Source organism: Netta rufina (genome assembly GCF_964035555.1).
Source record: "Netta rufina genome assembly, chromosome: 10".
In the NCBI taxonomy this organism is placed as follows: domain Eukaryota; kingdom Metazoa; phylum Chordata; class Aves; order Anseriformes; family Anatidae; genus Netta; species Netta rufina.
In genome coordinates, this window is record NC_140133.1 from 14081068 (window position 1) to 15127165 (window position 1046098).

The window sequence follows — 1046098 nt, forward strand, 5'->3', positions numbered from 1 at the left end:
AAAAGAGCAAAAAATACAACCAGTTTAGTTTGTTTCTTCAGAAGTGTCCGCATTAAACAGAGCAGTGACAGTTAATGTAGTAGATACACAAATGTAATATATACACAAATGTATATAAGTGTATAAACACCAACACAATATAAACTATATACCACATAGAAAACATAGTGCAAAAAAATATATATCTTCCCTCAATATTCTTATTATCTGTGCCTTCTGGATACATCATGTCTATTCAGGAACGCGTTCTAGGGTGTAGAGCATTAGACCTGAAACACAGGAATTTGTTTAGGAGGAAACAACATACGAAGACATCTCAGGATCTCATCCTGACCATATCCACACTGGTGTATTTTACATTCTACTGGGATTGTTGGAGTCCAATGCTCCCTTGGTGCCCGGACAGTGCCACCTCTGCGTTGGTTGTGTTGTGATGAACAAGTGTGTGAGGGAGGTTCGTCCAGGCATGAAGAGCTCTGTTTGAGTGCGCCGTGGGTTTTAATCCAACTAAAACATCACTTCTGAAGCCTTGTCACAGGGGGGCTCAAGCATGGGGCGATGCATTGTATATGGAGCTTGGGTCCGGCGCATGGGCTGCCCTGCCCTCCCCGTGTCAGGGCTCTCCGTTGACTCCACAGCTGGAAGGATCTCTTTTGGTGCTGTTAGCTTATTCTCAGCTAGGACAGTATGATTTGGCCCTCCCTTTCACTTCTGGACAACCAACTCCCTCTCAGCAGTGCCAGACTGCAAAGGTATGCGGCCCCTCTCCATGCTTGGTGAACACTGAGTTAAAGGAAGACACCTTGAGTTTTTCAGAAAATATCCTTGTATTCAAGAAGACCATGGCAAAATAATTCCAACCTACTCTGAGCACTCAGTTTGTCCAGGCTTCCCAACCAAGGACTTGCATAAGTGCCCCTGTTGCAGACGGGATGAGCCGATAGCACTGTTTTTGCCGGTGCATATGGAGTGACAGATTGTCTCTTCTGGAGCGCATTTCCATCAGTGGCAAAATTACAAATTAATTTGCTTAATTTTTTGGAGCTCTTTGATCAAGGTTACTTGATCTGTGCCATAACCTCTCACAAAACAACAACTCAGTTTGTTATTTAAACTGATGTTATGGATGGAATATTGTAAAGCATTTTCTACAGCTGTGTACAAGCATCCTAAGCAACACAATTTTATCTGTGAGAAATCTGGCTTTTTTCCCCCCCTGAAAAAATGCTCAATGCTGCTTCTCCCTCACTGTTTTTATCATAGACTATGTGAAAAACTTTACAGTGGGAAAAGACAAAACAAATCCTTTCAGATCTTGTTTGACCCATAGGAACCATATGCACTGGATTTCTGAAGTAAAAACCTGTTTAGAATAAGCATGTTGAGCGAGGGCCCGTGCTGTGAGGTGGGGCTCTTGAGGGCTGGAACTGGGTTAAGGGTTTTTTTATAATGCAAGGCTGTCCAGAAGTCTTGTATCTGTATCGCTTCTCTTGACGCATGATGTGGCTCAGATGTTTTACTCAAGTTGCCAGGTTGAGCAACAATCCTCTGAAATGAAACGCCCTGCTGGACCAGAGAGACTAGGGAATGGATTAGTAACTTCTTATTAAACACCCCCTCTCCTTATTAAACACCCCCTCTCCTTAATAAACACCCCCTCTCCTTAATTTACGTATGGATCCACTGCAGATGTGGATGGTAGATAGTGTTAATCAGGTATCACCTTCCCAGCTGACTACAGCCATTGACTCTTGCCATTCAAGAACCAGTGTTGGAAGGCAGTCGGTGAGTTATGGTGTTCAGGCTTTGTAGCAGGGCTGTGTGAGAACCAAGAAGCTGAGATCTACCTGAAGGAGCAATTGTAGCTCTATATGTGGACACCTCAGGGCACAGGTGCCCCATAAATGTGGTAGCCTCTGTCCATACGTGGTGCAAAGGCACCATCTACTTCAGCTTTGCTCTACCAGCAGCAAGAAGATTTTTAGCCTTGCAGTATGAGGCAGCACTGACCTCTGGAAGAAGGGATAAGAAGCACTGACAAGTGGCTTTGCAGCAGCATCTTTGTGCAGAGAAGCGAGAAGCAGTTTGTCGCTGCTGGCTCTGCTGCCTGGTCACCTCATGCTTCCACTGACACCCATGCTGAAAGCTCCCGGCTTGTACTTTGTGCATGAAGCATTTTCCTCTCACTCAGGCATTTCATGGGATAGCCCAATATATCTTCTGCCTGAGCACAGAACTGTATAAATAGCTAAATAGCTGTTCACAAGCAGGTTTGAAATGCAGCTTAAAGGTGCTCATGAAAACAGTCGAACCTCGCTGGCCGTTGCTGAGCTGGTGTGGGCACACAGGGGTTGATTTTTTTCATTGTTTAATGGCAGAGCCATGCTGCTGGGACACACAGCCTCAGCAAGGCTGGACTCATGTAGTGGCATGATGCCAGTAACTCGTGGGAAAGCCCTTACAATCACCTGGGCTGTTCTCAGTGACGCACAGATTGTCCCTTGCGCTAACACACAGGGTTCCCGGAGTTGCAGCTGCCCTCCTAATGTCCCCAGCTTGGTGAGCCCACCTCTGGGGAGATGTGGGGTCCCCCAAACCTGTGGGAATGCCCATCCCTCCTTGCATGGTCACTGTGCCTCAAGGGTTAACCAAGAGTTAGCTGAAAGTTAGTGTGCACCCACAGTCTGGGAGGAAAGGGGCATTGCTTCTCTCTGCATCTCCTTGCCTGAGTACTTCTTCAGTGCATGCTGCACCTTTTCCACCATAAGACCTTCCTGGGATGAGAAAACCTTTTTGTGCCTTCTACTGGAGCAAGTGTTAATAACTGTAAGTAGCCCCAAAGATGCGGCTTTGAATGTCCACCATGTACAGAGATGTCAGCCTTGGTAGGATCTCCAGTGAGTTTTGGCAGAAGCTATGCTGCTTTCTCTTCTCCAGTCACTGTTGATGTTCTTCTCAGGTTTTCTTTTACTTTAATGAATTCTGGTGCATGGTCTTCCTCCTTCTCCTGCTCTTTCTCCAGCTGTAATAAAGAGGAGTCACTGTTATCTGTGTCTGCTACAGGACAGAAGTGCATTAGCTACATTAAAAGTCTGAGTTCATTATTGCTGGGTGTCCAGATATTATTGCCCAGAATTGAATAACTGTGTAAGTGCACATGTCAGTGCTCTCTTTTTCCAAACCATTAAGAGCCACATTCACCCATAGCTTCTTTTTCTGGCCCACTGGAGCATCTATTTTTCCCTCCAGGGAGGAACCTCTCCAGCACGTAAGCAGGGATTGCCTCTCTGTAGAGCTGTCATGGCAGAGGGAGGAAGAGGTTTCAGTCCCTCCGGGTACAGGAGGCCTGTGAGCCTGGGGAACGTTCTCAGCTTTAGGTATCATCTAAAGGGGAGTAACTCATTGTGCTGCCTCACTTCGATGTGCAAAGCCTTTATGGCTCTGCCCCTAAACTGCCTTGTTTCGTATTCCTGATTCTTCTCTGAGAGGGTCAGGCTTTGATTTTCTGGTGGTCTTGGCTTGGCTGATATGATTAAAAGGGAGCTGTTGTGCCATTAATTAAATAAACCATTGACATCCATCTTTAGTGCAAATACTGACAAGTAGGACAGGAAATGAATTTATTTTCAGAGGCAGCAAGCTGACTGGCTGCTTGCAGCTATTTCAGTGGTGGACAAGCACAGAGAGCAACAGAGGACACCCCATGGGATCTGGAGGAGACGCAGGGCCAGGGACACATGGAGGTGACATGAGCTAGGCGGGTCTGATTGTGAGGACGAGGCAGTGCAGCTGCACAGGATGACAGAAGGGATGCACCCTGGCTTTTGTTTTATGGAGGAGTGTCAGCACTATTCCTTGAATTGAGCCGTAGCCAAGCCATCTCACGGGGTGGTTAGGATAACCTGGGGATGACTGACAACTTGGTTCTACCTGATCCAGCCTCTGGTGCCTCTTTAGCAGCTCCTTTTCAAAGGGTGATTGCAATTTCTTTGCCTCTTCCTCTTCCTTCTTCTGTCTGAAGAGCTGGTTTCGCCGTCGGTGCTCGAGCACCCGCTGCAGCTCTGGCTTGCTTTCCACACCTAAGCCTCTGTGGATCAAAAACAGATAAATCAGGGCTGGAGCTGCTGCACTGAGTGTGACCCTGCCCTCCTGGCAGCCCCAAACCCTTCTCGCTCCTGACACCAAGGTGCCACAGCTTTCCGTGCAGGAATGGAAATTGCTGTTCCTTTGGCTTGTGCTGGTTTTAGCATTATTTATGTCGGTGACGGCTTCAGCCGCACTGAAAGAATTTTAAATAATGAAGATTTTTTTTTCCACCAGCAGGGGTAGTCATTGAACTGCAGTAATTGTCCTGGCAGCTCGCATCACAGGTTTGCTTCAGAGCTGAGGATTGAGCTGATTGCTGAGCGATCCCTGTTCACGTGGAGAGCTTGGGCTGAGAGGCCAGAAGGAGAAGTCCTCTCCTGAGGTGGGTACCTGGCTCCCCTTCATCACCCAACACATCCCAAGCAAAGCTGCGTTGGTGGTGGGATCACTGGAAATGAGCTATGGCAAGGACACAGGCAAGGCTTAAATACCTGGCAAAGAGCTGAAAGGAGAGCTCCGAACAAATTTCAGAAACTTAACTCTTTGAATGTTGCCATGCCTGAATTTAAGCACTAAGGTTTGTCTCCTACATCTCATCCTGACCAATTTCCTACTAGCTTCTGCCCCCTAAAAGCAGCATGGATGTGGCCATGCAGGTAGTCAAAGCTTTGCTGGCTTCTGGGCAGACTCCATTGCAACTGCATGTTTTTTGTGTTGCAGAACAGATTATTAAGAGATCAAGGTTGCTTTTAAACAGGTTATCTTCCGCAATGGCAAGTGCAACATAAGTAATTTTGCAAGAAAATACAGAAGTAGATGTAGTTGGCTGAAGTAATGTTTTAAAGAGGAGTTAAAGACATTGTAGCTGTTGCGTGGGGAAGGACCAGACCCTGACCACTTTCCTGGTCTGGGTTTAACACTCGTTAAAATCAGGAGGCTGAGAATATTTCAGGTCCTAAAAAAAAAGTCACAGGAGAGGTGTTGTAACATGGGGATGCCTGGGGTTCCTGCGGCAGAGGTGGCTTTTTCAAGGCTGGAGGCCTGCCTTGGGTTGCTGGAGGCACAGAGTTTGCAATGTTGTCTTTGGATTTATTACTGCTCTTTGGTTTAATCAGCCTGTGTTGTTAGTACCCAGAGGTGTTGACTAAGGTAAGGGTTTTGTTGCAGAAGCCACTGCTGTGGGTTGCTTCCTGTTTCTGCCTAAGGGGAAAAAGCAAAGCAGAAATGGGAGCAAGCACTGATCCTTCTCTCTCCTCTCCTGCCCTCCACAGGACCATGCAGCAGAGAGCAAAGCTGTTGGATTTGCTGGTGACTTAAGGACATTTATCGATGCTACTCTTCCATCCCTCTGGCAGACCAGTGCCAGCTCTCTGGCTGCTGTGAACCTGCACCAGTGCTGCCAGCATCAATCGTCCTGGGAGCCGGACTCACCAAGAGAGACTTTAAACTGATCTGGCTCTGACCAGGCTCTAAGCTGGATGAGTAAAGGCTTGATCTCTTCCTGCTTTTAAACAAAAAATAAAATAAAAATCTTTGGTTAAACATATTTTATTAAAAATCCCAACAAGAAGAAACCAGCCCAGATGGATTGTTGTTTGCTGTGGGATTTGCTCCACACATTCGCTGAAAATCATTTGGGAGGCCAGAGCTGTAGCAGGCTTGAACTGCTGCCTCAGGCAGCGCCTGTCCCTGAGCCATGCAGCACCAAAGGACAGGGGCCGGGGACACAGGTTGGCCGTGGTGGGGCTCCTGCCAGCTCCTGATGGCACGTGTGGGTACGCTATGGTGACAGGCACAGGGCTTAAGGCCAAAATGCTGATGCCACTTGGCATTTGCCAGTTTGAGGTTTAGCCCGGTGCCCCACATCTGCTGCTGTTCATTTCTGCTGCCCTCACTGCAGGAACATCTTGGTGCTTTGTTCCGTGGGGGTTAAACTGGAATAATGTTCTGGGAGATCCAGGCTAAGGATGCTGGGTGAACCTTTAACTGGGCAGCATCACTAGGTGGGATATGGTCACTGTCAAGACAGGGTTTTAAAAATACCTGGCTGGTTTAGTTGGCTCTGCCTTGATGCTGGAGAATGGCCTGGGCACGGTCCCTGTAATTTTTCTGCTTCTGTGAAAGTCAAATCCAAGCTGAGCCCAGGCAGTGCCAGAACTGGGTAATGCACCCTACTGGCAGGCGTGATTGTTTGCCCAATTAACGCATGTGTCTGGTTCTCGTGATGAGAGCAGTCATTTCGAACAGAGGCTCTGCTCCTTTTAATTAGGGAGTCAAAGTGTGATCATGTCAGAATATTTCATGGTGTTCAGATCATTTTAATATAAAGCCAGCAGATTTCTTGCTGTGCTAGACAGGCTCTGAACTGAGCATGCTTTTGTTGCACTTGTGTTCAGACGCTTTCCACAAGGGGCTGATGTGGAGGTAGGTTCTCAGACCCTGGTGTCATTATCCTGATGTTGTATCCGTACCCCCAAAGACTTAAACTGGGGTGATGGGGTGGGGAATAAGGGATGTGAATACTAGCTGTATCTCTGCCCTAGGCGCCTCTTGATTTATAGGGAAGCAGTGATTAGCCTTTTCCATGTACAAATAATCTCACAGCAATGCCCTCACACAGCTCCAGTAGCTGCATCCAGCCCGCACCTCTCACTGCCTCTGGGTTGAATGTAGAGGAGGGCTGCACATTGGGGTGGGCTTGGCAAGAGCTTTGGAAAGATGGAGATGACAGAGCAAGGGCCTTTAGCTCTGTTTTTGTTTAAAAATAAGCTGCCACATCAGCAAAAAGGGTTACGTCAGGTTTTACACCATGTTCACATGCAGGTTTATCCTGACCTTCCTGCATGCAGGCCATCGCTGGCACTTGTGCCAGGGCTCAGCACCGCAGGCTGTGACCTCCTCTTACCTCTTGTGGTTCATCAGCAGCTCTCTGTGCAGCTCCTGGTGACTCTTTGAAGCTTTGACGGGGTTGAGGAGCTTTTTAGGTTTGATCAGGTCCGGGTTTCCATCTATGTAGTCTGGGTGAGTCAGGATATTCCTGCTGTCGGGATGCTCCCGCTGGATTTCTGTGTACATTGAGGCTGGAAGACAAGAAAGAGAGGTGGCAGGAGAGGTGGCATCCGAGGGGTGTGGGAGCCCTCCGGTGCTCTCCTCCCTGGGCAGGTGGCTGTGCTAGGGCATTTTGCAAAGGTTTAAAAAATATTCCCTTTGCTGGGAATATATATATATAAGTATAATATTCCCTTTGCGTTGTTGGAGAGACACGTATTAATTAGATCACTTCTAAATGACTTGCCAGCCACTCGCTTCGGTGGCTGCAGCATTGAGTGCCAAGGACTAATTAACACAAGATCAGCCCAACTGAGGCTGGGAGCAGACATACAGTGGGCTGTGCTGGGCTCTGCTCCTGCAGGGGGGGAAGCTGCAGAATTTGGGGGGTCCAAGGAAGCACCAACATCAAATTTTGGTGACACCCTGCTGACCTAGAAGCCAGGACCCAGCCCAATGCCAAGGAAAGCATAGCTCACACGTGCAGTAACAATTTGTGTGTTCTGGATGTGAGAACAAGGGCCTGCAATTTTCTAAGTAGTGGCAGCTTGGATTTCAGGCAACCCACAGGGTATTCTCACTGCTGGTATTTTCCAAGTTCTCTACACTTCTCCTTTACAAAAAAAAAGAACCCACACAACTATACAAAGGGAGCGCAAAGCACATTGTAAGATGGGATACATGCAGCGGGCTGTGCTTTAAGTGCAGAGCTGACTGCAATTATTCCAGTGCATGGTCTAATCAGGGGCCCAGGAAAAGCAATTAATTCCTGACTATTCACTTGAGCAATTTGAAAGTTTACCAGTAAGAACAAAAAGTCCCAGAAAAAGGGTGTAGGCAGCTCCACAGCTCCAAGTGTTTCATTATTACAGTATTTTGGGGTACCTAGTGAGAGGCTATATGGATTGATGGAGCAGCAAGGAAAACAGCTTTTGTTCAGTAATATGGTCTCTCTCTCTTATCACAGTCTCATGTACAAAATGAATAAAACCCTTTTAAAAAAGAAATCAATAATAAAAAAAAAAGCACGAGAAAGCAGGCTATGCCATTCTTTCACAGTCAGTAAGTACTCAGCAAATGTAAAGTGGATTGCAATCAAACAGAATTGTGTAAGAAATAATACTGCTGAAGAAACGATTCAATATCAAACAACTTTTCATTGAATGTTAATGTGGCCAGTGCCCTGCTGCTTTGGGAACAAAGGAAAACAGATCAGAGCCCATTACATGAGTGTAATTGGGGTGAATAGTTCGGTATGTATTCAAAGGGTGCTTGGAAGCTGGGACCAGTGATTTCTTGTACCGGGTTATGTTCCCATAGGATCACACGCGGCTGCTGGCAGCAGGGAAGGAGCAGAGTTTTGCTGACTGATGGAAGCACCAGGCTGGATCTCACCCTGCTGCGGCTGGTGCGCGGGCTGGAGAGATGCAGAGCTGCAGAGCAGCCAGAGGTTAAGGCAGCACCATCTGATGGCTGACTTTTGTTACATGAAAGATGGTTTTTGAACAGTGGAAAGCACACGGGGTTTTTAACCAGGGTAAAATTGCTGCGGTTTGTTCTCCTAATTCTTCCCTTTTGGGGGGTCTTCTTTTCCATAGGAAAGGAGGTGGACAAAGGAAAAGAAAGGAAGGTACAAAAGCAAAGGTTTGTTTTGGTGTGAATGAAAAAGATGAGCTTCCATTTCCAGTGACAAAGTGGTGGCTTTATTCTTCTAACAAAACAAGTAAATTTCAAAGAATACCAAGGGTTTTTTATAGGAGCACCACTGTTGGTCAGCTGTCTGCACAACAGGGTTTTAATCTGGAATTGCCCCCAGGATCATCAGGGACCCCCCTGCCATGGGGCCTGCCTGGTTTTGCAGAATTTTGGGGCAGTGCCATGGTGAGCCTGGAGGTCTTGAATTGGAGAACGTGGCTATTTACATGTGCTGCATGGCTGAGGTTTGTGAAAGGCAGCAGTGAAAAAAAAAATCAACCTATTTACCAGAGGTAGATGGAGGGATTTTCTCTGAAACTGGTGCAACTGGAGATGTTGGGAAGGAAGGAGTGGGAGGCACTGAGGTAGGCTGGAAGTGTTTCTGCCCAGGTGGCTGATAAATGAGCATGCAGAAGTCCTTGCAAGGAGTGTAATTTGCCTGAGCAGAACAATGCTGCGGGGGCCAGGACACCGCAGGAAGCTTTTAGGTTGGTTGTCGCTGTGCTGGATGTGCCCAGGGGCATGTAGGCGCCCACACAATGATTTGTCTCATGCTGCTGTGTGCTGAGGTTGCTGGAAGGAGCCATGAACCTCCCTCCAGGAACTGCACTTTAAGTCACCATAAGACCTTAGTGTGGAAAAATTTAAGGAATGTCTGTGTTTGCATTGACCATTAAAACATAAAAACAAAAACAAACCAAAACATTGCAACCTGAAGCACAGCTTGGGGTTATGCTGGGAGTAAGGACAGGACATCCTTTCTGCAAGCAAAAAGGGATCCTGGGCAGAATGCTCCTCCTGCAGTAGATCTATCATTGAGACCTGATGTAATTCATACCCGTGTATGGGGAGACAGACTGCTATCAGACTGTGTTTTGTCATTATTTATAGTGCTGGAGGTGTAAATCAAACCAGGTCTCTGCGGTGGATTTACAGCAGGATGTCTGTTTTTGCATGATTCGGCCGTAGATCAATGAACAAGCCTCAGCTCTGGCACCTCCTGGGCCACCACCATAAATCGGCGATAGGTGTTAGACATTTTTATATTGTTCTTGGCAAGATATAAACAACAACAACAAAAAAGCATGTGCATTTTTGACACCCTCTGCTGTACTCGGAAAGACAGTGTGACCTTTCAAATAGATCTGCTTTGGACTGTGGCTTTTAAAAAGTAGCTGTGTTTGCTTCAATGAATTTAGTGTTTTGCTTGCTTTTAAATATTTTCCCCTTCCTCATTTCTAGAAGCCCGAGGCTTTCTAGGAAAGCTGCATTTCCAAGTGACTTTCTGTATGTACAAAGCAGGTTTTTGGATGATGAGGCCGGGGCTGCTGCCACATCTCTGGACTTCAGGCATGGTGCGGCTCCTCTCCTAGCCGTGGCTATGAAATGAGCTCCCAGCCTTCATCTGCCTCCTGGGAGACCCCACAGGAGACGCTCAGCATCTCAGAGGTGCTGAAAACCCAGCACCCCCTTCCCTGGCCTGTCCCTGGTTGTGGGACTGCCTGGAGGAAAATTATTTTATAATAGCTTGGTCTGCTCTGACATAAAGCAAAGCTCAGGTTCCTGGAAATCCTTATAAATCCCCCAGTTCCTGGGAGACTTTTGATAAAATTGCGAGTCTGCAATTCTGGCCCAAATTCTTTCCACTTCTGATTATGCTTGGCCTCAATCTTTTGGGAAACAGCATAACAGTTTTGGAGAGACATTAAATGCCTTTGAAAACCTGAATGTCGCAAATAACACCTTAAATATACCCTCAAGGGGTGTAAAGTGTGGTGTGTTGCTTGGGGCACTGGGAGGACAAAGCTCTGAGCCTGCTCCTGCAGAGGACAGGGATGCTCGTGCCCAGGGGCTGGTAAAGCTGCTGGGGCTGAGCTGTGCTTCCCTTGCTGCTGTATTTGGTATCAGGGCTTGGAGATGTCCTCCACAGAGCATTTATTTAGGATTTAATGACTTGTCTCTGTGAGGCTGCCCCTCTGTGTTGCGGCTACACAGTCTGTGCTGCTCCCAGCCGCCGGGATGAAAATAATCCCCAGGAATGTTGTAAGGGGATTATCAACCCCGGGCAGGGCTGGCAACCAGGGTGCTGCTCTGGCTGCCCAGCTCCAGCTGCCCTTCCCAGGCGGAAAATACAGAAGGGATTGGAGAGAAAATTGAGTGTTTCCAGTCAATGAGTCTCCACCGTCTGAAGTGTTTGCAGACTTATTTCTGCTGAGAACTGATTTCCCAACAAGAGCGTCTAGGGAGAGCTTTTCCAATAGTGGCAGAAAATGGCCAAACTGCTCTTGTTAAAAATATTTTATGGGAACACCTTTCTGGGCAGAGAGTGAGCCTCCGTGAAATGTCATCCACGTAAAAATAGGCAGAAGGCATTATTCAGGGAATGGGAGCCAGGGCCAGATGTGGTTATTGCTTGTAATTCCGTGAAACCCTGGTAATTGGTGGAAGAGATGAAATGGGGGAAAAATGTGGATTTAAGCTCACAGCCCCAGGTCTGGGTTTGCAGAACCACTGACCTGAGGTTTCCTGGGCAGAAATGGTCACTTAAAATTGTAGCCTCTGGTTTTCTAAGTGCCTGGCATTTGTTCATGATTTTTTTTTTTTTTAAGAACTCGCAGATTAATGACGGGCTGCTGAAAGAAGCTGGTCACACACATCCTGCAAGGAATGGGGCTGCAAACCATCATGCTTAATACAGATCGGTAAAGCTACATGTAGTTTCAAGCTATTTGCATGAATAATAGGAACTGCAAAATAATTTGAGTTCATGACACATCTGCCTGCAACAGTGGGAAATCTTCTCTATTCTGGAGATTTTTTGCCATTCCCAAGAACTTGGTGTTTCTGTTCTGAACTGCCACAGAGTGGTGTCTGCCAGAGAGCAAGCACAAGATGCAGCAGCTCCCTGCGGTGCCGCCAGCTGCCCCAGCACCCAGCTCATCTCCTTTAAAAGCCTCCTCTCACAGAAATGTAGCATTTTCTAAAAAACAAAACTCCAAACAAAAGTTTCTTCATGTTACTGGGATCTTGTTAGGTACATCAGTGCAGAATAGTTTGTGATATGATTGATCTGGGAGAAACTTTTCAAAATGGGGAAGAATTCAATAAATAAATAAATAAATATTTATAATATACATTAAAAAATACATATTTTTTTTTTTTGTGGATGAGCCCACAGTGGGAAGAAATGGAGCATGGGGAAGATTTCTGAGCTGGATTCAGGGGTACAAAGATCTTGAGGTCTGCACGTATTTTTTATTTTTACAGGATCTAAGCCCCTTTTCATGGCCATGGCTGCCCTGGTGTTTCCACACCACGGGCTCATCCTGTTTGCTCTCTGGGGAGCCCTCCTCTCCTGAGGATAAGGTTTCCAACCCTTCCTCCCCTCAGGCAGCCCTTGGGAGCTCCTAATCCACTTCTTGCTTTAAGGATTATAAACACAGTTATAAACAATGACTGTTCGTGGTCAGGACATTTCCATGTTTAAGGTGGAGTTGGAGTTGGCCCTGTGGCCTCTCCCACTGCAGTGTCACAGCAGAAGAGGTCATGTATGTTCAGTCCTACAAAGAACTACGATGGAAGCTGGTCTTTCATATCGGATTCTTGAATTCTTGGCAGTGCCAACTTGCATGACTTTCCTGATGTTAATAAATAGTGCTTTATGAAGTCAGAATAGCTGGGACTGGGGGGACTCTAGAGCTGCCCTCATCCATGTGGGCTTCAAGCAGCTTGTCCTGGCCTTACAAGCTGAGAGATGAATTCTTGCTGGGGTGGACCTCAGCAACACACTGGCAGCGCGAGACACAGGCTGCCGTGTGTCTCAGCATCCGTACATGTGGTGCAGACACCGGATCAAACAGAGCAGTTGGGAGCAGGGACTTTGACAAGCGGTGGTGTATCGGAAAACAAGAGTTGCTTGGGCTCCCCTTCCAAACTCACAGGCGGCCTGGTGACGTGCTGTCTGCTCTAACAGCACCCCAGGGAGGAATGCTCTCGGGATACCCTGGTGTTTCTGCTGGCTCAGCATTTCCCTTGCACATTTACAAGTAAAAAACACGGTGGGGTTGTGCCTGCCTCTCAAATATGAGAAGCACAAACACCCAACCCGTCTTGCTGTTATGCCCCGAGCAAAACACCAGTCCTGCCATCACATTAATGACTGCCATGGCTTCCGGCCCTGGTGATGGAGAATAATAATAATAATAACACGGCAAGCCCAAAGCTTGGCAGATGCTGCTTGTTATCCTCCCCATCCTCATTGTGGTTTTCCTCTCCCCTGGTTCCTGTGGGGTTGGCAGCTCGGGAGCCTCTCATCCCAGGGGCCTGGCACACTCCCCTTGCCTGTCACTGGGCGACTGCGTCTCCGATGAATGATACGCGTGCTCCAGAAAGGAGGCAAAGAGCCTTTGTCTGCTTTTAATCTATGCTTTTAAATAATTAAGCCAGCCTAATTCTGGTATTTATAATGCAATGAGGCAAATGTAACTTGATGTGGCTGCTCTGGGAAATGGGTCCCAGCTATGGGGTTGCTCCTCAGGGCAGAAGGTGCCCACCACAGGGCAGCTCAGCACTGAAATTCAGAAATTAACCCCACAGGGTTGCAGGGTGAGAAAGGGAAAGACCACCCTAATGGAGGTGTAAGAGCAGCACTTAGTGATGAGCGGCTTTGTAGGGAAAGCAGCAATGTGCCAGCATTTCTGGCCCTTCCTCCTGCGAGAGGAGCGAGGGGTTGGGCCCTGCTGTGTCTGTGCTCGCTCTGTCCCTGCTTCCTGCCACCGGTCTCTGCAGATTTTATCATTCTGAGGATGCCAACAGGGACAACAAGGCCCTATGTGTCCTGGCCCTGCTTCCCCACAGCACCATCCTGCCTCTGCCCCTGCCCTTGCCCACGCAGGGGATGGGGCTGCCACCAGTAAACCCAGTGCCACCACCAATACAGCCACTGCTCCTCCCAGTCCAACCAGTGCCCCCAGTCCCACACACTCCTCCTGAGCACCTGTCACCAGCTACAACCACTCCACAGATGCCCCATAGGAAAGGACCCCGAGAGAGGGATCCTGGCTAGCTGGGGTGAGCCGAGCCCTTTGGTGCTTGGAAGTTTCTGCACGGGCTTGGGCTGGCTGAGGGTGGAAATGCTCGTAGTGTTTAGGCAGCAGCAGCCTCCTCTCTTGCTGGAGACAGGCGGGACTGGGCATGTTGGTTAATAATTTCATTTAATTACCTTGGACTGTGATAAGCAAGGGTGCTGAGGCAGGGATCCCACTCTGTTAACAATTACCAAGGAAAGCCTGCCTGTGCCTTTTGCAAGCAGCATGTGGAACGGCTCGATTAGTTTTGTTAAGCAGTGACAGATGCTCAGCAGTCCTTGATAATGTCGCAAACTTGCTTTTAATATATCATCAAATATTTGCTCTGTGCATTTGCCAACCTATGTAGAGACACGCATCAATCATTAATGAATATTTTAAGGTAGCTCAAAGGTATTTTGTGGAATGCAGAGAAAATTGTTTCACTTTGAACCGTAGGGATTACACTAGCAAGTACCCCCTTCCCAGCCTAATTCCTCCCCAGGAACATCGAACTTCAGCATGGGTTCTCCTGGGGAATTCCCTGAGGGATATGGGTTTGTTTTGGAAGGGAAGCTTCTGAAGTGCCACTGCAGAACTACAGAAACATGATATCCCAAACCAAACTTAAAGCAGGGTCCAAAGTCACCTGTGCACAGACAGGCACGCGGTGCAGAACATCCCCATGGGAGCTCAGCAGCCCATGCCCAGCAAGTGCGGGTAGGGGACACGGGGATGTGGGGAACCCCGGGACAGCTTGGGGGCCCTGGGCTTACCTGATTTCTGCAGCGTGGCCCTGGGGAGCCCGGTGGCCCCGTACTGCCCCGTGTCCCACGACATGGGGCTGCTGCTTCTGCCCGCCTGCACTCCCGCTGATGAACTTTTAGGTCGGGTCCCACAAAGCTCCTGCCTCGTCTCTCTGGTGGGGGTGAGGACAGAGGCTCCTGTGGAGGCTGCCTCCCTGCCACCCTGCAGGGACCCCACGGACCCCCAAAACTTGCTCCTTTTGCTTTTCGTTGCCGGATGATGTTTTCCCAGGCGTGAGGAACAAGCTAGTTGATTTCCCCCCCCCCCTGCAAAGAAAACAGCTCCCCGCCTGCCCAGGCGCCTGAGCGCACCGAGAGGTTGCGTCCCTGCTCCACGGAGGGTGATTTCTCCTGAGTGTGCCTTAACCACGCTCCCAAAGAAATCAGATCGGCCCAGAGGAAGCCGCACGCCCACTCTCTTTAGCAAGCACTGCAACAGCAAAGCCCGGCACCAGGGCAACCGCTCGTGTTATCGTGATCATTCCTAGTGCGTTGCAACACCCGCTGCGCACCAGCACTGTGCTGTCCCAGGGGCAAGGGCACGGGAGGGGGGGAGGCGCAGGGGCTGAGCAGCCTGGTTCTGCTGCCCAGGGCTTGTCCTGGCCTGGGGAGCCTGAGGCTGTGGAGATGGTGGGGGGAGAAGGAGCTGAAGTGCCCCAGTGGTTCCTTTAGGCTCTCAGCTGGGTGCTGCCCATCGCCCCATGTCCACTGTCAGTCTGGGCTTGCAGAAGCTCACCCAGTGTTTCTGTCCAGCACTGTTGGTGGTGCTGGCTGTGTGCAGGGCCCCCCAGATCATTTTGCCAACCCCCCCCCCCCCGTGCAGCAGCGTGCACTACAGGAGCTCCAACACTCACCCGAGCCACCACTCACGGGCTTCCCACTGCCACCGGCACACCTGGGCTGGAGGGAATATTCCTTCTGGAAGAAAAGAGAGAGAAGGAAATGGAGAAGGACTGTCTGGGTATTGCCCTGTAACAGAGGGTGAAATGTAGGAAGAGCTAATGGAGACTTTAAAAATCTCTGTATTTTTAACCTCCTTTCATTTCATTGACACAGAGACTCAAAGCAGGAGCAGAGCATCCTGCTGCCCATGTTCCCCTCTGTGTGTGTATGCGCAGATGAGAACTTGCATGCATCCCCACCACCTGTGGGCTGGACAAGGGCTGAATTTCAGAGGTCACTGAGAGCCTTTGCCTCCAGATGTGGGTTGCGGCAGTGAGGGGGTCACAGAGCAGAGGCTGTGCTGGTTGCACAAGCTGCCTAAGCTGCAGCCTGCCATGCAGCCCACGCACTGCCCGTGACTTTCAGGGCTGAGCTGATTCCCCAACACCAACCCTAGCCCTGGAGCCTGACTCCTTGCTTGCATGCTTCAAAATACCATGGCTTGATTTCTAGTCAAAGAAGAGCTGGCTGCACATCTGTCCTGCTTTTGTGTCACTGCTCAACAGGAAAAGGGCAGGTGCTGAGCTTTGGGTCCACGAGTTTGCTGGAGATGTGGCAAAGGGGAAAAAAAGCATCATGTTAAGCTTGCTTTCAGCTCCCAGATGAGAGCGGTTGTGGCTGGTGGATGTGGGGAAGGAAGGACCAGCATTCAACTGAGTAAATCAACCTGAAGAAAGACAAGCTAAGTTTTCTGCTACCTCCCAGTGCTGACCAGCTGCCACGCTTGGGCTCTGCTTTGCTGGCAGTGGGTCTCGGGGGTTCAGGACCTGCCATGCTGAACCTGAAGCAGTCTGATGGCAAAGCTGTTTTCCCAGGCATTCCTTGCACAATGACTCTCTCTGCTATCTAAATTAGTCGGCAATTTTAACCTCTGCTGCTGAGTCTCTGGGATTCACAAGAAGGCTTTGTATTCCTCTGTAGCTCCCTGAAGGCTATTGTGTCAAGGCAGCTGACTGCAGGGTGATATTAATCTGGCTCCTCCAGACACCCAGCTGCCTCGATTGAGGCCTCATTTCTTATGAAATGGCTTCATGTCCCAGCATGGGGTGACAAAGAGAGCTCGTCCGTGCACCACTCTTTCTGGGAGGTGTCACCACACAACCTGCTTGCGTGGACACGTCCCCTGGGCCTGCTCTTATTAAAAAAATCCCAGATATGCCAAGTGAGTACCTAGCACTGGCTCCTCTGTGCCTGGGCCCCGCAGACAGTCCGAGGGGAGCTCAGTGCCAGGGCTGTGTCGTTATCAAATCTCCACTCCCAGCTTGTGATTGGGAACGTGGGTGGCAGGGAGCGCTGCTGCTGGTTGTAATTGGGCTCCCTGCCCACGGACAGATTTCTGGACCCACTGAAGTCACCCAGGTCTGGGTCAACCGCTTCACCCTCCTGCTGCAGGATGGACACCTCCCACTTCAGGTGGAGTTAGCCCAGCTGTAAGTGGGGCTAAATGCAATAAAGCAATGTAAATAATAAGTATCATCGTACTGTGTTTTATTGTTTTATTGTACACCCAAACTTCCTGTGTATCACCCTGACCCCAGTGCATGGCAAAGCTCTCCTAAAGCAATGGAATGCCTACAGGTGGCATTTCCTCAGGTGCAGGCTGCTTTGAACCACTGGCTCTGAGCAGGAATCCTCCTCCCTGGCTCCTGCTGACGGATGTGATGCTCTCCTGCAGCTTGAGGCCAGCCTCCCTGAATGAACTTGTTCTACACGTGGATGCTCTGATATCTACTCGCACCAAAGGTGATAGCTGGTAATTTTGGGTCATGTTTGTGATTTGTTGAAAGCAGTCAGAGAAAATTGCCCTCATCCTAGAAAGGGAGAGGAGGATGGCTTCAGGCAGGTTCAGATTGATACAGGTGCCATTAAGGTGCAGCATCACAGCATCTATGTTGCACAGTGGCCAAAGTCTGAGCTAATGAATTAGGCAAGAAATTGCTGCAATCAGATCATGGCAAATAAGATGTATTAACGCGGGCGAAATGCCACCCAGGCTGAGAAGTGATCTGCATCTGCCGGAGACCTGGTTCTGGGAGGAAGCAGCAGGGCTGGAAGTTGCCCAAGCTGCTGGTGAGTCGGTGAGCTCGGAGAGAGGTGCTCTGTCTGTATGCTGTAAGAGCAGCTGCTGACACCGGTTCAATGAATGAACACATCTGTTGATTCACTGGTCTCATTGCTTAGCCCAGAGGCTTTGAAGGAAGTTGTGATGACCTGAAACAACGCATTGTGAGCTGGCAGATCAAAGCCAGCATTTCTGTCTCTGATGAAGCCACAAAACATGAGATGCAGAGATAGGCTGAATTACACCCTATCACTGCTTTCTATCAGCCCCAAATGCATCTGCTTGCTGCTCCCAGTGCTTCTTATGAAAATGTCTCCAACATGCTCCTGGACACTGGGAGGTTGTGTAAGCTGTTGCCCATATCTCTTAGATTACTGCTGAATTCTGCTCTATCTGTGTTCATTTGCAGCAGCTGGGACTGATCCAGACCTTGGTGAAATCATCCACTGGAAGAAACTTCTGAGGATTAGTAAGATTTTTTCCCATCTGTGATGTAAATGCACAAAAATCTGTCAGGCTGATTGTTTTGCTGCAAAGTCCTGCCATGTGAGGTGCAGAGGCTGATTGCATCCAGCAAGCTGTTGCACATGCTTGCTGAGACAATTTTTTTTTTTTTTTTTTTTAAGGAGAAACAAAAGGAAAAAGGGCAGCATGTCCTGGAAAGGGCAATGTGTCCTAACACCTAGCATCATAGCTAGCTTCCCACTGGCCCTGCCCTGAGGAAGTGCTGGAGTTCGAGCTCCTCTGCCTCACAGGGGCAGAGCGATGCTTGGTGGGGAGCTTGGCTCTGCCCATCCTCTGCTCCAGCCCACTGTGGCACAACGCTCTTTTGGCAGGGTTTGCAATGGGGGCTGGCAGGCACCCAGGTGTCAGTGTCCGGGTGCATCCCAGCTCTCCCAAGCCAGCAGCTGAGAGCCACTGAACTGCCCATGTCATGGCAGGGCTCTGTGCTAAGCGTGGGGAGCTCAGAGACTGGATGAAAAACCTGCCTGCACTGGCTGCGGCCCTTCTGAGCTCCCACAGTACTGAGGGCTTGCTCCAACCCAGCTCCCTGCTGCCCACGAAGCTCATGACATCGTGCAGAGAGATGAAGCCACCCTGCAAGGTCCCCATGCCATCAGCTTGATGTCCCTTCTTGACGACCCAGAGCTGTTGGAGAGTGATGTGGGATGTGGGAGTGAAGTGGGACAGCCCAAACCCCGGTGGTCCTGGGCTGCCCTGCACCCTGCTGCCCTTGTCCTGGTCAGCACATGCCTGCCTGCCCATGGGTGATCAGGTTTGCCAAGCCAGGCTGTGAGCTTGCGTTACTCCTGGTCCCTGGCCATGGCCATGCCTGTTCTCACTATCATGTTGCAAAGGGCTTTAAGAAAGATCAAGTTATTGGTGTTACATTTCATTCCTGGGCTTTTGACCTGTGCAAATCTGCAGCATTTCTTGGGTTGGATTAGAGCTGGGAGTGGACACACGCAGACACTCTCAGGAGGGCGACCAGCAGCCTCGGGGCTGCGGGACACCCGCGGTTTGTGACTTGGGTTTATGGGAAGCAGCCGGATCCAACCCTGCTGTGCCCATGCTGCTCATGGGGCGTGCCGGCCAGGTGGCCACTCTGCTGCCGAGTCAAGTGGAAAATTTCAAATGCCTCGAATAGCGCTTCGTGTTATTTTATTCATAAAGACAACACAATTTGACACAGACGAGTGCTGCGCTGACCTTTGTGTGCCTGTCACAAACACCGCTGGCTGGGCCGGTCCCAGAAGGCAGGCCCAGCCCTCCCACAGCCGGGGAAGTGGTGAAACAAGGCTGGTTTCAGGGGCTGCCCACAAACAGGGCACGAGGAGCTAATGTGGGCCAGCAGCAGCCTGGGAGCAAGGCCCTGCTCCTGCCCAGACCTCGGCCGAGCATTTCCTGCAGGTTAATGAGCACGAGTGGTGGCCAGGCTAAGGCCACTGAAGGGCACAGGGAGGCTCCTGGCATCTCCCCAGCACAAATGGGAGCCGTGTGGCCATCCACCCATCGGCATGGTGTCCCCAGACCTGACACCTTGCCTTGGCCCTGAGGCACACGTCCCCTGAAGCTCTGAGCTCTTTGCTCTTGGGTCTTGCCATGCACAGAGCCTGGTTCCAACCCATCTGAGTGCTGTTAGCAGCACTTCTGCTGTAACAAACCATTATTTTAACCTGTCTCAAGAGCTTATTTTTGCCCCTTGCAGTAGGTTTGGTTCCACTGATGATGTGGAGCACCAGGCTGCTATTTCTGGGGATGCTACTGACTGCACGGGGAGAGCATCAGTCACTGGCACAAAGGGGCTCCAACAGTTTCGGAACGAATTGCTGTCATGCTGCAGAGAGACCATTAAGAAACGATAAAAAGCCTTGAAGAATGGTTTTTTTCAGAGAGTGAGGCTTATGCCACATGAGTGACAGGGACAACATTTACTTGTGGTGCCGTGCCAGCTGCAGTGGCATTGTTGCTCTGTGTCACACCCAGGCACTGCAGGTTAGGGGCCAAGGACAGTGCTGTGACCCCTTAGCTTGGGAAAACGGGGTTTGTAAGGAACAGGGGCAGGAGGGAAGGGGCCACAAGGGAGGAGGTTTGGCTGCTACCTGCAGCAAGGGCAGATGCCACCCGCTGGGCTGCGAACGGAGGAGGCAGCGGGTAAAGAGGCGAAATGTCCCTGTTATCGCAGGCGTTATGAGAAAGCAGCAGGTGCTGCTCGAGCGAACCCCCTGGAGCATAGGGAAGCAGCAAAGTAGCAAAGCCTTTAATTGCTTTAATCCATTTCTATTTGAGGACCACTGAGCCATCCCGAACCTGGCAGCTGCTGCATTTCCACACAGAGATCTTCCCGGTCTCCTCCCTCCACGCTGCATCGTGTGCCCCAAATCATGCTGAGCTCCTCTGTGGCTCAAGCTGGTGCTGGAGATGGCAAGCACCACCGTGCCAGCCACCACCACTGCCAGACAAGCCTTTCTGTGTTTTTTTTTTTTTTTGTTTTTTGGCTCAAGTTGGTGAAAACTTCCCAGTGGTGCGGCTCAGACCCTCCTTGCAGAGCACAGCCAGCTCTGCAGGTCAGAGCCACCTCACGGGGATGCCCACGCAGTGAGGACAAGGACAAGGACAGGGTGTGGGGTGCAGACACCTGTTCCCATGCCCTTTGCACCCCAGGAGGGTTGCTGTCACATTATTTTTTTTCTCCTCTCCTTTACCAAAGCCCAGAGCAGTGTCTGTGCTTATTAAGAGCCCTCAGCTGTCACCACCTGTGAGGCCTTAAAGGGCAGAAGAAGATGATGGGGCAGGTTAAAACTATCCTAAAGGGGTGTTGTGGAGGTTTCAGGACCAGCCCCAGTTCCCCTGCTCTGGCCTGTGCTGTGTCACACAGAAGATGAAGCTTGAAGGTGTTTGAAGCATCTGATGAGCTTCAACTGTTATTTTCGGGGAATGTGTTAATTTTGCCTAGAAATGGGCTTTTCATCAATATCTTCCTCCTGTCATTAGGCACTTAGGAAATTTTCTGGTGTACCAAGTTATCGTCTCTCGCTCCCGTCCCTCTGAACCAATGCTAACTGCAGGCAGCACGTGGCAAATCCTTTCCCTGAGCAGTGTGATGCTGCAGGACACCGAGGTATCACAGATCCAAACTACCATCTGATTTTTGGATTTGCTCCTGGGGCCAGTGCCACAAAACAACTGGCCTTGGGGCTGCCTGCTTTGGCCTCGTGTGATTGGTGTCACCATGCCAGGATGGGCACTGTGCTGGTCCCCTCTGTGGCCATTTGCTCCCCGTGCTCTGCTGCACTGGCATGGAGCAACCCTTTTCCTTCTCATTATAAACCTCTCCTCTGCCAGCCACAGACACAGCTCCTCTTGTTTGCCTAACTTGATTCTGCATTTTCCAAACTAAGGGCCCAGGATTTTTGTAGTTGGGATAAGGGTTTCCAAGCTCTTGAATGGCAAGAACCAGATTTTTCATCCATTCAGAGCTTTCATCTTTTTTTTTTTTTTTTTTTTTTTTTTTTTTTTTTTTTTTTTTTTTTTGTAGCCTTCACCTCTAGTATCGTGTGAATGGCGTGTTATTGCTGGTGAGAAAACTCCATCAAGTGCAGCTACGTGTGCACTTCTTACGCAGGGTGGGTGATGGCAGAAGGCCAGGCTGGGGGAGCACCTGCAGCCCCCAGGGGTGCTGTCCCGTACCCCTGCAGTGCACACGGAGGGGTTTAGGGGTTGGTTTCCCAGCCCTGGCTTCCAGCGTGGGCAGCCAGGTGCTGCCGTGCCAAACAGGGCTCTCCCTGGTGCTGGCATGCTGCCTCTTGTTGTTTTAAACCAGCAGCAGAGTAAAGCTCTCCTAATCTCGGCTCATCTGACATTAGTGTAAACTGACACTCTTGGGAATTTGGGGACAGAAAAACTTTCCCTGGGGAAATGGCTGATGTGCAAACCCTGGCTGCCCTGGGAGCTGTTTTGGGAGAGGCTGCGCTTGCAGGGTTATTCGAAGGTGGGTTTGGTTGGGGTCAGAGGAGAGGCTGGTGCTGTGCAGAGCAGTGAGGGTCCTGCGGGCAGGGAACCAGCACCATGAGCTGCCCCAGCTTCTTGAAGCACCCAGGCAGGGCACCATGATGTGGTGGTGATGCCAGAACAGGTTTTTGGGAGCAGCTGCAGCCTTTGAAAGGAGGAATGTCCTTGGAGCCCCGCTGGCAACCTTTCCGGTCCCTTTTGTTGTGGAGCAGGGGATTGCCTTGTGCTCCACATCCCCTGCTGCCAGCCCCTTGGACAGCCACTGTGCTCGGAGCTTGAAAGGGGCTCTGCCCAGACTGCTAATGGGGCAGCACTGGCCCTGGTCCCGCTCCCCGGTCCCCCGTGGTCCCCTCTGTGCACCTTCTGCGAGGGCTCTAGGGGAAGTGGAGCCGTCCTGCCCATCCCTGGAAGCTGCTCAGGGCTGCCAGCAAGGAGAGAGCCCTGGGGAAGGTTTTGAAGCCTGTTCACTACCAGGCAAAAGACATCAGGAGGATGGCACAGATCACCGTGAGTGCAGTGGGGCTGGGCTGGGAGCGCTGAGCAGGTGGCTCCGAGCCAAGCCTGACCTAACCAGCTTATTTCCCTGGCTGCAGCAATGCCCTGCAAGCACGCCAAGGCCCGGAGGTCACGGCCACGTGAGCAGAGGGCTGGGGATGAGCTGCAGGCAGAGCTCAGCCCCTGCTGGGGGGGCTGCCCTAATCCGGAGTCCCGGGGGTGCCGCAGAGCTGGGCTGAAGCATCTGCATCTCTGATGGGCAGCGGGGAAATGGGGGGGCTGTGAGTGACACCCCCTGTAGCTGGCAATTGTTTGAGGGACAGCAAAATAGACTGATGTTTGTTGGTCCCTCACCAGCCCTGGTTCTCCTTCTGGGTTTTGGGAGCGCTGGCCAGGACAGTGTGAGACAAGGTCCTCAGGGATGGGCTTGGTGTTTGCTAGAGCCACAAAGCTGCTCCTGACCCTCTTGAATTATTGCTCAGGGGGAAGATCAGAGCCCACCCCCAAAGCCCTCTCCCGGGGAAGCCACAGCTCTGGGGCAGGAGCTGGGGATGCTGAGGGCTGTAGGGGAGGACCAGGACTGTTGTGGCAAAGGCCAGGTTCGCCGTGGCTGGGGAGCATCACCCCGAAGTGTCTGCCCCTCACTGACTGTGTCTGCCTTGAGCATCAACGAGGAAGCCGAGCTGGGAGGATTTTTTCTCTCACTGGTTCGCAAGCTCTCACTAAATCAGGCACTGGAGCAGTTTCCCACGGCACGCAGGCTAACTCCTCAAAGCTTTTCTGCAAGTTTATTACTGCCTTGGCTCCGCAGAAGTGTGAGAGGGGCCAAGATCACTCCGGCTTTGTTTTATTCCTATCTTACATTCAGGTGTTTACAAGCCCTGAGGGATTTGCTGTCCTTGCTGGGCTGTGTGATGTCAAATGCTGAGCATTGCTTAAAATCAAAGGTACAACTAAGTCTTCTACTCCAGTTACTGTAGCTGCTGGAGATTATTTCCCTAGGATAGTGGGAATGCAATTTCATGGACTTTCAAGCTAGGGGATCGGTTCATTTTCTATCAATTGGGAGGGAATCTGGGTTAAGACGGATGAAGAGCTGGCGACAGTTTTGGGCCACTGGATGCTGCTTGTCTCTAATCGGGGTCCTAGCCTAACTCTCATTCTTTGAGGGATTTTCATTTACATTTCACTTGAAATTTCTGATAGAGGGTGAAGGGAGAGAACAGAAGTTTCAATTTCTTGAAGCCTTTAGGACATCATAAGTCTGATGGCTGCTGCTGGAGTCTGGACAAGGTGAAAGCACGAACGTCTTCCTGGTATTGCTCTTGACAACTTGAATACACATTCTTAAAACAGTGTCTTGTAGTCTGAGTAAGACTGGGTAAGAAACTCAGACAGAAAGACCTGCCAGTTTTTCCTGACCTAGTGTGGTGTACGAGGGCATTTCTGGGACGGAGCTGGGAGAGAAGCTGCAGAGGAGCCAGACACTAAAGCAGAGTGGCCCAAGCACATGGTGGCGACACCTGGAGATGTGGTGACACATCTCCAGGCACAGACGTCATCAGATGTAAAAGCAAAGTGACACCTAATGACATTTATGGCATGGCTGTCTCCAGCCACCTCCGTATGGCTTTGACCCTTACAGCCCTGCTTCCTTTTGCAGCTCTGTGGCCTCTCTCCTGGGGCATCTGGAGGAGAGCAGATGCATGTGGTGCTGTTGCAACCTGCCCAGCTCACCCCTGCCTTGGGAAGAAGCTGGCAGCTGTTCACAGCCCAAAAAATACTCAGGGGTGTCACAGGGCATGTGCGTAGGGTGTCTCCAGGGGCCACAGGGGTGATGGGTACAGCCCTGACCTCCAGGGAGTTTCTCACCAGGGATAGCAGGAGTGCAGCCTGTGCCAGCAGATGAGCATCCTGTGCTGCAGGGGAGTTTGCTCACCCCTGGTTTGGGTCAGTTAGGAGCAGGAGCACAGAGGTGGGGAGTTGGGGCCAAGGTTGGGCTGTGGGTGTATCATAGGGGCTTCCTCTGTGCTGCATCTGCAGCACGCAGCCTGCAGGCTGACGGGTGCAATCAGACATTTCTCCCCAGAAACCCAAACTTTGTCCTACTGCCATGCTCTGATCCCCTCCTCGCTGTCCTGAAAGCCCTGGCAGGGCCCCAGCGCTGAGCCCATCAGGTGGAATTACTTAAGAGCAGGTCCCTTCCCCCTAATCCCCAGCTTCTGTCATCGCCTTAGCACGCGCGGGGCAAAACAAGCCACACGTGAACAGACGGTGCCTTCTCCCTAAACCCGCCACCGCTTCAGCCCGCGACGAAACCTCCCCATTACCTTTTTCCCGTGGGTTGCTCCCATGGTCCGGCACGTCTGCAGCGCCCTGTGGGCACCGGCCCTGCTACGCCCAGGGGGACAGGAGACCACCACGCAGCTCCTTCTGCCCCGGCTGCCACCGTGGGGAGCCGAGCTCCAGCCCATCTGCAGCGGGGCCGGGCGGGAAGGCTTGCTTTTCCTCCCTTCTCCCAGCACGTGGAGAACTCATTTTCTTCGTGCACCTCACGGCTGGCGCTCACCCAGGCTCTGCCCGGGCACAAAGGCAGCTTTCATGCTGCGGATGCCCGGTTTCTAAGCCAGGATCCGTATTTTGAGAGGCTGTGGAAGATTACAGTAATTGCACTTGACAGGGCAAGATGTCACAGGACGCGGATTCGCCCGGCCGCGGGGCCCCGGCACCCGTCAGTCCTCGCCCATGGCATCCTTCCCAGCTGGTTCTTTGGTGTTTTGCTGAAATAAATCAGTACACTAAAAATAAGGCAGGACAGCCCCTGCACTGCCCACCTGCGTCCCAGCTCTTGGCTCCTGAGGCATTGCTTATCTTGCAGACCTACTCCTGCAGATGCCCCCGGTGAGCCTGGGTTAGCCCAGGCTCAGGGCTGCTGATGTCTGGGGGATGCAAAAACTGGGGTAGGGGGGCACAGTGGTTGTCCAGGTGGGCACCGAGCCCAACTCTGCAGACTTGCAGCTTTCCAAATGCTGGGGCACTGAGAAAACAACTCCTCTGGGAGTTGCTGTCCCTGCATCCACCACCCTTTTGAAATCTTTTTTAAAAAGTGTGCAAATTAAATTTGCTAAATAATTATCTCACTTAAAGTCATATTTATAACGGGTCCTTTCTTCCAGTAACCTTTGGGGCTTTTGAAAAGCTCTGATTTATTTACCAGGGTGCACTAACTTCGGCAGGAATGGTTCTTCAGAGCCCTGGCTGCTGCTGAAGGTCACACAGGAGCTGCACTTTATCTCTCCCTATTTATCCAAAATTGTGGTGTACCTTAGTAACTGCTCAGCAATGGACTTAGAGCTACTTACAACTGTCTGTAGGATGCTGAAACATAGATTTCCTTTAGAAAGGTTTCTGGTTTAAAGCCAAAATAGCGTGCATTGCAAAGGGCCAGGAAGAGTTTCCTGAAGCTGAAAGGGGCTGCTTGTTTTCTTTGCTGTAGCTGATGCGGGGTGCTGCTTTACCCTCTGCAGCAGCCTTTATGGGTTTTAGGCTGCTTTCAGCTTGGCTTACAAGCAAATCTAGATCCTTTGAGGGGGCTTAAAATAGTTGGCATATTTATGCTGGCAGTGCAGTGGGGCTGTGTGATGTGAGGGCTGTTGTGTCTGCTACGTTGTGTTATTTCTCGCTGCTGCTGCGGGTATGGATGATTCAGCGCCTGGGATTAACCACTGCTGCTGCAGCAGATTTAGGGATCGATTTATGGTGGAGGCTTCCCGCAGCATGGTCAGGTGCACGTTAAACACGCGGGAGGATAAGCTTGGATAAAATACTACAGCTATTGGGGAATTCCTCTGTGATGTTTGTTCAGGGGTTTTGTTTTATTTTTGCTCGGGATTTTTCTTTATTTAGGGAAAACCTGTTGCCTTGCTGATTGGTGGTGTAGGGTTTTGGGTCCAAGGTTTCATCCTTACAGCATCCCTTGTCCTGTCTGTGCTCCCCATTTCTGCCTGCTCCCCCTGGGGTGACCCATGGGCTCAGGTAACTGCTGCGAGCTGCAGGTTAGGAGCTGTGCTGGGGCAAGCCCTGCAGTCTGAGGGCTGAGGAGGCTGTTCCTGATAGCCCTGTGTCACACTGCACAGCTGCAGCAGAAACGTTCCCCCCTTGCTGTCTGCAAAACCACTGGCTTGCTTTAAAGAGAACGGGCAAAAAAAATATAAATGGATAAAACCAAAGGAAATTTTATGTCTTTTTATGATGCAAAAGTATCCATGATGATGGATAACCCAGGCTGCTGGGAACAGCTGCTTCCCCAGCAGCTCCTGGCTGGAACTGCACTGGACTGTGGCCTGCGGGGCTCTGCCTGGCTTGGTTGGGAAATATTTTGGTCTGCAAATATGGACCTGCATTGCAGAAAGCCATCCCTGAGGCTGCCTGGCCTTATCGTGGCTGCAGGGGACAGAAATGGGCTGGCAGTGGAAACCACCTGGGCCAGAGCTTCCCTGTGCCATGTGGTAGAGGGCCTGGCACTGCCATGCCTGTGGGAAAAAGCTGGATTATGCTTGAAAATAGAAGCAAGAATATAATGTTTCATAATTATATACATATTATTTAAGAAACAGATAGAAAACCTCTCACAAAGTTTTTGGTTTGAAGACAGAAAAATAAAATACCCCAAACGGTCCTGTGGCCATGGGCTAGGGCAGCTTGGCTGGAGCCTGGCCAGGAGTTTGCTCGCTTGCATGCTTCAGCTGCTTGCACAGCGCTGCTCCAAGCAGTGCGTGTCCCTGCGCTGAAACGCTGGTCTCTGGGAGCAGGCAGCCACTGCTGGGCTGTGTGGCTGGGCTGGGGGTCTGCAGAGAGTCCAGGGAGCTGGTGTCCCCATGGGACCCTGCTGGAGTCCATGCAGGCGTGCCACCGGTGCGTCCCTGCTAATCCTGCTTCCTGGGGGCGCAGCCCTCCATCTCCAGCAGCTCAGGCCAGCCATCGTATTTATTTGTTTTCTGGTCGTTTTTGATATGCTGCAGGAGAAAATGAGAGAGAAAATAAATGAGGAGGTTGGTGGCATGGGGCAAGTTTGCAGCATGGCAAGCTTGCAGATAACATCGCTGGCCAACATCTTCTGCAGATAGGTGGGTGAGACGTGCTACAAAGAGGGTGAGAGCTGGTAGCAGACGGGGCCACGTACCTCTTCAAAGGGGCTCTTGCCTTGCAGCCCTTTTGCCCCTAAGAAGACCCAGTTGTCCCGAAATCCCAGGTGTTTTACGTAGCTACTGCCCAGTTCCGAAAAAAGTTTCCGTGTTTTGCCATTCATCCTAAGAGAGGGGAAGAAGTCATCAGAGTGGTGCTGGGTGGCTTTTCCTTCCTGCCCCCGTGCTGCTGCTGGCAACATGTGGCTGCAAGAGAGGAGCAGGCAGCAGCACCCCCAGCTCCAGCCTGGCTGCTGGTTTTGGGGCAGCCAGGCATTGATGCTAGGGACAAACTCACTTTGTGGCAGCGTCATCATAGGTGGCCACCAGTATGACAGTGCCATCCTTGATCTCTTGAAGGAAGGTCTCCAGTTGTTGGACGTCTGGGAGAGGGAAGCATTAGGAAAAGGAAAAGGGATTTAGCAGGGATGTGCATGGTCAGTGGTAAATACCCTGATAGTGCTGGGGATAGTCAAGGTTTGGGGTCGGGGGCAAAGTGAGGAATGGTTTGTTAGATGTGGCATCCCTGTCTTGTGCTCCACTGGCCAGAGCTGGGCTCTCCTGAGCAGTGGGTGCTTTCCTGCTGCCACATAACCACAGGAGGAATTTGCTACTAAATGTTGCTCACTAGCTGGGAAACTTCATTAATATGAATTTGCTTCCCAACACCAGGAGCGAGCCTGGGTTTCGTGCAGGCAGGGCTGCAGAGTTGCCTGCTTCGTTGTAGCAGCTTTGGCTGTATTGCAGGAATTATTCCTCATCCTGCATCTGCAGTGCGGGATGCTCGAGTCCAATGCCCCATCTAGTGGCACAGGAGCCGATTGCTGCCTCCTGCTCGCAGCAGGATCTCACTCACAGTCTGCTGAAAATCTCATGGTGCTGGTGTTTCTTCTCAAAACCCCAGGGTTACTAAGTATGGGTTTCACAACCAAAAAGCACAGTGACAGGTCCCTGGAAAGTCTCAAAAGGCAAGTGGTAAATCAAAAGCACCTTGTTGGTTTTCTTAAGTATGAGATTTTGAGGGGTCCTGCCATAACTTCGGGGTTTGGTAATAGCCAGGACAGTGGGATTATCAGCCAGGCTGTGAGTGAGTGCTGCCCTGCTCAGGGCATTTTTTGCTCGTAGGAAAAGTGATTGAAGCCGGCGGGGCAGGGATGTGGGCTTTACTCTGCTCCCCATGCCCGACCTTACTGGGGTTGGGGCCTGCATTGTGCCTGCCCCGCAATGGTCACTGCCCCCTGGGCAAGGCAGGGAACAGGCAGCTGCTTACCCACCACCAGCACTCCGAAAGGGTGGTGAAAGCCACAACATGTCAGGATCAGTGTAACTGAATTCAAAAAGCAGCCTCTCTCAGGCCTCTATTGCCCCAGCTTATTCAGTTTAGCGGAGTTTTGTTTTTCAGGCTTTTACGTTTGTGGAAAAGGAGCGAGAAGCCCAGCTCAGATGTAGGTGCATTACAAGGTGTCCAGGCCCAAGGACCTCAGGGAAACCATGCTTATACTGTCCACCAGAGCTGGCTGGTCAAAGTCCATTGGACTTTATCACTAAATACACAACAGAGCAGCTGAAGTGCTGGTGGCTGCAGTGCCTGTGTGAGCTCTGGCTGTGAGCCGCCAGGCACCAAAACCACCGTGCTTACCTCCGGAGTACATGTCAAAGGAGGCTGTTTTCAGGGGCTTCCCGCTTGTTCCTGAATGTTTGAAATTCAAAACAGAGCACAGTGAGGCTGAGTCTCCTGGAGAAGCTCACTTGGGTCCCAGCCCTGCACGAACATGTTGGTGGATGACACCCTAAACCTGGCTGTCCAGAAACCCTGACACTCTGCCTGGCCACCAGCCCCGGTGCCCTGTTCCCTCCCGGGCTGTGAACAGACCCTGGCCGTGCTTCCAGCCCAACTCACCGTTCACCAGGGCAATGTTCAGGCCCCTGCCGATGTTGTTTTTCACGTTGCTCATGAGGCTGGGAAGGAAAGCAGAGACCACCAGTGAGTGCAGGGACACCCTGGAGGTGCTGGTAAAGCAGTGTGATGGGGATGTGGCAGACTGAAACATCCCCAGGCTCAGTAGCAAAGAAAACCATATTTTGTTTGACTACAAACGTCACTCTGCTCAGCAGAGGCTGAACTCGCTCTTTTTAAGCTGTGGCTGCTCTGTGTCTCACCTCCCCCCCCCCCAAGCTGCTTACACCTCATCGTTGAAGCAGATGGAGGGTCCCACCACATTCGCGGCGCCGCTGATGATCTTGAAGGCAAAATGTTTGGTGGGGCAGCTCCGCTGGTTCCCGCACTTGTTCTGGGGCAGCTGCTGGCCTGCAAGGGAGGAGGGAGCTGTGGGCAGGGGGACACCAGCTCCTGGGGCTGGGGCCATCTGTGTATATGAGGTTTACAGTGATGGGGCTTGGGGTGGGATAGGATGAGCCATTGTCAGGCATTGCTCTGTTTGTGAACAGAGGGTGCGTGAGGCAGATGGCACAGGGCACCAGGGCACCCATTCATGGCTTTTCCCTTGTGGGTTTCCTGCCCCGAGTTTCCCTATTCTCAACTGGGGTGGGGCCTGGGGCCTTGCTGCCCACATGGGGCCCTCACTTACTTCCTACAGCACGTGGCTCAGGGGTGTTTCTGCCTGCCAAAGGCATCGCTGCTATGTGCAGTAATATCAATTTCTCCCTATTGGAGGTTGGGAAATTCTCCTTGGGAGAGGAACCCTCAAGAGCAGCTATCATGCCTCCACAATCACCCTTACCCCTGGGGCTGTGTTGTGCAATGAAGACAAAGACAAGAGCGGTACTCACTGCTCCTGGGCTTGCCGGTGGCACCTGTGGACACCAAAGGAGTGGTCAGACACCCCAAAACCTGCCAGCTCTCCAAACCCTCTCCCCACGGTTGCAAGCATCCCCAGAGCTGGCTCTCCAGAGCTGCTTCCCACCGCTCTGTCCCCTCCATGCCTGGATAACCAGAGCTGGGGGACACAGCCCCAAACCCAGGACCACCCGCACGCTCCCAGCCTCACCCAGCCAGCTCCGCAGGCTGATGGACCTTCCACTGCTCTCAAAGTATGTCTGCGCGATGAACCAGCAGCCCAGCAGCGTGGCGAACAGCGCCAGGAAGCGGATGATGCCTGCCAGGTGGGAGAGGAGGTGGTGAGAGCAGGTCAGGGCTGGAATATCCCCAGGGGCTGGTGGGGACTCGGTCCGTGTGTCCCCAGGTTGCCCATGCACGGGGTGACCTGTGTGGCATGGGAAGGCAGCTAACACTCCTTTTTTCATCCTCTGTAAAGACTCTGATCTCTTAATTAATGTCTCCAGAGTGAGTGGTGATACTCTGATATGCATTACCCTTCTACTGGGAGGCACTGTTAATGCTCCTCTCTGCGTTGAAGTAAATCTGATAATTAGTTAGAAAGCTATGTAAATCCAAATATTTCCTATGTTCCCAGCGCTGGGAGAGCTGCTGTCCCCCAATTAGTCACTAGATACAGCTGAGCAGCTGCTAATACAAATGTGATTGGCATTTGGCTTTAAAGCAACACTCATCGGAGCAAAACGTTCCAGTCCTGCATGGAAACAGGGTAGAAAAATACACTTATATTGCAACTGAATGGCTCTTATGGAAGCAGGAACCTCTCAATAGCCATCTTGTCTCAGCCTCAGAGGGTTTCACCGGGAAAAATACAACAGGCTGAAATCTACACATTTTTTTAAAAAAACTGATGCTTATACAAAGGCCTTTTTTTTGTTTGGTGACACTGGAAGGGAAGGTCAGAGTAGCTGGGCTTGAAAGGAGCCATGCAAATGAGAAATCAGCATAAAGAGCTGTAGAAGATGGGACTGAGAAAAGTAAATGTCTGTCCTCATCCTTACCTGCCACCCTCATGGTGGGGGAGCGCAGCAAGGGGGCTGTCACAGGTCACACTTTACCCTGAGCAAGGAGAAATACCATGAAGGATGGCTGTAATCCATGAAAACCAGACCAATATTAGGTGAAAAATTAATTGCTCTGTCAGGCATATTTAGCATGTATAAGCAGTATTAGCAGTAACTAAGATCAGTAACTAAGCAAACCACAGATGCAGGAATTCCTGTCAGGAACGTGCTTGGTCCCACCCTGATGTTGCAAAGTCACATTAGAGATAGTGGTGTCAATAAACTGGCTTGGTTTTGCATACTCTGGGTTATTCCCTGCTATTCAGTGTTACTGCCGCTACAGTGAACTGCAATTTCCTCCCTAACTCACTCTTTCATATTCTGCTGAAAAGCAAGAGCCCAAGCAGTGTATGTGCAGTCACAATCCTGCTGCATTTCCTTCTGGGATGATGCATGGTAAGTTTCAAACACTAGTGACTGACTGCAAAATGCCACTGACAGCCTGAGGTTTGGGCTGTGTGGTCAGAGACACCTGCAGGAGCAAAATCTTCTTTTAATCTGAAAGTGAAGGGGAAAACAAAACAAAACAAAACAAAACAAAATGACAACAATACACACACTGTACCAAGGGCTGGTTTTGTGCCTACATCTCTTCCCTGGGATGAGCTGACACGTCCCCCAAATTTATAAAATCAGTGCTGGGGCAACTGTGATGCAGCTGTGGGCATTTGTAATGAGAAACATATCTTGGGAGCAATACTCAAACTGAGCAGAAATGGTTCGCTTTGTCCAGAAGGTGCAGCGTCCTCACCCACATGAATTGGGAGCAGTTGCAGTGGGAGCACAAACCATTTCCTATCCAAGCCCACCCACCTCTCTGCTGCTGCCGCATCCCCCATGGAGGGGACAGCACTGTCACCTGTGGGGACCCGTTCCTACCTTCGAAATTTGGGGTCACGGTGTGGTGCAGGTCTCTCCTGGAAACCGTCCCAGTGCTCTAAGGCAAAGTCTCTCCTTCTGGCGAGCACTTAGCACCTGTGTGCTCAGAGCTAAGAGGCTGGTGCCAGCCTCTTGGTATAGCACATCTGTAAAAGAGCTACACTCAGAGTTGCTTTTCCTGTTTGAAGGGCAAATAAAAAGCAATGGATTGTAGCAGGGCTGGGCTGAAAGTTGCTTTCAGGCTCCTGCGTCATGAGGAAGGAAAGAAGAGTTTTGTCTCCTGCCCAGCCCCACTCTGGGTCTCCTCCCAGTGCCTGTGTTCAGGGAAAATGCCTGTGGTCACACAATTCACCCCCACAGTGCCTTGTCCCTTTGTGTCCCCCTGGGTGGGATGGATGCAGCATCCCAGGCAGGATGCTCCCCCTTCACCTCCCCAGCACCCTGGGGTAGGTGGCAGTAACACCATAGGTGGCTGGGGGCAGCCTCTGAAACAAGGACAAAAGGGATCTGTGTAGCAGGAAGGAAGCTTCAACCGCAGCCCTTCCCCATGCCACTTTGTCCTCTCCCTTCCCAGCCCCATGGCTCCGTGTGCCTGAAATCCCCCTCTGCGAGTCACAAGTCCTCAAAGTTGCATTGGGTTGCACTCTGAGCTGGCTGAGCTCCCCAAAAATGCAGCGGGTAAAGCCCAGAGATGGTGACCATTTCAGACCTGGGCCATGATTTGGATATACAGAGTGGGGCAAAACTCCACTGGCTTTGCAAAATGTCCCTGTTGTGTCCCAGCCTGTGCAGGGGAACATGGCTGGGTGCACAGCGCTTTGCCAAACTCGTAGTTTGCTATGCACGTATTGATTTCAATGTAGAGGGAGAGAAATGGAAAAATAAACCGATAAACACTACCACTTTAGGGAAGTCATTTATTTATTTGGGCTATTTATTTTCACCTTAATCCCAGATAAAATTTATTGGGTGAAGTCCCTTGGTGGTGAAATTGATGGAACCTGATTGCATTACAAGAGGGCAGCCCTCTCCTGGGATTCCTATTATGTTCTCTTTTAATTGTTTGGATTGATTTTGATTTTGATTTTTTTCTTCTTCTTCTTGTGCTGGAAAAAACACCGTGTTCTGCTGTCTGCCCAAGCCAACGGCAGGAGAGGAAGAAAGGGAAGGAGCCGCGGAGGAAGGTGGGTGATAACCAGAGTTATTTGTCTAATAAACCTGAAGCCTATTTACTTAAAAACCATTCTGGGAACAAAAAGGTTCTCCTGCAAATATTGCTAAAGAGCTCTGTGACATTTTGAGGCCTGGGCTCCACCCAAAGCCTGATCAAGACTGCGGTGCCGCCTGCCTCCTGCCAGCCCCCGCCTGTCAGCCTCCTGACATGTCCCTGACCATGAAGGAGCCTGTATTTTGGCACAGGGTGGAGAGGAGGGATAGGGCTGTGGTTCACAAGAGGGAAGGTTCTAAGGCTCTAAGATGTCACTCATGCCTGCACCCCGGGCGTCACTGCTCCAAAAACCAGGGTTTTCCTGTGAAACTTCATGCGGACCATATCATGAGGGCTGGTGCGGAAGGATGGGGGATGCCTTGATGCCATTTTTACCCTCAGAAAGAGTCTACCTGACTGCGCTTTGCTGAGTTACTCACCAGGAGAGGGCTGGTTGCCATGAATTCCTCAGCTTATAAAAATGCTTGGCTGCATCTGCCAAGCCGCTCGAGAGCTGCCTTATGGCCGAATCCCTCCCGTGCCAGTCGGCAGCTGGGCAGGGGAAAGCCCTGATCTGGCTGCGGGAGCCAAGAAGGATGTGGGGCTGTGGGGCCAAGCCATGCCCAGGAGCGGGACCGCAGCCAAAGTCCCGTGCTGGCCACTCTGTGCAACAGCAGGACCCAGTCCCTCTGTAAGCCTGAAGCAGAGCAGATCAAACCCCAGCCCCCCCCCCCCACCTCGCAGCACCCCCTGGTCCTTATCTCTCTGCTGGGACCCCCCCGGCAATGCCCCCTCTGCCCTGGGGTGTGCCTGCAGGAACCCCGCCAGCCCCAGCTCTGCTTGGCTGCTGCTCCTGTGCCAGAGGCTGGAGGCTCCCTTCTCAAATCAGCATTTATTTATCCAGAAACAGTCCTGAACTCTGATGGAGTCCCAAGTTAACAGTAGGTATGGATTTAGTTTTTTTTCTTTTTAATCATTTATTGTTATTTTTATGTTTCTGAAGGAAGCAATCACTCCCTGGAGACTCTGGCACTGCAGTTAACACTGGAGGACGAATTCATTTTCCAAAGCTGAACCATATTTACCTGGCAGCTGAAAACAAAAGCATTCCCATTTCCTTCTTCCTTCTCTTTGCTGTTCCCTTCACTCAGAAGAAGCCAGCGGCTTCTGGTGGAGCTGTGAAAGCCACGCTCAGCACTGTCCCACAGCAGCAGCAGCACTGCTGACGGGATGTGCAGTGCGTCTGACACTGCTGTGGCTTTGCCGGGGTGGGAAGGGTTCGATGTCTGTAAAAGTGGTGAAAGGGGATGTTCGCATTGGGGTCACTGTTGTCCTCGGAAGGAAGCATTAGCTGCAGTGAGTCTGGGCTTAAGCAGTGCGTTCTGAACCAGAAGCCTCCCCCCTTTCCAGGGAAATATTTTTCCTATTGATTTGTTCAGCTGCTGGCACTGCTGGCTCAGCTCTGTACCCAAGTGCCCTGAATCCTGGTGCACAGCAGCATGTGGCCCCACTCCGTCCCGCTGCTTCACAATGAAGAAACCTGTTTCATCAGCTGGTCCCAAGATGTTCCCCTGAAAAGCAAGGACAAATGTGAGAAGCTGCGTGCTTTCCTGGAGGGAATGGCTCTGGCGCTGGGAGCCCTTGCAGGCTGGGTCCTTTCCCGCGTCCCTGATTTTGCCCCCACACTGCGGCACACAGCAGAAGGGGCACTGAAAGCCAGTAATGCTGGGGAATGCATCGAGCTCCAAGAGCATGGCATTAGCCTGGGTTCGACTCAGCAAAAAATCAACTCGTGCGGTGCAATGAAATTACATCAGTCTCATCTGCAGGCTCTCCACTGGGAGGCTTTGGCATAAAATGAAGAAAGAGAAATTAAGAAGGAAAAAAAAAGATAATAAAAAAAAAAGGTGTGATATCAAAAAGCCACCAGGCTGAGGAAGGAATAGTCTGGGATGCGAGCTCACAGTGAGTGCCATGGGGGCATCGCCCTCAGCGAGCAGGTGGGTGAGGAGCTGCTCACATCCTCCTCTTCCTCCTCTTCTTCCTCCTCCCCATGGAAGCCCCCAGTGAGTGGCTGGGAATGGTGGGGCCTGGTGGGGCCTGGAGAAATCCCCAAGAACATCACTATACACATCAGCCGTTACATACAGCACCTGGAAAGGAAGCATCTGGCTACTTCTCTGGTCAAACACCAGCCTGTGTTTTCCTGCGTGCAAGGGATGCATTATTCACCTGCAATAAACATCAGGGTGTGATGACATTCACCTCTCCCTTGCTTTTGCGCACATGGACAAGGTTTGTAGCCAGCAGTGTCTCATTACCTGGAGAATGAGTCATGTCAGCAAACTGATAACGCATCCTGTGGCTTTCATCGGAATCCTGGTGATCCTCTGGGTGAAATGCTGACAGGACACAAAGCTGGAGAGGAGGCCTGTTGCCAGTGTTGGGCACAAAAGTGGAAATCTGGCTCGCCAGAAGAATTGGGTGGGCGCTCAGTGCCGGCGTGTCTCGCGGCATGGCAATTGGTGGTGCTGTTGTGCAGCGCATCGGCCGCCCGCTGCAGCCCCAGCGCAGCCCCTGACGCTTGGAGAGGGGAATAAATAAAGGAAATCATAACTGCTTTTACCATTAAAAGAGAAATTAGCTCGTGCAGTGCTAAGCCCACAGTTTGCAGTCCTAGCGCAGCCAATCCGTTTTTATTGTTTTGCAGGACTCCTCTGCAACTGAACGATGACAAATACCAGGAATTAGGGTGGTGTAATTACTCTGTATTAGCTGAATTCACAGTATAGACACAGATCATAAACATCCATTGATTATTCCTAATTTCACATTTTTAGCATTCTGAATTGCAGCAATTATGCCTGTCCGAGGAAATTAGCTTCTCTTCCACCTGCCCAGACCCTCAGCCCCTGCCCTTCCTTTAACACAACTTTGTTCCCGTTGAGCACAAATCCCTCCCCATCTCCACACCACCTTCCCTGCAGTCCCCAAATCCCTCCAGCTCTGCAGCCCAGGGCTTGCTCCTTTCGCTGTCAGCAGCCTCAAAACACAGATGGATATTTGTCACCATGGGGCCACAGCTGTACTTCACCTGGTTTTGCTGCCACAGTGATGCCCCAGTGCTTGCTGTTCCTGCTGCTGATCAGTGCCATGTTTTAAACATCATCATTTTTTTTCAAAACATGGTTACAGGCTAGATCTCCAAACACTAATTTGCACTCACAGTGAAATCATGATGGGGGCCTCTGATTCCAGCCCCATAATGCCGGCACCTTCCCGGGCAGCTTGGCAAGAGGGGCTGAAGGAGCTCAGTATTTTCTCATTACAGAGCACAAGTGGTATTAAAAAATGATTGTAGGTATAAATTATGAATGTTTGCATGGGAAATTTCTAACCCTATTAGTATCATATCATTAAATTTGTTTCTCACTCGCAGGCAGTGATTTCATTACGAAGTGTAGTGGAGCATAATGCCAGCTCTGCAGCGCTGACTTGGGCAATTAATGATGAGAGGGGGGAAAATCACGTCCTTTGCCGACGGCCGAGCCTCTGGGCCTTGCCATTTTGCTTTGCCTGTAGTAAGTACGGAGGGGTGGTGGGCGAAACACCACTGGCCAAGTGGTGCACTTCATGCTGCCAGATGTGCACTGGGGCATGAAGCTGGGGGAGAGGATGATAATGATGATAAGAAAGAAGAGGAAGAGGAGGAAGAAGAGGAAGGGGAGGAGGAGAGGAGGAACAAGCTAGTTCCCAGCCACAGGCCATGCTCTCCTGAGTTATTGCAGACCCTTCCATGAAACCCACGAAGCAGTTCTGGTGCTTTTCTCTATTTTGACATGATTTGCCCAGCCTGGGCTGGGGCGTTGCAGAGGGATGAGGGTCTGAGCCTCCCCTGCCCCAACGCACTTGGTGTGGCACAGCGTTATTTATGCCAGGCTGCAGCCACCAAACCGCAGCAGCAGCAGGAGTTTTTTATTGTGCTGTTCCTAGGACTCTGAAGAAGGATTATGCATGCTTCCACCACACCAGCTTTTTATTAGATTGCAGGCAGGGGTTAAACTGATCCTTGTCAGCACAAATATAATGCCCAGGGTGATGGGAGCAGCATAAATCGAGGACAAGAGGTGGCCGCTTTTACCACTGCTCTCAAGCAAGCTCTGCTGTTTCACTGCATCAGCCGCTTTTTAATTGGGACATTTCCCTCTGGCTGGGGGTGTCATTCCCCTTTTGCCAGCGAGGTGCAATAAATAAACTGGGGAAGAGGCAGAAGCCGAGGGTAGGTACAGGGCAGAGTGCAGGTTGGTGGCTGCACCAAAACCCTTCCAAGCCCCAGGCAGGCCACGATGGCTCCAATTTAGGGGGCACTGGAGCCTGGAAGAAGGGCACCAGGATGCTGCAGGGCTCCTAGGCAAGGAGCTCCAGATAGCCCAGGGCTGGTTTTAATCTCCCAATTATTTATTGTAAGACCTAAGGTGCAGACAGGTTGTTCAATGAAGAGGTTGTGGTGCAGATGTGACACTGGTGGATGTTGTCACATGCAGAGAAATGGCCCTGGAGGGACACCTGGGTGTCACCGAGCCACAGCCAAACTGGCCCCACATTAGCCAGAGGCAGCTATTCTTGGCCCTCGTTCAGTGGAATGAGTTTATTTGCGGCTGGTTCTAGTATTTCTGTCATTGAAAAGCAATATTCAAGTGAGCATATGGTCATCCTGCATGCTGGGCTGGCCAGATTTGCTTATCAGTTATGGCAGAGCAGGGCTTTGGGGATGAACCATCTGAATGCTCCAAAATTTCTGCTATTTAGTGCAATTAGGCAGAGCGAGACACTATGGAGCTGTGTCAGGGAGGGGACAGTGGTGGGAAGTGCGGTGACACCTGGATCCTCAGATGCAGGAGCCTGTGTGGGAATGAGGTTCGGGGGAAGCTCCTTGTGCTTACAGCAGAGGAAATCGTGCCTCTGTGCTAACAGCGAACCCCACTGATCCAGTAAAGCATCACAGTGCAGACAGACTGTCTCTTTAAAAAGTGCAATGGAAATTAAAAGTCCCTACTGAGAACAAAGCCAGCGGGGCTTTTTGCATCCATTGTTTTTATTGTATCCTGTAATATTTGTAAAGTAGATCACTTTTATCAAGGGAGCCAAGCTTTTCTCCCAAGCTGTAATTCTTAGACTTCTTAGAGAAGATTTCTGCTCACAAAGGAAATAAAAGACAGAAATATGACGCTCCCTGACATTTGAACATGCTACTGAGAATGGGAAGGAAAAGGAACAAACTCAGAAAGTCTCGTTTGTATGGCAATCAACTTTAAAAAGTCACCATCTGCTAAGAGTTACCACCTGGTGTAACTGCATCTTCATTGCGTGGCAGAGAGCAGCAGTAGCTCTGGTTGCTCTCTGCACCCGCTGGGCTGGTTCTGGTGCTGTGCACGTGCCGGGTGCCTGCAGCAGCTCCTTGCTCCAGCTCCCCATGGGACACACATCTGAATGTAGGTGCCAGTAGGAGGGACGGTTTGGGGTTGTTTATGTTATGCTATAGTGTCAGCTTTTTGAAAAGTATAAAGGGCAGAAGAAATGACCAGAGCTGGAACAAGGGACTTGGCTTGGGTTTAATTATAGAAACCTGAGTTGTCTTGCTTGCTGTTAGCCTCCCTGATGCCCTCCCCTCACAGCCCCAATGACATTTCTTGGCATCTTAGACCTCTTCTCTCTCTCTCTTTTTTTTTTTTTTTTTTTTCCTTGTTGATTCTATCTTAACTGATCATAATATTATGAAATTCTTTGCCCTATGTAACTTGAGTAGCACCCACCTTGCAGGATTTTTTCTTGCCTCCTTTTGGTCTTCTAATGCTTGTGGTCTCCTGGAAAGATTGCTAACTTTTAATACAAAAGTTCCCCATCAAATTTCATGTCCTCTACCAAGCCCCCTCTGGGCTCAGGTGGTGCTGAGCATGTCTGAACCCTCTCTGCTGCTACTGCCCCTTGTCACGCTCTCTCATCAGCAATGATGGTTTCACTCCCACCTCTCCATGCACAAAAGACCCCGGTATGGCAATGCAATTTGCACACACCATGTCAAGTCTTTGCTTTCTTTGCTGAATTGGGACCTGAGCTATATTCTCAAGGTATATCAGTAGAAAAGCATGGAAGCACTTGTGCAAGCTATTTCTGCACCGTCTTCCTTGAGCTTCATACAACAGCACCGGAGGCTGGGAAGGGCTTGTCTGTGCTGTGTTCCCATCACCATGCAACCTTTAGCATATTGTAAGGGTCCGCTTGGGTCAGAAGTAAGGCTGGGCCTGAGATGCACATACATGTATATAAACTCTGTAGGAGGCACAAACTGATGCACAGAGGTTGGGAATGAGTAAGGGAGAACACCCGTACGCTGGCAGTGAGCAGCAGTGAGGTTTCCCTGTGCCTGTCCCACAGGGAAATTTCCATTCCCATGGCTGTCCGTGTGGCTGTGGGTTTGGAGCTGGTGAACCCATACAGCTTTGGGAGCAACAGAAAGCCTTTGGGGCCATGGTGCCTTGTGCTTTGTGGGGAAGAGCCTCCTTTGTCCCGCTGGGCTTGTGGCAGGGCAGCAGCAAGTGCAGACACCATGGGGGTGCCATGCTGAGCCCCTGGGACCTGGTGGCTGGCACCATGGGATGTGAACCTTTCTGTGCCCGCTGCTGGCGTTCTGTCATCATCCCTCAAATCGCCTCATTTATCACAAAATGAGGCAACTCTTTAAAAGCTGAATAAGGACCCGGTGCAAAACACATAACCAGCCCACAGAGCAGCAATTACCAAGCGTGGAAGTGGTCGATTGAAGGTAAGGTTTATGTTTTTAAGCTTCTTTTAAGTAGATGATAAACCTCAAGAAGTTTCAGAAAGCAAAGGGGCTTTGGCAGGGTGACACTGCCTTGAAGGACACCAAATAACATCTCTATTTTTCCCTGTAAATCAGCTGCCTTGGGAAGCCACATTACCATTTCGTTGGTGACCTGCTTTGGATTTATCGTCAGGAAAAATCGACATGCACTGAATTGTCTGTAATCCTTTCTCAGATGGAGGGGGATGAATGAGCTGGGATTTTGTTTCTTTGTTGAGATGAAATGTAATTACTTTATGGGGTTTGCATGGTGTGTTAAACTCTGCCAGTATTAAAGTGTGATACAAGTTATAGAGCTGTGCCGGTTGCTGGAGATTTATGGAATAAAAGGTATAATTTCACACTTCACTGCATTTTATTTTGAAGTTGAATGTTGACGTGCTTTTCAGTTGTTTAGATGTGTTTGTTTAGCCTTTACTCTGGGCTAAGACAAGTACGCTGAGGGATTTGATGAGTGAGGCCAGTGCTGCTTTTCTTTCTGATGGAGGAGCCAAACAGCCCCAGCCCCAGCCTTACAGAGAAAATACACCAAAATTTCAAGCATTATGGTCTTAGAGGGTGGAAAGTTTTCCTGCTGCCTGCTCTTTTTCCACAGTTTGTGTTTTGCCAAGAGTTTTGCTGCACACCTGAAAGGAGGTCGCAGCGAGGAGGGTATTTGTCTGGGGACATGGTTTAGTGATGAGACTCAGTAGGTCAGGTTGATAGTTTGACTTATCCTGAAGGTCTTTTCCAACTGAGATGATTCTCTATAGAAGGACAAGGGCTTAGGACGCAGCCTTATGAAAGCCCTGGACATGCCCCCGTATGGCAGAGCCAGCACTGAGCTTTAAAGCCAAGGAAGGTGCTGCTCCAAAATCGGCATGGTGCCTGCTGGTGAGTGCTGTGCCTAAGTACCCCTTCATTAGAGTGGCTGATGCCTCGGTATAGGCAATGAACAAATGGTATTAATATAATTTTCATGTTTTCTCCCACTAATTCCCTGAAGTCATCAGCCGTTTTCTGGCAATTATATTTCTCCCTTGTGCTATGTTTCAATTGATTTATTATCACTTCATGGGGTTTACCATCTCCTAGGTCTTCTTAAACTCGAAAGGCGTTGTAATGCACCAGAAGAATGAAGGGTGCAGCTTGAAATACTCAATAGAGTGCAAACACCACAAAGTCCACTCAGAGGCCAAGATGGGAGGAAGGAAAAAATACATTTTTCAATATGTGTAAATGCAAGGAACAGAGAGAGAAATATTCCATTAATCCAGGCACCTACCTGCAATCAGGCTACACCTGCAGTTTCTGTACAAGGGGGCTCAGATCAGTTTTGAGCTGCAATTCACGTTTCACAGCCTGCACACTGCTTGTGCCAGCTCCTGGCCAGGCAGGATCTGGCAGCCCTGGTGGACAGACAGACGGCAGTGGTGTCACTGCCTCAACATCAGGGCTGGCCGGAGCTGTGTGCTGCTGCCACCAGGATCCTGCCCAGCTGCCCCATGCTGCTGCTGCACGTCACAGCAGCATCTCCAGCTCAACCGTTTAATAAAGGCTCAGCAACTGTTTTTTCAGGCACTTGGTGTCTATAATTATTTTCTTCACAAAGTAATTTTGGTTTCATAGGTAAACACCAATCTCAGCAATTTCCACTTTTAATACACAATCTGATTTAGAACTAGGCATCTGCCTGCTAAGTAGTTATCTGTTACAGCCAAGCCTGCCTGACAGCCTTCCTCATCACTCTTTGTTTTCAACTATATGTAATAAGCATCAGCTGGGCAATGGGGGAGTTACACCACACACCCAAGGGGGTCCCGAGCACTTTAACAAAGTTTAATTACAGCATTAGCAACGTGGGTGAGGCATCCAAGCAAACAGGTCATAAATCAGCCCAGGAAAGGAGCAGAACCCCCTGCCTCCTACACTGACTGTGGTGAATAAATGGTGCCCTGGGTGGTTACTTTGGGACACCCAGGGGGTTTGCAGGTATAGTTACAGCCACAGGTGTCCCCATGTGTCACCTCCACGTCCCCAAGCTGTGCACAGAGTGCCAGAGCCCCTCTGCCCTGTGGTTCTGCCTGGAATGAGCCAGCCCTGCCTGCTGCCTATGAAGCATTTCTCAACTTTCTGCAGACCCTGTGACCGCCCCGCTTGGTTTTCCTACAGATGCGGTGAAGGACTGCAGCACGCACATTGGTTTTTCAAGGGGAACTTTGGGAATTTCCATGGAGACATGGTAGCAGGTGGTGTTGTGCCCATGGGAGGGAGGGTGGCACCAGATGCTCATCCAGAACCACTGTGGTCAATAAACCGTGAATTAAGAAGGATTTACATGATAGTCCGTGAGAGCCGTTTAAGAGTTGTTAGAGTGTGTTCAGTAATCCAGTTACAAAAAAATGCCAATATATGTGCTTGATGAAAGACTGTAACTGCTTTAAAATATGGTTATGGGCTATTGCACGAAGGAGAAACTAACTTAAATATTCACAGGCTTTGAATGCACTTGGCTTTATCATGTGTTACAGTGATTTATGCGAGACATAAAAAACAATTGTCAAAAATATGGAAGAAAAATTTCAAGCCAAAAGCAAAGCCATTCATTCTGAATAGCAACGTGTTAACACAGGGGAAAGGAAACAGCAGCACTGCAAATGGAAAGGGAACGTTCAGCAAACGAAACTCTTCATTGGAAAAACATCTCTGCAGAATGATAATTATCCATTAGCTTTGAAATAACCTCCAAATTAATAGCTATTTTCCTAGCATCCAAATGTCGCACATTTTCCCAAAGAAAACAAATCTATCACTAAGTGTGATTGTATCTCTTACGCTTTTTATGTTCACGATTGAGTCAAAATAAAGCCTTGTTGCAGAGAGAGAAAAAGATGTCTTGGAAGTGTAAAAGGCTGTAATTCAGTCAAGGTTTTCTAGTGGCATTGCACAGCCACTGCAATGGAAAGGGAGCCCCGATCCTGAATTAGTGCCCGAAGATTTTCTGTGAAATCCTTCATTGTTAAGGGGCCTTGTCAGTTCACATCAGTGTGGTCCAGAAGGTGTCACACTGCTGTACATTTTAATCCCAGGGCACTGAGTTTGCAGCTGAGAGAGACTGCAGAGCTGGAGGCACCAGCAGGGGAAAGCAAATTCATAAACTGGCACCACCATCCTTATTTCCTTGGAAAATTTCCTTGGGAATTTCAAGGGAGATGTGGATGGGGCCAGGCCAGGCCTGCCAGCCCTGCATCCTTGTGGCACTGGGACTTCCACAGTGGTGCTCGGAGCAGCCTCACACTACTTCCTATGGCTCAGTTCGACGACTCTGGCTATAAACTTGCCTGTGGAAGTCTCTTTCCCATTTTAACAATGCATCGTTAACTTCTAACAGTGCCAAAGTGTTCCCACTCTCACATTCAGCAAGCTCAGCACACAAGCAATAGCCAGCCCCGAGCAGGTACCAGTGCCTCTGTCAGTGCATGTGTGGCTCGCAGGGGACCCCGGAGGCGAGCAGTGGGGTGATGTGAGCCAACATAGTCCTCTTGTGAGCACCCGGCTCCTGCTGCCTTGGCACACAGTCTGGAAGTTGACAGAAGATGTCAGTAAAAGACAAGTCCTCTGAACACCTCTCGGGCTGATCAGACATTTCCCTCTATTGACACGTGAGGATTTATAGCTCATGCTATATATTGTGCAGGCAGCGTGAGTGGTTGGGATGACCCTCAATGGTGGGTGACCCTAATTGGGTGACCCCCAGTGCAAACATTCAGCCCACATAATTACAGACTCTTAAGTAGCAATAGCTGTCTGGACCCCTGCTGTTAAACAGTGTTGGACTCCTGTGGTGTAGCGTGGAGAGGCCCCAGGGTGCATCGTAAGGCCTAGCCTTGTGTCCTGTCCCTGCTCACAGGGATTCACACCTGAAAGCAGGAGAACAGGGCTGGAAGCTTGGTTCTGGGGTGAACACCTGCCAGACCCACTAGCCCAAATCTATTTATCCAGGGCTGGGATAACAAAACTCAGAGCCACCGTGTGTCCAGCACAATAAACCCATTGACACTTCGGGATTCCTCCTCGCAGACCCCTCTCAGGCTCCCATAAGAGATCAGCAGCCAAACTCCTGCATGGGATGCTTCCTGAACTGTATGAATTTATTAGAAAATTACTCAGCACAATAATAAATGCACCCAGAGCTGCTTTTTTTTTTTTTTTTTTTTCACATCAGGTGGTAAAACAGTAGCTCTGAATAGATTGCCTGCACGAAGGCTTTCGCCTTTAGCACGGCAGCAGCAGATGGCCTAATAAATATGCAGTGCTCTAAGACTACACTTGTAATTTCTGTGACCTAAGCTTTTTTGGTCTCCCATACAGATAAAATGCACAATCACCCATAACAAACTTTATAATAGATAAAAACCTAAGCAGTGTAATGTAAGCGCTGTTAGAAGTCCACTGGCATTACCCGTGCAGTAGCAGTTGTACGAGGAGCCTGGCTGGTTTGATTTATGGGAACATATAACTGCGGCTGCCCCTGGTTGGAGCAGAAGCCCCGCTATCAGCACACCAGGATCTTTCCTCTGGCAGGGGAGGATGTCTGCGAGGAGTGGGACGAAGGCATTGACTGTCCCCAGGAGCACTCCAGCCACACTGCGGAAGTGAGGGCTTTCAGTTAACAACAGCTCAATAGGATTTTTCCTCTGTTTTTTCTTTTTTTTTTTTTTTTTTTTTTTTCATCCACATGCCTTTCAAACCTGTGTGCTCTTCAGAACTCCTGGAAAAGAGCATTATAACAGGGAGAAGAACATGATAACAAAGATAAGGAGCCTGAGATCTGCTGGAGAAGCCACAGCTGCAGTGATGGATCACCAGTTGCTCAGCCTTCAGCAAACTGGTCAGCGCCTCTGCAGCCACCGAGACTGGTGGACTGGAGGTGCCAGCACAGGGTCTGCACAGGCAGAGGGACCTATCTGGGCCACATTTGAACAAAACTAGGAAAACAACCTTAACACAGATAATTTTTCCACTTGAAAGCTGTCAAGCTTGGAAACAGAACTACCTTTAGAGTGGTACGATGAGAGCAAAATCCTGCACAGGCCTTCACACGGCAGGCTGCAGCCTGTGACCCCACGGCAGCTCAGGGCTGTTTCTGGGGTCTCACCCAGGGTGTTAGCATTTTCGCTGGTTATAATGCCTGCAGCAGGATCCGGGAACATCACAGCGAGACCTGCCTGTACAGCTGCTAACAAGCAAGTTAAACACCAAATAAGAACAAATGACAAGTATTGTTGTTACACTTACACACTCCCATGGGTATCATGAAGCCAAGCTTTCAGTGTATCAGGGAACTGAATTTAAATAGTTTTTTTTTTCAAAGTGCCAAAAAAGGTGGCAGCTAAGGATGCCAAGTTACTATAGTAACCATGAGAAAAGTGGTGATTATCAGCAATACCACACAGAAAAGAGAGACTGGATTGTCTTTTCATTTTACCCATAGTCCATTGCTTAAAAATAAGCTCTTTTCTAATATAAAGAAATACCATGGAAAAAATTTGAATGTGAAATGTGAATATTATGCAAAATGATTTTCATGGAGTTTTCAGCCTGTGCAATCTTGCCATTTGACCCAAAGTTTAGAGGATGCGCTCCTAAATGGGGTGTTTGATAGCTGAAGGATATGTGAATAATAAAGAATTACTTCTCATGTCTTCTTACCTAGTAACCACAGCAGCAGAGGGGAAAAAATCAAGGCTGGTGTCCTACTGCGAGCTCCTTAGGACAGAGTGTGTTCTCTGTTCGGCATAATGAGGCCAATGTGTACACTCAGCACCCAGGTTCAACAGAGGACAGTTCTGCAAGACTGGAGATTACAAGGTGCTAGCAGCTGCTCGGAGGAGAACGTGCCAGATCTCACAGGGCCCATGCTGTCTGTTCCCCATGCCTCATTGCCACTGTAGCCCACGGCGACCTAAGGGCTGAAACCAGGATATTTGGGCAGGCTTTGGAGAAATCCTTGAAAGCATAGATGGGCCTAAGGCAAAAAGAATGAAAGGAAAAGGGGCAATTGTTCAGAGGGACAGAACACATAGCTTTGGGATGTGACTGGAAAGTGCTTTAAAGGTTTCTTTGTTTTCCTGAACTTTCTGAAAGCTGATTGACTGGAAGGAGGTTTGTTTGCAGCAGCTGGAAATGAAGCAGAGCTGTCTGCCTCACCTGCTACGAGTGGGGAACAACGAGGCCTGAGGGATGATTGCTTCACCTGCGACCCTCTGGGTCCAGCAGGTTCAGCAATCTATTTTCAATTCCTCTTTCAATGCTCATCTAGGAAACATTAATGAAGCCTTATTAAAATTTATTGCATTTCAAAATTTCTGCTCTCAACAATCATAACTGTGCTTGGTCTGTAGACACAAATGCCTGCAGTTTTTTTAACCTGGAACTGTTCACCCAGACACGTTTTTTTACCTGTTTGAAAGCACACCCTAGTGGGAACAATGTGGGTCTCTTGGACTAACACCACTACACACGACCACTAGGAGCAAATATATGTGCTCTTTGTAACTTGCCATAAATGCTGGCCTTGAGAAATTGGCTGAAGAAAAGCATATGTGTGTACCAGCAGCACTTTAGTTCTAGGTTCCCAGGATGATGATTACGAAAAACATTGGGAGCCAAACTTGCAGCCCTTGTAGCTAAGCCTTCCATGCTGCTCTACTCACAGATGTTGCTCACAGCGTCAGGGCAATCAGTCCCCATGGATGTTGAAGACATAAAGCTGCTACCTAGAATGCAAAGGGCAAGGATCCCAAACTGCTGATTTTGAAAAACAGGACTTACCTGTAAAATGCTACCTTGCTAATGACAGGAAAACACAGCGTATTTGGACTTGCTGTGAACCTGCCTGGAAAAACAGGCTTGCCCCAAACTTAGTTTTGCTACCTGCCTGCCTCCTTATCCCACTAAAGGTAGGGGTGAGAGTGTGAAGTTGCCAAGGGCTCTCTTCTGTCCGAGCTCTGGATGTCCGTTTACAGACTGCTACATGTGACACATCAGTGACTGCCTGCTGTGAAGCCAGGACAAGCATGTCTACCCCAAGTCACTGGCAGACCATCCATTGGCCCTTTGCAGACTTCTGACTCTTACATAGCACACACCAGCTTGCAGACACTCTGAAAGACTTATTTATTTGCAAAGTGAGCTGTTATCTCAGAAGCATCAGTGACCCAGTCTGGATTCACAGTGGTGCTGTAGCACATCCAATCATTCCTGCGAGACATGGGGCTGTGAAAGGAAAATTAACAATACATTTTAAATAGCCCTTGCCTCAAATACAGAGAACACGGTCCTGATCACTACATGATGGTAAACAGAAAGCAGTTAGATGTGTACAAGCACGCACAAGCTAGGATCTGATTTTTGAAGGGCAAAATTATGATTTCATTGAACTTTTAAACTGATTATGGCATTAGCAAGAACAGATACAAATCTTTCTGGGAGAAGCAGGCTAAGGCAGGGTAAGTAAATTATCTCCACACAGTATCTGTCTTCCTGTGGATTTCAGTGCTACTCGAATCAATTTGTGATGATATGTTTGTACCTGCCACGGAAGCCAAATACACAATCTGATCTTATGCCAAGCCACTATTAACAACTGCATTTCCAATTGATTCTAGGATATTCATTAACTGGCATCCATAATTACAAATAATTTACAGACATAACATTTTAAATCACTTGCCAGTGAGCTTACTAAGCTCACTTTATGACATTCGAATACATTATTCTTAAAAATTCACTGCGTAATCAACTTGCAAATGATTACTGTGGAACAGCACTGGATATAATCAAGTAGAAACTTCGAGCAATGTCTATAGATCATTTGGGCCATGTGATGTTGACATATCCTTTAACTGTCTCTATGAAACTGTGATGTACTGAGCTGGTGGACTCCAAAGCTGCTCGACTAGCTCAACTCCATTACAGCTTTGTTTAGATTTATTTACCCCTTGAGCAAGTGTCTCGTTGGTTGGGGGTCATTGGTGGTGAGTTCCTTTGCTCAGCGTTGCAGAATCTCCCCTGCTTTGGGGCTGGGCACTGCTTGGAGCCAAATAACAACCATGGCACTGCAGAAGCATCAGCATCAGGTTAACTGTTTTCTTGAGCAGACAAAGCTTGACACATCTGCATGCACAGTTTTTTATTCAGTTTCAGGTGCTAATTTGACTTGCAATGGCTACGTATGGTCTGATTTATCTCTATAATCTTTCCTTATGCTCAACAGGAATATTATATGTACAACAGAAAACAATCACACCGTGACGGAGGCAATTTAAATCTCTATGTTGGAACTTTGGGCCTTGAAGTTTGGGGCCTTCACTGAAAACTGCACTGAAAGCCAATACAGACAGGATAAATAAATTATCTTCTTTTATTGCAAGATATAACAGAAAAAAACCACACCTGTACACTGAGCACAGCTTCACACATGAATCATATACACATCTTCTTACTTTACATGGAACAAGGCTCCAATTTGTGAGTGTTGAAACAATCACTCATTGCTCTTCTTCAGGGCTATGTTAAATTACAGCAGTAAAGTAGACAGTAGCTGGTAATCTCAGGGCCTGCTGTATTTACCCTGTTGTGGTCTAGATTTACAAACTGCCTGTGTACACACCTTACAGTGCACTGTACTGTACACATTGTAACACCCTACAGCTTTGACATCATCTCGTTACTGTAATACACAATAGTAGGGAATTTCTCGAAGATGAGGGAAATACTGCTTTTTTTTCAATGACTAAAGGGAGGGAGGGAACTTATGAAATAGATGCCTTTGAACAATGCATTGTGTATTTTAACAGTACAAAGGGTAAGATAGCTTGGAATCAATTAAAATTTTCCAGTAAGCAAGTAATGAAAAAAAAATATTTTATTTGAGTAAAACCATAATTTACAGATGAACATCACAAAAGCTCTTGATTCAATTTCATTTGTTCCCATGTAGAACCTTTGAGTATTGGAAATAAATCAGACTAACAAATAAATGTCTTAGCCACAAGGAACTTTTATGTAATATGATTTTCCACTGCATTACAACTTAATGTGAAACTATAAAAATAAGACACTATTTACATAATATATTCATTTGTTTGCAAAACTATTTGTTAATTCATGTTTTAAGTAACATGATAAATTATACAGCTCAGTCACACTTTACAAACAGTTAAAAGATAAACCCATTCTGACTATAAAATAATGTATCTCATGATCTGACTATGCCAATTCATAGTACTTCCCAGAATTTGGGTCAAAGTAACAGTTCAGACATGGATCATACAAAAGAGTCAAGACTTCCTCGTCTTCTTCAGCATTGAGGTCATCTTTACCTGTGTGAAATGTAAAAAGTAAGAATAAATTACTTTCATTCACTTTGAAAAACAACATGGAAATACCTTTCTATCAGATGTGACAGAATTTCTCTTTAAATTGTATAATCTTTTGACTTTTGAATTGTTACCTTCAAGATAACTGCAATTCACTTTTTTTTTTTTTTTTTTTTTTAACATACATTTCTGAAGACTTGGCTTTAGTTGAGGTGAAATGATGTCATTCAGAGTTTGCTTAACAACTGGACCATACAAAGTCCAAGAGAGCTGTTCATCAAAAGTACCTTTACTGATAGTGTGTCAAGGTATTCTTAAGTGATATTTTTCTCTATGTTCACTTCGGAACAAGAAAGACAGTCAATCTATACTTAAGGCCTGTAAGAATCAAACTGTGTATTAGAACATTCTATATGGAAACCCAGAAAATTAAGCAGCACAGGAATCTTCATCTGAAATATTCTTGTTTAACATGTTGGTCTCACAGTGACTGCGTTGAAAAGTGTTTAGCATACTGTGTAGCATTTACAGGGTATTTATTATTGCTTGTTTTACATGTTACATTTAGGTAGTTAAGTATATTTCATTAATTGTTCTTAAACAGGTTGAGGAAGAAATCGTGTGACAAATAAGTCTAACAAACTTACAGCAAAGTCAATATTGTTGCAATAAACGTGCTCATATTGACTTTTCTTTGACAATGAACTCTTTCATTGCAGGAAGCATAATAAAAGAAAAAGGAAGACTAAAAGAAGATACACAGTGTTATCCTGAGATAGCACATTTAACCATGCATGTAAAGGCATATACTCCAATTCGTATTTTCAGATGAGGCTTGCTAGTAATAAATAAAGATGTCTTAAAATTAAAATAAAGAAAAACTCTCTATGTAGAGCAAGGTAGTATAGCATCCTACCTGCTCATAACAAACCAACTGTAGAACTAAAAAGTGCAGTTGAAAACTACCTTCTATAGAACCTGCAAGTATTGTAGTTCCTAGGGTGTTTTTATCATATTGCTTAACGACATTAGAATGTCATAAAATCTTTTTCATTGGAGAAAGATGATAACCAGGGTGAGTCTCTGGAAATTAAGATCAGAATGTGAAAATAAATTTTCAGTTCAGGAAAATGACTGAACATTGCTTTCAGTTACACTAAGTTAATACACACCAAGTGCATTCTTTTTTAAGATGATGAAAGTTTCCCCATTGATTTCACTCAGTTGGTTTTTACCCACTGAGAAACAGTACAGAATTCTATGTATGAAAATTTAGCAGTAATTCATATCAGTAAAAGGAAATACTGCCTTTTAAGCATCAATGAACAGTAGAAAGCAGTCTTACTACAGGCAAAAATATGAACTCCCTATTTGACTATATTACAACCTGATATTTCAGCATTCCATTATTTTGAAAACAGTGACAAAATTTTTGCAACTTACAAGTCTCCTGTTAATTATTTTTAACATAGGGGAATAGGTAAGAATTGGGTCTTCCTCTGCTTTACCTGCTCACTACAGTGACAAAACAAAGTTCTGGTATCTCAGATAACACAGTCCTGAAACTTTCAGAAAATGTATTCATGTGTTTCTTAGTTTGTAAATTAACTCTTAACATATGGGATTTTAATGTGTAATTTCTGATATAAAAAATCTGTACAAAAAAGCCTGCAATATTGGAGAGAAAATAAGATTTTTCAGACAATAAAAAATTTGCCTGAATAAAAAACTGTCTAAAGCTGTGTAGAATCCAAGAATGTTTTTAGGTTATAAAAGGTTTAGGTAGAAATGAATTGTTAGCCTAAAATACACTGATCAAGCCAGACAGATTTTTATTATAGATGCTTTATATACGACAGGAAATCATAGCTGAACGCAATCTGTATCTGGAATTCCATCATAAATGTTCATCTCGTTCTCAGACTGCTAATACAAACTGAATGCTTTGTATGCTCTAACACTTCATAATAAGTAATGGCCTGTTATGCTAACGGCGGCAGTTTCACAACACGCAAAATCTATTTACAGGCAGGATCACACAACGATATATGGGTTAGTTACATTATCTAGAGACCAGAAAGTAGGTTGGTGCATTTAATGCATACAGAAGAAGTATGTGCTTTATTGTTTGGGAAGAGATCTCATTATTGTTTCCTCAATAGCACGAACAAATGCAGTCAGAAAGAAACTGGCTCTCGCTGTAACCAGAAGTAAAAAGGTAAAGCTCATTTGTTGCCCTCCTTGCTGTTGGTCCATCACCAGGCCTGGCAAGCTAAAAAAGGTTAACTGAGATACTTTGATTGATGTTGCTCTTGGGAAAAATGATTCAGTGCAGACAGTTTGGGGGAACCAAACATCTTTTCCTACATTTCACATGATGGTAAACAAGCAAATGGTGTTCATGCATCGTTCCCTCACAGAGCTTTACATTTTCACCTGAAACCATTTTGTTATTGCCACTGAATTCATACATTTATTATTTTGCGTTTCCTTGTCTATGCTTCTCCTCAAAACCAAGGGCCAAACTAACCGACAAACAAGTGCATTTCAAAGAACATTTCCCTAGCTTCTGATGCTCTGCCACCATCCATTCTTTTGGGGCTGAAGCGGCTCAGGATTGCATGAAAAAACCTCTTGGCAGTTTAATTTGAATATCATAGTGAAAGCAAAGTGGAAGCTTTTGTTCTTAAATCACTGTAAAACTAAACAGTATTTTCTGCAGCTGTTAAGGCTAGAAAATAACTTGATTTTAAATGAAAACTTGCCAAAGTCTATGATATACATTATAAAGGGATGAGTATTTTTTTCTTCACTTGAGCTGAAATAAGACTGAAGACTGTACCTCTGAAAACCTGTCTAAAAATGATATGCTGCCCCACTGAAATCATGGAGCTATTGTTTTTATAGAGAAAGGATTTTTCTCTACCTGTATAAACCTGGATATCAAGGAATTGAGGCAGGCAGCAGCTTTTTCTGAGCATTGGAACACACATACAGATAAATGTGTTGTTATTTGGACTATGTTAACACAAAGTGTTTACACAGTCACCAGTCTGAAGAACTAAAATAAATAGCTGCCTGTTTCACAGAAATACATTTTTTTTCCTGTATTCTAGCTTTTAATATTAGGAAATGGTTGGTAGGAAATCTCACTCTAAGATATGGGAATCATAATCACACCCTGGTGTAGGTCAGTTGCTCAGAATCATCTGTCAGGAAAAGGGATGCTGAAGAGAACAGTGCTAATATTTTCTCTGATATGATCCCTGACCATTGAACTACAGTGCTCAAATCTATACTGTAATTATGTACTGCCGGGTTACCATATGAATATTGTCAACAGCTGTAGTCCCAGAAAGAAGTCTGTTAAGTGCTGTGGTTCCTGCAGCACTATCTTTAGACAAATAACAAGATACAATGAGGTAAGTTTCAGAGAATTTATGACTCTGCCTTTGTCACTTACTGTGGAAACTTTCTTGTGTGACTTGTTATCTAAAGGTAAATGACATTTTCTATGAGTTGGGAACATCCATGTCCAACAAAGGAAAAATCTATTAAAATTTATCATATTTATCAGTTTAGATTTTGCTCTTGATTATTTTGTGAAACATGTCAAACACAAGACTACTTCCCATTACATCTTCCCATTTAACTATGTATTATGGATGGTGTTACTATTAAGAAAGGAACTCAATAAATTTTTTTCAGAAATTAATTACCTTTTCCCCAAAATTTTGCCTCAAACTAAAGATTTTTTTTTTTTTTTTCCAAAATACAAGAATTAAAGAATTTTTGGAAATACACAATACTTTTCCTTGAGGATAATTTTAAAATGGGCATCTCAGGTACACTATGCCTTAGTGCAGTTTTTCAGTACTCATAAATATACTTGTGTTACACTGTGATACTTGGTACACTGGAAAACTGCACACACACACAAAATCTTGTGACACTAAAGTCACTTGCCAACATGAGAAGTAACTTATTTTTCAATGTGATATTAAAAATACATATAATTAGGGTATCAGAATTTCCTGGAATGAATTTGAGCATTCAGTTTGTTAATCTGGTACTCAAGTGTAAGTAATAAAGCAGTTCTTTTGTCACACAAATACTTAACCTCAAGTGAAGTGATTAAGAAAACCCCCCACATTTTTTCTGAAGTGTTAGAGACGTATAACAAGATAAGACCTTTTTTAGCATCTCTTTCAAAAATAATACTGCAAAACATCTAGTTACCATGGTCCATCAAGTCTTTTTTTAAACCAAGAGATCTAGGAAAATTCACAGCCTAATCTAATCTGATATGTGTGTATTACATGGCACCATGTTTTCACATAGCACCATATTACATCCAAAGGTTTGTGTTAAACTTGACTGTATCTTTTATGTGAAAAAATGTATGCCAATTTGCTGTCAATACAGCAGAAGGACAACATTTTTAAAGGACTATAAACAATCCAAAAAGTTTCTTGAAGATGCTGTATATTGTATGGGTAAACCCCTTAATTTGTCAGTCGTACCTCCCCCTCCCACAGGTGCTAAGACCATTTATGGATCTTCTCTGTTACTTCAATAGGGAAGGGTTTCTACTAGCTCAGAAAAAAATCCAAACTGTTCTGTGCGGGGAGGAAAGGTAAGGGAATTACTTTATTGTTCTCTCTTATTTCCTCCAACTTCTTGGGGAAATGAAGCTTGATCATTTCAACCATGACAGCAGGTATTTTGAATATTTGAAAATAGAAAAAAAATCTCCGTGAAGTTATAAAAACTACAAATATCATATGTATACATGAGCCAAAATTTAATTAGATTCAATGAAGGTGCAAAAATAAAAAGCCAAAATAAAAAGCTATGGTATATAGAGATTTTCAGTTCTCTAAACGTGCCATAGCAGACATATCATTTTAAATATTTCAGTATAAAGAAAAACGAGTTTAGGAACAATTTACAAAACAATTTGGAATTCCTCATGTGAATTAATAGGACGAATCCAACATCTTCCCAGGGGTATCTATACATATATATATATATATATACTAGCTTTCTAGAGATAATCACCCTATTTTTAAAATTTACAGGGATTCAAGCTTTACTGCAGCACGTCTAGGATTTCATAATACTAACATCAAAACATTCTCAGAGACCTTTCACAAATTTATATCTGACACACCTTTAACTCAAGGATTACTGTCCAATTCTCTTTGGCTTACTTAGGACCCTTAACAAAACATATTATTTGATTCTTCAAAGCAAGGTTCCTTCCTGACAGCAAAATTCTGTTTTGCTGTCATAAACAATTACAAACACACATCTACAAAAAGATTCCCGATTTGAGGGCCATGATCTATTTCAGGCAGTAAATCACTAAGACATCTTCATCCTTAAGCAGTCAAAATACACAGGTCAGATTTATGAGATTTCACATTGAATTCCCTGGACGTGAAAAAAAAAGTAGGTATCTAACACAACAAAGAAGAAAAAAGGGTGTTTGAAAAAAACACATCACAACAGGATATATGTTTTATTCTATTGCTGTTGACTTTCCAATTTCAGCAAAGTTCTTCACTATTCTCTAAGCAACTGCCATTATAAATGAAATCTATAACACCTGAGGTAGTGACTCAGCAATCTTTACTTAAGAAACCATGCTTGAGATTTCATTTAAAGATAAATTTGTATTTTTTCTTCGTAATGGAAATATTATATACAGAACCCAAGTTGTTCTTCTGAATATGAATTTTATTTTTTGCATTCTTTCTTTCATAGGTTTGCCATCCACACTATCATCAATTCCTTATTTTAAACAAATAAGATGCATTTTTAATGAAGTTAATCTATATCTAACCAGAATGTTAGGAAACAGTGACTGCATGAGTTATTCGCTCATCAGAGGCAAATAATACTGCATGGAAAACTCTGCTAGCTTGCACTGAGAATAATAACTCTGAACCCAAAATGTAGCAGTATAAAAAAAAACTACTGGAAAACAGAACCAGTGCTACAGAAACAGCATTTATAAATGTTGTCCTATCCAGGTCCTTTTCATTGTCTTCATAAACCTACCTGGAATACTCTGATTTGCTGAAGATTTAGCATGCTCATCCAGTTTTTGGCTTACAGGAGTGAGAGGGGGACTGAACACGTTCAACCAGTCTCTGAAAAACACAAATCAAAACATCACTCCTAAAAGCACAGATTGTGATCCCATTTGTTGGAATAATTTGATTTTTAGAAAACTTTCAGAGGAAACCACAAGTTGTCAAGTGTGATGAAACAAAACAAAGCTGGATTTTATTATTATAAAAATTTAGTTTATAGCTAATACAATTTAAAAAGTTAAGGCTTTCTTCTTTAGCGTTTTCACCTTTTCACACCGAAAACCTGTGTTCCAAGGCAGGCTTGCTTTGCAGATTTCAGCTGCTATTGCTTTGCCAGCCAATGCTGTACATGAGGTGTGATCCACAGAGCTGTGCCCTGCAAGCCTATGGGACTCAGGGGAGTCCTTGTCTGAGGAACAGACTTGGGAGAAGCCACCTGTGTTTGATGAGAGACTGTAGGGGTCCATGTGATTGAAAATCCTTACCATCCCTAGAGAAAAAGCTTTAGTGGCAAAAGTAAGAGCTGTGTTTGTCCACTGTTTGGAGCTGCCTGATATACGGTGAGCAAGTGCTATATAACTTTCTGAGTCTGGGTGGTCCATGAGCGAGAGCTGAGCATAGAGATGAGATGCATGCCATGAACAGTGTGATGCCAACTCAGTGCTCGTGAACTGTGGGAAAGCTGATTTGTATAAAATAATGTACTCTTTGCAGTTCATTTTCACTTTTAAATTTTTCAATAAAGGGATGGAATTAATGATCAAAGCTAAGAATAACATTCTAACAGCTTCCCAGTGTTTTCTAAGAAGGAAATACTGGATTGAATCAGAATATTATTAAAAACAGTTGTTGATATCAAAAAAACAACCTCTGTAAACACATTATAAATATTTGTTTAAAACAATTTATTATTTTTATAAAATTTGTTTTATGCTGTAAATAAAAAAATTGTTATCGAGCACAACATGGTTTTATTTGCTGACCAGAAGACAGGACTCATCTCATCACAGCTATCACAGGTCTGTTTTACTTCTGTGAAGAAAAAGGTTTTGGTGGAATCTTTATCACAGAGAAGGGAGTATGGAACTTCTTCACCTATTTAATTTAATAGGCAATTTATGCCTCTGCTGAACACTACTTTGTGATAGCTTTTAAAAATGATTTTCCCATTATCATACATTGATGTAAAGTTCAATGTTCATTTCACATACGCCACTTTATGATACACTGTCTTTGATTGCTACGGCTCAAAGAAAGGAAAACAGAGCAGTCCTTTTTATTGTTATTTTGTTATTGCTTTTTTATTGCGAACTGAACTGCTGACTTTTTCACTAAAAAATGGGATAGGAAACACATGTATGAGATTTCATTCATTTTATACTACCAATGAGAGAAACAGCCCTGGAAGGACACATCCAAGTCACAAAGTTCAGGCAATCCTTGTGTAGTTGACCACGTCTCACAATTCTTGTCATAGAAGAAACTGATCTCTGTACACTGCTTTGCTGATGTTTCACTATGTTCCCATCTCTCTTGTTTGACAGTTAAATGTTTTTAACACATTAAAGCCTCCATAGAACTAACTGTGGAACTGAATGATTGAGATTTAATATTTTGAACAGATTTCGAAGAACTTCAGTAAAACATCTTATATCAATAGAAGCAGATCCATCCTTTTTGACCAACCTTTTTCATTGCAAGGGAAGGGATGTAGATTGGAAAAGGAGTCTTCAAATGCTCCTATGTTTGCTTCATGCTGGTGGGAACAGTGCAGCTCTACAGAGTAAATTAGTTTGGGATTGATTTAATTTATGTCTGGCCATGGTTGTTCCAACAGCTGGCACAAGAACACTTTACATGCAAACTTGTACTAGAAGCTGGGAAGATTTGCTAGGGCTACGAAAGTAACTTCACCATCAGCAGATTCCTCTAGAAAGGCTGAATTTTCCCAAAGCTTGACAGATTTCTTTACATTGCCAGACTGTATCAATTGTCCAACACCAAGTAAACAGGTAATGTACATCTACTTTCTGAAAAGCCTTGATGATCTCATGTAAGACGTGTTTCTGACAGAGAAATCTGGCAAGGCTCAGTCATGTGCTGTAATTGCTAAAATATGCCTTTTTTTGTTTGTTTGTTTATTGTTAGATTTTCTCTTACTTCTGGACTTGTTATTGATTCCACATCATCTCCTGCTGGCATGTACACATAATCTGGGGTGAATCAGGGGACAACCACCTATCTGTTTGCAGTCAAAATGGAAAAAACTAATTTTCTGCCTCAGGAAACAGAACTGCTGGTGTAGAAATCCAGCAAGTAGTATAGCAGATTTAAAGGAAGAGATATTGATTTTTCCATCATTTCAATATGTAAAAAACATAGTTCAATCTTTTTTTTATACCATCATTCTATTTCCACATATATGGCCAACTTCACAACCTATCCTTCCCTGCTGTTCAGCCAATGCCAGTGAGAACTGGTACAACTAATCCACACAGCAATATCCTTGCCTAGACACCTCATTATTATCTCTCTCTGTCATTGCTTGCCATTTTTGCATTCCCTGAATTCACCCAAAGACTATTCATTTGCAGCAAAGTTTCAAAAGCTTCCAGGAATAACAGTTAAGTACATGCATATGATATTCAGTTGCATGGTAGTATTTATTCATTTCTGCCACTTGCACGTGTGTTTTTTGCTGCCTCGTACTCTGCCAACATGAAGCTAAACACTAATATCTGAACATGCTCACAGCAAGCAGTGAGAGAGCACTAAGCTTTAACACTTACCCAATTCTCTACAATTGTACTGAAGCATAAAGTCAGTAAAGGCAACCTCTTTGAGAAACTGCAACAATTTTAGGTAAGGCAAGGCAGAACTATTAGTGCTAATCTACATCTCCGCTTCCCAAGCTACCCTTTTTTCCCAGTTCATTACAACTTAAAGACGGTGATGTTTGAGACACAGAGAAGGACTAGCGTATTTCTGCTGGGAAGACTGCTGAAGCTACGGTTGTGCAAGAACAGAGGAAAGATGGTGATTGCTGGTAAAGAGAATTAACTCAGTCAGACTAACAAATGTTAGAAAAGTAAAGAAGCTTTAGAGCATACATGAAGTTCTACAAGTCTGGCACAAAACAGAAGAGTTTACAGATCCATGTTTTTCATAAAAAATACGTATCAGATCATTTCTAAAAAAAGAAAAAATAAAAAGGAATTTGTACCTGGAGAGCAGAGGATGAGGAGAGAGGAGAGGATGTTAGTATGAAGGAAAAAAAGACAATAAGGGAACTATTTCCAAGGGAAAATAAAGATAACTCATTTATAGAACATGGAGGGAGTTTGGTAATCATGTGCCATCAAACCAGTATCTCTCTTAAATTTATGGTTCTTATTACTCAGGAAATTTACAAATTTCAGTTTAAAGTCTCATCTCTGCAAAGTCTTCCTGAAAGATATGTCTGAGTAATCAAAGATGGGTGATTATTTGTATGATTTTGTCCCTTATTTTTTTTATTCAATTATTTGAGTTAATTCTGCTGTATGGAAGTTGTTCATTTTCACCTTTATATTTATTATGAGGCACCTGGCTCAGTTGAAGAACTATTATTTTTTCTAGCAGGTGTGAGTATAAGAGCTAAGGATTTCAATGGTTCTAAAGGGAGGTAGAAGTGTATGTACTTATGACTGAGGCAAAGGAGGTGCATGGTAAGCTTATTATTTCCTATTAAAATAGTCTGGAATCAGTTTATGTTTTCTTTTTTCCTCCCACTGTCCAAGAGAAATGAATAGCTTTAACCACCAAGAAAAGTACATAAACCAGTGCAATATTAAGGATCCATTATTGACATAATATTACTTCTAAGGTTTTACACAATATATATTAAAAACTGGCTTATCACTTCCACATGTCAGTTAGCAATGTCTAAGACAATACTTCATAAAATTTAAAATTTAAAAAAAGAAAGCTTATGTGTGCTGAAATCTTCTTGGTCAAGCTGCAGCAGAGAGTAAATATTTATAGTTGTTTGATAAACCTCTGAAACATGAGCTTACACTGTAATTCTGATAGATGCTGTAGTCTTGCAGTCAATACAGACTTTTTCACAATGAAATCTGCAGATACTTTTAAGGAAGCAACTAAAGCATATTGGTGTGTGGGACAGAGTGTATATGGTAATTTGAAAAAAAAAAAAACAACACCAAAATTCTGAGAAAATTTGTTGACCTTGCCTAAAAGTAAAGAGCCCATCATGGAGAAAATCAGCAATTAACACTTTAGAAATGCAGACTGTGGCCTGTGTTCCCATTTATTGTGTTTTTATTTTGATTGAATAAAGAATATTTCTGGGGTGAACTTCAAGAAGCTAGTTTATCTCCTTAAAACATAAAAGCGAATCAAGCACTCTGACTAATTAATGACACTCTCTTTATGCTACCAATGCCTCAAGCTATAATCAATGCAATCAACATGCAATAAACTATCTAGAGCTTTTCTGATAACAATGCTGAATGCTAAGTAAGTCTTTTGACATTGTGACTTTTTTTGTATGAAGGCCTGGAACAGAAAGATTCCAAGCATCTTTAATGCTGGCACTGAGGTTCTTAATTATTCTGGATGCAATTCTACATATCAAAATGTAATAAAACATATTTCATGCCATGGGCTTTTCTAAAAAAATAAAAAAACTTTCAGAAAGTAAGTGTCATATATTGAAACATCACATGATAACTGAGCTGTGATGAAAAACAGAATAAATCTTTGGGATTTATGAACACAATTTTTAGTTTCATAACAGAATAGTAAATTTTTCAGAAAATGGCATCCATCAGTAAAATCTGTTGAGAAAATTAGTGGCAATACCAATGGCAATACCATATCAGAACTATTGCCATAGCAATAATACCATCAACAGAAAAATGAAGAATCAGGGCTTTGATTTAAATCTTGCTGAACACCTTTGATACTCCTATTTTTTAAAAGTTGCTTTTTAAGCTATCCTAACAGATGGAATGAGAAAATGTCAAATTTCTTAAGTATAAAGACTTTTAACATTTCTGTGAATTGAGATAGCATACTTTACCACTTTTCTTTTGGATCTTATTTAATTTGTATTATTTAAATCAATTAGATCATTTAATCCATATTATTAACACAATTAAAATGCTTCAAAGTTTCAGTACAACAGCTTTGTCTAATAGTTTGTATAGGAATTGAAAGGAATACTCATATGATTAGGTCAGCCTAATAATAGCAGTATACTTAAAAAATGCAAGGCAAGTGCTACATTACATCAAACCAGAATGAAAAAGTAACATCAGTTTTGTATTATTAAGAACACATCAAATTGAGAGATTATTAAGCATCTGAAGAGTACAATCAATAAAGAACACAAAAGATGGTATTTAGCTGCATGAACTACTTAGTAAATTTTTATGAATACTAGAGGAGAACTGGCTCATGTCTGAGTGATAATAAGAGAAGCACATTTGCCTCAAAATTATTTTTTACAATGAATAATTTGATTAACTCCGTTGAGGGCCAGAGAATGCTAATGTATAAATCAAGAGTACAAAAATATTTTAAGGAAAAAAGGACCAATTCTTGACATCTTGTGCTCCAAGTAAGTAATACCTCACTATGATCCACTGAAAGCAAAGTATGAGCTCATATCTAAAGTGTGGTTCATATAAATTAAATATTAAATTCAGGTAGGATGAAGACCTATTTTTTCCCACTTTGTTTGAATTTTTAATTGTATCTATTTAAAAGAGGTAGCGAGAGACCAAATTAAATAAATCAACACAAAGTCACCTAACTTTGTGACCTAACCCCTCACCCATTCCTTGCTACATTGGTTGTGGAGCTTCCATTACTTTTTAAGCTGCTAAACTTTAGTAGATCTGAATTTTCTTTTTTTTACATTTCTGCTGACCTTCATGGGTATGTGTAACTTCATTAATCTAAATCAATTACTTAATAAACAGTTATTTGGATTCTGCTTTGTAATATATTACGTATGCATGTGTAATGAGATTTTTTTAAAATAGAAACATTTCCATAGAAATAAAGTCTTCAATATTAGTTTCAGAAGTAAAGCAAAGACTTCTGAAAGCTATTAACAATAAGATTTACTTGTGTTATACGCAATCTTATGCTTTTTATTTTTTTTTTTTAAAAAAAGGAAATCAAATCTCAGGTCATATGACCACATGTCTGTAATAATTGTGAAATCATCTTAACCTTAAATTGTCCATTATTGCAAATAAAATGCTTTAAACAATTTCAGTTGTGAATATTCTTATAAGTCCTTAAACAAATATGTCATAAACCAAGCAGCATTCAATATTAATTTATAAATCACTTTTCAGTGTCACTTAGCTCCAGATGAGTAGAACAGTATCTCTACAATGCAAAACTCATTGAGTACAGAAGAACAAGATATACTACCAAAGGAATACAGAGCATATTATACATACATATCAAAGATTTTTGAGTTCAGATTTTAATAAAAATTTGAAAAAACACATAAATATACGTCTGTATGACTTTACATGAGCTGAAAGCTATATTTTAAGAAGAAATATCAGAAGGATTTAAGGTCAATCCAGCAATACATTGATGATTAAAAAATGCAAGATGTGCTACATTGTATTATTCTCCTGGAGTGTTATTGTAGTTTCAAAATATCATTAAATCAGCACAAACCAACACTTATCATTTCCTGCACATTTTTCACAGTGAGCTACATTTTGACTATGAGTAATCTGTTAATCTGTTCTTTGCCTCACAATCCGTCAAAGTGACAGATTCATTCCATCCCTAATACATAATATCTTCATTTACTGTATGCCTTACTGGAACTTGTTTTTTTGCTACCACTAAGTTTTAGAAAATCGTGAGTGTATTTACAGAATGACTTTTCCCTGTCCCCAAACCACTTCAGCAAATCCAGCCTGCCAAACACCATACTTCCAATAGAGACAAAGAGACTCTAAAAAAACAGAAACCACAATCTAAATTGTTAGCTGTAATTTACTTAAAGGCTAAGCCTCTAGTTCATCACCATGTTTACTTGCTGGCTAGATTATAGTCTTGATGTTCAATAGCAATATAAATGACACTAATAGAGAAAAAACAATGTTTTATCATCTAATTTAAATAAAATACTGGCCCATTCTTCTTAGCTTTTTGATTCAGTTATCAGAAGACCAGCTGTATAAATTGGAACTAATGAATTTGTGAAGGTGTGTTAAAATTCCTGTATACGAAGCTAATCTTAAACAAGTGAATTCTAATTAAGTACATCAGATATTCATTGATCAGTGAATCAACTGGATTTCCACATTTAATGAAGCATCTGTTAGGAAGGATTTGCTTCTTCTTCCACATATTTTTAACAATTAAATAAACCATGCATTTTAAACATTATGTTTTAATGTTTCGTTATTCAGGAAACACCTGAACTTAGAACCCAACGAGTCTTGTCGCAATTAAAGTAATTCCTTTCCTCCACAGCCAGCCACTAATGGCACTTTACTATTCTGTGCATCCTGGATGTAGACTGCATCCCATTTAACTTTTAATGGATGACATGGAGCCAGAGGGCTTTTAAAAATCAATGGAGAGAACATGACTCAAGAGAACACTAACTTTATTATTATCAAACTTGTTAAAGGTGATACAGTTGAATGTTCCTAGTCTGTGAAAATTATCTTTCTTTTTCAAGAAAGTGAAAAAAAAGCTAGGAAATGCTGACCTTCTAGTATATTAATACCTTGAATGGTAAAGCATTAAGCTAGAAATTTGATCATTACCAAAAGTGAGAGGTATGGTACCTTTGTCTAATTCTTCAAAAACAACAGCAAATTTTGCTAACAACAGCAAAATCACATAAAGGAATCAAAACCAACACTCTGCATGATGGATCAAAGCAAATGCACAAATGATACCGAGATGGCAGGGTAGGGAGGTGTGGGCATTTGTGCCCTTGAAAACACAGACAGTTTTGCTTTTTAAGAAAAAAAAGAAAGATCTCTTTCAGACATCCTGCCAGGAACAAGGGATGGCTAGTCAGTACACGAACAGTCAGCGTGTGTTACATCCTGGGAAAGGCTAAAACAGTTGGCTCCTTTGATATGAGAAGTTTATCAATACACTCCTCCAAGCAGTAGTGTCACATGAACACAGGCTTCTACAGATATGAACCAGCTGATTTGTTGTCTATGGGCAGCAATAAATATAAAATCTCTTGTCTCACCTTATGTAGGCATTGACACTTCATTCAGGGAAGACTGACTGAAATTTGCCTACCAAAGCTATGGGGCCATATACCATTCTCTTAATATCTTTATTCATCCAAGTGTCATGAAGATGCAAAGGACAGCATTGTAAGCATATACATTTGGTATAAAGTGCCATTTGCAGTACCCTGCTATTCTGTACTGACATTTATACTGCAGGCAGAGGTTTCTGGACAAATCTGCATGTCAATGTTATTGAACAGTTTAGAGTACTCCTCACCTTTGAGTATTCAGTAACCACTCTCTTTCAAGAATGTGAATACAGCCAGGTCCTTTGCTTTTTTTAACGATGTACAGGGGACATTGAAGGCCCTATAATACATCTGTTCAATGTTATTTTTGCTGCTGCAACACATCATGCCCATTAACATGGGTGATGACCACACGAGACATGAACCAAGGCTAACCTGATGTATGCAGCCCCAGATTTTCCTGTATTTTTTTCTACAGTACTAGTCTTGAGGCAGATATACAAGCATATTCCTCCCACTGTGCAGGTAACCATTTGCTGGAAAAATACCTGTGGTCTGCAGATGGCCAATTCTCAACAGAATGAAAATAGCACAGTGTTCGTTTGTTATTACTTTGGTTTTACTTGAGAAGTTAGGAACAATAGTAGGGAATAGTTGACTTTTTTTGGTGTTTGCTTCATCTATGCATATAAGCATAGTTAGAACACTCACTTTCAATGGCTTAGGAATATTCAGAAAAAGTGTGGAACAATAAAAACATTCTCCATAACTCCTGAATCTACAAGTACAACAGACAAACTACTTTATATTAACATAGACTCAACAACATAGTTAGGAGGATTTGCCATGTCCAGTCCCTTAGTGTATATGCTGCCACTTTTTATATTTTCAGATTCCCATACAAGAGAAAGCAATTTTTGGATTATTTTAACATGTTTTTATGTGTTAGCCACCTGGTTCTCAATAATCTTTCTGAAGCTAAGCTTTTTACCACCATGATTAAAAAATTTAATCTTTTCAATTAGATGTTTCCTGTGCCATTTGCTTCTATTGTCATGTTCTTTTTCATGCATATTATAACCTGACAAATGCAGCAGCACTTTGTTAATTCAGATTAACGACTGGGAGACCTATTGTAAATTACTCTATTTTGTGTATGAGTAAAGTAAGTGAACAAGTACAATGACAAAGCAAAGTACCTTTTGTGATACATTGTTTTTGTTCACTTATTTTGACAACTGTTATGTAATTCTGTAATACTTCATAATGTAATATTGTCTGTTTTGCAGAAGTAATGGAGTTGTATGACTTTGATCTTCTAATGAATCATAAAAATAAATATGCTTCTTTGTTTGCAAAACTCATTTTTAAAATTTCCTTCTCAACTTTAAGGTATTCTCCTATTTAAGCCCTTGTCTGGAAGTACGGGAGACAAAGATGTTTTGCATTTGAATTTTACAGCATGCATGCTAGAGAAATTCTGGCTTAGTGCAAATAAATGTTATAACTACAATCTTTCTCCTACTGTGCCATTTTATAGGTGAGTTTAATCTTACTGAATCTCTGAGAGGTGCAATGACATGCATCAACTACTGGCATGTATAGTTTCCATCTGGGATGGATGAAAACACTTGAATGGTATCCTCAGAACTGAACATACCTTTAATATTTGTACTTAAGTGTTTGCAAGGTTTGTGGATTTGTGCTGACATCATCAATACTTTATGTAAATGTCAGGTGCCATTATCATGGCAATATTTATGGCAACAATAGATTATGAAAAAGACTGGTACCAGAAAATTTTAAATAAAGTGTAGAGTAATTTAATTCCTAAAATTAATAGAGTGGTCAAAGAGTTACGCATATAAAGAACTGACGGTTATGTTTAACTAATTTACTTGCTAATTTTACCAGCTATCAAGTTTGAAAAGAAGTTAAAAATGTATTTAGCTAAAGAAACATGTTTATCCATTTCATGATTCATTATCATGAAATTGTCATTCATTATGACTTGTATACTGTGCACACATGTCATTACAAAAATAAGGACATCACATTGTTTCGTAAAGTAGTAACTAAGAATATGATTTTTTTTTTTCCTTATGGCAACATCTACAACTTTTTTGAGAAACTTAAAGTTACTGTCCTCTTCAAACATGTTTATCTGCAAGTCAATGAAACATTTATTTTATTATGATCAATTTCAAATCTATAACATTTATTGTAATGTTATAGAATAGAATGCAATTACAAAAGGCATCCATTTTTTGTTCATTTTTTGTTATATGAACTATTTCCATTGGAGACATACCTTTACCAAAAAAGGGAAGAAAACTTCTTTAGTTGTTTTTTCCCTTTTCTTTCAGATTGTAGACAAAGGAAGAATGATAACATCCCAATCAGTCTAACATAACATACGTAGGTTACAGTAACAAGACAGCTTGCTTAAGTTAGCTTGTACCAAACCAATGTGAGGTGAGGCGACTATTAATCATTTGTCAATGACTGCAGGCCCTTATCAGCCTCTTATAGATACAATGAACTTTATATCACATCCACCAGTGGCAAAGCTACGAGGGATTTAAACCACAGTAGCGTGACACATTTTATAGATAAAACATAAATCTAGACAAAAAGTGAGCCTGACTTGCATCATCTATTTCCATTTAGCAATTTTAGTAAACACTTTATAATACTGTTTTTCCTTAAAATTTTAGGGACCTAGTGTGTTCCTTAGCTTTAAGGGGTTTCTTTTTTATTTGTAACAAAACCACTGATGGAAACTAATTTAAACACAAAAATTTCACGGAAGAAGCAACTGACTTGCATGTACGGGGAAGATAAATCAAGCTTATTTTATGAGTCAGCTACTGGACTGGCTTGAGAACGGTACTGAATCCTACCACTGCAGAGCAACTGTAATGTTTACTTCTCATAGTGAAACTTATGGAGATAATAATATGCAAAACAGGTCAGGGAATCATGGAGAAGAATAAGACACTGGAAAGGGTAAATGGGAACTGGCAAATAACATCACATAGCTTCTTAAATTTCTTGCTGGGATTTCAGGGCTGACAATCTACATCATCAGCTGCAGATGCACTCTCAGTGTTAACAGGGAATCATGATCACCCACAGCAGGTCCTACAGCAAGGCCAGCTCCAACATATAGGGCTGAATGGGTGGGTACACTATATTTGGATGCATACACATACTTTCACATACCAGCCAGGCAAGTGTGAGCTTCCAGCAGTCCAGCTCTGGGCTGGAGCTGGTAAGGGGCTACAGTCCTATTTACTCCTGGTAATTCTGTGCAGGCAGCCCTGACCAAGCCCACAGCAGAGGTACAGACTGTAGTTCAAAATATCACTTTTCATTGACTGATATACTGATTAACTTTTGCAGATTCCAGCCACCTTTGGAAAACCCATCAGCTCCAGGTATATAGAGCTGTTGATTTTAGAGCCGTTAACATATGAAACCCACCAGCCAATAATATGAACAACAAATTAAACTTCAGATTATCAAAAAAAACCAAAACACATTTATAAATGAAACATATCTTGATCACTCATTCTTTGGTTTGAGACCACTGACAAATAGACTTTCTCGTAAAATGAAGCCTGTGGTGTACGTGCTATTCTTACATTTTTGGACATAGTCCAAATTAGCTAGATATTTACTATCATCAAATCTTTGTGCCCACAATTCACTATGGGAATAGATTTTTTTAACAAGTAAAATTAAATGTCTGGGTGAAACCTAACTGAAAATTTGCCTATGTACATTTTATATGAAATTACTGAAGTAATATATAATTCCTGTGAAAGGATACCCAATGAAGTTCTGAAATATTTATGACCTACCGTAGTGTGGTTTCTGGGGAACAGCTGTTTGAACTTCAGAGGAACAAATTTAATTTGGTAGAGTGGGAAGAGTTGAGTAGGATGCCAGCTGAGGAGCTGGTGAGGCAATGCTTATAAAGAAGATTTCATCTTTAAAAAAATATCTCTTTCTCAAAGATGGAAAATCAGCTTTTATCAGAAATAAATTTTCTGAAGAGCATCTGTAGTTCAGAAAATGTATTCATAAAATTAGGCTCAAGTGATCTTTTTTATAGAATAGTTCCACATTTTGCAGTTCAGTATGACTGAAATTCCTTTTCAATATTATTTTTCTTTCAGCATTTCCTTTAATGAAACTTCCAAACTTTCTATAACACACAAATATTTTGAAGGACAACGCTGCTTAAATGCTTACTAAGTAGATGCAGAGTACATAGCAGCTTCCAGCCCCTGCACCAGAGGAAGAAGTAACAAAGATAATTAGACTCCTATTTGGAGGGAAAAGAGCAGTTCTGAAGTTCAGCTAGGACCATACAGCAAGTCAGCCTGTGGGAACTGCATAGCTAAGGCTTGAAACACTGTGCATCTTCTTGCTCATCTGGCTCTGTAGCCTCTGCAGTCAGCCTGTCTCCTTTCATTAACTGGTTCTGTGCCTTGCAAAGCAGCGTGATGCAGGGGTGATTTGTACTGCAGTAGCAATATTCTTGGCAGACTTATGACCTTTACCCAGTGGAACCAATGGAAAATGAGTCTAGCTGGGTCTTTTATTGACTGCATTTCCATTATCTTCACAGGTGCTTTCTTTCTTGGCTTGTTCTTTTATCTTATTATGGACAGAAGCTACATTTACTGGACAATAGCTGCCACATTGCTCTCTTTTCATTTCCCAGAAAATATCACTAATACACTTTTTAAAGTTATGTCAGGCCTGTTGAATTCTTTATCACTTTTAAAAACAAACTCTTTGTTGTTTCAGTAAGTGCATCATTTAAATGTCTTCATACCATGGTATTTCTACCCATATTCTACATAGAATATACCAATTTTTCAAATATTGTCCTGTGTGTTCCTCTACGTAGCTACAGTAATTTCACAAAGATTTAGATATTTTTTACTTGCCTGTACATTACCTATTAAAATTGGCTTTTAAAAAAAGCTCAGGAACTAAGTTTCAGAATTGCCATTTATTTCATCTCTGTCTCATTTAGGTACACACCCTATATGGAAAACATTACTCAGTTTTCCATTATAAATGAAAGGTAATGATCTGAATGATGGTATTCCAGTCATATCTTCTCAGGTTTTAATATCATGATGCAAACTGACCTCGTAATTTTGTCATCTTCTGTATTTACAGCCCAATAATACTTTTCTGGCAGTTCACAAGGGCTACTGAATTTATGAAGCATTTGCAAGTATTCAGGTATTTTACGAATACTTTGCCCACATTTCTCGAAAATGACTTGAAATTTTAGTCTAGTGTGTGTATTGGATTAAAATAGCATAAGAACTAAATTGTAATTTATATTATTTTGTTTTAGATTTTGTTATATGAAAATGGAAGTTTTCATTGTAGACCATATTAACTTAATATGCTGAAATGCTTTATTTTTACAGATAATGGTGTTTATTCTCTTTTTCAGTATATAAAATGTACTGAGTATAAAATTGCTTTAACACATGCATAAAAGTAATAAAACCCGACTCAACCAACCTATGGGTAAAAAGCAGAAAAACAACACAGCTTGTACTAAAATACAGGCTATTCTAGTATCATCATAATTATGGAATCACTTCTGGAATATAGTTCTCGACAAATTGTCAGTCACAAATTACCTGATATCTTAATCTGTGGACTGTAGTCAAGTGTCTCCATCCACTTCATCCACTTTAACATTAATAGATAGAGACAGATCCTCTGATAAGTAGCACCCAAGTTAGAGAGGTTTTCTAGATTGACATCAGCACACAGATTTACATATGAAATGGAACAGGAATCCAGGATTGCACTTTAACTCCAGTAATATACTATGTGCACCAAGAAACATATGCTGCAATAACTGACACATCTGGGTGAACTTGCGCAGCAAGTTTCATATTGTTCACTCCATAAAATCTAACAAGAAGATAATAAAAATGTGGATGGAAGTGAAACAAGTGACTGAAAACATCTATGTGAGGAGAAATACATATTATGCTGCACAACTGACTTGCAGTGCATGATCATAAAATTTCACACTGTTGATATCCTGAAAAAAAATAGAGCAAACTCTTTCATGGTTGTATCTGAAATGTCCTCTCCTCATATTCCTCCCAACATCCATGCATTGTCCAGCTAAAATCTGGACATGTAAAATCCATGTTAATTTCACCAACTGAAAGCGAAACAGGACAACTTTTTGAAACAAGTACACTTCCTGTTCAGGCTGTTAAAAAATTGGCAAAGTGATGCTGGGGTTTCACAGGTACAAGGCAGTTCTAAAACAGAACAATTAATTTTGGTCGTCTCAACTTTCATCATTTCCCTTTAGCCACCCTCACCTCTTGTCTTCAAATCCCTATCTTACCTTACGATAAAGTCACAGGGATTTTGTTGCTGTCTCCAAACAAAACAGATAAGACAAAGAACTTGACAGCCAAAATACATTGTAGGCAGAATTTGTCTGAACTATTTCACAATGTTACAACATAGCACCCTCTCCTGAGTGTGTTATCTATTGAAAAGTCCTGTTTAATTAAGGAACATTAATTTTTTTTTGTAACAAATAGATTCCCTGACATCTAGAGTCACATGCAGAATTTTACTTCAGAGCCTTCAAAAGAGCGAGACAGAGAGAGGGTGAAAGAAACAGGTGAGGGAGTATATATGTCAGTTGAAGATTTGCTGAACCACACATCAAAGCAGGTTTAGAAGCCAGGCCTGTGCCGGCTACTTTAAATACACAGAGGTACATCCAAACCATGCAGAATCCAGCTCTGCATTCTGGGACAATGTAGACATACTGCAACTTGTAGTCAATGTCTAAAAAGAGCAATAGTAAAGCCCTCTGAGAGGAGGCTGCAATTGAAAAGAAATTAAATCAAAGAAAGTCACATTTAGCATTCAGAACACTCCACCTTAATTCTTACTGCCTGGGCTATACATGGAGTCTTACCGTGGGTTGGAATGAGAAAGCGGGCTCATTTCTTTCTGATAGTGATGCTCCTGACTGACGGGCTATTGAAAACAACAACAAAAAAATAACAATGAGAAAATAACTTTGCAAATATACTTTCAGAATGTTCAAAAGTATGTAAGAGATCCTTTATGAGGATAAACATTTGAAGCTTCTGATACTGGAATTTTACAGTCTTTCATCTAATCTGTGAAATTTAAAAGGGATATTTTAACTAACTTTGTAGTTAACAGATGATTCTTGTCTAGGTGGAAATACATATGAATTAAGGAGTCGACCACACAGTCATTTCTCTACTGTCTGTGAGAGTGTGAGGACAGAGTTGGGAAACAGAGAAAGAAGGGTGGAAAAGTCTTGTCTGTTAGGCAAGTCTGGGTTGTATGTATATAGGAAGCATGGTGCAGGGACACTTCATTGTACCTGTGCACACCCAACAATTCTTAAGGCCAAACACTCCTGAGTGAGAGCTGATAGGGCTGGCAGGCATGGCTCTTACCTTCTCAGAAGCACTAGGGAATGTTAGTGGTCCCACATGAAGGCTGCTGAAGCACACATGCTTCTTAATAGAACTGCTGATTTGAAACCTGGATTAAGCTATTCATGGATTACTAACAGTGGACTGTATGAATATTCATAAAAAAGAATGATTATTTAAAAAATAATCTTCAAATCTTACTTACTTATTGTAAGAATGTGCATCTAAAAGTTTGAAATTGCATTATTTGGTGTTTATGGCACTAAAACAGCTATTTGCCATAAAAACCAATATTCATAAAATCATAAAAATTCAAAAATTCTAAAATTCAGAAATATATTTTGTCTCAATGTATATGTTTCCAGAGAGGACCCCCTTACATTATCCCACACATCAAAACCAGCTCTAAACAAACCAGTGAAGCAATTGCAGAAATAAGTGAAAACACAAGCACAATTTAAAAATACTTGTACGAATTAGTACATGCAATGGCTAAAAATAAATATGAAGTATTATGAAAGGAACTGTATTTTTACAGAAATCAATAAAAAAATCAGTACATTCACATGGTTTCAGGAAGTCAGGAGGGATGTTGTAAAATATATGCTCAGGATGAATGACATCCTAATTACTGCCAAATATGAGTCACTGCCTGGTCGTGGATAGTGCAATTCCCACATGATGGCTAGTAGAAGACTGAGCATGAGACAGAAAGTGAATTAGTCAGTCTATGAACCAGAATATCTGTCTAAATAATTTTTAGTCTCATTTCATAGTAAGGAATAGTCTGCCTTAGTTTTGCAATTTGACTTGATGTGAATAGATCCCTCCAGGGGTTGTCAAACTGAGCTCTCAGCTGGAATAATTCTGGGTTTAAATATCACTCCTCTTGTCTGTCAGACTTCACTTCTGCCAGAACATTTTTGTTTTAAGTGGCTTTCTTTTTTGAATCATCACAATGGAGGTCAGAAGACCTTCCCCAAATTAGGCATGAACTTGGAAATCTCAAAGGTTTTTCAGATCAAACCTGATTAGGTTGAATTTATATTTAGGAAGTTGCTTGGAGAACAAGTAATCTTACTGCTCTGTGAGTACTCCTTCCTTGAAAGACAGGTCTTAGTGGTGAGCACATTTTGGAGTCTGATAATAGAGCATTATACCACTGCAATCTCTAGGATTCATCAGTGAACAATCCAAAAGAATCTTCATTCTCCTTTGCATTTCTGACTGAGAATCAGGGAGCATATGCAAGAAGATACCCTGAATTCTCTTATATGTGATATTGGTCCAAAATTATTGTGTTATATTTAAGTGATGTCTGACGTTGTCTGGAAACAGCTTGCCAAGAAGCTGAATGTGCCATTTCCCTGACAGGGCAGGAAGATCTTACTGGATCTTTAGAACACAGCAAGACATTAAAGTAGAATTATTTTCCAAGCTTTGCAACGTTCCTTGGATAATAAGCATATGTGTAGATATAAACTAACATTATACTTTGCTATATAGAGAACTGCCTTTTATATCGTTGTAAAGATAGTGTTTAACTTCACAGACCTTGAAAATTAAGAAAATATTCAGGTAAGACTCTGTAAAATAGTGTATTTTAAAAATATTTAGTCCTACAAATACATATTATGAATTTGGAACTTTGCCCTGTGCCCCACACACTTTTTGCAACGATTTGCAGCTCTCCCATGAAGTAATTTATTTTATTTTATATTTTTTTAAAGAAGCTGTTTATATTTATAGCTGGGTAATGTATAATATTCAAAGCTATTTTATTCCTTTATGTCTGTCATAGTTTACAGCAGCTGCTAAACAACTTGCATTTCAACAATTTCTCCTAACAGCATATACTCAGTTTTTGGTAAACTATCATAGGTTGTAAAATACAGTTTTAGTATATCCGTTTTATAGTTTTTAAGGACATCTGTTCATTTGTTCTAACTGCAGCTTAACAGTATGATTGATCTATGTGCCTTTACTTCAGAAGAGTTTCTGAGATTCATTAGTCAGTAATAAGTGCAAAATTTTCAATGAATCTGGAAATCACACTGACAAGTGATAGAAAAAATAAACTTACTAAAATGTGTTTTATATATAAAGTATTACTTTTATATGTACATTCACTGTCTAACATGACTATATCCTGCACTGCCTTACAAAACATTATATGTATTTCAAAATGAAAGATACACAAAAATCTGCCGTCTGGTGGTGCTGTTGCCATAGATTCCAACAAGGGACAAAAAGGTTATATAAAATGAATGAAAATTTAGAATTAAAAAACCCTCCGTATTTATCTTCTTATCTTTGAAGTCCATAAGATAAAGCAGAGTAGATATTACTGATTTAAATAATCAAAAAGATACTATCTTGAAACACATGTAAGCATGAAAGGTTAATCATGACAAGATTTCAAACTGTCCTTAATTTCTTAAACTACTACATAAAGATTACTTTTTTTTTTTTTCTTTTTTTTTTTTTTTTTCCGTACAGCCAAAATCATTTGCAAAAGCAAGATTGCTACAGACACATACAAACCTTTCTCCAGTTTGCACATGTCATTTTGGAATTGGTCATTGGCAAATTCTCTCGAGTCAACTTGTATGATGGTAATAGTAAAAATCAGTGGACATAAAAACAAATTTGCTTTTCTTGTACATATAAATATCTTAACATATATAAGAAACACCTCTGAGTAAAAACCGGAAGCTGAAGAAATGATGACTTTACTTTTTTTTTAGATCTTACATCAGGATCCTGCATGGTAGAAGACAAATACAGGAGCAACAACCTTTGAACATGCTCTAATCACACTGGATAGGCTGTATTTTGATCTCTCAGTTATGTAGACTACCTATACGTATGTATACAATAACACATTTACTGCCCATGTGAATGCTAAGTGTGGAGATTCTCTGAAAATAACTATATGAAATTACCTGACAGATTTATAGATTTGTAAGCCAACAAAAAAACACAGCTATATAAAATTACAATTTAAATGACTAAAATATTTTATCTAAACACTTTTTTAAACTAATGTTATTAGTCTGAAACATGCAGAATCTGATCAGGGCAGTGACATTAAAGAACTGTTGTTGCAGCCACATTGGGCTTCACTAAATACTGGAGCAGTACATTTAATTTTAAAAGATCATTTTGTTTCAGTCATGTAATTTGTATTAGCCAAAACTGACTTGCCTAAATATTCTTATCAACTTTCTTATAATTAAGCTAGTCCAAAGTTAATAAGACTGCTATTCTCTTTACTTAATTGAGTTCCATTTGTCTAGTCTTGCAGACATATACCGTTTGATTCTACATAGTGAGTACTAAGTAAATGCATCAGAAGTATGACAATATCAACTAAATGCAAAATGTTGACGTATCTCAGATAGTTAAAGCCAACTATTAATTTTCTGATGGCCTGCAAAATATTACTCTGTAAACCAAATTCTTCTTAGTATAATTACACACTTATCAATATAACTCTTCTCATCTTAATCCTTCATTTATCAGTGCACCACAAAGTTCCAATGCTACATTGGTCATTCATTATGAAAGATTGCTACTACAGGCCTCTATTGGGCCCTATAGGTCCCTGGAGATAATTTGCAGCTGACATTTCAGAGCATTTCAGAGCATTTACCCTACAATAATTTATATTGAGGCAACACAGCAGTAGTTACTCTTCTCACATGGGACCTGCCTCTGAGAGTTATGTGCTTTACTTAAACCATATTCATTGCTTATTATTGTTTCACCTATAATAAAATAAGAACTATGTTGCTGTGATATAAATGGAGTATGAGGTTATCTAGTTTTACAGCAGTGCCTGAAAATTCCTTCATATAGTTGCTGAAATGCTATTCTATGATTTCATATGATCAATACTCTCAGTAGTTTACAACAAATACACCCCTGCTTCATATAACAGTGCTCTGTCACATAGTGGAGGTGTGTGATTTTGCACCATTTTGTGCCAGGAGAAGTAATGATACAAGGTGTAAAATACAGAAGGATCACACTAAGTGTTCAGAACTACTGCAGCTTCTTTCCACTATTCTCCTGCTTCAGTCCCTTAAACAGTTAGCTGTTCGGTAATGAGCCTTTATCATTCTAAGAAGCAATTATTTTCCATTACTCATACTACAATGCAATTTCTGACTGGTATATATGGGTTTCATTCATTTTGAAACTATATTTAAGTACTATATCACACACACCTGCAGGTTGTCAGATGCTATTGTGACAAGCTGTAACGCCTACATGATTATTCAGGATTGTAGGAAAGAATATATTTAACAGATTTGCTCCTTTTCCATGGTGGTCCTATAGAAGCTGCAGAAAGTGAACATTTTGTTTGTGTGTTTTACTTGTCGATTTCTAAAAAATGCTTGGTAATGATAACTTAAATTGCAAAGCTACTCCAAGAAATATTATATTCGGGACCCCTCAACCTCAGAATTGATAGGAACTGTGTAAACACTCAGAGAATTTTACAAAAAATATTGCAGGATTAGACTTACTGGTGGGAAACAAGAATTCCAGGTTGCTGTATCATCACTGCTTGTACTTATGCTAACATTGCAGTTGTCTATCTGTGATGCGCTTAGCCCATGAGAGATCTCTGTATCCCTTAATTCTTCATTGTGTTGCCTCTTCATGCTAGCCAGCATCTGTAGTTCAGATACACTCAGTCTACTTGTCTGGTAGTTTTTCCAGTCATACTCCTATGAAATAAAATGAAAAAGTCAACAATATAGACCGGATGATGGAATAGAATACATGAATGAAAATGGATACCTTGGGAGATCTTTTGGGGAATCTTCATGAAGCTACAATACTTAAAGAGAATCAAATTTTTTACTAGAAAATGTTAGTTAATAGATTTCTGTTCAGCTATGAAGATGAAGCATATTTACATATCATTACAGGAAGGAAAAAGAGTACAAACATTATTATGTACTGCAGTTTGGATCCAGAATAGTTGGTAAGTTGCTGTTCTGTTGTAATTAAAAAAATTGACTATTAATGGTAGTATTAGTATTAATAATAATATAAAAGCAGAATCCCAAAAGTTTGAAAATCCAGCAGTTAAAATAGCTTAAACATTAAATGCAAATCTTGAAATAAGCCCAATAACACGGTTATAGTATCATAAAAACCATCAACATAATATTTAGTTATTTCTCAAGTACAGATTAAAATTTCTTTGGAATGCTACAAGACAGCACTAAATTTTAAAAGTTATTTTGGTAACTTGCTAGTGCGTACATTTGAAATTAAATGCCTCTATTTTCATTTTTCTTTATGCTCAATGGTTGAATTGTTAATGTAACTCTAATTGTCATATCTAATAATGCAAAATGCTCACTTTCACTAGACAGATTATGAAATAACACTGTTCAAACAGGAGGTTATTTTCAGTGACACAGTAGTTTTTTTCTGTTTTAGGGAGTTCCACATACCTTAATGAAAATGTATTTTTTGGTAATCAGGAAAGCATTATTGTCTCTCTGATCCTTTTTCCTGTAAGTTTTTTTTTTTTTTTTTTTTTTGCATGTCTTCAGTATCAGACCAAAAACAGATAATGAAGGATTAGAAAGATACTGCATTACTTATTTACTTATTTCCCCATCGGAAGTTTAACTGGGGATATGGCCATAGATTCATTCACAGTACTGAATTGCAAGGATGTGTAATACCAAGCACAATGGAAATGAATTTTGAATCAAGGACAGATTCAGAAACCTTTCTCTTTTAGTAATACATGTAATCACATCATGCAATGAAAAGAACCTTGATTTCAGCTCAAGCTCTAGAATACTTTACTAAGTATTTGCAAAAATAGTTTTAGAATGAAAGCACATAGTATAATTTTATTTATTCATGGCTACCATAAAAGAAATCAACAATTATTATCTCAATAGCATGTAAAATAATACTTGCTATTTTAATTCTAGGTAAGAATTCAGCAAATGTTACCACCGAGGACTAAGTCTGTGGGAGTAGCACTTATGTCATACATTTTTGACATTTTAAGTATCTCATTCTGACTACTATGATACCGGAATCACAGAGTCACAGAATATTGCAAATGAGGAGGGACCCAAAAGGACCTTTGAGTCCAACTCTTGCCTCAACACAGGATTACCCAAAAATATGTCTATCAGATTTCTCTCAAAGCCATCTATTGCAAATAAGGGTCAGAAAGAAAATTAGCACTGAAATAACAAAGTAAACAACATTTGAAAGCAAGTATGCCTGCAAGATGACAATCAGCAGGTAAATATATCACATAAAGCTGGATTTATGATTGAAGGGTGCTCAAGTTGAAACAGTTGTGCAAGTACACAAATCTTTGTGAAAAGGATAATTAATTAAAAGGCCTACTGTAAACATTTTACATTTTTTATGATGTATCTTAAATTCTTAGTTAGATGTCTTTGTAAAGGTCATTTACAGATTTTTCTACAGAGTCATCTAAAGCACTTGGAGATTACTTTTTCACACAGATAAATACAGTCTGCCATTTTGTCTGCGCAGTGCATGAGCTACCGTGATTAGCACAGCTGCCACCCCTTTTACCCCTGCCCTTTGAGCTCAAAGCTTTATCCCTGAATCATTTGATTATTACTACCATTTTTAATCCCACAGTAATAAATGACATTTTCTGTAGACCTTACTAAACGTAAGTTAATAGTTCAGCTACTATTAGTTTTTTGTTCTCTACACATCTCTACACAAGCTTGCTATGTTTTATCTGGAAAGTCTGATTTGCTTTGATGCATTAGTATTCTACCAGACCTACAGCTGTTAAGATTTTCATTGATCTTTCTGAAGCTGTTGATTTCCTGTTAATTTTCCTATACAGAAACCTTCTGTATTTAGTTTATTTGATCACTTTAAGAGAAGCTCCTGCTTATCTTTTTTACCTCATATAGGAACCTATTGGTATGCAGTCATTAAAATGACAGAATGAACTAGCACTGTGCAGAATAAAAACACTAGGAATTGAAAGAACATTTTTCTCATCCTTCTTTTTAATAAAGGCAAAATATTTCCCAAACCTGAGAGTCTTTTCTTTAAAATTTATGAAGAAAGACGTATAGATTTGAGGAATTTTTACAAAAGAAGTTAAAAGATTTGATTGTCTTTTTCAAACTGTTATTCTGTTTTCTTTTCTGGTAATGGTCTTATTCTAGAAATACTATATACAGAAAGGAGAAGGAAATGACAGTTTTCCATCTTTTACATCCTTTACAATAAATTCCTTGTTTTAAAAGAGAAACAGTTTGGACTATGTATACTTTAGCTTCAGATGATGACTACAAAAAAGCCTCTTCAGACTTTTTACATAGTCTTAGCTGATTTTCAAAGACAATTTGAAAATTGAATTGAAGATTAAGTTCACTTTGTAATTCAGGAGAAACTTTTGATGTAAGAAGTAAATTTGCAGTACTTATAAATTTGTCTAAAATGAATATTTCATTTAGTAATTAAAAGCTTATCTCGTCTTTTTGCATATTCTCCCCTTATGATAAAAAAAGCATTTTTATTAAACACTGAAAACTTTTGCTAGATTGACAAAACCTGTTGTTTAAATGATTTTTTTTTTCCCCACATATAATGACATTTGCATTCTTCTAGGTTCAAATGATTTATTCAGAATTGTTTGAATGTAGTTATATGTGTGGAAAAGTTTAATTACCAGCTATCTACATGGTTGCGATATTACCCAGAGGGCTGTACTTCTTTCTTAATTAAAAATATTTGAACTTAATAATAGAGAACTCTATTAAAACATGAATAAAACATTGCAAGCAACCAGGTCCTTAAAGTGTATTAAGCAGTTAGCAAATCGATTGCAGTAAGAGCTGGTTAAGCATTTTTTTTTTCTTTACCAGTCCTCTGCACAAGCAGATTAGAAGACTACTTCTGTGTAAACTCTCACTCTAATACTCTTCCAAAACTATCCTATCATACATAATTCTTAAAACAATGAACGGTGTTTCATATGGAAATAAAATAATTACATGCTCACAACCAACAAAAATCTCCAATGCTGCTTCACTGTAGTTAACAATATTATATGTTACCACTTCTTTTTCTGAAACTTGTAGGAACCTAGAATACTAGCTTCTTCCACCAAAACTGCTCCAGTAGATAAGGAAAAAAAAAAACAAAACAAAAAACGAAGCCTTATATGGGTATGTGATCAGAAGAAGATCATACTCAAATAGCTTATTAAATTAACTTTTAAAGTATTGGAAATATTTTAATAAAAATTAAAAATAGTATGTGGTATTCAGTAAGTGCTAGTTGGACACACTTTCTAATGATATAAACAACTGTTGCTTGAAGGGCAGTCAGTAGTACTCAAATTTGGCTTCAAATCTGGAGGATGACCTAGTATAAAGAGAAGTATGAAAGAACTCCAAAAAAAGGTTTCTGGAATGGAAAACATATTACTTGATCTAATCAAGTATGAGAGTTACATGTAAATCCACCAGATACTTTCATCTTATATTTTTTAACAATAAAGCAAAGTCTGTCACACCTAGATTCTATACATTGACGATAGGCTTTGTTCTTGCAAAAAAAAACTTACAAGCAACAAATGACATGCAACAGATTTAAAGCTACGAGTCAGTGTAATATAGTAATAGCTCTGCTGTCTAATTTAATAGCTATTTATTGAGTAGAGAAAAATGACAGCTCTCTTCCTTCGTGCTTTAAAACAAAACCTCACAGAAAAGTTGTAAAACATAATGAACAATTTAAAAACTAAAGAAAATCTGTCTGGCAGAAAAGTTTTTATTTTTTTTTTTTTTATTTTTAAACTTTACAATTCATTTTATAGAATCATAGAATGGTTTGGGTTGTAAGGGAGCCCAAATATCATCTAATTCTAACCCCCCAGCCATGGCCAGGGAAACCTTCTGCTAGACGAGGTTGCTCAAATCCCCATCCAACCTGGCCTTGAACACTTCCAGAGATGGGACATCCACACCTCTGTGTATTTGTCTCAAAGGTACCCAAGGTCACACATAACTTTCTCTTATTTTGACATTATTTGGCATCAATAGGGAAATGAGCAAGAAAGATCTAAAACAGATCTCCTTACCAGTTTTCTGCTCCTATTATAACCATTTTACTTTTCAGGTCAGCACATTGGCCAGTACCTTGTACTTCATGCTCTAAAAGGATCATGCATATCGTCTATCAAGTTTTACGTTTTTTTGTTTCACTATAGCCAATTTAGAGGTGCTGAGGATCATGCAGTTATAAAAAAAAAAAAAAAGATGAATTGTCCAGGTATTCCCCTCCTTTCTTTTCCATTTTTTTCTTTTCTTTCCCTTTTCCCTTCCCTTTTGTGGGAAGAGATTTCTAGAACCTTCGTCCTAGTCAGATGTCCCAAATTCTATATTCACAGTTAGCTGCTGTGTGGTCCTCAGTAGCTATAGCAGCCAGAAATAGGTGTCAAAATCATTCTGCAAGATGTCCCTGTCACAGCAGTAGCAGTCTTGTCCCATGGAAGTAGTCACTCATGCTTCCCCTTTCATGGATGCCATCAAATCTGATAACTAAAATTAATTGCGTCAACAAGTAATAGAATCACCATGGACTAAAATTCCAGCAGCAGAATGATAGCAAATCCCCCTGACTGGAATGAGGACTGTCATATCCTACAGGAGATCAGACAAGCAGCAAGGACACAAAACACAATAATGATGGAAGACGTCCATTTCCATCATGCTAATGAGGTAAATGTCATGTTTCAAGATGTGACTGTAGTTATTTTTTTCCCAAAGCATACATAACTGTTTCATTGATCCACAAAAAAGAGAAGCATCTATCCATTTGGTCTGCAGTTGTTGAAGATATTATGACCCCAAATAACTTACATTAATGATCATGCATCAGCTGGATTCAACATCCTTGGGAAAAAAAAAAAAGGCAAAAATTCATAAAGAAGCAAGCCTGGGGCTAAATACTATAGAACTCCTTGACCTGCAAAAGAGATAGTTGCAGGGGATTATGATCCATACAATAGGAAGTGGCATGGGTAAGAAGAATGAAAAAATGATTATTCATTATTTCTTATAACAAACAGAAGAATGAGAAAGCACCAAGAATGCAATGGTGCATTAAAAACAAATAAAAGAAGATAGCTATTTTACCCCACTAATAGAAGTTAAATTCTGAATTCATTGTCCCAAGACAAAGGCCACATGGACATAGAATGAAACTATACAAGTGTGTGGAAAAAAAATTTCCACCCCCAGTTATTTATCACAAATACAACACCTTCAGCTCAAGAAATTGCTAAGCTATGAAGGCTAGCAGGAAGTCTGCACAGCATGCTGGTGAGGTATTGCTGGATGCTTCATCTGTCCTTACACTTTTCCCTAGGTATCTATGATTGACCACTGCCGGACAGAAGTTGTTAGCTGTATAAGTCTTTAGTCTCATGAAGTATTAGGTGATATCTGAAAAAAAATTGATCTCTGAAGTCAGAAGAACAAACATGGCCTGTTCCATTCTCAGGTGCCCAGGAATAAATCTAATCAAGTCATAACACATCTAGAAAATGTTAAAAGATATAGGACTGCAGTAATTCTAAGCCTAAAAGAATTCTGTCCAAAAATGGAGTGGTGACGTATTTGTTCATTTGCAATTTACAGAATATACTTGATTCTTAAGCTCCAATTCCTCATTCAAAGTACAGTTCAAAGCATGTCATTTAATATAAGCTGAGAAGACAAGAATTAACTATTAGGAAGTATGTAAGAACATAATTAGCTTCAGACAAATTTGTTCTTAAAATACTGTAAGTTTCTGTAAGGAGAATCCAGGACAAAAATCTGGGGATAAAACAACACTTTTGTGAATGTAACAGTTCCTTTAGTAGTGTCACAATTTAGCCTATGACACAGCCTCACTGCTAGCCCTCAATCACATAATTCATCTTTTCTCAGGACTGTTGCAGAGCGACTATTAAGTATCTAGAGTAATACTCTTTCTATGGTCATTAATTAATATAAAAATTGAAAGTCTGTCAATTTTCCTTTGTAGTTTTTCTGACCAAAACTACTCATGTATTTCTAACTTGCATATTTCCAAAATGCGAGTTGCTCAGTTACACCTATTTCTATCATGAACCTGTGTGATTTCTGTTTTATTTGGAGTACAATTTTATGCACTGCAAAAAAAATACAAAATCAACTTTCAACAGATTGAGCTTGGTAAACACTGTTATGAAAAACCCAGAATATATCCAGATTAAAGATACACTATTTTGCACTTCATACAAATGGGTACATCTCCTACAGCTTCTGTATACAATGCAACAACTTAATTTCAAAGTAAAAACTACTTACACAAGTCTGTGTTGTCAGACATGAATTTTCTCTTGAGATTTTCTTGAGGGACTTTTTACCAATTGATGGTTTTATCTGACCAGAAACTCCTTCAGGTCTTTCAGTTTTTTCAGATGCATTTGGAGTGATGTTAAAGAATTCAGATTTAGTTCCAGTTGGAGAAAGAGAAAGGGTAGGCTTTAAGCTTCTCTGAGAGATAACAGAATCTGTTTTTCTCACAGTGGAACTCTGTGGTTTTGACAAGATGGTTTCCTCGAGGTTTTGTTTGCTGCATTCCTTATTCTTCCAGTATTCATTTCTCCATGGCATGCTCTTGAATGCGCTCTCTTCAAAAATTGCTGAATCAGATGTTCCTTGCCTGCTGACACTGATCTCTAGATTCTCAGTACCCTGGATAAATTTATTGTTGTCATCCTAAATTCAGGAAACAAACATGGATTTCCTCTCATCATCACACAACACTGTTTTCCATAAAACATTTGGCCTTAAATTTTCAAAATGGCTCCTTAGTTTCTACTGCTTAATTTTAAATTTGCAGATTCTGAGGACTGTCTGCTCTTCTGAACTGCTATTCTGAGTATCCCATAAACATATTTTTACATCTTAACTAGTGAACCAAAGCAGGGGAAGATAGAGACACAATTACACTTCTCAAAACATCAGCCCAGATTTAGAATGCTGGTAACCATATATATATAGCCATATAAATGTAGGTTCTAGAATATTTTGATAAATATTAAATCATGAAATTGTGCCAAAAACGTCAAAAAAGTTCGCTTGATTAACTATAGCACAGCATATGTGTAGTGAAGGTGAGAATGATTTCACTGAGGAACTAGCACTTCTGCTGATGAACTACATGTATATTCCTAGAAAGAACATACAGATGGGCAGTTGGGCAATAATTTCTGGATACATAAAATTGATTGCTCTTGCTGGGGTGTAATTTTAAGAAAATAATTCTAATGACTTGAGGGCTGCTATGAGGAGCAGATGAGATATAGTTTCTTTGTACACTGGGCTTTAATACTGAGGTATCAGAGTGAAATTACCTATCAGACTTTGTAAGAGTATGTTATCTTATTTGATCTTACTCCTTTACTCTTTGAATTACCTAAGGATAGAAAGTTTCTTCACTGAAGGCTTCACTTTCGGCTTCACAGTCAAAACAGCATATTTGATTGCATTCTGACGTGTGGACACACCAGCCACAGTCACACGACTCCTGTGGCCAGAATGAGTTCTTGCTTTTGCTCTGGGTTTGGCAGAATCAACAAGTGCTAACATGGCAAGTTTCACTACAAAAAGTCCCTGACAGGAATTTGGGCTGAAAGCATGGACATTTATTTAATTACAAAATAAGCCACTTGATGGTGAATTATTCCACAGAAAGAAGCAAGTTTTATCCTTTATTGACTATTTGACTCTTATAATTGAATAACAACAATTAACTATTTCAGTGACTAATTGGTAAATGCTAAAGGGACTTTACAAATACTTGTGGTTTTCAGTTTGCAGGGTGAAACATTAAAAATATTAAAAAAATACTTCCTTTCTTTCACTAATCTTATTGGTGAAAGATTTCCACATTACAAAAGAATTAAACCTGGCAATGCTCACACAGCTCGAATAGGATATAAAGAAGAAATACCAATCATCAAGTGACTTTAAACATATGAAATTTCTTAATTTACTTTTGACAATGTTGGTGAGCAAAACAGCCCCTGCTTACAGTTCTAAAGGGCACAGTGAAGCCTTATTTACTGCACACTCATTCAACCATAACAGACATATATCTTGCTGAAATCTACAATGCAGGCTTTCCTAAAATCTTTTCTGTTGTAAGGATGCTCAAAGCATACTTACATGTATCTACTGACATAGGGGTTGACAGAGAGTTAGGTTTCTTTTGTCCACTTGTTACAGAGGGAATACCTTCATTTTCACCCCTGTACTCAGTTAGACACAGCAACCTGACAGAGACAAATCTACTGGTAGGTATATAGGGAAATGATGATTAATCCTTCCTGTCTACCTTGAAGACAGAATCTCATCCTAGGAGTTTTAGGATGAAGACTACTTTATCAAGAATTACATGTGCAAAGTGGCTTACCTCTTCACTGCTGTCAGTTCCTTGAAAGTTATCTGCAATCTGGATTTCCCCATGGACTTGGTTACTGTCTTGCTTCAAATCCAAAGGGAAAATGCAATGTTCTGGTGACCTATTTGGAGATTTCCCATGAGGAGCTGACCGAGGTCTTGATGAAAATGTGAAAATCTCTTTATGATTCGCATGGTGATCACCTGTTTCATTGCTCTGATGTTCAGCAGATGCATTCTGTGGCGAGGTTAAATTATGGCAGGCTGAATCTTGAGTAGCTACGAACTGTCCACTCTTATCCAACTGAACACTCTCTGTAAAACTTTCTGGAAATACCCACTCATCTGAAATGTAAATTTCAGATTTGCTGTAATGTACAGATTTACTGTAATGTAAAACATATAAAGTGCATTTCTATACTGATCACATTTTTTTTTCCTCTGGAAGCTGTACAGAAAATATTTTTTTTAACACAAATATTCTGATGTATCAAATTCATACATTTGGAAGAGTGATGAAGATGCAGTGAAAGAGATCATGTTGCTTTCTAAGAGAGGCAAGGTCAATCAAAATGTTTCCTGATCATATATTAAAAAATCTGCAGGCTAAAATATATGACATGCAAACCTGCAATTTCCAAATCTGAAACTATCTAACTGTGAAGACTTGAAACTGTACAATTGAGTTGCATTCTCCCAAAAATCACAAACACTTGGTGTAAAGTTCACAATATTACAGTCTGCTGCTACTTTATTGTTGAAGTTCTACACTTTCTTTTATTTCTAGTACCTATGGTTTAAATCTCAATTTCAAACTATAGTTCTGATGAAAAATAGCATGACATGAAAAACGTATGAAGATATCTATTTCACCAAGTTTCCCTGAATGCAGGCTGTACTAATCTACCAATTTTAGAACAAACAATAAACTACAGAAATGGATTTAAAGATTGAATGCACCAGATAAACATGAAAAGACCATTTTTATATTCTCATTGTTAAATTATATTTTACTGTTTGGAATGATAGTATAGAAAAAAATGTCAATTTGATTGATTAAAACCAATCTCAAATAGCATCTGAGAAAAGGGGAATTGCTCAAGTATGCAATACTCCCCTATCTTCATTAAAGGTAGTGTGGTGTGGATTATTCACTAATCTGGAAACTTTCTGGCTCCATAAAACAAGGTTACCACCAACCATATTAAAAAAGCGTCACTAAAAAATACTAAAAATGTAATAATAAAGTAGCACAGCAATAATAAAATGCTTGCTGTCACAGAATGGAGTAAATTTACTATGGCATTCAATTCTTTCTTAGTTTTGTCAGAAATATTTACCACTCTGGGCACATGAAGCAGCTTTGAGAAAAAAAAAAAAAAAAAAAAAATCTGAACTACCATAAATGAAAGCAAAAGGAAGAGAAGAATGAGAATGCCAGCAGAAAACAGCTGTCTTATTGTGTTGCTCTGATTCTCCCGCTTCACTGAAAGTAGCTAGTGAAACTACTGAACAGTAGTTCGTAGTAGGAACTAGGTGGAAAGGAGGGACTTATATCTTGTACATTCATGGCTTGCACCTACTTGTTCCAGAGGACGCTATTTTTCAGTGACTAAAGGAAGACAATCTTTAGTCAGAAGCCTCAAGGCTCTTAACGTAATCTTTTTATATTAGATAGTCCTGCTAGTTTAAAGTAATCTAGTATACCATTGCCAATTATATGTAGAAAGGTGTATTTTGTAAATATACAGACATCTCATCTTATTTTTAAGCTGTAAGAGGCTGAAAGAGGCTGTAAGAATTGCAAGATGAACATGTAAGTAATGCAATTTATTTCACAAATATTTTGGACTTTTGTTTTTTTTTTTTTAAATGTCAAGAAATGAGTGACACTATTCAAACCTTTTAAGAACTACCCTTTGTTTGTGTAAGCCCAACGACCTTTTGTTTTGATCAATAACTACAAGTTTTTCAAAGGAGCATACTACAGCAGCATTCTCCTCTCTTTGATCACTCAAGATTGTGTCACTCATCTGACATTATCCGGGTAATTGCAATTACATCTAAGAGGTCATATGCAAATAAAACCGAAACAATAAGAGAAAACATTAAGTCTGCAAGTCTGTCAAATGACGTTTTACACTAGCTTTGGAGTTCAGCAACTTCTGTAACCTGTAATCAGTGTACCATTTTGTTAATAGTCTACAAGTGAAAGATATGGAGTGTTTTGGACCAAACCAAATCCTATTATCTCTCAGCCACAAACTATACTGGAATTTCTTTTTAACTCAGCATTTCCATGTCAATTGTAATGAACAATTTAGAGTATCTTCTTAGCAAAATATGTAAATTACTATGTAATCACAACATTGCAGCAAACAAGATAAATGCAAGAATGATCACCTAAACATCTCATTAGTTCTTCTACACAGTCAGACTTATGGTAAAGCTTCCAATTGCAGCCTAACATTTTAATGAAGGTTTAAACATTGCATAAATAAGATTGGCAAACTATAAACAATACTCCCTCATTTTAGTTTTTCCCTTGCTTAAAAATAATTTACCTTTCTAAAGGTGCTGTGCTGTGCACCTGCTACAGAAGTTATGTTGATTTCAGCTCAGTGATAAATCCAGAAGGTATTATGAATAGCAGTGAACAACCTCTAAAGTAATAAGAAAAGCACTTATGAAAGCTCCCCTTCTCCCATGAAACTTAAGTTAATATTTGCTCGAGCTAATGGCACAACAATTACAGTGCTGTCCCAAGATGATGATGGCTGCACAGGGCTCAAGAATACTAAATTCCTGCTTATAAGAAAAGAATGTTGTATGACAGATTCTTGTTGATACAACTAGTTTCAACTACAATATAAAAGGGGAGACAGAAAATATTTAAGTTTTGCACTTGCTTAGGAAAGTGGTTTTGTGCCAACAACTTGCCATAGGTGTGTACATTAATACATTGTCAGAAATGTCAGGATGATGCTTTTAGCAGAGTCACTGCCACCAAACCAAGCCTGTGGGACAAGATCAAGTTTTTGGAGTTTCCAGACTAGAAAGAACATCAGTCCTGAGGTTTATGTCTTACAGTTCTGACAATGTGCATAAACAGATGCTATGAGAGAAGTCGTCACAGAAAATACTTTTTCTTTGCTTTTATTAGAAAGGTACTTAAAATGTGAATTCAAATGTTAAATGGTTGGTAAGAAGGAGTAGGAGTTCTCTCATCTGATAATGTCAGTATATTTTATGCATATGTTGCATGGTGTAATTTTATTTAAAATTATTATGTTCCTCATTTTTTGTTTGATTTTTCTGCTTTTGAATTTCCCCCCCTTCCCTGTGAACTTTTCCACAAATTATGCTTATCATTCTTTGAGATTAAGTTTTTCCACTGCCATCCTTGGAGGAAGTTCATAACTGAGCATAGCAGACTTTCCTTGATGAACAGGTTGCCTATGGGAAATTCTTCAAAACATATTAATCCAGAAATAATAAGAAAAAAATAAAGAAAATTCACCACTGATCTTCAAAAACAAAACAAAAAAACACCCTGATATTACATGGATATCATAATAGATATCCATGCCTGAATACTTGCCTCTTCTCATACATTCGATGTTTGGAATCTTTAGTGTTAAATTTAATAATGATTTAAAGAATAAATTATTTTTAGTTCTTTCCCTTTAATCATGAGAGCATGGAGTTTTTTCTTTTTTATTCATTCACTGCTCTGGTACTTTGCTTAATCCTACAAATCTTTATCAATGCTCAAAAGAAATTCTGTTGCAGGGTGTTTGATTTCCATAATCCCTGCAGCACATACATTTATATTTTATATGAACTGCTTTTGAGTCCTTTGAAATTTACAACAAATAGTCCCCTACCCCACACAGAACTGAGATGTAAAATAACATAAAATTAGCACCACACCACTGGTTATTTCCCATGTGTTTTGGGCTGCATTTTTTATACATAATCTTCCATGATTGTTCTTGTCTGGTGATAGATCTTGTGGTAAGGGGAGCTGAAAATCTGCTCTTCCATTCTCAGCATTCTCAGACATCTTCTGAGTCTGAATTGCAGAGTCTGAAATGTAATCCAGACACATTAAATACCTGTGAACACTCATACTGTATGTTTTTCTCACAAGAGGCATGGAAGAACAGCATACAGAGAATTGTTCTGGTATACAAACATCTTCCAGAAAGAATGGGAATCTTGTGGGGCAGCAGGAATAATGACAGATACAAGAAAGTCAAAATTTAACACTGACTATGTACACAAGGTAGACATACTATAGAAATTATTTTAAAAAAAAAAAAAAAAAAAAAGGCTTGCAAAACCTACAAAGTAATCAAAACAAAATATATACATATCATGAGGGTAAGAGGAATATGTTTATACCCTGTAGCTACTGCAAGCAGGTGGTGGTCCCTGGCTCAAATACTTAAAATACTTAAATACAGAGAGAATGAGCATTTTTTTCATGCTCATGCAGGAGAACAAGCCGTTATTTAACATAAATTCTTCAGTAAATAACAAGGTAGATAAAGGATGAGAAAAACTGAGAATAACATTTTACATTCAAATTCAGAATTGTGCAATAATTTTGGCAGTTTGTGAACTCTATATATGCTTCACTTTACACTCTTACCATTCTGATGTACATCTTTAGCTGTTCGGTGAGTATTTCTCTTGCCTCCTTGATCTAAAGAATCATTACATGGTGAGAACGACAGCTCCAATCTCTCGGTGTCTTGTAGGGATTCAGTTCCTTTTCCTGAACTTTGAAGTTGGCATGATCTAGTACTTTTGCTACCCACAGTCTTTGTTACCTTGAAAGATAATACTTTTCTTAATGAAAGATAAAGATACAACTCTTTCAAACTACTCAAAGCTAAACACAGATTTTGAACTAAGTTTATTTTGGAATAAATGTTCCTTTAAAAAAAAAAATAATCATCATATTTTAAGGAAACTTTATGGTAGGTACAGTTTTGTGTGGTATCTTCAATCTTTACAGTCTACTAACAGGCAGATTTTTTTTTCCACTGAATGAAAGGAAAACAAAGCAAAGCAAAGTAAGGAAAAAAAAAATCTAAATTTACTATCTGGATAAAAAGACAGTGAGACTTCTGGATGTTCTAGACCTCGGAAGAAGCCCTTTCTTCTTTGGAGAAAGGAATTTTGCTTTCCACCTTAGAATTTCAGTTGAATTGGTTGAGAACAACTAGTGAAAACTAGACTCTCCCTTAGCTTGCTCTTCTGCAGGCTGCACAAACCCAGCTCCTTCAGCTTCTCTTCCCATGCCACGTGCTGTAGCCACTTAAGCATTTTTTTTTGCCCTCCACTGGATGTTACAGTGCCTCTCTTGTATTCAAGGCTCACAACTGAACACAGTACTCTAGATGCAGCTTCTTACCAGTTCTGAAATAAACTTTTAGTATGACTCTCCTGTTTGTTTGCCAATCTCTTCCTTTATAGAAAAGGCAGTGGTTTCATTGTAATTTAAGCCTTCTTACCTCTCCAGATACCCTTGTACTGACTCTTCTGTTTGAAGATGGAGGTGGTCCAAGGATCTTTGATCCAAATGCAATATGTGATACGTCTTGAGTTTTATTGCTGCGTATATTGCTTTTTCCCCTATTAATCAAGCGTCCTAAGTAAAGAAAAATAGTAGTTTCAAAAATATATTACAGTACTTATAAAGAATAAATATTAATACCTTTAAAAATCGACTGAAATGAAAGAATTATGAACACTACACATACACAAAAATTATGTTCCTTTATAGCACAATCCCTAGAAATATGTAGTCAAAGTTCACTATCTTTTTACTCAAAGCAAACACACATTTTATAAAAGTGTGTCAATATACAGGCAAGAAAATGTTGGTCTATTATATAGACATATTTCTAATCTCCTTGCTTTAAAGATTTATTTAAAAAGGGGCTATTAATAAACCTTTTTCTTTTTTTTTTTTGGCATGATTTCTGCAGAACTTCAATGAAAACCTTACTTGTGAGAGGAAGAAAAAACAGCTCTAATTAATAAATAACTAAACAAAAAAAATAATAAATAAGAAATAGAACGGAGGCAATACTCTCAATGTATCACACACAGCTCACCTAGTACACAAGAAGTATTTCCATGGAGTTTTGTTTTTGAAATTAATGAATCTATTGCATTACCAGGGCCGAACCCTAATACTGAAAAGGTGCACTAGTCCTGTTAAAATGTTCTAGCACTTTCATTGCATTTTTTACTGTTTAAAATCTAGATATACTTCTAAATATACTTTTGTAATTATTTTCAAACACAGAAAATGCCAAATGGTCTGCCACAAAAACAAAAGGTAGTCATGAAATGCAGGTGAATGTTTAGAGTAAAATTTAAAAGGTATGGACAGTAAAATAGTTATGTATGAAGATAATTTTATCACCAGGGTGCCAGAACTGCATGTAATAATCTTTTTTTTTTTTCCTTTTCTTCTTGATTCTTCATGATTGTCAGTGAATTCTCCTTATCAGAGCTAATAAAAAATAAGGGTACCTTCACATTAATTTATAATTAAAATTTATAGCGTATGCATTTTTTTTTTCTTGCTGTAACTTGAGTGTTAAATTGCTATCACTTTTGAGAAGTGGATAGAAAAAAAAGTAGAAACAACATTTTGTACATTGTCTTAAGCATTTTTCATAGAATTGTTTAGTCTTCATTTAAGATAAGCTTTATTTCCATTGTCATCAACGAAATGAAAAAAAGATCATGCGTTAGCAACCAAACATTGTATAATTTACTGTACTCATAAGCACAAAAGAAGGCACTTTCTTCCATTAGCTTTTTCCTTTGTTCCTGATGTGACATTTGGTTCCTCCTAACAGCTGCCATTTCACAAGATTAGATGACCCAACATCAATTTCTTTAATTTGCTGACTACCTTGGGATGTTGTTAGCTCCAATTATAAAAGCTGATTTGCATGAAAATCTCTGTTTATGAACACATTAATTGACTGCAATTAATTACCTACATCAACACATAACAGTGTGTTGATGGCATAATGAAATAATATGTGTAATTAAAAGTGGATGAGACTAAAAATAATTTGGGCTTTTGATTATCAAATAAATGAGAAGTTTAGTGGCTAAAAAGAACATTTTCCAATTGAAATGTATTTAAACATACCAAAGCTTCCATTATCAAGGAGGCCTGACTTCGGAACTTTGAAATGCATGTCTGGTAGAACATACGTTATGTACATAACATGAAATTAAAAATAAAGATTAAACTTTAAGCTGAAAACATTTCATTTTCATGCAGGCCAGGGATGTTATGGTTAATTACGTTACCATATTTCTATATAAGCTATATGTATCTTCGTAGTTTGGATGACAAAACTTGAGGTTTAACTAGGAGACTTGTTTCAAACAAACATTTTTTTTTGTTTAAATATATCACTCACACTATTGTACTTATTTAAGTTTTACAGTCCCTCTTGTTTTGACAACCTAACCAAAAATGTATGATTTTTGAGTGCTGTCACCAAGTGGCTGAATTCCAGTTTCTTTTGCTATTTAAAAAGCAAACTTGTAATTGAACTTCACAACACAATTTTGGCATGACTACTTGTAGGGCAATAACACTTTAAAATATTATTTGCCCTTTAGTATCACAATAATGGTACTTGCATATAAAAAAAAGCTGAATCTAATTTAAATAAGTAAATACATCAATGGTCTTATTCGAGGCAAAAATCTAAAACCCTTCCTATTCATTTCAGAATAGCGGAGAATATTCTTGGTCATATTCTTATATGAGTTTTGTTACTGTAAACAAACACGTATAAACGTACTTTTCAAAGAAGTGTAAAAACTGAACAGCCTCACTTTAATGTACATTTGAAAGACATACCTCATAATTATTGTTATTATAAATCCCACGCTTGAGTAAGAACTGTTCAGGTTGCACACACATCTCTGAAACTATAGAATAAACATGTGTCTGTGTGCTCATGCTATTACAGCTGTACAAGGGTTGTGATGTATTTTAAGACACTGGAAAATTTTAACATGCACTTTTGCAAAAAAAACAACAGTTATTTGTATGTTATTTGTATTTGATCATATTCACAGCATTTTAGTACATTAGAATACCTGTTTCTTGCATTGTTACTGGATAACTCTTGCATTTTATTTCTGGCTTGTGAATTTTAGTCAAGTTCAGCAATTGTGTAACTTGCGGCACATCTGTATTTAGCTGGCAGGTTCGAGGAATAACATTTATGGTCTCATATGGTGTAAATGGAACAAAGCACATACCTAGAATCAAAAAACATGGGCTTTACTTCATCCACAGATCACTCAATGAAATTAAATTGGATTTACACTATTAGTTTATTAGATTACAAATATCATAACAATTTAGTAGATGACAGTAATTTGAAAACTTTACTATAATTGTTAATTTTGAGACAATACATGTTATTTTTTAAGATTTTTTGTTTGTTTGTTTTTAGGCCAAAAATTCTGAATAAATTTAAACTAAAAAATTCCATATTAATGTATGGAATAGTCAAAGTAAAACCAGTTGTTTGATTTGGCAAGTGAACAAGTGAAACATAAGGATAAAATACATTTTGCTAATATTTGATTACAATTACACTTTAATTCTAATACTGCTATACTGATTTCAAGACAAAGTGATCATCTGAAAATGGCACTGGTATCAGTGGGATGGAAGTGGTAAATAGCAAAGTGCCATATATGCAAATAAAGATTTTGACAAGTTTTAATTCCAAACTTTGGATACCATTACACTTCTTTTACACTAAACCAAAAAGCTGTTGACCTATTTGTTCTCCTGACAGCAGGCACTAGTAGAACATGATCTGATTGACTCTGCTTTCCCTTTGATAACCAATATAAACTGAGTTTATGGAAGTTATTTTCTATGAAGAAATGATTCCAGAGTCAGAACCCTTCCTGAAGTTCTGAGGTAAATTCTTACCAATTTTTAGAAAACTAGACTACAGTGAGCTAATGAATGTTAGTCTATTTTCCTCTGATAAGAAGAGGAATATATAAACCCAAAGCTAAACATGAATAATGGATCAAGAATTAGGAACCTAACAAAAATTCAGTTGTCTCATGCCATATTTCAGCAGTGGACACATTTATTTAAACAAGATAAATGCTAGCTACTTGTTTTTCACCAAGCCTGTATACTATTTATTTACCACACTAAGACAATACTTTGTTAGAAAAAACAACACATAATGTAACTTTAGGATTATATGGAAACTGGAATCTATGTATATAGCAGGTGTATGCACCTCAATATCACAGGGCAAAGGTGATATTTTCTTTCCTGTTCCATCTCAATGATCTCATTTAGAAATAATTTCCTAGTATACGTGGTTTTTCTTTTCCATTTGCAATCATTTTAAGAATACAAAACACAGTGTATATAAGCTACTACAGAAGAATAACACGTTACACTTTGAAATCACTACTCCCACCACTGAGGAGGTTTAAGCAAAGAACTTGACCCTCATTAAAAGTTACGATGTCACTGCACTAAATGGAGCTGAACTGATCAAGTCCCAGTCATCTGAGAGGAAAAAAGGTTTATCAAATCATGATTGTTAACTGAAAATTAATTAATAACAAAAAATGTCTATTGTTTTTCTGTAATTGGGTATGAAGTATACAGCTATTTTAATGCAGCCAAAACCTTGAGCTGTAACCTAATTTTAAAACTTGCCTAGATAAGGAAATTCATAATCATACAGAAAATACTAATGCCCACCAGCTGTGTAATAATCATAGAATTGATAATCCAGTAATTAAAAGTGCAGTTTTTTACCATGCCTACAGTTCATTAAATCTGTCTACTCATTATGTTAACTACATTTTTGAATTTTGGAACTCATTTAGACCATTTATGTGCATTTCAAAAACTGTTTAGAATGGAAGAGAGAAAATAATGCATTGATGGAATTGAATTAAATTAAAGCCAGTGATGTCTCTAACTGCACATTCCATTGAGAATTTACTGGATTCTCTCTGTAGTCACTTAGTGAATTAATATTTTTTTTCCAAGCTCACCAGAAGAATCACAATGATTGCTCTCCCATATTGGTTTAGGTTTTCCAAATGGAAGATAAATTTTGTTACACTTACAATACTGCTACCCATCTGCTAAACATCCCTCCTTCAGAAAACAGAACCCTTTCTTTCTGGTGTGTCCTCTGAAAGCCAAAAAATGAAAATCTGAATGATAATGAAGCTGAATTTGATCTAGGCTTCTTCTAAATAAGAAAGTGTCAGTTGTGCTTTTTCAGTTCCTCCTCTATTACTGTAAATACCAGTGAGGAATGAAGTTCTCTCCCTTAGAAAATAATGATTCAGGATTTTGATCCTGGTTTGGTGATGGGTAGGCTTTGACCAATATCCTGCTCTATTATAATCTCTAATTTTCAATCCACCACCAAAATTACTTTCCCCATAAAAAAGGACACCATAGGATAAATGGACTAGAGATCACAGAGAGGTATTTATGATAGCTTCATACAATACTGTTTTGTTAAAGTTTTGTTTAGAATTATTTAAAAAGAAATCCTCCATCTGCTCCTAAACTCCAAAACAAAGAAAATAAGTACCAGTCAAATGCTCTCTCTTTTCAGATACCCTCTTCTTGGCCAAAGCCTTCTATCAGTGTAAGAAACCATAATTAAAACAAGTTGTCTACTTGATAAAACTTACCAGAATTTCTTCAATAAAATACTTTTAATGTATTCAATGCTTAAGCAGATGAGTACACATTTATTTGTCACCTGAAATCCAACAGATTTAATATGCTGCACTGTCACTTTAATTTTCACAATATCGTGTAATCTTTCAAACTGCAATTCTGATGACCAAGAAGCTTTTGATTTTATAATATGAACAGTTATGATTAAGTCTACAAAGTAATTATAACACACCATCTTCCTCGGCTGTATCTTGAGGCTTGGATTTTAAAGTGAAGATCTTTCTCAGCTTACAGTTAGCTGAAATAATAATTCCATCCAAAGACTGGAAGACAGCTCCTCTGAATATTTCACTGGTGAATGCTACCAAGTCAATACACATATTGCACCACTAGAAAAAGAAAACGATATTCTTTAATAAAACCCAAACACTAATCATTGCAGAAGAGTAATAGTGTATAGTTATCAATAAATGAAGCCTCTGCAGAGTATTAGATTTCACAGGCTGTGATCCATAATGCATAATATTTTGATATTAAAAAAGGTATTTCTGTATTTGCTTTTAGGACTATTTTTTATACGAACAAATCACTACATATGACCTACTGACTGCCAGTCCAAGTGAACTCAGTTCCCTAGCATATCCATAATATATTTTGCAGCTATTTCAAAGTAAGCAACTTGTAAGAAAATGTATTTATTGAAGGTATTCTGGAAAAAAATAGTCAACATTACTTTGTAAGTTACTTATGCTCTTAAGTGCTTAAATGCTCCAAAGGTTATACTTGTACGTGGAGATTTTTTTTTTATTTTTTTGGGGGGGATTTGTAAGAAATGACCTCTCCCAAGCTTGTGTCCATTATACACTCAGGCAAATTTCCAGTATGGACAAGACCCCAGTGTACTATAAGATCTTAAAATTACTTCTCATTTATAATAAATGTTACCCACTCCTTTAAGACATTTCAGGAAAACAAATTAAATAATGACAACTAACTCAGTTGCTGACAATCTCACTTAAATATGTATTTTAATTCGCATCAGATAATTGTTCTGTTTGTTTGAGGAAACACTGTTAGAACACTAACATCAGCGTCTTACACTCTTCTGCACTATTCCAGTAGTTCTTAAAATTCTCTTTTTTTTTTTTTTTTTTTTTTCCATTTGAACATTGCATATTGCTTTTTTATAATTATTTTTATAATACAGATAAAGATTTATAATACAGATTTATAAATATTTTTATAATACAGAATGAATAGCTAATCAGCTAAGGTATAAAATAAGTTAAACTATAATAGCCTTGTAAAAGACCTACTTAGTCACTGAAAGTAATATACCCCTTTCTTTAAGTAAAAGCTGCAAACTAGAAAGGGAGATAACCACTTAAAAAAGAAAGATTCTTTTGTATCCATATACTCCAAGAAATACAAACCTACTCTTTAAGAGTTAGGGCATTTTAAGGGTAAAGGGTTAAGTTTATTAAAATATTTTGTCATTATAATTGAACAGAGCATTTAGGTCTCTGATGAATCTTTGATTATTTAAATTAAAATACATAACTGAAGTTCATATTCTGATTGAATTTAATTTAATATACATTAATGCATACTTTAATCTTGAAACATTTCTGCTAGCCTGAGACCAAGAGCAACTAACTGAAATCATACTGAAGAAAAATAATTTTATTTCAGTGGATGCTGAAATAATGGCAACTTCATGGGTATGGTCTGATGCATATTATTATTATTATTTTTTTTTTTTAAATCAGATCTTTCCAGAAAGTAGAAAACTCCTGAAATCTAAAATTACCATGGCAGCCTTCAGCTAAACTACCTTAAAATAAGTCGTAACTTCAGAGGCTTCTGTAAAATATTATCTCCCATGTCTAGCCTCAAATCCACAACCCTTTAATGCAGTAATTGTTATCTAGTTGAAATCTAACTATTCACATCTTCAAAGTATTTTCTAAAGCAGTATTTGAGATTTGAGTCTTTAGAAGGTTATATGGTAACCTCTCAAGTTTTCCGTCTTGACAGGTATTATCATATGCTGGGGCTGGGTATGGGATAGAAGAACATAGGGGAGAAGGTGACGGCCATTGCTTTATCTTCTTCAGTTTGAAATATACAGTGTTTTATATATTCTGGAATCTGGAGAATCCTGAAGTACGTGAAAGTAGCCATCAGCTACAGTTGAAAGCTGCAGCTCCAGCAAATGTAAAAGGTCACCACAGGAGAAGGTACATGTGAACAGGAACACTAAAAAGAAGAATTAGAGACACAGAGAACTTGTACACAGGCTGAATAGACAGTTAAAGTGACAGATAAACACATCACAATCAGTATTAATCTTGGAAAATGGGAACGAACTCTTCCTGGTAGAAGGGTGGAAGAGTAGAAGTATGAAGTGGTTCTGATACCATCCAGTAGATGGGGCATAGACTTACTGTGAATTGACAGGAACTGCATTCTAAAACAAACAGTAATTTCAGCAGAGCTGTAGAATTAAATGAAATCCTTCTGCTAAAAAAGTCTGCTCAACCACAGTTCAAGGAATGTTCCTGAAGTACCTACTATTTTGCGCTTGATCACGTGTAGAGGAATTTTTGCATGCAGAGGGGTTACAGACAACTCCTTGTGGACCGTTGATAAATACAATCTTCTTTTAATATTTCCTAAATCAGTTATCCTGCAAAACAAAAGCAGGAGAGAACAGAATGGATCTTTGTCAATTCAATAATCTAGTATCTTTGGCAATCACAAAAAAACCCTGTTATTCATATGCAGAACCTTTATGTCAGTGATAGCAATAGAGAATTTAAGAATTACTTCTTTTACAAGATGAGTAATGAGATTTCCTTCTCAAATTCAACCTTGGTGGCTATATTCCTGCATATATCAAATCACTTTACATGCTAATTTTATTTCAACAGTCTACACTCTTTCCTAGATTTCCATAGCCCTTCAGACTATGAAAGAATTCAATTTGTTTGAAGTGCGAACCCAGTAGCCTTTAATAATCACACTTGTTTCTGCCCCTTAAGCTTGTGTTATCTTGGGACACACTGTCACCTGCTAACTAGAAAAACATTATTTGCTTTCTTTTCCTAAAAATGCCTCTGTCATTTTATATAGACTCTTTGTTGGCTTAAAAATAAGACATTGTCTGATCGTTTCACTTTCTGAGCACATACCTTCAAATGGGAAACATAATACAGAAGTTTATTGCTCACTATTCAGGTCATCTCACAGTGACACCAAGGACACAGAATTCGAACATTTCTAATAGATTTAGACCACAGCCGTGATCACAAAGATTAGGTTTGCTTTAAACTGATAAAGAGACTGCTTATGCTCTGCTTTCTTCAAGTTTTGTGAGCAGCAAAATGTTGATATTGCCCAGCAATACCACCCTGTGAAACTGGAGAACAGACTTTAAAAGTTGCAATCTCTGTGGGGAAATGATGATTAATTTACCTATTATTTTTGAACAAGCCCATTTTTAACAGATGGGTATTTCTCTATAATTAGCAGTCCCTCTGACAAGAGGACAAATAATTACAATAAACAACTGTCAGTTTTCATTTCTTATAAAAAGTAATTACTCATAAATAATTATGATTTAAATGCTGAGTTCTACTTTAAAATTGTGAGACTGCCTTGTAGGCTACACATTTTTTAAATTAAAACACTTTTTAATTAGCAAGGACTACCTGTAGCTGAACTAATGAAATGCTGTCACCCAAAATTTGCTGATAAACATCCTGAAACGTTCTTGGGATTCCTTGGGTCAACTTAGAAAGGCATTAACTCTGGAGCAAGTTACACATTTCATCTATTTTTGTGAATTCAATATTTCAACCCACGACAGCATTCAGTTCAAAAATCACTGAAAGTATGTGAATATTAAAGGGCTCTACTAGTACGGCTGATAAAAACAGGTTGTTTCCCCAAGTTGTTATGAGCATCAGGCAAAGCAAAAAAAGTTCACAGGCCTTACAGGTCTTGCTGCTTCTTTGTTCTCCCTTGCTGAACTTTGCCGCCTGATCTTTAATCTATCCGTCCTCATAACATCAGTGGGTAAATCAAAATGGAGTGGAAGAGCCTACTAGCAGTTTCTTTAGAGAGACTAGTAGTTCCTCAAATAAATTGCATGCACCTCAAGGCAGGAATTTCACTTCTGTGCCAGGGTAAAGCATTGCATCCTCAGCACTGCTATTGAGAGTAGAATTCAGTATCAGCTGCACATATATTTATGAGTGGATGAATAATACCATCAACCCCCTGAAAAGTGCTTTCACCATAGGACCTTAAAGCGTCTTACAATGATAGCATTCTGGGCTTGATTTTGCTTTTGAAGAAATTGGGGTAAAATGTGAAATAATTCACTTAATATCATGAGCAAGTTGGCCACATAGCTAAACCTGTGCTCCAGGTCCAGGCTCAGTTCCATCCATCATATTTCATATGATATATGAAATTCTCATATACCCATTGATGAAAAACCCATGGCTGCATTTTTTCAGAAATTCTCTACTCTGCTCTAAATCCTGCTGTTCAGAAGTGCTATGAAACTAAGGCACCAAAGAATTTTAAAGAACTGAAGTAGTGGTTGTTTGAAACTGCCCTATGTGCCCTGGTTATGTGTATAGCTGAGGAACCTGGTAGTTGCAGTAAACTGTGTGCTGAAAAACAAATAAAAATACTATTCCTGATGAAACTCAGTGTTATTCTCAATGGAGAATGTTGCTTTAAATAATGACATGACAAAACAGTAGGACCCTGAACTTAAGCCATGCATATCTCCAAATAACTGGCTATAAAATCTTAATTTCACTTTATAACATTAGTTCAAGAAATATGTTGAAATGACATAGTTTATTTTTGTATGAATATTTTTATCTTTCTCTCTTCTGAAAAATATTCACTGTAATAAAAAGAACATTACTAAATGTAAAGCTCATTTGCATTCTGAACTGCAATACAAAACAGTCATTTAGATAAAAATATACACATTTATATCAGAAATATATGTCTAAAATAAAATGCTTTTTTGTGATGGCATGTATGCTATAAAGAAGAAGCAAACCCTAGATATATAGTTATAATCACACCTAAAGAAGTTTAAAACTTATTTCAGCAGATAAATTTAGAACAATAAAAATATTTATATTCTACAGTAGAAATGAGGTAAACATTTGAAGAAGGGGCAAAATTGGAGAAAGAAGATGGTCTTAAAATTCTATAAAATAATTTATGTTTTTGTAGAAGAAACAGAATTATTCAGGAATTGGTGAAACTTTGACTCAGTTACATTGCTCCTTGGGAAATAAAATGAAACAAATGTCTGATGAAACACTTATCTGAAATAATTCAGACAATGGGAGTTAGAACTTTAGAACTCTCACTTGTAAAATGATTCAAGAGTACTTGTATTGAAACTCAACCTTTTTTCTCTTATCAAACAGCATCACCTATGTTAAACCTAAAAAGAAGAAACATCTGTACTACATTTCTTGATTTTCAAAGATGTATTTAAAAAAATCTATATTAAGAGTTAATGTATTTTTATTACATCTGTGTTTGAGTATTTATATCTAAGGGTCAGACATGTGATAGAAAAGTAATGAGACCATGTTGAGAAAAATGAGGTAGTCAACAGGAAAATCAACCTCATTTATAATAATATTCCTGTGATCAGCAGGTGCATAACTCTCCCAGCTATGGCCATTAACTGCATTCATTTCACACTTAACATCTACATTTGCAAAACATTTGAAAGTAAAATTACCTTCCAATTCAATTTTCAATTTTATTTTATATAGTCTACTTTGATTGACTATTCTCCTCACAATGGTAACTATAGTGAGATTGCAAGTAAATAGTAGCAACTACCCAAGAGTATAGATAAACTCATCTTCTCAGATTACCTATTCACTTTGCTATGCTGTATGTATAATAATTTATAACCATTTGTTAATGTTCAATTCAAGGCTTAAAATGAACTTAAAAAAATGACATTGGACTGTTGAAGGGATGCTTCATTTATTAGGCTCACTTGTTCTTAAAATGAAAGTGTTTTTCTCCTTATAAATGACTTAACCTGGAAGTTTACCAAACATGAAAGCAGATATTTCATTAATGTTGCTATGCAAAGAGCAACTGTCATGCAATTTATTATTCATGGAAATTTCTATATATCCTGGTTGAAATCCAGGCAGAATCCTCTGGTAAAGTTTAACTATTAGTATGTTAGCATATTAGGTCTTAGTTATCATAGGGCCTTTTTCTCCATAAATGCTACATGATTCACAAATGTTGGATAGTACCATCATCAGAGCCACTTTAAAGACAGAAAAACAGAGGAATAATAATGGTTAAGTGATTCACCATGGTCACAGATTCTTAAATTTGCTTTTTTTTAGGAATGATCTGTATTTCATTCATGTTTTATTTTACTCGCTACTTGTAAATTGGTCTTGTAGGAGATATTATCTTATTGAACTGCCTGTCTGATCTTCTGAAATCCAGAGCACTGTATTCTGCCCTCATTAAAACAGACTTAGTTATGTGATAATCAATCAAATCTCTACAAAACAAAAGACTGAGAAGATTTATATGTCACATAGGCCTAGGGAACAAGATGCAAAGAACCATCTTTCTTTTTATATACTGGAATTTTCTATGTTGATAACCTTTTTCTGGAGACAAGGAAAAAAAAAAGAAAACAACAACAACAAACCAAAACAACAACAAAAACCCACACAAGTCCCCTTAAACAGTATCCATAAAAAGGCAGTACCACAGGTGGCTGGTTCAGAAAGAGAATCATGAAATCTGACAGCTAGAATATAAAAGCTTTCCAAATGCTAGCAATTATGAAGAAATGGTGATTCCTGAGCTCTCTCTGCAAGATATTGACATACTTGCAATCAATTCTCCAACGGAATGATCTGATATTTTCAATGATGAAGAATAATTTGTTGTAAAAGCTTCATTACACATAGAACTTCACAAACTTCCCCAACCTCCCCCTGCAAAAAAACACTGTGGAAATGGTCACTGATATTTTCATACATGTTCTGGAATCTTCTATAAATATTTTAACATCTTGGTTTTGATACCTGCTCATTCATGTGGCTCTTTCTCTCATTTTCAAGTATTTAGTAAATTCTTTTTAACAGCATGGTGGTATGTTCCTGTGAAGCACAGCCAGCTGTGGCAAATCATTTAGAAAACTGTAATTCTAGAAAATAGGTTTTGATTTGTTCAGTATAGACAAAGTACTCTAATGAGTATTAATATGTGGAAAGTTTAGTGCATATATCTTTTCCAGAATCAAATTATCCTTATAATGCAGTTATTTATGCCTGTAACTAATTCTGTTGTGTCTTTTCTTTAGTTTATTGACTGTTATTCTTTTCAGTTTATTTTTTGTTCCACGAATTTATCTACTCAAGAGAGACAATCAGTCTTTTCATGTTTACAAAGAAAAGGTTATGTTCATACCTGCTATATGTAATGCATCTTTTAAGTACAGACATATTTCTCACATTTAAACCTTTTATTCTAATTACTGAATTATGTGAATTGCTAAGAATTCCGCCTTTAAAAAGACAAAACTAAGTTTTCTTGCTAACACTGGTTCCTACATTTATCTTACTTGACATATGAACATCCAGAACAACAAACCCTACCAACCAAACATACACGATTCAATTTACTGCATGTTATTTAAAGTGATGCACCAGCCAAAATACACATAATAAATATTTTTCTTCACTTTATAAAGTCGTAGAGCACAGCTATTTATTCTGTAATATCACCAGGACATCAGCCATTCAGAACCTTAGAATTTATGTATTAGTCAGAATCAGATATCATGCTAGTCTTGTCTGCTTTAATTGTGCCAGGATTTGATCACTTTTTTATTTTTTTGTTAATTCTCATAAGTTACTATAAAAAGATTATCATCAAAATAACTGATAACACTCCACTTTTTAGCCAACTGTGCCTCCAGGTGTGAGTAATTTCATCAGTGTTTCAGGATGTGTATTCAGCACCACCATCCTCATTTCTTTCTTTCTAGCCTTGGAAAACATGTACATTTACAACAAATTTTGAACCTACAGTTTTTAATATATATATATATATTTGTTATAAAAACATGAAAAACTGATTCTGAATTCTCGCCTTCAATAACTGAAGAAACAAGAAATTACTCACTTGGGAATATTCTTGTTCTGCAGCTGCAAAATACCTGACAATACTCTAGAAAAAGGCTCAAAACCTTCAACAATGAAAAAAGTCTTTCTCCGTGCCTCATGTTTTATACTGATTATTTGAATGAACAATGGAACTACTGATATAAGAAGACTTAGAATAGGTTTACAGCTGCAGAAGCAGTCAAAGTCATCAAATGTGAGAAATTAGACATATCTGCAGAATAAAGCTTTATCCTGAATAAAGATTTATCCTGACCAGGGGGAAGAAAAATACCTATCTTTTTCAGAACAAATGCCAATATAACTAGTGACTTATTTTTAAACCAGGCCTGTGAATTTTGTTTTCAATTCTATACTAATTGCATGAATCCTTTTTTATATCTGACAAGGAGGACAAATTTATAACCACTCCAATTTTCAGTGTTTTGGATGTTTAAAAGTATCATGCAACAATGAGGTAGTTAACTCTCTGTAATGTACTTTCAAAATAACTTGAGAAATATTATTCCCATAACTTGTATGAAAGAACTTGGGGGGAAGAAAAAAGGCAGACCAAATTCCAAGGATATATTCAAGGCCACACGGCATTTCAGTACATAACCAGAAACAGAACTCTAACTCTTGTTCGTGCCCCAGATATCTCTATACTTTTCTCTGTTGGGAGGGGAGAAATCTATAGTACAATTTAAAGGTCTGTTTTCTCACATCAACAACTCTACCTGTTTGCTGTAAAACTTATTATATGACTTACTAATTTCCCATGATACCTAACATCTAATAAAAACACATCAGGAATAAAGTATGACAAATGACTGGCATTATAGTATTTTAAGAATGAATGTATGTGTGCTTGACAAGATGCCAAGCAGAAATGCTAGCACCTGCACATGTCCATATATTGGGAACTAAACCAAGAATGCCAACACAAGCCAGATGCTGTTTTCTTTTATGCACAAATATTTTCCAAACATTGAGCTACTTTTGCTTTTTCAGAAAGGTAGCAAAATCCATAATTCTGAGGATTTAACAACCAGCTACTACATTTACAACAGATGGTTATATCCAGTATTACTAACAGCTTTGCTATTATTTGCTTCAAAAAGGCTGCATAAATTACATGCTCTCTACCTTATTTCAGATTTTATTATGCTTCACCAAATTCTTCATCCACAATTTATTTTACACATTTCTTAGGCAGATCAATACATTGATTGTTAATGTGGTGATACTCATCTATTCATGCCCTCTAACAAAGTACCTACATTTCTACTTAATTTTTTTTTCCAAAGAAAAGGCAAGACAGATAATTTAAACAGTTTTTTGCACATTCAGTATTTATGACAGGAATCTTGCATGACTGGTTGAAAGGAGCAAGTTAGAAGGTTTAGCTCAGCTGACGCCAGCAGTGATGAATGGCCTTGAGGAAATTCTTGTTTGCTGATCAGATAAGTCACTGAATAAAATGCAGAAGTGAGGATGAAACTCAAACTATATTCATACTATTTCTACTTACGCAGAATGGGAGGGGAAGAAATGTACCATAAAGCATCGTTTGCTGCTGTTATAGAACTTGCCAAAGTGTTTTTTACTTAAAAATAAATTTGCATGTATGATGGCTTGGTATGGTATGAATTTTCACATGAAGCTACTCAAGGATTCAGTAGTAAGACTAAACTATAAGTACGTAGCCAGACTACGTAAAAAACTGTCTTGGACCATTGAACTCCAGGAAGCACCAGCACAATCAATATTCTGTCCACAAACAAGCAACAGATTCCTTTCAAAACATTTGAAATAAAAAGAACTGAATGGCAGTCACTTATTACTAGTATGTATAAGCAACAAGAAGGAAGAAGGACTTGCCTTTATTAGTTGCTGGATTATCAGGAGTCTGCTAAAATAAAATACAGTGTCTATTTTGCAAGTATTTGCACAGAGTTTATTGGTACATCAATAAATTACAGCTGATTTCTAATACAAAACATTACTTTTTTGAAATAAGTTTCTATCATCTTCTACATATACACCTTTTGGTAGCTTTGGTTACTTTGAATGCATAAGCACAATTTTATTACAACGTAATTAAGTAGTGAAACACTTACACTGAATTAAACATTTATTCTTTCATAAAAATTCAGTGGAAATGTATTAAGACAGATTACTTCATCAACATAGGCACTGAAACCACTGCATGTAAGAGGAGAGAGAATTACGATTTCTACCAGGCTGTCTGATAATACTGATTTAGAATCTGGAATGTTAACAGAAAAAATAAAAGAAGTAAAAAATAAAAGTTACAACTATTTAAATGTATTAAATTTATATAGTAAATATAGTCAAATATTGTCAACGTAGTGAATGTTTATATATGCTATATATAGCAAATACAAATGCAATGGGAGGTAACAAGAAAAGCAATGAGAAAACGTAAAGCCTTGATATAAGCTCAAAAGAGAAACTGCAAAGAACAAGGGAAGAGGCAGCAGAAAAGTAGAGTTCTCATGGTTATTAAAAAAAAAAAAAAAAAGAAGAAATAAAAGCAAGTGATAAAAAAGGGAAAATTAAAGAGGAAGAATTGCAGAGAAGTTCTTGATAAGAGGTATAGATGAACGGCCAGAAGAACCAAACCCAGTACAAAACCATAGGCAATTTGAAGATATGTTCCTGAACCTGGCACTAAGCCTCTGCCATCTGTCTACAGAATGCCTATGAGAAGCAAATCTGTGTACTTGGTTTCTGCTTACTGCATGACTTGTCTTGTTTATTTAGTCCCTTTTGCTAAACACTTTTAGAAGTAATACAGCAATTAAAACCATAGGAGCAGAAAGTGTAAGCAGAACTACACTCAGGAAATTCATCAAAGAACAGAGAAGTTACAGAAAGACAAACAAAAATAAAATTCAGCACTGAGTTTACCCAGTTTAATTACATATCATTTAACTCATCTATTCTTGCAGGGCTTCTAATGACATAATATTTATTTTGTTAATCTAATTATTAGAATATTTCTTTTTCCCCTAAAGCAATGGACCCTGGAATAGTGATTGATAAATTTCTTATCAATTTTTGGGAGATCCTTGTGAGCCAATATTTTGTTTGATAAATTCAAGTCCCATTTCTTCAGTCTTACCATCTTCATTCACGATTTTAAGAATCTTTTTAATCTTCAGAGGAATGTCAGTAGTTAAAATATCCAAGAAATAATGATCTCATTAGCTTAATTACTTCTTATTGACTTGGTAAGTCATTGTGCTTTAATGGAAAATCTGCCATTACAATTAATGGTTGCAATCAGGCATCCACTTTACATTAAGCATTCAAGGAAATTTTATGCATCTTACAGTAACTCAGTGGAGAAGTCTTGTCCCAATGGCACAAAAATCTGAAGTGTCAGAAACTGCTGGATCAGTCCCACTAGAAACAGAAAAAAAAATAATTATGCTGTGTGCGTACAAATACACCTTTCACCATCAAGCATTTCAATGCTGTACTATACAGTTTTGCTCTTGCAATACTATTTTCCAAGGTTCACTAAACACATGAACATGAAAAAAAAAAATCAAACTGCAGTGAAAGTGTTATTTTAGAAGTTTCATCTGTGTCGTTACGAGGAGTTACGACAGGAGTATATGAAAATAAAAGGAACCGATTTTTTATGTACACTTACATTGTGTTCCAAGAGTATGTGAACCAAACATCCTGTAACAATTATAAAATAAAGTAATACATTCATATCAAGATTATCTTAAAATTAGATGAAGCTTCCTTTTACATTTGTGACAATGTAAACCTTACTAATAACTTTAAAAAAATCTTGAGTAAAAATGCAATCCAGATTACTGCAACAATGCTGAGTGGCGTATTCTGATTTTTACAACAATCATTCTTAACTGAGGCAATGAACACAAGAAAACTTTAGGGATCCAGGGAATCCTGGAATTTGGCGAAAAACAGATAGTACAAAGCTGTGTGAATTGAACGTTCTATGTTTTTGTTAGCTATTCCACCTGTGAGGATATGGGCCAGTCTTCATTGACTTAGCAAGACTCGACAGCAACATTATTTCTTCTTCTGAAAAATGCCAATTCAAAACTTTTTTCTTTTGTGGGTCAAATAGCATTTTAAGATTTCAAATTATATTTGTGTACATAATGTCTTTTATTCTGGAAAAGCATTCCAAATTTACAGTACAACTGGGAGATTGTATATTTGACAGAAATGAAATACCTAAGGCACACACCTGAAAACAGAATGAGACAGGGAGATAGAATGATAAGAGATGGGAATTTGGCTACAGTATTGCAGCACTAGCTACAGTTGATTTAAAACCAAACTATTTTTAGCAGTGATAATGCACAGCAGTAATTCTCAAGCCTCTTTTTAGGCTGTAATAGTTTATTTTAGGATTGACAATAAACAAATTAAGGTTGGATTTCTCAGAAAGATACATTAGTCTAATATTTAGAATACTGAATATAATACTGAACTTTTTTATAAAAATCAGATTATTTTTCAAGGCCTTAGTGCATAACCAGTCTAAATAACTTCTCATTTATTATTTTTTTTCTGTATGTTTGAGAAAAAGTGTATTAATTGGTAATTAAATACCATGCATGAGAAGTATATTAGACAATTCCTACTTTAATCAATTAAAATCACCAACTCAATTTTTCTTCAAAAGCATGTGGTTAAACCTAAAACAGCTTGGTTCATTACTACAAGCCCTATAATATACAACACCCTGCAGTGGAATTTAAGGCATGAATTAAGATGATTGCTGTATGTCCTCTGCAACACAAACTGCTTTGATTTTGGGGCTTTGTTTTGGTGCAAATGATGTGGCTTAATTCATTCCAATAAATGTTATGATTTTGATTTAAACAAGTGGAAGATCTAGCTCTTACACAACATACTTGACTACAATAATGTGTGTTAAGATCTCAGACTCAATAGCAAAAACATACTTGAATAAGAAATGTAAAAATATAGCATTATTCATACCACTTTTGGGGATTTTTTTGAGGGAAAAGTCATCACACCAAAGTGATTTCAGTTAATACAAAATTCATGTATAGTGATAATATCTTTTATTAGACAAATTGATGAAGTAGAAATAAGAAAAGACAAGTGCTCTAACACACGTCCCGAAAGCTTATCTATTTTTTCCAACTGCACCAGTTATTTTGATAGAATCAGACGGTGTTTGACAGACATCAGTCTGTAGCAGGATCAGACACAGAAGCAAACCAGCAGAATTAGGACAATATACAGCAACCAAGGATCTTCCCTTAAGAACTTTAACTCAGCATTTCTATACCTTTTACTTATTTGTGCTGACCTACTAAAAAATTAGTGAAAAAACACTTTGCTAATGCTGAACTAAGCTCAAATTAAGGGAGAATAATACAAGTTTGACATTCCGATATAAGACTGCTTTAATAATCAGAACAGCATCACGGACATTTAGTTCTTTGGCACTTACGAGCTTGTTTAGTTTCCTTTGGTAGCTGCATTCTGTTGATTTGACTGCTTCCTTCAAGTACAAAAACAAAGCCCTTTATTTCTTTATCATATTCCTACAAAAACAAACAAACAAACATAAGCATCCTAATATAATTCTTCATCTTAAAATAAAGTTTCATTCACATTTTTCTAAGTTTTCTACTCTAGGTTTAATAAGTTTCTTAAAAACTTACTTTCCATATAGCTGAAGGATTGCCAAAAATCTTCCATTTTGCTCCTGGGTTCTTGCCTTGGGCACTGAATATTTCAACAAATGGACCACCCTATGATAAAATGGTTTAAGGATGCATCAACCAACCAAATATTCAGTACAGAATCATCACTGGTCAAGAGTACCAGTGATGTACCAAATACAATCCCACCCCACACCAGTCAGTATTACTGATCAGTCAGACAATAGCGTATTAACAGCCTCTAGACTACTACAATATAGCAATGCATATAGTCAATATTTATCTTTATTAGAAGATCAGAACATAAATTTGAAGCAATATCATGAAATATATATATATATTTCATTCTCAATATATATATATATTTCGTTCTCTGAAAAGTAAAATTATTGTAAAAAATCTAAAAATATGCTGGAGATACCAATTTATACTTAGATATGCCTTATTTCTATGACTCACCAAATAAAGTGAGATTTAAAACATACTGCTAAATGATCAAAAAAATTGTTGCATGTTTGATGTTTTGTCTAACATCCTAAGGAAATTACGTTTACAGAGTCACGCTGGTTCTGTTTACATGTGTGAGTATGTCAAAGAGATTTTCCTGTAACTTTTCTACTAGTTACCAAATTCCAGCCTGATTTGACAGAACAGTTCATGAAACATATAAAGACATCAAAGAATTTAACCATTAGCATTTAGGGAAGCAGGCTTTATCAGCTCTTCTTATGGAATTATCTGCTTCAGTGTTTTTCACAATTGATGTCACAGAAAATGTCTTCTGATGTACTCAGGCTATGGTTTGATCAGCATTTTTTCAGCATTATGGTCAACCTAATCAATCACTACAACTTTGTCTTTCCCTTCTCACTTCTAGTTGTATGCACTTCCCAATACTCTTTATGCTCAGCTGCCCAAACAATTGTACAGAAGTCAGTATGAGCAAGAGGGGCAAGCAGTCGTGCCAGAAAAATAAATGCTTCAAATTATGCTTTCAGAGAACATGAACTCTGTACCATATATAAATTATTTCTCCCCCATGCCTGACAGATAACCCCAGTGACTACACTTACTAAGTTCTAAGGAGATTAAAAACGGCATTCCATAAACAGCATCCATAAAATACATTTTTAATTCATAATGGATGAAAAAGAATTTAAAAAATACGATGTACTATCGATTTAAAAAGTTATCAGCCATATTTAAGGGCTATAGGACCAAGCTGTCAGAAAGTTGTTACTGCCAATGTGTGTATGTTTGTAACAAATCTTTCCAAACAACTGGAATTTTCTCCAAAATATAAACAGGTACATTTTGTTAACGCTGCAGCCCGTGAGTATGCCCTGTCTTGATGTTAAAATAACTGAACAGGACATGGAAAACTACTACTGGACACAACATGAGAAAATGCTGAATATAACAAGCACCGGTATGAGAAGCTGACAGAAGTTACTGACAGTGCCGTGATGGATGGCTGGATCTCGTGGGCGGTTGAGGAGGAGTTATACAAGAAACTGTCAAACTCCATGAGCGACGGAGTTGGAGGGCAGTATGAGGCATCTTTTGGGGACTGCACTCCTACAAGGCGAACAGCACCTAAGTGCCCATATCATTAATACCATATAAAGCTGCGATAGCCTAGGTAACAGCACCAGAAATATGTTTCACGTACAGATGTAGAACATCTGGGACTATTGTGAAAAACTAATTGGGGTGGGTTGCTTTCTTGGGAGGGGACTGGTGTAGAGAAAGGGAAGTAGAGTAATGAAAAGGAAGACCAAGAAACAGAAAATGTGATACTAAAGTTTGTGAACAATGTGACTCTGCTGGCCGGTGGTACCTGACAGGTAACCTGTGCTGGACCAGGAAGAGAAAACAACTGTCCCGTTCTGACTATACCTTAAGAGCTGGGCCTGCTTCCATGACTGGGTGGGAACAGATGGGGCACCTTCTCTATCCCACAGGGGACCAGGCAGAAAAATAGTCACTGATATCACCTTGTCGATATCCATTCCAAACCTCACAGCATCTGTAGCCACCCACTGTTTCATAACATTTTAATAAAAATACTGAATAATACACTTTCTAAAACATTTATGTATCTGGACTTTTTGTTCCCCCGAATAAGCCATTTTAATTGAGTTCTCTCAAAGGTGAAATGGAAGAGGCTAAAAATTAAAAGTATTTCTGTTTTACCTGATACTGATTTTTGAACATTTTCCAGCTTTCACAGCAAAAAAAATATTTCAGATTTTCAGTCAGTAAAGACACTTATACACTACCCTGCAAATAAAAAGCAACAAAGTTTATATAGAATTTGACATGAAAAAAATCCTATATTGAAACTCAAACAATATTTTAAAAGATACAAATACTATTCTTAAATAGCCTTCATAATATGTGTATTAACTGCATCAGATGGCTACCACAAGAGAATCAAGTTCCAAAAACTTAATATTGATGCTATTTTGGAAAATGTTTTTTTATGCATCAAGTGCTCAATGATGCCTTTCCTCGCATTCCAAGTTAAAATTGTAATTTTATCATCACTCCTGATTTTTAACAATGAAGGATTCCTCATGGTTTAAAAATGAGTGAAAACCATCTTTAACACAAATTTTTTTTTATTATTCTTTTTTATCAAGTGCTCACTGGAAAACACCAGAATTCCTTTAAAGAGAGGCTTAACATTTAATATAAAAGAAGAGAATCATATGGAACGGCTGCAATAGAAACCACTCCATCTAGAGATATTCGGCAGAGACTTCTTAGACAAATTATCTTCTTTCATATTCAGCAGTGTCCTTTGAGAATGATTACCCTAAGACTCAAACCAAACACTTAAGTTATTTTGAGGGCTGCTAAAGTCAATGTGAGTTAAGGGATTTCTGCAGTTGAAGAATCAGAACAGTAGAAAGTGAAGGGATTGATACGGAAGCCTCCCACTTCTCTTTTTGATCATGCAGAATATTTGCAATTTCATCTGAAGTCAGCATAATGTGAAGGGCCGCTGAACGTAAAAAGCAGTTTTCAGTCTTAAATAGCAGGTAGAACCAGTCACAAGAGACAACATGCACCTTCACTGTGGAAACTGAAAGTGCTCATCAACTCAGATAAAACATATCAAAAGACTGTGCTTCTAATTCATTTGTTATATCTTGCTTATGTACATTGCTTCAGCTCAGTAAAGAGTACTTGCAAGATTAAATTAGTTTTAATTTCTGGAATTTTTTGGAGCCTGAAATAGTTTTTTTAAACAGATCAGAAGAATATGCTGACCAGGTGAATATAAGTATAGCTTCACATGAAGAAAAGTTTAGATGTAATACTGGTCTCTCACAACCAGAGAGCAACAGAAAGTTTAAAATATTATAAGATGATAAACAACTGCAAATGAGCTAGGAATTCAGTGACAAATTGCATGACTTCATAAACAATTTACACAGCTGAAAGATTAGAACATCATTCTATTTTAAAAAATATATCACCATTCATTTAGGAAAATGTGATGAAACCAGTTGATGTTAAACAGCATTCTATTTTAACAAGGAACAATTATTGTAAACCTCCAAGTTGACTGTAAATGAAATACAAATGGAAAAATATAAACACACAGAAATCAGAAACATATAGCATACTGTTGTCAGAAACATTAGTTCATTTTCATCCTTTTGATTAGAAAGAAAATGAAATTTAGAAACCATATCATTTGTAACAAGCTTATCAGGCTAAAGCTACTTAGCAAGGTGGACAGCTACAGTATCTGCAAACACCACTGTAGTTAGAATTACACAGAAGACATAGAAAGTAATACTTCATTTTCTTCACTGTTTTCTCATAAAGTGTACCTGGCTTTCATAGACCCAGTCCACTAACAAGTATATCATGCAGGGCTTTGAAAGAAGACGCAAATAGCTCTGTGTGAGTGCAAAGCGAATGGAAGCCATGTTGATATATTAACTTGGGTTCAATATTGTGCTAATACACTTTGCTTTTCAGCAGTGCTTATTAGCTTTGGCTCGACATCACATTAATTTATCTCCGCATTGTATTGTATAGCTCTCACTTGGTTGGTGCTGAGCATGGAAAAAACATATGTGTGCTGGTAAAAAAACACGTAGACACATATTTCACAGAAAAAACCTTCTGGTAATAATTAATCCTTAAATTGAAGTGGAGGAAGCATGGTGTAAACTGAAAAGTTCTAATTCAAATGATATGTTTAAGAAAAAGTTGAAAGCATGATCAAATAATTAAAGACTTTCAATGGATCACAAAAAGGGTAGAAATATATGCAAACTGGTAACATCTAGCAAGTGCATGGTAGTAAAAAGAAAAAAACACCCTCTGAGGTTAAGAACTCTTATTGAAGGACTAGACATCTCATACGATCACTAGAAATCTTTAATTTTCAAATCATCAAATACACGGCTTAAAATGTGGCTTAGTATTTGTCACCAATGCAGTTGTTTTTGAAACTGACAAACATACAGGCTATGTCAATTACTAATTTGCAGAATGTACTTTATATGGATTCAGAAAACTGAAGAGATTCCTAACTGTCAAATTCATAACAAGACAGGTCTTTCTAACTTTAGCTAAAAGTGAACTAGATTTAAAGTTTGTTACCATTTGCGTTGGGACAATTCATACTACGAAGCTGATTACTGTAAATGGATCACGGTAACACATGAAAAAGACTGAAAAATTGATAATTGCAATATTTTTCCATTTTCATCTCTCCTATTCCTATCCTCTCCGTAAAATCTAAAAATCTAAAAAGGGATTAAAATCCAGAGGAATTACCTTTAAAAAAAGAGGGGCTATTTTAGAAAAAAATCAACAGCATCTTGAAATGTAAGCCCTCCACTTTTTGCATATTTTTTCTTAAAAATTACATCTTAATAGAATGCTGTAAAGTAGCAGTTCTCTCATTTTTCTTTCACAGATCAAGTGTTTTTTTTTTTTTCTTTTTTCTTTTTTTTTCCCGCTGAACTGTGTACTTTAGTACATCTGCCCAACTAGAAATACAGGCTTAAAGTGTCAGTCAATGACAAACCATGAAGAATAGAAAAATATAGTTTATAAAGTTAAGTGACAATGAAAGATATTTATGTTTGGAAGAACACATTCCTTTCAGAATTTACCTTGAGATGTCTTGAATTGTATACTGACTGATCATTAGTTTTATAATGCTTCCCACACCAAAAATAAAGTAGCAGCAGTCCAAAGGGCCCTTTAACCCTCTTTCTCACAAACCACTCAGGACCCTGCAAAATTACCCCCATCCTATGACATCTTCTTATGTATATTTTGTTCTTCCAACTAGAATGTTTCATGCTGTGATATAGCACATTTCAGTAGTATTTTGTGTACATGTAGCCCCGTGATTGTAAGAACTGTGCCCTTGTAAGTTACAAGCAAGAAAGTATTTCACAAACAGTAAACATAAACATACCTTCAGGCTTCTTTAAATGACCTAACACTAAGTACTAATGTACCCCATGGGAGAAAGGGAGAGACAGACTCATGCACTCCTTAACTCCTCTGCAGTCATGGCTAGTCCCTTGACTTAAAAGGGACTATTTCCACAAGTATATGAGTATATTTTTCTGATCAATGTCCAAGTGTTGAGAAAGCCGTGTTTATTTATTTTTCTATTCCAGAGACAAAAGTATGAAGCAAAGTAAAGTGAATGCACACCTAGTACTAATTTGCATTGAAAAATGACACAAACACACTATTTTTGGCAGGGAACCTAGGCTTAGACCCAAGACTTTTAATACATATAACTCACCATCACGGGCCCAAAGCCAGTGCTGATTTATGGTAGGCTGGGACACACCAGGGAAAGCAGTTCATCACTGATGAAGGGTTTTAGCATTTTCTAGACAAATGAATTCCACATATTGAATATTTAAAGCTGGGTTTGTAACACTGCTATATATTTTCTCAAAACACAAGTTAATATAATAAATGGGCAAAAAGATCGTTCATAAACTATACTAAGACTGCCAGCGTTCCTATGCCCAAAGTGGCGGAGGCAGCCTTTACACGCAACTTACAGAATTACGAAGTTAAAAAAAAAATAGAATCAAACTTTTCATTTTTGGAAAGATGTGCCGTTTTGACACGGGGTGATTCAAGCCCCGGCATCCCCGCAGATCAGTTTCCCTGCGCCACAAAGGCCGCGTCCCTCCAGCGCACAGCCGGGCTCCCCCGTCCCTCCGCCGCCGGGGCCGGCCTGGACACCGGCATGCACGGCCCTCCCGCTCCGGCACGGCCCCACCGCTGGCCGCGGAGGACCGGGGTCGCTCTGCCCGGGGACCTCAGCCCCCGCCGGGTCTCACCTGGCCGAGGGTGGCTGGGGACGAGGCCGCACCTACAGCGGGGGCGGGCCCAGGGCTCGGCGACAGGCGGGGGTGAGCGGGGAGGGAGCCGTTGGAAATGGCGGCGCGGGTGAAGCGGCCCCGTCGCTGGGTGATGGCGGCCGGGCGTTGGGTACCTTCGGCCTCGAGCTCCCGTGGAGGGACTGGGGGTCTCCCGGCGATGGCCGGGCTGTCCGCAGGCCTCACACCGAGGGGATAAAAGCTGGGCATGCCTGAGGGCTGCTGGCCCTCGGAGAAGGCTGTGCTGGTCCCCATGCAGGGTGCCAGAGTCCTTTATTTATTTATTTATTTATTTTTCCCCCTCTTTGAGAAGGAAACTGGAAAGTGTGTAAAAGCCCTTGGTCTTTATGGAATTAGTTAGGCTTGTGGATCATGCATTTTTCTCTTAGGAGATGAGCACAGCACCATTAGTTTAGCGTTGTCAGGAATAAGTGAATGCCTCTCGAAGGCTTCAAAAGCCTCTGGGAAGAGGTCACAGGGAATCAATTTGATCCAGGGTTTTGGAATAGCACTCACAGAAGATCACTCCTTGAAATCACTGCTCTTTGCATCATGGCATTTCCTTATAAAACTTCATAGCCTTTTTACACACACGCAAATAAATAATTGAATACCCCTTTCTCTCTCAAAGTGTGCCTTAACATTTCTAAGAATTAAGGACCCTGTAACCCGTCACACCGTGATGAAATCCATGAACTGAAGGTGCTGAGCCAGCAATGGGTCTGGTAGTGTTTCAGCCCATCTTCACCTTGTTCATCATCTTCATTTCCTTTGCTCCTGAAAGGTACTCTCCTGGTCTTGTCGAGGAGAATGAGTTAAATCAATTATCAGATTTATTTAGCTTTCTCATTTTACTGTAGGATTTTCAAAGAAATCACATTCAGTGTAGTTTTATCATATGTGGATTATTAGAGTTCTTGGGTATTAGAGATAAAGAAAACAGTAATACTAAAACTGAACAATGGTTTTAGTAGCTCAGTAAAAATTAAATAAAAACAGTTGATAGAACAAGGGCAAAAGAGAGATGGTGATATAAGAAGACAGGTTAAAAAACTGTTGGGGAGTTCAGTAGACAAAATAAACTACATTGTTAATAATATATGGTTTAAGCAGAAGTCATCTTGAAATTAATTGTCACAAGTCTGTATTTAAAAAGGACAAAAGCTTTGTGATAGGCCTATGGCCTGAAGAGCTAAGAAATTCTGGTTAAATATCAAGTTTCAGACTGAAGAGCCTGAAGTAATAAAGGTGTATAAGGCAGCAAGCTGTGAGCAGAAGATGTGGAAGTAGCTGCCTGCCTGTGCACGGCAGCTTTGGGCTGCACAAGGCCCTTTTGCCAGTGGCTGGAGAAAACAGGTTTCAGAGGTAGTGTGAAGGGAAATTTTTTTCATAGAATTTTGCAGTTTTACAATAGAAACCATATAATTTTTGTAGATCCTATCTCTCAGAAACGGCAGGTAGTGTAAAACTAGCAAGGAACCATGTGTCATTAAACTTGGCCCGTCTTTGACCTGGTCCCTGCATACTCCAAGGTCCGATTTGGAAGTATGGTAATGTGGGAATATTGTGAAAATAATGATTAGAAAATCAAGATGTTTGTTACACTGGCTTCTCTATGGTTGTATCTTCAGGTCAGCTGCTGTTGCTACCTTAGCTGCTGGGTTAGGTATTTTTCTTTGACTGTATGTTTTAGGCCTCTGTGCAGAGCACATCTAAAGAGTCCTGGAACGGTGTGATGAATGTTATGCATGTGCTTGGGTAATAATTTGGGGGAAACTGTGAGAATTCATACACATTTATCTTCAAATACAACCCTTACACATTCTGAACTGAAACCCACATACATTACAACATATTTCAGTGAATGAATTTTTACTGTGTCTTGGAGCAGGAAATTGGAACATACAGACATCTCTTCCTCATGTAAATGCTAAAAGCACAAGGTGTGGTTAGATCTCTGTCTTAAATTAAAATTCCGAGGTGTTAGCAGTGTCATGCTGGGAACAGAATTGATTTAATTTATGATAGTGTTCAACAGGCACTAGATATTTGACGTATAATATTAAACCCAGCCATTTTTAAAGGACCCCCACTGGCATAGGTTGTCTTTGTATTGATAGGAATAGTACTATAATTTCCTTCATCCATTCCTGACTTTTCCTTATTGCATACCATTGCTCACAGTTGGAGCAGCCTGCCAGCTGATACATGCCAGGTGGCCTCCCTTCCCTCCTGTGTAAAGCTCCATTTCAGCTCTAATGACCATTTGCCAGTCTGCTCTGTATTCTATTGTTCTGAATTGTTTTGTTTTATGCCTTTGTAGACTGTCAGTTCATGTAGTCTGGAAGTCCCTTGTCTTTCTAGTTCATACTGTATTCTGTGAAATGCCTTGTTATGTTTTGGAAGGTATATAACATACATAAAAGTTAAGCGGAGAAAGAAGACACCTGGGCATTCTTTGAATTTTTCTGTAAACCCTTCCTGCCTTTCTTGACTTACAGTGAAGGGAGACACGATATGCTTTGCTGCCTGCTTAGCCTTCACTTGGTAACAGCTGCCATGGAGCTGAGGCATGTTTGCCCCAATGCCAGGCCTATCTTTATTTCCCTTGAGCATTGCTCCTCAGCTAGTGACCTTCCTCATATATGTTTGCCAAGATTATGCCATACAGTAAATTATGTAAATTACTAAGTAAAACTACATAGTCACCATTGTATCCACACTGTTTATTGGTCTTGGAAAATTTTCCAGCAGAATGTACACGTACTCTTTAATTGTGTTTCAGTTTTGTTTGTGCCTTGGTCTTCTGATACAAATACTGTTAAAAAAAAGAAAAAAGAAAAAAAAAAAAAAGAAAAGGTGGAATTCATTAGTTATCCTGGCTGTCTGAATTTGAGCTTCTATAACAGAATATTTTTTCTGAAACAGTTGCATATATATGTAGGGCTTTTCTTTCAGAAGTACGGAGTAATGCCTTCAATTCAGAAAACACAGCAATTTGAAGAAGACAGTTGTTGGGTATGTTACAAATTGACAGCTGGTTCACAAGGTTTTTTCCTAAGCCCTACAAATAGTTCATCAACAGAGGTTCTGTAGAATCCCTATTTGAGGACTGGGAAATAGTTATGAAAAGACTTGTCTGGCCTAATTTTTGGTGTGTACTTCCAAGATTAGACTTCTGTCACCACTCTTCTATATTGGTGCTTAGGCTTGGAGGGGTATTCCAGGGAGGGCCACAATGAAGGGGCCTGTTGGGGGGCCAGATGCTGCTGCAGTAGAGGTTGAAAGCCGTGGAGGCATTCCATCTGCATGTCTTTTCTTTACACCAGAGTGGATAGTGCTGAGAGCGAAGACTTCAGTATCCCACTATCACCAGATTAATTCTGTTCATGAAGCGTATAAAAATCATATTCTTTCTGTGAAATAAATGCACTGCACCACTCCAGAAAGCATTGAGTGCTCAGACAAAAATACTTGAAGCTGGAAAATAGGCTACTTATGTCTTGTCAGGCTTTATTGGAATCCACCCATGTGATCAGTTGGCCAAATTTCAGTTCAAAGCAGACATTTAAACCCTGAAAATCATGGAGACATATTTAATGAGAATGCCTAACTAGGTAGCTAGTATTTTTGGACGTAGAAAGACCATCATAGACCTGAAAAGAATATTGATTTGTTCCTCTTTTTTGCTTTGTTGGGTTTTATAAGGGACAACTGATAACTGTTTATAGATAAAAAAAAAGTGATCACATCTGAAAAAAGGCAGTATAATTCTTTAACTGAAAGATCCATCAGCTTTGTGCAGTATGTGTGCTAATGACCTCCATTCCTTCAGAGCAATTTGTTAGTTATGTAGCAGCAATGAAAGCACAGAGGAAACTGACGACTTGCCATGGTTTGCTATAATATTTAAGCAATCTGTGTTTAAGTTTGGCAGTTACATTAAAGTGAAAGAAGTTCTCTTTGCACTTGCTAAGGTGTTTTATAGTAGTTACAGTCTTTAAACACTCCAAACTATGCTGATCTATTGGTTGTTTTGTTTCAGCTTTACAGTGTGGAAGGAGATTTTGTCTAATATCTTGTACATTTTGTTCATGCTTCAATTCAGAGAGTTCTTCAAACAGCCTTTGGATGACCGGTGGGAACTTCAGATAGCATAGCCACTTTTCTCTGTTCAGTAAAGCCATTAAATGATAAACTATTGATTTTCATAATACAATTAAGTTGCCAATGTTTTCTTGAGAAATCATTTTACATTTTCTGTATTATGCACTCAGCACATTGTCTGTTGTAAGTCAGATTAGGTAGTGTTCTCAGTCTGAAATAAAACTGTATTCATGCTATTCTCAGAATGAAACCATCTCCACTCTAGTCTCAGCACTGCAGAGGATTTTGCTCTAAATTGAACTGATAACCTTTATCTGTTTGATCACGATGTGTATATATACAATAAAAAAAAATTAAGCACTGTAATTTGCTGTTACTGGGACATTCTTAACACAGATAGTTTATCAAAAAGTGTTAGTGACTTGTGTAGACTAGAAGAAAAATTGCAATTTCACAAAATGCCTCATGATCCAGGGTTAAAATGGACAGCCATCTAGACTCACAGAGGATTTTCTTCATCTCTCCATCACACAGATTGTACAATGAGGGAGAATACCACAGAGTATTTATTCTGAAGTACCATGAAGTATTAGAAGGCAAGATATTAGTTGTGATGGGTCAAAATGGTCTATTCTATTTTGACATTTCCTGTGTTCTTTTGTGCTGAGACAGGATAAACACAGCCTTTATTTGTTCTGATTACTATATATATATATATATATTTTGCCTTCTTTCCAATTTTTATTTTTTCTGGCAAGATGGAAAAAGAAGTCAATATGTACTTTGACATTTCTCATCCAACTTGTCAGATTTTTGTTTAACGTTTTGATACCATGTTTTCATTTATTTATTGTTCACATTGTTAGGGTTTAAGGTTTCTCACAGTATGCACCAATATGAATGTCTCTGCTGTGATATCTCTTAAATTAATCCTTTTGAGTTAATGTAGCATTTTGCAGAAATACAAGTACTTTTAAATAAAACTTTCTGCACATTTGGAATACAGATAAACACACAAACTCAGGGATTTTGAGAATTGAAGGGCATCTGCAATATTCGCAGGCTTCCTTTGGGCTGAGGCACTGGATATGATACAACGTTCTCCATTTTGCCTTTATGAAATTGTTCTGTGAACAAAAGACTTCACAAAGACAGGTTTCCTGCTGATTTGTCCCCTAAGTTCCTCTCGTCTAATAACCTCAACTTCTGCTGCCTCTTGTGACTCTCTTAAAACAACAACCCCACTTTTCTTTTTCTCCTATAATATTTTCACATTCGTACATCTCCTGTCACTTATCCTCTGCCTTGGCCATTTTCTGTTTTCCTAAATCTCTTCTTGCCCTGATGCAGAACTCCCAGATATCCTGAGTCCCCTTGGCTTCTGCTTGGCAGCCAGACAAGAAAGTTTCTGGTGTGATTTGTCCAACGTAGTCGATGTGCTGAGTGGACAGCCAGTGTCTGTTAGTCTGGCCACTGCCAAAGAAAATGAATAGTGGCTTAATTCTTCCTGCCTTTCATTAATGGTAGAATTATTAAAATCTCAGCTGTTGATTCTCAGGAAATTTGAAATAAGGGTAAAAAATGTCACAGATTTTGAAAGAAAGATTTTGATTACTTGCACAGTGTACTTGACTTGATGTCTTACATTTCTATGCAATGTGGTATATTCTGGGAGTTGACTGACTGGTCTTTTGTTTATATATTTGACCCGAAATATAAATCAATATTTACTGTGTTATGACTGAGCAGTTGGCTATCCAAAGCGCCAAGATGTGTTAAGATTAAAGTTTGTGTTCCTCTTTCAGATACAGTTAGCTCTATGGAAGCTGAGTGGAAAGAACAGTGGAAGTTGTACATAACTTCTTAAAATATTTGTTCAACAAGTGTTCAAACAAATGTTTCTATACATTTATAAGAGGGATTTGACTTTTTTTTTTTTTTTCTTTTGTCATGAGGAAAACATGAAGAAAACAAAATCCAGCCAAATCCAGTGATATGACTGTGATCTGCCTTTTATAAGTGCTAGCTTACAGAGACTTCTTTGTAGTAGGCAGGTTGACAGAAATACATTGCTCGCTTCCAAACTATGAATTCTATATGACTTTAACTGATTCCTCTCATAGGTAAAAGCAGTGCAATGCGAATTACTCTAAGGTTCATTTCAAATTAATGAAGTAAGTGCCGTGGGCTACTACAGGAGCAACTATACTCATACAAGATAGTGCACGAAGAGGTACATTTATTCTTACCAGTGTGCATCTCTAAGGTGAAAGTACACAATGCTTTTGTGTGCACTAATGATCTGAACTTTCCCAGAGTTTTCACAGAACTCTGCCGATATTGTTTGTATGCTTTCATCATTAGGTGTTAGGAATAAAGCCAAAAGCATGGTAACTGCAGACAAATAGTCTCTAGGGAATTTCTAAAATAGGAAAGGTTTTCTAGTCTGTTCAACTTCTGTTGTGCTTCTCCTGGCTAGTGCAGAAACTTGGGATACAGAACAGAGTGATTTGAGAGACGGAACAACTTCTAGACTCGGGGGCTGTGCCACCGAGTAAAGTTTGAAATGTCAATCACTGTATAAATTAATGCTGCATTTCAGCGTTACCTCCTTACTCAATATTTCCTATTCTAAATATCTGAAAGAAGCAACTGTTCTTAGGAGAAATCAGATTGGCATGATTCAGGAGATAACAGTGCCCAAAGGGACCCATGCACCAGAGACATCATGGTGATGTGGAACTGTTTATGGGCTCGATTCTTCAGCAGTGTCATGAAACTGCGAGAAGAGATCACTTCTTTGTTATGTCCCTTCTCTGACTGAACTTTTTGTTCTTTTTGGATCTCACTGCTAAATATCTAATTTTCTGACTAAGACAGAATATGCTGCACCTTGAATCTAGGGAAGATGGGAGACTCTCTGCCGCTGGTGGCTGCTGAGATAAATAGGGTTACTCAGGTCCAAGTGATGATGGAATTTGTTTTACCTCAGCAGTGGCAGACATTGGCACTGATGTCAAATTTGCCACTAATAGAGATTTGGATTGGCAGCCATGAAGGTGAACTAGGCTGGATAAAAAATATGGCACCTGGCATTTTTGCTTTCAGCAACTTGTCTTTTTGGCCACTGCTCAGCACTGATTTAATGGAATACATTTAGGAGAAATCTACAGGGACAGCTTTGATAAGATAACTCATTTTGTGTATAACAAAATGCAATTGAACGCCTCTAGTTGGACTGTAGTAGTGTATGTGATTTGGCATCTCTTACAGAAATTAAAGATAATGCTCATCAAAAAGAAAGTTGCAAAGTGAGCAAAGAAGGTTATAAAGGTCTTAGAACTACAGAAAACAATAGAAAGTTTTAGTTGAAGGGGGGATACAATTTTTAAGAGCTGGTCTTGTGACTAATTTATTTAGTATGTTGGTTAGTATCATTGTCTTAAAAAAGAGAAGTATATACATAAAATACACGGATGGCGTAACTCTGAATAGGAGCACCTTGTCAAATAGGAAGAACTATATGAAATGGAGGCCTGGAACAGTTAAAATCAGATGAAATTCACTGGTATGCAGTGCAAGGTCATGCATTTGGAGACTAACAAGTTTCAAGCTCATGTATCGGAAATGACTGAAGAAGAAAAAGAAGTGCTGAAGCTAAAGAGCAATGTTGGCAAAAGGACAAATGAGTATAAAGCAATCATGAATACAATTAAATTTGGAAACTAGAAGGACATTTTTAATTGTCAATGAAGTAAAATTCTGGAACAGCTTTCCACTGAGAGATATGGCGGCAAAAATAACTAATTATTTTTAAGACAGAGCTATGTAAAGGGGTTGTTAAGACATGATGGCTTGAATGAGCAGCAGACCAGACTCCAGGAGGTCCTCTCACCTTTTTTCTTAGGAGTAAAGCCATATATCAATTCAATGTCTTGCATATTTGTCTCTTCCTTTCTTGGAGACAGGACCCTAAGACCTGATCTTGGATAAGTATTAAAAAGGGGGAAGCATTAAACCATATATAAATTTCTTTATTAAAGATTAAAGATGACTGAAAAGAAATTATTTTTACCAAAAGATGCCAAGGTCTGCTTATCCCTCAAACCTTACATGTAGCTTCTACTGCTCGTTCTTTATATACTGTAACTGAAAGCAACTAAACAACTTTCATTATGAAGACATCCTGCCGCATGCAGTGACAAGTTTGCGGGACATCTGTTTGCTCTGAGGAGGAGTTGGGATATTGGAGAGTAACTGATTAATACATTCACAGTGTTTCTTGTAGCGTGTGCCACCACTGCAAAATGAGAGTGAAGGAACAAAAACCACTTTGCATCTGTCAAGGCCAGCATGCCAATGTGCAGAGATCACAGTGGGGAGAAAAGGACAGACCAGTACTAAATGCTTTTTTGCTCTTGTATCCTTTAAAATGTTCTTTTTATGCTTCATTTCCATGTAAAGAGTCAGATCCTCATTTGCGGCTGCATGTGAAGGTGGCATAAAGGCTGCCTTTTATGCCAAAAGTACCCTGAAGCCGTTCACCTTCTGCTGCAATTCCTGGAGAAATCTCACCTCCTCTGGTTTGTCCGCCCATGCCCATGGAGGCTGTTCTGATAGCTCGGGACTGCAGAGCATTCAGGGTGCACTGGAAATGTCCTGTTTCCTGGGGTAATGTAAAATCTGCAAGGAAGGCTGCTTGCCAGTGACTGACTAACAGGCTTTAGGGCTGCTTGAAGCCATTAGAATAGTGGATAGCAGCTGGCATACAAAGCGGGATTGGGATCAGGCTCAATGGGCATGAGAAGGGTTTTTCTGGATATTGCCTTAGGTGATTGAGAGGAGAATGAGGCCTCTCTGTCTTCCGTGGCTTCAGTGTGAGATGCTGCAACTCATGTCAGCATTTTCCTCTAAGGATGAGTAGGGACGTTTTGGGGGATTACTCTGAGGGTCAGTCAACAAAGTCAATTGCCTTTCAGGCCGTATTTTGAACGGTTATACCCAGCCATTGGCACTGAGCTGAAACATGAAAGAGGTTTCTGTAAAGAGCTAAAAAAACAAGAGGTGTTTTGCACTGGCTTTCCCTGCCTTTCCCGCTGTGATCTCTGTCCGCTGGCACTCCAGCCATGGCTGATACGAGGCGTTTTTGTCCCCTTACTTTCAGTATGTGGCTGTGATATCCGTTACATCAGACACTAAACACCTATTACACACTCTCTCAGATCCACTCAGTTCCTTCTCCAAGTAAATATGTAGCATGGATTCTGGCTTGTTTGGGATTTTTTTTTTTTTTTTTTTAGAAAACTATATTCAGGATATCTAGTTTTGCATTTGTTTTTGTTACTGACAATTAAGCTAGTCCACAGATTTATATGTTATTTTGCTTTTCTTGTGCATATCAGATCTTCCTTGGATTCAGCCACTCTCACATCAAGATTGTGCTCAGATTACTGAGTAACCTTAATCAACAAGTGGAATTTTCCAGGGATCTTAGTTTTTTGACACTTTCTAAACCAGTAGCATTCTTTAGCATCAGCAGCCACTAGGGTGTATAGTACAAGATTCTTTTCTGTTTATTTTTTTTTAACCTACTAATATTCATGTTGCATAGTTTAGTATTCCTGGTACAGAACAATAATTAGAATAATGGATAATTGGATGAAAATTCAGGTGTTCTTACAATGACATATGGTAAATGCACAGGGGTGATTCACATGCGTATGTTTGGAGTGTGGTAGCAATCTTACTCAAATTTCTATCTGGCAGGTGCCCACAGCACTGTAATCCTCATCCTCTGTGTCACTAAAGAAGCATCCTTCAGCAGTTTGAGAAAGAAACTGAGGATATAAGGCAGCAAGGCTAAAGTGCTCCCCACCTCTTCACCTTGAAATTGTCAGTGTAGGTGAAATCTAAAGAACTTGAGAGGAAAAAAGCACAATGCTGATATTGCTGCTCTTGCTGTGGTGTTGGGTCTGTCCAGCTGATCACTCCCCTGCCACACCTGCAACCTGCCCTTGGAGGCCCATCTACAATCCATCACCTCCCTGTTGTGCAGGGCGAGGATCCTTCACCCTTTGCCACAACAAAAGAGGATTCAAAGAAAATGGGTATTTGGGAAGGTCTGCCTAGGTGGTGTTTTACTAGCACCTGATTTGTTCAACGTAGATTTCCCAAATTGCGCTCTCAGCAACATTTACAACCTATGTCACTGTTTCGAAGCATGCCCCTATGTTTCTGGAAGAGATGGTATCATAATTCTATTAATGATGTTTGTTTTCTAGAGTTTGTAACAATTCATTTATTTCTATTCACACATGAAAATAATTTTGTTGGCTGTTCTCAAAAAATGTACAGCTTATTTTCTAAGTATTATCTCAATTTTTAAATCTTACATGTACATTGCAAAGGTAAGCAGGTAGATGCAGAGAAAAGTTTTTACGTTTTTAAATCCACGTTCCACTCTTATTGGCATTGTTGACATCGCTTGTTTTCCAGATGTATGCTGATGATTTGCAGATGCCTTGGTTGTCATGGCTGCTACATCTGACTGGTATCAGTTCATGAATTATACATTTTATGTAGTGGTGATGTATTAATTTCACACTAGAGTCTGTAAAGATATTATATTTACAGATAAAGCATAATTTTTCACACTTCCAGAAATGAACATTAATTCTTTTCACCTCAGATGGAATCTGAAAGGACTTGTTGCATTTCATAGGAAGAAATATAAATCTGATGCCTATTTGGAAGATGAAGTCCATTAATATACCAGTAAAGTTTTACAATTTTTTTCATGATTCTATATTAGTGTAGGAATCTGAAATGTGAGTAATTCTCCACAGAAATATGGGGTGCCTTTACTTAAAGAAATCCTGACCTTGAGCCCTCCACTACTCCATACAATCCCTTTAGAGTCAGTTTTTCCAGGTGAAAATGATTGTACAACTGCAAAGCATTCTGATATTTTATCATTTGTCTCAAGTTGAGAATGAACTGTAATTCATCTTGTTTTGATGAGAAGGATGCATTCACATAACTCTACTTCTACGACTTTACTACATCACGCTGTTTTTTTCTTTTCTTAAACAATGAGCTGTGAGGTAACAAAAGTGATGTACATATTAAATAGCACATGATGATAGCATATGACACATTTCTGGCATTTGCAATGTTCCTTATATGCCACCAGTCATATAATCTGACTGTATAAATGAATGCTGGCTAAATGGCTTCCCCAGTGTAATGCATCTTTAAATCCTAGAGATTTTGAATGCCACTTTTAGGCAGCTCTGCTCCCCAGGGTAATAAGTAGCACTGAGTTGCAACTAGCTAGTATGGCTAATCAAATATTAACAGGATTGATTTGAGGTTATTTTGGTAAGAATAAGCATTGAGTTTGATTTGTATTAAATCTGGGGACATAAAATTCCCAATGTGTGCACTCTGAACAGCTCCCAGAAGTCTATGAATCCCCACACTAATTGCAAATCTCGAAACATAATTAATTTCAGTACAAATTGAAAGTATTCAAATGTTCTGAATGGACATGTTTGATATTTATCACTTTCTAGTTATAATATTCTGGTTATTAGCAAGAGCAATGTCTTGTGATGTAAGCGATCAGCAACCCACTGTGAATATCCAGTACAGGAGTCCTAAAGTAGAAAAATTGCACTGATCTAGATAAAAGATTGATAAGATTTTTTTTTTTTTTTTTTTAATTATCATTATTATTTTATTTATTTTTTTATTTATTTTTGTGACTGGAGAGTATGGGTTTGGTAATCAGTACTGCTTTGTCATGGAGAAGAGTTCATTCTCTTGGTAAAAATTATTTGTAACAACCTCACTTACAAACAGGTAAATTCATCTCTGTCCTTGCTGGTTGTGATACTCTTTTGTAGTAAGCATCCATCATATCTTTGCTGCAACTGGAAATGTATGCTCTTTTGAACGGTAGACTAAGCCCATTAGACCTTTATACCTTTTCTCTGGCTAATTTAACCAGCAAATTTCATTATCAAATATACCTTGCAGTAATACCTCTCAGAAACCCTTACCTCTTCGTCTCTTGTTGACACATTTATAAGTACATAAAGACCTTTCAGTAAGTCTGAATCTTTTCAGGGAAATGGAATTTACTTAATGTGACCATTATAGAAGCATAGAGATAGAGAGCTTTATGTTTTAATCAGTGCATTGCTGCTGTTGCTTCAAAATAATTAATCTGACAGATGAATGCTTTCTAAATGTAATCAAATGCTCCCTCTTTTGCTGAGAGGTATCGGTCCCTAATATGATAAAAAGCTAAAGTTTTGGACAGTAATTGACAAGGAAAATCCTCTTTCTTATCACATATATACTTTATATCACTTATTAGATATTTGCACTTACCTTTTGGTTTAAAGAGATCATACTTCCCAGTCTTCCTTTCTCTCAGCAGGAGTTTTAAGATAAAGGGCTGTTCTAGCTCTTCCTTTTACAAAGATGCTGCACTTTATGTAGAAACCTATTTCAAGTATGCAACAGTTTTCTTGGTCCTGTTAATTTCAGTGTAATAGTGTAAATAGTGTAATAGTGTAATAAATGTTTTTCAGTGTAATATGTGTAAAAAAAGTTTTTCAGTGTAAAATTTCAGTGTAATACTGTAATAAATGTTTTTCTACACAAGTAAATGTGTCCATACAAATTTCTGGAAGCACTAGTTGTGAATTTATAGTTTGGGTCCACACTGTGAGTTCAGTTGGAGAATTCAACCCTTATTTTATCTTTAAAATGCAATAAATCTTTGAGTGTGATAATTTATCTCAAAATACATTAAAGGGTTAATATCACACTGATAAATTGTCAGTGTGATAATTTATCCTAAACCCATTTTAGGAGTTAATGCAAAATGAAAATAGATTTTAAGTAAAATTTATTTGCCAGTTTTAGACTTTTTGACATAACTCTTTGAAATTCTCAAGCCACATAACCTTAGTGAATATTACTTCTTGGATACATTTGGTTTTTTATTTAGAATAAATGCATTTTCCCACATTGTTCTTGTGCTTGCTGAAGCTGAAAGTGTCTGAGGTTGTTATTTTGTGCTATAAAGAAGCTTTATCTTTCCTTATGGCTGCTGCCAGTTACTACTCTTAGTAGCACTGATGTAAGAAGTGGCCATCAGCTGGCCTTTGGAGAAGGATGGATCTACATGTATATGATGAGAGGTAATTTGAAGGTCAGCTGAAGAAGGCATGATTGTCTCGAAATGAGGAAAAAATGAAAATTTTGGATAAGAATAGTTGTTTTTTTTGTAGGCTTGTGATAATGGAGGCACTGGAAAAGTGACATGCAGCTTCTGAAGAGAAGATGGGTAGAGCTGAAAATGAACTCTATCCGTGAATTGAGTAGGTATTAAATACAGGATACAGCAGAAACTTCTTACCACACTTTGATGTTTATAATGACACAGAGGTACAGTGATCCCTGAAGGTCTATGTCTCAGTAGAAAAGAGTATACCAGTTTCTAGCAGAAAAGGTAGTGACTAAATGGAGACATACGGATATATAAGTAGGTTAAGTCATTAAGATGCTTAAGAAAATGAATTCCTTTGTGATGCACAGGTAAAGTACTGAACAGTTTTGAGGGGCATAGGGTACTGGAAATCTCTCTGAAGGTCCAAGATATTTACAGAAGATAAGCTCTGTAAAAGTACGATGCTTGAGATGGTGGGTAAAGTGTTCGTGCTTTAGGTTGATGAATTACATGTCCATGAACCCAATTCCCCCAGCTCAGGAATGCTATTACGCAGAGGGCACATGCAGCTGCCTATGGACCTTTCATTTCTGCGTACTTGAAACACCATCCCTTTGGGTGGTTCTTGCCTCAATACATCTTGACTTTGATTCATGACAGCTCTTTTATGTAGCTAAAAATCTAGTTCCAGAGATCTTTTATTCAAGTGGCTTGGCTCATCTGGCTGTTTTTAATTCCGGAGTATTTAATAATTTTTTTTTTTTTTTTTTTTGGGTGTTTGGGGAATGGGTCAGAGTATGAAATAACTGGCAGTTTTGCTGGCTGGGTATTATAGTAATGTTAATCTTGTGAGTTTGCCAGTCTTCCCTGGCATCTGTGCTTTTTGGTCACTACAAGCATGTGGTTGTTTGTTGGCACATAGCCAAACAGATGAACTTTGCACAATTGCTAAAATGAAGAATGCAAATATTCTGTATAGTTCAGGATCCGATTTTGCTTCTATGACTGTCAATAGGAAATTTGCTGCTGAAAGGAGTCTAGATGATTGTATAGAAAACTTCTCCTCTGCTCTGGAACTGTCTGAGCTTTAATGGGAAGTATTTTTGGAAATCCTATTATTATTTTTTTTTTGTATTAATTTGGTCTTGTGCCAAACACATTTTTGCTACGCTTAGTCCAAATAAGTATGAGCATGTGAGAAATCTTCCAAAACACACTTTCCACTACTTGCATTTACCACTACCAGAACTTTGTAATGGGTTATATTTTGTCATTTTTACTCAGTGTGTGTTTACCTATGCTTTTAAAAATCTGAATATGTAAAGTGTTTTGATCCAGCAATCTGTTCATGTGCAGCTGCTAAGTTCAGTGAAAGCTCTGTGGCAAAAGGAATCAAATCTGCAGCAGGCAGTCTTACATTAGGCATCAACAATTCAATAATGTTTTACTGTCTTAAATTGTTCTCCTAGCAGGGTGTGTTCTCCATTCTTATTCTTTCTGGCTGACTCCAAAGCATGCACATCTATGCTCCTGTATTTGAGGACTGTGGTTGCCAGTTCCATGATCCAGTGTGGTGAGTGGGAGGGGAAGATCAGTAACAGTTTGATATTTGTTCACCATTACTTCTACAGGGGGAAATGATTTACTTACAAGTCACAAGTTGGAATTCTGCATCCACAGATAATTTACTGATGTCTTTAGAGATGGAAAATAGAACCAGACTACATGTCCTCTTTGCTTCACTAGAACCCGATGAAATTATTGTAGGCTGAGAGCATAATTGTGGTTGAATGGCAAAGAATTCAGATGTTGTTTTCAGGCCCCAGAGTTTATATTAATTCATTTGCGTTGCATATATTTTGTTGATTTTCAGGAGTTCTGACACTGCTAAGGATTTAAATATTTTTTTTTTTTACTCATTAATACTGTATTTTTAACATTCTTTTATTAATTAAATTGCTAAATGCAATGGTATTAATACCTTATGACAGCTGTTCTGCTAAAACTGAGATTAAAGTTAACATCAGAAAAGCATTAGTGGGTTTAATTGTTATTAAAGTGCCAGCCATAGAAACAGAGATGGGGGAGTGAGTAATTGGAGGGTGTGGAGCCAAAACTGAAGGACAGTAACACAAGATGACATTCTTAGCTGATGTGGTGAAGCAGATGGTTCTGGCCGAATTCCAGAAGAGCATGAAGTTGTTCCTTTAGCAGCCCTGGCCAGCACACAGGGAGCTCATGTGCTGCAGGGAGACCAAGGGACTCTTTCAACATGCAGTTGTTCCCAAGTGGGTGCGAAAATTCAACTGCACAGGCACCTTTCCTCTTTTCTTCTAGTCATGTTTTATTGTTACAATATGGAGAAGCAAACCTGCATTTTCTCTAATTTAGTAGCTGGGGGGGCCTTCTAGGGAACTTCCCTTGCCTTTGGTAGCAATCATCAGGAGATATTGGGGCAAGGATAGGCTGCACCCAACTCTCAGCTCTACTGCCACTTTTTTCATAATAATAATTTTCTTGATTATTAATGACAATGAATTTATAGTAATGCAACTGCTTGTTAATATTGCATTACTTAACACCTGGTATCCCTTGAATGCAAATTGTTCTACAGTAGAGACTGAGCATTTTCTTTCACATTTTACGAGTGGGCAAAAGGTTAAAAACGTGGATTGTAAAGCTAATTTGCTTATAGAGAGTTTTCAAAACAGTTCACCTGGTTTGGTTATAAGCACTTAGGACAACTGGATATCTTCTGTGAGTAGGGGGTCTTAAAAAGCAAGTGTATACTTAATTCAGCAGGCCTCACCTGCCTCAGCAGTTCATTTGCCAGTCCTCTTGACTCACTGTGAGCTGCACCTGTATGCAGCAATGGAATAAGCACCTCTCTAGCTGCAATAAAAGTAACAGCTTGTTTCATAGCATAAATAAGAATTGTACGGTTTCATTACCTGCACATCATGGTTCAGAGCTTGTAATGTCATACATATGGGCATTTGTTTAGTTATAAATTATAATCATGGCCTTCAGCAATGTTAGCAGAGGGAACATCCTCTGTATCTTTGTTTAGAAGGCATTCCTTTGATTGCTTTTAATTGCTTTCCCCTGCAGCTTTGCTTGAAGGTGTATGTGATAAAGGAGCAAATATTGTACTAAACAAGAACAGCTAATGAATGAAGGCAATGTCTATTATGAACTGTGCTGTAAGTAGGCAGCTACTAAATGGAGATGGCTACTAATCAAAGCTGTTTCTGTGCAAAGTGTTGCAGTCTGTAAATCAGATAAGCTTACCCCAAATCTGCCTGTGCTGCTTTATTTATGAGTCAGTTCTAATTTCAAGTGGTCATGGATTGTAATAAATACTTCAGCAACATGGTCCTGTTTCTTTGTGCCAGTGCAAAAATGAAGTTGGAAAGGAAATAAAGTGCGGAAAGGGAGAGGTGGCTCTAGGCCATATTCGCGCTGTTTTTATTGAGAAAGATAGATCCCTATGAGACTTGTAGTGAGTCAGAGAGATTTCAGGATTGCTCTGGCTTGCATTCAGGATTCGTGTAACTTCCATGTGATATTCCAGTGGTAAAAAATGCAGTGAGTGGTGCACCTCAGTTTTGTCTTCCTTGTGCCTGACAAGCCTTTGCCATTGCCCTGTGCCAGAACCTGAAATGGAGCTAGAAAAGAGACAGGCAATGGATCTGTCACTTCCTTTGCTAGTCAAAAGAAGTTTCTTGTTACAAAAATGTGTCTCAGAGGCCTGTGAATCACTGCAGCAGTGTAAGGATGCAGATTACCTTTCAGAGCTAAAAGGTGTGTAACTTTGTTATCAGAGATCTATACCTAAAGTAAGGGGAGAGAATGTGTTATAAGGTTATGTGCTATGGGGTATGGAAGCTGGGCAAAAGAGTTTGGGAATGGCAATGACAAATCAGTTCCTAAGAAGTTAGTCCAAATTTCCAGTATCTTGAAGCATTCAGTTTGTCTAAAGTAGGAATATTTTGTAACCTATTTGACACAAATCCACAAAATTCAAGCATTACTTCTGCTGCTTGTAAAAGAACTTGTTCATAGTCTCTCGCCTGTCCCTCATAAACCTCTTTACTTCACAGCTCAGAAATGTAAGCAGTCTCTCACTGCAAAAGGAAATGCTTGCACTTCAAGAGAAAGCTTGCACTTCATTTATATCAATGTGTGATTGGAACTAGTGAATATTGATTGGTGGGTCAAAGGTCTTGTGAACACACACTTGCCCCCTTAATAGGCATTTATTGATACAGTTTAATTCCCTGGTTCTTACAAAAGCAAATGCATACAAAGCGTATACAAGTTAACTGAACAGGAGTTAACATTTCTCTTCCCCAACCAATGTGCCATTAATAAATCTCTGATTTTTCTGACAGAGCTACACAAACCTTGACTGTTTTCATTATTAACTTAATTGCTTTTCACTTACAGGTACACGGCCTTTTCCTGTTGGAGGCTAATGCACATTTCCTTGACAGGTAGAATAACCAGAAAGGTTTAAAAATGATGGAATAGCCAATGCAAAGTGAAATGTGAAACCTAGGTTTCAAGGAGACAGACAAACCTTGAAAGATCCAGAATTCTGGTTTCATGTCCTTTGGGGCAGGGTGAGCTGCTTACAAATGTGTATAGAGGCTTACACAGGACAGCTCAGTTTGAATATAGCCTGTAAATATTGCTATGGCATCAGAATTTAATTGTGATAGGCAATAATAATAATTAAAAACAATCATACAAAGCTTAATTAAGAATTTAGTGAGCTACATAACTTGCCAAGCTTGACTGTCAGTGACCTTGTACCTTAGAAATTATTTTGTGAAGCACATCCTAGTATACATAGTAAAGTTTAGGTCCCTTTGATCTAGCTCTGCTGCATGAAATAAAAAACAAACCTTGTTTGTTAGAGGGAGAAGTTGGGAGAGATATTCTGCTGTGCAGTACATTTGATTGCCAGGCTTTCCTTAAAATTGGTTGAAACTTTCTTGCAGTCATGTCTTTCTAGGAATCTTTGAAGTGCAGTTCTGCTCCCCAATTCAGATTAATTAAAGCGTAAACACTTCTGCATTTACTGACCTGAAAAATATATGTAAAATATCTTGTGGTTTCTTTAGAGCTACACTGTGGTCCAAAGCTTTTCTTTTACCAGATGGAAGGACAAATGACTGGGGAGAATCTGAGAAAGATTCTGGCAAGTGAAGGCCAGTGGTGAGGTTGCTCTATACAGTTGCAGTGAAGTTTATCTTACATCTCTAGATGATGTATACAACATTGAAATATTATAGAGTGACTCCCACATGCCAAATCTGATTAAACAACAACAACAAAGCAGGAACTACAAAAACAAACAAACAAACAAACAAATGTTGCAATCATTTAAGGAGAACCTAGCAACTCACACTGTGTTTCAGGAAATGGTGTATTTTATGATCTTACACTGCTGCTAGTGCCTTGTTAATTTGGCTATGACTGGTAACTCAACCAAACCTTCTTAACAGTGGGTCCAAAACATTTCCACTGGTGGTTGTGCTGTTGCTAAACAAATACTAAAAGTGTTGGTCCCAGCACTTCCTTATGCCTTGGCAATCTGTGATCAGTGCGTTTTTCCCCCTGGTTATAATCAGCATTGTCATGTTCTGACTTGGTCTGTAATCCCCCTTGAGTCCCTTATAAAACAAGCACATATGGTGCTTGTCAGCATTTTTCTGCCATTCATTAGTCTTGGCTTTCCACCACTGACCCTTCATGTGACATAACCGATTTGGACTTCATGGTGAATCTTCCTGGAAGCCAGCTTGTTCGTAATTGGAACTGGGTGAGCCAGAACAATCTGACAAGCACTCTATTTCTGTCTGAGCAGAAGCTGAATTGCTGTATGATAGACACTCATCCTGTTTTGATAATCCACACATAGAAAGTCAACAGTTTGCTTGCAATCTGACATGTTATATATGGTCTACCATACCTTCCGCAGAGGATTTCAGCAGCAAGGAGAGCAGTAACCAGATCACACACAGCTTTTCACATTTGGCCTTTCCATTTTGTTCCTCTACATTATCCACTGCCTAGCTGTTCTGGTACAACATCTGGGATGCTCTTTGTTGAATAGTTTTCACAAAGTTTGTTGCTGGACACTTGTGAGTGAGAAGTAAATATTGATTCAAGACCTTCCAATGTTTAGTGATGTACCTGTCAGTCTTTCATAGATGGGATAGTAGATGTGTGCAAGAGAACATTAATTTAGTTCTTGAGATATGGCTCTAGCGATTTTTAATTTCATGCTTGATACACAGACTAAGGAGTGAGCTATTTTGGCTGAGAATCACTTCTATGTCTGCTTTCCATGTGAGGCCACAAAGTACTGCTCCATCTCATGTGTGTGCTTACATCTCTCAGACTAAGGATGTCAGAACTGGGGATTATCTAGGGAGCATTGGTTCACATTGCATCAGCTTGCTTCACAATTCTAACAAAAAACTAGCTCTTCTATTTGCTTCAAACATTTTTATCCATGCAATAGAAAAATATGGTAACTAGAAAAGGAAGTGGATTTGATTTGAAACTCAAATGGAGAGCAACTGATGGAATGCATGGAAGAGAGTGAAAGCAATCATATGAAGAAAAATAAATGCTGTGCTGATACAATTAAACTACTCAATATATATACCCATGAATGCATACATATGTATGTGTATATATGTATGTATGTATAGTAATAAGGAGAAATAAAATAAGGGGCTTTCAAGTGAGTAAATAGATGGATGGATGGATTTTTGGTTGGGTTTTACTAAAGTACACAGCATGAATACTAACAGAGAACTTGGAAAATCAAGATAGTGAGAATTTGGGGCATTAATATTTCCCATGATTACATTTTGTCCTCATGGATTCAGATTGTGTGTATGCATTATTATATGGTCTTCCGTGTCCCTGAAGACTGTCCATTTGGTCAAAACCCCTATGTTTTGCAAAACCAGCTTTAACAATCAAGTGTTCCTCAGCCAAGCCCTTTGCCATAAGTAGGTCAACCCTACAAAAAGGTCACACAGTATTCCGTAGCCATTTGAGTTTCCCTCACTGGTGCTATGCTGAGGTAGTCTCTTCCCTGCTTCTAGCTCTATTCTTCCTATTCTTTGCTCTGGGTGACTGGCTTTGATATCGTGAAGGTTGGATATTTGCAAATAGCAGCAAATATTGGATAGGAATTAAAAGCAGCAAGAGTGATCAACTCTAAAAACTTGCTTTTGCTATTACTATGGGACTGCCAAGTCACTCAAAATCATTGAAAAGTCTTCCTGGTTTTGCATCAGCAGCTGCCTTTCAGGCTGCATACATTCAAGCTTGTCACTCTAGTTTCTAGTGCTATTACTGATTGCTCCCTGTATCGTTTCTCCTTGTATCGTTTCTCCCTCTTTAGTTACAGCGGAGATTTTATTAAAGGCTGTTTTTCTTGCCAAGGAGTTTTTATTAAAGGTTGTTTTTCTTGCCCCATCTAAAGGAAAGTCTTTCCAAAGACGGAATTGTTTCCTTCCCAGTAACTGCATTGGCACATATGAATTGTCTAATGCTGAACTGATAGATGAGCTGTCATCAGGGTACAAACCTGTGACTGCTAGAACAAAGGTTGGCAAATTCAAATGGGAAATAAAGTGCAAATTTCTCAACAGCAAGGGAAATTAATAATTGAAACAACTCACCTATGGATCTAGTGAGGAACAGCTGTCTTCCTAAAAGACATGCCCCAGTTCAACAAGAAGTTATTGAGCTCAGTGCAGGAATCAACTGGTGAAATTCTCTGGGCTATGTCTGGCAGAAGTCCAGAGCAGAGGATCCAATGGTATCTGCTGAATCACTAAAGCAAAACCAAACTGCTTCTGAAGGAACAGCAAACAGCTTTCCCCTGTGGATCAGACATCAAAGCAGGGAAATGTAGCATTTGACAAGTGTGCTGTATATGGTAATTAAATTGCTTCTATGCTCATTTACAACTTTCTCTTTCCTCCTCTCAACTGCCTTTTTCATCCTATATTTTTCAACTTTTTTTTTTTTTTTTCTTCTGCTCTTTTATCGCTTTCTACTCCAAAGCGTTCAAATTGTAGATGAACTTTTGAACTACACAAGGAGTTTGTTTATCTTTAATCAGCAGCATGCACAGTAGTATTCCACTACATGGCAGTTTTACAGAGTAGGCACCCCAATATTGCAATGCAAGGAAGGAATTGACAAGTTTTAGTATTAAAAACTGTTTTAAATGTCTCAGAAAAAGAAATCATAACAAATAATCATGACCTAACTCACTTGTCAGGGGAAGCCAAGGGCACATGCCAGCAACTGCAGCGTATTCATCAAAGGAAGGTGGGCTGATTTTGAAGAGGTGGCAGCAGACCAGCTGAGTTTCAACTTGTAAGTGCAGTATTCCACTCCTGCAGGGAACTGCAGCTCACAGCCTTTGCATCCTGGAATCTTGGCTTCTCCTGGCCCAAATGCAGCCATTTGGCACACATGAGTGCAGGCTAATACAGGTTCTCAAGCAGAAGGACCTCATTCACATTTTGCTACCTCTGTGTTCATATAGAATACCTGAACATTAAGGCTTATTTACTAGAGGTCATTGGTATGGGAACGGAAGCATATTGCTTCGTCTCAGATGTTTCATCTTCTTTTGCTGCCAAAATCTAGGACACACTTTTGGGAAATGTAATATTTATCTGACATTTTTGGGCATATTGAAACACTTTTCCAGTGAGAGCATGGGATCTATTGTGTATGTGCATTGTGAAGGCCTGAAGAATGTACAGTGAATCCACGTGATTAAATGGCTGCATTGCTGCTGATACTCCATACACGTCCTGTGGACATATGTAAGAATACCCTGCTGCAAGGATCACAGTCCTCCAGGAGATGGGTTCCTTTTTTAGTGTGAAATTATGAAGAAACATGGGGATGTCTGCAGAGCATTCTGCTATAAGCTCTACACCCTTTCAGGGTCTGTTTTTTCCTGCTAATTTGTATCTACTTTTCTATTGTCTCATAGGCTGTAAGCTTTTCACAGTATTTTTCTATTCTTTCTATGTCTAATATCAAGGACACCTAATGCATGACTCTGGCTTCTAAGTGCTACAGTGATAATTTTAATAATATTTCAGTTACTATGACAGTGATTAACTGTGCCATGTTATTGGTGCAACCACCAATAACACCAAGTTAACCATATTTGCATCCTGAATCTTCCAAACAGCAAGCTGTAACATAATAGCCTGGAATTTCCCCATCTGAAAATCATTTCCCAGCATTTAATGTATTGTTTAATTAAATGTGAACAGCAAACTTCTTGTTTGGATTGTTAAACCAGGAGAGAATCTGGTTAGTTGTCTTTCTCACTGGAGTCTTTTATGACACTGGGGCAACACAGGAAATTCCTTTTCAGCTATTATATCACAGCCCCAAAGAGTTTCAGAGAAATTATGTCTAGACCTTTTTGGTCTATATATAGTCTCTTCTGGAGGACAACTTCTTAGCCTGTGAACTCTCAAGGTGTATAAAGGGTTCAGTTTGCTTGATGACCAAATCTCTGTTAAAAGTGAAGTTCCCCACACATTGTGCTTTCTACAGATATTGTCAACTACTTAATGGCCTTGGGAGACACTCAAATGAAGCATTCAACAAAGCTGTAATGCACAGTATTTTTTTTTTTTCTTTCTAGAGACCTTTTCACTTAAATTATACATTAACTTGTAGTGAAAGCTCAACATAATTAATTGTTTTTGTTTTTTCTAGGCATAGCAAGAGGCTTATATGACTATCACTCTATTTGGAGGAACAAAAGAGTTATTTTTTGTCACTCATGTGCTCCATACACAGGTAAAATAGTGGAGTACTGAATTCCTGTCAGCTGTGATAATGTTGTAGATGCTATTGCATCACAGAATTGGACTTTTTGTATAGCAAATGATAAACAATCAAGGGAATATATGAAATTATAATGAATTTTCATCATCTCTGCACACATATGGAGAGTAAGCATGGCTTTGGGCCCTAACTAAGACTTAGAAAAAAATGTTGGTAGGGTTATTTATTTATTTATTTGACAAAAAGAATATTCAAAGGAGATCCAGATATTCTGGTTTAACTGTGAAGAAATGACAGACTGTAATAACCCTAAAACACTACTTAGGAAAAAAGCTGGCTGGTCTGACCTGGCCTCATTAGGAATTCCTCTTGGTCCCTATGATGTAGTCAAGTTAGGTAGGTTTTTGTATTACTCTATGCCTTCCCACATCAAGACACCAGCCAATTATTCCATAGCCATCCTAATGGGGATCATGGTATGCTCATGTGGTGGCTGTGACTTTCAGGTACATACTTCTGTGATGCTCCAGTGCAGGGACTGGGATATCATTTCTGCAGGAGCAGAGACTGTGCCCACATGTACACCAGTGAGAGGTAGCCCCAAACAGATCCATCGGTGACACCACTCCGGAGCTGCCAATGTCTGCCAATTTGTGGCTGTGTCCAGTTTATGTGACAGGAAAAATTTAGGAAATATCATCAGAGTGACCACATAATAGTGATGTATAAGAAATGCATTCATAAATTTTTCAGAGGCTGGCTTTAAATATATATACAGAGTTACTGTTGTATGGCACTTGGTCTCTTGGAAGCTTGATTCACAGATTTCTGTTTAAAGTCCTGAAAAGGAATGAACTATGTTGTGTTCCTCAGGAGAAAGGCCATTCAGCTATATGAAAAAGAGTAGCAAGCTGGAGTTCTGCATAATATTCCCTTAGCTCCATTAAATTTATAATAGTAACATCAAAGTCCTACCTTTAATCTTCTAAATCTGGTCATCATTCTGTTACTTTGACCAGACAGTGTAAATCAAAAGAAGTGCTATAACTGTGCAGTGGAAGGACCTTGAAAAATCTTTATGTTAAAAAAGAAATGTATAGGATTTTTTTGAACCTGAGTCTTCAGCTGCACAAAAAATCAGGGAAAATCAGAATAATTGCCTAGATATTGGCCCTATACTTGTCAGTGTTGACTATGTTTTGTGCAGATTTTATGTGCAAAAGACTATCTTTCCTTCAGAATGAATAAAGACTGCAAAAGCAGAGATTTTTCTGGATGAAAAAAGGTTTCAGGGGTATTTTGGTTTTGCTTGGTAGGAATGGACACAACTCAACACAAGTTATCAGCTGAGAAGTGATTTTCATGTTCTGATTTACTGCCAATGTTGTCCTTACTTTGTCACTTTTCACCAGAATAACTCCATCCATACTAATCTTCAGTAGAAAACTAGACCATATCGTAGCACAACTGCAAGGAATAATTTGACTAAGTTTAATAAATGTATCTTCATGGCATGAGCCTTTTGTGAAAGTAAGACTGTTGACAGAGCTCTGATTCTTGCAGGATTTACCTGTCACCAGCTGGCCCATTGTTAAACACAGTTTTGTCTGCCTACATTAAATTCTACTAAACACTGTTTTTCAGGCCTAATTTATTTTTTTCATGGAAGAAAACTTGATACCCAAGAGTACCTGGTAATATTAGGAACCTGTGCCTGGCTCCTAATGCTCCGGCAGTTTGCTAACAATATGCACGACTGAAATGTCAGCACTTAACAGTAACTCAAAAAGAGCTACGGCAAAGTTGTTCCTGGTCAGGATTCAGCAAAGTCATGTAGGTACCTAGCTCTGACATGAACAGATCTGTTATTAGGTTAGACATGTAGCTTAGTGGGTGTAAATGTTTTCTAAAGGAGTTGCTTTTCACGTGGATGAACAAAAGTCCTATAATTTGGCCAGTGGTCAAATGGCCCAGAGACCTGGGAGCCAGAAGACTTTGCCTCCAATGTTTGTTTGCAGTGTGTGTCTCTGGCTCTGGTATTATCAACCACTCACAACCTCAAGTAACAAAATGCATATAGTTGAATTATGTATCTAGACTACTGAGAGAGTAAGTTACTTTTTTTTTTTTTTCCCCCCCCACTGGGGTAGGAAAAAAAAAAGAATTTAGCTGTGAAAAACTGGGTAAGAAGTAGGGCCTTGCTGAAAGTGACATATTACATCTGAACAGTTGCACTCTTGGATAAACAGAAATTACAGAGTAAATAACAAAATGCAGAGAAATAAGATCCAAATTGAAGTGTGGAAATTGTGAACCATAGAAGTGATTACTTTTAAAAATAGCTTTAAATGTGTATTTGTTCTTTGAGTTTCACTATAAATTGTAATGAAGTACCTCTAAGTTCAGATGTGAATGGGGCCAAATCTTGGAGTTGTTATTTGGACAAACAGAAAACACTTAAAAAATCAATCTTCCAACTGAAAATAATTGTGTTTTGACTCCCTAAAGATGGCAGGGGTGGGTCTGATTATCATAGTATTCTGCTGCCTATTTATTGTACTAAGCATCTGCTATAACCTTTTGGACCTTCCTTGTCATTCATGCTTGATATAAACTAAAACTACACAAAAAATAGTGGATTTTAAAAATCTCATACATTCTGTCTGTAATTATCCTGGTGGCATGGTGTGACCTGCTGATTCAGTTCTTATTGAGATGAATATGAGCTGTTAGTAGACCAAGGTTCAGTGAATACATTAAATCTTGAGGCTCCAATCAATCACCCACTTCCTCATGGCAGAGTCTAGGATGTCTGGAAAATAAGAAGTATCAGAGGTGATTAGAAGAGACCTCCTTACATGCAAAAAGTCTTAGAAAAGTTGAATCTCAAGTTTGGATTCACTTTTCCTGAGGACTTACTAAGTTTGACTTTTGTTTTTTACTTTTACAGAGACACACAGGAGAGCAGAGTGTTTCACTGACTCTTTGCCGGTGAGCCAGTGTGCTAAGCAGGGACTGGCTAAGATGTGACACTTTGATACAGCCTGCTTTGGCTGCTCCATGGGGTGACTAATACATAGCAGCCTTGTCCAAATAGGAGTTGAGCACCTCTATTTCTTGCCTGAATCCACTTTGCAAGTGGGGCTCAGCATGGGGAATCTGTCACTTCCCTGCAAGCAACTTCAGAAAGGAAAGGCAGAAAAGGAAGAACAGTCACTTTGGACTAAATTTTAAAGGCAATGCTTTTACCCTTCCTAGGGAATTGGTCAAGTGGCTCTTGATACTATTTTTTCTCTCGGATGTCTGACCCGATGGTAGAAACGGTTTTCTTAATATTCAATGGTATTGTTTCCACTGTGTGCACTCCAGTGACCATCATGATTGATGCTATTAGGGAGCAGAGGAGCACACAGTAACATATGAATGATAGTGCACTCCTTGCCTTGTTTCAATCATTTCACTCATATTTTTCACATAGTATTTTTTTCCTTGAAGTTTACCGTGTGTATATAGTATGTGCAGTCTTTCACACTCAAACCCACTTTTCCTGCTGCCACAATGGATGTTCCACTGATGATACAGTCAGGGAATACTCTAGAGACAATGGGTGAAATATGCGTCATCTGCTGAGCCTGTTAAGCTTTAAATGCCCCACTCATTAAATCTGCGTGGCTGGGCTGGAAGACAAAAGGACTATTTCCACCCCCAGTTACCTACTCACCTCTCAGTAAGGTCTATTGTAAGCATATATTGGGAAATTTCTACTAATAGGAACACCAGCCTATGAAGGCACATAGGGGATAGACAAATTTGGAGTTAGAGTCGTGTTTTTTTTTTTTTCTTTTTCTTTTTTCTCTCTCTATATAACCAGGGTGGATAATTATATGTAATTCTTTGGGCAGTTGTACGTTATTTTAATACTAGAGTAAGTACCAGGTTCCTTTTATTTTGTGATCTCACTGTACTAAGCAGAATTTTCATGTCTTGTAGATTTTAAAGTGACAGAATTATATTGTGACCCGGTGAAGACCGTAACATTTTGACAGGGCAACTGTCTTGACTGGGATCACTTAGCAGAGCTGGGGACTGAGCTTGTCTTCTGGCTTCCACCATGATCTTCCATCCATCACTGCCTCTGATAGAGCAGTGAGCTGGATAGATGAGGCCTGAATTCCTGCTTCTCAGGCCCACATCTCAGTGCACATTCTCCAAAGCTAACAGGAGCTTCCACTTTTCCAAGGAAAATAATCAGTATCTGTCTCATGCAATGAAATAGGAGAAGCTACGCTGATACACAGTTCTTTCATTAGAAATATTTACATTCTGAAAGTGATTGCTTGTTTAGTTTTCAGAGTGTAATCTACAAAGATGCAACTAAACTGCCTTTCTTCTGGGAAACATTTTATCTGTCTGTCCCATGCTAATATGATCCATCATATGCTGCACATCTTTCTTCATTTCTTCCTACCTATAAATTATTCAGAACTATTATAGCTAAAATTGTGAATCAATGATTTTATTTCTGTCTTCTGAAATGTTAGAAGGGATTTGGCTTGGAATGAAGGGGATGATATCCTTGTGAGACTAGGAAATCAGGAATCAACTATGACTGGCAGGCTCTCTCACAGAGAAATGAGAAAGATGGGTAAAAATATCTGTTCTAGTTAAAAATATTAGAAGACTTAATATAAAATATTTAAGCCTACACAGCTTAGTCTGTAGAACTTACTATCAAATATAACAATAAGCATGTCAAAGTTTATAGAGCCCTTTGCTAGACAACTCTATATCAACTTCCTTACTAGAGCTGACTCAAACTGGTTAATTCCACTTAGAGGGAGAAATGTAACCTCTTGTAGTAACCCAAAGATTTAAGTCTTTTCTCCTGGAAAAAAAAAAAAAAAAAAAAAAAAAGATTTAATCTTCTATAACACAAGCTATCAAGTAATTCGTGATTTCTCTTGCCTAGAAATATGTAATCCTTTACAATCACATTCTGTAATTCACTCTGATTGACAGACGTTTCCACTTAAGTACTTAAAAAGACACATCTCAGGAGCATGTGGGCTTAAGATCAGAGGTTAAACTCCATTTATCAACCTAAAGACTCCAGCTGTTCTCCAATTTAGAAAGGGGTGTTTGTACGAGAGGGCAAGGTTTGAAGTTATTGTTGGGTTGTTTTAGGCAAGCTTTCACCTTGATTCTGGTGCAACATAAGGTTAAGGTAGGACTATCATTTCATTTTAATTTTCTTCTTGACAAGCCTCACCATCTTGCACACAGAAAAGCAACCCTTTTTTTCTACATAAGTCAACTAATGCACCTTGCAACTCACATGTAGAGTTTGGTCTTTGGGGTTCTTGACCCACCATAAGAGTACAGCTTTGCAGAAGTATGGGTCGCTTTGTCTTGATCCAGCAGTATGGTCTGGACTGCAAACCATGTATTTTTTTTGTTTTAGTGATCTTGAGGAAACATGCTAGTTGCAGAATGCTGGTGTGATTCCCATTTTGGTCCTGATGCATGAACCTCCTCCTCTGTGAACAGTTATATGCTGTTTGGGTAATTTGTGGTGATGTGACCAGTGGTGTTATGGTTCCTACTCTAAATAACATATGCCTAACATTTTCTAGATAAACTTTTAAAATGTGTGGAAATATAGCTCTTATTGCTAGCAATCCTGCCTGCAAGGCACGGAGTGCAATATAAATATGATACGTCAATAACACAGGTAGTATTAAAGTGATTGTATAGATTTATATTAGAAAAATCAAAAATTGTATCACTGCAGTATTGGGATATGCATTAAATTTTAATTTGCATCTAGGATCTGTTAATACAGCTTTGCCACGTTGTTCTGTTTCAGTTGTTTCTTTTGTGTATCCATGGATAATTCTGTAGTCTGCTCTTTCACTGGAGCACAGAGAATTTTCTTTTCTTGTAACTAACATTAATGGCAAAGTAATGTATGTAATGACATATTGTTATGCTATAGTAACACCTAAGTATGTCCATACCGCACCAGAGTCCTACAGTGGTAGGAATTGAAATGTGATGGAAATAGTGTGGAAGGTAGTAGGAATACAGCTGGGTGCAGGCAGATGGGGAGTACCCGAGATTAATAAGACAGCCCTGGTTAGTGTGACAGGCAGCCATCAGACTGTGCTAGTGGGCTGCTTGTTGTTAAATGCTTTGTATGCAGAGGGAAGGTGGGCTCATTGCAGTCCCATACAGCTCAGAATTCTCAGCAAGGTAGGAAATAAAAAAAAAAAAAAATACATTCTGAGGTGATGGGAACCAGTGTTGCTGGCTGGACAGGCATCAGTAGCATTATTACAGACAACATGGGTGTCCAGTGGGAGAGACAAGGTTTTGCACCTGATAGAAAGCAGATCACAGGAGGTGATGGTGCAGTAAGAGAAATAAGACAGGGACATTGGTTTGTAGTGCTGATTTGAATGACTGAGTTGGCATTTGTCAAGCCAGCAAAGAGCAGCCTATGAACTTTAGGAAGAGTATTCAGTAAAACAAAATAGCTCAAGCTGATAGTCTGTGCTACTTTAAGATGACTATCCTAACTATTGATGATCCTGGTTGTTAAATCTGTGTCTAGATTCAATGCACCCTGAGCTTCAGAGATGCTTCATTTTCATGTGAATCCATATCTTTGTGACAACACGGAGCATTTGCAGGATCATGCATAAGCATGAATATCAAATTCTTTTATTCTTCCTTTTGAAAATCTGGATGTGTTTCGATCCAAAACTTCTAGTCATTCCCTTTTCCTATCTCTGTGATCTTATGCTGAACCAGAGCACCAAGCTGTAAACAGAAGTGCTGATTCTAGCAAAAATCATGATAAGTTTTTATGAAGTTGTATCTGCAAGAAGTTTCTTTTTCTTTTTTTTTTTTTTTTTTTTTTTTAGTGCGAAGAAAGAAATTAATCCCATGGTGACATATAATTTGTACTCATTAGCAGGAAACAGGATTTATACAGGCTCGAAAGCTATTTGTTAGTCTAACACATCAGGCTAAAATTTTAGCCACCACTGATTGTGCATTGTTGACTTGACAGCAGAAGTAACCATAACTTAGACTTAATGAATGCTTTCATGCAGTATGCACAGTCCTCCAAGAGTCCTTATTTCATACTATTTAATGCTGTGCTGAACAGTTGAGTTTGATAAAGGCTGAAACATTCAGAATTATGCTTTCATTTGAATTTTAATTTTTAAAGGGGGAAGGCAGATGGTATTGTTTTACAGAGAGAATAGCCCAGCATGTCCTACAATACTAAAAGTCTCTTTGAGCCCATCTGATACTGGTCTCTGAGTTGTCTCTGCTGGCATCCTTTGCTTACATACTGCCTTCAAATTGCATATATTAGTTCACTATCAGAGTAACTCATGGGCATGGAAATCAGCCATGTCCCATGAAGGTCACTGGAATCTTGGTGATGGAGAATTCATTCCCAAATAAGCAGCTTATGTATAATATTGATGCTAGTCTTGGTGCCAAAGGCTTCACTTTACGAATGAACGTGAGCTCAAAAGGCAAGTGCTAACTCACAGCAATAGACATATCTTTGGAAGTGCAGTCTCCTTATCTAGTATCCAGGAACAAATTATATCTAAATTGTTCCCAATATAGATTGCAAACCTGTCTCTCAAGCTCACATGCAGAGGCTTGAGTTCCTCTCAATTTTCATGAAAGAATAAATAGAACTAATAAACACACCAAACAAAATGGAACTGTCTGATTCCTTTTTTTAAACTTTCCCAAATTCTTCTAACAGAATACCTGCTGTGGAGACCCCTCACTTCAGAGTCTGCAACAGATAGCAATCTTCCTTCTATACCTCCTATTTTCCTTAGCCTTTGTAGAAAGATGTCACCTGACTCTTCCCATCTGTGGTTCCATGGTTCAAACATCTGTTTTAAATCTCAATAATCATCTATTTTAATCTCAGCATAGGTTTGTCTTAAAATAGACAAGACTGTTCTCCCTCATAAATCTTTCCTGATGCTTCCACATCCTTGCCTTTCTCTCAAAAGCTTAGGCAGCATTGTCTGTTATTTGCTCAGCTCAACCTCCTAGATAGGAGTTCAAAGCTTTTGATGCTGGAACAATTCCGTCTGAACACCTTGTGGGGGTGGGAGAACTCCTGTGTGCCGTGTTTGGTGAATTTTATGCAAGTAGATAGAAAAAATAAATCCTGGGTCTCATTCAGAAGCATTATCTACCGTTATTGGTTGTGCATGGATTCAAAATCTTATTCCTGTCAGTACTTGTAACAGTGATAAAGAAACAGTTCTTTATAATTGAGGTGATATTTTAAAAATTACTGGAAAGATTTGATGGGCAGTCAGTAGTAGATCCAGATATACTGGGAATAGAGCATACAAGTGGAAAGTGGAGTGGAAGCAGCTCAGTAACTAATTCTGTCGTGACTGATAGTGGGAGTGGATGAATGAGAGTAATCTAGGAAAACAAAGCCGGAACACAGAGACCAGCTTTCCATCCTCAAGAATAATTTGTATGCTGTTTGCATGTTGCTGGGAGGCACTTGGCAACCTTAAAGAGTAGACTATAGACCGATGGATATGCCAGAGCAGGAGATGTCTCATTTTCCTTGTGGTTAGAAGGCTTCTCCTAATTTCTTACTCTTTGTTGGTCGGAACTGCATGCAGACCAGTGCATGTCCTCTTGGGGGATCTGGTGGTGTGATTGTTATGATAGAGGGTGCCAAGCCAAGAAGCATCAATACTGAAAGAAAATCCTTTCTCATATCTGTTCGAACCGGGGTGCAGTTGACCCAGAACAATACACAGGCAAGTGAAAAGGCTGGAGTCCAAGTAGTAGCCCCAAATTTCTTATGTTGTTAACCCCAACAGACCTGCTGGTGCTCACACAGAGAAGCATGCTAATTTCAGTACAATAAAGCCATGTCAACATAAGAAACAGGGTTAGGTAGGTCCTCAACATTTATTTTATTTTTAACTGCTACTGAATATTGTGAACATGTTAATTTGAAGGCATTCCCTCTCAGAAAGTTTTGGAAGTTGAAAACCTGCTGGAAGATGAGTAATACAGATAATGGCTGTATTAAAAGAGATTTGAACTTTATTTAAACATACACCTTGTTCCTGAAGCAGAAATGGTCTTGAAGTTGGATGTGTCATGTTTGCCAGTGTTTCCAATGCAAACCTCAACCTCTGCTTCGACTGCTGACTCCCGTGAGACAGATTAAAGCAGAGAGAGAAACTCCTTGCAGTTTGGAAGAGCTGTCCTCTCTTTCCTGTCTTCCAGACAGGAACTTCACTGGTAAAACTGACAAAGGCATAGTCCACATGCAAATCAAAAAGCACACCTATCTTGTTTAAAAACAAACAAAAAAACACTGTTAAATTATGTGTAACAGTGCCACCTGCTGAATCCTATCCTAACACCTTTCTTCTCAAAGGTAATATGCATATGGATGAAATGGAGTTGGTCTTGATTCAGTTGCAGAGATAGGCCTGGCTATTCCTGTATAGGGAATGCTACAACACAGTTTAAAATACTAAACTAAATACTCCTCTTCAGAGCATAAGATTGATTTGATTAAATTTATCATCACTCAAATGCAGAATACGGTCCTTAGAAATCATATGAAAAAATATTTTGTATGCTGTTAAATAAGCTTGATGCATTTTCCACTATTATTAACAGTGAGGTGTACAAAAATAAATTTGAATTGTGCTTCTAGTAGTAAGTAACTTGTCTAGAAAGTGGCAATGTTCTAAAGTTGCAAACAAAGCGAGATTCCCTGCTGAATTTCTGAATTTAGAAAAATTTGATTCTATCAAGAATACTGTCAAATAAGTCTAAAATGACTGAGACAGGCTGTCATAAGGCAGGCATTTTGTGGAAGTGAATGAATGCCTTTACTGCATTCAGCAGTTTGATACAACAGCCCCCATGCTGCCTAAAAATACTAACCATATTTTTGAAGCCATTATGGGCTGAATTCAGCCTGTCTTATTTATATTTATTTCTAGCTTTAAATGGTTCTGTTTATTTTAACACAACAGTATTGCAGAACAGTTTGGAGTTGAACCAGGCTCTGACTCCAAAGGACCATCCTGTGTATGGCAGATACTGGTGGTTTGGGTAACCTCAATAATACCACACGGGTAAGGCTGGCATATGCAGTCCTGCATCCCTTGCACATTCTAGTAGCGTGTTTTTTTTTGTTTGTTTGTTTTTGTTTTTGTTTTGCACCATAGCATATATGAAAAAAGATATTTTTAGTTGTTTTTAAATCCTTCCCACGTCCTTGCCTTACCCGTTTTCTCTCTGGTGCAGTGTTCCTCTGTAAGAATGTTTTTCTTTTTCCCCACTTCAGGTAACCATACTTTGGTACCCATGCCATTTTACAAATGTTGAGGGCCTAGGCCTGGGTCTGCTCTAGTCACAAGTACAGCTCTGATTTCTTTGTGAACTAAATCCAACCTGTAAAACTCTGACTGACTTTGCCGTTCTGAAATTAGTTTTCAGGAAGTTTTACACCAAAGATGGCTTGCTGTGAAGCTGTCTTTATTAGGAAAATAGAAGAGAACAAAACTGCATGGATAGTACTCATGTAATAGATCCAGTATTTTACTGCTGGATGTATTCCTCTTTTCTTCTTCTTATCCTTCTAAACAACAACAAAAAGCTCTTGGTGCATGCAAAGGCTGTTTTGGTTGTTTAGGAAGCTAAATCTGCATATTTCTGGCACCACATTCAGAAAAGCTGGTTTTAAGTGCCTGTCATAGCTAAAATGCATGGGTGTTTTCCTTCTGGTTGCCCCCTGGCAATGACATTAGGTCTGTGAGTGTATAAATATACAGAGATGCATTCTTGTTTCCATTTACAGTGTGAGCTCTGTGGTATCGGCCTCAGTGTTCCCGAGCAAGGGAAAAGGGATGTTGACAGGCATGTAAATGAAGCTGGACACATGCTTAACAAAAAGCGACAGCAAAGTAAAGCCAGTGACTTTGTTCCATCAAAAGATACAAATTTCCCATCCTCCAGCGTAACATTCAAAGTGCCAGCATTCTCTGAGCTGTTTTCACAGAGGATGTTCTCTAATGGTCAATTTGTTTGAAGGGAAAAAGGATGGCATTTCAAATGCAGCAAATAAAATCTAGCAATGCTACAGCATGAAATTCTAGCAGATATTCTACTGCTGGAGTCAGACTTTCAAAAAACATCCATTCATACCGGCTCTGGATGGCAGCAGTGGCACAGAACAGAGAACCTGTTTTCTTCCATGGAGGAGTGCAGACAGAGATGGAAGTACTCTTGTATTTTGGCACCTGTGCTCAATAACTGTGTGCTGAAATATCTGATAAAAGCTTCAGAGGCATCTTAAGAACCCTGTACTATGAAAAAGATACCATTGGCTTCAGCTTGGGCTCAGCTCAAAACCCTAGATGAACACAAAGGATTTTCGATCTTTATTAGGAGAAAAAAAAAAAAGAGAGTTTGTAGCATCTCTGCATTCACAACTGCTATGAAGTGACAAGCTTCTGTGAATTTAATAGTCATGTTAGTATGTGAGAATATTTTTTTTTTTGATCTGGACTGGTTTTGGTGAGTTCCTCAAACAAGCCTTTTCACCTACACATCTTCCAAAAAAAGCCTAGGAGTACACACTGAACAGTAACTGTGATAATCAAACTGCTGAAAGAAATACAGGGATCCTTGCTTACCTAAAGAACAGTACAATGCAGCCTGTATGCCATTTTTTTCCATTACAAAATATCCCATGTGAGAATTGGAGAATAGTACTGAGCACTAGATTAGCATATGATCCTCTAGATTTAATTGTAAGGAGACAAATTGTATTAGGGTACGTTGATGCATATGACATTGTACTGCTGCGTGGTTGGTAGTTCCCTCGGACAGTGAGACAGATCAGGATATTCTGCAAGAGAGAAGGGATGGTCCTCTTGTTCTGTTCTGAATATGTATATTTTCTGAATTTGAAATATGCATGGTGAAGAATGAATGGCTGGAATCCAGAGTAATCCTTCAGTCGTGCTGGCATGAGTCCAAGGGCACAGGCCTCAGCAGGATTGTAAAGCCCTTTAAAAAAATAACTTAAAATCTCTCTTTTTTTTAGGCATACTTTTCTTGGGGATGCTTATGGAAGGTGAAAATGTTATGTTTCTCAGAATTAAAAGTTGAAATTCTTCTATTTTTGTTACTGAGTAGCTCCTGCTTCTTGTTCTGCTAAATCATTAGGTGTTAGGTATTAAATCTACCAATTTTCCTAAGGGCAAAAAATCCATGTTCTATGGTGAGGAGGGCCTGTCTCTTTTTTTTTTTTTTTTTTTTTTTTTTCTTCATAAGTTCACATTAAAAAGGATGAGGGAGAGACTTGCAACAGCTCTGAGGTGTTAACTGACTTCTCCTACATTCTGTTCATTGCTATTTTTATGTACCTTTTCTCAATGCAGGTACTAAGCAAAGTGGGATGAGGTGCCTAAGGAGCAAGTTGTTGTAGTGGGGATCATGAGGCTTGGAGTCTGTTTTCAGCCCTCACCATTTGCTGAGCTATTTGGCCTCTGGCTTGGCCTTCATTATTTTGTATTTAAAATTGGTATTCTGTTTAGAATTGGACAACATTTTAAGCACTTCTTAGATGTAATTTGTGAAAATGGAAATTTCAGTGACAAAGGCTGATGGCAAATTCATCTGTTTTCATTGAAAGTTTTTTTTTTTTTTTTTTTTTGTTAGGAAAGGAAAGTGAAATTTTGGGTGTTTGTGGATACTTCTGTAATAATTAACAAAATCTAATCTTTAAGCAAATTGCCGAGGAAAACAAATGCAAAAAATCCTCCATTCTGTTAAAAGCAATCGCTGCTCCTCTTGATTTTTGTTTTGACTGATTGCATGAGAATAGGGAACAGAGGACCCAGCTGAGCTCATGATGCCCCTGGGATAGAGTATTGGGGAATTATGTAGTAGGAGACTGTTCCTGCATGGAAGAATTCCTGATGAAGCCAGCAGGGAGTGGGAAAAGCAAGGGCACTGGCTGGAGAGGTAGCTGGCTGTTTATCACAGAGATGATCAGTGTTATGGTTAGGAAGAAATGGAGGCCCTTGGTTTTTAAAGGTTGTTAGCTCATCCCTCTGTAAAATACCAAACCGCTTTACTCTTCTGTGTTAATGCCAATCTCTCTACTCTCAGTTCTCCTCTCCTGGCTGTGTGAAGAGCCTTCTTTGTTGCTTTTGTACTCTGGACCAGTTTTATTATCTAGTCCTGCCCTGGGACTTCCAAGGTCTGCTTACACATTGCTTCATCAGTTTCTGCTGTGCGTTTAAAACTGTACACTAAATTCAGTAAAGCATTTGGAGATGCAATGCCTTATGAACTGAGCCCAGATCCCAGCCAGCCTCTTGCAGGAACATCACTGAAGCTGGAGGCTGTTGAATTTACACAGAGTGCATAGGTGTGGTGTGCAGGGCTGTGTTTTGGGTTATCATCTGACTGGAAGAAAGATAGCTTTTCTTTTCCCATTTTGCTCAAGATTTTGGAGACAAACTTTGGATAGGGCCCTGTGTTGCCTATTAGTAATGCAGAAAGAATGAATTCTGCCTGCCTTCCGGTCTTGTTCTCGGTTATGAACTGTTCTGGTGCAGGGACTTGTTCTTTATGCCTGTACAAAGTGCAGTTATTGACCAGCTAAGACAACCGCTTAGCAGTGCTAGGCCTGATGTTTTTGCCTTGGGGTAGGAAATAGACTTGATGACCCTGGAGTCTTTTCCTGCCCTTTCTTCTGTGATTTTTAAGGTTGGGGCTTCTAGGGCTATCATAATGCAGACTCTGATAACAGTCACTGTAGTTTGAGACTGAGATTTACAGTTGGTTTGTTGTTCTCTTATGTTGTCTTGCAGTATCTAGGATTTTCATTATTGTGTGAAAAGCTTTCTAAAGGCACCAGCGGTGCTGCCTGTGAGTTATTCTTGGCTTTTGCTCTCAGACTGTGATTTGTATTTGTTCTCTTTAGCAGCAACGAGGGTAACCCACAGTAGCCATGGGGATGTGCTGGTCATTCACCTTTCTGATCTTTTGTCAAAATATATTTAGTGAGAACAGTGGGGTGGGAGGAGGACATTAGGAATCTTCCAGCAGGTTAGTGTCAAAGGGGAGAGAGACCAGTGCTAAAGTCCTCTATCATAGTCAGTGTAGAAGGGAGAAAACACAGTCTACCAAGAAATTGTGTATTAGTCCTTAAGAGCTGAGCTCTCAGACCGTACAAAATTCTCATACTAAATTGATAAAATAGAAAGTGAAAAGGGAAGCAAAATTTTATTGAAATTAACGTAAAGTCCCTTTAATCATCAAGCTTAATCCTCAGTAGAAAAAGACTCAAAAATTGATTTAAAATCTCTGCACAATCATCTTCTCTAATGTGAAGCAAGGATCCAAGTAAATGAATGATTTACTTAAAAAAAAAAAAAAAATAAAATAAAATCTGACTAATCTTGAGAACATTAATTTTAATATAAATGTGTGATCTCAAGTTCTATCCATTTTCAGATCCTGTCTCAGTAAGTACATATAATTTGGAATAGGACGTAAGCTTTTTTTTCTTTTGTGTAAATGTGTAGGGAATGCATTCCAGTATCTTTAACAAAAATGTGTAAAAGGGAGATCGGCTTCACTGTTTACATAACGTATGGACATGTCATCCCAAGTGAAATGGAATAGACACAAAAGAATGGAAAACACAGCAACTTTGCAGATACAGAATCATTTAAGCAACAGTTTTAATGGGGGGAAAAATACTAAAATTATCTGGTCACGTGTACTAGCATTGTAACTCCTACAAATTTCCATGTCTGAAATTGCATCAAGGAACTGTACTACAGATTCCAGGATCTTTTGGGATGAAAGAAGTCACCTCTTTTTCCTCTTGGCTTTGTGGAGAAATGCTTTCTGTCTTCTTCCCTCCAGCAAGGGGCTTTTTGGACAATTCATCATTTCTACTAAGTAATTTTGAGGGAGGTGATCTGAGCCATTGTTTCAGCTATAGCCAATTACTATACAGCTTTCAAAATCCAGCTTTATATTCTGCTGGAAAAACTGAGCCAACTACCCAGTTAAGAGGTCCCATGATATTGCTGAGCTTCAAATTTAATCTGCTATGCATACTAATTAAGATAGTGACATCATAGGCTTAAAGGTGTGATGAGGGCACTTTATCTTAATCTAAAAGACTATCTTTTTTGCTTGTATGTGTACCTTTAAAATGTGCACGTTGATATAGACTGGTGTCCTTTAGAATAAGATGACTTACTCAAGTTTTAGGGGGATTTTGTTCATCCCTGTGCCAGCCCTGTCCTTAGATACCTGCCAGGATGAGGGTTAGAGACATAGAAACTCTAACTTCTGGGCAATGTTGCCATGTTCAGGGTAAGTCTGAAAGATTATGCTGGAGACCTGCACCCTGAGGTTGTTCAGAATCAGAAGGCCAGAGGGGGTATTTAAAACTGCTGTTGTCCATCGTTGGCCCAGGCTACCATCTGTGGATGTTTTCCATTGCAGAATACAAGTGGCAGTATTTATCACAGACTTCTCAGGGGAATCACGTGAGTTGTGGCCAGTGAATATGCTACACTTGCAAATGATACTAGTCCAACTGTGTGTGTGTGTGTGTGGGATAGGACATCCTTCTTTGCAGCACAGATGCAGCAGTGCTGTTGCAATGCCAGCTTCCCCATAATACCCAGTGACCAATTATATTGCTGCTAAACCAAGCTACAGTAAAATCTGTGTCACGCTTAAATTGCTGTAACAAAAATGTGCGGTCAACTGTATCAGAAACCTTTGGTAGATCAATAAATAAGGCTCCATAAATGTGGCTGATATCCAGAGAAATCATAGTATCATTCCCAATGCATACAGCTACACTGCAGTAGTTAGTCTGAGTGTGGTCCTGCATCCAGAATGAACAGCAGTTGCTAAACTGGTGTATAAATCTGCTCCGCACGTGTGACTGTGTGGGTGACTTAACCAAAGAATAATCAGGATACAGTTGAGTTTTTGTGCAGTTTTGTGAACCTGGTCACCGTGTAGCTTCTATAGGAGTCAGACTGAGGATGACAGGCGTGCTCCTGTGACTGATGAGATGAGGAATGCCAGAGACTGTCACACGAAGGGCTCATACACAGCAGCTCCCTCTGTGCATGTTACATCACCAAGGCACCACAGCCTCACCAGCAGGACTTCCCCAATATTGTTTCTTTTCTGAGATGTTGTTACTTCCTGCCCCATAAATTACTTGCACTAATACTTAGGATGATTTTGACTGACTCTAATGTAGAGATTGAAGTGAAATAATATGTCACGAACTCATAATCACTGGCAGTCAGGTTGAATTGTTTATCAGACACATTTATAATCCTGCTCACATGACATTTTTTCATTACTGGGTAACTTCAGAAGGAGGGTGAGCTTAGTGATTAATCATTATTATGGAGGAAATTAAAGTGATGTGTACTAGTTGCATTTCTGACTTTGTAAAATCAGTTAAGAGTGCTAGATTAAGGCAGAGTCCTGTTGCAGTTAAGGACAACTGCAGATCTCCTGCTGGGTTTGTGAGAAATGGGTTCTGCTGAAGGGATCCCATACAATATTCTGCCTGTGAACTTGCAGCAGCATGTTCTATACTTGTCCTCATATGTGTGCCTGGTTCATATTCCATAGGCATCAGTCACATCTGCAGCTATGGTTTCAAGCTTTTTATCACAATCAGTAGAGATGTATACTTGCAATTCTGACCTAAAGCTTCTGTTGGCCTGAATGATATCTGCAGCTTATTGAGCTGGGGACTTCCGGAACTCTCCCACTGTCCATCCTGACTTTCACATAATCTTTCATGTATGCAAGTATAATTTCTTTGTCATTGTATACTCGGTGTAATGTGCAGCTTGCTGAGCATTATGAAACAACAATGGATCCAGGTAAATTCCACAAGACACAAATTCAACATAATGTATATTTTAGAGCATCTATCTTCTTAATGCTAGCACTCTCCACTTAATGAAATATAATCAGATTTGAGTTCACATTTGAATATAAGCAGAGCAGTGTTTCACCTAGCATATTCTAGCCTCAGAATGTGGGGCAAAGGGCAGGCAGTGTCTCAGAGATCAGCAACTGGAGCCAAGCTTGTACATGTGACATTTAACCTTCAAATGAGTGGCAAGGACTGGGGTATATGGTGACAGAAAATGGGTGAGTGGTAAATCCAGTAAATGGATTTGGTATGTATGTGAAAAATGTTTCCTTGGGTCATTTAACTCCACAGTTACCCAAATTTGTCCTGGCCAGGGGCTTGCCACTGAAGCAATTAATTGAATGAGCTCAGCAAGGATGCATGTTACCACGCCTTTCTTGGCTAGGGCTGCGTATGTACACACGACAAATAAATTACTGCTGACTGGCAGGGATTGTACTAAAAGGTGACGTGCCCCCTAGCCAGAGGCATCCTTTAGAGGCAATTAATCAAATGAGTTGGGCAAAGATATGTGAGGACACCTGTCCCAGATAGCACTGCAAATACACATCCAATTAACAATCTTGATGAAAGGAAGAAGAGGTAATTAAAAGTAAAGAGCTTCCTCTAAAGAGCGAGTAACTCTGACTAGAAAATTTCTGCCTTACTTACAAGTATGTCCCAGCATTTTCAAAGCTATGGTGCATGTGTATATCTTGGTAGTGTAGCGTATGTACATATGAAGAAGGAAAGAGAAGAAATTTTCAGTGTCCTAAAATTCCTTCAGCTTGAAAGCCTCTTGCATATCCAATGTGTGTGCCCATGAGTTCACACACTCAAGTGTTGTTGCTCATAAACCAAATTTAATATAAAGATAGCAGAAGTTCCCAGATATTCTAGATTGCTCTCACAAACGTATTTGCTATCAGGTAACGTAATCTATGAGAGTCTGCAAATGAGCATTCCCTTATTGACAGCAGTTATAATTTTAGAGCCTTCTAAGCCATGACATCTTTTTACAATCTAAATGAATATTGATCTGAGCATAGTCCTCACCAAATTTATGCTGGGTTGCACCTTTGCATGGGAAGCATGAATTTCTAATGGTTATCTTGAGATGGAAAAAAACAACTGTAGCAATGAATCTCTCTTCCACAGAGATACCTCACTCATCGGCTGTTTTTTTCTTTTCTTGTTTACCCCCAACCATGAACCCTTTCCTGCAGAAAACCACACTTATTTTCAACCCTGAATCTTGTTTTCTATCATAATCATCTCCCTGAGTCAATAGTGACTCAACCAAAAGACTTCCAATGCCAATATCTAAATAGTATGCATGGTGATTTGTTAAGTCTTGTGTGCATGCCTAATACAAGTACAGGAATCCATGATTTCAGGAGTTTCACCTAAAGATGAGAGCCCCCACAAAGAATATTGGCAATCTTGTTTTGAAGTGTTTGTCCTTCTCCTTCTCATACCACAGAACTACTCTGTCCCTCTTGTATGACGTCTTTCTGCACTGGATGCATCATAAGTTCTGTGTGTTTTCTTTTTCTTTTTTTCCTTCCCTACCTGTCCAAATGAGTTATTTAGAAATAGTGTCCTTTGCTTCATGTACTGCAGTAGTATTGCAAGTATTGCTTGCTGATCGGAGTATCCCTGATACATACTTCTGAGGACTTCCTTAACTGTTCTTTTGCAGCTGGATTTTGTTTGAATTCTACAGAGCTCTTTTCCCAAGTAGCCATACCTTGCTGACTTGAGTTGGACAGGGATTGGTACTTAGCCTTTAAAGACCCAGGTTTAATGTGTCATCAATTATCTTCCTCCAGATGAAGAAGTGTTGAAGATTTTTTTTTCAGTTTTGTCATGGCAACTCACAGACTTAAGGTAAAGCAAAAAGATAATGTTAGCTTAAATGATTGGCAAACTCGTTGACAAGCACAATGGGAGATGATCTTTAGTATGTACATTAACAGCTTGCCATTTCAGAGAACTCCTTTTAGTTGAATTGAGTGGCACTTTTGTTCTCTTTGCAGAGTTTCATTCCCACAGCAGGGAGAATGCAAGAAAAGGAAGAGCAGGACCCCACAGATGACAGAGTCTGATCAGTTAATTTCAACAGCAGCTTAAAAGGAGTCTTTTCATCTTTTCGTAATCCTCTGTCCATCACTTGCAGGGTCCCAAAGAAAGGGAGCGAGCACGAGAGCATGGTGCCCTCAGGCCCCCACCACTCCCACAAGGTCAAACACATTATCTGCTCCAGTGCCACTTCTGAACTGTGGCTATGGAGAAAAAGATGAACAGAAATCTGTTAATTTTGTCTCCCCACCCTTAGTGAAACATAAAAGCACCAGCAGCAAAGTCTTAAGGAAAAACAGGATTCTTTTGCACTAAAGAGAAAAACACCCCATATTTAACACGTTCACAGGCACAGAAATGATTTGCAGGCTGGTTATCAGTCCTGCCATGTAGTCTGCTGGAACCTGGAGATATGAGGTAACTACTTGAGCTGTGTCAGTGTTTTCAGTTTAAAAAGAATGAATGTATTGCTGTCTAATGAATCTTCTTTTAAACCTCTTTTTATTATTAATGCTCAAACAAAGAGGACATCTGGATGCTAATGAGAAATTAACTCCGAAACAGAATCACCTGCCTAAAATTCAGAGAACATACCTACAAAAACATGAACAAAGATGACACCTTAAAGAAACTAAGACCAGTATCAGCTGAGCAAAGCTGTGGACTTGATGGCTTGAGATCTTTTATTCTTACTTCATACGTACTTTTTTCTATTAGAAAAAGGGGAGAGAAAAACTTCGTGTGGCTTGCATTGGGGCTTGCAGCTCCTCCAGGGTTCAGGTTGCTATAACGTTGGGTACAAAATAGAATTGCAACTGAATTTGTTGATTATCTATTGTTGCTATTTATTTAAATGAATCGATAGAGAGGGGAAAGGATTAAGAAATGAAAGAGGAAAAAAGATATTTCTTCAAACATTGACTACACCCCACAAAGCCTGCATAGCAGACCAAACTGTATGAAGGTTGCATGCTGTCAAGGCTGATCTTACTGGCTGTTTCTGTATAACTTCACCTCTGCTTCATTTAACTGCCCTCTTGGAAATGAAAGGGCACAGCAGAGGGGTACTTCCTCATGGTAATGTCTCTGCAAAACATTCATGGCTGCTCTGAGTAGGGAGGAGCTGCAGAGCAAAATAGTGGGACAGAGACTAGAGTCAAGAGACTGGATTTTTATTTATTTATTTATTTTTCCTGAAAAGCAGATTGAAGAGCAGGTTCAAACTGGGATCACAATTCTTATGGATTTCTGGACAGGCCTATTCTGTATGTCTTTCAATATGCAGGTGTTAATTAAACCATTTTAATTCTATTCATTACATCTCTATTAGAACTGGTCCAATATACTCTAATAACACTCGACCCACTAATTGTTTTCCACTGAGAATAGAGATTGGGTCAATCTTAACCTGTAGGACTTGGTTATTGATTACTTAGAAACTAGATTGATGGTCTTTGCTTAGTTCTTAATGAATTAATCTGCATTGTTGATGAGGGAAAGTAGAAATAGTTTTGATTTTAGTCTTGCTGAAGCTGGGCACATGCTTAAATTTTGCAGACCGTCAATGGATAAATTAGAAGGCTCAAGCTCAGCAGAGTTCAACACATGCTTCAGAATGCTGATCTGGTTGCTCTTCACTCTCCTTTTGCTTAGAACTGAACCTGAGTCTACAAGCATATTGTTTTCTTCCATCCTTAACCTGAAAATGGCTCAATTTCAGTTTTGTAGTAAAAGACAAATCAAAGCTGGAATTTGGGCTTCAAATACGGCTTACAAATTGGGGTATGTTGTAAATCAACATGACTACTGTTTGGCAGTGACACAGGCTTTTGTACCAACTTAAAAATGTGCCCTGTTAGAAAATGACATAAATACTCCATAGGGTCCTTGGAAGAGTACCTTTAGTGTCGCAAATAATCTCTCTAAACTTTGGAAAACACCTAAATCCATAATGTTGTATTTTCTGTTTTAAAAGAAAAAGTGATAATTCTTCTCATTTTGTGCAATTCTGTACCAGTAATTACAAGCAGTCCTCTTAGAAGACAGTACATGCATAGAATAAATGTGAACACATAAACACATGTATATTTGTGCACAAACAGCTAGATTTTGAGGTTAGGTTTTAGAGGCTTATTGAAGTGACATGTGTTCTTGCCTACTGCTTTATAGGAGCACTTGGTTAAAAAGATATGAGGATACTGATTGTAAAACCATCATGTTATGAACATTAGTTAATGCTTCTGTCAGTCAGTTCTCTCTGGTGTGCAGTAGTCTCACATCAGAAGGCATTAATCTTACCCTGGCTGATATACAGAAATGCAGTACTGCTCTTCCATTAAATCAAAGTGGTGCTTGGTCCTTCAGAGAAGCGCATTCCAGCCATGGCAGAAAGTAGCTCTGCTCTTTTGGCAACACACTGTGCTGCTGCCTTCTTGTGAAAGAGATTTTGACTTTTTACTAATGTGCATAAATCTTTAGCTTTCAATGCTGCAAAACAGAGCAGGTCAATCTAGCACCAAAACTTTCCTGTGATAGTCCCCTAAATGAAAAGGACCTGCGGGAACTTAGTAATTCCCTCTAAAAAGCAACAATAAAAGCCAAAATTCTGTGCTGAAAGTCCAGTTCTCTCTCTATCCTTGCTCCTCCAGATCACAACATTGTGAAGGTGAATTAGAATATTAATTTAAAGTATTAGAGAAATTCCAGATGATCGTTAAGGTGTGGCATATTCTGATCCATGGCTTTGCTGCAGCAGTGGAAAATTTTGGGACAAAAGTCTCCTATTGCTCCGGTCATCTCAGCTAGTGTATTTAGTGGAGACTGTCTGCAAAACCACCTCCACAGTGATTTGAGGCTGATACCAGTTTCCTTCTGAGAGGGGCAATTTAGATGTCAAAATTGTGGTGTGGGTTCATGGTAGTGAAACCCAAGGTATCGTAAGTGCTTCTGGCAATCCAGACTGGTGTGCCTAATCCCTCAGGAGGTGCAGGATTAAATCATGCCTGTTTGTTAAATTCTGTTAGCACTGCTTTATGAGCTGGTGTATGCAGCTTCCCACTGAGCATGCTGGCAGCTCTGTGTCCCATTCTGAAATGTTTCTCCCCATCTAGGCAACAGAAGATTCAGGCCATGGATGCTTGTGTATAAATGCAGCTATCTTTCAAAATACAGTCCCAAGACCTTTGCAATTTTTTTTTTTTTTTTTAACTCACAAGAGAAAATTGAAGCGTACTGGGAGTAGATTGGAGGTAATTTGAATGACTTGAATGTTGCAGAAAGTGTCTCTAAGTTACCAAATGTGATCTCTTCTGGCATTAATATGATGGCAGCAGGTTTGTTCCAGGTTCCACAACTTCAGTGGGGTTATAACCAGGTGGGTATTTGGGAACATGAACCTTCTACTAGTATCACAATAGCAACAGTCACACCGAGACTTGTTTACAGCAGCACATTTTCTTTCACAACGGAGTCCTTTGTATTCATGATGCTTCTCTTTCTATTGTAGTTTGAGGTGAACATGGGGCAAAGGGATGTAAAATGAGTTTCTGCCTTCATCCATGTGCCTTGTGTGGTAAATCCAGCTGTGAACTTACAGGTTCTGTGGGTAACTTGATGGATGTCTGGTTCTGCAGGAAGAGGTGGCAGTTTGATATGAAAGGTCCAGCTACGCAGGTACATAGCTGTGTGCTCTTTGTTAATTGGGTTCTGCACAAAGCCAAATTGCAATGCAAGTCACCTCCACCTTTCCTTTCCAAAGTGAACCTATCTATTACTAATCACAGGCCTTAGATGTAGTATTGAGTTTGGTTTCCTGCCTATGAATTGTGTGATCATTGCCCTACTTACTCATCTTTATATGCTAATGTTTTATAATACCTTATAGAAAAGCATTCATAGAGTCAACTACATTCTATTTCCAGCTTCAGTCCTGACAGCTTCTCATTATTGTGCTCACAAAAGCTTGCTAAGCATGACCTCCCCTTTAGAAATTCACTTGGACCGTTCACTGTGCAGCTTGTCTGAATAGTCCTCTGTGCTTTATCACTGACTTTAGGATCTTTGCCTCTATTACAGCTCTGTAGTTTTCTTGTTTGGCCCTTAATTCCTTTCTAAGCATGGATGCCATGTAAGCTTTCATCAAATGCTCAGCTCTATTGAAAAACAATTGCAGTTTTCTAGAGCGATGTACAAACCATTGCTCTTAACAATAGTGATACCACAAAGGCTTTGAGCTATATGATACTATATCTGTGTCCCCCCCCCAACCCCCAACACCGGGAAGCCCTCTTCACTAAAGAGCCCACACCCCACACAAAGCTGAACTTTCTGCAATTTGGTGACACAGGAGGTGATGATCTGAAAATCAGAAGGATTTGAGCTACTGCCAGTTTTGAAGGATCAGGTGCCCAAAAAGGGGTGCAATGGAAACCCTAAATTACATACAACACTCTTCACAGTATTTTTTTTTTTTTAATCTCTCCTCACTGTATAGTTTCAGATATATCTCCTCTGTGACTTTACATGGACTAAATTGTTTCTCTTTGGCTGCTATGAAACTGTCCTCAGTTGAAAAAATCTGATGTTACCCCACTAGTAGATGCATATTTTGTTCTCATGCAGTTTATTCTTCCTCCCATGAGCATAAACGAATACATTTTTACCCTAGCCCTATTAATTTCTTCTGTACAACAGCCTATCTTTTTAAAACTTACAATCCTTCTTAAGGATGCTGCTACCCTTTTGCAGCATCATATATGATACTCCAGTGTTGGGACTTTCATCCCCTTGCACTCTTCATGTCTACTTGAGATTTTTTTTTTTTTGATATCTTGAGGAGAGGGAAAAAAAGATGAAAGGGAGATGGTGGTGAGACATCCCCCCTCCCAAATCAATGAGATATCTTTCCTGCCATGTGCTACTGAAAGTAGTCCTCCTACTCAGTGGCACACTAGCTGAAGGCCATGGGGACATGGAAGAGCAGTATTTTTGGCCTTCTGTGGAAGGCTAGAATTTCTTAAAAGAAATGTAATATTTTCTTAAATTCCAATGAAGTGTTAACTGTCTTTTATCGATTTGGTGCTGTCAGTACTCCCTTTTGCTGGTGTTTTCTCTTGCTTCTTGTCCTCTGAGAGGTGGAATTTATCACCTCATAGGCAGATGGGGCATTTGGCAGGAGCAGGATCCAGATGTAAAGCTTTGGAAAGTTCCCAATAGCAGCATCTGGGCTTGGCTCTGGCTTATTGCCTGAATTCTTTGTGAACTCTGAACAGCTGGCCATGGAGCTGCCTCCGGGGTTATCTCGGGGGTGGTTGCTACAGATCTGGCTGTGAAATCATATTCTCCTGACATACCTCTCCACTCGGAGGAAATGTACCCATACGTTTACATGCAGGAATATTTTGTAGCTCAGACTTTAAATGTACTGTATAAAATATGAGCGTGTATCTTTTTGTACCCACAAGAAAACTAATGTGGGAACTGTGTGAGGAATAAGCTTGTGCGTGTATGTATTCATGTCAATGTATTTATGTGCATATGAATATGGTTAATTGTCAGCAGATTCTGTACTGCTCTGACGGTTCTGAATCCAAGTCAATGGATATATGCCAGCAGAATATTTGGCTAAATATCTCCCATCTCATGTAGCAGCAGAACACTGTAGGTTTTGGGCATGTTGCCTTCTGTCCATTTTACTTAAAACACAGCCTTGCGCAGTTGAATCATGTTGCCTTCCTCGTGTGAAACTTACTCCTGTGCACAGGCCTGATAAAGACTAATTTTTCAGGCTTAGATGGCTCCTAATCCAGTGACAGGCTCTCTTTGTGATGGAGATATTCACCAGTAGATAGCTTTCAGTGCAGTCAAAAGAAAACAAATGTGTATTGAGTCAGTATTTTATAATGTTCACTACAGCTGCCTATATCATGAATAGAAAATAGCAGTGGTCTTCTATTTACAGTAAATCATTGATTATAATACCCTTGGAATACTGGGTGGGAAAATACATCTGTATTTCATATACATATGCATATTTCATGTTTCTTTGTGTGTGTGTGTGTATGTATTTCCTGTGGTATGTATTTCTCTGTTATGGTTAGACTTCTGAATTCTGGCACTTCAGGATACAAAAACCAAACATCTTAATTGATGTACATTTTCTTGCTTTTTAATTTGCCATAAATCCCGATTTGGGCTGACTTCCACTGGAGTGACTATTTGTATGTAACTAACAAAACAATCATGCATATTTATCATATTGACTTCAAGATATCCTTTTCTGAAAAAAAATAATAATTGCACTACCAAAGTTTCTAAGGCTGAGATCAACCCTTCATCTGTAAGAACTTTTGGATTTAATCCAGCGTAAGACCTGTCTGAGGATGGTTTTTATACGTGCAGTTCAAAGCAGAGGTGGTGTTTATTGTACCCAACGTGTCAGAAAATTTCAGAAACTAGCCCTGTCTAGAAACAGAAAATAGTTTCTACTTGAATTATTTTATTTAAATATTAGCATAGCTGGTCTGAAGTCAGCTATATGCTGATGTACATGATTTACATGAGAATCTGCTTCCATGTTGGGAATAGTCCAGTATATCTAAGATCACATATGAGATAAACATGACTTAGTGTGGCTAATGTGTGGGAGTTAAAGGCAAGATAAGAAATACCTGTTGGCTTTTTTTCTCTATTTCCTTAGATCAAACTTAATTTTTGAGTATCAGAATGAGAAGCAGTTGTTTAAACTTTGAGGTCATCTCTGCTAAAGCACACATCTCAATGTTTTAGCATAGTATATGCTGGATAAGTGATGTCCCCTGAGATATTTTGTCTTTGACATCATAGGAATAAGTAGTCTATACAGGAGCTTGTAATGCAGGTTCCCTGCCATCATCTCCTTTTGACAGCTCAGCTGTTATCAGATTTTTCTCAATCGGGGGGAACACATCTGTTCTTCTTTCTCCTTTTAACATTGAAGATGATGTTCTGACTAACTATCAGTTATCTGGTGGAGTTTGGTGCTTAAAGTCAGAGGCATCAGACAGCATTAGAAGTCATACCTTCTGCATGACCTCTGCCAGTCAGGTCAGGTTAGCGATTGCTGCATTACACACAGCAAGCGTTGGTCCTCCTGTTGTGGCTTCTCTCTCTTCGTAATTACTGAGATCCATCTTTCTCCATTAGCTAGTATTGAAAGTGCAGTACACATGGAAAGGGAGGGTATTGGTACCATGTGGAGTAGAATTAATAGAGGAATGATAAGGGAGAACAGTGTTTTCTCTATTTCAGAGTATTTTTCTGCAATTTTTATATTCCTTTAGGTATAATAAAAGGTAATAGATTTTATTTCTAAATTTTAATACTGTAGCAGGTGGTTGGGAATGGCAGGCTGATATAACAGCATTTTACTTCTCATGATGTAGCTTGGGGTCATACAGACTTGAGAGCAGTGACTGGAGTACGACATTGATAGACCTGCACGGAGCCAGCAACCCAGAAAGGGTGATTCTTGCACTGTTAGACCTAAATCTGTATGTAGCAGCTTTCCCAGACTCTACTGACCAGTTGTTGAGTGATAAGTCCTGCTGATCCGCTAGTCACCAATAACTTACTAAACCCATCTGGTGGCTGGGACAAAGCGTTAAAGAGTTTTTTTTGAGGCCAACAGTCTATGTGCATATCTAGTTTTATTACATACAAGGTCTAAAAAGCACAGAGCAGAAATTTCTTGTATACCTCTAAAACCCACTGTGTACTCTCTGGACCTGCTTGGATTCTTGCTGTCTATCACAGGAAAGATGGATTTTCTGGCAGCCTCTTGTGACTTTTTTTTTCTACAGAAGTTCTGAGAAGCTACAGCAAAACTTTTTTAGCTCAAGCAGTAACCACTAGAGAGTGTGAAGTCTGAGCTACTGACAGACCTGCACCTACAGCTGAATATAAGCCAAAAAATATCATTGCTGTTATTATAATGCCATTTAGGCTATTACTGGCAATCAGCCTTTTAAGAGCAATTCTAGGTCACTGACCTGTTCTGAACTTAAAATTTCAAAAGATCCATGGAATTTTGCACAAAATCCTATTGTATAAGAAAAGATATATCCATTCAGGTTCCTGGGTACAGCAGGAACATTTTTTTTTTTTTTAAGTCATTCTCTTAATACCTTTTTAATAATGTCTACTTTTTCTTATGGAGTATAGAAGTGCATTTAGAAGGAACTTTTTCCTTTAACAGCTGTCGCATTTTTGACAGTACTTTAAATAACAGAAATTCACTTTTCCCGTGTCCCAAAGGACAGGGCACTCTTCCATCAGTGATATATCTTCAAATTAGATTTAGCAAATAAAAGTGTGGTGAACTTTTAAATATAAATAAGACCCATCCCTTGGATCTTCTTTTAACTGCAAACCTTCAAAGAAATTATATTTTTACTCCCAGCAAATTACCTGGGAGAAAAAAATGACAAGAGTAATCTATTTTTTTCACAGCTGGTCGGTTGGCCAGAGTTTCTCATCAAAGAGTACATGCTGTTTGCTCCCCAGATGGACAGGCTGGATGAGTAACAAATCCACAGAGCCTGGGACACAAGGTAGAAATTATACTGCCTGTGCTTTTAATCTTGCACAGCTCTGCTCATTGGTAATTGCACGTGGCCAATTTCCAAATTAGGCTCTATTGGGACAATATCCTATATCTTGTAGGAATAAGTCCCATTAAGTTTTGCACTGGAATTAGGCCAAAAGCTTGAAATAATTATGGGAAACTTATTTTTATGACAAAAAGTTGAATGGCAATTAGACATTTTTGCAACATCAGTGGTAAGTGCAATTCTAGCTACGTCTGGTTGGTCCTTGTTTGTCTGTCTCGCTCGACCAGTGTAGGAGGCACTGAGCAAAAAGCACATGAAGTTGGGAACATGATCACTGTCTGGGCCCATTGTTCTGGGGTCTCTGCACAGTGCTGGGGCAGCAGTGTGTGTTTAAACAGTGCCTGGCAAATTCCCTGAGGCATGGACAAGAAACTCTGCCTGTACCCTTCCACTCAGCTATTTGGGTCACATCTTGCTCAGCTTGCTTTCCCTTTAATTTAAAGCATGTTTGCTGTTGTCCTCATTCTGCCCAGGGATACACTCCTACTTTATTAATCAAAAGGCACTGAGATTTAGGAGCCTTTACTGTCAGTCTTATTAGAAAGTCTGAATTACAAAGCGATTCCATACATTAGCCCCAAACCATTACCTTGGGGGAACCAACCTCCCCCCTTTCCACTACAGTGTAGATGATGAAGACCTGCATTTTCCTCTTCCTGTGCTTTTGAGATACCCTGCCAGAGCAGAAACATCTCAGAGGTACACTAAAATGCTAGTGGGCATATTTAAAAGTGATATGTCTAATTTCTAAAGAAAGCCTTGGGGCAAAATGCTTGTCTTTTACTCTGGTGTAATCCTGTTGGCTCCTAAATCATTATACTTTTAAACTAAGCATGTAAACATCAGACTCCAAAATCATTAGTGTAAGACTTGGAGGGCTGCTGTCAGGGATGCCATGGTAACTGGAGCTCTTTGCTTCCCTCCATCATTTCCACGTGAGCTGGGGGCTGGAGCAGAGACGGGCACGTCCAGGCCTGTGGCCATCTCCTCCAGGGATGATGCTGGACGGGGTCCGATCTCTCAGCACAGCTCAACACTCTGAATGAATGCAATCTCATTTTTCTCTCCTCTTAAATCTTACACCTGCAAATCAGGCTGGTGTATAAATTCTATCCCAACTGCATGGATTAAGTGAGATGCCTGTGGCTGCTTTCTCCCTGTGTACTTCTTGCCCTCTTAAGCCACACAGTGTTCTGCTATCTCCCCTTTCCATTAGCCCCTGGCTGAATGACAGGTTTGTTGGCAGCTGGGGACAGGCTGAGCACTCAGATGTGCAGGGGCAGCATGGCAGCCTCATGTTGCGTGTGGCATGAGGTGGCTTTAAGCAGATGAAGGTGGGTGCTTGCCTACAACATTTACTTTAAGGGTGGGTGAAACCTCTTCAGAGCTCTTTGCCTCTTCTGTTCCTTTCTGTCTGTTTTGGCAGTGATCTGTGTGTGGGAGAGGGTGTTTGAGCCTGGGTAGGAAAAGGTCAGATTAGGAAAAATATTATCAATTAATTAATTTATTTACTTTTTTGGTTTGTTTGGTTTTTGTTTGTTTTCTTAAACTCTCCTACTAAATGGTGATGGTACAATGCCTCCCTCTGTTTTACCTGGTGTCTGGAAGTCTCCTGACATGAACACCTGCTGGGCTCATGCAATGTCCATGAGTCATAACTCAGACTGTCAGGAATCTCTCTAAGCTGCCTGTTATTTCCCCACACAAAGATCAAAGCTCAATTTCTGCTGTGTGCCTTTACTTGTGGATTCGATTTCTACTCCTGCCCTCTTGGCTCTCTTTCTTTCTTGCGGTCTCAGAAGTGAGTGAGGTGGATACAGCCATCTTTTTGTGTAAATAACAGTGTGCTGGTAGTATTTCTTGGTAATGTATTTCAACGTGTACTTCAATAGACCAGTTATGTAGTACATAAGTCCTGGGCCATAAGACTGCAATCTGTCTTGGAAGGGTTTTGCTGATAGTTCCACAGCTGGGTGTGGAACTGATTTCATGTAAGCTCTGTAGTCTGCTTTATCTTCAGTAACCTCCTCAAACCAGTTGATCAAAGGTAATTTAGATAAAGCATTTGTGCCTCTGCTCAACTTCATGGTCAATACTTAACTGTTTAGCTATAATAAAGATGCCTCACTAACTAGTGCACACAATACACAGCCTGCTTGAGTACAGATTTGTTGCTGTACCCTAATGGTAATTTTATCCCCCATAAGAAAATAACATAAGACTGTATACAAAAAAGAACATCAGTAAGCAGCACATTTGTATGGACGTGGGCAGAGAGGCTAAACCTGAAGAAGATTAGATTAAAAATACCGCATAGTTCCCATGTAATAGGAAAAGTGAAAGTTTTGTGGTTTTAACTCTTAGTGTTGAGCAAAAGACTTAGCATTTCCTGGATTCCAAGGCCAGGAGGATCTATTTAATCTTCTCCATATCACTGTCCAGGAAATACCTTCAGCAACTTTCTATACATCTATACAAAGACATTCCAAAATATATGTATTGCTGCAAGGCTGTTCTTGCTGCCATTCTCGTACATAGAGGAAAAGCTCAAAAGAAGCATGGAAAAATGTGGGTTAATGAATGCCAAGGAAGCTCATGGGTCTGTATGCATGACTTTAGCAGTCTGGCTTTCTGGCTACTACCTAAAAAACAAAACAAAACAAAAAAGATGGCCAAACTCAGATGGTATGGTCATTCTCTTCTTCCAGACTAAGACTGCAAGCAAATTTCTTGTGGTTGTTCTAGCAGCCATGAATGGAGGTCCAGTCTCAGGGTTACCCTGTAGTCTGTTAGCTCCTAAAGAAAACTGTTCAGAGTGAACAGATTTTGGAGCACGTATACCTTAAACAGGACACAACTCGCAGGTATGTGACATGTACCAGATAGAGATCCTGATGAGTCTATGGTATACTAGCTTTTTCTTATGGTTCAGAACCACGTGCTGGTAAGCGCACAGAGAATGATTGTGTCTTCCGCTGGGTTATTTCTTTTCTCAGCCTGGGCTCCAGTAACCAGGTCAGACCAGCCTGAACTTTGTGCACTTGAGAGAGAGAGAAACCTTTAATGTGTTGCTTCAGTATCAGGAATTGATTTAATTATCCCTTCTCATTTCCAGCTCATGCAAGAAGCATTCTTTTTTTTTTCTTACTAATTTAGCCAGAAACATCACAGGCATTTTTATAGTCTTGCTGCAAAAAAAGTCTTAGCGGCAGTCTTGAATATTCTGTGACTACAGTGGTGCATCTATCTTGCTACACATGCCAAGGCAGCCAGCTGGCTCCCAGGAGAATTAGGGTCAGATGTTGCCCCTTCATAATGATGAACAAATAGGGTTTTTAATGTGAGCAAATTTGAGCTGAGATATGAAGCAAGGAAACAAGCCATTCATGTATGAGCTGTAGCATATTCCAAAGGTGCAAGGAAAAATAATTGCAGCTTAATTCATTGGATTATTAATACTTTTGGTGGGATGGTAACAGAATTTTCACTGTGATTTATCAGCCACACTTGACAGCAAATTCTTGTAGAGGCTTGGCAAAATGTGATGGAATTTATAGATGCACCTCTGACCCTACAGCGAAGCTATGGTATAGTCCAAAATTAATTGCCAAATTCTTTAGCTTCAAGGAAGTCACAATCTGAAGGCCAGGATTTAACTCAGCATTTTAAAAAGGGTGTCCCTTAGTTTTTCATCATGAACTAGAACATTTGGGTAGCACTTTGGCTGTAACAAAAGTGCTTTAAATCTGCCCCTGCAGCCACTTGGAAATATATGTTGGACTTATCTCCAAGCCAGGACAGCACCAGTAACTTCAACTTATTTATGTAAATGCTATTACTTATTAAACACTGATGCATACATGTATAATCATAAGCAAATCTCCTCAACTCTTCTAAGCCCCTTTTAATAAAGGAAGGGATGTTGCTTCATCTGTCAAAAAGCAATAGGAAGAATCATTTCAGGACATGATGCAATTCCTTCTGCCTTAAACAAAAAGCTTTTTTTTTTTTTTTTTTTTTTTTTTTAAAGCTCAGTTTCTCCTGACCTTACTTCTATACTTTTATTTCAAGAGCCTTGGCTTCCTTGAAGGGTTGTTCCATGTAAGGAGAGCTGTTCCAGTCAGTGTCAGCTTTGATTCAGAAGGTAATAGTGCATGGATCCAGGAAGTTGTGGCCTTTCCCAACAGTTGGTCATCTATCATTTCATTACAGTAAGGTTACCAAATTGATGTGTCCTGGCTAATTCTTCTAATGCAGCTATATACCTATCTAGTGTTTCATCAGGCAACTGTGTATGCTGTCTTCGTTGATAATACTCAGTGATACCATTAGCAGATGGCAGAACATGACCTACCTGTGAAATCTGACCCACAGTGTTCTTCTCACAGTACCTGTTTTCTTGGGAAATGTCTTGAGACATGCCTTTATCTTCCTGGCCTAGCACTGCAACTGTGTTTTGTTTTCCATAGAAATAAAGAAAGATATTGCACTGCTGGTATTTGGCCTTGTAATTGCTAGTAACTAGTGAAGAAATGAAGATTTGCTGTTAATATTCTTACCATTTCCTCAAACGAGGCTATAATGATGTTTGATATATATTTTTTTTTAAATAGTGGCACAGGAGCTATTTTAAATTTAACAACTGCAGTATCTTTCCTTATATTTTTCATTAATCTTCATGTGCTTAATTAGTTGCTGTTCCTCAGTGGGAATGTTTGAATAGAGTAGAATGTAACTAATGAAATCTCTTGGATTACTACTGCTGAAAATGAGAGGGACTAAGTGCTAGAAGGATATCAAGCATGGCTAACTGCAATGTTTGTTCATAGGTTAGCCCTGTATGAATGGTTACATAAGCTAATAAATAAATAAATAAATAAAAATAATCCATATCCACAGTGGGATTTGGATTAGGCCCTGCACTTCTTTACTTTTGGCTGAGGATAGTCTTTAAAATTATTAATTTACTTTTTCAGAAGATTGCATCCATGACCTATTTCAATGGAGAGTATGTCTGTTACTGCAATGTAGAATAAGGACTTTGGTTGAATATTAGCTTATGTGGATATAATCCTTCTCTTCATTGTCTGGAAGCAAGAAAGAATGTTTATCTTTTCCCCAGCATATGGCATTAGTGGTCACTACAACAGAGCTTCTTCCATGCTGTGGTAATAGTATAACAGATACTATCATCTGTGTGTCTTCAGAAGAATAGGAAATAATGAGCCAGATTCACTTCTGTTCCAGTTCCATTGAAGTTGGAGAAATTATATCAGCAGGAAGTTTGGCCTCATGCATGTTAATTGAGCTCTTTTCAGTTCAGTGCTTTGTATTAGTTTAATTTTAAAATTATAGCCATAAATTGTGCCTAGCAGTCCTATACCAAGACCTGCATCTACTGCCAAGCACAGCCTCTTGGGTCCAGTTCTTGCTCCAGCAGACCGCCACTTGTAAGGCACCCTTGGACTTGTTTCGGGAAAAACTCATTGTTCAAATGACACAATTTTCAATTAGTGTTAGTTACCTGCTAACTGTGATGTGTACCACATTTCAGTGCTTGACAAACCCTGTACCTCTTAATTTAAGAGTAATGTGGCAGAAGAATTGGAAGCATATGTCTGTCAGAGGAGACCCAGGCCTTGTCACGGCATGGAGGCCGCGTGTCCTCAGGCAGGGCTTTTCAAGTGAGATTCATAGCCCTAAGGGACCTGGTAAACAGATGCTAAGAGGCTTTGATTTGGATTGCTTTCTCCAGAGATGGCTGCCAACCTGAGCTGATCTGCCTGGCTTACTCTGTTTTCCTTTCCTCATATGCAAGAAAGCAGCTGGGAAGGAAAAAGAGGAGGTGGCGTTGCTGGAGGCTCGAAGGTACAAAGCAGCTGGCTGTGAGGCTTTGGCAGTAACAGGGAGAAAGTGAATTGCTTAATTGGAGATGAACTTCAGTGGCTATTGTTCAACCCAATTTTTATGAAATACTCTACAGTTTCTAGACTGAAAGCCCTCATTTTTCTGGTGAAAGTGTCTGTTTTGTTTAATTTAACTGACCTTAGTTCTACCTAATTTTTATCTAATCAATCTCATGTTATTGTATTCTAGATGTGTAAGTGATCTGCTTTCTACTATATTGCTCCCTGTTTTTACAGTATGTACGTTTACAGTAATGAACCTCAAAGCTGAAACAGATGATAACACAGTAATTGTTTTTTAGATATGTAATAATTCATGAGTATTGCCTACAAAGCAGGTTTTTGATGGTCTTCAGGGGTAAACACATTAAAGCCAGGTACTTATAAGTTCTTTTACAATCTGTTAGTGTAATAACATACTGTAAAATAAGCATCTTCATGATTTAAGAACATCTGATATTAGTCCGTTAACTACCTTCATCTTCAGTTCAAACTGTCAATGGTCTCCATGTCTGGGCATCATTTATTATTACAGCTGAGAAGTTACATCCCGTTTTATGAAAGTGACAAAGACCAAATAACATACTAGAGTTTTAGCTTCTCTTCCTCTGAAAATGCATCATGCCCCATGTGAAAACCTTGACAAATGTTGCTCTGTGCCAGGTTGTGTGCTGGTATGCTCATAGCTTAGTAAAATTACATGTTGAAACCCCTTAATATTGTCATTAGCAGTTATTTTCTATTTGTACCAAGTAATTGTTTATCACCAAAGGATAAAATATTTATTTATTGACATATCAAGAGTTGCATTTGACAGTGGTGTTATTATACACATCTGTTTCTGTTTAAATTAGGAAGGTTTTAATGATACCTCAAGAATTAGAAAAATAATTGCTTAACTAGACTGAGGGAATTCCCTATACATGAGTGCATTACGTTTATACAAGATTTGTTTAATCTAGGAGTTGTGTAATTAGTTATGTTATGCAGATTAAAATTAGATTTTATTGTTTCCAACTCTTTCTTGTCATATCATGAAACTACAAAGACCTCTGACTAAAGTCTTCATCATAACATGATGAAGATCATAATTGAATGTTATCATTATTCTTTTGTAGGTAAAATCCAGCTTTGACGATGTGCAACATTACTCTGTCTTGAGAGAAACTGAAACTTTAAGATGTGCCTCTGCTTACAGAAAGCCCAAACAATATTCATTTAAAAGAGAGGGGTTTTAAGACTTCACTTGCCTATTCTGTAGTTTTAAATAGTGATGCATAAGCCATATTATGAATAATATGGAGGGAACAGTCTGAAAGTTCTTAACTTCTTTATTTCTTGGTACAAGCTTAACATGGTTTTACTATACGGAATTACAGTCATTACCTTATGGAGAGATACCCATTTCCCATATGGCCCACTTCTGTGTCCCTTGCAATTGGTCTTGCAGGTTAAGGATATTATCACGTTTTTGGTTATTAAAGGGCAGCAGAAGTTTCAGAAGGTCTCACCATCTTCGGTGATGGTATATTCCTGTTTGTCACTCTTGCAGCATGGGAAGACCCCTGTGCTTTGTGAAGCTTCCTGTTGTGTTTTGTCAGCATGCAAGAACTACAGTTCAGAAAAAGCAAAAGCAAAAATACATCTGTTTCCAAAACTGTAAGTTATGAAATGTTTGGATATCAGCCATCAAAATAAATTCAGTCAAAACCATTAAAAAGTCAACCTTTTCACACAGCATTTGCACAGCCAATGGGAGCTCTGTGGGTTTTGGATCAGCTGCTGCAGTGGGGTTCTAGTCCAAGATTTTGCCAATAAAAACAAGAATGGTATATGAATGTGGATCCACATTTGGGCTTTTTAAATTCTCTTCCATCTCAAAGAGAACAGGGAAATGTTTGGAGCAATTTTTATTTATTTATTTTTTTTGACAGCTCTGTACACTTTTGGGGAAGAAATATTCAATCTTACCTTTGAAGAGAACAGAACTGTCCTGAGAATTAGTGATGAGGGAGTCCAGGAAATCTGATTGCTGGGCAGAGCTGACCTGTTGAGCATAGCTGTGCACAACAGGCTGATGATTTTCAAGTATGTTGACATCAGCTGATGTCTGGGTTCTTGGCATTGTAGACTCTTTGCCTTTAAGTAAATGTGTTTGAGAATAGATTAGTTTGCAAGCACTTGAATTGATTTAATGTGTGTTTACTCTTTAGATATTCACTGTGGCTGTTTACCTCTGAAAGATAAATATTTAAAATTGCATTCGAACCTCACATTAACATTTATATTCATGTAATTATAGTTTCCTTTTGTGAATGAGATTTACCTATCAGTCTTAAAGCTGTAACAAGAATGGGTCTATTTTTGTAACTTTCAGCTTCTCACGATGATCTGCCATAGGGCTAAATTAATTTTGTGGCATGTTTACTGCTCATTCATCATCAGAGCCACAGGAATGAAGCAGTCGTTGGGATAGAAAAGCATTCGTATTTTGTGAACAGTGCCAGGCTGACAGGTCTTGCAATGGAAATCCACATATAACACAGTACAACCACCTATTCCTGGGCAGTGAACTCCTATCAGGGGAACTGAAATAAGGGTCTCCAGGTCTAAAAGCATGACAGCTGAACAAGAAATTGGATACAGACATTTATTTCTTTCTAGAGCTTGTCGCTAGAAGGCGGCAAAAGGTTTCATAGAATGCCTTCGGTTTTCAGATTCCAGCAACTCTTTTGGTAAGAGCAGAGTGCAAACCTCCTCTTCATTTTCGCCTGGGGCAGCCCAAGTAGTGACTTTGTCATGGCTCTTATGCATACCGAGTTTGTGTCAATGACCTAGGAGTGAGGCATTCTTCTTCCACCATCTCTCTGGCTGTTGATGTACAAAAATACACACATTAACTAGAGTAGTATTCTTTCCAAGAAGCGATAATCTTTCACTTGCTTTTTTCATCTTGGAGTTGTGGTCCAGAAGCACATGTGACAGTGGCTTGGCCATGGCAGGGTTTAGTTTCTTCAAGGTTCTCTCTTGCTGAAGAAATCAGAAATCCCCATGTATTCAAACTAGATTTTTCTTTCTCTTTTACTGTGAACTGATCTAAATTCATATTTGCACTTCAGAGTTTATTTTTTTTTTGTAAAGGAGAAAGACTTTCATCTTTCTTTCTAATTTGCCATTTAACTAATTAAAATTATTTAATGGATAACATCAAATATATATATTTTTTTCCCTAGGAATTACTAATGTGGTTATGTAGCTGAACAAATCTGAGTCCATAAGGAAGCAGATGCTGATGAAGTTATAGGAAAGCTGATGAATGTCATCTTTATAAACCATTTCTGTGTGCTTAAAATAGTTAAATTATTTTTGTGCAGAGCGAAATATTTATTCAATATGCCTGAATAAATAGTAATAATTTCTTTTGATTTGTTTTTTAGATCCACAGAAATCTCAGATAAGTTGTCATATAGGAAGGAAACATCTGGTCTATAACAGAAATGTTAAAGGAAACAAAAAGTGTTCAGCTTGCATGGGACTGTGCAAAGGAAGGTTTTCACCCCCTTACTCTTTTGGTATGAGATTGCTGTTGACAACTTCATGTTTCAGACCAGGGTATAAGAGTCATTCTGAGTACACAAATCTGAACTAGCAGCCTGTCTATATGGCACTGAAGTACTATCTTATAGGAACTTTCAAATTGCTTGTTGCTTACTATTTAGGATTAAGGAAGAAAAGTTCACTGTTATGGAATTTATAGAAATAGAGGTGTCAGGACATGCTGTGCCATTCAGTTTAATTTCCTGCTCTAGACATGACAGTAGCCAGCAGTATGATCTTTGTACTCCATTCAGCTTGACACCAGCTAGACCATACCAAATTGAGTAAGTGCCCTGGTGTAGCTGGATATTGATGCAAGTTTATGATCAGCTTTCTTAATTTGAGTGTATATACCTTGATACACAAAATAAATCAGTCTGTTTTCTACAGCACAGAGCACATCTCTGGTATCCTGTAAAGGATAGTTACCAGTGATGGTGGATATTTATGTGGGAAGTACTTCACATGTTGGGCTTCATATCGTGTGATATGATTGAAATGTGCTATTGTGCCTCTTCAACACAGACTGAACACTGTATCTTGGATAAGGACAGATCATTGTTGTTTTTTCTTTAGAGGAAGATGGAGATGATTTAAGGCTGGAATTTTGTCATCAGAGAGGTCACTTTAGTAACCAGGCTTTAGCTTTTGTCTTTTTTTTTTTTTCTTTTTTTTTTTTTTTTTTCCCTGGAACGCTATGGAAACCGAAGATTTTGACTAAAACACTGATTACCTTATGAGCAATGAGAGAATAAAAGATTGCATTATGAGGTATGAGATAAGCCCTGTTATTTCATAAAATATATAAGGTAATATATTCAGAACAATAACATTCAGAAGAATATATACTTCTTGGACTGAGCTTGTTTGATATTTATTGTAGAGAGTGCAGTGAAGCTTTTGAGTATTTCTGCCTTTTCCAATACTAATTGCAGGTGAGAACTCTTATTCCCCAAGGGAATGGACTTGCCAGGATAGTTGGAGTTGGTATAGTCAAGCTATGACTATATATAGGAGCGGTCCTGCTAGTGTGCAGATGTCTCAGGTGACCGTTTCCCTCCATTGACATTAGTGAGAAAGAAGTCTGGTGTTGGTCCATTAAACCTGTGCATATAAATCTTAATGACTGACTTCAAGACATAGTTCTGGAAAGCATCTGCAGTCAGGCAGCAATTAAGTCCAGGATGGGAGCAATGACATGATTAAAGTTAAGCACATGCTTATGATATTACTGTGAACAAAGCCAGAGCTGATGGCTACTGCATCACTTCCGCAGATTTGAGCTAAAGTAAATAAATGGTAGATGAAGTGTCAGCCACACTTCCACTTCAGGGTTTTAAGTGGGTCATTAAATCCTACTTGTCCATGTTGTACTACTTTATTGTTACAGTTGTACTGTTAGGATAATAAGAAAGGGGAAAAACAAAAGGGTTGTTAACCCCTATAACTAATTTGCCTGCTAGCTCAGGATGATTTTTGCTGTTGAATGTTTGATATTTTGGTGAGATTTAGAAACTGACAGGGAAAGTTTTGCAGTCAAGAATCTGACCAAGAGTAATTCTGTCATCTATAGATATGTAATTAGCCTAGACAGATCAAAATCAATTGCAGCAGATGTAAGTGCAGCATATAATACTATATCCATAGCATTTGCACAGTAATGGATGTTGTGGTTCATAAATTCTGAATCATTTTTGTCCTCAGTTTCTTGTAATGCTAGGAAAAATTCAATAAGAAACACCAGTCTCTTGCAATGAATAAGCACTGTACACCAAGTACTTTGCAAAACAGTTCCCTCCCACCCCTTCCCAGACATTTAAAGTTTTATCTGTCTCCGAAACATATCAGAAAAGGTTATGATATCCTGACTATTCTTTGCTCAAATGTCTTGCAATGAAACGCTCATAAGCTAATTTGAGAACAATAATATCCATGAGATTGTTGAAGTTTTGAATAATACAAATTATGTACACTCTAATTACAGAAGTACAGAAACGTCATGCAGAATATAAAAATAACTTTGAATATTGATTTTGAGATCTAAGACCCATAATGTAATAATCATATGTTTGACCATTATGAAAATTAATCTAAAATCTAACTGTAATTACTCAGACATCAGTAAAGGATCTGGTTATTTAGGGCTAAAAGAGACAATGGTAGAACTTACCTTAGAGTATCTTAGAATATAACATTTAAGAAGATATCTGTGTCAAATGGAGAAAAGCACTGACAAAGTATTTCTGTGGCAGTGTATCTTTGAAAAGAATGCCAAATTAGATTGTGTTCCAACTCCACTGATAATACATTTTATAGTTTCTTAGACCTTTGATTCCCAGTTGATATACCATGTTCAGTGAGATGCTCTCAGTACTGACCTTTCAGCAAATACAATTCCACTATAATTCACATTTTATGCAATACAAACTTGCATTTATCGCTATTAATTCCTAAAACGGTGTATAGAGAATATGAAATAGATGAACTGTATTCTGGGTAAGTTGAAAGAAATCACAGAGATAAGCTTGGGAGATGTTACTGTGTTATATCACAAGATTTATTGTACAGTTCTCCACACACTGTATGTTAAACAAAATTAGTATTAGTGAATCAGTGGTGGCAGACAAATGTGGCATAATTATGAACTGCAAATGGTAGCATTGTCCTTTGTTACTTGTGCATATAAGTCATTAATAATAAAGTCATACACTGAGTTGTGGGGGCTGAAAGTACTTAAGAAATTATAGTACATAATTACATCTTCAGTCTTTTGGGGTATTTTTTCCTGCCTCTTTTGAATGTTTTATTCATTTTAGCTCTTTACAGACACTAAATATTAGTAGTTCTTTGATTACAAGCCAGCTCTTATTAAGTGCAGTGGTCTAGATCTTCTGCTGGTGTAAACTGGTACAGCCTCATAGATTTTCAGCACCTTTCCTGTCCTACTGGAATGTGTTGCTTTCCACCAGCTGAGTATTTGCCTGAGTATAAGATTTAGCATTGAATTGAAGCTGGAGATTATTATTATTATTATTATTTTTGTCATTTAATGGAATCATCTAGGTTGGAAGAGACCTCCAAGATCACCTAGTCCAACCTCTGACCTAACGCTAACAAGTCCTGCACTAAACCATTAAACCACTAAACACTTTCTATGAAGTCTGTGGTAGAACTCCATTCTGTCTGTATGCAAAGTGCCCAGCCCTTTGGAAAAGACACCACAGGGCAAAGGCTTGTCGCTTTGCATTTTCATTTCTGGTCTGTAGTAAGCAGGGAATAGCCTGGAGGACTGCCCGAGGGGATGGTATCCATTGATGTAAGTCAATGTGACAGACTGGATGTATTCGGACATACTGTCTCTTGGCCTGAGTGGAACTTTCTGTTCGTTTGTGCCCCTTATAAGGCATGTAAGAGCCTTCTGTCTTAGCACAGACACCTCTGCTTTCCTTAGCCACTCATCCATCCAAAGCAAGAGGTATTTTGAACTCTGGTTGAACTGTAGAGCTAGGAAGGGGCTCTCCACTGCATGGGAGAACACAGACTGCAGAGAGAAGTCTAAGAGCAGGACGTGCAAATTCTGTGAAAGGGGTAGTCTTCTGAGAGCAAGGCTGAGTGACACTCTGCATTATTCAGGAGGTAGATGTGGTAACCAAATGCCCTATTACTGTTATATGACAGTTGAACATATAGGTCAAAAGAGAGTGGGGAAATGAATATAAAAAATGTTTTGTGCTAAACAATATCAGTGCATACTACAAGAGCCAAAAGTACTTGAATGAGATATAGATTGCATAAAATGTCAAATGTTAGATGCATTTGTTGCTGAGTTGACGTGTGGTGCTGCAGGGTAGTTACCTCAGGTCAGCTCAGCATGAGCAATGTGTGAAGTGGTGGGGAAACTGGTGACCTGCTTGAACAAATACTCTCTCCAGGGTTCACTGGAGGTTCAGAATGATTCCTATCTAAAGGGCATCGTCCTTATCATAGTTAAGCCAGTGGCAAAACTCTCATTTTCCCAGATATCTCTCTAGACTATAGCCAGAGAAAAGAACTTCAAGCATCAGTTCTCCATGAGAGCCACTGGTGAATTTCTGTTACTGTGCTGAAGATCTTCAGGCACTTCTTCCACCTGACATGCCCTCATACTGATCCATTAGATTCTACAGCTTACTATAGAGAGAGAAGCTGCTGCAGATGCTGCTCAAAGTTCAGCCAGTTTTGAGATGGTGATGTTGAGCATTAAGAACATGAGATCTGTCTTGATTTGTAGGTGAGGATTCCTAGCACGTCCGTTCCATTCTGCTCTTGCTCAGTTGCACAACCGAAATGTGGCCTTGAGAGGAATACTAAGGGAAAGTTGCACTGTGAGAAAAACAGTAATGCTAAGACCCATGTGGTTTTTAATATATTTAAACTTTCAAATAAAGAAATGTGCACAGCAATGGTTTAAAAATCATTTTCATGTAGGTCTCTTCCTCCCCCACTCCCTGCGTGTTCCCCTCTCATTCAGGAGAGGTAGTGTTGGGGTGTTATCTTGTCTCATCACATGCTGGTGCAGCTGATGCAGTTCTGTCCTGGATGGGGATGCTCTATGGCAAACAAAGGCTTTGCAAGATGTGGTGTTTCAACTGGGAGCAGGTAGTGTCTCAGTGCTCCTGTGTTAGGGGAGGGCCATATAGTTTGGAACTGCTGCTCTTACAATGAGGTCTGAAACTGGCAGCATCTGGCATCAGCTTGGTTTCCATGGATTTTCTATTCTGAACAGCTTTGTCTGGTATGGAAAGCAGTTGTCTTGGCTCAAAGCAGACATCAGAAGAAAGGTATATTTTGTATCAATTTAACATTTCTGTAGTCATTAGGTGACACAATTTTATTACCCTATATCAACTGGGTTCTAAACGCAAATTCAACACCTTATCAAAGTTACTAAACAACCAAATTACAGTAGAATTGAGCTAGGTAAATGAGGATGGCAAATTGAAGAGAAAATCATCACTTAAATAAAAATTAACAGAGCATCAAAAGCCAACTTCATTATTGTATAGCAATTAGATAGCAAGAGTTTATTGTTTAGGTAAAAACTAGTGCAGTACAAAATGTTTCTATATACTCTCAGCTACAGCAGGTATACTGCTACAACAGGTAGCTGAGGACAGCAGATGAATCTGTCAGAATACAGGCATGTGATAGAAAGTTAATCTGTGCACAACTAGATTATTTGCTGAGTACTTCCTAGCTGTCAATTTTAAAATGGGTTAATTTTCCATGAGCTCCCAAATAGAGCAGTGCCCAGTCTTCAAATCTTTAAGCTGACCTTGGAAACTTGTACAAAATCCTACATGTCTTGGCCCTGATCCTGCTTTCATGTCTGTTCTAATTTGGATTATTGTCCATGTGTAGAGGTCACTTGAAACTACAGGTCCCTTATGGCTGTGAGGATTGGAACTAATGTATCCTATCACAGGGTATAATTAGACATGAAAGGCTAATTCAACTATGTGAAGGTTAATCTAGGTTAACCATTGTGGTGTTAGGGGAATACTCAGTATAATGGGGGGATACTTATGTCAAATAACATTTGTCAGATAACCTTAATGCTCAAAAGTAATAATGAGGTATATCTCATAGCTAGTTTTAAGGAAGAATAGTAACTGTACAGTAAAATATATACTGCATGATGTGGTCCTTCTGTGTAGAGAGAGAGAGAAAGCAATACAGGTATTGACTAGAGGCTGTAGGCAGAAAAAATGAGTTAATGGTGCTCTTGCTATAAGTTTCAATATGTAAATAAGATATTGGGTGTATCCAAGATGACTTAAACCTACAGCAAAGAAAAAACCTCTTACCTCTGAACTAGAGATAACAGAGCAGAGAGCTTTGAAGCAGTATTTAAAAAAAAAAAAAATGTCCAAAAGCCCCAGCACAGATGGAGGTTCATTTCTACCAAATAGGATGTCTACCTGGTAGTACTGGGCAACAATTTTCAATCCTCTACCTGGAGGGTTAACATAGCTATGTCCTGTTAAAATAGTTGGACATTGTGTGTGTGTATGCATATACTAAAATATATATTTGTCTATGCAGATTTTTCACATGTTGCTAAAAGGAGAGATCTTTAGAACTCCTGAATTTCTCTGGAAAGCCAAAATATCCAAGAGTTTTGAAGTGGCTTGTTCTGAGAACAGGCATCACTGGGCTGGAGAAAACAAACAAACAAAAAAACCAAATCAATTAAAAGTCCTTGCATTAAAATTTGGAGCTCTGAAAACTGAGACAATACTGATCTGTTTTCATATATAGCAGGAGATATGATAATGAAGCATAATGAGATTAATATTTTGCTACATTTTACTTTGTTTTTTTAAATACAGTATAATAAAAGCTGCTTCCTGTGAAGGAAGAATGCAAATGGGTTTGGAATGCATTAGCACACTGCTTTACTTATTAGGGGACTATATTATTTATATGGACTGAATTCACCCAAAGATTTTTTGAATGTACATAGTACTTGAACTACTGCACAGTGCAATTAAATTGAAACCTAGGAGGGCAATAACCTTGTTGGAAGATTACATTTTCCTTCACTAAACCTCAAATACTAAGACAAAGAATCACTTCCAAAGATATGCCAGTCATAGGGATAAAGTACTTAAGCAAGGCATCCTATGTGCGAGTTTATGAGATTAGCAGTTCTTTATCTTTATTTGAAGTTATTTCATAAAGGGAACCCCAGTCCAGGGTGAGTGTTGGAAGTACCATGTGCCAACCCAGGGGCAGGATAGGCATTAGCTCTGGTCCTTATCTGTGCTTGGCCGGTGTTTGATGATTTGTGAAGTTAGCCTGCCCCCTTGGAATTTAAAGCCTCCATTTTAATTATGTTTAATCTTTCCATACCGTAGATCCAGCTGTATAAATAATTTAAAAAGCAGAAAGCTTTTCCTCAGTAATTAATGACAGGTTTGTTACCTACTGTAACAGCCTGAGGCTTCACTTCCCTTGCACAGTTCTGTAACAGTCTCATGATTACCTAATAAAACAACCAGCCTCTATGGCTTGATAAAATTATAATCAATGGTTTGTATCAGGAGTACTTGAAGGCAGTAGAGTTGGATGTATCTACTGTCACTGAGAAAATAGCTTGAGGAAGAGAGCAGCAACCTGTCGACAGTTTTCAACTACTCAGGAAATACTGTAGGCTACTGAGATCATTGAGGCTAACCAATTTTATGTCCAGTCAGTGTTTCATCACACCTGAAAGATCACAGAAACACTTCGAGTAGGCAGAACACCCAGGTAGCAGTGGTAATAATAAAAAAAATCTTGCACAAAAGCCCCTCACCCTCTTTCTTCCATTGTCTGCTTGGTAAGGGAACACACTTCTTCCATTAAGTGTCCCGTGAATGTGGGCTTCCTGTGGAGGACTCATTGTCCTCCTAAATCAGAGAAGATCACATCTTAACTGGAGCTTCTCCTCTATCAGGTGTTCAAGAGTCACTCTTGCAGGGTCTCATCAAGGGACCTTGGGTTCCTCAGGTGACAGAAAAAAACAGTTCATCTGTTAAAGCTCAGCAGTGACAGCAGTACTGCAATAGCCCATGTGGCATTGAATATGTTGCCAGGTGTTTTATACCTTTGTGTTTTGGTCTTAGCTTTTTGCTTGCAACTAAACTGGAGCTTGTTTCCTGGAGCTTGACATTTCTGTGCTCCACACTCCCTGGTAGTACTGAAATGATGGTTGGATTTCCAGGAGCTTGGAATAACTCCTCTCTGCCCATTTCAGATCTAAATAGATGATGACAAATTTGGAGAGTTAAAAATCTGTGAAATCCATAATGTGATGTGATCTGATGATAACAATGACAGTAGTTATGTTTTGGCAGGCCTGCTTTGGGGTTCTCAAGGTACTGAGAAACCATTGGATATGTATATGGTTTCTTCAAGACATTAAGTGAATTGGAAGTTTTGGAAAGGTGAAAATCCTGAGCTTTAAGAGAGCATGTTCACCTTCTGCCATCCACATTTTTCTTTCTTTTAAGGATGGGTGCTGGAATGCAGGTACCCAAGCATGGCCAGTGGCCTGACCTTCCTTTGCTTATGGTCTCTAGAAAAGAATGTTCATGACTCTGTGTCTGTGTGAGTGAATGAATCCCTGCTCACACAGTTTCAGCTGGAAGTTATGCTTTTAAAAACTTGATGGCCCTTAAAGAGCAACTCCTTTCTCATTTAAATTTTGCCACCCCATGCATCTTACTTTCAAGATGATTCAGGCTGCTTCAGGAATAAATGAGGGATGCTGAGAACAAGTCAAAAGAATTATGTTATCCTGATCTTTTGCTCCTGACAACCTTGCTGATGTGCAGTGAAATATAAAGGGTTTAGAGCATGATTCACTATTAAACATTAAAGAGAAAAAGTTCAGCTATTCATAAATTAATGTTAAATCTGTTTTCTGCAGCCATTGTAAGGCTGGTGATAGCTCACTTGCCTGTACTCAGTAAAGAGCAATGCTCTCTAAAGAATCACATCACATCGCTTCTGCTGACAGCTATTAAGAAAAATATTTAAAATACCTCTTAAAATTGTATATGTAATTCTTGGTGAAGTGACATTGCATTTTTTTCATTAAGTCATCACCCTGTACTTGGACTGGAGTTTGTGACACACTAATTAACTCTGATTTAGCACAACCATTATTTCTGGAGTTAATGGTTAGTGAACATTGTCTAATATTATTATATAACCATTAATATGACTAAGGTAAAAAATGAGTTAAGTAAAATGGGAGGAAAGTTAACATGGCAGTTTGGAAATACAAATAGGAATTTGAGCTTCCCAGCATTAAGTAAAAATAAAAAATCTGCACAATCCATCTTTATAAAAACAAGGCACAAGGACGGACAATTCTTGACTTATCAAAAGATTCAGTTCAGGGTGAAATTCACTCTTTCTTGGGGGTATAGCTCCAGCTCCATGTATGTTGCAAACCTCATATTTCTCTAGTCCTTGCTATTAGGTATTGTGTAAGAATAAATTTTTTTGTTCTTCTCCCAAGGTGTTTGAGCCCTGAAGCCACAGTTTTCAATGAGGGGAAGGGCTGCACTGCCTCCACTGAGTGGGGTCTGATGTGGACTCTTCTGTCTTGGTGCCAGTGTAAGCACTGGACAAGAAATTTCTTCAGTCTTCAGACTAATGTGAAGGCATGCTATCAAGTCATGCCATGACTCCAGGGTGAAACAAAAGCCTGCTTGAAGTCGTGACTTTGCTTTTCTTTCTTTTTCTTTTTGCTGCTCTGCCAGCCCTGTGCTCATGAGAGCTTCTTCTGCAATGTGCTATAACTTCACCTTCTGCCTGTCCACCTCCTGGGACTGGAGGGAGAAGCAGATGTGTCTTGGCTAGAGAAGGCTTCTGGACATAGGGACACTTTGGGCAGAAGCACCCAGGGAGCACAGAAGGAAGGTCCTTACTGGGGGGGGGGGAGGGAGGGAAGAGGGGGGTGCAGTGAGGGAGTAGGGAAAATGTTAAAAACAAAATTGGCACATAAAAATGAAGCTGAGATGCTTTTTTTTTTTTTTTTTTTTTTTTTTTTTTTTTTTTCTTCGCTTTATAGGCAGTGAATTTTCTGAGACCTGATACTGAGACACGGAAAGCTGTCTCTCCCGTTTCCCTCATCTACACAAGCTGTGACTTAAAGAGCAGAAAAAGCAGTGAGCCTGGTAAGTGGCCATTAAACCAGACACCTCCTGCCTTTCAAGGATCAGCACTGCAAAGTAGGACAACATGGAATAAATGTGGCACTCCCACCAGAAAGATCCAATAATGCTTTGGGGAAAAAGATTTAAAATGTTCTTTTAATAATAAGTCTTGTTGATTGGTATTTTTCTCTATTTATGAGAAAGATTTTGCCTGCAGGGAAGCTCTTTGCTTGTCTGAGTTCATCTAAGAAGATTAAGCTCCAAAAGTTCATGACTAAAAAGCTCATCTGCTTTCATCTTTATTCCTCACCTGAACATGTAATCTGTGTAATCTGATGAGGGATTTCTGTATAAATATATAGATGGGTTTTGACTTTGGCTGAACTAAGCCCAAGACTTATCTCCAACTGGCAGGAGGTGGAAACACCACTGAGATGGTATGTTTGTCAGCAGGAATTATAAACTGTTTGTGTGCCAACATGTTGACATTGTCTAAGGTTTGCCTCCGTAGTCTGTGACAATGGGGAAAACTCTACAAGTGTAACAGGATCCACTGCAGGAACATCTCTGATGTGGGGGCAAGGAGGTTTCTGATAGCTGTTGGGTTACATACGTGGTGTCAGTTCCCTGCCTTGCTGTGTGTATTCCCTCCTGATGTGAAATGGGGCATAAGATATTTGAGAGAAGATGCTTGCATGTGGTGTTTTGGCAGAGTATGATGGGGCTGGACAGGCCACAAATGATAGTCCTCAGATGCCTCTGAAGAGCCTGCGTGATTGTTCTTACAGCTTGTGATGCTATTTGGCTCTGTTGTGCCTCCCAGTGCATCACACCAGAGACAAAAGGGAAACAGGCAATAGGGTTACTACCATCTACCTCACCAGGCACACTGACCTACTGTCCTTGCTGTATCCCATTCTTCTTTTCTTGATCACAGAAGTGCTCTGTGGTTACCTTTGCCTCCAACAATGACTAGCAAAAAGGTAAGAAGGAGAGAGGAAGGAGTTCACTTCTAAAATTAAATTTATCATGCTGCCCTTCAGGTTCTTTGATATGCAGTGGTACAAACTTGAAAACCTGGGAGTCACGCTTAAATGCATTTAAGAAGGACCCAGCATCAATTCCTAAAAGGCTCTATTATCTAACAGGAATATGTGTGTTTACTGCATTCCTGCAGTGGTATAATTTTCTGCGTAAATACTCAAACAGGTCTGTTATTAAAAAAAAAAAAAAAAATAAAATAAAAATCTAAGTCCTGGTAAATTTTAGAATACCATGAATCTTTAGAAGGAATTTTGAGTTAACCACCCAAACTAATTAAGTGAAATTATCCTAATTTGTTTATTATGTTAATGATCTGAATTAATTTATAGTAATTTAGCATGTATTACTAAAGATTTATTATGTTTCCCACCAAATGACTTAAGAGCTATAAATCCCATGGTTAAATGTAATTAGTGGAGACATATTTATCGAAAGGGATAATTACATCTGATAAAAGTTCTTCAGTTAGGCTTAATTAAAACAGATTATTCCCCCATAAATGAAAAGTAAATATGGTAATTACTGGATAGATATTCATTGCAGAAATGAATATCTCTGCATTTTAATTTTCTAAAGGGGAGGGAAACTAAACTATTTAACTGATGGCTTCTCAGTAAACTATGATTAATAATCCCTAGGAAACAGATATTTTTATAGGTGTAAACATTTTGCTAGTTAATGACTAAAGTGTAGACACTAGCTGGAAAAATCAACCATTAACTCATTTTTAAGTGGACTGTTTCTGCTGTGAACTAACAAAGTATTCTGGGAAAACTTTATTTTCTTCCAAGAAGACTGCTTCTAGTTCATCTAAATAGCAGGACTGAGGAAAAAGCACATGATTTTTACTGATGATAATATGGGCATACACTTCTTAGGCATACACTAAATTTACAGTTGTTTCTGATGCTAACAGAACTTAATACACATTGCTACACATGGAGAGATTAGATTGTAAATCTGTTTTTTCATAATTTATAAGTATATTGTGTTAAAAGCATTTTCTGCAGGGCTGTCACTGGTGAATCACATTGAAAAGAGAGGGCACAGCTGAGAGTAGCAAAAATACAAACACACAAAATCAGGTTATTTCCTTGGCCAGAATTACTTAATAAAAAAATATTGGAGATATAGAGGAATAAGTGGTCTCTAACTCATTGATTCACAGCTGTCTGGGTACAAATGAGTAGAAATGGAGACATTTAAACCCAAATCATTGTCACAGAATGTGGCTTTGCACTGGAAAATTCAAGGCAGTATTTTTGGCTGGAGGGAAAGAATGGCTTGTCCCCTAGCATTTTTTTTTTTTTTTCAGTTTTAGAAACATGCTATGTGGATCAGGTTTTTTTTTTTTTTTTTTTTTTTTTTTTTTTTTTTTTTTTTTTTTTTGTCTATCAGTGAGATCTGCTGCTGTGTCTCCTGGGATATGTAATTGCGGTGGTATGACTGGATACACAACGAAGGGTATAAAATGTTGGGACTATTTATGAAGTACTTCAGGTCATTGCAGCTTGTAAAAGGTCTTATGGATGGAAAAAACATGCATAACCTCAAAGAGCTGATGTCTGTGGTTGCCTGAGTCCTCTGAGAATATATGGGGAGGTCTAGCAGCAAAGTGTGCCCAGAAAAATGCTAGTAAGCATCCCCAGAAGGCTGTGCTGTGCTGGGGAATGGATGGGTCTGCAGAGCAAAGTGGCTGGAGAAGGAGCGGTTGTTCACTGAGATGCAGAACTGCAGGGTTTGAGACTCATTTCAGATGAGTCACTGTCTGTCTGTTTTCTTCATGTGGCCAGAAGGTTTGGAAGCAACTGATGGCATTCTGGCAAAGAATGTGTATGTTCATAAATGGGATTTTGGCAGGGAGGTGCACGCTGCTTATGAATTCGGATTGCATTCTGGATGTAATTCATACTAACACAGGGACAGAGATTTAGAAAGTGTCAAAGCACTTTGGCATAGTTGGCTGAAGCCCCCTCTCTTCTTTTTGCACTGCTGAGCCTGAGGTGGATTCCTGGACCTGTGAGTGACAGCAGCCTCACCCCAGCGCAGCAACCCCGTGTGCTTCTTCACCACATTATTCAAATGAAATACTTTGTTTTGGGACCACTGCATCAAGAAAAACTTTCCAACTTTTTGTTTCAAAGTAGTATTTCTCATGGAAGAGAGTGACCTGAACTTGAAGGTTAAAGAACAACAACAAAGAAGTTAAATAATCCATATAGCAAAGCCAAGATTATTTTCTTTTGGGTCAAATTAAATGTTCTAGATCAATTCAAAATGAATTTAGCAGAAGTCCCCCAACATGTATTTCAGTTTGAGCAAGACAAGTCCCTTCCATCTCCCTAACATATTTTCCATTGATCTCTTCCATACAGACAGCATGGGCTGAAAGTCAGGACTGGGATCAAGAGGTGCACCTTGTGGTCCTAGTAAGGAAAAAAACAAGTTAGGCACTTGCACTGAAGGGAGCTGTTTTTCATAGCTGCTATTCAAGTGCAGGTTTTGATTTTTGCTAGTTATTGTGGCTTATTCCTGTTAATGAGAAACCTCCAGTGCTCTCTTGGGCTAAGGCAGGGATGGATTTACTGGAGGGGGGAATTAAGGGACTGTACCTAGTGTAAGGAACTGTTAAAAGTCTCTGGGCTTTAAAAAGAAAAGAAATTGGGTGAGGATCTTGGGAACTGGGTTGTGCAGAGCTGAGAGATGTGAGAAAACAGAGGCTTTGAGATGACATACAGACTTACAGTACAGGAGGCTTTTCAAGGTTCCCTGTCTGGATTAATTCACCAAAATTCTGTATCATAAGGAAGGTAGAAATCTTTGAAATCTCAGTACAGTAATAGGTTTCTTTCCATTCTGAAATTAATTTAACTGAGGCTAAATTTTAAATTAGAATAATGTGCCATACTCCTGGCAAATGTAATTGTGCAGACCTTACATTTATATGCTTTTCAGACTTTTCACAATGTGCATACATGTAACAGCCTTACCTATTGAAGAATGTAAATGATAAACACCAATTCTTTATCATCAGCAAAAGATGAAGAAGTATTTAAACCACCGTGAGTGGAAACTCCAGTATCCACTCAGCATTTTTTTGTCATTCAAGTTAGGAGCATCTCAGCAAGTTTGTGTAATATTGGTGATAGTACAACTTGCATAGCTTGAAAACCATGAAAATGCAAATGAAAAAAGATCATGCTTATTCATTTGCATCTAGAAGAGAGAGAGTAAAAATCTTTTTACTAGGCCTAGTAACTTCTGGGGAATTATATGAAAGGATGTTTTTTATAGAAATATATCTTGCTCTTGCAATGGTCTTTAGCGAACTGATCCAGGGCAGCCAAAAAACACCTAAATTCTGGTGATCTCGGAAGGGTTTTGATAGGAATCTCAGGACTGATTAATCATATTTGTGTATTTTGGGTTCACTAGGCACTTCAACCTCTGTCCTCAGAGGCTGTCAAGATTAAGAGCTTTTCCAACAAGGATGCACTGTCTCCCCTCTCCTATGAACATAAATCCCTGTCCTTAGAAGCTCAGTAGACCATGTTATATTTTATTTGACTACCTCCATGTGCAGGGGAAGTACTCTGGAAGTGTTTTCTGTAAGGAGAAGGAGAAAAAAATAAAACAACAAAACCAACCAAACGAAGCCAAAAAAGAACCCACCCACAAACCCAAGAACCAAATCTGACCATGTCTCATAAACAAGACTGGTGACACAATGATACAGACCAGAGCCTGGACGGAGATTGAAAGAGGCAGCTGTGATTTCTTTAGAAAGAAGAGGTGGTGAATACTGTATAAAGCAGCTGACTGTTGTAGTTCAGTGTCCATGGATGCTCTTTATGAGGTTATACTCAGAGTTCAATTTGGACTGCATCACAGTAAGACCCAGTTCACTTTGAAAATACAAATGCTCCTGTGCCATATATCTTGACGGGTTCTTCTCTGTTCTCCACTGATGTCTGACCTGAATGATGAACCCACATTTCTAAAGGAAAATCCGTCAAGTTGAATTTACCACAGCAGTGATGCCAAAGTGTTCCTGATATGGGTGACCTTATTTAGTGAAGCTGAATGGTAATTTGTTTAATCAGAACAACTGTTTTGCTGAAAAGGGTGGTTTTAATAACAACTTGTCCCCTATAAATAGGATTGCTCTGGGGGCCTTTTTTTTTTTTTTTTTAAATTGGTTTAAATGCTCAAGTTAAATTTCATCATTTTGGCATTTTTCCCAATCTGAATGGCAAAGACATTTCAGAATGGTAACAGTTTCTGTAAAAATGGAAACTACATTTAACTTATTATCAAGGCCACTTGCTATGAAAGTATTTAATTAAAGCATTCCTATTTAAATACCTATTTAAAAGAAACACATTTTATATTAAATTTCCATTAACTTTCAAGATTTTACTAAAGAGTCTTAAAGAAATCATCAAAGTTTGCTGTTGTGTCCAATTAATCATAGTTCCATATAATCATTTCTTATAACTATACTTTACATTTCCTATTGCCATAAAACCAGAAACAGCCATTGTCAGTGTAATCCAAGTCTTTTCACTCTCATATTCTGTTTTTGGCAGTGATCTGTAGCAGGCTTTCAAAGAAAGAGCAGAAGAAGAGAATCACTAAATGGTGACTTTACTCCCCAATTATCTTTATAGATTGTGGCAGTTGTGGCTTAGGGAGTTTTGTAAGTTGGATGTAATGTTCAAGTAATCATATATAATATCTTTCTTCCATGAACTTGTCTATTTTTTCTTCAAAATTGTCAGAACAGTTGGTACTCACAAGATCCTGTGGCAAGGAGATTTAAGAAATAATTTTGTTTTTGGTGAAAAAGGACTTTCCTTTTGCTTGTTTCAGACTGGTTTCTGCCATTTTAATTTTTTACCCCTCCTCTATCTTATATTTTGGGAAATACTGGTAAAACTACATTTTATAAGCTTTTTTTCACGTTTGATCGTTCAGGTTACTCCCTTCCATTGCTTTTCCTAGTTCTGCTCTGTCAATTTTGGGGTTGTCTACAGAGGTGGCACACATAGATTTATATAGTCAACAAAGGTTGCTTCTGTTTTGTATTTTTAAATTAACTATTGTTTCCTAATAGTTTCTAGCATTGTATTTACATTTTTTTTTTTTTTTTTACCATCATTTAAAGAGGATTTTAAGAGGATCTTTCTAGAGAGTTTCTTACAGTTTAAAATCTTTTCTAAATAGTCATAGTCAACCCAGAGGTGTACTGAGGTGCATGTATTTCCTCTTCATGACTTCAATTTATTCACTTTTTGTTTTAACTGCTATTCTCTCACCTACTTGCTTAATGTACGAGATACCTCAGAACAACTTTTAGTTTTGAGTAGCAGGAATAGCTTTGTATATTTGATGAAATGCCTCACCTGAGGAGTTGCATTGGTTTCTCTGTCATGTGCCAATGCAGTGAGCAGATCCCATGGTTTCTTCCTTCCTGCCCTCTGTTTGCTGCCTCTGATCCTGTTGGTGGGTGTAGGAATACTATCTTGTTTTATCCCAGTACACCTGCAGCTCTTAAGCTTTAGATAAAGAATATGACCCAAAGCTTCTGTGAAGTTGGAGGTACAATATTTTATACAGGTCATTCCTGTTCACAAACTTATCAAATCCTTCAAAGTATGTTTGTGAGTCAAGAATTTTTTCTAACAGTAGCCATTTTAGCAGTTTCTTATTGTATTAAATTTATTTAATTGCCTGCTAATTCTATTCTGTTTCAGCCAACCAGTCAGATTTAATGGACCTAGCTCCTTCATTCTGCGAAGCCTTTTAAAAACTGCTGTCATTTTTTCACTTTTTCAGTCTTTAATACTGAGCTGAATGCTCAGTGATAGGGTACATGCCACAGTAAGTACTTTGGCTATTTCATGTCCAATACTATCTTGGTGCTGGTGACTTGTTACTAGTAATTTTATTCATTTATTCTGAAACTTCTACTGACATTTCAGTTTGACACGATTCCTCAGACATATTTCCTGTGTAGAAAAGAAAAAAAACAACGTGAAAAACTCACTGATAGCTGAACATCCTTAATCTCTTCCATCAAGAAAGCTGATGTAAAGAATGCAGTTAGGGTTGGATTTTTCTTTTTCTTTTCTTTTTTGATTTTTTTTTTTTTGTGATGGTTTTATCTTCCTTCAATCTTTCTTTAATAGCTCAATTTCTTATCAGTACTGCAGACTCTTTTGGTAGGATTCTTTTTTGGATTGTGGATTGAAAAAGTTTCTGCTATTTACTTTTTTTATTTTTTTTGTCTATAACATGTTGACTGTTAGAAACCATTTTTTTTTTTTTTTTTTTTTTTGTCCTACTTATATCTTCTTATGTAAAGCATCAGAGTTTCAACTCACCTCTTTTATGGTTTTGGATCTGGTTTCTTCTTTTAAAGAAGGATGTCCTCTGTCTCTTACTGGACATTTTGATTGTTGTCAGTTGTTGTTTGTTTTTGACTCTGGTTTTATATCAAACTTTCTTTGACAATTTTGAAAGGATAGGTGGCAAGCATTTCTTCTGAATATGTCATTTAGCTTTCTAAATAGTCCCCATGCAACCCGTAAATGTCTTCCCTTTTTATCTTCAATTTCTTAGTTCCCTATTAATCATTTTTAGGTGGCTCTTCTATTAGAGTTAAACATTACTATAGATCTAATCATCCTTATCACATCACTGTCACTGTCTCAGTTATGATCAAGAATAGTACTGTTCCTCATATGCGTGCATGGAATTTCAGCTCATATGAATCCTTTACAGTAAATATTTTCACCATAAGTATTTTCTCTACTAGGTGTTGAACTTCTGCTGTCTTAGGTCTCACATTAAGAAAAACATGCTTTTCTGGGCTGGACATATGCTGTTTGTCTGTAGCTTCAGTTTTGCCTCTTTAACTTCCCTCCTTGCCCTTTCAGTCTTGCTGATACCCAAGTTGGCCATCATTACAAGCTTTTCCTCCAATACTCAGCTGATGTACCCACGACCAACTGTAAAGTTTATTTATTACTTTTGAGTCTGTGTTTGTGTGTATAAAAAAATGTGTAGTGTGAATACACCATTAACCTGATACAAACCAGTAAGGGAATGTTTGTTTGAAGTATGGCTGAGGAGGGAGAGCCAAAGGTATACTGACTTCTAGCATGGAGAAATTTTGGAGGTGTTAGGAACAGTGTTTTCTTTAGAATTCTCTTTAAAAGCATACAAAGCTAGGGTTTTTATCTAAGAAAAGGAAGGAAAGCTCCTCTTTTCCTGAGCAACTCTACTTGTAAATGAAAAGAGCTTACCCTAATCCCTGCAGCAAGTGGTGATGAAAACCAAGAAATCCAACAAGAAAAGGCCTTTTTCTGCAGCAGCACAAGAATCCCTGGGCCAGTTAATTGTTCCCTTTTTCAGTGGCTTAAATTACAAGATCTCTTGCATATTCTCGACCTGTTGTAAAAGAACATGACTAGTCATCTTTGGTATTACAGTTCCTTATGGGATGCCCCATCATCCGACAGCAAAGAGTCATTGTAGGAAACTAATAGTGCCTGAAGGTATAATAACCTCTGAGGGGAAAAACAGCTTGAAGATGATGATCATTAAAAGCCAGAGCATTTTCTTTGACATACTACACCAGATGAGACTGGACTATGGGTGTTATTGAATTACTATTGTAGAGGAAGTAGCTATGAAGTGATGTTAATTTATTTAGGAAATGTTTTAATGTGACTGTATTTTTGTTTGATAAATATATATATATCTATTTATTTATATATATATTATATATTTATTTATCTCTTTATATATATATATATATTTATCTCTTTCTAGGTAGCATAAGCCACTTTAGAAATTGGGGGAGGGAGTAGTAGAATTTCTTTTGTGATGTGTCTATAATAAATCACAGTATGGCATGCACATTATCATGCTATAAAATATTGTGGCTGTTTTTATTAGAATGTTTTGAGTCTTGATTTTTTTTTTTTTTTTTTTTTTTTTTTTTATGATGTATCAGGACTGATCTAATTTTGGAAAAACAAAACCTTAAGGTTGTCCAGACATGCCCGATCAGCCAGATGGTTCTCTCTTTAATGGGAAGGCTTTGTGTTTGCTTAGTATAGATACATGTTCTGGTGCTCATTATGCTCCTATTCACATACTTCATAAATTGTGGTAGCTTGAAGTTTGGGTGATGACCTTTTGAACAGAGTGTTTTGGGCAGTTCAGGTGTAGAATGCTAAAACTATGGTAAAAGCCTTGGGATTGTCTCAGGTTGTGTTCTCAACATCATATGTTCCTTCTAGCAACTTTGGTCTCATTCAAGTTGCATTTACCTGGCCTCATGACAGAAATCAATCTAAATGCAAAACTCATTTTCTCATGTTGTGCTTCCCTCAGTAATTTCTTTCTTTTGCTGTCTCTTGCACGCACACCTGCTCATTTGCACATGTACAGACAACAGTCCAGTAGGTACAGCTAATGTATAAGTCAATCAATCTGTGTCTGGAGGAAAATAGATTGTTTATTTCCATACCTAATTACTTCTTATTAAAGAGCAACAGAAATTTTGACAGGGCAAATTATTTTCTTACATAAGTAATGAGAGAGTGATAGACGCTCATAGGAAATGTGGAACACAACACAATAACAAATTCTTTAATAAAAAGGGTAGGTAGTTTTTGTGGAATTTTTTTTTTCTATAGAAATATGAGTGATACTACCAATGTTCAAAAGATAGAAAAGGGATATAACATAAGCCCCTATAAGTAAGAAATCTGTCCTCCATCATGGTGAAAGTACCATGGGGAAATCCTGCAAGACAAAATGAACAGAATGATCAGTTAATGCTAGCTCTAGGCTGCTAGATCCTGGGATGAAAGGGACATTAAAATCTGTGTTTTATGGCAATGAGAAGCAGCAGGTTGAACAGGATCAAAACCACAGTATATATATTCACAGTAGTAGAAGTCCTACTGTAAAGAGATAATACTCTCCCTGGATGGACAGTGGCTGAAATACTGAGTAGGTGAACATAGAGAAATACCTTCTCTGCTTGATGGATCTGATAGGAGGGAGATTCTGTACCTTTACCAAAAAAATTAATGGTAGAAACAGGAACTGAGCAATGCCTTCCTATATGTAAGCCCCTGCCCACTGAGCTGTTCTCTCTCCTTACCAGAGGCTCAGTGATGCCCACCTGTTTTCTATGTAAGAAAATGACTAAACAAACTCTGCAGAAGTTGCAACTAGATGGAGGACTTGAAAGAATAAACCACTTTTCCCTCCCTTTTCCAGGAATCAAGAGGACTGAAAATATTACAGTTTTGTTAAGTTGACTTCGGAGAAATCTTGAATTCTGTGTCTGACAAATAAGAAGAAAACTGAGATAAAGTCTGATAGCAGGTAGGGAATGCATAACGTGTTACAGAAATGTAGGAACAAACAGTGATTCACTGTGGGCTGTTATAGGAAAGTGACTTACCAATTCATAAATTCACAGTAAACTTGCTTTTGCATTATCATCTCTGTTATCTCTGGTCCTAAGGACTGATAACGCACAGCACAAACAATCTCCAATCCTTTCACTCTCTGTCACCTAAGTCACAGAGTTCCCTTCTTTATGCTCATGCTTCCCCTTCCGCCTTCAGTAGATGTTTGCTGTCTGTTCCTGTGTTTCTTTACATCAGTGGGGGCACTTGGGCTGAACACAGGAGTAAGGACAAAGACCTGTGAGCTGCTCCTGCAGCTTGGTGAAGCCCCAGCACCTTTTCTTTGCCTCTTATTGTAGCCCTATCCGAGGGTTAAAGAGAACGGGCATGCTGCTGGGGGACAGGCACGTCTGCTGTCTGCCCTCAGGATCAGCTTGGAAGAGAATTGCTGCAGTGACAACTCCTTTCCTCTTATTTTTTTACATCTCAGGTCTTATGAGCACCCCTGAGCCGTGGAGTACAGTGTGATACTTCCTTTGCTTTTTCACATGAAATCAATTTTTAAAGCAGACCAATTACAGGAAATGTTTACAGTGTTTCTCCACTGCAGCTAACATTAAACATTTAGCAGTTCTCCTCATGAAGCTGTACTGGAATCTGGTCCTGCAGCATGCTGGAAGAGGTCAGTCACTGCCACATGCCAAAGTGGTCCTTTAGGAATCAGCGCAGAGTGGGGGAGTACCAGTGGCTGCAGCACTGCTGAGAGCTGTAGCATGCCTGTGGGAGGGAGACTGGGACCCCGTGGGCTGCACAAGAAATGGGGTGGTGTGGAAAACACCCGACTACCCTGCTGCTGCTGAGACTGGTACAATTTCTGTGCACAGACTCAAGGAACCATGCTCTGGTTTTCCACATGCTTTCTGCCTGGCTTAGCCAGTGGAGAGGCACGTTCAAACACTGCAAGCGGCCCACCATCATTTGGACTGCCTTTTTTGTGCTCTCCTATTGTTTAATTGCATATGAATTGTGGATGCCCCATTCCTGGAGCTGATCAAGACCAGGCTTGACAAGGCACTGGGCAACCTGATCCTACTGGATGGCCTCCCTGCCCATAGCAGGAAGGCTGCAACAAGATGATCTTCTAACCCAAGCCATTTTATGAATTTGTGATATGATGAGGACTTCCAGATCTTTTATGGGATGGAAATTCACCTAGCCATGTTAATAGCTTAAAAGCAGTGCAAACCCACAATGTGCTGTAGGATCTTACGGAAACATGAGACAATGCTGACTGGTGTCACTAGCTGAAGTGTGGTGGAAGCTGTGCTCACCCAGCACCTATGTCTGCTACCTTCTTGGGTGGGGCTTAGTACTTCAATGCTGCCTCTTCTGAAGAGGGAAGGAATTTTGGCCAAAGTTTAAAAAAAAAATTAAATAAATAAAATTAAATCCACCTTCCTCAACTAAGATTTGAGTCACAGCTCTGCATAGTATTTAGCTGATTTCCCCTGAACTTTAGGAGTGGTGCTGCAGTGGGGAAGATAATTACTGAAACACAATTTTGGCTTTTTTCTTGTTAGCAACCCATGTCTGAGAGGGATGAGCATAGAACAAATTTCAGCCCCTGCCTATGTGCAGTGTTACACTGCCTCAGCCTCACACTGACACTGAAATAATTGCTACAATTATAAGTAGGCCCTCTTATAACAGCGTGCTGATTATTTACATGGTGCAGAGACAAGCTTTCCTCTTGCATTCTCATACAGGATTGGAGTAAGATGAATCTTTCCTGCTGTTTGGATGAGACAGCAAAAGCAAACACAACATCACCTTTAATTAGCAACAGATAGGTCTGATTCTTTAGTCATACTGATTTTACAACATTGTAATTTTATAAATTTTCATCAATGTCCTCCAAATATGTACCACCTGAAATGGAAAATGCCTGCTTGATGTGCAGATTAAGTCTTGGAAGCAAGAAGCACAGAAATTTAAAGCAGAAGCTGGTCCATGAGAAAGGAATAGAAATGAGAAAGAAGAAGAATTATCCTGCTTTAACCTAATGTTGTTAATCTATATTGCCCATTATAATCTCGAGTGTCCTGCTTAGTGAAGTATGCAATCTGTAGTGCTGGTTCCTGCACAAGCAGTGTATCTAATATAAAGGACTGGCTCAACATCCATCATAATAATTACTGTGTCATAATTTTCTGCCCTTCCTACCTCTGCTGCAAAGAGATAGAATAGGCCTTTCACGTGTTTGAGAATTTTCACTAAAAAATCTTTTTTTTTTTTTTTTTTTTTTCCTATATGAAAATCTGTATTTCTGCCCTATTTATTTTGCAGATTTGACCTGACATAATGAAATATACTTTATCGGGGGTGGAGAAAGTATATTTGAATATCTGAAAAAAAAAACAACAAAACTTATTTCATTTAATATCTGAATTTGGTGGACTGCACTGAAAGGGATCAGTAAGCGTATTGGAAGTTACATTTAAAAAATGCTCCCAACAAAATCTTTCATTCAACCACCCACAGATTCAGTTTGACTCTAGGGTTAAATATAAAAGAGCTCAGAGTTGTTAAAATGTTTCTCTGCTTTAAGTCTTTTGTATTGAAGGAGATGTAAGCAATTTTAACAGAAGAATGCGAGCTCTCCCAGGTCTGTGAGGTGACACTGTTTGAAGTTGATGGTTTGGTCCCACTTCCATGTGTGTGTTTTTGTGGCAGCTTCATGGTTTTATTTTTTATTTTTTTAATTTACATTGTTGTTTCTCATAGCTGTGAAGTAAAGTTTGAAAGCGTGATGTATGTGAAACCAGCCCAGTCAATATTCAATAGAGTTTGTAGGGAGGCTGGAAGGAGACTGCTGAGCTGTGCATCTCACAGGAAGGTTTCCTTCTCCATAGGTGACTTCACCTGTGCCGACAGGATTGTGCAGCACCACCCAGGCATGTCCACCATTTTCGTATTGCACCCAGGCAAGATGTGTCCTTTTGGGTAGCAGAAAGGTAGTGCTGCCCTGTTCCTGTGTGTAGCTGATGCCCAGGACTCTCTGGGTTGCTCTCAGTATCTTGGTGTTTTGTTATCAATGCGCTTTCCTGCAGCGAGTACCCCATGTGATTCTTTGATGTTGCTGATAAGTGATGCTTCTGCTCATGTTTCTGAGGTGCTGTCCTCAAAATTAACGAGGTTTGTTACAGATAAGATGCTAGAGGTTGCAAAGCAGTGGTTTATGCCTACTTTTGGGATGCATTGGAGAAGCCCAGACATGAGCTGATGGCACCGTAACCACAGGACACAGGACAGTACCTTCAAAGACCCTAGGCTGTACAGAAATCAGATGATAGCTTTTGGAGATTTAAGAAGGCTTGTATTTTTACATTAATACTTTACTAAGGGAAGTCTGCATAAAGGGCTTTATTACACAAGAAAATAATTTGGTCACTGAAAAGCAATAAAAAGATTTCTTTGTAAATGTACCGTAATAAGTGCTACCGAAGAAAATATAAAGGCTTAGTTCCACAAAGGGATCCACTTGACAGAAAGTGTAATTGAGATCAAGACCTGAAGTGACCTGAGTCTACACTCAGGTTTTGTGGCTGTTATTGTTTATACATTTTGTTTTTATTTTTAATTATAGAAACGTTTTGTTTTTTTTTTCCTGCCTCCTGATGTTTTACAGATTCCATCTTTTTGATGTGTTATTGCACAGGAAGCAAAGAATAGCTTTGGACTCTATGTAGGACAGCCAGTTAACATGCTCAGTTTTCAAATGGAAAAAGAATAGAGTGATAGCACTAGATCTTTTCATTTAGTCTGCATAGATAACTGATAATTTCTTTGACTTTAAGAATTGGCACCTTCCTCATGTTCACACTTTTTTCTTTAATATGCTTTTGTATGCAAGAGCTTTGGAAACAAACCTGCCTACCTACCTTTATACACGTGAGTTTTTTTATTAAGAGTGATGACCTGCCTGGGTAGATCCACTTGTATTTTTCTTTCAAATCTGAAAATGTTTGCAGGATGGCTGTGGGGAGGAGCTTGTGCCAGCCTAGACAGCATTCTGTCACTGCACAAAGCATACTTGCTGCAAAACACACAAAAATAGTTTTGTCTTTCATCTCTTTCAGCTACCGGAACCTTAAAAAGTACAAAAAAAAAAAAAAAAGATCAAATAGGGATGTGATGTTTAAGTAGATGATGTCTCTTTTAAAGATATAAAAGATGATTAGATTGAATATGAGCCCCAAGGATCTCTGTTGCAGGATGAGCTGCCATCCCACAGTACAACCTGGGAGAGATTTTCTACCGCAGAGGAAAATTCAGCAGCCTCAGTAGCAAATGTTGAGCTCAGCTGCAGCTGGCATTAAGACTAAATTTTTGAACATCTGAATATTGAAAGCCTTTTAAACTCGCCCAATATTATTCTATTACTGGAACAAATCTAACAGTAAATTGAAAAAAAAAATAGGAACCTTCTAAAAAATATGCCTTCCCCATCCATTCTCAGCCTCAGTATTATGTAAAGATGACAGTTATCAGCTATGTAGAAGAGCAGCTATATTAAATGTTAAATAACCTTTAACAGCACCAAATATTTAATCATAAAAAATTAAATTGACAGTGGTGTGGTTCACATAGTATCCCCTCGAAAGCCTGACAGCATCATTTCTCATATATATTGATAAGTACAAGACATCCATAAAATCGTAGGCTCTGTAGCCTTCTATTTATGAGAGGCTATCTAAAACTCATTCATTGCAGGTAATATCAGTAAGTCAATTCAGCTTAGTCTGATAGCTCATAACTTTTCAGACTGTTGTATTTACTGAGCCATAGACTATCCTTTCTTTGAGTGTACTTGAGAAAATGACTTGTACTGTAAGACTATTTCTTCTCAAAGTATAATCAAGTGCTTTAAAACGGACTCCATAACTGCAAATTCAAAACAGTATTAGACTTTGGTAATAATATAAAAAATATTGCTTTAATAATGCTTTGTAAGTCATACAGAGTATTGGCAGTATTTTTCTGACTCTAGTAACCCACCCAGAAAACTGCCAGTGGGAGTTTGGTGCTGGGCTTAGACATGCTTCAAGGGGTGGCAGAAGCCCCTGTATCGGAGCTAGTAAGGACTCATTTAAAAGTGGGAGAAATTGCTCAGCACGTGACATACAGGACTTGAGGGTGGAGAATCAGCATTGCAGGCAGCAGTGGGGATGGCAGACCACCCCATCCCATTGTGGATGTGATAATGCCTGGGCAAATTCAGAGCTCCTAAACAATAAGAGCAAGTCTGTTGGTTCTGATCGCGTTGACTGTCCCTGTATCAGTTGCTGTCTTGTGGGGCTGACTGCAGAGTATTTTCCTGATACTGCAGGACTGATGAAATGTTAATTGTGCTCCTAGAGCAATCCCTTACTGAAGGAGACTTCATGTCTGAGGTTCTGGCAGCACAGCAGAAATGCAGGTAAAACTTCCTGTAAATAATTTCACAGGTAAAACTGTCCTGTAAATGCTCTGGTAGTGCCTTACTCAAATTCACTTGGATATTTGGGTTTAGGAAATGGAATCAAAAACCCACAGAAAAACTGCTGTTGATTTTAATGGTCTCCTCACTCAGGATCAAAGCTGGTATACAGAATTTGCTTGGAAACACACTGAATTTAGAGGAGGCTCATAAAAGTATTAGACATTATTCAAGGGAGCCAAATATAGTCACAAGTGCCTTGAACTGAAGCTTAAAACTAAAACAGAAATTGGGCAATGATATTCTCAGCAAGGGTATCTTCCCTTGATTTCCTTCACTGCTCATTCTTCTCATTCACCTGCATTTTCTGGTGCTGTCTGGGGTTAGAACTAAAACCAAAGAGAGAGGCTGCATTTCCCTTTCTGTTGGAAATGGACAAATTTGCTCAGCAATCACTTCTGTCCATAATTCAAGCAGTGAATTGCTGTTTTGGAGGACTTCAGGGTAGAGAATTGTGTTACCAAGCTGTTTCATTATTTTTAAATTTCTGTTTCACTGCTTTCTGGCTTCTGCTGTTTAGACAGCATCAGCTTTTAGTGCTGAAAACAGTTCCCCTGGAGCCTGGGCTGCATGGGGAGATGCCTTGAGCTACAGGGAGCTGGACTGCCTCTTTTGGGCGGTGTGAGTGAATGGCAGAGTTTGGGACATTGGTGGCAGTGACAAAGGGCTGCTAAGTCCCCAGACCGCTGGGGAATAGAAGCTGGGGCTGAGGGCAAAAGCCGTGTTAAAAACATTGGGGGACTAGCAGGAGGTAGGTTGAGGGAATAGAGACAGATGGAGAAAGGAAAGACGGAATGTTTTTTGGGGTTCTGTCCAGTGCAGGGTGGGTGTGGAAGCTGGGAAATGAGTACTGGTCTCTCCAGGAAATCTTAAGTAATTTGGATGTGAGAACAGCACTCAGAAGATGGAGCAGTGCTTTGAGCCATGAACCTGCAGTTCATCAGCCTCAGCCAGAGATGTCTTAGTCTGTGCTTCTCTTGGAAAAGGAAAAGGATTTGGGGTGTGGGTGGGCTTTCATGCAACATTTCTTGTTCCTGGGATGAAAGTGCTGGTAATAGCAAATTTTTTCCCTGAAAATAGAGGCATTTACAACAGTGTGTCAACCTTGGCTGGCTGAGCTGTGTGTGGCGTACTGCTTTAGCTGTCCGTCACACCATGGGTTGTCACAGGGCCCCACAGATGATGTCCCTGGAGGCCCTGTGGCTGTCCCTTCACCCAGGTGGGTTTCCACTCCTGTGACTGCCTGAGGGCCCTGCTGTGGCCCGTACGGGAGCCCATGGCTGATGTCTGTGCTGTGGAGTCCAAAGGAGGAGGGGAGTTCCAACATTTGGTTATGTTTTTGTCTTAATTCGGCATAAAATGCAAATTAAGAAACTTTTCTACTGCCATGGATTTAGAACAGTGGTATAACATAAGTGCACATGGTAACTGTATATAAAAAACCTGAGTTCTCGTATCATGCTCGTCATGATCTTAAAATACTTTGCCAAAGAGAAAGCCTGCTGACTCTATCTCCATTTTATAGATGTAGAAATGAAGGCAAAGAGAGATGAATCGATTTAACCTGCAGATAAATTGATTTATTGAGACTGAGCTAAAAATGGTCACAGTCCAACCGTTTCTGCAAATCTGATAGAACAGTACACCAGGCGAGCAAGAATCAGGTGTTTGCTTAATGCTTCCCCCAACCATATTGAGATGTTTGCCTTTCTCTGGGACAGGGATGTCACTTGCTGACAGCTCTGGTCACACATGCAGGTGTCTCTCGCAGCTGCCCTGAGTCTGTGGTGGCTTGTGCTGGATATTGCTTTGCGACAGCCTTCCCTCTTGCTGATCTGGTAGCTCTTGTGCTTGCACGCAGGCTTTCTGTTTCAAAGTAAGCTGCCTTTTGCGTTGCAGCTGCTCTCTGTGCTGTGTGGTTGGTGCATGGCCAGCTTTGAGTGGAACTCAGCCAGGGCATGCTGCTAACATTGCTGCAGAAGTGCAAAGTGTTTGGAGATCTCTCCTGACCACAGGGGTTGAGATCTTGTTTTCCATCCTCTGAACGGCTGTAGCTGTGGCAACACCAACATCCTTGGTCAGGGCAGGCTCAGGCAGAGCTGTCATCTAGGTTGACATGCTGAGACCTGGCTTCGTCTTGGCGTACAAATCAACCTTTTGCTGTAACAGGTCAGTGGAAGTGAGAGATGTTTGGATTAGAGCTGACTGACTTTGGGAGAAAATACTATTGTTGACAACTACAGATTTGTTAGAATGAGTGCAGGTTGGAGGGCTGTGCTTGGTTCAATAAGGGCCTCACCAGGGAGAGGCTACATGGAGCTCCTGCTCACAGCCGATGCTCTGGCAGGTGAGTATAGCCCTGAATGGTAAACATCAAAACTTTTGGAATTTAAGGTATCTGCAGCAGTTTGCTGATAAACTTAATTAACTACAAAATGCCTGCTGATCTTACTGGTGGGACTGGGAACTGCTTCCTGGATCTTGACAATACGTGTAGGAAGAGTATGAAGAGAAAGTTGCTTTGTGCTGTTCATGGGGTAAAGTATTTCTGTGTCCTGAAATCATCCTTTCGTTTTGAACACAGTCCTTCTGCACAGTTCACCTTGGTGCTGTTTGTGTTTCTGCAGCATCCATGTTCTAAGCAATAAAAGGATTAATTGTTTTCCAAGCTGGTAGTACATCTTTTAACATATGTGGTATGCAGGAGGCAGGCAATAAATAACTAAAAGAAGCCTACAGTGCAGTGGCTCCTGCTGAGGATTTTACTGAGCATATAGAGAAATTGATTCTGTTAAACTTCGCTTGCTGGAGTGGAAAGTTAAAGAAGAGAGAAAAAATGCTAAGGAATAGAGTGGTGCACAGGACTGTCATTTTCATTTTAGGATTCTCTCTATAAAATGTGCACATCAGAGGCTTGGAAAGGCTTCCTAAGGAAAAGGAGCTTTGGTACAATGTCTCAGGGGCAGAGGGAATACAGCATTTGACATGCTGTTTAAAAGGCTGAGGGAAATGCTTTAAGGAAAGAATTGCTGTCTGTTCCAGACCCTGGTTCAGGATCCGTGGTGCAGCCTTCCCAGGCAGCACTTCTGATGGAATCAGTGGGATGCCAAACTGAAAATGAAATGTCTGCAGGCTGTGAAATTTGGCCCTGTCTAGGCTGAGGCTCTGTTCTGGAGCCTGGCAGCATCTGGACAGATGGCTGTCCCCATGGACACCGCAGCATCTCCAGCAATGCCCTGGCAGTCTCTGGGAAAATCCCCTGACTTTTCACAGAGGAGAATGAGTGAGAGGACCAGAAAGGTCCTTAATGGCTAGAAAATCAATTAATCAAAGAACTAATCTTTCAGTTGTTTCTTTCCAAGGGAACTCCCTCTTCCTTCCTTAACGACAGCTGCTATAACAGGCTTTTTTCCAATATGTAGTTCTCCACATGCCCGTCATTGCTCTAAAGAGAGACCTCTGCATGGTATGGAGTTCAATTCACAGAGTAAGTGCCAGAAGCCTGGCTGGACACCTGCAGGTGTATTTTAAGGACATATATTGAATTAATCTCATCCCAAGACATTCTAAATAGGGAGAACTATTTTGTTGTTTTCTCTTACTGTGCTTTTAAAGCAGGCGATAATAGCAGTCACTCACAGCTATGACATGCTGCTGGAGCTGCCAGAAGGACTTTTTTTTTTCTTTCTTTCTTTCTTTCTTCCTTTTTTTCTTTCTTCCTTTTTTTTTTTTTTTTTTTTTTTTTTTTTCTCTGAACTAAAAAGCAGTGAACTAGATCTGCTACAAGCAGGTCTATAATTTGCTGTTCTCATATGACAGGTCTCCTTGATTTCCTGGGGCCCATTCCCAATCCTAGGATCGAAGGAGTGCCCTTTTGATGTTCTCCCTTCCTCCTCTTCCCCAAGACATTGGTTTGCAGTCACTGCACTTAGTTTGTAGCTTATCAGATGGAGAGGATGGCCCTGAGGACAGTGCTGTGCTGGGGAGAGGCTCTGCTGATCACAGCAGTGTGTTCCCAGCTTCCAGGCCCAAGCGGATCCACACCCAGCCAGTATGGGCAGAGGAGTGTGCATCTGCCTGCACCTCTCTGTGCAGGCGCACCCTTAATCTCCCCTTGTCTTGGTTCTATCAGAGGGGGCTAATAGCTCACGGCATCATGGACACAGTATGGGATAAAAAACTATTAATCATTGCACAGTGCTGAGACAGATGGGTTTCATTCCCAGGATAAGTACATATACCATGATCCTCTAAAGCGAACATTAACACTTTGGTAACTGTGATTTACATCATTCCTGAAACTACAGTTGCATGGTGGTAGAGAAGATCTTCTCGCCTATTAAGTGTTTAATTTGGGAGATACAATTCAATCACAAAGTGATCTGTTCTGAAGTGCAAAAGCTAAAGGACTTGCATTGTTTGGTTTTCAATACAAGAACAGGAAGGATTTATGTTAAAAATAAAGTCTCTGAATGGACAGGCAGTCAGGGAGATCCCTTCAAATGCAGAAAGGCTTGGCCGCCTTAATTTTCAATCTTTCTAATGTCTAGGAAAATCTTGCCCTAGCTACAGAACTTACTGGCAAATTTTGTCTCACATTCAGCAGGAAGAGATTTATCTTGGAAAGGTATTAAAAGCTTCTGTTACACAGTTGTCATCTGGGAAGATACAGTATTGATTGATCCTGGAGTTTCATTTGATTGGTTGCATTGGTGATTACAGTATTGATTCGTCTCACATGCTGTGTTTGTTCCGTGCGCTGCTCTGTTGCAGCAAGAATTAGTCCTACTAGCAGCTTGCTGCATGGCTTTTTTTTTTTTTTTTTTTTTGTGAGAAGAATTGGGCAGAATTCATTTTTCACTAGACGGAGTCTTACAGAGTAATTAACTGAAAGGAGGCTGGCGAGAATTACTGAATTACCCAGGGAACGCAGCACAGCCAGAGTTTTTTTCAGGCATGTGTAAATAAAGAAATTTGCATTCTCCAAATATTTAAACCAAATATTGTATTCAAAGGGAAGTGTGTAATTTGAAAAAGTACAGAAATATAATAAGAGCTGCAAGCAGTCTCAAAACCTCACTGCCACAGCTAAGGCAGAAGAAATATTGCAGTATGGCTGCTGAGCTGCCCCTTGAAATGCTGTGGTGAAGGAGGAAGAGGAGGATGACTGCAGCCTCTTGTCAGCTCAGACTATGGCCTTAGATTTGCTAAATGGCTTGTTCTGCTTTGGCTTCATCTGCCCCTATCAGTGCTGTTGCCTTGGGCCAGAAGAGGTGATGTTTGTGGGGATGTACAAAGGAGCTGGTCTGAAACCAGGAGTCATTCTCTTCTAATCATGTAACTGAACACAAATGAATCCAAATGAAGCCTCCACCACTGCAAGGTCCTGAGTATTTCCTCAAAATCTTGTGAATTGTCTCTCTAATGACTGCCTATCTTCCCAAAAGGGAGGGTTCCCCTTCCCATGGCCAACAAGGCTGACATGTAATTAGACACCACCATAGGCTTCTCCAGAAGAAAAGTTTTGAACATGAATTTTAAATGCTTGCTCTTAGTCATGTCATCCCATCTGGTATGAGAAACTAATTAAAAAAAGTGAGACATTTCAAGGCCTACATGTGTAATTTGGAAAGAAATAAATGTACTTAGAATGTGAAATAATGTCGCATGGTGTTGCTGTTGCACTGAACCAAATTTTCATCAGTTCAGGATACCAGAGTTAATTGCTAGTTGAAATACTCCAGAGCAGGACTATAGTCCTTTTCTCTCTCTCTCTCTCTCTCTCTCTCTCTTTTTTTTTTTTTTTTTCCTTCCCCCATTGGTAAAACTGAAGAAAGGTGAAAATGACTCATTCGCTTGACTTTCTCCTGACTGGAAAGAATTAAGAAAGAGGAAAGCAGTGAGAGCCTTAGAGGTGAAATTCAGACTTTAAATAAGCCTATCTTCAGTAAAGTAGAAAAAGGTAAACAAAGCAGTAAGGGAACATGCTCATTTTCAGTGCTAAAATTGTGTGTGCGCATGTGTACACACACATGCTGGGGTGCAGGAAGGGGTTAAAAATGCCCAGAGTTCAGCAAAATTAAAAAAGAAGTTAAAGCACTTTCTTTCCCTTAACAGTGAATGAGATGAATGGGACAATAATTCAATTGCTGTTTTTCTTTGCAAACATGTCTGTGGGACAAATCCCCAATTCAAACAATCATGCCTTTTGCACAGGGATTAATCTTAAATTTAATACATAATTTATAATTATCAGCCCACCAATAGTATTTTTATGTCTTTGGTGTTCAAAATATAATACTTTCTGTGAATTTTTAAAGTAGTCATAATATAAATTCATAATGAAGATTGTTAACATCAATAAAGGGCTACTTGCTTCTCTGTTCTACTAATTCTGGTTAGCAGAGGACTGGGATGAAGGAGTTTTGTAACACTAAAGGCATTGCTAGAGAGTCATGGGCAATTTTCTGCTGTCTGCCAGAGACAGAAACAGGACTCATTAGTGGTGTCCTGTTTCCCCTGCCTTTTTTTTTTTTTTTTTTTTGCATTTTTTTGCCACAGATATGTGATATTTTGCTGAAAAAGTAAAACTGAAAATTGACATTGAGTGTTCCCAGATTAGTTAAGAAAACAAACAAACAAACAAACAAACAACAACAAAAAAAAAACCAACACAAACGAACAAACAAAAAAAACAACTTGAATTGTGATTGGATATCTGAGAAAAATGCAAAAAAGACATTAGAGAAGCAGGAACGATTAATGAAAATTTTAGTTTTTAAAAGCCCTACTTTTTTTAGTAAAAATTTTCCACTGAGCTTATTGTTCAAACATGTCACGGCACTGAGTGGTGGCTGAGCTGGGCACCCTGAAAGCTTCAGCACCATTGCCTCATAGCGTTTGACTGGGGGCTGTCCTGGCACTGGTATCTGGAGAAGACCTGGATGTTGGTCACAGCTGCTCTTCCATGGAGATTATCTACTTTCCTGCAGTCTTCAGAGCATCCTAGTCTAATATCCAAATGCTCACCCTTGCAATCTGCCTATAGATAAAACTATACAGATTGTATCCCTAGGTAGGGCTTGTATAGAAGAAGGAAAAAGTCTCATAATCTCTACATAAACTTATTTGCTGCAGAATAGCTTTTGGGTACCTCAGTGCACATCTCCTTTGCTTGAAATATATCGACTATCTAAACAGTTGCATGTTCAGTCACCCAACTGGCAGGACAAATGCCCAATTTATGGACAGATGTGGGTATTGCATCTGGGTATCCTTGAAAACACGCTTCATCAGAGAGAGCTTTTATTGTTCTGAGAAAGTAACTGCATTTTAATGAAGGTCACCCCTATGGAAGGTAAAACTGCTGTGTAGCATCTCTCCAACCCAGAAATCAATTCATATTGCTACTTTTCAGGGCAACTACAACTTTGGTTTGAAATCCATTCTCCAGATCTTTCAATCAAGCTTTGCAGATCATTATAATACATAGAGATCTGCTATGCCATGGCTGTATGATCATTAAATTGGGGAAAAAACTGCTACTGTGCATATGTTGACAACCAATTTATTCATTGCAAAATAGCGAAGCATTGAGTATCCATTCAGTGTCAGTTGGAGGGCACTGTGCTATATTTGTTGCCATCATCATTATAAGGGTTACAAATGATCTACCTGGAGCTCAGCATATATCTTCTAGGATGAAGTGTCAACACAAAGATAATAGGGGTGAATTTAGAGTACAGCTTTAGGTGTACGTTTGCCGCTTTGCACTGCAAGTCAATAGATGTTGGTTGGAAAGAGAGTAAAAAGAAAGCCAAGGAAGAAAAGTTCAATTCAGTAACCTTACTTTAGTCATTTTTGTTCGGCAACTGATTGCTTACGCTGCCCAACACTGACAGCAGCTAAGTACAGTAAAAATGATCTTCTTTTGAAGATTTTTTTTGTCCTAATCTTCCTTTGTGTAGTTGTCATGAGGAAGTACATGGAAGGAATAATCAGGAGACCAGATGGCATTTTGAATAGTGGGTCTATTCAGACATTTTCAAATCCCTAATTGGTCATTGGTTTTAAATGTTAATATGCTTCACTAGTAAATCATTTCTATTCTCTCTTTTTGATGTTTGCAAAGAATAATGAAAGAAATAGATATATTGCTAACTGTGGTACCCAAAAATCAGCATTCAAGCAATGGTGCGAAGTGGTGACTGAACTTTAGCAAATATGAATAGAATGATGGTCATTCAAACTGATTAACTAGTGACAGGCTGAAAAGAAATGCGGGGTCGTATTTTGTGTTGGTGTAAAAAGTATAATGACTTGGCAAAAGTATAATGACTTGGGTGGAATTATGCTGATTAATATCAGCAGAAAATGTAGTTTGATGTCTATAGTTACATCCTTGTTTCATACAGCATTTTTTGCCTGGAGGAGAAAGCTTCAGGAGTGTCTCAAGCAGTACAGCAGGAGGCAGGTTGTACAAATGGATTTAGACCAAAGAAATATATCTGAACTTTCATTGGACATGTGTGATATTAGCTGGTGGATGAAATTCTGCACCATGTGACTTTTAGCTCACTTAACATGCTGGCTTAAGTAGGAAGTCATGGTGAGAAACACCCTTAAAGAAGGCAAGTCAGGATGCATTCCTAAAAAGAGCTCACTTGCTATGTTATTTGATGATAGGTTATGTGATGGTAGCCATCTGGTTCATCCAGGTTAAAAATATTATGGGTGGTGGAGGAAGAGACATTATCTACAGAGCAGGACACAGGTCTGGCTGAGATACAGCATTTCTGCTAGAAATAAAGTTGCAGACATGAAGCTGTGCTCCACTGGAAAGATAAAAGCGAGGAAGCAAAAGGAAGCCAACCACAGGATGACAAGGGAACTCAGGCTTGCATTGCTGAAGGAACTTGCTTAGAGTTTCTCTTTCTTTCTGGGAATATATTTTTGGGGGAACTTTTTGGTGAAATACTGTTTCTGTGCCCTGTTGTAACCTGGATTCTCACTTACAATATCTTTCTTTCATATTTTTTATCTTTTACTTATCAGTGTTTTCCCTGAGAATAACTACTTGAAGACTTAAATGGAAACCATCTGTAAAGAAACATTTGGTAAGGTTTCTGCCTACAGACATTATGAGGCACAAAAGAAGGAAATAGAGAAAGAGAAGGAAGGAATTGAAAAAGGAGCAGGGGCTATATACAAAGGCACAGAGAGGAGAAGGTCTGCATTGGTGCTGCTTATAGAGTGGCTTTCTGACCACATGATGGCTTAAGAGTCAAAGCAAATACCAAATATCAGATTGGTAGCTGCAGATCTAAAGTTGATACCCATGCCCTTACTGCCAGCATTTGGCATGGAGAAATACCTACAGCACCTCCAGGAAGGATGGTGGGCACTGACATTACTCTAAATAAGGCAGGTAAAAGGAATAGCATTAATACAGTTCTGAGGAGAGGCAGCAGATCCAGAGTTAAGCTACGATTTATAGCAGAGGAAAAGCGAGGGAGGGGAACACCAGATAAGGGTCTGTCAGACTTCTTTGAATTTGACATGCATGTCCATCACTGAGAACCATGACTATGAGTTAGTCAAGACATATCGGCAACAGCAAAGTCCGTGGTGGGCTTCAGAGAAGCTTTGGCACCAGTGAACATCAGACAGCTGGGCTTTCTTGAGAGGGGTATCAGTGGTGGATGCAGTAAAGGGGAGACGGCCATCTAGGAGGTGCTGCCTGCACAGCACAGAAATTAAAGCTTTGTAAGCACTTGCATTTTTCAGTTTCTTCAGCAAGCAATTCTTGTTTTGTTCCGGCCACGACAATCTCCAGTCAACTGGTGCCAACGTGTGCGGAGCACGTCAGTGTCTGGATTTAACACTTCTACAATTTAAAATGCTACTATGTATGTGAGTCAACACTATAATGCCTTAAAGAAGCAAAAAGCTGGTGTATGTACTTGTTAAAGCATCTTGTTTCAGACACATTTGGAACAACAGGGGTTCTTTGCACTTTTCATGAAGCGATTGACAAAATAGGATCAAGCTATACCAAGAAACAGCATCAGCTCCAAAAAAAACCATCACCACTATATGTGGAGCACAGATGGTGCTTTTGGTACTCGATATTATAGCTGTTTTTAAGTTGATTGGAGAAAAATATGGATTTTTAAATCTTACACCTGCATTCTGAGAGGAAGCATATGTAGAGACTTGCTGAATCCCTTGGTGTATTCTGAGTGGATATTTGCACGCTCGGAGTTGATGTTTGCCATTCTCCCTTACAATGAACGGTATTTAATTCTGGAATGGTTCTGCTGAAATCAGACAAAAGCACAGGGGAAGATGAAAAGGACATAAGGTTTCTGTCCTGTGTATTAATGATCTGGTTACAGATATGAAAAGCATGTACACATTTGTCTTTTATGAACACTGTGCTTGTGGACACACATACACCCAAATGTGCATGGTGACTGCTTTTTTTTTTTTTTTTTTTTTTTTTTTTTTTGCAAAGAGACAGTGAAACAGTGAGGTAGTAGGCACGTAGCAGGGTAAACAGAGCAGCTTACAGGGATTAGATCAGAAGAACTCCTAAGAATGTCTTCTCTGCAAGAGTAACAGATCAAAGCTAGCTGAATGTTTAAATACGACTTCATGCAAATGTTGAAGTTTTTGTCCCATCACTGCCTTTGTGCCTTGTGTCAGTGCTTTCCATAATGCTGAGCCCAACTGGTCCCTTACCTCTTTTTCTGCAATCATGCCATGTGTGTTTTCCTTTGATGTTACTGTGGAAGCTGTGCCCCCAGTTTGTTGCTGGTACTTTTGGAATTATTTTGTGGTAAAATTATTTTATTGGAGTTATTTGGAATTATGGAATTATAATGTTGATTTTTTGGTCATCCTTTTAGTTATATTTATTTTTCCTGTTTCCAGACTGCTTTCTCTAGGATGCTCAGATAGCTAAGCTATCTTAGAGCAGGGCTTATCTCTCAGACCTGCCACAAAATTTTGCTTCCAGGTGGAGTAAAACATCACTTCTGTAACTAGCAGGAGTGCTGCAGGAGTAAACTCACTGAAGCTTGTGACCCTGTGATGGTGAGAATTGTGGGAGCACACAGGCCCACAGGTAGGTTGCTCACAGGTATGTGTGGATGTTTTTTCCCATTCCTTGGTATTCTTGCTGTGATCTTTCTGCAGCATTTGAAGAACGCAATTTCTCTCTCACAGCTAGTCCTCCTCAACCATGCGTGTTATGTGGAGGATGCATTCTTTAAAAACTTTAATATATTTTTTTTAAAAAAAGTTTTTTTAAAAAAAACTTTAATATTAATACATAAAATACATAATTAATATTGATATTAGTACATTAATAATATATATATATATAATAATTTAAAAAATCCTTATTCTCGGGTACATCAGGTGAGCTGGCTTCAACTACCAACAAGATGATGCAAAAGAGTTGAAAATCTTTCTTCTACTATTAAGTGTGAGAAGTGCAGTTTTCACTCTTCCCTCTCATGAATGCAGTGGGAGACCAAAGCAGATTTTTCTTGTCAAGTTTTTACCTGCTTTGTGAGCTTTTAGATGGCTTTTGGATGCTGGAAGCTAAAGGGCAGAAATATCAAATAGCAGCTCTTCTCATGTGCTGGAGTGTCACGTTCTTTCCACCTTGGAGTGTGCAGTCTATAAGCAGGGTGTTTGCATAGCAAGTGCCATGTCAAGTCAAGGTTAAAACAGGATTATTTATTCCTTTTTTTCAACTTGGGATAAAAGTACAGGGCACATTGTATGGAGATCACATTTGAAACAGCTGAGTTCAATTACCTTCTCAAATAATTGTCAGCAACATGCAGTTGCTTTTGAGGTGCAATGTATTACTTACAGGGAAAGCTGACCTTGGACGTACTCACACGGCCCTCTGATTTCAATGCACAGCTTTTCAGGCAGAATGTAAATCCCACTGAGGGTTAGATTCAGGCTGCTGAACAGCAGCTTCAGTCAGTTAAAGGCCAGATCCAACCAACAAATCAGACATCTTGCCATGGGCATCTCAAAAAAATGGCTTGCACCAAGCATGCCTGCGTGGAGCTTGCTGCTGTATTTTAGCTTCTGTGTGCTGGTCATGACCATATAAACCCTGGGGAGATGGCAGCCTGGCTCTGCTTATCCCCCAAGCCAAGGTCTGTGTGAGGGCAGTGAATGTTTGCAGGCATTGGGTAGCTCTGTGAGAAACCAGCTGCAAATATCTGCTGACTTTGGCTGTGCCTCCTGCATCTAGGGGAGCATGGCTGCAGGACCCCTTGTTAGCACAACTGCAGAGGCATCTCTTTCCTGCGAGTTTACCTCCCAGCCTCAGAATTGAACTTCTCTATTTTTTTTTCCTGCCAAGGCCAACTTTTAAACTTCCCTGCTGTGTGTTCCAAGCGGGAGGAGCAGTGGCAAAAGAAGCTGCTTTGATTTAAGTGAGTGAGGGGGCAGTGCTACTCTGTCTGCCTGATTATTTATCTCCCTAGTTACACACAGCACTTGCTTTCTCTGGAGTGATTCAAGCATATCATAACCTCTTGCTTTAGCTCCTTTATCATACCGGTTTGCTGCTTGAGCTCAGTCAGAAATCTGTCTTGGCCTCTGCAGAGCAGAGGATGTCACCTAGTTTTATTGGGCTCCGATGTGCCTCCCCCATGTTTTTTCAAGTTTCCCATCTATCATGCGGAAGACTCTGAGAACTGTACTGGATGCTTCTGGGCTGGGCAGAATAGGCTCTAACAGCATTAAAAGCCTCCCTCAAATGTCAACTAGAGATAAATGGGTGTGAGGACAGGTGCTCAGGAAGCCTTGCTGAGCATAGAGCATGCTGTCTCTGGGAATGCAAACAGCATCTCGCTGTGCTCAGGGATTCTCAGAGAGATTTTTACCAAAACATCCATTGATTTCAGCATGAGCAGCAGCAGACTCATGGCTTTTCTCCAGCCTCCTGCTCTGCTCTGGATGATTCACACATACAAACACCAGAAGTGATGCCTAAGAGATCTAAGCTCAGTTTCTGGGTCAGTGGAAATCCTGAACTGAGTATGCCATCTGAATTTTGCATTAATACAATGAAGCCTATTTTTTTTCTGTCCTGCTCAGGCACAAGTACATCTCCCACACCTAGTACATCTCAATAGTCCACAACACTTTATTTTATTTTATTTTTTGCCACATATGGGAGATACGCCTCCTCATCACCTACTCTGGGTAAATTTGGGATTGTCTGAAGGAATGTGGGAGACAGTATATCCTGGATGGTCTTGTCAGACATGATTCTTAATGAGACTGGCTCATGTGCTAGGCAGAAGAAAAAAACACATTGTCTAGACTGTGGTTGAGTATTTGGGAATAAGTGAATGACATAAAGAGGGGAGGGGAGAATCATCTGGCAGTATAGTTTATCATAGGTGTCTCAGGAATTATTTGTTGCACTCTGAAGTGCTTTGTGACCACAGAATTTCTTTTCATTGGGCAGGAAGAAGATCCATGTGCTCCAACATGTTATAGTTGGTCCTGAGTTTGGGATTTGCATTCCCGGCTCTGTGCGAATATTTCTTCTGGAAACACAGCACTTATATTTGGGGGCTGAGGACAAAGTGGTATTTAGGCATTTAAGTCCTTTTAAAGTCACTGGGAGCTGGATGTCAAAATGGGGATAGTGGCTTCACAAGTTCCTGATAAAGACAGATACACTGAAGACTGAGGCACTTATGTACAAGGGTAATGAAATAATAATAGGTACATGAAGAGGCCTTGAGAGCAACCTTCAGGTCTGTAGGAGCCTGAATGTGAAGCATGAACTTCCCCTTCCCTGCAGCATGTGAGCAAGAGAATAATGAATTCAATATAATGACTTTTCAGAAGATTGTAAAAGTTTGATGTTGAAGGCATGAAGAGGCAGACTGTGTACTTCTCAAATTGCTAGATTAAAGGACCTTGAATAGAGCATCTTGTAAGTTTGGATTTGCTAAGGACATTCTGATTCTCCTGCTGGAAGGTGTTGAGCCAGGGCAAGTTTTGGAGACTTAGTTTGCATAAAAGAGCATGCATGTGTGTGTTTGTGTGTGCATAAAGGGGGAAAGGTGGCAGAAAGAGGTGGTAAGTAGCTGGGGCCTATTTCTTGTGGCAAATCCTTCCAGCAGCAATGTACTCGCAGCTGGGTTTTCACTTTACAGATCCTGAGCTGAGGGTTGTGAAGAGTTGGTTTCTCCCTCTTTGAGTATCTCAAACTTTAGGGAGAAGAATTGATTTAATTTCATCTCGTCTGATCCTGATTAATGAAAAGTCATTTCTGCTAGTTCTGGGCAGAAAAAATAATCTTTGTCTATTTTGTAACCTTGCAGATATATGTAGGTGCATGGCAGGAAGTTCTATAATTCTAGAAATTATGACAAGGCATCCATAAAGATGAAGCTGAAACCCTATGCAGCAGCATTGTAGCTTAAAGGAGCGTTATTTAATACCTATTAATGGAACTGCTGAAGCATAAACACTCTCAGCTCAAACAGATACTGTTAACTCTGTGCTAGCAGTCTCGGAGTGGGATGGCAGGTATTTCACCGTTGCCAGGCAGGATGCTCTTCCCTCTGTCCAGTACAGGGTTAGTGTCCATTCAGCATGAGGGTGAGCTCATAGGGAGGAGGAATTACAGGAGCACGTGGGCAGGCAGCAGCCCTACCAGGTGGTAGGAACCCTTTTACAAGCTCAGCCTTGATGTCTCTGTGCCACATCACACTTGTGGCTGGTTGTACCACAGATGTTTCCAGGATGGTTTTTGGTCATCATGTTTAGTAGGGAGGGATTTCAGCCTCCTTGTGAGGGATGCCCAGTGTGGGGGCATTCTTTCCTTTTTATTCTAGTTTCATCCTGCTTACCTACATGTTCCAACAATACTGGGCACAGTTCCTGTACATCATGGGACTGGCATAATTACTTCTTAAAAGGAGAAACAATTCATGTTGGATAATTTGCTTGTAAGTTTGAGTAGTTATGGAACTCAAGAATATTATATTTTTTTGGCCTTTCTTTGAAACAAAGGATTACAACAAATATAAAAGTTGAATTTCCTGGTCAATAACATGATTCCTGAAGTTAGGGCTTAAGAACAATTGTTTTCATGAAATTGATAATAAATGAGAACAAGTAGTTTTACAATCCATTTGCTTCTCGGGCATGCCTACACAAGAAATGTAGTCAAGTTGTTCTGGAGACTGGTTTAATTAAAATTGGTACAACCCCTCCTGTGTGGACTCTAGGCTAGGTTTGTGTTGTGATGTGAAGTGTGATTCTTGGCATGTGCAGACAGCCCACAGATTGCTAATTAGAATAAGAGGTGAATCAGCCTCAGGTCGAGTTTCTACCACACAGTATCTAAGCACAAGCTTGTATGGCACGCAGCAACACCTGTGCTGGCCTCTGCCTGCCAAACCAATCATTTAAATGTAAGTGTCATGCTTCAATGATCTTTAAGGACTGACGTAAAAGCAGCGTCAAAGAGCAGCAAAAATATGATGATCATGGAATCGGGGCTTGTAGGGCCAGACCTTCACCTCAGTTGGTGGCAGCTTGTGCAGAGTTGCTGCAGCCAAATAGGAACCTTGTGTTTCTCCACAGTGGAACTTTGGAAAACTGAAGAGATGCTTTGCCTTCCTCCCACTGCCATGTAGTCCTAAAGGACTGCTCTGGAGCCTGGCTCAGCAGAGCAGGATGCTGGCTCTGGTAACATCCAAGACTCAGATTGCCCCTTTTCAGGCTCGGAAGTCCCTTCCACATCTCCAGGGGATTGTCAGAGGAAGCAAGAGCTTGTTGGCATGATAAGGGGCTGGATCTGAGTGTTGTGCTCTTGTTTTCTCCAGGGATGAGCTGCCTCTGTCTAGTACTGGAGCACTTGGGATCAAAGCTTTCCTTACACAGCCTGATGCCTGAGCCTGTTCAACAAAGCGTGAGGATGATTTCTGGCTCATCTGTTCATTCAAGCTTTTAATTAGTTACCAGCTATCCTCATGGTGAGGAGTTGACGCCTGATGTTATTGAGGTACTTATTCAAGCGTTCATGTTTATGCAAACGCATTCTTTTTATATCGGATTTTGGGCAATCGTAAGCCGTGGTAAGGAATTAAATGACATGTAAAAAAGAAATGTGACCCATTGATCAAAGATGCGCTGGCCCACCAGTGAACAGTCTATCTGGGATGTGAAATGGCTGGTCCCCAGAGACGCCCATTCAAAAAAGAACTGATGCTTGCATTTTCCAGCTTCTATATGCAGAATCCCAAGTGGTTATACAACGCGCACACATGACTTGAGCTGCAAACACACATTGCTGCAGTCCTTACGCTGGTCCTATTTTTGAGTTAGTGTAAAACCTGTCCTGGATGGGTATGCACACTGCTTGACTACTTGCAAAGAACTGGGGTGTTAGTCCATAGGCAGAGGAGGGTATGTCACACTACACAGAAAAAGAGGTCCTTAGCAAAACCACAGGACACAGAAGCACTCAGCAGCTCTTACCCGCTCCCCACTGCAGTGATTCTGCAGTTGCCATTGCTGCACATTCATAAAAGAGGACAGGGCATGACCAAATAAACAAATAAACTCAAACCAGACTCTAAGATGTAATCAAAGAATGTATTTTAACTGGAGAGTTCAGACAAAGATAAGGGGCATGTAAGACGATCTATTTTTCCCTTTAAACTTGTCACATGCAAGGGAGCAGATCTTCCTATAATGTAAATCAGCATAGCTACACAGTCTGGAGGGAACAACTGTAATTTATCCTGCCTGAAGGCCTGCACAGAAGGTGCTTGAAGTTTCTCGCAATTCATTGGAGACTTGTGACATTGAGAGCAGGCATTTGAGCTCCACTGTCTTCTGGAGCGATTTGCAGTGTAGGCAACTTATAATTACAAACACTTGATAAATCTTCTTCAGAGAAACTGGGGAGTTTGGTAGGATGCTTGAGTTAGTCGTGACCGATTTTACTTCCTGTAAGAAAGCTGTGCTTCTGCAATTTTGATCTCAGCACAAAAGCATCCCTCAGCAATACTGTGGAAGAGGTTCTGAGGGTTCAGCCAAGCTTCAAAATATTTCAAGGATCTTCTTTGTCTTGTAGAGATCAGTGGGTTCCTTTCCTGCCAATCTGAAAAGCCTGGGGGAAACAAAAGGAACCTGTTTCAAGCCATTTTTGTGAGAACAATACCTCTCCCCAACACCTTGCAGCTGGTAAATACCATTCCTTTATCAGGTACCTAATCTTTTTTAGCAATGTTCTACCACCTACACCTGACCACCAACTTTCCACTCTGTTTGCCTTGGCTGACATTTATATAACAAAGAACTGCTAACTGTTCTTTTATCTGCACAAGAAAGTCGAGCACAGGAGGAGACAAATATGATGGGCACCATACGGCAGCACAGAGCTTCACTGCTCCCTGTATATCCAGACTCTCTAATGGTTATATTGAGCCATTGCTCAGAAAAAAAAAATGCTGTTGGTTGCCTGGAATGATTTAACTCTCATGTTCCTGGTTAAAAAATAATAATAATAAAAAATGCTGTTATATACCAAGTCCTTTCTCTGCTGGATGTCTTACTATTGTTAAAAATTCCAAACTACTGTGATAAAAGGAAAGAGGGATTTGGGCATGGGCTTTTCTGTCAGGCTTATCTAGATCTCGTTTGTATTGCCCTGTGATTAACAACCAATGTGCAAGGGAATGGAGCTGATAGCAAGGTGAGGGTCAGGCAAGGAAGAGATTTTCTCCAGTTATGAGTGGGGACTTCTGGGTCTGAACATGAAGATGAAAGAGGAAGAAGAGAAGGTCCTGCTTGCAGAACTAGCAAGTGAGTAGGGTCTTACTTGGTCTTTCCTTGCATCTTCTGAGTCTGGATATCCTAGGTGGCAACATAAAAATGCATTTCGCTGGTTGGTGTGCAACACAGGATATTACTGTGGATGCAGTTTGACTGTGGTCTGCTGTTCTGCTGGTTGGCCTATGTGAATTCTTGCATTAACAGCCATGGAGACTCAGAGCCATGCTGTCCTGTGTAATTGAGAATCACATTGTGTAAAGGTATTGTGGTCATTTCTCACTTGATGTCTGATAGTGCTGGAATATGGCTTTTTGTTAGAGTTCCTGTGATCTGCCAGCTTCAACGAGCTGAAGAATTTAAAGCAGGTCAGCAAAGACTGCTCTCTCTCTGGGGACAGAGCTGCCCTGAGAACCAGTTGACAGTGAATATTTTAGACTGTGACTTGAATATCTTCAGAAGCATTGGTGTTTTAACTGGGTCTATAGTCTGGAAAGTGGTCAATAAGATTACCTCACCTTGTTCACTTGTGATGCAGAACAAGACTTCATAATGATACGTCCATGCCTATTAGAGCTGATGTTTATTGAAGACGAGTACAATTTTGCTAAGAGGTTGTTAGAGTAAAATGCATAAAGAAAAAAATTATACTGCAAACAATAACAAGATCCCAGAATTACCTTGAACGGTGCAATTGAGATTCTCACCGGCTGTCAGATCATCTCTGCACAAGACTGAACTGCTGACATTTGTTTAATTACAATGTATTTATGAAATGAGGCAACATTCCTAATCACTCGTGCATGCTTGCATTATGTCTTTTGTACAATGTCTCTACTCATTATGAATTAATTCTCATTAAAATGATGAGAAAATGATATATTTTGCAACCATAGGACACAAAGATCACACTGTACTTTAAGCTTATATAGAATTTTGGAGTCCTCACATTTTCCTGGTAAAAACTAAAAAATAAAACATTGCCAAGTAAAGGCAGTCTTTCTGGGAAGAAGAAAGACTGTGAGATGGTTGTTCAGCTAAGATAATGCCATTTCAGTGAGGTCAAGATTTTCTTAACAGTAGCAAGTGAACTTCTCCTGGTGATTGTATTTAAAGGTTGTTTTAGGATTTCCCAGATTGTTTCCAGTGTACTGTGTACAGTCTGGAAATCCATGATTAAAATTTTAGCAGACTTGCCTAGCTTCAGGTCACTGTAGTATGAACATTTCTGAAACTTCTTAGAAGCTGGGTAATACAAAAAAAAACAAAACTCTAGTATGGAACAGAGCATGGAATAGCCTTGTTATTTCTGGACTTCTTAGAGAGTACCATTTTGCTAAGGGTTTGACACTTTCTTTGGTGTCAGAGGCAAAGTGAGACAGGTGCAAATAAAGTCATTTCAGCATCATTACAGCCATTGATTGCTCTGCAAACCCCATGTTGCTGGAAACCACAAAAACACAGGGACTGGGATGAGAAATCTGCTGGTGAGTGACTGGCAGAATGTGGCTATGCCTCTGATCAGAACAAGCACTGAAAGGTAATCCATAAGATGATTCATGCAATAAGAATTTATCGGGATGATTAAGTACGTGAGGTCCGTGTGGTCTGTTGCAATTAAGACCCTATGAACAAGCAAGGCAGACTATGGCTGTTGGTATTCATAGCTGCGTTACATGGTGCATGCATGTCAGTGCTGCTGAAAGTGTGGAGATTTCAGCAATAATCAATAGCTTCCAATTATTTGGCTTGAGTTCTTAGCATTTAGAGAGACAGAATAGACTTCTTTTGCATAATTTAAAGATTTTGAAAACATTCATTATGGAAATACAAGATTTACTCTTGAGAGCCATGTGGTTGCAATATTAAATTACCCATCTGGGTTGTCAGGCTGTGGATGCTAGCATTTTACACACCTGTACCACCCTTCACATTCCCTACTGGGAAGTCTTGGAGGTTTTAACAAATTTGCAATCATAGTAGAAGGAACAAACCAGAAGCCATTCCAGGCAGACCTTTGTGACAAACTGAAATTGCAGCTTGGAGCTAGGGAAGGGCAGTAAAAAGTTAACTTTGCAGTAAAGTATTAATTCTCTGGGGAATTCTAGATGGAGGGTTTGGAACTGCAGCAGTTGAAAGGTGTTTTTTTTTTTTTTTTTTTTTTTTTTTTTTTTTTTTTTTTTTCCCTCTCCAAACAGCGATAAAGCAGCACTTCCAGTATCTGTGTAACTTTTGTGAAGAAAATCTATCTCTGGAAGCTGCTGCACTTTGTCTTTGAATGAGTTATTATCTCTCAGCAAGCTTTGGTGATGTTGAAAGCCTTCCTCACAAGGCTCGATGGACAAAGACATGGGTTTAAGGATCATGCTGCAATCATCCCCATGAGGCCTGGCACTGGGAAACAGGAGAGCAAAGACAGCCAGTGTTTTCTAGGTCCAGAACTGCTGTCCTTGTTTCCTATGATTTCCAACATAATGAGCACCTTAGTGCCAGGTAAGTTTTAAAAAGAAATGTTCTCTTAAAAACAAATAGTCACTGCCAGCAGGGTTGCAAGCTGGGACTACTTAAAAGATGATCCGATGAGAATAGTTAACTGAAAACAGGATGTGGATTTAAGTCTAATAGTTTATCAACGGGAGTTTTCTGAAAAGCTCTTAAGTGTGCTGTCAAATCCAGCTTCCAAAGCAAGGAAAGTAATACAAGTCCAATATTGTTAATGCCAGTGGTTTCTAGTTAATTATCTTCCATCTGAAAAAAATCACTGAAAACCACAAAGCCTTGCTTTATGTCTTTTTATTCAGGTATTATGCTCCTTTGTTATAAATATGCTTTCCTTCTCAAAGACCTCTACCTCTTGAAGTCGACTCTAAAGGATATAGTATTCTTTTAATGCATCTAGAAAAGACTTCCATAGTTGAACAGAAAATATGATTTCAAAAATGTGTGTGTGTCCAGGTTAGTACTTGCTGAAAGAAGAGAAAACCTATAAGGAAAATGATAATAGCTTATGTTGCTCAATTATTTTGTCTGCCTTCTCTTTTATTTTGAACTCCCATTTAAGCAATCCTATAAGTCTTCTAATGCTGATATCTACTCTTTGGTTGTAATGTTTCCCTGCTGCCTAGTTAAAGTAAGGAGAAAAGAAGCCTCATGTTCCATATGTTTATTGAGGGAATTTTTCGTGTGTGCAGTTCACATAAAATTGCATCCATTCGGCTCATGATCCAAAGTGCAATTCCATTAACAAAGCAGCACTCTACTTTTTGTGTGAGCTGTTATGCTTAAAGCCCATTCCAGTTGCTGTGCTTCCCATAGAAATAAAGAGAAGTTTTGCAGGTGATTTAGTTTAGTTTATTTCCAGTTCTGTTATATTTTCTTTGTTTGTAGTCTGAATAACTTTTTAGAAAATATTTGATAGAATCATTTTCATTTCACCATGTAAGATAAAACATGTACTGAAAATAGATTGCATTTATTTGGTTAAAATTTGCAGTTACATAAAATGGAGAGTTATTTTTTGCACTTCCTTTCATTCCATCATCCTCCCTCCACTTTGAGGCCTGAATAAATGTTTTCTCTAGAATATGAAGAACTCACATGGCATTGTGTGTCATTTTTGTGTGGCCTCAAGAGCACAGGGACCCCTGTGCATACAAGTTTTGAAAAGAAAAGGAAAAAAAAAAGAGAGAAATACCACCTTGTTTCAGTCTGGAATTTGTGTATCCTTTCAGAGCAAGGACAACCATGATGGCCTAACTCAAAACTCGCTAAGACAAGCATAGTTTTCAGAGGTGCCTCACAATCAACAGTTCTTCCAAAGTCAGTGGCGGCTGTTTCTGAGATTACTGGGTTTAATGTGGGTGCTGTGTTGTTGCTTCCCAAGGATGTCCCTGAGGAAGCCCTCCATAATTTGGGCTACCTTGAAATGATACATTCAAGGTAAAGGATTCCGGCTCAGCAGACCGATGTCAGCAAGGACACTCTGTGGGACTGTTGAGTTTAATAAATAGACCTGAGTTCTCTATTGCAGTTCATTGGCCTGACCAGAGACCCCAGAGTCAAGCAAGCTCATTTACCATTGAGTTTGCAAAAATCCTGTCAGTGTTTAAACTGCTTACTGCCTGATGTACTGGCCAACGTGGTCTCATGCTCCAGCGATCTGCCCACAACCCCTTAGTGCCTCTCTGACAGGGTCTGGAGCAGGTGCTGTCCTTTCTGCTTGTGTTTCTACAGCACCTAGTGTGGTGAAGTCCTGGGCCCCGGAAAAGCAAGAGACAAAAATGACAGTAATCAAGCTACCTCACTGAGCCTGCTGGTTTGTGCCTTTATGTCAGAAACCTTGTGATTTTTTTTTAGGGGTAGAAGAGAAAACTGGAGGAAAACAAAAGAAGTGGAAAAAAATATGTATATTCAGGAATTCTCTTCCCTGAATTGTGGCTGAGAATCTACCTGAAATGTGAGAATATATGCATGGAAGCATGCAACAGAAAGACATATAAATGAGACTCCTTAGTGTGATGAGAAGAGTTTACTGGCCCTCATGTGTCACACATGTGGTTGTTTTTTCAGATGAAACTGGAAATCAGCAGCTGCTCTTTCTGCCAGTACCCAGTTAAACAGACTGCTGGGTTTGTGCTTTGCTGCTGGCCTGGAAAGGTCAACACGAGCTTTCCTCACCCTTGCCATTCACTGCTGGCATTACACGCTGGCACAGTGGAGAGTGCCCCTTTTTAGATACAGCAGCACTGGACATTTGCTAAGGCAGGTTGCCAGATATAATAACTGATGGGCAAGAAAAAATCCTGCGTCCCTGTCTTTTGACCTCAAGAAACATTGAAAAATGGCACGTAGCAATGCACAACATGACCCTTTGGAGGTAATTGCTTGGTACTGTGTTCCATTCTCACTCTATCATCTCCTCTTCCTCCTTCTCTAACCTTTCCATTCTCATTTACTTCTGTTCAGCCTGTTTGTGTATCTTTTCACATGGCTTTTAGAAAATATTACTTGAGTTTTAGGATATATTGCTATTTCTTAATTCCAAAATTAAGATATCGTTAAGTGTCTGCATAGATAATAACATAATAGTAGATCCCCTTTTCGAGAATGTGCTTTTAGGTATTACCTTGGTCAGTAATTTAATTGAATTGGATAGTGACAACACACTGACATTGTTAAGGTTAATGACCCAATGATTTACAAGACAAGGCACATTTACCGGCAAATGGATTTTAGTAATTGTTCTACTGAACAATGAGAATAACAATTTGTACATTGATCCACAAAGTCCTACAGCAAAGCCTCTGTTCTTACTTCGCCAATGCCCCTGTCCATAAATTCAGTATCACTTGGAGAATGTTTTTTCAGCCCTGCTGTATTTTAACTGCATTGCACTGAAATTCAAATGATTTCCTTCAACATGATCCACAGCTTTTGCTGCCTATATGAAGTGCAGCTGGGTAAGAAGATGGCAAGAGAGAGGAAGATGGGAGGACATGACCTGTCCAGGTAAGGTGGTGTTCATCTTGGCTAGCCTGGTCTAAGTTGAGCTTCTCCAGTCAGTGGTAAACACATGCATCTCTTTGAAACATGTTTAATGTCAGTTTCAATAGATTTGGATTGGTCTGTTGTCTTTGCCAAAATGCTGTGGGAGGCCTTGCCAAATTTTGTAAGAGAATTCATGTTTAGTCAGGGCTATTATCCTTATTAAATAATTTTGTAATCTTATACAACACAAAGCAAAAATATCTTTTCTCCTTGAATTGATGTTCATTATCATTGATTAGAGTTTGCTTGAAGTACTTTTTGTTAATTCTTTATTAGGTAAATCCTGGATCATCTATTTTATTTTATTTTATTTTATTTTATTTACAATTTGGTTACTTGCTGTGAGGCCTCTAATTATTCCATTCATAGTGCTCACATTTTTTTAAATATTGAGACAAGAGCAACTTTACTGTAGCCTGGAATTTTGTGCATGTCCAAGACTGACTAGAAATGACCACAGGAACTCCTCAGTCAGAGCCTTTGTGCTCCTGGATATAAATTATCTGTATTGCTGGGTAAAGATTCTGATTTTAAGAGATGGTATTTAACATCCTTATCAATTAATTATTATTGGAAAATAAAATATTTAATCAGCATTGATCTGTTATAAGGCTACATCATCTGGCATTAGCCCAAACACAGAACAGAAGTGTTTATTGAACATGGTTGTCTTTCCCTGAAGTATTATTGACAATGTTATCATTTCCATAGTGGTAATGGGTCAGTAACTGTTGGTTAGATACTCTTTGTTACAACACACTTTATAAACTTAATTTTATTGTCTTTAGCTTTATTAAGCATTGATTTCTTCAGTTGTCCTTTTGCTTCCTATATTACTTTTGTGTCATTCCCGGCTTTTAGTGTATTGCTGCCAACTTTCTCTCTTTTACATTTGATGTTTATTATCATTTTCCCCCATTTATAACTGCTTTCAGTACCCCATAATGCCATGATAAGATTGCTTGTTCCAGGTTTTGTTGCAGTTATCAGCCATATGTTCTTCATTACATTGCATATGCTATACCCAAGGATGATTGCAAGACTTCTGATCTTCAGCACTACATTCAATATAGCATTGTGCTTAGAACTCTATCAGATCTTAGATAGCATTTTTTTTAACTAAATAAATATGTCTCCTTATTATCAAAAGTAAAAATGAAAAACGGAGAAGAAAATGATATTTTAAGATGATTCTGTGTTAAAATGACATAAGTATGGACTAAATGGAATTAACTTTAAAAAAGAATCTTATTTAAAGAACATTTTAGGTGTATTTATCCAGTGCAATGATGGTTTTGGTACATTGGTAAGTTTTTCTGACAGGTATATAGGTTATTTATTTTTCTCAGTGGGCCCACAGCCTGTAGTGCAGGAAGATACTGAGGCTGGCAAAGGTTGGGTGGGAATTAGGTCCCGTGTTCGCTGAACTGCTGGCTGTAATTTCAGACAGATCTTAGAGACCCTTAGAGGTTCCAAAATGAGTAGGAAGAATGCAACAGTGGAAAATACATTCTGTCTCTTGTCAAAGTAATACTTTTGGGTTTAATCCTTAGTAAAATGTAGAAGCAAATAATAGGAAAGAATGAGTTGTAGATGTTAAGAGAATTACAGAGTGATAAATAAAGACTTTGGCCTTTTAAAGAACAAGTCATAGCAAAGAGTTGAATGAAGACTTTGAAATTGTGTTTACAAATTAGAAAAATAAGAGAAATGATTAAAAAAAAAAAGTTTAAGAAGAGAGGAAAACTGTGTAAAGAGAAGCTTGAAGGATATATTAACCTATCTGTCAAGTGTTTGGCTTACTGTGCCTTAAGAGTCTGTGCTATATGTAAAAATCCTGCATATTTCCTCATTTTCTACGGCTCAGGCTTTTGCAGGAGGAATATTCAATGAATTAATCTCTAACTTTTCTGATTACATTTTAAACATTTATGTTGTTAGCCTCAACATCTAATAAATATGAGACTTTTAATGGACTGTGGCTTATTAAATCGTATTTTTTCTGTCAGTCTCATCAGTGGAATGGTACTGATAGTATTAACATCAAATGGGACCAAACCAGCATTTCATTCCCTTTTGTGCTTGAAAATATCTGAACCATAGTCCTCTTACATTGATGGCTGTATTTTTGCTATATTCTTTTTCAAGTTATTTTCATATGGCTCTTGTATGGTCATTAATTTTCACTCTTGTTTTTCCAATTAAGCAGTGTAACTGAAAAGCAGGGGTTAAAGGTTTTATTCTGAGGTCCATACAATTAGCTGCACATATGTTCATTGTTACAATTACTTGCCCAATCTATTATAAAAAGATGTGTTGCCACTTGAATGATTGAAGGACATAGTGTGAGGCAGTCTAGTTGCCAATTGAAAAATAAAACTATTGGAAAAAAAATTACAGATGGGATATCCTTGAGGAAACTATAAAAAGTGTATAATTTCATAACTAATGGGCATTGAAAAACTGTCAGGAAAACAATCAGGAATAAGTTTACAGATACTTTTCAATTCAGAATTTTCATATTACTTATCAGATCACTACGAGGAAAGCTTTGTCTTGCTCACAATCACAGGGAAATGAAAACTGGGCTAAGAATTACAGGAAAAAACAGCTTATGGCAATTACACAAAAGAGGAACCTAAACAATCATGCCCCTTTATTTTCACTTGGGATGTTTACACTTTTAAATTTCAAGATACTTTAATGTGGGATTAAGTGTAGCATATCAAGGTAGTGCAAAATTCAGGTCCAAAGAAAATAATCCTTTTACTTCATCTTAATTTTTACTTTTAGCTAATAGGTAATAAAAGCTTTTAGCTGATATGAAGTGGCTTGTGAGGATTTGATACAAAGACATACATGACATTACGGTTTTGCTTGGACTATATTAATATTCTTTTTTGTTCTTCCCTGGGCCTCTGGAGTAAAAGAGAACACCATACCACCTATATTGTTCTTTAAACGTGGCTGATATAGGGCAATTGGATTTTCATTTCTTGTAGGTCTTCTTGCATACTGTCAGGCAGGGTGTGGCAAGGTCTCAGCACAGTCTGAGCTGAGCTGGATCTCCAAAAGAACTCAAGAGCTTAATGCTTAAATAGGCAAGGTAGAATATTTATTTCTTATGCAGCTCTAGTCAGCAGCATCAAAGCAGCTGAATGCTCAAGGAAGCTGAGCTGGACAAATCCCCAGACCTGGTCAGCAGAGACTTCAGAGAGGGTGATTTCAGAGGAGTTTGTGTAAGGTTTGAATAAGAAGAGGAAGGAGCCAGAGGAGAAAGATAAGGTCAGATCTGAGAAAGAACACAAAGGCTGTCCCAGAAGATGAACGCAGAAAGGTTAGAGAGCAGCATTGCTGTTGACTCTGCTTAGCAGGAAATGTTGTGCCCATGGGGTGAGCAAGACAGAGGTGCTGTAGGAAGGATGGGTTGCAGGGAGGAAAATGGTGTTGATGTCTTTTGCCTTTTCTCTTCGATGAAACCAGACAGCAAGAACAGGTGAACTGCATGCAGTGTGCGGGCTGGAGTTTTACTACTGGCTGTTTGCTGAGCAAAGCGATGCTGCTGCTCTCATAGCTGCATGAACCAGAAAGGAAATAGGGGGAGAGGCAGATTTTTTATATTATTATTATTAATAATTTTGTGGTGGTGGTGTGGACTCAAATGCCCATGAACCAGATATTGATCCTGAGTATTCAGGAGTGGGCCTGGATTTTGTACCAATTATACAAAACCCTTCTATCCCGGAGTGCCAGGGTGGGTTCCTGTCATCATTGCTGGAGTCTGGTGAGTTCTCTCTTCAAAGACACAAGCCAGTCTGGTTCTTCCTGCTTGGTGATTTTCTCTCTCTGCCCCAATAATCAGTTCACCATTTCCACTGCTGCTTTCCCAGGCTTGTCAGCAAGCAGTGCAAATCAAGAGATCTGTACTTGGTCGATTTTGAATTAGCGAGTTTGACAAATGTTTTCATTTGAGAAGGCAAGCTGCCTCATTGTGCTTGGTTTAACACGAACACATTAGAGTGACAATGCTGGATTTAACTTTAGTTATCAACACTTTCAGCCTACATTGGTCTAAGTAATTGTCCTGTTTGTACTCTGACAGGTTAAAATAATGTATTCTAGAATGAGAGTGCTTCTACTGAAGATGAAAAGCAGCCCAAGAGGGTTATCAGCTGTTACTAGCTGTGACAAGCAGTGTGAGCTAGATGTATGGATAAATTGCTATTGCTCCAGAGGTTATTCCTATTAGCAGGAGACATAAGAAACTCTAACAAGGCATTAATACAGTACAGTTACTAAAAAAACTTGTCTGTCCTATCCAAGCCCAGGACTAATGGCACACTGCAGCACGTTCTTGATGCTGCACTGACAGGTGGTGATAGACCTTTAAATAAACCAGAAGCTCCACTAGGCTGTTGGGAAGTGATGGGCAACTGAGAAGATTTAAAAGCTAATTTTTAAGAAAATAAATAAGTAAACACATTTAGCCGAGATCTAAATGCTGTTAGGAACACTTCTGCTGGATTCTTCTTTACACAGAATCAAATAATGTTGTACAGATGGGATCTTGGCAAAGTCTGTAATTTCTGATAAAATTTTCTGTCCACAGAGAAGCTTTTTTTTTCTTTTCTTTCTCTTTAATAAGTGTTTTTGGGATCAACATAAAGCAGTTTTGTAAACATGAAGTATTCAGTTCCTTTCCATCTGGAAAATGGTACTGGGAGTACTGAGGAACAGAATTGAATTGCTGAGCACTTTCAGTGTTTTTAAATGACAGAATTGAGCTCCTGCTGTGGACTCGGTATGAGTGGGCTCCCATGGATTTCATGAGTGTGGTCCTATTCATGCTGTTCAGTGGGTTACCAATCTTGTGCCAATGCAGTTTGCAGAGATGTATTTAGGATGAGTTCACTCACATAAGCTATTTCCTCTATAAAAGAAATAGGGTAGAAATTTCTTCAGCAGCAGAAACACGCTCCTCTGGAGTCACACAGTGGAACTGTAATTGCTTGTGCAGAGGAGGTGGGGGATTTTTACATTATTTTCTAGGAGATGCTATGTAGGACTTTGTTTACCTTTCTTAGGTTTCTGCTTGTTACCCGACGTCCTAGGAATCATTTCCAGAGGCACTCAGTGGGAGCAAGCAAACAAGGGATGGGAGCGTGCGCTTTCCATAGTGGTAATGATGGAAGTTAAATATTGATGGCCTAATTTCAAATGGGAGTTTCATGTGATAATAAGAGGGCTAAAGCTGAAGGGGAGATTGTGACAGCCTACTCAGTTCTTCTATAGGGACTGATTTTGGAGAACTGAAAATCCCTGTGAAGGACAAGAAAGCAGTACTGTATTAACGGCAGATGCAGAAGCTGACAACTTCATGAAGGCTTATGGTGGGCACACATTAATTGGGGGTTTGAAAAGGAAAGGAGAAAGAGGAGAATGTTGTACATATGATAATTTCAGCTGCACAAGCAAAAGGGAAAACCACCCTAAAATGTAGAAAAACACTAAATAGCCATGTAAACAATGTGTGGGAGATTGCTCTAATTGGGAAGAGTGGTATAGTTTTAGCCGATTGTCTTACCCACTCCTTAATGTGACAAAAAATCTCCATATCAGCTCATATACTCACCTCCCAGAAGAGAAAACCTATTTAGTCTGCTTATTGCTTGAGTTCTACTTTGCAGTAATTAGAATACAAAGCTCTTTTCCCACTGTAAGTTGGCTGTAAGGCAAACGAACCTTATAAATGTAATTGTATGATTATTTTGACATCTTCTTAAATGGTCGTGCTGTCTTGTCTTGATGGAGTCTTGGGGAGCTTGGACAGAAGTGAGGCTGATGCATCTGTTTCCTGGTGCATGTGATAATCCTGAATTGCAGAAGAATAAAAATGGTAAATGGTGAAAATAACATCGGCAGCCATCATATATATTTTTAAATCCTTCTTTTAAACTTGAAATTAAAATGCAGTGGTGTAAAAGCTTTGCTTTGGGAAGGAAGGCTCCCTGCTGGCTGCAGCTGCTGGCAGCAGCCTCACAGAGGAGCTGAGAAGCTCTGGGCCCAGTCTGTGCATGGGTGAAAAGGCACCTGGAAGGCTGAGAGTCCAGGGTTTTGAATGCATGTTCAGAAAATATGAGGCCAAACATGAGGCCTTTCCATTGACAACAAGGGGCTGTCTCAGGATCAGGCCCTCGTAGTTAACAGGGGACTCTTCTTCTAATTACAGAACCTCTGTGCTGCAGAGGTCAACCTGTAAAAACCAGGGGAGCAAAGAAGAACACCAATGCTAACCACCTCAGTGAAACGGGAACTAGCAGAAATGGGCAATGTTTACCAAAGTTTACCAACAACACCTTAATTTTAATTCTGTATTTTTTTTAATAAGTGGCTTGGGTTGTAACATTTTATAATGCAAGGCTTGGGTTTGTTTGTTACATACTGCCAGGATGGGCCTATTTAAGTATGTCTTCTGGCAAACACAAAAAGCTCAGGTCAGGTATCAGGGTCAGTGTTGATTTTAAATAGCTGTCATGGGGAACCTGGTATTTAAATGTGGAGGAGTGTGAAGAGGTCAGTTGCACCCTGCGTCCTTCTGGAGGCTGCTTGTTGTTAGCCTGGTGCTTATTCATGAGGTGATGAGCATTTCTAGGAGGCACACGATATAAATATTTAGCACTGTCAGTGGAGAAGGAAAATATTGTTGGAACAATGTCTTCATTTGTCAGAGGAAAAATAGGGAATAATTTTTTTTGAGAGAGATCACAATTAACTGCTCCTCATGAACTGTTTCTCTAAAGATTTCAGGCAGACGGTGCTCTTGCAGTGAGAAGAGTGAATGCCAATTGAGAGGAACACGGATCCATTTATACAGCCAGAGAAATCATTCTGTCAGACAGGGTATAGGTACACAAATTAAGCAGGTATCAAAAATTATATCGTCTCTTCAGCGGCAACTGCCTCTCAAGAACAGGCTATGGACAGGAATAGGTAATGATCTTAGCAGTCTGCAATTTAATTCTGCCAGCAAATGACTACAGCAGTAGGCACCTGCTACTAACAATGACAGGCAGCGCTGCCCAATTGCCCAGCAAAGCCCCTTCCTTCCCATCACTGGAAAACTGCAGGCTGTGATTCCCCTGCACAGGAGCCCCGAACCTCCAGCATGATGGTATGGGTATGGTGGCCAGGCTCTGCAAATAGAAAAGGCTTCTTGGTCCACAGAGATATCTTCTTTCAGAGTAGTTGCCAAGATGGCCTCCCCTATGTGAAGTTTACAGTTGCCAGAAGAAATTCTGTGCTGTGAAGATGCCTGCACCCTTGGAAGCATGGGCTCTCTTGCATGAGTCCGTGTTCTGGTGGCCAAATCTGGGGGATTTCAGAATTTGTATGGGACCCAGCAGTCCATGGTGGCACCCCTGCAAGCCACAGCCTTGTGCCTTGAATAGCATACAGCATAAGTATGCAAGGGATGAAGGTAGGCAGGGGAAGGGAGGCAGTGGTGAGCACAGGGTCATGTTCGGAGCCTGTTCATGAAGAGAATGCTGCTGTTTGGCCCCCAGCCTGAGGTCTTGCTCACCGTGCCATGCAGGCCTCACCCCAAAGTGATACAGGGCAGCCCCATGCTACTGAGTCTCCTGCTTTGCCCTGAAGAGTTCTGTTCCCCTCTGTAATCAAAGAGGTGGTGTTATTTCCACAGGGAACTGAATTGAACTTTAAAGTGTAATTAATAGCAAAATAGCCTTCAAGTGTTTTTAACTTAAAAACTTGATGAGCAACAAAATTTGAAATGTTTTGTTCGCTTTCAAAATTGTCAGTGTCAGAAAGATGAAAAAATCCACTCCAAAAAACAGTATGCACTTAGTATTCTTAGCCACAGTTTTTTGGCTTTTGACATTTGGAACTGAAGTTGAAGGTTGCTGATGAAAATTTCAGTTATTGCCCTCTAACTTTTGACAGCATTTTCCATGGACCCTGCTATACCCAAACTATTTTCTACAGACCTAATTCTTTAAAATTCAGTCACTTCTGATTTTTCCTCATAAACATGTATGAGTCTACGTCTGGCCTTTGGTAAAATAAGAATAAGGCCTATTCCCAGCTTAAATCTTACTAACATCCACATTTCTTGCTAAGCCTCTACTGCTGCTGAATTTAATCTACTGTGAATTATCAGAGTTCAACTCCTACTATAAAGTAAGTCTGACCTTTGGTTGTGTGCTTTTCTTTATTATCATTTCTGCATGTTTGTTCATGGACATTTTATTGTCCAAAACTTCTTGATGACTGGATCAGGATCTCTCTTCTTGTAAGCAAAGGTTGCTGGCAATTGAAAGGTCCGAATAGCTTATTACTTTGACATCAAAAAATAAAATAAAAAGTCTCATTTTAATCCTTATTATTTCCCTCATTATTAATTTTTCATCTTCCTGAAAAGTACTGGAGCTGTAAGCAGTTTCAGAAATAGGTTGAAAGTTTGTGTTCTTGCATTGTCCTTTCTCTAACCTCTGCTGAACTGCTGTTTTGTAACTTTTAACAAGTACAGTAAATGACAAATGATATCCCTCGAGGTTTATTCATTCCTATTCTCATATACCACCATTTAACTTGATTGATTTCAGCACAGACTCCAGCTCCTGGAAATGCTCCCCAACCAATTGCTCAAGGGAAAGGGCAACCCCATAGGATTTTTTTAGAGCCAGAAATCACAAAAGGGGTCCTATCACCAGGATTTCAGGCATGGGTTAAGTAGGCAGTTGCCTAAAGTGGGGTCCTACCCTTGGAATGAATTGAGATGGCTGTGGCCAAGCATCTTTGTGCTCAGCCTGGTTTCTGCACCTGTCCCTGCCTTGTCCCTGCTTGGTGAGTGCAGATCTCCCCTATTGCAGTGCCTTTGCTAGATGATTCCTTGCTTCATCCCCTTCATAGCCAAAACATCTCTTTGAAGATGATTTCTAAAGGCTCCTGAACCCACAATGTCTCCTGTACTCCTGCAGGAGATCTGCCCTTCTTGCCATCCTCCCAGTTCCTGAGGAGCAGCGCAGGTCGTGTTGTAGCCCTGCCTCCAGATAAGATGGCTGTGGTAAAATTTCCTGCTGGATGCATGAAAAAAGGGCTGAGCTTGAGAGAAGCTCTGTTGTAGCTGTAATGTCCTGGGCTGGAATAGGAGAATGTTTTATGGATGCTGCTTGTGGACATTGCTCATGTGGGTTGTATGGGTGCAAGGTACGAATGGTGCCTTTTTTTTAAGGGAGTGAGCCTTGGGCTTCCATTTGTTTACGGACTGATGTGTTGCTTTGAAAAAAGCATTCACATCTCCATGGGATACAACAAAAAAAGTGATTTTTTTTTTTTTTTTTAAACTTAGGGCTATATTGTTCGATGTGCCCTCAATGACTTCTCTTTCTGCCACCCTTCAACCCCACTCACTCTTTGCAGTATTTCTGCACTCATGCTGGGCGCTCTATAGGGAGGATGTGGAGGGAGCTGCTGGAGGGGTAATATTTGCTTTGGAAGCAACATATATTTTCAAAATAAGTTTCCCTCCCAGATTTTTAAGACATCTAAATAATTATTTTCTTTGAGATGGATTTTTTTTTTCCCCTGTAGCATTCCAGCTTGAATTTATTTTCTGTGAAAGAGAGAGAGACTTTTCAGGTCTAAGAATATTGCCTTGGAAATTGGTTCATTTGCAGTTAGGGCTAAAGAGATTATTTTGACTGTTCAATCCCTCATTCTAGGGGGAATTTCTCTCCTCCATGGAGATGGAGCACTGCGACCTAAATGCACTATTCCATTTATGTCTACACTAGCAGCTATGGCTGATTGTGCTACTTCTTACCTCTGTAGGGAAGCCTTTACCTTATGGGATCTGTCCAGCCTAACCTTTGAAGCTTGGACTTTAGGTGAACATCCTGGTGTGAGGTTTATCCCTGCTTCCACAGAGCTTTCAGCCCTTGCCCTCTTTGCAGTACAGTAGCAATTTCCCTGTGCACTGTGGGTCTGAGTGCAGGACACCTGCCAAGAGCAGTGCCCTAACCATCTCCCCAGATCCCTGCTTTCCAGAACATAAATTCATCCCTTTTGGCTCCAAGAGGGAAATAGCTCAGAGAGATAGGAAACCTGAAAACATTCCTAGAAAGTGTTCCATCATATAACCAAGCTGCAGTGAGTTCTTTTTAATGCAAACCTGAAAACAGGAGCTTTGGAAAACTGTGCAAACAAGCAATACCTGTCCCTCACCTTCCTAAGAGTAATGTTATATATATATATATTATATATCTCACAATGTAGAATTATATTGAATATAAATGCATACATTGCTCTTATGCTCATTCTTTAAGAAAGGTTCAGAGAGCAATTAAAAAAAAGTGTCTTTAAAAAGTCACCTACTTTGTTAGTAAACTGAATTTAATCTTACAGAAGAGAATAGAAAAAATCAGCTAAGGTAGCATTGAAAATAAAATCAGTTTTTTAACTATGAGTGTAATTAATTATTGAAAAAGCATAAAGGAAAAAGCAGCAGATTTGCCACCAGTGGGGTGTTTAAATCAACAGGGGATATATCCTAAAGACTCAGAAAATCAAAATCCAGTTATTGTTCTATTAGAAGGTAAACTGAAAAAAAAACAACACAACAACAACAAAAAGAAAAAACAACAAAAAACCCACAAACAAAACCCACCATAATACAGTAAGTATCTCTTTTGGCCTTCAACCTCTCTATATTACATATGCTTTCTCAATCTGCAGAAGTTTGCAGGATTCTGAAAACTTCAAATAATATCCTCACAATTGTAAAATATTATAGTTTTGTGGTAAATTCAAAGATTTCAGTTTCAAAAGCATTTTCTTGAGCACTCTGCATCTTCCCTATTTATGTATATTTTCCCCTTACATGAAATTCTTTTTATAACTCAGTCTTTTATATTGTTCTCTTTTGTACCCTTTCTACACTGTAATCATTTCTTCATCATAATTCTCTCGTTGCTATGTGATGTTCCACTACTCATGTTTTTCTTTGATTTAGCTTAGTATTGTTTTAACTCTTTACCTTCTGTGCTTCCCACTACTCTTCAGTAAACAAGTGAAAAGGAAAACAAACCCTTTTCTCAAGTAACCAGAAAGATTTGTAGTTAAATACTGAATGAGTTGCAGTTGCACTTAGAATTGTGAAAAACAGCTGAGTTCACCTGCAGTCTGACTTGGTTCAACTTAGTTGCTGCTTCCTGAAATAGTCCATTTACTGTCAGCTGACTAAAACACTGTACTTCATTAAAATTAGAGAGGAAACTGTTTGGGTCAGCTTAGACAAGGCTGGTGACAACTGACTAGCAGCAGGGCTTTGACTTTGCATTTCTGAATCTACTCTGTGAATAAAATATAACAATATCTGAAGCTTATTGCTTAGAAAAGTCAATGAAATGGTAGATTTTCAGCCGTATGAGTTGATCTGTGAGTTGCAGCTGGGCTAAATCACTTCTTCCTGAGAAAGTTTCTGGGAAACTCAATTCGACTGAATTTTCCGATCCTAGGAGAGTTTGCAGAAGGAAGCAGCCTTCCTAGGGAGCTGCAGCTGTGGGGGTGCTGACTGCAGGCACTGCACAGGTCTTAGCCTGGCTGGGATTACTGTTTCCCTACAGGGAATCACAGGTTTTTATCACATCTGTTGCTGATCACACAGGTGGCTAGCAACTGTCCAGGTATTACTGACTTAACAGCCACAACATACATTAAGTAGTTCACATGGATCTGGGCATTCCTGGTGCACTGGTTTAAAAGTGCTTTGCAAATTGAGTATAGCACTCGCCTGCGTTACATGCAGAAACAGAGCACCAGCTGCACCCAGGTGAGATAAGGAGGTACCTGAGGCTTCCAGTACCCTACCCAAGTAAAGGAGGCAGTAGTAGGAGAATTTTTGAAACTCTTAAACATAGCACATCATCTAGCGATGTTGAAAGCATGGCATGAAAATGCCATGGCAATCCCAAGGACATGAAGAAAGCAGAGCACACAAGTTCCTGTGCTGCACTGACCAACAGCTCTGTAACAGTATTGCAATGCTCTCTGAGAGCTGTTATAGCTGTAAATTGTCACCTGCTCATTTATCAGCTGAGGTTAAGGACATATAATAACAACCAGCTCACCTGTGTGCAAATTTTTGTGAGGGTAGGTGATAAACAGACTTATGCAGTGCTCTTGCTGTGCTAGGGCAGATCTTTTCAAGTTCTTGCTATTTCATTTAGCTGCTTAAAAAGGGACTTAAGGTATTTTAACAGTATGGCTGAAGCCTGTTCAAACAGCACTTCCTTATTTTTCTTTTTTTTAATACTCTCCTACTGCAGGACTCTTTTTTTCTTGGAATCTTTTTTCCTCTATTTGCTTTTCTAAGGCTTGCTCTTTACGCAGGGGAGAGCTGCCTAGCAGACGCTATTTTATAACTGGCTGTGGTTTCTGTCTCTTCAGCTACTGAGTAGTGCCTAGCTTCATTCTTACTATTGTAGAGGGTTAATGTAAGCTTTTAGCAGTTGCCTTTCTCTGGAAAACAGAGAATACTGTGTTACTTTTGCTAGCAGTAAGCACACTTCATTTTTCCTCTGTAATCTCATCATCTTCTTGCAGCTCTCTTCTGTGTACCAAGACTGCTTGTTCCTTACTGTAGTGGCTGACCTCAGACCTGCGTATCTGCTTCTGATAATGTACCTTGCTTTGCTTGCTTAGTGTGAATTACCTTAGAATAATTGGGCTGACAGTTGCTTGGCAGTGGAAGTGCCTGTTGCTGCAGGACTTCTTTCTCCATAAACTCTTACAGCAGCAGAGCTGCAGTGCACACCCCAGTGCAGACAAATGATTCAACTGCTGCTGAGTCTCTCCAGTAAGTAAAGCATATGAATGCTCTGTGTATTGCATTGCTCTGGCTGGTTCAAATAGCTGCAGAAGTATGCCCTGGGCTTTGTCCATCTCTCTCTAGATTCACTCTTTCCACAGGCTCATTCACAGAGATGCCTCTGAGAGAGCTGGATGTTAAGGACTGGCAGCTCAGGCTGTGTATCCCTGGGACTTGGTTCTTGCTCACATACAAAGGTCACAGTGGCTTTGAGCACTTCTGAACAGCTCAATCAATGTATGCACAAGCTTGTATAGAAAACATTTCTCATTTAGCTAATGGGAAGGTTCTGGCAGTCACAGTTAGCGCTAATTGTTATTTCTTTTGCTAGTTAATTTTCATTGTTTAAAGAAAGATTTCAAGTTTCACGTTCCTGGAAATGTTTGTTTGCAGCAATTTGCTTCATATACATATCATCCCAGCTGCATTTGTGTTTCTTTAGTGCAGTTGCAGAAACTCATAAACATCCCTAAAGTGAAGATGTGGATGCTGAAGTACAGCAGGGCAGCATGGAGGGATGGCTGGTGTCAGCACAGCCATCAGCTAATGTACCAAAGAGGTCAAATTAGGCCTCCTTCTCTGCTGTGTTTAAATACAACTTGCAATATTTCCCCACCATTTTCAGGCATTATTAGCACTCACTGTATAAAGTATTAAAGAGGCGCTCTCCATTTATCCACATTAATGATTCAGTGCAAACTCCTGCCTTCCCATTAATATCCACTAACCTCATTCAGTGATAAAACTTGATTTAGTCTCCAAATTACCTCAGCACAAAATTTCTTGGAGTAGCACTGCCTAATAGTTCAGGGCTACGTGAGCTGTTATGATAGCCAAATAACAACAGTGGCAGCATCTTTTTTTGAGAGTTGGTGGAAAAAAGAATCAATCCAGTGCATAAAGAGAGACACAAATAAATTGCTAAACAGTATAATCCAATGATACCATACATCTCAGAAATGAGTGTCTCAAAAATCAATAAAAATTGAAATTGAAAAGGGAAGAATTGTGGTTGGTGAGATGCAGGTACGTCGATAGGAGTCAGGGGAGAAGGCTCCAGCCGGCTGGGTGCCAGGCTTGGGGAAGGGAGGTTTGATCTGGGTGAGGGGAACTGCACTGCCAGGGCATAGCATGGCAAGGAAAAGGTGGTGCTTTCTGTATTGGTGAGGATCTTGGGGGGAGCAGGACAGGGAATAATGCTCCCTGGGATTTGAGTGGCTGCTATGCTTTTGCCTCTCAAATGCTTTCTTCCATCTGGAGGGGGCTGAAGGGCAGACTGCTCAGCACCTGGGCTCTCTTGGGAGTATGGCGTGGTGCTGGGCCTTTGCTTGGGTGGCTGGGTAAGGTGTTGCTTTGGGGTGTCTGTAGCTCCAAAAAACTAATCTTATTTGCCTAGGCTATGTCTGAAGTGTCATGGTTCATGACACCCCCAGAGATACCGTGTTGTACAGCCCTTCTCTGTCCCCATTCTGGACTTGTGTGGGGACTGGTTTGTGCTCTAGATGAGGCACGTTGCACTGGGTCTCACTGGTCCATGGGTTTGTGGTGAAAGAGCCTGACTTTGTTGCATTATGCAATGTACTGACCCACCTCCCCAAGGACAGGTTTGAAGCTAATATAATGTGGATTTTGGTGCTTAGTTTTTCTCCCTGATTTTTATTTATTTTTTTACCTTGGCTTTCACATGCGCTGGTTCATGTAGGTATTGGTGCTAAGAATGCTGAGTCGTGGAAGCTATGGGACCCATCAGACTTCTTCATTTATTTATTTTATTTTTTTTCTGGTTTTATATTAAAAAACAACCAACCAACAACAACAATAAAACCTACACACATTAAAATCCCAGTCTTCCTACAGAACATGAGCAGACCCAAGCTGTGCTGCTTGCTGGTACAGATCTGTTTTCTACTCTGTATGGTTTCCTTATTGCTCCCTTTGGAGTCTGCTGGCAGCAGATCAAGCATGGCTTGTCCTTCTTGGTTTGCAGCAGCCTGCTGTCTACAAAGGTTTGTGAGAAGAACAGCAGGGACATTGCCTCGCTCCAGTAGCAGTTCCTCCGTGTATCCTCTTAGTGATGCGTGCATTTTAAAACAAACAAGCAAAAACAAAAAAAATAGGCAGAGAAACGGACAAGGTAGACAACCGCCAATCACCTGGCAAGGGAAGGAAGAACTAAATAATCCAGAGAGTGACAACTAGGACAGCCTGAGCCTAGTGATCCTGTTGAATTGAGTCTGCCGTCTCCCAAATGGTATAATTTAAAATCATTTGCTGCAGTTTTAGGCAAGAATTATTAAATGAATATTAATCAGTCATTAAATTCAGTGAAACTGCTTCTTCATTCTGGGCTGAATGAGGCCATTTGGCTGTGGCATATTCAGCATGTTAATAAGTCTGCATGAGAGCAATTTCGTCTCCACCGCAGCCATGAGATGTGCTCAGCCCTGGTGATGGCGGCAGTCACTCGGACCAGGCGAGCGATGCTTTTGAGGCTGCCTGTCTGCAGTCTTTTCAATTCCTACAAGCAATGAATAACTCCAGTTTAATAAAATGCCAGCATATCCTTGACTCTAAGTCCTTCCCCACCTGGGCTGAGAAAAGTACATTCTCTTCTAGTTAGGAAAGATTTGGTGAAAGGCCTTCCTCCTTCCCTTGTCATGTGCGCAAGACCAGAGTTCATCTTGCCTTGTTCCCACTGCATTCTGCTCCAAATCTTGATTACTGGGACAGGAAAAAAACCTTGCCCGATTCCTGTGTCATGCAAAAACTGAAATATTGAGGGGAGAACTGCAGACATGTACATGGTAAATGAACTTCTGCCAAGATGCCAAAGACGCTGGTCATAGGAAAAGCATCTCTCTGACTTGACCTATAACGTGTCCATCTGCACCAGTTAGCACCAAGACTGCTCTCTGAAGATGCAATGCAGGAGGCAGCATGATCCTTGGGATTGGCACAGGGTGGGGGGGACTGCCTGTGACCCTGTGCTTACCCAAGGGTACAGGCTGCTACCCAAAACACTCGGGTATCTCTCCCTGCAACTTCTGTTTCTTCCTTGGTCTTGGAGAAACGTGAGAGAGTCCAGAGCGGTTTACATGAAAATTATAGAGAGTATCAACATAAAAACAAATCTATTATCTTTCCAGAGCTGCAGTCCTCCAGTTTTCCTTTTTGTGAATGCCTTTTCATATTACCATATAACAGCAGAGAGGGAGGAGAAAGGAAAATCTGGAGGACTTCTTTCAAACCTCTTTCCCTCTAGAGGCTTTGGCAGTTGTGGATAAGATCAACAAATACTAATTAAACTCCAGTGTATGTTACAGTGAACTCCAGGAAGAGGTGACTAGTCCTGTGTTTGGACTATATGCCAGCAGCAATCATCACTGAAACATGTAAGAAGGAAGATTTTTCATTTTTCTTTTTCTTCTTGGATGATTTGTGTCAGGGGATGTGGAAACTGTTTGTTGGAGGGTATTCAAGAGGCAGCTCTTTCCTGCCTACACGTGACTACATCAGTCCATGCTAAACATGCTCTCCAGGCTGGTGCAGACCAGTGGCTGGGGATGTCTGGGGAGCTGGGCTGTCTGTTTCCTTGCTGCATACAATGCATATGCTCTTTCTGTTTGCTTTGTCCTCTGTGATACCCATCCATCATGTCCTTGCACTCATCAAACCTGGCATGCCTGGTGAACGAGGTGGCTCAGTGTTTGCTCTTCTTACAGAGTACAAGATGAGAAATGTAAGAAGGTCCCTGATGCCTCACTGGTGGCTTTGATGCCACAGAAAAGGTATGTAGGTGTGACATTAACTCCAGTGAGATGTGCAGATTTAGAAGAAAGTGTGGAAGAGCTTTCTGGGTACCTGTGATGCCGTTAGCATCTGTGACCTTGCTTATTTCATGGCTAAGTGGTTTTTTTTTTTTTTAGATGAATTATTTTATTACAGGGCTCAGCCTTAGCAATGCTGACAAATTATCTCAGGAGGTGGTGTTTTTAATTTTTAAATTTAATTTTATTTTTTTTTCTTGGTGCTTAGAAGGATGATGCAGGACACTGAATGAGGCCCAAAGCTTTCTAGTATAAGTTAAATGTATATGTGTGCATGTGGTTTATATGTGGGGGTAGTGGCAAGTTTTCATTTGCCTAGTATTTTTGAAGAGGGTATTTTGCATGGAGAACTGTTACCCTTGTAATTGTTCTCCAGGTTATAAAAGGCAGTCAGATTATAATAGCATTTTTAAGCTAAAGAAGTCTCTTTTTTGTATGTTTTATTGAGATTTTTTTTTCCTTATCAGACCTTCTTTTAATGATATATAGAGAGAATAAACCAGAAATAAACTACCAAGCTCATGCAGGGAAAAAAAATTTACACATTCTCTTGCTCTCAGGTCTAAAAAAAAATAATGAATCATTAAACCTTGAAGTCACATTGACATTACCAAATGGGTTTGAAATCAGCTTGGGTGCACGAAGCTATAGAAAACCTGCCAAGTGACTAAAACAGATACTGATGGCGATGTAAGAAATTGGAAACATCTATTAAACAGACGCAGCTTTCCATTTCCTAAAAGTTATTGGTTGGGGTAGTGCAGCACTTCCCTGTTGCGCATGTGCTGCAGGGGGATGGCCACGGGCAAAACCTAGTTAACTGAAAACATCACAATCGATACAAAGCACTATGTTTTCCATTTACTTCTGGTTTTAAGGGGTTTATTTTGTTGCAGCAGCAGAAGGCATCAGTTCAATATCAATTCACCTTCTGGGTGGGGAGAGGGATACAGATATCAGCTTTTAATGTGTGATGAAGTTTGTGACAACGCTAAGCTTACTAACATTTAGACCGAGTGCTGTTTGGTACAACACAGGGCACTGACTAATCCTGTGTTCGGTAAACAGGTGGAGTAAGTAGAGATCTGTTCTGATATTATGCTTCCTAGCCAGGAACAAAGGGTTATTTTCCATTTAATCCCTTCTCTTGTCACATTACTGCATACCAGCATTTCTTACTTAGTGACTGAATTGGAGCCCAGCCTCTGAGCAGGGTGATAAACAGACGTCTTGCTGATCGGAGGGGCACTTTGAGCCAATGGAAGTATTTCCTATCTGTGTTCATGTACTGGGTCTGGCTGGAATGTTAACTTTCCCGGCAGCAGCCCATTCAGTGCCGTACTCTGTACTTGTAGCTGGAACAGCAGTGTTATCACACCAGTGTTGTGTCTACTGCTGAGCAGCAGTGGCACAGCATTGGGCCTTTCTCTAACCCTCCTAGGGGGTGGGCAAAAAAGTGAGGAGAGAAACATCACTAGGGCAGCTGACCTAAACCAATCAAAGGGATATTCCATACCATGTGGTGTCACACTCAGCAATAAAAGGTGGAAACAGGAAGAAGAGGGGAGGGGTGGGCTCTCGTTGAGAAGACGTCGGTCCTCCTCTCGAACACCGGCTGCGTGCGTTGAGGCCTTGCTTCAAGGACGTGGTCAATCATCGCTCATTTGTGGGAAGTAGAGAGTAATTTCTTTCCTCTGCACTTCCATATCGCTTTCATTTATTTTGTTTGTTTGTTTTCCTCCCTTTTTCCCCTTTCCCTTTTATTTCCCCTTAGTTAAATTGTTTAGTTCATGGTAGTCTTTATTTAATTATTATAATTATTTCCCTTTAATTAAATTATCCTTATCTCAACCCGTGAGTTGTTCTTTGCTTTACTTCTCCCCCTCCTTATCTAAAGGAGGGGGAGTGAGAGAGCGGTTGTGGGGTTTAGCTGCCCAGCACGGTAAAACCACCACAGTCCATTATGTGGATGAGGTGGAGCCATTACCCATCTTGAGTACCTCCTCGTCTGGTGTTTGTTCGTGTCCTGACATTTGGTGCTGCTCAGTGCTGGCAGTGCAGCTCTCTGAGGTCCTTTCCCTTTGGGAGGGTTGAGCTCCTCGATGCCTGTTTACAGCTGTGTGTTCATTCTGCTGTACGTCATAGTTTTTAGAAAAACAGCAGAAATTCTTCATGAGCATAATGCACTTGTGTGAGACTGCATCACATAAAGTCAGCAGGATGGCACTGGACTGGGACTGGAACATCTTCATAGATGTGCACTTTGTGCCCAGACCCCTGGGACTGCTCTGCCTCAGTGCCAGCTCTTCCATCAGGCGCATTAACCATGCTGCTTGGCTGGCTGCAGCTATTATGGCCTTCTCATGACAGCCGACAGCTCTTCACGTGCAGTAGAGTCTATTTTGACCTTCTCTTTTCGGAAGCTGATTGCCAGTTTAGTTGTCCTTTTCTGCCCATTTGAGATGGTAATGTGAGAAATGAGAACTGACAGTGCATTTTAAGTGTGAGACCTGACAGAAATTGGGCATCTGCACGTCTTTGTGGAACAATTCCAGCTGGGAGCAGGAAGGGGAGTGCTGCCATAACACTGACCTGGCTCTCGGGTGCTGCTTTTGAGAGGGAAATATACTGCACCCGAAAGTGAAGTCAGCAAAGCTTCTCGTAACCCAAATTCTAAAGGGAAAACCTGAGGCAAATGATTGCTGGGAAGAGAGGTTCATCGAAGGCAGAGAAATACAATATTCCTCGCCTCTTTCACTGCAAGAAAACCTGTGGTAGAAGAAAATGTAGTAGAGGAAACATTTTGCTGATTCTGGTCCCTGAGCAGCGGTGCAGTAGCAGCCTGGCTCCAGCTCTGGTTGTGCTGGAAAAATATTCTCCTGAGTAAAGCAGTAAACGATCAATTTTCAGAGGCGAGAGCTGGCAGGCCATATCCAGCTGGATCCTGGGCTTCATGTGTTGAACTATGTTAAAAGGTATTAAATAAAATATGTGAAATACTCTGCTTCATGCTGTGTTCTTCACTTAAGTAACTATAGTGGCTGTTGCAGAGACCCTGCATGGTTATGAAGGCACAGGGTGATGGGAGGTTTTTTTTTTTTTTTTTTTTTTTTTTAATTTTAAACGAACACCAATTGCAACATGGATTGTCTAGGAAAACCCTGGAGCAGTAACCTCATAACATATGAGTACAAGGTATCATCTGGTTTTAGGAAATATCACTTGCTGAAGGCTGCTAAAACTTCTTTCCACTGATCTAAATGTGATTTCATTTAGTTTCTTCCCTGATCTTTGCTGGCTGCCATTGAAATAATCAATCATCATTGTTTTCCTTCCTTTGTTACTAGGGCAATATCAGGCATGGTACTGTCCTGCTGGTTGGTTGCCTCCTGTTTAAGTGCCAGGTGTTGTACTTGTCCTAGCTGTTACATGGTTGTCAGTAAACTCAGCTGTGATAGCGTTTTTCCCATCTGGTCTAAGCTGTGACTTCAGATTTCTCTTCCCTTCCCTGCTTTTATGCTAGAGGACAGAAACAAGTGAATTGTGGACTATGAGTTACAGACACATTCACTTCTGGGCATATTTGAAGACATTGAAATTCTTTACATTTAAAGAAACACTTTTGAAATGTAAATCAAATGTTTTCCCTTTAGGTAGCATTTTGGCTTCTCCTAAGACACTTTTCATTAAAAAAAAAAGAAAAAAAAAAAGATGCTGTTTACAGAAATTGAACTTTTCTTATGGAAAACTGTCTCAAAAATGTCACCCTGTTGTATTTGTCCAGTTTTTATTACTGACCACTATATTTTGTGAGGACATCCTCTTGCATTCCTGTCTCAGCTTGTGTTATTCTTCCACTAGAAACACAGGAGGGTGAAGGGCAGAAGCATTTAGCAGCTGTTACCTTATAACTTTGCAAGATTTATTGATTTCATACCAAACCAGACCTTGATCATTATCTTTCAAAAGCAATTGAATTTGCTTTATTTTAGCTTGGGAATATGCCTTAAATTTAGTTGTCTTCCTCCTATCATACTTTGTATGTCTTCTGGTACATGCTTTCAAGTTTTAAAGTTTGATTTATTGTAATTTATTACCTAGAAGGTGTTCTTAAATTACTGCTTCAATAATATAATCTACTAAAAACTCTGAGGTTTTATCACATCACACCTGTATTTGACAGCAAATTGATCTGACAGTATTATTACATGTTTTTGACAGGCTTATTTGAAATCCTTAAATCCCAGTTCCCTTTTTGTTTCATTACCATAACATCACCGGCTTAGCCTTGTGATCAATTATCCACTTAGAAGGACCCAAATGTCTGCCAGTTAGGTTTCCAGAGAGGTATTCACTTCAGCTTCTCATAAATATGTTCATTTAATCACAGCTTTAAAATAAATAAATACCAATTTTTGCCCTGTCCCTGCTGGAGAGTCACATCTTTTTTTGCTTGGACTTATTATCTGGGCAGGTCTGGTGGCAGTGGAAACACTGCAAGTGGCCCAGAGGTGTTTCCACCTGCCAGAATATTATGTTGCTTTATGGAAACTGAAAAAGGACAAGCTTCCCTATGCTGCTAGGGCTTTTGGGGAAAGCACTGCTGGTTTGCTTGTGTTCAGATTCAGTTTGGGGGATGGAGTTAGCTCTCCTCTTGCAAACTAGGCATCGTGGTTGTGCTGCCCAGCCAGGTGGATTGCACAGGCAGGATGTTGCTGGCAAGGACGTGCTTGTTGTTATTAACAACTTATTAGGGAACGAGGAATGTACATGTTCACAAATAGATATCCTACAAAAGGAATAATATTTTATCACTGCTAGGTAGTCTCAGGGACTATCAACTAAAATCAACTACCTTGATGGTTATTTTTTTATTTTATTTATTTATTTTTTTTTTTTTCTCTACGTTATGTCAATAACTTGCACCAATAGCTTGTGTTTGTGATGCTTATGTTACTGGATCATTATTATACACTTCTAATGTAATAAGAAAAAATCTTGGAAAAGAAAAAATACTGGAAAATGAATTTGCCTTTCAGAAAAAAGCATATTGTTGGCAACATGTTTAATGTAACACCTAGAGAGTTTAATAATCATCATGCATCTATGATAATAGCATTCACATTGCTTATGGCATTTGGATCAAGAACAAGGAGGGGGATAATATCTTTTCCATGATTAAAACTTAAAGCTTGTATTTTGTTTGATTAAAACAAAATCAGGACCCTATTGTTACACCATTCTTTGAGTTCTTTGCGCTCCATGTAACATTTTAGGTCATGAAGCAAGGTGTCACATTATGTGTTGAGCGTGCACAGATAAGCAGGGCAAATGACCAAGTGGATTAGCAGCTGGAGGAACAAAACCTCAAGAGGGGCACAGCCAGTGTGTTGCTATGTAAAAAGGAAAAAGTATATTTTAACAAACACTGATGCTTCCCTACTGGAGAGGCAATTTTAACTTCAAGTTCTGACTCTTGGCTCTGAAATCTGATATAGATCAACTGAATCCAGGGTAACTTTGCAGTTTTAAATAAAATCAGGATTTTACCCGAGAAGCTTTTCCACCAGTCCTGCTAATATGGAAGATGAAATATGTTGTGTTTTAGCTTGAAATCTGAAAGCCAGCTTCACATCTGAGGGATGTTCTCATCAGATTTCATTCTCCTGCAGAGTCTGACAGAAAGGTTAGTGTGAAGATAGTTGTGAGCACCATATGCCTGACAACTTGGCATAATGGCATGTGACTTCAGCTTGTGTTTCTCTTTAGATGATGACTAATGAGTCTTTGTCTCACAGAAGACATTAAAATACAATTACGTTATGTTAGATCAGCTCTCACAACTGCTAAATTACGGCGTGGTAGGCATATTATAGTTCTGGGAGATGTATGTATGTGTGGGGGTTAGTTTGTTTTGTTGCGCTTTTTTTCCCCTCTGCACTGGATTCCAGTCAAACTTCTCCTGACACAAATGTATGTGATAATTCACCATGTGGACAGAAATGTATTTACTCCCGTATTTTACAAGGCAGATTTTGTCTTATGCTTTTACAGGTTTTTCTAACTCTGGTAAAGTCTCTAATGAAATTCCAATCCTGTAGTTGACTCATTAAGCTTTCCCTCAATCCATCACTGTAAAACTGATTATCAAGATGTTGTCTTTTAGTGTTATCAATCTTGAGTGACTTTTTTGGAGATTGATGCACATTCGTTCTTATGACTGGCTCAGATGATATCTGCTATTTATCTTGATCTCCTTTTATTTACTGTTTTAACTTAGAAGGTTCTACTGCCTTTTTTGATTGAATTTTAATGATGAGGTCTTGACTGCAAGACAGACCTTCTACAGATTTCAGACACATTTTACAAAATAGTATCCTCAGGCTTTCCCTGCTGACACATTTCCAGATTGTCTTTTTCATGCGGTCCCTGGGGCTTTTTGCTGCTGTGTGTGTGTGTGTGTGTGTGTGTGTGCAACCACCCAGGTGGGTGTGCTGCAGAATTACAGTGAGCTTTAAAGACGACTTGGGAATTACTTGACAGTATAAAACAATTATTTGCCAGTTTCCCAGCAGGTTCTAATGGGTCTGCAAGGGGCAAATTCAGGTCTAAAGAAAAGTAAGAGCAGCAGCAGGACGTAGTTTTGTCAGCAATATCATCGCAAATAGACCAACATGTCAGCGAAATGCCAGGTCGGTTGTGGCCAGCAAAGTCAGACTCTGGTTAAGCACAGACAAAACCAAACAAAGAAAGCCAAGGAGGAAAAGAAATGAGGAAAAAAATAATATTCGTAGAAACATGGTGACAGCATCAGAATCCAGTGATGTGATATTTTAGAGCAGAACTGAAGCCAGACATGTCGGGGATATTTTTTAGAATAGTCTCTGAAAACATTTGAAGGGCAGGACAGCAAAGCTTTGAACTCTGATGACAAATTTGTGGCATGTTTGGAGATCAACTGTGGTTTTACAGCTCCTGCTGGCCCTGCGGCTTTTCTGCTCTCTGCTTCCTCCAGCTTCAGGGCTGTTTGGCTGGTCCCTAACAGTCGGTGACCCCTGCAAGGGGGTGGACTGGGTTTCTTTTGCTGCCTTTGGCTTGTGGCACCTCCCTTTTGAGGCCATTCATTTTGGGATCTACACTTCTCTTAATGAAGAAGACTGCAACCTAGTCATTGTTATATATAGATATATTATCATCTATATTATCTCCTTATATATAATTTCATATATAATAATACATACCATTATTGATTATAATAATGCAAAATTTAATTTTCCTTTTTTTTTTTTTTTTTTTTTTTTTTTTTTCTCCTGTGACATTCTGTAGTACCTGGCATTAAAACTACCAGCAGGTGCCTAGGACATATTAACAGCAGCTCATGGACATCCTTTTTCAATGGTGCAGCTATAAAGCCCAGTCCTGGAGTAAAGCTGCCAGCCCTTTTCAGGAGAAAAATACTGCTGCAATCCTGGACATCGTGCTGGTTGTCTTCTGCAAGACACAACAATTCCTGCTAGCATGGGGACAGACAACCATTTGCCTTTCATGGGGGAGCAGTGTGAGGCTATGGAAGCTCAGGAGCTGGTACCTGTGTCCACACCATTTAGTCACTTGATGGAGGCTCCTGTTAATCCCTGGGGTGCTGGATCTCTGTGTTGAGGGTTTGGGATTGCTCTTTAAGTGCTGCGGGACCAGGAGGTCTGCATCTTCATAAATGTCCGCTTCTGTATTTATTTGGGCTTTTGTCTGATCTCTTACAGTGGACAGAAGAAGAGGTATGTTTAGGTCAGTGCTTGACTAGCAGTTAAAGTATGCCCCCACTGAATACCTCCCCTGCCCCAGCCTGGACACACACACACACCCTTGTAACATGTTCTCATGGTGCTGTACTCTTGGCTCAGGTCCTCTGCCTGTTCCTAGCTGTACTTGAGTATCCAAGAAGGATTGTAAATTAGCTGATGCATTTTAATGTAGAATAATAGATTTCTGGTGAAGAGCGTTCTTCTCCGTGCCCCCTCTGTGGAGTTATTTACATCTTTCCACCGTGTCTGCATGTGCACCAGTAGTTCTGGAGATTAACCTTAATCTCTGATTGAAAGCAAAGCAAAGTGACATTAGCTTGTGAAATGGATTCTGTGTGAGCTAAATTTAATGATTTTTTTTTTTCCTTTGGTAGTCAGAGGTAAGTTGCTACTACCAATGTTATTGGACCTGGATTTTTTTTCTTTTTTCCTCCCTCTTTAGAAGTTTTACCACTCAAAGATGTGGAGTTTTAGAGAGCTTTTGGATCTAATCTGTAGATGCTGTGTAGTTACTGAGTGCATCCTTCCTGGTAAGGAACCAGTTGTTTCTTTGAAGGTATTTTCTCAATAAACAGGTTCAACTGACTCTCCATGGCTGTTTCTTGTGCCGAACATCTATTTCCTCTTGGAGATGAGGAAGAAGAAAACACGTAATAGAGAAGCTGGGTACTTTGTGGCATCTGTTTGTACAGAGACAGTACATTACTTGGAAAGCCTTGTGCCTTGCCAGGTCACACAAGTGTGCAGCTGTTCTGGGTGATTCATAAACTTCTTAAATATGTCTTCAGCTCACAAAACAAGAAGCATAATTTTTTTTTTCTTTCAATTAGTGTGTGGGCGGATGTACTGCATCTGTGCCCTGTGCTGTTCTCTGTCCAGGAGGATAACTCTGTTATGCCTCTAGGACACCTTACAGTCATGCTGCAGTATTTGTCTGGGTCTCGGCTCCCGGCTGGCAGCAGTGTGAGGGAGCAGGAGATGGAGCTGATGGGCGAGAGGTGTCACTTGCCAAGCGCAGACACACTCCAAAGCGGAGCCTTGACAGAGAGGCAGTCATTCCGCAAGCTATCATGAAATGCAAATTTCAGGAGAAGTTATTTTTCATAACTGCTGAAGAACTGAAGCTGAAGGCAACGTTTAATCTGTCAAATACTTATTGGAGAACTACTTCTTCATGTGTACGTTATACTCAGGCAGTGCCTGACTAGTGGGGAAAGCAATGACTTGAGTGCAGGCGGATCTGTATGTGCTGTACTGTTTGTAGTTGGTTCGTGGCTCTTGCCTGTGGTAAAGATGAATGCTTTTGGTGGCTGAAGTCAGCAGAGACCGTGCTACACTTTGCACATAGTTGATCTCTCTGGGATGGTCCTGTTTCTTTGTCAGCTGTAGCTCAGGCTACAGTGCACGCTTGTGCAATGGCATTATCCTCTTACGCTCACTTTGCTCTCCATATCTTCCTTTTCCAGCTGTTTTTCAGAAAGCAGCAAAGAATTTTCTCTTCTTTGCAATAATATTCAGAATGTGAGGAAATTACCCCACTAAGTTTTGGAGACAGTCCAGCACCTGTATTTCCTAATTTCCTCCTCTTATTGTCGTGATTTCAAAGCCATTTGAAACAGTCCTTAGTCCCTCTTTCTACAGCCAACCCTTATAAAGATCTCCCATTAATTCTTGTGTCAGTTCAGTGGGAAGAGGGAACATGGCCTTTCTTTAGCAATGTGCTATAAGTTTTAGACTTTTTATGTGCCTGCTGCTGTTCACCTCCTCAGCCAAACTGCTTTCTTTGGCTTTCCAGTTATTTAAACCATTGTGGTTTGTGGACCTCATGGTGTAACATGTAAGTTAATGTCAGGCTGAATGCCACCAGCTACTTGTAAACTGCTGATAGTCTCCAACAGATGTTCTGTAGGTGCCATTTTTCAGATGCGACAGTGATATATCCAAAGAAGGGACCTTGCACCTGGCAAAATGGTTTCCTTCAGCTCTTCCCCTGCACGAATGCTTAGGAGAAGTAGCACTGTCTCATCACTGCTGGAGTAAACATATCTCCATGACTTTACTTGTAAAGTTCCTTAGTTTTTTAAGGCAAAGATCCATTTATTAAGTTCTTTGAATGACGAGTAGACTGCTTTGGTTACATTACACCACTGTTTGTTTCCTACATTCTTTTTTCTCCCCCTTTAGCATCACTACCTCTAAAGTGATTCAAAGAGAAAATGGCAGTGATTGTTTGGTACTGCTGGCCAGCTGACAGCCCTGGAAAGCTCCTGACCCCAATGCTTTCATAAGCCCTATGCACACATAGTGCAGCATCGCCTTGGCTCTGCGGAGGTGATCCAGCCAAAGTGTGCACCATCTCAGCTTCTTCCCACCCAGTTTCTGGTGCAGCAGGTACGAGAATTTACCAGACACTGGTATATGACCTTCCTGCAGGTGCTCCAAGTTTCTCTGGGCTTAAAGGTTTGAGAGCAGTCTTGAAACTTCTCATGTGGGTCTGTTTGATTATGGAGGAGAGACGGATGCTGTTCTTATGGGTTCACTTCCCATAACAAATGCTTCATTGATCTGTGCTGGAAACAGTCAGCCTTGTTGACTACAGGGAGCAGAGTACAGCTGGGGAACTGTGTTTCCCTTTCTCTGTGAGCCGAATGGCATTGATTGCCTCTGAACCAATGCATTTTCATTAGGCTCATTTTATTTTCCAGATTTTCATCGTTCATAGTGTTTATGAAAGGAAGAAATAAATGGCCCTTGCTAAATAGTGCAGAGAGGAGCTGGGAAGGCTTCCCAGGGCTTTAGTCTGATCTTTACTTTCCTGAATTGTATCCTTGGGCTTTTGCAGGGCTCATTCTTATAGCAAAGACTGGGGACTGCTAGGTCCCCATGGTCCCTTGCTGCATTGCTCCTTGTGCTCCTGTGTGTGCTGGAGATGGTGAAGGTCTTTAGGGGACAAAACCACACTAGTTTTTCCCTTTCCTTGCAGACACTGAAGATAAGTGTCCTGGAGGGCACAGGTATATGCAAACTGTTAACACAAACTATATCAGATGAGTTTGCAGTGTTTTGTACTTCTGATGCTGCACTCTGCAAAACAAGGAAGTGCAAGCCTGGTGTTCAGAGGTGCTGCTGCTCCTGGCTGCAGGGATGAGGATGATGTCTCCTGACATGTCCTGCTGCCCACCCCACTGGGGGTGGGAGACTTTAAAGATGCAGAGAGAGAAGGGGCTAATCAGGGTCTTTCTGTGGGATATTTGGTATCAAAGCCTGTGGATGCACCAAGGCACTTGCAGGTGTATGTATCCAAGTCCTGTCAGAGCCCCCAAGCCTGGCCAGGGTCTCATGAGGGCTTCTAGGTGGGCAAAATGAAAGAAAACCCAAATGAGGCAATGCTTGTATCCCTGGGCTAGGTATGGGAGGCTGCCTTCTGAGCAATGTGTTCAAATGCAAGTTCTGTGCAAGGCTGGGTGAGTCCCTGGGCACATGTCATGGTAATCCCTGCCCTCCTCAATTTCTTTCCCATTGCATTTAATTTCCTGTCTGCCAGCAGTGTGCTTTCCCTTGCAGCCCTTCCCCAAAGCAGCTCTTGTGCCCAGGAGCCCCCAGGGAAGCCAATGTCTTGTCCAGCCCCAGCACTGCTGGCGCAATGGCAGGGGCCGCTGTTGGATGTAACCCTTCTGCCCTCCAGCTTCCCAGCTGGGCAGAGGCTTAAACATAGAAAACCAAACAAAGCTGTCCCCAGATCTGTTATCTGTGGTGTTTCCCTAAAGGCAGCATGGCACAGCAGGCAGCTGGGTGGTGGTGGTTGCTTTGGGGCTCTGGAGAGAGCTGATTTCTCTTAGTAGGGTCTGGATTTTATCATGCACTTCTTATTCTGTGGGTTTGCTAGTCTAGATATATTTACTACACGGTTTCTTGGCTAATTATTTCTAGCGTGGCACTGATTGAGCTGTTAATAAAGTGTGAAGGTGCCTCGCAGGCACATTTTGAGTCTTAAAGAAATGATCTACATCTAAATTGCAAATAGTAAAATTTCCTTACCCACCAATATTAAGGTGATAGCATCTCCACTATTGTAAAATTAATCAAACTTCTCTTGGTGACAGAAACGTTAATTTAAATTTTTTGTCACAATTACAGAGAGAGTTATTGCAGCCTCTGACTTGTAATTAATTTCTCTTTCTTTTCATCACTGTGTTACAGCCCTTTGTAATAGTGATAAATGGAGTATCTACCTGACCTTTTTTTTTTCCTTATATAATATAAATTACTTTTAGGTTTTAAAAAAAAATTACTTCTGGTTAATCAGTGCTTTTCCATAAACAGGAGGATGGGGGAGAAGAGCTTGTGTGGTTGTTATTTTAAATAAGCATTGCTGCAGTTAGGATGACAGTCAGCAGGGGACCAGAGTCAAAAGAAGCAGGGTCAAAATCCAACACTAGGCATTGTTCCTGTGTGAAATGCTGTCCCTCTGCTATGTGTTGTTCCAGGGGAACCATGTTTGTGGGAAACGGACAATGAGAAGAGATTTGCTGCCTCTGAGGAAGGTTTTAGAATAGGATTGGCAGAGGATGGTGGTGCATCAGTGAACAGCTCCCAAACTGGGTGGAGGGAGGGCTGGGGCATGTTGAGCTATAATGGTAACAGGAGGAAAATGAGCAGATCTCTTGGTCAAATTTTTTAAATGTGTCAATGCAAGGAATGAAAAGGAGGAAATTCAGAGCATCTCCTCTTTGCTCTCTGGAAATGAGTGCTCTAGCAGTCCCTATAGACTTCCAGATTTCTGCAGCTATTAAGATACTGGGTCAAACTATGTGTTCCCAGCTCTCAGAGCTCTTTGAGAAGAGTCTGAAACAATTTTCAGGACCAATTAGCAGTTATCTTCAAGAGTGTGAGGAGATCAGGGGTGGTTCTGTGGGAAGAGAAAAGATGAGATGTGGGTAGCACAAGCCTCTAAGAGAGATGGAAAAGCAGAGCCAGGCAGGTCTAGATCAGTCCATTTGACTTCACTGCTGGGGCAAGTGATCCAGCCTTCTGTCCGTGTGCAGTCAGGACATCCTGGGTGATAAAGAGCAGCCAGCACAACTGTCAGGGACACATCGTGTCAACCCCACTGACTTCCCCTCTGTGACAGGGTGGAAGGAGGGGTGTCAGCTTGACGGTGGTGAGGCTTTTCATGCTGTCTCTCATGTCAATCTCCAAAGCAATAGAAGGAAATTGAGTCTATAACAGAGGCTGTGAATGATTGGCAAATTGTGTTCAGGGAGAAGTTATCAGTGGTTTGCTGTCAAACTAGGGAGTGCTTTAGGTGAGGTACCTACGGTGCCTGTCAGAGGTCTGGGGCTGTTCAATATTTCATTTTTGACTTGGGTGGTGGAGTTAAGGGTCCAAACACGATGCTTGGAGGCTGACAACAACCTGAGAAAGGTGGCATTACTTTGGAGATCAGTGCTAGAATTTAGTGTCCCTGGAAAAAACTGAGAAATGATCAGAAAGGAGTTCAATTAAATACATTTAATATATTATTTATATATAAATGTGCATACGTTGCACCTAGTTTGTGTTTGCATTCACAGGGCTAGTGGACATGTGCTTTGTGGAGAGGCTGGGGGGTGAAGGTGAGATGAGGTGGTGGCTTTTTAATTCTGCAAATGACTGCAGCGAGAGAAAAAGTAAATGAATTGTTCTCAAAGCTCACAGGGCCTTGAAAAAGGGGGGTTGGCCATTCAAATGTATTATTCGTTTGTTTGAGTCTTATCCAGGGATGTGGTAAATTGTTTTAGTAAAATCACTTGGGCATCATATGTCAGAAATGGCTGTGTGTCCAGCAGAGCTGATATCATTAGCCCCTAATTACAGCCTATCTTATCTGAATTACTTTATGACATTCAGTGATCTGTGCTACAGAGGAGAATAAATTATGAGAATACTGCCTCAGGCTGTACAATCTCAGAAATCAGTAAATATCAAATTTTGTATGTATCTTTGATAAGCATCCATTTCTTTCGGATGCCTGTTTGAGTCATGTTTTCTTTACAGTTACGTCTCCCATCTGTAAAATTTGAGTCTGTGTTGCTGTCTTCAAGTGTAACCCAGAAGAGCCTCGTGTTGGAGGCATTTGGCCACCAACCAAGTTGCCAGACAAACTACATTTTTCACTCAAATGCAGTTAATGACCCGAACAAAATGAAATGCTTGTTATGGCTTGATTTAAACAATGTGATCTAATGACAATATTCTCTCCTTTCTGCCCACTCTCAGTAACCATTCTGCCTTATTTCAACCAGGCAAAAAGGAAACGAGCCCTTTAAGCAAGGCTTGGAGACGCCTCTGTAGGCTGGAAGAAAGGGGGGCATGTTTAGCAGGGGATTTTTACTTTGAAATTTCCTGACAAAAATTAATTAGAAGAATCATGTAATTACAATAAATGCATCTCATTGGTCCCCAATGGCTTGTTTCTAAACACAGGGTTATTATTTAGCATCCATGACAGCAACAAAAAAGTACCAAATAAATGTAATGGGCTCTTTTTATATACAATAAAAATGACATACAGTAGCTGCATGTTTTACTAATTTGGCAACAGGATCTTAAAGAGGTGGGTATGGTTGTGCAGTTGTTTTAATCTTTAGATGCAGAGGCTGGATGTGTATTAGCAAAGGCTAACATATGACCCGTGTTCTTGCCAGTGCCCCATGAGATACTGGGGAAGACAGGTGCCCCAGCACCCAAATGTGGCTGTGTCCCCTGTGTTGCATGTAATGCCACTAAATGAGAAATGTAAAAGTTCCTGAAAGACAGAGTAAGGCTCTGAAATAACCCAAGGTGTCTGTATAGAGCAGCAATTGCCACCAGAGGATAAAACCCCATTGACTGCAGTGAGACCAGGCCAAACCTATGTAAGGAAGGTGTGTGTTCCTTTTTGCCTGCTGTTCCTTCCATTAAGGTAACACACAGATGCCTTTTGAATCCTCTTAGGGAGGGATTGCGATTTGGGGCTTAGTGTACCAGTGTAGAGACTGTTGTGCATCCTTCCCCCTCCCACCAGTGAGGCAGCCAGGACAACATTTTGGGCCTTGTAAGGCAGAGGTGGCTGCACAGCTCCCTTCTGCCCTCCTGGCCAGGCAGCCAAGAACTAGTCACAGCTGCATGGTTCCCAGACTGACCTGGGCTGCAAAGCTGCAGGGGTGTGAAGGCAGCAATGCTTCCCTGAGGGATGCAGCTGAGCTCAGTGTCTGTTACGCGACATGGTGGCTTGGTTTTCATCATGCCAGTGATGAACTCTGTTGCTGCTTCAGAATGAGTAAAACATTTCTCTGCACCAAAGCTCAGTGGGACAGGAGTGGGGCACGTGTAGGGTTGGGGAAGGATTTTAGTTAATCCTCCTCTGCTGCATCTCTCTGCTTGTTACAGGGTCTGCATTTGCAGAAGCCTGAGAATTGTGATGTGGTTTAGCCTCACAAATCCCTCGAGTTCAGGTCTTTTAATTTATTTTTGTTTCACTTGGTTTTCCAGGGTAAGTTAGGTTTGGAGGAGAAAATCATAAATCTATCATAGAAATTGGACCATAACAGTCACAAACATATACATGTGCATAAGGTGGGGCTGAACCATCTGAATATATATATAATTTTTTTCATTCCAAGTTAGGTTGCTTACAGGACAGAATTTTACTGCTCTATAGCATGAATAATTCTACCCTGTGATACTAAACATACATAGCATTATCAGATAAGTATGTAACATCACTTTGGCTCAGATTCATTAAGTAGATTGCTAAGATAGGTAGGAAGGGTTACAATCTGGAGATATCTTTTCCTTTTTTGTTGACCGAAGAAAGAGCCTATGTAATAAAGTGGGCTAAATGCCTGACTTTGGGATGTCGTTTAGGTGAGATGAACCCCACTCTGTTCAGATCTTAAAGGTTGTGCATAAGAGCCATTGGTGGAGACATATGAATGCTGTAAATCTTTTTATTGCATGTACCAACCATAAAGAGGAGTGATCTTCAAATGACATCATCAACACAAAGGGCACTAGGAGAAGTTCCAACTTACGACACAATAAATTATCAAGTAGTCTAGTAATGGACATTGAGCCTAGACAGTTTTGCAAAGTGAGTTCTCTCATAAAATGGTATTCTGCCTCTAAATGGGAGCTCCAAACCTGCTTAGCTAGTACCACTTAAGCTGCTTTAGTGAGATCATTTTGGATTTCCACAGTCGACCAATCTTCCCAAATTGCTCAGTGTCTAATGTAATCCCAGATGTATTTACCATACTTCATTGTATTTATAGAGGTGACTAGGCCATGAAGACATGGCTTATTTCCAGGGACATGAAGTCCACGTTCTTCAGTGCATTTTCGTCTTCTAAAAGCAATGCTATGGAGCTCTCAGAGCTTGCAGTGAACACATTTGTCTTTGCTCTGTGACGATGGTTGATCATTAGCAAAATGTGTTTTGGTATTTATGGTTACAGGCATATTGACCTTAATGCTATGTACAGCAGTGATCAGATCACAGCCAGCCACCATGAGGAGAAGGTGCTGGAGTTACTATAGACAGCTTTTTTTCTGAGCAAAGCAAACACCTCCAGGGCACAGCAGCTGCAAAGGGCAGTGTATAGGTGAAATAAGTCCTTGGTTCAAGTATGATAAACTGTCAGATACAGTTTTGTTCCTTTTTCTCTCTACTGATTCTTGCCCTCACTTAGCACACAGGGGCTGTGAAGCCACATGTTCATCTGTTGCTTTTATATGTAGCTGCCCTGCAGAAGAGGGAATTGTAGTAATCAGTATCAGTTAGAGGATGTGGCCCAGTCAAGTCTACTGGTAATAGAGCTGGAACTTGTACTTGAGAGAGATTCACTGCTCCAGTGCGCTGCTTTGTAGTGTACAGCTGTTGTTTTTCACCATTTTGTACATTTAGTATCAGTGTATGTATATTTGCATTGTGCATTCCTTTACTCTCAGAAGTGTCTAAAGTTAGGTTATATTTGCAAGACAAATGTGTGATATCCTGAAGCGCAATTCATTATTTTTGCCACAGGTTTAACATAATTCCCGGCAGCAAACAGGTCTGATCTAAGCCAGGCAAAAAGCATGTTTTTCTATTGAGCAACATGACAGTCTCCATGGCATAATGAATTACACACAGCTGGTTTTTCTCTGGCTTAGAAATTTTGTTTCATTATTACTATATCTGTGCAATTTCTTAATATTCTTGAATTTGGGCTCTGCTTGCAGGCATATCAGATTATTCATATGCTGGTGTGAAATGTGATGTGAAGAGGAACGCAGAATGTGTTTTATTTGTGGGTAACTGGGTATGTAATGGTGTATAAAGAGTTAGGAGCTGGGACTTAGCTGTGATCTCTCTTCTGCTTTCTCATTCAGCCCCAAGCCCAAACTTGAGAGTTGTCGTTTGTAAGTCTCCCCTGCTAGTGCTGCTTCTCTCTTCCAGCTCACCTTAGAATCACAGAATCAAGGAATGGTTTGGGTTGGAAGGGACCTTTAAAGATCATCTTGTCCAACCCTCCTGCTTTAGGCAGGAACACCTTCCACTAGATTGGGTTGCCCAAAGCCCCATCCTGGCCTTGAACACTTCCAGCAATGGGGCATTCACAGCTTCTCTGGGCAGCCTGTGCCACTGCGTCACTGCCCTCTGAGTGAAAAATTTCTTCATAATCTAATTTAAACCTACCTTCTTCCAGTTTAAAACCTTTCACCCTTGTTCTATCACTTTCTACATGCCATTTTAAAAAGTCTCTCTCCATCTTTCTTATAAGTACCCTTTAATTATTGAAAGACTGAAATAATGTCTCCTTGGAGTCTTCTTTTCTCCAGGCTGAACAACCCCAGCTCTCGGCCTCTCTTTGTAAGAGAGGTACTCTAGCCCTTGGATTATTTTTGTGGCCCTCCTCTGGACTCTTTCTAACAGGTCCACATCTTTCATATGCTGGGTGCCAGAGCTGATAGCAGTGCTCTAGGTGGGGTCTTGTAAGAGTACAGCAGCAGAGGGAGACAAATCTCCCTTGACCTGCTGGCCACACTTTTTTTGATGCAGCCCATTATATGATTGGCTTTCTGGGCTATTTCTTGATGCTTTTATGATATCTTCCTCTTCATCTTCCTGTTCGTGTGATGGCCCAGTCACTGTGGAGTAGCCTATCTCGTTGCCATCTTCCTCCCCAGTCTGAATTCCTCTGCATTCTAAACAACCTGACTTTCTCATCTACTTTTTCATCTTGGTTAGAGGGGCAACTTGCACTGCTAGCTCTTGCACTCTTGCTAGCAGTGCAAGTCTTGCTAGCCTTGCACTGTTTCCCTGACCCAGCTGCAGGGCTTTTGTCACACGGGTTGGAACAGCTGCAGGGCCTGTTGCAGGGGTTGGAATGACTGCTGGGCCTGTTCCAGGGGTTGGAGTGGCTGCTGGGTCTATTACAGGGGCTGGAGTGGCCATGGGGCCAGTCACAGGACTTGGAGTGGCCGCAGGGTCTGTCACTATGACTGACTTCTGTCTGTGTACAATCTTTCATCCACCAGTACCCCAAGTTCTTCTCTGCAGGGCTGCTTTTAATCCATTTATCCCCCAGTTTGTGCTGATGTTTATGATTGCCCCCAACCCATATGCAGGACTTTGCACTTGGCCTTGTTGAACTTGATGAGGTTCACACAGGCCCGCTTCTCAAGCCTGTCTAGATCCCTGTGGATGTCATCCCTGCCTTCTATCATATCAACTGCACAAGTCATCTTGATGTCATCCACAAACCTTCTGAAGATTCTTTTTGAGCTAACAACCTTTTAGACAGTTGACACTGGTAATTAAACTTGAAGGTGGCATGCTGTGTGTTCAGCTCCATTGTGTTAACAAGCTGGGGGCCTTTGGGCTTGGATCTGTGATCTCCCAGGGTGTTAGTGGGATGGAAAAATCAGCCAGAGGCACTAGAGTTATGGGTCTGATAAGGTATATGAGGGGCTGATTTAAGTTCTTGTTCTGTGCCTCAAATCTTTTTTTTTTTTTTTTTTTTTTTTTTTTAAACCTGAGACTGGGAGACTGGTTTACTCATCAGTGGAGTGTTACATTTCTGGAAAAGAAAGGCAGAGGTAAACGTCTGCTTCATTTTGTCTATGGTGAAATTGGTATGTATGACATTATAAAATACTTTGTCAGAAAGAGTGAGTTTGTCTAACAGACAGGTTTTTAGTGTATTACTACTGATCACTTCTGATTCCTCATCTTCTTAATGAAGAGCATGAGCAACAATGACTTTGCTCCTTGGGTGCTTTTATTGGTCAATCACATTCCCCAGCTGTGTGCCCAATTGTATTAAATGCCAATGCCCAGCTCCCAATGCCCTTGAATTTTCTAAGTGATATTTTATTGATGCAACTGCATCTTGCTTGACCTTAAGGTTTTATTACATCTTCACCAAGAGTGATGAGAAACCTCCTTTTGCATTTTGTTAGCACTTCTGTCCACCTCCAATGAAATATATCTCAATATAATCAAATACTCTGTGGTTTACTACCGAATCCACTGTGCCTGTGGGTTTTCATTTAGGTAATAGGGTATGCCCGACTCAGCTACCAATAGGTGGAGCACTTGACTGCTCTTGCTGATACGGGCTCAGAGTCAGGGTTAGATTTCTCTAGAGCAGTGTTCTGATTTAGTAGTTGGTCCACAGTTCCATAAATTACATCCAGAGAATTGTTCAAGATGAATGATATCACAAATGGGATACTTGGGCTAATTCAAGGCACTTTCTTGAGCATACTAGGTCAATTTTCTAATGCATCCAAGTAGGCGTGTTTTAGAAAAGGCTAGCATATACGTACATACGCTCCCACGCTGCATCACGTAGATCAAGGCAATTCTAAGTTCTCTTCTATTTCAATCTATTCACATTTAATCTTTTGTTTTTGAGACTTTTAAAACTGAACAAAGCACAAGCACTGGTGTTATAGAGAGGGACCTGAAATTGATAAATGAGTGGTCTAAACGTTTTCTTTCCATTTCTTCAATTTTGTGAAATTTAAATTGTGTGACAGGGAATACTGGTGAAGCATGGAGTCTCCAGGCTGAATTTGCAACCTAGGATGTGCCCCAGCCTGGTGATAATACAAAGTAATGAAAATGCATACAGCCCAATGTCTCAATACTTACTTCAAATCTTTCTACTTTAGGATCCCTTTCTTTTTCTTCCACTTGATGAATCAGACTTGGGAAAAAGCCACAGCATGAATCCATAGTTTGCTATCAAATTAAGCTAAAGCAGAGCTTTTCCTTATTGCTTAGTTTGGCAATTTTTCAGTCCCTCTTCTAAAATTGCACAAACACAGCTTGCTTGTGTAAGCTTAAACATGCAGCTGAGGCGCATGCCCACCCTGACATCTACGGATGTGGCACAGTCAAAACCTACTGAGAGACAGGGATTTCACAGACATGCATTCATCCATTTAAGTGCATAAGCATCTGGTGGGCGTTTTGTGCCTAAACCTTTTCAGGTGCACAGACAGGGAGGGATCACCTGGTAGGCATTAGCTAGAGGTTGCATTTTCATGTTATGGCAGTGGTTCTTAAGCCAATTCATCTGGCAGATCCCATCATCTTCTCTTCAGTAACTGAACATGTTATACTTAATGTTCTGCTGATAGTCAGTAGAACAGCAGACCTAACATGCTGGTTTGTTTTCATCTAGTTTTATACAAATGTGAAAGTTTTACACAGTTTCAATGAAAGATAGCAAGAGAGATTTTATCAGAATGCAGACTGTTGTTGTAATGAAATTTTCCCATTGCAAACACATAGCAATTGCCCTTACTGTACAGTCAGTAGACATAACTGGATTTTGTTGCCTGAGAATGAAGTTGCTTTCATATTTTATATCTTGCAGTAGGAAAGCTGGAAGGGATGGACTCTGCTTGGAAATTTATTTTCAGTTAATAACGACTTAAGAAGGCATGAGAAGAAATTTTATGGCATTTCAGTTAAACATTTTTTTTTTTTTTTAATTTTCATTCTTACGTTTGGTACAGAATTTTCTACACTTTTGTTGTTTGTGAATGGGAGCAGGCATTTTTGAATTAATGAGAGCTGCTTTGTTTCAAGTACTGGTATTTTTTGTCAGGCTGACGCAGGGGCTTATTAATGAATGTGATATAAATTTAAATTGCTGAAGTCTGTGGACAAAACCGGCAATGGTATGTATGGAATGGTTTGTGAGAATGAGCTTCTCAGCAAAGCATGCTGCTGCGCTCTTCAGGTTTGTGTCCTTACACAGACAGGAATCCCTCAGACTGCGAGGTGCACTCTGGTTTTTGATGGGGCCCTCATTCACCACTTGCACATCAAAACAGGGGGTACCTGGCCTCTGGTAATTCTGGTGTAAAGGGATCATACCTGTCAACACGTACCCCTCAAGAAGCCAAGCACCAAGGGAATCTGGTAGAGCTGCTGGTCAACACCTGCCAGCCCCTATCACAGGTAAGGACATGACAAATGAGGGGAGGTATCAGGGGCAGTCATATTTCAAGTGAAGTCTGGGGACAGAAGTCTGTCCTGGCTTCATTTTTGTGTAACTTTAGGCATGTTGAGTGAAGCTGGCTTACGCATTTGATCTGGTGTGTTACTTTTTTCTTTTGCATAACTAGTTTAGTTGACAGCGTACTGGTTTTGCTCCTTTGATCTCCGCTCAGTTTGACTGTATTTTCAATAACTACTTAGTATAAAAATAAAATGTGCAGGCCGCATCAAATAAACTAATTAAGGATTAGAATGAAAAAGTGTCAAAATCCGAGACCTCGCTGAGGCAGATTAGTCACTGCATATGAGACACGATCTAATAACTAATGGGTTGCTGTAGTAACGGCGGAATCAATACCCCTTGGCTGGTCAGGGAGCTGACAGTAATTTCTGCTGGGTCATAGATTCTGGAAAATGAAGTGCCACCTACTACAACACAAGTAATCTCTATGGACTTTTTGACAACAGCACATCCTACAAAGTTTATATCAAAGAAAATATTAATCTCCCAAGTCTGCTTGTTTATCTCTGCAGAGGTTATCTGATATTGTTACAGCCACAGACAATTAAGTTTAGACTCCTATGTGAGCTCTTGATGGGTCAGCTTTGGAAATAAGCCTTTGGTTTTGCTTACTGGTGGGTTAATAGGACATATCTGTGCTGGGGCTCTTGGACTGTGGAAAAGGGAACCTGCAGGAATCCAGACTTGTATTCCAAATTGGTCATCTTACTCAAGGGAGTACTGCTATTGAAGTCAAAAGGAGTTTATCTCAGGTGGAGAAGAGGAGATATGCACTTCAAAGAAAAAGATAGTTTGCAATGGGTTTGTAGTGCCAGGCCTGCTGTGGGCTGCATATGTTTGTGCCTCAGTAGCCAAAATTTCCACAGAGATAATCCAGCTTCCTCATCTCCTTTGTCCTGACTGCAATCCCGCTGGGATGGTGACACTTCTGTGTCTGAGCAGCACCTAGAATGGTGTCAGCTGTGCACCCTGGTTGCTGATGGGTAACAAAAAGGCACTCACTCTGTGCTGGGACAGGAATTATTGCCTTCACCAGCAGTAGCAGGAGGGGAAGACCCACAATTACAAGAAAGTGGGAGGGGTTCTGTGTAATTCATCTAAAAACCAAGTCAGAGAGGAGCTGGCAGCATGTCCATGACTGCGAGCTACCAGTGCGCAGCACACAGACTTGGGCAGGGAATCAGCAGGTGATAGAGACTTGGGCAGGGAGAGGGGGGTCCACACAGCACAAGGAGTTAATGTTAGTCAGGCAGCTATGGGGGGGATATTAAGGACTTTTTCCAAACATCTAGGGGGATGGTACTGCTGGAGAGAAAGTAGGCCACTCGCTAATGAGGGGAGTGGTGGTGTTAATTATGTCTTGAAATTGCCTGAGATACTGCGCTCCTGAAATTCATCTTCAGCAGAAAACCATCAGGAAAATAAGTTCGGGCAATTAGGAGGTGGGGGGAGAAACAGTGTAAAAATAGCCTGGATAATTAAGAGCAGATAAGGGAACATCTAAGAACTGGCAAGAAGTGCAAAGAGATCCTCCTGCCTTTGCTGAGCTTCACTAAACTGATCTTGCAGGCATGGGGCATGTGAAGGGCAGGTCCTCAGCCCTGCTCGCATGGCAGGGCGCTGGGCTGCAAGGGCACATCTCTCTTTGTACCATGCCCGTGGCAGTGCTGCTGACACTGCCATGCTCAAACTCCTGCTGAGTCCAAGGGACGTTGGCTGGGGCAAGTCTCAGCTGTGAACACAGAACAGGGTTGATGCAGAGCCATCGGCAGTGACATCCACAGATCTGTGCGAGTGGCTACGTGTGGCAGGGTCAGCAGGGAGCAAAGGCAGCTCTGAATCCTTTTGATGGGCTGTGTTGTGCAAGGCATGGCAGTTTTCTTCTCTTTGCAGCCTTCTGCTATAGTATCAGGCATGAACATGTATGTGTCCCACTTGGCACAGGGAGGGAGTGGAGAGATGTGTCCCCATCGGCTGCTCCTCATGTTCATGGGACCAGTGTGTGGCAGGGAAAAGCCCAGCACTAGCTCTGATTTTCAGCGACAGCTCTGCAGCTGCTGCTGGCGTTTGTGGTGGTTGGTACATAATGTTGGTGAATAATAATACCTGACCTGGTAGAACAAGAGCTCTTTTATCAAACACATTTAAAGAAAAATGACAGTCCATGTAGCTTGTAATGGAATGGATGATAAATCACAAAATGGGGAAAAACAATTGTGTTACTCCTGCTGGTATGAGTTCCTGTTCAGAAGGTCCATATGTTATGTTTTTTGATGACATAAATTTAATGAAATTCTCTGGAAATGCTGACCAGAAGTCAATATACTTCTCAGTCTCAGGAAGTTTCCTAATATCTTTGTTTGTTTTAGGTAATAGATCTGTTGATGTGTATCTCTCCTATTAAGTGCTTGATAGGATGCTATAATGAAATTACAATATGGAATGGTAGCTCGACTAAAGTGGCATTATCAGAAATGTCACCCCCTAACAAATTAGCAGTTGCAATGTTTGCCCTCTGGTTACAAAACCTTGTTCCTTTTGTCTTTTACTGTAACTTATAATAACAAAGCCTGTGATGTAAATGTCTGCAGGGTATGTTTCCAGTAGCTAAGCGTGAAACGTGTTTCAGTGGGAATGTAGGGATGTGGGGGGTGTGGGGATCAGACATTTTTTAAAATTCAAGACAAAGGATTTTTGGCCTTGGGCACTCCAGCTGCAGCTGCTGTCAATAGAGGGGAGATGGGACTGTGTTTCTATTTATTTTTTCTTTTAAGAATGAAAAGGTACCCAAGTACCTGGTTATGGAATCCACAATATTAACAACAACAAAAAACACCTACAGAAAAAGTGGTAATTAATTCCTCTGGAGATTGATTTGTGATGGAGAGGTTACATATATCAAATGAGTGAGATGTAGCTTGTATTTACAAATTCAGAGTTTGTGGATGAAACAAGGAAATAAAATGAGATGTTTTTATTTTATTTCTAATTTCATTTTTAGTTGGAACTAGAAATTCATGGGGCTCATTCTAAAGCCCTGTGCAGAGATTCCCCATTGTCTCCTATAGTTTTTCTTCAACAGGTTGTCAGAAGAAATTCAAATTTAGAAAGAAATTTAGAGGAACCCCCAACACACATCAAAGCAATGACTGGACCCAGGACTGCACATATTGGAGCAGGGTGAAGACATCTAGCCACCTCCAGCTCAGCCTGGGGACATACTTCTGAGGAGTTGCCCCCAGACTCCTACCCAATAGCAGGACATGTAGCCTGTCACTGGAAAGCCCTGGCTCTGAGCTCCCCCACCTTGTGTCTGGTTGTGCAAGCTGATGATGTGACAAGGGCCAGCTGGTCTTCTATGCAAGTGGGCTTTTGTCTCACCAAGCCAGAATGTTCATGGTTAATAATCTTCACTGACAACTTTCTTGGGAGTCAACAGGTTGGCTACCCTGTGCTTGCTCCTCAGGAGCAGAAATTCCCTTCAGTTCCACAAAGGAGCCAGAGCCAGTCTTCTGCTATGTGTAAGTGCTGGGTTTTATTTTTAAGATGCAACAGAGAAAACTTAGAGTAGAGCAGCTTAATACATAACAGTGACACTTCACTTATCCAAGCAACTGGGAAGTGCTTAAATACTGATGCCTGTGGCTTAATTATTTACCTGTGGCTTAATTGGGTGTAATTTTACAGAAGAGTCTGTTTATTTTCCTATGGAGAGGCTCTAAGATGCCGCTAAATGAAAATGTTACTGGTCCCTACCTGTGCCCCCTCACATCAGTAGAGTGGAGCTCATTTAAACCTGCAGAAACTTGGACTAAATCCTGTCTTCTCTGCTGCAAGCAGGCTGTGGTGTCTGGGTGCCTGTTGAGCAGATGGACCTTCCTGGTAGAAGGAGACAAGGTAGCAGGCAGACCACCTCATGCTCTTCTATTGTTTGTTGGGACCTCACTTGGTCTTAATCCCCTGCAAATTCAGTGTTTGGTAGCTGTTTCTGGCCCAGAGCTCAAAAGGTTTATTTATGCAGGATCAGATATTCAAAGTTATGCTCGTATCAGTGCCTGTGTCTATTTGCTGTTTGTATTCCATGCACAAAGCCCTGGTGAATACAGACAGACCAGAAGCTGTACCCTGGGCAGTCATCCTTATTTAGACGACCCTTTCAACTTCAATGTGTTATTCTTGCATGCCTAAGAATAGTTTTCCTGAGTGAGAGGTTAGAGGAGTGAATATCAGGGCTTCCTATTTGCATGCCCCGGTTAAAAGCTAAACCATTGCATGTATCCAAGTGTGTGCAAAAGCTCTTCCTAGTGTTCTGCCAGTGTAAAGTGCTCTGCAAAGATGTTTATCTTGAATAGCCAATTTCACTCAAACCAAATGTGCTCGGAGACATTCTGGATAGGTTTTGAATTCAGAAAGCTCTGATTTTCTTTCCCTTGCCCCTCCTCTAGTGCAGAGGCTTGAACCAGGAGCCTCTTTTTGAATCCCTGTAGGCAATTTCCTTACAGTACTTAGATCTCCAAGCTTCCTTGGACATCTACAACAACAGAAGCTTTATATTATTGGTTTTTCAACCCAAAATGCTTAGTTTCTATTAACAACCTTACAAAAAGGGCAGTGTATTACTACTTGGTGATCCCAATGATAAATGAAGCACATTATATGTGAAGTAAAGGCTCTATTTATCTTTTTTTTTTTTTTTTTTTTTTTTTTTTTTTTTTCCCAAGTCCCAGCAGGTTTAATGTGAGTAGCTTTCGATGACCTTCATAACAAATCAAGAATAAACCTCAGTGCATTCTCACAAAGGTGAATGGTGTAGCAGACTTTTTATTGAAACAACAACAATAAGAGCAACGAGTTGCATTAGCAGTGCTTGATAATGCAAAAAAATTAATGTTCACTGAAAGCCAGGTGCCAGCACTATTTGATTGTTTACCAACATAGTCATAAAGAAACAGAGTTATTAAAGGATCTGAAATCACTCAGTAATTCAGCTGCTGACGTTGATGGATGGAACTTGGCTGTTCCTCTTTGCTAAAGCTGCTGACTGGATAAATGTTTTATTCATGAAGCCCAGGGCAGGAAGGGATGCCAAAGGTTTAAGAATATTTTAAGAAACTCTTTGAGATGTCAAGCAAGTTATCAGGTGTTGTTAAGCAAAGGAGCTGAAGTACTACATTTAAACATAACCGAGCTCTCAACATATACAACAACAATACATCAAAAGCCAGGATGCGATTCTTGTCTCGAGCAGTATATGGATGATGAGTTAGGAATACAAGTCCTTTTATTTCCTGCACCTTTGTACCTTCAGTCATCTCACAGCCCTGTCTCTTTGAGCATTGTTATACCAAAGGGAATTTTCACACATCATGTTGTGAATTTAGGCTTGGAAACAAATAAATATTTAGATACCGAACCCTACAAGGTCACATATTCAGATCAAAGACAAAATAAATGATGCGATGACAATATTCATGGACATTGCAGCCAGGAATGAACAAATGAGATCAGAGTGAGTGGATTTTGCCTGACCTCTTGGTGGGAGAAATTGTTCAAAATGGGAATTATTGAAAGAACCTTTATCAAGATACAGAATAAAGAGGAATTTCCTTCTGTCTTCTTTGACCTACCCACCTGCCTCTTTATTTAAGGGCAGCATATGTCAACAGGGACCCTATAGCTCCTGACCCATTTGGTAAAACAGTGCTGGTTTGCAGCAGTGCAGGACCTGGTCATGTTTTAAGTGATTATTTCAAATGCCTTTGAAATAATGCCTCTTGTTTTATAGGAATTCTTATGATTCAGACCTCTCCCCCCCCCACACACACACCTTTTTGTTAATGGAAAGAAGTGTTTTGTATTAAGAATTTTAATGAAGAGATCTGTAGCTGCCCCGCAAGCTCCTGCATGGACAAGTATTTGAATATTTCATAATCTATATTAATAAGTTCTTTTAAGTTTCTGCAGTCTCATAACAGCAGAACAGATGAGCTCTTGATGGAACGGAACTGTCAATTTGAACATAGTGACTTTAGAAAATAGTACTGTTTCCAAGTCTAGTTGCATGAAATGTCCCTTCTTGCCAAGGGAGCAGCAAAGTAGAGTTTAAATGTGCCTTATTATGACATCTCAAGAGTATAAAAATTGGGAAAGGTATTAAAAATGAGTAATTAAAAATGAAGACTGATAGATAATGGTGAATAAAAAGCAGGTAAGTACTGTGCTCCCACTGCCCTTTTGATTTGCAGAGATTCAGTGCTAAAGACCAAAAGCATATTTCTCATGGGCCCCAGTTAAAATTCAAATCCTATAGACTGACAGTGAAAGCTACTGTCAAAAAAGCTGTCAAGTTGTATCAAAATAAGTCACTATATTACCTCTCTTTATCTGTCAAACGCATTGATTATTTTCAATGGAGGGAGCCCTCTGACAGTTGCTGAAACTGAAGAATTCTGTGTTGAAACAATTTGGTTGACACGTGTCACTATTTCCTAAAGAGATAAGTCAAATGTTATTTTTGTCTCTTTCTACGAGAAAAAGCATATTTATGTAGTATATTTATGAAAGATAAATAATACAGAGAGAAAGGAACATCCATTAGCACTTCACTTGCTCCACTATTTCTGTCCGTATTTTTATGTGCACATCTTTTTAAAAGTGTTCTTCCTTGTGTAAATTCTCATGTTCCTTTGGTGGCTGTGATACATTGCAGGGATTTGCTTAGATATCCTGAAGTAATTCAGATTGTCAGTGAACCATGTTGGTGCCATTCTTGATCACAGATGATAGTTTACTGTTGACTACACTGAACTTCTTTTTCCTACTACTCGCACGTCTGTAGCTGTGATGCAGACATTAATATTCCGCAAGATGCCTGTTTATATTGCAGATGGACAAACTGACAAGGACAAAATAAGGACTATATCTTGGAACTGCTTCCAGCTTTTGGAAGCAAGCTTTGGCCAAGCCTGTCCAAACTCTTTGTGTAATTACCGCATTTTTATTTTTATTTTTATTTTTATTTTTATTTTTATTTTTATTTTTATTTTTATTTTTATTTTTATTTTTATTTTTATTTTTATTTTTTATTTTTTATTTTTTATTTTTTATTTTTATTTTTATTTTTTATTCTTCACGTGGTTGTTGTAGGCATCCCTTGTTTTCTAGGAGCTGACTTTGCTAAAGTTGCCTTGCAGGATTGCAGAAGGGGAAGTCCAGCTCATCTCTGGATCAACTTTGTCATGTGTGCAAACAGGTGAAACTGGAGGACATTTCCAATATTCTCCCTTGGGAGGAGGCGGCTGAGTGGCAGAGTTGCTGTGAATCACTAATGCTATTAAAAAGGTGAGAACTGGCTCAAGCAGCTGTAGTCAGAGACAGGCTAATACCCTTGTACAAAGTCTTTATTATTCATTAGCACATATTGTGCTTCCTCCTAAATATAATTCAGGCTACACTTGTATCACATTAAGATAACACTAAATCTTTCTATAATTTGAAGGAAATACTGCTCCCAGCTGTTGTTGCTGAAGAGAGCTAAACAAAATCCAAAGAAGTGCTAAGGGAACTACTGTAAAACTCCAAATGCGTTCAGTACCAATATCCTCTGGTGTTGTTTGTCACAGAAATGGTTGCCAGTGGGCCTCTGCACTTGTGAAAACAATGGCTGTGGGCCTGTGGCACAGGCCTCAGCATCCCCTGCTGAAATGAAGCTGAGGTCCCTAATCCTTGAAGTACTTTTGCTGATTTTCAAGGAGTTGGCTACCTTGAGAACTGATGAACTGGTCTGGAATGTGTTGATAATGGGGGACCTCATGGTTCTTCCCTGTGCCCTGGAACATGGCACTGCAGTGCAGAGTGCTGCACTGACATAATTGAGGTGCTGCAGCTCAGGGAAGCCTATATTAACTTTTACTGAAAATAAGGTGCTGTGGGTCTGACAGCCAGTTCTTCAGAGACATCCAGATGCCTAGTTTTGGCTCACTGAGACAGAAGAGGGGCCCCAGACTCTGGTGATGACCTGACCTGTGGAGCATGTCTCTGTTTACACAGAATTAACCTGGGTGAAGTCCAGCATTTAAGGATCTTCTCTGTTGCTGCCTTCTCCGGAGGCTGGAACCTCCTTGGAGAGATGTCATTTTGGTTTGCATTTGTGCAGTGTTTTGCAGATAGGTTTCTTGTTCATGTGCCTGCTCAGGAACAGCCAAAATGACTTAATATTAATAATAATTCTAAAAATAAACACGTGTAAATATGGATAATGGCTCAGAGTTCTGACAGCTCTGGAAAGCTTTGATCCCACATTGGTAGAGATCACGATGTACCGCCTCCCCAGATGACAGACTTGGATGAAGAGAAGAATAAAGAGCTGTAAACACAGCCTGTAAAGAGTGCCTCCATTGTGCTTCCCAGGCACCCTCCCCCATTAGCTCCCATGATTTACTAAGAGAGTGTGTCTAAGTACCAGAAAAAAAGCAACTGAAAAATTAACCCCAGCCAACTTACAATGTCACACCTGACCCCAGGAGTGTGTAGAGTTGGTCAGCCAAGTAGAAGTGGCTTGGCGTAAAGTGGAGAAGAAATGTGCCATTAAAAGAGAAGCATGGAGTGAGCTGCTGAGTGGTGACAGCCGTTAAAAGATACAAACCAAAGCGTGGCCCTGACAGGGCATTATATTCCGAAGATAAAGAGAGGCAGAGAGGCAAAAGCAAAACAAATGGGGTTGCTCTGTACAGATGGCCAAAAGGAAATCGCAGCATAAATGCCATCAGCCAGAAATTACGGCTGTGGATGGACTGCCTGCCAGGGAGAGAAACCCAGCCCCTGGGCTGGTGCTGGCCAGAAGCCTTGTGGCAGAAGGGAAAATCCTACGCGTGATTTGGGGGAACATCTGTCCAGCAGCGCTGATGACCGCTGGTGCTAATGAACTGAAGGCAACGAAGGAGCGTGATTTTGGGGGGAGTGGCAGACTGTGATTTTTTGTCTAACTGCAGATTTGGTTTCTGAGAAAATCAGATTTATGCTGCTCTCAGACAATTTTGCTAATAAGCAGATGAGTCAGAGAGCCCACAGCAGATGGGAATCTTTAGCTGAGGTAGAAACCATTGTTTCGTGTTTTTTTTTTTTTTTTTTTTTTTTTTTTTTTTTTTTCCTAAAAGGGAAGTAACAATTTTTCTTTTCCAGAAAGCTGATCTCTGGAAATCACAATGATTTTTCCTTCCCAGCAGAAATATCGCTTTTTTGAATAACACCCAGCTATACTTCTGGACTTTTGTCTAATATGCAGAAGTTCTCTTTAGAAATAAATAACTTGTGACAAGTTATTGTGTCATATGCTGGGGGAAATGAGTAAACATATATATATTAAATCAGCTCCTGTAATTAATAACATCCCAGAAGCCAAGGCCAAAAGTTGCAGCACTAAGTGGTGATTTGAGGTCAGCTCTTAAGGTATCCGAAGAGCAAAAAGCTGGTGCCTGTCTGTGGCTGTAGGAGGCTGCTGCTTAGAATTTGGGAATAATTCTCTAGTAGGAACATGTCTTATCTAAATCCTTGGAAAAGGGACTTCTGTCTAGATGTGAAACTGCTGAAGATTTCCTTCATCTTCTTCCTCTTGTGGATGTTGTTTATTCCCCCTAAAGTAATTCAATGCTTTTTTTTTTTTTTTTTTTTGGGAAAAGCATCCACTCTATAGGAAGTCTCTGAAGGATGGCAGTGAGCATGAATATATCATTATAAAAGGACATTCTGCATTCAGAAACCACATGAGGTCTGGATTTCACTGAGAGGGGTATTTCCCTTCATAGACTGTAGAAGTGTGTGGTACATAGGGTGATGAAGCCTTTACTGACATAGTTTTGTTTAAAATGTCTTTGAAGATTGTCATGTTCACCTTTCTTGAAAATTGCGTTACAGCAGGTAGAGAAAGTGGGTTTGTTTGGCTTAGTGCTGTGCATGTGAATAAACCCTGGGAAGAGACAGAGGCTCCTTCCCTCTGCCACTCTTTGTAGACTTGTGGTTCAGGTGCAGAAAGATGAGGTTTGAGATTCAACAATGCTTTAAAAATAAATTAGGCTCTTATTTATGCTTTAATACTTACATTCTTTAAAAATCATCTCTCTGAAGAGCTTGTGTAATCACAGATGTGGTTATTTGTGTGGTAGGCACTCATTGAGCCTGTGCCTGGTATTTTGTGAACATCTGAAAAAGAAAATAAATAGGAAATTGGAAAAATCTGGTGGTCAAAAATTTAATCAAATCTAAACATGATTAAGAGTTTCCTTTAAATTTACAAAAACTATATTATTCATCAAAATATTTGTAGAAAAAAAAATGTTGCAAGTGAAAAGAAGTTACTATTAACTAGATGGAACAGTCGATCTCCTAATGGGGTAAGCTTCAAAACAGAAAAAGATCTTGAGAGCTCAATAGAAAACATCTGCTCAGGTCTGAGCAGTGATCAGGAAAGCATAAATGTGAAATGGCATGACATTAATTTGCTGAATAGAGGACAACACTGAAAATATGACAGTGTTGTTCTAGAGATGGTGATGTGGCCTCACCTTGAGAGGCATGTTTGGTTTGGTTACCCTAATTAAAAAATGATAGAGCAGGAAATAGAAGAGGTTCATTGAAGGGCAACAAACCTAATCAGAGGCATGGAAAATACTTCAGTGGGAAGATTTGCATGCAAGCAGAGACTGCAAAGGTTAGGTCTGTTTATTTTAGGAAGAACAATACATGAGATGTGCCACTGAAAGACAGGCTATGATGGATATAAATAAAGCAACAATTCAATGACTCTTTCCTCTCTTGGATAAGAAAGAGACATCAAATTACATTTGAAGTAAACACATTGAACAGCTTTAATAGGAAGCACTTTTAACCTAAGTTTTAATTAGCCTATGGGACTCGTTGCCACAAGGTAGGATATCGAGACCGACAGATTGGCAGCATTTTTATGATTAGAAATATCATCTACAGTTAGGTGGGCTGGAGTTTCATCTTTTGTACTTCTGGCCATAGGCTAAGCACAAGTCTTCCCTTAGGCATACTGGTGCATAATTCTCCATTATGGGATTTTACAGGGTCTTTTGAAGCAGCTGGCACAGCTTGGTCTCTAGGCCATTGCTTGACTTGAGCACATTGAATGCTGTGCTAGTGACAAGGACTGGGCTGCAATTCCTGGATGAAAAACCTAAGTGCAGAAGTTTGGCTTGTTGTTTTTATTCCCTTCTGCACCTTTACTCGCTTCCCTGTGAGTTGACTGTGAATACACCAGTCTGGAGGAGGAGAGATTTTTGTTTCCTATGGAGGGTGTCTATTTGACCATTTTGGACTGGTTTGTTTTACTTTCTTTGTCCTTTTAATAGCTTGCATCCTTTACAGTCTTTAATTATTGCACATTTTGGACTTTCTCACTCCAAACCAGCTGCCATCAATAAACTGGTCTAGTAATTATTTCTCTGGCTTCAGAAAATGGCTATCGTGAATTCAATGGTGCTAGGAACAGGTGGACTGCAGAATGCCTGTTTGATTTTGGTAAACAGCATTACAGAATTGGCACTTTGACTTAGTCCCTGTAACAGACTAGTTGCACAGCTTTTGTTAATAAGATGCTGCATGTTTTCCAATGTCACAGCATACGTTATTTGTCATTGTGAGACGTTCATTGCCTTTTTTCTTTTTCTTTTGATAATATATGGAAAGTTAAAATGTGTATGAAACATCCATGGGCTGGAAATCCTTCCGAAATGTACCACGGTGTTTGGTTGGGGAGAGCCCTTTGGGAGAAGGGGAGGGTGCAGATGGGCAGGCGAAGTCGGGGCAGGCTGAGCCCAGCGCACAGAGCCGGCACAGATGCTCTGCTCTGTGCAGTTCCTACTCCATGCCCAAAAATTGTGCTCTGAGGCGCTTTATGCTTGTAGGACAGTTTAGCCTAATGGAGAGCTGGTAACTTGGCATGTAGGAAACCTGCGGTCTGTTCTTGGCTCCACGCAGGCCTCCTGGGGGAGCTCAGAGAAGTCACTACAGCAACCTCCGTCCTCTGCAAAATGGGGCTTGTGATCCTTCGCCCCTATGTACAGGCTGCGAGGGCTACTGAGGAAGAGCAGGGTTGGAGATGGATGAAGTGGAGGCTGGGGCCATGTTGGGTGCAGTCAGCACACAGCTGGGGGTACCTGGGCTTTGAGCTGCCAGCTGTTCTTCATCCTGCCCTGCATGGCATTGTAGCACAACTTCCGTACCAGGCAGCACACTTGGACTTCTGTTTGTTGTCCTTTCGTACAGTCTCAGGTTTTATTCCACTTTCCCTGTAACTATCACTGATGCTTGGAAGCTCTGTTTTCCACTCAGGCTCTCGGTAATTAGGGTGGGCTTTTCAAGACAGACACCTACTAATGATTGGCTCAGAAAAAGCTGTTGCTAATGGGAGAAGCAATCCTATTTCTTCCATCTCCCTGAGGACTGACAGTGCCACAGATTTAGGGTGCCTTAGTTCCCTTGCTGCCCCCTCTGCATTGCCTGGTAGAGTGAGGCAGAGGCAGAAGAGCAACCTTCACCCCTGTGGGAAGGGAAGCAGCAGCTGCTCCTTGAGAGTGCTTTGTGAAATTCATCCTTCATCACAGGTTCAAAGGAGCAAGTAAACAGACTCCTCTCTTACTGCACCTCGGGAGTGGCTGCGAAGTGGTGACGGGAGCTGCTGCTTCTGCCACTGTTCAGCATGTTGTGGCACACGTGTGGGGACAGCATGCCTTGAAGGGCAAGGAAGGGGGAGAGACAGACTATTTATTTCCAGGAAGTTAGAGATTTGCTTCTTTCATGTTAGCAGCTCTTCTCAGCACAGCAATCTGGTGATTCTTCATCTTAAGGGCAAGCCGAGTGACAAAGGTGGGCTGATATCAGCTTTCTGTAAAGCCTGGTGGATTTTAAATGGAAGAGAGTAATGTCCCTGCACACATCGACATCCAAGAAGTCTGTTCTTCTGCTTCACGTGCTAGCAGTGCAGCTGTTAAAGCTCTGGAACATTTTCGGACAAAGAGTGCTATGTTCCCTTGAGACTTTAAAAATGAATTAATAGAACATTGATTTAACTTACTGGCTTTTTGTAGTGCCTTTGTTTCCAGGCAGTAAAAAGTCTGCTTGCCAGTTGTCCAGCCAGAAGCCAGTATCTATAAAATCTTGCCCCAGGCAGTTTGTGGAGGACCGTAGTTAATTAAGATATGTATTATCATCCCTGCTCATGGGCTGCTTGTGAGAGAATGTAAAAAGCACAACTAGACAACTGTCTTTTCCTCCTGTTCTGAGACTCATTCTTGATCCCACTGTGATTGCCAGCAGCAGACAAGGAACAGAGCCAGAAGAGTGAAAATTAATAGTGGTGGCATCTGAAATCCCCATCCGTGAGCTTAAAAACATGCCTGCTTTAGACTAGGACTTGATTTGCAGGGGGGACAACTCATTCCCTGAGTCTGAGTGCTGGAGAATTCATAAATAGAGTTTAAAGACCCCTGCTGCTATTCCACACTATGCTTCAGACAGCACATGGACTTCTTTGTGATTAAATGGGGTATGTCCTGTTTGTGTAACTGCATCTATTCAGCCATATGCATTTTACAAACTGTGTTCTTAATAGGTAAGGGTAAAATGGTATCTTAAAGAGCTTCTCCTTAACCATTAAAGGATTTTGATCTCTGATACACAGCCTTAGTGAAGCCGAAAGCAGCAGCACTTTGTTCTCAGTCTCCATCTCCCTGCTTTGTAGCCATCTTCCTCGCATGTTTTTTTTTTTGCTTCCCTCCCCTTTTTTGCTCCTTTGCCATTGATATATGCTAGAACATGGCCAGCTCTTCTTCTTCTTGCATGGACCTCCCCTCCCTGCACACTCCTTGCAGCCTGTTCAAAAACACAGAATGTCTGAGAAAACTCAAACGTGCAAGTCTACATCTTTTGTAAATGTTGTGTGTTGGCTTGAGATTCTTGCAAGGAATTTACTACAGACAGATATCTGGTGAAGGAGGATGGACTTTGTCTGCCATAGGGCAGAGTGGGATAACAACGGTACAAATCTTCCCCAGTGCCAAAGAAACTGGGTACTACCTGGTCTGGTGTACACACTTCAAGTATATCCTTGTTGTTGAAAACGGACAAATTGGGAAAAGTCACTGCTGGGATGTGGACATCTGGCTGCAGTAAGGTGCCCACCCCACTCTCACAGACCACCAAAAGCTTGTCTGGTGGTAGGTGCATCAGGCTGTTGTGGTTGTGTTGGATTTGACCTGAACAGAGGTGGAGGATGGCTTTGAAGGTAGTCAGTGACTCCAGAGCCATCCATTTCCCCAAGGAGGAAGGTAAGCTCCTAAGCCCTGGATAAAATGCTCATCACTTAGACAAATGTGCAGAGATCCTCAAATCCTTCCAAGAAATAGGGGATTGTAATATTAAACATAATTATGAAATGTCTATAGAGCTGCAGCTACAGATGGGGCTTTACGACTGGTTTGAACTGATACTGCACCAGCATCAATTATCCCCAGAAAATGCACAGAGATATTTTTGGGGGTGGTATTTTCGTTTTATGGCAGCACTCAGTCCCTCGCAGCCACCAGCCAGGTGCCTCCCCATTTGCACCCCAAACATGCAGGGATCTCAGCAATGCACTGCCTGTCCTGTCCTATTGCCTCAATAATCAACAGCTCAGATGAACATTTTACCCTACTTTGGCACCTATGCTGTCAAAATTACTGTGAATGAGGGAGCCTGCCTCTCTGCTACTGCAGCTGTGAATATTAGCTACAGAGTAGCACTAAATCTTGTTTAAGCTACAGTCATTCCACCCCATGATGAATGTCACTACCTGAATAATTTGGGTAATTTCCTGCAGCTCTAGTGTACTAGCAGAGGAATGAATGTTAATTTACTGCTAATTTAGTATACTAACCCTTAATTAGCAACGAGCAAGCTCTGAAATATTGGGTTCTGAAAGCTCATCAAACTTTTACTGAAAAAAAAAAAAAATCACCCCTCCCAGCTGAACTCTTCACTCTATTTGAGGTTATTAGCAAAATGCTCTGGGAGTGCTGTTCATTACCTCTCACTAGGATATATGTGGCTGGGAACACCCCCATTTACCACTCTCACTGCAGAACTCCATTAGGAAGATTCTTGCTCTTATATTCAGTGTATTCAGCTGCCGTGTTGCAATGTGTAGGTATGTGTTGTAGTTTTAGTGACAGGCAGGATTAATGGCACAGATTATCAATGACTGGTGGCTAAAAAGGTGAAAGAAAGGCTGCGTGGGTCTAATGGGCTGGGTCATTGCTACAGGAGGCAGTACATGGCTACATAAAAAAAGCTGGATGTGACATGACTACATCTTCTACTTTCTTCTCTGAGCTGTTTTGCCCTTTACAGTCAGGTCTAGTGTGTCCTGCTCAATAGCCCCATTGATTCTGGGGGTGATAACTGGCACAGTAAAGCACAGTGCAGCCTGACCAGGGGTCTGTGTAGCTGGAGCATGTTTATGGGGAGCCTGTGCAGTGGGCTATGCGGTAGTGGAAAGTGGTGGGACAGGAGGACAAGGGATGCTCAGGAAATGGAGGGACTGCAGAAAAGAAATCTGAGAAAGATGTATGTGTCAGCTCAACTGCTGAAGCCAAACCAAGCACTGATCTGGGCAATGGGCCAGCACATGACTTATCCATGCCTCTGTGTCAGTGCTACAGTATTTTTGCACAAAAAAGTCCAAAGAGTCAGGCGAGACTTCGTATTGTTGGAGATGAGGTTGGACAAAGGTCCGTAAGTCTGGAGGACTCTGCTAGTGTCCAGCACAGTTTCATCTGTTGTGCAAAGTTATTCAGATATCAACTGGTTCAATAGCTCAGTAATAAATAGAAGGGCTTTTAAATGTGAGGAAAGACTTTACCTTCCCTGTACCCCTCCCAGAAGGGAGAAATGGTGGGAATTCACTGTGTTCCAACACTTTTGGGACAGCTTACACATATCCTTGCAACTTGTTTTCCCACATCTAAGAAATGATGAATTTTCTTGTTTCTGTATATGCAGGCTTGACCTCCCAGGTGCACTCCAAATGCGATGAGCTGCTTTGGTATTTCCACCTGGGACCCCATTATTTACCCAGTATCTCCTACTCCCCCGTATCCCACTAGCCTTTTGGTTTCAACTTTTCCCTTTTGCCTCTTAAGCTCATCTCCTGGCCTCCCAGTTGTCACCTGGATGAGTGACAGGGACTCAATAGCCAGTGCTAGGATTGCCAAATATCCTTTGTAATATAGGATTCACTGCAGTGCTCCAGTCAAATCTTGTGAGAAGCCGATGTGATAGTCTTCTCTTGGAAATAACCAAAGGCTGGACGTTCAGAGACATGGCCTACAGTCTACTTGAGCTTTTTTGCTGTGCATGTGGGTGACTGGTTGCAGATGTGGCCTCCCTGCCATGCCAGGGCTGCCACGGCTCCAGCTGGGTCAAAGACACCAAACTGCAGCGTTGTACAGCCTTGTCTTACAGCCAGAGCCTGGACATCCCCAGGCAGCATGCAGCTCCTGGCTCCACCTTGGTGTCTCCCCACTGCCCTGAGACCAGGTCCAGCTCTCAGAGTGGTTCCTTGTGAGGATTTTGAAGCAGTAGAAAAGGTGTGTGCTGAGAAAGGAGTCCTTGCTCAAGTGAGTGGAGCAGCAGGAGGGCAAGCCAATTTTCATCCTTCCAGAGGCCACTTTGTTCTTCCCTTCTCTTTCTGTTCCCCACTCCCTCAGGTCTCACCAAATTTCTCTGTAGTTACTGGAGTTTCTCTTGTCATCTTCAAATGCCCCTCCTGCACCCAAGTACCCCTATTCAGCACCAGTGGACCGTTTCATACCGAACAAAGCACCAATACATAGAGAGGAATCTTGCTCTCAATCCTGTGTGGCAGTGAGTGTTCAGGGATGCTGAGACGTGCAGGGATCTCTGCCAGATCTCCCTCTTCCCCATGGCAACTCATCCCTTGCAGACTATAGTTTTCCTGAGGAAAATTTGCCATTGCCAAAGTAGCCATTTCATGAAATAGAGAAGAAAAGTGTGACTGATATTCTCCTGCCACCTGGGCAGAAAAGGACTGAGATGTTGATATCTGGGTAAGAGAGATCTATCTTCCACCCTTGTTTTGTGGTGCTGACCATGTTGGAGAAGGGAATGACCATCTCTGTGTGCCCCTTTTTAGAAGGAGCTGATTCTACCCAGCTATTCATTACAAGGAAGGAGCTGAGAGAGCCCCTTACTCCCTCTTGTCTTGTTGCACACATGTACGAGCAGAATCTGACATCAAAATTAGCACTTAAAATCCATTATTCAAAGAAGTACGCACTTCCATATTTATGTGGTGGTGTTTTGCTGCTGGAGCACTTCAATAAGGTCATACATGTTATGCTATATTTATCTGCAGTGTATTATTTAGACTCAAAGGGTGAGCTTCATCTAACCTGATGTAGTTGTGTTCATCTGAGTTTGGACACCTGCAGTTCTTGTACAGTCAGTGGAAGGAAACTGGCATTTTTACAGGTATCATTTGTTATCCAAAAATAGATGTCTAAGATAGCTGAGGTGAAATGAGCCCTAAAAGCTCAACTGATCACAAAGGACACTGAGGGTGCCAGGCCTAAGTGGGTAAAGTCTGCATCAAGGGGAGTCCCATCCTTAGTTTTCTGCAGAGCTCCAGGGAAGAAAGGGCCCTGATAAACAGGGGAAAATAAGACTCCATTTCAAGATGTGAAAATGTGAGTGTGTGCATTTGTAGTTATTGTTTCATTTAACAGGTATATTCTATTTAAGATCTATTTTACTGTGGTCCAACAGAAATCAGTAGACAAGCTTATGGGATGGGAATTGTGGCCCCTGGAAACAGCAATTAAAACAAGATTTAGAGCACAGGTCAGATAATCTGTGAGATGGGAGAAAGTCTGACATGATGTTGTGGTTAGAAGGGATAGGGCAGGTTATTGCATGTATTAACATGACTCACAGAAGACGATGCTGCCTGAACTTTGACGCTGGGTGCAACTATGTCCCAAGCTTGAGAAGAATACTAAGAAACTTCCTCAAAGGACCATGTGATAGCTCAGTGCTTGTTTCACACCCCTTCAATTGAGAATTTCCAGACAATCACAGTCCTGGTAATGAAAACTCAGTCACCATCTGTAAGTGCTTGTACAGGGACCGAGGGCTTGCCAAATTATCCTTGGTCCTAGCAGAAGGGCAGGCCAGCGGTGGGTAGAATGTGGAGCTGAGCAAATTGGTGGTGGAAGCAGGGGTTTTGGTGGGAGCTGGCCCCTGGTACAGCACACCATGGGTGATGCTGGCTTTTGTTTTGCTGCCAACTGTATAATCAGGACAGAGTGTTTTTCTAACAGAGCTGCTGTAGTTCAAAGAGGGATTAATTCAAGGAAGTTTGTGCTGTGCAGTAGGTCAATATAGCCAATCACAACAGACCGTATGGGAAAAAGGGCTATTTCCATAAATCGTGGTCATGGTTTCATCCAAAAGGTTTGGAAGCAGACTCTTGTTTACTAATCTGTAAAGTCTTTAAGCAGAAATTTAAATTTTCTTTCTGGAAGCTCTTTAAAATTGATTCCCACAGTAAACCCAGCTTCAGGAAATCCAGGACAATGCCAGTTAATTAATTAAGGCGATTAACAAGTAAACTGGTACTTCCTTCCACTGTGGGTGAGCAGTTGGCATTTTAGCAAACTTTGCCTCATAATAATAGCAATACTTCTTGGGGCTGTCACACTGTCCTCCCCCACCTCCACCCTTTCCCAATTATAATTCTCTTCTTTTGATCTTGGAAATGCATTTTTATTATTATTATTATTTTTTATCTAAAATACGCTGCTTAGAGATGACATTTTATGAAATGCTTGTTTTAATTATACAGGGATGGTTATCACTGCAGGGATGTTGGCATTGGCTTTCAATGCAAAATCCTTCTTTTCTGATGATTATATCTAGGAAGGCTCTCTGAGCCTTAGGCACCTGAAAATTCAAATGCATCATTGTTCACTGCTGTGAATGACAGGGAACAGAAATTAAAGCAGAAGTAGGAGGGCAGTGGTGGTGGCACCTAAATCAGCAGTCTGTGAAGACAGTGGGGAGGCTGGTGTGCAGGTGTGCTGCTCCTGGCCCCAGTCAGGGGACCATGGCCATGCCCTGTGCACATACCTAAAAAGACAAGGGTGATGGTAGTGGTCACCCTCCTCTGCTGGCTCCTAAATGTGGTGAGGGAGGGAGGCAGTGAAGACTTTTCTTCTGGAAGAGCACAGACACCAGCTAGTATGCCAACTGTCAGAGCCTGTGGCTGTTGATGACATGGGTCTTGTTGGCTTGCTGAGTCTTCAGCCTGGGGCACTCCCAAAACCTTAGAGTGTAGGACCAGGGCCCTGCATAGCTGTGGTGTACATTGCAGCTACCTCAGCTCCATCCTTCACTTGTTGGCATCAGCCCTGTAGACCTGCCCTGGCAGTTTTCCCTTGCTGGCAACAAGTTAGTGCAGGCCAGGAGCCAACGGCTGCTGTGGTTCATGGAGTTACTCCTTCAGGTCTAGCAATAGATGTTCCCGGTTCAAAAGACCCTCATATGGCAGCAGCATTTACTTTGGGCCAGGCTGCTCCCTCCTGCATATCTAATACTTCTTGAGGCTTTTTTCTCTCTCAGTGGGACCACCTGAACATTGACAGAGGTAAGGGTGGTGCAATCTAAAGACACAGTACTCAGTTTCAGTGCTATCATTAGAAGGTATGGAAATACCTGCTGCAAACAGAGCTGGAGCTGGTATTCCATGCTAGGGGCAGCTTTCACCCCCTCCCACTGGATGCAGGACATGATGTGAAGTTGAGCCCAGGAGCTGACCATACAGCAATGTTATTGCAGCTTTGAGAGATTCCCAGTCCCATCAAGTGAACTTTCTTGGTGTCATTTGCTGGGTTTAAATTTGTCCAAGGGTACCTACTTCAGCATTTCTGCTTTTATGCCAACCTGCATGGGCTGTCTGATGAATCCATGGCTGTGAGGCCTCCTTAGTACTTATATTGAACTAAGAGTTGAACTGTATGCTGAACAAACATGTGACTAATGATGGGTCCTTCCCTAAGGACCTTACATTAAAAAGGTTCCTCTGCAGATTATTAAAACTTCTGGTTTGCCACTGAGGTGAAGATAGAGCTGAGCAGCTTGTGGATATTCAGGGTCAGTAGTAAAAATGAAGAATTGGCTAGGTGGCGTGAACAGGCATAGTTTAGTGGCCAAAAAGAAATACTCTGTACTTTGAAAAAGTACTCAGCTTAGTTCTTGGTTCTTTAATTTTTAAACTGTCCTGTCTTTTAAAAACCTAGCTCAATATTTAATTTCAAAATGGCATTTAAAAAATTAATGGTGTTGACAGTTTGTTTCCTTTTTGAGGCTAGAGGAAAGGGAAGGGAGTGACAGAAACTGCTCATTACAAGTCATTTTGGTCCTTTCATTTCTGTTTTTCAAGAAATTTCTTGTTCAGAAAAATTAATAGATCTCCACTGAAATAATAAGATAAAATGAGGCCTGTCTGTCTAGTGCTGCCCAGCTGTTTTGCTGCCATGGAAATGAAATAATGAGTTTCATTCACAAATGCAAAAGTGAACGCGAGAGCTGGGTCTAAGCTGCTGCCATTGCAGTAGGCAGCACAGGCAAACTCCGATAACTGAGCTATCACTGCTTAAAGAAAGTGATCATTGAAGGATTAGCTGAGACTTTTAAAATTGTTATTAAGAAAAAACTAGTTCCAAGTGTCAAAAGACTCCAAGCATCTTTAAGAAACAAAGTGTGTGTTGTTTAGGGAAAAAAGCTCACAGGTGAAAAGCTCAGTTTGAAACCCTTTTCATCTCAACACAAAAAGCAGGAAAAAAAAAAAGCCATTGATTTCATGTGTGATAGTGCTTTTTGTCTAATTTGATGCATTCAGGTGAGGGTGAACACTTCAGGGCTGCTGCAGCTGGGTCCTGCAGGTGCTGGGATCTGAGTGTGCGGGGCAAAATTGGGATGCTCACCTTTGGCTGGAGCAGGACATCCTTGAAGGCTTTCAGGGCAACATGACGGGCTTGCAGGGGAGGAAGAGATGCTACAGTTCAGGGCCTTGTCCTGAAGCCTGCTGCAGTTGGCAGAAGAGCCCGGCTGCCTGACAGCCCTTCAGGCATGCAGCGTGCCCTCTCCTGCAGCTCCACCACTTGTTTGTTATAATATTGAAAGGAACTATTAGCTAACTACCTGGAAAACTAATTAACCTATTGTAGCACAAATCCTGGGTTTACTGTTAATCTTACTGAAGGAGTCCTTCTGTCTGGGTTTGTCCTGGAGCTTAACGCTGGGAGCAGCGGGAGCTGGAAATGTTTGGGACCTTTGAAAGAGAGACCGCATGCAGGCAGCGCGCATTAGCGGATGCTGGAGAATAATCCCCTGGCACATTAGCTCATGGATGTGTGTGTTGGCAGAGATCAAGTCAGCGACTCATGCTGAGCATCTGAGGTCACAACAAAACCCGAGTTTTGTAAAATAACACCGGCTTTTTTTTAAATCCATATTTATTCCTGGCTTTCAGGCACTTTTGTATGTATTGATCTGATCAATGTGAGTAACTTTTTTGACAAACAGGCTTCTTTAAATGCCTTAAAAGCTTCATTATTAGGATAATGGAACCAAAGTTAAAAACAAATCAAACAAATCACGTGTAAAAGGTTTCCCCCAGACAGCTTGAAAATAAATTGAAAACAAATTCAATTAAAATAACAATCAACCTTTTTGTTCCTTCAGTGGTATGATTTCTCTGAGGCAGGTACACAATGATAAGAGATTTCTTTGAAATGCTTGGGATAGCACACCCATAGGCAGAGCTATGACAGATCAAAGAGTATTTTTGGTAAAGAACAGCCTGCTACTATTAAGTTTCTACTTCAAGGTCTGAAATTTTTCTTTATTTCCTCCCCCTTTTTTTTTGTTTCTGTTGTTGTTATTTTCAGTCCCAGATGCTTTTGCATCTGCTCCTTTTCTTTCTTCTTGCCTTTTACCTTAATAAGCTGGGCCCTAAATCTTGACCAAAAGGAAACATCTCTTAAAATTTCTTTTGGTATCATTGTTTTCTTCCTGGTTTAAATAATCAGTAGTTTTCTATTTCTCTGCTTGTTCTGATGCCCTTATGCCTGCAATTTCTCTGTGCCATTAATCTCCACTCCAGATGCAATGGAAATGGGCCATGCTTAGAGCAGCGTGGGGAAGGGGGGGCAATGAGATGTGGGGCTACACAACTGGGTTTGAGGCCTGCCTGGCTGAGGGATGGCGTGCCAGAGGTTCCAGGGCACTGAAACGAGCTGCCAGGCCCCTTGTGGTTCCCTCGAGGGCATTTTGCTGTTGCAAATAGAATTACAGATGGGTTGAGGATTTGCTTCCCCATTATTTGGCACCATGTTTGTGGCCCCAGATCTGAAGCAGTGTGTGCAAAGGTGAAAGTAATGAAGCAGCTGCTGATGAGCTGGTATTTGCAAATGATTATGCTGCTTTGGCTCGTAGTGATGAAGACATCCGGTTACTTAGTCATTGTTTTGTACGTGCAGCAGAGCACCTCGGCCTTGCAGCCACTCTGAAAAAGGCAGATTTTCTGTTTCAACCAAGATCTGGTCGTGCAAAGACCATCCCTGCATTACCCTTTGATTAGGGGCCTCTCTGGGCTGCCTGTGAAGTAGGAGCCTCTCAGCCAGGCTAGTGATGCTCTGGGTAGATTACAGTGCTATCTGCAGGGAGCACGTGATGTTGTTTGCAGAAAAGACTTGCTGGTTTTGTTCACATTTCTTGTTGCAGATTAGCTCAATGGCCACTCTTCTCTGCCAAAGCACCTTTTAGTCCCTGAAGAAGCTGATGGGCTTTCTGTTTTGAAGATCCACTGAAACTAGATGTGAAGTACTCCTCTGGTATCTAGTGTGCGTTAGCACATAATGTTCTCAGACCTTTAACTGGAATTGGTTTGGATTGCTGTTCTGCATGAGTTGAGTGTTCAGTTTCCTGTACTCTCACTGCACTGGTAGGCAGGCATGAAGCTATTACACACTTTTAGCAGAAGCAAACAGGAGTGGAGGGATTGAGGGCCATGTCTTGATCTCCTTGTTCATATAGAAGGATTGTTTGCTCCAAGTGCACCATGTCAGAGACATCTGAGGAGGTGCTGCTGGGAAAGCTCAGATGAGAAGACTGAGCTATGATAGCTGGCATTGCAGCACTGATTCAACTTTTTTTTTTTTTTCTTTTTGCCCCTTTTACCCTTTTTTTCAGGAGCAGTGTTATATGTCTCTGAGATACTTTGTGTTTGGTTTGAAATGATGGTGTCACACAAATGTGTTAATGGTCAAAGGCAGAGTGTCTCTTGTTCTGAATGCAAGTGTTCCTTGTTATTCCAGTCACTGTCACTTCCACAATCATAGACTGTCTTTTGAGTCATCAGAATTGATTTTCATGCCCCACTAATTACTGCCATGTCTGTTCCTTGGAAACCAGGTATAGTAAAGGCATCATTCATGGGCATTGAACTAGTACAGTTTATTCTGAGATGAGTTAATATCTTACGTGAAGGATATTTGATGCTAAATAGCTGGAGAGATATTTCAAGGTTTCTTGCTGCTTTGGAAAGTAATAAGCTTACAGTTGCCTTTCTGCAGTTTTTAGTTTGCTCTTCTCTCCATCACATGATACAAACAAACTGCAAATCAGCTGGCATCATTTGCATATTATACAGACTCTGAATTTTACTGATTTTATTAAGGACTCCTAGTAACCTGGTATTTTTAAGGTAAGTTTAGGAAGGTGTTTCCTTTCTGTCAAGTTTGTCAGCAGATCTGTTGGAATAAAAATTAGAAGGTGCTAATACAATGAAGAAGATGCTAATACATTGAAGAAGAGCCAGATTATGACACTGGCAAGGAAGAACAGAACTTTGCCTGTTGTGTTCCTCTGCAAGTGCAGCCACATCTGCAGGACAGTCTAATCTGGGAGCACCTGACTACCAGAGCAAGTTCTGGTAATAGGAAGGAAGATTTTGGGAATTAATGGTGTTGGACAAGAATACAGTGGGAATATCATATGGGTTTGCTAGGTGATATCAACATCTGTTTCACAGTGGCAAGTCAAAGAGAAACATGACAATTCTTGGATTTATTTCTCTTTCAAGCAAGTCAGATTCTTAGTAAGAATTTATTTACAAGGTTTTCTGGAACATCCTTCTACTTTCATCAATTACCAGGCCTTGCTATTTAAACATGCGGAAGGTAAATTTATCTGGAATTGGTGGGAGCTACAGGTTTTGAACACCTACAATTAAGAGATATAGTGAATCAAACCAGCTCTTAACAAGCTCTCCTCCCTGGATAGCCCCAATCTTTGGAGAAGTTTGAAAGCTGAATCTGAATCTAAATTTTACAAATAACCTTTACCTTTTCAAGTGGCTGAACCGATGTTCCAGGTCCTGCAAGCACTGGCTCTGAATATTATAGCTTGACCCCATCTATGGCAATATAAAAGAACAAGTTTATCTCTCCACAGAGTGCAGTCATTCCTGGGTGAAAAGTCTGGACGCTCTTCTTAGCAGCATAAAGCACAATTTTAGGTAGGGAAGAAAAAGATTTTGCAGCCTACTCTGAAAGTAATTAACAGAAACAGGGTATAAACACCGGCTTCTCTGCTCTCTGAAGTAAACAAAATAAGAATTTATGCTATTGACCTTGTTAAGTAACTAACGTTTTCCCTTCTCTGCAATAGCTTTTGCTTTCTCCCACAGTTCAAAAGCCCCATGAGTCCGGGGCCGTGTGCTACACCGAAATGTTCAATCCTGCATTTGAATAAGCTGAATAAATCCAGCCATACTGCTAAACATATGGTAAGTAATAGCATCATTAACAATAGCATAGTGCACGTTTGACAACCGAAGGGATTTGGCTGCGGAGTGCCACAGCAGTGACAGCAGAGCGGCAGCGCTCGCCGCTTCTGCCAGTCTGTCCTGTCTTCTGCCCTCCCTCCACCCCTGTGCCGACCTTCTTGGAAATTTGACAGGCTGCCCATCTTCTTGGCTTCTTATCTTCTTCTGTTGCCTCCGAGGCTGGATCACGCGCTATGAGAGGCTCTGTTCCACTGTTAAAAGCTGCTGTCTATTCTTCCTGGGATGGGTGCAAAGGAGAGAGGAGAGAGACCCGAAGCCAGAGTGGGGCAGGTGGTGGAGTGATGAATTTCAGCTTTCAACTAGTTCAGAGGAAAGAACCTTGCTCTTTCTGTACGCTCCCAGACCTATCCCCAAGGTACAAGGCCTGTCGCTGCCGTCCAGCCCTGGGGACGGCACAAGATCCTGACTGTCCTCTGCCACCAGTCCTTGAGGTGCCTCGGCCCCCAGCGCCTCATTCCTCAGACATCAGCAGGGGTTTGCAGCTGCTGTTTGACTGACTTCTTGCTGCTCCTGCTGAAGTCACTGGCAGTGCCTGGTAACCCTGTTCCCCTTTCACCCCTGCTGACCTTCTTTCCTTGTCCTCTTCATCTTTGCTTTTCTTCCAAGCTCTCCTTGAATTGCCATGTCTCCTTCCCCATACTCTCCTTATCAGGTCTGAAATAAACCCAGAAAGCCTAACACTTGTACACCTGGAAATACCAGGAGTTCTCCCAGAAAGACCTGACCTTGGCTTTCTGCATCCTGAAGGGCAGCTGATGGCAGTGGGTTTCACCCCCGTCCCCCTGGGCCTGGGCAGCAGGATGCCTCACGCTCTGGTATGTTTCAGAAATGGGGTTGTCTTGCATCTCAGTGCTGTTGCTGGTCCGGTGCCTCATGAAAACACCCCCAGCCAGATGAAACTTCTCCCGTGTTGATAGCCAATTTTGCAAATTCTTTTCGACTCTTGCCCACGGAAACAGCAGATGGCTTCTGACCAAGAAGTCACTCCATCAATATAATGCTTAATGCCAGGGGATAAGTATTAAAATTGCTGCTTTACTATGCATCCTGGATACATAAAAAAGAGTTCACTTCATCACCTCAGAGCTCCCTTCACTTGCCACCTGGCATCCTCCTCCTGTGGATATGAGAGCTCCTGAATAAACTCAGTTTGTGTGGTATTGCGATGGGCAGTGCTTGTGCTGCTCATCTACAGCGTTTGGTGCTGCTGCAAGTGCTTCCTCCTTTAATAGATTCTCCCAGACAATTTTTCCGTCAGTATTCATACTTCTAGGTTTAAAAACATCTGTGAGTGTTATGGTTAGGTCACCAGGTCCTGTTGTTCTGCTGTTCAGGTATTGTTCTCAGCCTCTGCTAGTTGCTGGGTTAAGAAAAACACCTCCATAAATGAATTTATTGTCTTTATTTTCAGCAGGAAGACTTTTTACATAAATGAACATTGCCCTGCAGCATTTGCAATCCAGATGTTACTGTTTTGTGTTAATGAAAAAGGACTCCAAAGTGAATAGAGTATAAGGTGATAATATGCTTAAAAAATAAAAACAAAACCAGGAAGCCAGTTCCTATACCTTGCACTGGTTGAGCTCTTAGAAATGCAGGAATAAAGCAAAGTATAATAAGAAGGGAAGTGAAATTCAAATGTTTATTTTTTTTCTTTGAATCATTCATTGACTGTACTTTGAAAAATAGACAAGGACTTTTATTTCTCTTAAGTTAGGATTTTTAAAAAGATTGTTCCAATGCAAAGCCATGCTAGGGAAAGACACCATTTTAGTAATCTCACATACACTTGTTTTTAAAGGGTTGTGTGTGTGGGGAGAGATATTACTGTCCTGCTTTGGAAAGATCAAAAGCTTGAAAAGCTGTATCTGTTTGGCTGTGCCTCAGGTCCGTTTTTCCTATGTAATCTACTGTATATATATATGAGAGGCTAGGAAAGAGAGCAGGCAATGGAAGAGAGTCATTAGTAATAGCTGAGAACAGTGTTCAGTGCTTTGGGCTGAAAATAAGAAAAAGATTTATCTGCAAACAAGGAACGATGTTTTAACCAAAGGGGATGGTCGGGAAATGGGTTGTTATGGGGGGGGGGGGGGGGGGCATGGGTTACGGCAAGTGAGAGATCATGTAACATGTTACTGTACGTTGGGAGCAGCAGCACAGGTGTGTGTGTCTGCACGGAGCATCACGTAGGGTTTGTGACTGATAACACGTGTTATGGACGTTTGTGTGCAATCACTTTTATTTGTGGAGCCGTGGTTTGCATCCCTGTGCCTGCCAGAAGGACAGTGCACGTGTTCAGTAGGCGCAGAGCGCGCACTCCCTGCGTTTGGCTGACTTTACAGATTTAATGCCATAGTGCCAGCCATCAATCTGCCTCCTAATATATGGCTCGCGGTGAATATTTCAGCCCTCACCCAGTCCCTGTCCGTCGTGCGGGAGCCCAGCAGATGGAGCAGTGCTCCTGTTCAAGAGGCTGCTCCGGGGGGAGGTTTTCATCGCGCTGGGAGCGGGGCCGGATCCAGAGCAGCGCTATGAAAGTCAATAGAGTTAAGCCTATCGGCCCCCTGTGCATCTATAAAATACAGAATAAAAGGTTCAGTATAAAAAATATATGTGAGATTGCCAATTTCCGTGTGTGCGGTTTTGTAATATATATGTAAGATTAACTGAACAGTTTATGTAGAAATATATCAGCTTTTCCAAACTTCATATGCTCTATTACAGATTGTTTTTATCTGAGCTCTAATTTAAAGTTAAAACTCAGACAAGGGCATATGAGAGTAATCCTTTTGATCATATTGGTATTTTATGATAACGATATACTTTCTTATTTTTAATAAAACTGTAGTAGCTGCTCTTAGCAGTATTCCCAGAGCAGCAGCCATGAGCAGTGGCACAAACAAGAACAGAGAACCCTTCTCCATCTCTCTCTCTTTTTATTTTTTTTATTTTTTTCCCTTAATAAATAATTGAAGGAGAAAACAAGAAAAATATGGTGTAGAATCCAAACAATAAACAAACACCAGGGTCAGAAAGCAGGGCACATGCTTTCTTCTCCTTTAAACCTAAGTACCCATATTTTTTTTTTCTTGCTGTGACAGAGAAATGTACTCAACTCTTTTTGTAGTGAATTGTATCTCGGAAAAACGTTTTTATATATGGCAGTGCTGGGTGGTGTAACATTTTTAATGGTACATTTTCATCTGTGTTACAGTGGTGGAGCTAAGAGCTCTGTGAAACACAGCCCTTGCCAGGTCACGTACTGATGGGGCTCTGCCTGCCCTTCACCATCTGTGTGAATCTCACAGTTATTGCACCCAGGTAAGTTTGGAATAAAAGGGGCCAACATTTGGCCCCTGCAAACTAATGAGAATTTAGTCCTTCATAGGTCTTCTTGTCTCTTTATTGACTTCACTGTTGGTGCATGTTGTCATCTTCCATCTACATGTGGACCTCGTGACTTGCTGGTGCCTGTGCATCTCTGCTTGCTTCTCAAACTTATTTGCTCCAGTGTATGTCTTTTGGGCAAGTACTGATTTCACCCTGTGAGACTACACTGCTGTGATCTCCCTCAGTAGCATCCTGCAGTCCGTTAGTCTGTCTCTGTGTCCAGGACATCCAGTGTTCAATGATAACACTGTGTTTCAAAAGCATTAGAAGTAGTTAACTGCAAAGGAGACATAACAAGAACACAAATAACTTCCTCTGGATATGGGGATTTTACATTAGCGAGTCATGTCCTTTTGGCAGGCTTCCCTCCATTTCAAGAGGGGTAAATTTGGCACTGTTCAACCATCCTACCTGGTTACACGAGGTAAGCAGTTTTGGGTTGCTGTGTTAACCATCCTGTATGTATTTCATTCACCAGCTGTCCTTCTAGCTTTGTGCCTGTAGCAGGAAAAGTGCTCTATCACATCATTCTATCCCTGTTTAAAAACTAACAGGAACAGCTAAAATGCCTTAGCTAACAAAGAGATTTAAACTTCAGTTTGACCTCCTTACCCAAGCAAAACAAAAACTGAGAAGGGATTAATTTGCTTTCTATGAGCACATCATGGGGCAAAAACCCAGGTGGTGGGGAAGAGCTGAGGATAATGTTTGCAAGACAACAAAAGGGGATATATTTGTCATGAATTAATTTAGGGTGCTGAAAGCTTCCTTTCAGGGGAAGTTCCTGTCAGAGGAGTTCTGGGACACCGCCTTGGTAGGAACAGTCAAATAAAAGATCAGAGCTGTCTTTTCAGTGGAGCATCCTACGGGCATGAGAGGGATTAGGGCGAGTCCTTCTGGGGCCTGGACATGCTGCCCAGGGAGCTCTACACAGTCCAATATTGCTGATTCCTATGTTAAGACCATTTAATGCTCTAGTTAGAATAACTCTGAAGTACAGAAGTGCACTTGCTTACAATTTTTATGTCTCACTGTGTGCAGTTGTGGCACTTGGAATATTTATTTATTTATTTTTTATGACTGGCACTGCATAAGGTTTGGTACAGGGAGAAACTAAAATTAGTGGCATGCTGAAGATGGATGCATTTTCTGGGAGAGATGATCCAACCCTAGCATTGTTTGTTTCTGTGAGGATCCCTCTTGGATGTTTTATCAACCTTTGTCAACATGTGGAAGCTGTGGGAGCAGATAAGGCTTTGTTCAGAGGCAATTCTCTGTGGTCTGCTGTTGGGCTGGCATTTGGTGCTTAGATGAAAGTGGCACCTCTTGCGAATTCCCCATTACTACAGGGTATGGTGGGACAGATCTTCACCAGCCCATGCAGCAGTGGTGGCAGTAGCCAGAGGACAAGGGGGCTGTGACGCTGTAAGGCAGTCACTGCAGCAATTCAGCACGCACCGCAGCAGCGTGTTCCAGCTTTGTGCTGCTAGAGTGGGGGTCCAATCTATTTGATCCATCTGTTGTCAAATTAATGTCCAAAGCTGGCTTTTGGATTCAGGTCTGTCACAAGGAAATGTCTGAGTGACAGCTAGGGGAAAGAATACGGAGATGTGAATTTCCTGCACTGTAATTTTGAAGGCTAAAATAGTTGGTATTCATAGTTCAGCTCAGCTTTGGCAGGGCTCTCGGAAATCATAAGTTACACAAAGGAGGAACCATGTGTGCTCAGATACACTAGATTTTTTTAAAATTTATTGTTATTATACTAACTCTTCATTTGTAAGTAGCTACATGCCAGATGCATGCCATTTCCCGTCTCAGCTTACAACGGAATTTTAAATTATGGAAACACTTCTTGTCTGAACTTTGCCGAAAGGACATTGAAAGCACCGTGAGCATTTCATGTCTCCCAGAGATGTAGTCCATAAACTTCCAGCACTTTGCAAATACCACAAGACCATATTTTACATGATTATGAAGTTTGTGCACTTCACATTAGTAGTACTAATACCTCAGAGGAACAAAAGAACATTTTTAGCATTTCATTTGCATAATGGCTGAAGTGAGAATTTGTTCCTTGTTGAATAGGTACCCTGGGGGTCCTTTGATTTGCTGTAGAGCTCTGTACAGCATGGAAATAGCACAGGAGTTAGTACCTAAGCTCCATTGGTGCTACTTTGTAGCTTTTTGGCTTGTTGATGTCTTACTCCTCAAACTCCGTTAACTTGCCACCTGCCAATGAGGTTGCTTCACGTATTCATTTATAGTAATGCTGATTAGCCAACCATTAAGCACAGTGAAACCCGTGACTTAAGGCAAATCTAAAGGAAGGCTGTCGACAGTGATGTCTTTGGCAGAACAGGGCTGTGAGCCCTGGTGCATCCTGCCTTTGACTGGGGGACAGCTGGAATGACGTACCTCTGTTTGTGTCACGAGGCACTGTGTGGGCATCCCAGCCCAGGCTCTTGCAGATCTCCGTGTTGGGCATGAGACACCAAAAGATCCTGAGCAAGTGACTCTGATGGGCAGTGAGCAAGAGGAAATAGGTCTTATGGGGGAGACGCTGAGGAACAGGGAACTGGAGGGAGTTTCTCCATCATGCAAGGCAGCACTGCAAGTGAGTGAGCCCTGAAGCGAGAAGCTGTTTAGCACAACAGCTGTCAGCACAGGTTCCCAGCGAGGTTGATGCTGACGGCCCTGGCACTGTCCTCAGCTCTCATGTACCCTCTATGCTTATCCAGTATGGCAGAGAGAGCTTTTGTTGGAAATGGGAATCTGAAAGCCCTTGTTTGGTGCAATAGGCTTACCACAAAACCAACCATGTCCCATAGCATGAGCTGACAACTACTTCTAGTGTGGAAAGAGGGGGCCCAATTTGCCAACCCTTGTGCAAAAAAAAATCCCATAAATTTATTCAGAACTCCTCGCTCCATCAAGACATCTGACTCATTATTTTTTAGTATTTCACTTACAGCTTGACACTTGCAAGCCCAAAGAAGGGGGAATGTGTGTTGTGGTGACACAAAGGGAAAGTAATGAAAATTAAGTAGATACATTTAAAGAGAATTAGTTTAACTGTGCTTAACTTGAGTGTGAACAATCATTCAGAATTAGTGAAGTCTTCATTTGCTATAATTTACTTTGAAAGTGGATTAAGGTAAATTGAATTAAGGTCTCTTTAATTCTAAATAGAAGCATCTACATAGGGATGTAATTTAACTAATCTGTTCTGAGGGTTAATTTGAATAATGTACCCAGACCCATGAAAAGGGATATGGGGCAGTGCCTCAATTTGAGAATCGTGTTTGCTTTTAAGATGGCCACCAGAAAATGTTTCGGAGATTCACAAAAGAGTCATTAGAGTTGGTTCCCCTATCCCAAGCCCTGCAGGCTCTCAGACACTGCAAAACTCTTTCTAGCAGCTCATCATCCTCAAGCTCTGGGGCCTCTGGTAAAGTTTTCTGAGCCTTGTGGCTCACCGCTACTTTTCTTGGTGAGGAGTAATATGGCAATGGCTGTTAGTTCATGGGATTGTAACTTGAAAGGCAGATAGAAACTCAGAAGAGATAGTTTTTGAGCGTTTTTTAAAAACTCCAGCAACTTTTTAATGAATAAATTGTAAGGAGATTATCATTAACCCTCTCCATTTCCAGACCAGAGGCTAAATGCTTGATTTTTTTAGCCAAAACTTTCTGCGTATTACAGCCCAAGACAAAACATGCAGGTGCAGTACCTATACTGTTGCAGACTCATATATTCTTCTGTGTCCCCCTTCCCCCCCCCAAAGACTACACTTGTCTTAATTTCCTCTCAATTACACTCAGGCATTAACTAATACTGACTAACTACAGCCCAAAATAATTATTGCTATCTGTTCCCTTTGTAAATATAACTCCAGCACTGAGCTAGAAGAATAATGGCATATTTACAGAAGGCAGCTAATTAAATTGAGCTTCAATTGCTTTCAGTTTGCCAGAAGGAGCCATTTTCACAGCAAAAAATGTGTGCAAGCCTGCATGCTTACCAGGAACAACTCGGTATAACATAATTCAGAGTTCCCAAGACAAAAATTCAGTTCAAGACAAATTTACACTGGCAATAAAAATCTCATTAAGGAAGATATGAAGATCTCTCTACTACACCACGACAGTTAAAAGAGGTTATCATTTTTTCAGTTTATTTAAGGAACAGTATATATTTCATTGTTCCAGAGCAGCTGTAATTGCAAGTGTCTTTCAAACACTGCTTGCAGTAATGCATTTGTCTTATGACTGTAACTTCAGAACCTGCCCATTGATGCATCTTCATTAGGACAGCAGAAGATACTGGAGTCTCAAAGCTCTTCAATGTTTGGTTTTTCCCTATTTTTCCAACCCTGGCTCATGCACTTTGGAAATTCTCCCTCGCCCCCATTATTCAGCCACCTGCAAAGATTTCCTGTGGTCACAGTTTGTCTCCAAATGTTTGTACCCTCTTTTGTTCCTTTGAGATAAAACCATTCATGATAATTACAGAGCAGCAGTTCGTTGACAAATCAAACTTTGAAAGAACCATTCTTGTTGCAGCCTGTTGTTACCAGTCCCCAGGGCCTATTCTGTTTTGCAAAAACAAAAATAAGGGGATTGTTTCAGATTTTTTCCCTTTCATAACAAAGAACTGTGTGTTTCTTGTCCCAGTGTTCAGATAAAGCCTGGCACAGAGATTGTTATTTACAGTCTTCTCCATTGCAATAGTTCACTGAGTTGCTGGATGGAAAGCTGATTTTCTTCCCCTGCCTGCATATCATTCCTGAATTTGTTTTTATCTATTGGAAGTAACAATTTGGCAGACATCAGCACTTTTCCCATGTTTAATTAATTCCTTTAATTTTCTGGTAAATGAGAATAATGGGGCTTAATTTTGCTATTTATGTAAAATTGATTGGTAATTATGGAGATCACAGGAGATTTGGCTTTACAAACCAAAATTAAGTGACCTCTCAGTGAGGATGACTTGGCACATCTCTTTCACTCGTTGTTTGAAAGCAGAGATGGCATGGAAGCAGATGTCACTAAACTGCTTCTAGGTTACAAGAAGGCAAAATATGGAAATTTGTCATTTAAAAATATATTACCTGAATGGAAACTAGTACCAAGAATGAAACATAACCTGCTGTTGGAAGACCATTCCTACCAGATACAGTGCTGTTTTTCTTTACTTATAAAGATGTGACACTGTCGTGCCTCAGAGGACTGAGGAGCAGGAGAGAAATCAGATAAATCGATTGTAAGGAAAGCTTGAGCTTGAAGCAGAGCTGGGATTGAGGATACCTGGCTTCAGTTTCTTTTTCTACCACAGATGACTTTTATGCACTCTAACAATTTTTTTTTTTTTTTTTTTTGTCTTTCCTCCTGCTGCAGCATCAGGTTTATAATGCTTCTGGTCTGCTTTGGCTCATTTGAGTGCTAATGCTCGGTGGAAGGATTTATCAGGAAAATGCCATACCAAAGCCAGGCTGGAGACCTCTGTGTGCCACTGGAAAACAGATGGCAAATAACACCGTAAGACGTGAACCTGCATCCACTGGCTTGTGGTTGTGATCCAGCACCTGGTGGGACAGAGGTGTCTTAGGTGAGCTCTCTCCGTCCCAGCCCTGCTGGTAAGTTTGCTTTGAAGAGATCTGGACTTAAGTTTGCACAGTGAGCAAAACTGTACCTTCCCATCTGAGCAGCTCTGCTGGTGCTGCTGCGAGCCTGCAGGCTGGGCTGGCTGCCCCTGGCTCCCCAGCTGCTGCTGCTGCTGCTGTAGGTCCTGCGTTGCTGCCAAAACCCCCATGTTTCCCCCTGGCTGGGGGTTTCGGCTGGAGCAAGGTTCCTGGATGAGACCCGTTGGGCTGGACTTAGCAAGAGAGGAGCTTTTGTTGGCCTCTGTCAGAAATGCCATGTGTATTTGCAGGGAGTGGTACAAGCTACAGGGCTTCTTTGAATTTAGCTTCAAAATCTAATTTCAAAGGCAACCACTTGCAAATTTCAAACTGTCTTTTAGTCTTAATGTTGAAAGCCCCTTGCATTCCCCCAGTGGCAATGCTCAGCAGCCCTTGAAATTATTTCCAGCATGTATCTTAAGTTTCAAAAGAAGGAAGCATGGGTAAAAAAGACAATCTAGATTCTCCTCAGTGATGCTGCATCAATACTTGGCTGATCTGTATAATGCTAAGCACAGCGAAGCAGAGCTGAGCTACCAGTTGCTAGCTAACGAGAGGATTAGCTATGCCTGCAGATGGGCTGGCATAACTTAAGTGAGAGGGCAAGTGTGTAGAAAAGTCAAACTCAGACTCCAGGGGAGGGTGGTGCTGCTTTTCCTCTGAAGAGCATCCTCTACACAAACAGTGGGCAGGAAAGCAGAGTGAAAGGAGTTGTTTGGCCGGGGCTTGACGAGTGTTTTGCTGTGAGTCAGTGCAGCTTTGCTTAATGTTTGTTACTACTAATAATTGTATTTATATTCCTGGCCAGCCCAAGTACTCAAAGGTTTATATGTGATAATCAAATCCAATCAAAATGCATTCACAAGCTCTCAAGTAGGATCCATTTAACAAATAGCATCCTCCAAGGTGGGTTGGAGAACAGGGAAATCAAGGGCATTAACAGAGCTTTCAAAGCCAAGAACTAACATAGCAGTGCCTTCTGTTCATCTGGGGAAGGGCTCGGGTAAGAACCCAGCCTGGGTGCAGGGAGGGGATGAGTACTGTGGTACCTATTGCTGCCCAAAGCCTCGATCCTGGCAGGACCAGAATGGCATGATCCACTGGGTGCTGAGCAGAAATGTGGGACCGCCAGGGTACGACTAGACCCATGCCCCCCTATTTCCACGTTTTTATCTAGAATCAGTGTTCTACAAGCCTGTGTCACCCTGCAAATCCTTCTCAGTGCTGACGTGATCTTGAATTTCCTACAGTTCCTTTGAGGTTTCAGATGATTCAAAAGGAATTATCTGCTTCAGAGAGATCTTTGTCAATTGTTTTAATAGCCTGGAGAGAAAACTATTTGATCCTGCACTTAAATGTTTACATTTAATGGTTGTTTTAAATCTTCTGCTTATGTTGAAGTATAAAGTATTGCCATGCCACTGTAAAAGATGAACTGATTTTCCATCTTTTTAAATACAGAACAGAAATGTTTGCTGTTTATTTCTGCATTTTCTGCATGATGTTTGACATTTTTTTCCATCCTTATCTATTATGAAATCTGCAACCTTGCTAGGATTTAATGTCATGCTATTATATTAAATTTCCATATTTGTATTATTCTACAAGTCACAGAACTTCCATTGATTCTTTTAGGTTCCTTTTTCAAATTGTCTGCTCTCTCTTGTTGCTGATTTATGCTCCTTGAGATCAGAGCCACTATTTTTCCCTTTGTGATTGAATTTTTAAATGTTTTATACAGCTCTAATTTAGCTGGATATTTTTCCTTTTTAGCTGATGAAATCTGCTTTCATGATTGTAGATATTTATTTATTTATTTTACCTCCTAGGCATGATTTGCTCACACTTTATTTGCCTCAAAAGCATTCTCAGTTTCTGTTTTGGCTTGTCTGTTTTTGAGAGTATCAGCAGCCAGCATTAATGGTCAAGCTCCTATCTGCACAGAAGGAATGAGGAGTGGTTGTGAAGCCATGATGAATATTTAGGTTGGTGATTTGTTCTTCTTATCTGTTTTTTTTTTTTTTTTTTCCTTCATCCAGGGAGACTGACTGCCGAACCACCTCAATGTATCTGCTGTACATTTTCTGTTAAAAAATACCAGCTTCTTAAGTGTTTCCTGAAGTTGGGCCCCTGTGGTAATGTAACTTCTTCAGCATATTATGGTAGGTGTATTTCAGCAGGTCTGGAGGGGTCTCAGAGTGATGGCTCTTAATGCACCGTGGTAGGATTCTATACTAACTGGGTCTTAAATTTATAGACAAGCCTATAATTCTGTTTTCTTTGTGTTTAGGAGGCAAACACAGCAGTTTGAGTCAGGACAGAGCAGGAATTACAGCAGTGGGTGTCTTGATAGAGATGTAAAAAGGTGCCAACTCAGTAGAGGACCAACAAAAGCAGCTTAGTCAGGAAGGAGAGGGGTCTAGACTCACACTGAGACACTTCAGCTGCTTTCTGACCTGCAGGCAAATCTCCCTCAGGGGCTGGTGGGTGGGAGATGGACCCCTCAGAGAGACCATCAGCTGCACCAGAAGAATGAAGTGAAGCTTCAGGTACTGCAGTAAGCAGAGCCCAGGGACGTTGCTGCCTGGGGTTTGGATTTCGGCTGTGCAGGGCACAGCTAGCTGCTCACTGCTGCTTTCTCACAGCAAGGCAAGTGATGAGGAGGTTGTGATTTAAGCGCCTGTTCCGTGGGGTAAGCTGGGTTAAGCAGGGGGGGGATTGGTCAACCGTAAGAGCTCATGGTGGTGGAAATGAAAGAGAAAATAATAATTGCAAATAGCAGGTGAAAGCAGTTGAAATTAATTAGAACTGCAGCATGAGGTGAAGATGCAGACAGCTATGCACTATGCTGTATATAACTACCTGCTGATTGCCACCATCTCTTTGTTTGTCCACAGTTCCTCCAGACAATCATACCCCTTTGCTTGAGGAGTCAGAGGAACAATTAGATTTTGGCCTCAGAGAGAAATCCTCTAACTTGAACAAGTAAGACACCCATGCTGCTTATTCTATGCTTTTCATATGCTTATTGACTGTTAGTTTACTATTTGACAAGTGAAACCAAGAAGATATGATATTATTTTCCCTTTTCACATTTTTTTCTATAAATTTATATATAAAGGCCCTGCAGAAACCAAGTTCCCCCCTATTGTTCTTGTTATTGGCATTATACATAGATAAAACAATCTAAGAGAGCATTTTTCCTAGTTAGGCAGAGCAGAGATACAATGTACCATAGGCACATCTGTCAACATGATACCCCTGCCTGTCTTTATTTTTGCAGTTTGCTTGTGGTCCATTTAGAATTAGATTACGACTGATTGGTTCCTGCATTCAAACTACTTCACACAACGCTCCATCCACTGGCATATAAAACAAAACCGAGGCGACTGGAAAGCCTGAGGGACCAATTCCAAATATCACTGTGCAATAAAACCTGTATTTTCTTAATTTTTTATTGATTCAGCACTCATTCTCCTGTAATGCTGCTGCGGTAATATTAAAACCCAGTGACTGACAGTGGCATCCCATAGAAGTGATTTAAATAGCAGTACCGGGGAAGAAAGTAGGCTTTGTTTTTGCAGCAATTTTGCTCAAACTGGCCCAGAGGATCTCCCTTGCAGGAAGGGAATATACTATGCACCTTTTCCACTTTGAAATACATCTTCCTTATTTCTGCCAGCCCTGTACCGTGCCTGTGAAGTCAACAGATTTCCTGCTGCTAACACTGCTGGGTGCAGCCTGCAGCCCTTAAAAGCAAGCATGAATATTTGGTTTGTACATGGGAACTGGTTATTTGTGTGGGGTAGGGAAATGATGTTCAAATGCAAACCCCAGACTGCTCTTCATGTGATATAAACATAAAACAAATGAAAAAAAGCATTCCTGTGAAATGCAAGAGTTTGGCTAATTAATAATTGCAAAATGTGTGCTGCTTGCAGGTGGGAATTTGAAAGGACCTCATGAGGCCTGGATTCACAGAGCCAGCCAGTGAAGTGGGAAGTGGGTGTGGGAACTCCTTGAAGAGCCTGGAAATCCTGGCCTGCCTGTGGGAAATGGGATGGGATGGAGATTTTATGTGTTACAGATCTCCAGAGTGTGCAGCACTGTGCTGACAGGAGGTATTTCTCATTCCCTGCCTCCTGTGAGGCTTTTGGGGAAGCAGGGTATTCCCAGAACTCTGGTATGGGTTTCTGCTCCCTATAGGCATGCACAAGTGAATGGGAAGGCTAAAAATTAAATAAAGCTGGGAAGAAGATATATGGGAGCTCCAGAGGCTGCTGGATGGTAACTGGTTTCTCTGTCAGGACAAGTTAATCTGCACTCATAAGTGTCTCTGAACCATAAAAAAGCCATGGCCCAGGGTCTGTTTCTGGCCTGGGGAGATGGTGATGGAAGCAGCCTGCTGTGGTGGTTCCCTAAGGCCTGGCAGAGATGATAATTCATGTTGGGGCAGATATAAAACTGTAATGTGTTTTGGGCCCCAAACTTGGAAACAAAAGCCAGAGAAAGTTTGATCAAAATTGTCCCCATTGCAATGCATTAGCCCAGAACCAATCACAGATACTAAAATTTGATTATATGTAAGCCTGAAGTAACCCAAAATTGTTCAGTGCAATTTGTGGAAAAGGACAGTGGCCAAGCATCTGTAGGGGCTGAGTGCTTAGATTGAAGCTAACGGCCTTCCCCCTTGGCACACCCTGATTGTGAAACAACTCAAACCCACCCTAAAAAATGAGAAGCTGAGCTCTCATCCAAAACCAGCACCTCTATAGCTGAGGGTGGAAGTGACCCACTATGATTCTAAGTGATCATTTCATTTGCTTTGCAAACTCTGCTTGTTCTTGATACCAGATACTGACTAAAAGTGAAAAAAAGGTGGGTCGGCCCTCGGCTGAGTGGCACAAGCAGCCCTTGCACTTCAGGGACACACAGGCATCTCTCACTTGGTGCAGGGCGGATGGGAGCTGAAAACACCACAATCTTCAGGGGTTCCCCATCCGCATGGGGAAATTTTTCACCGTGGTCCTGGTGAGGGACAAATGCCCCATCCCCTTGCTGCTTCCCAAAGCTGCTCTCCAAGCTGTAGCTCTGCATTTGTTTTCTGTTGACCGAAGTCAGGCAGTACTATTGTTTGGGTGTGATTCAGAATGAATATTGAGTGTGCCTCTAAGATAAAGTCATTATTTAGGAGCTCATTAAAGTACTGGCCTTGAAAAAATTTCCCACTGCTAATATCCTCTTCCATCACTGTGTCAAGGATCGTGGCTAGTTTAGAAAAAGAGCTGTGGGCTCGGAGTGCTGCTGTAGCACCTCTCTCCTCCTACCTGGGGAATGCTTACTTCTTTAAGCTTAGAGCTAAGAAAGCACCAGGTGTTAACATGAGCTGTAAATTGCTTATTTAGCAATAGTCCCTCTGCAAAACCCCTCAGCATCCTCATTTCCCAAAAAGACCCCGAGGCTCTCTTCTCTCTCTGCTCCCAGAAGGTAACTTGGGCAGAAATGACTTTCTGGGCTTCCCAGGAGTGAAGTGCTTCCTTGCGGCACTGCTGCAGTACCCTGGGTGAAGGTTCTCAGAGTTTGTTGGCAACCAGCAAGGTTTTTGGCTCATCATAGCCAGGTTTTGGAGGACAGCAAGTGTCCATGATGGAGAGCTGGGCTGCAGCCCGCCTTCTCTCCAGATGCTGTGCAAAGTCCTGCTTCAGCTTAAATAAATACTAATTTGCACTAATGGCATTTAATCCTCTTCAAACCATAATTTACAGTATCAGATTATTATCATAATATCTGATCTACAGTTCTTAATGCTTTATTGTTATCCCATTACAGGGAGGTTCTGCTGGCACTGCATATTGTCTATTTCTCTTACAAATGTTCTACAGAAACCTTATTAATTATTAGTCCCATAAAACACCTGTTAATGTTACCATTTTAATAAATCTCCTTCTTAATTAAATTAGGTGGTTCTGATAGTAATCCTCTAATGTCCACTGCCTTTCTGTTCTCATCACAGTCTGATTGTACAGTGAGAAGCAGTGCTCAATTATAATTGATGTAGGACATAACTCAGAACCAAATTATAACATATAAAGCCATATGATCATTGAGGAATATAATAGATCTTCACACTAAAGTGTCATTTGGATTGATTGGTGCTGTTTCTAGAGCCTTGTTAGAGGTGAGAAAAGGCTTAATTCAAAAGGACATTTTTTAATTTTCTCTTTCTCTCTCTTTTTCTTCAACTCACGCACTCTATTCTCTTCTTGATGCACAGCCTCTAATTCAGCTACTTTGGTGTAGTGTTCACAACACTTACTGTCCCAATTGTGTCTCAGTTCTAAAGCTGATCTTTTTTTTCCTCTCCTTTCATTTTTTTATTTTTTTTTTTATTTTTAATTTTGTAAAGGCAGACTACATGATGATTTTATTTAATGATTTAATAAAACTTTTTCTCCTGAGATAGGTGCAAGAAATCTTGCTGATCTATTACTGCTGCTACCCAAGCATGAAAGTACAGTTATATATGATACAGCAATACTGAAGCTATAAGCAAAAAATTAAAAGCTGATCAGAACTAAGATCTTACCCTAGCTAGAAAGTTGGGTAGGCACCAGGAAGATTTCCTGCAGTAGGGCAAAAGTGCTGCTCACTTGGGTCCAGGTCAGTTCCCTCTATGGAACCTTGAGGGAAACCTGTGATGTCTGGGCACCTCATGGTCTTACTACTTCTTCTCAGCCCTGGGAGTGGGAATGTCCCATGTTTTATGGGGCTAGTGATGGCTACTTACATCTCAGGACACCCTAGAGCAAACAGTGGAGTTTTCCCAGTGGTGAGATTCTGATTGTCAGCTCTCCAGACCTCCGTTGCCACTGGGGAAAGCCTCTTGACATTGCTTCGCTGCCAACCTCCCCTCCCATCATACTCATTTGCTTTCCCCATGGCAGCTGCAGTCATTTATTGCCCAGAAAAGCAACACAGCAAAATGAATGTGTGGTTTTAATTGATTTTAGTATAGCTCAGAAGTTCACATTGCAGCAGTTCCTCCTTGGAGCCTCAGGTGTTACACAGGTAACTTGTAGGTGCTTGAAAAGCCCCCCGAAAAAAAATGAGGAGCTGGTTCAGTAAATCTAACAGAGTTGTGAGCCTTTTCCTAACATTTTGCTAGTGCCTGAACCACAGCCTCTGCTTGTTGTGGGGCTGCAGGAACTTGTGAGGAGCAGATCGTGCAGCTGAGGCGTGCAGCGAAGCTCCAGCTCCCAGGGCCCATGCTGGATTTTCTTGTGGGAAAGAGGCGATGCCCATTTCCTCATTGCCTCCTGGCTCTTAGAGGAAGATCCTTCATTCACTCGCAACACAATGTGCTAATAGACTGAGTTTCCTGGAGCTGAGTGCTGCCTGCCCCAGGTCAGTGGAACCTCTTCCATCTCTCCTGCTTTTGCTGTCTGAGAGGAGCCTGCAGCCTGGCACCACGCAGGGGGGCATCCTCCGAGCTGCCGAGCTGGCGTTGCTAAGAGACTTGGCCTTGTGGAGGAGCAACAGCCATTAACTTGTTGGGAGTGGAGAAGGAACCGGGAATTAAAGTAATTTGAAAACACTTCTACCTTCATACCTTAATTGCAAACAGAGGGAAATTAGCCTGAAATCTGGGGTGTTCTGGTTACTCTTGCAATGTGGCTGCTCTAATGGGTTTCGTGGATGTTTCGCAGTGGGGCTGCAGCTGTGGGTAATTACTGCCGTCCTCGCGCTCTCTTGGGGCACATTTAACCTGTGCAAAATGTGACAGAGCCCAGCATCTGCTTGGTCCTGCCTCTGCTCGGTCCACAGAGATGCTCAGAGGCTATTAGCTGGTTAAATGTGGTGATGCTTGGAAGCAGCGTGTGGCCCAGCCTTACCGAACTTTGGTAGATGGAGCATGTCTGCTGAGCTGTGTTCCTGCTAGAAGAGGGGTGATGCAATAGGAGATAATGCTTTTACTGTCTTGGTTTCAGAGCATTTTTGGGAAAGTTGCACAACTCTGTTGGGAGAGGGGAGGCAGGGCACGGAGTCAGTCTTGTCCCAGGCACACTGCCCTTTGTGCCTCACCCTTCTCAAATAATTCTTTAGACCATTTAACATCATAAAATTGTGTTCGTGGACCTTTTGCAAGAAACACTGTGCGACTTCAGCCTTGGGAGGCCTGATCCTGCCCAGCAACACCCTGGGGAAAGGGAAGCTTGGGGGGGGCTGAGTTATCATCCCTTCTGCTCTGGCCAGGGCAGTGCAGGGCACAGCTGAGCTCTTCTGTGCAGTGAGGTGCTTGTCCTGCATCCTGAGCAGAGACAATCGCTTACTGCATGTCAGCAGCATGTAGCGGAAAATTTATATATGATTTCTCTCCGTTCAGACTGAGCAGAAATGCCATTCTGTGAGAGAAGTGGGCCTCCACAGAGCTGAATGGCTCAAAGAATAGGTCCTATCAAGGCTGATAATCTTCCCTAGTGATAACGCAGTGGATTATACAGCGATTGGATGTTGAGAGTACACTGACCTTAATCTCCCTTAACTTTGGTTTTCTCTCCCATCAGATAATAATGGAGAAAGTACAACATGTGCCATAGAAGATTACACACATCCTGCCACACTTCACAGATGGCTGATACAAAAATCAGAGACAATGCTAAAATAATTAAAAAGCCCACAAAAATAAACCAGTGCATTCAGCTTCTTTGTGAGGCTGTGGCTAAGGAAACTGAGCCAGCCGGCCTGAAATGCACAATATAAATGTAAGCAGATTTATTAAGATTCTGTGTGGCTGTTAAAGCATCCTCAGCCATTGCTACAGCTTAGCATCGCTACTAATGGGGAAGAGAGGGAGAGATTAGTTTAGGCTACTTTGAGACAGCACAGATACACGCAGGAGACATTCTCTGTTGCTCAAACTTGTATTTCACTGACCTGCTATGTGACGAGAGGAGTGCCAAAAATACAGAAGAGTTGGCACATAAAATCCATGTCTACTCTATCTACTCTGTCAAGGCTAAAAAAAAAAAGTCCTGAATGAGCCTTAGAGAGTCAACAAATCACTAAAATAGCAGCTAAAGAAGGAAGTTCAGCACAAGTTCAACTCATTAAAATTCCTGCTAATGTATGCTCTTGCAAACCAGTGGGCTGAGCGTGATTCTGGTGAGCGGAAGGATGCATGTGAACTCGTACACAAGTAGGAAACGGACAAGGTTGATGTGGCTGACCTTCAGCACTGAAGTCTGATCGTTCCTGTCATTTGACATGGCTATGTGGGAAGAAAAGGTCAGTGGTGCACCTCTGAGCTGGAGATGGTGAGAAATCAGCTTTCTGCACAGCTTTCTTGGGCAAATCCACAGCTGCGTGCAGAAGAGCGTGGCATATTGATGTCTCGTACTTTTGGTCGTACTATGTGAGGTCCCAAAGGGGAGAGCAACTGTGTGAAGGAGTGGCCATAGGAGAGTATGAACATAGGTCATTCATTTAGAAAGCACCTGTAACTAATGGCAATTCTCAATTAAAAAGCAGAAGAGGCCTATGAACAATGAATATATTCCTTTTCTGTTCTTCCACGCAGCCAATGTGGAAAAAAGGAGACTTAAATCTCCTATCTGTACCTTATGTACATTTCTCATCAACTCCAATGGGAGTTTTGCTGAGGAAGTGCAAAACAGGGCTGGTAACTTTATTTCCATTTACTCAATAGTTCTGAGATTGAAAACGATAGAGACTGGGCAGAAGAAATAACAGGGGCATCTCATATCCATGTGTTGCTTCATTAAACATCTGAAAATGGCAATGAAAAAGCAGAGATTGCAGAATGAGATTTCCAGACAGCAGGATGATAGCATAAAAGACTCTGTCCTCTGCTTGTACAATACACATGTGGTCAGAAAAATAAAGGCAGCAAACTATCTTACTGTATAATAGATGAGAATTTTCATAGCTGCTATTTTGGATGCACAGGAAGTAGAAAACTGTTTTACACAAGAGAGTCACTTGTTAACTTCGGGTATGTGATATGTGAATGTATAACTGAGATAAAAAGTCACGTGGTCTTATCCTTCTCCTTGACAGGAAATATTTGCATTCAGAAGCTCAAGAACTTACATTGAACAGCTAAGGAATATATGACAAAATATTGTAATGCTAACTGACATTGTGTGCAAGAAAATTAGTCTTTACAAAAACTTGTTATTTGCCTTTGTTGCTGTTTTAAATAGAAAATATTTGATGGAGCTTTGCTCCCTGAATGTGGTGAAAGGAGTTAGACTCGATGATCCTTATGGGTCCCTTCTAACTGGGGATATTCTATGATTCTATTTTATGAAAAAAGTTACTAGGCCACATGTTTCTGCAAAACTGCCCAAAGGTGTGATGGTTCCTGAAGGCCAGGTTGCTCTTTGGACCTCGCAGAGCGGTGGCCATGGACAGCAGGGCAGTCCTCCCATTTTCAGACCCCTCTTTTGGAAGTCATAGCATCCAACATCTTATCTCCTTTCTGAATTGGAGAAATGGGAATGAAGCAATCCTGTGCTTCAGTAAGCCTAAAGGGTCCAGGCCTGAGGGATTTCTGTTTCTCCTTGCTCGTGCTTTTTGCTAACAAAGGGCTTGTTGTGAAAAGCACCCCAAAGCTGAACTGGGTAAATGATCTTCATAGGAATCAAGGTCAGCTGAGCTGGGAGGAGACTGCTGGGTGAGTGGGATCAAAGTCCAAAGTCTTTGAGGAGCCCAGCAGAAACCCCTGGGCCTGGAAGTGGTCCTGCTGCTCCTAGATATGCACAAATGGCGTCTGCTCCCAAACTGCAGCTCCCTGCACGCCTTTGGACAGAGTCTGCAGGGGCTTCCTGCCTTGCTGGTGGGGCCCTGCTGGTGGCACCCAGGCAGTAACTTTGGGCATGCGGTGGCACCAGGGTAAGGAGGTGAGGTAGGACATCTCAGTCCCTGCACTGACACCCAACCTAACAGCCTAGTGCTGCTGATGGAAAGTAGCACACAGAACAAGATGCAGCCTCTGTGCTCCCTAATGGATACACGCTGGGTTTTCAAGCATCTGTGCATCTTCTCCTGGTTATCTGCGGCTGAGCCCTTGTTCCAAGGAGCATCGTGCTCTCCGCCCAGCCCCAGCAGTGGCTCCTCCAAGCTTGCTCTGTTGTGTCTGTGCCTGTTGCTTGGCACTTGGAGGATGAAATGGAGGGCAGTGAGAGTGATGGTGATTAAATGATCAGTGAGAAGAACCTGAGCTGAATGTTGACAGGGAAATTAGTGGTGCTGGTAGCTTTGAGGAGAGTAAGGGGCTGTGCTTTCTTCTATTCTCTTTGTGGCACTGGGGGAATGCTGGGCAACTCCTTCCTGATCCTTCTCTAATTAAAAGGTTTCTCCGGGTGAGGACTGGAATGCATGAGGAAGCAACAAACTGAACGCTGCGAGGTCCCCGCTCTGCCTCTTGTGGTGAGGCTGGTGAGGAAATTGCCCCTTGACTTCTGCAAGTTTGTGTTGCTTTCAGCAGCAGCTGGTCTCCCTCACAGACGAGATGGCTGACTGCAGGGTTTTCTGTCCCTGGCCACCCTTTAGTGTCAGTGAGCAGCCTGCTGAGTGCAGGAATCATCCCAGGTGCCAAGGCAGAAGTGTGCTGAGGGTGGTAGGGCTCTGCTAATGCCAAGTCAGGAGAGGAAAGGAAAGGCATTGACGGAAGAAACTGCAACCCTGGTGTGCTGGAGGTACCACAGCCCTCCTGGGGTGGCTACGGGAGAGCATCCCAGGGGTATGACCTGGGGATATAACCCCTGCTCTTAGCTGAGCTCCTCAGCACAGGCCAAAAAAAACATTCACTAAGGCAAATCACACACACACACAAATGGGAAATGCTTCAGGTTGATCCAAAGGGATGTTTTGGAAGTTTTCTCTGAAACATCAATATCTTATTATTTTCTTAAAGGCTTGGTTAGAAAGAAATGGAAAAGAAGGGCTGTTTTCCTGTAGATAGGAGACAGTTTTTGAAAGTTATAGTTGTAAGTAATTTTGTTTTGAAATTAGATTTCAAAAGGTGCACCCCCAAATGCTAAAAGAATGTCCAAGTGTATTTTATATATATATTTTTTGGTTTAAAGATTGGGATTTTTTGACCTGAGCAAAACAACTCAACAGTTCAATAGCATTTCAAAATAATCAAGTGAATCTAGATTTGCATGTTCTAGAAGAAAATATTTATTTCCAAAATAATCCAATAAGCTCTCCATTGCATCACCTCCTGATCTGTCTTTGTGTTAAGAGGGAGGTTTGTTCCTATCCTTCCAATACATTTTTTTTTTTTTTTACTTTAATAAGTAAAACTCATGCATAGTGTAAACACACTAAAAAGCACACGCCCTATTGAATTTTCTGAGATGAGTATTTTAAATCCAGCCTTTCCCAAAGCTCCAGACATGCATTATTTACAATGGAGAATAATAATGTAACAAAGCTGTATTATATTAAAATTGGTCTGTAAAATATTACGATTATCATTTTTCGTAGCTTGACTTAAGGTGCACAGTTTATATAAAACAATATGAATTATTTTCTGTTACAAAAAATTATTCAGTGTGGGCTCTGTGTATTACAATTATTAATCTTTCTATTTAAATGCAAATTTTTTCTTTCAACTGAGAGCTAAAGATACTTTTTATACAACTAATAAAACACAACTTTGATCTTCTGATCCCTCATCAGGGAGATGGCTTTCTTAGTTGTGTTTGGGATGTCTCTGCCAGAACGTGTTGTTCCTTTACAGCAACGATGCTTTCTTCATAAATACATTGAAAATTGCTTCCTGTTAGAAATGAAATATTCATTTGTACAGCAAGGTATTACTTGGGAAATCCTCGGTTGCTTTGTTTTTTGTAGTAAGAGAAAAGAGCTAAAAAGAGTAGTGTCCTTTTTGTGGGCATATGCAGTGCCTGAAAAGCAGGAGGGTGGTTTATCCTTAGAAAGTCCTTCTTTGAGTCCTAGTGGGTTTGCTGCTCTGAGAAACTTTAAATTAAGATTTCTTTGAGCAGGTTGGTTTCAGCTTGTATGGGGCTCAGTGGTGTGGCTCTCCCCTGCTCTTCCCAGCTGCAAAAGGGAGGTGGAAGTGGCCAGGCTGGACTAGAAGGAGACTTCTGACATTTGGTCACTGGGAGCTGAAACCAGCCTGTGTTTCTTTTGCAGGTCCCACCAAGTGTGCAAGAAAACCTCAGTGCTCACGGAGAGAATTAACTCGTAGCTATCAGACAGCTCGTGTCCTGAAGCGGAAATTACAGCCATTTATGTGATTTCAGGCTAATTTCTGCCAGTACTTGTTCTGCTAAGTACTGCTACTACCCTGAGCAGCTCCGAGGAAGGCTTCTTTAATCAGGTTTGTAGTGTCTGCCTTGCAGTTACCAGCATTAGTAAAGGAGGTTGAAAGCTAGGTGGCACCTCCATCTTTCAGCCTTGCCTATGCAGGACTCCCCTTTCCACGTTCCAAGAAATGCCATGTCCTGCTGGTGGAAATCTGCCTCATTTTCTCCCAGGTCTGGTGTGGGCATGTTTTCCTCTGGCCACTGGCTGCCCCCCGGTCCCCCATGTTAGTTTTGGTCTGGGTGACCCAAAGTGGGAGCTTGGCTGCTCCAGCCAGTGGAAGTGGTAATTGAAAAGGGTAAAGCAGGGAGCAGTGTTATAATTAACTGGCCGCATTAGGCGTTTTACAGCACTGACACCTCACAAGAGTGGAAGTTTAATGAGAATGGAGAGAGGCTCAAAAGCAATCCATTTTCCTGGTAAAGAGTGTAATGAAGGTGTGAAATGATGCACAGCTAACTAAACCTGTCTGTAATAGCCTCTCTGTTATAATGTAGCGATCTGACAGACTTTAGGAAAAAAAAAAAAGAAAACACAACAAGACAATGTGTGTGTGTATATATATATATATATATATATATAATATATATATTCATTTCCTTACAGTGCTAATGTAAGGTGTAGTACAGCTTCAGTGGGTGTGCCACGTATAAGTCTGGTGCTGAAATGTGTGAAGAACTGCTTTAGGAACCAAACCACTCATTTGTGACGTGAAGAGCAACATGTGAAGAGCAACCCGATGTGTGCGCCTCAGAATCAGGCCCCACAGTGAGCCCCGGGACCAGCTTTGCTGTGGCACAGCCTGTGCCTTTGTGACCCACCTGCAGCCTGCCCACCACCATCCCTGCAGAAACCTGCAGTGAATTCCTTGCGGAGCTGCCAAGGAGGGGCTGGGAAATTAGCATCAAGGTATTTTCTGACTGTTTGCTTGAAAAGATGCTGTGTCTCTGATTATTATTTTGAAATTCACTGGTAGCAGCTGTAACCAGTGTACTTTGCACGGCAAAACCCTGCAGTCTGTCACCGCGATCACATCTCTCCACCTTCATTTGCAAGTAAAGCACTAGATCAGGGGGGTGCAGAGGGAACTGGAGTGAGCATGGCATCTACAGGGCTGCTGGTAGCAGGTAGGAGCAAGCACGCCTTGGAGGAACCTGGTGCTGCCCCAGCAGCACCTCTTTGTAGCACCTGTGTGCTCCCCCATCGGGGCAGGGGCTGAAGGACATAGTCTATGAAACACTAAGCATGCAGATGAAGTATAAACACGGAGATAAACACTGTTAGTTGTAATCAGGATGTAAATACCCAAGCCAATAAACTGCAACTCGTGCAATTAATTTTACTCTCTGAGGCAGTCTCCATCACTCGTCAGGACTTGCGTGATATGGCTGAGCTTTTGCATAGCTGCTCACAGGACACAGCCTTCATTTCTGAACTGCCTGTGTTTTGCATGTGGCAGATGGTGGAGGGTCGTGAAGCGTAATTGTGGAGCATCGATGCTCCAGCTCTCCTGCAGGGAGCATCGTATCCTGATGGGCAACTCAGGAACACCAGGATCCTATAGGAAAGAGGCTTCTTTTGAAGATCTCAATTGTATGATTTATGATATATAATGCTTGCATTTCTGTACAGTGTGATTCCACTCTAGAGGCTTGCTGTTGTTGGTGCTCAAATTTGTTTTTGTTTAGTACATCACAGGACTTGGAGAAATGCTGTTTTGGTAAAATATGTTGAAGACTATGTAAACACTACACAAGCTTTCTATGTACTCCATGTGTCTTCTTCAGTATATTTAAATGATCCAGCCATGCAGTTACAGCACACCTATTAATACAAGTTAATACAAAGGCATAATTATTTTATGGGAGCACTTAAGTTATATTTTTATAAAGAGAACAAGAGGATCCCCTGAGACACTGTTGTACAAATAATGAAGGACAGAAGCTCAATTAGTGAATGAACAGAAAGGAAAAGTGAGGCATGAATAATGTAAAATAGAGCATAACTCAGCAGGCATATTAGTTTGTATAATATACTGCTTCTTATACATTAAAAGGCTGCATTGAGGAATGAAGTACCTGCTTTTCCTATGGCAGTTTTCTAAACTGGCATTGTCAGAATATTTTCTTTTGCAGTTTTCTGACTTGAGACAAGAAAAGTCGATTCCTTAATTCTAAATTGATGGAGGTGTCACTTTGATACTTCCATTTACTTTTTTCATTATAGAAAGAGCAGAAATTGTCCAGAATTATTTCTTCATTTCACGTTCCCCTGAGACTCCAACAACAACAAGAAGTGATATTTTTTGTCCATATAATTTTAGATTATTATTTTTCAGGTGGCAATATATAGAAGCATGAGCCTCAGTGGTTGACCAGAAAGTAAAGAAACCAAGAACTGAGCCTACAGAAATAAACCTAATCCCTATCCTTTTTTCCTTAGAAGCCAACAGCGTGTTTCCAACAAGGTGAGAGTGGATAACAAAATGCTGCACTATGGCCCGTGCCTGCAGAGCCCTTTGGTATTGTGACTTCTGAAGCCCTTTATGCCTTTGCTAGAACAAAGCTGTGGTTTCCTTTCTGATCTCCTGAGAGAGCCTAAGGGGTAGCAGGGCTGTTTGCAACGTGTGTAATACAGGCTTTGCACTGAGTTCAGAGACTTGAGAGGCTGATTTCATACAGCTTCATGGGCTTTAATCCTGCTGTCGTGGTAGTTCTCTCTTGGGGACTGCCGAGTGTTCGTACTGGCCAGTGGTCCCACTGGGAAAGTGCATCTGTGCAGAGTTCAGTGAATAACCCCCGGGAAATGGTGCCCAAGAAGAAAGGAAATTATCATCACGTGTGTCATTCCCATCAAAAGTGCTTCTCACTTAGCTGGTTCAAAGTGATTGTTGCTGGTAACCTTCTTCTGTCAATCACTGTTCCCATGTATGTCTTTAGGGCTTAGTGATGAAACTACTTCGAAGCAAGTGCGAAAATATATATTTTGCAAATTAAATGACTATTCTCCAGCTAAAACAGAAAACTGAGGAAGAGGCTGACTTGGGCAGAAGCAAGGTTTGTAAAGGAGCTTTTCCAGGATGGGTTTGGAGGGGTCAGCACCAGATCATGGCTGGGGGAAAGGTGTGGGGCAATGGGATTCAGCTAAATTCAGTAGAGTTTGGCTATAACCTCAGCCATGGGAAGAGAAAAGATATCTTCAGAGCAAAGGTTGTCTTTTTAAAGCATGTTGGAACAACACGAGTCTGACCTCCTCTGAAAGAGCCGTTTGCTTCTCAGTTACTTTTATGTTCTTACAAGGAATTGGAGACTATGGAATTCTTTTCACCCCCTAAGTCGTTATTGTTTTTCTAAATATGTCAGAGCTTGAGTTGCCTTTTATCTTTTTTTTTTTTCCTTTTTTTTTTTTTTTTTTCCCTTCTCACCAAAAATTGACATTGCCCCTGCTGCAGAGATGCTTCAAGTCAGGGTTTGGAATAGGCTTATTTTGCCTAGGGTTGGTAAACAATTCTAGCATTTTTATCAGTATTTTGCCAACTGCTGTTGGGTTTGCAGGCACAAAAACACAGCCCTGTTCTCTTTTTGAACAATAACTATGCTGGCTCCCTGTGCGGGCAAACCCAGAAAGCAGTCTTGAAACTTCCTTTCAAAACATTATATACTGCCTGTCTGAAGTCAGCACGCAGAAGGAAAGCAACAGAAGTAGCCTTGTTTCGTTTAATAGTGTGAGAGCTTCACAATATTTTTCAGTTTATATTATTCTAGAGATAAGAATCTTTAAATACTGAAGAAGCATACAGTGTACAAGCATTGTATTGACATTTTTCTATGCTATCATAACCATGGATTCATCTGCTTGTCCTTATGTTAGCAATTTAATTTTAATCCAGGGCAATAATGAAAAATTGCATTACTGGGGAAAAACAAACTCTCCATAGCCTGCACTACTGATATTTTTAGGGAAGCAAATTGCATTTTCTGTTGAAAATAACAGACTATCTTTAGGTCTTCTGTGAACATCTATGAGCAAGAAAAATAGGTTTGCTAATGTATTATCAGCCAGAGGAAAATAGATGGTTTGTAGCTCTTGTGTCTCAGGGTAGATCTAGACTGGTCTGTGCCCTTGGCACCCTTCCCCTGCAATTTGCCACGAGGAAAGCTGCTCGAGGTCCTTGTACTGTTTGTGTGGGGCAGGCTGCATGGCTGTGGAGCAGGGTGTAGCATAGGCAGGGAAAGAGCATCTGGGAGAAGTGGCTGGGAAATTTGTACCAAGCAGTGCTCCATGTTCCCGCAGGAGACCTGGCTTCTCCTGGGTGTCTGGTGTGAAGGCCCAGGAGCAGTGGGTCCCACAGCTGGCTCCACAGCCCTCTGAGGAGTGGGGACACAGTCTGGAGGCTCTTCAGGCATGGTAGTCACTGTCACAATGCAACTGGAGCCACAGACATGTTGAAAATTGGGAACAATCCAAAATCTAAAGATACTCAGATCGGAGAGCAGATCTGAGTAAGTGCTCAAGAGTGTTCTAAGAGCAGAATAATTTGGATTCCATTTTTTATAATTTCATCTCTCTACATATACACTACTCAAAAACCCTACAAAATGGAATGTGGAATCAGATTTCTTTCCCCTGGTTTATTTTTTTTTTCTAAACTCTTGAAAAGAATCTTCTATTACAATTTTGAGGTTTATTAAAAAAATAAAATCCTAGGGGAAATGTGTACTCTTCTTTATTAAACTACGTAGGACATATTCCTGAGAGTTGCTCACACTCCTCCCACACACACCTTCCCACATGTGAGATAAATTAAGAATGTCACTATCTTTAATGCCAGAAGTATTTTCATCTTCCACTGCAAATATGCAGTGATGCATCTAGAATAGTACTGTCGGGGGAAGAAATCTTCACATGAGCAGAATGTAGCTGTTAGTGTTCCCTTTCTACATACACTTAGTATTTTATCCACAGGGGATATTTCTCGTCAGTAGGATTGTGTTGGTTGCAGGTAAACAGAGGTGGAAAGCTCTTGTTTCGCTGTATCAAAAACATTTTGAGTCCTGGCTGGTGACCAGTGCCTGGCCACCCCTGTGTGGTGCGGAGCGTCGCAGAGCTGCATCAGGTGCTGAGCGAGGGGCATTGTGCTTGCTATGGGTGGCAGGTGCTGGGAATCCATCCGGCACGAGAGCATTGCCTTCACCTCCCGGCTCTGTGCCAAGCTGCTGGTGCGGCGGGGCAGCAGAAGGCGGCGGAGACTTGGGAGCTAATCTAGTGTCTGCGCTCCTGCCTCCGTGACTAATTGCTTGGAAATCTGCACGTGTAATAGCTCGCACTTTTCTTAATACCACTCACTAGGCTAGCATTTAAAAAGGATGTATTTTCTTGTCGTTAAAAGTGCTAGATGCAAATGGAGAAGCAGATAGCTATGCCCTGCTTAATAATTAAAATAGTGCCACAAAATTCGGGGTCAGGCTCCAGAGAGTGACTGATCCCATGTCCAAGGCACAGCACAGGAGCCAGAAATGCACCCACTGCACTGCTCCTCTGTGGGAACGTACAAATTAGAAATTTCAAGAGCTGTTGAACACTGTGAATTTCCACCGTGGATCAGCACAAAGTTATTTGGCACAGGAGATTCTGTAACTGTGATACATTGGGGAAGTTCATATTGTGCAATGGCCCTAAAACTCACCCTTCCTCCTCTGGTACGCAGAGACCTGGTGCTAAGATGTATTTAATATAAGCAGGTAGGATACTCGCTGACTGGAGCAGTTTTTTTTGTCTCTTGTTGCCTTTTCATTATTCATCTTAGGATCATCTCCTTTGCTATTTATATTCAGCATAAATAATAATTATACCAGAGGACAGAGGTGTGATGGTGTGAATGTGAAGAAAAGCTTCATGTCCCTGATGAGAACACAGCCACAAAGCTAGCTGGGACCTGTGAGACGCCTTTAGTCTGGGAAACGTGGTCCATGGCAAATGCTTGTTGGAGAGCAGGAAGGCATTAACATGTGAGTGCTACTCCTAAGTGGCCAGAATACGGTGATTAAAGCGCTCTTGCTGTGTGATCTTGGGCCTCTTGCCCTTTCTATTCCTTAATTAATTTCCTCTTTCATTTATGTATTAATAAAAACAAATCACCTGCTTCATGGGAGGTGAGAGGTTTTATTCATTTATGTTTGCAAACAGCTTTGAGATCTGAGGAAGGGAGGAAGAGGCTACAGAAGTCTGAAGCGTGTATGTAGTGCATGAATGATATATGACAAGGTTTTATTCCTTGTCAGTCTGATAATTTGGCATACTTGTAAAGCTTTTTCCTTTTCTGATAAGTTTCTTGTTCTGACTCTGTCAAATAAAGCACAACCTTTGCCTCCAATGTGATATGTAAATGAAAGGATGTGGGGACACTTTGATTTTGGGTCAGTCAGTACCTTCGTTTCAGCCTTTTTTTGTATGTGAACATTTATGAAGAGCACTCTTTGGTGACCACGGAGCTGTCGGCTGGCAGGTCATACATTTGAAACGGGTGCTGTGATTAAAATTTGCTACCCAGCCACATCTTTATGGAACAAACATGGATTTCTCTCCTGGAATGAAGCTCTGCTTTCTGTTGTTACCAAAAAAGATAACTGCTGAAGAAGTTATCCTGCATGGGACAGAGGTGAACAGATAGGAAGTTTCCAGGTACATATGTAGAGTTGTTTGTCCTCTGATATCACAACTTGAATCTTGCACTCAGATCCAGATTTTTAATGTTTTCCTGTGAAAATGAAATTGTTCAAGACCTTGCAGCCTAGTGAACCATTGGGCAGTAGTGCTGGCCAGGCACTTCATAAATGTCCTGTGTATTGTCTGGAGTTTGGTGTGGAGTTCAGTGAAGGCTGACACACACCCTTGAAAGGCAGAAATGTGCTGTCAGTGATCGCTCCTGACATCTACCCTTTTGGTGAATAATGCCAACAAACATGACATTCCTTCCTACTTGTGCAAACCAGTCCCAGGGTGAAGCCACATTAAAAGCCAGCATCTCTCCTCTTGTAATGTTTAGTAGCAATGTCTAATTCTGGATGTTCAAAACTATTCCCCTTAAGGTTACTCTGTGATGTGGAGTGTGTTTTGGAGCGTGCTTGGCGCACTTCAGTATGCGGTGAGTTCCTCCGCTGGGGTTCCCCTTGGAGCTCCTCAGCAGGCAGTAAGGATATGTCATCCTTTGAGTCGTCTCTTACCTTTAAAGCAGCTTTTCTCCATTAAAGCTGTTTTGTTTTTGACTTAAAACTTTACAGAGAACACTACATTTCACAGTCCTGTGACACAGATTTTTTTTGCAGGGAGAGCAGGCTGAGGGAAGAAGATGAGAGCTGCTTTTAGGGCCATGCAGGTCTTCACACCTCGTCTGCAGTGTGCCTTTTTCACCAGCAGTTCTCTTTGTGCCCCTCCCCAGTTTGCTTCTCCCAGGGATTTTAGCACAGCCGATGCCCTCTCAGACTGTGCAGACTGATGGGAGCTGAAATTACTCTTGGGTGTTTGCAGTTTGTCTCTTTTAAATCCCTCCTCAGAGGATGCCTCTCACCCCCATTTTGGGACGAAGCTCAGGCATTCTCTTCCCTTCTCCCTCTTGAATACTAGTGGTTTGTGTTTCCCTCATGCTTCTCCCCAGGGCTCATCCTGGGGCAGAAACCTTCCTAGAGCAGGGTGAAGAGGAACCCTAGCCCTCCCTTGTCAGCCTCCCCTCCTTCTGGGGGTGATTTCCCTCCCTGGGGTGCTCGCTCAGCACTGAAATCCTGTTGGAGGCTCCCAGGTCCTTGTGGTCCCAGGTCCTTGGGCAGCCCAAAGTGGTGGGAACCCCTCACCCAGCCCCTCAGAGCCCAGCTCCACTTTACACCATGTGTAAAGACCTCCAGCTGCAGAGGCCATCCGTACTGTTCCAGAAAATTTGAGCTAATTGCACAAGAGGTGAAGCTCTGGTACAGCAATGAGTGATTTGGCCTCAGGCCCCGCACAGCAGACAGCAGCTCATGAACACCAAAGCCCAGGCATGTGATCGCAGACCCTTAATCTAGGTAAAATACCTCAAGGCCTGACCTCATTAGAAAAAAAGCCACATAACAGATCTCCCTGGGTTGTTCCTTGCTGTGTCCAGTGAAATACTGGGAGCTTGGCCAAATATTTCTCTCTCTCTCTGGTGAAGGGCTTTGCTCTCCTCTCTGTCTTGGAAACACTCATAGACCCAGAATGTGACTGGATGCTGAGGTCTCTGCACTGGTAACATGCATTGAAATTCATATATGGAAAAGGTGGGAAAATGCTGGCACTTCCATGCATGTGGCTTAATTCTTTATTGGAGTTGTCTGCAACCCACAGGTTGTGGATGAAATTGGGCTACAAGGGTGGCTTGGTCCCTACAGATGTACCTCTGTGTCCCTTTGCACAGGGAGAAGCATTCTTTTTTATTTCCCCTTTCTCAGTTCAGCTCAGGTAGGTGGTTGCAGCAGTGTGGAGTAGTCCTGCTTTTCCCAGCTGCAGTGCAGGCAGGGGATGTGGGGACGAAGAGTTTGGTTGGTGTACGGGGATGAGGGATGACTGATGTTTCCCTTTAGCTGACACAGCACCTCTTGTATCACCCAGGCGCATCAGAGCAGCTTGGTACAAACCAGCTGAGCATCGTCAGTGATTTGTCATGGTCATTAGCACAGCGTGCAGCCCCGTGGCTGGGGGCTGCTGATGGTGCTGTGGGGTGCTGCCTGCTGGGCTGTGGAGCCCTGGGACAGCCACCTGCACCCATCACCATTAAATGTCAATAAGAGCCTATGAGGGAGAGGCCAGGGGAAGTGGAAACGGCAGCTCAGCAGGCAGTGACAGATAGCGCACCGGGGCACACTGGAGAATGATTGATTTATTTATTTAGGGCTTTGTTCAGCGAAGATTCAGTGCATGGAGTTTGGGCTTAACACCGGTTGGGGAGATGCAGAGGAGAACAGTACTCGAGGCCTTTCCCAGCACAGTACTTAGACGTTTATTTAATCCCTTGCACAGTATCAGGGCCAACCCCATGCCAGTCTTTTGCCTTGCCACCAAGCTCAGCTGCTGCAAGAGTTTCAGGTGCTGTAGCAGCACAGAGGGAAGTTTGGGAAGTGCAGGTTTGGGGTCTCCAGACCCAGCCCAAGCCTTGTGTTGGCAGTGTTGGGGAGATGCAGTCCCACCGTGCACAGTTCTGCTCAGTTACTTCCCAGCTTTTGTTTGTGGCAGCAGGGGTAGGGTGGTCCTGGGGCCACCCTGCAGGAGACTGTCACCTTCTTACTCATCTGGGAGACGTCTCTGGTCAGACGCCTGTTGGCATGCCCTACTGCTGACCGGGACAGCGAGGCACAAGTTGACTGCTCCCTGCAAACCTCTGGTGTGATGTAGCCCAAGCTCCGTGCCCAGCCTTTGCTGTTCATCTTCTGGATCCAGAGCATGTCTCTGCTGTGGTCCAACACATTAGGAATTGCCAGACTTAATCAAACTAGTGATTCATCCCCTTTGGGAGCTTTTCTCAGGCGTGGGTGGCACCAGCTGCTTCCCAGGGAGGTGTGAAAGGGCCCTGGCAAACAGCTAGTCAGTGTCTCTGCGGGGTGTCACATCCTAGCACTCGTTGTTGGCCCAGAGATCAGCCTTGTCTCAGGTGAAAATACAGCAAAGTGCTATCATAGAGTACAGAGATTGTGGGGAAAAAGCCAACAAAGGTATCCCCAATTAAAATGCCTCCTGAGGAAGGCAGCTGCCCTTCCTTACAGCAGCACGTGGCTTTCCTGTAAAAGATTCAGAGCCTTTTCTCTTCTCCCCTGGACAAGTCTTTGGCTGATGGCTGCTGTTTTGATGGGGTGCCTGGTTCTCCGGCATGTCTCCATTCTGCAGGGACTCCCTTTGGTTTAATTACCTCCTCTGTGCCCATTTACCACTAAATTTTTGGGGACCGTTACTTGGCTGCTGCTGCCAATCTGACTGCTCTGTGACTTGGAAATAAAAATAAAAATCAAGCATCTATTAGAAGTAGTCAGGCTGATAATGGAGACAATTCAAATGTGATGTGTATCACCTAAGGGCTCAGCACTCCAAAGCAAGACCAGGAGGAAGCACTTGGTTGCTTAAGAGAAGGATGCAGAGGTGCAGGTGTGAGCTGGAGGGCAGCTGTTGGAGAGAGACCTTCACTGGAGGATGCTCTAGCCACCTGTGGGAGGTATCTGCAGCTCTGCCTGGTCTCTACTGATGCCTCATTCACTGCCTGAGTAGCACAGCAGAAAAATGAATGGGAGTGAGTTTTTTTTTTTTTTTTTCTTTTTTAAAGTAAATTTAGAGTGTTATCTGCAAAATGCAGGTGGAAGGACTGTGTTCTGTGGTGAAGACTTCCCACAGATTTAAGTCCCTTGTGTCTTTTCTCCTTATGTAACTGCTTAAAAATAGGACCGAAGAAAGAATAGAGCATCTTTGCTAGTGTTAAGCTGGCAGCTAGTTAGGGGTGGCTATTTTTTGTATAGGGCAAATAACTCAGAGCTCTGCTTTATGGATGTGCAGAACTGTTGCTGCTCTCAGGAAACAGGAAAATGTTTCTCTTCTGTCATTTCACTTCTTGGGAGGCACAGTGACCTGCAGTGCCTTAGCTCAGGGTAACAAGTGTCTTGTATTTGTGCTTACCCACCAGGTAGCAGCAGGTCAGCTGGGCTCCTGGTAGAGGTGGGGAGGCTTAAATAAGGACAAGCAAGTTGTGTAATGATCCCTGCTGTGCTTCCAGAGGAGGCTCACCTGGGATAATGCTGTCCCCTGCTAGGTGACCACCATCACCCTTTGTTTCCAAATGTGTTTCACTTACTTCTGTGGGTGAGAAGTATTTACGGCTGTTTGCAAAAGGCGATGTGCTGCTCAGGAAAGGGTTGGCTCTGCATTGTACCTCCATCTGGCTGCTGGTCTGAGCTGTGTGCTGCTGAAATATCCAAGCATTTTACGATGACAGCAAGTCATGGGTATGCATGTACTAGGATGCTCTCCCTTCTGCTCCCAATATCTGGGCATTTGATGCTTCCAGTTTTGATGATGTCCCATTATTATTATTTAAAACAATAGGACAAATCTCAGGTCTGAAAACAACTACTCATTGCTATTCTAATTTCACAGGCGTAGCATCCAGAAACATCAAAATGACACCGGTGTATATTAAACAACCCTTGTCCTGGAGAACCTGTGGTGATTGCAGAAGGAAGAAGGATGACCTCAGAGGGGGGCTGCAAACTAGGCAGGCCAGGCACAGGATGGAGGCAGGTGCTGACACCCCACTGGCACCGGCAGTTGCTGGTGTAGTCCACAAAGTAAACTCATGGTATCCCAATAAGCTATATCCCTCTTTCTGAAGACCACGTGAGGCAGAGCAGCACCTTCTGTTTGTGCTCCCTCTCGGTTTAATGTTTATTTCTCAGTGTGAGGAGCTCACCAGCCGGCAACACCATCCCTTTGAGCCCTGGTCCCAAGGCTCCTCGTTGCCTGCTTGCCAAGTGCTCTTTGTTCACTGTACAGCTGCTTTAAGGACCTGCTCACCAGCTAGGCTTTGGAGAGATTAACAATGTCTCTATTTTTTTTTTTTCTGTACAATGTCCTTGACAAGCCAGAAATCCGCCCATTCACTGTTTCGAGCAATTAAAATGATGACACCGCCATCAACCCCCACGCAACCAGTTGGCCAAAGTGCTGTGTGATGGAAACTCCGGTGAATTTTTATGTAGCTTGGCAGAGAACAGCCCTGCTGACTTCCCAGGCTTTGTTGCTCAAATACAAACATCTAAAAACCAGCGTTAGGCACTGAAAGCCGCGCCAAAGCCGACTGCTGCCGCCGTATAATAAAACAGCATGTGGAGGGTTGCTGTTCTAATTGGGTAGCCAGGAACCCCGGTGGACGACGGAGCTTATTTATTGATTGCTCTTCAGATCGGGAACTGGACAGCACCACAGGGAGCTAGTAAAGGAGGAAAAGCATTTTAAATACATTGTAAATGCTCCTTTGCAGGATTAATGAGCGGGAAACTGTAACGTGTGTTAACAGGATGCACAGAAAAGTGAAAGCTGGTAAACCTGTGTGGCTTTGCCTTCCACAGGAGAATTCTGCTTCAGCAGAGAAGGGGAAATACAGGCTGTGATAAATGTTGCCTTATTGCTGGGGCCTTGCAGTGGGAAAGAACCTGTAGTGTCATGCTGAAGTTCTTGCAAATTGAAAACTGTTTGAAAATACAGGGGAAAAAGCAAAGAAATAAGTGGAGGGGGAAGAGTCAGAGGAAGTGGAAACCTGTCCTCTTGGCTGCTCATTCCCTTAGAGCCAATCTGCAAAATGGACAAAATGAATGCTGCACAGTCTCCTAAACAGCTATGAGGGATTCAACCAGCAGGGAGCTGAAGGTGTCCAGTGGGGACCATGCTGGAGCAGGCTCCCTGCAGCATGGTGTCTGGCTCTGTAATGGCCACGGTGCCATTCAATAACCCATAGGTTCACCTCACCTGCTCCCATCCTCATCAGCTAACTCCAGGAGCTGTAAGAGAGCATGGTGGGTTGTGACCTTGCTTACTCTGTGCTGAGTATTTGGATCTTCACTGAAAGGCTCTGCATGGTTCTTCTGCACGTTCAAACTGCTGGGGTGGGGGTGCCGAGTTTCTGATGCACAGATGTGCAATGAAAGTATAAAAGCCTGCGCTGTCATTTTAGGAGTGTGTGCTGTTCCCACACTTTGCCAAACTCTTATAATTACCCGAACACCTGCAGCTTGCCTGCAATTCAGTCCTGGGTGCTTTTTTTCCTGCTGGATCAGCTCGTTTCTAGTTGTCTGTCGTATGGGAGACGTGCTCTCAGCAGAGCAGTTACCGGTTCTGGAGCAGCTCCTGCAAGCAGAGGGATGGGCAGGAGGGGAGGTGCGAGTGCAGGTGGAGAGTCCCTGGTAGATCTAGACCTGACCCTGCACTGAAGGATGACCACCAAGATCAGTGGGTTAGGCATTCAGACTTCTGCTGCCTCTGACCTTTGCTGTCCTGTGACTTTTGAGATGGGATTGGTGGTGTCCTCTGTGAGAGCTCTTGGCTGCACACAACCCACCCACCTTTGGGTATCTCCTGGGCTGTCTGCTTGGGAGGCAGCTGCCCCAAAACCACTGCGTGATAAGAGATGTGCTTTCAGGGCATCTTGGCAGACTTGAATGCAGCAGGACATGGTGTCTCCACAGGGCTCAAATGTTTCGGCAGTGACGTGACTGCTTCATTGCTGGAGCTCTCAGTTCAGTGATGCTTGAAAGATCTCCACTCACGCTTGGACCACCGTGGGCTTTTCAAATGAGAGGGCTCTGTTGTTGTTATCCAGCCCTTCCCTGTGTGGGGAGAGGGATTTCTTAAGCACACAGAGGTTTGTGATGCAAGTACTCATTATCCACCGCAGTTGGTTACAAATGAATCATAAAGTAAACTTAATGAAACAAAGCACACAAAAGTAGATTGATATTTGACTTGGCTGGGCTTGGTGTTTTCTCTTCTGTATTTTTTGTCAGTTTGGCAAATACTCTAGGACTTTATCCAGCCTTGTTCCCTCCATGTCATCCCTTTAGAGGTTTTCACAAATCATGCCAAAGTAGGGGAGGAACAAGTGAAATGAGACACAAACAACACAGAGGTAAAAGCAGAGCAAAGGTACTGGGGTGTATTTTTCTTTTGATCAAAGTCTATTTGACCTGCTTGGGGCATTCTGACAAAGAAGTTTTATTTCTAAAGTTGTAGATATTATTTTTCAGAGATTTCCCCTGTATATCTTCAGTTATGGGTATTTTGCAAGGATTGGCATGCCTATGAGCAGTCCCTGATGCTGAGGGTAACTTCATGGGATGGGTGGAAAAGTCAAGTAAAACTTGCAGTAATAGCTATGGAGAAGTTTTACATCATAATGTATAGCCAAATCCCAGGGCCTGTTTCAACTTTTGCTTTAGGTTTGGCACCCAAGGGATGGTAGACAAGAGCAGGCAGCCCCTGAGCCTACCAGCACAGCCTTCTCTTTTCCTCTTTGAGAAGCTTTGCAAGGGGACAGGAGGGGGTTCTGTCTTCTTGTGTCGAGAGAAGCACAAATAAAAGCCATCAGGAGGAGGAACGGAGGGTTATTTTCAGGTTGCGTCTGCACTAGCCAACAATTTTTTCTCCTCTTAAAAGCCAAAAACTCACTGGAGGCAGTCCTCTGGCAGCAGGTAGGCTGCTTTGGGGAGGCTTTCCCTCCGGTTGCCTCATCAAAGCAAATCTACTCAGGGCATATCTCACTCCATGGGCAGGGTAACAAGTAAATAGATCCAACCAGCCCATCTCCAGGTGGTTTTCAATGCCTATTAGCGGCAAGCTACCTGCCCAGAGCATTGCTGCTGTCCTGCTGAGAGCTGAAGTGCTGACTGCCCAGTGCAGGCGCAGCTCTGCTGTGTGTCCGTCTGTCCTCCAGGTGGTATGACAGCTTGAAATAACATAGTAATTCAGTTCTGCGGGGGTGCTGAGGGCTCTCAGCTTGCTTGAGGCTTTGAGAGGGCTTAGTCCCTATCCTAAGCAGTGAGCACCTTGGAGGCCTGAATTTTGAAGCCCAAAGCCACCACCCTTGAAATGGGTGGCAAAGGCAGCATTGGTTTCAGAGGATGAGTGTGGTTTTGTTTGCTGGCTCAGGTACATCGGGGGTCCAGGTGTCAAAGGCTGGCTCCAGCATGTCCCATGTGGCTAATTTGCAGGCAGAGCATTAGCCTGGTGAAGCCAAACCTTTAGGGCCGAGTCCTCCACAGACACGGGCAGATGCAGTTGTTAGTGTTTTTGGAAAAGCTGGGCCATTAATTATGAATGAAGCATGTGTACTTGCTTACTTCCAGGGGACATGGAGCATAAGGGTGTCTGCCTTTGTACAAGACGTGCAGGCACACAGTGAAATACAGCAGTAGTTAAATGTTAATGCTCACGATCAGATTTTGGCTGTCTTCCTGAGTGACTGTTTGCAGATGTGGGGTTTTGTTTTTGTTTTTAAAGTCTTGAAGAACAAAGAGCCTGAGAGCCCTCGATGTGAGATTTGAAAGCTCTTCTGATCGGAAAGGAGGGGGGAATCACTCAGAAACCAGCCAAAAAAAGCTCAGGCACCAATTAAAAACTAAACAACCTTCCACTGACATTTGAAGTAGTCTCTTGCTCCTGGAGAGGGAACGGTGCTGGTAGAAGCCTGCTAGTTCATGCATTTGAGAGTCACTTTTACTGACATTGACCTAAGGGCTCAGGTCATTTGGATTTGTTATAATTATAACGAGACTTTGAGTGTGCCTTGTCTCAGCATCATAGTGAAGTCATGAGTCTTCTGGACCATCTACAGTGGTCTTTGGCTGCAGTAGAGTGGTTATCAGATGAGTAACGGCAACAACCCCCATTTAAAGTTGCTTAAGAAAAGAAAAAAAAAAAATGCAATCAGTGAAATAAGTTTCTTATGTAGTCAGAGCAAAGCAGTCCTTTTTTCTTCTGTTTGCTACCAACAAATAAACCAAAATCTCTCGAAAACTACACTTGTCTTACTGCTTGGGCAGCTGTTTGACAAGCGGTGAAGCAGCACTGAGGTCGGGTAACCCCGTTGTCCAAGGATGAGCAGTGACAGGGATTCTTCTGCCTGCTGGTTTGATGAGTCTGTGAGTAGTGCTTATGGAAATAAGAGGGTTAATGAGAGCCTTCAAAGTCTGCTGGAAGCCTGAACTTATTCCTGGCAGTTATGTGACCTGCTCCTGCCTCCTTGACAGATCCCAGCAGATTTCATCTCTGACTCAGGCCAGCTATGGGTCCTTGTTATGTTGCTGTGACATTAGGAAACTCCCTGTAGGCGTGAACTAGTGAAAATCAACTCAATTTTGCATGGCAAACTTGGTTTGTTCCATCTGAAGCTTTGATCCTTCCCGTCTGTTTTCACTGTATGATAGACTTATTTTTTTTTTTTTTCTAATTTTTATTGTACTTTGTATTGTTCATAGTTGTTGTATCAACTGGCTGTCTTTAGCAGTCTGACTTCACTACCTCAGCAGCTCTCAGCAAGTGACCCATACTGAGAAGCAGAGGCTGGGCTGTGGAAGTCACGCAGGTGATCTGGAAGTGGCTAGTGAGCACCCAGTGCATGGAGAACAGTCACTGCGTGAAGTTACTTCATAGCCCTCATGGAGAAAAGCAGGGCTGGGACATAAAGGGGATGTGCTCAGCCTCTCTCTGTCTGTGTGGAGATGGTTTTCTTCTGCTCTGCTCTCTTCTGAGCAGCAAGCTGGCAGAGAACAGGGGCTGGCACATTGCTGTGAGGCTCCAGGGGACCTCTGATGAGATGCATTGTTTATTTCTGATTTTTTCTCAATTCTGTATTTTTTCTTCCCCTCTGTATTTTTATCTGAAGGCTGTTACCTCTGGCTTCCAAAGATCTCCCATTCTGGACTGACTACACCGAAACAGCCCCTGATAGCAGGCACAAGGAAGTTTTCTGTGTGATGCCCTCATCTTGGAGCCCTGGTGGAGCCCGGGTGTCCCACAGAGGTCCAGCTGACAGAGATGAAGTGACAGAGAATCTGCTGCCTCCTTGGGTACATTGTCCGGTGGTTAATTAATCACCTTAGCTGTTCTGCACCAAGAACAACTCTATTTCTCTGTAGAAATGCCTTTGGTTTCCAGCCACTGGGTCTCAAGATGCTCTCATCTGTCAGATTAAAGAGCCTCATCTTATTACTCCTCTCTCTGCGTAGGCACTTGCTGACCACTCTCAAGTCACCTCTTCACCTTCCTGGGGACAGACTAAATGGATTGAATGTCTCTAGTTCCCGGCTGTTTATCAACCTCCCATTCTTCTTGCTTCTGCTGCCTCTCCAATCTGCTCTCAGCCTCCTCTCCAGCTGGACACAGCACGGTGTGTGCATGTCTTGTGCTGTGGTCAGAGAGCCCCTGGATGCCCTTGCTGAGCCTCTGCGGATCCCATCACTTGCCCTCAACTGCTGCATGTCCTGGGATCAGGCTGAGCCCTTGGTCCTGTTCCAGAGACCCCATGAGAATGGGATGGGGAGCACAGAGATCAGCCTATTGTGCCCCATGGGGTTTATGTGCCACTAGTTGGACACCTTCCCTGTCAATGGAAGAGGAAAAAGGAAGTCCTGAGATAGGCAGCTGTGCTGGGCAGGGAAGGAGGGACAGGGGAGCATGGCAGTGTTTGGAGTCTGCTCACACACAAGTTCACCCAGCTCCAAGTGAGTGTAATTGCGGAGACAAAGTAGGAGCAGCCTGAAAATCACAGGGATGGCATAACTTCCAGCCGTGGAGAAAGGGGCCTTTACGAGGTCTTGAACCAGTGTCCTTACCTGCTTTGTGCTGCGGTGTAATGTGCGAGCGCTCAGCCACTCCAGCCCCGGTTAGAAATGAGAAATTTCAAGGGCTATTGAGCACTCTGTGAATTTTCACAGTGGCTCAGCGCAAAGTTATTTAGCACAGGTGTTTTGGTAATTGTGATGCATTGGGAAAATTCACAGTGCTCAATGGCCCTCAAACTTCCACCTGCTTGGTGTGGTGGTTAAGTATTAGTGCAGTGGATTATAAGATAAAATATGCAGGAGAGAGTTGCTGGCTGCAGGACTTTTTCTGGCGCTGGTTATATTTCTTTGTTATTCTACGATCGCTTTGTTTATCCGGTGTATATTAGAAGGACAGAAAGTTGACTTCGGTGGCTCTTAAAGTTGAGTGTTTTGCACATAACAAACCTGCAAGGTCCATGTGCCTTCATGGCCCAGGTGGAAGCACCACGGAGAGGAGCGGTGCCTTGAACCACCACCTCCAGCACCCCACAGCTTCTGCTCTGAGGCAGAACCACATCAGAAAATGCCCAACCATGAGCTCTGGGAAGGGGGAAGCAGAGGAAGAACACCTATCCACACACCTCTATGTGTGTGAGGTACAGAAGGCCTGCGAGCTCTGGGTAGAATTTTCTTTAAATTATTGTTTTCAAGTCCCTGGTGCTCCCACGCTGGCTGTGCCAGGAGTGGCCTTTTGGGGAAGGATGTGTCTGTCTGTCTGTCCTTTCAGGCACAAATGAATTGGCTGGGCAGCTTAGCAAGGATGTGATGTGGCCCAGTACAAACACTCAGAAGAAAAAAAAAAAAAGCTTTAGTTTAACTTTTACTTCAGCCCTGACTGTGGAATATCACGGCAAGTACATGCTCTGAGCTGATGACACAGGCCAATATTACCAAGTAATTAAAATATAGAAAATACTGTTTTCTGCTGTTACCTAAGCTGGATTTTCAGACTCTTCCTCTCTTTCTACAAGCTGTGCTGTGATTGCTGTCCTGTGATGTGGCAAGCTAAAGCAGAAGGACCTCCTATGCTGTGGGGTGGCTGAGCTTGTTGGCTGCCGCTGCCATTTGCAGACAAAACTGATTTTATTTATTTTTATTTATTTATTTATTTGGTGATGAATGGGTACTAGCAAGGATGCTAGTAGTGTGATTCCCCTCCTTCCACAGCTTTCCTCCCAGATAAGCACACGTAGCTGCCTGGCCTCCTTCCACCCACTTCTCTCCATATGTTCACCCAGTTATCACAGGAACATGCCCGTGTGCAACCCTTGAATCGAGGTTTTTGCATCTGAAAGCAACAGGTGACAAATAAGAGTGCACTGGAAATCCAAAATCTGTGCTGGGAGAGGAGGAGGGTGGCTGGGTCTGCTGAGCCCCCAGCGGTGTGTCCATGCACAGGGGTTTGAGCAGGTGAGGAGGAGGAAAGCACGGCTTCCTAATTGCAAACAGCCTCCACATGGGGAAGCAAGCCTGTCCCGTGTGGATCCTGGCAAGCCCGTGGGCTGGCTGTGCTGTGAGCTGCTGGCAGGGCACAGTGCTCCTTGCAGGGAGCTGTGCTCCTGCGTGTGCAGGTGGGACCTTGGCCATCAAAAGGAAAAACACAACCGTGGAGGCTGTCAGGAGCAAAACGCAGCCACCTGCGAGCGGCTCCCAAAGAGGAGAAGCTGGTGTGGAACTAGAGGGTCCTGCCACAAGGAAGATTAATGGGAGGATTTTACTTTGAGCGTACTGGGAATTTTGAGTTTTTTTCCAGTTCTGACAAGACTTGAAAGGTCTCCTCTCTTCCTCTCAAGCCACAGCTTTGGGTATTATTAACATGCAAATTAAGATGGTTTATAGAAAGCAGCATCTTGAAAAGCTGACAAGCGTTGCACAGGACAAGGGCTGGGTTTGGGAGGTTTTCCTGCTTCCAGAACCTCTGCTGTTGGCTGGGATGGACCATGCATGGCAGTGGTTGGGGTGCTGAGGCTGTGTGCTCCCACGGTTTGCTTGGAGGCACAGGGCTGGGACACCCTGCTGGGGGCAGCCCTCTGAGGGGGCTCTCTGGGTCCTACCGAAGCCAGCAGATGATTTGCTTTGTTGCTGTTACTGGAATCGGGTTGGGACCTGTGTTGCATAGCAACCCTAAATTATTTTAAAAACCTCAAAAGGGTATTAATGCTACTCCTGAATAAAGACAGTTTGTCTTGCTGCTGTTTATGGATTGTTTTTATGCTGTTCCCCAGCCGAGTGAAGGCTTTCATCTTCCTAAACAATGAAATTCAAGTTATTGCCAGAAGAGTGGTAGCTCCTGCTCGGTGGCACAGCAGCTGTAATTAGTCTTTTCCAGTGCGCACTCCCTGGATTTCATTTTAAGGAGGACTTTAACTTGTTGCTTACCACTCACAGCTGACCAGGCTCAGCTCCCACTCACAAAATGAGTTTCCCAAGTTCAAGCAGAGGCTGCATTTCAGCTGTGGGTGTTTCCTGCGTGGATCCTTGTTTCCAGACGGAAAGTGCTTACAGCTTGTCTGTCTTCACTGCTTTTAGGGAAAATTGCCTCTGAAAGCAAGGGATATACCACGTCTTTTTCTCCTACTCTTTGAAAGCTGTCAGTACTAATTTAATTAGTTGTTGCATAATCACAGTTTAGCATTTCCAAGTCTAATGTATTGTAATGTTGTTTATACTGATTTGATGATTAAGGGCCTTGTCAGAGTCTTTGTTTCCTTACAAAAAGAAAATGTAGTTTTGTTTTTTTTTTAAAGTCTTGCTATGCAAATGAGACACAACAGATTAAGGATGCTTATTTCACCTGAAAAGATATTTACAATAATTTTCAATAGCCCTGCTGTCATTGTCCGCAGCAGCCTTGTCTTGCTTTGTTAGGTAGCTGGCACATGACATGGGCTCTGCCCAGCTTTGGCCCATGTTCCCATCCACCTGTACCCTCTTCTCCTTTACCAGCAGCAGAAGCGCTCTCCCTGGCTCTCTGACTGCTGACAGTCTCTCAGGGCCTCTCCTGAAGCATGCCCCTCTTACACCGGGCTGTTTGTTGAGGCTGCTCCTGGTGCCCCCCTCCAGCTGCAGGTCCATGCTCAGATCAGGCACTGTGGTGGCTGCAGGACCCACCACCAGCTGGGGAGCCTGTGTCTGGGGGTGAATCGTGGTGTATCCAGGGGCAAAAGGCTCAGTTCAGAGGCTGAGATTGCTCCTTGCCTCTCTGCTTTGCTGGTGCAGGTGGTGTCAGTGGGTGTGATCCTTCCCAGCAGGGAGCTGCTGCCTTCCTTGAGCAGACGGGGCTTCCTCAACTGCCTTTCCAGGGGCTGTGGAGCCTACGTTAGGATTTTTTTGCAATTCTCACTTTTTTTCAGTCTCCTTGCAAGAAGGAGCATCTCTACTTTGTGGCAGAGCTGGACTGAAGATCCAGCTAGGTGAGTATATGGAAGTCTCTTCTGCTCATACTGCGTAACCCCTTCTGCTCCAGGATTCACTGTGTGTTGCTTTATTTTGCATACATAAGTGTAGCATCCTGCGTGAGACAGCCATGACTGCAGGCTGTCTTTCTGGTCCTTGAAGAAAGCAATATGTTTCCTTCTCCCTCCTGCTGGATCCTTAGTTGCGGTTTTCTACAGCTGGGTGAATGACCGTGTTTGTGTCTGTCATCAATTCCACAGTCTGTTATTTAAATTACAAAGCTCTTTCTTTGCATCAGTGTATGCACAGCAAGTTAGCAATCTATGCATAAAGTCTCAGCAGGCAATGATTGTCTCCTAAAGGAAGGCAGAAGTAAAGACAGCCCACTGGATTGACAGAAATATTGCTGAATTCAGATGTGTTTGTGGAACAATTGGTTTTCTTTCGAAGAAGGTTGGTGTTAACACGATTGCGATGGAACAGAGGTGAGCAGGGTGTTGGAAATTAGGCTGCTAGCACAAATAGAGTGTGGTGTAAAGAAAAACCCATGTCATCAGCTTGTTTATGACCCCAGTACAAACAAACCCTGGACCCGAACAATTATGCTAATTTTGCTTTGATTTACAGCAATGATAACCGCAAATATGCTGCCAGAGCTGCTTGGTGCATGTGCCAGAGGAGCAGGCAGGGCTTTCTCAGGACTGCCTGCAGTGTCTTTCTTCAATTAAGGTTTGGGTTCTGGTTAGCATCCTGCCCTCTTTGAGCATCTCCTCCAGCTGTGGGTAAGGGTGATGCGACCCCGCTGACTCCTCTTTGCTAGAGGGGAGAACAGAGGTGTGGGGAGCTGCACCCTGTATCAGCAATCTGGCTGAGATAGCAAAGGAAACTGGAAAAAATGGGCATACTGAATGCAGCCCAGCTCTGGGGAGGGGATGGGGAGAGGACAAGCGAGTGCCCAGGAGGTCACTGCAATGCTGCTGTGAACTGGGACAAAACACTTGGAAAAGGATAACTGTGAATTAATTCCCGACAGAGCAAGCACGGTTTATCCATGAGTATAGTGGATATTCAAGAGCACCTTTGGTCCGCTGCAGAGCCATGAGTGCTGAGCCACCTGCATTTTGGAGCTTGCTGCTTATGAAAAAGGTATTTCTATAGAGCTGACTGGTTAATGTTGCAGTGGATAAAATAGGAGCTGGAATTTAAAAGGAACCAAACCCTCCCAGACCATTTCCAGGTGTCCCCACTGTGCTGGGGTCTTTCTGTTTAGCTGGAGAGGACTGAGGGTGTGTGTGTGTATGCTTGTATACATAGTACATATGCAGAGAAGCCCCCCTTAATATACCATGAGTAATTGTAGCCCTCGAAACAATCTCTGCATCCCTGGTAATGATCTTTCTTTTTGCAGCAGGGCAATCTGTGCAATGAAGAATCCAAGAATCCAATGTTTTCTGTTCTGTGGGATTTCATAATGCAATATCTTTTGTCTCCTGTGAAAGTTAAACTCTCTGGGGGTAGCTCCTGCACACTTCTCCAAGGAGTCCCTGAGTGAGCGGATTACAGTGGCCTGTCTTCGTCTAATGAGTTTAAACACAAACAGTTATTAGTTCTAAATAAACATGTGCTATTAAGTGCTATCAAACTTCTACAGAAAATATGAAAACAGTGGATGGAAAACATTATAAAAGGCTGAGCTATCACCTGGGAAGTAGCACATAATGCAAATCAATAGAGCTGCATTTCTTTACTGCTTTATTGACTCACAAACGCACAGCTTGTAAGAGCCCATCAGGATCCTCCCCCCCTTCACAACTCTATTTTATTTCCAAATACCACTAAAGGAACATTTTTTTTCCCCAAGGTAATTGCATAACTTCCTTCTGTTTCACACTCAAAACGCACCCATGCAAGTCGATGAACCAGGGAGCGTGTTTAGATATCTCTTACCCTTAGCTAATGATGTTCAGCAGATCAATCGGGGTGAGAGTCATCTCTTTTTTTTTTTTTTTTCCCTTATAAAGGATCTTGATCTTTCTCTAAGGGGAATGACCTTGACTTGGTAGCACAGCTAAACTGGAAAAGCTGTTTTGTTATTCAAACTGAATTTAGACTAGCTAAATAAGTGGTAGGCATAAGAACAAATCTCCTCCCTTAAATGAATGTAGGATATTAAGACCTGGCTTTGTAATGATTATAGTCTAATGCGCAGCTCGCTGAGAGGCGGTATTTTTTTTAGCCTCTGCCTCTAACCTTGACTGTTCCATTCATCTCCGTGGAAATGCTTCCTTTTTGCTATACATTTTGTGCACACAAAGAACAATTTAAAACTTACATTGCATGGTCAATCAGAGATACCTAACTGGCTCTTTGGAAAACATGAATTGTGCTTTTTTTTTTTTTTTTTTTTTTAATACAAACACAAAACAAGTCAGTGGCACCACATTAATCATTCAAGCCGATTGGAAAGTCTCCAAGCACCAGCTGAGTTAGAAAAAAAAAAGAAAAGAAAAGAAAAGAAAAGAAAAAAAACCACATACTTTGATAAGAACCAACTGGGAATGAGAGTTTTTTTTTCCCCTCTAAGTTTCAAAAAGAACAACAAAAACAACAACAACAACAACAAAAAACACAATTCCAAGAATTGGCAAGAAAACAAATTGAACTATCATGGCCACTTGTAAGGGCCATGTTTTGGCTCTGGCAAAATGATTCATAAATATTCATTTACCTGGGGAAACATGAAAAACAGGATTAGACTTATTCATGGGAGTTCATCTTTAGGGTCAATGCTAGGGTGAGAGAGCCAAGACAGGCAAATTGCAGTTTTATAACGTATTTCCTGGGACAGACAAGATCTGCAGTCTTCTTTTTTTTTTTTTAAAAAAGAACAGAAAGGACAAAAAAAAAAAAAAAGGAAAAATAAAAAAAAGGACAATAAAGAAGCTTTTACACAGCAGAGATGCTATATGCAGAGGCGTCCCGTGGGTGATTCGCACCCGTGTGCTTCCCAGCAGCTGTGCCACAGGATGGGTGGCCCTGGCCACGTGTCCCCTGGTGGGCGCTGGGCTGTCCCCGCAGGCTGTGGCACTGCTCCTTGTGCTGTTTTTGTCCCTTCCCTGGGGCTGTTTGCCAGCGGGGTCAGTGCCTGCGGTGTGAGCCAGCCCTGTACTGCTGTGGGGTTTTTACTGTAGGAAAATACCCTGCAGTTTGGAAGCTGGCAGGCTTGCTCCTGAAGTCCTTCCCCACCATGCTGGTGCCCAGCAGGGAGCTAATGCGATGGCAAGGCAGAAAGGATGGGAAAAGTCCCTGATGCTTCCAGGAACTGCTTTCATCCTACCAGGGGAAAAGAAAGGACTGTGACCTCTGGCAAGGCAGCCAGGAGCATGAAGACATCCATATGTCACCTATCAGCTAGTGGCTGAGAGGAGCAGAAGCGAGTCTTAGGGAAATGTAACCAGGTCCAGATGATAACTCAATATTGCAGGACTTGGAGGCTCTACCTTCCTCTGCTTCCAGGGGAATGGCCGGTCCTGTGTTTACTCCTGCATCCTTTGGTTGCTTGTTGAGAAGGTGACATTGGGATCATCTGCTGCCAAAGGGATGTGTAATTTCTTAGCATGATGGGGCTCTGCTGCCAGGCTGGATGGCTACGTGCTGCCGTGAGACAGAGCGGTATTAGTAGCAGGTTTGTAGTGTCTGTGAGTGACCCCCTGTGCTCACATTAAAGGGAAAATGCAGCATGAGCATAAGCAGCATGCATTAGGAAGTCTAGCAGACTAATGACCACTAGCACCAACCGAAAAATCAGATCTCTTCTTATCCACACGCTGCAGCACGTTGAGTTAATCTCACTCTAATGCCACTAAAGTGAGTGGATAAGTGATTTTAGTGACTTTATCCATCATTGCTTCAGGACAAATACACCATTTGTGACTTTGCAGAGGGGTGTGATCCTCAAAACCCTGCAGCTGGGACAAGGTGCTGGAGCTTTGCTGCCACTGCAGGTGTGTGCTGGGACAGGGAGATGGGCTGCACCTTGCAAGCCAGGTGGGAAGTACTCCCAAAAAGCATTTTTTTTTTTAATTTAATATATAAATTTGGCAAGGATGAAGCTGAATTTAGGAAAATAATATCTATAAATATTTTCTGCTTTGCTAGAAGCAGCAAAACTGTAGAAGCAAATCAGTTCGTCTGCAGGATCCAGCTGTTAGATATCAGCTTTCCCAGCTCCAGCGGGAAGCGCTCTGCCTTGTGGCAGTCAGGATGCTGTGATACTGCCTTGCATTTTGGTTTCTTCTACATCTGTGGAGTAATTCCCTCCATCTTTTCAGTTACTGCTGTCATCTCTGGCACCTCTTAATGTGCCAAAGTAACTCTTAGGAGAAGCACCAGTGGCTGGGGAGAAATTGGGCTTTCTCTGCCTGAGCTTTCCTGTGTGCTGCTTTCTGTTTGCTGATTGCTATCTGGAACAAGCAAAACCCTGGCAAACAAAGGGAGGAAAAGTGGCTCTCTGTTACCTGAGATTTTTACCTTCCCTGGGTTGTTTGCCTCTGTTGGCTGGGTTGCAAAGATACAATCAGAGTGCTTTAATAGTCCTGCTCTGGAGTGGGGGATTCCCAGCTCCCCAGGAGGGATCTCACTGCACAACTTCAAGTCCGCAGGCGCAGGAAGGCAGAGGCTGTGGGACAGGCTGTGCTGTGCTGAGGCTTTGCTCCATTTCCACTAGTACTCATAACGTGCTGAGGATAACTCACTGTAAAAGCTAACCACCCCCAGCAAGGCAGCACTAAAATATTTACTGCCCTTTTGTTATACGAGGACTTAAAAGTCCTCTGCAGTGGGTGACTCTGAGGCTGCCTTTTATCCCATCCCCAGCATCCCACGATTCAGGCATTTCAGCACCAGCTACAACCAGGACTTGGAGCCCCTTCCCTCTCCTTTCTGCACTTGCTCAGGTCTCTTGCTGTTTTCTTTTTCTTGTCCTGCACTGATGCTTCCTTCCCACTCCTGCTGGTCCTCAATCACCAGCAGCCAGGGCATCGCAGCTGTCTATATTTTAACTAACAGTGAGTGGCATCTTTTCTCCCAGCAGCAGGCTGCCTTGCTTTCTTCCCCTCTCCTTCGATAAAAAGTGACAAGTGCTCCTTCACAGAGCGGCGCAATCAAAGGAGCGCTCGAAGGGAGCTGACAGTCAGTTGTGCATGGGCTGCAAGCTGCTTTACCGGGGGACTGCTTAAATAGAGTTCACATCCTGCCCGGCTCTCCCTCGTGTGACAGTGCTTTGCACCCTTTCTGATGATACCATAGCTTATCTCATCGTGGCTTATCTGAATAATCAGCTCAGGGGCTTCTAACCGGCTCGAGGGGATTTTTGTGGTTCTGCAAAGCTTTTCAAAATGTGGCATGAGGCAGCCGAGTGGCGTGCCAAAGGGCTTAGCTCCGTGGTCTGCCCCCCAGCACCCCACTAATGGCTGGGTTAAATTCTAAGGAGCTTTTCCCACCATTTCAGGACGCACAGATGTGTGTCTTTAGCTTTGGTTCAGGCAACTGGAGCTGCTCTTTGGCAGGAGGACTGTGTCTCAGTGAGCAATTGTGCTGCCTGGCAGCGAGGGAGGCTCTCTGCCGTCCCCTGCCTTCATCTTCAGCAGTCTGCCTCAGCTCTGATGGGCACCTGGTACCCAGGATCTTGGTGCCAAGCATTTGCGAGGCTGTAGTGTTGGTACCTCGGCTGAAACTGCTGCTGTGCCTGGCAGGAAGGTGCTGACGAGCATCTTTGTCACCCAGAGCAGCTCCGCTCTCACAGGAAGCATTTGTCAGGCTCCTTTTGTGTCGTAAGTGCTGCTTTAACACAGCAGTCGATTCGGCACACGTCAGTGTCGGTGGATACTGGTTCCTTGGGGGAAGTCAGCATGACAGGAGCACAAGCTTTATGAACATACGCCTAAATCCCTGCCGGGGCAAGGGTGCTTTCTGAGATCACGCCTTGCAGTTAGGAAGGGAAATGAATGAGTTGGGCACGTGCTGGGGACAAGCCCAGTGCTGTGGCAGTGCCATCGGGAGGGCTTGGGACTGCTGCTGCCCAAATAGCCAGTAATGGGGGGAGCTGAGCCACACCAACAGGGACAGAGGGACAAGAGTCATCTCCTCACCTTGTCCTTCAGTCTGGGTGTGCCTATATCCCACTGCATTGAGTTTTAACTTGTTGGGATCGAGTGCTTTTTAAAAAGAATTTCATAGTTCAGAAGGAGTCGCTAAGTCTTCCACTCTGGCCTGCTCCATATCACCGTGCGCTTCATTTGCCCTGGAGATGATCCCAATAATGTGCTCGGGACAACAGCAGATTTCCAGGAAGGCATTGGTCTCAATCTATTTCTATTTTTTTTTTTTTTCCCATCTGCAGCTTGTTTCAGTGAGTTATCACTTTCACTGCTAAAATTATTTGTTTTCTCTATTTCAAATAAATGTGCCTTTAGCTAACATACATTGGTAAGAGGATAAAGAAAGCTACTTTGTGAGGCTTCTCCATTCTCTCCTGTGCCAATGAAACCGAGATAGTATTCCTTGCACCGGTCTGCGTAGGATAGCTGGACTCTTTAAATTTCATAATTAGTTTCTGGATGTTTATCTATTAATGTTTTCATGCTTGACTCTTTGCCAATGTCTGATTTTGGCCAAGGTCTCTTTCAGCTGTCCTACTTTGCATACTTGGACTGAGCTGCTGAAGAAAACACAGCTTTAGCTAAGTCAGGGGACCACATTTGCTAAGCAGGCCAGGGTAGCAATTTGGTAACTTCGATAATTAGTCATTCGTTTCTCAAAGCCTGCTTTATATGGCACATAAATGTGAACTAACCTTTAGGAATCCTCTGCAGCTCTGACACCTAGCATCAAACTTACACTTCGCCACAGGAAGGAGAATGTATAATTTATGAGCTAGTGAAGTACCTTTAATTAAACCAGTATTTTCTAAATTTTGACTTAATTTAATTTTAATCTAACTGAAAGAAGCAATCTGAGTCTGGCCAAGGTTTTCCTTAAATACCACCCTTGCAATATGGGAGGCTTTGAATCGAGTAAGATAGATGATTTTAATTTCCATGTTCTCAGTGTAACACTTGGGGTCAATGTTTGCATACTTATCATAGGCAGTTTACAATTGACAACCACTGTAATTGTTCAACTTTTCTTTGGTGAAGACCTGATTGACTATTATGCACTGTATTTATTATGTCTCACACTAAAATATAGATGATTGATTATTCCATTACTCTATTGACCAAGGCTGTAACAAGGTGTGACAAATATGTGCCATTACAGTCCAGGACCAAGCAAGGAAGGTAGCACAGCCAAGCAGGAGAATGGCAATGCGTGCGATTCAGGACAGCGTTAGCAAACTTTCAGGACACTGTATTTAAAAGACTTTATCTGAATGAATGTTCTTCATTTCTGCTAGGTACTTTCTAAGCAAAAAAAAAGAAAAAAAAAAAGAAAAAAAAAAAAAAGATAACAGGCCCTCATGTGAAAAGCTTAGGATATGATTGAGAGCCCACTGGAGCCAAAGGAAATTCTTCCGATGACTTATTGGGCTTTGGCAGGGTCCTGAGGGTAATCTCTCTGTTTATTTCACTGAGAGTTGTGTCAGACCCTGAAAAAATCACCATTTGTTAACTACATTAAAATGTGCAGGAAAAAAGTGTCTTCCATCACTGATGTAGCACATTAACGTGAGCTATGTGCATATATCAAGGGGACTTACAGTTGGAATGAGAAAAATCTTGTATTTTGAAGCTCTTTATCTGCAGCTTGGTATTTGAAATGCATAATTTAATTATCTTTGAACTCCTTTGTTCCTCCTTAAAATAAATCATGTTTCGTTTTCCTTTTAAATATCATGCATTGATGGACACAGCACCGGGGATCATGGTAACAAAATGGTGTTGAACCAGCTACTGGAAATTAGTAGTAATAAACAATGCATTTGCTACCAGTCTGTCATATTAATTAGTCTTCAGAATGTGTCAGTGCTTTTCATTTGTGTTTAACGTTGCTTGAGCTTACTGCCAATTAAATACAATGTTGTTATCAAATCAGCTCGCACGTGGTTACACTGGATTAATGTGGTTATTTTCTTTGATCCACTATAATTAAAAATCACAGTAGTGATTTTAAACAAGTGTAAAAATGTAATCAGTTTGCATACACAGCTGCCTTTTTCTTCTAATTTACTTTAATAATGCTCACCTCTAATTAACAATTCCCGATGTCCTGGGCCCTGTTTAGGACTCGGAGGGGAATGCCACATTTTGCAAGAGCTGGAGCCAGCCCTACTCACTCTGCCCCTGCCTTCACCCATTTTCAAGCAAGATTAGTGTTCCAATTCAACAGGAGAAAAATGGGCAACCACAACCTGCTGAGAAGATGCGTGCAGCCAGGCACCAGCCCTGAAATGCCCAACCTGCCCAGCCCCAGCTTTTCAAGCTCCAGCTTTTCACTGAGCAGGAGCTCTTGGTTTTGGGACCCGCCTCCCAGCAGGGGTAAGGAACAGGCAAAACGCCACAGCCCGAAACAGAAGGATGTCATTTCCCAACCCTGGCTGCTTCTCTGCTGCTGACAGACGGCACCCAGACAGCAGAGAGGCTGGAGGAGGCTGCTCTTCTGCTGGAGCAGATAGAAGTAATTAGTCAAATCACTGCAGCGCAGAGAGGGACACTGGCCCATCTCCCGTCAGGCAGCAAATGACTCATTGCATGACAACTTCAGTAAAGGGGCATTATTGGTTTTTTTTTCTTTTCTTTCCTTTTTTTTTTTTTTTTTTTTTTTTTTAACTCCTCTCCCTGTTCCACTTTCAATAGGGAAACAAAGAGCTGAATTTTCCAAAAGGCCACGAAAGCTCTTGTCTGGGAACCTAGCCTCCCAGGTCTCCTAAGGCCACTGAAGCAGTCACTGCTTGTATAAATGTCATCCATCTATGTAGGGATGGAGACAACAAGCACTGCTGCCCCTTCGAGATGTGGTGAGCTGGCGGGCAGAAAGGGGTGGTCATTCATGGGCTTGATTGACCCAGTGACTAACATCTGACCTCCTTGAAGCCCTCCACCAGTCTGTTACAGTCCTGCCTGAGAAATGCAAATACTGACACATTTTATTACTTCTCCTTGACACTTGCTTAGGGGTATGTTTTACCCCATCTGAGATATTTTTCCTTGTTCCTCCTCCTCCATTTGGCAGTGGTAGAGCAGAGGAAAAGCCTGGATGGATGTATTTATACTATGTATGGTCCAAGTAGTGCTGGATCCCTCAGGGATCAGCAGCCCTGGCAGCTCACCACCTCCAATCCTCCATCCCTTGTATCTTACTGGCCATGGGGAGAGCACACAGCATGAGGAGCATGACTGTGCAGCCCCCCAGAGCACCAATGGTTGGAAAAGCATTTCCCCAACAAGCAGAAACAAATGGAAACATGCCCTCATACTTTCTGCATCATTTCCAAGTGAGGGACGAGCAGCAAGCACTGCGTTTGCAGAAAGCTGGCTTCCTCAGCCAAATTTCGTCCGCTGACGTGCTTCATCAGTTCAAAGGTCTTTTGTACTGCGGGGTTCAGCGCTTGCCTGTCCCACTGAGTGCCCTTCCTTCCCGGTTCAGAAAGCAGATGAGAAATAACTAAGCAAAGAATTAAACTTGAATGGGTGGAAGTTAGTGAAACATGAGGCATGCCGTGCTGGCCCCGGGTAAGTAATGCACGGTGTTCTGCTGAGGTAGGGCTCTTTGTGCACATAATAAGTAATGTTCCAGCGAGATGAAACCTCAGGTTCCTGATTCAGCTGATATTTCTGGCAAATTGTTGACCTATTGCAGTTTATTCAGGATTTTTCTAGTCTTGGTAGAGTGGCTCTAACAGTGACAGATTTGTCACGCTGTTTTCTAACAAATACACAGCTTTTATAACTCAGAAAGTTATGTCTTGAAGCACCCCAGAAAATAATTGCCTCTGTGTTCTGCAGTAGCACTTCATGTTTATAGGCTAGGAAAAGAATTAATTAAATATTAATTAATAGGTTTTAATACTGCCGGTGCTAGCTTGTGTCACAGAATAACTCATAGGGACAATTTTAATTTCACCTGACATATGTATATTGATGGTTTCTCCCCTGAGCTGGAACTGGAGGGCTGCGTGGCTGCAGCATGGGCAGGGAGACAGGGAGACGGGCAGCCGGGATAATGAGAGGTGGCTGCAGGGAAGGGACCGTGGAGCCAGCTGCCTCCTGGCAGGGACGCACTGGGGGAAAAGCAGGGAAATGGCCCTCCCTTTCTGCTCGTCTTGGGAACAGCACAAATGTAGAAACTGTCTCCTTGCCCAGCTTTGATGCCGTGGGCTTGATGGGGAAAATACTACTCAGAGCAGTTCAGAGCAGTTTTACCTGCTTTATGGTTGCATGAGCAAAATTTTACTCCAATTTAGCTCTGTTAAAATTTGAAGGAAGTTTCAGCACCCGAGAAAGAAGCTGTGGGTTCCTTTGGAGCTAACAAAACGTAAGGGCATTGCTTGTGTCAGTTCAAAGAGGAGATGTGTCAAATGGAGTGACAAAACCAAATGCTAGCTTGTGCTTTGCCACCTATTAAAACCTGGGAGAGGACGAGATCAAACCCCTCCTCTGAGTGTAGCTAAAAGGCTTTTATCAGCCAAGCACCACAGCCCATGGGGACCTGTCAGACTGATGTTTCCCTGGCAGGGGTCAGAGATCAGACAAATTACTGCAGTGCTCTGAGTCCAGGTTGTCTTTCAGCATCCTGTGGTCTCACATTTTGTGCCACTCTGAGGCTTTTCTCCAAAGTACTCATTTATGGTGAATCTTGGGCAGGTATGAAGAGCCTATACATGCCCATATGGCCTTTGGTTCTTTCTCTTGGTGATTTTTTTGGAGGCTTGCGATCACAGGGCAGTTCAGGCAGCATGGGTGAGGCTGTTTGCAGCCAGCTGAGGTCTGGGGAATTGCTAATGAAACCAACTGCTCTGCCAGCAAACTCTCCCGGTCCCCCACTGTCTGGGTAATTAAAATGGGGACTGTATGGGTGTGAAGTTAATGCTGTATACATAATGTATCTGTCCCAAGGTAAGCCTACACATCTGTTCTCTGTAAGGCTGTAAGTGCAGGATATAATTAAGCGAGTGAGAAATAGCACAAGCTGAACACAGCACTGTCCACACACAGCCGAAGCAGTGGCACTGCCAGGTTGAGCAACAAGCTAGAGCTGGCACAAAAGTGAGCTGGAAGCACTGTTGCTTAAAGACACTTGTGGGTTTGGCTTGTTTTCTTTTCCCCCTTTATTCTGCCCAGCCAAGCCTCAAAACCCCACCTGAGCAGCTTCTCTTGGTGTTCCTACAGAGAAATACAAGCCCATGTGTATATGTGTGTTTATATGCATGTATGTATATACATAATATATATATTTATTGTTTAGAATCATTACAAGATATTATCTGCATCTTTTCAAATTTATATGTCAGGCAGCAAATGCATTGTTAAAACAGGGTTGCTTAAATGAAAGCAGGTAGAGGACACAGTTTTCATTGCAAGGCTGCCAAAGTATAGATGAGATCCGGTTACTATACTTGTTTGTTCATTTATACTCACAAACACACATAAACATGTATATGAACATGCATATTTATATATATATGTATACGTGCTGATTGTTTGCATGGTATACGTAAAACACATTTTAAAAGATTCTTGTATATTTTATATATATATATCTGTATGTACATATGTATGTGTATGTACATACACACATACATACACATATATTTACAGATATGTGTAAATGTACATGTGTATATGACCTTTATATATACACATGTATATATGCATTATAGAAAGTAATAGATATGCATTTACATATGTGTTATATGTGTCCTATAAATATAAACCTTCTGGGTTCTTTTAAAAGGCCTTTACATGCATACATGTGTAAATATAGGCATATCTATATGAATATGTACATATATACACACATAATTTAGAAATATAAATGTATACATAAAATATATAATTGCAGAATACGCATATCATCATTCACATTTAACTATATTATGCTGTATACAATTGCATAACATACTGCATGTTATACTATATACATTTATTAATATAGTTATTTATATATTCTATATTTCCACTGTATATTTATACAGGTTTTTGAAAAGGTCTTAATATTTAAGTTTAGCGTATATATATGCATTTAATATATACATATAGACACAGACTTGTATATAGAAAAATACATATAAATATAAATAAATATATCTATATACACTTACACACAAAACCACATTTATACACACACACACACACACACACACACACACACATAGTGTTAGTAGACCTGTGTGTGTGAGGCTTTTTTGAGACATACGCTGCCAGGGGCCTGTGGCCCAAGGCTGAGCCATGCTGCCTGTGCAGGAGGCCTAGGCCCCGCTAGGCCTGAGGCTGTGCAGCGCCCTGTGCTGCTGCTACTGACGTCCCCCAAGGCATGTCCTGGAGCACCTGGGTTTCACCTGGTGCCTGAGCCCTTGTATTTTTTTTTTGTTGTGGTTCCCTTTGTGCCTCTGTAAAGGAGATGGGTAGGGTGGGTTCCCCCCCCCCCCCCCCCCCCCAGCCTCTCTCAACATTTCCAGGCCTTTCTCTAGGTAAACCCAATTTACATGAAGTGTGCTGAAGCTTATCCTATGGGACACACACAGGTGTGCACAAACACCCAGTGGTCTCAGGGTTGCAACAGTTATTTTCCTCTCATTTTGCTGGTAATCGTTGTCTGAACCTAACTGAGAAGTCACTGCCATGAGAGCAGCTTAGTACGTTGCCCCAGCTCTTCAGCAGAGATCCCAAGGGATGTTAAGGGCTGCTTTTCTTTTGTGCTTCTGGATATGGCAAGAAGGCCTCTGCTCAGTGCTTCTAGGCCAGAGACTTGCTAGCAGTTTGCTCAGGTTTGGGGTTCTGTGTTCCCTTCCCTGCTGGTTACAACGCACAGGTGGGCACAACCAGAGGAGCCCTGAGCATGAGAAATAAGAGAAATACCTAGGTTCACGTTATCTGGGACGCAAACGTCAGTGGAGATTTAAGTCAATGCAACCTTTCTGCTTGTGTGCAGCTATGTAAAATTGTTGTGTTGGTTTTCTGCTCCCTGGGAAGAGTTTTTTTTTTTTTTTTTTTTTTTTTTTTAATATATCAGACTGGAAATGTATTACGTGCTTGATCACCCAAGGAGCTGCACAACTCTGCCATCTGCACCACCACACTGTGAACAGGCAGGGACAGGCCACCTGCTTCGAATTTGGAGTCTGCCTCTCAGTTTAAGAAGAAACTTCCAGGAAGGAGCTGGAGGCTGAATTGGATGAGTAATGTAGTCTTAGAAAAGAGACAAAGAATGAGCAGAATCTAAATGGAACAATGAAGGAAGTCCTAGCAACAAAGCAAGCTATGTCCAGCAGGTCAGGAAAGGAACGCTAAAGCAAGACCTGCCAAAAAACATGCTTAGGTAGAATTAGGAGAGACTATTTAGATGCACAGCTTCTACATCCATGAAGCAAGACAGAGACTAAGGAAAGAAGAAAGAAGACTGGAGCGTAGCACAGGTCACTATGTAGAAGGGACTATGTGGGAAGGCACAAAATTATGTGCCCCCCTTCCTCAAAGTGAAAGAAAGTGGGCTGAAGGCAGTGTGGCAAAGGGGCTGAAGACAGAAATGGGGATTAAGACAGACAACTGGAAATGGAGTTCCAGATTTGACAGCCCACGTAAACGTTTTTTGGCTCCTAATTGCCCGATAGAAACTATCAAGAGGATGGTTCTTAGGCATTTAGATACTTCGCTGGGTTTGTTAGGCACCTAAATAGTGTGCTTAGATGCCCAACAGCAGTGAACGGGCAATTTCTGTCCTGTAATTTTGAAGGATCTGGCACATAGGCCCACAGGTGAATGCTTAACAAGTGTGTCAAATCAGGAGCACGGCTAAGTGAAGCATGGCAAATGTAGTACATCTATTGGAGAAGGGATGGTCGAGTGAACAGGGTCCACTACTCAGCACTCGGTGGCGTTTTTCTTGAAGACCAATTACGGAGAAGTAAAGGCAAATGGGATAAAATGCAACATGATTTACCAACCAAGATTAACCTGAAATCCCTAACTGATCTTGCAGATAAAGGAAATCCAGCAGTTCTTCTCTTCTGGGATTTCAGTGAAGCCCCTGCCTTTGTGCTCTGAATATTTAACGCTATAAGTCATGCTGGAAAAGATGGGAATTCACCAAATACTTCAAAAATGGGGGAGGAGCTGACTGAAAGGGCCTAGTAATGGTTCAAAGAGAGGGTTAGAGAAATTTGTCAAGGATGGGGCTGAAGCTTACTTTGATCACTATCTTTTTTAAGGACGCATAAGCAGAGGAACACAGGCATTTGCTGATGGCACCTGATGAGCAGGAGGACACTAGTGTGGAAGGAGCTTTGGGATACTGTAGGAAAAGGCCCTGGAGAATCATGAGTACACAGGAGATTGAAGCCAGCCAGTACGGCCTGGCAGGAGGCACCCCATCCTGCCCCCAGTCCCATGGCAAGAGGGAGCAGACTCAGCTCATCACACACAGTGAGATAACCTGTCACTGTGCAGTGTGTGCAGGTCTTCATCGTGTCCCACTCCAGCCCTGTGCTGGAGCCAACCTGAGTTGCACACTGGATGCCATTAGTTGTATAAAGCTATAATTGAGTATGGATAATCAAGCAACTCAGGGACTATCCATTAGCAGATGATCAGTGCATGTGGAGGGTACACGTACTCCAGGGCCTCCTGGGGAAATGCTGTATTTCAGCATGTAGGAAGGTGCATATGGAAGACTAAATGGGCTGATGGGAACATCACAGCTGGGAAAAAAAAATTGCTACTTGGCCCTGAAAGGTCCCTGGGGAAAAGCAGCCATGGTGGTGGTATCACGCCCAGCCCAGCACCCCGTTGTTCTCAGATCTACTGTGGAAATCTGTGCTAGTCAGAGTTCTGGGTGTTCTTGCTACACTTCTCCTTTCTGACACCCATCTCTCCACATGTCTGATGAATCCCCCCACCCTTCTTTAGAACAAGGAATTCTACTATTTCATTAGACTGTGTTATTTTCTATTATATCTCCGTTTCCCCACTATCCATCTTAAGAGCGCCAATGATTGCTATCACCATTGCTCTGCTGTGTCTGTATAATTAGAGCAGTTGGCTCGAGTAATTACTTTTTGCTTCCTTCAGTTCATTCCTCTGCTTTGCACTAGTTGGGGCTTTCCTTCATTTCAGTCTCTTTGGAGGAAGATTTCAAAGCAGGGTGTGTGGCTTTTAACTCCCTACCGCCCATTGAATCGGAGGCCACCGACTGCTAAACCCTCTAAAACCTTGGAGTTTGCTAAAAACGCCAGAGCAGACGACTCTCTCTCATACTCCCTTTCTTATCCGTACAAGTGGAACTCCACAAATGATATTCCTGTGAGTGAATTGCATGCTTGTGAACACTGATCAGCTGGTTCACCCCCAGGGCTGCCGAACACCCCACAGTGCCAGTGCTCAGCACCCTCTGCACCTGCTCCTGGCCCCCACAGGGAAGGGACCCTGCCAGCCCTTCACTCTCTGCTGACACATCCCCCCTGCAGGGAACTGGTGGCTGTCGGGGGCACATGCCACCCCCCCTCACTGCCACAGCAAGAAACAGAAAACTCCCAGTGGCTGAGTCATACAAAGATGTGAGGAAACCCATGATGGAGACCTGGGAAGTCCCTGCTCTTTGCCACTGTGTCAGAGCTCATCTTGAAGGATTTCCTTTCACACCTAAGTATCTGTTTAATTACAGCTATTGCAATGACAGTTAATAGCTGATGAACATGCCAGCATATTTTAATTGAATATATTGAGCACACTGAACAAAACCACAGCTCTTGACCTTTCCCGTAAGTGAAATGTTAGGACAATCTTTTCTGCATCGAGAGTCCAGGGCAAGTGTGGAAGGGACCACCCATTACTGCTAACGGGAGTCACCCATGTAAATCCCTCTCATGACAGCACTGTAATGGGCTGCTTAGCATCCAATTATTTTAATTTCATACAGTTGCTCATGTTGGAGGGGAAAAAAGGGGGAGCAATGATCTGGCCAAAACACTGTTCCAGGCTGCACTTTCTCCCCTGGCCCCTCCAACTGCAGTCGTCCCGCACTTGCACTTTGTTACTGCTGTGAAGGGCTGGGATGATTTAATGCTCGTGGCTACAGTTTGTCATTGCAATGGGACAGATCTGTGAACCAGCCACCCTCTCCTGCCCTCCAGGATCACAATGGGACAGAGCCAGATTTATTCTGGATGCCGGGAATTGCTGGCCCTTTGCCTGTGTGGGCGCAGGTGCTGCAGGGATGTGTACCACCCTCCAGCCCCCAAGAAGAAAAGGTACTTAAGCCCCTGCTTAAGTCTTTATCGATTTCTAAGGAACAAGAGCTTGTGATTAAAGTTTGCTTGTGCTTAGGCACTTTTCTGAATTGGCGTTTGGGTCCTTACCACAGCAAAAACTCTCATTGATTTGTGCTGGAGCACGGGCTGGCTAAGCCCTCAGGGAATGGCGATGTATTTGCAGCATGGTGCTCTTCAGACACATGACAATTTCAGAGCAATTTTGTAACATTAAAACAGCATTACCGGTGTGTCTTTAACTGGCCATAAATAGAAACCTTGACTTGTCTATCATGGTTTGATATTCCAAGCTAGGCAGGAACATTCAGTCCTGGCTCGCAATCCGTTTTATCACCAAAAAGAAATTTTGTAGGTTAGATAAGTCAAGAGCTTACTCTTGCAAAACTTCAGCCCATGTCTGTGAGCTGCGGTGAATATTCAAGTGCAAGAGGGAAAGCTCTTCTAAAGGCTCATTAGAGATGGCAAAAAGATACAAAAAGACCACCAGCATTTTGCACTTGTAAAAATATCCCTAGTAGATCCATATTTTTAATCTTCAGTACAAAAGCTCCATAACTACAGCAAGGCATTAGTTTCTGATGACTACTTTTTTTTTTTTTTTTTTCTTCCTATAGCCTCTGGCATTGAAGCTCTCAGTGAAAAGACACTTTAGAGCTAGTTCAGGCAGTTCATTTTCTGTCAATCAGCTCTCAGGCTGGAAGTATAAAGGCAGTAACATGACAAGATTTCTATTTTAATATCTTTACTCTTGATAAGATAATCCTAGAGGAACGGCAGTGATCAAATATTTACAGGCAGTGCTCACTGGCACAGTCTATTGTAAAATTAAATACACAAAATTATGTGGGGATAATGTTAATGTTGTGATATGAGGACAAAAGGCAGTACGCCTGAAATGAAGGTTGACTCTTCTTAATAAATCCTCCTCTGCGGTGGGGACAGGCATTGCTGAAGCAGAGAATGGAGGAACAGCTTCCATTTCGCATTTTGTGACCTTTTTCTGCTTTTCAATGGCTTGTTTGTTATTTAAACATATTATGTGCTTACTTAAGAAGCCTGAATTTTAAGTATGCATTTGTATGCGTGCGTATAAGTATCCTGGATCTCACCAAGACACACAGCATGAGTACTAACAGTAGGAGAGCACAGTTCTGTGCTGACATGGACCCAGAGGCCCAGTCCCTGCCCAGGCTCTCCTCGCAGGGTGCTGGCAGCAGGCCCTGCGCTGAGGCCCCCTGCCACCACTTTTTAGCCCCATTTTGCTGAGACTTAGCTAGAGCCGGAGGAAAATGAAGCACTGATTTAGGCTGAAAGGCCAGCACTAGCTAATATGGGAAATTACTCCAGCAATCATCACTCTTTTCCTGTCACTATGGTGACAAAGAAATGACAAAAGCCTGAGCAGAAAGGGACAGGGTGACATAAGTGAGGAGGGACAGAGCTGAGAGCTGTGGCTGTGTCGGGGCAGAGCTGGCGGGGGGGGGAGGGGGGCAGGCAGTGCCCCCAAATGGTGCTGGAGCCTCCCAGCTCCCACTCACTGACAGGTGTAGTCGTGCCCTGTGCGTGTGTGTGTGCACACAGCGCCTTGCACTACTGCTAGGCACGTGTTACAGTGAGTGGCACAGCCAGTGCAGCCACCACAGGCCTAAAATGACTGACAGACAGGAACAGCCAGCCTAGCCTCCCCACATTTCGGCTCTGAGCGCCATCAGAGTTCACAGGGAGGCAGTCAGCTCTGCCCAGCCAAAGTAGCATTGACTTGGGGCTGAGAAATGCAGGATGGCAAGGAGTGGGGAGCACAGGGATATGTGCTGGTGGGACAGGGCTGAGGAGCCGCTGAAGGCAGGGAGGTGCCTGGTTGGCGTTTCCCTTCCGGGACCTGCCTTCTTCCTGTGAGCAGGCACCTTCACCGGCCCCCAGGTGCTCAAACAGCAGTTTTTGGGGCTGCTCAGGGTGATATCTTGGAGAAACTCTAAACAGGAGGCTGGGCAGCGGCAGAAAAAACTGCAGGTCCCAGGACACCTCACCCAGGAGCCCTGGCTTGTCAATGTGCCACAGCAGGCTGGTATCTGTCCTGCAGTGAGGCTCCCAACCTGGGAGGCCACAGAAGCTCCTGCAGGTCAAACAGCAGCCGACAACTTTGCCACTTTAAGTGGGATTTTTATTTTTATCTCCCTGGAGTCATCTTCTAAAGACTGGGATGGGGAAGAATGGGCAGGGAAGCAGAAGTGGGTTCTGGAGAGAACAATGGGGGAAATGTTCATCCTGAAATGCAAAGGCAGAAAGCTCTCCCCCCCCTTCCTCCCCTCCCCAGTAATATTTTTCCCCCAAGAAGAAAAATTGCATTTTCCAGCCAGTTCTATTCATGAGTGATTGTACAGAGCTCTGCTAATGGGCTATGCCAAGCTGTGGTCACCCTACAGAGCTATTGGCAGGAGAGGTGGCAAGTTGGAGAGGACTACAAGGGAACTCTGCATGATATTTTTTGATGAGCTGATTATTCAGAAATTTCACAAGAGCTGAAATACATCACTCTGTTCTGAAACCCACAGCCCTGCCAACACACAGGACAGCTTACATGAGCAGCAGCACTTTCTCCACAGCGCTGCTGGCCTGTATGTTCAGAACCAGATGCAGGAATCGGACAAGGCTTTTCAGCAGCCACCGACTGCAGTGACAGCTAAAGATGGGGAGTGGATAGGAGGACACAGAGAGCTGAGATAGAAATGAATTAGGTACTTTCATGGCTGTCACTGCATGTGTATTTGGTCTTAAAAGTTTTTCTTTAGCTTCATGGCTAGTGGCGCACTGTGGTTTTTATTGTTTCACAGATGTTGTGAGATCACCCCCCAGATCCTACATGCATTCAGGTGTTTTTATTTCAGGGGGTGCTCAGTCCCCAGGAACCATTCAGGGCGCTGTCACAAGCCAGTAGCTGATCTCAGCTTCCCCCGTCCCAGACAGAAGCCTCCATCTCAGGCACTGTCAGGGGTCTGCAGTCAACTCAGACTCATGCATAGACCAAACTCTCTCTCCTCCCTCCCCCCCCCCCTTTTACCCAAACTCTTTCTGTCTCTCTTTTTTTTTTTTTAATTTTTATTTTCTTCACCTTTTACAACATTAATTGATTGCTCCTATTTGAGCACAGGATCAAATAAGAGCCTGGCACTTGTGGGAGGGATGTGTGCGTTTCAGAGGGAGTTACAAGCAGCATGACACTGATTTCTGAAGTACTATATAAAAACTTCAAGAAGCTGACATGACACACCCCCAGCCCTTTGGTCCATCAGCCTCTGAGTGCTTTTGAGCCATCTGGGGTGGTACTGACCCCTGTGGAGGACCAGGGGTGCTGGGAAGGATGTTGATGCACCTGGAGGGAAAGTGATGCTGAATTGCTGAAAGGTAATTAAAAATACATCTTCCTGCTGTACTCACAGCCTTCATTGAAAGCACTGTAGAATAATACCTGGTTGCCTTTGTGCAACCAGGACAATTAGCCACCTAAGTAGCTTTTCTGCACAAAGACCCATAATTGTGGTCTAGATGAGCATTCTTGGAAAACCAAGAACAGATTTGCAGAAGCCAGGTGCCTGCAGCCTTGCACAGCACAACATGGGCCCAGGCTGCCACTGTGCCACAGCCTTCAGAGCCGATTCGTAATGTTTTTGCCCAGCCCGAAAAGTCTACGTGTGTGAGCAGATGGCTGCCAGGTGGCTTCCAAATGGGACTGTTCGCCAGGGCTGCCTGTTGTGGCAGGAACAGGGTCCACAGACTGACAGTGTCCCCATTGGATCAGCGCTCTCAGGGTCGGCCATTCTCATGTCCACAGGACTAACTGTGCCCGAGACAGCTCTCCTGCAATTTTTGTTTTAAAGCAGGCAGGGATAAGAGGGCAGCTGGAGCCACATCCTACTCCCAGCCTGTTCCACAAAAGTCAATAAAGAGCAACGTGGCTGAAACACAGCTGTTTTGCTAATGAAAATAGAGGCACGCAGGCACAGTCACTGCATCCCCTTGGAGGAACTGCTCACTTCGACTAAGTGAACTTTCAGTAATGGAAAAAGTCAGGGAAACTTGCTTGTGTATAAGGACAGGGAACATAGTCCCAAGCCACATAACAGAAAGCACAGTTATCTCTACCCCATATTAAGAAGCCATGCCACTGGGACCACTCTACTTGTACCACGTTCACCTGAGCCACTGCCATGTTTTCTCCTTTTGGTGGAGGAGCTCAGTGTCTTGCAGCATCCCCCAGTGCAAAGGCAAGCCCTGGGCACACTGCATGCCGGAGATGACCCAGGTCCGGCTACAAGGGCAAGGAATTGAGGATGGAAAAAAAAGGGTTTGTTACAAAGACCAGCGATGTCTTCAATGCAGTGCACTTGCACTTCCAGTAACTGTATCTTTGCATAGAATGCTCTGTCTGAAGGAAATTAAGCCTATAGGAAGGATGTGAATGATCCAGGCTGATCCTCAAGGCTCAGGTCTTAAAAAAGGGCAGGGGAGTTACTCTACATACTGCTGCAGGATGTCATGTACTTCATGATCTGCCTTTTCTAAGCTCTTATCTCCCACTGCAATCCTTTCTCATGTCCCTCATCTATTGCAAATTCCCTTTTTAAGCTGGAGCACAGCACATAAATATTTTCATGCTGCATAAATAGGTTGTTTTGTGTATAATGCCACAGGAGGCTTTTTTTTAAAAACAGGACCTTTAGTGCTGTGATAACGGCCTCCTCATTTACACAAATGAAATGCTCCATACAGCTCAACACTCATCTGCTTAGCAGCCCCCATGCAAAATGGTTGGCGCATCGCCTGCTATCATGAGCTGTGGCATTAATATAGAATATTCCATACTTAACAGGAAGCCAGTGAGGTTTGGAAATACCTTGCAAATGTAAAGGATGCCCAGATTTTCCATTTAGTACTTCCCTGCTAACACAACCTTTGTCTTCCTTCTACATGAAATCACAGCTACTTTAAATAATTAAGTGCAAAAAGGGCAACTGCTCATGTTGGCCCATTTGCCAGCATCTTTGCCTGGCCTGTCTGCTCACCTTTTCTTCTCTGTCACTTCTTACCCTTTTACCTTCATTTCCTGTTTATTCAGCCCTTGTTCATGGTCCAAAAAGTGCAGACGCCATCAAAATGGCCTTTTCATTTACTCTGCCTGCAAAAAGGAATTGCATTACAATAGCTACAATTTTTCAAAGGGCTAATGGATTATATGGGTTGCCACGTTGCGTCATGGCAAATCTTTGAAAACAAACCAGCTTTTCAGTAGCAATATTTAAACAGCAACAAAGTAAAATCTGGAACCAAAAATCAATGTTTTTACTCTAGTGTTTCTGTTTGCATTTGACGACCAGAAAGACTTCAAACCAATGGAGTGAATTCCTCTGCAGTGTATAGGGAACATCATGCTATATATCAGTTTGTCTATCATGTATTTTCATAATTCTTAGGTCAGGGTATGACCCTGTAGGACAGACCATTTTAAAACATTTTTATATGTTCAGTACAGTGAACACACTGTGCTGCCAGGCATGCAAAGCACTGCCTGAATCTGGGCTGGACCTGACCCTGAAGTCCCCCAGTGCTCAGGTAACAGGTAAACCCTGCAGCCCATGCCACCCCTCTGCATGGCTCTTGTTAAAGAACTTTTATTGAAGGACATGGCACACATGATTTTCTATCCTAGCTCAGAGGACACAGAAAACTTCAGCTGTAGCTTTCCCACAATTCAAGAGCAGGATTATGGGTGCTCATTTCATGCATGTCTTGCAGACTCATTTCTTTTCCCTTCCATCTGTTGTTTGACTTCTTTTTTATTATGTTAGCAATCAACATGTAACCCATAGTGGGCTCCTTCTTTTGTGGGGCTCTGAACACAGCATTCCTTGCAGAGGGAGCATTCCACATGGGTGGCTCCCACTCACATTGTCTGTTACTGCAAGCAGGACTTTCATGCTGGTCTAACCCTGCCACAATGACTATCACATTAGCAGCTTTACATATTCATTGATCTGCAGAAGGGTTTTCTATTGCCATAAGGCCCAGAAACTTTGTGACAATGCATGAGAAGCAACAGAGAAAGGAAAGATCTTAAGAAGCAGTACATATTTCTTGTTCTACTATCTTATCTGGCAAAAAGGTAGCTCTCCAAGTTTATCTTGTCTAGTCTATAACAAAGACTTTTTATTTTTTTTTTTATGAAATGTCACGTTGCTAGAAGATCTAATTTTTCTTTGATATGATAGCCCACACACAATAACCGAATCTGAAAAAGCACAACATGGAGTAAATGCTTTGTAATGTATCTAAATGCAGCAGCTACCCAGTTTTGCTAGCACTTTATTTCAATTTAGACCAAGGGACAATTTTAAATGATTTGTTCCCAAGTATACAATTCAGAAAAATATGAGTTACTACGCAGAGCAGTATTTTGAATCAGTACTGTTAGTTGTCTTAGCTGAAATTCAACTTTGATGATATCCAAAGGTCCAATAAAATTTTTCATAGAAGAATCCCCTATTTGTAGAACATAATAAAATTGTTCAGCTGCTGCTCCAGGGCCACTGAGAACAAAAGAACGAGGTCTTTCCGGGAAGTTTATGTCACAGGATGCTTTTCAAACACTTTGTTACCTGAAAAATATCAAACATAACAGTTAAACATAATAGTATCTTTGATCTGTATTAGTAAGACAAAATATAAGGCTGTTTACTGCTAACGAGTTATGTGCTCATTAGTGTGTTCCATCAGGAAACACTGACAGTGATAGGCAAAAGGAAACAGTGTTAAATCCACACACAGCACATTTCATCTTCTATTATAGCCTGTGGTATAGGAAAAGGAAAAAAATGTTGCACACAACTACTTTAAAAACACATAGCAGAGCAAGAAAAGGAAGCATTTGTTTGATTTATTATATACTTTTTTTTTTTTTCCAATAAAGTTCACTTCCAAATAATACTAATGTCTTTCTTTCACATTGTGCTTTTCATTCCTAACTCACAAAGCACCCACCAAAGGAGGTCAGGATCATTTTACAAAAAACAAACATGAAGTGAAACCACCTCTCTGTTGTCACTGAGTAAGGCAGCACAGTCCCCAGCTCTGTTGACCGCTAGTGATAGGAACAAAGGATTAGAAAGGGCATCTTGTGTCATCAAATACAGCTTCTTACTCTTCAAATCAATTTTGCTCTAATAATGTCATGCAAGAGGCTTTGGGGTGCCTGATCTCTCATATAAACTCCTACAAATGCTCTTTCAAAGTCATCATCTCTTGTATATCCTCACCCATCCTGACCCTATTGTGGGACTCTACCCAAGGCCAAGGCATTACATGTCAGGGATTTGGGACCATTGCTCTGAAAACATGACCTATCTCAGACACTGGAGAATGAGCTGGAAATCTCTTTCCATGTCTATCTGCTCCAATTTCATACAACTCTCGGTGTTCCTTCCTAGGAAAAGAGCTTTACTAGGACAGAGAGCTTTGCGACAGAGAGCTTTGCCATGACAGACCTGGAGAGCGTTCCTGCAGCAGAGCCTGCTACAGCCTGGAGAGTCCGACAACTGCAGCTGACTACAGCTGTAAAAACCACGTCCTAATTCCCTGCACAAACTCACAGCACAGTTGTTACTACAGCATTAACTGGAGGCTTCCAGCAGCCCCAGAAGCTAACACAAATTGGGCATTTGGGTTTACCCATCCGCACTCCTGTCCTTTCATGTACAGACTGATATCCTGGCTAACAACAGAGCCTCAAATACACTCAGTCCAACACATTTCAAATGTCCATCACACCTCTCCTTTTTCAAATAACTACTTAACAGAGGAGTTATTAATGCCTTTCCACCTACACAGCCTAGATGCTGAAACTCACACAAAGGCAGCTCTTAAGCTTCGAGGTCACGTTCGAGTTGCTGGTATGAGTGTCTCTCTGGGCAGTTCTATTATGCAGCAGCTACAGTAATAGGATAACATGATACAAACCTCCGCTAATAATTCAACATGTAGTGGGCTTTTTGCTTGGTACCTTCAGTTTTGTACCTTCACTTCAGACCACGCTTAGAGCTGGCTTCACTACTCAGCAAATTATTTCAGCTTATTAAACACAAAGCTGTTACCCAACTGTTAGACAGGGGCACAGTCCTCGAACTTGTTTACCGGGGCTGCATGCAAGGCTTGGATCCTTGCTGCTGTTGTGGCTGCAACTCCCCAGCCGCCCACTTCTTTGTTTGATTGTCTTTTCTCACTGAAACATATGTTTCCCCGTTCGATGGCATTTTGAGCAACAGTTTCCATTGTATGCCCCTCTTGACAGACAGCTTGATGGCAGCCTGTAAATTACTTGGCACGTGTTTTATGAATCTGTTCGAAGGAGGGTCTGGCTGCTTAGTGAATGCATCTTTTCACAGCTTTGGGGGCAAGGGATTAACACCATTTGGGCACAGGTTTAGGCATAAAAGTCCTTGACCACAGTTCATATCTTTATTTGATGCTCGGCACTATCCTGTACCTTGAGTCTTTTATTTGAGGTCCTGCAATACAGTGCCCATCAGTTGTGCTTGGTGTTCCCCATTTTTCTCACAGACAATGCGATGCATACAAAGCTTATGATGAATCAAGACACGATCATACTGAAAATACTTGGCATTTGATGGACAGCTTCAGTAAGCATTCAGGCTTCCAGATGCGCAAGTTAAGAGAACATCCGTCCCTCTTTCAGCTTCCTTTGCTAACAGTAACACATTTTCTGCTTTGCTTTTATGCAGTAAAATCTTGTCTGTCTCTGGCCGTGACATTTCTACTGTAGCTATAATTACAGGATCCAAGCAGTGCAGTATGGAATTCATGTACCCTTTACAGCTGAATTAAATGGCCACCTATGGGGAAATGGAAGTCCGGAGAATGAGATACATAACTTTTAGCACAGTAGCACTTAAAACCTCAAAATAGAGCCCTGGAACAGCTGTGAGAATGACATTATGTTTATGCTGGCCTCCTGCAAGAGGAAGACATTTCACTTATAGCCACAGCTAACTGTATTGCATCTTTGTTTTCATAAGAATAATGCTACGCTTCAACCAGAAGAATAATCAGCCTTGATGGTGAGGATGCTGCACATTAATACACCACATTTACCTGGGGAAAGCCTTTTCTCCTCTGAGCCATCTAGGGTGGGCATTACTGCCAAGACACAGTCACTGTACTTCTCCTGGCTGGTTACATCTTCCCTTGAAGAGATAATTTAACTGCTGTGCATAAACCTCCCTGCTGCAGAGGTGGTGGCTCTGGATGTTTTACACTTCAAAAATACCAGCAAGGGCCAGATTATGTTTGTCTGTGGAATTTCTGTTGATATTAACTTTCCTTCCATTCCATTGAAATGACAAAAAGATTACTTTATATGTACTCACTGCAGGAAAAAAAAGAATTTTGGGTGAAAAAGCATAGACCCTATGATCCAATTCATCTTCTCTTTGCTATTTCCAACTACTTAAAGCATAATGTCACACTGAAACACACATTTGGAGTTCGGCATTCTCTTCTGACAGATTGTTATGATGTTTGCCAAGGTGACCTTCATAAAACATGTTTCTTTTGAAGCTTATATTTCACTTTCAGGCCATAATAGTTTCACACAGACAAGCAAACCATCAGCTCCTGCTCTCTAATTAATGGTTCTTGGAGACTGCTGAGTAGGGGATATAATTAATAGCACTTAAGTCTGGAGTGCAGAGAAATCTATGGCTGATTACTAGGGTATGTATTTACTTCAGGATTATATGCAAACAGCTCCTAACAACAGCTATGAGAAGCTCTTGGGGAAGTCCCCAGGACCAGGCACCCCCTCGAGCCTTACTCCAGTATAAGCATTCAGAAACCTGCCTGCGTGTGAAGCAAGGCTCACATGGCTGATGGGTCCCTGCCGGTGGTACCCATCTTCACTGCTTCCCTTTTCCCTATAGGGAGGACCACAGTACATTGTATTTCCTCCAGTTGCATGGTTAATTTTCCTGCCAAGGGCTGCCTACAGTGGAGAAGTACCTGTTGTAGAAAATAGTTCTGGCTGTGCCTGTGCTCTTGCATCTTCCTCAGAAGATGACCTGTGCCTTGTCCCACACAGCCCACGTGCAGCATCTTCTGGGGGTAGACTGGCTGTGTACACACAACACATGTCCCACATCCACTCTGTGGATCCATTCCTAGGCATAACCATCGTTTTGTGGTTTTATTCAGCATGAAGTGCCAAAAATAATGGGAGGGCTTTTATTGGAGTAGAGCAACCAAGGTGCTGAGAGTCATCTTGTCACACTTGCCTATATGTAAAGAAAGTGATGTGATTGCTCTGGTGCTTGCTCTCACAAGTGCAGCATGAAAGATCAGAGGTGCTGGAGCAAGACCAGATGCAAACCAAATTGCTAGTTTAAATTCCCTTGGGTCAGCTACTGTTAACAGTGGTAATTCCCCTGCTGAAGTCAACAGAACAGCATCTTTTCATGCATTTTGATACCTCAGTACAGAACAGGCAGTTGTGAGGCAGGAAGAGTGCTCTCAAAGAATGAGATAATCTCCTTCACAGTGGGGTGAAAAAATGAATAAAATTCATATACTCTGACAAAAGTTTAAAAGACTAGATTTTCCAGAAATGTTGGCAGACTGGGAATGAAGTGGAGAACTGACATTAGAAATCCTGCACCACTGTGCGGTCCAAATTATTTTCAGAGATTTTAAAATGAATTTTGCATGTTGAATGACACAAAATATTCAGATGATTAAGCAATTAAAAGCTTTGGGATATTTGCAGCTCAAAAAGCACTAGGCAACAGAGTATCACTGCCAATCTCCTTTATGCAAAGGGACATTTTGACATCATACTTCAGACTGACTACTTTGCTAATGGCATAAAAGTGTTACTTTAGTTGTGTGTAAAATAGGAAAACTTCTACTGAAACTTGTGCAGCCTCGTTCTTTTTGCAGAAAACACAAACTGAAATTGCCTTTGAACAGAAATATTCTTCAAATCTTATCTGAAGGTTAGTAACTCTTTTAATCTTTAGCCTTTTTGATGGCATGTGTACCATAATTTAAAATGCACAAAACAGACTATCAAAACACCCAGCTATAGATAGAAAAAATTTAAAAGGCGCATCTGAAAACAGACTTAGAAATTAAGATACTGCATCCAGTCTTGCTGAGTAAGGACTCTTTCCCTGTGATTCTGCCTCAAAGAGCAACCAGTTAGCAAACACAACTAGCCATATGACAGCCAATGCGTGACTGGGAATGGCTCCTGAAGAGGTCAAATCTTGGTATTATTAAGTGAGAGCAATGACATTTTAAATATCCTTTCCACAGATTTTTTTTTTTCCTTTTCTTATCCTTCTTCAGATTAACATGAAGTTCTGTTGAACTTCAGCTCTGTAAAGGCACTGCTGATAGCAGCCCTGTAGAGCCTACCCATGCTGGGGGTGTTCAGGAAGCAACAAGTCTTTCTGAGGAGATAGGATACAGTGGGGTTGAGAGATAAAGGGAAAGACCAGGAACACGTGGAAAACCCAAATTAATTCCCTGATCTCAGTTTCTCCTACTCTAGGCAATCATACACTCAAGTGAATTATTTTAAGACAAGTATTTTCTTAAAGCTTTAAGCTTAGCAAGGCTAAATGGGGTTCATTTCTTTAATCAAGTAGTTGGATATCTCCAGCCATTGGGGGACTGGTGTAGAAGCAGTCTGCATTAGCTACCCAACCGACCAAGAGCAATCAGCACCAACATATGTAGTAGAAAGAGAATTGAGATCTTCTTGCCTTATTCAAGTGTTTCTTAGCAAAAAGAAAGTCATCTAAAATTGATCAGAATCTATAAATACAGATAAAAAGGCGCTCCCGTACCTAACAAGTCACACAGGAGTTGTGACAGTTGAGGGACTTGTGATTAATGCAAGGGTAGCTAGGAAAGCTGAGACACTGCTCAGTCTCCAGGCTAATCTAGCTGAGCGGGGCTTCTTTGAACAAAACAGTTAAGTAGGAAAATAATGCATGAGGCCTTAAAATTGCCATTTATTGGCTGCAGAACACTCACATTCAGCTCTTTCTGACTCTCTCCTTGCTGCATGAAAAAACTCAAGTCAAATAGTGTCCAGGTAAACTTATAAATGACAAAATAAATCCTTTGTAGGTGGAAAAAAAAAAACAAAAAAAAAAGGAAGAAATAGCTTTCAAGGAGAATGCATATAACCTTGTTAATTTGCCAAGAGTTTTCAATCTTCATCATTTTAGAAGCAAGGTTAAGAGAGTAGGTAAAGGCTGAGAAATTCAGAAGATGCTCAGATATACCTTCAGAGGTTCAGAGCCTTAAACCTCAGAAACAAAACACCATCAGGGAGAAGAGATTGGCAGTGATGCTTTGCATTGGAAACCAAGGATTGGAAGGACTGCTTGTACTAGACAAAAATACTCTCATGATAATGATGCTGCTGAGATTTAATTTACCAGCCTGTTCTAGGAGAGGTAATGACCTTAATATCATGGAGAACTTCTCAATAGGTCATCCATATAGAGACACACTGATTTATTTTCATAATAAATGGAAATAAAAGTCCAGCCACATGTATAAATTCATTTCTGCAAGCCAATTTCATCTATCCAGCTTTGCGTATCGTATCAGAAGAGCCTAAGAACACCTTATTGATATGTGGGAACCCAATTCCAACTCCTTTACAAATCTCTCCACAAATATACTTCAGATTCATTTCTAATCAGACAAAAAAAATAATCCCAGACCTACCAAATATATAATTAGGAACATCACTACATTGGAATAGGGATAGGGCGTTTTATTGTAAGTACTATTCATTCGCTGCTGCGGCATAGATGAAGCACTACATAATGCCTGTTAGTAGAGAAGAGTACTCACATGTGTCTTACCTAAAGATATAGTATTTCTGGCTGAGTTACACATCTCTGAGATATGGAAAAACTGGGTATCTACAAGCAAATCCAGTAGTCACTGGAAACTTGACTGTGTAGGCCAAACCTTGATATCCCTAGGTCCCCAACAGTATCAGTCCCAGAAGCCAAGGACAATTTTCCTCCACCCATGTGAATTACGTGTGTTTCACATCTTTATCTGTGCCAGTCTGCAGAGGTATTGGCACAGCTAATTTGTCTGGAGAAGCTGGTGTTTTTGCTGCAAAGTATGTTCATCGTGCAAGAAAAAAATGGAAAGAAGAGTCCAATAAACCAGCCCAAATGTTGAGGACAGAATGGCACAGGAGACAGAGCTGTGATGCACATACGCCACATGTGTCATGTAGTTTAGCTCTAGATTTGTCAAGCTGGGCTGTGAGCAATGAGTCACAGGCAGATTAGGAGGGATACTCATGGGATTTGGGTTCTTCAGAGGAAAAAAATATGAAAAATTACAGAAATGAGACTGCTAGATGATGGCAAACAACATATGGGGAACAGGGGAGAGGGAGCTTTTGGCATCATCGCTGCAGCATACACCCCAGTGTAACTCACATCAATCTCTGGGGGCCAGTTTGTTTCTATTGGAAGAATCTGGCTTCTGGGACTTCAGGTACAAAATGAAAACCTCTCAGTTTCTAGTGCACCAATGTTAATACCTGCCAAGTGTTTCCCTCTTTTCTGTTCTCCCCTATTTATTTTTTTTTTCCTTCTTCTAGGGCCATGGGAAAATCTAGCAGAACAAGCTGTTTTCCAGTAGGCTTAATTTTGAAATTGAATTGACCAGATTATTTAAGATTTGCAGAAAGAAGTTAGCATTTGCTTATTCCACTCTATAGTCTGTATTCTGCTGGGATTTTATACATAAGTACACATGTATGTTTGGCTGTACACAGCATTTTAACTCGTTGTGCCATGGCTATTTCCTGTTCTAAAAACACAAGGAGGATATGTTAGGACAGGCATTCCTCTGAAGTAACTTCAGATGATTCTGATTTCCAGGTGTGTTATTTTTCACTCTCTGGGAACTAAAAGCTTTAAGATGGTGCTTATTTGTTCGAGAAGGAGGATGTTATTTCAGCCACTGTTGGAGTATTGTGTCCTTTTAGGAAAAAACACGAACAAAAAAAAAATAGAGCTTTTTAGGTTTCATTCTACATATTCTCATGTGTCCTTAAGAATCCTATGGAACACCCAAGAGTTCTGAGTGTTGCAGGAATAACTTAATGCGCAAACCATTACCTCTAATTTTCTTGGAAATACTTCTTCAGAATTGCTGCTTCAGCTGCCATTTCTTCCTCTGTTCTCCATTTGTCAGGGGAATCCTCTTTGTCATGTTGTTGCAACTTTAAGGAAGGAAGAAAAAAAAAAGTTGGTAATTTTTTTTTTCTTTCTCTAATTTTATTGTCAAAATCAAGACCTGCCTCTCCAAGTAATCAAGATATCCCATGTATTTGTGGGATGGAGGAACCCAGTGGTAGAAAGATGAAGGGTAAAGGTTACTGGTTTAGAGTGAAGACAACAGTAGGATTAGTTAACTGTCTCTGATGGATTCATGAAGAAAATGCAAGGTACAAGGGTGAACAACAGGCAGTGACAAAGTTCACCTTTGTGAGCTGATGGTCAGATACCTTGGGAGTCTTTGATGCAAAGCTGGTAGGTAACAGGATGACAAATGCTCTAGTAGTTTGAAGTGGCCATTACATCAGTGGAGTGGTCTAGGCAGAAGCCGCCTGGACACCTTGCCAGTAATTCATGTAAAATGTTCTCTTTTTTCCTCTTCCCATGGGGCCAGCTTTCTCATCAAAGACCTATTGTGATAACAAGGCCCTGTTGCAGCTGTTTCCCATCAGCAGTTTATACCAGCAGTTTTCAGAAGAGATACACTCCCTCCCTGCATGCAAGTTATTAGTTCTTCCTTGCCCTTGTTGAATGTGAGATATGTCCGTACTCTTGAAAGAAAACTTCTTTTAAGCACAATTTCACCAGTGATTTAGTGGGGAAAAGGATCAGAAGTATATGAAACACTTAATTTTTGAATCTACCTTGCATAATATGCCAACAAAAATAAGATCTATCCCATATGAAGTATTAAGTGATATTATCCGAGACCTGAAAATTTCAAACACATCCTTTGCTTCTCTAGAAGGGAGAGTCCTATTTTATGACAAATATAAAGTTGTATCACTTGAGTATCTATTTGTACACATGTATATTGAAAGAATCCCTGCAACTCATCAAGGGAAGACTACATTAACAACAGGCAGCAGAAACGTTTGCATTAATTGCTGAAGTATCAAGAATTCCAGTGTGTCTCTAGGTACAGAGACAAGTACAGATCGAATTAACAGTGTCAGTACTTCTGAGGAACATAACATCTACTCTTTGTTAATGTCACAAAAAAAAAAGTTGGAAGCTAAATGAATTTACACCTTTTATTCCTGGAAAAGTTTTAGTACAGAAGATGAAGCAGTTAAAAACAGAGATGAAACAACATTGTACCTGCCAAGCAAACTTCATTACTGTATATGGCATGTTTAGCAATAAACTAGGATTGTTAGCATATATCCAACTCACAAATACTTTTATTTGTGCTGTTTCTCCTACTCTAAATTTTGCTGCCAGCTATAGCTTTGTGCAGTTTTACACTCTGCAACAGATTTCTTTCTGCTCAGCAGATGAAGCTGCATTAGAAAGCTATTTCCTTTCATGCCAATATGATACAATAGCTGTAGGCAAATTAAAGTGTATTACTGTTTGACTAGTATAGAACTAATCTTCATCGTTACATTAGCTCTAGGTATGTCATAAATCCATCTTGTAATAATGCTATAGAATTATGGAGAAAGATTTATGAACCACGAACAGGTACACTGTATACATGGCCAACATCACCCTCTGTGCCACTGTACACACCTGCATGGCATATAGGTACCACAGCTCAACTGGCAATGAGAGAGAGTTATGGGAAGCAGCACACATCACCTTATACTTTCCATGGACTGTAAATGCTCACACTTCACAAGACAATGCACTAGGATGAACCAAGTGGTGGTAAATCAATCATCTGTCAGAGGGGTGAGCTGATTTTCTAAAAAAGCAATATCTCGCTCATTCAACCTGGCATCAGCATGAGATACAGAAAGTGCTAGAAGGCAAGGGAGGGCAGCCCCTGTTCCTCTAGAGCTCCTTGCTTAACCTGCAAGAAATACTTTTCAGGGATGTGCTTTAACTGCTGATCTTCCTCACCATCCCATATCTGTACAATCCGGGTGAGAGCCAACTAATTTTTAAGTAACTAATTTAAACTAAAAAAACAACAAACTGATTTCCCTCTTTCCTCTCCAGTCAGAGAGAAAAGCTGGAGAGCTTGAACTGACATCCCTACTCAGAGATATTCAAACACAGACTAGACGGAGTCTGTAATAGTTTCTGTAGGACCATTCTACTACTGCAAACTGAAAAAAATAAAAACAACCAACCAAAAAAAAAGCAATAAAATCTTATCCAGAGATCTTATCCATCTCCCTGACATGATTTTGAGTCATTTTGCGTAGATTTAGCTAGAAAACTGGAACAGAGGTGGAGATAGACTGAACCACATCCTCTCAAAACCACTCCCGATGCCTTCAGTAAGGCTCCCAGTGCTCTGTGGTGGGTAATGGAAGACTTAACGGCCCTGAAGCCCAGATCCCTGCAGATGTGGTGCAGAAGAGTGCGGTAGGATAGCCTGTCCTCAGCATTATTCTGGTAATCTTGGCCAAAGTTGGCCAATTAAAGACTAAAATATACAAACCGTATGCTAAGTGAAAGACAGAAAAATTTGGATGAAGTAAGTGACAAAGAAAAAGCTATAAGATTTGGGTGAGCCTGGCCGGACAGGCTAAACTGCAAGGAATGAACCTCCATGGTATTTTACACCAGTATAAGCTTCATGATCTAGCCAGAATCAAATTATTTCCATCCATGCTGTACCCCAGGAAGGAATCAACATTTCTTGGTACCTGGGCAGCAATTCATGCAAGACATGGCAGAGGCACTGGGAGTGGAGTTTGCCTACAGGCAGCCTTACATCCCTGCAGGTCAGGGAGCAAACCAAGGTGTGTTGCAGTCTACTAATCATTTTCCATAGAGATCCAAGCTAGCTACCATTTGAAAAACTGCTGGTACATAATGGAACAGAAAAACAGAATGGAAAGGTGATGCAAAAGAACCATGACAGACAGACAAGATGCTCTGCTGCAACTCTGGGAGCCCCAAATTCTCTGAAACCGAATGCAAACCTATTGTGGCATTACAGGAACACCTCAAAAATGCAACTAACAAAAAGGTAAGCAATGAGATTAGCACAGCTCAAATAACTCTGTAAGAACAGGATAAGGTGGAAGAACATGAATGTTTCTTTTAGACAACTTTTATTATGCTGTTAACTTTTTCTTGTAATATTCTAGGCAAATGCTGAGATGCCCATTAGTCAATTCTCTAATTGCCATTACCTAAATCACATGCTGTATCTGGTTCAACATTCTTCAAGCACTAAGACTTTTTTTTTTTTTTTTTTAATAACTTAGCACATCTTCTTGCCTCGCAGTACAAATAAATGCACTATTTCTAAGAGAAGCCCTTCTTCAAGCAGATCATTACTGATGTCTGACTTCTTGGGCTTCTTGATAAATTATCCTCTTCTTTCACCTCAAGCAGAAAATGCTCTTCCACCAATAATCTATGACTGTCAGTCTTGATTACTTGTAAACAGTGAAGCTCTTTGAATATTTCTGCTTGTGAAAAGCGTTCATTTTCTCACTCATGTCTCCCAGTGTGAGATGCTGGCAGACCTGACAGCTGTGCTTTATGTTATTTTATTAAAGTTGTTAGTGCTGCAGAATGGTCTACGTTTTTATCACTGCAATTCTTAAGGGAAACACAATATTGTTTTATAACACATTCGCATTGGGGAACCTTTGATTCTTGCCCTTTGTGGAGGAGCCCAGAATTCACAATGCATTATGCTATTGTGAACCCAGGTCCAGGACTGTCGGTTGCTTGAAATGACATCTATATAATGGTTTGCTCTACTTATGCCATAACACAGGTGGCTTTTCTGCTGGTGTTAACATAGAGCACTAGCTAGAAGTATTGGAAAAAAAAAAAAAGCTCTTGTGCTAATTAACATTGTCAGTCTCAGTGAATATTTACTGTTGATACTTAAGAGTTTAGTATCTTCTGGTACATATAACTAAAAGAAAAGTCATGGTGGTGGAGAGTAATTACACCAAACTACTGCAATACAAAAAAACTCAACTGCTTCATCAATTACGCAATATAACATTGTCAAAACCAGCAGGACAAAAAACAAACACAAAAACAGAACAAGAACAAAACACACCAATCTTTGCTAGTAGTTTGGATCAGATGTCAGGCATTACCTAGCTGGTATTGTTTGTTATTACAAATATACCTTGGGTTATTTAGTTTTTTTCTCTGCTAACCTCCCCCACTTTGGTGAAATCTGCAGAGTAATATTTCAGCACTGGATTAACATGTAAACCATGAGGAGGATAAGAGTTTCCTCTCTTTAGTGACAACCCATTTCCAGAGACTGGTGACAAAAACTGCTGCACACACCTTGTCCTCCAACTCCCTTGTGGACCTAGAGCTGTGTGATAAAAACACCCCCACAGCACATCCCTGATCTTTTTCTCACACTGCAGCAAGCAGCTGCAGCGGGGCATCTTACCTGAGGAAAAAACCATGTAGGACTGAGCTGGCTATAGCTCCTCAGCCATTTGGTGACACTAAGGACCTCCTACTCCTGGTACTGACTTCCTCACATGCTACCTCCACATTAATTTCTCTGTTGCTTTCTTCACCCTTTTCTCCTTGGACTTGTCCTTCTTTTCCCCTCATTTTTTATTTTTATTTTTTAATTTAGCTTACATCCTCCTAGTAAGGCTTCATTTTCACCCCTCCCCATAATGTAATTAACTGTGACATTTACTGCTATCATCTGTACCTCCTGCTACACTCTACCCTTTTCCTCAAGCTCTGCTGTCTTCCTAAAGGAAGTGTAAGTTGTTTTTTTTTCTTTTTCTCCCATGGGCAGCCTAGCCTCCTCTGTGCCTCTTGTTGTGCTTTGAGTCTTGTCTGAACTAACAACGTAAAACAAAAGAATGACAGACAGTGGTTTCACAAAGCATTTTCTCAGGTACACTGTGATTGCTTTGTATCATTTGTTGAACACAATTGGCCCTAAATCCCATTTTACCTACCTGTGGGTTATCAGCCACAAGAGCTCCCAGCCCTGGGCATCTCCCGTTGCACCTGCTGCAGGCAGGGTCCCAGAAAGGGCAAAAACAGGCTGAGAACAAGCATAGCACATTCACCCTTGAACACAAGAGAGCACCCACAAGATAGTGTTAGTGCTATGTCAGAGCCCTGGCTGCCCCTCAGCACCTGCTACAGAATCAGGCCCTGTTTCTAAGCTGCCCTTGCTACAGTTCCCACTCCCCAGCTGAGCAGTCCAGGCACTTCAGAGCTTTCTGCATCTGTGGGCCTGCCTCCATACTTAATTACTGCTACAAGACTGCTGTAATTTAATTGCTTTAGTTTACAGTAAACACAGCAGAAAAAAAACACATCCTATTACTTCCTCATCTGCTGACTTCACTTGGGATTCTATATTATATCAATATCTCCATGAAACAAATACCTGATTGTGGTATTTTTACTTGCTGCATTAAATCCTTGTTATTTAACAAGATTAAGAAATCCAAATTACCTGTAATCTAGACAACAATTTTTAAAACTATCTACTGGAAAAAAATCCTTCAATTTTTTCCACCACTTCTTTGTGCAATGCACTCTACCACAACTACTGATATTACCCCTGCAAAACACATTTCATTGGAAATCTCAGTTTATCAAAGCTGCATTTTAAAGGGGGTGTTTTACTTTTTCTTCCCATTGAGTCTTTCACAATATTTTTTCAAACTGCAAATATTTTTTCATTTGTATTGTTGTGCTTTGGATAAAGACTTGAACCTCATACTTCAACATGGACACGAGTAACTACACCCTTTTAGCAAAGCACTTAACTGTAGAATTTTGTGGAAACACAAAGGTTGAGTAAAAACTCCTAAGCACATGTGTTTAAGTGCTTCGCTAAAATAAAAACTGCAAAAAGTAGTTTCTAACTACTCTTCATATAAAAATAAGAAAATAAATACAAAAGGTATCTTAAGCAATTTGGCTTTGAAATATATTTGGCTTTTGACACTACCATAAGCAGAATGATGGTTATATAGAAAACACATCCACCGTTCAGTGAAATATGTAGATTGCACTCGGAAGAGCTCAAACCTTGACAGACTTCCAGTTTGGCTCCAATGGAGATAAAATTCTTGGAAAGTGAGCACATTACAAAGGAGATGCTTGAAGGAATATCTACTAGCGTATGAAGTTCTGCCAAGAACTTGGAAAACTGCTATTTACGGTCTGATAGAAATCCAAGCAAGAATCTATAAACATGTTTGGATACATTTTCTGCCATGCTTTAAAGTAGACAAAGTTGCCCAAAGTTGCCCATTATCCTCTCAGTTAACAGATAATGTTACAAGCACCTCTGCAGGTTTCCTCACCTGGGAAGACAAGATAGAGGGATGTGGGGAACTTCCTAAAGGCATTTCCTATGGAGAACTGCCTACACAAAAGAGGTGTTGCACAGAGTTCCGAGTAAGAAATGGCAATGTCATCAACATGATAATGCTGGAGGAAACGTTATACTGTGAGCACAGCCTGCCATGCAACATTACTCATTTGGAAAAAGGCTATTTTTAATCAAGAAAAAGCACTTTAATCAAGGATGGAGTCAGTGATTCAAAAATTTCATGCAGGTGCATGTATTACTTGACTGAAAGCATTTTTCCCCAAAGGTCAGAGCTGCAGAGCGATGTGTCGGTCCCACCCTGGTAGCAGAGATAACCTCAGGGTGCCCATATCAGGCTGATGGATTCTGGCTCTCAACACAGGGAGTCTCAAAGTCAGAACTTCCCCCGCTAATCTTCTTAACTTCAGACAAATATTTACCCTACCCTAGGCACACTCAATAAGATTCATGACATGCCAAGGAAGACACATTTGTATTAAGGTGGTTGATTCAGTTTGTTTGCTATGTATTTTTTTTCACCAGCACAAAGAAAATCAGCCGCGGGTCCCACAGTATCAGCACAGAGCTGGTTCAGCGTGCTGGGGGGACACGAGCATGCCCAAACTCCTGGGGACATCTTCCCTCCTCACCACACCTCTGGGAAAAGCCTGCAATGACCAGAGCAGAGAGCAGATTTCTTCTCTTTTTGGGAATAAACATACGCCAACTAAACAGCTACTATTAAATAAAGCCCCCCTCCCTCCCCACCCCTGAACACTTCTGAAATTAAGAAAACATTCACTTCATGTGTCTTGGAGTAACTTATACTCTGAGTCACTCTCTCCACCAACTATAGGAATATTTTAAGATTTCAAATGTCAGAAATGACACATGCTGCATGCTGGAGGAAAACCCCATGTGGTTTCAAAGCCTGCTCTTCTGTGTGCTTCCAGGACCACTGTCTCAGGGGACCTCTCACCCAACAACAGAGTTCTCCAGGACGGTCCTGTCTGCTTTCCCTGATGGGATCACAGTACTGTCATGGGATTACAGCTACATCCTCAGGATGATCCATTCTTCCAACCATCCCCCAGGTACTTTAGCTTCCAGCCTTGCACATGCAAAGCTACCTTGCATCTGAGATGGCCTCCCCAGGATTTACGCGGCCAATACCATCCAGTAAGCAGGTACTAAAATAGGTTGAGGAATAAATTGCTCTCATTTAACATTCACTCTGAAAAATATGGCTGCATTTATTATGCTGCATATTGTTTTATATACTGTTTTGTTATAATAAGTCATGTTTAAAATGTCATGACATTTAAATCAACAGCAATAAGAGGGAAACAGCAAAAAAAAGAGAACAAGATGATCAAAAAGGATCTGAGAAAATCCTTGTGAAGTGTTATTGGGGTAAATACTGTAGATACAGTAAGAATAGTCACAAAGGAGCATAAAACTTAGGTATGAGATACCCACCCCAACGCTCCTGTGAGCCCTACAAGCTCTGTCAGGTCTCTGTGACCCTGCGGTTGTCCCCAGGTCCCATGACAGGGGGAGGGGTGCCACCACCAGCTGGGTGGTTGGGGCGGGCTGTGATCAAGGGACTTGGGTGCCCGAGACAAAACCATCATGGTGCTCTGCATCACCTTGTAGGTGCAGCCTTTCTCAGTGCTGTTCATCACCAATCCACCACAATACCCTGGAAAACTCAGTTGAATGTGTCCCTGGAATTTGATAATGCCATTTGTCTCAGTGAGGATCTTATTTCAATGCCTGGGCTAAGTTATATGAATTAACTTAGCATATAACATAAAAGCTTATTTTAATGCAGCTTCATAGCCTTTGAGGAAACACAGAGGCTGTCTACCACTGATGATCTACATGCATAATAGCATATTTTCACCACAAAGACTTTTGATGTTAAAAAGAAAATAACTCTGATCAGAGGAGCTACACTGTTACCGCAGATTCAATGCTCATCTTTTATACCAGGTTTGGACCCACATGCCAGCATCCCTCACTGCAGCCTCTGTGCTTCCTCACTCCCCGCCAAGGGAAAAAGCAACAACTGCAAGAACAAAACAGATGGCGAGGCAACGAAACATTAAACCCAATCCCAATACCTGAGCTGTACCATGAATATTTCACTGAGGCATGGGGTAGGAAAGACAACAAAATGACCTTTTCTGGCATCTTAAGGGATATCTAACCTTGTAATTGCTACAGACAGAGGACACACAAGACGGAGACCAAGACTATTTAACAGCTGTGTATATTTTTTTTTTCAAAATTAGTATCTCAATGTTCCCATTATAACCTGCCAATAGGAATGACATTTACTCTTGCTCTGAGAAATGAAAGAAACTCTAAAAGACAGACTGCATTAAGAATCTATTGATATTCCACTGACCTAGTGGCATACAAGCCAGACAAGCTTTGTCAAGGGCAAATGCCCTAGAGTCTGAAAATTCATCTCTTAAAGTAGCAGTAAAGAAAAATGTTTCTTCAACGTCTAGAATATTTGTGGAGGCTTGCGCTTTCTTGATGTTATAATGGTAGTATACAACACTAGACCCAGACATAGGAGCACAGTTGGAGATTTCAGATGGTCATTAGCCTCTTCCAGTTTTGCTAATCAATTATTGCCACTGATTTTAATTAGGATGTTCTCTTCAGAGACATCACGTAGGCTTTTGCCCAGTTTATTTTTTCTTATTGTAAATCATCAGAAAGGTAAGCTATCCATAACAGAATATGATCTAAGACTCCCTTTTGCAAGAGATGGGTGCAGAGGCTTTGAGCTGTGCAAGAGGTCTCCATGCTGCCTTGTACTGGTGGGAAGACCCCGACAAGGGAAGGGGAAGGAGAACAAGGAACAACATGATGTTGTTCAAGCATGCTCCTTTGTCCCTCAAGATGAACCTCAACTTCCACACAAAATCAGATGAGAGCAAAATCACAGAGAAGGGCCCAAAACAGGGGCAACACAAGAGCCTTTACTTTTTTGGTGAAGCTCAGACTGGGAGAGCAGTGACTTCTTCAGGGGGTGGAGTAGCACAGGCTGCCTTCACTTTTGAGGAGGAGGAATATATTTGCTCCTATTCTAAGCTGCAATGTTGGCCTTCTGTTCAAATTCTTTTTCTGGGGAGTAAGACCACAGTTGTACCCACACTGAAAAAGCAGGGATAGTATTATAGCCCAGGAATATAACCTTCTGCAATAGATTTCAGTGAAGGGACTGTGAATTTGGGTATAATCAATTTTAGCTAGATGCATATTGCAGTTAAGTCTGATAGCTTCCACTAGTAGGAAGGTCTTTTTGATGAAAATACACTGAAAAACAACTAAAAAAAAGTCAGTTACCATAGCCTATACTGCATCTTCTCAGACACCCCCATGTTTCTATACAGAATTCCTGTTCTAATTTACATATTAAATATTAATTGTTGTACAGATTTCAGTATCATTGCTTTTGGACAGAAATCTTATTGAAACCTTTGAGTGCACACGTTTTAGAAATATTCATCTGGAAAACTCACTAGAACTTCGTATCATTTGTGCCAGCTCTGCTCCTGTAACATTACACTGGCAGCCAGTCCCAGGCCTTCTCACCATAACTTGGAGGATATGCTTCAGAGCTATAGAAAATCCTACACTTCATGGATGGGGAGATCACAAACATAGCAGGGGTGGAGGGTAGAAAGGGTATGAAGATGGGAAAAGCTACCCAAAACTTCCCAGTTTTCAGAAAAAGTAATTTGGTTTGCTTTCATTTCAGTTTGTTCATGCATTAGGAAATGAGATCAACAGAAATAAAAGCAATTTCCAGCTGATATGAATAAAGCACGTGGCTACATTGAGAAGAGGTTGTACATTACTCCAGAAGCTCACCTCAAGTACTTGGAAATTAAATGCTGTGAGAACAGACATAGTCTGAGCTTGCATCATCTCAATTTGCCAAACTGGGAATTTGCAGGTTTCCTACCTACTCTTGAGGAGGAGGTTGAACGGGAATTGTGTTGTATTGTCATACTGTTGTGGACTGGCAAAATCATTTTATTCATTTAAATAAAGTCAACTTAAAGTCAGAGTAGGTTACCTTGATAATGAAACTTGTCTACAAGATCTGCTGCTACATTTTTTCATCTCCTGTCTTTTATTTCTTTTAACTAGCCTTAAACAAGATTCACGAAAAGATTGTGTTCTCAGTTTGTGTTTCCAGGGCTTAGTCTGTGCATGTACTGAGGTGCAGAAAGGTGCTCAAGCCCTCCTCATTCAGACCTGTAAGCATTATTACATTACATTTAATTGCAGAAGACACTGTCTCCACAGCTTTATTTCTTATATGACATCTTGTGAATTGCTTTTAAGAAAAGCCATTTACACGACCTCTATATATATGTAAACTAGTACTCTAATGTCACATTCTTGTTTGCACATAACCTTGTAGTCATGTCAGCTAATCCTAATGCAAAAAAAACAAGTGGCCCCTTCACATATTTCAGTTAGGAAACAAGAGCATGAGTTTTCCTAAAACAAAGTATTTGACTCATAATGTCTAAAATCTGTTTCACTGGAAAACCAGCATTTTGCCCATCATCTTCTACAAAGTTCAGCATCTGTGTCAGTGCTCATCTACTTGACTTCTTAATTGTCTATGTTCACTGGCTGTATCAAATGGAGTTTTCCTTTGCCTTTGCTCACTGTGTATTACATCTTTTAATCGGTATATATAATTACTTACCACAATCTGCCATGCCAGATTTTCTAAGCATTAGTCTAATTAACTTAAGCTTGATAATTATGTTTCAGATATCATAACTGTACACACAGAACTTGCAGATTATGCTGTTGGCTTAGCTGTTTCTGATAACATTTTTCTCCTATTCTTACTTTTCACTTCTCTTTATCTTTTTGTACTGGGTGGGAGCACAAGAGGAGCTGCTATTCTGTTTAAATGACTGGAGGTTTCTGTAAAAGCACGAACAGGTTGTTTATAATAACAAGTTCTCAAATAAGGCAACACAAATGAGAACAGATCCAAAATGGAAGGATTTCCATCTACTTATAAATGTCAGCGAAAGAAGAAACTTGAGCTTCCAACAGCAGAAATTGTAGAGGATTCAAGCACAACCTACAGCATTTACTGGCCAATTACAAAAGTACTCAGACTTTCCACAGGTCTTCAGCCTCAGCTATTCTAATTATACGCCTGTTGGCGACAGCATGCCGCCAGGGAGGCAATAAATAAGTGATAACGTGCATGGGACCTGGCACACATACCTTTCCAGCACAGAAAGATCATCCCTCACGAAGTGATGCAGGCCATCTGGGCATATGAAATATGCAAGCCTGAGACCCTGAGTAAGAGTAAATAGATGCAGAGAACACTTATGTCACAGTAATAAATAAAGGAAAGCAAAAGAAATCTGTAACAGGCTATGGATTTTTATTTGGCTTTCTGACATAAAACATTTCTTCTCATTTCTGTCCAATTCACTTCAGTATTCTGCCTTTACAATGGGGAACTTACCCTGAGCTGCTTGGTTTTTCTTTGTCCTGGATGAAGGCAGGAACATCACATCCCACTAACCCAACAGCCTCTGAGAGGCAGAGCCAGGAGGGCCAGACCTCTCTCCCTGTTCCCAAGGGTCCCACACAGGAGCGTGGAACCATCTTATGGACTAGAGCCCTGCAAGCCACATTTACAACCCAAAGGTGCTTAGACCATGATTTGTGTATTTAGGCTGCAAACCCACCGATATTCTATCTGTGGTAAAAGCCCATTTGCTTGAACATCAAGCGCAGTGGTACGTAAACGTTGTCAAGCCCACTCAAAGAACCATGCTGATGTTGCATTTACTCCCAAGTCATTGGCAAGGACTTAATCAGCTATGAAACACTGAAACACTACTCAACCACTCCTATTTTTAACACAGACTTAATAGACATGAAAACAAGGACAGGAACAGGCAGTTCCTCTTGCTGAAATTCCTCTCATTCAAGGCCTTATTTTCAGGTGACTGAAGGGCTGTTACCCTTGACAGAAAAGATTACCAGCAGTCAAGGAAGTAATCAGAGCAGCCAATACATAAATAAGCATAGCATAAATCTGAATATTAGTAATTAGCATCTGATTCAATCTGACTAAGAGTGTTAGACCACTGTAGCAGCAATTCCTTATAGGAAACTATTTAACATTCCAATTATCTTTAATGAATTAACCTCAAAGTATGGCTGAGGTGCAACATCCTAAGAATCCCTTTGCTCATCTACAGTCCACTTGCAACTAATTTCACTTCACAAGCCTACCTCAATTAACATTTTTCTGTATTTCACACATGAATAACTGCAGTACTGAAATATGCAATCCTTTCTCAAATTCAATAGCTGAGATACCTTAATTTTTTTTAATTCTACAAATGAAGGAAAATAATTTCCTGCTACTATCTCAAACCAATTAAAATTATTTTTGTACTGGCTTTGCATCTTCGATATATGTATGAACCAAGAAAGCCCAACAATTTTTCACATAATCATTGCTTGGAAATGATCTGTTATGCAGTACCCCAAAAACAAAAGGAACTTGCAACCAGCAAATTTTAAAATTGTTTTACATTTTCCATCACTAAAACGTTTAAAGAACGTATAAATGTTTTGTATTAAGAAAACTAAGTAGTTCTAAGCTAACTGAATTTAAAAGTCTTGGAAAATGTGATAGTTAATTGATAGTCCTGGAAGAAAATGAGAATACACTCATACTGGCCAACATACAATTACAGCAATGCAATTAATCACTGTAAAATACAGAACAACTTCATATAATACTGGGTGTGCTATGCAGCAGGGGTAGAATAAGATATCTAACTGCATGAACTCAGAGTTATCAAAAGATAACTAAGACGGAGAAACCAGTGACCAGCCTCAAAACATCTGCAGAGCAGGGCAACAGCAGGACCTCATGACTCTCTTCTTCTGCTTTCCCTGTTTTTTTTTCCTGTGGTTTGTATAAAGAGACACAATGTCATTTAATATCCTTGCTTTAAGAGACACATGGTGAGGAAGCTCTTCCTTTGTGCCATGGTTGTAGTAAAAGGAGCAACATTTTCAAACAGATTATAGATCCGACGTTATTTTCCTTTTCACTGTATGTTTGCAGCATTATTTTAGCATTAAGAAAAATGAACACACATGTAGATAACAGCATCCACGCAGCAATATGGCATAGCTGTTTTTCTTCTTACAAACATCCAATTTAATTTTATCATCAAATACCACACAGTACAAATTCTTACATTCTGTTCCTTACTGATTTTAACCTCAGTTTAGAAGTAGGTATTGTGTGCCGTGCATATCATCTAGTGCTCACTGGGGAAGAGAGCATTAACAGTAAAAAGACGCAGCAATATGGTACATGGGTCCTTCTCGCTTCAGGACTGTTGCATTTTTTCCCCCCATCTGAAACACCCACATGATGCCATAGAGCTTTACTTAGTAGCTCAGCAGTGACAGTGATGTTAAGATGAAGTTATATACGTAGGGTTGCAGACATAGTATTACTTGTCCATATAGCTACATAAACAGTTTATTTTGTATATTAATTTTTATAACAAATAGGAATACGCATGGCCTATTTGGTTACATGAACAAATCCGTGCCCTGAAAGATGATGTTCTCATTAAATGAAGCCGCATGCCCAAATCTTCTAAGTGCTGTTTACTTTGCTGGCAGCACAGCCAGCATGTTACAGAGCATAAATCTTTCACTATTGCCACTCAAACTGAGGGCACCCCATAGTGAATTCTGAACGCTTAAAGAATTAAAAACAAGCCACTAAGAAGAGAATATTTATTAATAATCAATAACTGCTTAATTTAGCAAACATTGTAAACTAACATTGCTAGACAGAATGAGTTTTTCCTCTTCACGCCATTTCTTTCTAATACTTCACCTGCTCACAAAGAATACTACATATTGTAACATTTTACCCCTAGGGTTTTTGTTTTAGTTTATTTTTTTAAACTAGTATTTGGTTTTTATACCACCTTTTTTTTCCCTTTTCTTATTTCAAAAGCCTGTTTCAGGTCCAATTTTACCTACACTCTTTGTAATGTATTCATTTCTTGTCATGGCTTTGGTCCACTCACCAGGCTGGAGAAAAATTCTTTACATCTAGTAGGCACTTTTTTCCCTTGGGAACTGGCCAGTGCCAGACCTTTGCCTGGTGCTCCACCCAAGCTGATGCACCCTCCAGACATTTCTGCATCTTACAGCAACACCAGGGCCCAGGCAGGACAGACCTACTTCCAGGAAAGCACTTGTAAGTCTACCAGCTGTCTTACAGATCAACTGAACCCACAGGGCACCAAATTGCCACTTCCTATCACAGTTTACTGGCACTGCTATCTGAATTGATACTTTACTTAAAAAAAAAAAAAAAAAAAAAAAGTTGGGCTCCAGATGACAGCGCCAAGCACCTGCGGACATTTCAGGAAATAGCCCTGAGAAGATTAGGAAAGCTATAAATATTGTGTTATGGATCATCTAACATGGACCAAGTCAAGGGCTTCCATCATTCCACCTCAGCTGAGATTTTGGGGCATCAGTAAAAATGTGGATAATTTTATTGAAAAAAAAAATAAAATATTTATCCAAGTCCATAGCTGAAAATTGTGAAACATCCTGAGTTGATTTTTTAATAGAGACATAAATGCTGAAAATTAGCTAAGTAAAATGAAATAGTTTTTACCAGCATGCTACACTAAGCCCTTGCTTATCACATGAACACAGATTTTGTGCTGATTTTAGTACCAGTAGGAAAAGGCCATTATCCTTAACTCCCCTAATGATATCCTAGGAAAAAAAAAAAGTACATTTTGTAGATAGCAAAAGGTTTTGCCAGTAAATCTGATGCTGCCATGTCCAAATTCAGAAAGACATTTAAGTTCTCTCTCAACACTCACTGCATGTGCAAGATCTATTTGAACTCACTTAAGATGATCACTCATTTAAATGCTAAAATGGGATTGCATTTAATACCAGTGAACACACAACTTAAAGACTGAGCATGACGAGAATAGCTAGCTGTGTTACTCATTGTCCATGTTTGAGGGTAAGAACTCTTGCTTTAATTAAAGAGAGTGAAGATGTCTGGATGCTTACATATTATGGCAGAGAGCACAGTACAGGAAGAGAGATTAAGTCATAGCATGAGTCAGAAAACTGTGCAGAGCCAGATTAAAACCAGGGAAATAATTATGACAAATCAGTTGAAATTCTAGATGAAAATGTTATCTTCTGGCTCAAAACTGAACATTTGACAAATTTTAGGAAGATGTTTTTCCTTCATTCTTGGCATCTCCTTGTGCATCTACTTGGCATCCTGATGCATCTTCAGAAATTAACTGTTATAATTTTCCACTGCTATTTTTCAATTATGGATACCAGACTTTTGGTATTATTTACAGTACTCTTGTACCTCAACCCAGAAAATGTGCATGGCACTTGAAGGGTGAAAAGCAACCTAGCTAGTGAGGACCACATCTTGCAGTGTTTACTCCTAAGTATCATTCTTATCCACTAGCACTGTCCCCTGCCTCAGTGTGATAATTGGGGTCTACAGGTCTTCTGTAATTGTAAACTCAGCATGAAAAAAATGTGAGGTTTCACACAATAGCCTGAAAACCTGTAATGATCTTTGTTGATAAAAACAGTGCAGAAAGGGAGGAGCCTGCATTCATCCAAACAAGACAGCTTTGTAAACTCAGAATCACAATTAACACAATAAAATAAGAATAGATGATAACTAGCACATCAGCCATTACACTGAATTGGTGAAAATAATAATAAAAGGAGTAATAGATATTCTAATACATTCATCTCACTTTGGAGCTTCAAAAGTGAGACACAGCAGGAACAAAAGGGATGGAATAGGCTCCAGTGAAAGTGTCGAAAGGGCTCCATTTTGTTTCAGATACTCATTTTTATTCACAGCCATACCCAGCCCAACATGCTTGGTAGAACTGTTGTTTGCTGCTCCTGAAGAAGATACCACCACCCTGTCTATCCTTCCCCTCCTTTGTGTTTTTCCATCCTCCATTATGTTCTCTTATTTTCACTTAATCTATTGCCCAACCAAGTGCCCCAGAGTCCTAACACAACTGAAGGTGATACCTAATCCAGGGATGGTCTGAGCCCTAACCAAGCCCATGCTCAAAGCCTGGCAGAGGCCCCAGAGTGCTTTTACTCATGATTTACCAAGGTAGAGCACATGCTTTGGCTAGCTTTCTCTCCACATCAGCCAAACAGGTATAATCCTTACTTATGCCATGCCAACTCTACAACTATTTTGTCATAAATCAAGAATGTTTTGTTACCATCACCACCACCAAAGCAACACTATGTTGGCAATGACCCTATCTTTCCAAAAAAGAGGAATTATTTGCTACAATACAAGATTTTACCTTCCTACCCTCTCTAGCACTTGTTTTTTTTAGATATTTTAGTTACGCTTGTTTTGCGCAGCTCTTCCATTTATTCGCTTTATGCTGATTTTCAGCCCCTTTTCTCAAATATCCTAATTAATAGATTACCACGGCTTGGTGGCACCATAGCTGACTATCTGTACGGACAAACCACGGACAGAGAGCATGGAAGGACAGCACAGACACCATTACAGTGACTGTAACAGAAAGTGTTCTGTAGTAGAGTTTACCATATCCTACCATGAAAAGAAAAAAAAATCTACAAAGTGGCAGACAAGGAAGAATGATGGGAGGACAATTGTAAGAAGGGTCTGGAAAGTCCAACGAAGGAAATGAATTGAGTAGAATCAACTCAATCAATTCATGGTGTCTGCAGCACCGTTTCTTCTAACAGACTGCTTCAGAAGCATATTCAAATTGAAACTCTACACACCACTTAACATTGATGTCAGAAGTGACACGTGGAGCTAATTAGATGCATTTATCTGCAAGAGATATGTTGTTTCCATTTCTGCCCACTGCGCAAAATAAGATGAAGGTTCCTGTTGTTTCTGCCTGTCAACAAAGGCACTATCCTCTTGCAATATCCATAGGCCTTTTCTTTAAGGACTTTTTTTTTAGTTCAAGCTGTATTACAAAAACAAAATAAATGTATTTGCATACTTCCCCCAGCAACCACTTCTGTATTAGATCAGCCCCTGGCTGCCTCAGCAAAGAATGAAATCATGATGGGGCTCAGCGCAGAGCTGTGGATAAAGCAAACAGCCCCATCCTGCCAGGCAACCACGGCTGCGTGCATTTGAGCCACTGGTAACAGGAGACGGGGGCACATCTTGCTGTTGGCTACTCTGCATTATCCGGGATAACCCCTGGAGCCAGTGCGGTAACTCTGGATTTGCAGAGCTGGAATGAGGCTTTGATCTAATGTCACAACGGGGAAAGGCAGTGAGTCAGACCCTATCAGCAGCAGAATTCGACCCAGCCGGGGTCTGCTGCATTCAGTGGAAAAACACTCATTGGCTTCAGTGGAAGCAAGTTCAGCATCTCAGAGCCAGCAGGGGAAAAAAAAAAAAAAAAAGCTCGAAAGGTCACACAGAGAAAACATAAAGGGGAAATTGTTCCAAGGCACAAGGAGCTGCTTCATTTTTTGTTGTTGTTCAGGATAGCCTATTGGTTTGGTTTTCAGCAGAGCAATGCATCTTGCCACACACCCTCCCCTAACTAACTAGGCAGGAGCATGAATGGTTTTAAAGAAAATCATCGGTTTGTCTGCAGACAACTCAATATTTCATTGCATCAGGCCCTGTTCTCTCATACTATTTTTTATTGATCAGAATACCTCAGGCTATTAAGTTTATTAATTAAACGATAATTTTTTTTCGTGGTGAGTATACAAGGAGATAAATGTCTTACAAATAAACTCAGAGCTTCCAGGCTGAGTCATGTGGTGATTTAGAAGTCATTTATCTTTTTCTCTACCCCTCAGCAAAAAGTAATCATTGCCACAATGCTCTGCGAGTCTAATGTGACTGTGAAATGTGCAACATGAAGAGATATTTTTCATTTCCTGCACAATTATACCAAGCTTTTATGTTATACTAATTTGTAATTGCAGTGCTAACAAGAGGATATGGATAGCTGCTAATCCATTTAAGCACAAGCTGTCACCCTTCTGAAGTAGGGAGTGGTCTGACCCCATCAGCTGAAGACAACCTTCACTGAAGCTAAACTCAGACTCAAATGCCTGTATTCTTCAAAGATGCACAAGTTTGCATATGCCTGAATTTTTCAGTGCTTCATTGCTGTTCTGAGCCAAGCACGGGGTTGATAGGTGATGCTCTAAAGCTGAGAGACAGATGTTCTTTGAAAAACTTTCCCTTGGTGCTGTTTTTCCCAGGCTGAGCTGCTGGAGAGCACTTCAGTGGGGGGACAAGTGCCTTCAACTCGATCGCCTACCCCATAGGAAGCAACACCTGATGGTCAGGTGTCCTGCCATGCACGTAGGGAAAATATCACAGTTCTTTGATCAGAGACACAAGCAAAATGTGGGTGCCAGCTGACACCAGGTAGAAGGGCTCAGTAAATACATGAAACTTGAAAAGCAAATGTCCAGATGGCCAGAAATGAAAAGGGAACAGGTCTTCCCTAGAAAAGTGTGTGTTCCTGGCAGCCCTCCTCAATGACATGCTCAGATACAGCTGTATGTCAGCACCCGTGTGTGTGCTGCAGACAACAGGGCCAGCTGCAGTCTAACAAAGCCTCTAGACTGCAAAGGCCGTGTGCAGCTTCCACTTGCAAGTACTTTTAATACTTGGGAGCACAGGTATTGCTTTCAGTGTTTGTAACACAGAACATGCAGTGAAGCAGAATGCATTTCAGAATCCTGTATTTTCTTCTGGCTTCATCAACAGTACTTTGACTTAAAAAAAGGCTATCGTCAGGACAAGCACACAGTGCAGGGTAACAGCCAAAAGATTAGGAGAACACTGGAAGAGGGGGAGACGTATGAACTGAGAACAGCCAAAGTCAAAATTCATCTGAAACAGGACTTCTGAATCCTACCATGAGACAAACCAGCAGCAGTTGACATCTGTATGCAACTTGGCATTAACTCTGCCAGCACACAGATCATCCAGAGCACAGGACAGCAGGAGAGCTGGGCCCACAAAGGTGCTCTTCACTATTCCCAGTGACAGAAGGTAAGAATGCAAATTAATAGATCTTAATTTTTGTTCTAAAAATTGCAGTATTGTCTCTTCAATAAGAATATGCTACCATATTCTTAGAGTGAGGTGTATTGTACAGCACAAAAAGACAGCAGCATATAGGACCAGAACAGTAACTCCTCATGTAAAAGTCTGACCCCATACTGCATTCTTACCCAGGTCTTCTCAGATACAGTTTTGCTCAGACTAACAAGCTTTCAAAATCTGGCCTGTACACATCATATCCTTAGGTCATCAGCACTTTGAATACAGAATACCACAAACTAGTTACTTTAGCATTTACTAGTCTCTTAAAACACTACAGAAAACTGGCAGCATTACTTCCCATGGATGTTACCCACAGTTTTGGGCAGGTTGAACTAGTTTAGTTTAAGACAGGCCAATGTGCAATGTTTCAGTTAAAACTAACAAAGAATAGCGGTGTAAAAGTCACATTCTCCTGTGTTTGCACAGTGATGCTCTACTGGTCTGGCACCAGAAGAGGGGCTTAACAGTAGGAATCAGAGGCACAAACAGCAAAGGCAGTGTTTGCAGAAATGCTTTAGGAAAAATGATGGCATGTAACTATAGACTAAGGCCTTTAATTTTTCATCCCCCTTTCTGCAGGCAAACAGCTGCCACAGCATCAGCCTACAGGTGGTTAAGGGACATCTGCACTTCCTTGGAGTGACCTTGGATGTTGCTCCAGTAACACTGCCGACAGTAAGCTCAAGAGACCTCGCTGACATAGTCACTAGAAAGTAGGGCATGCCATTAACAGCATGCACATGTACACTACACAAGTCCTTTAGCCTTGAGCACAGAGACCCCATTCTCCACAAACCCACAACCATTGTGCCTCTGCTGGCAGCATGCAGGAGGTCAGAAAGCTTCATGCACTTTAAGCCAGGCTCTTTCCATCAAAGCAACTCAGGGCTATTTCTACAATACCCCATCCTGCTCTCCAGAGCTGTTTACTTACTGCTCAAAATCAACATCTGATACAGAATAAAAGAACTGTAAAGTGTTTAAAGAAATCAAGACCAAGAATGTCCTGTGACAGCTACACTAAGAAGCAGTGAAGCTGCACTGAGTGATAGTTCATCAACCTTCACTACTTAAGCAATTCACAAACTATTTAATTAAAAATATAACATATCTGAGAACTGCTAAAATGCTTGCAATGACTACCAGTCATTTGGTAATGATACCAAAAAAAGCTATTAGAGGTAAAGTGTAAGCAAACTTTTTAAAGATTGAATAACAGGGTCATTACAGTTCCAGCCATCAATGTCGTTCTAAAAAAAAAAAAACAAACAACAACAAAAACAAAAAAAAAAAAAAAAAAAAACAAAACAAAAAACAAACAAACAAAAAAAAAAAAACAAGCAAAACACAAAAACCTGGGTGTCCATCTCAACCTAAAAACTAAGCATTTTTATCTCACTCATTTACAGTCAAAATATGCTTAGAAAAGGTACAGTAAATTTCATTGTAATTAACTGCACACTTGGCATTCTGAACACTAAAACAGTCTCTGCTGTCTGTCGTTTAGTTGATTTAATAAAAAAAACTTTCTTCCTCTTCTTTTTTTTTTCCTGCATGTTGCTAGGACAAATACTCTGTATTCATTAGTAATCAAATACAATAGCGACTGTAATACTGTTGCACAGCTGAATTCTTCATTATCAACACCTTCATTTCTAAATTATTTCCTTTAAATAGTTGTCTCTTGTTATTCTAGTTCAGCTCATGAAGGAAGTTCTGACAGTGACAGCTTGGGTGAAGGATGCCAAATTAAATAAGTGATCAAACCCAGAATCAACAGATATTGGTTTCAACATTGAATAGAATTGCATTTAGCCACATCCACAGGACTTTGGGATTGCCATCTGGGAATGCTGAAGGGAAAGAATCCTGCTGCAGTCCTCAGCACAAACCATGCTCAAGTGCTTGTGACAGCTGAACACTTTAATATCAATTATCTCAACCTTAGGGCACGGATTGATCCCAGAAAGTCCATATAGCCCTGCAGATCTTCCTGCTAGCAGAAGGTACCCACTAGATCAGTGTTAAGCATTCACAATATATCATGGTAGCCATGCAATTCTGCAGGTGTTGGAAGATCTGAGCTTTCAGAGTGGTTTGGAAAAGTGAAAACTTCCAGTCCCAGAAATGTACAACTTGGAGGCAAGAAGAGTACTGGCAGGGCTATTTGATCAGAATTATGCAGAATACATTTTGATTTTAATTTGAACTTAAACAACCCAAGCCACATATTTTGAGATCAATTTCTCAATTCTACCTTCTAACTTGAGGACTTCAGATGGCCTGCAAGGAAGGAGAGAGCCAAGTAACTTGGGTTCAGAGTAACTCAGGTGGTGTGCCCACACCAAGCTGCCAGCACAGAAGCACAGATGTGAAGCGGAAACCTGCATACACATGGGATGGGAAAAACATGCTGCAGCAAAGCTCCTCCAGTGAGAGCTCAAACTCAAAAATTTCTCTAAAACATCAGAAAAAGTAGAGGCTTCCTTTGATCACATAACTACAACAACAGATTTGTAACAATACTGTATTATATGCTAGTGTACATACACATATACCCCCAGACACACAAATACATATTTATATGAAAACAAGAGTTAATAAGACTGGTGTTGGTGCTTAACCCCTACGCATAAAGTTCCTAAACTGTTTTGAAATTCATTTAATACATTTTATCACATAGAATATTTTTCATATTTAATAAAAAAAGTAATTTGAGCTAGTTCTAAAGTGTTGCAAAATTGGAATATTTTTATATATAGCAGCAGATGCTGCTCTGCATCTCTGTACAATACAATACAACTTTATATCATATACTGCCTTTCATACTAACTTCATTCCCAGAATTAAGTACAAGGAAACAGTAGATGCAGGCAGTACACAATATAAATTATAGAAACCAGTGGTGTAAAGACACTATGATGAATAAATTAAGGCACTGAGCCATAAGGCCAATAAAAGAGTGAGAAAAAATTAAGAAGCATATGCAGATGAGAAAATCTACTTTAAAAAAAAAGAGACAAAAGTTGAAGAGATGGAGAGTTGATGAGGCAGAAAGATACACGGAGGCTGCTCCAGATGGTAGAAACAATAGCAAAGGTTCTTATACCAAGAGTGGCAAGTCTATGTGCAAAGCAGCACCGGGCATTTGCAGAGTCTGCAAAAAAAAAAAAAAAAAAGCAAAAAAGGAGATGTCTGCATTACTGAGATTAGCTACTGATTATGGAAACAGGGAGGGACCCTGAAAATACCAAGGAACTTGTTTCAGCATAGTCATAACTCTTAAAATACACACAAAGGCACCCAAGACTACGGCTGCAAAAGGGTCCTTCTGCAATAGTGCTTGAGGAGACTTTTGCCCCGCTGGGGTGATTTGGAGATATGAAGGTCAGAAGGGATGATATTACCACCTAGTCTGATAAATGCTGATTCACAGCTGGGATACAGACATCTGTAGAACTCACGCAATGAATGCCCATGTATATAAGAAATTACTCACACACATCACAAATACGGAGACAAAAACATTTGCCCCAGTATATAATTGACCTGACATCCCCATCACAGATCATATACAAGATCCTCCTTTCAGGTTCTACATATTTTATGTACAGGGTATAGAAACTGATCTCTAGAACACCCTGGTACCTGAATAGTCGTGAGCACAGACTGAAATGAAGCACTAGCAGCACCATATTGTTTAATATTTTTGAAAAGTCAAACATGACTGTGCTATGCTAAACTGTTTTTAAAATATTAATAAACAAACATTAAACAAACTCATATTTAGCTCTTGGGCCTGAAGCTATGATATACAAGTGGCAAATTGGCATATATGTGTTGGCCAGACTTTATTCAGCTCTGAACTAAGAGGCAAAAGTTATGCTAGTGCTACTTGAAGTCACCAAGCATATACATTTGTGGATCCCTTTCACTCTGAAGTTGTCAGTGTGAGAACAGTGCTGAAAATAAACATCCCTCTGTCGACCTTCACCAACAAGCCAGCACAACCTTTAGGCTTTCAGACTAGCGAGGTCTAGTGCTCACACAGAGCTTCTGCATTGGCATTTTCAAAAGCAAGAATGACAGCAGTGACACATTTAAAGCTTGTTCATCTCTCCATATCCAGCTTTACTTCCTTGCCCGTCATCTGCAGTCTCTGCCAGTCTAGTCTCAAGACAAGCCCAGTATATCAAACCAAAATATAGTCCTGATGCTTGTACACGTGGTCTTACACACCTCAGAAGACCAAAATATATAAATGCTGTGCTTAGCATCCGTGCTTAGCATGGACAGATCCAATATAGCTGTAAATGAAAACGAGTTAAAGAGACAGTGCCTAGGAATAAAGCTAAATAAAGTAGCAACTGTTTATAAGATCAAGACCTAAACCACTAACTCCTAGTACTTAAAATCAGTCACTCTGGCACATCTAGGCACTCAGTGTGCAGAAATGAGCTCAATTCTTATGCAGAAGCCTGGTAAATAACCTACTGGTAATTTAAAAGCCCTCAAGAGGGCACCTAGGAAAAGCCTGAGCTATTTATTGAATTAGTAGTGGGACTCTGTATGGTGGGTAAACATCCATCTCTCTGGTATCAGCTACACAAGGCAGCAAACATAAGCAGTGCTCCCAAGCAAAACAGCACAGAAAGAATTGGTAGTAGATTAGATTCACTTTTCCAACTACTTCTTTTTAGCTTTTGGACTCAGACATTTCATTTTAATGAATCATGCTTTAGAAAGCTTGGTATTATCGCCTATTTGTAGTCAACTCAGATAAGTAAATAAATTTTATGTCAACTATTTTATGCTCAGTTTTGAGGATGTGTCATTACAAAGTCCTTGCACTACGGAAGTGCTACATGATGTGCTACTTGGTCCTATTTGTACCAACCTGACAGCCCAGAACACGAAATGCAATACGAGCAGATGCATTAAGAACGATAACAAAATAAACATAAATAAACAGTCTTCAGGTTGAACAGAGAACAGTGTTGGTTTATATGAAATAGCCCTCGAAAAAAAAAAATAAAATATATTAATCATCTATAACCTAACTTGACATTTAAATAAATTTCAGTTAAATATTAACACACTCAGATATCCTTAATTTGTTTTACTTTTACTTTTCAAATAAAATTATTGTACACAGACCATTGGATTGACTATTTAATGGACTAATGGCTATTCTAGTGCTTTAAAGAGCATGCAAATGTCATGCATGTCCAACAACTCTGCAACACGAATACAAAACAATCCCATGACCAGAAGAATTGTATGTTTTCACAATTAATTTAAGATACTGTCAGTCACAATCCTTTGCTTAGAATATCATGCTGAGATGCTGTCTGAGAACCCCAAACTGAACAGGAGCCTTGGCTGTCAGAGCAGTCCAGATTTGAACTCTCTGAAAAGGATTTGGTCTTCCTCTGAGTCAGGTGCAGAAGCACAGTGCAGTTCCTTATGAACCTCTGTAGTCTCTGTCCAAAACTACATGAAAAAATATAGTATTTTTTGAATTTCAAAACAAGATACAGATGATCATGGCTGGGTGCATTCATGATTTGGAAAAAGAGATCATCAGCCACAAGTAATGTACTTTGGGTAACCTAGTTGCATTTATTCAATCTGATTGAGCAGAAAAAGCATTATTAAAAGAATTAACACATCTCATCCTGAGATTTATTTGTATGGAACCAGCTGGTGGGTGAGATCATGTAAGAATTGATTTTTCTGCCTTACTGAAAAAAATAAGGTTAGGTAGAAACTAAAAATCATTATCTGAGGTGCCCAGAAAGTTTTAAGCAAAACTAAATTATACCTACTATTCTCTCAGTGCACACATACAACTTATCAAGGTATGGTAAAAGTTAGGTTGTTGTAATGAAAAAACTACCAAATATACTTAAAGAAATAATTGTACCACATTTTGAAGATGTTGGGGCTAGCATTAATTCATTTACTAACTAGGTCAATAAAAATGGCTGTAGCCAAGAGCTCTATTAAAAGTCCATAATGTTACCTTAATGGAGGAAAAGTAATAGAGTTCTTCTGGAAGTTGTCCATAAAATTAATATTGTAGAATTTTAGTGGATGGCTTAGTTTAAATAGACATTTTTATTAACAGACCTAATAATAGAATTAAAACAAATTAAAATCATTACTTTCTGTAAGAGGAAGTATTTACATTGAGAATCTTAATGGAGATTATTCTTCAGAGAATTTAGGAACAATGCTCATTATTCAACATTGTGAAGCGGGAATTGGCTAGCTGGCATCCATGCACAGAAGACCTGCCAATTTGCAGCTACTGTAGCACTCACTCGGAGCCTCTCTGTCTAACCCACTTTGCATGGCAGCCATCCAGGACCTCAACCTGCAATACAATCCACCTCCTTGTCAAGAGCCCTCCTTGTTGGAAGGCATTGAACTCACCCAGCAACCAAGTAGCAATAAATAAATAAAAATCCGGGTAATCCAGAAGGCAGACGACTAAGAACAGCCTTATATTAAATACCTGCTGATAGTACATTTCAGAAAGCATTTCACTACTTGCAGTCACATACCTGGATTGTTCCAAGGTTATGCTGTGTTCCTTATTTCTGTGACTAACTGCTTACTGACAGTCTATGTGCATTTGCAGCCGAATGAAACCTTTATGTTTCAACTAAACTGATTACTTGCTTTTAGGGTTACAATATCCACCAGGCAACACACATGAGCTCAGTGGGAGCCTTAGAGGATTGTCATGGTTTAGAGCAGACAGCATTTGAGATGTTGCAGCAGGCACATCCTGTAAAATGAGGCACCGCGCTGGAGGTGAGCTTTTGGCAAAATCTTTTGGCTCACAGGGCAGTAAGGGATGGTGCTGTGCACTTTGCACAGCTGGAGAAAACCCAGACTCAGAGGCACGCTTGTTCTAGTTACAATATTCAGGTCTTTTCACTGAAAGCAGATTACGATAGAGCTACCGTGGCTAAGGCAGAACACGACTGGAACCAAAATCCACAAATTCACAGACAGAAGTTCTGCTCTGAGGTCACACACAAGTATTTCTCAGGGGTTATGGAGTAAAGGGAAGTTGCAACCTGGCAGAAGTGTACTGAAATAAGTTTACCTTCCTGTTGAACTTGGTAGGCTTCAGATTCAGCCTGTAAATCTATGAGCTGATTAATTTCTGATGAAACCACTGTATATTTAATATCCAATTACTGTACCTGGACAATTGAAATTAATGCTTATTGCCCTGTGACATTATCACTGGTCTTTGGGTAGAAGAGTGATTTTTCCTGCCATGTCAGACTTGATAAGAGTCATTATACCAGCACCAATTTTGTATACCAGGGTAATGCGTGCACATGCCTTACAAAGCAATCAGAAATTCATGTTATACCCACACCTTTGCTACTGAATCACTCCAAGGCGAGGGGAAGGTTTCTCCAGGACTGCTTTCAGTGCATACACAACCAACCACGATGTTCAGCTCAGCTCCCAGGCTGGGCATCACCACGAGAGGGTTTTACTGAGGACACAGCTCCTTTGGGCAAGTCATGATCATTGAGCACTGACTTACCGCAAAGAAAACACATTATCCAAAAGTTATTTATTATTCAGTAATCAGTATCAATAACCAGATTTTACCTCTTGTTATCAACATTAGGTTGGAAATAGACATTGGCAGGTGTATGATATCTCATAATAATTGCTGCCAACACTGGAAGGTTTTCTTCCCCCGTGAAATGGCTTGCCAGGGAGTTAAAGCCTTTCCAAAGAAACTGGCAGCAATACAGCATTCAGAGAGTAGACTAGAGCATCAGAAACTATTTCAACCATCACATTACTGGACACATTAAAGGACCAGATCCAAAGGCCATAAAAGCTCCAGGAAACTTTTCATAGTCTATAATGAGGTTTGTATCAGGCTCCAGGTCCCAAATGGACAGCTAGTTTTGGTATTCATGTTTGCTAAAATTACAAAATGTCCTTTCATTCCAGAGAATCTTATCAGAAAATTGATCTCTTAATATATAAAGTCTTCAGCCAAGGTAAAGTCCTTTCAGGAGTTTTATGGTTTCCTATCATTCTTTTCAAAACCCTCTGGAAAATGGAAAATATGCTGATACTGTTTCTTTGTTAGAAAAAACACTTAAATAAAAGAAAAATATAGTTCTCCAGTGTTTGTGAATATCCAGCTTTTTTTTTTTTTTTTTTTTTTTTTTCTTTTTAAAGCAAAGGTGGCACAGGTTAATAACAAACAGGTAAAATAAATCATCCAGGACTACAGGATTATTTACAGAAGAACCTATCTGAAAATTATCTCACTCAATTTCTTATTTATAAGACCTACAACTCTGTTCTCTCTGTGTATTTAAATTGAATTATCTAATGGAGATGTTATATATGAATAGCTCAGCAAGACACTGTATTGAAGCAACCCACCGTATTCCAAGTAAAAGCAGATTGCTAGTTCTGGGCCTGTAAATGTGTCAGACAATAATTTTACTGCTTTGCAGGTAGCAGAACACCCAAGGTTCTTGTTCCCAAATGGTGATTGAGTGATAGCTTTTAATATTGCCTAATGATCACAAACATGTGGAGTCTTGTATTAACATCTGGTTTATGGGTAAAGTCGCACACAAACTACTCACAAAACAAATAACCCCCTGCCCCCCAAAAGCTAGAATTAATAGAACAAGCACATGGCCTTTTATTACTGAAGAAAAAGTAGCAGGAGATGCCGTAAATATTTTTAGGTACGTTTTATGTAGTATGACTAACCGAACAGATCACTTTGTTCAAAAAGTTGTTAGGAGTCATGAGCTGTAAAGAGGGAAAAACAGTTTGTCAGAAACATTGAGGGAAACCACTAAAAAAACCTAAATCCTTCATTGCAGACAAGAGCTTTGCTTGAGGACAGCCTTGGCTTGCCATGCAACACTTACGCAAGCTCAAGAACTTCTAGAGGTAAAAATGCTGTGTTGGTCATTCCATCCTTGCGGTTCATTTTTGAACAATGAGCACCACCAGGTAACAAATTAACCCCCATGGGTTAGCAAGAACTCTTTACTTGCCAGAGCTACATTTTTATTTATAAAGCTCCTTCTACAAAACTGTATTAAACAAGTTCCACTGTGAGCTTTTCACATTTATTCCAGTATCCTAGAAACTGCAGTAACATATATTTTTCTTTAAAACTTTCTTCTATCCCTACTATTTCTGCAAGGCTGGAATATTTTCTAGATGCCCAGATCTCTGCAGAGGTGTGCTCAGTTACTGCTATGACTTCCAGAGAAGTTATTGCCATTTGAACTGTCAGCTGGGGTCATGAAAGGGAACTTTGCTGCCCTTACACACATGACCTAAAATGCATCATCTAGGCAGACAATTTCCCATTCTCTCTAATACTTAAGCATCTGCAGTTGGCGTATGTCAGTCTCCTGGAGCTGGTCTGTGCACAGGAACACTTTGCAGGGTACAGCAGCAGCTCTGCTCAGGTCTGAGTGCATGATAACAAGACCCTGCATCCCCAGTATATCCTGTCATATACCTCAGGCCAACTTGCCCCTCTTGCCAGGCCATTCTAGGAGTAACAGGAAAATAGCTAAGCTCCACAGAAAGTGCTGTGCTGCACAGCAGAGGATGGAGAGGAATTTATTGCAATTGTTTAATAGAGCATCAAGAGTGTTACAGACATTTTGCAGGCATTTAGAGGGGAATCGTCTTGAGTCCAAGCAGCTTGTGAAATCCAGATGATCGATGAGACTGCAAATCTACTAACTTAGTATCTATAACACAGACATGGGAAAGGAAGTTCTTTAAGTAGATGATGTACGCCAGGGCTGCTCATTGCCCAGACCCCATACTCACTAAAGATATCAAGTCATCAACATTCCTGCACCTGTATATATCATATATACAGTATATTATTATAATATGATTGTATATATATATATATATATATATAAAATATGATATATTGTAATATATTATAAAGACCCACTAAAGCAAGCAAATTTAAGCACATCGGTATGACTTGGTTAAGAGCTCCATGAGCCACCCCCAGTCCTCAAAAACATACCTCTCAGGCAGATGAAGAGAAAAAGAGAAACAAAGTGCAAGTAATGACATGAATAATATGGAGATCAAACTTTAGCATCATTAAAACTATCACAAGTCTACCTCTACCTGAAATAGCTGGGCATACAGTCTTTTGCTTCAGCAGCAAGAAGCTCTTACTATTTATTGCTTTTCTGCAGAGATTGCATTTCTCAAAATCCCCAAACGCAATAGCTGAGATTTGGATGAGATTCAGCATCTCTGTCCCCTAGACCCTAACATATGCATATATTCCCTTTCACTCTCTCATCCCTGCAATTAATTGAAGAGACATATTTTAACAAACAGGCTAATTGAACAGAGCTAAGTTGCAAAATTTAAGAAATTTGCCACATTTATATACATAGTAATGAGATCAATTACTTTCAGCTCATGTAGACGTATTGAGAACTAATGAGGTACTTAAAACATGCACGGAGAAGGTCTACTTTCTATTTCCATGCTGAAACTTAGAGCTTGTTAGGGATTTAGCTCTTTATCAGTTTGAGCTATAGCACTTACATTGATAGAAGGCCTGTTAGCTGTGGCTCCCGACTGCATTAAAAAGTCTTTTAATGCAGTTTTGTAGTGGCATACATCTCATTATAGTGCAAAAATGGGCAAACACTGAAGACCACGTCGTCGGAAAATACTTTGTCTGAGAACACAGCAAGCAGAAAGCTTGTCCTTTGAAGGATAACATCCACCTCACTCATAATTTAGATAAGTAATCCAGAGACCCTTATAATAAGAAAACCTTTATCATTTTTAAAGCTATTAAAAAAGACCTACAAAGGCAAAGTGCCAAATTCTAGAACTGTTATCTTTATGGGTCACTTTAGACAACAAAACACTCTTTCTCCCAATACAAAACACAGTGGTAATTTATTTCTTCAAAGAAATTGCACTGAGAGAACATCTACAACACGCTACACTTCATACACCGAGCCAATTTTACCTGGGAAGCCAATTTTCAGGCAGTCATTTCAACATCTGAGCACAGCCCTGGATACAGCTCCAGGCACATCCAAAGTTTCTCATTAAGTTAGACATGCAATGAAAATGTTGAAAGTTGTTCAAGGGTGAGGAGGAAGGGATACAGATACTGTAAAGATACAAGAAAGAACACAAAGGTGTGAAGAGACCTTTGGCTCTGGCTTGGAAATCTGCAAGTGAGGTGAGCCCAAGTCAGTCTCATTTTACAGCACATCTCTATGCACACTTTCAACAAAAACACACTGGCCAATTCACAAAGCTTTAAATCTTGCTATTTAGCAGATAAAAACAACTTTTTTTTTTTTTTTTGTAAACTATAATTCTGACCATTCTTTCTACCTGTTGTGCCCACTACATACTTCATTTCCCTAGTCCAGATGTTAAATGATATGCCACAAATGCAATAGCACCCAGTCACCAGGATGCTTTCTAGGTCAGCACAACAACCTTCAATGATCAGGGCTCCTTATCCAAGAGGAAATGCTGCTGCTTATATGCCCCAGCTTAGCTCCCAGGGGCCATGCAAATTATCAAGGACACCTCTTCAGCATAACCTGGAGATTTTAGCATCCAAGATGCACAAAACACCTTTTTACAGCCCTATAAATCTAAAGCCTACCTTTTCCTGCCTCATTTAAGATTGCTCAACAACTTAATTTTAGTTATGCATTTGCTGTTCTCTTTGGGAATGTCCATTTATAATGGGGCACCATTTACCAGTACAGCACTATTTGAAAAACCAAAACAAGCCTGAATATGAGGCTGGAGCCATAGGGACCACCTCCACTTACATAGGAGACTTTCAGATCTAATCTTCAGCTACAAAGAGATGGGAAGAAGAACAACTTACCAGCCATAGGCTGAGTGAAACAGCCTCCATCCAGTGTGAAATCAATAGAAAAAGTCAAGGCACCTAAAGGAGGATTTAAATAGGCGGTGTCAGCTGTGACCCTGCTGGGTTCACCTGCCTCCTGCACAGCCTTGATTACCCAGCCTGGACGTATAGCAAAGTAGTTTTTTCCCCTGTTCACTCCAGCCATGGGTACTATCCCAGGGCTGATACTCGACATCTGCCAGAGTTGCATTTGTGTTTCATCAGTCACTTAAAGAGGAACAGACTCTGCCCCTATCAGGCCAAGTCTTTTCTGTGGGATTAGAACAGATGTCAGGGCTCAACAAAACAACACAATCAACCCAAAAAAAATAAATATGCACATATATATACATACATAAAATGAGAACTGGGAGCAGATACATGTGTCTCCTAGCCCTTCTTCCCTACGCTAGAAGACAACCCACAGAATGGGGTAGAAGGAGACATCTATGGCTCTGATTTCTTTATGCTCAGTATGCATATGCTCCTATGCAGTACATTCAGCCTGAATATATTGCTTTCTGTAGCTCTGATCATACATTTTCTTGTCATTACAGTGCCTATAAGTAAATACTGAGAAATAAATAAGAATACTTAGCACTTTAAGCCCATTAAAGAATTGGCAAAGTTTCACATGAGATGGTCTTTAAAGCTTGATGTATAGCAATAAAATTATTTCAGAAAGAGACAGCTGCATAAAAACAATGTATGTCTTCGCATAAAACTGTGAAAAATATTTTGAGTGGCACAGATTTTAAGGTAGGCTTATTTATTGGAGCTATGCTTCAGTAACTTACAAAATAAAGAATCTGATAAACTGGAGCATCAGGCACTCACAAAAGGGAAGTCCAAGGTGCACTGATTTTGACTGACAAGTTTGAAATCGCATTAGGTTCATATCAACATTTATACCCAATTTTGAGAATGATCACGCTTTAGAGAAACTGAGAACTAGTGAAGTAAAATTAAAAATAAGTGGAGTAGCGGTCAGAAAAGATTAAAAATATAACATAAAAGGAATATATAATACCTAAAGATTAATTCTTCTTAAAAGTCTAGAAGCATCAAATTTGAGTTAAAACTTATATATAAATTAACTGTGCTTTTGGACCACCTGTATCAGAAAAAACAAGCAAACGAAAAAAACCTCATCCAGTCTTAGTCTTTGATTCAGTTAGAAGTAATAGAAAAAACCTTCCTGGACAGTAATGCAAAGGAAAAACAGATTCACAAGAGCCTCCACTCTTTATTTATACCTTTATGCAATTTTTATCTCATATCCTTCTTCCTGTCCTTTAATTTGAAAACAAAATTTATACTTAAGAGCAACAGTGCAATGGGAGATGATGCCTGTAGATTGGATCTGAGTCTCTAAAGTGAAATGCATCACATGAATGATGCAGTGTTCCAGTTTTGGTGTGCTCCTTGCTACGTATTAAATAATATTGTGAGACAAAAGCTCAAGACAGCAGCGAGAGGCTTAGCTAGCTCTTACCCTGTTTCTAAAGTGATGACTGTAGCAGACTTAATTCATGGAGGCCATAGAATATTTTTCTCTCTCTGGAAGCTGTAAAATGAGACAGAAATTTTATATTTTTAAAGAAATATTTAAGGGTTAGGTATGTGCTTTAAAAGCATTGATGAGATGTTGGGCTTATGAAAGTAGATTGGTTTACTTTTATCAGATAAAGATTCAAATAGTCAATGACAACTCATACACATTCTCCATTTACAGCTGGACTACCACTGAGCCTGTCTTGTGTGAGGAAAGTCCTATTCATGCATTCTCTTAGTTGTCTGTGTAATGAATTCTCATTACAAATTGAAGCCTGTGCTGTTACATTAAAGTCCATTTATGTTCTGATATGTACAGACGTGTTAATCAGATTATATTCCTCTAATTGTTCAAATTAATTGCTCTTAGATTAATTTTACACCTCTTTTATAAGGGTTTCTCCTGAAAGTACACTGAAAAGGTCAACAACACTACAAATGCTACATTCTTCAACATACTTTGAAGATGAAAATTATGGGTAATTAGAAGTTTTTTGCAATTAGTGCATACTGTAAGTTTCCCATTCTAGGAATTAATAGGATCCTTTTGTATTTATTTACCCTGCCAAACATTTCTGCATACACCACCCAATTGCTATTGTTAATAGAATATTTCAGCTCAGTGAGAACAAATGGATGTCACCGTTATTTGGTATTTTCCTCAGGCAAAACTCTTCTGCCTGAAAGATTCTATCCAGAGTGTATGGCCCAGGACTCTTGGGTTGGAAAAAGAATACCAATGAGCTGATATTTAACATCGCATATATTCGTAGTGCTCAATGCTGTTGTGCAATTTTGGCATGCAAAAATGCTGACGTGATGAGAAACTACCGAGGTACTGGGCACTTTGTTGGCTGCTGTACATAGCCACTAAGCAAAGGAGAAATTTGAAACCAATGTGTGTCTGAGTCTGCCACAAGGCACAATTTTCCCATTCAGAAGTGTACAGATAACAGATTAGTATTCCAGGTATTGGCTGATTTTCATCTCTTCTCTGAAAGCTACACAGGCACTTGTACCCCAGAGAGCAATATAAGAGCAAGACTGTCAAGCTTCATCTTTGCTGTAGACTAATTACAAAACCTAGGAGTCTAGTTTGCAAAACTAGGCTTCCTTTGCCACCTATCCACTTACTTTATGCATTGAAACAACATGGGGGATATTTTATTATGATAACAGATAAACTCAGTTTCTGTGTCACTTTGAAATAGCAAAATGGGACTGTGACTATATTTGCGGAACCATCAGTAGGAAAAGCTGGCAATGTACTAAGTTTACCTCAAGTTAATTGCCTGCTGAAATTGCATCAACAATTAGCTTGTTGATTTGATTTTACCTTGGCTATAAACATGTAAAAATAAGAATAGAAAAAAAGAAAAGTAGTAATGGTGGAACTGAAGTCTGGTTGTCATCTCCTGGGTTAGGATCTAACTCTAGCATTCCAACACGAACGTACATGGCTTTGATTGAAAGCCTGTTGCTCTCAGGAAGACCTGATTACTTTCCAAACACAAGAAGGAAGCATCATTCCTCAAAAAACTGTCTTCCAGAGTATACCTGGGGCTTTCACATCACCATTCATTTAGGGTAGCAACTTACAACATTGCTGGTCCCACAGCAACAGCATATCAAACTTCATTTAGAAAATGGCTCATCTGTAAGTCTGTCTGCTGCCTGAGCACACTGAAAACTGCCAGGAGAACTAATGATGTGGTGGTTTAACACCCGATGGGCAGCTAAGCACCACCATGGCTATTGGGTATTAAACCATCACAAACGACTAGTTTAATGATCAGAATTTAATATTCTTGGGCTGCCACCACATTGACCCTTTCACTGGATTGGCTTTGCACATACCCTACAGAGCCATTTGTGTATCTACTTGTATATCCTTAGGCTTGTTTTGTGCTGATTTTCTCACTGTCTTGAATGCTTTATCTCTTTGGAACACAAAGAGCTAATTATAAATATAAATAACAATAAAAAGCCTTTTATCCTTCAAGGCAATTTCTCTCTGAACCTACAGATATTTAGCATATATGTGGCTTCCATATATCAATCTGAAGAAGTACAAATGTATTATTCAGTGTTAGCCAAATTCTTCAGATTTGTTAATGTTCCCTATATTCACATGCAACTGAACCAAATCTCCTGTTGTAGGATCTGTCTTTGTCCATCAGTGATGTAAATACATGAATGCATTGCCATAAAGTGAAACATGATTCAGGTCTCTCATTAGAATATTTCCATTAAATACTTCTTAAATGCTCCATAAAACTCAAGAAAAAGTGAAGTTTCATTCATTGCTCAGGTACAACCAACTGTGACACAACTTCTGATTGACCTTGACATTTGAGAACTTCACAAGACAGCAAATTAGTAAGAGGACCTATAAGTCAGCCAGGTTAGGAGAAGTCAAATAGTGAATATCAAGAAGGACAACACAGCCAACACTATGTAAATTAGGAATTGTATTTAAGCCAACATATTGCATTATGCATGAAAAGGTGAGTAATAGCAAATAGTTTAAGAAATCTGTCTACAATTAATGAATCCTAAATAGCTTTATTAATGTAGGTCAAATTCCATCTTCTTGTGGGAATCTGACATTTACTAATATGCCCATGTATGAATTATTCAAGAAAGATATATTTAATATATATACAAAATTGTTTTGAGTGTGCTCTTCACAAAGGCTGCATTAAAATTGTATTACAAAATCTGCAGGGCCTACTTAATTTCTAATCCAGTAATCATTAATTAAATAATATTTAAATCATACTGTAATATATCTAAATCCAAATGTTATGCAGCAGTCTGAAAAATATTGTTTTATTTGTAGCCTGTAGCACAATGCCATCACCCATCACAGAGCAGGTATTTAAATTGTGCCTTTTGTTCTTGTAAAATATAAACCTGGTATCAATTCCCACTGTGAAGAAAAACTATGATTAGTAATTAAATTATAGTGCATTAAACTTACTTAACTTAAGTTCACCAGCTGGGAAAATTCTATGCCTCTGGGTTTAACAATAACTCTTAATCTTACTGTAGCCTGTACCTATTTTTTTATTTTGTATTATAATTTTCTTTACTGGAATTTCATTAAAAATGGTAATATCATTACTCCTGTTAATACTTAAAACCAACACCATAATCCTGAATTTTAATTAGTAGTTATAATTAATCATTATTTCATTAATGAAATGTTTAGTTGGTAATTGTCTTTGAGCACCCCAGTCCCTAGGCTTATAAGCATTTCACAACATTTAATTTCTCAGTTTCTGATTAAGTGGAACCATCAACCTTATTCACTTTAACACTTTCATGTGGTGCAGTACTTCGGGCCTTTTATTTACTATTTACACCTGTTCAAATGGATAGCTACAAGTCTTGATTTTTTGTTTCTTTGTTTGTTTGTTTTTCATTAATGGAGAAGCAAATCTCTTAGGTAGGCACCAGACAACACAAAGATATCTGAGAGGTAATAAATCTTCCAAGGCTCTTTCCACTCACTTTGCTGTAACTGTACCTGCATATCTTGATTTTCCACTCTCTTAACATCATACCACTCTCTTAACATCATACTGGGATCTTCCACTTGACATTCAGCAATACAACAATTGGACAAAATTGTTCCCTGTGCTCCCTACAGAGGAAGAGTGGGCACTGGAGCGTTCCTCTCATCCTCATCTCCACAGGCACGGGCAACTCCCCTCTCCTCCACAGGCATGGGCAGCTGCACCCCAGCTACAACAGTTAGGGTGCTTAAAATTAGGTGGGATGATCCTGGGCCAAGCTGGTTAGGTGCAAAGACAAGTAGGGGCAGTAAAGACATAATGTACTTTTAGGAAACGGTGCAACCCTTGAAGGACTGCAAGGAGAAATATGCCAGTGCAACAGCTGGGATCTGTATGCCAAGAATTTTGAAAGACGGAATACAATGCACAAAATTTTGCAGCATGTAACTTACTGAACTATTATAAAAATTTCCTGAACCAGGCTCCTTATGTAAGTTAGTCACAATAGTCTAAAAGTGATTAATAGTTATCATACATATACTACAGACATGAGTATTATGCATTAGACATGGTTCTAAACACAACAAAAGAAAGCTTTAGAGATGATTGCAAGTCACGGTGATAATTGTTTTTTGAAGCTGTGGGGCTGTATAACAATTGGTTCACTGATTGAGCAAATATATCACTGGTAACACTAACATATTAACCTTTAATTTGTAAATGGAACTCAGTGTGGAGTGTAGCCAATTTGATCTGCAAAAGGGGCTGTGAATCGTGCAAGAAATGACTGATAATTCTGCACCACCATTTCCTGAGTTAAGGTTCACAGGTTACTGACAGCCTGCGTAACACTTGCTGGAATCCTTATCTGGTCCACTGAGACGGAATGTCCTTTGAGTATTTTTAATTTAATGCTTCTAGATAAGGCTGCATGCTGCCCTAAGAAATTAGGACTCACAAGAGGATGCAGGATGAAAGGCTGGAAAGCCAGAGTTCTGGTTACCTTTGCATCACTGGTAAGCTGAGCCAGCATTCAGAGACGAAATCTTGGAATTCCAAAATAAGAATTAACCTGGCATTTTGCCGAAAATCCCAGATTTTTACTTCTGCATGCGGCTTCTTATTTCAGGAGAAGTAGAACAACAGCAAATCATACCATTTTTAAAACCATGTATCTTTTGGTACAACAATAAAATAGCATTCATACAGTTACATAAATTAAGCATCTGTTTACCCTGTGAAAGTTACACACACACACACCATTTATTTTTTTTTTTTTTTGGGGGGGGGGGGAGGAGGAGTGTACTTCTGCAAATGATTTGTGCTTATTTTAGACTGACTACTCTTTGATATGCCTAATTATATCCACTCTGTTACAAAGAGGCACAAAAGACTTTTCTTCTTTTCAGAAAACAATTCTAATGGATACCCAAGAATGGGTCAGTGAAAAGTGTCTAGAAATATGGTAGAATTTGCACATAAAGAAGGTGTCAAGGTCCTGGGTCCCATTGCATCACGAAGATCTGAAGGGGTTTTGAAGGAACACATGTTGTGCTCAGGGAGGCACTGCCTTCAGTCAGTGCTCAAGTCCATTGGCACAAGCTGAAGTATTTGTCTTGAACAGAAGGTTCAGAATATAAATCTCAGCCCCACTGAACTCAGGGACAAGAACTGCATAAACTACAGTAACACTTCCTTGTGGTTGACCATCTTGATATTATCTAATTATTAATTAAGAGACAGAAGATACAAAGGAAGCTACCCCTCTGCAAGGTATGGTCTACCCCAGGAATATCTGACAATGCATGCCTCCAAACCCATGATATCTGGAGACAAGGCCATTTAATTGAGATTTATATCATGTTTTTTTGGCTACACAGGAAATAAACATGCATAAAGCCAAAAGCATTTTTCTGTTATGGTGGCTGAAGAATGATAGCAGTACATTTCTACTTACTGCATCTCTAAGAGCAACTGGGATGCTGTGCTCCATATAATGTTATGTTACTAATGTAGTACTTGATTCAGTGAGAGAAATTCTTAAAAGATCATTTTGAAGCAGATGGGGGATCAATAGTTTCCTGTACAGTCTGTACTCTCTATAGACCAAATAGTATTCATACATCTGAAGTTTAGCAGATGGTGTTTTTGCATTAATTTTCTAAACTACCAACTGTAGGATACTCTGTTTTCAGAAAACCAGTTGCCTTAAGGCTTGAATTTTTAAAAGCATTTCAGATGTTTTCATGTGTTGTAAGCATACCTCATTCTCAGGTTTTCTCTCCCAAAGGTGCCGTTCTGATTTTGGATCTCAAAAAAACAAATTGGCAACAGACTCAGATGTGCAGGTTCATCCTATGTTTATAACAGAAGGGTGGAATGTGGCAGCAGTGTTTTACTGGAGGGCATTTGTTCCTCTCTGTCTGGCCACAAAGCCACCCCCTCTGCCATCACAATACTTTGCTGCTTAGAAGGAAACTAAATTGGTGGATAGAAAGTACAATAAAATCATTCAACATACTCACAAGATGCTGAAGACCATTTGCTTCTGTTTCAGATCAGTCTCCAAAGCCCACTCCACACTTGGAGCACCTGGTTTCATCTATCTGTACTTCTTGTCTGATTTAAATTATTAATTTAAACAAAAGAAAAGAGTATATATAAGAAGACAATGTGCTTTCAAATATTTGAAAGATATAGATTCTTCTTCTTTGGCCAGTATCATAAGCAATACCTGAAAATTTGGATATAGGTATATTTATTCCAGGGCAGAAATATTTGTATGAAGGTCACTGTCTTACGAATTTTATGAGTTCCTAAAGAACCCTCCAAAACTGAGAAGTCTTTGATCCACACCAAAGGGGGAGAAAAAGAAAACTTCAAAGAATAATAAAAATCCTCCTACTTTGCACCTGACTTAACTGCAGTCAGTGTGTATTATTTATCATCCTCACCTCACTTCTGCATTGCTCTAAGCATGCCGAAGTCATTCAATTTAGCTTTTCAGTTTGGTCAACTTGCCAGGAAGAAGTAATTTTGCCTTCACCTTCTCTAGCCCTCTTCTGAACGTAAATATAGTGTGACTGCTAATTTGTTGATTTATACAAGGTTTAATCCACTAGAGTCATAAAATATTAAAGGAATCTTTCTTCAGTAAATTTACAGCTAAATAAAATCTTACCTCTCAAGATTTGCAAGAAACCAGAGTGACATTTTATTTGCTTGAAATGCATTTTCTGATTCAGTGAGGTGGACTGACATGGGCAGTTTGCTTATTTAAACCAGAGTGTATGCAGTGTGCTTGGATGGTATCTCCCTGAGACAGAAAATTTGTTTCTGGATTTCACAGAATAGTACAGCTAATACCTTCATCTCATCCTTTATTGTTACTACCAAATACTTGTAATGAGAAAGCAGATAGTTTCCACTATAATTAATGCATTTACAAAGTGGAGATACAGAGAAACTGCTGTCATTTATAATGTCACTTGTCACATTAGGATCCTCAGAAAGAGAAAACCCTGAATTACTGCAAGATGGAAGCTTTGCTGAGTTTGGTTGAAAATACATCCTCAGGTGTCCTGATAAAGCTTGAAATAAGAACTCTGCTTCCTTTTCCTAGTTAACGGATAATGAAGCTGGTATCCATGTGTACTGCAAAGGGAAGACTATGGTATAAATTCCCAAAAGACTAGGTAAATGAGATTTAGTTTCCTACAGTATCTCTCCAAATGCTTGTCCTATAAGTGTACACTTTTTCAACCACTAACAGGCTAAGCAGTGTATCAAAAAAAAAGTAAAAGTAAAAATAAAAATAATAAAAAAATCCAGACTGAAAGGCATAGGAAAAACAAATTGATTTTAAATTCATTAATTTCATTCAAAGTGTGATCTTTTGCATTTTTATATCCATGTTTAATTTTATTTCTTCTCAGGAGTCAGCCTATTCCAGTTTGCTTTCTCGAGTAAGTATTACAAGTGTTAAACAGTGGGTTTTAGCTGTGTAAATCCAGTAATGAATTTCCATCACACAGGTTTATACACAACCATAATTTAAAAACAAACAAACAAAAAAAACACAACAAACCAAACCAAAAAAAAAAAAAAGGGGGGGGGGGAATAAGCAGGGGGCTACTTACTTACTTACTTACTTACTTATTTATTTATTTATTTATTTATTTATTTATTTATTTATTTTGAGCAAGAGAGCCTGGGGAAATGGCCTATAGATCTTAACTTCTCACTAACAAGAATGGACCTTAGAACACTGTGAGCTCCAAAAATTCCTCTATATAAATGCTCTGCATGATTTTGAAAATTCCGTGACTGTACCTCCAGACAGATTCATTTAGATGCTTGATGTGGTTTCTATAAGGTAATGAAAGTGCTTCATAATCAGTACTTTTGAAGATTCAGCCCCTTATATAAGTGCCTTAAAAACAAGATTAAAGAATGAGTTCAGTACCTGTATTAGTTTTGTTATGACAGATTATTCGAGTGCATCAGAAAAATATTAGGGAGCGCAAGGTCAATGAATGTCACAATATTTAGACTATCAGTGGGAAACCTAACAGCTTCCATCTTCAAAATCTTCACTGTGTACTTTTAAAAATAGCTATTTTCAATAAAATATGCTATTTCTATTGGAATAGAGCCTTTAAATAGCAAATATATGTTAGCCTGAAACCAGTGTTATTTCTTAGCATGGTTTGGAGGCCCTTATTGACAAAGTTAAAAATGATTAAAGATTTTAAATTTCCACGTGTAGTTTTCTGGATGGAATAATAGCATGGCTTTGCTGACTTTTAGCTAAAAAGACAGAACATCCAGTCCTTGAAGAAGCCCAATTAACAATCAGTCCTACAAATCTTATGTTTACTACTTAGTTTTCAGACTCTGGTTGTTTCTGAATCCCCAAACTTTACAGTATTTCCAAGAATCTATTCAAAGTACATCTGTGTTGCATGGGATAATCTCTTTGATGTAATAAAACCAAACCACAAAACAAAAATAAATGTCTGTTCTCTCTGATGTTTTCTAAAAAGGGGATTAAAAAATTACCATCTTTAGCTGTTCTTCTACTAGCCAGTCTGCATAACAAGGAATGCATGTGTATGCACACATAGAGCATGTTCTCTATAAATCAGTCCCATACTTAAGATCATCTCAGGCGCTGACCTCCTAGTGAAATTTATATTAAATTGATGACAGCAATGGACAATCTGATGGGAATCTTGTGTAAAAACACTGTGTGAGGATGCAAACTTGAGTATGTCAGACACTTTAGCTAACTAAAGAGGTCTGCCACATGGTGATGAAATTGCCAATGCGTATTTTATAGTCCAGTTCTCAGCTAATGAGGATCCTGAAATTCATCAAAATTTTCAGGAATTCAGTTGCAAAGCACTGAAAATGATAGCTTCTGCTATTATCGGTTTCATTGTACTTTCCACTCAACCAGTGAAATATTTTTTTTCTACTTTTCTTTTCTCTCTAAGCCTAGTTTTCCTACTACTAGAGCTGTAGCTTGATCTGACACCATTTTCATCACACTTCCCACCACCTATTTACATACAATATTGCAGCAAAGCTGGTTAGAACATCCTGCATTTGGGGATTCTTTGAATGAGATTTATCCACTGAGACAAACATGATTTATATGTTGCAGGCTTTACACCTTCTGCTCTGTTTTGGCACACACCTTCCACATTGAATATTAATTCCTTTCACTCTTATATTTGCAGTTGTTGAGTTTATAAATCCTAATCCGTCTCTCTGGGATGGTGATATTGTATTGCGCCTTGTGTGATTCTCTGGCTCTCCTGAGATTCATATCGTTTATTAACCATTTGAAAAAACATGAGATTGGAAAAAAAGTTTTAATGCAGGACCACGGATTAATCATAGTTATGAAAGCTCCTTTTTAAAATGTGTATGCAACAAAGCATACAGACACACTGAAGATAAAATTTAAATTGCAGCAGACATTACTTTTTCCATTTGTATATAAATTATGCATTTGAACAGAAATGTTAATAATTTAAGTTATTAAGCTGCTCAGCTAACATCAGACCTTAATTGGTCTTTAGTAATATCTGTAAAGTGTAAATAAGTTGATTAGAACTCGTAAATTTATTGTATGTCTTTTCAGCTCTTAGCATAACAGAAAGTTTGTTTTTTGTTTGGGGAGTTTCTCTGTCCCAATCACCATGCATACTTGAGATTCTGTTGTTATTTTTCTTGTAGGCAACGAACAGGAAAGAACACAAAGAAATCTTTACACAAATTCAGGTGCTGGCAGCAAGGGAATATTCTGGGGCAAAACAGTTTATCGCAGTGGAATCAGAAGCAAGACCCTAGATTGAATGACACTGAGGAAATAATGACAATAAGAAAAAGTGACTGAGCTACACACTGGAAAAGTGTTATGCATGTTACTTCCATCACCTTCACAAACACCATTAACCCAATAGTCATTTGTTCCCTCTTCGCTTCTTGACCAACAAGAAATGCCAACCTTTTGGCTGCTTGCAATGGAGCTCCTTTATTTGCATTTTACGCATTTCTAATTGGTCCTTATTCAAGTTTGAGTTTTCTTTGGGGGTGGAGAGGGCTTTAATTTACATAACCATGCACAAATATTACATTTTGGAAAAACAAACAAACAAAAAAACAGAGACAGGTTACTAAGAAAAGTTGAGAATGGGTCTGATCTTATGGCTAGACATTTGAGCAAGGGTGTAGTGTACAGGTATGTAGGCACACGTGTACCTTAGCATCACACTGCCATATCCTCAGCACCTCCAGCTACATACTGCAGACCAGCTACTGCAATTCAAAGGGACCAGCAGGGCCCTGGAGATTCCTAGAAAGGATGAAGCACTGCAACGGTGTTTTGAATGAGCACAGCTGATGCTGCCATGCTCTGTCACACTGCCAGCTACTGGGAATGAAACCCCTAAGCTGTGATAACGGTGATGTTAAGCAGTCTCTAATGTTAATGGCTCAGCTGGCTGATGTACCCGAGTCTTGTCTTGTGTCCCAGCAGCCAAGCCAGAATCCTGGATCCCATTCTACAATTTTGTGATTTGTCATCTGGCCCAGGTCCTTCTCCAGGTAGGACTGTAGCTCTGAGAGACTCAGGCCATTTTTCTGGGTTTTGTCTTTGCAGTCAGTCAGGAGGGTTTGCCACCTTTGGAAGTAGTTTCTCTCACAAAAATGTTTTTTGTTTTTGTGTGTGTTTGTTTTTGGTTTTTGTTTTGTCTTTGTTTTTTCCCCTCCCCCTTTCTACATCTAAGACATTTCCTTGGACTTATGAGATATACTTTCAGTACAAAGTCCTTCTCTGTGAACTGTAAGAGCTTTTCTCTCTCAGACCCGCTTCACCCAGTGCTGGTACTGCTGCAATTTCAGAGATTCATTTTTCATCTTCTGCCTTCAGTACATTTTTTTTTCCAGCAATTTTGAAGAGACATGACTATGGAAGGTTTCTAGATACTGCTCTGCCAGTTTAAAAGTACATTTCATCTCTTTAGAGCTTGATTTTTTTTTCAAAGATGTGAGAATTATACAAAAAACAAAAACAAAAACAAAAACAAAAAAACACACACAACACACTAATAACAAACACTCTGTGTTCCTCTCTTGAGGAATATGTATGTGTACACACAGAAGTACATCCGTAAGTGAAGAGATGAACTGCGCTGATAGTGTGTGAGGATGGAGATTTTTAAACTAAATTTTCTTTGACAGAAGAAGTCCAGCTTCAGGGGAAAAAAAAAGTAACAGTAACAGCTAACTCAAAGCCATCAGCATTTCCATGCAAATTACGAGGAGAAAGAGTGATTTACACTATCCAAGCTAGAGAAAACTGCCAGCCTTCATTATATATAAAAACATGTTTTAATTTGCAAGTTTTTCTAGGAAATTTGCAAACACATATGTCCCTTTATCAATATCTACCTTCATTTATCATGTGCAGCTTCATATGTAAACTTTCTGAAGCCCTGAGCTACCAAATACCCAGTGAGCAGAGTCCTGCCCCCTCGCTGAGCTACAGTGTTAGAGTAAATTCAGATGCAGTCCAATGCTAGAGAACCTCAGCCCTCATGTAAAAATGATGTGCATGTCTCTTCCTAAATTACAGGGAAGATGTGATCTCTCTCTCATCAAACAACATGGAGATCCTACAAGCTGAGCTATTACAGTTAATGAGGCAGTCCCAGACCTGGTACCCTAACCTAAGAGGTCAGAAACAGAAAATGTACCCATAATTTGCAAACTTTTCAATTTAATATTTCAATTAAAAACCTACCCTCACAGGTCTCTTTCACTTTGAACCAATCAGGCAGCGTACGTGTTGTGCCTCTGTCGTTCATTACAGCCTCTTGTGCAGCCGTACTGATCATACTGATCAAAAGGCCCAGCTATTGCCAACGCGGCCCAGGCCAGCAGTGTTAGGGGGCATACAGCAGCGCAGAAACCAGCGTCTGGTTAAAACTCAGCTATGGACATTTCTTGAAGAAAGAGTGAGTCCGTCCTTGCCAATGTTGACAAATGTCTGACTCAAAAGGTTCTTCTCTGGGAGATTGCTTTGCTTTTTCTCTGAGGCTTGATGGAGGTTATTAAAAAAAGTGCTTCTGTTGCCTTTTTTTTTCCCCAAATTTAACCCCATGCTTGCTAGACAGCACTCATTGTCCAAGGTCAGTGATTTTCACTCAAGCTCAGTCACCAAGTCTCTGCTACAAAAGAATCCTTAAACAGCACACATTAACTTGGGCTTCAGTCTGTAATTCAGTGGGACACATCTTCCCACTCCCCAGACCCAACAGATGGTGCAACCCCAGAACGAATGCCCCTGGGCTCTGCCAAAGTCACTCAGTACTGTTTCTCCATGGGACAAGAAACGTGAGGCCTCACCAACACCAGTCACAGCCCTCCACCACCTCTGTTTCCAATGCCAGGAGACCCAGCATAGCTACAAGGCTGCTTGCAAACTCCACAGTTTAATAATGCGTCATCTATTTCTGTTGTTTGTCTCTTTTTTTTTTTTGCTTCAAAATTGCACTATGTGTCCCCTCCAGTTCTTTCTTTGGAGAAGCAGCAAATAATTATCTACTAGTAACCCTCTCCACATTATTGTATGATCTCAGAGATCTCTATATTTCATCCCTTTTTGGCCTCTTTTCCAACTGGAGACTCTCAGTCTGTATAGTCTGCCTTCCCAGGGAAGTCTTGTGGATTTTGCTGAAGTGGTTTGCTTGAATAGGTTTCACTGAAATTTCCCTACATCAAAAAAAAATAATAAAAAAAATCAATTCTGTACTGAACTCAAACATAATAAATGCAATATGCCCAAGATGAGGTTTTGTTTATAGAAAGCAGTGAATTGCTGGGAAGAAAAGGGAAGGCAGATTTTAATGGATGCTGCATTTCAACATTAATTACATCAAAAATGTTTCTGGTTTCTTCTGCAATTTCATATCTTTGTTGTGTGTCCTAACCACAACAGAGTAATTTTCATTTATTCTGTAGTTAAAATTTACATCTCTCTCCACAGTCTTTTTTTAATTAGCAACAATATTTTTTGAAAAGCTGTTATATCTCATGAAGTTACAGTGAACTTGACACTTGAGCAACTGCTGTCTCACCAAATAAATAATCAGATCTGAAACTGTTCTTTAGCTAAAGAATCTCACTTGCAATCCTGGTTTGGGACAGAACAGTTACATTTTAAACTATTTTAGATTAATTCTTGGTAACCTTAGATGGTGAGAAAATCATACATTTTTAAAATGAATTTGAAGGGATGGAAACAGCTTGACGATTCAAATTAAGGGTTACACAGCAGACACACCTGTATGACTGATTCTAATTTACACCTCCAAATTGTTTTAATAAATATGTAATGCTGACAGAGGGATACCATCAGCACAAGCAATGAATATTAACTTTTGCTGGGCATTTATTCTTCTTTTATATTGAATAAGTTATTTAAATTATTTATTTAAACTTCTGGCAATTGAGCCATACCTTGCTCACATACTTCATGCTTTCAGGACCCAACCTTTTATAAGGGAAACTGTGTCTAAGTATCCTGGTCACTTCCACATAAAAATCAGACCAAGGCCAGGACGGAGATGTGAGGACAGCAAGTGAGACATCAGATTTCAGGCATCTAATTCAAGTGACATGGCCAAGCGTTCCTCTCCCTGCAATCAGTGCAAGCCAGGTCCTTGCTGTCGAGCAAGGCACTTACCCACCTTGAACAGAGTTGCACTGTAAGACATCACCCAGCCCAGTGAAACACATGAGAGGAATAAATGAGAAGCAAGTATTGGGAGAAAACTCAGTCCCTCGCTTATTTGCCCCTCATTTTGTTAATTAATCTTTATCTTTGCAGTCACACCAGCTGCTCTTTCCCACAAGAAGCATGAGAGCTCAGCATGGCAGCGAGAGCATCCCAAGCCATTCGCCAGCAGCCGCAGAGTGAGCAGACCTCACAGCGAGGTCCTTCAGGCAGGTCGCCTTCACCACTGCCGTGGGACTTCCTGCAGTTTCAAAAATGATTTCAGAAGTGCATTAACGGAGCTCATTTTACCTCAGAGCACTATTAGGAGGTTACTGTGCCATTGACTTCATTTGCTAGGGTAGTGGATTAATTGCCTTTGTTAAGTTATTGTTACTGAAGAAAAAAATTACTTTCACTGGGAGTATTTCCCCACGGCACTACCAAGTTATCTTGCAATATCCTAACTTGTTCATTTACTGGTAGAAAGTTCATCATTTTCCCTTAATTTATATACACTTATATATATTATATACATTCCAGACCAGTGACAGATATCTTGTCCAATATCTTGCAGCCCATCAGGTTTAGTAACAGGAGCTTTAAGCCAGGGAAAACTACAAATCTCATTTTCCCAGTGGAATATGGCTTTATTTCTAGCCTTGAAAGGCCATGAAATGATAGGCTATAAATTGCAAGTTTTAATATCTATTTATAGGCACTTCTATGGTGCACATCTATGTATAAAAAAAACTTTCTGATCTCTAAAGTTCTAAAATATATTACTGTCCTCTACTTCCAAGGTCTTTTTGGTGGAAGTCACAGATCTGAAGGAGGTAGGGGTTGCAAGTGGTAGAGATCCATGAGATAAATTCACGCCAAACTACCAAACTGCTGCCTCCCTGGGTACTACGCTCCAATAGTGACATTGTCTATGCTAACATTGCTTTCGGACTACATATCCCATTAACATCTGATGAGGACTGAAAAAGAAACACAGAGCAGGTAACCAGGAGAGTCGATGCAATGAGGGCAGAAGTCAATTCCTTCTTGTCCCACACTCTCCTGTGACCCACACGACTCTTTTGTCTGTTCTGCCACTCGTGGCTGGTGCAGAAACAAACAGTGAGGCTTTTTCTGCCACCTCTTTCTTCCACAGAGGGGCACAAATGCGTAATGTGTGTAAAGGAGCTATGCTGAAAACAATCACAGGCTTCTGCACAGCTGTGCTCTGCCCCTCCATGGCTCTGTTTCTCTTCCTGCCAATCCTTAGGCTATGTTTCAGGAGTTTCTCTTGGACTGGGTGCCACGCAAGACAAAACAAGACTGAAATAAAGGCGGAAATTGTGTTTGTACAGTCAGAGCTGTTAGGAGCAGGCTGCTCTTTCTGGCAGGACCAGCCCCCAAGCTCCTTCTCAGCTGGCCTGCAGTCCTGCTGCCCATGAAATGGCTTTTCCTGGGGTTTCGGACTGATATGTCATGTGTGAGCAATGGGGATGCTGCTCAACCATGCAGGAGCCTGGAGCATCACCTCACTGGGATGCTGCTCCATGCTGTAGGCTTCCACCTCCATTTCTCTTGTGCAGCAAGCTCAGGCAAAGGGAAAAGCAACTTCGTAGGAGAAACCAATGCATTACCCAGATGCAGGGGTTCCAGTGGGCCCCTTCAGCCTCTGTAGGAAATCCAAAAGGCATCAGAAACAAAACCTGATTCTAATATCACATAACAAATGCTGCAGGCTGCACTTATCCCTCTCTGCCTCAAGGAAACCAAGGGACTTGTTCCAGGTTTGTATCCATGCCCTGAAGCGAGGGGCCAGCCAACAGCTTGCTCTGCTGGACTGCTGCAGCAGTGCACAGAAGACAACGACAGCTGCAGACTTGATTTGCGAACTTCAAATGACTTTTTTCCCCCCCCCTTTTTTTATGTCGACTACAGGCCTGACCAGAATGCTTAATGCTGGCACAAAGCTACCACAGCATAAGATTTATGATTATTTTCATAACATAGGCCTTGTCAGGGATTTTTGATTTGATTTTGGTTGGATTATCTATTGCAATGCCAATAACATGTTTCTTTTTTTTTCCTTTTTTTTTTTTTTTCTTTTTTTCTTTTTCTTTATTTTTTATAAGATGCAATGCAGTCAAGGCTGGTGGAAAGCAGGGACAGACCCACTTAAACGTGATTTGTTGGTGTCCTCAATTCTAGGAGCTGCTCCCTAGGGGCAGCAAAGTTTGCAATGCTCTACAAAGGAATTTCTTAATATCTTTTTTATTTTTTTTTTCTCTTTTCCTAGACAACTATTTTCATTAATTATTTGAATAAGATTTAACTGAGATGAAAGGTTCTGGTCTGCCTTTGATGTGAACGCATAACTATCATTAACATTTTATTATTAACAGGAGTTGTGCACATACAGAGGGAAGAATAGATCCCTTCTTATTTAAGCTAAAGCTTTATTTCTTTTTTCCTTTTTTTTTTTTTTATTATTATTTTTTGAGGCATGAATTTGGTGGTTATTTTTTGAGTTCCAGAACCATAAAAAGGGCATTAAACCCCACACTTTTCCCCTAGAGACCTAGTTGTTCAAGTTAAGTGCAAGCTGTCATCTGAATCTTAGAAAGCATTTATACCATACAAAGACCTTGCCTACGTAAGAAGACTGGACTATAACCAGGATACTGACTTTCTGCATGAGAAGACTGCTTCAGAAAAAATATTGAGACTAGAAATTGTTACAGCATAATGGTATAACTATAGCAATGTTTTACAGAATGCTGCTGACCTATCTACAAGTGTGGACAGGCTTTGGATCTCAGACATTCATGAAGTTTTAGGAAAAATCTTAAGGGTATAAGCTCTGGAAAAAATATACTATGGAAGAAGTATAGTTAACACCTCTTAGGAATTTAGTCAAGCCTTAAACAAAACCCAGCTTCCTGTGAACAAAAAGGCGTATTCTGCCTGCATATCTATTCTCCGGGTTTAGATGAGAAGATTGTTGTTTCTTTCACAGAAATACAATGTGAGCAAATTAATGAAGCTAAGAGAAACTTAACTTTTTCATTTCCAGACTATATCATTTTAACTGTTCTGGTTTTATGGTGCATTAATGTTGTTGTTGGCATTTATATGGCATATTAATTACATTGCACTCAGTTATTTCCTCTGCTAAACTTAAAAGGTCATATCCTTTGTGTATACTTTTCTGTATGGAAATTTGATTTCTCTAGCATACCAAATAGAAACTAAATCAACAAAATAATGCATTTCCTATGAAATGAGTAAACACTATTCAGTGAAAAGACAGTTAATCTTCAGGCTTGTTGCGAATTTCTAAGAAATAGAATTAATGTTTTCTTCCATTTCCTGCAGAAGAGGAACAGTGCTGCTCCTGTAGAGCACTACATACATCCTGACAGTGCCAAAAATGCTTACACCTGAGAGAAAAAATGAGGGAGTGTATATAGTTTTCTATGTGCATAGGTTTATACATTGTATAGAAATCCTTTTCCCAAGAAGATGGCAGCATAGAAGACATCTGATATACTACAAGCTATTAAGTTGTCACTAAGCCTACACTGTATATCTTCCCTCGAGTGCAATTCCGGGATGTTTACCTTTTTAAAAAAACCTGGTTATATTTTACCCCCAAAAAATTCCCTGCAAAAATGAAGATCAATCGGGTGAGTGGAGAAGTGTAAATATTGTCTAGTGGAAAAAGCAGCCAATGCATAAAAGTTATTGACAACAGCTGGGGCAATACAATGATTTTCCACAGAGATGAGACCATTTCATCATGAAAAGTTTGTATAACAGGAAAATATTCATTCTGCTAGGGATCCGCCACACGATATTTTTCTCAGATTTCCTTTGTACCGCAAGCTGACACACAGGACGCTAGTATGGATTGCAATGATAATGTCCTTTTTGATTCTCAGATTTCAGAAGTACACACGATTGATAGCTTTCTGCTCCTCTGCTTAGGCTTATGTAGGAAGCTCTCAAGAACACAGAGGCTCTGTGGTCTGGGCACTTGCTCCTTGGAGGAACAACCTCCTGAAATCCCCACAAATTTCACCTGGGGAAAGCATCATGACTCAACTTGCTGGCAGCTCCTCTGAGATGCCAGACCTGTGGGCTCAGAAGCTCTGTCTGGAGTCACAGGTTGTCCCCACACCCTTTACTAGGTACAGAAATAGCTGTGACCTAGCACAGAAGGACATCATGTCTGATCCTTCAAATCAGAAAGGGCACAAGACAAAGACACGGGGCAATGGCTGTGCTGATGGGGGATGGAACACAGCCAGCACCTCCCTGAGCCAGGCTGCCTCCACTGATGGCCTTTTGGTATGGCCACTGATGTCCTCATCTGCTCCAGGGCCTGGGGGTGCCAACTGCAACAAGCAGTAGTGCAATATCTAATAATTACATTACACTGTAATAACACTATTGATGCTCTGCTGGAAACCAGGCTAAATAGCTAAATAAAGGCACCGAGAGACCTGATCAACCAACCGCAACAAGCCTTTGGACCATTTAGGTGTCTGACTTCAGACAACATTGTCTGAAAACCATTTTGGCCTCTCAGTGGCTGAATTTCTATCACCTATAAAATATCACGCTATTGTCTGGTGCTTTGTAAAAGGCATTATGCACCTGCAGAACATGACTGCCATTATGGTACAGCCTGACGTGACTGCAGGGTCTCATGAGGACGTGCTCAGTATGAGTGCCAAAGGGAGAAGCACAAGTGTCCTTTGTGCACCCCTGAGCCAGGACTGTATGTCTGACAGCCACTGCCCACTATACTTTAAGGTATATTTCAGGTAGGTCCTGCTAACAGCCTCCAGCATCACCGCATTGCATGGGGCAGGTGCGTGTGTTGGCACTATAGCTCTGAACTACGTGAGTTTCCTTTAAACAAAAGAATGACGTCTAAGAGTTCTTGAGCTCACCAAACAAAGCACTGGTGAATTAAGGTATTCACTTCTGGGCATTTTAATTCCTTTTTGGAGGGATAACAAATTCCTTTCTATCAAAATATCGCCATCCTGCAAGGCAGCAAGCTACACCTTTTCACTCCAGAAAATGCAGGAAAGAATAGATGGATGTAATGACCATACGATTTTCTTGGGCCAGATCTGTTTTCCTTGTTATAACCAGAGTGATTTTTTATATTTCTGCTAAAATACAGAGATAGTAAAAACTGTAATTAACAAAATAAATATGAATTAGAAAAGTAAACAGAAGAATTTAACGACATATTCACAAAGGTAAGCACACTGAGATACAGCATTCCTTCAGCTGCTTGGGCTTTTTAAATACATTTCCTTTAGAAAGGGAGGTTCCCTCCTATCACAACAAATATCTTGAAGGGCAGGAAACTGCCAGCAGAGGCAACAGCAATATATGAAATTGCTTCTTGATTCTTCATATCTCCAATATGCCAGCAACTGTAAGTCTAGCAATGTAAAAGCAGCCTGAACCCGCTGGGCTCCAGTTGTGCTTATTGCAGTACAGAATGGAAAGAAACTAAAAATAAATATATAACCTACTGACCACGCTTGTGCCAGGCTCCCCTGTTCTGAGTAACTGCTGCCCTCAAAAAAAAATTATGAAAACATCATGGCCCATAACAAAGCCACTCCTTTTCATTTGTTTTGCACCAGACCTTTGCTTTGTTGCAAACCTGCCTGTTCCTGACTACGTGGAGTGGGAGGAGAGGTCTAAAGCCTCCTGCTGCTGAGGACGAGGGTGTGTGATGGAGTTTTGGAGGAGGCAGCACTCCTCCTACATGTTTTTGTTGTGCTGGTTTAAAACAGGACATGGATGTTTAGGATGGGGAGGAGGTGGCAGTGGCACAGCCTGTGCCTCGGGGGCTGCGAGCTTCCTTAGGGCTTAATACCATGCAGCAAGCAATGCCAGGCTGTAAACACATAGGGATCAGGTCAGCAAGGCTCGTGCTCATGCTCACACATATTTAGGAACATACTGAAGCAATAGGACACAAGCACTGGGCTAAAAGCTTTGCCACATCAGGAAAGAAAGGTGGGTTCGGGGCAGGGGTCTCTCCCATGCACCCACTCTGCTGCCAGGCAGCTGTGTCCAGAGCCATCAAGCACCATTCCCAGAATTTCAACTTTTTTAAAAAAGGTGAAGAGACCCTGAAATTAGAATGGACATCTCCTTTTATACATCTAGTGGGTTATCAACATTAGAAACACAAAATAAATTAATGATACCAGATTAGTACTACAATGGAAAATTAATTAAATCTTTATTTTAAATAAAACTCCATTTATTCTGTTGATGTCACTGTGATGTTAACAGTGCTGAAGCATAAATCCTTCCCTCTGTGAAGCCAGAATAATTGCACGCTGCGTGCTAGCTATTCTATTCACATCGGAAATGCATCCTTAAAACATTTCAGCTTAAGCCTTGTCAGTACTAATCCTAATGCCTGATGCTGAGATGTGTATTTTATTACTGTGTATAAATGAAAATGGAAAACCTTTGTGGAGGATTACAGGGTGTAGTAATGACCTCCACAGCGTTACAGCACGAAGATGTTCCCAGGCGCCAAATGGGATTCTGGGATAAAAGTGACATGTGCCTATATAACCTTGGCACCCTCTCCTGGTACACATGTACCTACCAGCTGTGGGATTGTAAACATATGTCCCTTCTAGTGAACTGAGTTTTCATTTATGAGGAGGCTAAAAACAAGGAGCGAGCAGGGGAGATGGGTTTTGTCTGAGACAGCTAATGGGCTCCTACTCGCTGGGAAGATGACTGCAGTTGTTTCGTGCTGTCATGAGAACATGGGCTGAGGGATAGCAGGGAAAACAATAAGAAATGGCAGGAGAAAGAACAAAGCTGGAAGGTCTCCCCCCTCTCTAAAAAGGAATAAGCTGGAGGAGGAGAGGAGAAAACAAAGGGCTGGGGTTAGGGGACGTGTCCCCCTGCTTTCATGTCTCACCCTTCCCAGAGCACTGCCTTTCCTGCGCAGTTTTTGGGATGCTTCAGAGCGGAGCCAAGGGGTTGATCCACTCTGTGTTGGCTTGGTCCAGGCATGCTTCAGATTTCTCCAAAAGAAGACAGGAGAAACTCTTAGGAATGGGAGATGGGGGAAGGAGGCAAGATTTCCATCATTCTTGCTCCCTAAAACTAGCCCTCACTGCCTTTTTCAGTAGCAGAGAAATAAAAGCGAGACACTTTGAAGCCTCATTTTATTTGGCCCAGTTTTACTCTAATCTACCCTGGGCCCAGAAACACAGCTTTTCAATCTGTCAGAAAGTTGTTCTGCTGACCCTGAAATGTCAAACTGCTATAGAGGGCTGAATCCAAAATTGATTACTTCAGAGGTCAGACAATAGCCAGTTTTATACTGATTTTTTTTTAAAGTCTTTCCTATGAACTAAAAAAAAAAAAAGAAAAAAGAAAAAAAAAAGAAAAAAAAAAGAAAAAAGAAAGAAAACACTACCTTTGAAATAAGAGCAAGTAGCCATGAGCACAGAGCTTTCCGAGATGCTGGCAGCTCTCTGGGGGGTGAGATGCAGAACAATGCTGGACATGCTGCCCCAAGCCCCAAACCCCTGGGCTGTACTGGGTGAGAGTGAGACCCGGGGAACCAGCATGCAGGACTGATTTTTAGCCTCATACAAGAAAAAACAGATTTGGGGCTGGCTAGCTTCTTTAACTGACTCCCAGTTCACCTTGAGCACAAGCTCACCCTGTGCAGGTTTGCACAGACCCATTGGCCTTTCCCCTTTGAACCCCACCAGTGTCGGGGTTTGTCCTGCAGGACTCAAAGCTGCAGCTGCTGTCACAGAGCCACTCTGCTCACCGTGAGGGGAGAGACAGCCCCCTCCTACCTGCATCCAAAATTCCCTCTGCCAAAGCTCCTTGTTCCAGTTCCCCTCGAGCAACGAGAAATGCCCATAGGAAGTGTTGGGATTACTGTCTCTGGCTATTAGCCCGTCACCAATACTATAAGCTATATGTTTATTCTCTGTAGTAAATATGAGGTCTTGCTAAATTTCTGCAATTATAAGTGCTTCATCCTTTTCTTTAGCCAGCCAGCAATATAAATACATTTAATTAGTTAACACCCCCTGCCAATTACAACATCTGAGGAAAGTATTGCTGAGATTGTTGGTCCTAATTATTTTAATATTCAGGAGAACCACTTTAACATAACAAGATAATTACTCATGGATAAGGGTTTATGAGAGCTGCAATCCTTTTCTTTATTTTCGACAGTGCAAGCCTGGGCCTAGTTAAATTTCTGGACACATTTTCAATTTAAGATTAAAAATTGTAATTTGTGAGAAATCATCAAAGCACCACATGTTGGAAGAAAAATAACTATATGCAATCTCTGTTAACACTATAGCAAAATAAATTCACTGTGTACTACATGCAATTAAGTGAAGAGTGGAATCTAAGGGAATCAGTTTATCTCTTTTTAAAAAGATCATTTTACATGTACTGAATTGATCAGCTATGAAAAACACCCTGACTGTTCCTCATTTTAGCCAGAATGTGAATTGCCCTTTATTAATCAAGCCTGTATCCTTCTATAACAACATAAATCCTCTTTTCCTAACAACAGTCAATGGAAAATACAAGCTACCTTTTCTACTGCATATCTGAGAAACTCTTAACTCAAATTTCTGTTCTTTGCAGCAGGATCATCGACGGAAAGCTATTCAGATGAGAAAAGGTTGGTCTCAGTATCTGTTGTATGTTAACGTGATATCATGCCCACACAGTTATCCCACAAGGGTTTTTCACATGCTGAATCCCAGAAATATATCCATGTATTCATTTAAAAAGAGTTTGGCCAGAGCTGTTGAACAATAAATTGTGTGCTGTTCCCTTCATGTGCATTCAGAAGGAAGCTTCTGTTACCACGTCCCTAAAGACAACCTTAATATATATCCAGTGAAATATTTCAATGTTTCTGTTTCTCTTGCTGCATTTGTACTTATGGAAGTACAGCCTGTTTACAGCGGAAGCGCTTTCTTGCAGTAAATTTTCCTTTAAGCAAGTCATTTGCCCATAACTCCTGTATTACGAACGTGCTTGGTCTCTGTACAAAGCACCGGTGGGAAAACACAAAGATGAAAGATCAGCGCCACCGTTAAATGTCTACATCTGTTCTGTGGGTACAGAAGGCATCTGATGATGCAACCCTTGCTCAGGAGGACAGACTGTATGGACTTTTGGGTCATCCCTACCCGACCATTTGACTTTAGACTCAGGAGATGAATAGGCCAGACACCTACTAGAAATACAAGCTAATCCCCACTTCTACTTCTTTCACTACTGACACAGACAAATATTAAAGCTAACCTTTGGTGAGAGAGGTTGGCTGCTGATTAGGTGCTTAAATGCAGAGGAATAATTTAGAATTTGACAAAAAAAAAAAAAAAAAAAAAAAAAAAAAAAAAGTCAGCATTATCCATTACTTTTACTTTATAATTAAAATAATTTGAATTTATGTACCAGTATATTTGCCATTTTTTAAAGCAGACTAACGGAGTGCACTGGAAAAATCCTACATAAATATCTAGTAACAGAGAAGGAAAAGAAAGCTGCTTGATTTAGTGAAGCAAACTTTGCCTTTAGCCCAACAAGTGTGCTTTAATTCAGTTGCAAGTGTTATAAAGACAATGCATACCTAAACAGTGGTGATAAATTAGTGAAATTAATCCAAATAATAGGCAAATGTTAAGAGCAACATATGCAGAATGATTGCAATGTTAGATTAATCTAAAATAAAACCCTGGAGTTATGTAACCAATTACGAAAATTGCATTTAGCAGTAAAAGAGCAATTAAAAACAAAAAATGCCCTAACCCTAGCCATTATGTGCTGGGGACAGGGACAGAACTCAGAGAGAACTTGGAGATGAGCTGGAAAAGCAACTGAACAGCAAGTTTGTCTGGTTTTACTATGTTATGGAATCAAAGTGCTCAGATATGGCCTCATAATACACAGATGAAAGGATTGTTTCTCCCCAGATGGGACTCAGTAATCAGATATAGAAACAGCTATTTTTAATGAAGACCTGCAAAATCATCACGGCTTAGATGTTGCTGGCTGGGATAAAGCAACGGGAGGCAGACGAAGCAATTTGCTAATCTGCCTGGTGGCACAAAGTCAAGCCTGATCAACACATTTTTCATAGCAAATCACATTCCTTCCATAGGGCTGGCCCAGGAAGGCAGCCACCCCAAGCAAGGGGGGAGCCCAGTGCCAAGTGGCACTCATGCCCCCCAGCTGGGAGAGCCCAGGCTGCATCACACAGCCGTTTATGTTGAAAGACAGAAAGTACCTGCTGTATTTTTCAGTCCATCATCCTGACAAAATGCTCCCATCAATTTATCTTTTCATTTGATGTCTCCAGTCCAGTCCATTTGCAATCTTTCCAACGGGGGGGTATTCATTTGGTATGCAGGCACACATCCCAGTAATGACAGCAAGAGGGAACAACTCTCCCTTAACCTCTTATCTTCCATTACTCACACTGTGTACCTTTTAAAGTCAACACGCTCTGCTATGCAAAGCCAGCACCAGTTTTTAAAATGAAGTGCTATATTTTGAAAAGTGAATATTTTGAAGATTGGTGGCAAAGAAGATGTACTTATCTTTGGAATATACTAGAATGCTAACCCTAAGGAGGAAAGACACCAAAGAAATGAACACCAAATTCCTAATAAAATTCTTAGTGGAACAAACACTGTCTCAAACAAAAGTTAAATCATTCCGTTTCTGATGGGACTAATTCATGTGTTTCCACACCAAGCAAACACATGGCTGGAATGTTATCCAAACCAAGCCAAAGTTTTATATGAAAAGGTGTGTGACTTGCAGGTTGTCTGCAGCATATCCAGACACAATCTGTGCTCTGGGCACCTGAGATTCACCATCATTTCCCACCTGTTGTAAAAAAAAAAAAAAAAAAAAAAAAACCAAACCATAGATAACTCCTCAAGAAAGAAATGCTGTCAGATTTCTGGCAGAAGAGACATACATTATTCTTGGCAAAACAGGGTTAGGTTGGTCCTGCCAGAACAGAAGCAGAAGCATGAGATACTGGCAAAGCAAAGACAGTAGTAGAACTCCTTTTCTGAAAATAAAAATTAATAAAATAAAACAAAAAGAACTTTACATAATTCTTGGCAATGACACTGTATTGTGTGGGTTTGATTTCCTGACAAGACAATCTGGCATTTGCAGACAAATAATACCACACAGATATGGGCAACCATTCAGCTTGCTCTACACAGAACTGCCATCCCGCCACAAAAGCAAAAAAGCACTCATAAAACCCACAGTATTTCCGCAAAGGCATTTTTGTTTCTTTGTGAATCCTGGCCAAGCTATGTATCTCATGCCCACAATAAAGTAAGTCCACCTTTCCCATGAAAAGGTTTTCTTAGGAACGGAAAATGTTTGGACAAAAAATGCATTACATCCTATTTTCAGCAGCGCTGTGGCTGTAATTTTTCTATAAAAAAAAGAAATGAAGAAACACAGCAAAGTTTCATAGAAATGTTAAGCACTACTAGCAAGAAGTCAATGTATGGACTTCTCAGCCACGGTAACCTCAAATCCATTAAAAAATAAAGTCATGGCTATTATAGATACAGGACATTACCAAATATCCATTAGCAAAGGCCAGTGAACTGCTGTAAGTGGCTTGTCAAGCTTGCAATGAAGAAAACTCAATATTTATCTATAACCTCGTTTGAGTTCAGTGTTCTTCTCACTCACCTGTGCAACAGCCTGGTTTTCAAACACCCTGCTCAGGCTTTTTCTGCTTCAGATTAAAATCCCCCTGCTGATGTTGGATGCCAGAGAAAAAATAAAGGCACACACAACCTATTTTTGATGATGCCAGCCTTACTGTTGGCAAGATGCACTGCTTTCACATATGATATTACTTCCTTGTCAGGTATCTAAGAATAAGGTTGAGGAGGTGTGATGGACGAGAAATCACAGAAATGTAGCAGCTTGCAATTTTGTACTGAAATAAGCATTATTTTTCAATTCTTAGTAAAACAAACAAATTAAAAAGGAGGTCATAGCATTTCTAGGTAAAAGCATTTTTAGGTAAAAACAGCCTTTACTATGAAATAGATACCAAATAGCCTGAGCAGAGAAGAAGCTCTGCCAGCCAGGGACCTCAGCAAACTGTGCCTGAGAGCTAAAGTCAAGGAACTGCATCTTGGCTCTTTTGACCTGTGCTGCCTCAATAAAGCCAGCGTGGGTACCTGCCAAGTGCCCCCAGCTCGCTCCTCCTGTGTCTTGTACACAACCCAAGGCAGGAGGGTGAGTAGAAACACCAGCACTACAGATATGGGTCTGACCCAAGGAACTGACAGGCATTCAGCCAGATTTTTAGAACTGTCTTCAACTTAAGGAAAACTCTCTACAGATGCACACGTGTTAGTAAGGAGCCTCCTTACTGGTTCTTGAGATCTCTGAGATTTTAATCTCTGCTACACTGAGATGGACTGTAGAGATGGAGGACCTGCTCCAAACAGTCTCAAGACCAGCCCTGTGAGGAAAAAAGCTTTTGATGTCAATCTGGGTTTAAATCTGCTTAGCTTTATAAGTATCAAAACTGTTAGTAAACATAACTGCTACTTCTGATCATCACAGGATCAAGCCCCCTCTGCAGTTTGTTGCCAGGTTATCCAGCCCAATAGGAACAAGTTACCCAATGACATCAGAATCCACAGACATTCACTAAACGACACTTTCTTTCAAGATGTGTGCAGGTTGTTTTTGTTTTTTCTTTTCCTGTTTGTTTTGTTTTGTTTCATTTGACGGCAGCTAAATGAATTGCAACAGCAATTAAATTTTGTCATCTAAGCCTTTAATTACCTGAATACCTTCCTTCATGGAAATTTGTGGACAAATACATTTATTCATTCCTTAAACACTGAAACAAAATGATCCGTGTTAAAAGTTAGATTCTTTTAAAGAAATATGTAAAATGTAAATGACTGAACAAAACTCCTAGAAGAGAGAGAGGTTGCAATTTGCCAGCATGTAGCACACAGTCTGATAACAAACTCCTGCCAAGAATTAGCAACCCCCCTGTCTGATAAAACAGGGTGCGTAAGAGAGTCAGGAGTCAGGCCCAGAAAATCCCTCCATATTGATGACAGCAAAAGAGTTGCCAACAGCCCAAGAGGAACAGTGGCATGCCTCAGATGAAGAGGGAAGAGAGGTTTCAGCTATGTCATGAGTACTTGCTGCAGAATTTTTAATTCAAGAGCCCAGTTTAATGCAAATCAAGCTTAATATATCTTCACACTGGTTTAAATAGGAACGGGACTGGACTCTACGGAGCCTACATGAGGACAGATGTCCTCAGCTCCCACTGCACCAAACAGAAGCTGGTGGTCTGCATTCCCACAATCAGGCACTAACCACCCCCATCTGCTATCTCAGTCAAAAGTGTTAACCACCTTCAGAGTTTAACATTAACTCCTGATACAGCCATAAATGAGATCCTAGCATTAATCTGCTTTGCCTTTTTTTTTTTTCCTTTTTTTTTTTTTCTTTTTCATCTTGCTCTAATTATTAAGGAGCAAAGCACTGATGAACAACACTGATTGCATATTCTAAAAAAATGTACCACCCTCCAGCTGCTCTGCTGGTGAATCCCCTGCTTGCTGCTTGTTGGGATTTACTCTCAGCCCGTTGCATCTGAAACTAATTACTACAACACCATCCTCAACATTAATTCCCTTCTCCTCTCTGGAATCAGAAGCAATATGGTACATTCAGAAGATAATTTTTCATCTCTCTTCCTAAAGGAAAGATCTCAGCTGTTTGATGAAGATAATGGTAATGAGTCACCAATTTCAGAAGGTGAAGCTTTCCGATGTCCCTTTATCAGAAACCATTGTCCAAATTTTCAGCTGGTGATTTAGGGAACTTTTTTATATGAATGTCACCAAGACCTAGAGAAATCTGTCAGCTCTCTGTGTGATCTCAAAGATAAATTGCAGCAATATCTTGTCAACCAGCTCTCTTAAACTTACTTCACTGTCTATTCTCATTGCACCTGTTTCACTATTACCTTTGTCTCCTGCAAACTATTTTGCACAACTTCCTTCCTTTGCTCTTTCCTGCAAATGAACTATTTTTCTCTGTTTTAATTGTCCCTTCGTTTTCAGTCAGAAGAAGCATTTTTTTAGTGACCAGAATTATTATGCAGTTTTATTTATGATGTGACTATTAAAAAGAAAGATTGTGCGGTCAGGCCCCAATACATCAGTGAGATGTCACACTGCAATTGGTTTCAGGAATGACAGCCACCTCTTGTCACCTGCTGGAGTTCACTCCTGTCACCTCATCAGCCTGATTCCTATGTCTGTCTGGTCTCTGTGTTCTGGTGCAGTTGCACCTCTGATGCACCTATAATGTTCCCCCAGGTTAGAGATCCTCAGCTCACACTTCAATGAGCAACAAATGTGCTGCTGCCCACCTGCTCCCTTGGACCAGGCATCTGAAGTGGCTTTTTGAAAGGCAGAGCCTTTAGCCCCAGAGATATTATAGCAAACATGTACTCACATATTTTTGGCTATTGAAAAGGATGCTGAAAATAAAAGGAAATGAAAATCAGCAACTCATTCAATTCAGCAAGCAGATGTAACTTGTGCCCTTCTATATAGACTTCCCTATGCTAAATATTAATCATAACAATTAGACCTTATAGTAGATGACATTGTGTTTTCTCAAATTGCTGCAGAGCATTAAGACTCACTGCTCGAGTTCTCTGGTGCCTGAACTATTGCATTGCTATGCATAGCATTAGGAGAATTAACAATTCAAAGCTGTACTGTTATGACCAAAGTGACACAACTGAAGCAGTATTCAGTTTCTGTGTGCGTTCTATGAATACAATCTGAGCCTTTCCAATAATACGTTCAAAACATTTATATTCTGACAGCGCATTATAAAGAACATTAGAAAAACAGCTACAAGATAAAACCTAGCAGAGGATCAGATTTTCCTGGTCATTTAGGTGACATCGAGAATGAAAAGCTCTATCATTTCAATAAAACTCTAGTCCAAGTACTCTCAAGATCTACTCCTCTGCCATATATAGCCAGTATTTTTTTAATCATCAGATTAGAATGAAGAACTGGGTGCTGCATGGCTTGTTTGGCACTGTTTTCTCCTTTCTTTTGACTGAAAGGTTACATTTGGTATTTGTCATCTGTGCATACTAATATTTGAAATGGTGCAGTCAAGATTTTTTCTTGAGAAAAGAAGAAAAGCAAAAAACTGAATGAAAGTAACTTCCAGGTACTGAATTTGTGTAGGTCCTAGAAGAAGGGCTTTTTCTCTTATTTTTACCCTGGTTTGGTACTGACCCTAAGCTTGGACATGCATCCTCTGCCCAGGCTGATGTTGTGTCATAGAGACAGCTCTATTACTTTAGGAGCTACAACTGCCCCCTGTGTAGTCCACTTTTGCTTTGAGCACAGTTTTCATGGCCGAGCTTTGGAACGGGTGAGCCGCAAAGTCGAGAGCTGAGCTGCGAGTGAGCTTCAGCTGAGGATTACAAGAAATTTGCAACATCATGTTTGCAGTATTTTGTACTCTGTTTTTTTTTCCCAGAGATAATACCTTCACTTTTACTTGTAAGATCTTTTGTGTTCCCCACTACAATCAAGGAGAGAAAATCTGCCTGTAAACCTTTTTGTTCTATATTATCATTTCATGTTGGTTTGGTGTGTTAATCAAAGTATCAGTAATGGCTGCAAAGAGAACTCATTCAACCCTTCAAATGAAGAGAAATCTAAGCTTTCTAACACTGGCACATTTTCCAGCGGATAAGCTTTTTCACAAAGTAATTATTTCATTTTCTAGAAAGATTACTGATTACATCACACTGGGAAAAACTAAGAGAGGGACCCTTTATCTTCCCCATGTTTCTGCAATTCTTGTACAAACTTATACTTGTTACCATGAAAAATGACAAATTTGCCATCTGATCAAAATGTTAACAAGGTAAGTGTCAGTGAGATGGATCACTGACTGTCACTGCAAGCCAGAACATGAGGATACATTGATATTTCTCAATATATTCACTGCTTCCCCAATGTTCACTAACAACATTTCTACTGTGAGTGTAATAAATCACACAGAAATAACAAGCTGCATAGGATCTCCAGGATATGATAGATTTGTCGTAATAGCGGTATCTGCAAGGTAGAAAACAATTGGTAATGATCTATAGAAAGACCTAATCAACTGTCATTTGCTATAATGTGGCAGATGAAGCAAAGATATGAAATCTATAACACTTCTTTAGCCACTACCCTCCCCCTACACATACACATGCATCAAGTGGGAAATAGTAAAAAGAATGAATGAGCTTTGGGGTCGCAGAAGTAGAAAAGAAAGTTAATAGCATGCCCTGGATGCAATCATTAAATTATACACTGCTGAACAAGGCAAGGGATAATCACAGAAGCTGCACAGTCCTGTAACAATGATAAAGGCTTCTGCCAAGCCTGTTCCTCCCCCTTTGCTTTATTTCTTTTTCATTGATTTCAGTGTTTTAAAAACTACTTACACTGAAGTGCAACCAAATGCTAATGAGGCTGGATAACCAATGGAAATGCTCATCCTCATTTTGCAGGGATCTCAGAGGACTGAAGGCAAGATGTTCCAAGGCTGTATAGGTATTTTGTGCAACTTCACAAATCAAAACCAAATGTTCTGAACTGGGCTGTGCCAGATCCCCAACTTGCTGCTGGGACTTTCATGTTCCTTTGCCTTTGCCTTCTCCTACATGGGAGTTAAACACCCCACCTTCCAGCAGACTTCCAGAAAGACAAGAAGTTTTAGTTTGCAGAAGTACAAAAGTTTAACTTTCCATTAAGATAATACACTGCTTAAGGTCAAAGCCTCAAGTCCTACATTTTTAAACACTCATATACCTCTCCCGATCATATTCTCCACTGCCACCTGCCTGCAACAACATCCTGGTCAAGAACTAACACTCATCTATTAGACTGTAAGTTTCCCAGGTTACAGAGACTGCTCTGCACAGAGTTTTCTTCCCTACCCACTTTAGGGATGCCTCTCTGGACCAGGAGGCAGCGCAGTGCATACAATGAGAACCTTGGGCTTAAAATTAAAGGAAACAAAAAACAACCAAGCAAAAAACAAACAAACAAACAAAGCAAAACAAAACACACACACACAAACTAATTTTTATAAAGTGTAAAGATTTTTTTTTTTTTTCCCCAGAAGGATGGTGGAAGAGTAATGGCTGCTTTGCATTACTTTGCTTGCAAATCACATCTCACTTAAGTGAATACATTTTTGGGAACACAGGAATTGCCATGCTGCCTCTGCACAGCAGTGCTCTGCTCCAGCATCCTGTCTGGCAGCTGCTGCAGGGGAATGTGCAGAAAACCTCCTAGTGGGCAGTTACAGGAAAAACCTGTTCAGATCCAACATTTTCTCCCAGCCCCTCAATCAGTCAGTAAGAATTGGCTTGTCTTGAAACATGGAGGTTTGCGTCTTCTCAAATGCTTTTTCAAGCCCTTCTGGAGTTTGTAGCTTAGCATTTTCCACATCAGAGAGTTTACGAAGAGCCGTATTTTCAAAAACCCTCATCTTCTGGCATGGCACTAAATAAAGCTGGACAAATTTTGGAAAGGGCTTAGCTCCTTGGTGAAAGGGAACTGCTGAGTTCTTTTGCATATCTATCCTTAAAGGGTCACAACAGGAACTGCTCTGTGCTCAGCAGTTTTGAAAATCTGTCCTCAGTGGGAGGTGCTAAATCTTTGGAAAGCTGGTGCTCAACACTTTTGATAATCTGGCCCCAAGTTAAGTATCAGGGGCCAAATTACGTGATTTAGAGGCAGAAATTCCCTGCTGACAGCAGTGCAGATTTCTGCTCTATATGAATAGCTCAATAGGATTCTGGAATAATAGAGCCATGAAAAGTGGATAATGCAACAAATAAACATCAAAGGGTAGGACTTTCCTTTTCAATCATGTTCCCTTGTGCTTTACATGAAAGGACTGAAATATTCTGAGATGAAAGAGGGAGAAGTAATGGTTAACTATACAGTCCTGCATTTCCTTCTACGATGAAAATACAAAGCATTTTTCAGGAACAGAGTATTCACGCAACATACAATTGGTAGTTTGCCTGGTATACAAGACATTGGTGGTACTGGGACTAGCCTCCTCGTTGTATGCATGTGTGCACCAAAGAGTGAAGAGCCTTATATTTCTTCAATTCTTTTCCACACCGGAAGCAAAGTTATCTCAGTCAAGCTCATCTTTATTTTTTCTTATGAACAAATGACCTCCATTTCTCTCCCTTGGATATTTTCAAGATTCAGCCAATTCTATACACAATTCTGACCTAAATTTAGGTTTACATGCAATAATTTGTGATTGCTTGTGGCATATTAGAGAATTTCAGGGAAAACTTCAGGAAAACTTACTGGTACTCAGATCATGGACCCCATATAGTTCGACCCTCATGTAATTTCCCCAGATTCCCATGAGAGCTTTGGCCCACATGCTGCCATTATTATCATTTCTGTCCTTCATTTCTGCTGGAATATCCAGCTAACAAGTTATGTGTTTATTTATAGAGGGTTAGACTTCAGCACAGAACTAAGGAGAGTACAGATGTGATCAGCTGAATGGGAGTACATTAAGTTTCCGTGAGGTCTTTAGGTGTGTTCCAAAGCCCTTGACAAAAGATTGTTATTTACAGGTCCCTGCAACCCAGGCCTGTTGCAGGGATGCACAGGTTTCCTGGGCCCATAGGAACAGGCTGCTCATGCAAGCTGAAGATACTGTATTAAGAGTACAGTGGGAAGAGATCATCATTGCACCCTGGGGAGAAGAGTTGGCACTAGCATCGTTCATGTGACAAGATTATTTACCATGTGTTCATGCCAGCTTTCTTCTCCAGAAGTCATTTTTCTTGGTGAAACCGTGGACTAAGATGGGAGAGCCTGAGACATGGGAAATACCACACACTCCTTCCCCCAGAGGAGGGGAACAATGCAGAGGATGAACATTTTCATTTCACCAGAGGAAAACTGGTTATCAAGATGCAATTTGCAAATAAATGCTGTTCTGTGTAATTAAAAGAAACCAACAACAAACAAAATGACTGTGGACCAGCAGGAAACAAGAAACTCTCCATGGAGAGTGTTAATTTAGAGAACACCCACCATGCAGCCCACCTTCCCCATTCTCCCTCTAGAAAGAGATCCATTTTATACATGGTGATTAGGGCACTGAAGAAAAAAGTATTAACATGATTCACACGTAGAAAACAAGGTTATTAGGAGTAGGGATCATTTCAGCACATTGTTCTTCTTAATAAGCAGAGCAACGAGTAATTGAGTTTCAGGCAATCTCCAAGGTGGCGCTTTGTAGAGAAAGCAGAACTTGGCATGATGTCTACTTTTCCTTTAATTACATTGCCCTAATGAGCAACTTTCTTTACTCTCAGCAAATTTATTTCTTGAGAAGAAGCAACAGTAATAAATGAGTAAAAGGGATCACCAGGTAGTACCAGAGAAGAAATATCAGGAGCTTAAAATGACAAGAGGTTGCTAAAAGTGTTGGAAAAACACCAGATTGTTCTCAGCTTCATTGTTTACTGCTCTCAACAGCAGAGTAAAGGATGCTAATCAATGGAGCATGCTACCTAACCTGGGAACTGCCCTTATTCTACTGCTATTTCCCTTCTACACATGTTCATGAAAGCGACCCAGAAACACAAAGTGCTGACACATCAGTACAAAGCTCCCCAGCTCGCATGCAGCAGAGGGCAGTTCTGCTTCATGCCCTTGTGCAAACGATACGAAGAGACAACCACATGCCAATAACAGCCTACTGACTGTCAATACTGCTCAATGCAGCCTAATACACAAGGATAAAGGGCTGGCTTTTCAGAAGTCTTTAAAGCATTTAGACTCTGACTTGTTGAAAGTCAATGACAGAGAGGGCCCTAGCTATCTTGCCTTTTTCTTTTTTTTTTTAATCATCCTGCCTCTACCTGAGAATGCACTTACAGCAAATAATTTCCTGGATGTGCCTTTCTGGAGTAAAAAAAAAAAAAAAAAAAAAAACAACAACAAACAAAAAACAAAACACTCCACACTTGTGCTTCTTCTTGTATTTTTTTCTGTAAGTGTTTGATAAAAGTCAACACACTAGTGGAGACCCCCTAGACCTAGTAAAACCACTGCTATCTACAGGTGAGTGAACATATCACCTATTATTAAAATACTTGAGGTGTCTACCTTTAGAGACGTGCCATTGCTGCTGCTCACAAACTTTGGTAGAATTAAACCAGAGTACTCCCATGTGACAATTTGACTTTTTAAATACCAACAATATTATTCTCCAGAAAAACATTGAATAAAAGTTCTTGTGAAACATCCAAATTTTCAACGTTGCTTAAAGCTGGGGAGCTTATCCCACTATATTTATTGACTTCTTAGGGTCACAGCTCCTACACGGAATCATGATCCTCATGCCCTGGATTATTCCATGTAGCTATAGAGAGGTGATCAATCCACCTCTTTCCTTTTGCTTGTTCAGAGAGTTATGAATGTATCTGCACTCAATAGCAGACCTCACTTGCTCACTCTCTAACTTCACTGTCTCCCCTTACCTCTCCGCATCACACCTTCAAGTGCTACTACTTAATGCACTCACATAGCTGGTAGGAAATTTAATTAACGTGTAAAAATACTCTGAGGTCTCCAAAAACAGGTACTTCAGATGTAAAAATGTGAAATGAAATTATCTACAAATGGAAAATTTGAAAGTGCCAGTGGAAGCAGACACCTAAGACCTTAAGTGTTTATGCAGCTTTATGTATTGTTATTTCTTCAGTAAGACTGCCACAGAAATGGCAGGGGTATGGGAAGAAAGTATGTTAGCACTTAGACTCTACTCATAAGTGCATTAAGTGCAACTATTTTTCTGAGGAAAAAAAAAAAAAAAAACAGGAGGAGAGCAAAGTCCCTTCTCCTGGGAAGCTAATCTCAGTTACTGCTCACAATCACACTTCAGCTGAAGAAAACCCTGCATAACTCCTATACTGTATGTGATCTGGCAGTTGTGTGCATTTGCCACTTCAAAGACACTAATGTAATGACCAAGAATAGATTTTCTTCTTACAAAAAGAAAGCAAAAAGTGATCCTTCAAGAAAAAAGTATCTAAAAATAGACCTTCCAATAAGAACTATTTATTGCAATACCTTCCCTCTTCCACAGAGATTGCAATCCCTAGAAGCAGGTTATCAATAGACAGAAGTAATTTACATTGGTAAAAATGGGGATACAAACATTTGGTAGGATTTGTTTTTATGTTTACTACAAACATGTGACCAACTTCTGCAATTAAATGCAGGAAGTGGTTATTAGCCAGCCAAGTTGAACATTGCTGCAACCCTCCAGGGAATGTGAGACAAAGGCTGCTTTATTTCCCTGCTTTCCCTCCTTGTTGGAATACCTGTGCTTGGGTGGCTGTAATTAGGTTGCAACTCAGCCAAGTGGGAGTTTGAACCTTGCTTTTTCTTGCAGCAATAAATGCAGTTACTTGATGTGGGCACCAATAAACACTTCCGCCATTTTGCAGAGTGCAAAAGCTGAAATTCGGGAATAATGCTGCACTGTGCTCCTGGAAACATATTCAATGGCTCCCTGCAACATTTTCATCCAAAAAAAGTCATTAGCACTCAAGGCAGTAGTCAGAAAGGTAAAAGTTTTCAATACAAGGCAAAGGGCAACAAATCTGTTTTTGAAAACAAATCATATACTTCCTGTAATTAATTAAATTTTGGGGATATTTCCTTTTTGACCCCAAGGAAACAGTGCTATTTCTTCTCTTCTTTTGAACATCCTGTATGTTTTAAAATGCACACTTCATTCCAGACAGAATTAGCAGTTCTGAAGATTTTGCAGTAATATGGGCACTCAAAAGCTCCCCACAATGAGCCATCACCCCCGTGGGGGAGTTGAAGCTCTTCACTCCCACCCTGGAGGGTAGCTTGGGGTTCAGAGCAGGGAAGTGTGGTCATTGGTGTGAGAAGGACCCACCAACTTCGCTCTTGGCATCGATGAAGGCCACCTGCCCCTGCAGTGCCATGCAACCTGGGTGCACAGTTATAAACACCATTTAATAAATTTGAGGGCTGGAGAACAGTAGGAGAGAGGGGAGCAGATTCTCACATCATCAGGAGGGAAATAGACTTTTAAAAAGCCAGTTGTGTCTGTGCACAACAATGAAGCTTTACGTCTATACAAACTGACAAGTCAAATTGTACTCCTGGGCCCAATTCTCAACATCAGTGCCATTTGATGGTGATAGCTCACCTCCTGCCTCTGCAGCCTTAATGGCTCTGTCTGCCAGGAAGGGCAGGCAGGATGATTAAAATAAGCATTAACAGAATGGTTTGGTGATTAGCTTCTCTCTCTTTCTCTCTCCCCCCCTTCCTTTCACTTTTTTACTTTTTTTTTTTTTTTTTTTTTTTTTTTGGTCTGCCAGAGATTGGTACAGCCTTTTGTTCATTAGCAGTGTACTTAACTAGTAAAAACTTAAAGTATTCATTTTCTTAAGGACAAGGATTAAAGCAATTAGGGAAAACCACTGCAACCTAGCACTCAAGTCAATCCATAACATGGAAAAGAAACAATAGTGCTTAATATATTTAAACAAAACCAAATTGTATATAATTATCCTGACACTCTGTCAAACTAAATTTTCACTCTAGTGCAATGATTTGTTAAAATCTCCTTTCTGAAACTGAAATGAACATTTTCTTTCTGAGTATGGAAACAGCTCTGCAATCTCTTTAGACTTCCCCCATGGCAAAAGCATCACAACAAAACCTAACATCCACTCTCACTCTTTTTGCCGTCAGCCTTCTTCCTCCCATTTCAATGGCCTAATCCATTGCTGGGCTTGCCCAAAGGAGACCTGAGCCCTTGCCATCCCACCAACTGCCCCACACACTTGCATTATCATGGCCTAAAAGAGCAGAAGATAATTTTGAGCAAATGTTTCTAGAAAAGCAAGCCATATTCCTGCAATATTTTGCCCAAGATAATTTTGTACCTCTGCCTTTTATGCATTTTATGCCTTTCTTAACATATGGCAATAAAGGTATAGAACACGGCCTGAGCTATCTTTGGCAATGAATTTTTTAACTAGTGTTTTAAATGCATGTAACTGAGATTTGCCTACGATAAACTCTGTAGCATTTTTGCCAGACCACAAGCTGTAATGTAAAGTGTTGTCTTCTACAAAAAGAGGTGAGGTGTTAACTGTGAAACCACAGTGAGCTGGTAACAGAAAGGTGTTAACTTTGGAGCCTGAAGGATGGCAGTTTATATTTCAATGCTGTTAACTGTTTCACTGATGATTATTGTAGCAGAAATACTGAGGAAAGGCATGACACAATCAGATCTTCCTTAGACAATTTAACTGTTGAAATCTCATACATTTTGGTGCAAAAGAGAAGGCCCAGAAGTATTAGAAGAGACCAAAACAAATACTGCATGCATTACTGAGCCCTCCGCTCTTTCCACATCTACAAACACAAGTCCATGTGTGTGTGTACATATACACACATGTATATAAACATATGTACATATAAGCAAGTGTATGAATACCTGTTTATTAAAAAGAGTATTTTTCTTCAGACTTCATAATTTTAACTTTCATTTTAATAAACTTTTTTTAATTTTTTTTTTTATTATTTTTTTAATAATCTAAAAGTGCTTAAATAAGAGGTGTGGGGAATTTTCTTTCAACTCACACTGTCAGCATGTCATTTTGTTTCTGGAAACAAAAAACATTCAATTCTCTGTTTGTTATTTTAGGATTGTTGGCAGTATTTTCTAGCTCCCTTTCAGTTCAGCTTCCTTCTACACCTTTATTCCCCCAGAAGGAAAAAAAAAAAGGAAAACAGTGAGCAAATACATAAAGGAAAAAGAAAGCATGACTTTTTTTTTTCTTTTCCACAAAACAAATGAAAAGAGAACACAAGCACATATCTGGAAAGCTTATTTCTCATATCTATATATTTTTCACTCTTTTGACTCATAAGATAAATTAACTTGACCTTGCAGACATTGGTAAACCTATCCCATCAGACTTTTATTTACTTCCCAACCAAGGAAGAACACTTGGCTCCATTAATATACCTCCACCTTCATTTAGAAAAGTCACATTTAGAAAGTGAGGGATAGTATCACATGCATATCATTGAATCTGATGATTCAGTGCTGGGCAAGCTAATGACACTGCCGGCAACAACCATGTCAGATGGCATCTCCTATGGCTTGGTCACTTCCCAGGTACTTGGTGCTTGAACCTCCACTAGACAAACCCTATCCCTCAAAATGGTGATCTGCATTTGCAAGGGAGCAAGACAAAGAAACTGCTCCCAACTACAGGGTCCAAACAGGTCATTTCTGTGGAGGGTCACAACCTAAAATCATAACAGCTTTATGTATCTGCGTGAGGGTCAGAAGGTTGGATCACTGTGCACTACTGGCCATAACAGAGCCAGTCCTACCACTGGAAGGTGTTTTGATGATCTTTAAGGTCCCATTCAACCCAAACCATTCTGTGATTCTATGACTGGGAAGGGACTCTCCAAATTTTGCTCTTGACAGAACAAACTGCAGAAGTAATCTGATGTACAGTGCCCTGCATTGCTGTGTGATTAGGTTTGGGGCTTACCAACTAGCTGCTCTCATACCTCAATCCTTAAACAGAATGTAAGAGAGTATTTCATTTTAAGTTTATGGCAACATTTCAGTTCAGAGAAGAAAAATCTCTTTTTGGAAACCACCAACTCCCTGATAGTTCTGTTTACTTTCCATCTCATAAATTCCAAAAAGACGAGTGTCCACGATACTAATGGGGTATGTTCTCCCCACCAGCAAGAATTCGGCTTACATTGTACATTAGAGGATAATCACAGGTCTAGGGACAGTTTTACCTCAGAGACTGGGAATACACAAGAAGCACCTGAGCAGCTAAGCAAGTCCAAGCGCTGACATAGCAAATGGGTCTGCAAGACCATGTTCACTTTAATTCCCTTATCAACAACTTGTCTTTGGTTGGAGCCTCTTTGTCACTAAGCCACTTGCCAATGAAGGACACAAAAGAGCAAATGTTTCATGAGTTAAACACAGTAAATATCCTACAGTAGGAGCCAAGAGCCCTTTTGTAATCATTGCAATAATTTGTCTTTGCTATATTTTAGACTAAATGTTAGTGATTTCTGGAAGCTGGTATTTTTTACCTATGAGGAAAATGATTGTAGGAACCTTGAGGCAGCAAAGGGTAAGAACCAGCAAAAGCAGTGATGGAATGCAGAGAGACAGCTGGGCTAGAGGGCAGTGAGACTACACAACAATATGTATAATGCCAAATGTACACTAGCTTCCGGACAAAGTCTAGGTGTAAAGGGCATGGGTATGAGGAATTGCTGCCCTTAATGAGAACTCTTCAAACCACTTCTGATTTGTTCCTATAGCTGGGCTGATTCCATTTCTCTAGATCCAAAGGAAGATATCAGGGAATGAAATGGTTCTTAATCAGATCTGATTATGATATCTTCCTGTCTTAAGATGAGTGCAGCAATGTACACAGGCTACAGGAAGATCTCAGAGATTTCAGATACCAAATTAAGAAATGTTTTGCAGGGTTGGAAGAGGTAGAAAATACCATAAACAGTGGGGTTTCCATCTAGGGAGATATACATAATGGTAGGATGTCTCCCATCCTTGTTACATCCTGCTGGTAGATTTGTCATTTTTGCCTTACGTAGCTTGGGTGCATGCAGGGAGTACCAGCAGTTTCCAGGGGATTTCAAATTTGAATCGTATAAAATATCATGGTCCACAAAACAAATCATCCTGTTTGACTTAAAAAGAAATTCATTTGTTGGAAAAAAATTGTTTCAGGTCAACTCAAAATCACTTTTTGTCATGACTTTTTGTCAGTTTACTTGACAAAAGTCCAAAACATAATTATTTGCACAACTCTAGCTTCTACTGCAATACTCACAGCTGGAAATATTCATATACAGTTAGTCTGACTTGCCCGGCTGGAGTCGCTATAATATCACAAGACACATGAAACAACTGGGAAATTATTATGCTCCTTGGCTACTAGAAACCTCCTCTGATGCTCCATCAGTCAGAAAAAAACAACATTGGCAAGACCAGGATAAAACCCACAGCCTACTAGGAAGAATTTATTTGCTGCTGCATCAGAAGAAGATAGGGAAATAGACTTGTACCTGGGGAAAACATTTTTTTGTTGTTTTATTTTTCTTTTATAAATCCAATTTACATTCTGTGTTGGTTCCTTCCCTTTCCATGGGTTTACCCATGCAGGGTTCAAAGGAAGCAGAGTCTGGCCCCAAGGGAGTTCAGATGCAGCAGACTGATCTACCAGCAGGCTACAATATGTTCCCAGAAGGTGCAATATAATTCTGAGGCCAAGGAACAGCCTATTAGCTCTGCATGGTATTAATTTTCATGAACAGTTCAATCCAATGCTCACAGAAGCTGTTGGGCATCTTTCCATTTTGTCTAGCAGGACCTGGATTAAGGCTTATTTATCTTTTCATTATATACCTTATCTTTAAGGAAGAAGCAGCCCGAACAGTTTAGTACAGCTGTGCACGTTTCAAGCCCTCCACCAGACTCTGTGCTCGGCAGTACGCAAGACGCTGTCTGCAGGTCAGGGTGAAGGCATGTCACAGTCAAAGCCACTCACGGAGAATTAAACTTCAGGCTTGTTTGACTAAACTTCTGAATTCACTGCTGTTCCCCAGTTTTGCCAACGTGAAAAAGCAGCCCAGCAGGCTCTTGAGTCACGTGCCAAAATGCCTCCTCCATCCTCCCTGGAATTGGAAACGATTACTAATAGGTATTCTTGCTGAAATGATTTAACATAATGTGCTGAACGAGATCACTAAGTCAAAATATCTTTCCCTAAGTGATTCTCTTACTGTGTGCCTGAATGCCAGAGGGGAAGGAGGACAGCATGAACTGAGGTCTTTTGCCGGCTTCTGCATTTTACAAAATCTCTAAGTTACCGGAGAATTCACATTAAGTTTCACCCAGGCTCATTACAAGAGGTCCACGAGGCAGGTCTGGCAGGCAGTGAGGGGATGGAGACACAAGAATTCGGGTCAGCCTCTCTTATTCACACTTTCCCCCTCTAGAAAATTTTTAATGCTCTCCAGCCTAGGCTGAAAATGGGCAAGGAGCTTGGGTGGGCATGAAAGCAAAGCTGGTGTGAAGATGGCACTCTTTGCCCTGGACAAAATGCACATCACCGCTGTAACTATATCCATTACAGCAGGCTACAACCACCAACTGAAACACAGGATATGGGGAGAAATGAGGCTTGGCACCACAAAACACAGTACTGAAAGCCTGGGGTGCTCCTGGTTTCATTGACAAGTTGGGCTGCCCTCACCCCTCCAAGTATGTCAGCCTCCAAATTCACTTACGGAGGTCAGTACTCATAACAGTGGCATTACAGACTTTTGATTCAGTCTTCCTTTCTAAGAAAGCCCCGCACTCCCTGGCCCAGTACGGCTATTACCTGCCAACCTAAAGGATGATAAATGTTATTTATATTGCGGTAATGGCTAACCACTCAGTGGAGACCCGGGACAGGCTGTGCTATGGACTTTTTCAAATACACACTGAATGAGGACTGCCCACAGATGGCTGAATGTATGAAACTGCTGAGACATTTCAGGATAATGTTCTTGAATGCCTTGGACACGATGACCTCCAACAAATCTGCAGCGCTTGTGCTGACTGCAACAACACAGGTGCTGTCCTAAAGGAAAGACATTCATTAACACCACACTTACCAATTACTGTGGCATGTCCTTACAATAGCACAAAAAAACATTTACTTCAACGCACATAACTGCTTGATGGTAAGACCTTTAAATTCTTTGATTAATAACTTAAAAAAAAAAAAAAATCTATTCCAAACAAAACAGAAAAGAGAGAGAAATAAGAGGTACATTTCCTAATATTTAGCTACTACAGTTTTGTTGTCCAAGAAATAAAGTGAATCACCAAATAAGAATTACTTGAGGTGTAGATGAGAAAAGTGATTCAGCAAGACTAAAATATGAAGATCCCGAACCTATAAAAAATCTGTAAGACCAATTTAACTCTGACTTGTGCATACTTGCAGGATTAGGCTTCAAATAATTGCAGGAAAATGTAAGAACTGAAAAACTAGGCCTTTAGCTTTTCACTGTGGTGAGCCCTGAGGGTGGATAGCTAACACTCCATGGGAAACAACCGCCCAAGAAATACCCCTGCAAAGATGCAAATGAAATATATCTTCACATCGTTATTAATCACTAAGATACACTAAGAAAAATCATCCAGTGACTTTTTTCATATGCACCGAGGTAAAGAAAGCCAAAAGATTAAGTGACATATTTCAAAGGTTGTCTCAGAGAAGGTGCTGTGGAATGGGTGTCGGCCCCTCTTTCATTTCTTTTACAATTAATGTTCCAGTATTGAAGTTCTAAAAATACATCCAGAAACTAGCTGGCATTACTGTCCATCAGCAGCCTTATTAAAAACCAAGTGCTAAAGATATACCTTACCTTTAAGAATACCCTTTTCACTTAAAAGCAGCTCTAGATGAGGCTATCTCAGAGCTTCATAGCCAAAAGCCTGGAGATACCAGATCCCAGTGAACATATTTACTAAGCACAGATCAACCTGCTAGTTTTTTTTTATGTCTTTTCAATCAGAAGGGTGGTCAGTCCCAAACCAAATGGGAGAAAAAAAAACACACAGGAAGAGGCTGTGAATACCTTCTAGCTGTCTCATCTCTAGAAGTCTCCTAACAGGACTGATGTCTCAACATCTGGGCATTCTCCTTCTTGTCAAACACTCACTGAGCAATGGGATTTGTCAACAATCTGCTGAGCATATACAGATGACAACTGAGGAGTTTGGAGAGCTCAACGGCATTTACAGATAGGTAGGATTTTGAGACATACAGTATGTGTTGAATCAAGGATGAGATTCAGAATCTGCAAAAATTATACAGAGTAGCTGTACAGTTTTACTTGAAGTTATTAAATCAGGCACCACAATATGCAAAAAGTAGCCCATGTGTGCTTTACACTGGAAGGAGGCCTGCTGACTGAAGTACAACTCTGCCTATCACTCAACTATATGGAAATAAAGCTTCACTTATGAACAGGTTATGGATTGCCTTAAGCACAAATTTCACAGACAATGGATTTATCGCTCTCTCCAGCACCTACACCTCACCTAATAGTACTCTATCCCCTGTAGATTTTCAGACTGTTGCTTCACCATGATCAACAGGTCTTCCTAAGTCTTTTAAAAAATCTTCTTGACAAAGGGATAAGTCTTGTTGGTACAACACAAAGATGCATAATATCAAAAGATTTTTGCTTTACTGGAATAATCTCCAAATAATTTCTAAAAACAGCTGTATATTCAACAGTTTGCCTTTTAATTTTATTTATTTTATTTATTTTTATTTTTTGTATAGATTTATCCACTTTCCTCCTGATAGGACACTGCTTAAGCCCCTCTGCCCCACAGTCCAGAAAGTGCTAGCATGTGGCACCAAACTTTCAATAACATCAGATGTTGTAGGATTTTTCCCTGGCAATTTAGTTGTACAATGAAATCTTTGGTAAGCTACAGTCTGTATGAAAACTTATGTTTGCTCTTTGGTATTTAAGAGTGACTGTTTAGACTCTGAGGCTGTACATTCTTCCACTAAAAGTTATAACATCAGTGTCTAAATATTTTTGTTTCCTATGTCTGCTATAAGCAACACCTACAATTGCTATAACTGAAAATGACAAGATAAAAATAATTTTCACCAATTTGTTACGCCTTTTGCATTTACCACTAAAAGTAAAGTCTATTTCATTAACAGAGTTTTGCTTTTTTTGGATTTACATATAGCAAGAGAGAAATAAGCGTGCTAAAAAAAAAAAAAAGTAAATGGTATTGTAAATATGACAAAAATGGAAACAGAGTTTGTGGGTTGTACAGCACTGAAAGCCACTTAACACATTTGAAGAGGAAAAATGTTAACTTCCAAGTTGCCTCACTTTACTGCTTTTAAGTACGGCAGTATATAAGATGGCCGTCATGTATTTACATTCGATGTCCTTGCTCAATGGTCTCATTATAAGGTTATATCCTTATTAGACGAGTTCTCAGTCTCTACTTCTCATGTTCACAACTTTTGAATTAAGTCATTAGAAAACTTTAAAATATGCTATCATTTTTTGAGAGTGGGGAGTTGTCATCATGTATATATCACAAAGGAAAAAATACAAAAGCATAAAATGTCATGAATTTTTCTTCAAGCAGATAGTATTGCAGTAGCACTGAACAAGTTTATATTAATTACTTTCAGAAAGAAAAGGAGATGTCATATCTGAGATAGAGGATCCTACCAAACCCACTAAGAACAATCCGTAAATCTAACAATAGTGAGAATTTTTTTCGTTAAATCATTGTGACAGCTGTCAAGCTGGGGAAAAGTTTTTGTTAATGCCAATACAATTGTTCATTTAAACAAGAGCCAGTAATTCAGTCACATTGGAACAGCTTATGTCCCCAGCTCTGCAGTATAATCTGCACACATGCATATATTACATCTATATAGTTGCTCTTTAATTTTTATCTTTGGGGCTACAAAGTCATTTGTCCAGAGCCTGAGCAGAGTTCTGCAGAAAGCAAGCCAGAAGGCAATTTGTGATGAAGTTGTACTGAGCCTCCTGTGCTTTCCCCTGCTGGGAGGGAGAGGTTTGCCACTCCAGGCTGGCAGCTCCCTGCCTGGCAGGCTAACCGTATGGTTTGGTGAGTGATTATCCTTCACTCGCCCTTTTCTCCAGCACCCACAAAATAAGAGAGCACAGCCATTGGTAGAGATGCCACATCATGCTGTGTGTGGCGACAAACTGAGGTACCAAAAACGTTGACTGCATCCTCCACTGAGACCCTCTGTGACCGCAGCTTGACCCAGAGCTTACAAGGAAATCTCAGTACAGGGCTTGGTGCTTATCACAGGCTTTTTGCAGCCAATAAAAATGTAGAGATATCATTAAATAATTCCACTCAAGGCATGTTCTATATCATCAAGGTGATTTTCTAACTGTGAAAACAACTCTGAACAAGAAATGGAATGCAGCCCCTACCTCCTCGTAGACATCGTCATTCCTGCTGAAGTCTCCTGCCCTCCTTGGAAGGACATGGACGTGGACATGCTGGAAATAAGAGAGCAAGTAACAGTGATTACCAAGATCATGCCTTTCTTTTCTGGATTGTCAGCATTATTCTCCACACATACAAGTAACCATGCACGGGCTTGGAAAAAGGGGGGCAATGTATTTTGTCACAAATACTGATGAAACATAGGGAAAAGGAACAAAAATAAGACAAAAGTCATTATGACATGTCATTTTGATGTTATATTATTACTATTTTTTTCTGTTAAGCGATTATGGCAGTCTCTTCATGTCATATAGGAAGGACAATTCAAGATTCTTATGCCTCAAAATCTACTAAGATTTTTTAAAAGAATGCCTGAGAAATCAATCAAACACTCATCTATCTGCTTTTCCGCAGTGAGCTCAGCTACAAAACTGCAAACATTCTTTGATCACACGTATATATGCAAAATACACAGGATTTAGATAGCTTGCACCTGGTTCTATTTGATGAGATGGAAGTCAGTTGAAATTCATGTGCCTTGCTAAAACATGCTTAAAACATGGCTCAAGTCTATAATGAAATTAAAAATAAAAAAAGATTTTCTTATGCTAATTGCAAGAAAATTTAAATACACCCACATCATGTTAGCTTTAATCCATAAAAACATTTGCTCAGAGAATAACATGAAATCTTTTCAGTTAGTGAAATATTCTGAATTCCATAACTTTTTATTTTTTATTATTATTTTTTTTCTAATTTACCCTAGAGAAACCAGTTTTTCTTACTCTTATCATTATCCACAGCTTTCAGTGTTTTCAGCCTAGATATGAGGATGTTTCTTGAGGGTTAAAAACCATGGTTTTGAGTAATACATCAGTGATAGTGTTCTGATAGTGTATTATACTAATACATCATGGGACCGATAGTGTTCTTGTGATGTATTAGTGCAATGTATCATCTGAACATCACTGCTCTCATGATGTATTGCTCAAAATCACAAAGCAAGTTTAAAGATGGTCTTCAGTAGTCCTAGGCCTGGAACGTTGATTTTGGACAAAGACAGACTTCCAAGAAAAATATGAGTGAACATGAAAGTTTGTACCAATACTGCAAAATTTCAAGAGTGTGTCCCATCTGTGATTCTTCTTAGATTTAAAGTTTATTCATAAAACTATAGAATAATCTGTCAGTTTCTTTCTCTTCTGGTACAAGGAGTGATAACTTTGCTGCAAATATCGATTTTCAGGAATTTCTCTTGATTATATATATATATAATATACATGAAGCCTAATAACATCTGTCAACAACCATATCTCCCCCAGATTCCACTCATTTTAAGAGCAATTTTCACCTTTGTGGCAAAATGTTCCAGGATGCACACAGAAAAAGATCTGTATGCCCAGGACAATTTGGAATATCAGTGAGCACACAAGATGTAGTCCAAAGCTCAGTGCAGAGATACTGCACTGCAGATGCACAGACCAGCACAGCAGGTAACGAATGAGCCTAATGTGAGCTTCTGCCCAAAATGGGTTCATGTGTTCAGCATGGAAAAAGAAGTATTTATGACAGCATATGGACCACTTGGCATCAGTAGAGACATTCTCAGGGGTTAGTCACCTTTACTATGTGCATTACATTCTTATACAACACCAGGCCATGTACTAAAATCTGCCAGTTCTATCAGAAAACAAATGGACACTTCCATATTTGAGGTAACTACAATCAATTAAAGAGAGAACTTTTTTTTTTTTCCAGACATTCCAATTATTTTTTTTTTAATTCTGTGCATGGGACAGACATAGAAATCTGAATTCTTCCTGCTGCTTGCATAATAGAAAGAAACAGGATCAGCAATTATGGCTCAGGTAGATTCCCTGTCTTCAGCTTTTCCAAGAAAACAGAGGAAAAAACAAGCACAGAGCAGTGGTTACCCTGTGGGAGCGAAACCAAAGAAGGGGATTTCACATCTTTCACCTACCTTTCAGCTTATGGTCTTCCCAATTTGGGGTGCTGGTATTTTGATTCATTAAGAGTTCTTTAATTTATCATTTTTGCTCTTTAGTGTTACTTGTTATTGCTAAAGCCAATCCAAGACACTTAAGCTCCAGCTTAATTGCCAACCTGTGAATTGGTTCAGTGGGATCACAGGTATAATGTATACATCTCCGTGTTTTGTGTCCACTGCTGGATGCAGGAAGATCTCCCCACCTGGGAGTGGAGGGTGTTACTTCAAGTTACTTCAAGTTACAAGCTGTTTCCTTTTATTTTCTTTTCCAGACCAAAAACAAACAAACAAACAAACAAACAAACAAACAAAAAAACATGGAACGTCCAAAAAGCCATTTGCAGTTGACTGAAATGTGTCAGTAAATACAAACAAAACATTTGGCTGCATTTTTTTTTTCTTTTTTAAACCAAACAGATTTACGCAAATCTTCTCTCAAAACATTGTTTGGAAAGGAGAAATCCAAACATTGTGTATACAACATGTCAAAATAAAGTGTTTCAACTCTTCTCAGTTATTGTGGGCACCCCCACGTCTGGGTGTGTAGCAGAAAGCACCACTGAATTCCAGGCAGACTGTATTCAATCACTGCTGATTATATTTCATTTTTCTCCTAAAAATTACTTTCCCCTCGTTTTGCATTATTTTGATTAATAAGCAAGAAAAGCAACATACAACAACCGAGACATTTACATTAATGGACCAATCAATATTATCCGCATCAGGGTATAAAAAATGCAGACACACGCTTGCATTGCCTAGTGTGTTAGCTACCATTCCTTCTTCTTGTCAGACACTGATGGAGAAAGCTGCATGTGATCACAGGCATGCTGGGTGCGACACCATAGGGACATGGCAATATGTACCCAGCCTGAGGGACATCATGTGGTCAAAGATGCTTGAGCCCCACCAGTTGCTTCTGATATCTGGAAGGAGGATGTAGAAACTGCAATGAAAAATGTTTACCTAGCCACAAAAATAGCAGGACTGAATATTATAGGGCCTTCAAAATCAAATTTTTTAGTCTGACGGTTTCCTAGGGTCAGGACTTACAGCTTCCTCTCTTTTCAGAGCAGCTACCATGTTACAAGTGAAATCTCAGATTGAGAAAATTCTAAAGGTGAGATTTACCAACTGACACAAAAGCACCCTTAAGAGAAGTATTTTTGAGATCTTTAAACCCAAAATGGACTGAGAATTAGAAAAGTACTGCAAGGAGCAAAATCTGCATTGCCAAGAGGGGCTTGTGAGCCAGAGTCAGGACGAGTCACCTCTGACCTCCCCTTGCAGCTAGGGGACCCTCTGCTCGAGCCCCATGATGTTCCCAGTGTGACTGTGGGAGCCTGGGGCCTGCTCATCCCATCGCTGCTGAAATCTGGCATCAGCACAAGTATTCATGGGATTGTGCATCTAAAAACAATTTCCAATGAGCCAGGATTGCAAAATGCTCACAAAAATCTTGGCCAAAAAACCTGCAGTCTGTTTTGTTGGGGGGAAAAACCAACACATTCAGGTCAGGTGAGTTTTGCTTCAGCACTCAAGGCCATGCAGAAAGCAATGTTCCTAGTTATGGCTGTTTTTATATACTGAATTATGGTCGAATAGCTGATGTGTCACCACCACGCTGGATGTAAAGTGAAAATAGCAGGCAAAAACAGACACTGAAAGAGATTTCCTGGGTAGACCAGAATAGTGAAGATCAGATGACCCTGCCACACAGCACTGGGGAGGACACGGACGTTGCCTGTAATAATTCATGAACATTATGTTGCGTTCGCTCAGTTGCTGGGCTGGTTAGCAGAGCAACAAAGCTCTGCTTCCAACAGAAATGGAGATAATAGCCTGTACAAGAGCTCCTCGGCACTCACCCGGGGTTTATTAGCAGTACACTTTGCTATAGGATGAATACATAAAAACTGGCAATGGGTCTCATGCCCCTGAGGACTGCCAAAAAGGTGGTAGAGGAAGGGCTGATCCCCCCACACCTGCAAGGGCAGTATGTGCCTGAGCTGTGCCTTCACACTGCAAAAACAGATGCCTTTCATCCGCCTAATCTTTTCCCTTGTTACATTCCTTGTTAATACAGGGACAAGGCTTTCACACGTGGGTTCCCACCGTCTCGTGGTGCAGCAAGATCAAGTAAGGGAGTGATATGGGGCACAGAGGGAGATCAGGGTGAGAAAGAACAAGCCCTGATGCCCCTGCCACTGCGGCTGTCAGGCAGGAGGAAGGACGGGAAGGACAGTGGGGACTACAAACTGCAAGACATGCTGGCCAGGAGACCCCTGTCAGCTAGTTCGCTGAGAAAAAGGATGAAGGTTTGCAGATAACACCTTGCCAGCTGCTGAAAGTCTCCTGTCCATTACAGCCACATGAGCTTCATACAGGAGCCTGTGATAATGCTTCTTCTAAAGTACCAGATTAACTGTAAAAATTCCAGACTAATAACCATTCTCCAAGTAAGACTGTCAGCGGGTGATAAAGAAAATCAACCGTAATACTGAGATAGCCACATGAAAAATAGGGCAATTTTGTCCTCTCTGTAAACTGGGCTTCCATGGAGCCCTTGTTTGCTATTCTTGATTAACTGCTCAATTATCCCTGTTACAAAATTATTCCGCAGAAAGCCCTGCCTGTATATCCATAGCTCATTAACAGAAAGCACTCCCTCTGCTGTCCCCGAAAATATATCGCATTACCCAGATGCTAACAGAGTTGGTACAATTGTTCTTTCTAGGCATTGCAAGCCAATTTCTAGGGCCCTTGAGTTGCAGGCTCTGGCAAAGATATTCTCACGGGAAAGAAATTTCTGTTCAGTGAGTATTTATGAATTCTTGACATTTTTCCTAGTCCTGAATTAGGTTTGGACAGGGAAACACATTAAAATAAATAAATAAATAAAAAGTCCTATCCAAGATATAAAAAACAGTAGTTTGGGTCAATTAAAATATTAATTTTTCCCAGCTTTCAAAATTATTGCTAGTATTATTTTTTTTCTACTTATCCAGCCATTATAAATTACACAAAATAAGACCACTTTGAAAAACCCAAATTTTATAAAAATTAAAACAAGACAGGAAACTACTTGAAACACTCCCTTTCCTAGAAGAATGCCCAGTTTCTAGGAATGAGCATTTTCCTTTCCAGCATCATGAAAACCTCATGGACTCAGCTGCACACAGGATGCAGACACTTGGTGTCTTTTCCCCAGATGGCAGCTAAAGCATTTTGATGGTAAGGATTGCTCCAAACCCAAGAAGACTGCACCAATTCATGTGCTCTCATGACACTTTTGCTTTGGCCCTAGTTAATTAAAGCAGAGAAATAAATCCTGCTTGACTACCAGCATGAGAAATATATGAATATGATACAGATGGAAAGGGGTGATACAGACAGGCGGACCTGAGAGCGGCACATGCTGGGGGACAGAGGGATGCTTTGTAAGGGAAGGACAGAGAAATTCACATCTCTCAGAAAGCCCAGGTTGACGTTGGAGAAAATGGTCGAGATGCAGGTGGGAATGGACTAGAGGAGTCATCAAAGACAGGAAGGGTGCGAGTTACCAGTGGAATGGAGATGGTAGTGGGAGTTTTGTGAATCAAAAGCATGGTGTGGAGAGTGCAGAGAGAAAACAGAAGAAAGAGGGGAACAGTCCTGGGTGAGGCCATGCAGGCTGACCTGATGTTACTAAGTGAGGAGCCTTTCAGGAGCTACGTATGTACCCCTGCATGGCACTGCACTGTACACATACCCTGGTAGGGAATAAAGGAATTATGCCATGGATTTGCCTCTGGAAGAATGTCAAGATACTTGCTCTGCACAGAGAACACATACTTGGGAAAGCAACAAAATGGAGAGAATTTGTGAATACATCAGAATCCAAAACAAGTGAGGGACTCGCAGCAGAGTACATCTTCAAACACGTAGACTGAGAAATGTGCAGATTCAGCACCCTCAATAAATAATGTATCTGTCAACTACTATAAAGTTTTGAAGAAATGAGCTGTGAATGAGCTGGAAGAGAGACCTAGACCTAATGGAAACATGCAGAATGATTTTTAAAGCCACTTGAGATCTGAGGTTATAACTTCCTCAGCTGAAGGCAACTTTAGCATTTACGTGAGAACTGCCAACCTCTCCCTCCAGCCCCAAGCCCAAGAAAATTGGCACAATAATGAGGATAATTAGCCTTTTCATTGGAAGTGGTGATCCAAATGTGATTTAGATGACATCTCCTATAAGATCTCCGCAAAGGCAGTAAATAATGAAATGGAAATAAGTATGGGATGATGCTTCTGGACTGATATTTCCTGGCAGCCTCTGCAGAAAACATCACTTCCATTTTCCGGATGGGAAAGCTGAGGCACGTACCAGCGAAGGTGCCACAGGCTTAGGGACAGCTGATGAGCACCTGCCTCACAGTCCTACTCCTTTATCTTCCTTTGGGGTCACTTTGCCCAGGTGTTTTTTCTGTAAATTTGGTGTTGTTGAGATGCAAATGAAACAGGAATTGCATTTCCCCTCACCTCTGATATTTAGTTAAGTCTTGATAAATGCATATTGTTTTAACACTTGTGATACATATAATTAGGGTTTTTTATGTTTCAATAAAATGGTCTATAATAAACATTTACTGCTCTGTGAATAAACATTTAAATGAAGCTCCTAATGGGGGTTACATGTTTCGAAGCAGTTCATGGCTTTGCCGAAGTCTCTCCCTATACTTAATGAGAGTCATTTCCATAATCTGTGCATTATTGCTTAAGCCTCCCTTTAGGAATATTTTACAAAGTAAAATTCTGTGAAATATTATCATCCAAAAGAGAAAATGTTAAGAGGATTATCAAATTGTCCCGTTAAAGGGACAGCACAAGCTTTCATTTTCCCCCTGAGATGCTAACATTGTAATCACATAGAACGTACTTACTAATTATCACACTGGTCCACTGCATCATTACCGTGTTTTTCCCTCGGAGACCCAGTCTGAATGAAAAGGATGGGAGACCCCTGAAAGGTCTGATATGAAGGGTAATATAATGCTATAATGTTATTTTTTCTCGAATTAATAATAGTGAGGCTCAGAACGTCCCAGCCAGATCTTGTAGATGTCAAGAAAGGTCCAGCCCCTCAGAGGGGGCAGAGTACTGCACACAGCTGTGCATACAGCTCTGTACAGTTTGCCCAAAAATGTCAGTCCTACAGCCACATGATTAACACCCAGGGTCTCTTCCCAGTTTTGCGGAAACTTCCATCTATTTTCTCACTGACTCCAGTAACTGCAGGACTCAGTGCCCCAGGTGAGATATAAACTACACTGAGGTCTAGGGAAATATTATTGTTGGAATACAGAGGGTTTTCAATTCTCCAGAGTATCTGCAATGATACAAACACCTGTAAGATATTTCTTCCATGCGTCTGAGTACATTTGAGGAGACCATAAAACTGAAATATATCTTCTCTCCACTAGCAGGGAATAAGAGCATTACGGCAGTAATGGCCCGCTCCCCCATGAACGCAAGGGGTAGGGGAGATGGAGGAAAATGAGAGCAGATAAATCAGGAATGGATGTGGCAGGGGAAAGCAGGTGAAGGCAAGTCTTACATATCAGTTACTCTTATTTTGAGTGGGAATTCATTATCTCTAATTTGTGTGGTTATTGCCTTTTTAGACAACTGTTGCAACCACCTTCTGAGACAAGGTTCCCGCAGAATTAACATACTGTCCCTGTCTCCTCTTCCATTAGCTAAAGATGGAAGAGTGGTGCTACTGCAAGGAGAAAGAGAAGGTTCCCAATGACAGTAACGAGACTGAGCCCCACAACATTCTCCAGAGGACGAAATGCATTCAGGCCACAGTGTTTTCCATCGCAGTATCTATCAGTGCTCGGGGAGATTTCCAAAGCTCTGTGTCACTACTGAGGCATTTTATATCCTTAAGGATACATTTCCCAAGAGTTAGTATATATCTCCGTGCCTGTATATAGCACTCACTAGACTGTATTTAGTTATTTATAATATTAAAATTATACATAGCAGCTATGTGTTCCAAAACATGGGCTGTTTTCCTATTTTATTGCCGAATGTGCACATTCATCTCTAAGGTTTAGCTGCTTCAGTTAAACCTTTTAAATGTAAATTATTTTATGTTATAAAAAGCTGATTGTGGGAGTTTTAGTATTTCAAAGATGGTAATTTATGTGACTGGAACAAAATAAAACATTCAACAGAAACAGAATTTTACTTGATCAGAAACACTTTTATGTTTCAGTATAGCTTTCTTTTCATATTTTCCTCCTGCAGCAGTGGCCTCTGTCTTTCAATTAGCTTAAAACAGAAGATCTTAGATAAGCCCATAATTTAACGCTATTTGCATATGTGTCATCCCAAACTTCGTCACCCCACATTTAATGTATTTTTAAGTTGTTGTGAACCAAAGCCTGAAATCCTTAATGCAGATTCTCAGCTGTTCACCCCTCAACAGTCCACCTACCAAAGTCTCTGGGAAGATGGGAAGCAGGACCAGTCTCCAAATGACCCACAAAGCAAGTCTTAACCCTTGCTACTTCCTCTCAGCACTGTTGAATTTGGGATATAAAATGATTTTGTGGAAGTAAATGGCCTTCTTCAAATATTAGACTTCACAGGTCACCTACTCCATCACCCAAAGGCGACTGAAATCCCTGTAACAACTCCTCGGTCTCAGAAGCTATTGGATCAACCCTTGCAGAGTAACACAGCATCAGCATCAATGCAAGTCACCTTTAAATATTTTGACAACAACCTATGCAAACTAGCATACAGTGCAAAAGTACTTTCATTCTTGATTTCCCAGGCAACTAGGTCATTTCTTGCCACCTTTTTAAATATGCAGCCCTGCTCCATTTCTCCTTCTTTCTGCTCAAGCCATTGACGACACTGCTACTTAGCTTAAGGCTAAGTCCTTTATCATTTGAAGAAATCTGGCAAACTTTATCATTTGAAGAAATCTGGCAAACAGACATGGTAGAAATGGCAAAGGACATACAATGCTATGTTAGCAAGCCTCAGAATGAAATAAAGTACATTCTACTGTTTTTCAAAATAATGCAGTGCGTATTATTTTGAAATTAGATTAGAAAAGGCGTCAAGGTGTTAGTGCCTGTCTCAAACTTTCTTTTTCTTCAAACTTAAAATACTTCTTCTGTAAGCCTTTGCATGGCATGCAGCATCTGCACATCTCCCTCTTAACTCTAGTGAATGGCAACAAAGGCAACACTGATAAACACACAGAAATGCATCTTCCATTGACTGCTTGCTAAAACAAGAACTGAAGCATTTTAACTTACCAATTTAATTACAGAAATGTATATTGATTCAATCTTTCTTCACGTTCAGGAGCTGGCTAGAGAGAATGGTGAGCTGTTCTGTTTAATACACTTTCACCTTGATAAGCATGAATAACCCTGTTTGGAAAAGGAGTTCTTTCAAAACTGTTTAAATCCACAAATTCCTTTCAAGCAGGGAACTTTGGTGGATTTATAATACATACTGGCAGTTGCCAGGAACCCAGCTGAAACCACCAGACTTGCTGTCCTGGAGACCTTTCAACAGACAGTTTGTTCAAATGGACTTTGACTGTGTCTATCAGGGCCATATGGGCAGAAGGGTAGCAGAGGTGAACAGTTTGTGATTACGTCCCTAAGTCATTTAACCTTCAGAATTACAATTCTGCACACTGTACCACCCAACAGGAGGCTGTACAAGCAGGTGAAAAGATAGATGTCTATTCTTAATGACTGTTTAGGAGACTGCTGAGCTCTGGTCTGTGCCCATGTTGGTTCAGTTCATTAATGTAATTAACCAACAATCAATCTTTTTAAATTAGTTACACAAAAACAGTTACTGCCAGATCAACTGACATGAAAGTTAGGTCACGCTCCATTTCTGCACGATTTAACATCCACACTGGAACAGAATACAGGGAATGGAAGCATCAGAAACTGGAGCCAAATTCATTTGAAGCCCTACAACTTAATTAAAGTGTGCAAAATCTGTGCAGCTGGCTTGGTCTTATTTGCATGGCCTTTCGTGTTTGCAGCTGAACACCTTGGCAATAGAAAAAGTGCTCAGAAAACAAAAGAAAGAAAAAAAAAGGTGTGCTTGCAGGACACAGTAGTGAAGGAATGTAAATAATTTTAAACGGTGTAACTTTACGCAGGGCTTGAAATTGGACTTTAACAACAGCTTTCACAGTTCACCGGTGGCTCTAGTCACACAAAAAAATTTAGATGGCATATGAAAGCAGGAGAAGCCGAAGCTGCTGTTGGTGCTTGTTCCCTTTTTCTGGGCTAAGAAAAGACCAGTACAACAATCTCAGTTTTCACCGACCACAGAGGTTACCTGCAAAGGACTAAAGCAGCTTTATCACCACCAGACTCCACAGGCTGACCTGCTGTCCCAGGATCAGAGCTGAAAGCAGCTCTTAACAGGCTCACTCCCTCCTTCCCCTTCCTCTGGGGACTGGGAAAAGGATTTGGTTGGCCTAAACCTACTGCAGTGTGTCCTCCAGAAGTGCTGTCCGAGGGCTTGCTAAGGTGACCGAATCCTGCCCCTGCTGCTTTCCAGCCCAGCTCCGGAGGGATGGGGCACAAACAGCAGCCCCGCCACCTGGTTTGGGCCACCCAGACCTCACATTGCTATGCCCCATGTGAGCTGGTCTGAGAGCTGGCCCCAGGGGAGGAGGCTCAGTGACCTCAGGGTTGTTGCTTGAGCCTCTCTGTGAGCCTGAGCACGGCTGCAAGCAAAGCCCGTGCCCCTGTGTTGCCAGCAGGTCAACGTGCGGCTCTGCCTGGAGGGTGCAGAGCATCTGCGAGCTCGGTGTGGGTGCACTGTCAGCCTGGTTTGAGACTAATAGACAATTTCCTTCTCAACCCTCTGAGCCGAACCTGAATTAAACTGCTTTCAATTCCCCCAAAAGGACAGGTTTGCAACTTCGCCTTGTGCTTGTCCATTAAGGCAGCATCTGGCTTCTTTTAATCCCTTGCACTGACTGAGCTCTCCAATTGCTTCCACTGGGCCTAATGTAGGCAGTGTTGCTGAATGACTGCCATGAAAGCGGTTTCATTCTCCTCAAACCACCACAAAAGGGATGGGCAAAGGCCTCCCAGGGGTGCTATGCTGCAGGGCAGTAGGGCAACGGCCAGGCTGTGAGTCTGCAGGTGGCTGAGCACATCCCATAAAGTGCTGAGCCCCTTCCCTCCCGGTCACCAGAACAGGCATTTCATGGTGCAGGATCAGACCCTCAAGCCAGAGCTACAAATTCCCCTTAGGGAAGGGTAATTGAAACGCTTACCTGGGTTTTCACTTTGCCGAAGCCAGGCTAATCAGGCTGAGTTTCGACAGGGTGCAACAGAAAGGAGGAGTGGGAAATGAGGCAGATGGGGAAAGAGATGGAGGATGCCTGCTTAAGCTTCTTTTTGTAAACTGTGTGACTGGAGGGAAAAAAGAAAAAAAAAAAAAAAAAAAAAAAAAAGAGCCTTTTCCAAAAGGCCGAGGAGGAATGTGCAACCTGTCTCTTAATGCTCCCCACCCGCTGCAGCACTGCTGCCAGAAAACCACCAGAGCAGGTGCCTCTGGAAATGAGACTGAAGGAGACATAAGTGAATTTAAAACTAATAATAGCAAGGAACTTCAATGAAACTCTCCCTGACTGACTAGTTAAAGCAGCCTTTCTTATATAGGATTTTTTTTGAGCTTTCATAACTTTGCACTCAAAAAGCATCCTAAAAAGTTACAGGCAGCAGATTATCACTCTGTGCCTCTCTCTGAACACACGTGTGTCTCTCCTGCAGCATACATGTAACAGTAAAATGCAAGGAGCCCACCTTGGGAAATTGCTTATTCATTACCACAGTGATCTGCCTATTTTCCTGCTATCTGCAATTCTGTGTCACTGCTGTATGATATACATGCTGCTAATTGCCAATGGGCTGCTTCATTAGCTGGAGGACTGAGTTACGGGAGCTGGAAGAGCAGAGCCCAGGGGAAGCTTTCAGACTGGTTTGGATCTGCCTCACTCCATGAGCTAAGCAGGGAGCCTGAGCCGTTCGTGGGTTTAGTATCCAACACTGCTGCCAGAGTCAAGAGCAGGCTGCAATGCACAAGGAATACAAAACAGAGACCTAGAGGGCAGGCAAAACTTTCATAAATTCAGCTCATCTACCAACATCGAAGGAATTACTAATCAGAGAAAGAAAGCAACGGAAGTGTTAACATTAATTCTACTTTGCTACAAGCCACGTGGCTAACACCCTGACACCTTGCCATTTACTGAGGGAGAGCTATTTATTTATGTAACCTATAGCTCACATTTAAATAATTAGTCTGCCTGATAAATTTTAGAACTTGCAGTCTGTGTGCCATGTTTGCGTAAGCACAGCATATTTAATGCAGGTAGAATTGCTTAACATCTCCAGCATCGTATTAAAGAGTTTCAAGTAATTAGCAGAGTTAGCCACTCCAACTTTAGGCCAGTTACACGTTTAAAAAAAATGTGTTAGTTGTACATAATGAAATGCATGCTCCAGAAATGTTGCCTGCACTCCTAACAAGGGATGTTCAGAGAGAGACACATACTGTATGGGAAAATCAAGTATATTATTACTTGTATTGTATTGAGCAAATCAAGTCAGATAAAAGAGGACTTGGTCCAAGCTTTCCCCTTTCCATGATTTCCAAGAATCTGAGCCCTCCTCAGATCAGTCTGTCATCTTCGGCTTGCTTTCAGCCCACCAGGCATAAAGGATTGAATTTAAGAAGGGGTTAACTACTCGTGACTCTCTTTAGAGTCAGAAACTCAGTGCTTCCTTGTAGCCAGATGCCACAATAACACCTGCAAGACTGTGGATCGGAGCTGAGCAGCTTTTACACCACAATGTTTGTGCTTTAGGCCATGTTTCTAGAAAGTAGAGTAACACTCCTGGGATGCTATTCTGCATGCAGAAGTTCTGACTCGTCTGTAAGCAGGAGCTGCATACGGATAAAACAAATGAGCTCCTCAGAAGAGTGGTCCTCACTTCCAGGAGAAGCATCAGGGATGTGCTTGATCTTTTTTGCTATTATTTTGACATAGTCAAGTGAGCTGAAACCCACTTCTGTGAATCAGATCGTGGAAGTCTCCTGGCATCTTGGCAGAATCAGAATGCAATAAATACAACACCTTGTAGTTTAGGCTGTAAACATAAAATAAACCTGAATTTTAGCTTAAAATTTGAATCAATGGAGGAACCTGAGGTGAAAGCCATGATCATAGAAAGTGGAGGCTGCTGACATTCTTACTACATAAGGATTTGCAGTGATGTGAACCAAACTAGCTTGTATCTTGGATCCTTTGGATGTGCACAGTGACAATTAGAAAGCAAGAAGATATTCCGAAAACCCAAGTAAAAATTAAGATATTAGAAATGCTTACTTAAGAGCTTTACTTTAGCCACTTAATCTGGAAAAAAAAAAAAAATCAAAATAAGTTTTAGCCACCTTATCTGAGAAGAAGTTCAAAATAAGATTGTTTACTTACTTCTTTGGTAACTGTTGCTCTCAGGCCAGATCTATAAATACCTAGATTTAAAGCCAAATTTCTGAAGTCATTCTGCAACCAGCAGCAACTGTGACATTGACACTTCTTGTCAGATTTTCAAAGCACTTCAACATTTAGTACACTTCAGAAAATTTAGCCACCTACATTATTGCCAATCAGTTTTGAAAACTATGTTTCATCTGTGTTAAGCTCTCATGAAAACTTCTACCAACATGTCTTTTCCAAATAATGCTTAGGCACTTCAGAAGCTATTCTAAGTTTAATTATTTTGTAGACATGTCAAGGTCCTTTGCACAGGGAATGATTTTTTTCAATCCATACAAAACTGAGATCAATCCTACCATGCCTGTTTATCACAAAATCTTGTATCATCACATGGCATTCATCCTAGAAAAGCAAAACAAAGCCAAACTTAAGCTTAAAAATAGCACTATGCAGACTTCTACTTTGGTAACTTAGCTGCTAGGCGTGTTTACATCCATTTTTTACCAAACTCAGTCAAGCAAATAAACACCGTCTTGTTACTGCAAGAGAGAAGAAGAAAAGACCAATATATATCTAAAGAATCTTGATATCTCTTGTCAAATAAGTTCTTACCAGGTGAGGTTTTAATGATAGGAATGTATTCTCCAAGGAGAACTGCCATAGCAACCATGTCTATTGGCAGGAGGTGTCGGGGGGGAGCACCGCATGATACTGTAAGGGACACAAAAGACATACTGGTACAAGAAGAACATATGTAGAAGAAGAAAGGGATGAAATATTCCATATTCTCATGCATGAGAAAGGAAGCAGCTCATATTCAGAAGTCCATGGAAAGAAGATGCCTGTTCTTTGTGTGAAACAGCACACAAACCTGGAATAAAGAGCCACTCTTGCTCCACAAAGAAAACACACTGCAGCAAACCAAGTCACGCCCAAATCCTCAGCCAACAGGCATTTTACGAGGAAAGTTTTTTCACAAATTTTCTCAACAACTTGAAAATATTTTAAAGAAATTTTCGCCCTTCTTTACACTTCTGTGGAGAAGCAAACTCTCCATTTCCTACTTCTCCAAGCACAAAGCCTGACCTCTGCTCTCTCCACAAAAGAGAAGAGGTGGAGAGGTACACTGGGGAGACAAATCTCTAATTTGCTTCTTTAGAGAGGTTGTTCACCCAAACAGAGAAACAAGCACTCTCCTGCTGAGAAAGGAAGACATTAGGATTAAGTTGATGTTGGTACTGCAGCAGGGTGAGTTTAGGCTGAAACCATCCAACCAGTGGCAGTGCAACTATGTGATGTCTGTCCATATGGTGCGTTTCAATGTCATGAATGATTCCTCATGTTGAATCAAAGCCAGAATGAATATAACGGAGTAGATTGGGAAATCATCCTTTGTAATCTGCAGCTCACAAAAACCAGGCACCCAAAGGGATATTCCAAAGCAGCTTCTGAAGCGGCACTTGACAAAACCTGTGCATTTCTGAAATGCTAATCAGGTCCAAATTAGCTGATCAGGGAAATGGCAAGTTAGATTAGGACAGGAGGCCAGCAGCAGATTACAGTCTGAACAGGTTTAAAAAGACTTATTAAGATCTGCTTAGGGTGCAGCTATAACGAAGAGATCTTGCATTGTTTCAGGGTCTGAGATTTTTGTTTGTTTGCATTTTTGCATTTTATAGTTTTCTGCCTTTCCAGTTCTGACAATGAATTTTCTATAAGGACCTTGGGGAAATAGAGAAGACTTTCAGCATTCACAATCAGAAGAAGTAGAAGATCGTGGCAATGGAAAGGCTGTTTAGTCCCCGAGTTGTTACATTATTTCAGAATCTTTTCATTTATGAATACAAATCTCTATAAATTCCCTTTGCTCTTGGATTTACTTCTTTGGGCAGTCATTTCAGTAAACAACTAAGTCTGCACAAGCCACTGTTGCTTATTTGTCTATGCTCATTCTGCTACCTCACTTTGTCAGAAAATCAGTCAAAGAAATCAATTCATTCCACGTGTTCAGGCAGTTAAAAGCAGCTGCCCAAATTACATAATCCACACATGATTCCACATCTCCTTCAAAAGTATGGATTCTCAGAATTGACGAGCAGGGTAATAGCTTTCATACAGCGTCCAACAATATATCAAGTTTTCTTAGATTCCTATCCTACTCCTGTTGCTTTAAAAACAAACAAACCAACAACACTTTAATTTATAAGAGTGACTCTTCAAAGCCATTCAAAAGTAATATTTCTTACCAGGTGTTTTATATTACTTTTTTTTTTTTTTTTTTTTTTTTTTTTTTTTTTCCCCAGTGCCAGTTACTTCATAAAACTTCTGCAGAAAAAGATGCAATGCCTGGATGAAGCAAATCTGACCTTAGGAGGCTATGCAAGCCAGGGGGACTGCTTGCATACCCTTGTCCCTTTGGGTCCCTTTCAGAGTGGAACTGCAAAGATTTCAAAGCAGATTTATTTATTTTTTATTACCATCCTGACCAGAGAACATGCTTTGGCCAAGGTCAGAAAACATAGCTTGTAGTGACAGTGACTAAAACCAGCAAAATAGGCCACAGGCTCACCCAGACAATGGAAGACTATCATCTGACTATTTTAAGTTAATGTAAACCTTTCAAAGCACATTTTTCAGTGCCTACTTTCACTTTAGACTGCTAAACCTACACGTGCTTTCAGCACAAGGGTTGGGAAGGATTCATTTGTCATGGAACAGCTCGTTGGGGTCAACAGGACATTGTAACACGGAGATCTAAATACAAACTTCAGCCCGGTCCTGGTAGGAAAACAAAACAGAAGAACCAAATTATCCAGAGTAAAACTACAGGATTCGGTGATTAAACTGGGCTTGCACAAACAAGGCACCTGCATCTAAATTTAGCTACCTAAATGATTAATTTGATCTTCAGTGGTGATGAATTCCTGCAGCTCCCGTCGACTTCAGGTGCCCAAATTTGAAACATTTGGCCTTTAGTCTCCAAACTCAGGCTAATTGAAGGATTTCACATTTCAAAACTAAGGGGTTATCCAATCCAAACTGCCATAAAACCGCAGTTCCTAGGGATGAGAGATATGACACACGAGTAACTCAAAAGGCAGAGCAGGAGAAGAAAGATGATTATCCCCCAAAGTGGACACACTTGAAAGACAGGCTAATGAGTTCTTAAATGACATAATTCAATCCCAAGATTTCTCTAATACAATGCTCAAGTTTTCCCTTACTCGGTCATTAGAGAGTGCACTAGGAAATTTTAACTGTACTCCTGCTGGCCTTTGAAATACAGAAAAAAAACGCATGCCTCGATAGATTAAATTAACCAACAACAGTCTCTTATCACAGCTAAGTAGGGAAATAAACCAGAGGAATCTTGCCCTCCCAAAGAGCACAACATTTTCACAGGTACCCAAGGTCCATCAATCTCTTGAAAAGAGCCTGTGGATGCAACAGGCTCAGAGACACGTTGCAGAGAGCCCTCTGGAGAAGGAATACCGGTGCTGATGGTCCTACAGAGTATTAAGTCTACAAGGTACTTATGCAAGTGATGAACAACTTTTCAAGAAAGCCTTGTAAGCCATTTAGCACCCAGTTCAACAGCTATAGCACAGGTTGTGGGTTTTTTTGTAATAGGGCTCTTCCTAGGAGCCTCTGCCTACCAGAAGCCTCACAGGCTTTTGCACCAGCTTTAACTTGGAGGATGAAAGTTTCATTGGTCTATTTGATGACAAGCAATACAGTATAGACACTTAATTACAGATTAAAATATATAGTCAAAAGCAAGAATAGTGGAAAAAAAATCTTTTAAGAAAATTGGTAATACACAAAGCTCAAGAGAGAATTCTAGGAGCAGACTGAGGTTAAGCGAGGCTTCCTGATATGTGGTCCCTGCTCTATCTCGTTGAGATTTTGAGAATGCAGAGTAAATTACATATAAAACTGTTAGACAGAAAATGATTAAGAGTAAACCCATGGATAAGGTAATCAAACACCACCTTACAAGGTAATCAAACACCACCTTACAGAACTGCGCCTACACTTTTCTCTGCCACAGTTCTGTACTGCTAGGAAAGTCACCTCAGCCAGAACATCTCACAGCTGGTCATTTTCTGGGCATCCATATGAAACATGCTGGCCTGTTCTGCAGAAATCTTGAGCAATGACAAGTGTAACTGTACTCCCTAAGAGCCAAGAGCTGAAGCTGTCATTTACGTTGTTAAGTACACACACACACGCACAAAATAATAAGTCAAGTTCTAACGCTAGAGTCGTCACCCAAGAGAATGAGCATTGCTTAAAATATGTGTATTAATGCTTCAGAGACTTTCAGATATTCTACAGAGAGGAAAGCTTAGAGGACGTTAATAACCTTGCTTTCAGGGCAGGGTTTGGATGGCATCTAAGCACTGAAATTGCACACTGAATGATGCAGATAAAAATAAACACTTGATCTGTCCACCCTGTGCACAGAATAAAGTAGCAGCTTGTATTCAAGTCTTTAAGATTGTATCACATCTACATCAAAGCTATATAGGCAGTCTTAATTCTACTTTTTCCTAATCCTTCAGAGTTTAATTTTATATCCTAAACTTTCCTTAAACATAGAACTTTTTGTGCATCAGTAATAGTTTACCCATCTCTGGCAAGAATGATAGCACAGTAAATTATAATGAAATGTTCCCATGAATTATAACACAGCATTCAATTTAATTGCTATATTCATTAAATAAGAACATTGGAAAATTTTGTAAAATTAGAAATTTTAAGGTGCTATCAAGTAAGATTAAACTAATGAGATAAGATTTAACTGAATACGTAACTTGTACAAATAAGATTTTATGCTGTGCTAGATTTTAGCTCAATTTTAATTTGATTTAGGACACAACATCAAACTCTGAGCTTTCAGATTTGTTTCAGTTAATTTCATGCTAGCTTTAAGAAGCTAAGTCTACTAATGATTGCATTGATAGCAATTGCATTGATTTCTTTTCTTATTACAGGTGAAGTTCTGAGCAACATGACTGCCATTACAATATCACAGAGAAAATAAAAGAGGTGGGCAGGATTTGTTTAGGGGCGGAGGAGATGTTTGTTCATACAGATGGCACTGGAGAGGAATATGTAGAGAGTGTAAGATCAACTTTGTTCAACACTGGAGATGTTTTTGAGGCATGTAATTGCAATTCTTACCTAAGCACAAAGCTGCTATAGAATGGAGGGTCCTACAGCAACAGGAAGAGTCTGGAATGCAGACAAGGTTGTTCCTGGTGCATATTTGCACAAAACAATCTCTGTGTTTCTCACCTCTGTTAAGTAGTGCTAATAAATGTTCACGAGGAGAACTCCTTCAATGAGCATTCAGGAAGTGCAAGAGACCTTCACAGTATTCAGAAAGTTGAAGAGGAAACCATCATCAGATTCTCAGAGACAGAGCTAAATGCCACCACTAAGTTATCCCTGAAGCCCTGCCAGGCAGGCTGCAGGATTAAATGTCTTGAAAACCTTCACCTGGGCATTGGGGGATGGAAAGGCTTTTTTTCTTGGGTGTAGAGTTTGTTTCAGTGACTGGCTGACAAAATTGTAAAGTAGAAAAACCTGGGCATCTGGTGAAGAGGTAGCTTTCCTTCCTGCTCAGCCCTGCTTCCCACAACACAAAAAAGCAACCTGGAAGCTTAACATCAGTGCCAACTACCAAGTTTTCATGTGTTCCTCTGAAAAATGCAAATGTACCTTTGGCCACCACAACTATTATAAATTATTACTTTATACAGTGATTCACAGAAACACTGCAGCTTCCAACCACATCTGTACTACATACGTCCACCGGGGAAAAAAAAAGGGGGGGGGGGGGGGCGATGCAGGGACCAGCATAACAAACTGTCACACAAATAAAAGAAATATCTGAAAATGCCCTGAAATGAGAATGCAGAAGTAGGGTGTTTCCATTATCTACTGGATATTAAAAATCAGCTGCAGACTGTTGAAATTAGACTGAAGTTAAATGGACAGAGTAATGGGATAACATCTGATCGTGTGAGCAGCAGGAAAATCAGTGGTATAAGTTGAGCAACCCATTTGTGCAGGCTTCAGAAAAACAGGGAGTCTTTTGAGAAGGGAATTGCAATAGCCCAAGTGTGAAGCAATCTTCGACCAAATTAATTCTGTAGTTGCAGGCAGAGACACTTGACAGAGGACTTCAGAAGCATTAAGCAAATGTTACCTCTGAGTATGAAGAATGAAGAAGGCACCAAAGAAAAAAAGTCACCACTGAAAATGCTTTTAAGATCTTCACCGGCATGACAGGGACCGAACAGCCTCATAAAGAGAAAGAACCTGACATTTTGGTAGCTGAAAAAATAGCTGCATAGTTTCATGCCGACTTAGATTTTGCAATTCATGTCAGAAAAAGGATGTGGCTTGTAGTAATGCTGAGCAATCAAAAGTAAGATCAAGGACACATTCCTACTAAACCTCACTTTTTTTACACACACCTTGCAGGCACAGCCTGAAAAACAGCATACATGGTTGGGTCTACTGACTTCATAATTCATTGCATTTTTGAAAAGGTGAGCTTCTTGATTTCAGCAATTCCTGGGCTATTCCACACTGCTTGAGTTGCATAGTCAGGCCCAGACTTTTTTAAGTTCAGTAGATACACCTGCATTTCTACTTCTCTGTGTTCTCTCCAGTATGTCCAACTATGCCATTATGCGTTCTTAAAAAAGTAAAGAGAAACAAGAAAATAGACTACACTACACTAAAACAAACAAACAAAAAACTACCACCACCACCAACAAAAAACACAAAGAAAACCCACCACTAATCATTTTCAATTTTCACGTCTTTCTTTACATATCATCAAGATATAAATGTAAAATCTGAACAAATCCAATGGTACTAGGTTCTGTTTCTTCACTGTTAGGATCCTTGCATTCCTGCCATATTACTGACGGACAGGTGGAGGGTATCAAAGGCATATCTGAGTGCTGATTATGGTTGTCTCTCTTACCTAAAACATATAGCAACACAACTCCACCCTAACACTCACTCTTATTACCACACTCCATAGCCTATAGACTCACCTACAGAAAAAGAACTCTTCAAAAATGGCCCCAATTCAAAGGGGAGGAAATACATCCCCTCCAACCATGAAAGTGACAAATCAGAACACACCATCAGATATTGTTGTATCAGAGGTTTGGATCAGACACGATAACATTAATGTCTTTTGATTCTGCAAGTAAAATGCACACCCATATTAATATTCTGGAAAGAGTAAACACAAAGGGCCTGTAAAAACATGATCCTCCTAAAATCTATCAAGCTATAGTATTTGCAAATATGTTTTCCAAGGTCTTTTTTTTTCATTAACCCTGCATATTTTGTTGGAAGAAATAATTCCTAATAAAATGGGAACTTTTTGCATTTGTGCATAACTCATCCTTCTACGTGAAGCTCCTCCAGAGAATAGTATGTGCAGAATACAGACAATAAAATTGTTTGGCAATCTGACATACAGGGGTATCTTATCATAGAAGAGATGTATGTGCTTTTGATAAGAGTATACAGTAGGTCATATTGATATTGAAGGGTTGATAACTCCCACAGTACAGAGCTGTCACTTAGGCGCTCCACACAACAGTGACTTGTTTATGTCGGCTACACAGTGATTTACTTCAGTGAGACAATTCAACAGAGCTAACGGCCAGAGGTTTCTTTTACCACTGGTTACACCAATTTTACTGCTTGAGAAGAAGCTATTAGCTAATGACGAGAATTTCCTTTGTAGTATTCCCTTCATCTTTGGAAAGAAAATAATAATTGGGTTTTAAGTATTTCAGCATTGCTCAGTTCATTATTTCTGGTTGATGCTACATTTTGCCTAGGTTTCTTAAGAAAGCACAGAATGCATGCTTTAGTTGGCTAAGAAATAAACCATTAAACAACAACAAAAAAAATGTTTATCTTAACTCTTGTATGGAGTTAACATTTATCCTCATCTGAATTCTGAATAAGAACGTTACCTTGTTTGCTCGCTACTGCCATGGCTATGCCTGTGCAGGTCATGAAGGGCTGTACTTGCATAATCTCCTTTGAAGTAGCAAGAATTCTTCATCTGTTTTGTGTAATATGAGAATATTACCAACTCCATTTACAGCACTTCTGTTCATTTTTTTATATTTCTAACCTCACTGGGGGCATTTCATTCTTTCACGAATATCTTTATGGTGGTGTTCTGTCTCATTGACATTCAGTTTAGCTTGCTCTTTCAGTTTATGCATAGGATTAAATTGAACAGAATTGTTTATTTAAAGGAGACCAGCCTGCTGTTCCTCCAGGCCACTCTAAAACTGAGTAGTACCTCACTCTACAATAGGACAATTCGTAGAATAAAGAAGCACTCAGTGTTACTTAGGTAGAGTAGAATCCAGACCTTTACACTGCAGGTTTGTAATGCGGCTATTTATGATCAATCCAAGCAAAATGAAAAGGTAAGTGCTTCATTTTTTACAAAGTAAAAGCAGCTTCAACACAATCATGGCTCAAGTAATTTGCTACTTGGTACATTCCATTCAGGTGTAGGTAGAAAGAACAAAATCACTCAGTCGAAGGTGGCAGAATTCAGAACACAAAAAATTCTCTAAAAGTAAAGGAGGAAGATAATTACAATCTTTCCAGTGCAGAACCATTTTAGTGTGTTCAGAACAGCTTTACCTACTCTCAATCCACATATATTTTCATTTAAATACAGTCCTTTGCTAATTCTACCACTCTCTAAACTTTACTGCAGGGAGCATGAAAAAGATGGTCTTTATGAACAGATGGTCTTTTCAAGGAAATGTAGTTACATTTAAATACAGACAAATGTACTGCAAACTAATGGTCCTGTTAGAAAGCAAGTTCTGAAAAGTGAAAATATGGGACCACATAATATGCTAGCCCTTAATTATGGAGGGCTTTTTCCCCTTCTGAAGACAAACTAATCACTAATGATACTTAATTAGCAGTAAACAGGTACCCGTACACCGTCATTCATGTACAAACAGATGTCTATTGATTGTATTTGACTGAATACGAATGTGAGTAACTGTTGTTCAGGTATTATTAGTATAGGATGGGAAACTGCAACACAACAACTGCTACTGACTCTATGACAAATGAACAAATTTACTCTGTCACTTACAGCTGCACTCTTCTTTTTAAAGATTTGGCTTATGGTTGAGCACTTGGTAGCAACTTAGCTGCTTCTTTCCAGCATGGTATCCAAAGAACCTAGGTATATTTGAATGAATGTGGAGAGATTTTACCAATATACTGTCCAAATGAGCAAGATTATATTTTTTGTTTTCCACGTTTGTGCAGAGATACTGCATTCTTGTACACACTGCCTGGAGCAGATATAATGCTGAGTGCAACAGAGGACCAACTGCAACATAAGTCTGGTGTTTTTTGTTTTGTTTTTTTTTTTTTTCTTCCCCAAAAGGAGCCTTTCTCTCTCGTGTTCATCAGGGTTCATTTATCAAGTCTATCAGACCTAATTCTGTGAAAGGCCACTTCAACATGAGAAGGACAGATAACTTTCAGAGTAGAATATTTGGGGAGTAAACACTATCAGCTGGGGAGCACAATCACACTAGGGCAAAGATACAAAGAAACCTAGAAATTGAGAAGAAATCCTAACCTTTAAACTATATTGCTTTTTTTTGTGTGTGTGTTTGTTTTCTTTGAAAGGCTCCATGAGCTCACTATGTGAAGTTTAGGGCAATGCCTTTCAATCCTCAGCAGCCAGAATCCACTTTCAAGTCTACAAATACAATAAAATTAAATTATGGAAGATAAAGGCCCTCTGAATTCATATTTCTACTGGCAGTTTCATGTTGGGTATAATGTTTTTTTTGAAAAACATTTGAACTGAAGTAGACGAAGTTACAGTCTTTCTTTTTTACTGTCTAATGAGAATGGTGAACCTTTCACCTTCCTGAGATAAGCCCTTCGGCCTTCCCTGTGGGTCCGTGGAAAAGAACAAATGCTGTCAGTGCTAACAACAGCCAAGACTATCTCCCTACTGTGTTTGCAATAGGAGCACAGCACAAACAATATATTGCACTCGGCAGTGCTGCCCACTGCAGGGCTCCAATTTCCAGAGATAAAAATCAGCACAGCTTGGAGCTGCAGTACCTCCCCAAGAGCCCCCACTTGCTGGGGGCAACAGCACAGATGCTCCAGGGTCTAACTAAGGGCAACAACAGCCCTGATGTGATGAGGTGGGATAGGTATCAAGAGCTATTCCTACTCCTGTGGTTACACAGTTGGGAGGCTCTCAAAGTCAACAAAAGACATGAAGAGAAGGCATCTTTTCTAATTGGTTTCCAAAGTGAAAGAGGCAGTGCATCTGGAAAGGATGACAAGACTTGCAGCATATAGCACTGGACAAGGACTTTAGGATATCAAGTTGTTTCAAGTTCTGCCTGAGACTCCATCTTTAAACTTCAGCATGTCACTTCTTTCCCAGTGTCCCTTCATAAGGCAAGCTAACAATGCCTCCTTTGTCTGCTTGTGCTCAATTCTAACACATAATATAGCTATATTTCATCAAAGATCTTCCCCATATAGGAGTGGAGCACTCAAATAATTGAGGTTGTGTCTGTACAGCACATGCAGTGATTTCAACTGCCACTGCAATATTAACATAAAAATATTAATACTTTATTTATTAATAGAGTTATATTTAAAGATGCTAACAAAAATATTAATAATGTTAAGGTTCCACTTATTACTTTTTCTAGAAATGTAAGAGTGAAACATTCATTTTAAAGTCACTTAATAGTGAAGATTGAAAGAAAAAAATCACGAATATATACTGTTAATTTCTTTAGTCAATAAGACAGTGACACATAATGTCACAGTTGAGAGAAAGCATCTTCCAAAGACAACTATTCTGTCATGATATCTTGTTTATCTCCTTTGGAATAAAGAAACTCAGATAACAAACAGCAATGTTACATTCTTTATGGCCTTTAATTCTGTGGAGACAAGACTGAACTCTATGGCATCTTTTAAGGAAATAATCAGTAATGAACTAATTTAGCTTGTGCAGTTACTGCTGAAAATTTGATTGTAGAAGACAGCTAAATGGACAAAAGATGATGCTAAACACTTGAAAAAATCCTTATTTTATTAAAAAAAAAAAAAAAAAAAAAAAAAAGATGCAGCAATATCAATGCTTTGACAGCTGTCCTGTGATGAACTTTAATTTTCTCTCTTAATTTGAAAGTAATTGAGTAGAAAGTTGACAATGTCTTCTGAGTTTTCTTATTTCTAGCTTAAGAAACAGTACAGAACAAATAAGTTAGGGAATATTTAAGAGCCTCTAGTAACGTTCCACACGTTTCCCCTCAGACTTGACTTTGATTCACAAATACCATCATTTGCACTGTTTCTGAAATGTGACATGTTGGAGTCCTGCACGATTTTAGGTTTAGAGATTCAAGACACATTTGTAACTGAATCTGTAGCATAGCCACAGATCAAAGTGATGATTAAAATCTAAGTTCTGGTGGGAGTTCAATCACTTCAAAGGCTGTACATAGCAACATTAACATCCAGCCATGCATTAAAGACTCTGTGGCTGGTATCAGAAGTCCCAGAGGGAAATGCGGCAGTCTTTCTGTGCAAGCAGATAGCACTCACAATACTCAAAAGTTTAAATCTCAACTACTGCCAAACCCTCTTGGACAGTGAGAAGTTTTCTTGTGTTTATCTCAAGAAGAGTAGTTTTTTTATTATTATTATCATTCTTGCTAAAATAGTAACAACAGCATTTCCATATATGAGACTAGACGCACTACTGTTACCACACAAATGCAGTGTGAAGAGCAATCCTTACATCAATTGCACACAGACATCTGCTCCATAAATCAAAAAAAGTTATATTAAAATCATCATTTTCTACTGCAACACTCAGGAATACTTGTGCTGTATTCCTCTGTTGTCTTACTCAATAATACCTCTGCACATAAATGGTACAAACACAATCAGTTTACCTCTGCTATTATTTATTATTCATGTTGTGGGAGCACATAGAAACCCCAGCCATGGGGCCTTGATCTTATTTGTACTTGCTGAACAAATACATCCTAAGAGACAGGCATTGTCCTGAAGAACATTTTATTTAGTTCCTAAAGAGATAAGACAGACAAAGGGTGGGAGAGGAAATAGCAAGGTGAAATGGCTTGCCCACAGTCGTGCTGCTAACCACTGACATATTGAGGACACACAGCAAGCCACTGTTAAGTCCAAGAATAGAAATCTGGTCAATAGGATCACTTCAAAGAGCTGAACTCCCCAGCCTGGCCCCTGGAGTACAGAGTGTTTTGACTACAGTCACCCTTTCATAGAAACTGCCCCAAATGATCTTATAAAGTGGTTGTACATCTCAGATGTAATGAGACCTCACAGGCTACAAGATTTGAGAGGTTGCATGGGATGTACACCACCGTTGAGGATAAACAGCACAGGTTAACTCTGTGAGATGCCCAGTACCTCCAGATTTCATACATCTCACCAGGCAGAACAGGTTTCTTGTGGTCTCTCACAGAGCTAATACATTGCAAGTTTGCCTGGGCAAGGCTAAAAATACATTTATTTATTCATGCCTGTCTCAGTGGCATAAGGAGCAATTACTGCTTATGGGGATTGAAGGTGGAAGTCTGCAGTGATTAAAGAACTGAGCATGGAAAACAGCTCGATCACCTTCACCGCTCTTGAAAGACTCAGGCTCATTAGGTTCATCTATGCATGCAGAACAATGTTAATTCACCCAAAAAAAGGATGGTGGGAGAGGTGAAAGTTTGCTGCACATCCCCAGAGCTTACATATGGCACTGATAAGCTATGAGGCATTAAAAAAAAAAAAAAAAAAAAAAAAAAAAAAAAAAAAAAAGGAAGAAAGAAAGAAAAAAGGAAGAAGCAAGGAAATTAGTGGGAGAGGTCCTTCAATTTCAGTGTGACTGGAGGAGGTGAAACGTCTGTCATGTCTGGCTTTCTACAGAACCAGAAAGACTCATTTATTATGCATCTCTCCACCCAGAGATTTATGTGCACAGACACATCTAAAAGGTGAATGATGTAAAACTTCATAGTTGCATCTAAAAAGGTAGAGAAACTTAGGAAACACTAAGACTGACTTGCTGACTCCTGGTCATCTCCGATGAGATCCCAGGATATGTTTCTGTGTAAGCAGACAGGTCAGCACCAATGTCCAGTGCAAAGCGCAATGGAAGTAATAATATCCCACCTAACTTAATTCTTCTCCTGCCTTTAATCAGGCATCGGATTTTTCTTACCACATTTTCACATGCTATCTTAAATAATGACTGTCTTTTTCTGAAGATGTGGCTGCATTTTCTGACAGATGGAATAATTTTATGTATTGTTTTACCTACCTCACTGGGGAGCTTTGCAGCATAATTAAAAAACAGGACAGATGAAGAGGCTTACAGCACAACTACATCACTGCAATATAAGAATCACTTGAGCGTCACTTATTGCTTCCTGGTTCCCAAGGATGAAGCAGACATTGTAATGCTTGCTGGATGCCAGGCTGTTTGGCTCCTCCTGATAAGTGACTGGAGGGCAAAACAATTGCAGTAATTCTGCCCTATAGTTGCTTGCCACCAGCACAGCATCTAGACCTCTCTTGACATCCCTATCCTAAAATATTACCTATATCAGAAAAATCTACCCTATCAGAGGACAGGTGAAATGAGTAATGGGACCTCAAAAGGTTAAGCTTGAAAATTGGAAGAAACAAACTCAAACACTCCACTAGCAGTGTATGAACATGTGCTACGCTCACTGATCACTCTCTGGCCACAATCCAGGCATGCAGGGAAAAAATTAACACAGGAATGATAGACTTCGCTTTTTTTTTTTTTTTTTTTTCCTGAACAAAGAGTGGAAAAGTTTAATTTTTTGTTTGTTTGTTTAATATTTTTTTTGACTGCCTTGGAATGGAAACTAGTTATAAGGCCTCCCATGAAGTCAGAAAATCACCAGCAACTGGGTACTTGCATAAAACTTGTGTGAGATGTGTGGTTTAAATGGATGCAAATAGATGACATTACCTTCTATAACATAAAAATCCATAAAGAAAAAAAAACAGTAGATCACAGCTGAACCACAAAGGTCTTGTACACAGATGTTGTTACTAAGGTCAAAACACTTTATCCTGGCATGAATTAATATCCCACAAGGTTTGTAGGTATCTGTTCAGTAGTGCGAAGTATTTGCAAGATCAGCAAAACAAAAAAAAAGTTATTGATTGCTCTACTGTTAAAAATCAGTTGACACAAAGTCCTCTGTGAATTGGCAGCACTTAGTACCAGAGATATACTCATTGCAGATCTTTCTAGTGACAAGATGAAACAACAAATTGACTATGCAGACAGACCTCTTTTCTCACATTTGCCTCAGAAATATTGGTGTGAAAGAGAAAACAAAACAAAACAAAACAACAATAAGGAATATTCTTTGTTAGACAACCTACAGTATACTATTTATTTCACCTGAATTTTGCATGTCCACATTAGTAATCTAAAAAGAAAATATTGGTAGAGAAAAGTTCAAAAGTTCTACATATTACTATAAAAAGGGGCAATGTATAAAGGAAAACCAACATCAGGCAAAGAGCTCTTTGCAGTGCAACACCTAGAGGAAGCAGAGTGAAAGAGTTTGGACTATTTATATTTGCTAACAAATTAACCTACCTGTATTGTCAAATATATATATATATATTAAAACATATATAATAAAATAAACATAATAAAATAATATCAATATATAAATATTATATATAAATATACACTATGTAATATATAATATATAATAAATATAATAGTAAATGTATGAAATAATAATAAATATAAATGTATATTTAAATATAAAGATGTATTTAGTGGGTTTAGTGGGTTTAGTGGGGACTGCTAGCGTTAGGTCAGTGGTTGGACTCGATCTTGAGGTCTCTTCCAACCTAGAAATTCTGTGATTCTGTATATGTAGATAATATAAATACATATTTATATCATTTAAATATATATATACACACACATTATATATATATAAATGTTTTATATATATATATATATAACATTTGCTACAATGTTATTTTATATAATTTGTGTTTTTTTTTTTGTTTCTTTGTGCTCCTTCTTTTACTAACAGGCTTATGTTTTCTGATCAGGTTCAGCAAAAACAAGCAACATATTTTCTTATGTAAAGCTAAAATCATTGCGATGTGGTTGGTTTTCTGACATGCATCATGACACTTCCTCTACAGAAAGTGTTTAAGATACCAAGGGAGAAATGAAACACTCAGGGATATGTTCCTGTTTAGCTATCTGCAAAAATCAGATCTCGGCAAACCTACAAGGCAACAGGATATCTAACAAGCCCTTCTGGCCATAAACACAGTTTATTGTTATATAAATACGATAATGTGAAAAGTTCTTGGACAAGAAATTGTAAGCCTTGTATTTCTAGCTATCTTTTACTAATAAAATCTCTGTCCCCGCCCGTATCTCCTTGAAATCCTGCCCTTACATTGGTACTCCAAATCAGGCTTGTCTTTGTTTGCTTTCCACTCTTTGATCTCTCAGCAATTCTTCAGAAAACTTTCATTTTCCCTGTCATTTCTCTTCTTGGCGGCTCTGTCAGTACAATGGCTCCTTTCCTTTCCCTGGCAAGAAGAACACATGCACACTGGCTCAGCTCCGCGCTCTCACAGACAGCACACCAGGATGCACCCTGCTGCAACAGACCATGACTGCTGCCTGTCTTGTTGGCTCAGGGCTATCATCTGACATTGTGACAAATACCATCTCTTCCACTTACACCTATCCCTGAAGTCCTGAAAAAATCTTAGCTTGTTATTTTGGTGATCCTACCACCCTCTTTGCATCCCTGCACTAACTCGCTCCACCTTCTTTATTCCATGTGAAACTGGTTTTCCCTTCAAGCCCCAAGATCAACATCAAGAGACAGACCTCCATCACCAGCTGGACTTCCCCGCCTGATTCTGTTCTGCTGTAAAGTATTTTATTTTAAGATAAGATGACATTCGTTTAATTGCAAGCATGATCGTAAGACTTCTGCTACAACAGGCAATGCCTGGTAATAGTTTTGTTTTGCTTTTTAAATAAAGCAAACTGATGTACTTATGCTTTTTAGTCAAAAATCAATTCCTGCCAACATTTTCAAAAAGGCAAAATTACATGAACTAGGCATATAGAAATCCCAAATAGGCAGAAGATGAAATATTGTCAATCTTCATCCACTGAATTTGTATTATGGAATATATTTTGTGCATAGAGGATAGCTGTGCATTACTTCTTTTTACATATGACAGATGTTCATTCCTCACTCTTGTTATACAGTATAACTTAGTGGGAATTACCACACATTTCTTTGAAGAGCAGAATTTAACCCCAGATTTTGCCTTGTAAAATTACAGTGTGGCTTTTATCCTAATTTATTCTAAAAATAAGTAATCTGCTGTTCTCTACCAGTTTAGGAGTGTGGTTACAAGCAATTTGTTGCAGTTGGTTCTCTGTTAAACTTGCTGGGTGGCAACACAGACATCACCTGGGAGCAGCCACAACGTAAGCAAAGCTACTCATCGCTTTCCACTCATCTGTCATGTAGACAAAACCAGCTAGTGCAGAACTGCTACAGCCTCATGCCAAACTTATCAGATATTATTTGAACATTTATCACTAAATTGGGTAAGTCCAAGTACTGTCTTGCCACCAATCTCTCTGTCCTACCTTGTGCAGGGAACAATGTTAAACCAAAACCAGTGCTGTGTAATCCTGCCCACGTGCCTGACCCAACCAAATCTCAGCAGATGTAACGGTACGTGATTACATGGAAAAAATCAGATGCCTTAAATGAAAAGCTGCTAAGTGATTTTAAAGAGATATAAAACAAACAGAACAAGTGCTGTCTCGTGGTAAGAATTCTCCTCTTGATCATACACCTTCCCCTTTTTATCTGAGATGCAGCTCTGACTTCTATCACTTTGAACACCTGGGCCCATAGGAAAAAGATGAGGAGCACCAGTTAAGCATTGCAGCCCGCACCATGCCTCACCTAAATCATTTATACAGAGATGAGCACATGCAAATCCTACAGAGATTTTGCCTTGTAGTAAGTGTTGGGCTGTGGACTGTAGACAGGAATCTAATTGAATTTCTCTGTGAGCATGTGGAAGCACTTTCAGTGTATCTCTTGCTTGGGGTGCTAAGCGTAAGCATCATTAAATTGACATAACTGCAATAGACTTCAACTAGGCAAGCTCAAGCATTAGACTAAGACTTTTGTCCTAGCTCTATCTTGTCCAGGCCCCTACTGCTCCCCATGATACACTCTGAAGTGCTGTTTCACCTAGTCCTGTTTTTTTTTCTTCGTTCTGGTATGCCATCAGTGTGATTACCACCTTGTTAACATTCAAGCAAAACAATATCCAAGGCCAATATTTAGTGCATTAACAGCACCCTGTCCCAAGATGGAAACCTGTTTGGAGACATTTGTAAACCTAAGCCTTCACATTCAGTTTTTAATTAATGAAGACAGCTTAATATGCAATTTTGTTTTTCCATCCATCTGGCACTAGAATTGCTGAGTTGCTTCCACTGTGTTTTCAGGAAGAGTTTGGGGCTATTAGAAGAAAATTACAGCACACTTTTCTTTCTATGGTCTACTTACCAATTTCAAAGTCAAAAGGCGTTTGGAATTGAGAAGAAAGTATTAGAAAAGATATTCATATTTTTATGCATTCTTTTTACTGGTAGTCACAGGACGTTTTAAATACAAGCAGAAATACAGGACCTTTTCTGCATTTGCCTTTTTGTATGTTTACACTTTTCTGTGTCAGATCTCTGTTTTTTTTTTTTTTTTTCCCAATTGAAACTTAACATATACACACACAAAATTGCAATTAACACACTGTCCATAGCCTCAACCTTACTGTTTCAACTTTAAGACACTGCTATAGTATGATTCTTAAAAATGGAATATTTTTTACATTGCAATCTAGCACTTATTCTACTGAGCAATCACTTATCCTCTTGGGATAATCTTCAGGGCAGTATAGTGAGTTTTTAAATGCAAATCTCTGAGTCTTTTCCTTCCGATACGTTCAAGCTTTTTACTGAAGGAAATGTTTGTGAGCTCTGCAGAGTGTTCTGTAGTATTCCTCTGTAGACATTCCTCATTGCCTGTTACAACTTTATCAATTACCATATTATAAAGAAACACAGAGAAACTAGAAACATTTTTTTTCCACCCCCCAACTAAAATCAGAGAAGGGAGAACATATAAGGAGCTGCTCTTTTTCTGACACAGTTTCATTAGATATCCTGGTGGAAATGTAACACGGAACATATGTTCATAAAGTGAACATCTGATTAATTCTGTTTCTATGTTTTTAATTGATCCATTTCTCAATACATAATGCATGAATTATCATATCTAGGTTGCACTGGAAAGCCCACTTGAAACCCTAGAATATGCAGTAGAGTAGGCTTTTGGGGATTTTTAGCAGAAGATAAGATTTAACTCAGGTCATTTTTCCTTGACATTTCTGAAAGGCATCCAGCACACCCTGCTTCACAATGGCTCCCTGAGAGGCATTGCCTGTGACACCCTCAGCACCAGAAGTACCACTGCCCACCCAAGCCGGCCAAGTAATCCATCAGGGCCAATCTCTTGCTGTGGGATTGGCAACAACCAGATGCCACACCAGAAGTTGAATGTCTCTTAACAGTACATCTAATTATCTGTATTATCCAGGGGAGGAAAAGAGATTTCTTTATATCTCCATGTGGCAATCAATAGGTGCAGAACTTGGAGTTATAATCTGATTTAACTATAATTTGTCTAATGCAACCACATATGTTATTCTTCAAACAGCAGCTACCAAACACTAGATACAAACTTCTGAGCTCGTAACTGCAAACATCAACAAAACCATCAATATTTTCCTTCTATGGAAAACAATGGCGTGTCTACACACCTATCACTGCCATCTATCAAAAGCTTCATGTTAAGCATCTTCCCTACACAAACATTTACCACAAGACCACATATAGCTTCTTCTATAAGAAGAATCAGAGAAAGATGAAAAATACAGAGTTTTAACTCTAGGAATTTTTCTAAATAAATTTTGTTTTATCAGATTCCAGTGCAAAGGAAAAACACTTCAAAGCTATGGGCCCCAAGGGTGTTAAGAAAACTCCAGGAGTTTTAGGATGTCCTTGGATAAGAGGGAACTTTTCATGGAGACTGATTTCTCAAACAAGAATTTGCATCTCTATGTTGACTTCCAATATACTGTGCTTATTCATATAACCCTTAACTTTCACCATTTACAAAAGAAATCAGTAAGTTTTGAAATGATGGGAAAGCAAGGATCTTTGTCTTCTAGCCTAAGCTGCTAAAAGCCAAGAAGCTACATACCTAGGCCTACTCCAGTTTGCTATATCTGGTATGAAAAAGGACACAAACTGGCACAGTTTATTCCCCTGGAAACAGGAATTTGAATTTACATTCATTTCATCTAAACACATCAAAAGGAACGTGTTAAAGCAGAATGATACTCCACGGTTCACATGGCGTTTACTACATAGTCATGTTGTCCATTTCTGTGGCTCTTCTCCTGCACTGTATGTTTTCATTGCTTAATAATTACAGGAATGCAGAATCAATTAAAAGAAAATAATGAAAGAGAATATATAATTTCCATAAATGAAAAGAGCCACTTTCTTTAGAAATGTTATATAAGCAAATGAAGGAAATCAGCTTTAATTTAACAGATGGCAATCCATTTGAAGACACTGCTCACCACTAAGCCATACTTCCTAATTAGAGAATTTTGTCTCTGTGAACCTTTACTTATTACTGAATCATGATCTTTCCTGCCTAATCTGCTATGAAAGGCTAATTAATAATAACCCGCACTAGCCAATGTGGATAGACTAAAGTGAAAAGAAATTAGATATACATTATCTGGAAGCAATGCTCACTCTCTGAAAAACAACTAAAGGACTTTATTGACTCAACTTGTTTAACAAATGACACTTAAGTAATTCATTGACAAGCCAGAACAATGGCAGGACTGAAAGCCTATTAAATCATTTTTTAGCAGACCCCACACAGCACTGGGTGTAAATTTCTGGTTAATTAATTAAGACTTAAATATTTCAGTGATTAATTTTTATGAAAAAATCATAAAATATAATGGTGCTGAGGGTAAGAGATTGAGGTTACTCGTATTTATTGACTGGGCTATACAAAAAAATCCATTTAGAAAAAAAAAAAAAATCTTTCCCAGTTCAACCTCAGAACTCTCAACGCATTCATTGCAAACACTGTGAAAACAAAGTGCTGATACTGCTCTTACTTTTGGTGCATTTTCATCTGTCATGTGATGACTGCTTTTAGCAGACTTTGTTTAGGGAAGAATATTCAACTCAACTTAGACATACACAGCATTTCCAAGTCCTATAACCCCAGGCCTGTTTACCTAAGGATTTTGCTTAAAACAGTATTGTGCCTCGCCCAAAGACCACAGCTTTATCTCCTCTCTTCCCTGCTGAGATTGTGCCATATCCAACCCAACTTGCAGACATGCAAGCCAGCCTTTCCCACCTATACCAGCTCTGCACCCCTCTTCAGGCTGCCTAACCTACTTCACCAGAAACTTACTTCATACAGTGCCTGCCTGCTGCAAGAGGAAGAGGTCCTCGTTTATTATTATTATTTTATTTGTTGGCTTTACCACTGTAGAGCAAACCACTCAGCTCAGCCTGCCCTGCTAGGACCAAAGACAATTTGCGTCTATCCTTCTTCCACATCCAAGTCCTAGTCTCACACAGGACCCATACACGTACACAAAGCAGTGAAGCCATGGATGTGCATAGTGCCTACATTGAAAAAATCTCTCTCCAATCCACAGGAGATGCTCAGTTTTTAAAACCCGCAGGGGACACTAGATCACCCACACTGACCTCCGTTTTATGGCACATTAGACTTCTCCAAATTACCATTCCAGTGAGACCTGGTTTAGGGCAACCAGCTGACTTTGCAAGATCAGGGCAACCTCTTCTATCCCATAGGAAGTAATAACAAGGAAAAGAAACTTAGAAGAAAATCAAAAGAAAATAATTTCCTGGCATTCTAGCCTTAGCTGTTATCAATGAATATTGCATTTCACTTCATCTTCTATACAACTCCTAGCATATTCAGCACCTCTGATGGAAATCAGCATGGTAAGATGACAACAAACATACCCAAGGCTCTTCAGCCCTCTTGGCTGTATCACTTCTATTTATCTGTTGTCTGCATAAGTCCCTTTATTATAAACTCTTTCTGGAGGCTAAACATTAATGAGAGATATTGAAAGCACAAAGCTCAGATTTCTGCAAGCTCAATAGAATTTATAATCATTGCAAATGCTTTTCATATAAAAAGCTAATATTTTTAATCTTTTTTTTTTTTTCTTTTTTGAATTAAAAGCCTCTTTCATATTTGATGTATTAACTGTATTAGCATTTGTTCTCTACGGATATCAAATCTTGATTATAATTATTTGCATGTTAATGCTTATTAGTACATCCAACTGGATGTGAACAATAAATAGAAAAAAGTGTAAAGTGCGAAACACTTCACGTTATATATTTCTGGAAAAGGATGGGAAACTGTAATTGTCAGTGATTGCAGCCAAGCCTATAATAATTGGAGTGAAATCTAAGGTGAAACTAATATGAAAACTGTAATTTAGTTTAACATAAGTTAGAGGGCTAGATTAGTTTATTAAATTTGGCTAGAAAATAAAATAAATTGTGTTTCTTCACATTTCCTCAGGTACAGCATTCTGAGTAACGTAAGCAGCTAAATAATGTTGTCCCCATAGTCCTCCTTAATTTGCTCAATAAAATTCACCTGATCTGCAAAGCACACAGAAATGCCAACACTCCAGGAGCTGGAGAGCCATGTGGTGAACACAGCTCCAACAAGAGCTGAGCGCTGTTCTGGTGGGCATGATGTGTGACCACATGAGCTGGGTCCCACTGATCATACTTCAGCTCCTCATCTCTTTGGTATATCAGCACCTGTTTACCCACAACTGCTTTTAAGCCAGTATCATGGTGATGTTGAGGTTTTGATCTGGTTACTATTTTATTTAAAGAAAAAATTGTTTGGGGTCAAATTCAAGGTTTGGCAAGTACAGGAAAATCCTGATCATCTTATTCTTAGGGGTCATTGCTCATCCCTGTCCCTTTCTCTCGGTTTTTCTCCTCAAAACAGGAAAATCATCTCCCCACTCTCATAGGATTCCCTTTTTTTCCTTTAAGCCAAGGACCTTACTACCCTTCTGCATGCTGTGCCAAGGGGCCACTGCCACGAGGAGGATGGAGAGATGCCGAGAACGACTCCCTGGGGAAGGACTAGATTTGAGGCGGCCTCTGTCACCACTCTCTCTTCCAATTTGCTGTGAAATTATCAGTTCTTTGGGACAAAACCTCAGATGAGAGGTCGGCTCTGGATCCCATGGCATTATGGAGAACTGCCAGTGTCAGGGAACAGACCACCCCATGTCTGCTGCATAGTGAAGCACCACCAGCTGCTTGTGTTTGCTCTGTATGGGAAGGGGTAATCTCTGCTTAGGCTACCCTTGCCAATTTTTTGAACAAGAATTGCTACAAGACATTGAACAATCATTTGGATCGCTACCAATGTGATCTGGACTCTGATTCTTGAGGGCACTTGAAAGTCTCTAAGCACATTCCTAGTCAAATACAGCACTTCAGTCTGATGTAGGACTTGACCCTAATACAATCTTGGCCTGAAGGCAGGAGTACCAGCTAAGCAAGGCACACTAACACCTACATGGTGACAAGATAACCCCTTATTTTTTTGTGAAAACTGAGTTTAATTGCAGTTTCATTCATGATAATGACCTACATAATTTTCAATAATTGGATACAATTTATCTTTTCTTAATGAAAAAAAGGAAATTAGCAATGAGAGGATACTGAAAATGCTTCATTTGAAACCTCTTCATTAATTATAGGGATGTCTAAACACCATTTTGAGAACTGTACTTACAGTCTAGCTAATATTTTTTTTTGATTCTTCTGTAGACCTTACCATAACATTATACTTGAAAAATAGCACCTACTTGTAGGAGGTACCCATTTTACTTGGATACTATTAGCTCCACTTCTGAAGTGAGTGATAACTCCACATACACTTACATACACGCACACTTGGTTATTCCCAGTTTTCACTGGGCTTTGTATCAATTGCAGCATTTTAAAATCCTTATTTTAAAACTAATTAATTATTATAGTTGACAACACGTTCCTCATCACTAGCTCTGATGTCAGCATTCAAAGGATGAAACAAAACAAGATGGACTTTGAATAGGCTGGTATACCTGCTATATTCTTGCAGATGACAATGACTAATAAAACTCTGTATAACACACTATATTTACCAAGTCTCATTTTACATTTGTTGACTTACTAAATTACTTTGACATATCTCCAGTTTATGTTCTATTACTGAAGAATAACTACACAACAGATGGCAGTGTGTTTGCATAACAATTTTTTTCATCAGGTCAAACTACAAGGTGGTTATAGGAATTGATATACATTAGTAAGCATGGGGACTTTTTTGGTAATATCAATCAGCATCAGCAAAGTAACTTCTACACTGGAAAGGAGATATATATCATGACTGACAATGCTTTAAACAGCAAAGCTGTAGTACCAAGGACGAAGATTGGAGGAGTACAGCCCATATACAGAAACAGAGACTGCTAGATAGAATCTTTTTTTTTTTTTTTTTTTTTTCCAAAGAGGAACTTGAGACCTTTAAATCTTCCAAAAATATTAACAGAGAATTGCTATTAAATCACATTGGAATCAATTCGGTATATAATTAAGTATCTACATCTGTACCTACTGCACTTTTCTGCAACAAGCAATAGATAATTATGGACTACGTTATGTCATCTTAAAATAGTATCTTTCAAATTTTGCAAATAATGAAAATTATTGCAAAGGAAAGCTATGCTCCTCTGAGAGTCATGCTAGCTCTTTACAAAAAAAAAAAAAAAAAAAAAAAAAAAAAAAAAAAAAGCAAATTAAATCAAAACCCAGAATCCTTGCTTCTTAGAATGGAGCCAAAGATATTTGAATGAAAAAGTTACACTTCCCCCTGCACTGCAGACTGAATCAAACTTCTTAAACTAACAGGATTGCCTTTGGTTCTCTCACCTCAGCCACCACCCTGCAATGTTGCCCAACATGGCAGTACAAAACAGTCTGATCCTGTGTTCAGAACAAATGACTAGAGAGAGGAGGTAGAAAAAGGCAAACTGCATCTCAGGATGCCCGGTTTCAGTTCCTAGTTTGTTACCCCTGTGTGTTACCTTACCCTGGACATGTCATTTCAACTATTTGTATTTCAGTAACGAGGACGACAATTCTGAGACCTATAAACATAAGACATTATATCAAAAGGAAGTACAGTTATTACTTAGAGTTGATATATGCTATAATAAGAGGTACTTTCTATTTTGTCTGGTTGGTAAGAACAGATATGTGACATTTCAATTAATTTTCAGACAAAGAGACAGCTAATATTAAAGACTCACTGTCAATGTCTGGAAAAGAAATAATAACAGAAGAGTTAACAAACCACTAAGATTATGTGTTCTTCATAGAAACAATATAAAGACAAAGTTCTGATTAAATGATGCATTTTTTAAAAAGAACATCCTTTTCCAATGTATGACTGCCATTGGGGAGGGCAGGGAACAGCTGTTTTCAATGAGAAATTCTAGCTTGTCTCTGTGGGTGAGTATTTCTATTTGTGATGTATCCTGCTTAGTGCCAGACCACTAATTTTTAGTAATGCAGGCTCTGTCTTTGAGGCACAAAAAGGGTGAAGTGGTGTAATAATTTGGAGGTTGAAAATTCACTGCTTGATGCCTCCCACAGTAAATTTGACCCTGGAATATTAAGGGGTGTTAAATAAATTGGACAAAGAGGTGTATGGGGAGTAAAAGTGCCAGACACGCTGCCATGAATGAGCAATTAGATGTTCACGAACCAGCTTATCACAAATTACATGCCTACAATATCTATTACTGTAATGACCTTGAGAGTTGACTCATATTCTCCCTTAACCTAATGAGCATGCTGAGTATAATCAATTACGTCTGCAATTAAAATTATAATTTGTCTAACAAACTCTTCTTCGCTTTCAGACATTTTTTAACAAAGCTTGTTACATACTAGTAAAATATAAATATTAATTTTCTGTTGTGTTCTCATTTCTTTTCACTTACTCTGTGGCTAATATATTAAATCACATTACCTCTCTCCATTATTTATTTATTTATTTATTTATTTATTTATTTAAAGTTTTCAGCAAAATTTAGCCTAGTTTCAGTCCTGAATGTCACAGGATAATTATAACATTTAACAGCAATTTATCATGTCCCAATAGGATTTGCAACCTGTCTTTGCTTGCCTATTGAAATGTGTTTGCATGTTCCACTCACCAGTTACTGCAAATACTCTGTCTTTCACTTCTATACACACACACACACACACTTGTCCTGTTTTACTGGAGTGACCAGAAGGTGTTCTGCTAAACAGAGCTGACATCTGTTTGCCAGCCTGGACCTGCTGAGGTCAACTCAACCCAACATAAGCTAAACACAGCCCTAAACATTAAGAAACAGGATGTCATTCATTGCAATCTGCTGCTAATTATAAAGTCAACCAGGCTCACAATGACAGAACAATTTTTCTGCTTATATATACACGTATTAAAAAGTGCTTGGAAACATTAATAAGGAAATTCAACATAATCCTCAGAAAATAGAAAGAACTGGGAGAGGTGTTTTAAAAGTTGCTCCACACATTTTGTGGAAGGAACAAGTGAAGGACATCTTTCCAGTTCTCAAGAAAAGACAACAACAAATTTAATGTATGACAGTTTCAAAACCCACAACGTGCTGAAACCCTACAGTAAGTTCAGAGAACTTGAAGTCAAGCCACATTTCTCTTAAGTGGGCATTGCTTAGGTGTTCCTCTCTGTCAGTGACATTAATGCACATGCTGCTAGCACCCATCAGCACCCATCGGCACACAGTCACTGCAGCGAGGGAAACCCTACACCACAAAAACAGCAGCTTGGCATCAGTCAAGCAAAGGCCAGGATTCAAAACAGCAAGCAAAGCTCTTCAGGGCATCACACAAAGATACTCCACAAAGTAGAGTCACCCTAGAGCAGCACTCTGCCCAAGGCAAAACTGTACTAAATCCCTTCTCTAGCCTAGCTGCAGCAAGCTAGATCAGCAATAGCATGCTGCCCACAACTAGAGGCATGCCCAGGTCCATACAGATGTGCAGTCTCCCGTGCAGGTAGGATCAGTGCTTTCTTACAACAGAAAACCAGCAATCTGCCTCCCAGCTTCAAGCTGCTGCCGGGCAAGCCCAGCAGATGCAAGCAAAACACAGCCCTAACTGCTAACGAATGAGATGACATTGCTCGTCTTGCAATCTGCTGTTAATTATACAGCCAACCAGGTCGGCAACACCTGAGGCACAGATGCCATCAGGGAGCTGCTGTGGCACAGACCTGTGCTGAGGAATTGCGCCCAAGGAGTTTCCTCGCCTGGGACAGCAGTGTTTTGGCACACAGCATTTTTCATGCAGGAGGGAATTAGCTGAAAGACTCATTTCATGCTCCTACGGTCTGCTCTTAAAACTCCCAATTATGTGGAAGTGTGTCAAACTGAAGAGCTTTATTTGCTTACTTTCCTTCTGCAATGCGCCTTCTTCCCAAGACCTTCACATGTTTATTATTCTTAATGCTTTCTATGAAATATTGATGTCTACCTCAGAAATGAGGAATGATGAAGCTGTGTTATTTATAATAATAAAAAAAAAACTCACAAAAATGAGTTTTGTTTCCTCCAGATTTTGGATCATTGTTGTGCACTACACCTGGACTGAGGCCTGGAGAATGACTGACTGCTGTGGAGCACAGCTGAAAGCGCAGAAAATGGGGAAAAAAAAGGATACTTCAGGTACAGAAGTAGCCTTTCTGACACAGTCACTCTTTTCAACATGGTACAAATAATTAATAAACTATCCCATATTTTGTATTTATTTTTGTCAACAAAAGCTAATCAAAGGTTGGTTGTTGTTTTTTTTTTTTTTTTTTTTTTTTTCCTAAGAAACTCAATTATTACACTAAACTAGATTACACAGAAAATTAAATCATAAATCCATGTGACTAGGCCCTGCCTCTGTTGCTCCTAAACACAACTTTGCTCTCTTGAGCACCTCATTTAAGTCAAAGTCAGAGCTTTGAAACTAGTTATGGATTCGATCATTTAATAACATGAAACAAGTAATTGTGTGGGAAAAAAAAATATTTAATTAGGCCCTACTGTTAATCAATAGTAATCTATTCATTCATTAATTTGCATATCCCTTTTTTATGTGTGCCTACAAATTCTATTAGATTTTTTTAAAAAAGTTTATTAACTTTCTACTTTCACTATGCAAAAGGAAGTGCTCAAACCATATATATTAAGCAGAGCAAATAACTGAGCAGCAGGAATGTATGTATGCCCTATAGAACTGACTGCAGGATAAGATTTAATAATGAAAACAAGGAAAAGAAATAAAAGAGAAACAACAGAGCCTGGTCTCCCCAGGATGCATGCATAATTCTCATTAATGTTAATGAAAGATACTAAGTGTATGTGCACTGAGGGGGAGTTTATTAGAACCTAATAAATTCTGGGAGTTTTCCTTATTTATTTATTTATTTATTAAACTAATAGTTACTATAACAGGGAACTTCTTTAGCTGAAGTAGAAGATATCTGAAGAAGAAATAAAAACACTACATTAAAACTTGCTTCGTAGGTTACTCTCTTAAAATGCTACTTTACATACAAAATTATTAGATTTACACATGACTAACAATTGTAGATTCAAATTATAAACTCTATGAATTCAAAGAATTACTTGTACAAGTAGGGTCAAAAGTGTTTGTATGGAAATGGTAGAAGCTCCACTGATTTAGCTCATATATTTTCACAAGTGAACTAAATAATTTATATCAGAGAATAATCTGTCCTATGACATCAAGGTTATTCTATTTATATGGACTCAGAGAATTAAACAGAGGTTACAGATACATTTCTACTATACCATAATTCTGAATCTATCCTATTGTGACTTCACCAAAAGGTCCCAGTTGAACAAATGGTTTGGGTTGTGTTCAAAGATGACTTATTTGCAGAAAAAAAGCATCCATTAAATATGGTCTGAACTGATCCATTCTTTAGTCTGGGCAGAAATGCCACCCCCTAATGAAAACTCTCCAAAAGAGTTGAGGCATGCTAGAAGGCTGCATAAGAAAATATCATGGTCTAAATGGCCTCATTGCCTCTTCTACACCTTCTCAATAAAAAAAAAATAATAAAGCTCATTAGCAGTTTCTTTTGTTTTGTTTAAAAAAAAAAAAAAAAGCAGAAAGGAAAAGACAGAAAGAATGCTACCTCTGGGCATTATCTCTATTTTAAATACTAAAAACTAGACTTGAAATCAGGCAGAGAAATTCAACATTCAAGGAATCAAGTAGAGAAATTCACCATTTCAGTTTTAGACATCTTTAGCAGCTAGATCAAGACAATCATTCACATGAGCACTTTCCATCTGGTCTGGTTTATTTTCTTCCAGCCTCTCACAGAGAGAATTTGGATCCATGATGTCAGGCAAGAAACTTCATTTTATGTTCTCTAAGGCAGCAGTGGAGGAGGTAAGTCACAGAAAGTATAAAGAAAGAGAAAAGAAAATGGTTTGATTTTTCAGAGGTAATAACCTAGGAGATTGCCAAAAGAGAAACCATTTCTCTCCTTCAGAAGACCTGAGCAATCTGGCAAATACAGGATGGCTTTCCAATCTTCTGCCTTTGCTACAGGGTATAGATATCCTTGCCCCTGGCTGCACAGTCATGCTCTGAAGCACTACTGGGCAGGATTTGTTTAGAGGAGACAAGTACATGCACATACCTCACTTAGCACTGGTACAGTACACAGGTACAGGCAGAAACAAATTTGTTCTGACTTTATGTGTTATTCCCAGTCCAGAAACAGGGGCAGCCTATTAGACCAGACCTGAGACCACGCTAACAAGTACAGCAGAGAGAAACCATTTGGTTGTTTGCATCTGACCATTTAGACATAACCTGAATATGTTTTATCCATGATGAAAACCAAAGTAGTTTCTCAGGGTCCTCCACTTGGACATACTGTCCTTTTACCCTGGGACTGCAATAGCTAAGAATTCCCTCTTTATAGGGTGAGTACTCACCCTAACTGTGAGATATCTTGCCAGAGTGCAACTTTCAGGAATGATAGGGCAAATGAGTCTTGAGAGAGGAATTTTGCTTTGTTTTTCTGTACACTCTTGTCTTGTCCAGTCTGGCTTGCAATGAGCATGATAAAAAACCCACTGAAGTATCCAGAGCTCCTGACACTATTTTTATTTCAGCTGCAAAAATATTACATACTCTTCACCCTGTCATCCTGTCTGGAGCTTACTGAGCAAGTTTTATTTTATTATTTTAACCCTGGTTTTCCATTTCTCAATTATTTCAAGGAGAGGCTTTTCATGCTCACAAATAAAGTCCTGCATGGGCTAACAGGGTGCTTCCAGAACAGACTAAAATGCATGGACTAGATCAAATGTACCTATATCTCACGTGCTTGGATTTTCAGTAGGTTACAGAAGAGTGTAACCACCTACTCTTTCACGTGATAAAACCTTTCTAGGGGCACTGAGCTAGGAAAGACCTCCATTCCCTTGCTACTAGGTGCAAAAGCATTACAAATACTTTCCATATTTTCTAAGTTTTGGCAACAAACTTTCAATCTGTGCAGGCTCTCTGGGAAGCTGCAGGGACAGTTTTAGGTAGACAGTTCTCTCTTTTGAAGGGGAGGTAACTTTGAGGGGGAAACAGTCCAGCTTAATATTTTCTTTATTATTGGATTAATAAGACTGCCAGGGCTCTAATGAATGGGTTCCCTTTGTCTGGATGAAATTGGGTCATTAACATGAGCAAAGCACTGACTTTGCCTTTCCTAAGAGACTCAGATGTTACAGCATCCAGCCACACAGCTAAGGCACCAAAGTTTAACACAGATAAGTCAGCTGAAAATGCCTTTGGGCAAGAACACCCAACAACAACAACCTTACAACACTTTAAAAGTGTGTAAGTGCCTGCTTATAGAAGACATGTATCGTGTGTAGAAAAGCATTCCATTTCATTCCTGACCCCTCAGAATGGCAGATCTTTGAAGTAAAAGCAGTACCTGGTAGGTAAGAATGCAAAGACAATGAGAAGTTGCTGCTAAGATTTGTTTCTTTCCAACCCAAACCATTCTATGAATCTATGAGAAGTGCAAAATCACATGAGGCCAGAACACTGGGACACAGTATTCTGCTATAAAGCATTATATTAATTTTTAGAAGGAGTTATTCAGAAGCCTATTAAACTGAAATATAGCTTTGCAACACTTGCTTAATAAATAATTTTCACCTAATACAAAACACAACAGCATCAAGTTACATGTCTGAATTAAATGGGAATACTTTCATAGATTTTGCACATTTCTTGGAGAGTTACATTCTACTTGAAAGCAATCTTTTGTAACAAAAAATATGAAAAAGAAATAAAAAAGAAAGCAAGCATGCCCCCTGTAAAATGAAGAGGTTTATAAGATATGAGCTTGACAAAGAGAAGTATTATAGATGAGATGGAGCATGGAAAGAAATTCATACACTAACCACGCAAAAATTAATCAGACATCCTTGACTATGCTATTAATGATTTTAGACCTGATGCATTGTCTGGGATTTCAAGAGGTTTTGCATTTGCAGTACAATGGGGTATTTGTAGGACCTGTACTCAAGAGTGGCATTTGATTGATTGTACATACTCTGGGACAGAGAATGATTTAAATGCAAAACATATTGCTGCAACATGGGAACAAAGAAGTGAAAGACACTTTCTAATTAAAACATAGGATTTTTGATCCTAATCTCAGTCATTGTGGGGCAAATGAAGAGCAGCATCTACAGCAATTCATGAATTTCTCAACATCCCTCCCCATCTTCTGTTTGTATTTTTTTTTGTCAGAAAATGCCAATTCAGTGAAACAGAAAGTTTGCAAAAGAGGTTTGGTTTCCATGAAGAAAAGGTTTTAATGTTTTCAAAATACCCTGTTATAACATTTGCAGAGGAAAACCTTTCTACCTTTCAGCTAGAAATACTTTCTCTTTTTGAAACAAAACTGTTTATAGAAAAAAAAAAAGTCTTCAACTTCCCAAATAAACCCTTCTGAATGACTGATTTGTTCAAGATTCTTCTGTCATGAAAATTGTAAATATCTGAACACACTCCAAAAAAAAAACAAAACAAAACAAAAAAAAAAACGTATATTTAAGCATTTTTTTTTCAAAGCAGACATGGGCTGTCCTGGAGCTGTAAGGAGAAGGGTAAAGCATGGGGAGCCCTGGCAGAGTTTAACCCTTCCCTGCAGTAATCAGCCAGGTCGCTGTGGGCAGCATGAAGTAGTGCCCCAGCACAAGCAGGGCTCCGCAGAACAAGTGCTTGCTTTCCACTTGGATAAAATGGAAAGCCACCTGCAGCCCCAGCACATGGGGCTCTGCTGATGCCTGATGTGGCTGCTGAGGACTGGGAGAGGCACTTCTGTGCTCCCACAGCCCTTCCTGAATGGGCACGCATACTTCATTTTGTGCACATGCAAGTACTCTTGCAGGTCTGCATGCATTCCTGATTTAAATCTCACCCATTGTCCCTTGGGGAAAAAGAAAAAAAAAAGGCCAGCAAACTGCTCTGCAGGTCTCCTGCAGAAGGTGGTTGTGCCGAGCAAGTGATGAGCTAGATGCTGGATGTAGCCAAGAGAGCTGCATGACTTTTAATATCTGAGTGTACACTAAGGCAAATTAAACAAGCATTTGAGCCCACTTACTTGCTTATTATAGTTTAATTTAGACAGTGTCAATAACTCTGAATAGCTCAGGGGGTATTTTTGGAATTAAACTACATAAAGCGAATATTCATCTAAGAAATCCATATGGTAAGAAAGGAGAGGGAAATTGCTAGCACAGAATAGTAAAATCTTCCTTCTCATTACCATTCTTCAACATAAGTCTTCTGAAATTTGTCTTTTACTTTTCTCATTCATAGTTGCACTTTTTAAATCTTATGGGTTTGGGTTTTTTTTGTTTGTTTTCTTTACAGACTAGTCCACAGAGATATTCTGTGATTGTCAGTCAGGGTTACAGCATGACATTGGCTACTGGAAATTAAAAATCATCCAGATTCAGAAGTATCTGGATGTTTGGTTGAATGGTGAATTTAGCAGTAATTCACTGCCAAAGAGAATTTTTTGAAAACTTCTGTCTCCATTCCTTCAGGGAACCTCAAAGCTTGATATTTCTAGCTCAGACTTCATTATCCAGGTCTTCATTTTCATTTATCAGTGCCTTGGAGCCTTTGGTATTCTCAGTTAAGATGGTGTCATGTCCATCAATCACTGGGCTATTTCCTAATTCCCAATTTTCTTTGATCTCTTTCAGCCTTCAAGAAACCTCTGCAACCGTGCATGGGTGTATACTAGATGCAGATACCTCTTTTGTCAGCCACTACCATCTTTTAAGAACAGGAACTGACCAGTACAAATTAAGTGGATCTTAAGAAATGTTTTCATTCTAAGTTCTGTATATTATTATATGTATTAAGGGAGGGTCTAAAGACCCATCTGGGACCAGTGCTTTTTGGGGGGCAAAACAAAAAGCAACACTATCTATGCAATGAACAGGAGTGAGGACCTGACAAAAAAAAAAAAAAAAAAAAAAAAAGAGTTTTGCTATAGAAAACATAGGTCTGGTTATTGGACCAAAAGGAGGATTAGACCAACACAAGGCTGATTTTGAAAAGGGCCTTGAAGGAAAGGGCAAGAATTATTTAGTGTGAGCAGAAAACTAAAAGCCAACAAAAAGACCTTACATGGCAGTTGGCAAAACGCAAAAAATCTGGATGCCCCAGCTGCTTCCCTGTGGCTGTAAGGGCCAGTATATTCCTAGCTTTGAAAATATACACTATTAACATCCCAGAAAAATCACCCCAGTCTATGTATAGTACCATAGTAGAAAGAAAATTATGAGCTGAAAACAGACACACCAGCCCTAAAACTGCTGAATTTGCTGCATTGATCACCCATCTGCAATATTATATATACTCCAACCAAATATTTTTAGTGTGGTTCTCAGCGCACTTTGAAGAGACTACTATACTTAATCAAATCATTTCTGGACATCCCAAAAGCTTTCAAGAGAGCCATGGTTCCTAATAATAAAGCAAACAAGACCATTTGTTCATGTTTCAGTACAATCTGGTTTTCAAAATCTTGTTTCTTCCATGTTTTTTCTACTTGAAACTTTTAAGTCATTTAGAGGTAAGAAATTTTTTGCATTTCTCAAATGCCAGCTTATTATTTTTATTAATATTATTATTATTAATTATTTTTTTTAAGAGAGTAAAAGGTGGCCTCTAATACTCCATTAAGCAAAGCCTCACATCTGCCAGTCTGCAAGGAAAGCAGGCTGAGACATCAGAAGTGTTGCAGTTAGTGAATTTAATCCTTCTGATGCAATCAGGCTGCAATGTGATCTGATTAAACTTAAAGACTCAGACCTGAAGTCCCGTACTCTAGGTCCAGGGACAGGTAGACAAATAGTATGAAAGAGCAATCTCCTGTGGGCTTAAATAAACCCTAGAATCTACAGTTCAGGTTAAGATTTCTAAGGAATGCAAGCCAGGTGGATTCGTTTAACATAGCATTAAAAACACATCTGGAAAAGAAAAACATGTACATCAAAAATAATGGTAAGGTAATCTTCTCAGTGTAAAATAATTAGTGCAATATGTGACACACAAAATAAATTTCTGCACATATACCTACACTGCCACCATCAGCCTCAATTTCTCATTTATTTAGGTGAACCTGTAACTGGCAAGCAGGCACTTTGTCATGGATAACAGTGGAGGTGTTGAGCTGCCGGAGACTTCAACGCTGCTGCAAAATAGAGTGTGTGTTCATATGTGTTTGCACAATGGACACTTGCTGTGCAATATTATCTTGTCTCTACAGATAAATTAGTTGCATCATGCTCCTGCCAGCTTGATTTGTTTAGCCTTTACAGAGTACAGAGTGCATGGAGTTTCTTGTGATTGAATCTCACATAAAAGGTAAACCTGAGAGTTTATTCTACACTATGCCATACATCCACCAAGGCAGCTAGAGCATTTGCTGACTTGATGTTGGAAAGAAAGCTATAAAATATACCGGGGAAAATCTTGAAACGTCACTCACTTGACATGGCAATAAGAGCTCTGCATTAAGATGCAGAGCTGATTTCCCTGATCCATGAAATTGCCTGGATATTTAAGGCATTCTCAAATAGAACCAGTGTGAAACTCACTCTCCATTCCTGACACAAGGACGCTGTAGGTTTTGCATTCGCTAAGAAAAACAGAGCTCAAAATTGCAGATATAAATATTCTTTAAGAGAGAACCTAAATACAATTTCCTCCCCCCTAGGTAGGATGAAATAAGAATTCAAAATGTGTTTAATGCTGGAAGATGGTTATGCTTGCTCACACGTTGGTTAGAGAAGCTCAGGTTCTCTGTTGTGAGTTGGTGCAAGAAGCTCTTACCGTAAAACACAAAGTGTGCAAGTCTGTGGCCACCGTTGGAGAGGGATATTTCTCCCTGTCACAAATAGGTGACAGGGCTGGAATGTATGCAGTCTGTGGGCAGCTGTGGAAAAGATGATGAAGGAATACTTTGTACTACTTTAAGGTCTGAGACCTGGGATGTGATTCAGAATTCCTCAGGAAATGTATTCTTTCCTGCTGCTAAAGGCTGAGAAAAGAGCCATCTATACTTCCAAAGTACTGGTGGGCTGAGGATCAGGTATAATGTTTCTTCCAAAGACAAACACACAGACCTCATTAATGGGAGAATTGGAAAGGACCAGGAGCTTCCCTAAAATGCCATCCAGCAGGCTCCAATAATTTAGATTCACAGGACAACAGTATAAACAATGAAAGGAGGACAGTAATGTCAGATTCTATAAACAGCTTCCAATTAGATAACTAGTATGGTTTCAGTACAGGCACCACTGACGTATCCTGACATCACAGTACATCTGACTGAAACATGCACACACCAGCAGGTTTCATGCCAACGCAATGAACATATAACATTAGCAAACAATATCTTACCGTGGATTTCTATCCAAAATCGCTCTAAGAGACCAATCTCCTTTAAACGTGGTGCAGGCACTGCACATATCTCAGGCATCTCCACAGCAAAAAAAGACCTGAGACATAATCAAATTCAGGTCCAAGGTTTTTCTTTGACATGGATTACTATTTCTCCTTGTTGAAAAATAAGGAGAATTTTCAGATAAAATTTCTCAGTTTATATTTTCCACCAAGCTGATTGCTTTTCCCATTTTGTAGTGAGGTTTTGCACTGATCAGTTTAACAGCCAGTACTCATTCCCTGTTTCCTGTAATTCTTTTCCCATGTAGCATATGTAGTAGCTTATATCTATACAGGTATCCAGAATTATACAAAATAAAATAGGAAAGACTCTTGAAGCCATCTGGTGTGTGCCCCCATTCAGAGCTAGATCAGCTACACCTAATTAGCTCCTGACATACCCTTGCCTACCCTATTGAAACAGAGACTTCACAAACTCCCTTGGACATTTATTGTGATGCTTTGCTATTCTTACTATTAGAATGTTTTCCTAATGTTAAATCTGTTCCAGAAATTTTAATTACAAGTTCTCTTAGAGGAAAACTGGATTATTGTGTATTTTTATACATGCAAAAAAAACACATAGAAACAAATGACACACCAAATGCAAAGTTCATAAATTATTTGTAGATCACGTGGTTTTACAAACTTTCTAATTCAAAGGAATTTAAGTGGAACCAGCTATTTATGTACCCTCCCTATTGTTCACTTTAAAGATCTTGATCATAGTAATTTTTTCCCCAATTTCAGTTTTGAAAGCTCTAAGTTCTCTGAAGAAAATAGTTGTTGGCATTTTCAGATGATAAACATCCTAAAGTGATGATGATAAATTACAGTGCAGCCCAATGATGCAGAAAAGTAGAGAAATGCAAACTGCTAACCTCCAATTTATGAATACACACTCTTTATTATGGAGTCTAGGGGTTCACAGCTGTAAGAGTGGGTCATTTTCATCTCATTGCTCATTAGAAGTATAAGATGGAAGCACTAAGTGTGGCTACCATTTGCAATGTACCAGATAGATTAATGCTTAATGTTCTTTGTCTCTGGTATGAATACAAAATGATACAGATTTTTTTTTTCCCTTTTTAAGGCCTATGTAAGCATCTGTTATTGCTCACAATCACACAAGATGGGGATTTTTACATCTGGTTTTGCTCACTCATACTAGAAAATTTTCTCACATTTTAACTTAATCATCCCTATAATTTTTACGCAGGAAAAAAAAATAATACTTGTTCAAGATAGCAAAAGAAATCCTGTGATCCATTTGCTAAGACATGTCCGTGTTTAATGATGAAATTTATTCAGGAATGTATTTAAATTGTGAAACTTTCACCCAACTACAGGCATTCCCAGTGAAACCCACCCAATGAACTCTAAGTCATGACCTGAGGAATCAGTTTTATTGCAGTATGGCAGTAAATTGTATTACATTTCTTCATCACTGCTCAGCTTCCTAAAGCTTGGGGATTTTCTAATTTCTTCTTCTCTCTCCCTTTCACCTCTCTGATAAATATTCAAAGCAGGCAACAAAAAGGCACAGGAAAAATAAGGTCAATACAAGCAAATTGGAAAGAAGTAAAATGTTTCTATATGCTATCATTTGGTTGTTAGAGTTATCTTAATCAACCCAAACAGCTTCTTTGAGCCATCTAATCTGATTTTACAAAGTGCTAACCCATAGCCATATTTGACTTTCCTTTGATTCCAAACGTTAAAAAAAAAAATAGCCTTTATCTAATGTTCAGGCATATAATCTAACTACACATGCATTTGCATTTGCATTACGAGGCAGTGAAACATGGCTGGAGAGCCATCTTGGATGTTATCTATGTTATTACTCAAGTGGAGAGTATAATCATAAATCCTTTTGCCTTCCACCCCCCGCCTTTTTTTTCAGAAGTACACTTAAAATCTGTTTTTAAGCTTCACTGGCTCCATTACATTTGAACTTCAGTAACAAGAATGTGATATGAATATGTAGAGAGCAAGCAGAGACAAAAGGTATATTTTCATAATGTGGTTCAGTTTAACTGTTCCTATAATTATCTACAACTCATTAGGCAATAAAAAGACAAACAAAGAGATTAAGAATGGAAGGGCAATATTTTCTCCATAAAACAAACACAAAAACCTTAAGCAGATGCCTCTTTTCTATGGCTTCCCTTGCATAAATACACCCAGCAGCTTAGAAAAGATATTTTCATGATTGAAAACTTTTGTCTAGAAAAAAACCTGTAAACATTATCCAGTGCAATTTCAATAAAAAGTATTTACAGCTATTGTACACTTGGGATTTTTTGATCTCAAGGATAGCATAACAATACAGCAATGGTCTGCAGATGACTAGCTTTGATCTTTTATTAGTTCTTATAATTGTCTCTTAATTTGTATTCTGCATAATAAGCACTCACCTTCACAGTTTGTCCGGCTTCAGGGCCATCCTGTAAGCAAAGGGAGAAGTCTCAGGTTAGAGGAACTAACAAGGATCACACACAGGGATTCAGAAATATCACTCATTAATCATTCACATCCAATTTCATTGTATGGTAATTTAGCATATTCTCCTGGGGTCCCTTCAACACAGTTTTTAGACTAGGTGCCTTTCCACATCATGCCATGGCAGAGTGAGAAGCGGTATCTTTGACCACAAAACCCACAGTTGTTAATTTTCATGCTTTCAGATTGTATTTTTGAATAGCTAGCAATAGGTTTCTGATCCTTGTGAATATAAAATCAGACAAGTAAGTGAGAATTTAATCAAAGCATGCTTTCTTAAAGTCTTATTCTAAGGAAATAGGCTTAGTCTTCTGATTTGCTTTAAAAAAAAAAAAAAAAAAAAAAAAAAGCTCTTTTTTTGGCACAGAAACCCAGTACAAATAACTGAAAATAACTGATAACATATTTACATGGCCATATCTCTCTGCCTGCATATAGATGTGCGTGAGTAGGAGAGAAGGAATTACTCCTTTCCATTCCAAACTGTGGGTTACCTGCTGAAGACAGAGATGTGACTGCCTCCTCTAGAAGTTCAATCCTGCAAACACCTCCTTGGGAAAGGAGTACTTGTTGAAACACTCATGAGTAAGTATTGTGTTCGAGAGTGTTCCCAGGCTTAGCCAAAAGAATAGCAGTTAGTAATTATCCAAACTTTTCTCTTTTTTCTCTTAGCAATGAGAATTTCTCTTTCAATGGCAAATCTGGCATATTGCCATCCACTGTGCAAAACATTAATATGCTTTTTAATTTTTTCCTTAATTGTTACTTTGCATTTGTCGTCCCTTAAAATTTGAATGCCCTTTTGTCATTGGCCTACAAAAGGTGGTAGGAAGCTTGCTAAAATAAATCATGAAACCTTTTTATTTATTTATTTATTTATATTTGACTGATTTACAAACCTGAATTGAAATGGTGAGTGAAGTGGCACCAAAGTGTTTCTCTACCACGTTGCCAACCCTTTGTGCCATACGAAACAGATCAGCCACCTCCTCGGGACACAGGTCGCGGAAACGCTCCACCGGACGCAGCGGGCAAACAAGGACATCTGAAGGTTGGATTGTCAAGGTACAAACGCAAATCTGATTGCCCAGAAAGAACAGTGTCTCACCCCCTGCCTGTAACCTGTTTCTGATCACCCCGATTTGGCTAAACTTCTGCTCTACTAAAACATAAGGCTAAACATAGTCAATCACACGATGCTTTGTTCAGAAGTTTCCTGAAGCCCTTCAGGTATCAACCAAATGATTAAAATACAGTTCATATGCTAATATGAAGACATCTAAAGGAAAATAAAGTTTTCACAAACTCAAAGTTACCATTTTGAACTACACAGCTGTTGGTATTAACATCTTCGGAAGTTAGAGACATTTACTTTTGTGATTAAAAAAATGGGTGAAAAGCAACAGATTTGAAGGTGGATATGGGTGTGTGATCCGAGACAACAGTTCTACAGTGTTTTTCCACATACATAGTATGTATTTTTTAAAATCTTACTCTTACACCTCTAATTTTAGGTACCTAAATGTGAAAACCCGACACTATGCTGTTAAAAGCAGCTCACTTACTTATACATCACACTAATTACCATTCACGAGGAATGCTCACCTGTTATAAACATTATATATTTTTAGAAATATGTTAAGATACTTCAGACTTTTCGCTTTTAAGTGCTGTGTTCACAACACTGCAAATACACTGATTTTATTCTACCTTGGTAACAGCGCTTCATGAGTCGGTGAAATGAAGCTATAAAGTAAACAATGGAAGTACACAGACACTATGCACAGTCACCTGATCTGCTGTGTTCACAAAAATTAATAATTTCTATGACTCCTCACTTGAAAGTCAATTTTGTAATATTATTAATAGTGTCCAGAATTCTTAGCAGAGTTTCAGTTGTGTAAATTCAACAAGAAAGCATGTGGGACTTGCTTCTCATTTCAGTTCCCTGCAGATGGGATTTTTTTTTCTGACTTACAGTATTGTGTTTGCAGAATAAAGACCTTAAAATCACCTTTAATACCACTTGAACTTCCCTGACCAAAGGCTGTGAAAATTAACAAGTTCGGTATTTTTTCCTTATTAAAATGAGTGCTATTTTCAAAGGACTATTTGAAGAAAATTAAGCTCCATGCCATTGTGTTCCAGTAATATTTATTTTTACTGCACCTTGAAGCCTGCAGGTGTTCAGGAATATTCTCTATATTCCAGGAAATGTAACTAGGAGATGTTCTGTAGTTAACAGGTTCACACCAAGGTTACACTGACATGATTTAAGAAGCCTCAAGAACCTCATGAAACATTTGAAATAGAAAATGATTAACACATGCAAAAGATGTTTTATTTCCATAAACAGAGAGACATGTTTACGTTCACCAAGCTTCTCATAGGAATCAAATTTATAATTCTGATAAAAGTAAAAAACAGATAATTTCTGGAAATAAAGAAGTAGGAGCAGATTCTGACAATTTTTCTGAATCCAGATGAGGACAGACAATATTGTAATGGATATTTGCTTAACTGGGAGCAGATTTTTCCAGCAAGCTCCCCAGCTTTGCTCCCAACAGAACAGGAGAAGAACAGAACAGAATCCCAGCTGCAGGCTTAATCTGCTTTGAAAATCTGGCCCTTGCTTGTCTGGTACAACAACAGCTATGCCACCACTATTTTCTCTTTTCCTCTTGTTGTAGCTCACAGTATTAAAAATATTTTAAGGAAGGAGAAATATCTATTTAGCAAACGGGTACTTGGAAATAAACCATTCCTGAACGGGGAAAAAAAATCTGGTTTTGTGGGTTTTTAGCTCTAAAAGGCTGTGCCTCTTGGCAAGCTACTGGGCATAATAAAGCTCCTGTAATTTATTTGTGCCTTCCCAGCACACTGTACAAAGCACCTCCATAAAGGATGCTATTGGCTGAACTCAGGGCCCAAGGGATGAGCTGGAAACTTGCTTGGCAGACCTGATTTCCATACCAGGAATAAAGGAATAGAAAAACTAATTAATTTTACTCATAAAGAGGAAATCCACGTCAAGAGTAAAACAGGAAAAAGGACATTCGTTTAATCTGAGTTCATTTTTCAAAAGGAGAGAAGGGAAGCTTTTACCCTTAGGGCATCTGATACTTAAGTAGATAATTATCCTTCTTCTGCAGCACTGCTTTATTATCATGGGTCAACGAACCATTTATAAATGAAGAATTTCCCCTCACTTACCTCTAGCAAAACTGCTGCTTACATTAAGACAATTTCCTTTCCTCCTCCAGAATTTTTTTCCTACAGTTTCATTCTGTCTCAGACTTGTATACGCCTCACCAGCATTTGTTTGTTCTCTACCTAGCTCAGGGCCACAGCCACAAGTATGAAGTTTTGCATTAATCACAGTTTCTACAACCTTATATTAGCACTGTACTACTTGTCACTGTGATGCATTGCGAAAAACAAGGGCTAAATACTGCTTGCGAGAGCTTTCCTTACCACAGCACACAGGAGAGGGAGAGACGGCGGTGTGAGTGCTGCTGCTGACCAAGGCAGGATATCTGTTTCCCCTTCTTAATTCTGTCACTAATCTGTTCTGTCATTTCTGCAAGTTGTCTCTGTACCTCTCTCTCTCTCCTCTTCAACTCTTTATCTGCCTTATCTGCTCAGATAGCCCTTGCCAGTTGGTGCAATGGAGGTTTTCTTATTAAGCCGTGAGGCTTTCTGCTCATGTGGGGCCATGAGGTGTTCCTCCACTATCAGACAATGTGCCCATAAACCACATCCTTCTCCAAAAAGGATTTTCACTTCCTCCTCATGTTACCAAGACTCATTTACAACTCAAACTAGATTTTAGCCATATTTCTGTCTTTGAATGTGATAAATAATTCAAAGGCACAATCACACACTGGAGCATCTTTACTGAACTTTGCATCATTTCAAAATAATTCTACAAAGAATAATGATAGAAATTCTGAATCAGAGCTAAATTAACATGAGAATGTAATTAGGACAACATTCAAGTTATATTTAACTATGAATATATAAAAAGGCAAATGTTAGAATGAATTCATGGATTTGAGGTCATTAAGAAAACAACCAGCCACTGCAACTTTAAATCACAGTTTTTAACTACACTTTTTAACACTTGGATAGCTTTTAACATTATGTCCTGGTTAGATTTTAATCTGGATAAATGTTCTATTCATCTCAAAAGTCCTCCTAAGTCTCAAATCAGATAAACTGTTCATTGCTTTCTGCAATTACCCACTGCAAACACTGCTGTGAACTACTGATGTGCTTCAGGTGACTGTGTATTAATGATGCGAGTGAAAGCAAGTCTGTACTTCTGTGTACGTGCGATCGCTCCTTAGGCAGCAGCGCTACTGCCATCTGAGATGCCTCGGGGCACCCAGCTGCCACTCCAGAAGGGCAGGAGTCTGCCATATGCCCTGTGTCATATATGCCAGCCAGGTGGGATGTCTGAGTCAGCTTAGGGTATCTGAAACGGCAGCAGGTGCCTGTGCTTGGGCAAGAGCCCCCACCTTTACACAGGGGCTCAGCAGGACAAGGGACCTATTTTCTTGGCAGGCACACTGCAAGACTGAAGGCAGCATTCTGCCTTTGGAGAGTTTGAACTTTCTGTTTCCTTTCTCTAACCACCATAATTAATAATTTCATGATTTCTTCATTCATTCTAAACCGCTACTGACTGATGAAGTTTCTATTTTTAAGCTTTGATGTGCACAGCTGTTATTTCCTTCAAACTCTCTGAGTCAGTCCACATCATTACAGTACGTGCCATTTAATATGTCAACTTCTCCATTCTAACGAGTGGAAAACCTTTACACCTAATTATAATTTGTGATTGGATATTCCACTCTCCAGATCTTGCAGGAGTCTCAACAGCCTTACTTTCTTTTCCTAATACCTAAATATTCATACACAAATCAATATGCACACCCTCACACACACTAAAAGCTATATTAATGATTTATTAAACAATTAGGAATGTCAGTATTTTTCCAAAGACTACCAGTAGACAGTAGGCTAAAACTCCAGCTATATTAGTGGCAGTGTAGAACCACAAAGTAGCACTAAAACAACATTGGGTCAGACCCACTACCCTCAAACCACTAATCTCAAATGGAGCTGAAACCTACGGATGACCTATGATTTCAGCAAAATTACTTGTCCTTACATATTGGGCACAGCAGCCCACTCCCTGCATAACCTTGGGGAGGTTGTTTAATGCACCAAAGTCTGTAAACCTCCTCCATAACTCAAATTAATGGCCTTTCTCCCAGTGTTGGTATAATTAAGACTGCAACCTGTAAGGAAAAGTTTGGACTCATGGTCAAGCAAGCACCGTTCACGAAGTTTCTACACACCAGCAGAGCCAGGATACTGAAAGATGCCAGCTCTGAGCACTCAAAGTCAAGGCTGCACACATTTCTGTAAAACCCTTTCATGCTTTCATTGACTTTTTAGACCATAGTAACTGGAGCCCTTTGAGACTGGCATTCAGAGCGACGCACTGTAATGGGTACCCAGACACTGCCAAAGCTGCACTCAGTTTTGCCAAGCACAAGTACAAACTCCCCATGCACATCTATGCATCTAAGGATATGCTTACATAAAAGATGATGGGTCACTAATGAAAAGTGATCATTTGTTAAGTGCATAATGACTTTAAGTTGATCGCACAGGAGGCTTCAGCTTCTACAAGAGATGCAAAACATATGGCCAACATCTGCATGCTGACCACTTCAAATGCAATTTTCCTTTTGCTAATACACAGGCTGGAGGCCAAAATTCAAAGGCACAGTAGTCACTTCCAGTGGCTTGGTCTGAATTCTAGCTTTGAAGCCCAAATTATTGCAGTTCTGTATCTAAGGTCTAGTTCTGACTCCATGTTCCCTTTAGTGGGATTCTGATCAGCCCATAAGACACCTATGATAAATTTTCATACACAACTATTTGGGTACACACATTCTGTAATTCTGATATCTTGGAAAAATAGCTTTTTTCCTTGGGGGTCAAAAAAAGAAAGAAAGAGAGAAACAAATAAAACAACAGCAACAACAGCTAAAATTCCTTTTGTATGACAAGCTTTAAAACTAAACACAGCTTTTTCCTTGTTAAGTCCACTATTTTGCTATATAAAAACATATTTTCCATTTTAACTTTTATTTCTGAATTTGAACTTCATACATAACAATTCAAACAATTCAAAGCTTTATAAAGGAAAAAAATTAAAGGCTCTGCAGCTACTGACATTCTTACAATAGGAGTAAAGTTCTTTTTTTCCTTTTTTTTTTTTTTCCGTTTTATAAGAACCAGTTAAAACATTAAAATTGACAGGTTTTCTTAATATGTTAAGGCTTTAAAAGAACAAAACACATAGGGAAAAAGGCAGAATATCTAAAGTGAAAGGGTAATTGTGTCTTTATGAAGCACTGGGTTTGACCGGTATTGTTTGTTTTCTAAACCATTTGTTACAAAAGGTTTTAGCTCAGTAAAATGACATATTTACGGCATAGTCAGGAATCCATCATTGGCATTGGGATGGAAATACTATTCCTGTTCCAGAAACTTTAAAAAAGATTAAAAAAAAAAAAAAAAGAAAAAAAAAAAGAAAAGAAACACAAAAAATCCTCCCTTTACACAAGACTCAAAGATCTCAAATATGTATATATATTTTAAAGTTGAAAGTAGGAAAAATATTCAAGTTAACTTGAATATTTTGAAAATTAAGAACATTTCAAAAAGTTTAAAACTCTTGAAATACCTATTCTAGCATTCAAAAAAAAATGTTGACATAAAAGACAGTTCACAGTTAATAAGAAAACAATTTGTCATTAATAATTTAAGTTTGGGAAACTCATCAAAACTTATCCTGTCATTAATATTTTGGTTTTGACTAAACTGTTTGAACAAAAAAAAAAAAAAAAAAAAAAAAAAAGAGAGAGAGAGAGAGAGAAGAAAAACAGAAAGAAAAAAAAAAGATTCCAAACTATGGTGCCTATGGAGACTTAATACTGCTTCATGTACTTCATAAGCTTGTGTGAACACTGTGAAAGCACAGCAGCCTCTCCCTCCCAGCTGAATTCACCCCCCTCATTTATGGAGCAACTGTCAGCAAAAGCTCCTGTCTTGGAGACAAGGGCTTTGGCCACTTCAGGATTAATGCAGGCAGTAGCACCATGGATATTGCTACCATCTCTTCCTAACAGGAGGAAGCATTTGGGAGTGGTGTCCTTTGAGCGTGAGGCTGCTCAGTAGCCAGTCCAGCCCTCAGTGGGGTGGGAAGATGAGGCCTTGGTGTGGCTGCTGGGAGCTCCGAAGCCAGAAGTACCAGCTGGAGATGACTGCAACAAATGATTATTTATAACGATCTCATGCATCTGTATGAAATACCCCTTCTGCGCATCCATCAGATAGCTGATGGGAATGTAGTAATAATGCGCTGTGGGGAGCTGGGTGAGGGATTATTCTTTTCTTATATTCTGTTTTACATGAATTTGCATCAAGTGCCCCAAGCACAGAGAATCAGTCAGACAAAGCTTCAGGTATTAAAACTCACCACAATGTTGTCCCCAGACAGGCAGGGATATTGAATTCATCATTGCATCTAAGCACAAGTTTTCTTTGTTGAAAAACTCTAATTGCTAACAGAAAGAAGTCCCATAGCTCAGAAAAAGAAATAATAATAATAATTAATAATAATTAAAAAAAAAAAAAAAAAACAGGAAAATGCATGACTAATAAAATTAATATAGTTGAAAAACAAACCGCTAGTCATTTATCTTTCTTCTGCCCTGCCCTTGAACAATTCTCCACATTTTGAAGGCTACAGGAGCAATTTCTCTCTGAGAAGAAAACAGTACTGGTTCCACAGACCACGATAGGAGGAGGAGTGATGAAGAAAGTGAAGACAACTGGAACAGCACGTGCATGTACACCTACACTTACACACATGCACAAGCTGTATCAGACAGGCATCCAGAAAGCCCTTAAAATGAATCAAATACACATAATAATCCTGCATTAGAACAATAATAGGTCAAAGCATCACTTCAGTCCCCACTTCACCCACTGAATTAGGATGTATGAAAGACCACAGCAATGCAAGAACCAACACCCTTCCCCAGGGATAAATCTTGCTCAGCAGAACAGCGTGACTCACTTTTGGAAGGAAATCTGTAGAGGCTATTTGGATTAAAATTGAACATTTCATAGTAGGAAAAGTTGAAGGAACACTTTAGCAGGTTTTATATGTAGAACTGGATTTAAATATATTTAAGAAAGCTGTTCTGGTTATGGTACATCATAGAACTTGCTAGTTTGGGAGCAAACATGGCTGTGAACAATAAAGATGATTAAGAACAAATAAAAAAGCAATAAAATTACAATAAAAACTCAAAAATTGTTTCAATCTATTAAAACCACACACAATGCATTTTTCTGATCTTGCTATGCCACTTCATAACATTAATAAGAAAAAGTCATTAAGATAAGACAAATTATCTAAACATAGCTGATCTTGATAAGGCAGCTCAGTACGCATTTACATTAATACAGAAGACCAGATTTAAGCAGTAAAACAGAGATTTAGCGGTTCCAGTGGAACCAAAAGCAATCAGTGTAAATCTTTGACACGGATCTCTGTGCACTATGATAAGAGCACTGTTTTAAGACCACACTGCAGCTTTTATGGATATATATATATTTTTCAACTTGGCCTCATCTTCTCACCACAATGAAACTATTTGAAATAATTCATGTCAATGAAAGGTGCGCTAGTTCCAAGAAATTAACAATAAATATTATTTCAGTTTTTCTGTAGAAAGAAGTCAGTATATCTCATTTCAATACAGATGGCTTATAGACCAAATCATGCCAGATAGCACACCAAAGTATAAAGGACTGCTACTCAAAGTACAGTGACTCCACGAGACAGAGGGCCGCAGCAGGGAAATGTGAGATTCAGAACTGTTAACTTTTCATTTTAAACAAGCCTTTCGTTTATTTGATATTCCCTTTAAATGCCTTTAGGGTATGTCAAGTAGGTCACTAAGAGCTCAGTTCTTCATAGCGAGTGGTATCTTACTGTAGGATTCCTCCTTTTCTGCTAGTGACTGACCTCAAGGGCAGCCTCGGGCAATAGCAGGTGCCTAAGTGGAACCACAGTGAGAATAGTCGTAGGAGAGTTTGTGGCTCAGAAACATGCTTCCGATCCAAGTTTCACTTGGTGGAAATTTACTGCAGACCCAAACTTAGATTTGTACTGGGAATGACAACCACATTCTAGAATAACATGAAATATTTTATCTTTGAAAGCCCCAAAGCAATAACCAATAGCCAAATTAGAAAAGTAGAAGCCAATAGGAAGCCACTTCATGTGCATCTGCTATCATGCTCTGAGAAGATCCTGTAATGATACGCTGTTGTACAAGCCATTGCAGCTAATGGCTACATCTATGTTACTCTTGACTGATATACCCTATTTCTAAATAAATGACAAAAGCACTCGTAGTTACACAAAGCCATCTATGCATGTCTATCAGTTATAAATGTACAAGACCACTGCAAAAACACCCATACCTGAAGCTGAAAGCAGAAACCAAACAAAACATGGGTTACAATGCTTGAAGAGTGTTTTGTTTTGTTTTGTTTTTTGTTTGTTTGTTTGTTTGTTTGTTTTTGGCACAATCATCAGAGCAGTGGCATTTACCAGAAAAAACTGATATGCTCCTGCAAAGCAGCTCAGCATCTACAAGTCTTGTCCAAATGACCTGCATCACAAGAAAACTGCACTAAATTCAGTTTATCAAACTTCACCCTGCTGGAATGGCAACATGTAATTGCGAAGCCTCATTTCAAATGGGGAAGTCAGCTCACCATTCAACCTCTCCACCTGAGAATAAGAAAGAACTTGCAAAAAATGTTTCAGAATTGAGTCTTAATTAAAGTTGTGGCACTGTCATATTCAAAAAATAAATAAATAATGTGACCACTGTGAAGTTACATTCTAGAACTCATGATTCAAGAACTGTAATAATAATTACTAAGTATTAGTTACGACAGTTATTTTCTTGGAAGTTGGATGCCGTATTCCAAACAAAGTTTTAATGGATACAAGCTTTGACTTGATAGAAATACAACACAGATGTTCTGGGAATTAAGATTCTGTAAAAACTGTAAGCATTACTGAGACTGTTCTCTGTGGGACATGAAAATATGTTCTCTTTTTCCAATCTGGGCTTCTGTGGTTCAAGACAGCAATAAAATAAATGGTGAATGTTTGGTGAATCTGTCTGGGATTTATCTTGCCTAATTTTGAAGATAAATTTGTATAACCTATAAAGCAAAACACTGTATTTGGACCTGTGAAAAGACAGTGCTTTGTGGCAAATTTATACTCCAGAATTAAGTTACCTTAAGCAAGGCTGTTTTGGATCTGCTGCTGGAGAAACTGGTTACGGAGCCACTTTGATTACCAATCAATGGCAAATGATCAAGAGCTTTACACATACTCTTTACAACTCTGCATTAAGTCTGTGCTGAATAGCACATAGAAAGACGTGCTTCTGGTAGCACACGCCAGACAACGGTACCTTCATTTCACAACCAGTGAAGCATCAGCTGGAGGAATGCGGTACAAGACCAATTACCAGAGTACCACAGGGGACAAAGAATGGGCTTGGATAATCAAGGTTTCAAATAATGAAGGTAATTTTGAATGTAATTGGTAGATAATGAGGAACATGAATAACAGGGAGTTTTGGAAAACTGAATTTGGATAATTCTGACTGTCTTACAGTAAACATATTCCTCAAAGAATATTTGTAATATATGCTGGGATTTTCAAAGTTTCAAATGGAGTAAGACAACTGATTCCCATTAATTTCTCAGAAGTGGTTTGCTACCCAGTCCTGTTACGGCATTCAGAAAGCTGCTCCAATTAAGTCAATGGAGAGTTGTGCTTGTCTTAGACTGGAAGCTCTCAAAGCACATTTTATGAGCTCACTTATTGATATTGTTACTAGAACAACAGGATGGGCTATTCTGTTCCAGGTAATTACATGAGATTAGAATGATCCTAAATTACAAAGGAGAAAAACAAACTCTCCTAGAACAAACAAACAAAGAAGCTCTCTACACCCCTTGCAGGAATGTCGTAGCCCTCCTTAAGAACATCAGCACCTGCTGAAGCAGTCTGAAAATTGAGAACTTTCTGTCTGCCTTACAAAAGAGCTATTTAGCACACTAGCAAGTCAGAAAGGCAAACCACGGTACCTTTGCCCTGCAAGATCATTGTTCATCATTGCTGCTGCACATAAAAATAACCGTGCCACTGCATTTCCATCAGTTCCTTTGAATGTTAAAAATTACATAGGTCTTGATAAAGAACATAGACGAGCACCTTTATTGCATAGGTTAACATGCAGCTGAAGTGGGAATGTAGCAGAGAAATGACTTTGCAAGTGGAAGAGTCTATTATTGTTTTGCAAATGTTACTTCTTTGCAGCTTAGTAGGATCTACTGAAAACAGTATTTTTTTCATCCCAAGGATTTTCACATTATACCCCACTGAAGCACAGGAGCATGTACGCACTCTTCTCTGCTGTCAGGAGACAGAAGGTCACCCTTAGAAACGTTAATAGGTGGGGAACATTGAAATGGTAAGCAAGGAAAATGTAACTATGGGCTGACGGAGATATTTCAAAACAAAGAATATAAAAATAGCCCCTTCTGCAGTTTATATAGCTGGGTTACAGATATACCTGATTACAACTAGCAAAGCAAAGCAGGGACTCAGCCTTCACTCCACTGCAGGAGAGGAAAAGGTGAGGTGAAAATACTAAAGACCCTATGTAGTGTTTAAACAGAGACTTAGAGGCAGTGCAACATGAAAAGATATTATTTTAAGCCACAAATCCTTAGCTACTTAATTTTGACAATTTATTTCGTATCTACTTGATATGAACACAAAAAGCTTGATATCTACAAAAGTGTTCATAGAAAGTGCATTTGTCAGGGCAAAACACTCCCAAAGATACATTTTCCTTCACCTGCCAGGGGAGTCAGTTTTGGATAAGTCATACATTAAAGCTGAGAAAATGTAAAACAGATGTAGAGAGTGTCTTCAACACAGAGCTACCCACACAAAGCATTCCTTTTAAATACAAAATAAAACTTGAGCAGAGATGGTAAAACACCTGCTGATGAAAGCTATAAAAGGAGAGGAAATCAGAACGTACGTTTCCCCCTTGGTTTTCACTTGCATAATAAGCCCTCTTGGATAAGGACAACATGGCTCTGCGTCATGATTGCCTCGGTAGATGTTTTTCTAATACTATTATTGTCATTAATGCTCATTGTTCCCAGCTCTGCGCATCATAGCTAGGCATTTCAGCATGCACAATACATAAATTCATGCTCTCATCCAGGACTCCTGCAATATTCAAGAACATGAGAACGAAGAAGACAAACTAGCAGTTTAACTCTGAATAACCTTATTTTGTGTGAGTGTCATCTGAAACCATTACTTTAATGTGATTATCTGTTTTTATTATTTCCTTTCTGTGGACTTGGAATAAAGACACAACTGAGACTCTTTCAGACACGGTCATTGGCATCATTATGGTCTTTCCACTGTCATCAACAGAGATCTGATCTGTAAATCAAGTTAGACTGCAAGGGCTACCGAAGAGCAAGCTCTCTTTATCATGTCATTACATACCAAAGCTACCAATTCCTCTGGCTCACTCAGAAAAACAGACTGTTTTAGTTCCTTTACATAACCAGAGGAGTTCTTAATGCACAGATTATTGACTTAGTGGGGTTTTATCATTTCCCAGAGTACCAGGGGATTCTTTAATCCAGGACTTCTTTACATGATCTATTTTCATGGCTCTTTTTACTGTCACAGTCTGTCATTATAATGATTTGCAAATCCAGAACCAGAGTATGCTCAGCTCAAGGAAGAGTGGGGGAGAAGGCATGCCCTTCTTGTCTGCCCTCTCATACTCCACAAGCATTGAACACCATCAGACACAGCATGACAAAATCCCTGCAGGACTCAGTGCAGCAGGGAATTGCACGGTACAAGGTTGGCTTTCTGTCCACAGGAGCATTTCCACATCAGCCTGTGAGCTCCACAAAAGCATCAGGACAGAGTTCTTCCTTTGCTGCTCTCCGCAGAGCTCAGCTGGGTGACGAGGTGCCGAATGTGCTCACCTTCTCAAGGGCACTGCCATGACACCAGTGCACTGCAAAAAGAGGAGGCTCAATCAGCAAATATAGGTTTCAAAATGATCAGATGCTTTGTTGACACTACTGAAAGTACTCAGAGATGTTCATTCCCAATAGAGGGTCAATGCAAGCACCTGTCTGTTGCCCTTACACCTTTACATCTCACCTCATCCTCATTAGCAGATATTTCCCTTGCCAGTGTTGGAACCACTGCAAGAATCTGCAAGACCGCTATGAACTTCAGATTAATCACAAGCCTAAAAGTATCACTGGAGCAAGGCCTGTTAACACTTCACAGCATGCCTTCATACCCCTCCAAGATTTGGGCTACAATCTCTGGTTTGGACCTCTCAATGTTCTCATAATATGAGTTGATCACAACAGTATGTCACTGGCATATGTTGCTAGCAGACAGTTCCTTGGAGTGAAGAAAAAATATCTTAAATCTGACATGGTATCAATGTTTAAAAATAAAAATAAAAAAGGAAGGAAATGATGTAAACAAACACAAAACAGCAAAGAAAGGTGACTACTCCAGACTCATCCTGGGTGTGAAGGAGAAAACTGGTGCTGAACTGCAAACTTTGTTTCAGCAAATAAATTTCCAAGTCTCTGTGTTTATTCCCTAAATTAGAAGCACACAGCACTTCTTGGGGGGTTATGATCACCATCAAAGTGGTCTTGCTGAGAAAAGTGGATGTCAGTTTCTCTTTCCAAAGGTCACAAAGTAGATATTCCATATCTAGGGGCTTAAAGAGCAGGAACATTTGGTACTCCTCCACATGAAAGCATCTCCACTGTCATTTGTTCAGCTTCCTCTTGTTAAGCTGCTGGATGTGAATCACCCAGTGACCTCCCCACATCAGTGATGGCTGTGTATACTGGTACAAAACTGTCTTACAAAAGTGATGCACATGCTGGTTGTTCTGGAAATTAAACACATGATCGCTACAGAGCTCACTTGAATTTGCCTGTCATTCACATGCAACCCTATGCTGATACTTACCACTGGTGTGAAAAACACTTGCAAATCATTTTTCCTGGGCTTTGCACGACTCTCCTAAGCTTCTCATCAGGCCAGGCAGACATTGGTAACACAGTCATTCCTGGATGTCACTGACACAGAGTGGAAGCCACAAGAGATGCCTAAGCAGAAGCAAACAAACTAACAGCACTGTTGCTAAGAAAGGGAGGAAACACTGCTTTTTGGTTGTTTATAGAAACTTCAAAGTTCTCCTCAGTTATAAATGATTCTGAGCTACCAGTCGGCCTAAGGATGGCTGTGCTTTTGAAGGTGAAAGCTTGAAGATCAGACCATGGGTGATAAAAAGAATGTTGGTTCCACTACAGACAAAGTCGATTGCAGAGGAGATAAAATGGTGTCCAAGAATACGATAGATCAGGCTGAGATGTTTTTTTGCCATGCAACTAGTCACCAAGAGATAAAAGTGCTTCCATAGGATAGATTTGCAGTAAGAGAGAATTAAGCTCTTTTAAGCCAGATTTTCCATAAGAAAGAGAAAGATAAAATAAGATTTCCATCTTACTATAACTTTCTTAAAACATTTGGTTAGAATGGAAAGTTACTGAATAAAAAACAAACAAACAAACAAAAACAACTTTTAAATAGAATTAAAAAAAAATCTTAAGCCAATAGTGAACAATTAAAGAAAAAAAGTCTTGCAGTCATGATGCCAGACCCAATTATATCTGTATTACTTACTCGTAAGTGCAGGATAAGCAAAATTATCAAAGGAGAAAAGAAGCCAAAAATTATAACAGGGAAGTGGAATTGTTCTGTAGCAAAACACACTCAGGATGTTCTCAAAAGAGGAACCAAAAGGCAATTTAATGTTGTTTCAATCTCTTCTCTTCCAGAAGAAGCTCATCAGACTGAGTATGAAAACAAAGAACTGGCTCATAAAACTTTCAGACAAACTATATTTAGAAAGCATTAAAAAAATAAAATAAAATAAGAATCAGACATTTCCTGGAAGAAAGTGATTTGTATGCAAATATACCCCAACATTTGTCACCAAATCTAAAGGATTTTGAAGTGAGAGAAGTTTTTTGAATATAAAGTTTATCACTGCTTTGATGAAATGAGATGCCAGCTGTGAGGCTGCTGCTGTCTCCTTTAATACCAATTAAAAGGATGGAAGATGGAGCTGTAGCCCACGCTCATAGGAAGAGAGCTGACACCACACATGTAGAACAACTTTGACACCTAAACCTCCAGTGGTAGCAGCTAAGACATCCAGAGGCCTAAATTTAAAAGTAAAACACTAGACTTACCGGCAACCTTTATGACCTAACGTATTACAAAATGCATGAAACACTCACGTATTACTTAGAATAATTTAATGGTTTACAATGAGAGGAATGGGGAGCCATTCTGCTGCTGAGAGAGAATGGTCAAACTTGTGCCGTTTTACATGTTTTAACCTTATCTTAGTTTTTTCAAGAGTGTATTTGTCCTTGAGCATCTTGGCCAGTTTCACCTGAACCTTCTAGACAGCAAGGATCAGGCAGAAAAGCATCACCAGAAATTTCACACCCAGCAGCCATGCCCCTCTCCCCAGGCCTCATGCAAGGGATGCAGCACACTTTAAAGGTCAACAGGAGAAGACAGAGCCCAAAGGCATGGGACCCACTTAGAGGATGCCTTGTCAGCAGCTCTGCTTTTCACAGATCTTAGATTTGGAAACATTCAATAAACCCTCTGCTCCTTTTAATTACACACTCTGCGTTTTTATCTGCACGTACAGAAATCCTGAAATAATGAAATCCTGTAAGCAGGACCCTCCTCCTCTCCCAGTGATTTTGACCTCAAAAAGTACTGGAAAATGCAAAAGATTTCCTCAGACTTTGAAAGCTATCTACACTTCTAGATGCTATCACCATTGCTCTGCAATAGTCAATTGCTAATTGATTTTCTTTAAACTTGTGTAAGCTATAGATATATAGATGTGTACGTGCATTGAAACTCAACGTGTACTTCTTTGTTCAGAACCCAGATATCAAAACATCTACAATCTCCCAAATGTACTCTAGGACAACATACAGGACAAAAGTAAATCAGCTTTAATAAAGCAGGAGAGATTACTGGAGAAGAGAACATCTCTTTAAAATACTATTTTTAAAATTATTTTCCTACCTTAATTCCCATGGCCACACAATCGTGCTTTACGGATGACATTTCCAAGACTGCCACTGATCTATCAAAAAAATTACCAATAACAGGAGACCCCTGACTTGGAGGTTTAACTTGCAAGTCTGTACATACACACCTGCTTCCCCAGTTTGCATGCTTTAAATATTTTCCAGAAACATGAGTCCCAACAGGTGAAGGCTAAGTTCATTAAATGCTGTTTTGAATACATCAGAGAACAAAATGTTTCCACAATGGCAAGCATAATGCAGAAGAATAAATCTGTACATAATGGCAAGTAAAACCTTGTGGGAGCAGATGTCAGGAAAAGAGTTTTACCTCGATTCATTTTCCTCAAGGAGAAGGCTCTCCAAGTGTTTTTCCAAAACACAGTTTAACATGAATGGGCAAGATGCTGGGCCGGGCAGCTGGGGCATTTACAGCCCCCTTTTCTCACAGCACATTTGGATCGCTCGCCTTGTCTTGGGCACATGCAGGGAAAACACCAAGCACAGCTGGCATGCTGCTGGTGCACAGAGGCCATACCCAGCAAGCAGAGGCACGGGTGGCCAGCGGTGCCCATCAGCTCTGCGACAGGCAGGAGGAAGCAGTGAGGAGGGGATGCTGCCCTCACCTCGTGGGTTATGCCACACAGGTGCCCAAGTGCATCCTCCCAGTGCTCAGGAAGCATCCTACAGCACAAGCCCTGATGTGGGGAAAACTCAGCTAAATATAATGAATATACTGCGTTACATATCTTTAATGAAAGAAGTAGATACTTGCATGGATCAAGCCCCTCTACAGCTGCCAAACAGGATTTGAAACTCAGTTTCTTTGCCATAGGGCACACAAATCTTCAGCAACACCTGAGAGACCCCGACTGATGGCAGGAGAGGTACACCACTGTCGTTTGCTTTGCAAATGAACCCATGCAAAGCAGAAATGGTGTTGGTACCTCACCTTTATAAAATAGTTTTATAATTCAGAAACACTAACCCTCGAGATAAAAAAAAAAAAAGTTCTCCAAAAAGTAAGATGCCAAAAGTAAGATGCAAACTTTTTCTTTAGCTAAAAGGATGCCTAAAAGAAAACAGCAAAAAGTAGAGAACAATGGACCCTGGATTCCATCCATCCCAGCTCCATATAATCCCCAGACTGTATGCAATATGGAATAGGCTATTATTTCATATTTTTGCCTTACATAATTCAGTGCAGCACTGGATGTTGCAAAACCTTTTAACCCCTGCATTTTCTCATTCTTAATTCTCCCCCCCCCCAAAAAAAAAAAAAAAAAAAAAAAAATATGGTGACTTTTCTCTAAGGAAGTAGGGTATACAAGGTCTACAAGATAATAAACTGAGTAGCATTTCATCCTCACATAATAAAAATTCATAAAGATTTTTTTTTTTAAGGAAACCAGGAGAAATCCAGAGCAGAAGAAAATCATTAGTGCTACGCTTTCGACAGAAGGCAACAGAGATGGCCTCCTTGGAGCACAGTCCCTCACTCAAAAGGAAAATGAAGGGTATCTATTGCATCTTTTACAAGCGCAGTTTGGAAGCCACAGAAAAGCAGTTGTAACACCATGTCAGGCAATGTAAATATGCAGGTAGGTGTCCAATTACTTCAGCTTTAAAGATTGGTGCAGCCTGTGCACATAGGTTTTGATACATACGCTTGATGTATTTACCTTTGAAATCTGGCGCTGTTGGTGACTGTTGTTGTTCAACCAAAGTGTACGTATGCAAAAGCTAGATCATTTTCATCACGCTGTGCAGGGTATAGCTGCGCCTTTCAGACTAAATATCTATACTGCTGAAGAAAATGCCCTTTTTCTTTTGAAGTAGAAGAGTACAAACCTCAAAGGTTCATTTCTTTGCAATGACTAAGGCTCTAATGAGCATAAGCTAACCAACACACTATTACAGCAACACCAGCTCCGGAGTTAAATGCAAATATATCTAAGGCAGAGCTTTGTCAATACATCTCACAGCACAAATCCACACTGCAGAGAATAAAGTTGGTATAAACTATGTTTTCATATATTACTTCGTATTGAAAGAAATATTGGTGACCTTATCCAGCATGACTGTTATAATAGTAATAAAACTGAATCTTGGAAGATTACACTTCTGGTCAAAGTAGTAAAATGTGACCTTATTCTATTCATCACTGGCATTTATTATATTAATTCAGACACAAAAACTGCATTAAAATGATGTTAAGTGTCTGGCTTTCAAGCACAACAGATAAGAAATTTGATCTGCAAGTAAGACTTATTCACCATTGTGCATTTCATCAGTGCAACATATATGACACGATATTCTTAGAGTTGCCTGGAGCATCTAAAATCTGGTAGTTTGGGCTCCTTAAATAAAAAATCTTTTTGTACTGCAGCCACAGGGATCATGGCAGGGGAGACACTATGTATTGTATCTACATTTTTCATGCATGGTGGTCCTCAGTATAAAAACAAAAGAACAAGAAAAAACCAATGAGAATCAGGAGTTCATCACTTGGCAAGAGGCAATACAGAAGGCCAAATGCAAAACGCCAACCACCACCAGACTGCAACACAATAATACTTTTTTTTTTTTTTATAGAGATTTTAATATTGCAGCAGCACGTCCATTTCAAACAGAAAAAATATCTAAGTCTCAGATCAGCAAGGAGGATCAAGGATTCTGCACAGTCCCACATACTCTGAACTCCCACTGATTTCACTAAAAATACAGGACATACAGAGAGAGCAGCATATCAGAGCAGAGATGTGCACTGCAGATCTCAGAACAGAATGAGGTCTGGAGCTATTTTGGGATATAGCAAAAGTTGAAAAGTAGAGCTACCTGGCATTCTTTTTTATTTTCCTTCTGTAGTTAGTGTTCATTCACAGGCAAATACTGCTTCCCCCCCCCCACCAAAAAAAAAAAAAAAAAAAAAAAAAAAGATTTTTCAGGGTCACAATACAATTCCCGGTTCAAAATAAATAAATAAATAAATAAATTTTAAAAAGACTCCAGAGTCTAAGTGATCTTAAACCAGGCAGCAATATGGGGATTAGAGCATTCATTTGGAGTGTGCTAATTCTGCACAGAGACCTCTCTCCTGTTGCAAGTATCCTGACGGTTCTGTGCTTGAAAACATGCTTGCAGTGATTTTTAATGAGAAATTCAACACCCATTTCAGTAACAACAAATGGCAGGACATCAACTTTTTTTTTTTTTTTTCCCAGAACAGAACTCTTATTTTCTGGCCAGCCTAAATTTGTAAATACATGTATGTCTAATTATAGCAATTCTGAGAATTAAATGAGACCACCAATGCTTCCCATTATGTTGGCAAGTTGGAAACTTCTGTTCTAAATTTCAAACAGAAAGAAATAAATGTTGGATTTTTATAATCAAGTTGCATAATCTGTCAAGAACAATGATTTGCATCTGGGAAATGCTGATACACATTTTTAGCAGAGCTAAGCAACATCAGCTCAGGAAAGAGAGCAGAAAAATTCCTGCATGTGGGCCAGACATGACAAAATGAAGCTTTAAAAGAAAAAAAAAACCACAGGGGTTTGTCATCAGGGTGGCAGACAACCTCATCTATTTCATTTCAGTAACCTAGAATACCGACTTTGTTTTTTCGGGCTATGACTGACGGAGCTGTAGCTCTCCTGTGGCAAGGGTGACATCTCATTTCAACAGCAGCTTCACTCCAAGACAGTTTTTGGGTATGCGCACCAAGCACATTCTCTTTCCAGCCCCTCTAGCTTTGCTGGAGCAGTTCTACAGTGTATTTGTGCAGGAGCAGATCTGCTCTTCTCCTGCCTCTGCAGGAGCTATTTCCCAAGGGATGGGCTGCCAGCGCAGTGCTCAGCGACCACGCAGATCCCTCAATTCGGTTCCCTTCCCCACTCTCAGGGGTACAACTGTGTCAGGCTTTTTTGTAATCTCCTTTTTGCCATTTTTCAGCCTTTTTTCTTCTAATCCACCTACGTTGATGCCTCATCTCCATATAACGTGCTATTCTAACAATGCCTAATGCACAGCAGGCCCCAACACCTGGATGTAAAAGCCTTCTTTCTTTGCTCTTTACCTCTTCTGCTACATTATTTGCATCCCACTATGATCCATCTCTTCTGATTTAAGCAGACAGAAATGTGACTAGTAAGGCATGTTATGAACTACAGTATTTCACAAAAAAAAAAAGTCTGCCAAGCCCTCCATGGCCAAACTAATTATAACTGTACACTCTCTGGCTTGATGAAGCTAAATTGGAGACATACAAACTGTCTTTGAAAAACAGAAAAACATGCAAGTGAAAAACGTTCCTATGGAGAAATATGCATAGAGCATCAAGGCTTCAGGAGCAGCAGTTTATAGACCCAGTTACTACTACATGCATTTTAAATTTGAATGCCTCCTCAGTATTCATGAAGTGTACCACAGTTCAATAGTTGTTTTCATGAGTTGTGCCTTCATTAGGTGAACAACATTAAACACCTGGGATACTGTTCAAACTAGTCCTAAGGGGCAAATTTTCATGACAAATGAGCTGAGATAAATTTTACAACTGAAAAAAAAATCTCAATTTTGCGATGGTAAATTTACTACTTGTTTCAAAGAAATAAAATAAAGAAACAAAGACACAAAGTTAATATTAATATTACTTCTACGACATCCCCACAGAAAGCTTTTGGTTGGCTGTGCAAACAAAAGCACACTCAAATATAAGAAGATGAATAAATATTTATCGACATGTGCTCCCCCTGCCCCAGGTTAATGGGGTTAATTCCCCAGCATTTTTGGAAAATTCTGTATGTTCATTATCAAGGTGACTTCGCATGCCTTTATGTTTCTTACAGACTATTCAGATCTGATTTTTTTTTCTAAGGCTTGTTGCACACCCGTTTTGATTCTTATTTGGGTGGGCAACATCTTGAAAGGAGCATTAATGCACATTTTTATCTGCCCTCTCCCTTGCTGGGAGCCCTCCTGGTTCAGCACTGAGCAGGCAGTGCCTCAGCACATGCCCAGCCCTCTAGCTCAGTCAGCCACAGGTGATTTCCCACCCAAAAGCTGTGAGAAGAAACAGAGACAGCTAACTGTGGGGAAGTCCTTTTGCCCTGCATGCTTCCCATGACTTCCCACAGCTGTGGCATCCCTGCTGGACACTTTGAAAAGGGTGCAGAGGAAGATGAGGCAGAAGGGCCATGCCTGCTACTCCTAACACTGCCAGAAGCATATACAAGAAAATTCAGTTTGCAGTCCTTGCACCTGGCATCTTTTCCTCAGCAGCACTGTTGCAAATTTGGAAAAGCAGCTGTATTTTGAGATAATTCTAGTAATGGTTACTATTTCAATAAGCTTTTCTTCTAGACTTCTAAAGTGACTGTTGCTACCTCCTTCAACAACACCATCCCAGTAAGATAATACTGTCTAGCTGAGTAATATATTTATATGCCTAAATGCTCAGTGTGATAGAAACTCTCAAGACATTATTTTTTTCCTGGCTTTTTATACCCTAAACAACCCTTCCCTCTGGAGGCCCTCAAGCTCTCTTCCATGCAGCCACTGAGCCTTTCATACTTAATAAAACAAAAATTAAAGCAATTAATATCAGAAATATTCATATTACTTGATTGGCTATTCTATAGTGGACTGTAACCCTTTGAATGTGGTAAGCTAATCCCATTAGCTTGTCAAGCAATTTTCTCTACTGCTTCTAAGAGGACAGAGCTCACTAGAAAATACATTTAGGACCATGCTGACCCTTTAGATTAGATTAAGCTGCCTATACAACTCCAAAGTATTTCTCTAAGGTTTAAGACCTATACAGTAATCCCTGTATTTTCACAATTCAGTGGGTATGCCCCGCTCCTAAAAATTACTATAGGCTTGGTTTCACTCAGAGGTTTGATCCTCCTCCAAAGTACTGATTATGATGGAATTACGGGCTGAGGTAACAAGGACTTTCTTTAAAGATTACTAAAACTATCTTTTTCCTTATAGTAAATAGTTTGATTCCTGCACCCAAACGTTTCCATCCAATTACCAGGGAACGTCTGACAACCAATTCCCATCCCTTCTCACTGCTTGAGACCACTTTGTCAATGGCGGTTAGCAGTGTCAAAGCATGGGCAAGCTCCAGGGAATGCTTGGATCCAAATTCAGTTGTGTCCTCAGCTCAAAGGTGGAGAAAATGGTTCATCATCAACACCGGTTATTTTTCATCTGCACTAGAAAATACCAATCTCTTCAGGCCACACAAGTAAAACTAGAGGCAAAGTGCTGCATCCCACAGAGGCAAATAAGACACAGTCCCTGCTCCTGTGGCAGACAGAGGACAGGAATAGGGAAAGAGACAAAATAAAACACGCATTCAAAACAGAGTGATACACAAAAGTATATAAATACCATTTCCTAAGGAAACTCTGCAAAAAATCTGTCATAATCTAACTCAGTAAAACAGGTTGCAGACAACTGAAAAAGACTAGTGGTGCTTGCAATGTAAATCCTATCCATGTGGACTCATTTTAAAAGTACAAGAAAGCAAATCAGTACCAAAATTTGGCTATTTACATTGTATAATAGTGCCAGAAACATGTTATGTCTTTCTGTATTCTATGCTTAAACAAAGGCTGTTAGAAAAGCAGAGGGAAGATATTTGAAATCAGTAACTAGAAAGGCAAATTATATTAATTTTAAAACACTTGCATCTTGAAATGTGTTTTCTTGAAAGGCTCATAAACTGGCTTGTATTGAAGCTGAGTTTAGCTCAGAAGATTCTTCATAGGTGAACTATGCAAACAACATGGGGCTACTGATGAAATGTTCTCTTAGCTGAACCTGAATTATAACAGTGCAAAACATACCACCTTACTAATAGAACATGGCTTTCGGTGATAGATGTTTCAAAAATTACTACTTTTTATCATATGTGTGAATTATTTACATTTTCCAAGAAGCAGCAGAGTAACAGTAAATATTTGGTTGGCACAGTTTCAGCACACAGATCACATACTATGAGATTTGAGGGCTCAGAACCAAGAAAATGCTTCAGTGAATGCTTAAGTTTGAATATTTACACATTCTTTCCCCACAGTTGCTCCCTGCAAGGCCCCTGTGTGACAGCACAACCCAGTAGATTAGACAGCCTCTGCTCCAGCTAAATCAAAAGCAGGCAGTGCTGTGAATCCGGGAATATCTGCAGAACAATGTCTGCCCTAAACCGGGGATGTAAGGACCTTATTTTCATAAATGAAACATTTTTTAAGTGATACATGAGTGAGGACTTGAGCAGAAAAAGGGCAGACAGCAGAAAATACACCACATCACAGGTAGACAGAAAAATCAACTGTAACATTTGCCCAAGAAAGGAGATAAACAGGTCTTTGATAGGTAGGTTTTTAAATAATCCCCATGGAGAACTTTAATAGGAAATGCATTTAGAAACACATTTGTCTCCTTTGAATAACAAGGCCCACATCTTCACAAAGCGAGGCACGCTGAGCAGAGCACACACAACACGGAGGAAAGCACACAGACATGGATCACAGGCGCTCGCTCAGGCCCTGAGCTAGCCTGACAGGGATCTCGAGAGCTCTGAGCCCTGTGTGGCTGTGGGAGGCTCGGGCACTGGAGCTGAAAGGGGGCCTTGCCCCAGAGGCCTGCCCAGACTGAGCCATGCCATGTCACGCCAATGGGGCTATGTGCTCCCGCGGCCAGGTCGTGGCAGGGAGGGCAGCAGCACTGCGTGGCTGGTGGGAGCTGGCACCTGACGCTGCTGCAGTGAATTCCTGTGTGGCTGAGGTCTGCTCCCATCACCTCTGCCTGGGGCTCCAGGAGCTTCACACAGCTCCTGAGCAATGCCAAATCCCAGCTTGCATGTATACACCATATACACCAAAACACAGATTCTGTACAGATGAAATACAGAAATGCAAAGAATAGTACCTCATGGTATTTTGTACATACTTGTCGTGCTATGCACAATGTCTTAATATTGTGTCTCATAACCCAATCTTTCACTGTATGGGTTTTTCAAGACCAAGTTACACTTAAGGGATCGGAGTCTGACTTGCCAAATCTGCCTGGGCCACGTGGTGTCAGAGCTGCAGCTCTAACCCACCCCAGGCAGTGGCACGGGAAGCTCAGAGCATTACGGAGGCAGCAGAGGTCTGTCTCTAAAGGCTGCTCTTGGGTACGTGCCTTGTGGTGCTATTGCTTAGCCATCACTAAGTACAGACAGGTTCACTGAAGATGTGCAATTTGGAGGAGTCTGGGGAGCCAGAGCACCACCACAGCCTGAAGATGAGCAGAGAGGAATAAGTTATGTTCAAACTTGTACCTGGGTTACCTCTGGCCTTCAAAGAGCCAAGCAGAGCTCTGGCACCACCGAGGTGTGAATCACGAGGGATCACTGGGTATCAGAAATTCCGGACACTGATAGAACTGAGTCCATAAATGGGGTGCTATGAGTAGATTCATCTCTTTGCAGACACCCCTTTTATCTACTTAGCAGCATTTGACATGTTAAGGGAGCCAACATGCGTGGAAGAGAGAATGCATTTCAGTCGGTGACATTTTCACTACAATACTCAGAGTTAAAAATGCATTAGCGGTAACTTTCCATCTATCAAAAGCATAAGGCAGGAAGAAACACTTGCCTGGCAAAGTCTAAGAACGCTATTAAATGCGCCAGAGGCCAGACTCTGTCCTTTTTTATGATCCATTTGCATAAGTAGGACATTTTCACATAAGTCTACATGGCTCTAGGGCAGCATAACTTGCTACCTCTCTACTTGACTGCTACTTGGATTGCCCAACTACCAAGAATCAAGGACTGACAAAATACAGATTTTTAAAAGCATTTATACCTTGCCCCACACAATATTTGCTCATCATTCAAGTGCCTATAACACACAAATAGCAAGTAATTAAAATCTCATCTGGCTGGAATGACTGCTGGGGGTAAGATTTTAACACACACCAGCTGATTTGCAGTACCTGTACATACACTATCCACACTCAGTGAATACAAGGGACTTAGCTTGGGCTCAGTAAAGTAAATAAATAAATAAATAATCACTGTTTAGCAACGAGGCCTGGAAACCCCACATGTGCTGCTGCACACACCTGTCCCCCATAACTGTGGGCTCTGAGTCTCCAGCCATGCCTTGGACTTGCCTTTCATTTGCAGGCCTGTGAAGTGCTGGGTCCTCCTTGCTCTTTTCTTGTTACAAAGAAGCAGGGGTCCCTTGCTGTCCCACAATAAGAGTTCATACTTGCAGCTCCCCACTGATCCAAGAAACACAGCTCATGTTAGACCTGCAGAAAGCTGAGGACTAACATACAGAGGAATTAAACCATTACTCTGCTGTGCCTGCTTGTAGTAAAATGCCCCATTCAGACAGGCTGCAGAGCTTGTTATAAAAAGGTAGCAGCCAAAAGTTGCCCGAAGCCTGCCATGTTAGAGGCTGTGCATCCATCCAGCAGTGCCTACAAGAGCGGGCCAGTGCTTTCCTGACTTAGCTGTCAGTGCTCCACCTGCATTAGCTGCTACTTCCCAGGGGCTTCTGTGTTTATAAAATAAACACTTACCAGGGTCCAGTGTCACACAGTGCACTCAGTTAACTTTTATCTGCATATTTAGCTCTCTACAGAAGACTCATGTAAGAGACTTTCAAAGGATCTTCTTTGAAGTGGTGTAAGGTAGGAACCAGCCACAGGCACGCTTGCTCCTGCTCTCCATGGGAGGAAAGGAGGAGGGCAGGCAAATACCCTCGGTGTCACCACTCCTCCTGCTATTCTAATGAGCACTCCTCACAGCCGCCTTTCTGACAGAAAGCCTGCAGTTTCTTTACATAATGACTTCAGAATAAATTGCATGGGGATCAGAACAGAGAGAAAATTATAACTCACAAGTACAGCTTCCCACCAAAAGCTTCTTAGCTACTACTTTATTTGTATCACACTCACTATGTTTGATGATAAAAACAAATTAGATGTGCAGTGCCTTTACCAAGGCAAGCCATCACTCTAGAGTAAAGCCGTGTGTGCGGGCACGCATTTGAAGTAGCCAGGCACCTCGCCATGATTAGAATAAAAAGAAGTTTCACTGACTTATCTTCAGGGTCCCAATAGTTAATCCTAAAGCCTGTTACCTGCCAGGGAATTTTAGACGCTACTTGAAAGCAACCCACAACTTGAGGAGCAGGCAAACTATTTTTTATGTCTTCTTTAGATGTCCCTGTTGAGTAATATTCTTTAGAAATTGCTATGGGCATCTAAGGATGTGGGCAATGTAGATTCCCCTCAGATAATGTTCTCACAGTCAGTGAGACCGTCAAGAGCTATTGCTACTAGGCTACATCTTGCCTGCTAGCACATGGAATGGAAAACTGACTTCTATTAGTGAGGGAAGAAACGGAGAGCAGTGGTTTCAAAATATAGTAACCAGCCTGGGTGGCTTCCTGCAGACAAAAGTTCTCAAGACGCTGAAAAGAAAATTTTCTTCTGTTTGTGAAATCACGGAGATGCTGTAGGGTGAGTCAAGGGAAAACTCCCTAGGTTTTATATGTGAGAGCCCGAGAGTCATAAACTCCCACACACATTTCTTGCTATTCCATAGGTTCGCTTCACCTAACTTTAGCCAACTAAATATTAGGGCAGCTTAAATGTGTTTAAATCTAGTTTAAATCTGTCCCCAGGGGAAAGAGAGAGACTTCTTCAGAATGCAATTTTCCTGTCCTATGGCAGCTGTCTCAGGTAACCAGGATAAATTGCCTCCTGGAATTATGCATTTCTTCTCAGCCTAGATGACTGCCAGAGACCAGGGGTGACCCATGTGAAATGAAGGGCTGGGTAACTACAGGGGTGAGGGGATGATATGGTTAGGTTTCCAGCAAGCCACAGAACAAGGATTTTGGCTTACCTCAGGAAACACACGGTTACGAGGGTACCCTGCCTGGTTCTGGGCGTTATTGCTAGGGCCGTTTTCTGATCAAGGAAGGAAAGGCAGCCTCTGGCTTTTAAAGACCCACAGATCCAGAGCTGACAGACTCCAGGTGAATGCAAAGCCATCAATCCCTGTCTTCTGCAAACTGCAGTGGGGCAACAGAGGAAAGCAGAAAGCAAAACAGGTGCCAAGGAACTCGTGCTGAATTACAATCTAGAGTAACAGGACAACAGCCAGGCAGGCAGTGCAAGCTACGGAAGCGGTGCCAATTCCAGGAGTCAGTCCTAATTTCTAACACTTGGATTAGGCATTGTGTCTAGGGTGCTCAGTTTTAGCAAGCTGCCCTCTCTGTCTCCTTCCAGTATCGTCTGCAAAGCTGATTAGTAACAGTCCAGGGCTTTCATCCTGACCACTGATAACAATACTAAAAGTGACGTGATACCAAGGTGAAGGATACACAGAAATCTTACACCAGTATTATCAGCTTTACCAGCTTTTCAAATTAAAGTCCAGCCAGCCAGTCTCATAAGAACCATTTTTTGCAAACTTATAGTGATAGGCATTACTTTCTTTTAATTCCTTAAGTAATATAAATTAGGTCTTATATCAGTTGCTCTTGTTATTTTATCAGATAAGTCAAAGTGACAGTTTTTAACTAATGACGTGACATTAGTTTTGCCCTAGTCTTCTGGAAATTGCTCAGCCTTTTGACCACTAATGTTGATTATTAATATAACTTAGTTCTTAAAAACCCAAGAATATAATAGTCAAAAACAAACAAAAAAGTCTGCTTTTGCTCATGTACAAAATTATTTTGCAACATTTTAATTTTCTAAACCATAATTCCTTTCCAACCATTTTCATGCAGACGTTCGCTAATAACACTGCAAAGCTTCCTTTTTGTCCCGGTCTTTCCCACTGCACATTTCTGCAAGCCACAGCTTTTGATTTACACCAAGATACTGAGCATTTGTGGCATCATTTAAAGTTTCATGAAATTTTAAAACAGGTTGTGAATTTGGTTGCAACTTTTGTCCCCAATTATTTTGTCATAGACCATAATTTTGCCTAATTAAATTTTAGAACATAATTAAATTTAAAAATCCAAAATGTCAAAGTTACAAATTTCACCATAGATTCCTAGCTACATTTTGGATTACTAGGATACATAGTTTAGCAGGTAGAGAGAGCATGAGAGCAAGCAGAATGACAGACGTATTTGTAGGAACCACAAATAGGTCTAGATTGATAAATATATCTGTCTGCATAGGCATTTATCTAACAAAAAGAAACAGATAAAGTGTGCAAAGAGAAACAGTAATTGTAAATAACAGTCTCTGTTTCTCTCTTTTCTTCTACAATTAGTCAATTTGATTTCTGAGGTCTTGATCTACATTTTCTATAGCAGGCTATTTATTGCAAACACAAGAAGTCAAAGCATCTACAGAACTTCATACTATTATTAACCTTGGGACTGGCAGCTTATTAAAAGTCATAGGCTGAGTATTCCAATTATCATCTAAGGAGATGGATAGAAACAGATTAAACAGTAGCAGACAACGAGGGTCTTGTGGCCCACTGCATTCAGTAAAATCGTGTTTTGTCTACCGTCTATTATTTTGGAATGAAGTTCTCAGAGGGATGGAGATTGGGGATATTGTGATTTTATTCAAGCATTCTTGTACATTTGTCTCAGTTACGTAAATCCCTAAACTCATCAAGGATGAGAGCTATTAATAGAGATCACAAGGACTCAGGAAAAAAAAAAAAAAAAAAAACATTTCTTATTTTTCTTCCTGTACTACTTTGGACTTTGATCCTGTAAACACTCAGGTACGTTTAAAAAAAATAAAATCACCTGAAGTACTTAAATGTGAAGTGTCCATGCCAACATGTATGCTGTATTTACGTCCTGACTTGTTACCTGCTCCTGAAGTCACTTCTTCATTTTAAACGTCATACTTTTGTACTGTACCATGGGAATTCCTGTACTCAAAATCTTCCAATTACACAGGCAGTGTCATTTGCAAACTTAAAACCCATGTGTAAGAATGTACCCGTTCTGGTGGCCTGATAAACTCTTGAGTATTGGCTATTTAGTGCCAAATAGAGATCATAGCTTATGTGATAAAATCTCTGGGTTTGGGACCGACCCTATGCGTGTATGTGAGAGGGCACTTGTAGGAGCCCTATGTGTTTCCAGCCCTTGATTTGCCATTTTACCTTCCTTATTTCTGTCATCTACTGAATGTTTGTACCCACAATCACATGTTTTAAATTTACCCTGCTTTCATCCAAATAGCTTACTGGTGGGATGATAAATACAGTTTTCTCTGCAGAAAAGTGGCATGGAGAAGATGAGGGTACTGTTTCTGCCTTTGCTAGCTTTTGCTCAACCACATGCATTGCAGCATTTGGCCCTTTATGGCAAATTCATTAAGCTCAGGAAATATGGAGAGTTTCGTTTTCTCTTCCAGTGAAGGAAATTGTATCTAAGACTAATTACTAGTCATTCACCAGTGCTGCTAACGGACTTGCAGTGTGTTTTCTACATGGTATCACATAGCAGGTTTGTAGAAGATAGCACTGCTACAAATGCTGATAAAGGCATTAAAGAGAAATACTAGAGGTATATTTTTCCCCCTAAAGAATGTTCAAAGAACCTAAATCAGTCATCTCCATAGGCTGTTATGTAGTTTTTGTATTGACTTGCAGTGAACTATAGCTAAAATGTATTTCTCCAAATCTCTACTCAGGTATACAGTGGGTAATCATGGTATCAGATTGAAAAGGAACAAATATCCTTAAGACAAAATGGAAAACAGGGATCCTTCTGCAGGGAAAAAAAAAAAAAAAAAAAAAAAAGTCCTTAATTATTGGAAGCCACAATTGCCATCATACAATTGTACAGAGGCAGTTTTTGTGCCCCGTCTGGAACCCAAGTCCTCCAAAGAGATACCAGTTAGGAAGGTGCAGGAAGAATTATTTGTATACTGCATACTTTTCCAAACAAGATGTGGAAAACATTTATATTTTCCTGAAGTACCATAATTAAAATGCAGACTGATATGACAACATATGAACAATCCTATGAATGTGTGGCACATCAGCACTCCAAATGAAAATATTTTACTTATTTATTTAAGATAGCTCTTACTTCTACTATTTTTGCATCGGTTGTGGTATTAATTTCCTATATTTAAGCATATTTTTTAGTGATGCAGCAAGACAATGTATTTTTCTGGAATAGAAAAAAACAAACACCACAATAAACCACAAGTTTTCTTCTCTCACCACACCCAAAAACTATGAATAAATACTAAAAAAAGGGATTGCTCTGCTAAGCAAAAGGAGAAGCCCCCTAATGCAGAACAGCTGCATAGCACAACAGTAACAATAAGAGTAATAAGAGCTGAATGTCATATTTTAATATGATTCTCTACAGAAACAAAATACTTTATGAATAATAGAACACTCCCATTCAGAATTACAGTCTCATTCTTTTGTGTTTTTAACCTCTCTTTTTATGTGATAAGGAAGGTACCCTTGACTGCTTTGTATTTCTATCCTCTTGAAACTGAAATGCACTGGCATATCATCTACAAGGCACAGAAGAGACTTCATTACCAATTCCAGGTTCAGGATGCTATGAACTGACATCTCTAGTGTGCATCTCCTTGTCACTTTACCCTTCCTTAGCACAAAAAGAAGAAAAAAAAGAAAAAAAAAAAAAAAAAAAAGCCTGTCAAACTCTTCTAGACGCATGAGTCTCTAGATGGAAAAGAAAATTTTAAAACCAAATCCTCTAACCAGAGAAGGCGGTGAGATACCTGGTTGGTAATGCACAGTGATAATATTCTATGTTGATTATGAATCTTCAGACCCAGAGGTATTACACTGAAGGCTTCATTTCTTCCTTAGAGATAGTTAAAGTGGCTGCTTACGTATGAAGAAGTCTACCCACAGAGCAACCGGGACATTTGTGACCAAGTAAAACTTGGTGAAAGTACTCAAGGGTAGAACTACACATCACTGATGTCCATAATGCCCAGGAAATAAATCACGATGACCATGGAATAAGCTTTTTGTTCCTTAAATCCTAGAGCAAAGCGCATGGAAATAAAGCTGCTAGTTGTTTATTGAATCTCTCTCTCTCTCTGCTAAAGAGAAGGCTTATGTTACCCAATCAGTTCTTGCGGCTTTAAAATATCTTACAGCGAGCACATAAACAAGAAGCTGCTTCCAGTGCCAGCTGGATTCCTTCCACCCCGAGCAATGTCGGTAGCAGCCCACCTTGGTTCTCAGAAAGCAATCCTTCATGGGCACTGTGCCTACAGGTACAGGTAACAGCTGTCAGTCACAGGGAGACAGGACACCTCTGCTGTCACAATTATTTAAACATTTTTTAAAAATTGGAGGGTGGTTCAAAATATTTTCCTTGTAGAGGAAATTCTAGAGGTTTAACACTTGTTTTCACATGAATAGGAAAAAAAAAAAAAAAAAAAAAAAAAGCTCTCTCCAAAAATAAAACGCCAAAGTTTTGACAATGCTCCTTACATTTTAAAATAAAAATGCAAACTTGATGGAAAACTGAAAAACGTACTCAGGCCAGATTGGAACCACATTTTTAAGCATAAAGGATTTGCAGCGTGACATGGTAAGAAGATCTGTGCTTTTTAAATTAAAAAGAAAATAAAAACAGAAGAAAAATCCATACACAGACCATTTTATTTTTGTGAATTAAAATGTTAAGACTAGGGCTAATACCAAACATGTAACAGCATTTTTACACTTCAGGTTTATATATTGCTGCTAACAGTTTCATCTAGAAGATAGATGGCACTTTGCATTCACAAAATACCGTGTGAAACATTAATCACATAATCCTCACTGTCTACTCTGTAATATATATTAGTAAACCCATTTCACAAAGAAAGAAACTGAGAAGCTGACAGGTCAACCACAGGCAAAGCTGCCATTTATGCTTAAGCCTCTCTAATGCCACTCTCGACCCAGCTTTGTGCACCCTGCTGTGCTGCCTGGACTCCACACAGCCCTCTCCACTATCATAGCTGCAACTTCCCGATGCTTACAAGCTGTCTCATTTACAGGTACTTCTTGTTATTCCAGAAGAAAGAAATGAAACCCTCGAGAACAGAAACTCAGCCAATCAGAGATATTTTAACGATGTGACAGAAAAGTGCTCTGCCCAGCCCAAAAAGGAGCACCGAACATGCCCAGCCAGACAGCTAACCACACCAGCCAAAGGTGTAACCCAGGGCTCAGGTTAAACACCTGTGGCCCAAGGAGGATGTTGGTGCAACACCTCTGGGTGACCTTGGTGTAGTGTTACTGAGAAAACTGTTGCTGAGCGGTGATAGAGACCATGAGCTGAAGCCCTGCAAGATAAGAAGAGTGAAAAAAAAAAAAAAAAAAAAAAAAACACAAAAAACACAACAGCAAAGTGTAATTGTCGAGTCGATAATCGTTAGCTGCTCAAGGACTCGAGAAAATTACTGACATGAAGAAGTATAAAAACCTAAGGAAAAGAAAACAGTGAAAAAGCAGAAAACAACAGCAAGATTGAGGGTCAGCCTGCTCCAAGAGGCACCAGAGGCCGATGCTGTCCTTCCCTCCTGCCCAGCCAGCAGAGAGACTCTGTGCATCCCTGGCAGTGGGGAGCATGCTAATGCTAAGGACTAAGGCCAAGCAGCACATTTGTCCTAGCTCTCCTGTATCTGCATTATGCACTAAATAGCTAATGTGTCTTCGTGCTGCATCTATCCTGCCTGCTGTCCCTTTGGGCACGGTAAAAGATGCTCAGAAAAAAAGGGACCTCCAAAAAGGGAGGGTGATGAACATAAATTGGAACTTCACTAGTAAATCCTACCTTAGGATTCAAGGAGCTCAGTCACACCGAATGGCAAGCTGGAGACGGATAGAATAACAACATGGCTATAAATATCGGTTAGCAAATTGACTGAGAAAGTCAGTCAAAGACAGCTTCAGGCATGAGATGTGCATGTCACACAGAAAGTCTGGGGGATTTACAGAATTGTCTGCTTGGACTTCCACTGCCTACATTTTTAACGTCCTGTACTACCCAAAGCAAGGAAGTGCTGTACCCAAATGCAGGATGTCATCGGGCAGCCAAGCACCACACAGCCGCCTGCTCGCACCCCACCAGCAGGATGGGGGAGAGAATTGGAAAGGTAAAAGTGCCAGAACTCATGGGTTGAGTTAAGGGCAGTTTTCTAGGTAAAGCCAAAGCTGTGAGCACAAGCAAAGTAGACTACTAAATAATGTCCTGCTATCCCAGAGAAGGAACAACTGCCAGTGACCCAGTATGAAATGCTCAGAGGACATTTGTGCTGGTGTGCTGGGGAACCATGTGGAAGCAGCATCGGTGAAAAGCAACCTTGTCTTCTGCCCATCACTAAAAGGTCAGTGATGAAAATAACTTCCCCATTGCTTCACCACCTGTAAATCTGGCCTCTGACTTGGAGCAGCCTTCCTTCTTCCTCAGTCAGAGGTTCAGAGCTGCCATGTCTCATGTCACCATCCCAGTACCATCCTTTGTAAGGTAGAAGTGAAGTAGAAGCTCTAAAATCCAAATTAAAGTCCACAAGCAAACCCAGAAAATACTACATTTTACACAGTGAGAAAAAATAATTAGGAGGACAAAAAAATAAAAAGCGCAACATTAGCACCTGCCAGGAACATTTGGGATTCATACACAGTTACAGTCTGCAATGAATAGAGCAGAACAGAGAGATATCCTCCCATAACATACACACTGACAGGCAGGTGTCCCTGAACATGCCCTGTTCCCCATTCCTCTTCAAGCCAGCACAAAATTGCCTCTGGTGACTGAGAAAATACACTCTAGGCTCAATCATCTGTAACTCCATGAAGTGCTGAATTATGTTTGGCTTCAGGTGTGAAAGCAAAGTGAGATATTTTAGTAATGGATTTGAGTAGGTTCAAAGAATTTGCAAAAAAATCTACTTGGTGAGATAGTGAGACTGCCAGAGTATTAGAGGTCTGCACAACATCTAAAAAACAGAGTGTGATCTCCATCTCTTCAAATCCAGACGTGATTTGAAAGGCAATTCATTTCATTACTGTTCTCCTTGCCATGGCAGTGATTTGTTTTTATGCCAAGACATCAGACCAGAGCTAAGGTAAAAAGGATGCTCTTACATTCAGGAACAGGTGACATCACATTTTCTCCAGAAAACTCAGACATGGGTTTCTCAAGATCAGACATCAATTACCTAAACATTTTTTTCTTTATTTCCTTTTCAAAAACCAATTTGGTGAAAACTTAGCTGGACCAACAGAATATGAACTGATAACACATGACGTTGATTTGAACTTACAGCCTAAGGTGCTGCGTTTCTAGAAACCGTTCGCAATGAAATGTAATTTCACTTCACTTTCTGTGGTGCTCTCCCAGCAACAATATTCTATAGCTTACTATACTTCTCTAGTCAGAGTATTGGGACTCAAGGCTGACTTCAAAGCGCCAGGGGATTACTACACAGAAATGGGAAGTGGGCCCCAAAGTATTTTTTTTCCTAACATTTCATTATATTTACACAGATATGAAAATGTGTAGCTAAATATCATTCCAAGGTTTTCATTAATTAGGTTAAACAAGCAATGCTCATCAGATGTCTAGTGAGCAATGGTCAGTGCAATATCATGTCTCGGACCGTTCTGGCTTTCCTGACTGCCCCAGGCCATTTGATTTCTCTTACTATTCTTTCATTCCCAACAGTGGGATCCTTGCACACATAAGTACAGGTTCTTGAAAAGGCTTCTTAACTGGCACTGGATTCTGATAGCGCAGACTGAGCTTGACTACATGTTGTTCTATTTTGCGTGTTTGTTTGTTTTCAATTGTTGTTTGGTTGTTTTGTTTTGTCTTTTCCACCGTGCTTAGTATTTTCTGAGAGTTCTGTAAAGTCAATGGAAAGGTTTTCAAGGAATTGCCAGAGTTTTTGGCCAGATCCTCTGGAGCTTTTTCAACAAAAGCGTAGCCCAGTTCCAGGCTCCAAGCAGCAGAGAAAGAACAGGCAGTGATAGATTCACTCCAGGCAATTGTTCCTACTGACTTTCAGGGGCAGGGGAGAGAGTATCTTAAATGATTCTTGGAATCCTGTAACTTTACATGATCAAGCAGAAAATACGGCATAAGATGAGAGTATAAATAATATACACTTAACAAACAACAGCACAGCTGCTTTTAACCTCTGCCTCAAGCAAAACAGTCCAATATGAATAACTTAATCTTGGATATCATGCAAAATATATATTAGACAAACTATTTTTAAATAGTACTTTTCACATTTGAAAGGTATATTCAAGTAACCTATTTTCTCACATGTACCTAACAATTCATTAACTGCCACAGCAGCAACAAAAACTATACTGATAAATTCTGTAAATGCAGTTTCCAGAAAATAAATTATTAACAGTAATAATAGTTTAAATATATATATATATATTGTGTGTAGACAGATGCACATTTCAAATTAAAAATAAATCTTTAAATAAATTTTTTGCCTTTATAGTACAGTGAGTAAAGTTTAAATAGCTTTAAATGGGGAAATGCCTGAAAGTAGGAACTTCATATTCCTTTACTGGTCCATTAGTCTTGACACACTGCTCAAAATCACTACCACAGATACTGCCCATGAAGGAAAGTCTGAGGATTTAAAACATGCTTGGCCAGGAATCTCTAGTCGGTTTTATTAAATTCCACTCAAGTGGGGAGATAAACCATTTCCACTTAATGCCAAGGTTAGACTGGAACCAATGTGTACACATAATAGGGCATCAGCTGTAAGGATGCAAGGATGAAGAATTCTCATCTGCTCCATGAGGTATCTACTATGACTAAGGAAATGCCTAATGAAATCTAATTGTATAATATATTAAAGACAAGTAGAGCAACATATTTGTTTATTTTTCTTTGCCTGTTCTAATGACCTAAAGAGAGCAGGTGATTTATACACTGTACTCACCACTAACGTACAGTAACACACTGCTATGAACAAGTGATATTGGCTTCAGTACACCTGACCATAGCAGCACAGAAAGTCAAAGTGATGATCATGAGAGCTATTCTGAGAAGCACTTGTATATTTTATAGGGCCTATTTCAAGACATGTCAGAGACTTTCATTTTGTAAAGAATCTCCTGGAAGTTAGCACCCAACCTTCCTTCTTCCTGTTTCCCTGAAACCTGATCAGTTTTGGTTTTCATCTGAGCCAGTATTATTATTATTATTATTATTTTTGCATTGTAAAACACTTAGATTATTACACATTCTGAGATCCCATACACCCCTTTTCTAAAAACATTTAATTCCTACTTAATTGCTTTTAGGCAGACTTTAGGGGGAACTCAGGAACTTTCGCTGTTTTTGTGGGAACAGTTTACTGGCTCTGCCCCAAACCTCATTTCAGTCAAAGCCACTAAGCATATGGAAAACCTCTGCTCTGTTAAAAAACAAGAACAACAAAAAGTAACGCAACTATTTCATTTTGTACCCCACTGATCAATACACAGAAGCTGCATTTAAGAAATTCACCTTCTTACAAACACCCTTTTTGAACTTAGCTTCCCTCTGGCATCTCCTGAGTGATAATTCATAGCTCAAGACATACTTCACAATACTGCCCTAAATAGTGTTAAATTGGTATTCTCTGCTCCACTGGGCAACCTATCTAGATGTGTAAAGAAAAATCAAGACAGTCACAATTATTTACGGTTTACAGACATTGGCAACAAGAAATTGCGATATAACTCTTGAAGCATCTATACCTTGTTTGAACCATAAAAAGATGAACCTTCTTAGCAAATTCATTATTATGATTAGGAGGAAAAAATAACCGCTGCAAGCCAAACAACCACAGGTATCTAATGTCACTTAAATTGCTTGATTTATTCGACGTACCTTTAATGCAGAAGTTATTAATATAACAAATGAAGAGTACAGCCCAGATTTCAGAAGACTGCACTCCTGTACAGCCTGAGAAAAATCATCTTAAACTGAATTTAGATCACAGAATCGATATTTAGAGATTAACTAAGGATCACTGAATCCTTCATTATTGATCCACCAAAATACTGTTCTTTTACTATGCAGTACACAATTACTGGTTATTTTTACAAATTTACACAATGAGAATCAACAAACTGTGTACTGATTAAAATTCAGTGCTGAATAAATTACATGAGGAATTAAAGTTGTCTTAGAAATAGGGGCATGTGGTAACAAAATTCACAGGCTTCATGCACTTAACTGGAAAAGAAATGCATGCTTGATTCTTGTTTCATCTCATTTCAGTCTGTCTGTGGTTTTGAAACTAACTAGTCCTCTACACCTTTTCCTAATACGGACATATATTTTAAAATGAAAATCAGAAAAAGAAACTCTATGGAAAGTTTTCACTATATGTTTCTACTGTGTAAAGACAATTCTCGACTGTGTTTTCTGCTAAAAACCCTGTAAGCAGACTACATGGTATTTGTGCATTCCAGTGCCTTATTTTATCAGTGACTAACCACTACGCACACACAAAGCAGAACAAAACAAAACCAACACTGCAACTCAATTCATGTTACTAAAGTGTATCATGCTAGAAAATATTTCTCCTCTCAGTGTTGCACTGTAACTTTTAAAATATTAAAGGGGTGAGTCCGATAACCAAGAAGAGGCATTTTTGATAAGAACATTAAAATTAAACAAGCTGCACTGCCCATAAGCTAGCTACATCTCTACAGAGCACACAGGTTTTCATTACCAAAGCAAGGTCCAGTCTTAACTTAGGTCTGAAAGGCCCTGGGTCAAAAAGCCAGAATACAAGTAAGTTAAATCCACCTGAGAGCTTTCAGATAACAGAGCCTTCTTTAATTAGTTACACACCGAGAAAAAGATGATAAAAGCTATTCAGCTAGAAACCTACACATTTGTAGAAATAACAAATGCTTTATAAAGATATATCGAATCGCTTTTGAACGGGACTTCAAAATCCCTCAACCACTTGTTATGTGTTATTTTCCCTGAGATAATAATTATTATTTTATTCTCTATCAGAACCACAGGGGGATACTGTTAATGAGTTAGCGTGTTTTAATCTTCCATTTGGCATCAGTTAGAACAGTGAAAGTCAAGACCATGCCACAGTTACAATTATTACAATAATCTCAACCAGGAATAGAGAAGACATTTTATGTGCATTTCATGTTTGTCTGTGTTTGTATGCACAAACAGAAATCTGTAGATATATTACAAGTTCCAGACAAAATTGCATTGAGACCCATTCGCTATGAAGTCTGTGCAAACAAAAACATTTGCACCACGAGAACCTAATGTTAAAAGAAGCAGAACAATGAACAAATGTTTACCACACGAATGGTTTTGCACAGCCATAGAGGTTGCAGGTGTCTAAGTGCATGCAGTCCCAGAGCTTACAGGCACACAAGAGTGTGTGCACCAAAAAAAAAAAAAAAGAAGAAAACACTCACAAAGAGTCCAAGAACTCAGAACAATCTTTAGATAGTGGAATTTTGAAAAATATTATGTTTTGTTTTGTTTTTTTCTAATATAAAGAATTAGGAAGTTTCTAAGTGTGCAAAATGACTTCCCACAACATATAAATCATATAAAACATAAAATGAAAGTGCTTTATAGCTAATTTTTAAAAATGGTAAATTAAATTAGGCAGTTTGGGGAGGCAAATACTCCCACTATCCTGCTAAATTATCCTGCCTTATATCCAGAAATCAGCCTCCAAAGCTTCTCAAATCTCACCTTGCGAGGCACAGCTCCCAAAGGATGCCTATAAATACAGCCCTGCTTGACAAGCTTTCTGCTCAAATAAAAAAGCTGTTGCATTGCAAGTAAATTTAATTTCTAAAATTCCATTCCCTGGCACAATCCCTCTATCTTTTCAACTTTGAAAGTAAGACCAAGAAAAAATAAATAATTACGTGGAGGCAGTAAAACTATATGGTTTATAATTTTTCCTTTTTCTGACCTTTGAATGTGTGCGGTTCTCTCTGAACTTACTTCAGTGAGCTGTGCAGTGGTTGGCATTTTTCAATTTGAAGCGGTAATGAAGGAGTGTAACTATGACTAATGTGCCATAGTTGCTTTGCTCCATTCTGTCATTTCCTTCCATCCTAAACAGTAATATCTACCATGCATTTTAAAAGTACCCAGAGAAGCTTTTCAGCACTCTCTCCATACTACCAGGCTGTGATTTCAGGCCAGTTGTAAGCAACCTGCAGTGCTATTCACCACTTCTACTGTAGGCCAAGGAAAGCAACAGCCATTGACAGGAGCAAATGCAGACAGATCTCAAGGACAGACAACAAAAGCTGTTAACATTATTTCTGTTTGGTTTTATGTGCTTTTATTTGCTTTTCATTTTTTCCATAATGCATCTTTAATGCATCACAAAAGGTACGATGTATTCCGTGTTGGTTTTCCTGGGACGCAAAGGGCTGGATCCTTTGCAAAGAGTAACTGCAAACTGGGAAAACCACACCAGTGTATTCGAAGAGAAGATCTTCCTCAATACCTGATGGTTTTTCCTGTAATCCATGTTTCTTTACTACAGGAGGTGAGTTTAGCAAATCACAGCCCATAAGTTATTTCTGCTGGATTCCTTCTGGAGGTTTTCCATATTGGTGCCAGCAGAGCATACTGGGAGAAGGTATGCATTTAATCACACATAGTCATGTAAAAGGATGGGTTAAAGCAAGTGAAAATAAAGTAATATTTGGGTTTTTCTTAGCAATGGAAAAATATCCCTTAAACCTAACAACATATCTATCCTCACTGTTGGTAAAGCAACCCTAATTCAGGATTTTGTATGTTAGCTCCAACTTTCACTGAAATCAATTGAAAATGTATCATACCAAATAAGGATTTCTTAGATTCAAGAGGACAGTAAATGGGCTGCATTTCAAGACAGGCCAAATGCATTTTTAGAATGATGTGGCCATTGAAATGTTTATTTTCTAAGCAATAACCTCAAGTACCGTTAAACTGTGGTGCAATAGAATCCAAAATTCTTTTCTCTATGATTAGGGAACTTAAGTCCTTTTAGACTGTTCACAACATCAAGAAACATGAAAAAGGAGTTAGTATTCTTAACATACTGCAAATACATTTTACAGAAGAATTGACTTCCAAAGAAAAAATCCTCATGCCTTCCTCCAACCTGGGCAGTGTTACATTTACCACTTTCAACAAATTAAAACTGGGAAAACTTTAACAGGTCTCTAGAAATGAAGCCCTACTTACTAAAAGAATTATTCTGAAGGAGTTTGTTTTCCTGAGAAAGCTCTGTGGAAGATTTGAATGCTGCCTTTTAGTATTTCACACCTCACAAGAGAAACACGAATAAAAGCTTGCATCTCATTAGAATTGGGTCCTTTTCCCTTCCCAAATTATTGGTTCCCTTTCTTTTGCCCAAAAGAACAGCAAAACACAAAGGTCTTTCCCTTAGACTGTAAGTTTTATCAGATTTATTATTTTTTTTTGAATATGATCTAACTGCCAAGTGCATGCTCCAGACAACCAGTAGGCTCCTGGCCTCCTAAGGAGAGGAAGCACAAGCATGAAACCTGCTCTCTGTCCCTTGCTCTGGGCACCAGCCTCTCTTCCCTTCACCTTTCCCATCCCCAAATGATGTGACATTGAGCGATGGGTTTTGATGATCCCTAGCTGGGCATAGCCTTGACCAAAAAAAAAATTATATAAAAGAAAAAAAATCATAGATATTTCAGGAGAATCGTCAGGTAGGAGAACAGGAAAGAGCTGGGGATAACACCACACTATGCAAAAGGCTTCAGCAGTTGTAAACACTGGGCCTCATGACTTTGGGTTGTCAGAAGACATACGATGGGATATGTGCACCATGTATTCCATTCTTAAATGGACGGCTGCTCTGAGAAGCACACATTTTAGGGGTCAGCCCACAACCAGAGGTTGGGGGAGTTGCAAATGAGTACAGAGGATCTCCTCAACACCCCCTCTCATAAGTTCTGACCATGGAAAAAGCCAACACCCATCTCTAGAGGGCTGCCAGTAACCTGGAAAGCCTGAAGATGTACAGAGAAATGCCCAACACCACTGGAAAAAGTGGAATCCAAATTCTCTGAGCATACAGACGGTGTGTGAGTAGGCAACGTGCTGCAGTACTCCTTAGAAAGAGGCATATATCTTCCCCCAAGCACTGGAAGCAACAGTCACTCTCTAATTAGGAGTGTCAGAAAAATAAAGAACCGCTTTCATTCGCTCTATGATTTCCCTAGAAATGACATGACTAAAAGAAACGTCTAAAACTAGAACTATTAATCATAGTTGCCAGGTAGCCTGCAGTGTGAAATAAACATCTGGCTGTTTGTTCACCGATACTTTTTTGCCTGTCTCAAAGGCTGGCATATAAAGGTGATGATATGGTTCTTGAAAATCTATGTTATCACTACTGGATTTCATACAGTACTGCATCTCCTAGTTTCCTTCATACTGACAAAAAAGAGTGCTGCCAACTGCACTTGAACAAGTACCTCAGAGCAGTCCAGGCATCCTCTGGCCTATCAGCGGTGCTGGCCAGAGGAGCTTGCACAGTCACATTAGCTTTTCAAGACAAAGAAGTTGTTTTACTTCAGCAGGGAGTATATTAGAATCTCAAATACTATTACCCAAAAGAGGTTTACTAGTGGGAATCAACACACTGCTGTATTTGCAGAGGCTTTTCTCAACCCCTATCTCATTTCCTTTGAGGCTCTCATAAAATTAATATATTAACTCAGAGTTGTATCAGTGGTATTGAAAATAACCCAGCACTGTAACCTGTTAATGTTACGGAGCATTCTGGGGAACCTTGCTAAGACTGATGCCCATAATAGCTGCTCTTCAGTTGGGATAGTTGTGGGACATCACTGAGCTCACTTACAGACTCGGGAGGAAAAACTGTAGCAGGTTCCAGCCCTTGCTTACAGCAATGCCTCAACCCAAATTAAAAAAGTTTTCTGAATATCATTTAAGTTAAGTTTGTGGTCATGCACCTAAGAAAGGTCAGAAATGGATTAAAAGGAAAGCACAACCCAACCCAGCTTCAGTGATCCTGAAGCAAAAAGAAAAATTTGGTGTCATGTTGGCAATAGCAGCAAAATTATTTCTAATGGATTCATTCAGTGTAGACTGGCATATTTTTTTATGCGAGTAATCTGTAATTGATCAAAGGATCCGCGGGATCAAGCACCAGTGTTCTATTCTAAATAAAATAACCCCTGGAGATCCTAAATAGTGAGAAAAAAATTGACTCAGGAGACAACAAAATTGCTTTACTTGCACACTTTCATTTATATGGCAACTCTGGGGCAATGCATCTACTGGCAGAATTATCATATCTGCATCTAGAGAAGTAACTGGCAAGAAAAGCTTTCGATTTTCCTCCAGGTGCTCTAGATTCTGCATGCAGAAGTTCAAGTCTGTAAGAGTGCTTTTTGATTACCTGTTCTCAATAGAAAGTCCAGATGTTTTTTGGGATTGGTTATTATTTTCTTAATATAAAAGAAATATCTTCCAAACATGTAGCAATCCGACCTTAGTAATGGAGTAGCATGGTAAGGGCAGAGGGAAGAGAGATAGTCTCTTGGTTGAAGCACTAAGCAGAGACACAGGAGATGATCACTAAATACCCCACCACGCTTTTTATTTGTCCTACAAACAGTGCCCTCAGGCTCTATGGGTAGTTAGTTTCCAGCTCCAGAGATATGCTGTGATGAGCCCTTTAGTAGTATCTATGAAGCGTGAAGATGCTGCACTAATTTAGGCAACTGGTTTGCTGGCCAGTTCAGCCAGGAACATTGGTCATCCATTAGAGTCTATACAACATCCTGCTTATCTGTGATGTTATAATATACCTCCTTTGTGTTTCTCCCTAACAGGCAGAAGAATATTGTTGACTACTCTTTTTGAGCAGTGACGTATGCTGTTGGTGCTCATACTGAAATCCTTTATTATTTTTTCCAGCATTCAAAGTAGCCTGCCAGCAGATATTTAGAAGAATAATAAATCTTATTGGTGCCCGTGATGTGGTAGAAGGGCTCAGGACTAATGCAAAAACCTATTTTATGAGTGTCATCTGTTCCTTTTCTGCCAAAGAAAGAACGGCATATTGAAATTACTCTGCTGTAGGCAAGAACAGCAAGGACAGCACATTATCCCCTCTTGGCACTCAGGGATAAAAAAGAAAGGGGGAGTGTGGAAAGGAAAAACGCTTTGATGCTAGTATTAAGAAATACAGCAGATGACGTGGTACAAATTAAAATATTAACTTACTCTGTTACTGAAACAGCAGGAGTATGAAGGAGTCCTATACAACAGGCTGGTATTCCTGCTTTTTGAGGTAGGAAAGATTTTCAGTGGCATTATAGATACAATCATGATATCCTATAAGCAGAAGAGAGAAGACACACACTATTGAAAGCAAAATGAGCCTCTTAATTCACACATCTGCTAATGGAGGCAAAGGAGCCTGGCACAGTTGAAGCAACCAACACGTATCAACTGTCCACAAAAGAACATAATGAGCTCGGAAAGATTTTATTGCAAAATTAAAGACATCTTGCATGTCTTTAATCTCACTTGGCAAAGAAATTGCAATGAGGGCAGCTACCTCTTTCATGCCATATGAAATAAGGTCTAGATGTGAATATTTAAATCATTAATGGGGGGAGAAGGTTGTAATAAATAAAGTCAAGAATAAAGGGATTTTTCTTTTCCTTTTTATCAGGTTTTGGTCAGCATGTACAACATCTAGATTGATGATGTTCATTTATGATGAGCAGTTACACATCAGTGACCACTGAACTCTTCAAAATGTCTTTTGCCTAAGGAAGGTGCTGGAGGCTTTAGATAAAAATCTTAAAGGACATCACCATTAATGGGCTACAGAAACCTAAAGAAGAAAATATCAGAACATAACAATCTTAAAATATATATATATCTTTTGCAAAAAGGAGACTCTGTTCTCCCTGTGCCTGATGGCCAGAAAACATGAACAGTTTAAATTGGAGCACAAAGGGGGCTGTGCAAAAAGGAGTATCTTTCTATTGTGGGATGCTCAGTAAGGCTCTGAGGTTGATGTGTCCAAAAAGCCTGTGGGACATCAGACTAAAAACAAAAGCATGGCTGATTCTACCCTGGGACAGGGACTGGATTAGGCAACATCTAAAAGTCTCGTTCTGAATTATATGCATAATTTTATGTAATTCTAAGACAAGAACATGTTGCAGTCATCATGATGTGGAAGCTGTAATATTTGTTAAAGCTGTAGTGAGCTGTTCCTATGCACAATAAGAGAGTAGATGAGCTCTAGATAGCAGCTGCTGAGGAGAAGCAGAATTCAAAGGAATGGTGTTCCATTTTCCCTGAAACAATGATCATAATTTGGAGAAACTGGCTATAAAAATTGGTATCTGTGGCACTGAGGCCCAGGTAGGGTCTTGTCACTGGGCACACAGTGCAAACAGAGCTGCTACAACAGGCAATATTATTGTGCCAAGTGAAGAGGATATGCTACAGACTGGCACTCCTGAGACTTTTACATCATTTTACCTGAGATATTTGTCTTCTATTTCTTGCCCCCCCACCCCCCCGCCCCCGAAGGCCCAGAAAGGCTTAAAATAGCATGCTGCTTTCTTCCAACTGCAAAATTTAGTCCACATATTGACACATTTTTCAAACTTCCAAAAGGAATAATTTTAGCCTGTAGCACAGGCTTGGTTGGTTCTTAGGGTATCCACACCAAGTGACCCATCAGCAGCAGAAACTCATTTTCAGAGGCATAGCATTCAAGCATGACTTTCATCTCCTGGGGAGAAGAAGAAAGAGCTGCCTTTAAAGATCCAAACCCCAGTGCCAATTACGTATACAGAATCAGTCAGAATCTCTTCAAACATAAGCATGGACACACAACAGGTGGCATTTCAAGTCAAAATGCCTCCTGTTTTCCTCAAGAAGCCCTGGTAATTGAAGAGGGGAGCTCTGTATGGGAATGTATCCCAGGCAGTGAAACATCCCCAACTTGCAGCCCTCCTGCCCATTGTTGGTGCTTTGCTGGGCACCACAGACTGCTGTAGGCACTCCTCATACAAACTCCTCTCTTGGAGCACTGCGTTGAGAAAAACCCTGCAATATCAAGGCTTACGTGCAACAAGGTAAGAAAAGAAAACAGCAAGGCTGAGACAGGTGTCACAAAGTCACAGTCTTTTAAAACAACAGTGACAAAAAAAGTGTATTTTTTTTTAGCATGCCAAGTAAGTGATGTTTCCACTGACTGAAATGGGATCAAATCCTCAGACAATACAGCACAGGAAAGCAGGCACCCTCACTGAACCGTTCTCATTAAAGCACTCTCCCCTGACAATGCTAACATTACTCTTTTTTCAAAAAGGAAAAAGGAAAAAAAAAAAAGAAAACAGCCTTCATTTTCAAGTGACCTTTTAAAAAAATCCTTCCTATAAAATATTAAAAGCATTGTGGAAAAAAAACTCCTATTTCTGCACTAATAAAAATGCAGGCTGATTACAAACCTTTGTGTTTTTTTTTTTTTTCATGTATTAAAGTAACATTGTGCAATCACTGTTGACCTGGGATGAAAAGAAACAAAACCAAACCAAAACAAGCATAAACACACAACTATCATTAGCCGTGTAGTCTCACTACACAGATGCTGGGATATTAGCTTGAATTGTGCAAGTATGAGAGAGGAAGAGACTGTGATAGATGAGGAGATAATACCACACAATGTCACCTAGCAAATGGTGATCACTGTGCTCATAGGCAGCCGAACAGCCACGCTGATATCCCGCAGCAACATAATTATATTTTGAATTAGTTTTCTGCGATGCAAAAGGGAAAATAAGAAAGACCGTCTGATGCGATCAAGCTACAGAAAAAGACCTGGGTAATATATCTGGGTTTCTGGCCCATTATTACATACAGAAAATGAGGCTGTACAATTCCAGCTCATTTCTAAAGGGTCAGGGTCATCTTATTAGGAACAACATATTTACTGTGAACGTGAAGAGCCAGTATTGATTTGAATATAAGTGTTTATGCCTGGTTCTAGGATCCCTCTTTTCCTGTGCAGTCCTAATGAGCCATGAAAATAACCTCAGCTAAATCAGAAATGCCCAACCATGGCTGAAATAGGCCTTGTAACTGGGCTATCATCTTGACACCAGTAACATGGAAGGAACAAATTTCCAGCTCAGTGGTTTCCAGGAGATACAGGAATACAGCAAGAGGGATATGGGAATAACAGGATAGATTTGCTGAGGTGAAGAGCTTAACAGAGGCACAGTCCAGGCCCGTAACTACAGCACCAGCCAATTTTTGTGCACTGTCTCATCTCCTGCATTGTCTGAAAATGTGCTGTCTGAACAGGAGAAATGTTGTCAAAACCAGAGTTTTCTACCAGCTCATACATGCATCAAGCAAAATCACAGGGTAACAGAGCAGTAGTTGAACTAACATGGCTTTGTATCCTAAGCGCCATGCTAGGAAGGCATAGGCAGGCTTCCGAAGGACAGAAATAACCGTCAGCTAATCACAGCACCATCCCGTGGGGTTTTTGTTGGTGGTGGTTGTTTTCTTGCTTGCTTTTTATTGGATTCATTGAAAAAGCAGAGCTATTTTGAGTAGTGTTTTTAAGTAATATGCTATGAAATTAGCATTTTTATATTTCTTTTTTTTTCCTTCTTTTTTTTTTTTTTTTTTTTTTTTTTTTAATTTAATGGATTTCCTACTTATTTGGCATTTTGCTGGAAAGAAAATGCCTGCCTCTACACAACAACCCTAGGAATTGGGTCAACAAGCTGCTATTGTGGGAGAGATCTGTTTGATACAGAGAGGTTTGTCAGCTCTATTTCATTCAGAATAAATGTAGGAAACAGAATAATTGAGACAATACCTATTCATCCACCCAAACACTAACCTCAGGAAAGGTTATTTAGGAATAGGACTATTTGGACAGGAACGTTTGACTAGATGTTACAGACATGAAGGGTGTATGTATGTAGAAAACAGAAAGAGAACAGAAACACCTTAAACCTTCTAAGTATTACAGACAGAAGAAAAAAAAATCCCCAAAGTTATACAATAAGAACAGAACAGGAAAAGTTGCCCTGCGAGAGTGGAAAGGAAGCCTTGGAGCAAAGCAAGCACTAACCAAGAAAGAGGCATGGCCTCACAGACAAAGAAAAGGAGTCTTGTTATCTGGTGCCTAACGTGTCTGGGGAAACAGGTCAGGGGGTGCTTTCTTAGTGAATAAACTCAACGGTAACAAAGAAGTATCAGACTGCATCATCAGTTTCTCTTCCCCGAGGAAACCATCTGCTAGACTCCAAACACTGGCTACCTTGTCCAGCCAAAAGACGCAGCGGTACTCGTTTATGCCTATAGCTACACCTTTAAGCCCAGGCATTGTGTTTCAGTACCTCGCTGCATAATGACAGCTGCACAAAATAAAGGAAATAAAATGTATTTTTGCAAGTAATTTCCTTCTGTTTCTGTAGCAAGTTGTTATTTATACTAGGAGTGAGAAATGTCACTTCTGTGCATAAATGCACGCTGCGAGGTGATGGTGCCTTTTAAAACGTAGTTTCTTTATCCACCATCCAGGCAGGCACTGATCCCACTAAGCTCACTGGCAAATCTGCTGCTTCCTGTAGGACGAGGGTCTGACCCGTGCTTGTGAATCCTGTCACACAAATAAGCTCTGTAAAATCACAACACAAGGCTGGCAGCTCAGGGGCACCATGAGGCTGATGGGGGCAGAAGGCCTTATTTCATTTCATTTTTGAAGCTTCTGAAGACATCATCCTGTCTCCCTTCCTTCTGCTTCCATTCGTTTTCTTTCTTTCATATCTGTCTGCCCAGCACCTTTCTGTCCATTCATCCTCCTTTACTCCATCCCTCATCTATTTCTCTGCTGTCATCTGTCAATTTTGTCATCCCAGACTCGCACACTCTCACCTCACTATTGCTTTTTTTTTTTTTTTTTTTTTTGAATAATTGCTAATTCAAGGGTGAAAACACAAGCAAGGAAAAGGGAAAGATGTGGAAAAAAAAAAGACGAATATTGCTGCTGCTGCAGTTTATTACTCATTTCCATGGTTCCCCCTGAATCCTGCAACATTTTCTAGTTATCAAGGAGTCACAGTAAAATATAACCCCTGATTATGAGGGTGGGAAAAGCAAGTGCCACAGAAAACTTGATAATTCTCATCTACAGGCTGCAACTATCTACTGGCAGCAGGACAGCAGTGACAGTCTGTGATTTAGGGTCCTTGCTAGAATGTATGCTGGTGTTATACCAACTAATAAAGAGTTGCAGTAGAGATGTGCTAATTATATTTTTCTACTTCAGTGTGTATTGAACATTGTAAACTATCATTTAGTGTCATTATTTTAATGATATATTATGCTGATAATACAATCTGGGTTAATTCCCAAATGTGAAATCTAGGGAGAAAATGCTACTCTGATATTTTTTAAATGCATTATCTCATTAACCCTAAAATAGAAAATACTGTAGTCACAGCTTCAGAGAAAGCATTCATTTACCAGCAAAGGTAGCAACTATAATTATTCTGGAAACAGTTGTCCCAACCCAATTGTAATCTCTGTTATTTCAGTAGGGAGAAAAAGCCAAAGAAGAGATAAAAACAGTATTTTGTATAGTAAGGGATATGATTAAGTGCTTTCTTTTAAGGCAACTCTAATCTTTTGCTGAGAGAGGGCAAACAGTCAGCAGCGTATGCAGCACAGGCAAAGAAAGAGAAAATAAACATACTTCTGTATGCCTGTCTCAAAGGTGTAAGGACATCAAAGTAGAACAAAGTGGAAGCAAAATACATAATTCTAATCACACATGTTCCCCATCATTTTAAGCAGTATTAGATATTTGATACTTTAAACAGCTTTTCTTCCCCCCCAGGATATTGGCCTGCCATCAGCAAGTAATTGTTATCTCTGGAATTCCACCTGAATCAAAAGATTTTCTTATTTACTTAGGCAATGACTCCAACACAACCCAGAACATGAGGACAACCCACGTAAGTATTTGCTTACTCCTTCATACTCCCTCGGTGGGTATCTCTGGATCACTGCAGAAGCAAGGAGCCCTCTGTGGGCTCTCTGCCCACAAATTATTTAACTAATTGCTCAAGGGCAAGATGGAAGTGTTTATTAGCTTGACTATCATAATTACTTTCTTCAGATAGGTAGTTTCACCTGCTTCAAGTCTTATGCTTTCATGGTTAATATCCACATATATGTCTAAAAAGTTTAAAAGCATGCCACAGTTAAAACATGGTATCGTGTGTAACCAGGAAAGGAATACACATACAGAGACATACAAACAGGAAATATTACAAAATTTATACTTTACACACTGGAGAGCTGCTGAACTTTCCTTGGAAAGACCTGATGAATTACTTCCATAACATGTATGTTCAGTATAGGCTCATGATAAACAAAATATACCCCTGAGTTATCTTTCTCCCCTATCCATTGTTGACTTCACAGGACTATATGTAAGATCTAAGATTTAAGCATGCTTGAATGTCACTAACAAAAAATCCAAATATATCTAAATGTTTCAGTGGTCCTCTAGATGTATCCATCCTGTCAAGAGTCTGACTTCCTCTTCCCTAACACTCATCAAACTAGGCATAACCATCTTGAATAAAACAGAGAGCTGCTAATATGGAATAGGCCATAGGGATAAATGGATCAAGTTTGCTGTTTATCAAACCACAGAAAAAAAAATGACTTGTTTTCCCCAGATGCGGAGAGGCACAAGAATTCCAAAGGACTCACAAAGCATTTACATTAGGCACTGCTAACAGCAGCTCACTTCGTTTGGGACAGAGGGGAGGAAGGGCAGCTCCCAGCAGTCACAAGCCTGAAAGCAGCACTGGAATTTAGATATTCAGAGAATGCATCAGAAAGTCATTAAGGCTTTTAAACCCTTGTCTTTGACTGGTGAAGCCTCACTTCTGACTGCCATCAGTTCACTACAGCACAAAGAGGGGCTTGGTAGAGAAGGAAGTGATCTAAATCCCCTTCATTTTATCTGATGCTGTCCTATTTTTACCCAAAAACTACCCCAGCATAGGGGAGATGTGAAAACTTGCAGGTTACACAACCCTGCATTTTCACAGCGTTGTTTAGCACTGCGATGGCTATAATTGTGATACACTGAGAACATTTGCAACCTTCTGCAGATCTCACACTCGCACTTCTGCCCAACTGGTGTGATGTGCTTGTGTTATAACAGTTCAATGTGTTGCAACTAAAAGCTGTCAAGAATGTTGGCTCAAATGATTTTCCCCATACATTGTCCTTTGTTTAGGCCTTTACATCTAGCAGTCAGAACACGGGACGGGGACTCAGTGCTATTCACAACCTTTACCATTCCTTATTATGACACTGGGAAAACCATTTAATCTCTGTGTCTCAGCATCTGTAGTTGTCAGCTTGACACACTAACACCCCCCTCCCAAAGACGAGTGATCAGGGACTTTGGAAACGAAGGACCAGGTGGGTGGCACCTCCCTACAGATAAATGAATTATGTACATCAGATAGAGGTTTACAACAGATTAGGTATTCCAGTCTATCTAATGATCTTGGTGATCCTGGTCATATTGCGGAGCAGTCAGCTGCATTTTCCATCAGCTTACTAATGCCTTAAGGCAAAAATAAGAAGAAATGTTTCCCAGCAGCTGCACTCAGACAGAACAGCAAACGTTTTTAGTAAAAGATCCTGACTGTAGTGTTCAAACCTTGCCGAGCCTGGAAAAGGACTAACAACAAAAAATTCTCAAAGCTAGCCATCCCTTTCCCTTCTTTCATCCCAGAGCACTGCTGACATTTTTTGCACAGGTGGTGGGATGAATTGTTTGAAGCTCTTTGACTTGTCTGTTTTGTTTTTTCTTTTTTCCTTTTTTTTTTTTTTTTTTCCCCCCATTGGAATTCTTGACCCCTTGGGAAGCTTCTGCTCTGTCAGGTGCATAATCAAGCCCAAGGGGAGATCAGATGAGCTTGGTCACACAGTCATTATTGGTCTCTACAAAGCCCAAGGGGCTCCTTTTTTCATGTTTTTGCGATTGTAAAATAAATCAGGAAAGAGCTGTAAAATAAAGGCAATGAAGAGAGGAGAAAAGTTGGAACATATGATTGAGGAGGTCCATTGGAGGCACCCCATTTTTTTTGCATCAAATCCAGTAACCTCTGCTGAGGTTTGTTTCAAGAACAGAGCCAGCAGATCTGAACATTTACTAGTCTTTTGCAAAGATTTTTCAATCTGCACCACATGTGTCACCTGAATTTCCTAGCTGGGGACAACTCAGGTGTCCTCTTTTCAACAGATTGTCTGAAGAGTGTCAGGAGAACAGACATATCCTATTAGGAAGAGCTGACAATAAATCCCTTATCTTTATAAAGATCCAAATCTTGCTCCACCCCACACTTATTGAATCTATTGATTTCAGAACAAAACTTTGTATAGATTGGCTGTACTGTGGATCTTCAATGTCATCTAAGTGTGCAGGTACCACGACTTAAGTAATAGAAAATTGTAATATCACAGGCTAAGAAAGCAACTTGAGAAATTTGCATTCAAACAAAATGTACTCTATGTATATTATTTGCTAGATGGTGTCCTTATATTATCTCTGTAAATGAATTTTAACCCCTCACCAGTCACACAGCTAGACAACAGTGAAACATTTGTACGTAAGCATCTAGGGAAAAAAAGCCTGATGAGTTGATCCACAATTTGTTTTGGAAAAAAAATAAAAATTGTTATCCACTTCATATCATCCATGGAGAAATTGCTTTTCAAATTTCTTACATCTCAGGCATACTAAGTACACTCTAATGAGTTCAAAAATGTGTAATGACACTGTTAATTCTATGGCTAGCTTGGAATCAAGACTGTTTCTTTTCTTCAAAGGAAAATAGGATTATCAACTGCACTAGGAGAATTTTCTTAACATGATTGATAGGAAGAAAGAGTAATCACCTTTGAAGTGCCACTACATATAATACCTCTCTAGTGTTCTCTTTTTCCTCCTGACATCCATGAGTAATTGAAAGTAAAGAAGCTGCTTAGCGTGATCAATGAAGCCCAGATGACAGCCCCTTCTACAACATCTACCAACACTGTTGGGTGACAACATCATCATCTTTGATACTTTAGAGTTGACGCAGGGCAATATCTTTTTGAAGTGCCTGACTTCGGTTTGGCAGGTATCACATTTTCAGGAACACTAATGACTTGTACTAGGTGCTCCCCCATCAGCACAGGAGGCCTTTAGCTTTATGGGCAGTAATGCTGGAAGCTGGGTTGGAAGTCTGAAGCAGACACTTGGCTTTGGACTCAGTCTCAAATCACTAAGCTTCTGCTATGGAAAAGCCTCTGGACCCCAGTTTCATGGCTGCTGAATATATGGCCACTTTCCTGATTAGGTCTGCAAAGGAGGGTGCTGAGCCCTTCCTAAATACTATCTGCCATGCATTGCACAGGCAGTTCTGCACAGAACCTTAGCCAGATCTCCAGAGACAAGGAGGTCAGGCACTACCATGCTCTCCAGTGTGCGATAAACAGACCAAGATTTATATGCTTTGTTACCAACAAATACTGGTAGTTAGACACAATAAAATAAAAGTTGCAGGGCCCAAGTAGACTACAGTTGAGTTACTGCATATTTCTGAGGGATTGTGTGATCTTCAAACAAACAAACAAGAACAAAACACAAAAAAAAATGTTTGGAATGCTTCATATTTATCCATGTATCTGCCCTAAAATTGTTTTGCTATTAACAGCTTAGATATTTATAATGAATTAAATTACCATTACATAAGAAAGCAACAAAACAACTGTAACTCTTAGATTGAAATCTTTGCAACATGTCAGACTGGTCTGAACTGGCTTTTATGAGAATATTTCTCAGAAAAGATAGCCTACTAATCAAGCAACTGTGAACAAATTGTGCCTCTACCCTGAGCACCAGCAAAAAAATGCTCCTATGCATAGAGAGCATCTTTTTTTTTTTTAAAGGAAACTTTATTGAAGCTTCGACTGCTCAGATCTATTGTTTCACAGTCCTAGGCACTAAAATTGGAGGTGGCACACCAAGGTTAAATCACAGCATTGACAGCTTCTTGTGTCAGACACCTGTCAAAATGTAATAAGGAACCCGTGAAAAGAAATAAGATGCCAAAAGCACATCACACAGAGTTTTTCATTTTCATACATCATGATTCATAAGTCAGAGAAACTGTATACCTATGAAAACAAGGTGGCAGCTACATGCCAACATGTCTTTTTGGCAGAAAATTAGACTGTAAAGTCCTGCTCACACATGCCCTAGAAGGCTGTGAACTCCCATGGGTGGGAATAACCGAAATAGGGCAGATTTCTGCTTCACCTGGTAGCTCTGGCAGAGGCAGCAGTTTGGCCACATCAGCACCCTGACTCAGCACCCCATACCTGTTGGTGGCTTTGCAGCTTCTCCACGGGCTCCCCTTCATGCCTATTTTCCATGCCTCCTAGTATATACCACAAATCCAAACTCCCTTTTGTTTATAAAGAACCTAGTGAGTATCAGATACATTGATCCAAAACAACAAATTTTTATTTTTTTTTTAAAGGCATCGACAGAGCCAAGTCAATATACTTAAAGATATATTTGGTTAATGTATTTATAGGAGTCTGATCAACATAGAAACTGACCTAGGGCACTGGGGCTGGGGATAAGGCACCAATCATGAGAAGACTGAGAGTTTTGAAACTGCAGAGAGGTCCACGAGCACAGGAAGAAAATAAGTTCAGCACTGTAGTGCTGATGCCCTTTTACTAAATGGGATTATTGTACTATCTGTTCTTTGTGGAGTGACTTTCATGCAAATGGGCTTGCTGAATGTTACTCAAGTTACCAAATGATGCAGTCACGGAATAACTTAAATACCACGCACACCTCTTGGCTTGCAAGCCTGCTTTAATGAATTCTAACTTTACGGCAATAAGTGGCCTCTGGGAAACCCCCTTCCCCTCCTGCAAAAGCTATATTTATATGAGAAGAAAAACAAAAACAATGACCACAAGATGTAAATGCATTATGTGGAGGAAACACTAATTTCCATGTGGACAAAGATGACTTTCCTTTCAGAGCCCGGTCAGATTTTTCTGGTTTGTTTTTAAACAGCCTTCTTCTGCAATAAAGGACAGTGCTGTATTTGCTTGAAAGTCTGCTTCTTGAAGTTGATTTCTTTACAGCTCTGAGTGATACTGTCTGAAATACCTATGCAGTGCTTTGGCAATGACACTCCTACTGGCAGGAAGGGGAGTTTATAGCTGCAGCTTTGCTAGAAACAAATAACATTTTCCTGCGATTATTGATTGCCATCTATTTTTACGACACATCTGTGACTTTCAGTGACTTACACAATAAGCGTTCTGCATTAATAATATATCTGCCCCAGTTATTTATTTATTTACTTGATAAATTAAAATTCACACAAATAAAACGAGTCTGAGATTTTCCACAGAAAGGAAAATATGAAATGAATACTTTTATACAAAAGGCCACAGAGCAGCCCCCAACAGGAGACCAATTTGTCTGTATGTACACGTGCATACATAACACCTATCTGCATGTGTCAGTGTATATACAGCATGTTCCTTCCTTTCCTCCCTCCTCTGTTAAGAGGTTCCTGCTCCTTCTCTCCTGCCAGAGGGGTCAGCAGCGGGGCTCAGCACCGCAGGCTCCTGCAGGGGGGCCCAGAAGATAGAATTCGGTACCTCAGGCTTGACCCCTACCACAAGCAATTTGAAAGGGACAAAGTTATCAACAGTGGTCAATTCCCAAAGTCTCGGCATACCTCTACTACTGACAGGGCTTAAGAGACCAGGAGAAAAATAAGCATTGCCCTTTTTTTTTTTCTTTTTTTCTTTTTTTTTTTTTTTTTCTGGCATCTTCTAAACATAGCAGAAAAAAAAAAAAAAATAGGGGGGGAGGGAGGATCTGTCCCTTCTCCCAAACAACAAGGAATAGGACAAGAAGAAATGGCCTCAAGTTGCGCCAGGGGAAGTTTAGGTTGGATATTAGGAAAAAATTCTTCACTGAAAGAGTTATAAAGCATCAGAAGAGGCTGCCCAAGGAAGAGGTTGAGTCACCATCCCTGGAGGTGACGTGGACTTGGTGCTTAGGGACACAGTTTAATGGTAGACTTGACAGTACTAGGCTAACAGTTGGATTTGATGATCTTAGAGGGCCTTTCCAACCTAAATGATTTTATGATTCTACACTCACCCTGTCCTCCATGTGTCTTCAACCCCTCCTGCTCCCCAGGAGCTGATGCTCCCAGCAGTGCTGCCTCTGGCCTTCTCGTACTTGCAGCACTCTGAAGCTACTAAGCAGTAGCTCACTTAAGAACCAATCTTTTATCAAAAGGTTCAGAAAAAGACACTTGGGTGTTGGCTCTTGCATTTAGAATTGCAAGAGGTCAAACCTTACGTGACCTTTCATATCTACACAAGCAATCACTTCAGATTAAATGCAAAAGGATATGACACTCCAAAACTGTGTCCTGCTGCTCATCTAATGGTAGCTACAGCACACAGAAATATCCTTTAATCAGAGTTATCCTAAAACATCTTCCACTGCTCTGCCTTTTATAATTAAAACACGCTAGCCAGAAGGAAATGTGAGATTAACTAGCATTCACAACATGCCTTTGAGCAGAGATTTGCAGAGAACAAGTAATTTGAAATTGAAAAGATATTCCAGGCCTTTCTGAAAGTTCTGAAGAACATGAGTGGAAGTGCAAAGAGAGTAACCAGAACTATTCCTGCAGACTGATAATGTCAAAGATTAAAATACAGAGTTGTGCATTCCTTATACAGGAGGAGGAAAGTCTTTGCCTGGCACTGAGCTCTGCTGCCAGCCTCTCAGCTAACCCTGGAAATCCATTTCTCCACCTGTACCTTCCAATGCAGAGAGGTTCCTCATCCCCGCTCTTTGCTGACATAATTGTCCTTTAAAAACGTGCTTTCAATCCTCCCAGGTGTTTTGAGCCTGCATTTGAAGGGCTGCTCTCTGCCAGAGAAGTCCCCTGATGCAGGTCACCACCGTGCTGTGCTGCTGCAACACGGCAGGTGCCATGGACAGCAGGAGCCACGTAACATCAGGGCCAGGAACCATTAAGCGACCACTAAACGTGAAACCACAGCCCAAGGGAAATGAACTGGGCATGGTTTCAGAAAACCACAAAGCAAAGGAGATCAACAGCCAAGCTGCCATGGGGAAGGAGCAGGAATAAAACAAGCTGTAGTATTACATGTCTGGCTGTGTTTTTGTTTGTCTGTTTTAACATGCTCACAAAACTGCCCGCTCCTTTCTCCCCCTAAAATCAGGTCCCTAAGAGAGAAGCCTCTTCATATGGAGGCTTCTTAATAGTCAACAGAGAGATCATTTCACCCTGTGGATTTGCCTCTGTTCCTCCATTGGTTAGGTAGAAAGCATTCTGGAGCGAGGTGCTTTCACGCTGTGTCTGCTGCTAAGCCTGACAAACCCTGAGCCTAGAGTTAAATGCAGTTAAACATCCTCTTCTGTATTTAAATAGGCATTTCTGGTGATGATATGGAAACTATTGCTTTTCCCTACAGAGACTCAAAACTGCATTAAACACTCTCTCTAACAAGCTCAACTTTCTTCTCTCCAGTGTTGGTACCATTATGAAAATGGATGCTGACAGGGTTTGCTCTTGACCTTAGTGCAAGCTCCCTTTGTTTCTCTATTTAGCCCAAACAGAGAGGTAAATACTAAAGGTGGCTTATGAACACCAACGTCTAGGGAAAGGCTGAGGAAAAATGCTTATACAATCACACTGGTGCTGTGTAAACAGTTAAAGCAAGGGACTAAGCTAGATGCTGCATTTAGCATGTGATAAATCTGGAGGTTCCAGTCTTAAATCTCAAGGCAAATGTTGTTCAGCTAACCTTTCTCTTTCCAGTTTTAACAGCTGCATCTCATCCTCAGTCCTTGATAACATGCAGCTATGCAAAGGCAGAAGGTGCTACAACTCAATCATAGAACCTTTCTCAAGAGACAGGATTTCTTTTATGCATCACACTGAAAAGATGTATAACATTATACAGCCAAGAAAAGGAGTGGAGGTCATTACCCCTTAGGTCCCTTGGTTTCTTGGTTTAAGCTTCTGGTTTTGAAATACATCTGCCTCTCTGATTGGACAATGATTCTGTTGCTGTTTTCTTAAATCGTATCACACATATCTATTTGCTCTATAAAACATATTAAGACGAGAAAATGGGTTACACCTCCAACTGCAGAATAGATATTATCTACCAAAGTGTTATTTGCATGCATACTGTGCTGTCACAAATATTAAAATAAAATGAGTGTTCCACCAGCATGTAAACGAAATCACAAGAGAAGAAAAAGGAGCTAATTAAAATACAAAGGTGAAAGACAAAATAAACAGAACAAGCAATGAGCCAGATGACAGCATGCTTTAGGCCTTACAAGGAGGCAATTTCTCCATACCTATCTGGCAGAAGTATCCATCACTGATAGGGAGATTTCTCTTGTCCCCTGTAAAGGTTTTTGTTTTATTGGCACCGATCTTGCTTTTCAAATGTACATTATGTGAGTCAAATCCATTTGGGACCACTCATATAGCACGTCTCACGGAATATTATGGTCAAAAGGCAAACCAGAATGGTTGCAAGCTTGACCTTCCCGGAGTGCTACTTACTGCTGCAATAGCTGGACTTTCCCTTGACTGCTGGGAGCAAGGGCTTTCAGGAACATTCCTGCTTTTACCAAAAACAAAGAGCAGTTTTTAATCTTCCTGATGGATGAAAAAAGCCTTAAAATGTATCTGAATGCACCCCAAATTTTCGGAAACCAAAGGGCAAACAAAAATAAATCCAAGGTTAGTCTTTCTCTTGCCTGTTAATCTCTTATTTTATTAAGCCAATTTTGTAATTTTAGGAGGCCAACCCATGCTTCCTGAAAACCTGAAGGCAGTAATACCCGCTACTAAGCCAGTTTAACAGCAGCTTAAGGGATCTCCTCTTTTGCAGAGTAATTATCCCATCCTGAGCTAAGGACTATGCTGACCAAGAAAGGGCAGTTCTCCGCTTTACCAGAGGCCCAAAAATTTCATTATACTGAAAGTACCCTCTGTTATTTCTAGGGCTCTGCTGAAGAATTATGAACTGACTGCACGTGTAGGTGCCTTGAGAAACCATTACATGGCTGTCTTCAGTGTCCCTTACACACAGGGTCACTCCAGCCATGGGAAATCTCCCCCATCCCCTCCCCAGCCTATTGGTGCGCACACGGTGCTGAGCAGAGCCCGGTCCCCAGCTGGGGTCTGTACAGTAGGCACTGCAGCTCAGTCAGACATCCAGCCAAATTCTCCTCTACACTGACTTAAGGAAGCCCTGGATTTTTAACCACGTAGATGAGTTACAGGAAACCTTGCATTACAAACCTCAGAGACAAACCACAAGACCACTGGAGTTTGTCTTTCCTCGTATTACCCATATGCCTGCAGCCAAGCAGAGAGGAGACTAAAGATACAGTTTGTCTCTTAACTCTTTAATATTTAATCAATACCTCCTACATAATATTCTAGCTCCTAGATATACTCCTGTAAATCACTGAATGTCTATAAGTAGTTCCCCTGTTCCAGATTTTGTATATTCCAGTCTGTAGCATATACACATACGATGTGAAGGCTGACTGAGTTATGCCTTTACATATTATGACAAGGTCTTCCCACAGTGCTCAGGAATATTCCAGGCAAGAAAAAGAAATGGTACTGAAATGCAGAAACTTGCCAGCTCTCACCCTCACAAATAATTTGCCTCGAGTCCATCCTGAATGCTAAATACTGCAAAAAACAGATGTAGTATGTAAGAAATAGTTCGAGTGACATAGTTGAGAAAAAAAAAAAAAAAAGAGTAGTGTACTTCATGCCAAGTGGTAGCTTGTGATTCTTGCAACTGAAACACAACTGAAATTAAACATTATCTTTCCCAAAAGAAAGACGCATTACATCGATAAATTAAGTAAATTAGTAAAAAGACCATACCCTAAGGAATCTGAACTACCCTTGCTAACTTCTACCAGGAGAACATAGCTGTGTCATTCTGTAAATGACATTTTGTTGTCACTGCATTTCATACAGAATAATAATAAGGGATTTATGAATTGTGGGAACTGTGGGAAAGTCAACAGGATTTTACCTAATAGGTGCAATTTGCATCTAGCCACCCATGGAATGAAGGATCCATGTCCATTTTGACTTCCATGTACATAAGGCAGAATGTGTTTTTTTGATAATGTAAACCCAGGAGCGTGTTCTGAGCAGTGCTCTTGACTTAAAAAACGTGAAGGGGCCAGATTATGCCTTATCAGCAGGACAAAGTATGGCTCAGTGACTGCTCAAGAATTTAAGTGATTTCCAGAATAGTCCTTAATGCAAGATAGGTGCCTACATCATTTTCCTTTTTATTACGAAGCAAATAATCATTTTCCTCCGTCATTTATAGGAATTAAATCCCTTTATCCCTAGGTAGAACACCATCCATGGAGCAGGTTTTTGCAGTTGTCATTTGTTTTCCCCAAGCAGGAAAGGCACTAACTGCCAAACGAATATGTAACTAAGCTAAGGGTTGAAGAAAGGCTTTTACTAACTTTAGTAGTCAGTTTTTTTTCACTTTTATAATACCCTTTAATAGGGTTTCAGGATAAGTTTGTTTATTAATTAAGTCTGTCACCCCAGAGAGAGGAGCAGTTTTCAAATTATTTTGCAGAAGGACAAAATAAACCAATGTCACCTGGTGGCTCTTGAAAGAAGCAGAGAACAGAGCCTGGAAATCCCTCCTTACACATTCTCTGTCTCCATTAGACCACATCATAGAAGTTTGCTTCCACATATTAAAATGTCACCAGCAACAACCATTGTCCAATGTACTAGAGAGCCAGTGAATTACAGGATTGGTTCAAAGACAGGAAACAGATTAGAGAATTTCAAGTATATGTTATATTTTACTTATTTCTGTTCTCCTAGAGGGGATCTACTACCTCCCGAGCCCTTAGATTAAAAAGTCAGGAAAAGGATGTGCTAAATCCCAGATGTTAATTGCCCAGACTCATTGAATTAGAACTGCAGATAATTAATTGCCAATTTTTAATACATGCTAAAATAAATGGATGATAGGACTTCCAGTGGGTGGTTCTGAGGTCCAGAAGGGGAAGATTATTTCTTAAAATATGAGAGCCCTCGAGGCCAAAGTCATCTACAGCATCTGATTTCAGGAAGTTGGAGAAGCTGGGGAGACCAGTGGAAGGGCCAAGTGGGGAGCTGTAATGCTTGGGTATGCAGGGGAGCAGCTCGAAGGGCCTCATAGGCTGCTAAGCTCATTGTGGTAAGAAAGCAACAGCTTTCAGCTTTTAGAAGTGGGCTGTTATTGTTCACCGTGTCTCCTGTAAGGTCAGGTATAGACAAAATGCTCCATTAGATTTTGCTTTAAAAAATAAAAATCACAGCATTTGCTGCTATGATACCATAATCTCATTCTCCCAGTTCTTAGGAAATCAGTTTGTCAGTTAAAGCTCAGAGTAAAATAATGTAATGACAGTAGAACTAAGATAAACACCTTTTTAAGGGAGAAATGCCTACCTTTGTGAAGACTTCTTTTTTTTTTTTTTTTTTTCCAAATCTGGAAAGTACATAAAGCTAAAACAACATGACTAACACAGAGAGGAATTATTTTTATCGCTTATACAATAGCAGATCTGGAAGGTCTCAGCCATGACAAAAGTCACACTGTACCTGGTGTTACCTGCTCATTAAAATCTGAATTGAAAAGGAAAAGCAAAAGTGAAGAGAAGCAGAGGGTTTAAGACACATGCCCTGGCCTCAAGTCCCCTCACCAGTTTCTTATCCTCGCCACTCCTTTCTAACGCCATGCACTACCAGACTACTCTTTTGCACACTGCCTACCTGCTGTTTTCACTAGTACAGGGGAAATAAAATATATATATATTTTTTTCATCCAGAAATGTGCTGGGGAGACTCTCAGACCTAAATTCACAGGTATCTGCTGTGTGCTCCTAAGGTTTTATTAGGAAGTATGACTGAAAGGCATAATTTGAAACTATTGTTATACTGATAATGCCACGGCTTATTTTCCTATTACAGGTGACCCAAGGGAAGTAATTTCCTGTTTGATGAGACACCTAAATGACGTTTAGCTGTGAGTATCAGAAAAACATGCCCTGCAATTAGATTTAAAGAATGTTGAGCTTATATTGGCTGGTGCCTGATACCTTTTGAATTGCACTTCATCCTTTGCAGCTCCTGTTAAAGGAAGTTTTAGAGTGTCTGGTTTGAAGGTTCATGACCTTGAGGTCATCTTTGATATCAGCCTATCTTTTGATTATCAGTTTAGCTACATGACAAAAACTTCTACATCTGCAGAGGCTAGTAAGTAAGGCTACAACCAAGGCTGTCTCAGGAGGGTGCTAGGCTGTCATTCATGCTTTCATTACATCTCAGCTGGATTATCGAAACGTGTTGTTCATAGGCCTTCCAGACCAGACACTTCAGAAACTGCAACATAGCAAAAATATTGAAGCTGGAGGGATAAGTAGCTGTCAGCAAGCACAGCCCACTGCACCCATGCTGAGAGTTTAACAAGAACCTCAGGTAAAGCAGCAAACTGCACTTCTGGTCTCCCAACCCCACCTTTAATAATACCTCGCCACACCTGCACCAGGGACGTGCCCAAAAAATAGATGTATCCCCTCTGTGTTATTTGGCTATTAGTGACTGGGCAGAGAGAGGCTGAGGACTTGCTGAGCTCTTTGTGGTGCTCTATTTTTCAGGCACCCATACGGAGAACTAATTTGTTTTCCCACTGTCCCAGAGCCCAGGGATTCTCCTGTCAAATGTAACCAGTGGAGCCACTCTTCACTATTATTTACTTTACAAAAAGAAAAATTCCCCAGCCCATCTGGGCTTTCCCAGTTCTCCTGGATATCACACAGTTCACCTGGGTTCCCAAACTCCCTAGTCCAGGATTAGAACTTTTTATTAAAAAAAAAAAAGGTTATAATTTGACATTAAACCCAACTTATTTAATGTAATGTGAGGCAATATACTAACCAAGCAAGAGCTTAAAACACTACTCAGCTGTGAAGCTAAAACACAGTGCAGAATAGTTGCTTCATTAGCAGATGGCTGCAGCTATTCCTCCTGACTGAACAAAGCCGTGGAGGGGGGCTCACAGCAGAGCCTTGCTTCAGAGGGGCTTGAGGCAAACCAGCTCCAGCTGCACTCCCACCTCCTGGCGTTGTGCTTACAAAGTGACTGCACAGCTACTTTCAGTTTGTATAGAAATACAAAGCAGTGTTACACCGAATTCTCACAGAGAGCAAAAATTAGGATGGGCCAAATAAGCCGCCAATAAAATGAGGACTTCTCAACAGAGCCATGATAACTACAACATCCAAAGCTTATGTTTAATGTAGAGGTTTTGCATTACAGAGAGCTGAGCCACAACACCAAACTACAATCTTTGGCTGCTTTGGAGCATAGATTAAAAGCATTTGTTTAGCTGCACGTAGTCTCAGTGGTATCTCAATATCCCTTTCCTTTAAATACTTTCTCAGCTCTCATTCTGTAGTTTGTTACTTCTATGATTCTCCTACATATGAAGGGCATTCAGAAATGTACTGTATGTTGTAATGTATTGGTATAATTACAAAATCTCATTAAGGAGGACTTTATTATTGATTTACTGGTTTTCTATTCATTAAATTTCACTATAAAAAGCATTATTACTTTTAAACTCAGCATGCTTAAACACAAATGGAATTATCATAAGAGAAACAACATAAAATGGAGCTATTAATATTAAAACAGTTATAGTTTGAAGATTATTCATTTAATAAATCTTTGTGATATTAGCAAGATTGATGAGCAGTAGTACAAATGAGGGGAACACAGGAGAGATGATCATTTATTATCATTACAGAGATATAAAGTATGATTCAGTGTTTCATAATGGATGTTAAATTTGATTTAACATATGGCTGACTCATTCTCTGAAAACTGTTCTTAAAGACAAACTCATTGAAAAGTCAAATCCATTGTCTTAATAATACACTTGAATTATCTTTTGATAAGAAAATAACTACCATGTCCTCAGACAAATCAGGCAGACTGTGCCAGAGCTGCCGTGCTATATGCCAGCAGTACAGAAAACACACACTATAGGTAGAAATAATGCCTCAAGCATGCCTGGGTGCGAACAGAAAGTGAACACCAAACGCCTTTTGTACTAAACCCATGTGCACACAGGGGTACCTGCCTTTTGCCCTGTGCACATATGTTGGATACTGCTTCTACTCATGCAAAACACAGAAGTCTGCATCTGATTGTGAACAGGGGTGAGACTTCCTCATTCACACACTGCACAAACCAAGACAGAAACACGTAGTCCTAAATTAGAAAATCTGCACAATTTGAATATTGCAGCTTCCATATGAACGATGAGCAGCAGAAACTTTTTTTTTTTTTTTTTTTTACCCTGATGACTCTATTTAATATCTTAGTAATAGAAAGTCAAATGTATTTTTAAGAGTGGGTCATTAATCGCTTGATCATCTAGGAAACAGAATTGCTTTAAATAGCCTAGCAGATTAAAATGCACATTTAACAAACAAGTAATCTTAAATGAGTGACTGGTATTGCTTGGTGAGTAAAGACCTGGCAGACATTTTCTGAGCGTGTATCAGTAAGATCTGCCATCCAAATTAACAGTATGTTCACAACAATCTTGGTGTCGTGGTGGTGTTTCTGCTGAGCAGTCTTGGCTACAAAGACTTGTGAAAAATACTTTTGTAGGCCCATCATTATTTTGCTGTGAAATAAGAGCAAACAAAATTGATTTTCCCCTACCCTGCCCCCAAAAACATCACCCCGACATGAACAGGACAGTGATGAGACTGACTGAATGCCCTGTAGCATCCCTCATACATTCAACGTACATTAACGTACGTTGTTACGTGCAAAGTGTCACTGCTGTCCACAGAGGACACTTCTCCATCCTCTGTGTCTGCTGCATCTTTCCTTGGCTGTAGTTATTTGCAATAATTTTTGTTTAATTAGGAAACTAATTGAATCAATACCTCACCACTTCACTGCTCCTCTCCCTTGGGATGCAGCACTAACGGGATATTTATTTATTTATTCACCCTATTGTGAGCCTAGTGCTTGTTAAAATATTGGCAGTACAAGTCCCAGCAGTATGGTTTACTGGAAGGTTTACTGTTCTGGCCTACCAGGTTCCTGCTTAGAAATCATCCTCATAAATAGACTGCAGTAAAGGTCCGATGTTTTAATTTCCCACCTCTACAGAGTTTTACTTGTTTCTACCCTCTGTCATATGCTATAACTAATCCAGACTTGTACTTAATGGAAAAGGATTGCTGAGCTGCTTTGTTACCCCTTCTTATGAAACAATTTACATTTCTAAAGGAAAGGCTTTGTCATGTTCTAACAAATTACAGGCCTAATCCGGAGCCTGCTGCAGGATCTGGCCTTTAATAACTGACATATTTCTATACATGCATCTTCCCAAATACCTTCTCATTTAAGTGAAATGTGACAGAATTGAACGTGCAGAAGAGTAATAGAGTATTAGTCTTTATTCTTCACATATTATAATCATGTAATCATCTGCTCAAACGTCCTATTCACTTTCTCTATTCAGCCATTTGTTTATTTAGGCAGGAATTGAATCTGCACATCAACATTACGTACATCTCAGATGCACTGTCCTTAGCTGTTTCACCTTTTCTCCACCTCTTCTGTGAGAATTTACTTTCTCTTACATAGCAGTGTTCAGGCAAACTTCCCAGCTGCTAAATGCTCTAAAGGATGAGATGAAACTTGCTACAGGATGAAATAGTTTCAGAACATTTGGCAATGGGTGGATATGCAGATAGTCTACTGAAGCAGAGATGATTTGCAATAGGAAAATTCTAGCATCTACATTGGTTTTAACTCTCTCTTCTTTCTAATTTTACAGACTGACAATGGATTCAAAAAATCCCAGGAGAAAGTGAGCATGGCTGAAATGTAGGAGGTCTAGTACAAAGATGAACAAGCCTTGTTAAGTGAAACCTTTGAATATATATGCCCTTTTTGATTTGCTGCAGTGAGTTTCCCTACTGCTAATAATTCACTGCTGCTTGTTTACAATTAAAGAATAGCATTCATATTAGAATGAAAAAGTGGCTTCTGCAAATGATTAAATATTATGGAAAGATAAGGATGCAAGTTAACTGTGGAAGCTGCTAATTGCACACATACCCCAACATCAGCAGCACTGTCCCTCTTACACTCTCCATCATTGCAAACCACACAAGAAAGAGGGCATTTGCAAGACATGGAGGCATGGATGTGTTTTCTTAATGCTTTGCTGGACTGTCTACCGATGCTTGTTCTGTGAAATTTCTCACAGGTGAATAAACCGTCCAAAGGTAAGGCCTTGAATATTCAGCACAGTGCTGAGGAGACAGAATTAAAATTAATAAATAAATCTAATTGCTTTTACTTAGTATTTAATTAATCAAAATCATGTCTTTTCTCATGATGACATAGTGGCTATTTGCAAAAATGTTGCATTTTAATGAAATACATATACATCTTGGGCCAAATTAATCAGTGGTGAAATAACAGATCAACCAGATTCAACCAGCAATGAGATTTTCCTAAGTGTACAGAAGCAGTAAACATATCCACAAGATTTGCACTAAGTAGCAATTTGTTGTTTATATAAAGATCATAAAGACACTAATCATGCAAACTGTGGCTTCTAGCACACTTTATCCCAGCATCAGTCATTCCAGTATTGGACCCATCCCAGGTCATTATCCAGCAGCTCTTCGTTAAAGTGAGCATGGCCTGCAAGATTTGCGGTGTTTCAGTGCCCTCTTGCACTGTACAGATACACTAGGTGAGGTGCAGGTCCACCTTCTGCTTCACTTTCTTTTTACTGTCACCTTTAGGATGGTTGGGTTAGGCTCTGTTGCAGCCAACAGACACACATCCCCTTCTTTTCACATGACAGGGATATTTTCTTCTATAACTTCAATCTTTTATTTAATCTCCTTGAGCATTTCTAGATGGAATAGGTGTCAAGTGAATATTTGAAGCAAAGAAAGACTGTTTCATCATAGCGTTCAGATATTTAAATTATGTTGATCCATCTTTGATGCTTGTCTTTGGCCTAGTTGTCATAAACTTCTTCAATAGCATCCAGTTCCTTTACACCCACTGCAGTTCTTTCCTACCTCCTGGTACAGCGCATATGTATAACTATGAATTTCTGAACTGCAGGATTCATCATTCACTTTAAATTATCTGATTATAGCTCCATTGTTTTTATGAGCTTTTGAGGATGAAGACATCTGAAGACAGTTAGTGGCTGAAATGCATTAAATGCCAAGGATATAAATTTATAATCTTGACAGCTGCTGTGTCTCTTCAGCAGGACTGCCTTCATCGCTACACACCCAGTCGTCACTAAGCATCTGCAGCAGTAGGACCTAACATTTCCAAGGATACTCAGGGCTACCACCTTGGATGAAAAGCTGCAGAGCTGAGCACGTTTGCACCACTGGTAAATTACTACCAGCCTATAAAAATGCTCATAACCCCCAAAATGTAAAGTAGTGAGGTGTGAAAATGCTAAGCATAAGATATTGTTAATTATGTCTCTTCCTTCTTGTGGTTGTAGTTTCTAAAAAGTCCCTCCAAATAGGAGGTGAAGATGTAAATGAGAAAGCCTTTTTCCATGTAGCTCCCTGCTTTACCTGGATCTTTTCATCGCCTCCTAGCCAAGCTTGAATGCCACACAGATGATTTTCAGAATATATGATTTTCCTGTTCTTTTTTCTTCTTGGGCTTCCAACACTGATGCTATTGTTGAGCACTCAAAGGCTCTTTGTAGCCCTAAATAGCTGTACCAAAGACTTTGTCGTATTCAATCATTTTACCCAGAACCTGATTCTTATTCTGTGGAGTAGCAACGAGTCTTTTAAACCCTGCATGCTTTTGCAGGCGTTTAAGGTTCTGAAGTCCCTGATGCCTAGTTAATCAATACTTTAGGAAGATCTTGTGTAATGCTCATTAAAGCCTAATGCATTGTATTTCTTCAGCTCCTCTACCTCTGTACTTGAAACACCCTGCAGCTTCTGCCCAGCAAAATGGCCTTCAAGTTCCTCACACAGCTTGCTGAGGTGTTTTCCTGCCCGTTTTTCAGTGGTATGGCTTAACATCTCAGATAAATGTTTTGTCTTAAATCCTCCCTCCCACACAGACAACCTGACAAGAAAATGGGGTGGAGTGGGGGACAGGTGAGGAAAACCAACTTCTCAAGTATTAATTCCTGGAGCTGCTGCTGCAATTTTCGCTCTGAAGCGAAAATCCCTGCAGGCTGTCAGAGACAGCTGAGCACACAGCAAGGACACCCTCACACCGTCCCAGTCAGCATGGATGAATGGCCAGATGGCTTTGAATGACAGTTATTTTCTCCATCTCGCTCTTTGAACTCAACTGTGGGCAAAGCTGACAAGGACTGTATTGCCTCCTCTTCTGTCTGCTGCCTCCGACACCAGGCAGAGACTCCAGGCGGTGCTAGTCTAAACAACACTGTCAGCCAGCCACTATGCAGACCTTGACGTGGTCTGAAAAAAAAAAAAGAAAAAAAAAAAAAAAAAAAGTTTATACACTTCCTATTTACCATTTCTGGCCTATTCAAAATCTTTAAGTTGTTCACACATACAGTGATTATCTGCTCAGGCATACAGCTGCTGGGTACTTGCTCAGGACTATGTTTTACTCCAAATTAATTCCCCTGGGTCTGAATATGTGGCCTGAGCTGCCCACAGCTGGCCATCCTTAGCGGGTGCCCATTTTTCTGTGCAATAACCCTTTATTTATTTATTTATTTATTTACTTTTTATTTATTGCAGGGTACTAGCCACACATTAACGACAGCCAGATTCAGATTCCCTCTCCTACTCATCTAAGTTGTGGGGTTTTTGTCTGTCTTCGAATCAGCTTTTGAATACTGAAAAAAATATATATACACATCTGGGTAGGGTATTTGTTCTTCTTTTCTCGCTCCAGGACACTCAACCATGATTAAAATTCAAGGAAAACTGAGACGTTTTGCTTCCAATAGAACAGGTTACTTTGCAAAATTTTATTTCAGTAATAGTGATCCTGGCAGATTGACCAGCAATAGCCATGCAGGGGAGAAGGAGCAGGATGCTGTGGAGAAGCATTATACTACACAGCTGCCACTTGGGAATCATTTGGCATAATACTGGCTTCTGACCAGAGGCACACAGCAACCCTTTACCTTACCTAAGAAAAATATTGAATTGCGCAGCACAAAAAACCCCTATTTCTCTAAAAAACTATCCCTATATCCCTAAAAAATCACTACATCTGGCTATAAATCCAACTCATCTTCCGTTCCAATATGCTCGGGTGATGTTCAAATGAAGATGCCGATTACATTTTCTCTTAAGCTACATTACTATAAATCAACTGAAATCATCTTACTTGAAGTAAACAACACCTGACAGGAAACGTAGAAACAAAAGCCCAAACCACTTCTGAAAATAACGTGATAGTCTCCTAATTGAGTAGAAAGGGTTATAATATGACCAAACCAACCTCTGTCTAGTTGCTATTTAGAAAAGTTAATATGGGATCTTCTAAACACAGAGAGAGGCTGCTCTCTCCAAGGCAGGCCAGTGTTTAACCTCATCCTGTGCTTGTTTGTCATGCATAAGCAGGAACATCCCCAGTGACCTGAACTGCAAGCTACTGCCACTCTCATTTGTAGTTGTGATACTTAAAATAGCAGCTCAGGTGACAAATACACCTTTTGCCACGTTATCTAGGTAGCACCATAAAATGACCATCGGTCAATCTCCAATCAGAGTTCCTAACAACTGAGAATCATACGTCTGTATTACCAGCATAATATTACATTTCATTGATTTTTTTCAAAGCAGATTTTGCAGAAATCAAGCAGCAATATAATCACGAAGGTAACAGCTTCACAACGTAAGCCAGGATGCTTCTTGGTGTGTAAAGACACTCAATTAAAAGACTGGATGAAAAACACAATTCAGAAGCAGATGAATCTATTTTCAGATATTGAGTTCACATGCATGCTCCACAAGCTTGGCAAAAATCTTAGTTTGATAAGGCAGTCATGGATTTAAGAGTACGAAATACAGAAGTGCAATCTATACTCCCACACACATATCCACAGCATTTCCCCAAAGACAACAGAATGATCTCCATTCCACATTATATGGATTTACATTCTTTTGTTATGAATGATGTTAATAGCCTGATGTGACAAATTATCAGACAGCAGAAACACAAACTAAAGCAAGCTTTGCTGAAGATGCCTTAATACCCAAACCTCCAGTGAAACACTTGTACTCGCCCCACCTTAGCCCCACTCTGATTAAGCAAGGTCAATACTAACACTGAAAGGAAGCATCTCCACTAAAAGGTCAATTAAAACCACAGAGTAATATTGCTGGCCTTGGCACAGGGCACAGCTTCCTAATGACAACTGCTACAGCAAGCTACCTACGAGATGCTGGCTTTAGACACTGGCTGACCTGAGCTAGTTAATGCTGTCAGAACTAGCTCTCTCACCAAATTAAATCATCGTTCTCCTCTGGAGGGTGACTGGCATTTCCAGAGCAAGTTTGCTCAGTTTTCTTCAAACTCAACCTCAGACATATGAAAGTCAAGCTGTGCTCTTTCTGGTTCACGCCACAGAGGCGGCAGCAGGAACAAGATTCTCCTGACCAAATCTTGCCCTCAATTACGCTTGTGCAATCCTGGCTCCGTGAGGCTAACTGGAATACAAAGGAAGCACAAATGTGACAAAGGCAGCACGTGTGGCTCAGAATATACACAAGAGTGGTTTGTTGGCAAAGAAGGTGACATTGTTAGTTGATTTTTCTGATCTACCCTAACTTTAAAGCAAGGTCTGTAAGCAAGCTATCTGTAGCAATAGGAGGGAAAAAACGCTGCAATTTGAAGAGAGTCTAAGTAGGGATTTTTAGATGAAGTCCAAGCTCCATAAAACTCCTCTGGGAACATATTTGAACATGTTTACTCATGCCTGTGAACAGTGAGAAGGGACTATTTGTTTTTTCAGGACGCAGCACAGGGGAACCAACTATACCCTAAAGAGTGAACTGTGTTGATTTACTTGTTCAGTAAGTGACATAGGAACGGTTTCAGTGCTTTAATTCCCCTTTAATTTTCATTTCAGAATATCTTAGTCATGGACTGCTAGTGTTCATGGAAGCAATAGATGCCAGCTGTTCAATTCCTTTTCTCCTAAATGATGCCTACGCTTTTGACTGCAACCCAGGTCAAGTAGAGTGTGCATACAAATCTGCGACCTATGTAGCAAGTTCCCAACCATTCCAGATTTCAGCTTTGGAGCATCATAATGGTTTCCTAAGGCAATGCTTAGAAAGGAAATGCTTAGATTTGATTTTGTTTTCTACTAGAGAATGAAACAATAAGCCTAATAATTTTTAAGTGCTTTGGAAGTAATTGCTCTTTTACTTAGACGATGCTTCTTGCCGTCAGTCACATGGAGGTAAATCCTAAGCAACCACTTGAAATCAGTGTAATAACCCCTTCAATTTGACCTTTTGTTTTCATAATCTTATATAGAATTACTTGGCTAGCAAAGGCTACAAATTATAAATAATAATAATAAACTACAATTATCATTTGAGAGGAAAGAATTATCCTAGTGTTACTTTAAAGCTTAAATCTGTTCCCAATGTTGCCAAAAGTTAATGGAACTGCACAGCAATAATTACTGTAGGAACACGAAAACAAGAGTAGCCTCAGTCCTGACCACAGACACAAGCCTTTTCTGAAGTCCAATTGCTGGCTTCCCACACAACTCTGCAGGATGTGTGCTGCTCTCTGAACAAAGAGCTTCCTAATACCTTATAAAGCAAAGAACAGTATTTTACCATGACAGAAGCAGTATCCTGTCACCAGCCAGGTGGAATAATCCCATGCTCTCTGTTCAATAGGATCATACCTATACCCATTGGTTTATTATAACGCTGAGCTTTTCCCTTTCCTCTTTCCATGACCTTCACATTTCCATAAGACAAGACTAAGTACTGTCTGCCTACTCACTTTCAATTATTGCTTTGATATTTTGTTGCTCAAAGCTATCAAATTCAGTGTGATTCCAGTCTTGCAGAAAGAAGAAATGGGAATGTGATTATTATTGGGAGAAGTTTTGAACCATCTGCAAAAACCAGTAATAATAACGTTGAACCATCTGCAAAAACCAGTAATAATAACAAAACACTCTTCCCAGAGATGCTGTATATCACCTTTGTTTAATATTTTGTCAGTTCCACTTAGAAAAATTAATGCCTTGGGAAAAAATAATTGAAAGCGTCTTTCTAGAGCACTGTTAGCATCCCCTTGGGGTCTTTATTATTCTAACAATTTCCCATTTTAAAATACACAGGTACTAACAACCAACAAATTATTACATTTCCTTTAAATGAACTGAAACAACAAAGATAATTAACTAAGAACATAAGCCTGCTTTCCATATGGTAATACACATCCCAAGGGCAAAGTACTTCTCTTTTAAGGAATTCCCCATGGATTTCTTATCCACCTTGTAAGGGTAATTAACAACTGCAAAACACAACTGAACTTGCCTAATGACACAATATTCTGCAATGCATTACTTTTTCATGGAAAATCAATGTGATCTGTTTAAAAAAGAAAAACAAACAAACAAACAACACAACGTAGGACCTTGGAAGAATACAGACATATTTTCTGCAATGGAGCATGCTGCTGTAACTAGTAATACAATTTAAACTCTGAAAAGGTGTTTAGAACAACATTTACATTGAGGGTTATATCAAAAAGAAAGCTAAAATAGGACACATGGTTTCCTGTTAAGCTAAGTGGTAGTTTGTGAAAAAGGAACACATTGGTTTATAGGTATAAAATATGTTAAAATTCAGGTTAGGTAATGGAAACTATGGTTTTAATATAATTTCATTAATTTTAATATGCCTACTGGAAGCAGACAGTACACAGAATATTAAAGCTTTTTTGGGTACACACTGTATATTAAAATTCAAAAGCATCTTATCTACATTACTGTTTCAGTTTGTTGCCTGGTACAGCTTCAAAGTTTACCATTACTAGGACTAATATAAAGACAAACGTGGTAACCATAATGAAATTAAAACACAAGAGCTAACAACAGGTAAAGTTCTAGGGAACATGAAGTGTTTGGTTTGGCTGTTTAATTTTTTTGCGGGGGCTTTTTTTTTTTTTAATGGAGATGCAGGTAAAGAGACAAAAATCTCATTCAAAGGAATCCCACAGGTGAAAGATATGCCCAAAAGTAGTTCAAACAACAACAGAAGAAATTATCACATATTCTGTGTTCCTACAGTAATGACTTGTTCAGTTTTCCAAGAGAATGTTTCCATGGTTGTATAATCCCTCCACGCCACTGGTGTCTTTCACTACAGGAGACCAGACTAGAAATTCACTATTACCCTTCTGGTGCGAGAGTCTGCAGACAAAATCCTGGACAGATTAAGTCAAAGCAAACTCTGCAGTCAACTTCAGTAGCAAAACTATTATTTATTTATAAGATACATAATAAGATATAAAACACAGACACACACACACATCCTTCAGTATTTTCCTAAGAAATATTCAAGGTAGTACCTCATCCAGAGGCATTCTTAATGCCTGCTGATAATTCCAGGAAGGCAAGCAGGCCATGCAGTGATGAGCATCCTGACGTTGTTTAATGTTCAAGTTTTCATACTTTATGCTATTTCTTTTGCGAGGGATTTGACAGCTTACCATTGGTGCAGGGTGGACCAGTTTTTTAAATACAAGAACATTTTACATGGGATAAATCACTGAGCTGGAAGGAAGTGAATGATTGGCACAGGGCAGAAGTACTTTTTGCTTCAAGGCACTGGCCTGTCATTTGCTGGAAAATCTGTTTTATTAAATGCCATTCACACTTCCCAGATAAGTCACTGAGGGATATGCCAGATTCTTTCCCAAATACTGCTTGATACTCAGTGCAGATCACTGATGCGAACACAACATCTCTTTTGATGTTCCTAAGCACTGAAGTGTATACATTTCCCAACACATCGAATGTTTATAAGGCTAAAAGAGGGAAAGATATCAACTCTTTGGACAGAAAAGAAAGCCACTGTTTTTCTGCCCTTTCTAAGTATCTAATAAGTTTATTAGAATAGTGCAGGAAAGATGAAAGTAGGTACCAACAGCCTGGTTAGAGCAAGTTTCACTTAAGTGTATTTTTATTTAAAGAAGTAAACATTTATTATTGGGAGATGGAGAGGAAAAGAGCAAGTAGTAAGGTCTGCTGTGCAACAGTGATGCACCAAAAGTCCTCAACCGTGGCTTCTGATTTGCCCCTTTAAAATTTCTCTTTAATCTAACCACAATCTAACCACACAGAAATCTAACCGCAATCTAACCACACAGAAAGGATGCAGGATCATGGCTTAAGTTTGCAGAGAACGGGGGGCAGTGAAGGCTGAAGGAGAAGGTGGAAGTTGAGTTATACACACATTTGACTGCAGGTGCGCACAGATGCGTTTAGTTGAACTAAGGCCTTTCATTTGACTTGGCTGGTCTTTGTCAGGTGTGACAGCTGAACACGCTGATACCATCCACATCAATGGTTGCTTTTCACTTCTGCTGTACATGTCAAAAGAAAATAAATGTATTCCACTGACACCCAGCTATCAGGCAGATTATTAGCATGAGTATAATAGCATTATTCAGGGACTATAAAGAATGCTTTCCTGCTTAGTCCCCCTTCAATCATACAAAACACCTGAAGTCATTTTTCAAAAAACTTGTGGGCTCAGATCACCTTTAAGAGTTGTGAAGTACTCTTACATTGGAAGCCCACTAACACTGATCACTTAGCAAACAAAACAGTAACAAATGAAGTAGGTCTGCCATCAGAGCTGTGAGTCACTTATTTCAAATGGCCTTTTTGTGTAGTTTAGGCTTGTATAACAGTTTCTTAGATCAGGCAGTGCACAGATTTCAGAGTGATACATAACAGACTAGCTTTACCTAGCACACTTTACAGCACTGTTTAAAAATAATAATTTGAAAATTTAACCAACTAAGCCTTGTTGAGTATTTTTGCCTATAGCATCAGCATTACTGTTTCAACCTCCCATTTTCCTTCATATCAAAACCAATGACAAACTACACACCCACAGACACATTATCGAGAAGACTTGTAAGTAACCTTAATACATTATTCTAATTATTTTCTACAAAGGAACACATTATACATGATAATAACCAGCAGCAGATCATTATAAATTAAATTTACAAACAGCAGAGGCAGGATATAAACATTTATAATGCAAGCAAACAACACTTTACCTCAGATGTATCTCAGATTATAAAATGAAAGATCACCAGCATTTCTACGTATTCTCAGCAAATAGAGTACATCCCGTGTAGCAAATATGGTCACACGGAATACTAATTATCACTTAATATCCAAGTGAAAATAACATAACACCTTTATTCAGCTGAAGGTTCTGAATCCTGGCAACTGCTATATGGGATTTTCCTTGTCTGCAAATGCAATCCACAGCGCGCCCTTTCCAGGCAAGCCCCTGCTCCATTTTTGAAAAGGCCCCTACAGCTAATATATCGGGGCAAGTGCTGACAGATGCACCTCACAACCTGGAATTTCCCATGCCTCACAATCGAGTCACAAGCCCCTTGTATAAACATATGTTAAAAACAAACAAGAAATAAAAAGACACTCCACACACACATCACAGAAGTCTACATAATAGGATTTTTCCTACACCAATTTGGGCACACACTGCCAGAGCAGCTGGGCTCCTCCCAGCACAGGAAATCAGCCCTGCCCAGTACCACAGAGGCTGTAATCCACCTGCTGGCCGCAGCTTCCCAGATTCCTCTAACAGCCCTGCACTCGCTTTATTAAGGATTTTGATCACTATTTAGGTCAGGTTTTGTTGCTCATCTCTCAGCCTGCTGAACAGAGCTATTTGTGGGAGACGGTACCCCTCGATACAAGGATGTGTCAGCATAGACCTTCGGTAGATGCAAAAACCAACAGCAAAACTAACAGAAAAATTATTAGCCTCATATTTGAAGCCCTTTCCAAAATACTCATTGTTGCGACTGGAAATTTCTATTCTTAGTCCTATTCTCGGTGTTTGTCCCTCCAACACCCACCAGAGCTTGGAGCATGCCTCACTGAGGCCTTTTCCCCATGTGGCTGCCTCAGGCCTACCAGGACCGCCTTGGGCAGACAGAAAAACTTGGTCTTGGGGCAAGATTCGTTATAAGAACTCACAAATTCCAGTAGCTCTAAAGTTTTATCTGAAACTTCAATTCCTTTCAATTCCTCCACCTTTCAGAAACAGGCCTTGTCAAACACGTTAGCTAAAGTAGCAGCATGCTGCCTCAGTACATCATAAAATATGTAAGAGTATACAGGATAGCAAAGGGAACAGCTCCAGAAGGAGTGAGGCCCTTGGTATTTCCTGACTTTGGGGTACTTTTCATTCTTAGTGCTGCATTAGTATTATTTTCAAGTGTTTGATGCAGTATTAACTAGTGTCATGTTTTGAGGAATAGAGCAGTACAACACTGCCTGAAGGAAAGAGAAAATACCTTGAAATGAAATGTGTGATCATTTACAATGCCGAAAGCTTTTTAGCTATGGGCATTATTTCACAGCCAAGGTAAGCACTCTCTCCTATGGGTACAACTACACAGCTGCTCTTTAAAAAGCAGATAGAGTTTCTGTTTCCAGCCTGTCCTTCCATATTAAGTTCACACTGATGAGAATTGATCTCCCAGCACTAGAGGTGACAGATCTGCCCTTAAACCAGGCCAGAAACAGCCATAATTGGGGTCTCCCTCTGGGGCAGCCCCTCCAGCCTTCTGCAGCATGTTCCCTGTACACTGAAGCAAGCACAGCGGTAAGAAAACCCATGGACGTACCTGCCCTGCAGAGAAGGATACAAAACCTGGAGCTGCCACAACATCACTTGAAGGCCATAAGGTGTCATTGGCAAGTCACTGGTGCTGAGACTGTTTAACCAGCTGGGAGCAGCTGTTCCACACTGGGATGAGCGGGAGGCCACCTCAGAGCCCTCACCCACATCACCTGCGCACAACAGCAAACAGCTGCTGCTTCCCGGGTCCATCAACCATCATGATGACATCACCATGACAAGAGATGACAAACAATGAGCCAAAATCCATCCAGAGAACTCAGACAGGGTAGGCTCAGATTACACCTTCACAACTGGGCCAAAGACCAATTAGGAAGTAGGGCTGGAGACACACACACAGCACAGTTCAGGCTCGGGTTTAAACAGAGCCATTAGAGCTACAAGGTGAGGGTGTGCGGGGTGGAAAACCCAGGTGAGGCTGATCAGGGCAGTTAAGCACAATCAGACAATGGCTGCCTATGGATGCATGAGCCCTGGCAGGGACATCAGTGTGTTCAACTCAGCAACTGATAGGAGGTAGTGGCTTTCATTATCCCCCACTTCCAGCGCAGCAATAAAACAAAGGCTCCCCTGCCTTTGGGCTCTCCAAATCCACCCTAGTATGTAGAAAGCACAGCATGAGTAAACACGTGCAACCCCCTCTGCATAAACAGGAGCACAAATTCACACTGAAAAAATGAGTTAACGTTTGAATTAAAGTCACTAAATGCATATTGAATTCCTAGATAGACACTTTATTTAATTTCTCATCTTCCTTATCCCTGAAGAAGAAATTAAGTTTCATCTTGTGAAGACGTGAAAGCTGGACAATCTCTGAAAAAAATCTGCCTTTCAAGAATGTTAGAAATTGGAAAAATATATTCCATGCAGCATAAATAAAACTCAGCCTACAAAAAAGCTGCCTTCAGCTATACATATATGAATGTGCAAACATATAATTGATGCATAAATTTATTAATGCAAACTCAGAAGCTTTACACCTTGTAGTCAAGTTGACATATGATCTTTTTATTTTATTTTCCAATAGGAGAAAAAAAAAGTAGCGCAGAACTGATAAAACTGTTTGAGATTAAATTGGATTTTCCACTACAGAAATCTGTTTGGAGACAGGTATTCCAACAGCGAGACACAGTACAAAAAAAAAAGTCTCTCAGAGCCTTAATGAGAGTGACAAGGGGAAAAGAGTGTTTCTGCTTTTCTAGAATGTTACTCCAAATGCTGCTTTTGTCATAAAATACTTCTGCATCTTTGCAGAAACTATTTTCTTCCTGTCATTATCTTGCAGTATTTAGCTGAAAGGTTGGAATAAGAAAGCTGCATTATGTAAAAATGTTTTATGTGCTATTCAAGCAAAATATGACACCAACTTTGGATGAAATGAGTAATAAATGTATTCGAAGGTCTAAATTCAATATAACAAATATGGTACATTGGAGTTCACCTGACAGTACCTAAGGATTGGCATTATTGGTAAAGTTAACATATAAAATAGGGATTGTGATGGTTCTTGGCTCCAAAGGATGAGTTCACTGTAGAAGCCAAGAGCTTCCTCCCTACTGACCTAGCTAGTCACTTTTTCCTTACTCTAGGGCTGCCCAAAGGCCACAATACCGCCTCCACAGCTGGGACACAGCTTGTCTTTCATTCTCTGCTCCTTCCCAGGACAGAGGCAGCTAATCATGTCCCTAACACCCTCTTACCCCTTCTCTATTTTCAATTGTCATCCTCCTTCCAACAACTTCCAAGTTTCACCTTTGTGTTTCTGCCACCAGAAGGGGTTTCACATTCTCTCCCCCAATTGAAGACAACATTCATTCTTCTACACACAGCAGCTTCCAGCCTGTCCCAGAATCTGTCAGTCCCTGACTCCACCTCATCTCTGGGTACGCGTGTATTTCCTCCTCTTTCAGGAAAACTCCACTGTGCTTGGAGGTTTGGGGAGGTTTCAGCTGTAATATAATTAAGTTTATCTTAGGTGACTAGTAAAATCTCATCTTAGAACTGCTATTTCCTGCACAATAATGCAAATCTTCATAGTTGTTCAAAAAATTAATTTATTTTTGACTTTTATATACTTTCCAAACAGCAGTCATTACACATTTTGCTCCACAGTCTACATGTCATACACAGACATTTTTCCTCCTCTGGACTCCTCAGTGCAGCACTATGATGTTCTTTTTGTGTCAGCAACAGCTACAACACTGCTGTGAAAAATGCAAGCCAGCATCCAGTATAGTTCATGTCACTAGAATCTAGACTTCAGTTTGCCCTGCTCATAAATGTTTCTGTTTCACCTCTATGAAGTGAAAAATATTAGGCACAGGTTATTGCTCATGACAGTGGTTACTGGTAATTACCGACAGTCTGCACATACATTATCATTTACAGAAATTGTTGCATTTTTCTAGACATTTAACAGTTATTTACCCAAAGTGTCTTCAAGTAACTATTTTTAAAAAAAGGAATTATCAAAATTCAGTGGAACAACTTCACTGAATTTCAACTTCCAAGAGAGATACACTTTCTGAAAACAAAATAAAGAGTTGGCAATCATTTATGGCAAATTTCACCTTGACTTCTTGTCAGCTTGCATTCAGTAACTGTCCTGAACAGTACTAACACATTTTTCAAGGTTGTCTTGGCCCTACTAATCTTCAGTATTTCATGAGCTCTGAGTTAGTATTATTACTGAGAGATGGACGATACTAATAACTGACTACTTTGGAGAATGTATTTTAGGGATTTCATTTCTACTTTCTAATATCATTTATTCCTATGTTCTAAGGAAAATATTGATATTGAAATTAAACCCCATCAGTAAGCTCAATCAGATCATTCTATAGCATATAGATAGTGACCAGGAATTGATCTGACTCAAGCTGAAGTCATTGGAAGGATGGTCAAAAGCCTTTAGGTCATGCTCTCTAGAGATTGAAAGTACTTCTTACTAAAAGTACAGTAAAAAAAATACAGTGCATTAACATCCATATCTATCTGTCTCTGCATAGGTCCATAGTGCACACTGTGCATATTTTAAGTGTGTGGAACCTTAAATTGCTCCAGGAAACTTTAGAGATTACTTTAAAGCAATTCTCTACTGTCTGCACAGACTGACTGTCCTCTACTAGGGCAAAAAGGAAGGTCAGTCTAAGCTCCTTTATAGCAGGAGCTGGAAACCACGAGAGCTACCACATACACCACAGTATCATCTGACAAGTTTTTGTAAATCCTAATTCATAGCAAGAATATGAAACATTTCTTGGAGATCGGATGAAAATTTAGAAATTGTCGTAATACTTCAAATGAATGAAAGTAGTAGAGGAAAACAGTCATGGGTATGGCTCCAAGAACAAGAAGAGAATGAGTTCTGTGGGCATAAAACCTGCTAGAAAAACCTAATTGGAAAAGCCAGCTCAGGGATCACTGATCCTTTCTAGGTGAATGCCATTCTGCGTGAAAAAAAAAAAAAAAAAAAAAAAAAAAAGAAAAAAGGAACTCACAACTTACTATTTCCACTGTGCCGAAAAAGCAGTCAGCATTCAGGGCTGCAGATGGTTTGGAAGCAGTTCATAGTGAGTGTTCAGAACCTGAAATTTGGGCTCAGTTTGTTGTAATTGGTCATGTAATTGGAGACCATCTGACAATTTGTTTCTTTAACTGAGATGTGTGTACTGTAATCCAGCACAAAGATTGAATGGTCACAATTAAGAATATAGATTTCCCTCTCTCTGAATATTGTGCCTTAGCTAGTAAATATTTGCTTTTCCTATGGCTAGCCTGACTAGCACATGCATTTGTTAAAACAATCACAAAGAAAGTTAACAAGCAAACAGGAAGGTGGTGAAGCAAACTTGGCTAAAAATGGAAGAAAACAACTGCAGAATTTGTGGAGCACGACGGAGCCAGCTCTAGTACAAGGGCAGTACTGTTGAATATATGAGTATCACAAAAATGATAAATTAGAAAAAGGCTTTCAGCATGCTAGTAAAGCTCTGATTATTTGTCTATTTTATTTCAATATCAATTAATAATAAAGTTTAACACATTTATATTACCCGTGATTGCTGCAGATTACATCATTTTAATAGGTAGATTTCAGAATATTATCTACATGTGTCAAGCTCATGAGGCATTTTTGCTGTCACCACGTACACAAAAAGAATGCAGTAATTTATTTCTTAAAGCAAGCAAGGGTAAGCTGAACATATTCATTTTAATACACAGTACTTAAAAGCTGTAGAGATAGCATTTTTAATTGTTGCCTAGTAACAGTCACAATATTGAAATTGACCTTCAGCTAAAAATAAGAAAATATTAAAAAAAAAAAAAAAAAGAGGAAGAGACTATTGCTATATTAAAAATATAAAATTATTTTAAATTTACCATGCTACCATTTGTAAAGGCCTGTTTTAACTTCTCCCAATATCTGGAAGAGTTAAATAATCTCCCCATTAAGCCATTCCCCATTACACAATCCAAACTTAGATTTTATGAAGTGTTGCTAAAACGTGACACAGAAAATGAGTTTGTCACCTTGACAGCAAAAGCCAAATTGAAATCTAGTAAGAGTGAACTTCAGATGTCTGAGTAACTTCAAACAAACATAAAAAATGGACAGTGTGCTGACTTTGCTAAATGCATATTACCTTTTGTTTTCACCATAAATCAAGTAGGTGTGAAACTTACACTCACCAAAAGAAACATGTAGATTTGGGGGAAGTTCTTACTTGTTAGCACGCACTTGTATGAAACTCTGATTGGAAATCCTTTTTTTTATGCAACTAGAGAAAATGCAGACATTTTTATAAGTGCAAATATTTTTACTTATTTTAAAATCTTATATATATATATATATATATACGTATATATGTATATACGTATATATATATATATATATATATATATATATATATATATATATATATACATATATAACATCCCAGGCTATAGCTCCTCTTGGCTACTGAGCTACTGAGTAAAAATATTATATTTATATTAATAAACGGGTCACAATAATGCTAAAACATCATAGTTCTGTATACATAGTAATGGTAAGGTCTTTCTACAGCTGTTGAGTATTTATGTATTGAAAAGGATCCTTCAAAAAAATCAGAGGTAAAAATTCTTGGGTCCCTTGCTATCAGCCATATGTATGGAGAACATATTGCCCCCAAAAGAAATTTCATGGGTGTGAGGGTAATCTTTCTGTTAACCAGATATATATCTAAAGGGTATTCCTAAAACTGTTTTCAGGTCAGTTCCCTTGTTTAGAAGGCTCAGCTTTAATTGAAGCAGTAAGTTAGCTGATTTTACACATTTGGATGGAAGAGGAAAATGGCTTTTGTGATGAGCATCTGCTGTTTTGTTAAAAATGTGGTTAAAGACATTAACAAAAGTGACATTACCAGCTGTTCTAATGTCAAACAGCTTAGTAAAACTGTTTTTTGTCAAATGACAACATATGACACCAAAATCAATTCCAAACCAATAACACTCTCTTAGTTGCAAAACAGGATGCAATCTAGAAAAAAAATGTTAATTAAAGTACAAATTATACTTTTTTCCCCTGAAAGACTAGAATGCCAGATTTACTGACAAAATTCAGCCTCTTTGCTAAAATCATAAAAGGCAAAATGTAATCTATGATACGTTCTCTGATGTATAAATAACACCTTATTCCCATAATATACTCGTAATAGCAATAGAACATGACAGGCTGTGCCTCTCAGGGCAATTAAAGCATGCCTCAAGTGGTTAAAGTACCTTGGCCTTTGGACTTGCAGCTCACAAACCCCCACCCTTTTGTGCTGTAATCATCAGGCAGGCAATGCTTTTGTGTGCTGCTGTTCGACTATCCCACACTTCTGTTGCCATCATTTATAATTATCTGATTATTAGAAGGTGACATGCTAGCAGCCTTGTCAGTCAGTGTTCTTCTAAGGGGAAGATTATAGTCACAGCTAAGCTGAGGCTTTGGGCCAATACCCTTAATGTTCTCTTAAAAATAAATAAATAAATCCTTGAATTAAGCAGGAAAATAAATTACCAAAAATATGAATGACATCATTTAGACCTTAAGTTCAGGCTCCAAGTCAAAAGTGGATAAATTTGCTTTCAACATCTTAATTGACCTAGAAAGTTCAGATGCTATGAAATCCCAAATGCTTGAATATCTCATTGAAGGAGCATACCCTGCTTTTCGAAATTAGGAGAAAAATGCATGTCAGAAATGTTTGGGAAATTTCCTTCCCGAAACATACGGTGAATTACATGAGTAGAGACTCTCAAGGTAAGTCTAGTCCTCTGAGACAGTCATACTGCAGAAGAGATTGGTGGGAGAAGCAAGCAAACAGCTGTGCCTTCTTGTTAACTAAATAAAGGACAAATGCTTTAAATCATGATCGATGTATGCAAACTCACAAACCTTGAAAAACATGGAAACTGGAATAACGGCTTCCAGGTGGAATTGCCAGCAGTGCTTAGGTGACCAAGGTACACAAGTCTGGTGCCATCCACTGGATTTTACGCTTTTGAGTATAAATCCAGCTCATATAGCATACACTACAACATTTTGCAGTTCTATATTAAACTCATTCCCCTAAAATGATTATTTCTGTTAAAATATTTTTAAGTGGATGTTATTTTCCATAAAGTACCCAAACACATTTTGATGTGCATTTTTATCCAGCTTCAGCAAAGAAACAGGATACGTAACATCAGTGTTTGTTGCTGTCCCCTCACACCACAGCATATGGTAGGTGAGTTACAGACACTTGTGTTGCTGCTGCAGCTCTTCAAAGCTAAATTGTTGCATTAAAATCTTAGGCATATGCTATTTTCAAGCTGTGAAATACCTGCTTACTTAAACACACAGATGCCAATAATTCCCATATGTCTTGTGAAGATTTTGAGCCACTTTTAATAATTTATTAGCTCTGCACAACATAAATTTGAAAATGTAATAAAAGGGGGGGAAAATCTTGCATTTGTCAAAAATGACTGAAGTACAGAATCTAGCCCCAGTCGCACACTGAATGCATGTCCAGCACACTTGACTGGATCCTTCTAAGCTTTGCCATATACTGAGTGGCACCTTCCCTGCCATAGGTACCACTCCTCTTCCTAGCAGCTGGTTAAATCCTAACCTGGAAATGATGCATATTGCAGAGTATGGGGCAGGAGGAGTTGTAGAATGCAACCATTGCACCAGTACAGGAAACCTAAAAAACACTTGCCTAAGATCCCCCTGTGAATGGTCCCTCCTGATCTCCTGGAAATTGCAGGAAAAGGGAGAGCTGCCTGGTAGAAACCACAATTATCTGAATGCACTGTCTCTGCAGACCTCTTCACAAAGCCTCACTCACACATAAGCAAATCATTATGTACAGTAAATGTAAGGGACTGAACTCACACAGTGCAACCATTAATCTAATGCTCCCCCTGCATCCACCTAACTAATAAGATTCTTCTCTTTCCAGCCATCTGCAGAGCTATGGATTCCCTTCCCTCAATTTCTTGTTTTAGTTTGCGCTAAAACATCAGACAGAGGTATCAAGGAAACCAACTAGGTATATATAACCTGTAGTAATTCATTAGGAAGTTCTAGCCGTATTGTTATTAATTACTATTTGTTTGCTACAAGTGGAATTTATACTCCATGGGTTATAATCAGGCACCATCAAATCAAATAAGAAAGCAAAAGGCTGGCAATACATATCAAATGGTTGAAAATAAGCACACAAAAAGACAGCAGAAGATTACAGTTTAAGCACAGAATCAGTCTGTAAATTTAACCATTTTGCGTGCTTAGATCAGGACACAGTCTTATAATACAGTAAAATAGACAATAACAGCGGGTGATGCTCACAGGTCTGCCATTTCTCCCCAGCTGTGCAGTGGCATGTTACACTGGTGAAAATTAGAAAGCAACATAACCTCAGCTGACAGGTTTATTAAGACACACAAGACATTACACAAGGCCCTTTGACATTATAATCACTAACTCAGTCAGGAGTAGAAAACTACTTGCTATCATTATTGGAAGTAATTGGTCAAAAAAAAAAAAAAAAAAAGGAAGAAAGAAGGAAAGAGTAAGCAAACAGTCTTGTAAATGTCACGTTAATTATTTAGGATACAGGTGCTTTCAGCCACGTATGTTGTATCCCATCTGTACTTCTGTAGTTTTCAGTGATCAAAAGTAAGGACCCAGAAAAAGTCTACTTTGACCTTGCTCCATTGGTTCAACTGCTTTGCCTTCTATTAATGAAACTGTTCATGCTTCTGTTCCACAGTTAAGGCTTTTCATTGCTGCTATCGTAAGTCCCAATTTACAGTGATTTATAATTAAACTATACAAATTAGTTCCAGGCTGGACCTGATACAGTCCCAATGCAAGTCCTTTCTATTGTTGTCTCTCTCTCTCTCTCTTTTTTTCCTTAACATAGTTTGATTTTAATGGATTTGTCTGATTTTATTGTTTAAGCGTTAGGGAAAGAGAAGAGTTTAGTGGTCTGTATGACTTCATGTGCTCTCCTACATGAACTTCAACCTTTAAATATGTCAAAAAATAATGAATGTCAGAGTGCCAATGTTTCTGGGAAACACGTAAGTGCTTGACAGCTCTTCACCTGGCGAGACATAATCTAGTGCAGGTCAGAAGCAAATAAAACTCATTGCCATCCCATGTGTAAAGCCCTGCCATCCCCATGCTGTTCCTGCTGTGGCATCAGGCACTGAACAACAGAAAAACACAATTCCTGCTTTTAGAGACTCTGATCTACATACCAAGCCAAGGTCACTGGGGAGTACAAACTAAAATGGAGATGACATCATTCCTCTAGCAAGGAGAAACCTAATCATCACTTTTATTGACAGATTGCAGAAGTTGTGCAGCCCCTCTTAGAGCTTGGATTCCTCATGCTCCGTTCTGTCTGAAGAGTGGGGTGGAAGATTGTCTAGCTAATCCCTTCTCTTTTTCTACTCCATGATTTAGGTGACTCAAACTCTCTTTACCCAACTATTTCCACGGCTCTAGAAAACACTTGAAAACAAGACTAAGAGTTTTTGAGAGTGCTCAGACACTCTGCTGCTCACTGTGACATCTGTATGTGAGCTTGTGGCAAAGCTACCCTTAACACACAATGCCATCTCCTCCAAATAAAAATACAAAAAAAAAAAAAAAAAAAAGGTTGTGGCTGAATGAAATGGAAAACAAACAAGCATTCTTTTGGAGGGTACAAAATATGCAACAGAGCAATAACCAAATAACGGAAAAACGTAACACTTTTTTTTTTTCTTTTCCATTCTCTATATATTTTAAACAGAGTAACGTTTCAAACCTGACCTCTTCTTTAGGGAACCAAACAATTTCAATCTCAACACATGTTTGAGCTTCTGCTTTGGTAAGCTTTGTTCTGTTTCTCCAGGAAAGACCTCTTTTGCTCCCTGTGCCCTGAGACAGCCTTGAGCTGCAGGCATGTCCTGCACAAACCTACAGAAACTGCCTCTGGCCTAACTGATTGTTCCCCTTTGCCTTCAAGCACAACACAAGCATCTGGCATATGCTGCAAAGGACAGTAGTCTTCTTATAAAGGGCCAAGAAGTAGAGATGTCTGTAGATCTCTATAGGACCCCAAACCACCTTCTATAGGACCACTAGCCACCTTCTTCCAGTTCCACAAACTGCAGAAATCAGGCATTAACAACTGCAGGTAATTGTTTGTGAGTTAATGAACCCAGAGCAGCTCTATTAGCTTCAAAGCCAGGCCCATCTTCAGAAAAACACCATGCGAGTGTACTGCAGGTATGTGCATGGAGGAAAGGAGATATAAAAGTTCAGAGCAGTGTTCTCTATTTATTTTATCTTCAGACTTTTCTGAGATAACAAATGCAAAGCCAACAAACATTTACAACGTTGGATTTCCTGATTTCTACTAGACTGTGCCACTAGGGTCCATTTAATACACAGGAATTGCTAAAAGACTTAAATATGCAGCCTTTTGATGCTAAGCAGCCATTACAAGTTTTAAGTGCTCAATGTACCTACAAATACGCTTAAAAGATGTTTACAAACACACATGGTGACATGATTCAGCTAGCTTTAATTTAAGAAGAGACCATACAAAGATCTTAGATACTCCTGTTTGATAGACATGCTAATGTATACCAACACTTGTGCCCCAGAGGGACGTAGTTGATGATTTAGTGGGTATGGAAATGCTTATGTTAGGGGATTCCTTTAGTTTATTTATTTTGCCTTTAGAGGCTTATACTGAAGAGTACTCTGTGAAGATGTCTCTGGGAAGGTCATATTGCTTGGATTTTTACACCTCGTACAGAAAGTCCTCCAGAGAGCGAACTGCAAGCCAGCAGTGAATAAACATTCTTTAGTGATGTTTGCTCCTTACTTACCTCTCCAGCTTGTGAGGCGAGAGCAGAGCTCCGCTTTCCCTTGCAGGATGCGTGTCTTTCATTTTAATGCCTGTGAGCTGAGACAAGATCTGCTTTTTGTTTCCTCTCATTTCCAGCTGCCTTTTTCCTTTGTCAGAACTGACAACTTAGAGGACAATCAAAACACAGAGAAAGAAACCTTGTTTGACCTTACTGCTAAGAGTCTTAAAAAATTAATGTTAGCAGCTATTTATATGCATCAGGAAATCACTCTTTTGCCTTTGAGTTTAGCTGTTTCAAAATGTCTTTTTCAAGCTCTCTGGACATGACCAAACTTTATGAACATTTCACAATTCATGATCTTCGCTTAAAAAAAACACACAAGGACCGATACTCTGAAAGAGACCTACTCAAACACTGTCCAATGGGTAGATTCCCTCTAGAATAATTACAAGCATAAAGTGTTTTCCAAGCACACAGTGGCCAAAAACACTTGTATTACACAAAGTAATTTCTACTAAAGATATATTTCAATGGCATTCATTAACGCAACAAAACTTTCTCCATATCCAAATGAAGGGGCATCATCTTGTTTATCTTTTTAAGAGTTCCAGCTGATTACTGTGCTAATCAAATCACTTGGAGCATTTTACAGCCCCAGCTAATTTGAGTACAGTGCGTTTTCCTAATAAAAGATATTCTGTTAGTAGTACTTGTAGCGGTTGACTGTTCAGTTTCAAAAAGCAAGAATAACATGGGAAAATAAAATAATTGCAAATGTTACCGTGTTCCCCACTGAAAGAAGTATTTCTGTTCAACTTGTGTGCATGTGTACTCTTTAGCTTGTCAGTGGAATTAGACACAAAGTCATTTGAAGCCTAAAGGTCAGAGGGTACTTCTTCAACAATTGATAGTATTCTGTAAGAACACACTTGAGTTTGAACAGTTTTGTTCTCTCAGTCCTTAAAAAAAATAAAAATAAATAATCGATGCTGTCTTAGAACTCCCAAGGAACAGGACCAAAAGCCCTGCAGAAATCAAACTAGAAAGACCAACTTGACACATTGGGGAAAACTTCAAGCCCTTGGGTAGTGCTCGGAGCTATGTGCCAGGATGCTTTGTAGCACCTGGTGAAATCATGTGTATAACCTAAGCAGCGAAGAGTCCTAGAGGCCATATGTGAAAAACAGCTTTAGCCATTGCACATGACGATGTTAGACGTTGCATTTATGCAGAAAGGGGAAAGAGATAAGAAAGGGAATGTACAGACTTAATAAGAAACAGATGTCATTTTCTCTCTAGTAGGAGGCTAGCATCAGAGAGATGTTTGAAAAATTGTTAAATCAACAGTTGTGGCAGCTGAACATCCTTGAGGTTAGCCAATGTGATCTAAGCCTTCACAACGTGATTTGAAGATCCCACAAAGCAACCTAGATTGAAAATTGCAGTCAGGGTGAAAACATAGCTTCTAGGTCTTTAAGTGCCCAGTAGAGATTGTTCTTTACAATTGCTTCCTCACGGAGGAGGAGTTGGAAACATGGGGATTGTGAAAGGAAGCTCTGTCAATCAAATTTTACAATTTATTTTTTCAATGGTTTATTTTCACCCCAAAGCAATGCAATTCACCTGAGTGGGAAAAGTGGTTGAAAACCTTTAGAAATGTCAAAGACCACTTCTGTACAAGAAATCTTGGGAACATGCCTACCGTATGCCATTAGGCTGGTAGTCAAGACAGCACCAGTATGAGGTGGACGATGGCAAGGTTTCTTTTTTTCTTATTTTTTTTCCCCAGCAGAAAAGAGCCATTAATGAGAAATACAGGTGGAGTAAAAATACCCAGTATCAATTAATTTAAAAATAAAACTGTAGTAATTTTAGAGGCATGCTTAGATTTGAGTAGAACATTTCATTTCCATAACGCCTTTAATTTCAAGTGTGCTGCAGACTGTGCACAGAGGAATCACAATACACTAAGCTAAAATGCAGCCAGCTCTAGGGTCAGACAGAGTAACTATTACAGAGCTTACAGAATCTCACTGAGGGTGGCTGCACATGTTCTGTACCAGGACCAAAGAGACACTGCATATATTCTCAGGAGGGAAGCAAAGAAAAATATGGTAATTACAGTGCGGGAGGAGGAATATAGATAAAATAGAATGTAATCCTGAAGCTTGTAATTTAGCCAGGGTATCAGATTTAATTTGTAATGTTCAGCAGGCTTAGAAAAGAGCAATGCTATTTCCATGAATTAGAGGAATCCAGGAGGTCTTCATTTAGTCTCTATTAGACTGAAAACCCTGGACAAGCTTTGAGTCCTCAGCATTCTGCAACCGTCGCCACACATATGAAAAACTGCAAAGGTGCTTTCTGAGAAAACAAATGGCAAAGAAACTTAGTGATGTTTAGACCTGAAAGCGAAACCCCAGGCACATTTATTTATTCCTCTTACATCCTGCTGTCTAACAATACCCATGCATCCCTCCCATAGACTGGACTCCATTAGGCTGTCGCTGCAAAGGAGGGAGATTTACTACTTTGCTCTGAACAGCAATATCACAGGATAATTGTTGTTCCATTGGATTTGGGCTAAATATTTACCAGCACTTTCAAAGCACATCCTGAACAGGAGTCTTGGCAGAGGCACCCACTCTGCAATTCTTTTAACTGGCAAAAAGAGTGCCAGTATGTGACTTGAGACTTAAGATTTCTCTTGCTGCCCTCCCCTTAACAGACGGGAAGAAATCTTCCCGGTTGTCTCCTCAGCTTTTCTGCTGCACTCTTCCAAAGCAGCATTTACACTTGTCAGAAAGCTGTGCTATTACCACACTCTCAAATTTTATCTTGCATAGCCAAAATGCTATGTTATGCCTATCTACAAATTTCAGCACAGTGCACTGCAGCATGTTCATAAAACAAAAGTTCATACACACAAAGACAACATTAATATGCAGCAGTTGAAAATGGATAATCTCAGTACACTGAATGCCAATGTTGTAAAACCGTGAGATACACTAAACTTAGATATACTGTCATATTAAATACAAAACTAATGTTACTTTAGTGGTGAAAGGGAGCACTGGAATTACCAAAAGTGTGTTCCTACTGTTACAATGGGAATAATTACAGGGTATTGAATACGTTATAGAGGGAATTGGAAGATGTGAAGCAATGATGTAACAAGGGAAGTGTTTCCATACAGTTTCTGCTCTAAATTCCTTCGGGTATCCATGATAGAAAAAATAAAGAGGGTGAGAGACAGAGAAAGAACACTAAACTATTTCTAATCACCTTAAGTGTACATTAGAGAATCTGACTGCAACATTAGTGAAATTACACAGCATAGCTCAGATCAGGGGGGCTGGATTTAATATACAGAAGCCCTTTCATAGGCTGTACTGAGGATAATATGGTAAGGAACATTGGGCTGGAAATTTGCAGGGTGAAAAAGCCCACACTGTACAGTCTCATTAAAAGTTTGAGAGCAGTTGACATTCTCAGTAACAAATCTTTCAAGAAGCTGCAGCAGCAAGACACATACTAGCATAGCCTTAAGCTGCTAGCAATTGCACAACAGTTTAAATACAATACATGTCTGGCCAGCAGTGATTACTGTATTCAGAGACAGTCTGCGCAGCCTATCCAGAAGACACAAGGACTAGTTTGTGACAGAAATTATTAGAGAACCCAGAGATGATCCTTGACAAAACCAACCTAGAACGAACAAAAGTGCTAAAAATTGCCCAAAGCATAATAGCTGAACAGAAAATAATGCTGACTTACACTGAAGTCCCAAGACTCAGACAGCCAGTTGACAATCAGCAGCGTGCACGTGCTTTCAATGCTTTCAGAAAAGAAACATCTGGGAAGGCACAGGGAGCTGCCTGGAGCCATATTGGACAATGTGTGGTTGTGGGCAAAAGATAGGAAATGTGGTGTATGGAGGATATGTATATATGTAATACAAACACATGCTGTAATGTCTATTCAGGTGAAGCCTTTGCTAGTCAGAAATTTAGCTCTCTGGAAGAGGTGTACCATGGAGCTCAAACCATGGAAAGAAAGTGTCTATTAAAGGAGTCATATTTGGTTAGGGTGGTACCAAGGCTATCAGCCCAGGAGATGACTATTTGACCAGCAAAAGGTCAGCAGGTAAGTCCATCTCTCCATAGCTTTCACCCCTTTTCACAATTATCAATAGGAAGAGAAGCACTACATTTTTCATTGCACAGATTAGAGATGCATAATAGGGTATTACACAAAGATAAATATGTGGAGAGGTACAGACCGATGGGCAACAGAAAGGAGCAAAACGTCAGTGGAAGGAGAGATTTGCAGGGAAACGGAGGATTCACAAAGACTTGTGTTCAAGAGCTAGATGCTCTCACAAGTAGAAAGAGAAAAGCACAAAGACCTGAGGAGGAAACATTCATCTGGAATAAAAAGAACAAGAACTGAGACATGTAACAGAAACACGGAGAGAGAAGAGGGGCTGGAAGAGGAAGCGTGTTTGCACACTTTTTTTCTGGAGGGTGAAGAAAGTTTGACAGTGTACATGGAGGTCTGCTGTAAAGGAACAAAGGTTGAAACCCACTCCTTCACCCAAACCCTAGAAGCACATCAACTGACTTAAGGAATGCTATATGACTGATCTGTACCGCTGTAGTTTTAGGTGAAGACTGTGAATTAAGGAGGAGAGTTGATGGTTCAGATGGAGTGGTATTTTATACCGTGTGGGAGGGTGTTGACCCAGTATGATGCACTGTGTAGTGTTTACATTTACAGGAGCACCAATAGCATAGACAGATGCTTCATAAAAACAAACTACGCACATTTTAAAAGTCAAAGGTACATGAATATGCCAACACAAGGCAAAAGCTACCCTTGTCTTTCCTAAGAGCAATAAACAGCCCATTCACACAGATCAAATGTGGTTAAGGCAAATAAAGCTAAACTAGGCCAAGATTAAGATTGACACAGTGTCTATTTAAGCACTTGAAGAAGAAATGCTGCGCTTTATTCTCAAAGGCTAGTGCTTGTAACCTGGTCACTCCTCAGGACTGGGAACCTGATTTTATCCCAGAAGGCATATATACAATCCATCTCTGTAGCTCTCAGCTGTCTGTCTATATCTTACCCTCCCTTCTACAGTCCATCCAGCATATAAGCAGTGATGCTAGTATCTTTTTTTTTTTTTTTCCTCTGGCAATAAAAACAGTGGTAAGCTTCACTATGCTTAGGTTCTTGCAGAGCTATTGTACATCCTCAGTCCTCCAAAGCAGGCTGTGGGTGACTGGCATGACCAAAGATAAAGCTGGCTAAAGGACAGTTTCTGAGCACTGGGGGAAATCCAGGTTTAGTATCACAAATACTTGAAAGGTAGCAAGCAATTCTCATCAGAAGGGGTTAAAGATCCAGGAAAAAAATCAAGAGGGAAGTGCACATCTATATGGTGAGGATGAGGACAGCAGCCAGAGCTTTGCAGCTTTTCCTCTATGTCATAAGCTAGGGAACAGCTCATGCAAAACAAAAGAGGATTTCAAATAGGTGGCACTGCTACTTGAGAAAGGAAATTATTTCTGCGTACGATCAACCAGAAACCCTTCCTGCATAGCTTGGAGAAGGGTCATGGGCCTGAGCAGCCACCCACTATCTCATGCAGAACAAAAAATGACCCAAGCAACTGAGGTTGGAAAGAGCAGAGACAGGTAGGGAAGATCACAGAGCATCATCTCAAAAAGTAACAGCCGGGAAAGATAACGCAGCAATTTAACCAGGTGTTGTCAGATCAAATCAGAAATGCTGCTGTTACCCAGCTTCGAGTTAATGTAGGTCAAGACACTCCACTCCTCTCTTCTATATAATCTCCCACACTTGTTATGTAGATAAATGCAAAACAAACAGCACGCTAAAAATAGGCTGAAAAGCCAAAAAGATTACTCAGATTATGTCATGAGCATGTAAGACAGCAGGAGAGCAACTGCTCTCAGATTTGGGAGATGAGGTATATTAATGTTTAAAATTATTTGTCCTGTTTTCAGGGTACAATTTAATTGCTCTTAGCTGATGGGTTAGAAAGCAATACCACAGTGTACACTGTATCCACAATAAATATAGGTATATGACCAATGCAAAGCCTTGTAGTAGAATTTACAGAGGTGATAAAAATGGGTCATACCAGAAACGCAGAGACTGAATCAAATTACCAGGCCTCTCTTGATAGAGCATACACTCAGATACATATAAATTATGCCACTCAGAAACAAACCCTTTTTAAAACAAGCATGAGCAAAAAGCAGCAGGAGAAGCTTAACTGCAGCTGTGTTACATTGTTATCAGTTAAAAGGCTTAATTCAAAAAGATTAATTCTAATTTTTAATTAAAGATAGAGAACATTGCTACTCCAGTTAAGGAACAGTGCAAGGAACTGTTGCATATAGTAAAGTTTGGAGGGGAGGGGGATGTTTCTTTAAAATAAAGTAAAATAAAGTCAAGTAAATAACCTTCTGCCTTGTACCTGCTTTGGAATTACCACAAAATGATACTTTTGGTATGCCTGAGCTACCAAAGCTTTTGGTATGCCTGAGTTAAGAAGCCATTTGTTCCATTCCCCATTTCCTTTCTATCATGTGACTTGAGAAAATGTAGAAGAAAGATTTGCAAGTGCTGCAAAATAGGTTGCTGCTTGGGCTTGTAAGAATTTCTGCTACTGTGTAAATTGTCAATGCAAGCATTGGGTTACACTGTTTCAAAGTATATTTACATAGGACTGTTTAAAATAATGATATTTCGTAAGTCACATCTTCAGCATTATCCAGATTGTTGGCAGAATCATTTTATCAGTGGAGTAGATATGGGAAGTAATCTAAGACTATATAAGTAAAGAAACTGTAAAATATTTTAAAGAGGAAAATAAGTAGCCTTACAGCTGTCTTCTGCAAGACATAAAATATTAGTGTTAGCTTACAAAGCACTAAGTAGAATTTAAATGCTTCTGATGCATGTAGGATAAAAAGAAAAAATGAGTTCAGAAATCAGTCAGGTGGGTGGTTTTGAAGTACTCTGCAAATGCCAGGAATAACCCAAAGCGATATAACTGAGGTATTACAGCAAAAACCCATCTCCATCTTAGCATATTATTTTTCAGTTAAACCAATTACAAAAAAATCCACTTTTGATAGGTATCAGGAGCTGGCAAAAATATTCCATAAAGGGATATAAAGGCTACATTCTAAACTAAAAACAAACAAAAAAAAATACACCACCCACATTACATAATTTTGTCATTTATTTTCAAGTAAACATCCCATGAATTTGAAATGCATAGCCTGGGCTGGAAGTTGACAGGTACCACCAAATTATGAGGTACTAAAATCTTTAATTCCTGATTTTTAATCAAATTTTCTACCCCAAACATCAAACAGATTTTATGTCTAAAATACCATGTAAAAATGACACTCTTCCCTAGGAGATTTATTACTTCGGAACACAAACACAAAATCTGTTCCTGCAAATGCTCCCACATGAGCAACCTCTCTGATACACATTAGGGCTTGAATAACTTAATGACATGAGTCTCTCTATTTAACATGAGTCAAAGGTGGTGAATACTGGCACTATTGCAATTTACGCCACTTGATCATTTATCTCAATTTCTGCAGAATTAGACCCATGAACATGGGTCCATAACGTTGCTACCATTTATTGCTGATGCTGATGGGAGCAGACGGATCTCACTCAGAAGGAGAGCCCTACTGAAAAGGCTTGCCTACGCACAGTCTTTAATCCCATATACAAGCATAATGGTTTTCCAGTATAATCTGTGGAAAAGGCAAGTAATTCCTCCAGTATGATATGACTGATATGTTTAGGGAAAATGTATTAAGCTACCTTGCTGCAGGAAATATGGGGAAAGACAAAAACTTGCCTATGTAAAATACTCTACAGACTCAAATTCTTTCAGTAATCGTGATTTCAAAATGGTCCCTGACTATCTCATGAAAACAAGCCATCAAAGAACTGACTAAAACTGGAAACAGCAAATAAAAATGAGCAAAACCAGTCTAAAATTACACCTTTTAAGTTATTTTATACAACATCTTGAGAATGGGTTGCTGCTTTGGGATATGGACAAAAACAGCCCTGCCTTCACCAATAACTCCAGAGCACCCCATCCCAAAATTAAGAGTCCTGCAACGTGCACCTCCTCACACACAGTATTGCACTGGCCACCAACAGCCTATGCTGCAGGACACCATTTCACTTGGTGTTCACTCTCATGTACAAACCCTTCAGTATTTCAAGTTATCTCACCAAAACAAGTGCCAGAGTGAAAAGAAATGAAGGCTAGTTAGTGGAAGAAAGCCTTTAAAGTGCAAAACAGTGTGGTCTGAAAGTCCTGTTCCCAGCTCTCTGTTATCTTGCTTGGGACATAGGGCTCTGCTCCTTCTCAGGACATCACTCCCTGTTCAGCTAACCTTCGTATGTCTGCCCATTTCCCCCCTCTTCTCATACACGTAGAAAACAATTTTATAATGGCTGTATTCACAAAGACTAAAACTTGGGCATTTAGCTAGGAAAGATTTAGCTGTAAAGACTGATATCTTGGCACATCAGTGAGATCAGCAACAGATCTACTTGATGAGCGCCTTCATAACAAATCTCAACAGGAAGTGACATTGGAGCTACCATTGCCCTTGCCTCACTCACAATGCTATTGTAAAGGAGATTTTAAAACAGCATGCCTTTTTCAACATAATTCTCAGCAACAGCATTCATAAGCACAATGACGAGAAGACAGTAGCACTTCCGATGACAATCCAATTCCAATTTCAAGCCTCACAGGGTGCTATTATAAACAGCAGGGAAAATTACAGAAGATACTTTGGCGCCTTTAACTTTTAATAGCCATTTTAATGCAGATGATCTTGACATAATTTTACTGTCTATTTGGTAATCTTATTTGGAAAACGGAATGAACACAAGATCATCATGCAATATACAGTGACATTTATTTTTTTCAGTATCTGTTTTCCTGAGCATCCTTCTCAGGGATCTTATCATAAATCAGGAAACCCTGAATTGCTGGAATTTATTTGACTGTGTTGGTACAGCTGGTGCTGATAACAACAAATGTGAGTCACAGAACTGTAAATTAGAATATAGCGCATCAATGGATTTCTTTAGGTGGAGACTTTGTAATAGTATCGCAGAAGTGACTGCATTTATGGCTCAAGTGGTAACCTGAATTCTTTTTCAGCTTAACTTGTGAAGTCAATTGACTGGCAACAGAACTTCAGCAAATATCCTTCCTAAAATGTCTGTCTACAGAAGCCCACAAAAGAAAACCAAAAAAAGAAAAAAAAGAAAAAAGAAAAAAAAAAAGTTTCAGAATACTCACTGGAACCCCATTAGGATACAAGCAGCTAGGAAAGGAATCTGTTGTTTCTTACTAATCTTCTTTTGGGGGAAAAGGGTATATATGAAAATGCAATAATCAAACTAAACCTCTTCACCAAACACAGATCAGTGATACATCCACAGAGCCTAAAATCTTTACGAAGACTAACATAAATTCATGTGTCTGCCTCCCTTAGCACTTCAAGCATAAAGATGATGAAAGTATAAATAAAACTTGTGTATACAACTTTACCAATAAAAATACTCAGAACAAGTAATGCAGCTTTAGCTAAAGATGCAACGCAAAATCCCAAGGACAAGTTGACATCCCACACATTTCTCTCTCTGCCTTCTGGAGATACTGATGGGCCAAATGGTATGTTTTATATTTACCAGTGTTTTTCCCATGACAGCAGGACCTCAGAACTAGGCTCCCACAGGGTCTATGTTTACATATGCCCTAGAAGGAAAAAAAATTATCTTAAAGCTATTGAGAGACACCTAATTAGAATGAATATCCTTTGCATGTATACTAAATTAAACTCTTACACATTAGAAATCAGGGGGAAAAACAAGCAGATAGTTGCATCACACAAAATTAAAAGACAAAAATTAATTCCATCTGAAAATGAATACAATAATTAAAATTTATTTACAGATCACAAACAGGAAAAGAAATGGGTATCTCTCTGACAAAATTTTATGTTTCAGCCTGGAACTTAAAATAATAATAATTTAAGTAATTTTTTAAAGGAAAAAAAAAAGTATTCTGAAAAAAATATATTTTATTTTAGAAAAATGAAAATATTTAAATGTTTCAAAATTTGGTGTTTTCTTTTAAATGACAAAATTGAAAAATTCACTAATTGGCATTTGTGCCAATTGAAGTTCTCCATTCCATTTGGTATGTATTTCAGGTAGCCCAACTGTTTCTACGTTTACAAGGATCACAATGTGTGCTAACAGTTTGCATTACCAGCAGAACTCATTTCTGTGAACACACAGAGAATTGGCTGGAATGTGAGGAAAATAAATAATAAAAAAAAAGTGAATCAGTTTTACTCTCACAACGAAAATAAAGAAAGTAAAGATTCTATTTGTGAAAGAAAATCATATCATTACATTTGCTGTCCCTATTTTTAATTTGTATTTTGAAACTTGAAATATAGTTTGAATGTAGGAAAACAAAGTAAGTACTCACAAAATTGCAAGAATTATGAGTCAAAATCTGTTATATTAGATCCTCTAAATAGAACCTAATGTATTGTGTACTTTCTTGAGGACCTAATTTTCCTCAGTTGTCGTGTTCTTTTGTGATGAATTACCATGTGGAAAACTACCAGTGAAGTGCTGAAGATAACTGAAGGCGTCCAATCTACTAACCAGGGCAGGCAGGGTTAAAGTCAGACAGTGTAAATATTTGTTGGATGCCTCCACTGCTGGACTAGTTCCTATTAGACCTCTGAATAAATAAATAAATAAATAAATAAATAAATAAATGAGAACACAATAAAATAAAATTCTGAATGCAGAAGCCTTTTTTTTTTTTTTTTCTCCCCCACAAGGTCACAGGTGTCTAAAAAGCAAAAATAAGAGTACCATTGTTCTTGCTGTTTCTCAAATCATTACTCTATCTGGAGGAAGGTTAGTGTATCCAGTGGTGCTAAAGATAGGGAAGAAATTTTGTATAGATTATTATTTGGCAATATAGATATAGCAATGACAAAAAAAAAAAAAAAAAAAAAAAAAAAAAAAAAAAAAGGTACATCATATTCAGAACACAATATTTTAAGGAAAATGGCGTTTCGTCACACATTGGTAAGATGTTTTTAAGCTAACAAAAATACCAACGTAAGTAAAGGCTGTCTAAAACTACTGCAGAAGTGGTAGGTATTTAATTTACAGTTTCAGCTAATTTATGAAATTCTAAGATCAAAACTCCTCTGATTCAAGACATGTGATCATTTAGCATTTCATTGGTCTATATCTGCCCAAGAGCTCTGGCATGTTTTTTTTTTATTTTTTAATAAAAAAAAAAATGAAAGTGATCATAATTAGAGTCTGCTGGAAGCAAGTAAATCCAAGGCAAGGTCAAAGAAATGTTTTTCTGTCCTGAGGGCACCACTGGGAATGAAGTGGTGAGAATGCTGAACTGCTTCCCTCTCCACTCTGTGCCTGTTTACAAATGATAAAAAAGATTTCCCAGTCGCTCTCACACATGCAGAAATCACTCTAGAGTAAATCCATCAATGATAAGGCCCTTAATACAGTCACACTGGACTCAACAAATTACACATTTACCCCGTCTCCCATGCTTTGTAAAAGAAAGAAAGAAAGAAAGATGGATAAAATTACAGAGATAATGCAAAAAGAAAACCTAAAGATGCTGAAGTTCTGCTAAAAGGCTGTCCTTTGAGAACTGAAGTGTATAACTTTGCAATTAGACTTTGGATGAGAGGACTACCATGTCTTAGTCTATTGTTGTTCTTATCAGAGGTCTCTAGAGGCTGTGGACAACATCCAGTAATGATTGCTGAATTTGATCATGTTTCTAAATTAATTGCACTTTGGCCTGTTGGGAGTAGGCAGTCATATCCAGGGAAGAGGAAGGGAATAATACTGTATTATGCCAAATAAACCCAAATAGTCATTGTATTCAGCTGAGGCTGTGATCTAAATCAACTCAATTTACATAATCAAGTTGAATGTATTAATTCAACATAACCAAGTCTAAGTACAGTAAAGGTATGCATCTGCAGCACACACGTATTTCTTATTCAGAATTTGCAGTCTACTACTTGTATTCAAAATGACCTGGAGTTTTAAAACTTCCTCTGCAGTGTTAATGTAGCAAAATAGAGATTTATTGTGCTGAATAAAGGGGGTGTGGGTGGAAGATTAGAGAGAACCAAACATTCTAATTTTTTACTTTCTATTTCTTTTATATTGCTTTGTGTCCAACCGGACATTTCCTAATGAAAATGCATCTCGATATATATGACCACTCTGAAGTGGATTCTCACCAGGAAGTAAGCTGCTGTAAAACCCCAAATACAAACCAAATCAATATTGCAGTACTTTGAGCAAAAAATGGGGAAGGACTTTAGAGTTGTTGCATTATTGAGCAACCTCAATGTTTATACCCATCGGAGCCTTGTAGATTTCTAGCTAAAGGACAAACTTTGTTTTTCAGAAAGCAAAAAAGCCATAGATGTTTTTAGCAGAATATGTCCTTTAGAACATACCCTTGAGGATACTGTAAACTCATGTTCTAAAAAGCCACCCAAAAATCACATCAGCATTCTAACAGGCCACTATAGCTGGCTGTCCTTGGTTGAAGACAAGAGCTGTGGGGCATCAAGGACCTGCACAGACACAGGGTGTGCCTGGCCAAGGGCTGCTCTGTGCAAGAGGACGGAAGAGCACAGGGAAGCCCAAGTGAGCTGAGAGCTGAGGTTCCTGTGAGCCACTATGAGTCTCTAGCCCAAATGCTGCCTACCTCCTGTGCTTGGACTTTGCTGGCTCCCGTAAGACCCAACACCAGTCTCTGCATTGCACTTTCCTTCCTTACAATTCTTGGGTTGGGAAACTTCTATGTGTGCCTGTTGGCTCAGCCTTGTTCAAAACGGGCCAGCATCATCTCCCACAAAGTCTCAAAGTTCCCTTCACCCTGCTAACTTGTTTATCCCTCCTCTTTTTAAGCTTCAAAACCACCAGGATTAGCTTTACCTAGGCTCCCTACTACAATTTCTCACCAAAACCTCCCATTGCTAAACTGATAACCTTATTTACTCCAAGTACTACTTCAGAGAAGCCCTGAAATTCTTCCTTTGGCAGCCATGCCTCCTCTTGCCAAGCACAAGCCCATCGTAGGGCAGTGTGTCCCAGCAAATTCTGTATTTCTGGGCTCCTTCTCATGTTAGCCTCAGGGCACCCCAGGAGATGGTAAAATCTGATTACACTTCTCATCATTTCTGGAAAAAACACTACCATTTAAAATGTGACTGCTTCCATTCTGCAATTGTTTCATTAAGGGAAAAGTAAATCAAAAATAAAACCAAACAGAAATCTGCAGCCCTATGAATAAAGACTGATACAGCTACAGAGTTTCTAACATTTCCATCCTGGCAGTGCCTTTCAAAGCCCGTTTGAAACAACCCCTGCCTACCAAATTGCAGAGGAATTATTCTCAATTACAGCCCTCCATCTGTTAAAAAGTATAGTCACTGATCAGTGCTGACCTTTCCTGTGACAGGTCAAACAAATGAAAAATTCTGACAGCCACTCAGTTTTGAAGCTCCAGGGAGAGGGAGACAGAGAGAGAAGGAAAGAAATAAGGTTCCTTTGCTCAATTTGATTTCAGTGTCTTTTGTGTTATTAGTAAAACCACATTTGCTTTCTCTCTGCTGAATAAATTGCACATGGCAACATAATTTTCTTTAAAGTCATTAGCTTAATGTTTTAATTTTGGTATCATTTGTGAAAATCTTCACACAATCAATCACTTTTGCTTTTGTTTCCTAGTTCTGGACAGTTTTGCTGAGCAGCGCAACTTTGCTTCCCTCTCTGATCCAGTGCCTATATAACCAGGCTGCAAATAAATCTGATCAGATTCAGCAATGTCACGCTACTGGGAGAGACCTATTGCTAGGGACACCTTGCCAAATTACTGAGTAATCACTGAAAGCACTCTTTCAAAGCAGATTCAGGTTAATTAAATTTAACTACATGGAGAGAGTTTTTCTTTTTAAAAAAAAAAAATCACCTGACATTTACCTGTGACTGTTTCCTTAAAGAAAAGAGTTTCTGTGAAAGGGAGAGACACTGACCTAATGAAAGGTAAACACAAAACAGTCTCACTTAAGACTGACTTAGTAAAGTCTATACTCTCCTGCATCCACAAGGCAGAACTGTTAATTAGGAGTGAGAACTATTTATATAGTGCGGCTGCCACTTCTAAGGACTTCAAGAAGATCAAAAGGACCAAAGGAAGAAGTGTCCCCTCAGGAGCACTTCTAACCCGTATTTAGGTTAGCTTATAACTGATCCTTCAGCTACACCAGATGTGCTTTATTAGAGGATATTGTGTTCTGCCCCAAAAGAAATGCAGTTACTTAATCTCACTGGAAAGAGCACAACCCAGCTGGTACAGCCTGGGCAGGCCAAAGGAAAGAGGAAGACAACATTTTGGCATTTTGCTTATAAATGACAAAGACAGTTGTAGAGAAAATTCTGATATTCTTATTCATCTCCTGCTCTGATGTTTTTTCCTCAATGAAAATAAACAGGAAAGGTGTCAAATAGTTCCTTTATTAGATCACTGGCTAAGCACTGGGAGAAAAAAATGAAAACCTATCACTTCACAACAAGCCAAAAAGTTTTTTTTGTTTGTTTGTTTTGTTTTTTAAGTTTTGTTTATTTAAATTTAAATCAATCAAAAAAATAAAAACTCACACCAGCCAAACTGTCTGATATGACACCACATCTTTATTCCAGGTTAACCAGAACCATACCTTGAATCTATAATAAACAATTTCCAGGTTGGGATGCTGCACAGAACTTGCTTAATTAGATCAGCCTGATTTCAGAAGAAAATGTTATTCTGGAACAAAAATCAAAATGATTTATTTTTAGCTTGTCAAATAGAATATTCTCCTACAGCTGTGCATGCCAAGCACAGTAGCTTTTTTCATTGACTATTTTAAGCAGATAAGTTAAATAAAGTCTAAGAAGTCCATTAGTACCCACTAGTTTCTCCTCATGATAGTGTTTACACTCAGCAGCCATGGTTTTTCTTAGCCTTCTTTTTGATTAAATGACGAGGCTGAACTACAGCTTCTCCACTCTTAGGCATTTTTTCAATTTCTTGACTCATTGTCACTGTTCTTTTCTGCAGTCTCAATATTTTTCATCATCCTGTGAGTACCAGAGCTGAGCAGGGCTCCGTAGCACTGGCCTCACTGATGTGGTGCCTGAGAAAGTGAAAGGCTTGGAGAAGATCATATCAGCAGCTGCACTGTTAGCAGAATGCTCCAAATTCATCAAAACAAAACAGGCTATAATCTTGCAAACGGCCGTTAAGTCTCCTACAATTACCAGGTTGTTAATATTTTCAAACTCTCATTTCTAGATATCTATTTCTCAGCAATCTGAGGGAAAAAAATAATTTTAAAACAAAACAAAAAAAAAAACACAAAACAAACAAACAAACAAACAAACAAACAAAAAAAACCACTTATTTCACTTTGCAATGAAATGGATAAGTAGGAATGGGAGAAATCCCAAGATATGTTTCCAGCTCAATGGTAGGTACCAGGGCTGGCAAACACACCGGTAATGTGATTCAACTCCAGTGATTCAGTAGGCAACTATTTTTCCCTTCAAGATAATACAGAAGTAGGAGCTCACTACAAAGAACAGTTATGTTGAAGAGTCATTCTCAGGAACAAGATTTGGAATAAAGACATGAGGCCCTGATGGGACCTTCTCATTCTTAATTCCTATAGAATTAAGTGTTCCTTGATTCCTATAGTAATTTATATAATATCTGGGAAGGTGATCCTGGCACTCTAAGAAACTTCCAATTGCATTTTGACCAGAATTACAGAATTAATTTTGTGTGCACATTTTTTTGTTTTGTTTTGTTGTTTTTTCCTTCCCATTTCTTACATAGCATTGGGCACTGCTCAAAGTTTTCTAGGAAGGATGCTCTTTTTCTAGAAAGGATGAGCAAAACAACTGTTAAACTTCTGGACTGTCCCACACCCAACCTTCATCTGTTGAGAGGCTGTCCTTACTATTACTAGCAGAAAATGACCTGTGCATCTGGTCCTTGAAAACAAACAAACAAACAAAAAATCCTAAAATAACTATCTTGATTATTGTTGCAATTTTAATAATACGGCAAGCAACATAGATCAGAAGATAGTCTGGAGAGTTTTATCAATTAAACTCACCTCCTCAGCTACTATTTTAGGTTTTAGCATTTTTTAGGTTTGTTGTCTTGGGTGGAGATACGTATCCTTTTATGACTTTCCAGATATTAATGTACAAAGTCCCTTTCATTATTCATGGTCCATAAACCCATACAAAGAGCTGGGCACAGATCAAGTACATAGGAAACTTAATTCCAAATATCTCACCATATTTTAGAAGTAATTTAGCAACAGCAAGCTCAGTGCCCTTATGTATGAAGGTTACCTGCTTCAGAAATACATAACGCCTCTACTTGTCCTTTGACTGAAGTTATTCAGTACTGAAGATTGTAATACATCATGATAGCATTGTCACACGTACAGTCAGCAAGGGATAATGCCTGTTATGCAACAAAGGGTATGATTTAAACTAACAATCTCTGTTATGAAGATAACACTTCTCAAGGAGGTTAGGCACAGAAGTTGACCTGAAAGCTCATCTACAATGACTTCATGATGTCAGACATAAAGGAGTTGAAGACAAGGAATCCAAGAAGAGTCATGCAATCATGGTTTACCTGGTAGTTTTCTCACTCCACAAGATGCTACCAAGCACATCAAGGGACACAAGGACTTTGGCAGGCTTAGAAATCTGAGAGGTCTACCACAAAAATATCCTTTTTTGCTCCATGAAGGGTGAGGGAAACAGTATCACGTGTTTTAGAAATTCTTCCAGTTCATAATCTGCCTTTCTCTCTGTGCAGAAATAAAGAGTGCAGGGAGAATTATGCCATAAGTAGAAGAAAATTAACGAAAACCCTGTACCACATGTATTTGTATGTAGGTGGATGCTACCTTTTTTAACGTGCAGTGTTTCATTGCCAAGAGATCAGTGAGAACATATGTATCAAATCATCACTTTCACAGAACCAACTGTTAAGAAAAGAAAAATTGTTCTCATTCCTTTAGGGGACACAACCAGAAAAAAATAAAATAAAATAAAATTTTGCAATCCTCTTCTCAGATTAAGCACCCTTCCTAGTCACCTCTCACCACAAATAGTCCAACTCAAAGTAGCGTGCCCCTCTCAACCTTCTGGACCCAAAACCTCAAATGAGCAAATCTACAGCCACAGCCAGCCTGAGCTCTGTCTCTCAGCCCTCAGCTCAGTGAGAATATAGATGTGAATTCATAATTTCTGTCCTCTCTTTATTGCTGACATAGTCCTACGCCATGCAAAGGAAATGAGATCATATGGACACACCACAACGTTCTGCAAACTCTGCAGAAGTCTAACAAGGTCACTCATCCTGTAGGCGGAGCGGTCTGGAGTAGAGGGATAGATTTGCATCAACAAATGAATAATCTTAATGTTACACGAAAGCACTCCGGCTTTTCAACAAAACCAAGGTAAATTGGTTTTCATTTACCCCAGACATCCCTCTAGCTTGCTCAGACAAAGAAACACTAAACAAACAGCTATCTTCTGACAATGTCGCATTAATTACAGTGCTGTAGAAATGAAAATGATAAGCATAGACTCAAGACAGACCAAAAAGTTTAGATCATTTCAAGGGTTTTGGTTATTCTGAAGATCTTCTGACTCCATTTATGATGTACACAAATTTCATAATTGATTCACTGGGATTAGGATCAGTCCAAAAGTTTAAGGAACTGTTGAGGAACTATCAGATAATTGTATGTTCAGATTTCTCATGTATAAACTCAGTTCTGTTTTTATGAAGTCTTGTTTACCTTTTCTGATGATGGACATAACAACAATTTACCTCAGAGGCGAAGCAAAAATCAAACTATAAAAAAAGCATTAATTCATGCAAAATGAAATCTGGGATATGGCCATTTTGTTTTGTCGCACAGTTTAAAACAAAGAAAGTTTAAACAAGATAAAAATACTGTATGAAACATGGTCCTAAAACTCCTAGGGTACACTGCAATGCTTGGACAAAAATCAAATACATTTTATCCAAAGTATGGCACCAGCTTCTGTCAAAAAATTATATGTTCAGTCACAAATGGTTATTGTAAAATCTTTATTAACCTAAGTGCATATAAAAATTGTGAATTCTTAATACAAAGCAGTATTTGACTTTTAAATTTCATTTTAAGCTCGCCCTGTTCACTTGGAATGTGATTACAGAGTAAATTAAAAAGTAATCACATGTGAATTACATTTCCTCATGAATGTAATGACTTCAGGAGGCTGATTAATGTTAAGCAGTGCCTGTCCTACCTTATGCATACCTTCCCAGGTGAGATGTGCAAGATAGCTGTCGTGAGTTGATTTAATTTCTTTTCTCTGGTAGTCCAGTGAGAAATGCTGAACAGAAACCAATTCAGCGCGTTCATTAGATCTGTATATGTTCGCTTCTTTTGTCCATCCAAGCACCATCTGCAAAATGCTATCAGTGTCAGCTTATGATTGTGAGCAAGACCCAAGAGACTTAGCTCATCCTGTACACTGTATTCTAGCCAGGAAAACTCTTTACATTTAGATAGAACAACTCAGCTGGTGCATAGAGCAAGAGATACATATGTGTCAGCATATTAGAGGCTGATGAAAAAGAATACCTTGTCAATAAACTAGGAAATATGCCTGTCTAGAAATAAGCACACAAAAATATACAAACGTACACTTTTTTTCTTAAAAAAAAAAAAAAAAAAAAAAAAAAAAAAGCTCTACAAAACTCAAAATGTCTAAAAATTTGGGGAGAATATACTATTTTATTTGAATGTATGTGTTAGACTTAAACTCACAATATTATAGGAATAATTTACTATTTATGAGTAAAATAGATGCCACACAATTTTGTCTAACACAACAGTCACACAATGGACCAGTTCAAACTTGGTTTCATGAGCATTATTTTTAGTTTAAATATGAACCTGAAAGAACATCAGCCTAACCCTACTGTTTGTTCCAACCAGTTCTCCTTACACCTCCTCCTCCTTCCCAGAGGATTCATATCCCTCTTTCATTCTTGACTGTAACAATAAATAATAATCCACTTAATCTCATGGCTCAGTTGAGTCATGAGAAATAAATCTGCATTTCCACATGGGTTTGTGTACATTATTTCTATTCAGACAAACATATTTCTGGACACTGTAAGCAAAACTTTCCACAGGAGATAGAGAATTAGAAGGGCGTGTAACTTTTATGAGAATAAGAAGTGAATGCAGAATCTTCTCTGATGACTGGAAAGAGGAAAGGTGTCCCAAAAGGAACAAACCCTGCATGACCCATCAGTGGTCTCAGTTGATGATACTAATATTTTTTCCAGTTTTAGACATCTTGATGGGCAATAGCGTGAAAGAGTTTGTGAGCTGCATACGTGGAGACTAGCATTTACAAAGCAAACCTTTCACGTCATATTTACCCCCCAAAATAAATAAAATAAAAGTAGAGAACCAGCAATGATTTTAGACCAACCAAGCAGGAGGTAAAAGGCTAAAGCATTATTTTTTTTGCAGCATCATTCAGCCTTGTAAATACTAAACACAAAAGCATGGTGTGATTATTCTAGAAAACAGTTAATTTCTGCTGGCAAGAAGACCATTTTGAATTTTAAGTGTGTTTTTTAGTGGCAGCATGACAATAAATTCCAGCATCTTTACTGAGTCTTTTTACAATGGTGTGTATATACATATATATACACGAGTATATATAGTCCTTTTCATTACCTTGTATTGTCACTTTCCATTATTTCTGCATCTTTTTAAAGCTCAGCAGTAAGGCTTTGTTCCTTATCGATTTTCCTCCCAATCCAAGCCCCTTCCATCCCCTCCTGTGTTAGCATTCCTAACACAGCCCAGCCCAACACGACTCTCCTCCTTTTGCTGTCCTGGCTGTGTCCCAGGTAGAGCCATCCTGTCACAGCCCCGTTTGTTGGCTGGCTCTGCAGCAGCACATCCTCTTCCAAATGCCAGCTGTGCCAAAACAGGTCACATTTTGGACTTACTAGGTAGCAACTGCCCCATTTAAAACTCTATAGCTATTTTGAATCATCAACAAATAACTCTGCAAACTGAACTATCTCCTGATAAGAAAAAATAAAAATAGAAAAAAATCAACTAAATCTATTTTTGTATGTGAAAGCTTAAAATATCTAAAATATCTGGCTAAGCAGAGATCACCTGTAACAAAGGACAGCATCATTAGCAAATATTAATACAACCATTATCTAAAAGGAAAGCCTTTTCATTTTGTGTAACATCACACTTACTTTCCAGCTCATGAGATTATTCCTTTAAACTCTTCTCCTGATATCCCATACTACAGTTTTCCTTCCTGAGAAAAGCACACAATTACAAGCCACCATTTTTCAGATAGTATGTGACAGTGTGCTCTTCCTATCTGCTTCTTTTTTATTTCCTTGGACATTAAGAATCTCAAGAGACTATTCATAAAGACAGCGATACTGCTGCCCAACCATCATTCTGTCTCCTAAATAATATAACTGGAAATTAATTGGCATTACTTCACTTTGCCAGAATTGTGCAGGAGAGGTTGCTTACAAACAGCAGCCATGGTTGACTGATTACAGATATGTACTTAATTCAGAAAAAAAAAAAAAATATTGTAAAATAAGAATCCAATAGAATCTCAGCAGGTGTCACTACAGTCAGAAGAACATATCTGAGAAAGAATGCTGAGTATTTAGACTGCACTGGCACCTGTCCTGCACAAAGGAAACATCTTTTCTATTTACCTGGCCTCTTCCATTTGTGAACATGTTTGTAATGACAAATATTCAATTCAGAGCTTGACTTAAGTTAGTGGCTTACTGGAATAAAGATCCACATTGCAAGCACAGTATTTCTCTGCCCAGAATGAGAATCCTACAGCCCACAGTGCTTGTAATGAGTATTACAATCATTGAGACATTTTTCTGCAAAACGTGTTTCCTGAATTATAAATGAAAATGAAATGAAACATCTAGCTTGGCACAGGTTACTTCAGTATGCACCTACAGCCATTTTTCAGGACAGGATATTTTCAGAAGCAATGCAGTGAAGGGACAGGATGTTAGTGTGGCTGTCAGGATGCCCAAGTCTATTTGAGCTCTGCCATTCACGTGCCATAGCTCTTTTCCAAATGACATCTTATCTCTGCACCCTGTTCTCCTGCCATATTTGCTACCCTATACTTGCTTAGTTTTCGATCTTTTCTAAATCACTTATGTTAAGTGTAGCTAGCAGGTCAAGGGAGGTGTTTCTGCCCCTCTATTTCACTCTTGTGAGACTCTACCTGGAACACTGCATTCAGCTCAGGGGCCCCTAGTGTAAGAAAGATATGGACCTGTTGGAGTGAGTCCAGAGGAGGACCACAAAGAGGATTAGAGGACTGATCAAACCAAAAACAAAAAATCAACCAACCAACCAAACAAACAAAAGCCACCACTTGAAACTTAGCATTTCTCTACTATCAGCACTTTATATACAAAATACAAAACTAGTACGAGTTTAATATTAACTGATGTGGCATAGCTGTGAGATAGCAACTAAGGGCCATTCCCATATGAATTTTTCCAGCTATATAATAGATTTTTTCTGTTATAAGTTATGCATTGCAAAACTGGTAGTATAATCAACTACTAAACTATTCCACTTAAGAAATTACGATGCAGCCTGTGGAAAGCTTTAGGACTAGAAAGCCTAAAATTCAATCAAGTGTTCTACTGACCACTTTCCATCTTTTTGAAAGGGACCAAACAAGATGAAGGATTTTAAAACATATATTTACAACAGACATATTGTTAGAACCATCTCCTCTCACATAAGGCAGTACCACAAAGAAAGGGAAAAACACACACAAACACAACCCAACAACCTAGCTCATCACATTTCTGAGTTACCACCACCACCTGTGAAAATTTAGGCAAGAGAGATTTTCTGAGGAAACTGAAGGAGCTAATGGGAATCGGTATCTCCTCAGCAAAGCCAGTATATTGTTATGGAGCTCCACAAGTTCCATTACAGTGAACAAGTCTATAACATGGCAGGGCTGCAGCTATAGCCTCCTAAACAAAGTAAGTTTGAAAAGCCCTCAAAGAGTGGGCAACCCCCAAATCCTCCTAACGGCATTTCAGTTTGAAAACTTATTTAATTTTACTGAAGGACAACAAGAAACCATTACTTCTTTAATTACTTATACTCAGCATGCAGAAAAATACTTTTATTAAGCAGATGACAACCCCAGGGGAGGAAGGGAAGACCAATATACTTTTTAAAGCTAAACACACTCATCTGGGATGCACAAAACCCAGATTCAAATCACTGCTCTATTTCTTTCAGCAGCTTGCATCTGGTTCATGCCAAATGAACGCCCTAAGCCCTTAGTAACTTTGAAGTGCAGCAGGTATTTTTGTAAAACCTTTCAAAAGGCCTTCTTTCCATTCCAATGAAAATGAAACTGATTTCACAGTATCAGGTTTCTGTGCATCTTGGAATGGATGTCTTCCAGCCAGCCATTATCATTAATATTCAAAATTTCATTCAAAAATAAGAGAAATTGCTTTCAATCTTCTCAAAAACCTCAGGCAATTTTGGATTAATCGTCTCAAAAAGTACATATTTTAAAATGTTCAAATATGGATTGATTCATTAAGGTGCTAAGTAAATATTTTTTAACAAGTGATTTTATCTTGCCATTCCACCTTTACCACCTATTGTAAGTTAAGCTAATACAGAAAAGCAAGGATTTTCAACAAGGAAATCAAAGCCTGTGGTTCTCCTCTCTGGCCTTGGAGTCCCAATGTCTTGTAAAGTAAATACAGTAGTTAAATCCCTAGTTGTTACAACTGAAGAAATAGTCTATTTAATGTGCTGCTATTTTTCTGACTTTTGCAGTTAGGCCTCTTGCTACACCAATGCTAAAGGGCAGCAGTAAGAGACACAACAGTAATTGCTTCAAGTGGCACCACAACCTTTAGGCATAATTAAGAATTCCAGCTAGCTTTTTGAAGGTAACAATTATACCCTTACTCTATGTAATGTTAAGACAATTGGCTGAAATACCAATTCACATCTTGTGTTCTTTGTCTTCCTAATAAAATAAATAAAATATACTCCACTAGTAAGAGTATTAAGAGGTACATTTTCCTTTTGACAGAGATATAAAACTGTCATTAATATGTTATAAGAGAAGATTATAGCCCTAAATGTAGCTATCTTTTCCACTTCTGATATGTCAAATTAATCTTTGCTTACACCATTACATGAACTAGACACAGGATGAAAATTCATGCCTCCGTAAAAAGACATTGCAAGACCTCTGCAATACTCAATTTCCATTGTAAGTGCTAAGTGAGAACATGGACTTCACTGCAGCTATGAATCTCATGTGAGAGACTCAGATATTTCTACAACAATTGACAATATATCCTCCTAAAACTGCTAGGAAGATGGACAAAGCAGTGCAAACAGTACAAGCATTTGTTAAATTTTATCTACCAAGAACAAATTACATATTTACTATATATTATATATATGTCTAGAGTTGTTCATCCATGATCCAGACAAAGAACCCCCGTGGTTAATAACCACACAGAACCTGAACTGTCTTACAAGCCACTCAACATTTTATAAACCAATTTGACTAACCTTGACGTAGACTTAATTTTCACCTCTCCATGAGAATTGTTTCAGTTAAAGTTAGTCCCTCTCATTTTAACATTTAAAGTGAAATAAAGGCCAAGATTAAGAATATTCATGGAATAACACAATGTTTAAGGAAAGATTGCCAGTTTGCATCTTTTAGGGAAAAGGTCCAAATGAGTTCTATGCTTCCTTTTGCACAATTATTTGTTAAAGCAATAAGGGGGGTAACAGTTGTGTTTTCAAACTAGATGGTAAAGATACAAAAGGCTCCAAAGGAAAGTGAATACAGATGCCCAGAGCTTCCTGCCATAGCAATGTAGCCTTTTTTTTTTTTTTTTTTTTTTTTTTTAAATACATTCTAAATTACATAGGTTCAAGAAGCAAGTAAAGGAAGATGAATTGAGAATGCTTTATCACCAAAAGTTTGAAATGACTGCATTACTCAATTTGGCCTTGCTTAGCACAAGATATTTAGACTGTTCTGACTGTGCACTGGTAAGTAGGAAAAAGTGAGTGAGACTGCACCATGTCTCTACAGCAGGTGTTTAAAAATAATTGCATGTCTCCATATAAGAAGGAAAATAACATTATCAAACAAACAAACAAAAATTTAAATTAGCATAAATGCATCCAAAGGAAGAGTGCACCAGTAAGGAAAATGGTACATTGTGTGTGTGTATGCACATGTGCGGGAGTCTGCCTTTACTATCACTTTGCTTGGGATACCAAATGACATGGTAAGCATACATGAAAGCTTTAACATCACTGAAATCTGAGTGAGTTTTTATAGAATTGAATTTCCTGCTACAATGCTGGCTAGACAGTTTGGCAGAAGCTCCTGAAATGTGTAGCCCACAAAAGCTTTCAGCTACTCTTTTATGTTCACTTTGAGTTCTGCACTCTTGAATTTACAAAACTAGTGCAGCTGAGAAATCTTCTTATGCTGATTTTGGTATGGTTGATCTGACGTTCATCCAGAGCCACAGTGGGCCATTCATGTTGAAACTGGAGCCTTTGGGAAAACATCCCTTTTCAGTATGCTTAACATGCCTGGTTGTGAAGGAAGGACACAAAGTAATCTCTTTGTATGGAAGTATAACAAGAAGAAAGCACCTTTTTTCCAAACCTACTATACCCAAAAAAGGCTGTTGGAAATCTCTGCTGCCTGTGCTGAAAAGCTCAAGCTAAGGATTTGGTGTATTGGAAAATACTGTATATTAATTTGGTCCCTGGTTTAATATTCAATATTATCTTTGGACAGTGAAATCCCTCATTTGGTTGCAGAAGGATGACATCTCTTTGGCATGCAAATGTTTTGAAGAGCAACCTGAAAGAACCTGTTACCAGGTAGAAATTTGGGGTGTATCCAGTGCACCCAGACACACAATCATGTGGGCATTCAGACTACATGTAGAAAAGCACAGGTGCATGCTATCTACAAATACCTAAATGTGTGTTGACATACACATGTGCATGCTGCAGAACTATAGCTATAAAATTATACATTTGAAGAATGTAGATTACATCTGGTCAATCATTCAAGATGTATTTACATCGAATCTGTATAATGGATATGATGAGGACGCCCAACATTTACTTGCTGTGGAGATGTATGGAGATAAGTCAAAGAAACTCAGAATGCTTTGAGCAAAACCCCAACCTTATTAAACATTTTAATTACATTTTTATAGGAGCAGGCATATAACGGTATGTCATTGCTGGAAACCTTTTGATTTTTTTTGATGGCTTGCCAAGTGTGAGGTAAGCCAAGGGTACCCTGGAACTGCCCAATTGTATCTGTAAACTCACTTTAAAAAAAAAAAATAGATATTGGCTTAGAATGAAAGTAAAAATCTGAAAGAGAAAACATAAAATCTACTAAGCCTATTCAAATAATAAGTTATCTAAAATAGTAAGAACACAGCAACTACAATCTGCTTATATGGCATCTTTCAACCTGAAACACTATAGACCATTATTTATGCATTACAAAGGGCCTGGAAAACAGAAATAGAGTCTTAAAATTCTTGGTGGGGAAGGGGATTTATTTAGGAAAGGCACAGCAAAAACCAACCATAAAACCACCTCCTGGACACATATCCTCCATTTTACATTAGAAATTGGGAAAGGCCAACATGAAAAACAACATGTAAAACAGTATGGGAAGCTACTTTCACCTTGTTTACCACACGCTCATCTCCCACCCATTCGTTCAGTTATTCTAAGACTCTTCTGTCCCTAAATTTGCAGGGTCAGGATGTTAAAAAGAAGCCAACATGCCTTCCTTTTGCCTGAACAGGCGAGGACTGTACACAAGGAATCACACTAATTTACATTCACAGCAATTTCCTGCAATAGGCAGGTTGGTAAGATATTGGAAGACCAAAAAAAGAGGTAATTAGGCCATCAGAAAATCCATTTGCACCTTGCTACCTGCAAGAAGTGAGAGGCCTCAGAACAAGAAGTGAGATAACAATAGGATGTGTGTGTGTGTAAGAGGGGGAGAGAGAGATAGAGAGAGAGAAAGAGAGTGAGAATGTGTATATATACACCAGGTAATGGAAATTATCAATTTCAATCCATGCCATGGATTATAAATTCAAAAATAATAAAACAACAAAATGCAATTGATTTTCACTCAGCAGAACTCAGCTCTGTTGCCCACAAAAAATGTGATTAAGTAGCCTTTCTGCAAAGTTCTGGGGAGTTTTTTGAATTGAGGTTGACATGCAGTTCCTGGTGGCTAGAAAATCAAAAAAACTGGGTTTGCATGTTTATGCCCAAACAAGTTCTGTGTCAATTGTATGTTTTGGTATTAGGCTGTTTCTCACTGGGAATGCAAAAGAACTGCCTGAGTGCTTTTAGTCTTGCCCTTTCAAAAATAAGGACTGTTTTGTGCCTAATGGGCTATAAGTCAATACCTAAAAATGTTAATTCAACATGTGCTGTTTCACTTTCCAAAAGAAAAGAGATAATCCTGTGATTAAGATATTTGGCAGGAAATTAAGTACTCTTATTTCAACTTCTTTCTCTGTCGTAAACTTAGCTGTGTGACACTAAGTAAATAACTCCATTTCTCTTTGCTATCATTAACCTTTCCTGTTACAAGAATTTCATGCTGTTTGGTGTTATACATAGCTTCGTGACCACTGTTAACACGATTACCCTTTTATTCATAAGAATATATATATGCTGTTTTTCTGAAATTGGGAAGGAGAAAAAAAGCCTTTAAAAACTCTGGAAGTTTATAGATGCAGAATGCATTGTACAGAGGATAATGTTTTCCGTATTCTAATAGCACTCTTTGTTCTACTGCTAACAAGAAGAGCGCTTTCTCTAGCATTTTGTAATTGTAATATGAACATTTGCCAGGTGAATACTGGCACCAACCTGTTTGTTTTGATCAAGAAGCTAGAAACCTAGATGTAATTGTTCTATTAAAATACAAAATTAAAGTTGGATAGTCTTATTCTCTTTTTTCCCATTTTTTAATCCTGCAATAAATTCTTTCAAAGATCTCTTAGTCCTTAAATGAGAAAGTCATTCTAGATACTTAATTACTACACACCGTGTTATTGTACATAAAGACAGGAAAATACATTAAAAATGAATACTGAGTTTATTGCACATTAAAAATTTTTGTGCAGAGTTTTCAGTAAATCTGCAACATGGCAGAAAAACAGTCTATTGATGGATAGCAATCCACCTAGGAAAAATACGATTTCATCCACATGACTGTGTAGATTACCAGAAGACCATAGGTAATTTCATAGCATTACCTCCAAGAAAATAAGAGCAATCTTAGCATATTGCTATAGGGAGGGGTCCTGATTTTAAGGGGAGGATAATGACCTTGAAATATAAATGGGAAAGAAGAGATGAAAGGAAAATTGTCTGTAATTTTTGTTCTCAAGGACTGGTAATTCTAAAGAATCCCTAGGTGAGCTCCATGCCTTATGCTTCTGACAGAAGCAAAGTACGCTGAGTTACTTAAATACCTTACTAGTGATAGATACCTGCTTATCCCATTGCCATGATTTTTATAGGAAGTTTCAACCAGCAAGTTGCTCTGTTCTGCTCACCGTCAGGCAGAAAGCTTGTTAGAGCAGCAGGTACATTTCAGTTGTTTCACTGAGAAACTTCTCTTATTTATTGTCTTTGGGCAAAACAGTTACTGTTTAAACAAACAACATTTATCAAGAGTTATCAGACTCAGTTAACTGAAATTGTTTCTTCCTTGAAATAAAAAGGAATATTTACAGTGGTATTGAGAGTTAATGTTTATTTTTAAATAGTAACAGAATATTTTCTCTTTCTAGCTGTGTCAGCTCATGTATTAAAACTACTTACACTGAAATGCCAAATTCCATTGAGCAATCAGTGTTGAGCATCTTCCTTGTGATACTGTTACTATGCAACTTGCTGCCCTTTCTGCTCAAAATGGTGCCACCTTCTCTAATGAAGCAGAAAGAACAACTTAGCTTAGATCTCTGTATTAGGCAGAAGATGCACCCAAACCAATAGAAGATGCAGCATCATTCATAGCACAACAGAAAGCATTGTATATTCCCTGCCAAAGTCTAGAGAAGAGTAACTCCCCTAGTTTAAAGAGCAGTGTCAAAATTAAATTCTAGCAATTACTCATTGCACACACTACTATAGAAGAAATCAAGAAGTAGAGGAAGATGTAGAATCTGTTTAGGAGACAACTACAGGAGATAAGAAGGTAGACAACGCAGCCAACAACCTTGCTTCAGTTACTCTCTTATTATTAGAACTAAAGTGAAGAAGTTCATTAATGAGCAAAAGCCACACTGAGAAATGGAGCCAAACAGTCTATTGTTTTGCATTTTGGCATAGGCCTTGACAGTATGGATAGGATGAGATCAATCACTTTTCTGTAGATTTTGTAGTGTATACTCCTCAGGTTGCACAGTTGGTTCAGTCTAAATTCTGAGCCAATAAAATCCTCAAGAGTAATTAAGAAACAGCAGCATATCAGACACATGCACACACACAGCAGAGTTTTCCTGAAATATACAATGATACATGGAGAAGAGGGGAGAGTGTGAGTAACATTCATGCAATGTATATAGAGTAGGCCAAAATGTACACAGGAGTATGTTGCATCTAATTAGCCAAATTACATATACCGTATCCTAGCCAAATTAATGATGAACTGAACTCAAAGGCACTTCATTTACATTTGAAATGGAAATATGCATCTTCCATGTTTATTTCATTATTATTTCATGAACAGTCTATGCTTGTTTATGAATTCTTATAGTATATTTAAGCAATCAAGCATAATAGTAGTGTAATTATCTCAAACCTATCGCAGTTCCAGGACTTTATGAGAAACATAACTGCATTTCATGTAGCTAGCTCCTAAGGTGTCTCACCCATGAGCTTATGTCCTGCTGTGTCTCATTGAAAAAAGAGGCACTGATAATCTCTGGACAAGAAGGGAAATAAAATAAAAACAAACAAAAAAGAAAAAAAAAAAAGAAACAACAACAACAAAAAAATAACAATAACAAAAATCCTACACACACACACACACAACAAAAACCAAACCAAACAAACAAACCCACACACCTCCTTTTTCCTCTAAATTGGGAAGACAATCCAGAAGAAATGTGAACTGACACCAGTCCCATAAACTGGGTGCACATCCTTCATTGCACCAGCCTAAAGCCTGTAGCAGAGATCTTACAAGATCGCATTTTTATTGGGTTCAAAGCTAACTCTGTAATGCATTTCTGAACCTGGCATCTGTGCCTTGCAGCCAGCTTGCAGTACAGTTTCCACCTTTAGGGGAAAAGAATACTGTTGGGGAGTTGGTATATAATGAAAATGATTGAAAAGAGGCTTTGCACTTAATAACGCTGCTGCCATGGTGATCCCTTTCCCATTCTTCTGCTCGCTGGGTAGAAAGCACTTGCCTGCTCCCCTTCACATGTGATATCAGCTCTTTTTTAGAGACAGAGGTGGTAATGCTTGGCAGCTTGCATATCAGCAGGGCAGCATAAAGCATAAAAGCTCCACTGGTCCATCAGAGGAAGGACAAACAAAGTAGCTAGAATTTACTTTTTTTTTTTTTTTTTTTTTTTTTTTAAGGCGGGGGGGGAAGAGGGGTATGTGAAGAAGAAGCCCTGCTTTGTGGATTTTCCCCAACATAGAAGCAAAAAGTTAATTTTTTGTTTGAACAAAGGATTGCTCAATGTTCAATATTGACATTTTTTGTCAATAATCTCAATATATGGTCCTATCCAAAAGTTAACAAAAATTGCAGGAGAAAAGACAAGATACACAATGGAAAGTGATAACAGCGGCCAGGCATCATTAGAGACTGGCAAATACCTTTTCCCCACTTTTCAAACTGAAGCTAGTATCAGAGCGTGGAAACTAGTTTGTTCAAGGTAGGCAAAATTCTTGTCCAGGCTTGCTACCAAGGCATACACAAACACATATTCTCAGCAGATATGGACCTTTTTTTTTTTTTTTTTTCCTTTTTTCTTCTCTGTGAAATCAAACATAAGGATAGGTGGTTTACATTTTCAGAGTACAATTCTGAAAATGACAACATGGATTGGGCTCAGCCTCCAGCACAAATTGTCTTTTGTCTGCCTAAAACTGATCCAGCTAGCAGAATTCTTTCCAATGAGTACAAGCACAATGGCATCAACATCAGGAAAGATCACCTGGTGCACAAATAATTCTCAAACTAAGATTTTTACAGACATTTCAAATCACTAATAATTTGATGAGTAAAAATGGAGCTCCAGGAAAACACGTTTGTAAATCCTGCCTGCAGGTCTACCTTAAATTCAACTCTAAGAATTGCCACTGCTCTAAATTCTGATGCACACCTTTGAACTTTCAGTCTTACTGTGGTACAATCAAGACAAATGGGAGGTGACAGCTAAGTAGCAATGGTTCTTTAGTATAAAATCAGATACATTAGATGAACTTTCAAAGAGTCTATACACTGTTTCATACCGAAAGAACAGCTTTTCTAAGGCCTGATTCAAGACACCCAAAACTATCTTGCTCCAAGACAAGTCTGGCTGCAAGGAAGTTCATCAAAAAATTCTGAACCAATGCAATAACTGGGTACACAGTCATCGACAGGGATTAGGAGGTTTCCTTTATGGTGCTACTGTAAAAGGACTAATTTATTTATTTATTTATTTTGGGAAAAAAAAAAAAAAAAAAAAAAAAACACTATAGGGAGATTAAAAGTAGGACTACAAAAATATCACAATATTTCTTTGTAAGATATGAACTTTCTGAAATTTTAAAAACACTCATCTTAATTGCTGTATTCCAATAGATAAACATTTTCCATGCGATGCTGTTTTTTAAACTCACCTTTGCTTTATTAGCTCTGTTCTTTTTAGCCTTATTTCTGCTTTTCAGGTGATATTTGATTAATTTGTGATCACTGCTTCTGGGCATCATGTTCTTTAAAATACACTATTGTGCAGAGGATTATACGAGGGAAATAACAACTTTTGTATTTACCCTGTTTATTAACCTTTCTCATTGTTCACTGCCCATTTTTCCTTTTGTGCCATAGATACTGTATCTGATTTCATCCTAGCCACCAAGTTTTGGTCTCTAGTAATTGAAAAATTCTTTATCCAGTGTTACTGCATTTATTGAGGTCAAAAGCTTTGGACATCTCGCATTCTTGAAATGCATTGAATTACATGAGCAAGTAGGTATTCAGCCATTTAAAGGAATCACATTGAACTGCTTTTTTAATCAGCAAAGACTCTTCAAAGTAATTAACAGCATTGTACCATCAGAAATTGCTGTTTAGATGCTTGTATTAAAAGCACAAAGATTATTCAATCCACTTTAACCTAAAATAAACTTATACTACCAGACAACAAAGCAATATGTATACACATAATATAGTCCATACACTAGCGGTACTCATAATTTCTTTTCTACTAATATTGCAGAAATAAAAATTACAATGGGTCCCACTGAGACAGGAAAATCATAGATACACTCTTGGATCTGATGTTGCTTTACGTTAAAGGACTTATTAGAATTTAAATGACTTTTGTGTATTGTTTTAATATGCCTTCACAGCATGCACCATAACAGTTATTATACTGTACACTGACTACATCAATTAAAAGAAATGCATGTTATATATTATGGACCTATATAATACCTAATACATTTTTCCACAGTCTACTTATTCTTCCTAATGTACATTCAGAAAACATAGTATGAGTTTTCCTACGAACAGCATGCATCTGTGCACTTACGCCAAGAATACTCTGTATATATACAAATATCTGTATCTAATGGTTTCTTTAAAAAATAAAATCTTATTTTGTTTCTTTTTGCCAATGTACTAAGAATCCAACTCTAAGTTTAGAAAATGTGTTTCTTAAAAGAAAGATAGTAAACTAATGCTTACAACCTAATTAGAGACAAACGGTCATTAATTGCCACCAAGCACTACAGCAAAAAAACTTTATAAAGTTACTTGAACTTGCATAATATAAAATGTGTGAAATCTAAGTCAACATGGTTAGATGTAATTTGATATGTAATAACACAATAAACAGACTAAAATATCTAAATATCATTCACTGAATTAAGACAAAACGTTGAAGCTGTCTTATAGAAAACTGTTTTTAGAATCAAGGTTTTAACATTAAAGTTTAATTATTTTTTTTTTATTTTGCTTTCCCTCAGAAACAAGAAATTAAAATCTTTAAAGCAGGGCTGAGAATTTATATATTAAACTTTGACAGTCCAAAAAAAGAAAAAAAAAAAAAGTATTTCTAATTATTTTAGTTATGTAAATGAGAAGACAGTTTATAGATAACGTACAAAACATACTGTTTCTTTGCTGGCCTATTAGTACTGTATTGCTAAACGAAGTCACTGTTAAGTTGCTCACTGTTACTAAACCATATGATGGTTTAAGCTAAAAACAAAGTGTGTGTGTGTGTGTGTGTGTGTATGTATACACACACATATACATGTATATATATACACACACACACGTATACACACACACACACACAAAGCCACTACATGTGAAAGCATTAAACATTTCCAGGTTTGAAGTGAAGTGTACATTTATGAGGGGAACAAAAATGAAATGGGGGAAAAAAACACCCTCTTTTCTAAGATTTTTGCAGACAGTTAAGCAGATCTGGCTGTTTGCAATAAAATCAAATTCTTTCTGTTTCAAGACTACTAATTTAAAATCAGCCTGTGTTGGAATGACCAACAGCTGCTTAAATCTGACTTTGTCATCATGGAACAAATTGGTGACTTTGCAGTAGTGGATAAGGACTCTCACATCAGAAAACTTTCTCGCCAGGCTGGAAGTCAGGGCCAGCTGTCAGGGAGAGAGGCTCACATCCTTTCTCTGGGCTATAACATGCTGCTGACACAGTCTGGGGTGCTTGATCCTGACAAATTTTTATTCAGACAGTAAAGAGAGGACATACTTTTCTCCCTCTGGGTTTTGGATGTTCAAATTTGTATCATACGTCCTTTTGTGAGAACTGGATACCAATTTCAAGCCCCATTCCCGTCAATTAAGAAACAGTGAGATTCAATCAGCTTTTTTTCTTCATCTTTTTGTCTCAGTGCCACATGGCCTCTGCTAGGAGGCCAGAGCTGGACATATTCTGTGACTTGCAGAGAAACAGAAATGAGCCTTATCATGCTTTAATGTTCCATTCTATTCCCTCATTACTTTTTTTTTTTTTTTTTTTTTTTTATAATTACTGTTCAACTCTTACTTTACAAACAGAAACAGGGACCATCTTGGTTCAGTTTGCATAGCATCTGTAATGAGACCCAGAATGGCCTTGCTGGCTCCACAGGAATGTTATGGTAGTGGTATAAACATAGTCAGCTCCAGAAAGGACATCAAAGTTAAAACAAACAAACAAACAAACAAATAAGTCTTTTTCTCCCTCTCAAATGCCCTACTGCACAACATGTTGAGTAGTTGGTGCATCACTTGCTCAGAAGACAGACATTCCCCAAAGCCATGCTCATCAGCTCCAGGACTAAATAGATGTTTTAGCAAAATGTCTGGGCTCCAGACCCACAGCTTTTGGTCAGTCTAAAGTCTAACAGCAGCTCATAAATCCCACAACGCGTGGGTGAAAAAATTCAAAGGTTCAGTACCAAGAGCAGTTCTTCAGAGGTCTCCAGCAGAGACTTCAACACAGATGACAACACAAAGTCCTCTTCTGCCCTGTCCAAAGGACATCCTAGCAGCCTGATATATGGATTTAATGTGGATTGAAGAGAGTACAAAGAAAAAAAGTAGTGAGTTCATAGCACTTTCACAAATCCTTCTTTTTTATTTGTCTTGTCCCCCTCCTTTAATCTCTATTTTCATGTTTCTTTTCTTTTCTTCTTTTCTTCTTCGTGCCATAGCAGTGGTGCTGAATGCTAACAAGGAAATTCAAGATCTGACCCAGTCAGTTAGTCACTCTGGATAATTTCTTAGGGTATGAGCCATGTGATTCATTCTTTGTGTACTCCACCCAGATACCACAAGGTTAGACCTTTCATTGAAAGTAGTGTTTCTGGTATCCAATTTTCAAAACCTGCCTACCTGATAGCAATCTTCTGATTCCATGTCTATTGTAGCTTTGGTTCTCTTTCAGAGAGGCTTTTTCATTTTCTCTTCATGAAAGTGCTTCAATCTATCTTACATTTTAATTGAATCAAATTTAATTTAAACCAAATCAAAGGTCCTTTCAATACATCTACATAAGAAAGCACTTAATCTTAATAAACTACCATTTAAGATGGAGAGGGAATCTAGTAGCAGTGAAATATATAGCAAATCAAAATTCTCTCTGTTCATATAAAGAAATGAAGCCAAAATAAGCTCACTCTACTGTTTAAACTGTGCTGCATGTAATGTGTAAGGAAGAGAAATGTGCTGCTAAAGTAATGCACTGTGACTGCGAACTATTCGCTGAAATCTGAAAAGAATCCCATTTCCCAAAGCAGCTTAGAAAATGACATTTGCTGGGACCCTGTATTAATGAGATGAAGATCCTTACCCCCTTCAGATTTTATTACATTTCAGAAGACATTTCAAAAAGTCAAATAATTTACTTTGCTTAGGTGAGGAGGAGTTAACCCTCTGGGATTCTCTGTCTCTTCAGCTCTACAGTTGTCTAGCATATGAATTTTACTAGAGCTGTAACTTTTATTTCCTGCAATGCATAGATATGAAATACTAACTGCACTTCTCTCCTCCTTTAAGCATTTGCATTGGGAAGTATGTACAATTCTTCAAAACCAAACACTGTATAGTCCTGCATTAGCTGAAATATACATTCACATATTATTTACTGCAATTTATATAAGAACGAGCTCATGCTGAATAAAGATTTGTGGTCTTTCAACAGGGGTGAATAAGAAACATTAGTTTATGGTAGACAACTCAATTATCTTTCAAAGTCCTGCAATACAATGATTAGACTTTTCTGTAAAAACAAAACATTTTTACAGGTACATAATGAAGAAGAAAGGAGCATTAGGTACAACTCCTAGAACTCAATGCATCTTCAGAATCTGAAACCCCAAACCCAAACCTGAAACCCAAAGAAACATCTGAAGTGGGAAGCTGTAGGGAACAAGGAGCACAAAAATACCTGCAAAACACATACTGGTTTCATTTCCCAAATTCCTTTGCTGGGTGCTTTCCATCCACTGTGACTGCAGGAAGTGCATCTAGTCCCTGTGCAGTTCTACAAAAACACAGGAACCTCTGCTGTTTCTAAAATAAACTCAATCTCTGTGCAAGTAGTTAATAAATAAATAAATAAATAAATGATGTATTGCACCTTCACCCCTTTTTCCAAAATCCATCTGCCTGGATGGATATTTTCAACTGGCTTTGTTCACTGTACCTAAGAGTACACTGCATTGCATTCTATTTGCGTGGTTGGAGGCAAATGACTGTACTCAATAAAATAACTGTTTCAAATAAAGCTAGGGAGTAAATATTCATCCTACATAAGTGTTATTAAATGTATGCCTGAATACCATACCAGTGTGATACATTTTGGTAGCATAAGGTCAACCTGTTCAAGAAAATAACCTGTCAACAGCCAGATGTCTACTGTTGAGACTCTTGCCAACATTTTCAGACGCATAGGAAGCACCAAGCTGGCTGAATGGAGGGGACACAAATACATACCTCAGGAATATATCATTAATGAAGAGGATGAGAAGATAGAAATCAGAACAATATGCTGAACCATGCAACAGAACTGGCAACAGACAGCGTGAGAACAAATATCAATATAACTTGAGCAAGAATAAAAGTGAGACACATGCTTAACACCAGAAGTGTGACACTTTGCCTTCACTTATCAGAGGGAAGGAAAAGCAAACTGGCAGGAGAATGAGGAGAAACACAGATGAGCACTGGAGTTTTCAATACACCATGGAAGTGGGAAACCAGTACTCAAACGTCTCTTCTGTTAAACATATGCTCAAACCACTATGATACTTCCAAAGAAACAGAAGGGGTGCATTGAACTCCAAGAACTCACGATATTTTCTAGCTAAGCTGCTCATACCACATACATTTCTGAGAGCAAATACATATGCCCAGAGCCTTTCCTGGATGTAACTTCATTCTGGCACAGAGCTACCTGGGCAATATGCAGTACATCAACCTGGCTCGTTTTCCTCTTTTCTTTTCATTATCATTCAGTCAGTGAAACAGACAATTTTATAGGTGCTTCATCTGGCAATTCCACTCCTTTTACGAGATTCAGAATGCCCAGTATCACAACAACAGACCACAGGCAGTGCTCAACTCAAAGGAGTGCTTATTCTTGATAACTCCTCAGTGGCAACTAGACAAACACATCATATGTGCAGAATTATGCAGATCATGGTGATTTAAGATAAAATATAATGAAAATTGAAAGTTTGGTTCCTAACTACAGATTCTGGCACCTGCCCGATTTTCAGAAGCACAAAGCAGTTATTAGCACACATTTATATCCAAACAACGTTTAGTTTCCTATTCCTGAAAATCTTGGCTTTGGTATATATTCCTTTTTTTGTGATCTAACTGGTTTTTAAATCCAGCAGGTACAATACATTGCACATTACTCATATATCAACCATTCTTTCTCTCTTTCTTGCCCTTTTATTGTTGTCTTAAAGATTAGTCTTTTTCTGGGAAGCTAACACTATATTTTCTGAAGATATTTTATGTGGCAGCTAGAGATGAATTATTGTCTTGCATTCTTTGATAGGGTTACAGGTGAACAGAAAGGCATAACTTTTCCCCCTTTGTTACATGCGCTAATGGACAAATGCCTTATTTTGCTTTCATTTAACTCTTTCTTAATCTCATTGATTTGAGGACATGTGTGCTATAAAAAACATCAAAGACTAAATACATCATTTTAATATTAACTGTTTCTTGACAAACATGGTGTTTCAAGGTTATGAAAGTTCTGGTGACCTCCATTGCTCCCATGGGTTTGACTCCACTAGACACAGTCTTTAATAAATTGGCATGTGAAAAAATGGACTTACCTCATTCCCCCAAAGCTATCATTCAGCTGAGGCATTTTTTAGCTGAAGAGAGCAGGAGAACACGCATCAACAGAGTCACTATTGTTTCTGAACTTCCTATTCCTAAAGATGCTGCTGACACTGCATTTCATTAACCACTCAACAGCTTTGACACTTGGGCAAGCAAACAGTAAAACATTCTCCCAGGAGCAAACTCCCCACTCATGCACAACTCAAACATAAAGCTAGAATATAAGCAAAAAGAAGCCTCCTGCCTAGACATCCCTGTTTCTGAACACATACTGTAGAAGAAAACATTCTACGTGGCACAACATGAACTCATCTGTCTCTTCAGGCACCCACTTTTCCCATCAACAGGAAGGAGACTTGGCACAGCTTTGCTGAGAAACATGGCTCTACTACTGGCATAGCCAAGCTGCACTGGCTTTGCTGCCCCACTGTGAAAAGCCAGGCTATACTTTCAGCAGGCATTTTCAAAAAAAAAAAAAAAAAAAAAGTAATTTAATCATAGTCCCAGAGGGCATAGACTAACTATATGGCAAAAAGGGACAGCCAAAAGAGTTAATGGTAACAGAAAATTTCAGACTCATTTAAAATATCATGGATTGTGAAAGAAGCCTATTAGGGATTACATTAAGGCAACTCTTACTGCACCATTCTCTGAAACAATTCCGGGATGCCCAGAATCAGATGTGAGATACTGCATTGACTGGACCTGAGACAATTTGTTCTGATAGTTCTGGAAAAAGGAGTTATCTAAAACGTTATGAGATTTGGCTCAAGTAAAACAAGTTCTGAAAAACTGGAAAACCATAAGGACAATATCCAATTCTGTTTCTCCTCTTTGCACTTCTAGCTGGAATTCAAGTGCAATGATAAGGCAACTCACTAATTGCTCTCACTTTCAGTTTTAAAATGTTTATGTTTGGGGCCAAACCAGAGTTTTTATATGAGGTAGTTTCTGCTGCTTAAGAAAAGCATATACAATATTGGAAACCAATATTAAGCTTATGCTTAATATTTTTATTTTTTTTAATGACTGGTCCTATTCTAACTGTAAATTACTTATATTCAAACAGTTTGGATTGATGAATAGAGGCTTAGTGTTTAGACATGCAAAGAGAAAGACTATTCTTCCTTCCAGTGATTCTCTACAGTCTGTATTAAAGTATCTTGCTATATCCAATATTTGTTATTGTACTTTCAACTACCTGTATTATTCAGAAGAACGCAAGTTCCAATATCTCCACTAATGATAACCAGTTCTATGTTCCTTTTGTGACTTTAGATCAAAGTACAGCATCTACATAAAAAATCTTCAGTATATGGCAGATAACTAGTAAGGAGAAATCCCTTGGAGATAAATAATATGCTATAAACTAGGTCAGTTTTTCCTATTTAAGCTGAAAGGTTCCCCAGAACCTTAGAGCCATCACAGGGAAGAGAAAATTAAATAAATAATAAAAGAATAAATATCTGTATTCTGCCTGACCAAAATATGGATAAAGATTAAAATAAGCTAGAGAAGATCTGAGCCAGAGAAAGAGCAGGTATATTTGAAAGCATTCATTTGCAGACAGTTATAATGACTGTGTCTGGTTTCACTCTAATCAGAAAGATGAAGAAGGATTCATAGGCTCCCTTCAGCAGTACTGAGGACATTATGTGGCAGCTGTTTGTTCATATGGTAAATGTATAACATCATGTCTTGGTTATTAAATATGTATTTGCAGGTTTACAGGAATATTCCTCTGTCAGACTTCAGCATACTTTACATTCAGGTGCAACAGCCTTATCAAGTGCTAAGCAACCTCAGCATATTAAGTATGCTTTGATTTTCTTTCAGTTATTCCATGTTGCTCAAAAAAATTGATTTTTAAGATTCTTATCAATGACCTTTAACGTTCTTTTGGGTCTGAGTCTCTGCTATCATGAGGATTCATGATGGACTTACATGCCTCATTGTTGTCCACCATTCCATTGTAGTATTCACTTCTCTATATGCAGCATCTTTTGAGAAATACTTCATTCTTTGTACTAGATTAGTTGCAGGTACTTTTAAGCTTGTCTTGAGATTGCTCTTGTATGCATCTTCCTGAACTATGATTTTTCCATCTTAAATGTTAAAACTAATGACCAGAAGGTAGCAGTACCTGATTACTCTGCATGATAACGAAGTTCCTCTTTTAATGTAATTTTATGTTACTGTTGTACACTATACCCATATAATTGCAGATTTCAAGTTTCATGCATAATTTCTTTCACAAAAGTTTAAATACAAATTGCCCAAAGCCTTCTTTAGAGATGCTTTATACCATGCTCCAGACTAGAAAACAGAGATCAAGCAAATTCTCTTTGAAGGGGCTCCCACTGGCAGCACACTGATCCATCTATTCCCTGTTACACAAAAAGCCAGACTACCTTAAAGGTCCTTCCTAGTCTGAAAAACTAAGAATTGGCTATAGCAGCCATCTGCTCTCATCATTATAAAAGGATGCTCAGCTCAGAGGCAATAGTCCAGAAGTTCTTGCCCTTAGCTGGTCAAAAACATTCCAGCAAATTATTCTGACTGTAGGTTCAACAGAAAACTCTCTGGAGTAGAATCTTTTTCATAGTCCTGTACTCCGAGAAAAGAAAGAGTATTAGCTCTCATTTTCATTATAGTTAGCCTATATCTATTCCTCTAAAAATCAGATACGTGTGCATACAAATTAAACATGTAAGCACAACTTCAATCTACCTTTCCCATGAGAACCCTAGGTGTAACAGCATTCTCAGTATATTTGTCATCTCAGCCATGAGTGAGCTGAATCTGGCACCTGAACTCCTTTTCCACTCAAGCAAACACCTCTATAGATCAAAGGAAAACTGCTTTTGTAAAGACTGAAAATTGAGCAAGGAACATAGGGCCTGGTATACAAGTAACAGGATGCAGTACGATATGGGGAGATTACACATTTTAGCTATCCGTTTCCACAGTGCTTGGATTTCTCTTAGGAAAAAGATACTGCTGCAGAAGCATAAAATACAACCTACACATATTGTACATTTGAAATGTAGGAGACAGAGTCAAAAGCAACTAAGTGAAAACAGCGTCTATTACAGAGACGTGGAAACACCATGTCTCCCATCAAGACAGTGGAGCTAAATTAAAAATACAATCAGTGAGTTTGGTTAGGCGTCTCCCACTGCGAACACACGATTTTCACTTTTTTCCAGAGGTATGGTGTATGGCCCTTATTGTTTTCTCCTTCAACAACATAAATAACTCAGCAACTACACTAAAGAAAGATCCATGCTGGAAGCAGGAGAAGTATTGTTGGGAAACCTATTTACTTGCCCTGTTCTGTTGGCCCCTTTCAGAAACAAGGCCAGATGGACCTGTGATTGCTGTACTAGGTCATTTATGCTCTCTTAGGCATAAAAGAGCCTGAAATGAGCTTCTGTGGGTCCTGGAAACAAGAAAAAAAAGAGAACAACTAAAACTTAATAATACGACATTACCTTTGAAACATCTGTACAGCTTGTACTTTACACAATTTCTAAGAAATTTGATTAAATATATTTACAGGGCCTTAATGATACCTTAAAAGTAATTGCAAATGGGCTTTCACTTCTAAGGTCTGGTAATAAAGGAGTAAGGAAAAAACATAAAGATCTTTTTAGATTTACTTTTCCCAGACATTAAAAACACTGAAATGGAAACATTTTAGAGTGACTCATTTGTAACCTCACAATTGAAAAAATTATTTAAAAATCCCCCAAACTTGACAGCCTACAATCAAATGAATCAACCAGGAACAGAACCCAGCCAGAAGCCCCTACCACTTATTGACGTCTGGAAAATGTGACTCTGGGAAGCCATCATTCTCAAAGTACAATGGCCTGAAATTATTTGGTAAACAACATGACTGCAATGTAAAGGTACAATAAACAGAGCAATATTAAAAATTCAAGAATGACTGCAGGGACTGGGGAAATTATTACTCTCTGTTTTTTTTTGTTATTCAAGTGCCAACAATATTTAGTCATCTTTCTTGTTTTTCTTTCTTGCATTCCTTTCAAAATATGCTTGTTGTGGTAATGCACTGTGTTAACCCTAGCGGCATTTTTGAATAGGTAGCTTGAGCATAAGCTGCTGTAGTCTTTACAGTGCTGAGGAAGGCCTTGACACTGTTTTTTGTTTGTTTGGTTGTTGTTGTTGTTTTTACATGTTTAAAAGGAAAAAAGAAAAAAAAAAAAAAAAAAAGAAACAATTTCCAGACATTGTCCATTTAATGTACTATCCAGGGACTCTTACCCCAAAGCACTGACACAAACACCCCTGATATGTTTTCTGCTGAATACCAGAAAATATTACATTTGGAGAAACTCTACCATTCTACCTTCCCAAAGCCTAAACAAGCTGCTCAGCTGAAACACACACCAAAACTGTATGCAGAGACCAAACTGAAGGATACTCCTGCCCCAAACAGTTTTTTTATGCCACAACAGCAGATTTCCAAGTTGGATTACAACAGTGTAACTGAGACACATGTTCTCTGGCAAAAATTGAACAAACAAACATAAAAAGTTCATTTAATGAAGTGCTCTCCAATGGAGAGAGATGTCTCCTGAAGTACAAGAGATGCAACTGGTTCACATCCATGCAGCTGTGAACACACACAGCTCCACTGACACCAGTGAAATCAGGCTGCAGTGAAAAATCAGCTGAATTTATTAAAAAAAAAATAATACAGCTAATAAATATAAGCATGTCATGTTGATAGCAAGCTGGAAAAGTTCAAGAAGCTATACTCCATTGGCACTGTGATTCAGGCTTGATGAACACCACACCTCAGGTACTGATGGTAATGTACATAATGAAGGTGTGTTACCTTTGGGTGTAATGGTGTTAACCACATTTTTTCAATAGTATTTTCCTGTGGTTCACATGGATCAAAGAGATTCCTGTTTATGATCACTGTTATCACAGAATCACAGAATCACAGAATTTCTAGGTTGGAAGAGACCTCAAGATCATCGAGTCCAACCTCTGACCTAACGCTAGCAGTCCCCACTAAACCATATCCCTAAGCTCTACATCTAAACGTCTTTTGAAGACTTCCAGGGATGGTGACTCCACCACTTCCCTGGGCAGCCTGTTCCAATGCCTCACAACCCTTTCAGTAAAGAAGTTCTTCCTAACATCTAACCTAAAACTCCCCTGGCTCAGGTAGTAGTTATTACTACTACCTGAAAGGTAGACATTTTTGCTTTTAATGGAAGGATCTTCCTAGACACCTACAACAAACTCTGTATTGGCATGTGTGTCTTTCTATTCCTTGTGCTGTTCACCATTTGTGTGAATGGCAAATAACAAATGTTAAGATATATGCACCAACACAGGAATTTCTACACCAACATTTTATCTGCTGGATTACTATTGGTACCATATATTTTCTTCAAGACATTCACCCATGAACATCGTTTACACCAATTTATGTCTTAATAAATTAAAGACAGATGCACAATCTGTAGAATAAACTTACACAACGGAAGGGAAAACAAGAGAGTTTTTGTATAATTGCTTTTAGAATCTTTTTAGTATATAGTGTTCACAGATATTCTGAGTTACTTAGCCTTGCTTACTCCAAGAAAGGAAAAAGTGAGCAGTGGCTTAGATACAAATCTTAACCATGCATAAGAATTACTTCAGTCATACAGGTTAATTCTTGCTGATAACAGATACAAAGACTGATTTGCTTTAATTATAAGCGATAAAGAAAAAGTCTGTGCATTCACTGGAGTGATTCTTACTCAGCAAAACTTCTAAATGTATATTCTTTTTGACTCTTAAATTAAATTCCCTGTATCATAATGTTTTGATTGGAGCTTTAATGATCATTAATATAGCACAATTACCACCTTTTTAACATTATTGCACTGTTTACACTTGGATATAATGTGACACTTATTGTGAATTGGACTCTGCACTGGGGCAATAGAATACTTTTAAAAACAAAACAAAACCAACATTTTGTCAAAAGCCACAAAGCATATTTAGGTGATGTAGACATTTTCCTAGATAGGCTTGGCTTTTAATTTACTTTTTTTTTTTCATGCTCTGTTAAAATGTGCTAGCCTTCTAAAAAGGATACATTATTAGTGGCTGTCAATTGATCTGACTAAAGCCTTCATCATAAAAAATGTATAGCTTCATATAATTAAAAATCCAAGTACTGCGAGTTGACTAAAATACTGTGGATTCTTAAATAATTCAAATTTGTGTTTAGTTACAGCAGCTGTTTAATTAAAAGGTAGAAACTGCAACTAATCCACTATGGTTGAATGAAATATAATCTATAACAGAATTTAATCCCCCTAAGACAGAGAACAGTGATATGGATTCTAGAAGCCAGGGTCTCTATTTAATGAATCTCACAAAGGGATCATAATACATCTGAGCCAGCACATCTTTGTTTCTCTGATTATCCAAATAATGAATCATTTCCCAGCTTGATGCTGAAATTATAATTTTATATTTTAATATTAAAAAGGAAGGTCTTTTACATGCATTATGTAAACACTTCTATCAGAATTTGCCCTCAAAGCTTTATGAGAATGGGAAATCAGATGCACTAAAATAGAAAAAAAAAAATGCATTTTTTGACTCTTAGCTAACTACTTAATTGTTTATAATTAAAACATTTTGTAACAAAACTCTTGCATGAATGGCCTGGAAGTATCTTTCCCAACTTAAAAGTCAGCTAAGGAAAGTGTTGCACGCAGGAGTTCTACAGTTGCTTGCTGTAGCTCAGCTGCAATGATTTAGGCATGATTTCAACTTCAGATCAGTTCCCAGAAGTATACTTCAAGGCAGAAGCAGAACAAAACATTTTTCCCCCCTTACTTCTGTATTTTTAATTACAAAACAGAATGAACAAAGCTAAAAATCACTGCATTTGCCTTCTCAGATCCAGAAAGTGTTCATTAGTTAGGGATGTTTGTAATCATACTGAATTTTGTTTATACCAGGGCAGAGTGGCTATGAAAGCAGAAAATGGTAGTCCTTAATCAGAGAGGCCAGGTGGCATGCAGAGTCACAGCACAAATGCCTCTCCACATCCCTGCCAATGATTGAAGACTTGACCTCAGCAACCATTCTTCAGGGGTGGAAAAATAATACAGTCACCAGGTGGCCATCTCCTCAACATAGACAGCCATCTGCACCAAAATGTGCTAAATTATGTTTAGATCTTTTTAATGTGAACCGTTATCCATTAGAATCACAGCAGGAAACCATGAGGTCCTGCTAATTGAAACTTCAACTGTGACTTAAACCTTTGTCCCAGACAGTAGACTGACACTTTACCTGCTGAGTCCTTCAGTCTAATATGGTTAACATTTTTTCCTAAGTGTCTGAACAGATAAGACAGTAAAGGCCTGATCTGAAAAACAGCCACAGTTTTGGAGAAGGAGTCATCCTCTGAAGGAATTTTTATAGGCTTTTCAGTGGCTGTGTGTCAGCCCAAAAATCAGCTTGATTTTGCACACCATTGTTCATTTTACTAATGGGCTGAAACACAGTTGTTCTTGTGACTTGTTAACACCTGGCTGCTAAACACTTCTAAGGAATGCCCTGAGATGATAGGGCAATGCATGCAGCTTGCTAGGGCCAAGACACATGCAAAAAGAAGGAAAAGGGAATGATTTTTGTCAAGAGAACTCAAAACTTCTGTCCTCTTCCAGTAAACAGGAGACAGTCACACAACTTGCTTGCTCACCCATTCTTCCAGTGTGAGGAGTCTGAAAACATACACCAAAATGCAGAGAATTAATGTATTGGGGAAAAAAGCAAGAGAGGAATTTGCACCCTTCCCAAAGACGCTCTCCTCTCCCTCCAACACCCAGCTATCCCCAAACTCCACAGCTACTGTAACCAGAAGATAACTGGAACCTCCACCTCTACCAAGAAACACGTCCTTTATTTACATGCCTCAGTGCTTGGAAAAAAGTCCCCTTCCTTATTTCCACTAAACTTGAAAGAGATTCAGTGCTAAACCCCTGTTGAGAAAGACCACTTCTAGGACCTGACCAAAGGTGCACCAGTAAGGCAAGGAAACAACTGATGGAGCTGGAAGCTCGGAACACATCCATATACTGCAACTTCAGGAGTGGGAATTGCATGAAATAAGTCACCTGTCATATCAGCTAAAGCAATTAATTTCCAAAGAGACTAAATTAAAAGTTCACTTGCACCTCACTGGTTTGTAAAATACAGATGGTATCATCAGGTCATCTGCGGTACATGTGTTAGAAGCACCATACTAAGAGTTGCTACACTGTACTGTCATCACCTTGGGGTGCCCAGGCAATCCTCGGTAACATGGGCTGGCAGAGAAAGACACAATCATGGATCTTCACTCAAAGAGACATTTCTATTCAAACGAATAAAATAGCAAAGATACAGAGTGTTATGACTCCAAGCTCACACATTAGCAGAATCATGGTTCATCAATTTTTAAATCCACATTTAGAGCTTCCTCCTAAAAGCCAAAAAGTAGCTACAATAGATAGTCTCTCAAAACACAGCATCTGTTCTCTTTCATTCCGTGGTTACAGATAACCTTCATAAGCTGATTTGCTCATGACAATAAATTTATTTTCAGAAATTATACTCCTGATCTAATATGAAACAATAAATAATTCAGAAGTTTCACATTATTACAGGGAATTATATTTAGGAGATCAACTAGGGATCTCTGTAATGAGAAACATTCACCTTGCTAGAGGAATGCTACTCTGCATTTAATCTTATAATATTCCCTTCAGGGTGTACAAGACAGCTTGCTGGAAAATATAATGACTCCTTGACTGTTTTCTGATGAAAAAAAAGAGTAAAGAAAACAGTGATATGGAAATGAGATCTACATTTCATTTGAAATTCCATACGCACTATTTTAAAACCACCTTGTTTCAATATGGAGAAAATCAAAAGATTTTGATGGGCCTGATAATGTTATTTAAAAAAAAGAAAGATTAAAACCACAAAGAAATAGAAAGATGTGACATATGTGATCATATTAATAAAAAGTGACTTTTATTCACAAACAGAAAAGATCTGCTTTAGCTGTTTTTACTTTATTATTTGTTACTGGAAAGAGAAAAGCTGGTTCACAAGGTTCCAACTGGCCAAAAAGTAAAAGCATCTGTTGAAGTCACGAGTGACTTGTTAACCAAGCACTGCAGCAATGATGCTTACAGCAGTACAGCTCCATTCTCACCAGTAGGCTTTTAGGCAGTTAGCACCAGATACAGCTGAGAATTTGGGAAACATAGGAATACATTTCAGAGTATTGCCATGTTTGGGCACTCGTCTCGGAGTAACTGCGTTGTAACTAAGTATTTTTCTCTCCTCACTGTCCCCTCCAACCACGCTATTGTAAACATGTTGGTCGAAAGAAAGAAACTTTTTTTTTTTTCCAACAAAAGCTAATGTTGGGCGTCTGCTGCATGCAAGATAATGAATATTGATGTATGCAGCCATCTTCCAAATGAGGTAACTAAACAGTATATACATAGTTTCCATCAGTCTGGAGTCTTCAAGAAAAATCATTAAATTGTCAGTATGTATGATCAAACTTTGAAAAATAAATATTATTGATGATGACAGCATGCTATTGTATCTCTGCATTGTTATGCCAGAGGTGTATATTTTAAAAGCATCCCTTGAGAAGTAGGCAGACAATACCATTAATTGCCTCTGGGCTTTACTCATGTCACATAGATGCAACAGTCTGAAAATGTCTAAATCTTCTAAGTGTTTTATTGTTTTTTGAGTATGGTACATTCTTCCTCAGAGTATTTCAAATTAAATTCTTCAGTATAATTAAAGATCTACTTACAATTAACTCAGTTTGTGTCAAAAAGAAAAAAAAATGCAATAACTAAAGTTAGGTTATCTAAAAGATCGTCTTTGATAGTTTGGAAAGTACAGGGACACACAACTTTGATACTTTGGAAAGTACAGTGACAAGCTATACAACATGAAATAGTTGCAGGAACATGGATCTATGGATCTCAAAAATTTCCATTCTGGTTTCTAACCATACTATTATTACACATCAGATATCTATAGGAAATCTCCATCACAAAAGTTCTTAGGCTAAAAATTTCTATTGAGGCACTAATTTCAGGATTTCACTTTGAAATAGGAATTCAAATGGTCTTACTTCAATTTTTACTCTACTAAGTCTCAAAAACCAAGGCCCTGTGATATATTTCAACAGTATATCAAGGCAAAAACCTACAGAGAGTTGACCACAGTTCAAACAAGCTTCCAATCCTTGTATCATAAGCTTCCACAACAGTAATGCTGAGACGCTGGCCCCTATGAACTATCTTTATTTGTATTTTTCTTCATTTTTAACACTTTTCCAACAGAATCGGCTTTGTCAAGTATAATCAAATTACTGACATGCTCTTTTTTATTCTAGCTAATTGAAGAACAGGTTTACTGCATACAAATACTATTCTGTACGTAGATATATGCAATATATGCTGTACAATCCATGTAAAAAAGAGATACTGGGAATATGTAGCATGCACGTGTAATTCAATCAGTACAAATTCACAAAAATAAAACGCATCCACTGCAAATCCTATGCAAAACAAGAAAGCTCTTTACTATTATCATGACAACATCATTTCTGTTACCCTGGGAAATGCAGCTAAACTCTTTGTTTCGGGTATTGGTTAACAGAATTCACTATAAATATGTTAAAATGGCATATATTTCAATTAATTAGATTTCCAGAGGGGTAATGTGGTATTTGGACTTTGACATTAAATCAATTCAAGCTTTACAGATACTCTTGACAACACCCCTGTAAAATCAATAGTAAAACCTTGTATCGCTCAGAAAGGACAATGATATCTATGTGAAAATAGGAATTTAAATAAAATTGAAATTGTCTGTAGCAGATAGCTTTGGGATTATTCTAGCAATTGCACAGTATTTAACATGACTTCTGAGTTATTCTTAATCTTATATTCTCAAGCACAATACAGAAGTTCTTTAAAGATGTAATAGACTATTGTGAATATTTTCCATATGCTATCATGTACTTGACACTTTTTTTCTTCCATTATCAAAGGAAAGTTAAACAGTTTTAGGATTAATTTGAGATACAATGAGTATCTTCTGCTACCTCTTTCTCTATGAAAGTGACTTCACAAACTGCACACTGATGGCAAGATTCCAACTGACCCTTGTGGTACAAGGAAGCTGTGTAAATCATTACGGGAAGGTTGGTAGGAGGTGGATATATCCTTCACACAGAACTAACCTTTTTCTTTTTTTGTGCTACATAAATTACTTTTTAAGATGTTTTTTATTGTTGTCACTGCTCATCTTCCAGCTTCTCTTTATGTTGAGCAACAACATCAAAGAAGCGCTTTTTTCCAGGAAGGTACCATAAGTACAGTCCAGGAACCAAGACCTGACAATGACAGAAGGAACCAGTAAGAGGCATTTTCACAGTCACTTAAAATATTAAGGTTTGAAATAGGAAACAAAAGGAAAGAGTCCTGCGGCTACCACAAAACAACTCTGAATCTCCCAGAAAAGAATGGAAGAATATAAATATTCATTGTGTTCAACACAGAATAGCACATTGCATACTCACTGCAAAAAGAGACACTTTAGTATACGTTGAGGCCTCATAACAATGGGATTTGCCAATTAAATCTGAGGGGTGTGATCAGTTCTGTTGTGATATGGTGAATAACATGCTGAGAGACACTCAGATGAAAGGGTTTTGAATTACTGCAATATTCTGTTTTTTTTTTGTTTTGTTTTTTTGTTTGTTTGTTTTTGTTTTTTTCCATCCTATGTAAATATGGAAATGAAATGTGGTAGACAAGTCTGGGTAGACTTAAAGGAAGGTTATTTTGAGGTTGTTTTTCTTTACTTAAGTCAGCTAAATGCTGAACTAATACCAGCTATATTTACTTTTCTTTTAAAGCTTGTAAATTGCACCTAATTAATATAGACCCTGATGAAGTAAAATATCTGTGGTTTAGATCTAGTGGAATTTTTTTTTTTTCTGTCAAGTCTCTTGATTAAACCTTTAGATTATACTGTGCATATCTAAAGAATATCTAAAGAAAAAAAAAAAAAAAAAACACTTTTTTTTTCTTGCAGGGAGTAAACACAAAGAATGGGTAATGGCCACCTTGCCATAGTGCAACTTTTAATCATTTCCTTGCAAGCAGCAAAAAATCTTCACTGTGACTCACTGAGGCTAAGGGGGAAAAGGGAGCTCCTAATGCAACCTGACAGCACTCCCAGAGAGCAGCACTGAAGAGCTTACCATACTCCTGCAGGATTCATTGCTAATAATCCTTACCAGGAGGTTAGCTGTTTCCCTACCCCACCCTTTTCAAAGGCTAGGAGATACATGACACACTGAAGCAACAAATCCAAGACCACCACCACCATAATTCACATAGGAAATGGGAGCCCAGGTCATGAACCACAGCCCCCTGAACTAATCACTGGATTAAATATTTTGACTGAAAAACTTCTAATCCAGTGGAAGACCAGGAACCCTAAGAGCTGGAAACAAAACAAAAAAGGTGCCGCCCAACATCTACAACAGTAGCCCCTCCTGATAACATTAAACTGTTAAAAGCATTAAGCTTTCCACGGATACATCACGGAAAGGGAGACCTTTAAGGAAAGTTCTGAGGGAGAACCAACACCACTTTGGGGAAGTATATTGGGAATTCTTCTGCCTGAGGGAATAGGAGGAGATGCTGGATGCACTGCTGATGATGTGGTCCACTGCACTCTGCACTCGCTGCTTTCCCTGAATTCATTTCAGGGTTACATTTCCAGCATGGTCATTGTTTCTGTTAAACTGGCAGCCATGAAGATTAAAGAAATCTAAAGGGAAAGGTCCTTTACGTATCTCTATATTTAAATAATGTATCCAATGCCTTGTATAAGTCCCATCCCTACTAGTGACTAGTGGAGTATGCCAGCCATCATCAGATTCTGTCAAACACTCTGACATTTTAATATAGCATGCTTTTATTTATGTAGAAAACGAAGCCACCAAACCCCCAAACACTACCAAAAGGCCATACTAATGATCGTAAGTGGCTCTGTCTGCAGGATCATTTAGCAGAACTGAACCAAATATGCCTAGCTAATATATTCAATACAAAACTTTTTGTCTGTTGACATGGCACCTTGTATTAAAGTGACAATTAGCAAAGAGTTTTCACTGAGTGTGAAGTATCTTATGTCAGGCTATATTCTACAGTACATGTTTTGATTGCCAATCACCATTATGTCTGTAAAGATTGTATAATAATCATGCAGCAACATAAATTAGAGCTGTGTTCATTTTTCTTGCCAATCTCATCTACCCTCTTCCAGTAGCCATCAGCTCCCAGTGTATATATGACTATATGCTAAACTTCATCTCCAAAAATCAGTTTCACAATATCCTTTGACTTCAGCAAAACCTGGATTTGGCCCGGGGAATTTATCCCATTTATTTGCAAAGCTTTTGCTAAATTTGTAAATCCCTGTAGTAATGTTCATATTGCAGAAAGAGAAATGCTTAAATGTGACAGAAGTAATAAATTTTTCAGGCACAGAGAAGTTTGGAAGATGCTATTGCTATAATCTGAGTGGTCACCTGGCACACTGGGTGTCAGCGAGCTGGTTAATCCAAATGGTTTCTCTGAATTTTTTTAAAACAATTTTTCCTCCTTGCTTTTGAAAGGCCAGCACAACTCCTGTCAGATTCTGTATTAATATCCATTATAGGGACCAAGATGTGAGTAAGTTAAGCAGCAGTCTCCTTCTAGGCACTTACTGCTGATCCGTAAGCCTTATGATGTATAGAATCATTTTGGAGGTCATACACTCAAGAAATTTAATTTTGATTAGTTACGATTGCTGCAAAATAATAAAAATTCACCAATCAAGACTTTGCTCTGGACTCTTCTTGTCAAGAGAAATCCAGAAAGAAAATCAGGCGAATAAAAACCGAGGTAATGACAATTTTCATAAGCAAACTAGGAACAGCTGCTCCAAGGTCAGTAACTGGAAAAACTGTGTTAATGATTCTGCATTAGCTGTGTAAAGTGTCACTGCTAAAACAAATCAGCCCAGGTTCGAGCCATTGTGTGGTTCTACATCAGTACCAATTAAAGTGGCAGATGATATATAAGGAGCCCGGACAAAGGATATTATTATGTTATGAGCTATATTGATTTTAACAAGGGTTTTTGATTGACTGACTGATACTATCAAATAATTAGCCTTAATCATGGTTTACAATGACCAGAAGAAATCCTGAATCAGGCTATCTTTGATGATCTTTAATGATACTTTACTGATAGGAAAGTGCTTAAACAAGGTGGAACCCTACTTTCCTCCGTAAAGCCGGCACTGAACAAATAGTCTGTGCAGAACTTGGCAAGGAGGTGGCAGGGCTATGTACAAATTCTGGTCACATAGATGGTGGTCAGCAAAAGAGAACAAACTCATAAGTCATTCCACCAGAGAAGTTCTTTGTAATTGGTTTAACATTTTTGCATATTCAGTATTGCAAAATAGTATGTAAATCTAGAAGAGTTTTCTTTTTAAAGGCACACATTTCTTTTTCCTCAAAGAAAGCCACAGGGGATAAAGAGGGGGATGACACCAAGCTCACTTGTCCACCATGGCCAGTTCTGCCACTGGTAAATCCAGGATGTTGACAAGAGCATTCCCAATTTGGAAGCTCATTACCCATAAGAAAACAGGGCTGGTGTGTCAGGAAACTGGCATTAAAAGGGAGCCCCTATGGTACATCTCTGATCCTAAATCCCCAGCTGACACTTTGTTACCCGAAAGGAAATTCCATGGTAGCAGAAAACCAGGTTACAGACACCTGCAATACCTCTCCTAGGACAAATAAGAGCAAAATGTCTTGGTTTTGTCTTCATCAGCACCAGCCTCTTGTAAGCTCCATTTCAGACCACTTGCATAAGAATCATTATGTGTTTCTGTGTCTGAGCTCCCAAATATACCCATTCATTTCCACATACATAACTACCTTCCCTCCATTCAAAGTTCAGTCACCAAACACTTCATTTGCTCAGTGTGCTGAGCCACTCTGCTTTCTCAATATCACCTCCCTCTTTTCACTGTCTCCTCACAACTGTGTCCCATGTAGTTCATCTCCATACTCATGAAGGTCTCTACTTTCTCCCATTCACACCCCATCTTTTTTTCTCTATATACAGGAACTCCACATTTGTCCAGAAGCTTTTCCCCTCATTCTGAGCAAAGCTCCTCCTACATAAAGGGATCTAGCTAGACCTCTTCCCCACTTCAAGTAATAAACCCACCAAATTTCTGGGTCTAAGAAACCACTACTGAATTCACATGTTCTGGTTTCTTCATCTCCCTTCAGCGTATCAGCTTTCTGTGTGATAAGCTACACATGGCTGCAGCCACATCAACATACTTGTTTGTAAAGCATCTGTCAAATCTTCAATTTCATGCGAATTATAAATAATGCCATTGGAGATCATGACAGCAGATGTGCCATGGTTTTGTAAGGAGCAGCCCAACCGAATTAAAACCTAGTATAGCGGAGAATGTACCTGTCTGCAGGAGAAACACAATGTTATTTTACTACTGTGCTAGTTACTGACTTGCAACATTTCCAGGCTTAAAGATCATCTTTTTTTCAATAGAATGATTTTATACGCATAACATTTTAACAGTTTGAAAAATAGAGGCAGCTTGGCCAATTTACAGCTCAACTTACCTCTATAGTGCTTTAAATGTAAAACCCAGTTAACCCAGTTCTTGGTTATCATAGGAGTTTGGGGTGAGGCAGGGAGGGGGGTTGAAATACAGTAAGTTTAATGTTGACGCCTCCCCCCCACCTCCCCCTTTTTCTTTTTCCCTCATTGATTTGCAGATCTTTGCTCCCAGAGTGAATTCGCAGTTCCTTTTCTGGTGACACACTTTGTGCATTGATATTTATTGTGTTTTTGGCTATATATATATATGTATGCCCCAGGGCTTAAGCTCTTATCAAGAGAGAGATTCAGTTTCTCAAAGCTGCAGGTCTGGGTTTTTTTTTGTTTTTTTTTTTTTTTCTGGTTCAACACATTCTCACTCTGGAAGTTTCTGGGGTTTGCTTGCCTCCTGAGAATTTACAAACTAAGTCAAAGTTCCAGAATAAAGATAAATTTCTGTATATACAACAGGAAAAAAGAAATCAGAGCTACTCTGATCAAATAACACAATTCATTTGAAAACCATACTAATTTAGATTGAAACAGCACAAGCTGATGCAGGCTGGCAGTCATTTACAACCTCCCTGAACCCCAGGCCAAAGCTTCTACCCCCACGAACCAGGTGACCTTCAGAGTCAGGGACAAAATTTGGTTCAGCCTTACAGCAGTCCAGCTCTTGCTCTCCTGAGAGCAAATGGGAGATTTGCTATTCACATATTTGAGTTAAAAGTTTGACAGGCACCACTGATTGCATGCATAAGTGGGCAAATGGCACATTTTCATACACAAATAGCCTCTATGAGTGTGAATTACACACACACACAAAATAGTAATCAGGTTAGGGAAACTTGACTCCATATAAAAGAAGCTTGTTTTATTTCTTCCTTTGAAAAGGAAATTATATAAACTGTTACTGTTTTTCTACAAACAATCTTAGAGGGTGGGGCATATTAAAAACAAACTTTAGGAGAACAATAAAATAACTTGTTTTTCATTGTAAGTTGTAAATGCCAGAGCAGTGCTGCCTGGGAAAACACCAACCGTGATGGAGATCAGGGAACAAGGAGGACAAGACAGAAGGCATCGGATACAAAAATAAGCACATACAACTGAGATTTCTAGGTCTCTTGTGAAATCATCTGTCTGCTTTGAAACATGTCAAGCTGGTGACACAAGTAATTACCAAATTCCTTCATAAGGTAAACATGGCCTCCAGGAGAGAGTTAAAAGGACTTGAAACAGAGAAAGGCTTCCGCCCCTAGGGACAGCACACAGAAATGGCTGCTGTGTGTTCTCAGGGATATCCCTCCCATTCTCACTCAATACTGCTTTTTTAGCTAAAGTGAGATAAAGCATCTGTGTAGCTTCTTACAATAACTGCCCTTCTTTTCCTTCCGATGGGATAACAGTTAAGCTAATGGGATAACCTTAGGAAGCAGAAATTCTGCACAAACCAGACAGCAGGTACTTACAAAGCAGATTGCTCTCAAACAGAAACAATGCCACATATTTCCCCGAACATCCTAAGCCTCCATCCAAAGCGCTAAAAAACTATCAAAGTCCCTAGTCCCTAAACAGGCTTTAGACTGAAAATAGAGGTTACAAATTCTGCATGAACTCTAAGGACATACTGTTTTGTATTTTCTATGAAATATTTTCAAATAATACTAATATATGGCAATATTAAACCTTCAAACAAATTAGTTTAAAATAAGCGCAGAAAAGGCAAGGTTAAATTATTAAAATTAACACATTACATATTCAGAAGGAAAACGTCACACGTTCGTGCCATTCTGAGAACAATTGCCAAATTATTCTTTCTTGGAGTAAAAACCTAGTCCCACTGAAATCACTAAGAACATTAGCAGAACTTCCCTATCATCTCAGTCTTCATAACTGCCAGTTCTTTGGCCAATGAAACAAAATTTCAAAGAAAGAATAATATCTTCAAAGAATCTTTATTCACTATAATATACTGGCATGTGTACTGAGTTGGTTTTGGGTGTTGTTTTTTTTTTTAGTTTTGTTTTGTTTTGCCTTTTTTTTTTTTTTTTTGGGGGGGGGGTCATATAAAAACAGCATATTCATTGGCTAACAACCAATTACTAGGAAAAATGGGAAACACAGAAGAATACAGGAAGGATAATGATAGCCTAACAACATTGTTTAGGATTGGAATATGTACTCTAGTGGGCTTGGGGAATTTTCCTTTATCTACTTTGCTGGAAAGAATTGTATCTTTGTGAAACAGCCAATATTCAATAGCTGTGGTTGTTCTTTCTTCATTCTAAAATAACTAAGAGAAACTATAGATAAATTGAAGATTTTAGACTTGCTCTTCCAACTGTTGGACTGTCACTGAATTTAGAAACAGTTGTGACTCAACACCACTACAAGAGCTCCCCCCATCCACAGCATAGCAGTATCCAGAGAAACTGTATTGCTCTTAAGCCAGAAAACCATGATTTTTTCCTATTTCAGTCACTATTGTCTCATTCCTTCAGTCAAGATTCAGTAACAAAGCTGTTCTTTGCAATATTTGTTTTAATAATAGATACCAAAAAGTTCAGCAACATTGCATATTCTTAACATCTTGAAAAAGCACAAAGCCCTCTGAACACAACAGCAAACCAAAAGCCATTCAAACCCTTAGCCTAAGAAGCTACCAAAAAGGCCTCCCCACGTACGATACGTGTTGAAGAACATAGCTATCTTTGTTTCCAGCTTTATCTGGATCTGTAACAGATATTTTTATGATAGAAAATCTACTAGTAATTTTCTTTTTATCATTATTTTCTTTTTAAACAAACCTTAGCATTAAAAAGCATTTTAGCAAATTAGAGCTGAAATGCCTTTGTTTAAGCAACAAAAAACCTGCTCTCTGATGATTCAAATAGTACTACGAATCCAGTCAACATTAATAATGATGACAGTCAGCATCCATTCAAGGCAGCAATTAAAATAATGTTATCTCCTGAGTTTTAAGAGCCACTTACTTAACAGGAAGGGACTTTTATATACACTGATACACAGATGGCACTTTAGTTCTTATGAAAGAAACAGACTCATATACCTTTCAGAATATTCAGAGCCCAACTGGCAGTTTTATATCTCTATTCCCAAGACAATTGTCTGTATCTGAAGATCAATTATCAAAACACACAACTATCAGAACATGATTACATCTATACTATATGGTAATAAAATCAATCTATTGCTTTAACCACTGGTCCGAGGAAGGTTTTGAATCACAAGACTGCAGCCTGTGGCCCTGTACCTGCACTGCAAAGAGTACAAAAAGGGACATGCTGTGGTGCTGCCACTGGCATGAAGAGGAGGGTGATGATGCTCCTACTCTCACTCACTCTTGCTAGCCAGAAGCACAAGGTGCCTCAGCAACAGGGAAAAAGGAGGTGAAGGAGATGGGCTGGGCTCCCCAGCCCAAGGCAGTGCGAGAGGGCACAAGGAGACTGCATCTGGACCAGCCATGGAGGGCAGGCTGAGAAACAAAGAAGTCTGTAAGAATTACCAGCATAGGAACAGTTTAAGAGCTGATGTAGCAGGCTGGGTCACATTTAATTATATATACTAAAGTTTTAGATTGGTGGTAATTTATTGTCCTCACCAAAATCAGCAGAGAGAGAAGATGAGATGTAAGATTACTTCAGGAACTTGAATAGAAGTCCATTATATTTTAATACTAAAGCTGCAATTCCAATTATAAAAGGCAGACTATTCTCAACATGCAATCTAAAGGATATATTTACATTTACTGTATGCATTTGTGCATGAGCAGAAATCATGTGTTTGTTATGTAAATGCTTCCATCCTTGTCCTTGGTTCAAATCCAGGTGTGACTGAGGGTTGTGACCACCTGAATGATCCCTGTTAAGTTTACTCCCAGTTTCACCCCATGCTCTCATAGACAACTGTCTAGAGTACAGATGCAATTGCTGGCCATTTTGACAATTTCACAGCTAAGCAAGATTCATGGAAACTGACTCTGGAAAGCAAATGGTATGTGCTTGTAGAGAGTCAGCAGTTGTGCTGCCTGGTTTTGTAGTTGCACAGAGAATTCCTCCTCTGAAACTGCTCATCCTCATCTTTTAAAAGTGCTAAATCTATGCTTGTACAGGCACAACATAGATACAGTACGAGTGGGAAGTAGCATTCTCTATGGCACAAAGAAGAAGTTACGTACTTTAAGAAGTTAAAATATCACTTTTCAAAAAAAAAAAAAAAAAAGGAAAAAGTTCATTTATTGCTGGCAATTGTAGCAAGCTTTAAGACAGAACAAAATAACTTCATGAATAAATACTTATAAATACTTATTTACTCAGGGTTTCTCTGCCAGCACAGCTGCAGAGTTATGATTAACTTAGAAATGTGTAACTTTGCCTCTTCTACTGCCCAGTCTCACCACAGTGTCACATCTTCCAGTTACATAGTGGACATGAAGAGAATATCAGTGACAAAGCCAAGCAATTAGAAACACCAAGACTTCAATGAATCAGCCCAGAAGTTAATTTAGTAATTCTCAGTTCTGGAAAAAAGTTGAGAATAAAAGAAGAGCTTGGGTATCCAGTGTTCACAGGACATTTAAAAAATTTCTTCACATCCCTCTGCCATTTACTGCTCTTCCTTAGCTGCAAGGTATTAGGAATGAAAAGTGCAGATTTTCAACTAAATAATGGAAATGTGGTTAAGACATGGTATACTACATGAGAGTAAAAGAGAATCTGGGATTATGCATATGCAATAAGGAATATTAAAAGTTTCTTGGGCACTGCAGTGTGACAATGCATTCTGATGATTATCTTTATTAGATAGCACTGGATAAAGAGCCAATTCATTAAAAATTAATGGGACAGTACTGCCATCCATACATTATACATACCCATAGAGTGGATGTGGACAGCTAAATGTTAAATCTGTCGGAAATAACTGCAAAGTGAAGTAGAAGAGTGTGTCATAAGATAATGGAAACTATGTAATAAGAAGGCCATACAACAAAGTGGGTAGGAAAAAAAAAAAAAAGCCAATCTCATTGTATGAGTCCGTAGAATCGTATGAGGAGATTAAAAAACTACAGTAAACCAAAACTTTTCCCTGAAATGGAAAAATTACTCCCAGAAAGTGTACAACAGCAAATAAAAGAACCTTATTAAAGAGTGACACTGGAAAGTGGTGAATACAATGACAAATGGCAGAGAGAGGTTTGATTGCAAAACAGCAGATCTATTCATGAAAAGAAAACAATTTTATTGTGTCTTTTGATGAGAGCTCAACAATGTGGGGCATTAATATCACTGAGGCAGAATCAGCAATAGGTTTCAAAATACACAGATAAACCCTTTATTCAATCACAAGATGAAAATGCCATTTATACCGTGATTTCTAATTAAACAAGGTTCATTTTAGAGCAATTTAAAAATATATGCTTCATTATTCTAGAATGTCTTAAATTTGTTTTTTATTATCACATGAATATAAGGCAAATTCCATGGTTTTGGATCTCAGGCACTAACCAAAATACTCACATATTCTAGATTGATTATTTCTGAGGTTTTCAGAAAGCTTTAGTGTGGACTTCGACTATCAGAAATAAACAACATACATGCTATTTGATATTTGCAACCCTAAAGAGACACATAAGAACATTTACCATTCCACATATTTATAAGGCAAGATATTTGGTAGCAAAACCATTTCAGAAAGTAAGTCCTCCACAGTGCTATGGGAATTAATATTGCTTCATGGTGCCAATGAAGAGGAAGAAATGGAACTTCAAAGAAAAAACTGTTTCAACTTCAATACGGATGTATTTTCATAAACACTGTCTTAAATCCTAATATTCCCAAGACTTATTCACAAGGCACAAAGTTAAGCACATTCAAACATATCTATATTTTCAAATTAAATTTCAACAGGAAAACTGTTTAGAGAGAACCTATCTGCCTACCTATGAAAGCTGGTTCCTAACAGCCTGTTTTAGGACCACAACAAATACACATCAGTGCAATTTAAGAGCATGCACAAAAATCAGAAGAAATGCAATAGTTAGCATGAAGCTAATTTCAAATTTTGATCTGGCTAGGGTACAGGAACAGCATTACTCATGTTGAGAATGGCATTACAAAATACACCTAAAGCAGGTAAAGCTCCACTCATTTCTACTGAAATGAAATTCTGAACCTGCAGGTCTAAACTAGAAGTGTGGCAGTGACAGCAGGAACGACATCCCATGTCATCATGTCATCAAGGACAGAGACTGGCATTTATAAGTCTCTGTGGGGGACTTTGTGCTTTTTGGGTTTCCAGAATGTATTTGGCTTTAAATCATCACATCGCACTGCAATACCTGTTACCCTAAAAACATATGGGTGCATCTCAGCGGAGTGAGACTCCCTGGACTGCACCTGAATGATTTTGCTGTCTGTAGACTTCTTGATTATTAGCTGTGTATTATGCATTTGGTCTTAAGATGTACTTATTCTCATGGTTAGTATGATACTTTGATATTTCATATATAGTTCCGTCAGACAACTGACTTTTTCACTTCAGCATCTTCTAATGACAGGTCCTTAGAAGAACCTAGGCACAAAGACAGGCTGACAAAGACAGACAAAGACAACTTGAAAAACAAGTTTTGAGTTTGGGGTAGGAAAGACCCCTAACATTCATTTCTAGGTCTGGAAAGCATCCATTCCATGCCTCAGAGATCCTTGTGGATTATAAAAGTGGAAACTACTAACAGAAAAGGAATTATTCACCACATTATTAAACATGACAAAAAGCTTCTGAATTGAAGCTTAAAACAGGCTATTTAAGATTCCAGCAATCCCTGGGACTTTGGCAACAAAAATGTTCAAAAGCCTTTTATAGTTGCTGTCAGATTTATGTAAAGCATTTGAGATTCCTGTGAACTTATTTATATAACAACCTAAAACTTGAAGCCAACTTGAAAGTCTTTCTATTCTAATTATTCAGAATTGGAGGTGCTGTACAAAAGATACACAGTGTTCTTTCTTGAACATCTTCTAAAATGGTGGCTAGCAAAACGCAGACGTTAGGTGAACATTTTATGGAATGGTTGTTATGGTTGATGAGCTGCTTCATTCAATACGAAATTTATTTGGTGAAATGTTTTCCTGTTTTCTGTTCAGAGATGACAGGGAAGATATCACCTTATGCTACGTTCAACTCTAATTGACTGCTCACATTCTGCCCCACTCATCTCACAGAATTATTTTTAAGAAAATGCTGCAGTATATTAAAATAAAATGTTTCCCTATCTTTTTGGAATTATAGCACTGGAATACTCCCTGGAGTTAGGCTTAGGATGAACACCAGGATCTTACTGGGAACAGAGGCTTAGCTGACCTGGATGCAGGACACTGTCAATTGAAACTATTTTGTTTATATCCCACATGAACACTGGCACAGTGAGCAGCACAGCTCTCTGCCATCAGTCAGGGTCATTCCTTCAGCTCCAAAATGGAAAGCAGCATCTGCTGCAAACACATCTAGCATCTCCAGCAGCATCCACGCTGCAGTTAAGGTCCCCCATGGGAGTTGCAGCAGGACATGACCTAACTGGGTCTGTATGATGTGGTAAGTGGGTGCTACACAGTAAAACAGTCCTCACCTCAAGAAGCCATTTCAGTTTTATCTTTTAAGATGATTTGAACATGTTTTTGCTTGCATCTTCCTCTAACCAAAAGCTCTGAATAACATTTCTTTTCTTCCCAGCTCCCAGTTTTCCTATCTCCACCATTTCGCTCTTTCATTGACGCTTCTCAATTCTCTCCTGGTCAGCTGACTGTTTCCCTCTTCCATTATCCTTCATGCGAGCACTTCTCAAAAGTCCAGGGTGTACAACCTTTCAAACACAGCTTTTGTAGACATTTTAGCTCAAATCTCTTAATATAGATACATCACCAATGTGTGTGTAGTTTCAGAAAACCACACATCAAAAAGAAATAAACACTAATCCTAGAAAAGTGATGTTCCCTATAGACGTTGTTGTGAATTACAGACACAATGAAAGGGCATTTACATGTGTTAACTGCAACATGGCTTACCTTTTCAAACTATTGGGAAACCTGGTAAAAAATGTTTTATTCTTGCATCTCTTCAGACACTTAATGCCTGAATGATGGAACTTTTATAGAAATGCAGAACCTTTTTACAAAAAAACAAACAAACAAACAACATTTCTCATTGTTATTATTTCCTTCATTACTATACTACTCACTTAACACTACCTAAAATGCATTATTCAAAGCAGGAGAAAAGTTTGTAACTCAAACCTGATCAGTATAGGAGTTCACGATTCTTTTCATTTATTTGAATTTTGTCATGTCAATCAAGAGCCAGAAACGCAGTTACATACACCTAAGAAGAAATCCACCTATACAGTACTGCAAGCAGTAAGTATGCTAATCTGTGTTTTTTTGTTGTTATTGTGTTTTTGTTTGTTTGTTTGGGGGGGGGGGGGGGGGAGGTGGAAGTGGGTGTGTTTTTACAATGCTGACGATCACAGCTTAACACTCATGGATTGTTATAAGCCAAATGTGGCTTCACTGTCTTCCTATGTTTCTTTCATAAAGGATTATTCCATATAGATTCCAGCTGCGGGATTTTTATGGATTAAGATAGAAACCAGCAATATTCTTTAGTCACTGCTTTTGGCATTAAAACACCACTTTGATTGCTTTCCTTTTTTTTTCTACTTAATCATGTTTTAGACAGACAGCATCCAGATTTAACTCATCCAGGCTCTGCTTTGCCATTTCCCCTTTAGCCATTAGAGCTAGAGACAGAGGTTACAAAGACCAAGGAAAAGGTAATTTAGTATTTAGTTCAATGACGCCTGTGGAAGAATCCTGTGAACCTATGTTGAGATCTCAATGAATCAGCAGTGACTTATGATGCAAAAACAGTGACATAAAGAAGTAAAATGTTCATGAAGTCTTTAAGAGTCCATTACCTACTAGAAATAAAACATTAATGCCTCTAATACAAGTATCCATGCAGGATAGGGATTAGGACATGCAAAGTGTATTGCAAGCCTTGGATCAATCTCATCCACCATATGCCAATGCAGATCCTGCTGAACATGAGAAAGGTGCAAAACCTGTCCAGGCTGGAAGCATAATAGAAATGAATACCAGTAATTTCCCTTGTGCTGTTTGGATCAGTTAAGGTAAGCAAAGTGAAGCCTCAACATCCTGTGATGCATATATTTTATTGGCAGAAGAGTATTAAAGCTTTGAGAAAACATCTGAAGACAAAACAAAATGACAGGAGTACATGCATCTTACTGTCCCTTGCAAAAGACATGTTTTTAGTTCTGGCAGAGGAAAATATCCAGCAGCACTCACTACCCAAGACAGACAGGCATGACCTTCCAAGGCATGCTGATCCACAGAATAAGTCCGCACTTGCTTCTAAGGGTTGTTTTCATGCTTTTTTTTTTTTTTTTTTTTTTTTTTTTTTAATCAGGAATGATACTTACTTTGGGGGATTGTATGATACTAAGATTGCTAATAGGATACAGAGCCTTTCACCTGTAGGTCAGTGCCTTCAATTTCACCCCAGCTTATGAAGCTTGATCTTGCAACATGCTGAGTGCTCTGCAGCAACTGCCCTTGGCTCCTGCAGACACCAGGAGCTACTGAGGCCACTCAGCAGGGGACAAGAGCTCTCGGCTCTTGGGAGAAGCCAGCTCCTGCTGACAAAAAGCCAAGATGAGTTGTACAGAGACCTATGTGAAACAGTGCTGTTCGCAGGTTTATTCCTGTTATGTTAAAACCAGAAAACCTCAGGGCTATCCCATTTGTTGCATGAGATTGTTGTGACAGGTGCAATTTCATCAAGTATGCACAGGGCCTTAATCACTTTTGCAGCCCAGGAGAATTCATTCACACGCAGCATGCTCCAAAGGAAGGCAGAAGATGCCGATTGACCAGCCACAAAGTAACTAAACTCAGCGGTTCTCCAGTAGTAAATCCAGGGCTTTTTACAAACAATTATATTTTAATATAAAAATAAGAATAACGTCCTCTGAATAAAATAATGGCATTCAGCAGTTAAGAAACGGTTACTTGCAATACACACATTAGTCAGACTAATTTTTTCCCCTGGAAATAATGAGCTGAGTAAGACCCTAATAATTCCAGATTAAGGCTCAGTGGTTAAAAGAGCCGCCTCCTCATTTGGATTTAACTGTGTAACACATTTCTGAGAGTCCTCATTTCCAGTTTGGAAATATACCGCAAGACCCCCGGATATAAATTAACATTTATGTAACTTCATTACTTATATAAAGCCATAAAGCCTGTGCTGCTCAGTTGCAGACAATGCTTCTAGCTTTAGAAATCATTAGAATCAGCTAGATAAAAATATGACTTTTCCCTAGAAGAAGCTTTATGTGGGAAAACAAGTAAGAGAGATTCGTCCATTGGAACTATTTAATTCATCTGTAAAGCTGATTTGTTTACTTTTGACTAACTGAAGTCAAAATTGCATAGCCAGAATTGCAATTGTGACCATGAAATGTGATCTCATTTCAAATTGGAATTAAAGTACACTAAGAAATTAAAGTACTCTCCTGTATTTATTATAGAAATAAGTATTTTGACCAAATAAGTATTTTTAATTACATGTGTTTTTTTTCCAAAATTATATTTTTGTGTGTAAAACATCTTCCACGAGTAATTCAACCAACTCCAAAACTAGGTGTTTTCACTTTTTTTTTTTTTCTTTCAGCTTAAAAGATGAGGATGCTCTTCAATCTTTCTATTTTGCTGCTTTCTCCTCTAACATATAAACTCACTGTTAGAAATGCCAGCACTGAAAGGGCAGTTGGCATTCACCAACCCAGCAGTTCCATTCAACAAAGATGTATGTGCCTGCATACTCCTGAATTTAGGCAGGATTTGATTGAAAAAGAAACTCAGTGTCCGGAAATAAAAATGTAGATGAAAACCTGATGTCATAGTTGCATTTTTAAATGGAGAAGTGTACAATAAACTTATTATGAACCTACAACCATCAGAAAACACAAAAATAAATAAAAAATGCATACTTCTTTATCAATTCTAGGCCCAGGACTGCTATATTTAGGAGCTTTTTGCTTGCTGATATATATTCTGCTAGATGTCACATTGCATTTCTAAATTGTTAGGGGAAAAAAAAAAAAAAAAAAATGCCTTACCTAGTGGCCCCTAAGGCATTCTTTTTCCCTGGACTTTATAAAAACTAGAGCATGTTTCCGTGATATTTCTTTTACAATAGGAGGCCTGTTAAAAACAGCATCATGAATATTCTAGCTATGACAGATATGAAAGGACATAATATCCAGGAAACAGTTCTTTCTTAACATATTCATGAAGAGGTCCTTGTCAATCACAGCTAGTGAATTGAATAAAAAAATAATACTCAGAGTCTTAGGAGGATACAACTGAGTTTTACATGCTGGAGATATAAAGACTGAAGTGAGACCGGGTTCCACTAACAAGATTCCTGGCCTGAAGTGCCTTTGTGAAATTATTCAGGAACCTGCCAATAACGGCATTTCAGGCTGCTGCTATCTCCTCCACGGTTGTGCTCTGTGTGGGCCCATGCATTATTGCCACACAGTTAATGGAGTCTCTCAGCTGGTGCTTTAAAGGAACAACATCTCCCATTGTCCATTCATCTTGGAGCTCCAAGACAACGTGTTTTACATACTAGCTTATTTGGAATATTAAAAAATTTGCATCTTGAAATATTCTGGAAATAAGAAATAAACTGCCAAATGCCATGAGCAGGAGAAACACAAAACTATTTATATTTATTTCAAAGTCAACAAGCAACATCATTTACTATTTATGCTGTGTTGTCAACTTGGTCAGGGCATATTGAATTAAACAAATTTTTATATTAAAATAGTTTTCCCTGACTTAGCTATTTTTAAAGCAGATACAAAGTATAATATTAAAGAGAAACTACTCAAAATATACAAGATATATTCAAACTCAATTTTTTTAAACATATATTGAAAGCTAATTCCAAGTATTCTTAATACATACAACATCAGTCCATAAAAAGCTGGTTTACTAAGATTATCAAACAAGTGCACTTCTAAAACCATGCATCATTTTCCTAAGTAAAGCCTGTAGGAGTGCACTTACTGCAATAATGTTAAAAGCCAGTTTAAAAGGCTGAGTCCATTTTTTCCAGGTGCCATTTTTTACCTATAATCATGTGTCATTGGAAGTTATTTTGCATCAAAATAGTAAGCAACCCCAAAATCAAGTGAAACAGATATATCTACTATTTAAATGAGTGAAATTACAATAAAACTGTAATTAGAATGGATTGATACAGTGACACACCCTGAGTTTCATGGCCGGCTGTTGTCTCCACAACTAGTGAACACTGTTAGTATAACTCCTGCAATGTATTTTCATGCCAGACTTTCCAGGATGCTGAAATTATCAAAACAATTTGCCCAGGAATGTGGTTTCTTCTTGCACAGCTTCCTATAGGCACTTCAAGAACTTGCTCCATGATCTATTTTATTTACTTGTCTGACTGAAGACATGGCACTTTGTTTCTCTTACATTCAAAGCAAACCAGATGAGATGCATCCTGAATTTTAAAAAGAATATCCCCCAGTCAGATAACACTGAAGTCAAAGGGGAAACACAGGTAGCAAAGTAAAGATGCATGAAGTTGCAGCAGCGAGACTACAAAGATATTGGTATGGAGATCCATTTTATAAGCTTGCCGTGGATACAATTAACCTATAAGCCCACCAGCCTGAATCCAAAAATGAAGCAAAAACAAAACCAAGAAATGCTGTAGCATTTTGAACATACCAGTCACATAAATTTGAAACACTGAGGTAAATTTATAACAGCTTTCAAATTTTAACTGACTATAAATTGAACTTTGAGTAATCCACACACAGCATTTCACAGCCTTTCTGCCCTCATAGAGATGGAAAATGTTGTGCACTGGTGGACACCCCGGCCCAGAGGGCAATATACAGTGTTGTTAGCCTTCATAGATTTACCATCCCTTTCATAGTGACGAACTGAAATTTGCTAACTTGTACTGCAAAGACACCTTTGAGTGTCACAAAACTATTCTGTTTATTTTATTTTTTTATCATGAAACAAAAATAACATGAAGTACTATCACAGAGCACATACCAATCCAAAATGCAGGTTACTGAAGTCGAGACAATGCCAAATTTTTAAGAGACTTTGCTAAATGGAAGCATCTTGGACTTCTCTTTGCACCTGCTTGTGGCAGGGTACACTGGATTGCAAACAGAAATATCCAGGTACACTTCAGACTGTTTGAAAGATAACAATGAAATGCCAAATTAAAAACTCTCTGGCACACCTATGGCACCATTACCTGCTACAGTTAATGCCTGGCAAAGCACCATGTTGCCTATGTGACTCATCCTATTGGAAATAAAACTGACAATTCATTTGACTAATATTAAAACCATTGCTGAATGAAGCCCAGACCTGATTTCAGATCCTTCTCATGTTCCCATTTAAATAAACACACAGACTTCCTGTGTCACAGGTATGATTTAATCATGTTTTAATAGTTTAAACACTTGCAAATAAAGCATCAGCATGTACTAAAGTGAAAACCGCAAGTGAGAAACCATAGCTTGAAAACAAAACAAAACAAATCTGAAATGTAAAAGGACAGATTTTCTGTGCACAGAATCTACGCATTTAATACTTTTCCGCTGGGAGTCTAAGTTGCTTAACCTTTGGCAAACTTCATTCATTAGTGTATTAATTGACAGTTGTTTCCTGTTCTAAGTGATTGTTTTGTGGTTCTATTATGTACTGTCAGACAACAGCACATGATTAATTACAAATAAGCAAAGAATTAACTTTGCTAACAATTGAATGTTTCAAAGCCTTCTACCTTCAGGACAGGAAGTCTGCTACTAACGCAGACGCAACGTTTTTTTGGAGCTTCCTTCACACAATTTTAAGCATGTTCAGCTTCACTGCTCTCTCAAAAGATTTTGGCTGACATGAGAGGTTGAAATAAATCGTGTTTTTTTTTTTTTCTTGTTGTTGTTTTGTTTGTGTGTGTGTGTGCCTTACAAACTGACCCCTTAAATGCACAAAGTCACACACCATCATTGGTCACTACACAAAGCACCCATCAAATGAGAAATTAGATCACATATGGAGGCCAACAAAAGGCTAACAGTTAGCTTTCTGTTGAACCTGGGCTTCATTTGAAGGTCTGTAGAGAGGCTATCTCAGCCGTGTAGTCTTCCAAAGAATTCTCTGATCAATAGCGTGAAATTAAGATACTTGATTTTGCTGTCAATATAATTAGTATGAACTCCACTTAAGAGAACAGATTATTTATGGTCTCATTGCTCACCAGAAAGAAATGGAAACTTAACATGTTGCAATACCAAAGATAAAAAGGGAGAAGGCTGGACAGAGACCTCTGAGAGGCTATTTATCACCTACTTCAGCACTAATGGCAGGAGTTCAGAGTGATTAAGAAGATACATTTTGTCTGAGGTTCAAATGGAGGTTGTTTAACTTTCCCTTTCAAATCTGTTTGCAATGGATTTTCCAGGGCTCTTACATGAATAGTTATGCAAACTACAGGCCAAATAAAAGTCTCTTAATCAAAATCTGAACTTGTATTCCTTTTAAATTGTTCGTACTAGCCAGTTGCCCAGTTTCTGGAATGAACAAATTTTTATTTTATTTTATTTATTTATTTTTTTTTTGGTGATATGTTAGCTTCCCTCTGTCTATCTTTCTTTTGGGTTTATCTGAGAATTAATTTCAGTAGCTGATATTCCTGAAATTACAGCAATAACTCCAGTGTTCACTGTTGCTCTCTTTTAGAGCCTATCAAAGCATTGGAATTACCTATGTTGGAATAGCTTGTTATGTCTTCTGCATATTGTATTGTATTGTATTCTGCATGTATTTTAAAATACATTTCCAAAATAATAAAGTTATTGTTACTTAGGAAAAGTGCACCTTCGTGATCAAAATATTTCCCATAAATTCCAATAACATTAAAAGAAAATAATTATTACCTCCATGTAATGGAATCTTGGAAAACCATTACAGTCTTCATATTGTGTAGCAACAGATCTGAGATAGTTACACATGGCAGAAAATGAGACCAACAAATATTTATTCTAAAATAATGGGACACCAGAATAACATTTATTCCTCCAAAAATTCAGGTGAATAGTTCTGATATATCCATAGTTGCAGAGTTGATATTTTTGGGTAGACTTAATACAGCCACTGTTAGAAACCAAGATTATTATTTCTTTCTTTTAAAAATGGTAGATTGCAGATATGAGAAGATGATTCATCTTGGGAAGTTGTATCATAAAACCAGATGCAGTTAAGTTGACCCTTCCTCTAAAGCTATTAAAATACACCCATCAGTCATCATTTGAGGGCAGTCAATATATAAGCATAGAAAAACAGTACTTTGATACTTTGCACATTTTTTTTTTTTAATAAAAAAAGAAAGAAGGAAAAAAGGAAAGGAAATAAAGCCATCCACATGTGTAATCAAAAGTCTACTGGAAAGTCAAAATGAGTCATCTGCCAAGAACTACAAATTTTTAAATAGTAAATGGCAATGATTCAGATGGCTTCTTTTGCTTCCAGGAAGATCATTTCTTCATTTAAAGCAGTTTTATTCAAAAGTAAACCCAGTATATAGCTGCCAAAACTGTAAAAACAAAAGAACCTAAATCTTTTTAACACTCATACAAGGTTTATTTATTTCATCTATTGTTCAGATGTAAAGATGAGGCATTTTGCTGGCTGTATTTTTCATTAATATGTACCATCAAATATTATTTACTAAACTAGTGAGAAAATAAGCTGCATAAAAAAATAAAAGTATTTCCAAGTCCTGCGATCATCTCTGTAACCCTTACTCAGATTTTGGATAAAACAACATCAGACAACGCCATTGCTGAGACCAGTTTCATAACCATACAAGTGGAAAACAAAAATTAAATAAAGAAATCACATGTAAAAGCTTTCCTGCTTCCACAATATCCTTTTTCTGACAGGATTTTCTCAACTAAGTAATGATTTATTGCCACAAAAAAACTAAATACTCATTAAAAAAAATAAATCTATTCACTATTGAGAAGAACATTGTCAGTTTTATCAAAAATATTAATCTAAAAACGTTATTGTTAGTATTCTGAAAAACACTTAACTTACACACTTGCCTAATCCATTCCTGCATATGCTTTTTCTAATTCAGAGATTATCCTGCTTTTGGGATAATTCCCTGCAATCTCATCGCACTTCCATATATCATCTCACCACTGACCTACTTAGGGTCAAATGCTAAACCCAATAAAGTTAAGCAGGCACCTTTCATCTATAAGGTATATGTGGGCTTTAATAAACCTTAAAATTTGCTAACTTTTTTTTTTCTTCCCCAGCAGTCATGATCTTAAACTGAATTTCTTCTTTGTTGCCTTTCTTCCATGCTTTTATGCTCAACTGCTGTCTAAAATCTCCCAAAGTGAGAGAGGATGAAGGCAATGAGCAAGCTTTTCTGTTGAGGGAAAACAAAACTGAGGCTTGTAGATTAAGATAAACTGAATTCAGTGCATCTCTGGGATATTCTAGAAACAGCATATAAACTGTCCCACTAATTTTCATAAGGAACTTAATCAGCTAAGAAACCCCAAGAGAGGAATCTCCATACCTGACAATGACAAAAAAAAAAAAAAAAAAAAAAAGCCAGTTCCACTGGTTACAAGTCATGAAAAATTAATTTTTCCCAAGATAACTGTAATATATATGCAATAAAACTAAGCTTAAAAATGTCAACAATTTAAAATGCTTATGCATATATTTTGTTTGGCTTAAGTCTCTTAGATTTAGTGATTAGATACACTATGAACGGCTACATCACCTGCTCACTATATTTTGTAACTATTTCATATTTTTGGGCATAAGCAATTTAAAAATTACTTGCAGATAGAATTTGAAGAAATCCCACCTTTTTCTAAAAAATAATTTGGACAAATGAAGCAGCAGATGTATTAGAATATCAAATCATCGTAACATATAACTGATAGAACTTCTCATAATTCCATTTCCAAAAAGAGCTACAAAACTTCACTTCATGTTTTCCAAGGAACTGTCAAGGACCAGAGAGTGAAATCATAAGTGACAAAGTATTAAATATATGTAACAAAACAAAACAATACATTGTGCATGATGTAGAATCACTCATCTTTACACCTGACTTCAGTGCTGGCAGGAAGTATCTTGAAATGAAATTATTTAAACCAAACACTGATAAATTTCTCTAAGCTTTAAATTCAGATTTGGGAAACAACCCACCAGGTCAATCCCCCCCCCCCTTTGTGATTTTTGCAGTCCCCATGAAAGACTTGCACTGGGTAGGGTATGGACTGCAGTAGCTGAGTAGAATTAAAGACAACACAGACATAAACAGCTATACCTCATGCTTATAGTAGCATTTCTTACGTATTTCTATATGCATTCAGTTTGAGTTTCACTCAAATTAGTATATGTAAGTATATATATATATATATATGTGTGTGTGTGTATATACGTAAGTATATATACACACACACACACAGAATCCAGGAAATAGCTGCTTAGCCCATAGTGTGATTTTGGTACTGTTATTTTCAGTTTGATCGCTTTTCATAAATATCAGGAAGGGGTGGTGCTTTTTGCTTTGTTTTTTAAATGTTAAAACTAAACAAAGCAAAGGCTGAATTTTGAGCAATCTAGCCCCGTTGAAGTCATGCATAGAAATTATATTTTCCACCAAGGATTTTATCTCAGGACTTAAAAGCTACAGCAAGTAACATGATAGGAGAAGGAGCAAGAAAAAGCAAGCACACTAGAAAAAAATAGGCGGCACTGCTCAAGTACATGTGGAACCCAAGAAGTTCCCTCTGTCAGTAAAACACATGCACATGGAAACCCCTTAATTTACAAATGTTAGTGTCCAAATAAAGAAATTTACAGGTGTATTGGAACCTGTGTACAACTGCAAGGTCACTACAATATTATGAAGAAGTACAGTGGTACTTGACCCCCAACAATTCACTACAGCTGCTGCTCACAGCATTGCAGTTCAGCTGGTTACCCACCCCTCATCTCAGCTCCCTGCCACATAGTTAGATGAACTCCAACATCCACCCAGCGATCTGCAGGGGAACATATGTCTTCATACAGTGCAGCATCCAACCTACTCGAATACCAGGACATCGTAGTCTCACTCAGAGCACACCAGTTGCAGAGGAGTACACCTGAATTATACTACATTCTGCTTGGATTGTGGGAATGAGAGAAGAAAAAGGACAAGCCTTGTTTATAATTCTGGTGTTGCTTTCAGTAAAAGCCAAAAGGTCTGCCTAGTAACTAGCCTCTAACACTTCCCAGCAGCTTCTCAGGATCAGCAGTTAGAAGAAACATTTTCTAAGATCAAATGTTTAAAGCCATATAAAGTCTTAAAGGAACAGAACTAATCCTCACTCCATTAAAAATATATCCAAACATCTAACCCATACTAAGGCCATAATGTAAATTTTCCTCTGTTTGCATTTGAATCATTAATGACTACCTAGATATTTACAAGAGCACCTCATATTCTTCCATTAACCTGGGAAGTTGCCTATCTAAGGCAGAGACTGTGTTATTTAACTGTCTGATAATCAACACGAGCAGTAAGGGAACTACATAAACAATGGGATATACACAGAGACACAAAGGATGTAAAGGACGTGGGGCCCAAACAGCTAGGTGTCTTCACCAGCTATCTATCACCATTGACAAAATCTGCACTGTCAAGTTAAAAAGGGAAGGGACAGTTTAGGGAATAAATCTGTCTCTGGCACAGCCTATAGTTTTCCTAAGATGGAACACAGCAATGTCCAGACACATTAGTTATCCATGGACTGGGATCCAGAAGATCAGTACAGCAAGGATGTGGCCTGGAACCAAGTGCTTTGTGACTGCTCCTGACTGTGAGGAAGAAATGAGGCTGTTTCCTCTGCACAGCAGGAAGGCTATCCTGTATGTCAGCCCTGCTTAGAGCACCAAAATCCCCGGAAGAGAAACCTGACCAGTTTGTCAGAAGTTGGACTGTCTGCTGCTGCAGAAGAAGCAGAGGCAGGTCTCTGGGCCATTTTCTGAGCAAAGCTTCAAACCACAAGTACGCAGCTCCTTCACTTCAACCTCTTGCCACATTCCTGCTCCCAACAAGAGCTGCATCTTGGATACTAGCAGCATGCAATTGCTACCACCAATAAACACCACTCTTTTACCACTGTTACCTGATGTGCCAGCTGCATTTTAGGGTTGAAACCATTTGGAATTTTCTGCACCTTGAATATAGCACAGCAGCAGATGCCTCCCAGCAGGAGCCCATGCTCACATAGACTGAGCTGCAAGGAACATTTCCCAAGAAAAGCCCAGTATACTGTCCCCTCCACATTGTCACAGTCTTTCACACTTACAGAGTCAGTGCTATACAAATCCACAAGCAGGAGACCATTAATCATGTAAGAAAGGAAGTTTTCCTCTCATGCTATGCAAGGAAGAACTCTCATAAGGATGCTACTTGTGACATCTACATTTTAAATGGAAGAGAGGATTTATTATATTAAAACAAAACAAACAACACTCAAAAATATGTAGCTTAGCCCAAGATTTCAGCTGCTACTGCACCTACTCACTGTGCATTCTTCGACAAGTCATTTGCAGCATCCCTTTGGGCTAAATGAAATGAAGCTCTCAATACTGAAGAGCTTTGATGTCTATGGAGATTAAACTCTACAGGAAGAATTGATAATGTAAAAACTACCACCAATAAAAGCAATTCCATACTTTTCTACTAGAAGGCAAGTATCATCTTTGACAGTATTTCAGTGCCAGAAGACTGCAAGCAAGCAGGGACTATGCACTCACCTAAATGCTTCACCAAAATAAGTCAGAGGACCCACTAGCTTCAAACCCATACCAAATTAACAATTTCTACAACAACACATCCTCACTGCTACACTTACAAATATTTAGGTAAAATATACTTTAGGGAAATATATATCTAGTTGTCTACTCATTCTAGAACAAAAGGGTTTTGTTTTTGTTTTTTAATACTAAATACTGGAGTAAACCAGCTTGAAGTTGTTTGGCAAATTTATGCTTTAGCTGATGCACTGCACATTTTCTCAGGGTAAATGGAGGCTACAAACATGAGTAGCAGAACCTGTTAATACGGTTCTGTTTATTTTAACTACTTATTTAAAAGTAAATAATTAAATACATACAGATAGCTTCTGGAGATTTGACAAGACTGGTTAGACACACGAAAGACTCCTCCCAACGTGACCCCAGATAAATAGAAATAGATTTACCTAGAGATACTTTGGAGCCTTCATAACCAAAGGTCTGTGAAAATAGGTTAAACAAACATCTGAGAGGCAGAGCATCAGCATAACCCAACACATGCTGATACTGCCCTGGGACAGCAGGGCACATTACACTACCTCTTGAGATACCCTCAAGCCTATTTTTCTGTGATTCTAAATTGTATTTGTGTGTGTTCTTCTCCGCAAAAGGCAAACCTACATAGCCCAAGAGAAAGTCAGTGTTTTGATTTCAAGATATAAAAGAAAGCATGTCTCTGGGTGGGTAGAAGTGGGAAAGGTTAAGAACTTCAAATATAGCCAAGAGGATAGTCAGATTTTCCAGCACTGGTTTGACCACTTTTCACATGGCTGCTGCACTTATAGATGTTGAAATAATTCACGAAAAAGCAGTTTGCTTATGGTTCATCCCATACACAAGATCTTATATGTTACAGGATGATTTTATTTTTTTTTTGTGAAGTTGCTTCTGTCAGAAGAATGAAGCAGAACAAATAAGCATTGGTTCTTTCAAGCAATCATATTTCAACTACTCAGTGCATCAGTGCATCAGTACATCCAGTTATGAGCAAATCACATGTAAGCAAAAGATTTCACCTCATTTGGCTTCATGAGAGCCTCCATATCACAGCTGCTGATGCACAAAACACAGCTGCATGTATTGCCAATAGCCTCTCCTCACCATCTATTAATATTTATGCACAAAATTTTGGTAGAATATTTTTGAAAGTTTCCCCAAGCAAAGAAGGAAAGAGGTGTAACAGAAATTCTCCAAAAGGTAAGGAGGTATGCATCTTTGCCTTTAAGGTACCCATCAAACATACCTGGAGACCAGAGGGGAATTTTCTCTGTGCACTGCAGTAAGTGAGGCACACGGGGCAGTGACCCCAGGCTCAACAGTCCAACCTTTTCTGTGGCGGAGCAATTCCAGTGTTGAAGTCTCTCAGGCTAGTAACAGTTTAAGATATTATTCCTGTATGATTTCTAGAGCCAGAGACTTGTATAAATTAGACATGTCATGAAAAATCTGAATTATGTGTTGCATAGTACAGCAGAGGGTAATATACAGACCTTTATTATGTAATAAAACAATTGTGTGCTGGGAAGATATTTATGGCATAATTCTGTATGTCCTCATAGTACTCTTTAGAAACATATAATTTAATACACACTGTATATTTTGTCTGCATGTGTTTACATTTAAAGTAATGCAAACTTTATTCTCTAAAATCCCAGCAATATATCTGGATAGGTTATTGCATGGCATTCTGGTAAACACTACCAGAAGACATACACTCTTGAAAAAGGCCACTTACCGCTAGTGACTCATTCTGCATATTTCTTTAATCTTTTGCTTTTAAGTTAGAGCAAGCTTCCCAAATGCTTAATGAGCAGCCTCTATGGCTTTAATTTTCAGCCAATCCTAACTTTATTACAAAAGTTTATCAAGCTATAAACACACTACTTCACTACGCTGTCATGTTTTTATAAAGTAGTTTATAAAAGGTGACATCTGGCAAAGAGGCAGATCTATAAAAATCATGCTGGTGGATGTAGTGTCATTTTTTCTGCCATCCTCCCAGAAAGAGTAATATTATTTTGACACACACATTCATCCCCACTGTCAAGCTTCTATTTTTATAGTTAGCTTACTGCACATATCCTTAAGCTATACAAAACCTTTGGGCTAATGTAAAGAATGACATTTCTGCATATTTATTATAACACTTATTTTAGGGGTTGACTTTGCCTGATAGGTTTTTTCCAAGTACAATGTCATTTTCATGACAATACACTTGGTTCAGAAACAATAAATAAAGATGCACAATAAGTCATGAAAGGCCAAATATGCATGGACAAGTTTACAGCACCTCAGCTTGGCAAGCCCTATGTTTGTCCTTCTTTAATATTTTATCAGATGTGTGAACCTTACATTGGAGTTTGGTACAAACTTCAGTGTACAAAACATAATGAAATCTCTCTAGGACATTATAGACTCCAGCAGAGTATAATTCTAATGCTGTGTAGTTTTTCTGCTCTGACATGTTGGGAGATATTTTCATTTGAAGAGTTCATCTTTTTCTGCATTAGTGTTGGCTAAAGCACAGCCAAAATACAAGCAAGTGGAAGACCACTGAAATCAGGAGGCCAACTAAGCACTTTCTGTGATTTAATTGCAGCAAATAACTGCTGCTATATGTTAGGCTAAGACTGAATTATATATTATGAAACCGAACATAGCACAGAAAGGCTGTTTCATATGATTTTGCATAATAACTTGCTCTTTCCAGTCTTATTTCAATACAATGGATATTTTATTTTTAAAATTTGGTGTCTACCATTTTTCAGCTCTGTTGAAAGCTATAACTCTAAAATGTTTAAAGCACATTCACTACTCATGAAAGGATGTTTGAATGTTCTTAGCCAGTATTTAAATAAGGTACAGAAGTATATATTCACACCAACAACCCCTGAAACTGGGATTATTTAACAGCTTTTGAACATGACACTGATGTAGACAAAACCAAAAATAGGAGCATGAGTCTATTAACAGCAGCATTATTCTGCCATCAAAAGGGTTCAATATGAGAACATTCCTGAGCAGATAAATAAATGATAATCTGGGTTAGAAGTGGTGTTCTGATCCTTAAAACAGAACACTAACCTTTAAGAATTTGATGCAAAACATTTTATACTGTATTTTTCATGCAGTAGTCAAACCAGAGAATCTCAAATACATGCTAACAAACCAACGTCACCCTCTGAATTGCACACTGTAATTATGCAAAAGATCAAGACTTGTTTAACTTGATTGTTTTAGGTCAGAAATAAGGATTCAATATAGTTTTTATTATTGTTGCCATTGCCCTTTTGCAGATACTATTTCCAGATGCAATTAGCCATAATATCCCACTTTCTAAGATCCCAGTTCTACAGCTGCACATGAATAGTAGCATTTTTACATCTGTATGATGCCCCCATAATCTTCAATTACAGAACCAGGGACTATTTTGCTCTCTAAATAAAATAGCTTCACTTAGAGCCACAGAAAAGAAAAACTTCAAGTGTACTAAGGCTAGAGATTCATAGGACTTTTATGTCACAAGAAAGGGCAAGAGACAGTAAAGCAAGAAGAATCCAGCTAAGGGGGTAGAAGTAACAAAATTCTCCCATGAATCCATCCTCACATCTGCTGTTTTAATGTTTGTTTTTTTCCTCTTTACATATAGTCAGCAGCTAAAAAACAGGTCTTCAGAAATATATCAGAATAAATGCCTAAATTTACTGATACATACATTCACGTTGATGTCTTTTCAGTCTTGCCAGATGACCTTCACAAAGTATAGTCAGTGTCCACAAGTTCACACTTCGACCACCACATTATATCTAGTACAGAAATCATAACTCTGAAATATTATTTACTGTCTTCATTGCATGTGTGTTTACTGGGTACTTGGAACAATCCGCCACTAGAGATTATTCTGGCACAACCCAGGGAATCACTCCTTTAAGCAAAAGCCTTGGACAGTGTCTCTGTCTTTCAGTATCACCAAATGCAAATCAGGATGTTATGTTTGGATGGTATGGAAAAAAGACTGCATGAACCTAAATGTGAAAAACATTACGTAGCACATTCTGAAGAGACTAGATTAAAAAATACTTTGCTGAAGAGTCATGTAAATATAATGCACTGGCAATGCTCTTTATAGATCTGATCTATTTTTGATTACTTTTCTGGTATTTTGCAAGGCAGTACATTGCAGTGTCATGGTAATCAAGAACTGGAAGTATTATTACCTAGAGTCAGCAATAATGAGAACAGAACCTTTAATTTCAAACTATAAGATAACACATTGATTAATAACCATGGGATGATTAGTCAATTCAAGACCTTAATGCACAATAGAGGAATTCATCTATTATCTGTTCAATGTAATTCTTCTTTCATCTTGGTGACTTTAAAAACAACCAAGGAAAATTACTGTCCCTCAGTAAAGGCTTTTGAATTTCATATGCATTTAATTAGATAACTGCCAGCCCAAGGACAGGAACCATGACAAATAGTTGTTCTTTTCAAATTAGAAGAATAGACTGTTCAATGAGCAATATTGATGTTCTCTTGTACTGAGTTATACAAGAGTTCTGCTACTACTTCCTTTAATTTATCTAACCTTCCTTAACATTTAATGAGTTTTTTAACATGGTTTAGTCACACATGATAGTTGGTCATTAAGAAAAAAAAAAAAAAAAAAAAACATCGCTAATACCTGCATAGACATAAACTTATACCCCACCCCAATTTTCTTGTAATTGGGTATGAAAGTACAATTTATATAGGAGAAGGAGCATTTGGAATTAAGAGGCCATCTTTATGTTAGTAGAAAAACAACAGTTAATCCTGTTTAATCTGTTTAATTGCTTCAATACCATAATAATAAAGATTAGCTAGCTGTGACATACTAACTATAAAACAAAGGAGAATCTCTCTGCATTATGGGGTTGGATTTTCTTTCTTTCTTTGTATAGCAGACATGTTTGTTGGTGAAAGCAAGGAAAGTTGAATCTCCCACCCAACCAGTCACCAACATCCACCTCTATTGCCCCCTTTATCAGAGAGATTCTGAGTTACTATACCTCTACAGAATCCTATTGCTCAAGCCATTAAGACAGAAACATCCTGAGTTTGGTATGACAAAAACACATTAGATGTAAATAGCCAATGACAAAAAAGAGCACAGAAGATAACAACTGAAAATTTCAAAGACAAGTCACAAAGAATTTATGCTGCTAGGCTTGTCCTACATGGGCACAGCAGGAAGGCAGATTAGAGACAGACAATGAAGTAATTCAGATTTAAAAAAAAAAAATAAATTAAAAACTCCACTACATAAAAACGTAAAAAGAAGTTTAAAATATTACCTAGAAAAGTCACAGAGACTTACAACAACCATCCAGCCTGGTGTTCTAGTTCTTGCTCAGCTGCTAGTGGTTAGACAAACACTAACTCTTAATGCTGTTAATGCAAGAATCATTTTCACTCGTCATTTGCCTTTGCTGGTTAGTAACAGCACAGGAGTTGCCAGCATAAATACTTAAGGGGTATTGCAATGACCTCACTTCAGAGTTAGTATATGCCGTTCTGGTTTTATTGATGACTAAAAAGAATACTACAACGGCTATCTCAGCCTACAACAGTCTTCTGAATTGGCTCTTCTAATATCTCTCACTACAGAGACAGGATTCCAGCTCTACTCTTGCAGTGGAGTTACAAAACCATATGATTAGAAATATATATAAAGGTCACGGCAGCATGGGCCATGGGTGCTGCCATCCCCGTCAGCATGGCTTTAGCTTACAGCTGTTCAACAGGCAACCAGCACCTTGCAACCAGCTTGAGCCCATATCTTGCTGTGGGTTGCCACGGAGGGGTGCTGACAACTCCCAGAAGTGAATTTGGCCTGAGATTTCCCACATATTCTGGGCACAGGTTGTCTGCTCACACAGAAATTAATTGCGTTCAGTAATCACCTATCAGATGAGTTTGCTTCAAAAGGAACTTTTCATACATTGAATGCCAGATCTGAATTAACTTATTCCTGAATGGGTTAAACTCACTGTACATTTTATTTGACAAGTAAAACAGCATGCTCTCTAAACATGACATACCAACACCCAGTGATAAAATATTTCCCAATCTTTATACCATTTTGATAATTCACTGTATTACATGCAATCAAGCTGTACAGGTTTCAGAGGGATTCTGAGCACATAGCTTAGACTGACAGAGCAAGTATTCCAGACAATTGGCTCCCCGAGGGTCAAGACAGTGATGCTCAATCAGGATTCAAACGGGTCATAAACCCTTCATGGATCTCGCTCAAGTGGGTGGTGATGTCTCCCTGGGGCAGCTCATCATTTTCTGCTACAGTCAAGCACTTGTCATTACAGACAAACTCCCCGTCAGTCTTAGGCACTCATTTAATCGAGTCTTAGTGAGAACAGCAAATATTATCAGTGCCACAAAAACCCTAAAGAGACAAATATATTAATCATAACTGCTGCGATGGTAATTTAAGACTTTCTCAAAACTCTGCAGGTGGTCCTTATACTGTGATTGCTTTGCAGTGTAGACTTAGACTTTTAAACCTGGGTGCTGAAATCACTGCTGGGATCTAAGCTCCTCAAGACAAGTGAACTTGAAGACAAGTGAGAAGAAAGGGGTGCCAGAGTACCCAGTTGCTGAGCATAGGAACTGAGAGGGTAGCAGAGCACTCCTGAATGTTGAACATTTTTCATTAAAAACCCAGGTCAGGATTCAGAGGCCTCATTTTAAGCACACAAAAAGGAAACTAGTCTTCAAACATTCAGAAATGTTCAGAATAACTCAAAACATTTGCTTTTGCAACTGTTCAGATAACCTGGCACGTAACCAAAGCAGCTATAATACACTGCAAGCTTGAAATAAAAGCTAACACAATCCTGGCAGCTTGGGACACAATGTTTTTATTGTACTGTTTTCATATCTAATTATGCTCTTATGCAAAGGAAAAAAAGCAAACAAACAAACAAAAAACATTGTTGTGCATTAGAAAAGGATCTTGATAATCTAACATTAGGCTTGACTGGCTTTATAAAACCTTCCACCCAAAGGTTAGTGGAGACAAAGAAAGGGAGTGCTCCCTTTCCCTACACCATCCTACAACCACACAGTTCCACACCTGCACACCTGCAGAGTCCCAGGATCCATTTCTCCCATTTCCCCACTCTTGCTTAGGACCATGAGCTATGTGCTAGTTTTCTCTTGGCTTCCTGGCAGATTTCAGTGCCAACATATCCAGAGACCCAGTGGTGCAAACCAATGAATAAGCCAGGCTCTGCCTTTGAACCTAGTCTCTGTGAAGCCCAGTTAATCTACACAGCCCCAAACTTTCTGCAATTACCAGGGGTCTAGCAGCTCGACTGATCCATCTGTTGTCTACAGGTATGTTCCCCACAGAAATGCTTAAACATCATTTCTGGCTGGCCTCCCTCAGGGACAGCTGGCACTCCCATGAGTTTAAAACTGCTTACACATCAGAGAGCTGTGTTTAGCACCCATCAGTTCCTTTCACACACTGACAGTCACACACATGCATTTTAGAGGCCTCAATCTTCTCTCTGTCTAGGCAAAGGCAAGTTATTCTTATCGCTTCAATTCCAAACCAAACCTCCCTCACATTGCACATTTATCAGAAAATTCAGGAATACATAAAATACATTCATTTATTTATACATAGGAGGTGGATAAAATATATTTTATTAATGTAAAACTTTTAAGTTGAAAATCTTATGACTATATTCCATAACATTAAACCATAAATCAAAGTAGCATTTAGCAGGATAAACCAAACCAGTAGCTGTATTTCAATAATGGGGTTTTATGAGCTATTTGAGCTCAGTTTTCATCACTAATATCAGCAGTACAACAAAGAGAAATGAGGCTCACACAGCCATTGCTGTTATTATAAAAGTCTCCTGTTCCTAAAATTCTTGACAACTTTCTTCAAAGACCTTGTATGTGATCAATACCCATAACTAAGTAGGACTGAAAATCAATCTATTTGTTTCTAATCCCACATATTTTATGAAAAAAAAAAAATAAATAAATATATGTGAAACAAAACAGATAACCCCAAAGCAATCTGAAACCTTTTTACAATACTCAAGACAGATTACTATGAACAGATTCTGTGACCTTGTTTAATAATAGATAATAATGTATTACATAAACAGTGACCATGCCAGAAAGCTCTGAAAATAAAATACAGCTAATCATATACTACTCAAAATTTTAAAATTGGAAAGAATTGCAATATTGGTTATTAAAGCCCTGTCCAGCAAATACACAAGTTTGGGGTTGACTTAACTGTTCAAAGTATTTGTGTAACCTGATTTACTGAAAAGAACTACAAAGAATAAATCAGAGCACGCAGTTCCCTTTCAGTGTAAAATGGAACTTCATCTCCTAAACCAGTACAGGTTCAGGAGAAAGATTATCCTTATAATAAAAGTCTCCACCAAAATGCAGAAGAAATAAAAAATTTAAAAATACCCTCAGATTTGTAAAGACTTATAATTGTCCTTTGATAAGAAGCCTAGAAATGCTGCAGAAGTTTAAGCTGGACACACATCTATCTATAACTTAGGCTCAGCTGAGCATCCCTTTGGCAGAGGGATAAACTGGATAAATTCTCAAGGTCTCTTCCAGCCTATTAATTTTGTGAAGTGATTTGGGTTCTATAAGGACTAAATCCATCATATAAACATAAAAGGGCAAAATTCTGCTCTTTCTCTAGTGTGTGCAAGGCCCCAAACATGGTTGGAAAAACAAGCTTTCACTTCAAAAGCTGGAAAAGCTTTAGTGCAAAGCCCACTGGTATGATCAAAAGGAGGCCTGAAGTCTTGGATCAGGTGGGTGAGAAGGGAGCCTACCACTCCTGCTGCAAAGCAAAACCAAGGAGGGATAAGGGGAGAATAGTTACTCTTGCAATATAACTTGGTATCAGTTCACGGGACGTATATTCTCTTGAACTCTTGCACATAACAAGCAAAAGCAACTTGCTACCTAGATCTATGCCAGCTGAACACGTCTGTAAACAACTGAGAAGGTACAAAGCATAGGCTCATAAAACTCTGGCAAAATGCTAGAAGAGTTTTGCACGTGTAACCAAGACAGAACATACAGTGTTGACTATTACAGTCATTTTAAAATGAGGAAATATTTTTTCTACTCAGGCTTTTTTTGCTGACACCAACTATTTATGATATGAAACCTTACTAGTGGGTCTTTATTTTCTGTGTATTTGAATTCTTGGTGTCCTTAGGGTCGTGGAAAAAAAAAAAAAAGAAAATCTGACGAATTTTTAGTGAAACACTAAGAATGAACATGCACTTCATTGTGTCACCAGGGAATATTTAAGTAAACTTAAAATTGAATGGAAAAATATCATATTAAGTTTACAAGTTCCTTTTTGTAAAAATGTTACATTTCTCTTGGCCAACAAAAATATTTTAGGCTGATCTATGCGTAGCAGGATGTTGCTGTGTTGCAAAAAACACACACGCATAAAGATTTAAAAACATAAACCCCAAAATAAGTATGGGAGCAAAGCAGCTATGCATTTATTTAAATATTAAGTCTGTTAGTTTTGTGTTTTTGGTGCAATGTAATGATGTTTTGTTTTGTTTTGTTTTGTTTTCTGAAACTTGCTTTTTGCTTTGTATCAGCTCCTGCAAGCTTCTTTTTGGAGTTCACAGAAATAATCCCAAGGGTTTAGCACAGTACAGATCATGTAAGTGGTGCTGTGAATTCGGCACCCTTTCCAATGAATGGAGATCAGAACTGGTGACAAGTACAATGGCAGCAATATCGTGGACCAATCTTGTTGGACTAGAGCAGATCTTTTTGTCAGAGGGGTTGCACAGGTTCACCACAACTTGACGTCTAGCAATTAAGATTATGCTCCTATAAAAATGTGTACAAAGGGCTCTGAAAAGTTTCATGAAAAGGCACATCAATGAATAAAACCAGAACAATAGAGGTGAGTACTCCTGACACAACTACTGCTTAAATGGATCAGAATTCATACTGATAAATTTTACTCCTCTTTCAAACCATTTCCAAGCAGATCCATAGTGTCTCTGAGGATAAACCAAACATGGTAAAAAATACCTAATGCAAAATTTGCAATTAGCTCAATATTCAGTTTCACTTCAAAAATTTCCAGTTACTGGAGCAAGGGCGAGGTGACAGTTATATTTGCAAACTATCCAGCTTCAAAATTAAAGCCATCACAGCAACAGAATGCCAAATGTTTTTAGTAGGGCAGAAAGCTATTTATCTTTACAAAGAAACACTTACTGAAATAAAAGAAAAATTTTGTGAACTTCACTTCTTGAATAGGTGCATCTGTCTTCAATATTAAGGACATATTCAAGAGTTCTTCCATTTTGTATCATAAAAATACCTTTCCTTTCCTGGCTGCACTGGGGAATTAAGGATAGTTGACAGTCTTATGACATGCCAGTTCTTCAATTTTCTGCCATTGTCCTTATTTTTTTGCTGCCTGTATGAAAACTACCAGTGGATAGCTACTGCTACTTTATTGAATGAACCCAAACTACGTGTGCATGGAAAGTTTTACTAGTGTCTGTAAAGGTGGTTTTTCTATAGGATTTTTACTAAAGCAGCTATCTAAACTAGAACAATAACATATGCTGGAGCACGTCCATGTAAATCCTGATTTTTTCTATTTGAATTGAGCTTACTGTACTCTTCTTTGATATGAAATATTCATGGCAAAAATGCAACCTCTTTAGTATGAGGTTAAGCTTTTAAATACTGGGAAGAAGAGCTTTAAAAATGTCATGGCAATGCAAAAGCAAGCTATATAAATATTATGAGTTTTCATAAGTCAAATCTTTGGATTTTCCAGTAGTAACAGATTACATTCAATATCATTTACACATTAAGGCTTTTGCTTCAGGTAAATTCTATAGGTCTTTCTGAGTTTAGAATTAGTGTGCTACTCATTAGGCCTCTCTTTTCAGAAAATCTTCAGAAGTTTCCAGTAGGAACAGGATGCGGAAAATGTCCAAGAAGGCATCAGATTCAGTAAACCTTCAGTGGAACCTTATTTGCCTGCTTCCTTTCATGACACAAAGATGCCTATGAAAGTGGGAAGTTTCAGGTCATCGCGGAGCTGCTCAAATTCCAGTTCATGAGATTAAGAGAGCTCAAATTAAGAAACTATCAAACAAAATCCTTCTGGGTACAACAAAATCTCTTTATTTGGAATATTAAACCTCTGCCATTTGACAAAGCAACATGAGTAGGAACTACCTGTAACATTATCAGTCACTGCTCTGATCATTTTGCATTCCACACTCTACCCTCTCTTCACCCATCCTCTGGTTTCTGGAATTCTATAGGGGACAGAATTGTCCATTGGCGGGTTGTCCACTAACATATCATAACGAGAGTAGACAAAATAAACTACTTTTTTCCTTTCAGATGTCTGCCTCTCGCACCGAGACAATGTGAAGATCAACTGTCTATTTACTGCAGACAGAAATAATGAACATCCAACAAGTATCTAGATCCTCAAAAAGTGAGATTACATGTTCATTTAAAGACTTCATCTCTCTCCTTGCTTGCTTAAGAGGTCTGAAGAGGTACAGAGGAGCAAAGAGAAATCCACCTTTTGTAATCAAGTTGTTTTGCACTTCAATATTTTCATATTCACTGCAATTTAAAGATGTTCAAATCAGCATTTATTACCAAGCTGACTTGGTTATGCATAATTTTAATTCTTGCAATTTGTCACTTGCTTACTTGCTTTCCAGAGAATAATGTCATATTGTTTCCAAACATGCATCATAGTGACTTTCTCACGTTACGCGTCCTGCAAATTGCTTTGTTTTACACAGGCATACTCTGTTATATTTTAAATTAAAGTCACATTTTATAACTTTGACAATCTTAAAAGTATTATATGTTAATATATTAATTTACGGAATGTCAGATGAAGTGTGTAGACTTTGCACAGAACATATTCTGACAGACCTGACAGAAAACATGAAAAATGTGTGCTTTCTATCATAATGATTATTTTTCAGATAACACCAGCTGTGCAACTATTAAACCAAGTGACTGCTTTTCCACATAACACCAAGTACCAGCATTCAATCATGAAAGAAATATAAATCTCCACGGGCTTTTTCCACATGCTTTAAATCAGCAGCAATCTGTCCATTTGTATCTGCACTAAAAACATGGTAAAACCTGGGAATATCTTCCAGCTGGAAACTCTTTGGCATCTTTATTGATGGAGAATCCGAACAGAGTATGTAGCGCGATGTGTATAGGGATGTAGTTTGGTTTTAATCTAAATTCCAGGTTAGATATCACACACACACACAAATTTCACTGGTAACTAAGTGACATGAGAAACTCCAGGAATTATTAAATCTTTCATATCAACCTTCCCATTTATTATTATTATTATTTTTATTTTTATTCCAGGAGGCTTGGATTTCTCCTCAACTCTACGTTAAAATTGTTCAAACTGAATGTACAACAAAAAGTGTCATTCTCCTTATGAAATTCAGAGCTTATAAAAGGGGCTTTAGTAATTCTTGGGTATTACAAGATTCTGTCTACAAGCTGCATGCTCGAGAATAGCCTTTCCTGACAGCTATCTAATTGGATAACGCCATCCTATAAATCCCTAACACCAGATGTTGCAAGGCAAAAACAATCTTCTGGCTTTTTTCCTTCCTACTCAGTAGAGTTCAGATGTGCTTATTAAACACATCTAATTCTCTTTTTATGTTCATTTTAGGCTCAGAATTGCACACAATCACTATATCTTGGATCCAGAAGAGATGAAAAGGAAAGTGCATTTTTCTGGAATCACAGTTTGCATAGATATGTGCGTATCTATGAATTCTCCAGAGCAGCATACTTTTACAATGATGAAGTTTTGAACTGCTCTGTGACCGCATAATAAGATAAATGGAACAGTTTAAAAATGTAATAATTATGCTAAAATATCTGCTTCAAACTATGACAGTTCTGGGCTCAAAACATGCATAAAATGTTTTCTATTTATTGAAAAAAATAGCATCTATCAGGTTTAGCTTGGTGTTGCACGTGCATGTAGGGTATACAACTCTGGTTTGTGAATAATATTGCTCATAAAAGGTCTGATCACATTGAGTGATAAACAGTTGCTTAGGGCCAGCATGAATTAACCAAAAAGAGGAAACTTATGTCAAGGGAAAGCAAGAGCAACCTTGTACAGTGCAATGAAAGATGAGCAAAATCCTTCCCTGGAGCTTCTGCTGGCTCTCTCCCAGACCTGCCAGATCCTGTCGCATTTCTCTCCTTTGTGAGTAAAGAGAAAAATGTAAGATCTTTTACAAAAGTTTTTAAACTTAGCTGGGTGGAGCTGGCAGCAAGCCACATATTGCTTCCTTCTGGTAATTCACATAAATATTGTGTTAGAACAAAACAGAAAAGAGGAAACAATACAGGGGAAAAAAAAAAAAAAAAAAAAAAAAAAAAAAAAAAAAGTTCTCATTAAATCCTTACTTCCCAACTAACAGCTGAGGCAGCTGCTGGGAAACCATGTCCCAGAAGAGTAAATGGTCCACATATAGGTATGACACCACATTGGAAAATCAGAGAATTAAGTCAGTATAAAATTTGGAAAATACTAAAGCAAATATTCTACTGGGTCATTATATTTGGACAGAAAATTTTGGTGTGTTTCAGCTTACTGAATATTTTCAATGCCCCTGCCCTTTAGGAGGAGAGAAAATAATACTCATGACCTGCCTATCAGGCATTCAACACACTAAATTACAAGCCCCGATAGGTCTGTTGCTCCACCTGTATTCTGTATAACTTCCAAACTCCTTTAGCACATGCATTACACTTATGCATCTCCTCTCCAAGTGCAGCTTTGTCTTGCAAGCATTTGATCTCTAAGAGCTCTGTGTCTCCTTCAACATTCAACTCTACTCAGGCACCATAGCACAACAAACTCTCTTAATAGCCCACATCACATCTCCATAATTTCTTAAAACGTTCTTTTCCATCTTTAGGTCTCACAGTGAGAAGAAAAATCCTATCAGCATGGGAAAACAAACAAAGAAAAAAAAAACAAGCCTTCAAAAAACACTATCTGTAAACAACACAGCAAAAGATGATTCAGTTTCTTAGCATCCATAAAGCAAATCATGAATAACGGAAATTAACTGCACCACTCAACAGATGCACCCAAAAAGGCTCCTGGATCTTTATGAACATCCACTGATAACACTGATCTTCCCCAAGAAGATCAGGATGTCTCATCTCATCTTTTTATTACTCATCATTGCTCATAACTTTAGTGAATTGTTCTTCCATTTGGGATGCTTAAGAATAGTGATTTCACTATGATTAACATATATTTTTCTCATTAAGAAAAGGCAGAGCAGTACACTGCCAATCAGCAAGTGTAGTCTAACCAGATGGGTGCTTCTTGGGGTGATTTTTCAAACAAATATTTCAATCCCATTTGAAGCATGATGTCACTTGTTTCAAAATCTTTTTAGCTTTGACTTACTGGACTTAGGCATATTTATCTTAAACAATTACGGATCCACAGACACAACATGGGTCTTTACTTGTTTGTCACTGAATCTATTAAGGAGTGTATTGGTATGTAAGGCTATAAAAGGCAGTGAATACACTTGAAAAATCTCAGCAAATGCTGGCAATTCTCAGTCATTTCTGTTTAGCCAAGAAAATAAATAGAGAAGTACCTTGTAGACTAAGCTGACTTGTTAACTGTTATCTTTCCAATCTGTTTATCCTACCTACCAGTCAGGTTTTGTCAAAACTAGAGACAGAAGGAATTAGTTTTGGTGAGTTCACTAGATGATGTAGTTTGAATCACTGCTACACCTTTTGCACATACAGATAAAGCATCTTTAATAATATTACCTGCAGAAATAATTTTCAAAGCTAAAAAAATCACAAAACTGCTAAAGGACCAACTTGTGATTTCTTTCACTGAACAGCCCTGTAGTCTGGATATTCAGCTTGGACAAGGTCATCCAGGTTCAATTCTCTCCTCAGTGGGTAAGAGCTCAAAACAATTTCCAGTCTCTTACAGGAGGTTTCCAAGTCATCATGATCTGAAGTTTTCTGACAGAATGAAACTCTCAGGACTGCCCATGGAGGCTGCTCACTGTGTAAGAAACTGAAATATCAGTAGATACAACCATCAGGAACCAAGCATATCCTGAGCCAAATGAGTCAAGTTCAAGCAAATGTTGCTTCTAATGCCTTTCATTTGCAAGGAAACCAAATAGATTCACTGTATTCAAGCCTTTCAAGAAGAATTTTTATGTAACTTCAGTCATGAGGGTCATGAATCTGCACTTTAAGCTTGACCAAGTCTGTTCACCCTTCAGATCTCCCCTTTCCTCTCACAGACTTCATGGAGTTTGCCTTTATATACGGTAAGATTTTCAGAGCAGGAGTTAATCTCCTTTCAGGTACTTAAATGTGACGAAATTCAAACATCTGGTTTGGACCATTACACTGTGTCATTGATAAAAATAATAATAGGCATTTCTGTGGGTGGCTTCTTCATTTTGTAACAGGGCTGAAGAGAGAGGCAGAAAGAATATGCCCTGCTGGTATAATACAAAATTGAAAACATAAATGCAGAATGTTACACAGTTTTCTACTCCATAGTGTGGAATGACAAGCATCCACAATCCATGGAACATGAGCGCACACACACGGGGTTTTCTGGTTTCATGCATTTGTATTCCCCTTTAACACTAATAGCTGTAGAACAGTATTAGCTGTAGACGCATTACAGAAACAGATATAGCTACAGCTTTTAGCGGCAAGTGGCACGCTGAAGTAGAGCAGTGTCTGTTCTTGCCAAGCAAACACAGGAGCCATTACGTACTCAGCAACCTGACCTACAACTGTGAAAGTCAGCATTGCTGGTTTATCAGAGTATTAAGTGATAGAGAGGCTGTTAGCCAGAACTTCTTTATCTGCTCTTGTTCTGAACCCTGTCACGTTATCTTTCAAATTTATCTAAACTACCATGACAAACAAGCAGACAGGCTCTCAGTTTTCAGCTGCACTTCAAGCAGCTTAACCCAGAACGTTGCACTGTTCATTGCCAGACACAAGATGAAGGGTACATGTGGCTGTCATCTGCAAGCACACAAGGCAGGTTAGGAACAGCAAAACACAATTTTTCACTCATTTTTTTTTTATGACATGCCGTGTTGCACACCCCAGATTTTAAGTACACTTCGAGCACAAGCAATCATGCTGACCAATACTCTCCCATTGGTCTTGGTACTTTGTAAATTTATGTTTAGCTGTTCCCTCTTGCATTGTGTATTCCCAAGCAGGTGGTGGTGGTAGGAAATAGCTGTGATTTTGCATCACATAGCACAGTATATGGTCTGTAACGTGCAATCCCAACTTTTACAGCAAGAACTACAACTATATTCAACTAATTTTTCATATCTAGCAGAAAATCAACATCATGATAGTGTGTATCAAGTACTACATGCTATTTGGTCCTCTTTTGGGTATGGATTTCCCACTTCAACTCATATCCAGGTTAGCTGAGAAGCAACAATATTTTTTTCACAATCAACTGTATAATATATGAGTCTTCTGTGTAAAACATCCAAAACAGTTCTAGATATTGATCATCAATCCCTTTTTCTGATGGATGCTTTAAGGAGAATGGAACAGGATACACTTTCACATTCATAAATATATATATTAACATATGTTCCCATAAATTCCTTTTTTAGGGTTCGACACACTGAATGACTTTTTCCTGTAACAGAACTGGCAGTCTCAAAAGTACAATATTACATGTTTCTCCTGCCAGCATGCCTGGCAGATTGGCCTAACAGACTGTTAATACAAAACCTCATTTTTTGTAATAGGTAGAATTCTCTTTTACTGTCTTCTGTCTACAGGCAAGACAAAACCCTAACTTCACCTTTTTAAAAGAAATTCAATAATTTTTGCAAATCAGTAAATGAGTAAAACCACCTGCAATATTTCTGTGTTTTCAAACAGTATTATGCTTAACTTTGCTGCACAAAAATAAATAAATAAATTATGAAGTGATTCAATGCTCTGTGCAGACCTCAGTCCTCTTTGGAAAACTTGTGCTGTTGACTGCAATAGATTTTTCAACAGAACAGTCAAACAACACAGGTGATTTGCAACATTGCAGAACCCAGTAATTCCCACTATTCATCTTTTCAGAAGAGCTATGAATCCAATGAAGATTTATAAGCAGAAAGTCACTTTCATTCTCAAATAATGTACAACTGGCAATATAATGCACGCACTTTTAGCAGGCTCTGTTTATAACATGCTGCATCACTTTGTGTTATGACGTGCCGTAAAGTCTGACCTAATTTGACACGACAGCTAAAATTTAAAGGACAACATTTCCCACATCGCTTCCAAATGGGATAACTGCAATGTTCCAACAAAAGCTGGCCAGCAGAAGAAGGGCAGACGGCAAAGTGTCCATGGTCTGCCAATTTCTAATCACTGCTGAGTCATTCAGCATATCTCTAGAAAAAATCCCTTAAAAGAGTAATTAATCATCATTTAGGAAAGGTCTTCAGTGAAGCATTTATTGTCTTCAGTTCATGCGTATCACTTTATTAGGAAACACTGAACTTCTGCATTCATGTACCCGTATTTATGTCAATTCAGAAGAATATTGTCACTACAAAAACCAAAGCAAAGTATGCTTAGTGGTATCTTATTATTCTCCAGTTCATACTTTGTTATAGAAATGTTTGAATCTAGAGCAATTCCAGTGTCTAGTGATTTGGACACTTCTCCACTATCAATGCAGCACCTGGGAGAGTATCACTTTCAAAGTGAATGTTAAAGTCTCTTTGAAACTGTATTTGCTGTATTTCTTGTATTGTATTGAACCAATATACTGTATTTAGACATAAATAAAAAATCTGATCTTAATGGATTGCAAGAAAACAGCTTACTGATTCAGAACGTCAGAAGAATAAATTAAGGATAAATATATATTATACACACGCACACAAACCAGTCAAAATCTTCCACAGTATGAGCATAATCTGTAGCTGTGTACCACAAGCAAGATACTGAGTGATTTCTCCTTCCTACCAGGATATGCCCAGGACCCAACATCTCCTTGCTGTATGCAAGAAAATTATCAAATCTGCTTTAACTTGTTAAATGCACTTTAATTTATTTCTCTACTAAAATATTCACACTTTGGAATAATTTACCCATCCAGTTTGGATCAACCCATAGAAAATAAATGAAAACGACACCTCAAACCTCTATTTAGCTTTATTAAGCCAACATACAAACCCTTGCATTGTAGAAGTTAAAGAATATTTAAAAATAAAATAAAATAAAATAAAATAAAATAAAATAAAATAAAATAAAATAAAATAAAATAAAATAAAATAAAATAAAATAAAATAAAAATAAACAACTCTGTAAACCAAAAACTTCAACCCAGCAACTGCAGCCTGCACTGTACTTCAGTCCCCAGTCAAGCAGACATTACAGTTCAGAACACAGTCAAAGCCTAAGAAAAATGCCATTCAATCAAAGCAAATCCTAATCTTTTGTGCATTTCATGATGGTGTGACTTTTAGAAAATGGGATAATTTTCCCAAATCATCTTAATGTGTGGAAGCCATATGAAAATCTCCATTTTCCATCACCTCTGTACTTCCTTCCCTGAATAAATGCCTGAGACAATCATTTTAAAATGCTAGGGGAAAAGAAAAAAAAAAATGCTGGGGCAGTAGAACTGGCAATGGTTGCCTTTGTCTGCTTCAAAATTAGTAGTGACTGTGGAAGACCTTATAAAACACTGGTAAATTCATTTTTGCTCCTTAGTGGCAGGTTTCTTCAAATTCTTGGGGGAAGTGAACTCTTGCTTGTGCTATCTAGCATTAGTCTTAATGAACAACTTAGAGCAGTGCAAAGGCACTACTTTTTCTGAGAGAGATAAAATAATAATTTTTACAGTAACTCTCATTTCTTCAGTGAATTAATAACATTTCAGAGAAGACTTCTGACCTATCCCTTCAACCTAAATTATCTACTTATAATTACCTGGTAAAATATTATGGCATTTCTATATGCGTGGCTAAACCTGGCCTTCTCATGACTAAGTTTGATTATATTCCAGAACTGTAAGTTACATATTTCTGATATCCTTGGAGAATTAAAATATATTAAAAAATAAATCAAGACGTGAATCAAATTAGAGAATCATCTGTAGTAGGTTCAAGCAAATGTCTCATTTATAAGTTATAACCAGCTTGATTTTTTATGCCATTGGCACAACCTTAGAAGTTTTGCACAGTGACATTTCCTATTGATCTCTTGTGAATTTAGAAAAAAAGCTTCTCTCTTCATTAAAAAAAATTCCCCATTTAAGATGGCAGAGGCTATGGCTCTATTCTAATTATCCATCTCTACCTTCCATCTTGATTTATTCCTATATGTTCTCATCTTACAAATACTAAAATAAAGCAAAGGCAAGTGAGAATCATTTGAATGATTTTGCAGCCAGCATGCTATTATTTGTTTGCTTGTTTTAAATAGAGGTACCTAAAGCTGTAATGCTAACTCTTGCGGGTCACCAGAAATGGCATTATTTATACCATTTTTAAGGTGTGGGATGAAAATGTGCCAGGTTGGCTCTGTTCCACCATCTATCAGTCCAGGATGTGACTTGAATTGATGACCCCCACCAGATGTTTCACAGGGAAGAGTAAGAACTACTGCCACCTGCTGAAACAAGAGAGCTGACATTCTCCAGTGAAGACATCAGACATTCTCAGCAGTTCAAGATGGAGTGAGTTTAAGCACTGAAATGGGAGCCTTTTCTATCTTGCAGTCTCCTCCTTGAGTTATAAATAATTCTGACTACACTTGTTATTCTCTTAAATATATAGTCTTCCTAAGTAATTTGCTTTAACAACATCTAGTGTAAAGTCCATATTCACCACATAACAGAATTAATGAAATAATCTCCAAACACTTGTGAGACATAAAAAGCACCATCACTATTTTCAGTTGGAAAACATGGGTGGAGACTTGCCCAGCTGTGGTCTGTGGCGAATCAGACAGTTTCTTATTGCACGTATTGCAGCTCCCTCTCACAAGACCCTTCTTATTCTCTCAGGGAAATGCTTCCCACATTTCAGAGCCCTCAGATTCAGCAGCTGGAATACCTCTTTCAGAGATGACTTCAAATAACATAAGATTTTATATATATATATATATACATATATATATATATATAATTCAGTTCCGCTATTTCCATCAAAGACCAGGCAAAGTGAGGCCTAAACCAACCATGATGCTTCAGAGTATACTACTGAAGTTAAATATATATATTATACTGCAACCAGATTAAAAAAAATAAATTCTAGTGTATATAATTTATAGTTCCTGATGTTCTTTGAAGCTCTTTGACTGAATCTAAATCTAAATGATTCCCAGTCTGCCTACAAAGTGAACTATTTTGGTCATGAAACATTACCTTCCCAGCATGTGGTATGCCTATCAGCAGAAAAGTGGTAAAAAAAAAAGAACTGACTAACTTTATTTATTACATTTGTATTGCTTACAAAACCATTTACTTAATGGATGAGTATCATTAGCAGTCCAACCACAAAAAAAGAATACAATGATGTGTTTCATAGGTTCATTAAAATAATATTTCAAAGCAATCATTAGAACAAGAAGCTAAAGATCCAAGAGACAGTAAGTTATCTGCAAATAAATGAGGCAGAACAAACATGTTTTGAAGTAAGTTAAGAAACATGTTTACAAATATATTACACCCATAACAAAAGCAGGACATGAAGCTTAGAGAATGCCACTCATGCAACTTATCAAAAAGAAAAAAAAAAAAAAAAAAAAAAAAAGGCATCTGTAACTAGCTTTGATTCAAGGGTCCTCAGACTTGCGGTCAGCATGCTGTTCTAAAAGATATATGCCTGAGCACATTGCATATGGAACTTTGTAACAGAGTAAAGATAATGTTATGTTTAAGCGTGCCTTAGATTAAGGGTAGAATCCTATGGACATTTCCATCGCCTGTTGTGAAAAGAGAAAACAAACAAAAAAAAAAAAAAAAAGAGGGAGAGAGAAAATAAGAAAACAAACAAAAACCAACAAACCATTGCAGAAGCAAACAGCATTTTTCTGCTCACAGACTTCCATGGTGGAATAGAAGTGTTTCCAGTAGGCCAGACAAAGGCTGCAGGAACGTGTTGCTGTGACACCTGCAGAGTGGTAAGTCTCCCTACATGGTAAAATCAATCATAGAAACATGGGTGAAGGTTCTTGAGCTTTATACTTACTTTCTGCAATGGCTATTAACAGAAAAATGGAGAACAGGAATAAAGGAAAAATTGATTTATCCAAGCGTATAAGATCAAGGCAACCAAGATAGAGTTAAACTGGAGAAAGTTTACAGATGGGCAAAGCACAAAGGTATAAAATCTTTTTCTTATGAAGAATGGTTAAAAAAGATTAGAACTCTTCAGCTTAGAAAAAGACAACTGGGGGAAGATACATCAGGCATCTATGAACTCAACTGGTGTGGAAAAAGTGAGTAATAATCAACTGTTTTCCATATCTTCTAGCACAAGAGCTGGGGAGATGCCAGCCTAAACTATCAGGTAGCATTTTTACAAAGGAGACACATCATCATGCAGTGCACGGTTGAGCTGTGGGTAGCCTTGTCATGCAAAACGGACGATTGTAAAAGTTATGGTGTGTTAAAGGAGTGGCTGAACGCAGGAGTGAAATTCATCATCAACTTTAACATACACAGACCTATTCAGGCTCAGAAAGCAGAAAGGCCCTAGACTGCAAATTGTGGGGTGTTAGGAGAGTACTGCAAGTGATGTACCACCAGGTTTTCCATCTGTTATAGCTTCACCCTTCCACATACATCTGTTCTGCCAGTTGTCAAAGACAGTTTCCTGGCCTGGATGGACATGAGATCTCAGCTGTTTTAGCCATCCTTACATTCAGAGATGAAAATAATGTATCAGAAATCAGACCTAAACAACTTGACCAGGAAATGAGCCTCTTCACCCCTCAGATGGGCCATTCTGAGATCTCTAAACTGTCTTTTGTGGACCAGTGGAGAACTGGAAGACTGAAAAAAAAAAAAAAAAAAAAAAAAAAAAGTATGCTCTATTGTCCTGACTGTTTGTTCTACTTCGTATGGCATCACTAGGTCTACTAGGTCTTCACCATCCTCATATTTACAGGTGTCCTGGCCACTTCTACCTATTTCAGATAAACCCTAGGTCTATCCATAGTGCAAACCATCAGTTTCTGTTGTGATTTCCCTTCCCTGTTGCATCCCTTGCTACCTTCCTTTTCCATAATCTGTTTTCTTTTCCCATGTTTAAGCAGCAAAGAGAACATCTTTTGCAAGCTCTATTAAAATAGAGAAAAAAAAAAAAAGAGAGAGAGAGAGAGAGATTGAGAGAGAGAGAGAGAGAAAGGCAGCTAAAAGCAGTGCCTTAATTAGTCCAACTTCTATACAAATTCATCAGGTCTCAGAGTGGCTGATCAGACAGTGCCTCTCCATCAGTGAGACAACAAGAAATAATCAGCACATGAGCCTGTCCTTCTGGTGTCTGCTGGTCCTTTCTGTTCTCTTGTATTTTCTTGTCTTCAAAGAATCAGAATCAGATGTGCAAAACATACTGCTAATAGTTCTGCTCCATCTTGACATATTCCTTCTCTCTCTAAGAAGGGACTGCAAATATTGCTTTGGGTGATGATTTTTAAACATAATTTAGTCTAACTAGAGAGAAAGGAATAAAGAACGCTATTAGCATAAAATCTTTCCTCGTTTCATTATCTATTAAATGCTCTACCTGGGTTTTCATTGTTTTTTTCTGAATCTTTAATCTTTAAAAAATGTAAACAATTGTTGCTGTCATGAAACTACAAGAACTAATAACTCTAGCCTATAATCAGCTGCTTAGGACTGTCAGCACCTTTAATTTTCTAGACCACCTCCTATCTAATGAAATTAGGAAAGCTGCCTTCCAGACATCAAAACATAGAGCAGCTGATTGTCTGAGAGGAACTCTTGTGCTCCCCAAACCACCTGTGCCACAACTGTTTTGTTATGGGCCAGCAGTTGTTCAACTGTGCCTGCGTCAAACAAAGAGCATGATAGAATGATCTAATAAAGAGTATACTGAAGAAAGGAGCAAAGAACATTAGGGAGAGGAAGTAACAGCTCTGGAGTTAAAGCCACAATCAATTCCTATTACAAAGTTCTCTTTCAGTAGTTGTATAATCAGAGCTAGAGTGGAAAAGGTGTTCAGGTCCAAAACTGTCACGTTTACTTTGAAAGCAAAAGGGAAAATTTAAATAGCCTTCAGTTCCATCCTGTTAAAATATTGCCATGACTCAAAAATGCTTGTCACATTTCTTAGTCCCATTCTCTCTTTAAAAATATCTGACCTTTCTCCTACACCTTCACGATACCTAGCATTCCTTGAGCAGATGAGTACTCATTACATAGTGTAATGAATGTATAATGTCCAATTAAAGCAACAACAATCAATTAGAAGTCTATATATTATTGCTGCAGATAGTTTTGGTCAAATCTGATACACCTGGGAGTCTTGCCATTTATTTTGGTAAGATTTTCTGCATGCCTGAGTATACACCAACTAGTTAAAAAGAAAGACAAGGAAAAAAAGGGAGAGAGAGAGAGAGAGAGAGAGAGAAATTAAAACAAACAAATAAACAAAACACCCAAACCAGAAAAACGCTTCAACAAGTGACGGAGATCTTCCTGCAGAGTAAGCCTAGAAATCCACTTGGAGAGGTAGATTGAGTGTTCCCAAGACATAGCTGTGTACTGTTATAGGGGATTAAGTGACAGGTTTTTCTGCAAGAAGCAGAACAATCTGAATTCACTTAATAATAATAATAATAATAATAAATATTATATGACTTCACAGAATCGATGTTTTCAAGTTTAAACAAGAGATTTCCAGAGTGGAAGAGTCTTGTAGCTAAGTTCGAGCAACTAGAATGCTTTCCAAGCAGTGTATAGAAAGATGAAGCTTGAGTTTAAGACATGAAATTCACCACTTTCTGAAATTTTCATGACATGTATAAAGGTTTCTTATGAACCTATGTTAGCCCAGTAAATCAAACACTGATTTCAACAACACTTAAGGAACAGACAGGTTTTTTTGTGGCCAGATACAACATATTACTTTGATTTCAAATCAAGGCACATCTGCACATCTTCAGGGCAGATGCAAGCACACCATCAAATTGTATGACAAGCACAGCAGTGGACGATGCTGATGCACATACAAAAAAGCCAGATCTTATTTTCCACCAATGAATCGCAGAATGGTTGGGGTTGGAAAGCATCTCTGGAGGTCGTCTTATCCATCCCTTCTCAGTTCAAGCAGGTTCACATACAGCAGGTAACCCAGGATCATGTTCAGGCAGTTTTTGAATATCTCCATGGATGGAGATTCCACAACCAATCTGGGCAGCCTGATCCAGTGCTCGTTCACCCTGAAAAGTCTTTCTTCTAAGAAATGAAAATTCTAATGAATTCTCTTTCTTCTAAGAAATGAATTTTCTTCTAAGAAACAAAAGAATTCTAAGAACTCAACAAGGAAAAAAACAAAGCACGTTGACCCCAAGTTACCCTCTATCACCAGCTTCTAAACGAGGGTAGAACCTTACCCAAAAAATTCCACAACTTGGAAACTTGTGTTTCCATTTTATTGCATACCAAAACATCTGCTTAATGAATTAAGCAATGTTATGTCTCTCTTTTAAAGGAAGAAAGCAATGAGAGAACATGTTACAGCATTAAAATTTAGAATTTAAGTGAGTTTAAGTGACTTAACAACATTTATGCAGGGCAATATTAAATGTGGACTAGAGAAAAGTCTGATTTTTTTTTTAGTATATTGCCATATACTTTATTTATTCAATATGTATGTGCACTTTCGAAACTCTTACAGGGGAAAAAAAAAAAAAAAGAAAAGAGAGAGAGAGAGATCACTTTAGAGAGATTTGTTTATACCATTCTTTTTTCTTGATGATAAATTTGAAGGATTATGAAGGGTAAAAAATATGACTATTGCCAGTTTTGCAGGATTGTCTGGAGGTGTCAGGTCCCACTCTGCTACAGATTATGTAACCCTATTCTCTTCACCCTCCATCCTGCCATAAACCCAAAGAGTATGAAGTGGGTTTTTTTGTTTGTTTAGTATTAAGGTATAAGAAATAAACCCAGCCATGAATATGCTATCTTCAGAAAACAGTCATACCCATGAAAATAGAAGAAAGTGTTACCTCATGATGCAACTGTTTGGCTAGGTGGGGGCAGGATGTGCCTGGGGCAAGGAAAGCCTTGCTCAAAGCATCCAGGTTTGTGTACAGCTGCCTGAGGCAATCCCTGTCAGGTTTTGGTCCTGATGTTCCTTGTCTTAGGACAACTTGTGGGTACAGCTGGGTCCTCAGCCTGTGCAAGAATTCCCAAGAGTTTTTGGACCCTAGAATAAACTAGGAAAGTAGCAAAGAGGCAAGCAGGCAACCAATTTTGACCACACCATTTTCAGTGAGCTTGCCCTCAGGCCAGCTCAGATTAATCTTTTCCTCTGAATAACATAATTAAAGAAAAAGTTCTGAAGGTTGTGTGGCGTGTCAGTACCTGCATACGTGCACAAATGTCACCGTCTAGAGTGAGCAGATCTAGGGCAGGATGCAGCATGTACTGTCTACTGGTGCCAACAAGTATCATTTCCATTTTTAGTACCGTAAATATGACTGGATATAACTAAGTAACATTTTTTAAAAAAAGTGTTGGAACCCACCAGTATTATATAAATTAATTTATGGATCATATAGATTTTGAATTCAGACCAGATTATCAAATCAGGTCAATCAATCAAGCTAATTAATTCTATCACTGATAGGATGCAGATTTCTCAAGAAATAAAATGTTTTTGTTTTGGTTTGGTTTTGTTTGTTTTTGTTTTTTGTTTTAAAACACAGTTGTCATCTTGCAAAACTCATTATACATTCAAATATACTTTAGGTAATAGGTGAATCTTGCTTACAAAACATCAAAAAAGAAATATAAAAGTCATTTCTCTCACAGCCACTGCTAAAGTTTAGGCATGAATGGAAAGAAAAAAAAAAACTTTTACTGAGCACCCAAATTGAAGACATGTATATAAATTAAATTTATAATTCTGTAATTCTTTTAAAAGTATATTTCAAATAATGCAAAGTCCAAAGTTTTTCATTGCTACACAAAATTAGTCAATTAATCTTATCTTGGAAAACTATTGAACATATTTGTTGAAAGTTGACAGAAATTCCTGAAAACAATCCCTAAACAGTTTAGACTTCTGTCTTCAATATAATGGCAGTTATTTTATTTTTTTTTTTTATCATAAAATAACATTGTTTATCACTTTGTTTTTTGTCATTGGAGTTTCGGAGAGATGTTTGCATAACAGAGAAAAGGAAAGTACCAATACAGTGAAAGTTACAAAAAGATTTACATTGACTTATCTAAGTAGCTTGAAATTCCTAACATGATTATACAAAATTGTTTAAATTTAAGGTTGAGGAAATTAGGTATTTCTTCAAAGGACAGAATATCACAGGAACTTATGAAACTTCTTCAACTCAGATAAAAAAAAAAAAAAAAAAAAGTGATATGACATTCTCATATATCTGAAGTCACATATTTGTAAGTGCTATAAATGGTCTTACCCTAGGCAGAGACTGTACACAATACCATAACATAGGTAAGGGCAACCAATTTCATCACCCCTACCATGGGAAGTAACTGGAATTCAGCTGCGCTTATCTGTACAACAGAGTGTGTCTTATAAACTATTAAAAGTCTGATATATAAAAGTGAAACTACTAAAAATCACAGCATCACTGACTCTAAAAGTGTCAATAAGACAAGAGGACTGTGACACTGCAGAAAACCAATTTGAAGAAGTGAAACATTCGATTTCCAGTTTAAGGGGTTTTACTTGGTTGTGCATGGAACAGAAAACATAAAAAGCACAAAGAAAAAGTCTATTCTCCTTGAAGACTCTGCCCTCTGCCCCACCAAATGAATCAAGGTTTGCTTTCTTTATATTGTAGGGCTAGAACTATTTGATCTGAGGTATTTTTCCTTTATTAAGCTTATTTCCCATAAAGAGGGGTGTTGCTTAATTCAAATGGACTTCTGAACTGCATAAATTAGAGCTTTGTGGTTTGGTAGAATTGCAGTATTTGAGAAATACTAAGGAACTTTATTTCAGAAGTAAAGAGTACACTCAGTAGCAAGAATGGACAGGGTGAAGTACTTTTTCACATGGAAACATACACACACCCATACATACATGGACATACACATGCTTTAGGTATTCACTATTTTTTCCCAGATTCACCTCTGCTTTACATTTGAGAATGAACTAGAAAAAGAATTTTTTAGGCAAGAATTATTAAACATGAACACACTCTGCTTGTTCTTTAATATAAACAGTAAGCCTCTTTCACAATAGAAAGATAACCTTCAAAGGCCCTATTCATCCTTACCTTTCCACACACTTTGGCATTTTAGGCTATTTTGTTTGAAAAACAGGAGGGTGCTACACACCAGGACAAGCAAGTAGGATCTGATTAGCTGTACCACTTAGTCGTGATGTTAACTCATTGTTTCAGAAGTCAGGCAAAAGTTTTGGCCACAGCCTTCCTTGTGTACACTACATGTGACTAATAAAATCCACTGCTCCTTGGCACAGTCCTCCAGTTCCATAGCCTCAAAGCTCTTCAACAAGGAGAAAAAGCCCAGGAGGAAAAAATAATAACAATTTTTAAAAAATGAGAAAAAAGAAAAAAACTTTCAAGGAGCTCTTTTAGCATTGCTGACTCTCCAAGACACATCTCAGGGCATATAAAGAATTAATTACTCCATGAGGTACACAACTACAACATCACTTGAAACTATGTGACATTTTTGGATAGTTCCCAGGCATTTGTAGCCAACAGGTGCCTAGTAGTTGCACAATTTTCTAATTAGTTCATGTGCTATACTTCAAAACTAATTACTAAAATAGCTGGATTATAATGTTGCAGAGAGTCATTCATGTGCCACCTACCATTAAGGGGAGGGAAGTTTTGTGAAGGTTAATTAGCATTTTTAAAGTACTTTGGAGATGAAAAGCTTAACTATATGCCTAATAAAAGAAGTAAAGGTAATAGTTTCCATTCAGTGAATTCTTTTTTTTTTTTTTTTTTTCTATTGAAAGAGAATTGTAAGGGTTGCTTTAAGAACATACATTTTCATCTACAAGGAATGAAATCAACTCCCAACAGGATCAATCAAGCCCCAGTGAAATGCAAATCAACCACAGTGACCTCCCCATCCTGGTGCAGGAGAGGCTGGTGTGGGCCCCCAGGCAAAGGTTCTGTGCAACTGAAAGTAGATGCTCCCTGTGCCCTTGAAGAGATCAAATAATCAAACCATTATATATGATACCCTTTTAATTAAAGTAGCACACAGATATTTGTCTCTTGGGTTATCTGCTGGCCATTCTCTGTTCAGAAAATACCCACTGGCCTCTCTGAGAAGGGATCTTTGTGCATCTGAATCTCTACCTGAAATTGTGCCCTCAGCATTTTGGAGTCTGCTTATCTACTGTTAAGATTTTCAGAGTAACAAGGAGCATTAGGCACATTCTCTATAAACATTAAATTATTTTTCCCAGACTTAGAGTTACATATAATTTTTTAATAAACTTTTTGTGGGCTTGGGAAATAATATGCAAGTCAATTTTAAATATCCACACATATGTATTTCTATAAATTCTGTTTCTTCACAAAGGTAACAGCAGAAAAAAAGAGTACTCACTAATTACAAAAAATAAATTATTTGGCTCATATGATTACTATTTACGCTGTAAATCCAGAATTGTCACTGACAGAAATTTATTACTGTCATCAATAGAAAGATTATTTTAGTGCTGCAGATGGTTGTCCTTTTATAGGCCATTTTAATGACTTGTTCTTATCTAATCTGTCATGCGTTATTTTGTTGTCGTTATGAACTTTCTAAGTTTCATATCAATCAATTTCTGATGTTTACTAAACAGATGGTGTTATATAAGAAAAAAAGGGAAAGCATAATAATGACATTTAGTTCTCAAAAATACTCCAACAGCTACACATTTTGTCAAATATGAAAACTATATAATTTGTTTAAAAAAATGTATCCAAAACAAAATTATTCATAAGTTATAAACTCAAAGAGCTTATGAAGCAGAGTATGAAATCACCACATTTCTGAAAGGATGTTATTGAACTTCAGGAATGTTTGTCAATTAAGATACATTAGGAACCTATTTGCTGGAGTTCTCAGCATTCCTTTTGTACAAAGCACTACCAGCAAATAGTTGCAGTAATTGCTAAGTGATGTAGATAATTATTTAATACATAAGTGTGACTCATGTCTGTTGCTTGAAATCTACTTGTGAGTTGTGGTAATTATTTGTGCACCTCAATTTACTGAAAATTTTGCCTCATCTTTGTAATCTTTATTATTCTTTTGTTTAATCATTGCACTATCATCAAATAGGCACAAAGACTTGGAGAGACAAGCTTTACAATAAACGAAATTACTCACACCTAAATGAATTAGAGAGTTGGAAAACTGTAAATAACATCCTACATGAGAACAATTACACGTTTTTCATCTTATACCAGTAAAATAAGATTGAACTTTCCCACCATAACTTCTAAGAATATACAGAAAACTACCTCAAAGCATGAGGAAGACACCGTGAAACACTCTTAGATGAAGAAATAACAGAGTTCAAGACCTCTTTACTGTGCATCTTCCATACATACATTGCAAAACAGGCTTGAATTACGGGATTACCTTCCCCACACAAAGAATATTTACATTCCTCCTAATTTCGTGCATTAACTAAAACCGTTCATGGAGTTCAACTGATTAATCTGGTTCTAGCAAATATTACAGTGGCTAAAAGGGAAACATAAATACTAGATCAAGGCTCAGAGATTGCCCAAGGACGGAGATCTCTAAGGACTATCTCTGGTCTCTGCCACCGAGAAGGATGTTTCCCTCCCCCCTTCAAATCAAAATTCATTTTACTTCAACTTGTGCCTTTTGCCCCTTGTGTCCTTTCACTCTGCTCCTCTGAGAAGAACATGACTCCACCTTCTCTTGAGCCCCATACAGACAGGGGAGGAGAGCAACTGGATACCCATCTTAAACTGCTTCACTCCTCCAGACTGAATAAACCCCACCTCCATCTCTCCTTCATTCAATATATTATTTCTAAAGAGTTCAGACAGTGATGTATCAGATATCTAATAAGTGTATTCAGTCCCCCTCTTACCCACCAGGGATCAATCATCTTCAGGTGACAATAATTATTTGATGGAGCTAGAGCAGTAATACCATAATAGCTAGTTCCAGCTGGTGAATCTTACCTTGCTTCTAGATGGCCAAGGAAATATTTTCTTCCTGTTTCACAGAGCAGGAAACGGAGGAAGAGATTTATTTTATTTTATTTTTTTAAGATATTCTTTGTTCCAAGTATTCTCTCTTAATAAGGTTGTTACTGAGCTTTCGATAATTTTATTTTTTTATGCTTTGTGATAACATATCATGAGTTAGATGTAACTAATTAGCCTTTGTTAGTTGTTACCTGTTTACAGTATGCTGCAGTAGAATAGGTAACACTGTATATCTGCTTTCTTATTTACCCAACAGATGTGTCCCCAGCAGGACATTCTTTCTACAATATACACGTAGCATGGTGATGGTTCCTGCAAAATGCAGATTTCTCCTGGTATAAGGAAAACACTTAAAAGGAGGTAACAGAGGCATGTTCTTGATATACTACTTTTTTTTTTTTCCTAGGGAAATTAGTAAAACTTGACAATTTGTCCAATTGTTTCTAGGAGAAAAAGAACAAAGCTACAAAAATCCCATTGCTCTAACAAGAATAAACATCTGTTAGTGGAGGCAGCGGCTCAATGGACATGACTTGGGTATTCTTGATATATAAACTGGGCAGAATTTATCTGGTATGGCTCCATATAAGTCACTGAAATTCCAGCAATAAAGAAATGTTAGCAAGGCCAATCCTTGCCTTTCATCAGTCTTCTACAGGGAGAAATTAAAGCTGACTTGAACTCAGGGTGGGTTCAGAAAATACATATATATATTAACTAAAAATAAACAACAACAAAGGGAACAGCAAAATAGCAGTTTCTCATTAAACTAAACTCATTCAAGTCAGTGATTGCAGTGAATAAAAATAATTTGAAAGACTTCCACCTTCATTGAATGCGTATTTTTAAAGCAGTGAAGACAATCTCAGTCATTACAGAATCACAGCTCCAAGACATCTGCAAGCACACTCGTATAGAAATGAATTGAAGACACAGTACCTCTGGCTACAGCCTTGTGTTTAGTGAATAGAATGTAGTTTCTTAAACGGACAAAATCAATTTGTTAACTGATCGGCTACTCCCTATTTCATCTCCAAAGTTTTTCTCCATTTGCATGTCTGGTGTGCCAACTGCTGTTCTTTAAATTAAGGCAATCATCTGTTCGCCAGGAAAAAAAAACACTATATTTAACAAGATGAAAGGGCTGGATAAAAGATATCTCAGAGGCAAGCTTTATCTCATGTCAATGACAAGTTTCACCTCAAATAATACTGGCTGTAAACATATTTGTTTTAAAATGCACTCATTGTTCCTGTATTTTATCTGGGCTGCAATGAGTGGCATGGTACAGTGCATTGTACTTTGAGCCATAGTGGGAGACTAGAACAAGACTTATATTCCCTCGTCTACAGGCTGGCAGAGGCTGAATATGTCACAGTCAAAGAAATACAAATGCTGTTTATCAGAATAGACACATCTTTAGGCTGCCACATGCAATAGTTATCTCTTGAAAACTAGCCAAGCAGCAGTCAAAAATCACATCCCCAGCATTAGACTAGATGCTTATGAGAAGCAAAGGCTTACTGTGTACTAAAACCCCATTACTTTTTCACAAGTCTCAGTCCCCCAGAGGCTTGAGAAATGCATTAACCTTAAAAGTAGTCACATTCCCTGTCTTTGATTCTGCTTTTTAGATTGGGTTTTCACATTCACACTGTGCATTTCACCAGAGATGGATCTCTCCCTAGGGCTCTCAGTCTGGCCTTCTCCACCACCCTGGAGTCTCAGGACCGACTGTCCCTAAACACCTGAAGATGATCATTAGAGGCAAGCAAACATGAGTGAGCCTTCAAAAATAAATAAATGAATGAATGAATGAATGAAAAGACACAGACCCAGGAGCTTGCCAGGTCTTCCCAGAGAGCCTGCAGGTTTCCTGGCTTTAGCTTAAAAACAACTGAAGTCCAAAAGATGGCACCTACCTATTTCTCCCTAAAAACAGGCAGAATGGCTCTCTGCTCAAGGCCACTCCTAATTTCAAGGTCTGCATCTCCTCTTCTCCTTCCAAGGAGATGGTACAGCTTGGCTCTGACCAGACTTCCCAGCATGACAAAGCTAGTCATGGATAATGATTCTCCCATAAACTGGGAACTGACTTACAAAAGTTTTGCTGCACCAAAAAGGAGACAGCCACTAACTAACAGCCTTCTTTTCTCTATTCCTCTGCAAAAAAGAATGCTTGCTCAGTTGCAGTACTAAGGAGATAATTTCTGTATCAGTAGGTCTCACGTAAGCGAAGTAGGAAGAGAAAGTTTAATTCAGATTTTTATACATGTTGGTTGTTCATTTAAATAATAGTATTTGCAGTCTGCATGAAACTTCACCAATAACTTGGTGAACTAGGTAATAAAAAACAGGGTCTGAAGAGTTGTTGCTGCTGTCTGAAGCAATGCAGTATGATTTCATGGAAAGGTTAAACAAATTCTGCCGGATGTTTGATTTAATTCTGTACCAAAGATAATGAGACTGCCTTGCTGTCTGTAATTTTCCATTATTATTTAACAAATTCTCTGGCAGGTCTGTCTATAAATATTCCTGTTTTCCATAATTCTGTGACTTTCACAGCCAAATCCATTAGCCAGCTGCCTTTTTTAATTTTTTTAAACCTCTCTCTCTTTAATGACTGTACATAGAAGCATCACTCTGGTTCTGAAATTTAGTTCATAAGGAGATGTTAAAAACAAACAGAAAGTGCTGAGAAATACAAAAGAAAAGAAACAAAACCAAAAACCTAGGACAGCCTGAACATTCAAACAGCTTTCTGATGTACTTTTTGCTACTCTAGCACTTCCATCAGTGAGAAAAGTTCCTTTGGCCTACAAGACCAAAGGCATGGAGTCAAGCACAGACTGGGTTTTCAATTCCTCTTGTACCTCATGGTTTCAGTGCTCTGTCTTTCTCTCCCTCTTTTTGTATCTTTAATTTCAAACAGAATGAAGGGTGCAAATGCTTGAAGTTGAGACTGGTCTGAAACACTGGTCCTTTAGGAGATGTTGATATGGCTCAGTAACAGAATTCCACCAAGCCTAGAAAAATTTTCCAAAGGAAAGGTCACTTGAACATTTTCAAAAGAAAAAATAAATCACTAAATTTTGCAATCTAATCAACCAAAAGGCCAAAAATACAATAAAACCATTCAGCCTTCATTGTACGTGTCTTCATCGTACCTGAAAGGATCTAGCTCTGAAGATGCTATCCTGAAAATCTACAAGCAAAAGAAAACAAGATGTCTGAATGGGATGATTTGGATATCTCAACATTGCTGCCATGTATAAAAATGGCACTTTGTAATTTTAGAACAATTTGGAATGATATTTGCAGAGCTGGGAACCCATCATGTGAAGCTGCCCACAAGTATCTGTTTAATAAACATGGAGCTCCTACTCCATGTGGATTTTTGCTACCTCAAAGCAATTTTAAAATACATCAATCAAATCCCTGTGAATCAGCAAAATCAAATGCTGCTAACTGTTACAGGCAATATCACTTGAAGTTTCATTTTCTGCAATGCCTATTTAATGGAAAATGCATATAGAGTCCTTGGAGAGGAGACTGAATCCTGGGTCTACAACTATAACCCAAATCTCCTGACTACAGTGTCAGGCTCCCCTTTTCTCTCTCCAGCTTACGTAAGCTTGCAGATATTCATAAATGTATAAACACATCCTTGCTTCTTTTTTTTCCTTTGCAGAAGAGACACATTCACCTGAAAGGGTGAAGCATGCCTTCGAGGCAGAACAGGGGCTGTCCTAGTAGACAAAGAACTTTCCTGAGAGCTGGGATCAGATCAGCTTGACAAAACCTGACATCCCCAGAGAGCCCTTTCCTCATCATCTGTGGTGTGGAGGAGGCACTGTCACCATCTCCTTCAAGTTACCTTCTAAGAAAGGAACATTTCCATTTTTGCTTTTGATGATATGGGAACCGAACTTCAGGAGGTTTTGGTCTGTGATTCTCTATAAGAAATACTGCATACCTGAGAAAATGTATAAGCTCCCAGAGCAGGATTTGAACAGCACTTTTATTCCGTGTTCAGTATGAATAAGCTCTGGTCATGAAGGCGGTGGCTGTTATATCCTACTCTCCAACACATTACACTGTAGAGGCCCAAACATTAGCTTAGCATCAAGTACAAAGGCCAATTAGGCACTGTGACCACTCAGCATCACAAGGTCCAGGTCATTCTGTAGATTTGGTCAACAGGGCACTATAACAGCAGCTATTCTGCTTTCCTGAATGTTTTGAAGAACTATTATGGGAAATAAATGAATAACCTATGTACTATGAATATGTAAATTAAATGTTAAGTGGCAGAATTACATTGTGCCTTTAAGGCACAAAATAACTATGGGCCATAAACTGCTGTTGGCTCACACACAGATCTCCCACTGCTGTCAGTGGGAATCTCAAATGCAGACTGAGATCTGTATATGCCCCCAAGTGTCTTTATTCAAATAAGAAATCTAAACGACTGGTAGGGCTATAGGAAAAAAAAAAAATGTCCAAACCAAATCCTAGTGCCTTTAAAACTGGTAAATGAAAATCACGTTTTGTGCCAATTTTACCTCATATTTCTTTTTTGATTTCATGAAAACACAGGCTAATTGTTTCCAGCTTTTCCAGCTTCCCTTTCTCTCCCCCAGATGCCATGCTCTGTGAAAGTGATGAAGAGTCTCCCTTAAAATAGCAAAATTCTACTTTGGGACAAGTGTCTGATTTTGCCTACAGTATAACTTTGCTTCTAATTTAACACTAAGAACAATGTTCATTGGCAGATTTGGCTACTTTTTAAATGAGATCAAGCTCAATAAATTTTATCAATTCTTAGTATTGTCAGGAAGATTTGTTTTACCTCCCAGTGCAAGAAAAAAAAAAAAAAAAAAAAAAAGGAAAAAGAAAAAACTCAAATCAAAACAAAAAGACTCAAATCAAAACAAAAAGTACCAAAAACTACAGCAGATATATCTCCTATTAAAGTCAGTTTTACATGTATCACAGTTAAAAACGTTACTTTCATCAAAGGCAGTTTTCTCTTTCATGCAATGGGAATTAAGCAATTTGCCAGCTAGTACTGCCACCTAGAAAAGTGAATGATTTCTACCAGGATAAAACCTTCTACAATGTAGACTTGGGGACTATGAGCCAATCAATTAGACCTTAGTGGGGAATTACTGAGATAGTAATAAGTATTTGCTTTCTGTAAGGAAGTCTTTAAAAGTAGATGTGATCCAGAAAATGTAAGCCAACAGCAAACTAATTGCTCTGTATGTGTGTGTGTATCTAAGTAAAATGTGGATAAACCTAAAGCTAATGGGTATTTAAGAAAGTCCAACTCTGTGTTGCCAAGACAAATCCACCCTATTCTTCAATAGCAGGTCAAGGATTAATTCTGGGAATTCAAAATCTCTCTCAGCTAAATGACTTGAGTCAATAGGAGTAAATGTAGAAACAAGTTAAGTACTGACCACAGCATGCTCAGTAAGACTTCGGTCTACCAAATTTTAGCTTTAATTTATACAAGATATTAGGAAATTTGCTGTGAGCCTGATCAATATGATCCATAGTAGCAATAAAGTATTAATGAAAACACATCGTTACGTTAAGTTCAAAATATTGTTCCTTTGTTTATATTAGTGTAGTGGGTTTTGTCTATGCTACATCTGCCACTTTGAGGAGGAAGGATATAATTATCAAAGAAATAATATTTTAGTAAGAAAACTGTTTTTCAAAAGCACACAAATAAACTACAAAAGCCTAACTTATTCTATTAACTGCTGAAATTATTTCCAGTATTCTGTATTCTATCCAGTATGTATATATATATATATATATATATATGCTTTTCTTTTTTTCTTCTTGTCTAAAATGCATACACAGAAAGAATGATCTAGTGTTAGAAACATCTGGTCAGCAAGCAGTCATGTCAAATACTCTGACAGTGATGGAAAAGCTTATATTGAAAGCTAGGCCCATATTATAGATTTATGAAACACGGAAATTTATAATCCATATTTTGAACCTGAAAATAAGTTCCGTTTCCAGCAGTTTCAGTTTGGACTTATTCTTACCCCTTATTTTGTGCACCTCACCGAAGAGATAAAAAGGTAACAACATTCTTCCACCCCCTATTCCTACAGTTAACTTCAGAGACCTGAAAACCTAGGATGTTATCTTTTATCCCAGGATCAATTTTTGCCTTTCAATTTAGGAGTTAGAGACTGCTTCAGATGGCAGAGAATTTGAAGGAAAAGCCTGTTCTTCCTTGCAACAATTGAAGAAGTACTGCATAAAACAGGCAAACACAAGTCTGAATGGAACAAGTCATAATTTAAAATTTATATTTATGAAAGTCATACTATGGAGGCAATCACACCCATTTATCAACTTACAGTTAGTCCCATGTTAGGAAAAAAAAAAAAGCTTCTAAGAAACATACTGCTAGCATGCTGTCTTTAAAAGACAGCTACTAGCATGAAGCAACATGGATTGAAATAATTGTTAGAAAATATATTTGTTCCTCAAAGTGCTATATAAATGACTATTAAGAACAATAAGTACTGAGAGATGAGAAGTGTGATCTTGGTCAAAATTGTCAAAAATAGTACAGACATCAATTAAGATAACACTAATTAAGATGAAAGTGAGAGGTAATAAAATGTAGCTCAGATAATGTTAGTGCATTCTTCTTATTAAAAAATAATTTATAATTTGTTAGAAGATAACTTCTTCAGACACCAACTCCCTATCCATACCCCATGGCATCAGACACCCATAGAAAACTGTCTCAAAATGTTGACACAGCACCTTTATAGAATAAAAACTGGACAAGTTAAAGCATACCTGAAAAAAAAAACAGTAAGAAAGTGAACTGTATGCACACACATTTTGACGGTATAAGCTACCAACAATGTTAGAATTTTTCTTACCAAGCTCTACCGAGGAGCTTGTTACTCCATAATACTAATTTTCCTTTCAGCATTTGATTTTAAGCACTGGTATAGAAACAGGATAATGGACAAGATAGATCACTAGAGAGATACTGTAAAGTAATTCTTACCTTCTCAAGATATATTGAAAGGATCTGTTAGTTCTTCACTGAAGCAATAAAAGTGTAATTTGTTTATCAGACTTCACACTACTGTTTCCGATTAACAATTAACACATGCAAGAGAAATGAGACAACACTACACACAGGAAAGCTGTTTCTGATACCAGTTTGACATCTCGGTATCTTTCATTTCTAAGAAGTAGTGAGAAATATGATAAGCCTTTGGTATTGAGGATATATTATTTTAGGACCAGAAACTTTTTAAAAGAAATAAAAATGCTTAAATTTAATGTATATAGGAAGAGGATTAACCCTCAATAGAAATTAATGTTGTTGTCAGGATTTATCACTGAGGTGACAGGCACATTGGCACATCCATCAAACTAGGACAGTATATTGCAACATGGCAGTAACTGCATTAAATCTTTGCAGAGTTCCCAAAATTTTGAACACGTGAACATTATGCAAGTGTTGTACCACATTGCGTTGTACTTTGTAACATTCATTGTCATTACATTGTACTGTATTGTATTACACACAGCATATTTCAAGCTTGATGAAAAACACTAAAAATTATTTAGGGATCCTTAACAAAGTTCAATCTTCACACATTATCAACCTTTTACAGCGAAGCTGAGTTGAATACCAGCAGAACGTTATTACCCTGGATGGCAGGTAGAAGAAAGAGAAAAGAATGGAAAATGAAGTGGCCATCTAACTTTTCTGTGCCTATACACATCTGCTAGTAATGGAAAAAGAAAATAAAATTACATCCAAAAAGTGAACATAAAATTAGTTCAAAATTTTCAGCTCTTCCTGTGGGGGTCTTCATGAATATAAATCTGTCTATTACCTCCCGCAGACAAGGCTCTTAAAATGCTGAAGTCATCTAAGTAAAACACGTTTAAATTCTGTATATAGGTATATATATATATATTAATTTTCATACCTGAGACTCCTAGAACACTGTGAAATGTTACACGTCCAGTGATTTCATGAGCCCTGGACATGCCTCGAAGTATTTACATTTCATTGAAAGGCCTCCCTGAGTACAAGGATAATCTATCTAAGCATCTATCAAGGGAAGATAAAACACATTGACTGCTTTTCATGCATACTTGTTGCTTCACATAAACCCTTGCTTTCCTGAGACTGTTTGTAATAGTCCAACTACATTTCTTACTTACACACTTTTCCAGAAAACAAAATAATATAAAATAGAATAAAACAAAACAAAACAAGACCTCTGAAAGACAGATGATGCAAATAGGTTGCAATAACTATTCTGGCCATAGGAAATCTAATTTATGCAAAAGAACATATTGTTTGAAGGTTCATGTACTTTTCATGACTTAACCATGTCTTCAATTAGAATAGTTAAAGATACTTTATTTAAAAACAGAAACAAAACAATCATGCTAAAAGCACAAAAGAGTTCCAAGTACAAACCACCGGAACCATCAAAAGTAAACAAATAAGACAGAACCACAAGTGACCTATCAGCTCACCTACAAGAGCAAATTAATTACCGCTTGGCATAAGTATCATTTTTATGTACATAGTCTGGATCGTAATGAGGTCTTTACTATGCAACCATATTTCATGTAATTGTCATCTTAAGTAAACATGTTTTAATTACTGTCACTTTTTTCATTATTCATACTCAAGCCTACAATACCTGTCAGGATTTAATGGATTGTCATCTCCTGCTACTTTCCCGTGGCAACATATGTCCCCATTTATTTCACCAGCAAACTAATTAAAATATCTAGAATATACAATGAATTCAGGGTGATTTTGATGGTGATGGTGTCATAGTTGTCCATCCTAACAAGTCTTCAGAGCTTTTTATCTGCTTCTCTGAACACTTTCACAGTGCTTTTTAACTGGAAATATGGTGCTGTGTGACTGTTGTTGATAAAGTGACATTTGCCACAAGCACTGTCACTTTGAAGAATATTCAAGGAACAAAAAGAAAATCAATGTAATTGCAAGTTATCAACTTTAAATTTTCACTCAATTACATGATACAGAACATCAAATTGAAAATAATTTCAATTTACCTGGTGCAGGGAAATAAATACACATTCTAGAAAAAAAAAATACTGCCTTTCTTTATTTCTTATCTAATTCTTAAATATCCTTAAAAGTAATGTAAACAAATAACTTCTTCAGCTAATTATAATGCAAGCCATCTACTTACATGTTGAGACATTTTAATTTTAATGGTTTTCACTTTCAGCGTTGGTCTACTGAGAACCTGAAGGCCAGTTCATTCTGCCACTTGAGGATGATCCTATAGTGTTTACTGCTTGTATTACAAATGAGGTGTTTCAAATGTTACTCTAGCATATTCATACCAAATGCTTGTTGGATCTACTTGGTCCAACCATTCTTCATCAAAAGTCAATTCCTTGCAGATACTTTTCTGGAACCCTGAAGCAACTGGCAAGCAGCAACTGGGGACTGGTATTCAGTCTTGTGCCAGACCTCAAACTTTTGTCTAAACAGTGAAATAATTCCAAATAAAGCTGCCTCAGAACATGTGTAAAACACATATTAAAACAAACTGTAAAAGGAAAAATAGCAGGAGTGAGAGAAGGAAAACAGGAAAAAGATGCAGTAGCCTGGGTTATGTGTACTTTAACTCCACTGCCTATTGTGTCTTTACATAGAAGATGATACCAGATAGCACTAATGGCTCTGGAAGCAGGATGTATTTCAAAGATAGTCATGTGTACAGCAAATCACATTTGACTCATTTCCAGTATTTCTGTTCTGAAGGGAGACAGTAAAATTGCTATGCCTGCAAAAAATAAATGCATGTGCTTTATAGGTAGAAACTCTGACCAGCACTATGAAGTGAAAGATTAATTTAATCCTTTTAATCACATAAAAACTCAGTGACTTGTTTCTGTAAGCCACATACAACTTTCATTTCCTTAATCTGACATACAGAGAAGTGTCTACTTGAAAGCCAAGTTTTGAAATTAGCATCTGTCTGTTTTTCCCTATCAAACACAATCACACTGGGTATGGCTGAAACTTTTATTGCTCTCCTGACAGACACCTGGAGCCAGTGCTGTCATTGCTCCTTTTTGTAAGCTGCGAGAAAGTGAATGAGACGGGCAGTTCTTCAAAGAAATGTTTAACAAAAAGCAGACTGAAGCCTTTTACAAGGATGTCACCTTTTGCAATTCAAAAAGGTTCTTTTTGTTTGACTTTCTAGCACTGTCATATTTAGCCATTTGCCTTCTCTCTTCTCAGGCAAGTTTTCCCTCTGATGAACCTACATTGTGAAGAAGACTAAGATAATCACCAAAAAGCAGACAGAGGAATTCAGGTCACAGTGTGAAGGAGAGATATGGAGAAGACTGTGATTCAAGCAGAGCCCTGCACAAGCATTAACAGGTCCTGGAGCAGGAGCAGAAACCCTGCTGTACTTCTGAGGAGTGCACATGAGCTTCTCCTTCAGTTCCAGGGTCACTGGGGCAGGCTGTGGCATTGGTCAAGGCTCCCACTTCACCTTTTGGTCTTTGTGGGACAAGAACTAGCCAAGAATGACTCTGAGCAAGTCCTGTGTGAGTACAGAAAGCTCTTAAAATATTCCTCTTTGTCCTTCTGACCCTATAGAAACTGGACTCTATTCATTCTTGATAAAAGTACACTGATACCACTTCTTGGCTAGTGGGCAGCTATATGAGCTGGGGAGTTAATACTAATTCTGCTCCTGTTTGAATGCCCTTCCTCTGTGTCAAATATACTATGCTGACTGCTGTGATGATGCTGCAAACATGCCTGTACCACTTCAGAACCCTTTAAAAGGGTTCATTCAAGCCTCTATTAGTTGATGCACTTGAGAGTTACTGCCAGAAATGTCCCAGCACAAGGAGGATCATGATGCCTTAGTAAAATATCAGCACACTACTAAATAAATAGAAAAATAGCCATTAATATTTTGAAGCTGCCCAGAGGAAGAATACTTGATTCCTAACTATAGCCTATTTCTAATTATTGCTGCCTCTCCAAGTGATATTTGCTTTTCTTCATCAGAAAGCAATAGTAGTTACTGAAGCCATGGTGAATTATTTCTTTCATATCCTTGGAAACATATTATACAGCCTTAATTAAAAAAGATTTCTGAAAGAATAGCAACACACTCTTAATGGAAAAAGGACATTCTATCAATAACAAGGAAAAGGGAACACATTTGCTTACTTTCTTCGATATTTTATAAGCCAGGAAAGTCCTTCTGTCCATTTCTCACCTCCCAAAACTTTGTTTTGGTCTATTCTTAACTATTTCATTTCCAGCAAAGATCAGGGGCTACAGTGGGCCAGATTACTCTTCCAACAATTTTATTTCTCCTCTGTACCTACATTTAATATGAGGCATTATTTAGAGAGAAGAAGAAAAAAACATCAAGAAAATGGCCATAGGATCCAGAATGGTAGACATCAAACCTCCTTCAGGAGACCAAGAACATGCCAGTGATTGCATGTTATATGCTAATTTCAAAAACTCTAACGAGTCCTTTGGGAATCCTCCAAGCAAAGCAGGCAGAAGCAAGGTATAGAATGGTGTAAGTTACACATCACTGGATAAGTCAACAAAGTGGCATCCAAAAAATAGTCATATCTGGGTGAGAAGGGAGGTAAGAAATCATTATGAATATAGGGCCAGTAAAGCAAGAAAGCTGACAATTAGAAATAATTAGGAGGAAAAGCTGCCAATTAGAAGTAATTACTCAAACAAGGCTCATGGACCAGCCATGTATCAAACAAAAGACGCAACTAGACAGCCTGTAGTCTGTGATCTTTGTCAGGCAAAGGTTTTAAGAGAGAGAACTGATTCTTTCAGGTGTGAAAGTAATTGATCCTAGCTCAGCCAAGAGAAGTGTCCAGCATTTCATTGTTCTGAGAGTACATTTTCTTCTCTTTAAAATTGCAATTTCCAAAGATCTTTTATTTTTATTAGTAAAAAAGACTTTGAACAAACATTTACGAAAACTGTACGAGACTTAATTTTCTTCTACTATTCAAATGATACAGCTCAGAATTAGAACATAGTTACATTTCTTCCATTGCCTAATGGAAGAACATTCCAGCATCAAAGATCATCTCTTCACTTAGTACATGGACAAAAAACACCTGTGAAAAAAAAAGTGATTTGCAGGGAAAAAGGGTAAGGACATTACGTTGTCATCAATGCTTTCCTTAATCAGAGAAACGCAGTGATTGCCCTCTCCTCCATCCTTCTATTTCAATCTGAAACACACTTGCCTCAAAAAATTAGTAAGCAAACTCTTCAAGAAAACTACCTCCAGTGAAGCAAGTCTATCAAATCTTGCTTTCTATTTTTTCTAACATATTTAAAGACTTAGCTTCCACTCTATATTCTCCATCGAGGCAAATCCACACATACCTCCCAATATCTTACCATGAGATCTTACCCATAAGATCTCATTAGCAACTTATTTCTATTTTTTTTCCTACATTTGACTGAATTTCTGCTGAAAACTGAATAAAGGACAAATACAATGAGCCACCTTGTGAGGAACTCACAGTAATGGAAAAATACAGCTGACCCTCTTAATGCCAAGATACAAATCCTAGGACGATGATGATGATGGTTCAAACAAACAAGAAAATGTAGCCACTGGACAGTAGGAATAGGGTTTCCTGAAATTCATTCTATTTGCTACAATTAAATGTGGCACATAAGCCACGAACACAGAATTAGTTACATTATCGTTATACTTGACAGACATTAAGAAACTTAACCTTAAAAGCATTTAGAAGAAATTATTCCTTTGCATAATCAAGATTGGTGAGGTTAGACAATTTCTGCTGTGAATGTGCTTTCTTTAAAAAGGTATCACAGGTGGAATCCTTTGCAGTTTTTTGTGTGTTTTTTTTTTTTTTTTTTTTTTTTTCTCTACCAAGTGCTTTGAAGGATGTTGCCAGGAAGGAAAACACACACACTTGCGTAATGCTGTACAAATTTCTCAATGTGGAAATTGTATGTCTTGAATTTTCTCAACAGGGTATATCCTCCCCAGTAATCAACAGTGAGACAGTAGTCATGCAGTGTTCAAACCTCCACCTGAAACCAATATTTTATCTCATGTGGAGCTGTCCCTCCATTACCATTCACCTGAATGTAATTTTTTAACAATTTATCTGAAACTACTATGTTTGCCTTATCATTCTTCTGAGTCATTTATTCTGCCTCCTACTGCATGTAAAGCATAGAAATGCATCCTCATGAAAACACAATTGTTTTATCCTGAAGCTGAAGTATTGACAAACAGAGAAGGAAAGGTTAATCCTCTCTTCTCCAGACCTGCACACAAGTAGGAACAGTGGTTCAAACACTTTTCCCGATCTTTACATGCACAGAAAGTGACAATATTACAGAAAAAGAGCTTTTATGTCAAGTGGAAAAATTTTCTAACAACATGTAATTAGGTTGTAGAATACACCTCTACTAAACAACATACAGGATAAGTGCATAAATGGATTCAAAGATAAATTAAACAAAATTCATAGAGAATAAGTAATTTGTGATTACCAAAAATGATGTAGAATGATGTAGTTATTCACATACTCATGAATTCTGTAAATCACTGGTTGCTGAAGATGGAATACACACTAAGAAGAAAACATCACCCCATTGACCTCTTGTAGCCACCCCAAGTATTGATCTCTTGTAGCCCACCCAAGAACAACCACTATTGGGTACTACATTCTTACATTGTTTCAAGTATGCATGCATATTTTGAACCGCACCACTGCAGCTGACAAATAAATATATATCCCGAAAGACTTTTTAGTGTTTCCAGAAAAACACTGTACAAACTTGAATGAAAATATGACATGGGAGCACTTTAACTTTTGGCCTTGAGTGTTTCCTGCTGTAATTAAATATTTGAGGATAATTCCAAGAAAGGTGAGTGCAATTGTCCAAGTCCACAAGATCTGTATCCGTAAACATGGCCAATCCCACCAAATAAGTATTTCATGCTGAAAATATTTACTGTATGTCAGCAAAGCAACAGAGCTCTTAAGAAATATGTTTGGAACAGATAGCTCTTTAGGCCACGGACTTCAGAACAAATTCTTGCTCAATGCTATATTGCCTCAGCATTTGCAGTAAAGAAGATAAAACTAAAGAGATGTTAACTAGGATGTGCTGCAGAAAAACAACACTGCTTGTGCTTACTGCAAATATGCTGAAACTACTGCAGACAGAGAGATTGGTTAATTCTAATTCAGAAAAGTCCTCCTTCCTTGTGGGGATGCTCTCAGGAGCTAAGCATTATTGCAAAGACAAAGCTTATTCCATTCTTCCCCCAGACACGCAATCAAACAGGGACTTTCTGAAACATATTATAGCTTGTCTCTCAGACATCTGGAGCCAGAGCTGCCACAGACTCTCAGATATTCAGAACAAAAGTGAAAAAGACAGACAGCAATTCAAATAAATCAGTGGCATTTATTAGCCCCTATTGCTGATGTTTTGGGGAGGGAAGGAAGAAAAGAAGGAAGGAAGGCAAAGAAGAAAACAGGCAGAGGTTTTCAGCATTAAAGGTCTTGTTTTCTTTCCTATTTAAAACTCCTGTTAGTTCTAGTCAGATCAATGGCATTTTCCAATAATTTGTCTGAGATAAAACTAGAGCTATAAAAGCTTCAGGATTTACCAAGGTCATCTGTTTCTGTTCTAAAAGCTAAATAAAACCGGAAAGAGAAATAGATCAATTTGAGCCCGACACAGTAGGATAAATACTTCCATTTCCACATACAGAAACCTTGTATGACTCCCAAATTTGCCTTGAAGAAGGTCAAAAGTCAAAACTTTTGCTTGCACAGATTTTAAGTTTATTTGTAAGAGTTCACACATTGCTCCATATTGTCACCTTAGAAGCACAACTGATATTCACACATCTTAGGAAACCTAGTACAGCAGCTGCAACATGCTAGAAAGTAGATTTTCTCCATTTATAACCAAAACTTGAGTGTTTTATAAATCCATAAGGAGTTGGCCATCAAAGAGTACAAATACAAAATGGGGACTAAACTCACATATTACTACTTTCTGGAGCCTATATTCCTTCCAGTATTGCATACAATGCCACCTAAATTTAAAGAAACCATATGTTTTCTGTATGAAATAAGATGGAAAATATACACTGACTCTCCTTCCAAAAGCAATTTCAATATGCAGACACAGACAGACGAAGTCACATAATCCTCTGTCACTATCTGTTTTTAAAGCACTCAGAGAACAACGGAAATCTGAAGTGCAACAAAAATGAAAAGCAAAAGAAAACAGCATTGGTGACTAATCATTTAAGAATAACTAAAGAATCATAGATCTTTTAATTGCTAAAACCTACTTTACTTAACAAAAGCACTCGTACAAATACATCACTGTGGGGAAGAATAAAATAAAATAAAATAAAATAAAAATAAAATAAAATAAAATAAAATAAAATAAAATAAAATAAAATAAAATAAAATAAAATAAAATAAAATAAAATAAAATAAAATAATTCAAAACCTTTTCAGTCATTTACCAGGAAGTGATTTATATGTTGGAGCAAGGGTTAAAGACTCAGAAGAGTAGCCAACTTAATTTTGAATGCAGGAAAAAAGTATGCAGAGCCATACTATATATGTACATAAAATAACGTCAAGAAAAATAGATCCCATGTTTTGACATCTATTCAAAATTTATTTTTATTCAGATGTGAGACAAAATGCAAAAATTTTTGTTTTTCCTGACTATTAAAGGTGGCCTGGGTCTTACTAGCAAAATGAAAGAAATGCACGGTTATCCAGAATTTTTAAGATGGCAAAGAATTATTTAGAACCATCATCCTCCCTGACCTTAAACAGGGCAATGCAGAAGAGAGGAACTAGGTGTCTTGATAAACTAGAAAAAGGAGGCGGAAAAAAAATAATTAAATAAATAACATCTAGCAGCTCTAGAAACTGTTACTTGTGATAATGACACCGGTTAATAACACACCTGTCATGAGATTACATGCAATTTCCCACAGGGTCTCATAGTAGATCATGGCATTGAAAACGAGGATTTTTTAAATGAAATTTGGCAAGCAGTAAATCCGTAATAACACCTAATCACTTTTCATGCTTTGGAGGGCAGTTGAAAAAAAATCTCAAACATCCATCTTTGAGTTTTGGCTACTTTGACTTATGGCTAGTTTGCATGTATATCAGGAGCTTTCCCAAGGAATTTTACCATAGCTTTTAATACAAATAATAGACAGAAATTGTTCCCATCAGGAAAAAATCCTCTTAATAAAAATATATAGCAAGGTAACAGCCAAGTACCACTTGATATCACAGCCTTTCAGAAGACAATAGTACACATCAGATATCATGCAAACCTGCAATGCAAACTGGAAGAAAAGCAACAAACTGTATATTCGCTCGATTTTTGGCTCTGCAGCTGCATCTCCATCACCCCCACTAGAGCTGCCTTCTCACCACCACAGGTTACAAGCTGGTCTACTCTCCTTCTCCAGGATCTGCTTTCCTACAGTTTGCAATCTGTGCGATCCTCCTTCTCTTCCTCACAATTTCTGATTGTACCCAATTTTCTTCTTACTCTCACTGTACCTGTGAGATACCTTCATCTTTTTAATTCTGAATTCTCACATTCTTATTCTGGGCTTTTTTTTTTTTTTTTTTCCTATCCTCATTCATTTTTTACATATGTTATATAAATTAGTTTCTGATTTTTTCCTGGTTTCTGGGAGATATCCTACATCTCCTAAGGTCAGTGGGAACTGGCTGCTGACTCCATTGGGTCAAAACTTTACTTTCTCTGTAAGGAAATATTGTGGGGGGGTTTCTAATCCCTGTGATCCCATCACGGATCTGTGAACAATAGCTTAGAGTTTCAGCCCTATGTAAATGAGGACACTTTCACACTACCCAAAAGATACTTGCCAACCACCAACAGTCTTCCTCCAGAAATATTGGCTACACAGTTTGAATCATCCAGCTGCAATAAACATACTTATTCTTTGCATAATGCTAATTATTATTGGATAAACAAGTCCACCTTCTGCTAACAAATTAATAGCTGTAAATGCTTCCAGCATTTGATCACATAACCACAACAATAAAACATCTTATACAAGACCCTTGGAGCAAAACAGCCACAAGCACAACCTCACTTAGTGGACAAAAAATAATAAAACACGAGCCAGATTTAACTCCTGCTTGGAGCATCTCAGATTAACCAATGTATGAGAAATGAATTAAAGTTTTTGTTAAGTTTTCCTTTTGGGCAGAGGTTGGAAATGATACAAAGGCTACACCAACTACATCTGAAAAAAGTGCTATCAAAACATGAAACCATGGGAATGAATTCCCTATTCAGACAGCACACACATCTCATTCACGTGTACAGCAGCCCTTGTCAGTGCTTGTCCAGGAAGGACACTGGGGCTTCTTGTCTATCTCACATCAGTCAGGAGACAATTGTAAGGGCAGAGGTAGATATGACAGAGTATCAGGTCACACACACACATGCAGACAGGCACCTTGGACAGACACAGCATGCTGGGATCTATCCATATTGCACATTTCTCTCAGAGCTCACTCAGCAGCGCTGGATCCCTGTCCTCTGTAAACTGATTGACCCAAGCAAGTCCCCAGAGGGTATTCCGACAAGCAATCCTGTTAGTCAGCACAAACCTGGCATTAAGCTCAGAGTTAGATCTATCTTTAAGAATTCACACCTCCCATTTTGCTAACAGATTGTTGGGAAAACCATGCAGCATAACAGTCAAGGTAACCAATTGAGTTTTATACAATGGTGGAAGTGCCAAAAATGCTACTTGGTGACAATGAATTGCAAGGCCTGGATCTCTTAGATAGGTAAAAACATTTGACATCGAACATAATACAAAATTACAATGTTCCAATTGCAACAGGGTCTTGGAAATTACACACAAAATGTAGCTTTACATACCATTTTCACAAATGTATTCTATATGAGATTCTGGTTATGTGATACTCAAAAAAAAAAAAAAAAAAAAAAAAAAAAAAAAAAAAGAATGAAATACATTTTAAAGGCAAATAGATATAAACTTAACCAAAGGGAATCTATCAAATCTAAGACTTTGATATAGCATTCTAAGAAGCTTCATAGAACATGTATTCATTAATAGCTCCCACTTTGGGAATTTTGGCCTGATTCTGTATGTATTCTTGTTGCAAATGTCACCCTTCTTCGATGATCACAAGACTGATGAAAGCATCAGGAAAATGCACTGTTGGATCTCACTGTAAAGCATTCTGGGCTCCAACTGGCATTGGGTTCCCTAACCAGATTAGAGTGAGAGGCCAGTCACAGCAGATGCCCTGTCTCGGTTCATTACTCAACACCTGCTAAACTTGATTAACAGCCCCAGCTAATTATCTGTTAAGAGTAACTCATGCTGTAACAGATCCCAGAGGTCTGAGAAGTTGACTTCATTTACGTTTGTCTTCTTTCACAAGGTCTCAGTTTAGCATTACCAAAAATGCCTTCCAGGAAATAATAAACCCCCCTTCAACTAAAATAACATTGGCACCCATTTGACCTACTTCATACTTTCAAGATGTACACCTGCACGGAATGCTTTACAACAGGACTTGAAATGTGCAGAATACACACCTGCCCTGCAATTTAAAATTGTCTCCAAACAACATGCAATAAAGTATTGCCATGCGCGCTTCGGTAGCTGAAACAGATGTCATGGCAGCCAAACAAACAAAAAATGTTCTAATTTCAAAATCAAAATTCTGTGCTTGGGCAAGGACCATTTCTCCAGTAGAATCCAAAACAAGTGATATTTCTAGGTGCTGAATGCAGTAGAGATATCTATTATAAATTCTTCTGCTTAGCAAGGTAGAATCTACCACTCTATTTAGATTAACATTTTCTGCACCTCTTCTAGTACTTTCCTAAAACTAAAAATAATCCTATATCAGGCTCTGCTACCAGTAACTCCTACAGTCTATGAATTAAGCAATTCAGTTTTTAGTAGTTTCAGTATTTTTTAGGACACCAGTATCTAACTTAAAATATATATATATATATGTGATTTACAGTGTCTAAGTAGGTTGGAGATTTGATCCCATGACAGTCACTACTTTTGCAACTTTTTTTTTTTTTTTCTTAAAGCTTCACAACTTCTGTTAGTCTGTTTGGTAGAAACAAATCATGCTGTGACAGTCATTTTAATCCTCTTTGCAGATGTGTAACAACACATGATACAGGAAGTTATATCTTCCTCTTCTTCATTAAATATGTATTGCTTCCATAAAACAGTAAAAGTATAGAACATATTAGCAGTTTCCTTTCTCTCCTAAGCAGGCCTTTCCTTTCTGTCCAAAGACCAATTCCCTTTGTCCTTGGAATAGCTCCAGCATGCTCTTCTTGGCTGCTTTCACTTGCTTCTTACAGGCTTCCCATCCTTTATGCACCCAAGGTGACCGGGGACTTTGGAGTAAGAGCATCAAGTCTTTTGCCTGGTATTGGTGTCCCCAGCACATAGACTGGTGTGCATCAGCAGCACCCTTGCTCTTCTCAAACATCTCAATCCCAGAGCACCCCCTCAGCTGTGCAGGTGCAGTTGTACAGTGAGATCCACTGATGTTATTTACATCATTCTACTGTATGTTGTAAATGTCGAATGAGAACACCTCAAAGGCATGTATCTCCTCACAGCATGCATAAATGCCTGTATCTATCAAACAGCAGGATGATTTTGCTTAAAGTTTAGATCCAAACTCAAAAAAGGTATCTGGATACCACTTTTATGCATGTAGGTGCCTGATTTCAAATGCAAATCTACCGTGGCTGCATTTTTAAAAATAGTGGGTCACTATGCACTAAAATCACTGGAGACAGACTAAGTATAAAGCTGACTAACAGCAATGTGCATCTTTCTCTTTTTGGCAACTTAATGACACTCTTCAAATAAAACCCCTGCAAATAGATTAGATTATCCTGACCCGCTGTATCTCTTGCAACTTTTCCCTTATAACTGTACTAAACCTTACAGTGACTTGGCAGGAGTGCTGTTTAGTGCGTTCTCTTTATTCAGTCCATCAGCACAGAAAACATTATTTTTTAGTCATTTTATCATCTATACAATTCACTAACTGAAAGCAGATATGGCAATTTTAGATCATACAACAATGAAAAAAGCAGTAATTTTCAGAAGTTCCAATATTCCCCCATGCTGTTTAACAGTCACTATCTTTTAGAGAAACCAACACGCTGCAGTACTGATGTCACAGTAGCAAGCTCTACAACCATACCTCATATGGAAATGAGAGGTTTAAAACTACATTATTAATATCATTTAGGTTTAAATGGCCACAAAATCTCCAAAGAGAAAACACCTTAGCTCATCCCAATGAGGAATTAAATTTCTGCATGTACCTTCTCAATCTGTTGATGTGAATTTTAAGGCAAGACATGCAAAGTTTATTGCAAAATAAATAAATAAATTAAAGTTTATTGAAAAAATAAATTGAAAATAAAGTTTATTGAAAAAAATATATCTATGAAATACAGCACCAAAAAGCTACTTCAGTTTGTAATTAGGTATTTATTCCAAAGACTGAATTCAAAGAAGAGTCTCCAACAAAACTAAAAGATGAAAGATACTGTGCACAATATTATGGAGAACAGCAAACTTAGTAGATCAGGACATATATATGTAAGTAGACCACAACTAAAGAGTGGAAAGAATGCTTTTGTCTCAAAATATATCTGTTGTTCCCCCCGCCCCCCCAGCAATAACAGCTGATCTAATGAAAGACCTTACTTCTTTCTACCATTTTATTGCTTATGATTATCCTAGTATTTCTTTAGTATCCTAAATGTCACATCCAACCACTTTTATCTGTTCTTACTCCTTTTATGTATTCCATCCCCCAATGCTATTGGAATCGACCCAGCTACAATCAGGACTCTTCCGTTCTTCCTTTCTTTGTGCCTTGTGTGCAGTTTTCAAGGCATGAAATAAATGGTTAAGATGGTTTGTAGAAAGGGGAAAAAAACGTAGCTATATGTAGAATTATTTTTGTTTGTATTAATGAAAAAATATGATGAATTTCTGAAATTATATATACACATATATATTGTTGTTGTTGTCTTTGGTTTTTGCTTTTTAAATACTGGCTAAGTTGATTGAGAATCATTAAAGTACCAGGATTTTTTCCTATAATTGAAAACCATTGTTTCATTAGCATTCGATTTTTTTTTTTTTTCCTTTTCTGAAAGAACTGCATATGAAAGGACATAACACAGGAAACAAAATAAATCATACGACTATCAGAAAGTCACACACTTTTGTATTTCTTGTAGATTTATTAATAGCAGCCACTATTAAAGTCACCGAAATATTTTTCTCTTTTTCTTCAGTCTATCATTTTCAGTTTATTTTTTTTCCATAGCAACTTATACATAAATAAATTTACTAAAACTCTTTGAAATCAATTCTGTCCCTCATTGTCTATAATTATCCTTTTTCTTTATAAGCAGCATCTTTGCTTCACTACATTTCTAATTTTCCCTTTCTCATACCACATCAAAATGTAGATGGTGATTTAATGTTTCAATCCAGATTTTGTCAAATATTAGCTATCTCAATTATAGAATATTTGCTGCCCCTTCAGAAACTAAGCAATTTTTCTACTGCTTCCAGCCTGTAGTTAGAAAAAGATTGGTTTATGGCACTTCTGTAAATACAGACATAACACACATGCATTTCACACCTACAGCAAGATTTTCCTGACAGAGTATGATACTCTAAGACATGTGTTTATTTCAGAAATATCAGATCATAGATACATAAAAGAATGCAACTTCAGCCTCTAGAGACAGGAGTGTAATTATCATGTCACCATTCTAAATGTCACCTTTTATTTTACCTCCTACGACCAGGTTCACTTTCAAAATGCATATGTTAGCTACCTTGATAAAGACATTATCACATTCATTATCTTCTTTCCTTCATTTGTTTCTTTAAAAGTAAACAAATAAATATTAAAAAAAAAAAAGTTGACAGACATTCAGTTATTATCCTTGCTTCTGAATCATGGCAAACACTTCTATTACCCTCATGTTTATGGAAACATTTATTGTTGCACAGCACACATATCTCTATAAATACAGAGGTGTGAAATAGTCTATATTAGTGAAAATCAAGAGAGCTCTTTCTGCTCATTAGAACATCTCTGTGAAAATAAATAAATAAATAAATAAATAAATAAGGCAGAGAGCAATTCTACGGTCAATCTCATACCTGAATCCATAGCAAATATAAGTGAGATTTGGTCACAGCATAAAAGTTGTCTCATAACCTTCGAGTTTACCTTACCAATTTACAAAAGATGGAGATACTTGAATTTTTAATTTATTTTTTTTTTAAAGAGAGAGAGAGGAATTTATTTCCCACCAAATGAAAAATGTTTCCAATTTGTTTTTGATTAGGGAACACAAGAAGTTTCTGCACTTGTAGATGTGACACAACAAAGGGAATATAGGAAACTGGAGTAAAGATGTTGCTTACAAAGAAATAACAAAGACCATGATGATTTAGTTAGAGGACAGAACTAGCAGAATGAAAAAAAAAAAAAAAAAAAAGCTCATTAGTAAATGCATATATTCATAAAGCAGGATGACAATAGAAAAAAGAAGTTATACATATATATATATATTAACTGTCAAGGATGGTCTGAAAAATAATTTAATCATAGAACGATTTTTTTTATTTATTATTTTTTTTATTTCCCCCCCTCCAGAAAAAGAGCTCTGGTTTCCTTTCACAACTTTGAAAATCTTCATTTATGGAGTATCAGATCTATCACTTTGGCAGGAAAAGGAACACCAATAGTTGTTCAGAGCACAGTTCATCTAACATCTCAGCTTTGCAAAGGGATAGGAACCCTGAAGTTCTACGGTAACATATTGGAGAGACTGATTCAGCCTTACAGGAAATAGAACAAAGAAAAAGTGGAAGAAAAATAAGAATAAAATGGGCTGCAAGCAACACTGCAGGGAAAAAAAAATGGAAACCAAATGGATTATACAGTTAGAAAAATCACAGACAGAATGAAGGTGGCAGAACTGCATATGAAGATAAAAGAAAAAACAAGTAACTAAGGTATGAAATAAGGTAAGATACACAAAATCTGGTTATCCTGCTGCATTTATCTCCAAAATAGAACCAAAATAATCAACTAATGCATATAATCCAGCCTGCGCACTTCAAACTTTTTGCAATTTTTCAAGATGTATCTGTTCATCTTAACAGCATCTTCATTTTTCAGTTGCAATTTACACTACACAAGCAACAAGAAAGAAATCAAGCTGAAAAATACAAAATGTACTTTTTGCCCAGAAACATCCATAGGACATGAAAACAAGTAATTTATAGCTATCCTAACCTCTGAGCATACTCTTAATCAATGGCATTTCTGGAAAAGTGTAATGATTAGAAATATCACCACTTATCACTTGTTTTCCGTATGGAGAAACTGCTTGTGCAGACAGAGGCATTTTTGTTTAATTTTGATTCTATCACTTCCATTGATGTTCAGGATGCATCAGCTTGTATGTGGCTTCTTGCCAGGCCCACAAGAGATTGACACATAAACCACAAACACCTCCTGCTACTTAACACCAAGCTTAACATACAGAATATAAAAATGTGTCCAAAAGAATTGAAAACCCTTTCCTTACATTTTGATGGATGTTAGGGTAAGACTGATAGGTTAAACAATTTCAGGAAAACTGCACTCATACTTAACATTCTGCATAGCTCCAGAGATCATCTCCAATACATCCAGTCTTGCTTTGAAAAACTTGCTGCTTGAGACCAGCTCTTTTCTTTCACAACTGAAGTGTCAGATGACATAAATACTTCAAGGTTAATGGAAGCACAATCATTTATACCAGTATACTCTGGATACTGATTTTACTAAATATACTTTCTTAAATTGTGCAAATTATTTAAAAGCTATATATGCATCCTTTTCTACTGCTGCACTCTTGTGCACAGAGGCACAGAGCACTACTATTCTGTATTTAATGTGCCATGTCCAATATTTGATTTTTCCCCTTTACCCCAGTCTTTTTATACAAAACTTTCATTTATGCTTGATGCATTTTATTTTTAGTTTAAAAAACTACACCCATATTTTGTCACTTAAACTTTTATGAAGAATAATGCACATGTACAACTCAAAATATCAAAGTAAACAAACATTTTAATTTACATGGGTAAGGATGCATGAAGGCAAATGCCTTTTGTAACTTGATAAAGGTAAATTCACTCTTTTGGAAATGCTTTATAATGATGATAAATGAAGATGTAGAGAACAGTTCTGAAGTCCATTGGGTAACTACATCCTCATACATTGAAGTAATTATGTTTTCCTTTTGTTTTTCTGATAGCAACAGATTTTATTATGGTCAATGTATGAGTCCCACCTCCCACGCACCACCTCTTTTTGTTTTTGATGTCTTCAATATCATCTGGCATACAATCTAGAAAAAAGTAGTTGTGAACTGGTTCTGATACCATCTTTGATTTTAGCATTGCAACTTACAGGTTTGAATAAGCACACTCAGGGTACTACTATTTTGCTTGCTTTAAAAAGAGGGGAAGGGGAAGATTCCCTGTTCCCCTCACAAAATATACAAACACTACATTAAATTAAAGACAAGAGTTATGTGTGGCCTGTTTTCTCTCCCATACTGTTACTTATGGCACAAGCAATCCAGAGCAGGTTGCTGTGCAGCATACCACTGTGAATGGATTCCTCATAAGCAGGGTGGGTCATGAACCTGATTTGATAGTAAGAGGAATAGCGTGAATAGATTATCTGGTTGAACACTGAATCTAGGAAGGAAAAAACAAAACAAACAAGATAAAGAATCCCAAACTGGTTTTGATTAAGCTATTCCATTATTTATCTTGTTTTTCCCCATCAGACTGCAATGAAACAGCACAAGATTTTCTCAGTTCAGCACAAGGTGGTTAATTCAACCTGGCATAAAATATTTATTGTGGGTATCTGTAAGAAAAGCAAAGGGAAAACAAGAGCATGCTTCATAAAACTTGAAGGTAGAGCCAGTTCCCTTTTAATGGTACAGTTCATAACTTAAAATGCCCTTCCATGAGCCTAGAAATCTATGCTCATTTTCTTCCTATTTTTGTGTGTTACAATCCACATATCCCACTTCACCTCCCTGGAGATATATTATGGACTACTCTGCTGGTAGAGTATTTTCAGCCTCACAGTTAATGCTGTTCTACTGTGTTCATTGAAGCAGAACCTGGTACTCTAGGAATCCTCTGCAGATTAAGGATTTATTCTTTCTCCTTAAATTATGACTTCCGTATTTAATGCCAAAGAAAACACTTCCAGAAGGAACCAAAGATGCTCAAATAGTTAGTGTTTACCTAAGCAGAAGAAAATTTTAGCTTAATCATTATTGTACTCAGACCAAGGAAGGGACTTGAGTTCTTCCAGGAGTCTTTAGAAGTGTTCTCAGAAATGATCTGAAACACTTGCAGCTACACAACACTCCAAATTTATCCTATAGGGATTTTCAAAAAGACTGTATGCTATCTTATTAAAGCAAATGAAGAAAGTAAAACATTGTTTTCTATAGATTTATTTAGTAGTAATGTTTTTCTGCGAAGATTGGAGAACTTGAGAATCAACAAGATCTTATAAATATGTATCTTCATACACACAAAAACAAGTAATGAGAAAAATATACATATTTATACGGACTGAAAAGACCAAACTTAGAAAGCATAAGGAAGGAAAATGTTAAAACATATAGACACCATTTAACTGCTTTGTTTTTTTGGTTTGGTTTGTGTTTTTTTGTTGTTGTTGTTTTGATTGTTTGTTTTTTTGTTTAGCTAAATCAAGGTCTAGAACCAGGAGGCTAATGTCTGGCTTGCATCTATTCATTTGTTAAAATGAAGGTTAATTTAGTAACTGACCATTTTTTAAATTAATATTTTAATGCATAGCATTTCAGAGTTATGAGCACTCAGAAACAGCAGAACTTTAAAATACTCCTGCAACAATTTTACAAATACAGTTAAGACTGTCTCTTAACATTCCTCAAGACAGAGTAATTTTATTTAGCTTGTCCTGTTTGAACCTCACAAAAAATATAACAATACAGCTTGACAAGTAGCATCATATGTTATTGTATTTTTAGAGGGGAAAAAAAAGTTGTTTATATGCAAAAACTATAGCAGTAGATAAAATTTGCAAATAGCAATTTGTAGGAAATAAATGCAGAAGCTCTTCTCAAAGACAATCTCATCTGCAGGAACAGTAAAAACAATCCTACTTCATTTAAAGATAAAAAAGGCACACAGAATCACTTAGAACAATGGGCTGGAGGCCACAATATGAGCATTCAACTAATTTATCATCTAAATTTGCTCCCCAATGCTGTTACTCCTTCAGTATTCCCACCATGGAGAACAGTCAATTACAAAAATATTTGATTAATATTCCATTAGTTATACCAGATATAACAAAGATACTTGTACAAATGCAACACAGACAACAATGTCCCAGTTACTGCCTAAAGAAATACTCTCTAGATGAGTCCTTTGGTCAATTGTTTTAAAAATTAGGTAAGAACATGAGAAACAGGCCAGATTGAAATGCAGAACACTGTTTTTTGAGTAAAAACGTCTTTGCATTGTCAATGAAGCTATAAACTTTACATCTTGCTTACACAGTATTGCCTTGTAACTTAATTTTACTAGATATTTTGCACTCAAGATTCTTGATTGCACTTACACCACTGTTTTTTTAGGCAAGGAAAGATGAGGCAAATATATGAAACTTACTCCTATATTACAGACAGAAAAAAGATAAGCACAAAATTAAGTGAAATAATCCAAGGTCACACAAGCGTACAACCAAACCAAGTATTGTTCTGGTATTTTTCCAGATTTTTTTCCCTCCCTCAAAATAATACTGCTCATTTACTGTATGGTGTTTTGAAAATTTCCTGCGTGTGTTCTCTTCCTCTACCCACCCCCTTTTTTTCTCTCCCATGTACATACACACAGATGTCTATGAACACATAAGCTTGAACTGAAGCTCACAGAGGGCTACAGGGGAAGTTAGCAGATGCCCAAATCCGATTACTCTGGCTGTCTGCTTTCCCCACATTGAGTGTTAAATATCACAGTGACGGCAGGAACTTACTGGGGAAAAAAGTCCTAAGCAGATCTTTGATGAAGATTGATTTACTGTCCAATATATACAGACAAACTAGAATGTGCTTTCTGCAACCAATAGATTAAAACCAAGTTTCATTGTTGCATATACTCAATTTTGCAAAATGGACTATTTGTATACATTTACTAACTGAATTCATGTTATTCCACTAGTAAATATGATTCACATACCAATTCTAAAGGAGCATGTACAATTACAGTATTACACAATGCACTCAGCAGAACTGCTTACAAAAAAAAAAAAAGCTATCACCTTTTAATAATTAATGTTTGTAATAGTAAACATACACATAAAAAAAAAAAAAAATGCTCAAGACTTAGTCACATTCCTTGAACTACCAATTTCTAGATTTTACACTACAATGGAATATGTAACTGTGCAATTCTAATACCTCCCCAGAAACACGGGCATTTGTGATTTCATGAGTTCCAGAGTTAGTGGCCCAAGATTTTTCCAGTCTCAACCCCAAAGGAGTTGGCCATCCCCTCCAGCCCCACTGTGAAAAAGAGAGTTTAAAAGCATCTGAGCATTGGCTCTTCAGTGAAGGGTTGTTAGAAACACGTTGCAATTTTGCATGGGGACCATTATCCAGCTAAATTCTTATTTAGTTCCTAACCCCATTGTTTCCAAGTAGCTGGCATTTAACCAACCTTTTCAGCTATGTTGGTGAATAATCTTTGTGGCGGATAAGTTTATTTTACCTATTATAAGTTTGGTGACCTTTTCCTTGATCAGCCTCCTGCACTTTCTGTGTAAGCAGTGGGAAGGAGCAGCCCATTAGGTATCTTTGTCCCTCTACATTAGGATGTGCAATAAAGCCAACTAAAGTGAATTTTCAACATTCTCAATCAAATAACTAAAATCACCGTACAGCCCCCATACACTGAGATTTGAAGATTCCACAGCCCCTAGCGCTAATGGGAAAGGGCCCGCTGCTCTGCTCTTATAAACCACTCACAGGTGTTTTTTTCACCTCACACATCTCTCATGAGATACAAACATTCGTACACTACCTGGACCATACATCCTCACAGGATGGGAGCTCCAAAGTACTACCGCTGCTGCTAACAACCAGCCCAAAACAGGGGGGAGGAATTAAAGTTGGTAGAAGTGTACCTCGTGGTCAGGACTGCATGCAAAAAAATAAAACATTTCAGCTTCTTTGTCCTGTTAAGAGCTCAATGACAAATACAGTGGCAGAGAAAAAGGAAAAGAGGGACTACAAAGTAGTTAAGCATGAAGATTTTCATAGGCATTGCATGAGGAAAACAAATTTGGTCAGGGAGCCATCTGGTCACAAAATAAAAGGATGGAGATTATCTAAAGTGAATGGAACAGGAGGATTGTGGATTATCTAGAAAGGGGCAATGGAAATTGGACCCACAGGGTGTGATACAAAGTAAGTTTCTTCAGTTTTTTGCTAGTTCAATATCCCTCAGTTTGGTGGATGTCCAATCTGTGGTCCTGATTTGCAAAACTATTCTTTTCTCATAGCTGCAAATAGAAGAAGAGGTAAACTTTACATCTTACAAGGCTACGTAAAGCAGAGCTCTGAAAAATCACATCCCAGTCAGCTCACATTGGGCTCCCCAAATTAGCAGATGCTTACTCTCACTGTTCCTCTGTTCCACCTGCATAAATGAGGATAAATACTGTTACATCAGCTCCCAGCAGAGATAGTATGAACAGAAGTTCACTACCGTTGTAAAGCTCATACATACAGGTATTATAAGTGTCACAGGGAAGACCATAAAGGAAGAAAATCTTGAGCATAAGGAACAGCATATAAAAACTGGGGCAATACACTGAACCACACAAAGAAGAAAGGCTCTCAGCAGCTGCTCCTGAAGCTAGCACCACTCTTCCTGCATTCCAAATGATTCAGAGACCTTAAAGAAAAAAGTGTGATCATGTAATTAGAAATGGCATGTTTTCTAATCATGCAGGAAAAGAGAAAAAAACGTACATTCATGTTAATTATGGTATTTCCTAGCTCCTGGCTGGCTTTGTAACATCTTGTACATCTGTTTTCTCTATTTGTAAAAATGATATTGAAGGAGAAAATTTCTCTCCCTTACAGACTTCCAGTTGTGGTTGGATTCCACATGGTATGACAAGCTGCATCCAGCAAATGAGAGCTGTGTTATTTGTTTATTCTAAACAAACCAAAAAAAGCCACTGTTACTGAAGTTATTTACAGGACGATAGACATGCTTGCATTGACTGTATTAGAATAAGATTTTTGCTGTTGAGATTATCATTAAAGCTTTCAAAGTTGACTTGGGAATCAGAGGAATTCAAAGCAGGTGTGGTTTGGGGAAAATAATGATAGGATTGTAATATTTAAATAAAACACTTTTAAATACCAGAGTGATTGCTGGAAACACTGCATGTGTGTGTTACATTTTAAAGTACTTCCTGTATTTCATGTGAAGTAGAAATAGTAATGGCAAGAAAGGAAAAAAAAGTTGAAAACAAACTCAGACATGCTCAAGCGAATTGCAGCTGACCCTGAGGGAAGGCGTTTTGGTGATGTGACACATGCTTTTCCAGCATGTGCTGTCTGTGGCTACAAAACTAACAAAGCAAGGGAATGTTGGTATGTTGGTACCTGACAGCAAGCTTGCTGCTCTTGATAAGTTTTGCAGAGAGCAACTGCTGGGAGAATGGGGAGACTACCACTGGAACAATATGATTTTGGACCTTTTGTAAAAGATTTTGCCATGGATGTTACCTGGAATCACCAGATTTACCAGAAATCAAAGGGTAATGAGGAGGGAGGAAAAAATAGAGGGGGAAAAAAAAAAAGATACTGTAGATTTATTTATGATCTGAAATGCCATTTAGGGATAACTTCCAGGAACTAATAATAGCACTCAGGTTCAGTTCTAGAGGAAAGGCTGTGCATGTAGGTATTCTGCAAGAACTGAACTGAACAGAATCTGTATTTTTAACTTTTTTACTTTTTTTTTTTTTTTTTGTACATACATATAAGAAGCACTGCAACTGCTGTGCTTCTTATGAACTTTGTAAATCATCATGTTCCCCTCAGCTGTCTCCTCTCCAGGATGCAACATCCCCTCCTTTTTGGGCTCTCAGTGCTAGGCAGCTCCATTACCATCTTGATCATTTCAGTCACCCTTCTCAATTTTATATGAATGTTTACATTTTGAGAATTGAAAAAATAAATTGGAAAAAGACTTAGCTTGTGTTAACTGTACCACACAACTGAAACTACATTCTTACAACTGCTCTTCACATCTTCCCCACAGCCATGTAAGAAAAATTTTGACATTATGAATAGTAATGTAAATCTTGGCTTTGAGGTCAAAGCCCTAATATATATTTGGACGCATCACACCAGAATCTGTTTCTGGAAGTGGCACAGGGGGATTGGAATTGCATTTGTATTGTTAACTTGTTCTTCAAGCGAATAATGAGCTTCTGTATGAGAGAACTGACAGTACGTATTTCATTAAGCACAGTTTGAAAAGCATAAAGTTGTCATCATCCACCCCCCTCCCCTACTCTGTGGCTACCAGGTAATATTGCTGTAAATAGTCTCTTCTCTTACAGACAATTTCTACATTTTACAAAGTGCATTCTTGAAGTAACTGCATGTGATTATGGTGTTTGTCTAACCACAAAATTCTCTTTCTTCATACATACAGTATCAGCATCCTGAAGAACTTGTCTGTTGAAATACGTAATTCCTAATGAGTGGCACCTTTGGTACGAATTTATCTTTGATTCTTCTGCCAGTGAGATATAGTTTCTGTTTGTTCGAAACAGAACACCACACACTGCCTGGATACAAGCTGCTGCTTAAGATAAGCTGACTGTAATTTCAGTATACAGTGGTATATTGCTTACCCTAGAATAACCTGACTTTACAGCAGCTGGATGTATGCCCATTTCTAATTGTTTGTCTTTCGACTGCTGGCTTTCTTCTAATTATTCTCATCCTGGGATACTTGGCTCATCTACTCCACATTTTCTGCTAAATATTCCTCATAAAGTCTTTATAAGCTTCCATACCTTCTCGTATGACTAGTATTTTCACTGTGAAATAGTCTTTGGTTATTCTAAGCCTGGTAGTCAAAACCTTTCCAAGTTTTAAAAGCCTGTGCTATCTCATTTTCCTTCCTTTTAGCCAATAGTCATTTCAGTGACTTCGTGGCACTTGAAACCTGCAGTCCTCTGTCATCTAACTTACCAGGACATTTTACACTATGTTTACCAGGAATCTGGGAGGCCTTGATTTTCCTGTAGTATTTTTTTGTCTATTTTGATGCCATCTGCTAGTAAACGTAGTTATCTTCCTGGCATTTAGATTATAAATTGTCCTTCCACAAGCACTGGTCTGTCTCTGCTTTTCAAATCTGGTAGTATAAAGTCATGTTCTTTCCATCCCTTTCTTGATATGGGCTAAGCTCCATATAAAGAAAGGTCAAGGGACAATAGGAATTTGCTGTCCATCTGCACCACTATTAAAGGAACTACATATAATTTGCAAATAATTTGCACTCTCATTTTCTCGGGGCAGTAACATCTTTTATTATGTGCCTACATTGTAACTACTGTAATAAAACTCCTGATTTCAAGGCTGGATCCCTAGGAGCTAACATACAATGAACACATTTTATTATTAAGAATGTGAAAAGGATCAAGCTTTTTTTAAAATGCTATTAGTCTGTTGACTGTCTCCACTTGTTTATACTTTGTCAGCACGTTCCCATTGTCCACTACAGAAACAACAAAAAAGAAATCCCAAGAGGTCAATTACAGACAGTTATGGCTAGCTACCAGCATTCTTGAACGAATCAACTAATAAGCCAAAGTACCAGTTAGCTTTAACTTTTCTTTTTGATGAGATAACTGCAACCAATATTTTATGCACTTCAAAACATAACACCTTTGCATACAAATTTTAAACCATCTCTCTGGCTTCCGGAGTAAGCATGAGTCTGCTAAAGAAATTAACAAGTTTTATCCATCTTTTAAAACCAGATTATTTATTTATACTAAAAATAGCTCCTTGAGGATGCCTTTGTGTTTCATGCATAATAAGGGGGAATCTGTCTCAAAAAGGTTACAATTTAATGAGTACGTTCTTAAAAAACATGGGAGGGAAGCAAAACAATTATTCTGCCCTGGTGTATGGAGAAACTGAGACACAGAGGTTTAGATTCAGCCTAATTAGCAATCCTGCTGCTTTAGGCTCACTCTATCATCAATGGAAAAATTGGCACTTTTTCCACTGCATCATTTCAGTACCTAAGTGAAATTGGAGTTCTTGTAACTTCTACCAACTATGATTCTAGTTTTACTATTGATAAAACAGAGAAAATGAGGCAGGAAGAGGTGAAACCCTTTCAAGGTCAAAGGCTGTTGGTAGGAAACCTCATACTCTACTTTGTGTCTGGTATGAAGCTTTTAAGCCTCTTTTACATCCCAGTTCAAGTCCTACTGAATGCAATGGCCAGAGTCTTGTGAGTAACAAAGATGAAATCTGCTATTAGAAAAAAAAAAAAGCAAACATGCATGGTGACTCATGTCATATGACATACAACTATAAGAAACAGTATCTTTAAGTATCTTAAGATTCAATGATAGCACAGCAGTAGTTAATCACAAACCTTCAAAATTATCATCCCAGGAATATAATTACTTTTAAAAACATTCCTACAAAATGAAAAAAACATATAAGGAAGAACTCATATGTATATTCACAGATACTAAGGCACATCATCATTTTTTGTAAAATACCCCCAGGTGTGCTTTTTTGTTTGTTTTTTTGTTGTTATTGTTTTAAGTCTGAACAAACAAAAGCATAGCATGGACAATAAAAGCCATATTAGAGTGTTTTGTAGACTTAAATAGTCAAATGGCTCTTCCCAGAATGTATTTCAAAGGAAAAGATCACACCAACACATAAAATTTCTGCGTACTGACTACAAATTATAAGAGTCAAAGCACGTATTCATGGGAAAAAACTTCATCCCATATTTAGTTTCCTAAGTGTACTAAGAAAATCTAAAAGAACTAGGTTAACTGTAACTTCTGCGTGTTTTTTTAGAATCAAAGAGAGAGATAAAAAGGAAAGGCAAACTAATGATTGCATTATCAAACTCATTTAGAATGGTTGTAACTTACATAGTTCACCCAAACTTCAAGTGATTTTTTAAGTTTTGTGGTCTGAAAATGAACTCAAAGCAATTCCTCTAGGAAATGTTAAAATGGAATTAAACATAATTACAGAGATTTTGACACTTTGCCCTCCAATGATCCAAATTACAGAAACAGGACTGTGTACATAATGATGTAATTACATGCAGTCATGAACAGTTTAATTACTGTATGCCTAAGCAAGCTATTTTTATTTATTTTTTTTAATCTGAGGGCACTGTTGGAATTTTCTTACTTTTATACCTAGCTGATTTTAAGTACACTAGAGTCCTAGATTACAATGTCAGCATATAGAAATTAATTCCCTTCCTAAGAAGTACAATACACAAAAGACAAGTACACATCAGTAAATTTAAATGTCACTAATTGGCATTAAATGATACTTCTTTTTCTTCTTAGAAGATATTTCCTGTGGTCAAACCAAATTATGAATGATCTTCATTAAAAACTAATGGAGACCAAAGTACTTTTGAAGTTCTTATTGGACAGTTGCATCTTTAGTACCTAAACAATTCTTAAAGCCTACCCTTAGCACCCATACTGCTTTACAGAAAAAATAAAAATAATTTAAAAAAATGTTTCTGACACACAAAACATGCTTCCTTGTGGACTGTACATTAGTGCAAAGAATGCTTCCCAGCTCCATTTTGAGACACACTGATGCAATACTGCTTGTTGAATGACTAAGCTGTAAAATCATTTATTTACGCTAAAGAAAAAACGTGCATCATTTCAATAAAGGGCTCCACACAGCATCATGTGGTGGTTCTACTGACAAGCCAGAGGTTGTTGTAAGTGTACAATTCTAAAAGTATATAATCTGGACCTCATTTTTAGAGTAGGGCATTAACATTTTTTTCTTGGAATTTGCCTGCATTTCAGTAGTCACACTTGATCTATAAATGACCTTGAGAGAAAAATTAAAAGAAAGGCAAAAAACAAACAAAATAATATTAAAAAAAAATCTCATCAGTGCTTCCACGGGATTAACCAAGCCCAGTGAGGGACACATTTCATAAAATTGCCTAAGTACATGAAACAGCAAGGAACCAACTGTATGACATTATGTAGCTGGGAGGGAGCACTAAAACTGGCTGTCCTTTATGATGAAAAGGCAGGGGGGTCTGTTGATGAGAACTGGAAACCAAAAATACTCTTCGGTTTTCTATTAAAAAGAAAGCAGACAGAATGCCTTCATATGTTTGTACTCTCGAATTCCGCATTAAAACGGAATCATGACAAGTGTTGTTCGTCCTAAATATTTTCCAGCACTGCAAGCTACAATTAAGTTAAATCTCCAGTATGCGTAACTCATTAATTCATTAGAATTCACAACAATGTTTCATACACTAAAAATAAATCCTTGCTCATCTGTCTGAAAAGCTCTCATAAATATGTTAACAATTTACAAATATAGTGGGGATCCCATGTTTCTCCACCTACAGAGTTTTAAAATCTACTCCTTTGGTAGTGAATTGTCTCACCCACTAGGTGGGCATATGCAGCCACACACAACCCCCCCCCTCTGTTCGCATGAACTCTACTGGCTTGACAGTAGCTATCCCAAATCCTACAGGTGATAGCAGGAGGACAAACAAAATGAGAAGACATGCATTGGAACAGAGATAGAGAGCAGGTAGAGGACAATTTAAACTCTAACTCAATAAGACTTTTTTTTTTTTTTTTGATTCTAAATTTGGCTTTGCCTCAAGCAAATTCTCATTATTAAATGAAATACTTTCATCATTCCACAAGTGGGAATGTATTGCCAAAAGGGAAAGTGCCCAAGTTTGCTGACCAGTAAATTGCTCGAGAACTTTTACAGCAGTTCTACAGATTTCTTAAAAAAAAAAAAGCATTAATTTTCTGATCTTGATTAAAACCTTATACCTCCATTGCTAAAGCCATGTGTGCTAATATTAATATCAAAAGTAAACTATCTTAAGAATGAAAGGAAGGCAATTCTGTATGCTTTGAGAAGCACCACAACATTAAAATTCAGAAACGTTTCTCAAGCTGGAATCACTTCAGACTTGCACAGTTAAGAGTACTTTCTGTTTAACATAAGTCCTTTTTCCTCCATATCATCAGTTCTCAGTTCTTTACATACCACTAATTATTTAAGCATTGCCCTGTCCAGTAATTAGATTTAAATGTAATTAAAAGTGCAGTAGCACATTGAAGATACATTATTGGGTGGAAAAATATCTCAAAACTCAAAGTATGGTTTTAAAGAAGAAGGATGGCAGCAGCAAGGCAGGCGATTGAATGACCATCTTCAACCCGATGCACTTGTGACACAAGGTTTCCCCCAGCATTCCCTTTGGTAGTTTCAACCCATTCACTGGAGTTACTGCAGGACATGTTGGAATAACTAGTGGTATGTTACATGGAAATGCAGATGATAACTCATGTCAGCTCCACTGGGGTCTGCTTTTAAAACATATTTTAAGACAACACTAATTGCGGAGAAAACCCTGTTTGCCTTAGATTTTTTTTTCCAAGGGTTCAGCTGTTTATATCCCTGCAGATCCAAACATTTACTGTACTCTGAGAGTTCACTGTACTCTAGCAATTAAATTAATGGCTGCAGCAACAGCAAGAAATCCTTTAAACCCCTGTGGGCTTGTTCCTTTGATTAGACTAGATCAGTGAAGCTACAGCTATTTGCAGGCAGATTAGATAGGCTAGGTTTTTATTGCCATTTGCACTAGAGATTGAAAGGTCATGTTTGTTGACATCTTACCAAAACCCATCTGTGAAAGTTTACTTTAAAAGTTATTCTTCGGGAATATTTTTAATATTTAAAGAGTACCATATGGATCTAAGAATAAGAGATGACCCAACCATACCAACAGAAAGCTGAGCACTCCAATTTTCCAGTGAACAACAGAACATATCTAACACCCGCACACACATTTCCTCATCTCTCAAAGCAAACTTTGAATGAATTGTGAAACATAGGCACTACTAAAGTTAGACTTTGGGGATGATTCATAAGGTAGTTCATGCTCTGCTTCCTTCTCTGACTTGGTTTTGGCTAAAAAATGGATTCAAGGCATGTTTGTTTTTCCTGTTTAACTGTGCCATGCTATTTTTAAATGGATAGTCTATTTTGTTGTTGTTGTTGTCTGTTGGTTTTTGTTTTGTTTTATTTTCCAGTAATGAAGGATACTTATAATAACAGTGTCATAGGTAGGAAAGAGCATCTCAGAACATCTAATAAAGCATTAATGTTTCTGTGTTATTTGAGATATCAAATGACAAACATTCTGGCATCAGAAAATATCTGCACAACCTTGTGAGAACAGCATTGAAATTCCTGGTTTCCTGAGACAAAGATAAAACAACATGAAAGTTAGTGGTAGAGCCAGGAAGTGAATCCAGCCTTCTGAAGACCTTATCATTTGCCTTAGCAATGAGACCATCATTTTCTCCAATGATTTGTTTCTCTGCAGTAATGCAACAGTTGTACTTTGAATGGCAATAATGCTTTAAGAACTTCCCCAATAAACAGCAAGATGACAACAGAAGCTAAACAGCAATCTATAAAAAAGTGAGATCCATCCTCATATTTCCCCTGTAGGGAAACTAGTTAATAGTAAACTAATGGTGTTTATACAAAAATGTGTTACCTTCCATACAATTAACAAAACCAACATTTTTCCCAATACCTATTCATTCTATAAGCACTACAATTCACAGGCCAACTAAGCATTAATGCTCAATCTGCTAACCTGTTTGCTTTAATTTCATTATTAAAGACAATAGTGTTTATCAAAAAGAACATGGATGAAAAATGAAGTTCTGGATATTTTGGTAACAGATTATTAGTATCACTAAAATATTTATTTTCTTTTGATCAGTTCTAAGCTCATATCTAAAGCAATGCATGAAAATAAGCATTGTCAGATACGCGATTACCATCCCCCAAATGAGATACTCATAATTTGTGTCATTTGTTTCATTTGTTATTGTTGTTTTAAAAAGATTTGGTACACTTAAAGAGTTTATGAGTTCCCAATATTTATTTATTATTAAGGTCATATTTATTCAAATGTAAAAAGAAAAACTCACCCAATTGTACTTTTTTGAAGTAAATTATTTTGTACTTTGTAACATACAAGTTTCATACCAACTTACTCTATTCCTGCGGTTGTTCTGCCAGTAGTACGACTCTCTCAAGGAAATAAAACTTTTAAAGAAACATTTATGAGAAGATTAAAAGAAATTACAATTTAGTGTTCTTTATTTTTAGTGATATTACAATAGTCCACTGTATTATAACGGTGTAATCCGACTCAATGTTTGTGCTTCTAGAGAGGGAAGCAGATGTCTTCAACTTTTCTCACAAAGGGACAACTCCTTGTACAGAATTACATCTCCCTTAGGAGATAAAAAGTTTCTACATTTAATTTTGAAGTACATTAATTCACCTTAATTTTTTTATTACATTTTCAGTACATTAATTCACCATTTTTTTTTTCTGATTTAAGACTACTTGTAAATGCAAGGTATTTGTTCCTCCTTGCAAAGTCTAGTCATTTTCTACTCTTAATTTATAGCACATGGAATTAAGCTAGTGCCGCAGACTAAAAAATGGAAAGAAAAAAGACTCAAAAAAGATAAAATATCATGTATGTGGATGACTAAAGAAATACATAACCATTTTCCAATAGTTTGAAAATTATTTAGAACAATGGTCTTCTAAGACCGATCTATCAAAATGTAACTGGAAACAACACCTCTTCTTTGGCCCAATAGCTTTTGAAAAATTCAGTTTTTGCTGATAAAAATATATTTTGCTGCTTAAAAATCCTAGGGGGAGGGGAATGTTAGAGAATGCCATTAAGAATGAAGATCATACATGCAAATCAAAAAATGAAGATCCCAAGTCATGCAAATAAAAAAAAAAAAATCTTTCAAAACCTCAAATGGCTAGATTTCCAGACTGTTACCTACATACAGCTATAAAAGAAAGCCCACTTTGTGAATATATATATGAGAACTGTAATCCATGAAAGTTATGTGAAAGATTAAGGGAAATTAAAATATGAATATATTTACAAGAATTCAATAATTATTTTTTGTGTGTTTTTCATTAAAAAAAAAAAAAAAAAAGTAGAACATTTGAAATAGCCGGGAAAGAAACTGGACAGGGGTTGCATCAACTTCCTGAGAGCAGGAATCAACATTAGACCATGAATAAGTCTGAGACCACAAGCTGTTACGTATTATCTTGCCCCCCCTCCCCTTAATGAACACTGTGAATTCCAATGCAGAGCTTCAGGGACTAATTCTCACACTGAATTTGGCATGAGTCTTCCATGCAGTCACAGCTCACACACCCTTACTTCCACATGCATGGTAGGGAACCTAAGATTTTGGAGGAACGTAATTCAGTTCATAATATAGAACAGTTACTTTCAACTTCTAGAAACTACACTGTATTAAAATCAAGTACAAGTACTTCTTCGTTCGTACATGATATTCTTCACATATTTATATGGGACTACAGAAATGTGTTCTAACTGAAATACAGAACACAATAAAACTGGTTTTTCTTACCTCATATAAATGTTTTTCTATTTCAAAAACTACACAAAGTATGATACAGTTTTTCAGTTCAATATCTGTGCAGGAATCCACTGACAATAAGCATGCAAGAAAACTACCAGGCAGCGAGAAATCTAGGTTGCAACTTACCTCCAGATATCATCACTCCTTCATTTCTTCACACCCTGCAGCACAGCCTCTACTTGATCACACGTTTGTTAAAGAGCCTTAGGAAAGGTGTTGTTATTTCATATTTTTGTTGTTACTGCCTATATATCTCCTAGACTTAATTTTTATACTTTATAGCTGTGCATTCTTAAGGGGGACAGAAAGCAAGAAACCTACTGGGTAAAGTTTCTGGGTTGTTTTTTAAAGAACTGCTATCCTATAACAGAGAATAAAAATCTTTGCACTCAAGTGGAACACTTCAACCATTTCCAAAATTCCCCACTACAACAGTAAAGAAACAGTTTTTTATCTCAACAATAGAGTTCACAACAGACAGAAATGAGGAAATACATAAACACATTGATATCTTTAGTTTTTTATTTGTCATATTACCTTTATGCCGTGCTCCGGTAATAAAAAAAGAGAGGTAAATCCCTCAGTGAAATGATACAATTCAGCAAACCACACAACTTGACCACTTATCTTGGGGTAATAGCAGTTTACTAGTTGCATGTTCTGCACGGTTCTTTGGAGAGAATCCAGTTATCAAAACCAGATTTTTTCTGCCTTTCTTCTAGTCTCTATTCTCACTCACTGCTGATTTTATAGTAAAAACCAAAAACAAAAACAGACAAACAAAAAAAAAAACCACCAACTACAGAACAAGTTGATTCACTTTTAGAGACAGTGGAGTATGAGTAAAAGAGTAAAAGTCAACCATATGTACCCATCTTAACTCAGAGTGACTAAGGAAACATGGACAAGTAACTTTAGTTTACAAAACATAAATATGATGGATGCATGAAATAAGTATGACATACAGAAGAGGAACAAAAATATGTTCTTGAAATCGTTGCATGTGGTCCAGGGAAAAAAAAAAAAAAAAAAAAAAAAAAAAAAGGTATTATATACCAGCAACAATACCTAGATGTATTTTGTGGAAAGTTAACCTATTCCTTCCTGTGAGTTTCTACACTGACCAAGTTTTAAACCTTGCCAATTGTTCTTTTTTCTTCAGTTTGGAGTGCAAGGTTTTATCCCAGGCTGGAAAGGAAGTTCTTACACTTATGAAATGCCCATTTGTCATTGCTTTGCAGTGACACAGCTCCCTAGAAAATTCATCAAAAACATGACACCTAACAGATGTTGCTTCTCTGTAGGAAGCCTCTCCAATTGCTTAGCAAATATGTTTCCCTTCCTTCTTTTGTTGTTTTTTTTTTTTGGTTGTTTGTTTTTCCAGGATCTTCTCCCTTGACTTTATGGTATCAAAAGATGCTTCAATTATATGCAGAAAGTAAAACCATGCATAGTGAAATATTTTGGTGCCACTTCATAAAATTATTGAGCTCCTACGCTATAATTAATCTGGGAGGCGAATTTTTGTGATGTTTTCTGTCCCAGTCTAGCCCTGGTTAAATTTTCTAATGTTCTTCAGCCTAGAAGACCTTTTCATGTTTTATCACCACTAATTAAGGACTCTCTTTTCACAGGAAAGATGAATGGCATCTGAATTCTGTATTCTTCCTGCTTAAGGACACCAGAAAATTACAGTAAAGTTTCACACAATTGATATTTTAATATACTGGCAAATAGGCATATGGGAATGAGGTAATACTCCGGAAAATTTGTAGTTAACTGCAATCAACAAATGGGTTATAAATTTAGGTTGCTAATTTGTCATGTTTGAACTTGCTCAGTTTGTGAACTACTGCAGTATCAGCTAAAGAAGCATTCCTGCAGGAGGACTTGGATGCACAAGCTTTCACTCTTGTCTGATTATAGCTTATTGCTTTAATCTATAATCTAGTTGTGCTGAGTAGGGCTCATTTTCTAGATATTTAATCATGATCAAGCACTAACAGGCATGACATCTAGGAAAACAGTCTATGCACCTAATCCATAATGAAATCACTTCCTAGGGGAAGCATTATCAACTGTCCATTGCTTAACCTCAGTGATTTTTGTTGGATATTTAAAAAAAAAAAAAAAAAACTGTAAGGAAAAAAAAGAAGATACATAAGATTATACGCATTAAAACCTTATCACATGACTGTGTTGAACATAGGGCAAAGTATATGGTCCACAACAGCCTGAAGCATGGAGCCCAGCCCTGACCATATCACCTCAGCGAGTCTGAGTCTGTTCACTGGTCATACTGCAGAAATTTCCATTTCACCCAGTAGCTGGTGTGAGGAAGTCACACAATGCTGACCAAGATAGGGACCCTAAAGGGTCTATTTGCTTTGTCCTAATAGTACGACTGAGGAACAGATCTCATGGCAAGCTACTACCAAAGAGAAGAAGGGATCAATCACAGAATAAAATTTCTTTCAGGAAGGATATGAAGGAGGATGCACTGAGCAGCTAGCAATAAGTAAGCTATCCTGAGCCACAAGTCACAGCTTGATAAAACTTCAGAACCAGCTAGAGGAGGAAGCATTTTTCACTGTTATTGTCACCAAACCAGACAGTCTAAGTGTGACCAGCATGCCCTCATCCAGTCTCCCTACGTGGCCTTACAAGGAACAGCAACTTACCCAGGGAAAGGCTGCAAACACCTCTCCAGTGCTGCAGAAAAAAACATCATGCCTTCTCTGCCTTGCAGGATATAGCAACAGGATGTCTGTATGACACTCGCAATGAAGAGGCATTTTAAAAAGCACATTCTTGAAAACATGAAGATTAAAGTACAGCCCTACTGCTGACTGCAGTTATTTCTAGTTCATGGATACCACTTTAGGAATATTCTTTTCATACCTTTTTTTTTTTATTATTTTTTATTTTCCATTTCAATGAAGCAGCATTACCAGCATGTTAAAGAGTTCATTCATTAGAATTAGAAACTTTCTTTTCATATTATTATCAGTTTTCTTTTTATAACAGCTTTTTTAATCTCTAAATTGAAATATATATACATATTTGTAAATGTATACATATCCTATTCATTTTAGAGGCATGATAGTGAAATTCAGCCCATAGGTATTTTTATTCCAGTATTGGCAACTGATGGATTTCCAGTGTGTTGATTCTCCCCTACTGACTAAACTCTCCATGATATTCATTTCACACAGAGAGACGTCATATTTCATGCACTCCTTCAAACATTTAACAAAAAACGGGGACTTTTTTAAGCCTTTGTACATTTTGGATTAATAGAATGTCCCAAAATCCCAAAAGACATTAGTGTTCAAATGAATAGGAATGGCTTTTTGATCTTCAAATTGCAGCAATTATTGTATTCCATAAATTGCAGGAAAATCAAGTGGTCTGAATAAAAATTATTTGCTTCAGAAAGAAAAAGAAAAAAAACAACTAGGTAACATTTAGCACCTGTCTCACTGAATGCCACAGTATACATGAGAAAAGGCTGTTTTCTTTTGTCCTTAATGTTATCTTATGTAGGTCAAGTATTATTAATAATATGTGCATATATATATATAAAAAAAAAAAAAAAAAAAAAAAAAAAACATTCAGTTAACAGTCTTGCATTTTGGAGAAAAGTAGATAAATCAGGATTATTATTATTTTTTTTAATCATAGGCCAAATAAAAAATGCTGCATAGAAGCCGAATACTTCTTAAAATTGAAGATTTCAGGAATGAGATCCTTCAGCCTTTAATTTCCCAGACGTCAAAGACTCTCAGGAATTTTAAAAGTGCTTATTAAATCATCTAATATAACTTCTCCACAAGTGCAGAACTCTTTTCCTATTACGTCTCAGTGGTGTTTTTAACCCCTAACTTTGAAACCTAAAAAGCACAACAGACTATAATGACATCTTACTCTCAGAAACTTTTGTGATATTCTAGATTTCTGCTTATTCTTTTTCTTCCTTCTCATTGTGTCTTATTTTTAACTGCCATATTGCTTTTTATGTTTTGATAAAACTCTCTTTTTATTCAAGACTTCCATAGCAATCCATCAGGTTCTCAATCAGTAGGATTGTAATATACATTGCCCTTCAAAGAAAAACTTCATTGCCTTCTTGGCCAGTGGCTTTGGCTTGGACATTCTTCATGACAGTATTTATGACAATTAAGCATCTAAACCTGAACAGCGTTCTCCTCTGAAATGAATGCTGAAGTAGAAGAAGTTACATACTGGAGATTGAGTCAATATGCCAGGTATTCTCAAAAAAAAAAAAAAAAAGCACCAAATATAGATTATTGTTGGCTTGGTGTCACTGCACTATGCTGTCCAAAACCATAATTAGTTGATCAAATCACATGACAAGTTTGTTTATTAACCACCTGTAATTACCTCTAGGTGGTCACCTTCTTCCAGAAGAACATCTATGCCTGTATCCTTGCTTTCCCAGATGTTATGGTGATTTTTCCTACCTGTATCCTATCCATCAAAGCCATGTAACAACCTGCTGGAAGCATACACAGCAATGTTGGACAAATTTACTGCAAAGCCTTTTCCTCTCTGCCGGGAGGCAACAACAGATTTAGCACAATTCAGCTTAATGATACTCAAAACATGCTCCTCCAGCTGGAAGGCTGAAAGATGCACTCTGAGAATTATGAATTGGTTGAGAAGGCTGAACACAACTTGAAGATTCTCATTCCTGGAATTCTGCTGTTCTAGAGACAAACTGCCCTTCCAATGTCTAAAAAACACCTCTCTCTTCCATTTATGAGCCTGAAAATAGATAATGGAGAATACAGCTCCTGTGTGGGAAAGAGTTCTTATCCCTCCCTCCTCCCCCATTCCAAAAGGACAAATGTATAGTATTTTATTTTTCTTTTCCCCTCCTGTATTTATGGGTGTACATGGACAAACATTCTTACAGTTCCTCCAGAACAGATGCAACAGCAATAAGAATGAAGACAGATGTTTATAGACATGAATGCTAAAAACAAGAGAACACAGATTTAACAGAAATTCATCCCAGATGAATGGCTGGAGAAGTATGTCAAAGGAGAGAGGTGAAAGCTTTCCCTTGAAAAAGGAAAATCAGTTGGAAGCATTCCTGAAAAAGATATACTAAAATATTGTTTACAAATAAAACAAAGTATTTATGAATTTTCAGAAATACTTGTTTTGATGACTGTTTTTTTTTTTTTTTTTTTTTAATTATATTTTTGTTAACCCTTTAAACATTCTTTTATGTTCAAGAACAGACCTTTTTGATGGAATAGAAACAAAGATGTTTGGAAAATACTGCCTTATGAAAAATTTAAACTTACATTTATTAGTTTTCATTCTGTTCTCAACAGGAAACAAATTCAATTAAATATGAAAAGGAAAATGTAGTTTCTAGTCAACTATTTTAAGCTGCTCTGGACAGCTACCATTGTTAAAACCACTATCCAATACTACTTTCTAAGGTCTGACCATGATTTTTCGTTAGTATTTGCCAAGGTATTTTACTACATCCCTTTTCATATTCAACATCTCCTGCCTTTTTGGTCTTAGCTTACCAAATGGCTACAAGGAGTGTCAAAGGGCTGGCTGAACTAGGAAAAATAATAAGCAGGTGAATAACCCACACTAAGTAACAGGCTACCAAATATTTTCATGCATTCATATTTAGAATTGCAATTAAACACACTGAGAAGAAAAAAAAAAGTTAAAAATTGAAAAACAAAATAATATTTTCTTTGTGACAACAATATGGTTTGTTTATGATAAAAAACTGAAGGCAAGCATCAATCTGTTTTACAAAAGCGTGATTTCTTGTTAACAAGTTAGCTTTGTTCTTGTTTTTAAGAGGGTATAAAAAGGTAATTTGAATTAAAATTCAGTGTTTCTACTTGCAAAGTTCAACACAAACGAAAAGATTAAGCCAAAGACTAATATCAGTTCAATGTATCAAAGGTAACTTGTATGGCAGGAAGCATTCTGGTACATCAAAGAGGAATGAAAAGTTAAAGGCCTCTTGTAATATTTATCAATTTAATCCGATGTACTCAATACATACATATCTCCTGCAGTATTTGGAAACCTTCATGATTCACCCATTGCTTGCTTAACATTCAGCAATGCAAAAAGGAGAGTGAATGTGATTCACATCCCAGGCACACCTGGATAACGTACCCTGTACTATTCATGCAACACTCCAAAGCATACCTTTTGATATTGCTGCACTTAGTTCTCTTAGCCATTAAAATAAAGGGAGTAAAACAGGTCTGAAAGCTGCATTTTTGTCTGATTACAATCAAAGTAGCATAATCTAAACCCCTCCTTTTCACTGAAGCTGCTACAAAAAACATGCACACCAACCCTGGGAAAAATATCTATATTACACACAGTGTAATATAGACTCAATATTACACACAGTGTAATATAGACTCAAGTACTGACTAACCTCATTGTGTTCAGTGGGACTTACATGTACAACATTTGTGAAGTATGTGTTTGTTGTTTTTTTTTTTTTTATAGGAAACAGAAGCATCAGGAAAGGTATGAAAGAAAGACTACAGGTGAAGGAAAGAAAACTGCAACACCCAACCGAGGTTTATTAGGACAAGGCAGTTTTTTCTTATATTCATATTGTTAAAAGTTACTCACATTTTCCTTTTATTTGTACCACTTACTATAGTAGATTCTCCAGATGTTTTAGTTTGATACAAACTCCCAAGTCTCAGTTGCTTAGCCCACTTCTTAGTTTTAGAACACTAGAAATAGCAAGTCTTCATCAACAAGCAAGAAATATTCCTAGGGCAAATTTAAAAATCCCTGCCTATTGTAGAACCCTATTGCTGAATAAACACATCCCTTTGAGATTTCTGTCTGCATCCATCCTCCCTGCAAGCCTGGAAATGCTGTCAGTTGCAACATTTGTATTTTCAAAGTTCATTTACTCTCCTGCCAGGACTACTGGAGAAACACAGACCAGACCCTGTGGAAAGCACAGAATTCTTGTATGCTACTCACACTAGAGTACGAAACAGCTCCAGCACCATACTTTTTCCATCAATATGCAAGAAGGACATGCTTTAGCAATTGTCATATAATCAACGATTAAATACCTTAACCTTAGCAAGCTGATGCAGCATCTGTCAGATGAAAAATGTATAGAAGCATATGAGTGGGGGGAACAAGTTCCCAAGCATTTTTGATGTACTTGACTTTGTGAATAAGGATAAATGTTTGGCTCTTATGTTTTGATTTTTAACTTTAAGCACTTCTCATTGACTTTCAGCTACATTTTGTTTGCTGAAATATGAATTCAAACTCTCTGTTAGTTTCTTATCCACAACTCACTAAATCATTGCAATTTAATGCATTGTTAATTAAAAGTCAGAAGGTACACTAGTAACTCAGAGTCCAACAGATTCTTACATCATCACTATGACACACAAATTAGCTGCCAAACATATGCTTTGAGAGAAATTGCCTTTTACTTATCAATTTATTTATTTCCAATACTACTGTGAAAGAGCTGGACAGAAAAGCAGCAACAAGTCAGTTGAGAGGTGACTTCAGGGTTGCCATGGAAATTTGCCTGTGAGCATTCCTCTGCGTGTACTTGGGTGTCAGGAAATTCTGTATTGAGCAAAGCGAGCAGATAAGGAGGTTTAGGCTATTCTACACTAAAGAAGCTTGAAGAAAAAGCCTGCAGCCCAGTCAAATTATACAAGGCAGTTTGGTACTGGTGATTTATTTATATATATATTTTTTTAATTTCTGTAAGCATCTTATGACTATGAATAATTGATGTATAAAGTCAAGAGCACCATATCACCCTCATTCAGTCAGAGCACCTAATGACGTCTTCAGCCTCTAGCTGAGTTGCATCTGCTAAGTACCAACCAATACAAAGTGGTGCTACAGTGATCAGATCAGTCATTGGCGACATAGAGATCAGTCTTTAATATTAATGCAAGAAGTCCTAAACTGAAAAAATAACTAGAAACTGCTACTTTTAAATACCTTACATGTATAAAGTTTCCTTTTCTATATTACTGTAGTTTTTGTTTACATCCTTCAAAATGGCCCTGTTTTGTATCATAATTCTGAGTAGAAATACACATTTACATATAACCTGTGTGTCTGGATAAGGAAACACCGCCTTGAAACTTGCAAGTTTTTCCTGTAACAAGCCTCTACTTCTAAATAATTCAGACTTCTAGACGAACATCTGATAAAAAAATTTCCAAACACAAACATTGAACAAATGGCCTTTTGACAAAGACTGGAGCTTCCTCACCAACTTTCAGGCAACCTGCTATTTCTAAGCAAACCTGGGCAATTCTATTATTTTTCTGAAAAAACTTATTATCCATTTTTTTTAAAAAAGGAGCTGTATTAAAATGGAAACATTTTACAGGAACAGGTTGGTTTGAGTAACATTTCCTATAACTTAAAGTTCAAACGAATTCTTACCTTATTATAAGCTTTACGCTCTTCAGCTTTATCATTTTGATTCCTTTTATTTTGGTTCTTCTAAAAACTAAACCATATTACAGCTGAACAACATTGATACTTTATATGAAGGATGAACTTCATCACCAGAAGATATTTTCATAACAGGAAAACTAGAGTTTGTGTTGCGGCCATTTCAGATTTGTGTTTTTCATTCTGATTTATTTCCTATTAACTTGTTGTTGCTAAATAAGAAGAAAAGCTTTCTATAGCATAGTGTTTCTACCTCCCTTGAAGATTTCTCTCTAAGCTGTGTTAATAGCATTCTACACTAATATTATCATACTGTAAAGACATTTCCTATTTTATAAATTTTATTTGCTTTTAAATCCAATATATGCAAATAGTGTCACTGAAGACCTGACTACACTGCATAAAACAAGTTCTCTGAATAATAAGGGTGTGTTCTTTTGTATCTATATGTGCATTAGCTCACACGTGCATGTGGATTTTTGTTTTAGAACATATCCAACAATTTGAAAAACAAACAAACAAACAAACTGAAGAAAAGGTTCAGAAATACTTTCCCTAAATAAATAAATAAAATTTGTCACAGTGAACCCACTGCTATCAGCTGCATTACTGAAAAACCCACCATGCCTACAACATAGCTTTGAAAGGACACAGAGCCAGGTAGAACAGAAGGCGCACCAAAAATAAAATTTCTGCATGTCTGCCAGAAGAAGGTAAAACATGCAATCATGACCATTAAAAGGGTACAATTTTCTTTCACATGTTTCATTCTTCTGTTCACAATGGAAAAGTTGTCTTCTTTCTTGATGCTTCTGCTTGAGATAACTTTTTAACAAATGCCTTTCTGTTATACCACTAAGTGGTATAACATGTCCTTTTCAGATCTATGTTTTCTGGAACATAATGTTTCCTGTCTAATTACAAAATTCATAGGAAATCCTGATACTACCTAGGGCAATAAAGTCCTCGCTAATAGAAATGGCTTCTCTATTTATTTTCAGAGCGTGAGAGTCAATAATTAAAGCCTGGAGCTTACCCACTTCTCTGAGCAGCTGTAATAACCAAAGGAAAGCTCATTTTGTTGGAAGCAGCATGGTGAGATAGGCGTTTTAACAATAGGCAGAAAAAAGAAGTGGGTATGGTAGTCCTATTTTCAGCTTTTAATTCATATTTCTCTTGTGAAAAGGTCAAGCATGGGCAGCAGCATGCAACTCTTTAATGAACAAAGCCCTTAGTGTTTTCTCAGCTTTCTTTTTATTCCAAAATGTGAAACATCCTTACTTTTATCTACATGAAGTCTAAAACATATTCTGTGTTCCAAAAGTCTCTCAATTTCTTCCCCAAATTTGCTGATCTTATTATCTCAAAACCACTGATATGAATTATGGTTAAGATTTTCATAATTACTTATGCTATAGCAAAGCTGCTTTGTGCATATTATTAAAGAAAGCTAAATTGCACCCTCAGAATAAACGTTGACAAATCACTTTTCATTATATTACATTCAATATTGTACTTCTGGTTAAAAGTCTAAATAATTCACTTTGAAAAACTTGGAGGTTTTCTTGTTAATGGATAGTGAATGTTTTATAATTTTCAGTTCTTATCAAAACACAAGAGCTCCCACCAAAAGCAAAATATATCTAACAATAACGTTAATAATAAACTGGCATAGAATATATATTTTCAGATGCATTTTTATCCAACCCTTGTCATACTCCAGTTTTTCAAATAAATAGACTTTTGCAAGAAATCTATGGGATCATTAGTTTGCTGAAAATTTACCATTATCATTTACCATTACCATTTACCATTATCACAGAAGGACCTGTTTGGGCATACATTAAGTTATGGTTAAGCTTACAGGCCTATTTTTACAAAGATAATTCAACTCTAGTTATAAACAGACAAGCACCAGAAATTACCTTTTTGCTGGTAAAAATCAAGCATTTATGGTTGCAGATATCATTACTATAATTCCTATTTTAAGGCATATTTTTAAGAGAATTAAGTCTTAACACTTTAGAAAGGAAACCTCTTGTACTTTTACTTACAAGGACATCCTTTACATTTCTATTATCTAAATGGCAACCAGAATAGAAAGGTTTGTATGATAATTACTTCATTTAAATAACAGTGATTATATTTATTTTTGAATGTAAATGATGATGAAATAAAGACATCAGACTTAAGCTCATAAAAGATTTTATTATCTAAGATGTTCTGCAGATTAAAAATGAATACAGGGGATTCTGGTTAGACATTAAAAAGCTCTTTGCCTTGGGAAATACTGAGTTATCTTTAGACTGACAAGATTTTGAAGTCACATGGCTCTAAAATTTTTAAGTCCATTCCAAACAACAGGTAAAGAAAAAATGCAGATGTTTAAGAGATCATTTCAGTATTTATTCATACACCATATAGCACAATATTCAGTGCTTCTCAGGAATACTTCATTAGGAACTTAAAAACTGAACTACACACCAACTAAGTATACACATGATTTTATCCAAGACTGGGGACTTGCTTTTGTATTTCCATTTTTTTTGGACCATAGATTCCTAAACTGTGAACTACCACCTAATAACTCTCTACCTCTCATCCCTCTAGCTAACTTGACTTTCCATAAAAAAATTAGATGATTTGGTACAGTAAGCACTGAGTATTTGTATAAAAAAGTCATGGAACCTACACTATGCCCATTTGCTTTATTCCCCTTGAGTCCCCCTTAGTAAAATTACAAGAACACAAGATTTCTCAAGTTTTATATCCACAGTCATACTCCACTTTTGTCAGCCCGCCCAAGTTATTTCTTTAAGTAATTAATCCCTATAAAATCTAACTTGTTTTCTCATGCTCTTCCATAGAACATATCAGCTATTAAATAGCAATACACAGGAGAGTGACATTCTAAAATGCAAGGATTTTAGTTTTCTATTTTATCAATAAAGGGGCTGATAGGCTAATGTTTTAATTAATAAATAATACATACAGAATGAAATCCTGTATTTCAATTAGAAAAGGAAAGAGTGAAGAGAAGAAAATTAATTACCAGGTTAAAAACATTGTAACAGTAATTGTCAGGTCTAAGCATATTTTTATGTCCAAGTTATAAGCCTTGGAAAAAAGGAGTTTCTGACAAAAATGCTTACATAAGACTATGACCATTCCAAACACAACACTGTAATTACATTTTTTGATTGCCAACTAGTTGAAGGAATTGCCATCCAGAACAAAAATGTAATTTCTAGCTAGAAACAGTTAATCAGAATTGCTGGATTATAGTAAACTCATACAAGACTATTATCTATACAGCCACAGCCAGAAGATGTCAGGGAATCAATCCATACAACATGCCAGCTTAATAAAATCTGCATACAAAATTTATGAATACAGTAATATTCCTTTATATCGCAAGTTATTAATGGTCAATTTAATGAATATCTACAGCTGAAGTGCTTTGGTCCTGTATGATATTTTAATCATCTGAAGCAATGTATTTAAATGCATTTCATTTTATAGCCATCAGCTCCTTACTGATAAGGCAGCCTTTACATTCACATGGAGACATTTGAGGTAGCTACTAATTCTGTCTTTATGCTGTTATTGATTTCCTTAAAATTTACTACATCAGGAACAGAACTGCATGTGCCATTACAACAGTATTTGCTTTAAAGCTGAAACTAGACAAAAAAAACAGTGTTTATAAGTACTACATGCATATTTTTTTTCTAACACTTCTTTATGATTACAATGAATGGTCCTACATTGCTGGGAAATCAATATTCCCTTAATACAAAATAAAAAAAAAAAATCAAACATCAGTATCCTCAAGATGAAAGTGTTCTTGTTATCCCACAATTACATCAAAACAATGAACTACTGAACTCACTTAAATTTTATTTTTACTTTATTTGAATGAAGTTATTATTCAAAAGTTCATTTGACATAATATGAAAAATTCAGGTTCAAAGAAAAGTCTGGATGCAGATGAACATAGGAGGCACGGTCTTTACAAAAAGATCCAACTGCTGAAATGTAATAGCCTTAAGGAGAAAGTCTCATTGAATTTGCCACACAAAAGTGACATCAAGACATACTGGTCCCCATCAATCCTGTTTTAAACATACACATCTGAATTGTCTTTGTGCAACAAGAACTCTTTTGAAATAGGGTACTATTGTGAAACCAAACAACAGTTGTGTTTCAGTGATAGATAACAAATCTCATTCTAATCAAGTTTTTTACTAACCTTAAAAAGAACTTTTCAACCATAAACACATTTTTCTGATATGTTGTGGTGGGAAATACATGTCCTACTCATAAGCATGTATAACCTAAAAACTTTCTAATTTCTACAGTTGCTAAGAATTGAAGTACAAAGTACATGCTGAACACATGGCCTGACTCCAATAACATCTGGAAAAAATGATGAGATGCCATTTCCATTCTTGTTTTTGAGGAAAGCATGTCATCTTAAGGTCAAGGCAATTCCTTTTTTTTTTTTTTTTTTTTTTTTTTTTTCCCTCTCCTGTGTCAATTTAATGCATGTATAGCCAAAGGAAAAGACAACCATACAAAAAAGAAACAAAGGACACCAAGTAGAACACTTGGGCATGATTCATTTTCTTCCAGGTAAAGTCTGCAGGAAATGCATGCTCATATGAAAAACCTGAGTCACTCGCACTTGAAAGGAGAAAAGACTAAACCAAATCTCATCCTTATTTGCCATATCACCACATACTTCCTCTTATCATTCAGCTTGAGCTAAATACAGATCTTTGCACCCTTATAAAATTCAGATCTCCTAATATTAACTCTAATGGCTCACAAAGCTATTTCTATTTCAATATATGTTATGAATACAGGTAATTATAATTCATTAAAATTCATTTTAATCCATTTCAATTTTCCCCATCTCATCAAGCAAGATAACATATGCACAAGCTATTGGACTACAGCAACAAACTAACCTGAGAATAGAATCAGCTAAATTAAATTATATGAGAGCATTTGTTCTATTTCTGGTAATCTGCGGCAGTAATATACGTTCCTGATAAGCAATACCAGGACTATACAAATATATGAATCACACTCTCATACATGTATATTTTAAGCTATAATGCAATGATGATATTATATAAATATTATTAAAGCATTTCAAAGACTTAAGAGAAATACTATTCTTATATGAGAACACACTTTCTTTATTTCCATAGCACTAAGGATCCTACAAACATACAGTTGTATTAGCAGTGAAAAGTAATAAATAAATGCTGATTTGTTCTTCAAGGAGTCTGTTTATTAAGGTTTCTCTGCTGCCTAATAAATGGTAAGACCCTATAAAATCTTCACATTGATTGGGTCACCATTAGTATCTCTCCTCCAGCCTACTACCTACTTATATTTGACATACAGTCTGCCCCATGCCAGATTTGATTAAAACTGAGGAAAGAACTGTCCCAGACTGAAGATAAATGGCAACATTTAAGTACTATCATGACGTATGATAAATACTTACTGTTGTTCACACATGTACGCATACAAACACAAAATCCTTTCTTCTACTTTACTTGCAAATTTAGTCAAAGCTGATAACTTCACTTAGGAAAGACAGTTGAATCTCTAAGACAGTAACATATTGACCCTACACATATATCATTCCTGTTATTTAGAATAAATTACATACATGTAACCAAACACGGTAGTATATAATCACGTCTTTGGTTGTTCTATCAAGATTTCATAAAACTTTTAAATGGTATTCTTGTTGTACAAATTCAGCATCTGCTCCAACAAAGTCGTGTTCAAAGTTAGTTTTATTAAAGTGACCTCATATAAATCACTAGTAAGAGTTTAGATTAACAAGGACTATTCACAGCACTACATGAGGGTCAAATCAGCATCACCTTTATTGCTCTTTTTTGTTTGTTTTATTCTGCTCTGTGAGATAACAGCAGTAAGATAACAGAACATGATGTTGAATATCACACAGGAATTTGTTTACATTGTGTAGTTGGCCAGGGTCTGCACTCTGACCTCCAGTTTACTGGCACAGGAATTTTTCTTCTAGAACTGTGTTATAAGCCAGGGTGCTCTATATAGAGAGGAGCAACACGCTGTGTATATGCACATTATAACTTGCAAGCATCTGATAAACACTTAGCATTCTGTCACAAAGCCAAGGCATTGTTTTGCATTTGTTTGGGTAGGTAAATTCAGGGATTGTCCATTCAGTAGATAGAGGAACAAGCAACTGTTAAACTCTACCAAAGCTTTGTAATACTATTCCAGTGCTTTAAAAAAGTTAAATGGCAACAATAACATCCCTCTTTCACATTGCCAGACTTTCATAATGAGTAAAGGAAAGGATTATGTCTCAAAATCTTTTGCATAGTAAAGGACAGGATAGTTTCCAGCTTGCTGTTAATAACATACTTAACATCATAGACTCCCCATGTTTGATGTTTCCCTTTACTACTTGAGCAGTCTTTTGACAATTTGTGAAGTGGGAGTTCTGGGGAAACTGAAAACCTGTTGACTGTAGAAGCCCAGAGCAACAGAGAGTAAAAATGACCCAGAAGTTTTTAACACCCTGAAAATAAGCATTGGAAGTCACCTAGCCTTCCGTTAGCCCATTCAAGCACATTGATGTTGCACAGGGATTCAAGGAAAAACATTCTTTCACATAAAATCCCAAGCTGCAAGGTCAGGAGGAGGCAGCACTTAAAGTTTTAGGACTTTAAGTATCTCTAGCAAAAAGCAAAACAGTGAAGTCAGACAAAAGCCAATCTTACTAAACTTAATGCTGTATACAGTTAAATTGAGAGAATACTTACTAATACAATAGTTTTGTAATCCTTAGATGGAATGTACTTGCTTATGTGGCTAAAGGGAATGGATGTTAGTCTTAGCCATCTGTCATGGTCCATTATGTCATTTTTTTAATGCTCCAAAGCACAGGAATAGTAATTGTACTAGGAATTCAGTAGGAAAAATGTACCTGTCCCTGGCTAAAGCTAGGAACAGAAAACAACGCCAAGGCACAACCCCGTCTCAACATAATGTGGCATAAAGGTATGAGATCCCACACAGAGGAGGCAATTGCAGTTGCACAGATCTCCACTTTACCTGCTCTACCCTTGACCGTACCATGCTGCATACAAGCATGCTGCATGACAACTCTTATTAACACAAGCCAACTTGCATATCAAATATCCATTACTGACTCCCCAAATCTACCAATTCTAAGAAAACTGTCTGTTTTGTGCAGTCAGATAAATAATTTGCAGCAGCATCCTCTGTTTTTACTGTGAACATAGCTGATCCTTCAGCCACTTCTCAAGCATGCCTCCCACTGATGAAAGAGATGTGGCTGGCATCTGCAGGTCAGTGCCTCAAAATTACTTTTAGGCATGACTCAGACCCAGCAGAAGGCACATTATAAAGCACTACTTCAGTTGTTTGTCCTGACAGGGAAAATTAATTTTCACATCTCATTCATGTCTCAGGTGTAAGATCTTAATTATCCAAATCAAAAACAAATGATAATTCATCTTACATTTCTGTGGGCCGTAATTCAACAAACTGCATAGTCATGTGCTCAGCTTTAAACATCTGGATAGCCTCCCGGTTTAAATGCACATATTAGTTTTTGATTCAAGCTATAAACTATCTGTGGATTTAGATGAAGAGAAAATATCTAGTTATGGTTTCAGTTTACCATCTAAACAACTGCCCTTTGTAACAAAAGTTTGCATTCTGCATTTAAGCTACCAAGAACAGAAAAAAATAGTGAAATTACAGTTCTACTGCACACAGCCTAAAGTGTACCTCTTGTTTGTCCTTTCTGCTATTAAAAAACTCACACAGAAAACAGACTTTATATATCCTTATGCTGCAAATCCCTGCAATCTAAAGATGTTTTCAATATTTAGCAGAAGTAAAAGTAGAATTCAAGTTGAAATATTATCACTAGTAGTTACTCTTAGGCATTTCATACATGACCTGACCTACTGAAAACACTTTTCTGATATTATTGACATTTGTTTAACCTATGACATTAATTCTTTGTAGCTCAATAAATCTGAGTATCTTCCCCCTGTATCATCAAGCGACTGGCACTGACAAAGAAAGTCAATCTGCAGCCCACACGCAAATAATAGCTTTCCATTACATTTGCCATTTCACCTGAATAATTCCTGATAATCATGAATAATGATGTTATTTGACATTCTAATGATATCATGCTATGCAACTTCAATCCATCAGTCACTGTCAAGAAGGTCAAATATTTGTATTCTATTACATTATGCAGAGTTCATTAAACAGTTAAATGACATTATACACCTTAATTATACTTCCAAATGAAACTAGCACATATCATTTAGATTTTAGAGTCTATGTGATGCATCTCCATCTAAAAGAAGGATCATGATTTTGAATATTCATTGGTGACAATGAAATATACTAAAACTTCTAACAATCATTTTAAAGCGCTATCAAATCCTGATGTAATGATGAGTTTACTTGATACACCTAAACACAACGTTCTTCACAGTCTAAGAAAGTTTATCTTACTTCCTACTGTGTTACTTGTTGCAGTCCTAACAAGGGTTCAAATACTGAGCCATAACTGATATAGTAAATGATTACTGACTAGAGCTAACTAAACAGATGATAATGTATTTATGTAAAATATACAGGCAGGAAAAAAATGAAGGGAATTTTTTTGTCAGCTATCTTTTCTTCCATATTATCTTTGGAAGTATATCTCAACACAACAACTCAAAACCTACTGTGGTAACCAAAACCATCATAAGAAACATGCTCACCTGTTGCTGTAAAGAGTGCTGCTTTAGTAATACTTAATATTCAAAACCACTAAGCTCATGAAAAGCTATAAGTGTAATTATTTACTAACAAACTACTATCACAAGTAATCTAAAAGACTTGTTTTGCATGAATACATTTTCCTCTTCCCCATCAAAACCATTTTCCTTGACAAGAAAAACAAAAAGCGGCTCCAAGACAGTCATTAAGTAGCCATCAGAAGCTGTGTATTGATTTAAGTATACTTTTAAAGAAATCATAGCCTTTGTGATTGTACTGAGCATCTCTAGTCTCCAACAATTTTCTAAACGAGACATACACAACAGCTGCAGAAATGGAAAGATTAATACAAGGCAAAATATTTTTAAAATCCACCAAAAATATAAGTAGGGACAAGACCTTCATTAACGTAGTTTACAAGCTTACAAAAATCTTATTAAAATGCTGCTTTCCTCTTAGCTACAAAACAGTTGCAGCCTAAACCATCATAAGTATTTGAGTCTAATAATAATAGAACAAATCAAGCTCTTCAACAGATTTTCTTTAATTCATTATCTTATTTTACATATGAAAAAAAAAAAGTTTGTTAGATTACAGCAGACACTAGTTGAGATCTTCAGTTCTTTATCTGTCTTGAACCACTGATAAGCAGTATGATTTCAAGCAATCAGAATCAACTCAGTCATGTATGAAACTCAAGAAAAAGCGACCATAGGAAGAAAAGATTTTCACCACAACCACACCTTCCTCTACACAGTACATTCATAACCTAAGTCTGATGGCTACAGAGATGAAAATCAGATTAGAAAGGTCTGTTCAAAAAAGCAATTAATTCTTGCTTATTCTTAAAAAATGGTTTTGCTTGAGTCATTAGTTCAGCAGGATTTCAAGAATTCTCTTGAACAGAACCTAAGGAAATAATAAGGTTTGCTTTTTAATAATGTCTTAGTCTTGCTTATAGGGCAATATATTTATGTTGGCACCTCTAATTTACAGAAATATAGTTGAAACAACCTAACTAATATAGTTTTGGAGAACAAATTCAGGCATGCTAATTGGTAAGTAACTGCTGTCATATAGACCTAGATGATTTTAGGAGTAATGGGAATTAAAATTATCTTTCATTAAGCTATCTTTCTTTCTTTGCTTTCTGAAGAACTGGGGAAAATATTGCTTTCATTTAGGTTATCTTTCACTATTCTACATCTCTCGTAGCTGCCAAAAGGTATTGGAAGGAACTGAGAAATAAGCAATAACACCCCTCCAGTTTTGGAGTTATTCCTTACTGCTTCAATAAAAGACATTTTCAAGTTATTGGAAACTACTTCCAGATGTCCATCATTTGTGGTATTTTTATATTCTGAAGTGAGCTGAGATACACTGTCATCTGCAGAGTCAAACCCAATTAATTACTTTTCTACTTCCTTTTGTCAGTGTCAAATGCACTATCACATCCTTATTACCAAATACTGCACAGTGGCGAAAAAACAGACCTTGGGCATCGGTTTTTAACAGAGCAGATTCAAGACACTGTAGTCTGCAGATGTCTCTAAAGGAGAAAACTGCATACAATGTTACAACTCCAGTTTTTGCTGTAGCTAGCACAACTAATTTCAATAAGCGTGACAGAAAGATAATATGACTGCCTTTTTCTTTTTATTGGATGGATATCTTAAACTTAATTTTCAACTGAATCTGCATAGAAAGTTTTGGAATTCAATTAAGCTTCAATAATATAAAAAGAAAAAACATTTTTTACATCAAGAATCACAAAACAACTAATAGCATAAGATAAAACATACCTCTGAAATCAATCTTAAACTTTGCTAATTGGGCAAATTAAATTGCTTTCAGTATATGCAATACACTTCTGCTTCCCTTTACTTAGGAGGCAAAATACAGAGAATCCAGTAGTAACTAAAGGTAATGATATTTAATTGCTCAGTGTGAATGGCAATTTTTCAAGGTTTATCACTGTGTTGCATATATTTTGTTTCTATTAATATGAAATTTGAAAGTTTTCCATTTCATTGTTATTCCAAAGAAAGCAGGACTGTCATGAAATATAATTAGAAAGTCACAAAGGATTTTCTTAAACAGATACTCAGAATTTGGTGGCTCTGACAGCAAATACTTTGCAGAGTGCAGCAGCTCAACTGACAATGAACAAAAATTAGATTCAAGATGTGGAATAATATTAGATTTATATGAGTCTGCTGGCTTTCATTGCACTCCAATACTGTGGGACCAGGAAACCCCAGGGAACATTCTCAGCCCTATAGTATCGGCAGCAGTGCTCCTACTGCTTTGGCTTCTTCCATCTTAACTCTTCAGGCACATTTTAATGATGGCTCATTAATGGAAAACCATTACTGTTATGATCTAGGAAGGCTGCCCAAGAGCCTTCCAAAAAGAAAATGAAAGACAGGTCAGAACTTCTACCATTTTTCTCCAGGTTCTGGAAATATTTCTTGTCAAGCTGAAAGTTTCAAATCTATGGCAAAATGTGTGGTCCATCATTGCCAAAGCAGTGTGCTTAATTAAAATAAAAATGCAATCACACTGTATGTAACTACATAGTTCCATTATGAACAGTGCATTGCAGTTGATGGAGAGTACATTAGCATTATAGTTAGTTCTGCCGTCCTCTTCAGAATGAACCAAATGTTTAATATATTAAAACATATTTTTTTCTCTCATCAGTTTATTATTTTGTAAAGAAAAGAATAACGTTCAACATTTAGTTTTTATAAGGGTATGAACAACTCAATTTGCAACTATGAGCTATTCAATAAATTATTTTTATTTTTTTTTATTATGCTGCTTTCTGCTTCCATTTTGTGCATAAGATGATACCAAACAGTTGTCTTCAAGATATTTCTATTCAAAGAATAGTATTTTTTAACCTTCAACACACAGAATAATGTATATGGAAAATAAAAGAAATCAGCAGATGTTAACTTGGCTTCTCAATTTGGAATTACTTTCATTCTTTCTTCAGGGATGGTATTTACAAATTAAAGTAATTTGAAACTATCAGCACAGAGCACTGTGATCCAAAGTCATTAAAAACAGGTAGACTTTCTTCCAGTGTGCATCTCACACTCAACCAGCTCTGAAGATAGTTCTGATACATGGATAATAATATAATGCAGCATTATTTAGTAAAAAATATGTTATTTTTTCAGTCCTTCTTTTCCTCAATGATTAGGCTGTGAGATTTTTAAGTGATTTAACAATTTGACAAGAGTCAAGCAGCTCTCTCTCTCGTAAGGAAAAAAAATATATATATATTATGCCATTATACCTTTCTCTTCCTTTTCTGTCCAGTATTTATATTGATATTTTTAGTTTTTAAATGAAGCATTTTTAAATACATGTCTTTAAGAGTCATCTGTTTCCAAATATCTATATAAAACCTTAGCCTTCATTTTAAACAACCACATGAACTAAAAACATAGTTAGATTGAGTAAGTCACCTTCTCCTCAAACCTCCAGAGGTAAGGAACATAGTAGGTTTCTATGACAATTGAGAATGATATAATCTCCTCACCAATTCAGTGAGAGATTTTAAGGGCAAGCATGCGTCCCGAAGTTGTGCAGTAAACATGCACCGCAGCTTACAATTGTTCATGCAAAAATTAAAAAGTTTCTAAAGGGACAGGGAAGTAATAAGATGGAAGATAGATATTGCTGTTGAATCCCCTGACAAATCAGATTCAACTTTTATTATTTAAAAAGACAAACAGAGCATCTGTGTCTTTTCAGTTGTAAGAAAACACAATCATCAAATCACATTATACTCTTTATTTTGAAATCTTTTAAGTAATTTAAAATGATCTCTTTTGACCAGCACTTTAGCTGTTGTACAAAGTTAATTTCATTCAGGTACTATCAATGTGATTGTTTAAGACCAAGGAAGGTGTGAGAAAATACACAAAGCTGGACTGCACAGTCTTACCCCTGAGCACTCACATGATGTTGAGAAAAGTGGAAGAACAAAAGCAGTAGATTTTTGGAATATATAGGCACAATAGCAATCCAACCATTGCGTGGAAGGATCCTTACATTTCTACTGGTTGGTTAAATTATGAATTTATTCAGTTTTGTTTATCAGTGCCAGACTCTTTGCATTCATTTCATGTCAAAATACTCAGTGTTATGCAACCTGTTATTTAATTTAGGAGGATTAAAAGCCATTACATTTCCAAATACATCCTACAAATAATCCTCCTAATTCTGAACTAAGGTGGCTACCTAAGTATCATGAATTTGATTTGCACATGAGAACATCTAGTTCTAGCAGTCAGTTTAACTTCTCCATGCACTCTAATATATACAAATGAGCAGATAAATCTGTGGGCTTCTAGTGGACCAATGAATGTTGAAGAAAAATGCAGTCATACACTACAAAAAAGAATCCACACTAAGAATCAGGGTTAGGCCAAAACAAACAATGGTGCTGTGAATGCCATTGAAATGGGTCTGATGTTTCTTGTTTAGAGGGTGAATAAAGCCTGACCTGGAGTCTCAATAGAGTTTTGGATTAAATATGTAACTCACATATACAGGAAAACAAAAAAAATTAATAAATTTAATAAAAATAAAATTAATATTGTTAATAACAACTGGCCATTATAACCAAAATAAAATATTTCTTCCAATTGTCTGCTGTGTTAAATTTAAGAAAATTATACAATGAGTGACTACCCAATCACAATGGGTGATCTACATGATAAAAACTAAGATAAATGTCGCAAGCATTAAGGGAAGCAGTTCAGTTTAGTTGAAAATGTCTCCCCCCCCACCTTTTTTTTAACTGAAATGCTAGTGCAAGGTGTTTCTGAGGTTTTTCTTTCTGCAAACATCTGTTTTTATCAGATCCTTTCAATTCACCTTCATGTAAGAAATGTGTTTCTCTACATGCAAAAAAAGATGATTCAATATCATTGAAATTATATGTGTATATATATGTATTTATAAGCAAGTTACAATCAATATTAAATGCATTTAGTTTTATTTTGTTAAGGAATTGAAGAGGAAAAAAGGATATTTTCATTGTTTTCCAGAAGAAACCTCGGCACAATATTATGCTCAGTCAGCAGTGTTTCATTAATGCTGCTGTTTTCTGATGAAGGTAAAAATAGAATTATCCAACTCCACAATATTTTTATGAAGAACTTGACCGAGAGAGGTGTTGGTTTTTTTTTTTGTTGTTGTTGTTTTAAAGACAAAGAAAGTACAAGTTATTTCCTTAATATTGATAGTGTCATAGTAGAGAAACATTAATTGAGCATAGATGCCATTAGCATCCTTCCGCATGACTAGATACTAATTAGGTATTTTTTTGTTGTTGTTTTTTTTGGTTTTTAAGCCTTCCTGCTAACTAAGAATAGCAAATCCATGTTTTATATGCATTCAAAATAACCAAAGGGAGAGAAAAAAAAAATCAGTCAAGCCTTCTGTAAGTACTCTAGTTCTTTAGCAGCTCAGCAGAAGCAGCCATATCTGAAGTCTCCCACCAAAATTTTTTAAGGAGAATCATTTGACAAACATATTAATCTTATTTCAAAGTGGTTTTTGTTTGTTTGTTTGTTTTCATTTTGTCTTTTATTTGCGCTAAGGGGGACTTATGCTAATAATTTCAATAGAACACTGAAACACACAGCTTTTGGCTCTGGTTAGAAAGTGTTAGACTGCTTTCAGTATCAATGACAGTCCATGAACCCGAACATTCTCCAGTTAGGAAGCGGTTAGCAGAGGTATCCTGCTAAATCCTCATGAACAGACAAAATGAAAATCTTAAAACATCAGCATTTTTCAGGAGCAGTTCAAAATAATTCAGTTTTACAATATATTGAATGCAATTCACAGACATTAAATGTTTAGACTTAAAGAAATCAATCAATCAACAATACCTAAGTTAAACAGCATTTTAACAAATTCTGAATTAGCTATTAATAGATGCTTAGCAGTGGGGTGACTTTATGTTCCCTTTCAAGCTCTTTGAAGGAATAACAAATCGTAGATCAATGATGCTCCTTTGTATAAAATACTCCATTACTATTTTCAAAGTTTAATGACATTCCCTTTGAAAATAAGACCCCCCTCCCTCTGTTTTGAAAGGTTATGCAATTATCTTGACCTTACTTCCTAATGTACATTTATTCCTTCCTTTTTGTATCAATCTTCCTTCTAAAGATGATAAGATTTCATTTTGCAGACTTAAGAAAAGCAAAAAATGTCACAGCTCATTGTTGTCCCACTGACAGTCCTTATTCAGACAGTGAAAGAAAAGGAGATCAACTATTCTGATTTCCTCCATGCAAACCAACAGATACCATCATTATCACTCCTCCATCAAGACAGTAATTTCCTACACACCTTAAAGAGAAGTCCAGTCTTGATTTCAAGGTACCAAATAATGACAAATGCTCCTAGAAATTTGTTTCATTCACTAAGTTGCTCTCAATATGAAAAAATAAATGAACAAACAACAACAAAAACACCACTCCATCACCACCACCACCAAACATTTTGCTTAGAATTCATGCATCTTCAGCTTCAAATTTACAGCTACTGCTCTTATTAAAATCTTTGTTAGTCTAATATTTTTATTCCTGGAAACTGTGTTTCCATATAGGCAGGTATGACTGAATCATTGTTCAACTTTCTCTGGCAAAACCTTACACTCTGGCAACTTCTTTTATATTCGTGCAATGTTATCGCAAGTCTCACTAAATTTTGAGCTCTTAAAGCTTCTTCAAGGCACTACATGAAGTACTTAAACTCTACCCTCACACTCCCACCCTAAAATAAATAAATAAATAAATAAATAAATAAATAAATAAATAAATAAATAAAGTGTTATAGTTCTGCAAAAGAACTATATCCTGACAATGCATTTTCTCAACTATCTTGGGAGCATGAATGTAGTAAAGGGACCTACGTGTCAAATAAGGAAGGTTCTGTTTGGACCAAATCATCATTAACAAAACTGAGTCTAAGAAAGAATTGCTGAAACGTATGCTTTCAGTGACTAAACTGCAGTGAATGAATTCTGGCAACATTAATTTCTATGGCATAATATAAATATGTAACATGCCATAAAACATATCAGGGCAACCTGATCTAATGGGTGGCATCCTTGCCCATGGCAAGGGGCTGAAACTAGGAGACTTTCCAGACCCCCTCCAGCCCAAGCTGTCCTATGATTCTGTGGTATCTTCTTTCCTTGCAACCAGGCAGATTTTACCTGGGAGCAACAGAAAAAGAAATACAGAACCATACAATGACACATTTGTAAAACTACATTTATAGTTACATCTTTACTTGCACATCAAAGCAAAACCTTGTATTCATCTATGTTGAGGCCATCAGACCAGACTGCATAAAAAAGTAGTATTTTCAAATTCATCTATTTAAATTCGAACTTGTTACACACAATTTTATTTTTTATGATTTAAACAGCAATGTCATATCAATGCACTTTCAATTATTAACAGGTGAAGATAGCAAATCCTGAACTGAAACCTTGAAATTCAAAGATGTCCTGATAACCACAACCATGCCAAAACATATAATTATATTTAAAAAAAAAAAAAAAAAAGTGAGATAAAATGAGTATTGATAAAAAATTAACTACTTTTCGGTAGTTTCTGTAGAGGTCACTCCTCTGAATGCAGTATGTTGTTAAAATGAAGACTATCAATAGGGGAATTTTCAACTTCTATTGCATTATATGAACATCTGCTCTAGCTAGCTAACTTGGAGAGTGCTAAGGTTTATGTTTTGATCAGAAACCCATTAGAAGTCAGCAGGTTACAAGAAACAGCAAAATACATATAAAATAATAATGATAAAAAAATACATTAGCAGGCAAATAGCAGACTACATATTTGTGCAACTTTAGAAACATAGATATTGTATGAGTGAGAGAGTGAAATACATCCATATCAATGAATCGGGCACTCAATTTTCTACTGTAACCTCATGTTATAGCAAAGCCTCCATTGCGTGTTATGTTCATACCAAACTTTGTACAACTTATTAAAACATAATTCACCCAATTATCTTGCTCAGAGAAGGTGCTTGACCTGCAGCTGAAGCTCTGTGAAGCAATTATAGGGCCATTTGGAATCACTGTTTTGATAGTCTCACCTGCCAGTTCAAACCAACAGAAGAAAGCATTTCCTAAACTAACAAAGCAGCACTCCTGAGCAGTTTTGGGCACACAGTAGAGCAGGAGAGACCATCTGTGCTGCCTTCCAGAGCAGGCAGTGGGGGAAAGCACACCGCTGGGCAGGAGTTAACTGTGCTACAGGGGTGGCACAATAGAAGAAAGGGAGGAAAGGACTTTGTCCTACCCAAGAAACAACAGGTGCCAGACGGCGCTGAAGCCCAATAGAGCTGGGGCCTTCCTTGCATCTCAAAAGTCATTTATTTTGCACAGGTATCCAGAAGCACAGTACTGCTTTACAGTAAAGCAACTGTGCTCAAAATACTCATTTTGTAAACTGTATTCCTTGAATTGCCTCTAAAGGAATCAGGATACAGTAAGGATTTACCCTCAAAGGACTGACATCTACACCAGGTAGTCCAAAGAGATTAGGCTATGGCATTTTTTATTACTCCTTTTGCCCTGGAGAAAGTACTCAGATCATACACCACAAAGCACTACTCCTTCATTTCTGCCTGTTTAGAGAATATTCCTGACTATTTTTCATCTACATGGCATGCCTTTTTTTCCCCTTCCTCACTGTTGGAGGTCCTTAAGTATATGTAAAAGATTATTACTAGTGATTTTATGAACTATCTACTTTAGATTGTAATTATGATCCATCAAAGAATATTTCACAGCAAAAAATGAGCAGAAAAGGGATGACAGTTTAGCATGTATCACTAGATCTCCTCTTCGGAGTTGCAACAGGAAATTCATGTCAGATGCCTCTCAAAAAGATCATCAAAAAGATGTACTCAAGGAAAACACTGAGTGTTGTATCACACTGAATAGCACAAAATATTCCAATACGCTAGAAACAATAAGGAATAAATGAAATTTTCAATTGACTTTCCAGCAAATCTATTTTCATTGCAAATGGAGATTTTGCACGTATTGCATTACATATGGTAATTGTGTGACATCTATTATGAATAACCATGTATTCCAATCATCTCTTTTAATTCTATTCCACCACAAGAGCAAGCCATGCAATACCTTGCCCAGACTCAGTTAACTGTGTGTGTCCTGCATATCACATTCTCATGGCTACGTTGAGGGCTAAAGGTGCTAGATGTGCACAAACTGCAACAGGAACGTTTTTCTAACTGTCATCACCTTCATTATTCAGAAACTACTTTAAAAAAATAAATAAATAAAAATAAAAATAAAAAAAGTTGAATTCAAGTCCAGCTATGTGATGAGGAAAAAAAAATAAATCTCTTATTCCTTTCTTTTATAAAGTTTCTGGTAATTGGTACCCAAATGTAAAGAACATGGATATCTGCTATTGATAGAGGGACACAAGTTTCTGTAGTGACAAAATTGCAATGACAGCACACTAACCTTTTGTGTTTGTTATCTATTGTCCATTTATGGCTGTTGAATTTGTTTGGGTTTACTGATGTGATAAAAAGTATAAAATTACAGGTTTGTTCAATAACCACTCCAATTACAAATTTGCTCTCTACTAGACTAGAAAATAACTGCTGGACTAAAAGTATTCATTATCTGTGAACAGAACTTCGCAGCTTCTTCAACAACAGGAATGCCAATTATGGGTTAAAACTCAAAGGAAATACTCAAAAAATATATTTTCTGAATCCAACATCAGTTTCCCTGCCATTTTTCATATAAAACTTTTCTACCTCTTAATTATACTTCATTTTGTAAAGCTTTGCTTCTCTTTTAAACTTGACATCTTACAGCTCCTTAGAAGGAGGCTTTTCTTAATGAACATTGAGCCTGGTTTCTTGCTATACTAAAACAGGAGTGGGTAAACTTTTTTTTTCCATGTGATCTCTGCTATCCCCATGACAGGAGTCTCATAGTACATCTACAGATACAAATTGATGTGAAAATCTTAACATGCTCTGCAAATTGTGAATGATGTTAAAGAGAAAATGTGGGGCTGTAACTAACCAAAAAGTTAAATAGTTTTACATATGAATGTGAATTCAATTAAATACTTTCAACCCTCAAAAATACATGCCTTCATATAAAATTGGCTCTTAAAAATTATGTAAAAATGAAAAAAAAATCATAACATGGGGAAGACACTCGGTAGCAACTATGAAATGTGACCTTCCATAGCAACCAGCAGCCAACTGATCTAAGAATTTTTACATTTTTTCATGATGACAAGAACAGACTTTTCATACTGTTCTTTACTTTACTGGCATAGTGTAAGTATGCATAACAGGTACCACAATGGTGAGGACTCGTGGGCTATGCTTCAGAAATTCTTCTGCATGTATCTGGAGCTTATAAGGACAAACAAGTCCACTTTTAGAGGACATACATTAATAAAACACCTTCAAAACTATATAGTGGGTGCCACTGAAATACATAAAGTAGGTTCATGCATAATGTGGTGGTGGGTTTGTTTTTGTTATTGTTTTGTTTTTAGTTCATTTATGAGTTTCAAACAACAATGATAATGAACAGGTAAATAAGAGATTAGATGAGAATGGTACTATTTTAGTTGGATATCAGCACATGTTACCAATGTAGCCAAGAAATTTAATTACACAGATCCAACCTATTATGACACATATTTTTTTCTTTCCCTTTTTTATATATATTTTTTTTTTCCTGAGATAGATCACATTTTATATAGTGAGATTTGAAGGTCAGTTGAACACATCACTAATAAGAGACTGCCAATCCCTCTATGGCATTTGGTAAGATGGATTTTATATGAAGCACTAGGTTCTACCTTGGGAGCTACTGCTGCTCCCAGATGTGGCCTTAAAACAGCTTTGTTAATAATTCTTCCGAAGTAGGTTGTGCTACATCCTGAGAAATTCTTATCATTATTCTGCTGAATGTACATAAATGAGTAATTTAGTTAGTAACTTACTCCATTTGCAAATTAGCAAAATATGTTTGATTTCATTACTTTCAGTTTTTCTTTCTTCCTGAAATGCTGGCACAAAGCATTTAGAATGGGATATTCATCAACACCATCATATTAATGCTACCTTAACCATGCAAACAGAATAGATAAATCCTTATCATGAAGTATGTCTCCTTCAACAATGAGCACCTTTCAAGTGAGGCAAGATTTGAAGGGAGAGAAAGTGTTTTTATTAGACCAAACGATACAGTTACATATTGAAAAATAAACAATCAAAAATACAAAGAGACAGACAGACTGACAGACAAGCTTTTGTGCATACAACCCTGAATCTATTATCTTCTGAAGAAGCATTTCCTAATGCGAGTCAAACACTATTGCTTTGTTTGTAGACTGCAAACAAAATGACTCCAGCCCTGAGATAATTAACTGGCCTCTCTATCACCACTAAATTCAAGTGGTTTGCATACACAGAGCTGAGCAGTCATTCTTCGGGCTGTCTGAGCTGTACATTTTTTTCCCAGACGGTAGTTCAAGAATACAATGAAGCTGACCTACTGGTTTGCTGCAGCTAGGGGTGCACTCTCACTTCTTACCTTCTGTGCAAGGTAGTTCATACTATACTAAAAAAAAAATACTAAGGATAGGAATTGTTTTTCCTACTCATGTGTGCATGCAAACATTACAGCATTAGTAAGTCCTACTTAAGGGATCAAGGCTGCTCATATATAAGGAAGAGTCATGGAACAGCTTTATCTGGGATTTGACAGAGAAAAAAAAACAGTCATTTTGTACTGATGCTGAACAGCTTCAGCCTGGGATCTCAAAAAGAAATTATCAGACACTGAAAATATAGAAAGTCTCAATCTATTCTGCATTCCTGCTGAAGAAATATACTATTTCCCTCACATTTTCACATCATATTCATCACATATCCATTCTCACACTGATAGTTCTTTCTACACCAGTAAAGCTACTGCATCCCTGTTCCTCGTGCTCTCTTCTTTTCTAAGAAATTTTGAGAAAATTTTTTGAGAATTTTTTTTGAGAAATTCAAGTAAGAAGTTCAGTCCTCATTGCACCAAGCAACATTTTCTGTCTTTATGTGATTTCATTGCTACCCCCAATGCCCTACTTAGGTAACAAAGTCTTCACAGAAAACAGCTATTTTTAGCTCTTTGCTTGAAAGGCAACTGACACACTGTGGCACCGCTTCACAACTGCTCCTTAACATTGCGCTAATGCAAACTAATAACAAAAGTAATGTATATGAAGCTCCAGCAACCAGCGCTAAAGAATACTTTCCCACAGGGCTGGATATGTATCATGTGTAGTTGTAACAGCGCAGTGTATATTATCTCAATATGTAAATGAAATTATTTACATTCTGCAATAACTGATTTTTATTTTCTAAAGCCTCATTTTATGGCAAATATTAACACTTGTTTGGGCTTAAATACATAAAGTTCATAATTATGTAACATAAATACCGATGTGATATATGTTCAATGTACGAGCTAACTAAATGACAATAAACAGCAGCTCTGTAACTTTAGGAAGGATTAAAAGTTTATATTCATGCTAAACACCTTTTTTTTCAACCAAACTTGTGAGAGAACTTGTCTTTCCAGAACCAATGTCCAATCTTCAATGGAAAAATCTATCAGGACTGTAACTAAATTAATTACTTTTAATTATTTTAACACACCACGCTAATTAAAATGATTTAACTGCAAATATTTTGTCACAATAAAGACTATGTCAGTCTCAAGTAATGCAACAATTCTGATAATACTTGAGAGCTCACAGATAGGTACATTGTACAGCAAACCACGTGCTATTCTTATATTGGATGACCTAGATTGCATCCCCCCCATGCAACAGATCCAGAACAATTACACTGCAGCTTAGGCTGTTATCAAATCTTTGAAGGAACATCTGGTCCAACAAACGTTTTCTCTACTCTATAAGAAAGGAACAAGTCACGGTCACTCACAAAACAGCACAATGCAATGCCTCAGCAACAAAGAATGACCACTAACTTCATATAGTGGTGAAATTGACAGAAAAAATATGTTGGTTCTTATACATACGCAATTTCCCTATAATCGGAATACTTTGTGGTGGAAGACAGCAGATCTCTATGGAATATAGTAACACCAAATAGTCCGGCAACACTTAATATATAACAGCTGAACGGTTTGTTGTTTTTTTCTTTGCTTGATTTTTTTTATTATTTATTTATTTATTTATATATATATATATTTTTTTTTTTTAAGTTGAATGCCCTTTTTGTAATCAATCCTGGATGATTTTTTTTTTTTTTTTGTAAAGGATTTATTCTAATTTATTATATGTGCATACATGTGTGCTTATTGGAAGTGCTGCACTGTCTACCATGAATTACTATAAAATTGCTTAGTCCTGATAGCCCTCAGCTCATCATTCCCGGATGGAAAGCATGTTGTGTTTTTTTTTTCTTTTAATAACCAATTCAATAAACTGTTGAAAAATGCTTTGTATAATATAGTACTGCCATAGATCTGATGTTTGTCTCTGTCATTACGTATTGCATTCAATCAATTTACAAATGTTGCTGTGTTCCTGTTGTGCTAGTTCTCCTTATGGCATCCTGAACAGAAATCCAAAGATCAATATCTTGTCTGCTGGAAAAGAAAAAAAAAAAAAAAGAAAAAAAAGAAAAAAAAAGTAGGACATAACAAATGAATAATTTTATTTACAAAAAAAACTTCTAGTTCCCAAATGGATTCTACTAATGTTCAAATTCATTTTTCATGTTTAACACCAGATGAAAGCAAGCATCCTGCACAATACAGTGAGAAAGTGATAAAAAACACAGTTCATATTTATTGAAGATGTGAGCAAAACCATGTAAAGCCATGCCATATGGCTAGGAAAACATCAATAAAATGGTAGGTCATTCACAAAGTATTTGTAGCCATATTAAAGAGCAAGAAGTCCACGTCAAGGAGCAGATGGATTTTCTTAAAAACACACTACAGTTCTGCTGTGAACTATGGAAGGAGCAAGACTACGAATGAAATGATTTGAGAAGACAAGCAGAAACATAGCTACTAGAGCTGATTCACTTCTTGCCTTGTGCATTCTGAGCGAAGGAAGGGCTGCATCCAGTATCAACACCCCTTGCAGTATTGCAGCTAGTGAATAGCTACCTTCTCTAATACAATTAGTAGTTTTTCAAGACAGCAACAGACTACTTTCACAATCTCTCTTCACAGAGCAGCAAGTTACCAGCACTTACAGGAAACAGGGACTCCACTTTTCATGAAACATGGTATTTGTACCTGTGTAAGCTTGCTGGGAAATGTACAGTGTGTGGCTCACCTCCTCCCTGCTCCCAAACTAACTTCTAAGATTTTCACTGCACACAGTACTCCCTTCTAGACTCTTGTCTCTATAAGAATCCACAGGGATTGCTGAAACAGCATCACAACATTTCTGTACAAAACGGGGGAAAAAGCACCCCCTAAAACAATATGTCACTAATCAAGATCTCTTGAGCCCCCTGGGTGGGGAGTGGAAGGCAAACACTAATTCTGTACACTGGCCGTGCATAGCTCTCCATCTCGGTTTGGTTACGCCAAAAGAAGTGAATGAGTTTGTTACTAGTGTCAACCAAATGAGCACGTTTTTGCTTGGACAGCAGAGATTCCAGTTCAATGTCACATACCACCTGCTCCGTACTAAGGTACCAGCTATTTCTTATTCCACAATTTGCAATAACCACTACATCTTCCCTCAAGGGGTTCCAATTGCAAAAAAGTTCATCACCCATTAGACAGAAGTCTAATGCTGAGTCAGATAAGGCATTCTCTCCAGGAACAGGACAGCTTTTCCCTTGCCAGGAATACTATGTTCTTGCTATTCCTACTCTTGGTTACTACAAGCACAGTTTGACTTTCAAGTGTCAAGCTGAATTCACAGGACCAACAGATAGAAATAAACAAAACTTTTAATGTGTTAACTGAGTAAACATGCTTTAGGATTGCTCAAATCACAAAACAGCGATTTCCATGAGACTGTTTTTACTGAAATTTCTCAGAGCACAACTGTATTTTAAAACTATTACAACAAATTCACAACTCCAATCCTATGTTCTGTTTCAAGATGGAATTTCAACCTTACAAGTTAATTAAAGCCACCACCTGGAGTGAGCTGGCTTTCAAACTGATTTCCTTTGTCTCTCTAATTCACGTGCATTAATATTTTATTTTCTACAGGAAAAAAAAAGAAAAAAATAATAAAAAAAAAAAAAGGAATGTCATAAGTGTGCCAAAGACAAGGCAGATAAAATTATTGCAATAAAACAAAGAAAATACACTTGTTACTGCCAGGTCTTGAGACAAATGCTGCATTATACAGACATTTTAAAAGCTTACAACTGCAAATTGCTCTATTTTACATACTGTGTTCCAGCCTTTGCATTAAGATCTTTTCTAATTTTTTTTTCTTAGTGTAATGAGAGAGGGAAAGTGTTGGAGTTTTATTATCTGAACATTTATTCAACAGAGAAACAAAGACTATATTATATATTACAACACATGAGCTATTAAAACAATGTGACACTATAAAATATGCTGCAATACTCATTACATGGATAACAAAGCTAAACCTGAGCAAATAAATGTATCTGCCAAACAGTCAGCAATAACTATGCAACTAGAGTTTATAATCTTTAATTATTTAAGAAGGAAAGAAACTTGTAATAATTAAGTTTTATAGGATCCTTAAACTGTCACTTCTAGATGCTAACAAAACTTTAAAACAACTCTTTCATCTGAAATACCTCTTCATTGTTTAATAACAGATGCCATTGTTCACTTAACTAACCAACAGAATTGAACTCTTGTTTTAGAACTATGTACATACAATGTAACTATTGTATATAACTATACATATATAATAGCAATATAACAATAAAATATAACTATTGCATACAACTATAACAATAGAACTATTGTTTTAAAAACTTCCACATACAGTACAGAAAACATTTTATTTACTCTCTTTTACTCTAATTTACTTATTTACCTCCACAATGCATAAACCTACATACTGGTCAAGAATTTACAAGCTCCTCAACTCACAATGACTAATGGGATAGTGTCTTTAGATATCTTTGAACATATTTTGCCATTTTTTGCCTAAAAGCATGACGGCTCTGTAAGCCATGTCAATTTACATCAGATAGCTTAGAAACTTTTACTGGAGAAAAATAATTAGTTTAATTCATTGAAACATATTGATGGTAACATACTTAGTTTCTATTAAGTCTGTGCATATTTGTCATACATTTATAACCAAATGATCTGATTTCTGGAATGAATAGAAACATTCAAAACAGGTACACCAAGAAGTTCCACATTGAACAGTTATAATATACAGAAGTAATGAGAAGAGAGATACAGATGGCTTTTATTCAAAATTTCAGAGGAATAAAATACTTTTATAGATATAAAATTATATTAAAAGCTACTAAATTTAAAAGTATATATTAAATTATGAGAAACAAAAGAAAAGTACAGAAAAGCTTTCAATGAACTCCAGACTTTTTTTCCCCCCAACATGCATTCAGCCATTTCTTAACAGTTCTTACTAAAATTTTACCATAAACCTCTGTGGAAATGATCAGTCTTGAATATTTCTGAAAAGTTCAACCTCCAGTCACTGAAATCAGCACAAGTTACGTAGCACCAGAGTTCTAACTATGAAATAATACACAACATTATAAAATAAACTGAATAGATGCATTTAGCATCTTGCACAATCAAGTTCCCTTAAAACTTCTAAAAACTAAGTTTTGCTTACAACATGGGGATTCATTTTTCCTCAGAAAGTGTGTTTGCTATACAGATGGCTTATTTAATCCATTCCTACCTAAATTAATCAAAGCAATCTGTTCCCCCCCAAAAAATAATAGTCTTCATAGAGCATTCTGCTGCCATTTGACAAATTGTGTACATTTAGCTACAAGAAGTTGCAAATCCTCCATAAAGAAGTTACCACATCTAAAAATAAGTGACGTTATTAAAAGGGAAGCAGTATGTGTTATTTAGCATAATACGAAATTTAAACAGTATCCTCTCAGATACACTTTAAAATGCTTTTAGTAGCACCTGTTGTTTATACATCTTCTGTGGTGAAAAGGTCAATAGAAATTCACCTGTAAGGTCACAGTTGCTAAGCAACCCTTTTCGGCAGTTCTGCAACACCAATCAAGCGTATTACGTTCCACCGCCTGGTTTCAGAATAAATCCGCGCAACATCCTACCTGGCCTTCAGAGCATGCCAACCTTCCTCAGCTTCTCCACAGAACACAGGCACCCATGGCCAAGGCACTGCTCAAAAGGATACGGCCTGGGACCACCGGCTTGCGGTTCACAAGAGCAAAGGAGAGCTCAGTCTTCAGGAAGACCACGGAGGGCTTGATGATGTGCTGCCCGAATCTCAGCATGATAAATGTTAATCTCTGGGTTCTGAAAGAGACAACAGTTAAGATAATTATGAGACTGACTTTGTTTTTCTGAGCAATAGGAATAAGTTAGCCAAGTTGTCTGGGTTGCTTCTGAAAGAAAGTGCCTCCTGGACTTACCAAGGTATCACCAACCTTTCCAAAAATATCACTGATGTGAAGGGGTGACTTCTTTCCAAAGCGTGATTTTTACATTGATTTCTAAAACCAATCATCTTGGTTGGGCTACAAAACTTGGGACAGAGAGTTAATTTCTTCCTCCCGTTTTCATTCGTTGTGTATTATACACATTTTGAGTCATACGTGCTTAGAAAAGCACAAATAATATTTCACGTGCCCTTTGTGAATTAATGCACATAGAGGCTTCCAAAATAAAGAAACTACATTTTCTAAATCAACCTGTCCACTAAATACCTCAACTGAAGAAATACCAGTTAACTAAGAAAAACAAATTAGTTGGTCATTTTCTGTCCGTGCTTTCCAATTTGAGCAACTGATGTGAAGATCAATAGCTGTATGCAATGTTTTCTCTTAAACATAGAACCAAAGATTCCCACTTTCATTCACTAAAATTTTCTTGTCTTTTGGAGACAATGAAAATCCTGCTTAAATAACTAAGGCACAATCCTAACAGTATCTATTTTAGGTCTTTAAGCCCTAAATTATTTAACGTATTTAATTCAATCAGAAATATCCAAGATGCTGCAGAGTAAAATATGAAGTTATGAAAAATTTCATGTGACACAGTATTTCAGACACATCAAAAGCATTACAATAGTATTACCTTACTTGAACCAAGTGACTCATCAGAAAATTCAGTTTTATAAGTTACTTTGACGGAGGAAAAGACACTATTAGAGTCTAATGGGGTCTTTTGATGCAGTTTTTTTCTTGCAAGCCTACGGTGTTTAGTAATACTCAAACGCCTGGATACCTACATTTCAAGTCCTTGGCATGGATTCCATTTTCACATGGTTCTTAATCTAAACATTTTTTTGTAACTTAGCATCTCACTCCGTCTATCTGTTCAAGCAAACACTTCCACTACTCCTTCTTGGTCACTCTCATCCCCTGTGCCGTGGGGTCCCTCCAACGGGATGCCATCCTCCTTGAACTGATTGATCCTGCTTGGGCTTCCAACAGGCAGCAGCTCTTCAAGAACTGCTCCCACATGGCTCTGTACCATGGAGTCCATCCATCAGGAGCAAACTGCTCCAACCTGGGTCTCCCATGGGCAGCAGCTCCTGCCAGGTCACCTGCTCCTGTGTGGGTTCCTCTCCACAGGCTACAGGTCTGGCTGGGTGCCTGCTCTGGCACTGGCCCTCCACAGGCCACAGCCTCCATCAGTGCAGGTCCACCTGCTCCACTGTGGTCTCCTCCATGGCTGCAGCATGGAATCCTTTATATATAAATATATATTATATATATTTATATATATATATAAAAATATATATTTTTTAAATATATATATATTTTTATATATATATAAATATATATTTTTTTAATCATATATTCTTCTTTATTTTTGGAGAGATACTCAAAAAAGATTTTGTCAGCTGAGCTGACAACCTGCATAAATACACTCAACATATTTGCCAAAATAAACATACGCAGCACTATTTGGCATAGAGTTTGGATCACCACTGCTCTTTTTCTAATCTTAATGAATATTTTAAATTCTTTAAAAGCAATAAAAAAATTCATTTTCTGAAAATTCTAAATGGATCCACGCACAGTAACCGCAGCCTGGGAAATTTAGATCAACCGTGCCACATGGTCTTAATATACCTACTGCGTGCATCCAGGAAGAGTGAGTGCAATAAAAACACTGGCCTCACACCTCCCTAAGCAAGAGTCTGAAAAATCAGGTTACAGCACAATTGGTCTGACCCAGAATCTAGAACTGAAATAATCATTAGAACATTTTGAAATTCCATGCATAAAATTAATGTATCAAATGCTTTCGTATTTGCTTACTATATAATAATATGCCTGAATAGTGTATTTCTTTCTCTCAATTCAGACTAAATAACTAACGCATGTGTTTCAAATGTGCGATGGTTGTATTGGTTGCACTATGAAACACTGCAGACCCCAGTATTCTCCTCTCTAATTATGAAAGGAGATTATGTTGTGTTTTTTTTTTTTTCTTAAACAATTATCTATTAAATATTACTTAAGCTGTTTTCTGTCCTAGTGATCCTTTGTGTTTTTTCTGTAAAGCGTTATCATCTATGCTTAGCACCAATATAAATGCTAAAAAATACATTAGGAAAATGAGTAACGGTTGTAACTGAAAAACTCATGGCTATGTAGCAGCACACTGCAGCAAGGCTGGAATATTCCAGAGTGCAGTGAGGCAGGAAACTGCTACCAGCAGAGCAGGTTCTCAGTCATCCGAATTCTACCTGCTTATTGCTTGAATGACCTGTAAACAAGCAGAAATTGATACAGTACAGGTGTATGCATGCAGGTCATGAGATGCAAATAGTGTGTGCACAGGGCTTCCCAGCTGATAGGAATCACCTCACTAAGTCTGTTCCCCTGGGGATTTCCATTTTTCACATAATGAGAAGGTCATTGCCAGCTAAAACCATAATCTAAATATAATTTGTGAAAGATGTTTCTTCTTTAATGATAGTAGTCTTTTTAATCCCAGTAATAAGGAGGGCAATTAGGTAGTAATGTTAAAAAATGAAAGAAATCCATTTCTAATAAAAGAAAATTTCATCTCAGTTTAACACAGTTTCTATTCTGACTATTCAGATAAAAAGTGTATTTACTCTTCTTCATATTGCGCGTATATATTACATTGCCTTCTTCATCTCCCTCATTTTCCTAATTAAATTTCCTTCAAGCTGTGCTCCTGTAGTTGTAGGTGGGAGTATAGTGTTAAAGGCTAATATAACAAGTGGACTAATTTTACAGTCACAACAGATCTCAAATCTGTATATCCTCTACTAGAGGGGAAGAAACAAACAAACAAACAAACAAACAAAAACACAAACAAAACAAACCCTCACATTGGCACTCTACATTATACCCTTAAAAGTAAGAGTGCTAAAATTAAGAAAAATGTTGAGATATACTGACATATTTTCATATATTACCAGTTTTGTAAAATATCAAGAACAGTCATATTTACCCAGCCTCTAGAAATGCTACTCATACATTTAATGTAATTTTGAGAAGAAATCTAAACTTAGGTGTCAATTCTCCCAATGTACTTGGTTTGGGGTGCTGAGGGTTTAGTTTTGTGCTTTATATTTTTAGATCATAGAATGGTTTGAGTTAGAAGGGAGCTTTAAAGATCATCTACTTCAAACAACCTGCCATGATACAATTCTCTAGATCAGTTTTCTTGAGGTCCAATCCAACCTAGCCTTGAATAGTGGATGCTGTAAAAATGTTGGCTTCAAATACACGAAATAAGTGTATACTTGTCATGTGTCATCACCACAGACCAATAGTCTAGAATACCTTTGGAAATGACTTTCCCTCTAGTGCCCATAAGGAGAGATTGCACTAATTCTTCCTGCCTTTACAGACCTCCCACCTGGATGTTTACTTGAGGCAGTGCTGGTACTCCGTAACACCCTTTTATTTTATCGTACATTTAATTGTCCTTAGCTAGGAGGTGTTGAGGTCACCACCTGCTGGGAACAAAGCTCAGGACTTGTGCTGAACAGTTGCATTAGTAGTGTTCTAGAGAAACTACAAATTTTCTTGTGAGGACAGAACATAAGATAATGCAAAACGGGCTGCTCACTTAAAATGTGTATATTGAAAAAAGCCAATTATAATACAATTATCTCTCTGTTCTAATGATTAGGAATATTTCAGAAACAAGGAGAGAAGTATTTTTAATTTAAAGTTTACCATATTACTGTATTAAGGTCACCTGTTCGTTAATTTTGACAATCCTTATTCCGCTACTCAGTTTCTATGTTAAAACACAGCAAAATGGCATAAGTAGTTGTTGTTTGTTTGTTTTATAAAAAAACAACATTTTTTTGTTTTTGTTTTACTTTCTTTTTTTTTTTTAAATCTCCAAGATAAGACAACTTGTGTAACACAGAGTGGTTAAATGATGCATATCATCTACAGTTAATGATGCTTGTGGCTAACTTCAGATATGGCATTTCCTAAACTGCCCTTTATCCCCCACAATTATATACTTAATGTATATTTGGATTTTTTCCCTCTAAAAGGTGTTATTGTGCAGAGAGAGATATTTCTACTTAGACATCTGAATTCATCACATTCAATGAATGTCGTACTATGAAGAACTGCCCTGCATGCTATCTCCTCTCTTGTCGTGCTTTACCATTTTTTAAATTATTCCCTCCCATTGCTGCTACTTTGTGAAGATGAAATCCACACAGTTCAGACTATTACTTATTTAACCCAAGCACATAGCAATGAATTTTCTTGTTCCTAATAGTGAGGATTTGCCACTTTGATCAAAGAGAACTTAAAAACACTAACAAAAAATATTCTAAAATTACTGATTTTTTCTACTATCCCTTTCTTCCTACAGGGGCTATGTCTCAGCATCCTCCACTCTTGCCCTTGTACAAGATTTAACTAGATATTTTGAATTCTTCCAATTTCAGAAAAAGGCCTCTAATTAAAATAAAACAACGAAAAAAGACCGTCTCTGACAGACAAAATATAGCATCCCATTGCTATTTCTGTCCTGAAAAAGCCAGAAATTATTATAAAACTAGGAAAGGTGCTCAAGCATCTGACAGCCAAAGCTTAGTTTCTCTCAATGGGGTTGGTATTTAATGCTCTACATGGCACTGAAGGGAGAAGATTGTGCAGATTGTTTTCCATTTTCACCGCCCACAGAAGCTACTGAACAGAAAGCCCATTAAATGTGATGCATGCAACCAGTCTTGGTATTGTTGACAGGGAGTGATTTCTTACATCATACACAGATTATGATAGACTTGAATCCAGTACAAGTGGCTTCACCTGCTTAATCTAGCAGCAAATAAAACATCAAAATTATTACTATTTAAACATCGTATTGTTTTCTTAGCATAGTCAAACAAGCTAAATTATCTGATCCCTTTCACCCACACTGCAGCAGTACTGTTTCCCAGCCCCCCCAGGGCTGTGTTTTTCCATTCTGCTCTCACACTGTTGTCCTCACAGTCTTGCACCTGCAAGCTCCAGTACTGCTGCTACAGCAGATTTGCCTAGGGAGTGACCATGACAAGAACGGCCCCTTTCTCCTCTTCTCCAACTGTTTGTCTGTAGCTCCTGGTTTACACCAGGAGACCCAAGAACATGTCTACACAAAGTTTACTGACCAAGTAGCACCCTGCCCTGAGTACAGCACAATCCAGGTAACACTAATAGCATCATGAACAGCAACCTGATGGAGGCCTCGTGAATGGATCCTGATGAAAATTACCTAGTTTCTAATCATACTGATCTGACTGGGATAGGGTTAACTTTCTTCATAGTAGCTTGCATGGCACTGCATTTTGAATTTGTGACTAAAACAATACCGATGACAGATGTTTTAGCTATAACTGAACAAGGCTTTCTCTTTTTCTCCCATTCTTCCTACTCATAGTGAGTAGCCTGGGTGTGGGCAAGAAACTGGGAGTGGACACAGCCAGGACATATAAGCTTAACTGGCCAGGGAGACATTCCATACCATGTAACATCATGCTCAGCAGAGAAAGATGGAACAATTTTTCAAATTTGTTCCTCTTCAGGCATTAAACTGCTTGTCTATAGCTCACACTTCCCTCCCAGTTATCTGGTCTGTCATTCCTATGACATTTACAGTCTTCATTAAATAAATAAATAAATAGGAAATTCAAACTTCCAGACACACACATTGTTGTTGACTGAGAAGGATACAGACACCTAGAAGGAAGCGAACAGCTCTGTAGCAACATTGTACAGCAATCACAACATTGACAAGGTAATCAACAAACACAGAATCAAGCTAGACAGCAAGAGCAATATACCACCTATAATATGCATAGAGGGCATAAATATTTTTAAATTATGTAGAATTATTTGTCAAATTCATTTCTACAACAAGTATTTTGGAATACAAATTAGGCCAACTTGTTTGTTCCTTATAATTCAGGTAACGAGTGCAAAGTTATACACAATAAATGAAAAGATTTGTGGAGCCAGAAGAACTGTATAATCCATTAAACAAAGAAAAATGAGGTCTGAGAACAGTCATGAAAAAGCTAAGCACGCTTTACATACTTCAACTGTCTATTTGTATATTGTGTTCATTAGAAGATGACTCATACAGCATCTAACCATCCTGACAAATAATTCTGGCAGTGGAAGCTCAATGTCTGTCTGTGTGATCACATAACAGCTTGATTTTTCCTTACATTAGGACTTGTTTCTAAATACCACATTAAAACATCCTTGCTATTTTGACACCCTAGAAACACATGAAACTTTGCTTTTTCCAAACAAACATTTATTATGACTAACATGAAATAAAATTCCTGTCTTGCATTATACCAGAGCGGGTTTATGTCCATTTTATGCCAAAACACACAGCCATGAACTTAACACACAGTGATGTTCCAACCGATAATCCTTTAAACAGAATCCCAGTGCAAGACTGTTGATCTAGATCTTCACAAACTTCTTCACCAGACATTTCTATTTTTATCAGGGAAAAAATATTAATACTGATCATGCCGTTTTCTAAAGCAGAAAGTTGAAAGGCAGAAAAGGAAAAATTCAAGGGAATGCTACACACTGTGCAACAACTGACGGAAATTATACTGTGAAAATCCCTTCTTCCAGGGTGGCTACCTAGGGCTACCTTACATGCTAGAGGAACAATGGAAGATTGGGACATTGCTTGAGATACGTAAGTGTAAGGAACTCTACCCTAGGGAAGGTAGAGATGGGGGAAGAATGTTGCTACTGAGACTAGCACCCTGCACTCTGAAAAACAGGAGTTTAAACTCATCTCTTCTGAGGCTACAAACTACGAGCTAATGCAGTGGAACAGCTAGGAATATTTTTTTGTTTTACCCTTCAGTAGAAAAAGATGGCTTTAAAAATGCAGAGAGAAGAAAAGCTGTCATGTTTTAGCATTCTTATTTATTACTTATATAGCACTATATAAAGTCACTTTATAGGCTTTAGTAACACATACCAAGACTAAGTCTTCCCCTGAAGTGTCTTACTGTTTCCTTCAAGTGAATGTGATTTAGACATCTATAGTATTGGATAGAAGAGATGCGGTAAATAGAGTTGCAGAAGACAAGCTGCTTGCAGTTAAGTGAAAAGATTCATGGAGTAAGAGTCCATGGGGAGGAGAGAGAAATGGCTCTTACCAAAATTCTATGATGGTATTAAACGAAGAACAATTAGAAAGAGAGAATCAGATCAAGTCTGTGCCATGGCAAAAGGATGGGCCACACAACTCAGGGCCAGCACAAGAAATTGCATAAATACAAAAATCATGACAAAAATAAGTGTGCAATGAGCAATAGATGTTACATGGTACTACTTTTTTTTTTTTTTTTTTCTTTTTTAAACTTAAAACATCGTGCTACATGATCTCATGTGGCTCCAGGGATCGGCAAATATAAGATAGGTCAACATGATCACTGAGAGCATTAAAAAAATGTTAGAGAGGTTTTCCCAGCAGTGTGATTTTTTTTAGAGCATTCCCATATGTGGTATTAGAGCTTTAACTATACTGCATTTTTGAACATTCATCAGAACCAGCAAGAGGCGGGAGTGATGCACTGTCACGATGTACATTATGGCACTAAGAAACCAGTATTGTCACTTTAAAACAAAAAAAAAAAAGAAAAAAAAAAAAAAGAAAAACTATTGGATTCAGTACATACCTTAAAGATTGCTCTACTGTATTTTATTCTTTTGGCCTGATTGTATTTTGTACTTTAAGCTTTTTGATACTTACCACCAGAGAAACTGAAAGATCCCAAAAGTTTCACTCTCTTCAGGCGAAACTACTTTAACTAAAGGACTGCAGAGTCAAAGTAAATCCAGACTTACTAAAAAGAAAATTATCAACAGAAAGAATGAAACAGCCAGGACTTCCGGATATTCAAAAAAAAGAAAAAGTCCACACACACAGCAGCTCCTGACCACACTTTTTGCCCATGTGAAGTAAAAATAATACTTGAATAATAAAACTATGGAATGATTCAAATTAAATCATATTTAATTTCATTCTGAATGCAACATATTAATATTACAGCATGGTTTTCCCTCTGTAATACTGTGGATTTGCTATACTTGGAGCAATTCCTTCAATATCCAAGTTTCTCCACAAGCATTTCATCTGAGTACCACTAAAAGGTATCATTCAGTTTTCTAGCTTCAGTAGGTGACTCTGAGAAGTCAGAAAGTATAACCAGGATGCAGCAACTCCAGCATTTCCTCTTTAGTTAATTTTCTCAAGCAAGAGAAGTCAAAGACAGTCTTGTCCATATCTTTTAAGTCAAATTTCAAAAGTATGCACGTAGGAAGGTATTTCTGCCTAACACTGTGCAGCATAAATACTGCAGGTAAGTCAAGATCAGAGAGGAATGTATTGCGGTAAATAGCCTTGACCTGCATTTTCAAAATGCTGGCCTGCACCTTTGGTAAGGTTGAAGAATTCTTAAAATGTTTCTTTAAACATAGGAAAAGTTTTAATTATGCATGATTTCTACAATTGTATGATAGTAATGGTCTTATGACATAAGTATGTCATAGCATTTACTAATTATAACTGTAAATGTATGTGCACATCATTCTCCAGCTTGTTTTTTATTTTATTTTTGCCAAATATCCTGAAAAGCATGCAATTTAATCCATCTGTGACTACCCCAAGGTTCCTGAATTTGTTTCCTTTTAGGCAGTTTCAATGATTATCCCTGGACCTAGTCTTACCGTACAGAATTGCATGAGTCACATAATCCAGCTATAAACCAAGCAAATAATTCTGTATGTTTCTGCTGCATTTCTGGCTTTCTTTCCAACTCCACATCACTTCAGGCATCAACAAAAATGTTTTAGTGTTATTCTTTTTAACTTTTCAAGATTAAAAAAAAACATTTATGGTCACATGGTGAATTGGAGTAACTGAGACAGTATTATATTCTCATTTGTCAGTAAACTTGATAACATTTTAAACAAGAATTGGGTGCCAGATGACTGCTCTGCAACTAATTCTGGAACAAATTTCTGTATAATTTACTGAAAGTGCTTTGGAGTTCCTTGCCAGCAAGGCTTTCTAATAAGATATTCATGAGTAATTAGAAATCTATAGACATGATTAAATCTTAATCTACAATCTGCAGGATGAATGTTTAGGCTGAAGCTCAGCAAACTGGCAGAGAACTAAGCTGGAGGTCCCTCTGTAGGTTCAAGAATTTGGCTGGCATTTGTCAAAGCTGAAACTCTGATTTATTTGTGAATTCCTCAGACTGCACTGGTTTCCACTGGACAGATAACTTGTAAAACAGATTGCTAGCTCATTTCCACAGCCATGCACTACAGCCTTGACTACTTGAGTACCAGGATCAAATATTTTACAGAAAGTGGGAACAAATCAGTTATTTAAAATTAAAAATTTGGACTACTATCACAGCTGTTAAATAATGGATTTAATTTGCCTTCTCTTTATTATTTAGAAGAATATTTCCATGATCCATATGTACTACACAAGCTACCCAGTTGGTAGTTCTACTTAGACAAGCAAAGTTCTCGCTAACTTTCATTTTTCCCCCAAAGCAAGAAGTTGTTCTGTAATAATGTCACAGCAATACCATAAAGCTCTGGGAATAGCTGTTTCAGAGCAGCCCAGAAATGGTTACAGCTGTTAGCACAAGGGACCCTGACTGAAGCTACTGAAAATTTCATTTTCTCTTGTTATAAGAAATTTATTTGCTTATGCGACTGCATTTCATAGCGAGGACAAAGCCTCCCAACTTTCTACACGTATAGTAGCCTTCCAGTTCCACAAAATCTATGCACTTGGCACAACAGCGGGAATGTAGTCTAATAACAAGCTACATGTAGGTTAACACTAAAAAAGCATTTAAAGAAACTGCTTCTGCAAATAGCTAGGCAATTGTAACATACATGGCCACTGCTCTGATAAGCAGAGCCACACTGAAAAACATCTCACTTCTGTAATAATTGTCAGCTAAAGATTTCAAAGAGCTTTGGGAAAATATATAAATATACCCATCTTGTTTGAGAGACTCCCAATCACTGTATTTATCACAGAATCACTTTGGTTGGAAAAGCCCCTTAAGATCATCAAATCCAACCATTAACCTAGCACTACCAAGTCTACCATTAAACTGTGTCTGTAAGCACCACATCCACACTTATTTAAAATAACTCCAGGGATGGTGACTCAACTACTTCTCTGGACAGCTCATTCATTCCAATGCTTCACAATCTCTTCAATGAATAATTTTTTCCTGATATCCAACCTAAACCTCCCCTGGCACAACTTGAGACCATCTCCTCGTCCTACTGCTTGCTGCATGGGAGAAGAGACTGACCCACACTCTGCTACAGGCTCCTTTCAGGTACTTGTAGAGAGCCATTAGGTGACCCCTGCCCACCTTATATACTTACTATATAAAATGTGGATATAACACGTATAAACAGCCAATTAAAGTTTTCCTAAACAAAGGAAAATTATTTTGCTAGATTAACTCATGAATCTTTTGGGATGTAGAATGTCTTCACAGAGGAAATAAATCTGAATATACTAAGAAAGTAAATGAATGTAAATTTGTGAAGATCCTCCTAATATGTATAATAGAAAAAAATAGCCAGCAAATTTTAATCAACATGGTTTCTCAATTAATATTCATTCCCCAAATTAACTGGATCACAAATTTCAATATTCCCAATTAGTCTTTCTCCATTGCAAATGTCAAGCAATCAAAAATTGACAAATATAAGAATTCAGATGGATTGTGTACCCCCAATTTATGTACAACCATTAAGAAACAGTCTAATAATAAAATCATACAGTAGAGCTTTCAACAGGAGCCACTGTCTCTTCAGCTCTGCAAGTGACTCACTGAAACTCTTTCCGAGAAAGCTCAGAGATCCTCTGTGATGCTACATGAGGTAGCAAACATGAACTTCTTGTTAGCGATGAGTAATGCCATTTAAATTTCCTGTTTATACACTGGGGATGTGGGGGTACATTTCTAGACATGAGGAAAGCACACCTGAAGCTGAAGTAGTAAGTGCAGTTTTCTGAACACAATAAGCACTACACAATCTGAATTGCACTATAAACCCAAACTTATGTCTTAAAATGTGCAACCAAATTTGGTGATTTTTTTCTGACCTTAATCTCTGTCAGTTCCCCATCTGTAAAACAGAGATAATACCACTTCCCTCACTGGAGCTTTGTGGAGATAAATTTAATTTAAAACCTGTGAAGCACTTGGATACTGTAGTGATGAGCATCATAGAAAAGCCTATGAGGAAATTAATAATTCTGACTTCTGAGCTGGGTCTGAATGATGTGATGTAAATAATGCTTAAGGCCACACATCAAACAGTAAGGACAAAACAACATCTTAAATAGCCGCTCATTAATTGAGTACTGTCCATATCATGTACTGAGTAAGGAAGAAGTCTCCTGGAAAAGTACTATAAGATTTTGCAGTTAAAGAGTTTATCATAATGCATATGCATAACAGAAGCTGAATTTAGGTTGCAATGCCAACTTTAATGCTAACACCCTCTTCTCTCAACTACTTGCTTTTGCATTCTTAATCATATTCTTTCTGTGCTGTTTGTATGTGTAACATTTATATACAAAGAAAGAAATATGATCTCATTGTGAATCTCTCTGATTTACATGCAGAAGTGGTAATGAACAAAGCTTGGTTAAAAACATTTCCATTAGAAAAATAAAATACCGAGCTTGCCTAGGCTTGGTAAATTCAGCAAGGCTTTCTCTGAGCTTTCTCTTGAATTGCTTGGAATGGTCCAAGTGCTGCTTCTGTTAACACCTATTATGTATTAGCATAAGAGACTGGGGAGAGGAAGACATGTTGGGGGACTGTCCTTTCAATTTTTATCAAAGGCATTCCATTTTTAATCTCAACAACAACAGTAACTGACATGTTCCCTTTGCTAGTTCCTGTGAACATAGGCAGATATTAAGCCAGAAGCATACATGGGAGTCAAGGAAAAATGGTATTGCTCCAGTATGCTCTGCAGTGCCTTCTTTCTCCCTCTAGAAATCCCCTTGCACCTTGCAGGTGAAAGGTGATAAAGACTTTTAAGATGTATATGCAAGTTTGATAGTTGGACCAGATGATCTTGAAGGTCTTTTCCAACCTTAATGATTCTATGGTTCTAAGTCCCTTTCCAATGGCAACCCTCTTTCAGTGCCTCCCTCTCCAGACTGCACATGCACGCTCTCAAGGCATCAAAAAGAATTGCAACAGCACCCTGACATCACTTGTGTGGAAGTTCTGCACAAACAGTCCTGTCATCTGAGTCATGACAGTAGATTCTAGAAAGCTGGATAGTTTCCAGTCCTAATTTCTTTGAGATGACATGCAAGTTGCTCATCAAAAGTGAGAAGAGTTACACCCAGAAGACAGAAGACCAGAACCAGATCCTACATCAGTTTAAGGAGTACTTGAGCTCTAAAACAGCATAATGTGCTTCAAATTACAATGAATTTTGTGGATATTCAATAATTTGAAAGTCATCACATATTTATTGTTCATTTGACAAGAAAAATAAAATGTGCAAAAAACAGATTTCTCAGAGACTATTTGTCCAAATATTTAAGAAAATAATTAAGAAAATAACATTCTCATTTACTAACCTCATGTGTAAAACTGTCAGCGGTCTTGAATATCTGCTGGACCAAAGAAGTGAAATCTATTATATTCTAGCTAGAATATGTCTTCAGAGAATACTTGGAAGACATTCTTTGTTCAAATCAACAATGTTTCACTACACTTTGTCAACAGATCTTACATATATAAAGCAATGTTTACAGTAATATCAAACCATAAGATGTTGTACCTGGAATATTCCATCTTCTCAAAAGGCCAACAGAAAGCTAAGGTTTTTTTAAATATTTAATTAGGAGTAAAATCAAATTTACATAGTGATATGCCACATTTTCAGCTAGTGATGAAGACAAACATCTCTGCATATTATCAGTACTTGAAAGTGTAGTCATTTCTATTTCACTTTGCTTACAGAATGTCTCAAGAGATTTTCACACTATTGTGCATCATTTCAGATGCTTCTGCTAGTTTTTTTATTTAACTGGTTCATTGTTGATGTAAGTTGGGACATTACAGTTTCGGCAGTAAAATATTTGGTACTTGACCAAAGTTTGAGATATGCTCTAAAATAATTGTATTTGCCTTTAGCAAACATTTTATTTGAGTTTTGAACAAAACTGCTGATGGTAGCTGATGAAAATTACTCCAGCTTGAAATGCACTGACAGATGTGCTATCTAGCAAGGGATTTCCCTGGAAATTTTCTAATTTTCTTTCACTAATTTAGAAAACGTTCATTTAAAATCTGTTAGAATGTACTGAAGTACGGGGTCACACAATATCTAGTCATGGGAAGAGAGATAAAATGTAGCTAAGAAAACTAAGCTCCAGCAGCTTGAAATTCATCCAGAAACCAGGAGTCTTTTTAATGATTTTACATTTTCTAGCAAACAAACTGTAAAACCTACAATTTAATCACAGAATTAATAAAATGCACATGCATTCTTCACTTTATGAGCTTCTGGAAAACAGAGGAAAGGAAAAAAATCCACAGAAAGCTTTCTCATTTTTTCTGTTGAAGATGTACTTAATTGCTAAGAAACAAATTAAAGCAAACGGCAACAAAAACACGAGCACACAAACACTGCATAAAAAAAAGCACTACAAAGATATTAACATCTCCAATCTGTTATATTAAACCAAACAACATATTTCAAGGTTATGACTTGCAGGAACTTTAAAAGTTCCCACACTGATATAGTTGCTTGTCAGGCATTCTGGTTTCTATAAAGTCAAAATGGTATCTCATATATATATATATATATATGTGTATATATATATATATATATATATATATATATATATATACATGTATGTAAATAAATTATGAAAACTAAGTTGATATCATGGGAAGAAAAAAAAAAAAAAGCCACCAAAAATCCCTCTCCTTCAATGTTTGGTCAGCTACTATTTTTTTTTATTATTTTTTTTTATTTCCCAACAGCAATATAACCAACTGGCCTGTGCATTTCCTTCTGCCTCCCCAGCATTAGAAGATCAGCAAGTCAAAGGTGCAGAGGGAAGTAGTAATTATTTTTATTAGACCAACGGCTATAAAAACTTGAAATGCAGGCCAGAGAGGATCCCTGTCCAGCCTCAGGACAAAAGTGACACTCAAACATGCTAGCCATGACTTTGGACAGCTGAAGCTCCAGGGATGACAATTCCACAACCAGTCCTGGCAATCTATTCTTCAGCATGAAAAAAAGGTAGGTTATGAGTGAGGAAAAAAAAATCGTTAGGTTTCTACCAATAACATCACGAGCCTTATATGGAGCCACAGGCTCTTACATTAGATAAATATTACTCTCTCAACTTGTTAGATGGCATCTCACCACAGAAATGCTTCCTAAGAATCATCAGAAACATGGAAGGCTGCATTTTTCCCATCCTTCTCCCATCTCTTTGCATTGCTTCAATGCATGATTAGCACAAGCAAAGCATATTCCAACAAGTGTGCTGAAGAAAGTTCCTTTCATAAAGTTGTACTAAAATTCTCCCAGCTTGCCTATTACAATAATGTTAGAAACCTTTCTTTGAAGTAGAAACAGGTAAACGAGCTCTTATTTTACTATATGAGTAAACTAGATGCTTGTACACATGGACATATATCAATACATGCTGATTTCCAGACACATCATTCTGTTTCCTATATCAGTTATATCTTCAAAATTGTAAGCTTTGCAAATTAATGAAGTTTAATAAGTGATCACTTCCAAGAAAAGTTTTCCTTTGATAAGGTAAGTTTTATCAAATTATTCTTATTCTTGTGTTATCTGAAGCAATTCTATCAAGCCTGAGTTAATCCAGGTTACTTAGTATTAATCTTGATAATTAATTTTTATTTTAATATATGCTTATTAACTTTTCATTGCAAAAGTTGAGTGAAGCAACCTTCTAGCAACCCAACATGCTCTCTGTGCAATCCCTTTTGATCTGTTCAACAGCCCTCAAATGAATGATACAACATAAAAATTCACTTTCCAGTATCTTACTGGAATAGCATCAAAGCACAGAAACCCACATCCACAAAACTGAATATTTCCAGAATACAATAGAAAAAATGATTGAAATACTTGGAGATTTTGCTTTGTTGTTCTTGCTTGCACATAAAATCCTCTTTTAATGCATCTCAGTAAATGGAAAGAGAAACAAATACTACCTAGCAACATGCAGGAAAAGATCCTCAGTCTACATGCAGCAGGTATGTTCCAGACTGTGACTGACCCATATGGTAACTTTAAAGAATGAATCTTTGGTCTTTATCCTTTAAGATGTAGAACTGATATTTTGTAATTCCTTGTTTTAACTGAAGAGAATATACAGGTTGCTATAGCAATGGCTAATCTGTATTCCTGCATTTGAATATTTTACTCAGAATGCTCACTTCTGCAAAGTACTTTTATATGCATCTCTGTAGAACGTAGAGCACTGGATACTACATCTCTAGATTTGCTCAGGTGCAGCTCCCCAGTTTGTGCCTGTGCCCTCACATTTTCAGGGAAGTATGCTTTTGGAATCTTTGCATTACAGATAAAGAAGCTACTCTGCAGAATTAGCAATTTGGGATGAGAAAGATAAGATGAAAGAGTCACATCATCTCACAAGAAGTCCCTGAAGCTATTGCATCTCTTGAAATGTGATTTGAAACTCAAAATCAGTGCAGGGAGCAGCTACTTCTGCTGTGCGGCCACATCCCCCTACTTGCAGTTCTGTGCATAGGGGCAACAGGACCAAAGAACACAATACCTCCACGTGGGGAGAGTTCATCCTGAAAGGCACAGTGAGGGAACCGCGATGGAGTCTGCTCTCTTCAGTTGGATGGGGAGGTTAATAGTGGGCATGGTATTTTTTTTCCCCCACTTGCTACATGTCCATAAAGAAAGTCCGGCTAAAATTTATAGAAGAGCTTTTTATTTAAAGAAGTAGTATGTATGATGAATTATCTGGAGAACAGTACTTTATGGGAGAATTCTGAAGACAGAAACCAGAGCACATTATTAGTATGGCATTCATTTTGCTAACATTAGATGCACATATATATATAATATATATATGTACACACACACACATATATATATACATGTATATACACACACACACACGCCTATGACCCACTCAACAACAGAAAGAAAAGTAGTTTTATTGCCCAGATTTTGCCATTCTTTCTATGTTGTATGAAAAATCAGCAGAACTTGTCTCCCCTGCTAGTTACACTCCCCCTTATCTTTTCCATACATTTATATTCCCTATCCCTACTGAACATAAACACACAAATACTCAAACATTTATTGGGTACATAGGAAGCAAGCCAAGGCACCAGAAGCCAGAGCTATTATTTTCTCAAGTTCAGAATGTAGAATTTACCCACCCTGATGCAGGGTGTTCAGGGAAAAGACAGGAGAGAGCAGGATGATAGATGAATCTGGACTGAGCAATCCTTTATTCTGTAAATAGATCTTGCTAATACAGTAGCATATGAACGATCAGCTCTTCCCCAGGGGCAACCCTGTCCCTCAATGGGTATGGAATCTAACATGACAAATATTGATTTCCCCAGAGGAATTTGTTTTCCAAACACAAGTGAACTATTATCTCAAATCAACAATCAAACCTCAGCAGCAGTTTGCATTTAAAGATGTTTAAAATATAACTGTAGTGTACATAATGTAACCAGGTAAGCCTAAATGCGATATGTATTTGCATACAATTCTTGGAAGTATAAGAGATAAGTACTGCAATACTTAATTATTTGTGAATCAACACTGTTTTTAAGTTAACTGCTAGGTGTATTTTGGTGTCATTTATTAAATGCACAATCCAGTGCCTTTTCAACTTGAAGGAAAATTCCAATAACACCGGAATCAACAGACGTGTTCTAATAAATCCTGTTTATCCATCAATATAGCAGACCTAGTCTCTTCTGCTGTAGTTTAGTGCCGCTTCAGTTATACAAATTTAAACTAGGTAAATTATACATAATTTATTTTACTATTTGAGATAATTTAGAGTCTCTCTGCAGTCATTGGTATGGCTTCACTGGATGTGAGACTACTATTTGACTCCTATTTAACTGATATTTGTAAAATAAATTTCCCCAAACTTCAAGAGGAAAATAGTGGATTATAAATGGATATACTTATTCTATTCAAGAATACCTATTTGAGATTTATCTTATTCTTTTACCATGAGCATATCAACACAATAACATGAAATGACATGGAAACTGGAAAATTAAATTCTTATGTGGTATATATAGCTTTCTCACATTCCTCATATGAATAAAGGGCATCAATTAATCCCCCTTTAATTTAGTCCATTAACTCATTGTCTATTTGCACAGTTTGTCTGAACTGCCTATTCAGTAGTACCCTTAAGATGATACTAATTAATTTTCTATATCATCTGATGCACCTTCAGCAGTATATATACTACATGCTCACTGCTGGAGCTATCACATTATTTCTGCTATAAAACTAATGTATAATGTAAGAAAACCAAGACCAAACCAAAACTATTTTTTCTGTTCATAAGTATCAGTTGGGGAAAAAAAAAAAAAAAAATGAAACAAATGCTTAATGTCATCAAATGTCCTTTTGTACCATGAAGACCCAAGAACAGTTTCTTCTCAGGCAATTCAAGTAAGATTAGTATGATGGTGATGTCATGCTTATCAAGTTTACATCAAACTCACAATCTGGGGATAGTACTTTTTCAATATTTAACCTGTCTATCAAATTCTACCTCAAAAATATCTATTCCAGACTGATTTATTTTTTTTAATCTAACACAAGAAACATTAATTAGTGTTTATCACATGAATCAGGTATTACATTCTTCTGTCTTCTGAAAAATTATAAATAAATTACTGGATTTATCTATAGTGTCAAAAATACTTCAGACAAATTATAATACTTTCCTTAAACTATACATCCTCAAAGTAAACTCCATTCATCTATCATAATCAAATATAGACTCTAAAGCAGAAACAAGCTAGATTAATTTCCCTGGCCAATAAAATCTGCTTTTCCTGTGGAATACAAATGGATATTTTCTCTAAGCATTGGAAAATCTTTCCACCAGGGCAAATATTATACAAATTTTCATATGGTTGTTTCTGAACTATGAACATGGAGATTCAGCATCCATCTCAGCTCCACTGAGCATAATTTCTGTTTCAAAGACTGAAACCATTTATGGAATTCTACGATATTCTAGTACTTAACAATACCAACATGTAGCAACCCCAGTGGGGAAAAGAACAAGGACAGGAAGAAGACAGGAAGAGAAGAAAAAGGAATAAAAAGAAAATGAGAGGAGAAAAGAGAGAAGGAAAATAAATGACAAAAAGAAAAAAGAAAAAAAAAAAAAAAGGGAATAGCACAGTTCTTGAAAGATCATTTAGAAAATATTGCCTATTTTTCCTTTCCCAGCACTGTAAGTAAAAATTCAGATGCTAGAAACAGAACTACCCATGACACAAAGGAACAAAAGCTGAGAATAAGTCACTAAATTAAGCAATTATGTAAACTTGAATGATTAAAGTGTGAACTGTTCATCATAAAAGTCAGTTGAGAACAGGTGATTCAGAGAGTGGAAAGTTGGAGATTAGTTAAGAATATCTTGCAAGCTAACAAAGCTAACTCAGCATATGGAAATTTGGCCAAACTGATTTAAATAAATAAATAAATATGCTAACTTAGTTTAGATACGCAGTGAAAGATACATAATGAACGGAAGAAAGTAAAGCATTTCCAGCAATATCAGGACTAAGAAACTGCATAGCTGATCAGGGAAAAAAATGAAAATTTGGAGAAAAAAATGTCTAGCAGATTTAAGTACTAAGAAAGATCACATCAAAAACACAGCATTTATAAATATGTTCTGTATATCTACACAGTTTATGGAAAATGTATTAAGATCAATAATAATATAGGAAAAGCAGAAATATTGAAAAAAATTAGTCTTCAGAAAAAAGCTAGCTGATAGAGTGTGAAGTGCTTTCTACAGCAACAATAGTTAGAGAGGGGCAACTAAATAACAGCTGCTGAAATTAAACAGATCTGATTAACCTGCACCCTAAAATTTTGACACAAAAATTGGTCTCAAATTTGTGGTGCTTGGTGCTAGCCAAGCAGCATCAAAACTGTCCAAAAATAAGATTACACTGCTAAACTTTGAAAAACAGACAAACCAATAAAATCCACAAAGTGGAAGTCAGGTAATGACAGGTAATGATGCTCTTGTTGGCCTGACATCAGCTAATGGCAAAATACTTAAATCACTGACATACGACTTAGCTAACCTTATTTCCCATAAATACATATTGACCAGCATTAATTGTACTTTATTTTAATTTCTTATTAGCAATCTGGAACCTAGCTTTCATTTCGTTTGTTTTGTTGTTTTAAATGTATTTGAAAGCTTGACTGATAAAAAGGCTGCATCTTCAAAATAATACATTTCTACAGAACAAAATTTTCAATGAGAAATTAGACTTAAATGAAGTTACCATGAAATTTACAGAATTAACTCAAAAAAAAAAAAAAATGAAAAAACAGTAATATACATCATTAAATGATGGTAAATAAGAAACATCTGGTTTTAGCTGAACACTGCAGAACTTGGCTCTTAATTCCATAATTAACATTTCTACTGGTAATTTGAAATAAAATTTAAATAATTACAGAATTACAGATAAGGTTTGTATACAACAGACATGAAGAATGCTCTAAAATACAGGAAGACACAAATACTAAGTGGGGTCCACTGGGAAAGCTGAGCAAAGAGGAGTAGAGGCTGGACTCAACATCAAGTTCAACAGAAGTATGCTGTTGTATTTATTTATTAGGAAACTATGTTGAGAATCAGTAGCTTAGAGGAAACCTAGAGTCAAGAGAATTAATCACACAGATGTTGCAGCAAAGATCAACATCATCACTGGATGTACATACAGGGAAATCCCAAGCAAACAATCAGATGTTAAACTGCTTTCTGTACTTGGCTCCGGTACAGCAACAGCTGGAGCAGTGCCCCATTCCAGGATTTATAATTTTTTTAATCAGGTGGATATGTTAGAAAACATTCAGGGCAGAGACAAATACAACCAATCAATTAGAAAACATTGCATTGCAAAAGGCCACAGAACTCCATCTATCTCGCTTATTGAAGAGAAGCTTGAGGAGTGACTTGAGTGTAAAAGCAGCTACAAGCTGCATACAATTCCTAATATACAACTCCAAAATCTAGGAAGACTTATGTATAAAAACTTCTAACAATGGAATTTTATTAATAAGATCAGATTAGAAATTAGGTACATTTTGTTTGCTATTCCTTAAGAATAATTTATTACTTGAATAAATTACTAAGACCAGTATCCAGAGTCACTTCCAACAAATCAAGTTAAGATGTTCTTCTGAAAGATGTAATTCAACTGAATTAATTTGGGAAAGTCATTTGGCCTTGTCCCATGATTGTGGAAGCCAGGCTAGGCTGACCAAACTGGTGCCAGCCTCTCTGAACTGGAAAACAGTGCCTTTAAGCATTCTTTCAGCAGTATATGCCAGGTACACCAATGTTTTGGTGCTTTTTATAGCATGTTAATGATCATTGGGCAAACAGGTATGGTAAGGGACTATGATTAAATGAAGTAATTTGTAATTAAAATTAAACGCAAGTTTAATTTCTGTTACACCTTTGATTCTGTTATGAATGCTAGTCCAGTATTTCCATAATAACTCACATTAATCAACATTATCTCTGCAGCTTTTTAAAATCTTTGTATGCAGCCACTTTTCTCAGTACAAGAAGTCCGCCACCACAAGGAGAAAAACAACAATGTATGTTTACTTATAAAATATAACTTAAAGAGCTTAGGATGACTGTTGGAAGGTTGGTTGGTTGTAATTATACATATGTCTTAATTTGTAATCAGGTATAAAAGTAAATTTTAAAAGCTGATTACAGTGTAAACAGTACATAAAAGTAACTATTTTGTTTTGTAAATAAGAAAACAAAAGTTTGGCTTTTTCTCTCTTCAGTCTCTTCTTCCAACATTATTTTTTGGAACTGGGCAGAGCGTATACCAGAGAAAATAAATAAGGCAGATGGTTTAACGTCTGTATTATCTGGAATTCCATCAATTTACCAACTACTGAATTATTGCTAGGTATGTTACTCACAACCAGTACCAAAAAAAAATTAATTAATCCTTAGAGGGTTGTATAAGCTAGCACATAAAGCAGTGGTCTTTCATCCCCAGTAATATCCATACAACATAGTTCTTCTAAAATTTTGCAAAGATTCAGCTGCTGCTACCAGAGCAAAGCAGTGTTTCTGGAGTATGGAGATTGATTCAGAAAGGTACTTACACACCTTTTGTTTGTTGAAAGACCGTTCCTATTTAAAGACCATTCCTATTTCAGACAACACTTAGATGTGTTGAAACTTCAGATGAATTTCTGAGGTAGGTGAAATAGGAACAGACTAGTGACTCCTAACACACACACAAGCCGTCAAAAAAAAATACCACACTAAAAGACTCCTTCAGAATTTAAAACTGAGCTAATTCTAATCATCACAGAGTTTTGAATAAGAAAATAACTCATAAAATGTCTCACTGACTGAAGTGAACCATTATAATGATCACTCTGTTGTATAAATACTTTTGCTCAGGGTACATCTTCATTTGTTTAAAAGCAGAACTCTTGTTAAAATGCAGCTTACTTTTTAGTACTTTTAAGAGTATAAAAAGGGCTGTCTTGGAGGAGGCTCTGTATTCTTTAGGGATTCAGAAGCAAGTTAAAAAACAATCTCATAGTCATCATCTGGACTCCTGGAAGCAGTCATGTAGACGAAGAGCAGATAGATTAGCAGCCCTTTAGGCAAGGCTTGAAACTTGACCTTATCTATCACAAAGCAGAAATCAAAAACAATAAGAAAAGCTTATGAGTGAGCTCTGTTTAATTTTCTATTTCCACATTACTAACAATTAGAATGATACAATATTTCCTAAGGGAATATATACATTTCTAATCTATGAACTAAAATATTTTTAAATTTAAGCACATCAGACCTGAACTTTGCATCCAGAACTGCATGAGTCCAACCATCAAATGTATTAATTCCCTGTTCATATCATTTATGCATACATTTATCTTTCACCCAAGTTATCCTGAGTCATGTCTGAATTCTTTTTCTATAACGCAGGAAATAGTTATCAACAGATACAGCATTCATCACGTATGTTGTGTTTCTTTTTTTTTTTTTTAATTCCTGTATTTCAAGTGTTATGAGGTGGTGTGTTTTTTTTTGGTTGCTTGCTTGCTTGATTTTTCTCTTTATGTTTTAAGATTTGTGCTCCTGTAAGGAAGGGTAAGTAGACAACACTAACACTGGGAAGTCCTATCTTCCTCTGTAACCTATTAAAAATAGTAATAAAAATTAAGATTAAACCTCCTATGTACGCCTACAAGCAGAATGTAATTTTCAGCAGTGTTTAGTATCCAGTAATTCTCATTAATGATCCTACAGGTGCCCCCCCCCCCAAAAAAAAAAAAAAAAAAAAGCATGGGAATATGATCTGTATTTTAGAGTAGAGCAAGCTAGCAACATAATAGATTTTTAGTATGTTCTTTATGGAAGAGATACACTTGTTTTATCAAAATAAGCAAAACAGAAGCATAAATAGAGGCATGGCTCTTAAAAGAAATCACAGGTCTGCCCAATAATAAAGAATGGCTGAAGAGCAGTTCATCCTTGGCAAACAATTTACCTCTGTCATCCAACCAAGGTCAGTGGCACATCCAGTTAATAGCTACATCAAAGACAGAAGCATAAATTAAGGGAATACTATAACTTCAAGTCAGTTTGGGCAGAAAATGGATGAAGTTTGGAATTTGTAAGTCTCCCCTCAGCCTTTTCAGTTTTTGCATAAAGTTATGTGGTCTTTCAATGTGATAATTTTAATTTTTAGTAATAATTCTCTCAGATTGCTATGAGGAGAGCCCAGGAAATTTTTCTTTCAATTGTATTTTGTTAATCCCAAAATACTGTAGCCAGTAGACCAAGGTCTGTTTTCCTGAACACAGTTAGTATGTTTAACTTTAAGCCTGGAAGTATTCCCACTGAAGTTAATTTGACTACTAATAGTTGTTACTAAATAATAGACGAATTCGTGTTTTTTGTCCTCACAAGCAGATCATTTCCAGTGCTGGAAACATGTGCATGCCCACACACACCCCTGAAGTTTGACTATTACAACTAGTTCTACCAAACCTGATGTTTATACATACATGAAAGTGGTAATTTTATTTGTGTCTTAAATACAAATATTTTTTAAAGCCTCTAGTTTTCTTGGTGGTAGCTGAGCAATGGAAAAGTCATTTAGGAGGGAAGTTCTTCTGAAATTAAACATCCACTTAAAGAATTTAAATGATCTCTTGTACCCAATGGTCAACCTGAAACCCTTAGCGCTGATTTTCTGGCAGCTTGATTTATACATTAGAAGTATTTCTTCTTGGTGGCTTTTGCTGACTTTCAGGAGCCTAACATATGAGCCTTAAGACTATATACTATGGTTCTGTACTGCTACAGCGGCGAACAATTGGCTGAGACAAGGTAATGTGATTTTAAAGCGGTTTGCTCTTACCTACTTTAATAAAATGAAATGTAGTGACAGAAAAATGTGACTGGAATAATATTGAATAATCCTATAGTAAGATGATACTCCTGCCACATGACAAACCTTGTTTCACATCACTTTAGGCTATTGGTTATGCTGTTTGTATACAATTATGGTGACGACGTTTGGTGTTCCCTTCCACATGCCTATGTGCATTTCTCCTGCCTATCTATTCAGATTGGAAACTGACTGGGATCATGCTGCTTTTTCTGTCTGTTTGGGTGAAATGTTGTGACTGTAGGTACCTGTTCAAGTACTTACTACAAGAAAGGTATTTTAAGTAATGTTTATTGACAACAGAGACAAGGGCTTCTTCCTAGATGTAGAACCAACCAATTTCTGTAGCTTGACTTGCAGATAATAAAATTTTTGGTGTAGTTTTTAGTTACCAAAATACATGGCACTTTCCTCAAATAGATGTTTTTAGAAGTTCTGTGAATGGTATGGAATTGAATGAGGTTTCATTTATTTATTTATTTAAATGACAATGGATATGATATAGGAACAGGAAGAAAATGTTGCTACGTTAATCAAAGTTGTCAGCTCTCGTTACTGGAGCACTCTTTGTATCAATTTTTAAAGGGTTTAATAAAACATGGGGACTGTTTCTCCTTTTTCTAGTCTGTAGTCATCTGGCTTCACTGAAGTTAAGAAAGCTACTTTGCATGTAGACCACAATAATGAGAAGAGAACTAAAGATTCTCTCCTGCTGAAGGCTTCAGCACCTGGTAAGCCATTTTTTCCTGGGTTGAAAAAGAAATCAGCGGTAGGTAACAGCCTCTGCTTAAACTTCTTGATGCACCCTTTGCAGCTTCTACTGACTACTGGGCAGCGGTAATCTTCAGTATGAATTTTGGGCCGAATTCCATGTTCATTTATTTTTGTGGATCAGATACAGCTCTAATCTGATTTGCTTGCTTAAGGACTGAGAGGCTAATTTAGTCTCTTGGGTATATTACATATTTTCATTTTGCTATTCTGTACATGCATATTAAAAAGAAGCAGGACTGCTTGATTTTTCATGAAGCTAGGAAATGCAGTGCCGTCCTTTTAAACCTCTGAAGTTTATGTTGTGTACTAAACACATAAGTAGTTCTGCTGGGTTTCCAAGATGCAGTTCTTCCTGGGGTAGGCTGTGGCAACTGCGTAATTAAGACAGCCACACAGTGCAGCAGTTGAGCTTGGGAAACAAGAGTATTGCACTGAATTGAAATGGAAATGATGAAGGTCCACCTTAGCCAACTCAGGCTGTCTGACTACTGTAACTTCAATAAGGAAGGGAACTCAGCAGTTACCATGGAGGAAAACTAAAACTTGTTTTGCTGTGCTTCTCTAAGGGAAGATGTTGAATACAGTCACCCCTGTAAAAATTAGTGCTGACAACTTTGCAGGAAGAAATAGAAAAGTGTTTACAAGAAACATTTTAAAACTAATTAGAATGGAAAGCAGTTTCTAGGTCTGACACAGAAAAGTGGTCTGCTGGACTTTTTTTTTTTTTTCCCTTTTCCCATTTATCAAAGAGATTTTTCATCATATTGCACATCTGCAGCCTTCAGAACAAATTCTGGCAAGAGTACTCAGCGTCACCATGAGAAAGAGCCTTAGATATTTCCCCAGGATAGAAAAAAGCCAACCCCTATCAATTCCCATTTCTCAAACAGAATGATGCCTTTAACACTCTGTAATGAAAGTTTTTATGTGTGAGAGGGATTACCAACATCAGCCTGTATTGTTCTTTGATGTGCCCCAGAAATATTACAGCAGAAGTTACTAAAGAATAAATTGGAGGGACTGAGTAGCCCCACCAGCACAGTTTGTCTCTTCACCATTAGCCAATTTGTATCAGGGTGAATTCCTTCTTTCAACAGGCTTGTTGAGTTTCTTTATGCTTTTCTGTGTTGTCTTTAAAATTCATACGTTAGTGTCGCGTACATCGGTGACTTTTTGTTTTACATTCATGTTTATTATTTCACAATATAATGGTAAGAAGTAAATCAGTAACAAACCGGTATTAGATGCCTCTATACTGCAGAAGAAAACCTTCTCGGTCCTTTAGATGCAAAGGAATGGAAGCTGCATTTCTGAATGCCTCCAAACTGGTAATTGTACAAAAACCACTAGGTCTAAACCTTTTGGTAGCACCTATTGCCAGTTTCTAGAAACATTTGCTATGAATTATGGTTAGATCAGGCACAAGGAAGCCAAGAATTCCACACATTGCAGCGCACATCACTCCCCTGTCCACAGAATTATATATCCATATATACCTATATATCTTTAAAAAAAAAAAAAAAACACATACTGGGCTGAACATACAGATCTGTAATTTCTCTGATTTACTTTAGCAACTTACGTCTCAGGATGGATACATCTAGACCCTTACTCTGAGAAAATAATTATTAACTTGTTCTTTCTTGTCCATCAACCAGCATGCTACTTTTCAATATCACTGTCAAGGTCCCGAGTGGTTCTATGTGCAATTTCTGAAATCCAGACCTGTTCCTTGCATTGCTTACTTTTTACCACCTACTCTGTTCTTGTACTGGAAAATACTGCCATGTTGGTTGACATACATTTTACAAATCTGCTTACCTGCAATGTAGCAAATCCTATTATTGTATATGAGCACAAATTAACTGTGCTACTCCACGCACTGTGACTTCACATACATCAAATATCCTTCTTTCAAGGGACAATGTTGCCCTAGGTCTTTTGCACACTTGAGGTTAAAAACAACAGCCTTTCCCTCGCCCTCCCTTCCCCTCCCCCCCCAAAAAAAAGACCAAACAACAACAAACACTATTTAGCTATTAGCTACTATTTAACTAGTAACTATTTTAGCTATTATCTCTAAGGAGTCATTCACCAGTGCCCTTAAGAAGAATATTAGTCTTACAGGACAGTTTTCTAATCTGTGTGAAGCACGTCTTTTATGTAAGGACCCCAAGACATTCTCTCTCAATTCAAGATAACAGTATTCCAGTGAGGAATCTGGACTTCTATTTATTCACTCTTCATCAGATTTTCAACTCTGCATCCTTTCTTGCCTCCTTCAATGTACAATTAAAAAAAAATAAAAAAATAAAAACCTTTTAAAGCAGCACAGTTGTTCTAATTTATCTGTTGCCATCTCTCCTTTTTAGGATCTAAGCTGCTTTTTTCCCATTCCTATTATTTGATATTCCCCTCCCCCAACATTTAGTGTTATCAAGGCAGGGGAGAAATACTTCATATTACCCTTCTGAATTCTAGTACAAAAGTTGCTCAATATTATATGCAAATACTTCATAATATATCTATATACTTCCTTTCAAGCTCCCTAGTCTCAGAGGGAGCAAGGCAAGAGGCTCTCTAAAAACAGTGCATGATACATTGCCATTTCTTGGTGTTCCAAGTAAAACAATGGAAAGGAGAAAGATTTTCACCGTTGTTCATTTTACTGCCAGATTGTTACCCATAAGCCCTCAACAGGCTTATCACCTATGACAAAGCAGAGCTCCATGCATTTACACCCCTTCTCTCCATAGGGCACGCTCCCCCTTCCCCACCTCTCCATCCTGTATCCAGACATCTCTGCACTGCAGCCAGAAGACTACTCCACTACATCTCTTTTCTTACAGTGACACCAGAATCCTGCCACTCTGTGCGGATCACCCATTCTTCTGGCTTGCTTTCCTTTGCTGTGTGCTTTCATGTATCAGTAATTAGAACTGAATTCTTATTGACAACTGCTTTAAAACATGTAGTGGCTCAGGCATCCACGTCAAACTTCCTGAACCAAAAGTTACTTAGTTTAAAACCGGAAGATTCTTATTCCGTAAACTTGTGGTGTCATGGTCAATTGATGACTATTGTAGAACATTACAGTAAAGCATTTATTTTATAAGACAACACCTGCTACACAGATAGCTTGATAGTGCCTAATACAAGAAGCAATAATCAAGAGCACGAATAGGCAATTTATTTTAAATTGTCATTACTTAAACAGTAGACACAGTTCTCCACTGTATATAAAAACTTGCAAGCACAACTGTTTGTATTACAGTAATTTTAGGAGGATATTGGATGCAATTTGTCCATCTCTTAATGAAATTTAACTGCTTGAAATAAGGCCGTACAAGCTGACTCAAGGTTTCTACAAAGCCCAAGCCTGCACAGCCCAGTTCACATCAGCTGCTCTGTGATACGTGGTTAGCATTGAGGCACCAAAATGGATAGGGAGGAAAGGGAGGGAACTGACCCCTTAGCAGTGAATCATTTTCAGACCTGAGAGTCTGAGAATGAGAATTTACCTCCATGACAAACAATTTCTGTTACTGTAAACTCCCAAGCCAGGAAGATACCAATCTTGATTATAAGCTTGCTTGTTTGGGGAAAGAGTTACTATCACCTCCTCTTTAGAAATGGATGAAAAGAAAACAAAGAATCAAGTACTAAACCAAAAACTAGCAGGAAGTCCTTGCCGCATTTTAGAAGTATTCAGATTTTTTTTTTTTTTTTTTTTTTTGAAGAAATCCAATTCTTCAGACTGAGGATTCAGTATTAAATCATTACCAGTATTTTGTAACTGGGGCTACAATTTTTGCTGTAAATAAAACAGATTGCTTCAACTTCCCCTGTTTTCTGAGACTATAATTTAAGAATAAAGTCATTATTTAGAGCGTATTATGAGGTAAATTTTTTAAAATTACAACTCAGAGAGGAACAGATGCTCAGCACTTTATTAATATGGATTAAATGTTTTCACTTCTAAGATAGCTTAGGGTTACTCTTCTGCTCAGCCCCATAACAGAATCGGGTCACCTACTGCATCTCCCAATTTCTTGTTTCCAGAAATATGACAGTCTTACCAATGTGAGTAGACTTGGGTACCACAAAAAGTCTTTTATATTTCACTGTGTGTGTGATGGCCAAGTCATATTAATGTGAAGATAAAATATCACGTGACTGTGTGGGGAACAAAACAAACAAACAAACAAAAACCAGCAAATGGGAGTGTTAGAATAAGAATATTAACCTGCCTTTTGCAATTTCTATATATTTTCAAGACTGAAGAAAAACTGCAATAAAATTTTCTAGAAATACATTTTTAGAGGACATTAAAGATGGTAGATTTCAACATATAGGGTAAAACTCCTTGAAAAATTAAGAGCAAATTAAAAGATTAATAATAATTCTAGAACATTTACTTTAATGGCAACTTTCATCCATATTACAATGTCAAAACCATTCTCTGGAATTGAAGTTAAATCTTGGAGATTTACTGTGAGCAGCCCAAGTAAAAATACCAGACTATCTGGATATTGGAGTACTTCAGTTAATAAATGTTTAATATTAATAATTTCTGGTGTGTCCATTTTAAACTTATATTTCAAAATCTCATTTCTTAAAGATAGCCTAATGCAGGACAGCTCTGATGAAACTCAAAAAGCTCTTACATTACAAGTTGGTCATGTCTATTTCCAAACCAAATCCTCAAAAAAAAAAAAAAAAAAAAAAAAAAGTTAGGAGTTAGGTAAAGTAGTTAGGTAAAATTGCCTTTGATGTCTGCTGAAGGAAAAGTAAGTTTTGTCTGAGTAATTATCATGGTACCAATATACCATGACCCTTTCAGGGACCCTGAAAGGAGTCAGTCCCCAGGAAAAGCCGTTTCTAAGTTCTCCAGAGAACAGAACTACTGAACCAGGAGTCTTTCAACATGAAGGTTCATATTCCCTAGGAAACCACGTGCAAAACCACACAATGTAAATGAAATGCTAAAATGAAATACCAAGTAGTTAGATGTAACTAACATTGATCTTTCTCCTATATCAAATATGGTTGTGTTGTTCCAAAAGAGTACTCCCCAAGTCCTTCTTCTTATATACAAATATTAGTGTCTGATTTGCAAAGTGAAAAAAAATAATATTATACAAGCAATCTAAGTAATTAACACTCATGTTGTTGCAACCTCAAGCTAAAAATAAACCTCCCATCTCACCCCAGGCCCTATTCACAAAAAGGGACTGTGTAGATGCCGTATCATTCATTCATGGTATCCAGCACGAAGTATGGATGAAGCAATTTTGCTTTCCACTACAATTTGCTTGAAAAATTAGGAAAACAATTTCCTAAAACTGAACTGTGCACTTCTGGAAACAGGGAAAAAATAAAACTGCAAAGCTTAACTTGCTATAGGAAAACAACGATTTATCAATTTAAATATGAATTGTTGCTTTTGCAGAAAATAGCTTACACCATGAATGCTAAGAGGCAGCAGCTAATTGAGTGTATATGTTTGTGGGGGGTGAATGTCCAAAATTGAACTTGTAAACTGCCAAGCAGAAGTGTGCTACTTCCTGGTGGTAACTTGTATGAATGACTCACGTAAGTGTCAGTAAGACCCAGACTAAACTGGCATCCAGATCCAGTACAGGGTACTCTGTCTGGACCATGACAGGAACTTCTCCTTCAAGAGAAACCTTTCATCACAAAATGTTAATCATACCAGTATTTTTTGAACAAAATATAGGCACACCAGGAAAACAAACAAAACAACACGCCAACAGAGTAACTAAAGCAAAGGAATAAAATGATAAAATCAAATATTTGCTGAAGGTAACAAAAGCAAATTACGACTTCTGAAAAACCTATTAGGATTCCACACCAGGTTTCTTCTTTAAATGGTTGGAACAATATATTATTATTTTTATGACGTATTTGCAAGCACATGTATATACACACTTATATGTACACTCCTATATGTATTTGGGCCAAGCAGAACATACATGATGGACTGAAAATGAGATATTGGTACTGCTAAGAGAAAGACATGAAAAAAACATTTATAGCAACATTTTAGAAAATCCAGATTAAACTAGTAAACTGAAAACAGACCATTTTCTTGGCTAATGCATATATCCTTTGAGTCTACAGCTACAGCTGATAAAAACAAATTGCAGCACCTATTTCCAAAGAAGCAGACATGAAATCTAATAAGCCTAACCATGAAGCTGAATTGGATAAACTTTCTGTTGATCAGCCAGTACCTTCTTTTTGATTTTCCCCATTGTCTGGCTTCTCAAATCTTAGCAAAAATATTTGTGGGTTCATGTGGCTTAACAGAAAGTGCACATATTTCAAAAACATCACTTCTCATTTTTGCTTATTGGAATGCAAGAAGCAGGGTGGAATAATTTCAGCCAAGTTAACTAAATTTTGAGTCAAGTTAACTACAATTTCAGCACAATTACATGTTAGATTTGGTAAGAATCAGGAACAAAGTGGAGAGACAGTTTTCAGCATCTTGTTCACCTCCCCTTCAAATATATGTTTTCATGTGTAGAAATTAAAATCCCCAAGCCACTGCAACTCTTTTTTAAGATGACACACAAGGATAAAAATGATCGGTAAATGAGCAAGGAGCAAAAAGGCAGACAAACAATCAAAATGTCTGAGGTCATTGCTTATTAACTCCTTTGAGAGGGAGCCAAGTCCAGGAGCAAACTTATGACTGATGCTAGGAAAATAACTTTTAAGATTAAGGGTTCTTTCCTGTACTACTGCATATTTTTCCTGACAGAGGTAAGGCTTTATGGACAGTATATGTATTATGACTCCAAGCAAAACACGGGTGCAAACTCATCTATTACCTTACAAAAATTTAAGACATAAAATTTAGGATCATTGACTGATAATCTTTAAGATCTCCAACCAAAAATACAATTTAGCACAAAACAAAGGAAAGGAGAAGCCTTAGATCAGAAAAGTTGTTCAATTTTAGAAAAGCTCAAGTGCAGGTAGCAATAGCTAAGGTAATCTGCACTTGTCCCTTGAGAGGAAGTTGATGCATGCTGGCTTTTTATCTACAATTTTTTCCTCTTAATTCCACTACCAGGCTATGTGCTTTGTTGTTGTTGTTTTTGTTTGTTTGTTTTTTCTACTCTCTTTTCTAGCTATTAAAAGAAAGAACAGTTGAGAGCAATTCCCCATCAGTCCAGTTAAGTAATCTAAATTCCGAATTCTAATTCTAAAATTTCTGTATCCCTAGGAGCTGCCAGAAGAATCAAACAATACCTCTTGAGGCCAGAACAGGTAGAAATGGAAGACTTAATAACTGCAAGTGTTCAATACGGAGAAAAGAGGAGTGAAAGAAATGCAAGTAGCCCAGACATACACCATGAAACTTCAGAAGTCTCGTTATTTAGTGAGCAATGAAGAGACAGATGTGTAAGTAGCTAGATAGTTTAGGCACTCAGATTCTTCTAAGCAAGCTATTATTTGGGTTATCGGCTATCGTCGACACAATCTAGTTTTAAAATAGTAAGATACAGAACCACTTAAAGGTAAAAGATGAGAAGAAAATTCCCTTGTTGCACTTACAGTCTTACTGAAGCTTACTGAAGATGACCATTAGCATGCTTAATAAAAAAAAATGACAACAATGGGAATTTTGAGGTTATAGTCGAAGTGATATCTACTCAAATACAGACAAAAGCATGTGTCAGAGAGAGGATTTACCATTTGTTTTCAAGAGACACACCTGAACTTCAACCTTAAAAGTAACTTTTTTTTTCCCCCTATGGTTAGCAAGAATTTTTTCCTTTGATCCAAAGAACTAATAAGCGATGCTCTTCCTTAACACAATAACATCTGGCAATAACAATTATATTGATTATCTGATTTCAGCTACATTTGCAGAACAAAGTCACAGGCATGACTGAATAACTCTCACCTCTCTATCACGGTTTATTATGTACTAAGACAATGACCAAACTGAGGGAGGAAGCTTTTTGCTGCTAGTCTTTCAGATATATTTAAATACCACCTAGCTGCTTTTTCTAATAAATGCAGAGTGACTGGATAATTAAGCCTCTCGTTAAATCAGCCTACTGTTTGGGATTTCAGGTCCCGTTTCCATTTTGCCCCTCCCACAAAAGCAGACATAAAAACAAGCTTACTTGAGTAAACTGCTGAATTGCTGCACTGCCAGAAACACTGTGCCTTTTATGACAGCAAAATTCTTCTTAAGGAGACACAAGAGAAATGAGCTTTGATAAATCACCATATTTCAGACCTAATCTGTTTTATAGCTAGAAAGTAGATGAAAAAATGTTTCCAGTGCATAAAAAAAAGCAACCTCCCATTTTTGCTCTTCCACCTTCTCTTCTCTTTTTTTTTTTTTTTTCCTTAATGTGTAAGAAAAGAAATAGAAAAGGAACACACACACAGAGGAATATCTGTAACACCTCTACCTCTCTATAGTTTAGTGCAGGCTCCCAAAGAAAGCAGATCTTTCAGGCAAAATCTAGATAGTTTGACAGTAGCCTACTGGCATGTTGCACTCTAAGAAACTCTACACAGTAAAATTATAATCAATATCAACAAATAAATTCAGCAGCCACATAGGAAAATATGCAAATTGTGTTTGTAATTATCCACTTTTTTCTGAAAAAACAAACATCATTCTATTTTGTAGATTCATTAATGGCAAATTAAACAGATTATTTTTATTACTGTACCACAGTCTGGGCTGTGTGCATTATGTAGCTAAATAACATTGACAAAACTACTACACTGTTAAACAGAAATGCAGAATGTAATTAGTATTCCACTTAGCATATGTAATTACTGGCATACTATAACAAAGAATGAACTGATAAACAAGATTCAGGATATCACCATTTGCCCTCATTTCAATCATTGTATTTCCTAAAAGAAATGGCATCGCTCAAACCAGTTTCTAAATATCTTAACAGAGAAAAATAAACTTGAGATGTTCTGGAAAGAAGGCCGGGGAATGCCACATTGATAACAGCATTGTGTTCCCATGATGCGAATGAATTATTGAAGTCTAGGACATGAGAATGTTCATTGTGTGATGAGGATAGTATTGTGCTTCTAGTAAATTAAGTTGGTTTGTTCTCCTTTCTGTGCATGTGCCTTTTGATTTCAATATATTGTAGCTGAGTATTTAGGTTTTACTTAATTGTTCCACAATGTCATAAAGTGAGGAAAAACAACAAACGTGAACTGTACTGAAAAACAACTCGTGATTGAGTTCATGTTTTATAATATTCTTACTGACTCTAGTAATGTTTTGCCTTGTCTGGCTTTCAAGACAAGTACAAATACTTTACAACAGCGAAGTTTTCAAAACTTTGGTAGTTGGACACAACTCCATTTTTAGTATAACAACAAAAGTACTAACTAGGAGGAACAGCTCTGGAGATGTCCATTGCCTCTTATGTCCCGGACTTTGAGAATGCCCAGTTGAAAATTAAGTTATAATACTGAAGCTAGTAACATGAAGTATAAAATAAAACAGGTTACTCAGAGGATACACTGTCCAAAATAGCACTACATGAATTCTACTGTCTTAAATAATGAATAAAAAATAATAATTAAATCCCTACATCAATACACTTACTTGGATTCCATTTTTACCCCTTTGGGAATATAGAAAAGTGCTACACCACATCCACTGCCCTCTCACAGCCAAGTATTAATATATAGTAAATGAAGATATCATTTTGTAGTGGCTATGTCTTTTCTTTAAACAAAAACAAACAAACAAAGGGACAACTTTTTTGTTGTTGTTCTGATAATGTTAGAGACATTTTACAGAATTCTGCTAATGCTACCATGACACACACCAAATATATTTATGTTTCCTGGTTCTATTTTATTCTCTGCTAAAAGTATTTCCTTAAGCAACACATATGACAGAAAAGACACGTAACTGAACACTTAAACAAGTGAGTACTTGAATGGCTGAAAGACTGCAAATGCATAGAGTTCTGCTATCTTACGTCATAACTGTCTTCAACACAACTCCAAGAGTCAGAATATCAGAATCTAGAAAACCAATGAGCAAGCATTTCAGTATTTTTTTAATGGAATCAAACCATATGTATTCAGATGTTGCTGTTAAATTGGAACCAACAGTTATTGCGAATAAGTACCATCTACCCAATCTCTTCTCTTCATGGGTAAAGCATTTCTCTAAATGTGTGTAAACACATCCCTGAAATAAAGCGACACCCCATTTCCAGAATGCACCACTTAGCATTAAAAATAAAAGCTTTTATCACTGAATAGAAAGCAGAATAAGGTATCACTAAATGAGGAAGCAGAATGGTATAGACAAATACAAGCTAGGCAGTAACCAGAAACATCTACCTTCAGCTACATTCAAAGTGTTTTATTTTCTCCTTAAACAAACTAAAGCCCTACATGATGAATTAATGCCAGGTTTTCCAATTTGAATAACTCAATGTAAAATTAGTTAGAAATTTAGAATCTTTAACCCATCAGTAAAAAACTTTGTATGCAGAATACAGATTTGGGAATGTTCTCTTCCAAAAGGTCAACGTTGTTTTCAGAACTGGAGTTTACCAGTAACACATTTAGAAACGTGGTGGCACAACATTATTAAGCATCACAACACTTTACAATACTAAAGAGGTGTCATGATCCCTTTTTACTGAACAAGGCACAAAAGGATAAATAACATGTCAAAAGTCTTAACAGTGACAAAGCTGGAGACAAAATTTAGATATGACACCCATTTCCTTACCTACTTCTAAGGCAACGCAGTTTCACTTTTATCTTATTTATTTACATGAAAATACAAAGCCTTAGTTTATCTTTGTGCCAAGGAAAATTAAAATATATTAGGAGTACTATGACAGCAGTCTGAAAAATCTTCACTGAACAAGTTCTAGTACACATCAGGCTGGCCCATGAAACTAACTCTTTGTTCTTCTTACACAAATGTATATGGAACCAGAGCTCAGATTAGTATATTTGAAAAGGGGAACTGCAGTGTCCTAGTTTATATTTCATCTAACACCAACTTTGTGCTGCATATAAACCTCAAATATTGTCTAGGTCACAGTGTGGAAGTTTGTAACACCTAAATACTAGATGCCTTTGAAATATTCCAGAAGGAAAACAGATGTATTTTCCAAGAGAAGTAGAACAGCAATTGTTTTGCCTAGAACTTTCATTTTACAACAAAATAGATTAATCTCTGGAGTAATTTCACTCATTAAAGTGGTTTTACATAAATTATGGATTTGTCTGATTACGTTTCACCCAAGCTCTATGACTACCACAATAGTGCTTGTTGACTTTTTAATTAAAAATGCAGGTCCATCAAGCTAGTCAGAAAATGGAAAACCTCCTCAGAAATAATAGTCTCTACAACTGCTATTTCTTGCAAGCCTAAAGCCTGTTTACTACACAGGAGAGCAAACTATAAAAGATTTTTTTCTTTATGCAAGAGCAATGAACAACGAGTAATAAAAGGTATCAATTATTCACATTGCTTCCCAGCAGTTTAGAATTTCAAGAGGGAAAAAAAAAAAAAAAAAAAAAGAAACTAGACTGCTTTTGAGTAAAGAGTAAAAATTATTTGGTGAAATGCAGACATCTCTGAACAGAAAAAAAAAATGCATAAATTTACGATTATTGATTTCGAACCAATTAAAACATAACCAGCTTGTTTTTTTCTAAATTTAAAAATACAGAATTTTTGACGAAGTGTAATTTCCACAATTTAAAACTAAGACCAGAGAAGCTACTAAATGGTAACACCAAGAATGAACTAAACCAGAAACAATTGCCAGAGAGTGAACAGAATGCTAGTGAATCCAATGATACAGGATCACACAAATACCTCCTAAGACAACAGCTGATGAAAGGATACAAGGACAGACCTAACTGTGTCCAACCCAAAACACTGAAATCACATTTCACATAACATATTTTAGAATCAGTATTAAAACCAAACAATTTGGGAAAGAAAACAGAGAATAAAAATAGTGGGTGCCGTCTATTACATTCGAGCAACTGCCATGCCCATGGTAACAGTAGTACACAGATCCCAAATAGGAAAGATGCATTAGCTTTCTAAGCTTCAGAAAGGTAGCCACCCTATCCATCAGGCATTTGACGGATTTCTGTCCATTTTCTGTCTCTTCTTAATAGAATGGACTGAAAAAAATAACCTCCGTTTTTTTCTCTCCCCAAAGTCCTTAAATTATTATATTACAGTGGTTTAGAATATTAACATAACAATGCATTTTCCTAAATAATAAAATATGAAGAAAAGAGAATGCAAGCTTTTCTTTATGGTATTTTCTTAATGAATTCAAGAGGGGAGAAAAGGATATCAAGAGTTTATGAACTGTTTAAACGTAAAGCTAAAGAATTATAGATAAAGTTCCAAACCATTAATCCATTATATACTGTGAATTGGACAACCCCAGTGAGATATCATTTCCAAAAATGAATCAAGCAAAGCCATCAGCAAATAGTTAACACTCTGAACCTCTGAAACTCTCTTTGATTCAATTCAAGCTGCAAACCTCTATGTTTAGAAGCTAATTTACACTGGAATCTGGAATTTAATCATCTCTTCTCATGCATTTGAAAATGGATGACTTTACTTCGCGTAGTCTAAATTAACTTTGAAATTTTGCTACACATAGTAATATAATACCTAGTCAGATATGCTGATTTTACCTTGAAAGAAATTAATTGCTTGATTCTTCCTCTTAATATTATCCTGATGCTGATAAAATTTCCCTAGGCAGTGCTAAGAGATGCTCTGGACTTTGCCCAGATAGGGTAGGACATATGTAAAATTACAGAATGATCATCAAGAATAGAGGAGAGAAACAATTTTTAGACAGGAAAAAAGATGACATGGAAGGAAATAATGTTTTGTTTGAACTCAAGTCTACTGATTTCAAATTAAATCAACTAAAGGCCACTAAAAAAAAAAAAAAGTTGCATTTGGGAAGAGAATGTAATGTTGAATTATTATTTTTTTTTAATTACTTTTAAGTCAATAAAATTTCTACCTGTGCCATTATTCGCATCACACTTACTGCAAGAACACTACCAAAGTGATTAGTTATGGATTTCCAAAAGCACTCTGACAAATCATCCAGAAGAGGAAATTCTGGGAAGTCTAGATGTCTGGGTGGTAAGCAAAGAGGAATGTTTATGATTTCCTCTTCCTCAAGAAAAAAAAAAAATCCACAATCAGTAACAAAGAAAAAAAACTAATCAATATGAAGAGAGTACTCCCATGCTTCAGACTGTATGAAGGCAGATGTGTTTTCTGATAAGAGTCCTCTAGCTCAGGAAGAAAAATGTCAAGTATTAGGCATGATCTAGTTCATTTATTCTTGGTCAGCTTTTGAAGAGAACAGCAAGTTCTTTGATCCTTCTAAGCCACAGTTCTGTCTTTCATAAAATCACTATCCCATCAATACCTCTCTTAATAAAGTTAATAAGTTTGATATTAAAATTAGTTATTTCTAATTAGTATATTAATCATTTAAACCGGCTTATTATCCCCATGTACAGCTCTACCTCTACACAGGAGTGTCTTTCCACAGATCAGGATCTCACAGCAGTGATTTTTAAGGAGAAATTCCCTGAAAGGAAATTCTATACATTTTTTTTAAAATCTAATCGTTTTTCTAGATTAAAAAAAAAAAAAAAAAAAAAGCTGTATAGGGATGGAATTCTTAATTTAATTCTTTGTGACTCTAAGACTCTAAAGTGAGAATTTTTCCAAGTAGTTGAATTACTTGAAATGAGAAAGCAGCTTTCCATATTTTTTTGTCATACTGGAATAACTAAGATGCCATATCTCCATAAAACGGACTGGTCCACGGACTGAAGCAAAGCTTTTCTAACTATTTCTACAGGATACTGGCTTTTTCATCTAAATAGTAAGGACATACCTTGAGGCAAATGCAATGAGCTATGCATTTATTTACAGCATATTCATATTAATATTATCCTCTTCTCACATATTTCTCAGAAATTTGTAATTGAAATGCTGAAGTCTGATAGTGGATTCTTGAATATACATCCCACAAATCACAGCTATGCATTCATACTATCTCCATATAATTTTGATCAATTTTAAACAAAACAACATCTTCACTTTTCCCCTTTCACAAAAAGAACATATTGTTATTTACAGTTCTATAATATTTCCTACTCTTCACAATGCAAAGTACATTAGGCATAACATGCCTTTATTTACAATGGAATAAAAAATGGTAACTAAGCATATCAGATCCTTTGTGATGCAGTTATGTACTCAGTAAGTGAAACAGTAATATCATCTGTACATGAAGAAAACTGCCTAATATTACCATCTTTACAACACAAATTAGTGATTATCTACTACACTAAGATGCTAATCCACTCAAAAACAAAGCACTAAAGAGTATTCCTTACACCTTCATCTTCTCTTTAAATTGCCACAATAAATTGCCATTGCTTACCTATACAACCACTTCTCTTCTGCTTCTTGTGTTTGGCAAACTTGTAGTCAGCACTCAGTTGTTAACAGATCTTGAAAAAAGTGTATTAGGATTTTTTCACAAGCAATTAAGGTCAATTAATGTGCAATACATTTACTCTCGTATACATACTCTATATTTGGTAGCTCAAACTATAGCAAATATTTATCTCACAACCACTTACTACATTTCCTGCTTACTAAGCTAGGCTGAAGACTTCCAGCTGACTATTTGTGTGTTGGGATTTTTATTTTCTAAATTATAGGAAAAACTTAAATGTAATACATTATTCTCATGGATGTATTTATTTAACACATGCAAGCACTTATTTAAAAACAAGCTTCCCTTTTTTTTTTTCGGCCCCAAGCTGCTGTCAAACTGCAAGGTACCAACTTTTCTATGCAAAGAAGACTCAATGGCTCTGAGAAGACAATCTCAGTACACATCCCTCCTGAGTTCCAGCACTGAGATAAATCAGAAGGTTCAACACTCCACAGGAGCAATGCTCCAAGTTGACAACCAAACAGCTGTGCTGATTAAACTTCTGCTCTTCACTCAAAACATTTTATTGCATCATCATTATTCTGCTAACAAGGAAATTACAATCAATTCACTCTGAGCCACGGCCACCAGCAGTTAAGCAGGACAATAAATAACTGAAAAAAAAGTCAAGTTAACCTTTATCATAGAACCATAGAATCATCTCAGTTGGAAAAGACCTTCAAGATTATTAAATCCAGCTATGAACCTGACCTACCAAGTCCCATCACTAAATCACATCCCCTAGTGCCACATTCTATAACAGCAGCATGTAGGAGGAATCCTCAGCACTTGGTTCCAGCCAACATCAGATGTATTAAAGATTACCCTGAACCTTTCTTAAGAAAAGCAGAGTTAATTAGCTTTAACATTACTCAAAACATCAAAATCTATAACCATTCATGCCACTGACAAATTGACCTCTGATTTTGTTATTATTAATAATACAGTAATTATGGTTTTCATGCATACAGCTCTTTTTAGCCATTAACTAAGTAACGTCTAACTTCATTTTAGTACAAATACATTCCTGCCTTCATAAAAAAAAAAAAAAAAGGCAATCTAATGAATCCAAATAAGCCGGTATATGCATATCTAGTTTACAATTAAACAAAAAATGCTTTTAAGGTAATTCTCCAGGAAAAGATTTGCAAACAGAAAACTAAAGAAAAAAAGTTTAAAGGAACAAAGACTGAAAAAAAAATAAAAGGAATATAATTTGTGGAAGAAGTTAGTGACAACATAAGTTCTCAAAAAAAAAAAAAAAAAAAAACCTATGGATATCAGATGCAAAAAAATCAAAAATGAGAACTACTTTGGCTTGGCATTTTTTTCAATTTGTAGTTGGCAACTCACATAAAATGAAAGGGTAATCTGAAAGATTTATTTCCAAAATGGATACCTACCCCACAGCCTCTTCAGTATGCAGAAAATGAGCTTTGTAAGTATAACAACAAAAATGATTAATGACCCTTGACATTAGAATTTAAAATGTCCTTCATGCAAATACATTGGTTCCTCGATTCTGTTGTAACACAATAGCAAGGAGATATTAGAATTGCAAAACTGTACGGGAAAAAAAAAAAAAAAAAAAAGAAGATGCACCGAAGTTACACAATGAAGTAGTTTCATTGTGGTACTGAGAGAATTATGAAATGAATACAAGATAACACTGATAGACAAGTCTAGCAAGCCTTTTCCCTTCAAAGTATCCATTCACTTAAATTGCCCTCACTGGAAAAATAAAAAAATAAAAATAAATTAAAAAAAAAAAAAGTGAAATGATTTTAACTGGTCAGTAACAGCTTAAGTAGCAGGAAATAAACATTAATTTTATTGAGCAAATTAGAGGTTTCTTCTTAAAGGGAAGTTGTCTTAAGTTGTCAAAGGAAAATGACAACTTTCATAAATCCAATTAGATTTTTGAAAACCTGAGCAACAGAATTCCCATATATATATTAAAAAAAAAAAAAAGATGTGAACATTTAATCTGAAAAGTTCTTTGCCCTTCAGTATTTTTAGAAAAAATGTGGCTGTACTCCATTACTATAGCACAAGTGAAAGTTGAAAATAATTAACTAGAGATATAAACATGAAACAAGTATTCCCTTTTGCTTCATTTCCACAAAGAAAAATGAAACTGAGCTTAAGAATCAGATAACAATATGTCTCATACTTAAAGCTATGTACATACTGAGAACTAGCCCAAAATTAGCTAGTATATCTAAACCATGAAATAGGCTGCATAGGGGAAGATCAAATGACCCTTAAACTTCAGTTTAACTGTATTTTACACAAGACAAATGGCAAAAGCAAAACAATTTGCTCTGTAGAATTCACACAAGGAAATTCTATTTGCATAAGGATAAAATGTGTTCTTATAATACTTTGTGGTATTTGTGTTAACTGTTATATCAAGAGGCCAAAATGAAAGAAAAAAAATAAAACAAACACTGAAACATCTTGAAAATCAGGACCTACTGTCGTAAAAAATTTTTCTGAAGAACAATAAAAGAGGTTCCAAATTGAACTTCATCAAAAAAGAATGCAATTGTTATTTGCTCTAGTGCTAAAATGTAAATGGCCAAAGAAATGCGACATAAAGCTTCTGAAATTACTACTTGTAAATCAGAGAGATAACCTTTAATGTGTTCTTTGCTGAATATTTGCCTACAGCAAGTACCAGAACACCAGTCACCTTCTAATTTTTTAGAAATTTAGGAATTAGGGTTTGGAAAATACTGTTAAAATTCCTAGCTATGATCTGCAATTCCCTTTGAACAGAAAAAGAAATCTGAAGAAATTAAGAACTGGATAAAACAAAGTCAATATTGAAAAGCCTGAAAGCTGTAAAAGAAGAAAATTCCAGACAGGGATATTCTCAATATAAATAAAGTGAAACAAATAGCAGGAAGAGGTAAAAAAAAAAAAAAAAAAAAATCACAGATAAAGCTTTCACAGTCCTCACAACAAAATTTTCATAGTCAAAGCTTGCTGTCATATTTCTGGACTACGTGCAGAGAGCTTTAAGGTCTGAAAATGCTCAGACCTCAGAAAAATATTATTTTACATAGGACAGAAAAAGTACTTCCACAGAAGACGACAACCTGAAGAAGCTATGGGCCAGCTAAATTACACATTCCCATCTCTTATTGACTTTTCACTGGTATGCAATCAAAACTGATGCAAAAAATGGGAATATCACAAGAGACTTCCCCTCTGCCAGAAGAGTTGTCTTCAGTTGACGCTTACCTCAGTTCATTTATTTATTGCTACTGAAATGGATGTAGAAAATCATGGAATTCAGTGCCCAGAGCCCACCTAGATGAGATAGTTTTTTGATGTTGTTCAAAAATTTCAGGCAAAAATCCAAGCTAAAGGTCCCAAGCATGTTGCCTTGCTGCACAGCTGCTCTCTGTATCAGCCAGAGTATTCTAAAAATCTATTCAAAAAGGACAGAAATGCCAGTACAATAGATGTTTACAGACAAATCACACTTTGTATGGATTTGTTAATTTATACAACCTGAAGATCACTCTTTGATTAAGACCACTTCAAATGCTTGACTGCGTTCCCTTTGTCCCCATATTCCCGTGTTCCTTCTCATGGTTCAAGCTTGGTTATCCAACAGCACTGTTCATCTCACGTGCCAGAATTTAGCCAGACATAATCTTCGATACACTTATTTACTGTATGGCTCTTTGTTGGTCCTCTGAAACAGCGTAAGTCAGGCAGAACACTTTACAGAGTCTTGAGCCCTTTGTTTCAAAAGCTCACAGGAGGCACAGATACTTCATTTACTAGATGACTGGAGAGCGCAGTGAACCCATCATTGAACAGCTAACATGTATGTCAAGAGACCATACCACTAAAAGCCTAGTTGAGGAAGAAGGATGCGATCTCTACCTTTCTCCAAAAGGAAAAATGTATTTCCTACTTTGTGTATCATTACTGCAATGAGATGCATCTCCAGCCATTGAAATTATAGTAAGTATGGTAAGGAGAGTGACTATCTGTCTTTATAGAAAGGGCCCCAATTCTCCTTTTAACCACACATAACTCTAATAAAACCTGAGTGCACTAACACAGCACATAAAACTTGTCTAACTGGAACATCTTTTATGAAGGCAAGTCCAGTTATCTGTTTGGTGTTCAGTAAGTCATGCCGTCATGAATTAACACAACACAGTCACAGAAAAAAGCTGTCTCCATAGCACTAAAAAGTTAATGCAGCCCTTTTCTGGCCTGCAACACTGAGGGTATCTCTACAGTAGTCCTTCTAAGAAAAAAATGGAAAGGAGCAGAGTACATAACCTCACACACTCCTTTACATGCCACTTTTTTTTTCCCCCCTCTAATGTTTACATCCTGTTGAAGAATACTTCAGCCCTAATACAGCAACCAAACGCTCTCCTTGACACACGACTTCACGGGCTTTCCAAGGTGTGTCCACTGAATCATGTCAGAGTTAAGTCATTGAGTGCCAGTTGCATCGCTTTTTGTTAATCCCTTTGTTCCTTTAGCCCAAGGCTAGTATTTTTTTTGATCAATATAAATCTTTTCTGTCATCTTATTTTTGCTGTCATTCCATGAAGTATTATCTTGCTGAACCAAGATCTTCATTTATTCCTGGTACTGCAGTCCTGTCCCTCATGACAGTTACCCTGTGAATATATCATTATCAATCTCCTTGATCCTCCCACGTTTGTACATAAATTCATCTCTCGGGTATTGACTTCCATAAAGTTGTAAGTCCCACCCCATTAAATGACACCTGCTGCAGCAGAGGCTAACTTAAAGTAGCTCTGTTGAGAGAGATGTTTGTTGTTTACTGTGGTGAAGAGAGTCATCAAGCAACGGTCAAGTGGGGATGCAAGGAGTTCAAATCATGGATCCTGGAAGCTCCGGCTAATATTTCATACGTATGCCAAGTTCTAATACCTAATTCAGCATCATTCTACCCTGGAACACCTCTTACACTTAAATAGAAATACAAATCTTTTGAAGAAAAAACAGATTAAGTTCTTAATTTTATATACGTAGCACACAGTAAACACAGTAGATGAATTTATATGTACAGCTATTAAACATTACACACATTTGTATGCACACAAACATGAAGCTGAATCATTTCAACCTGAAACATCTGAAAATTCAAGTATTTTCTCTGCACTAGTACCCAATATTGAAGTTCTTCACCATTTTTTGATATCAGCTAAACAGAACCCCAGTACGGGGCTTTGGGAGAGTAATGGGCATGACTTTCTGCAAGGGCGTAGTCACCAAGGCAGACTCTTTGCAGTAATAAACTGTAGCAAGGCAACAAGCAAGTTTTATCAGTCTTAATAGTTCACATATTTTTCACTAATTCAAAACACACTCAACATTTGATGACTTCTTCCTTTTCCTTCATTCTTCTCACGTAACTCCAAGGAGGTGACAAAAGGACCGGAGGGAACAGCATGGACCTGCAACAGGATAGTCAGGCTGGATGTCAGGAAAAGGTTCTTCAGCGAGAGGGTGGTTGGGCACTGGACCAGGCTCCCCCAGGGCAGCGGTCATGGCACTGAGCCTGCCAGAGTTCAAGAAGTGTTTGGACAATACTCTCAGACATAGGGTTTGATTTTTGGTGGTCCTGTGTGAAGCCAGCATTTGGACATGTGGGTCCCTTCCAACTCAGGATGTTCTATCATTCTTATTTACTGCTCAGTTATCAAGACAGGGGAAATAGATATTGAGGGTATTTAAATACTAACACTAACCAAAGCGTTCTTTTCTCATGTTACTTTTATTCACTTGTTAATACCACTACGCTTGCATTCTGTTGTCTGCATAACAGGAGCATATATATAAACAAATACATAACCATATTTATGTCTGTATTTACACCAGTGCAAGACAAACTGAAGTATTTATTTCCTTTCATCTCTACCCCAAAGCTGACATTCTGTAACAGTAAACAACATCCTACTCTTTATCATACCATGCTGTGATAACAGCAAAGCAAAGTAACCTCTACAAGGACACCACCTTCTGGGTTTGATAATGAAATCCAATACTACCATTTCAAGCTTTTCATGAGTACCTTCAAACCCAGAATATTCATAATTATCAATCTCACATTAGACTGCTCAGTTCTTGGCCTTGGCTCAGCAACAAACACCACATTGTTGGCATGTACAGCTTATTTTTGGTAGCTTTTCCTACATTTATTCCTTTTATCTCCCAATTATCTCTAATTTTTAAGCAGATAACTGTATTGCCATACCAAATAATAAGGGTAATCACAAGCATAAGCAAACTATACAAGGATACTAACATATGCCCTTATGTATGTGATTTGAACAGCTACAGCCATTCAGTCCAGCTCTTCCTCAGGCCTTCAAGACAACATCAGATAATTGGGACCTCTTCCCACCATCCATATTTTTTTCCCCCCACATTTTGAATATACATATCTGTTCAATCCTAATCAAATTTCTTTCTTTCATTATATTATCTTTTTTCATTATTATTATATAAAACCCCTTTTGATCCTTACATGCAGAGAACTTCATTAACTCCAGGTAATTAAGTACTTAGTCATTGTTTCAGAAGGAAAAGAAACAGTCTGCATCCAGTAGTGATGTAGAGTTTATTAATGGTAAGAAAGCTCCACAGTTTGATTTAGGATACAACAACTATAACAACTCTATAACAACTTATAGCTAAATTAGCAGGTAACTGGACAGCTGAACTATTAAACCTCACTTTCAGAAGTATCTCCTTCACAGTATCAATATTTCTTGTGTGGTTTTATCATATCTCCCATAATTACATTAACTACTACTGAATTATTCTTCATTTTAAACTACATTAGGTCTTCAAATGTTAAAACAATTTATAATTTCCTGCAAATAATGATTGCTAGGTGGTTTTCTTAATTTCCCCCCCAACAAATGACAAAACACCACTTCTGATTCTACCTTGTTCTCATTCTTCTGAAATCTCCTTAGTCAAAAGAGATTAGACAGGCCTGTCCTCCCACAAAGACCATTAAGACTAATTTATCCTGACATGACTGAAAAAATGAGATATAGACACAGACCATACTCTCCCCTCTTTTTTGCTTCTATTACTACAAATTTGTGCATATTTTTCTCATCTTTCCCACAACTGCATGTAACTTGGCAAAGTGTTACTCCTTTATTATAATTCACAGTGTAAAGTATTTTATGTCTTCTTATATGAAGCATACAACACAAAAATAATCTTTGCTTATTGTATAATAATAATGTAAAAATGCACTGTCTGGTACGCTTCATTGCCTAAATGGATTTTAAAAGGCAGATTTTGTTTTTCCTTAGTACAAAAAAAGTCATCATAACTAAACTAAAAATATGTAATGAGAATATCACATTGTTTGTCATCTCATTGATGAACATGGAAGTACCTAACAACCTTTAACACTAAATATTTGTTGTGTTTCTTCTGAAGCTTTAACTGATAAAAAAAATGAAGTTCACTTGTAAAGAGAGACAAAATGGGATTTATTTTATTCAATATTATATATTAGCAAAAAGAAACTGCTGCAGTTCAACAGAATTAGTATGCAAATTCCCAGTAATAACCTGCCACACTGAGAAAATAGTGAATTATGCTGTCCACCAAGCCACATGATTCTTCAGTCTTTGCAGCAAAATTTACACTACAGCATACGTTCAAGAGATACTTTCAGGACAGTGAGTGGACAAAAATATAATTTTATAATTCCTAACATATCATAATTCAATTTTGTCCAATATCTTGTGAAAAGGAAATGTTTCACCTTTATTAAAGGAAATGGTAAAGTCAAACAGTATATTTGTTCTATCAACTGTTGTGGTACCATGATATTCTGGACAACAATAAATATTGAATTTTTTATTTTATTTTATTTTTTTTATTTATTTATTTGAAATTTACAGTTTATGGAGACTGTCATTTAAAAGCTAAACTATCCTATTTGTTACTCAAAGGGCATAATCAGGAGATACCTTAATTATGTTTGACATCTAAACTAAGCAGGAAAACCAACATAAAAGTAATCACTGGTTTAAATGGGAGTTATTTTAACTATAACAGTAACCAAGACAGTTAAGTTATAGTGTTAATAATTCAATGTTGTTTGAAAACCACTCACAGCTGATTTATACAGACTGAAGTAGGAATATGTTATGCTACAGGTGGATGTGAGGTCATAAGAAACCACTTTACAGTCTCCCCAGAAGTACAGTGTCAAAAAGGTCACCTGTGGTAAAGGATCTTTTGGATTAGTCTTTCAAATCAACGCATGAATTAAAGGCAATTTACATATAAATGGGCTAATACTCTGGCTTTGAAATTAGATGAATTTTTAAGAGATTTAAGAAACAGCAGAAAAGGTCAGTTAGGCATTAAGTATACATAATGTGATTTTTTAAAATTGCTTGTCTTGGAACTATATGTTTCTGGTTTATTAATATTTTGTATGCACAGACTGTTCAGCTCAGAAAGGCTACGAGCTAGCTATCTGTGAGGAAATGCAGAAAAGTGATCCAATACTAGGGACATTGAAATTGAAGAAATTATGGTCTAAGACCTAGAAAGTGAGATTTTCTGCATATTAACATATCTTAATGTGTTAATTTTGGTTTTATAAGGCAAAACTAGGATGTTTTATTCAGTGAAAATTATTACAGACTCATAACAGAATCTTAGGGGACTTTTCACTAGCTCTCTCAAACAAATCAAGGTTCCACTATGGAACTATTCCTCCCTCTTTAGACCCTTATGACAAGAATGTTTTACTCATCTGTATATAGGGGATCAGATCCTGCACTGGATTTTAATGGGCCAAACAGCCCAATCACATGCCACAGACAAAGGCAGGGGCTACAAATTAGCCTTTGTTTTAGTGTGAGCATGCTTTTGTGTGTAAACACGCTTTCAGAGTCAGGATTTATTTTTCCTCATCTTCAGAGAAAATCCTTAAATCTACTGTATTATTTAACAAGGACTCTTTATCCTGAGATATTTCTTTATCCTCCTGTCTCTTTCTGTAAAGAAGTCATTACTAACCCCTACTTGCTGCTGTTTTCTCACCATAGTACACTTTGGTGATAATCCTTTACTTTGCAGAATCAGGAAATGACAGTGATATGGGATCCAATGTTACATACAATAAATAATAATAATAACCACCACCTCACTTTTGGATGCATCTATATAGTTGAACAGTGTGTTCAAATTTGCATTCTTGGGATAGCACAGAACTCAAATATATAGTTAAACAATGGATGCTGAAATAAAGTACCTCCAAGACTTGGGCTAGATAGACAAACCATTGCCCTAAAATTCAGTACCACACAGATAGAAACAAACAATATGGTTCAGTCCTGAAGCCCTTTTACTAAAGGAGAACTTCTGCATTCTCAGTATCCATGCCACAGACCTGATATTTTGCACAACTGCCCTTGAGATAGGAAAGGGAAGGATTATTACCAATTATTACCAGGATTTAAAAAAAATATATAGTGTCCAGAAAAAGAAGTACTTAAAATGTGATAGCAAGTAATGACAAGTGACACTGCTGTCCAGGACGGGCTTTTGATGGGACATGAAAAATAGCCAAAGAACTTCCCTATAACAAAAAGTAAAACAAAACAAAACGAACAAACACACAGAAGGATTTCTTGGTATTAAAAAAAAAAAAAAAAAAAAAAAAAGTGAAGAATTATAGCTTATGTTGCACCACAATAATATTCCTTTAGATATCTTATAGTCCTTAATAGAGATAAAACCAGCATGTGTCACAGACATCAACAGTATCGTTCTAAGGAAAGCTTCAAATCCATTTATAGTAAAATTCATAATCCTTCTATACAGTTAAAGAACCACACAATTCTGAAGAGAATATGATTATCTAACTAACCTTTAGGGTAGTTTCCTTACAACACCTCTTCTCTATCATTCCATGCAGCACAAAAATGAATTTTATGTGATATTTATTTTTTTTATTTAAATTGGCCCCTTCCTTTATGAGAAGGAAAAGGAAGTCAGAAGAAGTTTCAACAAATGAGTCTTGCAGCATGTCACAATCAAAACCAATAAAATTTTGTAGTTTGAGTTGATTTCAGAAGATAAAGTTGTATAGATACAATTATCAGGTGCATAAAAGCAATAATGAAGTAATGCTTGGAAAATGGCACAAAAACATATCCACAGTTCATTAATCATAGTGTAAGCAGTAACAATGCTACTAAGGTAACTATTTAGTTAAGTGTCTAAGTAGCCAGTAAAGCGGGTGCCAGATGACTCATGTCCTAAATGTCTACTTTACCAGAATCAGATCTGTTTTAGCTTATACCACATAACACTGCCTTCTCAAGACTCCAAGACAGCTTAGCTTTGTGGGAAGAAAAAAAAAAAAAAAAAAAAAAAAAAAAAAAAAAAAAGGAAAGATTTTATTAAAAGATACTCAAGGGACTCAGAATGGAAAAGCATTTACTAATAATATGATAAACAATTCTGATATTACAGAAAGCACTGACCATAAAGGAACAAGGGACACTATTTATCTTTACTTCTAGTTCTTATGAATGTAGCATTGTAAGAGATACTCCTTATCAGCTAACTGGACTCTCAAATATAAAAGACAATTTAGATAAAGTGGTATTTAGCAACAGTTCTAACAAAGAATTTAAAGATTTTTTTCCCTATTATAAATGTATTCCTACAGAACCAAAAAAAAGCTTAAATCACTACTGCAAAGTTGAGAGAAAATACTCACAGATTAAGCTTGACAAATTACCATTCTGTGCAGATGCTTTACAAGCAGGTAGATGAACTTGTACAGAAATTGATTTGATAAAAAGCAATTGCTTCTGGTACCTGAACTGACTTTTTAAAGTGCAGATTATGCCAATAAATGAGATCATTTCTTTAGTTGCCAATTATAAAGAAACATCTTTTAAATAAAACTACCAGGGAAAAAAAGAAAATAAATAAAATAATAAAATAAAAGTTTAATCCTATATTACTGCTGATTCAAATGCAACAACTACTCCTTATTTAAACATTTTTGAATAGCTGGATGTATGAACCCATTGCAATAGATAAAGTTCTTCTGACTTACATACTTGAGGCTCAGAGCATATTTGGAACACTGTTTATATTTCCTAACACTGCTTTGGGAAAAGTATGCAAAAACATACAGACATCATTCATTCATACAGGTACTGAAAAATCTAGGATTTTTTTTTTTTTTAAAAAAGAGAAATGAGGTCTAGTCTTTGGAAAAAGAAATTAACAATGCCAAGTTATATAAGAAACTTAACTTATAATTTATGCCAAGTTATATAAGAATTTTAAATATATAAAAAACAGTTATGGCTATAGGAGCCTGTGTCAAATATAACAATAAACCTAATGAACTTAAGCATGAATTTAAGATAAGGAAAGGCCAGTGTTATCTGAACAGCACCTTGAACCCCATGACATTACATATCAGAACTTTCATTTATTTAATTTATTTTAACAGAAGTCCTGACCAACTGCAGAACAGGGAAGAGGAACCATCATAATGCAGAAAAGACTAGGAAAGTTCAAATTACATTAGAATTCTAACCTTGGGAAGGTTCAAAAAGAAGCTTGACGTCATCTTTGTTCCCCATTCATCTATATATGTGATTTCAAAAGTGAAAAATAACTCTCACCATAAGAAGTCTTATTGAAACAAGTGAAATGAATTCAGGACAACTTCAGATAATTGGTACTTCAGCAAAAGGGATCACAATAAAACAGTTTAAATTACAGGATTCCAAGAAAAATCAACTCTGCTGTATCCTATCAACAGAAAAACTCTTCTAACCACAGCCACCTGCATGCTTGAGAGAAGTTACTTGTGGAAAAAAAAACATTTTTTTTATCAGTGCTAACATATTCTTCTAAAATGTTGGTCTTGGGTTATCAGCTTTCAGTCATGTTGGTAAAAAGAACAATTTTTACCATAATTAACTTTCTTTAGAAAGCATACAGGAGTTGAGTGGCTCTCAAAATGTTTAATCTTTCAGCATAAAGTTGGCAGTATGTTTGTTTACTACACTGATGTCAAATGTCATATAGTAAAGACAAAAACGTTCATTTATAACTTGTATCAAACACTGTACACTATCCTGCAAAGATCTAAAATGATACAATCACTATTTTAAAAGATTTCAGAAAATTAATAGCTTATTAGAAGAAAAAAATTAAATGTATTTCAATGAACTATTAAGTGGGGAAAAAATGATGTTACACATCTATTCCAATTGTTCTTCAGAGGTGATCTGATTATAAGATGTGGAACAGCACATTTCTTATCCATCAGGAGTACTCACAAGATAAGAGAGCTGAAGAAAGTAACTTGAATAGACTAATAACTAAGTCACTGCATTTGAACAATCATATCTACACGGATGAAATAGAGACTAAAAACAATATACTTTGCTGTCTGGAATTTGTTGAGTGTTTTATGAAAGACAATATTGATGCTCCCTGGCAATCAGCTACTGCTTGTTTTCTAGATAAGCACCTGGCCCTTGTACATCTCCAACGTTAGTGCAGAGCTAGTGGTTATCAGTTGCACGTCACTAGCTAAACAAAGCAAAAGTAGGACTTGCGTCACCTTCCAGCCTCTTTCCAAGCTAAAGGGAGAGGGAAAAGAGGAAGACATAAAAACAAGTCTTAGCATTCAAATCTCTCTTTTCATCTCCTTTGGGGAGCTAGCTAAGTCCAACAGACTCAGTTTCTAACACCTGCCTCTTTCTCACTGTAACTGTAAAGCTGGGACTGGGGAAGACACACTTGTTTGCTCCTCTGTCAGCAAAATGAAAAGGCCTCCTGTTACTTTGTCACCTTGGAGTATCCCTCCACTATACAAGACCTCACTTCTCTAGAGTAAAACCTGGTTTATGGGAGTAAAACAAGAAGAAATTACAACTAACAATAAGGGGTACAACTTTTGATTTTGTTTCACCTTTGCAAGTGACCTTCTAAAAAAATAAAAATAAAAATAAAAATAAAAATAAAAAATAAAAAGGCAACAATTCTCAGTCACATTTAATAAAGGAGAAAATCCTTGAATAAAGCACAAAATGAAAAATAAACTTCTCCCAACACCAAAAAAAAAGGAGTAGTTACTTCCAAGAAGCGTTGATAATAGATTATCTTCTGCATTATACAAAGAAAAGGGATAATTATCAACATATGTGATAACTACTGGTAATCAAAGTGAATAATTTAGAACTCATTTGCTAGGTATGCGTCTGCCAATACATCAACTGCTTGAGTTGTTCATTCCACATCTAAACTGCTGTATAAGAGACAATTTTAAAAAGAATTTTTATGTAATGCTTAACAATTAATCAAAATGTATCCATCGCTTTACAAATAAACCATTTTTCCTTTCACATGACACAACTAATAATGTTTTTTTTCTTGAAGTTGTTGATGGCAATTCTTTGTCTTCACAAAAATACAAACGAGAGAGAGGGGTTTTATAACCCACTCTGCTGCAGCATGTTCTTGTTATGTCATTCAGTGAACAAACGGGCAAGCAGATATCTCAGGATATCATGTAGTTCATATGTCCACCCTATGGCAGGATAAACCCATTTTTATATTAGCTAATTCACTCATCCAAGATGATCAAGAACCTGAGAGGTAGCCTGACAAATGTTTTATCTTTACCTGTTCGTATTCATAATGGGAAGATAATTGAATTTCTGATCCGTTTGCATGCTTAACAAGCCTTAATGTGTTTGTTATCTAGCTTGAAACTTTAAGTTTCAGTCTGTCCTGTTTTAGCTGGTGGGCCTAGAAAACAGCATTTTACCACTTTGAAATCATTCTGTCTCCCTCATGCCCTCTTTCATTCCCTTTTCAGCTAAACTACAGGCAATCCTCATGACTTCAGAGTCTGAGAAGTACTCCAGAAATGACAAATAAAGCGACACTGACTAGATCGGTTCTGTATTAGCCAAGAAATTTGTTTAAAGAATGGAAGCATAGTCCACTTCCCCATCCTCAACAGCTGAGAACACTAACAATTAATCGGTCATATACCCAAGGCTTTGACACTTCAAAACATTGCACTGCCAACCACATACTCTAACTCTTGGATCATTTGCATTGTACTCTACTGCAGTTTACCAAAGCAGGCCCACAGTCCTATTAAGGATGAACAACACTGATGAAATCCAAATATAAGAACTTTCTTTGCTTCCCAAATCAGGGAAGATGAACTGTTCATTATTGAAAGGTCTTGATTTCACAATGCAACTTCTTTAAGGAGTTACCAGTTACATAATGGGATTGCTTCAGGTCCCATTATGGCCACACACATTTGAATGGAAAAAGCTTAAGGCTTTAATGTCTTGATATTCTCTGATTTGTCTAAACATCAATTTTAGAAAATACATAGGTACATCAACCACACAGTTCAGCTGCCCATTAAATAACATTAGCCTGGTAGAGGATTAGAAGATGCAGAAGACTGCAGACAGAGTAGCAGGGAAAGAACAAAGGAAAATTCAGAAAGATTTAGGAAAATTTGGTGGGAGGTATTTTTGTATAAAATATTGAAGCACATATTAGCACACTTTCACACTGCAAGATTATATACCCTAAGGTCTATTTAATATCAGGTAAGCAGAAGAGAGTGGCAGAAGGTTCGAGTTTGAGCGCACATCACAATAGATTTTACCAGAAAGGCAATCTCTCTTCAGAGGTTAGGGTGTGCAGCTGGGTACACTGTTTTTACCAATGCCAAGCCTCTTGGCTTCATATAATCTGCTGTTGTGATCCGATTAAAATGTTTTTGGAAGAGATAGAGGAATAAGCTCTATCACAGATCACGAAATAACCCTCACCCCAGACCTGTCCACGGGGGGGTTGGACTCTCAAGCCTAATCACTTCTTCAAACACAGAGTCTTATATACAGCCTGTGTCCTGAGTACCTAAAGCTGGTTTGCATTACTGGCTCTATTGTAATCCCTCTGTTTCTTTTTAAGACATTCTGATGCACACGATTGTGCTCCTAGTTCAAAGGGGAAACTTACAGATTTAGAGATACATGGAGGTTCCTGTTACATGACTTAAATTTTATTTTTCAAGGCATTTCCAAACACTGTTTAGCTAGGTACTGAAAATGGATATGTTAGCCATATGGATTTTGTTATTAATTTCTTTGTTCATTGCTGTCAGGACCACATGAAGAAATCACTGATGGGTCCCACGTCCCAGTGAACAGACAAGTATGTTCACATGAGAAATAGGCTCTCAGGCTCTCTTCTGTGTGTTACTCTGTCTTTTATCTGGAAGAAGAAAATGCAATTTAGATGTATTTAATAGGAGAGTCACAAATTATTTCAAAGAAAAATTCATCCATAAATGCTCATTGGGTGGGAAAATGTGTGTTCTCCATGAGAATCTTACTGAACTCATCAGAATAGAGTGGTTTAGTTTGGGGAACATTTTTTTTCCTCCTACATGCAGTTACAGAAGTATACATTGCTTTATAGTATATATTTCCACTACATGAAATCATCAAAAACAATTTTTTAATGATCAATGACACTTAGACCATCAATAATTAGCTACCTGCCAAAGCACCAGTTGCTAAATTGTCTATTTAGTAAACAGTATGATTGGAAAGCATTACCATCAATACTGTGTGTTTAGGATAATCACTAAACACACATTTTGCTCTAAAGCAATACCTTCACAGATTTAATATTTCTTTGGTGAGAAACTTCAACATTACAATTCTTCATTCAGATTTTCTTTTAAACTTCAGAATATCCTAAAGATCATGAGTTTTAATTAGATCCACCCTTTCAAATAAGTCACAATTCTTTATGCTTACAGATAGCAGAGCTTGAGATAATCTTCTGAACCAGTTATGTGAAATTAAAACATTAACTTCCAACTACTACATAGTAAACCACACTGCATTGTCCAAAAAACATGAAAGCAAAAGAATATTTCTCATATTTACGTAATAATAGGAGCTCCCTGTTAAGACCTATTTTAACTACACGACTATTTTAGTTACAAGGAAATGGGAAAAAAAATCGAAACCATATAGTTCTCTGTGAGGATGATTAGGGTGATTTTGTAGTGTGCAGGGAAGGGACAACATGACCCTATGCATTGCACTTACATTACACTAGCATATTACTGGAGAACAACGATTAAACATTCCTGTCATGCACAAGATGGATGCAGCAGCCTCTTATTGTTTGGTGAAGGTCATGAGTAATACCAAACTTATTTCTGCATTCTTACATAAGTAATTCCAAATGTGATTTCATAATGAGTTATTGGGAAACATGAACCTGAGGTAAAAAATCTACCACTACTTAGGAAACAGGTATATGTGATAGTCCACATTACTGTAAAAATTAGTAACATCATTTCTCTAAGCACGCATACAAAAATCATCATGAAGAGACTTTATATAATGTGGCATTTTGTCAGTCCACAGAGTATTTAACAACACCAAAAAGCACTCTAAGAGGTAGTTGGTTGATTCTGTTAAATCCTTCTACCAAGGTGCACATTTTGTGAGACAGTTTTTTCTGTCAGCACTTTGTCTATTGTTCTGTTGACATCAATATGATTTACTGTCTTCCAATAAAATCCTTCTGGTTTCACACAGGTAACATGCACAGCTACGAATAGGATTTTTTTTTTCTTCATAGTGCTTGAGAAAGACAACTAATAAATCAGAAGAAAGGAGAAATACATACTTTACTTGATTTTGTATTCTGTCAAAACACCTTTCTGAAACGCATCAAATTTTAACAACAATATATACTGCATTAAGTGTAACGAACAATTTAATTAATGGGGAAGAAAGTTCTGAAAAATTAAAAAGCTCCAGTTGGTAGTGACACCATATTTTAAAACATAGGACTTCAGAAAGGTATACTTTACTGCTAATGATGATCCTAGGATTTTCATTCCACTACTAATATTTCCATAAGAATTGGTAGATGGCAGAGTTGACACCTAGGAGTATATGTTTGAAGACCTAAATGAAAATGCCTCCAGTAAAACCTCAGTACACTAAAAGTAAGACCACTTGGGACTGCTCTAATTTCAGCTGCTGAGAGCATCGCCTGAGCATCATACTCAGGATCTGCACTAAATCTCCCTGAGACTGAGAAGGTAATGAAAGTATCTCCAAGGAAAAATGGGAATAAACTAATTCATGGATAATTGAATTCTAATCACTAAAAATTCTGTAAAACCAAGTCTGGAGAAAAGCAGCAATAACCAATCATTCCAGTAGCAACCCCTGCAGGAAGGTTATACCACAGGGACAGACTCCTTGAGACTGAGAGGGGCTGCTCAGGAGCTCAGCTTTAACATTACCTTAGATAACATTAACCGTCTGAGCAATTGTTTGCTTGCCTTTGACTCTTACTGCTGCTTCTTAGTAATTAATGCTGTTTATTATATTAGTGACTATGGATGAAGTGAGAATGAATCCTCCCGTCTCGAATATTCTATAAGCACAGAACAGTCCGTATTCCTGGTCCTAAAAGTCCCCATGGCCCAACACTAGGGACCAATGCTGAGTCACGTGTAGCTATTAGCACACACATAACCAAGAACACGGAAAGGAAAATAAGCAAAGACTACCTTTACTAAAAAAATTAGAGCCCCTAGCTGATAGAACAGGGAAGGATAAAATCGGTGGCCACAAGCATTCAGAACAACTTCACTTGAGCAATGAAGTATCCATGGGTGCTTTCACTAGTGTTCCAGGAATTAATAGTTTACTTTTTTTTTTTCCTTTCCATTCACAGCTAGCTCATTTAATGTTGCCCTTTTGAAAGCCATTATAATTATAGAACTCGAACTATTAAAAGAAATATTAATAAAAAAAAATAAATCCTCCTCAGCACATAAAAGGAAACATCAAAATATTTCATCTTCCTTATTAATCCCATTAAAACTTCTATTTGTTATCCTGCAAAAAAGCACTCCCATATTTTTCCAGCTAAGCAATTTGACAGCATATAGATAACTTTAGAGACCTGCCATTTTATATATATACACACACAACACATATATATAAATACATATATATACACACACATACATATATACATATATTCACACACACATATATATACAGATATATATATATACACACATGCTAGTTTTCAAGCCAACACTTTGAAGAGATTGACAGAGACATATATTAAAAAAAGCCTACCCATATATTAATTACAAAGCTTTATACTAGAAAATATTTCAGGTATGTTTTAGAGCAATACCGATATTTCTTTCTATTTGGCATTCTTTGACATCATATATATTTGCTCCTCAGTATAAGTCTCAGAATCGTTATTTAAAACTAAAACAGATAGATGCATGAAAGGTACTTAAAAATACTGTCAGAGGTAACAGGCAGACTTTCAGTTCATGATATTAAAACTCCATTCATTCTCAGTTTCATGCATTTTTATTCTGTGGTGTAGCTTCAAGGCACAGCATTTTGATTTTTTTGGAGTAAAGAACACAGAATACAAAACACAGTCAAAGCTATAGGCTCAGGTTGCTTTGATCCCTCTGCAGAACAAAGCCCAGGACATCCTTATAAATAAGGAGCACTAAGAAACTTGTTTTATTTTGGTGTATTCTTACTTATAAACTAAAGCAACAAGTTACTAATTTCTATTAATTACTGTGTCTCTTTAAGAAATGTGCTCGAAGAAAAAAATACAGAAAACCAAAGCAGAAAGTAAAGTTTTATGCATCTATCCAGAGATTTTCATGTGAATTTGGCATTTGAAATGTTAAAGAGAGAAGGACAAATTCATTTATTAGGGCCTATATTTTTTTCCTAAATTTGTCATCTCAGCAAGTTACTAAAACCACTGGAATAAAGACTGTATCTTTTCTAACGAGAGTTTCATATATATTTATAAGCTGTTACATTAGCACATCCACATAATGGAACTAGTCATTTTCCATTTATTTTTTTAAAAAAAGGAATAACAAGAAGGATTTATATATATATATATATAAAGCACTGTACATTTGAAAAATTAAGATCTGTACTTTCATCCTGAGTCATATCTTTAAGATTCTACTGCCAGTGATTCATAGTAAGACACATGAAATAGCTAGGATATCTGAATTTCAGTGTGGACTAACTTTCATTAATATTGATGCGGGGGCATCCTTTTTCATTAAGTCCCAGAAGGAATGAATGAAGCAGCTCCACAACACTAAGAAACATGTGCAAAAGTATCCAAGACAAGAGTCTAAAGGCTAAACCCTTCTGAAAGCCTGTCATGCTTCTTTCCATAGATGATTTTTTTTCTGATTTATGAAGCATTTCATAACACATTCCTGTCTTTTGAACTTGTCACTAATTTAGCACTACATACTGCACCAAAAATCTCAACCAACTTACTGCCAAGTACCTAGAACATAACCTTCTCCCCACCGCAGTCAGACATTCCCATCTGGGGCAGTGGGGGCAAATATAACTTATTATAACTCTTCTGGGATGTCTATTCAGTTCATCAACTATATGCACAGCAAAGATGTCATCCAGAAGGTTTCAATTTAGCCACTGAGATCTTTCAGTTTTTCATTCCTGAGAAAGCTACAATTGTCAGCCCTTACTCTACAAAAATCAAAATCCAAGTATGACTTACAGAGGCAGTTTTACTGTATGCTTTACTCATTCTATTAATCACAGAGCTTGCTTTTTTATAGATATGCAAAACTAGATTCTTCTAAAGAAACACTAGCAGGCAGACAACTCTTGAAAGACATCTTAAATTGCTTTTATTCTGTAAAGTCAAATGGGACTATTTAACATTTTTTTGTAATCACTAAACTGAGGCTAAACATAGAAAGCTGTGACAGCTAATGGGTCTGTATTAGTTAAGCTAGTCAGAACGGATCTAACTTTCATTTCTGTTGAGGTGATGTCCACAAGTCATTAAAAGGAGAGAATTAGCTGTCCAGTGTCCAAGCAATACAGTGCAGTTCAGCAATAAGAGTTGTTTAATAGCAGCTGAAAAACAAACAAACAAAAAAAAATCAAACAAAAAAAGAAAAAGCAATCTGGCCAACGCCCATTTCTGTGCTTTTATACTCCCACTTATTTGTCTATACTGTTTGCAGCCTTCCACATAGAGCTCTCAAGCATTCTGGATAAGGGAACTTTTTCCCCTCTGGGTTTCTAAGGCAGTTTTCAAAGTGGGTCCTGTTTTGCAGCTTGCTTTCTCAGCACTGCATTTCTTCAGTTTGTAAGAATGAGGCTATCATACTATTACATCTACCATATTTTTAAAAATCAAAGTGTGTTGAGAAACTCAAATATTTTTAAAGTTTCTACCATCGAGTGGGAGTAAGATGACCTTATACTGAGTTAAAAGCACAGAGCGATTGTTTAAAAACTGAAATTCTTAGTTACTTGAAATATTTATTCACTGACCTTAAAGTGGCAGCAGCTAATAGAAGACAATTAAATGCAGCTTCTAATACAGCATTTAGGACAGATACTTTATTGAACAGCTATTGACGTGGTTTGGTGACATTAAAAAACTATAATACACAATCAAGTGAGAAAATCATAAATAAAATGGCAATTAATTTTAATAATATTAAAAGTTTCTTTTGCACTGATTGATTTTTTTTTTTTTTTTAATATCACATGCAGCTAATTGCAGCCCACTAGTAAATGGGAGTCACTGAGGTAACGAAGTCTGCTGATCCTACAGGAGGAGAAAAAGTGCCAAAAGAATACTTAAACACACACAGTACAATTTACATTCTGCTGAATTTAATGCCTGCAAAGCCTAGGATACTGCTTGATATGCTTACCAGACAGTGGTGTAAAATTTAGAAAAGGTGAGAGAGAAGTTTCAAAACCATTCAGAAGAATGTAATAATAGTTTATTGTTTTGCTTCAAGATAGGTCTGTTTATAACATGTTCACCGTACCGTCACTATGAAACTCCTGAAATTCTGATTTATGAAGATAATACTAAAAACTTTTGGAATACACTGTTTAGGGAGGGTAAAAAGGATGGGAATATCAAAATATTAAGTTTTGGAAGACAACGCGTCCAGAACCTTTACATTAAAGATTCATAGATGTCTATAGGTCAAAAGCTAAAAATGTGTCTTTTGTGGTTTTGGTGTTGGTGTTTTTTGTTTGTTTGTTTGTTTGTTTTGGTGTGTTGTTTTTTTTGTGTGTGTGTGTGTGTGTTGTTTTTTTTCCCCAGTATTGCCAATTTTTCAAGCAATATTTAAGTCTTCCACAGGAAATATGATAAAGATTTCTTGAAAAACGTTGAACAAAAATGTGAGAGTTGCTACAATATCCAACAGTGCACTGTTTGAGGTGCTCAAAGCAAATTTGGAAAACTGTCACCACAAATTAGAAGGACATTGAACTGGTCTAATTCTTCTCTTGATCATGGCACATCTAAAATTCTTCTATTTCAAAAGTTTCAGTAGAGAAAACCAGCAACACTAGGGAAAGGAAAAAAAAAAAAAAGAGCCCATTGAATTTTTAACATTTGTTTATAAGAAAGATGCTGTAGACCTTTAAAAACAGTCAGAGCTTCCCTCTTGTTTATAGGAAGGTAGGACTAAGAGCTGACTCTTCCCAAACCATTATATTCCTAGTAGGCAGGATATCAAACCACAGGATTCACAAGACTGTACTTGGGAAGAGTATTTTCTCCAGAAAATAGATAGATAACAAAATGTGACATACATACTTGTATTCCCAGATTTGCTGCAAGACAAATAGCCAGGGAACATATTAAAAAAAAAAATAAAAATGAAAAGTTCATCACCTTGAGAATACTCATGCCCCATTTGCTAATCTTCCCCCAGTTTTGGGGACATGCCTCACTTCTGATGTGAAAGACCTAGAAGTCCATTCATTCTCTTTAAAACAGTTCCTCTGCCAGTTCTCTCAGCAGCATACATGCCCCCTTTTTTTCTTAATGTATATTGACAATAAAACAGCAACTAAAAAAGCACATAATATATCCCTGAGCATATGATGTCAGCTCAGGAACCAGCTTCCAGCCCACAACTCTGTAGGCTGAAATTTGAATCTGTAGCTCCCAAAAGACCTGCTAAGTCTCTCAGTAGGATGAATGAGTACCTCCTATACCTCAACTAGCAGAGAAAAATGGGTGTTTTGAACAAGATTAATGCTCTGAATCCTGGTCAAATAAGGCAAAACCTTTAACAAGTCACTTTTTCCTGTATCTAGGATGGTTGCCAGTAACTCCAGATGTGCAGATAAAAACACCTGAAAATGTTCATGACTTGCATTCTTTGGAAGAGAAACGGGGATTACAAACAGCTAAAAGGAACCAGACTAAGTCCAACAAAATCTTTGTATTTGAATAAATATTTGCCCAAAGACTACAACTGAAGTGCCCAATTAAGTAATTGAGTTGATTGTTTCAAACATATAGCTTATGTCAGCATGTGCTCCCATATTTATTACTCTAACTCCACTCCTGGAACTGGATTTTGACTTCCTTGCATTTTTTCGTTTGTTTCTCCTGAATACACTTTTCTCTAGCTAAGTGCATGTTTTGACCACGCTGTAGGTTTCAGCTTGTGTTTTGCTGCATGCTATAAAGTAGCGAACACTCTTTTGGCCTGTATGTGAAATTTAAGGCCGCACAGAAACCCCGAAGTCTCAAATAGACATCACTCAGACAAGTTGTGTTCCAAAGCAGGCTGCTGCCACCCCAATGGTTCTCAATGTCACTTGGGAGGAAGTCATAAAATGTTCAGGAAAGAAACATCTAGATGCATCTATTATATTTTTCATGCTTATCTGGGGAGGTTTCTTCTCTGGTTAAGAGAATATTTTAAAGCAAAGGTTAATTATGCACTAGCTTTCTAAGAGCCTATAAAGGATTTACAACAGGTTGTTGGCAGCATGTGGTAGCACTGATCACCTCCCTGCACGCCTGCAGAAACCAGATTGATAGCTGCCTTTTGCAGAATTGGTTTAACTACTTTTTCTTTAGTCCCCTTATAATTGGAAAAAAAAAAAAAAAAAAAAAAAAAAAGAAAAGACTGTTCTGCAATCTAAATTCATGAACTAATCCATACATAGCAATGAATTGCCGATCTCCTAGAATCACTGACAAAGCTGCTGTTAACTTCAAAGCAGCCCAAATTTGTCCAAAAGGAATGGAATAAAAGAATGACATCTGAGGTTCTCAAGGTTAGGCAGAAAATATGAACAAAGGGGAAAGTTCTTTTACCAGCAGCTCTCTGCAGCTTTCCTTCAGAACTGTTGTTAAAGCTCATGTTCATTCACTGAAGGAGCCTGAGGCAGTGACCTGCTGGCAGGCATACACAGAATTAACTTCGATCCTAGAAGCAACTTCACCAAACTTGACTAGTCTAGTCATTACCCCTATAAGTTACTGATGTATACAGGTAAATACCTTCTTATTTCTTTTCACAATAAATTTATGAATTTTTGATATTTTAGAACAAATATTACCTAAAGGTTGTCAAAAGGCTGTTTTCATTACTGAGAATAGGCTAATTTTTTTCCAAGGAATAAATTATTCTTGTTTACGAATAGCAACAACGACAGAAGAAACAGACAAAAATAAGTCACTGACAAACTGAATACACCAAGGTTATCTTCCAGGTACCATATGCACAATGTATGTATTTCAAAATGTCATACATATATAATGATGTTAAAAACAGCAATGGCACTAAAGAAGCAGTTACATAAATACCACAGATAAAATCCTTGTTTAAAACTGCATCAATACACGTATTGCTCCAGCAGAGCTCACAGTAACTTCTACATAAAAGAGAAGGTCAGAACAGAGTAAGAAGGTAAATATCGGCATGTGTACTAAAAATCTGTAACATTAGTTAAGCATTTATGAGCTAAACAAACAGGTCCATGTTTTGGCTTCGGATTGACATTTAACAATAAAGCGAACCAAATGCAAAATAAACATTACCAAAAAAGCAGCCAATGTAAAATTCCTGTTTTGTCGTCTTGCCAGATGATAAAAATGATGCCCCACATGGAAATTAGATTTTTCAAAGCTACCATACTGAATCATTTAATTTGTCTAAGTACTCTTAATGCAGTTGCACACTGCAACAAGCATTTGAATTTTAGATTAAGCAAATGAAGGCCAAGGTATTTCTTCATGCACACAGTTACAAAGAATACTTAATAGCAGATGCCACATAGCTTATAGGGACAGGCAGTAACCCAGTGCCATTTCATCTAGCCATCAGAAGGATGGGTGCATCTTTTACCAATATTATTTGTGCTTAATATTGAAATTACGTTCCTTTCTACCCCTTCTATATGTAACTGTGTCCCATAGGTCTCATATGTAACTGCGTCTCATGGAACTAACCTTGTGTAGGATAACTATTTGCTGACATTACCACCCTACAATTTAGCACCCTACAACTTTCAAAAGTGTTTAAATAAAATTGTTTTGTTGATTAAAAACAAAGTCAGGGTGGGCATTCAAACTGTAAAGTCCGAAGTTTGAACACAGAGCGATTAGAGAAGTTAAGTCATCTTAAAGTCTCTTTGTGCTCTCTCTACTGATCACACCTACCAACCCTTTTCTGTCTCCCTCAACAACCTCTCACAAACCCAGTAAAGGTAATCCAGATCATCTCACGTTGCCAGCCCAAAACTCTAAACTATTTCTTTCATATTTTCTAAGCCTAGAGAGCTCAGACCTAGCTGAAATATTTACTTATGCCTTGCGATCCATTAACAAAAAATAAATAAATAAATAGAAGAGCCGAAGTAAAGTCTAGGGAAAAGGTTTCTAAGTTATAACAAAACATTTATGAATAGTTTGAGTTCTCGTTACCCTTTTTTGCCAACAATTAAATGAGTCCATTAATGCTACGAATCATAGATCAAGCAGGCACTCATCTCAGACCTAGAGACATAATAATACTACAAAAAAGTAGTGCTACCTTCAGTACCCCATGTAATTAAGAGTGAATGAAGGCATCAGTTACTGTGAGAAATGAGTACTCCATCTCTTCCTGGGGAAAAAGAGATCAGGTATCAGATTTAAATGGCCAGAAATACTGTGTCAGCAGAAGGAAACAGATTGAAAACATCAGACAGCTGAAAGGGCGATACAAAGTGGAAGAATATACTATCAGTTGCTGCGTTTCAAGTGGTTTTAACATATAATGGTCATGCTCATGTTGCCATAAGCATGATCTTACTAATTTTAAGCAAAGAACTCAGTCCTGGGTTAATTATTTGCAGCCTGACAGTCTGTAGGCACCTTGTGATCCTTACATAACAACATACAATTATGTGTTCAGTAATGTCAGACCAATTAGTAGGCAGATGGGTGGCATCAGAAGCACGCATTTTGTTATTACAGAGATCCAACTCTACAGTCCTACAGTGCAGAGTAGAACACCTCTAATCCATGGAACGGATGGGAAACAACTAAACAGGTTAGACATCTGCACACTGTCCAAGTGCACTTTCTCCCTGGTGCAATTACATGCCTTGTAAAAGACACAGTAGATAGACTTAGCTAGCATTAACCATTTCAGTACTAATTCTTTCAGAAGCGGTTGACTGTTTGACTGTGTTTCTTGCCCTACTGCCCTATTTTAAAACTGTGTAGGCCAAGTCATCAAATTGATTGGTTTCCTGACAACTAACACAGAACAGTTAACTGCCACTATAAATATTGTATGGGAGAGAATTTTTAAGAATCTCAATGTACCTGAGGGGTCCAAACCTATCTAATAATAAAAGGCTTCAAATTTTTAATACCAGTAACTTTCAAGCAGAGAAAACTGAAGTTATATTTTGCTAGCACTGTAAGATAAGCTGTCACTTTGTCAAATGATTTCTTACTAAACCTGACTGCAAGCATAAAGCATTAGCATAACTTATTAGAACAATTAGAATGCATCCTTGTTGTCTTCTAATGAGATTATTTCTTGTACTGGTAATTACATTAGACAAGAAAAGAATAATAGTTTCAGATTTCTAAAATCATCTGTAGAGTATGTGAGGAGAGGATGATCAATAATGCTAATCTACTGGAACACAAATTCCCAGAAGGAGATATTTTATCATGAGTGATTCTTTAAATAATCAGTGTTCTTTCTCAAAGTCCATGTTAATTTCACTCACACTAAAAGAAAAAAAAGAAAAGAAAAAAAAAAAAAAAAAAAAAAACAGAGGATTTCTAGGGAAATGTTGCATTGTTGTTTTTCTCACTGACCACAAACCCAGAAATAAGAGCTGGCATTATCCTTATGAAGATAACTGGAATAACAAACTTCCACAGAGCATCCCCCCTACATACCTGCCATACCTTCTGATACCAGAGATATTCCAAAACATCTGATTACCTGTAACACCTAGAGTTAACACAAAAATATCTTTTTCATTGGGGAATGCCATCAATTGCTATTTTGTGACAGACTAGGTAAAGAAATCTCAGATTAAAAAATGTTCCCTAAAGCCAACATCATCAAAATATCATTGTATATTATCAAAAATAAATGCCTTCAGCAGCTCTCATTAACATTTCAGCAAAGAAGATCTGTGGAGAAATATGCAACTTGTTTTTCAGTGCTCACTCTGGAACAACTGCAGCTGTTAAATTCAAGTAGAAAACTCAGCCTAGTGTACTCTTTACTGTCAAGGACACCTCAGATGAGCAAAGACCTGACTTATCTATTGATAGCTCAGCCAGCTTCCTTAAATGGACTGCAAATAATTTTCTGAGAGCTTTGTAAAAGTCTAGATAATTTTCAACGAAGCAAAAAGGCAACAATCTTGAATTTCTTTTCCATCATACATTTCCACATCAGTGCAACTATGCAGCAATAGGCAAATAAGAGATGATATGCTACAGGTGATTGCACGTATCTTCAAAAGAAGATACTGAAAGTAACTCCTTACATTGTATGATTCTTAAATTCCATAGTAATGTTATCCTCTAGAGAGTTTAGAGTTTGTTTGGGGTGGGTGGTTTTCAGAATGGGAATTGGAAATAAGAAAGGGGAGTTACACTTATTTCAGAATGCAACCAAAAAAATAATCATACCACTAATTGAATCCTATGCTTTTAACAGAGATGTGAAATTAAATACATGAATAAGCTGCAAAGAGTTACTAACCATTTAGAAAACAGACCTAAATCTAATCCTAATAAACTCTTCCCAGCCTACTAACAGGAAAGCATCCCACAGTGATCCAGCAAGGTTAATTGCTGAGGAAGAGTTCACATTTTATGAATCCAATGGATCTGTAACTGAAGCAAATAAATACACTGGAGTTTATACCTGCAGGGAGGGGGGGGAAGAAAAAAGGAAATATATATAAATATATAATTATATTATATGTATATGTTTATATATTTATATTATATTATATATAGCTGAGATTTATATATATAGCTTTCTATATATAGCTTGGAGACAGAAGTATGAGAGAACTTTGTTGCACAAATTTTAAATAATGATTGGTTTTAAGTATTCAAAGTTTACAAAGTTAGTATGTTCCTATAGGCCTGAATGCTAACTAAGCAGAGATACAGGTATGCTACCATTTGGTTCATTCATAAATTATTTATAAATATTATTTATAAATAGCTTTAAAAATCTTGTATTAAAGGCTACAACCAATAAACTCAATGAAGTAGCTGTCATCAGCAGTCAGTAGGTAGTCTGAGAAAACATGCAGTGGCATGTAATCTTTGAAAAAGTCTTTTATCACCTTCCACAATTATCTTAAATATAAATGACAGGCTCCCCAGTGACTGTTACTAGGCTTTTATAATTTCTGTATGTAATGCCAAAAAGTAAAGATCTAGATTTTCCAAAAACAGTACAGAGGAGGAAAAAAAAAAAAAAAAAAAAACACAGAAAAAAACATAAACCCTGGGATGTTCCCACTTCACTCGTATTTGGGGACATTTCAGCAGTTTGAAAACCCAGACCATGATTGCAAATGATCAATCACAAACACAAAGCAAAATATTAATTTGCAGTATGAGTACAGACCTAGAGATTTTCAAAAAAATAACGCTTGAGTAAGTGCTTGAGAACTTACAGAGAACAAAAAAAAAAAAAAAAAAAGAAGAAACATTATTTGTAATATTAAAGACAAGCAAAAGCCCATACAAACATTCAAATAATTTTGTGACTACTGAAGTGGGAACTCACTCATTGCAATGCATCAAAAGCTGAATTTTAATATTTCACTGAAGTAACCTGAAACAAATGTTACAAAAAGAAAAAGTAATACCACAGTTTAAATTGCACAGATTATATGAAAAAAAGATTTGTTAGCGTTTGTTGCATATGTCATGGCAAAACAGAAGCACAAATTTAAATGGAAACCAATTTCTGAATGCATTTTTAAGCTGGTCATTGTTGTGAATCAATGTTGCAGAAATTGTAAGCTTCTTGTATTTTATAAGATACATTAAGCGAAAAAGCAACAATGCTAAAAAATAATCTCATTATGGCAATAATATCATGCATTAAAAAATAAGCATCCATTGTCAGAACAAGATGTTGAGAGCTCATATGAAGGTCATTAATTTACGTTGATTTTTTTTTTAATCATTATAGCAACAATAGTTGGGTTTACATGCAGCAAAAAGGATCAGTGAGCAAAAAGCAGTATTATCACATACTGAGCAAGACAATATTTGCACACAGAAAAGGCATTCTACTCAACTACTTGAACTACATTGGCACCACCTCTGAATTATTTGTCACTTATTTTAGAAATAGATTCAGAAATGTCCAGTGGTATAATACCTCTGAATCAGTACTTTGAGCATCTGGAGCAGAACATCATATTAGTTATATTTTTTCCCCACATGAAAACGCATAGTCACAGAGAAGAGCAGGTCCATTTACCTCACTAAGATAACCTTGAGTTCCAACCTTCCTTTTAATAACCACCTCACACAGAGGCCAACTTACCACAATAAAAACAGAAAACCACTAATATATATATGTATATAAAAAGAAGCTTTTTGTTGTAAGAGTCAGGACAATGGTCTGATTCCAGCAGTCTTCACAGATACAGATGATGTACTTGAGCAGCCACTGAAAGCAGAACTTCGCTTTCAGCGCCCTTCGTACATTTTTCCCCCCTCAACCCAGATGTGTTGTAGTTTACTACTAATCACCGCATCCATACTTCGCATAGAACAGAGGCTGCTGGCTTGTTTCCCCACGCACGGAAGGGTTTCTAACTCTTCACACCCCTTTCCCCACTACATCAACTAAAGCCACCACTCTTCCTCACAACATGCTTCCACAGCAGACAACACTGCAGCCAACCTTAAACACCACACTAACTTTATCCAGACACCTGATGGTTATTTCTGCATCACATATTTGCCACTTATCCCACTCCAGTAGTGAGGAGTGGATGCATCTCATTATCTCTGCACAAAGGCAATGCAGAATTGGCCATGCTTATTCTTTTGGTCCTCAGTCTGGGTCTCACTTATAACACACTCGTGTCTTTGTAGCGTGGCATATCTCACCAGCCGAAGCACAAAACCTTTCCTACGTTACAAATCAAAGGCCAACACATGATTAAAAATACCAAAATATTTCAGAAGAAGTCTATTACTCATGAGTAACAGAATGAAAATGAGCACATTAAAAGCTTGTTCCTAAGGCAGACATCCTGTGAAGGACGGAGCTCCTTTACCAACAGCACAGTGTATAAAAGGGGTCATTTCGTGGCAAAGCCATGGTGAGACACATTAAATACGGAGCATATTAATTAAAATACAGAAGAAAATTTTGTAATTTACTCAAGACTCCTAGCTAGTTTTAGATGAAAATGACATCCTGTGGGTAGCAAGTCAGCAGGATCTGGTATTATGCATTTTCAAGCTATTTAATGAGCCTTTTTGTTGCTGTTATTTGTAGTTTGAAAAATAATTCAAAAAGAAAGAAGTGTTTCAAAGCATGATATTTAGCCAAAATAAGCATAAAGCCCAGCAATAACTCTCAACTCCTTGCACATCCATCACACCAGTCATCCCAAAGATGAGTAACAGCATAGATCATACGATAAGCAAAGATGAGCTGAAAGGAGATTGGGGGAGCAGGAATGACATGGGATTTTTCCTATAAATTGCTAACAAAGTGCTGTAGGAACAACTGCTCTTCAGTAACTGGATTCTATGCAATGCACTACAAACTGTTTCAATTTCCCGATATACATGTATATACATATGAAACTTTACTAAGCTCTGCCTTACTCTTACACCAGAAATGCATTACACTAAGAACACTGAACAAAGGGGAAATATAGGTCTTCCAGTTCACATAAGCAAGCTAATAAGCCAGGAGAATGTCGTGAAGAAGCGATAGCTATTTTAAGTCAAGTCTTCTACATTCTTTCCCCCTGTACTCAGCTCTGGTGAGGCCGCACCTCGAGTACTGTGTTCAGTTTGGGGCCCCTCGCTACAAGAAGGACATCGAGGTGCTTGAGCAGGTGCAGAGAAGGGCGACAAAGCTGGTGAGGGGCCTGGAGAACAAGTCCTACGAGGAGTGGCTGAGGGAGCTGGGCTTGTTCAGCCTGGAGAAGAGGAGGCTCAGGGGCGACCTTATCGCTCTCTATAGGTACCTCAAGGGAGGCTGTAGCGAGGTGGGGGTTGGCCTGTTCTCCCACGTGCCTGGTGACAGGACGAGGGGGAATGGGCTTAAGTTGAGCCAGGGGAGTTTTAGGTTAGATGTTAGGAAGAACTTCTTTACTGAAAGGGTTGTGAGGCATTGGAACAGGCTGCCCAGGGAAGTGGTGGAGTCACCATCCCTGGAAGTCTTCAAAAGACGTTTAGATGTAGAGCTTAGGGATATGGTTTAGTGGGGACTGCTAGCGTTAGGTCAGAGGTTGGACTCGATGATCTTGAGGTCTCTTCCAACCTAGAAATTCTCTGATTCTGTGATACCTGAACTGGCTTTTGGAAGCTAACAGGAGATCAAGAAATCAACTCAACTTTCCTAATGCAGGTTTGAATCAGGATCTTCCTTAGGAACACCAATCCACTCCAAAACTGAAAGCAATCAAAACCCCTCTTGAAACAGCTGAATCTCTTCATTTGAAGAGGTACAGCACCTAAAACTCAAACCTCATGATTTTCCTCTGTAAAATACACAGAATAAGATTCCTTTCTTTTATATGTATATGTATTTTTAACTGCTGTGCTTGTTCATCGTGCTTGCTGTAACTTCTATGGAAATAGAACAGCAGGTGAAAGTGTTTATGACTTTTACTAGACTTCTGTTTTCATGTCATGTAGACTTAAACCAACATCTGATTAGCTTTTCTCAGAAACTGTGCAAGAGTTACAGCGTCAAGGTTGAAGGAAGGTTGATTTTGCCTTTATTTTTTTTTTGACCTCTACTATTTGTATTTTCCACAAAATATGCCAAAAATGAAGATCAGACACTTAAATGATATTTTTGAAGAGAAGTATGGATATCTTATAACATTTCATATGTGAATTCATAGCAAAAACTTGAGAAGCCTGTGCGAATCAGTTTCATGAGATCAATATGACACCTAAAACACCACATGGTACTCAACACCATTAAATACACAAATGTCTAAATTATTTATCAGAATTTCTACAATCTAAAGAGCAGCGTGCTCATTTGAAAAAATGGAAGCTTGATAATTCTCCAAAGCTAACCCATTTGGTTGGCATTCTTAAAAAATAAATCAATTCTTCAAAAGTCTACTTTCAAAATTTCTCTCTCAAGTTGGTAAGAAGGAAACACACTACTGTTAATTAAGATGAGACAAAAATATTTTATCCATTTGGCATGGAAGTATCCACACTGACAGACATTCAGCGAAATGTTACACCATCTATGTCATTTACTGTAGTTTGCTGTCAAGATCTTCAGCAAACCTCATTACCTCTTCTGGCAGTTCTGCTACTGTACTGAAAGCTTATCCGAACAGCACATAACATCATCTTCTGCAGTGTGGCTGGGTGATGTAAGGCGAGCACTGAAGCCTTCGTGTTCTTTTTCTGTGCTTTAATTAGCATGCCTCTCAGTCCAAATGCTTCAGAGATGATTATTACATAATTATTACATCATGGTTTTTAAGCAGATACCTAAGCACTTAAACAGTTTTACAGGTCTATGGCTGGTATGCTTACAACAGTCTGATAGTTGCAGTTGAAGTGTCCCAGGAAATTATCCTGGGTTGATCTCAGTTTTTCCTGGAAAACAACAGACGCCTGTTCTAGTACTCCTCCAGCTCTTAAAGATCCTGTCAAAAATAGCATCCTGACCTTCAGAACTTTGGAGCAAATGCTCCTATAATCTTTTCATATAACCTCCCATAAATTCCAATAATTTTTCACAAAATCCACAATCCATATTAGGCATTAATATATTATTATAGGAATAATACATGCAGGTTTGGCAGAGCCGAAGCCAAGCCAAGTAAGAATGAAATGCTAGGCATTTCACACAAGCTAGAATGACTTCACAAATATTTAAAAAATATATATATATACCTTTTCATAGTGCATAGTGCATGGATAGAGAAAACTTTTAAGTAGCTTTCCAAAATTAATCAAACTCATCCAATGCTGAGTATGAGTTTTCCTAAATGCTTATTAACTTTCAGGGCCAAACTCAGTTTCCCTCTTTTACCTGAAATATTTTCCTTTATCATTAAAGATGTGGTACCAGCATGACTAGGCTTAGAAGCCTGGCTTAAGAAGATGAATTGATTTCAACTGCGATTTCGGCCAGAATCCAATGTCCAGATAATTCATACAATCTGTATGTACATAGAACAAGGTCTGCAGAGTCCAACCACATCAGCCTTGTGAGAAACAGGGTGCAAACAATAATCATACTTCTGAGCACAGGGACCATTTTTTAAAGGTAAAATTATCTTTACACAAACAGCACACTTTACAAGCAGTGGCCAGAATAAACTGCAGGAACAACAGAATGGTTCTTAGATGTATTCATCCTAACAGTACTATTACAGCAAACTTCCCCTTATCCAGAACTGCCAACAGAATTGCAAATGCTTTAAATTTATTTTTTACACTGAATTATGTTATCCTGTGCTGTCATATTAATTCGAAACTACCAATAAAAATAGAGGTTTTTTTAGTGATATAAATCAGCGTTACACAAAAGTAATTCCTGAGGAGGAATAATTATGCCAAAGCAAGAAGTTTCAGTGGTGTACATGCATTTAGAAGAAGCAAGCAAAACATTTTTGTAATATAAATATGCTGTCGTAAGAAAAGCATAAAGTAGTAAAAATGTGCATTTCAACACAGTGGAAGTAATTCCCCATATAATTCCATGCTTTAGTTTTCTCAAAGGGAGTTGTTTGCCTGTACACAAAATTCTATGGCTTTGTGTTTCCATGATGTCATACATCAGATGTCTTTCAGAAATAATTGTTTTGCAAATATCTATTTTATTGTTCATTGAATTTTCATTATACGTTCCTTTATGTTGCTATTCTTCTTCCCTAGTACACTTAACACTTCCTACATTTTTTGCATCTTCTAAAGACGGTATGTATTTAAATTCACAAACAAAATAATCCCATAGCTGGCCATCTTGCCTGGTGAGCCTTTTCACCAATAATTAGCATGTACCTTGTTCAAGGATAAATGAATTATTCACAAATCAAATTGCATCTACATTGGTAGGGCTTTTTGTTTGTTTGTTTTTAGAACATAGATAGTTTTTTGGTTTTTGGTTTTTTTTTGAAAGAATGATAAAAATTTTTAGCCCAGGGCATGGCAATGGAAATCAGCCAAACTCTTAACCTGGAATCGCTTACACACCTTCACCCAAAGCAGCGCAATCGATTTACCAAATAGGATTTTAACATATCTGTAGCCATAGGCAGAGTCTAGAAGTTATTTCCATTCATTTTAAAAAACAAACCTCCAAGCCAGTAATCTTACGAGATACATAAACCCACTACATTAAAATTCAAAGGTGCATCTTTTAGGCCTTTAGAATACATCTTATCTCTTACCTTTGGATAGCTTTTACTCCTGCACACATTTCAAATTGTTATATATGGAAGAAACAGTTTGAATTTCTTTAAATATTGCTCTGCTTTTCAAACCCCTATAGTGATCTTGTTCAAGCTGATGCTGGAAATTTAGAATTGAAAACCAGTCCTGAAACGATCACAACAGTGCCTTGCATCCCATCTTCAGTCTAAGGAAAACTTTCTTGAGAGGAAAAGCAGCAATGGACTAAATCCATCTCTCAAATGGGAGTGATTTCTTTACCATTTGAAATTCCAAAAATAAGGGTTTCACAGAAATAATAGCCTAAAAGCATTTTCTATATTCTTTTAGGAAGGTGAAGAGACTGTCTCAAAAATAAGCTTCAAATAGCTTCTCATTCTCTTGTGGAACAAGGCAAAACAACAAAAAAATATAGTATTGACTAATGTATTTTTCAATACTATTCAAGAACATCCTGTATCACAAAGGCCTGAGAACCACAATAAAATAATTTATTAGTACAAAATGTAAAGTTTATTACTGATGTTTTTAATGCCTTTAGTCCTTTTGAATCATGATTTTCCCATTCTTTTTCACATACACACAAATGTTGATAAAGCTCATTAAATCCTTCCTGATGGCCTTTCAAGGGGAGACTAATTTTAAAATTAATACGTATAAGGAAATCAATCTTCCTTTAAATAATATATCTAAGACTAGTCTAAGTAGCATTACTGTAGTGGGTTTACGTGGCAAGGTTTTGGTAGCAGGGAGCCATAGGGGTGGTTTCTGTGAGAAAGATCTAGAAGCTGCCCCATGTTTGGGAAGGGCCCCATTGTTTTCCAGATCCGAGCCAATAAGCGATGTTGTTTTTCGCCTCTGTGAGAGCATATTTAAGACAGGGAAAAAACGCTGCGCCACACAGCAGCCGGGAGAGTGAGAGGAGCGAGGAACAGCCTTGCGCCAAGGTCAGTGTAGAAGGAGGGGGAGAGGTGCTCCAGGCGCCGGAGCAGAAGTCCCCTGCGGCCTGTGGTGAGGACCATGGTGAAGCAGGATGTCCCCCTGCAGCCCATGGAGTACCACGGTGGAGCAGGGTTCCACGCTGCAGCCCGTGGAGGAGACCACGGTGGAGCAGGTGGCCCTGCACCGACGGAGGCTGCCGCCTGTGGAAGACCCCTGCCGGAGCAGATTCCGGGCCGGACCTGTAGCCCGTGGAGAGGAGCCCACGCAGGAGCAGGTGATCTGGCAGGAGCTGCTGCCCGTAGGGGAGCCAGGTTGGAGCAGTTTTCTCCTGAGGGATGGACCCCGTGGTACGGACCCATATCTGGAGCAGTTCTGGAAGAGCTGCTGCCTGTGGGAAGCCCACGCCGGATCAGTTCATCAAGGACTGCATCCCGTGGGTGGGACCCCACAGCACAGGGGACGAGAGTGACCGAGAAGGAGCGGCAGAGAAGAAGTGCTGTAGACTGACCATAACCCCCATTCCCCGTTCCCCTGCGCCGCTCGGGGGGAGGAGGTGGAAGAGGGTGGATGGGGGGAAGGTGCTTTTGTTTTTTTTCCTTTGTTTTCTCACTTCTCTTGCTTGTTAGTTGTAGGCAATAAATCTTACTATCTCCTTATGCCGAGTCTGTTTTGCCCGTTACAATAATTATTGCGTGATTTTCTTGTCTTTATCTCAATCCTTGAGCCCTTTTCACATATTTTCTCCCCATTCCTCTTTGAGGAGGGGGAGTGAGAGAGCGGCTGTGGTGGAGCTCGGCTGCCCACTCGAGTGGAACCACGACAGTCTTTTTTGGCGCCCAACGTGGGGCTCGAGGAATTTGAGATAAGGATGATAGTTAGTAGAAGTAACGGGCAAAAATATGTGCAGGATGATTGTTAGGAATGTACAAGTTGTGAAGAATTTAAGAAAGCAGTAACTGTGATATGTTAGTGTGGTGAAGGGACGAGGGGTGGTGTGTGTGTGTAAAATGTCCACCTTGTCGGTGCTGTGATGATGTTATGTTTATTTTGGTGTGGTGAATTCTTTTTCTTTTTGATGTAAGTGAAGTTTGTGAAGGTTGTTGTGATAATTGTAAAGTAAGAGTATGTTGTGAGTAGTCTTAAATATGCTTTTAACAGAGGCGAGGGGTGGAATGTAGTGGGTTTACGTGGCAAGGTTTTGGTAGCAGGGAGCCATAGGGGTGGTTTCTGTGAGAAAGATCTAGAAGCTGCCCCATGTTTGGGAAGGGCCCCATTGTTTTCCAGATCCGAGCCAATAAGCGATGTTGTTTTTCGCCTCTGTGAGAGCATATTTAAGACAGGGAAAAAACGCTGCGCCACACAGCAGCCGGGAGAGTGAGAGGAGCGAGGAACAGCCTTGCGCCAAGGTCAGTGTAGAAGGAGGGGGAGAGGTGCTCCAGGCGCCGGAGCAGAAGTCCCCTGCGGCCTGTGGTGAGGACCATGGTGAAGCAGGATGTCCCCCTGCAGCCCATGGAGTACCACGGTGGAGCAGGGTTCCACGCTGCAGCCCGTGGAGGAGACCACGGTGGAGCAGGTGGCCCTGCACCGATGGAGGCTGCCGCCTGTGGAAGACCCCTGCCGGAGCAGATTCTGGGCCGGACCTGTAGCCCGTGGAGAGGAGCCCACGCAGGAGCAGGTGATCTGGCAGGAGCTGCTGCCCGTAGGGGAGCCAGGTTGGAGCAGTTTTCTCCTGAGGGATGGACCCCGTGGTACGGACCCATATCTGGAGCAGTTCTGGAAGAGCTGCTGCCTGTGGGAAGCCCACGCCGGATCAGTTCATCAAGGACTGCATCCCGTGGGTGGGACCCCACAGCACAGGGGACGAGAGTGACCGAGAAGGAGCGGCAGAGAAGAAGTGCTGTAGACTGACCATAACCCCCATTCCCCGTTCCCCTGCGCCGCTCGGGGGGAGGAGGTGGAAGAGGGTGGATGGGGGGAAGGTGCTTTTGTTTTTTTTCCTTTGTTTTCTCACTTCTCTTGCTTGTTAGTTGTAGGCAATAAATCTTACTATCTCCTTATGCCGAGTCTGTTTTGCCCGTTACAATAATTATTGCGTGATTTTCTTGTCTTTATCTCAATCCTTGAGCCCTTTTCACATATTTTCTCCCCATTCCTCTTTGAGGAGGGGGAGTGAGAGAGCGGCTGTGGTGGAGCTCGGCTGCCCACTCGAGCGGAACCACGACAATTACCTTCTCATTTATCTTAAAAATGCAGTAGGTCTGTCGTTACTGCTGCTGATGTTCCTGTCATCTTGTTAAAATTATGTCAAAGAAAATTTTTCACAAAGATTCCGATGGAGGTTTCTCAAGGTGACATCACAAAAGGTCAAGAACAACTCATTTCTATAAAATTTGGAAGACTATTTCAGATTAATATGCATTTGTAAGTGATCAGATTTCAGGAGATTAATTTTATATGTACAAGTTTGTCAAGACATCTGTCTCACTTGATAAATATCTACTGTTCCCAAAACAGATGCTTGTAAGAGTCCACGAATTATTACAAGAGGCTGTATTTAGTTCTGTTTTGTGTTCCTCCTTTCAAGCCTGTTGAAGTATGGAAGCCTTGAGAGAATACTTTTTTTTGGTTCTGTTGGAAAAAGTAGCAATACTGACACTCTTTGTAATCCTATACAAAATAAACCAAGTAGAAGTGTCACAAAAGAGAAAGAGAAATATTCCTTCAAGGAATCACTTTAACCAAGAAAAACACAAGTACATGGATTCTTTGCATGGAACATAGGGAGTTGCACGAAGAAAATACGCAAAGAACTTGAAAGTTCAGTGACATTCTTTGTCCTATAAGAAAATGGCTGCTACGAGTATATATATATATATATATATATATACATATATATATATATATATATACATATATATATATACACACACACAGGCTCGATGGAGCTTGTACGTTGGTTAGAATTAATTAGCAGAACTCATCTGCCCACATATTGTAAACTTCTACTTAGAGGCTAACATGCTCTTATCATCAATTAAAAACATCTGTTTTAACTGACACACCAGACTGTTCATGTGCTCACTTCAGATTAGGAAAGAAAATAAGAATCACAGAAATCACACAGCAAATCAAGATTGCTTATAGCTTAGTAAACAAGATACTCAAAGTATTCCAAAATGATGTGAAAATCACAACAGGAAGGCAAGGGGAGAAAAGACACATACTGCTGAGGATATATACCGAAGAATGGAGGATCAGTGACAATCAGAGCAAAAGTTCATACCCATAGAGGATTGAGTAAAAGCCCACTAAAATTAGAGAAAGGACAAATCCAGGCTATGTCAGATACTGAGAAATTGCTCAAGAGTTGCATGTTATGATTTCATTACAAATGCAAGCTGAAGAAGAAACAAGACTAAGAACAGCTCTAGACAGCAAGTGCAAACAACCAGTAACCACCAGCAGCAGAGCAGAGGCCAGCAGCCTCTCCCACCAGTCAACCCTAAAAGAGGACTTCAGTCCACAGCCCCCAAAATCACCTGTTTTCTATAACATTTTAGTGCAAACCACTGCAACAGTAGACATTCTCTTTCCAGCTAAGAGTTGAAGGTCTCCCTCCCATCTAAGGAAGCCTACCACATTCTTTCTGAACAGCAAAGAAATCACACTCTCTAGTCATGCATGACATGCAGCATTAAGTATGTTTTTTTCTGAGTGGTCTTTTTTCTTCAATATCTTTTTCAAAAAACATGCTCTGCTAAGTCCTTTAGATGCTCAATCAGCAGATAATACAGAGAAAATTCTGGTTAGGGTAAGAAACTAAAGGAGAGAAGGGTAGGATAGGGATTTAATTAGAAGTCATCATTATGTCACATTGGCACGTTTAATAATACCTGTTATTTGTGCTGAATGAAGTAATTTTTCTGCAGAGAAAAAAAAAAAAAGTTAAGTTCTATATCACAGAGTATTGAATACCGAAGGTATACATGTATATCAAGGAGAAGAGACTACAGAGTTCAGTTAGGAAAAAACAGAGTAAGTTTGACAACTTGGGGCAGGTATGAACTGCATTTCTGAGCTGTTTATAGCAAGTGCATATTTACTTTGGTAGAAATTGGATGCACATTTGTCTTATTTGCAAGCATCTGCTGTGCAACAGTGCTACTTGTACTAAATATCATCAGAAGTTACTTTTAGTAAGTTTTTCATGTTTGAATTCTCTCTTAAATTGCTTTTATAGCAATACTTTCTGGTTTTGCAACTTTGATAGCCAACACTGTAAATGCCTTAAGAAAATTCCACACACATTGTTAGTATTTGCAATCCATTAGTATTATACATGTATGTACTAATATTCTTACTCCAGTTAAAGTACTCAAAATTATTTGATACAAGGTGGAAAGGAAAAATCAGTAATGGAGAGTAATGATACACTGAAAACGGTAGGTGAGGCAACTACACTGGCACCAAAGCAACATTAAGAGAAGCTGAAGATTTTATTGCACAGTACAAGATGAGGAAAGTCTTAAATGCTTTGGCATTGTTACTAGCAAGACATAGAAAAGTTACTCTGACCATTTCTTCCTGTGCAACCAACATAACTGTATCCGAAAGAAAAAGAAGTCAATGAAAAAGGATATGCTTGAAACTATTTGACTATAATGATCAAAGTATGATATAAACAAGAGAACAGCAGTTTTGAAAGAAAAAATAATCTATATTTGATCTAGCTCAGGCTTCCTTTGTGTCAGCACTTTAACACAGCAAAGGTGCTGACAATAGTTCTGTTAACTGTGAAAACTACTAAAACTAAATGAGGTTTTAAAGACTGCTTACCTTTAACTGACTTCAAACCTCCAAACAAGGCAAAACCCAACATATACCACTTTTCAGTGTATTTTGTGTATGTAGAAACAAAGCAAACTGAAGAGAAACAATGTTTTTTCTTGATGCAAGTAAAAAACAACACAAAACATTGATTTCCAATCCCGCCTAATTTCTCATTCTAAATTCTAAATTATATTCAGAATATCCCCAATTTACCATCAATGCAATCAAATTGTAGCTATTATTATTTCAAACACTTTTTCCTCTTCATAAATACTGACGTTTCTTTAGTATGGCATGGTGCAATCTGTATTATCATAATTGTTATAAAAGCAAATAACTGATGAAAATATCCTTCCAGAAGTTATTGTTAATGTACTTACAAAACAAAGTGAACATAAAAATTATTTATTTTCATAACCAGACAGAAAACAGTAATAGTAAATAAAACATCCAGCAAACTAAAAATACTGAACTGTGTAAACAGTCATGTGCAAATTAACTCTTGCAGCCTTGTGGACTCATTTCGTTTCCACTTAACTTCACTTGCAACCACTGCAGTGGAAAATATGGCTCCCACTACTCCTGCTGAATTACAGACTTAGTCCAGAAGGCCTGAGAAAAGTCTCAGAAGTCTAGATCTCATTTCAAAGTACAAGAAATAATTGACACAAGAAATAGAATATATAGCATCCTCGGCATAATATTTCAATACATGTATCAACAGCTAGAGTACCTAAGCCCCATGAAATAAACCCCAGCAATGCCACCCATTTTCACATCTCCTACCATGACTTTTCCTACAACATGCATTTATAATACGTTCTCTGCATCATCACAGTCAGAAACACTGGACTGCACTCACTGTATAAGACTTTTACTATTATACATGCTCCTGGAAGGCAAAAATGGTGCCATAATCTTTACTGCTAACAGCCACATCCAAATTTCACAATTCATTATGAAGAAACTTAATACAGATGGTATTAAGAAGGAATTTATAAACGTTGCTTTAACTTTGAAAATGAAAAGCACAGAGAAGCAACATTTAGCAGTAACTTGTAAATGTAATCTTCTGGTCTAAGAAAATTATCTCTGATTACCCTACATAGTTCATACAATCTGTCAAGTACTTGTTTTATTATACCTGAAGATATGATGGAGATGCTTTTCTTATGCAGGAAATAAAAGAAAAAAAAAGTAGAATCATAGAATCATAGAATATCCTGAGTTGGAAGGGACCCTTAAGGATCATCAAGTCCAACTCTTGACACCGCACAGGTCTACCCAAAAGTTCAGACCATGTGACTAAGTGCACAGTCCAATCTCTTCTTACATTCAGTACAAGGTGTTTCTAATGTTACTTTATGTTACTTTTTGGTACTATCTCTATATAAGAAATTTACACTGTTTCTGAATGCTAACACTTCTAATTCTGTATTGGAAGGCAAAACATCTCTAAGTTTACCCATAGGTTTCACATGATCTTGTCTGATTCTGTAAGATTATTTTCCCTTCTAGAATGCTTCAGTGTGTTTTTCTTTCTTCTGAATATTTAATCTGACATTTTATGCTTTCTGTTGATAAAGAGATTGAGTACTAGAAACCCTGGTACTTTCATTCACTGTAATTAATCAAATTACACCAAATGAATGTAACTTGTTACAAAACACAGTGAAGTCACTGCTCTTGAAATACCCTGAAGGCCAATGATTGGATAAAACTAGCACAAAACCCAAATGGTGATACTTCCTCTGAACTAGAAGAAATATTTTAATTTTAAAAATGCTAAATAAGACCTTATAGTATCTCAGTAAAATGCATATGGCTAAAAAAAGTCATAAAATAAGAAGCATAAAACTCCCATCTTTCAATACCAGAGAAAGCAAGTCAGAAATAACAGCTACAATACAGTGAAAGATGAACTTTTAGCCAAGAAATAAAGCACATCTTTAGCTGTTCTTCCTCCTAGAAGGAAATTCTTAAGCAATGAATGCTTATTATCTGGAAATAAAATACATAAGAGAATTCCACCCAGCAGTCACATGAATATGACTAAAACCACCAAAATATTTTCTCTTAACCACAAGTAGATTATAATTGACAGTGCAGGAGATTAAAGACAACTTCATTAGTTTTCAGTGCCAACCTGTCCTTACAATGCCATAATTATGACTGGTCAAGTTGATGTTTAATTTGAACACCTCTTCAGAATACTGATTATTTGTGTTTTGCAGACACCAGCAAATACATACATCAAAGCTTCACACTTCCACAGAATATTAACCATGATCCATTGTTCTTATATACTTTTTCAGTTGCAACTGAATGCAGTAGGACAGTAAACAAGTCTACTTAGTCATTTTCTTACAAGCTATTAGTGTAGAAACTATAACATTCTATTCTCCCAAGAAGCTTAACACATCATATGGATAAAAGAATTTGAAAAGATTAAGCATGAAATACATGAAAAAAAAATCGAAGTATAGCTGGGTCATCACTGGAGAAATTCCATTATTTCTTTGAGAGTAGATAGGAATGTATGGAAAACAAATTAAACAAAACAAAACCAAAAAACAATGCAAGTTTTAAAGAACAGACACATGGAAGCACTGTGCATGCATACAGCCTTCTCCACTGGGCACTTAGATTTTTTCTTAAAGATCATTACATAAAATATTTTTGTATGTCAGAGAATTTTTTATTCAGAAATAAATTCCGTTTACTAGTCATAAATAGTATTACCTCAAATAAACACTCACTAAGATAGTTAAAGGAAGAACAATGTCTCTATTCACTGAATAAAAAGCAACATTTCTACATATCAAAACAAGTTGTTTAAGCATTTGAAATACATGAACCAACCTCAGATACAAACAGTATGACACAAAGAATTTGCCTCATATAGAACTAATATATCATAAATCTCAACAGAAGTCTACCAGTGCAAAGCACTCATGCAATGAAAGCATTTGGAGAAGACTTCCCACCATCTGTGGACCCTGAAACTAGGAAGTCCTTTTCTAACAACTAGAACATTCATGAACTAGAGCGTTTTCCGAGAGGTGGGAAAATTTCCCAAGCAACATGAGAATTTCATCACTGGAGGTTTTTTTTTGTTTTGTTTTGTTTTTTTTTTAAGTAAGTTCAAAGATAGTAGAGGCAATGGCTACATATTTTATTTTGGGAGACTCACCTGGGCATTAAGAGTGGTAGCAGAAACTTAACTGCACAAAGATGTGTTTGACTTGATCAAACAGTTGATTGCAGTAGCTGGCAACTAGTCTAGCTGTGGACTAGCTTACTTCAAAAATCCCCTCCAAGCAACAAGCTGCCCACCCAGGCTGCAGAACATCTCAGTCCTGGAGATTTGAAGTCAAACTCACAGAATCGTACAAAGGTTTGGGTTGGAAGGGACCTTAAAAATCAGCTAATTCCACCCTCCCTGCTATGGGGAGGGACACCTTCCACTAGACCAGGTTGCTCAAAGCCCCATCCAACCTGGCTCCATCCAATCTGGCCATCCACTTCTCCAGATGCCTACCCATACTCTACCTTGAACAGAAGTTGGACTAAGATCACACAAAGACCCTTCCAACCTTAATTGTTCTATAATTTTGCTTTAAGTATAAAATGAATCTCATCAGTTATATCTTCACTATACCTGCTTTGTCTCCGGCCATGCTTGTGGTTAACCCAGTTCAATAACTATTATTCACACAAATCACGAAGTTTGATGTCAGAGATGAGGTTTGGCATAAAGACAGTGTGAACTTTATGCCTCAAGTTACACAGCAATTCAGTGTTGAAGCTCAGAAACAAGACATCTTCCAATGCCCTAAATCTACTTTATTATATAGTACACTAATATAGATTTAGTAAATATAATATTAAAATATTAATTTGTTACTTTGTTGGTTGAGAAAATGTAGGAATAGATCGTAGCAACTTTTAAAATTTCTGTGATCACTTTGTAAAACGAGAAATTGGAAAACCAAAATTTGACCCTACTTATATCACAGTAAACTCAGAACTTCAGACATAGTTCAGAACTTTTTTTTTTTTTTTTTTTTTTTTTTTTTTTACCTCAGAAGTCACTCTTTAAGCAAGCAGGGATTAGTAGCAATACAATGACTTACACTTACAATTAACTCTAATATCTTGCCAATTAACTAAACAGAGTTACATTGGTGCCAGTATCTAAAGAGAAAGCATTCTCATTGATCAACACCTCTGACAGAGCTTCTTATCATGCCAGGATACTGAGCAATAACAGTAATTTAATAATGCTGTCTGCAGTGCCCAGCCAGCAGCTGCAAGCATAGGAGAATAAATAAGACTTTCAATACAATCAAAATTACAACATTTCTGGTACAGTAGGAACGGTTGATGACAAAGCCCCCACAGATAACAAGACCTGGTTATAAAGTCCTTGAAAAGGAGCAGTACAATTAAAAACACTAAGCACAAAAACTTTGTACTTTCTGTTCACCTGGCTTTTTAAAATAAATCAGTTCAAAAACCACAACAAAACACATGCAGGTCACTTCACACAGCAAGTTAACAAGACATTGAACACGACTCCTTTTAGTATAGAAAAAAATAGAAGTATTCATAAGCTGTCAATACACAAATAAACATTGCTCAAACAACTGGGTACAGAATTCACTGCATCCAAAACCTGAGAAAATGAGAAAATGGTTACAGAGAAAATATGTGCCTCCTTTTCAGTTTTTATATGCACCCTATGCTCCAAATGCAGTGTATAATATTTTTGTTTTTTTAACCTTTTTTTTCTTGTTGTTCTTTTAAAATATGAAATAGTGTTAAAGGTTCCATTAAAATGGATCTTATTGTCTTCGTTGGAGAACATCAACATCATGCTGAATCAAACCTCTAAAATTTCTGAACTTTCAGTATCTGCGTAAGTAATGACATAAACATTAAACTTGTTCAATTAAATGTACCATAACAGGAGATAGTTTTCTAAAATTGGTACTGAATTTTTGTGTATGTAATTGTTTTAGATGAGCAAATGTATTTTAAAGAAATTACCTCTTTTCCGATCAAGTTAACCATTATCTCTTTTGACACCCATTTAATTGGCAAGGATTCAGCCGCTCTTTATAAATAATTCCATTTCCTAAGTACTAATCATTTAAATAGTTTTTGCTGTCTCCTGTCTGAGAATCTCCAAGATAACCTCTGTTGTTTTTCCCATTTATACCTGATTTACAAAAAAATAAAATAAAAAATGATTAGATGAATGAAGGACCTCACAGCTTCCAGCCTCAAAGCACAAAGCAGAAGCAATTAGTTTATACACAAATGCTTTATCAAAAGTATATTAATATTTGAATCAGAGGTAATCTCTAGTTTTACAACACCTATAGTTCTCAGGTTCTATAGGTTATAGTTCTCAGTTTAAGGTGAACTATATACATATAAAAAACAACCAACTAACTAATATACATTGTTTAAGTATATTTTCTGCTTGTTTGTGTCTTTCCCCTTCCTCCCCATTTCCTTTATTTTTCCTTAGTGGGGATTGGCAAACAGAGCTTCCCCTTCCATCAGTTTTCTTGGTAATTTATAACCCAGAAGTAACATGTTATCATAGAAGTTTCCACACATTATTTCCTCTATTAAAATCAATCTGCATTGTTTCATTACCTTGGTTTTGATAATGCAAAATACTTCGGTAGTTAAGAGCACTGCTGATAGTGGGGATAATCATTTTGCACAAAATTAATCTCAAGGGTCCTCAGAGTAACGCAGATTTACCAGAGAAAACACCTATCCTATTACGCTTAGCAGTGCTAATTTAAACACTTACAGACAGAAAGATTTTGTTTGTGACAGGTATTTTAAGTTTGGCATCTTTTCAGAAATTAGAAGAAATCACACTCAAGCACTGTTTTCAGGTAAAGATAACAGCACAAAACTTAAATATCTATTTATTTGATAGCTTCATAAGTATTTAGAGTTCATATGGGTATGAGTTAGACAGTGCAAAAGCAAAACAGCCTTTAGAAGTGTTTCTTTTTATAAAGAAAGTAGTTCTCACAGACGTACAGAATGGTTGAGATCAGAAGGGACCTCTGTTGGTCCTCTTTTCCAATGCCCCTTGCTTAAACAGGGTTTTGAGTCATTCCTTTTCATTCCTTCTATTTATTGTTTTTCAGCACTCAAACTCAGCCTTGGCTTCTTCAATGGGATCTAGCATTCCAATGTGTCTGTGTTATGACCTCTAGGTTCTAGCCATTACAGAACCAACTGTATTGATATATGAAAGACAACCTATTTGACAAAAGACATTTGTTTAAAGTAAAGCATACTTAACTTGCCAAAACCAGATTTTTTTTGCACTCTGTCATACCTACAGTTACTGATTTGCCTAAACTCTTGAGCAATTTTGTTTTCATATTCTGTGTTCCACCAGTACCAAGTCTCAACCATATTGCTTCAGAATATAGATACTGCCAGAAAGCTATAGTACCCATAATACTAGTTCTTGGTTACTTGCTACACCCCGTAACTTGACTTTCACCTTGAGACACCAACTCTTGCTACAAAAGAAATAGATTGTTCCTTCCTTAATATGCAATGAAGTTAGAGTCTCTTCTACTTTGTCAGAGTTACTCCTGTTTTCCTTTGTTATTCTCCAAATTAGTAGAAAAAAAATAATTATCACTTCAGGATCTAGCTGCTGGTGCTGTGATATTTTAACTATCACCCTTGCTGCTATAGCTGAGTGTGTTCCATATTAAAATCAATAGCAAAAGTCAAGCCACTAATATGAAAATGCAACTTCTGTTTTCAGTTAAAAACATGAATTCTCGTTTCCCGTAGCAGTTCCAGAATCTGCAGTTGCCATTCTTATCACTTTCACAAAGCTTTTAAACATTAACTGCATTAAATAATTAATTTGACATTAGCTAAGTAATCCACTGACCAAAGAGAGAGAAACTGGCACTGGAAAATGATTCATTTGGAGGTTAAATTAATTAAAAATAGTACAGTAGTGACAGAATTTAATCTCATACTTCTCATGAGAGTGTGGAATCACTCACAGCTGCAGCAATTTGTGATAAATCCATGGAGAAATTTCATGATAGAAGAGGAATTAATTTGAGTCACCCCTAAGAGTATGTGTGTTCACTCAACAGTGCCTACACATTAAACAATATTAAAAATAAACAAATTGAATAAACCAAAAGAATCTATCATTTGAGCTAGCATGTGATATATATCATCCAATATAAAGATGAAATTATTTGCATCAATAAAATTTAGAGGATCACAGCAGTGACTGGGAGGATCGGAATATTCTTTACTGTCTTTATCTGTGTATCTGCTTCCGTGAACAGGTAAAGCTCAATCTTTATATTCTACTTTTATCAGGATACCTCTTACTTCAAAACCTTGAAAAAAAAAAAAAAAAAAAGGGGGGGGGGGGGGGAAAGGGGATGACTTTAAAACATGTCCCAGACAAGAATCTGTATGTATTTTAGAGTCAGGTGGAAAAAGAGAGAAAGATACAGAGCTGGAGACAACCATAAAGAAACAGACTACTGTGCTAAGAAATACATCTTAGCATAAGAAATACTAATCTGTGCTAAGAAATACATCTTAGCATAAGAAATACTAATCTCAGAAATACAACTACTAAGCAGCAGAGCCTTAGTTACCCAACTCAACAAGGACGATGTACATTGTAAGATCATGCTTAGTATATACACATGTATGTATGCATACAGTGAAGCATATAAGCTACACGTTATACTCATTCCAAACTATTTTTGACGCTGATGAATGAAAAAGCCAGTCAAGTATTTTCTGATCAATGAAGGAGCTCTTAACTTAACAGACTGATTATCCTTTGATAGGAGCTTGATCATATTAACAGACTCCCATTATATTACCTGAATAGTCATAGCTTGAGCTCTAGCCCCCTGATGAATGAGTATAAGAAAGGCCAATATTCAATATCCAATCTTCAAAAAAAATTTTTTTTAAATCTTAAAGACTGCTTTATGTGACTCAGCTGCAACCACCACTCAGACAAGAGCAGAAGCAAAGCAGGCTGAACTGGAATAATCTTGCCAGGCTCTAGGCTGCTCATGGGATGGCTGAATGAGGAAAGACTGCCTTTTGTAGGAAAGGAGAAAGAAACAAACCAGTTCCACAAGGAGGAGTTCAAAATATGTTTAAAACGGAACTCCATTCGCTATCTTTATATTTGTGTCCAAGCAAGCCTATGTGAAATTGGAAGAATGAATGAGATAGAATGGTAGAACGCTGCTCATATACTGAATACTGAGACATATAGATAGATAGATCAGTATGTTTATTCATATACTGAAATTACTACCAACTCAGAAGTCTAAAAGGATAGAGAGGGATCTCTGGGCCTGAATAAAAAGAGGAGCAACTGGATTCACAAACAAATTCAGTAGGAAAGAAACATCAGAAATAAGCACACGATGGAAATACAAGATATTCCAACTACAAGGACTGAGGCTTCTGCTGTAGCTATTGATCAATCCACACAATTCTTCTCTGCAGTTTAATACAAGAGCTCCTGAATACATGAACCTTCTAAAGTAAGGTTCTAACTATCCAAGTACACAGTGTATTTTGAGTGGAGAGTTGGGGGGAAAAATAAAGAAAGATATATAACTTGGAAGATTCTTTCCTCCTCACCTCTTAATAACATAAGGCTGATGACAGAACCTGTTATACCTTAGAGGCATATTGTAATAGAATACATCTACAACTGAAAGCCAAAGATATTTTTGCAGCTTACACATATATAATCTAAATGGTTCCAAATTTACTAATGCAAGTCCTAATGACAGCATAGGTTGCAGCATGAATTGTACAATTCTGCCCAGAAGCCAAGGTAAATACTCATGTTAAGCATGCCATCTGTAGAAAAGAGATAATATTTTGTCCTGCTGTTGGTATTACTGGCAGAGTATGTTACATGTGTGAAGAGAAACTTTGACTACAGCTTATGGCAACAGCCACATTCGCTAGGTGGTACTGTCAGACAAATAATAGTAATGCTAATAACTAGAAGGAACTATTAAGATGAATCAATATATAATGAAATTATAATGCATATGTAAAACATTTTTGTCTATCCATTGAACAATTATGAACCACAGAATACAACTGATCTGGCAACATAGCTAAATTGTTATTGATTTGCACTGACATTTTTTTCTCCCCTCTTCTTGACAACATTTCTAGAATTTTTAGCTAACCAGATATTATGGCTCATAGCAAAGATGAAATCTATTATAAATTCTGCACATCTGCTGAGATATGCCATTCTGAAATTAACTGTCTTGAAACCTACATTTGAAGCACATGAAAGGCATTCAATTTCCTGATATGAACTCCTCTTATATCAATACCTAAATTTAAGATAGTTTGCATTCTTCTTCATGCTGCAAAACAACTAAAAAAAAGTCTCTTTCCTCTGGGATCACAAGAAATCAAGACTAGTATTTTTGAACAGTTGCTCAAAGAGGAAGTCTTCATCTGAGAAGACTAACATTTAAGTGTCTGAATAAATAAGTGACTTAAGTTCTAAATAAACATATGACACAATCAAGGCTTTTGAAGTCGAAGTCATGAAAATCCAACAATTAAATCTAAGTTTTATTAGTGTTAACGTAATTCCCCACATTTTTTAATAAGCAATTTAAATCTGCTTTAACAAGGATTTTGGCATACATTATAGACTTCTAACATCTAGTATAGACTAATGAGCTTAGACATAGATACTCAGGAACCACAAGTACTGCAGTTACCGATTAGAGATGGAGGCTAGCATCTCTAACATGGATTTCAAGCGTGTAAACAGGCGAATACACACTGACAAAGTTATAGTAACAAGGAGAATCTGGTGAATTATCCTTGCACCCAGTTACGATCCAAATATTATTGTTTCAAACAACATTCATTCTAGGATGTTAAAATCTCTCATCCCCACCCCCCACCCCCCATGCTGTTGGAGGTTCCTGTTGGGGAAAAAACATTGCATTTGTCTCACAGGCACTGAATTTATCTCTATGTTAACTATTCTTAAACTCAGCAGAGATATAGAGATATCAGATACGAGCATCACTAATACTAGTTTTGATGAGGGATGTAACATTTAAACTTCTTAAATTGGCATACTACTGCCTGATTAGTCTCCCTCAATCCTTATCACTAAATTTTTTTTGTCCTCCACTGTTAAAGTCATACTCCCAAATTTATCAGTCCACAATAAACCAATACCTGGTAACTTCAATAACACATTTCCTCATTAACTAGAAAAATCTATTTATCAAAGTTCCAGTCTCAGGCTTTGGCAAGATTTACACACAGCTAATAGACAGGACAGTACTGGGTCCCACTTCAAAAAGAAAACCACAATAACAGGGTTAGAAAAATGGTTCCTTTAGCCATTATCTATTCATCTGGCTCATCTGGAGAATTTTAGCCTTGGACTACCGCCAGTTTTGCCTCACCACCTGCTCATTAATACTCCCCCTTCTGTAAAACTTATGTGTTCAGGTGTTGAAGCTGGAAACATCTGATTAGGAAAACACCCAATACAATGAAAAGGTGAGTTAATATGCACTACACAAGCACAGAGGCAGAGGTCTAGTGCAGACAGGCCAAGACAGAAGTATGAGATTAACGTTACAGAACAAGAGTACAAAATAGGTCAAAGCCAGCAGTAAGTCATTCAGGGGACAGAATTAACTTTAAGGGGAAAAAAAAAAAAAAAAAAAAAAAAAAAAAAAAAAAGCAGTTGGGCTTTGCTGAGAATGTTGTTTTGCTTTTTCCCTAACTCAGTACTTTTGGTTAAAATTAAAGTCTTTTCCTCTGAATTGTTTTTAACATGAAAGTCAGAATAGTTTTCTAGTATGTTATGACTTTGCTCGTACCCACCTCTGCACCTACCTAAAGTTAAAAGATAGAAATAATTGTTTTAATATGCTGCAAAGGACTTACATTTTTATCTGATACTTCACTTGATACTCAGGAAGAAAAGTATGTGTTTCATTGAAGATGCTCCTAAATTAAGTTTCCTTGTACAAATTAGAAACTTTGACATTTAAAATGAATTTTAATAGGGTAATAAACTCAGAAAATTTCATAACTCCATCCAAGATATGAGGCATCTCTGACCTACCCAACAGCTTACACTGAATGAAAATCATCATTAAATTTTCATGAGGCAGCAAACCATTAGATATTTTAGAGTTACTTATTTGAGTGATAAAAACAAATATGAAGAAAAACAGTATCATCCATTTTTCAGTGTCTTTGCAAGGACTTCAGAAGAACTTCACAATATTGTGAATATTTGCATTAAAAAAAAAAAAAATCTACTTTTTATCTTCCTTATTCCAGAGTAAAACGTTAAAGTTGAAACCAACCAGATTAAGTGCTCAGAACAGGAAGTAAATAACAAGAATGTCAATACTTACATATTTCCACCTAACAGTTCCTTGAGGCTTGACTTCTTAAAATGTGTTATTTGTATAGGTAACCTGAAAAATAGGAAACACCATACTCAGTACTTCTTGGCAACCAACACAACATAAAGATTTAACATTATTTCTTTAAAAAAAAAAGTTACAATCTGGTATTCCATCAATTATGATGTTCTGAATATACATATTTAGATGAAATTCCCTTCTTAGATAATCTTTTCCTCAATTACTTGACTTATCCATCTAATTTAAGCAATCGCTCCACTCCTTTTATTGTGGTGACAGTTACACCTACAGTGATGATTATGTTTATACAGTTGCAGTTTTAAGAAATGTTAAAAATTGGTCCAAAACAACAAATAATGCTGATTTTCTGGCCATGTTCATTTAAAGTGCTCCTCCTGGAAATATGACAATTTTATAGAAGAGAACCAGGCTTGTTACAACAGCTAAGGACAAAAAAAAAAGGTAATAAAAATATTTTTTTTTTTACTACGAGAAATTTAAAAGTTCCTCTTCTAAAAACTAGTAGACAAATTGGAGCTTATTACACTGAAAGATGGGAAATATGAATTGTGGAACAGAATGTTCGTGGTTTGCATCTGCAAAGAGCTTCATAAAGGATGCCTCAACACGTTTCCAAAAACACTGATTTAAAAAAAAAAATAAAAAAAAGGTAAGGGTGGAATAAGTGAATGAACATTATTAGAAGACTAAAACATTCTTTATGTGACCAGAACAGACCTTCATTAGTAACAGGTTTCCTTTGCAAAAAAAGCTCAAAGCAACAACAGACTAATTATGTAAATCTGACTGCATACCTTGACAAGAATAGATATTAATTTAACATTACCAATGCCATACAAGGAAGTGAGACGCGTACCCAGTGCATAATGCACACTATATTTAACAGTAAGACATAAAAGAATAGGTTTTCATTAATAAAAAACATTCAGTACTGGTTAAAGCTGATTCACCTTGTATACCTTAATCCATATTATGAAAGAAAATAAATGGAGTATTTACACAAAAGGAAAAAAAAAAGTAATTTGTCATATAACATCTTTTTTCATTTTTTTTTGGCCACCAAGCCACAACATTCATTGCTTATTCCACTGTCATGGAAGTGAATCCTGCAGAAACTTGTATGTAAGGATTTTCAGGGAAGAGGCAGTATTACTACCTTTTATCTTTGTGAAATTAAAACTATTACCAGGCTAGTCAATCTACTGCTGCAGGATTCTGTAAGTTCATTAACAGCATTGCTCAAATGATCAGTAATATGAAGAGCACTTACAAGATGCAAGAGAAATTCATGTACCACTACATCTTAGGTTATTCCACAATTCCACACACACCCTTATACACAATGATTTTTGCCATATTTCTCTGCAATAGGCTGTTGTTAAAAAATAAATAAATAAAACATAAAAATAAAATTAAAAAATCATGTTATAAAACTCTGTTGAAGAATGGGCTTCCTAAAAGGCAGTCAAATGAGTTGCACGTAACAAACTTGAATAGAGCCTAAGAAGTCAGAGTTGGGTGAGGAGTCAACATATACTATTTTCAATCAAGTAATTTTCACTATTCATTAAGGCCTCAATGATTGGGTTCCCACTCTCCTCCCCATTAAGAACCATCAGGTACATCATCAATTAACATGGGTTTTTTTTGTTCCCTCTCCCTCCCCACAGATGCTATTTTTAGCGTTTTCCCCAAGTCTCCTTGGACTTCTTTCCCAACTTACTCAGAATCACTTAGAAATCAGAATGGAAAACCTTTTTTTTTCCATTATTTTTAAGTATATATGTCATCTGACACCATCTATGTTTTGTAGCAGGTTAATGACCAAATTCTCTCATATTTATTCTGCATAAAATGCCAGGCATTATCCTCCTTCTTGTTGTATATATTGAATAAAATTAGAAACGCAGTTATGAAAACTGTTCCACATCCTCACACTTCATTATTTCACTGCTCTCACTCATCTTATTAAAAGATTGCTTTATAGATGCCTTATAATCAGTGTTTGTAGCTTGCTTTTTTTTTTTTTTTTTTAGCATTATGAAAGAGTAAGATTTATTAAAAAAAATACTTTATTACATGTGAGATAGGCTTCGCTTGCAATTAAACACCTTCTGTTAATCCAACAAATATCCAGTAGGAAGCACAGAAATATTAGGAGACGCTACTCGTTTTGAACATAAAATCAGAAATGTGAAATGTGGAGCATGATACAGATACTGGTGCAACAATAATAAATACTATTCACAGAATCAGAGCCTTTCCCAAATTTTACATTGCATAAGTGAAATATGTTTTTAATGAAAAGTTATTTCTCAATTTTTCATCTTTAACTGATCATTAACACTCCTAAGATATCGATAATGATGACACTGCAGTGTAGCTTTTTTCTCTTTATTTGACAACAAAGCAGAACAATGTGAAAAGAGATACACATGAATACAAAACAAATATCTAAAAATAGCACTAAGAAGTTTTAGAATTAATGCCTTCAATTCTTGCACATCATGGAAGTTGATTTTAAGCAAATTACATCAATTTGAAGAGACAAAGAGCAGTAATAAAGCTGCAAGTTTCCTACTGCACTAAACAATCATAATGACCCAGGGAGCAGAACACCATAACCACACTTGGGTAAGGTCTTTCAAAAGAAACATCGTGATTTAAAAATTAGCATTACAGTATAGTCTTTCCACAAAGGAAACAAGATTCAGTATTTATTCTTAAAATAAGGAGACAGCAACCTTTTTTTAAAACAAAAAATCTGTACACTTACTCAAGAAAATGAAATTAGAATATTTATATTCATAGATGTTAAACTGGGAAACAAACAAGTAAAGACATGACCCCTGATATTTGTTTCTGCTCCATTTATCCACCTGTTTTGACAAGCATCTAATTGAAAGCTGAAATATGAAGGAGACAAAAGTAGCACTGGCTACTTTAGATGTAAAGAAAAGCAGCACATATATACAGTATTATTTTACAAGATATTTCTCTTGTTCTGATTTATATAGGGAAAGTATGATTTTTATCCTTGGTACTTCCATTGGTTATTGCCAAATACTGTCTGGATTTCAAGATCTAAACTAAACTTTTTTTTTCTTTTTTTTTTTTTTTTAATAAGCCATGCCTATGAGGGGAAAACAAAAACAAATTCTAGATTTTCATAATTCTCAACTTTTTTTCTCCTACTGTTTTTCATGTTCCTTGAAAACTTCTAATAAGAAAAATTGTCAATTAAGGAAACTGTCATTTTGGTTAAAGCTTACCTTTGGAATGCCATATTATCATTTTTAGTATTCTAAGCCTAATCAGGGACTAAACCTGCTATATCAGATTATTTGTAAACACAAAACCAAACAGGATAGCTTAGTCAAGAAACGGCAATAGGCAGATGAGAAGTTTAATAGAAACTGAAAAAAAAAACATCCTTGCTACAGAGATGCAGTTGTTTTCACAAAGCTGAAGCCTACACAGGGTTAAGACCTCCAAGATACCACTGTTAAAGAGATGCAGACGAATTTCAATACAGACAGTTCCATAACTGTAGATGCATTTACCATTCTGAAGTATAAATGGCAGCATGACATAAAATCACAAAAGGTGCTTACCAGTATATTTAATTCTATACTACCTTATACACGTAAGTAATACTACTGGATGTAAGAGCTGAGCTGCCACCTAAGACCAATGAATTATGTACCTTGTGTACAGACTGAGTTATGGGTCACCACCCATTACCCACAGTTGCACCTCAGGACCATAAAGAAGCTATACCACCAACATTCATACAATTTCTTGGGGATGTCAGTAGGTGCAAGTATAGTTTTTATTTAGTGAGTCATGTTCAAGTTTATGTTTCAGTGAAACAAAAACACACACTGACAAAACCCAAGAACAGAACCAGAATAAGTGCCGAAAGGAGTATTCTGAGAGCAGTTACTTGATGGGTTTTCAGACTAAGAGGTGACTAGAGAGTTGTTTGCACCTGAGTGAAAATCACAGTCCTTTGTTCAATTCCTAGTGCATTAAGAGAAACAAATTTATTTAGCCTTGCAAATAAATATACTCCTAATAACTGTAACATCCATTTCTTCAGGTAACTTCTGAACTGGATAATTGGTTAGGTTAAAAGAATAGTATTAAGCAAGTGCAGGACAGAAGTTGCCATCATCAGGGACAACATTAGCATAGGAAATGAGATGTGGGTAGTAATATATGGACAGACAGGAGATCCTAAAATATAATGCAGTTTTCAAGGACAAGACTAGATCTCTAGTGGAACAGAAGTTCAAAGGGCTTTTCTGAAAAGACAAGTTTTTCTTAGAAGGAAAACTGATCGTATTCTTAAAACCGTTACTTCCTTTGATCTCAACATTTCCAGGAATTTTATAATTACTGAACTGGTTAGTGGGAACTGTACAGAGAAGTTCATGCGTGGGAAACAGTTTGCTCCTATGCTTGCTGTATCTTATTTTTGCCCTCTGATCCACAGTGCATTCTCTTGTTGAAAAAGTAGGTATAGTATCTGCACTTAATCCACGACAAGAGAATTGCATAACATCAGCTATTCTATATGATGGGAGATGGGCTCATTGGTAGCATTCGGTAGCATGATCCCTGTTAGGACAGCATCATCGTATCCTACCACTAAAATGCATGCATTGCCTTATCTTGTTCTGGATCAAAAATACTTGTAAATACACAGAACAGGATTCAACCACATGAAAGAAACCACAAGATTTCTGCCTTTTCACAGAAGTGTAAAAATAAACAATTTCCTTCCTCTTTCCTCAGAGTAAAGGATAAAAATAATTTGATAATAACCTAGCGATGAAGAACTCAGTATACAACCTAATTTTTTTTCCTCCTTTCCATTCAGTGCTAGATTAAACCCTTTAATTACATCCAAATTCCATTGTAAAGATATTCAAAAGTATCATGTTGTTCAGTTTGCTCTTTTTTCCCCATGCCTTTCCGATTGGAAGTACTAATATCTTTATTGTAGGAATGGTCCTTTAGGTGTAGCTCCAGTGTGACTCCTATTTTTACCTTTTTTCCTCATTCCTCTTTCTCACAGATATTCTCCATTACTTAAACTGGAACCTTTCTCCCTGACTTTTTCCTTTTAGAGCAACAATGAATTAAGAGGCTGTCAGAAGGATTTGATGGTCAGGGACCAACAAAGACATGAAGACAAAAATAACAGAGGGAGGGATGATATGGGATTCATGGCAGACAACCAAGCTAACTTTAGGGCAAGGAGATGTGAGGAAGAGGTTGCAGCAGAGGGATAAGGTCAAGAAACAACTGAAATGCAAGGACAAAGATCATAGAAAAAAGCATAGTAGGAACATGACTATAAACAAACTTTCATAGCTACGACCCTTGCTGTATGATGATGAGGCATTGTGAAGCCAGGTCCCGTTTGTTTTGTGATTATGGGGACTTGCGAGACTGTTACGGGTTTGTTTTTAATTAAAAAAAAAAAAAAAAAAAAAAAAAAAAAAAAAAAAAAAAAAAAAAAAAAAAAAAACATGTAACAGAAAACTTATCCTTAAAAAGTGAAATGTGTTCAGAGATTTTAAATGGGTGATAGAGAAAAAATAATTCATTTCTGAACATGGTTCTACTTGCAGTGGAACAATACTTACTAGAATTTAATAAGGATCTTTTAAAAATAATTCTTTTAATTGCAGTATTATGAAATGTACAGAAGTAGCACAAACATTAAGTGATCTCCATTTAACTGATCAGTCCTTGTTACAAACCACTCTTTTTCTCATGAGAACGGAGAAAAGAGCGTTAGTTACTCTGGACAAATAACAGCACAGTATCACAGAATCACAGAATCACAGAATTTTCTAGGTTGGAAGAGACCTCACGGTCATCGAGTCCAACCTCTGACCTAACGCTAACAGTCCCCACTAAACCATTTCTCTAAGCTCTACATCTAAACGTCTTTTAAAGACCTCCAGGGATGGTGACTCCACCACTTCCCTGGGCAGCCTGTTCCAGTGCCTCACAACCCTTTCAGTAAAGAAGTTCTTCCTAACATCTAACCTAAAACTCCCCTGGCTCAACTTAAGCCCATTCCCCCTTGTCCTGTCACCAGGCACGTGGGAGAACAGGCCAACCCCCACCTCGCTACAGCCTCCCTTGAGGTACCTATAAAGAGCGATAAGGTCGCCCCTGAGCCTCCTCTTCTCCAGGCTGAACAAGCCCAGCTCCCTCAGCCGCTCCTCGTAGGACTTGTTCTCCAGGCCCCTCACCAGCTTCGTCGCCCTTCTCTGCACCCGCTCAAGCACCTCCATGTCCTTCTTGTAGCGAGGGGCCCAAAACTGAACACAGTACTCGAGGTGCGGCCTCACCAGAGCTGAGTACAGGGGGACGATCACCTCCCTAGCCCTGCTGGTCACACCGTTCCTGATACAAGCCAGGATGCCGTTGGCCTTCTTGGCCACCTGAGCACACTGCTGGCTCATATTCAGCCGACTATCCACCATCACTCCCAGGTCCTTCTCTGCCTGGCAGCTCTCCAACCATTCCTCTCCCAGCCTGTAGCTCTGCTTGGGGTTATTGCGCCCCAGGTGCAGGACCCGGCACTTGGCCTTGTTGAACTTCATGCAGTTGACCTCAGCCCATCGGTGCAGCCTATCCAGATCCTCCTGCAGAGCTTTCTTACCCTCAAGCAGATCGACACACGCACCTAACTTGGTGTCATCTGCGAACTTACTGAGGGTGCACTCGATGCCCTCGTCCAGATCATCGATGAAGATATTAAAGAGGACCGGCCCCAGCACCGAGCCCTGGGGGACGCCACTAGTGACTGGCCTCCAACTGGACTTGGCTCCATTCACCACGACTCTTTGGGCCCGGCTATCCAGCCAGTTTCTAACCCAACGAAGCATGCGCCAGTCCAAGCCAAGAGCAGCCAGTTTCTTGAGGAGAATGCTGTGGGAGACGGTGTCAAAAGCCTTGCTGAAGTCAAGGTAGACCACATCCACAGCCTTTCCCTCATCCACCCAGCGCGTCACTCTGTCATAGAAGGAGATCAGGTTCGTCAGGCATGACCTGCCTTTCATAAAGCCATGCTGACTGGGCCTGATCGCCTGCTTCCCCTGCAAGTGCTGCATGATGACTCTCAGGAGGATCTGCTCCATGAGCTTTCCTGGCACTGAGGTCAAACTGACAGGCCTGTAGTTTCCCGGGTCTGCCCTCCAGCCCTTCTTGTAGATGGGCGTCACGTTTGCTAGCCGCCAGTCGATTGGGACCTCCCACGATAGCCAGGACTGCTGATAAAGAGTTAAAGTATTAAAGTATTAATTAATTAAATTAATTAAATAATTAATTAATTTAATTAATATAATTAAACTATTAATTAATATAAAGTATTAGAGCATTTTGAGGATTCTAAAGCTTTTAGAGATGTTATAATTATTTGGAAACTTTCCAGTAAGCACTAAATATCCAAAATAGCACCTGCAGTTAGCTAAGTTGAATTACCTGTTTACCACTTCTGAAAGTTAAAATATTATGTAAAGTTCACTGAAAAACTCAGTACAAGAAACTAAACATCCAGAGACCTTTTATATTTTTACAAAGTATTAATTTGATACACAGTGTTGAGAAAAAGGGTTAAGAAAGATGCAGATAGTTCTATCAGCTGGGAAAAGAAGTTTGTGTTAAATTTTTACTGAAGGAATTAGACTTTAATGGCCAACCTATGTAATATTCCATAAATCATCAGCAGAGTCTGGCCAAAAGAGCATAATAGTGAGGGATTTAACACCATCATCTTGCTAATTGAAAGGACCTGGCCTCATTAGGGTCATGCACTGCAAGTGAGAATGATAACACTGCAAATTATCACTGCTTTCTTCCTAATATCTGAATTAAACCTACCCTCTTCTAGTTCTAAAATGTTACCCCTTATCTACATCATTACACTCCCTGACACAGAGTCCCCTCCTCTCCAGATTCCCTTTAGGTACTGGCAGGCTGCTATAAGGTCTCCCCAGAGCCTTCTTCAGGCTGAACAACCCCAACTCTCTCAGCCTGTCTTCACTGGAGAGGTGCTCCAGACCCTTGATCATCCTCATAGCCCTCCCCAGGATCTGCTCCAACAGGTCCGTGTTCTGAGGGCTCAAGAGCTGAATGAACACAGTGCCCCAGGTGAGGTCTCACAAGAGCAGAGAATCACAGAGGAAAGGTGGAGAATCACATCCCTCAAACTGCCAGCTACACTTCTGCAGAGGTCTCAGTCATTTAGAAAAATGAATAAGCTGTTCCACATAGCATTCATATTGATATTCAAGTTAGTCCTATAGTGTTCTGGGAGATGACAAATGCGAGGTTTGTAAGCAGTGATGTATATACACAGTATCGACCCAACCTCACGAACTGTACTCATGGAGTTCTCCTTTACTTATACAAATAGTACCACTGAAGTCAATAAGACAACTTAAGCCAAAAACCTGAGTCGTACAAGAAAGAGTTAGAAAAGAATCATAGGGACTTCACAATGTAGTTTTAAGGAGACTCAGTTGCCAAGATTTCTTCCACTATTTTTGAAGAACAGCATTCCAAATACACACAAGCAAGAGGATGCAACTGCTGGAAACAAGTTTCAGTTCCCTGTGGGTTATTCTCCCTTCTATAAAGGTATATTCAGCATATGCATACAAGAAGAATTCCACATTGCTGTTCTTGGCATTTAATTAGGGGGTAAAGGAAAACGTGCAGGACTAGAATTTAAAGTGTTGGTTTAATAACCTTTATCTAGCTCATTTCTGAATGATTTTCTTCCTCTCTAGAGAGGCTTCTAATGTCAAACACTGGTATTAAGGTGAGTCATGGTTACTGAAGAGGCACGCAGAAGGCACATGACAAAATTATTAATTATGGGAAGGAATCAGAGTATTCATTTCACTCCATAAATGTTCTTCTAAAACAGAATATTTAATATTGAACTCAAATACTCTTCCAGTAGCCAATAATCTTACTGTTGTTAATAAAAGTTGGGGATTCAGGATACCACTTAAAAACTGTTTCAAATTAGATTTTTATAACATACAAGAGACTGAGAAGGCATAAACATTTATTATTTTTTTAAAGTACAATAAAATAAATTGGGCATCTTTGTGTCTAAGATAATAAGTTAAGCCACCTCAATACAGTAATTTTAAATACACTCATTCATATGAGTTTGCTAATGTTCATTTTTCAGATTCCTTACTTTCACATCAAATATTAAGAATGGGTCAGTAATATTTTCTGCTGATATCTGATATCCAGCACCGCATATTCGTAGACCGAAAGGTATATTAGAATGCATTTTATACTTAAAAGCAACACTAAAGGTTTGTTTTTTTGTTGTTCTTGGGTTTTGTTTGTTTTGTTTTTGATGTTTTTTAATACAATAAAGAAGAAAAACAGTATGGAAGAGAGAGGTATAATTAAAAAATTTTCTTCCTATCTATAATTTTACATAAAATTAAGTCACAGTTATTATTTTCAAAATCTCACATAAAAGTAGTCTAAGCCACTGCAGCAGTATTTTGAAATCCAATAAATCCTGTAGACTTGGCCTGAAAATCTGAGACACCAACACAGTGTATATATCAATAAGCACAGTACCAAATCAAAAGACAGTTTTTCTAAGCATTCTAGCTTAGAGAAATTTAGGAGAACCTGAACAGACAAGAACACTTCCAGTCAAAACATCCTATGGAAATGAATTCAGTAGGCTAAATAAATAGAATCTATAAAGCCTGTGGAATTTAGTGCCATTGGCTGATATTTCTTTCAAATACATCTTTTCATATAGTTGTACTTCATTTGGAGCCCAAATACCTCATTGAATTCAACATGAAACTGTGGAAACAAGTAAAATCTTTCCCAGGTTTAAGTCTTATTTCTGGAAGCTACTACTAACAACACAGCATAATCACAAGTACATGCTATTAATCAAAAGTTTACATGTAAATACCAATTATAGTGTAGGGTAAGCAGATGCTTGATTTATTTTGCCCTGAAGGCAACTATTGTAACATACTACTTGTCAGTAAGTTTGTGAGCACAAAACCTGCTTCTGACTGCTTTCTGCTTCCACTAAAGCCAGGCATCAGCTCAGGAAAAATAAACATCAGCAGTTGGCAATTAAAGAAATTCATATTAATATATTGTAGCCACTGTCTTGTGAAATAAAACTCCCAGTTTCTGTCAAATTGGAATTTTCATGAGATTTGTGTTCTTACTTTAACCCATTTTATTTCTACTAAACTACCAATTATTGAAACTTAGAAATATGCGTTTTATGTTCTGTATCTTGCCCACAACTCGCTTCCCATGTGATAAAATAAGCACAAAGCAACTCCTCTATAAAGGTATTCTTACATATAACATTATATTATTATGAAGTAGTTTATAATGACGACGCTATACTGGTAATCAAAGCTAATACAAATAACAGCTGTTAAAGAACATCAAATCCATAAGCACCATCTAGGCTAAAGACATTGCAGCCATTTCTTTCCCATGAAAGCTTTTTAATATCGAGCAGTCTATGTTTGTGTTTATAAAGCCAGTAGAACATGAGCAGAAGAAAAAAGTGTTTAAAATAATGACCTCTGCAAAACAATCTAATACTTTTTACATCCCAGAACAACAGCTATAATCGCACCAATTATCTGCTTTAACTCAAAAAAAAAAAAATCAGAGTTGAAAGATTCCTAAATGAACATTGAAAACCCTTCCTACTGTTTTTTCTCCATTCTCCTTCCCAAAGATTAACAAAGTCTGACATTTATCTCAATGCTATCTCATGTACATACCAATATTTAGTAGGAGCAGCAGGATTTCAAAAGTAAATGGAAAAAAAAGTTTTAAAAAAAGATGAAAATACATCAGCAGATTTGGTGCTTGATTTCTTTTCCTTAAAGCTGCAATACCCATGTTTTTAGTAATCAGAAAAAAGGAAAGAAAAAAAAAAAAAGCGCATCTGGTCTTATAAAGCTTTCCAAAAAAGGAGAAAGCTTTCTACAAAACCTTCAGAGAACTGTACATCGCCTCTCCACTGCAAAACCATAACGAGTCAATATTATACAAATTCACATTCAGGATGAAATCTGGTTAAGCAAATGAAATGCCATATAAACACTGAAACAACTAAGATATTCATCTCCACACCACTCCCAGTCACATCTTTTAACAGAAGTTTCAGATGCAATTAAAGCAGTGCTACTATCAGGAATGTAGTTTCATTAAACGTAATTTCAGGAAGCTATCACACTGCCATAATTAACAGAATGTGAACTAAAACAAAGCAACAAACAAGCACAGGCTTTAGCCAGGGACTTGCACATCAACATTGGCTATCACCAAAACTTTAATTAACCCTTTAGATACAATTAATAAATTGCAATCCTGCAGCAAAACCTAGAACAGAATTCCAATACAAAATGTAATTCATTAACATTAGACAACAATCTAAATAAATCTAATTATATGACCTCTCACAAAATTTAATCATATTGTATGCTTTGTGTACTTCATAACAAGCAGTGCATACTAAATCAAAGACAATATCTTATTTCATAAGTTGCCTTACTACATGTTGCAAAAAGGCACACACGGTTGTTATCCTTAGATTATATTTTTATCTTAGCATGACAGTTCTTTGAAAAAAAAATGTTAAGACTTCTTGACTAGTGAATTTTATCACTGCAAAATTTCTGTTTTAAAATTGAGCTCGCCTTTAGTTCATAAAATGTACAAGAGTAAGCTGTGCTACCAGTCACACAATTGCTAATCATTATAATCTAAACAAGCATCTCCTATCATATAGCAGCCTGTACCTCCGGTCCACACCTCTAAGTTCATCCTGCCTGCCCTCCTGCTTGGTATTTCCTTGTCCTTTCCTCTTCCGTGTCCTGTGTGCCTTCTATTTTCTAACTGTTATTGATCATCCATATGTTTTCCTTTGTTTTGCAGTTCCTTTCTTTGGAACAGAGCTGGCTGTGCCTTCTCTTCCCTAATTCTCAAAGGCATTAAACAAACTCTTGAGCATCATCATATCGTCACTTGTCACAGTTACTACATTTGCGTTTGATTCTCTCTCACCTGGTGAAAACACATGTGCAGAACACTGGTTTTATTATTTAAATCCTGAGAGAAATCACCATTCTCCGCACTACTGGAATTCCACCCCAAAAAGAGTTAAATGTCCCCTATTTTATGCAGCCTAATCAGCAGGGACAACAATCTCCCCCTAGACTACAGAATGATTACTTGCAAGGCAATGTTTTATATCTCATGTAGAATATTTAACAGGATTCAAAAAATCACACTGAGTCAAGAAGGAAGCATAACCATTTTTAATTAACAAATAAACTCTCTAAAATATCCCCGTGGATATCTCGTGCTTCCCTCACCCATGGTCACAAAAGAAACACACAGTAAGGAACTCTCCATATTTTCCACTGTCCTTTCTGCATTATTCCAGTAACTTAAAATACATTATTTTCAATGTGCACATCTCAAGTTCACTATGACAGATATCTAACGTTTCATTGGAATACTTGTATTGCCAATATTTACTCTAAACTTGATTGCAGACCTACACAAAATACAGATTCTTAAACATAACACATATTGCGGCCCTTGATTTTAATACCTTTAATGAAAGCTATATACCAACTCTAATCCTAAAATGCTGGTAGCAACGAGTAATAGCCACAGTGTCTCTTAAAGTTGCTTGTATATTATTAGTGAACAAAGCACATGCATATAATATATTCCTGTGGAATAATTTATGACCGTATCCTATGGTAATTTAATATTTTTTTAAAAGCTATAACAATGTATTTATAATTAATCTGCTATAGTCTGTAAGTACCTAAATCTGTGTAATAATTTCTTACAAATATCAGTTACTGCAGTTTAAAAACAAACCAAGTCTTTTGCTGAATTAAAGCCAAGGTGCATTTTAGACTTCCAAATATGCTGAGCAGGCTTCATTATGAATTGCACCTTTTCACCTTTGAACTAACACCTTAATCATAATTTCAGCAGGAAATTCCTGTAGAAGAAAGCACAAAATAATGCTAGCCTATCAAATATTATTTAGACTTCCAAAATGAAATATTTCCATTGTCAGATATTTTTCTTTCAACATTTTTGTCTAGAAAACACTTTATTTGTATTACAGAAAGTCTGTAGCATTCTGTGTTCAAGTTAGTTTGCCCAGTACTGTCCTACTTCTCACAAAGATCAGAACATTTAATTTTGCCAATGAATTGCATTCATGGAAAGCACAAGTTGTGAATGCCAAAGGCTGTGTTTGTCAAAAATAAGACAAACAATACATTCTTTAAAACATGACAAGTAGTTTTTATGAAAGCCATTTGTGCTCTTTCCATTACAGGAAAAGAAATCACAGTGGGAATACTAAGCTCAGCACCTATTTGGCAGTTCGCTGACCAGACATGCTATTAACTATAGAAAAGGCTATTTCTGATTTTTTTCTGTTAAGGAAAGTTTTGATTTTTTTGAGGATTACAAATCCAATGATGAATGCAATTGCAAACTACTTATTAGAAATAACATGAGTATATTGTCATCCCTGCACTCTATTATTTTATCATATCATTTTATCATCAAATGTCTTACTTCCATAGCTTCCATTATGCTCCTTTAGCATAGAACTTACTCTGTGTTATCCCTTTCTCATTTTCTACAGGTTCCCTTCACCTAGCTAATTACTCTTCCTCTAGGTTTACCTTTAAAACCTTTTCTTTGATCCCCCCAAAAAACTTGGCAGATCTCCTTCATTGCTCCCTGTTACAAGCAAGATCTAACTTGCAGAATCATTACCTAAAGTTCTTTTTCTGTCTCCCTTCAACAGTATTCAAGCTCTTCTTTTGTGTGATAATAATCATTTCTGACCTTATCACCATGAGCCAGACAGTTGATTTTTTTTTTTTTCTAATACAAATAAAAAATACAAGAGTGAGAAAGGTTTTGTAAAAATAACAAAAAAATTGCCTTGGTATTTATAGCAAACTACTACTGGTCAATGGCCAGCAGAAAAAGGTCAATAATGATCATAATTTTGGACATAAAGTCTTTTGAATATTAAAATCCAGACTCACACATGAGACTACAAAACAGGACACACAGTAAACTACTCTTAGAGGAAGCAGAGAAGAGAAATGCTGATTGAGGTTTCAGGTACCTAATAATCTCTGCTGTTGAGACAGCTGGTTGCTGTGTTCAGCACTTTGCAGGACTCCCCTTCACACCTAAGTGCAAAAATTATGAAAGCAAAGACCAGATGTTACAAGGTTAGGGATCACCACCAGATCTGAGTGCACAGTATTTGCATATTATCTCATGGTCGCATACAAATGACTGAGTATTTCTCGAGTTTGAATTTCCAAGCAAATGTAGAATTGAAGAATAATACTTGCCTGCAGGTCATTTTTACCAATCCAGTAACAGATTTTAAGATGTATGAGGTTGTTCTGAGAGTATTTAAAAAGGGGAAAACAGAAAAATATGCTGTAAAATAATCTGTATTTTAGCTGAATTTATCCACATAATAGGTTTAGAGACAACTACTTGCTTTTTATTTAAGCCTGCTTTTACTGCTGAAAGAACACATCACAAGTCAAGTACCAGCATTTAAGCTTTCCTTAAGTAAAACATCCATGAGTTCAGAAAACAGGAAGTATGACATCTCCAGATGAAGTCCCACATTCCTCACCCTGTTTCAGTGAAATTCTTTACACATTTATTATGTAGTCCCTGGTCAAAATAAATTTGAAACAAAGAAGGTGCCCTCCAGCAAAGCAGAGAATGATTAGTATTTAGCTAAGCCAGGAAGAATTAGAGGTCACCGCTACTTTTAAATGAGACAGCCGAGGTGATATGGTGGCCTCAGCCCTCCTCTTCTCCTATTACTCTTTGTACCATACACTCTCTTCAGCTAGAATAAAGAAAAAAAAAGTATACAACCTATTTCTGTTAGCAGACTGTTTTGCCTCATAGGGAACTCAAAAATTTTGAAAGCATTAATTACTGATCAATTTTTACATGTTTTGATCATAACTTTGCAGCTCTCTCCCAGATTCTGTAGAAAGAATAGGCTCTGGAGGACACAAGGAAAACACTAGGATTAGAGATGTAGGCAAAATGTTGACCTTATTGTAATACAAAACTGATTTGAGCAAAAGTGAGCTATCCACACCAAGCAAGGTGGAAGAGAAAGGAGGGATAAGAGAAAGAACTAAGAACAACTTCACCAGCACTGTTCAAATTGCCAGGACTTCAGGTATTTCAGCCATTATGTTTATCACAATAAAAGTAACGTAAAAGAACAGTTCTATATGCGATGCTTCTAATGAGCAGTGAAAATTGGTAATAGAAATAATCATCTCAAGTTTTTAATATTCTCATAGTAATTCCCAACACTGAGTCATATTTGATAGCACTATAAAAGGGGTTACTGAACTGAGGAGATGAACACAAATTCCAAGTGACAGAAGAGTACTGTGCATGACTTCGTTATAAGAGTTCGGCATTTCAAAAAAAGTCACCCCAGTTTGTCAGAAGCACACAACACATAAAAGATCACCTAAGATCTGTATTTTTAAGAGATTGTCTGTTATTATTTAAATCTAATTAATTTGCTTTTTTGTTCTGCAGGGATGGGGAAGGGGGCTAAGGGGTCTTTTCTCTATTTCACTAAACAAAATCCCATATGTCATTTCTTTCTTCTTGCTATTTGTGCTGTGTTCAGGCAGTCAAGGGACTGAACTAGCACTTTCACTGGAGAGAGAAAGAACTGGTAAAACAGTAGATCCTTTATATTCTCCTCACCCATCTCTGTCTCTCCACGGACGCAGCAGTGAAAGTTTAGCCCACTCCACTCTGCTCAACACTGTCACCAATAACAATGAACTGCTATGCAGTTTTCTAAGAGGTTACTCTATTCTAAGAGGTTACTCTTAGAATAAAATTTGATTGGTTTGGAGTCCTCATTAGTTTCTCTCCCACCCCACCATGACACCATCACTGAATGCAAATGTTAAAAAACATGTATTTAAAACCTGGTATCCCTCTCCTTTCTAAAAATATAGTTATAACCACACAGTATTGTCATTTTATAGATTTTATAGACAAGCAGCACTTTAACATATCTTAAACGGAAATACAGAGGCAATTCTGAAGAAGCTACCACTGTTCATAAATATATTTATGTTGGTGACCAAGAGAAAGCAGCCTCTTGGGTTTGATAGGTTTGCATAGGTTTAAAGGACACAACCAGACACTCCATTTAATGAAGTGTTTCCACTAATTATGATTACTGTCCAAAGCAATTTGCTTCAGAAGTGGAACTTTCATCAGTAATTAAAAGATAATTGGAGTGTGATAAACTCCACCCACAAAAAAAGAACAGCTTGACTAATGCAAAGCTTCTTCCACTTCAGACTGCCATAATATTGGGTTTTAGTCTCAAAATATGTGTCAGCATCCATAGTATTTAAGAAATTAAAAGCAAGAGCAAACCTTTCTACCACAACATCCTTTTTTTGAAAAATCACGTCACACTGAATGTAATGCTCTGTGTGGAGTGATACTATACAAGTGATAATATATTTGAATTATAACAAAACTAATGGAAGATTGTTGTTCTATATTTTATTGCTTTTGATATTTCTTTAGCAATCATCATTGCAGTCTGTCTAAACAATTCTCTGTGCACTGACATTCACAATAATGTGTTTTCATCAGAAAGTTAGACACTGTCATTAGATTTAGCAAAAGGCTGTACTTCACAGTTCCTAGCCAGTTTTTTTTTTTTTACACCTCACTACTCCATTGGGATGTGAACGTAACAGTTTTTACATCTGTCATCTCTAGTTATATTTACGTGAATACACCTATTAATAACAGATTACTGGAAATCAATATAGAGATAACGAATTAGTTATGTTCTTCTTCTTGTCCCCACACTGGAATGTGACCAAGAGAGAAGTGTTTATCACATTCTCTACTAAGGAAAAAAAAAAAAACACCCATCCACAGCCCATCTTTTAAACTTTTACACTTGGAAGCTGTTGTTTATTCCAGAAACTTCTTAATAGAGGAAAGCCATCAAACTAGGAGACATTCAGTGCAGCTTAACTTTCTCCTGAGAATGCAGAAAAGTAACTTGATCAATATAAAGCATGAGAAATGAGTACTTGGAGCGCACAGAAAACAAAGATCAACCTTCAGTGAAGGAACACCAGAAAGACTAGGTTTGATTGTCTTTCAGAATCATTTCCTTTCAAAATAAGTTTATGTCCATAGAGTGAGGAGGAAAATTGTATGCTGACTATTCAGAAAAACCAACCCAGAATATATCATAGTGAAGCAAAACATATCTCAGACCAAAAAACTGCACGAAGTCCTCCCCACCATTTACTGTCCCCATCCTCTCTCCCCGCACAAAAAAAAAAAAAAAAAGATTTATGAGGATCTTTTCCTCATAAAGTTCTATATAGAGGAAATGGCATCACCAGAAACGACCTGACTGGCAAGCAAAACAAATCTCCCAAGGCTCCAATAAAGAGTGGAGAAAAAAAAAAAAAAAAAAAAAAAAAAAGGCATGTTCTAACAGACTGGTATAGTCCCAACTATAAAAATAAAAATATACATACATAGAAAGGAAAATAAAAATCTATGAAGAAGATTAGCAGTTATGACTATGAGAGATAATAGCCTCTGAATTCTTGAGTTCAGCTGGACTCAAGCCCTCAGCTGCCCCCTTCTACAACCTCAAAAGATCCAGATTTTTGAACAAACTTAATTCTCTCCCTTTTGTTAGATTTCATTAACGCAAGGAATCTTTTTTGCTTGTTTTCTTGTATATGCATACATACAGCCATGTATTTCAGAACTTTAGTTTGTTAATGCCAGAAAATTCCCAGGTAAGAAAAAAACAGGGAAGAAAAACCTCGAATAAATGTTGTCTTAAGGTTCTTTAAATCTCAACCAATTAAGCATCGATTGTCAGAGAGTGCAAACTGCTTTGTAAGCTTCTCACAGATATGAAAAGCCTCCTCATTTATTCATGTCCTCAGTGAGTTCTACTCTAGGGATGGCTGCAGTTAGGTACCCCCACCTTCAGCAGCAAGTGTCATTTCTATGTAGCCTAATTCCTGAAATGTTCAAAAGAACAAAGGAAGATTTTGACCCAATGAGAAAAAAGGCATGACAAGTTGAACATCAAACCAAGAAACATTTCTTTAATGTCTACCTGATAGCTGTGGCTTTTTCCTCTGCAGTTGCACTGCTGATTGGAATAGCAAAAGAAATGGTTATCGTTTAGTCTACACAGACAGTAATAAGGCAAATCAAAACCAAGCATGAATATACCTGACTGACAAAGGTTTTAAAGCCATAAAACTAAATCATTTGAAAGATCAAAACTGTGATAATTGCATTCTACACACAGCCTGAACAGTATCATGAGAAAAGACAGCTTCCTTCTTCAAATTTATCTTTCAGTTCGGCCTTACAATACGAACACCTCCGACACTGCTGATGAGCTTTGCAAGGCCATGTTCATTCCCAAGAAACCCCTGCTGGGACTGCAGCACAGGGGTGCTCTAAGACAGGCTCACTGCCCACCCAGGAGCAGAGAACAACAATCTATTGAGACAGAAGGACAAAAGACAGTTTAGACCTCCTATCATACTCCTTACTGATATAAGGAGCTTTGCACACATCAGAGAGCCAGAGAACCCACATTCTGTATCACTTGCCCAAGTGAGCTATGAGAAGAAAAGCATCTCCAGAAAAGAAATCTGCTTCTTATTTGCATCATCTGTCCATTTGAGAAACGGGCAGCATTCAAGAGGAATGTGATCTTACTCCAGGCTAGTTAAAAATCAATCCAAAGGAGCAATTAGCACAGGTTGTCTGTAACTGAGATCCTACTCCAACAACCAAAGCTTTTAATCTGAAAGCTTCTCTTTATACAACAATGATACCTCTTTGAAAACAGACTCAAGAGAACAGATGTTATATCTGCTATGGAAACGATAACATCAGGTGCTTTCTGCAAGGCCAACATAATAGTTCTGCGAAGAAAGGTCCAAAGGTTCAGGCCTAGGCTCAAACTGTTGCTAATCCTTCATCTAGTGAAGACGTCTAGATTTGAAGTAAATTCTGCATTAGAAGTATGTTAACCTGTACGAAGGGAATCCTTGAACAATTTATGTTTCAGAGACAAGGAATATGGGGGAAAACTCAGGACATAGATCAGATAAATAGTGTCTTCCTTCATAAGTATAAACGTGCTATCAAGACAAATTTATTGGCTAATTAAATTCAGTGCCCTATACAACTAAATTCTTCGTCACGTTTACTAGACATATCACTATCAGTGCAACAGAAGCCACATCAGCTCCAGCATAGCAGTGATATATGGTATCTGACAACCTGAAGTAATACTGCAACAATAGCTAAGAATTATTTTTATTAATAGTTCAATAGAGGGGCTTAAGAAATACATTTCCTAGTGCTTGCATTTCCTCATCAGCATTACACGAACATCATTTAACATGGAAATTCACAAGCCTGTAACTCACAGACTAAATACTACCATATATTTTAATACATGCAGATCAGACATTGCACATTTTACTCTATGATCTTGCAAGTGTTTTTGTATGTACTTACACAATTAACAGTAGGCATTTCTAGTCAAATGCCTAAAGGGAAAACTGGAACTTGAAGTGTCTTTCAAAGACTGATTTGAAGACAGTTAAATAAAGACCATGCTTGAGGTCTTCATTATTTTACTTGATATTGCTCATGTTATTCTGAATGCAAAAAGACTAGATATTGTTTTTTGCTTCCCAACGTAAAGAAAGAAAACGTATTTTTTGAATCAGTGAAATTTGTTCATTTCTCAATGCCATTCTAAATGCAAAGGTCTAGACAATTCACATTCAGAAAGTTAAATGGAGACAACTGTTGCTACATTAAATCAAGTTTCTGTAATTATGTCACACTGTCTTCAGAGACCTGGTATTTCTTACATCTGCAAAATTAGAGTACCTCATAGTAAGTGAATAGACAATTTTTATCTGAAGATTTCAGCATCAGTACATCTCATCTTTTCTCCATGCATCAGAAACTTTTCCTACAACTATGCTCTACCCAGACAAGAGTCATCCTATATGTTTTAAACAACTCATCTCTTCTGTTAAGAAGGAAACAGTCAGTTAAAATGTGTGAGTGAAACAGAATAGAGAGAGAAGAAAAAACAGAAACTACTTTATTTTTAAATCTAGAGATAAGAGGTGTTAGTCTTGCTATTTTCAAGCATCTCTTTTTCCTGGGAAGTATATACCTATTTATTCCTCTATCTGGGAGAGGAAAGAAAAAAAAAAAAAAAAAAAGGAAAAAAAAGAGAAGAAAAAGAAAAGAATCTTTAGGGACATGCTGCCAAGAAGCTGAGAATCTCAAAGGCTACATTAATCAAGGAAAATCTATGCTTTCAACACTTCAGAACTTCCACACTGAAAGAAAAAATGTCAAGAGAATGGCAAAAAAGCACTCTTCCCAAGAATCTTGAAGCCTGTTAAAGCATATTTTTAAGAACAAAAAAAATCTGCAAGGAATAATATTCACAGATAAACCATTTTTCTCATGTCACATTCACTCTAAGAACAAAATAGTTCCGAGAAGAGTGACTTGGTGGTCAGCTGTCAGAATGAAATTTAATTTAGCAGTAACAATAGACAAGGTATGTCAGTCTAAGCATTCAATAAAAACCACGGAGAACTCCCTGAATGAAATGCTTTTAACATAAGTTGTATCCATAATAAAGTTTTAGATCTTCATCTCTGCAAAAATGAAACTACTATAGAGTAATTTATTCTTAATATAAATCTTAAAATAAATTATGAAAATTACCATTTTGATTTCCTGCTGAAAATTATGTTTTCTTCCTCTCTCTCTCTCTCCATATAACTTCGTAAAATGTAGAGATGCTTTTTCCAAAAATAGACCAATTGCCTAGACAGTCCTGAGTATAAGTTCTCTGAAGCCAGCAACTCCTTTGTTTCTATTTGCAAAAGTGCAGCACAAAAAGGTGCTAGCTAGGCTCTCAAAGTAGCTCATGTAATTTGCTGACTTAAACTTGATTATTTTTGTATTAATTTACTAAACCACCTTTTTTGGCTAAAAGGTATAAGCACTTAAGCTCCTTAATATACTCATGTAGCTGAAACAGCAGAAGCTGCTTAGCAAGTCACTGAATCATTTATAAAAGCCTATGGTAGAAGTTACTCATGGAAAATACTTAAGATTTAAATGACAGAATTTATTTATTTATTAAAACCTGTGGCATTTTACTAATTTAGCAATGCTCTCTACCCCCTTTATGCAGGTAACAGAGGCAGCAAGCTCAAAAAGGCCAGAAAGGAATTATGAGTTTCATCCTGAGAGAGCAGAAAACAGATGGTGAGCAAGGATTCCTTTACTGAAGCTATTGCACTCGTGGCTAGAGAATGAAAAATACATATTTTATTAGAAAGAGACCAGGACCAAAGAGTGAGCTGACTGGTGTCATCACCTTCTCCTGGCAGAATACTTTCAGGCCAGAACATCAGCTACCTGAGGCGTCAGCAGACAGTACGCTAGCTTCAGAACACCACAACTCCTAACCTAGGAGTACCTAAGGATTTCTAGAAGCTGAACAGTAACCTTCCCGAGAGGAAAAGCAAGATCTCTCTCATTCTGGTCCTTATTGCGCATACAGTACAAAAACATGTTGTTGTTGTTTTTAAACAAAAAAAACAGGTCTCCTGCAGTAAGCAGTACTAATAAGATCTAAAAAAAACTCTGTCAGGAGTTAAAAAGGTTTTACTTGACATGTTATTTAAGATGCTATTATAGTCTAAAGAATTTCAGATTTAAGGGAATAGTGAGACAAGGATAACAGCTTGTCAAACATGCTTCCTCTTCAATTAAACTGGAGAAGACGACATACCTCTCCTGAATAAGATACAGCTCTCATGCCTACTTTTTGCCACATTTCCAAAGGCTTGTTTTCAGATAACCAAGTAATTCAACCTTACTGGAGCACTTCACTAACTTCTAAAAGCACTCATTTGAAAATATATTACATTAACTAAGGTGACTACTCTCCATGCTATAACGTATGAAGACTGAACAATTTGATGGACAATAATTGTTTAGTTTATTTCTAACTTTTGAAGAGCCTCCAATGTCAACTGCAATCAGTTCAATAAAAACTGAAAAAAAACAAATCCAGAAATTACAAAATGTCTATGAATAACATCAGCAATTTACCGGGGGGGGGGGGGGGGGGAGGGTGTCAAAATCTTGTAGCATTGCAAATCATACCAAAACACTTTTCCACCAATACATTTCCCATGCTCCCATGCTACCTTCTGTCATTTTTTAAATCACAATGAAAAAGCCTCCCAAATTTTTCAGTACAATCCTCTTACCCTTCACTTCCATGAAAGGAGACACCTCCTATTTAGTTAGAAACATTCTGCCCTCCACTCTATTCACAACTTTCACTACAGGAGCTGCTTTTGTTCTGACTCCAAAAACGTAATTTGTTAATTGATTCAAGACCAGCACTGTTTTATGATAGATATTTGAAGAACCAGACTATTGATTTATGGCACATAACCATTGACTACTTCCGCAACACCACCCACAGAAAAGAACTTCAAAATGATTGAATTGATGAAATCACCAAATGCAAGAGGTAGCACACTTCATTTACTACAGCTGAGCATAAGTATTAAGGTAGTATTTAAATGTCTCTCATAGCATCATCCATTTGAACAGTCACAAAATCTAAATCTATATGATTTCATTTCATATAAACAAATGCATAAATCCAACATCACATTTTTAAAAAACTACACTTGAAAACATTGGCATATTATTTACTCAGTAATCCTAGACATACAGGAAAGATAGGAGACCGCAAGATGAATAAATGATTGTTGCCCCATTTATTTTAAATTATATAAGACTCACTATTTTTAAAGTGAATATTATTTCAATGTTACCCACTCAGTTGTTTCTAGAACATACATCCTGAGACAGCCCCACATATTTCTAGCCTTAGCAACTGATGCAAGATCCCATTCTGATCCACAGTTGTCTTCATATTACACTTGGAATCACACAGGTAAGATAATTGAGATTTAGCAAAGATACAGCTGAGTGTACAGGTACTAGAAAAAAATAAATAAAAATAATTAAAAAAAACCACTCTTCCTTCAAGAGTCAACTTGCTGGCTGTTCTAAACAATCATTTGGGATTTTCTTTGTGTGACAAAGAAGAAAATCCATGAGGTGGGAAAACTTTTGGCTTGAGGAATTTCCATAATATTGAAGAAGGTGCTGCTGCTGAGAACAGCTGTACCCATTGTTTGAAAGAAATACTATGAGGAGTGTCATTTTGCAGAGGTTCACAGTTCCAGCCAGTCTATCTTTCACTTTTCTCCACTAGGGTCACTTCCATTCCTTACAGTCATTTCTATTTTAGGTGGATTTGAAGGAGATTAAACCCTATTTACAGCTGTTCATGTGAACTTGCACTATAATCCTTATTCTTCACAGGAAAAAAAAAAAATGTAGTATTCTATAGGCTGAGGAGCAAGCAGACATCATGAATAATCTTTTCAGGAACTGAAAAAAAAAAAAAAGGATAATGTTTCATATTCACTCCCATTTTAAATATTAGCACAAACTTAAAAAACACAATAAAGGTACAAAACAAATTAACACAGATGATAGAGCTCACCTAGAGATGGCCTATACTAAAGAAGAGTTAATACCATAAATCTGCTGCACATAGAAGTGCAAACAAAACTTTAAACTCAAGAGAATAATTGTTGTTGTTTGTTTTCTACAGGTAGATTTTGTGGGTACAACATGCACAGCAACTTTCCAAAACTTTACATATGGTATTTTCCACTGCTTCTTGGGCATTTTTGGCAAGACACACATATAAGCACTATAAAAACAGTTCTCCAGAAGTTACAAGAGAGCTGCTTTTACACTTCATTTTTTCACTTGAAGATGTCTATTTGCAATAAGACAAAATTCTACATAACTATATCACTGTGTAAACAAAAGCAGCTCCTCAAATTTTCCATAATACCTAAATATAATAATACAGGGGTCTTAATGTTATAAAATACACAGAAAAAAAAAAAAAAGTTTTTATTTAAGGATAAAACAAAGAGCTGAAGTCATTATGAACAGAAAAAGACAATCTTTTCTCCAACAGGTTTATTTTGTCTATGAGTTTTGATACCACCAGATGTTTTCTAATGCTGTATAAACATCGTTAAAATTTATTGCTATGAAAACCAGATACCTTTCCAGAATGCTTACTAATATGCAAAGACACAACATTCAACTTGTGTCTAAATATTAAATTATAGTCAAACTTCTACAGGAAAGCTGAAATATGTCAATTAGATTGAATTTGAACAAAAAATTAGAGCTGAACATAGAAAAAAATTACTGCTACTCTCTGGCATCTTGATTGGAAACAAAAAACAGAAGCAGAATGATAATATTATTTCACGCTAGATGTCTGGATTTATTTTTGGCAGTTAGTAATATGAGAAAAAGCAACTCAGTTTTACTGAGTAAGACAACACAAGTAAGACAGACTTCTTATGTCCTGCAAGTTCCAGGAAGGACAAAGAAAACCTAGAGCTAGACTAATGATCTGCCCACATGAAAGTCATATCAGTCATCATTTTTCTTTAACATCCTTTCATATGACAGATGGGTGGAGGACAAAAAGAGAGAAGCCTTTTCCTCTGACTAAGAAATACCTAAGTATCCATCACATGGGGAGGTATCTGGATGGGTCAGTTCCCAGGACTTCTGAGAGACACCAGAGTGGCAAAAGATGACTACAAACAGCATCGTCACCCCAAAATTAAATAAAGGAAAAGGCACAGATACAACTAACAATCTCTAGTCCTGCGTTCAAAGGGCTCACTTGCAGCACTATGGGAACTATCCAGAGGGTCAGTTCTTTCTTGAATTTACCCAGAATGCACTCAAAGAGAATGCTTCTTGCAAGTCATCATTCCTCTATAATATTTCTCCTGAGAGGATAGGTTTCACATTATCTATTCATCAAAGCTATGAATATATATCAAAAACTAATTTCTCTGTAGCTCAGAGACTCAAAGAAACACCAGTATTGCAATACTGCCTCGCTGCCCTGCATCCTCACCAACTTGCAGTCCAAAAGGTTTTTGTACTGTGCTAAAGCAGCTGTTAACTAAGGTGACCACTTTAGGCGTAATGGAAAAAAACATTCTTGAGAAATAAGAATTTAGTCAAGTCCCTAAAATAAGTGACTCTGATTAGCAAGTGACAATAGTGCCAAGTCAGGTACTTAAGTGTTCAAAAAAAAAAAAACGGTCATATAATGTCATGTGAGTACAATTCCCATGTCTATTTTACCATGGGAATTTCCAACATAACTGTGGCTAATCAGACCCAGCAAGTTTTTTCTCTCTGTAGTGAAACACGAAAAGGTCACCTTTAGTGAATTAAGTTAAGAGAGCAATAAATCAGGCAGCAAAGCTGCACATCTCCTGCAACTTAACTGTCCACTGTATATGCAATTAAGGGTTGGGGGAGCGAGGGAATCTATGTGCAGTATTTTAGCAGAATTCTAGGCTAATCACACACATACACACCAGCCTCCAGTTTCTTTATGAGTCATACAGGAGCATTTTGATTTGAACCTATCAGTCTTCTGAAGACACCAAATACATTTCCATATGACTGGAGGAGTCATGATGTCTCATGAAGCACACTATTTCCTGGAATTCTTGACATACCAAGGAAACAGGGTTATTAGTCTTATTGTACCTTGCTGAGGGCTTTTATTATCAGTTCTGCCATTAATTTAGACTGAAATCCAGTTCTGGCTAGCTCCTTGACAGAACATTTATGACAACCAAGCACTTCCAAAAACTCCTCTTTGAACTTTGTGCATCCACAGTTGAGTTCTTGTTGCTGGTTTGTACTTCGTTGTTTTAATTTTCTACTAAACAGCTAAACCAAAACCTTCCTTCATGAAATTTTCACATGGAGACTGCAGTTGCCAGGAAAAAATAAATAAATTGCAAGGAAATTCTGCATAAAAATGTGTATATACTCATCAAAATCTTTATTACATTCTTTGTTGTTTTTTCCAACTAGACTATTATTTGGGATACCTTTAAGAACTCTGTTGACAATTTTTACTACACATCTGTACCAATATACTTAATAACAATAATAATCAAATGCCTTTCATTTGCAGTTTTCAAGATCTCAAAACAGTTTTTAGTGTAACAGTGAACTTCCTGTTTGCCCTTATAGCCTTCTCTAAACTCTGTAAGTTTCAAACTATCAAAGCACAATGGCCAATGCTCACACACAACAGTAGTGTTCTTCTCTCCAGTTAGCATAATGTAAATTAAAAAAGGAGGTCATGGAATTAGCATCATCTGTCTCATAAAAGGGAACTGAAAATGAAAGGTAAGGTTTTCAATCTACTTCCACGTCCAAATTCCTTTGACTTTGAAAGTAGCACGAACAGTATGAACATAAAATCCTCAAAATACTGGACAAAACTGAAATGATTTTTTTCAGTGCCAAGCAGGAAGTCAATAAGGAACAGGAGCCAGGAACTGAGCTCATATCTGCTGAACTTAAATCTATTACTTTCACCCCAACCTTTCCTTTATTCTTCAGAACCACAGAGGTATTTGCAGCTCCAGGGCTACTTTAAAGTCTAGAAATAATCCTAATTCTAAAACAGCTGTCTGTCACATTTGATTAGAGAAATGCACTATAGAATACAGGTTAGACTTAATCAAAGAAGAAATTTCTCTACAGCTGAGTTAAAACCTCTATGAAAAGACTTATAGTGGGAAAAAAATAACTTCAATATCCAATAATGCTAATGGGTAAGCCATACTATGAAAGACACTTGTTTAATTTATAGCAGTACTGTTTAAATCTCTGCTTGAAATGGTTGAAAATTCTGTCTGAGCAAGGAGGTTCCTTACCCACAGAACAAGGCTATCAAAATCAAAAAATCCATTCAACCAAGACACCTAGAACAAAATCAGCATGAAATAAGGGGGAAAAAAATAACAAACTGTGCTTAACGTAAACCAGATTTGTACAAACTATTTAACATTTTTATTCTAAACCGTGTATGTAGTATACATATATATACCTCAAATACATACAGAACATATATATATGAAATATGACAAATCTCCTGCTTCTTAGTACATATAAATTTAATTATGTGTAAATAATGCACTAGTATATTACTAATAAGTAACTATAGCACTAGTAAGTGCTTACATCTACTATGACTTCTGGTGATATAACTCTAGGAAGAACAGAAATATGCATGATTTTTTTTTCTAGTAAGTAATTTCTTAAACATATTTTCTGAAAGAAAAGTTTATATATGAGTACAAATAAGGTGATTTTGGTTGAACCAAAGTGCAGCATTGAAAGTGAAAAAGCCTACACATATACATCCTCACACCTTTTAAAACTGATTTCATGCATTTATCTACCATAATATAGTCTGTTTTCTAGAACAGTGTATTGCATATTCTTTAATTATATATATATATGCAATTCCTAAAATGCATTAAAAATACATTCTCTGTTTTGGTCTAAGTTTCATGGTCTGTACAGCATGGTATACCTTGCATCTTATTGGAAAACAAAGACAAATTTTCTGTTAATAATTCAGAATAACAAATAAATCAGAAGTAAACCAATGGAAAACAAAATGAAAACAGAAATAGTTTAATTGCATAAACAAAAATAAAATAAATTAGAGGGATTGGTGGAAAGCAGTTTGTTTAACTTTGAGGACAGGGTGATGAGAAAAGAAGTACCCAGAACAAAAAATAACTGAAAGTTCCTCCAGGGAAAAAAGCTGCATAAATATATCCAGAGGAGTGAGGGTCTGTTAGATTGAAAAAGAAAACAGCATGCAAAGGGATTCAGATGTGAAGTGACATACAGAATAATTCCATCTGGCATAGATACCAAAGATGTTTAAAACACATGTCACACCTACATCATAGCTATATAGACTAAGATGTAAAAAAATTGTAAAAAGAATAAAACTGCCAGTAACAGGAAAGTAGTTGTGAAACGTTTGAAGTATGAAAGACAGAAGTCTGTTGGTAGGACAAAAACTAGGACTGATCAAATACACAGCCTCTCCAACCACTCAGGGAGATTGGCAAAATACAGCAAAGAACAGCACAGTCTGAAGGGTAAGAATTGCTAGAATGGAGTCAGCACTCTGAACAAATGCTGTTTGAAAGAAACAGTTAGGAACTGGCATACTTCCCAAATCAATAAATGCAGGTAACTCTAGGGCAGAGTATAATGGTCACGTAAGAGAATCTAAAATGCAGGTAATTTAGCACTGAAAACATAGCGCTGAATGCACAGATGTTTTAGATGCTCTACAGCTTTAGAAATTTTACCCACCAAATGCCAAGGCATACCTTTTAATCTATTATCACTCATCCAATAACGTACAGACCCAACTACATTATCCTTTCAGGAAAAAAGAAAAAAATCATGTTGTTATATAAAAAAGTAGAATAAATAATAAAGCCAGTAGAATTTGATGTAAAGACACTGTTGCCTTTGAGATGATTTGGGCTCAGACCTATAACAGTAGTTCTCTGTATATGAAGTTAAACCAAGTCTGAACAATTCCTTTCTTTGGGGCTGCTGACCTTGACTCAAATAACTTTAGAAGTAAAAACATAAAAAATAATACTAATAAAATAAATAAATAAAAAAGAAAAACGCACCACTTAACCATAATCAGCGACATACGATGTGTATCAAACATACAATTCTCATTAAGGTAGTGTTAGGACCATATTTTGAATACATCACCAGGAGGCTGATTAACAACAACTGATGTAAAACTTAGAAGCATCAATAGATATTTGATCCTTTATTATAAACTATTTCCCATTATATTCAAGTATACTGTTTCCAGATACCAAGTACAACGTCCATTTCCTGTTAAGTAACACGTTTGTTAATCAGGAAAGGTGTTTGTTTTTCTTTTGTTTGTTTGTTTTAAATTGACAAATTCTAAACCAAAGAGTATTTTGAAGCTTACCCTAGATCCTCCCTTCTTCCCTTATTGTCACTTACATGCCTGGAAGACCCAAGACACCATTCCATTTATACCTAAGGATGCAAAGATGCAGTGGCAGTGACCAAGAGCACAGAGGGAACAATGTGTCACCTTGTTCTAGGGTGAGCGGAGTACTACAGTGAGGTGCCAAATCAGGTGAGCACTCTACAGAGAAATGTTTTGAGGTAACTTTGAATAACTCATTAATTCATTCAACTTTTTTTTCCCCCATTGATGCTTTTAAGTCATCCAAGGGTTGCTTTGAGATTTAATGATTTCTCTTTTTAATATAGAAGACTTTAGTAACAATGGTTGCTAAGGCAGTATTGATTTATCAATATTCTACTTCGATATATTAACACTCAACTATTTTTGCACAATTTTATACTATTACAGGCAAGTCCCCTTGAAGGAGACTAAAAGCGATCAAGACTTAGGATGATAAGAACAAAACAGAACTAAAAGGTTGGTCTCAAATCTCTGTGCAACTGGGAAGAGCTGCAGGACTTCTGCTGCGAGGCTGCCAACAAAGAGGGCAGATGAGGATGGTTCAAAATCTTCACTCGTAGCTTCATTAATGAGCTGTAGACCTCAGCCGGTTGCACAGACAACTGCACATTGTTGGGATGAAATTATTTTTATTTTTTTTTTTATGACTTTAGGCAGAAGATGCTTGGTCAGTGCATACTCTGAGAAATTCATGGGACCTCACTTATATGAGATTTTTATTCCCCTTTCAAATTTGTTTGACATTTATCTGTGCGTTTGAACAGAGCTGGACTTACAGAAACAAAGGATGATTAAGTAAGGTATTTGGTTTAGGAAAGGATGCCAAAACAAGTTAACAATGAAAGGGGAGGGAGAGACCAATTTACACAACTCAATATCATAAAGGACCTCCTGGATAGCTGAACTGAATCCGCTCTCTTTAACATCTATTTATATAATCTCTTTTGTTCATGTAAAAAGTGTTATCTAAATGAAGACACATCCCATGGTTCTTAGTGAAAGATTCCTCTCAAATTTCACAAATTGTAATTTAACCAAAAAGGTAACTAATAAGAAAAATGACAATACAGTTTGCTGGAGACAGTTACTTGATTTAACTAACTAATGTTCTAGGTGTTTTCCAAGACAGATTTACAGCTATCCCATTTAATGGTATACTGAAAAAGTAATGCAGAGACAAGCTTGTGGATGACCAAACAGAATCATGCCTTCAAAAGAATGCTGAGCTGGGAAAGGGGAGAGGAAGTAACAGTTTCATTTTACAGTTGCATTTTGCCTACACCTGAATTAAACCAAATCAAAAAAGAGGATGCGTTTTCTGGGAAGTCCAAGCAAGACAGAATATTGAATCTGGTATTAATCAAATAACAAATGCTATCTTAAAGTCATTGTTACATATGAGAAGTCTAGGTTCAGAAAAGCAGCAAGTTGCTTCTTGAAGATAAAATGTAGAGAATTGTTATAATGGCTATGGGGCTTCAAAAAACTAATTAGGGCAGTAAAATGCTTTAACCTAGGACTGAGTCCATCTTGTAACTGTGTCTCCATGTAGCCTAACTGCACAGAAAAACTGCTGTAATTCAGACACCTACCTCTTTATTGAAGTTTTGTGACTATATGTAGTAATTTTAACATGCACACACTTAAAAACAATATTAAAGGGTATATTGAAAAGCATTTAAAATATGTTTTAGTTATAAGACTGATGCCACTTCATTCTATTTTGCAGTTAGAACTTTCTCCTAGGTAGACTATACAGAATACCCCAGATGTAGTATCATCACCATTATTTCTACTGCAAATGCAAAAAATAAAATGAAATTTTTAAAAAAGATCTAAGCAAAAGAGGAAGATTCAAAAATTTATGTGAATGTTTCATCTCAAAAAGCACATCTATTTCTATTTCCAGAACTTCATTTCAGCTTTTTTTTTAATCACTGTACTCTTCATTTCATTTATACTTTGGTAAATTAATAACCTAAAATGTCTATTACCACATATTAAACAGCATAGAAATAGATGGATTTGGCCTCTATGTCAAGGTTACATGAAACATGAATACTGAATTCAGTTCCTGGTTGAGGTTTAATTCTGTGCTGCTGAAGGAAGCTTGATTCCTGTCTTGTAAAGAGAACAGCCATTTCATGCCATTTCAGATATTACTTGCTACAAAGGTTTCTCTCTTTGCTTTTATAAATCTAAGCCTAAAAAGAGATGAAGTACCCAGACTCGCCCTCTTCGTTTGTATGATACCACTGCACTTCCAGATAGCAGTGTAAATCTAATAAGCAATTTAAATAAAAGAGGTTGAAGTAAAAGAAGTTCAAAGGACACAAGGTAGAAATTGCTACAGTTTACCAACATCCCCTGCAAAGTGTTCTTACATAATTCTTTGCAGGGTTAAAATATCACTGGTATACCAGAAAATTCAAAATCTTTTGCAAAAAAATGAGAAGTTTTAATGAGACGGATTGCACTACATACTTCAACTGTTTCTTCACTCTTTTTTTTTTTTTTTTAAATGAAAATAAAAGCAGGAATTCCAGGACTTCCAACTTATTCCAGTACCTGCATTCAAACTGCAAGACAGATTTTAGAAGTTAGTATGCATTACAGATTTAGCATATTTACAGTGATTTCAAATCCTGAATTTGTTTTCCACTTGTAGATTTTTATTTTCTGATATTAGATTAGAATGAATTCATAACACTAGTCACAACTGTAGTCCTCCTCTCCATTGTTTCCTTAAAGTAATCCCTGTAAGCGCCAACAAGAAAATAGCAAAAATAGCCAAGGGTAGATCAACAAAAAAAAATAGGTACAAGCCAGCTCCGAGCTCAGTTCAAACCCCTGCACACTAATTTTCTATACAGAAGACAGCAAAGCTTCCTGCTAGCTGTGATTATATACATTTAATCCTATCAAACCACAGCTGATGACTATTTCAGTATCTCACACATGCATTTCTAAAGAGGACGAATACAGCTGAAAAAGTAAAAAAAATTAAAAGCTGGAAGAGACAGTCCCATTTATATTGATATCTTAAAACATTAAAGAAACACTTTTGTAGAAGACATTCATTCTTTTACTGGATATCTACTCCAGAACATTAGTATTGTACAAGCAAATTCAATATCCTACAGCTGCAAAAACCAAAAGTTCCTAAAAAAAACAGCTAGGTTATGGATGCCATTTGCATGCAGTTTTACATCCTGAGCTACTCAGACATGTTCTTCCCCCAAGCTTTACTTTAAAAAAATAAAAATAAATAAACAAAAACTATAGCAGAGTAATAGTAAAAGTAAGTACTGTTATTTCTATACAACCATTTCTCTTAAACAATATCCATAAAATAATTAAAAATGAACAAAATGAACTTATTATATGCCAAGTACAGATTTCCAAGTATACCAAGATTTTATTGTTGAAGCAGCAACAGAAAAATAACATTTAAAATGAAGGTAAGGAACTCAGATATATTATGAGCAAATTTATTATAATAGTGCAGCATCACATAAAATACCATATTTGCCACTTCGCTGCCAATTCCACAAATACTTATGCACAGGTTACCTTTAGATACCCAAGTAGTTCCCTTGGGTTCAGTCAAAAAATTCTATGGTACCAGCACCTGGGACATATACTTTCCATCCTCTGCATGTCCATATAGAATGTTTTTCTCTCTGCGCTAGCCTTACTTAGAAAAAAAATAAAATCTTCCTTATGTTGCTTTCTATACAAGACTTAAATAAGAGAAATAATATTACATTTTAAGAAAAATTACTTTAAAAAAATATATATGCATATATAAAGCAATGGCATTCTGTGCTTTGAAAAATTCAAATTATCCCAGGGCCAAAATAGGAGTTCAATATGACCGTGCACTAATGAGTTCATTTACATACGCCTTCAAAAATTTATTGTACCACAACTTCAAGTAAAAGCTAGTCCCAACAGATTTTAATGAAAACAATTTTCTTTTATCAAAATAAATACTTAGTGGATTCTGTCGTCTGTAATCCATCCGTTGCACAAAGAAGTTAAAAAATTTAGACTTGCATTTAAAAAAAAAAAAAAAAAAAACACATTATGACAGATCAAAGCATTTCCCACCAACCAAAGGAACTGCTATCTAATATCATTTATTCGATTTAAGGTTTGGAGAAGTTTTATCCTTGCTTTGGACCAACAACTCCAGTGACAGGAGAGGTGCTTTGCCATTTGCCACTATACTTTAGGGGGTACCTGGTCTGTCCAAGCAGACTTCTACTGTTTTTCAACACAATCAGGTAAAACGCTGAACTATACAAACACTTAAAAAAAAAAAAACTCTAAATTTTCTAACATTCTCAGGTATACAGAACTTGATACAATACAATGCTTACATCATGAATACATAAAACTGAGACATGCTTGAAATCTGGGCCCAGTTAAACTCAAACACCAAAACTCATAAGTAGTTTCTCTAAATAGAGAAAACATTTTACAAAACAAGAACCATATCACTTTAAAAACCTCTAGGAGTTTGAGTCTGGTCCTAAAAATCTCACTTGACTTGCTTTCTAACAAAAAACTAAATTTGAGACATTAAATAATGTCTTGAATAAAACTGCCATTTAAGCACTCACTTATGTGCCATTTGAAGGCAGAAGAGACAGGCCAGAAACAGATTTACTGAAACAAAGTGGTTGCATAGCTCATCTGAGCACTTGGGCTTGGAAAAGCCAATACCAAGGGAACAAGCATCAGAAGAGACTATTGATTAATGCTGGCTTTGAATTATTTTTAATCTTTTTTTTTTTTTTCCAGTTAATCTTATTTTGTAACACATGCCAGTGGAGCATCAATAGCTTAAGAATTCTTTTCTTCAAAATCTTCACATATAATATAGGGATTTGTTTTATTAATACTCAAATTTGCTGTGGTTCTTCTACGTAAGACTGAGATGATTTTGTGGCAGGAATTGTAAAACAAAAGTCTACTCAAAAACAGATCTACAAAACTGAAAGTTTTGGAGGAAAACCAAGACACTTTATAGATTAGAAGGGTCTAGGGAAAATAGCCTAGCTAGTCCTGTAACTTAAAGGCAGAATAAGAAGCTTCTCCAAAGGTGTGATTGCTCAAATGGCTCTTGAAAACAGGAATTTTATGAGCAAACATATTTAGAAGATATTTCTCTAGGTTCCTTTGAATATAATTCCTTACCAAAAACCATAATATAAAATGGAGAATATTCTATTACCTGAATTTAGCATGGAGAAGAACAAAAAGTAAGTTTTAGCAAAAGGGTTTTATTGTTCCCCTTTTTCATCATCCTTCCTCACTTCTCTGGTGTACATTCCCACAAGCACTTGAACATGCTGAGAGTTGAAGGGAAAAACCCTAGAGCAAGGACTAAATAATGAAAGTAAGTACTAAGAAACATCTGATTCCTATTTATGTTTATTCTTGGATGATAAGAATCAAGCATATCAGTGACAAATCTCAAAAGTAAAAATGAAGAAAAGAAGATTCATTCCTCTAGTTTGGCAGCACATCGAATAACTTAGGAGCTACTTTGTGTTAATAAGAATGTATTTCATGCCTAAAACTGATGTTAAACACAAATGAAAATCCTTTCTAAATACTACAACAACCATGTGCTTCAAATTAATGGTGCCTTATACCAGCTGTTACCGCCTCTGCGTAACAGCCTTCACCATGGAATACTTCACCTGTATCAAGTTAAGTATTTGCATAAATCTTTGCATGACTGGAGCTGTAGCCTTCATTAAATGCAAAATGGTAAACTTTTATACACCTACACTTAATGTTTTTGTAAACTAATCTATAAATTCATTATAGAGAGGGAAAATTGTCTGAGCTTTATGATAAAATGACTAACAATGACATTTCCTAAATCTTTTTGAAGAGCAGAGATAAAATAAATTGGGCTTTTGCTAGTACTGAACTGTATCCGTTGTGGTGTGGTTTTTTTTTGTTTGTTTGTTTTAAACAGAGCTGCATATATCCGTGCATACCCCATAATATGAGAATGTTTGTTTTAAAGGATCTTGTGTTTTTTGTTGTTTCTTCTCTCTTTATTTCTAGTTCAAATGAGAAAAGCTTTTCTTCCCTATGCTGTTGCCTATTTAGTACAGGGTGAAAAACAGTAATTACACATTTCCTATCGTTGTTCTTATCTTGTTTGCTATACGGCTGTTTTGGTAGTCTCATCTGTCATGTCTTGTCTTCCAACTAACATTTTCTCCTCTTCCTAAGCACATAATGTTAGCAGGTGAGTTGAGTAATTGGCCTTGGCTGCCTCCACAGTGAGAGGAGGGGAAAAGCTACTGCAGTGTGTGACTTCTAGCGTGTGAGCTCTAGTATACATAGCAGCAGAGACAGGCCAGATCCTCTGGAGTTGCTCTATCTGTAATAGTATTGCTCCCTATATTCAGCTATGCTGTTGTTCTGTCTTCATTAAGTTTAGCACTATTTTGAAAACACCAGCTCTTACAGGTTAAAAAAAGGGTCACTTTTACCTAATTCACTAAGCGCAATGAATGAAGGTACTGTCTTGATTAATATCAATGTCATTTGCACTTTCTACTGTTTACTAACTTTTATTAATATTTTTCAATGGCAAAATAAAGGAAAGTTGGTAAAGCTCTCTAGAGATTTTAGACATAGCCAAGAAAATAGCATGTTGAGCATACTGCAGTATGCAGTTCATACCAAGAAAGATTAGGTTAGAGATAAAACCTGAATGCATGAGATAACTGGCAGTAACCATAAGAGGTTACCAAAGTCACTCAGAAAGAATGGGGATTTTGGAAAATCCAGGAAACATTACCAGGACCAGCATTCTTTTTTCCAATGATCATGGCTGGCTAATTCTTGGCAGCGTGCTTGAACTTTCAGTGGTAAGGCATCTCAGATAGAGATTAGTTTTATATCATAAAAAACTATGCAAAATGCTAAAAGAAAGTTCCAAGGTTTTTCTTCAACTCCACCCCACCACCCCTCAAAATAAACTGTACATCATTCCAGTTAGGCTGCTTGCTCCCTTTATTTCTATTAAAGGGAAATAGAAGCATGCTCTTGTATTTCTGAAGTCATTAATGCCTGCACTTACTTTCAATTTGGTTTGTTTCTTTTTATAATCCCAGTTAAGTACAATGATCTTTATCTCCTTTACGGCGTAACAACAAGCTGCTGCTGCATAACAGTTTACATCGCAACAACTTCAGTGTTCTGCTCAGCCTTAACAATCTCTAGCATAGTTAAGGCCTGGAAAAATGTCTATAATGCAGTATGCCTTCTTTTTCCCCCTGAACAGAGTTGCTAATACAAATATTGCATGTGGATCATTCAGTGCATCTTTAATACTTAATTTGACGTCCTTACCAGAGGTAATTTAATGGAAGGTGGCTTCACCTAAAGAAGAGAACACCTAGAATGATCCACTATTTAATTTGGAAAAAAAAAAAAAATCTTTCCAAAAGGAAATGGGAACTTCATGATTTAGCCTCTGCTAAGAACTTAAGTCTTATAATAATTCCATCTATTCAAAGTTTCAATGACAACAATAATATTGCTCATGGCAATACTTTGCTACATGTATGTGGAAAAATTTGTTAACCAAATTAAGAGCAACAACACTCCAATGGTTTAAATAAAGCACTAAATAAATCTTGCAGAAAATTGGTACAAAACCCACAGATGCAACACTTCTGGTAAAAATAGGAATATTTAACATACATTGCTAATATCATATTTTCAGTTTAAGGCTCTAGCTTTGCATAGAGTTATCCTTTACACTACAACATACACTGTTGTGTTTTGTTTTGTTTTGTTTTTTTTCCTAGTGCTTTTCAGCAAGTTTTCTTTACGGTATTTCAAATCAGCTGTTGAATGCATGTATTCTCATTTGGGAACACTTTCAACCATTTTTGTGATATCTTCTAGGAAGTGTTTTACTGCTTATGTTTCAGCTGCTATAACAGAAAACCTGAGACTAAATAACTGAGGCCGCAAAAGCATTAGGAAATTCTTCTAACTCACAGATGTTCAACTGCAGGATTTGTATCCAAAAATGGCAGATATATGAATTCTTTGTTCCAACACCCTTAGACCCAATCACTAAGACCACAATAGGAGATTAATAAATAAATTACCAGAGCAGCAGATACAGCTTTACTACAATGAGGAGTATAAGTTCTTAAATACTAAGCAGCAGCTTGGCTTTATAGATAGGCCTGTTAGATATTTGCTCTACTATTTAGTATCACAAAGCTCATCTTAGCAAATATATTTTCTATATAACATACATTAAAATATATTTTTATTATACTTTAATGGGACTGTTATAGGAAATGGCACTAGCATCTTAAATGTTGCAGTTTATAAATAATTTATGCCATATAAATCTAAAGGTAAAACTGCAGAAAAACAGAATGGCTGCAACAATGCTGTTACTTCAGTTCAAATTTCTCTTTGGTGGTACGTACTTGGCATACATACATACGGAACATTTCCAAATACATGGAAAAGCATCCTCTTTTCTATTTTGGTAAAATTTACGGGAAATATCATTATAACATAATGTACAGATTATGACAAACTACACTGCTCTGCAGTTCCTTCAAAATGTCACAAGTATCCATGACTGAATGTGTCTTCATAACGTTTAAGAGGTTAAAACATTTAGATAAAAGTGTTCATCTTAGAAGTGCAAGAAATTTCACTTCTGAATTTTTTGTGCATATATCTTTTCCTGAAGAACATTATCCTTCAGAATTATTTTTTATAGTAAGTGCTTATATCATATATATTAACTATGCTGATGATAGCCTCCTTTCCTTACCCACCTGCCTCCCCGCAAGTGTGGAAGACAACAAATAACTTCTTGTAACTCTTATGCTCAATAAAAATCATCTAGTACCAATTTACAACCTTTAACTCCCCCAGCCTCTCCCCCAACACGCACATGGAGTGTGCCTGGATACCTGGAGACCTTTTCTGCAACTACTTTCAAGCAAGTTTAAACAGTAATTGAAAAAGATTTTAGGAGAAACTAACTACTTATTTCAGTAATTTAACAAACTTCTGGTATACATGTTAGCATAAATCCAATTTATTAGTACCATACTACTTAAGTGATCTGAAATTAATCTGACTTTCTTAAAATCAAGTCATATAATATTAAAATCCTCGGATTAATAAACGTAACAACATTTGTCACTTTCACTGTACTCTACAATTTTCTTGTACTCTTGACCAACATATAAAAAACTCTCAGTATAAAAAGTAGGATTTCAAACTCCCAAACCCGCTAGTACTAGTAAATGAAGCATATGTTTAGCTACAAAAAAAATTACTCTGCTAGAATTACCTTTCTGAAATAAGTCAAATAAAAACATAACAAAAAGTGGATTTTGACATTTTATATTTTGTTGAATACCATTACTGCACAGGCAATCGCTGTCTCTTACATATAAATTAACAGCCTACCATCTGTCAAGTGTTCAGATAATCACAGGGTTTAATGCACAATATGGTTATTAGAATGTGACCTGACAAAAGAAGGAGAATGCAACCTAATTTGGACAACGAAATCTATGATCTCACTTGCAAATGACAGTTTGACAAGCTATTATTCTGCATTTTGGCTTCTACAGTAAAAGCAATTTTACGCATACGTAATTCTATTAGTCATACAGCCAACTGCCTGTGGAAGATTACTTCAAACTATAAAATTTGCTTGGTCATTCAGGATTTTGAACTTAATTCTTACACAAATATTTGCAACATGAATAGGAGTTTAATGATCTGTACATACGCACCTAGGAATAAAATACAAATCACTAGGCAAAAATAATCCTCTGTGATGCTACCATTAACTGTAACTACAGACTTCCCCTGTGAATTTTCAAGTAAGCATGCAAAAAGTCATTAAATCCATTAATTACCTATATATCAACTGATGTCTGCTTTTTCAAAAGTATAAGCATACAGGACAGCTCTGTATGGAATCTGTTTCCCATCTTTGGTATCTGCTAATGAGCACCATTAATGATTATTTTTATTCAAAATAATACTTACATTCCACTTTTATGGCATATTCCATGTGCAATACCTTGTTTTTGCCAAGGTAAAGATTAATGACAGTTGTTTCTACTCAAGACTACTAAAAAATCCTATTATTCTCTACTAAAAGAAAACTGTAACCTGGCAAGCCTCATGCGCCCACGGCTCCCACATTTTTCAAAGCCTCAACTGCATTGTTAATGCTCCAATAAAATATATTTCCAAAGGATATACTCTAAAGATTACTTCAAAGTGTAAAATAAATGCTTGCAAAAGATGAAGTTATGTCTTCAGAAAAAAAGAAAAAGCATTCTAAGACGGTGACAAAACAAAAGAGTTCGACATAAGCTGTTACATTACCTGCAGGACTTTAGTAGGATAATAACTATGTAATTAGTAAAACCAACAAGTGAGGAAATCTTATTTCTTTATTTTTGACTCCACTGAGCCTCTATTCTTTTAACTTTCATTTTTTCTTTAGTTATGACAAATTCTATGTTTTTATACCATGTTGGCTTGGTGCATTTGTGAGTCAGTGAACCTCTGCAGCAGAGAATCATGCGATCAGCCTGACACCATCAAACACATGGACATGAAATTTAAGAATAATGTGATGGAATGATCACAAAAATCTCCAGAAGGAGGTGGAAAAAAAATTAAAAATCAGATCATGGTTTACGCGAGGCCTATCAGCACTTCAGCATACTTACAGCTATATAAAACAGAGGTTACCAGACAAAAGTCTGCTATTCAGATTACCAGAAAAGAGAAATAAGAAAAATAAGAGCGAACCACAAGGAAGAAACATTTAGGAACTGAATCATTTAGATTCAGTTTTACATATTGTAAAAATTAAAAAAAAAAAAAATTCCTATTAAATGACAGAAGATATCAGTTGTACAACATAAACATCACAAACTAGCATTTTCCAAAGCACCTGAGTGACCTATGAGCCACATCCTTGTTTTGAAGATCCCACAATCTAATTAACATGCAGGACACCAGGCTCTCAAATACCTTATAATGCACATGGTAGGATTTATAAAACATACTTAGCTGCGTCATCAGAACCTGTAATTGCTTTGTGAAACTGGCTTCTGTGTACTGATGAGCCTTCACGTAGCTCATGGGGAAGTTACTCTGTGATAAAGGTGAGAATAATCATTACACAGACAACTAATTCTCTGGAAGTCTCTTAGTGTGTAGTAAGCGCAAGGTGGTACATCAAACAAAAGCATCTTAGATTAGTGTGAACTACAAATGTTTACCTAGGGAATGACTGTAGAGAAACCACTAAGCAGTAAATTCAGTCGAATTCAAATTCATTGAATTCACTGGGTGAAAAAAGCATTAACCTTACTGAAAGTCAAGCCTCTTGCAAAACTTGGATTTAGGTTCTCCAGTCAGTTGGGTACATCTGAAAAAATTACCCTTAAATTTAACCACTCAGAACATTATCCCTTACAGTAACTGACAACTTCTAACTGACTTACTGACTTCAGGCTTTTCCTAGAAAACATTGCATGTCAAATCCAGATTATGAAAGTTAGAGAATTACACAGAACTGTATTTGCCTAGTTAATAGCTATTAAGGGCTATATTCAGGGCAGGCTTGAAGTGAGACTAACAGAGAAGTTAACCTTCTGTGATGGCTGCTAATTGCCAGCTACTCCAGTGATTGCGGAAGCAGATCTCTGTGACCACAGCTGCTAAGTGACACCCGGTCAGCTTTACTGCTGTACATGGCACTTCAAACAGAACAGAGTTGGTCAGCCTTAAATAATGGTGCCAGTGATGATTTCAAGTTACAATATCTGTAGCAAGCTGTGAAAATAACTTGGCCCCATCAGGATGTTCTAGAAGCTCCGCATCTCACTTCAGGCAAAATGCTTCTGAATACAGCCTCTGCTGCACTTTTAGAATTTACAGCTTGTGCTGGCAGAAGTAGGGCTGGAAAACAAAGACTTCTGAGTCAAAGCCTGCCAGAGTGGTGAAAGGAAAGCTTCCCACAGATGGTGTGGCTCTCAGGTGGAAGAACAGAACAGCGGGGCTTGCCAAAGGTGGTTTACAGCAGACAGGTAATTTGCCTGGCTCTGAACAGTCAATTCTACTGAATTGCAAGGGACCTCCTCCAGCACCACCACCAGACCAGCTGCTTACGAAAGCACCAGCATGGGACAGGCTGCACACTTCAAGAGGGACCAGCACAAAATCTGAAAGCATGCTGATGATGCAGTAACACCTTCCAGCATCCTCTGCTCGGAGCTGACAAAGAATCTCTCTATGTATACTAAACATATCTCCTCTTCTTTTCTGCGTAAAGACAGAACTATTAACAGAGTTCTGTGCGTGAAATTCTATGGATAAAGCCTAGGCATTTATTTTCTTGTATCTGTACATCCCCATGAAGAAATTATACAAAGGAAAGGGGGAAAAAGGTGTATGAAAACACCTTAAAATCCACTGTTTTCAGGGTGTAATTTTTACTCCTTAAATCCTGAAAATGAGGCTAAGAAAAAAAAAAAAAAAAAGTATAGGCTTCTAGAATACTGTTTTCACAAACTTTTTTTCCTCTCCCCAAGATAGAATACATTTACAGATGTTGTGTGTTAGGTTTGCCACTTCTTTTCTAAACAACTGGCACACATCAAAATGCATTTTGTTTACCTACAGAAAAGTTTCATTCTGAAGATTCAGTGCATCATATTTTGAGTTTCTTTTGCTCAAGGAGGAAAAAGTGACTTCATGGGAAGCTGATCAAACTTTTGCATTTTAGGGCTAATTTGCAAGTTCTCTGGCCTATGCTGTTAGAAAAGGCATTTATATAACCATGATTCACCCCTCTCACCTGTCGTCCTTATTCTCTCATGGGAACATGAAATTAAATACATAACTATCAGCTTTTAAATAGTCAGAAAGACAAAGCGGCTTTTCTAACCAAAACATTTAAAATAATTTCTCACCAAGTCAAGGGAAGGGAAAGATGAAGATTGATGTCTGATTATTCCAAATCAGCCAAAATGCAAGAGAAGGAGCTCACCTAAAGTAGCCTATTACAGTTACCAAAACAAATGGCAATGAGAATAGCTTCATACGTTGTGTAAGGAATATACTGTAGGTGAAAGGAAGAAAAAAAAAAAAAACACAGAACTTTAAAAGGAGTAACTTTTGTAATCAAAGAAGCTCATACTTTTCACTTCTTTTTAGAATATTCTGGCATTAGCACTGCCTGTACATTTGCTTCTCTATAATAATTTCATTGCTAACAAGATCAGAGGAAATGATTTATTCCACCCCCAGTCTTCCTACATTTGTACGTCATCCTATGGGACATTGGCTTTCTGAATTGCTTTTGGCCATCTGATATTATATTACTGCAGCCTTCCTCAGAAGGAGCCAGAAAAAAAAAATCAAAATAATTACATTAATTCTGGGAATCAAAGCTTATTGACTTTCCCTTGAGCTATAATACCAAAAAGCCAGTTACAGAAGTTGCCAACTTATTTAATGATACCACCAACTCCTCCCTGAACTCATCAAAATATCTCTGAAAACATTCTCAAAAACATTTTTGATGCATAGCAATACATTATTAACTCTAGTTCATCTCAGTGCTGAAGATAGTAACTATATTGGCCTCTGTTCCTTCCACCTGTTTGTGTCTAGCATAACACTGAAAAACATTGTCATTGCAAGGAAAAAACCTTCAAGGGTGCTCTGAATTGTCACATTCACAAGCAAACCAACATCTCATTTTCACATTCCAAGTACATCTTATTTATTCCATAAAACTCATTAAAAGCTTTTATTAGAATACAGCTCTAATAAAAATAAGCATCCTATACCCACACAGTAGTTTATTCTGAGAACATAAATTTGTAACATATTCTGCTGTATGAATGCTGCACTGGGCGCAGTACCTATGTACCATTGCCATTTTTTAGGGATCAGTCTGAGTGAGCACTACCACACACAAAAAAGGGCTACTTACACATGTATTTGTCCCAAAAATTCTCTTTGAAACTGTTGATACTTCTTTCCCAGATGTCTTCCTTTAGAGAGGAGACTTCCTTCCCCAACCCTTTTTCTCCTACAGCAATAGTGTCGATAGCATTGGTTTAGAAGCAGGTATTCAGCAATAAGCCTTTGTTGTTGTTATTAGTATTCAAAAAGATAAGAAAAGGACAAATCCTTCTTAGGTTCTTTCAGTGTTGCCCAGACTTGGAAGTCAGCAAAGACTTTCCTGCCAAAAATCTAGCTTGTAAAACTAGCAATAATAATAATAATAATAATAAAGAAAAAAAAAAAAAAAGTACCAATGTAGTAAAAAATAATAAAAATGGAAGTGAGATTTTGTTCGCACCCTGACTCCTAAATAGTGAAAACATTTTAATAAAGCTCCAGAATGTATTCAGTATTATCTGATATAGACCTGAATTCTTACCAATCTTTCAAACAAAAGGTATTTACCTTCAGTTAGTATTGACTTGCAGCTTCATTTCAAGAAGTGCAAATAAACCTGAAGTGAAAATAAAAACTATAAACAAGTTAAGATAGAAATGCTGCTTTATGTTGAAGGAATTTAAGTGTATTCTAAAAAACACTGAAATAGTCTGGCATGACTTACTGGTTTAAGAGTAAAAAGAAAAAAAAATCTCCTCCAAAACCCAAATAAAAGAAGGTTGGACTTGATTTGTTTGTACAAATTTATGTCCACAATTTGGCATATTTAACTAAAATAAATGTTTGTAAAACCTGACTTAAGTTAAATAAAATATATTCATAGGCTGAGTAAAATAATGGTAATATAAACATGTTATTTTAGGGTAATAAAAATAAGCATATTTACCTATATTTTATATCACAGGTGAATTAGGGTAGGAATTTATACTCCTTCATGCAGAGTACCAAACACTGAGATTAGGAAAAAGAAGACTCAATTAGCTACCGTAGCTTCCTAGTTCTAACCATTAGAAACAGAACATTTGAGAGGTAAAAGACTATGACATTTCAAAACAAGGACATGGCAAAAAGCCATCCTCTCCTTTTAGCACTAAATCCAAGTTGGAGTTTCTTAGCAATGAAGCCACTCCTAAACACTCAGCCTCACAGCTCAGTTTGCCTCCGGTAGCTCCTCTGGGCAAGAAGGGACAGCTACCAGACAGGGTCTTCTGGGAGAGCAGCTGGAACAAACTGTTTAGCTTCTATTTTCTTTGCTGGTCTGTCTATTGAGAAAATTAGCATAGATTCCAACAAACTCTCCTTTCATTTGAAAACATAGTGGGAGGACAGATGCTAATAGGAGATTTTCAGAAAAATGTTTAAAGAAAAATAATTTATTAGAGAGCTGCATTGCAGTAGAGTTATACAGCAGTCACTGAATTATTAGGGATAACAAAATACTGCAACTTTGATCTAAATGGTTATAATTTTCTATTTTTAAACTGAAATACTATAACTTACTATACTGCAGCAGTATGATTATTTAGATATTAAAATTTGTCATTGTACAAAAATGGCATTACTCATAGCTAGAATGGAAAAGCAGGAATAATGGTGAAGCAGCATAGAAGTAAGGAAAATTACAATTTATATATAAATTGGAATTCTCATTGAATTAAGTCAGCTTTTTATGTTGACAGTATATAGCATAAGAGACAAAATTAGAATATTTATTTAATTTCTACTAAGAGTTCAAAACTGCAATTTCAGAAGTGCTTGATAAAGAATGTCCTTTTTGAAAATTGATTTGCATTAACCTCTTGACAGTCTACCTAATTGAATTAGTTTAAAGGGTGTCTAACATCTGCAGTGACATGTGCTATCTCTGTTCCATTCCTAAAAGAATTCCCTTGCTGGGTTGATGATGTATTTCAGTGGCTATTCCTTCAGGAATATTTTAAATGTAAAAAATAAAAGACTAATAATTTTGAAAGTAAAAAAAAAAAAAAAAAGTTAAAAAAAAAAAATCATGCTGAAGAGGGGAGGCATAGTTGAAGGAAACAAGTCCCTCCTTAAATGAAAAGTTTATTTTCTCATACTAAATGGCAAATAACGGCCCTGCAATGCCCAGGATTTTGACTCCAGATTTGGATTTGGATCTGTTTAAATGACAACTGAATGCTTTCACACATCATCTTCATCTTTATCCTGTGGGTACCATGTAGGGAGGGGCTTGAATGTGTCAGGTTTCCCTATAAAATATTTAAAGCCCTTTGCTAACCCTTAGCATCAGAACAGGTTCCTGGTGACTTCAGTACTCTCCAACTGGCTTTGTGAGCCCTTAAATAAGCAATTTCCTGATAACATATTTCAGTCTTGCTGCTATCACACAATATTACCTAAGTTACATTAATACACTTACCTTTTTAATAGGAAAATGTGTACAGCAGTTTCTATTGGATGAAGCCTTGATAATACAGGTTTCATAAGTGGACACACAAAATTACAACTACTGTGTTATTTCTTCAACTACCTTATTAAACACAAACAATTCCTTTACAAAATATTCAATATGCTGGTGCTAAGAGCATACTCTTTTGCAGTGTCAGTGGTACAACCTAATCAGACCAAGGTGTTTTGCTGCTGATCTTTAAGTGTTTAAAAAAAAAAAAAAAAAAAAAAAAAAAAAAGTCAGAAGATTTAACTATTTAACTGAGTGATTATAGTTTAATCTCTTGCCAACTATGAGTAAGAGGAATCCCTTTAATTGTAATCTGCACATCTTTTTGCCCAGAAGCTAGAGCTTCAAGAGATATGGTATAAAGAATTCTGTTGCACGTAATACTTTCACCAGGAAATCAGGCATGACTGATGGACTGTCAACTGAAATGGTTTTGGTTTGAGTTTTCTTTTGTTGTTTTGGGGCATGTTTTTGTTGTTTTTGTTGTTGTTTTGGTTTTGTTTTTCTTTCTTAAGAATTGCTAACATTTGAAAGAAAAATTATTTTAATTTAAGAATTACCTGACTTATTTCAGTCACCTTTCATAACAGAATGATTCAACATCTGGTTAGATTCGGAATTTCAACTTTACAACTAAGTAGTTGTAAATTAATTTTTTTTATGAGGAAAGCAAGACTTGTTAATAAGACACAAGGTACCAGCTACACATCTGTAATACTTGAGGAAAACATTATTATTTAATTTCTCTTTGTAAATTAACCTGATTACAGGTTCATAGCATCAGTAAGCCACCTTCAGGAAAGTAAACCACCTTCAGGATGTTTCCAACAAATAACAGTTTACAAAGGTTAACTGCTTTGTTTTACTTAGAAAAAACACCCCTAATTACAACAAATTTCCATTTTACCCAAGAAATACTAGTATAACAACAATGACTAATAACTAATCCTGAGACAACTGCAAATTTCTAATATCCTTTGAACCTCCTATATCATAAAGAAGTGTTATGGAATCGAAATCTTGGTAAAAGTTCACATTTCAGGTTGTATGAAGCCACTGCAGCTTAGCCATACCATGATATATAGAATTTTAACACCATATGATGCAGTCACCTGGAAAACACATTACCACTGCTGTTACCTCACTCTCCATCCATACTTAAATTCTAACATAAATTTGGCAGCTACAATGTAGAAAACTTTTCAAGTTAGAAATCAATGTGGCATACAGGCTGAAAGGTGTAATGCTAATTTTCAAGGTGTGGAAAACAATCTTCAAAAGCTTGGAGGACAATGCCTGATAAACTCATGCAGTAAATACACTGGCAAAGATGAGGAATCAGAAAATCCTTCCAAACACTGCTTCTGTACCAACATTCAGAAATAAGAAAGAAAAATCCCTCATATAAGAGGATAAAACCGACCAGTTTGCATGGATTTATTTTTTTTTAAATCACACTATGTATTTAAAATCACTATGATGTATGTGAAATATAAAGAAATATTTCTACAAATTTTATATACCTATATTCCGTACTTGGTAAAAATCCTTTTCCTGTTCAGTAAAGGAACAACATGCATAATATTACTATTGTCCTTCACAAAAAGACATTTTTCCATGCTATCTGCAACTGAGGAAGTGACTCAGAACTCACCAGTCCTGATTTGTGAACAAGGAATTAAAATTTATGTGACTGCAATATCACCTTGGCTGTATCTGAAATCTTTAAGACAACATGACATAGGAGAACAATTATAAGAACTAGTAACGAGAAAAATTACTCCATTCAGCTCTTCAGTTTACACAGACAAAAAGATGTGGTATCAACACATGCACTACACTTTACCCACTTCATTTTTCCTTCCTTTCTCAACAATGCATCCTACTGATGTTCAAAAAAACACCCACTGCAAAGTGGCTGCTGCTAAGATAGTTTGTTTTGAGCTACAAAGCCATGACAAAAACTTTATGATAGAAACATCGTGGCACAATATGTGTGGGGTTTTTGTGTGTGTGTTTTTTTTGTTTGTTTGTTTGTTTGTTTCCTCTGAAGGGCCCCTGTTTGCAGTGTGAAAACCTCCTTCTCTCTCAAGTGCTCTATTTCAGAATAATCTGTTTATTTCCTGTCCAAGTTATTTAAAACTACGTACTTGTCATCAATGCTTAGCAAAACTCCCATTGATGCCATTTCTAATGCTTCTGTAAACCAGTTACCATATTGAGGCTTTATATGAAGCATTACTTTGTTTCATCTACTAAATGCTGTGCTACCAATTGAGTACTTTATCCTGAAAACCAAAAGCTTCAGAAAAGTCATTTAACAGCTACCACATAAACAAGTACAAAAAAAAAAAAAAAAAAAAAAAAAAACAAGTGAAGAAATTTTAATGCAGCGTGCTACTCTAATTCAATACAGTAAAAGAAAGATTCTTTTACTGACTCATTTCAGAGACAATATATCAAAGGCAACAAATGTTTTTATAGCCTCTGAAAATATGAAAGACAATTCTTGATTCTAAGCATAACATCCAATCCTCATATTTACTGAGACTTGAGAAATAAAAAAGAATAAAAAGATTTTCCCCCATTCCCAGAAAATAGATTAGGTAGGCATGACATTTTTCTACTTCACTGTTGCATGCATTTATAAGCTTTCCTTTTGTAGCATTTATGAATTCAAATGGTGCTAGGGTTAAGTTGGAGGAAAGCAATTTGGCATGCGTGCACTGAATTTTATCAAAGAAAGCAAAAGCAGTCCATGAGGTCTGGACTGACCTTAGAGCATAAGTATTTATTTGGAGATTCTAAGGGCTTATCAACTGTGTCTCGTAAGAGGGAGCCTAAATTCAATCACACTTGCACACACTGTCACTTTAATTCAAAGAATCACCTTTCAGTTCTATTGGTGTGTCAATAATATAGTTGTTATTCTATTACTATAAATATTATCTAAATAAATAAATTCTATGTATAACTAAAAAGGGCATATTAGTCCTACATTTTACAGGATATAGAAGCAGGTTTCCAAAGCCAGCTACTTCCAAATCCAGATAATTTACTAAAAAAATTCAACCTATGCTGTTCAATGCAATTATATTTCCAAAGTGTGTGTATATATAACGGTGATGCCTTCTGTAAACAGCTATCCCACAGAAAATATTAAAATAATCTTACAAGCAAATAGTTACCACAGAAAATTGTCTTAGAAATTTCAGGTACACAAAGGAGGTAATTTGGAAAAAAAGATCTTTAAAGTACTGCTGTTTTCACTAAGTAAGCTATTCGTAAATTATTCTGCTGAAATACAAATGCATTCCTGTTCTCCAGGAACAGGACACTACTATATTATTTCAAGGTAGGATTCCTTCCATTTGTTTGTGGAAGTTGAGCAGTCAGTGTTTCCAACTCTCAAGTCCTCAATAAATTAAAGAAATGCATTAGAAACAATTAGTGGGGAAACGTTTACAAGAAATGTGCCTCTTAATGACAAAGGCACTTGACCAAAAGCAGACCTACTGCAGCACAAGCTCTGAAACAACGTGCAAGTGGACTGCACTTCCTGAACACTTCCATCTTTCTGCCAATTAAGCATTACCATTATTTCCAGGTTCTGACGTGCCAGTGATTAAGATTCTATTATTATTTTTTTCTACTTTAATCACTCTCCCTCCATTCTTTTCTGTCCTTCCCTGGTTATTTCTTTTAACTGTTGGAAAATCTGAGACTATTTTAAAACCAGCAGCACACAGAAGCTATCGTGTCACTGACACTGAACTCAAGTCCCATGTCTCATACATTCCAGGTATGCCTACATCTTTTATTCTAATACAATGTTTTATTCTAATACAATTATTTATTCCTGCAGCCCTGACTAATATTGCCTTTTTTTCCTACTAGAGTAATAAAAAATATTCAGGATTATTTATTTCCAGATGGCATTTCAGTAGTATATTCAAACTTAAATGTGTTAATTTTAGGTTTCGAAGTTTTGGATGATCAGCTATCTGATCTTACATCTTTGGCAATTCACATGTCACAGACATAATACAAGAGAATATGTTCACAAAAAGCCTGGTGGTCTCAGGATGCCAGCTTTCTTCCTGAATTCAGGATGACAACTGGTTGATGGATATGTAGTGTCAAGCCTACTTTTTCCATTCTGTCCACATGATGAATTCCTTTCTTGGGTCAGATAGGCAGATGTTTCTTAGTTCTGGTTGTAAAAAAAAAAAAATCTCTGATTTTGCTGCATCTCTAATCTGTTTCTTGAAACTATTGACCCCCCCTGCCTACATATACCTACATATCACTTTATATAAAGAAAATGACCACTGAACTTCAACAGGAAAGAGAACTGTTGCAGCTCTTAACCCAAATAAAAACAGGAGAGAGGAAACTGGGGTCAGAGAAATTTAAGCCAAAACTTGAAGATAAATTGAAGGTAAATATAGTAAAGATTAAAGCATGCATATTTCACTTACTGGTCACCTATCACATACAACAGGAACCAAAATAACTACAATCAAATAGAAGATAAAGCAGGTACAAACAACTATAAAAGTACAAATCACTGTTGTCATGTTTAAATAAACTTTATTGCTTCTCAAGTTTTCCTTTGAAAATACACATCTGAATTATTTGTTCCCCTTTCCTTTTGTGTGTGTGTGTGTTCAGCTAACTATAAACAGCTTAAACTGTGCATATAAACATTAAAAATCAATTTACTATGTCATAAAACACAAACATCCAACAACAACAACAAAAAAATCAAGTCCATACCACACATTCATCTCTTCTGCATTACACAAATATGTTTAACAAATGTTTCAACAATTGATCACAATGAGCTAGAACTGATGACACACAAATCTATACTGGTTTAAATTTCACTGCATAATGCGACAATCTTGAATTTCTAAATCTTCGTTTTATGTTGCATACTGCTTTAATTATCACAATTATTTTCTGTGATATCAGAAGTCATATCCCTGAACTACGATATCAAAGTTCAACTTTTCCAAAACTGATGGTAGAAAATCTCAAAATGAAGAGAAAGAATTTTTTGAAAACAAAAGTAAGATTATGGGATGAAAATGAGTAATTTTCATGGTGCCTGATGCATTAACCGATCTCTTTTTAGGGGGGGAAAATGAAAACAAACAAACAAACAAAAAAAAAAAAAACATATTTCAACTTTAAATATGAATCAAATAATTCTTTTGAATTTTGAAAGAATGTTCTTTGCAGAATGCTGGATTACTTTCAAAGGCTAAAAGGCTAAAGTTACTATGATGCTTTATACACATTCAACTATTATGCTCAGTTACTTAAAGTTCAGGGATTTATCTACCGAAACTATCCAATGCACAGTGGGAGGAAAAAAAATTATCAGATCCCTGCAACATTACATATCTTATTACATTGTTTCTGTACAACTCATTGATGCATACATAAGAAAGCCTCATGTAAATTCAGAAGAAACGTAAAAAAATACCACTTTTAACATTTTTCCCCACCTCGCACTATTGAGGTAGTGACCAGAAGCAATACCTGTGCATTTATTTTTAAATACACCTAGCATTAATCTTTGCAAACATAACTGCACCAGAATAACTTAACCACTGTGAACAAAGCAGAAGTCAGCAATCATTCTATAAAATTTGGCCACCCTCAGCATATCAACTTTCTTTACATTTTCCCTCTAACTACTGCTCAGCATTTCTGTGTGATAGGAAAGCCAGGTGGCTAAAGAAGTTGTCCTGTCAGCTTTATCTTTAATCCATGAATTTAGATCTGTGAGTATAACAGCAAAGGATGGGTGGCAATGTTTGTCAACGCAGTGTAATAAATACCCTTAACTTTGCAGTATCTTCTTCTTCCTGTACTTCAAGGCTACAAAGGGATAATAAATAAATATAGTAAGTAATGACCTACGTGCCAGTAAAAAGAAAAGGTTTGGCCTATATATTAATAATCATGTTTACTTTGTTCAGCTACTACTGTGTGAAAGAAGCCTGTAGTAGAAAGATATTGCCTCTCTCTACTGCTTTAATGGCACCATAGTTTAGGCTATAGCACTGAAGTCACACACCAGATGTGATAGTTACATCTTCTTGTTCCCCTCTGAAGTTACAGGGGAACTACCCTGCATGTTTAATAAATCAGGCCCTTGGTCTTACTTTACATGCAATGAGCCTGAAGTACAGACAGGCTGATGCAAGCCTCACTGAAATGACAGCTTGCTGAGCATTACTGCACCACTGAGAAAAGACATTTACATCCTCTTCCTCTCTCTTAGGACATACTTTTAATTTTATGATTGCATCTAAATGATGACTCTTCCAAATATTTAGACTAGTAAGATGTGGCTAACAATGGAGCAAGAAACCCACTCCAACAAAAACAGATGCGTCAGGGGACAAAGTTGCACATGCATCAGTTAGCTAGGGATTTAGGAAATAGAACTTAGATTTCAGTATGTGTATCTTTGCTATTACTAAGAAGACTGGAAAGACTATGTATGCACATATAAATTGTATTATTATTAACACGCATTTGGTTTATCCACTCATAAATCTCTGGTTCTTGTTCACAGAAAAAGTCATTCAGGTTTCACTAGCTTTTACTGAAAAAAACTTACAAAATACATTTTTGCCATTGTACATGTATGTTGTAGATCACACTACTACAGAAGCTGCCTTTTGCTGGCTTTTTAAAATCTACCTGTTAGCTTACATTTTAATTTTAAACTGGTTTTGAATATTCTGTATATATCTGTGGCAATGCCATTGATTCATAATAGCTTTTACTTCTTTTGAGAAAACCAGTGGGCCTTCAAAATATATATATATATATAGTTTTATTTATTTATTTTTAAGTAGGCTAACAACTGACAGTTTCACGAATAAACTGCACCATGGGTAGTTCATTACATTCTCAGTCTTCAAGATCACCAAAAGTCATTCTGGTTCTTTGTTAGGCTTTCTCTTGTGTGATTGAGTGCAGATGCTGTCTGTAATGACCAGGTGAACAGAAATCAGTTGAATGCCTTTATCTCATTTTTCAAACCTAGAACATTATGTCCCATTTCATTTTTATGAGCCCTATTTCCAACATTTTCAACACAGGTCCTAGGTACAGAGAAGGTATTTTTCTTGGTGTTTTATCATAGCTCTCTCTAAGCCATCCACAGAACTCATCAGCTGAATTGTCATCAGAGCTGTTGAGCTCTATGATAGTCATATTGATTGGTATCTCCCAAAGGCATATTGTAATCGTTTTATCACTGATAGGGTTATAGGCAGACACACACTTTGACATTCCCCTTAGATATGATAAATGCAATCCTCATTTTCTCAGATCTTGTGCAATTCACCACATATCCATCTATCACCATAGAATGACCATTTCTATTCCTCTAAAGTTATAAAGCCCAGGTATTTATATCTTGCTAATTCATACACATGCCATACATTTCATAGTCCTATTTTTTTATTAGTTTGTGATGGTTCAGCTTATAATTTCCTCAAAAAGATATCAGCTGATGTATTCCTTTTGAATGATTTTGTACAGCATCACTCTGAATAAAGCTCAATATTAAAAACAGGCTTCTTCCCCCAGTGTAATCTATCACATTCTTAAATAGCAGAGGGTATTTCTGACATGTGCCATATACGGATTATTTAGGTTGTAGCCTGCCACAATCATTACTATTAAAAAAAAAAAAAAAAAAAAAAAAAAAAAAAAAAAAACTTTGTGAAGTTTGTGCTTGCTCCTAGCTAAAGTTAGAATTCGATCAGTCTGCATCCACCACCAATGAAGCTTGTAACTGCTGTGACAGAGGAAGCTTGTTTCTACCCACTTAGGGATGTTTTAAGACGTGCACCATGTCTTACATCACTAAGGTACTACATTAACAGCAGCAATAGATAAGCATGTAATCAGCATAATCTTTAAATAGTGTTCATAAAACAATTCCAATAGTTCTTTCACTAAATACATGTTGTGCATCTGTAAATATTACATCCAGTAACAGCACTTCATATAGCTAGTTTTGTGAGACAACTAACTGACCCAAAGAAACTTAACTCTCTTTAAGAGGAAAAAAAAAAAAATCCATGCCAGTATAGAAAGATTACTTCTCCGTATTAAAATTGCAGTCAGCTTTGCAGTTAAACTAATATAAATTATTTTTAAATACCAGGCAAGTGCACATGCAATTAGATGCAAGTTTATATAAATTTGAATAGGTAATTCAGTGGTATTAAAAAAAGAAATGTAAAATAACCTAAGGACACATTTCTCTTTAAAAATTCACAATCTTGCAAGCCTACTGTCAAATGTGAGCATTCTTATTGCAGTTACCAATATTAGCAGTACCGAGGAGCTACATATTTTTGTATGCATTAGCAGGAATGATGCCTTAATGCAGGAGAAAACTAGGCCAAACCAGAAAGTTTTATTATTAAAAAGAAAAAAAAAAAAATGTGACTGTGAATCATCTCATTACTGAAAGACCTGTAATGATTTAAAAAAAAAAAAAAAAAAAAAAAAAAAAGTTAAGTTTTACAGTATGTGTAAGTATTACAAGTCTATTACACCTTGGTTCAATGTATTTTAAAATTTGACCCAACATAATTATCCACAAAGACTTAACTTCATCAATTACCTTGATCTATTATTACTACTTTTTGTATATATTTGAGAGCTATAAAATAGTTCATAAAGATACAAATATTTATATATTTAAAGTAATTTATAGTTTACCCTCAGTGTTCTTAGAGGAAAAAGTACTATCAAAACAGAGACAGTACTTTAAATATTTTTTAAAAAATTGTGAAGTCAGGACCAAAAAACATGTTTAGATAAATATTAAGTGGTCACTGCAGATAAAATCAAGGATGAATGAAACACTCACTTTTCAAATTTTACTCAGATAAGAGTTAAACGGTGTGCTATTGTAAAAAGAAATATTTGGGTAAATGGAATTCCCATCAAAGCTTGATTACCAGATTCAAGTGCACATAAATTGAAGTGTTCTGTACTTTCTGTGGTCCCTATAATGTTTAATTCAATTACCCAACATGGAGCGTTACTGCTGATTACTGTCTCTCAAGCTGGATAAGACAATTTGACAGTTTACTTTGAAATTTTACTCTACTAAAAGCATTTAAAAAACTAGATGTATCATAACTTGAAGGGCTACAAAAACTTTTTCCTTTGTTTGATGTGGGGAAAAACTCTCATCAACATTTACTAAGCATCATGCTTAGTGCTTCTTTTGGTAATAATACCCTTAAAATGAGGAAATACTAATCAGTTGCTACAAGAGTACAGCAGTCAGACTGTAAAAAGCCTCAGCATATAAACTTCAAAGAGCAGCCTGCACAAAATCAGTGCCATAACATTGCTCTCAAATGAGAACTTCAAAGAGGTTTGTGTTGAGATTATGGCAAGATTTTTTGGCCTACAGTGTACAAAATTCCCAGCTGCGCTATTTTGGAAAAATATAATAAAATCACCACAGAAGTTCACACATTTCAAACGCTAAGAAAGTGCTCAGCATGAAGATTTTAAAGATACAACTCAAAGCATTTCGGTTTTGTTTTCAGATAAGGTAACCACAAGCCTCCTTTGGAAATTAACTTTCCATGTAATCCAAGCTGTTCTATCTAGTACAGGAGTTTATTTCAGTTTTTTTGTTTTGTTTTGATTTGTTTTGTTTTAATAACAAGCCTTTTAATTATTAAATGTGGCTTACATTTGCATCTCTGGAAATATTTGAACCCCTATTCCTCCAGCATTTCACTTTGCTCTGTTAGTGGGGTGTGAGTGGCTGCCCAGGATGCGGATAAGCGGGGAGCGGGGAGAGAACTCTCTCCACATTTCATTCAGATAATAGAAATCTGCGAGCTGCTCAGTGTGACAGATGAGCTGGATGAGCTAAAGCAACTTGTTCCGCTTGTCAGCCTCCAAGAGCCTACAGCAGCGAGATACGATTGTGATGACACCACGATTGCAGAACTGGGTCAAACATACGGTCACTTTAAAACAGAATGTCAAATGTTCTTTCTACTTGAGAAATTTGATTCAGTGACACTAAAAGCTGTTAGAAACCATTAGCTTTATATCTAGGTCCAAAATGAAACTGTTACTTTGACAGTATTTGAAGAAGCCTCTTGTGAGCCCTATGTTGCCATTAAAGTTTGTAGGAATCACAAACTGTCAAATAACATCACTATTGCCCATAGGGACTGAGTACTTTATGGCCAGAACACTCCCCTGTGTTGCACTAGGAGCTTTGTGCCTTTGGAGTAATATTTTCATTATGACTTAGTGGATTAAACAGATTAAAATCCTCACTGAATTTTAAAGAAGATTATGCAGAGATATTAATAAATAAATAAATCCAGAAGTAAAATATAAAAAGTATCTTAACCCATACCTAGACCTATTATTTTGTTCAAGTCATCTCACACAGAACAGATTTTTATTTAGTTCAGTGGAATAGAAGATTTACTAATTAAACAATAGTAGACATTTAAAGAGAACTGGCGAGTAGTACTTAATCTATTAAAATTGCTTCCATAAATATTTTAACTTAAATTTGCATTATGTTGTGATGATGAAATATTTACTCCCTGCAATACTACTAGCATGCACAGTTCAAAGTATGGAGATCATGCCACATGGTACACACTTGGAAAAGTAAATGTTAAGATGAAGATAGTTCTGGATATTATCTTCCATGTGATCATCAGAATCTTTAAGAATTCACATACAAGGTGTTTTTTTGTGTTTTTTTTTTTTTTTTTTTTTTAACTGGAACACCTACATACTGTGACCTTTGTCCAAAACCACTAAACTGTAGAAGGGAACAGCAGGAGTCTGAGACAACAGAAGTAATTTCCTTCTTGATATTTCACAAATTTGTGCTGGCAGCCTAAGTCAAGCTCAAGATGGGTTCTGTTCAAGATCAAATTCCCAGCCTAATAAGTCTGCAGCTGAATTCATAGTTGTTTAAATATACTATATTCAAAACATATTTATATATATTTTGGATTACGATGTATATACTTTTTTGTTTGTTTACATTACATAATTGCCCTTCAACATAAAAAATTTTCAGGAAAAATATTTTCAAGAAAAACTTCTCATAAAGCTATTCAGTTAAGAAGATGCATATTTCTGTGTAGTTAAAAACTTACATAATTCTTAAAAATAATTGTTGTTTACTTGCTTTGATTTTTAAATATGTCTTTGATCTCGTTCATTAATATTCATTAGTCTTCTGATGTTGGACTAATGAGAATCTTACGCATTTATGAGAAGCTATTTAAACAAAGCTATCAGATAGATTTTCTTCTGATTTACATTTTTCATCAATGCTGACAATACTTAATTCTTTGTATTCTCCAGCCTTTTCTTCAAGCTTCCTGAAATCATGGTCTGCATGCTTCAAAACAAAGTGGAGCTCAAGAAATGTGTATCTGTTTCAGTCAATTATAAGCATGGAATCCTAAATGGATAACAGCATAAACACTTAATACATATGGACAGAATGAATAATGCTCATACTCAGCATCTAATTTACTTCCATGTTTTACATGTATTATTTATGTTTATGATAGAACATCTCTGAAGGAAAACAAACAAACAAACAAACAAAAAAAAAAAACATTGCCATGACTTTTCAGTTTAAAGAATTTGCATGAAAGTGGGCACAAAACCAGCAGAAAAGTACTGTTGCCAGAACACAATGCCAGCCACTGATATTCAGCATCATGGGTGCACACACAATAACATGCACATAAAGTAATTTGTATTCTTTGCAGTTAGAAAAGAAAAAGAAAAAAGAAAAAAAAAAAAAGTTGTTTTCCTGTTGAGTTGTTTAGTTTCCCTTGTTAGTACTGCATATCCACCCAAAGTTGCAAGCAGTTTCCTAGCGTATGCTGCACAACCACAACGTAGTAGATACACTGCCTGTTAGAAGCACCCAGGGAAAATAATGCAAGTTTACAGGTTGAGGCAAATCAGTCACAACACAACAAATAGTCCAGGTTAAACATCCACTGCTCATTAAACGTACTTCTACACTGTTACAGTTTTGCCAATTATTTCCCAATCAAATGCAGATTTACAGAAGTAACTTCAGCAAAGCAGTCCTGTCCTACTACATCTAATATGTATGCAAGGATAATTAACATATGCAATAACTTCCAAAGAAATATTACTACTTCAGAAGTAAGCAACTATGAAGTCAGCTCCACTGACTCTTATTTCTCTGAGGAACTGAAAAGCTCTTTTGCTGAAACGTCATTGTGGTTGAAGAAGCATAGAAATGACCTGGCATAAACCTCAATGCTAATCAAGCAATGCTACACATTCATATTTGCTTCACTGGCATGTGGATTTATTTTCTAGTAAAACCAGTTGATTACTCTGTCTGTCACTACTCTTACATGCTGGGTTCACTGTTATTTCCAACTTAAATCTTAAAGATCAATTACAACGTAATATTTTTTTTTTAATTTTTAGATAAAGCAACACCAATTTGAAACCATATACTAGAAATTTTCATATGCAGAGAAAGCAGTTGCTCTAGTGTCGGTACCAAATATAAAAAAAAAAAAATTTCAAAGGACTAAGTATCCATAATTACAGGACTTCTAGTATGTCTCACAGGATGTTCAGAGCCTGATAGTATTGGAATCCACCACCAAGCCCAAGTATTTCAATAGAGTTGTTTTATGTATATCAAAGTTTGAAAAATTTTCACTAATAATGTTTGATTTTCTATAAAGCTATAGATGTTCATGTTCTACAGTACAGTAGAACTCTAAAAAAGATAAGGAATTAAGTATTCAATTTTAGAGGCTCTGAAAGTTATTCACGGTATTTCTATAAACAAGGTGCTGTGGATTAGCATCCATTTCTAATTCTATATACAACATCAGGCCTTATATATCATCCTCATCAAAGGTATTATTAAATCTCCTTCCAAATAAAAATATTTTCTCACTCTACCTTTTCTCAATTTCTATTCCTCTTCTTCCACGTGAATTAGTACAAGACTCAGTTGAGACTAATACTCACTCAGTCCTTAATTCTGATACTTAAACTTACTGCTCAGAGATGCACCATTACAGCATGCATCATATGGAGATTTTATCCTAGCTAATCAAGCCTTTAAAAATAAGTCACTCATCAGAATTAATGCAACATAAAAAGCACTAATGTCACAATATGAGAACAGAAGTGGTTTTCTGATCCCTAGGAGAATGAGTAACAGGATAGAACATCATTCAAATAGTTGTCCTCAGTAGTCAAATATATAAAATAGCTTTTTGTGGTTTATGTGTAAACTTGTATTCTAAGTTGTACTTCAAATATCTGAGAAGTTTCCAGGTTGTTTTTGTTTTTTTGATTTATAAGTTTTCTTAAATCACACTGTCAGTTACAGCTTCAGCTGCAGCACTGGGAAGGTATAAACATTAGAGCTCTTTAACGGACTAGGATTCAAACAACAAAATCACGGAAAAGCTGACACAGAAATCTCTCTCATTGAAGACACTTAGGTTAAAAAAAAAAAAAAAGACAGTGAGACAGTGCCTGCTACTAGCAGTAACGAATCAATGATGGAAAGCTTACAAATTAGACTAGTAAAAAGCAGGCAAGAAATTTGAGAACCTCCAAATAGGAGCAACATCTTGGCAAAGCTCCCACAAGCAAAAGCACTGCCAGGCTAGGCCTCCCCTTCTGTGTCTTTAAAAGCACATGTACGTAGCAGTCTGCCATCTGAAATTAGTCAGCCCAGTACCAGAAGCCAAAGCAGCACCTGGCCAATTACCCAAACGACCAAAGCATCTTTATTTATTCATAACTTAAATATATCTATATCTATATATCTGTGCAACAATCAATCTGTTGCTACTAATACCCAAGCTTGGTTACATCCACGAGCTGTAAACTGAGCAACTGCAGATTAAACACATGCTAAACTGATCTTTGGGAAGGTAAATTAGCCCTCTACTGTTTACTACTTGATGACATGTCTGTTTTACCCATAAAAAAAGAGACTCAGAACAGTTTTCTAAACATTCATATAATTGGAAAACATGTCCATCCTTTCCATAGAATGTGCACTAGAACACAGCATTCGCTTAAGTTTTGCTATTATGTTCTTTCTATAAGCAAGTTCTGCCTTCTTTTATCTCCTAAGGTCAGAAAAGAAAATGTCAGAATAATTTTCACAAAGAAAAGTTGGATTTGGTTAAACAGCTCTGGACTTTCAAAGTGAACGTAAACTTCGACAAAGGTACTCATGTTTGGGTGCAAAATCATTATTACCATTTCATAAAACTTGGTCTTCCTGTGAGTTATTGTTAAGGAAGTCACCAAAAATATTTCTACATTCTACATTTTTACCATTCTACAGTCAAAAAAACATCATAGGAGAATTTACATTACAGAGGACAAAATTTAGGCACATTACAAATACGTTTTCTTTGTCCTCTAAGTATCTACAAATACATATTTAATAGAGGCCCACTTCCTTACTGATTTTTTTTAGTCCTGTGACTGAAAACTGCAATTAGTTACGCATTGCTGACTCATATATGAATCCTTCTGTCATTATATTATTCAACATGACCGTTAATAAGCAGGACATACAAAGTCTAAGGAACTGCACAATCACCCTGTTTTATTAAACCATTTGTACCAAGAGGCAGTTAAATATTATATATCCTATAAATATGTTACTCCAGCAATGAAAATGCTAGTCTGTCACATGAAATAAGCCAAGAAACCAAAACCAAATAGAAATACAGTTTAATTCATGCAAACAGGATTTATTTTTTAAGTTTGAATATGATAAATGCACTACTAATAGTTTTATTTTTAAATGGACCTCACAAATGAGCTTTGCTGTGGATATATATATATATATATATATATATATATATATATATATATATATATATAAAATAAAATAAAAAAAAGGAAACAAAGGAAAACAATTTTCAAATGAAACTAAAAAGGGTGACCAGCATTAAAAAACTTCTTTAAATTCCAAAATGAATCTCTTCTCCTGACCTTTATAGAGCTCAGGATGCATACGTACACAGAATAAACAAAATAATTTGAAAGCAAATTCACTGAATGCACCTGACCTTTGAAACAGCACAGATAATTTTAGTCAGATTTGCACAATGGTAGTCTCAGTTTTTATGTAGCAACACAGATATGACAAAACTACATAAGGAACAAAGATAACATTTTACCAAAACAAAAATATCTTTAAATATTTTTGGACATTTTTAGGAATCTCAGGTTCAGGAAAGGTTCCTCTGCACTTCCATTAGCTAAAGACAATTCAGCTCTAGAGAGAAAAGCCCATTCTCTCGGTTATGCTGATGAACTGACAAATAATTCATATGTGAAAGAAGAAATTTAAGTTACACAATCACATAAAAAATTGTTTTGAAAGGAGTGACCATTAGTTTTCTCCTTGCTCACCTAGTATACAGTAGGCTATTTAAAGCATCTCTGGCTGATTAGCTTCGATTTTCAGAGCTGAGGAGCAAAATCAAGACCCACAGTATAAATAATTGTGCTGACATGTAAAAAAAAAAAAAAAAAAAAAAAAAAAAAAACCTCTGGTTACAAAGACCAGATGTTCTCAAATCTAAGCACAAGTTAGCCTTAGCTAGAGCTAGTTGACAATACCTTCCTTTTGTGAAGGACAGATGTCACAAGAGTTAAAACGACTAACTTAGCATCATTTGGAACAAAAACAAAGAACCACAATACTTTATTTAAACCCCAAACCAGTTTACTGCAAATTAGTTGTATTCTGCCCGATGAAATGAAAATTAATGTGAAGGGCTAAGAAGTTCTGCTTAGATTCAGAATGTTGCTAGCTCCATCAGCTTCATCATTCCACATTGATGGTGACAACAGGAATCTGCCTCCACCAGAAACATTTTTTTGTTGTGTTTGTTTGTTTTTCCAATATCTATGGGAAAACCGACTGAAGAAATCCCAGCCTTGATCTGATTAGTATTTTAGTAGCTAAAATTCTTCCCTCCAACCTCCAATTACAGCTTTCAAGATTTTTCCTAACATACTTAAAAATCAATATGGACAATCACATATATGTCGTTGTTTTCAATAGGAAACAACATTGACAGTAATATCTGTAAAGCTATAATGCCTGTTTTAAAGGGGAAAAAAAAAAAAAGACAGACATACAGGGAAAAATAATTCAGAAAGTACATCCAAGAAAAACTGCTCATTCTCATGGGCCCTGGATCTCTCCATGTTCTATTTAACTAGTTAAGTTCACAATGCAGAAATTGTATGGCATATTGGTAATAAACATTAATAAAATATTTTTATTCTGAACTTCAGTATTTGCAAATATCAGTGCTTAGTCATTCTTATAGCAAGCATCAAGCAGTAACAACCTCAGTTGTTGGCCAGTGCATAACCACTGAGTAGATTGCTTTTTCAGGTCAATATGCACTCTTCTAGTATACGGACAAACAACTGAAGGCTGAGATCTTACCAGACCAAAAATCTTCTGTTAAACACTTTTACAAAACAAATAGGAATGTTGATTGTGCCTCTTCTCCTCCATTTTAAAGATGCATTATTCTGAACCTTTCTGGATTGAAAGCATTGATGGGATCAGAACTGCAAAGGGCAGGGAAATGTTACACTGACCTGTACCAGTGGGAACTGTAAACCAATGCATAGTAAAGCAAGACAACTGTTGATCCTTTACAACCTGACCAGATCCTAGTTTGATGCTAGTATTGAATAAATCTGGTTCTGATGCAGTTCCCATATGGTGGTAAGTCTCTACGAGTATCTACAAAGAAATTACAGCATTTCAGCTTATCTCCAAAATGGACTGTGAGCACTGTATCTGTCATTAAGAGCTAAGAAGCTGCCACCTCTCAACAAAGCAGACCAGTATTAGATTGAATTAGTATCTAGTCCACTTTGGATCACAGTCATATAAATGAACCTGCTTTAACTTACAGAAGCATTTCTACAGATATGGTTAGAACTGAAAGGCTGTTTAGAAGTTGTTCCTTACCACCTCAGCTGGAACAATGCCTGAGCAAAGCAGAACTTTGTACTACTGCAGTGGAAATCTGATTCAGAGGTTAAGAGACACTCATGGTTTTCTCATGTTTCCAAGAACAATTTTCTGAGTTGTAAGGCTATCAATTCTTCCACCTAAAGCAAATCCCACTTCTCTCCCCAGTTCTTGTAAAAGCTCATGCGAGCAACCGTACTGTCTGTACAGTAAATTCAAACAATGAACTTTTCAGGATTATCAAGGCTGAAAACAACCCTTTTCTGTATAGTCAGCTCACTCAAATGTCTTTACTGCTGTGATTCACATGATCCCAGAAAAAGCTTTAACAGGTAACAGGTTAACACACGGGAAAGGGAACCAGCAGCTGAAATGGAGTTACTTGATCTTTAATTCCCTGAGGTGGTTATGCTATTAAAAAAAAAAAAAAAAAAAAAGAGAGAGAGAGAGAGAGAGAAATGAAAGCTTATATTACTAAGTCCTAATATTTGTAGTGGCTGAATCTTATCAGATGGACAATGTCCTAAAAAAAAAAAAAAAAAGCCTCAAGTGTCAAGTAGTAGGCAGTTCAGACACTGGCTTTTTATTCACTTCTCAATTAAATGATTACAAGTGTCTCTAGATCCTTGTATCCAGATTCAAACACTAGCTCAGTATTTCTGTGACTACATAGTAAGAAATTAATCTTACAAATACAGACGTAGTTCACTTCCACTATCAAGCTGATTTTCTCATCCTTGACTTCAAACATTTCCAGTGGTTTCTGCATGGACTCAACCCATGCTAGCACAGCTTTGAAACCACCAGTCACTTCAGTTGCCTGCATGACTATTCCTTCTAGATGTTATTAAGATAACTGCAACGCATTTGGTCTGGCAATTGTTAAGCATGCGTGTGTTTTTGACCTCTGCTGTTTACAAGAAAAGAAGACTGGTCATCTGGTCATCATTAGAACCAAAGTATCCAAGTTTCCATCATATGCTTTAAAACATAGTATAGTACAAAAATATTTCTGAATTAGAAGCTCTCCAATACATGTTCTCTTACAACATTGTAAAATTATTGGCAGTTGCATCATACAGTCTCAATATACACAACTGAAAACTAGTTAAAATATGGGTCTCATAATAAACAGAAAACATTGAAGGATTAATACAGGGTACTTTTATCTTTTCTAATGCTGTCTTCACATTCATATTTTCAATGTACCGACAAAGAATGCTTACATATATGCTAAGTGCATCTCAAAAACAAACATCACACTAGAAAAAAATACAGGAAAAAACAGCTGCCAAATTCACAGAATAAAACCTCTTTCTACTTTAATATTTTATTTTCCAATTTTAAAACACCTGTCTACATCTTTTGGCATACAAGTACTTTAAAAATATTTGTTTTACTAAGAAAGCTCTTTCGCTTTATTTGACTACTCACATAAAAATAACTATACTAAAACACACAACTTAGTCTAATGTTAGAGCACAGTGACTTGTATCTTGACTTCAGAAAAGAAAACACAGGAAGATTATTTGCACTGTGCTGCATGAACATTCAACCACAGTTAAATGTTTCCTGTTTTAAATCCAGCATCTGGTATCCTCTTAAACAACTGAAAAGACTAATCTTGACTTTTGGTACATAGGTACAAACGAGTAACTACTTCCCATCACACAACTAACAGTTTAATTGCAACAATCCAATTGCTGAAAAAACTCCTTTCCAAATTCAGTACTTAGCAAGACAATTTATAACACATTTATATTTGTTATATAAATACTAGTTAATATTTAATATATAATACAGTTAATATTTATTATAATACTTGATAGGCTTCTTATATTTATTAGTGGTATTATAAATACAAAGTTTTTAATAACCAAATGGATACTCTTACACAAATTTTTAAGGATAACTGAACCAAAAATATTAGTCAATGATCAGCATACAACAACACTCAAAAAAAAGCAATTAGTTCACAAAATAACATCACTGTAGTTTCAGGATAAATTAAGTAGCTCTTCTATGAAAGCTCGCATAGCAACAGAGGCTGAAGTCCAGGGTCATAACATTTTCTAGTGAAATAATGTGTAGGCTATTAGCTCTTCATCGATTTGAGATGTGCTCATCTGTATTTTGATTTCTCCATAAACACATGCACCTAATCACGTTTCAAACACGTGTACACATTTTCCTCAGCAAAGCACCTGCCTAAACAAAAATGATGGAAGAGATTTATAAAGCTTACATATAGGCAAGCTCCCTTCTATCCTCTCCCCCTCCCCTCATTTCCTTCCAAAATCGAATGTTTTAAAGTCAAACTTGACCTGAAAACTTCTGTAATGAATAAAATTCTGCTATTCTGAAACAGTACTCATCAGAATCCTATCATTCTTAAATATTTAATAACAAAACATACACTAAAAAGAGACTGAAAGCCTGAAATCATTAGGAGATGTCCTAGTACAAGAAATAAAAAGGAGACATACATTTCTCTGCAAGTGTAATTTCAAAGTCCTTTCACATCGGGATCTAAAGACTGTCAGCTTGGTTGCTCTGCTACTGTATATTAAATAAGCATGTAATGAAGCTACTGGTTTTGATTCATTGAGATGCCAAAGATCATGGGTAAAGTATATAAAATTAATGAATGTTTTTGAAGTGGAAGGTGGTAAGAATCAGGTACAGCATCAAAAAGAACAAAATACTGACAAAAAGAAACCACAGAAAATCCAGCACCACTTCATTTTAGTGACCATTCAGAACAATAATAAAGCATGAATGCCATTTCAAACTCATTTGCACATCCAAACAGATTATGAAATACTTTACATACCATCAGTTCAGGGAATCACTATACTGTTATTAACAGAACACTGATTTCCAGTCTTAATACAACCTGAATGCAAATTTGAGCCTTGTATATTACCTACTGCTTTCTAACATGCCTTCATTATCTCTTAGTTTTCAGCTAAGGCTTGCACACAAATCCACCAGAACAGTTTAGAAGGTGCTTAATTTTCAGTATTTGCATAATTCCACTGAAGTGAACAGGACAAATAATATGCATACTTAGTGGCAAATGTCAGCACTATGCCAACTTTAAGCCTTACTTTTCAACATTTCAGAAACAATTTTGAAAACTAATTAAATGACATATGTAAACTATTCTAACAAGTCAGTGTGCAATGACTTCCTAACAACAGGATACATTCCGAGGCTAATATCTATCAGATTTTTAGAAACTTAAAGCCTTGCCAAATTTGAGCAAATGCTAATGCTAAAAAAAATATTTATCTTCAGAAGAATTCATTTAAATGCTTTTGACTATTGATGCACTAAGCCACAGTATTATTTTGATGAAGTAACAGCATTACAGTGCCAATACAGAAAATCTGTACTTTGGTGCATCTATAAACATGAAGCTTATAAATATAGTTCCTGAGTTAGCTGCATTAAACTGCAAGTCTGATGAGCTATACTGGGAATATTAGTGCTCTGAAAACTGATGGGAGAAAAACGCATGTTCTGATTAAAATCAAAAGGTTTATTTATACCTTGCAATTAGAACATTTTCTTTAATTTTGCCCACAAGGTTATAAACAGCTCTTTCCCCTAGTTGTTGGTGTGTTTTTTTAATAACTTTTCAAGCTTACTACTTGAATAACCATACCACTTCTAAAAAACAGAACACCTTTAGAAGCATTATATCATTTTGAATTTTCAATGATGCTTTTGCAAGTTTGAAAATGAAGGTTCATTTTTGAAGGTTTTGGAATAAAACGTGGAATCACCCAAACCTCTCTACCATCCAAGGATACTCTTGTTTCTCACAGCATAAAGGAATAACACTGCTCATCCAATAAGAAATACAGTGTACAGCATACCTGTTTTTTAACATAGGAAAAACAGATAGTAGTTGTATGATCTGGGAAGAAGTAGGATAGGAAAGTTCCAGTATCAGCAGCTGGCTTTATGAAGGTGTTAATTGTTTTGTCTGTTCATCGTGAAAGCTTGCTTTTTTGAACTCTATTTGGTCATGACACCATCTATATGTAAGAAAGAAGATAGGAAGGAAAACAATTTACTGCAGTAAATAAGAGTCTGGTTAACAAAGAATTTCTCTAGAAATGTCAGTAGCATCCTGCCCATAATTATAAAAATGTGATTATCACAAGATGAGAACGGCAGTTTTCCTGTATTTGAATAATTCCTATGCTGATCAAGCACCTCTTCAGCACCCCCTCAAGTTCACCTTTATCTACACTAAGAATCAAGGATTACTCCTTAACATTTCATTTGCCGATCAAAGCAAATTCTCTGAGTATAGATAAAGTGTGTTAAAAAGTAGCTAACAATCTAATTAGTGTCCCATTCCTCGAAATGCAGCACTCAACTCCACTTCTGGTGGAGTAGCTTAATAGTAATAAAAAAACAATGTAGGTAAAATTGAATGTCTGTTTTACCAGAACATCTGCAGGAACCACCACGTTCTTTCTGAAGGTAACCTCAGCCCTCCTGGTGTGATACATCTCCCTGAAGGTTTACATTTTATTGAGCATGGATTTGGGGTCCTTTTATAACACTGGATTAATCTTAATAATTCAAGCACTTGTAGAAGAGCCCTCTTTTTAGCAGAAACTCTCCAAACTGTTCTTTGTAGGCATATAGTCAATATCATCTGTTGTCAAGAAATTTAAATGCATGCACCCCATCCCATCCCCCCTCAATTAATGACTTCTGCAAAAACTCTTTCAGCAGCTGAGTCATTAATTTATTGGCTTCTGAGACAGCAAGCAAACTGCTATTACTCACCAGTAGGACCACACCTGGGAAGTCATAAACAGGACTAGATCCAACTTACAGAGACAACCAGTAAAAAGCATGGGAATCAAGTTCAACTAATGCAACTTTCATTTTTACTAGTAAAACTTCTAAACATTGAATGTTATGAAGCTGCTTCTTAAATATCCCAATTTTATCTTTGTGTGTTCTACTCCGTAAAGAGGTAACTGCCACACTATCATTCAGAATTGAAAGGCACTAAATTCTGATAGTAAGTATTTATGAAGGATGTTCAGAATTACACTGGAGTTTTAGAGACAAGCATATTTCCTTCATGTAACCTGTACCACTCAAGGAAACTCAATAAGCTTTTTAATAACAAATAAATCAAACCCAGATTTGGTCTGGCCCTTTGGTGGGTTGTGATTTTGTTGTGCTTTTTTTAAAGAAATCTCATTAAATTTTAAGTTTAATGTTGCACACAGAAAAAACAGGCGTTATAAAATACAATGATGCACAAAGAACACATTGCACCAAACAAATTCAACACTTATTTGATAAATTACTGATGTAATGGAAAAAGACAAGAATTAACATAATTTGTTAAGACCTTCTTTAAAGCATCCATCTTCTCCTAAAGCTTATGGAAATAACAAAGCAACAAAAATATTCAGCCCTGTATGAATAAATGAAACGTAAGTGCAGAGAATCCACAGTAAGGCAAACAAGACGTATAAACTACTATTGAAAAAAAAGACAATATGGATAATACAGGGCAATGCAAGTTCCACACAAAAGTAATTAATCATAATGCACAAAATAAAAACACTGCTCGCATAGCACTAAATTCTTTGTGAATAATAAGCTTGCATTTCAGAATAACCGTAATACTAGAGTTTGAGCAGTAGAAGTCAACAACAGTTTTGTTTCAGACTTGAGAGATCAATATTTGGGCCAGTGAATAGTAAACATTACTGATTTGTTTAAAGCTGTTTATATACACACATTCTGTACACAAATCAGATGACAAAGTTGAAAAGTGGCATTATTTTTTACTTTATAAGAAAGTCAAAATTACCAACATATAGAATTATATGAATAAATGTAATTAACATAAATGAAGCTGCAGTCACACCAAAGAATGACATTTGTAAAACTAAGTAATTCTATTTACTGCACATTCACAAAAGGATTCGCGTGACAGATGACAAAATGAATATGAGAGGATTATACATTGTAACTATGAAATTGCAAATCCTATAAAGTACGTACACAGTTGTAATATGCAAGACAAGAGGATAATCCTAGTCTCACCCTGAAGTTATAAGAGTTGACCCAAACCATTGTTTCCTCTATCACTCCTACATCCTCCAGTTTTCCCCAAACATAAAAATATTAACTTGGTCACTAATAAAGTCATGTGAAACTGCAAGCATACAACTCAAAGGCTATGAAACTAAAAATATTTGATTATCATTACAGCCTTAGTTTCACACACTCTTCTCACATATTAGTCAAGACTATAATACCAGCTAAAATAGCTAGTTACAAACAGCATGTTTTGAAGAGATTTAATTAGAACTTGCATCAGAAGTGCTATACTTGGAAACATAACAGCTCACGTTAAATGAAACTAAAAACATTTTTGCCCAAATGGTACTAAGTGATCGTACAATGCTTGGGGGGAAATACACAAGCTGAAAAAAATGCAACTGAAGGTTTCATAGTAAGTAGCAGAATTGACAAGTGAACTAAATTCAGCTTTTAGGAGTACTCCACACCTAGCACTCAAAGGGAAAAAGCAATGCGTGTGCAGAATTTCTTTTCAGCACATAGAATGTAACTTTTAAAGACAGGAACGGTTCTCTGCTGTCATTCAAAGATTTAAGACTACTCAGAATATCTAAAAATGCATTTGAGGGGAAATATGAAAGCAGGTTATGAAATCAAGGCACCTACTATTTTTTGGAGATAACAGACATCCTGCCCTGAGGAAAAAGGTTAAGTATTTCATGCACTTTTTCCATTAGACATTTCTATGACTCAATTTAAAATTAAGTAGCCAAGATCTTAGCACATGTTCTGGAATGTCTTATTTGAATAACCAACATCCAGTATTTGAAAATAAATTACTCTGAAACCTGCCTACAGATGACATATTGTGTGCAATTATTCTTTGAATTCAATTTTGTATTCTCCTCTTGTTAAGAACGTTATCATTTAAGATTTTTAATACATTAAACCCCAGAAAAATATTTTAAGCCGTTTTTTTAAAGCAACTGCAAGTTTCGCCTGAATGTCTCAGAGCTCACACAACAGTGCTTTTCCCTTCCTTTCTCCACCTTGATTTTACTCATTTCTTAAGTGATTTATTAAGAACTTGCAGAATGAATCTGCACCTCAGACACGTGTCTTCCTTACCAGAACCCCATTGCCTTTGCTTTAGCCACTTTATTGTCATTTAGGCTACCCGGGTTTGGCTACAGTTCTTTATTAACTGCTGTAAAAGGAGCAGATTGATCACTTGGACAAAGTGTAGGAAGCACCTAAAATTATTTGAAGCATTGTCACCCCAAACACCAAGTTGAATTCAAGGGGCTGGCCAGACTCCGTGATTCTAACATCACCAAGCTGCTGCAATGACGGGGTGTGCTTTGCTGGGGAGCGAGGATGCATTAAATCTGCCTCAGCCCACTGCATTTGTCAGAAAGCGAGCTTCCTCTCCCGGCAGTCAAAAGCAAGCAGGGGAAGAGAGGAGAGGCTGCGGGCTGCCACCGCCGGCACCCAGCGCACGGCTGTCTCCACAGACAGTGAAGGGAGATGCCCAGCACATAACAGCCGTGCCAAGGGCTTCCCAAGGGGCTCCCTGAGCATCCCGCCTGAGGGAAGAGGGAGGAGGGCGGGCAGCCGAGCGCTGAGGGGATCGGGGACAGGGAGAGGAGAGGGCGGCGACAGCCACCTCAGGGAGCCCGGGGCTGAAAGGGAAGGCTCTGCCCGCTCCACCAGCAGCAGCAGCCGCCGCCTCCTCCCCGCTGGAAGCAGCGCAAGGAAGGTGAGGGAAGGAAATTGACACAAAATGGAGACTTACGCTCCCCCTCCTACAACACATGCGCAGGGCCGGCAGTGAGAGGCCGGGGAGGCGGGCTGGGCGCTCAGCGAATGGCGGCCCGCGGGGGTAAAGCAGGAGGGGGGGGGAGCAGTGTGCATGCGTGCTCGGGGCGCGCCGCGCTGTAACGGCCGCTGCCTCAGGAGCCCGCGGGCGGTGCTGCCTTTCACAGAATCACAGAATTTCTAGGTTGGAAGAGACCTCAAGATCATCGAGTCCAACGGTGGCCGCCGCCCTCAGCCTGCCCCGGGGGCAGCCTCTAACTGGGGACTGGAAAAGCTGTGCCTGAAGCAGCTGGTGTAAAGTCTTAAAAAGTGTGCGGACACAGCTCTGAGCGCTCACGTTGCAAGCAGGGAAAAGCACTGTCGTGGTGCGCATCTTGTGTTTGTAAGGCACCTGCTTCTGGCTCGCACTGGAGACAGATCATACCACATCGAATCACTGTCATCAACTTTCACAGCTTCAATTACTAGTTTCTCAATAGTGCAGCAGTGATGTCCCTATTGAATTCTGTTGGTACAGTTGTGGCCACCATTGCTCCTGGGCAGTGTACCAGAGCCACAGAAGGCAGTCTGCAGCAAGAGGCACACTCCAGAGCAGGCCGTACGGTGCCACAGTTGGCTTCTGCCGTGAAGGAGTTCTCCCTCCACCTTTTTCCTAAAGGGATAAACCCTGGTTAGCAGCTTGCTTCAGTTCACTTGGACGGGGTTTTTTAGTGAAGACAAGGCTGTATAATATAAAGGAAGGTTTGCACCGACCTTTGGTTTGTAGGAAAATTTGTTTTCAGCCTGGTATCTAAGAAAGCTCTCTTTCCTACAATGATACTCTTACATATATGCATTGTAGATGAATTGTCAATTGACAATGCTTTAGGCAGTCAGATGTGCTGCTCTCAAGCCCAAAGCCTTGACCTTCCTACTCATTTCCTTTAGAATATAAAATAACTAATGGAAGACAAGTGGGATGTATTTGCTGGAGACAATACTGTATTAATCAACACTGCCACAATGACCAATATTCCAAGTATCAGCTTCTTCTTATACTTGCGTTGAAGACATTGTCACCTACACATAAAGGTGATACCAAGTATCCTTAATACTTAATGCAAACAGTTAGTCAAGATTCCCCTTTGATAGCACTGCCATGGAGGATACCTCAGCATCTATACATCCAAACAGCAGAGTTCTGTGCCAGATTCCCAAAATCACTCCATACAGAAATGACATTATTAATTCCCCTGCTGTTACATATTTTGCTAGCCCTTCATGAACTGCACAGCAGCAACTCCCTTGCATCAACTGCCTGCAAATCTACCTCAGATATGCCTCCTTTATATTGCATACACCTGCCTTCTAGGATTATGCAACTAATAATCCACTACTGGCAGCATTTCCTGTATACCCACCCCATTCTGAGAAACTTAGTAAGTACTCATGTTGTTTACAAAAGCAAATATTGTGTATACAATTCCAGTAACTAGTACAGTTAAAATGTTTTGTCATTACAGTGTTGCTTTTCAGTAATTCTCAGTGATTATCTTCTGCATTTACAGCCTGGATGGCACACAGACCTTTCATCCAAATTACCAGGTTATCATGAATTCTAATTTCTGTGTAGTAACTTTTGACTTGGGAAAGGTTACTCTGTACTTTCCAAGAGTCCTAGCATGGGTTCCCAGTGTTTCTAATGACATTACAGTTGTGCATTGATTTTATTACCTTGCACCGATTTGGAAGTTTACCTCATGTCTTACTGATCTCACTGAACTAAGTTAATATATAAAAATACAGCAGGCAAATAGCAGTGATTCTGTTTCCCCCAAATTGACTCAATTTGTAATCAAGAAACATAAAGACAGTGAAGTCAGTCTCTTCACTTCAAAGGCTTAATCTGAATCACCTCACGGCCCTTAAGTTATTTGAATTTTCTGGTCATCCTACCCTGCAATGGTCTTAAGTTTCTCTTGGTGACATTCTTTACTGCCATTAATTGTTAAGGAGACTGTATCATTGGTAAAAGCAAACACCATCAGACTTAACCTCTATGTAGATGGTATCACTGCCATCACCAGGTTGAACTCCATTCAAATAAAAGGATAGTGTGTGAGCTGATGGGCTCATCACACCCCAATGAAAATACGCTCATTTATATGTCTGTATGTGTAGCTTCTCATTTTCTACTCAATATCTTAAAATAGTCAAAAAAACTTCTATCTTTTGAGGACTGCAATCAGGTAAATGTAAACATTTAAGACTGTTTTGTTGTCCCAGGCATACACTTGTGATACTGTGAAAAAAAAATAAAAATTAAAAAAAAAAAAAGAGAAAAAGAGAAAGAAACAGTGTACTGAAGTATATGCTGAAAATAATTTAAACTTCAGTAAAGCAGCACATCAGAAAATCAGATTAAACACATCAGAAAGTTTTAAAACTAACAACAAAAAAAAAAACTGAATATTTTCAACAATGTTGAAAACAAACTGTAAATCCTAATCTCTTCAAAGAGCTCTCGTCATAATTCTCCATTTCTACCGCTGCAATCTCTGCCTGTAACCAGAGATTATGTGTTACATAAATACGTGCAACTGCTAAAATATGTACAAAGCAGATGAAGAGGTGGGTTACTGCTAAAGCAGAAGCTTTTGCTTACTAAAAAAGTAGCTTTAATATTCTGCTATCAACAGAAAAAAACAAATGCAAAACATAAGCAAAAGTGAGGTGTGTTTCTAGATAATCTGCTTCTAACATTCAGTGGAGCATGAAATCACCTGCTGAATAAAAAACAAGTTTTATACATGCTTTATACTTATGCAGAAACAAAACTTTTTCTCCTTCTAATCCTTAGCAGGAGCCTGGAATATCTTTTCCTTGTCAATCTCAGTTTCAGTAAATCAACTTCTTATAAAAGCTGTTTTACCTGCAAAGTAATACAGGAGGGTCTACCTGGTTCTGTGCTGCACAGAAATTGTAGTTTATTTTTCAGTGAATTCTGTGGTTTCCACTATGAAACTGCTTTTATCTTAAACCACAAGTCCTAGAGCTATGTTGTTATGTATCATGTATTTTCAAACAAACTTTCTTATATCTTTTGCCTTGATATTTGTTGTGTATCCAAGAAGAAGGAACGTGGTAGTTCTGAAGAAGTAACAATGTCATTAGTAATTAAAATTAGTAAAGCAAAATCTTGCAGTTTTGTCATCCTTTGTATAACAAAGTGATTCTTCTTAGGGCCTGTTTTTGTTGAGTTTGGAAATTTACAGTGTTTGTCTAGTTATTCTTTTTAAGTGAAATTATGTTATTCACCATCCTCAAATATCTGTGAGAAGAGACCGTGTATTGACATCTGAAAAGCAATAAAGCATCACAGGACTTTTTATGAAGTTTATGGTTTTTTCTTCCTTGGTACTCAAACATAAAAATATATTTTGTCGGTTTTGTTTAGATGGCATCCACAGAATATTCTGTGCTGGATTACAGATATTTTGAGGAGGTGGTCTTTAGGCATACAGTATCATTCTGCTGGCTATCTTATTGCTGTGATGCAGATTTGCTCTCCGTATTTTCTTGAAGCCAGAAAATGTTATCCAGTGGTCAACGCAACAGCTAATTCTTTAAGACCATTTGGCCATTTCTTCTAACTCACTGTTAGTCATTTCTCTTTTACTCAAAAATGGGAGCAGTATTCATGTATTTGGCAGAGTAACAATGCTACTGCGTCTAACCAAAACAGCCCCTTCTGTGAAACCAGTCATTAATTCCTCTCTGGTAGCTTGTCATCACCAGATGTCTGCTGAGTTTACACCCTGTGCATTTCCCGTGACTGCACCCACAAGGCATCTACAAATGATTCTGTATTTTCAATAGGAGCACCACATCCTTTCATGAACTTTCCTCTTCAGTACCTCAGCAGCTGCAGCTGCTGACCACAGAACTGCAACCTCTCTTTAAGTTACATCTTTCACCCCTCTCTTGACAGAAGGAGTCTACAAACAGCATAAGAATATAATGCCACTTTTATTTAAAGGTTAGAATTTCATCACTTAAGATTTCAGCAAGTGGGTTTTGTACAAAATGTAATGAGAAGTATTCTACATCCAACACAGAAAAACATTTCCAGGCTTATATCAACAAGTAGAGTACAAAATGTTTTTGTTTCTCATAAGAAATGCTGGCAATGAAGTCTAACCCTGCCAATAATAAAGCATATCCGAAGGAGGACTCACAGTTATATCTAAGCATGAGGAGAAGCGTAGGCACATTTCCCTCCAGAAATCTGCACTCACTGAACATGATCACCAGCAGTAGATGCAATTAGCTATGTCCAATTTACATTTTGAGCACAAGGGACAAGCTTTCACAGCATGCATAATACTGTGAACACAACAAACTGTTTTTTTGTGAATACAATGCACAGTTTCTCAGTTCAATGGGAAACATTACAAAATATACATGCAAGGTATAATTACAGCGTGCCACATATAAAATTTCAATAGGATAATTGAAACAACACTCATATCTTGAAAAAGAAACTGGTTTATTGATGCAGGGTCATAGACACATGTCATAGTATATAATACAGTAAATAAAATGTAAACACCAATTTTCAAATCAACGCAGCTGGATAACTTGAATTCAAATTTTAGGAACAACAAAAAAATGAATACCACAAAATAAGCTCTAAATTGCAATCACTCAGGTAACTGGTAAAGAAAAGGGGAAAAAATGTGGAACTGTTAATATTTTTCTAACTCATAAGAGGTCTTTCTTTCATTTTTTTTTCTTGTTCTCTGTGGCCATTGAGGCTAGTAGGAAACCAGGCAGAAAACTTTGCCGCATAGCAGGGAGTCTAGTTTGTCATCACATGCAGTAGCAGCTGCCTGCATCAAGAATGAAGTTAATCAGTACAGACTAAATAAAGTATGTAATTCTTTAGATGGCTAACAGTGGATTTTGAATGAGCAAAGACCAATCCTTGCTTCCTGATACTTGGAAACTTCTCTTTCAAATATGCCAATTTTGTGGTTTGAAACTAAAGAACAATGAAGTTCCTTAATGTATGATTGTTTTACACAAAACATCTGGATTTGGGTGAAAATATGTGATATTCATAATGAGCTGGCATGTGTCAGCGTTCAATTTTGAGAAGAAAGCACACCTCAGAAAACTAACTGGTTTGTGATTCCAAAGATCATACAAAAAACGGGGGAAAAAAAATATTCACTAGCTTAAGAGAAAACCTATCAATTGTTCATACTATCAAATGACCTTACTAACTACATGACTGAGCCTATGTTGCAATTCCGTGCTACTGGAAAAGGACACATTGAGTGACCTAAATCATGGGTATATGGAATACATGTATATATACTGCAGGCATGATGGTTCTTCAGAAAATCCAAATCCAAAGAAAAAAAAAATGTGGTATCACAGATATGTGATTAATACCCTCAGTGACTGCTAACAGATTATGTATAGAAGATCAGTGTAAAAAGCAGAAAAGGAAAGAGGTTTGTACAGAAAGAATTTAGTATTTACCTTGCTTTTCTGGTAACAGTTCATGATCATTTCTTGAAAGCAACAGTGAAGATTTTCCATTTATTTCATAATTTAATTCTCTCGGCAAGGCTTGAAAAAGAAATAAAAATGTACATAGTGCCTGTGTAAGTCATGGGGCAACTGCAAATTTAAGCAAGATCATTTTAATACAAAACAAACTGGAACCTTATCACAAAAAGGAAAGCAAGGAAGCTCTCATATGCTACAGAAAACTCATTTAACCTTCAAAATCTGCTAGACAGTTTTGCAAGGAACCACAGCAACTAAAACACATATTAGGATAATTAAATATAGAAGTAAAGGCTGGGCAGCACATATGTTAATTTCAAAAAGCTGGTAAACAATAGATGGGAATATTAATGCAAAGACTATTCATATTTTGATGCTATCCAGGGCATACACCAAAGTAGAGTACTTCTTGCAAAACTGAGGGAAAATTACTTTTGTTTTGGCACATGGCATGATACAGCATGTCAAAAGAATTTAGGTAAGGTTTTCAAAATTTATAAAGTATATTATTAATGAAGTTCTGTACTTTACTAGGGAGGAAGAAACAAGAGGCAGAAAAATTGTAGGATACTGAGCACTTAAAGCAGCATAGGTAAGGATTGTTACAATCTTTGCTCTTTTGCTCACTAGCTCTAGTCTTCACACACAAGCCTTGTGTGAGGAATATGGCTCATATGGACTTTGATAAAATCTGATGTTTCTTGTATGGTTTCATCTTGACATGCTTTAAATTATCTTTTCCTCTTGAAGGTTTCAGAAGGTAAATTGGCTTATATCTCTGTTTTACATAGAAAAAATGCACAACATTTCTCTTGTAAACTTCTCACTGGAAGCGACAAAATTGATCACAGGGTTGTTTAAATTGGCTGGTGAACTAATGTCACAGGGCTACTTATTGGGATGGATTCACTTTCAGTGCACTGTTTTTATTAAATTTCCATATGTCAGCTACACAATCTCATTTAAGGACATTTTTCTAAATAATGTAAAACTGATTTAAATCTTTTTTTTTTTTTTTTTTTTTTTTACATCACATTCATTGTCCTTTGAATCTGTAAGTCACTTGAAAAAGATTTATCTTGAGAACTGTATGACAAAATATTAGCAAACATATAATTCAGCCTTTGACAATTCTCAGTTCTTGTGAAAAAAATTCTGTGGTGAAAACAGCTGTACCAGCAGCTGTTTAAATGCAGTTTCAGTCATTTGACCACAGCACAGGAAACTCAGAAAGCTGGAGAATTTCCACTCCCCTAATAGCTTAAATGTTACTCGTTTCCCTATTTTATTTTGCAATTTTAGTAGATAAGGGATATTCCAATATTTTTAGATTTCTTTTTCCTTTGTTTCCTCTGGTAATTGATTTTTGCATGGGAGGAGGGGATTTGGAAACAACTGTAGGTTTTGTAAACTATATATGCACATACTTCTGTGAGCAGTCAACAAAGGAAAGATTCTAAAAAAAAAAAAAAAAAAAAACAAAACACGAAGGTTTTAAACAGTACTAAAACACTATCTCATAGTCATTTTTATTACAGCTTGTTCTGACCTTTAAAGTCTTAAAGAACTGATATTATTACTGTAATTTTTGGTAAATGGGAATCATCAAACTACTCTTTCTCAAGATTGTTCTGTGCAGTTGGAAGATAGTTGTATCTATGGGGTGGATGGTGGGGACAAGGGATTCTGCACAGTAGTACAGCCTCTTCTCATCATACTACTTGTACTAGATAAGACAATGTCAAACTGGGAGCAGTAACGCTCCCCTTTCCATCGACAAAATTGTTTCTGTAATCTGCATCACAGGATCACTGCTGGGAGGGAAGAGTAAGCCTCCACACTAAAAGTACCACAATGCAGACACACGATATGAGTACAAACTTAGTACAAGCTCAATTCTACAAGAGGAAGCTTAACATCTGGTGTCAGGATTATGATTCAGACATTAAGAAACTTGAGTTTGGTGCCATTCCTTAACCAGTACAAATCACTGATATGACTCACCTAGTAAATTATTTATTTGGCATCTATAATGAAACAGTCATCTTTCTCTAACTCCTGTTCAGGATGTATAAGAATTATCACTTTAAGCATTAATTAACTGATTAATTGAACTCCAGCCCAACAGTCATTTGTTGAGTGGTTGCTTTGATATCACTTTGCTTTTGATTTGATTATTAAGATTTCAGTTAGTTTTAATTATATTAAAAATAGTTTATTGTTAATAATAGTTTTGGTAATATGTCGTGTAGGATATGCTTCTGTGTTTTAATAAGGCACATAAGACTGTCTTACATTTCCTTCAATAAGAAACCTGCGTAGTTCAAAATCGATGTTCTGTGATTAACAGAAGACCATGATGAGTTTTCTCTAATGTATTGTTTTCACATCCGACATTAATCTGAGAAAATAGTCTGCAAAAAAAAAAAAAAAAAAGGCAGTGTTAGAAGAAGCATAGCCCTGTGCAGAGTGAACTCCATAACAAAAATTTGCAGCACTCAATGTCTTGTCACACTGTTCCCACCTACACAACTCCTCTGGAACTCAAACTGGGATATCAGCAGACATTGTCCTTGCTGCTAAAGGTATATTGTTTTATGGATAATTTACAGTAATTAACCATAGCTGCCACTGTGCTCTGATCTTTGTCAGTACTCTTTGGCTGTGTATTCTATGTGCTCCCTGGCAATTGTGCAGAAGTAAGACAAAACAAATGAAAATTAACATTACTAAAAATCCAATCTGCATAAATAAATCAAAAACTATATTGCTGAATTCAAGAGGAAGGACACGACATGTAAGGTTTAGATTCAGTCTTTTAGAAACCTCCCAACTGGATTCACTAGGAAGTCACTCATCTTCTAGAACACGGTGATTTAGTAGAGAAATTCACAAGTCTTTAATGTAAATTGTGCTTTTGCTTTCATACATTTTGTGCCAAAAAAAAAAAAAAAGCAAAACTGCCTATCTTTCACAAGAAGCTTCTAAGCAATGCAAATTTAACATGGGATGGAAGTAGAGAATTACAGAGAAAAATGGTACTACTCAAGAAACAGATAGTACTTTTAAGATCACTTACTTGGCAAGACAGCAAGACTTGCTAGACTGGTTGCCAACAGAATGGCAACAAAAACATTCAGCTGAATTTGAGTCTCACAAACATTAGGCCACATGGGAACTTTTAAATGCAATGTAGTACTCTGGCCTAAATAGGATTTGCAAAACACTTTTGTTGTTTTAGTAGAATCCTGTCCAGTCTGCCACTAGAAAAAATGGCTAAAAGCTGTAGGCTTTTTTAGCCTGAACTGGCATTCCACTCAGGTAGTGAGCAAGCAGGCGAAAATCTTGTCCTAGCTGATATATTTTATGATTCCTGTAAGATGGTGAAGGATTCTCTATTTCCCACTAAATCTCTAAAATGCACAGCTAGTTAGTCTTTACTTCAAAGAGAAGGAGCTTGCAGCTTGATCTGGTAACACCATAACATAACACATTGGGTAGCTGGGCAATAGGATTTAGAGAATCTCAACTCACTAAAAGACTATTTATTCTGTTTTGAAGCTAGTGTTCAAACGAGTGCATCCCTATCCTTGGGCACTGAGGAGGAATCATAACCAACTTCTTGTGCTGAAAAAGAAAGTCCCTGTGTTTTTTCTTGATGCCTACTTTCTCATGTCTACCTTCATTATGATCTTTCTCTACCAGAAGTAGAATCTAGCCCTAACTGCTCTAAATTTTTATGGGATGTTTAATAAACTGCTCCTGGTTTCAGTCTCTTTCCCCCAAGCTGTAATCTGAATTTTAATATACATGTATTTAGCATAAAATGTAAGGCCTATCCATACATTCCCCATAACAAAACCCCCAGACATTCTACTTGGATGCCGTGAATGATTATACCTGGAGAATACCAAGGTATATAAATATCTATTTTTAAATTACACCATTTTAAAATGAAGTTGGAATGACCAATGCTGATTTTTATGAAAGAATTCCTTATTTAATTTTTTATATATATTGACTGTGTACCAGTTCCCCATGCGAAAGTATACAAGAGCAAGATTAGAATGATAGGTTAGAAAAGACTAGCTGTGCTGGACATTCTTTCTACGGTGTGAATCCCTATGTGGTAGCTGAGTTGGTTGTTTTATATTTTGTATTTAATGGTTGGAACCAATCAAATTTGTTTTTATTTTTATTTTCCTTTAGTATGGCTTTTGACTGAGTGTCATGCCTTGGGAATAATGGCATTCATTTATTATTACAAATCAATTGAAAAAATAGCTCTACAGAAAATAAAAAAATCTACTCATTGACAAGTTATCCATCACAAGAAGTTTTGACTTAAAACAAATGCTAGTTGTGTTTCACCACTCTCCTTTCCAAATAATATGCTTGTCATAGACACCTTTACCAAAATAGCAGCATAAGTCTGCAGAGTGCTGTTCATTATGTTACTAAAATCAGAGCAGTTCTTGTTTTCTAGATAAATTGATGGAAGTGTATATTCAAAGATTGTAGAAAATAAAAAGATACAGCAAATGTGTAGAAAAATATATAGAAAAATCATAATTGAACCCATATACCCTGACATCAGCTTTATTCCCCAGAATGACAATAGTTCTTTCACAAACTTGGTACCAAGTAGTGCATGGCAGACTTGATGAAGTCAAATAGAATCTGATGAAAAATTTTAGATGAAGTCAAGTAGAATCTGATGAAAAATTTTAAGATTCAGCTTAAGTTCAATTACTTGTACCCCATCTTCAGAAAAAGAGTTCAGTGAAAAAGATATCACTAGAGGCTGAGTGATAAATTTAACCTAAAATCTTCGGGTTAGATTTTTTGTTTGTTTGTTTTGTTTTGTTTTGTTTCTAGATTTGTTTTGTACTTAGAATATCTTGGAGCCTTTTAAAGTATAAATTACGACTCACTTTGGATAATCTCCTTATTCTGAAATATCCAATGAGATCACCCATGACTTAGAAAAACCTGAAGAAGTTCATGCAGAAAAGGAGATTTTCATAATCTTGCACAGCAGGAAATGTGTTGCATACAGTATTGCTGTAATGAGCTGGGCATAACAACCCAAATGCAGAGGGGTTTTTAACTCTGAAGTCAATACGCTGTTTATGTAATCAAACGCAAATGGTATTAAATAATAGAGAACTGTTATCATGGTGAAATATTCCATTTCCAAACAAACATAAAACAAGTTTTATGTCCGTTATGGTGGGTGGTGCATTTTTGCTGCACAACATAAATTGTATCTGCTTTGTATTTAATATTCAGTAAGATACAATATGGGTCTGCAAGAGATGATTTGTAAGAATTAACCTACATCAGGTTCTTCCCTCTTTGCATAACAATGAGCCGTCCCACTTTCCAGAGATGTGGAGGGAAATGCAGTGAAGAAACAATGGCCCAGAACAAGGACACAACATTTGATTGGAAGCTTTAAACATTGTGCTCTAACAAAGAAGCTGGGGTAGAGGCAGAATGGTACCCAGTAATTACAAGCATCATTCCCTTTGCACTCCCTCCTCTTATACATGCAGGAGAAGAGAACCTCTGGCAGCTGGTGGGCTTGAACTTCCATCTCACTCTACCTTGCACAGATTATTTTTCTCTCAGTGGAGTTGCACTAGCATAAAAACAGTGAAAGGAAGCTGTGAAGCAAGCTTTTTTATGGTATGATAGCAGGTTTAATATATGACCTTTAGCTGATACATTCATATGGTTAATGGTATTTGGTGACTGTGCAATATAAAAATCTGGTAGAAGGATCTATATAATAAGCTCTAAGCCATTACTGTATTTACTTCAGTATTATACCAAGCAGGTTGCAATAAGTCTTTGCTGTAATAGAGACATTGCTGAAGTTACAGTTGCACAACAGTAGAGGAGTAGCAGTGACTCCGTTCATTTTTCATGTGGTTATTTGTTAATGGTGGCAGCCATATTTGTTGATTTACTTAAATATCACTGGCATTTTGCAACAATCCTTTCATAAATATTTAGGAATCTTCATTTTATATTTAGTTAGGCCCCAATAATCTGTCTATTACTTTAATTGTTCTTGGTAGATAAGGGCTTTTATGTACTTAAGAAAGACGACATGCAAATTGGAAAGTGTCCTGCTGGCACACCAACATTTGGGAAAGGATACAGACAGTACATCCACAGACATTTATATTTATTTCCATGCTACAGACTGGCTAAGATATTTTATTCTATGCAAACACTGGCAAGAGATCAATATAAACAAAATGATCCCAGATGAACAGCTCCAGCTCATTGTTATGGCCATTTCTCATGTAACTGCCTGTTTTAGCTATTGAACAATTGCTGATATTCCTGGCTTGAAAGTATCAGTTACTACTCCATGAAGAATCTCACAAGTGAGGAGTAAGTGACAGTGGAAAATTGTATACTATGATGATATAAACTATATAAAAAATGATGGTTTTGATGATAAATCTTTTATTCATAAGCATAATTTCCATGCTATTGCATCTCTACTTATCAGCCTTCGTAGAATGTCAGTTTTCACATTCTTTTGGCACTACAGTTTCTGGCAGCTTAGCCAGTAAGACAGATATTGAAGATCTCTCTTGAAACATGCATTTTCTAGAACGTAAGGTAAATACAGATGGAAACTGCATTACAAAAGTACAGTAATAGCAATCCATATCAATAACTTGTAAGAGTAGACTGAGTCTTTGAAATGTAGTCTACATATAGTCCTTTTATGTAGTGTCTGAAGGTCTTGTTTCATTTATCATTATTGATTCTGAATGAAATAGTTAAGAAGATAGTTGTTATAATAAAAAAGCTACATCTGAACCCATGACATTTACAAAAAAAAAAAAAATGGCTTCTGTGCAGTTAATATCGTGTCTGTTTTTTCCATGTTACCTTTAATTTTTAGGGAATTCAAAATTCTGGTATTTATCAAGTTGGCAATAAGAAATGGTACAAAAGACTAGAAAGAATTAGTCCCTTTTCGTCCTCTGTATAGAGAGACTTCTAGTCACACAACATAAGAAAACAACTTACTTAAAAATTCAGGATGAAGTTCAAAGAACTACTCCGAACTGTAAAATTTATCATACCAGAAAAAGATGCTGTATTTTTGGACTAGCCTTAACTGACAAGTCTGCAAACAAGTAATGTGGCATTGTTCCACCTTAGCTTTAGCCACACTTGTAGAGAAATATGAGCATAAATTGCATGACTTTCTGAAGAATGCCTTAAAATCAACAAATCTCTCTGGATCCTACATTTAGATCACACTCTGCTAAGTTCTTGGGACTAGTTCTGGAAATCAGAAAAAAATCCCAACCCAAGTGAAGCCAACTGCAAAATTCTCATAGGCTTCAGTGATACCAGCATTTAATCACACAGTGTTTATATTCAAACACCTGCATCTAACAACCCTCCTTAAATTACTCTTTCAAATTCCATTATTTTAGATTAGCCAAATCAAACAGACTTTATTCTTATATAGCTGTATGTATGAAAAATATATCAAGTACATACATTAATATTTTTATGAAACCACCACATTTTAATATATATGAGTTCTACATATAAATGCCCCTTAGTTATAAATATGGCAACACAGTCTGTTTTCAAAAAGGAAAAGATGAAAAGAACACACGGTAGATGAGAACTAAAAGTGCAAGCAGCTACTTCTGTAATACAGAACAATAAAAATAATAAGGAATAAAGAGGGCAAAATCAAATTTAAGTTAAGGGCATAAACTGGGAGAAAAGATGAATAAAATAAATACACTGTGGATAAAAGAAAGCAAAGATTATCCTAAATCAAAAGAAAGGTCAACTGATATTGGCCAGAGAGAAAAAAAGAATTGCTCAACATCTACATTTTTTTCAGTCTTTAATATAAAAGAAAGAAGCATGGAGTTCAGTGAGATAAATATTAATGGGGCTTTGGGAATATCTACCAGAAGAATTAATAAAAAGCAGGTAAAAGAATATTTAGATAATTTAAATATTTATGATTCAGAAGGTCCAAATTGTATTCAACCAAAGGATCTGAAGGAATTGGCTGCAAAGGTTCTGACAGACATCTTTCAGACCTCATGGAAAAGGTTAGGTACCAAAGGATTGAAGAAGGATGAATCTTAGGAAGGAGAGAAAGATAAAAAAAAAAAAAATGGAGAATTTCAAGCAAGGTAATACTATTCCCTACCAAGCAAAATACAATAGTAAATATATAATTAATAGCGTATCATTTAATGCATAGTAGCAATAAAATATTCTTTTAAGACTGTAAATTCTCTGTCTCTGTCCATCTCTTTTTCAGTAATGTCATTCAATCTTAATCATTTCTGAATAAATTTGCTAGCCAAACATGTCAAATTCTTTACATTTTCTCTAATCATGTTAGTAATCATGTTCTTTCAGGCTATGTCACTATGAATTAATCTTTCTTGGTGCCCAGAATTGTCTACCATAGTAAAGATCCAGTTTTACAGCACTGTCTAAATGCAGTGCTATTTCCCTCACTCTGCCCGTATCTTTCTGATACACCCAAACACGATGTGTTCCTCTCTCACTACTATTTTACATTTCTCCTTAGAGTTATCTTGAAATTGATTAAGACTCCTAGATCTCCTTTTGTGGGCTTCAACAAGCTAAAAGTAAAAATTCTTCCATTTGCCTTTGAACCCATGACTTTGCAGTATGCAATATTAAATGCCATTCTATTTGTATTTCTGAGATCATCAAATTGTCTAAATTGTCCCACATGATGTTCCGGTCCTATTCAGTATTGATGATATCTCCCAATTTTCTGTTTTCAGGAAATTTCATTACCACATTTTTCCTTTCTATGTCATGTTCATTAATGAAAATATTAAATCAGTCTTTGAAGAACTCCATTAGCATGCTCCTTCCATTGCAATATTTTCCCTTTAAATTGTAATCTCTTCTTTAGATATTTCCTTGCCTACTTTAGATTTCTTGTAATATTCCCCAACTTCTCTTGCTTAACCAGTAATTTCCCAAATGGTATTATATCAAAAACCTTTATGAAGTCCAGATAAATGAGACCTACTTCATTTCCTTTGTCAAAAATCAGTTATGTTATCTGAGAAAAAATATCGGGTGGTACTAAAGTTACGTCTTACTGGCGGATATATTTTAGTTTAATTTTTCTTCTGCATTTTGATGAAACATAGTACTGTGTTCTCAATTTTAAAGACAACTACATGCTGCACTTACCCACTATCTACATGTTGTTAAAATTTTCATGAGGATTTTTAGTATGCAGAGACAGTACTCAAGCTCATCGGCTACATTAACACAATGGCTCTTTTGGAGCCATTACAGTTGATCGTGCCAATGATCCATGGATTATATACTTTTATAAGGTCTGATGCACTTGCAAACAAAAGATTTTTTTTCCTTTGCATCTCTGTTTCTCAAGAGACATTCCTTCTCCTCTCCCAAAACCATCCTTTAATATTAATGCAAAGCAACCAAACAAAGGAAACCAAGCCACAAAAATTCTAGCTATGATGATGTGATGAATACACTTAATCCTGGAACAGAAAAGTAATTTCTGTCTCTTATGTAGGCTCTTTGTGGCTGCTTTTCTCTTCAGTGCTTCTGTAGTACAGAAAGGCCCTGAGCCACTCTTGGGATCATAAGCACACACGCAAATTTAGTCCCATTTTTAACCATGACTCGAGGACAAAAAACGTTCCCTGAGAAGAGCACAGCTGCAAGTACTTTTGTGTCTTTCCTATCATGTGTTGCCACATATCCCTGCTTCTCACCATTCCCAAATAAAATTGTGCTCTGAATCAGGTCCATCCAAATATGCTCATCCTCGTAGTCATGGTTTCTGGAATCCCAGGAGACTTAGATGATATCCAACAACGTAAATTGCCTAAGTCACCTTATTCCCTGAATGTTTGTTTGGGATTTTTTTTTGTCCTGCCTAATGTTAGTATTCTGGCCATGCTTCGAAGCTGAGGAAGATCAAGACAGGAATGCAAGAGGAATGGTTCCATCAGACAGGTTTCCACGCTTGTCCTCTACTTATTCTTTCTGCTGACAAGACATTTGTAAGGATCTAAGGGAAAAGGCCATGATAGCATCAACCATAAGTAGACCCTGTGCTGAGTGGAAAGACTCAATGAGTGTAGCTCATTGCTACACATCTGCGTTGATTAACTTATTTCTCTCTAGGCCAAAGCCTCCCAGCTGTCCCTACTGTATACATGCTAGTTTCTTGCCTGACCCCATTCTGGACTAAACCAACATATTCCCTGGACAGAGAGACCCCATGATATATAAATGGGTAGTGTTACACTCTATAGACACAATACAGCCTGAGACAAGTTTTTATCCTTCTACATGACACAGAGTTCCAGTGGTAACTCAGCAAGCTTCACACTCTCTCTTTATCCCAGATTTAGTGCAGATACAACCAGTCTGCACTAGAAGCCAAGCTGGTTACTTGTCCCAGACACCTGCTGCTCATGTAAAAAAGATGGTATTAGTGTAACCAAGGATATTGGCCAGCAAGTGGAGGACAGTGAAATTTGATGTAAACAAAGCAAAGCACCTCGTGGAATCTGAGTAGGGTTTCATCATACACAAAAACAAAAGAACCAGCAAAATTCCAGCTCCATGAAGATGATTAGAACATCACAGAAGATTCCCCTAGAAAGCCCTGCTGTAAGCTGCTTGAAAGAGGGAGAAGAAAAAGAAAAAAAAAAAAAATCAAAAAGAACTTTATCTCTTGCATCTCACAGTGCACAGAGTCCTCACCAAAGAGTGAAGGCTTTGTTTGGAACATGCATGTGCCAAAGACCTCCTGTGTGACCACAGGAGTGTATTTTACTTTCCCTTTACTTGTGTTACTTTTCTATAAAATGGGTAATATATTCTTCCTTTCTCCATACTTTATCTCATCTGTTTAAATTTTAGTTTCTTTAAAGAAAAAGTCACCCCTCACAGCAAGGGAGAAAGTGAAGGTTCAGTAATAATAACACTGAGACCTAGACATTATCTTACAAAGAAAGATGATTTCCTCTTTGTCTCCATGCTCATCAACCAGGGGTATCAGGACATGATTCTTATGAGTCAGTGGGTATATAATAGAAGGCTACATATCTGGGTAACCACAGGGGCATTCTGTGGCTTTTACTAAGGGATATAAACTGTATTTGAATTAGGAGCAACTGACATTCAGGGTCTCCAAAAATACAAGTAATTTGTGTTTGTGGAAGGGAGTAGGAAGTACTTATTAAATAGAAAAGTTGCATAGAGTACTAAGCAGAAAAATAATACATAAGGGCTATCGTCAATAAGTCCTTGAAGTCATCATCCTAGTGAATTGGGAAAAAAAAATACAGGCTTTCTGAAATGCATCAGCAGAAAGAGGAAAATGTGGAGACAGAGAATACTAATGAAAAGATGTAGTGTTGTTAAAGTATAAAATCTAGTTCCATCTGTCGTACTGAAGTCAGCTTTGATTACCATATCATATATGGAATGCCATCAGTCCTGGAAGGGTGCAGTGCAGAGAGACAGGGTGGTTCCAGCTTCTGAGAGTCTTTGACACAAAGCAATTATGAGGAGTTAGGCTTCTTTTCTCTGGGAGATTTCAAGGACACTATAATAGAATAGAATTCAAGGTGACACAAAAGTATTGAAGTTACCTATGTAGTCAGCTAGAGAGAACCAGATGCCTCAGGGAAGCACATAGCTAAAGATCACTGTCCAAAAGAAGGACTGAAGGGGAAATAAACTTATTCAGGAGAGCAACTTATTTGCACAGGAAATCTTTCTCAGTTTTGGGGATCCAGGTTTTTGTTTGGTCTTCCTTTTGCCATGTAGCTCTGTTTGCCTCTCTTCTGATGAAAGGAGCTCTTAAAGAGCATTAAAGTCACTCAGAAGTAATTCCCATTGTAGGAAGAGCACACTGTTACGATATAAACTTCTATATTACCTTTTTTCATTGGGAATCCCATATAGCAGCAAGACTGGGTGATTGAAGTGTCACAGAGGGAAATATATATATATCATATATCTTCATATATATATATAGGAAGAGGGTTATCTGAGCAATAAGCAAGAGTTCTTTTCCTCCACTAAACAAATAGATTCTTCCTTTGTCTAAGTAAACAGGTTCTGTTAGGGCAATCTTCTCGTTTGAACGTTAGAAGATCTCTGTTGGCCTATTTTTATATCTTTACAACATCCCTCAGCCCAGTAGACTTTTTGTACAGTCATTTCCCAAGCTAACAAATTTTTCATTTACTGTTCCAGTCCTCTTTGGCTACATATGCATCTCGTCTTGCACAGTTCTGCAATCTGGTCTCAATTTCCTAATTATGGGTCATTTAGTGATGTAATGAGACAAGTCTCCTCAATCCAAAGACCAGCCATACTCTTATCTATCTTAAAATACAGTAAATTGCTACATCCGGTGCACTATGGAAATGCAATTACAAGATTCAGAACTGTGCATTTTAAACATCTGATTTCAGTTACCTGGAGATATAAAAGCTGTTCCTCTGGGCATAATGGGAGACAGGGACTTACACATAGAGAGTAGACAATTTTATGTTCTGACACTGTCCTGCATTAAGAAAAAAAAAATGGCACTTGAAAAAGCTATTAACACAGAAATTCCTATTAGAAGAGATATTCCACTAAGGTCCATTGTTCCTAATTTTTCAGGAGGTCATTTTTTTTTTTGTACTACAATGATAGCACTCTCAGTTTAACTCCTCTTTGCTCAGTCACCTCAGGAGATAATATTTTAAACAAGTAGTTATAAAGTGAGCAGATAGATAGTTGTTTTCAGCTAGAAATAAGTGCAGTGACTAACATGAAGGGTCTTCTGTGAGAGAACTAAAAGATGAGTCTCTCCATTCTAGATACTGAGAAAGAAGCAGGCTTGTTGTATGTGGACGCATGAGTCCTCCCAAATATGCAACCAAGCCACTTCATGTATTCAATGGTCGTCATGAGATTGGTATAAAATAGTAGAAAAAATATGTATTGCATCTTTCTAGTCTTTTAGAGACTGTGGAAATGAACATGTTTTGTTCAGACTGATTTGTCTGGCAGTCTGAAAAACTGTTCTGGCATGCTCAAATCCAGCACTTACACGGTTGCTTAGCCACTATTTCACCAGTAATCCAAAAAAAATACTAATTTCAAACCTCTTGGAAGGAGGTATACACTTCAATGTTACTTATAGCTGCAAAGGTCTATCCTGGAAACTTATATATTATGGAGTGAAAAAAAAAAGTGAAATGCTGCAGGGCTAGATTTGCTGATCAATAATTTATCATTCCAGTTGCATATATGTTTTTACTCGGATAGCTATGAAAGAAAGAATTTTGTGTAGTTAGTTGTAACATACTAAAGAATTTCACTGTTCATTAAAAAGATTATATTTTTTCAGTCATTGTTATAAAATATAAAATATTTAAAAAGTAAATAAGTTATCATTCACATGCTGTAGAGCTGAAATGAAGGTCTCCCTCTTTTGTCAACTGGTACAACCAAAATTACTGAAGTTACTCATAGAAAAGAGTATGAAAAGCACAGAATTACACCTTTTTACAGCCTTCATTATTCACCTGATAGAAATTCAGTAAAAGCAAGATCTTCTGAAGCACTTACCTGGACTTCAGTATCTAATAGCAACTTTAGACACTCATACCATATTTAATCCTCAGATTCACTGTTTGGTTACCATCTGAAGTCTATAAATATAAAACTTGTCCACCAGTAATTGAGCATGATAAGAAATATCTTTTTCCAGTGATGAACAGTTCAGTGTCAGTCTCAAGTTTACTGAAATTTAAAACTGAAATGTTTGAACGCACAAGTTGATATGGCCAATGCACACTGATTTTCTTAAGATCTTGACCCTGCAGATTCCATTGCATTGTCCTCAAAATCCAATTATTGATTATTCTAAGAGAGATTACTCATCTCTCAAAATTGTAGCACTTTGCATGACAAAACTGAATATTAAGGAAAAATGCAAAATATATATAAAAAGAGGGTGTGAAATACTGAGTCCAACTAACATATCTTTCTTCACTTGGGAAGAGAGGAGTCCTGTGTTCTTCCTCCAATTACTGTTTATATTTACAAATTAAGTGTTATTTCAGATAGGTCATTTCAAATGAAGATGATAGCAGTTAAAACTGAGAGCACTTCTCAAAATCAACCAACGTGATGGCAAAAAGATTTTTCTGGAAGGATAAAGGTGTACCTTAAAATACACTGCATCTAAAAAGAGAATTGAGTCTGAAATTTTCATATCCCATGAACTCTAACCCATGAGCACCTAACTAAAAGGTGGTGGCAACACCACCACTTCTGGTTGTATTTTGTCAAAAAGGATCTGAAGTAGAAATCCAGTCCTTTACATCTGTAAATTTCTGAGGAACCAATAAGCCAGAAAGGAGTGGAGATTAGGAAATAATTTTTGTCTCACTGAGATTAACTATCAGTTATGTTAGGCAGCATCTTATTCAACCACCTAGCTTTGAAAGATGCCTAGCTCTTCTCCGGCATTGGCACAGGGTGACTAGTTACCTGTTCTAGCAGAGAACAGGGAACTCCAGTGGTAAGCCAAAAAATAGGTATAGCATGCTGAGCCTAGGTCACCTTTGTAGAAGAGTTATTAATTATTTAGTGATTCTGAGGGATTCTGCCAGCTTCAGTTGTTCTAATGAATTTTTAATAAATCACTATTAACATAAATGGGAAGTATAAATTGCTTGCATTACGCTATATGCAGTAGTAGCAAAGAGAGACTTCTGCTCCAAGGTCCAAGATCTGCTGCTTGCCTAACAGAAACTGACAGCTGAATGATCCATTTCTCCTGGGAATGTCCTGAAAAAATAAAATCTTTTCACCATAAAGGAGTTTTATTTTGCAGTTGCCAAAAAGCACCTGAAGCAGTTGGTCTGTTTCTGAGGAACTGACAGAAATAAACACCATTCTAGTGATCCGCTCTGAAGACTTACCTGGAGATGAAACTATGCACTAAGAGAAAATTCAATTAAGCCAAAGGAACTCGCCTTCCTAAAAACATCTAGCAAAAATAAACCCCTATTAGGAGAGTATAAGTCTTCCTGAAGCACAATACTTACTGAAGATACTTTTCTAAATAAAATCTGTGGTTCCTGAACAACAGTTTAAGGACCAAAATAATAGTTTATAGATTCATGACCACTAGAGTAATTCCAGTACTTTCTGTTTTTATAGAAAGTTAGAAAATATTTAATAAATTTTTGCATTAAAATAGATTGTTAACATTTTTATATTTTGACTTCTGCCAGGACAGTGAATCAACTACAACACTGAATTTGATGTGCCTAACCCTTAGCAAACAGAAAGGTTTTCAATTCCGGGGGGGGGGGGGGGGAGAGAGGAGAGCAAACAAACAAACAAAAAGAAACACACACTTTGAATAAAAACTGGAAGTGAAACTTTTAAAATAAATACAACTTAAAACAGCTGGGAAGGATAGAACTGCATTTTAATGTTTTGTATACAGATATCCCATGTTCCCTCTGTCCTTGCAGTATTGCTTCCAGCCAATTCAACGATGTCCTAAATCATTGGGAAAATTCTTTTCCCCTTTTGTCCCTGGGAAGGTCTCTTCATTTTTCCTGAGATTTGCCTGACTGTACCCTTCCAATCCCTGCTGTGTCTTTGCGTGAACTTCAAGCCATCATCTTCATTCTGTGTCTCTCCTTCCTACCTCGTGAAGCCTGGAATCATTTCTGCCTGAACATACTCAACAGCTTCCCGAGGAAGGAGTCTCCTCACCCTCTCTGCAAGGCTCCACCCAGACAAGCTTCTTAAAAGAACACAAACACAGTTGTGAAGACATAAATAAAACAAATACCATCTGCCATGCTAGCATTGGCCCATATGTGTAACCACCTTTTCTAAGTCCTTTCAACTGATATTCCACCATACCCAAATACACATTTGGCTTATTAAAAAATTTTAGCACCTTATGGATGCCATTCCCAAACATTTTATGTGCAATCCTTGCAAGTACCCAAATAAGTCTGGATTTTTCTCATCCAACTACAGCCATTTCTACTTCTTAATCAGCTGTAGACCAGCAGTACCATCTCAATTCCTTTTATCTGAATTATATGTGTTTGTTTCCTTTCAGTCTGTCTTATCCTGAACACCCCTACCTCTCACATGAAGAAAAATTGGTTGAACGGTTTGAACAGTTCAAATTTATTTGGAACAATGTGCCTGAAATCAGTGGTGTTATAGCGTACGTGACTTTATGGAAATCTTTGTGCTTAATCAAGCTGAAAAGATTGTTGACTTCTGTTGAATGGCAGTGGAATCACAGAAATGACACATTTGCACCGATAGGTTGAAAAGCCAGGGAGAATGCAATAAGATGCTCAGGGGGTAAACTGATGTACCACGATTTTGCTGCAGCTCAGGTGAACACAATTATGATGGATCCTGAATCGGAAAACCAAGTTGCTCAGTATTTCCCAAGTTTGAGAAGTATTCTAAAAGCCATCTAACTTCCTCACTGCTGAATTTTTCTGTTGCAAGCTGGCTTTATTGTTGATCCAAAAGAGACATAATCACTGAGCAAGGTAAACTTGTTCTACTTACTGAGATTAAATGAAGCATCAAGTTAGCACTGGCATTTCACATAGTGCAGAACATTTCATTTCGTATAACTTATTAGCATATGTGATACAGGCTGCTGGAGCATCATACTGTTGCTTTGAGACTGACAGCTGGAAACCAAGTGTGCAATAGCTGTCCAGATTTCCCATGATGGAAGAAAAAAAAATCTGACCATAGATGCCAATTTGAACTTAAAATTAACCATGCATACATAATGATATGCATCTCAGCTAATGAATTCACTTTTTAAAAGATTCATTCTTCAGTTAAAGCTGTATTATTAAAAATAGGGGAAATGTAGCATAGAGCGTGTATATATATATATGTATATATAAACTGTGGAAATTTGACTATTCGTTGTTTGAAGATCAAACCTTATTGAGACTAAAGACATTTTGTCAACTGGTCTCATTTTAGAGAACACTTAAAATTATTTTCCTGCATAGGGCAGGAATTAAAGAAGAATTTGTTCTATGGTGAATCCATCCAAAAGAATGACAATGGCTATATATAATGCTAAGGAGTTCTTAAAATTTCTGCTTGCTTGTACTCTTGGCTTTATTTGGAACCATAAGATCACAGTAGGAAAGACAGGTCAGAAGGCAACTTGAAAATGTGCTGACTGCTTATCACAGAAGTTTATAAAAGGCTGTATGAAATATGGAAAATTGGCACTGCCACAAACTGTTTGTGTGGCATTGGGCAGATCATTTACTCTCACAGGGACCCAGAGGGTCTGTCTGTGAGGAACAATAATTCTGATTTTTCCTACCTTTTGTCTGTCCTGCCTATTTAGATTGCAAGCTGTTCTGCTGAGGAGTACAGTAGAGTCTCTCAGCAGTGATGTAATGCAAATCCATGAATGAATAAATAAGAGGAAAGCTGCACTGTCTAACAGCATGGGTCCCATGGCGTTAGAATTTGTCATGCCTAGATAACATTTTTCTTACCATAATCTTATTAACATGATAAACTTCTGATTCTTATGATAGAAGACTGCAAGTGAAAATGGTAAAATAAAATCTCTCTGCATTTTGGCCCTATGGGACCATAACTGGGACAATATCACTCTTGAAACTGACTAATAGCTGTAAATGCAAGATCAACAGCAACCTCACATTGAGTGTTCTGCCCTAGAAGGACAAGGAGCCTCCTAAAAACTCTGGCTACAGGCAGAGGAAAGGTAGGGACCATGAGGAAAAGAAGTTGATTTGCATGATATGCAGTCAGAAGAGGCTTAATTTTTCCCTCACCCATACCAGTGCCAGTAAGCCATAATTCCACAGCGTAGCTGTATCAGTGTTAAACCATCCAAGTGATGGAAAAATGAAGTTCAGAGTCAGTTGCCACAGGCAGGCATATGATCAAGAGAAGTGCTCACCTCAGCCCCAATTACCATTTAGCAGATATGAAATAGTTCCCTTTCTGCCATCACTCATGTGGTTGTTTTTTTTTCCTATCATATACAGATATCTTGTATTATAGGCACTTAATTTTCTCATTTGTTATTGCAATATCAGAACACATTACAGTGTCAGATTGTAACGTGAGCAAATGTTTATGTCTCTCTGCAAGCACAGCTGTATTGGTTGCTTGGTACTTTGTGGGTGGGAGGGGGAATGACAGTAAATAATAAGTAAGGAAAATAAAAACAGATTTAAAAGAACATAACATTTTGGTGAGGATTTTTTTTTTTATAGTCATGGCTTTGGGGAAAATTACTTTTATGGCCAGATTTTCAACAGGCCTGAACAAATGTGCCTATAGTGTTTGCAGGTGCAGCCATTTGTATGCAAGGCATGACTGTCTGAAGAAAAAGCTTTCAGCAAGCTGAGGGAGTTTCTTTTTCTTCCCACTTGCTTTTAAAACACAGGTCTTCTAGGTAAGAAATAACAACCTCCAGCTGAGCTCCTTAAGCTATGTGGTTGGAAAGAGTAGGAAAGGCTCAGGATCTTGGGTGTTAAACTTTCCTGAGAAATCTAGTGCTGAAATCTTGTGAGTGTCACAGCGGATGCAACTGGGTGCAGATGCTTGAAAAATATAGCCTTAACATCTTGATGATTCTGTCCAGCTTGGCTTTGGTTTTTCTATTCCTTGCTCTTTTCCTACTTCTCTCCACCACCCCAGACAAGGACACACATCCACACACACATAAATATGTGTGTACATGTGTGTAACTTATATGAGTGCATGTATGTACATAGCTGCACCTTCAGAACAAGAAACACAGACTGTATTTCAGAAAATGTGAATCTTTCCTACTCAGTCACAATCTGCCTGCAAACACTAGGTTTAATCATGTTAGAAAAGATACAAGTTGATACTTTCATTCAAATAAAGGAATTGAACAGAATTTGAAGATTATAAATCCTGAAAGCTGATTGCTAGGATTGAGAGCATATATTTATAAGCAATTAATGGCATGCTTGGTTTTGTGTTTTTTTTTTTGTTTGTTTGTTTGTTTGTTTGTTTTTTGTTTTGTTTTGGTTTGGTTTGTTTTTTTTTTTCCTTCTCCTTTTTTCTCCTACACATTCTTTGCCAGTGTTAAAGTACTCCCCGTATGGTATCCACCAGCTGTATTATCAAATAGAAAGAAACAGATGAAAGGAAAAGCCACAAAATCCTGGAATATACTTATTCTCTGCCTACACACAGCTATTCTCTCCTCCTTTTCTCAGTGGGCTGTAATTTCTCCTTGCCCTTTGAAAGAAAGTAGAATTATGAAGAAAATTGCAAACATGTTTAAGAATTGGTCACAAAATGCTAATATATTACAGTCCTGTTGTGTCACAACCTGTATGTGGCGAATACATACACATATGCAGTAGCACTAATTATCAGGAACGTTGACTGAAAGTGGAGGTAAGCAAGAGCAAATACTATTTTCATTGAGTATTAGACACATCTTTAAGAAAGGACAGATAAGGAGGATAAATATATTTTTAATCAAGGTTTTAGTGTGTTACATTCAAATTGAATCCATAGTTCTTTTTAGTGCCACGAAGAAAACCAGCTGTTGATTAGAAAAGATTTGAAAACAAAACAGTGTTTCTTGGAAAGCTGTGCTTTGTCAAAAGTGAAAGTTTTCACAGGAATGTACCATATTTATTGATAAACGAAACAAACTATCTTGCGCTCACAAATTTTAGGGAAGCAGATGGAGGGAAGGAAAGAGACCGTGAGTGACTGCACAGTATCTCAGAGGTAGGATGCTTGCACAGGTGTAGGAGACCAATCCAAGGTTTTGCTTAAAGGAACAATTAATTACTTCTAGATTATTCCACCATGATAGACCATTCTCATTATGTTCTGGTGTTGAGCCCTGTTTTGTGATATGGGATTTGGGTTATGTGATATGGGAAGACTAATTCTTCAATCATCCTTTGGGAGTGAAGGATTAACATAGCTAAATATTGAATTAATCCAAACTCTAAAACTCCAAAGACTTAAGAAAGAAAAACAGGATTGGAAAGGACCTCAGCAGAGGTCTACATTCCACCCCATGGACTGATCACACAGTGAGGAGACTGGATTATAGCAGTTCGGAAAATGGACCTGTTCATGTGGTTGCTCTCTCCTTTCCCTTGTTGGAAACTACCACCACTTATTTTGGAAGAAGGGAGGGCATAACTTGGAATGGGGGAAAAGAGAAGAAAGAAAGACATTTAACTGGGTAAACTCTGCAAAACTACAGTCATGACATTGAACCCATGGATTTTTCCTTTCACCTTCTTTATTTCTCCTCAGACAACTGACAGAAGTTAAGTATTTTATCAAAAGCGCTAAGTGTGTCAAGAAGCGTGCATGAAATAATGGCAGAATAATTGTTTTCCATTCAAAAGCATCCATCAGTAACAGAGTTCTTTATTCTTTCAGTATGTAGACAAGAAGTCTACTGTATCATTAGAGTCATCAGAACTGCACTGGGAAAAGACTTATTAAATTAGCACATCGTAAGTCATCTTATCTTTTCACATCATTTCTTCTCATATTAATTACCTCCCTCAGTCATATGAATTTGGTAGACATGTTTATGTTTTGGCATTGAGAGTAGCTAGCCATCACACTCTCATACTTGCCACTTTATTTATACAAACTTAAGGAACTGCCAGATGCAGAGCTTTCAGTTGTGCATGAGGCTTTTTGTCCTGCTCAGCAGCACAGAATTCTTACAGCTCAAGTCAGTTCCTTCTCAAGCCAATTCTTTCTCAAGTTTACATTGGATGATGAAGTCTAAAGACTCTGTAGGGCATAGAAATTTCATGTCTTCTCTTCTTGCCATGGGGCTAATCCTAAAATTCCTGAAACCTGTTTCTCCAGGAATTCTTACCCATAGCAAAATACTGGTTTCTTTATAGATGTGTGTTGCTGTGCTGTCATCTAGTGGCAAGGATGAATTACACGTCATTCAGTGTCATTCAGCGAAAGTGGCTGACAAGGTGCCCCTTGGCTGGAAATAGACACGTGCTGTTCAAAAGCACTCATCTTTGCTTCATGCAGCATCACCATGAAGGTCTCTCTGCAGAAAGTCACTCTTGCTTGGACCCAACTGAATGGGAAACTCTGGCCGCAAACAACAGGCTCTACAGGACCACGTGGTCTTCCTCTCTGTCTTCTGTCATCCATCTTGTCTGTTAAATATTTACCGAAAAATACTCTAAGCTGGATTTTAAACAGGGATTGATATCTTTTCAACTATTGGCATTTGGAGCAATGTCAACTAATGAAATGGATAATTAAATCTATAAACCTCTAAGATCAAGATGGTACTTTTCTCTCGATGTAAAGCTTTGAGCAAGAAGTCCTTCCACCTGTATTCATTTTTAATTGACCCTTGGGGAAAAACTAAAAGTGCCACAAAACAATTTTCCAGCAGAAAATGGACAAAAGCACTTTCCAGACTAAATGCATTTTTTCAATATGCAGCAAAATTGACAGATGTCAGTGAACAGACTTACTGACATTGATTTCTAAGGACTTTGGCCCATACCTGTAATACCATGCGCAAGTAACATTACACTTGTTTGTCTTTATTTTACAGTGGTGATGATTTTATTAATACATATAAACTTTTACAATCCTGAGTCCAAGTTCAATTTGCAAGGGCAGTGCTTAAATTAGTCTTGTGTTGCTTTTCGTAAACTCTAAATTACGTAGAAAGTAATAGAGCCCTAACAATTAAACTGGTCACACCTCTTTGTTTTCACCTACTGAACAGTGCTGGGCTTGGCTGGATTAGATAACAATTTGTACCATATTATTTGTTCTCTAAAATGCTGAACTCATTAATGTTTTGTTAGAAGCCTGGAAGCTACTTTCCAAAATTCACCACTAAAAATTTCAGCTTTATAAATGGAGCTTCCTGTATGAATGGAGTGTCTGGAGGACAGTCATCAGACAAAGGTGGACATTTCAAAGTTGTCAGACTCTGAAAAGGAAACATCAGTGAGCAATCCTCACTGCAAAGCATCACTATTGAAGAAGCATTTTGCAAATTTGTATAAATGTTTTTATTTCCATCCCTGCTAAATGAAGTCAACAAATAACTAATAAGTTTCCTTTTCTGAAGAAACTAGAATTTGTGTTTATATTTCTCTTTTCTTACAGTACAACTGTGCTCTCTCTCTGAATTTAGAAAGACTCCTCGGTTCAACCAGGCACAGTAAAAAGATACATAAATATCCAAGCAAAGAGAAGAATGTGCTGAGTTGCTTCCTGACAGGGAGACATTTAAGCACATTCTTAAATACCTTATCTCGCTGAGGACTTCAGTAGATTTTCAAACGAGAAAAGGAATGATGCTCTACATTTATGACCTTTCTTGTTTTGTCCAAGTGGCAGACCTATATCCCAACAGTAATAGAAAATATTAATGAGGGTAAGAAAAATTCTGTTTCGCAAATTAATTATAATTAATCAGAGGCAGTGAATCAATGACCTTTCACACTAGAATATGGTAAGAGATTTGTTTTTAAATAATTTCCACGAGAGATTTAGTTTATTTTTGGCTCAGAATTTCATCTTCCTTAGGTGCTTTATAGAAACAAAATTGCATCTTTTTAATTAAGAAATTGAAAGACAAGCTATAACAAGGTCAATCAGGTTGAAATAGCTGCATCCTCATTATAATTTAAATGTTTATTCTATTAACTTATAATATCTTGATAGAGCAAATGCCTATGCATAAATAAAGTGTTAAATAAAAATAGAAAGGTTTTGGTCAAACGCTATGAGTAAAGGTATATATGCCTATATTAAAAAAAAAATAAAAAATGCAGCAATCAAAAATTACAAGTTCTTTGTTAGCAAGAGTTTAGAATGACTTAATATGCATACATCAAAAAGAGGTGGATAAGACAGCCAAAATGTTCCAGTGTCACCTACAAATATTTGGTCAGAGCTTTATTGGGAACTGGTATTTGAAACAAAGATTGGGTTAAAGCAGTATTTTGGAGAAAGGTGAGAGTTGCAATGTTCACTGTCACAGTAACTACAATGCTATTTTCATCACTGAATGTTGCCTTCATGAATGACCATTGGTACATATGTTTTATCCTTTTTGCAGCCATTCTTTATATATTTTGGTTTCTTGAAGTAGGGGTTCTTTATGTCTGCTCACAAATACAGACTCTGCTCAGGATCCTTGCTCCAAATGTTCACAAAACCTGCATAAATAAACGGTATAGCCTTTCTGTGTAGAAGTTCTGCAACTGAATTCGAAAATAACTCATGTATTATTATTTTAATCACTTTTAAATTTGTAATTTCCTCATCAGAGCAACAGACAAAAGGAAAAAGAAGCAAGAATTTCTTGAGTTTGACTTGATTCTGTTTCTCCATTTGATTACATGTGGAAATAAAAGCATAATTATTCCATTTAGTGTCATCATCTTCTCTTAGCCTCCCACTTAGAAGTTTATTTGCCTTTGTCTAAGCATGGAAGGAGGCCCATGAAACTCTGTCCTCACTGATGATTCTTTTGTATTATTAATCCTTGTTTTGACTTGGTTCTTTCTGAAGATGCTCTTACAGTGTAGATCACAGCTAGTGTTACTGAGCATACAGGAGGTTTTTCCAATTCTCATTTCATCTCCAGCGGAGACATTAAAATGCTCCTCTTTTTCAGTATCATGTTCAGTTTTGGCTTTACATACATTTGTCTTTTTATCATACAAGAAAAACACCACCCAGGTTTTCATACAAGTTATGCATTTTTGCTACTATTTAACTCATATAATGGAGCTCTTAAGATGAGCTTTTGAAAAGGTTTGATAATTTTTGTACTTGGAAGGAAAAAAAATCATATATGTATATATATATATGAAAATACTGTCTACTTCATAGAGATCAGTTTGGCTAAATTCCAAGTAAACAAAATTTGAATTTGTATAGTTTCCTTTATTAGATGAGTGTGTAACTCCTGTGCCCACAGAGTCTGTATAAATTCATCTTACTTCCCTCGAGTGTGCAAACAATACCAAAAACGGTCGAAGTTAGCATATTTTATATAAAACACATTTGCATTTGCTGTGTACAGCTTCCTAAGCAATTCATCTTTAAATTACAGATGGTTGGCTGATGAAAACATTGAATCTTAGGAATGTGCTCAGGTCAGGGTCTAAAGCTTTATACTCTATCCAAATACTGTTTAAGTTTGGCCCTTTTTACTGAGATGCAATCCACCATGATACAGAAGATTTAAGTGGGCACCACCAATAAATCAAACAGAAATGAATGATCTACTACAGATTTTTTTGCAGCCAGCTGCAAATGCTACGTGATCAACTTTTTTTTTCTAAGTATGAGACCAAATCATTAGATTAAGGTCTGAGCTAAGATTTCTGGCTGGAGAAGGGGATTCAAAAATAGCTTGGATTTTATTCCTTGGGAAGGCTGATGAAGTTATAGACAAAGTTTTTTTCCTCAGAGTAGTTAAGTGTAGCAGTACTGACTTTAGGAAAGCTGTTCTGAGCTACCACAGATAGAAGTATGCCCAGCGTTCCATCACATTGTTTTTAGAGTCATTGGAGAAAGGTAAAAGTATCTAGCATTTCTTATGAAAGTTTAGAAAGTGAAAATGTATGCCAGAGCATCAAAAAGCCCAGGTAGACATAATGAATTTAAACAAACACCTAATTTATTCCAGAGTGTCCCGGAAATGCCTTAGGATGCTAATTTCTCCTGGAGTTTTTATTGGGATACAGGATTTTCCCCATCTCCCCTCTCAAGTCAGGAAGCTGAAAGTAGGGATTTCCATTGCTGCAGCAATAAATAAATAAATAAATAAATAAATAAATAAATAAGTACAAAGGGATTCTAGCCCTTTATATCAAGTTACCTGGTGCAGGCGTCACTGTCAAATAGACCATGGCTTTATATTATCAACTGGGAGTCATTAATCATTACTATAGGGAACCTCATAGCATGCCAAGAGGTGGAGTTGAAGACTGTAAACAGGACAATAAGTTGTTCCACTTTTAAATTTTCAATACAGAGATCCTAACTCAGGAAAACACTTAAGTTTGGAACTTGGAGGTGTGTGCTTGAAGATAAAGAGGAGGTAATATTAGAAATATAAGTCCCTTGAACATTTCCCCTTTGGACATGAAATTATTACAAGAAAATTTATTCTTTCTCCCAGTGTTTTGTTTGTTTGTTTGCTTGTTTTGTTTTGTTTGTTAATAGGAATTACAACTCAAAATGGGATGTAAAACCACATATTGAAATGCAGGTCAGTGGACTAGGTAACCAGGCTGTAAAACCAGAAATAAAATATGGAAAAGATAAACCCACAAACCACTCAGAATTAGATCAGCTAGAATTGTATCATTTGTCTGTTAAGACACAGTAGTGAATTTCAACATTAGTCAAAATTTGCATTTTTCTGCACTGCAACAGACAACCACTTAGTAGATATTTGCTACCAAGTGTGAGATTCCTATATTAATTTAATGGGAATGTAATTGTGTTGTAAAATACATAATCTCAGATAACCTACTATGGCATTTACATTTGATTACCATATCAATGGCTATTCCTTTGCATTACAGATACCTTTGCTGGTGTTCTTTAAAAAGTGCAGAGATATAATACACTACACAGTATTTCAAGCAAAAAAAAAAAATTCCATTAGGAAGGAGTTATAGTGGTAAATGTCTCTACAGTACTTCAGAACCTTAATTGGGTTGCTTCACTATTTTTCTTTTCCTTTCCTAAATGAAGAATACAGATAATGCTTCACAAAAAATTGTACTTGTTTTCTGCTGCTAATGTCACAGACGTCAGAGAGAGTGCCGGAGCAGGCAGCCAGACTGTTCCGTGCTAACGGGGTTCCACAGTTTGTAAGTGCATTATGACCCTGTAGCATGTATTTTTAATATTCTTATGGCTTGTGCCATGAGAAATACAGTAAGAAAAAAGAACACAGCAGGCAATGTGCAGCTGCAAGGGAATGCTTTTCATTAACCTAGAACACTAGTAATAAAGCTAAATTAGACTTAAATATTTCCTGAAGCACCCTGTAATCATTATTTTGAGGAACAATTTCATTAAGAGACAGATGTTTCATATCAAATACATCAAGTGAATCATCAGAGAAGGTATCACTTGCCATGTTTCCTATAAACTACACATTTCATCCTTCACCTTAATATTGTCCAGAAAGAGCTTCCAGAAATCTTCAAATCAATCAATTCACTTTAATTAAATAGTTTATTTCTCCTCAGTAGAACAATACACTGAATTTAGTGATATTTCCTGTTCTTCTTGTTGTTTCAGTCAGAAATGCAGTGTGCAACACTGGGATGTATTGTCTGCAAATTAGCTGTAAATATATTTGCAATACTTAGCCATTTCAACAATATTTTAACTCTGTGTCTTTTATTTCATTGTTAGGGTTCAGAATACCTTGAGTCTCTGAACAGCTACATGTATAAAACCTTAATAATATATCTCTGTCAATGGCAATAACATTGAATACCACCTTGAAGTGACAGATGTGCTAAAGAACAACCAACTAGTGTTATGAGCAACCTCAGGTTACCCTCTAGCAAGTTGTAGTTCCCCTGGCTGCAGGACTTAGTCTTTCCCTGTCTGAGGATTTCAGAGGGATTTTGTGTTACTTGCTGAAATAGGAGCAATTGCCCATTTTTATTACAAGCTTCTTGGGATCACAAAAATATGACAAAAAATGTTGGGATTGGCCTAGGTCTGTTGTTGAAGGTATTCTAAGTGATGCAGGAGACCTAATAACTGCTGTAAAATTATTTTTGTTTCTGTTTTTTTTTTTTTTTTTTTTTTTTTTTTTTTTTTTTTGTTATTGTTGTTGTTTTTGAGGTGGATTTCTTCCAGTCCAGGCAGACCCACATAAACCCATTAAACTAAAGTCTAATACCTTGAAGGACATGAACACTGAAAATTGGCTCACATCTGACTTTCCCAATATGTCAGCTTCTTCAGAGTGATCTGTTTCTCTTATAAAAAAAACAAACAGGACTGTTGAGTGGATGAATCCCATTGGCAGAGAAGTGCCCACCTTGATCTTTCTGTGCTTTCCAAACACTTCCTGTAGGCGCACAGCCAACATAGGCTTGTTACTTGCCTCACCAAGGCTTTGAAGATCCCAGGCATTTAATCTAATTGACCTGAACTACAGGTCCACCGCAGTGTAACCACAAAGCATCTCGTAGATATCTTGTGTCTGCAGGATTTGTCCCAAACAGCCAGGCAGCTTCATTAGCTCTGGCTCTACTTCTGTTTCTCTCTTTTTGTTATCTCAGAGTGAATGTAACTCAAAATCACCATCGCTCTGCATCTACGCAGTTGTATTGCTGCATCTCTCAAGACTCAAGGGACTGAGTCTATGAAAACATTCACCTAACAAGGAGCAACAATGACAACAACAAAAAGGTAGTGAACTGTCCTTGGAAGACATGATGAATGTCTTGGTTTATGCTATGAATTTCTTCACTGGGATTTGTACTTATGTAGTACTCTGGAAGATAATTTTGGAAATCTGATATTTAACTGAATTGGTATGACATTTTTAGGGTCTCTTTTCCAGGGTTTTCACCTCAGGTTTTTACCAAGTGAACAGACTAAGAACTCAGAAATACAAAGTCCTTTAATGAGTTTTCTAAGTAAATGATCTTTGCATTTAAAATTCATCTCATGTAATGAAGATTTTTCTTTTTCAAAGTGAACTGAAATTAGTTGCCAGCCCAAATGGTACTTTTTTTTAGGCAAGTAGTTATGCAGTTAAATGCATGTAACCTCAGGTGTTTCTGACTTGCATCTTTCCCTATACCCAAATTGCCATTAAGTCTTAAGGTCGGCAACATAAATTTTGTTGCAAATTCATATTAGTAGAGAAGGAGGCAATCAGCTTTGCAAAGACTGAGACTGCAGGGCTGTCAGAAGAACCAGTGTACTACATGGTTAATTATTACTTCAGAGCTGAAACACTTTGACCAGCTATAATTACCCAATTCTAAAACTGGAGCAATTAAATCTCTTTAGACTTCTTGCTGTGGAAGCATGGTATCTGTCTGCTTGCAGTTCTGTGGTTTGGAGGGACAGTTATGTGTGATAACTTTGTACAGTTATGTGTGGTCAGCCTTGCTCACCAGCACAGTCCTATCTCACTCTGTTCCATGCATGTTCTACCCAGCATAAGGTCCCTGGACTGGAACTCCCCTGTGGCTCATGCTGCCCCCAGACAGGCTGCATCTTGTATTCAAGCCCCTATTCCCTAGTCCACAGTGCTTTATTAATATGAAGCCTTGCTGTTAATGCAGAGTTTTACTATACATATAACTACTTTCATCCAAGCATATAAAAGTACTTACAAATATTAATGCATTAAACCTCCTAACACCCCTAGGAGGTAGATAAGAATTTCAGCATATACATTACTGATATGTAAACATATAAAGAATCAACTTCAGACAGTAGTAAAAGGCTAAGGCATTGAACAGAGTACCACTAGGAGCGAGTCTGGATCAGAGAGGCATCATGGCTTGCCTGTATCTTACACCAGGCTGATAACTAGAGTTAAAAGCAAAATCCAGGAGAAGGAGTTTCTACCAGTCATTATTTCTATTTCTTTTTTACAATTATAGCAGTACAGGCATACCAATTAAAATTCAAGCCCCGTAGTTTTAGTTACTGCACTGGTCTATGGTAGAGCCCATATCCTAAAGAACTTAAAGCCTAAGTAGATGAGATAGAGAAAGCTTAGAAGAGAAAACAGAGCAGAATCTCACACAGTGGAGACAGGAAGACAATCCCTGAGTCCCAGTCCAGGGACCTTGCCTCTAGACATAATTCTTTTCCTTTGTGTTAGTCAGCTGATAACTTCCCCGCCTTCAAATTAAACACTTCCATTACTCAGGCAGACAACTCTCCTGATATCTTGTAACATTAGGAAAAGGTTACTTTTAATGTTTTCTGAATTCCAACATGACAAGGAGCAACACAGAAGAATAAAAGGCAAAGTTGAAAGCGATAGTTGAAAGGTAAGAATTACATGAAATCACTTAAACTTAATTCCAAAAATTCAGAGGTGTTTCTTGCTTATGAAGCAGATACTTTCTGAAATTATTATCTTTGAGAATAATAGTTAAGATTTTGCTATACCCAGAGTACAGCTATGTGAAATGAGAAGAAACTGATGACAACCTCTGTCATCAGCTGGTGGATGAACACGGTGGGGACCATTACGAATAAAAGTGTGCATGGCATGCAGCTGGTCTAGAGGACAGCAGGCAATCACAGCCTTCAAGCTCACCCTGCCTGGACAGGGTGAAAAGTCTTTAATGTCTTTAATGAAAAGTCTTTAATATCTCTTCAGCACTTGCTACCCATTGCACAGAGAATCAGGGGCAAATCTACTACACTCCCATGAAGGGAAGAGCCACAGCATGGTATGGGTGAAGGTAGCTGGTATAGGCATGTGCTAGGAATAATTAGGCACACTGGAGGGCAGCCCAAATGAAACCTGTAGAGGTCACAAGGACTAGGATGCTTGAGCAATAGCATTTCCCAGTCTGCACCCAACAACTCATATGTCTGTGATGCACAAGGAGTCAAATACTCTCTCCCTTTTGCACCAGGGTATTCCACAGCACAGCTGGAAGAATGGCTGCAGCCCAGCTACCACTTAGCACAACGCATCCATATAACATTCACACATGAATCAAGATCTGTAAAGCAGATGTCTGGTAAATAAGAGAGGGAGACCCCACTATTGATGTGGTTGGGGTTTGGATGCAACCCGGAGGAAAGGTTTTTACCCTTTTACCTTTTGATTGATGGCTTTTGGGTTAGAAATATCACCACAGAGGAGAAGCTGAGGCCAACTGCACCTGCCATCTGAGTACTGCTGAGTCATTCCCCAGCTTCAGTCTATGCACAGATGTACAGTGGTAACAAGACAGCACTCTGGAGCCTAATGGTCTTGTTTCTTCCAGGATAAGAACAATTAATAATAATTGAGAAGTCCTGTATTAAGGGAATTTATAACCAATTAATACAAAATTGGCTGTTGCAGTTAAACACAATAAAAATTACTCTTTATGCACTAAAGGAAAGACACATACACTTATATAATCGTGTCCCTGTCATCACTGTTTAATGTATAAACAGCTTTGTGTATATGTAGCTACATTTACTGATAAAGAAGTAATTACTAACCAGGCTTTGTACGGAGATACACTAAGTATAAAATGCACCTTTTATTGAAGAATGTGCTTTTATGATGCTCAAAATCAAAACTTAGGTAAGCTACTGAGTTGTACCTGTGTCATGGATATCTGCCTGGGGTGGCTGCCAGCCCTCACCTGTCCAGCTCACTCAGGCTTGCAAGCCTGAACGAATCCATTAGCTCTGTGATGAGAAGTGAACCTAAACTAAACTACAAATAATGAGATGTAGTACCTTTGTCAAAATGAAAGACTTCAGACAGCTAATACCAAAGCAAAAGGATATGATGTGGCATCACTTTATATTATTTCATTATTTTGGTGGTGAAATAACTAAACTCCAAGAATCTAAAATATATGGACTAGCAGAAATCTCTTGGGAGACCCTCTAGTGGCACATTATTGGAAATGGGAGAAATACCGTTAATTTCCATTTTATCCAGAGAATTTTATCCATCTTCTTCACCTGCATCTGTGTTTCTTAACAAATAGAGGCCATTTTTCTCATCTAAGACCTGATCAGTTTCTCATCACATTAGCATCTTTACAGATTTAGTATGATTTTCACTTGGAGTTATCTGATTTCTTTCCAATAGTCAGAAAAGCAGGATTTGCTTGCATGCTCACAGTAACATCACAGAAATAAAGCACCTGGCACCACAAACCTGCAGTTATTAAACACTGGGCATAACTCTGAAAACCAAAAGTTCATTTCTGATTTGCGTGCTATTAGATTACAAATACAGCACTTGCAGAGGATGATTCCCTGGCAGAGAAGCAATAGATTGAACAGTGGGAAGTCTGTGGTTAGCTTTTAGCTTAAATTTGAATAGGAAAGAAAATAGAAAATCAGTACAGCATAAGAAGGGCTTGTTGGCATTGTCTTTTAAGGGTAATGGTAAAATAATCTATGGAAATGATGCTTAAAGTACGGACAATATGCATTTCAGTTTAGTTTGGGTAAATATAGAATTTTTAGAATAGCAATTTATGAGGAACCACCTCATCTTGCATTTCTTTTCTTTGAGTTTCAGGAAAGGAACTCTCAAAAGTAGAATCGTAATATTTTAATCTGATTGCTGTCAGAGAGCAGACGATTCAAATCATGACAAAGCCTGAGCAATCAGAATGAAAGGGGGTTAGAGGAGTGTTAGGAAAGGTGTTGAAAAGACAATGCTTCGGTCTGATGACACCAGGAAAAAAGCTCTGGTTTCTCAGAAGTGTGGGCAAAACTCAGTTTTGCTCTTCTGAGAAAAACAACTGGGACCAAGGAGCAGGGAGAGATTTATGGAGAGGAAGGCTGCAGCTTCTGCTTTTGTGGGAGGAGCAGGGTACATTGTGCAGCCTTTAAATAGGGAAAGTTAAAATCTCAGTTCCATATTCATAGCAAGTAGTTCTCTGAGCAGCTGGAAATAACATCTCCTGGTTTTCTGTGGATTACACTCATAACACCTCTTTGTAGTTCCCAATATCTAACTGGGGTGAGATGTGGTGGAATATCAAGAAAAGGATAATATTTAAGAGAAACCTGTCGTCACACTTCAGAATCTACAGGAATTTCATTTTACTTTTTGGTATGCCCATCTTTTTCTATTTTATTTTTCTAAATGTTTTCCTTGATTTCTTTTTCATTTTATGCACAAACTGAACACAGCTAATGAGCAGAGACAGAATGAGTCCTGCAATGTTGCCAGTAGCCTAACATAAGGGGATTCAATTGCTGAATTGTCCTAAGATTAGGCCTAAGCCACAGTATAAGCTTCATTGATCCAAGCACAGCAAGGTATCCATTCAATAATATGTGTTTTAGCAAGGTTTTCCACTTGTAAAGACTTCCTGCAAATTAGGGCTCATCCAATATGTGCTATAAACACAGTGGATCAAATTTTGCATCAGTTTAAAAAAGCCATCTCACTCCTTAGGAAAGAAGCAGTGTAACTGGGTGTATTGTGTAAGCAGAGACACACGTGTAATGAAGTTAGCTATCAAGAGAGCCATAGCTGTAGAGCTGCACGTTTATAGACATTTGCTTCCTGACAAGCTGTCTCTGAAAAGGCAAAGAAAGAAAGAACAGGTGATGTGCTGGTGTTCATAAATGCATATGTTCAGTAAAGCTGTTTTGTTACCAGATAAGCAGTTTGTGAATGTAACTGCTTGCAAAGGAGAGGTTACAAACATGTGCCTGTCTCTGGTCTTCGTGCAGTCCCATCCCTGTAGCATCGCACAGTCTCAGAGTGCAGTACTCACACCACCCTGCAGTGGGGCTATGCTGCTGTCCCATTGAGCAGAGGGGAGCTATGACAGGAAGAAGCCAGAGGACTGTTCCAGCCCTCACAGTCTCCTCTGCAAACTGCCTGTCTCATCTCTCAGCCTGGGTCCCCACCTGTTGAGAAGAACATGAGATTTCAGTGGGAGGCAGGGCATAACACCACAAAAGGGAAATAACTGGGGGTTCCAAGTTGTGCTGGGGGAAGAACAGGGCTCTGGGGCACTGAGCAGTGTCGATAGCTGATATCACTGGCACCCATCTGTGAATGCTAATGACTCACGTGGCCTTCAGGATGCGGACTGGCTGATTAGCTTTGGTCTGGAGCAGAGACAGGTGCCAATGGATGATTAGTCTGGAAGAAACCCATCCTGGCATTTAAAGTTCAGAATTGTTGAGTTCTTCCATACAGAGATCTCTCTGTCAGCAAGATAGGCAAAAGCCCAAACGGCAGAGGTGATCTTGACACATCCCAAGGGTTGTATGGCCATTTACAACATTCCTGACCTAGCACACAGCATGCAATGACATGGCTGTGATTAGATCTCAGATTAAAACCATGACACCTCCATCAGGAAGATAATGATTTTATAGCACTTGAGCCGCTTTTCCTTTAGAAGGTTTTCTTTCTTGGGTTTTGCCCAAATCACAACTCTTGTTTGGTCATCATTACATACCTAAGTGTAGATTCTTTTTTTCTTTATTCGTCCTAAAATCAACCTAAAAAAATATGCACAGACTTTAACATCAAAAAGGACATAATGGTTTTACAAATACGTGAGGCTTAAAATTACCACCAGTATGGTCTTATTCACTGGATGCTGCTCTTGAAAATAAATTTGAACACTGGTAAACATATCCCTGAATACAGTCACAGCTGGTACTAATACCTTATCATCTTTCCACGCAGACTAAGAAAGCCCTTTGTTATATAAATGTCCCCATTTTTTCCAATTGGGAACTGATAGCTTATGTATACTTAATTGTTGGTGTTGCTTGAGGAATGAGTCATCCTTATTTCCACTGAGAATTTCCCTCAACTACTTTAGTTCCATGTAGGGAGCTGTATTATTTTGCTTAATTATATAAAGATTTCAGATCACTAAGATTTTATGTTATTAACACAAATGTCAAATGATTTAAGCAAGTTCCTAGAATACCTAAATTGAAAAATCAAAACAAGTGCCCTAGAGGTATTGCTTCTTAAGTTTTGAAAGGGTGGGCAAATGAAAAAATGAGTTAGTCAAGTATTTTGCTCACAGGGAAAACTAATAAACAGAAAGGCATGGATATCTCCCTTTGAAGGTGAAACCTCCTGTGGCTAATGCTCCACCTTCTTTTATTTAGCCTAAAACTCCACCCTGCAAAAGCATAAACAGATCTTAAAATTTATGAGCTTGAGAAGTCTACCCACATGAGCTTTTGCAGGATCAAGACCTGAGAGAATGATTTCTGTTCATAAAGCACTTTTAAAGTTTTATGTGCCAAATTTTGAGAACAATCTATTTTCACCCACCCACTCTGACCTTATTTGCTCAGCAGGCACTATTTCTAGAACTGCCAGAAACTTCAACGTGGCCATACATTTTGCTGTCGACTCTTGAGGAGATAAGGCTAGTGTTTTCAAATGCTTTATGCACTTAGTCAGCTGGTTGAATGGTTCCTTGTAGACGTGCTGGGTATGGGATTTCTCTGTGAATGCAGATTCTGGGAGGCCCTGCAAAGGTCTATTTATGCTGTGATTACAGTCCTGGGACAAGTTTTCTTTGAACATAAAGTATGACTTGCACAGAGTCAAAATGGGAAAAAATGGCCTTAGATAATCTTTAGTAGAGCAGAAACAGATGAAGAGCTCAGCTCTTCACTCAGCTAAGAAGGAGTCTGGTTCATCCTCCCTGTCCTCTCCCCTGCAGAACCAGGTGGCTTTTGTCACAGCAAAAATCAATCATACTGCTCCCTGCTCCCATCTAGTCACTGTGTGTGAAATAACTCTATTTCTAGGGTGTAAGTGGGATGCTGGGGGAAAATGTAGTTCTCTCCAGCCTATGGATAAGAATACACAAGGTAATAATCTAGTGTGAGATCTGGATTTAAGGGATAGATCCCAAATATATGTTTGTCCAAAGCTTCCTCCTTTTTCTAGGAGTTCCAAGTGTGTGAGACAAGACACTGCCCTTACGCCTGTTTAAGTTCTTCTAAGACTCCAGAGGGGTCAGTTATGCTTTACCCTTCAGTATCTTTGATTTTTATTAAATACTACCTTGCACTACATTATTAAAAATAATAGGAGATGAATAACTCTGTAAATGGTAATAGAGCTTCCAAGAATGTAGCTTTCTCCCCCACTGTTTTATTCTCTGCTTCATCTTCTGAAAGATCCGCTCAGTGTACAAGCTGCTAGGCACATGGATAGCTTCACTAAAAAAGACCGAAGTGTCTGTCAGTTTGAAATTTAGACTAGTAGCTAGTTATTAAATATAATAGCTTGTCTGAGCTTTTTGAGAAAAGAAAAACTTCCTAAAAAGCAACTGATAAATATAATACTTTCCCTTGCCTTCTAGACCCAGGGCCTCTGAGTTGTCTTCTGTAGAAATTACATTTTAAACGGGTTTACTTACTTTTTCTAAAATTCTCAGAGATTTCAACTGTTGCCTTGGTTATTCCCTGATGAACAGCCTGCAAAATCATTTCAATCCATCCAGAATCTTCCATGGAGGCTATACAAGACTGTAGTAGAATGAAATATCACACTCATAAGTGATAAAATTCAGTTCTTAAATTTCTCTTTATATATATATGATGCCAAATAAAACTTACATTTGAGCATGCAGTGTGTGGGGTTATTCCTACAAGAAATCACTACAGGACTTAACACATTTGCAGGGCATAATAGCAATTGCCATGACATATCTATGATACGTAACATTTTGGAAACATCTTTTGTAGACTTTGACCTGGTCACCGGATGCAGGACAGAAGGGGATGTCTTCTAAGAATTTGCTGGATCCTTCTGTTGTTGAAGCAGGGTTTAGGGAATACAAGGAGTGCTGCATGGGGCACAGCACATAACATGACTACAGGATGTATCACAAAAGATTCCCATTTTACAGATGAATCCCAATTATACATGCCAAAATTTGTGAGGCTCAGGAAGATCCCCTGTGGTGCCCACCCATCCAAATTCCCATTGTGTTTAGCAGCCTGAATTCTCAAAAGCAACTCAGCCCAGTTTCAGTTAGCTGAAGTCATTGCAAGAAGACACAAAACATTGCTGACTAACCTGGAAAAAAAAATCAGACCATTCATATGTTACAAGTAAAATTACCTCCCATTGGATTATTCTACAGAAAGTGTAAGAGTTTGGGCTACAGCACAAATCTGAAAAAGGCAGCATAGAGGAGGATTAGACAAGCTCAGTTTCAAATTCCTGGCTATCTAATTCACCAGCACCAATTAATTTAAATATTTTAAAACCTGATTTCAAAGTAATATAAAATATTTATAGGCTGTAATTACAAATGACAGTGAAAAGAAGAGTTGGCTAGTTCAGACAAAAGTATCAACAGACTGAACTGGGGAGCAAACACCTCCTCTGGGGTTGTATAGCTTGCTAAAATATTTATATTTAAAACCCAGGAGCCTTCCCTTGTAAGTCCTAGGAAAAGGCTTTTTCCCAGGTGTATCCTACTAGAGGGATAGGGCACTACCTTAATGCATAAGTAGCTCATCAGTAGACGCTGTGCTTGAAATAGAAATATTGTTACACTCTCGCTGTAGGGCATGACAAAATAAAAGGTTCTAGGAGGTGTTGGAGCTATCACCTCCTGCCAGTCTAATCGCTAAGACAACTTGTGTTTTTCTCACGTGCATGCTTAGCCATCAGCACTGAGCTGTTGTCACAGAGCTGGCAGCAGAGAGGCAATGGGTAGCAATTGCTGGCTTGATGGCATGGTGTGCTGCTCTGAATCTCAGCACGGATGGCATAGGGAAAGATTGTACTAGTTAAGGCCAAGATACAGTGAGGAAGAAAAGGAGAGCAATATCTTTCTCTTCATCATTCCTCAGCTGAGGAATAGTTTGTTTGTTTTTTTGTTCATTTTTTTTTTTTTTTTTTTTTTAATCAGAGAATTAATACATAGGAATCACTGCTGTCTAAAAAGAATCTACAACCTTCCTATGTAGTTGATGGCCTAAAAATAAACACCTACACGAGTTTTTAAAATGAAAATGCATCATTCAGAAAACCTGAGATTAAACTCCAATCTTCACCAGATACCACTGAAAACTCACTCGAGAAATGGTTATCTTCTGCTGTTACATGAAACTTCAATAATGTCTCTGGAATTACACTGGAGTACCAACAATTTAAAACTGCATGCTGAAAGCTTGTATCATAAAGGTGGGAATGGTGAACAAATTCTTAGCAGCAGCAACCAGTAGTTGTCCAAGTATCGTACGGTGGGCACCATATAAGAACATGGAAAAGAGGAATGTCTTTAATGGAGATATAAATAATGCAGACAGGCACAAACACATAGGCTCTGTGAGCTGAGACAGACTGCCTTTCAGGGCAAAACAGAAGTTATTTGCAAAAGGGCAGAGGGCTATGCATTATAAACTAAGTGTTGAAAAGCTGGTACCCCATAAATACAGTAAAAGTAATTTACCTGCAAGAGGATTCAAAGACCAAAGAGAATTTCATGTGCTTAGATGAATGTATTCCTGAAATTCTGCAACTCAACCGCATGTGCAAATGGAAAGCAGAGACTTGATTTATTGATAAACAAATTCACAGCATAATTGAACACACAGAAGAAAACAGTGCCTGAAGATAGTTGAAGCAATATTGAACTACCCCTCAATGCTTGCTGAATCTGCCACTTTTGTCCCTGCAAATTTTACTTTGTTAGAACACCACTGCATGGGGAATGGATTCTCTCAGTGTAGGGGAGAAATTGGCCTAAGACACTCTCTTGTTTTCCTCTGTTGCTACTTTACAGATTCTTTGAGTCCTCTGTGGATCCTCTATCTTGAATCATAGACTGTGGTACTGGAAAAGAACACGGGCTTGATGGCCATGATGTTCAGACAGAACCCTTTGTGTGCCCCTTCCAGCTCCAACAAAGCTCTTGCTTAGGCACGTAATGATGCCTAATCCCTTCCTTGACTCTTCCTGGTCCCCAGGGAAAGGCAAAAGCAGAGAATTGAGAGCTTCCCAGCTTTTCCAGGAGACAAAGATACAGGGCAGGCTCTTGGAAAGTGAGTAACAGTACAGGTATTGCTTACTCCCCAGTTTTGCCTTCCCTACCTTCAGCATCTTTACTCCTTCTTTGTTAAAGGTCTATATCTCTGTTAAGACAGTGTACTCTGGAATCATCAGTCAGCAAAAAGATCCAGACTGGTTTTTGCTCTGATCTTTGAAATGCTAGGATTCACTTTTTCAGGTTTCTGTTTGATTTTTCCTTTGGCTTGTGTGTTTGTTTTTGATGAAAATTAGGGTGTACTAGGCTACTACAAATCTATGCAACTATAACATGTCAGGGGCTGAAGGTAGGGCTGGCAGGGAGCTAAAAAGACGTCCAGTGTAATTCCACCTCTGCTAAGGTATGCTGATCAACTGTACCCAACAAGCTTGACAGCTGTTTTATCTAATCTTTTCTTTAAAAGACCAAGTAATGGAGATTCTACAGCCACTCTAGCAGCCTGTTCCAGTGCTTACCTAGGCTTATAGTTAGAAAGATAACCTAAATCTCCTTTGTTGGAAATTAAAGCAATTTTTCCTGCCCTGTCCTCAACGGGTAATGGATTACTATCTTCTTTTAATAGCTTCTTACATGCTGGAAGTCTGTTATCGTGCTCCCTTCAATTGCGTAAATGAAATAACCTCAGTTTCTCCAAACTTTTCTCATAGTTTATGCCTTTATAGGTTTCTATTTATTCCTGTTCCTGTATGCTGCAACCAGTGGGCCTGAAGCTTTTATTTAAAAATATAGTACTTAAACCAGATTCAGTGTAAACTAAAAGACATTTAGTAGTTCTGAGCACAGCAGAGTAACAATATTTGTCATGTTACAAGCAGTGGTACTGGTAGTATATTATCCAAGATCTGTTTTCTTACAAGAACAGATCACTTCTTATTTGCTGTGGACGTCAGCACCTGCAAATCTTCCAGGCTTCTGCTGCCTTTGTAGTACATGGAGATTTGACTTCTCTTGCCTACGTGTAGTTTGTTTGATTTCACTTGAGTGAACATGACGTTGCTGAATTGGGACCTTTTCTCTGGTTTAACATTAGCTCTAATCATGATCCTACAGTGTCTCCAGTCCCTTCCAAAATGGTGTAGTTCTCAAATGTTATAATCACTAATTTATTCTTACCAGTTAAGCTACAGCTTGCTTAAAGGCTTAAAGTTAAGCTGAGAAAGCCATGGTTTCTGAAGAACTTTTTATTTTTTTTTTTATTTTTTTTTATTTTTTTTTTTTTGGAAGCAGGTACTATAAGCAGGTACTATATTTGCCCTTTTCCAGTTTTCTGGGACTTGATTTATCCTCCACTGGTATTCAGAGATGGTCACTAATAATTATGGAATTGCATGGTTAAATATGCTTAATTCCTTAACTGCTATAGGGGCAGGTCTTGCTGTCTAGAATATATACAACTTAGTTAAATCATGTCTAACTCCTTCTCCATGCTAGTTCACACTCCTTAAAAGCTTCCTAAAGCAAGTTGTTATAAGGATCCAGTTACAATTAACCTTTGTTGAGGTAAGACTCTGAGATAGCTTTTCAAGGGTGAGCAACATTGCACCCTCCTGGCTCCCTTGCTGTCTCCAAAGAAACTCCTATGAACTTGTGAGAAGAACTAGACAAAAGCAGAGTAAGGGAATAGCAAAAGCTGTTATGGCAACTTGAACACTTCCTTATTTATCTCTTTGTATTGTCTGCTAGACTTCCCTCTTTGTTCTAATTAATTGGCAAACTACTGCTGAAGTCGTTAATTTCTCAAAACTTATTTATTTTTGCCTCACAACATTTATTTGCACAGTACTACTGTTATGTACAAAGATTACTCGTTAATGGAGTTCAGAACACCCTTTCACAGCATGCAGTTCTGTTCAGTCCAAAGAATACAATACACCATATACGTGAGTCTCTCACTTACACTAACCTTATTTGGTTTTACCCTGCTTGATTACTCTTTATGTGCTTTCTTAAAGTCATGCAATTTATACTCATTATTTTGGCTATTTTAATTACTTGTTTTCACAATATATTTAAAAGAATATTCTGCAGCTCTTCTAAAAATTATATTATCTAATGGAAATTGGTTTATTTTAACAAGAACAAATTTAAAAGAATAAAATCTGTTTATAGCTCAGGTGTATATTTGACTAAAAATATGTCAAAATGAGTAATTTCATCCTGAACTCTTTAAAATTTGGGACACTGGAGAAAATGCTGGCACTGTTTCAGCATGTCTGGACGAGAGTATACCCCATGTGAAGGTCTGTTTTTAAGGCTGGTTTGGCTACAGCCATGCAAATCACAGCAGGAAGACACATCTGCAAGAGGGTGGATACTTCTGGAGATCAAAGAAAGCTGTCTATTGGCACTGTTGATCTGAACCTCCACCCAATTTTGATCTTCAGTACTGGCATATAGACACAACAGGAAAAAATGCATGTGTGAGAGAAAGGGCTTTAACACAAAGGAGCATCAGTAGGGCTGAAATTTCTAACCTTTGCAGAGGAAGAGGACATCAATACCAAGCCACTCAGACCTGGTGCAGTCAGCCTTGGGAAGTCATGGAGGCAACACCCAGACCAATCTGTCTCGGTGGTTATCTGAAATAACCATGAAGATGGCCACATGCTGGGACTATAGAGCCTCCAACTGATCCTGACATTCATTTTAAGTCAGCTGCTATGCTGTCAATACTCAAACTAGCTAGATAAGGCAAGAGAAAATGCCTGCTTGCGAAGCAGGCTTGTTTCCAGATAGGGAGTGTCAGGGTAGCTCTGTATGGCAGCCCACAGCCACAAACTGTAAGCGTTGACTCGGCAAACTGCAACTGCCCGAGAAGCTGGCCCAGCCCTTCAAAAGTTCGTTGGTTTGAGCTCTGATTGCGCTCATAATGGCACCAACACTGGGGAGTCTGAGGGTTGTGTGGGTGCTGTGAATGCTCTATGGACTGTTGCCAGCCAGGAGAAATTCACTGTCAATGCTCTGACTATGCTGGTCATTTCCATGAGGACCCAGGGGAACAGGCCCAGACGGAGGAAATACCTGCTAAGAGTAGTCAGAAGGGGGAAGAAAAATGAAGCTGGTTTTTGTACTTTATCATGGTTATTTAAGTGACAAGTTAAGCCAAAGTCTGTAAGTGATAGATAGGCATAACACCTACCTGATCTGAAAACAGGAGCCTTGCTGACTTTCACATGTACTGCAGATAAGTAATATCTTGTCTGGTCATAGATGCATGTATAACACTGCTATTACTGCCAGTGCCTAAGAGGGCAGCTGCCCCGAACTGCACATCCCACAGGCACTCCTGGTACCTACCCTTGCTAGATAAACTGAGCCACTAATATCAGCAAACGCCAAGCTAGCTTTATCTCACTAGCATGGATACGAGCGACATGTGAGGGGCATGCGCGCCTCAGGAGTTGCCCTCACAGATACTGGCAGTAGTCCTGTCACAGGCCCAGTTAGGGGTGGAGATGGCTGCTGCCAAAGATTTTAAATGCAGAAAGAAAGCCAAGTTATTTATCTCATTTTATTTACAGTAATAGGGGACTGTTGAACAGCATGTAAGTGCACTACAATAAAATCAATACAGAATATTAAAAGCAGAAATAAAGATCAGCCAACCTGAGGAAACTACTAACTTGAATGAAAGGATCTAACAGGAAGGCAAATCAAACATCTCAGGGAAATCAACCCACCGAAACAAAGGGGGATGATTCCCAGGTTTGATTAGATAAATCCTGAGCCTTTCACTGAAGCAAACTGCCCTTGACATGATGGTTTCACTGAAGCCTTTAAAGACAAATTTGCTCAGCTAGTACTGAGATGGGACTTCAGGATTTAGCTCCCAAAACACAGAAGAAGTTATATATTGAAGAAGATATATTGAAGTATGCCAATGCACAACTACCAAAAGGATGAAGAGAAATTCTTGTGAAATTAATTAACTGTAAGTTATGCCCTAAAAGACTGAACCTTACATTTGCAAAAGTTTCATAATTAAGGACCTGAAAATATGTAATTTCCACTTGGTCAGATCTCAGATGAATATAATTTCAGGAGCTGATTCACCTACACTGGCACTGCAGGACTAGAAGCCAAGGAGAGCATCTACCAAGTCAGCAAGAAATTCTGTCTCCTCTGAAGCCAACACGAGTTTTGCCGTTGGCTTTAAAATAGCAGCAGAAATTCCACCCCCACCCCCTATGTCCAGGGATGTTGGATCTCTGAGTATAGACTGAAACTCTCCTTTCAGATGTAAGCAATGGATGGCTGGTACTGTAAGTCAGCATGACTGAAAGTTTGCTCTGCGGCAAAGATATTCAGATTCTGAGACAAAGTTTAGCGGGCGAAGCTCAAGTCTGACTAGATAAACTGTTATCTGGATCACTGGCCTAGGTTAGTCCAGTTTGTGAATGATTTATGACAACGTACCAAGAAATCTGTTTTTAAAGTGACTAAACTGTGTATCCTGTGAGGCTGATTTCTGCCTAGTTTAACCGAACTGTAAATGAGCTATCAGAGATAGCTACCCATTAGTGGAGTTATGGCAAAAAAACACTTCTGTACTTCACTTAATGCCCTTAAATGGATGATCTGAGGGTTACATTTTTTTTCTTTTCAATTTTGCTGTTTCTCTATTATAATTTTTTGTTGCTCTGCAGATTTTGAAAACTTCTTGAAAACTTTGAAAATGTCTCTGGAAAAGTTACAGAATAGAAAGAAACTAAAACAAAGAACTCTGTCAGACTCATGTCCAGCAGCTGGAAGGTCCCAAAAACTTTTCAGCTGCACATCCCAGTTCCACTGATCCCAAATCATTGTCCAGATAATTGCATTGGAAGTGGCTCATATTCTGATTCAGAACTGCCTTATCCAAAGAAAAGAGCGAGTAACAAACAAGAACTGCAGGCACAGCTCATACTGAGAGCGGCCTGTACAGTGGAGAAGGAAGATTTGGAAGGGGGAAAGATCCAATGGGGAAAAATGAAATGTCAACTTCAGAGTTTACGTTAAGGCTGTAAACTACTGTTTACAATAAGGCATGAAAGTTTTCAACTGTGAACACACACAAACACACGCACTTATGCATTTAATGGAGATGCTTATTCCAGATTTTATTTTGGCTAAAAACTCGGTGCCACAGAAAGCAGTAATTATTCCAGCTTTGCATATTGTAAACCTGGTCACTGTCATTCTTCCTTTGCCTCCACATGCCTCAATGCCACATTTTCTACAATCATGGGGAGATTGCCTTGGCTCTCACTCAGCTGGCTCAGCTAATGCAATTCACAGGCCTTCAAATGTAAGCTTGTAAACTATTTAGTTCTTTTTCTCTATAACAGCTTGTCTATTAACAGCTCATTCAATGGAAGAGGGAGAAGAAGCTAGTGAGACCTCTTTTGGTATTGTTCAGCAGTGACCCTGGCTTTCTCAGAGTGGTAGCCAATACACTAAACAGTGTTTGTCAGTACATGTTGTTTTCGTGGATAATAGTATATTGTGCTAGCAGCAGTCTATATTAGTAGCAGGTAACAATGAGCTGGCAAAGTCAGTCTTCTGTGTGGCATTGTAAGGACATAGAATGAGGTATGAAAATCCAGGAGAAAGCTCGTTAAGACGGCGTAATGCAGTCGAAGGTCACACTGCACCTCACAGTGAAAAATGGCCTAATCCTGCTCCTTCATTGCTGTTCCATTTTCACTGTGCTGAGATAAGGTGTTGCCATGCCTTGCAAATGAACCCGCCACACCCTCTGCTTTCCTAAAAGGTTAAACAAAATCTGGAGAATTTTATTCACTGATGGCTGAGGTATCTTAATCTTTTCTTCATCTTCTATACAGAAATACCTGGCAAGTCGGCAAAAATTGTGCTTGACACACATTTCCCTACCAACAAAATCCTATTCACCCTTACTGACGAGGAATTCATTTATAGAAACACGGTGGTTTGGGCTTTGTTTTACCCTGCCAAGCGTTGCAGATCTTGCGTTATCTCTCCGACAAACTGACAAAGCTGCAGCACAGAGAAATCAGGTTTCAAAGCGAGTGATTTATGAAACAGATGAACTTTTCTGTGCATGCAGAGCGACTCCCCCGTGTGGTACGACTGCTTTGGCCAATGCCACTGACAGCGGCTCAACCAGCGGGGGCTGCTGGAGCTGGGCACGCTGACATGTCGGCAGTTAATATAATTAAATGTGGCCCAGCGAAGACTCCCATGTTCAGAAGTGGCCATCAGTTTGCAATTAATGTTGACCGCTAGAGAATAATGTTGTTCTGTTGTGTTTCTGCTGGAGAAAAAAAAGTGTAATATTTTACTAACTATGATGCTTTAGGAAGAATTATGAAGTCTCATATTTCTTTACCATGAATTAATCTTACAACTTTATTCTCAGTTTCCTTTTTGCCCAGCAACTTATCTTAAGATAATACCTTTAATATGTGCTAAAATCTATTTGTACATCATTAGCTATTTTAAAACCTGGAATTATAAGTTCATTTTGATTAACAGAACAGTTCAAGTTTCTAAACACCTTTTAATTGTACTCCTTTAAGGCATTTATGATAAACATTCCCCTTTTTGGCTCAGATCTGAGAGCCTAGTTTTCAGCCCTGAATGGAATAGTTTAAAAGCAATACCCACATTAAAAATAAAAAAGTTAATTAAAATTTCTTCTACTATCTATTGTATATTTTAAATATATTTTCTTGGGCTTGAGCCAGAGGAAGCAATTGTGTTCTTCCATATTAAAGGGCTTGACTCTGCCCTATATCATACTGGCTTAAATCTACCTGTCAGCTGGATGAAGAGACGTTAGATTTACACCACCTTAACCGAGGGGAGAATTTGGTCCAAAGTGTTTACTGTTCTCTGGAACTTGGCACCCTCTTCTGCCATTCTCCTCCTGAAATCAGTATAAAACAGATGCTGAAATTCTAAAATGTTTTAAACCCTCCTGTACAGTAGCTGTGAGCACAGTGCATTGTAACCACCAGACCTTGATGGCACAAAGATATGCGTCATGAACATGAAATCTGTGTAGAAAAGATAAGAGTACGTTCTTGCAACACTTCCAAAGTAGCAAAACTCAGTAGAAAGTAACATCAACAATTGCATTTTTGGGGTATTTGATCATATCCCCCCTTGCACTCATAAAATTTCAACTCAGATCCAAGTTGGTGTAGTTCCAGCAAAGTGAATGCCCGGTCATTTACATCGGTGGAGTTGAGCCCAGCTACAGTGGATATGTATTTGATGACAGTTGAAAAGATGAATGAAAATCATTTCAATTGTATAAGGGATGTAAACTGACAGGGGTCTGGATTATTGCTTATTCAGCTTTTCGGACAGCATCTTTTCACTTCCAAGAAACCCTTTTTAGATGCACCAAGAGGAGACAGGAAAAAGCTGTTTGCAGACAGGTAGCTCATGCTCATGATAGTCATCTTTGGCAGGAGACTGAGGGAATGGAAAGCCATCTAGAGAAAACAAAAGATACTTTATTGGTGTGCTGTACTGCCAAATCTCGGTGGCCTAGATACGTTTTTGTTGTTTAGCTATTTCCATCAGTGCTTATTGGTATGTATTGATCTGACCAGCAGTGATGTCTATAGGGTCACTGTGGGTATTTGATTTTATCCCTTTCTTTGGAAGGTTTATTAATATTGACTCTTCTTCATTTAATTGGGGCACTAGCTATGGAATCCCTTTTTAATGGAATCATATTAGCTAATGTACTGCCTGTCCACACTCAAATCCAGAGTGCTTCACACAAGCCCATATTTGAGTAACTGATAATGTTGTACAAAAAATAAAAAATAGTAATAAAAAAAAAAAAATCTGTAAAGCCAGAGAGGAATGGCAAAGACAGAACTGAGCTGCAATCTGCAACCTGAATTTCTCAACACACAAGGCCCAAAATATAGTGAGAATTACTTGTCCCTTTAACACATAAATGTTATTTCTTTCCTTGTCCTGTCAAGGCCTCCCCCACTGCACCCTCCAGGTGCTGTATTCATTTCTGCAGTGAAATTATTCACATCTGCACAACCTGTTGTAAGTTACCAACTAAAAAAGGTAGCCAGGACATACAAGCTTGCACATTTTCTTACAGCTGCACACAGAACAATCTATCACCCAAAGAATAAAAGCTTGGCAAATGTTGCTCTTTCACTTCTTCTCTTAAACAGATTTGAAGACTAATTCTACCATTTATAGAACAGATTTATTTATTTATTTTGCCCTCAAGTACTCTCCTGGGATTGCCTAGGAAAGTATTTTTGCTTGATTGGTCTTCATTGTAGAGCAATTTCAGAGGCCTGGCTTTGGACACCATTTGCAATGGGTTCACAGTAGAAGGTCATGTCTTGTTACAGGGCCATTATTGCCTCTCCCCCTTGGGACTGTTGCAGGCCTATGATTTTCCCCTTCACAAGTAGATTCTGACACATCTTTTTTGACATCCATGTAGCACTAACTCCTTTGACAGAAAGCAGCATTGAAATGGAAGAGGGGAAAGGAACAGCAGAATTTCCCCCCTCACCAAATGTATTCATTCTCACTGATTTACCTACAGGGGAAAAGTTGAAGTCTGCTATTTTGGTTGTAATGCAGGAGACCTTTAAAAGAGTAGATATCCTGTTGTGATTTTGGCATTCTGGAGTCCTCAGAAACACAAGCGATCTGGAGGTTATTAGGGACGAGAAGATTGTTCATATTAACTGTGTCTAGAACCAGCAACCTGCAGCCACACCATTCCTTATAGCAGCTGCTGTTCAGCCGGAGCTCCCGCTGCCTGCAGACACTCCCTGTCCTCGAGTCAACTTTCAAGGAAGTTCCTCGGGTCCCCATTAAATTTAAATGATGAAAATATCCAAGCAGGGAAAACTTAAGGCCACACAGAGTGCATGGCTCATCCATCCATTCTATTTAGCAAGATAATTTTATATTTACTGTGTAAACATATTTAGGCCATTTTAAAAAATACAGATCCAACCAAACACTTTTTAAAGAGTGCTTTGATGATGAGAGGTGAACATGTTGTCCATACTCGAAGTAAGTGATGTCTTCACATCATGCCTGCAGGTTTTAAGTTGCTGCACAGCTCTTCAAACAAACAGTGAAAACTGGCCATTTGTGGAAACTATACATATTTTTATTTTATTTTATTTTATTTTATTTTATTTTATTTTATTTTATTTTATTTTATTTTATTTTATTTTATTTTATTTTATTTTATTTTATTTTATTTTATTGTGGACAGTTCTGTCTCTGCCTGCTGTAGCTTCAGGGCCCTCAGGACACTTGTCTGTGTGCACAGTACACAAGACCACATCCAAATTCCTGCACACACCAAACTCAGCTGCTTATTGCCCTGGCAGAGTTCTGACACATCCCATGTCAAAGCTACCGTGTAGGAAAAAAACTGACAGTTGCAGTTATCTCACCAGCAAGCTGCATGATTGTGTTAAAAACATCCAGGCTGGCTAAAAGCCTTCCCAGTCAAAAGGATTTTCACTTCCCTACAACTGATGTTCCCAACACTTACACTGAACCCAAATATTATTGAAACCTTTAAACATTCATATGTATTTTTTATCAGTAAGAAAAGTCATTAAGTCTGTTGTCTCATTAGTTTCCACCTTAAATTCTGATGTAAGACAATGTATTCCTGGCGTGCTACTTACAGGGTAAGGGACAAGCAGGACAGCAGCTGGGTCTGCCATGCTCATCCCTCAGCTCCACTCATTAACATGCTTGCTCTGCTCACTGCTACACTGGTAGTAGATTTTTTTTCTTCTTCTTTTTCTTTTAACAAGAGAGGATTTGTGAATTAAACACACTTACAACCCTAGCAAGGTCATACCGTAGGACTCTGAACTACAGTTGCTTTTCAAAGAAAGAAACTCATTGCTGATCAGCCTGGCCCTCCGCTGTGCCAGTCCCACACTTGTACCCAACGCAGTCATTCCAAGGCCATTCCAGGAGACAAAAGAGCTGTACGACATCAGGACTAGTATGCAGCTTTCAAGTAGGTATTTCAGCATGTGACTAACTGCCTGGTCTGAATGATTTAGCCTAAACGTACCCAGAGGTGGGGGTTCCTTTCATAAATTACAAGAAAATTAATGTATAGGTCTTCCAAAGAAACATGGGCAAACCCTGTGGAACACTGCCCAGCCCAGACATCCCAGAGCATCACTCAAGTCAGCGCTCAGATACTCTCATTCATATAATGCTGGTTGTGCCACCGATGTGCAGCCTGAAAACATCTGCAGTAATCTCTGACCTACAGTGTACATTTTTACCTAAAGTCTGCACCACCCATCAACATTTTTCATAGGTTTTGTTTTATCTGGCTCCCTGGGTTAATCTGTTTTTATGTCTTTATAAATCAAACAACACAGATGCTGTTATGCTTATATTGAAATAAAGCCCCTTTTTCCCTTGCAGATACTTTGCTTGCCCTTCACCTCTGTTTCTCAGCAGGTTCTCAGGTACCATATAAGACTTTCAAAGCCTCTCAGCACACTCCAAGAAGAATGCATCTGTCTTGAGGCTATGATAAAGTAACTCTGCAATAATATAATTTATGAAACTACAAGCTCAGCATCTTCTTTTTCCTTCCTATGCAAAGCCAGATAGGAACCAGGACTGCTGAATTAACCTGGAAGTTTATGCCTCACATGACTTGTAATCTGCACAGTAGTTGCTTTTCAGATAATTCACACTGATTTATCCTTTCAGGGCCAGATCCTTACCTGGTCTGTTCCTCACAGGTTAACCATTCCAGTCAGGCTGGATGGATCTGTGATAACTTATCCCTTTTTTTCTAAGTATGGTGTAACTTTCTATATCTGATTTTTTTCTTTCATTTTTACTTCCCCAATCTTTTTTATAGTCATTATACATGTTAAGAAGCCTGGTTTGGGAAAGATTAATGCTATTAATATTTTTCTAATTCAATAAACCCTCTCATCTTTGAACTTCTTGCGGTATTTTTCTGCTTTCTCCAGCTTTCTGCTAATTCAAACACATGACAAATGCGAGTCTTTATTTCAGTTTTCTATTATTTCTCTTGTCTGATCAAATAAATTAACAGACTTTCATTCTTTTCCCAGGAGTGATGCCCATATGTTGATGAAGGCAGCATAAAAATATTACCTGTTCAAACAGGAGGTAAAAAAAAAAAATAAAGAAAGAAAAAGATAAAAGTTAGTTTACGTTATTCACTGTTCCATGCAAACCAGGCAGACATGCCGATCCCATTCCTTTCACCTTGACAGCACCCACCATGTTTAATGGTAAATATTGCAGGATTTGCAGAAGACCCATCAGTCTGGTTTAACTGCACTGTATTATAATGTCCCTTTACAATCTCTTCATACAGTAGCAGTTATTTTAATCACATCACAGTACTTTAGGCACTGGGAAAGAATCAGCTGTCCTATCTAATGTACACTCTCCCCAGTCACGTGGCACTGGGCCGGCAGAGCAGTGTGCTGCTAATGCAGTTTTCTCTGTTTGGATAGTTAAAGCTACATCTCCAGGCCAATTTGTACCTGTGTATTGTTGATAGACGCTGTGCCACGGGCAAAGAGATACTGCAGGAAATGGATTCTCATTTGACCGTGTTTAATTTTGTTCTCTGGATCTCCATCATACATCTTTCCATTTCTCTGCCCACCCCAATTGGCAATGTGAAATAAAGCAACTTCCGTCACTGCAGCTCCTAAACCGATGTGTGACGATGCAGTGATTGATTTGCCACTCCAGGAAAAGTGGGTCGTTGTACAAGTTGTACCACAGCATGCTGAACCAAGCTGTTCGTGCTGACATCTGGGTTTTACAGATTTATTTTTAAAAGTTCGGACCTGAAGGGACTACTGTGAATATCCATCCTGAACACTTCTGGTTTTTGATGGGAACACTGCTGTTCTAAAATCTTTCTTAGCAGCTTAGAGGGGTCTGAAGTCATCTATTCTCCTCAGGAGACGGCCTCCTGCTTATGTATTCTATATCTTATTTGTATATTTGCTCAAGAATGGAAAACACATAATTCCTCCAATTCTAAGATATGGCGGCAGTTTCAGATTTGTAACTTTTCAGGACAGGAAACTGTAAACTAATGTAAAATTATATTTGAAATATAAAATTGTATAATTAATAGCTTTCACAAAGGGTGTTAAATCAAGGAGAAAAATACTGATGCAAATTGCTCTTTGAAAAAAAAAAAAATCCATTACTTTTGTTCTTCTTTTGTGAGATTGCAATAATGTTTAATAACTTTTCACATTTAATGACACCTGTTGAAACTCACTGTAAGATTGCCTCTTACATGCCAGGCAGACATCATTTGAAGAGCTAAGTCTGAGTACTGGAGGGGAGCTGCCTACTTGTATTCTACCAGTAAAGTCAGGAATAGATTGCTGAATGGGGAATATTTTGCAGGTTTTTCTAGAGCAGCCCAATGAGTAAACTGATGTTATTGGTGAGACTGTTTGTTTGTTTTTTGTTTTCCTTGTTTGCTTCATTTTGTTTCTCAGAGGAACAAAGATTGTGGGAAATTTAGCTCTTTAAATTTTATCTTTGCTTTTATTAGAGTTGAAGCCAACCTTCAAACTCCACCTGTTTTGGGAAATGATTTAATGAACAATGAGTTGGATAGGAACTTTCTTCAGGGCCTATAAATCTTTTGCTTTGTTTTCAATAGACCCTTAAGCAAGCACCTTCCTTCTTTGCTCACCCCAAAGTGTGGTGCCTTCATGGGCAGAAAACATCTAATCGGTTCCTTAAATCCTTACATTGTTAAAATCCTTATTGGGATAAACACAGTTTTTCTTAGCAAGGACTGCATTCTTAACTTCCAACTGTGCTTTTTGGCAGGCACAACCTGGGATGTGGAGAGAAGGCAAAAGAAAGCCTATCAAAATGCGGCGCCTGCTAATTGGGGGCCCTTCGGCTGCAGTGTAATCCACTGATTTGGCTTCCTGTTCTGCGTGGGGTAAACCTGGATGGACACAAAGCCACCACCCCCTCCAGAAAGCGCAGGGCAAAGCAGTGGTAAGTGCTTTGTAAGTGGTAAGTGGTAAGAGCCGTGGAGGGCTCTGCTCCAGTGATCCCTTATGTTGGGGCAGGGGGAGGGAAAATCTTTGCCTTTCCACTGAATAAATAAATCTGCATTCCCTTCTGAAGTCCCTTACTCGGTTCCTCCTCTTGCCCCCATCCATTCTCCTTTGGAAACACCACGGATGTGGAAGGCTTTCAGGTAAGCAGAGAGGAGACGGTCACAGAAAATGACAGAGCCAGAGCTGAGCACAGCACGCACTGATAAACCCCTGCCAAACCCTTTCCATTCTGAAACAGAATCTCCGTAATGGAAATAATTACCAAAGAAACAGACAAAAACTACTTCTGAATGAAATTTAAGCTTCAGCAGACCACGGCACCGCCAGGAAATGCCAAGTACAAGTAAGCCATCCCTTCATCCTGAATTCACACCATTTTCTGTTTCTGTTTCCTGTGCAAAGTTATCAATCACTCAGAAACTGCTGCTGGGGGTGGGCTGCGGATCAAGCTTTGGATGCAAAGTGCCTTGGGACAGGCTTCACCTGACTGCAAAAAAAATCAGACAACTGCCTCCTTTTGAGGGGCCTCTGAAAATACCTAGTATGATGTGTGGTACTGGGAGGAAAAACAGTGATTTTGGGGGAACCTCTGACAGTTGTCAGAATGATGCATGTTGCTGGGAGAAAAAGAAAAGCATTTGTGCGGGGAGAAGGGGGCTCTGGCAATACCCAGCACAGCACTGGGGGAAAAAAAAAAGCTGTATGATTTTGTGGCTGGCCTCTGGCAATACCCAGAATGAGGCATAGTACTGAGAGAGGAAAAAAAAAAGCTGTGTGATTTTGGTGATGATTCCTGGCAATACACAGCACAGCATTAGATGAAAAAAGCTGTATGATTTCTGGGGGGCCTCTGGCAATACGCAGCATGATACGCAGTACTGAGGGGGATGCGGGGAAAGCGTCTGATTTTTGGGGAGCCAGATACCCTTGGCAACACTTGGACTAATGGTGCTAGGGGGGTGTCATGGGAGGGGTGGGGGGTGCTGGCCAGGACACCCAACACCAAGCCCCAGCCTCCTTCAGTGAGGGCAGTGTAATGACACAAGTAACTTCCAAGCAGCCTCCATCCGCATAGGAGTGCAAAATGTGAAATTACGAAGGGCAGAGTCCCTCGGCTCCGTTCCAAGTGCCCCCTGCCCTCCACACTCACAGACACATATACACACACGTACATATATAAACATACATACACATATAGGCACACATATACACACACATATCCATTCATACATACACATACACATGCTCACACATGTTTACATGCAGACATGTACACAGGGTGATGGTTGGACCAGATGATCTTGAAGGTCTTTTCTAACCTTAGTGATTCTATAATATGTACACACATACATACACACACATATACGTACATACACATACAGACACACACACATACAAGCACACATATTCACACACACACACATACATATACAGACACAAGTACATATATATATACACATACATACATATACACACAAATACATGTATTCACACACGTACAAATACATATATTCTCTCTTTCTCTCTCTCACACACACACACACACATACATAAATACATTCTCACACACACACACACACACACACACACACACACACACACACAGAGAGAGACCCAAGGCAGCCGCCGCCGCCCGGCAGTCCCAGCCCGGGCCGTGTGCGCGCACACACGCGGGTCCCCGCGGCACAAGCGCGCCCCCGCCCCACCACCGCGGCCGCTTTAAGGGCGGCGGGGGCGCGCCGCCGGGGCGCCCGGCGCGCCGCCGCCTCGCCTCTCCTCTCTCCCGTCTCTCCTCCTCTCCCCGCTCCTCTCCTCCTCTCTCCTCGCCGCCGCGCCGCGCTCCCTCTCCCTCGCCCCGCTTTAAAGTGCGGGCCAGGATCCGGGCTCGGCCGGCACTTCCTGTGGGGCGGGATGGAGCGCGCCGGGGCCCCGGCTGACCGCCGCCCGCCCGCCCGTGCGCGGAGGCGGCTCTGAGCGCCCGCTCCGCGGCATGCCCCGCGCCCCGCCGCCCGCCTGAGCCGCCCCGCACCGCCCCGCTCCGCTCCGCGCCCCAGCCGAGCGGTCCCCCCCCCCGTTTTCTCCGGGGGCGCGGGGAGAAACTTGTTTTCAACAAGTTTTTTATTTTTTTAATTTTTAATTTTTCCTTTTTTTTTTTTTTTTTTTTTTTTTGGTTTTTCCCCTCTCCCCCCCCCCCCCCCCCCTCTCCTTTTCCCTCTCCGTTCTCTCCGCGCGTGAATTGTTTTAGCCCCCTCTCCCCCCTTTCGATGTGCGGCTTTGGACATGCGGAGGCTACTGCAACCGTGTTGGTGGATCTTTTTCTTGAAAATCACCAGCTCCGTGCTGCATGATGTGGTGTGCTTCCCCGGTGAGTGTGCCGCGAGGGGGAACCGGCGGGAGGAGAAATACGGGAGGGATCCCGGGGCCGCCGCCACGCGTGTCCGTTTTCCCCGTGGAGCTCAGGGGGGCCCCGAGTGCCCCCTTCCCACGCGTGGCCCCCACGCCGCTTCCCTGCAGGCTGCTGCGAGTGCGGCTCCGCCGTGTGTCCCCCCGGTGCCTCGCAGCCCCCCCCGGCGTGGGGCGGCCGCAGGGGGGTCCCCGGCTCCCTGCCCGCTGCCTTGGGGGGCTCCCGTTGTGCCGCGGGACCGGCGCCCCCATAGGAGCGCGGCTCGGTGCCTTGGTCCCTTCCTTGCAGCCCCCCCAAAAATCAAACTTACTTATGCGCCGTGCTCAGCACCCCCCCAGCCCACTCGTGACCTTGCCGGGGCCGCTCCGCACCCGGGGGCCGGCTGGGTGCAGCCCCCCCAGCACCCAAACGAAGCGGAGCGACACCCTGAGCCCACCTTGCTTTTCCCCTTTCCCACCCCATAACTCATCTCAGCCCCCCCCTCATCCCCGCACCCCCACCCCAAAACGCCGCGGCCGCTCGCCCCGCACTGGGACCCGCGGCCCCAGCAGCGCCCCCGGCCCGGGGGAGCCCGCGGGGCTCCGGCCGCCCACCAGGGGCGCTGTGGCGCTGTGCGGACCCCCCGGGTCCCCCCGGCTCCGCGCCCCTCCGCTGCAAGCGGGCACGAAGCACGCCCGGCTGCTGGGGACCCCCCCAAGTCGAGGGCTCCTTGAAAATGACTTAACAGCCCCCCCTGCTTGAACACCCCCATGCATTAAAAGTCGTGGGTTTGTTGGTTTATCTGGTCCCCGCTTCGGGAGCCCACCCTGCAGGGGGGAGTTTTGGGGGTCCTGGCTAGGTCGAGCCCCCTGTCCCGTGGGGTCTCTGCCCTGCATCTCCTGCTGGGAGTCCCGGTGTGTTGCCCTGCTTGAGGGCTGTGTCCAGGTGTGCAGACGTGCAAAAGAAGTAATTTCTGGAAGCTTTATAGGAACTTCCACTTTTTTTTTTTTAATGCACTTAATTTTTTTTTTTTTCCGAACCCCAAGCACGGAGATGAGCAGGTAGACTTGTCATATCCCAGTCTTTCCAGCAGCTTCTGGGATGGTAAAATGATTTGAAGCAAAAAGAAAATAAGCTGGAGAGAGGGTTAATACCTCTGCAGCTCTTGAAGAAACATTTATCTTCTTTGTATTGATTTCTTCTCAATTTCAGCCCTCAGAGTGAAGCCTTTCTCTCTGGTTCTGATATATATTGTACAGTAATTACATCTAGAAGGCAGGCTGTAGGAACGCTTCAGGAAAACAAGCTATGATGTAGGTTTAATATGACAGTATTGTAAGGCGTGCTGATTTAGATCAGTTGTGTTTGAACCAGATAATATTTGCATTATGGTTTGAATATAAAGATGAATGTGAGCAGAAAGCAGTAGGTCTGTGGACGTTTCCGCATGTAGGTAAACTCTTTAATGCTGGAAGTAGGAGCTGTAAAACAGCTGGGTAATACTTAGCCATGAACAGCCCTGAAACATGCCTAAAGGTTTGCTCGGGAAGCAAACTGTTTTCCAGGAGGGCTTTTATGCATTTAGTCTCCGTACTGAGCTACCATGTTAGACCTCAGTGACTTCCTTACTCTTTTATGCCTTCTTCTGAAAAGCGGTAATGTCTGGTGTGTGTGCGTGCAGGGGGGCGGTAAGTGAGACGTCGTGATAAACAGGGACGCTCAGACTCTGATCTGGTACATCAGAGATGCCCGAGGCAGGAAAGCTGCAGGGAGGATCTCAGTGGACTATAACAGGACATTGGTGCTGACAACATCCAATGGCAGATCATTGGAATTTGTGTTGGCGGGGAATCCCGGCCGGTTATTAACCATTTAGTATCTACCGCAAGTATTTCAGTTCCTTTAATACTATTTTCTGGAGAGAGGATTAGAGAACTAAGGTGTCTGTGTGTTAAATAACAAGCATCATTCCTCCCTCCACTTCGTATCCACTTTTCTTTCAATGAAAGAGGTCACTATTTATTTTCTCTCCAGCAAGTCACCTTACTTTGTAAAGAAACATAAAGGCTGTTTTTCCTTTGTTCACCAACAATAAACGAACCATGCTGAAAATAAGTCTTTGCAGTTTTCTTTTGTTAGGAGGATTGTAACAGATTTTCACTGTTTAAGTAGGTATTTGTGTTGCTGTTCCTTTGGTTGCAATAAGATGAAGGAGTCGTTCTTGCATTAAAAAAAAATACATGGGTAAGGTTTTGCTCTTTCTGAAGTGTTAAGTTCAGTGTATTTCTCCGTGGGCTTGTCATTGGTATTTGCTTAGTAAATCAGACTAAGACAAGGTGAAAGAGGATGTTTCCAGTGGGTCTGTTTGTTCATTTATCTGAATGCACAGTACCAAAAATCAGCAAGACACAAACATTAATGTTACTGTGCTATCTTTGCTACATAGTTTCTCAGTGCTCTGTTCAGAGACAAGTGTTTGTTTTTTTTTTTTTTTTTTTTTTTTTTTTTTTTTTTTTAAGGAAAAAGCACACCTTTGTGCACTTTGCAGCTGTTGCTGTCCCTATCCTGTCATGTAAGGAGAGGTAATTGTTCACATTTTCTTAAGCTAGATGCATAAATGAAAGTAATTTTCTTAAATTTAGATTATCTCTCTCTTAATAAATCAAATTGTTGCCAATCTGGCATCTGCCTGTAAATAGGTTTTGTATTTTGAGTCTTCTCAGTTCTGAGCTGAGAGTTAATTTTGCATGTAACTGTTTTCTGCTTGGAGGAAAAAATATCCAAGGAGCTTTTCCCTATATACTAATCAAATGCTGCTCTGGATATTTTTTAAAGGTACCAAAAAGGCTAGCTCTGTTTATTTGAGGTTTTACAGAGGAAGGTGTGTTGTGCACGTAGAGAAATACGGAATGTACAGGAGAGGGCCCTCCAAGACTTTATTTAGTCCTGTGGCTTTTATGAAGATGACACTTCTTACATTTTAATTATCTCTTATTTTCAGTGCCTTTTTAAAATACAATTTACATTCCGGGAAGTCGCTAATGGTGTCCTTGCAGATAAAGAATGTTGAATGAGCTTTCCCAGGCTGTATGAGCTGAGCTTGCTAGTATGCTTCTTGGGGGGGAAACTCGGGGAGAGCTTTGCTATCTGTTAGCAGCTTTACAGGAGCTGATTCGTGGTTAGCAGAGCCAGGACACAGCTTTCAAAAGCCTTCAAGCAGCCCCAGGAGCTGTCTGCGCCAGAGGAAGAGGTTCCCTAAGTTAGGGAGGGAGGAGGAGGAGGTGTCATGCAGGGTAGGGATATACAAAATGACGAGAACAACAACAACAACAACAACAAAAAAGAAAACCATCTGAGGGTAGCTGGAAATTCCATCAGTCACATTAGGGCATTGAAGAGACTGAGGTTTGTGATGTCTGCAAAGCCTGTGCTCAGCATGGGGGTGCTGATCTGCTTGGGAGAGCAAGGGGAACTGATACCTGTGTTCTCTTGCTGTTCTCTCCTTCTACAATTCCTCTCCTTTTTCATTAGGAAATGGGGATGAAAGGGTTTTGATCCTATCCAAAAAATGGATGTTTCACTCACAGCAGTGAGGAACTTAATGTGAGTCTAGCACAGGTGTCATATCGCTCACCTGCCCTCCTCCATCTGCACTGGGAGCCTCTGCTGAACAAATGCGTTCTGCTGAGCACTGCCGTTGGGTTCCCCTTTCCACTTCTGCTCCCCTGCCTGATCCCTGTCACAGCTGAGCACTGGGAAACATCCATTGCAGTGCAGCTTAAAGGAGAGAGAACGGCGTCAAGCTCTGTATTAGCCCTGTAAACGTCCAACTGGAAGCATGGAGAGATCTTGATACCATAGAAATCACTGAAAAAACTATTGATTTCAGTAGCATGATGGCTTCCCTCACAGGTTGTTTTTTGTTTTTTTTTTTTTGGCAGGGGAAATGGTTTGTCTGTAGTTACTTATGTGTGCTTAAAGCTGTTCTGTTATCAAGATGCTCAAGTTTAATAGTTGGGGTTTATATCCAATTATAGGAAATACAGATAACAATGGAGACCCTATCCAGCTTTTGATCAATGCTCAAGGACTAACTTGGAGTTTTCTGAAACAGTGTTGTTAAAAAGTTGGCTCTAGTTTCAGTGTTTGAGTTTCATGGTTGAATTAGAGAAATGGCTTCAAACTATTAATCTCAACTATCCTCAGAAAAAATGCTAATCATTTGATTGCTGCTTTTTAGCAGCCAAATGAACGTGTGGAATGATGTGCTCTAAAGCCTAAGGGTGTAGTAATAACACTGCTTTAGCTAAAATGTAACTTTAATCTGAGAAATTATGAAAAAATTAGGCTCGTTTTTGTTTGCCTGAGTTCCTGTCCTTCCATTTTTAAAGATCACGGTTGCTCCTGTGTGTTGACCAAGCTGTAACTATTTATGCTTGCATGCTATGCTGCTTAGTTTGGTTCTAGCCAACAGTTTTGAAGTACTTTAGGAAGCGGAATCTCACCAGTAGAGAAAAGAGTGCTTGAAAGACATTCAGCCATCTCAGGATGCAGATGTGCTCCAAAGGGGTTAATTTATGCTTTTTTATATATCCCTTCTGGGGACTGCTTGCTTCTTTAGGTATTTAAATATCTTGACAATTTTTTTCCCTTCTTCATGAGGTGTTTAAACTCCTGTCAATGTTTCTTCCAAGTGAAAATTGTAGACCTGCAACTTCTTGTACCAGGCTGTTGGGAGTGTCACTTCATCGATTGCCAGAGTAACTCCCAGGAAGAATTGGCCTGTATCAGCTTTGCAGAGACATGCAGGGTTTGGAAGCAAAGCAGAGAAGGAAGATGTAAAGGAACGTGCACTGCCATACTGAGCCGGGGAACCTGGGGTGGGACCAACTGGAGATGCCCAACTGGAGAATAACTTCTGATGAAAACAGCCAGTTTTTACATTTCTGTGTCAAAACATTTAGAGGGGAAAAACCAAACCAGAAAAGCCATCCTTGGATATAATTAACTTTGCCATTACTTGGTATCTTGCGGTAATGCTGCTGATTGGGTTATCCGTGTTGCAGGCGAGACATCTGCATTATGTGACCTGTGGTAAGTCGGACTGGCTGCTTCTAATGCTGATACCACACAATAGAGTGCTGCAAAGCAATGTTACTGTTGCAGTGAGGACAGAGGTACTCAGAGATGCAACAGGGCTACACTGGTCATGCCTTGAAATGCTTGCCTTTCAATGAACGGTCCTCTAGGCACAGCGGCCAGGATGCAGTGCTGGTTTGTGCCTTGAGCTGTCACGTACTTGTAGCCTGAGCAGAGGCTCTTCCAACCCAGAAAATGAACAGATGAAGGAGGGTGCAGAATGCAAGCAAAACAGGGAAGAAATATACTCTGTGGGTATTACTGTTTTGTTTTTCCTTTTATTTGGTTCTTCATAGTATTGCTGGGAAGTTGAGGGAAGCAGTGGTAGTGAATAAAATCTATACCTGATGGAGGGAGGACACAAGGCAGTAAAAAACAAAATAAAGATGTTCATGCAATCACTGTAAGATATGTTTTTATTGCACTGAATGGGCTCACCTTTTGGCAATTTAAATTATCTTTGAGAGAACTATGGTTAAGGTAAAATCAGTTAGTACATGGCCTTGTTTTTTTAATGTGGTTTTATTATGCATCTCGAAGTTTGCTTGGGAGGTGAAGTACTAGCGTTCTTAATTATCAAGTCATTTGAATAATGATGAACCATTTTCTAGAACTTAAAACTTGACCGCATCGTGCACCTGCCAGCAGAACTGACACGTAAAATCTCAATTGACGTGGGTGTTGCAGTTTTTCTATGCATAAATGCTGCAGTGATGCCTGAATCTGTTTATCCTGTGCCAGTGTCTGCTTTGAGGGACTTTGCATTCATAGCATGGAGGCCTTTCTAAAGAAAATCTAGGTGTTTTGAGACTTGGATGCTTAGTGTAGGAAAGCTGATTTGAAAAATCCTTGCCTTTGCTTGCAAATACGTAATGAATGAGACCTTGAGCCCTGAAGAGCTGCAGTGGTATTTAGGAGCAAAATGTGAGATGTTATTTGGTCTTGTGGCAGCTGTTCTCTCTTTTTGGAAATAAAATGTGCCTGTCTCCCTGACAGAGTGCTGTTAAAGTTCTTCTGCTGGGAGTCGGTTTATTCTGCTGACAGTAAAAGAAAGCTATCTGATAACTCTTTGCAGGCGAAGCGGACAGTTGTTCAGTTTTCCCACATTTCACTTTTTCCATCCTTTGTCCTTGCGGGAGGCTTGTAGGAGGCATTGGAAACGCTATAATGCCTGCTTTAGTCTAAGCAATGCCTTGCCCTTTCTTTACTTCTACAAAAGCACCTGCAATTTGGATTATTGTTTTTTAGCAATCTGAAGTCTTAGACCTGGAGCTCAGTGCTTTGTTTGTGTGAGACGGGTTGAAAAGCAGTGTCTGTTGCTGCAGAGTGGCAGAGGCCCTCACTGTACGAAGTGGTGAGCAGGAAGCAAGCAAGATACGAAGGCAAAAGCAATTGTGCCCTACGCACCCGATGAGCCATTTTTCTACTGAAGGAAGTGGAAATGCTGCTTCTACCCTGACACTTGCTGATCCTAAATGGTGAGCAAACTACTTTCTCTGGGCCTCATTCAGTTTCTTAAACATGGATGCCTGTGAAGAAACCCCCGCACTGAGGACCACTACCCTACTTTGTGGCACAGTTTGGTGTCCATGGAAATGCTTCTATTAAATCTTTTTTGTTTTAAGGTGTAGTGGAGTTAAGGATACACATCTCATTTTAGACCAGGTTTAGCGATTGATTTATTTATTTCAATGGCTGGAAGTCTATATAAGCCTCAGCTTTATGGACCTGAGCATGCAACTGTACCCTCCAGCCAACCTCGTGCATCTCCATGCTCTGTGGATTGGATACCTTTCATATCCCCCCTGGCTCCTATGGGAAACCAAGTTGAGACAACAAAGATGCACAGTAGCTTTCAGATAATTAAGTACACATCCACATTGCTGTCTCAAGTGAGTTTAGGGATTAATTTTATTGTTGACTTTCATTGGGATTTAGATTCCTAACGTGCTTTGGCTCCTGGAGATTATGGATCCAGTCAAAGTAGGGATGAGGGCTTGTGTGGCATAACTGTCCCTTAAAAGTTGCATCCATTTAGCAGGTGGAATTAACAGAAATGGTGGAGTGTTTCTTCTTGTTGGCCTCTGTGCTACTCGTAACTAGTTTACTTATTATTCTTACACTGCCAGAGCTTGTGTATTTTGTATTTAAATCCGTGTTTAAAATACAACTAAAATTTGCCTGTTGACAGCAGTTGCATCATCTTTTAATTGGTGAGAATAGCTAATGGAGTATTCAGGTTCTAAAATTAGTTGTTTATTTTTCTTTTCTTCTTTGCCCAAGGGTTTTGCATCAGATTATATGGCTTCTGCATAACTGTTTGTGTTCCAAAGCAACACCTTTGTGTGGTTTTAGCTATTTAAGTAAGTGTTAAAAATACGGGCTCGGTGACAGCAGTTTCAGAAGCTGTGACTCTTTAAATTGTTTCTTACAAATTTGTTTATTCATTGTAAAGTGCTTCTCTTTTGTTTACTGTGAATTAATTCGTTGTTATCTTTGTAAACCTGGGGCGCAAAATGTGCAAGCTTACAGTGTTTTATCTTAGCATAATGACAGGTCCTCAGCTTTTGCAAATTGTCATAGCACCATTGATGCTACTGTTACTGTGGCAGTCTCCACCAGGTGAGGATTTGTACCCTAACTCCCATCATGTGATCCTTCTGAAAAATGACTGTACATCTTCTTTTCAGTATTTCCATTTTGTCAGAGGTGCATGGTTTTGGTACCCTCTCTGTGGTTCATGGAGAGTTTTTCTTTTACTGTGTGATTCTCCTTGCTGTGGAGCAGGGATGTGTAGTCCTGTTTAAGTGCTGGCTCTCTGGGGGGATGCTTGTCATGTGTATCAGTTCCTGGAATGGTACTCGTGGGCTGTGCTTAGTTTTTTGACCAAAGCTGTGGCTGTTGCAAAGGAAGGTGTTAAGTTTTCTGTCAACAGTTGAGTTGTTTTTTAAACAAGCAATTATTTGTTTGCCTATTTTGAAGCAAGGCCCAACTCTTCTCTGAGTAAAGCAGCTACCAAAATAAATAAATTACCAAAAAAGTTATTGCAAATATTCTGTGATTATTTTTCTGCAATAATTCTGTAGTTATTGGCTGCAAAGCTCATACTACAAATGTACAGCTGTATTAACAGCTGTCCTGTTTCTGTTTCACTTTTCTCTCTTAGTTTAAAAAGCCCTCTGATATTTTCTTCCCATGACAGTACTTGCAATTTGCAATCAATCCATATCGCGGTGTCCTTCTGATTAACTCAGTGACCTGAGCTGCACAAGCCTCTTGCTATCAGATTTTATCGAGTCCTTGAATAATTTTTGTAGCAATCTTTTTTGCCTTTTCTCCAATTTTTATGCAACTTATTTTTAGAAAGGTACACACTAGAACTAAATGCTGGTTTTATTCATATTGTATATGGACAATGCTATTGCCCTTTCTGTTTGTCTGAGGATTTTCAGTGACCTATTTTTCTGCCACAGAAAAAAAGCTCATGTTGATTGTTTGCCTAGCAAGACTTCGAGATTGTTATTGGAGTCAGTGCTGAACACAGTACTCTGCTCTTCAGTGGACGTGGCCTTTATCATTAATTATTAGTGTTTTTAACTTTAAGAAATTATTTGAGTAGATTTTTTTTTTTTTTTTTTTAGTGACTTGACTAAATCTGGGATGGCACCTTTACCAATATAAAGGCAGGCTTCTGCAGTTGTAATGTCTTCAATGCGTCTCTTGCTGTTTTTTCTTTGCCACCCCTGGCCATCAATTGCAGCACCGAGCAGTTTGTAAGGGAGTAGCAGTTAGTGTGTCCAGTGCATCCCATGATGGTCCAGGTGTACAGTGCATGCAATTGGGAAATTACTCGAAATGGTTAACTTAGGTTTGACTTCTGTATTACTGTGTTGCGAGCTGTGAAATCCTCACACATCTCCAGAACAAGGTTATGGCCTTCTGGTTGGTACTGAGCCCTCATGCTTGTCCCTGACTTGGCTAGCAGTTGAGCCTCACCTGAAACTCAGAGACTGGATTGCAGTTTTGATGTAAACCAAAGAAGGCAATAGATTCTTTTTTTAGGAGTGTTAAATGTTTTTTTTTCCTTTGTTACCCCATTCTCTCACCCCCTTACTGTTACTCATGCTGCTATTTTTGGTAAAACTGCATTTCTTGTAGTGTCCTCACTTTCTCCTGCTGGATGCAGGTAGGAGGGAGTAGATACGGAGCAAACTGTAGGAATTTAGAAGATCTGCTCTGCTGCTGTGACTGGTTCCACTAGGATGTCCTCCCTTGGAGGCATTTTTAGCTTGCACCTGTGACTGTTTTGAGTGAGCTTGTACCATGCACCAAATGAGGACAAATGATCCATTCTCCCCCTGCTTATGTGGCTCTGTCTGTGAAGGTGGAGAGATGCTTCCTTATGACTGAAGTAGAGAGGAAGTCTGATATTCCAAATGTGAGAGCCTTCAGCAAAAAGCACGCAGAAGATCTGATCCATTGCTGTAAGCTAATATTGGATCAAGTTCTGGCATGCTGAAAGGATCATAAACTTAATTGTGCTTGATTGTAGCTGATATGTCTCGTCTGCTTCAGGAGGACAGAGTGCAGGATGAGCCAGGTGGGTCCTGGCAGTGGGTGCTGCCTGAAGAGCTGGGAGGAGCTGCTAGGCAGCCTGCCAGGAAGGTTTTAACTAACACTAAAAGTGATGGACTGGGCGGTCATCAGCAGAAGGCCCTTCCAGCATCCTTCCTGTGTACCTGAAGCACCTGGTTGCTGCTGCTCAGTGTCCCTGCTTGCCCTGGAGGACTGCAGGAGCACCATGTACCTGCGACTACCGCAGCCTGGGAAAGGCTCGTGGCCAGAGACTCTGCTGTGCATGGAGGGGGGAGCGTGGTGCTGCCCGGTGTTGTTACTTGCTAAAGCGTGAAGCCTGCAAGTAATGGTAATACAAATGTATTTCAATTTGTAACCTGGCCTTCTGTATCAAGATTGGACTACTTCTATTCTGTTGCACATGTGCTTCACTTGGGGGAACATGCTGATAGTACTTAACATTTAATTGCTTTTCTTGATTTTATTTGTAAATTAGAATCTAGATGTTCTGTAAGAGGAGGAAAAAAACCTACAGCTTAATTGGACAACATTTTAGAGTTTAAAAAAAAAAAGACACACAGCTCTCCAGCATTTGGTGCTGAGACAAATGCAAACTTATTTATTGATCCATATATATGATATCATATTTTAACTACTGTCTAAACTGGAGGTCATCTCTAAACTAGATTACTTAAGAATCTGTCTATCTTATCGCGTCTTGTACTCATTTATAGTTGTTTCCATTTCTGGCTTTGTCAGAGAGACAGCTAGTGTTTCAACCTAAATTAAAATCAATAAGAAGCAATTTCATTTGTTTTTTAACTACTAGAGCAGGCTTTTTTTTTTTTTTTTCTAGCAAAAGTCTGTATGTTCAGCTAAGTCACTTGGTTCGTTCCATCAAGATAATTGCCAGACCTCATTAATTCCTAATTTTTGCATATGTAGGAATGGGTTTGTTTTCCAGTGTACCTAATAAAATGTCAAATATGATTTAAAAATAAACATTTATTTTAAATCATCATTGGGAAGTAAATGCGGTAAAGAATCCTTGGCAGTTAGAAGTAGTTTAAAAACAGTTGGAGAGGAAGCATATGCTTGGGGAGCTGTGAATGGGTGGCTGTTGGTGCAGGAGCCCTGCACTGGCAGGGCAGCCCAGGCTTCCCGTGGCCTGTTTGGGCAGGGAGGACTTGCAGTGAAAAAGCCGGAGTCTAGTTCTTTGTGCCTTCAGCCCTTGGCTTGGATATGTCTGCATTTCACTAATTCATGTAAGAAGCTGCTGTCATGTTGTCAGCTGGCTCTTTTACACACAGCCAGCAGATTGCCAGCAATAACAATTAACCTGGGTCAAATTCAACATGGAATTCAGGCTGAAGCAATGTTGGTGCTTCCCAGATAAGGCAACGGTGAACCAGAACATAGAGTAAATATCTGCAGGTAATGCTGTGAAGGAGTGTCCAAAATAGGATGTGTTGCTGCTCTGGTGAGTTGATCACAGGGTGCACAAAATCATTCTCTTTAATTTGCAGTACAGGCTGCCCGAAATGGACAGAAATGGACATGTTACTGAGTAATGGTTGTCCTCTGTGTCACTTTATGAAGGTTCAATTTTCACTGGCAAGGCTTGCTGTCACTGGTGGTGATACCTAGCTGGAATTAGTTTGTCTTCAGAAACGGCATTTCCAAAAAGGGTAGACCAGCTGCTACAGAGAAGAACCTGGCTTTTACGTGGAAGCTTTTGGTAAGGTGTTTGCTCCACCTCTTGTGTGTTAAGTGAAGTTTGGCATCCAGCATAGTAGGGCCCATGTCTCTGGAGCATTTTTATTCCTTTGTGTCTTGTATTTTAAATTGTACGAAGTGAAACTTTAATCCCTCCAGAAATTAATGTGTGTGTTTTTTTTTTTTTCCTTAAGATGGATGGTTGGCTGCTGTAATACTGCTCACTGCTTCTCATAATTTCAGAGAAGTTGAAGAATTCTTGGAATTCTTAATTCTGAATACCAGAACCTCTCAGATGGTCTAAATCTAATTTCTTGCTTAACTGTCTTTCTTTGAAGCTCCCAAGTAGTATGAGCTACCAGTTATTTTAATCTGTTGTGTTCAGTTTTCTCTCACCTTTTCCTTTCTTCCCCCATTTTTTGATTGAGATATGTTAATGAATCAAGGAAGAGGGCAAACAAAAGGCATAGAGGTAGATCTGGTTACCCTGGTAATCAAAGCAAATGTCTATTCCTTGAAGTTGCTGCTAAAGCAATGCTTTATAGGAACAAAACATAATTAATAACTAGATGATACTGATGAAGAGCAAACTTCCTTCATCCTTGAAGGCAACTTCAGGTTAGTGCATGAACTGTTTAAATATGATATCAAAACAGCAAATGAGTTCTCTTTAACTAATCACTTAAAACCACATAGGAATTTGTGCTTGTGTGCCAAGAAGCCAGCTGTGTTTGAAGTGTGAGCAGACCTGGTATACACTGATCCAGGAAAGCAAGGTAAAAGTGAGTTGCCCCACGCTAGTGATGCCTACAGTAAGTGAATCCTAAGGAAAAGTTTATTACAAGGAATAATGCACAACAGCACAAACAGATTCTCTGTCAAAAAGGTAATTAATACCTCATGTCAAGCACTATCTGCATGTACTGCTTTCTCTATTTCATGCTATTAAGTAGTGTGACCTTTTCTCTTTCAACAATTAGCTTTCAAGGTGAAAACCAACTTAGGAAGTAAATTAACTTTTTTTTTTTTTCACTGGGTCTGAGGAGCCTTCTGGTTTCCCAGCAGTCCTGATTACACCTTCATGCTTTACAGTTTTGATAGCTATCTTGATCAATTACTCTTCATTTCTGTAGTTTGAGATTGCATTTCCCTATTTGCTTCTATACTTGGGAGCCATCATCTGGCTCGTTGGGTGTAGGCTGTGCCTGCAGAGGCAGACACAGGTGAGGCTTATAAGATGCATGCTGTCAATGGATGACAACTCTAGCTTGTCTCATTTGCACTCTATTAGTAACAAGTTCACTTGCTAAATAATTCTGTTCTGATCTTTGGTTTTTAATTTATCTGACAGTTGTGCTTTCTGCTGAACTGATGAGGCTATGAGCACCCTTGGTAATAAAGGAGCGCTCACTTTCTTTGCAAAGCTGGATGCTTTTATATATGCTGAATATGAAAGATAGGGATTACATTTTGATTTGCCCTTTTGCTTTTATTTGTGAAATAGTGGCTATCCTGGAGTTTGCTGCATTTGATTACATTCCTTGGAGGTAATGTCAAAGCTCATAGGCCTTACTCAGAGTAGTCTGTCCTGATGAGTTGAAAATAAAATGCATTGTTTTTGTGAATACAGCTTCTGTTCTCATTGACAGCCTGGGCCATGCAATACTGAGCAAAAAGAAGGATCAAAGCCAGTAGCACTGTCCTGTCTGCTAGGGAAAGCTGATGAACTGTTCGGTGCTTCCCTTGGTTCCTGTCAGTGACTTCTGCTGTGATTGATGTAAGCAGCATCAACAAAAATTGGACCCTACTGCTAGCTCTCATGCTTGTAAGTAAAGTGGAGAGAGCTCAATTTCTTTTTCTGCTTAAGCCCTTGCTGTCCTTTCACATGTGCTATACAAGAGGCCTGCTTACCTGTTTGCACTGTATTACATGACTCTGTTGTCCTACCTTCCAGGATGACAAGCTGTTTGTGAAGGTGTTAATGCTGTAGTTCTGTGTATATCAAAAGAAGAGCTTGAAAGGTCTTTCAGCTGGGCTACACGGACAGTACACTTTTTGAGTGTTTTTAATATTTGCAGTCTCTCTTCAGAAAGCTTAGGCTGAAGAAGTGGCTGTTATTTAGAACTGTCAATACCTTTAGAAAGCTGCTTTGCCGCCCTTTTGCTTGTTCATCTTGACTATCTTCTACGGATAAATTGTTCTGATGGTCATGGCCTTTGTGGTTATTCTGGTAGTCTTTGCCATGGGGCTTGCACAACCATCTTCCTTTCTGCAAAAGCAAAATCTAGCAAGAACTGAGGTGCAACCTTCCTGAGAACTGTCTTGTCCTGCTCTAAGTGTTTGCCTCTCATCTGCATGCATGCTTCCATCTGCAGGCTCCTTTCTCTGCCCCATCCCTTTCAGGAGTAACTGGACCCCTTATGGTTATGCAGTGTTTGATATCTAGGGCTTGCTTGTGCTTCAGGCTGGGATCACCAGTGCCTGAATGCATGAGCATTCCTCTGACCATTGGGATTTCAGGTATTTTGCATCTCTTGTTACTCTAGGATCAATCTCTTGATTGCTCTGGTCTGTGGAGCACTTCTGAGGTGCTGTTTTGTATTCAAGTTGCTGTGTACTGCTGTGCAGAATCATAGAATGGCTTGGGTTGGAAGGGACCGTAAAGATTGCTAAGTCCCACTCCCCAGCCATGGGCAGAATGTGTGTTTGCCCAAAGCCCCATCCAGCCTGGCCTTGGCCACTTCCAGGGACGGGGCATCCACAGCTTCTCTGGGCAGCCTGTGCCAAGTGCCTCCCCACCCTCTGAGTGAAGAATTTCCTCCTAATATCTAATTCTAATATTTATGTATGAATACTACTGCTTTTAAATACCTGGTATAATAATGATTAAGCTTCAGAATTCTAAACCTGAATAGGTTTCTTCCACTTGCAAAGCATTTAGTGGGTGTATCAGAAGGAATGTTCAGCAGATGTTCTAGTAATACAGTAGAACTGACTTTGCGTAGGGGATTCATAGTGAATGTCTGAATCCATGCTTACAGACAGAAATGCAAGATGAGAGGGTTTTCTGGGGGGAAGAACAGTTCTGTCCAAACAACACACAAGGCTACTTTATAGGGTAGTAAAATTCTTTGGTAGTGATACTGACGTCAAGTAGCCTTGTGATTCCTTTGGCTGAAGTGTATTTAGCTAATGCTTTTATTGTAAACTTTGAAGCCAGTGTTGTGTGTAGGTGTATTAAAGCTGCTGGTGCCTGTTAATTTTGCACCAGAGTTTAACTAGTAAGGAGAAAAGCGTTTACATGCTACTATATAATCTAGCCTATGGCGGACTGTTGGTTTTGGTCTGGAAAGAACCTTCCCTGTTAAATTCATTGGGGACTTCTACCTTCACTGTGATGGTGCAACGTCAGATGAAATCTGATTAGTGAGTGATTTATTGCAATGTTGACAAGAAAAAGCTATCGAGTACAGGATATGTTGATAAAGGGCAATGATACTTCATTGCAGTTTCTTCCCTGAAAAGCTACAGTGGCATTCACGTTTGATTGTTTACATGTTGTTTCATCAGTTTGGGCAGTGTGTGTCATTGAGGGGAAGTGTGTGGAGATTGCTTGTTTTCAAACACTAATGCCTATAGACACATTTTTTTCAATGAGTAAAACTAGTGAAGAAGCAAGCTATTTGTGCGGTTGGGTTTGCAGTCAGATTGCTCCCTCTTCCTGTCTATGCTCTATTTTGCCAACTATATATTTTCTTTAGTGTTTTAAGAATAAGACTGAAAAAGCAATAGAAACTGTGGCAACAGAGTCTATAAAATACATACTGGTGTTCTAAAAATCAATTTAATTTTAGCATGCATTTTAACATAAACTTCAGCTATAATTTCCTTTGCCACTTCTTCCACATTTCAACTGTTTTCTGTGCAAGAAGTGTTTTTGAAGCCCAGAATTTTCACCATGCAACACGTGAGGAATCTGCAAGTGGTGATTAGAAGGTAATAACACGGTATGATAAAACAGATCAGAGGTGATGTGCCAAAGGAATGAAATAAAAATAATTGAGGGAATCTGATGATAATCTTCAAGTAGAAGGGGGGGAAAAAAAAGACAACACAACAAAACAACTGATTTTCTGGGGGACTGTGGTATGGGATTTTGGACTTGCTGCTTTCTGATGTCCTGGTTTGAACCTTACTCTGAAGAAATGTAGGACTCTAAGAGCTATGGGGTATGTTGCCCCTACAGACCCTGATGTCTCCTGATCTTCCAGTATCTCTGAGAAGGGCAGCGATGGACTGGGCCACAGCTATTTCTGAAATGACGAAGCTGGACAAACACACTAAAAATACCCTCCGAAGTTGGCTTGTGTGTAACCAGCACTTCTCAGCTGACAGTCTGCATTTTCATCACTTCCAGGATGTTGAACCAGGTTGAATTGCTCTAGCTTTTGTTATTGGAGTTGGATCTGACAGCTACAGAAAGGCTGAACCTGATACCCTGTCTGCCTCACAATGAAGGCCGGGGTAAACACATTGCACCTGTGACTGGCAAACTGAACTCCTTTGTTTTCCTTAGACCAAAGTTATTCTTGATTGAGAAGCATTTAAATCTAATTAGACTTGAACAGTTTGGACCACGTTGATCACAATGTACTCATACATGGTCTGTCCTGGCTCCTTATGTTTCTGTATCGTGTGATACTTAAAACACTGCAGTGAAAGGGGACTCTAAGGAAGGCGGCCTGTTTCCTTGCGTTCAGAGGTACTACTCTGGTCAGAAGCATGTTGTGAGATTCCTCATTGTGTTCTTCCAAAAGTGTGAGTGTGGCTTGCGGGTTTGGTTTTGGTTAATGTGGGAGCTTTGGTAACTGAAGATGCATGTCTGGATTAGAAGCCCTGAGGAGGAGGCTGTACTTTCTCCCTCACAGACTCTGACTCAGCCTGGTGCTAGCAGAAGTATTCATGGTGCCTTGGTGAGTTGCTACACGGGGTGAGGAGTTGCATGCCCTGGCATAGATGGTCAAGACTGAAGCAGCTTGCTGAAGCCAGGAGGCTCCTCTCACTGTTGTGGCAAAGGGGATGGTAAATTCCTGTGCTGCGGTTAGTTGGGATTAGGTGAATTTGGGTGTGAAATGGTGAGACTTCATCCTGCTTTAAGTAATCTGTGTGGAGACAAAGGGTGAGAGGGCAGCCAGGGTACTGTGGAGCTCTCTGCAGCTTGGGAGAGAGGAAGACTAGGATAGGAATTTGCATCTTGGTATAGGAAACTCCTAGATACTGGTGTTAGCACACTGTCAGTGAGATTTGGCTGCCAGACAGCTTTCTTAGCCTGCAAGCTGTATGTGCAGGTACCAGTAGCACTGATTCTGCTTTCTTTGGGAATGAAGACAAGGAGAAGTGTACATTGCACTGCAGAAGATTGATCTGTTTGAGGGGGTCCGGGATGCTCCTGAGGCCTCAAAGGTATCTGTGTGGGCAGATATTGCCGTTCTGTGGCAGTGCTCATTCTGAGAACCTTGACAACGGGGAAGTCTGTATATATTCCCAGGAGACGTTGTTTTCCACTAATGGCTTGAATTCTTTTTGGATGCACCTGTCTACAAGCCCATCCTGCACTTCAGAAAGAAGCCTTTCCTCAGGGTTATCTTCATTTTCATGTGTTTCTGACCTAGGGGACATTACAGCTCTCTTTACCCTTTGAGCTTCTGGAGGGCTAGCTTCAGGATAAATCTGTCTTGCTCTTGAACTTCATAATCATGAAGTCAGTGTTGATATTGAGCTGAAAGAATTTTTGTAGCCTTCAAAGAGGACAAAGAGCATTAGTCTTTCCATTTTGCTTTAATTAGATAGCTCTTTTCTCTTAGAGGCTAGGAGCTGATAAACCAGTGTGCAGTAGCAGAGACAGATTAAAAAAATGATACATCCACTAATTACCAAATAGTTTCTGAAAAAGCAATTCTTTTTGGTGTGTGAAACATCATCTCTGATGGCGTTGGTATGCTGTTGATCATGCAACAACCATCTTTGCAAGCTTGAGTTTTCATTTAGAAAGGCATAATTGTTAAATATTTGGGCATTCATACTCCCCCTGGGTTGATCAACTATTTGAAATGAATTATCTCAGTGCTGTCACAATTAGAGAAAGGCAGGCTCAGGTGAAAGGGTTTGTCAGTTTTGTAGACTGGAGAGAGATGCTTTGTGAAAATGAACATCCTCCCAAGGTTAAATTATCTATTTAAAGCTCCTCCAATTACAATGCTGGATTGAAGGATTTTTTCTTTGCCTCTTTTTTTTTTTTTTTTAATGTGCATAAGAGTTAGCAGAAGACAAATGGCATAATTGGAAGGGAGAGAGACTTTATATGTGCTTGCTTCTAAAAGAATGAGGAGGATAAGAAGATGACAATGCCGGGGACAGCCTTCAGACATCCTAGTCCTTTTTGGTTGCCTTAATCTCAAGGAGTCTTTACAGGATGGGAAAGAAAGGAGGAGTTAGCATACCTGAGAGAATTCACAGGAAGCTTTTGCACAAATACTATGTGAGGCTTGCTGCCATCTGGCCTATTCTGTAAGAAAAGGTAAAAAAGCAACCATCATATCAGGATGTATAAGCAGTCTACTTTTTTCTCCTGTATAGCATAAAAGCGTGCATTACTGGTGAGCTGAACTGACATATTTCTTTGTGCACAAGATATAGCAACTTAAATGAAAATTACACTCCTAGCAAGAGAATGCACTCTGTTTAAATTAGATAAGGAGATTATGACAGAAAAAGATCATTGAATAAGGAGGTTTTAAACTAGCCAGTGAAATAAATGCATGAATTGAAACTTTGTCTTGCCAGGATTTATTAATAAAACACCGTGACGTTTTTGGAATACAACGAAGACCTTCCTTTGAAGGTTAAAGTGTAATTTATGTAATTGTGTTTGTGTAATTTGACTTCAAGATATGTCTTTGTAATCTGGAAAACTGCAGATCTTGTTCTGATATAGTGTATTTTTCTTGTGCCTCGTATTGACACATCTAATTACTGTATAAATATATATTTGGTTTAAAGCCATTGCACTGCACTCTGGACCTTGAATTTCACTTTCCAGTCCATAACGATGATTTCTGTATGGATCTTATCTGTGAGGCAGCTGGCCACTCTTGCTTATTTCTTCAGAAGCACACGCATATAATTGCTATAACATAACCTCACCTTGCTATCACAGTGCAGAAGAAATCGTACTGTGTGTTGCCTTAACTTTTCCCAGCTGCAGGATGCCCTCTTTTGGCAGGGAGACCAGAACACAGCAGTCACAGGCATCTTCTTGTCATGGGCTGCCTGGGGCTTCCCCAAGACAATCCCTGGCATGTGCATGTACACTGCTTCAGCTGGTCCTTTACTGAAAGCCTGCTTCCTGCTGGACTGGGATAGATAAGTAGTTATGGGCAAGGCAGCAGTCATCTTTGGTAAGATGTCTACGCAATTAGGAATATATTACTCTAATAATGCTTGTGTATTAAATGGGGTTTTAAACTCCTGAGTTTTCTTAGTACAAAGCTGGAGCTGAAACTGTACTGCTAGAGTTCCAGCACTACAAAGCTGGAGGTGGACTAGGAAAAAATTACAATTTAGCGCTATGATGTTGCTAAATTCCTTTGAAATCCCCAGAAAAAGTGGTGCAAGCAATGATGCATATTTTTAAGGCATTAATGCTATGTGCTGAGTTTGTTCGTCTAGAGAATCTGAGACGAGACTGCTCTTGGCTGATGAAGCAGGGAGAGATTTTAAATCTGGGATGAGAGCTTCAAACATTGCAGAGAGGTAAATACATTGGCAAGAGATTCTTATGTGGGGTTGAGGGTACAGTGTCACACTGGAGAGTCAGGTCACCAGAAATCTAGGTGTCATCAGAGCAGACTTGAAGTTGGGTTATTATCGTGCTGCATTAACTTCTGCATTGTCAGGGCCTGAAGAAATGGCTGTTAAAAACACTTTACACTTCCAGTGGTTTTAAGTCTTAAAATTGCACAGATTTCTTCAAAATTATTTTTGAAATATACCTCTTCACATAGGTATTGATTCTTAAATGAATGCTATGAGGTTTGAAAAGAAATTGCACCATTTACAGCGTATTTCTTTGTCCTTGGATTGAAATATTATGTATAGAGTTCAGAGCAGAAGACGTTGAGTGAAGTTATACAAGCTTAATAAAAATAAACCTACACATGACTTTGCATAAAAGGGGGAGAAAATCAAAGGACTAACAAATTTGCATAGATAACATTTGAATTTTTAATTCATATTGCACTTCATTGCAAGGATGTCATTTTTAATTAAGAATAAAATGTGGTAGATATTTTAAATGGGAAATGATTATAATTGCAGATGGAAATTGAGCTAAACTGCTTTAATTAATTGTTAAAACTTAACATTTTCTTTTTTGTTTCTTGTTTATAAACTTGTGGTCTGTGGACACTGACATTTGTTTTGTGGATGCATGTGTTTAAGCATACAATGTTTAAGGTGTGAAATATTGGGAGCAAGCAGTTCGAGTCTGAGTTGTGTCAGTTACTTGAGACTGTATGGATGGACTTTTGAGCATCTTTGGTAGACAGACTTTGCTGTTTGCAGGATTGGTGTGAAATTGCAGTGTAAAAACTGCTCTCAAAACATCTTTTTTTAACCATATTTGTCTTTCGCTGCGGGTTTCACAGATGGTGGAAATACTTCAGTGGAGGAAAATGAGGCGTTGTTTGTACCCAATGACAGTTGCCTTTGAGTTCTCCATTGATGAATATGACAATACCGTATTGATCTGAATTTAACCCTGCAGGATTTCGTTGATCTGTTGTGCTCTGGGTCTGTATTTAGCTGACGTGGCCCCTCAGGATGCCGCAGGCAGCTCAGCAGGCCCCTGCCTGCGGAGCTAAGGGAGGGTTGGGGGACACAGCTTCTGTCAAAAAAAAAAAAAAAAAAAAGAAAAGAAAAAAAAACCTACAGCAACAAAACCCTGCAGCAGCAAAAGCCTGCCTGGGTGGAAGAAGGTGTTGGCGTTGGAAGGAAAGGGCTCCAGGCCTATGCAGAAGCCAGGGCTGTTTTGCTGTGCCGCAAGGGTCTTCTGGGCATAGCTGTTTTGGATACTGCCCAGCTGGAGGACCAGGCCTTTGGCCCTGCATGAAGCACCAGTGCGGGCTTTGGAAGTGGGGAGCTGTGGGGTGACACGTAACTTCTCACTGCATACTTTTGCTGTTTTTTCTTGATAAAACTTTGCTGAGGTTTCTTAAAACTGTACCTCACCTCGTATGTAGGGAAATGCAGCAGGAAAACCTACAGAACAAATGTCTCCTGTCCGGATAGGTATGGCACCTGAGGTAAAGTAAAACATTTTGAGAGAATTATTAAAAATGGAGGTTTCTGCTGCCACTTGAAAACGTGGAAGAGTTATTTACCGAGCTTAGAGCTTTGTGTCCAGAAAGGATTTTGAAGTGAACAAAATTAGTGTTGCCACTTATGTTAAGAGCTGTGTATGAAGTCTGTCATCTCTGGCTGCAGAGGGACTTGGAGAGAAGTACAATTAGCGCTAATTGGAGTTGTCTGAATCTGTCTGTTGGTGTGAGAACGGCCCCTCGAAGTGATTGGCAGGAATTACCTGTCTGCTCTAATTCCCTGTAGGGCTGGTCTGTTGCATTGCAGCACATCACCAATGAAATGAGTGTTTACCAGAAGAGACCAGCTAGCGCCCGAGTTATCCATGCAGCACAGATACTGAGATTTAATGTGAGTTATGCAGGCTGCTGGCTAGCTCGTATACGGGTTGTAATAAAGATGTACTAGAATTTTCTTCCGAGAAGACGAGAGTTTTGATTCCTGCAAGTTTCATTGCTCTGTGATACCCTGCTGCATGGGCAGTAAAGGAGGTTTGGCATACCAAAGAGTTGTGTAACCTTTTCAATATGTGTGGGATTCCTTTAATTTGTTTTTCCTTGTCATTTAGAAAGCAGCACTTTGGCTGCAATCTTGCTTGTGATACCTGTTTTGTTCTTGGGAAAAAAATTGCTAAAGTAGATAAAAACTATATATGTAGAAAGAAACATATCCGCTTAGTTTTGTTGCCCCATGGGCAAATAAAATAGGAACCTGAGAAGTAAACTAACATTCGGTAAAATGACAAAAGAATTTACTTGAATGACAATGTGGTGTTTTTCCCTCTAAAGTACCCAACCAGAGATATGAAGTATGGTAATGTCACTAGGGTAATATACAGCTGATAGCAGTGCGTTCATTTGCATTTCTTCCCCTTACCTTGTGTTTCTTTTTTTCCCTGAAGCACATGTGTTGGGAATTGAAAATGCAGTTTGCCTATTATACACTGGCAGTAATCTTTCAATTTTTTTAATGTAAAAAATGAGGCCACAAACATGAGCAGCCACTGATGTATGGGGCTATTGATGGGAATTGAATTTGCAAAGGGAAAATGGGATTTGGTTGTAGTCTGAAATGATAATGATGTAGCCCAAATGGATTTGTAATGGTCATTCATTCATTTTTTTCTGCAATTTTGTGGCTTGACAAAACATATTTATGCAGGTGACTATGAAAGTAGCGTAGGTTCACTCTGAGTAGGAGTTAATAGCTAATGGCAAATAATAAGTATGCAAAGTCTGAGCTTGAGCCTATTCCCACAGACTTCATTAGGTGAACGAAGAGATTCTGTGATTTATTTCCCAAAGAGGGGAGAAATAGTTGAGGTAGCGAGTGCTTATTTTTGTGGGATTTAGGGAATAATAAAAAAAAGAATCTACCTTGACAGGGATTCTTAGAAACACATGGATTTGTTGTTTCAATCTTGTGAATACTTCATGCAGTGCAGCAAATGTACAAGACACTTAGCACAATGTCCAGGTAAAGAAAGACCTTGCCCTGAAGTGTTTGCTTTCTGAGATCAAACTGATGTGTGGTCCATTGAGATGTTATGTTCCATATCTGTGTTCCTGTAAGCTGTAGGTGTACCTCAGGGCTTCCCAAAACCTATAGCCTGAATTTATAATTTGGGCTGCCAGGGGACTGCAGAACTTGCAATAAATCCCACGTGCAGTTTTATGCACCTGTGACTTCTGTCTTGGTCCGATTCCAGGGGAGCCTGTCGTTCTCATCCATCCTGTGAAAGTGAGTGAAGAAAGACTTTGCTGGTGGTTTTGTGGCCATAACAAACTGGTGACAGCAAAATGATGGATGAATGGTTGGCTGTGTTGTGTGGTGTTTTTTGTTTTGTTTTGTTTTTTGGACCAATGAATGTAACACTCAAACTGCTTTACATTTTAACTGGAGTATGATCCTTGTTGAACTTGGTATAATTCAAAAATATGAATAGGAGTAATTACGGAATGTAGGGGAAAAATGATTCTGGCTTTATAAATATGTTTTTTTTTTTCCATTTAAAATCAATACAGCCAGTGGTTCAGATGCAAAGGATGAATTGTAAAGGCCCATGTAAAGGAATCCGATCTCCAGCTGCAGAAGACAAGTGTGTGGGGAGAAACAGCACTGATTTACCTGCAGTTAATATTGCCCCTATTTTCTTCTTACCACTGATGAAAGCACGGGCTTTCTGGAAGATGAAAAAAAAGAGCTTGGCTTCATGCTCTGAAGCCAAGTTGTGATGCAGTCCTTGGGGGGCCTCCCCTGAGAGAACAGGCACCTAGAGGAATGCTAATGCTGGGCAGGAAACCGCCTATTGTGAGCAGAATAGCTTAAGTATTTCCTGCAATGTAACTTCAGCTATTTTGGCTACAGGCCTTACTGCTTTTGTGTTTTTTTTAAGCATTCCATGAATGGTCTTGATGCAGAAAGGCTGTGAGCATCATAAGTCTGTTTATTTTAATTGGCTTTGCTATCCTGATAAGCTAAAGGCAGAAAGTCCGGCGGCTCGGAGGGCTGCGAGTGGGGCTTCATTTGTTTAAATATCGGCATTTGGAAACTGCAGGGCTGTCAGATAACTGAGCGAGACTGACGTGGGCTGAGTTACTGACATCCCATTTGTGCGAACCGTTCCGGGCAGAGACTTTCCCTGTACGGTGCTGAGCGTGCTGCAGACCTCTGCAGAGTTTTCCAGTGTCATGTCCATGTAAGCAGCACAAAGGGATGGGGCTCTTCTGTCTCCTTCTGTTGTGAAGGATGGCGCTTTCCTCTCCTGTTCCTTTTTTTTTTTTTTTTTTTTCTGGTCTGTTTTGCACAGTGATAAAACAAAAAGCTGCAAATACCAATACATGTTGGTCACTTCTTAACAGTCACATTTGGTTCAAGAAAACCTGTGCTGGGTCTGCTCTTATAAGAGTGCTGAAAGACTCAGTGAACTTTGTTTTGGCTATGAAGTGGCAAAACATTGTCCCTAAAGTCTCAAATGCTGAAGTAAAGCTTGATTTTGCCACTGATAACTCTTAGTGTATATATTATTATTGTACTATTGTTTATCAGTTCTAACGGAGTTTATTTTCTATGAGAGATTTAATCGTACTTTTTGTCCATCTGTGAAATTTACTGATTATTTAAGCTTATTTTTGGTGATAATTTTCTAGTCATTCATTTCAGGATTTATCTTACAAATTTGTATGGTAGTTTCAGGAATTCATGGGTACTTTTGCGGTATGAAAGCTTAGGCTGCTGACTTCCTTAGTCTAGATACCATGTCAGTGGTTTCCATGCCTGGAATCACCCAAGTGAAACACAATAGATTAAACCTAATCCAAACTGTTTTGCATATAAGATTTATTTCAGTCCTGTGCCCTATGAAGCCTGAAGATCGTTCATCTTACTTAAGAACTGCTATCAAATGGGTATGCTAGATGAGATGTAACTGGATGTAAGTTTAGCCTTCCTTCTGTGCAGGGCTCTCTTGTGTGTCAGAAGCTTGTATGTGATACAGGGCCAGCTTAGTTTCTCTTACCCTTTACAGAGCAACTGCAACCAAGTACTTAATTCTGAAGAAACCTTAATGGGACTGAAAGTTTCAGAGCTATTTAGGATTGGCTGTTAAACAAGGCAGCTCCTCATGGTACAGTAATTAATGTTTGTGAAGTGGTGTTCTGGAATTATCGGGGCTGTCATGTAATTTGCACTTTAAACAAGCATAAGCTCAGGGGAAGGCGTGCACTAAAGTTATTTCTGAATTTTACCCCAGTGCAGCAAGTGTTGTAAAAGGCTTTTTACAGCTGCTGGCACCTGACCTGTCTGACACGTGGTTCATGGGTGTCTCTTGAGGAGCAGTGCAGTTGCAGGCATTGATGGCAAGAAACCCTAAGAGCTGTCAGATAACACAAACCCACAGGTAGGCAATGTGATGTTCTGGCTCTGTACTCAAGGCACAGCCAAGTAAAGGTGGGTGGGACCATTATGTTGTTGACTGTTGCAGCAGGAGCTCTTAGCTAATGTGGTTGAGCCTTGTACTTTGTGACTTCAATCCTTGGGTTCATATTCTGTCCATCTAGGTGTGTTACGTTGCAACTGTCGGTGCCCTTGGTTATGATGCTATGTTCTGCCCTTGTGCGTTGGCTCCACAGCCCGTTTTCACCTCTTGGTTTCTACTCAGGAACATGCTTAAACATGAGCTTAAGTCCTGAGGTTTTTTCAAGTATGTTACTACATTGGTGCCAGAATAATGAAAGTGACTTGTTTCTCACTAAACAAGAAGATTATTATTCTTTTAAAAACAAAACAAAAACACAGTCTGAAGCCGTGTAGTAAACTTTTCCAGAAGTCCTGTGGTTCATTGTGCTACTTGGTGTTTCCCTTCTATTTTGGCAAAATATACATTTGTTGCTGTAATAATGTGCTGCTTGTACATCACAGACTCTCCTTTGCACATTGCAAAGGCTGGGGGAGGGAATCAGCATATCATTTAAACCACATTTGTTTGAGTAAAGATCTTGTCAAGATTCTTTTCTGTTTTAATATGGGCTTTCTTCTGTCTTCGGTGTTCTGCAGTGCAATGCGGGTCCACAGTGCTGCAGCTCAAGTGTGAAGTGTTTTGATAAAGTTGTATTAATAAAACTGAATTCTCAAGTGTAACCCAGCAATGTTCTGGTTGATCGGTGAAACTTTTTTTAAAGTGTATCCGTATATGTGCAGACATTTGTTCTGAGCACTTCTATTCAGCAGCTCAGGGTTCAGTTATTTTACTGGAAGTAGCAAGTATTTTTTGTCTTTTCCTTACTTAGCACCCGCATAAAACATTATGCTCATGAAACATTTATGGTAGCAATCCATTAACAGGAAGACAAAGGTTTTCCTCTAAAGAGGATCGCCAAAATGTCTTGCTGAAATGAAACCTGTTCTCCAGCTGTTTTGTATGCATTATTGCTGCCTCTTACTGAAAGTTTAAAAGGTCCATGTGATGTAATGCAGTGATACCTTTGTGTGCAAAGCTGCTTGGAAGCAATCTGAGTCAACAGGAAAAGCAATATCTTCTTAAAGCTTGTGACTTATATTAGTTTTGTGATCTCAGGTATGAAGGAGATAAAAAGGGCAAGGGTTTACTGTAGATTCTCTTGAAGGCATGTAGAGTTCTTGAAGTAGTAATAAATGGCAGATTAAAATTGATCTTAGTGAGACTTCCAATGTTAACCAGTGTTATGAAAGTAAATGACTTCAGCTTTTTGGCTGCTTCATCAAAGGGCTGTGTTGTATTGTGCTGTCAAGAAACTGCTTTACCTGAAAATTTCAGCTTTGTAAAGAGCCTTTCTGGAGCATCTGTAGAATAATAAGCTTAAAATTATAATGAATGATTGAACGACTATTTGTGTGTATATACACACACATCATTTTAATGGAAGAGATAATGTTCTTGAGGATGAGATTAAGGATTCAGAGGAGCATTAAAAGCAGAAATATTATTTCTAAGTGATGGGGAGATGAGAATTTATTATTAAAATATGTTAAAATAGTAATTAATACTGCTAGGAAATGGTAGAAGGAAAAGCTGTCTGGTTCAGCTGGTATAGATGAGTGGTTTTAAAACTACTGTATTCCATGAATCACTTCCTCCAAGTGACAGGATCGCTTGGTGTGTTACTTCTCACCAGCAATGACTCTGGCTTGAGTGCATTAAGTAGAAGAAAGGGAGAAATATGTCTATAGGTTCCCTTACAGTGACAGACAACTGACTTCCAGCTGCTGGGTGAACATGGTGATAAACCTAAAACTTGCAGCTGTTCAAGTACAGAACCTGCATACAGAGCACTGATCAAATCTACCCCCCAGCCAAAGCAGGCACGCTTCTGCTGAAGGTGCTGCAGTTGTACCTCTCTTCACTGCCTGTGGAGCTGGTGGATGGTTTTCTCTTGATGTGAAGGTATGAGCCCACAGTGCTAAGTGTCTGCCTTTGTGTGGGGAATATGGGGGGAACCTCATGGTATTCTCTACTACTGAAAAAAGGCTCTCGGTTGCACCATGGATTTGAGTAAAGCCATATGTACTGCAGTAGTTCAATGGTGAAGGGAAGTTTTTATGAAATAAACTGAATTTTTTTCCTAAGCTATTTTCTGTTTGTTTGTTTGTTTTTTGTTGTTGTTGTTTTTTTATTGTGGTTGTTTTTAATTCCTTATGGGCATAGTCTGAGCCAGGCCTGGCACTACTACTAGAATCCTAGAATCCCAGAATGATTTGGGTTGGAAGGGACCTTAAAGACAGTCTGGTTCTAACCTCCTGCCATAGGCAGGGATGCCACCCACCAGATCAGGTTGTCTAGCATGGCCTTGAACACCTCCAGGCATGGGACATCCACAGCTTCTCTGGGCAGCCTGTGCCAGTGCCTCACCATGCTCTGAGTGGAGAATTTCCTTCTACCATCTAACGTAAATCTACCCTCTTTTAGTTTACTTCAAGATCTCTTTCTAACACTTTTGTTCTGGGAGGAATGCTCAAAAGTTTAATCCTGTTGTCCGGGCAATTGCTCAGAGAGCCCTGAATTAAAGGTGTTTGTATTTTTTTTAGTGAAAAGTATGATACATTGTAGGCTATGTATCTCGCTGAGCTCCGTCATTTCCAGAGGAAGTAATCGCAATTCTGCAATTTTCCAAGCGCTTAAATGTCCAAAATCTGATAGAGTACTGGTACGTTTTGTAGTGAAGGCTTAGTATATTTTGTTGCATGGAAGAATAAAGCTATTCTATTTTTGTTCTGCCACACTAGTGTTAAATTCATGAAATGCAAATCTGAAGTCTACATCCTGTGCATATTTGCCTTAACTCTGGAAAGAAATAGAAGTTTATTATTACTAAGCACAGAACAATTTTTCAAGGTGTCGGTTTACATTCCTTTTGCTTACTAATGAACTATGAAAATTGATTACTAATGAGGTATAGAAATGGAGATTTTGCCTTTTCCCAAGTACAAGGGTGTTCTCTTCACAGTAAGTAAAATGACTTCTTATAGCTTGTGGAGAATATGGCTGTTCAAGATACTGCCTTTACTTCCTGTGGGGCCACAGCTCCCAACTTCGTTATTCGTGCCTGCAGTTTTCTTCTGATAGCTCTGAAAAGAAAGGTTTGTCACCAATTCATAACTCTCCAACACTCTAAGCAGATTCAGTATCTCTTGGCTTATTAATTTTACATGCAAGAATCAGAACTGAGCTTAGAGGTGATTTAGGTTTGTGTGGTAATGCTGTATTTCTGGATGTTGAATGCTGTGTATTGATCCTTATGTGCTGCATGGTGTTTGAGAGCAGCCGAGGTACTCTGTCTAGTTTCTTTTTTTAGTACGTGAGCACAAAGACATGGGAGACAGGATCTGTGAAATCCGTAGAAGGAGGCAGAATGCAGACTTCCAGCCATTTGAATATCTTGTGAATAATGCGTAAAGGCTTTGGAATGGTTGTTACTGCTAAAGAGCCACGAAGGGTTGACAGACTGGGAAGAAAATAATTATAAACAAATATAGTTGAATATTATTTAAATGCCTCTCTGGAAAGAACATTTGCTTTTGGAAGGTGTCTAACAAAGCAATGTGTTTAAAATTCCTGGTTAGATGGATTAGAAAGTACAAATGATTTTTTTAAAAAAAGCAACTTATGGCAAAAACTATAAACAGAGCTGTAACAGTAAAAACAACTGATAAAAACACCTCAATGAGGAATTATTGGTCAACTGGTTTATGAAGAAATATTTTGAATGAAGTGGGACAAACCAAATACAAAGCTGTGTGAACAATAGTGTGAGTAAAGATGGTAACACAATTCATACTGAGGATTGCTGGTTTATGGGAAGCAGTTAAGCTTTCTGCAATGGAGCTTCAAGTTTGATTGAAACACAATGATATGATATGCTTTGATTTCTGTAAGGCACTTGATTTAGTTGTGCGTGACTGTTTAACTTAAAGAGGATGGGGTGGAAAGGGAGCAATAGCTAAAACTAGGCAAATTCAGTCCTGAAATGAAGCAAAAATGCTTAACCTGTGTGTCCCCAGTGGGTTGTAACAGAGTTTGGGTGCTGGCCCAACAGCACTCCGTGGTATTCCTGTGACAGTATGATCACATTCTGTCTCTAGAAATGGCAATTGAACAGATGCTTTTTTCCTCTTACATGAGTAGAAACAGCTAGTGCCATGGGAAGCTATGTCCGATGCGAATACCATCGGTTTGTTTGTTTTGCCAGTGTAATACTGTCAAAGCTTTATTGAATGAGCTGACTTCAAGCTGTTGATATAGTTCAGACCTTGGCAGCTCTCTAATCTCCTTGAAGCTTTAGTGTTTGATTGCATTCGTTTGCCCTGCAAATAGTCAACTGTGTAAGTTATCTCGAAGTGAGAATATATCTAAAGCCTGTATTTATAATGGACAAGGTTCATAGGAGTGCAGAGACCTTGTAAAGCACACATGGACTCCTTTTTGAATATGCAGTGCGATCTTGAGTTCTGCTTCCTGAAACCTGTCAAACGGAATCTTCACAAGAGTCCTGTGGACACTTAGCTTTAATTATTTAATGGTATGTGAAATCACTGGCAGCCTGCTGTTTGCAGGTCACTGCTGGGGTTTTATGTTGATTTTACATAACAGGTTGGACACCATCATTTATACGGAAAACAACACTTTTCTTCATTATTGGAGGAAGGAGTGTTATGTGAAATGATACTTGTTTTTCTTTTTTGGCAGTAGATGGTTGATAGAATTTCATTGTGATCACATTTTGTCATCTGTGTCCAACAAGCATTCCTTTCCATGTTTTGTTAGGGTAATGAGTTCAGGAAAAGAAATGCTTGTGGTCTGTTCCTTGTTGATAAACTGTTTGCTTTTATACCTGGCATGATAGCACAGGTGTAAGACAACTACTACTGTCAAGGCTCTGTAAATAGTTTCCTTCTAAAATGATTTAAAAACAAACAAACCAAAACCTCCCCACAGATGTTGACTGTCCCTACGTCCTGAATTTGATTACCCAGCCTCTGATCAACACAGCCTCCAGTAGTTATGGCTGCAAATTGATTGTTTGGTGTCTTGAAGGAAAGAAGTGAATGGATGGATGGTCTTTCTGTAGTGGCTGTCAGCCTGTACGTCTGTGGTTTTGCTGGAGGCATTGCAGCTCTGACTAGCGCTAGCGATTTGCTCTTAGCCCTACGTGGAGTCTTCTGTGGCGCCTTAGCACAAGTAGTCTCCGTGTCAGGGCACTGATCGGCTTTTGGAAGGAAACGCCAAAATCTCCAGAAATACAAGCTTTTCCAGATGGATCTGTTCCTATCTGTCTGGTGCATTGCACAGCTGTTCAAACTGCTGTGCTAGAGCAGTGGGAACAGTAACTACTGGAGAGGCGGGGGAGGATGTCTGCTTCCGAAAGCCTAAATGTAGCTTGTAGGTGTTAAATTTCTGGGGTTGTTTCTCATTCAGCTGTAGTATGTTGTAGAAGTTGCTGATCAATAGTACAAGCAGGTGATTAGCAATTCGGTTTCTGAATGCGTCTCTTAATCTGGCTGATTCAGTATGCTGGAAATGGAAGGATGTGGTGAAAAGCTAGTGATGGAACAAACAAGGAAAGCAGGATTTGAGGTGTTTTCATATGAACTGAGGCTAATGCCAATGGCTTACAAGTCATCAGATCAGGATTTATGTTTTAGAAACAAAAGAAAATCACGTGGTTACTCAAGGTCATTGGATCTGCTAAGATCACTCAATGAGGCATAGAAGGAAACATTCGGTGTTTAAAAAGAGGTTCACTGTATCCGATTGTACAAAGGAATCATTTTCCAGACACAGTGCTCATCAAACAGTGGGCTTTTAAATTCCTCCTTCATGCCTCCTGATATATCCTTTAGAAATTTTGCCTTTTCAAGCAATATGCAAGTATGTCAAAATTCAACTGATAAGGTCATAAAACTAACCTGAAAAGCAGGAACTTGAGATTTGTCAAGGATGAGCTTTCTAAAATGCAGCACAACTTGAAAAAGCGTTGGAGTGCTCTGCTCAGAGTGTAGAATAATTGTTCCTACAGGTATAAAACCTGTAGGTAGTCTAGGGTGTGGTGGTATGTGCTTCCATTCCTCTTGTGCATTGGTTGGTGCATGGATCTTCTGAAAATACAACATTTGAGCATTCATTTCAAGACCATAGTATCATGCAAATATAGCAGGCTAAAAAGTCCCTTTTGTCCAAATTGCTTTAATGTTGCCACTTGAACACTTCAATCTGCAGCCCTAAAATAGCTTTCAAATACAGCTTTCTGAATGGAATATATAAATAAATGCACTCTTCCTTTCCCAGAGAGGCAGGAAGGGTGTGTATGAGTTTAACTGTTTCATAAATCTTTCTCATATGAGCTACTAACACAAGACAATACTTCCCCCCCCCCAAGTACCAGGTTTGAAAGCAAACACTTATTTCTTGGTGGAACATGTGGTGGTATCCTGATATGATTAAGGACTTATTTCAAAACTCCTGTTTTTCCCTCAAGCAAGTAGAAGTTCAAATTAACACAAAGTTAGAAATAGCAAGTATAGAAATGCAGAAAGCCCTTAGGAGATCTGTTATATATCTTAATCTAGTTTGGAATTGCAGTCCTGTCTTTAAGAGTTTTCAGTCAGTAGCTTGTGAGGCTTATATGCAGTGCTTTCTGCTGCATGACTTCTTTTCTCTCACTGCATTTTCAATACTTACATCTGCTGCACTAAATTGGCTTCAGAACATGTGAACTTCTATTGCTTAGAAATCAGCTAAGCAAACATGAAACCTCGATTTCAGTTTTGCAACCCAGATTTACCTGGTAACTTTCTCCTTTCTTCCTTTTTTTTTTTTTTTTTTTTGTGGAGTATTCAAGGTTTGTTATTACAGACAATTTAAATTCCTTTTCCTCCTAATCATCTCTTGCTTGCACATACAAGATAAGTCGTATATATGGCTCTGCTGGATTACTAAATTGACAAAGCACCAGAATAAACAGCAGTGTGTTGTGAGTAGAATTAGCTGATGTTTAACCTCCTTTTTAATTTATTCAGGTTCTCTAACTCAGCTTGGCTTCTAGTAAAAGCCGCCCGATTGCTTGCCTCAGATCATTTTGTGGCATGCAAACTGATTACACTAACCTATCAAGATGAATGCTGGGTGTAACCGAGAGAGCCTAGAGCCAGAACATTTGCAGGATTTTTTTGGGCAGACATCCAGGAGGAACCTGCTCAATAATCTGTAAATGTGTAATCCTTTTAATGCGTCAACTTTGTTAGAACACATTAGTGTCAAATGTTAAGTGTAATATTTTAGTCTGTGAAGCAGATTGTTGAACAAAAATTAAACTGGAATTGTAATGTGGTGGTGGTGGGGGAGGAAACCTCTGACATCTCTTGGAGATGAACCTGGAGTAGCTTCATTAGGTGTTCTCCGTTGGTTTCCAGGTGCCAGTAGCATTACACTTTGTGTTTGGGTTGAAGGTGTGTGACCTGGAACTTAATGATTGCATCGTCTGGTCTGAAATAACTGGAGACAAGACAGGAAGTGTTGCCATCTAACTTATTATGATGGATGTTCATGTAAAACCATTAATTCATACTTGCACTGTATCCTGATATGTCTAGTGGAAATTTGACCAAATCGTGGAGGTGCTTTGTTGCCAAAGACTTCAGTTACAGGAATGTCCCTTTCCAGTGGGTTGAAAGGAAGCTTGTGGAGTTCAAGCTGTTATGAAACTTTTGAACTGTATACTTTCTTCTTTGTATGTGTTTTTTTTAGAAGGGGGAAAAACTGTTCTCAGTCTGCAGACCTTTCCTTCCTCTGTAATTTTAAACCCATTTCCTCCCCTTTCTCCAAGGACAATCCAAGATGCTGATTTTTTTTTCTGCCTGGGGGGAAAAAAAAAGCATGTGCAAAGCGGCAGTGTAAGACTAGTGCAACAGTAACCACCTGGGTAGTTGTTCTGCACTTCTGTTGTCCTTGTGTCTTTCTGCCCCTTCATTGCTGTGGTTGATAGTGCCCAACCTGTATTTGGGCTGGTTTATTAATAGGCCTCACCATGACATCTTCCCAGTTTGTAGTGTGTCCCTGGTGAGTCAGCCAGTTAGTGTACTGACAGGCATTAGGCGGGCACAGAACCTTTAAAATCAGAAGGAATTAATAAAAATCAAAGCTTTCTTGAATTTAAGTAGCACATTGGATTCATCCTACTTATTGTTAATGCCACGTCCTCCAGCTCTGTCCAGACACTGTAAATCTGTAACTTGCTCCGACTGCTTTATGCAGATACTGAAACATCCCAACCTTTTTTTCTTAAATTTATCAGTGTCTTGACATTAAATATTTCAAGTGGGTTTTGTTGAACAGTGTGGCTTTTTGTGGTGTTCTTCTTAAAGGTTACTTCTTGTTGGAATGAAATCGAAGGTTGGGAGTTCTTAGCAGATGTTATGATTAAATCTGACTGGTTGTAGGCTCCTTCCTCCCCCAGCTCCCAAATGTAGCATTTAGGATGATGAATAGCAGAATTTATAAGTGATGTCAGTAACTCTAATTGTTCAGATTTTGTATGTGTGTGTGTGTATGTGTGAACTCTCTGTGGCACAGTTTTTGCTCACAGAAGAACTGATGTTTCTTATCTGGCTTTGTTATCATATTAAATATGTCACTAAGTCCCCTTCATATGGAGCTTCCTGAAGTTGTGAATGAATGGCTTGATGCATGACTTTGGTAGCCTCAGTTAAAGATAAATCACATAAAGGACTTGATGTGTGTGAAGTCTTTTTCCTTTCTATGTGTCTGGTAGACAAATTTTATGTGCTTGCACTCCTCAGGATTTTGTTCTTTTTAAGTGCAGGATCCAGATGTTACTAAATCTTACCTCCAAAGCAGCCCTCCCTATTTCTTTTTCTTACAGTAAAATTGCCCACTATCAGGCTAGTGTTGACCCAGTCGTCTAATATGTGCCTCTTTTGCCTCCAGCTCTTCAGTCTCCGATTTGTAAAAGCATTGTTAAATCGAGCTCACGCTGCTCATTCAGTTTTTCTCATTGTGCAGTTTGTCAGTTCTGTGCTTGCTGCCCTTGTGTAAGGACCTTTCTCAGCTTACCCCAAGGGAGGCTGTATGTTTTCCACAGATGCCTTTTGGGGATTATGTTGGGATTGTCTGGCAGAGAAAGGCCAGGCAGAGGAGTCTCTCGCAATCAGAGCACCAGAATTGAGTGCTGTTGTGGAGCACCCTGAGTACAAAGCCCTTGTTTTTCCGACTTGTTATTCAGGCGCTGAGTGGCAGCTCTTCTGCCAGCAGCAGAGGGATGCACCTCTAGCAGCTGAGCTGACCAAGAAACTCCTTTACCAGTGTTAGCCTTCTGCACCAGACGGATATAATAAACCATGCACATTATTCAGAACATTTTCTTTTTTGCTACTAATTACTTAATATCCTTTATTTTTGTCTTTAATATGGAGTACCAACGCTACTGCAGCATACTCAAACAGTTGCTTTATTTCCATAGCAAAGAGAACTGCCTGGTAACTGAGCAAAATCCCCCTCCTGCTTCAGTTTTTCCTTCCCTGCTCAAGCAATCTGTATCATGACGACAATGGGATGAAGGCAATGAAAGCAGATCTTTGTGCTAATAGTGTTGGTATGGAGGAGTCTGTTCTCTCACCCTCTGAATATCAAACCAGGATTTAGCTATCGGAGATGTGAGTATTGGAGATCTACTGAGGTAGAGTAACTAAGAACATCCCAAAAGCTCAGCTGTTCCTCAGCTTGTGCCTGATATTATTTCAGGTTCTGCTAGACAATTAACAATTAACAAATGTTTATTTGAGGAGCTTGACTTAGTGTTTCATTGCACCATAATTCATAGATGCTTCACAAAAGAATTTGTAGCCCACTAACTGCTAATGAATTTTAATCTTCTGTGTATGGAAACATGTCTAAACTCCGCAGGATATTGTGGAAAACATTTATCTTCTCTGTTAACATAGTTAACTTCAGATTTTTGTGGCAGTGCAGTGTAATAAAAATGAGATCAATGTCCCCACATCTGAGTCCTAGAAGTAAATGTGCTAATACACTTGAAAATGGGACTTCATGCAATTAAATGTATACGTAGAGAAGTTTGCACATTCAAATTGGGTGAAAACTGGGTTGTTCTTCTAAGGAAGGTCCAGAACTTCCAAATTCAGATTCTTAAAACCGAGTCTCTTGGCCCTGTGTTCATAACATATCAACCTAAGTAGGTTTATTTGCCTCGAATATTTTTGTACTTTTTGTTCTTAGACTTCTAAGATTTATCTTCAGTGATGATTACATTTCTTCTGTGTGATGAGATCCTCCTAGTACTTCCCATATATGTGAGTGTGGTGTTCAGAGAGACGTGGAGCAGTCACAGAAGACAGTGAGCAAAGCATTTCTTCCTTCATGAGTTTGCTGACCTCCTCCTGCCATACACGTTGGGGAGGTGAGCAGGGTGACAAATATAATTATTATACCTCATCACAATTCTTTATTGATTTTTTTCTTTTATGTAGAACTAGCTAAGCTGTTTGCAGCAGCTGCAATGAGTTTCCAGTGCCAGCAGAGATTTCTTGTGTGATCTCTAACCCTTAGTTATGTTATATGTACAATACTGTACCCTCTCAATGAAAGGAATGATTTGGGGCAGAAGTCCATTATTTCTGGACCGGCTTCATTTAAAGTTACTAGCTCACCTTTGAACTGCCGTTCGTTCTATGGTGGCTTTACAAATGAGCAGCTAAGGCTTATTGAAACTTAAAAATCAATTAAAAAAGAAAAATCTGCATCTCTATATCCATTTGTGACCTCAGTGTGGAGAAGGCCCAGAGATGCCAGATGGATTCCATTTTCATCTTGGATAAATATTGATACTGAAGTATGTTTTACCAAGATCTGCTGAAATTCCTGGAAATAACATCTACCTACGAGGGATTGTTAGTGTCCTGACCTAGCTGAAGATGAAGTATATTAAAATATTATTAACATAGAAAAAATTAACTGGCTGAGTACAGTGGGTTCCAATGTCGTTTTGTCTAGAGGAACTCTGAGAAGGCTGCTAACGTGACTTAAATATTGCTGTTGAGCTTCAGCTGTGCACAGCTCTACGGTTTTGGGTCTGACAGAGCTAAGCAGGATGTTTTCAGTTGTCACAATGACGGTAGACTCAACATTTCATTGTCTCTGTGTACTAAATATAGGCTGCTCTATAATCTGGGATTCTAGCTAACAAGCAATACTCTTTAAAAGAAGGAACAAACAAACAAAACCAAGTCAGAATGCAATAGGACATATTCCCACTGTCCTTCACTGAACTCTAGGACAAGACAGGTAGAGATGGAACAGGTAACAGACGTGATGGTCTGCTGTTTAGAGTTGAGGTGAAATGGGGAACAGAAGACGTTAAATAATAAAGCAGAGTTCCCAGCTAGGGTTGATCATAGTGCATAATGTTACCTTTACTTATTACTCAAATATGTCTTGCTTCTGATTATAAGGGTTCTAGGAAAGTTTTGTATTACTCCTAATAATGAAGAGTTTATTAGATGGAAGATGTAACAAAAATTCCTTTTAATATTACTGCATTTAATGTATCCAGGATTTCATTTGTTTCTTGGCACTTTACTTTGTTAAAAAGCCATAAAGAAAACAGTCCTTCACGTATAGATGTGAATCTCTCTCAAATCAGGCTACCATTTTTGTGAGAAAACCATTTGGTTCTTGGTAAAAGTATGACCAGGACCACTCTATATTAATGCTTCAGTGGGTGCTGTATAGTAAGGCCGCGTTCTTTAGGATGCAAAGGATGTGTGCTTCTGGGAACATCTGTCTCTTTAGAAGACGCCAGTTATCTACAAATTTGAATGAGATGTCCTTTTGGGTAAATCTGTACTTGTTATTTCTTTAATATTAATAGAATGAGACAATGCATGAAATTCTGGCCCCATCAGACTGGATGGCAGAACTCCCACGGAGTTCAGTATGGCTCCGGCTTGTTCCTTCTGTCTGAGTTGCTATTCCTTTTTTTCCTTCCTATCAATGTTGTAAGGAACTGTTTAAGGAAAGGAGAAGAACGAACAAACTACACATAATTTGAACTGTCACCCAGCAATCGTCCTGCACAGAATCTGAAGGAATGTGACATTCTGGTAGTCATGGGCCTTGACGGTGAACTCGGACCCGGAGAGATCTCTCCAAGAATACGCTTAATCAGTGCTCCTCCTGAGAGTTTTGACATTCTCATTTGCCTTGTTGCTTATCCATCTCGAAATTAGAAGATTAACTCCTACTGAAGTTGGAGTAACTTCATCACCGTTACATGGGAATAGAATTAGGCTTGTGACTTTTGATTTAAAAATAAATAAAAATGTGAAAGCTTTTTGCTCTGTGATTCCTGGTGAAACCAATGGAAAAATCTGGGGGTTTAGTCAGGACAGGGACTTCAGGAGGAGACCTTCTAGGGGACTCTGTGAGCATCCTTACTCCACCACTGACCTTGTTAAGCATTTTGCAAGTGGATGCTGACCTGCTGTCTACTGTAGACCTCACTTTACTTGCTTCTGGAAACTTAAAATTTTGCAATATCTTGCAATGAAGAAGTATGTAGAGGCTGTGTTAATGACAAAATATGCAAATATGCCGTGTTTTTTTTTTTTTTTGTGATGGCCACATGTGAAATATCTGTTTACACTTGAGAACTACAGCTCTGGATACAAAGCTATATAGTTTGAAGTCTTCAGTTTCATCTGTTGTGCTATTGAGTTCATGTACTCTTGGCTAGATGTGCTGGGCTCTTTTTGGAATTGCTTGTAGCTACGTAGAGTAAATATAAGCAGGCTTAAAATGGAAAAAAAAAAAAAGTAAAAATATCATTCACTTAGCACTGTTGGAAAATAACACAAGGTACAAAAATAATTTGACCCCTGATTTCTCTTGGAGCATAAATTCAGAAACCTGTACCATCTGCTGCTTTGTTCTTTGTGTAGGAACTTTAGACACTTAAATGTGCAGTCTTTGCTGTAAACTGTATTAAAATACCAGTATAAATGTTTAAAAACCCTATTCACATAAGAGCAGTGATTCAGCAGTCTGAAGTTTCTGTATGTGTGTATAACATGGTTGCAATCACTCAATGGTAACACTCTAATGATGCAGATAAATTGTACTTGCTCATCTCTCTGTATATACATTTATATTTCTTCTCTGCTGTGCACAATTTTAGCGCCCAATTTATCAACCTCAATTACAGGGGTAGAACTTGATCTTTTCCTGCATCACTTCTGTATGCAGCCAGATGGGTGCATTGGCTGCCATGTTTTTTAAAAACTAAAAACACTCAGCAGCCCATCTGGAATCTTGGTTGGCGTTAGCTAAAGCCAGCATCGAGCAGAGATTCCAGATATGTGCCAGCAGCAACACATTTCCCACTTCGAATTTAAAAAAAAAAAAAAAAAAAGTAATTTTCAGTTCTTGAGTTAAAAGTTAAGACTGAATCAAAAACTGTTAGTTCCAGAAATACAAATGCTTTCTGAAATATCTGAGGATGTGCCGAAAACCCTGCAGCTACCACTGTTCTGAAGGTGTGCTCATGCTGCGCTTGAACTGGGTTGCAAGGTATGCAGGCATTTCACATTGTAGCTCTCATGTAGCTGGCACATGTGCCATGAAGCGTGAACCTTGGTAATTTGGGCTCCTACATGGAACATATTAACCTGGCAGGAAATCTGGCTACAACTTTGGGTGGCTTTCCCAAAGCAAAAAGGATTATTTTCAAGTGAGGTGGAGTGTGCTTGCAAAATCTGACCTGCTCAAATTACTGAAAGCACATGCAGGAGTTGTTGAGTTGATGCAGTGTGTGCATGGAGAGTAGGAGTGTCAGGGGTGCAAGTGGGAATCCTCCCCTAATCAACCCCCACATTCCCAAATCAGCATCTTGCATTTAGGGTTGGTGTTATGTGATTATCTTGGACTCTGCCTGTATGAATCAGGAAAAAATAACTCATACCTGGATTAAAAACAAAAAAAAATAATAGTACAATGTAAGGAATGCTATTTGGTTGTAGTTAATTGCTGTACATGTGGCACAAGTGGGAAACACTCCAGAATCTAGTTCTAAATTTTTTTCTGCATGTCTTACTCTTACTTCTTGTAGGAAATAAAATGGGAAGCTTTATTTTGTGACTCAGTAGAACAGAAGTGATCCACATAAGAAGGAACTCTAGTGATAGAGGAGCAATAGAGCAAGGAGATTCTGTCCTATCCAAAGTGCATTTACTTTTACTTCTCTTAGCCTTCAGCAGCATTTCATTGTACCTCAACATAATTGCACAATAGACAATTCAGATTCTTTAGTGTAGTTCTACCTTTAAAAAACACTGTTTTCTGTACTTGGAACTTAACTTTTGCTTTTGGATGTTAATACTTCCTTGCAGACAAAAAAATCAAAACAAAAATACCCGAACAAGAATGATGGTTTTCATTCCTCTTTAAAACTTGATGTTTAATTCTAAGTTCCAGCTTTTTAACCTTTTTTTTTTTTTTTTTGACAAAGAACTCAAATGTGTGAGTATGTATTCTGGGAGTATGCCGCAAAGACTTATTATCATGTGCATGGGATTTTTAAGTTGTTTCCATTTTTGTCCATGATGAAGTATTCAGAGACTATATGCTAACACAAGAGCCAAAATAAAGTTAGCTTTATTTACATGCAAGTTATAGGGTATAAAATCTAACTTAATTCATACTGTTTTGGTGCGTTAACTTCTCTTCTTCCTTTTTAGATTACAAGAGTGGTTTTGTTTTCTTTAGTGGTTTTCGAGTCTAAGCACAGCATGTTGAAACTGCGGTCTTTCAGGTGGCAGGGAGTAGATGGAATTGGAGCAAAGCACTTAGTCTGCTTCATCTGTGCGCAGAGCCATGCTGACACCAGTGTTACATAACCTTGCCGGTAACTTTCTGTAAGCGATGGCTTCCAGCATATCAACTCTGAACACTCCCCGGGGTGTTCTTCTACACGCTTCTCAATGAAAAGACGTGTCTGGATGAAAACACAACAAATACCTTGTAACTTGGTTCTGTGGACCAGACTCCTGTATTTAGTGGGGTGGCTGGTGGAGACGAATGGAGAATGTCCTGCTCTGTTGTGGGACACCTTGGCCCCATACTGGGGAGCAGTGGGTTTCCTTGGCAGGTCAAGGAATGACTCCCATGAGTGGTTTCTCACCTGCCCCTTCTTTCCTCTCCTGTCCCTATGTAAAGGGGACACAACACATCATTTGAGTACATAAGGCACTCATTAAGGGTGGAGGGGCTCGCTGTTGTATGGAAAGAGGGGATTTGATGTGTGGGAAGCTGAGATGCTGTGGACAGACGAGGGTCATCTCATCTTCTGTTACCAGCTGCTTTTGAAAATGTTATGCTGTAGCAGACAGATGTGAAACGTGACACTTAAAAGTTCTGGTGTCCTGTGATCTGTGAAATAGGCTGGGCTGCTGGGTCAATTTGTAGTACAAGTGGTTGCTGCCTGGTTATTGCACGAAGGTAAAGCTCGTAGGATTATGGGCTGAACTTTTGAAACCTGTCTGGCTTGCTACCAAAGGGTGCCACTGCCATTAGCTTGTTCCTTAGTTGCAAAACATCATTTCTGTTTTTATCGTTATTATGATTAAAACAGTACAATGAAATGCAAGAGTCCTATATGACTATGATAAATGAGTGATCTCTTTCATTTAATGTTCGTCATAAACCGTCCATTTAGAGCAGTATTTGCATTTTGTCCAGCGGTGGACATCTGAAATTAGGCTGACATAACTATGAAACATGAGGACTGACTGGGGCTGCAAAAGCACAAATAGCACAGGAATCTTCCATCTTGTTTTGAATTTTCCAGGTTGTGTTTCTTTAAAACTGGAATGGCTTTAAGAAGCCAGAAAATGCTAAAACTTTCACATAATGATGTGTGGGTGTGGTGTCAGGAACTGTTATTTCCCTTGAGAATATTTGTCATGCTTTGAATAAGATCAGAAATAGATTTGAACACTTACTACTATGAGTTTTTCTTCTTGGTATTTATTTTTTTTCCTTTTGTTAGATGCTGTTCACCTTATTGTTTCCTCCTCCTCCCAATACCTCTTAACCCGTCTGCATGTTTAGTCTCCAGCTTGTCCTGTCCGCCTTGCGGGTTATGACCTGCCTTGGCCGGGAGTCAGTGGATTCCTGGAGGGGAAGTGGTGTCGCTTGTTTTTTCTCCTGCACCTGGCACAGCAGGACTCTGGTTTGTGAGCGTGCTCCAAGGTAATCCTCTAATGCAAAGGTAAATATTCCTGCCTACTCTTGTACTGTACTTCCGATCTTCCAAAGATTATTCTAGCTAAAAAGAAAGAAAAACAAACACAAAAATCTTCATATGCTGAAAGTAGTAAATATCCCCCCAACATCCTTGCTGAACGTTGATCAAGCCCATTCAGCTGAGAAGCATCCTGAGGACCAAATGAGTTAACATTGGCTTCAGCATGCAGAGATGGGGAGGGTGCAGTCTCAGCTGGGAATCTGTGTCGTGACCTCTGAACCCTCCTCACCACCTGGGCTTGTCTCCCAACTTCTTGCTGAATTTTTGGCTGGAAGGAAAAAATGAGAGGGGCTGCTCTCAAATTTCTTCAAACTTGCTCTGGAAGGCTAGTCTTGAACTGTGTGCTCACTGTTTAATCTGCGTTCTGGGCATGATTCTGCTGCAAAAGTAAGGATACATATTTATTTCCCTTTCAAATTCTGTAGGGTATTTGAAGGAACAGCACGGGGTCAGCAGGTCTGGCACAGGACCCATGGGATACCCAGGTCCTTCTGGAGTAGCCTTTAGAGCCATGTTGAGTTATCTTAGAGCATTTCAGATGGCCTGTGAATGAGGAACTACATAGTTTCATGTGTTTCTGCCCACATTAGACATGCAGGGTCTGGATTATGTGCTGATGGAGACAGGAAATGTCTTCATCTGTATTTTAGAATGAACCTGGCACAGCGTGGGTACCACATAAGCAAAATTGGATATCATCATCCATAGCTCATTTTTATTAACTTTCATACTGATATCAGCATTTCATAAATGAGAACAGCATCTTGTACCAAGCCAGCTTGCTTCTCTGATTCTCAGCTGATGGGTTATGGGTGGCAACGGGCCACTAACTCAAGGCATAATTTTGGTTAAGACTCCAGCTATTTTCCCCTATTCAGGAAGTACTGTCAACATACATGTTTTTACTGGCCTTTTTTGTTTACATGGGTGCTTGATTCTTGCCTGTGGCAGGCTGCTCTTAGAACTTTCTCAAGTTATCTGTGCTTTCAGGGTCTCTTTCAACTTTTCCTTATTTTTCAGTTGTGGGGGAAGAATATTCTTCATCCTTTATTTCAAGTAGTGATTGTCAAAAGGGGCTGTGAGCTTAATATCTTGCTGGTAGTCAGTTTCTTGCTTTCCACCAGGGAAGAATTCCTTGTTCTTGCACATATCTTGTTTGCTCAGTGTCCCCAAGGAATTTAGAATATGCAGCAGTTCATCATATCCTCTTTTTCTATGCAATTGCAGCTTTGCAACTTGTCAATTTCTTTGTGCATGTAGACTCCTGATACATCTTTGTGTTGGTATTTTTAGAGAGGGCGTGTGTGTGCACTCATATTCAGCAGCAGGGATTTACAAGGCCTTATAAGAGGCTGTTTGATATGTCTCCTTTTCATGTTGGAGTGGGAATGATTCCTTGCATTAGGATGACTCCTTGCCTGAAGAAAACCTGGGGCAGTGGTGATAACTGTCATCCATAATGTATGGACAGGATCATGTGCTTTTGCTTAGAAATGTCCTCTGTTGTCTGCTCAATAATTAGGACATGGAAGAACAGCTCTAAAAGAGTTTTATTTAAATGTAAGAACTTGCAACAATCGATAGACACACTTCAGCACGAAAGTCAGATCTGCAATACACAGCAGATGTAGTTGTGTCCCAAGCAGGATAAAGATGCCTGATAAATAAGCTCAAATCCCTGAGAAAATTATGCTGTGTTTCAGGGGATGTGTGTTATCTCCCTTTATCAGGCTCTGAGCTGTTGTTGTTGTGCTCTCTACATGGGATCAGTAATAGTGGGATTAGTAATGACATACTGTAACTAGGCAAAGGGAAGGGAGAATCACATTATAAAGCTGGATGGTGCCTCCAGAAGGAAGGGTGCTTTCGGTGCTTAGAGGTCAGCTGTTTATGCTCTGTGTGGCGTGGGGATATTTTTGAGGGCAGAGAGGATAGTTTTAGTCATCTTCTGTTGTGCTTAATGGTACTAAGGAGTTAGTTTTGCTAGTTAAATATGTTTTATTAGAAGTGTTCTGTTTTTTGAATGGCCAAGTGTTTGGTCCATGATGCTTTTCCTGCTGTAAGCTGTGAGATGCTGCCATTTTCAGCTGTTACTTTCACCACTGGTTTTGAGAGCAAAGAGGTTGTTCCTTAAGGCTTGGTTCTTGAGCACTTTACTCTTCACTGTGATCTTGAGGTAACTGTGTTGTTTCATTACTGCATCAGTGATAGCTGAAGCTGAAATATCTTTGCAGATGATTTATCCTCTGCTGAACTGCTTTTCACTCTTGCATGTTGGGTTGTTTCTGTAAAATGCCTTAGAAGTGCTTTCTCGGTGAAAGTGGAGTGTTAGACTAACAGGACTCTCACCACCTCCTTTGGCTCAGGACCACACCAGGCAGGTTATTCTGAATTTCCTCCATTTCTCCAGGGTATTATCTTGTTCAGGCTTTTCTCAGCTGACCTGTTCTGATTAATGTTTATTAAATAAATGTGTTCTCAGTCTTACTCATTGCTCCTGTTGTTCCATTCAAACCACTTCCACTAACCTCTTTGCCTAGGAAACTTTCTCAGAACCCCCTTGTAAAGTTCTCATTGAGTTGTATCTGATGGATGCCTTTTGTCACTCTTGAAAGCTGTACATAACTCTGGCCCTCCATCTAGCTTCCCTTGCCAGGCTTTCCGAGGTCTCTTGTCATTTCTGCTCTGCAACTTGCTTGTCAGATGTCCTGTGATCCATCTTTGTAAATTCTTCTCTGTGGCTCCCTATACGTTAACCTGTGACCTCCCTGCCCTGTCTCTATCCTGTCTGCTTCGTCAGACCCTCTTGAAGACCCATGTGTACCGTGCTGCTCACTGAACTGAGCTGACAGGTGCACACATTTTTTGACTGTTCCCTGAATCAAGGTTCAGAAAAATTTTGGGGAAATGCCTCCCATCTATATTTGCTGGCAGCACCCACCAAGCAGTAATTCTTGAAGTGGAAATCAGTCTGACTTCCTGGTGCAACTTCTCCACTTGTAACTCCTGGCATGGATGGCTGAATCATCATCGTCTAAATAGACAGTACTCTGAACAGATGGTAAATAATTTACGAAAAGTGAAGCTCTGAGCAGGCCTAAGATTGAACTTCATGTCATATCTTTCTTACTGTCATAGAAGTAGACTTGTGGCTCTGAATCACAGAAGACCATACTCCATTTGTAAGATGGATTTTAAATCATTTAAGAGTAAATGAGACAAAGCTGAATTTCTTGAATTAGGCTAATAACAGGCAATGATCCCCCAGAACAAAGGGCTGTGAAAAGACTGAGAAGCATTGCCAGAAATTCATCTTCTGCCTTTACCCAGAAGTCCTGGTCCAAAGTAATGCCGGAGCTACTTGTCATTTTCACTTCAGCTGCTCCTCTGATGTGTTCGAGCCTAGCACTAGATGCTGTGTCAAAAAGTTTTTGATGTTTGAAGAAACAGCATTAACTGTGAGTTCGGATGAGTACTACAGGAGGCACCGCTTCAATCCCTTAGAAGTGAGAGGCTGTACTGGTAGCTGTGTGCTTTGGGAATGTTTACTGTCAGTGATACCTCCATAAAAGTGGAGTGATTTCAATAGCAGTTCCTGCTGTGGTCCAAGACCCCAGTATCTGCCAGCGTTGGAGTGAGAAATTCAGGGGTCTGCAGGCCCTGAGCAGGTTACAGACATGTTCCTCATGCTAGTAAAGGACTGACTGTGCTAAACAATATTCTCAATTTATTACAGCTAATTCTGTTTACATGTTCATGTTGTTTTTTTTTTTTTTTTTTTAAATATATTTTTGTGTTGCAGAACGTATTTTTTGTGTACAGAACTGTGGCTCTCTCCAAACTGTCTTAGGGGAAACAGAATATTAGCACTCGTTTGATGTCATACTCCAGTATATAGAGTGCTAATTATCTTTCAGGCTTCATGTGATTGCTTTGAAAGCAAAACCAAGATAAAAATGAAGGGGTGCTTTGACAGTCAGCGACGCACATGTGCAAATACCCAATTGAAGGCTGCATTGTCTCAGTGCTTTATTCTCCCCATGCAGAACTGGCATTAGCTCTTGCAGGGGGGGAGATGATCTGGGCCAGTGTAACAGATCTTGGAGAAAAATGAAGGAAAACAAAGAGGTACAGTATGTTTTCCGCTGTCTTTTTGATCAGTCAAGTCTGTCCAGATGTTTTCTATCTCCCACAGCAGTTAAGGCATTGGCTGGGAATTGTTGCCCAGTTGCTCCCTGCAGCAGCTGTCTATCAAAGGCTGCGTTGGCTGCGGACTGCCTGATCTCTTCGTGTAAAAATGAGTATCTCTTTGCTAAGTCAGCGGGCTGAATATTGACTCTTACGGCTTGAAGAAGTAGTCACTGTTCTTTTGAATAACTCCCTGTTCTAGAAGAGACCATTATTGATTTTTGGATGATTCTGCCATTCCCTTTCTTCTGATGAAGACACTTTTTCCAGCTAAGGATCTCATTTTTGGCAATGCCTGTGGATCTATTGACAAGACTCTGGAACCACCGCTTAATTCAGCGGCTCATAGTGCACAGGCTAGCTCGTAGTGCTCATGCTGTCACTGTACCAGTACCTGCACCTGCCCTAAGTAAATGCAGTCTTGCTGACTGTTGGGTATGTGCACAACAGAGGCTGTTTAACCCCTTCAACAAGAGCTGTCTTATTTACAGAGGCACCAAAACTCCAGACAAAAATAACTTATAATCTTTGCAAGAAGCAAACAGCCCAAACATTATCTTGTTACTATATAATCAACAGTAGCTCTAAGATGTAAAAAAGGGAGTTTAATGAGGATCAGTATGTGAGAAGTCTTAGATTCAGTTGTAGATTATACTTTAATAATAATAATAATAATTCTAAAATGATTTCCAAAGTATTCTATGAACTTGTGTTCCTTAGTCAAAAAAAATCTCTGGTAAGGGTGTTCTGATGTAGTAACAACAGCATTCCTTGATAGTCATGAAGATAGGCTTAGATTTCAGTCAAATTGATGGGTGGAAATTTTCTTGGAAGTAGTGATAATGTAGAAGTTATATCACTGCAACAGGTGATTTTTTTCCTCCCTCTTTCATCAGCCTTGTGTCTAATAGTACAATTTAGATTATGGTTCCTGCACAAAGAGAAAAAGGGTGTAATTCTGCCAAATGAGAAGTTACATGATTCATTACAAGGACCCTTAATTTGCCTTATTAATTTTTTAGGAGTAATTTGTGAAATCTATTAAGCATGGTAGTCTTGCTCAAAATGTAGTGTGATCTCAAAATCGCAAAAATTCTCAGAATTATTTTTGAGATGAGTGGTATCCTGTGCTAAAAATATGTTGCGGTACTGCAATCATTTCTTAGCTGGATTCACTCCATCACACAAGCTCTTTATCTGAAATTGCTATAAGCCATAACATAAAGCTTTTTACTTGCACACATCTAATTGAGGGAATATTTATTTGGTGCATATTAAATTCAAACTGGCCTACTTCTGAAGGAATATATATATTACTTTAAATCTCAGTACTTTGAAGAGAGAAGTTTTAAAACAACTTACTCATATGACAAAGTTAATTAGAAACTTGTTTTTTAGTTCCTATAATATTTGAAAGGGAGTAGTATAATATGTTTGACAGATACAGTAAATCATGATTTGTTAACAACATCAAACTGTAAATGAAAATTTAACTTTTATTGGGCACGTTTTGAAACTGTTTACAGCATATGCGTGGAACTTCACAGACAAATTGGCTTGTTACAGTTCAGAGCTCGTAATGCAGAAATGTCTCTTCCAGCTTTTAGAGCCGGATCATGCCTGATGGATGTGGTGCAAAACGGGGGCATGTTCCTGCTGTTGGGCTGGGAAGTGGTGTGACTAACAATCCCAAAGTCTTTTTATAAACTCTTGTTCTTACACATACGAAACAATGTAAAGAAATCAAACTGGCAGAGCTATATCTGAGGTATGTATTGGAAGCCAAGCTGTAGCTCTTGCTATAGCCATGTAGTTGTGCCTGTAAATGTCAGAGATGCTGTAGCACAATACCTGGCTTGCTTCATCAGGAGTTGCCAGCTTGGTGCTGTCACAGCCACTCCTCTCCTCCCCCAGACACTCCTCTGGGGCAGAACCATGTGTGGGTTTCAAGAGGAATCTCCTGTTGGTAATAAAGATCAAACTTCTCTTCATTGCTGCTGATTTCTAGCACAGCAATTATTGGGGTGAGGCAGCTGTAGTTACACGAAGCTCATGTTTGAAAGTAGGTGAGAGAAATAATTGGCTGTGGCATAACGTGGCAAAATCTTTGTTGCAGGTCTCCTGCATCTGTGCAGTCTTGTAGAGAGCTATATATTTGTGCCTTAGACAGGGCTCTGCTTCTTAAAGCTATTTGCTCTGTAATTACAGCTCCTTTCCACCCACCTAAAAGAGCTTTCAGCGTGAAGCATATTCAGTCCCGAACAGTGTCCTCAGGATGTTACATGCTCATGGTGGGATGGATTTAAACTATGTAAACATAGCAAAAATGGATCTGCTGGTGAAATGGATAACCAGCTGCAAATTCAAGGTGCCGTTGGCTTTTGGCTATCTATCATAATGTCATAGTTGAATTCAACCTGAGAATGTTATGGCGAAGGCGCAGTAAGTATGGTTCAGTGATCTCTTCAGGAGGGGAGAATAACTGAATGTATGGCCAGAGTAATAATGTAACACGGTCAGCCTACGCTGAGGAGTGAGCGATTCAAGAAAGACCCTAATTGTTGCAATAATGTCAGTACTAAATGTAAGGTTCACACTTTGATACAGTTTTCCAGAAGAGGAGATGTATCTTCTCTTTGACTAAGCGTTGGCCATTAGCTAGATGGGAAGGAAACATGGGAAGAGCAGGCCTGCTCTGAAAGGACAGAAGTAACATGGGGTTTCAGCTTAAGCAAAAAGAACTGCTTATATTCCTGAGAAAGTTAGAGACTGAGGATGCTGAATGAATGGAGTTCCCTGACCTTGTACTTTAACTACTCTGTTTTTCATTTTGTTGGAACGCGACCAGCTTTTTGTATGACTGGGTCCTTAAAGTTAACTGTAAAGTCAAGTTCGGTTTAAAAAAAAAAAAGTAGTGAAAACACTTCTGATTCCAAATAAAGATCTGTCGGTGCTCGAAACAGTATGGGACTTCCAAGTGTGGCTGTGTGCCTGGAGCACTATGAAAAGAAATGTGATTGGGGTTCTGAAGTCGGTCATGTGGGGACTGTTCAATATTCTGCCTACAGCGGTAGTTATTTATTCTTTTAAACATTAGTGCCACTTGCAGAGAATTTTCTTCTCTACCAAGTTACAGAAGATAATTGAGGTGAAGGGAATGTTATACTGAATGTTATACCGATGTTATAGCGTGTTATGATTTTCAGCTGTCTTTTTTTATTTACTCCTTAGCAGACACACCAAGGGCATGGTTCAGGCATGGTTCAGCCCTTGAGAAAATCAGGACATTAAAAAAAAAAAAAAAAAAAAAAAAGAAAAAAAAGAAAAAAAAAAAAACCTAAAACTCTGCATCTGCTTGCTTCTCATGAAGCAGCTCTGTTTCTAGAAATTATTTCAGCCGTGGACTGAGAGAGTGTTTGCAGGCAGATGTGAATTCACGCTCTGCTTCAAACAGATGTAGCTACACAATGAGCTCTAAGAGGTAGCTATGAACATGCAGTTAACACAGCGGATTATTGGCCAAAGTGAATAAGCCCAGTTTGGCCAAAGTGACTGCACAGCCTCTGGCCTGGGCAAGCTTGTATGTGCCCGTGGAAAAACTATGTGAGCAACCGGTGGGGAAAAGCTGCTGCTGCTGCTTCATCGCCCTTCCTAAGGACCTGCTTCCTGTACCACTGCACGACAAAACCCAGCAACAGCACAGCAGGTCTTCCTGGGGCTGCACGCTTCTTTGCACAAAGAGAAGGAGCTCGGGAGGCTGGGTACTGGGACCTCTGCAGATTCAGAGGCAGTCTGCACTGCTAACAGCCAGCTTGAGATCTTGAGTCTCCTAGAAGTATACAGTACTTCAGAAATCTTGCCACGTTCAGTGGGATTATTTGTGATGTAAGGTACCATGTAACACAAGCAATGGACATTGCAATCTGTCTCTCTAAATTAGCAATCTGCTCCAAAGATGGAATTAAAATTAAGGTCGGATTTCCATTCTCCCGTGCACGTATTTGGCTGACATGAAAGTCAACAAGAGTTCTGTGTGCGACTCAAGATGCAATTTGGCCCTAAATTAATTTCATTAGTAAAACTGAAACTCAAACATGGTGTGAATGAGACATCTGTTAGTCTGCTGATTCATGTCTAAAGAGAAATGTCATAAGGATTTTTAGGATGCAATACTGCATATGAGGCAGCTGCACTGACGTTGCAGACCAGTCTGTTTCAAATGAAGCCTTAAACAATAAACCCTTCTGCAGTTCTTTTTGTTGTAAATGTACGTCTTTAAAAATGCAGAGAAATTAATGTGTAAAGGGAGTGATAATGAGATAGGAATGTATTGAAAAAGCTTGGAAGCTTCCCGTTAGTGCTGACCCGTCACGCTTAGGTAAATTATCGCTGTCCTCTTTAACTCCTCTTAAATCCTCCTGGTGCTTTCATTGTCTTCCCCCATGAAGCTAGGACTTCCGTGTGGCAGCACACAGTAGTAAAGAAATGATATGCATGGGAGTTAGTTGCTTTAAATGGCGGTCTGGTACCCTCCTGTCTGAGCTGGCATTTCATCTGCCTTTCCAATTTTGTTTCATTGGATGTATTTTGTGGTGGTGCTTTTTCTTGTTAGAAATGTATCTGCTCCTGTTGAGTTACTCACGTAATCACAAGCCTTCATGAATGGTGACAAAACATTATTTATTTATGTTTATTTGTTTTTATTAGCTTTTATAGCATCTGTTTCCTTTGGCACATGAGCTTCCCTGCTACTAAAACCAGGGTTTCAGGAAGATGAGCTGCAATGGGGTGGCACCTAAAACTCCTTTTTTGTGGGGATAGAGAGGGGGTTAGGCTGGGTACGCAGGGTTGGCAGGGCTGATTCCCCAGGGTGGGTAGCGTGCCTCTTCCAGTGTGAAATAAGCAAGAGGAACATCAGAACTTCAGAGCAATAACAATCCTGTTCTCATGCAAATTTCCCAGGAGTAAGAGAGGCATATTGTGGATAACACATTAACAGGCTTGTCTTTAAATAGAATGTTTTTTCAAAGTCTTCCTTGGGGCACCAGCGACTGTTCGATGCATTCTCTTGATAGAATAACAAGAATTTGGAGACTGAAAGAAAGACACACTTAACGTGTCTTCTGCCAGGTTTTGTTATCTCTTGCTTTTCTTTATGTACCTGGATTGAGGGCTACCTGTATCATACCAGGGGAGAATCCCCTGTCATCTGCAGTGCCAGTGACCTCTTTTGGAAGAGTCTTCTCCTGTGTAAGCTTGAGAGATTGTGAGTAACCAGAGCACTAAGTGCAGCTGCTCCCAATGGTTTAGTACAAGAGATGTGTGCTCCAGCAGCTGGAGTGCTTGGGGGATGTAGAGTGTCTTCTGAACATGGCTCTGGTGATGTACACCTTGGGATTACAGTGTAATAAATAACAAAGTGCTCATATAATAATAAAATAATATTGTTGATAGTGTCTGTATACTAATGCAAGCCCTCGTACCCACTGGTACTGTCCGTTGCACCTCACACAGAAGCCGTGTAGCTGCCTGAGCATTCAAGGGGCAGTGAGCAGCTGCACCACGAGTAGAGACAGGAACAGAAAGTGAACTCAAAGTACAATTTGGCCTTAATTTGAAGAGGGAAGTACATTTCCCTACCTGCCTAGTCCCCAAGGAAGTTGCCTCCTCCTTCATATGACTTGACAAGCCAAATGATTTAATTCTTTTCAAAATACTTTGTTAGTTCCTTTCCGCTGAAGCTGTTCTCCTCTGCTTAATTTAGGTACTCATTTTAGCAGAACCTGGAACTCGAGTTCCTTCCTCTTCCCTATTTTCTGCCCCTGGCAAATTCTCTGAGCCACCAAGCAATTGAGCCTTTTTCTGATCCAATGAATATTTAAGTATTTTATACAAATATTTATTATGTAGTAATTGAGAACAAGTGAGCAAACAAGAATAACTCTGTATGTTGATGCTTACTGTAGTTTTTTGGTCGTGGTGAAACAGGATGATGTTGGAGCTCTAGCACATGCTTTTGCAAGCACTCATTAGGCAAAGTGAATAGCTTTGATGTGACAGGCTACCTTTTGAATATTCTGTGGCTCAGAAGTATAAGGGCAATTGCTTGGTGAGTAGGAGATCCAGATCTGCCAGAAACCAGTTTTGAACTGGTAGTCTCCAGGTGAATGTTATAATTGCTTACTTAAATTTGAGTTAAGTTCATTCACCGTCTTTCTTCCTTAAAACTACATCTTTGTATGCTTGATTCTTGGAGGGAGGAGGAGGCATGGCTCCAGTGCCAAAAAGTACCATGTTGGACCTTGCCAACTTATGCTACAAAGTCAGCTGTGCATCTGAGGCCTTTCTCACTTTACAATCCTGTAATTTTGGGGTTTTGCTTCCCTGCTTATGTAATGTTCCAATACGCTTCAAGTGCTTCTTTTGAAGAACATGAAAAATGGAATGGAGTTTGTATGATAATTGAAGTTATGTTGCTTAATTCATGAATTGTAGTTCCTGATATTCTAGAAAACCTGTGCAGAGTCAAATGTCACCTCTTGGCCATAACACCTTTCTTTCTGAGGTATAAGTAGTAAGAGGGGAAATAAAAGAACCTAAATTTAAAAAGAATGCCTAATCTTTTTCTATTGTTTTATATTTTTAGCTGATGCAAAAAATAATTAACGTTATTGCTGTATGTTCTACTGTGTAGGTGTGTTTTAATGTCAGCCTTTTGTTAAGCAACCACTTCTGGCTAGTAATGAACTGTTAACTTAGAGTGAAGAAAAAGACTTGTGAGAAAAAGCAAAGAACAAAGTTGTTGTTTCTTTTTCTTTTTTGGTCTTTTTTTTTTTTTTTTCTGTGGGATTTGGTTTTACTTGTTTCTTCTATAAAGCCCTAAGATACCTGATGAAAGAGAACCTATGGCAGGAGCACACTGCAATAGGCCACAGGCCTGGAAAACTCTCTGGGTTATATAAGAAAATTGCTTGTCTTTGTTGCTAGCCGTAATTATTCTTCATTGGACGATAGGGTAGAGTCTTCTAATATTTTTTTCACTCTACTCCTGGACTTCCAGGATTGAAAGGATTGTCTTACCACCTATTAATTATTTCTGTTAATGGAGGTGAATATAGACAATTATCAACAAATAAGTGCATGCTGCCATGAACAAACAAGTTTTGGCAGTCATCTCGCTAACAATGCTGCAGGAAACAATAAAATGTACCAGTAAGCATATTACTTTCTGCATACCCTTGAACTGAAATCAGCAGCTCAGACACATCAGTCATAGCAAGAAGGTGCTGATACAATGCATATATCTTCTGTTAGATCAAAAAGACTCAAACTTTTTTCCTCCTGAAGACCATCTATTTGTCTTGGCTGAAACTAATAGAAATTCTGGATTGTTTGAGGGTTGGGTGTGGTGGTAGTGACAGTGGCAGGTACAGACAAAAAAACAAGTTTCTAATTCAGTAGATTTGGTTAAACTGGAAAAGATGTCAAAGCAGGCAAGTTCTGAAACACAGTCTTTTGAATTTAAACTAGTTTGCTTTAAAAGTAAATACTTATTCCCAAATCTGAAGTTAAACCTTGTCCTGAGCCAAAACCAGAATTCCAATAACATGCCCGTACAGGGCTGAAACAGTTGCCGTGGTAGAGGAGTGGGGGTTTTGTCCTTTATTTTCTACTCGAACATCCTCCAGGAAAGTAACCCAGAACATATATTGTATTCTACCTCCCTTAGATCACCAGTTAATTAGGGAGCCTATCCAGTAGGTAACCAATTTGTGGTGCAGTGTATTGTTAACCACAGTAGTTTCTTAGAGGATAATCACAGGGCTCCCCAATAGAAGTGGAAAGTGTTGCTTTTCTCTTCTCATTTTTTTTTTTATTTTTCTTTTTTCAGATCCCTGATAGTGTTGCTTGACCTTAATGAATTTAAGTGAGTTTAATCAAGAACTGTTTAGCATCTGTAAATGTTGAGCAACTTAGATTCAAGTGGTAAGGCTTTTTCATTTGAATAAAAAAATGGTAATTTTTCAGTAGTTTGTTTTAACAGAAGAGTGAATAATTTTTATGCCAATGCTTGTAGGAAAACTTGTTCAGCACAGAGGACTAGTAAACAAAAAGAATACTTAGACTGCTTTTTCCCTGTATTTAGCAGACTTATTCAACAAATGAGAGTATTGCAGAAAGAGTTTTGAGGTATTGTCTTAATATTCAGCAGTATATCATGTACTCCCACAATTAAATTGATAAAACAGCTCTGCAAATAAGAAAGCTTTAATTTTCTCATCTCTGGTAACAGCCTTGAAGCTGCTGGCTCAACTCAATGTCAGAGCGGGAACTGGGCTATGAAACATCCACTGATACAGAGCAAGAATGGGAACCTTCAGCCTGTAGTTCAGATTTGTCTCAATTTTTTCATTAACATTTGATAGTCTATCAGAGGCAGCTTTCTGGTGAGTTTTCACACGCTTGGGTTTGTTTCATTTTTTTTTTTTTTTTTTAATTTGTTAAAAGCGATGGGTAAGCTAGTTGCCAAGAAGCTCAGGCCTTCCGGAAGGTAGGGATTCAGCTTTGCTCAGGACCTTGCCAGCTGCATGAGGCCAGCAGCACTTAGGGCTGGTTGGGCACAGGACCCACGGAGCCCGGAGGCAGGGCTGCTCCCAGCTGCTCGCTTCTCCTGCAGCCCCGGTGGATTTGTGCCGCTGGCTGCTAGTGCTCTGTGCTGCTGGTTAGAATTAGCCCAGAAAACCATGACGCTGAAGGGACTTTTTGAAGGGAATTTAAGCATAATTTTAAATTTGAGTAACCCAAGCGTTTGCTGGAGCGGTGATATAGCATATGCTCAGCTGATGGTCTTTGTACAGCTTATGGCTGATCCTCTTACCAAACTGGGGGAAGAAAGCAGAAGAGCCTTTGTATAGCAGGAGAGCATAGTTTATTACCCAGTAGGTGCAATTTAAAAAGATCTGAGGGAGAGATGACAGATGTGAGGAGAACTTATGTCCAAGTTGGGTCAGTTATATTTAGATGCCTTGGTATATTTGTGTTTTGAAATGGCTTTTTGAGAAATAGCAGTCCTAAAAAGCAGACCAAAGCAAAGCCAAACAACATGCTGTTTGATTTCACATCAAACCTTTAAGACAGGATAATATTCACTCCAGGGAGAAAGAATGGCTGAATAAATATGTAGAAACTTAAAGGTACTGAGATTTTGAGCAGTCAGTGTGCACTGTCCAGTGACATGTACTGAAATTTTATGGAACAGCTCTGTAAACTTAGAGTGGAATTTATTCTACACTGTAATTATGGAGCCAGGGTTTTTGCAGAAGCTGTTGCCTCAAACAGGTTTGTACCAAAATATGTTGAGGTTTTTTTTTTTTTTTTTTTTTTTTTTGGTGACCTATGACTCTGCCCTTTGTAATCTATCAGCTGTTGAATCTTAACCTCCAGCCAACACTGCCCCAAATTTTCAGCAAGTCTTTACCTTCTCCTCCTCCTCCCCTTCCCTTGACCTACACTGAACATTTAAATAACTGTATGATGTGGTCGTCTGTTCCTGCTCCCCTCTGGCATCCTCACGTATTACCTTTCTTTTTGAAGTAGCTTAATAGCTCCTGGGGCATCTGAGTGTCTCTGTGGCCATGTGAAACCAAGCCTGGTGGATTTCTGGTCTGGGGGCAGCGCCTGAGAGCTTTGATATTAAAAATATGTTTTATCCACTAATGAAATTACTAGTAGAAAACTGCTAGAACAAAAATTAGTGGCAAAGTCTTAGAAAAATACTACTAGGAGAGAAAACAGATAATCATCTGTGGTTTTTCATTGCAAACCTACTATTTTTCCGTAGATTTTTTTCCCCTATGATGAGGAATTCTTGGTGGTTGTATAATGAAGCATTATTTTAATGGTGTTTTTTGTTTGTTTCACTACTTTTTCTGATGTAGGATTAATTTATATATATATATATATATATATATATATATATATATATATATTGTTTTTTCTTCCTTTTTAAGCACTATGTATCCTAAGTTAGACCTCGAGGGACTTGAATTTCAAGAACCCTTCCCTTCACTCTCACCTCTCTGGTACATCTTTACCTGCTGCCTTAATCTCTGGCTTGATGGAAGCCATTGCTGTTGGTTTTGTTTCTCTCCTTTTCTCCACTCCATCAATACTCCCCCAACTGCCTCTGTCAAAAAGGCCTGGTGTGCAAGCAGCCAGCTGTGTGAGGAAGTAAACCAAGCTTTCCATCTTTTCTAGTGTAAGCTACCAGCAGGGAATCGATGCATTTCTGTCTTCCCCTGCACCACCCTCCTATGTCCAGCTAAGTCTCTGCTGGTTTTGTTTAGTTTTATTTAGCACGTATTGCTGCTGCTGCTTCACTCTCAGTCAAGGAAACAAGTTTGGGCCACCCTTGGTACCAAAACTGTTGCATGTTCTCCTGGGAGTCATGTTTGTGGTGCCATCTGTGCTTCTCCCATGGGTCAGTACAGAACGGTTCCTTGTAGGTGGACAGAGGGACATACAGGAAGCTGTTCCTGGTTTTAATGACCTACTGAGACTTGATTTCTTTGTACTGCTTTTGACAATTCTTGTGACATTTAATCAGAATCCTATAGTACTGCTTCTCTGCTTCTGTGAAAGCCTTAGTTCCTGGAGACATGGGATTATATGAGAAGCTTTTCTGGGTCTTTTGTATTTGTGTGAGGTTTTTCTTTTTTACTTTTTTTTCTGATCATTTGAGCTTTGCAGAAAAGCTTTAAAAAATGTCACCCAGTAAGATTCAAAACCTGAAGGGAAAAAATAAATAAAAATAGTGTATTATTTCTGTATAAAAATACACACCAACGAAAAAAAACTCTTGTGACTGTTCTGCAGTGTTTGTGAAAAGTCTGGGTTGCCCTGTACAACGGGAGGTAAGTGTGGAGTGGACCCTGCAGATTTGCCAGTCTTTCTGTATTGCTTTATTCCTTTTCAGAAAAGAAAAAGGAGGGGAGAATAATGAAGAAACCTTTGTGGTGAAGTGTTGCTGAGGGGGTACTGTGCACATCTTATGAAAAAACAAAACAACACTCCCCCCCCCCCCCCCCCCCAATTCCTCTGTAAACAGCTGCTGCTTCTCTTTTTTAAGTAGCTTTAAAATCACGAGCTAGATAGGAAGGAGGGTGGAATCTTTGCCTGCCTCTAGCTCAGAAACGAATATTTAGTCATGTAGAAAGGGTTTATGAAAGCAGATTCCCTTTTCAAAGATGATTGTCACAGTAGCTTAAATTGTCTGCCAAGCATCGTAATGGAGTTTTACTTCTGTAGGGAAACAAAAGCAAAAGATAAGCTTAACTCACTGAAACAAAAAGAGAACAAAGGGGGAAAAACATCAGAACAGCGAAGAGTCTCACTGATGACAAGGGAGCACAGTGATTTCCATGCAAGTAACGACTTGAAAAGGGCTCCGGAAATAAGGTTAACACACTGAACAGATTCAGAGGTTTTTCCGTTCTGCAACAAGGCTCAGATCCTATGGTAGCAAGCACAGGGGGACAGGTTTGTGGACTCCAGAGCGAAGCCAGCCTCCATTCCCTAAGCTCTGAAAGATGCTCTGAAGGCAGCGTCTGGGCCTAAGTGCCCATCCAAAAATTTGACTGGGCAGAGAAAGAAAGAGATTCCCAAGTGGAAGAGAAATCATGCTGTGTTTCAGACATAATCCAAACAAATTTGGGGTACTTAATTTCTTGCTATTTTTGTTTCTCTGCTGGAAATGGGATTAATTGGCTCATCTTGCTATTTCTCCATTTTTAGTTGGTACTGAAGGTATGCCTTAGGCCAAAAGACAAGACAAGGTGACTTGGTAAAGCAATAGTAGTAGAAACTGTTCCTTTCAAGGAGAGAGGAGATGTTTGCATTTGAGATAAGCAGCTATGAAGCACTAGTGCTGTCAGGAAACCAGAGCTTGCCACCAATCTGCAAATGTCATGTTTAGCCCCTGTCTATCCCATGCACCCTGTAAGAATTTGTATTTTGTTTCAAATTCTTACATTGTTTATACATATTCATTATTGAATATGAAAGAAAAAGATTACCTATGCTTTATATGAAGTAATGAGTGAATATCAACCAGGTAAATAGCCCCTAGGATTGTAGGAAATTCTGTCTATTGGGACATAGCAAGCTATCTGGATTTCCAGAAATCCAGCTCTGAACCTGCATATGCTTAGACGTTTAGGCTTCCTGCATTGAATGTTTGTGTGTTTAGACTTGAATGCAGGACATGAATCTATATGTTTACCATATGATACTGAAATAAAGAAAGACTTGCCAGGACCTTACTTCAGTATTCCATTAAAAACCCTGTGAGCTCCACTTTCCTTATGAAGTGGAAAAGAATATATCACATGAAACTTTAGAAGTAGGTTGCTGACACCATTTTTCTTTAAATACTTCTTGTGGTGTGTGTTTTTTTTTTTTTTGTTTGTTTTTGGTCTTAAGTTTAAGTTCAAGTTCACAAGTTACTTATAGAAAGAAATGATGAGCAGCATCACAAATGCGTGAGGCTTGCATCAAGCTTTTCTGCCCTTGGAGTCAGGGGTGATGTTGCAGGTATGGGGATTAGAAGATTGAACTTCAGGTTTAGATTTACATAATGAATTCATCCCTTTCCCTTGAAAAGGGACCCTGACATTTATTCCAGAGCAGTGACAGTAAACCTTTTGGTACAGTCCTTCTCTGCCACTTGGTTGAAGAGCAAAAGATGAGAGGGTTGATTAGATGGCACCTCTATACAGCAAGCCAGCTGGGTGTGCTGAAGTGCCTGCACATGTCCCAGGCTGCTTGTGGGAGACTTCAGGATACGCTGTGACCTGGTTTGGGTTGACGTGACTTATTTTGGTCGTTTGTCTCCCCTAATTTTTCATCATATGAACTTAGCTTCATAACCAACTTACAGTCATCATTGTGCAATAGTACTGCCTTACGTCAAGCCAGTCTAATTTTTTTTTTTACAGTTGGGTAATATCCTTTATGACTAAAGGAGAGAACTGCTATTACACATCTCGACTCTAGTGTCTTGCTGTGGAACTACTGGTGAGTGTTGGATGCAAACCTGGCTGGATAGTGGTGTTGAGGGATTACTTATCAGCCCTTTGTTTTCAAAAATGTACAGGGTAATGTACTGAGTGCAGCTTGGGAAAGGTCTGTTTTGATAGTGTTTCTTTCTGTTCAGTATTTTTGTTTTCGTGATGATTTGGATGATGCAGTAGGGAGAGTACTTATTAAGCCTGTGGATGACGTGAAGCTGGGACAAGTTATAAATATGTTGGAGGGCACATCAGAGAAATAATCTAAAAAATTTTGATGTGATTCATTGAAGATAAATGTAGGAACAATCACTTGGATTTGTGCGAAAGGATTGCGAAAAAAGATCTGGATTTGTAGTGTGTGTCACAAGCTGAACGTGAGTCAGCAATGCAGTTCTTGAGAACACAGTTTGCACAGAAATCAAAACTCCCTGTTGTGAGGAAAAACAGCAGTCGCCCTGGTGGCACTGCCTGAGGGTCACCTGGCATCATCCTTCTGCTTTGTGCTCCACCTGAGACCTGAGCTTGGTTTTTGTGGTTGGTGTGGGGCTCCGTGCTTCAAGGTGGGGTGACTAAGACTACCTTGGGGCTGCTTAGTCTGAAGAAGGTGCCAGAAGGTGCAATAATAAGCATCAAGAGAGAAATCTGTCCTCTATTCCTGCTACAAAGAATTTAAATTTAATCAAGCGTCAGGTATGACAAGAAGCCAAACAGTAAGACTTGGAAGATGAGCTAGATAATCTGAGAGGCATCTCTTTGACAGCCTTTAACACCAGCCTGGTAAGGTCTGTTAGGTTTTATGGTGAGCTTGGTGCCCCGTGTCCCTCGGAGTGTTTCCTGTGAGTTATAGCCACTGTTACAGCCCCTCTGAATCACGGCCTGTCTGTGAACGAAAGCCACCGTTAGCGGCGTGTGATGAATCATAGGCCTCCGAGACAAACGATTGCTTGGCCTACTCCCTTGGGAGCCCAAGGACTGAAACTGAACTTGAGGTAGACTGAGGTGTTGTGGTGCATGTTTTATTTGTCTATATCCATATTTTGCTCCAATCCAAATACAAACAGTTGTGCTGAAAGCCTTTATAAATCTTGGTGTTTGTGCCCACTGTGGGACATATCCAAGGATATCACAGCGAGTCTGTGACGTGCTGGAGCGCTGATAAGGTGCATCTGTGGGGTTTTGTGAGGGTACCTCCTCACATGGGAACTTGTCACGGGAAGGAATGGTGCTATGAAGGCGTAGGAGGGAACTCTTGTCTGCTCTGAGGAAGCATGCCAAGAGGAAAGGCAGGCATTGTGTACCTGCCTGCTCGGGGCATGGTTTGCTGTGGCCTTGTTACGGCAGCAGAGCATGCTCCCCTCTTGGGTTGTGTTGGCACCACTTCACGAACCGCCTTGTTTGCAGGCCTGCATGATGACCTGAGTCAAGGAAGTGATCTAAACTAGATGTAACCATTAAAGAAAACTATTTTTTGCTGAATTTTTTCTTGGCTTAAATGTGGCTTCCTACTTGAACCCACAGACAGCTGTACCAACCCAACAGGGTTTTTTGAGCAGGGATAGGAATGAGTGGAATGGGAGGGTTTGAAGGATGCCTGAACTTCTGCTTGTGCCAGAATAAACATGCCTAATTACAGCCCAAATGCTCCCATAGCCGGAGCAAATGGCTGGAGCATAACAGCCTGGTAAGTTCCCATCTTCAGGTGTGCAGCTGAGGCTGTATGTAGCATGGAGCTATATTGCCTGTCAAGCACCAAACATGTAATTTGTATTCTGTTGCTTATGTAAGCATTAAATTACATGCTGTTATAGTCTTGAAGGAAGATATTTAAAGTCATCTAAACTTTAATGGAAACAAAGATTTCAATTATTCTTCTAATGATAAGGATGAAAGTTTTCTAGTTTATCTAGAAAAAGCCCTGTTCTTTAATGAACCTCGGTAATTAGAAATGCACTAGTCTATAACTGAATTTCTAATGAATAATCTATAGATTTAGCAGCTTCTGTCTTCTTTCCCTTTGTCCTTTATAAAGTTCCCAGTTGGCTACATATTTCCTGCTGTGCACTCATTGAACACGCTACTGTCTTGCCATATGGTTGCCTTCCTCTAGCGATTAATAGGATTGTATGCAAAGGCCCCTGAACCTTTGGGGACTATATATTTGCTTGTGGTCTTGTCAGAACATGCAGCATTTTGACACACAATTTCTCACATTTATGTCCACTGAATAACAAGTTGCCCAAAAGACAGGATAGTAACATAATTGTGGAGAACTTGAACACAGCAGTTAGGCTTATAAAATTTTTAAAAATATATATTTTAGAATTGTTTATCTTTTCAAGCTTCTTGGGTCATTTTCTAGAACTAGTTTTTATGGCTCAATGCATGTTTCATGGATGCATGTAATCAGTTTCTTGGCAAATATATTTACAAGGTCATTAGTTATTGTAATTTTTCTTTCACATTATTTAAAAACTAATGTGACCACAAATAAGTAAACTTGAAGGAATCAGAAAATGTGGATAGAGAAATCATAAGGTAAGAGAAGGAGGAAAAAGACTACAGAAACAATAGTCAGAGGTGTCTATTTAAATTAAAAAAAAAAAAAAAGGAAAAAGGTATTAAGTAGCAGTGTATTGATGTTGCTAAGCAGTGCACCTTTTGCCCCATTTACACAAGCACTGAGGCATTTGAGGAGTATTGTAGGTAATTTTTACACAGATTTTTCTTCAGAGTTGAAAACTATAGGCACCTTTTTAGAATAAATTTTCTCTGAATTATCTTCTCTTTGTGCTACTGGAGCCTACTTGTGTGACATTTGAAAGTGGCTGTGCATGATTTCCCCTCCGTTATACCTCTCATTACGTGACATGGGGGAGGCAGTTCTGCACCAAGCCCCACAGCCTTCAGGAGTCTGAGCCGTTCTGTCTTGGAGCATCACCTCTGCAGTGTCTGTGCCACTGCAATATGTGTTTCACTGGGATATGGAGCTTTTTTTAGGGATGTCTGGGAAATGATTGACATGTGAATCTGACCTTGGTTCACTAAGAGAAATGTTGTATGCTTGTGCTATGGATCTTGAGGTGCCCTTGAGGAGGAAGGAACTTCAAGGGTGAAAATGTGCCTCAAGTGCTTTAGTAGAGGTTGAAGAATCTGAATTAGTTCCTGGGTTTTGGGTGTCTCTGAACAAGACTCTTCCTTTAGGATTATTTAGACTGTAAACTTGTAGAAGGTGGGGCATGTCCCATTTTGTATATTATACAGTGTCTAGTAAAAAAATAAAATACATATTTCTGCATATATCTGAGAGTAATAGTCAGGATTTTTGATTAGGTATATCTTTTTGGGTGGACCTTAGTCCTACCAAAAGAAACAAGGTGGTGGTGGGGAATAGATTTCAACCTCTGCACTGAAATTTTAGCAACATTAGGGACGTAGTGGGTTGATAAAGCTGAGACTGAGGAAGTTGGTAGGTATTTTAGTGCACCAATATTATGGTGACTTCAGGGCTTGCTTAGCTGCTGGGGAATTCAGGAGATCTTTCAGACCTTATTTTTCTTCAGTATATCAGGAAGGGGAAGCAGAGAGGATGATGGCAACTAATCACAGAATCACAGAATCACAGAATTTCTAGGTTGGAAGAGACCTCAAGGTCATCGAGTCCAACCTCCAACCTAACGCTAACAGTCCCCACTAAGCCATATCCCTAAGCTCTACATCTAAACGTCTCCTCTTGTGATTCTGGAGATGATGATTTTACTAAACCCGTTAAGTTTCTGTGGGTCTGCCTGGAAACTGGCTTAGGGTAGGGGATTACAGAGCTTGTCACAACTATTGGATGCACAGTTGCAATGGAATGCCACTGGGTCCTTGCCTTAGCTTCTTCTATAAGGTCATGTCAGCTCGTGTCTGCTTTATGTGTCTGCCTTTATGATTCTAGCATCTTGGGGAAAACTCCCCACACCTCCAGCTAACTCCCAAAAAGGTCAGTATCATTTCTTTTTCTTAAACACTCTCCCCCCTCCTTCTTTTCTTTCACCCTGGAAATATGAGAATGTCACTCTCAACTACGCCCCATGAACATCAGATGGTTTTGAACAGATACAAAACAGCATGCCAGGTTCATGTCTGTCTACACACCTGTTGAATCTACATCCAAAAACCTCGCCAATGATTTTTAATATAGAAAATGCAGCATCATTCAGTTGTTGTTGTTAAAGATGCTTATTTGACCTGACAGTGTTAATGAGTGTGTAACATCAGCTAAATCTAAAACGCTGCTGCATTCCTTCAGTTTCGGGGCCCTGGCCACATTTTTCCTTTTTAGCTATCCTGATGAGGAAAGAAACTAATTTATTGCAGATTAACTTGAACAAATTTAGAACAGTTGATCAGCTTGTGTCCTTTCCCATTAGGTTAAGTGTCTTCAGGTAAAATGAACAGTGACTGTACCTGGACTGGAAGTAACTGGGATGCTGCAGTGCTCCAGGAAAAGGGCTGATACGTTTACAAATGTCTACAAGAATATCAAACAACAAATAAGCGAATAGAAGCTGTACTAATCAATTTGGGACTTCACTGTTTGGCATGTGAGGAAGTGGGGAGGTATTGGCCCCCCTTCTATAGTGGTTAATTATGTTTCCCACATGACATTTCTCTCTCCTTGACACATCCCATCATTCGCATCAGTGGTGATTGTCACCAGCCCCCCTGGCATCTCCTGTGCTTGTTTGAAAGATGGAGCCATTTGTTTAGGGGAAAAACAAAAACAACACTGTTTTTTTCCACTGTCCTAATTTTCTCTCCAACTTAGTTGAGATACTCAGTGAGATTTTTATTCTTATAAACAAGCTTATTCTCCGGATAGGCTTTTCCCAGATGTCCCAGCCTATTAGATACCTTGGTTTCCATGTGTTTTGTTACCTGTGAGAGATGTGTGTTTGACACAGTATTTTCTTAACTAGAAAAACATATTTATATTCCATAGTCAATAGAATACAGCTGTTCTGTGCATGGAGTTAGAGCTGGTGAATCTTTTTTTTCAAGTAGGTATTCTCTACGTGTCTAAGTGTCCAAACAGAAATATTCTGTGTACATAATGTATTAAAAAATGACACTAGCTTCTTGTCTTCTGGAGGACAAGAAGGCTTTTATCATTTTAAAGGCCTCTCAAGGAAATGAAACAATACAGTTGTACTGGTTTATTTATGTTGCTGTTATTGTACCAGTATCCCATTTGAATGGTTTTATTCCAGAATAAGAATTCACATGGGAGGTAACAGCAGCCCTAGTAACTATTCCAGGAGCTGTTCCAACATAAATGAGCACAGTGCAGCTTCCTGGGAAGATGCTGACCTTTCAGTCTGGTGCAGGGCAGCCCTTCTGCCCACTCTTCCTCTGCGTAAGATCTTGCAGGAATGGGATTGACACTGTGACATACAGGAGAGTGCTGCATATTTTCTGTGACTTCAGCATGAACCCAACATGCCCAGAAACTATGAAAAAGCTGGAAGTCTGACTTTATTAATGAAAATAATTTTCCCCGTGATGTTGCCAAACTCCGTCGAAAAGTTGTTTCATCTTTACTAAGGCACTGCTGTGCCAGCAGATGTCCAGTTTCTGCCTCTAATCACTTTTTAAACTCTTCCACAATAACTAACTCCCACCTTGTTAAATATTCTGGGAGATTTGAAGCTTCATGGTGTTTTTACCTCACAGCTCAGGACTGAAACCTGGCCAAGCAACAGAAAATTAGATTTAGATCTGGGAAAAGGCTAATAGTGGGGGATCCCTGTGGTCCTTAAGACAGCGCTTTCTATTTTCACATATGCACTGATAAAGGGGAAAGGAAATGATGCAGAGTTACTTAGAGGAGTCGACACTGAGGGGTGGTAAAGGGAATGTCAGGGAGATCCGGTAGGGAGGGCAGCAGGGTGGTGGGTGCAATCTGGGGCACTCAGCATAGGAGGAATCAGTAGACCTGTGGCTGAACCTGGCTGACTTCTGAATTAGCAGGAGTCTCTTGGGGACAGAAGTCTTGGGCATTAAGGTGAGCTTCTCAGTGCAACGTGGTAGTGAATGCTTGATGGCAATTATTGATTGGAGGCTCAGAATGTGGTGTATGTATTGGATTTCAGAGGTGATGTGTTGGGCTGTCAGAGAAGAGCAGACAGTTTCTGCTCTCTCCCTGACAAGTAGATTCAGTCATAAGACCAACAATTGCAAGGCATTAAGCTTGAATGGATCTAGCTGCCTGGGGCAATTAGGGTGGTGCTCTTCCAGAGGGTCTGTTTGTGTAGGGAAAAACTCTTCTGAGGATAAAAAGCAAAACAAAGCAGAACGTAAAACCATTGATGTTTTTGTCCCTTGCCAAAGTCATTGCTGAAGAGCACAGTAAAGGAAGATGAGGGAATGTCATGTACGTATGATATGCCCATATTAATGTGGGGGGGTGGCAGAGGGGAACTTGTGGAAGCTTTTGAAAGCTGGTAACAGATAATATATGATCCCATCCCTTGGGCATGTAAGCTGATAGCAGGTGGGATCCCAGCACATTACTGAAGAACATAATTCTGAAAAAGCCTGTCAACCTTCTCTTCTACTGGAGCGTAAGATACATGAGACGCTGCGTATTGGTCTTTAATCTTTTTTTTTCTTTTTTTTTTTTTTTTTTTTTTTTTTTAAATTCTTTCTTGAACAGAAATGTTCCAAGAGTGCTTTTAGTCAGTCTGACCTTGAGCTCGAGCTCAGGATCCCAAAGGGTCTGTGTAGCTACTCAAAGCTGTGTTGGACCTACTCGGTGGTTGATAATACATCAGGGTAGCATAGTTCAAACATGTTCTGAAAATGAGTTGCTGTTAACTGGAGCTCTGCGAGCAGGTATGGGGAGAGCAACATTGTCCCTGGCTGTAGTATATTGGTAGCCTCAGGGACACAAGATTTTAGTTAATGAAAAACTTATGTTGCTCTACCCCATTTCCTCAACTGCACTGAATGCAAAACCATCCAAGATCATTGAAAAGAACTTGCAAAGCTTGGTAGATACAAAGGCAGACGGGCTGTGGAGGTATGAGGAACCCCCAGCTGCACTTGGAATCTATGACATTTCCCATAATAAGAAGTCATAACAGTGAAATATCATTCAACTGTAATGTAATAAACTTTAACTGAGGCATAACAATGGTTTGGGGAATTCCACTCTTACTAGTATAAATCTGTAGATTTCAGCAAGGTTATTCTGATCCAAAATTGTGCAGTTTAGAAATGCTGTGGTCTTCTTATTTCTTCAAAGCTTGGCTTATCAGAGCATTTAGGATGAAATCACATCCTTGTTGAAGTCAATGGCAAAGCTCCCACTTATTTTGATAGTGTCAGATTTCACCCATTGCAAATTGCCGAACATTATAGAATTCAGTCAGATGTAATCAAAACATAAATGCAAATTGGTATCATCTCATAATGGAGCAAATACAGGGGGAGTATCTTGCTAGTGGTGGTGTGAAAGACACATCTGTGCATATTTTTAATGCACCTATGCAGTGATGAACAGATTTAGATACTATGTCATTATGATCACAGGGGAGATGCATTTGCACTGTCGTTGACTGATTACTTCTGCTTATTCCTTGTTCTTCCCTAGTGAGAAATCTAGGGGTTATGATGGACAAAGCAGAAAAAATAATCTATTTGTACCATGGCTTCAGATGACAGTGACCATCCCTCCACTGCATGGATGTCAGGTACACTACTGAATGCTGAGAGGCAGCAGAGTCTCATTCTCTGAGAAACAAATGAGGGGAGCAGAAGTACCTACCTGTTATCAGGGAGTCTCCGTGATAGCAAAATTACTGAGTTCTGATTAAGTACTGGCTGCTTCAGAGCCCTCTGTAGATCTTCTCAAATCAGTATTATATTGGATAGTGTTTTGAGGTTACTTCTTCCAATATAAGAAATACTTCCCAGATGCTTTTGAAAACCTGTTCTTATTTTTTCACAACACTTTCGGGGGGAGTAAGGAGGGGGGAACTAACAAACAGGGAAAGAAAAAAACATCACCACCTTCTTGGGACAATGAGAGTGGTGATGATGAGAATTAGCTTATTTACTTGGTACAGTCAGTCACCAGGTTAACGTGTTCTTGAACCTTTAAGATAATCATAAATTAAAACCCAGAACTTCTATTTTAAAACTCAGCCTTTAAAAATATTGAGGGGGAAGACTACCTCTTCCAAATTATCTGAGTCAGCCTGGGAACTTTTGTTATTCAACATGATTCATTTTAGGGAATGCATCTTATGAATCAGAATGGGGCTGGAATGTTGAAGAGGAGGAGGGAGGAGAAGTATCTTAATGTGTCTTCCAAGCAACAATTTTCACTTGAAAGCTAGTTCTTTCCTCTCCTTGCCTGCTAATATAACGGTACATAGCAGTGGACAAAAATATGAATAAGCTCGCTGGCCAAGTTGGAGACAAGTTGGACAGTGATGAGAGAGCTTTGGAAGTGGCTGTGCAGAGTTGCACAACTGTCAAGTATCGTACAAAATGGGACCAGCATGTTTCTTTAGTGTATAATCAGGCCTTTCGAGGAGAAACACAGGTGGGTTTTGCAGGCAGCTCTGGATAAATTAAGCCATGTGTTTGTGGTCTGTTGTTTAGGAAACTTTGATTAACAGCTCTCCATGAGCATGTTCAGCACTTCTGTCCCCAAGTACTGTCAGATTGAGGAGAATTAGCCCACTCTTACTGCAGCCATGGACCCATATGTAAATATTTTTCTTAGCATGCTGAATCTCTTTCCCCAGGGTTTTGCATGAAAATTTCTGTCTGAATGTGTACTGTGGTCAAAGGAGAAGAGTCTTAAGGTTTTTGAGAAAGTGCTAATGCATCATGTTGATGCCTATTGTAATGTGACACAAGATTCCTTTTATGCTGCATCGCCGTGGCTTAGAGGTGTTCCCTTCCTTTGT

General features: G+C 38.8%; 5 protein-coding genes across 6 annotated transcripts in view; 1 reads left to right on the forward strand and 4 right to left on the reverse strand.

The window, feature by feature from the left end:
- Positions 1-2841: 2841 nt before the first annotated feature.
- Positions 2842-25066, reverse strand: FAM107A (family with sequence similarity 107 member A; the record flags this gene model as incomplete). The annotated part of the gene is made up of 5 exons (XM_084292458.1): positions 2842-3022; positions 3931-4087; positions 6992-7166; positions 15556-15619; positions 25043-25066. The coding sequence occupies 5 exons, from the start codon at positions 25064-25066 to the stop codon at positions 2915-2917; spliced, it is 528 nt and encodes a 175-aa protein (XP_084148584.1). The 3' UTR covers positions 2842-2914.
- A 2571-nt stretch (positions 25067-27637) lies between these two features.
- Positions 27638-31766, reverse strand: FAM3D (FAM3 metabolism regulating signaling molecule D; the record flags this gene model as incomplete). The annotated part of the gene is made up of 8 exons (XM_084292916.1): positions 27638-27727; positions 27895-28021; positions 28194-28278; positions 29535-29585; positions 29796-29854; positions 30080-30198; positions 30884-31119; positions 31754-31766. 8 exons carry the CDS (start codon positions 31764-31766, stop codon positions 27638-27640), a joined length of 780 nt encoding a protein of 259 aa, XP_084149042.1.
- Positions 31767-50037: 18271 nt separating this feature from the next.
- On the reverse strand, positions 50038-112406 carry CFAP20DC (CFAP20 domain containing; the record flags this gene model as incomplete). Its single annotated transcript, XM_084292550.1, has 16 exons — positions 50038-50150; positions 56214-56305; positions 71524-71585; positions 76555-76758; positions 83413-83826; positions 85526-85857; positions 89446-89601; positions 90170-90350; positions 91038-91174; positions 93670-93834; positions 96501-96657; positions 98843-98957; positions 107835-107907; positions 109976-110069; positions 110190-110279; positions 112386-112406. The coding sequence occupies 16 exons, from the start codon at positions 112404-112406 to the stop codon at positions 50038-50040; spliced, it is 2406 nt and encodes an 801-aa protein (XP_084148676.1).
- A 242844-nt stretch (positions 112407-355250) lies between these two features.
- FHIT (fragile histidine triad diadenosine triphosphatase) lies at positions 355251-919673 on the reverse strand. Of its 2 annotated transcripts, none has more exons than XM_084293015.1 (8): positions 919663-919673; positions 848880-848942; positions 758006-758127; positions 493900-494045; positions 492916-492945; positions 441401-441469; positions 363114-363217; positions 355251-355532 (listed from the first exon to the last, which is right to left on the reverse strand). In XM_084293015.1, exons 3-7 carry the CDS (start codon positions 758103-758105, stop codon positions 363116-363118), a joined length of 447 nt encoding a protein of 148 aa, XP_084149141.1. In that variant the 5' UTR covers positions 758106-758127; positions 848880-848942; positions 919663-919673; the 3' UTR covers positions 355251-355532; positions 363114-363115. The 2 variants fall into 2 exon arrangements, with proteins under 2 accessions (XP_084149141.1, XP_084149140.1); XM_084293014.1 differs by lacking the exon at positions 919663-919673 and adding an exon at positions 915677-915832.
- A 58888-nt stretch (positions 919674-978561) lies between these two features.
- The window catches only part of PTPRG (protein tyrosine phosphatase receptor type G), a gene marked incomplete at its 5' end in the record, with an annotated part of 400948 nt that continues 333411 nt past the window's right edge, over positions 978562-1046098 (forward strand). The window contains one exon of the mRNA XM_084292446.1: positions 978562-978646. Coding sequence (XP_084148572.1) covers positions 978562-978646 — 85 coding nt within the window. The remainder of the gene's footprint in view (positions 978647-1046098) is intronic.

What these genes read in the sequence shown, in the direction of transcription:
- FHIT (XM_084293014.1), bottom strand. An exon ending in CAAGCCGGTGGTCCCAGGCC is followed by an intron (nt 494,046 to 758,005) that starts GTATCCTTTTGA and finishes TCCAACCTTCAG; the next exon opens with ATGTCCTTGTTTGCCCGCTG. An exon ending in ATGACGATGTCTACGAGGAG is followed by an intron (nt 363,218 to 441,400) that starts GTAGGGGCTGCA and finishes CCTTCCTTAAAG; the next exon opens with TTGCAACAACATGACAAAGA.